The sequence below is a fragment of the Anabrus simplex genome, chromosome 1, assembly GCF_040414725.1.
Source record: "Anabrus simplex isolate iqAnaSimp1 chromosome 1, ASM4041472v1, whole genome shotgun sequence".
Classification (NCBI taxonomy): Eukaryota; Metazoa; Arthropoda; class Insecta; order Orthoptera; family Tettigoniidae; genus Anabrus; species Anabrus simplex.
Window position 1 is genome coordinate 1,440,178,337 of NC_090265.1, and position 1,153,433 is coordinate 1,441,331,769.

At 39.8% G+C, this 1,153,433-nt stretch overlaps 2 protein-coding genes and 1 pseudogene across 2 annotated transcripts; 2 read left to right on the top strand and 1 right to left on the bottom strand.

The window, feature by feature from the left end:
- The first annotated feature begins 156,166 nt into the window (after positions 1–156,166).
- LOC136860514 (protogenin) lies at positions 156,167–762,539 on the top strand. The gene is made up of 20 exons (XM_067138762.2): positions 156,167–156,301; positions 313,969–314,180; positions 364,459–364,573; positions 491,420–491,564; positions 520,742–520,810; positions 541,784–542,132; positions 568,559–568,681; positions 584,000–584,165; positions 598,459–598,716; positions 613,158–613,313; positions 627,825–628,016; positions 640,596–640,774; positions 641,094–641,229; positions 673,141–673,545; positions 685,538–685,725; positions 714,985–715,150; positions 716,216–716,475; positions 739,580–739,711; positions 747,834–747,979; positions 761,590–762,539. The coding sequence occupies exons 1-20, from the start codon at positions 156,235–156,237 to the stop codon at positions 761,753–761,755; spliced, it is 3,630 nt and encodes a 1,209-aa protein (XP_066994863.2). The 5' UTR covers positions 156,167–156,234; the 3' UTR covers positions 761,756–762,539.
- Positions 513,239–519,300, bottom strand: LOC136858849 (uncharacterized; annotated as a pseudogene).
- Positions 762,540–883,613: 121,074 nt separating the features above from the next.
- Positions 883,614–1,051,422, top strand: LOC136858397 (uncharacterized). Its single transcript, XM_067137910.2, has 7 exons — positions 883,614–883,680; positions 883,994–884,167; positions 924,791–924,996; positions 939,261–939,414; positions 999,946–1,000,214; positions 1,042,111–1,042,326; positions 1,047,913–1,051,422. The coding sequence occupies exons 1-7, from the start codon at positions 883,629–883,631 to the stop codon at positions 1,047,964–1,047,966; spliced, it is 1,125 nt and encodes a 374-aa protein (XP_066994011.2). The 5' UTR covers positions 883,614–883,628; the 3' UTR covers positions 1,047,967–1,051,422.
- The last annotated feature ends 102,011 nt before the right edge of the window (positions 1,051,423–1,153,433 follow it).

The following is a 1,153,433-nucleotide window of genomic DNA, read 5'->3' on the forward strand; positions in this document are numbered from 1 at the left end:
TTTTTTTTTTTTTTTTTTTTTTAAGTAAAGGGAGTACTAATTGTCATCTAACTTTAAAGCAGAAGCTGACACAGGATATTATAAACTTTTCTCAGGGAACAGACCTGTAATTTTAATTTCATTTTCCTTTGGAATAATTTCATTTTGTAACTCTTGTGGAACTTGGACTCCTCAAGGCTTGTGGTGTATCTGTCTTGGAGGAAGTGTTTTCTTTGTTTATATAAAGCAGAACCATAGCTAAATGTCTGAAAGATTCTGCAAGTTCTGCCAGGCAAGTGCACGTGCTCCTAAAAACATTTAATTTACATATATACATCTTCATTATAGACTGTTATGCCTTTCAGCATTCAGTCTGCAAGCCGCTGTGAATTTACTAAACGCTGCCACAATTCTCTGTTTGTAACTAGCGCTGTGACCTTGTTTAGTTCCATGCCTCTTATCTTGCAATCATTAGAAACTGAGTCTAGCCATCATCATCTTGGTCTCCCTCTACTCCTCATACCTTCCATGACTGAGTCCATAATTCTCCTAAATAATCTATCCTCCTCCATTTGCTTCACATGACCCCACCACAGAAGGCGGTGTATGCATACAGCTCTTTGTCAGTCAACTTCATTCACAAATTAGCCTTTATCTCCCCATTCCGAGTACCCTTCTGCCATTGTTCCTACCTGTTTGGACCAGCAATCATTCTTGCTACTTTCATGTCTGCTACTTCTAATTTTTGAAAACGATATCCTGAGTCCACCCAGCTTTCACACCCTTAGAGGAAAGTTGGTGTGAAAACAGGCAGGTGTAAAGATAGTTTCATCCGGGAGCTGACTTTGTTCTTGCAGAATACAGTTGACTTCCTGTTCCAGCTTTGTATTTCCAACATGACATTCAAATCTTTTAGGTTTCTTACCTGCTGACATCACTGAAATCTTGGAAAGGCTGATTTTCATATTATACTCATTGCACCAGTTTTCCCGTTCTAAGGTATTAGATTGCAAACTTTCAGCACAATCTGCCTTTAAGACCAAATCATTGGCATTGGCCAAACTCCTTACTGCATTTCCACCTAACTGAATCTCTCCCTCACACTATACCTTTCAGTAGAGATCCATGTAAACTATGAGCAACAAAGGTGAAAGATTACAGCCCTTGAACCAAGAACTAACTAATTCTGCCATCAGTTCCCACAACAACCCAATACATGCCTTTTGGTTTTTTTAATAATCATCTTTGCTTAATACCATAGTCCCCCAGTATGGCTAACATCATTTCCCTCAGTACTCTGACATATGACTTCTCTAGATCTATAAAACATAGCATAACTGTCTTTTCCTCTCGTAGCATTTCTCAGTTACCTAGCGCATACTGAAAATCTGATCCTGACAGCCCCTTTTGGGTTGAAACCACACTGGTTTGGGACCAATGACCTACATATTAGGCCCCTAAACAACAAGTATCATCATCAAAAACTGGTTTTCATCCAATTTATGTCTTAAACATTGATCGCACCCTCCATTCCAAAATACCAGTGAACACCTTGCCTGTATAGTGATCAATGAAATACCTCAGTAGTTGTTTGCAATCCTTCCTCTTGCCTTGCTTACAGTTAGGTGCAGTTACTGCTTTTGTCCAATCAGAAGGTACCTTACTAACATTCCATGCTAATCCTATTACTCTATGAAGCCATTTCATCCTGCCTTCTCACTATATTTCACCACTTCAGGTCTACTTTCATCTATTCGTACTGCTTTGTGACAATGGAGTTTATTTACCGTCCTTTCCAATTCCTCAAGCGTAAAATCACCAACATCATTGTCTTCATCCCCATGAGCTCAGTTGTTTGTGACGTCACCAGAAAGATGTCCTTTTACGTTGAGATGATTTTCAAAATATTCCTTCTACCTGTGATTCCCTGAGATCTGTTATGAGTTCACCTGATTTACCAAACACACTATTTATTCCCGTTTCCCCACCATTTCTAAGACTATTTATTACTTCCTGGAAAGGTTCCCTTGCTGCTTTACCTAGCTTTTCCAGGTTATTAGCAAAATCTTCCCATAACTGTCTTGAATTCAACAATTTTTTTGTTTGGCTTTGTTTCTTTCATAACATCAATTCCCTATATGCATCAGTCCTTGTTTGAAGCAATTTCTGATACTTCCTCTTTTTACATTTACATGATGCTCTCACTTCATCATTCCACCAAGATGTTTGCTTTCTTCCTTCTTTACACACAGTTATTCTTAGGCATTCCCTTCCTGTTTTTACCACACCATCCCTGTTTGCCACCCATTCTCTTTCTATATCCTGAACCTCCTTACTACCTATTGTTTGAAACTTTTCACTAATCATATCAATGTACTTCTAATTTCCTCATCTTAGAGATTTTCTACCGTTATTCATCTGCAGACAGATTTCGCTTCCTCTACCCTAGGCCTAGAGAGATACGTATTTCATTATAGTTCAGATAGAGGTCTGTATCATCAGAAAATCTCCAGAATACCCTCACATTCCTAACATTTCCTGAATTCCAAGTCTGTTATGATATAGTCTATTACGTATCTAGTGCCCCTACCTTCATATATGTAGCGGTGAATAGCCGTATGCATGAAGAATGTATTCATAACTGCTGATTCTTACAAGCACAAAAATGAAATGGCATATGGCTTTTAGTGCCGGGAGTGCCCAAAAACGAAATTCGGCTTGCCAGATGCAGGTCTTTTGATTTGACGCCTGTAGGCGACCCGCACATCGTGATGAGGATGAAATCATGATGAAGACGACACATACACCCAGCCCCGGTGCCAGCGGAATTAACCAATTATGGTTAAAATTCCCGACCCTGCCAGGAATTGAACCCAGAACCCCTGTGGCCAAAGGCCAGCACGCTAACCATTTAGCCATGGAGCTTACAAGCACAGAAGTCCACTTACTCGATCAATAACTCAATCAGTCACTAATCTGCATTTAGGGCAGTCGCCCATGTTGCAGATTGATTTTCTGTTGTTTTTCTAGCCTTTTCTTAAATGATTTCACAGATTGGGAATTTATTAAACATCACCCTTGGTAAATTATTCCAATCCCTAACTCCCCTTCCAATAAACGAATATTTGCCCCAATTTGTCCTCTTGAATTCTAGCTTTATCTTCATATTGTGATCTTTCCTACTTTTAAAAACACCACTCAAACTTATTCGTCTACTGATTTCATTCCACTCCATCTCTCGACTGACAGCTCGGAACATACCACTTAAATACAAAGTATGTTAGAAGTGTTATTTTAATATCCACCTATTCAATACAGAGAGATCTAGTAAATTAAGAATTTATCATAAAAGGTTACAAGGGACATGTTTCACCCATTTTTAGGGAATCATCAACCTCAAACTCAAACCTGTAAGGTGAATAATCAGGATCCTGATTGTTTTTACAAATCATAAAAAGAGGATATCAATGTAGGTGTTTGTCTAACATAAAATTATAAGAATGTCCTTGGTTAAAACTGTAGTATCAAGTTGCATGCCACAAGTTCACAAGAGTACACTCCGGAGCGCTGAGTCAGTGCGCCCAAAACCTGTTGAGGGTGGAGCGATAAACAGCTCAATCTTTATATTGAAGTAGAAATGTGTTTCCTTGAATAATCCTATTGGAGGATAAGAAAAAAGTAAAGTTGCTAGACTGTTAGAGATGTTAATTTTGTATGTTAAGACAGCAGTCTTCTTTAAGTAGCTGTGGAGCAAGGAAGGGTGTTCAGCTATCTATAGTCGTATTTATCCGGCTTGAAGGAGCGAAAGTCGAATGTGTTAAGATAAGATGACAGTCTTCTTTAAGTAGTTGTAGAGAGGCTCACTTAGTAGTATTAGTAGTATGACCTCGTCTAGAATTACAATTTAGGCATATTCCAAATTATAGCACCACAGTTCACTAAATAACTCAAAATTCAACCCTGAAAAGAGGCATTTTTTTTGAAGAGCTTCTTCCTCTTCCCTTTTACTAATTTGTACATTCATTTCATTCCAAATTAGCAGTGAAGAGGAGGTTTCTTCTCTGCTTGGAGGAAAATTTACCTCTAAGTCAGATAGATTTTCCGCGCCAGTGTAGTGAATTGAGATTTTCCGACTCATCGGGTACTCCTACGAAACAGATTACTAAAAGGGCATAGGTTTGGCCCTGGGACTCTTCCCTATTAGACCCGACAACCCCCCCCTCCCCCCACTGCCAAAAAAAGACCAAGAGTGTTCACGGATCATGGCTGTCTGCGGTCTGGTCATTACAGCTCTGCAACTTTGGACTGTTAGATCGGCAGCGTAGTTCTGTTCATTAAAAGTGAGAAAATGTGTGGTTTTGATTTGATTGAGTATTTCATATGAAAGCATTGCTTTTACTCGCGCCATTCCTACAGACGTCATTTTAATAACCTACGTTGATTTCAGTTGGGAAGACCACTAAGACAGTCTTTCTGAGGATGTAAACAGGCAGGCAGAGAGTGAGTCTCTGCCATTATAATGAAAACTCCCCAACCTGATTGTGGCCGATGGTAGGCAAGCGGGCCTACTATTACAATGCAAATTTCCCTAACCCAGTCTTCATATGAGAAAAGACGTTTGGTGATTCCCTGTTGCGTTTCTAGGGTAACATTAAGAGCTGTGCAATTTAATACATTCTTGCTCACAACGTGTGCACTACCTAACCTAGAATTCTGTATAAAATATATAATTCCGTAGCGAAGTACGGGCATATCAGGTAGTGTATTATACTTGTGATCATGAGATGCGTAGTAGTAAAGCAGAGCTGTGACGTCACACAGGATCCTCACGTTGAAGCAGTCCTGAATGAGGTAGAGGTAGTTTGAATAAGAATCGCTGTGCACGCAGAAGCTAGGAGCTAATAATACAAGATAGTAACATATCTGTGATGCGTGGGAATGGGAAGGAAGCAGCTGTGGCCACGAAGGTACAGTCCCAGTATTTGCCTGGTGTGAAAATGGGAAACCACGGAAAATCATCTTAAGGGCTGCCGACATTGGGGTTCGAACCCACTATCTCCCAGATGCAAGCTCAGAGCTGCGCATAGCAGAAGCGCGGGTTCAGTCCTACCAACGGTTGATGTTCAGCAACAAAAATCCCGTTTATATTTGATCGACCTTCGTACACTCATGATTTCATAGAAAAGCTGTTACTCATCTTACTTTGAAGCTTCTGCCGCTAATGATGTCGAAACCAGCCGTCTCCCGTTCCATTAAATGAAGTCCCATTGCCACCATGTCTTCAGAAATGAACATGAACACTCCGTCAGGGAATTGTACAATTTACTACTGTCCTTGCTTACCTAGGACCTAGAAACATGTTTTTGTTCATCAGCGCGACACACCTCACTGTTTATCTGACATGGAAACTGTTTTTCTTCCCCTCTCACTCTAAGCAGCACCAGTGTTTTCTGGCAACTCTACAGACAACACTTAGTCCTACAACTGAACTGGAAATTGTTCTACTTTGCAATGTTCGTATCCCTTGAATGTAAAGCGATCTCGCTCAGCTATGAAATTATAATATGCAGGCGAATGTACAAGATTTTCATAATGTAGTCAATCCCACGTAAGTTTACGCTTTCTGTAACTGTTAAAATTGGTTACAAGTTCATCTCCACAGGAAACCATTAGAGCCCATGGAACAATCTGTACGTGATGATGTCCTTGTAGGTCTCCATGCCTATGAGAATTTATACAGAGCTAGATTACACTGAAGTATTTAAATATCAAGTCTGAGCATTTGAGTTAAATCTTAAGTTGTCCTAGCACACGACATAATTTTCAAATACCATATTTTAACTCTCGGCGCACACGCGGTAAGCAGATAAATTTGTCTCTCTTCCGTTTTGTGCGAATAGATAACTTTACTCCTCAAAGACTCCCACAAAAATCGACAGCTAACCCACACGCTGGTATTTTTTTATTAATTCGGCCCCACACTCGTTACTTACGCTGGTTCAGGGCACATCTCTCGTTTTAGCTAATGTCTTGCCAATTTAAACATGGTGCTAACTTTTCATTGGTTCAAATCATCGCATCACCTACGCTTAAACTCATGTCGTGTGACATTCTAGCCTCGTGTCGGGCTTCCAAAATGTAGTCCGTTGTCTTCAGTCATTCCCTTGTTCTGAAGCAGAGCGCTGGTACCAATCTTTCCATCGAATTGTAAAACATATGCCCTATCACTCCAAGTTACCAAGCAAAGCAGTCACCTCCGTGCAGGCCATGAAAGCCCTTTGAAGAGTGGAAGGTAAAGGCTTCCACCATTGTTTACCTCGGCACGTGATGGGGTAGAGTAGTTAGCTCTACGCCCGGCCGCCTTTTCCCCCAGGAATTAACCTGGTACTCATTAATGGTGTAGGCTGAGTGAACCTCAGGGCCATATGCACCTCCGGAAGTGGAAAACTCGTTTCTTAAATTTTACGACTTCCTGACGGGGATTCGAACCCACGTCCTTCCGGGCGAACTGAGCACGCCTTTACCGCCTCGGCCAGGCAGCCCTTCCAAGTTACCAAGACTTAATAAAATGAATGTTCACTATACTCTCAATAGTACAGCATTAAAATGAGCACTTTAGTAAGGGCTCAATACTACAGATTTAACCATTATGATCTTGAACTGATTGCAACTCCATATTAACATTATGCAGATTAAGAATGGGAAATAAGCTTGCTCATCTCCAAAATCCCAAGAACTTATGAACATCTTGTTGATGAGACATGTTTTTGGAACTCTCAAGAAGAAAAAGCATGCTTCCGACATCTTGCAGCACACCGAGAACAATGACGCGCACCCAACTGGACGAATTGGGGTGTGATTTTGTCTTCCGTTCTGAAATTCTTTACGTTTCGCAGAGAACTTCGCTCCGTATTTTAAGTCTTCCTTGCGAATAGACGAGATTTTATTCTGAAAACGCGGAGCAGAGTTCTCTGTGAAACAAAGAATTTCATCTGGTTTTCTTAACACGGCAAAAAAAAAAAGCCAAAACCTTATGTCTACAATTTTATACATTTCTAGTGCACACCCTGGAGCCATCTGCATAATTTTGATACTCGTGCAAGGTTCTAGTTTAAGGCCTGTGTAGAGTCTGTATACACACAATTTACTTAGCATAAATATTCAATCTTGAGTGGCCGCATAGTGTAGCATCTAGTGGTTAGCATCAAGATTTTCTGCTAGATGGCAGGAAGCTTATTCAAGAAGGGTTTGACTGTGTAAACATTGAAAGTTGGCGTGCTTATGCATGTGGTCGAGGCAAAGATGTGGACTGCAAATAATCTTCAAGATGACGCAGAGGGTCTCATAATTAGGTTAGGACACAATTCTTCAAAAAAGAAGTCAAGTGAACAAGAAGATAAGCAGTCTGACAATATCTGCAGGTAAGATTTTAGTCTTATATAAGGGGCAGTCAAATTAAAACCGAACACCCGCTACAATGTGACCATGGAGTGGTTTTATTCGAAAGTAATACCAAAAGCATCAATACATTTATCCCACTGGGAAACACGACAATCAATTCCAGTTTGCTGACGGATCCATAACCGCGCTCTCTTGCACTTCCTCGTCCAAATGAAACCGACGTTCACGAATGTCTTTCTTCAGGTAGCTAAAAACGTGAAAATATTGTGAAAGATCCGGGCTGTACGCCAGATTGGAAGTACCGGTATGGGGGCAGTGATCGAGCGCTATTCTCAGAATCTCCCATGCCACTCCTGCACACTCGTCATGGACATGCAGTGTTCGCCATACACAGCAGACATGCGACGACGAGTATTGTGTACTCCAGCACCCTCAGCCACCAGAAAACGAACCACACTTCTCTGCTGTCTCTTTTGCTTTCCTCCATTTCTACACCTGGATGATCACACTAGACCAGTCCATGCGCCAACAAAGACATAACCCAACAACCGCATGGAACTGCGAGTTGTCACTATGCAATTATCCTACCACAGCAATGGCAGTATTGATACAAAAAGGTGTTACCGCCTTTCGCGCGGAATGCGTGTGATGGCGGGTGTTCGCTTTTCATTTGACTGCTTCTTATACATAGCCGAGTTGTTTTAACTTGTCAGTTTCCTGGTCTATGTCTGACATGACAGCTATCCACTCACACCGCTGTACTTTTCTATTATGGTATATACACAAATAATTTCCACCACTGAATAACCCCTGCACCCTAATTTTAGGAGAGGATTTTTTTAAACGTTTTTGTGTTTGTGTAGCCTTGCTAAATATTGTAAATACTGCAGTATTTTCATTTTCTTATTTATTTATTTATTTATTTAGTTTATTTACTTATTTTATACCTTTGTATGCGGCGAAGTTAGGGCTCACGGCCATCTCACACTTAACCACAACATACAGTACAATCACATAATTTGGAAATATTACACTGTTAAGAGTGTCTAGAAACTACCTAAATCATTGGCTAATATAGTGTATATTTGTTATTTTCTAATTATCAATATTATCCATCTACATCACCTAACAGTAGCTCTGAATCATACTTGTTCCCATACACAATAACATTCATACAAGTTGATCACGTATTTAAGAAGAAATCTCGACATGACCATTTAAATGAGGCTATTGAAGTGCTATTACGTATACTGTACCAGGAACGCACGATACATACCGTATAATTACCACGCGCGCCGAGAACTCTAAAGCTCGCTGTGTGTACGTCTGCCATGACGAGGTAGCGAGTAGGGTTGGGCAGACCGGAACATTCACTTGTTCCGCAACATTAGGAACTTGAGGCGGAGTGTTTCGGTACAGAGTGCCGAGACACAGGACACAGGACTGTAACTGCGTCCTAGAGAGAACTTCGAGAGGCAACAGGACATGCTCCGCTTCAGCTGGAATGTGCCTGAACCGAACGTGCTGTGCCAAGGCCGCACTAGATAGATTAGTTGGCCTTGGCTGTCTGCCTGTCGATACCGGCTATGTGCCGCCCTGTGTTGGAGTGTCAACATTTTTTCATCCAGTTATATCTTTAATTCCAAAGCGATGATCCGTATTTTTCATGGGCTTAAAAGTTTCCTTAAAGTCCAAATTAATTTTTAACATCATTCCCCGAGAAAGTGTTGAGGGAAATTTTCGAGATATTGAAGAAAGTAAATGGAAGTTGAGAGGGAAGGAATTCGAAGTGCAGAGAGCATAAGGCGCACATTGGGACGCAGAAGAAGCAGCTAAAGCAGTGCAGCGCAGAGCAGATTTTTGTAATCCACACAAATCATTGCACCATCGCAAGTTGACAGACACGGCAGGACAGAGCAGAGCAGGCCGGTTCTGCACCTACTTCCGCCTTCCACCCGCAGTCTTCGAAATACAGTTTCCTGCGCACGTGTCACGGAGTTAGTTAAGAAATGGAGGAGAAAATTACCACAGCCATTCAGTCTCAGCATGTTTTGTAGGTACTATGTGAATCATGTGGTCTGCAATGCAGTATGTACGTATATATGTATGTATGTTCGTGAGAAAATGGCTGAACAGAATTTAATGAAAATCGGTATGTAAATTCGGTGAATAAGGCACTACAGTCTAGGCTATAAATCATTTCATTCACGCTGCGTAACAAGGTAGTTTAGAGAAAGGCCTAAAATGTAATCCACCGAGCAAGTGGCCGTGCGGTTAGGGTCGCGCCTCTGTGAGCTTGCATTCGGGAGATAGTGGGTTCGAACCCCACTGTCGGCAGCCCTGAAGATAGTTTTCCGTGGTTTCCTATTTTCACACTAGGCAAATGCTGGGGCTGTACATTAATTAGGGCCACGCCCGCTGCCTTCCCAATCTTCCACCCTTCTTCCGTCGCCGAAAACCTTCGATATGTTAGTGCGACGTTAAACAAACAGCAAACAAAAGAATGTAATCCTCATATATCTATAAAACAATCCGTGACCCAAGTTCTCGCAACATATAGAATTTAAGACAAAGATCTAATGCTGATTATGGAGAGCATCATCGCCGACTCCGTCATCCATCATCACATTTATGTGAAGAGATAAATACGGAAAATCATTTATCATGTCTTGTCAAATATAAATGCAAACGCGTTCACAACAGATTGTCAATGTTGATAGATTTTAGTATCTTGTGTCTTGTGACAACTAGATGAAAATCTAGCAGTACATTTGCAAATACATATTTTTCCCTCTCCCCCACTGTGATCCTATGAATGAATTTACCATGCAAGTTGGTCGTGCGGTTATGATCGCCTTGCTATGAGCTTGCATTCGGTAGATAGGGGGGTTCGAACCCCACTGTCGGCAACCGTGAAGATAGTTTTCCGTGGTTTCCCATTTTCACACCAGGCTAATGCTGGGGGGGGGGCTGTACCTTAATTAAAGCCTCGGTCGCTTCCTTCCCATTCCTAGCCCTTTCCTATTCCATCGTTGCCATAAGACCTGTCTGTGTCGGTCCGACGTAAAAAATATAAAAAATAATCATGAATTAAATTCTTTGCTTAGTCCATATGAACGCCGAACATCGGTAACATAGAAATATTGTTCAGTCTTGTAAACTGGCGAAGGTGGTTGTTTTTATTGCGATTGTCTCAAGCTGAATAACCGCGTTGCCATCAGCACAAGGGAAATTGTGAAGATGACTAACAAAATGAAAAAAAAAACCGCGAATGCTTGAAGAAAAAGAAAAAAAGAGCCTCTTTATACTGGATGCCCCATTATCACAGAGTCTAAAGAAAACATGTTATTTCTGAAAACCGACGAGACCCTGCGTGGCAATGTGCGCTCACGTCCACTTCGCAATTTCGTAAGCTTCGCGCTGTTCTGCTCTGCTCTTCCCTGCTCTGCGGCCAACTGCTTCGCAATGTGCGCCCGGCCTAAAGTACAACAATGTATTCATCCAGTTATATTTTTAATTCCAAAGCGACGACCCATGTTTTTCTTGGGCTTAAAAGTTTCCTTTAAAGTCCAAATTAATGTTTAACGTCAATCCCCGAGAAAGTGTTGAGGGAAATTTTCGAGATATTAATTACGCACTAATTACTCACAATACAGGCCAATACATTCAACTGGTGAAAATATTCTTGAATTGGTTAATTCTAAACACCTGCACTGCCACTGTAACCGTGTTATGTGTATTTTATATTGACCGGAAAAATCTTAACCTAAAAGCAGCTTTTAACGTGATTATTGGGCGCGAATTTCAGTGTTCCGACTGTTCGTTCACGTTCCCTGCAGCTTTATGCTGGACCATGGCCGTAACTACACACAGGCACACACCACACACCACACAGCACGTTCCGTACAGGCACACTCCCAGTTCCCACTGGCGCGGAGCATGTAATGTTGCCTCTCGTCCCGTGCGCCCGCTGCACAGTTCAGCTAGTAGGCGAAGGGCAGTGCATAGTGGCGCTTCTGATGGGACAGCGAGTCAGTGTCTCCGGCTCGCTTGAGAATGTTTCGGAACAATTGACACTCGGTGTTCTGGAACAGCGGAACATAACTGTGCACCGGCACCTTGTGCCGAAACAGGGACATAGTGCCCAACCCTAGTAGCGAGCAAGCGAACAGCTGTGCGTGACGTAGATGCAGGAGCAAGGTAGACTAGCCCGCCCAACTCGTCAACCTACCGCGTGGCGAGAACTGGATGCATCTGGAATCCATGAGCCATGCATTCGAGAATTTTCGATCCAAAAATTTACAAAACTTTTTTAATAAAGGTCATATCGTCTTGGGAAATATGCCATTCTGTAGCCAACTCACAAGAGCATTTCTGTTGTCAAATCTCAAGAAAATCCATCGAGGAATTTTCGAGTAAATCCACTTTGAAATAATTACGTTACCGTATCATTATGACTATTAGGCCTTAGCAGTATAAAATACAGGGCTACGGGGTAATAGACATCAAAATCAAATCAAAATCTCTTTATTTGCAAATGAGGTGCCTACCTCAGTGTCAAATGGTACACTAAATTACATTATTGTCAAGCACTAAATATTAAATTAACAAGAGAACAAAATTTTCCTATAATACAATATTATACAATTTACGCTAACAATTTTTTCTATTAAACACACAGCTCACCCTTAGTAAATTTATATTGTTTACAAAATTATACTAATAATATCTCCTTGTGACTTCCCCTTTCGGAGAACAATCATTGAACGAGAAATGCAACCATGCAAGCTAAGGGCGCCAATCTTTAAGTTGATGACTTAAAGATAAAAATTTATAATCAAGCTTGGACGGACTCTTATCACAGGGGTGGGGTGATAGTGCACTAATCATTAAGCAGGAGAATTAGAAATCAAAAGGCTAATTAAGGCAGATTGATTAAAGTGAACTAGAAAAATACTATTTATTATATTGAATATAAATGACGACGGTTTAACGAGAACTGAATTTAAAATAGGAAATGAATTTAACAAAACGTTGAATGACTCTACTTCGCGAAAACTTGCAATGTTTTTAACTCGCTTGCTCACCATGTAGTCTTGTTCTGCTGGTCCTTGGAAAGGTTCTATCCTTGTAGCTGGAACATCACCGGTCGTCTTTGAGATATCTTCATCTGCAGCTAAGTACCATTCCTGCCTTGCTAAGTGCACCGACCACTAATTGGAAGATTGCTTCGACACTAACACTCCCTATTATGCTCTATCCCATATATTGGAGATGAGCCCTAAGTCATAGTTAGAAAAACCTCCTTGGGTTATGTGGAGAGGATACTCAATTAATAATCCTTCCAACTTTACTGAAAATGTGCCCTGAAGTTTCATTTCTATCTAGTTTAATACTACCTATTGTCTTAGACTGGTACAAACCGGTCTAGTAGCCGAGCTGTACGTACTTCCTGATAAGAGTGGCTATACACCCCTCATTCAGAAATTCCTAAGTACCACGTCGTGGTAACGAAGTAATTAATGTAGAAGTGATAAACTATCACACTAGTCCACTATGGTACCACAACCATAAGACAAGTTCTCAGACGTACAGCGAAATACAAGATCGAAGAATCAAGAAGATTAATAATAACGAATGCAGAATGATGCCAAGAGCTCCAACACGCCCTTTTATAACCTTCTCTGGCTCTAATTACAGGTCGCTACACGTGGTCCAATCAGTTGACACGTCTCTCCCCACTCCAGATATTAGAGTAGATGGGTCCCAACCAAGATATCAACTGTTCTTCTATTAGCCCTTTCACTCAGTATCCATGGCAACAAGACGCTCCTTTGAAAATATAGGCGGTGATCAGTTTGAATTATTCTGGTCGAAATACGGTAGCTGTCGTTACAACGCTTGAACACGTGCTCGCTTTTCCCAGAATTTGATGTCTAAATTTGTCCTTCCTTCTTCCTCGGTGATGTGGCAAGATAGAGGAAATCTACTGCAAGTTAAATTTAAACGAATGTCGCAAGAATCTAAGTGAATATTAGGATATTCAGCCCTCGTTTACAAGTCGTAGTTACAAAGTAATGAAATGATAGTGAGCAAATGATTAAACATGAATTATAATAAAATTACATACCAAGATAAATATCATGACGTTAAATTCCTGAATTAATCACACATAATAAAATTAACATAATTACACTGTGACGTCTGGAACGTTACATCCTGTACTACTTACAAATATAGTCAACTGATATACTTTATGTGGAATTACTTCAAATGATACTGTACAACTGGTATAAGATTAAAATTTACATTGCATTTATTTACTTTTTTCTTTTTTCCTTTACCCATTCTGGAACCTAAGTAGCATAACGACCTGCTGCGTCTTAACCAGAGCCCCTTCTGCCACCACTTGTCAGAGTTCCTGAAGGGCCTTCACAGCTACCGTAGCGGTCCCAGGGCCCTCGAAGTCCCCACTGTACTTCACCCCTACAGGCAGTCCCCTACTTTGGCTGTCCAAACTCCTTAGACTAGGGGATGGAATTAATTTATTCACACACATTTTTTTTATTTACATTAACCTGCACTGTTCGAATGCCCCCTAACATTTCATTTATTTTCTCTGTTGCTGTTTATTCTCTTCTTGAATATCTGTACAGATTTTGGAAAAGGATCAAACACTACCCCTGGTAAACTGTTCCACTCCTTTACACCCTTCCCAATGAATGAAAATTTACCCAAATCGCTTCTACTAAAATTTCTTCTAATTTTACATTTGTGGTCAGTCCTGCCGATATAATTATTTTCCAACTGAAGCCTCTCACGGATATCTCCCCATGCTGCTTCTCCTGTATAGGTTCTATATAACCCTATAAGTCTAGTTTTCTCCCTTCTCTTACTTAAAGTTTCCCACCCTAGTTCCTTTAACATTTCTGATACACTACTCTTTCTCCTGAAATCCCCTGTCACAAACCTTGCTGCTTTCCTCTGCACACTGTCTATTTCTTTTATTAGGTATTCTTGGTGAGGATCCCAAACACTGTTTGCATATTCCAATAATGGACGAACCATACTCAAGTAATTTTCTTCTTTTAATTCTTTGTTGCATCCTTTAAGTAGCCTCATTATGACATGTAATGATCGGTATGCTTTCCCAACAATGTCATCCACATGACCCTTCCAGTGCAAATTACTTTCAAATTTTACACCTAAGTATTTGCGCTTGCCATCTTTTGGGATAACTACCCCATCCAAAGTATATTCAAATTCAGTTTTAAAACTCCTGTGTGTAAATGTTGTAACAGTTGATTTGCCTCCATTAACCTTCATATTATTCTCTTCAACCCATTGTTGGATACTCTCAAGGTCCCTTTGTAATTCTGAACAATCCTCAATGGTATTTATTTCCCTATAAACAATCATGTCATCTGCATACAACCTTATTTTTGATGTTATATTATTCCCTAAATCATTTACGTATATTAAGAAAAGTAACGGACCGATTATACTACCCTGTGCAATTCCCTTCCAAACTTGCTCTTCCTGCGATACGTTATTTCCTACTTTGACTTTCTGAACCCTTGAATTTAGAAATGTTTTCACCCAACGTGTAACCCTTACGGTACGTCCAGTCCACACAAGACATTTTCGGCAAGGGCTCTGCATGTTCAGACCCTGTGTTATTCTGTCCATCGGAAAGTAAAGTCAGGTGACGATGCGGTGATTGTAAAACGCGACTTGTAAATTCTCACGCCGAGAATTGAACTTAGTGTAATTCTCGAACTGTGGAACTTCATGTTTCTTCGATCAAAAACCAAGTGAAGGGTTTAACTTATTTTGTTGCTGTGCAAGTGTTGGAACATTATTTAATATTTCAGTAACTGTGATATTTGAAAGTGTTTGAGATATTTCATCGTTATAGCACAAGTATTTGCATATTTCTTGCCATTCAACCCTTAAGTGCTCCTTAAATAGTGATAAACTTTGACTACGATAGACTGTGCCAACCGTACTATTAAATAAGAGTGACTTCAACTGATAATCCATCACGGAGTTAATCTTAACTGAATTCGAACTGATATCTACACATAATTGTAAATAATTGCTTCTAATTATTCTTCAGTGACTTCGTTATTTTATGAGACTCACATTGCTAAGGGTGACTGACTAGATATTATTTATTTCATCGCTATGAGCAGTGTCGTACAGATAAACTCTTTAAAAACTTTTTTGTGTGTCAAGTGCGACAGTATTATTTTTACGTTGTGGCAAGTAATCACAGGCAGTGTATAGCAAGTGAACTGTGTTTAGCTTCTTCGTTTTTCAGTGGTAAATAACCATAAATTGTGTTCCATCATTATTTCATTTTCTGGTAACATTTTCATTTCTCAAATCAATGCTATCCGCATTTTCAACTTAAACATTTTGAAGTGACATTCATTAATTTCTATCTGCAAGTGTCAAGTGAAGTTCCCCCTCTAGGTACACCAAGACCTTGACGCCGGTGTTGGCACTTGTGTGCTTGTTGATCCCGAGGGTTGTGCCAGCTCAGGGTTATCCATGCTGGATTGGCTTCGGTGTAGAGCCAGACTAACAAGGTGTCCCCCGAGTTGCCTGAGAGGTGTCTGTGCTCTTTAGATTTCATAACTATTTTTACCCTTCTATTCTCACCTTAAATTTCATTCCTCTTCCTGTCTAGCCAAATTGTCTGCCTTGAGTAGAATAGGTTATTATGGAGGTTTCATCCTCCCCCAGTCGCAAGTTTCAGGCCGTGGCAAGGTGATGCATGACTACTGGGAGAGTAGTTCTTAGCGGCCCACCCCAATCACAAGTTTCGGGTCGTGGCGAGGTGATGCATGGCTACTGGGAGAGCAGTTCCAGTGACCCCACCCTCCAGATACCGGGCGCCCTCTGGAGTATAGAGCCTTGCCTGTGGTACATCAGGGCTCTGCTAAAAATCGACCTTTTATATTCCGGCTACTCGTGGGACTGTGCATGGGTTTTGAGTTTGTTTTTCGTCGAAGGCTGTCGGCCTTAAAACTGCGTCTTTTGATTGTACCGCAAATAAATATAAACATTTCAATGGAGCCGATGATTTGTTGAATAGGGAAACGTCTGAGGAAAATCTGCCTCGATTCCTGGTTGCCCCTCAGCGTCGCAGCCGTTTAAAGAGCTTCCTACCCCGCGGCCGGATGAGATTTCAACTACGCGCGACAGAAATACATTGATTCACTTAAAGCGTTACTACTAGTATAAGAGTAGCCCAATATTCACGAAATTTGGAATTCCTTATGGTAGAACTATGCACATGAAGATAATTACATAATTGTTTCACATTTCCTTAGTCATTTTGTTCCGTGTGATAGAGTTCGAAGCACTCTTCGAGACAGAGACCCAAGGCACACTCCTGGCAGCAGTACACCGATGTCTCCTTTTCGCCGTGTTTTGAACACGCGATACAACGTCTCTGAGGTTTGGATTTCTCACTCTTGGGTGCTAATTTCCTGATAAAACTTATTTCCTGCAACCTTGGAACTGTATTATCTGATGCGCGCCGGCCTTGAATATTTCGTTTCCCGCCCGAGAAGCGTATTTTGTACTACGAAAACAAACCTTCCATCAGCTGAAACTGATAAGATAACTGCTCAATGTTTGTCCCTGTGACTTGTCTAAATATAATTGGAGAATCTAGGAATCATAATTCACTCTTGAAAACTTCCCTTTAACCTGTATAATTATCTATAGTCTCCTACACGAAATTTCCAAGTACTGGTTCCTCCTCATCGTCACTCTCGTCATTTACCTCTGCATCGGTCACAGCCACATCATCTATTTCATTATCACTACTGCTAATACTGCCACTACTACTTCCGACTAAACTTTCATTTGAATTATACAATATTTCAAGCACGTTACTCTCAGCAGGAGCTAGCCATTGAGCGCGGTGCGTCACACAAGCTGATGAAGCTGCAGCGGGACCGAAAGCGGCAGTACGAAACTGAATGAGGGGAATAACATTTATGACGAATCAAACCAACTCGATACATATTTCAGATTAAAAGGTCGACACATCGTCTTTCAAACGAGATATATACCATGCACAACTGCTTCTCGTGTCGTATGACAGAAAGCAACACTAACTGATGCCTACACAGAGCACTCGTGGAGAGTTACGAAAAGACTACAAGCTGAGAAATAAAGACAAATATAATAAATAAACCGCACTCTTAATACAAAATTAGAGCAAAGAACATCACACGAAAAGACAAACTTCTCAGATCATCATTTCTTTATTTTATTCTGTGGGAAAGAATGAATCAAACGGACTATTAAAAAAAGCAGGGATTGGTGCTCAGACATAATTGACAAATACTTATCCTTGCAAAAGCAACTACACTTTAACGATTTTCAATTATTATTTAGAACACTGATAAACCCGAAAATGTCTTCTTGGAAACAAAACAATTTGCATATCCATAACACCAAAACTCTTCGCGCTATAGTCGTAAATGCGAAACCATGTATGGATCTATACCACATATAGAGGTCGGCGGCTACGGAAGAAAAGGGGGTCTATATCACGTATAGAGGTCGGCGCTGAGGGGATAGGGAAACGTCTGAGGAAAATCTGCCTCGATTCCTGGTTGCCTCCAGAGTCGATGGACAGAGCTTCCTTCCAGAAAATCAGTTTTTTATTAGTAATGCTGTGGAGGATATTAATGGTGGAGAGACTGATGAGATGCGGAAGCTGCGAGACGGCTCCATACTTATCAAGACCACAACGGTTGTACAGAATAAGAGGTTACTGGAAGCTACAATGTTCGGACCAGTACCTGTTGTGCCCATTTACATCTCGTAGACAGCTTTCAAAATGGCGCCGAGTGAAGGTATGGCCCATCTGTTCTATAAGATACAAGGAATAGATATCTAATGCGATATTATAGAAGGCCATACACGTCACGGAGCGGTCAATTGTTGAAGGCACTACGGACAGTGGACTGTCAACGGATTGCTAAAAAAACTCCATCTTAAAAATTTTCATGGGAGATTGAAGACGCAATTGGCGAACGCGCTACGTAATTTGAAGAAGACGGAAGGATTTAGAAGAGGTACTTGAGAAAAAGGGATCGCCATAGTAAAAGAAACGACATAATTCACCAGCCGACGAACAAGAGCTGATTAAACATACAAAAATAAGCAAGATACGACGAAATACGCGTGGGAGGATCTCGACAGCAACCGAGTTACATTCTACACGGAAGAACCAAGTGAAACCTAGGAGAAAGATTTCCTTACGGGAAGAAGACTACCTTGGTTTTGTTTCGAGAGAAGAAGAAAATTTTTTCGAGATTTGCAAGAAGCAGCCGATATAGATATATATACGCAGAACTTAAACCCGACGAGATTAAATTCACATCTCTGAGAGCAGCAAAAAGAAATAACAATTGAGGAATTATTATCGTCGAATGAATCATACCGTGGCTATTTACTGCTCTGAAATCTGCATTTTTGTTGCTAGCAGAAGTAGCATGATGATGGCTTGCTAAATACGCATATGAACCAAGCTGGGGAGCAGTACATCCTTACCGGAAGACCAACCAATGATGAGGAAGGCAATGGGAAACCAGACGACCAACCCATGATGAGGAGGCCGAGGACCTACTAGAAGACCAACCCATGATGAGGAAGGCTACGGGAGACCAGAAGTCCAACCCATGATGAGGAAGGCAATGGGAAACCAGACGACCAACCCGTGAGGAGGAGGCCGAGGATCTACCAGATGACCAACCCATGACCTGACCGCAGAGCCAACTACATCTGAGTGGAGGCGGAACAGCTGGACCAGATGTAACGATAAGCGAGCTAAGTCATTTACATTATTTAATTACATAGTTTTTGGTTCGCGTACACATGTGCCTTTGGCATGTGCCGATAAGTTGGTTATAGAAACAGTGGAATTTAAAATGCAAGTGAATAATGAAACTGAAGAGTGAGATATTTAAGTCCATAGTAATACGATTAAGCAGTGTAGAATAAGATTCTTGTATGATATATATATATACATCACCGCATATTGGTCAGAATAACTCGTGAGTAACGAGAAGTTGAAAGAAGTGTCTTTAATAACAGCTGATAGTAATGACACATTGAGGAATTGCAATGAACTCGTATTGGTTATTCTATATGACTACGTCACGTTTGGTACGCGCGGTGGTAATGAATGTATAGAATCACGTACTCCTTGCTTCGCAATAAGTGCATTGAACTCAGCTTTAGGGTTATGATAAATAGCGATATTGAAATGCGTTTATAAGAAAGGAATTGTGGCATTTTGACATGGTAAAGTGAATGTAATCGCGATATGTTGTTATGGAGGCTATGATAATTAAGATGTTAAGTGAATGTGGAAATATGGTTACAATAGTGGTAACTATATGTAATGCAAAGGTTTATTTATGTATTACGTAGAGGCCAAAGAGTGCCTGCAGCTTTGAATATGCCATGCCACACTTATAAGAGGGAAGGAATTATGTGAAAGGATACAGGTACGTGAAATTGACCACACCGCAGGGACGAGCTAAACTAAGGTATGGATGGAATTCATTGATGTAGAATTCAGTTTATGACGGGATCATATGTCAATTGTAGATGCTTTGTTCCAATTACGAGAATATTATGATATGTTTTATGACGGTGATCTTGACTAAATGCATTCATGATACCTATAAATGCGGTAATATATTTCCAAGTACAAATACATATTATTTGCATTACGACTGCGCGTATGAGTTCAGTAACTTGCCTAAATGAGAAATGTTATGGAATATAACAGAGAGAGGGCACATTGAGCCTTAAATACGTGTGTATGTCGACCAAAAATTTATGTTGAAGTTAGATAGATAGTTTATTTATCCTGACACGGAGTTTGTTGGAATTTACATTCTTTCAGTGAGTAATGGTTAGGGAAATGATAGCCTAGGAGCCAGGTTTAACAGGCACTAGGGAGAAATGCCTTAGTCCGTAAGTCGTTACCCATGCGCAACATAGAAGAAAGATCAAATAAATGAGTTCAGATTTATAATTTGCAACGCATAATTCAAATATAATTTATAATTCAAATATGATTGAGATATATAGTTCGAAGTTATAATTCAGATTTATAATTCAGAATTATTTTCAAGCTTAGATCTATTTGTTAATCTTGCGTTCACTTCAGATTAACTGTACGTCTATTCAAATCTATTTAGCCTGGGTTTTAAATGAAACTGAGCATTCTTAACAAAATGATATTGATGTCGTCTCAAGGACTTGATTTCAAGGAGGACCGTAGATGTCCAGTGATTAATGGTAAATATTAGTATCCGATTTTGAATTCATGATAGAACTGATGTACATAACTTAATATTATATTTATTTCCTCTTTCTACGAGCCAGCATTGACTCTGAACTTTTATCTGTAAATAATACCAGAGTAAATACTACCCAAATCAGATTACATTTTCATAGGGCATCTGTTTATTCAGTAAATACTATTATTGTGCTTTTCTATAATTTGGTGTGTTATGAATTCTTTCATCTTGACATAGTTGATAAGTTAGTTGGTAAGATAAGCGAATTAACGACTGGGTAGATACCTGATTTGAATATATTGAGTTCTCACGTCGTTGGTACCTTAGTTAGGAGAAATAATTGATTGATATTATGTCTATATCAAACGACCGCACATAAGTTTACCGTGGACCGGCATTCTCTTCGACCTCACGTAAAGCGAAACCTGATGTAAGATCTCCAGATTTTACTTGACAGTCGGATACTCTGAGAAGAAATTGAGCTGCTGGGGAAAATGTCCGGCCAACGACCTTGTCCACTGTTAAGGTGGAAAAACACAAGTCCCTGAACTGCATTAAAAGAGTCCTATTTCACAGGGACGTAGTCAAAGCCTCTGATGATGATCTCATCCGAAGTCTTGCACGTCGGGGAGTTTCCGACGTCAAGAGGATCAAGAGACGTCTCGGAGCCAATCTTCACGACACTGGTGCTTTCATATTCACTTTTGACAAACAGACACTGCCCGAACGAATTTTAGTTTCAGTGTATACGCTGACAGTTCGACCTTATATTCCAGCACCTATGCGCTTTTACAACTGTCAACGGTTCGGTCATACATAGCCGCGCTGCCAAGGCTCAGCAACATGTGGGGAATGTGGAAAAGGGGCGCATACCGGTGTAGAATGCACACCACCACCCGTGTGTGTAAACTGCACAGGTGAGAATGCCCCTCAATCCAGCAATTGTCCTATATTCAAGAAAAGAAGATCCAGGAGATGAAGACACTATATAAACTATCTTATATAGATGCCCAGAGGAAATTTAAATCAATGGCCCCTCCGGAATTCTCCCTCTCAGTTGTTGAGAAGGCAGCGAATGCACCAATAACACCAATAAGTTTTGTAGCAACCGCTCTCGAGAAACCATCAACTAGCAAGCAGATAGTTCCTCACAGCACCAATAACCAAGAAAAGAGAGAACAAATCTCAACAAAAGCATCGGTAAACTATTGTCAACAATGACTGGAAATGGCACTTCTCAGGCACGTTCGGCTGGGAAGTCCTCTAGTTCAAGTGCGGGGTGAATGACTTCTCCAAATACGGCTTGAAAACCTTCCAGCCTTCCTAGCAAATCACAGGTCAAGGAGGAGGAGAAAGTTAAGCTACAGGGCTCTCCTAAGAAGTTGGAGAACGCCATCGGGGATCACAGCATCCCCGAAGAAGACCGGCAAACAATCTGCCGGTTCTCCTTCAAAGAATAAGGAAACGGCGGATAAGAACGAGAGGCCCCGACGGTCTCATGTTCGATTCCTTTCTGGGGAACGCAGTTCTCCCAGGAAGAAGGCCCACCGTTCAAAGTCAGAGAACTCACCATCTACGGACGTCTCAGTCTCCAAGTCACCCCTGCTGAGGACACAATGAACACTGAAGCCATTATTAGTGTAGATGGTGAAGATGACATAACAGGCACCGACAAAGACGGCGGAAATTGGCACGTAGCTGACTGAAAGACGGGCAAACAATTGTCCTAATTTCCTAACGCTGCCTATCCACACAATGGCACTATTGCAGCGGAACTGCAGTAGTTATCACTGTCGCTTAGCTGAGTTACGTCAGTTGATATCCGTCTATGCGGCCTCCATAGCCCAGGAATCTCGTTTGAGGCCTGGACACGACACGACACGACTATGAAAGGATATCGTCTTTATGTCAAAGTCAGATTAGCTGTGGATGGCGCGGCAACTGGGGGCGTTTGTACCCTAGTTCGCTTCGTACTCAGCTAGATTCAGTTGCAGTTCGCAAATGACAACGGTGTGCAACGTGTACATTCCATCGGACTACGATATTGAAATGCGTGCATTACAAGATTTAATCGCTCAGTTGCTTCCTTTCCTCATGCTGGGAGACGTGAACGCCCGTAACACACTATGGGGTTCCCCGTCTTCCTGTGCTATGGGGAGGATGCTCGAGCGACTGATCAATCTCTTTGATCTCTGCGTGCTTAATACAGAGGAACCGACACATTTCAGCAGCGCACATGGCACATTCTCACACCTGGATGTCACTTTGTGAAGCCGTGCGCAAATTTCCCTGCTACGGTGGCAAGTACACGACGACCTCTGTGATAGTGACCACTTCCCGACACTTCTATCTATCTTGAATCAAAGACAGTCCGAAGTAGCCAAGCGCTGGTTACTTGGGCGGGCAAATTTGCCAGTATTTTCGAAACCCACTGTGATGGCCGATGATATGCTGGAGTCTGTTGACGACCACGTTTCTTCAGTTACTACTGGAATTTCGGCTGCTGCAGAGGAAACAATTCCTTCCTCGTTCGGTATTTGTCGCCGGAAACGGGTCCCATGGTGGACGGACGAAATTGCAACAGCCATACGTGATCGCCGACGAGTTTTTAAGCATTGTCGTCGGAATCCTACGACGGTCAATCACACCACATTTAAGCATATGCGCGCGAAGGCCAGTTTCTTGATTCGGGAAAGTAAGAAAGCTACATGGGAAAAGTTTGTCTCTTCCATGACGGCACATACTCCGCCATCACAAGTGTGGACAAAACTCCGCGTATTGTCGGAGTACAGAATGTGCCATTAGTGCCCGGTATCTCCATTAAAGAAGATAATATTACGATTCCTTCAGTCATTGCAGACCACATCATGTCACATTTTGCAGATACGTCCAGCTCTGGGAGAACGACCCTGCATTTCTACCAATTAAGCGCGAAACAGAGCCACACCATCTCTCTTTCGCCTCTAGTGCTTCGCATCCCTACAACGTGCCTTTGACGGAATGGGATTTGCGGAGTGCACTCGCGCTATGCACAGACACGGCTCCTGGACCGAACAAAATCCACAATCAAATGCTGAAACATTTGAGTGACAGATGTCTCAAGGATATCCTCACCCTATTCAACAATATGGAGAGAGGGTGTGTTTCCATCTCAGTGGCGCGAGGGAATTGTGATACCAATTCCCAAGCCAGGTAAAGATCAAAAACTTCTGGCTAGTTATAGGCCAATATGCCTTAAAAATGGCCTTTGTAAGCTATTTGAAAGGATGGTTAACCGGCGTCTTGTGTGGGCCATGAAAGAGGAGGGTCTCTTGTCTAACTTCCAATGTGGTTTTCGCTCTCATCGGTCTGTTACTGATCATCTGGTCAGACTGAAGAGCGACATTCAGGAGGCCTTTTCTCCGAAAGGAACACCTAGTCGCCGAGTTTTTTAACCTGTAGAAAGCTTACGATACTACGTGGCGATGTGGGATTCTCTCCACACTACACCAGTTGGGATTTCGGGGAAATTTGCCAACGTTTATTGAGAACTTCATGTCCCTCCGGCTCTTTCGAGTCCGAGTAGGGAATGCATTTTCTCAATATTACGTTCAGGAAAATGGTGTACTTCAGGGATCGGTACTGAGTGTCACGCTGTTCGCAATCGCCATCAACGGCATAGTTGCTTCTGCTAGGCCCGCAGTCGTTCCATTATTGTATGTAGACGACTTAGCCCTACATTACAGCTCCGAAAGTGTGGCTTTTACTGAGAGACAGCTACAGCAAGCTATTAACCGAGTCGACAGATGGGCCCTACAACTTGGTTTTCGATTTTCAGCGGTGAAAACTTCAGGTGTACACTTCTGTCGACGTCGGCTTGTGCATCCCGAACCAGAGCTCCGCTTGCGAAACAGTGTCTTACCAGTGGTAGGCACCTCCAGATTCCTGGGTCTCCATTTTGATAAGAGACTAACGTAGCGGCCCCATATCCGTCAGTTGAAGGTTGTCTGCATGAAGAGACTTGACATGCGGTACTTCGTGGGGGCTGAACGTGCGGTGCTGCTGCGTTTTTACACGGCAACCGTCCTCTCCCGAATTGATTATGGAAGTGCGGCTTATGGCTCAACATCAAATTCTACGCTGAGCCTTTTAGACAGTATTCACCATAGTGGAGTTAGGCTGGCAACGGGAGCTTTCCGTACTAGTCCCATTCCCAGCCTACTCGCTGAAGCTGGAGGTCCACTTGTACGGATAAGGAGGCAGCAGTTACTCCTCGCATGCCGCTACAGCCATGCTATCGATGCGTCTATCGTACCCAATACCGCCAGAGTTACCAAAACCGGCCGAATGCCACACAGCCGGTTGGGTTTAGAATTGATAGCCTGTGTCGTGATTTGAATATCGATATCGGTGGTTGTCTTGAACAAACTTTTAGTAAGGTACCTTCGTGGTTGGTTCCGCCACCGGATATACGTCTAGATCTACTCCGTGGATCTAGAGTGAACACGGATTCTTCCGTTTAACGGAGGTATTTCCAGGAATTCTTCGTTCACCAATATCCGGCCGCGAGACATATCTTCACGGATGGTTCTAAAATCGGAGAGAATATTGGTTGCTCTTTCGTTACCGATGATATGAGCACGAAGATCTAGCTTCGTAGTGTATGTAGCGTGTATACTGCAGAGCTTTACGCCATCTTAGAAGCTCTGCAGTTTACAGTGGGTGATGAAAGAAGCCACTTCCTTGTGTGTACCGATTCGTTAAGCTCTCTGCAGTCTATTGAAACCTGTTTCTCGCAACACCCACTGGTACAGCAGATTCATGACCTTCTAGCCATGTTAAGTGATGCTGGCACCAGAATCACTTTTGCGTGGACCCCCTGCGGGTGGGGGACGCAAATGTAGAATACACCCGCGGTATCCCCTGCCTGTCGTAAGAGGCGACTAAAAGGGGCGACAAAGGGCTGATTGAATTAGAACCATGAAACTAATTTTGAATCATACCATCACGCGGGGAACACCATAGGTTGCCTGTACTTGCGAGTAGTACCACGAAATTCGGTACGAAATAGGTTTGTGATTAGTAGCAGTAAAAAGCCTGGCCTGGTGGATTCCAGTACCCGTGCGTCGTACCCATGTAAGCAACACCGCGGGTCTGGGCGTAGCTTGTGAGTTGTACCATTATATGAGTGACACCGTGGGTCTGCGTTGCCTGTGATTAGTACCCACTATGTGAGGAACACCACGGGAATACCGGCGTCCGTGTTTAGTACACCTAGGTGGGGAACCTTCTGGGTTTACGTTGGCTATGAGTTGCGCCATTGTGTGAGACACACCATAGGTCTGCGTTACCTGTACGTATTGCAATATTTGTGAGTAGTACCATCTTGTGTGGAACACCGTGAGTCTTCGCCACTTTTGATTAGTACCCCAACATGACACATACCATAGTTCTATTTTACTCGCGACATGTACCATTCTGTGGGGCCTTAGACGTGGATTTTGCAACCCTTTAGACACCAAACATCATTGTGCTTTATAAGTGGTTCCTTGGTCGGTAATAATGTTATTTTCGATCTGTTTAGAGTCCGATCCACTGTTTTTTGATTGTTTGTTGTTTTTTTATTGGGTTCCTGTCCATCCATTCATTCTTCATGACATATTTTATTTTTATTTTGGTCAGTGGATGCCTTTGGAATTTTTGTTATTTTACTCGTACCATTAGGGGCCGATGACCTTCGATGTTAGGCTCCTTAAAACAACAAGCATTATCATCATAATCACTTTTACGTGGCGTCCAAGCCACGTTGGGATTGCCGGAAACGAACTTGCTCATGAAGCTGCAAAGGAAGCGGTAGGGCCGATGACCTTCGATGTTAGGCCCCTTTAAACAACAAGCATCATCATCAAGGAAGCGGGACTTTTACCTCTGAGACCTGTCAATGTACCTGCTACGGATATTTGTTCTCAGCTACATCGAACCATCTTGGCGTCCTGGGAATCCAAGTGCCTAGCTATCCGAACTCCAGACAAGCTGAGATCAATTAAGAAGACAACTACCGTGTGGCGGTCCTCTTTCTGACCTTTACGGAGAGAGGCCATAGTATTGCGTAGGCTGAGGATAGGTCATTCACGATCTACGCGCACTTATCTCCTAAAGAGGGAAGACCCCCAGTATGTTCTTGTGCCAACTTCACAGTGGCCCATATCATCACAGAGTGCGCCGATCTCTCTGGCCTAAGACGGAGCCTCGACCTGCAGGAAACACTCGAACGCATACTAGCCGATGACGCGACTACTGCTGATCTCGGCATCCGCTTTATGTGCGAGTGGACTAATCAAGGGTATATAAATTACAAGTGTACTGTTACTCAGGGAACGCAGGTTTCCTTTCGATTCTTTAGTAACTTTTCGGCCTAATTCAATATTTTTTTACTTTGTATTGCGTTTCCAAATTCCTTTGTTGAATAAATAATTTTGGTTTTATTTTAAATTTCTTTTATATTAATTTGTTCAGAGAGGATGATTACCTCGTACTTCCTCTTAAAACAAATATCACCACCACCACCACTCAAGTGAAGTTTATTGGCATAATCCAAACACCTAGTTGTCTGCCTATATACATTAAAGGCAGTACTTTGCAAATTTTGGTGACAAGTGATTGTGAACGTGTCGGGGGACTATACGACTGTGGACACTCGTATAAAGCTAAACCACGAGTGATTACCCCACATCAAGATCGCCGTAGTCCTCCGAGAAATTCGAGACCTTCAGGTACGAGGTACAGGTTGGATTCCATGATGGCGAGTGGATTTGAGAGCACGAGTCCAATTCCATGGTGACGAGAGGAGGCTGGAGTACGAGTATAACCCTATGGTGACGAGAGGAGCCTGGAGTACGTGTTGCCTGGAGAACCATTCTGGAAGACGATTCTAGAGATGGTGGTTCACTGTACCAAGGTGATATGAAATTCAAACTTGCCAAAAAATTTAATAAACCAAGAGTTTAAGTACATCTTCACTTATTGTAATAGAACCTCTCCTTCTGTACCAAACCCTAGCTATTTTATCTAGAATGTGCCTTGAGAACTTTAATTCATGCTCTTTTCAAATAACAAGTTAGTACGGGCTATCTTTATTGGTACAGAGAGGAATGGATAAACGTGGCACCCAACATGGGGCCCGATAGCTAGGAAAAACAGTACTATCAGAGTTAGATAAATGCAACACCCTGGACGTGGTGTTAGAATATATTGCAATTGATGCCCTGAGCATGGCAGCTAAAGTATTATGGTACAAGTGTTGGAATAGTTTATATTTGTTCTCTTGATACGACTGAACAGAAGGTATTTTTCCAATTGTGCTATTTATATTTTACAAAGAACTGGGTGTTTTTTGAACTTTAAAAGTCATTTCTGTACAATCAACGGTTTAAACTTGCTAGTGCTGTATTTTTCAATATTGAGGTGTTGTAAAATGGATAACATCCTTGCAGGCATTGAAGCCCTTAGGCTTAATGTAAATGAAGTAAATGCTAATTTAGAAACGAGGTGTACTGAAACGTGTGCTAACTTAGAGCGACGTCTTATCGAATCTAATATCAATCTTTCTAGTATAGCTGAATCTAATGTATTAATTAATGTACAGCCCCAGCATTTGCCTTGTGTGAAAATGTGAAACCGCGGAAACCATCTTCAGGGCTGCCGACAGTGGGGTTCGAACCACTATCTCCCGGATGTGAGCTCACAGCTGCGGGCTTCTCAAAATCAAATCAAAATCTCTTTATTTGCAAATGAGGTGTCTACCTCGGTGGCAAATGGTACACTAAAATACATTATTGTCAAGCACTAAATATTAAATTAACAAGAGAAGAAAATTTTTCCTATAATACAATATTATACAATTTACGCTAACAATGTTTTCTATTAAACACACAGCTCATCCTTAATAAATTTATATTGTTTACAAAATTCTAATTATAATATCTCCTGTACTACTTACAAATATAGTCAACTGATATACAGTATGTGGAATTGCTTCAAATGATACTATAAAACTGGTATAACATTAATATTTACATTGTATTTATTTATTTACTTTTTTTTTTTTTTACCCGTTCAGGATCCTAAGTAGCATAACGACCTGCTGCGTCTTAACCAGAGCCCCTTTTGCCACCACTTTTCAGAGTTCCTGAAGGGCCTTCACAGCTACCGTAGCGGTCCCAGGGCCCTCGAAGTCCCCACTGTACTTCACCCCTACAGGCAGTCCCCTACTTTGGCTGTCCAAACTCCTTAGACCGGGGGATGGAATTAATTTATTCACACACATTTTTTTTATTTACAATAACCTGCACCGGTCGAATGCCCTCTAACACTTCATTTATTTTCTCTGTTGCTGTTTATTCTCTTCTTGAATATCTGTACAGATTTTGGAAAAGGATCAAACACTACCCCTGGTAAACTGTTCCACTCCTTCACACCCTTCCCAATGAATGAAAATTTACCCCAATCGCTTCTGCTAAAATTCCTTCTAATTTTATATTTGTGGTCAGTCCTGCCGATATAATTATTTTCCAACTGAAGCCTCTCACGGATATCTCCCCATGCTTCTTCCCCTGTATAGGCTCTATATAATCCTGTAAGTCTAGTTTTCTCCCTTCTCTTACTTAAAGTTTCCCACCCAAGTTCCTTTAACATTTCTGATACACTACTCTTTCTCCTGAAATCCCCTGTTACAAATCTTGCTGCTTTCCTCTGCACACTATCTATTTCTTTTATTAGGTATTCTTGGTGAGGATCCCAAACACTGTTTGCATATTCCAATAATGGACGAACCATACTCAAGTAACTTTTTTCTTTTAATTCTTTGTTGCATCCTTTAAGTAGCCTCATTATGACATGTAATGATCTGTATGCTTTCCCAACAATGTCATCAATATGACCCTTCCAGTGCAAATTACTTTCAAATCTCACACCTAAGTATTTGCACTTGCCATCTTTTGGGATAACTACCTCATCCAAAGTATATTCAAATTCAGTTTTAAAGCTCCTGTTTGTAAAAGTTGTAACAGTTGATTTGCCTCCATTAACCTTCATATTATTTTCTTCAACCCATTGTTGGATACTTTCAAGGTCCCTTTGTAATTCTGAACAATCCTCAATGTTGTTTATTTCTCTATAAACAATTATGTCATCTGCATACAATCTTATTTTTGATGTTATATTGTTCCCTAAATCATTTGCGTATATTAAGAAAAGTAACGGACCGATTATACTACCCTGTGCAATTCCCTTCCAAACTTTCTCTTCCTGAGATACATTATTTCCTACTTTGACTTTCTGAACCCTTGAATTTAGAAATGCTTTTATCCAACGTGTAACCCTTACGTCCAATCCTATTCCCTCCAATTTCTTTAATAATATTCCATGTTCCACTCTATCAAAGGCTTTGGAAAGATCTATGGCTATGCAATCTAACTGACCTCCTGAATCCAACTGATCTGATATGTCCTGCTGAAATCCCACCAGTTGTGCCTCACAAGAAAATTTCTTTCTAAATCCATACTGGCTCCTCATGAACCAATTTTTATCATCACATATCCCTCTGATGTACTTTGATATTAAACTCTCCAGAATTTTACAAACTATACTGGTCAGGCTGATTGGTCTGTAGTTCTCTGGTTTCCTTTTATCACCCTTTCCTTTATAAATTGGTATTATTATAGATTCCTTCCATTCCTTTGGTATTACACCATTATTTATGACATAGTCAAAGAGAAATTTTAAATAAGGCACTATGTACCACCCCATTGTCTTTAATACCTCCCCAGTAATTTGATCACTTCCTGCAGCTTTTCCTTGCTGAAGCAGTTGGATTTCTCTGAAAATATCTTCGTTTGTGAATGAGAAGCTTCTTGTTTCCCTCTGTCTCACTCCCTCTCTATCTTCTGTTTCGGTTTCCAACTCTTGACAATCATCTACTGAATCTCTAAATTCCCTACTAAATAGGTTTGCTTTCTCAGTATCTGTTAAATAGTGTTCACCCCCTTCTCCCACCATTGTAGGAATTTGGACTCCTTTTCCTTTTTGATTCCTGATATATGAATACAGCTTTTTCCATTTCCCTTTGTGGTCATTACCCTCTTGAAGTATGCCATTCATATAATTCTCTTTTGCTTCCTTTTTCACTCTATTCTAACCGCACGGTCAACTCGCCCGGTCAATCTAATGCTGAAGCAAATCCTAACTAAGAGTTGAGGAACGGTTTGCGAATCTAATCAAAAGATTGATGATTGATTCGCAGAAATTACCTCCCAACTGACTAATAATGTCGATGAGATGAGGAAAACCATTAAAACTCAAGTAATAGAACTCGTTCTTCCTTCATTCCAACGGCTCACAATAGAGATTGAAGTTTTTAAAACCGAATTTCAGGAGTCACATGGTCAGCTTTTCCAGGCGCATGCTAAGATTGATTCTTTAGCTCGGCTGAATGGCTCAGACGGTTGAGGCGCTGGTCTTCTGACCCCAACTTGGCAGATTCGACCCTGGCTCAGTTCGGTGGTATTTGAAAGTGTTCAAATACGTCAGCCTCGTATCCGTAGATTTACTGGCACGTAAAAGAACTGAGGGACAATATTTCGGCACATCGGCGTCTCCGAAAACCGTAAAAGAGTAGTTAGTGGGACGTAAATCAAATAACATTATTATTATTATTATTATTATTATTATTATTATTATTATTATTATTATTATTATTATTATTATTATTATTAAGATTGTTTTCATGCAAGAAAGAGAGTCATTCAGAAACGACCTTTCCAAGCTAGGAAATGAAATTATTTTGTTAAAACTAAACAGGGCGATTTTGACAAACGGTTCACTCAACAAGCTGAAAGTACGAATATGCAAATCACTCGTATTTATTAAGATGACAGTGAACTAAAAACAGAACTCAGAAAGGACGTCAAAATGGTGCAAGGGATCGTCCAATTTCCATTAGGAGGTTTAGACCTATTTGAAAGGAATGATAAGAGCAGCTGGTAGACAAAGTTGTCAACTTAGAGTCTCGAGAAATATCTAGATCAGTCTATAGTATGATAGGGGAGTAGGAGAAACTTCACATCAGACGACATTAATGAAAATCCAAGACGAAAACCCCCTAAATTCTCCGGCAAGGAAGAATATACTGCCAAGGAATTCTTGCTTAATGTAGATGAATACTTCCAAGAGCATAGGATTAGTGAGGATAGGAATTTAAGAACTGTCGCCAAGTTATTAGAAGGCAGGGCTCTTTCGTGGTATGCTGTTTTCAAATTTAACCTAAAAACCTATTCAGAGTTCAAGGATGCTTTGCTTAAGCGTTTTTGGAACGCAGAAACACAGCACTAATCAACTGTATTCGAGAAGATACAACACCTCGATTAATAATTCTCGATATTCAGATTTTCTACTGTCACAATTTAAAAAAGATGCAATATTTGAATCCTCCTTTACCTGGGAATTAACTTATTCATGTTATTACTTTGCAGCATCATTCTCATGCCCAAGAGATTTTAGTAGCTGCTAATATTCAGAACGTAGACCAATTAGATGGGGTACTGAGGCGTCTTGATACTGTTCATGCACAAGGTACTCTAAAGCCTAGCAAGAGTAAGGACCGAGCTGCACATTCAATTCAGATCAGCACTCCTGAAAAACCGAACCAAAATCCAGAACGGGTTGAGAAAATGGAAAAGAGAGAGATACTCAGCCAGATGCACCTACACGATAAAGAAGGTACGAAAAACGGCCATTCCATAGCAAGGCGCCATACCAGCCAAAACCTGCGTGGCAAAGCAAGAAAATACTAGAGACTCTAATCGAGCCGCCTGAACAAGTGATGGAGAGAGAGGCAGGACCATCTCCAATAACTAAAACAGGAAGGTAATCAGCCTGGAGAAACTTCTTTTGAATTCCAAGAATATAATAGGAGAAAAACATCTTTGGTCAGACTTCGGATTCCACAGGTGCTGTTGTCAAAAAAACTAATTTTTTTTCTCAAACAAGACTACCTGAAAACGAGGAGGTTGGGTCATTCTATGTTGACATAGTCAATTATTGTCACATTGACGATGCCGAATTACTGCACGAGGACGAGTCACCTATTCGTCAAAGAGTACAACGTAGCCTGCCAGTCATTAATATTACCATTAGGGACTTTCAGAATATCTCATTAGTGGATTCAGGCGCTCAGATTTCTATGATTTCTGATAAGTTAGTAACCATGATTAAGAATAAGCGGAATGTTCTTATCTTACCAGTAGCGTAAGTGACAGAAACATCAAATGTACGTAAACAAGTTTTTCTTGAGTTTGCCATAGAGGAGGAAATGTTTGAACATATTTTTTGATAATCTCCCAAATAAAATTCAACCTTATCCTAGGTTCGGATTTTCTATTGAAGTATAAGGCAACTTGTTAAAGAAATGGATTAGGAACGACTGTTGACCGTTACGTAGGTTTTATTAAACAAATCTCAGCATATAGGTATGAGACTATGTAATGTAATACGTGAACGAGGTTAACAATAAGTCAAATAGCATTAAACACCAAAGAGTTCTAATTAGCTACATTCCGTATAACTAACTTCCATAGAAGTTATATCAACACATTCACCCCCGCCTCAGAATTGAACGAAGTCCTTCAAATAAGCTGGAGGATGCGGGATGCGGCTGCTGCGACGTAGTGGCGTTTCGTCTTGAGTACGAATCGGGGTTCGAAGCGGACTATCAGGAGTCACAGGGATATTGACCTGAGTTGCAGGGCTCCCTTCATTGGAAATCATATGAACCGCGGTGGATTCACTGGGGTGTGGCGCTGGTGCATCATTTTCTGTGGGAGTGTCTTCTCCTCTCGGTGCCAGGTGCCTAGTAGATACCGTTGACTCTCGGCCGTCAGGATACCGGATTAGGGCATAATCATGATTACCATTTAGGAGGGTAACTTCTTCAACCAGTGGTTCAAATTTAGATTGACGATTGAAGCGACGGAGTAGCACAGTTCCAGGTTTCAGTAGCCATGTAGGAGTGGAGTAGCCATTGCTACTGCATCGTGGGTGGCCAAACATACGCTCGTGAGGAATAGCATTTGTGGCTGTTCACAGTAGAGTCCGATTGGCGTGAAGCGTTTCTTGAAGTACGGATTCCCACTCGGTGATTGACAACTTTTATCTTTAAGGGCAAGTTGAATTGTTCTCCAGATTGTCCCATTAAATCGTTCAACCTGGCCGTTACCCTGTGGGTTGTAGGCTGTAGTGCGGCTGTTTGCCACTCCAAATGAAGCGAGAAAGTTCTTGAGATCCTGATACATAAATGATGAGCCTCTATCCGTATGTATGTATGTATGTATGTATGTATGCATGTATGTATGTATGATGGGGCTCCAAATATGCTGAAAAGTTGAGTTAGGCAGGAGATGACTGTCGGAGAACTCGTGTCACGACAAGCGAAGGCAAAGGGTAAACGAAAAAATTCGTCAATTACAGTGAGAATGTAGCGATTTTGAGTCTTAGTAGGCAAGGGTCCTTTGAAGTCCAGATTTAAACGTTCAAAAGGGGCTGTGGCCTTGACAAGAGAGCCTTGATGTCTGAAAAACTGAGACTTTACCTCAGCGCATGTCCTGCATGAAGATGTGACACGCCAGATATCTTTTATTGAGAAGGGAAGATTTTTAATCCGTATCCAATGACCCATTCTTGTAATGCCTGGGTGACAAAGGGACTGATGAAGAGACAGTAGCTTTTCATATTCTGTATTACGATTGATGGAACCGACTCTCGAGAGGGCATCAGCAGCTTGGTTGTGGTTGCCTGGTCGATACACAATGTCATACGAATAAGGGGATAATTCCAAACGCCAGCGCATTATCATCTCATTCTTTATTTTTCCGGGATGTTTTGAATCAAACATGAAAGTTGCGGTGCGCTGGTCTGTGATAAGGTGGAAGTGACGGCCCATGAGGAAGTGTCTCCATTTACGAATGGCTTCCACATTAGCATGGGCTTCCTTTTTGATCGTTGAATGGTGGCTCTCAGAACCTGAGAGTGTTCGAGAGAAAAATGCAACAGGGCGTTTATTTTGGGAGAGGGTAGCAGAAATAGTAGAATCTGATGCATCAGTCTCGACTGTGAACGGGGCATTGTTGTCTATGCTACCAAGAGCGGCATTTTCTATAGCGGACTTGATATCTTCAAAAGCTTTAAGAGCAGTGGCAGATAGAGGTAGTGAGGCTTGGCACAGAGGTTGAATTTTTTGCCGAAACATTAGACACGAAGGGCGAATAGTGTGAGAACATGCCAAGCGCTCTCCTAAGAGACTGGTGATCACATGGAATATGATAATCTCTGAGCGGTTTCAATCGATCAGGATCAGGCCTAATAGTATTGTTACTGACTGTACATCCCAAGAGTTTGATGCGTTTTGTGAGAAGTAGCTTTTCTTAGAGTTGATTGTTAGATTATACTTGAGGGCACTTTAAGGAATTTTTTGAGGTTCTCATCGTGTTTATCTTGGTTTGCTCCACATACTGTGACATCAACTAGGTAAGCGTAGGTATCCGTAAGACCTTCAGCTTGAATGATCTCATCAATTACTCTCTGGAATGCTGCTACTCTGTCACACCGAATGGTATTATGGTGAACTGGAACAATTTTCCACAAGCCTCGAAAGCGGTAAAGGGGCGATCGTGCTCAAGGATGGGTGCCTGATGGTAAGCACTACGTAAATCAACGGTACTGAAAACTGCATATCTTGCCACCTGTGTAATTATATCGTTGATTTGTGGCATGCGGTAGGCATCCAAACGGGTGAACTTATTAATAGTCCGAGAATAATCGACTACCATGCGACGTTTTATGATTAGATGTCGATACGACGTAAACCGGAGCTCTCCAACGGGAAATACTACTCTCAATTTCACCTTCCTTCAGTAGTTTTTCAATTTCAGCTGCAATGAACTGCGAATCACTATCAGAATAGCGACGAGATTAAACAACTATAGGTTTACAATCAGGCGATAAGTTAGAAAATAGTACAGCAGGCTTAACTATGGCTGCCGATAGTCCACAAATACGGAGAGGGGCTTCAGAACCTCCGAAGTCGAACTGGACAGAGGAGTGTATCTTCATTAAGTCACGACCAATTATCAGATCACAACAGAGGTTAGGCAGGACTGACAATACTATTTTTTAATAATGATATCCACACATTTTAATATCTACGGTACATTGACCAATTTTGCTTTATGTGTGGTAGAAGCAAGACCCACTTCTACAGAGGTAGGATGAATTTTTAAATTCAGTTCTCGAGCGATAGGGTTGTCTATAAAGCTCAGATCACTTCCAGATTCGAGCATACCCGAAATAGAATGTCCATTAATTATCACGCCTGTCTTAATCTTAGATATTTGAGAAGATATGGAGCACGAAGTGATGACTGGCAGTGTGGCAGTTTGTTTTAATTTGCTAGTTTTAACCGAGGTAGATCTACTAACTGTAGCCCAGTGTCCACGTTTTCCACAGGAATTGCAAAAGGAAGCTTTGGCTGGGCATTTGCTCCTGTGATACCTATGTAAACCGCAAAAGTTGCATTTAGAGAGCGATGTTGCCGCAGTGGAATCAGGAGTAAGTACATTTTCCTCAACTGGAGAGTGATTATTTACTTTTCGACACATGTCATCCGTATCACCAATACTGTTAATTGAGGGTGAAGCATTGTCGTGTAAATGAGAATAAAATTGGGCCTGTTCTAAAGACCATGCCTGAGTGTAAGCATCCGAAAGGGTAAGCGTCGTGTTCTCTAATAAGCGTTGGCGAATAAGAGGACTGACTAATCCTCTGATAAACGCATCTCGTATGCAGTCATCACAATTAGTTTCAGCAGTCACGGCCTTAAACTGGCAATCTCTACTGAGAATTCTTAGTGATTCTAGATAGCGGTCGATTGATTCGTTAGGTTGTTGCCGCCGAGTAAAGAGTTGATGATGGCGAATATTTCGTTTACCGACTTGACATATAAGTTCTTAAGAATAGATATTGCATCATTATAAGAACGGCAACGACTTACGCGTTCGTAGACTGCAGGAGATATATAGTTTATTAGCAGACGGAGCTTTTGCTCTTCTGTAGCTTCCGGAAATTCTCTTAGGAAGTTTTGAAACGTTTGGGACCAATGATTCCAGCGAGTTGTGGCTGTTGGCGAATCTGGATCCAAGTCGAGTATAATTGGTTTCAGGAGCTGTTGCGTTAGATTTCTTTAATAAATTGTTAAATAAATGGAATAGGAACGACTGTTGACCTTAACGTAAGTTTTATTAAACAAATCTCAGTATATAGGTATGAGACTATGATGTAATCGTGGTCACACTCGAACGCTTTGAAAATAGTACGAAGACGTCGTAAGTAAAGTTTCTGCCGCGTCACGACGAAGGAAATATTCTAAAAGTTTCTCCGACTAAATCGTCGTTAGATAATATTTAGAAGTATGTTAACTGAGTAAAGCTATAATCGAAATTGTGAATTGAAGTGTCAAGTATTTCATTTGTCAGCAAACGACATTGTGAACTTTACCATTTTCACGTAATTCTGAACTGTATTTTTGAACTGTGACATTACTACATTACTACATTTACTACATTAAAAAAACACGATACGCCTGTAAACTTCCATTTAAAAAGAAGTTAGAGAGATTACACGGTAATAGTTAACAGTCGTTGTATTGTTATTGATTATTGTCGCTCCTCATATTCAAATATTGCATTGTTGGCCACAGTCGTGAACAAAGGGTGTATTGTAGTCAAGTAAATATAAATAAAAATCAGCTGACCTTGTATTCCATTCATTTGTACTTCTGAGTAGGTAGTTAGTATCCGTAATTTATATTTCGCTCCCTCGATCTTTCAGTATTAATGAGCGGTTAGCTAATAATAATAAAGTTCATATATCTCAGTAATTGCAGTTCAAGTCCCTGGAGTAGTAGCTTGATAGAAATATTTGAGAAATTATTGTAGACAACCTCGTATTTCTCAGCAGGCCTAATTAAGGACACTTTTTTTTTCTCCGTCCCGTGGAGTAGGGAAAATAATAGTAATCCACCAGCTGTAACAATCACATAACCACATTTCAGTAGAATTGTAGTGAAGATAAGGTATAATACATTAGATAGTATCTTGCCAGTTATATTCGTGTTTTTCTTCGTGTACGGCAAACCTTTTGTTACTTAAGCATTTAACCAAACGCAGTGTAGTGTAGTGTAGATACATTGTAGTATAGATACAGTACATTTAGATAGTGCCGTATCTTGCCTGCTATATTCGTGTGTTATCTTTCGTGTGTATCTATTAGACCGTAATACTAATAATAATTTGTCTAAGCATTTAGCTTCGTTGGTTATCTTTGAGTACCGTAGTTCTTGCAAATTTCATTTCTGTTGTGCTTAGTAGTGACATACGGTACGGTACCGGTATCGTAATTAGGATACATCTGAAAGTAGTTTAAAAATTACTGTAGTGTACTGTACAGTAGTATACGAGTAATATCCTATTAGAATTGAGTGTGCTTATTTTATTATTGTAAAATATTTGTGTAGTACCGGTGTAGTAGAGGTATCCGTAGAAACTCTTACTAAAATACTGTTGTTGTAATTAGGATAAGCTTAATTGCAGTTTGGAATTGTGTAGTTCTTGTGTATTACTTTCGATATTCAGTAATTAACAGCAGTATTAATTAACAGCAGTTTTTATCATGTTAGGGGTTGTAGAATAAAAAAATAGAGCACAACTAAGTAGTATTGTAGTGTAGTCGTATATTAATTACCTTATTGTTGTGTACTATCCCAGACAATATATCCCTTCGTTCAGTTATTCTTTTTGCAAATAAGTTATTTTATTTTTTAATTTAATTTTCCCCCCCGTAAAGAATGGCTAATGAGCGCGAGTGTACTTATTGTGGGTGTGGTGAGGCATTGAGGGGTATGAGGGAGGAGTTGGAAAGTTTGAGGGAGATAATTAGGATTCTCACAGAAGACAGGAAGGAAGATAGGACTCCCTCAAACAATGTACAGGTTATAGTAGGTGTACAAGAGGGAGGGGAAGGAAAGGGAGGAGTTGTAGAAGACAGGTGGTCTAATGTTCTAAGGGGAAGGAGATTGCAGGCTAAGGGCTCTATTCAGGATCAGAATTCAGGACAGGTGTCTGTGCGAAATCGGTACGAGTCACTCCAGGTAGAACAACAGTGGGAAGATGAGGGACAGGGAACTGTTGCTGAGATGCGTGGAAGTAGGAGGAAGGGAAAAGGTAGGAAAGGGAAATGTAGAGTAGAGGATAGGAAAAGACAGGTGGAACAGGGTCATGGGAAGGAGAAAAGGGAGGAGGAAGTAGCTTCTGCAGCAGTGAGAGAAGATAGGGCTGACCAGGAGGGAAGGGGATCAGATGAGGTGGGGAGGGTTGAGGCTCTGGTCATGGGGGATTCCATCGTTAGACACGCGGGGAAAGTGTGTGGAAGAAAAGGAACCAGGGTAGAATGTTATCCAGGAATTAGGTTGAGGCAGATGTTGAGGAAAGTAGAAGAGAGGGAGGAGGGGAAGGAGAAGGTGGTAGTGTTTCACGTTGGTACCAACAACGTAAGGCAAGCTGATATAAGTACCAACATAGTTGGAGATGTGTGGGATCTGGTAAATGCAGCACGGGTGAAGTTTAAGAAAGCGGAGATTGTTATTAGTGGAATATGTAGGAGGGATACTGACTGGAGGGCGATTGGGGATTTAAATGAGACTATGGAGTGGGTATGTGGGAAACTGGGAGTGAAATTTCTAGATCCTAATGGGTGGGTAGGAGATAGGGATCTGCGCTCAGATGGCCTTCATTTAAACCGCAGTGGTACATATAAGTTAGGAAATGTGTTTGGAAGGGTAATAGGGAGGTACATTCAGGGAAACGGGATGGCCTAGGGAGCGGTGATAAGGGAACAGGGAACTGGAAATCAAGTAGGGATGACATAAAATTGTTAGTGTTAAACTGTAGAAGTATTGTAAAGAAAGGAATAGAATTAAGTAATTTAATAGATATATATTTACCAGATATTGTAATAGGAGTTGAATCATGGCTGAGAAATGATATAATGGATGCAGAAATTTTCTTACGGCACTGGAGTGTGTATCGTAGAGATAGGATAGGAATGGTGGGAGGGGGAGTGTTCATTCTGGTGAAAGAAGAATTTGTATGCTACGAAAAAGTTAAAGATGAGACACATGAAATTCTAGGTGTAAGGCTCATTTCTAAAGATAATAGGCAACTTGATATATTTGGAGTGTACAGATCGGGAAAGGGTAGCACTGATGCGGATTCGGAATTATTTGATAGGATAGTCACCTATGTGGGAAACGACATGGAAAGAAATGTGATTGTAGCGGGAGATCTGAATTTACAAGATGTAAATTGGGAAGGAAATGCGAACGACAGGAAACATAACCAACAAATGGCAAATAAGTTAATATGGGAAGGACAGCTGATTCAGAAAGTGATGGAACCAACCAGAGGGAAAAATATCCTGGATGTGGTGCTGATAAAACCAGATGAGCTCTATAGGGAAACTGAAGTAATAGATGGTATTAGTGATCATGAAGCTGTTTTTGTGGTAGTTAAAAATAAATGTGATAGAAAGGAAGGTCTTAAAAGTAGGACTGTTAGGCAGTACCATATGGCTGATAAAGCAGGCATGAGGCAGTTTCTAAAAAGTAACTATGATCGGTGGAAAACGGTAAATAAAAATGTAAACAGACTCTGGGATGGGTTTAAAGAAATTGTTGAGGAATGCGAAAACAGGTTTGTACCTTTAAGGGTGGTAAGGAATGGTAAAGACCCACCTTACTATAATAGAGAAATAAAGAGACTAAGAAGGAGGTGCAGACTGGAAAGAAATAGAATTAGAAATGGCTGTGGAAGTAAGGAGAAATTGAAGGAACTTACTAGAAAATTGAATCTAGCAAAGAAGGCAGCTAAGGATAACATGATGGCAAGCATAATTGACAGTCATACAAATTTTAGTGAAAAATGGAAGGGTATGTATAGGTATTTTAAGGCAGAAACAGGTTCCAAGAAAGACATTCCAGGAATAATTAATGAACAAGGGGAGTGTGTATGTGAAGATCTTCAAAAGGCAGAAGTATTCAGTCAGCAGTATGTAAAGATTGTTGGTTTCAAGGATAATGTCGAGATAGAGGAGGAGACTAAGGCCAAAGAAGTAATAAAATTTACATATGATAACAATGACATTTACAATAAGATACAAAATTTGAAAACTAGAAAAGCTGCTGGAATTGATCAGATTTCTGGGGATATACTAAAGACAATGGGTTGGGATATAGTCCCATATCTGAAGTACTTATTTGATTATTGTTTGGTCGGAGGAGCTATACCAGATGAATGGAGAGTTGCTATAGTAGCCCCTGTGTATAAAGGAAAGGGTGATAGACATAAAGCTGAAAATTACAGGCCAGTAAGTTTGACATGCATTGTATGTAAGCTTTGGGAAGGCATTCTTTCTGATTATATTAGACATGTTTGTGAAATTAATAACTCGTTCGATAGAAGGCAATTCGGTTTTAGGAAAGATTATTCCACTGAAGCTCAACTTGTAGGATTCCAGCAAGATATAGCAGATATCTTGGATTCTGGAGGTCAAATGGACTGTATCGCGATTGACCTGTCTAAAGCATTTGATGGGGTGGATCATGGGAGACTACTGGCAAAAATGAGTGCAATTGGACTAGACAAAAGAGTGACTGAATGGGTTGCTATATTTCTAGAAAATAGATCTCAGATAGTTAGAGTAGGTGAAGTTTTGTCTGACCCTGTAATAGTTGAGAGGGGAGTTCCTCAGGGCAGTGTTATCGGACCTTTATGTTTTCTTATATATATAAATGATATGAGTAAAGGAGTGGAATCGGAGGTAAGGCTTTTTGCGGATGATGTTATTCTCTATAGAGTGATAAATAAGTTACAAGATTGTGAGCAACTGCAACGTGACCTCGAAAATGTTGTGAGATGGACAGTAGGCAATGGTATGTTGATAAACGGGCTTAAAAGTCAGGTTGTGAGTTTCACAAATAGGAAAAGTCCTCCCAGTTTTAATTACTGCGTTGATGGGGTGAAAGTTCCCTTTGGGGATCATTGTAAGTATCTAGGTGTTAATATAAGGAAAGATCTTCATTGCGGTAATCACATAAATGGGATTGTAAATAAAGGGTACCGATCTCTGCACATGGTTATGAGGGTGTTTAGGGGTTGTAGTAAGGATGTAAAGGAGAGGGCATATAAGTCTCTGGTTAAGACCTCAACTAGAGTATGGTTCCAGTGTATGGGACCCTCACCAGGATTACCTGATTCAAGAACTGGAAAAAATCCAAAGAAAAGCAGCTCGATTTGTTCTGAGTGATTTCCGACAAAAGAGCAGCGTTACAAAAATGTTGCAATGTTTGGGTTGGGAAGAATTGAGAGAAAGAAGAAGAGCTGCTCGACTAAGTGGTATGTTCCGAGCTGCCAGCGGAGAAATGGCTTGGAATGACATTAGTAGACGAATAAGTTTGAATGGCGTTTATAAAAGTAGGAAAGATATGAAGATAAAGTTGGAATTCAAGAGGACAAACTGGGGCAAATATTTTTATAGGAAGGGGAGTTAGGGATTGGAAAAACTTACCAAGGGAGATGTTCAATAAATTTCCAATTTCTTTGAAATCATTTCGGAAAAGGCTAGGAAAGCAACAGATAGGGAATCTGCCACCTGGGCGGCTGCCCTAAATGCAGGTCCGTATTGATTGATTGATTGATTGATATTCTAAGTCATTGCGTGTGGTGAAATAAAATCCTGATCTGAGACCATTTCAATCATTTTGAGACGTATTTCTCCTACAATAGCACTATTGTGAACTGTATGAGACATTATTTCACTCGACATTCATCCAATAACAGGTGCATTTTCTCGATTTTTTCGATCGCTACTAAGAGAAACTCAGTGAACATTAAGAACTTTTTATGACAATATTAAGTAGTACAGACTCTTGTGTTGCAAATCCAGCCAAAAAATCGTCTTAACCTTTGAACAGTGTTATTTCAGAGACTGTTATTAATAGCATTTTTGTAGTGCTTATGAACTGTGATTATTATTATACGATCGAACCTCAGACATAATTAGTGACAATTATGAACTGTCACAGTGTTAAATCTTAATTCCATAAACGGTGTATATAAAAACTGTGTTTTCCGCAGTGAAAACTATTGTAAGTCTTTACTCCATTAACCTGACTTACAAACCATACGGTAGCATGGACTGTGAATTATAAGTCACACATTCAACACCGTAAAATTAATATGACAATAGAACTGTGCATTACAACTCGTGCCGGTGTATAATATTAATATTAGTGAGCTCTATAGTGCCAATTGAACTTTCCGTGTTCCGACATTACCTCAAAGAACAACGGAAATCTTGGCAAAGTGCTGTGAGATTCTGCTGCATCGAACGTCGCTTCCAACGTGGGATTTACGTGGTTTCTTCAGCTATGGTACCCATCGAGGAACGTCGACGAGGGAGATTAACGTGGTATCTTCACTGAACGCCGCGGGTGCTGTGTTCGAGCCTTGGCTGCACGCTGCGGAATGTTCCAGGCACCGAGCCGCAGTACAGCACAACTCCAACACTTGTAAGCAGATTCTAGGGGATCTTCTCATATTCTGAGTGAGCAATCCTACTGACTGACTTTTAACTAAGCACTCCGTTCATTACAGTGCTCCAACAAGTGCACCGTGTGAATTTCAACTTGCAATTTATAGTAATTTCAGGAAGGTTCATATTTTTATTTTCAACTGTAAATTCTTTTTTAAAATCATTCAGAACTTGAATTAATCTCACGAAGTTTAGGATTTGCAAATTCACTACTTTGTTTTATTTTCAACTTAAATGAACTGTAGAGACATACAGCAAGTGATAAAATATTTTCATTTAAACTATCACCTTATTCATGACAGTGTGTGTTCATTTTATGTTCAAAATATTAGAAAGACTGTAGGTCAGCGCCATAAGTGATGAACTTGATGAAATTCAAGGTGCAAAGTGATATGTTTGTATTTGAATTTATATCAGATGGACTGTAGGGTGTATATGATCTATAGAAGAGTGATATTTATTTTGGACATTCCTAAACAAGTAGACGTCTCAGAAGATAATAACATCGATCTTTTATTTTATTTTTTGGAAAATATTGGCTGGAAATTTGAGTTTGAAATTCCAATTGCAGGGTGATTTTTCTGTGAATATTTTTATAAATTCTATCAAAAAGATTTACCATCTATTATTCGCTCTGCGATACTATCCATCTCTGTACCTGCTCCAATAAGAAACCGAACACTACCTGAGACCCTTCCCATGCTCTGGCCCCACAATCATTTCCTGGTACAATACCCATATTTTATTCAAATTTTATACTTTCATTCCGGCTAATTCTGGTGAGTTGTATACTACCTACCTTTTTGATCGGTCAAAACTGGCTAAGAACTGCTAGGAACTGAGTGCGGGCCTCTTAGACGAATGAACAAAGTGTAAAAGGCATGTCCCCAAAACAGAGAGATAATAACGTAAAGCAGAGGTCAACTTAAATTAATTAAGTTTATTAACATAAATGCAAAGGGAAATACTCTGACGATTAGCATAAAAACAAATTAATGGGGATACAGTGAGTAAAATACTCACATACATAAAGTGTAACGATACTTCAACCACAGTAAATATCACTGCTTTCTTTGTCTCTGATCCAAAATATTTCTTTCTTAAAAGGGGACTATTCACTATCTCGAGGTGAAATTAACTGCCTTCACACAATCAAATCCAACAGCTCCCCAGATAACGTCAAAGTTTTTAAAAATACATAGCTTCCGACAATCCCCATAGAGATTACATTCCCATAAATCAAAGCGCCAGTGAATCAAGACTGGCAGAGAAATAAACAAATATAGAATGCAAGACGGTAAGAAAGGAGTTGCCATAGTTACAGAAACAAATAAACATAAGTCAGAAAGCAAGTAAAATGAGAGCAAAATCCCGAAATAAATATATTAATCGGCTGAGGAAGCCGGAAATAATAGCGAGATAAAATAATGACAAAAATACAAATATCCATAAGATACTGAAAAGTAACACAGATCTGATAACCACTACACACACACACACACACACACACACATACATACACACACACCCACACAAACCAAACATATGAAGCAGAGGGTATAAGAATAGAATAGCAAGACACGTTACGACGAAAATTGTAACAGCATGACATGATTCAGTCAACGGCTCACGAGTTTGACCTGAGTGCACAGATCAGAAACCTGGGTCGCCGCAAAGAGGCCTGGCCCACCCAGTCTAAACACATGTATAATAATAAAATGAAGTGTTTGTCTGTCTGTGCGCGATGCCCAGCAAAATCTACAGCACGCAGAGATCTGAAATGTTGAACATCTACAATATTAAAAGGAAGTGTTTGTCTGTCTTTGCGCGATGCCCAGCAAAACCTACAGTATGCAGAGATCTGAAATTTTGAACATAGGTAGATGGAAGGGGGTCCGAATGCACCTCGAAGCCGGAATTTTCATTTTCGCTTTCGTTGGTGAGTTATGAACGAATAATCATCGGAAAACGTCCATTGGGATATGACAATCCAACGTGCTGTCACCGAGATTAAATGCACAGAGTTGCTGTCGCTAGGCAACGTACTTAAGATAGGTAGAGAACACAATATTCAAGGATCCATTTTACGTCCAGGGCGTAGGAAACCGTTTTTGGTCTTATATGGTGTGAGGGCATATGACGCTGTTGATGGTTATTCGTCCGTCCGGATCGGGACGTAAAGTCTTGAGCTATTCGAGAGGAGTGGGCTATGTGCCGGCGCCGGGTTTCATCCTCTTCATTCTCACTATCATATATAATATCATTCATTTCATCGCATTAACTCATTTGATTAGGTTGACGTCATGAAAGTCATCCGGTCGTAAAAATTCGCTACGAAGATTCATCTCACTTCATACCCAAACACCGTAGAGAAAGGGAACAAGTGTTGGACACTTATACATTTAGAGGAAATATATATGACACAAATTTTTACCGTAGTTTAGTATAGTTTTAATGTGTGTGACTACAAAGTGTTAAGCGAAGAATTGTTTTACCAGTATGAGTGAATCGAAACATTACGTGTGTTCTGAGTGCGGTAAAATATATTATTACATTAAGAATTTAAGACAACACGTTTCCAAATCACATCCCGAGAAGTTGAATGTTATCGCGTCTCTACTAAAAAGTAAACATTCGTACGCCTATCAGTGTGAAATTTGCAACAAGAATTTCAATTATGAGTACAACTTCAAACATCATCAGCGGGACTATCAAGGTGAGGAATCAGTTTCAAAGAGATCACTGAATTTCAGCTTGGGTAGTTATGAAGGAACCGCAGAAAACTGTTTATTTGAACATTTAGATTCGGTACATGAAATACCTATAAAATCCGAGGTACTACAGTTCTCATCCTTTGATGACTTTAAGACTTGGAAACAAGAAACTGAAGAGACAACGCGTTCGTTCCTTGTTAAAAACCATGGGTCTCATGCGGTTTCTGATAATACTATAAGACATTATTAGGTATGAATGTCATCGTTCGGGGAATTTCGTTTCTAAAAGTAAAGGTGTTCGACATTTAAAATTGCAAGGAAGCAATACAATCTGTGGAGTATGTCCTGCAAAGATAAAAGTTAGTTAAGCCAAAGATGGAACATGTCGAGTCTAATTTATCTCTACTCATGTCGGTCATCAGCATAACTTAAGTCACTTAGGACTGACAGAAAAAGGAAAGGTCAGTATAGCTGCAGACATTGCTAATAAAATCCCTTTCCAAGCTATACTGGACAGAATTCGAGGTTCAGTATATGATTCTAAATTAGAAAGGATATATCTGCTAACCAAGAAGGATTTATATACCTAACATTGAAGGGTGCTATAATTTGTGCTCCTCGTCAGTCAGGCACCAAAATGATGGGACCAGCGTTGAGGCATGGGTGAGTGAAGTCAACTCTAGTGACAGTCCCTGTGTATTGTTTTATAAGCCACAAGAGACAGTCAGTGAGTCACATCCGGAACTAAAGGGCGCAGATTTTGTGTTAATTATAATGAATAGTGCTCAAGGTGAGATACTGAAGAAGTATGGTAATGACTGTATATTGATGGAACGCATGGGCCAAATAGCTACGGTTCTGAACTTACAACGCTGATGGTAATGGATGACATGGGGCAAGGGTTACCATGCGCCTTTCTCATATCCAATGGGAATGACGGGCAAATGCTCTCCATATTTTTCCAGTACATAAAGTCGGAAGTTGGAAAAATTTCTCTTAAAGTTTTTATGTCTGACTTAGCAGAATCGTTATTTAATGCTTGGATTTCAACAATGGGAACTCCAGCAATGAGACTCTGTTGTATATGGCACGTAGACAGGGCATGGAGGAAAAATATAAGCAGTAAAATTAAAGGCCAGGAAAAGCAGGCAAATGCTTACAAGCTTGTTAGAACACTAATGCAGGAGAGAGATGCGGCAGCGTATGATATGATGTTTCCTGTCGTATTAGAGAAGTTGAAATCTGATGCTGACACGTCTGAGTTTGCTTTATACTTCCTGGATAAGTACCTATAGTTGGACCCACGAGAGTTGAAGTCTGACGTTTAGCGCCACCGGCGAGAAAAAGTTGACTAACGCTGCTCGAAAATGGTCTGTCAACGATAACAGAGACGCCACATTTAAGAACACTATCGCCACGTGGGTTTGCTAGCTCTCAGTCGTTTTTGTGATATTGTTTTGAGTACTACTGTGTTAGCTGCGTTAGTTGTTGCTGGTTTATGTACTAGTAATAATTTAAGTGTTTGTTTCCTGAATATTATTTCGTTGTTAGTTTTTTGTAAGTTAATCAGTGGGTAGTTGTAGAGTTCTAATCTCTATTTGACATGTGCATTTTTTTTGTTATTCTCAGTTTAGTGAATATGAAATCTCATATTTATCGGCAATGACGTGTGCTGTCCTAATTATTACCACGAGCTTAGAAAGGGGTCAAAGTTTATTGAATTGCATTAGGCCAACATAGTTGATTAAATATTCAGCCTGTATTAAAGAGTGATATGCCGCAGTTTGAGGTAACTATGGCAACGCGGCATACATCGTAGTTACTGCTTTCGCCGCTCAAATGTCAGACTTCAACTCTCGTGGGCCCAACTATAAGTAATGCAAAATGCTGGGCATACTGTCACAGGCTGCATGCAGGCCTGAACACGAACATGCACACACAGCGAATGCACCACACGCTTAAATACATCTATCTCCAGGGAAAGCATGTGAAACGCTTAGATAAAACAATATATGCACTAATGTCCTTTGTTAAAGACAAGCTGTTTGGCAGGCTTAATGTGCTTACAAAAGGGAAACTGACAAGCAAATTGAAGGACATTCGTCGTAGGCATAAATCAAGCATACAAATAGACAAAGGCCTGATTATTAAGGAAGACTGTGGTTGGAAAATACCATCGTCTTCTACAGTGGCCGAGATGTACTTTGTACAAAATAATGAGGCTCAATGTAAATGCAAATTGATCTACAGTGAATTTTACACGTGCATACACAGATATTCCTGCTCATGCATTGATTCCAGCATTAAATGGAATATGTGTAAGCACATAGGCCTACACAGTGTATGTCAAATTCAAACCGGCAATGAACACCGTGCAGAAAATCCTGTAGATGTGGATGGACTCATTTTAGACTGTGAGCACGCTTGTGCTGTGAATGAAAAGAAAGGAATACTAGCCCAAGTCGGTAGAAAGGTAAGTGGTAAGAGTTCTGTTCCCTTATCAGAACAAAAGGGCGTAATCGCTGCTGAATTGTTGGTATTAATTAAGGGTATTTCCACAACAAGGGAACTTGAATTTCTTAAGAAACACGCCGCGTCCTTAAAGGCGACCTTAGCAGCAGTTCGCAATCAAAATGAGCAAGTACCCATGTCCCTACCCATGACCCAAAAGAGGAATATTGTTCCACAGAGAAGGCTAGAAGAAGAGAAAAATGTCTCATCGCATACCACTTGCCAAGCCAGTGATAGCGGAAATTAACGTCATCGCCCTGTCTTTGTTGCAAGAGAGAGAACCAGCAGCTAGCTGCTCTGTATATTGTGGATATTTTTATTTTTGCTAGGGGCTTTACGTCGCACCGACACAGATAGGTCTTATGGCGACGATGGGATGGGAAAGGCCTAGGAGTTGGAGGGAAGCGGCCGTGGCCTTAATTAAGGTACAGCCCCAGAATTTGCCTGGTGTGAAAATGGGAAACCACGGAAAACCATCTTCAGGGCTGCTGTTAGTGGGATTCGAACCTACTATCTCCCAATGCAAGCTCACAGCCGCGCGCCTCTCCGCGCACGGCTAACTCGCCCGGTGATTGTGAATATCCGACGTGAAAACGTGCATTATTTAAGTGCTAGTAATTTTTATAGTGTATGTTTATCTCTGTTTGTGTGTTTATGTTAAGATTTATAATAACGTGGTAATTTATTCTAAATGCCTTCTCGTCCATTATTCTTTGGAACTCTACTTTATCCGCTGCTGGATGACTGAAGCTGCAGGACGACGTCTGTCTGTGTTTAATTAATATTAATTGAAACTGTCAAACTGATAAGACGTATCGAACATGAAAGTGTGTAGAGTTTTCGTGTAGGGGAGTGTGGTCCACAATGAGACACTTTTTTGATAATTTTTAAAATATTTATGTTTCACAAAACCCTTTGAAAATTTACATAAGATGATGTGATTAGCTCTTATTCACATACAGAAAACATAATTACTTCTGATTTGCTAACAGAAAATTAATAAAAAATGAAAATCTCGGCCATGAGAAGTTGTCTCACTGTACCCCACGGTGGTTCACAATGAGACAGTGTATGGTCCACAGTGAGACAACCTACTTTACATTCAGGTTGCCAAACTTAATCTCAAAACTTAAATAATTGTTTTGCCGTTTAGTTTTTACAAATAATTTTGGTTTAGGTAGGATCATTTTAATGTCTGTTTCGTCGACTGATGCAACATCTGAAGTCCCTGAATGTATAAATTTGTCTGTGTTTTTAAACCTTCTAAGGAATGATATCTCAATACCACCATCTGTACCTCTCTCTTTCAAGACCTCCCCAATGTAGTATGATAAAGTTGTTTTTCCGTGAAATTCAACCAAAACGTAATCTCCTACAACTGAGTGCCTATTAAATTCTTCAAAACCTGAAAATGTTTCTTCATTATCCATAACTGAAGAACCGGAAGAGATTTCAAAATTGTCATCTGAAGAATCTGAATCTGTGTCAATTTCCTAAAACAATCTTCGCTTGCTTGATTTCTTCCGTAAACCGGTTGACTTGAATATTTTAGGCTTACGCTTTAAAGCATTCTCTTTTAGTTCATTCTTTTCCGGTGTGTCAGTAGCTATTATGCTTCTGGCTTTCCTTTTTGGATTTGATTTCCTAGGTTGAGCCTTCGGGAACCCCCGAAACACATGTGGGCTTACAATTTTATGATGTCCAGTCTCTGGCCATGAAATTCCATCTTTACTAGCTGTATGAACACATGGTGAGTTGCTATTCTTTTCACCATGCGATGTGCCTTCACCTGTTGCTAATTCATGAGTTGAATTTGACTCATCAATAGGCTTTATATTACTGTCACTTTGAGAATCACTATGGTTTGGATTTTTTTTTGCTAGGGGCTTTACGTCGCACCGACACAGATAGGCGACGATGGGATAGGAAAGGCCTAGGAGTTGGAAGGAAGCGGCCGTGGCCTTAATTAAGGTACAGCCCCAGCATTTGCCTGGTGTGAAAATGGGAAACCACGGAAAACCATCTTCAGGGCTGCCGATAGTGGGATTCGAACCTACTATCTCCCGGATGCAAGCTCACAGCCGTGCGCCTCTACACGCACGGCCAACTCGCCCGGTGGTTTGGATTCCTCTGCCTCAGCAGCCACATTCATCTCTGAGATGGATCTACCAGTGACACTAGAGGGAAGAAATCATCGTCGGTGAATATATTTCTGTCATAAGGAAATATCCCTGTTTTCCTAAATCCAGATGCAATGTTGGATGGTGTCATTGAACGCTGAAAAGCTACTTTGACACAGCTGGCAATATCGTATATTGTGAGCGAAGTTCCAGGATGGTTCACAAGCCAGAAATTGACTGCTGAATTGTAATAAGACTTGAAGGAGAAATAAACTCCTACGTCGAGGGGTTGAAGTCTATGTGTACAGTGTGGGGGGGCATGTTAGCATTGTAACCCCATTCTGTTTTGCTAGATCCAAACAGCCAACAGAAAGATGGCTTTCATGGTTATCCAAAAGGAGCCACGTTGGATTTTCTTTTGATGAGCACGTGTGTTTAATAAAATGTCTCATTACATCAACAAAAATTTTGCATTCATCCACCCAGATGGTGCAGCTAAGCCAAATGTACTTCACTGTGCTTCACTGATCATGTGGTTTTTAAAATGTGTGCGAGGAAATGCCATTGCTGGTGGAATGGTATTTCCTAGAGCATTAATGAAACAACAAGTTGTTACTAAAGTCCCCTTTTCACCACTTGTTGCTTGACTAACTTACTTTGTACCCTTTCCTGTCACTACCTTTTTTGTTTTCTTACACTGTTGTTGTTGCAGTTTCATCTAAATTCCACATACGAGAACCATCTGCAAACGAATCATCCCTCTCCAAAACAATTTGAAGTTTGTCAAAAAACTATCTGCATTAAATTTGTTGAAAGAAGTAGCCCTAGAGAGACTACAACCTTCAGGTTGCCTTATATTGAGAGTTGGGTGCCTTTTCAAAAAATTTCAAAACCATTCTAAACCTCCCATTTTGTTCTCTTTCCACTGATCTGGAAAACTAATATTGTTCTTCACAACTGTCTCATATGCTAGATGGCGACAGTCTAATGTTGTCAAAGGATAATTCATTTTATCACTCGTTAAAATATAGTCTTCCAAGACAGCTTCTTCCTCATCTGACATTATCTTGCGGCAAGTATAATTTGGACTCATACGAACAACACCCTCAGGGTTAGCACGTTTTTTCCGTACATGTCTGGAAAGAAAGAAAGAGTCTAGACTGAACAGGAATAACGATCTTACCTTGCCAATCTCTGAAAAGAAAGATTCTTTTGGTGAGCTGCTTGTCGAATACTGAAGCCTTGATTCACAGCCAACTCAACTGCTTCTTTCATGCAATCAGAAGAAAATGCACCAATGTTCGTTTTTCTTTCTCGATTTCTAGCCATCTTCTGTAATAAAAAGAAAAACTAGTAGTCCTTTATTAGTCAACTTGTTTTAAAGCCTCTATCATATTATAACATACAAAGTGGGGTTATATAAAGGGTTATTATTAAAGTTAACCTTAATCTGTTGTATGGGGCACAGTGAGACAATAAGTTTTAAGTTGTCTCATAGTACGCCACCTAGCTATGTCTCACTGTGATCCACATGTAGTGCTTTTGTAAACAACTGTTTTTCTAACTTTACAGCATTTTATAATATAATATATTATCTATTTCTACCTATATTCTATTAGCAACATTTGAAAAGTAATTATATTTTACTATAAAAGGCTAGAACACACAAAGCAAACAACAAAAAATTTACTTTACTTACCTCAAAAGTAATCAGCTGTAATAACAAAGAAACTACTTCTTCAAGACTTCTAGGATCAGGATAGCCAACATTGATTCTAGTTCCTGTTTTAACCACAAGTGTTCTTCCTTCCACAGATAATTCAAAATGTTTAAAATCAGCCGTGTCTCACTGTGGACCATGTCTCACTGTGAACCACTCTCCCCTAATTTATAACATCGTTCAGTGACCAATTGAAATACGATTATATTAACAGAACGTGAATGCGATTAACAGAAAATTATGAATCATAGCTCACAAACTGATAGGCGTACGATTCTAAGCGCGCTGCCTCTTTCATCATTCTCTGGATCCCGGCTTCCTCCGCTTCTGCTCGGGAACTTGCAGCCAAAGGACGGCTGCTGTCTGTAAGGATAAGTTATATATACAGACGACCAAAGAAATGTTTTGGCAATTCTCTGTTACACGAGGTGCCATCTGTCTAATCGGGACTAACTACGAATCAAGGACATTTGAAGACAAGATGGCGACTACTGTGTGCGAGTCAGAGATATCCGTAGTGGATAATGGTGTAAGATGCAGTGAAAAATGTGGCAAATGCAGAAGAGTAGTTAAAAATGGGATTCTGTGTCGTGTGATGAATGGTACCATTTTTGTTGTGCAAATATTGTAAATAGGACAGATATTGAAGAAAGTGTGTGGCTGTGTGCCGAGTGTAAACAAATTGATAGTGAGGCAAAACAACAAGAAAGAGAGGCTTACGAAACTATAATTAAGACTTTAGGAGTGCTACAAGAAGACTTATGCGCTCTGAAACATGAAAATGAAAGCTTAAAGGACAGAATAAACAAACTGGAAGATAAAGAAGACATTGGAGAAGAAAGATCACCGTGGACGGAAGTGACGCGTAGCCATTTTAGGCCTAAAGTTAGACATATGGGAGAAACTATGTACAACTTAAAACCGGGAAAAAACTCTTTGCAGTGCCAAAATAGATTTCCGTTATTGCAACAAGTTCCAGAAGAAGACACACCAAGTTTTCCAAATAATTTTAAATCCAGTGAGGGTAACCTACAGAAGAAGAAAACCAACCGAAAGTCAAGATCGCCAAAAATTCATCTCTACGCAGACAGTCAAGGGCGGGGTATGGCAAAAGGCATTAAGGATGAGCTGCAAAATCCAGAAACTGAGTTTTTAGGACTAATAAAACCAGGTGCCAAAACTGAAGACGTCCTTTCAAGTTGTGATCCTGTGTTAGAGAAGGACAGTTATGTGGTGATTGTGAGTGGTACAAATCACATTGCTGCAAATGAAGGTGAGGAAGTAATTACGACCCTCAGAGGTAAGATTTCCAAACTACCTGACTCAAAAGTAATTGTAGTTAATGTGCCACCCAGGTATGACCTTTTAGAGGACTCTTGTGTGAACAAAGCTGTACGTGATGTAAATATAAAAAACAAGAGATTATGTAAGAGTTTTAGAAATGTCTATGTAGTAGATAGGTACTTTAGGTCTTGGCAGGCAAATGCTCACTAGGCATGGGTTACATCTGAATGGTAATGGAAAAGCAACTCTCCGTAGACAAATTGTTACAATTATCAACAGAGATTTGCAAACTAATCTGTACTTAAGAAAACCCATACCACTAAACTGGCAGATTCAGGGAAACTTGCCAGAAAATCCAGATCCTTACATCAAGATCTATGTACAGGGAAGTTCTCAACTCATGAGTCAAATGTTACCCAATTGCAACAGTCAAGTTTTAGGGAGGAAAGGGGTCTGAGATTGCTCTTGGTAAACTGTCAGAGTGTAGTAAATAAACAATTAAAATTCGGTACATTAATGGAATCTTATGAGACTGATGTGGTGATAGGAGTGGAACTGTGGTTGAGAGAAGGGGTGGGTAATACAGAAGTATTTCCAGAAGGGTAAAGTATATCGTACAAACCGAGGACATAAAATGGGAGGGGGGTGTTTATTCTGGTGAAGAAACTTATTATTCACATGAATGGTTTACTGATGAAAGGGATAAAATTAGTTTGTGATCATATGAAGGAGGTGGGAATTATAGGAACATATAGGCCGGGAAGAGAGAAAAAAAGGACATGGAAATATTTGAGAAAATAATAGATCATACTCATAAAAACAATAATGATATGGTAATAATTATGGGAGATCTAAACTTGCCTGAAGTTGAATGGAATGGAGTTGCAAGTGAAGCCCATGAACGGAAACTGACAAATAAGGTAATTTGAGACGGAGGATTTACGTAAGTAGTACAAGAACCGACTCGTCTCAATAACTTGCTAGATGTATTCTTGGTTAAACCATGGGAAATTGTTGATAAAACTGAGGTAATTGAAGGAATAGGTAACCATAAGGCTGTAATAATGGATGTAGGACTCGTATCAAAAATGCTTAATAAGAGGGTCACACAAGACAAGAAATTATGCAGAAAAACTAAAGTTGATGAATTTGGGACTTACCTTAAATCACAATTCAGTTGTTGGATACGTGAAGGGAATAATGTGGATACACTTTGAACTAAATGTAAAGGAATCATTTCGAAAGGAGAGAAGAGATTTGTACCTGTTAAGAAGGGTTTATTATACAAGGGAAATAAGAAAATTAAAAAGAAAATGTAGAATAGTAAACAGGAAAATCAAAGAAGGTAGGGAGAGTAGAGAAAGTAGAAAACAGCTAATGAGGGAACTGAATAGAGTGAAAAAGGAAGCAAAAGAGAATTATATGAATGGCATTCTTCAAGAGGGTAATGACCACAAAGGGAAATGGAAAAAGCTGTATTCATATATTAGGAATCAAAAAGGAAAAGGAATCCAAATTCCTACAATGGTGGGAGAAGGGGGTGAACACTATTTAACAGATACTGAGAAAGCAAACCTCTTTAGTAGGGAATTCCGAGATTCAGTAGAAGATTGTCAGGACTTGGAAACCGTAACAGAAGATAGAGAGGGAGCGACACAGAGGGAAACAAGAAGCTTCTCATTCACAAATGAAGATATTTTCAGAGAAATCCAACTGCTTCAGCAAGGAAAAGCAGCAGGAAGTGATCAAATTACTGGGGAGGTATTAAAGACAATGGGGTGGTATATAGTGCCTTATTTAAAATTTCTCTTTGACTATGTCATAAATAATAGTGTAATACAAAAGGAATGGAAGGAATCTATAACAATACCAATTTATAAAGGAAGGGTGATAAAAGGAAACCAGAGAACCACAGACCAATCAGTCTGGCCAGTATAGTTTGTAAAATACTGGAGAGTTTAATATCGAGGTACATCAGAGGGATATGTGATGATAAAAATTGGTTCATGAGGATCCAGTATGGATTTAGAAAGAAATTTTCTTGTGAGACACAACTGGTGGGATTTCAGCAGGATATATCAGATCAGTTGGATTCAGGAGGCCAGTTAGATTGCATAGCCATAGATCTATCCAAAGCCTTTGAGAGAGTGGAACATGGAATATTATTAAATAAATTGGAGGGAATAGGACTGGACGTAAGGGTTATACATTGGATAAGAACATTTCTAAATTCTAGGGTTCAGAAAGTCAAAGTAGGAAATAATATATCAAAGGAAGACAAAGTTTGGATGGGAATTGCACAGGGTAGTATAATCGGTCCGTTACTTTTCTTAATATGCGCAAATGATTTAGGGAATAATATAACTTTGAAAATAAGATTGTATGCAGGTGACATAATTGTTTATAGGGAAATAAATAACATTGAGGATTGCTCAGAATTACAAAGGGACCTTGAGAGTATCCAAGAATGGGTTGAAGAAAATAATATGAAGGTTAATGGAGGTAAATCAACTGTTACAACATTTACAAACAGGAGCTTTAAAACTGAATTTGAATATACTTTGGATGAGGTATTTATCCCAAAAGATGGCAAGTGCAAATAGGTGTGAGATTTGAAAGTAATTTGCACTGGAAGGGTCATGTGGATGACATTATTGGGAAAGCATACAGATTGTTACATGTCATAATGAGGCTACTTAAAGGATGCAACAAAGAATTAAAAGAAAAAAGTTACTTAAGTATGGTTCATCCATTATTGAAATATGCAAACAGTGTTTGGGATCCTCACCAAGAATACCTAATAAAAGAACTAGATGGTGTGCAGAGGAAAGCAGCAAGATTTGTAACAGGGGATTTCAGGAGAATAGCATATCAGAAATGTTAAAGGAATTTGGGTGGGAAACTTTAAGTAAGAGAAGGGAGAAAACTAGACTTATAGGATTATATAGAGCCTATACAGGAGAAGAAGCATGGAGAGAAATCCGTGAGAGGCTTCAGTTACAAAATAATTATATTGACAGAACTGACCATAAGTACAAAATTAGAAGGAATTTTAGCAGAAGCGATTGGGGTAAATTTTCATTCATTTGGAAGGGCGTGAAGGAGTGGAATAGTTTACCAGGGGTAATGTTTGATCCTTTTCCAAAATCTGTACAGATATTCAAGAAGAGAATAAACAGCAACAGAGAAAATAAATGAAATGTTAGAGGGCATTCGACCAGTGCAGGATATTGTAAATAAAAAATGTGTGTGATTAAATTAATTCCATCCTCTGGTCTATGGAGAGTGGACAGCTCAAGTAGGGGACTGCCTGTAGGGGTGAAGTACAGTGGGGACTTTGAGGGCCCTGGGACCGCTACGGTAGCTGTGAAGGCCCTTCAGGAACTCTGAAAAGTGGTGGCAAAAGGGGCTCTGGTTAAGACACAGCAGGTTGTTATGCTACTTAGGTTCCAAAATGGGTAAAATATAAATACTGGTATGTAAATAAATACAATGTTAATTTTAATCTTATACCAGTTGTATAGTACTACTAGAAGTAATTTCACATACTGTATAAGAGTTGACTGTGTTTGTAAGTACAGGAGATATTATAAGTAGAATTTTGTAAACAATATAAATTTATTAAGGATGAGCTGTGTGTTTAATAGAAAAAATTATTTGCATAAATTATATAATATTGTATTCTAGGAAAATTTTCTTCGTCTCTTGTTAATTTAAAATTGAGTGCTTGACAAAAACGTATTTTAGTGTACCATTTGCCACGGAGGGAGACACCTCATTTGCATATAAAGAGATTTTGATTTGAATTTGAAGTCTGGCATAGGGAATACTAAGCAGCCATAACAGACTGACCTATAATATCGTAAAGAATGCGATATCTGTAAAATACAAAAGCAGGATATGGAGTTAGTGAGGTGCGGCACAGTTGTCACATTCTTGGCTACAACCCCGAGTTAAGCACCATCGGGCGTGGTCAAACGTGGATGGGATACCGCGTCCGACCTACGCTTAAATTACTATTTACTTCTACAACCGCCTTAAAGCTGTCGTTGGTGTCCTTTAGAGAGGACATACATATGAAATTAAATCAAATCACCCACCATTAAATAAATCACCAACCTTTAAACAACGTTAAATCTCCTTTTATTTAAAGAAATTACGTGCCCGGGTAGATGATCTCAGTTAATGTAGTGAGATTCGGTACCTCGGGATACCAAAACCTGATTACAGGTCCAGACCTTGTTACCGGGCGAGTTGGCCGTACGGTTAGAGGCGCGCGGCTGTGGGCTTGAGTCCGGGAGATAGTGGGTTCGAGCCCCACTGTCGGCAGTCCTGAAAATGGTTTTCCGTGGTTTCCCATTTTCACACCAGGCAAATGATGGGGCCGTACCTTAATTAAGGCCACGGCCGCTTCCTTCCAACTGTTAACCATTTCCTATCCCACCGTCGCCATAAGACCTATATGTGTCGGTGCGATGTAAAACCAATAGCAAAATCTTTTTTATATCCCCCCCCCCAACTTGTGTACGCTATCAGTTATGTCATAACTAAATCGCGGACAACAACAATTATAAACTCCGAGTTTGAAACTACTAGTCTTGGCTACTGAATGTATGATTCGAAGCAGTGTATCGATTCATTCAAGTGTCCGAGTAAATCGATTCACAGGAACGGCGAGCTCACGGCACACGATTCAGCTTACTCCCAGCGGACAGTGCTGAGTGGCGCACTCACTGGACGTTGACGGGGAGCCGAGCTTCCGCTGCAGCGAGACAGTGAATCATGGCACATCGAAAGAATCGTGAACGAGCGCGGCTCAGTGAGACACATGATACACACGGCTCCTTATCGGCTCACTGGACACGCGGAGAGCCGAGCTTCCGCTGCAGCGAGATAGTGAATCATGGCACATCGAAAGAATCGTGAACGAGCGCGGCTCAGTGAGACACATGATACACACGGCTCCTTATCGGCTCACTGGACACGCGGAGAGCCGAACTTCCGCTGCAGCGAGACAAGATACACACGCTCCTTATCGGCTCACTGCAGCGAGACATACAGTGAGCCATGCTACACTGAAGGAATCGTATGCTATAATGAACTCTCGAGCTCAGCTCATTTGAAAATAATACCCATTTGCATTCACTGTCCTCTTCTTACAGGGAGGTTTAAATAATAGATGGATTTATTTGCAATGTTAAAAAGGTAGTCACAACATAATTCTGAAGTAGCTAGTAAGTAGGTAGGCTATTAGGTTATACTATTTATTAGTTTAATGAATCTTAGTATTATAACTTAGTTGACATTTGACAATTAAACTCGACTCTAGCCTGCCCTATGACTATGAGTCATGCTCATGACCACTCAAAAGTACCTGTTTTATATTGTGAAGAACGGCTCGGTATTCTCTCAGTTCATATGTCACATCGTTGCACAAGACTTCAATCATATGTGGACAGACGCAATAACAGTATGTTGAATCAGAAAACCAGCGGGCTACTGTACATCTCGGGTAGCCTATACAAAATATGACGATTAAAAAAAATCCTCAGCTGATAGAAAAATACTTTTTTTTAAATGACTGAGCGAGTTGTCGTGCGGTTAATATCGCGTGGCTATGCGCTTGCATTCGGGGGATGGTGGGTTCGAATTCCACCGTCGGCAGCCGTTAAGATGGTTTTTCCGTAGTTCCCCCATTTTCACACCAGGAAATGCTGGGACTGTACCTTAATTCTGGTCATGGCTGCTACCTTCCTAATCCTAACCTTTCCCACCCTGCGTCGCCGGAAACCTTCGATGTATTAGAGTAACTAGCATTTTTTCTAAGAAAGGAGTTCATAGTATGAAGACCAGATGGCAGCTGCGAGCACTGAGTGCTGTTGCTGCTGTCTTACCAGCACATACTACACAGATGCAGTAGGAGCGGTGACCAATGAGCCGTGAATCGGATCACTGTATTGATTCAGTAACGTGAAAGGAATCAAATGAATCGATTCAGTAAAATGAATCGAATGTCCCATCACTAGAAACTACTGGTATTTTCCGCATTGCGTAGCCTACTCTGGTATAAGGATTATAGGTAGAATTTTTTTATTTGTGCTTGTACTGAACGATTTATTTACGTTTTGCAGCGAGAGACACATTTCAATTGCAGCTATGGTTACCGAATATTGATCAATTTGATACATAGACAACTTTGATACGAGCATGCAGTCTTGCCTAAGCCACGGACGAGTGAGGTCGCGTTGAGCGGAGGGTCCCGGGAGTGGGAGGTGTGGGTGAAAGTGCCGAGAGCTGGAAGGCTGTGGAGAAGTACAATGATTAGTATAGAGCAGTACAGGGCGACGGTAGGAAGATGGCAGGGAAGAATGAAGAAAGAAGAAATGAAATTAGGAAGGTGTTATATGGATTTGGAGAGAAAAGGTGAATTACTGCTATCAGCGGCGGTGATTATAATTTTGCTATGTATTGGGGGGGTCGAGTTGAACCCAGGCCCGACCCCTAGTAGGAATGAAGAAGGGGAGAATATGGACGCATTCAAAAGAGCCGTAAAAGAGGTGGTGGAAGAAGTTGGCCCTTTTGAGCAAATTAAAAATATGATTAAGGAACAAACCAGGAAATTTGAAAAAATGGAGGTATGGTTAAGAGAAAAAACGGAAGACATAACAGCACAAGTGAGACATAACACCGGAGAAGTGGCAGCATTAAGGGAAAAAATAGGACGAATAGAAAAGGAGAACTTGAAGCTGAAAATAGAAGTGGAAGCCAATACTTTATATCGAAGAAAGAAGTGCTTATTTATCTATGGTGTGCTGGAAGAGTTGAGAGAAGACAAAGTACTGACAACTTACAAAGTTGTGGACTTAATACAGGGGAAGTTGAAACATAATTTTAGTGAAGTAGATATAGATGATGTGCAGAGGGTGGGAAAAATTAGGGGCAAAAGGCCTATCAAACTGGAACTGTTTTCTACGTTGATGGCTGATGCTGTGGTAAGAAGTGCGAGTAATATGCAGAGAGAGAAAATATGGATCAAGAGAGACGTTGGATGGGAGACGATTAGGAACGAGAAAATACTTAGAAAACACAAGATGCGTGCAATTAATCAAGGTTTGAGAGCGACTATTAAAGGGCAAGAGCTAGTGGTAGCAGGCAGAAATTGGAAGAAAATCTGGACTGTAAATGGACTGATTGACTTGGACAGGAGGATAAAAGAAGACGAAGAAAAAGTGAGTAGTGCAACGAAAGGTAGGGAAGTGAGGAGTGATATCAGTATTAGTATGGACTTAGAGATGAAGTCAAAGCGGGCTGAAGAAGAAGGGAGCAGTGCAGTGAGCAGTGGAGAGGATAGACAAAATACAAGAAGTAACAGTGTAAGTGTAATTATAGGAAGTAGTACGGGAAAGTGTCAAGAGAGACAGAGCGAGGTGCTAAGTGGAAGTATGAACAAAGGTAAGGAAAGAGCAGTGGACGGACAAGGCAGGAGAGAGGCTGAAGAACAAAGGGGTAGTGAAGTGGACGGTGAGAGTGAGCAGCAAGAAACTGGGAGAGTAGAGTGTAGTGTTGCAGTGAGCAAGAAAGGACAGAGGAAGGTGGACAAGAAAGGGCACGAGGAGACAGATCGACAGGAAGGTAAAAAAATTATGAGTAAAGTCAGAAGTAGGAGCTTAAAAGACATATGGGGAAAAGTACGTAAAGGGATGGAAGATACAGAGGACATGGAACGGTATATGGAGATAAGGGATGAGAGGTCGATAACTACTAGAAGTAAGAATAGATTTTAAGTGTGGAAAGGGATAAGACTGGAGAAGTGGTGTTTTTGTTTGAATAATTGTCTTGAGGTGTTTTATTAGGTGGAGTTGAAGTTGTAATTGATTATCATTTTGTATTGTATTGGTGACTGGTATAAATGCGGAGTGATGGCAGACGAGTGTGTGTTAGGGCTGGAAGCTTAGTATTTATGATTAGGTGATGTATGGTTTGCTATTATGTGTATTGAGATGGTTTATTTACGGATGATTGCGTGGGAGTTGGGAGGTGGTTTTATTGTATTGGTGTTTGGCATGACTATTTAATTTTTGGAGCTGGAGAGAGGTGAGTTTATTATCATTTTGTAAATTTAGGTTTGTTTGTAATATAGCGAGTAAGTAAGTTATTAAATGTTGTGAGGACGAGTGTGTGCTAGGGCTGAAATGTGGTGTTGGAAGTAGAGGTGGTAAATGTTGAAATGTGGTGTTGGAAAGGTATGGAGAAGTGGTGGAGTACTCATGAGTAAGTTGTATTGAATGTGATGATGGTATACGAGTGGGTGGTATTTGTAGATGTTGAAAGGTGGTGTTGGAAAAGTATGAAGTTGTAGTAATGTAATTTGGCTATTTGTAAATTTTGGTTTGGTGGAAGATGGAGTTTTCGGTAGGTAATTATGATGGGTAATAGGAGGAGTATGAGTGTATGGTAAATGGAATAAGTTATGATATGTGATATGTCTGTTAAATAGATTGTGTGAGTGTAATTGTCGGAGAAGTAGAAGTGGTATATATAGAAATGAGGTGTAGGAAATGTGGTTATGAGGTGATGTATGGTTTGGTATTGAGATGGTTTATTTACGGCTGAATTCGTAGGAGTTGGGAGGTGGTATTGTGTCTGGTATGAGTATTGAATTTTTAGAGTTGGAGAGAGATGATTTATTATCATTTTGTAAATTTTGGTTTGTTTGTGCAGAAGGGACGAAGAAATATGTTGTTGGAGAGGTGTTGGTATATGATTGCCGAAATTTCAATGTTATTATGGAGTGTTATGAAGGAATGAAATGAAATGAAGCAATATTACCGAGGTTTTGTGAAAGTTGTGGTATGGTGGATTGGAATGTAATGACGGAATATTGTTGTTATTTTGGCTGGTTTGGTATGTATTTGTGTAATGTTGCTGTGGTAGTTTATTTTGGAGTAGGTCAAGGAACAATAAAGCTGATGAAAATGCTGAAGGTAAACATAGGCATGGTTGGCCTGAGCACAAAGCAGAGTAGGTCAAACAGAAAAACAATGGCGGTGTGGGAATGTGCTGAGTAAGAAAGGACAGTTGGTGGAAGGTGTAGTCTTGCCCCGGGATCACATATGAGATATATTGCAAGTAAGGCAAACGGTTCGAGGGAATCTACCGTTGGCCAGTTGATTATTAATATTATTATTCCTTTATTATTATTGTTTTATTATATTATTATTATTATTATTATTATTATTATTATCATTATTATTATTATTATTATTATTATTATTATTATTATTATTATTATTATTATTATATTATTTGTTTATTTATTCAGCTATTTATTTAGTTGTAGGGTGGCTTAGGTAAGACTCTATTGTGAACATGTATTGGGGCTAAACGCCTGTGTTGTTCATCAATAAATATGTTATGTTATGTTATGATACGAGCATGACATGGAATGTAGTAAAGTTTGGCGTAATATGAAAAGCCTTGAAAAATAAAAATATGTGCATGTATATATGCAGTAGATATACAATGGCGTATGACCACCGGAGAGGCCTGGTGCAGGTCTTTTTCTAGTAGACGGCCTATTAGGCGACCTGCGTGTCTGTGAAGATGAGGGCCCTACCTAGGATGATTTCTAATGTTGAATACGCCACACACACACACCCATCCCCCGAGCTATTGGAATTAACCAATTAAGGTTAAAATCCCCGATCCTGCCGGGAATCGAACCCGGGACCCTCTGAACCGAAGGCCAGTACGCTGACCATTCAGCCAACGAGTCGGACATGCAGTAGATACAAAGTAATTACAGGCAGACCTGTAGTCTTACTATGCTGGTACTTCTGCGTTATTGCTGCCGAAGGCCTATGTATTAAACAAGTACCGATTTTAAACTATCACACTACAGTCCTCTGGGTAACACGTAAAAAATTTAAATAGCTATTGTACGGACTGGTACAATAGATAATTACAAGACAACACAATAAATGACTCCGTATATATCACAGCTGGCAAACTCCTCTCAATAACGGATAGCAAACAGAAACAATCTTTGGTCTATTCGAAACATTAAAAATCATGAAAAGGAAACTGAAACAAAATACAATTAATAACAGGCACCATACTTTTTATCACGGGACTTTTTCTTTACAATAGTGCTGTTCCTCGTAGAATCAATCAATCAATCACTACTGATCTGCATTTAGGGCAGTCGCCCAGGTGGCAGATTCCCTATCTGTTGTTTTCCTAGCCTTTTCTTAAATGTGTGATAGTACATATATCACACCCCCGAATTATATGTAAAAGTTATAGATATTATTGTCAATATTCGATTTATTATTATTATTATTATTATTATTATTATTATTATTATTATTATTATTATTATCAGTATTTCATTTGCATATTTTGCCATTTATATTGGTAAGCTGTAAGATATCCACATATGTAGGTATGAGTAATTTGTTTTGCACGAGTGGGAAAACATTGCTTTAATAACACTGGTAATTTGAATGAGTCATATGGCTACGCCAGTGTTTGTTGTGATGTACTTGTGTCGGGAAATTCATGAGTCATGTATATATCCCAGCCTGATGAGATGAGCTTGTTGCTGTATTAGGAAAGTTCGTTGACTCATCCGAGGCAAACCCCAGAGTTTGTTATTGTCTTGGGAGGAAGAAGTAGTTCAGGGCTTGGTCTTGACTAGAGATCACTCATGATTGGTGGGCAAGCACCAATCCAGACGTATCATCTGAGAGGAGGGGAATGTTTATGTCTATAAAGGTTGATCATACGGCGGCAACCTGGGACATTGTAGAGGTGATTGTAAAGGAACGAGAAGGAAGAGAACTACAACTGAACTACAACTACGGGAAGGAAGTAGTGCTGATACACGGTACTAGAGTGACACGGCTGCAATGGACTGGACTTCAAACGTTCGTGGAGTGTAGTCTTGTTATGTTCGTGGAAAGTGACTGATTGTGGAAAGTGCTTGCGCATTAAGTATTGTAGCACTTGTGGCGGCCTAGCATTATATGTTGGTGAAAGCTATCTCAGACTTTCCATAAATTTATGTTGAGGATCGACAGACGTGTGTATATATCTTTACAACAAGTGTTAAAATATGTGAACACAGTAGTACAAGGTACAGTATCTGTGTGATGTGATAACTGCCGATTATGAGAATCGGTAAGTCGAATTGATATAGAGACAGTGAAGGGTATTTATCTTCATACATGTACATTGTTCATCGGACTATCTACAAATGGTACCTTAGTTCTCGCTTTTGTTTTCCCACGATTTTCATTATTGTTGTTGTTGTAAATATGGAGTCTTCCAGCAATATTTTATGTGTGTATTATATGTATAATGTTGTATGTTGATGAGGTGCTCATGCACGGAATTTGTTCAGAATATAGTTAGCTATTTTAGAATCAGTGTTATTGATGAACCTAGGTGCAGTTCCTACCTAATTAGTCGTTTTCAGGAGGTTAGGTAAGGCCTGCAGCAGATGTACCAGTACGCAGCATTATGTACACGCCCTGGGATATACAGTTTATCATGCTCTTATCTAAATTCGAGGGATCCATTCTGGTGAACTCTGGCACCCATACTACGGACATTTCGATTAATTATGTTTTTCAGTAATTTTATTTCTTGTTTATTATTATCATCAAAAAAGTTACAAATGATTGCAAAGAAATTGGAAATTTATTGAACAGCTCCCTTGGTAAGTTATTCCAATCCCTAACTCCCCTTCCTATAAACGAATATTTGCCCCAATTTGTCCTCTTGAATTCCAACTACCCGTATATCTTCATATTGCGATCTTTCCTACTTTTAAAGACACCACCCAAACTTATTCGTCTACTGATGTCCTCCCACGCCATCTCTCCACTGACAGCTCGGAACATACCACTTAGTCGAGCAGCTCGTCTCCTTTCTCCCAAAAAGTCTTCCCAGCCCAAACTTTGCAACATATTTGTAACGCTACTCTTTTGTCGAAAATCACCCAGAACAAATCGAGCTGCTTTTCTTTGGATTTTAAGTGTTTGTCGCACAAGTCTTTTGTAGACCAATGACATTTGACGAAACTTGTATTCGGACACAAAGAAGATACCAAGCCAACACTGTCAACGGGCGCTCAAATTGTCCAGGATGGTTATCAAGGTACCCATTGCGGTGTGTATGTATGTTCAGTCTTCAGCCCTAAGACTGGTTGGATCCTCAACACCACTGCCATCAGCTGTCATAGATGGCCGAGGCATCACTGAAGAGGCGTACTAGGGAAATGAGGAGTGAGGTAGTTTCCCGTTGCTTTCCTCACCGAGCCAGAAGTTGCTATTACATATCAGTCTGCGAAGCACCAACCGACGCAATGAGCAACATTTTCACACCATTCATAGCACGGACTGGCTGCAGAAGGAATGACATTACTAGCATCGCTCATACCTCAGTCACTTTCATATTGTCAAAGCCAAGGATAAGACAGAGACAGATCAATGAAAGCAACAAAATTGCTCTAGCCCATACCAGAAGACATAGTGCACCATAAACACTAGGTCCTGCTAATAAAGGCATTCCACTGCGGTACTACGCGTATTTCCACATATTTTTGATGGAGGAGATGTCAGCTGGAAATATAACAGTGATTGCAACTTTAAGATGGTGTTACGGTGGTACAGCACGATGCAAGTATTCATAAGTCGCAGCCGGGAATAAATTATTTTTGTATAACCTACGTTTTCCAAATCCGAAAAAACATACACGTAAAATCGCTAACAAACTGCCGTAGCGCCGGCTGGGATCGTCATAACTTCTACGTCCGTGCCATGAACAAGCGCACTGGGCGAAACTTACAAGGAGCCCAACACAACACTTCAAGTAGAAGAAAAAGAAGAAGAAGAAAAGCGCATTGTGGCCAGAGAAACAATCTAACAATAAAATGGTTTGTCCATCGGGTAAACTTGGTTTCAAGATGTCATTATACCAGTTCTGAACTTCTCCTTTGCCCATCTTTCTAGACGTCGTGAACACGACATTAATAGTTTCGTGTGAAAATATTTTCGGAACCAAAAACACCATTTCTTTCCTTTAATACTGTTAGCAACGGGGAAATTAGCTCACCTTCTGCTGACACTGTAAGCATAATCGTGTAGTTGTGCGTAGTAGAGGGAATTGATTGGACCCCCGTGCTAATTGACTTTTCTCCCCGGCGCGCTAACGTTCTGCCGTTTTACATTTCCAAATTAAAGCCGCTTTGGTCGCTGTTAAAAACATGTGATAGCTGGGTAACTGTATTTTTCTCTTACGTTTTACACAGATTTCAACTTCCGCCATAACGTCAGTATCCCTATCAAGTCTTTTCGTTGTTGTCACGATAGTCATTTTTCGGGATGTGATTCCAAATTCGTTTTTGAAGTCGTACAACCAGCCTGATGACGCTTTAAAGTCATGGATCCCTCGAGAGCGGGCACTTTGCACTGCCCAGTTTGATTGTGACGTAATGAATGGTGGGCGTACGATACTCTGAGTCAAATTTTTCCTTGCAGTCCATCGCAATAAGACCAAGTTTGTCTCGGATAGAGCTTCCTTCACCCACTAATTTTTTTCCAGGCGGACAGCTGTGCCTCACTATACAAACGACGGAATATCTTTTGCACAGTTTCAAATTTCAGATTTTTCCGTTTTCCACTCCTCCAGTGCTCTTGTTTCATACTGTAAGTCACCGGGCGAGTTGGCCGTGCGGTTAGAGGCGCGCAGCTGTGAGCTTGCATCCGGGAGGTAGTGGGTTCGAGCCCCACTGTCGGCAGCCCTGAAGATGGTTTTCCGTGGTTTCCCATTTTACACCAGGCAAATGCTGTGGCTGTACCTAATTAAGGCCACGGCTGCTTCCTTTCCACTCCTGGGCCTTTCCTATCCCATCGTCGCCATAAGATCTATCGGTGTTTGTGCGACGTAATACAAATTGTAAAAGACTCTAAGTCTGCGATGTCCGTCGAATTGGCATTATCTTGGCTTTGTCCCGGTTCTGGCTCGCTATAGTCAATTTCCTTCTCATTTTCCTCCTACTGATCAGTCCTGACGTCAAACTTGTAACGTCATCCAATTAGAGACTATCACCTTCAGGGCAGTAACTTATAAGCTCTGAAAAATAAAATAATAGTACATTATGCAACAAGCCTACAATGCAATAATTAAGACACGACCATGTTTATAAAACGAGCGAAGCGAGTTCTATAGTTTCCTCCATATGAGTGTCTTAATTACCGTTATAGGCGAGTTGCATACGATTGTTTATGCTCGACGATAAACTCTATTTTTCAAAATATTCATAAATTTCTGTCGAGATGTCGCTTGACAGTTGAGTTTACTGAACAGAGCGCAGAGCGTATGCGCTGGGTTATTGATTTTCCGTGAGTGGATCAGAGACCTTGACAATGTCATATGTTTTCAAAGCTTTGATAGAAGGTTATCATAACCTAGCTTTATTTAAAATACAAATTGTTTATTGTACAGTTGGTGAAGTGAATTTGCGAGAATGTGCCGTGTGGTTGTGGAATATTGGAAGTAGAAAGTGCATTGATGTTAATATGTATGTGCGACATGTTTGATTTTGCTATCCGTACCTAATTGGTCAAACAGTTGTATCATAATGAAAATCTGAACTGTGATTGGTGGAGAACCTGTATCATAATGAAAATCTGAACTCTGATTGGTGAAGAACCTGTATCATAATGAAACTTGAACTATAATGAGCTTCATTAAGATTCAGTTTTCTGGTACCGTATATAATATTTATATTTCGGCGTCGTCGAGCATAGAAATAATTAAAATACATGATATTATATGTATACTACTGTCCAAAAGTTAAGCATAAGTTACGAGTAAGCAGGGCAACAGGAAATAGATCGCAAATCGCACGACATATACACCTACCAACCTTACGTGTTCGCTCTGTATAGGAAAGGAATGTTCCCTGCTTTGACTATCGGCGTAACCGCAAGGTAAACACAGCCAGTGCCTGCGCCCCATATTCCCTCAGTCGTGTTTGCCCTGTTATAGTGTGCAGAGTGTAGCCTCGGTAAACGGGACAATACTGTATAATGGCACAACGACGCCATTTGGACCCCGTGTTGCTGGGTAGAATACTCGGCCGCCTGGAAGCAGGCCAGACAAAGACCGAAGTCACCGTATCCTTGAATGTGCCACAAAGTGTCATTTCCAGGCTTTGGACACGATTTCGAGACACAGGAGATGTTAGTCGTAGGCCAGTGCCAAATCGACCAAGGGTAACCACCCCACAGCAGGACAGATATCTGGCCTTAAACCGTCCGACGAAATCGGAATACACCTGCAAGACAGTTATCGGCGGAGCTTGTAGCCGTCTAAGGGGTTGCCGTTTCCCGGCAAACTGCGTACCTGGGGTTCAGAACAGCAGGTCTGTTTTCCCGACGTCCAGCGGTGTGCGTCCCGCTCACTCCAGCACAAAGACGGGCCCGTTTACCGTGGAGCCGTCAACATCGAAACTGGACCATGAATGAATGGATGCATGTGCTCTTCACAGATGAATCCCGCCTCAGTTTACAGAACGATTCCCGTCTCACATTAATCTGGAGAGAACCGGGTAGCCGATACAACCACAGGAACATCGTGGGACGGGACCAGTATGGTGGTGGTGGCGTCATGGAGTGTGGTGGCATCATGTTGAATGGCCGTACGGACCTGCACATTTTCATGGGTGGTCCGGGGAACACTGTTAACGCTCGGAGATACAGGGATTAGGTACTGAGACCACATGTTTGACTCTTCAGACGTGCGGTTGGTCCAGACTTCCTCTTAATGGACGATAATGCCCGACCGTACCGCGCTGCTCTGGTGGATGAATTTCTGGTGGGGAAGACATTCACACCATGGACTGGCCAGCGAGGTCTGTGGATCTGAATCTTATAGAACATGCCTGGGATGCATTGGGGAGGCGAATTGCATACCGTCAGCCTCCACTGAGGACCCACCAAGAACTTCGCATTTCCCTTTCGGAGGAATGGGATCGACTGTCACAAGAGCTATTGGTCCATCTGATAGAGAGCATGCCACGTCGCTGCGAAGCATATGTGGCCGTTATGGGTAATCATACACCTAATTAACAGCATATTTTTTGTGGAAGAATTGCTAAGTTTTATTACTTGTGTTTAAAGGTGTACCTTAGCTATCAGAACCTTTCTGCGACTGTTTTTGGATAACTTGTGTGACATATGGTGTGTGATTCAGCTTCCGTTTGTTCAGCAATCCGTCTGATATTCCTATCAGGTGGTATGGCCCCTTTTAGTGATTATGCTTAACTTGTGGACACTAGTGTATATTGATTGACAGAAATAACGGAAAACAAACTATTTGTTTAAAACGAGAGAGTTATCGGTATCAACATATCAGACGGTCCAGTGCTGAAAACTAAGACCTAAAATTTCACATGCAGCGCAAAAGACCACGCTTCAATCTACGTTATTACGACATATGCCACACAGTGTGACATCACCCCGTGAGCGTCAAACCTATTTGAAAACAGTTGACTGCTTAACACTCACCCTCAATCGCGTCATAACGTTACAGCTCCCGAAAGTTCAGCAGACCTTCTTTAGCGTGACTTCCGTGATTTTCTTGAAGACGAAGAATAATTTTGACACGCTCAACGACATTACTCTCAAGGAATCGTCGCAGAAGTTTTCATAAACATTTCAGAAAAAGCAAACTGACAAATACAATGTGGGAATTACAAAGGAGAGCTATGAGGAAGGCTGATAGAGTACGTAAAGTGTGGCACCGGTAACGTTCGCCAGCTAAGCAGATGGGCAGGTGCGAGGAGAAGGGAAACGTGCGATGGCGAACCAGAAGGATGGGGGAGGGGAGGAGGTGCAGAGGTGCAGAGGTGTGGCACGACGCAGGCAGTGTATCGGCTTAGCATTGGCCAACATGTTCGCGCGGAATTTGAATTGTCGCAACTTTTAGCCCCCTTAGTTAACGCCATAATTAATCTCGGCACCCAAAATTGATGTTGACATGTTTTTACGTGTACCTCAATGTGTTTTCCAAGTTCCATCGCGATCGGATGTTCCCTCGTTAGAATACGACCACCCTCCTCCGCTTAAAGATGTAATTAAGCGACTTTATGGAAATAAATTATTCGCAGGGATGGACATGACCATCCTCATGGACGAGTAGAGCAGGCTCTTTATTGGATTTCTTTTTGACAACATTACTTGTCTTAAAACGATTGCCCTTCGGGATTAAAATCTTTGGCGCTGTTCTGATAAGAGTTTTAGATAGTTATCTGAAGAGGTAAAGGCCATAATCACCATTTATGTGGATGAAAACTCTGTGGCATCCGACACTTGGAAGAAGTACATAGAAGATGTTCACAAGGTCTTCAAAGAATTAAGGGAAAAGAACTTCAAGATTAACATGAAGAAAAGTCATTTCTTCAAACTGAGATTATTTTCCTTGGTCATGTCATCAGCGGCAAGGACATCCGCCCGAATCCAGCCAAGATTCAGTGCATTGTGGATTTCCGTAGGCCTTGTAGAATAAAACAAGTTCGGCAATTTCTTGGACTTCGCCAATTTTTCGCACAGCACTGCCCCATCTACACAAAGACTGTGTCACCTCTTCAACAGCTGCTAAAGGAGAACAACCGTTGGAAATGGACTGACGAATGCGAGCAATCCTTTATTACCACCAAAGGGATGTTCACGGATAACGTCAAGCTCTCTTATCCTAATTATGAATAGCCATTCCACATTGAATGTGATGCCAGTAGGATAGTGATAGGCGCAGCTCTCTACCAGGTCGATCCTAGTGAGCCCGTGAAATTGTTTAATTTTTTAGCAGGAAGCTGAGGGCGCATGAAAGGGTTTATACAGTCACTGAGCTGGAAGTCGTAGTCATAGTATATTCGCTTCTCTACCGGAAGAAAGTAGTCTTTGGATACCCGATCACTATTTATACGGATCACAAAGCCTTAACTTTTATACTGTCTTCCGATCTCACCAGCGAAAGGGTCACTATGTGGGCCTTATTCATACAACAATTTAATGTGACTATTGTACAACGGCCTGGGAAGAAGAACATGCTTACTAATGCCTTTAGTCAGAATCCAGTAGACGTGGCTTTACCATTTCCAATCTCTATTACTAAAGATGACGATGAGGAATCCCTGAGAAGACTTCGATGTTTATCTCAAGCCCAGTGGAGAGATAGTAGGCGCCGGGAGATTATTCGATTCTTCGACGGATTGATTCCGCCTAATGATCCAGACTATGCCCGGATTAGGCGATTAACTCAAGCTTTCTCCTTTGAGAATAACATGCTCTACAAGTATCTCTATTCCACTTTGGAACAAGCGGCGAATTTATGCCCCTACAACGTTATGGGAAGCAATCATCTGGCATTGCCACACTATTACAGGGCATGCTGGAGTAGATAAGGTCGCCAACGTCATTAGAGAGAGGTTTATTTGGGAGTACCTACGAAGAGATTTTAGGGTCACCATCAAGACTTGTGACTTATGTGAAAGGATTAAACCAAACAACTATCTTACAAGGAAATATCCGAGGCCTCTCATTCCAGAGAAGGCAGGAGAAATGATGGCGCTCGACCTGTATGGCCCACTCCCCAAAGCGACCAGGGGAAATAGGCACACCCTAGTCTTAATTAATTTTTCAAAATTCATCATGCTGTTGCCAATCCAGAAAGCTAACCCCGGCAACATTTTAAGAAGATTACGTAAGAATATCTTTCCTGAGATGGAAAAACGAGCGTTTTCTTCTGACTGGTCATGGGAGTCAATTTACCTCCGCAGAGTTCCAGGCGGCTTTGGAAGAGATGGAAGTCCACCACATTATGAATTCCATGCGCCATCCAGAAGCGAACCCTGCCGAGCGATTGATGAGTGAAATCGCCGTATTTTGCTGCGTTTATTGCAGTGAGCGTAGCCTCCGTGGCTCAGACGGCAGCGCGTCGGCCCCTCACCGCTGGATACCGTGGTTCAAATCCCGGTCACTCCAAGTGAGATCTGTGCTGGACAAAACGGAGGCGGGACAAGTTTTTCTCCGGGTACTCCGGTTTTCCCTGTCATCTTTCATTCCAGCAACACTCTCCACTTTCATTTCATCGCACCTATCAGTCATTACTAAAATCACTTTGGGGGTGGCGAGCCCATCGTACTAATAGCCTATATATGATTCATTCATTACATCCCTGACCCGGTCAATGACTGGAAAACAGGTTGTAGGTTTTCATTTTCATATTGCAGTGAGCAACACTGGAAATGTATCGACATGCTTCCAGTAATGCAGCAGATCAACTCAATGTCCACGAGTCCACTGGAGATATCCCTGCACTTCTACATCATGGATGTACACCAGGCCGTCCATGGGATACAGTTCTACCTGCTTCATTGGATGATGTAATCACCCAAGAAGACAGAGTTGCGAAATCCCTGGAAAAAGTGAGATATGCTGCCGACCTTAGGGGAAGAAGGAAGCGAAACCGCAACTTCCGACAACCCTTGCAAGTGGGATATAAAGTGTTGATACGCAAGCCTGCGATTTCCCATCCGGAATTGCGTATCTATGCTAAATTCTGTTCTCTATTCATTGGTCCTTACAGGATAGCTGAATCTCTAGATAATGGTGCCTACAAGGTTAACAGATTAGACGACAGCTCTGAACGCATTTACGACGCCTCCAATATTAAAAAATACTTTGAGAAGGAAGATTTAAAAAAGAAAATCCTCTTAGTATTTTCTTTTTCCCTGAGAGGGAGGGATATGTACCAGGAACGCACGGTACTTGCCGTATTTATTAAGAGCAATGCCGTATAATTATCACGCGCGTCGAGAACTCCAAGCTCGCTATGCTTACATCTGCCAGGACAAGGCAGAGAGCAAGCGAACAGCCGTACGTGACGTAGATGCAGGAGCAAGGCAGACTGGCCCGCCCAACTCGTCAGCCTACCTTGTGGCGACAACTGGATGCATCTGGAATCCATGAACATGCATTCGAGAATTTTCGATTCAGAAATTTACGAATCATTTTTAATAATTGCCATATCGTCTTGGGAGATACGCCTTTCTGTAGTCAATCACAAGAACGTCTTTGTTGTCAAATCTCAACAGAATTCATTCAGGGATTTTCGAGTAAATCTACTTTGAAATAATCACGTTATCATATGACGTTTAGGCCTTGACAGTATAAAAGACGGGGCTACTCAGCCCGGCTGCAGGGACGGAGCCGGGGACCGAGGACGACGGCGGCGCTCCCGAGCGCCGCGACGGCGCGACCCCAGTTGGAAAGCTGTACTTTACGAAGTACACGCAGAGCAACAAGGCCGCCAACCAGGATCGTCGACCACCTACCAGGATGAAGTGGACACAGACGCAGGCCTACCAGGAAGGGCCTGTTACCGGGGCGCAAACCAGGAAAGCGCCCGTGATGGTGGACAGCAGCGCAGCAGTGGTGAAGGACGCCCCCTGGCGTTCTGAGGCTGCTGCCCAGGCCCAGCCTGCCTGCAGGTCTGTCGAGCTGCAGACCTCGATGTACGCCCCACAGGACAGGGAACGCAGTCGGGTGCTAACACCGACCGATGCCGCCGCCGCCAACCAGGATAAGAAAGAAGACGGCGACGTAGCGGAGCCACCAGCTACACCGGGGTCACCAGGCCGGGAGGAGGGCCACCAGGATGAGGCCTCTTCCCCAGCCGAGAAGCAACCCCCGGGAAGAAGAAGAAGAAGACGATGCCGGACCAGGAAGCAGAAGGCGACGCTGGCCCATCAAGAGAGGGCTGCCCTGCTGTAACCCAGGACTGCTCCAAGGACAGCAGCCGACCGAGGAGCCAACTAGGAGCGGGCCTCAGCAGGTTGCGGCAGTCAGGTGAGATTGAAACGTCCCTCTCAGCAGCTCTTGCAGTGTTTCCGCTGTCTGAGGTGGGGCCACCGTCAGGTCAGCTGTGGGCTCCAAGTGAGGTGCAACCGCTGTGGTGGTGATCACCACTACACGGCCTGCGCAACACTTAAGGAGGCACCGGTCTGCGCCATCTGCGCGGGGGACCACCCGGCCTCCCATCGCAGTTGCCCTGTTTACCGGGCCATGGTGCGGGCAGAGATGAAGGAGGCCCGGCGCCATGACCCACTCCCTTCCAGGAGGCCCCCGCCTCGGTGGGCTTGGCCTTATTCTCCGGGATCAGAGACTGGGTACGATGGACCCCAAGGAGGTGGTGCCGTGCAACGGGCCCTAGTGGTACTCGACGCATGGTTCCGCAGCCGGCAAAGCCCGCGCTAGTCACAGCAGACGGTCTGATCCCCTGGCAGACGGAATGGCGAGGAATAAGTTTATGACTTGTGCATGTTACCGGTTCCTAACTAACACTACCTCTGGACTTTTCCAGCCCACATCCTTGCATGTGCTATCATAAGATGTCAGGTTTTACATGTAGGCTATTTCTCTTTTCTGCCTATGTGGTTTTTCCCTGACCCTTCAATACCATACTTCAACACTACCTTACCTAACACAACTTTGCCGTGGTAACGTGTCTGACATGGAAACCGGCAGATACTCCTTGTATCACTTCCCACTCCTCCCTGCTATCTCTTTCTTCTTCTTAGAAATAATAGCATGTCGGAGGCCATGTAGATTGAGTCGATGGTCACGCGGGGGAGCGGGCTTCGCCCCCCCCCCCCCCCTCCTAGAAAAAAGCGATAGACAGACATTCTTTGGCGAGGGCTCTGCCTGGTCAGACCCTGTGTTATTCTGTCCATCGGAAAGTTAAGTCAAGTGACGACGTGGTGATTGTAAAACGCGACTTGTAAATTCTCACGCCGAGAATTGAATTTAGTGTAATTCTCGAACTGTGGAACTTCATGTTCTTCGATCAAAAACCAAGTGAAGTGATTAACTTATTTCGTTGCTGTGCAAGTGTTAGAACATTATTTAATATTTCAGTAACTGTGATATTTGAAGGTGTTTGAGATATCTCATTGTTATAGCACAAGTGTTTGCACATTTTTGCCATTCAACACTTAAGTGCTCCTTAACTAGTGACAAACTTAGAGTACGATAGACTGTGCCAACCGTACTATTAAATACGAGTGACTTAAACTGATAATCCAGTACGGTGTTAATCTTAACTGGGTTCGAACTGATTTCTACACATAATTGTATATAATTACTTCTAAATATTCTTCAGTACTTTGTTATTTTATGAGACTCACTGTGCTAAGAGTGACTGACTAGTTGTTATTTATTTCATCGCTATTAGCAGTGTTGTAGAGATAAACTCTTAAATAGTGAATAACCATGAACTGTGTTCCATCAGTATTTTTTTTTTTTTTTTTTTTGTATAATTTTCATTTCTTAAATCAATGCTATCCGCATTTTCAACTTTAACATTTTGAAGTGGCATTCATTAATTTCTATCTGCAAGTGTCAAGTGAAGTTTATTGGTAGATTCCAAACAACGTGTTGTCTGTCTATATAAATTAAAGGCAGTATTTTTCAAATTTTGGTGACAAGTGATTGTGAACGTGTCGGGGGATCGTACGACTGTGGACACTCGTATAAAGCTAAACCATGAGTGATTACCCCGCATCAAGATCGCCGTAGACCTCCGAGAAATTCGAGACCTTCAGGTACGAGGTACAGGTTCGATTCCATGGTGGCGAGTGGACTTGGGACCACAAGTCCAATTCCATGGTGACGAGAGGATCCTGGAGTACCAGTACAAACCCATGGTCATGAGAGGAGCCTGGAATACGAGTTGCCTGGAGAACCATTCTGGAAAATGATTTGGGAGATGTTGGTTCACTTTACCAAGGTGATATGAATTTCAAACTTGCCATGTTGAATAACCAAAGAGTTCAAAGTACATAATTCAATCAATCAATCAATCAATCAATCAATCAATCAATCAATCAATCAATCAATCAATCAATCAACCAACCAATCAATACTGATCTGCATTTAGGACAGTTGCCCATGTGGCAGATTCCCTATCTGTTGTTTCCTAGACTTTTCTTAAATGATTTCAAAGAGATTGGGAATTTATTGAACATCTCCCTTGGTAAGTTATTCCAATCCCTAACTCCCCTCCCTATAAATGAATATTTGCCCCAATTTGTCCTCTTGAATTCCAACTTTATCTTCATATTGTGATCTTTCCTACTTTTAAATATGCCACTCAAACTTATTTGTCTACTAATGTCATTCCACGCCATCTCTCCACTGACAGTTCGTAACATACCACTTATATGAAAATTATAAAATTCTTTTATTAACAACCACCTACTCAATACAATATAATACACTCATTGAATTATAAAATAATCATGAGGTGTCTTAAAATGGCTTAAATAACCGAACATGTTTCGTTCGGCATTGCGAACATCATCAGCCGTTCGTACAAAGACTAAGGTCAGGGCCCTGAACTTAAGTGATTAAAATTGTTACAAGAATAACAATGTCGTAATAAAAAGTAATATGATAACATTACACTTAATTAATAACAGTATGTACAGATCAACAGCGAGAATTTGTGGTAAAATACATTGAACGATGGCAGTCTGTGGAATTAAAAACAATTATGGGGTTGTTAAAGTAAAAAAACAAAAATAGACATTGTAGACAATTAAAATATATGTCAATGTGTGAAGCGTGGATTAATTATTGACGCTGGAGTTTTTACAATTGTGCGAACACAAAAGTTGAATTAGAGTTAATTGAACAGTACGAGTCAAATAGAACCAGTCAAAAGGCGCATGACGACGTAACCAAGGATGATATGACGTGATCACCGGTAATTACAAATTCTGTAGGAGAGAGAATCACAATGCCAGAAGGAAATACAAGTTGAACTAGTCCACATTCACGCGCTAGCATAAAAATTAAAAACATATAACAATGTACAACATCAAGGATGAACTCATTAAGGAGTAACTGTGATCTTGAATAAGGGAGAGTTCAGACAATCCGTAGATGAATGAAGCAGATTATGGCACAATTGGAGTTTGAAATCTGGAATGAAAGAAAGGGGAGGAAAATGAAATTATGTTATAACGGAAAATGAAGACGGTGAAAAGAAAAAATTAAAAGAGGAGGCTTACTCTTGGGACTAGTGTGAGGTGTCCGCTAGCGTTGGCTGCGTGAAGTAAACTGGCGAGTAGCTTTATTGCTGCTTCTAGTGTTATATGTATGTATATGTAGAGGCAGGGAGTGAGTCATGTGAGGCGGAGGGGCGACCGATTCTTTGGGCGGGTCGAATGTTCGTGGAGGGGGTGTTGCATGAAAGGGCGGTAGAGCAGTAGCTGTTGTTACAGAGGAAATATTATTAGCGGTTGTATAATTAAAAGTTCTCATAAAGTTATTATTATTTATATTGAAAAGAGAAAGTAGCATTGTTATTGATTATTGTCGCTCCTCATATTCAAATATTGCATTGTTGGCTGCAGTCGTGAACAAAGGGTGTAGTGTAGTCAAGTCAACGAGTTAGAATAACATAGAGAGGCGGAAGCGCTTCCTGGGTGAAGCTAATAGAACGAACGTCCGCCATGTTTCCTGTGGTCACAAAAGCAAGGGAGTATGTCTCTTGAACGGAGAAAAGTGTAGAAAATACGCATTTTAGAATCACTTGGGCTGAATTAAAGACCGTTAGCCGAAAGATTTAAAGCATTAAAAACCAAAGACTGCGAATACCGCCACTTCATCATGTTGCGGCACGAGGCCAACATCACGATCAGCTGATTGTAGGGTAGTTCGAAATCGTTGCACATTGACTTACGAATAGGCCTCGAAATCGGAACAAGAGCGTTATTGTGGTTAAGCGTAAATTACAATAAAAACCGTGTACATAAATATTTATGACAGAAATTCTTAAAATGAAAGGGGCCTATAATAGGTTACAACCTCATTCTGATCATATTTTCAAAGGTACTGCTTGCCCACGAGTACTGTCTTTAGTTATTTATTTCTTAATCTGTTTAACCTCCAGGGTTGGTTTTTTCCCTCGGCCTCAGCGAGGGATCCCACTTCTACAGTGATCTGGAGCGTGGGACTTTTGGTCGGGGGATACAGCTGGGGGGACGACCTCTAACTCGTCCAGGCGGCCGCACCTGCTATGCCGAACAGGGGCCTTGTGGGGCGATGGGAATTTTGGAAGGGATAGACAAGGAAGAGGTGACGAAGTAGCCGTGGCCTTAAGTTAGGTACCATTCCGGCATTTGCCTGGATGAGAAGTGTAAACCACGGAAAACGATTTCAAGGACGGCTGAGGTGGGAGTTAAACCCATCTCTACTCAGTTGCCCTCCCGAAGCTGAGTGGAGCCCGTTCCAGTCTTCGTACCACTTTTCAAACTTCTTGGCAGCGCCGGGAATCGAACCCGGGCCTCCGGGGGTGGCAGTTACTCACGCTAACACCACAGAGGCAGCCCATGAGTACTGTACCACTATAATTGTTTAATGTAATTATTTATTACAGTATAGGAGGCATATAATTTCTTCCGATTACCATATCATACTGGGATTACTAGCTGAAAGCTAACCTTGAAAGTTGTCCATTATGAAGTGTGGCCTAGCTTTAAATACCAATGCAACTGACATCTACAATAAAGGCTGCATTAATTTCACAAATAGCAGTAAAATGCTGTATTTACCATGCTTGGTGTACGTTTGACCGAAATAGGTAACTTTTCGTGGTTACGTTTCCTTGGCGGTAGGCGCTCCATTTTCCATTCCGATAAATAATTACCGTGGCTATCAGTACTTCCGCTGTGTAAGCATTAAAATGGATTTAATTGCAAACAGAAATTACAAAAAGTGGTCTCGGCTATCGTTCAGTAATACTTACTTAAAGTACGATATACCGGTATCCTTTTTTTATTACTCCGATTAGTACAACCGTACACTGAGCATACGGCTGGCATTCTTGAAAGCGAGAATTTCTCTTTTCACTTTTTCAAAACTTACGAAATTAATTTGCCATACACAATTTCCCTGTCATCTGAACACATGTTCTCACTACAACTCGCTTTGTTTTGACAACCGTTAACATGGCTGCCGTTTATCAACTTGCTTCCGCAGGGAGCGCTGATGTCGGGCATACAGCCCCTCTATGTTATTCTAGCTCGTTGAGTCAAGTAAATATAAATAAAAATCAGCTGACCTTGTATTCCATTCATTTGTACTTCTGAGTAGGTAGTTAAAGTATCCGTAATTTATATTTCGCTCCCTCGATCTTTCAGTATTTATGAGCGGTTAGCTAATAATAATAAAGTTCATATATCCCAGTAATTGCAGTTCAAGTCCCTGGAGTAGTAGTAGTAGTTTTGATAGAAATATTTGAGAAATTATTGTAGACAACCTCGTATTTTTCAGTAGGCCTAATTAAGGACACTTTTATTCTCCGTCCCGTGGAGTAGAGAAAATAATAGTAATCCTCCAGCTGTAATAATCACATAACCACATGTCAGTAGAATCGTAGTGAAGATAAGGTATAATATATTAGATAGTATATTGCCAGTTATATTCGTGTTTTTCTTCGTGTACGGCAATCCTTTTGATACTTAAGCATTTAACCAAACGCAGTGTAGTGCAAGGGTTTGACAGCGGCATAGATCCTACCCTTCCGAGGGCCCGACTCAGACTGAATACTTTCGCCCTCCACTCTTGTGAGCGCGCTGTTGTACATCACGTCACTCACCCATAGCCCACGTGACGAATACGGCAGCTCCTATTGGTAGAAACATCTTCTGATTGCTATTGGTCGATTTGAGTTTGACCCCTTGGACCACGTGGGACGACCACGTTTTTGACGTTTGTGACATTTTGCTTCACTTTGATTTGGATGCGTATATCTATTATCTTCGTTTGCGTGTTTGAAGAAAAAGTACAAGATATTTGAGGTAAGCATCCTTAAGTAAGTTAATAAGTTGATGATTGATAGTTGCTTCTGTTCCCAAAAATATATTTTTATTATTTTTGACTGTCACCTTTTTAACATATGAATAGTAACACAGTAAGGTTTCCACCTATTCAGTACTAATATGTATTTACAATGTTATAAATTACATGGAACTAGTTTCGACCCGCCTAGGGGTCATCATCAGCCATATTAAAGCATACATGCGTATTTTGTCGAATCCTGAAAACATGTTATTTTTAACTGTAATAATCGTATGGATTTTATAATTTATAAAGTGAAGTTTGGTAATGAGATGAGAAATGTTAGTATGGTACAGGTGAGTGGTAAATAATAATATATATACAAACAAGTTTGGAATAAAGTACTAGTGGGGTGCTTAGAGTTGTAAAATATAACCTCGTGGATGTCAGTAGTCCTCGTACTAAAGAAACAATGTAAAATAACACATATAAACATATATACAAGTATGTACAAAGTCTGGAGAGTAAAGAGTGATACTCTTTTTAATGTTGAGTTGGCTTGATCACTTAAGCGGAGAAATTAGGTATTTGGTGTATTAAAGCTGTGTTGGTCAGTTGCGTTGTTGATTGTTGGACGTGAAGTTGTTTTTGAATTTCTGGTTGAGAAGAAGGTGGAAACTGCGCGTGGATATATTGATTCTCAGTTCTTAGCGGAAACCAAATTGGACCTGTTTAAATGGAGAAAGTCAGTAAAAACAAAAATGGAGATAGGAAAAGGTTAACATAAAGTGAAAGGACGCTTACCTCGCGCTGCGGTGTGTGTAGTATAGCTGATGGTGTGCGATTGGTGGCGGGGAGAGAAGTGTGGGCAGAGAGGAGGGCAGGCGCGTGCGGGTTAGGAGGGGGTTAGGAAGAGTGGGGGTGGCTTGGGGTGAGGTGGGGGTGGGGAGCTTTTTAAGGCGGGGCTGAAGGGTGCGGGAAAAAGGGTAATTGTCTCGGAAAAGTACCTTTGATTAGACTTAGGATTGAGTTTTGGTTGGCTGAATTATTGTTTCTGAGGAAAGTGATGAATAGATCGAAGAGTATGTTGGGTTTCTCTGAGATTTCATTGAGATTGTGACTGGCGTTGAAGTATTGGTCTAGGTGTATGTAGTAATTTTCCATTATGTTGAGTAAAGGGCCCTTGCTTGCTAATTCGAGGATGTCCATGTCCTGTTCGATATTGGTGAAATTATGGTTATAATCATGCATGTGTTGGCCGATGGCTGAAAACCTGTTGTATTTTATTGCATTAGTGTGTTCGTGGTATCTGGTATTGAAGTTTCTACCGGTTTGTCCGATGTAGGATTTTTCACAGGTGTTGCATTTGATCCTGTAAACTCCTGATTTTACAAAACTGCTGGTCTTGTTGATGTGTGAAGTATTGTGTAAGACGTTCGTGTACTTATTGTTGGTTTTGAAGGCTATTTTAACGCCTTGTTTCTTGAAGGTATTGGTTAACTTGTAGATATCATTGTTGAACGTGAAGGTGGAGAATGTTAGAGGTTTAGTCACTTCTTTTTTGAGGGTAGTTTTAGGGCGATGTTTTTGTTTATTGATTATCCTTTCTATAAAATGATTGCTGAAGCCGTTGTATTTTGCAATTCCGCGAATTGTGTTAAGTTCGTTCTTTAGATCTTTCTTGGACATGGGTATGCTGAAGGCTCGGTGAACTAGGTTGTTGTATGTGGCTCGTTTGTGGGACTGGGGGTGCACTGAATCTTGGCGAATGGTGGAGGCTGTTTGAGTAGGTTTTCTGAATATTTTATAACTGAAAGAATCTGAGTTTCTAGTGATAGTTAAATCTAGGAAGTTGATTTTTTGATTTAATTCGGATTCTAGTGTGAATTTGATGTGAGAATCAATAGTGTTGAGTTTTAAGAGGGTGGTGGAGGCATTAATTGATTGCTCATTCATGATTACGAAGACATCGTCAACATATCTGGCCCAAAAGAGAATGTTTTCAAATTCATTGTCAATTTTGGTGTGTTCGAGGAAGTCCAGGTATATTTCTGCTAAGATGCCGGTAGAAACTTCAATACCAGATACCACGAACACACTAATGCAATAAAATACAACAGGTTTTCAGCCATCGGCCAACACATGCATGATTATAACCATAATTTCACCAATATCGAACAGGACATGGACATCCTCGAATTAGCAAGCAAGGGCCCTTTACTCAACATAATGGAAAATTACTACATACACCTAGACCAATACTTCAACGCCAGTCACAATCTCAATGAAATCTCAGAGAAACCCAACATACTCTTCGATCTATTCATCACTTTCCTCAGAAACAATAATTCAGCCAACCAAAACTCAATCCTAAGTCTAATCAAAGGTACTTTTCCGAGACAATTACCCTTTTTCCCGCACCCTTCAGCCCCGCCTTAAAAAGCTCCCCACCCCCACCTCACCCCAAGCCACCCCCACTCTTCCTAACCCCCTCCTAACCCGCACGCGCCTGCCCTCCTCTCTGCCCACACTTCTCTCCCCGCCACCAATCGCACACCATCAGCTATACTACACACACCGCAGCGCGAGGTAAGCGTCCTTTCACTTTATGTTAACCTTTTCCTATCTCCATTTTTGTTTTTACTGACTTTCTCCATTTAAACAGGTCCAATTTGGTTTCCGCTAAGAACTGAGAATCAATATATCCACGCGCAGTTTCCACCTTCTTCTCAACCAGAAATTCAAAAACAACTTCACGTCCAACAATCAACAACGCAACTGACCAACACAGCTTTAATACACCAAATACCTAATTTCTCCGCTTAAGTGATCAAGCCAACTCAACATTAAAAAGAGTATCACTCTTTACTCTCCAGACTTTGTACATACTTGTATATATGTTTATATGTGTTATTTTACATTGTTTCTTTAGTACGAGGACTACTGACATCCACGAGGTTATATTTTACAACTCTAAGCACCCCACTAGTGCTTTATTCCAAACTTGTTTGTATATATATTATTATTTACCACTCACCTGTACCATACTAACATTTCTCATCTCATTACCAAACTTCACTTTATAAATTATAAAATCCATACGATTATTACAGTTAAAAATAACATGTTTTCAGGATTCGACAAAATACGCATGTATGCTTTAATATGGCTGATGATGACCCCTAGGCGGGTCGAAACCAGTTCCATGTAATTTATAACATTGTAAATACATATTAGTACTGAATAGGTGGAAACCTTACTGTGTTACTATTCATATGTTATTCTCAGTTCAGTACGGACCAACAACATGAAATTCATAACCCTTGATGTCACCTTTTTATTACCTTTTTGCATGGTGGTTGATATGATAGTTACATAAGCCTACTTGAAACAGACACCTTAAAATTCAGTTGATGTAATGTTATATTATGTCTGATAAGCCACTATCGTTTTGATAGTATTGATATTAGCAGTAAAAATATAAGCTGATTACAGTGTCCTTAATTATTTTCTTCTATTTCTTTTCATGTCTCAGACCATGCACGTAAAGTGTCAGATCTGTGGAATGTACACAGATAGCGAAGAAGACCGACAACAGGGAATCTTATTTCATCATTTCCCTGTTGCTAGACCTAACATTTGCAGAGAGTGGTTGGACGTTGTGGGGGTCGAACGGTTGCGGCAGCTTCCCCCGAAGCAGGTGAGGAACCGCACTGTGTGTTCGAGGCACTTTCGTCACTCCAGCTATCCAGGATCCCTATCAAAGATGCTGTCCCGGAAAGAAGTAAGTAGTTGTTATTATTGTTGTTCACAGTACCGGTACTGTGACCTATCACATTTTCTTGTGATTCATTTCAAATTGCTCTCCAGAGGTAATGATCATAAATTCATCAGTGCCAGATGAGGGGGAACCTCGCTTCTCATAATGAAATTTATTATAATGCCTGTCATACCTGAGCTTGCCTTACCTGTAAGTTGAAATGTGTACATTTCTTTGAGGCAGAGTGTAGCTGAAATAGCTAACATTTATTATTAACAAAATAGTGCACACATGTGCAAATGTTATTCCTTGTTATAATCCATCAATGGCTTTACGTTGCCTGTATTGTGAAGGCGAGGTATTTAAATGAGCTCACTATCCTCAATCAATCAATCAATCAATCAATACTGATCTGCATTTAGGGCAGTCGCCCAGGTGGCAGATTCCCTATCTGTTGCTTTCCTAGCCTTTTCCGAAATGATTTCAAAGAAATTGGAAATTTATTGAACATCTCCCTTGGTAAGTTATTCCAATCCCTAACTCCCCTTCCTATAAATGAATATTTGCCCCAGTTTGTCCTCTTGAATTCCAACTTTATCTTCATATCGTGATCTTTCCTACTTTTATAAACGCCATTCAAACCTATTCGTCTACTAATGTCATTCCACGCCATCTGTCCGCTGACAGCTCGGAACATACCACTTAGTCGAGCAGCTCTTCTTCTTTCTCTCAATTCTTCCCAACCCAAACATTGCAACATTTTTGTGACGCTACTCTTTTGTCGGAAATCACCCAGAACAAATCGAGCTGCTTTTCTTTGGATTTTTTCCAGTTCTTGAATCAGGTAATCCTGGTGAGGGTCCCATACACTCGAACCATACTCTAGTTGGGGTCTTACCAGAGACTTATATGCACTCTCCTTTACATCCTTACTACAACCCCTAAACACCCTCATAACCATGTGTAGAGATCGGTACCCTTTATTTACAATCCCATTTATGTGATTACCCCAGTGAAGATCCTTCCTTATATTAACACCTAGATACTTACAATGATCCCCAAAAGGAACTTTCACCCCATCAACGCAGTAATTAAAACTGAGAGGACTTTTCCTATTTGTGAAACTCACAACCTGACTTTTAGCCCCGTTTATCAACATACCATTGCCTGCTGTCCATCTCACAACATTTTCGAGGTCACGTTGCAGTTGCTCACAATCTTGTAACTTATTTATCACTCTATAGAGAATAACTGCCTCTTTATCCAAAAACCATTTGTACCATTTTGTCCAGGTTAATTTTAAGTTTGTTGTCTTCAGAATATTTTTCAAGGCTGACCATAGTTGCTTGAAGATAATCTTTGTTGTTAGAACCTATATCTAGGTCATCAGCGTATAAGTACAATTTGGTTGCGTTAAGAATTATTTCTGTAACGTCTGCTGTGGCGATATTGAATAGAAGCGGACTGATAGATCACCCTGTAATACTCCACCCCACTGTTTAATAGTATCTGAAGTTGTTTTGCCATCATGAATTCCTACTTTATTTTGTGACAAGACATTGTTTAGTATTTACCTGCTTGTTACCATCATGTTTCCCGGATCTGTGTACATAATCTGTTGCACTAGAAATCATACAATGGCGCCTTTCACAAAAACTAAGTCAGTGGTACTGTACTGTTTAGGGTTATATATATCTTTTCCATTGAGTTGTTCATTACTTTGTATCCTTCATCATTTATTAATTATAGTATAATCATTGTCTTTTGATATGGTTTATTAACTCTACAACTTAGGTCACCTCCCAGAACTACAGGCTCTTTATTTTTCACTATTTTGATGGCTTTCATTATGTGCTGAACTGCAGTGTCCACTCTTCATTTAGAGGATGGTTTGAGGTCAGGAGTTCTGGTCAGTGATCTACGTTGACTTGGTGTCTGCACGGGTGACCCTGGGGGTGCTTGGAGTGACCGGGTTGGCTAAGCAGAGGTGAACCAGGCCCATGGGGGGAGAGGATGGGGCATTTCTAACATTTGAATGTACCATTTTGAATTTATTTCCAACATCCTCTCAGCATGTAGGGGATCTTTTCTGGACTCAGTGAATATAAAATGTGCAAGTACAATTAGGTTTTCTTCCTTAAGTTCAACTGAACATGAATGGAGCAAAAACAGTTGTATGACATCTCTCAATACAGTTACTGTTGATGTATTCAAGTGCTTAATATTTAGGTGGACAATATCATATGCTCAATGTAATTTTATTGCTGTTTTGCCTACTGTAAGAACCATAGAGGGACCATAAGAACCATAATACATGTTTATGAATGAATGACATTATGAGATTTGAAAATCAATACCCTGCATTCACTGTAGTAGAGGAGGAAAAAATGGTACCATTCTTATTGTTTTTTCTTGTGCATGTAGGTGTGCCTGAACATGAGTCTGGTCCTCGGCCAAGGCCTTCAGCTGCTATGACTGCTGCTCCCACCACCTGCACTCCTACTGCCTCTGCTACTACTACTACTACTACTACTACTACTACTACTATCACCGGTGCTGTTGCTGCCACCACCATCTCCACGCCTGCTGCTACTACGAATAAACCCAGTAGTGCTGCTGCCACGCCCTCCACTCCTGCTGCTACTGCTTGTACCATGTATAATATCATTGGTGCTGCTACTACCACTACTACTACTATTACTACTGGTAATGCTGCTGTTCCTGCTACTACTACTACTACTACTACTACTACTTTGTCTACTACTACTACTGCTACGTTTTCTACTACCACTACCTCTACAACCACTGTTGTTGCTTCTTCATGTTTTCCTTCTTCTTCTGATATTGTTAGTTCCAGTAGCACCCCACGGGCAGTTGAGATTCCTGCATTTCAGATGCAGATATCTTCAGCAACAGAGCCCTTACCTGGACCTTCAACACCTACTTGCGAAGTAACTTGGAATCCTCTAGCACCGTGTACACCTCCCAAACAGAGAGGAGCTCTATCTCTCATAAATGCACGTCATTACTGGGAGATATCTCCTAGGAAGCGTACACTGTGTAAGAAAATTATCATTCAGAAAAAAATGCTGCAACAGTTACGCACAAAGTGCAAGATGCTGAGGAATAGTTCGAAGGGAAATAACAAAGATCAGGTGGGATCTTTGGTGACTTCCCTGGAGAACATTTTCTCGAAGCATCGTAACTTTGCAGCATTACTTGCTGACTTGGTGAAGAATGTTTCCAAGTTAGGTCGAGGTAGGCGCTGGAGCTTCAAGGTGAAGGCAGTTGCACTTGGCTTGTTTAAGCGAAGTCCTGCTTGTTATCGTCTTTTGCAGAAGTTGATCCATATGCCTTCCCGTCGAACCCTTACCAGAATGCTTAATTCCTTTCCTTTTCCTACAGGCATTGGCAAGGCTTTCTTCAAACAGTTGGCACCTCGAGTCAGAACTATGAGTAGTGATCAGAAAGTTTGTTCCCTCATGTTTGATGAAGTTTCTTTGTCCGCTGGACTTCATTACAATGCGACGTTGGATCAAATTGATGGGTACGAAGACTATGGACACCTAGGCCGTACCAACAAATTTGCTGATCATGCCTTGGTGTTCATGGTGAGAGGTCTCCTCAGAAAATGGAAGCAACCTGTTGCTTACTTTTTCTGCAGAGGCACTCTACCCACTGAGAAACTCAAAGTTTTGATAAAGGATGTCATCCTTGCTTTGCAGAAAGCTGGCTTGGAAATTGTGGCAACTGTGTGCGACCACGGTCCCACAAACAGCAAGGCAATACATGAGCTGTGCAGTGAGACTCGCACTGACCGTCCCGGTCCGTTCTTCAAGGTGGGAAGGAAGGAGATTGTTACAATCTTTGATCCACCCCACCTTTTGAAGACAACTAGAATTAACCTGTTTCGCCATGGAGTCTTTTATGAGCCTGGGAAGAAAGCGGAATGGAAACATCTAGTCACTTTGTTTGAATATGACTCGCAGAGGAAGTTCCGCCTTTGTCACAGGCTCACAAAAGACCACATTGAGCCAAAAGGTTATAGGGCAATGCGAGTGAAATTGGCAGCCCAAGTATTCAGTCGTGCAGTGGCAGCTGTTATTGCATTGTTGGCTGGCCAAGTCAAAAACAGTGGAAAGGATGGTGAACATCACACTGTTCTTGAAGAAGATGCCAAATATCTCGGGGAGTTTTGTGGTGTCATGGACCAGCTCTTTGACAGCTTTAATGGCAACACAGAATTCCTCGAAGATGGCAAAATGTTGCGATGCTGCCTTGCTAAGAATTCGGCTCATTGGAAATTTTGGGGGGAATGATTAAAAAGATATCAAGATGGGACTTTGGAACTTCAACTAACAAAGTTAGGCAAGGTTGGGTGAATGATATTCGTGCTGTTCAAATGCTGTGGAGAAAGCTTTCACGGGAGAAAGGTGTTCAGAAACTTTGCGTTCGGAATCTGAACCAGGATCCCCTTGAAAATATTTTTGGCATCATTCGACAGCATGGGTGTCAGAACACCAACCCTACCTGCTGGCAATTTGTACCAGCATTAAAGGCCAGCATCGTCAACAAACTTCTCAGTTCCAGGTGTGGAGAGACGGGGATCTGCATGGATGATGGTGATGATCTCCTGTGTGATCTTTCCCTGTTTCTGTCTGGGGCTGGAACGCAGTCTTCAGCAATGGGCTATTCACTGCAGGACATACAGTGTTTTTCCCCTGAGGTAGACTCTGTGTTTAACTCAGCGTACAAACACTGTGCTGGGCCGTCACAAGTTTCAAGCCAGAGACTGATTCTTAACAGCGGGCGAGAATCAGCTGCTTATGTTGCTGGCTATCTTGCACGGAAAATTCTCCGTAAATATCCGTGCACAGCCTGTAAATCTACGTTGACCTCTTCTTCCCATCTTCCTGAACATTGTTTCATCCAGCTGAAGGAAAATGCCCCGGAAGATCCAAAGCTGGTGCTGCCTTCTCCCACCTTCACCACCCATGTTTCTGTTGCATCAGAAATGGTGTTGCTGAAGCTTGAGGAAATGGCACATGAAACGTGTCTTCTGCAGAAGGTGAAAGCGTACATCTTCTTGGAATATGAATGGAACGAGGTAGGATGTGTTGAACATTGCACCAGTGTGGTGGCAGATTTGGTAGCACACATGTGTCTCATGTGGGTTTACCACTTCTGTAAGCGAAATAACTTAGTTCATCGCAGCCACACTGATGGTGGGTCAACTCTTCCACAGAGATTCAATCCATCTTGCAAGAAGATGAGGAAGATACAGCATTTGTAATGTAGCTTATCTCAAAAGGAGGGAGTTTGAGTAAAAGTGCAATATTTTTGTTTAGAATAAATACGGTAATGTTATTATAATAATGGTCATATGATAAGCAATAAAGGAGTCATATTTTATACAAATAATAGGCAAAGAAACACACACACACACACACGTCGAATACAGGTTTCTCGCCCTTCTTGTCCATGGCTAGATGATGAAGCCAAGAGAATGATGGCCCACCGTGACTCGTTATTTCGACATTATAAACAAACCCCAGATGACACAGAATTCGAAACTTACCGCATCTTAAGAAATCGCAAAAAGCAGTTAATCAGAAATAAAAAATGTATATATTTCCGGAATTTAGCTAACAACTTTAATTCTAATTGCGCATGGGACCAACTTAGAGCTCTGGGGATAGGAAAACATCAACAGAGACAGACAACTCCTGACATTCCACTTGACGAACTGAACGATTACTTTAGTAGAAAAAATATTCAACCTATCCCAATTAACTGCACCGACTCATCGCCCTCCCCTCCAGCCAATCCACCATTCACAATTCACAGTGTCACAGAAAATCAGGTTATAAAGACCGTATACTCGATTAAATCAAAGACTAAAGGTGTAGATGATATTCCTATTACTTTTATACAATATAACATTATGGGTGCTGTCCTGCCTATACTGACGCACATACTGAACTACTGTTTACTAAACGGAACTTTCTCTCCTGTCTGGAAAACAGCCAATATAATACCGGTACCTAAGAGTTTAGACCCACAATCACCCTCCGACTATCGTCCTATGTCCATACTCCCTGCGCTTTCTAAAGCCTTTGAACGTTTAGTATACGAGCAAGTTCTGGAATACCGGTACCTAAATCAAAATGTTCTTTTGGACTCTTTGCAATCTGGATTTAAAAAAGGTCACAGTACCGCAACAGCACTTTTGAAGGTTACTGAAGACATTAGAAACGCTATGGACAAACGACTGCTCACTATACTTATCCTTTTTGACTTCAGTAGCGCCTTTGGCACTATAGTAATTCTGACTATAATAAAAATGGAACTGCTAAATTTCGACCTGGCTGCGCTTAAGGTTTTTAGTTCTTATTTGAGTAACCGTCAACAGCGTGTAACAGTAAACGACAAGGACTCTAAATGGAAAATGAAACTTAGTGTTGCCCCACAGGGTAGTATTCCAGGGCCCCTAATTTTTTGTATCTGTATCAATGACATACCATCTGTGACAGGAAATAACACACACCACCTCTATGCTGACGATCTTCAAATATATCGACCTGCAAGACAAGATATTAACAATGACCTCCGACGACTCAGTGTACATGCACAACGAAACGCTCTTATACTAAACTGCCAAAAATCTCAGGCAATCATAATTGGATCACGAAAATTACTGAGCTGCTCAAACAGTGTCCCAATCCTGCCTGTCCTACTGAATGGTAACATTATTCCCTACAGTAAAACGGTTAAAAATCCCGGTGTAATGATGAATAAAACAGCTGATTAGTCTGAACACACGAAAGAAATACGTAAAAAGATTTTTGGAGTTCTTCACATCTTAAAGGGCAGAGGGATGTATTTCCATTTGAGCTACAGGCCAGACTAATACAGACACTCATTATCTCTGTTCATGATTATTGTGACGTTGTTTTAGTTGTCATGACGAGAGAAGAAACACTTAAACTTAAACGAGCACTGGATTCCTGCCTGCGATTTATTTACAATATCGGGTACGATGTTCATATCACCCCATACTATCAGGCTGTCTCATGGCTGATGTGCGATAAACGTCGGCAGCTACACACTTTAACGATGATGTTTAGAGTGGTAGCTGAAAGTCAGCCACTGTATATTTCTTCTAAATTCATCTTTTTATCATCATTTCACAACTTAAATACACGTTCTAGATTCATTCTTTCTATTCCACTGCACCGCACAAATGAAATTAATAGATCATTTGTGGTGACTGTCGCCAGATTATGGAATACCCTGCCAGCTCAGGTCAGAGAAACTAGCTTTTTTTTAAATCACGATTTAAGGTCACCTGCCGAGACTACCTGCTGAGGACAGCTGACTGAATGGTTGAAGTATGAATGTGTGCGTGCCTGCGGATTAGTAATTTTTAAGAGTTGTTAATATTAATTATTTTTAATATTAATTTAGTAATTTACTTAAATTTATTTTCTATTCTATTAATGTATGTAGTTTTAACTATTTTAAGTATCTCAGTATTTTATTTAAGATTCTGATTAGTATGTGGTTAAGTGTACGAGGTGGCCTGGAGCCCTAACTTCGCCACTGTACAGAAGGTACTAATAAATAAATAAACAAATAAGTAAATAAAAAATAAATAAATAAATAAATAAATAAATATAGAATGCAAATCGTATGGGTATTGATATTTTGTTAGTTGGTAAAGAAAAATACACGTCACAACATATGCTAGGTAGGGTTTACCTTGTACTATTAGTTTCCCTTACCGAGCTCGACAGCTGCAAGCGCTTAAGTGCGGCCAGTATCCAGTATTTGGGAGATAGTGGGTTCGAGCTCCACTGTCGGCAGCCCTGAAGATGTACCTTAATTAAGGCCACGGCCGCTTCCTTCCCAGTGCTAGCCCTTTCCTGTCCCATCGTCGCCATAAGACATAACTGTGTCGGTGCAACGTAAAGCCAATAGCGACAGATTAGTTTCCCTCGCGGTTAGGGCCAAGCAGCTGTCAGCTTGCAGCCGGGAGATAGTGGATTCCAACCCCACTGTCGGCAGCCCCGAAAATGGTTTCCCATGGTTTCCCATTTTCACACTAAGCAAATCTGGCCTGTACCTTAATTATTAAGGCCACGGCCACTTCATTCCCACTCCTAGGCCTCTCGTATCCCACCTTCGCCATAAACCCTATCTGTGTCGGTGCGACGTAAACCAAATTGTTAATTACTTTCCCTCGCAAGCCTGGGATACAGAATATAGTACCGTAGTATAAAGTTACAGTTTTGGGACGCTAATATTCGTATGTATACTTTTTATTAACGTGCCAGAAACCAACGACACGCAGCTGTTGCCATTTCAACACCGTTTTAAGGGCCACCGACCCAAGCCGAGATTTGAACCTGCGAACTCGGACTCAGAAGGACAGCGACTCAACCAACTGAGCCACATGAAAAGGAGGCGTTTTTTATTATTGTTATAAATAGATGCAGTTAGTATTTTTACAAGGGTTTTATGAGGAGCGTGTATTAAGGCGTACGTTTTGCAACTGTCCTACCGGGCGAGTTGGCCGTGCGCGTAGAGGCGCGCGGCTGTGAGCTTGCATCCGAGAGATAGTAGGTTCGAATCCCACTATCGGCAGCCCTGAAAATGGTTTTCCGTGGTTTCCCATTTTCACACCAGGCAAATGCTGGGGCTGTACCTTACTTAAGGCCACGGCCGCTTCCTTCCAACTCCTAGTCCTTTCCTATCCCATCGTCGCCATAAGACCTATCTGTGTCGGTGCGACGTAAAGCCCCTAGCAAAAATAGCCAACTGTCCTAAATGCACGGGTGTCGCTTCCTTCTCTGTTCACTTTTCCAAACCGAACTCCATGGCGTAACAGTCCCGAGGGACCATCGCCTTCCAAGCGACCGCTGTTCATCCCGGAAGCCTGCAGATTACGAGGTGTCGTGTGGTCAGCACGACGAATCCTCTCCGCCGTTATTCTTGGCTTTCTAGACTGGGGCCGCCATCTCAACGTCAGGCGTCAGATAGCTCCTCAATTATAAACACGTGAGCTGAGTGTACCTCGAACCAACCCTCAGATCCAGGAAAAAATCCCTGACGTGGTCGGGAATCGAACCCGGTAAGAGGGAGGCACGCTACCCCTATACCGCGCGGCCGGCTGGTTACTTTTAGGTCTCTTATTTTAGAATTTGACTTAAGTCATTCTGCATTCGATTCCCGGCACTGACAGAGTTAAGAAAGATATGGGATGGGGAAGATACAGCCTTGTTTTTGGGTGCAATAGAGTTGGCCTTGAGTCTCCCGTAATCGAAAAATCTATGACCTGGAAGGTCGTAGTACCAAAGTGGTTCCTTTTTTTTAATAAGAGGACAAATTAAATGAAGATTAACTTCCTCGCAAACGAAGATCGGTATTACCAATTTTACGAACAGTTTCAATAATGCAGTCGGTTTATGTTAAGGGTACAGAAGCTATGATTGTACATGGTAACAATCAAAACCATCAATATCTACTGAAGATCCGTTACCGCACTCGGTAGGACCGGCTTTCTTTTCATATCCACCGGGCGAGTTGGCCGTGCGGTTAGAGGCGCACAGCTGTGTGCTTGAAGATAGAACCATTGGAACTGAGTTATCACGCCCGCCAATTACAAAATAGTTTTGATGGTGCCATTTGAGGTTCCAATCAGTTCCCGGGCATTTGACAAAATATATAGCTGTGTGCTTGCATCCGGAAGATAGTGGGTTCAAACCCCACTGTCGGCAGCCCTAAAATAGTTTTCCGTGGTTTCCCCTTTTCACACCAGGCAAATGCTGTGGCTGTACCTTAATTAAGGCCACGGCCGCTTCCTTCCCACTCTTAGCCCTTTCCTTTCCTATCGTCGTCATAAGACCTACGGTGCGACGTAAAGCAAATTCTAATTAAAAATTTAAAAATCTTTTCACAACCCCTTCCGAGGAAAAGTTGTATCCACGCTACTGGCCTGGACTTACACCGCACGCCACTGCATCCACTTACCATTTAAGGTACAAGGTAAGCCCGAAAGATACTTGGATACTCAAAATACAACACCATAAATGATGCGGCTATAGCTAAAAAGTTCACAGAAAGGTAAGGGACGGGATCTAGTGTTTTAAGTAGAATCCGTATCAATAGAACGTGGTTTCCCATTTTAAAAATGTTTCATGCATCGACTGCGATTCAAGCCTGGGCCGCCCTGATGAGAAGATAGAACCATTGGAACTGAGTTATCACGCCCGCCAATTGCAAAATAGTTTTGATGGTGCCATTTGAGGTTCCAATCAGTTCCCGGGCATTTGACAAAATATATAGGCCTACATATCGAACTTAGGCACGCATCCGCGATTGTCTTGCTACTGTTCGAATTTAAAACAACTTTTTCATAACTTACCGAGGATGCATACATCTACTTTTGGCTTCTCAGTGACAAAACGGTCCCTCTTCAAAAAAGTTACTTCTATGGCAAAAAATGAGGAACTAAGTGCAGCTCACAATCACAACAATCACATCACAACTCTCAACCACAGTACAACCCGAGGATCCCTAGGACATTGTTGTTTCCGGGAACCGATGTGCAAAAGCTGACACGATGTTGTAAGCTTGCAACTGTTTCTGGCCCTGGCCTCCGTTATCTCGGTGATCACGTTCCGGCCCCCTACTGAGTAATCCCTTGCTAACTGCCCCTTTCCTCATGTCTTGACATTCTTCAACACACGGTTACATTCCCAGAAGTGAGACCTCTACAGGGAAATATCCCCGCGCATCACAATCCTAAGTGTTTTCCTTTCATTCAAGCAGTGCAAATATGGATATCTATGTATGGCACTATTGAGCCTTGCTAGTAGATTCTTTGTCGCTACGTTAATTTAACATTTCGGCGTAAGTTTTTAAGTTGTTCGTACCGTACGTAAAACAACGGCTGATCCTCGCTCTAGTTTCAGAAAACATTTAGGGGGAGGGGGCGGTCCCCCTGTCCCCCCCCCCCCCCTTGGCTACGCCAGTGTCACAGGTGCATAAGCTCCTTTTCCAGCACTAGCTGTCACTGTCCTGTCTGTAAGATGACGAACAATCAGCTGTTGATGTGACATGTGTCGCTAGCACTTCTTGCCCTTATATCCGGATAAAGCTGTAGCATATACACTTGGAACACATAACAGATGGCATAACATATTGTTGTTCCAACCTAGATAGTCTAAACATGATCAGGCCTATTCAGTTGCGTGTCTGTAACGCAAACGTGACACATTTGTATTACGTACATCTGACAAAGTGCGGTGTGATGGAAGTCCATATCGAGGGTTTAATTTACGTACGAACCTTTTAAACACTTTGTCGTCCACAATTGACAAATGTTTCTTATCAGTTGCCACGAATAGAGACAAAGAGTGGTTTAAACTTTCTTTTCCCCAGTGTTACGAGCGTATAGTGCAACAGGGAAGTTGTTACTTCAAGATCGTGACGTCATTCCATCAACATTCTCGTTGTAGGCTTTTTTCACATGGTCCATTAGTGTAGATATTTCTCCACCGTGGAATGATCCTTACCACACAGCTTACATTTCGCTGATTTGTTCTTCACATACGTCAAACAATGCCAGGTACCAGACAGCTTTCTTGGCAATTTAATCAGTGTTCTAGTAATCTACTCACCGAGTGAGTGGCTGCACGGTTTGGGTCACATAGCTGGCAGCTTGCATTCGGGAGATAGTGGATTCGAACTCCACTCTCGGCAGCCCTAAAGATGGTTTCCCGTCCTTTTCCATTTTCACCCCAGGAAAATGCTGGGACTGAATTTTAATCAAGGCTACGGCCACTTTCTTCCCACTCTTATGCCGTTCCCATCTCATCGTCACCATAAGACGGCACGACGTAAAGCAAACTGTTAAAAAGTAATCGACAAATAAAACACTAACGGTAAATGACAATGTACATGTTTTCATATTTCATATATTCGCAGTATTTACTACGTCGCTAGCACATCCGGTCGTAAAGGAGAAAACTATTAATACATATGATAATACGCCATCTCCACAGAGAGATCAATTTTACTTCAGTCACGTCACACCGCAAGAAGTGATTGACTCAATAAAACGCATCAAGACCAGGGCTAGGGGCGTAGATAATATAGGCCATGAAATGCTCATGAAAATTCTCCACCACATCATTTATCCATTGGTGAATATTTTTAATTACTCACTGCAACAGGGGACTTATCCGGAAATATGGAAAATGGCCATAGTTCGCCCGCTTCCGAAAATAAGACTTGCGAAGGACGTCGGTGACTATCGGCCGATTAGCATCTTATGCATATTGTCAAAAGCTTTAGAATTCATAGTTCACAAGCAAATTACCGACTATCTTATTCAACACAATCTTCTTGATATCCACCAGTCCGGTTTTAGACCGAAACACAGCACCTGCAGTGCATTAACACATGTGACTGATGACATAAGGCAAGCTATGGACAACAAACAACTGACAGTTCTAGCGTTATTGGACTTTAGTAAAGCTTTCGATACTGTTGACAGGGACATACTTATATCCAAATTAAATAGTTTAAATTTCTCCGCGAGTGCACTCCAGTGGATCAGATCCTATCTCACCGGTCGCCAGCAGTGTGTACTTATCAACAATGAATATTCAAATTGGCGTACGGTCGACGTAGGAATACAACAAGGATCTGTACTGGGCCCCCTATTTTTCTCTTTGTATATAAATGGCATAGCTTCCGGATTAAAACACTGTAAATACCACTTATACGCTGATGACCTACAGATATATATACACAGCAAACCCGAAAATCTGCACTCAGAAACACGTCACTTGAATGAAGACTTGATGACAATAGATATATGGGCCAGAAATCACGGTTTAAAATTAAATCCATCAAAATCCCAGGCAATAATTATTGGTTACCCTAAATTACTTTGCAAGCTCAATCGAACAGCGTTACCACAGTTGTCCATAAGTGGTACACCCATACAGTATAGCCAAAATGTTAGAAATCTTGGCATAATATTTGACGAACATCTGTCCTGGTCTGCCCAAACTATATCTGTGTGTAGGAAAATATACGGAACGCTGCGCTGTCTCAGTAAATTCAAATTAACTTTCCCTTTTAAACTAAAGAAAATTCTTGTTGAATCACTCGCATTACCTCATTTTGATTATTGCGACATAGTTTACAACAACCTAGGAGTAGACTGGGGAAGGAAATTACAGTGCGCTCAGAATGCCTGTGTAAGATTTATCTGTGGACTTCGTTACGCTGACCATGTCACACCGTCTTATATGCGGCTCGGGTGGCTTCGCCTGCAAGAACGACGCACACTTCATACTCTTTGCTTCTTGCATACTATTCTTAAAAGTTCTCAACCAGCCTATCTCCGTGATCGAATGAAGCTCCTCTCCACAGACCATAACAAAAATACCCGATCCTGCAGCACCATGTGTTTATCCCTTCCTGTACACAGAACAGCAATCTACACGAAATCATTCACCGTTACCGCAGCCCGACAATGGAATCTCTTACCAGTGGACGTCAGAAGCATGTCCAGCAGCTTAGCTTTTAAACATGCCTGTGTCGAAATACTAGGTAAACATGCATGAATCATCAAATTATGACCTGAAAACACCTACTCCTACCGCCTCTTCATCATCATTTCCCTCTTCCTTTCACAGATATTCTTCTTCTTCCTCTTCTTCTACTTCTTACTAATCCTTCTCTTCACCTCTCAACTGAAGGCGATATTTCGGTGTACTGTAGAAATGTATATATTTTCTAAACTTTTTCTTAAGTAGTTGTTATAGTACTCATTATTCATAATGATATTCTTAGTACTCATTTTTCATAATTATATTCTTAGTACTCATTATTCATAGTTATATTCTTAGTACTCATTATTCATAATTATACTCTTAGTACTCATTATTCATAATTATATTCTGCACTTTACGTACGATTTATATTATATAGATGATATGATTTTTTTTAAGTGTGGTTACTTTTGTTAATGGTATTACTGTTACTATTGTCCATATTATCATATTATTGTCATCAGTAGTTATTATTAAGTGTTCTAGGTTAAGATTGGTTAAGTGTAAGAAAGGGAGTACATCCCTAACTTTGCCAGGATAAATAAAACATATTACTACTATTACTACTGGAACTGCAAGCGAGTACTGGTCCTCCGCCCTCCACTCGCCCACCAAAGCACCGATTGGTTTCTGAGCAACAGTTTGCTACCGGAGAATAACGGATGTAGCGCTGCACTCGCACTACCGATGACAATCATTGGAGCAACTGCTCCGTTCCCAGCTCTAATACGAGGCTTTAGAAGTAAGCCATCGATACAAGCCACGGTACAAGGTCCGCATATGTGGATTATCTGTAGATCTACAGCCAAGAACTTCCCAATTTCTGTGAATGATAACATAAAATATTGGTTAGAGAAGATACCGTGTCGATGGTGTTGTGCTCTGTAGCCCCCAGGATCCTATATTAGCCAGAGGAACGGCAGATCGTCGGCAGTCTGTCCTCGAGACACCCTAGCAACTGCTGGAGTCCAGCGGTCTCACTTCCATGTCTGTGAGGAATCAAGAGACTGCTGGAGAAGCAACGAATGCTCACCGGCCAGCGTTTGGCAATTTTGGAAGGGTAAATGAAATGGCGTATGGCTTTTCGTGCCGCGAGTGTCCGAGGACATGTTCGGCTCGCCAGGTGCAGGTCTTTTGATTTGACTCCCGTAGGCGACCTGCGCGCCGTAATGAGGATGAAATGATGATGAAGACGACACATACACCCAGCCCCCGTGCCAGCGAAATTAACCAATGATGGCTAAAATTTCCGACCCTGCCGGGAATCGAACCCGGGACCCCTGTGGCCAAAGGCCAGCACGCTAACCATTTAGCCATGGAGCCGGACTTTGGAAGGGTGAGGCAGTGGCGAAGCGTGTTAGTATCCACTGTTACCAATGGTAACAGTTTGAAAATATAAAAATCTAGTACCGGTATTCTTAACATTAATCTATCTATATAAATAAAATCGTAACGATCGTGTGTCTGTACATTGATTATTTTGGCGAAATTTCCGTACAGTTATCCGTTTCAGGTGTAATAATGACCATCTGCATATTTTTTTAGCTCTGTCTGTCTGTCTGTCTGTCTGTCTGTCTGTCTGTCTGTCTGTCTGTCTGTCTGTCTGTCTGTCTGTCTGTCTGTCTGTCTGTCTGTCTGTCTGTCTGTCTGTCTGTCTGTCTGTCTGTCTGTCTGTACACGCATCACGAGAAAACGGTTGAAGAGAATTTAATGAAAATCGGTATGTGAAGTCGGCGGATGAGCCTCTACAATCTAGGCTATAAATCACTTTACTCACGCTGAGTGAAATGGTAGTTTAGGGGAAGGCATAAAATTGAATTCTCAACTATTTATGTTATTAGTGGTCTAATGAAAATCGGTATGTGAAGTCGGGGGATGAGCCTCTACAATCTAGGCTATAAATCATTTTACTCACGCTGAGTGAAATGGTAGTTTAGGGGAAGGCCTAAAATTGAATTCTCAACTATTTATGTTATTAGTGGTCGTATTTTAAAGAAAATGAGTATGCAAAGTTAGGGAATAAGTTGCTACAATCTAGGCTATCAATAATTGTATTCACGCTGAGAAAAATAGTAGTTTAGGGGAAGGTCTAAAATTTAATTCTCAAATATTGTTGTTATTAGTAGTCCTATCTTGATGAAAATCGGTATGCAAAGTCAGGAAATAAGGCTGTAAATTATTTTATTCACGCTGAGTAAAATGGCAGTTTAGGGGATGGCCTAAAATGTAATTCTCAAATATTTCTTATTAGAGGTGTAATCGATGAATGCTACATAACTAAGGTTATATAGTATTAAATTTCCTATTATTCATGTCTTATACATTGTTACCGTACTGGCTATGATCACAAAGATATTCATGAATTTGGATTTTTGTTACTAAGTCGATATCAGCGCCGAGTAACGAGAAAATGGGTAAACAGTATTTAATGAAAATCGGTATGTAAAGTTGGAGAATAATAAACTACCGTTTATGGTATAAAATATTTTACAAGTCACAGAGTCGAAAGGAAACTAAATGTGAAGGCCTACAACATAGAAAGCTCATAACATTGATCAACAATAACATTACATTGACCATTGTTTGTCGTGATGTGCTTTGTGTCTTCTGTTGCCCCTCATCTCCGGTAGATAGGATTACTGCTGCGTACAGAGTATTTTTTATTTGATTTACGTTGCACCGACATAGATAGGTTTTATGGCGACGATGGGATAGGAAAGGGCTAGGAGTGCCTTAGGCCTTAATTAAGGTACAGGCCCAGCATTTTACTGGTGTGAAAGTGAGACACCACGGAATACCATCTTCAGCGCTGCCGACAATGGGGTTCGAATCCACTATCTCTCGGATACAAGCTCACAGCTGCGCACCGCTGCCCATACGGTCAACTTGCCCAGTCGTACAGAGTGTAACAGCCTGTCTGAATATTGATGGGAAGTAGCTGGGGAGTTAGATAACTTTCTTCTTTAGCATGCCATTCCCCTGGTTTATAAATTTTCTGATACTACTGGTACGTAACACACTGGATCATCATAGCATTCGGGCTATTCAATCCCTACTCTGAGGCACTGATTGGAATGAACAGTGTGCATATTTAGCGGAATAATGGCAGATGAGTGTTCATGGCAATCTGCGGCCTGGTCATCCCAGCTCTGGAATCTTGGACTATTAGATTGGCACCGCAATCTAACCGCAGCACTGTTCGTTAAAAGTGATAAAACGTGCGGATTTCCATTTGACCGAGTACTTTATATTATAGCATTGCTTTTAATCGCTATATTCATACTTACGTTTTTGTAATGACCTATTTGATTTCAGGTTAGGAAAACCACAAAGTCAGTCTTTCTGAGAATCCTGTAGCGAAGCACGGGTACATCAGCTAGTTTCTTATAACTTGAAAACTACCTACTGAAGATATTTCAACCAAACTTTATATTTAGCATCCACCCGTCGAAATGTAAGTTTTTAGGCCCATACTATGTCAAATTCCCGGAATGGACTGGGGGTTTATAGGGAACCGAAACAGTGATTTGACTCTCCCACAATATATACAAGACCAATCTGACTAGAAATCGACTAACCTTGATGGAAATCCATTTCTAATTTTTTTTCTCATGTACATTTTTTTCGATAGGAGGATTAATAATGGAGATATCATGAACGGTCTGTTTTGCTGCTTAAGCCCAGCGGACATAGAGCCCAAAATGTGTTCTACGTATAGCGGATTCCTTATCTACATAAATAAATTCGTAATGACCGTGTGTCTCTATTGAGCTTTTTGGCTAAATTTTCGTACAGCTATCTGTTTCAAGTGTAATAATGACAATCTGCATATTTGTTAGCTATAGTTTCCTGATAGTCTTCATTTTAACCCCATCCCCTATCATGATTGAGGCACAATCTGCCAGACGAGCTAAAAAAATTAAAATTTGGCGAAGTTATATGTCTTAACCTGTAATCGACGGATAGCTTCCAAGATCTTTAAATATTTCAGTTTTTACCCCCGAAAAATATTTAGGCAATTTTAATGACGGTGCAGACCTTCGTTTCGAGGTATTTCGCAGCTAAACCGTAAGTCTATTACAAAACGGATGGCACAATCTCAGTTCAATTTGGAGTTATCTACAACTTTGGTCCTATGACGTTTCGTCGTATCTCTATTCCTTATATGTTACATTTGTCTCTATTTCTCGATTATACCTACATATTGCTCTTTGTACACGTATGGTTCGTAGTTCGAATCACTTATACGAAATGTAGAATCATGTACACGAGCATGGCCCACCCAGTATCCATACGTGAGCCAAATTCTATGTTTGTAGCTGTCATATTAGTACCCAAAAGTAATGCATTGTGAGAAATCCTTACCCAAATTTCACCCTATTCAACGTTTCTAACTCAATTTCACCCATAAATAGACGAGACAGGAGACCAGCCATTTAGACCGCTAAATGACGCGTCTTATAGTACAATCCGTTTGCCGATATGATGTATCTGTAAATGAAGGTTTGCAATATTGTAACATGCATATACTTCGTCTACCGATCTATATATATTCATTGAAGTCGATTTGTAGAAAGGGTGTGTTTGCAATTATAATTAATAGTTTACATCAATAATGACTCTCAGCAGGAGGGCGTCTGCTATTGTAATCATTAATCTCCCCATGGAATTTGACTGGCAGTAGGAATGGGATCCTTTTCTAACTCCTTTTTATCTAGCAATAGAAACAAGGGACTACCATTGTAAATATTAATTCACTTCTCGATTTGACTTCCGGAAGTCAAGGGAGCATGCAATTCTTTCCAAAATTCCCTTAACCGATTGTGTTTGGGAGTAGGCAACTGTGCCCTCCATTATAAAAAAATTTACCCATCTAAAATGTGACTGGCATTAGGCAAAGTGTTCTTGCTATTATAATGGAAACTCACCAACTCGGTGTGACTGTCATTAAGAAAAGGGGACTGTCGTTATAATGATAACAGCACATTTTGACTGGCAGTAGGGAAGGTGCCTGGTTTTATAATAAAAACTCCTCAACTGTAATGTGTCTGGAAGTAGGAAAGGGTGCCTGCCATTGTAACGGAAACTCCCAAAATCGGTTGTGACCACGCAGTAGGTAATAGAAGCTCCAATTATAATGAAAACTTTATTATTATATTGTGAATGTCAGTAGGCAAGTAAGCCTGCCGTTATCATCACAACTCCGCAACTCGCACTTTACATTGGAAACAACGAATGAGAACCTCCCCTTGCTGTTTCTGGATAACGCTAAGTGGCATGCAAATTAAAAAAATCTCATTCACTGCATGTACAGTAATTTACTTCGATATCCGTATACAATGTAGAATACCGTAGCGAAGCACGGGTACATTTGCTAGTATGTAATATCGTTCCTAAGCCAGGACGTGTCTCGAGAATTCTATTGCAGTAGGTCGCCAAAATCAAAGCTGAAAGAGAGAAAGAGACTGTTACCGACTCTAGGCAGTGGATACGCGTTGAATCTCTTCTAACTCCTGGGCGAGTATTAATGCGCCTGCGCCCAGCAAAACTGCCCTCCTTAGACACTGGAATGTAGCCTCCTACATTCTCTCGTCGTGTTACCACAATGCAAATTGAAAACGAATACTTATAACATCGGTGCTGAGCAGTTCTGTCTGTTCCTTCCATCGCGCTCAAGAGTGCGTAGTTATAACTTGTGTTAATTATTGTTTTCTTTTATAATATGACGAGACTGTTCTTGTTAAAGTGTGAATTTATATTTAACCTAATGGCTGTCAAGATCCGATGTGAGCCGATGCTGTGTAAATCGTAATACTGCCATGATCCAACGATATTCTATCCGTAAAGGCCTGTTTTCAAATGCAGTTTGCTCGGGTTTAACTCAGCATATGACCAGCGTATGAATGTTAGCTGATCCATGGTATCTCTAGGTACAAATAAAAACCATTTTCTCTCTGCCAAAGATATGATAACATTCTTATTTTCTATTTCTTTGAGGCACGCTCTGACCATGTCATGTTCACCACGAACGTTGCGCGGCAAGGTTGTTTGGCGCGAGGTATTGCTTTTATCGTGTTTGTGTGTATTATACTGCGACTTTGTGAAGGGTAAGATGGTAAAATATTATTCGAAACACTTTTGTGATGAAGATTTTCAGGCTATAATGTTTGGAAGTGACAGTGATAAGGCCTACATGTGTTTCCCTCCTCAAATTACTCCTTACGCTACTATGACTGCTACAGCTACTACTGACGAAAGAGAAGATGACGATGATCTTACGGCGAGATGCAAGTCAACACGACCACGAAACTAACCTCAATTTTCAATTTCAAAAACGAAAATCATTTGGATATTTTTGAACATAGACATTTAAAACTTTTAATATTACAAAAATATAGTTTTTTTTTTGCTATATGCTTTACGTCGCACTGACACAGATAGGTCTTTGGCGACGATGGGATTGGAAAGGCCTAGGAATGGGAAAGAAGCGGCCGTGGCCTTAATTAAGGTACATCCCCAGCATTTACCTGGTGTGAAAATGGGAAACCACGGAAAACCGTCTTCAGGGCTGACGACAGTGCGGTTTGAACCCACTATCTCCTGATTACTGGATACTGGCCACACTTAAGCGACTGCAGCTAACGACCTCGGTAGTTTAGTGATTGTAACAGTGACATTAGACTATGTTATATAATTACTATGCCAAATAATCATTTAAAATTGCAAATTTAACTATAGAAACTGAAAATGAATAATTCATTAATTTGTTTTGAACATGAACACATAAGTGACAACAAAATATATCACAGGACATATACACGGATATATCAAATATATTTTTTTAAGTCACCGATAAAGCATCAAAACTGAGGCGAATAAAAAATGTTTCGTACAATCTTATATTTCGCCTTACTTTTGGCTGGCAGTTTAAGCATTTTAGCTTGACAGAGAAAGGGTTAATTTGTTTTGGGTAAGGATAGTGTATAGGACTGCACAACGGGTTGAACATTAAAATGATGCTGTCACTTTCACCTCGAAAATAAGTGAGTTGGCGGGCCCAGAATTCTCATTTGTAATAGAACTTTTAACGAACACGCCACTTTAGTTAAGCAACTTTGAAGAGAAGAAAAATATTACCGGTATTGAAAAAGGTAGGCCTCCTCTTAAAAATTTAGTCGAGGAATCGAAATTAAAACAGTGCTATAATCTATTGACTCGTGGTACAGAGATCTGCATTGGTTATGCGGTTTTGCAAAAAAAAAGTATTGTTGGACATGTGTTCTAATTTCCTGAGAAATGAGTGCTTGGAATAAAGACAGTGTCGTGACCTACCTGTCCTGTGAGACGTTCTAGTTGGTCGGTCACCAGGCCGTTGGAGTTGGCGTTTTACCTGTCCTGCCGAGCGGTAAAGTAGGGAGGTAAATTGTAGGTGCGAACTCTGTCCCGCAACTCCCGAAATAAGATGGATTAACTTCACTATCCTTTATTACCCAGGGCGACTATATACACTATTTACAAAATCATTTACAGGTTCTGAATAAGTCGGTCTGACGAGAGCTTGCTTCACGAGCCTATCCTACGGCTACGCGCTAAGTCCGAACTCTGCCCTGCGGCATGTAAGTACAAATTCACTGTCACGACTGACTGCTCGGAAGGGCCTGATCCGGAGAGTACGAATTACTGGTCGAGAGAGAGCCCCGCCCCATCTTGGCTTAGGATTATACCTACTCTCCTAGAAGCAAAGGTCGGTCCCTTCCCACTACCTTAGGGGTTGGGTCCATGGGCGTTACCTAGCTGCTCGCCTTGTAGGTGGCGCCCTCAATTACTTTTCTGAACTAATTGTCTCAGTAGGTGCTGCCTTCTGGGCACTACTGTCTCTGCCCTACTCTTGCACTCTTGTTTCCTTGTCTCTACTAGAGTACAACTGTACTGGCTTTGTGCTCTTCGTCGGCGAGTCGCCGGGTCCTAAACCAGCTATTAGACTCCGCTTGCCAATACACAAACAAACAAACGTCCGCTTGTTGTCAACATGTTATTGTAGGCGCGTTTCGCAAACTCTCTGCTTGACTAAGACTCTCTACTACTAGTACCTTACTGAAATGTTCCTTCTTCTTTCCAATTATTAAAGTCTCAATATAATGAATATACAATACTCTGACATTACAAGGTGTCCCGTATTACTGGTTATTACTCCGATACTAGTTTGTTTCCCTTGACACCTTGAGATCGATTCTCGGCTGCGAATCCCGGCTGCCGTTTATCTGACTGTCCACCGGTTCGAACCCTTGGGGAGGTCGGTACACGACAACAGTGTGGATAATTTAGATACTTCAGAGTTTTAAAGAGACGCTGTGACGTGTTTCAAGCACACATCAACACTGCTGTCGATATGATTCACTTCGAAAAGTCTAGAATAGAACTCGTTCTATTAATATGTACATCTTAAAAGAAAATTGACGAACACAATGAGCAAGTAAAGAATAACAGATATGTTATCAGCACTTTCAATAGCTACTGTGCTCTTTCAAAATAAGAATTGCCTTTCAGGGGAAACTGAAGAATCTGATAAAAGAGATAATTACAAGGAATTACTGGCGTTGATTGTTAAGAAAGATGACATATTTCGGCACCACTTAGAAACACCTACACTTCTCCCAGGACTTTCATATAACATACAAAATGATATTATTGAAACCATAGATATTGTTTGATACATACATACATACATACATACATACATACATACATACATACATACATACATACATACATACATACATACATAGATCTCCATTAGCGACTGTTATGCCTATCAGCGTTCAGTCTGCAAGCCTCTGTGAATTTACCAATCGCCGCCACAATCCTCTATATGTAACTAGGTCTGAGGTCTTAGTTCTACACCTCTTATCTTTAAATCGTTGGAAATTGAGTCTAACCATCGTCGTCCTGGTCTCCCTCTACCCCTCTTATCTATCATAACAGCGTCCATTATTTTCCTAGGTAACCTATCCTCCTCAATTCGCCTCACATGACCCCAACACCGAAGTCGTTTTATGCGTACAGCTTCATCCATCGAGTTCATTCCTAACTTAGCGTGTATTTCCTCTTTCCGAGTAACCTTTTGCCATTGTTCCCACCTGTTTGTACCAGCAATTATTCTCGCTACTTTCATGTCTGTTACTTCTAGCTTATGAATAAGATATCCTGACTCCACCCAGCTTTCACTGCCATAAATCAAAGTTGATCTGAAAACAGACATATGCAAAGATAGTTTCGTCCGGGGGCCGACTTCCTTCTTACAGAATACTTTTAATAGCAATTGCGGGCTCACTGCATTAGCTTTACTGCACCTTGATTCAATCTCACTTACAACACTGCCGTCCTGGGAGTAAAAACACATCCCAAATACTTGAAATTATCTACCTGTTCCAGCTTTGTATTCCCAATCTGATGTTCAGTTCCCTTGGAATTCTTACCTACTGACATCAGTTTAGGCTAATTTTCATAATATTCTCATTGCACCTATTTTCAAGTTCCAATATTAGACTGCAGGCTTTCGGCACTATCTGCCATTAAGACCAGGTCGTCAGCATAGGCCAGACTGCTTTCTACATTTTCACCTAATTGAATCCCTCCCTGCCATTTAATACCTTCCAGCAGCTGATCCATGTAACCTATGAACAATAAAGGTGAACTATTACAGCCTTGTCTAACCCCTGTAATTATCTTGAACCAAGAACTCATTCTACTGTCAGTTCTAACTGCAGCCCAATTTTCAACATAAATGCATTCGATTGATTTTAATAATCTACCCTTAATGCCATAGTCCCCCAGTACGGCAAACATATTTTTCCCTCAGTACTCTGTCATATGCTTTCTCCAGATCTACAAAACATAACTGTCTATTCCTCTCGTAGCATTTTTCAGTTACCTATCTCATACTGAAAATCTGATCCTGGGAGCCCCTCTGTGGTCTGAGACCACACTGATTTTCATTCAACTTCCTCTCAACCACTGATCGCACCCTCCTTTCCAAGATGCCAATGAACACTTCGCCCGATATACTGATTAATGAGATACCTCGATAGTTGTTGCAATCCTTCCTTTTCGCTTCCTTATAGATAGGTGCAATTACTACTGTTGTCCAATCTGAAGGTACCTTACTAACACTCCATGCTAATCTTGTTACTCTACGAAGCCATTTTACCCTACTTTCCCACTATACTTCACCATTTCAGGTCTAATTTCATCTATTCCTGCTGCTTTATGACACGGGAGTTTATTTACCATCCCTTCCACTTCATCAAGTGTAACTTCACCAATATCATTGTCGTCCTCCCCACGAGCTCGGTTGTGTGCGACATCACAAAGAAGATACCCTTTTAAGTTGAGAAGATTCTCAAAATATTCCTTCCACCTCTCCGGTGGTTCCTTGAAATCTATTATGAGTTCACCTGATTTACCCAAAACACTATTCATAAGATTATTACTGTTCAGAAAAGTTTTCCTGCTGCTTGACCTAGCATTTCCATGTTATTACCAAAATCTTCCCACGACTTCTTCTTGGATTCAACAACTACATTATTTGTTTCGCTCTGTTTCCTTCATCTACGTACAATTCCCTGTCTACATTAGTCTTTGTTTAGAGCCATTTCTAATACGCCTTCTTTTTACGCTTACACGCTGCTCTCACCTTATCATTCCACCAAGATGTTCCTTTTTCTCATCCTTACACACAGTTGATCCTAGATATTCCCTTTTTGTTTCTACTACAGTATTTCTGTATGCCACCCATTCTCGTTCTATATCCTGAAGGTGCTTACTGTCCACTGTTTGGAACTTTTCACTAATCAGATCCATGCACTTCTGTATTATTTCCTCGTTATGGAGATTTTGTACCCTTATCCGTCTACAGACAGATTTCACTTTCTCTATCCTAGGCCTAGAGATACTTAGTTCACTACATATCACCCTCAAATTCCTGACAGATTTCCTGAATTCAAAGTCGGTTATGAGATATTATGTTATGGATCTGGTGCCCCTACCCTCCCATGTGTAGCGGTGAATAGCCTTATGCTTGAACTGCTAATCCCATACTAGCACATAAGTCCAGCAAACGCTTCCCATTCCTATTACCGTCCACATCTTCCCCACATTTATCAATAACCCTTTCGTATCCTTCAGTTCGATTTCCAAATCTTGCATTGAAATCGCCCGTTAGCAATATTCTATTATTGCTACGATGTTACTCAATGCTTCATAAAACTTGTCAACGCCATCGTCGTCTGCACACTCATATGGTGAATACACGGAGACAATTCTCGTTCTAATTCCTCAAACTGCCAAATCTACCTATATAATTCGCTCGTTTACGTGCTTAACCAAAACAATGTTGTGTGCAATAGTATTCCTGATAAACAACCCTAGCCCACCCTCTGCCCTTCCCTTTCTAACACCTGTCAAGTACACTTTATAATCTCCTATTTCTTCCTCCTTATCCCCCCTTGCCCAAATATCATTAACTCCAACACATCCAGGTGCATCCTCTCTGATGACTCAGCTAATTCTACTTTCTTTCTTCCATAAGTCCCATTAATATTGATAGCTCCCTATCTAATTTTATTTCGTTCGCCAAGTTGTTTCCAATGAGTCCCTCGCCTGTCAAATTAGAATGGGACTCCGTTACTCCCATAGGTCTGAGGCTTTCTTAAAACGTTCTGAGCGTGTTCGATGAAACGTTCTGTGAAGCAGGATGCTACCTTTACTTACACATAGTCTAAGTGAGGATCTCTCCTCTAACGAGTTAGGGACCACCGGTGGATTACATAGTCCTAGCCGTCTGAGCACAAGGAGGGCCATGATTCAGAATACGTCCGAGATGCCCACTCCCATTCCATAGCAACTGGTATCCCGACACTCAGGACCACTTAGTAGATCATTCAGCCGTTGCCCATAGTTCACGAATTAGGATGTGGATACAGTAACCCACATCATGAACCATTAAATACATTTATGCCCAATGAAAATAAAGATGAGGCTGAGAAAGTAAACTTGATTTCAGTTATTTTGGATATAAGTACAGGCGTTTCTAATATAGCACAACTCACGACTGTATTGAGATACAGTATGTTAATCTCGAAGGCGGAATTCATGAGAGAGTTTTGAGATTCAGTGATGTAAACCGCGATTGTTGTTCTGTTTCTCTCTCTAAGCATCTCTTTGGAGTGTTACAATAATCTTCTTGTGGTAAAAAGTTAGTAGCAGAGACATTTGATGGCGCAACAGTGATGGCACGACGACAGAGTGGGTTGCAGAAGGTGGTGTTATTATATTTGTTCACTGCTATGGTCATAGGCTCAACTTGGTACCACTGCAATATGTTACCGACATCGAAGAATGCAAAGTATTTTTCCAGACCTTATCTGGGTTAGCAGGTTTTTATCACCATCCCCTAGAAAGGCCGATACCCTTGGCAAAGTAACTCAAAGGCGAATACGAACAGTAGCGCCTACCCGATGGATGTATGCTGGTAGGTTGGTTGAAGTTGTTTCCTCTGTCTATACAGATCTCCTTGAATATTCTTCAGAGATTGAAAGATAAAGATAACGCTGACAAATGGGATGAGGGAACGAGAATTCAAGCAAAAGGTTACTATGTTACCATGCAAGACTTCGATTTCTCTTTTCTATTGAATGTATTTGCTGAAGTTCCCCCTCAGTCTGACGTTCTGTATCAGATTCTTCAGAAGAATATATGTGATACCGCCTTCTGCTCCAAAGAGATTCAGCAGTTCGTGTAGACAACCGGAAAAAATTTAGAAAGTATGTGGTCAAAGTTACAAGACAGTGGAAGAGGACAAGATTATCATCATATGCGCCAGAGAATTGATTTAATAGGAAAGAATGAAACATCGTATTTTGACATAATTGACACCATGTACATGCAAATATTTTCTGATGTTAACAAGCAGGAATTACTTCATTTAATTGATATTCACCAGTTTAACCTTTTCGCGAAGAATTTCCCGAACAGTGCCTACCAGTCGTTAGTGAAAACCTTTGAACGAAAGTTGCTGTCCTCTACATGAAACTCGACCTTGTGAAAAATAGTGCATATGAGCTCTACCAATATACCAGTACACCAGTAGTCTTAGGAAAGCATATTCAGAAGCAACGAAATTGATTGACCACATTCTCACCATCCCAGTAACTAGCGTTTCCGATGGAAGAAGCTTCTCAACCATAAAAAGGATACACAGCTTCCAAAGAATTTCACAAATACAGGACAGCCATTCTGCGCTTTGTTTGATTGCTATTGAGAAGAAATTTTCGAGTGACTTAACGAAGAGGCCTCATTTCTACGATGCTACGATACACGTTGTTGATGCCACAACATGCCGTCGTATCGACCTGAATTATAAATAGGAAATACTGAGGTAAGCCTCAAAGCTCCGTGAGAAATTAATAACCTTTATGTTTATAAGTGTATGAGTAGCCTGCCGTATGTTTTGCCTGATGTGAACCATTTTTAATTACAGCTAGATCGACACTGCTATTTTATATGATGTTGATGGTTAATAGTGCACAAAACGATAGGTCACTATTGTACCAGGAACGCACGGTGCATGCCGTATTTATTAAGAGCAGTGTCCGGTGTCGTATATTCATCACGCGCGCCGAGAACTCCAAGCTCGACGTGCGTACATCAAGACGAGCTAGCTTACGAGTGAACAGTTGTGAATGACGCAGATGCAGGAGCAAGGCAGACTAGTCCGCCCAACTCGTCAAACTTACCTCGTGGCAAGGACTGGGTATTTTCGGTACCATGAATCATGCATTCGAGAAATTTCGATTCAGACATTTCCAGACTTGTTTAATAATAATAATAATAATAATAATAATAATAATAATAATAATAATAATAATAATAATAATAATAATAATAATAATAATAATAATAATAATAATAATAATGTTATTGGTTTTACGTCCCACTAACTACATTTTCGGTTTTCGGAGACGCCGAGATGCCGGAATTTTGTCCCTCAGGAGTTCTTTTACGTGCCAGTAAATCTACCGACACCAAACTTTTTTAATAATGGCCGTATCGTCTTGGGAGATACGCCATTCTGTAGCCAATAACAAGAACGTCTCCATTATTAAATCTCACACAGTCTAGCTCGAGCGGTCGAGGAGAGAGGTTGCGTTGCGAAGTGCGTGCTGTAAACATGGTCGGCATTGAACAGTACCGGGCCGCTATTGGGAAATGGCAGGCAAGGCAGAAGAAGGAGGCCAGGAGTGGATTGGTGGCGGACGGATTGAAAATGAGTGAAGCGGTGCTGGTGGTGACAGTGATAGCAGTGTTACTGGTTATTGGGGGGGTGGAAGTAAACCCAGGCCCAAATACCAGTGGAAAATATAGTACGGAGGATTTGGCCGCACTCAGGGTGGTTGTAAGTGAAGTTATGCAGGAGAAGTGTCAATGGGATAAGGTGCAGGAAATAAAGGACATGATGGAGGAGCAGAGAAGGGAGATAGGGAACATGAAGAAATGGCTTGAAACGAAGACAGAGGAATCGAGCAGGAGAGTGGTCAATAACGAGAAAGAAATCGAGTTATTGAGAGGGGAAGTGAAACATCTGAAAGATGAGGTGATGAAGTTGAAGAAAGAAGCGGAGGGGTACAGGCAGGAGAGATTGAAAAAAGCCATATTTATATATGGAATTGAGGAAGGGGCGAGAGAGAGCAAGTTTGAGCTGATATTTAAGGTGGTGGAAGCTATACGTGATGTTATGAAGATAAACTTTAGTGAGGTAGACATTGATGATGTAGAGAGAGTTGGTAAAATCAAAGGTCGGAGGCCAATTAGGGTTAAATTGTTCTCAACCTTAATGGCAGATTCTGTGTTAAGGAACAGCAAGAATTTACAAGGGCGGAAAATAGGGGTGAAAGGAGACATGGGAAGAGAAGGAAGTGAAAACGCGAAGATCTTGAATAGGCACCTATGGAGAGCGAGGAACCAGGGGCTAAAGGCCCGAATAAGAGGTCTGAGGTTGGAGGTGACAAACGGGCGATGGGTCAGAGTTCATTCAGTGACTAAGCTAAAGGAAATGGACGAAAACGAGAGGGTTGAGAGTGGTGAGAGGACAAGGCAAGATGGGAAGAAGAAAGAAGAAAACAAGAGGAGGAGGGACGTGGCAGGAGAGCAGGGCATCTCGGAAGAGAATGGGCAGTGCAGCCGGGAGACAGAAGACCAAGATAGTGAAGTGGACGGTGAGAGTGGGCCGCAAGAAACTGGGAGAGGAGAGTGTAGAGGTGCAGTGAGCAAGAAAGGACAAAGGGAGGTGGATTCAGAAGTCCAAAATAGTGAGGGGGAGAGTGGGGGTGAGCAGCAAGAAAGGGTGAGTGCAGGGTGCAGTGGTGTAGTGAACAAGAAAGGTCAAGAGGAGACAGATCGACAAGAAGGTAAAAAAATTATGAGTAAAGTCAGGAGTAAGAGCTTAAAAGACATATGGGGAAAAGTACGTAAAGGGATGGAGGATACAGAGGGAGAGAGGTCGATAAATACTAGAAGTAAGAATAGAGGGGGAGACCTAGAAGGGAGGGAGGGAAAGTTATAACAATATTGGAAGATAGGATGTGTGAATATTGAAGGAGTAAGGAGCAAATTAGGAAACAAGAAAGTTAGGGAAGTAATTGAAAGTTTCGATGTTGTGGCACTCTTGGAGACGTGGTTGGAAACAGGGAGGGAGATTGCATGGAAGGGGTTTGAGATAAAATATAAATATAGAAGAAAAGAGAGGAATAAGGGACGAGCACCAGGAGGGATGATAGTTCTAATTAGGGAAGAAATTAGTGAAAGAGTAGAGGATATAGAGACCGATATGATGGAAACCATATGGCTGAGATTGAATTTGGGAGGGAGAGAGGGATGGAGGAAGAAAATAAATCTAGCGTTTGTTTACTGCCACCCTAGTAATTCAGAATATGCAAATAAATATTTTTTTGAAGAGTTATTGGTGGATATTGGTAGGATAAGGGGAATGTATCCAGGGGAGGAGGATATGTTGTTATTTGGGGATTGGAACGCGAGAATAGGAGAACAGAGCCCAGTTTATAGTAGGGAGGATGGAATGTGTTTGTTAGAAAGCAGAAGGAGTGAGGACAAAATTACAAATAGTTATGGAGAGAAGCTCCTAGAGATGTGTGCTGTGGGAAACTTGTATATTCTGAATGGGTGGATAGAGGGCGACAGGACGGGGAAATTGACATATGTTACGGAGAAAGGGGGTAGTGTGATAGATATGGTTTTGAGCTCGGAAGGGATGATTGAGGAAGTTGTAAGTATGGAAATAGGAGATTGGATTGAGTCACACCATTTCCCGGTGAGGGTTATGCTGAAAAGAGAGGAAGAGAAGTGTACAATGAAGGAAAATGAGACAAAGGATAAACGAGGGAGGGGTTATAATAAGTACAAATGGACAGAGAAGGTGGGCCGGGATTGGAATAGGGTAGTAAAGGAGGAGCTACATCTTCTGAAATATGGGTGGGAAGGGGCGTTAGAAGAGAATGATACTGATAAAGCCTTGGAATTGTTGCTACATCCAATAAAGATGATAGCGCAGAAGGTGAAAGCTAGAAAAGGAAATAAGAAAGAGGGAGAAGAATGGTTTAATAGGGAGTGTGAAGGATTGCGGAGAAAGGTGATGGACGCGTTAGGAGAATATAGAAGGAAAGGTGGGAGCCAAGAAAGGGAGTTTTTCTGTAGATTGAGGAAGGAGTATAAAAAGAAAATCTCTGAGACAAAAAAGACGTGGTTAGAGGAACAAATGGAAGCCATAAATAATGACTGCAAGACTAACAATTTTGAGAGAGTCTGGGATAAGATTAATAGAATTATGAAGGGTGGAAGGAATATGGAGAGAACGAGTATTGAGGAAGTGCAATGGGTCAGGCACTTCGATGAATTACTAGGAAAAAAGGGGGGTGATAGATGGAGAGGTTCGGGAGAAGAAGTAATTTGGAGGAATAGGGGAGTGGCAATTTATGACTTGGATAAAGAAATCACAAGAGAGGAAATCCGGGGAGTGATAAGCAGAGCCAGAGCGAAGTCGACCGGGGGGTGTAATGGTATAAATAATAAGTTTTGGAAGGAAATTAGTAAAAATGAGATAATGATAGAGGGCATGGTGAAACTATTCAATAGGATATTCGAGGGAGGAAATTACCCTAGGGAATGGGAAACAGGAATTATATGCCCTATATACAAGGGAAAGGGTAGTAGGAACAATGTGAACAGTTATAGAGGTATATCTCTGTTGGATTCTTTGAGTAAAATATATACGGGGGTGCTAGCGAACAGAATAAGCGGGTGGGCGGAAGAAAATGAAATTTTGACAGATTACCAAGGGGGATTTAGGAAAAAGAAAAGAACAGTGGATAATATAATGATAGTAAAGACTATTTTAGAAAAGTATAAGAATATGGATAGAAGTACGGTTTATGTAGCAGCAATAGATTTTGAGAAAGCTTTTGATAAGGTAAATAGAGAGGCCCTACTGGAGAAATTAGGTAGGTTAGGGATTTCGGAGAAGATGTTGAGGGCAGTGGAAGGAATATATAGGGACGTCAGGTTTTGTGTAAAATTGGGAGAAGGGAGAATGAGTGGACCAGTAGAGTCCAAGGTGGGTTTAAAACAAGGATGCAAGTTATCGCCCATACTGTTTATTTTATTTATCAACGATATTTTAGAGGGGTTTGGGGCAGAAAATTGGGCTGTACCAGTAATTAATGGTTTGGAAGTGCCAGGACTGATATTTGCGGATGATGTGTTATTGATGACGTTAACTTCAGGGGCGATGAATAGGGCCTTAGAGTCAGTGATGCTATTTGCGAGGAAATGGGGATTGAAAATTAATGGAAATAAGTCTAAAATATTGGTAGTACAGGTGAACAAAAGAAGAAAGATAGAAGGGAATTGGGTAATTCAGGGAGAAAGATTGGAACAGGTAAGGAAGCTGGAATATCTAGGAGTTATTTTTAATGATAAAGGAACTTGGAGTGACCAGATCAAAAGAATGAAATATAGAGGATTGGCAGCCTTAGCCTCAGTCAGAAATTTGCTACTCAAGTACCCGGGGATCAGTTACAAAACACTGAGACTCGTGTTCAGGTCGGTAATCGTGGGGAGGGTATTATACGGAGCAGAAGTTTGGGGGCTGGATGAGAAAAGAGAGGAACTAAGAAGGATTGTTAGTAGTTTTGCCAAGTTAGTGATGGGCTTACCGAGGTGTACAGCAAATGTAGGGGCGGAATTAATGTGTGGGGAGGATTTGGAATCAGAGGGTGTGAAAAGAATAGTTAGATATTGGATGAATTTAAAAAGACAGGAAGGTGGGAGAGTTTTACAGGCAGCATATGTACAGCAATTTAAGAGCATGTATAAGGGTGGATGGTTAGAAAAAATAAAGGGATATTTGGAGAGGATAGGATTAGGACACCTGTGGGGGGAGGTTTGGTCAAAGACAGAAGTGAGAGGGATGAATATACTGGAAAGGAGAATTAGAGATATCCATAGGCAGAAATTATTGGGGGAAAGCAGACTAAGAAATTCGCTGACTGTTTTGACGAAAATAGAGGAGATAGCAGGGTTGAATATTAGATACGTCGATAGGTCAAAACGATATGGGATGATGTGGTGGCTTTTAGGTCTGCCAAGGAATAAAGGCTGGTTACAAGGCAGGGATAAGACAAGGTGTGTACTTTGTGGAGATGTAAATGATGAGTTTCACTTGCTAAGAGACTGTGAGGTAACGAGGGGGTTAAGACATGGATTATTGAGTGCCGAGCATCGGGAAATACTGGGGAGAGGAGATGAGAACGCAATACTGAGATGGATTATTAAACAATGGGAAAAAGGGGGTGAATTGAACAGGTATTTTTGTGCGACAAAAAAGGCCTGCGAGAGTAAAATGAAGGAGAGTGAGTTAGAGGGTGGGCAGGGGAATAGGGGGGTGGAATAGTTATCTGTATAAGGGAAGGGGATAGTATGTTAAAATTCTAATGGATTAGGGAAGATAGGGACTGAGTACTTAGTTAGGTGGAGTTGGGTAAGAGGGCAGGATTGCATGGTCTGTTTGTTTTATGATATGTTAGTAATTGTTATTCATTGTAATTTTATTAGGTTATGATGGTAATTATTTGTGAAGGCTGAAATGTGGCAATGGTGAAGTGGTATATGATATGTTAGTAATTGTTATTCATTGTAATTTTATTAGGTTATGATGGTAATTATTTGTGAAGGCTGAAATGTGGCAATGGTGAAGTGGTATATTTATTGTGGATATGTGGAGTTGGAGGAGTGGTGGTATAAATATGGTAATGGAGAAGTGGTATAGGAGGAAGAAATATGTTGGAAAGGTGTTGGTATATGCGTGACTGGTATTGGTTATTCATTGTAATTTCATTAGGTTATGATGGTAAATAATTGGTGAAGGCTGAGATGTGGTAATGGTGAAGTGATATATTTATTGTGATATTTGGAGTTGAAGGAGTGGTGGTAAATGTGGTGTTGGAAAAGTGTTATATCGTTGGAATGTAGTGTGGGAGAAGTGGTGATATAAGTAGAGGTGGTATATAAAGGTTTAGTATTTAGGTGATGTATGGTTTGGTACTGAGATGGTTTATTTATGGTTGACTTCGTGGGAGTTGGGAGGTGGTATTATTGTATTGATGTCTGGTATAAGTATTTAATTTCTGGAGCTGGATAGAGGTGAGTTTATTGTCATTTTGTAAATTTTGGTTTGTTTGTATGGAGAGGAGGAAGAAATATGTTGGAGAGGTGTTGGTATGTGTTGTATTGCTGAGATATGGTGTCGGAAGCATTGGAGGCTTAGTATGTATGATTGGGTGATGTATGGTATGGTATTGAGATGGTTTATTTACGGCCGAATTCGTGGAAGTTGGGAGAGAGTATTATTGTATTGGTGTCTGGTATGAGTATTGAATTTTTGGAGCTGGAGGAAGGTGATTTTATTACAAATTTGTAAATTGTGGTTTGTTTGTATGGAGAGGAGGAAGGAGTATGATGTTGGAGAGGTGTTGGTATAGGCGTGATTGGTATTTGTTATGCATGGTCGAAATTTTTGGGAGATGGAGAGGTAATTTTATTATGGAGTGTTATGGCGGATTGAAATGATATGAAGCAATGTTAACGCTGATTGGTAAAAGCTGTGGTATGATGGATTGGAATGTTATGACGGAATATTGTTGTTATTATTTAGACTTGTACTATAGGAGGTGGAATCTGAAAGATTGAATGCAATGTTAGTGTCATGGCTGGTTTGGTATGCAATAGTGTAATGTTGCGGGTGTAGCTTATTTTGGAGTAGGTCAGGAAACAATAGAGGTGATGGAATTGCTGAAGCAAGAAGGTCGCGTGGTGTGAGTGATAACAAGCAGCAAGTTGCAACACCAGCAGCAGATTGTAAACATAGAACAGGCTGATGAGGTGTTCATTTCATTTTATTTTGTATGTGGTGGAGGGTGGTGGCTTGGGTTGGACTGCGTTTATTATTAGTTATTTACTTATTTATTTATTATTATTGTGAACGTGTATTCGGGGCTGAAAGCCTGTTTTGTTCATTAATAAATACAATACAAATACAATATTAAATCTCAAGAAAATCCATCGAGGGGTTTTCGAGTAAATCCACTTTAAAATAATCATGTTATCCTATGGCGTGTAGGCCTTGACCATATAAAAGGCGGAGCTACTCAGCAATAGACTCCACACCTCAGCTATATTCCGCCGCTTCATCCAGAGCTCCCCTGACCAAGGAAATCCCCTCATAACACAACTCTTCCAAGTTCCTCTCAAACGACCTCTCCGAATCCTTACCCAAATCCACCACTTCCAAGCACTCACAGCGTCCGCAGATCGACCGGTCCCGTAAGAACTATCTTCAGCATCGGACACCTTGATACGCATCTTATAATACGCCCAGGGGCTATGAGCACCGCTCTACTCTCACATGGTACTCTCACCTTCAAAATATGTATGCATTTATTTATGTAATCTTATACTACTGTATTTATATGCCTGTCTTTATAACCCAATACTATATTGTATTAACTGAAGTAGGCTTATCTTACTATCTCTCCTTCTTTATGTATGTTACTAAAAATTAAACTTAATGTTCATTTCATGACTAACAACGTTTGGACGTCCAGGTTTATACCTGGCAGAAAAAAAAACCCCTATTTATCCTTTTTGAAAAAAAAACCCCTATTTATCCTTTTTGTTGACCAATGTATGTATATGTCTCAAATATGTAAATTCACGCTGTTATACCCCCTATGGAACCCCTGACCAATCAAATAAATAAACAAATAAAATAAAATAAAATTTTAAAAAAACACTCAAAATAAAACAAAAACTCAGAAAAAGGCCACATTCCTTCTTCCATCTCCGTCATATTTCACATCCACTTACCCACCTTCCTCTTTCAACACAACCCCAAACACGCCCGCAACTCTCGGCCAGAGCGAGGGAGCAACCCTCTTGGTAGCCCGCCTCACCCCCCCTCAGGGTAGGGAATGAAAACGGAAGAAAAAAAAAAAGCAATAGACAGTTATTCTTCGGCAAGGGCTCTGGCTTGGTAGATGCAGAGTGGGTTTCGGCCTTTGGGTTTCGTCCCCTAAGAGGCCACGGCTTGTCCGTGGTCCAACAACTCTGTACTCTGACCGGCCAACCGAGCGGAGGAAAGGTGGCCACGGCTCTCCCGTGGCTCTACGCCTCTGCATTCGGGAGACGGGACAGGAGCACAGGACTGGACTTCACGCCTGGCCCCACCCGTCGGCTGTCCTGAGAATGGTTTTCCGTGGTTTTCCATTCTCCTGCACTAAGGCGAATGCCAGGACAGTTCGTAGTATAGGCCACGGCCGCCCACCCGCTCACCTTCTCCGCACATCTCCTTCAGCGTAACACATCTCCCGGCCTGAGAGACGGCGTAACCGTCTAAGAGGCCCGCCTCCCCCTTCAGGAGAGGAATTAAAACGTTTATTATTATTATTGTACCGGGCGGTACACCTCCACGTCGCTAATTCAAACTTTGCGCCAGTTGAAACTCCCCTACTGGAGGAAGTCTGAACTTTATCTAATGTGTTAATTTTCAAGTTTCTCAGAAGATGTCACTACTTGGAAATTTTGAAGTTTCTGAACTGGGTCGTTTTCGATGTATTTTTGTTTTACCTGTAGTAAGAAGTGTGAACTTTCTCTTCTAGAGGACACTACTGAAGAACTACAATGGTGCACCCTAGTGCGAAGTGAAAGAACTGTTTTTTTTTTTTTTTGGAGAAATTTTTATTTCAAAAGTTTGTTCCTTTTAAATTTCTTTCTGTTATTGTTTAAGTTGGCTGTATAACCCTTTCTTTCCCCTTGTTTTGAATTTAGCCAATCCCGAATTTCTTTAATTAATTTATGACCAATCAGGTGTATCTTCTCCAACTTGAATATCTTGCTTAACCCTAGCCAATAAAGTTTTTGTGGGCGGGTGTTCTCATTCCTGAAACGCCTCGAACTTTCCGCGAGAGTATATAAACTGCTGATTTTCGGGTCTCCGGGCCACTTCAGTAACATCTTTCTGTGTGTAAAGTACGTAGCAGGGGGCGGGAAGCGCCTCTTTCTTCGGGCAGCAGTTCATCCATAAGGTAATGGCCGTTTAATAACCTCTTTTCTTGCTAGCTCAGCAGTTTAACTCTCGGGGCGGGTCCGAAGCTTTTCCACCATGTAACTTTTCCCTAAAATGTAAAGACTCTTAGTATCTATTCTCTTATAAGCTACATATTGGGATAGAGAGTGCTTAACCCTCTCGAGCTCCCACTCATATTGTTTTGAGGTGAACTTATTTTTCACAACCTATTCTTCCTTAACGTAATAGCCCGCCTGGTGGCCATGATCGTTAAGGCGCTGAAGTCTAAAAACGGTCTAACACCGAGGTTAGCCGGTTCGAGTCCCGTTGGTCGAAAAAATTTTCACCATCAGAATGTTGGCCGGCAGGGTAGGGGAGGTGGTGGTATACAATTTCTAATCACTAGATTGCGTGCCAAAAGCCTGGATTAAATTCCAAACCTCTCCGCAGTGCTCATATGGAGTGAGGGCATATGACGCTGTTGATGGTGATTCGTCCGTCGGATGGGGACGTTAAGCCTTGAGCAGACCCCTTGGTGCTATTCGACAGGAGTAGGCTATGTGCCGGCACCGGGTTTCACCCTCTCCCTACTATCATATATCACGTCATTCATTTCATCTCCCATTAACTCCTCTGATGAGGTTGACGTCAGGAAGGGCATCCGGTCATAAAAAAACCGCCAAGACAAATTCATCTCACCTCATACCCGACCCCGTAGGGAAACGGGACAAGGGTTGGACAAACACACACATTCTTCCTTAACGTAATGTAAATTGTTTCTTTCTAAAGTCACCTCTTTAGTATGGGATTAGTCCTTGCATTAGCGGCCTAGAGCCAGATTAGGTTTTAAACAAAATGTATTAGGAGTGCAGATCGCCTCCTCTCAAATTGGTATTTTAGAGGCCATGTAATTAACCTTTTCTCACTTAATAGGCCTCAGTAGGTTGGGTATTTTACCCCCGTGTTTATGTCCTTAGAGGACAGCTTGAAGGTGGAATTTGGTGTGGCCTTTGACAGGCTTAAATTTTGAGAGCGAGTTGCTCTTTCTTGAAAATTTTGTTTTCTGCGCGCCTCAAGGAGGCTTTACTGTGTAATTTGGAGCAAGTGCTCCTGGGCATGAATGGGGTTTTCTGCCCCTCTGTTGAAACTTGTTTTGGGGTAAAGCTGGGCTAATTGCTCAAGAATTGTGAGTTCGGGGCTCGAAGCCCAAATCCTGTAAATACTGTAATTGTACTTTTGTTGCCTTGCTACTCTGTACCTGCCATGCTTGTTATTTCTTAATTTTGAAAAGAAAATATAACCTTGTTAAATTTTATCTTAACTTTAATTTCGTATTTTGGGACCTATTCACCCCCGCACCTTCTTTCACCTCTGCTGTTCCACAGATACCTCGGAACAAGTGGTAGCAGAGCGTGGTTGAATGGGTCTCAATTTAGCCCCTTTTGACGGCTAAACATTTCTTTGATTACAACTCTAACTATTTTCCCAGTTGCTGGAATTTTTGATTTCTCCTTTTTCAAAATTGTTCTGTCATCATGCCCGGCCCTCGCGATGTTCTCCATCTTAACTATTTGCGCAAGAAGGAGTTGATCTATGAATTAACTATCAGAAATGTGCAATCTGGAGGCACGGTTGCGGTAGACACAAACAAGCTTAGAGAGTCCCTTGATTTGCCCATTTCCATCCCCACCTTGGGAGAGAAAGAAATTGACGACTCTCTTTCCACTATCACTGATAATAGTACTGAGCTAGCATCTGTAGTTAGTTTTTTGAAGAAAATGATCCTTCTCCTAATCAAATTAAGCGTGTGCAAGCCAGGCTATTTCATTTTTCAAATAGAGTTAACGATCTGTTGTCTCTGAAGTTGAATGACGTTCAGAGGAAGGAAGCTAGTATGGTTCTTGAAAATCTTTCTGAATTGTCCAGTAAGGTTACCCAATTGTTAACTGGGGAAGTTCCTCCCAAAACTGATCAACCCGTCACGGTGAATGTAGGTAGCGAGGAAGAGCCTCCTAAGGGAGACGTCAATAGGAAAACCGTTGGAGCTCAAACAACCTCTGCCCCATTGGACAACGAGTCTGAACGCCGAACCTCGTTGAATAATGTACGTTCTGAATTGACATCTTTGCCACTTAAACCTTTACCTACTATGTCACCTGGGTTCAGCAGCTTGCCTCATCCATTAGCAACGTTGCTCAGAGGTATCTCTAAGTTTTCTGTTAACACTACCAGTGAAGTTATTTCTTTCTTAAGGTTTTTAGTTGAATTTCAGGATCATGCCCTTGTTTTTTCTCTTTCTCCATGTCAGATTTTGCAAATCATCTATCCCTACGCAATTGGTATTCTCTCAGACAAAATAGTAAGAGCCATTGCCGAGCAATCATCTATTGAAGACTTCCACGCCCACTTGCTAGCTAACTTCATCCCGGCTAGGGCAAGGTCCTCCCTTATTCAGAAGTACTATTATCGTGTACAGCGCTTGGATGAAAACTTGGCAGACTTCATCCAAAATATTAAGTTCTATAATAGGGTGTTTGCTCTTCACTTTCCTGAGGATCAGATTGTACAAGCTATTGTGGAAGGTATCTCACCATCCTATAGGTCATATTTGTGTTTCGCGGCGTGCCCGCAAACTTTCTCTGAACTTGAAGCATTGGCTGTCTCAGCGGAAGGAGTTAGATACGCCGATTCCTTGCGTGTCGCGAAAGAACCTCCTCCTTCTTTTGGTAATCCTCGGCCTCCACCTCGCCGACCTGTCACACCTCGTAAATACTATGCTTGCGGGTCGCCTGACCATCTTCGCAATAAGTGTCCATTGATCAAATCTAGTAGGGCAAATAATGGAGCTGGTTCATCACAAGGCTGTTTTAAATGTGGGGCATTCTCACATATCGCCAAGAATTGCCCAAATTCAAATAGCACCCCCTCCTGCTCAACTTCTGGTGCAACTTCCACCAATGTCACTAATAATAAGTGACTAGCGGCTTCGGCTGAGTCGACTAATTCTGATTCCCAAGGCTCAACCCCTGGTAAACAGGTCGAAAATTCATGGAAAATTCAGTCCTCAAATTCATCTGTTGAATGCCCCAAAGAATGTCTTAGGATTGCGGCGGATACCCCCGCACCCGTACCTTTTCTCAAAATTGAGTTAAATAATGAGCCTATAACAGCTCTATTAGATTCAGGCAGTGTTTGTTCTATTATTTCGGCTGAATGGTATTCAAAATTGAAATCTGTTTGTAAGCTTCCTGACTATTGTTCGTCTTCGGTCCAATATATTTCGGCTAATGCATCTCCATTAGAAATTCTAGGTTCTGTAAATGTCAAAATTCGTATTTTTAAATTTACATGGAAAATCAAATTGTTTGTGGCTAAGCACTTGTCTTGCCCCATTATATTGGGAGCTGACTTCATTTCTCACACTGGTCTTGTGCTCGATCTTCAGAGTAAGTCGTGCACATTCAAATTTGCTTCTAATTGTAAAATCCCCTTGTTAAAGTGTAATTCTGTATCATGTTCCTCTATTTCGCCGACCCAGGACGAGATGTTATTAGACCTTAGACATCTACCTGAGGAGCAGGCTGATAGTATTCGTAAATTGTGCCAGTCGTTTCCAGAGGTGTTCTCTGATACGCTTGGTGTTACTGACCTTATTGAATACAAAATTGAGGTCACGGATTCGATTCCGGTCCGTTTTCCACCTTATAGGCTATCTCCACCTAAAATGAAGGCTCTGAAAGAAATCATCGATCAGATGTTGAAGGATGGTATTATTAGGCCCTCCAAGTCGGCGTATTCTTCGCCTATTTTTCTAGTACCGAAACCCCAAGGTGGCTTCAGGCCTGTCATTGATTATAGGGCTCTCAATCGGAAGGTGGTGTTACAATCTGTGCCCCTTCCTGACCTTCATTCTTGCTTTTCGTGGTTTCGTAAAGCTAAATGTTTCACCATCTTGGACCTGAATCAGGCCTACAATCAAATTCCCCTTGCCGAAGAGTCTAACCATCTTACAGCGTTTGCCACGGATTGGAATTTGTACGAATACAACCGCGTGCCTTTCGTGCTCCCCACGGGAGCAGCTGTACTCACTAGACTGCTAGATAGGGTCTTCTCCGACATCAAATTTGAGTACTTGTATCACTACCTGGATGATGTCGTCGTATTTTCGGAGACCTTTGAAGAACATCTACATCATTTGCGAGAAGTTCTCAATCGCCTTCGTAAGGCTGGGTTAACTGTGAAGTTGTCCAAGGTTGCCTTTGCTAAGCCCTCCATGTCATTCCTAGGGCATATTGTGTCACCTGATGGTGTTGCAGTCGATCATTCTAGAACACAGGCCATCCGTGAATTTAAACCTCCCAAGGACATCAAAGGTATCACCAGGTTCATTGGTATGGTGAATTTCTTCAGGAAGTTTATTCCTAACTTCGCTAATAGAGCGGCGCCCTTGAACCTTCTTCGTAGGAAAGGCATCAAATTCGAGTGGGGACCTTCTCAACAAGCCGCTTTTGAAGATCTTAAATTAGCTCTCTGTAATGCCCCTGTCCTTGCTATGCCCGATTTCTCGAAGAAATTCATCGTCCAAACTGACGCGTCGTCGTCGGCGGTAACTGCAGTCCTTCTTCAAGAGACTGAACTAGGGAGGCGACCCATCGCCTACGCATCTAGGACTCTATCGGCTCAAGAAGCCAAGTATTCCATCTATTAGCTCGAAGGTTTGGCAGTCTTATTTGCCTTAGAAAAGTTCCGTCTCTATCTGGAACATGTCAAATTCGACCTGGAGACAGATAATCAAGCCTTAAGCTGGGTCTTAGGTAGGCCGCGTCGTACTGGTCGTATAGCCCGTTGGGCCATCCGTATTTCTGCCTTCCAGTTCGATGTCAGGCATATCAGAGGTACTGAAAATGTTGTCGCAGACGGACTCAGCCGTATGTTTTCCAGCGACGTCGAGACCCATGAACCGGTCGATAGTTCATCTCCTCCCGAGTCCATACTATCTGATGTTAATGCCATCTTAACAGATGCTCCCATGCTCTTTCGGGATATCGAGAAATACCAACGTGAAGATCCGACGCTGGCTCCGATAATGGAAACCCTTTCTTCTGGGGAACATGTCGTCCCTTATGTACTGAGGAATGGTGTTTTATGTTGCCCATCGAGGCATGATAAGATGATGAAGGTTGTCGTTCCAGCTTTTCTTGTACCTATGATCTTTAAGTACTATCATGAGACCCCATTAGGGGGGCATCTAGGCATCTTTAAAACTCGTGAGAAGATTCGTGAAATGTTCATCTGGAAGGGTATGGACGGTGAAATCCATGAACTAGTAAAGGCTTGTAAATCCTGCTTGCTTAGTAAACCCACCATGTCCACCAAGGTAGGCCTGTTGTCTTCTCATCAAGCGTCGCGCGCTATGGAACGCCTGTATATTGATTATGTAGGACCCTTCCCCCAGTCGAAGGGAAATGCTAACAAGTTCATCTTGGTATGTGTAGATGGTTTTACAAGATTTTCCTGGTTATTTCCGACTGAGCTGGCTACCGCTTTGTCTACCATTACTTGTCTAAATTCTATTTTTGCTTCTTTTGGCCCGTGTCAATATATTGTGTCTGATAATGCTAAGGCTTTCACATCTAATTTATTTCGTAAATTCTGCTTTGACCTGTCCATCTCTCATGTGACAACTTCTGGTTATTACCCTCAACCATCTCTGGCTGAACGGGTTAATCGTAATCTCAGGTCCGCGCTTATTGCCTATCATCATGAAGATCATTCCAGGTGGGACACGTCCCTGCATTGGTTAGCTTTTGCTTTGAACTCGGCGGTTCATGAATCTCATAAGTGTACGCCAGCTTCGCTGATGTTCAAGTTTGTTCCCAACACGCCGCTCTCTAACCTCTGGTCTCTGAGTGACATTCTACCTGAGACAATAGACCCAGATAACATTAAAGATCTTTGGAAGAAGGCTAAAGCCAACCTTAAAGTGTCTCATGAAAAGGTTAGGGAAAGATATGATCGTGGACGGAGACCCACCCATTTGAAGGTAGGTGACCAGGTGATGGTCAAGAATTTTGTTTCCGCGGGCAAGCTTGCCCCCAGATTTCATGGGCCGTGTACTATTCTGGATTTCCTTACTCCCGTTACCTTATTGTTAAGCAATCCAGCCACCGAGAGGATATTTAGGGTTCACCTGTCACAGGTGAAACCGGTGTAATTTCTGTGTTAACTTGCTTCAGATAATTTTGAAAGAAATAGGTAGGTTATATTTTTTTTGAGGGGTTTCACTTTTAAGGCCTTCTGCTCTTGGAATCGGTTTCCTTTGTGTGTAATTATTTATTGTAAACCTTCCCCGCACAGTTAAACTGCCATCCTGTCCTTGCCAGGGCCATTACCACGCTCCCGTCTCCTGCTCCACAACACACAGTGGCTTATAAATGCCATGAATATCTGCACGCCGCTGGCCCCTCAACCTCTCCACAAAGCCTGTACCCTCAAAAATGATGATGGTCCAACAAAATTCTGCCGCCGACCTTTAATGTTTCAGTGCCCCCGCAGCAGCGCGGCGCCGTACCGCTCCTGAGGCAGGGTACGGGCCCGCCCTTCCCCAGCGAGGCCAACCTGTGTACGGCGAGCCGGAGTCCTCCTCCCGGCCAAGGCTGATGTGCGGCGCACAACCTGTAACTGGCCCGCGACCTGCATGTTCGCCGCGGGCGCGGCGTGCTTCAACTCCACTACTCCTCTCATAGTGCGGGCGAGCGGTATCTCAGGGTACTTGAGGGGTCCGAGCGGCCTCCTCTGTACTCAAGCAGCGGCGGCTGATCTGGCCGTCAATCTTATCAACGTTTAAAGTACATATCCAGCTATATGGACATTCCAGTTCAACATTACTACCTTGGTTTTGGATTTTACTGCAATATCGGGTGGACTTAGAAAATTTTTCCTCAACTTTAAAAACTAAAAGTTTCCTTCTGAATTCAACTTCTACAAACATAAAGACATTACTTCAAAAGTTACTACAAGAATTTTGAAACTGGATCCAATCATTTTAAGAAAATTTGTTGGTAAATACTTCTGCAATTAACTTCCATATCAACATCATAGCTTGGACCTTATGTTGAAATAAAAGTTTATGTTCTTCTGTGTTACCCCTTGGAGGGACTTTTGGGGGGGGGGGGAGGTCTGTACCGGGCGGAACACCTCCACGTCGCTAATTCAAACTTTGCGCCAGTTGAAACTCCCCTACTGGAGGAAGTCTGAACTTTATCTAATGTGTTAATTTTCAAGTTTCTCAGAAAATGTCACTACTTGGAAATTTTGAAGTTTCTGAACTGGGTCGTTTTCGATGTATTTTTGTTTTACCTGTAGTAAGAAGTGTGAACTTTCTCTTCTAGAGGACACTACTGAAGAACTACAATGGTGCACCCTAGTGCGAAGTGAAAGAACTGTTTTTTTTTTTTTTTTTGGAGAAATTTTTATTTCAAAAGTTTGTTCCTTTTAAATTTCTTTCTGTTATTGTTTAAGTTGGCTGTATAACCCTTTCTTTCCCCTTGTTTTGAATTTAGCCAATCCCGAATTTCTTTAATTAATTTATGACCAATCAGGTGTATCTTCTCCAACTTGAATATCTTGCTTAACCCTAGCCAATAAAGTTTTTGTGGGCGGGTGTTCTCATTCCTGAAACGCCTCGAACTTTCCGCGAGAGTATATAAACTGCTGATTTTCGGGTCTCCGGGCCACTTCAGTAACATCTTTCTGTGTGTAAAGTACGTAGCAGGGGGCGGGAAGCGCCTCTTTCTTCGGGCAGCAGTTCATCCATAAGGTAATGGCCGTTTAATAACCTCTTTTCTTGCTAGCTCAGCAGTTTAACTCTCGGGGCGGGTCCGAAGCTTTTCCACCATGTAACTTTTCCCTAAAATGTAAAGACTCTTAGTATCTATTCTCTTTTAAGCTACATATTGGGATAGAGAGTGCTTAACCCTCTCGAGCTCCCACTCATATTGTTTTGAGGTGAACTTATTTTTCACAACCTATTCTTCCTTAACGTAATGTAAATTGTTTCTTTCTAAAGTCACCTCTTTAGTATGGGATTAGTCCTTGCATTAGCGGCCTAGAGCCAGATTAGGTTTTAAACAAAATGTATTAGGAGTGCAGATCGCCTCCTCTCAAATTGGTATTTTAGAGGCCATGTAATTAACCTTTTCTCACTTAATAGGCCTCAGTAGGTTGGGTATTTTACCCCTGTGTTTATGTCCTTAGAGGACAGCTTGAAGGTGGAATTTGGTGTGGCCTTTGACAGGTTTAAATTTTGAGAGCGAGTTGCTCTTTCTTGAAAATTTTGTTTTCTGCGCGCCTCAAGGAGGCTTTACTGTGTAATTTGGAGCAAGTGCTCCTGGGCATGAATGGGGTTTTCTGCCCCTCTGTTGAAACTTGTTTTGGGGTAAAGCTGGGCTAATTGCTCAAGAATTGTGAGTTCGGGGCTCGAAGCCCAAATCCTGTAAATACTGTAATTGTACTTTTGTTGCCTTGCTACTCTGTACCTGCCATGCTTGTTATTTCTTAATTTTGAAAAGAAAATATAACCTTGTTAAATTTTATCTTAACTTTAATTTCGTATTTTGGGACCTATTCACCCCCGCACCTTCTTTCACCTCTGCTGTTCCACAGATACCTCGGAACAATTATTATTATTATTATTATTATTATTATTATTAGTAGTAGTAGTAGTAGTAGTAGTAGTAGTAGTAGTAGTAGTAGTAGTAGTAGTAGTAGTAGTAGTAGTAGTAGTAGTAGTAGTAGTAGTAGTAGTAGTAGTAGTAGTAGTAGTAGTAGTAGTAGTAGTAGTAGTAGTAGTAGTAGTAGTAGTAGTAGTAGTAGTAGTAGTAGTAGTAGTAGTAGTAGTAGTAGTAGTAGTAGTAGTAGTAGTAGTAGTAGTAGTAGTAGTAGTAGTAGTAGTAGTAGTAGTAGTAGTAGTAGTAGTAGTAGTAGTAGTAGTAGTAGTAGTAGTAGTAGTAGTAGTAGTAGTAGTAGTAGTAGTAGTAGTAGTAGTAGTAGTAGTAGTAGTAGTAGTAGTAGTAGTAGTAGTAGTAGTAGTAGTAGTAGTAGTAGTAGTAGTAGTAGTAGTAGTAGTAGTAGTAGTAGTAGTAGTAGTAGTAGTAGTAGTAGTAGTAGTAGTAGTAGTAGTAGTAGTAGTAGTAGTAGTAGTAGTAGTAGTAGTAGTAGTAGTAGTAGTAGTAGTAGTAGTAGTAGTAGTAGTAGTAGTAGTAGTAGTAGTAGTAGTAGTAGTAGTAGTAGTAGTAGTAGTAGTAGTAGTAGTAGTAGTAGTAGTAGTAGTAGTAGTAGTAGTAGTAGTAGTAGTAGTAGTAGTAGTAGTAGTAGTAGTAGTAGTAGTAGTAGTAGTAGTAGTAGTAGTAGTAGTAGTAGTAGTAGTAGTAGTAGTAGTAGTAGTAGTAGTAGTAGTAGTAGTAGTAGTAGTAGTAGTAGTAGTAGTAGTAGTAGTAGTAGTAGTAGTAGTAGTAGTAGTAGTAGTAGTAGTAGTAGTAAGGGCTCTGGGTCGGTAGATGCAGAGTGGGTTTCGGCCCTTGGGTTTCGTCCCTTAAGTGGCCACGGCTGGTCCGTGAACCAACAGCTCTGTACTCTGACCGGCCAACCGAGCAGAGGAGAGGTGGCCACGGCTCTACCGTAGCTCTACGACTCTGCATTCGGGAGACGGGACAGGGCTGGACCTCACGGCTGGCCCCAACCGTCGGCTGTCCTGTGGTTTTCCGTGGTTTTCCATTCTCCTGCACTAAGGCGAATGCCGGGACGGTTCGTAGTATAGGCCACGGCTGCAAACCCCCTCACCTTCTCCACACATCTCCTTCACCGTAACAAATCTCCCGGCCTGAGAGACGGCGTAACCGTCTAGGAGGCCCGCCTCCTTCTTCAGGGCAGGAATGAAAACGTTTAGTAGTAGTAGTAGTAAGGGCTCTGCAAGGACAGACCCGATGTTATTCTGTTCGTCAAAAGTAGAGTCGAGTGACGACGTAGTGATTATCAAGCGTGACGTGTAAGTTCTCACGCCGAGAACCGAACTCAGTATAATTCTCGAACTGCGGAACTTACATTTCTTCGGTCAAAAACCAAGTGAAGTGTTTTAACTTATGCCATTGCTATGCAAGTGTTAGAACATTATTTCAGTAGGCTAACTGTGATATTTAAAAGTGTTTGAAATATTTCCGTGATAACACAAGTGTTCGCCTATTTCTTGCTATTCAACACTTAAGTGCTCCTCAACTAGTGATAAACTTTGAGTACGATAAACTGTGCCAACCGCACTGTTAAAAGTGAGCGACGTTAACTGATAATCCGTTGTAGCGTTAATCTTAACTGGATTCGAAATGATTTCTGCACATGCTTGTACATAATTACTTCTAAATATTCTTCAGTGACTTTATTATTTTACGAGTCTCACTGTGCTAAGAGTGACTGACAAGTTATTATTTATTTCATCGCTATTAGAAGTGTCTTACGGATAAACTCTTAAAGAGCCATTTTTGTGTCAAGTGCGACAATATTATTTTACTTTGTGGCAAGTAACCATAGACAATGTATTGTAAGTGAACGTGTTTAGTTTCATCATTTTCAGTGGTAAATAACCATGAACTGTGTTTCATCATTTCGTTTCATAAATCAATGCTATCCGCATTTTCAATTTTAACTTTTTGAAGTGACATTCATTAATTTCTATCTGCAATTGTCAAGTGAAGTTTTTTGTGGGCATATTTCAAACTACGTATTGTCCGCCTACAATTAAAGGCAGTATTTTACAAATGTTGTCCGCCTCTGTGGTGTAGTGGTTAGCGTGATTAGCTGCCACCCCCGGAGGTCCGGGTTCGATTCCCGGCTCTGCCACGAAATTTGAAAAGTGGTACGAGGGCTGGAACGGGGTCCACTCAGCCTCGGGAGGTCAACTGAGTAGAGGTGGGTTCGATTCCCACCTCAGCCATCCTGAAAGTGGTTTTCCGTGGTTTCCCACTTCTCCTCCAGGCAAATGCCGGGATGGTACCTAACTTAAGGCCACGGCCGCTTCCTTCCCTCTTCCTTGTCTATCCCTTCCAATCTTCCCCATCCCCCGCAAGGCCCCTGTTCAGCATAGCAGGTGAGGCCGTCTGGGCGAGGTACTGGTCATTCTCCCCAGTTGTATCCCCGACCATGAGTCTGAAGCTCCAGGACACTGCCCCTGAGGCGGTAGAGGTGGGATCCCTCGCTGAGTCCGAGGGAAAAACCGAACCTGGAGGGTAAACAGATGATGATGATGATGATGATTTTACAAATGTTGGTGATAAGTGACTGTGAACGTGTCGGGGGACTGTACGACTGTGGACACTCGTATAGACTTAAACCACGAGTGATTACCTCGCATCAAGATCGTCGTACCGAGCTGGATAGCTGCAGTCGCTTAAGTGCGGCCAGTATCCAGTAATCGGGAGATAGTGGGTTCGAGCCCCACTATCGGCAGCCCTGAAGATGGTTTTTCGTGGTTTCCTATTTTCACACCAGACAAATGCCGGGGCTGTACCTTAATTAAGGCCACGGCCACTTCCTTCCAATTCCTATGCCTTTCCTATCCCATCGTTGCCATAAGACATATCTTGTGTCGGTGCGATGTAAAGCAAATAGCAAAAAAGAACTTTTCTTTCCTTCTTTCTTTCTTTCTTTCTTTCTTTCTTTCTTTCTTTCTTTCTTTCTTTCTTTCTTTTCCGTTTACCCTCCAGGGTTGTTTTTTACTCGGACTCAGCGTTGAGTAAAGTAGAAGAGAAGGAGGAGGGAAAGGAGAAGGTGGTAGTGTTTCACGTTGGTACTAACAACGTAAGACAAGCAGGTATAAGTACCAACATAGTTGGGGATGTGTGGTATCTGGTAAATGCAGCACGGGTGAAATTTAAGGAAGCGGAGATTGTTATCAGTGGAGTACTGTGTAGGAGGGATACTGACTGGAAGGTGATTGGGGATTTAAATGAGACTATGGAGTGAGTACACAGGCGTAGCCAAGGGGAAGGGGGGGCAGTGGGGCCGCCCCCCCCACCAAAAAATGTTTCCTGAAACTAGAGCGAGGATCAGCCGTTGTTTTACGTAAGATACGAACAACTTAAAACTTACGCCGAAATGACGAATTAACGTAGCGACAAAGAATCTACTAGCAAGGCTCAATACGGCCATTCATAATTCTCCATATTTGTACTGCTTGAATGAAAGGAAGACACTTAGGATTGTGATGCGCGGGGATATTTCACTGTAGAGGCCTCAGTATTCTGAATGTAACTGTGTGTTGACAAATGCCAACAGATGAGGAAAAGGGCAATTACCCAGGGATTACTCAGTAGGGGGCCGGAACGTGACCACTGGGATAGCGGGGTCCACGACCAGAAACAGTTGAAAGCTTACAACATCGTGTCAGCTTTTGCAGATCGGTTCCAGGAAACTGGGGTTGTACCGTGGTTGAAAGATGTGCTGTGTTTAAGTTGCAGCGTTCGGAAGACTGTGACAGGATTGTGAGCTGCACGTCATTTCCTCATTTTGTGCCATATAAGTAACTTTATTTGAAGACGGACCGTTTTGTCAATAAGGGCAAAATAATGTGTACCCTCGGTAAGTTATGATGTTTTAAAATTCTAACAGTAGCAAGACAGATCGCAGATGCGTACCTTAGTTCTATAGGTAGGTCTATATATTTTGTCAAGTGCCCGGGGACTGATCGGAACCTCAAATGGCACCATCAAAAGTGCATGTAACTATCTTGTAATTAGCGGACGTGATAACTCAGTTCCAATATTTCTATCTTCTCATCAAGACGGCCGAGGCTTGAGTCGCAGTCGATGCATGAAACATTTTTAAAATGTAGAAGTCACGTTCTATTGATTCAGATTCTACTTAAAACATTAGGTCGCGTGCCTTACCTTTCTTTAGTACTTTTGAGTAATAACCGCATCATTTATGATTATGTATTTTGAGTATCAACCATTCTTCGGGCTTACCTTGTACCTTAAATGGTGAGTGGATGCAGTGGCGTACCCACGAAATAATTTCAGTGGCCAAGTCTAGGCCAGTAACGTGGATACAACTTTTCTTTGGAAGGGGTTGTGAAAAGATGTTTTATTTTGTATTTAGAATTTGCTTTACGTCGCACCGTAGGTCTTATGGCAATGATGGGAAAGTAAAGGGTTAGGGGTGGGAAGGAAGCGGCCGTAGCCTTAATTGTATGTTGTATGTTCAGTCTTCAGCCCTAAGGCTGGTTGGATCCTCAACAGCTCCGTCATCAGCTGTCATTAAGGTGTGAAAATGGGAAACCACGGAAAACCATATTTAGGGCTGCCGACAGTGGGGTTCGAAGCGGGTGCAAGCACACAGCTGTGCGCACTTAACCGCACGGCCAACTCGACCGGTGGATATGAAAAGAAAGCCGGTCCTACGGAGTGCGGTGACGGATCTTCTGTAGATATTGATGGTTCTGATTGTTACCATGTAATTATATCCAACAATCGAAATCATAGCTTCTGCAGTCTAAACCGGCTGCATTATTGAAACTGTAAAATTGATAATATCATTCTTCGTTTGTGACAAAGTAGAATCTTCATTTAATTTTTTTCTTAAAAAAAAGGAACCACTTTGGTACTACGCCCCGTGAAGGTGACTACCTGCCAGGTCGTAGATATTTCGATCACGGGAGATTCATGGCCAACTCTATTGCACCCACAAACAAGGCTGTATCTTCCCGATCCCATACCTTTCTTAACTCTGTCAGTGGCGGGCATCGAATGCAGGATGCCTTAAATCTAATTCTAAAACAAGGAGACCTAAAAGTAACAGGCCGACCCCGTGGTATAGGGTTAGCTTGCCTGTCTCTTACCGGAGGCCCCGGGTTCGATTCCCGGGCAGGTCAGGGTTTTTACCTGGATCTGAGGACTGGTTCGAGGTACACTCAGCCCACGAGCTTATAATTGAGGAGCTATCTGACGGTGAGATGGCGGCCCCGGTCTAGAAAGCCTAGAATAACGGCGGAGAGGATTCGTCGTACTGACCACAGGACACCTCGTAATTTGCAGGACTTCGGGCTGAACAGCGGTCGCTTGGTAGGCAATGGCCCTTCGGGGCTGTTACGCCATGGAGTTTGGTTTGGAAAAGTGTACAGAGAAGGAAGCGACACCCATGCAAGGCTCTTTAGCTTCCAGCTAGTTCTTCCGTCCGGTCTCGTGCATTTAGGACAGTTGGAAAACGTACGCCTTAATAAATGCTCTTCATAAAACCTGTGTAAACATACTAACTGAATCTATTTATAACAATAATCACAAACGCCTCCTTTTCATGTGGTTCAGTTGGTTGAGTCGCTGTCCTTCTGAGTCCGAGTTCGCAGGTTCAAATCCCGCCTTTGGTCGGTGGTCCGCAAAACGGTGTTGAAATGGCAACAGCTCCATGTCATTGGTTTCTGGCACGTTAATAAAAATTATACATACGAATATTAGCGTCGTAAAACTGTAACTTTATACTACTATAATCTGCACCCCAGGCTTGCGAGGGAAAGTAATTAACAATTTGCTTTACGTCGCAACAACACTGTTAGGCCTTATGGTGACGGTGGGATAGGAAAGGCGTAGGAGTGGAAGGGAAGCAGCCGTGGCCTTAATTAAGGTACAGCCCCAGAATTTGCCTGGTGTGAAAATGGGAAACCACGGGAAACCATTTTCAGGGCTGCCGACAGAAGGGTTCGAATCCACTGGCTCCCGGATGCAAGCTCACAACTGCGCTTCCCTAACCGCTAGGGAAACTAATATGACAAGGTAAACGCTCTCTAGCATATGTTGTGACGTATATTTTTCTTTACCAACTAACAAAATATCTATATCCATACCCCTTACATTCTATATTTACCTATTTATTTATTAGTGCTTTTTTTACAGTGGCGAAGTTAGGGCTCGAAGCCCTCTCGTATACTTAACCACATACTAATCAAAATCTTAAATAAAATACTGAGATACGTAAAACAGTTAAAACTACATAAATTAATAGAATTAAAAATAAATTTAAATAAATTACTAACTAAATATTAAAACTAAATAATATTAAAAAGTGCGGCTCCATGGCTGAATGGTTAGCGAGTTGGCCGTTAGTCACAGGGGTCCTGGGTTCGATTCCCAGCAGGGTCTGGAATTTTAACCATCATTGGTTAATTTCGCTGGCACGGGGGCTGGGTGTATGTGTCGTCTTCATCATCATTTCATTCTCATCCCAACGCGGAGGTCGCCTACAGGGGTCAAATAAAAATACCTGCACCTGGCGAGCCTAATATTGCACCATCCCGCGTCCAGGTGGGATACACGAGTTTCCAGACTAGCTCTTAATAATAATTTCATCTGCCAACTATTGCTGGGTTGTGAGTTCCGAGTGAGAAAGATCACCGATGGCTTACGGTAAATCCCAACCTACGTAGATGAACGTCTTCAACACGCTATTAGTCGGTTACCGTATATGTATGATACCGGAATTTATCGTAAAAATCAGATTATCATGACATGTCAAGGATTCCGTACATGTCATCATCATGGTCGCAATCAGAATTAATCATTATAAGCTTATATCTAGTACTTATTCTAAGTAGACATTGAAAGAATTTAATGTTTTCACTACTCAGCTTTTATTAATAAATCGGTCTAAGTATGATTTGAAATAAACGTAGATTATCTTGAAGAATCATTTATACATTATGGCTGGTTTCCTATGCAATCAGCATCTCAATAATGTAATGATGTTGCCTTGAAGAAAATAGGTTTAGGAAAACCTCTAATAAATAAATAAATACATGAACTTAGGCCTCATTCATCTGAATCATAGTCCTGGCCTGTCAAAGAATTGTATTATAATTAAGTAGTATTCAAGGGATTCAAATGAAAAGAAAAATAAATAAATTATATAACCAAGTAAAATCACTCAACATAATTGTAAAAGTTGGATAATTGTAATAATTGTAATAATTATAATGATTGTAATGATTGGATGCATCCAAAAGATTTAAGTAAAATAAGCTATATCCCTACTATATACAATGTTCAAATTGCAATTGAAAATGTGAAAAACGCAAAGAAAATGGTCAATAATTAATCAATCAATTAATTAATTAAGATCTGGAATCTCTCAATATTAAGCTAAGTTGCTTCTCAAAATTATCAAAATTCAATCGTCTGAACCTAAATTCATATGCAATTACAGAAATGCTTATCACTCGGTTGAAACATTTCACATCAATGTCCACGCACAGTAGAAAAATCGTGTGAGAAGATTAATGTCTGACCATTAGGGATTTTCTCTATTTGAGGTTCCAAATTATTCAACGTTTCATATTTCATGCTAGTTGGCCTCCATATAAGCAAATCTAAGTCCACTTTAAGTCGTAAGCATTCTCAAATTAATTCCATCGTAAGGCTTATATGGCTAAATCATTCAATTATTATTTTAATTCATGGTTAAAATTCAGTTAAAGTGCGTATATGACTTAACATAACATTACCAAGTGTATTCAATTAATATTCCAACGAATAATACCATGGGTGGAAAAATTGACACATAGGAAGACTCTATCTTCATCTAAAATCCACATATGAAATACTAAGTTACCAGTGATGTCTTATACTGCTCCCATAAAATCATAAGTTGAATTGCCGTAAGTGAGAATACATGAAAATAATCGTAGATATGTCAGTGAAGGCCTAAATGTTGACGTAAGTGGCCTCTCGGCTCTTCTGATGATCCTACTTACTCAATTAATTCTATAGTGATGGCATTAAGATCGTTTTCTAATCTGTATTATAGATATATTAGGGAATAAAATAGCAATCGGAAACAGTACGTTTCAATACCTATACTTAGCATGTGCAACCTACACATACTACCATCTCTCGAAGAAATACTATGACCAACTTCCTAAATAACAGTAACTATCACCATCAAAATATACTAGCAACTCATATGCTAATTACATTCACCATTCAACACTTCCATTATCGCTTAGCATTTATAATCGAAGCACTCGTTTCATCAAAATGCGCAACATATGTGCCATAACCTACACATATAAATCATTATCATTACTGTCATAGTATCAAAGAACAGTACATCGTAACCTTAAAATTGTGCCACTATATTTTATTGTAACACTCCCTAAATACGATCTTTACGCTTGTTATTTGTTAAAGCCATCACGCATATAAATATTAGCTTCCTCTTAATACTCTAACACTTCACTGACAACGAATTATGAAAAATATCAATCATTTCTCCACTATCATATTGACAAACTTACGAACGGCATTCACTGGTATTTTAACGCCTATGTCTGGAATTTACGGTAACTTTGGATGAATACCTATTTCCTTGTGAGCACACTCGTATATTAACTACGCACACACAATGTCATAATGCACATTATATATTAACTAAAAGCATAAGGTTTTCTACTTACGACACGACTCAAATGGGGACTTATCTTTGCTTATTGGATTTTGAGTTCCATCTCGCTGTTGATCGTCATGGGATGGTAGGCCTCGCTCCATGGTTCGGCTTAAGTAATAGGGTTCATCTCGTCATCACAGCTGACTACTGTCCTCCTGGATCATTCATCTCGTCAAGCGTCACCATAGCCAGAGTAGTCCTTGCCTCAGCTTCTTAGAACATCATGATGGTCTTCATTGCGTAAAGGACAGAATAACACAAGGCATTAGTTGATTTATACATGGTAATCTGCTTAGTAGTACTAATGCGAAAAATATATCTGTTTTCTGGTCCGTCTAAATTGCTTATAAGGCTCTAAAAATCGTCTTATTATAACTGCCTTGCTCGCCGAAACGTTGTGAAATTTACGTGCTTTTAGAATTGCACTCTATTTTCCCTTTAATTCAGCTCTCTTGACGTTGTGCAGTATCGGGCAAATAAAATGTTCCGAGCCCAATCGTGACGTAGTACAGCTCCAACTTGACGTTTCTTATCAGCTGGTCTTTAATCTCACGTATATGTCAATCACAGCTGATGTTTTGCGGGTTATCGTAGATTTGATCTTATCTCCAACAGTTGATTAAAGACTCCGATTAGTAGTGGGTTTCTTTACGCGATTCCGTCTTTCTTCGATGCAGTGCTCAATTGAGATTTTGTTCTAATGGAAGACTTTTTTTTCAATAATCGATTTAAATAATCCGCTCTCGTCATTCTTTCGCACCGCCTTCTAAAAGTGGTTCTTTCCGTGATTGCCGGTTGAATTTATTGTCTCTTCAGTTCGTACCGCTGTTAATTGCTTTTATTTTGATCCATTAATAGCCGGAGCGCCATTTTTGTTCCTAATACAGCAACTATAGAACAGTGAAATGGCACAATATGTCCTCGGTCACTCCCGGCACTAAAAGCCATACGCCATTTCATTTCAATATTAAAAACTCTTAAAAACGACTAATCCTCAGGCAAGCACACATTCACACTTCAACCATTCAGTCAGCTGTCCTCAGCAGGTAGTTTCGCCAGGTGACCTTAAATCTTGATAAAGAGCTAGTTTCTCTGACCTGAGCTGACAGGGAATTCCATAATGTGGCGCCGATCACCACAAATAATCTATTAATTTTATTTGTGCGGTGCAGTGGAATAGAAAGAAAGGATCTCGAACGTGTATTTAAGTTGTGAAATGATGATAAAAAGGTGAATTTAGAATAAATTTACAGTGGGTGACTTTCAACTAACACTCCTAAACACCATCGTTAAAGTGTGTAGCTGCCGACGTTTATCAGGCTTCAGGTATGAGACAGCCTGATAGTATGGGGTGGTATGAACATCGTACCCGATGTTGTAAATAAATCGCAGGCAGGAATTCAGTGCTCGTTGAAGTTTAAATGTTTCTTCTCTCGTCATATCAACTAAAACAACGTAACAATAATCAAAAATAGGGAGAATGAGTGTCTGTATTAGTTTGGCCTTTAGCTGAAATGGAAATATATCCCTCTGCCGTTTAAGAGGGTGAAGCACTCCGAAAGTCTTTTTACGCATTTCTTTCGTGTGACCAGAACAATCAAGTGTTTCATTCATAATTAAGACGAGATTTTTAACCGTTTTACTGTGGGGAATAATGTTACCACTCAGTGGGATAGGCGGGATTGCGACATTGTTTGAGCAGCTCATTAATTTTCGTGATCCATTTATGATTGCCTGAGATTTTGTGGAGTTTAGTATAAGAGAATTTCGTTGTGCAGAGAGAGGTCATTGTTAATATCTTGTCTTGCAGTGTCGATATGTTATTTCCTGTGACGGATGGTATGTCATTGATATAAATACAGAAAACTAAGGGCCCTAGAATACTGCCCTGCGGGGCACCACTAAGTTTCATTTTCCATTTAGAGGCCTTATCGTTTACTGTTACACGCTGTTGATGGTTACTCAAATAATAACTAAAAAATTTAAGCGCAGCCAGGTCGAAATTTAGCAGTTCCATTTATTTTACCATAGTCGGAATTTCTATAGTGTCAAAGGTGCTACTGAAGTCAAGAATGTTAAGTATAGTGAGCAATCGTTTGTCTATAGCGTTTCTTCTTACCTTCAAAAGTGCTGTCGCTGTACTGTGACCCTTCTTAAATCTAGATTGCAAAGGGTCCAAAGGAGCATTTTTATTTAGGTATTCCAGAACTTGCTCATATATTAAACGTTCAAAGGCTTCAGAAAACGCAGGGAGTATGAACACAGGACGAATGTCAGAGAGTGATTGTGGGTCTAAACTCTTAGGTACCAGTATAATATTCAATATTGTCTGTTTTCCAGACAGTAGGGAAAATTCCGTTTAGTAAACAGTAGTTCAGTATGTACGTCAGTATAGGCAGGACAGCACCTATAATGATATGTATAAAAATAATAGGAATATCATCTACACGCGTGGTCTTTGATTTAAACGAGTACAAAGCCTTTTTAACCTGATTTTCTGTGACACTGTGAAATGTGAATGGTGGATTGGCTGGAGGGGAGGGCGGTGATTCGGTGCAGTTAATTGGGGTAGGTTGAATATTTATTCTACTAGAGTAATTGTTCAGTTCGTCAAGTAGAATGTCAGGAGTTGTCTGGCTCTGTTGATGTTTTCCTATTCCCAGAGCTCTAAATTGGTCCCATGCGCGACTGGAATTAAAGTTGTTAGCTAAATTCCGGAAATATGCACATTTTTATTTCTGATTAACTGCTTTGTGCGATTTCTTAAGATGCGGTAAGATTCGAAGCCTGTGTCATCTAAGGTATGTTTATAATGTCGAAATAACGAGTCACAGTGGTGACGGAACGTCAAATGTTGTGTAGCAATACATGCGACATGCAATCGCCGAAATTAATGAGTAGGCCTATTTTACCTCGTCTTCCTCTTGGTTTCAACATCTAGCCATGGAGAAGAAGGGCAAGAAACCTTTATTCGACGTGTATGTGCGTGTTTCTTTGCCGCATTAATCGTATAAAATGTCACTTCTTTATAGCTTATCACATGACCATTATTATAATAAAATTACCGTATTTATATTCTGGCTTGGGACTTGGTGTTTGTCCCAACATTTTCCTCTTCATATTCAGACAACATACTACACTACCAAGCACCAAAGAAACACACAACAGTGATTACATCCCTCCACATAGGGTTGGCGTCGGGAAGAGCATCCGGCCGTAAAACAAGGCCAAATTAACATGTGCGACACAGTTCGCACCCGTTACCCCACAGATGTGGGAACCGCGGAATAATAATAATAATAATAATAATAATTAAAGAGAAGAAGAAGAAGATTATGATAATGATGATGATTACTATTAGCTTCCGGAATCCGCACGAATCCACCACTCTTGCTTGGATCCAAGGACACTCATTTCCTTTTATGGTATTCTATACCACCTAAACTCTGGCAGTTTGGTCACCTATCAAAATAAATGCCCCCTCCCCAAACTGAAATCCTGGCTACGCTACTGAGTGGATATGTGGGAAACTGGGAGTGAAATTTCTAGATCCTAATGGGTGGGTAGGAGATAGGGATCTGCGCTCAGATGGCCTTCACTTAAACCGCAGTGGTGCGTATAAGTTAGGAAATTTGTTTAGAAGGGTGATAGGGAGGTACATTCAGGGAAACAGAGTGGCCTAGGGAGCGGTGTTAAGGGAACAGGGAACTGGAAATCAAGTAGGGATGACATAAAACTGTTAGTGCTCAACTGTAGAAGTATTGTAAAGAAAGGAATAGAATTAATTTAATAGATATATACTTACCAGGTATTGTAATAGGAGTTGAATCATGGCTGAGAAATGATATAATGGATGCAGAAATTTTCTCACGAAACTGGAGGGTGTATCGTAGAGATAGGATAGGAATGGTAGGAGGGGAAGTATTCATTCTCGTGAAAGAAGAATTTGTAAGCTACGAAAAAGTTAAAGATGACAAGCACGAAATTATAGGGGTAAGGCTCATTTCTAAAGATAATAGGCAACTTGATGTCTTTGGAGTGTACAGACCAGGAAAGGGTAGCGCAGATGCTGATTCAGAATTATTTGATAAGATAATCGGCTATGTGGGAAACGATAAGGAAAAGAACGTGATCGTAGCGGGTGATCTCAATTTACCAAATGTCAATTGGGAAGGTAATGTGAACGACAGGAAGCATGACCAACAAATGGCAAATAAGTTAATATGGGAAGAGCACCTGATTCAGAAAGTGATGGAACCAACTAGAGGGAAGAATATTCTGGGTGTGGTGCTAGTAAAACCAGATGAGCTCTACAGAGAAAACGAAATAATAGATGGTATTAGTGAACACGAAGCTGTCTTTGTGGCAATTAAAAGTAAATGTGAAAGAAAGGAAGAGATTAAACTTAGAACAGTTAGGCAGTACCATATGGCTGATAAAACAGGCATGAGGGAGTTTTTAATAAGTAACTATGATCGGTGGAAAACGGTAAATAAAAATGTAAACAGCCTCTGGGATGGGTTTAAAGCAATTGTTGAGGAATGTGAAAATAGGTTTGTACCTTTCAAGGTGGTAAGGAATAGTAAAGATCCACTATATTATAACAGGGAAGTAAAGAGACTAAGAAGGAGGTGCAGGCTGGAAAGAAATAGAGTTAGAAATGACTGTGGAAGCAAGGAGAAATGGAAGGAACTTACTAGTAAATTGAATCTAGCAAAGAAGTCAGCTACGGATAACATGATGGCAAGCATAATTGGTGGCCACACTAATTTTAGCGAAAAATGGAAGAGTATGTACAGGTACTTTAAGGCAGAAACAGGTTCCAATGACATTCCAGAAATCATTAATGAACAACGGGAGTGTGTATGCGAAGATCTTCAAAAGGCAGAAGTATTTAGTCAACAGTATGTAAAGATCGTTGGTTACAAGGATAATGTCCAGATAGAGGAGGTGACTAATACTAAAGAAGTATTAAAATTTACCTATGGTAGCAATGACATTTACAGTAAGATACAAAAGTTGAAAACTAGAAAAGCTGCTGGAATTGATAAGGTTTCGGGGGATATACTAAGGACAATGGGTTGGGATATAGTACCATATCTGAAGTACTTGTTTGATTTATGTTTGCATGAATGAACTTTGCCAAATGAATGGCGAGTTGCTATAGTAGCCCCCGTATATAAAGGAAAGGGTGATAGAAATAAAGCTGAAAATTACAGGCTAGTGAGTTTGACATGCATTGTATGTAAGCTTTGGGAAAGCATTATTTCTGATTATATAAGACATGTTTGCAAAATTAATAATTGGTTAGATAGAAGGCAGTTTGGGTTTAGGAAAGGTTATTCCACTGAAGCCCAACTTGTAGGATTCCAGCAAGATATAGCAGATATCCTGGATTCAGGAGGTCAATTGGACTGTATTGCGATTGACTTATCTAAGGCATTTGATAGGGTAGATCATGGGAGATTAGTGGCAAAAATGAGTGCAATTGGACTTGACAAAAGAATGACTGAGTGGGTGGCTCTGTTTCTAGAAAATAGAACTCAGGGAATTAGAGTAGGTGAAGCTTTATCTGGCCCTGTAAAAATTAGGAGAGGAATTCCTCAAGGCAGTATTATTGGACCTTTATGTTTTCTTATATATATCAATGATATGTGTAAAGAAGTGGAATCAGAGATAAGGCTTTTTGCAGATGATGTTATTCTGTACAGAGTAATAAATAAGTTACAAGATTGTGAGCAACTGCAAAATGACCTCGATAATGTTGTAAGATGGACAGTAGGCAATGGTATGATGATAAACGGGGATAAAAGTCAGGTTGCGAGTTTCACAAATAGGAAAATTCCTCTCAGTTTTAATTACTGCGTTGATGGGATGAAAGTTCCCTTTGGGGATAATTGTAAATACCTAGATATTAATATAAGGAATGATCTTCATTGGGGTAATCACATAAATATGATTGTAAATAAAGGGTACAGATCTCTGCACATGGTTATGACAGTATTTAGGGGTTGTAGTAAGGATGTAAAGGAGAGAGCATATTTGTCTCTGGTGAGACCCCAACTACAGTATGGTTCCAGTGTATGGGACCCTTACCAGGTTTACTTGATTCAGGAACTGGAAAAAATCCAAAGAAGAACAGCTCTATTTTTTCTGGGCGATTTCCGACAAAAGAGTAGTGTTACAAAAATGTTGCAAAGTTTGGGCTGGGAAGACTTGGGAGAAAGGAGACGAGTTGCTCGACAAAGTGGTATGTTCCGAGCTGTCAGTGGGGAGATGGCGTGGAAGGACATCAGTAGACGAATAAGTTTGGATGGTGTCTTTAAAAGTAGGAAAGATCACAATATGAAGATAAATTTGGAATTCAAGAGGACAAACTGGGGCAAATATTCGTTTATAGGAAGGGGAGTTAGGGATTGGAATAACTTACCAAGGGAGATGTTCAGTAAATTTCCAATTTCTTTGCAATCATTTAAGAAAAGGCTAGGAAAACAACAGATAAGGAATCAGCCACCTGGGCGACTGCCCTAAATGCAGATCAGTAGTGATTGATTGATTGATTGATCCCACCTCTGCCGCCTCAAGGGCAGTGTTTTGGAGCGTGAGCCTTTGGGTCGGGGGGGACAACAGGGAAGGAGGACCAGTTCCTCGCCCAGACGGCCTAACCTGCTATGCTGAACAGATGCTTTGTGGGGGATTGAAAGATCGGAAGGGATAGACAAGGAAGATGGCAGGAAGCAGCCGTGGCTTCAAGTTAGGTAACATCCCCGCAATTATCTGGTGGGAAAGTGGAAAACCACGGAAAACCACGGAAAACCACTTCGAGAATGGCTGAAGTGGGAATCGATCCCCCACCCCCTCTACTCAGTTGGCCTCCCCAGGCTGAGTGGACTTGTTTCAGGCCTCGTACCACTCTTACATTTAGGTCTGAAATAAGAGGAACAACATATGAAACATTAAATTGGAACCTTTACGAGATTTGTAATTTATTTAAACTTTTCAATGAATATTTGTGGTAGAATGTAGATTGTGGGGGATTGGAACCCAACTGTCGGCAGTCCTGAAGATGGTTTTCCGTGGTTTCCCATTTTCACACCAGACAAATTCTGGGACTGTACCTTAATTAAGACCGCGGCCACTTCCTTCACACTCTTTCCCTTTCCAATGACATCGTCGCTATAAGATATGTCTGTGTCAGTGCGACGTAAAGCAAGTTATATTAAAAGATGGTACCGGTATGTAGACTGACCGTTGTGTTAACATAAGTACAGATACTGTAATGGATTTATAGCAAGAATAAAACATTTTAGTGTTATGCACTCTGCAGAGCGCGCGCGCGCGCGCGCGCGCGTGTGTGTGTGTGTGTTCCCCCAGAAACATGTACCTAAAGGGGCCAAAGAAAATCTAACATACCAGTGTGACGTTGCAATAATTTTCCGTCATTGACTATTAAATTCGTTCATGCAGGATATGATTCTGGCCAGAAATACTACGCATAAATTCAGCGAAGAATCTCTAAGTTAATTTATAGAGTTGCAGATTTTCCATTAATGGAGTAAGTTCGTCCAATTAATTGAAAAACTGATCAGGCCTAATTGTATTCCTTGTTGAGTTACAAAACCTCTCAAATATATTGTTAAGTATCACTGTATGTATGTTCAGTCCGTCAGCGATTCCGCTGGTGGGATCCTCAACAGCTCTGCCATCAGCTGTCATAGATGGCCTAGGCATCACTGAAGAGGCGTACTTGGGAAATGAGGAGTGAGGTAGTTTCCCGTTGTTGCTTTCCTCACTGAGCCAGAAGTTGCTATTACATATCAGTCTGCCAAGCCCACTGAAATGCATGCACCAACCGACCCTAAGGGCAATATTTTCACACCATTCATAGCAGGGACTGGCTGCAGAAGGAATGGCATTACTAGTATCACTCACTTTCATTTTGTCAAAGCCAAGGATAAAGCTGAGACAGATCAATGAAAGTAACAAAATTGCTCTAGCCCATACCAGAAGACATAGTGCACTGTAAACACTAGGTCCTGCCAGCAAAGGCACTATAAATATATTTAATATCAATCATGAGAGTTCGAAACTATTTTTGGTCTAGTACATAGATCTAGTGTAATTTACTGTTCTCAAGAGCCATCATGACATTTTTGTCATTCGGTCATTAGTACATTCATGTCACATAATACTTGCTATATTGAACGGAATGCTGACCCACGACCAAAACTGCCGAAAGTCGATTTCATGCAGTGTAAATGCGTATGGTTCGCTGGACAATGGGAGTCTCCCTCCAGGATCAAATCAACCATACCACACTCAGGAAGCAGGTTGGTATCGCCCCCATTCCAGATTAAGTGCGGGAAGGGCGACTACGATGGTTAGGCTACATATTACAGGTAGCACCTGGAAAAGTACATCCTATTACCTCGTCATCGAAAGCGGGTGACCGCGTGGTAGGCCCAAGCAATGATGGCAGGACACTATCGACAAGAATATGAGAATCTGCAGCATTCGTCCAACTGACGCCCAGGACTGAGCGTAGTGGCGATCGAAGATTCCAAAAGTGGAATCTGCTTCAGCTGTACCACATTAACATTATGATGATGATGATGATGATGATGATGATGATGATTGTGATATTAGTACGGCCTCTCCCTGAGTTTGAATTTCCGTTCATCAACTGTCAGTCGCGTAATCTAACTAAGACTACTTGAATTCTACCAAGTTAACTAAGTTTTACGTATATTCACCAGATGTTACCATAAGTATTTCTAAGTGCCACATAGTGGATTGGACTGTAATTAACTTGGTCGGGACACGTACGTAGCTAACAAACTTCATTTTAAACCAGTATGAAAACCATCTATAAAACACGGTGTGCATCCCGAAGACATACTACATGTTTGCGAAGATTCGTCGAGTTAACAGATAACAATAAGCAGATACTCCAAGATTTAGGTTATACGCTACTACAACAAAATGGAGGAAATACTAGACATTATGAATACAGTAGAAACTCATCAAGGTGTAGTACGAAGTAAGCTTCATTCTTATCTACCTTTTACGTTTGGATTAAATAACAATGATGGAATTCGCTTTATCATTAATCAGCAAGATGTATGCACCAGACCACACGAAAGCTACCTCGATATTGAAGGACGACTAGATAAGTCAGATGGAAGTGGACCAAGCACATCGCAACTAAACAACCATGCTCTAGCTTTTCTCTTTTCTGAAACGCGATATGAAGTAAATAATGTCGAAATAGATAGAACGAAGAATGTTCGTATTACAAGTGCAATGAAACTCTACCCTTCTTTTTGTGATGAAGAAAGTAATCGTTTGCGGATGGCAGGATGGTGTCCAAAAGCTACTAACAACTAGATGATTAATCAGGACGGAAATTTTACAGTTATGTTATCACTGAAACATGTTCTTGGCTTCGCAGAAGACTTTACACGTATTGTAATCAACGCAAAATAAGAGCTCATTCTGATCCGTGATCGAAGTGATTACAATTCTCTTAAAGCAGCAGAAACACCAGCGGACGCGAAAATTACACTTCATCGTATATTGTGGAGGATTCCACATGTAACATCACCTGATCGTGAAAAACTTCGATTGCTCAAGATTGTAGATTTTTGAAGTTGGGAGCTGCATGAATATCCTGTGTTACCACCTACAAACATAGCTGGGCTGTTAAAACGTCACATTTTACTGAGAAGTCTTTGAATATTATTTTTGGATTTCAAACCCATCGTAAATTCAATCACGAAAAAGATAGCTCACAGTTTGATCACTGTAAATTAAGAAATATTAGACTATGTCTCACCGGAATTACGTATCCATACGAAAACATGCACATTAATTTTGAGAAAAATAAATTTGGGATGCTCTATGACATGTTTTGTAAATTCCAATCATCATATTATCAGAAAGAATATCGTCCGCTATCTGCGCCTGAAGAATTTAAAAATAAAACATCGATTGTAGTTATAGGCTGCTCCTATCATGAAGATTCTATAAAAGAATCTCCTGTCGATATTCGTTTAGAATTTGAAACATCTGAAAACATTCCTGCTAACACAACAGCCTATTGTCTTATCATTCATATTAGCGATGTTACTTACCATCCGCTAACGAATATTGTAACAAGACTATAAATAAGAATAGTCCTTTATCATAAACATTAGTGTGTGCTTCGACATCGTACGCTATGGAACAGAAAGAAGAAAATGTCTACACGGTTACAGACAATCGTCTTGATAGCAAACAAAACTGTCAATGTGCATGCTGTTCGCATGCTCACACGCAATATCTCATTTACCTCACACAAGTAAGTGAAGGTATTAAGATGTTCTATAAACATAGAACCTTATATCAGATATCAAAACATCTGATTCGATGTTTACCGCCAGAATACCTATCTACGTACGCTGCTTCTTTCGTAAATGCTTTTTGGGACATCCTTCCTCCCTACAATAAGATATCAATCGATGTAGCTTTATACAGCTTTGTGAACATCATTACAAGCATCGAGGTCAAAATGGTGATGATGATTGGGATGGACCAAATCCGAGGATTGAACACTGTACACTGTGTATGGAGGAACTTTTTACATTCATTTTAGTACATGATAACGATGATTCAGAAAAGGAACAAACCACATAATTAACAACAAGGTAAGAACTGCATTATCTTCTTGTGAAGCATAACATACATAGTATAATATATTTCATAAACACTAAATATTTTGTTTAATTCGAATGTTGCAGGAGGCAATACAATTTTGGAAGCACTCTACCTCTTCGCAGTAAGCTGTTAAGGAATATAGGAACCTTGTCGGCAGCAAAACCAAGACTGTAGACTGTTGTAGTAGATTGTTTAATGTTGTAAATAAATATTTCATTAAATTTAAAATGTTGCACTTATTGCATTCTTTAGCCTCCTTGCACCTACTCATTCGTTCTATAAAAGCTTGAGTAAGTAACCTTGATAACGAACAAGTCACCTTGATAACAAGTCTAAACATGCATAACCGTGATAACGTCATCGCTGCAGGTAAAAAACAGAATAATAGCACGTGCTCACTCCTGTCATGCGTAAATCCTTAAGCATAAGATCACGTCGTTATAGTTATGCATGTTTAGACTTGCCCGATAGTATTATAAAGCCATAAGCGGACCTCTTATGCCCTGTCGGAGGAGGAGGAAGAGGAGGCTATAAGAGCACAGTAGCCTCTACGCTAGCTTTCTCCATATAAGCCTGTGTATAGCCGCCATCTTGCGCAATCACTCCTATGGCGTCTCGTTAAGTCCTAGGTCTCCCTGGAGCCACCTTTCTCTGTAAGAGTCTATGTATAACAGCCATCTTGTGGAGTAAGGCCCCTAGGCTAACTTTCTATATATAAGCCTGTGTATAGCCACCATCTTGCGCAGGCGTCCGTAGGCCGTCTCATAAGAGCAGTCGCTATCTTGCGCAGTAGCCTCTAGGCTAGCTTTCTCCATATAAGCCTGTGTATAGCCGCCATCTTGCGCAAGCGTCCTTAGGCCGTCTCATAAGAGCCTATGTATAGCTGCCATCTCGCGCAGTAGGCCCCTAGGCCGTCTCATAGCCGCCATCTTGCGCAAGCGTCCCTAAGCCGCCTCATAAGAGCACCCGTATAGCCGCTATCTTGCGCAAGCGTCCTAAGAACGTTTCATAGCCGCCATCTTGCACAAGCGCCCCTAGGCTGTCTCATAAGAGCAGCGGCTATCTTGTGCAAGCGCTCCTAGGCCGTCTCATAAGAGCCTAAGTACCAGCCGCCATCTTGCGCAAGTGCCCCTAGGCCGTCTCATACGAGCCTATGTACAGCCGCCATCTTGCGCAAGCGGCCTTAGGCTGTCTTTTTATAGCCGCCATCTTGCGCCAGCGCCCTTTGGCCGTCTCATAAGAGCCTATGTATAGCCGCCAACTTGCGCAAGCCCCCTTAGGCCGTCTCATAAGAGCCTATGTATAGCCGCCATCTTGCGCAAGCGCCTTTGGCCATCTCATAAGAGCCTATGTATAGCCGCCATCTTGCGCAAGCGCCCGTAGGCCGTCTCATAAGAGCCTGTGTATAGCCGCTATCTTGCGCAAGCGCCCTTAGGCCGTCTTTGTATAGCCGCCATCTTGCGAAAGCGCCCTTCGGCCGTCTCATAAGAGCCTATGTATAGCCGCCATCTTGCACACAAGCCTCTCATAACAGCCTATGTAAAGCCGCCATCTTGCGCAAGCGCCCTTAGGCCCTCTTTGTATAGCCGCCATCTTGCGCAAGCGCCCTTCGGCTGTCTCATAAGAGCCTATGTATAGCTGCTATCTTGCGCAAGCACCCTTCGGCCGTCTCGTAAGAGCCTATGTATAGCCGCCATCTTGCGGAAGCGTCCCTAGGCCGTCTCCTACGGAGTGTGTATAGCCGCCATCTTGTGCAATTAGCGTCGGGAAGGGCATCTTGCCGTAAAACTTAGGATAGGCCCCTCAAGATGGCGGCTGTAAGGTTAGGCTCGCTCTCTTACGCGTCGGGAAGAGCATCTAGCCCTTAAAGTAAGGTGGGGCCCCTCAATATGGCGACTGTGAGGTTAGACTTGCTCTCTTATGCAAATCCACAAAATCGCCATTGTACTCCTACTATACTAGGGGTCATGACCTTGGTCCGCAATCGGTCTAGTTAGACTACTAGGGGTCAATGACCTCGGGTGCTGACGCTGCAGAAAAAGGCAGACCCTCCGTGGCTGTGGGAACCCCACTGCTCTATTACTGTATATAAAATTGAAAATTCCAAGTTCAGTCTCCATGGCATAAGGGGTGAGAAGGAGTGAAGAAAGAAAATGTCGAAAATGACAGAGATTGCGGGTGAATGTGTGTGTGTTTCAGCATAGCTCTCAACCAAACTAGACACACATACAGCTTAATATCTGGAAAAATTACTGTAGGGGAAAGAAACCCCTAGCACCCCTAAAGGAAGGGGTGAAATGTAAAAATCCGAAAAAGGACCGATATTAGTGGCGAATTCATAGTCTTTGGGGTAGCTGAGATGAACCGTGACACTCTGAACCCGGCCTTGCTCTGGATGCCGTTTGAGCCAAAGTTCATTCCCAATCTGGATGGGGGTTGGAAGGGGTGAAAGAAATGTCCAAAGTGACCGAGATCATGGATGTACATGTGCATGTTCCAGCATACTATAGCTCTCAATCAATCATGATACTCACACGACTTATTGTTTGGGAAAGGAAACTGTAGGAGAGGTTTGGAATTTAATCCACGCTTTTGGCACGCAATCGAGTGATTAGAAATTGTATACCACCGCCTGCCGGCGAACATTCTGAGGGTGAAAATTTTTCGACCAATGAGACTCGAACCGGCTAACCACGGTGTCAGACAGTTCAGACTTCAACGCCTTAACGATCATGGCCACCAGGCGGGATAATAATAATTAGAGATGGGAATTATAGGCACGAATAGGTTAGAATGCAAATGTATTTGAACAAGGCGCAAGTGTATGTTACCCGCATGACGGTTCTGCGGTGAGATTTGCATAAATATTATCGATCTGAATTATCAGAACCCCTAAAATTTATGCAACTCCCCGACATATCTGTAGAGCGTCTAGATTTCACTTGCGCCTTGTTCAAGTACGTTTGCATTCTAACCTATTCGTGCCTATAATTCCCATCTCTAATAATAATAATAATAATAATAATAATAATGTAAACTCGTGTCCTCATTCTGAGTTGTTGCAGCTCTTTTCAGGCACACCCACAATGGAGGTGAGCTGCATGTAATATCTTATTTTTGCAATTTTGCTTTACGTCACACCAGCACAGATAGGTCTTATCGCGACGATGTGAGAGGAAAGGGATAAGAGTTGGAAGGAAGCGATCGTGGCCTTAATTAAGGCACAGCCCCGGCATCTGCCTGGTGTGAAAATGGGAAACCATCTTCAGGACTGCCGACAGTGGGGTTAGAACCGACTGTCTTCCGAATGCAAGCAGATAGCTACGTGACTCAAACTGCGCTGCCACTTGCTTGGTATGTAACATCTTAACCACATACCAGCCCTCCTGGATATTCTTACATTTCTGGCATTATAGGGAAACGAACCCAGACCTTCGAGAACAGCAGCTGATAGTTCTAACCGTTACGATACGGAGGTGAACATAATAATAATAATAATAATAATAATAATAATAATAATAATAATAATAATAATGATCCGGACTGAGTACAGTAGCTCAGTCTATAGAGTGCTGGCCTTCTGAACACAACTTGGGAGGTTCGATCCTGGCTCAGTCCGGTGGTATTTGAAAGTGCTCAAATACGCCAGCCTCGTGTTGGTCGATTTATTAGTACGTAAAATAACTCCTGCGAGACTAAATTCCGGCATTTCGGCGTCTCCGAAAATCATAAAAATATAGTTAGTGGAACTTAAAACCGATATAAAATAATAATAATAATAATAATAATAATAATAATAATAATAATAATAATAATAATAATAATAGTTACGTGATGGTGATATCGTAGTCACAGCAACGGGGCCACCTGTTTTACGCGGAATCCGCACCATAGGGATGTGCCATTTAATTCTAAAGTCTCCCAGACATTGGCCATGATTGGAACCGCGACCGCCTTGATGATATGCTGGCGACAATGCCAGTCTACTATCACACCTCATAATAATAATAATAATAATAATAATAATAATAATAATAATAATAATAATAATAATAATAATAATAAAGTAAAGACGTATGTAGTGCACCTAGAAATTCAGAAAGGAGCTAGTGATACATTTAGCAATAACTCCGTTTGCATCACATCAAATGAATATGCTTTAACCACGTCTTCTTTTTTTTCTCCCACTTTTCCCACTTAGTCGAACATGTGGATTTGGCCCTGTTTTACGGCCGGATGCCATTCCTAACGCCAACTCTATATGGAGGGATGTAATCACTATGCGTGTTTCTGTGGTGGTTGGTAGTGTAGTGCGTTGTCTGAATATGAAGATGAAAGTGTTGGGACAAGCACGAACATCCAGTCCCCGAGGCAGAAGTGTTAATCACATGCGGTGAAAATCCCCGACCCGGCCGGGAAGTAGACGTTAGGAAACAGTTAAATTTGCTGCATAGTAATAGTAGTATACACAACTGATGAAATATTAACCTTTTCTTACCGAAGTTTCTTCCACACGAACAGAAATTATAATAATTTCCATTTGAAGAAGTACGTATTAGTGAATATATTTACACTTAAATCTCAAACTTGGCACGAACGAATTATTGCTCACAACATTATGTAAAAATACAGCATTTAGTACTTACGGAAGAAAGAAAAAGAAACGCAATTGTCCTCATTTACACATTATTTGAAAAATTAATTTGTGGCATATGGACTTGAAGAATGTAGTGAAAATGATCATTTAAATGAGTCAAAATATATGAAGTGGCCCTTTTTTTCACCATCATTACCAAATTGCAAACATTATATGTTTTAATGATAGTAAATGAAATATATTTTAGCTATAGGTAACTTTGCAAATTCAAAATATTATAAAAGTGTAAACAAATTAATTTTATGCAATGTTTATAAATGCAGTTTTGAAACATACAGAAATATTATCACGTTATAGAGTCATTATAATATTTTTTCAAATATGTGTCAATCTTGTAAATGTCTTTATATAACAGTTATAGTGATAAAATTGGTTTCCTCCATTTTTAAACAAATGACAACATTTCTTGTTTCGCGCTGTACGCTCACGGTATAGCGTGCGCTGTTCACTATGCTGCTGTTACTTTACCTTACCTCTTAACCTGTTGATTTTGTGAATAGTACGGCTCTAAAAATGTTTGAACATATTTTATTCGATTAATCTATTTCATAACCAAAAATATAGCGCTTTTTTCTGATGGTGGTGATTACTGCTTTACGAATAAGTTCAACTATACAATATCCGCCTTCGTAGCGTAACTGCTAGCGCTCTTAGCTGCTGTAATCGGAGGCCCCGGGTTCGATTCCCGATACTGCCAGAGATTTAAGAATTGCAGGATGGCTTATTAAAATGGTGCAGGCAACTCACCTCCATTGAGGTGGGTCTGAAAAGAGCTCTATCACATCGGGACCAGGACACAAGTTTTGTGCGGCTCCGTGGCTAAATGGCTAATATGCTGGCCTTCAGTCTAAGGAGTTTCGGGTTGTATTCCCGATCGGGTGGGGGATTTTAATCTTCATTGGTTAATTCTTCTCGTTCGGGGGCTGGGTGTTCAGTATTAGAATAAATCTTAGGTAGGGCGTCATCCTCACAGACGCGCAGGTGTCCTATAGGGCGGCACCTCGACCACGCCTCTCCGAAGACCACAAGCCATTATTATTATTATTATTATTATTATTATTATTATTATTATTATTATTATTAGACGAACCAGCCTCTATTAACACTAATGAGAGAGAATGGGGTGTGGAAGATGCCCGACCTTCGAAGAACGAAGGCATCGGCCAAAGAAAGGGAAAGCCATGAAGGGGTAAGCATTTAAAGAGTCCCTTAGGCCTTGCAAACCAAATAACATCGGAGTCAGAAGAGAACAAGAATTGACCAAGGGTGATCAGATAAAAGTAAGGAGACTGACACTATTTATTCATGAACTTGAAAGTTTCTTGAAAATCCAAATTTCAACCTCAGACCCCGAGAAAATGTTGATGGAATGTTCTAGATATTAAGGATAGGTACTGATAAATCGAACTCAGTGTGAAGCGATCTGTACAAAGTGACTCAGCTAGGGGAACCGTGGTGCCAAATCACGCTCCATAACTGAGAGTCCCAGGCAGAGGATACCATGGGTGTATTCTACGATCCTCATCCACAACATATTTTTTATTTGCTCCTACAATCTTTGTTTTGGAAGCACCACCGAAAAGAAACCTACCCCCCCCCCACCGAAAAAATCCTGAATACGGCTTTGTTCATTTGTATCGAACATTTTCGGTCATTTGGGAGGATACAGAACCGCCCTCTCTTTCTCCGTCTCTCTCTGTGGTCACATTATTTTAGTAAAACTATTTTTGAAAATACTTGAAAGACTTTCAGAATGGTAGAATGGTACACTAGCCTGTTTCTGACCATCCCTTGCTTACACCTGAAGAAGGACTAACAAAACACCAGATTCTGATACTCGGCAGTAAGTAATTTTTACGGTTTTACACATTACTTCCTTCGATAATTTTGGTCATACTTTTCCATCAAATCTGCGAGTGCTTGTACATGCCTGAACATGGAAATGACATTGCGATATTTTCTTCTAGACCTCCAGTAGTCAGAGCTACAGCACGAACGGGAGATAAATCTACGATTTTCGGGCTGGCTGGTTCAGGCAGCCTCTTATGCGCACACGAGCTGAAGTTAACGGCGCCCACTGGTTGCTGAAATTCGAGCAGAGATGGCGTTCACGTGGCGGTCTGAAGAAATCGTAGAGCGTAGACGAGCTAAGCCGTACGCTGCAGAGTAGCAGGCAACTGCTTTTCAGATTTTATAAGGGCTATTATAACAGCATATTTCCAGTAGAGAGATTAAGAGGAATGCATTTCTTACTGCGCTGTGACCGTCAATGTGTTACATGAATAATGGGCAAGCTACTTATATTCAGTAGCAATTTCGGAGTATGAATGGGGGGCACTTAGGATCAACAATAACTTGGCGGTGTTATGAATGCGCGTTCGTACCGTGCGTTGTGGCAATGCAGTGTATTTTTAAAGCTACCGCCAGAAAGAGAAGACCAATCGCCTAGCAGAAGAGTGAGGCAGGCTGCAACCAGATGAAGCGAACAGCCACGGCAGGGAGTTGTAGGAGCCGAAAGCGTATCACTCCGCGCGCGCAGTCGTGTTCTATGGCGTATTCGGAGTAAGTTTTTCTGTGAAATTGTCCCGATGAGTGTGAATTTATGGCGCTGCGAGTGCTTCTGCTCTGCATTCTGTTTACAGTAGGATTACTGACGGGACGGAGTACAGGTAAGTACCTCTTCCATATGTAAGCGGCGGTCGATTGACACATCATAGCTTTATCCATTCTATTCTGTATATATTGTCATCGAATCCAATATGGCCGCGTGTGGACTGGTGTCTTTGTACATTTATTCGTCATATATTGAGCCTGCGATTCGCGTTTGTTGTGAGTGAAACTAAGAAAAATGTAGTTTTGCTTAGCGAGATTTGGATGACATTCCACCTTTCTGGCAGAGGATATGCGTACGTGCTGTCAGCTGAAAAACATGAAGGATCTGATAGTTTGTTTATGCTATGATTGGCAGAGTTTGTTGATAATTAATGATATGGAAATTGAATGTGCGGTCTTTGTTTTCCAGCATATACTCTCAACAGATACCTAGTTCCTCCGAGCGCGATTAGTAATGAGTCTAATATTGTGTAATCTGTTTTCAGTATTTGCGAGCAAAACAACCACTGACATCTTGAGGTAGGCCAGGTTCTGTCATCAAAGAACTGAGCGGTTTTTTTTTTTTCGTTCTTTTATTGTCGTGTTTGTTTTCCTGTTAACAGTTGTGAGCGTGTGTGCATGCATTGCTTTGTGTAGTAATCGTCCTGAAGCTCGGAACGTGTCTGATGAAACATGGGTTGCTGACATTGATTGTCATGTGGTAGATAGTGCAAACGAATCGCAGTTGTTTGTTGAGCAAATTCTTTCATGAGATCGTACGACGATGTATTTTGATGGGTGCTATTCAATAGAAATCACGCTAAATTAAACTACATATTCAGCTCCTGACACTTAATGCGTTGCAGAAATTACAGGGGAGAACAATGGAAAGGAATAGTGAATGTGTTCATTTATTTTGGTTATGTTAGCTTACTTTATTGAATAACCGCATGATTTTCGTGTTTAATTTTAAGTTTGAATTATGTGCATTCCGCATTCAGCTCAAGTTTGATAACGCGCACCTTTTCGGGAAATTTTTATATTTTTGAGGACAAATGTTTGTTTTAAGTAGGTTTGCATTGTTTGTAACGTATTGTACTGTATGTATATATAATTAACACTTCTTCTTCTTCTTATTGTGATTCAGCTCTAAGTATAATTGGTGATTCATAGACAAATTCCGAACGTAGCTGCTTTTTTTTAAAAAAAAAGTACGTGTAGGTCCTTTTATTTTTGGCAAGGTAAACGTACCATGCAAACTGATTGCTGGTTAAGGCGATATGTTACAAGATACGACTGCCTATTCATTTTACGTTGTGCATGTGTTAAACGAACAATTCTCTGGATAGCTGTACAACAGGGGAATTTCAAAATTCAAAAATATATAAGCTCATTTTATCCTAAGGTAAATAGTGCGAGGTTATCTGTTTGATGCTGTTATCGTACGGTACCCCTTGTTCTAGGGCACCTATCCCTTGTGGATTCTCTCTCTCCGTCAGCCAGCATTTTTTAAATAATATACATTGAAATTCGCCAATGAGTGCTGAAAGAAAAATCTAGATGCATATAGGCCTACTTGGTTCTATCAAGTCTTATCTGAAATAAATGGTCCCGCCTGAAGTAGTTGTAAAACTAGTATTATTCATGCTCTGCGGTTAATTTGATAATGAACGGAAATCATTGATGAATTTCTTTTTTTTTTGGCTAGTTGCTTTACGTCGCACCGACACAGATAGGTCTTATGGCGACGATGGGACAGGAAAGGGCTAGGAGTGGGAAGGAAGCGGCCGTGGCCTTAATTAAGGTATAGCCCCAGCATTTCCCTGGTGTGAAAATGGGAAACCACGGAAAACCATTTTCAGGGCTGCCGACAGTGGGGTACAAACCATGAATTTCTTTAAAGGTTACTGGGAATTTGTATGGTTATTTGGCCCTGCGTGGTCTCGTCAGGTCATTTACCACGCCGACGTAAGGGAATTTGAGATTTCCGCAGGCTGATGTTTTGATGTCCAGTATCTTGGTTATGCGTCTTTAAGGCACAAATGAAAAGTATTCGATGATGTTTTGCAAGCGCACAGTTCTGTTGATATTTATTTGAGATTTTCTGGGTTTAGATTTTCTTGGACTCACAAATCTATCTGTGTAGCTCTCATGATTAAATCTGCCTGTGAGCAGTAGAATAGTAAGAGATTTTTATAATACCTGCAGAGTGCATTTTAACACTTCTTGTAACAACAGTTGCACGCTATTTCGGAACCGAAGGGGTTGGCATTATGATTCAGTGCTGCCGCAGTGAAAAGTGTTTTCAGTACGAATGTGGTGATCGGCTTGTACATAATGTGTGTGTGTGTGTGTGTGTGTGTGTGTGTGTGTGTGTGTGTGTGTGTGTGTGTGAAGTTACTAACTCATTGCAGGCCCTCCGCAATGTGTTTGTAATAGTGGCAATGTTCTGTGTTCTTTAATCACACACTTTTTTTAAGGTCACGTGTAAAACCTGAAGGAACTTCGTCTGAATTATCTCTAGGACACTGTACAAGAATAGTCTTCCCCGGCTTGCTAACCACCTGCGCACGTGGATACTCCATTCATTCGGCCGTAGTTAGCTGTCATTGCAAGAGTGCATGGGCAGCTGTGATAATGTCACTTGGCATTTTGATACCGTTACAACGCTATCAGCGTGATTTATTGAATCTATTCTGTTTTCACTTCTACACTAGAGGATACGCCAGCTATAATTGATTTCCTATTAGTGCCCTGTTCACTCTGGGCGTTGGCGAGTAGAATGGGAATGGAGAGTTCTTTACATCACAGTGCCTGTTCTTGTAGCTGTGATAATACGTGTGAATTAGTGTAAGCTGTCAAAAAAGGAAAGGATAAATTCCGGTGCCGGCGTGTGTGTGGAGATAGATATTAGCGTTCCTGTGCTGTCGACTGATCGCGATCAACAGTATGCTACTTGTACCTTCCGAGATTGACGTTGAAGAGAGATAGGTAATTGGAACGCAAATCAGGCGATTATATTCCATCACTATCCCTCCTGTCCTGCAGACAACATGTAAATTTTCTAAACTCGTCAAATTTCGTGTCAACGGCCCGGGCCTTGAAGCAGGCCTTCATATAATTTAGTGTATGAGATAACTGTGTGTTAGTACTAACTACTATATGTCTAATGGGTGACAACGACCTAAACGAGAGAAGCATAGGTAAATAGGTGTTCGCCTAATGTATTGAAGATTACGGGATGAGTCCCTGTACTTCTGTTGGCATCTAAGAGACAAATGCGAGAGCCCTGTGTCACACTTACTACTAGGTGGAAGAACTCTCTCTATTTTAGGGTAAAATTCTGGCACTGCACATCTCTTACGATTGGTAGTAGTTGCAAGGACGTTCAACACAAAATTACAACAGTCTCTCCTAGTTGGCTTTTATTGCCAGAAGTCTGCATTGTCTTTTAAAGTGGTATCGTTTTCATACAAAATTGAACTTTTTATGGTGAATGAATGAAGTTCTGGTTTAGGGAATTGGAGTAGATACTTCTTTTGTTAATGCAATTTCTGTGGTTTCTTTTGCCTTTTATCTACCATGGTTCTCAGTAAGCTACATATGTGTGTGTGGTATTTAATGCTGTCATTGTGGTCAGACATGTTCCCTGGTATTTTCTTGCACAAATCTTATTTGAGAGTACTTGTAAATAACATTATTTTATCTGAATTTGTAAGTGCTATGTATATATTGGACAAAACACATTAGTTATTATTTGATTATTGTTTGCATGAAGGAGCTATACCAAATGAAGGGAGGGTTGCTATAGTAGCCCCTGTGTATAAAGGAAAGGGTGATAAACATAAAGCTGAAAATTACAGGCCAGTAGTTTGACATGCGTTGCATATAAGCATTGGGAAGGCATTTTTTCTGATTATATTATACATGTTTGCAAAATTAATAACTGGTTCGATAGAAGGCAGTTCGGTTTTAGGAAAGGCTATTCCACTGAAGCTCAACTTCTAGGATTCCAGTAAGATATAGCAGATATCTTGGATTCAGAGCGTCAAATGCACTGTATCGCAATTGACCTGTCTAAAGCATTTGATAGGGTTGATCATGGGAGACTGCTGGCAAAAATTAGTGCAGGTGGACTAGACAAAAGAGTGCCTGAATGAGTTGCTATTTCTAGAAAGTAGATATCAGAGAATTAGAGAAGGCAAGGGTTTATCTGACCCTGTAATAATTAAGAGGGTAATTCCTCATGGCAGTATTACTGGACCTTTGTTTTCTTATATATAAATGATGCGAGTAAAGAAGTGGAATCAGAGATAAGGCTTTTTGCAGATGATATTATTCTGTATAGAGTAATAAATAAGTTAGAAGATTGTACGCTACTGCAAAATGACCTCAATAATGTTGTGAGATGGACAGCAGGCAATGGTATGATGATAAACAGGGTTAAAAGTCAGGTTGTGAGTTTCATAAATAGGAAAAGTCCTCTTAATCGTAATTACTGCATTGATGGGCAAAAGTTCCTTTTGGGGATCATTGTAAGTATCTAGGTGTTAATATAAGGAAAGATCTTCATTGGAGTAATCACATAAATGGGATTGTAAATAAAGGGTGCAGATCTCTGCACATGGTTATGAGGGTGTGTAGGGGTTGTAGTAAAGATGTAAAGGAGAGGGCATATAAGTCTCTGGTAAGACCCCCAACTAGAGTATGGTTTCAGTGTATGGGACCCTCACCAGGATTACTTGATTCATGAACTGGGGAAAATCCAAAGAAAAGCAGTTTGATTTGTTCTGGGTGATTTCCGACAAAAGAGTAGCGTTACAAAAATCTTGCAAAGTTTGGACTGGGAAGACTTGGGAGAAAGATGAGCTGCTCGACTAAGTGGTATGTTGATTCCCATTGGGAACCTGAAATATTTGTTCCGAATGAGTAAATTTATACTACCAGTATAGTTGGTCCGTTATTGGACATTATAAATTTTCCAGCTATTTCATTCCTGGTTGCCAGCGTTTTTTCCCAGTGTGCTAAGTTAGGCTCATCAGTTGGCAAATAGCAAACCTACCAAGACACATGGCATTGACACTGCTGGTGGCTCCAAGTAGCCTACGCAGTGGCCTCCACGGTATGCACTAGCCATGTGTCTTGGTCCAGGTGTGCTATTTACCAACTGATGAGCCTAACTTAGCACACTGGGGCGAAACGCTGGCAACCAGGAATGAGTTAGCTGGAAAATTTATAATGTCCAATAACGATCAACTATATTGGTATTATAAGTGGTATGTTCCAAGCTGTCAGCAGAGAGGTGGTGTGGAATGACATTAGTAGACAAATAAATTTGAGTGGTGTCCTTAAAAGTAGGAAAGATCACATTATGAAGATAAAGTTTGAATTCAAGGGGACGAAATGGGGGCAAATATTCGTTCATAGGAAGGGGAGTTAGGTATTGGAATAACTTACCAAGGGAGATATTCAATAAATTTCCAATTTCTTTGAAATAAGTTAAGAAAAGGCTAGGTAATAACAGATAGGGAATCTGCCACCTGGGCGACTGCCCTAGGTGCAGATCTTGATTGATTGATTGATTGATTGATTGATTGATTATTTAGGGGCGTGATACCGTCACTGTATATGGGATTTAAAAAAAATCACTTCCCTGCGGTTGGTATTCCACGTAAACCTGGAGGTCCCATGACTGTGTTCACGATGTCAACGTTCACATAAAACTACGAGCTGGCTGGCTGGCTGGCTTGCTTGCTTACATTAATTACATGATTTGTTGTTAGTTATATCTGCATTTCAAAGCACAAGAATACTGAATTCCTCTACCTGGTGGAGGTCTCCATTCCATTACATTCTTCTTTTTTCTTCGTATGAGAGCTGTGCTTGGTCACATAGCTGGTGCTTGCAACAATGCTCCCACCCGTATCTCAATCCCTCTCATTGCTACTATATCAAATTCGGTCCATATAAAGTCACCAAACTCCCCTCCCAGCAAACACGTGCTGACATTTGTATCATATTTAATGCCTTTAGGTGTGTGTCTGGCATTTCTTTCACTTGCGTCGGCCACCCCTTTCAACTTTGCTGCCCCATCTCCCATGGCCAACTTAAGTTCTCGTCCTATCACTGATTAACGACGTGGTTATAGTTCAGTGTAATATTTTTAACGGTCGTTATATTTCTCTAGTAGCTATCCGCCCCGGCTTCGCACGGGAGCAGTTATGAATTTAAGGCGATAGGCTACCGGTACTTTTAACCGAAGGACTAATAACATTTCCTTGTATACGACATTAGTTATTTTTCCTCCGGTAGTGAACACGAACAGGTTTTGTTTTTATGCAACACGCGAGAGGGGCACGTAGAACTGTCCAGCAGAAAAACATTCTCCATGAGATCAGCTCCAGCCACGCGAAGTGTTTGGCCGTGTGCTTTGCTTATTGTCATGCCAAAGCAAACTCTTACCGGGAATTGGACCCGTTTGAAATAAAAAAGCAAATCTCAAGGAGTCGTAGAAATTCTCGGTATTAAGGCAGTTTCTCTTGTAGTCTGCCTGTTGGCCATGACCGTGAAGGCGTCAAGTCTAAATGGTCTGGCACCATGGTTAGCCGGTTCGAGTCCCGTTGGTCAAAAACATTTTCATGGGAGAGAGAAGGTGGCATACAATTTCTAATTACTAGATTACGAGCTAAAAGTCTCGATTGAATTCCAAACCTCTCCGCATTGTTCATAAGGAGTGAGGGTGTATGGCGCTGTTTCGTTTGTCGGATAGCGACGTTAAGCCTTGTGCAAACCCCTTGGCGCTACTCAATAGTAGTAGGGTATGTGCCAACATCGGGTTTAAACCTCTTCTTTCTATCATATTATTATTATATATCACGTCATTCGTCTTATCTCATTGACACCTCTGATTAGGATGTCGTCAGGAAGGGCATCTGGTCGTAAAAACTTGCTACGAAGATTCATCTCACTTGATACACGACACCGTTGAGCAAGGGAAGAAGGGTTAGACATACTAGATCGTTTCTCCTGTGCCATAGCCAGTTAAAATGTTACCTTCAATCAAACAGTTCTTCAAAGTTTTCACGATTAGTCGCGTCCCATTGCATAGCTTCGGCGGGTGTATATTACGTAACAATAAATAATAGGCTCCCCCACTTTCAAAATCAGCTTGTTTGGTGGCAAGTCGGAAGAATGTAAAGAATTTAGAAATTCTCCACGTTAATGAACAGCTTCTTAAGTATCGACTTCTGTTTCAACTAAGTACCATACTTGAACCTGGGCAGTGAATTTGGAGAGAGATCGACCCCCATCGTCTTTGCGAAGTCATTCTTTCTCTGTCCTGTGACAATCGAGCATCTCTTTGTTGGTCAGTTTCATTGTTATGTGATGAATGCAATTTACTACGACCTATATTCGCTTTCCGTTTCTCGGCATGGTGGGTTATCATACATTTTATAGTCTGGCTCCATGGCTAAATGGTTAGCATCTTATCCTTTGGTCCAAGAGCTCCCAGGTTCGATTCCCCGGCGGGTAGAGAATTTGAAATTTCCTCAGTTAATTCCTTTGCCTTGGGGGCTGGGTGTTTGTGCCATTTTCATGGTTAGAATTCATCTTACGTAGGGCCCCAACCTCACAGACGCACAGGTCGCCTAAAGGATGTCAACTCGAAATACTTGAACCAGGACCTCTCTAGAGGGCACATGCCTTGTTATAACTGACTTTTTATAGATAGCGAACAGTCACTGCAAAAACTATTAATTATTGTATCGTAGCATGTGAAGCGAAATGTTCACAGGCGGAATTTAAAGAAGCCAGGTGCATGAAATAACATCAAAACTACAAACACATCTCCCCCCGCCCCACTCTCAACTCGACTGTGTAACTTATGCAAGGAAAGGTTCACAAACGGATTGGAAAAGGCAGAGGTGCACCAAATTACTGGGGAACGCCAAACAAACTATGGAATAAAATGTTCACAGGCGGAATACAAAAAATGCTAGGTTAGGTGAATCGAATTAATATCGAAAACTCGCAACGTATTTACGCTTCTTTGAAGAAAGCCGGTCTGAGTAGCTCAGACGGTAGAGCGCTGGCCTTCTGAGCCCAACTTGGCGGGTTCGATCGTGGTTCCCTCCGGTGGTATTTGACGATGCTGAAATACGTCAGCCTCGTGTCGGTAGATTTACTGGCACGTTAAAAAACTCCTGCGGGACAAAATTGCGGGCACCCCGGCGTCTCCGAAAACCGTAGAAGCAGCTAGTGGGATGTACAATCTATCTTCCCTGAAGTCTTAATTCGACCATTAATTAGCTGCTCGCCGAAGCCTTTGATAGGTCCGAAAGTTCAGTGAGAGGGAACTCATACAGAGAAACATACATTGAGTACTGTAGCATACTTGTGTACAATGAATAATTTAGTCCTTAGATTAATTTAGATTAACAATGTACGCTTTGAATCTTCAGCCTCTCAGCCGACTGACGTAGACAGTGAGAAAAAGGATATCTATAATCCAACCATCCCTTTCTTTCTTGAGTCGTATAACCTTAAAAAAATTACGGTGACTGGACTTTTCTTTGGCGCGAGGGGAACAATTCCCAAATCTTTCGTCACATAGCGACAAAAATATAAACTAGCGAGAAGCCTACAAGATGAGATAGTCGTCTCACTCATCAAGTACTCCGTTTCGATTCTTCGTCACCATTTATATGGAGTTCATGCCATTTAACATGGTTAATTGTAACCTATCATTTTTTAAAACATTAATCTTTTTATCTTCCCTCAAAATTGTTATTGTGTATTATTCTGTGTCTTATGGCAAATCTAGGGTGTCCTGGATCAGACTAAATAAATAAATAATTAGGAGAAATTAAAATAATAAGTTGAAACACACACCACTGTCCATAGTTCATAAGTATAGTATTAGGTTTCATATTTTAATTTATAATGTAAATTATTTATAACATTAGAAATAAGAAATGGAAATGTTCTGTAAGTGGGCAAAATAAATAAAAAATGACGCACTACGTAAATGGCATTTTAATGTACTTTACTTACTTGAGGTGATTAAAGAGTTTTTTGATAAGGATTGTTTTTGTTGTTGTTTTTAAATTTGACGTTTTTTTACTGAAACCTATAACATAAAAACAGTCATAGTGGGCTATGTATTAAGGACTTGTTATGCTGAACAATTCTTATCCTCATAATACAGGTATAGCTTTAACCAGCGTCAGCTAAGAAGAAGCACGGATGACCGGTTTTTCTTCGACTTGCTTCACTGAAATCGTTGCATTTTTCTGTTTTGGAATGGAGATTCCGGGGGAAAATGAAAACGAAGATATCTGATAAATTATAGATAGTAATAATAATAATAATAATAATAATCGTATGGCCTCAGCTACCGTGTGCAGACATTTCGATTTGACGCCATCTGGCTGTCTGCTCGTCAATTTCGACGTTCCGTTTTACTCTAGGTCCGTTTAAATTATAGATGAAAATTACATATTGTAAATGGCAATGTAATTTACATTAGTTACTTCACGTGAGTAAGCATTTTATTTGGACAAGGATTGATTAATTTAAAAATTGTTTATAAATTTGACGTTTTTGTTTACTGGAAACGGTAACATGAAAACCCTTATAGTGGGCTATGCGATATAGATAGATATGTTGTCGCAGACTTTTTTTGTAGAACGTTGTATGCCTAACAGTTCTTACGCTCATAATATAGATAAATCTATAATCCAAAAGGCGCCCGGACAGTCGTTTTTCCTTCAATTTGCTTCACTGAAATTGTTACTCCCCGGTTTCCTTTGGCCATAGATGAGTGTTTCTAAAACCGCATCAAAATCCATCTTGTGGTTCTTGAGAGTAGCCGTCACAGACAGAAGGGGTCGGAGGACTTCATTTTATCCTATATAGAGACAAAACTGTCTTTTCTTAGGTAGGGTGATGGGGTTGTTGGGTTCGGTGCTCACTTTAACCGAATCTTAACTAGTCCTTACGGACCTCTAATCTAACTTTTTTGAATGTTGGAAACCCTTTTGTAAATAATTATTATCTTTATTATGATCTACTGTTAGACGTCATTTAACATATTCAACTATAAAGATATGTTAAGTCAATCTTAAAGGGGCCTATCGAAATTTCGTTAAAGGTGCCATTTTCAACTCGTTTGCTCTTTCCAGGTAATGTTGAAGTGTAATATAAAGTCATTAATTGTGGACAAGGAATGTCACCCCCTGTGGGTTGGCGACGCAGGTGAAGAATACACCCACGGTATTCTCTGTCGGCCTTAAGAGACGACTAAAAGGGGTCACAGGGCTCTAAACTTGGGAGCGTGGGTTGGCGACCACGGTCCCCTCAGCTGAGTTCTGGCATTGTTTCCACTTACTCGTGCCAGGCTCCTCACTTTTATCTATCCTGTCCGACTTCCCTTGATCATATCTTGTTCTTCTCCGGCCCCGACGGTATTAGAGCATTCAAGGCCTAGGGAGTCTTTCATTTTCACGCCCTTCATGGCACTTGTCTTTCTTTGTTCGGTAATTCATTTTTCGAAGTGTCGGATCTCTCTCTCTCTCTCTCTCTCTCTGTGACCCCTGTGAGTGGGGGACGCAGATGAAAACTACACCAACGGTATCCCCTGTCTTTCATAAGAGGCTACCAAAATTGGCGACTAAGGGATGATTGAATTAGAGCCATAAGGCTACTTTGGGGCCTCTAAATATTAGTTCCTAATTAGCGTCGACTTCTAAGATCTTTTGCTAGCATGTTTTTCCTTCATTCCCACTTCGATATACCTACTCCCTTCACAAAGTTGCAGGTTGTTCTTATTGGGTCTTGGATTTTTTTTCTCTCTCTTCACCTGGTAGTTCTAGAGTGGAGAGTCTGATTCTACCCAGCGCCTCACATTCAAAAAGTATGTGTTCAGCTGATTCCTCTGCTTCTTTGCATTTCCTACATATGTTGTCTCTTATTATTCCAATTCCGTGCAGCTGTTTTTTTTTTCAGATGACAGTGTCCTGTCAACAGTCCTACTACCCATCTGCTGCGTTTCAACAGTTCTTTAGTATGCTTCTTGTTTTGGTCCTTTTATCAGTTCCTTTGGAAGCCTGCATCCGGGAGTATTTTTCCAGTTTTCCACTTGTTTCTTTTGTGCCCATTTTCCTATGTAGTATCGGGCTTGTCCATAGGAAATCCCGCATACAGGTTCTGGGCCTACAAATTGTGTTTCTGCCCCTTTCCTGGCCAGTTTATCTGCCTTTTCATTTCCTTCTATACCTGCATGCCCTGGTACCCATATTACAGTATTTTGACAACCATGAGGCTACTTGTGATTAAGCCGGGCTGAGTGGCACAGACGGTTAAGGCGCTGGCCTTCTAACCCCAACTTGGCAGGTTCGATCCTGGCTCAGTCCGGTGGTATTTGAAGGTGCTCAAATGCGACAGCCCCGTGTCGGTAGATTTACTGGCACGTAAAAGAACTCCCGCGGGACTAAATTCCGGCACCTCGGCGTCTCCGAAGACCTTAAAAAGTAGTTAGTGGGACGTAAAGCAAATAACATTAATTAATTATTATTTGTGATTAGTGCAAACACGCCAGGAACACCATGGGTCGACTTTACGTGCGAGTAGTACCACTATGTGAGGTACACGATCGGTTTGTGATTAGTAGCAACGTGGGTGGATCACTGTGGGTGTACAGTACCCGTGATTAATACCACTATATGCGGAACAGCATGGGCTTACGTTGCCTGTGATTAGTACCATTATGTGAAAAACACCACGGGGTAGTACGGGTCCCCGTGATTAATACCACAATGTGTGGAACACCGTGAGTCTACGATACTTGTGATTAGTAGCACTACGTAAGAAATACCATGGTTCTACATTACTAGCGATAAATACTATTATGAGGAGCCGCTGACCTGGGTTTTGGACCCCTTTACACGACCAGCATCATCAATTCAGGATTGTGCTTTGGAAGCAGCAGAAATTAGTTTCTGCGAAGGTGGGGCATTGCGGGGCGGATTCACTTATTAAGTTAATAATCATTGTTCGTCGTCGTCTCTTTGAATTCTAGTCAGTAGATTGATATTGGTTTTATTTTTAACTTTCAATATTGTGAGTTGTATCCGCAGTTTTAAATTCATATTCATCCACTCATTCTTCATCAAGTTTTGAATTCTAATCAGTGGATGAATTTTGGAATTTTAAATTGTCGTTATATTTCGCATAATGTCGTACCATTTGTGGCCGATGACCTAGATGTTGGACCCCTTTAAACAACAAACATCACAAGAATTGTCATCCTTTCTGAGGGAAAATTATATTTATGTAATTAGTAGATTACATGTTTTTCCTGCATCGGCCAAGTATTTACTTTTAAGTTACCTTTTATTAACTGCTGATTAGATAGTTAGGAAATAAATGCCTCTAAACAGTTAATCCTACCAAACCAGCCGCTGGTGGTAATACTTGGTATATTAATTTCTAAAAGTTGTCTAGATTTATTTATTCATTTTGCACTATAAACCTCTGTGATGAACGAGTGTTAACATGCTGAATAGGATAGTGACCTTAATACATGTTATGTACCGTGCTGTACATATCCTGTTGCTCTGTGCACATACTGTACATACATGGTTTTCATTGGGCTAGAAAAAAGTGAGGCTGTATGGGTGACTATATTTCTAGAAAATAGAACTCAGAGAATTAGAGTAGGCGAATCTTCATCTGTCCCTGTTATAATTAAGAGGGAATTCCTCAAGGCAGTATTATAGGACCTTTATGTCTTCTTATATCAATGATATGTATAAAAAAGTGGAATCAGAGATAAGGCTTTTTGCAGATGATGTTATTCTGTACAGAGTAATAAATAAGTTACAAGATTGTACAACTGCAAAATTACCTTGATAATGTTGTGAGATGGACGGTAGGCAATGGTATGATGATAACCGAGGTTAAAAGTCAGGTTGTGAGTTTCACAAATAGGAAAAGTCCTCTCAGTTTTAATTACTGCATTGATGGGGTGAAAGTTCCTTTTGGGAATCATTGTAAGTATCTAGGTGTTAATATAAGGAAAGATCTTCATTGGGGTAATCACATAAATATGATTGTAAATATAGGGTACAGATCTCTGCACATGGTTATGAGGGTGTTTAGGGGTTGTAGTAAGGGTATGTAGGAGAAGGCATATAAGTCTCTGGTAAGACCCCAATTAGAGTATGTTTCCAGTGTATGCTTGGTTGACGAAGTAGAAAAAAATCCAAAGAAGAGCAGCTCTATTTGTTCTGGGTGATTTCCGACAAAGGAGTAGCATTAAAAGACGTTTGCGAAGTTTGGGCTGGGGAGACTTGGGAGAAAGGAGACGAGTTGCTCGCTAAGTGGTATCTTTCGAGCGTGGAATGACATCAGTGGACGAATAAGTTTGAATGGTGTCTTTAAAAAATAGGAAAGATCACAATATGAAGATAAAGCTGGAATTCAAGCGGTTAAATTGGGGCAAATATTCGTTTATAGGGAGGGGAGTTAGGGATTGGAATAACTTACCAAGGGAGATGTTCAATACATTTGCACTTCCTTTGCAATTTAAGGAAAGACTAGGAAAACAACAGATAGGGAATCTGCCACCTGGGCGATTGCCCTAGATGCAGATCAGTTGTGATTGATTCAGTATTTTTGGACATTTGAGGGACCTAAAGTCAATAACATCGTAGTAACATTTGGAATGAAATATTAGGCAAGTCGAACATGTCCTCCGGCACTAGAAGCCATACACTAAATAAAATGAAATCTTCAGGAAGAGAAACTTCAAAAGAAGACGTGCTTGGATACATTTATCATTAGTTGCTATGGTTGAAACTGATCAACTTTTGCTAAGTTACACTGATGGGTCGTGATAATTCTGGGGTTACCCTTTCGTTGTACGAAGGAAATAGAAAATGTTTTTATAGAACACTCGGACATCTCTGCGACGACGACTGAGCATCAGAGAGCGACGGAGAGGAAATGTTACTCTCGTATATCTGTTGGTGATTTGTGCTGGACAAAGCAGAGGCGGGGCAGGTTTTTCTCCGGGTACTCCGGTTTTCCCTGTCATCTTTCATTCCAGCAACTCTCTCCATTCTCATTTCATAGCATCTATCAGTCATTAATAAATCACTTTGGGAGTGGCGACCCCATCGTACTAGTAGCCTATATCTGCTTCATTCATTCCATCCCTGACCCGGTCAGTGACTGGAAAACAGGTTGTAGGTTTTCATTATTATTATTATTATTATTATTATTATTATTATTCACAGGGCACTGTCAATTGATTCCGTTTCGTGTTGAACATCGGAACTAAACTCGAGATTGGGAGAGAGTGTGACATTTGAAATCCGACTTAACTTGTGGTTCGGATGGTGAAAAATGTGTTTAGTTCAGAGTTGACTCGAGCGTGGGATGGAAATGGTTAATACGCGTCTTCATTTAATAAGAGCACATCACACTGCAAACCACCGCATAAACACTCAATAGTGAATTCGTCATTCCACATAGGGTTGGCGTCAGAAAAGGCATCCGGCTGTAAAATTGGCTGATTCCCTACAAAGTGCCGAAAAACTGAAAAAAGGCTGAGAAGAAGACTTTTCATACTCATTGCGAATTTCCAACTCGAAATGTCTTGCCGGGCTGAGTAGCTCAAACGGTAGAACGCTGGCCTTCTCAGCCCAGCTTGGCAGGTTCGATCCTGGCTCAGTCCGGTGGTATTTGAAGGTGCTCAAATACGACAGCTTCGTGTCGGTAGATTTACTGACACGAAAATGAACTCATGCGGGACAAAATTCCGGCACTTCTGCATATTCGAAAACCGCAAAAAACAGTTGGTGGGAAGTTTTTTCATCCTCATGTTAGAAGTTTTATTTCCACCAGTTTGGGTTGGTTGAATTCAAACGCCGCAGCTACTTCTCTTCCTATTTCGTAGCTACTGTAAGGGCATTAACTCGGCATGGAAATCTACACCGTCGGGAGAGTTGAGCTTTGAATTTCACCGTCGATAACGGCTGTCATACGTATGGTTTTTACCTCACTCCATGAAAGAATTACTGCTTATTTTAGCAACTGAGGCAGCTGTCCCAGTAGTAATCCCTAATTACAGTTTTAATTACTGTCACATTCCTTACAATTGCAAAGCATCGTTGAGCTTAGAAAATCCCCTATATCTTTAAGCTTAGAACTCTGGCTGGTAAGGTTCTGTAATCTATTCTAAGGTTCAGTATTGTGCGACTTATATCAAACAAATCTAGTTCGTATGCGGTGGGTCGTAATTCTTCTGACGACATCGCGGTTTTATTCAGTCACAATGACGAAAGACTGTCGGACACTTCCATTGTACTTATGTACACGAAACTGTTAACTAAAGGTAGCTAAAGCTACCAATAATATAACGTAGGTGATCATGAACTATTAATAGGACCGTGCTTCATTCCATCCAGAGAAATGCTTTATCCACTGTATGGTCCTCAAGACAGATTTTTTTCTTTTTACAACTTGCTTTACATCACACCGACACAGATAGGTCTTACGGCGACGAAAGACAGAGTTAAAGAGCTGCTCGCCTATATAGTGAAACGCTGCAGTTACAGTGGAAGTGGGGAATATTGACGTTCCCAATTGATTCTTCGGTACATTTCGTCATTTCAGTGGTTTTGGAGCTTCGATATACTGTATATTTCATTATGCTCCTCTTACAAGGTATTTATCTATTTTCCGAAACTTTCTCCAGAGGTTTAGACCATTTTCTTTCTTATTCATTGTTTAAATGAGCCCCTCATGGTCGTCTGGTGCGACTGGTTCAGGACGTATGCATTGAGAGGTTTTGTGCGATCTGCCAGTATATACCGAGGTAAATTAAAGAATACCTATCGACAGGTACGGACTTCTAAGGCGGATGTAGAAGGGACAGTAAGAATGTGCCAAGTTACTAAGTCGTTGTTTAGTGTGTTCAAGAGTTACTTGGAACGAGCTGTGGCTTGGAAATTTCGGCCCAGTAGTTAACAGGCGAGGTGTCAACCTTTGTAGATTTTTGAATGCTGAGATGGCACCTTGTCAGAAGCTCCAAAATATTACCCCACTTTCATTTGTTCCAATTATCCACCCACGCACACCTTAACAGATGCTTCTTTACGTGCATTTCTCGTTCAGCTGATATAATTCACCTTCTCGGGGAATTTCGCTGGCAGCTGCAATACAACATGCAGTGTATGTATCCCAACCCTTGTTCCGTTTCTGCGCCGTAAGCGCAGTGCCCGTGTTAGAAATACTATGGACGCGGACACAAGTCCCTTCCCTTTAATCGCCTTTTACTTTCCCACGTTGCTGACTCAGGGCTGTACACGCCTATCGATGACAGGCTCCAGTTACCTGTTTTGGTCTACAAGTAATGGTTGAAACATATCCAGTAGCTACATAGGCTGTGGCATAAGGATTGACACAGTAATGTGTTAGTGTGTGTGTATATTTGTATCAATACGGTTCCTTGAGTAGATGATACATATATATCGAAGTCTAATTTCCTTTGTTTAAGTTTATAAAAATATGATGTTTTGTCACAGAAGCGGCATTATTCTGCTTCATAATTGTTCGTAAGAGGCCAAAAAATGCCTTTTTTTCAGTTCATACTTTATGGTAACCTTTAAAGTATTGTTTTCCTAGTACACTGTGATTACAAAGCATGGTGTTTCGCCCAGTGTAAGCAAACTCCGTGTTGGACACATTTCATCATGTATGTCCCTATATGGAAGAATGTATGTACATGTATTGCGGGAGTACCGTAGTTATGAACGTGTAATGTACACCCCTCCAGGTGTACGCTATCTGTTGTGCCATTAGTCGCCCACGGCTAATAGGTTACATTTACTGCAATGCCCTATCACGCATTTGAGCAACTACGAGTCGCCAGAGCAGTTGCCGGCTCGGATGACGGCCCGCAGCTAGTCGCTCAGTTGCGCCACTAGTTGCCCTTGGCTAATAGGTCCTATTTGATCCAATGGTTCGCGACTCGCCGGAGCAACTAGTTGCGCCACTGAAGTTTCCCCGCCATTCCGTATAATTCTTAGGATGGTATCACGTATAAAATAAGCTCCCTTTGCATGTCAATGGTAGTGTGTTTGCCTTCGTATCCCATGATCGCAGGTTCAGACCCAGCAGAGGTAGCCGGATTCGTGAAGGGCGGAAAGAAGCTCATTTGACATTACATGTCATACGATATTGTTATGTAAAAGATCTCCGGTGGCACATTTGGTGTTTACCCGACAAAATGAATTAAACCTCAGCCATACATGGATGACGTCAAATGAAAATGTTTGCACATGGTAGCCGAGGCTATACTATTATTATTGCCACGTATACCGGGCAAGTTGGCCGTGCGGTGAGGGGCGCGCAGCTGTGAGCTTGCATCCGGGAGATAGTGGGTTCGAACCCCACTGTCGGCAGTCCTGAAGATGCTTTTCAGTGGTTTCCCATTTTCACACCAGGCAAATGCTGGGGCTGAACTTTAATTAAGGCCACGCCCGCTTCTTTCCAAGTCCTTTCTTATCTCATCGTTGTCATAAAACCTATCTGTGTCGGTGCACGTAAAGCAAAATTGTCAGTTTATTACCACGTATAGAATGTTGGAACATTTCGGATGTTCCTAATCCTACAATTAATTAACACCCGTTCTTGTCGTAGTGTTAAGACATTTGTAAAACGGACGTTCTATTTTGGAGCTTATTTCAGTCTATTCTATATACTCAGTTTCAAAATGTGCTTGTGACAGTGAATGAATCTTTATACGACGTATTGCTGATAAACTGCAAACTATTTCTTGGCGCCTTCGAGTTTTCACAGCAGTGGCGTATTCTGAGGGCTACCAAGGCTATCGGTGAAGCCCAAACCTCAGTTCACCGAGCTCGATAGCTGCAGTCGCTTAAGTGCGGCCGGTATCCAGTATTCGGGGGATAGTGAGTTCGAACTCCACTGTCGCAGTCCTGAAGTTGGTTTTCCGTGGTTTCCCATTTTCACACCAGGAAAATGCTGGGGCTGTACATTAAGGCTATGGGCGCTTCCTTCCCATTCCTAGCTCGTTCCTGTCCCATCGTCGCCATAAGACCTATCTGTGTCAGTGCGACGTAAAGCAACTAGCAAACAAAAAAAAACCTCAATTCAGAATGATGGAAGTCTAAAGCACATTATAATGTAAGCATCTGACACATTATTCCATTTACAAAACTTGAAAGCAGCGAGAAAAAACGTGGCATCGGAGACTGATATTGCAGCCCACCCTCTCGGCCCCCTTTCTCCTCGACCCACCTCACGTGCCTTGGCGACGGATGTCCGATAGGTGCTATGATCGGGGTGATAAGTGTGCTAGGCTTCGTTCCGTCAGATCGCCACTACTTAACTATCAACCATGCGTTACTCATCGTACATAGTTACATACTTCCTCACCTCATACTCATAAATAAGAGAGCGATGGTATTTCACTCCCGTGTACTTCCTCATTCTTGTAGTAAAACCACAGTCTCTAATATATTAGACTCTGTAGGGCTGCTGTTATAGGAGTAATACAGTTTTCTTCTTACAGGTACATCTGCTAAAATGTAATGCATTCTTTCAGGTTTAATGTTCTCTTTTGTTGGTTGGATTCGAACCCGTGATCATGGGTCGGACACCACCACTGATCTCTCGTTTACTGCATCTTCGGCGTGTCTACAAACAGTAGCGGCGGTTAGTGGGTGGGTTGAGGAGGGACAGTCGCCCCCACTCCCACTTTGTAGAGTAAATATTACATTTTATTCCACTTTAGCCAGCTGGAACTAGGAATTATTTTAAAAAAGCTATTTGTAGAAGCCTTGTCTTATATGCTAAATCTTTCCTTTATTGTATAGCGCTACGGCAAGTAGTGGAGACTTTGCATGTGCTGTGAGGAAGGGTAGTAGGGGTACATATTTTTTTGCCGAGGTCGTGGCCACTGAGTTATAATTCACCCGCTTGCCGCACGCATTCGTCAGTCTGGCAGTCTCTTTATTGTCTGTTAGTTTCTTAGTGTGTGTTCAAATACTAAATTATTTTTATTGCATAATCATGCCGTACATCTATGTAATTGTACCGGGCGAGCTGGCCGTGGGGTTACGGTAGCGCAGGTGTGAGCTTGCACTCGGGAGATAGTGGTTTCGAATCCCACTGTCGACAGCCCTGAAGATGGTTTTCCGTGGTTTCCCATTTTCATACCAGACAAATGCTGAGGCTGTACCTTAATTAAGGCCACGGCCGCTTCCTTCCCATAAGTTGTATCTTTGTCGGTGCGACGTACAATTGTAAAAAAAGATATATTTAATTCTAATTGTAATTTCAACGCGAGAGAATACCAACTTTACTTTCACCGGACTAAATTATTTCGTTTGTATTGTGTTATTTTATATGTAAATGTAATTAATCAACTCCGTGGATTATTCGTAATAGATTTTTTGAGATTTTGATTCAATGCTGTATAATAAAATTTTCACCAGATCTCACAAACATACTACGGGGCATTTACTTAATAAATAATATAACACAAAGAAATAATTTAGGAACGTTGGTATTAGCTCCCGTTGAAATACGATTACAACTGAATATTTTTTTACAATTGGCCTTACGTCGCACCGACATAGATAGGATTTATGGCGACTATGAGACAGGAAAGGGCTACGCATTTCTATAGTTAGAAGATGTATCCCATGAGTTGATACTTCATTGTGTTGATTTAGTGTTCTTGAAAAGAGGAAAAGGGATGTCTAGGAATGGTTTGGTAATGTCAAAGAATAGATCGAGAATGACACTGAAGTGCATTTGACGAGGACCTTCTTGCTCAGTATATATCACTCTACTAACAGTTCAGTAGCTTGAAGGAAATCCATCCTTTGAACCGGGGTGGAAAGCAAAAGGTCGACCATCCACAAAAGGGACGGAAGCTGCCAGCTCCTTGTTCCGCCTCCGCTAAAGTTTGCGAACACGATGCTGAACTGTATGCATCCTCTGTTCGCAGCCACGACGACATTCCGCATTGAGTACGAAGCTTCAAAGTTCTGAGAACATTCACATGGCAAATATTTCGGACCGTAATACATGTGCCTGTTGTGATTCAAGAACGGGGAAAGTCTTTCCCTGTAAACATTGTGTAAGTATTAACGTGTCGAAGTGCGGTTTATTATTTATACCGGGCATAGGCTACTGTCGTATAAAGTACTTGGAACTAGACATTTGCATACCGTATTTATACTTCTGGTTCATGACACAGGTTGCTGTTATCACATCCTGTTTCGTTATTGAACGGACAGTTAGTATAGACTGTCAACTACAATATAAAGAAAGAATCGAGCATCTAGACATTGTCTGGTCTGTGTCGTAGTCCTTGTTTTAAGGCGACTAGGACTAATCCACCCTTCTCTCCTAGATCTCTGCTTTATTACATTCGCCTAAGCGCGCTGACAATATATGCACAATCCTCGGATCTGGAGTTTAGTAAGATATATATATATATATTTTTTTTTTTTTTTCGGGCTCGATTTGAAAAGGAAACCGTATTCAGTGGAACTTTTACAGAAGGAAAGAAGTAAATAAATTAAATGTTCGAAATGACAGAGAAACCTCGTAGAGCCGAAAACTTCAATATGTACTGAAAGTCAGGGACATAACTAGACTGATGAAACCGGTGCGCTGCACCGAGGCCCCTGAAGTTAGTGGCCCGAATGATGACCCCCCCCCAATTAAAGGTGGGATTCCTGTTCAGAAAGTTTTTTAAGGTAATCTACTGTTGGTTGAACATAGTCTTTTTGTTGCCCCGATATACTGTTTGTACTGTACTTAACTACACCGGTTACAATGGCCAAAAGTGAAATACCATTTTTTCTAAAATTAGAACTGATCAAAACTACCTTGGAGGTTCTATGACTCAAAAACACCGAAGTGGTTTGTCTGTATTGCCAATGGAAAATGAAAGCGCACTACAAATTAACGTTGATAAAGTCACCGATATGCAACCAAGAAAGAATATGTTTGGTTCTCAAGTTCAATTTTTTAAAGTAGATCATACATTTTCCGCATGCCCAGAATATTTGGAATCTCCGTTACATTTCAATCATTGTTTATATTACTTTAAATTGTTCTTTTAAAATTAGTTTACGTTCACTACATGATGCCTAATCGTAACGTAATGAAATAATATTGAGCTACACAGTTCACAAAAATTACGGAGACATGTTTTTGAACGTATGTCATGCTCCACAAAACAATACCTCATACCCAGGTATATTACCAGCTAAACCTTTATTCTTTGGCGTTGAAGTATACAAACGAGCATCGATGGATTCGCGTTTATTTTCAGAACACAAACGGAAATGTCCAAATACGGGCGAAAACGGAAGTGATAACAGTCCTCCAGGGTGGATTTTTATCACAGTCGGAGAGCTTCAGTGTGGTTTATGTCCTCCACGAGCATTTATCACAGCTTGGCACCTACGTGGCATGCTCCGTATAAGTCGACGGAGGTCACGTTGCGGTATCAGGTCCCATTCTTCAATGAGAGCCTGTTCGAGGTCTTGGAGAGTCTGTGTGTGATGGAACAGGATGCCCACGAACACTTCTGTCAAGCCTATCCCACACATGCTCGATGGTATTAAGGTCGGGACTCGCTGCTGGCCACTCCATCTCTTGAATGTCCAGTTCTCGCATGACAGCTCTGATGATGCGCGCTACATGAGCCCTGGCATTGTCGTACATGAGTACGAATTCAGGGCTAACACCGTATGCAGCAACTAACACATGCTATAGGATTATCTGCTCGTTGTACCCCGCAGCGGTAAGATTACCACGGACGACAAGATCCATACGGCCATCAATACTGATGCCACCCCACACCATCACTGAACCTTGTCCGAATCGGTCGCCTTCCTGGATAACATTTGACATGTGCTGCTCACCACGGCGTCTCCATACACGTTGACGTCCATCACACTGTGTCAGGGGAAATCTGGACTCGTCTGTGAACAACTGGCGGAGTTGCCAGTGTTAAACGGGACACTCGAACAGGACGTTTGGGTCGTAAGGACACTTCTCTTAACCTGTTCCTGTCTGGTCAGACACCGTGACTCCAGTGACCCTCCTGAGGTCTTGTTGCTGTTCTCTGGCAGTTGCTGAACGACGCCGCAACGCACATATGGTCAGATATCGATCATCCTGTGGGGTTGTCATGCGTCCACGACCTTGTCACAACCTTCCTTGTGAACTGGTCTGTCTCACTGTAGCGATTCCAAAAGCGTTGAATAACTGACGGAGAGACGTTCAGATCCACAGGAACACGGCGAAAAGTCCATCCTTCCTGGATCGAGGTGACGGCGTATGCGACTTGAACCTCATTAAGATGTCTCATGGGATGTGCTGGTTTACGTACAACGTGGTCAAATGACCGCAATAGTCTGTGTACCTCACAACGATACACGGACGCACCGCTATTCACTTTGGTTTGAGGGGTCACCCACTATCTCCCGAATGCAAGCGCACAACTGTGTGACCCTAACCGTTTTTAATGCTATTTTTCGGGGCGTCGACCCATGTGGATCTTTTGCCCCTGACCCCAACCATACGGCCAACTCGCTTGGTTTTTACATGGTTAGTACTCTTAGAAGTTCTTAGGTTAGAAATGTGTGTGACATGTAAAGAAGTCAAATATTGTGCATACAGTCAACTTTTCCTCAATGTTCTACATCATCCTTGCGCGTTAGATACTGTCGTTGTGCCTCAGTGGGCCTCTCGGCGTTGAATGCCATGATGACGCAAAGGTATCGTGGAATTGATTCACCGGCGGGCCATTACTAACTTTGTCGTCGCGTGACTTCTGATGGGATGGAGATATCGTCACCATAATTTTATCATTGTGTTCGTCTCGCGGAATTATCTTTGTACAGTGTTCAGCTCTATGGCTAAAAGGTTAGCGTGCTGGACTTTGGTCCAAGTGGTCCCGAGTTCGATTCCCGGCCGGGTCGGAGATTTCAACCTTCGTTTAATTCTGATGGCTCGGGGGCTGTGTGTGTGTGTCGTCTTCATAATTAAAATTCATCATATGTAGGGCCCCACCCTGACAGACGCGCAGGTCGCCCACCTGTTGTCACACGAAATACCTGTCCCGGAAGCCACACGCCAGTATTATTATTATTATTATTATTATTATTATTATTATTATTATTATTATTATTATTATCTACTTTACACAGTGCTTGCCTCAGTCGAGTTGCCGGTTATTCTCTCCGCCGTGTCTGGGCGAGTGGGTGATGCAATAGCCGCCTGAACCATATACAGTACAGTGACCGTCATAATGTTTCGGACAGGCAGAGTTCCTTTATATATAACAGAAAAAGATTAATAACAAACATATATAATTTAATTTTCTTACTCCAAAATGAATAGCTACACATACAGATACAATATATATATGCACTTCATTTCATGATACACAAAAAATTGCAACTTATGAATGTAATTACAATAATAGAAAATTTGTTCATAAATATTCGGACAAGAGTCCATGCAGGAATATTAATACTTCGTGATTCTTTCCTTCCTGCGAAGCACTTGTCAGGCGTCTCGGCATGCTCTCTACGAGTTTTCTTGTGGTGGAATGGGACAATTTTTCCCACTCCTCTTGCATTCGTCTCTTCACATCAGCTTTGGAATTCATGGGAATTTTCCGGATGTTGTTTTCCAGTATATCTCTATGGGGTTGATGTCAGAACTTTGTGGGGGAGGATTCACAACTTTATGACAGTTGTACAACAATCATAGTTGTACATTATAGGCCGTATGTTTCGGGTCATTGTCCTGATAGCATTTTAAACAGTCCCCAACTCCTATATTTTCTGCACTTTTCTTCAGGTTGATTTTTTAAATCTGAAGATACTGGCGATGGTCCATATTTCCGTCTATAAAAGCCAGCTCACCTACTCCTTGAGTCGACATACAGCCCCAAACCATAACATGTCCCCCTCCATGTTTTATCGTTGCCTTCATATTTCTTTCTTCAAAATCTTTATTGGACTGTCTCCAAACTATGATGCACCCACCTGAGCAATGAACGTTGACTTTTTTCGATTCATCGCAGAAAATTACAGTCTTCCACCAGTTCATGTCTTTCCTAAGATGCTACTTAGCAAATCGTTGTCGCTTGATCCTATTTGATTGATATAGAGCTTCCTTCTTGCAGTTCACCCATGATAATTACCTCTATATAACACCCTCCGGATTGTACTTGCACTGATCTTCTTTTCAGACTCGTTCTCAGCTGCAGCAGCAATATTGGTTGTAGTAAGACGTGAATTTCTTTTCACGTTTCTGACTACTGCCCTCCTATCTCCTAGTAAGGACCTCGGACGACCTGTCTGTGGCAAACTTTCGATTCTGGGCCGGTTCTCCCACCTACTGGTAAAGTAGCGCGTAATTTGCCCTCCGCGTAAAAGGATGTTTCCGTCCGACCACTCCCAGGTAGCGCTATCGGCAGCATAAATCGTCGTTACCCGGCGCGTAATTTATCGGCCACTTCGAGGGCCCGATAAGACTTTACCTGCCGGGCAAGTTCTGAGAGCTGAACATTATTAGCTGTATTTCTGGTGATGTGCAACTCAAATTAGCTTAGTATACTGAAAAAAGCAGTATACTGTAACAGTGATCGATATTGTATTGCAGGATTTTGAACATTAATGCTTCCCTTTAGTTGCAACGGTCACACCAGCCTCTCTCATCGGCAGCGCAGGGAACACATTTTATACGTCAAGCTTTCGTAAAGAAACTCTAAAAGGATATAAAATCAAAATCTATTTGAGATCATTTCAAATGGGCTTTAATTTTCTACTTTTTCAGTTTTCGGACACGAGATATATATTACTGTATGTATCCTATCTAACTCAAGCGTTTTCGTAGCGTAATGGTAAACACGCTCGCTTCGTAATACGAAGTGTGCAGGTTCGAGTCTTTATTATGACGAATCTTTTTTAATTTCATTATTAGCGTTGTGTTAATCTGTATACCTCTTTTCATACGTTCTTATCACAATATTAGTCTCTGTCTATTAGGAAAATTGCTTTATATGTATGCAACTTATAGCAAGTGATGTTATGATTAATAGCACATAGGACTGTCGCCCAGGTAGCAGATTCCCTATTAGTTGTTTACATAGTCTTGTAAATTATTTCGAAGAAATTGGAAACTATTCCATTCCAGAATTCCTCTTCCTATGAATGGATATTTATCCCGATTAGTTCTTTACATTTACAGTACCGGTACCTTCCAACTTTATCTTCATAAAGTTAAGCATTAAAATGAAATGCTTTATCAATAAATGGAAGCATCTGGAACTAAACGAGGTCACAGAACTAGTTGCAAATAGAGCATCGCGGAGATACTTAATCAATTCACAGAAGCCTGCAGATAGAATGCTCAAAGGCAATAAGTCCGTAAAGAAGATGTGTGTGTATATACGTATATGGAAGCGCGTAAAAGAGAGTTAAGAACAACGGCAGGGAACGAAAATACATTTTAAAATGTAAATTAGAAATACGATGAAAACGTGCGTACCTTCTATTACGGAACGAGCGACTTGACCAATCTACTACGAGAATACTTTTCAAAAACGCTGCCTTACATGACAGGTTATAACTGGCGTAAGAAAATGTAATCTCGAGATTTGAATCCCAATTAGGTATTGATATTGAAGATCATAGATTAAAATCACGAAAGCTTGACATGAATCGTTGTCCATAACTCTTAAGACAATCGAAATGGGTTTCATGCATCTGACGATAGATAGCACCACACTCGAAAGCGAGAAATCGCTGAAAATCAGTCTAGCTACCTAGCGCTTCCGCGGAGGTGGTTGGACGCAAGCCGAAGTACCAGCCGGTTTACACCTCCAGGTAGTTTACCTCCCGGGCAGCTGCCAGCCACTTTACCAGCAGATGGTAGAACCGGCCCTCTGTCTTGCAGTTTGTATCGGCAGATAATATCATCATCAGTACTTTTCTTCATGTTCAGCAAATCTGGAATATTACTAATTGGCTTTGGTCAAATGTACTGTTCTTTCCTCTGCGTTCCATTTCACCCGTGAATCGTTGCGTCTGCTTTTTGCATAAGGAAGGCACTGACTGGGATCTGCTTGCGCAGTGCATAACAAGTGTAAAGCGTGCCTTGAGTAGCTAAACATCTCCTGTCCGAAAAATATTGACCAGCAAATTTTCGTATCTCACATAAGTAAAAGGTATTATTACTTTGTAAACTCATCTACTAATCGCAATTGGATAATTTCAGTACCTACGAAGTGCATTAAATTCAGAGTTTAATAATTTCGAATTTATTACCTGTTCTTTCTTTAATAATAGGGGTAATACGTGTATAGATTATTCTGTCCGAAAAATTCTGACTGTCGCTGTAGTTCGCTCATTGATGTCTTTATCTCAGCTAGTCTGCTATTACAGTCACTATATTGGTATAGTCATTATATTGCTTTAGTCACTGTAGTCTGCGATAAGCTAGCATACAGCATAATTGCTTGTTGTTGTTGTTGTTGTTGTTGGGGCCATCAGTTTATTGACTGGTTGGAGGCAGCTCTCCATACCACCCTATCCTGTACTAACTTTTTCATTTCTACGTAACTACTACATCATGCATCTACTCCATCAACTAAAACTAAAACCTGTTTTGTCATATTCATACTTTGGTCTACCCCTGCCGATTTTTGCCGCCTGCGCTTTCCTCAAAAACCAAATAAACAAGTCCTCTGTGTCTTACGATGTTCCTATCATTTTATCTCTTCTGTTCACATTTGCTCGAATCGTTCTCCTCGCATCAATAGGGAACATGCATGATCCGGGGTTTTAATTAAAAATATGCTAATCTGATTCAAAATTGCATGCAGAATTCAAAAATGTGATCAGAATGTACAAATAATAACTCGAAACATGATAAAAATCTACGAAAATGTCACGTCACGCAAGTACGCGATCTCATTGGCCTGACGTCATCGTACAGGTTGACTGAATTAGCAGACGAAGTAACACACAGTGTGCTGTGAGAAGCAGGATACACTTCGCGTATTTCTACTTTACGTTAGTGTCTAGTATGGTTAAATTCGAGGTCTATACATTGGATAATAATCTGAGTGGTATATTTTAGACTTAAAATGAATCCTGCGCAGACAGTGAGGCAGAAAACTTATAAATGGTGTAGAGTTCCGATGTGCAATAGCATACCAAACAAATTGTTTATAAACGTTCCAAAGACGCTAAAACTAGGGAGAAATGGATTTTGGCGAGCTGGAGAAATGCTGGTGATATATCGGAAAAGTCTACAGTTTATTTTTTTGAAGATTTTAACGTAAGATGAATTTGTTTGAATTTTCAAATCACTTTTCCATGTCAGCTGTTCTAGTGGTAATACTTTAAATTTTAATGTATGATGCTTTATTTAAATGCTTCAATTACATCTTGGAATATGAAAGTAATAAACAGTGCATTAAATAATGCTGATTATTAAAGTATTCTCCAAACCTAACCTATGTTTTGGGTGATTCATGTCAAGATAATAAATCAAAGGGGTTATGAACCATTTTGACAGCTCTAATTCTACCAATATATCTTGGCATGGGACAGTTATGTATGTCTTTATTGAAGAGCTTAATTGGTAAAGAAATTTAGGCTATATCTAAATACTCTATAATGTAACAAAGAATAGCGTGTACATCATGAAAGGAAACAACGTGAATTTAACAAATGTATAACTCTACACAAAACCAATGCTTGTCTGTTGGGGTCTTATAAGTTAATAATGCTCAATTATAATAATTATCATAATATTAATGAAATAAATAACATAATTGCACACAGATGAAAATAGTGATGTAGGTGTTTAAAATATTATCCAACTTATCCTAAGTTTTAGGTTATACAAGCCAAGTCAATAAACCGAAGGGTAAAAATACCGCGCGAGTTGCCCGTGCGGTTAGGAGCGCGCAGCTGTGAGCTCGATGCTGAGGCTGTACCTAAGGCCACGGCCGCTTTGTTCCCATTCCTAGTCCTTTCCTGTCCCATCGTCGCCATAAGACCTATATGTGACGGTGTGACGTAAAGCAAAAAAATAAAAGTCACAGCACCCAAAGACATTCCTGTATTGAGCGACTAAAATGTCACCAGGACACTTTTCTTTCCTGATATGCTCAGCTTGTTAAAAGCCAAATGTAATTAATGTTATTGGCTTCACGCCCCGCTAACTACTTCTACGATTTTCGGAGACGCCGATGTGCAGTAATTTAGTCCTGCAGGAGTTATTTTACGTGCCAGTAAATCTACCGACACGAGGCTGACGTATTTGAGCACCTTCAACTACCACCGGACTGAACCAGGATCGAACCTTCCAAGTTGGGGTCAGAAGGGCAGCACCTCAACAGTCTGAACCACTCGGCCCGACTTGTGAAAACTAGATGAAGTCATATTTATCTTTATCATGTTTAACTTTTTCCCTCCACAAAGATATTTAATTCTCTTTCATGGGCCCCGGAAGTGGGTAGGCCAGTTGTCCCAACCATAAATATATATATATTTTTTGGGAATGATAGATTATAGCCCTATAGTACTATGATCTTTCTTTCTTTCTTTCCTTCTTTCTTTCTTTCTTTCTTTCTTAATCAGTTTATCCTTCAGAGTTGGTTTTCTCTCGGACTCAGCGAGGGATTTCACCTCTACCACTTCAAGGGCAGTGTCCTGGAACGTGAGACTTTGAGTATGGTGATGAAACTGGTGAGGAGGGCCATTACCTCACCCAGGCGGCCTCACCTGTTATGCTCAACAGGGGCCTTGTTGGAGGATGGGAGGATCGGAAGGGATAGACAAGGAAGAGGGAAGGAAACGGCCGTGGCCTTAGGTGCCTGGAGGAGAAGTAGGAAAATACGAAAAACCACTTCGAGGATGGCTGAGGTGGGATTCGAAACCCTTCTACTGGGTTGACCTCCCGAGGCTGAGTAGACCCCGTTCCAGCCCTCGTACTATTTGTTTTCAACTTTCATGGCAGAACCGGGAATCGAAACCGGGCCTCCGGGAGTGGCACACATTAACCACTACACCACAGAAGCGGACTAGTACTATAATTCTACCTATATGTTTATGTTAGTGCTGAAATCCGATTTCTTGCTTTACTAATGCTGAAAGCCCGAAAATGTAATGTTATTCTTTAATAGGGGAGTCAGTCTAGAAGGAAATGTTGAAAGTGATGTGATATCTATCCAGGTTCGTTGTTATCCTAATACTATGGGTTACAGTACATTGCACGTATATAAAAGACGCCACTTACAAACTTGCTTGTTATCCGCGAATTTCTGCGGCCACAAAAGTCACTATTTTTCAAGAATGTTGACATTTACACATGATAGATTGTCTGATTGTGCTGTTTTGAACCTTTCTTCTGTCATTTCGAAGTTATTCGCGATCATGAATAATAAACAATCGGCTTTTAGCAACGGCTGATGCACAACGGCTGGTAGAGCTCCATGCGGTACTGGATCGTGACGTCACAGCGCGCCGCTTACGTCAGAGACCGTTTCACTCGCCTTGCGGAAAGGCACTATTAAATATTTTTTTAGTGGTAGAAAACAAGGCAACATACCACAATGTAATACGTTTACGTACTATTTCATTGGAGTACTTTTCAAAAAAAATATTTTTGAAAATGATGCATGTTCCCAATTCGATTCAGTACTTCTTCATTCGTATTTCGATCTATCCATCTCACATTCAGCATTCTTCTGTAACACCACATTTAAAAACCTTCTATTCTCTTTCTTTCTAGTTATCGGACCCCTGTGGGTGAAGATGAAGAATAACACCCATGGTATCCCCTGCCTGTCGTAAGTGGCGACCAAGGATGATTGAATTAGAACCATGAACTACTTGTTATTAGTACCATCATGCGGGGAAAACAATGGGTCGCCTTTACTTGCGAGTAGTACCACTATGTTAGGTACACAATAGGTTTGTGATTAGTAGCAGTAATGGGTGGGTCACTGTGAGTTTACAGTACCCGTGATTAGTACCACTATATGCGGAACACCGGGCTTACGTTGCCTGTGATTAGTACCATTGTTAGAAACTATGTGAGGAACACCATGGGTTTGCGTTGCCTACGAGTGGTGCCATTATGTGAGAAACACCATAGGTCTGGGTTACCTGCGCGACGTACAATACTTGTCAGTAGTACCATAACGTTTGGAACACCGTGAGAGTACGCTACTCTTGGTTAGTACCTCAACTTGAGAAATACCATGGTTCTACTTTACTAGCGATAAGTACCATTATGAGGGGCCGTTGACCTGGATTTTGAACCCCTTTGGACAACAAGAATCATCTATTCAGAATTGTGCTTTGTAAACAGTCCCTTGGTCAGTAATACTAATTTTGGTGTTCCTCACATTGCGGGTCGGATCCACTGATTGTTTTAAGTTCATAATCATTGTTCATCATCTTAATTCTAGCTAGTGGATCGATTTTGGAATTATTTCTAACTTTTAGTTTATCACTAGTTAAGGAGCACTAATCAGATGGGGAGGCGGAGTAGAGGGATCCGACAATTAGAAGAACGAAGGCATCGGCCAAAGAAAGACAAAGTCCACTACGGGCATGAAAATGAAAGACTCCCTAGGCCTCGTGACCTTATACCGTCGGGGTCTGAAATGAACAAGAGTTGATCATCTGAGGTCGGGTGGGACAGATGAAAGTGAGGAGCCTGGCACAAGCAGTGTCAGGGCTCAGCTAAAGACCCCGTGGTCGCTAACCCACGCTCCCAAGTTAAGAGTCCCTGGAGCCCCTTTTAGTCGCCTCTTACGACAGGCAGGATATATCGTGGGTGTTGTTCTACTGCACCCACCCAGGAGATCGATCAATTGATTGATTGATTGATTGATTGATCGATCGATCAGTGGCTTATGCTGGGATCAAGACGTAGGCTACCAGTAGACTTAGGTTACCCCTTTTCGTTGGTAGGTTTACTGAACGTCAAGCCTTCAGCGTTTTGAGCTGCAGCCAATAGCCAACGGAGAAGCCTGTTGTGTTGTGAAATCTGCTTCACAAGCTACTGCTCTGGCCTCTGCTGCTGCCAATACTCAACCCCTGATCAGTGGAGATGGTAGCCGAAGATTTAGCAAATTAAAGTCCGGCTTTGTGGCTAAATGGATAGAATGCTTGCCTTTGGTCCGATGGCCCCGGATCAGTTTTCAGAATCAACCCCCTCATACTGTTAAATCCCCTGGCTTGGGGACTGGGTGTTTATGACGTCTTCGCCATCCATTTTATCCTCATGAGGACACTACCAACACTACACAGATGCCATGTATTATTATTATTATTATTATTATTATTATTATTATTATTATTATTATTATTAAATACGAAAGCTGAATTTTACAGCGGTCGTACCCATCGTTCACTGGTTTATTAGCTTCCTCGGGAGATCAGAGGTGGTGCCTGACCGATGATCACGGGTTCGATTCCAACCAACAAAAGAGAACCTCTAAGATTGAATTTCATTTTAGCAGTTGTACCTATAAAAATAAAACTATATTGCTCCTATAACAGCAGCCCTGCAGTGTCTTACTGCAAGGATGTAGAAGGAAACGGGAGTGAACTACCAGCACTCTGTTATCTATATGATTAAGTCAGAAGTATGAGATGAGTACGTAGATACGATGAGTAAAGGCTTGGTTTCTCAGAACCGACGCATGCGAGGTGCGAGGTGCGAGGCCCGCCTCGCACAAATCCAGACTACACGAGCTTGTGCAAGTGGTTTCTCAAGCTGCGCGGTGCGCAGTGTGCGCAACCTCGCAGAGAGACCTCGCAGCGTCACCGCGCACAGTGTGCCGAATCCCCGATCTAGGTGGAAAAAATTAATAACGTCGTTAATAATCCTGGGATCCTATTGAAAGTTGGCACTATACCGTTTTCGAGGTCGCTGAATTCATATCTGGCATCGTCTAACGTGTACGATGTTCGGGGGTAAATATATAGGGGTGAGGGGCAAGGGGAGGTTTAAAAAATGACCGAAAGCAACAAAAGAATCGTCCATTTACGGGAGTAAAAATACGATTTGTATGTGTATATTATAGTTTATAACAGTGGTAAACATACTATTTAAAACTGGATAAAATATGAATAACAATGAGAATTTCAGTCCAGTATTCTTGTTACACCTTATTTGAGGGAATAGACGAAGGCATTGTATGTAAATTCTTCCAGATTGAAAACGTATTTTAAATACGTAGTTTTAGTAAAACTCACCTTACACACGAAAACAATATTATATATATTATATTTCCATATAAAAAAGGTTAAGATTACACTCAGAAACATTTCATAAAAAACGTGAAAGGATCATATCACAGTATTTGCAAGTAATTGTCTCATCAATCTCATCCTGTTCATAATAACAACATGTCCAATGTTCAATCGTCCCCTGATTCGTCTGTAGAGTCCAGAGAATCGTAGTCGTTGCTATACTGGTCTTCTTCATTTGATGTGAAACGATCTTGGGAGTCAGTAAGTAACTCAATAGCTTCCATAGGTAGATTACCAGGAGTTTTACGTGGCATTGTTCGGTACTTGTTTATTAAGGGATTTGATGTAATCAACAACATCTTAAGCTGCTACATTTTCGAGTATGAAGTTCACGAAACCTCCGACAATCTTTATTTCTAGCTTCTTGAGCTTCTTCAGATAAAGTTCTTATTGGCACAAGAAAATGTTTAATTACTTGAGTAATGTGTACTAATATGGTATGCACAGTTATGGGCATATAATTCCATGGATATAGTTTGACATACAAAGCCGCAGTTTGCGCACGAAATTCTTTGAATTTATTCACATTTATTTCAGAGCCAGAAGAAAGAGCAGCTAGTAATACACGATATCGTTTAATTAAGCCTTCATCTTTTCCCGCTTGATCGAAAAGAATCTTCAGCAGCAAACGCGACTTCCTCCAAATTACGCGATTCGGTAATATCACAAACATTTTGCTTCTTCGTCTTTATGGAAGAGTCCTTAAATTCCTTAGGGTGACGGCCGGCTTTGTTAGGTACACAACTTGTTTTTGGATCATACGCTGGATCAATGTCGTCTTGTTCACTTAACACGATGAAATCCGTCACATTTCCCTAATCACCGAATTTTTCTCGGAATCGTTGTTCTCTTCTTCCTGAACTCTCCCATTTTTGTTGATATTACGGGATATCAACTTAATTTTATTTCTTAACTCCAGAAATTGAGTGTCAGTAAGATTTGTAGGCTCTAATTTATCCATAACATATTGAAATATGATTTCTAAATGCCCCTTTTTAAGACAGGACCGCCACGCGTTGAAATATTCTTCTCGCGGTAACGCCCACATAGTCACTGAAAATAAGAAAATAAACTATCATGCACATTCGTGCGCAACAAAACCACTACAGATCCTGAATCTACATTAAATTTCCCATCGAATGACGTTTAAAGTAAAGTGGCACTATGAGGCACTCATAAAGTTTTTTTCGAGCAAATCGTAAAAACAATCTAATTTTCTACAACTGCTTCCTTTTACAACGCACTGTAAATAACTTGTTTACTGCAGAACGCTTGTATTATGCTTAAAATGAGAACACATACCTCTTTTCACTATTCCATGAACCACAGAATACAACACCTTGTTGAACTTACTAGAAACACAACGTTCGGTTCTCTCCGACACCTCCTATCAACTGAGTTGATAACTGCAAGGAAGGTGTTTCAGCACCTGCCCCCTCCATCCTACGTACCAGAAAGCGAAAAGAAAGACTGAAGGTCAACATCTGGTTTGTTTACTATCGAATGAGCCAGGTTGCGCTTTGATTGGCGACAGTGAATTTTTTCCACCTAGATATGGGATTCGACACACTGTGCCGCGCACTGATTCGTCCGGCCAGATTTGTGCGAGGCGACAGCAGTGCGAGGCGACATTGTTTCTGTTCTTGTTTTTACTGTTTTAAGCAACACGATGAGCTTTACGGACGAAGTGGACGAGGAACTGATTAAAGAAGTTCGAATGCACCCAGTGTTGTATAACTCACAACACAAGAGGTACAAAAACAACGTTGTGAAAGACAACTCATGGAAAATGATATCACTGAAGTTGGGTAGAACAGCTAATAAATGTTGCTAGTTTTATGTATTATACGATGGTCTTGAGAAGGAAAGAGTTCGTAAAAATAGAAACTCCAAAAACGGAGGTACCAGACGATTAATGTGAATTTACTGTCATTTGGAACCCCGTTCTTGGGATTCTTTTTTTTTTCATTGATGTGGTAGCTGCCTCTGTGGATCGGTGGTAGGGTGTCGTCTATTATTATTATTATTATTATTATTATTATTATTATTATTATTATTATTATTATTATTATTTATGTTACTTATAACAAATATGAGTTCAGTTTCAAAGGATTAAATAATTAACAGATTTAGAAATATATCAACCAATAAATCCATTACTTTAATATCAAATATGCCAATATATATAATTTTACAAAATTTGAGTTCAGTATTGTTCATTTAATAAAATCACGTGTTTTATTTTAATAACGATGTTCATTCCGTTATTATGCTAATTGGGTCACAGAAAAAGTAAACTATAGGTAAACAAATACATGTTTGTCCGTTAGGAAAAAAAACTTTCACTCCACCCTGTTAGCATATTCTCTTTGTCATACCGATTCTCTCTCCCTGCTACAAAAATATTTCTTGAAGCTGTCTCTTATCATGAAAGCATCATGTATAGAATTACCTCCGTTTTCAGCTGCCAGAGGAATCATGTTTTCTTCTGTTAATTCCAAATAGCCAATAAAGTGTTAATTTGGGCAAGGAATTCGCTCATTCCGGAGAAGGTTGTGGACGATACAGGCTGACATCACAAGATCATCAACAGTTTCCATTGATACTGCTATAGGGGTGAAGAAAACCCTCCAGTACTGACACATAATCCGCTTCCTCTTCCAACAGTAGCGCACAGGCTGTGAGACATGTGCTCGGCAACTGATCCGCTTCGCAGCCTGGGAAACCACGAGCCTCGCCGCGTCACTGGGATGAAAGTACGCAACGTCGGCCTCGCACCTCGCACCTCGCATGCGTCAGTTCTGAGAAACCAAGCCTTAACGCATGGTTGATAGTAGTGGCAATCTGACGGACCGAAGCCTAGCACACCTATCCCCGCGGTCCCCGCTCCTATCCGATATACAGCAGCAAGCCGCTATGTGTGAGTAGAGGGGAGAGGGACGAGAGTCTGGGCTGCGATGTCAGTCTCCGATGCTTAGCTCTCAGAAATACGTGCGACGTTTATTCTCACTGCTGTCAAGTTTTGAAAATGGAACACTGTGTCAGATGCTTACAATATCATGTGTTTTAGACTTCCATCGTTCCCAGTTGAGGCTTGGGCTTCACCGATAACCTTGGTAGCCCTCAGTATACGGCACTGGCTGAACTAGTAGACATATAGATAGACCTGCACTATTGTGGTGGGCATTGGCTTGGAGTCTATCTTGACAACAATAATGCGTTCAGTATGTTGGTCGTAGTAGCTTACCCGCTGCCCTATTTTCGTATCCTTATTAAACCAACTCCTGCATTCCCACGTTTGAGTTTGTGTTCATAATTCTGTAATGCCCGACCAAGTCAATCAATCAATCAATGATCTGCATTTAGGGCTTAGAAATTTATCGAATATTTCCCTTCATAATTTATTCCAATTCCTCATTCCTCGTTTTATAAATGAATATTTGCCCCAATCTGTCCTCACGAATTCCAACTTTATCTTCATAATATGATCTTTCCTACCTTTATAAGATCAATTCAAGCTTATTCTTCTACTTATGCCATTCCACGCCAACTCACCACTGACAGCTCGGAACATACCACATGGTCGATCATCTCGTCTTCTTATTTCCAAGTCTTCCCAGCCCAAATTTGCAACATTTTAGTAACACTACTCCTTTGTCTGAAATCACCGAGAACAAACCGTGCTGCTTTCCTTTGAATTTTTTTCAGTTCTCGTTTAGAGTAGTCCTGGTGAGGGTCCCATTCACTGCAGCCATACTCTAACTGCGTTCTTACCAGAGACTCATACGCTCTCTCCTTTACATCCTTACTATAATCCCTATATACTTTCATAACCACGTGAAGAGGTTTGTAACCTTTCTTAACCACCTCGTTGATATGATTACTCCAATGAAGATCATTCCTTATACTAACACCTAGGTACTTACATTGTTCCCCATGAGATATTATCACCCCGTCAATACAATAATTAAAATTGAGGACTTTTCCTCTTGGTGAAACTTACAACTCAGCTTTTCATCCCGTTTATATTCATGCCATTTTCTGCCGTCAATCTCACAACATTGTTTTAAGTCCCCCTGCAGTCGCTCACAGTCCTGCAACTCATTTACTACTCTATACAGTATAACATCATCCTCAGATATCCTTATCTCTGATTCCAGATCTTTACTCATATCATTTATATATATTAGAGGACACTGAGGTCCAATAATACTGCCCTGCGAGACCCCCTTTTAATCATTACGGGATCAGATAACGTTCACCTACTCTAATTCTTCGAGTTCTATTTTCTAGAAATGTAGCCACCATTCATCAACTCTTTTGTCTAGTACAGTTGCCCTCGTTTTCATCAGTAATCTCGTATGATTGACCCTATCAAAAGCCTTGGATAAGTCAATAGCGATACAGTTCATTTGACCTCCTGAATCTAAAATACCTGCTAATATGTTGCTGGAATCATAAATGCTGAGCACCAGTGGAATAAACTTTCTTATAACCCGAACTACTTTCTATCAAACCAGTTTGTAATTTGGCAAACGTGTCTAATATAATCAGAAATAATGCTTTCCCAGAGCTCATATACTGTACTACACATGTCAAGGTGACTGGCCGGTAATTTTCTGCTTCATGTTTGTCATTCTTTCCCTTGTACACTGGGGATACTATAGCAACTCTCCATTCATTTGATATAGCTCCTTCATGCAAACGGTAATCAAATACGTATTTCAGATATCGCGCTATATTCCAGCCCATAGCCTTTACTATATCCCCCAAAATGTTATCACCCCAGCTACCTTTCTAATTTTCAACGTTAATATCTATTTATAAATGTCTTTATAATCATAGGTAAATTTCAGTACTTAGCCATTATTACCCGTCTCCTCTATCAGCACATTATCCTTATATCCAACTACCTTTACATATTGCTGACTGAATACGTCTGCTTTATATAAGTCCTCGCATATACATTCCCCTTGTTCATTAAGGATGCCTGGAATGTCCTTCCTGGAACCTGTTTCTGCTTTAAAGTATCTATACAGGTCATTTCCATTGCTTCCTAAAATCCATGTGGCTCCCTATTATGTTTGCCATCATGTTAGCAAATTTTTTCCCTCACTGAATTCAATTTCCTAGCGAGCTCTTTGAATTTGTCCTTACTCCCGCAACCATTTCTAACTCATTTCTTTCTAATCTGCACTTTCTTCTTAATCCCTTTATTTTCCTGTTATATGATGGGTCCTTACTATTCCTTACCACTTTTTAAAGGTACATATCTGTTTTTACACTCCTCAACAGTTGCTTTAAACCCTTCTCCACCGGGCGAGTTGGCCGTGCGTTCAGGGGCACGCGGCTGTGAGATTGAATCTGGGAAATAGTGGGTTCAAATCCTACTGTCGGCAGCCCTGAAGATGATTTCCGTGGTTTCCTATTTTTCACACCAGGCAAATGCTGGGGCTGTACCGTAATTAAGGCCACGGCCGCTTCCTTCAAACTCCTTGGCCTTTCCTATCCGATCATCGCCATAAGACCTATCTGTGCTGGTGCGACGTAAAGCCACTAGCAAAAAAGCCCTTCTCATAGTCCATTTACATTTTCCATTGATTTATAATTGCTGTTTAGAAATTTCCCCATTCTCCTTTTATCAGCTATGCCATATGGTATTGCCTAATAGTCCTACTTTTACAGCACTCCTTTCTAAAACATATATTTTAAAATCTGACATAGGCAGCTTCATGATTACTTCGACCATCTTATCACTTCAGTTATCCTATAGAGCTCATCTAGTTGTATCAGCATCACGTCTAGAATATTAATTTTTCCCTGTAATTGGTTCCATCACATTCTGATTCAGCTGTCCTTCTCATAATAACTTCTTCTTTTGCTACCGCTTTTACCACACATGTGGAGTCGCGGGTGCGAACTGCGTCGCACATGTGGATTTCGCCCTGTTTTACGGCCGGATGTCCTTCCAGAAGTCAACCCTGTATGGAGGGATGTAATCACAATTGCGTGTTTCTGTGGTGGTTGGTATTGTAGTGTGTTGTCTGAATATGATGAGGAGAGTGTTGGGACGGACACATACACCCAGTCCGGGAGCCAGAGGAATTAGTCAGAAGTGATTAAAATCCCCGACCCGGCCGGGAATCGAACCCGGGACCTTCTGAACCGAAGGCCAGTGCGCTGACCATTCAGCCAACGAGTCGGGCCTTCTCATAGTAACTTAACACTATTATTTTGTTGGTCATGCTTCCTGTCATTTGCATTCCCTTCCCAGTTAACATTTGGGAAGTTTAGATCACCCGCTACAATAACGTTCCCCATATAACTGATTATCTTATAAAATAAGTAGCTGATGTATCCGTGCTTCGCTACGGGATTCTCAGAAAGACTGTCTTTGTGGTTTTCCTAACTGCAGTAAACTTAGGCTATTACAAAAACGTCAGTAGGAATGTAGGGATTAAAAGCGATGTTATCATATAAAATACTCAAATGAAAAACAGCAAATTTTCTCACTTTTAACGAACAGTACTACGGTGCCGATCTAACAGTCCAAAGTTCCAGTGCTGGAATGACCAGGCCACAGACAGCCGTGAGCACTCCTCAGCCATTATTCCGTTAAATATACACACTGCTCATTCCAATCAGAGCCTGAGTAGGGATTGAATAGCTCGAATGCTATGATGAACCAGTGCTTTCAGAAAATTTATGAACCAGAAGAATTGCATGCCAAAGAAGAAAGTTATATAACTCCCCAGCTATTTCCCGCCAATATTCAGGCTGGTTGTTATACTCGGTACGACCGGGCGAGTTGGCTGTCCGGTTAGGGGCGCGCAGCTGTGTCCTTGCATCCGGGAAGTAGTGGGTTCGAAACCCACTGTCGACAGCCCTGAAGATGGTTTTCCATGGTCTCCCATTTTCACAGCAGGCAAATGCTGGGGCTGTACCGTAATTAACGCCAGGGCCGCTTCCTTTCCACTCCTAGCCCTTTCCTATCCCATCCTGTATTCCATTCTGTATTGTAGGCCTTCACATTTAGTTTTCTTTCGACTTCGTGATATTAGGGCGTCTTACGAAATTATTCATAGCGTACACTGTAGTTACTTATTCCCCGACTTTACATACTGAATTTCATTAAATTCTGTTTACCCATTTTCTCGTGACTTGGCCCTGATATGGACTTAGCAACAAAAATCCAAATTCATGAATATCTCTGTTATCATAGCCGGTACGGTAGAAATGTATAAGACATAAACGATCGGAAATTTAATACTACGTAACTTTAGTTATGTAGTATTTGTCGATAGGACCACTAATAATACAAATATGTTAGAATTACATTTTAGGCCTTCCCCTAAACTACCATTCCATTCCGTGTGAATAAAATCATTTATGGCCTAGATTGTAGCGACTTATTTCTCGACTTTGTATACCGATTTTCATTAATATAGGACCATTGATAACATGAAATTTGAGAATTTAAGAGTGGGCTTCCCCTAAACTACCATTTCTTTCAGCGTGAATAAGATTATTTATGGTATAGATTGTAGCGACTTATTCCCGGACTTTACATACCGATTTTCATTACATTCTCTTCAGCTGTTGCCTCGTGATGCATGTACATACATACATAGCCTACAGACAGACAGACAGACAGACAGACAGACAAGACAGAAATTTCGGAAAATTAAAAAGTGCATTTCCTTGCTACTATGGACACGACCGATACAGAAATACCATCCTGTTTAAATTCTGAGCAATGTACAGACAAAACTCAGATTTCGCATCAGCGCCAGTGCCGGCTTTGCCAGATCTGTACACTCCGTTTTAAAAAAGATGAGTCTTTAGCCTAGAATTTCATATCTGTTCTTCCTACCGACGTACTTTACTTAGCCTATAGGCTCATATCTGACTTTAGTCTATTTGGTTTCCTTATCAGATTCTTTAATCTACCACATCGCTCTAACGTTCCACGCTCCGACTCACAGAATGTCGGTATTCATCTTCCTGATGATTGCCCCCTCGCGTCTAGTCCTCACCCGGTGATCCGAATGGGTGACTATTTTATCTCCGAAATATTTTACCCGGGAGGAAGCCATCATCAGTACATCATACATACATACATACATACATACATACATACATACATACATACATACATACATACATACATACAGAGAGGGAGAGCTGCATGCCCTACGGTGTTAGTTGTGGCTGTAGTTTTCCGTTGCTTTCAGTCGTGTAGCAGTATCAACACAGCCAAGCCATGTTAAATAGGTTCTAGGACATTTCTTACCACTTGACCGTCTGATTACCTGCGAAGTATCAGCCGATGGCTTTAACATATTTAGGAGAGGACATTCCGTACCACTTGAAAGAGTGGGAAATATTGCGAAGTAAAAACAGTATCCTAAAGAATGTAATTCAAATGTATGTTCATTGTCCACTACTGGCGCAGAAGCCTCCGCACGGTGTGACGACTACTGGTGTTAACCTTCCGTCGAGTATAACTGATCTGACTGGCACACGTGTTAATTCTCATTTCATATTCGTCATTCGCTGGGGGGGGGGGGCTATATACGAGCTACTTCCACCTTTCAGTAGTATCCTATTTCCCCGTGACCTTCAAGCCCATATCGGCCAGTTCATCAGAATCTATTATTTTACTTACTTGATAAAGAAATAATGCAGTAGTTTATAAATATTCACAATAATGCCAATATTATCCACCCTTATGCTCGTCAGGCACATTGTGCCTGAACACGATGTGTATTTCTATTGCATTGTTTTGTTTCAGGATTTATACTTCAAAAATTCGACTTTCTCGTGATAATAGGGCCTATTTACGTTCACTTAAGCGATAAGTATAGTCCGACTCGTTGGCTGATTGGTCAGCGTACTGGCCTTCGGTTCAGAGGGACCCGCGTTCGATTCCCGGTCGGGTCGGGGATTTTAATCGCTTCTGATTAAATCTTCTGACTCGGGGACTGGGTGTATATGTCCGCCCAACACTCTCTTCCTCATTTACAGACAACATACCACACTACCAACCACCACAGAAACACGCAATAGTGATTACATCCATCCATATAGGGTTGGCGTCAGGAAGGGCATCCGGCCGTAACACAGGACCAAATCCACATGTGCGACGCAGTTCGTGGGGGAAAAAGCGGCAGGAAAAGAAGAATAAGTATAGTTTAAAGGACTGTTATTAGAATTGTACAGAAGTTTTCTTCAGCAAATGTTGTAAATTATTTTTGTTTCTGATTTATAAAGTGTTTGTCAGGCTCAAAACGCCCGCTGGAGTGGACAATTCCAATTTGACATCAAGTGGTACGGATTGTCCTGGCGTAAATATTTGGAGATTACGGGAAAACCGTTCGGAGGTAGATAACGACCTAGGTAGTACGAAATGTTCTAAAAAATCAAGTGGTACGGAATGTCCGTGGTACGAAATGTCCGGACACCGTTAAATATTGTTACAAGGTCATATTTGTGGATCATCCGCACTGCCGCCCTTCCAATTTCCGAAAGGCTCCTACCCACCTTTCAATATACTAATCGTTAGTCTGGTCTTTCGACAGATACAGATACAGAGGGGAGTTCCTCAGGGCAGTATTATCGGACCTTTGTTTTCTTATATATATAAATGGTATGAGTAAAGGAGTGGAATCGGAGGTAAGGCTTTTTGCGGATTATGTTATTCTGTATAGAGTGATAAATAAGTTACAAGATTGTGAGCAACTGCAACGTGACCTCGAAAATGTTGTGAGATGGACAGCAGGCAATGGTATGTTGATAAACGGGGTTAAAAGTCAGGTTGTGAGTTTCATAAATAGGGAAAGTCCTCTCAGTTTTAATTACTGCGTTGATGGGGTGAAAGTTCCCTTTGGGGATCATTGTAAGTATCTAGGTGTTAATATAAGGAAAGATCTTCATTGGGGTAATCACATAAATGGGATTGTAAATCAAGGGTACAGATCTCTGCACATGGTTATGAGGGTGTTTAGTGGTTGTAGTAAGGATGTAAAGGAGAGGGCATATAAGTCTCTGATAAGACCCCAACTAGAGTATGGTTCCAGTGTATGGGACCCTCACCAGCATTACCTGATTCAAGAACTGGAAAAAATCCAAAGAAAAGCAGCTCGATTTGTTCTGGGTGATTTCCGACAAAAGAGTAGCGTTACAAAAATGTTGCAATGTTTGGGTTGGGAAGAATTGAGAGAAAGAAGAGCTGCTCGACTAAGTGGTATGTTCCGAGCTGTCAGCGGAGAGATGGCGTGGAATGACATTAGTAGACGAATACGTTTGAATGGCGTTTATAAAAGTAGGAAAGATCACAATATGAAGATAAAGTTGGAATTCAAGAGGACAAACTGGGGCAAATATTCATTTATAGGAAGGGGAGTTAGGGATTGGAATAACTTACCAAGGGAGACGTTCAATAAATTTCCAATTTCTTTGAAATCATTTAGGAAAAGGCTAGGAAAGCAACAGATAGGGAATCTGCCACCTGGGCGACTGCCCTAAATGCAGATTAGTATTGATTGATTTGATTTGATTTGATACCCATCCGATATGGTTGCAACTACGGCTCTGTTATCTGTTTCGCTGGGACGCGCAAGTCTTCTAGCCGAGCCAAGGTCACACACAGGAGAGGAATTGCTTCTTATATAGCGATAAAGGATCGGTCATTAAGTTTTGAACGGCGTATTTTCATGTGCTGTATATTTATTTATTTATTTATTTATTTATTTATTTATTTATATATGGGTGAGTGAGAGAATAATCCGCGAACTATTTATTGGAGTGCGAGTGCGAATACATTACGGAATTTAAGAAAATAGTGAATAGTTTCAGAAGTGTGGGTTCAGTGGTAAACAAACAAACAAAAAAACGAGTTAAACTATAGACTGTCTTTTTTTACTTTACGTCGCACCGACACAGATAGTCTCATGGCGACGAATAGACTGTCTTAACCGACGAAAATTTCAGGATATTTGTAAAAGACGGAACTATCTCGATCGAAAATCTTTTAAGGAAACTGGCTCTGCAAAGAGTTTGTATATTCTTCTGCTCGGCGGGCAGCAAGAAAACTACCATTTAAAACTTCAATCAATCAGTCAGTCAATCAATCCATCAATCACTACTGATCTGCAATTAGGGCAGTCGCCCAGGTGGCAGATTCCCTATTTGTTGTTTTCCTAACTTTTCTTAAATGATTGCAAATAAATTGGAATTTTTTAAACATTTCCGTTGGTTAGTCCAATCCCTAACTCCCCTTATTATAAACGAATAATTGCCCCAATTTGTCCTCTGGAATTCCAACTTTATCTTGCAGAGTCATGGATATGAAACGTTTAATCCCAAGAGATCCAGCCGCAAGAGAACATCATTGTATAGTTGGTTTCGTCAATCTGTCAACAGTGGTGAATTAATGCTGCTTTCTGAATGAGTTGTGGTTTTATTTGCATGGACGTATTAATCCGCAAACTAACCGGTATTGGTCACGTGAGAATCCAAGAATAATTAATTAATGAAGCGCCACTTCGTGTCCTTCAAGTAGTGGTTTGTTGCGCTGTTACCGCTAAGATAATTGTAGGGGCATTTTTTTTAACGACAGCACATACCGCTCGTAATTCACAGAATGCGGTGCGTGTTGTTTTCGGGAACAGAATCATTAGTGCAGGTTTCTAGTCGGTTCGCTTTTCTGATTTAACGCCTTGTGACTTCTACGTGTACTTGTGTGGTAGTTTGAAACATAGTGTGTAGAAGTAACCTTCGCACCATAGCACAACTGAAAAATGCAATTCGCAGCGGAATTTCGAAGATTCATGAGGATAAATTGCAGAGGGAACCTGAATATTATTACAAATTACAACACTTGTCTGCAGGCTGAGGTAGAGGATTTTCAACACTTACTATAATAGGGTACGTTTTATTGTTTTTCTGTCCTTTTAAATCTGGTTATCTGTTCATGGAAATTGATGGGTTTTCTACGGCCGTACGGGAACGGTGCGTCAGCGACTGCGCTCTCAGTTGTCGACACTCGCCCTGCAGGAAGCACGGTTACGTGCCAGAAGCGACCCTGCCATTATCGTGCCACTAGCGACCGAGTGGTTAAGCATCGTGCCGCATGCGACCCATCAATCACTTACAATTGATCTTCATTTAGGTCTGTCATCAAGTGGCAGATTGCTTATCAGTTACTAACTTAATCTTTTGAAAAATAAAGGTCTGGCGCCGTGGTTAGCCGGTTCGAGTGTCGGACGAAAAAATAATTACGATAATGTTGCTTGCTTTACGTCCCAGTAACTATGCTTCTGGTTTAAGGAGACGCCGAGGTGCCGAAATTTAGTCCCGCAGGAGTTATTTTACGTGCCAGTGAATCCACCGACACGAAGCTGACATATTTGAGCACCTTCAAACATCAACCGGACTGAGCCAGGATCGAACCTTCCAAGTTGGAGTCGGAAGACCAGCACCTCAACCGTCTGAACCACTTAGATGGATGAAAATATTTTCACCATCAGAATGTGGGCCGGCAGGGTAGGAAAGTTGGTGGTATACAATTTGTAATCACTAGATTGCGTGCCAAAAGCCTGGATTCAAATCCAAACCTCTTCGCATTGTTCAAATGGAGTGAGGGAATGTGATGCTGTTGATGGTGATTCGTCCGTCGGATGACAGCGTAAAGCTTTGAACAGACCCCTTGGTGTTTATTTGAGAGGAGTAAGCTACGTGCCGACACCGGGTTTCACCCTCTCCCTACCTCATCATAATCTCACATCCAGAAGCGCAGGTCACCCATGGGTGTCAGGTAAAAAGACCTGCACCAGGCGAGCCGAACACGTCCTCGGATACTCCCGGCACTAATAGGACGCGATAAGTAAGTAGGCGTAAGTCATAAATAATTTCATAGAATTAGGAAATTTATGGACATATCCCTTCGTAAATTTTTCCAATCCTTAACTCCTCTTCTTATAAACGAATATTTGCCCCAATTTGTCGTCTTGAATTCTAACTTTATCTTCATATTGTAATCTTTCCTACTTTTAAAAACACCACTCAAATTTATACGTCTACTAATGCCATTCTACGCCACCTCTCCACTGACAGCTCGGAACATCCCGCTTAGTCGAGCAGCTCGTCTTCTTATGTCTAAGTCTTCCCAGCCCAAGATTTGTAACATTTTCGTAACTACTCGTGCGTTTTGTTACCAAACCTCATCGATTGTTTTCTGAAAGGGTTTCAACCTTAATTTCGGAGTCCCCGGTGCAGCGTAATTAGATTCTGAAACAAATTTTGATATGACTGGCTGATGTGCCCATGCTTCTCTATTCAGAATTCTAGATTGAGTACTCTATAGGTTGTGATTAACTTTATATTCCATTTCATACTTCTGAAAGTTACCCAGAAAAGCGACAGGAAAGTCACGATACGTCTTTTCTCATGTGAAGACTGGGTTAGGGAATTATAATGGCAGGTCCTCTTGCCTACTGTCAGTCACAATGAACTTCGGGAGTTTTCATTATGCTGGCAGGTCCACTTCCTACTGCCAGCCAGTCGAGTTGGACAGTTTGATGATGTCACTCACTCTCCACCTGCCTTTTTATATCCTCAGTAATGCTGTCTTTGTGGTTTTCCCAACTAAAATCATCATAGCCCATAGGTCATTACAATGAAAGTAGGAATGTCGTGATTACAAGCAATATTATCATATGAAATACTCAGTCAAATAGAAAACCGCACATTTTCTCATTTTTAACGAACAGTGCTATGCTGCTGATCTAACAATCCAAAGTTCCCGACCTGGAATGACCAGGCCGCAGACGGCCGTGAACACTCCTCTGCCATTATTCCTTTAAGTGTGCACACAGCTCGTTCCAATCAGCGCCTCAGAGTAAGGATCAAATGCGTGGAATATTTTATATGATAAACCAGTGCGTTACGTACCAGTAGTATCAGACAATCGATGAACCAGGGGAATGTCATGCTAAGGAAGAAAGTTATCTAACTCCACATCCCTCTGTGGGTGGGGGCAGTAGAACAACATCAAGGTTATTCCCTGCCTGTCGTAAGAGGCTCTGAACTTGGGAGCGTCGGTTAGCGACCACGGGGCACTGAGTTGATTCCTGGCACTGCTCCCATTTACTTGTACCTGGCTCCTTACTTTCATCTATCCTATCCCATCCCTTTGGTCAACCCTTGTTCTTTTCTGACCCCGACGGTATTACAGCTTTCTAGGCCTAGGCCTTAGGGAGTCTTTTCATTTTCACGCCCTTCGTGGCCCTTGTCTTTCTTTCGCTGATATCTTCATTTTTCGCAGTGTCGGATGCCTTCCATTTTTTTCTCTCTGATAATCACAACCACCACATTAACACATAGCATTCCTCCTCTAATGGTTGGCGTCAAGAAAAACATCCAGTCGTAAAAGTCTGCCAAATCTGCTACAAACCCTGACCCGCAGTAAAAACCGGATAAAGTGAGGAGTAGTAGAAACGAGCCCAGTGGTATCACTGCTCGCTTCCCGCCAAGGCAGTCCGGGTATGATTCCCGACCAATACGTGTGGGATCTACGAAATGAAATGTCACGTCCCTATGGGTCTGATTCCACATAAAAATGGAGGTCCTGTGGCTTATGATCACAAAAGTAAAAGTCACGTAAAACTCTAAGCGTGTTTATTTTTTAATAGAAAAACATTAAAACAACGACAAAGCGTTTATGTACGTTTTAGGGAATACCACACTTGACCAGATTGGCCGTGAGAAATGGTTTTCATTGTTGCAGCAGTGTTGGAAAACACCATTGGCGGTAATACATGCTCGGCACCTACGGAGAAAATTCTCTTGAACCCGCCTCAGTACCGCGTTGTTTTGACTGATGTCCTGAGCAGCTTCTAAGACACATTTCCGGAACTCTTGCAGTTTTTCCATTTCTCTGCGATAAACCTTATATTTCATGAACCCCCAAAAGAAGTAATATAAGGGGTTTTGATCGGGACTTCTTGTCGGCCAATCCATCGTTGCGGATAGGCGGCGTCCAGGTGACGGCGCACTGTGTTGGTAATGTGCGGGGGTGCTCCATCATGTTGCAATCACAGATGCTGTCGCGTATGGAGTGGAACATCCTCTAGTAGTACTGTGTAGAGATGAGAAGAATGCAAAAGTGAGGAATGTGGCCTGCAAGCACGAACTTTCTGTTCTGTCCAGACAGATCAGCTCTTATCTGCTCTTATCTGCTACACAAAAACATTGACTCACACTTCGCAGTTTGCTGGATTACAACTGGCAAGAGCGAAGAGCTGCCAGTAGAAGACAATATAAAGTCGTCTGGGTAGTAGCGGAGTTGCTATGGTAACCGTTGCGTCACTGGCTCTGCTGGTGAAAACCCCTTCGCCCCGTTCCTCACCGGGTACGTGCATTCTTCTGATCTCCCAACAATAGTAGTGGTAGAGTGCCTTCTAGAAACTGTCGATAAGATACGCTAGCCTTCTATGAGATAATATTACAGATCCTCTGATAATGCTCCCCAAAATCCCTGTCCAAACATTAATGGGAAAACCGAACCTTGTAGTGGGAAAACCACAGCATGGGGTTTGTTCTCCGACTACACATGCGTGTTGTCAAAACTGAAGCTGCCATTCCTCGTAAAGTTTTGGGTTGAAGATGGAATTATTCACAGAATGCTATCTGCGGTGCATAATTTATTTCCAATAGTGTTGAACACACTGCAAATGATACTAATGTTGCCGGTCTTCCCGTTATGTTCGTAGAACGCTCTACTCCTACCACTGCCGCGATTTGGCAAGTATTCCTGCTGGAGGTCCTCTTCAGTAAATTCTAATATGCGGTCCTCTGTACGAAGATCAGGCTTAGACCCATCAGCTTCACGCATGGGCATGCCGTTTCTAATGTCAGCTATTCTCTGTAGGGCCTATACCTGCTACAACACTCCTTACTAGAAGACACAACACATCATTGATTGATTAACATTTTATTTTTTAGCACCTGGCTTTTAGTGCCAGGAGTGTGTGAGGATGTATGTTGTGTGATGGTGTTACCTGTGAGCGTAATTGCACTGGCTAGAAATTGGAGGAAGGTGCCATCAAGGCATTTTTCTGAAGATGAAAATGGGAAACCACGAGAAACCATTTTCGTGGATGGCCAACGAGGTATTCGAACCCAGCAGCCTACCGAAGTAGCTGTAAATAGTCGTGCTGCTACGTACTGACCTAACCTGCTTGGTACCTGCTCCCAGACATGGAAACGCAGCTCCATATATGGACATATTTTAGGAAAAGACGTAAACGCATCACCATATTTCGTGTTGTAAGACAACGAGTTGCCCCCAGAAGTGTTACGTCAAGTAGGGGCAGTAGCTGCTGTTGAATTGACATTGCACGTCGTATTGGTACTGTACCGTACCCAGGGGTAAATACCCTCTAGGACGATGCCTCCATTCCTGTATGAAGATCCGACTAACTCAGGGTTGGGCAGAGTGTGGGTTGGTTGTCGGTTGGGTCAGGATAAAAAGTCGAAGTTCTACTCTAAAATATCAATCAATAACAGGAAATGGAGGTATAACACGAATGAGAAACAATCATAGGGGGTAAGATGGATTTATTGATAAATATCCCCGATCATATTACGAGAAAACAATTAAATCAAGAAAAAATAATATGTCAAAATGAACTCAAAAATGTAGAAAATAAATGGAAATCAACACGTTACTTGAATGATAATACAAAATTTGAAATCAAGAAAATCAAGTTCAACAAAGAACATTATATACATCACGACTGAGCTGCTTCTTATATTCCATTGTCAGACGTGCCAAGTCTCCCGATTTGAGCGGGAGACTCCCGATTTTTCATCGTTCCTCCCGATCTCCCGATCGCCGGGTCCGATCTCCCGATTTTCAGAGCAATATCCGTAATTTTCGTATTATTTTAAACTCCCGCGTATTTCCTCGTTCTGTCGATATATGGCTGAGTATGACTGGTCGATAGTAGTTCTAATAATGATACCAGATGGCAGTACGGGGCACGGTGGCCAGTCATGTGCTGCTCTATGGTCTATAATACAGTCATTCTCTTTGCAAGCGAGTCAAGCGAGTAACATTCACTTTGGAGTAACCTAACCTCAGAAGTAGCACACCAAAGTTGTTTTACCCGTAGAAGTGCTCGTGTTGTGCCTTAATATTTGTTTTGGCCAAAATGTCAAAAAAGAAATATGATGCAGTGTTTAAAAGTGCTTATAGGGAAGAGTTTCCGTGTTTGAGTGAATCAAGAAAGGGACCAACGTTCACATTCTGTACTATATGTAGGTGTGAATTTTCAGTTGCACATGGCGGGAAATGCGATATACTCAAGCATATGCAAACGAAAAAACATAAGGAGAGTGTCCAGTGTGTAGAAAGAAACCAGAAACTGAACTTTTCATGTAAAAACCAAGATGTAAATCCTGTGACGAATGCCGAGGCGTTATTTACGTCATTTATAGTAGAACATAACCTGCCTGTAAATTGTGCCGATCACGCCGGACCTTTGTTTCGCAAAATGTTTCCTGATTCGGAAATCGCTAAACGGTATGGGTGTGCTAGAATGTAAACAGCGGCTATCATTACAGAAATGTGCATGAAAGAAAGGGCGAAAATTGTATCACATTTGCAGGTGAATGCATTTTCTGTTGCTACTGATGGTAGCAATAAAAGCGAGTTGAAAATATATCCCATTGTTGTAACATTTTTTAGGCCTGAACTCAATGAAATTCAGAGTTGTCTACTCTCTGTGCCTAATTTAGAAGTGGATGTTACTGGAGCTAACATTGCCAATCTTTTGCTCTCAACTTTTCGGGAATTCTGCATTCCATTAGAAAACTGCCTAGCTCTTGGTGCTGATAATGCTCCAGTAATGGTAGGATTAAAGAATGGTGTGACAGGATATTTGAAGCGGGAAAATAGTAACAATCATCGTAGGCTGCTCTTGTCACCTAATTAATCTTGCTACCGAGAAGGGTGCGGCGTGCTTGCCCGTAAATGTAGATGAAAGTATAATTGATATATTTTATTATCTGGAAAGGAATGCAAAGAGGAAAGAAAAGTTCAGAGGATTTCAGACTTTACACAACACTGAGATCAGGAAAATTCTGAAGCATGTGCCTACTCGATGGTTATCACTAATAAGGTGTTTAGATAGGATTTTGCTTTAGTGGGGCCCTTTGGTTACATTATTCAGGAGCGAAATTGTGAGTAAGGATTCTCAGATGGGAACTTAGAAGACTTACAAAATTCCTAAGCACATTTTAAGTGCAGATGTGTCTTGTTTGTCTGAAAACGTTAAGGAATGTCATAACATTTCACCTCACTCCTCAGTTAAAAGGAAAACCCAGTCATCAGTTTCACTAAAAAAAAATGAAACTACTGATCACACTAAGAGCCATGCATTGTCACGTGAAGAACGACTTTTCATGTTCCTTTCATCAAATTTACACAAATCTTTTCGCCTTTTCCTCTCAAGTTTTATGGATATCTTTGAGAATCTAAACGTAGCTCTTCAGTCAAGTATGCCGCACATCCACTTATTGAGGTCAATTTTGGAGGAACTATTGAAGAATGTGATGGCGAGGTTTGTGAAACCAGACGTTATTAAAAGATCCTCCTCTCTCCTTGATGTAGATTATCATACTCCAGCAAATCAAAAGGATGATTGTGATTTGATGATAGGGAACTCTGCGTTTGTTTTAGTGAACACCTTGAAGTCTGAGGAAAAGTGCATATTCTTTAAGTCTGTTAGAAAGTGTTTCTCTTCATCGTGTGACTACATAGTACACAAATTTCCATTCAAAGATGTTTTAATTAATGCAGAAGTTGCAAATATTTCTGCTATAAGTAAGGCATCATTTTCTAGCCTTGGATTTTTCATTAGCAAGTGTCCAAACATTTTGACTAGTGAAACGGAACATTTGGATAAAGAAACTGATATTCTGCACTCCCAGTTCTGTAACTTTCAGCTCGAAGAAACAGACCTGGCAAAAGGAAGAATTGATGCTCAATGGGCATTGGTAGGTTAGATAAAATCAGCTGATGGTGTACTTAAATATGACAGACTCTCTAAGGTGATGCTTGCTATTTTATCAATTCCACATAGCAATGCAGAATGTGAAATAATTTTTAGCAGAGTCACAAAGACAAAAGCACAGTTCAGATCCTTGCTGTCTGAACAAACTTTGGAGAAACTTTTCACCTTGAAATCAGTTCAGCAAGGAAAGTGCTTTGAGCAAAAATTTAGTTCCGAGTTTCTGAAGAGGGCTAAGTCAGCTACTGGTGTGTTGAACAACAATTAGTCATAATGTGATCACCATGTTGAAGGATGAGAAGTCACATGTTTCTACAGTTCAGGTATGTCCAGTATTTAGTATTCACATGTAAATGATGAAAAAATATATGTGGGCAAATAGAATTGTTAATGTATTGAATTATGAATTTGTACATGTTCTGCCATCAGTGATGTGTCGTAATACGTCGCGATTCGCTGCGAAATTTCTCCTGATTTTTCACTTTTGAAAGTTGGCATGTTTGCACTGTTTATATTGTCTGGCAACAAGTGTACGCAAACACTGACATGTGGTATTTCCGTATGGAGTTACACACTATCGCATCACAACGATACGGTTTCCAAATTTAAATTAAATCCGAGAGTCGTCGAAATACTACTGTTAAATAAAAGTTACATTATAAAGAAAGGTTACGACGAAACGGAAAATAATTAAGACGCAATGGACGCTATGTAAGTTATGCAAAATACTAAGGGCATATCCTATACTATATTTACAACAATTCAAATAATCAAACTAAACACACCTATATACATCGGATATCGAGTGAAGTCTTAAATGCTACACAGATTCTAATGTGAAACCCGGTTCACTGCAAAAGATCTAGACAGAACTAGATAAACCACCAATACTTCAGCACTCGGGCTGTTGCCTTTTAAAACAACGAGACAAGTATACAACCACAAATAACAATTTAACACATCAACCTGTAAGGGAAAGACATATAAATAACCCTTGAAATCACGCAGAAAGCAATGGGCAACATTGCCTCCTTCTGCTGCATTTGAGCGCTCAACAGCGCGGTCATCCGTCATGTACTTCCGGGTAGATTACGAGCTGAAAAGAAATGTTGAACTCAACACTATGCTAAAGTTTAGATTCTGTCTCCCGAGGCTGTCACTAGGAAGTTTCGTCTCCTTCACACCTACAGATAAACACAGGCCAGAAATCAGCTTGCCATGAGATAACGCCTTTCTCCGGCTACACGGAAACTCACGTATATTCATACCTTCTTAGCAAGCTTTTACCATTGAATATCATCAGACTCAATAGTCTGGAATTAATACTGTCCATTCTGATCACAATATACACTCAGAAGACACTTAGCAGGCACACACATCTGCACAATATTATTTCTCTTGTCATGCATACAATCAGCCTGCATCAATACACTATAATTCGGCATGCAATCTTTATCTCATTATTTTTCATAAATCCCATTGGCCTTCCACATTATGAGACTCAGTTCATGTCCTTTACAGACCATCAGGTAAAACAGAATCCAACTTAACTCAAAGATCTTATTTTAACAACGACGTTCTGCATCTCCTTCAGTCAGCTTCCGAAAAATCATGCGTCATGCAGAATATCTATACCTGTCTCTCTGAATAACCGAAATGAAATGAACTAATACGTATTGAACGTTGTATAATAATGAACCTGTCAATCTAGCCCTTCTAGCATATAAATAAGGGAAACTCGGAATATCTTATACTAAATAACATACGTAAATAAACAACAACTAATCCTATCAATCCCTCATTTTCCCAATCATCTAATCATAAAGCAAAATGAAAATAAAATAAACATGCATTATTCTCGTATCCGAATCTATCATATTAACAAAATCAAACAAACACATGCCTTCAGGCTTACTTTACATGAAAATTAAAAATTCTATCTACACTGCCCTAGTACCTTAACATAATTTACATATCATGCCATAAATAACACATGCGTCTTAACTGAATTCCATCCGACGACTCTCGAGATACCAGGATAGCAGCTTACATCCCCGCTGATTTAGGGATTTACTCCATGTTAATCACAGCATTGACATGTGAGAATTCACTTCTTTCTTCTGCATGCATCGCCATCATCTTGCTTGAAAATAATTCACTGGAACACAGAAGACTATGGTTGACAATATCTTCGCTGCTTAATGCTACGAGCCGAAATACCCTTTCTCTTTACAAGATCAGCTAAACACACTGATATAATTATAATACACTTCACTTAAAGGGTGAGAATAGAGTTTGAGAAGCAGCACACGGTTCGTTACGGAAGTTCCTCGCGAAACGCGCCCGTCGCGAAGTAGTGAAACAATAGCACGTTTCCACTACACTTGTTACACAGCGGTCACTAAACACCGTCTTGATATATTGAAAGTAAACTCTGCCAAAATATACTATTCCATTTACTCAAGAACAGTAAAATCTTCCAACTGCACAATTTAAAATATCATTTAGAACCAGATACTGTTACTGGAATCACGATCACCAATTCAGAGTTTGTGCTTCCGCACTATCCAAGCATTTAACACAGAGTGACGCTCTCCATAGCTTGGGTTACTGAGGAGGCTTCGGTGACGCCATATTAATACTGGGGTTCCCGGGTGTCTGAACAACCACCAATCAGAAAATTCGTCGTATATGATGGCACAATATTTATTGTGATATTTTTACAAAACACAGCTCAAACACTAGCAAATCGCTTCCACCAATTTTATATTACTTTTCCAAATATATCTGACTTCAGAAACTGTAGAAAACCGATTACCTACAGAAACTGACTTTAGCAACTGAGCACGTTGGTCATTGTGGAATTAAGATTTGGCGCTGTGTAGCCTCCATGTTTCCCAAGTCCTTAATTTTCATTGGCTGAAATATATTGCTTGGTCAGCATCTAATACACGTGTCGATCCTTGCCAGCGCTTGGTTACGCCACCCTTTCTCACGGTCATACGGAAATATGAAGCAATGTCCAGCGACTCACTGTCTTGCTCAACATCCGGTATCAACTATCTTGGGATACGATGCTTTAACATGTTAGACTGTAACTTTTATGAATAAATTTTACATATTGGGTCAAATAATACTCTAATTATTATTATAGGCCGGCAGGATACGGCTCAGTACTTCACAGGAAAGTTCTTGAAGAGCAACTGAAGATGATGCTGCTCTGTCATATCTTTTTCCCGAAAATCCAGGGACTGGTCCTGATGATCCCCAGTTAACTGTAAAACAAATAATCCTTGTTAAAATATAACCGAACTTGTGTTATTCTAGTATTCTGCAGAAGATTACCTGGTTGTACATTTCCCCCAAATTTTTAAGATTTTGTCCTTGAAATATCCCTTGTGTTATGCCAATTTATGACCCATCTGTGTTTTATTTGGGGAAGGAATACCTCGGTTTATGGCATTCCAAATTATACATTACACTGACATATTTCAACGAGTTCTTGAATTGGGTTTAGAGAGAGAGAGAGAGAGAGAGAGAGAGAGAGAGAGAGAGAGAGAGAGAGAGAGAGAGAGAGAGAGAGAGAGTGTGTGTGTGTGTGTGTGTGTGTGTGTGTGTGTGTGTGTGTGTGTGTGTGTGTGTGTGTGTGTGTGTGTGTGTGTGTGTGTGTGTGTGTGTGTGTAGTAACGAATGTTTTATTTAAACTTTCGTAAGACATGTACTCATTATTATTTGTGAGCCTTTCATGCAATCGTTCGAATTGTTCTCCGTAAAGAGCCGTATAGGTTGTATTTCCCGATGACTAATTCAGTGTGCATTAATGTTGTGCACAGTTTGCGTTTTTTTTTTTTCAAGTTGCTTTACGTCGCACCGACACAGATAGGTCTTATTGCGACGATGGGACAGGAAAAGGCTAGGACTGGGAAGGAAGCAGCCGTAGCCTTAATTAATTAAGGTACAGCCACACAATTTGCCTGGTGTGAAAATGGGAAACCACTGAAAACCGTCTTCAGGGCTGCCGACAGTGGGGTTCGAACCCACTATCTCCCGAATACTGGATACTGGCCGCACTTAAGCGACTGCAACTATCGAGCTCGGTAGTTTGCGGTTTAGTAGTTGAACAGAACAAAGACAATTTCATTCCCTACCCCGTAAGCAGTGTTCTCAATTTTTGGCTTTTTTTCTAACTTTTTCTGGTTCTGATTGAGCTTACCTTATCTTGGGTGATGACAAAGCTTATCAAATGACAATTTGCTTGTCAACACCGGTCGAATCCGGCACGGTTACAGATTATGCGGTCGTTAGTGGCACGGGTCGCATGCGGCACATTCGCATCTAGCACGCCATCAGGAAGCACGACAACCTTTGTAGCATATTTTTTCACAAAGCACAAGATGCAGCTGCACTGAGCGTATTACATTTGTACTGTCAACAGACTAATTAACAAATGTAAACTTTCATAATAAAACATTACAAATGAGTAACATGATCAGGCACACAGCCTACTAATAACTATCCAAATCGACAACTATGAGAATGTCCATATGCATAGCCAAATCGTCGCGGGTCAAGATAGCGACATAACCACTTCACATAAACTTATTCTTAAAATATTATTTACATCCTTCTTGAATAAACTTTTACTTGATGCTATATCAACCTCTTGTCTCTTATTAATAGTTATTGAAGAAATGAGATGGGCGGGGGGAGAAATTAGAAAATATCGTTGAAGTATTGTGTGCTGTGTGGGGAATGGGGTGATCTTTGACTGGTGGAGCGGAAACTAACGCGGATAGAGAAGAGTGAGACAAGATATTCTCTGCGGTGATGCTCATTTAAGATTCCGTGGAGGAAACTCAGGTCAGCTGCCTGTCGCTTAATGTGCCGCGGTGACACATTTATTTCCCTTACTGTACTAACTGCTGCGTAGTCTGATTTCTGAGCTTGGGGTGTCTGTTCCTTACAGTTGCAGCAAAGGAGGACACTGCTCTCTCTGGCACCGTGCTCGATAGCTGCAGTCGCTTAATTGCGGCCAGTATCCGGTATTCGAGAGATAGTGGGTTCGAACGCCACTGTCGGCAGCCCTGAAAATGGTTTTCCGTGGTTTCCCATTTTCACACCAGGCAAATTCTGTGGCTGTACCTTAATTAAGGCCACGGCCGCTTCGTTTCCACTCCTAGCCCTTTCCTGTCCCATCGTCGCCATAAGACCTATGTGTGACGTAAAACAACTTGTAAGAAAAACCTGCTCTCTCTAACTGGTTAATATTGGAGGGGGAGGCTGTTGTTGAAATCGGAGAGCAGTATCTGAAGAGAGGTTGGATGATCGTGAGGAAGAAGTGGCGAAGAACAGAGGGATCAGAAATTTCAGAATTCGATCAGTGAATGTTGAATGGTTAACGATGTAGAAACCACGAATGTTCACTTATTCACAAACTGTACTTGTATTCCTATAACTTCGCGTAGGCTACATTTGTTAGCGTGTTGAACAAACGAGACTAGAATCTTTTAAATCGGCCGACGCTTTCACTCGCTATGGTGGGTGCTTCGAAGTGTACTGAGTACTGAGTATTCACCCCGCGGGGAGAGGTTGCTTCTTCGTGCAAAATTTATCGTTGTACCATTTAACTGAGGCCTCGACTTACCTTGCTGTATCAGATTGTCGAACGTATCAGTTATAGCTTGCCAGTAGCAGCCTGTGATAAGCAGGCTTATTTTCGGTGCATGCAGACGTGCGAAGTGAGATGTTGCCACGTCAAAAGGTACGGAGTATTTACGATATGCTGTATTTTGATATCGTTATATATTCAACTCGCTTAACCTCTTAACATGAAAGCCCGAGTATACTGGGGTTTTTATATATTTATATAAAATAAATTCCCGAGTATACTCGGGAATGTCGCCCATTGATCGGTACCTAATTTAAAAGCCCGAATATACTCGTTTCTTTTTGTTTCTCAATATTTCCGCCCAGTATTTATGAAATTATTACTTCAGGGTCCTATTTTTGCAAACAGACGTCTCTGACTCAACCGTAGTGGATGTCGGTGACTCAGGCAGTTAGTTTTCGCGGCTTTCCCACCCGATGTAGCATTGTTGTTGATTCTTGTTTTAGGGCATTTCACACAGCCACAAACATATGAACAGTATTGAGTGTCATGTTGTATTACTTGCCATCTGTTTAGTGCTGAGTTATTTATTTTAGAACCCGTAAAAAATATAACGAGTATACTCGGGATTTTAAAACAAGAACTTTTCGGTGGCTTATATTTCATTGCTAAGTTCCAAAAATATATTTTCATTGCTACCACTGTCATTAGTTTTCAATAAATAGCCCATTTTAACAATAAAAAATAGGCAAAGAAAAGATCACAATTTTGTAAATAATTGGTATGTTAAGAGGTTAATATATATATTTAAGTACGTTGTTCCATAAAAAATGCATACTTATATTGTAAAATGCCCTTTGATATATTCCGTAGAATGCAATATTAAATAATTGATTGTAATAACTTGCCGTGAATAAGGGAACATAACGTTAGTGCAAGGAGCGAAAATTCCGTACGATATCCTATGCCTATTGAGGGATAGGGGAAGGACAGAGTGAATTGTTGGCGGTTATCTTGCAAACCGTATCGCACAAAAATACTCAAGGCATGCAAATGAATGAGGCATGTGAGCAGGTTTGATAATTGTGGAAATTAAGGCTTGGATTCTTTCTGCGTATCCGTCATGTGAAGCAGTATGTGATTGATCAGTTTCATGAACGCAATAGTTAGGGTGAACATGAACGGCAAAGGGAGAGCAGAGTAAATGGGATGATTTCAATGCAAGAGTTGCAGATAAACTTCAAGAATGTGGAAGAGCAAGGCAATCGAAAAAGGTGGGTAACATAAAAAAGATGTTTAGAGCATTTCTGTGTTAGTGTGGTGTTGGGCAGTGAAGGTTCAGTTCTTCAAGCATTAGGTTATTCACCACTATACTTGTGGGAGGAAGTGGGTGGTGAGGAAAACTTGAGTAAACTAGATTCTATCACAGTGGATTTTGAATTCTGTAGGATTTTTCGATGATATCGACCCCTATCTGATCTGCTACAAATTCTCCAGATCGGAAATGTTCACAATAAGGTCTGTTTGCAGACGGATCAGTTTGGAATAGCTTCACGAAATAAGATTGAAATACGTGTACATGATCAATCTAAACTTAGAAACAATAGGCAATATAGAGTTCATTGGTACTGGAAAGGAATTACGTACAGGGAAACAGGAAAAGATTGCCTGGAATAAGTGTGTGAAGATGGAAAATGGTAACCTTAATGGTGAAATGGTGAAAAAAGACAAATCAGTAATGGCCTCAAGCTGGAAATACTCTCAACTGAGAACATTTCATAGAGAAAAAGAAAGCCAAACAATTAACTGGTGAATCTAGAATCGTTCATCAGAGTTCAGAAATAACCTGGTCTGGGTATAGGAAAATATATTTTGGTGATGTAATAGAGAATGAAAACAAATGAGCAGTTTTTAAAATTGATCTAGAAAAATTCTAGAACCAGGGATTTGTTGAACAGATTGAAATTATATTTTGTAAAACTGTCTAGTATAAAATAGGATTTATTTGGCAATATTCCTGAACAGAATCTAAATGGAAATAGAAATGCTGTTGAGGAAGTTGAGAGAATATTCAATGATTAGTGCAGGGAGATCACAGAGCTTATTTTTTATTTTGTATATATAATTAGGAATCAATATAACATTAAGTCCGTTTATAAACTCTGTACTTTTAGCTGTTCATCGAACAGCAGTTACAACTGAGAAAGAATTTTGACTATGTTAAATGCGAAAGTTGAATAAGTCTGCACAGAATTTTCGCCGGAAAAATCGCAAATATCTGGATCATGCATGACGACGATTTACACTTTAGTAGGAGTTTCTTTTAACTGTTCTTTGTGCTGATTAAACCCACTTTATTTTGGTTCTTGAACATGTTTCTTATTTATTTTCCCAGGTATGTTGCATCAAATTATAAATTCGCATTATGATTCCGTCATAGATCATCACACGCAATGCGAGAATACTAATAAGTATATAGGCATTTTTTCTGGAACTTGATTCTTATTGTCGCTTTGCAGGTACTACTACTACTACTACTACTACTACTACTACTACTAATACTACGGGCGGTAAGTACTGTGTGTAGCCACGCCCTACCCGCCGGTCCCAGTATGTATTGATCCGCCCGTTCCCGCCACATCCCCATTCTGTCCCGTCCCCCTCCCCCTCCCCCTCTACATTCCTACCTGGTACCGCGTTTGTTTACTACCGTTGCACCGATTTAGCTATTAATACTGCATCTTACAGTTGATGGAGTTGAATTTTACAATCTTCTTCAGTATATAGAACGCTAGAAAGAGTAGATTTATACTTATGATTTTAATTGAATGCATTATAAGAACGTGCTGAGGATATGCCATCCAAGTAGTGTACTGCAACGATGGATGTTATTCAGTATGCATTCGCTAAACGAATCGAAGCTCGATCGTCGTGTCTGTGCTTGATATGAAGTACTTCAAGAAGTTATTTAGTTGAGTGAGAGATAGTGGGTTCGAATCCCACCGTCGACGTGGTTTCCCATTTTCACACCAGGCAAGTTGTGTTCGTCAATTAAGGCCACGGTCACTGCCTTCCCAATCCCAGCCCTTTCCCATCCTTGCGTCGTCGAACACCTTCAGTGTTTTTAGTGCCACGTTAGACTACTAGGGAACAAATGAAAAGAAAGAAGAAGTAGAGTGAGAAAGCTGCATACGTTCAACTTTGGCAGAGATTGTTCGGCTAGAGATCGCATAATTGAGAGGAGATACTGCAGTGCTTTAGCGGGACATCACCTCTCGTGGCGAGCATAGCTTTCCTAATCAGACACCGAACTACTTCGCTATTGTCGTTACCGTGGTATTTGCGAAAATCTAACATAATCGTGTGTTACACTGGAACACTTCCTTGTCGTTTATGGTATAATAACTGCAAATTATAATGAATGATTTGCTACTTTTTTACCGGAGACGTGTGACCTGATACTACTAGTGCTGTGCTGTGTTGTGTGTGTGTGTGTGTGTGTGTGTGTGTGAGAGAGAGAGAGAGAGAGAGAGAGAGAGAGAGAGAGAGAGAGAGAGAGAGAGAGAGAGAGAGAATTCACATTGCTGGGCTGAGTAGCTTGGACAGTCCAGCGCTGGTCTTCAAAGCTCTAGTTGACGGGTTCGATCCCTACTCATTCTGGTGGTATTTGAAGGTGCTTCGTGTCGGTGCATTTACTGGAGTCTAAAAGACCTCCTTCGGGACAACAATCCGGCACCTTAGCGTCTCCGAAAACCGTAGTGGGACGTTAAGCTAATAACATTACATTCGAATATAATTGAAGTACATTGCATTACAGTACAGTACTTAATATACTGGCTGAATGGCCAATGTAGGGGCGTTCGGTGTGTGTGTGTGTGTGTGTGTGTGTGTGTGTGTGTGTGTGTGTGTGTGTGAGAGAGAGAGAGAGAGAGAGAGAGAGAGAGAGAGAGAGAGAGAGGTAGGTAGGTCTGGGTTTGTGATTATCTTACTACACACCTCTTATTTTACACACTACACTAGCAACCACAGAAACACACTGTAGTGGAATACGTTTACCGAGCAACTTGGCCGCACGGTTCGGATCGCTAAGTTGTGAGCTTGCATTTGGGAGACGATTGGTTTGATTTCCACCACCAAATTGTGCCCAGAGTTCATGTCTTGCTCAAGAGAAGGTTTTGCAATCCAACACGTGGTTTCTGAATCTGTGCTTAATCATAATATTATATTTGATACCTTCCAGTGTCTTCAGGTGTTGTCTACGTATACAGCGTAGTTTGTAGTGTTTGAACCAAATATTAGCAAGGACTAAATTATGATCGGTGAAGAATTCAACCAGCTGACTTCCTCTTTCATTAATTTGTCCCAGCCCGTATTCTCCTACGGCATTACCTTCTATTCCGTGGCCTACTTCTGCATTCCAGTCTCCCATTACAGTGGAATTCTCGTCTGCTTAACATATTGTAATACATTTTCTATCTCTTCATGTATTCTTTCGATTTCTTCCTCATCTGCTGAACTAGTAGGCATATAGACCTGCAATATTGTGGTGGGCATTGGTTTGGTGTCTTATCTTAACAAGAATAATCCTTTCACTATGCTAGTCGTAGAAGCTTACCCGCTGCCCTGTTTTCTTATTCATTATTAAACCAACTCATGCATTTCCCCTGTTTGACTCTGTGTTGATAATTCTGTAATCACTTAACCAAAAATCCTGCTCTTTTTGCCAACGTACTTCACTTCTGCCAACTGCATCTAACTTAAGTCTATCCATTTTAATTTTCAGATTATCTAACATACCACACAACGGGCTGGTGATAAGGGTACAGGAATCTGGAATTCAAGTAGGGCTGACATAAAAATGTTAGTGTTGAACTGTAGAAGTATTGTAAAGAAAGAAAGTAACTTAATAGATATATACTTACCAGATATTGTAATAAGAGTTGAAACATGGCTGAGAAATGATATCATGGATGCAGAAATTTTCTCACGGAACTGGAGTGTATATCGTAGAGATGAGATAGGATAGGAATGGTAGGAGAGGGAGTATTCATTCTGGTGAAACAACACTTTGTAAGCTACGAAAATGTTAAAGATGACAAATATGAAATTCTAGGTGTAAGGTTCATTTTTAAAGATAATAGGCAACTCGGTCTTTGGAGTGTACAGACCGGGAAAGGGTATCGCTGACGCTGATTCACAATTATTTGATAAGATAATCAGCTGTGTGGGAAACGACATGGTAAGGGATGTGATTGTAGTGGGAGATCTTAATTTACCAAATGTCAATTGGAAAGGTCATCTGAACGATAGGAAGCATGACCAGCAAATGGCAAATACGTAAATATGGAAAGGACAGCTGATTCAGAAAGTGATGGAACCAACCAGAGGGAAGAATAAACTGGACGTGGTGCTGGTAAAACCAGATGAGCTCTGTAGAGAAACCGAAGTAATAGATGGTATTAATGATGATCGCGAAGCTGTTTTGTCATATTTAAAAATGCGATAGAAAGGAAGGTCCTAAAAGTAGGACTATTAGGCAGTAGCATATGGCTAATAAAGCAGGCACGAGGGAGTTTAAGAAAAGTAACTACGATTGATGGAAAACAAATAAAAATGCAAACAGGCTCTGGGATGGGTTCAAAGCAATTGTTGAGGAATATGAAAACAGGTTTGTACCTTTAAAGGTGGTAAGGAATGGTAAAGACCCACTTTATTATGACAGATAAGTAAATAGACTAAGAAGGAGGTGCAGATTGGAAAGAAATAGAGTTAGAAATGGCTGTGGAAGTAAGGATAAATTGAAGGCACTTACTAGGAAATTGAATCTAGCGAAGAAGTCAGCTAAGGATAACATGATGGCAAGCATGATTGGCAGTCATACAAATGTTAATGAAAAGTGGAAGGGTATGTATAGGTACTAAAGCAGAAACAGGTTCCAAGAAGAACATTCCAGGAATCATTAATGCACAAGGGGTGTGTGTATGTGAGGATCTTCAAAAGTACTCAGTCAGCAGCATGTAAAGATTGTTGGTTACAAGGATAATGTCCACGTAGAGGAGGTGACTAATACTAAAGGAGTATTAAAATTTACATATGATAACAAAGACATTTACAATAAGATACAAAGGTTAAAAACAAGAAAAGCAGCTGGAATTGATAAGATTTCTTGGGATATACTAAAGACAATTGGTTAGGATGTAGTACCATATCTGAAGTACGTATTTGATTATTGTTTGCATGAGGGAACTATACCAAATGAATGGAGAGTTGTTATGCTCCTGTGTACAAAGGAATGGGTGATATACATAAAGTTGAAAATTACAGGCCAGTCAGTTTGACATGCATTGCATGTACGCTTTGGGAAAGCATTCTTTCTGATTATACTAGACATGATTGCGAAATTAATAACTGGTTCGATAGAAGGTAGTTCGGTTTTAGGGAAGGTTATTCCACTGAAGCTCAGCTTGTAGGATTCCAGCAAGATATAGCAGATCTCTTGTATTCAGGAGGTCAAATGGACTTTATCGCGATTGGCCTGTGTAAGGCATTTGATAGGGGGATTATGAGAGACTACTGGCAAAAATGAGTGCAATTGGACTAGACAAAAGAGTGACAATGGGTGGCTCTGTTTCTAGAAAATAGATCTGAGAAAATTAGAGTAGGCGAAGCCTTATCAGACCCTGTAATAATTAAAAGGGGAATTCCTCAAGGCAGTATTATTGGATCTTTATGTTTCTTTGATACATATAAATTATACGAGTAAAGAAGTGGAGTCAGAGGTAAGGCATTTTGCGGATGTTATTCTATATAGAGAAATATGTTACAAGATTATGAGCAACTGCAGAATGACCTCGAGAATGTTGAGGTGGACAGCAGGCAATGATATGGTGATAAACGGGGTTAAAAGTCAGGTTGTGAGTTTCATAAATAGGAAAAGTTCTCTCAGTTTTAATTACTGCGTTGATGGGGTGAATGTTCCTTATGGGGATCACTGTAAGTCCGTAGGTGTTAATATAAGGAAGGATCTTCATTGGGGAAATCGCATAAATGGGATTGTAAAATGTGCAGATTTCTGCACATAGTTATGAATGTGTTTAGGGGTTGTAGTAAGGATGTAAAGGAGAGGGCATACAAGTCTCTGGTAGGACCCTAGCTAGAGTATGGTTGTGTATGGGACTCGCCAGGATTACTTGATTCATGAACTGGAAAAAAAAAAATCAAAAGTAAAGCAGCTCGATTTGTTCTGTGTGATTCCCGACAAAAGGGTAGCGTTACAAAAATGTTGCAAAGTTTGGGCTGGGAAGACCTGGTAGAAAGAAGACGAGCTGCTGGTCTAAGTGGTATGTTAGAGATGGCGTGGAGTGACATTAGTAGACGAATACGTTTTGGGTGGTGTCTTTAAAAGTAGGTAAGATGACATTGTGAAGCTAAAATTGGAATTCAAGAGGACAAATTGGGGAAAATATTCGTTTATAGTAAGGAGAGTGGGGAATTGGAATAACTTACCAAGGGACAAGTTCAATACATTTCCAATTTCTTTGAAATCATTCTTGAAAAGTCTAGGTAAACAACAAATATGTAATCTGCCACCTGTGCGACCGCCTTTAATGCAGATCAGTAGTGATAGAAGTGGTTGATTCAAAGTTCTAACATTCCACGCTCCGACTCGCAGAATGTCGGTGTCCATCTTCCTGATGACTGCTTCCTCTCGTGTATCCCACCTGGAGGTCCGAATGGGGACTCTTTTTCCTCCGGAATATTTTACCCGCGAGGAAGCCATCATCGATATACCATTCATATAGAGATAGCTGCATGTACTCCGGAGTTAGTTACGGCTGTGGTATACCATAGCTTTCAGCGGTGCAGCAGTATTAACATAGATAAACCATGTTAAACAAGTGTTTGTCAAGGTCAGCTTACTGATGGCCTATTGTCTGTCTTCGGTGGAGATATAAAAGCGATATCGAAAAATGAATCCATCAGATATCTTGAGTGAACTTTCGGAGCAGGATTACCTTTGACACACACAGAACGATACAGGATGTACGTTCCAAATTGGAGTCACTGTCATCTCCTCTCAAAATGCACGCTGAAAGAAATCCTCCAGCTTCCTGCTTCCTGCCGACACACCTGACTGTATGATATACATACGCCGGAAGTTCAGATTAGCGCCCTTGTTACCCTACAAAAAATGCCAACCCCTACATTTTGCGAAGTAGGCATCTCTCTGAGGAAAGTAACAAATGCCTGCAAAACCTGCACATTTCACCTTGTGTCAGCTTATTAAATTCCAAGAATGGTCTTTCGGATTCCAAGAAGTTAAGAGAGGTCAGAAATTCCTAATAGGGTTTCAGCTTCCTCAATAGGGAAAATATGTTATCTTATTTTAAAAAACAAAACTTTCAGCAAAGAGCTGGATAACACACCACGACGGCGTATCTTGCAATGACTAGACTGATGCTCTGAAGATCACCGCTAACGCGCAGCAGTTCGAGCCGTGCCAGGCAGGTTCCAGGACAATAACTGTTGTCGGCATTGCCACAACCAGCCCAGTGAAGTACACGAGGAAAAGAAAATAATTTACGAACCAACTATTCCCCCTCTACCGACGTGAATACGAACTGGAAAACATCAAGGTTTATATGCCTCATGATCGGTGTAAGGGTATCAGAACAGTTCCTAAGTTCTTCGAAGAATTCCGCTCAAGATTCAATGTACCAGAGTTTCTGACGTAAAAGTATGGGCCTCAAAGCCATGAAAGGTTTACAATCCGCACTAAGAAATCATTTCATCATCATCAGTCGGTTTACTCATTGCTGAGCGTCGTGACCTCATTTCTTCACTTCGTTAGTAACTGCATCCTTAACGAGATTTTTCCATGCTGAGCTGTCTTCATCTCTTTTTAAGATATTGTGAAGAGGTAGACCGGTGATCTTCTTTACTTGGTCTGGTGCCTTCAATTTTGCCTTGCGAGAAATCATTTATATAGTCATAAATGTATTTATTATACTTTATCCTCACGGGCAACCTCCTTATGGGGGAAGTGTTTATTCTCTGAATATATATGTATATGTAGGCCATATGACCTATCATCCAGACCGTCGCCCTTGCAACTTCCGAAAGGCTGCTGCCCCGCTTTCGATGAACTATTCGTTAGTCTGGTCTTTCAACAAATACCCATTCGATATGGCTGCACCTACAGCTCGGCTACCTGCTTCATTGGAACACGCAAGCCTCCCCACCGCGGCTAGGTCACATGGTTTACAGGGGAGGACTTGAAGTAATTAACTGCTAAAATATTACAATTAGGGCAAGGCATTTGATAACTTTACATTTTTTATTTAAAAGCTTAAAAGAAGCCAGCATCTGTGTATCGCACGCAGTTAATCGAAAGCATTTTGTTAGGGCATATTTTGCATTTTTTTGGAAGATGTCATTTCTGCTAAATTTTTGGCCATTTTCAGTATTTTTAAAAGTGTTAATGCATTCGAAGGCATTTTTTAAAAATTCATAAAATCGTGAGCGTCTCTTTCAAGGAAACACATTTTTTGCAAACCAGCATGCCTGTAGCAATTACTCCTACCCCAATTTTTCAAAGGGGCTGATGACGTAGATGTTAGGCCCCTTTAAACAACAAGCATCATCATCAATTTTTTAAAGGTTGTGCAATATGGACTTGCCATCACATGCCTACACACACACACACACACACACACACACACACACACACACACACGTACGTGTTTTATTGTCAACTACTGTGCACGGTAAAGTGCCTAAAGTGAAGGAAGATTAACGTGTTGAATTGAAGCGATTTATTCCACAGTATGGAGAAAAGATTTTCTCTACTGATGGTCAAATTTTTTTTGCAGGGTATGTGATATTCGAGTACCAGCTGAAAAGCAAATTGCAGTAGAATAACACGCGGTCTGCAGCAACTTGAACATAAGGATAACTGAAGTATACAGCAGTTCTCAGAGAATCAAGTGTACCTTTTTATGAGAAATTATGCAGAGCATTTTTATGTGCCGATATCCTACTGAATAAGCTGCGCACTTTCTTAGAAGAGGAGACCGGAAAATCAATACCAGATCCCAGAACACTGAGACGAACGTATGTCGGCAGATGTTACGACCAAACTATCCAAGAAATAAAGAAGAAAATTGGAAATAACATATGGATTTCAGGGAATGAAACGTCAAATGCTGTAGGACGTTACATAGCAAATGTTGTTGTTGTTGTTGTTGTTGGAATTCTGGAAGCAGGGTGCCCTGGAGAACACTTCTTACTACATTGTGAACAGTTACATAAAGCTCACCTTTCAACAGTCTGCAGAATTTTTGACCAGTCATTGAGAATACTGTGGCCTGACGGCATTAGAAACGATAAAGTACTGCTGTTTGACAGACCGCAGCACCCTACATGATAAAGGCCGCTGGCTGTTTAAGTGCACTCTGTGTAAAAATGGTGCATGTGACATGTTTAGCACATGCATTACACCGAACATCGGAGGAGGTGAGTGCTAATTTTCCTAAATTTGACAGATTGATTGCATCTGTTGAGAACGTTTTGAAGAAAGCAGTTTTGTCAGGAATCAGTCACTTTCTCCACAACGTCAAAGTTCTGGCAATAATACTGGCAGTTGCAGGCGTCAATCCACGTTCCCCATCTCGTCAAAACAAGTGAAAATGGTAATGAAATGTCTAGTGTTTTGAATGCTTGAACTCGAAATGTTCAGTTGGTAATGCTTGGTCAGGTGAAAATTTTTCTCTTGCTGACTTTGGGTTAGATCCAGGAGACATGGCATGCTTTTCATTCTACACTGTAATTCATATATGTTGTAAAAATGTCATAGACACACTTCAGCTATACATTTTTCTCAATTTCATGTATTCTATGAAATTAAATTTTAATAGTAGATTAACAATAATAAACTCATTAGACTCTGTTATTCACCAGTTAAATACCAGTTTCATACAATAAATTGAAATTTTGATTGTAATCTTTTTAGAATTGGTCGGTCATTTTTGTACTATTTTTGGGTCATAATTAGATTTTGCATTTTGCATATATTGTGATTTTATAGGTAATGTAAATGGCTCGCCCTCATTATAATGGATGCATGGCAACCCTATTATTCCGTTTCGTAAATTACAGTAAAGATAGAATTGAAGGATAACCTTTCGTGCTCGCGAGCTGTCTTTTACTCACACGACGAGAGCACCAAATGTAAGGAACACCGTGGTGCTCGCTAGCAGCAGGTTGAGAATGACTGTTTTAGACCATCACTCTCCAATACTTCAGTGTGTCCAAACTTGTCTGATGGCTAATGTACTAATGTGTGTGCTGTTGTAAATCAATCTCAGCCGGGTTCTAACATCCTATACTCGGATCAGAAGGACGACTGACTGAGTGCACCTCTGAGATTGGCTATCAGTAGAGCCCTGCGCGGATATAAAGAATAATATCCGCATCCGCACTTCCTTCATCTGCACCCGCATCCACAAATGGTTATCCGCGGATATTGTAAATACTTAACTCCAGTATTTTACACGCAACGTATTGAAAATGATAGATCTATCACCAGAATACAATAGATCTGGCACTGTTACGAGAACCCCTACAGTCACAGGTTTACGAGGGGTTTTCTCTTGCGACAACTACCGATATATTGAACGTTGTTCCTTCTTTCCATTAATTGCGGACAGGAGCCAGGTAGGCTTAGGTCATATTTACAACTCAAGGCTCTTTATATGTTACCATTCACCCATACCACTGTCATGGGTCGCCTAATCACAAGCAAAAATAATATACCTCAGTGAAAATCAATAAACGTCATTATTTGGAAATTATCCGCACTGCCATACAATTTGTATCCGCCAAGACCCTAACTTTGCGGATGTCCGCGGATTCAGTACTAAGATGTGGCTTTATTTTCAGTACCATATTCCAATGTGCAAGTTGTAGGCCTACTGTTGACCTATTTTGAGAATATTTAGCAAGATTTTTTTCGCTGTATGGTTTAGTGTGCGACTCATATACATAAAAGGAAGTTGTTGTCATTCTCTGTAGCTGGTTATTTTGATTACTTTGGCGGCATCTGTGACAAACTTGGTTCCTCATTGCAGTAGAAGCGCGCTTGTTAATCGCCGCTACTATCACAGCACAGCCTGGTTTATCCGTTGTTTCAGGAATGCCGACGGACTTCAGCAGCATCACTCATCATTTTGAGGCTTGAAGGCGAAATTGTGGGAAATTCGCTTGTTATTCTATTTAGTCTAGTGAAACGTAAAAAGATGAGATCCCGATGATGCGTTTTGCCTTGGGTATGTATGATGTTCATTCTGAAACGGTGGGCAATTTATATTAGTTACAACGGAGTTCTGTCCCTTTCAAAATGAGAACAGTTCGACAGGATGAAGATTTATTTATTTACTAGCAAATGTACCCGTGCTTCGCTACGGTATTCTACATTGTACACGGATATCGACGTAAATACTGTGCGTGCAGTAAATGAGATTGTTTTAAAATTGCATGTCTCTTAGCCTTATCCGAGAAATAGCATGGGGAGGTCCCCATACGTTGTTTCCAATGTAAAGTGAGTGTTGCGGAGTTGTGATGATAACGGCAGGCTCACTTGCCTACTGCCATTCACAATCGAGTTGGCAAGTTTACATTATATTTGCAAGCCCCATTGCCTACTGCGCGGTCACAATCGATTTGAGAAGTTTTAGTTACAATGGCAGACCCATTTCCTACTTTCAGACATTACAGTTGAGGAGATTTTATTATAATAGCAACTTCCCTACTACCAGTCAAAACTGAGTTGTGCAGTTATCATTATAATGACAAGCGCTTTTTACTGCTGCCAGCCAGCTTACTGCCAGTCGCACAGAATTAGTGAGTTTCGATGAAAATAGCAGGCCACTATGCCTAATGATAGTCAAATTTTAGATTGGAACATTTGTTTATAATGGCGGGCACCCTGGCCTAGAGCCAACACAAAAGGGTAGGGGACTTTCGAATAAAACTGTATGATCCCTTGCCTTCTGCAAGACAAATCGAGAAGTGAATTATTCATTACAATGGTAGGCTCTCCTTACTAATGCCAGTTACACAGGAGTTGGAGAAGGACCCCATTCCTACTGCCAGCAGTCAAAGTCGGTGTAGGGAGTACTGATTACAATAGCAGACACACCCTTTCACGATCGCTACAAATCAACATCAATGAATATATATAGAAGGACATACGAAAGTATATGCATGTTTACAATATTGCAGATCTTCATTTACAGATTAACTGCTGCTAAACGGTAAGTCATATTGACAAATGGTAGTACCGCAAGGCGCGGTATTTAGCGATCTAAATGGCTGGTCCTATGATATTTTTTCGCATCTCATCTATTCATGGGTCAGATTGAGTCAGAAACGTTGAATAGGTTGAAATTTTGTAAGATTATCTTACATTTCATTACTTTTCGGATAATTATGTGACATAGCATTTGGTATTTGGTACTGGGTGGGCCAATGTTCGTGTAGGTTTGATCATACTATCTTTACTGTAAGTGATTGAAAGTATGAATTATATAGGTAAAGAGTCCAAATTTACTTAAAATCGAGAAATAGAGACGAATCTAACGTATAAGCGATACAGATATGACAAAAAGTCGGAAGACCAAGGTTGAAGATCACTCCTAATTCAACGAAGATTGTGCCATCCGTTATGTGATAGGACTTATCCCACGAATTACCTCGAAACGAAGGTCTGCACAATTATTAAAATTGGTTCCACATTTCGATATTCTTCGGGGATAAAAAATGAAAAAAAATTAATGATCTGTGAAGTTTTTCGTTCGTTACAGGCTGAAACGTATAATTTTGCCAAATTTCAATTTTCTTGCTTGTCTGGCAGATTATGCTGTAATCTGGATTTTGGGTGAGGGGGTAAAAATTATGACTTTCAGGAAATTAAACCAAAAAATATGCAGACGATCATTATTACCCCTCAAAAGGGTATCTGTACGAAAATTTCACCAAAATAGTCAATGTACAGGCACACACAGTCGTTACGATTTTATTTATATAGATAGATAAGGAATCTGCTCCACGACAATACATTTTGGCTACGTCCGCTGGACGTAACCTGCAAAACCAACCGTTCATGATATCTCACTTATTAATCCTCCTGTCGAAAAATTCACATGAGAACAAAAGTTTTAGAAATGGGTTTCCATTAAGGATTGTAGATTTCGATTAATTTCGGATGTGCATATTTTGAGGAAGTACAAAATCATGGTTCCGGTTTCGGATAAACCCCCAGTAAATTTAGGTATTGACAAATAATATTGGCCCTAATACCTACACAAGGACAGGTGGATTCTAAATACACTGACTGACAGAGCAAATGCAACACCAAGAAGGAGTCGTTCGAAAGGGATGAAAGTTGGGGAAAAAACAGAGACGGCACGGACGAATAATTGATGTTTATTTCAAACCGATATGCAGGTTACACAATGCGCACGGCATCGACTCAGTAGGATGTAGGACCACCGCGAGCGGCGATGCACGCAGAAACACGTCGAGGTACAGAGTCAATAAGAGTGCGGATGGTGTCCTGAGGGATGGTTCTCCATTCTCTGTCAACCATTTGCCACAGTTGGTCGTCCGTACGAGGCTGGGGCAGAGTTTGCAAACGGCGTCCAATGAGATCCCACACGTGTTCGATTGGTGAGAGATCCGGAGAGTACGCTGGCCACGGAAGCATCTGTACACCTCGTAGAGCCTGTTGGGAGATGCGAGCAGTGTGTGGGCGGGCATTATCCTGCTGAAACAGAGCATTGGGCAGCCCCTGAAGGTACGGGAGTGCCACCGGCCGCAGCACATGCTGCACGTAGCGGTGGGCATTTAACGTGCCTTGAATACGCACTAGAGGTGACGTGGAATCATACGCAATAGCGCCCCAAACCATGATGCTGCGTTGTCTAACGGTAGGGCGCTCCACAGTTACTGCCGGATTTGACCTTTCTCCACGCCGACGCCACACTCGTCTGCGGTGACTATCACTGACAGAACAGAAGCGTGACTCATCGGAGAACACGACGTTCCGCCATTCCCTCATCCAAGTCGCTCTAGCCCGGCACCATGCCAGGCGTGCACGTCTATGCTGTGGAATCAATGGTAGTCTTCTGAGCGGACGCCGGGAGTGCAGGCCTCCTTCAACCAATCGACGGGAAATTGTTCTGGTCGATATTGGAACAGCCAGGGTGTCTTGCACATGCTGAAGAATGGCGGTTGACGTGGCGTGCGGGGCTGCCACCGCTTGGCGGCGGATGCGCCGATCCTCGCGTGCTGACGTCCCTCGGGCTGCGCCTGGACCCCTCGCACGTGCCACATGTCCCTGCGCCAACCATCTTCGCCATAGGCGCTGCACCGTGGACACATCCCTATGGGTATCGGCTGCGATTTAACGAAGCGACCAACCTGCCCTTCTCAGCCCGATCACCATACCCCTCGTAAAGTCGTCTGTCTGCTGGAAATGCCTCCGTTGACGGCGGCCTGGCATTCTTAGCTATACACGTGTCCTGTGGCACACGACAACACGTTCTACAATGACTGTCGGCTGAGAAATCACGGTACGAAGTGGGCCATTCGCCAACGCCGTGTCCCATTTATCGTTCGCTACGTGCGCAGCACAGCGGCGCATTTCACATCATGAGCATACCTCAGTGACGTCAGTCTACCCTGCAATTGGCATAAAGTTCTGACCACTCCTTCTTGGTGTTGCATTTGCTCTGTCAGTCAGTGTATCAAGCAAGTTTGGTAGAAATATATTCAGTAGTTTTCAAGTTATAAAAACTTACACAATCAAACCGACAGACACCAAAGTTAAGAAATGTGCAGATAGTCATTATTACAACTGTAACGGATAACTGTACGGAAATTCCGCCAAAATAGCCAAATGTATAGACAGACGGTCGTTGCGATTATAAATATATAGATGACAGATAAGCATGGGCACGTTTGAAAGTGCAAACCTTCATTTCGAGATTTACTGCTCCTAAACGGTACATCATACCAACAAACGGTTTGCACCCTCAGACGTCCCTTTTATCGCTCTACGTGTTTGGTGTTAAAACATTTTCTCGTATCCCACATATTTATGGGTTCGATTGAGTTACGATATTTGAATGGGGTGAAGTTTGGGTACATTTTCATCATTTTACATTATTTTTCGCATACTTATTTGAAAGCTAGAATCATGAAATTGGGTTCGCATATAGCCATTGGTCGTGTCAAGGTGCGTGCCAAATTCGATGACTCTACCTTTTCTATAGGTGTGTCAAACTAAATAATACACGTGTAAAAAGCACAAAATTTACGAACCATCGAAATATATAGCCAAATCTACCGTATACGGGAGAGAGAGAGAGAGAGAGAGAGAGAGAGAGAGAGACGACAATATATCACAGGACCAAAGTTGTAGATCACTCGAAATTGAACGGAGATAGTACATCCGTTTTTTGATAGGACTTACCGTTTAGCCGCGAAATACCTCGAAACGAAGGTCTACACCGTCATTAAATTGCCTATACTTCGATATTATTCGGCATAAAAAGTGAAATATTTAAAGATCTTGGAAGTTTTCCGTAGGTTACCGGCTAAAACGTATAAATTCGCTTAATTTCAAATTTTCAGCTCGTGTGGCAGATTGTGAGGCAATCTTGACTTTGGGCGAGGGGGGAGGGGGAGTAAAATTTAGGACTTAAAGCAAACTATAGCTAAAAAATATTCAGGTGGTCATTATTACCCCTTAAACGGAAAGCTGTACGAAAATTTCGCCAAAATAGTCAATGCACAGACACACGGTCGTTACGTTATGATTTATGTAGATAGATAAGGAATCTGCTGCACGTATAACACCTTTTGGGCTATGTCCGCTAGACTTAGCCTGAAAACTGAACTTTCATGTTATCTCCCTTATTAATCCCCCAGTTGAAAAATGCATATGAGAAAAAGAAATTAGAATTGGATTTCCAAACAGTTTGATCGATTACCAGTCAGGTTGGTCTTGTACTTATATATATTGTGGGAGAGTAAAAATCACCATTTCGGTCCCCTATAAAACCCCAGTCCATTCCGGGAATTTTAAATGGTATAAACCTTCAAACCTACCCTTGGAGTGGTGGATGCTAAATATAAAGTTTGGTTCAAATATCTCAGTAGTTTTCAAGTTGTAAGAAATACGCTTTACGCGCACCCGCTCTTGCGTTAAGTCCGGTGGGACTTGTACCGAAAAACGGTCCGTTAATGATATCTCCGTTATTAATCCTGGTATTGAAATGAAGCACATGAGAAAAAACCTTTAGAAATTAATTTCCATTAAGGCAGGTAGATTTCCATTAAGTTTGGTTGTGTATATTTTTAGGGAGTGCAAAATCACGGTTTCGGTTTCGTATAAACCCTCAATTAGTTCGGGGATTTAGAAACAATATTTGCCCTAAAACCTACCCAAGGACAGGTGGATTCTAAATATGAAGTTTGGTGGAAATATATCCAGTAGTTTTCAAGTTATAGAAGGACAGACAAACAGACAAACAGACACCAAAGCTAAAAATGATGCAGATGGTCATTATTACACCTGAAACGGATAACTGTACAGAAATTTCGCCAAAATAATCAATGTACAGACACACGGTCGTTACGATTTTATTTATTTATTTATTTATTTATTTATTTATTTATTTATTTCAGGATTACATATTTAGCGATATGACGAGCATACCAGCACCAAATGAAACATCAACATGAGGGTTTCTGGGCGGATGTGGTAAAGAAACTACTAATAACATAGGAATGGGGTACCACTGGGAAAGAAATTTATCGGGAAATGATATGGGATTAAGTAAGAACGTGGTCCAAGGAGTGAAAGATATGGAAAGGCCAGTAATAAGGAATAAGGACTGAAATGGTAACAAAAAGAAAAAATGAAGGGGGGGGGGGGAGTTTGCTGGCTGACGGGAATATATGAGATAGACAAAAGACAGAAATTGAAAAAAATCTATGCATTTTATACTCTATAAAGTGTCACACCTACTGAATGGCAGTAAAGAAACAAATATCAGAGAAATATGTAGATGGGATTTATTTATCGTATGGCATATACATGAACAGCACAATAAATTACAGATTCATATCTAGATTATTTACATAGGTAATCGCCTGTGGCGTCGCCAGGAGAAATTCACTTGTTTCTCCATTTAAACGTCTCAATGGGAATTCTTGTGTGATGTGCTTCAGTTTGCCTCTCAGCACCACAGTCTCAACAGGATGACGACTTTTTTACTCCATTTATACAGCAGATCTACACACACACACACACACACACACACACACACACACACACACACACACACACACACACACACACACACACACACACACACACACACACACACACACACACACACACACACACACACACACACACACACACACACACACACACACACACACACACACACACACACACACACACACACACACACACACACACACACACACACACACACACACACACACACACACACACACACACACACACACACACACACACACACACACACACACACACACACACACACACACACACACACACACACACACACACACACACACACACACACACACACACACACACACACACACACACACACACACACACACACACACACACACACACACACACACACACACACACACACACACACACACACACACACACACACACACACACACACACACACACTCTCTCTCTCTCTCTCTCTCTCTCTCTCTCTCTCTCTCTCTCTCTCTCTCTCTCTCTCTCTCTCTCTCTCTCTCTCTCTCTCTCTCTCTCTCTCTCTCTCTCTCTCTCTCTCTCTGGTTAGTCCGGATCCGGTAGGTAGGTAGGTACCTTCTGTGTAATGCATGGCATTCCTAAGGATTCTGCTGGAGCAAATTGTCTCCATTCATTAGACTCTCTCTCAGTCAGGTTGAAATTACTGGCTATAAGGTTCTCCACCGTGCAGATGGATGGACGTCTTGACTTAAGTTTGTCTATATATAGGTGGAAGATATCCTCATGAATGGACACTCTTTAATTATTCTGGATCTTGTTGTATTCATTCATCTGAGCGATGCATCTACGGAGGTGGGGTGGAGGAATATGGCTTAGTACGGGCAACCATTGAATTGGAGTTGATCTGATCCTGCCCGTGATGGGAAGGAAATAGCAATAAGAAATATCTTTGCTATTTCTTTAATTATTCTTACACTCTTGTTAAGTTATTAAACAGAAAATCGAAGACACCAGGGAGAACAGTAAAACCGTGTAATATTATGAAAGGAACGTGGAAAAGAAATTTAAAGAAGGTGAAAACAGGGACAATGCATGTAGCTAGTAGTAAGGATATGCATGTGGAGGTATCCAGGACTCTATGGCTTTGTTAAAATGTAGGAAGTACCTCAAAATCTTTCTCTGATTTTGTGTGTGCACAGTTTGCTTTACGTCGCACCGACACAGGTAGATCTTACGACGATGATGGGATAGGAAAGACCTAGGAATGGAAAAGAAGCGGCCGTGGCCTTAATTAATGTACAGTCCCCAGAATTTTCTTGGTGTGAAAATGGGAAACCACAAAAAACCGTCTTCAGGGCTGCCGACATTTGGGTTTAAATCCACTATCTCCCGAATGCAAGCTCATAGTTGCGCGGCCCTAACCGCACGGCCACTTGCTCGGTCTCTCTAATCATTAATTAAAAGAAACATCCAAGTAATATTTATCCGATATACAGTATATTAGTAAATTATTCTTAAATAATTTTCTTAGTTGGATTATCTTTAATAATTCATGTCATAAAAAACCTCGCAGCATGTAGTAAGATTGCAATAAATGAATACTCTCTCCCCATTAGGTGGTCATCCGCGACTGATAGAGAAGAGTACAGGTATTCTCTTTATTCATTCATTCAGTCATTTATTCATTCGTTCGGCTTTGAAGCCCAAAACCCCATTTAGTGTACATATTACATAATCCACTCGCATGTAATAAATGGTAAGACAGTAACTCTAAAAACAAGCGATTGTCAAAGCCGGTACGTCGGTAGATGCAGAGTGGGTTTTGGCCCTTGGGTTTCGTCCCTTAAGAGGTCACGGTTTGTCCGTGGTCCAACAGCTCTGTACACTGACCGGCCAACCGAGCAGAGGAAATGCCTCTGCATTCGGGAGACGGGACAGGGGCACAGGGCTGGACTTCACGCCTGGCTCCACCCGTCGGCTGTCCTAGAATGGTTTTCCATGGTTTTCCATTCTCCTGCACTAAGGCGAATGCCGTGTCAGTTCGTAGTGTAGGCCATGGCCGCCCACACCCTCGCCTTCTCCGCACATCTCCTTCACCGCAACAAATCTCCCGGCCTGAGAGACGGCGTGACCGTCTAAGAGGCCCGCCTCCCCCTTCAGGGGAGGAATGAAAACGTTTAGTAGTAGTAGTAGTAGTAGTAGTAGTAAAGCCGGTATAAGGAGCGCAGCGAGGGATCCAGTCGGCCGTGATAGATACAGTGCTGCCAACTCGGTTCGATTTCTGATTGGTTGTGCCTGGAATTGCGCTTGATCCGCCATATTCGTCCCTAGCACTGTATTGTAAACTCGTTGCTTTAATGGTCGTATTTCGCGGAGTTGGTTAAAATGGCGGGTTGTTGTGCTTTTGGCTGTACCAACAGGCCGGAGAAAGAATTTATCGTGGAGGTATTTCCCAGGGACCCAGTTTGAAGAAAGCAGTAAGTTGCCATGGTTAAAAGAGAAGGATGGTCTTCTACTGAAGCATCGCGTTTATTTCAGTCGAGCCACGCGTGGGAAAAAGTACGAGAGGATGGGGAAAGAATTCTGAGATGTAATGCCGTTTCCACAATTTTCTCTCGCCGAGAGCTTCCGAAAAGGAGGAAGCCTCCCATCACTCTGAAAATATGCAGTCCAAAAAAGAAGAAATATGCAGAAAGAGAGGCGAATACATGTTCTGATCTACCAGACACTGCAGTGACAAGTACGGAAGAGAATGCTGTCTGTCGTTTTTAACTCAACAATTGCTTCACCGAACGAACCTACAATAGAAAGTTGCAGCCTGCCTCATTCAAATAACTTATAGACACAGTAAAATTTTTGAATGAGAAGTTGCAGGGGTATGAAAATCATTACAAAACGTTCGAGAAGACTTGCTTTAGTGTTTATGTTGGGTGGATTACAGTCAAGCACATGGAAACAAACATGTGCATACTTTTTCACTGGAGACAGTACAGGTGGCGCTGTGTGTGGAAATATTATTTCAGATATGGGTGCACCAAACAATGATTTGGGAAGAGGGTTGGTGTAACTGCAGGACGTCACAGGAAGGTAGTTAATTATTTCTTGCATCCTTGTGATGAAAACAAGAAAATTGTTATTCCAGATCCAGTTCACCTTTTCAAGAATGTTAAATGCACTGTGCCGCAATCAGTTGTTAAAGAATTTAGCCACCCTCTGTTCAAGTCGAGATATTCCATGTAGAGGAACGAATTGCATACCAACAGAAATTAAATTTCAAGTTAGCACCGAAAGTTACTGAAGATGATATGTACCCATCTCACTTCAGTAAGATGCGGGTGTCATCTTCAACCATGGTGATAAGCCATTCTATCAGTAGTTCCTGGCTGAAGAATTATATCGTCCAGAATTTTACACTACTGCTTGGTTCGTGGACTTGGTTGATAAATGGTTTGCATTTACGACTTCTCGTAGTACAACCATGGCATTCAGCAAACACCATTCTGTTGTATATAATGAAAATATTTTATTCCTCAACCGTTTTGTGGCCATTTTTTCTGATTCTAAAGTAAGAGTGAGAAGTGCTTGGAAACCTGTACATACTGGAATTATTCTGCATAAAAGTTGCAGGCTGTTAGTGAATGAGTACCAGTATCATTTTGTTCTAACTTCCAGCTTCACACAATATGCTCAGTCTTGTAAGATCCAGGGAACCTGTCCCTACAGCATTACAGTTCAAACAACTTTAAGTTGATAGTGTTCTCAATATATGAAGGATGTGTGAAAAGGAAGCTATGAGGAGGATGATAGGGAGGCTCTAACAGGTTTTCTTGATTGTGCTAAGCGATTAGACTGTCAGCAGAAAGTGCAAATGCAAGACCCCGAAATACGTCAACATTTCAGCAAAACGAGCCTAGCTTGACGCCTGGTGAAAAGAATTTTGTGTGTGTTGTTTTTTAGGTTACCTCATTAAGAGAGAATGCCAGGCACTATGAGAAATGTTTAAAGAGCTTGGGTAGTTTAGAGCCGTATGGCTTACCTTATGAGAGTTTATCTCAAATTAAATGTTTCAAAGACAGTGCATTATGGTTTGTAAATGGGATTATATTACATTTTGTATTAGAAATGGAAGAATTGTTTTCTAACTATATTGATGTATTGAGGTCACAAAGCAAGTCTATTGACATAAAAAGGTTTTTGGTATGTAAAGTTAAGAACGAAATTTCGGCAATTCCGGTGCCTGACTTTCATGATTTGTTACACACATTCATAACGAGGTACATTGTATTTAGGCTAACAGTTGATTCGGGAAAAAAGAAAATTAAAACTATGTTTAGCATCAAATATGCGGCAGCACATGCATCTGTAATTTAAATTGTGTTTGATACGTTAAGGTGACTAGAATTCTTTTGACAAAGTACATAAAGAAGACGCAAAATAATGTGGTAAATCAATGGAAATATTGGGGAATTTCGTCAGGTGTACCTGTTAAACTTTGACTGCGTAACTTAAAATGGTATGTAGCCTACATGCAAGTGGGCACTCACTTCATACTTCGGGGAGAATGTGCCACTTCCAGCTATTTGAGTGATATACTTCTTTCTAATTGTCACCCCGAACACTTCATAAATCACTATCTTAAATTTCACTTAAATCACACGCCTCAGTGATGACTACAATCACTCCACCACACTAGCACAGGGAAAGAGTGTAAAAGATGATTTGGGCAGATAGGTCTGGCATCGAATAACTTGTGAACTGTCATTTTCTAAATAAAACATTTTCTCATATAACTTATGTACATGGAGTATGTAGACAGTAGAATGTTATAAGCTTATGCAATCTGTGTAAACAACATGCTGTCAAACTATTAGAGATCGTGGATGTTATTGCATGTGTCTACTAGTGTTATTACTTTCCTGTGTTGCCAAGTAATACATACAAATTATAATTATGAGACTGAGTATGTTTCGTTTTAATTAATTCATATTTTCTTCGTGTTCTTTGCCCCTAACCTTGGCCGTGATACAATCAGCTGTTGAAGTGATTGGGACGAACATGGCGACCGCACGGACTTGGCCACGCCGTAATTAATCACTGTACATAGACATGGCGATAAGCGCTACCTAGCGTGGAGTTCTTGTGGCCGGTAGGGTTAAACGCGCTGCGGTAGGTAGAATGTAGTCAATGTGAGAGATAACTCGCTCCATATAAACGTGCCGTGTTGTGCGTGAGAGGGGAAGTGTGTAGTACGCGAACCTTTTCTTGATCCCAAGTTCCCATTGAGCACTAGGGATCTCAGGAATCAAAAGGTTCGCGTACTATACACGCTTCAAGGGCATGTTGACAGTGCGCCGGCCTAGAAAGAGTCATTGCAACTAACAAGGAACATTCGTTTACTGCCTGACTGATAATGGTATAAAATCAAATACCGGTACGAAGGAAAGTTCAACTGTAATCAGTTTAGCTGTCCATTGTGGTCATTTTACATGTGTACGAGCCTAAATACCCCCCCCCCTTAATACCCTTAATAGATATAGCTATAATAATGAATTGGCCCCAGGGGCGTATAACTTGGGAGCGTGGGCACTGGCGGCGCGTGGATAAAGCGTCGGGGAGGTTCACTGCTATCGAAAATAACGTGTTGAGATTTATTGTTACTTTATATTTACATAGATGTAAAATAGTGACATTACTTGAATAGAAACGCGACTTTCCTTTGAAGGGACACGGTTACAGCTCGAAAAAGTTACTAAAACAATGAAGATGAAAGACAGAAAATATGAGGTGCAATTATATAAAGCTGATCCAGTTTCCTCTGGTTTTGGAGACGTTGCTTGCGTACAAATAACTTCTTCAAGAATGTGTTAGGCAGACTACTGTTGTTTATGTATTTACGTATTTTGCTGCTTACTTTTCATAAAACACGTATTACTAATGAAAAGCTCCAGGGGTTCCCAACTTGGGAGCGTGGGTTGGCGACCGCGGGACCCTTAGCTGAGTTCTGGCATTGCTTCCACGTACTTGCACAAGGCTCCTCACTTTCATCTATCCTATCCGACCTCCCTTGATCAAATCTTGTTCTTTTCTGACCCCGACGGTATTAGAGCCCTCGAGGCCCAGAGAGTGTTTCATTTTCACGCCCATCGTGGCCTTTGTCTTTCCTTGGCCGACATCTTCATTTTCGAAGTGTAGGATCCCTTCCATTTTTTTCTATGATTAGTGTTATACAGAGGATGATTGCTTAGTTTCACTTCCTCTTAAAACAATAATCACCATCACCACTTACTAATGAAACGTTTCATTAATTACATAAATTTAGGCTACGTACGCCTATTGATGCTATACAAAACGCAGTTACCCAAATATCCTGGCTCATTGGGGTTAATTACATCAGAATTGCAAAATCGTCAAATTAAAACCCCTCCAAAACCTACACATACGGCAAACTTTAACCGCGCGCTCTGACAGTCCTTCGGTTAATTTCGGAACTGCTCGATGTATACTCGTGTCCATCGCTCGTCCAGTCGCCAGCGATTCCTGGACTATATTTTCCCTGCTCCTCACAGCCCCTCGCCTTGTGCACCCTCCCTACGTTTCAGGGCCCCGCTCCCGCAGTCCTGAAATTGAACCTTTTCACTGGTTCCGAAGAGCAACAGTGTTGATGTCAAAAATACCGCTACGCGCGTGGATATACAGAGCTTATTAAAGGAATAGGCTGTAATAAACCATTTTACATAGACTTATCTATTTCTAGGGGGTTCACTGAACCCCTGTACATATAGAACGCACCGCCACTGAGCGTGGGTTGACGACCACTGGGCCCCTACTCCTGCCATTGCTTCCACTTACGCCAGGCTTCTCACGACCATCTATCTTATCAGACGTCCATTGGTCAAATCTTGTTCTTTTCTGACCTCGACGGTATTAGAGCATTCTAGGCCCTTCGTGACCCTTGCCTGTCCGGTAGATCCCTTCCATTATTTCCTCTTATTAGTTTTAATAGAGGGTGGTTGCCTATAGTTGTATAGTTATACTTCCTCTTAAGGGCACCCGGAAAGGGCTATGTCTGCAATGTTAAAATGGGCGTTTTTATGGAACATTTTCTCATAAAGTTATGAACCAAGGAAATTCATTTTTTGTACACATATTTATTAGAACCTCGCACGTAGATAGACGACATCATTTTTTAATACCTTCTGTTTTTTTGAAAATATACATTTTTAAGTGAACATCAAAATTTTAGGTTTTAAAATGAAACATTTTGTTCCATAATTCAGATATTGTACCTTTGATTTTAAAAATCTCGTGTTAAAATACGTAGAATGATTAGTTACATACCACCTACAAGTTTGGTTAATGTACGTTCAATGGTATCCGAATAAATGTTCCTTAGATACAAAAAAAACTACTTTTAAGAAAACGAGCCTCAAAGTTTCTTAGGCATTCCACATTCATACAGAGGATCATCTGGGTTCTCTTCCATCTTATCTTGTAATCTTCTATTTACACTTCTTTTTTTCTGTCTTCCAAGCTTCACCAGCTCCCTTTCTGCTGCGTCTGCTTTCCTTTTTCTTTCCTTACCTGTAATTGACATTTGTTTCAGTGTTGTGCCCTGGAGGTATATATAGTCTTTGTAGAACTTCGCTCTTCGAGATATTCCCCCCATTGTACGTTGCCACGGCATCATAAACACCAAAGTGGAGTGTTTTTATACTCACAAATACTCTCTTGGGTATGCGAGTCCAGATCAAGTTATTTAAGCATTTGTTAGGGTTTTGGGTTTTACCGAGAAGGCATTTCTGGAGGAGTTTTTCATAGGATAATTCTCTGAAGACTGGCCTTATGGATTCCACGACTGCATACCGGAGACTGTGCTTGTGGTCGTGGTCGCAGTTTCCTTCATTTTTATGGTATTTGCACCACGTGTCCTCTCCTTTTGGACACAAACCGTGCTGTGGTTGTTCATTCTGCATCCTTTTTGTAGTCAACTGGGGAACACACATTTGCACACTCACTTGTAATGTTCGGAATAATAACAGTGATTTTCCTCTTTCCCACATTCTTTCACAGCTAGAAAATCCTATTACTATGTCTAGGCTTCTTGTTCCATGTATGAAACCAACCGAAGAAAAAAGCAGCTGAACACTGTTGTAAAAGAAGCCGCCAAAACAAACAATAAATAAATGCAGTTATGTTCTCAATCTTTCTGCCGTCCAGGTTGGCCAGCAACTGAAAGTTGTACTTTCCTGCAGCACAGGTAATATCCTCTTGCAGAAAATGACCACGTTCTGAAACATGAACACCTTTCAACAGAGTCTTTGTCACCGCTGACAAGTGGAAAGTAATGTTATGTCACATCAGTTCGAGGACATGTCATATCCGACATCTGCAGCAGCACTCCAGATAATATAAAAATTAACACCCTTTCAAACGTCGCAGAGGTCCGAAACAAAAAGTATTCGAAAGAAGAAATTCACAGGTATATAAAACTGCAAAAAAATAAAAAAAAATTTTCGATTTTACCCCTTCCGGGTGCCCTTAAAATAATTATTCGCCGGGCTGAGTGGCTCAGACGGTTAAGGCGCTGGCTTCTAACCCCAACTTGGCAGGTTCGATCCTGGCTCAGTCCGGTGATATTTGAAGGTACTCAAATACGACAGCCTCGTGTCGGTAGATTTACTGGCACGTAAAAGAACTCTTGCGGGACTAAATTCCGGCACCTCGGCGTCTCCGAATACCGTAAAAGTAGTTAGTGGGACGTAAAGCAAATAACATTATTATTATTATTATTATTATTATTATTATTATTATTATTATTGAAATAATTATTGTACTAATTTTAGCTGTCCTTACATATATTAAACATGTTGTGGGTATTGATGTAGACATCCGTTAAGCATAATCGACGACAATGAGTATATTAGATGAATGATGGATGTGGTTGTTGAACAACTCGAATCTTCAGTCTACCAGGTAACGTTGTCTGGATCATTAAATGCATCGCATTCAACAGGAAGTGTAGCTTTTTTCTCGGCTTGCTTAATTAGCCTATGTTACTGAATATCGGGCACGGAATTGATTATATTGATAAGCGCACGAAAGTTGATGACGGCGTTTTGACCTGGCGAGTTGGCCGTGCGGTTAGGAGCGCGCAGCTGTGAGCTCGCAAAAAGAGAAAAAGATGGCGTTTTGGCTCTAGAGGTCAATATTAATGTTGTCGGATAAAATTCGTTCGCAAAAAAAAAAAAAAAAAAAAAAAGTTTGGCGAACTTCTTCCATTGACAAAAAAATGTATAGATTCAAAGATTGAACAAAGAAAGTTGCACCAGGTAGAGTGATGTTTACCTGTATGTGCTAATCCGGAATTACGAACAGATTTTGTTGAAGGAATGAACATGAATCTAAAACTCAGCATTTTGTTGCAACTTTGGAAAAAGGGACAGTTATCCTGCCATTGCTCAAGAATACTCTTGTCCACTTTGCTTCATTGTTAACAAGATTATATAACTAAACTATCATTTCTTTTGTTTTTACAATTTGCTTTACGTCGCACCGACACCGATATGTCTTACGGCGACGATGGGATAGGAAAGATCTAGGAGTGGGAAGGAAGCGGCCGTTGTCTTAATTAAGGTGTGAAAATGGGAACCCACAAACCTACTACGCTGGCGTAGCAGGGAGAGAGGTGATACTCCCACGTAGCGCGTCCCAGGTGGTGTGTAGGGGGGTCCTAACCGGCTAGGTCCAGGTATTCCGCCCGGTCAGATGGGTCCCTAAATATTTGCCATCTTTTCCTATAAGCATTTTTAATATGGATCAAATCCTTGAGGAGATTCGGCGTAGTGTGGTCTTGGGTCTAACTTTAAGTTATCCCAAGGAAAAGATTGTTCTTGAAAACGAACCCAGAAAAGATTAAAAATGATCGGTTTATGATCAGAATCAAGTACATTTTGAACAGTAAAATCAATTGGTCTCAACTCCTTTTTCACCCCACCGCCGTTGATTCCCCCCCCCCCCCCCTCCCAAAGAAATAGAAGGCGTGTTCTTTATGTTTAAAGGAGATTCCAAATACCAATGTTCACGTCTGTTATCTTCAGTTTTGAGATACAAGTATCCCCGTAAGAAGAATTCACCTTTTTGCACTTCCTTTCACCCCCTCCCCCCCCTCCGTTAAATTTTTCCGGAAAAAGATACTTGTTTCTTTATTAGTAAAGGATCTTCTAAACACCAATTATGACGACTGTAAGATCTTCAGTTTTTGTGATATGTGTCCTCATAAAAGGAATTAAACTCCCCTTCACCCTCCCCCATTTCTTTGGATTTTCCAAAATCCTTTACTTTTAAAGCAAATTCCAAATACAAATTTTCACGTGTGCAACATCTTTCGTTTTTGAGATATCCGAATCCTAATAAAAATAATTCAACCCCATTTTCAGTCATTTTTACCCCCCCACCCAAGTGGTTTTTCCGAAAACAAAAAAAGCATGTTTCTTTATTTTTAATAGAGATTAAAAATGCCATTTTTCACTTCTGCAACATGTTACGTTTTTGAGATATACTGTAGACATGCTCATTTTAAAATTTCACCCTCTTTTTAGTTCCTCTTAAGTGTTGTTTCCGAAAACAAATCACTTACTGGTTGGTTTTTTTTTTTTTTTTTTTTTTTTTTTACAAGAGATACCAGATACCAATTTTTACGTCTGTAACATTTTACGTTTCTGAGATATACTGTATATATAGTCTTTCTAAAAATTTACCCCATTTGTCACTCCTGTTTAACCCCCATTAATTGGATTTTCCAAAAACAAGAAAATACGTGGTTCTTTATTTTTAAAGGAGATTCCAAATACTAATTTTCATGTCTGTAATCTTGTGTTTCTGAGATATAAGTATCCTCATTAAAGGCATTCAACTCCTTTTTCACCCCATCCTAGTGGGATTTTCCGAAAACAAAATAATACGTGTTTCTTTATTTTTAAAGGAGATTCTTAACAACAATTTTTACATCTGTAAACTTTTAAAGTTTCGAGATATAGATACACTCATTTTAAAAATTTATCCCCCGTTTCACCCCCTTACCGACGGAATATCCATAAATCCTCCCTTAGCGATCATCTACATCTATATATATAAAATAAGAGTTTCGTCTGTACATTGCTCAGAATTTGAAAAAAAATGGTATTTCTGAATCGGTCATGGCCACAGTAACAAGGAAATGCACTTTTTACTTTTCCGTAATGTCTGTCTGTCTGTCTGTCTGTCTGTCTGTCTGTCTGTCTGTCTGTCTGTCTGTCTGTCTGTCTGTCTGTCTGTCTGTCTGTCTGTCTGTCTGTCTGTACATGCATCACTAGAAAACGGCTAAAGAGAATTTAATGAAAATCGGTATACAAAGTCGGGGAATAAGTCGCTACAATCTAAGCTATAAAAATAATTTTATTCACTCTAATAGAAATGGTAGTTTAGGGGAAGGCCTAAAATTTAATTTTCAAATATGTTATTATTGGTCCTATCTTAATAAAAATTGGTATGCAAAGTCGGAGAACAAGTCGCTACAATCTCGGGTATAAATAATTTTATTCACACTGAGTGAAATGGTAGTTTAGGGGAAGGCCAAAAAATTTAATTCTTAAATATTTACGTCATTAATGGTCCTATCCTATCTTATTGAAAACTGGTATACAAAGTCGGATAATGAGCCACCACTAAAATCCAGGCTATAAATTATTTTATTCACGCTGAGTGAAATGGTAGTTTAGGGGAAGGCCTAAAATTTAATTCTCAAATATCGTATCGATAAATACTACATAACCAAAGTTATATAGAATTAAATTTCGGACCATTTATGTCTTATATATTTTTACCGTATCGGCTATGATAACACAGATATTCATAAATTTGTATTTTTGTTGCTAAGTGCATCTCGACGCCGAGCCACGAGAAAATGGGTTAACCGAATTTTATGAAAATCGGTATATAGAGTCGGGGAATAAGAACTACAGTCTAATCTGTAAACTATATATATATGCTAGTTGCTTTACGTCGCGCCGACACAGATAGGTCTTATGGCGACGATGGGACAGGGAAGGGCTGGGAGTGGGAAGGAAGCGGCCGTGGCCTTAATTAAGGTACAGCCCCAGCATTTGCCTGGTGTGAAAATGGGAAACCACGGAAAACCATTTTCAGGGCTGCCGACAGTGGGGTTCGAACCTACTATCTCCCGAATACTGGATACTGGCCGCACTTAAGCGACTGCAGCTATCGAGCTCTGTATATAAACAGTTGTATTCACCCTGGATGAAATTGTAGTTTAGGGGAAGGCGCCTAAAATTTAATTTTTAAATCCCTATATTTTTGGTCCTATCGAAAAGTACTACATAACAAAAGTTACAGAGAATACAGTTTCCAGTCATTTATGTTTTATTCAGTTTTACCGTACCGACTATGATTAGTGGTATTTCGAAGTCGGAAGAAAACTAAACGTGAAGGACTACAATACCGAAACCATATAACATTGATCAACAATAACATTACATTGACCATTGTTTGTTGTGATGTTATTTGTCTCTTATGTCTGCCTCTCAGCTCCAATAGATTGGATTACTGCTGCGTACGGATTATAATAGCCTGACCGAATATTGGCGGGAAATAGCTGCGGAGTTAGAAAACTTTCTTCTTTAGGATGCCATTCCTCTGGTTCGTACATTTTCTGATACAGTTGGTACGTAACACACTGGTTCTTCATAGTATTCCAGTTATTCGACCCCTACTCTGACGTGCTGTTTCGAATAACCAGTGTACATATTTAAGGCAGAGGCGGACTTGTAGTAGTAGTAGTAGTAGTAGTAGTAGTAGTAGTAGTAGTAGTAGTAGTATGGCCTGGTCTAGAATAACAATTTAGGACTATTCCAAATTATAGCACCACAATTCACTAAATAACTCAAAATTCAACCCTGAAAAGAGACGTTTCTTAAGAAAAGCTTCTTCCTATTAACTTTTATTAAATTCTACATTCATTTTATTCCAAATTATGTGAAGACTGGGTTTCTCCTCTGGCTTGGAGGAAAAATTTGCCTCCATGTCAGATAGATTTTTCCGCCGCCGGTGTAGTGAACTGATATTTTCCTACTCATCGGGTACTCCTAGGAAACTCATTAGTAAAAGGGCATAGTTTTTGCCCTGGGAGTCTCCACTATTTGACCCTCTCCCCGCCGAGAAAGGACGAAGAGTGTTCACAAAATCACGGCTGTCTGCGGCTTGGTCATTCCAGCTCTGGAAATTTGGACTGTTAGATCGACAGTGTAGTCCTGTTCATCAAAAGTGAGAAAATGTGTGGTGTTTCATTTGAACGAGTATTTCATATGGAAGCATTGCTTTTAATCGTGCCATTCCTACTGACGTCACTGTAATGTATGTTCATTTCAGTTGGGAAAACCACTAAGACACTCTTTCTGAGGATCGAAAAAGGCAGGTGGAGAGTGAGTGTCTACCATTATAATGAAAACTCCCCAACCTGATTGTGACTGATGGTATGCAAGCGGGTCTACCATTACAGTGAAAATTCCTTAACTCAGTCTTCACATGAGAAAAGATGTTTGGTGACTTCCCTGTCGCGTTTCTAGGGTAACGTTAAGAGCTATGCAGTTTAATATAATTTTGCTCACAACGTGTACACTAGAATTCCGTATACAATGTAGAATTCCGTAGCGAAGCACGGGTACATCAGCTAGTTGTAATATAAATGTATCCTCAAAATTTCATTTCTTTATGTCCAGTAGTTTTGGCTCGGCGATGATGAATCGGTCAGTCCAGACATGTTCTTCGATATATATGTTGTATAATGGGTATTCAGCCCGAAGGCTGGTTTGATCCTTCACAGTTCCACCAACAGCTGTCATAGCCTAGGCTTCACTGAAGAGGCATGCTAGGGAAATGAGTGAATAAATATATATATATATATATAACTTTAAATATTTGCATACTGTGTGTTGTACTGAGTAATATAGAACAAGAACTACTTTAAAGAATAGGCTGACATTAATTTACAATGAATTAAGAATCGGTTTCTAGCTACAAGGCCGTCTAAGATTTCTTAGTTACTGTCATCACTCATCTCACTACCTATCGAGGCGTCATTTACACTGATGATGAATGGCTCCATTCTTTCGTCCCTTACTATTTCCTTGGCCCAGTCGTCTGTTTGAAGATGTTCCGCGCGATTGAATCACTTTTCCCAATCTGCAGCAGTCACACGGTCAATGGCTTCTAATGCGAGTTTTTCTACGTCCTTCATTTTGAATGTCTTGTTTCTCTCTGCCACTTCTCTCTTGACTTGAGCCCAAATCAATTCAATTATGTTGTATTGGCAGTGGTAGCGTGGCAACCTTACTACCTCATGGCCCCAAGAGAGAGTTAATTCATCATGCTCGTACTTTTTTTTTTTTTGCTACTTTGAAGGGAGCATCTTTTTCCAAAAGTTCAGCTCGAGTTTCTTGTTCACTAAAAGGTATGTTTCTCTACAGCAACCACTCCTTGAGTTTCTTTCTTCTTCCAGCTTGTATTGGGTACTTTTTCAAGTACCCTAAAGTTGAATGATATGGAGCATTGTGCATAACTATTATAGACGGCTCCTCCAGACTTAATAGCAGGTCTTCTACAAACCACTTTTTAAAAGATGCCCGTTTCATTTCTGAGTGGTAGTCCAGGCTATTCATCTTTGATACGAACACCCACTTACACTGGGGTATAAAACCTTTAATACCACCTGCGTGGCAAACAATCAGTCTTCCGTCTTTCCCAGTGGGCACCTTCAATCCACCGCTCTTATCTGATTGTAAACTGTTTACTGTGCGACTGATTAACCCAAGCCTCGTCTAATCGTCTAAATAAATACGTTGTCTCGGGTATTGATCATGTTTCGGGTCATGCATTTTTCTCAAAAATCGTGCACGAGCACCGACAATGTCCTGTCTTTCTATGTCTTTTCACGAGAATTTAATCCTGATGTAAACATGGTATGTCCGCGCCTCCGCCAAAGGAAGAGTTGTGATTCGCTGAGCGTGTAGTATCGACCTCCACCCCGCCAACGTCTCGTGTTCGGACGTACAGGGCATACGATAACATTGCGAAGATCTGAACTTCTGGAATAAACGACTAAACCTGGATTCTGTTCACTTAGTTTATTGAACACATTCACAATGGTCACTTTCGAGCGGTTTTCCTCTTTTGTGCTTCACTACACGCGATGGTCCTACCTCTTGCTCAATTTCTCTCACTATGAATACTGACACTGACTGCTGCTGCAAGATGCAACACCTTAGCTCCATGCTGTACAGCTTGGGACTTTCCCTCATTACAATTACTTGTATTTCACCAAGCCTTGTGCCTTCATTTCTCGTTATTTAATCACCATTTTATATTTTAAAAAACATATATCTACCGGCATAAGCCTCCGTGGCTCAGGCGGCAGAGCGTCGCCTCTCACCGCTGGGTTCCGTGGTTCAAATCCCGGTCACTCCATATGAGATTTGTGCTGGACAAAGCGGAGGCGGGACAGGTTTTTCTCCGGGTATTCCGGTTTTCCCTGTCATATTTCATTCCAGCAACACTCTCCACTATCATTAATTTCATCTGTCCGTCATTAATCATTGCCCCAGAGGAGTGCGACAGGCCTCGGCATCCGGCACAATTCCTATTCTCGCCGCAAGATGGTGGCTTCATTCATTCCATCCCTGACGCGGTCAGTGACTAGAAAATAGGTTTAGGTTTTCATTTTCATATACCGGTATATACAACCATATTTTAATTTGTTTACTTACTCTTCCTAACTCTCTAAATGTACTAAACTAAAATAAAATTAATGCGACGTACTATTTTTCTTCGAGCTCGCATACAGTCGAGTGAGCGCGACGGTTGCTTCTCCAATCAACTAGGTCTGTGTCCACGTGCAAAGGCAACGTGCTCCGCCTGTTTGTTTACATCAGGCTTAAACTCTCGTGAAAGTATATATAGCAGAAATTTTCTTCCACCGTTAGCCCTCTTGTATTTGAAGCCTAAGTTGTGCAGCACTCGTCGCACTGAACGTACACTTCCACTGTATCCAATCTTCTCTCTTAGCTGTTTACACACATTTATTCCGCTGTAGGAAATTCCCCGCAGTCCTAAAATTCGAGCACAGTTCGCTAACTACATCGCAGTGAAAATAACTTTTTCTCCCTTATGTAGTTTTTCCTTGCAGATGAAACTGTTTTTGGTTGGGTGAATATTTCGCTTCATTAACTCATCTCTGGACCGAACGAAGGCTGACATTACAAGTTGTTGCAGTCAATTCTTGGCTTTCCTTAAAGTTCACAGTCTGCAAAATATTTGAGTCGGCCAACTTCTCCACGTATTGCAGTACATTCACAATTACAGATTTTGTCTCGTTGGCTAAATCCTTCTTCATAACCCCTTCCAACCGACGACGCTTCAGAGGAGTTTCTTGTTCGTTTCTCGCTCTTACCTCGTCCTCTTCAGATAATAGACCCGAAGAAACACCAGGCTGAACAATTCACTATCCGTCTTTAACTGCACTTACCGTGCGAGCTCAACAGCTGCATGACAGGGAATGACTCCGGTAAGGTGGCCTGGAACGGATGGGCTTCTTTAGACAGCACTGCACGATCAGCGTTTCCAATCCTTGCTAGGAGGTAATCGACTCTCGACCATCTGTCGCTTCGCCGTTCCGATATCTGACGACAGCGCAGTTTTCCTCACCCGCCTAATTTGGTGGCCGCAACAATAGATGCAGATGTTGACAGGAAGAGCAGGATTTTTGGACAGATGCCAACAGAATTATCAACACAAAATCAAACTGGGGAAATGCAGGAGTTGGTTTAGTAATGAATAAGAAAATAGCTACTAAGGCCAGCATAGTGAACGCATTATTGTCGTCAAGATAGACACCAAACCAATGCCCACCGTGCAGGTCTATATGCCTACTAGTTCAGCAGATGATGAAGAAACCGAAAGATTGTATGAAGAAAGAGAAGATTCAATGCAATATGTAAAAGGTGACGAGAATCTAATTGTGATGTTAGACTGGGATGCAGTAGTAGGCCAAGGAAGAAAAGGTAATACAGTAGGAGAATTCGGATTGGGACAAAGAAAGGAAAGAGGAAGTCGGCTGGTTGAATTCTGCACTGATCATAATTTAGTCCTTGCTAATACTTGGTTCAAACTCCACAAACGACGGCTGTCCACGAACCTACTACGCTGGCGCAGCAGGGGGAGAGGTGATACTCCCACGTGGCGCGTCCCAGGTGGCGGATAGGAGGGTCCTAACCGGCTTGCCGGCGAACTTGAGGGAAATAAAATACCTCTCGCGGACCAAACACACAACCCCCTGTGGGTGGGGGACGCAGACGAAGAATATACTCACGGTATCACCTGTGTGTCGTAAGGGGCGACTAAAAGAGGCGACCAAGGGATGATTATATTAGAACCACGAAACTCCTTGTGATTAGTACCACCACGCGGGGAACACTATGGGTAGTTTTTCCTTTCGCGTAGTACCACTATGTTAGGTACCAAATAGGTTTGTGATTAGTAGCAAACGAGAGCGCGACGGTTTTTACAGTACCTGTGATTAGTAGCACTATATGAGCGACACCATGGGATGACGGAACCCATGGGTAGCTTTTCTGGCTTTTCTAAGTGATGGTTCTGGCTTGCCTATGATTAGTACCCACTATATGAGGAACACCACGGGATTACGAGTCCCTGTGGTTAGTACACTTAGGTAATGGACACCATAGGTTTGCGTTGCCTGTCAATGGCGCCGCAATGTGCGAAACACCCTAGGTCTGTAATACATGTGCGAATTTCATTACCTGTGAGTAGTACCATAATGTGTGGAATACCGCGAGTCTACGCTACTCTTGATCAGTACCGCAATATGACAAATACCATGGTTCTACTTTTCTAGGTGATACTTCGATAAGTACCATTATGAGGGACCGATGACTTGGATTTTGGACTCCTTTCGATTACAAGCTTCATCGATTCCGTATCATGCTATAGAAGCAGTCCCTTGGTCAGTATTACTATTGTTTTACGCCAGCTTCTGTGCATGTGAGATACTGTGGGTCGGTTCCACTGATCGTTTTAAATTCATACCCATCCATTCATTCTTCGTCCTCACGTTTTGAATTGTGGTCAGTGGAGGATTTTGGGGTTTTAATTTGTCATTTCATTTCGCTCCATTAGGGGCCGATGACATAGATGTTAGGCCCCTTTAAACAACAAGCACCGGGCGAGTTGGCCGTGCGCGTGGAGGCGCGCGGCTGTGAGCTTGCATCCGGGAGATAGTAGGTTCGAATCCCACTATCGGCAGCCCTGAAAATGGTTTTCCGTGGTTTCCCATTTTCACACCAGGCAAATGCTGGGGCTGTACCTTAATTAAGGCCACGGCCGCTTCCTTCCAACTCCTAGGCCTTTCCTATCCCATCGTCGCCATAAGACCTATCTGTGTCGGTGCGACGTAAAGCCCTTAGCAAAAACAAAAAAACAAAAAAAACAGCAACAAGCATCAATCAATCAATCAAACGACGGCTGTAAACGTTGATGAGACCTGGAGACACTGGAAGGTATCAAATAGACTTCATTATGTTTAGGTAGAGATTCAGAAACCAGGTGTTGGATTGTAAAACTTCCCAGGAACAGGCGTGGACTCTGACCACAATTTGTTGGTCATGAAATGTCATCTGAAGTTGAAGAAATTGAAGAAAGGAAGGAATGCTAGGAGATGGGATCTAAACAAATTGAAAGAAGAGAGTGTGAGGGACTGTTACGAGGAACATGTTGCACAAGGACTAAATGAAAGGGCTGAAGGAAATGCAAGAGAGGAAGAATGGACAATCGTGAAGAATGAGGATCTAGAGCTTTTGAAGATATGTTAGGAAGAAAGGCATGTTCAACTAAGAATCAATGGATAACTCAGGAGATAATAGACCTGATTGATGAACGACGAAAGTACAAACAATGCAAAAAATGAAGAGGGCAGAAATGAATACAGGTGATTAAAGAATGGAGCGGATAGGAAGTGTAGGGCAGCTAAGGAAGAATGGTTGAAGAAGTACAAGGTTGTTGAAGGTTGTATGGTCCTAGGAATGGTAGATGCTGCATACAGGAAAATCAAGGACACTTTTGGTGAAAGGAAAACTAGGTGTATGAATATTAAGAGCTCAGATGGAAAACCACTTCTAGGGAAATAAGGCAAGGCAGAAAGATGGCAGGAACATATCCAAGAGTTGTATCAAGATAAAGACGTAGATGATACGGTTCTGGAAAAAGAAGAGGCCGTTGATGCTGATGAAATGGGGGCCCAATTTTTAGGTCAGAATTTGACAGAGCTTTGAGAGACCTAAATAGGAACAAGGCACCTGGAATTGATTACATTCCCTCTGAATTATTGACTGCCTTGGGAGAAGTCAGCAGGGCGAGTTTATTCCATTTAGTCTGTAAGATGTATGAGACAGAAGTGCCATTCGATTTTCGGCAGAATGTTGTTATACCTAATCCCAAGAAAGCCGGTGCTGACAGGTGTGAAAACTATCGCACCATTAGTTTAGTATCTCATGCCTGTAAAATTTTAACACGTATTATTTACAGAAGAATGGAAAAAAACAAGTTGAAGCTAAGTTGGGAGAAGATCAGTTTGGCTTCAGAAGAAATGTAGAAACACGTAAAGCAATTCTGATCTTGGAGGATCGAATCAAAAAGGACAAGCCCACGGACATGGCATTCGTAGATCTAGAAAAGGTATTCGATAATGTTGATTGTACCAAGCTATTTAAGATTCTGAAGGTGATCGGGATCAGGTACCGAGAACGAAGAATTATTTACAATCTGTATAAAAATCAGTCTGCAATGATAAGAATCGAGGGCTTTGAAAAGAAGCAGCAATCCAGCAAGGAGTGAGGCAAGGTTTCAGTTTGTCCCCCCTCGTTTTCAATGTTTATATAGAACAGACAGTAAAGGAAATCAAAGAGGAATTTGGGAAGGGAATCACAATCCAAGGAGAGGAAATCAAAACCCTGAGATTTGCAGATTATATTGTTATTTTATCTGAGACTGCAGAAGATCTGGAGAAATTGCTGAATGCTATGGACACTGGACAGAGTCTGGGGTAAGGAGTACAAGGTGAAAATAAATAAGTCCAAAACAAAAGTAATGGAGTGAAGTCGAACGAAGGCAGGTGATGCAGGAAATATTAGATTAGGAAATGAAGTATTAAAGGAAGTTAGTAAAATAACTAACGATGGCAGAAGTAGGGAAGACATAAAATGCAGACTAGCACAAGCAAAGAAGGCCTTTCTTAAGAACATAAATTTGCTCACTGTGAACATTGGTATAGAAATTAGAAAGATGGTTTTGAAGACTTTCATATAGAGCGTGGCATTGTATGGGAGTGAAACATGGACGATAACTAGCTAGAAAGAAAGAGGATAGAAGCTTTTAAAATGTGGTGTTACATAAGAATGCTGAAGGTGAGATGGATAGATCGAATCGCTAATGAAGAGATACTGAATTGAATTGGTGAGTGGAGATCGATTTGGTTAACTTTGACTAGAAGAGATAGAATGATAAGACACATTTTAAGATCCAGGACTCGTGCAGTGCCTTTGGTTGTGGTACCGTACACAACCATTAACCCGACTGAAGGGAGATAGGGCCACCTTCCCTATCAATCAATACTGATCTGCATTTAGGGCAGTCGTCCGGGTGGCAGATTCCCTATCTGTTGTTTTCCTAGCCTTTTCCTAAATGATTTCAAAGAAATAGGAAATTTGTTGAACATCTCCCTTGGTAAGTTATTCCAATCCCTAACTCCCCTTCCTATAAATTAATATTTGCCCCAGTTTGTCCTCTTGAATTCCAACTTTATCTTCATATTGTGATCTTTCCTACTTTAATAAACGCCTCTCAAACTTATTCGTCTACTAATGTCATTCCACGCCACCTCTCCGCTGACAGCTCGGAACATACCACTTAGTCGAACAGCTCTTCTTCTTTCTCCCAATTCTTACCAGTCCAAACTTTGCAACATTCTTGTAATGCTACTCTTTTGTCGGAAATCACCCAGAACAAATCGACCTGTTTTTCTTTGGGTTTTGTCCAGTTCTTGAATCACATACATTGGTACCATACTCTAGTTGGGGTCTTACCAGAGACTTATATGCCCTCTCCTTTACATCCTTACTACAACCCCTAAACACCCTCATAACTATGTGCGGAGATCTGTACCCTTTATTTACAATCCTATTTATGTGATTACCCCAATGAAGATCTTTATTTTCCACATGAGTAACTCCTGCCTGCCGCATCCACGTTGCGGGGGTGGGCATCCTCTACTCCAGTAGGCCGGTGTAAAAGGATGGCTAAGTTCAGGTGGGGACCCAGTACCACGGGGTATAACGTGGAACCCATGCCCAGATTACGGGTGAAGACCTTAACGGCGGATCCAGCGGAGAAGGAGACCTTCGGAATGGTGGAAAAAGCGGATGAGGCAACCTATCCTCACTGGGGTTAATTTGTTGAGGACGTAAGACGGGGTGGACGGGACTCCTTAGTCGTGGTGAAGACAACCTGTCTAGGAGTAGGATGCTTCAAAACCAATGTCCCCAGCCAGTGGATAGGGTTGAGCGTGGGGTTAACGGCCTCACCTTGTAAAAAGAGCATTGTTCAGAAGACTTCTACGAAAAAACCGGACGGAAATCAAAGACGACAAAAGCTTAGGAAAAGGACACGAGTAAGGGAAGCTGATATAAACATGGCGACATGGAATGTAAGAACAATGTTGAAACGGGGAAAAATGCAAGAAATTGTAAATGAAACAAAAAGATTTGGATACGACTTAGTAGCGATTCAGAAAATATGATGGAAAGGGCAAGGATGTATTGAAAAGAAAGATTATAACCTCTATTACAGTGGGCCGGAAGAAAGAACAGGACAGTTCTGTACGGGATTTATAGTACATGGGAAATTGAATAAGAGTGTAATAGGATTTGAACCGACCTCAGGTAGGATATGTAAGCTTTGGATTAAGGGGAAGTTTAGGGACATAACTGTTATATCAGCACATGCACCAATTGAAGATGCGGATGAGGAAAGGAAGGAACAATTTTATGATGGGTTAATACAAACCGCTGAAGAGGGACCAAGATATGACATGATTATATTGTTTTAGGGGATTTTAATGCCAAAGTGGGAAAGGAAGAGTGTATGAGACCAATAGCCGGGAAATATACACTATATTGTGAATCAAATGAGAATGGCTTTTACTTGGGACAGTTTGCAACTACGAGTGGTCTTATAATTAAAAGCACCTGCTTTGATAATAAGAAAATACATAAAGGAACGTGGAAGATGCCAGGAAGCACAGTGGTAAATCAAATAGATCATGTACTAGTGACGACGGGGCATGCAGCATCCATTATTGACGCAAGTACATGCAGAGGGCCAAACTGTGATTCTGATCATTATTTAGTAAAAGCAATAGTGAGACCAAAATTGGCAACAGGACAGAGGAGACAACCTACGGAAGGAAGGAAATGGAATTTGGAAAAACTACAACAACCAGAAAGAAAACAAGAATTCCAGTCAAAAATGAATAATACTTTACGGACGATTGGACAAGTATCTGGAATGGAGGAAAGGTGGTCAAAAGTTCAAAGGTGCAAACAAAATGCGGCACAAGAAACACTGGGTATAGCTAAAAAGAAAAGAAATATTTGGGTTGATATGGGGTGTGAGGAAGCGATTGGAAAGAAGAATGCAGCAAGAGCAAAAATGTAACAGAGAGATACAAGGTCAAATAGGGAAAATTATGAGAAATGCAGACGTGAAGCTAATATCATCTGTAAGACGAAGAAAAGAGAGATGATTGAGAAGAAACTAGAGATTATAGAGACACAAAGGTCACAGGAGAGGCCAAAGGAATTCTATAATGAAATTATTTCAGGAAGGGGTATAAGCCAAGATTGAATGGCTGTAAGAAAAAAGAAGGTAAGCTGTTACAGAATGAAGAGGAAATAAGTGAAAGATGGACCGAATACTTCCGAGAGCTCCTTTACAAGGAAAGAGAAGATGTGGAAGAACGTGAAAGGCATATGGAGCAGAGTGGGCCAGAACAATGGCTAAATGCCCCCACATTGAAAGATGTAGAAAATGCTATTGCAAAATTAAAGAACTATAAAGCAGCAGAAGACGGAATAACAAGTGAAGTGATTAAAAATAGTAGCAAAGAAATGCTACGAGAGATACATGAACTGATTATTAAGATATGGGAGGAAGAGCGGATATCTAATGTGTGGAATACTGGAATAATTTTCCCAATATAGCCTATAAGAAGGGAAATAAATACGGATGCACTAATTATAGGGGATTACATTACTGAATATCATCTATAAAGTATTTTCAAATATCCTATTACAATATCTGACTCCATATGCTGAAGAAAGATTGGATGAAGTACAGTGTGGCTTCAGGCGAAATAGGGGCACAGTAGATCAAATACTCGTGGTACGTCAAACGATGGAAAAATGCTATGAGCATAATATAGATCTACATATGTTGTTTGTAGATTTTAGACAAGCATTTGACAGTATATACAAAGATAAGCTATATGAATATATGGAGACAATAGGAATAACACAGAAACTGATTAGGATGTTCAGAATCACTTTAGGAGAAGTAAGGGCAAAGGTGATGATGGATGGAAGAATTGGAAATGAGTTTGCTCTTAATACAGGAGTCATACAAGGTGATGCACTCTCAGCTACTTTGTTTAATCTGGCAATTAACAAAGTCCTTGAAAAAATAATGGATACCGGAAATATTGTATATATATATCTAAACAAATTTGTGCATAGGCAGATGATGTAGTGTTAATAGCCAGGAATGATAGATATTTGAAGGAAATGTTCCTTGAAATGAAGGAAGCAGGAAAACGGATGGGATTGGGGGGGGGGGGAATGACAGTAAATCCAGGTATATGCATGTGACTGATAAAGAGGGCAGAATAAGTCAAGATAATCTGACAATAAATGGGCATAATTTTGACTGTACGAAGTTTTGAGTATTTGGGAACCATGTTGACAAACAATAATGGAATAAGTGAGGAGATACATCGTAGAATAATAGCTGGAAACAGAGCCTACTATGCAAATCTTTCATTATTTAAATCTCGTCTATTGTCTAAACCTACAAAATTCAAAATATATAAGACCCTTAGTAGACCTGTAGTGACATATGGCTCAGAAGCCTGGATCCTTTTAGTTGATGACGCAAATAAATTAAGAATATTTGAAGGAAAGATTATTAGACGAATATATGGTCCAATACATGACCAGAATGGTTGGAGGATAAGGACGAATGCTGAAATACAGAACATATTAGACCAGGAGGATATACTTAGATTTATTAAGGCACAGAGACTGCGATGGCTTGGCCATGTGGAAAGAATGGAGGAAGATCGAATGCCAAGAAAAGTAGTTAAATCCCGAAGTGGCAGCAGAAGATACAGAGCAACATTACAACAAACTATGGTCAATGTAATGTTATTGTTCATCAATGTTACGAGCATTCTATGTTTTAGGCCTTCACATTTAGTTTTCTTCCGACTCTGTGATATTAGGACATCTTATGTAAAATGAGTCGCCCTTTCTTTCATGGCTCCCGCTTGTCTTCCTTCATGGTGTGACTTCCCCTTTCGGAGAACAATCATTGAACGAGAAATGCAACCATGCAAGCTAAGGGCGCCAATCTTTAAGTTGATGACTTAAAGATAAAAATTTATAATCAAGCTTGGACGGACTCTTATCACAGGGGTGGGGTGATAGTGCACTAATCATTAAGCAGGAGAATTAGAAATCAAAAGGCTAATTAAGGCAGATTGATTAAAGTGAACTAGAAAAATACTATTTATTATATTGAATATAAATGACGACGGTTTAACGAGAACTGAATTTAAAATAGGAAATGAATTTAACAAAAAGTTGAATGACTCTACTTCGCGAAAACTTGCAATATTTTTAACTCGCTTGCTCACCATGTAGTCTTGTTCTGCTGGTCCTTGGAAAGCTTCCATCCTTGTAGCTGGAACATCACCGGTCGTCTTTGAGATATCTTCATCTGCAGCTAAGTACCATTCCTGCCTTGCTAAGTCCACCGACCACTAATTGGAAGATGGCTTCGACACTAACACTCCCTATTATGCTCTATCCCATATATTGGAGATGAGCCCTAAGTCATAGTTAGAAAAACCTCCTTGGGTTATATGGAGAGGATACTCAATTAATAATCCTTCCAACTTTACTGAAAATGTGCCCTGAAGTTTCATTTCTATCTAGTTTAATACTACCTATTGTCTTAGGCTGGTACAAACCGGTCTAGTAGCCGAGCTGTACGTACTTCCTGATGAGAGTGGCTATACACCCCTCATTCAGAAATTCCTAAGTACCACGTCGTGGTAACGAAGTAATTAATGTAGAAGTGATAAACTATCACACTAGTCCACTACGGTACAACAACCATAAGACAAGTTCTCAGACCTACAGCGAATACAAGATCGAAGAATCAAGAAGATTAATAATAACGAATGCAGAATGAAGCCAAGAGCTCCAACACGCCCTTTTATAACCTTCTCTGGCTCTAATTACAGGTCGCTACACTTGGTCCAATCAGTTGACACGTCTCTCCCCACTCCAGATATTAGAGTAGATGGGTCCCAACCAAGATATCAACTGTTCTTCTATTAGCCCTTTCACTCAGTATCCATGGCAACATGACGCTCCTTTGAAAATATAGGCGGTGATCAGTTTGAATTATTCTGGTCGAAATACGGTAGCTGTCGTTACAACGCTTGAACACGTGCTCGCTTTTCCCAGAATTTGATGTCTAAATTTGTCCTTCCTTCTTCCTCGGTGATGTGGCAAGATAGAGGAAATCTACTGCAAGTTAAATTTAAACGAATGTCGCAAGAATCTAAGTGAATATTAGGATATTCAGCCCTCGTTTACAAGTCGTAGTTACAAAGTAATGAAATTGATAGTGAGCAAATGATCAACCATGAATTATAATACAATTACATACCAAGATAAATATCATGACGTTAAATTCCTGAATTAATCACACATAATAAAATTAACATAATTACACTGTGACGTCTGGAACGTTACAATGGTTTTGTCTCATCTTTTTATAATCTTCACAATTTCTCTTGTCGATATGGATCGATGACCATGTGCTTTTACACCTTAAGACAATCATGACAGAAACCATCGCCAGTTAACACCATTGAACGTTTCCATGTAAGCAGTGATCGGCGTTGATATGGGCTGAGCAACAAATCAAAATTCATGAATTCTCTTATTATAGTCGTTCCCCTGTTGGTGGGGGCGTTAAAATAACATCCACGGTACCCCCTGCCTATTGTAAGAGGCCCCTCAGGCTCTGAAGTGGGAGGGTTGTTTGGCAAACACGGGGCCCTTAGCTGAGTCTGGTATTGCTTCCACTTGTGCCAGGTTCTTCGCCTATATCTATCCAATCCGACCTCTCTGGGTCAACTCTTGTCCTTTTCTGACCCCGACAGTATTATGTATGGAGGCCTAGGGTGTCTTAAATTTTCACGCCCTTCGTGGTCCTTGTCTTTCTTAGGCCGATATCTTCATTCTTCGAAGTGTCGGAACCCTTCCAATTTCTCTCTCTCTGATTAGTGCTATATAGAGGATGGTTGCCTAGTTGTACTTCCTCCTAAAATAATAATCACCATCACCACCAATCTTATCATACTCGGTACGATAATAAAATGCATAAGACATAAATGATCGGAAGTGTAATACTATGTCTTTAATTACCGATAGGACCACTAAAAACATAAATATTTGAGAATTCAATTTTAGGCCTTCCCCTAAACTGCCATTTCATTCAGCGCGGATAAAATTATTTATGGTCTAGATTGAAGGGATTTATTCCCAGACTTTACGTACCGATTTTCATTTTCTTCAGGCGTTTTCTCGTGATGCACGTACATACGTATGTACAGACAGACGAAAATTACGGAAAATTAAAAAGTGTATTACCTTGTTATTGTGGACACGGCCGATACAGAAATACCATTCTTTTAAAATTCTGAACAATGTAGTCAAAACTCTTATATTTATAGATATAAATTCTCTTTTAATTGAACATTAGTGTGTATAATGAAATATGGCAAATGAAGTATTTATGTTCACTCACTGTACAATTTTGCTGAATTCACACTTTTCGTATTCGATTTCCTCTGCCGTCCCCTAGACACACGGTCTGAGCGTTAGCAGCTGCAAGCATTCCTTTAAAACGGTTTCCAAAGCCTGTTGAAATTCATTGCCATTGTGCTTGTACCGCCGTCCGGCAAGGATACCTTTAGACACTTGTGTAGGGCTTTGCGCTTTGATGTGTTCTCCCCCCCTCCCATTTCCTACGCCTGACTGATCGTTTTCATTTTCCTTATTCTGAATTGGGATAGCTATTCGGGATTAGTACGTTAACGTTATGCTAGAGTCTTGTTGCGACTAAGGATGTGATAGACATCTTGTGCTGTGTAAAGTGTACATGAAATCAGTTTGATTAACGGCGTGTCTATGATCTCTCTTCTCGTGTTTGTAATTTATTGGGACTTAGGTTCTGAAGGAAGGAACCATGGCCCGTTAATCCATTTCTCACCCGTATTCCAGAGACAGTAAGGAATTTACAGTCCTTATACAAAGATTTCAACCCTACAGTTTAGAACTAGAACTTTGGACCCGATCGATTGAAGCTGTTGTTCTCTTACAGTACAAGACTCCGATGAATGCAGCGACTTTAACTTATTTTATGGTTTCGTGTTTTTTTGCTATTTTGCTTTACGTCGAACCGACACAGATACGTCTTATGGCGACGATGGGATAGGAAGGCCTAGGAATGGGAAGGAAGCGGCCGTGGCCTTAATTAAGGTACAGACCTAGCATTTGCCTGGTGTAAAAATGGGAAACTACGGAAAACCCTCTTCAGGGCTGCCGACAGTGGGATTCGAACCCACTCTGCCAGATGCAAGCTCACAGCTGCGCGCTATTAACTGCACGGCCAACTCGCCCGGTTCGTGTTTTCTTATTCAGTGTTTTAACGAAACTCTGATATATCTCTGTAACGAAATATTTTCCTTGTCCTCTCTGGGACAAGTAGTGTCATGAAAGTGTCTATGATGACTGATTGACAATTGCAAGTGCACATATTTCTCCAAGTATTAACTTTACCTAGCGCTTTTTAAATTATACAGTACAGGACCACATTTCACAGTTATAAGCATAATTCGGGGACTATCCTGAAATTTATTTAAGGTTTACGAAACAGTCTTAACTCAGAAGCAAAGGCGCGCAGGTGCTGGGACACCCGGAGTTATCCGTGGGTGGAACGGTGAAGGAGCCAGGGTACCAATGATTTCGAGAAAGTGACCCTAAGGGCCCTTTCACATGAGGCAACTAGTGGCGACGATCGGTTGCGGTAACTTACAGTGGAGTATTATTTTAAACTAGCAAGATACCCGTGCTTCGCGACGGTATTATATTGAAATTTAAAATTGAATGCTTAACAGTAAATAATCCGCCAAAATTCGCGATCTGACTAGTTTTCTGAGAGATTACTGCAAAGTTCCTCCCATTTTTCAATATTTGAAAATGTTTCTGATAAAAAGTTTAGACGATTTTCTACATTTTCCCCGCACACATTTTATTGGCCGAAGAAACAGAAAACTTAGCCGCTTTCTGAAAATTTAAGTAGAAGATTTTACGGATTTAAATGTACGTGTTCAAGTTTCTATCATTAATAGTTAATTGGTTTATGTGGAAAATATTTATATCGCTGAAATCAGCAGTCTTTCCTGAAGCTTGTACTATAACAGGTTTTGCAACATTGTAGGAGGTAACATGAGGAGCTCGGGAGAGGACAAACTGCCTGGCGTTTCGAAATGATGTGTTCAATTAGATATTTCTTGTTCGCCAGTTGCTGCACAGCCTTGGCAACAGCGTAATTTCTCTGACCCGCCTAATTTGGTGGCCGCGACTTATAAATATATATATATTTTTAGCTCCTGTTGTCCAGAATAAGTGGAAGAGCATTCGCTCGTGCTATATCTGAGAACTTTCGGGAAAGAACGAGAAAAGTGGTTCTGGAGTAATTGGGCGGAAGCAGTGTGTTTATTTCGAAACTTTGCGTTTCTTTAAACGGCGCCGAAAAGGACCTTACGTAGCATGGACGACAGGAATATTGCAAACTGTAGTGCAGAAAATGATGTAGACAATATAGGACTAGATATCCAAAAAGCAGATGACGAGTCTGAGAAAGTCAGCTGTAGACAGTGGACGAAATGGAAAACCAAAACGTAGGATGATAAACTGCTTGAAGTTCTTAAGAAGAAAATTATTAGTGAAAGTGATACTTCGGATGAGAATGATGAGGATAGACAGTTCCTGTTTTCTATAGTATCAGAAACGCACAAGGTTCCTGATGAAAGAAATTTGCGACTAAAATATATTTTAATAGCTATTTCTCAGGCTCAAGGAACATAACCAACAATGGCCATAGCCAATGCCTTATCAAGGACTACCCAGTGGTGATAGGATATTCGATTCATTTTACTGAATCGATTCATTTGATTCCGTTCACGCAAGACCAACTACAGGTCTTGGTTCACGTTACTGAATCGATAGTGATACGATTTATGACACGTTAGAGCAAGACCAACTACAATTACATCAGACCCTAATGCAGAAAAAACATGGCGGACATCGGCGTGCGATATGAGAGGTTGAGGGAAAGGTTATGCATGTTTATTCCGAGTCACCTAAAGAAAATATCACAAGTCTAACCTCATGAAATGCAACCCACTAACTCAAAATATGAATAATTAAGCACCATAAGTAGCGTTATCGCGTATTGTAAGTCTAAATGAAATTTCAGAGGAGAAAATAACGAAGGGAGAATTATTGTATCAACGTCAGATTGAAACAACATAGAGTATAAAAATATTTCACATATGAATCTCCGGTCAGCAAATACGATATATAGATGTCAAGAAAGTACATTATCAACCTTACATGAAATACTATGCAACACCACCATTAACCACAGCCCATTATGTAAAACACGCAAACAAATTTCCCCAACAAAATTTCAACCCGGGTATAGTGCGTATTGGTATCACCCAAATATCACTATAAAATTTGTCACAAATGGAACATAATAATTGCTTTTACACACATCAAGTGAAAAATCCCTGGCAAATTAAGAAATATTTTATTTTTGGAGAATATTATGTATACGTCACCGCCGTCTCGATCCTCCTATACTGCCTGTTCTATGCCACTAGTTTAACACAGGAAGGCGCGACTACCAATATTTCTCCAAGTCGCCGTAAGAGTGCAGCAGTAGACGCACAATCTTCGCTATCAGTGTGGGTGTAGTACTGTGTTATTGGTGCATGAATGTGTGTGAAAACCTGAGTTATTTCGTACAATAAGTAAACGTGTCTGGTCACTTCCGTTCGTACAAGAGATATTTTGTATAGCACTGTTAAATGAATTAATCAGGTTATGCTTATAGACATTTCAAAAGTGATTTTAAGGTGTTGGTACTTGTTTCTTTCCGTTTGTGCAAGGTATGTTTTTCGCAGAACTAAAACTGTTCCCCGAAATATTCAATTGTTATGTACCAGTTTGCCAATCTCGGCAAGGTGGTTCGCAGCCAGAAAAGATAAGACTCAATGAAATACCGTCTAGAAGGGAATTAAGAGAAAAGCGGCTGTCGGCTTTATCCAGGCAAGGACCTAATAAAGGAAGTAATTGGATAGCTTCAGATTACGCTCGTATCTGTGCCTTTACACCTTATTTCAGAAGGTGATGGAGCCTTCGCGGCTCAGGCGGCAGCGCGCCGGCCTCTCACAGGTGGGTTCTGTGGTTCAAACCCGATCACTCCATGTGAGATTTGTGCTGAACAAAGCGGAGGCGGGACAGGTTCTTCTCCGGATACTCCGGTTTTTCCTGTCATATTCATTCCAGGAACACTCTCGAATATCATTTCATTTCATCTGTCATTCATTAATCATTTCCCCGGAGGAGTGCGACAGGATTCGGTAGCCGGCACAATTCCTATCCTCGCTGCTAGATGGGGCTTCATTCATTCCATTCCTGACCCGGTCGAATGACAGAAGAGGCTGCGGATTTTTTTCATAAAGTGATTAAAGCCGTGGAGGATAGTGGATTCCTTGTGATAAGAAGACGGACAATCACAAAACAAACGTATTCATGTTTAGACATTTTGGGCAACCTCAGATATCCAAACGATAATATTCCAATCAAACTAAAAACAGGAAATCGAATCCTAATTTGCCGGTACTAGGTTCGTGTTGTTGAAGAGAGGATGGATTGTGACATTTGTGTCAGCAACATCTCACTGCCTAGAGCTTCGACACCGCTAAATGGAACTGATTATGCATCAGGACAGAGGAGGAATTCGATACCCGAAACCTTATTTTGTTGCTCTGGTGAAGCATCTGCAGGAGTTCGTTTAAGCTGCTGTGCCCTATTGTCGAAGTCCTTCAAACGTACGAGCGTAATACGAGGACTTGCAACGTCTTCCCTTTCAGAATACCGGGTGAGTTGGCCGTGCGGTTAGGAGCGCGCAGCTGTGGGTTTTCATCTTGGAGATAGTGCGTTCGAACCCCACTGTCAGCAGCCCTGGTGATGGTTTTCCGTGGTACCCCATTTTCACACCAGGCAAATGCTTGGGCTGTGCCTTAATTAAGGCCACGGCCGCTTCCTTCCAATTCCTAGGCCTTTTCTATCCCATCATCGCCGTAATACCTGTCCGTGTCGATGCGACGTAAAACAAATAGCAAAAAAAAAAAAAAAAAAAAAAAAAAAAAAAAAAAAAAAAAAAAAAAAAAAAAACCTTTCAGAATGTGTTTTGTTACAGTGTGAAGTCAAATAACATCAGCAAACTGTTAGTGATATTATCCTAACCAAGTTCGTAAGACCTCTGTTATTTGATATTGCGTTGGCAAGAACACAAAAAGTTCGGTACCACGCCAAGCCTTCGTCCAGGCAAATCTTTGAATTGTGCATGAAGAGGCCAACTGCGACTTCATACATGTAATATTGCCGATATTTAATATTATTGATGTAATTTACGAGCTTCAGTGAACATATGACCATACTGCATATTGTTTTGTAGGCTGTCGTCATTAGAATAAGTTTAGAACATTGTGCGTCTATGTTTGCCATCTAGCGGAGAAATGTTGTCGCAGCGTAGTCGCAAAAAGGCTCGCATAGAGCAGGCAGTATAGGAGAATCGAGACGGCGGTGGTATACGTACTTTATCACTTTACAAGTACATTTGGTGTTGCGCTCACAGTGACACACGTATGTCTTTTGTCTTGCACTTTCAACGATTTCGTGTGTGATATCTGTGTTCACTGAAGTTCTTTGCTTTCGTTTCATTGCTTCACTTGTCAAACATCATCATTTCATGAATTGTATCGCGATATGCAATATTTAATAGGCGACAAAATGGTATGGCCAATGTACATAAGAAAAATTCAGTGGACTAGTGATTTATTGGTCCAGGGATCGAGCTACTTTCGTTCGAACAGAAATAAAAATATTTATTGGTCCAGGGATCATGCTATTTTTCTGTTGACCTCCATTTTGCTGTTTGAACTGGCCGCTCTAGTCATATGGACAAAGATAATGAGATTCTACAGACATAGCACTCCCATTCCACGGTGCTAGCCCTGGACCAGAAGAAAGTAACAAAAGACGGCACCAGCAGCGCAGTACGTCATAAACCAGTCCTGTGTAAAAGCCTTAAGTATGTTTTCATATTTCTCAAATAACGACGGTATTTCTTAATTTGCCAGGGATTTTTCACTTGATATGTGTAAAAGCAATTATTATGTTCCATTTGTGACAAATTTTACAGTGATATTTGGGTGATACCAATGCGCATCGTACCCTTTCAACCCTCCAAAATCCACCTGTATTGTTGAGTGGGTACAAGCGATATTTATATGATAAACGTGACCGTCTAAAGCACTCGTCACCTTAAAACTCATCAGAATTGATGGCATAATTGTATTTTATATAAAAAAGAACATAATCCTCACGTTAACTCACGGGAAGTGGGGTTAGGTTTAGTTTACGCATGTTCATTGCAAAACGTTGAAAATTAAGTTACACCATTCTTGCACCACCGTTTAAGATTAATTTAGTCTCTAAATCATAAATCTTGGTCATGATTTTCGGGATCTTTCTGGGACTGATTTAATTTTCTTTGTAGTACGGTACGTTGGCTGATAGGGTAAATGCTAGGATAAGCATCATTAGTTTTAACTTCGGGAGTTTGCGCGGCACTGGAATTAGATCACCACCTTCTATAGGTATATGTCTTCCCTCAGAATACATTTGATTTCAAAAATGATAAAATAATGCACACAACATTATTAGTCCTATGATTCGGTTCGAAGTTTTCCTTGCGAATGCTCTTAACCCAATTTTGCCTTAATACTAGGTCTTTTGGAAACGGGAACACTGAGCTCTTACTTACATTCAGGCACACAGCACATTGAACTATAAACATATTGCATAGGTAACTAAAAATAAAGAAAGTGCTTTCGGAGAAGAACACGAGAATCAAAATTAACCTAATCACCACCGACATTGTTGGAATAAATAAGCTCTTTGAGAACAAACAGCTTCTTACGGCACTGAAAGAGGATCTATAATCTTCTTAAGACCATAAATAAATATAATGTACGTTTAATAATATTCAAATTTCCGGAAATATTTGGTAACAACACGGCTTACACAAATCAAAACAAACGCATGCTAACACTCCAGCTGCCACCATTATGGACAGTTTCGATAGGTCGGTTAAGGTCTGAGATATTGTAGTAGATCTTGGTTAGAGTCAACGTTCCTATCTATTACATCTCTGTAGTGTCTACTGATAAGACGGCAGCAACAACATTCAACGCTTGCTTCTGCTATCTGGTCTTCGTTCTATGAACTCCTTTCCTAGGCGTCATCTAGCTTTCAGATTCAGGTTTCTCCTGGCACCCACCTCTTCGTATCAAATGTTGATGTTACAAATCCTTTCCCCCACAGTAACAATTCCCAAGTATATACATATAACAATAAAAGGAAGTGTTTGTGTGTGTGTGTCTGTGCGCGATGCCCAGCAGAATCTACAGCACGCAGAGATCTGAAATTTTGAACATACGTAGATGGAAGGGGGTCCGAATGCACATCGAAGCCGGAATTTTCATTTTCGCTATCGTTGGTGAGTTATGAACGAAAAACCATAGGAACACGTGTATTGGGATGTGACAATCCAACGTGCTGTCACGAAGATTAAATGCGTAGAATCACTGTCGTTAGGCAACGTACATAAGATAGGTAGAGAACACAATTCAAGGAGCCATTTTTCGTCCAGGGCGTAGGAAGCCGTTTTTGGTCTTATATGGTGTGAGGGCATATGACGCTGTTGATGGTGTTTCGTCCGTCGGATTGGGACGTAAAGTCTTGAGCTATTCGAGAGGAGTGGGCTATGTGCCGGCGCCGGGTTTCATCCTCCTCATTCGTACTATCATATACCATGTCATTCATTTCATCTCATTAACTCATCTGATTAGGTTGACTTCATACCCAAACCCCGAAGAGAAAAGGTACAAGGGTTGGACGCGTATACATTTAGAGGAAACATATAGGACACAAGATCGACGATAATAATAAACAAGGAATAATACATATATCAGTCAAGATGCCATTTTATGTCCGTGGAATAGGAAGCCATTTTCATTCAATCCATGTCTGTCTGTCTGTCTGTCTGTCTGTCTGTTCATGTGCGCGATGCCCAGCCAAATCCACACGGCAAACGAAGATAGGTGGGCACAGGTTTTCACCTAAGACGCATGGCTGTGGCTAAGAGCAATTCTTACACCAAGACATGAAACTGTCAACGTCATTAACAAGCAACGCTCACAAGAATTATCCGGTTTTCTATAAATTGAAAAGTCTGTCGACACGACATGTCATACAGATGAGGCTGTCAACTACACGACACAGATTTTGAACAATTTGGAGTCACCTGGAACACCCTCGAACATCTTGGGATGGACGATTGTGGCACCGATTATCCTTCTCAGGTATATGAATCCTTCTCTCTGCAATGAACACGCCGCTGAAACTGATGACGAATATTATTGAAGCCACCATCATGACTGAGCATGCCGCGGGCGAAGTAGTATTCCACGGACTGTAAGTCCATTGAGTAGGAAGCCATTTTCGGTCCGCGGCACGAGGAGCCATCAGCCCGTAATATTCGGAAATTTTTGTGTGTATGTGTGCGAAGCCCGGTCAAATCTGCGACACACAGAGATCTGAAATTTTGACATAGGACAATCGCTTAAAGTTGTAGGACTCCATCTTCGAAAACGGCGCTTTTGCCATTGTCAACTGTACGTGGATTGTTCAAGAGTTCGAAAGGCAAACACAATGCAGTATACCATACATCTTACCGCCAAATGGAAGGACATTAATATACTTTTATTCCGAAACTCTATAAGGAAACATATTTTGTATTCTATAACATGGTCTTTTGCATGGTTTTAATATTATTCTTACCATCCATCAACCCGGTATCTTAAGCATTGAAAGTAGCAATATAATAAAAATAAAATAATGTATTTCATGCAATTTACGTCAACACGATGTGAGTTAATAAATATAATGTTTTAATTTGCTTTTAAATAAATTGTTTAGAAACATCTAACGGTTGAATTATTAAACGCGGGCAATTATATGAAAAAATATCTGTACGTACAGTCATCAGTGATCTGCATTTAGAGCTGTCGCCCAGGTGGGAAATTTCCTATCAATTGTTTGCGTAGTCTTTTCTTGAATAATTTCAAAGAAGATGGACATTTCATTGTATTCACGATAAGTACACAAGACAAAACAAATAAGTTAAAAATGAAATGCAGGAAAAAAATAGGCTCGTTATATTACAGTACAAAACTTACGTAGCTAATAATAATAATAATAATAATAATAATAATAATAATAATAATAACTGAGAACACAAATTTTATACACTAACTTATGGCTTTCACCCAGTTCTCTGAAAGTCACAACTCTCTTATATGTGTGTATATATATACAGAATTAGCTGTAAAAATACCCGTGTTCGCAATAAGTAGTCTACATATTAAATATAAATCAGATTGATTTACCTAACACCGACACAGACAGGCCTTATGGCGACGGTGGGTTTGGAGTGGAAAGGAAGCGCCCATGGCCTTAATTAAGGTACAACGCCATTTGTCTGGTGTGAAAATAGGAAACCACGGAAAACCATCTTGACGGCTGCCGATGTTAGGATTCGAACCCACCATCCTCCGAATGCAAGCTCTTAGTTACGCGACCCTAATCGCATGGCCAACTCTGTCGGTCATCTTTGAAAATATATCTCTATCAATAGAGGATTTTTAAATCGTCATATTTTGTATAGGCTATCGCAGATGCAGACTAGCCCCGTGGTTTTCTGATTCAACATATTTTTATTTAAGTTATTGCGTCAGTCGGCTCACGTACATCGGTGATCTCGTGATTCGATTATTGAAGTCTTGTGCTATGATGTGACATACGAACTGAGAAAATACTGAGCGGTTCTTTCCAATATAAAACAGACAATTTCGAGTGGTCACGAGCATGACTTATTCCTGTTGCTCACGATAAAATTTTCTGTCAGATTTATTGCACAATAATTTAATTTTATAAAATTTCTGTTGCTCACAGTCAAATTCAAGTTTTATAACACCTTTGATGCTCTATTCTGCGAAATTAATTTTACGAAACGAACCAATCAGCGAAGCTGACAGTACGATGATTCTGGCTCTACGTCGTGAGAAGATTGAGAAGCTCGATTGTAAACAAACACTTCTTTTCTAAAATGGCAGGATTCGGGTGGACTAAGGAAGCTGTTAGTGTTTTATTGGACGAATACCAGAAATATCCTTGTTTGTACGAAGTTAAAACGCCACTTTACCACAACAGAAATGCAAGAAGAGAGTCAGAAAACACAATCGCCGAATTCCTATATGAATGCTGGTCTTCTAACCTCGACTAATTTTCGACCAAGGACAGCAATTCTCTACCTTCTTCTCTTCTTCTGATGAAATCCCGAGTCCAACATTTTCTGGCATTTCTTTTCTTCCTTTTTACCACTGTACAACATATAATTGCAGCTAAAGCAGCAAGTTTTGCTTTGTTCGTTGGAGCCATACTCAACACACTGTAAGTTGATAAGCTGATTCTTGGTTTAAAAGTTTATCGATAGATGGCAGCACATACATCTTAGTTCAGAAATGAGTTCATAGATGGCCATCCTGATGCTTCCACGGATTTTATAAAATCCGTGAACAACAAACTTGTTTTCACCAATCTATCTATATATATAAAATAAGAGTTTTGTCTGTACATTACTAACAATTTAAAAAGGATGGTATTTCTGTATCAAACATATCCATAGTAACAAGGAAATGCATTTTTTAAAATTTTCCGTAATGTCTGTCTGTCTGTCTGTCTGTCTGTCTGTCTGTCTGTCTGTACACGCATCACGAGAAAATGGCTGAAGGGAATTGAATGAAAATCGGAAAGGTCGCTACAGTCTAGGCCATAAATAATCTTTTTCACGCTGAGAGAAATTGTAGTTTAGGGGAAGGCCTAAAATGTAATTCGCAAATTTTTATGTTATTAGTGGTCCTATCTTAATGAAAATCGGTATGTAAAGTTCTAAAATAAGTTGCTACAATATAAACTATAAATAATCTTATTCACTCTGAAAGAAATGGTAGTTTAGGGGAAGGCCTACCATGTTGTTCGCAAATATTTGTTACCGGTATTAGAGGTCCCGTCTTAATTAAAATAGGTATGCAAAGTCGGCGAATAAGTCGCTACAATCTACGCCATAAATAACCTTACTCACGCTGAGAGAAATGGTAGTTTAGGGGAAGGTCTAAAATGTATTTCTCAAATATTTATTAGTTGTCCCATCGTAAATAAAATCGGTATACAAAGTCGGTGGTCCATAACCCGTTAGAGGAGAGATCCTCACTTGGACTATGTGCAAGTAGGGCAGCATCCTGCTTCATGAATCGACCGAGCTCAGAACATTTTAAGCAAGCCTCGGACCTATGTGAGTAACGAAGTCCCACTCCCATTTGACAGGCGAGGGACTCCTTGGAAACAACTTGGCGAACGAAATGGAATTCGATGGGGAGCTATCAATATTAATGGAGCTTATGGAAGAAAGAAAGTAGAACTGGCTGAGTCAGCAAAGAGGATGCATCTGGATGTGCTAGGAGTAAGTGATATTCGGGTAAGGGGAGATAACGAGGCAGAGATAGATTATAAAATGTACTTGACGGGTGTTAGAAAGGGAAGGGCAGAGTCTGGGGTAGGGCTCTTTATCAGGAATACCATTGCGCGCAACATAGTTTCTGTTAGGCACGTAAATGAGCGAATGATGTGGGTAGATTTGTCAGTTGGAGGAATTAGGACTAGAATTGTGTCCGTGTATTCACCATGTGAGGGTGCAAATGAGGATGAAGTTGACAAGTTTTCTGAAGCATTGAGTGACATCGTAGTCAGGGTCAACAGCAAGGATAGAATAGTGCTAATGGGCGATTTCAATGCGAGAGTTGGGAATAGAACTGAAGGATACGAAAGGGTGATTGGTAAATGTGGGGAAGATACGGAAGCTAATGGGAATGGGAAGCGTTTGCTGGACTTCTGTGCTAGTATGGGTTTAGCTGTTACGAATACATTCTTCAAGCATAAGGCTATTCACCGCTACACATGGGAGGCTAGGGGTACCAGATCCATAATAGACTATATCTTAACAGACTTCGAATTCAGGAAATCTGTTAGGAATGTACGAGTTTTCCGGGGATTTTTCGATGATACAGACCACTATCTGAATTGTAGTGAACTAAGTATCTCTAGGCCTAAGGTAGAGAAAGTGAAATCTGTCTGCAAACGAATAAGGGTAGAAAATCTCCAGGACGAGGAAATTAGACGGAAGTACATGGATATGATTAGTGAGAAGTTTCGAACAGTAGACATTAAGCAGGTTCAGGATATAGAAAGTGAATGGGCGGCATACAGGGATGCTGTAGTAGAAACAGCCAGGGAATGCCTTGGAACAACTGTGTGTAAAGATGGGAAAAGGCGAACATCTTGGTGGAATGATGAAGTGAGAGCAGCTTGTAAACGTAAAAAGAAGGCTTATAAGAAATGGCTCCAAACAAGGGCCGAGGCAGATAGGGAGTTGTATGTACTGTAGATGAAAGAAACAGAGTGAAACAAATAATTGTTGAATCCAAAAAGAAGTCATGGGAAGATTTTGGTAACAACCTGGAAAGGCTAGGTTAAGCAGCAGGGAAACCATTCTGGACAGCAATAAAGAATCTTAGGAAGGGAGGGAAAAAGGAAATGAACAGTGTTTTGAGTAATGCAGGTGAACTCATAATAGATCCCAGGGAATCACTGGAGAGGTGGAGGGAATATTTTGAACATCTTCTCAATGTAAAAGGAAATCATCCTGGTGGTGTTGTGAACAGCGAAGCTCAAGGGGAGGAGGAAAATGATGTTGGTGAAATTATGCTTGAGGAAGTGGAAAGGATGGTAAATAAACTCCATTGTCATAAGGCAGCAGGAATAGATGAAATTAGACCTGAAATGGTGAAGTATAGTGGGAAGGCAGGGATGAAATGGCTTCATAGAGTAGTAAAATTAGCGTGGAGTGTGGGTAAGGTACCTTCAGATTGGGCAAAAGCAGTAATTGCCCGTATCTATAAGCAAGGGAACGGGAAGGATTGCAACAACTGTCGAGGTATCTCACTGATTAGTATACCAGGCAAAGTATTCACTGGCATCTTGGAAGGGAGGGTGCGATCAGTCGTTGAAAGGAAGTTGGATGAAAACCTGTGTGGTTTCAGACCACAGAGAAGCTGTCAGGATCAGATTTTCAGTATGCGCCAGGTAATTGAAAAATGCTACGAGAGGAATAGGCAGTTGTGTTTATGTTTCGTAGATCTAGAGAAAGCATATGACAGGGTACCGAGGGAAAAGATGTTCGCCATACTGGGGGACTATGGAATTAAAGGCAGATTATTAAAAGCAATCAAAGGCATTTATGTTGACAATTGGGCTTCAGTGAGAATTGATGGCAGAATGAGTTCTTGGTTCAGGGTACTTACAGTGGTTAGACAAGGCTGTAATCTTTCACCTTTGCTGTTTGTAGTTTACATGGATCATCTACTGAAAGGTATAAAATGGCAGGGAGGGATTCAATTAGGTGGAAATGTAGTAAGCAGTCTGGCCTATGCTGACGACTTGGTCTTAATGGCAGATTGTGCCGAAAGCCTACAGTCTAATATCGTGGAACTTGAAAATAGGTGCAATGAGGATGGTATGAAAATTAGCCTCTCGAAGACTAAATTGATGTCAGTAGGTAAGAAATTCAACAGAATTGAATGTCAGATTGGTGATACTAAGCTAGAACAGGTCGATAATTTCAAGTATTTAGGTTGTGTGTTCTCCCAGGATGGTAATATAGTAAGTGAGATTGAATCAAGGTGCCGTAAAGCTAATGCAGTGAGCTCGCAGCTGCGATCGGCTGTATTCTGTAAGAAGGAAGTCAGCTCCCAGACGAAACTATCTTTACATCGGTCTCTTTTCAGACCAACTTTGCTTTACGGGAGCGAAAGCTGGGTGGACTCAGGATATCTTATTCATAATTTAGAAGTAACAGACATGAAAGTAGCAAGAATGATTGCTGGTACAAACAGGTGGGAACAATGGCAGGAGGGTACTCGGAATGAGGAAATGAAGGCTAATTTAGGAATGAACTCGATGGATGAAGCTGTACGCATAAACCGGCTTCGGTGGTGGGGTCATGTGAGGCGAATGGAGGAGGATAGGTTACCTAGGAGAATAATGGACTCTGCTATGGAGGGTAAGAGAAGTAGAGGGAGACCAAGACGACGATGGTTAGACTCGGTTTCTAACGATTTAAAGATAAAAGGTATCGAACTAAATGAGGCCACAACACTAGTTGCAAATCGAGGATTGTGGCGACGTTTAGTAAATTCACAGAGGCTTGCAGACTGAACGCTGAAAGGCATAACAGTCTATAATGATTAGGTATGTATGTAATGTATGTATGTATGTATGTATGTATGTATGTATGTATGTATGTATGTACAAAGTCGGGGAATAAGTCGCTACAATCTAGGCCATAAATAACTTTATTCACACTGAGTGAAATGGTAGTTTAGGGGAAGGCCCAAAATTTAATTCTCGAATATTTTGTTATTAGTGGTCTTATTGACAATTACTATATAAATAACGTTACATAGTATTAAATTTTCGATCATTTATGTCTTATACATTTTGACCGTACCGGCTATGATAACGGAGATATTCATGAATATGGATTTTTGTTGCTAAGATCATATGAGCGCCGTCACGAGAAAGTGGGTAAACAGAATTTAATGAAAATCGGTGTGTAAAGTCGGGGAATAAGGAACTACAGTCTACGCTATTTATAATTAATTTTATAAGACGGCCTTATATTACAGAGTCGAAAGAAAACTGAATGTGAAGGCCTATAATACAGAAAGCTCTTAACATTGATCAACAATAACATTACATTGACCATTGTTTGTTGTGATTTGCTTTGTGTCTCCGATAGATGAGATTACTGCTGTATACCGAGTTTTTTTTTTTAATATTTGCTCTACGTCGCCCCGACACAGCTAGGATCATGGCGACGATAGGATACGAAAGGGCTAGGAGTTGGAAGGAGCAGCCCCTACGTTAATTACGTTATAGCCCCAGCATTTTCCTGGTGTGAAATTTGGAGACCACGGAAAACCATTTTCAGGGCTGTCGACAGTGGAGTTCGAACCCACTACCACCCGGATCCAAGCTCACAGCTATGCGCCCCTAACCGCACAGCCAACTCACCCGGTCGTACCGAGTATGACAGCCTGCCTGAAAATTGGCGGGAAGTAGCTGGGGAGTTAGATAAATTTCTGATACTACTGATGGGTAACAAACTGGTTCATCATACCATTCGAGCTATTCAATTCCTACTCTGAGGCACTGATTGGAATGAGCAGTGTGCATTTTTAACGGAATAATGGCAGGGAAGTGTCCACGGCTGTCTGCGGTCTGGTCATTGCAGCACTGGAACTTTGGACTGTTAGATCGGCACCGTAGTACTGTTCGTTAAAAGTGAGGAAATGTGCGGTTTATTAATTTGATAGAGTATTTTATATAACATTGCTTTTAATCACTACGTTCCTGACGACTTCAGGTAGGAAAACCACAAAGACAGTCTTTCTGAGAATCCCGTAGCGAAGCACGGGTACATCAGCTAGTTTCTTATAAAATGAAATGTACAACAAATTTTACGAAACATTTTATCGTGAGCAATAGGCATTATAGTCATACGGTAGGTTAGTTAGTTGAATTATTTGTGGAATTTCAACTAAGTTATAATACTGATTCATTAAACTAATAAATGGAAGAACCTAATAGCCTACATATTTACTAGCTAGTTACTTTGGAATTATGCTTTGACTACCTTTTTGACACTGTAAATACATCCACATACTATTTAAACCTCCCTGTAAGAAGAGGACAATGAATGCAAATGGGCATTATTTTCAAATGAGCTGAGAGAGAGAGAGAGAGAGAGAGAGAGAGAGCCCGTCTTAGCGTACGATTCTTTCAGTGTGCTATGGCTCGGTATGTCTCGCTGCAGCGAAGTTTGGCTCCCAGCCAATGTCCAGTGTGCCGATCACTGATCCGTGAGTGAGCCACTCAGCACTGTCTGCTGCGAGTCAACTGAATCGTGTGCCGTGAGCTCGCCGTTCCTGTGAATCGATTCACTCGGACACTTGAACGAATCGATGCACTGCTTCGAATCATACACTCAGTACCCAGCACTACTCCCAGGTATGCAGGATTTGCACAACCAGGCGCACATTATTCTGGCTAGTATCCAGCATTTTCAGCAAGTCACACTACTGAGTTGTCCTCCCCAAACTTACAACACCCTGAGTGGCTCAGACGGTTGAGACGCTGGTCTTCTGACCTCAACCTGACAAGTTCGATCCTGGCCCAGTCCGGTGGTACTTGAAGGTGCTTAAATACGTCAGTTGTCTTTGTTTCGTAGATCTGGAGAAAGCATATGACAGAGTATCGAGGGAAAGGATGTTCGCCATACTGGGGGATTGTAGAATTAAGGGTAGATTATTAAAACCAATTCAAGGCATTTATGTTGACAATTGGGTTGCAGTGAGAGTTGATGTTAGAATGAGTTCTTGGTTCAGGGTACTTACAGGGGTTAGACAAGGCTGTAATCTTTCATCTTTGCTTTTCGTAGTTAACATGGATCATCTGTTGATGAACGGTATCAAGTGGCAGAGAAGGGTTCAGTTAGGTGGAAATGTAGTAAGCGGTGGCCTATGCTGACGACTTGGTCTTAATGGCATATTGTGCCGAAACCTGTAGTCTGATGTCTTGCAACTTGAAAATAGGTGCAATGTGTATGATATGAGAATTAGCCTTTCGAAGACTAAATTGATGACGGTAGGTAAGAAATTGAGCAGAATGGAATGTCAGATTGGTGATGGAACGCTGGAACTGGAACAGGTAGATAATTTCAAGTATTTAGGTTGTGTGTTTTCCCAGGATGGTAATATAGTAAGTGAGAAGGAATCAAGGTGTAGTAAAGCTAATGCAGTGGGCTCGCAGATGCGATCATCAGTGTTCTGTAAGAAGGAAGTCGGCTCCAGGACGAAGCTATCTTTACGTCGGTCTATTTTCAGGTCAACTTTGCTTTATGGGAGGGAAAGCTGGGTGGACCCAAGATATCTTATTCATTAGTTAGCGCTAACAGACATGAAAGTAGCGAGAATGATTGGTAGTACTAACAGGTGGAAACAATGGCAGGATGGTACTCGGAATGAGGAGATAAAGCCTAATGAACTCTGAGGATGAAGCTGTTCGCATAAACCGGCTACGGTGGTGGAGTCATGTGAATCGAATGGAGGAGGATAAGTTTCGTAGGAGAATAATGGACTCTGTTATGGAGGGTAAGAGAAGTAGAGGGAGACCAAGAGAACGATGGTTAGACAGTTTCTAAAGATTTAAAGATAAGAGGTATAGAACTAAATGAGGCCACAGCACTAGTTGCAAATAGAGGATTGTGGCGACGTTTAGTAAATTCACAGAGGCTTGCAGACTGAACGCTGAAAGGCATAACGGTCTATATAATAATATATGTATCTTATTATTTACAACACCTCTATACAATATCCGAATTCTGTATCTACGCCGGAAACAGTAACGACACCGGCATCTTCTGAAGGCAACAGCCAGCTGAGTGATTTTGTTTATTTTGATATCGACTTTGTAAAGTAGGTGTAATTTTGTTTCGGTTACAATACATTCAAATGTTCAAGGTTCAACATGTTTCTGTTTCCTTTTGTTCATTCAGAATGGCCAGTAATCATGGGAACAACAAGACTTGTTATTGGAAATTGACATACCTCAAAGTTACAGCTACCTTCCCTTCCGGGAAGAACACTTTTTCTCATCACTGTATCAATCCCTACAATATCCGTTCGTATGTAACTCACAAGTTCATCAAATGATGGTTTAGACATCCGGAAGTAGTTGTTGAAAAAATGTTTCGTCTGGCTACAGATCGATAAATAAGGTGTGATGAAGACCTTTCTCCAGTCGTCCTGAGAGCATAGGATGCACCTGTGTTGTTCTTGTCATGCATTTATTTTTATTTTGGATTAGCAAACCAAGCAATAGGAGTTCCTCACTCATAGATACCAATTTATCGACTGGCAATGGGGAGTTGCGTAAACCACCACGGTGGAGTCGCTTGTCATTTTTGACCTTTTCTCCGAATGGGCGATCGATCGATCAATCAATCAATCAATCAATCAATCAATCAATCAATCAATACTGATCTGCATGTGGGGCAGTCGCCCAAGGTGGCAGATTCCCTATATGTTGTTTTACTATCCTTTTCTTGAATGATTTTTAAAAAAATGGAAATTTAGTGAACGTCTCCCTTGGTAAGTTACTCTAATCCCTAACTCCCCTTCCTATAAACGAATATTTGCCCCAATTTGACCTCTTGAATTCCAACTTTATCTTCATATTGTGATCTTTCCTACTTTTAAAGTCACAACTCAGACGTATTCGTCTACTAATGTCATTCCACGCGATCTCTCCACTGACAGCTCAAGGACACCTCCTTATAAATGCAGATGGTCATCTGCCCTTATACTTTTGTAATATCTGATAATGTGATAAGCTTAGGGTTATTTGTATTAAAACTGAATTGTATATGTAGAAACTAGAACTCTCTAGGTGTTAAAGGTAAAAAAGTTGTTGATTATTTTGTGTTTTACTGTGTGCATAAAATTAACAAAGTATTTTAATATAAAAAGTTAATAACTTGCCAACCAATTTGGGTACATTTTTCATTTTTGGTACAAATGCAGCTCTGCCAGAAGGATTTCAGCATTGAAATGTCGTATGGCTTTTTTTTTAGTGCCGGGATATCCCAGGACGGGTTCGGCTCGCCAGGTGCAGGTCTTTCTATCTGACTCCCGTAGGCGACCTGCGTGTCGTGATGAGGATGAAATGATCATGAAGACAACACATACACCCAGCCCCCGTGCCATTGGAATTAACCAATTAAGGTTAAAATCCCCGACCCGGCCCGGAATCGAACCCGGGACCCTCTGAACCGAAGGCCAGTACGCTGACCGTTCAGCCAACGAGTCAGATTCAGCATTAGAAGTAACGTTTATTCTAGAGCTAGTTCTGCTTGACCCAGCTGGGTTGGAACTTCTAAGTTTGAAAGGTCAAATTAACAAAGAAAAACCCATGAATTTGTCCACGGTCCTAAATTAGTTAAACTTTCCCGCCTGTTTGACTTGCGATTGCACAGCCCTATTCATAATGTTCCTTCCCGCCTACCCAACAGTTGGAAACAACAACGAACTTTCAATTGTCCGTCAGTGAGTCACTGTTGCTTAGTTACTGTTTTATCACTTCTTCTTAGATTGTGTTGGTCTTTGTTTTGCAATATGCCCCGTGCCTGTGTCAGTGAAACTGTGAAGTGGATGATTAATAGGATGAATAAGGTTGGTCAGTCTCTTAGGAGCATAGGACCGGGCGAGTTGGCCGTGCGCGTAGAGGCGCGCGGCTGTGAGCTTGCATCCGGGAGATAGTAGGTTCGAATCCCACTATCGGCAGCCCTGAAGATGGTTTTCCGTGGTTTCCCATTTTCACACCAGGCAAATGCTGGGGCTGTACCTTAATTAAGGTCACGGCCGCTTCCTTCCAACTCCTAGGCCTTTCCTATCCCATCGTCGCCATAAGACCTATCTGTGTCAGTGCGACGTGTAGCTAATGGTCACAGGACAGAGCTTAGATCCTCAAAAGTAAAGCAAACCGTACGGATACACTGCCTGAATTGTGTGTGGATATGGTTGTCGGTGCGACGTAATGCAAATAGCAAAAACACTACTAAATGTATAGATAATACTATTGAACATTTTAATTTTTGTAATTTCTCTGTAATAAAATTGTCTGTGTAATGTGGATTTTTTTTTTTTTGCTTGGTGTCCTTATACTTTTCTAAGCCACTGTATCAATCATAGATATAAATAACCAACAATAAGAAAGATTAAGGATAATATTACAATAAGTCAGGTACAAGTTTATTGTTATTAATTCATAGCTTTTCTTCGACCCGGAAAATGCAAAAAGGCAACACATAGGAAAAGGTGGAATCTTGAAGATTTTTAAAGAGAATTGCAACAAAGGTCTCTTAAAATTAACTCGATTAAATCAAGTCTGCACGTGGTTGATACAGTCTGTGTTCAAATGTCACGCAGGGCACTAAAAAAAGATACATTTATGACTTTCGGTCTGGGGCTGGTCATACAGCCAGCTCTGATACATTATCTAAAACACAATAAAATACACCGAAAATGAATATAACAGATACATAATACTTAAATGAGTTCTTGTTGCTGACAAGGTAATGTGCGAAATGGTCATGGAGTGTGTTATGAACAGAGGCCAGAATTCTTCAAATATTTCTGTGTAGCGGAGTATCCAACGGCGCACTTTGTAGCGAGCAAGGTTGACATTCTGGTTGGTAGCGGTTCGTGTAATTCTACTATTGTCTTTAGAAGTGTTCGTTGGTGGGAAGTGAAATGGTTGCACTGAAAAAATATATGTTCTGGATTCTCCAACGACTGTGTCACATGTACAATATAGGGTATCGGGAAACTGAGTACGAAATAGATGACTGCGGAAGCTACCATGATTGAAGCTGTTTCTGACGATGGATATGATGTATCGCCTGTTCGAATTCCATTTAGAGGAGCTCGACTTCGAGGCTGTATCTCGAAATAATTATATCCACACTGGTGTTTGGATATATTCCACTCTTTATTCCACATGTCATGTGCTCGTCGTTTAGCCGTAGAAATGAGGTCCATTTGATGCAAGGTACGTCTGACAGGTTGGCCTGATTCCGCTGCTTGTTTGGGGAGATTGTGCACATCTTTGTTGTGGATGAATCCGATGTGTCCATAGAAGAATGACACGATAGCCGTGTCTGTTCAGTTGAGTGATTTTCTTCAGTACACTGATAATATGAACACTGGGTTTTTGATACTCAGTTGGTGTTGATAGAGTAGTTAGTACACTCAGTAAATCAGAGAGGATGATGAATTCTCATGGTGGGAAGAATTCACTACATGTAAGGGCTTCTAGTGAGGAAAGCAACGGGAAACTACCTCACTCCTCATTTCCCTAGTACGCCTCTTCATTGATGCCTAGGCCATCTATGACAGCTGATGGCAGAGCTGTTGAGTATCCCACCAGCGGCATCGCTGACGGACTGAACATACAAGGGCTTCTATGATAGCATTTACCTCCGCGGAGAATATAGAATTATCAGGTGGAACTGAGAACTGTCTGAGTTTTTTTGAATGCTGGGGCAGTAGAAAGCACATCCCACGGTGGCTGCGGACGGAGTGCTAGAGGCTAATTTATTAATACGTCTTCTTGGAACATTTGTGGGGCTGTGTAGAAACGGACCAACATCGACCGCACATACCTGGTTCATAACAGAAAATGTTTCGAAGGCGGGGTAGTGTACTAAGCTCGAATTATTTACAATGTTTGAAAACACCCATGATTCTAGGTTCAGTTATAAATCACACAGTATATATTCTACTTGGCGGCGCTAATACATCGATAAATCGCAAAATGCACAAATCTCTTGAAGAAAGGGAAACTTGCACACGATGAAGGAACGTGATTAGTTAAATAAAGCTGGGGTGAATTCTGTTAAGAGTATTGACATTCCATCATTGTTCACAAGAATGTCGTAAGTGAAAAAAAAAAAATATTTCTCCCTTTTCTATCACCTTGCCATCATACTTCAGATATGGTACTATATCCCAACTATTGTCTTTACTATATCCCCAGAAATCTTACCACTTTCAGCTGCTTTTCTAGTTTTCAACTTTAGTACTATCTTGTAAATGTCATTAGTGGTAAATGTTACTTCTTTAGTATTAGTAATAGCGGATCATCGTTAATTCTGGTGCTTAAAAGTTTTTAAACATACTGGGTGAATTGTAAGATATCCCCCAAACAAACTTAGATGCGAAAATCATATTCTCACTTTCTATGGAATAAGCAATTTATGGCTAAAGGTAATGGTGTATTAGCCATGTTTATACGTCACACATAACGTTGTGACGTACCCACTTGGCCCACAGATGAATGACAAAATTATAACGTGGCGGGTCACTTTAATATTAAAATAAATAAATGATATGTCATTGTTTCTCCATAAACAGTATCCCAAGGGCGCCAGTCTTCAAGCTTATGGCTTGAAAACAAAAGTAGATAATTAATAATAATAATAATAATAATAATAATAATAATAATAATAATAATAATAATAATGCGTAATGAGACTCAAAAAACTCCCAGGGGTGAGGTGAACGGAACACAAATCATTAAGTACACTAACTTGGAATTTAAGGATCATTAATAATCATTTCATAAAATACAAATTAGAACAGCTATTTATTAAGTTGAAAAACGTGACGTAACGGCGTTTTAACGACATCTGAACTTACGGAAGCAAAAGAAAAATTGAATGGAATTAATTTTAAAAATGAACTGTTGCGCGAAGACTTGCAGTAACTTATGCCATAAGCTCACCATATGTAGACTCTGTTGTCTTGAAGCTGATGATATGTGGATCTCGTACCGGCTGCCTTCTCTGTTGTTGGATTCCAGTCCTACTTCTACATTTCCTGTCCTTAACACTTCCTACTGTACTCCTTACATAAAGTCGTAATGAGTCCTAATTTTAAGTGCAAAACCACCATGGGTTATGTTCATGGAGAGAATACATTCGTATTCTTCCGTATTACGAAACAGTAGCGTAGCTAAATTCATAATAAGAGCTCTCCTGCCCTATACTAGTCAAAGCCGGTCTCCCGTTGACTACCTCTCGTCATTGAGATAACAAGTCCCAATGAGAGTAACTTTTGAGTAGAATATACTCAGATGCGAAGTGAACTAAGTTAAAATCTTCTCCGATGTGTAGACGTAGAATCGTAGTAAGAGTATGAATAAGAATATAAATGAGAAAGTCCGAATGTCCTCTCCAGCCCTTGTCGGTGGTATTTATCGGTTCAAAAGTCTCCTTCCATCAGCCATATCACATGGTCCAGTAAGATTCGAGGTCTCATCCCTTCTCCAATGTATTGCTGTGGATCCATCACGTTGCTTCATTACGTTCATTCACATAGGCTGAACTTTCCCGCTGAAATAAAGCGTCTCGAAGCTGAGTTTGAAAAGTGGGTGTTAATAATGTATCAACTGTCTCTTCATGAGGTGGAGAGGGCTGGAACTGGGCTGAAATTAGCCTGCTGACTCTGGTCACCTCACAACGGCTATTGGAAAATTTACTGCAAGTTATAAATATGCGTGATGTTGAAATACTTTACCCAATAATTTGTTCGTTCAGAATACGTTATAGCCGCGATACAAAGAAATGAAATGATGATTGAAATGGATGATAAAAACCCTATATATATATATTAAAATGACCTATCAGTGATTAAATATATACATCTTATCAATTAAATATATAGTTCAATAATTAAAAATATACAGTGATGTCCCAAACATCACAACGTGGTTAAATACCTACATGAAAGAAAGGTAGCCATATTGTATTATGACGTCACACACAATGTCGAAGTAGTCACTGAATATAAAACATGTTATAGGCGTTTTAAAGCAGCTAAATCTCGCATATCGTCGCTGCCGGGACAAAACCTCCTATGTGAAATATTTTAGCTTAGAACTTTGGCCGGTAAGGTTCTGTCATCTACGGTGCAATATTGTGTGAATATTGTCAAGGCATACTCGCTCTTTATAGGAGCCGATGACCTCGATGTTAGGCCCCTTTAAAAAACAAGCATCATTATCATCGCTCTTCATAATGTATGCGCTGCAGATCAGTATATTTCCAAAAATATTATCACATAGGAGGTTTTGTCCCGGCAACGACGATATGTATCTCTAACCCTCGTCCCATTTTTCTGTGGGGTCATATATAGTGAGATGTAGTGAGTGAGTTTTTATAACCGCATTCCCTTTCTGATGTCAACCTCATCAGAGAGGTTAGTGAGATTGTTGTATTATGGTAGGAAGGGGAGGGGCGAAAGCCGATGTCGGCACATAGCATACGCCTGTCGAATAGCACCAAGGGGTCTGTTCAGGGGGCGACGGTCAATCAACCATCGTATGCCCTCACCTCATATGAATACTGCGGAGAGGTTTGGAATCGAATTCAGGCTTTTGGCACGTAATGCCGTGATTGGAACCTATACCACCGCCTCTCCTACCCTGCCGGACAACATTCTGATAGTGAAATTATTTCACCTATGGGATTTGAACCGGCCAACGAACGGTGTCAGCCCATATAGACCTCACTCATTAACGATCACGGCCACCAGGCGGTCAAAACCTCGCACATAATGTTTTAGAATAATATCGTTGATACCAGAAATTCGTCCAGAAATGCTGATAATCCGACATATATTCAGAACAATCCGATTTTTAACGCTTAAAAACGTGGAAAATTACTATTTTCGTACGTCAGAAACGACTCGAGAATAGCACTTCTAACCATTTCGTGAAACAGATAACATTTTAATACAATACAGTACAATACATTGGACTTTTGTATTCTTGTATAAATCTTGTTGAAAATATAATTGCCTATTTTTCGCCCTCAGTGAAAAATTACACTAGTAACATTCTTGCGTTTCCTTCCATATGCATTTAAAATAAATTGCCCCACAATGTTACGTATTTACACGACTATTCCACAACGTTTCAGTTCTAAGGCCGCGTATCGACTAACCACGTGTTCGAACTGCCTAAGTTTCAAAATTTGAAAAAGTGATAAACGGACATAGGCCCTACGTAAAATAATATCAAAAGTAGTACTAACTGGTATTCAACTAGAGATGGGCACTATCGACTGATAACTATCGAACTAGTCGATAGTTTAAACTATCGTAACAGTCGACTACTTTAAAAAAAAGTCGACTGAATTCAGTCGCAGTCCCCGTCACGGATCTCTCCACGCTTTGCTCTCCAGTCAGCACAAAACAAGTCGACTGAATTCAGTCGCATTCCCGTCAGCCGTCACGGATCTCTCCACGTTTCACTGTCCAGTCAGCACAAAACAAGTCGACTGAATTCAGTGTTACTCCCGTCACAGCGACGCGGAAGCGAATGGAACTATCGGTTTATGATCATTTCGGATATGTAATATATAATATGTTAACTTTATAGGTACATACTTAATGTGGTGATTTTCTCTTGTTGTTTATGTGCTCTTTATTTCGTTGCATATTTGTTTATGTTAATTACGTTATTCATAAATAAGGCATAACTATAAAATAATCTGCATAACTATAATAATAATAATAATCTAGAAAATACAGTAGTAGTGTGTTTGGCTAGTCTCATATAAATTCCCCCTGTGGGTGGGGGCAGTAGAATAACACCCACGGTATCGCCTGCCTGTCGTAAGAGGCGACTTAAAGGGGCCTCAGGGGCTCTGAACTTTGGAGCGTGGGTTGGCGACCACGGGGTCCTCAGCTGAGTCCTGGCATTGCTTCCACTTACTTGTGCCAGGCTCCTCACTTTCATCTATCCTATCCGACCTCCCTTGGTCAACTCTTGTTCTTTCCCGGCCCGACGCTATTAGGTTTGCGAGGGCTAGGGAGTCTTTCATTTTCACGCCCTTCGTGGCCCTTGTCTTTCTTTGACCGATATCTTCATTTTTCGAAGTGTCGGATCCCTTCTATTTTTCCCTCTGATTAGTGTTATATAGAGGATGGTTGCCTGGTTGTACTTCCTCTTAAAACAATAATCACCACCACCACCACCATCTCATATATATCTTGATTGTGTACTACAGCAACAAATTTTACATATTATTATTGTTAGTACTGTTCGGGAATAGAGCCTCATTGTCGTCTTTCTACGTTTCACTGTCCATTTAGCACCAAGAAAGACCATTCCTATGATGCTGATTCGTATTAAGGGCATCTCCCTATTTATTAGCGCCGCGTCCGGACGAGTGCGTAAATCGGATTTTAACCTGCCAACTGTGAATTCCTCGATAGCGTGATTATATAAGTCTAGGATTGGGGTATGCGCCCAAGGTACAGTACTATTGTGGCATTTGCTAGGAATGAATGTAGAAAACCCCATGGAAAACTGCATTAAGGATACGGTATCCGCTTTCAGTGAATGGAATACGGACCTGGGATATCCAGGTGGCGCAGCTTCTTATTCCTAATGTGGATTGGTGTGACTCCTCGGCTGCGAACGTGGGTCCCTTTGAATACATTTGTAAGTCACTCAATATAACATTAATTTTGTTCTAATGGGTGTCTATACACGTTATTTCGATTTATTGGTAAATTGCGTTAAAATCAGTCAAATTCGTAAAAGTACGATTCTCCACTTTTGATACGGAGAGTTTCGACTGGAAACATTCGAATGTTTTTCATGGACTGACTACTTGCGTTATATGAACTTTCTTTCGACTGAAATCATTCGACTGTTCAGTCTTCTCAACAGGAAGTAATGAATACTTTTGTTCGACTGAAAACATTCGACTATTCTGTCGATAGTTTGAAGGGACTATCGCCCGACTAGTCGATAGTGGTTTTCAGTCGATAGTGACCATCTCTATATTCAACAATACACCGCCTTTTGTCATGGTATTTCAGTCGTTTCTAATAGTGTGCATGTTGGCGACCCTGTGCATGATACAAATACATCTAGGCTACTGCACATTGCCAACTGCTGACTTTAAGAACACATGTAAAATGCAATAAACAAAATTCGCAAAATTCGGACTTATCTTACTTTTTGGATGTGCATTTTACTATCTCTCTCTTTTGATGACGTCATGTATAACTTCATTACTATCTGCGCACTTTATAGCGATAGATTTGTGTACGGGTTTGAGGAGTAAGGAGGGAGCGCTTCCAGTTCCGTTAGTACTGCCAACTGAATGGAAATGAAATCTGGAATGAATCGATAATATGATCGATCGATATGAATTTTCTAAATCTTTGTTATTTTAAGCCAACAACTGTGTCACACACACATTATATAACATTTCTCGATGCGAATCTTATTCCTAGAGTGAATTCTATAGTTCGGCTTTGCTGTGTAAATAACAACAGTACTAGTACGTAAAGTGTACGCCAGACGTCGCACAGCGATGCATAAGCGATTCATAGTTTGTGTTTCAAAGATTGCCAGTACGAATCTCGAAGATTGCTGAGGTCGACCGCTTCAGCACTAGGATGTAAATCTATTGCTAAAAAGTGCGCAGATAGTACTTCTCAGTTGCCGTGTGAAGATGGTTGACTTGTGCTCTGTTAGTCATATAGTGCACTATTCTGTGTGTCATATCTTGAGTAACAGTACTAGAACGTAGTGTTTTCGCACCTTACGTCGTTCCTCGCACCTTAAGGGTGCCTACAAGAGAATTGCTAATTACCATAACCTTGCGTGCTGAATTCTGCGTCGATATCCATAAGCATTTAAACGAAGACTTTAGCTGAGAAGCTGCTTTTAGTGACGAGGCGAAGTTTCACCGGAGTGGTGGAATAGAATATTCTCCCCACCCCCTCCCTCACCCAGTTTCGGATCACCAGAAACTGAGGAGGGAGTATTTATTAGTTTATTAGAAATTAGGCATATACCTACTGCAGCCGATATAAACAATCACAGTTTGAAAAGATACACTACGGAGTTCATATCATTGAAAGTAAATATTACCAGCTAGAAATATATAAAATATAGGCCTACTAGCAAATGTATCCGTGCTTCGCTACGGTATTCTACATCGTATACGGATATCGAATTAAATTACTGTACATGCAGATATTAAAAGTAAAAATACTGTCTACCATAATCATATATGTTACTGGCTTTATACTGCTCCTTACTTTTGAGTCAGACTTTTGTATTGAGTACATGCATTGTTACGAAACTTCATATTTGCTTCCCCTTACAGACATTATACTTCAAAACTTAGTTATTTTCCTTATTCTCAACTCATATTTGGCCAGTTATTAACTGTTTATTTTACAGGTTAACGATCAATTTTGGAGTCTCTCTTTCAACTTCTATTAACCGAGGCAGGAGAGACGAAATTTGGTTCACCCTGTAACGTTAGTATGTGTAATGTAACTATCCTTGATGTTAATCGACCACGAGTACTCTTGCTGATTCCGCTGTTTTCAGATTGTTACTTGGCAAGGTTAAGCCCCCAATTATTCTCACAGTCGACGGCATATACCATTCCCTCTTTCATGCCTTGCTCCGAAAACTATAAACATGTAGAGGAACGTAAAAACAAAAAACAAAAAAACCCCATTGTTATTCATGTTTTTCATTTTTATCCGACAAACATTTTACAAATATCAATAATTTCGATAGTTTTCATGACCTTCTCTATTCCCTGCTTCGATATTTGGAATATCTTTGGTATTTTGTAGTACTAGCAAAAACCGTAGAAGAACGAGATAAACTTACAACACCGACAAGACGAAGGTGGTGGCCATTACTAGAACTCGTAACACGCATATTCTTATGAACATTTATGCGAAGCAAGTTGAACAAGTACGGATGTTTTAAGTACCTTTGCAGCTGGGTTACTAAGGACTTGGACCCGGATTTAGAGATCCGAGTACGAATACAAATGGCTCGTGCTAGCTCCCTGAAAATGAGGAATGTACCATGTGACAGAAACGTCAGCTTAGAGACACGGCGCTGAAACATACTCTGAAATGCATCACCATTAGGAGAATAAATGCCTTCGAGATGTGGGTTTTCCGAGGGGTGTTACGGATTTCGGGAACTGACTAAATCTCCAGTGCTGTCGTACTCAGTGCATGAGGAGGATACGAATGTCGATGTGTACAGTCAAGAAAAGAAAGAATATCTTTGGCATATTATGAATTATGAGGAATGATAAGTGCAACCTACTAACATTGTTCAAACAGGGTAGAATTGATGCACGTAGAGGTCGTGGTCGAAGGAAACACTCGTGGCTTGAACGTACTGGGCTGGACAGGACTAGATTTGAATCGACTAATCAGGACAGCCGAACATCGTGCAGACTTCACTGTGCACTACAACAACAAAAACTAACTCCGTGTAATGGTTATGATTAAAATAAACGAATATTCTTATCCAAGTTGGTGGCCATCCGTGATTGTGAGAGAAGAGAATTCATTCATTCATTCATTCATAGTTCATGATTTTAACAATAGTGTGATATTCAGATGCCCTTTCTATTTTATTTCTCGCTTTTGTTTCTAAATCTTAACCTGTATTGCCCTTGTACGTTCATATTGTCTTCCGAAATGTACTGTTACGTGTCAGCCCCATGGTGGCCCCCTTTCGGTCGTTCCAGAAAGGGGCTAGTGACTCATACGATCTGGGATTTCTCAGCCGGCTTGTAGGGTTGGGCCGGCCTTTCCGTATATGTATTTCTCGTCGGCCGGGTTAGCTCCGAGTTTCTTCGAGATTCAACGGGGCTGTTCTGCCACGAGCCGCCTCGCGAAAATTCTGGTTGAAATCACCCGAGCTATAAAAAGGGAGGCTAGCCACGGACATTCAGTCACAGTTGGGCTCCGTGGTGGTGTCACGGTCAGCGGTGGACTCCGTGGTGAAGTCAGTGAGAGATAGGGCTGGGACAGATACATCGCAACCGTTTCCGGAACACAACCGTTGTCGAATGAAACCGTTGCGAGAAAATAACAGTTGCAGTTGCGCTTTGCTGTTGCGTTCTTCGCCAGCACAGATCAAGTGGAGTTTCAAGTTTCACAACCGATACGTATACAAAACTGCTTTGTGCCTTCCGCAGTCGTTGCGTTTCTTGACACTGGAGTTTTCCAGTTTAACTCACAGGTGAGATAGGCTGTTCTGGAGAGCTGCCCTGCTATTGAATTATGCGCCTGATATCAGCGAGAGCCATAATAGACAGTGCTACATCAGTTCTATGGCTCGAGTGTTGTAAGGTACAGTTAGTTCAGTATTTTTAGAGTTCATTTTGTTAGTTATTCTAATTAGCCTCCATTCAGTCATGAAATACAGAACTAGTGGATTTTTAGATCCCGTGATATTTAACATTTAAAAGTAATACGAAAACATAACATGACTTCAAATCCGACTCTGTAATGACAGGCACACTCACAAAGGCGATCGTGAGTTGAGAATCAACCTTTTACGAACAACTAAAAACATAGGTATTAAACAAGGCCTAATACTGCCCCAGTTTAAAGAAGGAAGAGCACTACGAGCATTATTCCACCTCTAGGTCGCAGAAATTACAGTAATTTAATATTATTTTGTTATGGATTTGTAAATTTTGTTGACATTGGGATACATTTATTTGTAATTTCTATAATGTACGGTAGTAGATTTTCAAGCACACGGTAATTTTAAATTCTTCTAACCCACATTTCCAGTAGTCTGAATAGGTAACATTGTATAGTAGTAGGTTAGGAGAGTGTTAAAAACAAGATAGTTATATTTCTACTATCGACCAAACTATTATGCTCATTCAAATGTTATTTATGTTATAACCAGTAAGCCTATACAAATCCAATTACACCATAATTTGCGGCCTTTTTATTTCACGGTAGTCACGAACGTTTGGAATTTTAAATTTGTACTTTAGTATTTTTATGGCGAATGGAACGCAGGAAGAGTCCGTTTTTAAACGCGTTTCAACAATACGTCAAGTTAAAAAAATTATTTCTCAAAACACGTCATCAGATCGAGTCCAAATTTTATCACAATATACAATGTAATATGTTATACATCGACTTATTTATAAATTTAAGAATTTACCGAGCTCGACAGCTGCAGTCGCTTAAGTGCGGCCATTATCCAGTAATCGGGAGATAGTGGGTTCGAATCCCACTGTCGGCAGCCTTGAAGATGGTTTTCCCGTGGTTTCCCATTTTCACACCAGGAAAATGCTGGGGCTGTACCTTAATTAAGGCCACGGCCGCTTCCTTCCCATTCCTAAGCCTTTTCTATCCCATCGTCGCCATAAGACCTACCTGTGTCGGTGCGACGTAAAGCAAATAGCAAATAAATAAATAAATAAATAAATAAATAAATAAAAATTACGAATTTGATATTCCCAAGGAAAAAAAGCTGTTATCAATTTTGTAAGACAACTTTTTTTCTTGGCTTAGGGTGGTTGGAAAACTACATTCTTGGTCGGGTTGTAATCTTTATATATCCAATGGTTATGCTATATGACTGTGAAATTCGTAAATGAATTCAATTCATTCATATCATTTGTGTTTATATTGGATGTGAGGCGTTGCCGCGCACTCCCTCATTTGTTCGGTAGAAATACGTTATTTTGCAACCGTTGTATACAACGGTTGTCTGCGTGCAACAATTTCGGGGACAACCGTTGTCTGAGCGCAACTGTTTTGCCCAGCACTAGTGAGAGACTCAGTGTATTAGGGTTCAGTGGCTAGGGTGAGGCTGACAGAGGTGTTCGCTGTCGCTAGTGTCTCACCGAGGTCTGAACAAGGAACGGTTGTTGTGGTGTCGGAGAGACCAGTGAGTAGATGAGTTGGAGACGACGGAACGGAAGACGTGTAGTACCTGAGAGTACTGTGTGCTTGTGTATTTCTTTGGACTGAAGATCACCGTGAGCCAGCGAGGAAACCCGCTATCGTGAGTGCGAGAATAAATGACCTGTTTTAATGTTCGCTGTTGTGAGTATCGTCCTGCTGTTGAATACTGTTGAGCCATTTAGTTGTTCGTTGCATGCGACCGTGTGAATTACTGGACTGTCTGTCGAGTCGAACCAGCGAACAGTCGTCGTGTGTCGAGTGGCCCGTAGTCCTGTTTTCAGATCCAACGGTGTACACACAGCTGCTGTATGTGGTGACTGGGCTTGTTTGGGGAAGTGAAAGTAAGGATTAAGCGTCCCCAGGTAGAGCAACGGGCTAGACCGCCTGCTGCGCCATAAGGAATAGCAATTTTGTAATTAGTGTGGCAATTCATAGCTGATTAGAATCGTGTGTGTGTGTGTGTGTGTGTGCATTTATTGGGTCGTCGTGAAATAAATTAGAGTAATGAAGCAGATGCAGTTTTATTTGTAATAGTACATTTCATACCTCCTGCTCACACAATACACACATTTTTCTTTCTTATCTTGTTTAAATGCCCAATTTTTATAAACTTTTATTCTCTTTTATTATATTTTTTGTTAATTTATAATTCGTTATTCTCATGCCTGGATATACGTTATATTCATAGATTCCTCCATAATTCTCCTATTTTTACCTTCTGCTGTTAGCATTTGTATATCTACATCTGCTATTCCGTCATTTTCCTGGAGACATTTTTATTCTAGATTTTCATCCCAATATTTCCCCATCCCAATTCCTTATAGTAATTGCTTTACATTACCAGTCCAGTCTCTGTCTTTTTTCTTTTGCTATTTGCTTTACATCACACCGACACAGATGGGTCTTATGGCGACGATGGGATAGGGAAGGCCTAGGAGTGGGAAGGAAGCGGCCGTGGCCTTAATTAAGATACAGCCCCAGCGTTTGCCTGGTGTGAAAATTGGAAACAAAGGAAAGCCATCTTCAGGACTGCCGACAGTGGGATTCGAATCCACTATCTCCCGGATGAAAGCTCACAGCTGCGCGAATCGAACCGCACGACCAACTCGCCCGGTAGTCCCTGTCTTGGTACCTCGTTTGGTGTCGGTAAGGTGTATATATAAACCTCCTCTTCTTCTTAACCTAAGCCAATATTTGATCATTTTTTGTAATTATATCCACCTTCATAGTAATATTTGTACATAGTAATTATTTTACACCACTATTTGCTCACATCGTGGTAATTATTTTTCCCTTTCGTTTTCGGTTTCATTTTCTGAGCCACTATCTTTCTGAACCATATAATGTTTAGGGCTTGACCGCAGCATTAAACACATTTCCTTGCACTCTACAATCAATATTAGGCATTCTGTTGTTTAATATTCTTGTACTAGGTAGTGCTGTTGCACCAGGTTTTTGCCTTCTTGACGTGTTCAACCTATTTTCAGTTTCATGATATTGTAATTCCTAAATATTGGATTAACTATATCCAGATTTACTCCTTCAAACTCCCATTTTTTCTTCTTCTTTGCTAATTTTGTCCGCATTTTACGTACCTTTCCTGTGCGGTTACTGTGCATTTTAATTTTCATATTCCTCAACTTACAGCTCAGTACCGTCGGGACCAGTTCATTTTTTGCATTGCAGCTGGCTCTAGTGTGATCAGGAGTACGGCGTCAGAAAAGACAAGACCAGGAATATCTTGATTTTCTAAACATGGTAGGGCAAATCTCTCCTCTCTTTCAATTTCTAGTATATCATTCATAAACACGGACATAAATAGGTGATAATTTACACCCCTGTTTCAGTCCCATTTTAGATTTTAAAAAAATCAGCTACTACTTACAATTGACTTCATCATATATCTCTTTGATCTTGCACGATACTCCCAACTTTTTTTTAAACGTCGCACTAACACATCTAAGGGTTTCGCCGAAGTACTGCTCCAGAATATGCCTGGTGTGAAACTGGGGAAACCATGGATAATCATCTTCAGGGCTGCCGACGGTGGAATTCGAACTCACTATGTCCCGAATGCAAGCTCACAGCTGCATAACCTTAACTGCGTGGCCATTCCAACTTTTCTCAAACTGGTAACGACTGCACCCCTATTCACAGAATCAAATGCTAAGTCTATTGATGCACACATGCCGTATTGCACAGTTAATATTGCACAAAATTCGAGTTACAGATTTTTTTTTAATTCAGGCAGGAAATGTTTGCTTCGAGAAATCGATAAATTCGTGTAACCGAATTTCGAGTAAAAAGAGAAATAAATACAGGTGAAAAACATAGGAGAAACGGCCGGGAAATTTAAGTTACTTCGAGATACAGAAAATTCGAGAAATGGATGTTCGAGATATCGCATTATTATTATTATTATTATTATTATTATTATTATTATTATTATTATTTATTATTATTATTTTGATTGGCGCTGACACTTCAGGCGTGCGCATTCCTCTGGTTGAAAACTATTCTTTGTTCGAAGCTGTGGTAGTGGGAGTTGTTTGGGCAGGTATTTTCTTAGGGACCTCAGCCTCTGTGTTGTGTGAGACCTTGAAGACCCTTGTCATGTCGGGCCATATGTTAGGGGTGCGGAAACTAAGAGGGTCACGAATTTCCTGTTGCGTCATTGGAATTTCTTTTGTAGGTTCCAGGCTAATAACCTCCTTCCTCTCAACCAAGTGTACAGAAGTGCCATATCTGCTTCGTCAGGGAAGGCGAGGGGGAAAGCGAATGAAGGATGCTTGGCGTGGCAGGGGTGGAAACTTGAATATTGGTCGAGGTCGTGGCGATCCGGTACTACCTTTGCAAATGGACTCCACCCACTGGTTACAATATTCAACTTCTTAGAACTGATAGAGGTGGAACCTTAAATCTTCATCAGTGGGCATTTCATACTTCACCAAAATGTCTTGAATCCATATCCCCTTACCTTGCTCTGCATGGCTTCCTTACGTTTAACTTAAATAAAGCAAGCTCAGGGCTGAAGGTTGTTCATTGATATGAGGGATGGGGCCCTTTCTGGCCACCATTCCCACGTACATGCATATGTATTGAGGGGAGTAAGAAAGCGAACTTTTACGTGATTTGATATCGTAAGCATACACACGGGACCTCGAGTTTTATTGGAATTCGAACCACAGGGAAGTCAGTTTTTATTTCAAAACACCACATGCATTGACCGGAATTCGAATAGCGGCCACGCTAGTGAGAAACCGGTGACGATAATATCACGCTTCTATTTATGTTGTCAAGGTCTCTGTAGAATTGAGTCTAATTTAGATTATATAACTTAATAGGGATTGGTGGTCTGGAGCTCAATGTATTATACCCGCATTTATCTAACGTGTCAATAAAATGTAAGAGTTGTTCGTAAATTCTTTGGCCAGTGGCGTACGCAGATATTCGAGAGGGGTGAGAGTTAATTTTTAAGACTGGTTATTCAAATGTAATATACCGGTATTTTTATTTACTAGCTAAAGACAGCCCGCCCGCTTCACTGTTTTTTGTTGTACATCCTTGCGGTTTTCTCTATATAATACAGAAGACTTACATTAAAAGACCACTCTTTTTCTATTTCTTCCTTTATTTGTATTCTTTTTTTTTGGGGGGGGTACATAAATCTCTTATACACGAAGTAATTTGATCAAAATACATTGTTGCATTTTTGCACAAACAGATTTTCTGCTTTTCCGATACATGAGAAACAACGTAGAGCTGACCATGTGACAAACAGGAATCTTTAATATTAACACCGCAATAGTAGAACGTTTGACCCAGAGCCTTATTGATAGTCTTACTGTAAGCTAATCTCACTGGAAATTGTAATCGTTTGAAACATAATGATAAATCATTTGAGATCAAAGGCATTCTTGGTATGAAAACATTTTTTTTCGTTGCCGGTTAGAATTATTTTAAAATAAATTACATTACATCGCACCGACACTGGTTTAAAAAATTAAAAAGAAAACAAGTCATTGAATAACAAATAAACAAAGTCACACTTTAAACCAAATTAAAGAATAGATCACTACATCTGATATAATAATAATAATAATAATAATAATAATCAGGAAGAAAATCACAAAAAGGTTTAATAAAACCTGCTACTTACAAAGGAAAAGAGTCGGTTATTAAAATAAAGCTCACAAACGTCTACTTTCCGTAGAGTTCAAAAATGCAATTCTTTCTTTCTTTCTTTCTTTCTTCTTATGACTTCACGGTGTCCGACTCGTTGGCTGAACGGTCAGCGTACTGCCCTTCGATTCAGAGGGTCCTGGGTTCGATTCCCGGCCGGGTCGGGGATTTTGACCTTCATTGGTTAATTCCAATGTCACGGGGGCTGGGTGTATGTGTTGTCTTCATCATCATTTCATCCTCATTACGACGCGCAGGTCGCCTACGGGAGTCAAATAGAAAGACCTGCACCTGGCGAGCCGAACCCATCCTGGGATATCCCGGCACTAAAAGCCATACGACATTACATTATTACTTCACGGTTCCAAATAATAGTTCTTTTTCCCTGCATGTTTTTGGCCTTTTTAGGAGAAAATTCATGCGTAATGCATATGTTGATGATTTTGGATTTAATAGTGAATATTAGGACGTTTATATTTCATAATGACTTTTCTTCTGAGTTGGTGCATTTATAATATTAAGTTGCATAATAAGTGTCTTTTATGAATGTTGGTTTGCAGAAATTGGGATAGTTTTTTCCATGTTATACGTTTATTATTGAGAGACTGAGAGAAAGAGAATATATTCCTGGCATCCTACATGACAACCAATATGTTTATTATTGAGAGACTGAGAGAAAGATAATATATTCCTTGCATCCTACATGACAACCAAAGTTATTACATACACTAGATACCTTATAACCCAGTTAATCCAATTTTTGAATTTGCCATCCACGAACTTAATGCCACTGATTAGGCGTAATATCTTAATTGATTGTATTGTCGATTTTAGGTCCTAGACAGATTTCCAGTAGATGACGCTTGCATTAAAGATGTCTTCGTTGCCGGGACAAAAACTTCCTATGTGATAATATTTTTGGAGATATACTGACCCGCAGCACTGAAGAGCGAGAATGCCTTGACAATATTCGCACAATATTGCACCGTAGATGACAGAACCTTACCGGCCAAGGTTCTAAGCTAAAATATTTCACATAGGACGATTTGTTCCGGCAGCGACGATGTGCAAGTGTAATTCAGGGAAAAGAATGCGCAGCAAGACTTAATGTATATAAAATGAAATTTTGGCAAATAAAGTTGGAAGGCACCGGTGTACTCCTTGTCGAATCTTTAGCACTTATTGATAACATTTAAATGTGTCTGCAATAATCGCATGGAGAAGTAGCTGCGGCAGCTGGAGATAAGCTAAACAAAGTGATTTGACAATCCTGATCTTGAATTCGTCAAGCTTATAAAAGACTTGTGTGTAAAAGACGTACGATTTGACCTCACGTTGTCGCAACTATCTTCATTTAAGTATGCACATGTCTTCTTTTATGACTTAGAAATACCATTTTCTGTGTTTAAGAATGTGTTGACAGTAAAACGGATGAGCTTAAATCAAGACAATTTGGAGAAATGAGGTGTACAATGTTTCAAAAGGAAATGAAAATGTAACCATGTGAACAGAATTTTGATAGCGCATATTTTCCCGTTTACTGACCATATTTTGCCATACGATAGTGCATGAATGCATGCATATTTTGAGATTTGTTAGTTCATCGAAATCCGGGCTCTAGTCATTACATATTTTCGGCGAGTTAAGATTATGTAACTGGCGATCCAGCTTTTAGCTTCAATATATGCGAAGCCACACCAGGCTGTTTTAATGAATTGAAAAATTCTGTTGGAAAATTCACGCTTTCATCTTCATCCGACGTTGTGCCAAATCGGTTATATAATTTTTTTTCTTCCCCCGGCATCATATTCTATAACCTTTCATTTATGTTTACTATATCATTCTTTGTAGCTAAAATTGCTCACTCATACTACCATTCTTTATTCAGGTAGTTTCTTTCTATAAACGGATACACTTTTTCGATAAGTATAACTTATGATTGTATTTGTTTTCTCTGCCCATAATGCGATATGCAAAAAACTGTTTCGAAGTTACTTTTTTATTTGTTTGTCGATTCGTTTGTGGGTTAGCTTGTTGTAAATTTAATGGTAGCCATCTTCGCCTTGCCAAAATATCGATGGATAATTGCGAGGCATCGTAAATGCGATTCGTTTCTTCAATACGTTGCAACTCATTGCTGCTTTGTTATATTACGATGTCCCAATAACTATTTCCATTGTCTACCATTACTACCCCTACTTAATTTACTTGAGGTGCCTTGAACAGTCTTTCCTACTCTCAACTTGGTCTCCTATGAGCCCCAATTATTATTTTTAGTTGTCCGCGACCATTTTCTCCATTCCAGTCTTGAACATTCTTATTACATTATTAGGCTATGTCTATGTAGAAAACGCTGTAGATCAAGAATTATATCGTGATGCAATCAATCCTGCGATATTCGCCGACCGTTGATCTGCTTAATCTTCGTTTCCCGTGAAGTAAACAAGTAACAACTTCATTTGGAAGTGGTGATAATGATACAGTAATGCTATGATACACTTGTCCTTCCGTGGACTCTAAACACCGGATTAAATCCTTCCTTTTCGGATATTGCCATTACTCCAGATGACATCATTTGGAAGCAAGCGTTGTAACGTCCAATGGTTTTTTAAGAAGTCTTTCGATGTTCGTGCTTCTTCCATTATATATTGAAGGAATTCAGGCGGCGGCAAATTTATTGCTGGCAATCTAATTTTATCATTTGAGCAGCATACACTTGGTGGCGTTTCTCCTGTGAATATTTTTGCTTTACAAAAATTGCTTATTTTCTCCCAATTACTACACTTGGATGTTGTCTGCCTGCGTAGCGAAACAGTTACCGCTATTAGCTGCCGTCTTCGGAGGCCTGGGTTCGATTCCCAGTACTGCCAGAAATTTAAGAATGGCAGGAGGGCTAGTATGTGGTTAAGAACAAATAGTACATGTAGCTCATCTCCATTGAGAGTGTGCCTGCACCACCTTAGGATGAGGACTAGAGTTTACTTTTTTTACTTAGATGTTCATTATCATCTTTAGTTTGGTCATAATGAAACTTCCCGTTCAAGACTGTAACTTCCTCGCGACTAATTCCCCTGTCGACGTGAATGAGATTCTTTGGATCTTACCTTGAAGACTGAAATTAATGTTTTAGGAAATATAAGGGATGACATTTTCCTTTCACTGAATGGTCATGCCTTTGAAAGCGAATATCCAGAAAAATCACGTGCATGATACCGAGCGAGTGGCTGCAGGCTTTAGGTCACGTAGCTGTCAGCTTGCATTCAGGAGATACTATGTTTGAACCCCATTGTCAAGATGATTTCAAATTTTTACATCAGGCAAATGCTGGGGCTGTACCTTAATTAAGGCCACAGTCATTTACTTCCCACTCCTAGCCCTTTCCTCTCCCATAGTTGCCGTAAGACCTGTGTGTGTCGGTGCGACGTAAAGCAAATTGGTACAAAAAAGAAAATAAGACAAGATGTACATGATAGCCTGGAACTGTGCTTCGTTTATCAGTTTCTGTATTTATAGTATTAAAAGCTATTCAATATATTTTCTGTATATACAGTTTGTTTTCCCTTCGTACAATACGTGTAGCAGTCCCATTCATACCTTACCAGATTTTACAATTTAGAGACTAGATGTGCCACACCGTGTGAACATCTGAGTCTTTTACTTTCGTCAATATTATTATTCCTTTAAATGTCACACAGGACTATATACAAGCGTAATAAATTATTGACCGAGCGAGTTGACCGTGCGCTTACGGCCACGCAGCTGTAAGCTTGCTTTCAGGAAATAGTGGGTTCAAACTCCATTGTCGGCAGCCCCGCAGATGGTTTTCCGTGGTTTCCCATTTTCACACCAGGCAAATGCTGGCGATATACCTTCAGTAAGCCTGTGGGCGCTTCCTTCCCACTCCTAGTTCTTTCCTATCCCATCGTCGCCATAAGGCCTATCTGTGTCGGTGCGATGTAAAACATATTGTAAAAAATATTGTAAGTATATTTTCAGTTCAATCATAGCGTTTACCACTCTCCCTTTCCCTGAACGGAAATAATTTTACAAGTTAAAATCATAAAGTAAACCATACATTTCAGGAAAAGTTGTATAAAAACTCCATAATAGGCTGAAACCACAACAGAGCGTCATATTTCCACTTGTAATCGCATTTAGAAAACATCGACAATAATAATAATAATAATAATAATAATAATAATAATAATAATAATAATAATAATAATAATGGCTTTACGTCCCACTAACTACTTTCGCGGTTTTCGGAGACACTGAGGTGTCTGAATTTTTTCCCACGGGAGTTCTTTCATGTGCCCGTAAATCTAACTGCAAGAGGCTGACATATTTGAGCACCTTAAAGTATAACCGGACTGAGCTAGACTCGAACCTGCCAACTTCGGCTTAGAAAGCTAGGGTCTAAACCGGCGATGACAATATTTTATCTAATTCACCCCAAAATCTCGCCAAAGCGTTTAGGCCTAAAATTTCGCTCATCCGCTTCGTACGAGAGAGGACGTTTTCTGTCGTTGGGCAGAATTGTAGCAAAGTCGTGGTAATTTACACAAAAGATGGCGAAATATACGTGCCCTCCTTCTAAAGGTATGTTCTTAGAAGACTTAATTGTTTTGTTGTTGTTTGTTCAGTCTTCAGCCCTAAGGCTGGTTGGATCCTCAACAGCTCCGCCATCAACTATCATAGATGGCCTAGGCATCAACTGAAGAGTCGTACTAGGGAAATGAGTGGTGAGGTAGTTTCCCGTTGCTTTTCTCACTGAGTCAGAAGTTGCTATTACATATCAGTCTGCCAAGCCCACTGAAATGCATGCACCAACCGACCCTATGATCAACATTTTCACACCATTCATAGCAGGGACTGGCACAGGTACGTCTATTTTTATATATAGTCGGCCACTTTCAACCCCCACATCAACCGCACTACCACAGCTACCGACACACAACCACTATAGTAGTCTGATTCGTTGGCTGAATGGTCAGCGTACTGGCCTTCAGTTCAGAGGGTCCCGGGTTCGATTCCCGGCCGGGTTGGGGATTATTTTAACCTTTATTGGTTAATTCCACTGGCCCGGGGGCTGGGTGTTTGTGCTGTCCCCAACATCTCTGCAACTCACACACCAAGCATAACACTATCCTCCACCACAATAACACGCAGTTCCTACCTACACATGGCAGATGCCGCCCACCCTCATCGGATGGTCTGTCTGCCAAGGGCTTCACTCGGCTAGAAATAGTCACACGAAATTAATTACCACTATAGTGCGCGATGGGAGATTCGAGGCTACTACCACATACAAACACCAGTGGTCTGCGGTGGGTAGTTGTGGATGTATTTTTTTATTGCTATTTGCTTTACGTCGCACCGACACAGATAGGTCTTATGGCGACGATGGGTTAGGAAAGGCCTAGAAATTGGAAAGGAGCGGCCGTGGTCTTAATTAAGGTATAGCCCCGGCATTTGCCTGGTGTGAAAATGGGAAACTACGAAAAACCATCTTCAGGGCTGCCGACAGTGGGGCTCGAACCCACAATCTCCCGATTACTGGATACTGGCCGCACTTAAGCGACTGCAGCTATCGAGCTCGGTAGTTGTGGCTGTAAGGTGAAATAAACGGACACGCACATCTATATTTATACATGTATTTATTATTATTATTATTATTATTATTATTATTATTATTGTCTTCGCAGGTGTTACTTTGAAATGAGAAGCTAACAGATTCGATTAATATTATTTTTATTATATAACCGAGCTGAGTGGCTCAGACGGTGCGAGCGCTGGCTTATCGAACTCAAGTTGGCAGGTTTGGTCCCGGTTCAGTCCGGTGGTATTTTTAGGTGCTCAAATACGCCAACATCATGCCGGATTTACCGGCACGTAAAGGAACTCCTGTAGGATAAAATTCCGGCTCCTTGTCCTCCCCGAAAACCGTAAAAGTAGTTTATAGGTCGTAAAATTATTGTTATTATATTGTTTTATATTTCAATTAAAATAAAGTTTAAATGGTAATCGGGGGAAAGTGTTAAACCCGGTAAACCCCTACTGCAACCCCACCCCCTCCACATTTCTCCTACACTGCTGCGTTAGGTTGAGGAGCTAATTTTGTTTCCCGACATTTTAATTTCACATTTTCATCACTGGAATTAAGACTAACATCCCTCAGTTTTATCATACCGTCCGAATTGGCCGTGCAGTTAGGGTCGCGCAGCTGTGAGCTTGCATTCGTTTCGAACTCCACTGTCGGCAGCCCTGAAGATGGTATTCCACGGTTTCTCATTTTCAAATCACACAAAAGCTGTTGCATGTCCTCGTCCAAATCGAAGCGACGGTTTTTACGTTCTCTTTTATGGGTGATAAATGCAGTATTTGCAGAATAAGCTGGTCCAGATTGCAGGCAAGGTGAAGTAGAACTTCCCACGGGAAACATCATAACAGGTCGCCATTGATCCTTCTCCAATTATGCTAGACATTATCATGGAGAGGAAGTATGCCACCATGTTTGTTTGCTTTCAGTGGTGCTTCGAGTCATGCAGTGTTTTCCCGTATTGTGCAGCGCTGACAACAACCTTGAGAGGCCAGTTGATGAGTAGTGATCTTTTTCAATCAAGAAAGAACGCTAATATATTACAATGTGATCTTTTAACCCTTCACCGTCTCCAGAATATCACGATAAATAATTTAAACACAAACCTCACGTGCAACGCCTTTATCTCATTAGTCATTTGTTGAAGCATGCTTTTTCTTCGCATTAATGATAAACGCAACAAAAATATTTTGAAGCGATTTCGAGATATCTTAACGAATCATGTGGTTCTGATTAACAAAATAGTGATATTATATTTGTGAATAAAACGATAAGGCCAATTCTAAATGAAATTTACTTGGTTTTACGATAAGTGCGAATCCCCAGCGAAATTCATAGGAAAACCCGTTCCATTGACAAATTGCTTGGCAGAAATAGAAGACACAGTGCTACCAAAATGTTCATCCTTGTAAAAAAATCCCAAGGAGTGTTTGTTTTTGAAATTCGTATGTTTATTGCAGTCGTTGTTTTCTAATTAGAAAGGTATTATCCATATGCCCATTTGCTGGTTTCAGTCGAAGTGTAAGATGAATGTAATTCTAACACTCCCGTGGCAAAATGTTGGTGCCGTGGTTGTAAACAAAATTGAATAGCTCATGTCTCCAAAAGATGCCGGCATGTTATTTGAACTTCTGAATTGTCTTTTTCATCAGGTTAATGCAGTTCAGTTCAGTTATAAAAATGTTTCGCTTATGAGTGAAAATGTACATTTCCATTTCGATTTCTTGTTCATCCGTTGATGCAGAGATGGTTTTATCCAAATCAAAATTCGATTGTAATTGTCCGGAGACGACTAATGAAAGTGAACTTAAATGCCACATGTACATATTATCTTTTACAAAATAATGAATATATGGGCGTAAAGGTAATTACAGCGTTATTATGTATTAAATGTAATCTACTAACCTTAATTAGGACTATAATAAAGAAATAATGAATGATTACCAGTACTATTATTTGTATACATACCTTTCACATAAATAATTCAGAAATCACGTTAAACCTTTTTATGATAATCTTACATATATTAACGCGAAAAAATCATAAGTCTAGTCATATGCTTCGGAACTAACACTGCAGATGTGTTCGGATTATCCCATTTATTCTCTTCCTATGCACCGAATACCTTTTAGGCAATACTCAAAGCGTCGTTTAATAACCGGAATTTCACACGTCGATCCCTTTAAATAAGTTTATTCATTTCAGCACGGTGTCAACTATGACTTGCGCACAACGACCACTGTAAGGAAGATTCTATGTACCTTGTCTTCCCTGTCTGAGTTGCCTGCATCTCTCACTGTCAGAAAGATTCTACACCACTGGTCGGCATGTTTCTGCTCAGAGACCCCGTACTTCCGAGGAGGCGCACTCGCTGCTGAATAATCTCTGCGTACCGAGAGCGGCTTGTATGGTAAGGGCTGGCACGGAACTTATGCACGTGCAGTGTGTGCTCGATTTTTCTGTGTTAGAATGGTGGGAGTATAGATTATTCTCAACTGACTAGAAATTTCAATCCATTACAGTGCGAGTGATAGTACTTGTATGAAAAAAATCTGCATTAGATGAATCAATGGATGCATAAACAACATGAGTCCACTTTTTGTGAAAATTGAATTAAAGGCAGTCTAACATTTAAAAAAGTAGATGTGTGCTTTGACACAAAAATAACACGGGTACTTTTTTTTAAAAAATGGATGTAGCTGCATGATCTATTCTGTTCTTTCTTCTTATTAACCTTTTGACACCTGCACATGTACTATCACATGGATGTCCACGCATAGCATGGTATTGGATAACACCCCTGAACCTTCCGATACTTACGAGACAGTTCTCTACCTCGACAATTGAACTGTTGAGTTTTAGAAGGGTACTAACTGAATCTTCGTAACTTTTCAGAAGAGAAAAATAAAATTTGTAACATCTGCATTTTATTACACAATATGTATACAGAAGTATATCTCTATATTAAAGGGCATATATATATTTTATTTAACTATGCTACTGGTTTTCTTTTGAAGCAATATTATGCAGCTATAGGATTATACAGACACTAACTGTATCAGATAGAGAAATATTACAGTTTGTAAAAGTTTTGACATTTTCTCTTTTCGTATGGTTCTACAAACTGAATGCTATATTCGTATAATTAGGGTATATGTTCCTTTAATTAGAGAAATGTCGAATAATGCCCGGTGAGACAATTCCGGAAAATGGTGGCATGTCGAAGTGTGTGACTTGCATCCTGGTAGAACTGGGTTTCTTGGCGGACTTTCTAATAGATATAGTCCCGACCGAGATGAAGAACACTATAACCATTTTGCATCACCATTTGAATTTTTGAATTTAAAGAATGGATTTTAAATACTTTCGTTACGATTTTTTCCGTAACTTAAATCTATTGAAACGGCATATAAAGTATTCTGGATCCATATTGTCAGCTGTACATACAGGCAGATGAATACATTTATCTGGATAGTTCCATATATGACCTACCATGGCGCTTGCGGAGTTGGATGAATATGGGCTACAATTTAGAAAGAGGCTGCTGTGAAACCATGATGAATTACCATCGAAGTATTTTCTTGGATACTACAGGAAACAATTTCCACGATGTTCGATGCTAATACCCGAAGCAACTTGACCACCTTGTTTAGAATCTCAGCGCGTTGAACTAGAACACAACAGTTAAGAAAGAGAGAAAAAAATTGACGTGAGCTCACCGACAGTCGATATAATGATGATGATGATGATGATGATGATGATGATGGCGTTGATGAATATGATTTAACCACCTGGTTCCGTGACTCAATTGGGAGAGCATTTACCTTCGGTTCAGAAGGTCTCGGGTAGGCCGGGGATTTTCACCGCGTCACGTTAATTGTTCTAGCTCAAGGGCTGGGTGTTCATGATCGTCTCCATAAACATCTGCATTTACATTTACAAACACCACATCACACTACCAACCATCACAAGTACTCATTCTACCATCAATTCAACTATAGTGAATACGTACATCCACAGGCTCTCAGGAAGGGCATCCGGCCATCAAACTGGTCGACCCCAATGATTAGAAAAATGTCAAAAATAATAATAAATAAATCTTCATTATAGACTGTTATGCCTTTCAGTGTTCAGTCTACAAGCGTTTGTGAATCTAGGCCTACTAATCGCCACCACAATCTTCTGTTTTTCTGTGGCCTCATGTACTTCTGTATCTGTTATTTTTAAATCGTTGGAAACTGATCTAACCATCGTCGTCTTGATCTTCCGCTATTCATCTTACCCTCCACAACAGATTCTATTATTCTCCTAGGTAACCTATCCTCCATTCGCCTTACATGACAAAGACCGAAGTCGGTTTATGCGTTCAGCTTCATCCATCGAGTTCAACTTATCCTTTATTTCCTCCTTCCGAGTACCCTCTTGCCAATGTACCTGTTCGTACCAGCAATCATTCCCGCTACTTTCATGTGTGTTATTTCTAGCTTATGAATAAGATATCGTGGGTCCACCCAGCTTTCACTCCCGTAAAGCAAAGTTTGTCTGAAAATAGGCCGATGTAAATATAGTTTCGTCCGGGAGCTGAATAAGAATAATGTTAATCGTAACTGCGAGCTCACTGCATTAGCGTTACTGCACCTTGATTCAATCTTACTACAGTACCATCCTGGGAGAACACACATTCTAAATACTTGACATCTACCTGTTCCAGCTTTTAATCCCCAATCTGACATTCAATTCTGTTGGATTTCTTACCTACGGACATCAATGTAGTTCTAAGAAGGCTAATTTTCATACTCATACTCTAACGGTTCAAATGCCGTTACAAGATGATATCGGTATTATTATTATTATTATTATTATTATTATTATTATTATTGTTCCGAGGTATCTGTGGAACAGCAGAGGTGAAAGAAGGTGCGGGGGTGAACAGGTCTCAGAATACGAAATTAAAGTTAAGATAAAATTTAACAAGGTTATATTTTCTTAGCAAAATCAAGAAATAACAAGAATGGCAGGTACAGAGTAGCAAGGTAACAAATGTACAATTACAGTATTCACAGGATTTGGGCTTCGAGCCCCGGACTCACAATTCTTGAGCAATTAGCCCAACTTTACCCAAAAAACAAGATTCGACAAAGGGGCAGAAGACCCCGATCATGTTCAGAAGCACTTGCTCCCAATTACAAAATAAAGCCTCCTCGAGGCACCCAAAATCAATTTCAAAAGAGCGATCCGCTCTCAAAGTTTAAGCCTATCAAAGGCCACACCAAACTCAACTTTCAAGCTGTCCTCCAAGGACATAGACACAGGGGTAAAAAGATACCCAACCTACTGAGGCCTATTAAGTGAAGAAACAGAAATATTACATGGCCTCGACAATACCAATTTGAGAGGAGGCGAAGCTGCACTCCTAATACATTTTGTTTAAAACCTACTTGGCACTAGGCCGTTAATGCAAGGGCTAATCCCATACTAAGGAGGTGACTTATATGAGAAGACAATTTACATTACGCTAGACAGGAAGAAACGGTTGAGAAAATAAGTTCACCTCGAAGCAATATGAGTGGGAGCTCGAGAGGGTTAAGCACTCTCTATCCCAATATGTCGTTTAAAAGATAGAATAGATACAAGTGTCTTTACATTTTAAAGGAAAGTTACATGGAAGAGGCTTCGGACCTGCCCCGAGAGTTAAACTGCTGAGCTAGCAAGAAAAGAAGTTATTAAAAGGCCATTACCTTGTGGTTGAACTGCTGCCCGAAGAAAGAGGCGCTTCCCGCCCCCTGCTACGTACTTTATGCACTGATAGATGTTACTGAAGTGGCGCGGAGACCCGAAAATCAGCAGTTTATATACTCTCGCGGAAAGTTCGAGGCGTTTCAGGAATGAGAACACCCTCCCACAAGAATTTTATTGGCTAGGGTTAAGCAACATATCCAAGTTGAAGAAGATACACCTGATTGGTCATAAATTAATTAAAGAAATTCGTGATTGGCTAAATTCAAACCTGGCGGAAGGAAGGGGTTAATATTGCCAACATAAACAATAACTGAAAGAAATTTAACAAAGAACAAACTTATGAACACCAAATTTCTTCAAAAACATAGTTCTTTCACTTCGCACCAGGGTGCATAATTGTATTTCTTCAGTAGTGCCGTCTGGAAGAGAATGTCCACACTTCTTACTACAGGCAAAACAAAAATACATCGAAAACGACCCAGTTCAGAAACTTCAAAATTTACAAGTAGTGACATCTTCTGAGACACTTGAAAATTTACGCAGTAGATAAAGTTCAGATTTCCTCCAGTAGAGGAGTTTCAACTGGCGCAAAGTTCGAATTAGCGGCATGGAGGTGTACCACCCGGTACAATTATTATTATTATTATTATTATTATTATGCCAGTATTATTATTTTTTCTGTGATAGTATTACTATTATTGTAACTATTATTATTATTGTTCAATTCTGCAATGATTGTCGCTTGCGTGATTGTAGTCAAATTGTTACGTATATATATATATATATATATATATATATATATATGTGTGTGTGTGTGTGTGTGTGTGTGTGTGTGTGTGTGTGTGTGTGTGTGTGTGTGTGTGTGTGTGTATGTAGATTAACACTAAAACATATACAGTAAGAGTTGCTGTATATCAGAGGTGGATGTAGTGTGTGCAATAACTTGTGACATTGTAACATTGCGAAATACTGCTGGCGTTACTGCCTAGTCATCGCTACGTCATCGTGCGCGTTTAGCGGTGAGCTCACTTTCTTGCAGATACCCGGGGTGCCGCTGGCGGTTTCACCATAGGGTGTAACATTTTTCGCGAGGTGGGAGTAGATCACAGTTATTTCTGGAGATTGCGTAGGTGTGTCAACCAACGTCTATAAAAGGTGGCTGTATATTGTAGCGCCAGTCATTATTCATTTGGAAGGAGAGGCCACAGTTGGTCGGTCACTTAGTTGAAGATACGGAAGGGAAGGCTTACCACGAAGTCATAGGATAGACTTTCCAAGAAGTCATCACATGGATACTTGTCGTCAGTGAAACAAAATGTATACATCACCAAATTAGGCTTGGTACATCTACAGCAAATACAAATTCAAAGGAATACGTCGTAATTACACTCAAAGTGTTGAAGGTACAGTCAAGTGAACCAGTGAGGGATAAATTTCGTGTATAATTGTTTAATGTCCGGTCAAGAAGAATTCAAATTCATGCCTAGTTTCTTTCAGTTCCAATGTCATAATTTTATATTCTCATCTGTTTTAATAGCAGCAGTTCTCACTATTTTTATTGGAATTATTTCAAGAATATAGTTTGTTCTATCAAATTAATTCATCGTTTTATTTAAACAGTAACATTTCTTAACCTCAAATTTAATGGGGAAACCGAACGCCAATGTCTTTTTCCCAGAACTTATATGGTATGTTGTCACAAGTAAGCTTATTACCCCACCAAAAAAAAAAAAAAGACAAACCCCATCGCACTACAGCCCTTGAAGGGCCTTGGCCTACTAAGCGACCGCTGCTCAGCCCGGAGGCCTGCAGATTACGAGGTGTCGTGTGGTCAGCACGACGAATCCTCTCGGCCGTTATTCTTGGCTTTCTAGACCTTATTACCCCACACCCTAGAGATATTCAAGAATCTCATTCATTCTCTTATTGCTGCACTGAGTTGTAGCTGGCCCCCTTCAAATAACGTATGTGTAAGTAAGCAGGTAAGAACTAAGTGTGAGTCCAAGGTCCGACGATTGTGTATTTTATTTAATGAGTATTAATTTTCATAATTGTCAATTTAAATGCAGTTTTATATAATTTTAAAGTAAGTAAAAGAGAAATTTCTCAACTCGTTGCACCTGTTATCAAGTTCCAATCTGTCACAAGCTGTCATTAAGGGTGTCCGGACATTTCGTACCACCCAGGTCGTTATCTACCTGCGAACGGTTTTCCCGTAATCCCCAAGTATTTTCGTCAGGACAATCCGTACCACTTGATGTCAAATTGGGATTCCCTTTTCACGCCAGCGGGCATAATGAGCTTTACAGACACACTTTAGAAATCAGAAATAAAAATAATTTTCAACATTATTTTGCTGAAGAAAACTATATTATTTAAATAATTGACCTTTAAACTTATCACTTATGTTTACGTAAATATTGTCAAAAGAAAGTCGATTTTTGAAGTATAAATCCCGAAGCAAAACAATACATCGTGTTTTGACGTATTGTCCCTGACAAGCATAAATATGGATAATATTACTATTATTGCGAATATTTATAAACTACTACATCATTTCAGTATCAAGTAAGTAAAATAAAAGATTTTGATGAACTGGCCGACACGGGCTTGAAGGTCACGCGGAAGCATGAAACTACTGAAAGGTGGCAGTAGCTACTGTAGGTCCCAGCGAAAGACGAATACGAGATAAGAATTAACCCGTATGCCAGTCAGATCAGTTGCGCCCGACGGAAGATTAATATCAGTAGTGTTCATACCGTGCAGAGGCTTCTGCGCCATTAGTGGACAATGGATATACAAGTGCATACATTAATTACGATATCGTTGTTGCTTCACAATACTACCCACTCTTTCAAGTGGTATGGAATGTCCTCTCCTAAATATTTTAAAGTCATTAGCTAACACTTCGCAGGTAATCAGTCGGTCAAGTGGTACGAAATGTCCGTGCTGCGAAATGACCCAGAACCGTCATTAAGCAAAGTCGTCAGCATGAGCCAGACTGCTTACTACATTTTAACCTAACTGAATCCCTCCCTGCCAGTTAATACCTTTCAGCAGATGGCCCATGTACACTTTGAACAACAAAGGTTTTTTTTTGTAGTGGCTTTACGTCGCAACGACAGAGATAGGTCTTATGGCGATGATGGGATAGGAAAGGCCTAGTAGTTGGAAGAAAGCGGCCGTGGCGTTAATTAAGGTACAGCCCCAATATTTGCCTGGTGTGAAAATGAGAAACCACAGAAAACCATTTTCAAGGATGCCGACACAGGGATTCGCACCCACTATCTCCCGGATGCTCACAGGCGCGGGCTGCTAACCGCACGGCCACCTCGCCCGGTAGGTTAAAGATAACAGCCTTGCCTAATCCCATATAAGTACCTTGAACCAAGAACTCATTCTACCATCAATTCTCACTGCAGCCCAATTGTCAGCGTAAATGCCTGTGATTTTGATTATCTGCACTTAATCCCATAATCCCCCAGTACGGAGAACATCTTTTCCCTCAGTACTCTGTCGTATGCCTTCTCTAGATCTACGATACATAAATATAACCCTCCATTCCTCTCGTAGCATTTTTCAGTTACTTGGCGCATACTGCAAATCAGATCCTGACAGCCCCTCTGTGGTCTGAAACCGCACTGGTTTTCATCCAACTTCCTCTCAGCCACTGGTCGCACCCTCCCTTCCAAGATGCCAGTGAACACCTTGCTTGGTATACAGATCAATGAGTTACCTCGATAGTTGTTGCAATCCTTTCTGTTCCCTTGCTTGCATATAGGTGCAATTACTGTTTTTGTCCAATTGGAATGTACCTTACTAACACTCCATGCTAGTCTTATTACTATATGAAGCCATTTTTTCCCTGCCTTCCCACTATACTTTCACCTTTTCAGGCCTAATTTAATTTATTCCTGCTGCTTCATGATAATGGAGTTTATTTACCACCCTTTCCACTTCCTCGAGCGTAATTTCACCAATATCGTTGTCCTCCTCGCCATGAGCTCGGTTGTTCGCAACGTCGCCAGGAAGAATTCCTTTTACGTTGATGAGAAGAATTTCAAAATATTCCTTCCACCTCTCCAATGATTACTGTTAATATATTTACTCTTTCCCACTAACCATTTACCATTTCAGTAAGAAAAATTTAGAAGGTATTTTACTCTGTCGTCAGCTGAAAAAGGAAGCCTACTCTGCTGATATTCCGGTTTATCTGATTGAGTAGAAGCAATGCTTTATTGTGTCGACTTCTTAACAGTGAGAAAGGGAAAATGCTTTCCAGTCGATGATACACAAAACAAAATATTAAGACGTGTGAACCGAAATTAAACCTTTTTGTTTTTTTACTTGTTTCCCTCATGTTCCAACCCTACGTCAGGGGTTATGGACACCATGATGGAAAAGCATGTCGACGGTTCTCATTCAGGAGTCCCTTTCTCGAGCATGGTGCATCGCATCCTACAGGTTCTTTATTTGGTATGCCCATTGCGATGGTGCACCTCCTCTGGATCTTCGGCAGTCGTCTCTTTCTTCGATCAGTTTTTCCATTACCTCGGCTCTCCAAAGTATTTCACAGTATTTCGTCTTCACACCGACTTTTCTCAGGATCCACTCGTTGGTACGGTGTGCCGGCCATGGTAATCGAAATAGTCTTCTACAACACCACAGTTCCAGAGCATGGATCCCGCGGCGGTTGCCATCTTCACAGTCCAAGTTTCTGCCGCATATGTTGGTGTGGAGAGTTCGCACCAGTTGAGGAGTTTCGCCTTGTCGGTGACGGAGGTGTTCTTCCAGCTGTGAGTCAACCCCGCTGTTGAATTTCTCGCCATTACGATTCGCCTTGCGGATATTAGGCTCGCAGTCGCCAATATTCAAAATGGTTGGTCTCATAGCCAGTGGACTTTTGTGATATCTGGGTGATTGTAATAGAGCGGTCTACAATAATCCCTTTCGTCTTCGAATGGTTAAATTCGAGTTCATACACTCTGCTCCGATCTTATCATCTCCGCATGATGGTCTCTGGTCATGCTCATCTTTGGTTATTATCAGTGTGTCACAAGCGTACCGTAGATTGCTAATTTTCTTGCTACTAACTTCGATGCCGCCAATCCCTCGTGATGTGCTTGCTGTAGACATTGAAAAGGAGGGTCGATATAATGTATCTTTGCCTCACTCTAGCAGCGGTTGAGAAGGTGTGCCAGAGGGTGTCATTGTCACGTAGCTCCGCCGTATTTGAAGAGTACAGATGCTTAATGAGGTTCACCTGGTGTCTCTGCGTCTCTTTTGCATGAGAATCGTCCAGAGCTTCGACCATCTTGTCGAAGGCTTTCTTCAAATACACGAAGCATATGGACATCATTGCTTGGCCTTCTCGATGAGTTGTCGAACGTTCAGCATCTGCTCATGCGTTTCCCTTGCCTGGAATGAATCCCGTCTCCTCGTCCAGTATTTGTGGGAGGAGGAAGGTCTGCAGCTTCTTGTTCAGTATCCTTGCGCATGGTTTTGTTGGCGTGGGAGTCGACGACTATTGTGTGATAGTTTCCGCAGTTACCGAGCTCGATAGCTTAAGTCACTTAAGTGCGGCCAGAATCCAGCATTCGGGAGATAGTGGGTTCGAACCCCGCTGTCGGCAGCCCTGAAGGTGGTTTTCCGTTGTTTCTCATTTTCACACCAGGGAAATGCTGGGACTGTACTTTATTAAGGCTACGGCCGCTTCGTTCCCACTCCTAGCCCTTTCATGTCCTCTCGTCGCCATAAGACCTATCTGTGTCGATGCGACGTAAAACAACTTGTAAAGAAAGTTTCCGCAGTCGAGTAGGGAACATTTCTTGAACAATGGTATGAAGATGGAGTGGCTCTGTGGCTCTTCTGGCACAGGTTGTGGAGGATGTCAACGCCCAGCTCGCGCATGTTCTTCAGGATTTCAGCGGTAATTCCATCAAAGCCTGGAGCTTCCTGATTTCGCAACTTCTTCACCGCACGTTCAAACTATCTGAGGTTCGCTGGTTCAACCTGGTCTACTGGTATGGGTTGTGGGTTGTTGTACAACCTTATGCTGTACTGCCTCCATATTTTGACTATGCCCTTCGTGTCTGTGATGGCATTGACTTGTTTTTCCTGTTGAGCTATGTCTTGGCTTTGAACTTTTCAGCAAGGTATTTTTCGTTGTTGTGGAACTGTTTAAGAATGGTTCAGTTACATGCTGTTCCAGCTTCGTGCACAACTTGATGTGTTCGTTCTTATCTACAAGCGAGCCTGATGTCTCTGTTCACCTTTACCATCATTCATTCCTGTTGCTTAGGGCTTGTGATTGAGAGACGAATATTCGAGTCGTTTGTAGACCAGCGGCAAGGTCTTATTGACATCCAGTGTTGTCGTATCACTACTTGTTCAGGAAACAGACAAACATATTTTGATGATTGTGTCGTCGATGAAGCTTAAAAATATTTGCTTGGGCAGGATATCACTGCCTGTTATCGAGTGCGGAAAATCTACTGTGACGAAATGCTTCATGAAAAACTCTGGTGGAATACAGCTAATCCCAGTTATTCTTTTGCGTTGGGATAGTGACATTTTACAGATTACATAGAAGAACTGTTACCAAGTCAGTTTACTGGAGATAGGATTTTAATGCCGAGAACCTAAAATGTATCCTGAGTATATTAGTGTGATAAGTGTTCCATGCTTTCTCTTGGTATGATAAACTTGTCCCAATTAAACGTCTCGTTCACCTTCCATTTCCACACAACGTTTGACGTCACCCTAACTTTCATCTCCAAATTACATAGAACATTCTTTCAGTTAATGTCTGTTGAGTGGTGAATAAGTGTGCTGAAGTGTCAAGTTTTCTTCCGAAAGTCTCACAATTATCACGAAATGTTTACTCCAGTCGTATTTTATTTATTTGTATTCAGTTTGGTAATTGTCGAGCCAAATCAGATAAAACGGTTAACGTACGATTCTCTTTTTGCTCCCTTCCCCTCAACACATAGCCTACTGCCCAGCCAGTTTTCTTCTTCGAGTAGAGAATTGTTTTAGGATGTATTTGCGAATTGTGTACAGTTTCTGACACACAAAGTGATCAGCTAAAATTTTCAAGGTCTCAGAGTACAAACACTGTTGACGGTGGTGATCATTATTTTAAGTGGGAGAACAATTAGGCATTCATTCTCCCTTCACATTGATCGGGGGTCCGGTTCCATGGCTAATTGGTTAGCATGCTGGCCTTTGGTTCAAGGGGTCCCAGGTTCGATTCCCGGTCGGGTTGGGGATTTTAACTTTCATTAGTTAATTCCTATGCTTCGGGAGCTGGGCGTTTGTGACGTTTTCAGCATTAGATTTCATCGTAGGTAGGGCGCCATCCTCACAGACGCGCAGGTCGCCTATACGGCGTCAACTCGAAAGGCCTGGACCAGGTCTCTCCGAATGCCACTCGCCATTATTGTTATTAATCGGGGAAAATGGAAGAGGCCAGCTTCTTCGAAGAAAGAAGGTATCGGCAAAAGAAAGTAAAGGGCTGTGGAAGAGATGACTGTAAAAGACTCTAAGGTCTTGCAAACTTAATACCGTTGGGTAGGAAGAGAACACGAGTTGACCAAAGGAGGTGAGATAGGAAAGATGAAAGTAAGGAGCCGAGTAGAAGTGGAAGGCAGGAGCCCCGTACCCCAAGTCCAGAGCCTCTGGAGTCCCCCATTCAGTCGCCTTTTACGACAGGCGGGGGCACTATGAATGTATTCTACCTCCCCTGTCCACAGGGGATAAGCGTGACCGAGAGGAAGGAGCACATTATCATAGAGATTCTTTGGCTAGGTAAATCGAGGAGGTTTCTGTTTTTCAGAGCGAGTTTAAAGGATCAAATTTGGTGCAAATTGCCTTAAAAGCTGCTTGTCACTATCCTTACACAATGGAATTATGGAAGTTCATTGGGAAAATGTATATTGGACAAATGTGTGTTAAATAGTAAGATAATACATATTTTAATACACACAAATATAGCATGGAATGAGGTATACAAAGTACGACACTTGATTCTTCCGTGCAAGAGTCCCTTCATATTTTGTCAGGTGTACAGGTATGAAAATGTTACAGTTTGTCTTATTTGTCCTCATATGGCACTGAATAATTCTAGAAAATTAAGTACCGTAGCTTGCTTTTTGAACTACCCTCCTCGTAGCGTCTTCCATACTCACAACAGTCCGTATCATCTGAGGGGTAATATGAGTTATTAATTCTACTCTCTGTTCTGTCGAGAATTTTGAATTTCAGTTTGAGATCTGAACTTTTTCGTGAACTAATTCTATTTGTTGTTACAGGGGCGGCGGGGCTGGAGTTGTCGCTGGGCTTCGCACGCCAACCCCAGGATGCGGTGGGCGTGCGCAGTCGGCCGCTCACCCTGGAGTGTGTGGTTACAAGCACTCTGCCCGAAGTCAACATTAGCTGGACTCACGATGGGAAACTCTTGCAGTTCGGACCCGCGGAATCGCGTCGCGTGCTGCTGGAGAACGGTTCACTCCACTTCAAGAAGGTATGTTGAAACATTGTTGTATAGAATCTCGAATGAGTTCAACATTCGAAGACCAAATTATACATTGCTGACTTGTTTGCTTTAGCCGGTAAGGAGTCCATTAAATAGGCATTTACATTGTGCAAAATATCTGAAGTCTATGAATCTCTGAAGTAGCAGTGAAAAAACAGCCTTCTGCACAGGCAGCGTCATAGATTGCTGGTCCAATAACTAATTGGCGCGAAAGGAATAGAGTCGCAGAGGGAACATAACACTTGGACGCTACACATTTGGCTGCTGATATTAAAGTAGAAAGTAGTGGAGCAAGGGCAGTTCAGACACAGAGCAGATGATTTGAATATTGCTGAATTACATTTTTAAATTGGGCTAATGTAATCAAGGTCAGTGACCTCTGGCGTCATCGTGACGTCATAACCTAAGCTAATCTTACAAGCTCCTTGCGAGGGGTTCCATCGGTCAGGTTAGTAACCGTTTTGGGGGGGAGTAGGGCTAATAGACCAGCGACCCTGATCAGTCTACCAAAAACTTTCCAACTGGTGGCTCACTGAGCATTCACCGGTTTCCCCAGCAATCCTCCAGTTTCCCTTAAGCTCGAAGCCCAAGAACGGTGGACCACTAAGACCGGCAGTTCACCCATATGCGAACTACAAGTCCTCCCTCGTGTATGGGTATGGCCATTCATACTGCAGTTTGAGGTAGAGAGTGGGAGAAATGAGAAGGTGAAAGCTATATAGAGAGCGCTAATATCGGTCAGTGGTGGAAAATAAGAGCTCGCTACCAGTGATCAGAGTTCATTAGATAGTTGTTAGGTGGTAGCATGTGTCTTAAGATGGCGGTGTGGTCATATGTTCTTGAACCAAAGCGCGTGTTTTGAATGTTGACAACTGACTAAAACCACGTGTGTAGAGCGCAGTTCGAGCATAGGGTGGTGGTACTGAACCCTTGGCTTACCCATGTATCGTCAGCTGTATGCCTCAGCTGCTCCAGTAGAACAATCAACTCTTGAATCTTATGCGTACCGAATTCTTTCATGTTACTTCGTAACACTGACCCCGAACGATAACTGAGAGTTAACCCATACGATCCATAGAAAGTCCGACCTTCCACAAATAGAATTCCAGATTTAAATTTAATTCATTTTATCCACCAGTGACCAGTCGAATATCCTATCGGATACCGGAACATCACCCGAATGGATCCTTAATCGAGCCAAAATTAACTTGCAGTTGGTCTGGGTCGATTGTAAAATATTTATTTCATAGCATGGTACTTTTTACAAATTAACAGAAATGATCAAAATATAAAAGAAAATTACACCATGCGTTGTTATCTCACGATACCCTTAAGTTACAGTTAAACCCAGATGCTGAACCGTGCCTTGGAAGGAACCAACAACATTTGATCCATCGTCCAAACCGATTAATGAAAACAACTGACCTACAACTGGAACTATACTGTATACACAGCACCCCGATCCTATCATCGAACCTAACGCTAAGTGTCTGCATGTCCCTAACTACTGAATGAAAATCGGAAATAACTAAAGTACACGGACGGATAATCTATCACCAAAGCTCAAACAAAGTGAAGTTCATTCAAGAAAGATAAACTCTAATCTCATGTAATAATTGGTGGTGAACTCAAATCGATAATCACGCACATCAAACTAACTGATGACTGATGCTGTGAGGATCCAAATTGCCTGCAGTGTCAACCTAGCATGTCGATATTAACTATTCACTAAGTTGAACCTTTATTAAACTCACGCGTGACAAACTACCACACACTAGCTCTCTTCAATCCGCCAAGCCCGCTTCGCTTCCCTACAATGTTTCCTAAACGCGAGATATTTCGCTACGTGAAGTTGAAAAGCAAAAAGTACATCTCCAACCAGCAGTAAGTTACCTAAAACACAGCTTCGAAATCTACTTCGATCCTGAGGTCTGTTATCAATCTACATTCTGCTATCATGACATGAAATCGTCACATGGAATTAAATTATTTTACCTATGTATCACAGGGAATTAAAATCATGGAATGGATATCACTTGCATCTAAACTGTTTTGCAATATACACACATTTAGTACTAGCAATCTTTCCGTTCTTATATTCACTCAGTATTCATAAATCTAGCATCTTTACAGAGTGTCGTCTCTTTATACAGCCTGTCTTGGAAATATCTCTCAACGAATACAACCTGTCTAAAAAATTCTCTTCATTAAAGTACAGGGCTTCTTTCAGCCTCAAACTTCCTTTATCCTTATTCTCATAAAATATTTTCTTTTAAAAATCACAATTGATCCCGTGACCCAACAAATTCCATAAAGATATCAAAATTTTCCTATCTCAAACCTCAGAAGCGAAGTAAAATGCCGTGATACTGGTTCTCCATAACACGGTGTCACAAAACATGCTAACAAAATTCCAAAATATTACATCTTCGCTGAATTTCAATACTCGCTTCACGAACATCGCTCAAACGTGATTGTAAAACATGTTGGGCCTATCGTCTCAAATTTATTCATGACATTATTATTATTATTATTATTATTATTATTATTATTATTATTATTATTACTACGGAAATTTTGTGGATCACAGAGGTGTAAGAAGGTGCCGGGGTGAATGGACGGATAAGGGAATGACCAGAGCATAAGTTAAAGCACTAAATTTTGAAATTTTATTTCTTTTCTCTTTTTTTTTAATAATTTTAAAATTTGATAGAAGATTTGGAACAAATAACAGTTACGTGGAAAAGAGCTCGTCAGCTCTGACGGCAACAGCGGACTGTATGTCCAAAGTCAGGTACAAGAACTAGAGAGAATATACAAGGGGATGAGTGTAGTAGCCTCGAACAGGTACGCTATTTATAAGAGCATGTTTGCTACACTAATTTACATAGCCTAGGAGTCTGAGCTCCAAAAGTTAATATCGTTCAATCTCTCACAGGCATACGTTTCTTACAAAGTATTGCCTGACAAACTTTACAGTCACTTCTGCTCAACAGTTCGTTACACACTGTTCTATAAACAATTACAGTTTAAACAGGGGCAATGAGTGCCCATTCTAAATGGCCTTAGAGAAAGAAAGGGTTTAACATAATTGGCCAGGAACAAATGGCTAGGAGACGAAACACTTGCACTCCTTTTTGAAAAACTCTTAAAATCCTAAGTGAGTTTATGGCCTGAAGTTGCGGAGACTAAACCAATTCTACAGAGGGGTGACTAATCGAGAAATATTAAATCCCAAAAGTATGTTAAGAAGTTAGAGGTTTAGAAAATTGTAGTCACGCCATACCAAGTTGAATGGGAATCAACAGAGGGTAATCATTCTTTGTGCCCTTACGTTACATATTTCCCAGTAGGGAATAAAACAAGAGTCCTTAGACTGGCCGAAAATTTTACATTTAAACCACCAGGTTTAGAAATTGACATAAAATAAGAGGTTCGAAACCTTCCCCTCAAGCTACCTGCCGGAGCTATCACATGTTAAGAAAATTCTCCCATTACCTTGAGTTGCTGGGCCTTCCAAACGCCGACCGAGACCCCTGTCCCCGAAGAACACGCCGCACTCACTAAATTGGAGCGATGAAGATGACAACACGGCCTTAAAGCGCCCAGCTTTTATAGCATCTCCGAGGGGAAGTTTCCAGAACTGTCTTCAGATAGACTGGATGGATGTACACACCACCAATTTTAATTGCATAGAGAAAATATTCCAAAAATTCCTGATAGGTTATAATTAAGGAAGAAGGAAGCAGCAGGAGTGTTGAAAACTTTGGTACATAAAAAAAAAATCTACAAAAACTTCATGTTTGCTTCCAGTCGCAGTACAAATCTATATATATAAAATAACTTGTCCTGACTGACTGATTCATAATCGCCTAGCCAAAACTACTGGACATAGAGGAATGAAATGTTGGGGATACATTCATACTACAATGTAGGTGCTCGCTAAGGGAGGATTTTTGGGTATTCCGTCGCTAGGGGGGTGAAAAAGGGGGAAGGGTGAATTTTTAAAATGAGTGTAGCTATATCTCAAAACTTTACACATCTAAACATTGGTATTTATAATCTCATTTGAAAATAAAGAAATACGTATTTTATTGTTTTCGGAAAATCCTAATAGGAGGGGTGAAAGAGGGTGAAAAAATTGTTAAATGCCTTTAATGAGGATACTTATATCTCAGAAACTGAAGATATTACAGACCTGAAAATTCGTATTTGGGATCTCCTTTAAAAGTAAAGAAACACGTATTTTTTGTTTTTGGAAAATCCAATTAATGGGGGTTGGAAAGGGGGGTGAATTTTTTAAATGAGGATATATGTATATCAAAAACTTAAACGTTTACAGACGTAAAAATTGGTATTTGGAATCTCCCTTAAAAATAAAGAAACATACTTTTTGTTTTCGGAAATCCCATTAAGGGGGATGAAAATAAGAGAAAAGTGGATGAACACCTTTTATGAGGAGACATATCTCGAAAACTGAAGATGTTACAGACATAAAAATTGGAATTTGGAATCCCCTTTGAAAATAAAGAAACATGTATTTTTGTGTTTTTGGATAATCCAATGTATGGGGGGTGAACAGGAGTGACAAGCGGGGTGAATTTTTAAAAAGGCTATATCTCCAAAATATCTCAGACAGGTAACATACTACAGATTTGAAAACTGGTCATTAGAATTTCCTGTAAAAATAAAGAAACATAAATATTTTTCTCGGAAAATCAACTTAAAGGGGAATTGAGAAAGGGGGTAATTTTTTAAAATTAGCATATTTACAGTATATCTCAAAAACTTAACATGTTGCAGACGTGAAAATTGGTATTTGGAATCTCCTTTAAAAATAAAGAAACACACATTTTCGGTGGGGGGAATCAACTTCGTAGTGGGGGGGGGGAACGGAGATGAATTCCTTTTACGAGGATATATGTATCTCAAAAACTCTAGATGTTACAGACATGAAAATTTGTATTTGGAATTTTCTTTCAAAGTAAAGAAACACATAATCTTTTGTCTTTGGACAATCCACTGAAGGGGGGGGGGGCGAATTAATTGAAAAATTAGTTTAATTCTTTGTATGAGTATACTTATATCTCAAAAACTAAAGATGTTACACACGTGAAAATTAGTATTTGGAATCTCCTTTAAAAATAAAGAAACACGCATTTTTGGAGGTGGGGGGGAATCAATTTAACGGGCTGGGGTGAAAAAGGATTTGAATTATTTTTGTGAAGATACTTATATCTCAAAAACTAAAGATGTTAAAAGCGTGAAAATTGGTATGTGGAATCTCCTTTAAAAATAAACACGCACTTTCGGGGAGGGGAAATTCAGCTTAATGGGTAGGAAGTGGGGTGAAAAAAGAGTTGAATTACGTTTTTGAGGATACTTATGTCTCAAAAACTGAAGATGTTACAGACGTGAAAATTAGTATTTGGAATCTCCTTTAAAAAATGAAATGTCGTATGGCTTTTAGTGCCGGGATATCCCAGGACGGGTTCGGCTCGCCAGGTGCAGATCTTTGTATTTGACACCCGTAGGTGACCTGCGCGTCGTGATGAGGATGAAATGATGATGAAGACAACACGTACACCCAGACCCCGTGCCATTGGAATTAACCAATTAAGGTTAAAATCCCCGACCCGGCCGGGAATCGAACCCGGGACCCTCTGAACCGAAGGCCAGTACGCTGACCGTTCAGCCAGCGAGTCGGACTCTCCTTTAAAAATAAAGAAACACGCAATTGGTTTGTTTTTTTTCCAGAAAATCTTCGTAAGGTGTGTGGGGTTGAAAATAAGTAAATAAGGAGTTGACATATGTTTATGAGGATACTTTATCTTAAAAACTGAAACTGTTACAGACGTGCAAGTAGGTATTTTGAATTTTCTTTCATAATAAAGAAACACGTATTTTTTTTCGGAAAATCCAGTTAAGGGGCTGAAAGGAATTGGAAAAGCAGTTAAATTTTTAAAGTGAGTACCGATATACCTACGTTATATGTCACAAACTTAACATGTTAGAGACTAAGAACCTTGGTATTTGGAAAGTAATTTAAACATACAGGACCATGTACCTTTCTGTTTTCGGAGAAGTCACTTAACGGGGCGGGGGGGGGGGGGGAGGGGGTGAAAAAGAAGTGAAAAACAGTTGAATTATTTTAAGATACTTATATCTTAAAAACTGAGTGTTACAGGCGTGAAAATTGGTATTTGGAATCTCCTTCAAAAATAAAGGAACAAGTATTTTTGTTTTCGGAAATACACTTAAATGGGGGTGGGGTTGGGGGAAGGACAGATCAAGGGGTTGAATTCTTTTTATGGGGATACTTATGTATATCTCAAAAACTGAAGATGTTACAGATGTGGGAATAGGGGCTGTATTTATGTATTTATTTTTTCGACTTGAGAGAGACTGTTTCTCACATGCACAGTTCTATGTCGCATGGTCGCCTTAGCCCGTAAAGGTAATACCACAAACATGGTTTACAAATAATTTCTGGGGTAAATGAAACTCAATTTTTGGGTGAGTTTTAATACTTTCGGAATTTTCAGATAATGTCTTAGTACAATGCCGAGGAACGATTACTTTGATCACATTACGAAATCCACGCGAGCGAAGCCGCGGGTAATTGCTAGTTTCTTAATAAATTAAGAGTTCGACCCGTTAGGGGGAGCAACAAAACTGATGATAGACATCTAGCGGTAGAAAATCAAAATATTTGTATAACAGTAGTTCAAGTTCCATAACACAGATGGCCTTGTAGAAGGCACGTAGTGTAACAGGACGGAGAAGGTGTACCCCAAGTACACTTTTTAACCGTCCTGAATGAATTTAACTGATTTTTACTATGACAGTTATTTTCAAATTCTATTAGGGATATCGCTATTCTACGTCTCTCGTGGCCACGAAAATGACCCGATCCAATCACTTCTGATCTGCATTTAGGGCAGTCGCCCAGGTGGCAGATTCCCTATCTGATGTTTTCCTAGCCTTTTCTTAAATGATTGCAAAGAAATTGGAAATGTATTGAACATTTCCCTTGGTAAGTTATTCCAATCCCTAACGCCCTTTCCTATGAACGAATATTTGCCCCAATTTGTCCTCTTGAATTCCAACTTTATCTTCATATTGTGATCTTTCCTACTGTTAAAGACACCATCCAAACTTATTCGTCTACTGATGTCCTCCCACGCCATCTCTCCACTAACAGCATGGAACATACCACTTAGTCGAGAAGCTCGTCTCCTTTCTCCCAAGTATTCCCAGCCCAAACTTTGCAACATTTTTGTAACGCTACTCTTTTGTCGGAAATCGCCCAGAACAAATCGAGCTGCTTTTCTTTGGATTTTTTCCAGTTCCTGAATAAAGTAAGCCTGGTAAGGGTCCCATACACTGAAACCATAGCCTACTCTAGTTGGGGTCTCACCAGAGACAAATATGCTCTCTCCTTTACATCCTTACTACAACCCCTAAATATTCTCATAACCATGTGCAGAGATCTGTACCCTTTATTTACAATCATATTTATGTGATTACCCCAACGGAGATCTTTCCTTATATTAATACCTAGGTATTTACAATGATCCCAAAGGCAACTTTCACCCCATCAATGCAGTAATTAAAATTGAGAGGATTTTTCCTACTTGTGAAACAACCTGACTTTTATCCCCGTTTATCATCATACCATTGCCTACTGTCCATCTCACAACATTATCAAGGTCATTTTGCAGTTGCTCACAATCTTGTAACTTATTTATTACTCTGTACAGAATAACATCATCTGCGAAAAGCCTTATCTCTGATTCCACTTCTTTACACATATCATTTATATATATAAGAAAACATAAAAGTCCAATAATACTGCTTTGAGGAATTCCCCTCTTAATTTTTACAGGGATAGATAAAGCTTCACCTACTCTAATTTTCTGAGTTCTATTTTCTAGAAACAGAGCCACCCATTCAGTCACTCTTTTTTCTAGTCCAATCGCACTCATTTTTGCCAGTAGTCTCCCATGATCTACCTTATCAGATACCTTAGATAAGTCAATTGCAATACAGTTCAATTGACCTCCTGAATCCAGGATATCTGCTATATCTTGCTGGAATCCTACAAGTTGGGCTTCAGTGGAATAGCCTTTCCTAAACCCAAACTGCCTCCAATCAAACCAGTTATTAATTTTGCAAACATGTCTAATATAATCAGGAAGAATGCTTTCCCAAAGCTTACATACAATGCATGTCAAACTGACTGGCCTGTAATTTTCAGCTTTGTGTTTATCACCCTTTCCTTTATATACAGGGGCTACTATAGCAACTCTCCATTCATTTGGCAAAGTTCCTTCATGCTAACAATAATCAAACAAGTACTTCAGATATCCCAACCCATTGTATTTAGTATATCCCCTGAAACCTTATCAACTCCAGCTGCTTTTCTAGTTTTCAACTTTTGTATCTTACTGTAAATGTCATTGCTGTCATAGGTAAATTTTAACACTTCTTTAGTATTAGTCACCTTCTCTATCTGGACATTATCCTTGTAACCAACAATCTTTACATACCGCTGACTGAATACTTCTGCCTTTTGAAGATCCTCGCATCACACACTCCCCTTGTTTGTAATTATTCCTGGAATGTCCTTCTTGGAACCTGTTTTTGCCTTAAAGTACCTATACATACTCTTCCATTTTTCACTAAAATTAGTGTGGCCACCAATTATGCTTGCCATCATGTTATCCTTAGCTGACTTCTTTGCTACCTACTAGAACTCCAAAAGTATTTCTTACGGTACATGACACCAAATAACTCTATTAACATCTTACAATTAGCACATGCAAAAGTATAATGCTGTGTTATGGTTATCTACAAATTAAGAGGACAAGGATTTACAAATCTAATTACAAATATGCCGTGTAGTACAGCTGTCTCTATTCACTCAGTTTTATGCAACCCATTTTGTGGTAGTTAAAAATAAATGTGATAGAAAGGAAGGTCTTAAAAGTAGGACTGTTAGGCAGTACCATATGGCTGATAAAGCAGGCATGAGGCAGTTTCTAAAAAGTAGCTATGATCGGTGGAAAACGGTAAATAAAAATGTAAACAGACTCTGGGATGGGTTTAAAGAAATTGTTGAGGAATGCGAAAACAGGTTTGTACCTTTAAGGGTGGTAGGGAATGGTAAAGACCCACCTTATTATAATAGAGAAAGAGACTAAGAAGGAGGTGCAGACTGGAAAGAAATAGTTAGAAATGGCTGTGGAAGTAAGGAGAAATTGAAGGAACTTACTAGAAGGAAGGAAGCTAAGGATAACATGATGGCAAGCATAATTGGCAGTCATACGAATTTTAGTGAAAAATGGAAGGATATGTATAGGTATTTTAAGGCAGAAACAGGTTCCAAGAAGGACATTCCAGGAATAATTAATGAACAAGGGGAGTGTGTATGTGATGATCTTCAAAAGGCAGAAGTATTCAGTCAGCAGTATGTATTGTTGGTTACAAGGATGATGTCGAGATAGAGGAGGAGACTAAGGCCAAAGAAGTAATAAAATTTACGTGTGATAACAATGACATTTACAATAAGATACAAAAGTTGAAAACTAAAAAAGCGGCTGGAATTGATCAGATTTCTGGGGATATACTAAAGACAATGGGTTGGGATATAGTACCATATCTGAAGTACTTATTTGATTATTGTTTGGTCGGAGGAGCTATACCAGATGAATGGAGAGTTGCTATAGTAGCCCCTGTGTATAAAGGAAAGGGTGATAGACATAAAGCTGAAAATTACAGGCCAGTAAGTTTGACATGCATTGTATGTAAGCTTTGGGAAGGCATTCTTTCTGATTATATTAGACATGTTTGTGAAATTAATAACTGGTTCGATAGAAGGCAATTCGGTTTTAGGAAGGGTTATTCTACTGAAGCTCAACTTGTAGGATTCCAGCAAGATATAGCAGATATCTTGGATTCTGGAGGTCAAATGGACTGTATCGCGATTGACCTGTCTAAAGCATTTGATAGGGTCGATCATGGGAGACTACTGGCAAAAATGAGTGCAATTGGACTAGACAAAAGAGTGACTGAATGGGTTGCTATGTTTCTAGAAAATAGATCTCAGAGAATTAGAGTAGGCAAAGTTTTATCTGACCCTGTAATAATTAAGAGGGGAATTCCTCAAGGCAGTATTATTGGATCTTTATGTTTTCTTATATATATAAATGATATGAGTAAAGGAGTGGAATCGGTGGTAAGGCTTTTTGCGGATGATGTTATTCTCTATAGAGTGATAAATACGTTACAAGATTGTGAGCAACTGCAACGTGACCTCGAAAATGTTGTGAGATGGACAGCAGGCAATGGTATGTTGATAAACTTGGTTAAAAGTCAGGTTGTGAGTTTCACAAATAGGAAAAGTCCTCTCAGTTTTAATTACTGCGTTGATGGGCTGAAAGTTCCTTTTGGGGATCATTGTAAGTATCTAGGTGTTAATATAAGGAAAGATCTTCATTGGGGTAATCACATAAATGAGATTGTAAATAAAGGGTACAGATCTCTGCACATGGTTATGAGGGTGTTTAGGGGTTGTTGTAAGGATGTAAAGGAGAGTGCATATAAGTCTCTGGTAAGACCCCAACTAGAGTATGGTTCCAGTGTATGGAACCCTCACTAGGATTACCTGATTCAAGAACTGGAAAAAATCCAAAGAAAAGCAGCTCGATTTGTTCTGGGTGATTTCCGACAAAAGAGTAGCGTTACAAAAATGTTGCAATGTTTGGGTTGGGAAGAATTGAGAGAAAGAAGAAGAGCTGCTCGACTAAGTGGTATGTTCCGAGCTGTCAGCGGAGAGATGGCGTGGAATGACATTAGTAGACGAATACGTTTGAATGGCGTTTATAAAAGTAGGAAAGATCACAATATGAAGATAAAGTTGGAATTCAAGAGGACAAACTGGGGCAAATATTCATTTTTAGGAAGGGGAGTTAGGGATTGGAATAACTTACCAAGGGAGATGTTCAATAAATTTCCAATTTCTTTGAAATCATTTAGGAAAAGGCTAGGAAAGCAACAGATAGGGAATCTGCCACCTGGGCGACTACCCTAAATGCAGATCAGTATTGATTGATTGATTATAGCCTAACCTAAAAATATTGACCTTCGCTATTCAAAATACGTAATGTGGTCTTACTACGCTTTCTATAATTCATTTATTCGTGTCAACCAATATAGCATTACTGATAAAATACAGAATGATGGTAAAGAATCGTGAAAATTCTTCATCACAGGAACGTCATGTGCAGAGAATATGATGGCTGTATGACTGGAAGTAGTATTGACATAACAGCAGTTAACGGCAACTCGTGATAACCGAGCGTGGTAAAAGTTACAGGAGAAAACCGGTGGTCGTAGGCCGGAAGTTCGAGCCCGATTTAGGACGAATATTTTTATTTCGTTGTTAATGTTCGTGTGAGACGCATTGTATAAAACAAATCTAAATCATGATCAATGATCATATTGCAGGTACTCTGCCGTGTTTATTTCTAAGTAGCTCTTGGAAGAGCTATTTACAGTAAAGTAGGCTATTACCGGCAGATATGCAATGGGCTTGTGTATGGCCATTCGATTAATGAAGCAAATGTTCAAAATGACCACTTCCTTCGCTAATGCAAATCTGAGCACGGTTGGGAAGAGAGAGTCGTGCCTGCTGCAACATATGTGGTGCAACCTGCCTGCAGGCTTCAGCCATGATCCTCCGCAAATGATTCGGGCTCTCTGGCTCCTGTTCATTTTAAATAACCCCAGAGGAAAAAATCTAGTGGAGTAAGGGCAGGTGATCTAGCCAGCCATGTTACAGTAGCCCCTCGTCCAATCCGTCGTCCGGAAATGTCTTATGCGCTAGACTACGTTACGCCCATATCTTGATTAGACCTGATATACACCCTGCGACGATGTGGAAATCTATGAAATATTTCGGCATCAATACCAGAAATCTAACGAAGAACTAAATGTAGCGTAGATGAATTAAACGACCGTTTCGTCTCGCCAACGGGAATTAATTCGGCCGTGAAAGAGAAAACAATTAATACATAATGATAATACGCCATCTCCAAACAGAAATAAATTTTACTTCAGTCACGTCTCACCGCAAGAAGTGATTGACTCAATAAAACGCATTAAGACCAAGGCTAGGGGTGTAGAAATATAGGCCACGAAATGCTTATGAAAATTCCCCATCTCATCATTTATCCATTGGTGAATATCTGTAATTATTCACTGCAACAGGGGGCTTATCCGGAAATGGAAAATGGGTATAGTTCGCCCGCTTCCGAAAATAAGACTGGCAGGGGACGTCAGTGACTTTCGGCCGATTAGCATCTTGTGCATCTTGTGCATATTGTCAAAAGCTTTAGAATTCATAGTTCACAAGCAGATTACCAACTGTCTTACTCAACACAATCTCCTTGATACCCACCAGTCCGGATTTAGACCAAAACACAGCACTTGCAGCGCATTAACGCATGTGACTGATGACATTAAGGCAAGCTATGGACAACAAACAACTGACAGTTCTAGCATTATTGGACTTTAGTAAAGCTTTCGACACTTTTGACAGACACATACCTAAATCCAAATTAAATAATTTAAATTTCTCCGCGAGTGCACCCCAATAGATCGGCTTCTATTTCACCGGCCGCCGGCTGTGTGTAATAACAACAATGAATATTCAAATCGGTGTACGGTTGACGTAGGAATACAGAAAGGATCTGTACTGGGCCTCCTGTTTTTCTCGTTGTGTATAAATGACACAGCTTCCGGATTTAACCCCCCCCCCACACACACACTCTCTCTATCTCTCTCTCTCTCTAAACCCGAAAACCTACACTCAGGAACACTTCATCTGAATGAAGACTTGATAAAATCATGGGTTAAAATTAAACCTATCAAAATTCCAGGTAATAATTATTGATTACCTGAAATTACTTTGCAAACTCAATCGAACAGCGTTACCACAGTTGTCCATATGAGGTACTCCTATACAGTATAGCCAAAACGCAAGGAATCTTGGTATAATATTTGACGAACATCTGTCCTGGTCTGCCCAAACTATATCTGTGTGTAGAAAAATATACGGAACGCTACACTGTCTCAGTAAATTCAAATTTACCTTCCCTTTTAAACTAAAGAAATTCTTGTTGAATCACTCGCACTACCTCATTTTGATTATTGCGATATAGTTTACAACAACCTATAAGTAGACTGGGGAAGGAAATTACAGTGTGCTCAGAATGCTCGTGTAAGATTTATCCGTGGACTTCGTTACGCTGACCATGTCACACCGTCTTACACATTGCTCGGGTGGCTTCGCCTGCAAGAACAACGCACACTTCATACTCTTTGATTTTCACCTAATATTTTTAAAACTTCTCAACCAGCCTATCTCCGTAATCGCATCAAGCTCCTCTCCACAGACCATAACAAAAATACCCGATCTTGCAGCACCATGAGTTTATACCTTCCTGTACACAGAACAGCAATCTACACGAAGTCATTCACCGTTACCGTAGCCCGACAATGGAATCTCTTACCAGTGGACGTCAGAAGCATCTCCAGCAGCTCAGCTTTTAAACATGCTTGTTTCGAAATACTAGGTAAATACGCATGAATCATCAAGTTTTGACCTGAAAACCTCTCCTGCTATCGCCATTTCATCATTATTTCCCTCTTCCTTTCACATATTTTCTTCCATTTCTTCTTACTAATCATCTTTACCTCTCAATTGAAGGCGGTATCTCGGTATGTTGTAGGAATACCTATATTTTCTAAACTTAAGTAGTAGTTTTAGCACGCATTATTCATATATCTTTAATGTAAGCCTACTCTACGTCGATATATATTCTATAGATGATATTAGTGTTTTACGTGTTATTACTTTTATTAATACTATTGTAACGTTCCAGACGTTACAGTGTAATTATGTTAATTTTATTATGTGTAATTAATTCAGGAATTTAACGTCATGATATTTATTTTGGTATGTAATTGTATTATAATTCATGTTTAATCATTTGCTCACTATCATTTCATTACTTTGTAACTACGACTTGTAAACGAGGGCTGAATATCCTAATATTCACTTAGATTCTTGCGACAGTCGGTTAAAATTAACTTGCAGTAGATTTCCTCTATCTTGCCACATCACCGAGGAAGAAGGAAGGACAAATTTAGACATCAAGTTCTGGGAAAAGCGAGCACGTGTTCAAGCGTTGTAACGATGCTACCGTATTTCGACCAGAATTATTCAAACTGATCACCGCCTATATTTTCAAAGGAGCGTCATGTTGCCATGGATACTGAGTGAAAGGACTAATAGAAGAACAGTTAATATCATGGTTAAGACCCGTCAACTCTAATATCTAGAGTGGGGAGAGACGTGTCATCTGATTGGACCACGTGTAGCGACCTGTAATTAGCGCGAGAGAAGGTTATAAAAGGGCGTGTTGGAGCTCTTGGCTTCATCTTCTACGTGATTCTGATCGATATTCTTCTACGAATCTTCTACGAGACTTCTACGTGATTTTCTTATTGATCTGCGACTTGATTCTCTACTTGATTCTTCGTCTCGATACTTAGAAATTCTGAATGAGGGGTATAGCCACTCTCATCAGGAAGTACGTACAGCTCGGCTACAAGACCGGTTTGAACCAGTCTAAGTCAATAGGTAGTATTAATCTAGATAGAAATGAAACTTCAGAGAACATTTTCAGTAAAGTTGGAAGGATTCTTAATTGAGTATCCTCTCCATATAACCCAAGGTGGTTCTTCGAACTATGACTTAGGGCTTATCTCCAATATATGGGATAAAGCATAATAGGGAGTGTTAGTTTTGAAGTCATCTTCCAATTAGTGGTGGGTGCAATTTGCAAGGCAGGAATGGTACTTAGCTGCAGATGAAGAGATCTCAAAGACGACCGGTGATGTTCCAGCTACAAGGATGGAAGCTTTCCAAGGACCAGCAGAACAAGACTACATGGTGAGCAAGCGAGTTAAAGATATTGCAAGTTTTCGCGAAGTAGAGTCATTCAATTTTTTGTTAAATTCATTTTCTATTTTAAATTCAGTTCTCGTTAAACCGTCGTCATTTATATTCAATATAATAAATAGTATTTTTCTAGTTCAATTTAATCAATCTGCCTTAATTAGCCTTTTGATTTCTAATTCTCCTGCTTAATGATTAGTGTACTATCACCCCACCCCTGTGATAAGAGTCCGTCCAAGCTTGATTATAAATTTTTATCTTTAAGTCCTCAACTTAAAGATTGGCGCCCTTAGCTTGAATGGTTGCATTTCTCGTTCGATGATTGTTCTCCGAGAGGGGAAGTCACACTATTACTATTATTATTGTTAATATTGTTTTCATATTATTGTTATCAGTAGTTATTATTAACAGTGTCCTAGATTAAGACTGGTGAAGTGTAAGAAAGGGATTACATCCCTAACTTTGCCAGAATAAATAAAACATTATTATTATTATTATTATTATTATTATTATTATTATTATTATTATTATTATTATTATTATTATTATTATTATTATTCAAGTGGTTCCGTACTGCCAACGACCAGTGTGGAGCAGGTCCATCCTTCTGGAATCACATCCTTAACCGTGTCGTAAGGGGGCACAATTCTCCGACAACAGCGTGAGGTATTCACGAAGAAACTGTAGATAGCGTCGTCCTGTGAGGTTTCCATCGAAGAAATAGGGTCCAATTATATTGTCAGCTATTATCCCGCACCACAAGTTGACGCCTCATTGTACCTGAAACAGAGATCCCCTTATCTAGTGAGTATTTTCAACGCTCCGGTAATGGATTTTGTGACGATTAATAGTTCCGTTGTTGTGAAATCTGGATTCTTCACTAAAGAGAATGGCCGCTAAGAAATTCACGTCAGATTCAACTCTTTGCAATATCCATTGCGAAAGTTCCATCCGTTTTTGAAAGTCACCCCCGTAAAGTTCCTGGTGTAATTGTAAGTGTGGAATTTATGGCGGTGCAATATGCGTAGTAGAGATGCATGACTGATGTTCAGTTCATTTCCAACGGCTCGTGATCTTATATGCGCGTTCTTCGCAATTGCATTTTGAACAGCTTCTTTGTTATTTTCAGAGTCACTGGAGCATCCCGAACCTGGGGTAATGCATGAAATGACCACATTGCACGCAACCGTCTTTCAACACGTCGAAATGCATCTGCAGCTGGTAGCCTTCGTTCAGGAAATCGTTCTTGATACAAGCGTTTGGCTTCCCATTAATTCTTCCGTGCTTCCCCATACAGTAGTACAATATTCACATAATCATCCCATGAATACATAATACTTGCTTTTGCGCCAACCGTACAGTAGATGTTCGCAATTTGCTGCAAAGATTCCGACGTGCTCTGCTATGTGCTCTACGAGTCGAACGTTCGCAGTTGCTTGGTTGAATGGGTGTGTCATAATGTTAACAATAAGTGAAGTGCGCTTCATTCGTCGTAGGGGGTTAAAAACATCGCGCAACAGACCCGAAGGGTTTTGGCCTACCTAGTGACCGCTGCTCAGCCCGAAGGCCTGCAGATTATGAGATGTCGTGTGGTCAGTACGACGAATCCTCTTGCCAATTTTTCTTGGCTTTCTAGACCGGGAGTTCGTTGTAGCCGTTTGCCATGTGAAAGTCGCATGCTATTCCTTTCTTATGTACGCTTTCTCTGTAAAGGTGAAAAAGTCGGTTTAGACTTAAGGAAGTTAAACCTTAATTACGAATGCCTTTACGAGTGTAATATAAAAATTGAAACGCTCGTAACTAGATTCGAACTCCGAATCCCTGCAAACGATCATATGCTGGCTGCGATTAATAGCATGAAGCCACTCCAGGCGACAAAGAGTAGGTCTTGTAACTCTGTACTAATGGAATAATCTAGGCTATCGCTTCGAAACTGTTGTATTTTACAAGTTCTGAACTCTAATGTGCAGACAGGTTTATCTTGCTGCAAACACTACAGTGTGCTAAAGAATCATGTCTCTCTGAAGCCCAGATTGTTGCAACTATTCCCTACGCGCAAAGATGTACCCATTACTTGATTGAATGATTCCTGCATAACGTTTGTGGTGATCTTCACAATGCATTTGTCCATAGTTGGTGCTTACGTGGCGATATACAGTGGTGGATATAAGTATTCATAAAGCCTGATATCGACACGAAAATTTTACTTGTCTTATGTACACAGTTCATATCACTATAACATAAACGCAGATGTTTCATCACTAAACATGGTAAACGACACAACGTTAATAAACGGAACAAGTTTGTAAATAATAACGAAGTGCGTCATTAGTCTGGATTAATCCAGCCCCACTGTCGGCAGCCCTGAATATGGTTTTCCGTGGTTTCCCATTTTCACACCAGGCAAATGCCGGGGCTGTACCTTAAGGCCACGGTCGCTTCCTTCCACTTCCTATGCCTTTCCTATCCCATTGTCGCCAAAAGACCTATATGTGTCGGTGCGACGTAAAACAAATAGCAAAAAAAAAAAAAAAAAGTATTCATACACCTGGTTTGTCCTGCAATTGTACAGGCAGTGGATACGTACTCCTCCCTTTCCTTTGCCCAGCAGTTGTTGACTAGACATCGGTGATCAGTGCACGGCGCCGGTGTAGAGTACACGCTGGTATTGTTAATGGGGCGTAAGACCAAGGAAACTACGATTACTGAAAGAGAGATCATGTTACACCGTCATAAACAAAATAAATCATATTCTGAAATCGCAAATGTAGTATGTAGAAGCTGTGTTATTGTGCAAAGTGTCATACAGTGATTTAAAACAAACAGAACTCTTCTAAAGAGAACAAGATCAGGCCGACCATACAAACCGACTACTCGAGAAAGGAGGATTGTAGTGAAAACAGTCATGAAGAATCCGAAGATAGTGTGACGGAAATTAAAGCCCATGTAGAAGTATATTATGGTATACAAGTCGTAAGAAGAATCCTTTATCGCGCACAGTATAAAGCTAGGGTCCCCAGGAAGAAACCTTACATTAGTAAGAAAAATAAAGTAGCCATATTGCAGTTTGTCATTGAGTATGTAGAAAGAGATAACGGATTTGGGACCGAGTTTTATTTAGTGACGAAAGTAGATTTAATAAATTTTACGACGATGGACGAGTGCTGGTGTGGAGAAAGCCTAATACTGAGCTGGACATAAAAAAAAAAAAATATCCAGGCTACTGTGAAGCATGCACGAGGTGGAATAATGGTATGGGGCTGCATGGTATTTTTAGGGGTAGGAGAAATAGTTTTCATTGATTGAATTATCGACAGATTTGGTTACCTGCATGTGCCGTAGGAAAACTGGGCACTGGCAACAATTTCTATTTCTGTCAAGATAATGGCTGCAAACATACTGCGGAAACTGTCCGTCTCTGGCTGCTCTATCACACAAACGCACACACACTCACGCCCCCCCCCCCCCTTGAAAACCCCAACTCCGTTCCCAGACTTCAATCCAATCGAGCATTTTCGGAACGAGTTGGGGACAAGAGTAAGGACGCATGACATTACCAGCAAACAAAGGTTAAAAGAACTGTTGCTACAGGAATGGAACGCAGTTGGTTCCGAAATAACAAGGAAATTGGTGTATTCCATGCCAAAACTGCGTACACAAGTCATCCATAAGAAAGGAATGCGTACGTTGTATTTTTTTGATAGTTTTACGTCGCACCGACACGGATAGGTCTTATGGTGACGATGGGACAGGAAAGGCCTAGGAATGGGAAGGAAGCGGCCGTGGCCTTAATTAAGGTACAGCCCCATTATTTGCCTGGTGTGAAAATGGGAAACCACGGAAAACCATCTTCAGGGCTGCCGACAGTGGGTTTCGAACCCACTATCTCCCGGATGCGAGCTCACAGCTGCGCGCTCCTAACCGCATGGCCAACTCTCCCGGTCATACCTAGTATTAAGAAACTATTTGGTGGAGGTGGGCTATTTATGGAAACAACATACGTTTGTTCTTGTATGGATACTTATGTCCTACGTAAAAATGACGTAAAACAACTACCAAAAGAACACCATCACTGGAAAACGGCGACTATAAATTTGTAAAATTCAGTATTTAAGTTCAAGACAAAAAAAGCGGAAGAAACTAAGTTACAAATCACTTATATGAACTAAAGGGGACGGGGGATTTACAGGGGCTATTCTTGGTTGTACAGACTCAGCGGTAAACTACGGCACATAAAAAAGCTCAGCATTGAAGTGTAAGGCAAATTGGGGGAGAAAATAAACAAATAATCTTTATGGACTCGAGGGGCAAGGGATCCATTTAATTGCATTTAATACATTTCTCCAGGCAATAAAGGCTAGAAAACCGACGCAACAAATAAATACTCTAGATGACTGTACAAAATATCACAGTATTACTGTTAAAGAAAGAAATCACACACGTAGGCTTATCGCATAACTCTCATCCTACACAAGACAACATAACTGTGCACCGGCACAGTGTGCCGAAACAGACATCGTGCCCAACCCTATTCCGCTGTTCCGAAACACGGAGCGTCAGTTGTTCCGAAATATTCTCAAGCGAGACCGAGACAGCGACTCGCTGTCCCGTCAGAAGCGTCACTATGCACTGCCCTTCGCCTACTAGATGACTGTCGATACCGGAAGTGTGCCGCCATGTACTGGAGTGTTCCGTGTTCCGTCATATCCTCTTTGTTCTTTGAGTTCCGTTGCACCGGCAACTGGCCTTCGGTACATGCGGATAACTTAATGCGTTCTGTTTTGTAGGAGCGTTGAAGTCTTAGTAATATATACCGTACGAAAGACGGTAAACTTTGCATAATGTCGCACCGGAGTCCTGTTTAGGACTTGTTTACTAAACTAAAACCGGACAGGGTGAAATGCAATTTGTTCTATTTTGTCTGCAAAGTGATCTTTACCGGCACAATGACGAGACATTTCCAATTTAAACATCCCACAATTTTTATTTTCGTGTTCTGCTTGTGTAGTTTTCTTTTTAATCTCCTGTTCCGCTTGTATATAGTGTTCAATTTTTATCTTGGTGTTTTGCTTGTATAGGCTATTTTTTATTTTCGTGTTCCGCCTGTATATTGTGTACATAAGTACAGTACTGACGAATGTTTCTTCAACTGTGCGAGTATATTTTTAATTGGTGAAAATAACATTGTGACATTTGTAAACACATCTACTGCCAGTGTAATTGTGACAGGTGTACTTCAGAATGAATGAAACCATTCTTATCCTAAAAACAACTTTTAGACATCATTTTCTGGGTGGCTTTTTCATAGTTCCAACTGCTTTTTCACGTGCTGTGAAGTTTTATCCTGGCCCTAATTACTCGCAATACAGGCCGATACATTCAAATACTGAACATAACCTTGGATTAGTTACTTTTAAACTCCTGTACTGCCATTGTAACCGTGTTTCGTGTATTTCATATTGACCGAAAAAGTCTTCACCTAAAAGCAGTCTTTGAACGTTATTATTGGGCGAGAATTTCAGTATTCCGACTGTTCCTTCACGTCCCGTGCAGCTTTACGCTGGCCGTAACTACACACATCACATCCGGTACAACAGCACATTCCTGCTGACACGGAGCATGTCATGTTGCCTCACGAAGTTCTCTCTACCGCGCAGTTACAGTCCTGTGTACCTGTGCCGGCACACTGTACCGAAACGCTCCACCTCAAGCTCCTAATGTTCCGGAAGAACTGACTGTTCCGGTTTGCCCAACCCTAGTATACGCACCTACCGCATCAAACCTACCTCTTCATCGGAAGACGCATAGATAAGGCAGATGGAAGTAGTCCAAGCGCATCTCAACTGAACCACCATGGTCCTGCCTTTCTCTTTTCCGAGGCTTACAGTGAAGTAGATAGTGTAGAAGTAGACAGGACAGAGACTTTTGGTATCACAAGTGTAATGAATCTCTACCCTTCTTATAGTGCTGAAGGAAGTAATCTCTTACAGATGGCAGCATGATATTCAAAATCTAATAATTGGATGATTAATGAGGATGGTACCTTTACAGGTATGTAATCATTAAAACATAATCTTGGCTTCGCTGAAGACTACAGACGTCTTATAATCAACGCAAAACAACAAAAAGTTCTGATCCGTGATCATAGTGATTGCAATGCTCTTATAGCTGCATCACATGTAAACTCATAAAAAATACAATTTAAACTCACGCTTCAATGTAGCCTGCGGAGGATTGCACAAGTGGCATTAACTGATCGAAAAGGACTTCGATAGCTCAAGATCGCAGAAAATAATGCACCATTACGTATGGGTTTTTGGAAGTTGGAAACTGCATGAATATCCTCTTTTACAGACTACAAAACAGCCTAGATGAGTTGTAAAAACATCGCGTTTCTCTGAAAAACCTCTGTACATTATTTCTGGATTTCAAACGATAGCTCTCAGTTTGATCACTGTAAGTTAAGAAACATTAGACCATACCTCAACGAAAGTACTCGTCTCTGCGAAAACACGAAAATATTATTTCTGGTACCTGCTCGCTGTACGTATGTTGTTTTATAACAAGATCAAATACCTAAGTAGATCTACACGAATTTCATAGAGCTCTTCCAACCTCGATGGTATTAGATTTGCGAAGTGTAGAGAATCTCTCGTGGTCCTTCCCTCTGTTTCACCGGTAACCTTTCGTTTAAAAATAGAAGCTTTTCAGTTTTCTCCTCTTACATTTAATAGAGGGCGAATATCTCGTTGTGATTCGCCTTACTTCAGTAATCACCTGCACACAGAATTCTCTGTTTTTCAGCAAAGTGGATAATAATTGTAGAAAGTTTAAAAGCAATCCATCGAGCGTTTAGGAGATTGCATGCTATGAATGTCGCAGTTAACTTCGATTGTCGTAAATTATACTTTCATATTTATATAGGTATACACTAAAAATTTAATGACCGGGCGAGTTGGCCGTGCGCGTAGAGGCGCGCGGCTGTGAGCTTGCATCCGGGAGGTAGTAGGTTCGAATCCCACTATCGGCAGCCCTGAAGATGGTTTTCTGTGGTTTTCCATATTCACACCAGGCAAATGCTGGGGCTGTAACTTAAGGCCACGGCCGCTTCCTTCCAACTCCTAGGCCTTTCCTATCCCATCGTCGCCATAAGACCTATCTGTGTCGGTGCGACGTAAAGCCCCTAGCAAAAAAAATTAATGTAACTTAAATTGACTACAATGGGTTTAATTATGTTCATTTTGATGCTAGTTTCTTGATACTGGTGAGTTTGCTCTGCCTTCGATAAAACGCGCAATAGATTCGGAAGAGGAAACCTTTAAATTGGCTTGCTGGTTGCGATCGAGGATGTTTTAATTTTTGGAAGTGTTCTGTGTTTTCTTTCATTGAAATAAATTATTAAGAATATTTTCGTGTGCTTCTCTTCTTTGTGAGGTGCGTGGTGGCAAGAAATATGTTCGTTTATCAGTAATAAACACGGCATCGGTCTTTACTACCATCAACTCATCGTCACCACACATGCCTGTTAAATCGGAAATCTATATAAGGTATGGGAGGTGGTGATGGTTATTGTTTTAAGAGGAAGTAACCTGAGCAACCATTCTCTCGTAACACTAATCAGAGGAAGAAATTGAAGTGGTACGAATCTTTGAAGAATAAGTAGATCTGTAAAAGAAAGACAAGGTCCATGAAGGGTATGGAATTGTAAGACTCTCTAGTCCTCGCAAACCTATTGCCGCCGGGTTCGTAAAGGAACAAGAGTTGGCTAAGGGAAGTCAGCTAGGAAAAATGAAAGTGGGGAGCCTCATTAAGTAAGTTGAAACAGTGCCAGACTTTGGAAAAATTTCTTCTACATTTCCTATTATGATTGTCAAGATTTGATGAATGATAGCTTGATATCTTTAAGAAATAAATTTTTGGGCAAGTAGAAGAAAACTGAATATGGAGACGGTGATACATCTGTGACCTTAACAGGCTGTTGAATGAACCAGATATTGTTTAAGATCAAGGTACTAGAATGAACTGGACATGTCCTACTACTGTAACAATGAAAACAATGATTGTAAGCAGCACAAGAAGTCACCATTGTCCACATAATTTACACAAAAGACAATTTAAAATAAATAACACTCAGAACACGCATGTACCACACCCCAGTCTATTTTACTTGTTCCCGTAAATATGTATTATTAGTTTCAGTAGTTGTAGTACCGACCTACGTTATTGTCTGTTATCAGCTGTAACTATTATATTGAATATGATTTTTAGGATTTTGAATAGCCATAGGTCGCAATCTAATGTTATTGTAGGATTATATTCGTGGTATAGAGCATATTTTTAGCATTACCACGAATATGTCTGCATTATTCTTCCGCCTGATCCATATAGCTCGCCCGGTGATGTTTCCGATAAGTTTGCGATAAGTTTCCGTACAGCGTATAACGATAAGCTCCTTGACGCTCGACAATAGGTGATTTTGGCCTTTTTGGAATTCTGACAAGCCGCTCTTATCCTCTCGTATGCGTTTGCGATAATTTTGTGACCACTTCCTCTCAACATTGATTGGCTTTGTTGGAAATGTTCTACGTCCATGCATTCTTGGCATCGTGTTAGGAAACTCCAATTCACGCATTAGGCTTCTTTAATTGAAGCTGTTTATCTCCTGATACGTTTTGTAGCTTGCCATGCTGAACTCTTCAAAACCCTGGTTTCTTGTCCAACTCGCCGTAGGGATCTTTTAAGCGTATGTTCGATTTTTTCTGCGATTGGATTTACTTTCTCCTCACTAAGCACGCGGATTTTTGCCACCCGTTCCTCTCAACTTGTTCAAGAGTTTTCGCACGGTACTGTATATGTATGTGGAGGATGTACACCTGGAAATTATCTTATGAACCGTCTACCGATTCCGTTTCACATAACTATCGTACATAAATACCCTTTCTTGTACTGTGTACACATCTAAGAGGCGTTATTAAAATTATACTCCGAACTAATGCTTCATAATTCGAGAACAGTTGGAGGGTCAAATCGACACTTGTTAAATGTTATAATTATGGAACACAACAGAGGAAGTGAACAATTGCCGTACTTATTGTTATGTCGGGCAGGTGCGAGAAGGAAGTGGGAAAAGGCAGGCAGGCAGGGCCCGTGCGCCCGCCGGCCGATTGACGAAAGAAACTCGTTGCACAATACTGGTTAATTTTATCAGTAAATGCTGTATAGTAGGTACTGCTTGACGCAAGTGTGATAAACAGATATAATTTGAAAACAATATTCTCTCACCCATGGGTAAATAATGCAAGTATCGATTATTATTATTATTATTATTATTATTATTATTATTATTTATTTACGTAGTTGAATTATCGTATTGTGTGTGAGGTTATGTCATGAAACATGTGCTGTACATACATATTTGAGTTCAGTTAATGTAAATACCTGTAAATTAATATTATATAATTTATTCTTACCTGTATATATAATTTGTAATCCGCTACGGAATTTTGAAACACACTATAACTTCGAGAAAGGCACTAGATGATGGTAGAATATTCTCCACATTATAATCATGTTATTGGGCACTCTAGAATTTTAGAGAAGGTATTTTTTTGTGATGTAGCTTTCTAGAAGCCTGGCCAGGCACATATATAAGGAAGTGGTCTTGATGCTAACGACGAGTTATTGTTTATTAAAGTTACGGTGTAGCACGAATATACCTATGACATGCAGTGGTTGCAGCCTACATGTTGAAGCGATAGGCAGTTGTTTAAAATGGTGTCTTTGTTGATGTTGTCGGAGTGAAGTGTTTTGTTTGTGATACTGTGATTAATGTTGTGTGTGTGTTCATTTGTAAATAGATGTGAATAAATAACTGTACCAACTGACAGCATTTCGTGTGCGTCTTTGTGGACACATTAAGCTGAGGAATATATACTGTATTTCCGTTTACGGATTTTGACAGTAATAATTTCAAGTTATTGCTAGCCTGATATGTCTACAGTCCTGGTAAGGCTCATCCTCCGGCGAGGATTGGGTGGCGTCTGGTGAGTGTGAAAAACTGTTTGTGGTAGTGGATAGCATTGTGAGAGTTGCAAGAATGTTGAAGTCGCAAACACTCATTTCCCGAACCAAGACAATTCTTCTTCTTCTTAGTCATGGCCTTTTCCCAATGACCTGGGCTCGGTGTATTGTTTTACTTTAGCCCATTTTTACGGCCGGATGCCGTTCTTGACGCCAATCCTATGCGGAAGGATGAATTTACTATTGCTCGTTTCTAGTAATTTGCGGTGTGATGCGGTGTATGTTAATGTAGATATGTTTTAAGACAAAACATTAACACCCAGTTCCCAGTCCACAGGAATTAACCGAAGTTAAAATCCCCGACTTTGCCGGAATCGAACCCGGGGCCCTCTGAACCGAAGGCCATTCCACTGACCATTTAGCCAAGGTGCCGTACAAGTAGGAAAATTAACTGTTTTAAGATTAAAATATCCTGACCCGGCTGGAAATTGAACCAATGGCTGAGACGCTCACCACTCAGCCAACACCAAAACCTTTTGGACGTGGGTGAAGAATTTTAAAAAATCCAATAATAATCGCAACACCTATGAGCACGACTCTAAAGTACTAGAGAATGATAGGAACATTACGGAAGGGTTTGCAACGTACTTTCAGTCTGTACATTCCCAAGATAGACCTCATATAACATTCCAAAGGTCCCACCAGGAACCACTGGCAATATCCACATTGACAGCATTGCTGTAGAGGATGTTGAACTAGCGTTAAAAAGCCTCAAGCCAAAGTCTTCCGCGAGACCAGATCAGATACCGCCGTATGTTATAAAAGGTTGCAGAGATGTACTGAAATATCCTCTCATCTTCATTTATAACTTAATTCTAAAAACATCCGTATTTCCCACAGTATGGAAACTGTCCCGAGTATGCCCTGTGTTTAGATCGGGTAATCTAATGTTAATAAAAAACTACCGACCACTATCAATTATTTCAGCTATTGCCAAAATTTTCGAATTTATATTATGTCATAGACTCGCAGTCTATACAAGACCTTTAATATCGGAACAGCAACATGGATTTATTTCAGGATGATCTACAGTAACAAATCTAATAAATTTTACGCAATCAATATCCGCAGAACTTGATAGAGGTGGCCAGATAAGATGTAATATTTACCGACTTCGAAAAGGCCTTTGACAAAATTGACTACGACATACTCCTAAAAAAATTAAATATGCTTGGATTATCTTACCCACTACTATGTCTTTTCAGCTCCTACCTAAGAGATAGAAAGCAGTATGTAATTTATCAAAGAAACTCATCCAGAGAATACCCTGTAAATTTAATGTAGGGCCGTGGATGTTCCTGGCACTAATCATTGACTTACCTGAACGAATAATATTCTCGAAATCTCCCTTATACGCCGATGACTTTAAGGTATTCAAATCCATTATCACAAATAACGACTGCGAACTTCTCCAGGCTGACTTAAGCAATTTACTACAATGGAGACCGAAAATCAACTATATCTAAATATAGAGAAATGTGTATTGATGTTGTTCACCCGGACTAAAACGTGTATTTCCTTTAACTATAAACTAGGTTACGATGACCTGAAACCAGTAAATGAGGTTAAAGACCTCGGGATATTATTAGACAGAGAACTCACCTTCACCCCACATATACAGATCGTAGTCGCAGAATCATACAGGACATTAGGATTTGTGATGAGGAATGTCAAACCCTTTAAACTCCTAAAAACCTGTGTACATCTCTCTCGTCAGGCCAAAAGTAGAATTCGCAAGCGTTGTATGGAATCCAGCAAACAAAATATATATTGCACAGATCGAAAACATCCAAAAGAGATATTTAAAATACTTACATTTCAAAAAACCTCCAATTATCCACACATAGCGTACAACGAATTTCTAAATTTTGAATTAGAAAGCTTGCAACGGAGGAGACAAAAGGATGACATGAAGTTTCCGTACAAAACTGTAAATTCTGTTATTGACAACCGCAACTTTTTATGCCTCTTGAGCTTCCACGTGGCCCGCTTTAATGCAGGGACAAATGTAACTTTTCATAATAAAAAGGTCAGAACAACCGCTTACAAAATTTCCCCACTCTACAGGCTATGCAATGACATGTTTTTCCAACAATTCACCATATCCGTGAAAACTCTCTAATTTGTATTTCTCGAAATCTCCCTTTTACGCCGATGACTTTAAGGTATTCAAATCCATTATCACAAATAACGATTGCGAACTTCTCCAGGCTGACTTACGCAATTTACTACATTGGAGACCCAAAATCAACTATATCTAGAGAAGTGTGTATCGATGCTGCTTTGAACCACAAAATGTATTATAAACATTCATCATTTAGCCCTATCCCATAAATGTAATTATAAGTGTTAGAACTAGAAGAAATTACGATTTTAATTTTGTTAATTTTATTTTACTCTTGTAAAGATTAATTTAGATTATATGTGGAATACTGTTCCTTTCTCATTGTAAATATAATATAAGAATAGTTCAGATATTAGACTAATTTAGATAGGACATGATTTTTTTTATCCACTTGTTTCTTGTAAGGATTAGGTATGTAATGTTTCTTTCTCAACGTAAATATAATATTAGAATAGTTCAGATATTATGTTATTAGACTAAGTAGAAGCAAAAAAAAAACACACATGTAAACATTTGCCACTGTAATTGAGACTAGAAATTCTGTAGTGCGCAATAAATAAATAAATAAATAAATTAATTAATTAATTAATAAAAGAAGTCGGACAAGTTAACGTATGTCCTCGTATTCCTCCAGCTCTTTTCAGACAAAACCAAACCCCATTGCACTACAGCCCTTGAAGGGTCTTGACCTACCAAGCGACCGCTGCTCAGCCCGAAGACCTACAGATTGTGAGGTGTTGTGTGACCAGCACGACGAATCCTCTCAGCCGTTATTCTAGTCTTTCGAGACCGTGACAGCTCTTTTCAGGCACACCCATAATGGTGGTGAGATCCATGTACATTTTAACAACCGCACACTAGCGTTCCTACTGTCCTTAAATATCTGTTATTGCCGGATATCGGACAGAGACCGCAGAGAACGGCAGCTAGTAGTTTTACAACGGAGCTGGACAATTAATTTGACCACAGTAAATTAATAATAATAATAATAAACAATATAATATTAATCAATACTTCTACGAATAGGAGCCTCCGTGGCTCAGACGGCAGCGCGTCGGCCTCTCACCGCTGGATACCGTGGTTCAAATCCAGGTCATTCCATGTGAGATTTGTGCTGGACAAAGCGGAGGCGGGACAGGTTTTTCTCCGGGTACTCCGGTTTTCCCTGTCATGTTTCATTCCAGCAACACACTCCATTCTCATTTCGTTGCATCTATCATTCATTAATATATCACGGGAGTGGCGACCCCATCGTAATAATAGCCTATATATGAAATCATTCATTACATCCCTGACTCGGTCACTGACTGGAAAACAAGTTGTAGGTTTTCATTTTAACTTATATGAATAAATGCATGCGAGTTTCTTTTAGTTAAAACCAGTTTCAGCCACATTTCTGAATATATCTAATTTCTCTAAGTTCTACCAAGCGACCGCTGTGTCGTGTGGTCAGCACGACTAACCCTCACGGCCGTTATTCTTGGCTTTCGAGACCGGGGTCTCCATCTCACCGTTAGATAGCTAGTGAATTTTAATCACGTAGGCTGAGTGGACCTCGAACCAGACCTCAGATCCAGGTTAACATCCCCGACCTGGTCGGGAAACGTACCGGGGCCGTCCGGGCAAATGGCAAGTACGCTACCCCTACACCCCTACACCACATATTAAGTACCTACTCTTTAGAAGTGATTGAGAGTGCGGGAACATGTTCCTAGAGGTCTCCCACACTCCGCAACACGAGGCAGTTGAAGGAACGGGACAAGAGTGTGTGTGTCAATCAGCGACCTGTTACGGTGCGCTGTGGCGGTGTTCATTACAATATGGCCCGGAGACAACATTTTGGATGTCTTCACACGGGTAAGAATCATCGGGAAACTGGAAGGTCAAAGTGTGACGAGTGTAGCCCAGAGTTTGGTATTGCTCACAGCATTGTTCCACGTGCATGGGGAGCGTTCCGAACCACAGGCACTACTGCCCGAAGGAGAGGAGGTGCTCGACCACGGTCAACTACAGCAGCAGATGACCACTGCATTGTGCAACATGCAAGAAGGGACCCCATGTCAGGCAGCACGTGCAGCTGCAATCGCATTCAATAGGACTGCAAGGCACGCTATCTCACGCTACACACTGGCAGGCGACTGCGTGGGGGTGGTCTGATTGTCCGACGACCATTACGTTGTGTCCCGTTGACACTCGCGCATGTTACTGGGTAGTGACACAGCATGTGAACGTTACTTTCGTCCTTAAGTTTTGCAAGGTAGTGTATTTTGACATAGCTCTGATATTTGATTGAATAAGTTTGTATGCAAAGGCACGAATTCATAAAATCTAATTTTAAGAAAATCCAAGAAAACTTTTATTCTTAAATTTTATTTATTATTTCTGTATTTTACTTTACATCGCACCGCCTCAGATAGGTCTTATGGCGACGATTGTGTAGGAAAGAGGTAGGAGTAGAAAGGAAGCGACCGTGGCCTTAATTAAGGTCCAACCCCAGCATTTACGTGGTGTAAAATGGGAAACCATGGAACACCATCTTCAGATATGCCGACAGTGAGGTCTGAACCCACAATCTCCCGAATTCAAACTGATAGCTACGTGACCCATACCGCGCGGCCACCTGCTCGGTATATTCTTGCACTTCGGTATGTATGAAGTGTTGTGAACCGTCGTACACTGGTGTGCCTTAAAAAAACATTTGATCAATACCGTTAAATAATAATTTTCTAATAATCTTTCCATTTAAATAATCTCGGGCTCATGACCTTTTGAAACCAAATGAAGATAAATAATAGAACAGCGAGGAAAACTTAAGATAATTTTATTAGCAAACATAAGTTTCGAAACTAGTAAGTTAGAGCACAGTCATTATCATAACCAAAATTACTGGTAACTTCATATATTTTCATCTTGTTCATCAGTATTATTTGTTATAGGCCAAATTAACAAGTTGGCATAAAACACTTTTGTGTTCTCTGAGTTGCACCGTTGTAGTTTTTGATGTGCAACTTGAGAGTATTCATAGGGCCTCTCTGTCCACGTGCTAGGGTTTTGGGGTTTGAGGATTGTTAGGGGCTTTAAAAGCGTGAAAGGGTTTTGAATCAATCCATCAGTCATTGCTCTGGTACTGGTCTGTGTTACATGTGCGCATTACACTACCTGTGAATAGTACCATAATGTGTGGTATACCGTGAGTCTCCGCTACTTTTGATTAGTACCGCAACATTACACATAGCATGGTTCTACTTTCCTAGCGATAAATACCATTATGAGGGGCTGATGACCTGGATTTTGGACGCGTTTCGACTATAAGCATAATCGATTCAGCATCGTGCTATAGAAGCAGTCCCTTGATCAGTAATACTATTGTTTTGTGCCAGCTTCTGTGCATGTGAGGCACTGTGGGTCGGATCCACTGATCGTTTTAAATTCATATCCGTCCACCCATTCATTCTTCATCCATATGCTTTGAATTCTGGTCAGTGGAGGATTTTGGACTTTTAAGTTGTCATTTCATTTAGTCTCATTTCATACCATTAGGGGCCGATGACCTCGATGTTAGGCCCCTTTAAACAACAAACATCAAACATCATCATCAATTTCTTTAATAATATTGCATGTTCCTCTCTGTCAAAGGCTTTGGAAAGGTCTGTGGCTATGCAATCTAACTGGCCTCCTGAATCCAACTAATCTGATAAGTCTTGCTGAAATCACACCAGTTGTGCCTAACAAGAAAATATCTTTCTAAATCCATACTGGCTCCTCTTTAACCAATTTTTATCATCACATACCACTCTGATGTACTTTGCTATTAAACTCTCCAGTATTTTACAAACTACACTGGTCAGGCTGATTGGTCTGTAGTTCTCAGGTTTCATTTTATCACCCTTTCCTTTATAAATTGGTATTATTAGAGATTCCTTCCATTCCTTTGGTATTACACTGTTATTTATGACGTTGTCAAAGATAAATGTTAAATAAAGCACTATGTACCACCCCATTGTCTTCAATACCTCCCCAGTAATTTGATCACTCCCTGCTGCTTTTTCTTGCTGAAGCAGTTGGATTTCTCTGAAACTATCCTCATTTGTCAATGAGAAGCTTCTTGTTTCCTTATGTGTGCCTCCCTCTCTCTCTTCTGTTTCGGTTTCCAACGCCTGGCAATCTTCTACTGAATCCCTGAATTCCCTACTAAATATATTTGCTTTCTCAATATTTAAACAGTGTTCACCCCATTCTCCCACCATTGTGGGAATTTGGATTCCTTTTCCTTTGTGATTCCTAATATATGAATTTTAACCTTCATTGGTTAATTCCAGTGGCCTGGGGGCTGGGTGTTTGTGCTGTCCCCAACACTCCTGCAACTCACAACACCACGCATAACACTATCCTTCACCACAATAACACGCAGTTACCTACACATAGCAGATGCCGCCCACCGTCATCGGAGGGTCTGCCTTACAAGGGCGGCACTCGGCTAGAAATAGCCACACGAAATTATTATAAAGTATGGTGTATGTAAGTGTGTCTATACTCTTTACTTGCGGAGGGAAACTCTGTTGATGAGATTTTGAAGTTTTAGCTCGTTTCGTAAATTGTCTTATCTTGTAGCAGTGTGGTAATTCTAATTTTTGGTTCTAATCAGCTCATAACTCTGGTAAACATCTGAGAACTGCAGGACATTGGACTTCGAGCCATTACGATGTACTGTGGATACAGAGGGTTGCGTTATCTATGTAAACAGGTACGCGATAGTACGAAATGAAAATAGGAGTTAAATATTACTTCGTTGTATCATCATAGAATTGCCGTGAATTTTCACAGACTTCTAAATCTTCTTCTAAATGGTTGATGTGGCTTGCTGCAGTCACGTCCTAGTCGTGAACCATGGTCAACGGCTGAGAGTGGCCTAGTAAGTTGTCCCGAGAGTTCAGATACCATTTGCTATGGAATAGGAGTGGGCATTTCGGAAATGTTCTGAGTCATAGTCCTCGTTTTGTACAGGTGACTAGGACTGCACTATTCACCGGTGGTCCCTAACCCGTTGAAGGAGATATCCTCTCAGGGACTATGAATAAGTAAGGAAGAATTTTGCTTCACAGAATTTTTACCGAATACGCTCTGAACGTTTTAAGCAAGCCTCGGACCTATGGAGGTAACGGAGTCCTACATCCATTTGACAGGCGAGGGAATCCTTGTAAACAACTTGGTGACCGGAATTCACTGGGGAGCTACCAGTATTAATGGACCTTATGGAGGATAGTAGCCTTGCTAAAGTCAGCAAAGAGGACGCGTCTGGATGTGTTAGGGGAGATAACGAGGAAGTAATTATAAAGTATTCTTGTAAGTTCAGTCGTCAGCCCGAAGTCTGGTTGAATCCTCATCAGCTCAACAATTAGCTGCAATAGATGGTCTAGGCATCAATGAAGAAGCGTACTAGGGAATTGAGTCTGCCAAGCCCACTGAAATGCATGCACCAACCGACCCCATACGCAACATTTTCACACCATTCATAGCAGGGACTGACTACATATGGCATTACTAGCATCGCTCATACCTCAATCACTTTCATATTGTCATAGGCAAGGATAAGACTGAGACAAATCAATGAAAGAAACAAAATTGATCTAGCCATACAAGATGGCAAACACTAGGTCTCTCCAGCAAAGGCATAAAAACAGGTATTAAAGGGAAGGGCACAGTGTAGGGTAGGACTATTAATCAGAAATACTAATGCAGGCAACATACAGATCTGTTCAAATTATTAGACTCAACAGACAAATTCATGCTATTTTGAAATATATTTAAGATACCTCTTCATAAAAGGGCCTTTTCTTGTCAGATTATTGGTGAACATGTGCAACATCAGTTCCCACACAGTTTATGAACGCATCAAGCTGTTGGCAACTCTGTTTTGACCTTTAGCTGTTTTGTTTTGGAGGGATGGTCATTGCCTGTTCTGTGACTGCAAGTAGCAATTGGATTCTTGCTTCAGACAAGAGTGAAAATGTGTAGTTATGGCCACTGTTGGTGGATTGTACTGTTGCTAGGGAAGTGTAGCTATCTCTAACCATTAATTTTGAGGTGATCCCATACAGTTTTATTCAATCAGTTGTTTCTTTCCAACTTCTAGTGCTGTGTACCGTATAATCGGAATGTTTTTTGGTAACGGGGAAAGGCAAAGACATTTCCCCACGTAAAGTTGCAGTTGTCAATACTCTGCTGAGTGAAGGAAGGTATTCACATAGGCAAATTGCACGTAAAGTGTCTTTAAGTCAAAAATCAGTGGGTAGAATTAGTGTAGAATTAAGGAAGAATACAACTTATCACCATAATAGAGTGGGAAAGTGTGGGCGAAAATCTCGTCTTTTTAGACGAGGCGTTAGAGCACAAAAAAATTGGCTTTTCTCAATAGAAAATGCACTTTTAAGGACTTGAGCATTAAAATGGCAGGTCATGGATCAGCTGTTCCTCCTGGAAGTGTCCGGAGGATCTTGTGTAGTGAGGGCATCAAATGGTGTAGATCAAGGAAGAAAGCGAAGATCACCCCATCAATATCACATTCATGTCTGGAATGGGCAAAAGAACTTCGGCACTGGTCCGATGAATGGGAGAAAGTGTGCTTATGCGATGAGTCGTATTTCAGCATTTCTGAAGAATGTTCAAGATATGTACGTCGTCGACGTGGAGAGGAATACAAGTTGGAGTGCATACAACAGACTGAAACACCCAACTGCAGTGATGGTGCGGGGTGTGATGTTCATATATGGGCCTTAACGAATTCAGATTGTAGAGGGAACAATGAAACAGGACAATTACAAACGGGTTCTTGAAGAACAACTCCTTCCTCAGGCCGAAGAATTGTTTGACGGTGGCTCTTTCATATTCATGTATGATAGTGCACCTTGTCATAAGGCCAAAAAAGTGTCCAAAATTGTCATAAAATTTTTAAAGGACAAGGATATCAGTGTTCTTCATTGGCCGGACAACAGCCCTGACGTGAATCCAATAGAAAATGTATGGAGTTTCATGAAACACAAGATGATGAAAAAGAACATAACCAACAAACATCAGCTGATTGCAGAAATAAACAATCTGTGGTATGCGGATGTGGAACTGAATGACATGTACGTAAATCTTGTGAAAAGCATGCCAAAACGGCTAAAGAGTGTCATTCAATGCAAAGGGTACCGCACAAAGTACTAAAATGCTCAGTTGTAATCAGGGATTTAATTGTAATGATGTAGTAGTAATTTTGTAGGTTGATTAAGTTTTACGTATGAAGTAAAAAAGTTGGTGTGATGAATGACAGAAGTGGGCTAGATTAACTGGAGATACCTGCAAACAGCAAACGAATTATGCAAGGGACTGATGTTTTGCTAAAATACTAGTTTTGTTAATATAAATATGTTTTTCAACATGATTTTGGGAAGAGAAGTAAAAAAGTGCTTGATCTGCCTGTTGAGTCTAATAATTTGAACAGATCTGTAGTTTCTCTTAGGCACGTAAATGAGCGAATGATGCGAGTAGATTTAGCAGTTGGAAGAATTAGGACGAGGATTGTCTCAATATTTTCAACATGTCAGGGTGCAGATGAGGATGAAGTTGACAAGTTTTATTAAGCACTAAGTACCATCGTAGTCAGGATTAAGCCAAGGATAGGATATTACTAAAGAGCGATTTCAATGCGGGAGTTGGAAATAGAAGTAAAGGTGAGGGTAAATGTGGGGAAGATATGGAAGCTAATAGCAATGGGAAGCATTCACCGGACTTGTGTATCGGTATGGGAGTAGCAGTTACAGATGCATTCTTCAAGCATAAGATCATATCTCTAGATCTATAGAGAAAGTGAAATCTCTCTGCAAACGGATAAGCGTAGAAAATGTCCAAGGCGAGAAAATAGAATTACATGGATATGATTAGTGATACGTTCCAAAGAATAGACAGTTTGCAAGTTCAAGATATAGGAGGAGAATTCGTGGCACACAGCGATGCTGTAGTTGAAGGAGCTAGAGAATGCCTAGGAACATCTGTGTGTAACGATGAGAAAAAGCGAACCTATTTGTGGAATGACGCAGTGAGGGCAGCTTGTAAATGTAAAAGGAAGGCGTACCAGTAATAGCTCCAAACAAGGATTGATGCAGACAGGAATTTACGCAGATGAAGAAACAGAGCAAAGCAAATAATTGTTAAATCCAAGAAGTCAGGGGAAGATTTCAGTAATAACCTGGAAAGGCTACGTCAAGCGGTAGTGAAACCTTTCTGGACAGTAATAAATAATCTTAGAAAGGGAGGGTGGGGGAAAATGAAATGATCACTGTTTTGCATAAATCAGGCATTTTCACACCATTCATAGCAAGGACTGACTACATATGCCATTACTAGCATCGCTCATACCTCAATCACTTTCATATTGTCAAAGGCAAGGATAAGACTGGTCAGTTGGTCAGTTGCAGAGAATATTTTGAAAACCTTCTCAACGTAAAAGTACATCTTTCTTTTAACACCGCGAACAACGAAGATCATTATGATGAGGACAATGATGTTATAGTGGAAGTACGCTTGAGGAAGTGGAAAGGGTGGCAAATAAACTCCATTGTCATGAAGCAGTAGAAATAGAGGAAGATAAACCTGAAATGGTAAAGCATGGTGGGAAGGTAGGGATAAAATGGCTTCATAGAGTAGTAAGATAGGCGTTGAATGTTCGTAAGGTACCATCCGATTGAACGAAAGCAATATTTGCACCTTTCTATTAGCCACTGAACAGGAAGGATTTTAACAACCATCGAGGTATTTCATTGATGAGTATTCTACTAATAGGCAGGGTGATCACTGGCATTTTGGAAGGGAGTGGGGGACCATTGGTTGAGAGTAAGTTGAATAAAAACCAGTGTGATTTCAGACCACAGTGGGGCTGTCAGGGTCAGATTTTCAATATGTGCCAGGTAATTGAAAAAACATGCTTCGAGAGGTATAGACAGTTATGTTTGTTTCGTAGAACTAGAGAAAGCATATGACTGAGTACCGACGGAAAGGATGTTTGCCGTACCGGGGGATTGTGGGATTCACTATCACTATTAGCCATATTCAGTCATTTTTCCTATGTGGGCTCTTTAAGTCCGAAGCAAGGTAGGTTTTCATGAGGTCTCTCCATCTGGGACGGTCTTGAGCGATGTTCTGCCAATTGATCCCAGTAATCTTCCGGATGTCTTTATCCCATCTGTCCTATGGGCTTCCCTTAGGTCTCAGATGATCTTTCGGACTCCACTCAAGCACATCCTTTGTCCACCTACCATCAGTTCTCCGAGCAACATGGCCTGCCCACTGCCATTTTAGGATAAACACCCTTTCTGAAATGTTACTTACCTTTGTGACTGACCTGATAAAATCTGTTCTCTTCCTGCCTTTCTTCGCGAAGCCTAGCATAAACCGTTCCATAGCTCTTTGGGCTGTTTCGAGTTTTGCTTAACAAACTCGCTCAGTGTCCAGGTTTTCTCAACCGTAAGTCAGTACAGGGAGAACACTCTGGTCAAAGACTATCTTCTTTAGGTAGGTTGGCATGTTGGATTTGAAGATTGAAGAATTTCTTCCTTAGGCTTGCCATCCTAGTTTATACGTCGGAAGATTTCCTGTCTTAAGTCCCCTTTCATGTTTATAAGCTGTCCAAGATAGACATACTTATTGACCTGTTGTAATGTGGAGTTTCCCACATGTAACTTTCCTGCTGGGGCCCATTTGTTGAGCATTGCTTTGGTTTTAGAAAGGTTCATGGATAGTCCCACTTTTTGACAGGCTGAGACAAGATCTTGTATTAGAGTTTGTAGATCATCGATGTCGTTGGCCAAAAGTGTAATGCTGTCTGCAAACCTTAAATTGTTCAGCCTTTTTCCATTGATTTTGATTCCTGTACTTTGCCAGTTGATTTTTGACATGGCCATTTCTAATACTGCTGAGATCAGCTTGGGAGATATGGGGCCGCTTTGCTTTACACCTCTTTGAATGGGAAAATCCGTGGTTGGCACATTGACATTCACGAAGGCTGAAGAGGTTTCGTAGATGTGCTGGAGTTCTCGTATGTAGGCAGCATCGACGCCGTGTTCGGCTAAGGCTTGCATAACAGCAGCGTGGCTCACCGAGTCAAAAGCCTTTTCTAAGTCCAAAAAGGCTAAACAGAGTGGCATTTGATATTCAATTACTTCTGGTGATAACTTCACGAAGGGTGAGTATGCGGCCGATTGTTCTAAAACTTCGACGGAAACCTGCTTGTTCAATAGGCTGGGCAAAATCAAGCGTTGAACTGATTCTATTCGTCAGTACGTTGCTGAAAACCTTGTAAAGTACAGAAAACAAGCTAATAGGACGATAGTTTCTGATGTCATGTATGCTCCCTTTTTTGTGCAGGAGAATTATCGTTGCTCTATTCCAAGGTGGAGGGATGGATGCATTGCATAGACAAGACGTGAATATGTTTGCCAAGTGGCTTAAAGTTTCATCACCAGCAAGTTTGAGAACGCTAACTGAAAGGTTATCGCTACCTGCGACTGATTCCTTTTTCATACTGTTTATGGCATGTCTGATGTCAGATGGGAGAACTTCCGGGACTTGGGGAAATGTTGGATAAGTAAGAAAAAGGCAGGTTATCATCAGCCTTCTCGTACCACTTGCTATAGAAGTTTCTGATGAACTCAAGAAGTTCTTCCCCATCAGTAATTCGCTGGGTCGGCGAGCCGATCAGTGCGGGAGGATCACCACTTCGTCATTGAAGCAGGCGTGCTGATTATGCTTCACACCCTTTAAGTCAAAAGACAGTGAGTGACATTAAGGTGGAATTCCTAAATTCCTGTGGGCTTAAGGATAGATAATCAAAGGCATTCAAAGGCATTTATGTTCACAGTTGGGCTGCAGTGAGAATGAGTTCTTGGTTCAAGGTACTTACATGGTTTAGGGCGTTGTTCATAGTTTACATGGATCATCTACCGAATGGTATAAAGTGGCATTTGTATGGGCGGAGTTCAGTTAGGTGGAATTATAGTAAGTAGTTTGGCCTATGGCGACAAGTTTTGTTAATGGCAGACTGTCCTGAAGGCCTGGAACTTGAAAAAGGTGCCCTAAGTTTGATGTGAGAATTAATCTTTCTAAGACTAAAATAATACCAGTAGGGAAGAAACTTTAAAGAAGGAATGTCTGGTTGGGAATACAAAACTGAAACAGGTAGATTATTCCAGATATGTAGGATGCGTATTGAGCCGAACTAGGGAAAAATTTTCTTGCCATGAGTGGGCGACTACCTTTTTCCTGAATCGAACGCTTAGTCCCGCGGCGTCTTTCTACTTTCGAGCTCTACAAGTGGGTAACAATTTTTTTCTTGCTTCGTTCTTATGGGTGACTATTTATCTAGAGCCGTGCTACAATGCCTATCTCACCTTTCGGTCCTCCTCAGCAATCAAGAAAATTCAATGTTCGTATAATATCTCAGGGAATAAGTTACATCAGCATTTTTTTACCGTGAATCCGACTGGGATTACCCTCTCTACCTTTCGTTATATACGAACATCGATTGGAATATTTGGTCATAAAGACTCGGTTTCAAACTCAATTAATTACCATCATCAGGTAAGATATTACCTTAAATTAATCTTATAATCTATAAATAATATAAAATCACTTAAATTCTAAATTATTAATATTTATTCAAAATTATATCATATTTTCAGATGAGCTAAATGTTTTCTACCGTGCGCGTAGAGGCGCGCGGCTGTGAGCTTGCATCCGGGAGATAGTAGGTTCGAATCCCACTATCGGCAGCCCTGAAGATGGTTTTCCGTGGTTTCCCATTTTCATACCAGGCAAATGCTGGGGCTGTACCTTAATTAAGGCCACGGCCGCTTCCTTCCAACTCCTAGGCCTTTCCTATCCCATCGTCGCCATAAGACCTATCTGTGTCGGTGCGACGTAAAGCCTCTAGCAAAAAAAAAAAATGTTTTCTAAATATTTTGTATGTACATTGGTATTTCATCCAAACAAAAACATCTTGAAATCGTCCTTTAAGTCCATGATCATTAATCAAAAACTACCTCATTATTGCCTATGGTCTCATCCTACCAAATAAATCATCTCCTAAAATTTTTCATGGATTAAGATTGTTCGATGAATTCATCCTGACTTATTATGAATTACAATCTATCTTCATATTCTCATTCTCTTATTAAAACATTATAATTGTATAGTTCTTTATATTGACATTTAGAATATAATTAGATTAATGAATTAGCTTGAAATTGTGTAAATGACACAAGAGTAAAATAAAAGGGAAACTCTTTTATGAATAAAGTCAAATTCTCGTGAAATATAAGATTCTACTGTTAAGCTTCAGCAGAATGTCGAGTTCTGACATACATCCAGTTTCGGTTATTGATATTTTACAAAGTTTCAAACTTAAGAATCCGAGAATATTTTTTTTCTGTTTTTTTTTTTTAACTTTTGGTAAGTAAGCTTAATTATCTGTCTGGGCTCTTCAACTAACTTTATCTTTCAGAAAACACACGCAGAATAAGAAATGTTTCATGATTGTAGCTCGTAATAGCTACCTACGTTAATATATATATATATAAACACACATATATATCATTATTCATGACTAGATGTGATCAAAATATTCCTATGAAACCTGTAAAATCTTCAAGATAGACTCAACACCTTTGCATTCAGGTTATAATATGTCGCACCGCTTAATAAATTCAATTATATGTTTGCAATAAGTCAAGGAATACCTTAGATGACAGTTCCTAAGCCATTAATAGTGAGTAGCTAACATTACGATGACACTAATTTCATACCTGCCGACACTAATCTAGTGTTTCAGCTTAAATCAACTTAAATATCAAATAGGATGTGGAAATTTTCTTTGAGGTTGCCATAATAGCCTGAGTTGTAGGTTAATTGAGATTAATTTCCGATGACCATACTTCATTAACATCTTGTAAACCCATCTTCAATTTGCCAATACGTCACATATAGTTTATTCGAGGTTACGTCGCTTTAAGCATTAAATAAAACCTTAATTCTACACTACGTTACATACACTCTCATTAATTACTTATACGTGAGATTCTTTCCTCAAACGATCTTCCATTTATTATCATTCCCCAAACAAATATTCAAGGATATCTATTCTTTATTATTCGCACTCCCTATCTCATATTTCCATCATATCCTTACATCACCGCATACATAAACTTCATTTGATCTATTCAATGTAACGCTCGATTTGAATAATTCCATATCCCAATGAAATTACAATATTATGGATCGACAACATCTATTTCTGACAATATGCACTTGATTTGTCAAAATATATATATAAATATAACCCATATTTACTCACGTTTGGCAATAAGTTGGTATTAATGATGATCTTGGTAACCTACGATTCGATATGCATTACCGGTATTTACTCACTCCAAGTACATTTAAACGGCTTGATTATGGCATAACTCTTTGAAAATCGACTGACAAGACGTTATTATTGTGCTTCATTGGCGAATGCGACATTTTCTACATATGGAAGTTCTTATCTGCTTTTGAAGATCACCAAACACCTTCATCTGAACAGCACTATCAATACGTTCGCGATGAAACTATCTTTATAAGTCATCTCTCGAAGATACATCGATCCATTCCTTACATCAACACAACCAACAAATTATTACATGATACTACACAAATATCTACTTTTGAAAAATACAGCTTTTAAACTTATCTTATTCTGCCTGTGTTTTGGGCTGGGACTGCTGTAATTTCGTCCTCTTATGTGGCGATCATCTCTGGTTTATATCTGCGGCATCTCCGAGTCTTGATCGCTGGACTTGTGTTGTCGGGCAAGGCCGGTTCGGTTCTCGTCTGTCGCCAATCCCATCTCCATCTAGCAGACCATCACAGCGTTTTCACGTACATGCATGAAAAACATAGACAAATATAACATTAATTCCACGGTCTCCATTGTTATAAAGCCTTCTTATATTCTTTAGGTTCTTATGAGGAGAATGTGATGACGTAAATTCAACTATTGCAGTTTTAACGACACGAATGGTGGCTTAAATACTGTCAGGTTAATGTTAAAATGCTTCAAGATATCATTTTCATAGAAATCTACTTCAATAAATTTTCATCGATCCTCAGTTCAACCCTGCTTTCCGTTCAGTCGTCTTCTTCATTTCATGCAGTGTAATTTGCCTATGACACTATATCTTAACGAGAAATATAGCATTTGGACTTCGTATTTTTGTTAATTCTTCCGATAATTTTAGTATCTTCTCTCTAAAATCTGCTATTTCTTTATATAGTAGCTTCTTAAAATCTTCTGTGTATATTCTTCCTTTTTACGATCTTCGAGTGTTCCTACTGTTGGTTTATAGTGAACTTTTCTTATATCACGGTTACCTGGATTCCGTTTGCCTGTATATTTTCCCTTATGTTAGCGGCCACATGGATTCCATTAGTCTGTATTTCATTACTTCGAACTTTCTGCCGCACGATTTACGGAACTTTATCGCTATTCTCGGCAAATGACGATTTCAATTCCCTGTTTTTTTTTAAATAAAATTTTTATATTTAGGGTAATGAAATGGTACAGTATTTTCCCAGGATGGTTTTATGGTAAGAAGGATCGAAAAAAAAATGCAGGAAAGTTAATGCAGTGAGCTCGGAGTTGAGATCAACATTATTTTGTAAGAAAGAAGTCGGCTACCGGTGGAACCTGTATTTGCACCGGTCGGTTTTCAGATCAACTTTGCTGTACGGGAGCTGTACCGGAATGAAAGCTGGGTGGACTCAGGATATCTTGTTCATAAATTAGAAGTAACAGGCGTGAAAGTCGCTGGTAAAACCATTTGGGAACAATGGCAGGAGAGTTCTCGGAATGAAGATGATATAAAGGCTATGAAAGAACTGGATTGGACGCATAAACCGGCTTCGATGGTTGGACCATGTGAGGCAAATGGAAGAAGATACGGTACCTAAGATAATAATGGTGTCCGTCATGGAGGACGAGAGAAGTAGACTGGGGCCAAGACGATCGTTAGACTCGGTTTCTAATGATTTAAAGCCAAGGGGTATCGAACTAAACGAGGCTACAGAGCGAGTTACAAATAGAGGCACCGGGCGAGTTGGCCGTGCGGTTAGGAGCGCGCAGTTGTGAGCTTGCTTCCGGGAGATAGTGGGTTCGAACCCCACTGTCCATCATCCCCATAAGACCCATCTGTGTCGGTGCGACGTAAAACATATAGAAAAAAACAAATAGAGGATTGTGGAGTCGTTTAGTATATTCACAGAGGCTTGCAGACCGAACGCTGAAAGCCATATCAGTCTGTAATGAGGATTATGTACCGGTACTGTACGTGTGTAATGTGTTTGTACTTATGTATGTACTGATTCCACCCAAGTGCCGCACTAGAGGATGAAGCTTCTTCTGGTGCTCACGTATGCGAGCGTGCCATCCGAGAACTTGGACCTTAATGAAATGAAAGTGACATGGAAGATTAAAATCGCATAGAAAACTTGACGCTTGTGTGCATTCTCCAGCATAAATTTCACGCGCATCCTCTTGAGATTTATACCTAGAATGGAGTGGTGAAAGATCAACGGCTTACTGTCGAAGTCGACAATATTAAGTGAAATGAAATCGAAACCGACTTTCAACCTATTAGGTCGTGTTACGTACATTTATTACGTGTTGAAGAGATGTTAAGTACAGAACAAAAATGGCCAACCGGAGACCAGTGGGATCCGAAACCACAACCTCCCGATTTCGCGTCGGTTGCTCTACCAATTGAGCTATTGTGGCCGAGGCCATCTTTGTTCTGTTGGAGGGGATCTAAGCTACATGTCTGGCACTACTGCCATCACAAAGCTCGAATGGAGTTCTGTCTGTGGCTATTAGGCAGGCTGGACAATGATGCAGCACTCCTATTGCATATCGTGTTCTCAGACGAATCGCGCTTCCACAATAATGGGACGCGAAATCGGGAGGTTGTGGGTTCGGATCCCACGGGTGTCCGGGTGGCCATTTTTGTTCTGTACTTAACATCTCTTCAACACGTACTAAATGTACGTAACACGGCCTAATAGGTTGAAAGTCGGTTTCGATTACAATGCGGTCATGAAAATTCAATATTCAGTAAGTGAAATGCTTTCTTTCGCGGTTAGTCTTTTCTTTGACATCCATAAAATCTTTCTTCACTTTGTTCCAGTCATTTTTGCGTTCGCTGTTGACATCAGAATAGTCACATTTATACATTTGTAATCACACTACAAGATGTCGTACTACCGATACTGGTTATGTGTTGAATTTTATATGCCATGTGTAATACTGAACTAGCTACACAATTATTGGAGCACCTTAGTACGAGATGTATCTTACTACTGGCTTGTAAGAAGGAATGGGTGTTTTATAAAATGTATACAGCGTGATTCAGCCGCCCCTTCCAATGTAGTTTTATGCAACCCACAAATTTCATTCCGTCCTGAAAACATCTGCCCTGCCAGTATGCTCAGAAAACACAACCGGATATCTTGGTATTTACCGCCTCATCATGATAGGACGCCGTAATGTTATACTCGTATTAAACACTGGAAGATATGCGTGTGTCTTCTAGATCATATGAACCTGACACGCCGGCGAAACACTAAATGGATATTGCGACCGCAGTAAACCTAATACAGTACTTGCTATATGCTGCTCATTGTGCCGTACGGAACCGTAGTGTAGTTCGTAAAGGCGTGGCGGAGCGGGCAAGCATGTCAGGTGGGAGGTTCGAGTCCGAGGCGAAGATTACAAACGCAATGTAAGTTCATTACCCGATTTCATGCAAATTGTGTGAATGAATGTGTTTGTGGCCCAAAGATGGACTGATAGAAGGCCGGACACATACAGACCGGAAATAATAGGAACACAACTGCCTTGGCAATGTTTTTTCGAGCAAATGCTCGATGTGATGACCGTTTTGGTTTATACACATTCGGGCCCGGTGTCCAATAGATCGGCTTGCGCGCTGAAGCATTCCAGGTGTAATTGCTCGGCAGGCGTCCGTGATGAGTTGCCGGAGCTGGTCAGGGTTTTCCGGCGCTTGAGTGTAAACGACGTTCTTCAAATGTCCACACAAGAAGAAGTCTAACGGCATTAAATCCGGTGATCTGGCGGGCCAAGAAAGAGGGTCTCCTCGTCTTATTCATTTCCCTGGCAGTTCCTCATTCAGATGGTTACGAACGGGCAAAGTCGAATGTGGTGGAGCTCCATCCTGTTGCAACAACATCGTCAAACGATCGTGCAAGAGCACATCCTCTAACACCAGTGGGAGTTGCTGATGCAGAAAGTGCAGGTAGCGTGGGCCTGTCCAATGGCCCTGAAAGAAATAAGGTCCAATCAGGCGATTTCCCAAGATTCCACACCAAACATTCACTCCCCATCGTACTTGATAGCCCGCTTGTCGCACCCAGTGAGGATTGTCCGGGATTCCAGTAGTGCATGTTGTGGCGATTGACATTCCCATTATTGTGGAAGCGCGATTCGTCCGAGAACACGATATGCGATACGAATGCTGCATCATTGTTCAGCCTGCCTAATAGCCACCGACAGAACTCCATTCGAGCTTCGAAATCCCGCCCATGGAGCTCTCGGTGCAGCTCAAGATGGTATGGGTGAAATTTATGTTCATGCAGTAATCGCCGGACGGCTGGCTGGCTGGTGTTCACCCGTCGTGCAATCGCTCTTGTACGATGTGTAAATTATTACGAGCTGCCTCCAGAACGGCATCTTCTGTTTCATCCGATGTAATGGGCCTATTGCGGACTGGTGTCTGGTTGGACACCATGCCTGTTGTCTTTAGGTGTCTCTCAACACTGCGGAGTGTCGTAGCAGCCGGGTGTCGCCTGTCGGGATACCGTTCCTGGTACAGACGTAGTGCCTTGCACGCGTTTTGTCTTGCTTCCCCATAAATGAAGAGCATGTCAACGTATTCTTCTGTGGAAAACATGCCGAATGACAGCAGAGATTACAGCACATTCAGGCCCTAACCAGCGGACTATGCGCAGGGCACAAGATGAATAACAGCGTAATTCTACTGTTTAATGTGACAAACGTGGGCCTGTGTTTACGTATTCAAACATACCGATGCAAAAGTATTTGTACGATGCAGGATTCGAACCGACGCTGGCATATTCCGTCGATTGCTAGGCGAACGCCTAACCACATCCGCTACGCTATACTACTGGAAACATGCTGGTAGTACGACGAGAACAGAGTACATACGCCATCCGGTTCGGTGTTTAAGACAATTACTGCACTGTTACTGCATTGATTTCCCTATTCGTTACACTCGGTCACGAGGCAGGACACATTGATATAGTTACATGGTAAAAGGACGTTGTTACATGATTTCAAGGCGTCGTGTTTTGCGAACGGACGATATAACATTTCTCTATGGTTCTGAATCGTGTGCAAAATGTGTTCACTGAACATTAGTACTTTCCAGTGTAACGGTTCAAATCCCGTTACAAGGTAATATCTGTATTTTATTAATATTATTATTATTGCATCTGTGATATTATTATTATTATTATTATTATTATTATCATTATTATGTCCGTATTATTATTTTATCTGTGAGATTACTATTATTTTGTTATAATTATTTTCAATTCCATTATACAATGCTTGTCGCTTGCGTATTTGTGATTGAGTGTATGCATATATACGTATATGTAGATTAACTTTAAATATCTGTACAGTGAGAGTTTCGATGTATCAGATGTGGATGTGACGTTAAATTGCAATACTGTGGGCGATTCTGCCAAGTCATCGCCACGTCATGGCTACGTCATCATGCTCACTTAGCACTGAGCTCTGTTCCTTTGAGTTTCTTAGGGAGCCCCGGGGGATTTCACCATTACATGCAACAGTTTGAGGTGTTGTGGGAGTATATCATTGTTATTTCTGGAGATTACGTAGCTGTGTCAACCAACGTCTATAAAAGGTGGATGCATATTGTAGCGTCAGTCTTTAGTTAAACGGAAGCTGAACAGTGAAGAAGTCTACGAGATGAAGAGGCCTCAGTCGGTCAGTCAACGAGTGTGAACGAGAGATGGAGAAGACTCAGTGAGCCATTAATTATTGGTCATTGAGAGAGTGAGGCCAAAGTTGGTCCGTCACTTAGTTGAAGACACGGACGCAAGGGCTTACCATGGAGTCAGAGAGGGAAACCACCTGCTATGAGGTAATACCATATTGACTTACAAAGAAGTCAGATGATATGGAGAAGAAGCAGTCACAAGGATGTATCACCAAGTTAGGCGTGACACATCTACAGTAAATACCAGATCAAAGGATTACGTCGTAATTACACTCAAAGTGTTGAAGGTACAGTCAAGTGAATCAGTGAGGGAAATATTTCGTATAAATTGTTAAATGTCCGGTCAAGAAGAATTCAAATTCATGCCTAGTTTCTTTCAGTTGCAATGTCATAATTTCATATTCTCATCTGTTTTATCGCAACAAGACTCACAATTTTTTATATATTGTTTAAAGAATATATTTTGTTCTATCAAACGAATTCATAGTTTTATTTCAATGACAGTAAAATATTTTAACCTCAAAATTAATGGGGAAACCGAACGCCAATCTCCTTTTCCCAGAACTTATATGGTATGTTGTCAAAAGTAAGCTTATTACCCCACACCCTAGAGATAGTCAAGATTCTCATTCTATTATTGCTGCACTGAGTGGTAGCTGGCGCCCTTCAAATAACGTATGTGTAAGTAAGCAGGTAACAAGTAAGTGTGAGTACAAGGTCCGACGAGTGTGTATTTTAATTAATGAATATTAATTTTCAGATTTTCCATTTCAAATGCAGATATTTAATATTTTCAAGTTAAATGCAGTTTTATAATATTTGTAAAATTAGTCAGACAGTTAGGAAAATATCACCAGTACGCATACGAAGGAATAGCCCCATATAAGCATGTGCACGTTAATTGGGCTGCAGCAGGCGATATTGGAAGGGGCTGCTGAATCACACTGTGCAGTGTATTGTGAACCTGTCCAGGCACGAATCTAGAAATCTCGAAATTTTACACTTGAAAGTGAAATTAACGCTTAGCATGTACAGTATGGTGAAATGGAAGGGAAAGGAAGTGTTCGTTGGTGAAAAGGGATCAGTAGTGAGTTAACGTGATTGACTAAAATACTGCTCTTAAACGATTATCTGTCTGGCTTATTTGGGCAAAGCGTTAGTTTATATAATTGTTCGCAGAATTTTGATCACATTACAAACGATGTATTGTAGAAAAGTTACAGTACACAAACGTATTTCTATGTTAAGTTTTTTTTAATGCTATGCTTTCATAATATCTGATTTGGAAGAGTATGTAGCTCCCTACGTCTCGTAGGTATTGCGAATTTTAAATTTTATTTTGCAGTGAGATATCAGATTTCAGTTTCGATAAAACGGTGTACTGCATCGATAAATGATTTGCGTGGGTTTTGTTACGTAGCTATCATTTTGTTTTCGGCAGCCCTGAAGGGGGTTTTCCTTGTTTTCCCATTTTAATACCAGTCAAAGGCGACGGTCGCTTCCGTCCCGCTTCTCTTCCTTTTCTGTATAAGACTTATCTGTGTCGGTGCAACTTAAAAAGCAAATTGTAGTAGGTACAGTTGGAAGGTGTTGGGGTTAACCTGTACATCAGGGCGAATAGAAATATACACCGAGTGGCCAAAAGTCACGGGAAGGGGTGTCCCATTAGAAAATGTGCCGTGTATGACCCCCGAGTGTTGCGGCTAGCTGCGGCCAGTGTTGCCAACTTAGTTTTCCCCCTGCTAAATTAGCTTATTTAATCCCACGTTTAGCGGCAAAAGAACAATATTCCCGCTGGAGTTTTTTCGCCGCTAAATCTAGCTTAGTTCATCCAGTGTGCGTTGTGGTTCCCCTAGTATGTACGAAGACTTACTCTCTCTCTCTCTCTCTCTCTCTCTCTCTCTCAGCTTGTTCCTTTCTTGCATGATGTGGTAGGAACACCGAAACTAGCTGTGATCACCTAGTCATGGTACCTGACTCACCACTGGTCCAGCGGGAGCATGGAATGTGTCTTTATGATGTATATGACATCCCTTCTCATTCTTCGGTCTTACTATCGTCCGATGACCTCACAATACTTCCTTACTCGTGCAGGGCTCCTCACTTTCATCTGTCATATCCCATCTCACTTGATCCACTCTTGTTCTTTTCCGACCACGTGGGTATTAGGTCACGAGGCCTAGGGAGTCTTTCACTCGCACGCTCTTCGTGGCCCTTGTCTTTCTTTATCCGATGCCTTCTTTTTTCGAAGTGATGGACCCGTTCCATTTTTCCATCTGATTAGTGTTGATAAAGAATGGTTGCCCAGTTGTACTTCTTCTTAAAACAATAATCTCCACCACATCCACCTGTCAAGACGAGCTCAGTAGGCATAATTAAATGTCCATGGTTTGCAATTATAGCAGTTTTCTAACTTAACAAAACAAGGGGTTATTTCATTCTCTACCCGGTGAGCAGTGCTGTAAATATTTGGCTTATTTTTTTTAAACTTTTTCCAGTTCTCATTTAGCTTTTTCCAGCTTATATTGGATGATGTTCTAGCTTATTAAATGAAAATTGGGTTGGCAACTCTGGCTGCGGCGCAGTTGAGCAGTCTGTCACAGACACCAGTGTTGTGAAGATGGCAACATGTCGCGAGTCAACCGACTTTGAACGTGGGATGGTCAGTTCTCTTCTTTTTCTCACTGTTGATAGTAAAGATCTTTTATCACCTATTCTTGTAACAATTTCTTTATGTGGGGTCTTACTACGTAATCAAATCAGGCTATTCATTGTGCACAACCCTGTATATATGTTATAATAGCATTAATGTTCTTCACAAAGGGTTGCGATCGCTACTTGGTTTACATTCATTTGGGTGCAACTCACATTTTTGGTTCCGTTCGTGATTGCAGTTGTCATCCCTGAAATAAGACAGTTAAGAAAGTTATTCAGTCTCTCTCTCTCTCTCTCTCTCTCTCTCTCTCTCTCTCTCTCTCTCTCTCTCTCTCTCCTGAAAGGTTTGTTAGTCGTTGGAATGATTTTCACCTTTAGTTATTTCCAGCTTGTTTATAACATTATGCATTTGTTAAACTTAAGGGTGTCTGAGGACGCCTATGACCCTCCGTCTATTTGCTCCCCTGGCCCGATCTTAACATAAGTATAAACATTTTCTGCAACAGACGGAATAAAAATTAAGAGATATTCCAGTATCGATAGAGCGTTACATACATTTGTTGAACTTGCTGCCACGTTTGTCTAGCTTTTTGGATTCGTTGCAGAATGGAATTCCACATAACTGTCATGACGAGGGGTCCTCAGGGGTTCTCAGCATGGGAGTGTGGGTTGGCGACCACGGGCCTCCAAGCTCTGTCGGGCATTACTTGTGTCAGGTTCCTTAGTTTTATCTTCGCTTCCCGTCCTCACACGATCAATTCTCGTTCTCTTCCGATGCTGACGGTATTTGTCTTGCAAGGCCTAGAGAGTCTTTGTTTTCCATGTCCTTCGAGGCCCTCCCCTTTGTTTTGCTTATGCCCTCAACGGTAGGGCCTTTTCCACTTTTCCTATGGTTTGTTTTTGTTTGCGTTTTTTTAAAAGTTGCTATACGTCGCACGGGCACAGATGGGCCTTACGGTGACGAATGGCTATTAGTTGGAAGGAAACGACCGTGGCCTTAATTAAGGTACATCCCCAGCATTTGCTTTGTGTGAAAATGGGAAACCACGGAAAAACCTCTTCAGGGCGGCCGACAGTGGGATTCGAACCCCTCTGATTAGTGTTAGAAAGAATAGCCTCTCGGTTGTATTTCGTCCGAAAAAGAAACGCCACAAGGCCAGTCTCGAAGTATTGAATAGTGTGAAGTTTTTAAAACGTATGTATAGAAACTAGTGGAATCGAATATAACAATGAACGTTCTATGTTTGTCTCCAGGTGCAGTACAAGAAGGCCGGTTCACAGGATACCTCAGACCAGGGTGAATACCGCTGCATCGCGCGTAACGCAGTGGGAGCCCTCATTTCTCGCCCGGCACAACTACGGATCGCAGGTAAGATATCACCACATTCATGTCTCAGAATGAAATTCTTATTCCGTGTATGCAATTGAAGTATTTTTACGTGTTAGAAGTAAAGTAATGACATTTTAGAAATCTAAATCGTTAACCGCCGACCGAGGATAACGTTCACATGATTCTATGTAGCTGTGGCCTGACAATACTAGGGTTTACCTAGACTTACTGCCCACTTTCAATGCCTTTTGGTTATTTCATTGTAGAAATCGAGAGTATCTTGATCAACGACCCAGGTAACTTGTGGCCAGCGTTCATAACCGAGCACGTCATGCTTCATTATACACATTTAAAAAAATAATTGGGGAACGTGTTTTTGAGCGTATGCCATGCTCCACAAAACAATACCTCACACCCAGGTATGTTACCAACTAAACCTTTATTCTTTACCGTTGAAGTATACAAAAGAACATCGATGGATTCGCGTTCATTTTCAGAACACAAACGGAAATGTCCAAATAGGGGCGAAAACAAAGGGGTAACTATCCTCCAGGGTGGATTTTTATCACAGTTGGAGAGCTTCAGTATGGTGTATGTCCTCCACGAGCATTTATCTTAGCTTGGCACCTACGCGGCATGCTCCGTATACGTCGGCGGAGTTCATGCTGCGGTATCAGGTCCCATTCTTCAATGAGAGCCTGTTCGTGGTCTTGAAGAGTCTGTGGTGGAACAGGACGCCCACGAACACTTCTCTCAACCTATCGCACACATGCTAGATGGTATTAAGGTCGGGACTCACTGCTGGTCTTTCCATCTCTTGAATGTTCAGTTCTCGCAATACCGTTCTTGTGATGCGCGCTACATGAGCCCTGGCATTGTCGTGCACGAGTACGAATTTAGGGCCAACGCTGTATTCAGCAACCAACACATGCTGTAGCAGTATCGGCTCGGTGTACCCCGCAGCGGTAAGATTACCACGGACGACGACAAGATCCGTACGGCCATCAATACTGCTGCCACCCCACATCATCACAGAACCTTGTCCGAATCGGTCGCCTTCTTGGACATTTGGCATGTACTGCTCACCACAGCGTCTCCATACACGTTGACGTCCAACACGCTGTGTTAGGGGAAATCTGGACTCGTCTGTGTACAACACAGATCTCCATTGGCGAAGTTGCCAGTTGACGTGTGTACGGGCAAACAGAAGGCGAGCTGCGCGATGTTGCTGCGTTAAACGGGGCACTCGAACAGGGGCGTAAGGACACTTATCTTAACCTGTTCCTTACTGTCTGTTCAGACATCGTGACTCCAGTGACCCTCCTGAGGTCTTGTTGCAGTTCTCTGGCAGTTGCTGAACGACGCCGCAACACACAGATGGTCAGATATCGGTCATCCTGTGGGGTTGTCATGCATCCACGATCTTGTCCAATCCTCGTTGTGAACTGGTCTGTCTCATTGTAGCGATTCCACAAGCGTTGAATAACGGACGGAGAGACATCGAGATCCGCAGCAACACGAAGAAAAGTCCATACTTCCTGGATCAAAGTGACGGCCCTGCGACTTGAACCTCGTTAAGATGTCTCATGGGATATGCTGGTTTACGTACAACGTGCTCAAATGACCGCAGTAGTCCGCGTACCTCACAACGACACACGGACGCACCGCTATTCACTTATTTTTGAGGGGTACGCCTGCATATGGAGTATAACTTCGATTTGACATACCCTGAATAGCTAAGGTCTCAAGGTATGCTGTACGACCATTGGAAGCCCATCTACCAAATTAACGTTCACATACCTCAAAACCAAAAGAAAACCCACGGCACTTAATGCCCTTAAAAGGGCTTTGGCCTGCCCAGCGACCGCTGCTCAGCCTTAAGGCCTGCAGGTTACGAGGTGCCATGTGGTAGCACGACGCATCTTCTCGGCCGTTATTCTGGGCTTTCGAGACCGGATCCGTCATCTCACCGTCAGATAGCTCCTCAATTCCAATGACGTACGCTGATTGGACCTCGAGCCAGCCCTCAGATCGAGAGAAAAATCCCTGACATGGCCGGGTATCGAACCCGGGGCCTCCGGGCGAGAGGCGGGCACGCTACCCCTACACCACGGGGCCGGCAACATTCAGATACCAGACGTTACAAAACATGTTCCCCTGATTTTCTTGAACTGTGTAGAACTGCCTGAACATAGTGGTGAAGTGGATTCCCTGGTATTTGTAAGACTGAGAAAATGGTCGTCATTCCAAAACCAAGGAAAGGCGGATTGTTCCCTCAAAATTATTTTTAGGTTACCTTCTTTTCGCATATCTCGAAATTATTCGATAGACTTCGTCGAAATTCTAGTTGTAAAACTTCGAGACGTGTAAGGTCCCGAAGCACCTTGCCAAAAACAGTCGTCATATGGCGTTTCTGAAAGCATTCTGGGGTATAGTGCGCATTGGTATCACCTAAATTTCACTATAAAATTTGTCACAAATGGAACATAATAATTACTTTTACACATATCAAGTGAAAAATCCCTGGCAAATTAAGAAATATGTTTTTTGGAAAATATTAATACGTACTTACCAACTTTGCAAGTACATTTGGTGTTGCGCTCATAGTGACACACGTATGTCTTTTGTCTTACACTTTGAACAATTCCGTGTGTGATATCTGTGTTCACTGAAGTTCTTTGCTTTCGTTTCATTCTTCACTTGTCAATGACATCATTTCATGAATTGTATCGCGATATGCTATATTTAATAGGCGACAAAATGGTATGGCCAATGTACATAAGAAAAATTCAGTGGACTAGTGATTTATTGGTCCAGGGATCGAGCTACTTTCTTTCGAACAGAAATAAAAATATTTATTGGTCCAGGTATCATGCTATTTTTCTTTTGACCTCCATTTTGCTGTTTGTACTGGCCAAAGATAATGAGAATCTACAGACATAGCACTCCCATTCCACGGTGCTAGCCCTGGACCTGAAGAAAGTAACAAAAGACGGCACCAGCAGCGAATGGACAAAGATAATGAGAATCCACAGACATAGCCCTCCCATTCCACGGTGCTAGCCCTGGACCTGAAGAAAATAACAAAAGACGGCACCAGCAGCGTAGTACGACATAAACCAGTCCTGTCTACAAGCCTTAAGTATGTTTTCAAATTTCTCAAATAACGACGGTATTTCTTAATTTGCCAGGGATTTTTCACTTGATATGTGTAAAAGCAATTATTATGTTCCATTTGTGACAAATTTTATAGTGATATTTGGGTGATACCTTTGCGCATCATACCCGCATTCTGCTATACCAGACGTTTTCAGCTTGGCACCCGTTGAGGCTAACCCACTGCAGCCGGCCTGGCGTGACGTAAATGCGGGCAGCTTACGTAACAAGCATACGTCACACTGAAGCGAAAGAGTGAGCACACATTGCAGTGAAGGGTGGGAGCCTTGACGTTCACTTGTGATTACGAAGCTCTCCTCCACTACTCAGCGAAATGTTGATTGGGGGGGGGGGGTACAGTATTTAAAACAAAGCACTGTAATCGAAAATAAAGAACTGACCTTTTGAAGATATTCCGGTTTGATTTATACTGCGCTCGATATAAAGAGTTAGTTTTATTTTCTTATATTCATTCATATAAAATTGAAGCGTTATTATTATTATTATTATTATTATTATTATTATTATTATTATTATTATTATTACAATCTACCAAGTTACAGGGTTTAAGCGTATAAGCTACGATTTACAATTCCTTGGGTGGACATGACAGTATTTTAATTTAAAAAAAAAGTAAAATTCCTGTTATTCATTAAGCAAAATGTAATATAATTACAGAATTCAACACGTTTACTGCTTGATTTTGCACAGCATTGTAGTGTTGTGTGACTCTTCATTTCACTGAATTTCTGAAAATAGTATTTCAAATTTAACAGGCGTCCAATGATAATATCTAGCCTCTAAATGGCGAGAGGGAGTTTCATCACGAGCGAGGACATAGATATTTACTATCCAAGATTAAAGTACAACAACAGTGTAAATATATCTACCAGATAGACACACAGTAAGCCTTCAAATAAATAACCTAACTGATGTTATTCGTGGAAAGCATGAATGTATTGTTGGTGAAATAATCAGATAATTTAAACCGAAACAACTACAAGCCACAGGCTATCTAGCTTAACTGCGTATCATATTAGACATGTTTCTAAAGCACCTCTTAAAATTTAATAGTGAAAATTGTAATTTATTACGTACGTTATAAAAATATTTGAGGTTGTAGGCCTAACTCTGTACTGTATCTGGTCAAAATACATAAACTGCAATGAACGTAAATAACTTATTTCTTACAACGTAAATTGAAAATGACGTGGATTTCTCCCCTCGTTCTTTCATTATTTTGTGCCTGCATTTCAAACTCTGGTATTGCCGCAGTGATCGAGAACGACTGGGAGAACTTCGCCCATCTTTCACGGCCTGTGACGCAGCCGCAACGTCACTGTGTTTGAATGGCATCGCTTGCCAGCCCGCCCACTTACAATGCTGGGCACCCGCGGGACGGATTGCCCAGCGTGAGCACCTCTGTGCTACATACATTACTTAGATTGCTCTCCGCAAAGCTCGTATAGGTCTATATTGCCGACAGCGCGAAGTTAGTAGTCAAGAAGCAAGTAGCCATGTTAGTAACCAGTAGGTGTACTGCGTCCCTCTTAAATCTCAGTTCCAGCGCGTCATTTCCTTAGCTTCCATCCATCGTACGCACAGTACTTCCAGTATACAGTAGTGCATGGCATTGAAAGTTTGTTGATTATTAAACATTTTGCGATTTCTATTTTGCTAATACTGTACATGATTTTAAAGTCTGTTCCGCGTATCCCTAGGGAAGTCGTACACGTACTGGATAATCGAAGCAAGTTGGTAGGAGTTCTATTTAATGCTTGTGCTTTAGAGAACAGCTCTCATTGCATCGTGCAAACTTGCCTTTTATCACACACACGTCGTGTCTGCGAACTTGCAGTGACATGGTGTTACGTCTTCCACAGAAGCCGCCTCTCCGGAATTCACACGCCATATTATTATTATTATTATTATTATTATTATTATTATTATTATTATTATTATTATTATTATAAGTTGTATTGCGGTTAGTGTTCTTCCGCTGCATTTTGTGGTAGAAAGAGGAGGTAGCCAATCTCTGTATCTGTTGAATTGCATGTCTCTTATTAGAATCCGGATTTCTATGCATAACCAGATAGTGAAATATGCATGCAAACATGCTCGAAAAATGTAGAAAAAAAAGATGCACCATAATATGCAGAAACAAATGAACAAAAATCGAACTGTTTGTTTCGTGGGAAAATTAAGTTATTCTTGGCTGCTACAGTATATGAGGAAAGTTATCCTGCTTGGTGCTGATTACATTTTCTTTCACTGAGAACTGATGAGATTTTATTGTCAGATTGTCTGTGATTGCCTAGTCCGACTCGTTAGCTGTATGGTCAGCGTTGAGGGTCCCGGGTTCGATTCCCGGTCGGGTCGGTGATTTTGACCGCCTCTGATTAATTCTTCTGGCCCGGGGACTGGGTGTTTGTGTCTGTCCCAATACTTTCCTCTTCATATTCATACAACGAACTACACTACAAACCGCCACAGAAACACGCAATAGTGATTACATACCTCCATATAGGGTTAGCGTCAGGAAGGGCATCCGGCTGTAAAACAGGGCCAAATCGACATGTGCGACACAGATGTGGGAAAAGAGGAAGATTGTCTGTGATTGCCTGTTCCACAGAAATATACCAGTTTTTAAAATTATTTGTTATTTTTTACCCGATGCCTTTGCTGGCGAGACCTACTGCACAGTGAACTGTCTTCTCGTACGGGCTAGAGCAACTTTTTTTTTTTTTACTTTCATTGATCTGTCTCAGTCTTATCCTTGGCTTTAACAATATGATAGCGACAGAGGTATGAGCGATGCTAGTAATGTCATTCGTTATGCAGCGAGTCCCTGCTATGAAAGGTGTGACAATATAGCTCATAGGGTCGGTTGGTGTACGCATTTCAGTGGGTTTGGCAGACTGATATAAGAGCAACTTCTCGCTCAGTGAGGAAAGCATCGGGAAACTACCTCACTCCTCATTTCCCTAAGACGTCTCTTCAGTGATGCCTAGGCCATCTATGACAGCTAATGGTGGAGCTGTTGAGGATCCAACCAGCCTTCGGGCTGAACACACACACACATTTTATACCCGAGTGATTGCAGAGGTTTTGTTAATTACTAGTAATTAACTGATTGTTGAAAGGAGACAATTTAGTAAGATAGTTACTTGTAACGTGCATATTTGCATTAACAAATGTAAAGTATACATATGCCCCAGAATATGCTTTTATATACACTGTCAAACACCGTTCAGATTGTCTGTGAAGGCGTGACTTACAAATTATATTATTACGGCATATATGCATGCTTATCCGGGCTCTTTCTGTTACGCTTGTTTGGCGTAGTTGAAAATTCGTCACCTGTCGACACGTATTATAGATTCATTTTAGACTATATATTTCCGGTTTAAACTGGTTGGACCGAACTCGATAGCTACAGTTGCTTAAGTGCGGCCAATATCCAGTAATCGGGAGATAATGGGTTCGAGCCCCACTTTCGGCAGCCCTGAAGATGGTTTTCCGTGGTTTCCCATTTTCACACCAGGCAAATGCCGGGGCTGTACCTTAAGTCCACGGCCGCTACCTTCCACTTCCTAGACCTTTCCTATCCCATCGTCGCCATAAGACATATCTGTGTCGGTGCGACGTAAAGCAAATAATAATAGTAATAATAATAATAATAATAATAATAATAATAATAATAATAATAATAATAAAAACTGGTTGGCTCAGGTGGCAGCGCGCCGGCCTCTCACCGCTGGGTTCTGTGGTTCAAATCGCGGTCACTTCATGTGAGATTTGTGCTGGACAAAGCGGAGGCGGAACAGATTTTTCTCCGGGTGCTCCGGTTTTCCCCCCTCACCTTTCATTTCAGTTTCATCTGTCAGTCATTAATCATGCTTCAGAGGAGTGTGAAAGGCTTCGGCAGCGGGCACATTTCCTATCCTCGCCACTAGATGGGGCTTCATTCATTTCATTCCTGACCCGGTTGAATGACTGGAAACAGGCTGTGTATTGTCATTTGCAATTGCTTAAGGCTAGTTTTCTTGTTTTTCGAATTCCTTTGACGAGTTATCTTAGCTTGGTTAAGATAAGACTAAAATACTGTTGTACGAGGTTCTTGAAATAATATCAGGCAAGATTATGCTGCTGTTAATGAGAAGGAAAATCTCCAACAGTCATTCGTTTTCTCGCCGACCGTGACTTTTTTTTTTCCGACACCTTCGTACCTCGAACCATTAAGCCTCTTTCTTCCCTATTTTCATCTGATTAGTGTTAAGAGGGGATGGTTTCCCAGTTGTACTTCCTCCTAAAACAGTAATCAACATAACCACTATCCCCAGCATAGTAGGTCAGATAAATTGTATGTATTGTCTTAGCATCTGTGTGAACACCTGAAAATGGTTTTCCGTGGTTTCCCATTTTCACACCGGGAAAATGCTGGGGCTGTACCTTAATTAAGGCCACGGCCGCTTCCTTCCAACGCCTAGGCCTTTCCTATTCCATCGTCGCCATAAGACCTATCTGTGTTGGTGCGACTTAAAGCCCATAGAAAAAAAAATGTGAACACCTACTTTGTTGATAGACAATGTTTGAGGCAGGAGGAGAATGTTCACATAGATTTGAGGTATCTAGTTCCTTTATTTGGCCGGTCGTGCCGTGCTGCTTATTAGACACTTGCTCCCTGCTCTCAAGGTTGCGGGATCGAATCATAGTTCAATCAGTCTGTATTTAAGTGTGTTCAAATTCATAAGACTCCTGCCAGTGGATTTACTGTCATGTTGAGGGACTCCTTTTTGGGCAATCGTTCCGACACTCCAGCTTTTATTTTAAAGGTCGTTACGCGCATAGGATAGACGTAAAGAACTTGTAAAAAAAGTGTCTTCTATGCTCAAAACTGAAAGATGTAATTCTGGCACAGTCGGTTGGCATGTGAGAGTGCGTAAGTGCCAGAGACCCGTGTCAATAGGATGCCTGAAAGATCTGGAGTTGGTGAATGATTGTGTATATCTGGGCTCCATAATCAGTAACACGGGAAATTGTGATAAAGAAATAAAACGACGGATTGTCCTAGGTCGTGCCGCAATGGTTAAACTCACAAAGATTTGGCAGAACCGGGCATTATCCAAAACAGTGAAAATAAGATTGGTGGAATCACTGGTGTTCTGTTTTCGTGTACGGCTGTGAGACCTGGACTGTGAAGACTAGTGACAAGAACCGAATAGATGACTTTGAGATGTGGTGTTGGGCGGAGAATGCTCCGTGTACCATGGACAGAAAGAAGAACAAATGCCTCCATCTTCCCGCGTTAGTGAAAGTTACCTCCAGTTCCTGGGACACATTTTGAGGAGAGAAGGAGACAATTTAGAAAATACCATTCTACAAGGCAGAATTGAAGGCACCAGACCAAAAGGCAGAACAACAAGTAGATGGTTAGACCAAGCAAAGATGATTACCGGTCTACCTCTTCACAATATCTTAAGAAGAGCTGAAGACGGCCCAGGATGGAAAAATCTCGTTAAGGATGCAGTTACTAACGAAGTGAAGAAATGAGGTCACGACGCTCAGCAATGAGTAAACCGATCGATGATGATGATGATGATGATGATGATGATGATGATGATGAATGAACTACCCCTTCTCTGGGAGAAATTCCGGCACTCTACCGTTTTTTTAATCGATAGCAACCGATGGGGAAATAAGCCTCTTAGCACTTTGAAAAGTACTTATTGTAACACTCGGGAATGCATAAATTAAGACAGTAGTATAATAAGCGGGTTCTGGCGCCTCCTCCGGCGGGAAATTTGAATTCTGGCGGGACATGACGTCACGACCACGTGCTCTTGTTTGGTAAACATAGCCACGTGCTTTTTTGACAGCTGTCTTCTTGACGAACCCTAACCTCACTTTGAAGGACAATAGAGCGTCGCTAACCTCACTGCTGCCATCTTTACGGCAGTAAACCTCAAGGCTGCCACCTTATGCATGTTATAGCGCGGAATTTAAAATCCAACAGCAGAACGTCGCTAACCTCACTCTTGCCATCTTGATGGGCTTATACCTTACTGTTGCTACCTCGGTTATACGCTTTTGTGCTAGTTTACTGTTAATCTCTAAGCTGTTCGCATCATCGAAGTAGAGAGTAACAAATGTCGAGTAGATTTAAAGAAGAATCTGTTAGCAGAAGATAAAAGTCCGTCATGGAAAAACCTATTTCTAGGTATATTTGCGAAGAGTGTGGAAAAGCATTTTCCCGAAGCTATCACAGGAGACGTCATGAGATATCATGCAGGACAATTTTTCAATGCAAACATTGTAGAAGAGAGTTCAAGAACGCATACAACGCTCAACGTCATGAAGCCGCGTGTAATGCAGCTTCATCGGGAACAAAATACAAAGAGCTCAACCATATTCCAGCGAACACTGATTTATGTTTAAAAAGTACACCTCCGCGAGAGATTTTTAATTCTCCCTTGTTGTCTAGACCTGCTGCGAGTTCTGTTACTAAGCACAAACTTCAAGATAAAGAGAGGCAAGATCATGATTATGATAATAAGGATAATGATGTTCATCAAAACAGTAGTAAAGGGAAAGTAGAAGAAGAAAATCTGAATGTTTCATTGCCATTACAGCTTGATGATTTTACTTCATTTCCTAAGCCTACTACACGTTCTGTCGCAGTGCAAACATCTCAAGAAGAGATGCAAGGTAAAGAAGAAGGAAATTTCAACGCTTCGTCGCTATCGAAACAAGTTAAGTTTGTACCTAGAAACGCTACTGCTGAAGCACGTATTATATCAAAACAAGTCCCTACACATCAACTGTCTGCATATACACTCAAAGTTCACAACGAGCCTCTGTTACCCTATGTAGATATAAGCTACTGTAAAGACCCCAACGTACTGGTAAAACGTTTACAACTGCTAAGAGCCTATCATGATGCTGGTTACACACAGTACAAAGAAGATATTTTTGAAATAGAGCATGAATTACGTCGTGTTGGTATTATTAAGTAAGCGCTTACCCTCACCTAAGTCATCCATCTGTAGTATATAGTCGATCGAGTAGCTATATTCGTATAGATTATTTCCCAACATTCTCCCTTCCTTAGGGTGTTAACTCCGCCTCTAGTTGTAGAGCCGGTCTCAAGCCCGGATAAAGAGAGGAGAGGCACCCTAGCCCTTTAGCCCTTTAGCCCATTAGCCCTTTTGCCCATTAGCCCTACAAGGAATGTGCGGTAATCTAATCTTCTTAGAACAAAGGTATCCCCTGACATGTTGTATCGAGTACAGTGTTCTGTTTTAGTCTTGATCACTTATTTAGTGTTCTAAACACTTCAATCAATGTTCAGATCACATGGTAAAGTTAACAGCACAGAGTGCAGTGTTCGATTCTAGTCTTGTTATGTTTCTTTAGTGATTTGCAAGTCTAAACATGCATGATGACGTCATCACTGCAGCACGTGCTTACTCTTAGCTATCCCGATGCAGGTTTATGCCTTGACATAAGAGGAGGCCTTAACAGCTTATGTATAGCCGCTATTGTTTAAAGATAGCTGCTGTTAAGAAAAAGCACGTAGAATTTTTCAAATTACATTTCAAAGGTATGAGGTTTAGTGCTGTAAAGATACCTGCACGATGCAAAGCTAGCTTTCTTCATCAGAGCAGCCACCATCTTGTGTGAGCACCTCTAGACCGTATCATAAGGAGCTGTGTATAGTCACCGTCTTGTCGCTGCTACCTTGCGTAAGCACCCCTAGGGCGTCTCACAAGAGCAGCAGCCATCTTGTGCAAGCGCTCTTAAGCTGCCTCATAAGAAGCTATGTATAGCCCCCCATCTTGTAGAATTAGATAGCTGCCAATGCCAAAGGGCCTAAGTAGGGATCGAACCGTCGATCTCATCATTAGACTATGTTTTTTTCTTGTTCCTGATACTGCAAACCTTAGGTATCAGGTTTTGCTCTACGATGCACCGTTTTCGAGATATTTAACATTTTGCATTTAAGCTAAACCTGATCATGTTACGAATACTTGCTTCAATACAAGCTAAAACAGAGCGAATGCCAAAGGGCCTAAGTAGGAACCGAACCGTTGATCTCATCATTAGACTATGTTTTTCTTGTTCCTCGTACTGCGAACCGAGGTACTGGGCAGAAACTTTTTTGTCCGTTTTGCTCTACGATGCACCGCTTTCGAGATATTTAACATTTTGCATTTAAGCCCCAAATTTAATGAATCGAACTAGCACGACGCGTTAGCCTCTAAGCTAGCTTTCTTCATAAGAGCAGCAGCCATCTTGCGCAAACACCCTTAAGGCGTCTCATAAGGAGACGTGTATAGCCGCCATCTTGTGTCCGCCATCTTGCGCAAGCATCCTTAGGGCGTCTCTATCCATCTTGCGCAAGCATCCCTAGGGCATCTCATAAGGAGCCATGTATAACCGCCATTTTGCGCAAGCATCCCAAGGGCGTCTCATAAGAACCTATGTATAGCGGCCATCTTGCACAAGCACCTTTAAGGAGTCATGTATAGCCACCATCTTGTGCAATTAGCGTCGAGAGATGGCTGCTGTAGAATTTTTCTTTTTAAATTATCCACCGCCATATTTCAAAGGTATGTGCCTAAAGAGTGTAGCACTGAGGTTTGCGATGTAAGATGGCGGATGACAGCTGACAAAAAAGCGCGTGAGTTTGTTTACTAAACAGGAGCATGTGGAATTTTTCAATTTGCCGCCACCACATTTCAAAGGTATCTAGCTAAAGATGGCAGCACGGTGCGCTCTTGATTAAAGATGGCGGATGACAGCTAACAGAACTTTTCAAATTGCCCGCTACTACATGTCATAAAGAGGGCAGCACGGTGTTCTGTGGATTAAAGGTGGCGGATGACAGCTGATGAAATTGTCCGCATGATAGCAGCACAGTGCTCTATTGATTAAAGATGGCGGATGACAGCTGTCAAAAAAGCACGTGGCTTTGTTTCCAAACAAGAGCACATAGAATTTTTCAAATTGCCGCCACCACATTTCAAAGGTATCTAGCTAAAGAGTGCAGCACTGTGCTCTGTTGATTAAAGATGGCGGATGACGGCTGTCAAAAAAGCGCGTGAGTTTGTTTCCAAACAAGGGCATGTAGAATTTGCCGCCACCACATAGAGGGCAGCACGGTGCTCTCTTGATTAAAGATGGCTGTTGTCATGTGGAATTGCCTGCCACCACATTTCAAAGGTATCTAGCTAAAGAGGGCAGCACGGTGCTCTCTAGATTAAAGATGGCTGCTGTCAAAAAGCATTTTTCAAATTATCCGCCACCACATTTCAAAGGTAAGTAGCTAAAGAGGGCAGCACTGTGCTCTATAGATTAAAGATGGCGGATGACAGCTGTCAAAAAAGCACGTGGATTTGTTTATCTCACGCTAGTGAGGTTAAGTTGGTAATACTAAGGTTTAGGCCCGCCAAGATGGCAGCACTGCCGATGACAGGTGACGAATTTTACATCTACTACGATAAAGAGGGCAGCACAGTGCTCTGTGGTTTAAAGATGGCGGATGACAGCTGTCAAAAAAGCACGTGGCTGTCGAAAAGCACGTGGCTTTGTTTACCACGCGCTAGTTAGGTTAAGTTGGTAGCACTAAGGTTTAGGCCCGCCAAGATGGCAGCACTGCCGATGACAGGTGACGAATTTTACATCTATTACGATAAAGAGGGCAGCACAGTGCTCTGTGGTTTAAAGATGGCGGATGACTGCTGTCAAAAAAGCACGTGGCTTTGTTTATCACGCGCTAGTTAGGTTAAGTTGGTACTACTGAGGTTTAGGCCCGTCAAGATATCAGTACTGAGGTTAGCGATGCGTTGTTGTCTGTCAAAAAGCACCTGGCTGTCAAAGACACGTGGATTTGTTTACCTCCCGCTAGTTAGGTTAAGTTGGCACTACTGAGGTTTAGGTCCGTCAAGATGGCAGTACTGAGGTTAGCGATGCGTTGTTGTCGATGACAGCTGTCAAAAAGCACGTGGCTGTCAAAAAACACGTGGCTTTGTTTACCTCACGCTAGTTAGGTTAAGTTGGCACTACTGAGGTTTAGGCCCGTCAGGATGGCAGCAGTGAGGTTAGCGATGCGTTGTTGTCGATGACAGCTGTCAAAAGCACGTGGCTTTGTTTACAAATTCAAATCTCGCGCCAAAATTCAAATTTCCCGCCAGAATTCAAATTTCCCGCGGGAGGAGGCGCCAGAACCCGCTTATTATACTACTTAAGACCTTGGAAATAATATTAGAACAAATATTTTGTAACAGTTTAGAACACAGTATCGTCATAATCGCCATTTTAATTTATGATCAATCAATTCGGAGAGTGTAGTAAATAAAAACCAACCTAATCATAAAAGTAACACTAGTCCACTTTTAAAAACTGAATCTCATCAAATTTCCCACAAAGCTCCTACCAGTTTAAACGTCATCGAAAAGGTTTTCAGAAAAATCTAGAACTTAAATATTTAATTTCTTTCCCAATGATCTGCTGCTCGAGATCTGGAAATACAAAACTTGTGAGATCGGAAATGGAGAGGGAGCTCTGGAAAATGGAAGAAAATATAGACATAAGTCTTTTGTATTTATGCCCACTAGAAAGAGACAAACTGCAGGAAAACTTAGCGCTTCGCAAAGACTTGCTCTGCTATCTCAGAAGAATACCACACGTTCAAATAAACTTTCAGTTCTTATGACGTGCCGAGTACGTATAGTACATGCCGAGGAGATGTGAAGTACAGAATAAAAATGGCGAACAGAACTGGTGGGAACCGAACCTACAACTTTCCGATTTCATGCCCTGCCAAAAATACATGAAAATCTGAGAAGGGACCGTTTTCAAGTTCCGTTACACACTGGAATTCTCTAAAAAGGTTACAAATATTCTGTTGATCACAACAATAAAATGTAATTCGAAGTTCAAGACTTCTAAATCGTTACTAATCAATTTTTCTTATCGTTCACTGTTTGGAAGGTTGAGGCAAAACTGAAAAGCTGAAGACTGTTTCAAGGAGAATAGCAACACGATTTTCAGTCTCCCGTAAACAACAATGGAGGAAGACGAAGAAGGGAGGATGATTCAGAAACTTTGTTTGGCAAAATGTCGGAGTCACGAAAGGCAGGAAAATCAACTTTTTCCATGGTCTCACAAACAGATGAACACGACTTGGCATAGAGAGGCCTGATAGGAAACATGAAATAATTTCCTATATTTTATGTTCCATGCGTTTTTACCCTGCGAGGAACAACATGGGAGATATTTTTCAGAAATTTTGAATACCTCCGGAACTTCTACCCAAAATGTTTAAGAAACAAAAAAATACAGAAAATCTGCAAGTTCCATCTGGGCATATTGCAAGGGCATTCATGTCAACAGAGTGCTGTCTGAGTACCTTCTCCTGCTAACCCTATGGTTGCGAGTTCAATAACCAGTCAGCGAAAGGTATTATCGCTAGTTCGTGCATAAAATGTTATAAGTTCCCAAATAGTCAGCAATACACGGCATGGGAACATTCTTGAGAAGGAAGAAAACCGAAGAAAACATTATTGCAGAACATCTCATTCTGCTTTCCGAAGGATTTAGTAAGTCCTAATAAATTTCATGGTTCATGTTGTGGGTTACTGTAGTCACGTCCTAGTTCGTGAACCATGGGCAACGGCTGAGTGGCCTAGTAAGTGGTCCTCAGAGTCGGGATACCAGTTGCTATGGAATGGGAGTGGGCATCTCGGACATATTCTGAGTCGTGGCCTTGTGCTCATGGGGCTAGCACTATACACTCCACCGGTGGTCCATAACTCGTAAGAGGAGAGATCCTCACTTGGACTATGTGCAAGTAGGGTAGCATCCTGCTTCATGAATTTACCGAGTTCAGAACATTTTAAGCAAGCCTTGGGCCTATGGGAGTAACGAAGTCCCACTCCCATTTCACAGGCGAGGGACTCCTTGGAAACAACTTGGCGAACGAAATGGAATTCGATGGGGAGCTATCAATATTAATGGAGCTTAGGGAAGAAAGAAAGTAGAACTGGCTGAATCAGCAAAGAGGATGCATCTGAATGTGCTAGGAGTAAGTGATATTCGAGTAAGGGAAGATAACGAGGAAGAGACAGGGAATTATAAAGTGTACTAGACGGCTGTTAGAAAGGGAAGGGCAGAGTCTGGGGTAGGGCTCTTTATCAGGAATACCATTGCACGCAACATACTGTAGTTTCTGCTAGGCACGTAAATGAGCGAATGGTGTGGGTAGATTTGTCAGTTGGAGGAATTAGGACTAGAATTGTCTCCGTGTATTCACCATGTGAGGGTGCAGATGAGGTTGAAGTTGACAAGTTTTATGAAGCATTGAGTGACATCGTGGTCAGGGTCAACAGCAAGGATAGAATAGTGCTAATGGGCGATTTCAATGCGAGAGTTGGGAATAGAACTGAAGGATACGAAAGGGTGATTGGTAAATGTGGGGAAGATATAGAAGCTAATGGGACTGGGAAGCGTTTGCTGGACTTCTGTGCTAGTATGGGTTTAGCAGTTACGAATACATTCTTCAAGCATAAGGGTACGTTTATGCTGCAGCTTCGCTGCTGGCTCATGGATGCTCGCCCTAGCACTTCGCTGCTGGCTATAGCCTGGCTGCTCGCCATGGAGCTTTTACCCTGCACCAGCCCCGCGCGCACACTGCTGGCAGCTCTCAGCAGTAGTCGAAAATTCAAAACAGAGGAACTGATAATTAAGGCGGTTTGTATTTTGCATAATTTGATTATAGATATAGAGGGCATGAACACTTAAGACTACCGAGCTCGATAGCTGCAGTCGCTTAAGTGCGGCCAGTATGCAGCAATTGGGAGATAGTGGGTTCGAGCCCCACTGTCGGCAGCCCTGAAGATGGTTTTTGGTGGTTTCCCATTTTCACACCAGGCAAATGCCGCGGCTGTACCTTAATTAAGGCCACGGTCGCTTCCTTCCAATTCCTAGGCCTTTCCTATCCCACCGTCGCCGTAAGCCCCAGCATTTTCCTGGTGTGAAAATGGGAAACCACGGAAAACCATCTTCAGGGCCGCCGACAGTGGGGTTCGAACCCACTGTCTCCAGGATGCAAGCTCACAGCTACGCCCCTAATCGCACGGCCAACTCGCCCCGTAGGGTAAAATAGTAGTTAACAATAAACCAATTAAAACACAAATAGTTACTTTACTTTTAAACACGATAAAACAAGCCACTCTCTCTCATAAAACGTAGGAAAAGGTCTACTGGCCGCTCGTCATCTCGTCACTCCTTTTATCTCATATGAAACTCGTGTGATGATCCGCATGCCGCTGGCTACAAATCGCATTGCGTTCGAAGACAGCTTCAGATAGCAAGTGAGCAAGTGATCACTGAGTGCGAAGAGAGGAAGAGTGGGAGAGCGGGTGACCTTGAAAGAACCAATCACAGTCCAAGTTACAGGATTGCCAGCGATGGGCCAGGCTCGAAAATCAAACGTGTTTGAGACCATGGATGTGGCAAGGATAGCAGCCAGCAGCGCAGCTATGAGCCGAGCTCCAGGGTAAATGCACTGATTGAGATTCATTGGTTTGTTTCATCATCGCCTAACATCGAGCAGCGAGGCTTAGCGATGTGCCAGCAGCCAGGCTGCAGCATAAACGTACCCTAAGGCTATTCATCGCTACACATGGGAGGCTAGGGGTACCAGATCCATAATAGACTATATCTTAACCGACTTCGAATTCAGGAAATCTGTTAAGAATGTACGAGTTTTCCGGGGATTTTTCGATGATACTGATCTGTAGTGAACTAAGTATCTCTAGGCTTAGGGTAGTGAAAGGGAAATCTGTCCGCAAACGATTAAGAGTAGAAAATCTCCAGGACGAGGACAGAAGTACATTGATATGATTAGTGAGAAGTTTCGAACAGTAGAGAGTAAGCAGGTTCAGGATATAGAAAGTGAATGGGTGGTATACAGGGATGCTGTAGTAGAAACAGGAAGGGAATGCCTAAGAACAACTGTGTGTAAAGATGGGAAAAGGCGAACATCTTGGTGGAATGATGAAGTGAGAGCATTGTAAACGTAAAAAGAAGGCTTATCAGAAATGGCTCCAAACAAGGGCTGAGGCAGACAGGGATTTGTACGTAGATGTTGCGAATAGCCGAACACATGGGGAGGAGGAAAATTATGTTGGTGAAACTACGCTTGAGGAAGTGGAAAGGGTGGTAAATAAACTCCATTGTCATAAAGCAGCAGGAATAGATGAAATTAGACCTGAAATGGTGAAGTATAGTGGGAAGGCATGGATGAGATGGCTTCATAGAGTAGTAAAATTAGCATGGAGTGTTGGTAAGGTACATTCAGATTGGACAAAAGCAGTAATTGCACCTATCTATGAGCAAGGGTACAGGAACGATTGCTACAACTATCGAGGTATCTCATTGATTAGTGTACCAGGCAAAGTATTCACTGGCATCTTGGAAGGGAGGATACGATCAGTCGTTGAGAGGAAGTTGGATGAAAACCAGTGTGGTTTCAGACCACAGAGAGGCTGTCAGGATCAGATTTTCAGTATGCGCCAGGTAATTGAAAAATACTACGAGAGGAATAGGCAGTTGTGTTTATGTTTCGTAGATCTAGAGAAAGCATATGACAGGGTACCGAGGGAAAAGATGTTCGCTATACTGGGGGACTATGCAATTAAAGGTAGATTATTAAAATCATTCAAAGGCATTTATTTTGACAATTGGGCTTCAGTGAGAATTGATGGTAAATGAGTTCTTGGTTCAGGGTACTTACAGGGGTTAGACAAGGCTGTAATCTTTCACCTTTGCTGTTCGTAGTTTACATGGATCATCTGCTGAAAGGTATAAAATGGCAGGGAGGGATTCAGTTAGGTTGAAATGTAGTAAGCAGTCTGGCCTATGCTGACGACTTGGTCATAACGGCATATTGTGCGAAAAGCGTGCAGTCTAATATCTTGGAACTTGAAAATAGGTGCAATGAGTACGGTATGAAAATTAGCCTCCCGAAGACTAAATTGATGTCAGTAGGTAAGATATTCAACAGAATTGAATGTCAGATTGGTGATACAAAGCTAGAACAGGTCGATAATTTCAAGTATTTAGGTTGTGTGTTCTCCCAGGATGGTAATATAGTAAGTGAGATTGAATCAAGGTGTAGTAAAGCTAATGCAGTAAGCTCGCAGTTGCGAACAACAGTATTCTGTAAGAAGGAAGTCAGCTTCCAGACGAAACTACCTTTACATCGGTCTGTTTTCAGACCAACTTTGCTTTACGGGAGCGAAAGCTGGGTGGACTCAGAATAAGTTAGAAGTAACAGACATGAAAGTAGCAAGAATGATTGCTGGTACAAACAGGTGGGAACAATGGCAGGATGGTACTCGTAATGATGAGATAAAGGCTAATTTAGGAATGAACTCGATGGATGAAGCTGTACGCATGAACGGGCTTCGATGGTGGAGTCATGTGAGACGAATGGAGGAGGATAGGTTACCTACCAGAATAATGGACTCTGTTATGGAGGGTAAGAGAATTAGAGGTAGACCAAGACGACGATTGTTAGACTCAGTTTCTAACGATTTAAAGGTAAGAGGTATGGAACTAAATGAGACCACAACACTGGTTGCAAATCGAGTATTTTGGCGACGTTTAGTAAATTCACAGAGGCTTGCAGACTGAACGCTGAAAGGCATAACAGTCTATAATGATAATGTATGTATTGTATGTATGTATGTATGTATGTATGTATGTATGTATGTATGTATGTATGTATGTATGTATGTATGTATGTATGTATGTATGTAAGCAATAAATTTCTAGAAAATAAACGGTATAAAGGGTTGTAAAATATCGCTCACGGGGCTGCAATAGTGGCACAACTCACAGAATATGAAATCGGAGTTACTGCAGACTCCAGCATTGTCCGTAAATCCGAAGATATTCCATCATAATCAATAAAAAAGCATTGCAGCAGTAGTAACACTTCTCAAAACATCTAGGTCATGGGAATGAATAAGACATTTTTAAGTAGATTTTTATTAACTTAACTCCTATCGAGCCATTTAGCACGGTCTATTCTAGAAATTAATCGTAAGATTTCATTTCACTACTAAGGGAAACTTGTGGTCATTTATCTCAGAGTTGTGCCATTATTGCCGCCCATGAGCGACATGTTTTTCATGTCTGGATGCTAAAGAAAGTGACGTTGCTTAAGTAACATTATAGGAAATTAGAGTATGTCCTTCCTTCAGCTACTCTCTCTTCAAAATGAAAGATACCAAGGGAGTTGACTACGCGGTTTGGGCCATATAGCTGTGAGCTTGTATGCGGAGATAGTGGGTTTGATCCCCGTTGATGATGATGGTGTTGATGATGATGATGATGATGATGATGATGATGATGATGATGATGATGATGATGCTTGTTTAAAGGCGCCGAACATCGAAGGTCATCGGCCCTTAATAATAAGAGATGAGACGAAATGTAATGGCAATGAAAATTCCAAGACATGGTGATGAAGAGTGAATGAATATGAATTTAAAATAAACAGCGGTTCCAACTCACCGTATTGAAAGTTAAAATAATTCCAAAATCCATCCACTGACTAGAATTCTAAAAAATAAGACAATGAACAATGATTGTGAACTTAAAACAATCAGCGGATCCGACCTTTCCATAAAATAACTTAAAACAATTTTATGAACTGCTTCCAAAGCAAAATCCTAAGTCGATGATGCTTGTTGTCTAAAGGGCTCCAAAATCCAGGCCATCGGCCCCTTATAATAGTACTAATCGCTGGTAAAGTAAAAGCGTGATGTTCCTCATGTAGCGGTACTAATCACAAGTAAAAGTTGATTTTCCTGCCTTTCGGGACACCGACCTTTCTCCAACCAAATTCCTCGAATCTTCTTCTTCTTCTTCTTCCATTGTTTTTTACGAGGGACTTATAATCGTGTTTGTTTTTTCTTCTTGAAGCAGTCTTCAGCTTTTCAATTTCGCCTCAATCTTCCAAACGGTGAACGATTATAAAAATTTATTGTTTTATTTGAAAGCTGCCATCTTGATAGACATGTTTCAAACCCACGGTTGCTTAGATACGAGATATTCCACGTTGGAAATGACAGTAGTCCCTTTGCGGTGACGAATTTGTCAGTGTCAATAGAGTTTTACCTGCCAGGACGCCATTGAATGTTAGGGTTGCTGCCGAAGTATCACAAGCTGTTTCTGGTTTTTTCCCGGACGGAAATAAGTGGCAATAGGAGCACGAGTAATTCTCCAGAGCATGATATTTGCAGTGTTATTGGTGAAATTGATGTCTTAATGCAAAGACAGAAGAAGCTCCTAGTGAATTGGAAAATGTGAATGCATTCATGACTGAACCGTTTTGGTAGCAAAACAATGCTTCCGCTAATTCATTTTTGGAATCAGTTGCCAAGGGTACCAGAGGAAACTCCATGAAGACTTCAGGGAAAGTAGTGGGAACATTTTCCATTCAAAATACCTTCAACCTCAATGAAAAACATTCCATAAAGTCTGCGCTGCCCGTGGGTTGTGGAATAAATTATTTTGCCTGCCATAAATGCAAGGTGCCCCTTCATGTGGAGAACTGTTTTATGGTATTCCATACAGCAAAACACTTCTCAAAGGAAACCTGAAAAGAGGGTACATCTTTCCTGTTATTTTTTGCAAATATGTGTTCCAGTGCATTGTATATAGCTGCTGGAATTGTATTTTAAAAATGGTACTTGAATGGGTTATCGATGACTTTATATAACGAGATGACCTGAATATACGAAATTCGGCAGGTAGGGGAAAAATATCGTAAGTTTACGTAGCCTATGAATATTGAATTTTCACGACCGCATTGTAATCGAAACCGACTTTCAACCTATTAGGTCGTGTTAAGTACATTTAGTACGTATTGAAGAGATGTTAAGTACAGAACAAAAATGGCCAACCAGACACCAGTGGGATCCGAACCCACAACCTCCCGATTTCGCGTTTGAAACATGTCTATCAAGATGGCAGCTTTCAAATAAAATACATTTTTATAATCGTTCACTGTTTGGAAGGTTGAGGCAAAATTGAAAAGCTGAAGACTGTTTCAAGAAGAAAAAACAAACACGCACTCTACAGTGTGATGGTAGTAGTACCAGACCTGTAGCTCAGATCCTTTCCAACAGAACAAAGATGGCCTTGGCCACCATAGCTCAATTGGTAGAGCAACCGACGCGAAATCGGGAGGTTGTGGGTTCGGATCCCACTGGTGTCTGGTTGGCCATTTTTGTTCTGTACTTAACATCTCTTCAATACGTACTAAATGTACGTAACACGACCTAATAGGTTGAAAGTCGGTTTCGATTACGTAGCCTAGTTTAAAGAAATTTATAGAGGTTGGTTTCTAGGATACAACAGCCGTTAACTGCCGCCCAAATCTCGTAACATTTACTCGAGCTTTTTTTGCATCGTAGTATTTTCTTATTGACAATACCTGCCAAAAATATTCTCTGCAGCCCTCTGCCGGATACGAACTCGATCTCGGGATCCGGAGGCCGATGCTCTACCACTGATCCACAGAGAAATCAGGTAGTGGTTAGTGGTAAGGTAATTCGAACTTCATACATTTCACTTTTTTTCCCTATCGGTTTTACGTCACACCGACTCATACAGTTCTAACGGCGACGATGGGATAGGACAGGGCTAAGCCTTGGAAGGAAACTCTCCATGTGGGTGGGGGCGGTAGAGTAACACCCACGGTATCCCCTGCCTGTCGCAAGAGACTACTAAAGGGGGCTCTAGGGGCCCAACTTGGGAGCGTGGGTTGGCGACCACGGGGTCTTCAGCTGAGTCCTGGCATTGCTTCCACTTACATGTGCCAGGCTCCTTACTTTCATCTATCCTATCCGATCTTCCTTGGTCATCTCTTGTTCTTTTCCGATCCCGACGCTATTAGGTTTGCGAGGGCTAGGGAGTCTTTCATTTTCACGCCCTTTGTGGCCCTTGCCTTTCTTTGGCCGATACCTTCCTTTTTTCGAAATATCGGATCCCTTCTATTTTTTCTCTCTAATTAGTGTTATGTAGAAGATGATTGTCTAGTTGTACTTCTTCTTAAAACAGTAATCACCACCACCACCACCACCACCACCACCACCACCACCACCACCACCACCACCACCACCACCACCACCACCACCACCTGGGAAGGAAGCGTCGCTGTCTCTAATTAGGGTACAGTTTGGTGTGAAAATGGGAAAGCTATCTTCGAGGCTGTCAACAATGGGGTTCACCACCTGTGGGTGGGGGACGCAGATGATTACAGCCACGGTATCCCCTGCCTGTCGTAAGAGGCGACTAAAAGATGTGACGAAGGGATGATGGATCTTGAACCAATAGATTACCTGTGATTAGCACCATCACGCGAGGAACACAGTGGATAGACTTTACTTGCGATTAGTACCACTATCTGAGGAACACCGTGAGTACTTGCTCTTATTATTTTCATCGCGAATATTCCAAGGAAATCGTATTGAACATTATGTCATCTATGAAGAAGCTCTCGTAGTAATGCGAAGTTGATAAAAGACAGCTGTCAAGGCAGCGTTCAAAGCACGTGCGGTCCCAGGACGGACTTTTCCGTCTCAGTACGAGAAGACATGGCGTAGCTCGGACGGAGAGATCCGCCTTTGTACGATTTTCGCATCCATGAGGACATCTCCCTCGGCACGTGCCGGCCTCGTCCTCGGTACAGCATATTTTGTGTTCATGTTATTCATTGGACGATTACAACGAGATTTGCCCCCAATAGGAAGAAAGCTAGTCCTGGAATATGAATATTCATAAACGTGTGCAGTACGGTATGTTAATGATAGGAATCATTTCTATAAAATGAAATTATTACGCGTCTTTTGTATACTTAAAATCATTTTATAATACTCAATTATATAACATTTTTCGTTACAATTATTGTAGAGTCCGGTCTAGAGATTCGTCGTTCTGACCTCACGACACCTCGTAATCTCCAGGCCTTCGGGCTGAGCAGCGGTCGCTTGGTAGGCCAAGGTCCTTCAGGGCTGTAGTGCCATGGGGTTAGTTTATTGCAGAGTTCCTTAGCTTCCTTCTGTAATATGTGTGAATTTCCCCCACTTTTTACGTAAGATAATTCTCAAACCTAACTTTCACATTAAAGAGCTCGCTAGGAAAATTAGCATTTTAATGGACTTGAAGCACATCCTTCTTTGTAATTAGAAGTAGATAGCCGTACGAATCACTCTAGTATAAAATAATCCTATTTCTTCGAAAAGGCGAGAATATCAGGAGGAAAATGAAAAGCCAAAAACTGATAAAGTACCAGCCCTGGGAAACCTAAGCGGTGTTAAAGGCTAGAGACGAGAGATTAAAGTAAGTAGGAAGTTGGAAGAAAATGGATGTAGTAAATAGACCCTGCTCAGCGCCCACATTGGGTTCAATGTACTTACGTAGGAGAGGGGCTGTTTTGGGAATTAATTGACTGCAATTTTTGTGGTATCTGCATAGTATTGTGACGTGTGTGCAGACACGACTAGTGTGCGACTGAGTCTCCGTGGAATGCGGCCTTGGCCGAGCCGGTCTGGCGGCCACGCAACCAGACCTGACGTGGGGTAGGTCATGGTTTTATGTCTCTGCTTGCCTGCTGCTAGCCCTGCCCTCTGGAGTAGTGTGTACTGTGATGTCACTCACAGGAAATTCATTGTTCATTCCGCCTTAGCTGTTTTGAAATAGTAAGCGAAAGTAAAATATAAAAGCCATAATATTTATGTAAATTGAACAGAACTATGTTATTCCTATTTCGGATTATTTGAACTCCATTATGATTAAGGTAATCAACAAGATCTTTACTCGCTTGCTCGGACTAATAACTTTCTATTTAACGTGAAAGTACCGTATAACTAAAACGGAATTATCTAAAAATAAATATGATTGTGGCTTTTTCGTGTTGCAATGTGTCATTCTGATCTGATGTAACTCTGAAGGACCGTCGAAATGTACCTCCTGTTCTTGTGCCATAAAGAGAGTGGACTAGGTCTGCCAGTGCTGTATTTACGTTTTTGCTAAATTATTTGTGATTTCTTGGCCAGAAAAATATAACGACATTCTAGATTGTATTTCCAGTATCTTTTTCGTGGCATTTTTTTGTTTTTGTTTCGAATTTGTAGGGGCCGGTGTGAATGGTGTGGAAACATCTCTCATAGGATCAGTTGGTGCTCTCATTTCAGCGGGCTTGGCAGACTCGTATATAATAACAACAACTACTACTGCCGCCGCCGCCGCCTCGATGAGGAAAGCAACGGGAAACTACATCACTCCTCATTCTCCTCATGTGCCTCTGCAGTGTTGCCTAGGCCATCTATGACAGTTGATGGTGAAGCTGCTGAGGATCGGACCAGCCTTCGGGCGGACTACTCGCATGCATGCATACATTAAAAAACACGTTTTTTTCCGACTTGACAGAGGACTCACATGTACAGTTCCATGTCGCATATTCCAGAGTTAGCTCTGCCAGTAATCTGGTCTCTCAGCCGCAAAAGGCAATACCACAAACGTTGTTAACAAAGAGCTTCTGGGGTAAATTAAACTAAACTTTGCGACGAGTTCTTACTTTAGGGATTTTCAGATAATGTTTTAGTGCAGTACAGAGGGATGATTACTTTTATTAAATTACGAAATCCACGGGTAACAGCTAGTCATGAATATAACTGTCTATTCTAAATTACTTTGCGAGTACTGGAAATTTAGTGTTTGGCTCCTTGGCTGAATGGTCAATGTAGTGTTCCTATCATACGGCACTATGTTCAGTCCTGGCCGGATCGGGGATTTTATCCGCGCTCTGGTCAATTCCTCTAGCTCGGGGAATGGGTGTTCCTCATTGTCTTTATACATATTTTCATTTACACACAATAGGGCCTAGGCTACATAAGACTACAAACCACCACAGAAACACGCAGTAGTGAATACATCCCTCCACATACGGTTGGCGTTAAGATGGGCATCAGGCTGTAAAACTGGGTCAAATCCACACCAAGTGGTATGTATGTATGTATGTATTTATGTATAGTACTTGTCACGTAAGTCTCTGCACTGAAGGGCAAATATCGCCACCGTATTCTGTATTTTTAATAGCTCATCACTGCTGCAAACGTGACTAGTTAAATATGTAAATCACGAAATATAACCATCAGCGAACTAACCTCAATGTAAGTATCAATAATGGAGGTTCGTTTACCCAAGTAAACGATAAATGATCAATCAAGATATTCATAATTAAGTCGGTTTTCAAGCTTAAAGACGAATTAAGCAAATACACACTCTTTTTCTCACCTCACTTAATTCCATGTTATATATTTCTGCCTTTATTTTGATATACGCTTTACCACAATCGTATTTGACGTTTGCCTGGTGAAAATAATTCAGCTCCCTTCTTGAAATTTGCCATTTCTTGTCGGACGTACGTGAAATCGCGCTGTAATAATGCACACAAGCAAATACATTACATGTACATATACCGTAAATCAATAAGAATACACAAAGGCTAAGTCTGAAAACCATATATTCTTGACAAGACAAGGTTAGGTTAAGTTAGGTTGATAACAAAATTTCCTTCCAGTTCAATTGAACTGATCTTGTTAGAGAAGGTAATGTTGCTTTCCTTTTCGGAGGAGTTCTTGCAGATTTTTTTGTTTAGACATCCTAATCGAATTCTATACGTGTGTATTGGACGAAATAGACCGTAATTCACAAAATGCTGCGTTCGTCATTTCACACAAACTACGTTATAAAATGCATCATTCGAGCATGCCACAATTCTACTTATTGGTATTACCCAAACAGATTTACAATACCACAGAAAAAAGAAAAGATGCTTTAATTATACCCGCAAATGTAGCATTGGAAATGTTAAGAATACGGCAGTGGAAATACGCAATTATCACAAGTCACGAAATAAACCATGACTGTTTACTGCCAACGTGCCGGATTAACAGTAGCTGTAGGACGTCGTATCGGCAAGTATGGTCCCTAAACTGTGTGGTTGACACTGAATCGAACCCAACAGTTAGAAAATAACTATAAATCGCTATCTTCAGTATTAACGGGCGGGGGGGGGGGGAAGAGTAAGGTTGTACCCTCAGGGTATAGCCTTATGAATGAAAATCCACAGCCTGTTACCAGTCATTTGACTGACTCAGGAATGGAATGAAAGCCTTATGTGCCGGGAAAATGAAATGGCGTATGGCTTGTAGTGTCGGGAGTGTCAGAGGACATGTTCGGCTCGCCAGGCGCAGATCCTTCGATTTGACGCCCGTAGGCGACCTACGTGTCATGATGATGATGATGAAATGATGAAGACGACACATACACCCAGCCCCATGCCAGAGAAATTAACCAATGGTGTTTAAAATTCCCGACCCTGCTGGGAATCGAACCCCGGACCCCTGTGACCAAAGGCCAGCACACTAACCATTTAGACATGGAGCTGCACTGTGCCAGGGAGTACAATACATGCATGTACCGAGCAAGTGACCGCGTGGTTTGGGTCACGCAGCTATCAGTTTGGATTTGGGATAGAGTGGCTTCGAACCACACACTGTCGCCAGCCCTGAAGATGGTTTTCCATTGTTTTCCCATTTTCACACCAGGCAAATGCTGGGACTGTACATTACTTAAGACCACGATCGCTTCCTTTTCACTCGTCCTATCCTATCCCATCGTCGCCATAAAACTTAACTGTGTCGATGCGACGTAATGCATTAAAAAAAAACCGTATGTATGTATGCATGCCTGTAACGTCTTCTGTTTTTGAGATATAGGCCTATGTATCCTCATAAAAATAATTCAACTCCTCCCTCACTTCTTTTCACCGCCCTCTTAAGTGGATTTTCCGAAAATAAAAATACATGTTTATTTTTAAAGGAGATTCCATATCCCAATTTTCATGGCTGTAACTCGTTCAGTTTTTGAGATACAAGTATCCTCGTTATAGGATTAAGCCCTTTTCACTCCCCCTTAAGTGAATTTTCCGAAAACAAAAAGTATCGTACGTGTTCATTTTTCAAGGAGATTCCAATTTTTACGTCTTTTACATGTTAAGTTTTTGAGATATACTTTTTTAAATTCACCCCATTTTCACTTATTTTAACCCACCTCATGCGGATTTTCGGAAAACAAAAAATGCGTATTTATTTTTAATCATATTCAGTTTTGAGACATAAGTATCCTCATAATAAGAATTCAAACCATTTTTCGTTCCTTTTCCCCTCTCCCCTTTGAATGGATTGAATGGATTTTCCACACGATCCACTGCTTTTCACGCCACCTCACCCCACTCCACCAGAGGTGTAGGAAAAGGCCCGTAGCATTCACACGAGACACTTCGTGTGGCGCAACCTCCGTCCACTCGCGTCAACAGCAGGCTGCTGTCAACCGGCCTGAAGTGTCTTCCACTCTCGGCGACCGGAAGCTCACTAAATCAGATTAGCTCGTTCAGACGGTCAACATTGTGTGCGCCGCAAGTTCTAATATTTCGTTTCAAAATGTCGGTTCCATTCATGATGCTGAAAAGTTAATGATAGAAACACAAAATCGTCCTTGTCTGTGGGATTTAAGAACGACAGACTATTAAAATAAAATTAAAAGCTCAAATGTGGAATGAAGTTTCCCATGAAAGGATTTCAAATTTTGCCGAAATGGACGACTCCAAAGGGTGGAAGTGGTGGTAGTGGTGATTATTGTTTTAAGAGGAAGTACAACTAAGCAAGGGCGCCCATAGGATAGTTTGTTGGGGGGGGGGGGTGTGTGTTACACTTGGGGTTATGTAGTGTTTTTAATATTTTGGAAGATGAATGGCGACTTCAATGCCACGGTAGAATACCACCCACGGTATCCCCTACCACTTCTACGTAATACCGACTTTTAAATCATTTTCTTGAAAGAAGAACACCTGACCACATTAGATTTCTTCCTTTCCCTCAGATCTGGGGGCGGGGGGCGGCCTCCGGGCATGGGCGCTCTTGCAACTAGGCAACCATCCTGTATATAACCCTAATCAGAGAGAAAATATGGAAGGGGTCCGACACTTCGAAAAATGAAGGTATCGGCCAAAGAAAGGCAAGGGCCACGAACGGCGTGAAAATGGATGACTCCCTAGTCCTCACAAACGTAATAGCGTCGGGTTGGGAAAAGAAAAGAGTTGACCAAGGAAGGTTGGATAGGAGAGATGAAAGTGAGGAGCTTGGCACAAGTAAATGGAAGCAATGCCAGGACGCAACTAAGGGCCCCGTGGTCGCCAACCCATGCTCCAAAGTTCAGAGCCCCTGGGATCCCTTTTAGTCGCCTCTTACGACAGGCAGTGTATACCGTGGGTGTTGTTATACCGCCCCTACCCACAGGGGGTACTCCATAGAGAGTGAAGTTGATAACTACAGTAATATGCTGTATGTGTTGTATGTTAACTATTTATTCAATATTACAATAACATAGGCCATTGAAAAAATAATTAATCAAGTTTTTTAGCAGTCTTTATTTCAAATGAATTGCTTCCAATTAAATTACATAATAACATTTTTTTATTCGTGAGAACTACCAGTGTTTTTATTTACATAAGTTACTTGTAGGTAGCAAGGCCATACTGGTAGTTCACTAAATCAATCGTCCAGACGGTCAACATTGCGTGCGTCACAATTTCGAAGTTTTTATCTCAAAATATCGGTGGAATACATTTTCTCATGTTGGTGTCCTGAGGCTGTAATCTTGCTTCAAGGATTGACAACAATTCATCAAAGAAATTCCCACTCATACGAACATAATTAAAGAACATTTTCCGATCACTGGTACGTTCATCTGTAAGAACGATGAGCTCCTAGTTCTAGGTATGATATAACATCTTTATTACCCCACCATAGTTACAAACCATCGGTATAAGGGAATAAAGGAAATATTCCAAAGCTAGACTAACTACTTAACTACAACTAATCTATAAGTACTTTAATCTAAATCTTCTATGGCTAAATTACACTCTAACTAAGTGGCGCCCCGCACGGGCGGGATACCAGACACCGTGCACGGCACCACCCCTAACTAAATCTACTGAGCTGCCTCTAACATGGGCGGATAAGCTAACCGCAGCGGCAGGGCCCCAGGGCTGGACGAGGAAGTTGCGAAAAGAAATCAAATTGTAAAATGTATTTATCAATTAGTAACACGTTCTGTTTTTCTTGCTTAAGGAAACAGCAGGGCCCCAGGGCTGGACGACGAAGTTGCAGGAAGAAATCAAATTGCAAAATGTATTTATCGATTAGTAACACGTTCTGTTTTTCCTAAATCAAACAAGATAACTACGAGGACTGTAAATAAAGTAGTGGCAACGTAGTCCAGACACTTGCAGGAGATCGGGCATGCGCAAATAGGAAGTGTTGTCGATGCGTAGTGTGGATTTGATGGGTATCCATTTGGGAGTGACGTTGCCGAGTGGCATTGAAGTGAAGAGTGTCGATTTCGCCGCTCTAAAACATGTTTTCAAAAGACGATCAGCGTTCGTGGTTTAAAATCGCGGTTGCCTTTGCCAAAAATGCATCCAGAATGTTATCGAGGATTACGTGAAGCCTGTGACGAGAATGTATTGAACCCATAATTCTACGATGAGAATTTTTTTTTTATTTCCCAATATTTATTTAAGCTACAAACTACTTTTTTGAGAGCAGCCATGTTTGCATTTCAAGAGCCTCTCTGTTTCGTGGGAGCGAGCTCCCCGTATCACGCAAGCTTGGGAGGTCGTGAAACGCCGGGACACTTCGGTGGACTTCGAATATTAATTTATCAAAATTCAAGAAATTCTTCATAACGAGAGATTTTGGCGACATAGTAAATCCAGAAATAAAGAATCTAAATTATTCTTAAATCCTATGTGAAGACAGAACCCCCAGGGTAAAAATAAATGCAGTTAAGCCTAGAGACGAATCTGCGTCCGACCCGCGGACTAGCGACACGTGCCAAGGCCGATGGATGAAGGAAACCCGCGGAACGCTCGGGCAGAAATAATTCATTTCGCCTGTTGCGAGTATGAAAAAAATATGAAATTAACACCGTAATAAATCGTAAGCCTGTCCGAAGTTATGGCACAAATTTCAGGAAAATTGGTCTATTGGATGCAGAATTAGCGTATTACACAACCAGATTCATGGTGTGAGTAGCGTCATCCCATAGGGTATAAAAGAAATCTCGCTCCATATATTTCACATTCTCTGTCTGGTTGTTGGAACGGCGAAGCCCACGTCACTCGTCAGCAAGAAAGTGTGGAGATTTGTTCTCCCAGTAACTTATTACATGTTCGTGTTTATGGTTCAAATACACTGTTAAAGTAGAAGATGATAGAAATTTTCTGAACTGCTGCTAATGGGAACTTTGAAGGTTTAGATATTTGGGTGAATAAGAAATTGAATTTATCTTTGTATTCAGTGTGTACGTCTAATATTTGTTAAAGAGGAGTCTGGGAGTTAGCTGCGGGGTCTGGTTTCTTATCTGTTGGAACACCTGGACCTTAGTAGGGTGAGAGGGAACCGAAGTCTTGCGAACACCGTGGACGTGGCCAGTTGAGAAGAGTGCTCGTCGCCTGTTAAACGTTTTGGAAGTGCGTTGTAAAGTGTTGTGTAATTTAAGTTATATGTATATCTATAAGAAGACATCCCAGATAGCCATGGGAAGCTAGATAAAGAGGTCTGCTGGCTAGATGCAGCCAGAATCCAGGATGGTGACTACGATTACAGGTCTGTGAATATTTTGTATCAATGTTGTAGTTAGATTATTGTTTGTCCCTACTAATTTTCATCGCGTATGTCGGGTTGATATTTAGTAATGATCAGGCGAAGGTATTATATTTCTGGTCATCGTGTGAAACTCTTCAGTGCTGTAAAATTCACGTCAAGAAACTATAAAATGCGAAGTTTAAATATTGTGTTAATATTCTTTGAGATATTGTCCGAATTGAGAAAAATTAGGAAGGTGATAACGATAACGTAGTCGTGGCGAATGTCTTAATTTCGAATATCGTTTGAATTCCGATTTTTTGTCGAAATAATAATAATAATAATAATAATAATAATAATAATAATAATAATAATAATAATAATAATGTTTACCGCGGGATAAAATTTTTCTATGTTAAAAGTGGATTTAACAGGTATGTCCTACAAGGTTCGCGGGTGTCTAGAAAATTCCAGTGAAATCAGATAAAGTTAGGTTTTGTTAATGGGAAGTAAAATTTTGTGACATCGTGTATGTCGGTGATATGGAAAATCACGGTGTGTTGTTGTATTCTTGAGGTCCGAAAGTTGTAGTAACAATAAAATAAAAAGGTATATTTTTATAAAAGTTGTTTGTCACGAGAGGATTGAGGTTTGAAAAGTCTTGAAATATAAGTAAATGTATTGAGGGCGAAGAATTTATATATGTTGAGATAAGAGTTATATAGATGTTGAAGGCAAAGGGAGCCTGGATTTTACGTAATGCCGCCGTGAGAAGGCGATGAGAATGAATTTTTGAGACAGGCTATATTTGCTGATGGCGAAGAATTTTCGAGACAGGCTGTATATTAAATGTGAGATTTATGTGGCAGGCTGTAGTATATTCCGCTAACGATCCAAAAAATGAGACCTGGAGAAGGTTGGTTCGAGATGATTATTGTGTGAGGCACTGTAAAATTTCAAGCTAAGATCCCAAGTGAAAACAATTCTTGGTGAGGATTGGAACTCTTGGTAGTAAAAATCCAAGTGACTAGTTTACGTAAAGTCAGTGTAATGAATATTATAGTAATATGACCTCAAGGATAGAAGAGCATTCTGAATACACGGTTGGTGTTATTTGACTGTAATGACAAGTTTCCAATCAGTAAAGTTCATAAATTACAAGGCGGTAATTTATCATTAAATCGGAAGCATTGTGGGATGAGATATTGCACGTTTTAAAGCGATTTGTTTGGCTGTGTAGATTCATTGGGTTTCGTTTCAGTGGATAGTCATGGATATGAATATTTGGAAAATGACGGTAGGCGATTTGAGGGCTTCACCCTAAAATTACAGTGTGGGATTTTTGCGGTGGTGATGATTATTATTGTTTGGCGACAGTCAAGTAGTGTTAGACGTGTGTTGGAAGTTATTATTATTATTATTTTTCCAAACTTCATTGCTCATGCTGAGATCGTGTTTGAGTTGTGGATTGCTCACCACGGGTTATTTATTTTCAATTTCACGTTTTAGTAACAAGATAGGAACTTAGTTGCATTTCCCGACTTGCGTTCATTCTGTGGTAAGATTCGTTTCGTTGTGTGTTATTAGTTTCGACCAGGTTTACAGCCGAAATATCTAAGAGTGTGTTTGAAATTACGATTTCGCCTGATATGCTAGAGGAAGCGTATACGACCCAATTTCCGCTCGACAATAGATTTAGGACGTTACATGTTATCCTAGGAGTATACTGATGATGAGACGTCCTAGTTCACACTCAACGATAGGGTCAGGAAGGTATGCGCACATAGAGGTTAGTGTTAGGGTGTGCAGACGTTAGGTAAGCCCGACGATAGGTCTGGGATGTCAGCTGTACATACTCAAGTTTTAGATTGATGTTTTTGCGAAGTGACTTGAGCGATGGTAGTGTCTGCAGTAGTGTATGCAATGCGAAGAGTGTTAGCTCAGTAATAATGATGCCAAGCTTGCGTGCAGCCCTCTACAGCTGGAAGGTGTTTACTTAAGATTATGGAATCACTAATGGCCTGAATATAAGGGTTGTCCAATATTGGGTACTTAGCTAGGGGTGATTGAATATTTCCTCCAGTTCGCCATGCGTGTTTGAGTTCAATGAACTTCAGTATTTTATTTTATTTTACGGACTTTATTGTTTGTCGTTCTGACGTCCGTTTTGCTTTGATATTGTGCGTGTTGACACTCAACGTATTAGTGTGAGACTTGAGTTACGAATGCGGGTTCGATTCGTCAGCCGGTAATATATTTTATTTTCAATTTTTGTCGTTCTTTCATTTTTATACGTAGTTGAGTTTGGTCAATTGATAACTTTGTAGGTAGTGTGTTGGGACAAACAATAAGTAGATGGATCTGTGATGGTAGTCATTGTTAAATAGGAAGGCATTCTATAATGTTTTATTGTACCATGTGGACTTGTAATTTTATTGAGCGTAACGTAACCATTTATAACCTGAAAGTCGGTTTTATAATAATATTTTTCAAGTGATTTACCACTTTTTAATTAACTTCAGTGTTTGGCATTTCTGCTAAATGCGTGATGAATAAGTGTTTCCTGCATTTCACAGTTTTGTTCCTTCAGAACGACGTAACGTAAGGTCCTCTCGGATCGTGTTGTTGTTAGTTCTTTCTGAACAGCTGTTTGGGTGATGCACGTTAAGCATCGGGATTATTTTATAACTTAAGGGTGTCGTGAAATGACAATACATGGTGGAATTTTGTTTTCAATTGTGAATGCTGCTGTTAACTTGTAGTGAACACCATGCTTTCCAGTAATATTTCGCAATCTATCCAAAGCAACTGATAGTCAATTTGGTTCGATTAAGGGTCCATTCGGCGGATGTTCCGTATCCGAAAGGTTATTCGACTGGTGGATAACCTTAATTAAGCGTAAATCAGGCGTTCTACTTGTTGAAGGTCAGATTTTCCACGGATCGTGTGGATTAATTCTCAGTTATCGTTTGGATTAATAGGTGCCCGATTTTTCAGGCTTTCTTTTCACTTTTTCGGTTTCGCTGTCCAAAATAATTTGAGATTCCTATTATCTCCGAAGAAAATTCTTCGATATTGTAAAAGAAAATTAACGCTATGCAATGTGACTGCGCTTGAAACATTTAATAATTAATAATTGATTTTTGGTCAAGGATTTATATTTAATTTTTTTTTGTACAATTAATGATTCAATAAAAGTTAGTAAGCACATATTTGCTCCTCATTTCAAGTAGTTAGGCTCTCTTCTGAACCCCATCGTTTGGTTAAGATCGTGACCGAATTCTTCCCGCAACGACCCCAAGATTCAAGAGTTCGATATTGCTCTACTGTAGCAGCTGTGGCCGATCAACGATGGAACGGTAAGTCAAGGGTTCAGTGTATGACTGTTACGCGATGGATCAATGCGTTTCGTGCGGGTCGGAATGAGACTTTGGATTTGCACCGCACAGGTCGGCCATCCATTCCTCAAGATCAGATTGACACCGTGAGTGGTCTCGTTTCCGTAGACCATCGATGGTCTGTCTGGGAATTATCCGTAGAGTTTGGTGTCAGTCAACAAATGGTGAGGCACATGCTGACAGAATGTCTGAACATGAGGAAAATTGAGTCGCGTTGGATTCCACATCAACTCACCGACGTACAGAAATTGAAAGGGTTGCACTGGCTTGCATTCATCTGGACAGATACCGCAACGGAGGAGACACATTTCTGCTGCGTATTGTCTCTGTTGATGAGACGTGAGCATGAGCCTACGAGCCTGAATTAAAGCTTCAATCGAATGAATGGCGTCATCCAGGTTCGCCACGTCAACGGTAATATCGACAGGAACCCAGTCGGGTGAAGCCTATGCCGATTGTGATTTACGACTACCAGGGTGTTATTCTAAAGCTGGGTATCGACTGCGCCGGGGCTGCCGCGCGTATCTGTTCGAGCGCGGCAAACTCTTTCGTTTGCGTTACGCGTAAAACGATGTTTGTGATGCCAGAGTCGAGCGCGGCAGGCGATCGACACTGGCTCCTCAGTTCTAGCGCGAACGCTATGAGTACTACACGTGCAGACGTATTGTAATGAAAAAGATACGTACATCACGCAAAGTATCCACAGTATTGTTGGGTGTATTTTAATCAGCCATGAAGTCGAATTCCTCGAAAGCTAACCACTTGGATACGTAAACGGTACCTGCATCTGTAAATAAACAAGACAGGATTAGTGCATTAGCATAATTGCATATAACACGAGTGGTACTGTAAGTCAGTTTAATAAATATGTACGTACCAGAACCAGTTATGAGAGACTTCTTAATCTGGGACTTTTCTGTATGAGGCCAATAAAGTTGTCATCTTCTTCTTTAACTCTTGAACTGGTATTTTCATTTCCTCACGTATGTCCTTCCATGCGTCCTCGCGCATACTTTTGCTGTGATAACTAGCACTTTTAGGATTCTACAAGATCTTTTTACGGTTATAGAGCTGTATCAGAGCTATACAAATTTCATTCTCCATTTCGCCGCGGTACAACCACCCCAACACCCGTCTCAACTGAACGAACACAGCGCACTGAAATCCATTTGCCGCGGGACAAAAAATCGTTCCGATTTGGCTCGACCCGCGCCAAGTTCGAGCGCGGCAGTGTTCGTCTTGCCGCGCGTGGCAACATGGTATCGACTTCGCGAGGCAAAGCAACGAACATTGCCGCGCGTAGTCGATACCCGGCTCTTGCGCATGCAGTGCTTGCGCGAGAAACCGTCAACAGTGACTATGATTGCCGTTTTCTGGAGCGACATCTGCGTCCGAGTATGTGGCGCAAACGTCCACGTTAATTGCGAGACAATCGCCTTATCGTGTTGCATGACAACATACTTTGTCATGTCGCAAACAATGTCAAGCTCTTATTGCAACAGTGGCATTGGGAGGTCTTAGAACACCCTCCGTACTTACCAGACAGGAGTCCTTGTGACTTCGACCTGTTTCCGAAGTTGAAACAATCCCTCCGAGGCCGCCGATTTCCTGTCATGTCATTTGTATTCTGCGCAGTAGGGCTCGTCGTCGCTGTCATCAGCAGAGAACGCCTTGTCAACGTTCCACAACGGCTTTGGCAAAGGGCAATAGATGTTGCGGGTTACCACACTGAAGGAATGCAGTGTAATTGTACTTGTTTGTTCATATATTGTGGTCTATCAATATTCCCATTACTTACAGTCGTCGTTTATAATTCAAATGAAATTTAGCAGCAGTAGAACATAGAAGCTAATAACAAATTATAGCAAAAATCGGCACCAGCCTCGCAATGAATTAAATGTCCGGCTCCGTGGCTAAATGGTTAGCGTGCTGGCCTTTGGTCACAGGGGTCCCGGGTTCGATTCCCGGCAGCTCACAGAGCAATGAACGATCCGATAAGCACACAAGAGTGGGTTTCCGAACTCTATATTACACAGTCGAATAATGATAGTTTTACGTTTATGTGCCGCTGAGGAGATTCAAGCATAAACTTCCAGTTACTGCTAACTGAAAACCATCAGGAATTTCTCCTTCATACACAAGAGGTAATCTCACTCTATATACATGGAAAAGGAAAACATGTAATTCCAAAAACGAAGAAGAAATGGTTTTGATAAAGGCAGAAATAACGGAAGGCTAGGGATTCCCTAAATAATTACAAATTCCATAAAATGAAACATTCGGAGAATGAGCTAATGGGGCACGAGTGCTAGTTTAATCAGGATAAGTCCAAACTATGCTGCGACTAGAAGAAAATGAAGCTAGAATCCTAAAATGGTTCTGTTCTGAAAATATCTAGTCTCGGTTTAAGAGAAGAGGGGATGGTACTGAGAGTAAATCACTCGGAGTATTCTTATGAAAACGTACAATTTACATTACATGCTTACATAAGCCACGCACAGAGAAATCGCATAAGACCAACCAACACTAGCCGTATAAGTCGTTAAATGGTATAAAAATTACCGACATAATTTAATAGGAAAAGAAGTACGTGTTTGTGTGAACTGGGCTTCTCGACGTTGGCTGCGGTTAGAGCATTAAAGAAGAAGAGACTCAAATTCATCGATGAAAAAATGAGTCTTCCGTAGTTAAGTTACATAATTCGTATATTTGAAATCTAAACTCTATATAAAGTATCTTCTTTCACCAAGAGAGGAATCATGGAGATAATTCCTGTCTGTACATTTTGAATATAACCCTTACGTTGCCACCAGCCAGCAGATGCGATGATAAAAAGTTCATTGGTAGGCCTACACGTAGGTAAGATACGCACTAAGGAAATGAATCGACCTTTTATAGGCAGGGGCTGGATGCTGATTGTACACAGTGTGATCTGAACAATCCGAAAAAGAAATGGGGTATACAGCCCCGAAAATTAAATGTATCTTGGCAGTACCAAGTTCCGAGTGTAACGGCTACATGGCGCGCAGTATAGATAGATGTAAGAAGGGTAGATTAACTCAGTTTTCTGCTACCTGTTTCTATTCCTGACACACACAGTTGACTTGATCCGCACACCAAAATATTATCCTCCTCAAAAACTTGTGATATAACACTATTAGAATGCCTAATTGTCATCAATATATTATTAAACACTAATCGGCTCGTGGATTTATTATACTTTATGAATTTTAATTCACTGTAGAGTGTACAAAACACAAGAGAATGCACTTTTATATTAGTACTAAAATAGTTCTACTAATAGCTTTCCAATGTGATAGTTGCGTCTGTATAGATGCATACAGACGGGTGATACGTTGTGGAAATGTTAACAACGCAAGTCTCATTTCTTCATCGATGAATATGAGTTCTTCTTTGATGTTTTAATCTCAGCCAACATCGAGAAGCCCAGTACACAAATACGTACTTGAAAATGGCAGTAAGGTATCAATTGGCATCTCGGAAGTAGCCGGGTATTCACTCTGTATTGCCAACCAAAATGTATGCAAAGGCAGTTCGAGGTGATATAATTTCATTTTGTAAGAACGTTGTCGTCTCTACCATATTTTTTTCTATTCATTTCGGGAAGATACGCCAGCTTACACACTCATTTAGCATCTGCAAATAAATCCGCGTACTCATGCCCCTCAACAGTCAAAAGGCACGTACTTCGTCTTTTCGTTCCAATATTCGTGTTAACACTTTTCCCCGAGGTAACCACCGTACTTCTGTATGTATCAGGGGTGTAGTGTATTCTGATTACATTTCCTGACACGAAATGGAAAAACCGCGAGTTGAAGGGTCGCGATTTAATGAGGCTCACGAACTTTACTACTTCGTCCAGTACGAATTTCAGAGTGTGTGGCAAATATTTAGCAATAATGGCTTCGCGACGAGTAGGACAATCGCTGCCTATGTTAGGACCTAACTTAGCGTATTTGAGCTACAAATCCTTTTAGTCGGCCTGTCGTAGAAGCGGCTCCGTCTGTACGCACACTAATAGAACCCTTCCATTTTAATTCGCATTCCCATTCGTTAGTCACACGAAATATTTCTTCTGCGGGAAATTCTTGCAAAAAAAAAAAATGTTGCATTTACATCTCTACTGATGTACGAATATAAGCTAGAAGTTATGTGTGGTCGCTAATGTCAATGCCTCGTCGATCTGAAAGAGAAATTCTGACTGTTGTTGATTTTGTCCTTCATAACGTGTTTACTATCTCTGGGTATGTCAGTAAATCGGAGAGTGATGGTGCCAACGGAGATACGAATTTTTGAAATTCTAAACTCAGGACTGTTTTCACCATCTCTTTATTAACGTTTCACCTATTGTTTGTGTTTTTTTTTTTCTTTTTTTGCCTTTACGATAAGTTCAAAACTGTACGAATTCACTTGTTTAAAACAATCTCGTATGTGTTATATGTAGTATTTCCAGCGTGATTTTGAGTCCGAATTAGTGAAATACATATAGTCCGGGCATCCGCGGACATACTAATGACGGCGAGAGGAGGCATCGCCGAGGGCCAGGTGCAGGGAGACGGACCACTGTGTACTCTTGAGATAACTCATTCTTGTACAATGAAGATGTGTTGCTAGGTAAAGTTGAATCTGATTGCAATGATAACAGCAGATTTGAGGTGCATCTGTTGTTGAGGAGTACCAGTGTTGTGGCAGTGTTCATTGGAAGTTGAACTGCGTACCATGGCTGCGGCGCAAAGCAATCCATAAACAGGGCCCTTCTCCATCTACTAGACACCATAGGAAGGAAAGCAAAGAGACAGCACATCCCACAGCAGACTTTACGGAAGGAAAGAACTGAAACAAATGTAATCGGTGGTAGATATTGTTCTTCAAGGCAGACATTAACATAATGCGGCACAGTCGGAGCTGTGAGCAGAGGTTGCACTGGGCACTTTGCATATTCCTTCGCACCATTTATGGAGGAAGTTCAAAAATTTAAGGCTTGCTTGGCAGGTAGGCTAATTAAATGAAGAACCGCTTTCTAGGTTGCGGGAAATTTGCAAATACTGTAGTTAAGAAAACTCAGAAAATTACTATAATAATAAGTAGCCACCAAATATTTAGAGGTAAAATTTCAAAATTGAAAGAAAAGTAGGATTATGAATGTTGTACATGTACCAGATGTCAGATATTAAATAATAAGTTTAAGGAAGAAGCTGTCTCCTCTTTCATATGATACCTTCCGATGAAGGGGGAAAAAGTGCATACCATTCTCAAAATCCTATGTGATTCAAAAAATACAAATACTTTCAAGTACCAAAATATTTCTCCTATACACAAGTGAGAAAAGCGAAATAAAAGAGACAAATACAATTAAAAGATAAACTTTAATGCAAAGGGAAAATGTGGCACATAAGAAATATTTACTATAGAAGATATACCTACCAAAGTAGTTACCTACAAATGCATAATGCAATATGTTCTTTGATGTAATACCGTTAGGCGGCATTCAGTTGGAACACATTCATCCTGAAAATCTGAGTATCCGGGTTGCTCACAAGAAGAGTAGCCGGAGTTAAGAACTCGTTAATAATGCAGGGTCCGCAGTATCTGTGGGCAAGTTTGGCCATAAATCGAGCTGCACCACTGCTCGCGGGGATTTTTTGATACAAATTTGATCACCTGTCAGTTTGGAACGCCTCCGTTCCTGGTCTTACATTTTATTTATTCTGTGATGTGATATTTTAAGGTTGTCCCTCGCTTCTGACACATTTTCTTAACCCTCCAAGTGGCAAGCGCCTGATATCAGGCGTTTTATGCGTTTGCCCAGTGGCAACGCCTGATATCAGGCGTTTTGACATGCTCTTTATTTTATTTCGATAATCTTATTATTATTCATCGAAATGTGCTAATTACGAATAAATTGAAGGAGAAATGTTCGGCCATAATCATGAAATAGTTTGTATAATAACATCTTACACTAATCTAGTGTAAATCGTTGCCAAAGTAGCGTCATAATTCCGCTATCTTTTGCTAGCTGCTACATACTCAGCGGCCGGCCACACGAATGTCTCAGCTGAGTCAGCTATATTTAGTCGCCAGTTTTCCTTCTGATATCAATCTGAAGTGTTGATATGCACTAATCTCAGCAATACTGAATCATTTCCTCACAGGAACAGTGAATAAATCTTCAAAGGGACTGTCTCAGATTGTTTTAGGTACAAAACTTGAACCTAGGCAAACCGTTTACTTTAGGCAAGGTGACGTTCTACTGGTTGCTTATAAAGAGACGAAAACAAGGAAACCAGTCTATTGTCTCACAACGGGATGTTACACTGAGGGAAATGAGGGGTTGAAACCGCTACTGATTCATAAGTACAATAACTTCATGGGAGGTGTAGATAATAAAGGTAAGTGCATTTTCCATGCCACTTGTTCCAGACCCACTAGAAGGTACTGGAAGCAGTTTTTTTCAAATCTTCTAGATATAACATTATTTGACACATACGTCCTGTACATAAAGAACACTGATAAGCCTTTAGCAAGACGAGACTTCATGATCACTATAGTTAGGAGATTGCTAAATGAACAGTTCCCAATTCCAGTTGTGAGGCCAACAGGTCATGCAGGAGGCCCCTCTCATGCTCTCGAAATATTGCCACAGAATAACAATCGCCTATGTGTTGTGTGCTTGAAAGTAAAGAAGAATAAGAAGGAGAAGAAGTCTACATTCTGGTGTCGAGGATGTAATGGTGGTATTCACCAGGGGTGTTACAAACTAGTGCACTTCTGGAGGCCTCACAATCATGGAGTAAAAAGAAAGACCCACCCAAGTGACTGTGAGTGAAATGTAGGCCTACAAGTGGCAGCATACAATCGTTGTATACATTGTTGTATAATTTTTCCAGCTAAGAATAGTATTATGAACTATATACTGGTACGCACCTATTTACTATGAACTGGTGCTTCTTTTGTATATGTCATTTTTTTAAATTTACCTAAATATAAACATTTTATATATAGCAAAACTTTTGCAAAAATAAATAATATAAACAAATTCAACATATTTTTGGTCTTACACTTTGTGGATGATAAATAACAGCTTTAGTATCATCATCATCTTATTCCTTGTACTTTTGAGGATAAAAGGGTGTGCTGTTTATGTATGTATAACAAGTCAACGATTTTTAACACAATTTATACTAAGAGTCTGCAACACCGGTAAAATATCGCTGCCATTACAGGATAAATGACCGCCACTTCGAGGGTTAACCTTGTCAGGATCTACTACCTGTGGCAGCAAGTCGTTGATAGACCAAGGATTAGACAAGGGGGAGTTCGGAACAAAAGCAAACATTAAAGATACCGTAGAATTAAAAGCATAAACCAGTGTAAGGATGTCTCTCGAAGGGAGTGATCACCATGATGAAAAGCATTAGAGCAGAACAAAGGTTACGATTCACTTTCTCGGCGTACGAAGGCTGAGTATAAGATGGCGTGGTAGTAACGTGAGAAATACATTATTCGAAGAGAAATTTACGGAACAGATTAGAGGTAAACGCCTTGGCATTGTCGGACACGAAGAATTGACATGACCAAAAGAAATAAATATGAAATTTAAGCATTTTATGGTAGACTGGGGTGATAGCCAGTCTAGTAGAAAACATTCAAGTGAAGCGAGTAAACCCGTCAACGCACACGAGCGTAAAAGTATTTCCGTTCCTAAACCCAGGTTACGGCCCAACATAATCATTGTATAACATCTGTATGGTTCTGATATGACAACCGTAAACGAGTGTTTAAGAGCAGGTTTACCGATAGGACAGGCTTTACGAGACTTATCAAGCTTATGCATTTTGCCGTCCGTAGCTTTCCGTATGAAATACTGCTTAAGTAGGGATAAGTATCTTAAGTTTGTGATCATGAGGAGATGGACAACAGAGAACTCTTTTGTCAGAGAATAAGGCTTGACAGCCTTGCCAGGAGAGAGGTTAGTGATAATCTCACTAAGCTGGGGATCTTTATTTTAAATTTAGCGATGTCATGATGCAGAAGGGAGAATCAGATAAGGCGGCACTGACTATAGCAGAAACACTGAAATAATTACTGGATTGCACAGAGGATACTTCATCATGAATTTCGGTAGGATGATGGGAAAACATACGACTTACATTGTCTGCAACCACATTCTCGGAACCCCTAGTGTGAAGCATATCAGACTGGATTGCAGAAATTCTAATGGCCCAGCGCGCCAATCGGAGAGAGTGCCTTGGTCTACTTAACACTCAACTGCGAGCTTGATTATTAGTTTCTGACTTGAATCTGACATGTTTAATATCCATTCTAACCTTCTCCGGGACAAAAAGCTAGGCCTTCGTATGCTAACGTAGCTCAGTTTCCTGGAGTAGTAAGCTTGCGACTGCCGATGATGTGGCATCAGTTTGTGTAATTAACTTTTTCGAGAAGCTGGGTATGGCCCAGAACAGGGGTGTTTCATAAAACAGACCGGACGAGTTGGCCGCACGGTTAGGGGCTCTCAGCTGTGAACTAGCATCCGGGAGATAGTGGTTCGAGTCCCACGGTCGGCAGCCGTGAAAATGAATATCCGTGGTTTTCCATTTTCATACCAAGAAAATGCTGCGACTGTACGTTAATTAAGGGCATGGCCGCATCCTTCAACTCTAGGCCTTTCCTATCCCATCGTCGCCATTAGACCTATCTTTATCGGTACGGCGTAACGCAAAATTGTTAATAAATGAAATTAAAAATAGCAGCTTACGGTCTTTCACTTCCTTACGACGCAGAACATTAAGAGGACCAGGTCTGTGAGTAAAGTTGGGAATGCACTTCCTGAAGAAGTTGATCATTCATTTGTTGAATCGTCTGAGTCCGAGATTGATAAACACCTACCCCTTCGGGTGAAACAAGAAGTCCGACGAATGACATTCTAGGCTTGGCATATGAAACTTTAAACAGCTTCCTTAGGCGCTTTAGAATTTGGTCAGTATAAGTTAGGTTTCCTTTAAATGACTTACTAGGCCGTCCAGCTAATATACGAAATTTAACTTGGTCAGATAAAAATGTTATCCACCAAACTAGTAAAGACAGCTACGGCTGTGGCGAATACAGATGGAACACTATCAAATTCATATAGATAACAAAATATCTTCATTGGGGTAATCATATAAATTGGATTGTAAATAAAGGGCACAGATCTCTGCACATGGCTATGAGGGTGTTTAGGGGTTGTAGTAAGGATGTAGGGGAGAGGGCATATAAGTCGCTGGTAAGATTCCAACTAGAGTATGGTTGCAGTGTATGGGACCCTCACCAGGATTACTTGATTCAAGAACTGGAAGAAAGCCAAAGAAAAGTTGCTGGATTTGTTCAGGGTGATTTCCGACAAAAGAGTAGGGTTACAAAAATGTTGCAAAGTTTGGGCTGGGAAGACTTGGAAGAAAGAAGAGCTGCTCGACTAAGTGGTGTGTTCCGAGCTGTCAGTGGAGAGATGGCGTGGAATGACATTACAGTAGTAGAAGAATAAGTTTGAGTGGTGTCTTTAAAAGTAGGAAAGACCACAATATGAAGATTAAGTTGGAATTCCAGAGGACAAACTGGGGCAAATATTCGTTTATAGGAAGGGGAGTTAAGAATTGAAATAACTTACCAAGGGAGATGTTGAATTCATTTCCAATTTCTTTGAAATCATTTAAGAAAAGGCAAGGAAAACAACAGATAGGGAATCTGCCACCTGGGCGACAGTCCTAAATGCAGATCAGTATTGATATTGATTCATTGATATGGTTCAAGTCCGGCAGAGGTAGTCGGATTTTTGAAGGGCGGAGAAAAGTTCATTCGACAGTCCATGTTGTACGATGTTGGCATGTAAAATATCTCTGGTGACACATTTGGTGTTTACCCGATTCATTAATCTCGGCTATAGACGTCCAAGAGAGTTTCGGTTTACTCGGTCTGCCATCTAGTGGGCCTAGAGTAAAACGGAACGTCGAAATTGACGAGCAGACAGCCAGATGGCGTCACATTGAAATGTCTGCACACGGTAGCTGTGGCCATACGATTCTTCTTCTTCTTCTTCTTCTTCTTGTTTCGTTTCGGCCAACTAAGGACCACGTCATTTCAACTGTTTCCCCTTGAGCTTTAATGTTGGTCCAGTACTCCTTCATTCGTATACGGTGTTGCTCCTTTCGTTCTTCCGTCCATGCCTTTCCAGTTTTCATCTTCGGCTTTGGTAGGAAACTCTGATGTTCTTGGAGTTTTTTCTTAATTGGGACACGCTCTTGGATATCCTTAAATGAGATCCCAATCTCCTGCAGATCTTTCTGTACCTCACTGAACCATGCCCCCTTTGCCTTTTTCTCTTGGAGGAAAGTGAAAATGCGGTTGGTTAACCGTGTTGAATTCATTCGAGCCATGTGTCCATAAAAAGTAATCACATCAGTTATTTTCTCCACATGCGAGTACAACTCCTGGTTGTGCCGTCTCGTAAACTCGCCGTTGTCTTTGACTGGACCTAAGATTTTTCTCAAAATCTTTCTTTCCTTGGCCTCCAATTTCTCCATCATGCCTTTTTTGTTCATGGCGAGACATTCCGCAGCATATAAAGCCTCTGGCCGGATAACAGTGCAATAGTGTTTGATTTTTGCATTCAGAGATATAGATCTTTTGTTACAGACATTTTTAGTCAGATGGTAAGCCATTTCCATTTTATTCATGCGTGAAGAAAAGGCTTCTTTTTCGGACAAGTTAGGTTCTATCCATTCACCAAGATACTTAAATTTTTCAACTCGCTTGACTTCCGTGAGTCCCTTCTAGCTCACTTGGCGCCTGTTTGATGTTTGTAATGAATTTCGTTTTCTCAAAGGAGATTTGGAGGCCCGCCTTTGCAGCTTGTGTTGTGTTGTGTTTTATTATTATTATTATTATTATTATTATTATACCGACAAGCGGTGCTTAAGTTTTACTAACGAGCAGACAGCCAGATGGTGTCACATTGAAATTTCTGCACACGGTAGCTGTGGCCATACGATTACGGTAGATCAATCATGATTCACCGGCAAGGTAATTCCGGAGAGAATGAAGCAAAAATGAAGCAGATCGGTCCAGTAGAATGGACGGACGGATTCGCCAAACCTTTTTTTTTTAGTAAACTCTTTTATAATATAAATTATATACTCTTAGCGCTAAGCATAACCACGCACGTACACTAATTTGGTGAAAGAGTATGTATTGGTATCATTAACAAGTCAAGTGCGGTTGTAGCCAATGCAATTTTAGAGGGAATATCGGTTGCTGTTGAAGTTCAAACAGGTGGAAAGCGCAAGAAAAAAAAATCCCGGAGAAAATTTGAGTTTGCGTTGTTTCTCAGGAGGCGATAGCGTCCAGAATATGGAATGATATAGTTTGTTATATAGAGTGGAGACAGTTTGAACATGTTCATTGGCGTCTTATGATATTCATTTTCAGACCAGTTTAGTGGCAGTTTTGTGCTGTTGTCGGTAATAGTCCAAACTTGTGGAAATTAGCATACTTGTATGAAACACGTTGTCGATTAACACCCGTAGCTGGTGTAAGAACCAGAAGATGTTCTGCAGGACCATGTCTGTCTTTTTTCCCATATTAAATTGCTTTAATTCATAATCCACCCCGGATTACAGCGCAGTTCTTCCAGTGCGTGAACGTGCTTCTGTAAATTCGAGTTACGTGGACCAGTACACTTTTTTAAGTCGTTGCCGAGCAAAAAAATCTGCATCGAGGAAAATTAACCGACTCAAAACTTAGCTCTTGCCATTTATAATTTTACCAAAAAAAAAAAAAGAACTGCTTGCCATTCTTTCTTTGCAGATGTGTTTGTAAGGAGTGAATCAGAGGTTGAATCATAAGGAATGAATTTATACAAGTGATTTGTCAAGATGTTTTAAATGAATAGGCCAGTTGAACAATCTTTGGGGAACATAGCAATCATTAAAATAACATTGTTATGTCTAATTTGTTCACAAGAAAATCCGTGAGCGCCAATTTGAAAATAATGCAACAGCAAGTGATGACTTTTGATTTTTAAAATTTGAACTAACTGAAATATCACATTTTAGAACCTATTAAACATAGCATATTATTTAAGCCCACTAAGGAGCGCTGATGACTAGTTATTCCTCGATGCTCTTCTTCGTTCCCAATCTCTCTTGAGCCCTGCTGATAATCCCTCCTTTCTGTCCTGTGAAAGGGGCTTGCGACTTCTAGGGACTCGAGGTGGTGGGTTGCAAGACTGTACCATAGCACAAAATTTGGAACGATCTTCTATATCATTGTCTGAAATCCCAGCTGTATGAAAGGCCTTCTGTACTTCATTAAGCCACAAGCTTCCAGTCTTGTAGCTTTTAACCAAAGAGAAGGTCTTCTTGGTAAGCATATTAGTTTTATCTAATTAAAATAGTTAACAAATACCTATGAGAACTGTGATATGAGCTTCTAGCATACCCATAAATTTAACCTTCAAATCTAGTAGAGTTAGATGAAAATACATAAGGATTTGCTCTTGTCCTTTAGGAATGGAATCAGTGTGTTGTAATCTGATCCACTGATTTTTCTCTTCTATTTATTTTTGACTAGCTGATGTACCCGTTCTTCGCTAACTGAAGTCATCTTAGGCCGTTACAAAAACGTCAGTAGGAATGTAGCGATTAAAAGCAATGTTATCGTATAAGATACTCGATCAAATGAAAAACCGCACATTTTCGCACTTTTAACGAACAGTACTACGGTGCCGATCTAACAGCCCAAAGTTCCAGTGCTGGAATTACCAGGCCTCAGACAGCCGTGAACACTCCTCTGCCATTATTCCGTTAAATATGCACACTGCTCGTTCCAATCAATGCCTCAGAGTAGGGATTGAATAGTTCGCATGCTATGATGAACCAGCTTGTTACGTATCAACAGTATCAGAAAATTTATGAACCAAGGAATGGCATGCTAAAGAAAAAAGTTAACTCCCCAGCTACTTCGCGCCAATATTCAGACAGGCTGTTATACGCGGTGGACTGGTCGAGTTGGCCGTGACGTTAGGGACGCGCAGCTGTGAGCTTGCATCCGGGAGGTTGTGGGTTCGAACCCCACTGTCGATAACCCTGAAGATGGTTTTCCGTGGTTTCCCATTTTCACAGCCGGCAAATGCTGGGGTTGTACCGTAATTAATGCCAGGGCCGTTTCCTTTCCACTCCTTGTCCTTTTCTATCCCGTCGTCGCCAGAAGACCTATCTCTGTCGGTCCGACGTAAAGCAGATTCAGAAAAAAAAATCTCTGTATACAGCAGTAATCGTATCTACCGGAGATGAGTGACAAAGAGACACAAATCACATCACAACAAACAATTGTCAATGTAACGTTATTGTTGATCAATGTTACCTGTATTGTGGGCCTTCACATTTAGTTTTCATTCGACTCTGTGATATTAGGACGTCTTACAGAATTATCTATAGCGTAGACTGTAGTTACTTATGCCCCGCGTTTACATACTGATTTTCTTCTTCTTTTTTCGAATTTGGCCATTTAAGGACCACGGAAAGTAACTCTGTGCATTCATCTTAATCCTTCTTTTCTTGACTTCCAATAGTTCTTCATCCTTTCACTTTGCTCTTTCCTCCTCCCTTGTGTTCAGATGTTATTATTACCTTTCCTGTTTTCCTTCTCCTGGAAACCATTCAAATTTTGTATCAATCTTCTGAAAGTTGTTCTGTCTTGTATTATATACCGATTTTCATTCAGTTTTGTTTACCCATTTTGTCGTGACTTGGCGCTTGTGTGGATTTAGCTACAAAAATCAAAATTCATGAATATCTCTGTTATTATAGCCGGTACGGTAAACGTGTATGTCATAAATGATCGGAAATTTAATGCTATATAACTTTAGTTATGTACAGTAGTATTTGTCGATAGGACCACTAATAACACAAATATTTGAGAATTACATTTTAATCCTTTAGGCCTTCCTATAAACTACCATTTCACTCAGCGGTAATGCCGGTAACATTATTTATAGCCTAGATTGTAGCGACTTATTCCCGGCATACCAATTTTCATTAAGATAGGACCACTAATAACAAATATTTGAGAATTACATTTTAATCCTTCCCCTAAACTAAAATTTCTCTCAGCGTGAATAAGATTATTTATGGCCTGGATTGTAGCGACGTATTCCCGGACTTACATACTAATTTTTATTTAGATCTCTGCGAACCATGTGACCTTGCCGCGGTGGGGAGGCTTGCGTGTCCCAATGATGCAGATAGCCGAGCCGCAGGTGCAACCATATCGGATGGGTATCTGTTGAGAGACCAGACTAACGAATGGTTCATCGAAAGGGGGGTAGCAGCCTTTCGGTAGTTGCAAGGGCGGCAGTCTAGATGATTGACTGATACGGCCTTGTAATAATACTCAACATGGCTTAGCTGTGTTGATACTGCTACACGGCTGAAAGCAACGGGAAACTACAGCCGTAACCACCTCCCGAGGACATGCAGCTCTCTCTGTATGAATGATGGACTGATGATGGCTTCCTCCCGGGTAAAATATTCCGGAGGTAAACTAGTCCCCCATTCGGATCTCCGGGTGGGGACTACACGAGAGGGGGCGATCACCAGGAAGATGGATACTGACATTCTGCGAGTCGGAGCGTGGAATGTTAGAAGTTTGAATCGTTGTGGTAGGTTAGAGAATCTGAAAAGGTAGATGGATAGGCTAAAGTTAGATGTAGTTGGTATAAGTGAAGTACGTTGGCAGGAAGAACAGGATTTTTGGTCAGGCGACTACCGAATTATCAACACAAAATCAAACAGGGGTAATGCAGGAGTTGGTTTAATAATGAATAAGAAAATAGGGCAGCGGATAAGCTACTACGACCAGCATAGTGAAAGAATTATTGTCGCCAAGATAGACACCAAACCAGTGCCCACCACAATAGTGCAGGTCTATATGCCTACTAGTTCAGCGGATGATGAAGAAATTGAAAGAATATATGAGGAGATAGAAGATTTAATACAATATGTCAAAGGCGACGAGAATCTAATTGTGATGGGAGACTGGAACGCAGTGGTAGGCCAAGGAAGAGAAGGTAGCACAGTAGGAGAATTTGGATTGGGACAAAGGAACGAAAGAGGAAGTCGGCTGGTTGAATTCTGCACTGACCATAATTTAGTCCTCGCCAATACTTGGTTCAAACACCACAAACGACGGCTGTATACGTGGACGAGACCTGGAGACACTGGAAGGTATCAAATAGACTTCATTATGATTAGGCAGAGATTCAGAAACCAGGTGTTGGATTGCAAAACTTTCCCAGAAGCAGACGTGGACTCTGACCACAACTTGTTGGTCATGAAATGCCGTCTGAAGTTGAAGAAATTGAAGAAAGGAAAGAATGCAAAAAGATGGGATCTAGACAAGTTGAAAGAAAAGAGTGTGAAGTATTGTTTCAAGGAACATGTTGCACAAGGACTAAATGAAAAGGCCGAAGGAAACACAGTAGAGGAAGAGTGGAGAGTCATGAAAAATGAAGTCAGTAGGGCTGCTGAAGAAATGTTAGGAAGGAAGAAAAGATCAACTAAGAATCAGTGGATAACTCAGGAGATACTAGACCTGATTGATGAACGACGAAAATACAAGAATGCTAGAAATGAAGAGGGCAGAAAAGAATACAGGCGATTAAAGAATGAAGTGGATAGAAAGTGCAAGGTAGCTAAGGAAGAATGGCTGAAGGAGAAGTGCAAGGATGTCGAAGGCTGTATGGTCCTGGGAAAGGTAGATGCTGCATACAGGAAAATTAAGGAAACATTTGGAGAAAGGAAATCTAGGTGCATGAATATTAAGAGCTCAGATGGAAAGCCACTTCTAGGGAAAGAAGACAAAGCAGAAAGATGGCAGGAGCATATCCAACAGTTGTATGAAGGTAATGATGTAGATAATTTCGTTCTGGAACATGAAGAGGCTCTTGATGCTGATGAAATGGGAGACCCAATTTTGAGGTCAGAGTTTGACAGAGCTGTGAGTGACCTAAATAGGAACAAGGCACCTGGAATTGATGATATTCCCTCTGAATTACTGACTGCCTTAGGAGAAACCAGCATGGTAAGGTTATTTCATTTAGTGTGCAAGATGTATGAGACAGGAGAAGTCCCATCCGATTTTCGGCAGAATGTTGTTATACCTATTCCCAAGAAAGCTGGTGCTGACAGGTGTGAAAACTACTGCACTATTAGTTTAGTATCTCATGCCTGCAAAATTTTAACACGTATTATTTACAGAAGAATGGAAAAACAAGTTGAAGCTGAGTTGGGGGAAGATCAATTTGGCTTCAGAAGAAATGTAGGAACACGTGAAGCAATCCTGACTTTACGTCTGATCTTAGAGGATCGAATCAAGAAGGACAAGCCGACGTACATGGCATTCGTAGATCTAGAAAAGGCATTCGATAATGTTGATTGGACCAGGCTATTTATGATTCTGAAGATGATAGGGATCAGATACCGTGAACGAAGAATTATCTACAACCTGTATAAAAATCAGTCTGCAGTGATAAGAATCGAGGGCTATGAAAAAGAAGCAGCAATCCAGAAAGGAGTGAGGCAAGGCTGCAGTTTGTCTCCTCTCCTTTTCAATGTTTACATAGAACAGGCAGTAAAGGAAATCAAAGAGAAATTTGGAAAGGGAATCACAGTCCAAGGAGAGGAAATCAAAACCTTGAGATTTGCCGATGATATTGTTATTTTATCTGAGACTGCAGAAGATCTCAAGAAGTTGCTGAATGGTATGGATGAAGTCTTAGGTAAGGAGTACAAGATGAAAATAAATAAGTCCAAAACAAAAGTAATGGAGTGCAGTCGAACGAAGGCAGGTGATGTAGGAAATATTAGATTAGGAAACGAAGTCTTAAAGGAAGTAGATGAATACTGTTACTTGGGTAGTAAAATAACCAACGATGGCAGAAGTAAGGACGACATAAAATGCAGACTAGCACAAGCAAGGAAGAGCTTTCTTAAGAAATGTGCTCATTTCAAACATTGATATCGGAATTAGAAAGATGTTTTTGAAGACTTTTGTGTGGAGCGTGGCATTGTATGGAAGTGAAACATGGACGATAACTAGCTCAGAAAGAAAGAGAATAGAAGCTTTTGAAATGTGGTGTTACAGAAGAATGCTGAAGGTGAGATGGATAGATCGAATCACGAATGAAGAGATACTGAATCGAATTGGTGAGAGGAGATCGATTTGGCTAAATTTGACGAGAAGAAGAGATAGAATGATAGGACACATCTTAAGACACCCAGGACTTGTTCAGTTGGTTTTTGAAGGAAGTGTAGGTGGCAAGAACGGTAGGGGTAGACCAAGGTATGAATATGACAAACAGATTAGAGCAGATGTAGGATGCAATAGTTACGTAGAAATGAAAAGGTTAGCACAGGATAGGGTGGCATGGAGAGCTGCATCAAACCAGTCTATGGACTGATGACTCAAACAACACAACAGGACCACTAATAACATAAATATGTGAGAATTAAATTTTAGGCCTTCCCCTAAACTACCATTTCTCTCAGCGTGAATAAGATTATTTATAGCCTAGATTGTAGCGGCCTATTCCCGGACTTTAAATGCCGATTTTCATTAAATTCTCTTCAGCCGTTTTCTTGTGATGCGTGTGCATACATACATACATACATACATACGTACATACGTACATACGTAGGTGGATCAAAAGGTTAGTTGGACTAACGCGCCGCAGCAGCGCGCTGTGTGTCGCAAACGTGGGCAAAGCGGAGAAAGTGACAGACACTGCCCACACGTCTGTTAGGCAGGTCGCTGTGGTGTCTCGTCTAGTATTGTGTGAATAGCGGCCAAATGCAACGGCGCATCAACTGGACGTTCACTCTAAATATGAGGTGCGTGCGACAATCCGATTCCCATGGGCCAAAAGGAAGAATTGCATGGACATTCGTCGTGAAATTAGTGCTGTGTATGGGGAGCGGGCCATTTCCCGGCAAGGTATCGTGAAGTGGTGTCAGCAATTCGAAGCCGGACGCACGGATATCACGGACAACCATCGCGAAGACAGGCCCGCAACGCCCAGCACCCGTGCAAAGGTCAGCAGTGTGAATGCGATCATTAGACAGAACCGGCGCATAAAACTGAGAGAAATCGCGACGCAGCTGAACATGTCGTATGGCAGTGTGTTCGCCACTGTTAACGAGGACCTTGGATATCGAAAGCTGTGTCAAAGATGGGTCCCACGTCTTCTCACCGATTAGCACAAGGGACAACGTTTCCAATCCTCCCTGGCATTTTTGCAACGCTATGCCGCAGACAGCAACGGGTTTCTGCGGCGAATTGTCACAGCCGACGAAACGTGGGTCCACCACTTCACCCCCGAAACGAAGCAAACATCAATGGAATGGGTGCACCCCTCATAACCACAACGAAATAAGGCCAAGGTTCAACCTTCAGCCGGTAAGGTTATGGCGACAGTGTTCTTTGACATGGAGGGTGTGCTGCACGTGGAATTTATGCCGAAACGAACGACGATCAACGCGGTGTCGTGTATTTCAAACGTTGCACCGGTTGCGTAAAGCGATTAAAGAGAAGCGGCAGGGGAAATTGAGCGCCGGTGTGATTTCGTTGCACGATAACGCAACACCTCACAAGGCCAGCCAAACGAGAGAACTGCTGCAGCGTTTCAAGTGGGAGGTCTGGCAACATCCACCCCAGAGTCCCGACCTAGCGCCATGTGACTTTCATCTGTTCGGTAAGCTCAAAACGGAGCTCGGTGGTCGAGGTTTCCAGACCGATGAGGGGGTGAACGCCGCCGTCTCCGAGTGGTTGCAGAACGCTGGAGGAAATTTCTATGCATCCGGCATCGACATGTTGCTTGTGCGTTCGCAGAAATCTTTGGAGTCTCTTGGAAACTATGTGGAAAAGTGACGTTACAGTGTATGTCGTTATAGTCGTGTTGCTGTTGTATAGGTGGTGTAATAAATGGCCATAAGTGGGAAGTGCAACTTATTTTCTGATCTGCCCTCGTACATACATACATACATACATACATACATACATACATACATACATACATACATACATACATACATACATACATACATACATACATACATACATACATACATACATACATACATCTAAACAGACAGAAATTACGGAAAATTAAAAGGTGCATTTCCTTGTTACTATGGACATGACCGATACAGAAATGCCATCCTTTTTAATTTCTGGGCAATCTACAGACAATACTTTTATTTTATAATATAGACCAGCTGATTTCCCGTGCTTCGCTACGGGGTTCTCAGAAAGACTGTTGTTTACCTAACTGAAGTCAACATCGGTCATTACAAAAACGCCAGTAGGAATGTAGCGATTAAAAGCAAATTTATCATATAAAATACTTGGTCAAATGAAACACCACGCATTTTCTCACTTTTAACGAACAGTACTACGGTGCTGATCTAACAGTCCAAAGTTCTAGATCTTAAATGACCAGGCCACACAGAGCTGTGAACACTCCTCTGCCATTATTCCATTAAATATGCACATTGATCGTTCCAATCAGTATCTCAGAGTAGGGATTGAATAGCTCGAATGCTATGATGAGACAGTGTGTTACGTACCAATAGTATAAGAAAATGTATGAACCAGAGGAATGGCATTAAGTTATCTAACTCCCCAGCTACTTTCCGCCAAGATTCAAGCAGGCTGTTACACTCAGTACGACCGGGCGAGTTGGCCATGTGGTTAGAGGCGCGCAGCTGTGAGCTTGCATCCAGGAGATAGTGGATTCGAGCCCCACTGTCGGCAACCCTGAAGATGGTATTTCGTTTCCCATTTTCACACGTGGCGAATGCTGGGGCTGTACCTTAATTAAGGCCAAGGTTGCTTCCTTCTCACTCCTAGCCCTTTCCTATTCTATCGTCGCCATAAAACCTATATGTGTCGGTGCGTCGTCAAGCAGATTAAAAAAAAAAATCATTACCCAGCAGTAATCCTACCCGTCGGAGATGAGTGGCAACAGAAGACACAAAGCACATCACAACAATGGTCAATGCAATGTTATTGTTGATCAGTTTTAAGGGCTTTCAATATTGTAGGCCTTCACATTTAATTTTCTTTCGACTCTATGATATTAGGGTGTCTTATAAAATTATTTGTAACATAGAATGCAGTTCCTTATTCTCAGACTTTGCATACCAATTTTCATTAAATTCAGTTTACCGATTTTCTCGCGACTCGGTGCTCATATGGACTTGTAACAAAAATCCAAATTCATGAATATCTCTCTGTGATCATAGCCGGTATGGTAGCAATGTATAAGATATAAATGATCTGAAATTTAATACTATACAACTTAAGTTATGTAGTATTTATCGATACGACCACTAATAACATACCCTACCGATTTTCATTAAGGTAGGACCGCTACCTAATATAAACAAGTTTAAATATTTGAGAATTAAATTTTAGGCCTTCCCCTAAACTACCGTCTTTCTTGGCGTGAATACAATTATTTACAGCCTAAATTGTAGCGACTTATTCCCTGACTTTACTTACCGATTTTCGTGAAAATACGACCACTAATGTAAATATTTGAGTTTTTTTTTGCTAGTTGTTTTACGTCGCACCGACACTGATAGGTCTTACGGCGACGATGGGATAGGAAAGGCCTAGGAGTTGGAAGGAAATGGCCGTGGCCTTAATTAAGGTACAGTCCCAACATTTGCCTGGTGCGAAAATAGGAAACCACGGAAAACCATTTTCAGCGCTGCCGACAGTGGGATTCGAACCCACTGTCTCCCGGATGCGAGTTCACAGCCGCGTGCCCCTGACCGCACAGCCAGAGTTAAATTTTAGGCATCCCCTAAATTACTATTTCACTCAGCGTGAATACAATTATTTATGGCCTAGAAAGTATTATATCGACTTGTTACCCCGACTTTGCATACCGATTTTCATTAAACTACGGTCGCTAATAACATGGATATTTGAGAATTAAATTTTAGGCCTTCCCCTAAAGTACCATTTCACTCAGCGTGAATAAAATTATTGATGGTCTAGATTGTAGCGACTTTATTCCCTGACTTTGCATAGAGATTTTCATGAAATTCTCTTCAGCCATTTTCTCGTGATGCGTGTACAGACAAACAGAGAGACAGACAGAAATTACGGAACATTGAAAGGTGCATTTCCTTGTTACTATGGACACGACCGATACAAAAATACCATCCTTTTTAAAATTCTGAGCAATGTACAGAAAAAACTCTTACTTGATAGATATATATACACACATACATACATACATACATACATACATACATTATCATTATAGACTGTTATACCTTTCAGCGTTCAGTCTCCAAGCCTCTGTGAATTTACTAAACATCGCCACAATCCTCGATTTGCAACTAGTGTTGTGGCCTCATTTAGTTCTATACCTCTTATCTTTAAATCGTTAGAAACCGAGTCTAACCATCCTCGTCTTCGTCTACCTCTACTTCTCTTACCATCCGTAGCAGAGTCCATTATTCTCCTAGGTAACCTATCCTCCTCCATTCGCCTCACATGACCCCACCACCGAAGCCGGTTAATGCGTACAGCTTCATCCATCGAGTTCATTCCTAAATTAGCCTTTATCTCCTCATTCCGAGTACCATCCTGCCATTGTTCCCACCTGTTTGTACCAGCAATCATTCTTGCTACTTTCATGTCTGTTACTTCTAACTTATGAATAAGATATCCTGAGTCCACCCAGCTTTCGCTCCCGTAAAGCAAAGTTGGTCTGAAAACAGACCGATGTAACGATAGTTTCGTCTGGGAGCTGACTTCCTTCTTACAGAATACTGTTGATCGCAACTGCGAGCTCACTGCATTAGCTTTACGACACCTTGATTCAATCTCACTATATTACCATCCTGGGAGAATACACAACCTGAATACTTGAAATTATCGACCTGTTCCAGCTTTGTATCACCAATCTGACATTCAATTCTGTGTAATTTCTTACCTACTGACATCAATTTAGTCTTCGAGAGGCTAATTTTCATACCATACTCATTGCACCTATTTTCAAGTTCCAAGATATTACACTGCAGGCTTTCGGCACAATCTGCCATTAAGACCAAGTCGTCAGCATAGTCCAGACTGCTTATTACATTTCCAACTAACTGAATCCCTCCCTGCCATTTTATACCTTTTTAGCAGATGATCCATGTAAACTACAAACAGCAAAGGTGAAAGATTACAGCCTTGTCTAACCCCTGTAAGTACCCCGAACCAAGAACTCATTCTACCATCAATTCTCACTGAAGCCCAATTGTCAACATAAATACCTTTGATTGATTTTAATAATCTACCTTTAATTCCATAGTCCCCCAGTATAGCGAACATCTTCTCCCTCGGTACCCTGTCGTATGCTTTCTCTAGATCTACGAAACACAAACACAACTGCCTATTCCTCTCGTAGCATTTTTCAATTACCTGGCGCATACTGAAAATCTGATCCTGACAGCCTCTCTGTGGTCCGAAACCACACTGGGTTTCATCCAACTTCCTCTCAACGACTGATCGCACTCTCCCTTCCAAGATGCCAGTGAATACTTTGCCTGGTATACCAATCAATGAGATACCTCGATAGTTGTTGCAATCCTTTCTGTTCCCTTGCTTATAGATAGGTGCAATTACTGCTTTTGTCCAATCTGAAGGTACCTTACCAACACTCCATGCTAATTTTACTACTCTATGAAGCCATTTCATCCTTGCCTTCCCACTATACTTCACCATTTCAGGTCTAATTTCATCTATTCCTACTGCTTTATGACAATGGAGTTTATTGACCATCCTTTCCACTTCCTCTAGCATAATTTCACCAACATCATTTTCCTCCTCCTCATGAGCTTCGCTGTTCGCAACACCGCCATGATGGTTTCCTTTTACATTGAGAAGATGTTCAAAATATTCCCTCCACCTCTCCAGTGATTCACTGGGATCTATTATGAGTTCACCTGAATTACTCAAAACACTGTTCATTTCCTTTTTCCCTCCCTTCCTAAGATTCTTTATTACGGTCCAGAAAGGTTTGCCTGCTGCTTGACCTAGCCTTTCCAGGTTGTTACCAAAATCTTCCCATGACTTCTTTTTGGATTCAACAACTATTTGTTTCGCTCTGTTTCTTTCATCTACGTACAAATCCCAGTCTGCCTCGGCCCTTGTTTGGAGCCATTTCTGATAAGCCTTCGTTTTACTTTTACAAGCTGCTCTCACTTCATCATTCCACCAAGATGTTCGCCTTTTCCCATCTTTACACACAGTTGTTCCTAGGGATTCCCTTGCTGTTTTTACTACAGCATCCCTGTATCCCACCCATTCACTTTCTATATTCTGAACCTGCTTACTGTCTACTGTTTGAAACTTCTCACTAATCATATCCATGTACTTCTGTCTAATTTCCTCGTCCTGGAGATTTTCTACCCTTATTCGTTTGCAGACAGATTTCACTTTCTCTACCTTAGGCCTAGAGACACTTAGTTCACTACAGATCAGATAGTGGTCTGTATCATCGAAAAATCCCCGGAAAACTCGTACATTCCTAACAGATTTCCTGAATTCGAAGTCTGTTAAGATATAGTCTATTATGGATCTGGTACCCCTAGCCTCCCATGTGTAGCGGTGAATAGCCTTATGCTTGAAGAATGTATTCGTAACAGCTAAACCCATACTAGCACAGAAGTCCAGCAAACGCTTCCCATTCCCATTAACTTCCATATCTTCCCCACATTTACCAATCACCCTTTCGTATCCTTCAGTTCTATTCCCAACTCTCGCATTGATATCGCCCATTAGCACTATTCTATCCTTGCTGTTGACCCTTGACCACGATGTCACTCAATGCTTCATAAAACTTGTCAACTTCATCCTCATCTGCACCCTCACATGGTGAATACACTTATACAATTCTTGTCCTAATTCCTCCCACTGACAAATCTACCCACATCATTCGCTCATTTACGTGCCTAACAGAAACTATGTTGAGTGCAATGGTATTCCGGATAAAGAGCCCTACCCCAGACTCTGCCCTTCCCTTTCTAACACCCGTCAAGTACACTTTATAATCGCCTATCTCTTCTTCGTTATCTCCCCTTACCCGAATATCACTTACTCCTAGCACATCCAAATGCATCCTCTTTGCTGACTGAGCCAGTTCTACTTTCTTTCTTCCATAAGCCCCATTAATGTTGATAGCTCCCCATCGAATTCCATTTCTTTCGTCAAGTTGTTTCCAAGGAGTCCCTCGCCTGTCAAATGGGAGTGGGACTCCGATACTCCCATAGGTCCGAGGCTTGCTTAAAGTGTTCTGAGCTCGGTAAATTCATGAAGCAGGATGCTACCCAACTTGCACATAGTCCAAGTGAGGATCTCTCCTCTAACGGGTTATGGACCACCGGTGAATTGTATAGTCCTAGCCGCATGAGCACAAGGAGGGCCACGACTCAGAATATGTCCGAGATGCCCTCTCCCATTCCATAGCAACTGGTATCCCGACTCTCAGGGCCACTTACTAGGCCACTCAGCCGTTGCCCATGGTTCACGAACTAGGACGTGACTACAGTAATCCACAAACATGAACCATAACAATTATTGCCTCCTGTGAGGTTGAACTCACAACCCCTGGTTTACGAGACCAGTGCTCTGTAATGTAATATGCAGGGTGAAGCTTAATTCGCGCACTCGGGCGTCGCAGCTCGACTCCTCACATGCCAGCAATAAAAAAATGTCTCTTACAAATTTTCGTCTTGCGAGTATATCCGGTAGAAAACGGACGTTGAAGAATAGCAATCTGGCAACACTGTAACCATATGTGGGGTAACTACCGCTGTCAGCACAATGAGGTCGTGCTGTACAGTTGGTCTAGTGGGTAGAGTTTTTGGTTGGCATGCAGGAGGTCGATGGTTCGATCCTGGGTTGAGGCGCATTTTTTATTTGCTAATTTCCATCTGACATTACCTACTGTAATACAGTACGACACCGTTTCTGAGGTCAAATGTATCCTACATTTACAACATTTTGTAACGCTGAAACAACAAATACCTGGTTAGACTAATAAGAAATAGACAGCTGAAACAAACAGGTTTCACATCTAGTAGATGAAGTGGTGCGAATAAATTCACGCCCACGACGTGGAAAGGGCGCCTTTCAAAGCTTACCAATGAAAACGATTGTTCGTCCATTTCTAGGATCGCAGTATGTAAGTGCAAATGGTTTCTATAGGACCCGCTGCAATCGCTGTTGACGATTAAGATGCCAGATACCATACAACCTGGACTACATTTACGAAATAAAAAACATACGCCTCAATCCAGGATCGACCACTCGACCTCCTGCATGTTAACCCAAAATGCTATCCACTGCACCAACTGTACAGTACGATCAACGTACGCTGACAGAGGTAATTACTCTACATGTAGTTACAGTGTTGCCAGATTGCTACTCTTCAACGTCGTTTTTCTGCCGGATATACTCCCAAGACATTTTTTTATTGCTGGCATGTGAGGAGTTGCGCTGCGACGCCCGAGTGCGCGAATTACGTTTCACCCTGTATAATGTAATATATATATTATACTGGGAAATAAGTCGCTACAATCTAGGCTATAAATAATCTTATTCACGCTGAAAGAAATGGTAGTTTAGGGGAAGACCTAAAATTTAATTCTCAAATATTTGCTATTAGTGGTCCTATCGACAACTACTACATACTAAAGTTATGTAGTATTAAATTTCTGATCATTTATGTCTTATACGTTTTTACCGTACCGACTATGATAACAGAGATATTCATGAATTTGGATGTTTGTTGGTAAGTCCATATCAGCGCCAAGTCATGAGAAAATGGGTAAACAGAATTTAATGAATATCGTTATGTAAAGTCGGGGAAGAAGGAACTACAGTCTACGCTATAAATAATTTCGTAAGGCGACCTAATATCGCAGTCTAAAGAAAACTAAATGTGAAGGCCTACAGAATACGGAAAGCTCATGACATTGAACAACAACAACAATAACATTACATTGACCATTGCTTGTTGTGATGTGTTTTATGTCTTCTGTTGCCAGTCATGTCCGATAGATGGAATTACTGCTGTGTACATAGGTTTTTCTTTAAAATTTACTTTACGTTGCATCGACACAGATAGGTATTATGGCGACGATGGGATGGGAAAGGGCTAGGAGTGGAAAGGAAACGTCCCTAGCGTTAATTGTAGTACAGCCCCAGCATTTGCCTGGTTATAAAATGGGAGACCACGGAAAACCATCTTCAGGGCTGTCGACAGTGGTTTTCGAACCCACTACCTCCCGAATGTGAACTTACAGCTGCGCGTTCCTGACCACACGGCCAACTCGCCCGGTCGTACCGAGTATAACAGCCAGCCTGGATATTGGCGGGCAGTAGCTGGGGAGTTAGATAACTTTCTTCTTAAGCATGCCATTTCTCTGGTTCTTAAATTTTCTGATACTACTGGTACGTAACAAACTGGTTCATCATAGTATTCGAGCTATTCAATCCCTACCCTGAGGCACTGATTGGAATGAGCAGTGTGTATATTTAACGGAACAATTGCAGAGGAGTGTTCACGGCTGTCTGCGGCCTGGTCATTCCAGCACTGGAACTTTGGACTGTTAGATCGGCATCCCTAATAAATTTATTTTATTTACAAAATTCTACTCACAATATCTTGTGTACTTACACACATAATCGACTCATATACAGTATGTGGAATCACTTCAAAAATACAATATTGCTATACGATTTAAATGTACATTGCTTTAAAAAAAAACCATAACGACCTGCTGCGTCTTAACTAGAGCCCCTTTTGCCACTGCTTTTCAGAGTTCCTGAAGGGTGAACTGTGTTAAATAGAAAAAAATGTTAATGTAAATAGTATAATACTGTATTTTAGGAAAACTATCTTTTTTTCTATTTAACTTAAAATGTAGTTGTTGAGAATAATGTACTTTTGTGTATCATTTGCCGCCGAGGTAGTCCTCATATGCAAATAAAGTATTTTGATTTGATTTGATTTGATTTGATTTGATTTGATTTGATTTGATTTGATTTGATAAAAATTCACTTGGCTATAACTAGAGCCCTGCGCGGATGTACGAAATATTATCCGCTTCCGCAATTCCTTCATCCGCACCCACATCAGCATCCGCGTATGGTTATCCGCAGATATTGTAAATATTTAACTACACCACCCAAGGTATTGAAACGGATAGATCTGTGAAAGTAAAATATGCCTGATACCTGGCACCAGAACCCCTACAGTCACAAGTTCATGAGGGATTTCTCTGCAACACCTACCGACGTATTGAATTATGTTCCTTCCATTAATTGCGGGAAGGAGCCAGTTAGTGCCTGCCTCTTATCCGGAGGCCCCGGGTTCGATTCCCGGCCAGGTCAGGGAATTTTACCTGCATCTGAGGGCTGCTTCGAGGTTCACTCAGCGTACGTTATTACAATTGAGGAGCTATCTGACGGTGAGATGGCGGCCCCGGTCTAGAAAGCCGGCTACCATAGCTGGCCCAGGGCCTTCGAAGTCCCCACTGTACTTAACCCCTACAGGCAGTCCCCTACTTCAGCTGTTGCGTCTCCATAGACAAGGGGATGGAATTAATTTATTCACAAAAATTCTTTTTTGCAATAACCTACACAGGTCGAATGCCCTCCAACATTTCTTTTCTCTGTTTCCGTTTATTCTTTTCTTGAATATCTGTACAGATTTTGGAAAAGGATCAAACACTTCCCCAGGTAAACTATTCCACTCCTTTACGCCCTGCTCAATGAATGAAAATTAACCCAATCATTTCTGCTAATATTCCGTCCGATTTTATATTTGTGATCAGCCCTGCCGATATAATTATTTTCCAACTGAAGCCTCTCACGGATTTCTCCCCATGCTTTGTCTCCTTATAGGCTCTATATAATCCTGTAAGTCTAGTTTTCTCCCTTCTCTTACTTGAAGCTTCCCACCCAAGTTTCTGTAACATTCCTGATACACTACTTTTTCTTCTGAAATCTCCCATTACGAATCTTGCTGCTTTCCTTTGCACACCATCTGCTTCTTTTATTACGTATTCCTGGTGAGAATCCCAAACACTGTTTGCATATTCCGATAATGGAAGAACCGTACTTAAGTAATTTTTCTCTTTTAATTCTTTGTTGCATCCTTTAAGTAGCCTCATTATGACATGTAACGATCTGTATGCTTTCCCGACAATGTCATCAACATGACCGTTCCAGTGTAAATTACTTTCAAATCTCACACCTAAGTATTTGCAGTTGCCACCTTTTGGAACAATTACCTCATCCAAAGTATATTTAAATTCAGGTTTTAAGCTCCTGTTGGTAAATGTTGTGGCATTTGATTTGCGGCCATTAATCTTCATATTATTCTCTTCAACCCATTGTTGGATACAGTCGAGGTCACGTTATATATCTGTACAATCCTCTGTTATTTATTTCCTTATAAACAATTACATCATCTGCATACAATCTTATTTTTGATGTTATATGTTCCCTAAATGATTTGCACATATAAAGAATAGTAATGGGCCGATTTTACTACCCCGTGGAATTCCCTTCTAAGCTTTCTCTTCCTGTGATACATGATTTCCTCAATTCAGAGAAAATTTCTGCACCTTTGCTTTAGTGTCTGACCGTTTCATTACTAACTTTACCATCATTGTATGAGGTTCTGCTATGCAGATGTCAACATATGTTTTAAGAGTTTCCAGAAAGGAAAACTTAACATTAGGTTAGCATGATCATATCGGGAGTACTTTCCTTTCATTGGGTGCTGAATATTAGAAATTGCCCATCACTTCGAAACTGAGGCAACAAGTTACGTTATCAGCTTGTCCTCCGTTACTGTGGGACTGTCTGTCTACACTCTACAGTATTCTAGTAGAATATATGCGATTCTAGTTTATCATATGTGATGTGTAGTTGTAGGCGAAACGTTTTCATACGTGCAACAGTGATTTCCCCTATGATGTTATATTTATCATGTTAAATTACCGCCTTGTGTATATTACGTACGTGATATTTTCATTTTAACCAATACCAGCAGTCCGGCAACTTCGGCCGTCATGCTTCAAAAAAGCATTAAAAATGTTACGGTCTGTTCAAGTGCTCTCCGCCAGACGACGCACAAATATAGAAACCGGGGTATTATCCAGTTTTCTTGATGTTGAAGCGGGGTCTCAAAAACAACGAAAAAGTCGGGTGATACACGGCTGAACTGGGTGATATGAAACATCTATTTTGCAAATTCATCTTCATTGTATCCTAAGAGTATCATATTAAGAAATCTGGGAAGCGTCGTGTGAAACTATAACGTATATGACGGTTGACATTCTCAGTAGAACTATGCTCTTTTCTGGTGATTTTTTAAATTATTATTTGTTTGGCATCTCACAAAGGTGTTTTTTTGCTTTACGTCGCACCGACACAGATAGGTCTTATTGCGACGATGGGATAGGAAAGACTTAGGAATGGGAAGGAAGGGGTCGTGGCCTTAATTAAGGTACAGCCGCAGCGTTTGCCTGGTGTGAAAATGGGAAACCACGGAAAACCATCTTCAGGGCTGCCGACATTGAGGTTCGAACCCACTATCTCCCGGATCCAAGCTCACAGCCGCACGCCCTTAACCGCACGGCCAACTCGGCCGGTCTCACAAAGTTACGTGAATGATATCGAACTCTAGATGTCACTGGTAGAAGAATACATACTGTACTCTAAAAATAATGTTTTTTATTAACAATAAACTACGAAATAATGTTTTGTGAGGATTCTATGAGCATTTAACTTAACGTGTTTTAGAAGACTAAATGGAAGGCAGGATGTGATAACATTCCAAATCCCGGCGAACGGCGTGCTTTTAAGAAAACTTACGTGATCAAATGTTTCGCAGAATAATATTCCTCAACCGCATCTCATCCATGATTTTTGTAAGCGGCCGGGGGAAGAAGTTCGGTTAGTCTAACCCAGGTATGCTGGTGTTCCGAGCCTCGGGTAAATAGTCCTGACAAAAAGAAAAAAAAATCTCAATAGAGAGATGGTGCCTCGTGGGAAGAAATCAAAGTGGGGGGAGGGGTGGCTGTATATTGTCTCCCTCATGAGACAGGTGCATGTGAGTTAAGCTCTGTGCTGCTGAATGCAGTCCTCAAACACGTTTTCACCACTGAGTGTTTTAAGTAGTATTTTCATGTTGTTTAACTCTGTAAAGAATATTCCTTGCTAATTCATGCGTGTTTTGTTGTTCGGAGTAGGTCCTACTGACACCAGTAACGTCGCAACTTTTCGTGCGACTCTGGCAAGATGGCATGTGGGCCTTCCTTCATTCCTATGACACAAACGTCTTCGCCTTTCCTGAACTCTTTGGATTCGGCATTTATATTTTTATTTGGTCTAGTTTTATGACAGTCTGCCCTCCCGATATCAACGCGATGTGGAGGTATGTATTCCTAATACGTGCCTCTTTGGTAGTTGGTAGGGTAGTGTAATGCAGTGTTGTGTGTCACATTATCCTTTATCTGAGGTAAAAAGGCTTTAGGTACTACGGTTACAGAAAATTCCACAATACTACCAAACCTTTTTAGGGGCTGCCTGGCCGAGGCTGTAAAGGCATGCTCTGTTCACCCGGAAGGATGTAGGTTCGAATCTCAGTCAGGAAGTAAAATTTAAGAAACGAGATTTCCGCTTCTGGAGGTGCACATGGCCCTGAGGTTCACTCAGCCTACATCAAAATTGAGTACCAGGTTAATTCCCGGGGGCAAAAGAGGCCGGGCGTAGAGCTAACCACTCTACCCCACAAGTGTCGAGGTTACGGATAGTGGAAGCCTTTATCTTCCACCCCTCCAAGGGCCTTCGTGGTCTTTACGGATATGACTGCTCTGCTTTGCTTTTACCAAACTTTTTTTTTTTTTTTTTTTTTTTTTGTCAAAGAATGTGCTTAACATTGTTTGTTTCAACTATTTAACATACTTGTTATGCTTTACACATGTGTACTGGTAAATAATAAGACTCAAAAGTAACTTACACCACATTGGCTTTAAACGGTTTAGGAGGAAAACTGGAACAACTATAAATTTAATGTTATTTTATTTTGACAATACGATAGATCATTACAACGATATGCGTAAATGTTTGTTGAAAGATTGTTAAACATCTCACTTGTGTCCGTCCCAAAACATCGGGAACGATCGATGGGGCGCTTGGTAATTTTCGTTGTGACCGTAGGATATCCATGTAATTTAATTTCTTCTGATTATTAAAAATGAGTAAAGTAATAAACTTAGAAACGGATGTAGACAGTAATGGTATATACGCTACGTTACAGATATTTTAAGCGCAAGATGTAATGCAATTGTTCTGCATCACTCCATTATATAGTTAAGATGGTATTATAAGCCACATTTAGCTCATTTTCATCTACTGAAATATCATCCCCAAAATGGACTTCGTTTTACGTCTCTAAGGGTTCTTTACCTAGTCAGTTCATAAATGATTTCAACAGCCAATAAATACCTTTCTTTCAATCAATCAAGCAATCCTGTTAAGAGCATTGACTGTTTTTAGAGATATCGAGATGCCGGAATATGTCCCACAGGAGTACTGTTACGTGTCAGTAAATTTGCCGACATAAGGCTGGCGTATTTGAGCATCTTATAGGGCGAGTCCTGTAAGTGTTGCTGTCTTTCCTGCTTGCCGCATCTCGATAAACAGGAGAGTGGTTGCCTTCATACCGTTCCCGTACTCCCGTAGAAAACCCATCAGCTTCGATGAATGGATAATCAGATTGAAAAACAAATAGAAAAACAATAAAACTTAGCCCATTACAGTAAGTTGAAAATGAAAACCCTCGGCTTGTAGACAAGCGTAACGTGTGATGATATTTCGGTTTGCTCTCTGCAATTCCCCTTCATGAATCTTAAAAATTCCGGTGCGAATTGCATTTACAAATCCACAGTACACGAAAATACACTATTCAACACTTAATCCGTAAGCCATACGACGCAGTAAAGCGAATTACTGCTGTGTAAGAAGCAATCACGTCGTACGGAAGCTTGTCGCAGACTGACTGAGACTATGGCAAGCAAGGGACTGGGCAAGCTATGTGGGTCAGTTAGTTATTGCTTCATACACTCGCCACACAGCATAGGGAATAACCGGCAACTGGACTGAGACTCGCACTGGCACCGGACTGAGCCGGGATCGAACCCGCCAGCTTGGGCATAGAAGGTGAGAGTTATGTTTCCGAGCCACAGCCCCGACTGTATGTCTGTGACATTTCTTTGCAACAGGTTAGCGCAAAAAATGCCTGGACATATTTAACCGAAATTTTGTGTTGGTGTAGCTGAGATAATGGATTTGGATCAATTTTATTTTGATATCTCCCCTACAGTTTTCCAGCGAAGTTTACGATGAGGAACAAAGCACTACGGAACCGCGAAAACAGTGAAGCGTAATTCCTATTAACAGAAGTTCGTATCCCAATTCGGAGAACCTTAACATATGAACAATCAAATTAAAACTCTTTTTATCAATATAAACCAACAGCTGCTACCTCTCTCTTATTATCTTAAACACTGCATTATATCCAAATTCAAGTAAATAAAAGGGAATTATTAATTAAAATCACGCGAATCAAACCACAGCAAGTATGACTCCGGCCGGATACTCGTACCGACCCCTGAGTCACATGATCCCTTTCACCTCTCTTCTTTGCGCCCGAGTTCTTATAACCAGTGTTTTGGTGATTTAAGCCGCGTTACATGAAGGTTGTTTTTCTTAACTAATTGGTGACGTCTAATTTAACTGTTTGACTCCATTTTTATCTATTCATTGGTCTATAAATTGCGTACGTCCGAGCAGTCTTATCTGCGGTTATATTCAGCTAAATAGGGGATGATGACCTTCAATGTTAGGCCTATTAAAACAAGCATCATCATCATTATAATCATCATATTAAGCTAATTTTCTCCCCCTCCTCCCCTCGCGATTTACCTATTTATCCTCGGTCATCACGAAGGGTGATCGTCTTTCCACATGTGCCTGAGAGCTTGGAACACTTTGTCTGAGTTTTAATCGTGCTATATTTATAGTCTGTTCCTATACCGTTTCGCAAAATGTCAATTCTTTGCTGCTCGGGAGAAAGAGTGAAGTCAAAATACGCAACCTATCAGTACGGGTGATTAAATGATTCATATATTAACAACGTGCTACTTCTCTAGTAAACTAATTTTCAAGATACTGCTTATACGAAAATGTAAATTTTAAATTAAACGTTATAATATTTCGTGTACTTATTAGTAAACGAATGATATCAGAAAAATGTTATAACTGACTTATACTAACATTAAGACAACCGAGGTGTCTTTACGATGAATTTATTGAACTTTTACGTGATCCCTTAATACGAAACTCCAGGACACGCCTTGGACTAACATAATATGGACTTACCTTATTTTGGTCATTATATGACATCGACTATTCCTTTTCCCAAGTAGTCAAGAATTGGCGTTTGTGTTTAGCTGATTTAAACCGGTTGGTATTTAAGGAGATGGCATATTGGAAAGAAAGCTGTACTACATATTGTTGTAATATTACGAAGTTGTCTGTATGATCTGTGTAGTGGGCTTCAATTCAGAGGGCCACAGGTTCGATAACCGACCGGGTCGGATATTTTAACCACGTCCTCTACCTCGAGGGCTGGATGTTACTGTTTTAATACACATGTTCATTTAACACAACACACCACCACAGAAACACGCAATAGTGAATACATCCCTTCACATGGGGTGGGCGTCTGGAAAGGCATCCGACCGTAAAACTGGTTGGGATAATACTAGGTCAAATATATTTGAATTAAGGAGTTTGTGGTTGTAGGGGAGTGAGAATTTTTGTGCATATTTTCACGATTTTTTAAAGAAAGTGTATATACGGAAATTTGTAGGAAAATATATTTTATATTTTTTTCATTCATTTCTGGCAGGGCGAGGATATATATTATAAGTCCGAGAATTCTGATTTATTTCACATTGAAAAGTTAAGATAATCTTCTAAGATAATCTTCAATAATAATTTATTTTACTGTCGCTTTAACGTCGCACTTGCTCAGATAAGGTTCTCGGTGATGATGGAACAGGAAAAGGGTAGGACTGGGAAGGAAGCGGCCGTGGCCTTAATTCAAGTATAGCTCCCAGCATTTACTTTGAGTGTAAATACGAAGCCACGGCAAGCCATCTTCCGGGTTGCCATTGGGGATAGGGGTTTTAAAACCGCTATTCTCCCGAATCCAAGCTCTGAACCTCCAGTCCGTACCACACAGCCAGCTCGCTAGGTAATGATGTGCGTACCGAGTTATTTCGCAATCTACAGAAGAAGAAAAAATGGTTGATTAGTTTCTTGTAAATTCCGTACCAACTACCAAAGTATTAGTCCTCTTTCTTTATTCGAATCAGAATTACAATAGAATAATACTACATTTAAAAGAAACAAACTATATACACAAATATATATACAAGTAAAAGGTCTACAACAATATATGTCATACAGATTCGGCCCAAAATTTGGCCACTTCAAGGGCATTTGGATTAGCCAGCACCAAGTCTTCCATTGTGCAGTTTGATGGACACAAGGGACAACATAGCAGGTGTTCAGTTGTCTGAAGTTCACCACAGTCACAAAAGGCTAGATCGATGGGGATTTCCATTTCTGTAGAGTCGCTCTGGTTCTACCCACTCCAGATCTAAGTCTGTTCCTCCCTGTCAACCAGTCCTCGGTGTGACCAGGAGGCAACACTTCCCGTGGTTCCATCCATTTCAAAAGGCCAGGGGTCTTTTGTTTCCATTTGGTAATTCTGACTTTGTCCGATGATCCTTCCAGGTGTTCTGAAGATGTTAAAAATGCTTTCCTGGACTTCAATCTTCGTTGGGCAGGTTGGTATCCAAAGAGTGGATGTGAAGGCATTAAATTTGTTTTAAGCCTTTCGTTGTTAGCAGCAACCTCTCTCCTGACGTCACAAGGAGCAATACCGGCAAGGTAATTTATTTTCTCGAGAGAGTATTAGTCCTAACGAGTTAAAAGTACGCACGGGAGGGATCTAATCATCGATAGCATTACGTTGTTTGACTATTGTTAATTGAGGTGTTATGTCTCTTCTGACCGGACGAGTTGGCCGTGCGGTTAGGGGTGCGCAGCTGCGAGCTTGCATCTGGGAGATAGTGGGTTTGAATCCCACTGTCAGCAGCCCTGAAGATGATTTTACGTGGTTTCCCATTTCCACACCAGGCAAATGCTGGGGCTGTACCTTAATTTTTTTTTTTTTTTTTTGCTAGTTGCTGTACGTCGCACCGACTCAGATAGGTCTTATGGCGACGATGGGACAGGAAATGGCTAGGAGTGGGAAGGAATCGTCCGTGGCCTTAATTAAGGTACAGCCCCAGCATTTGCCTGATGTGTGAAAATGGGAAACCACGGAAAACCATTTTCAGGGCTGCCGATAGTGGGGTTTGAACCTACTATCTCCCGAATACTGGACATTGGCCGCAATTAAGCGACTGCAGCTATCGAGCTCGGTGTGTACCTTAATTAAGGCCACGGCCGCTTCCTTCCAGTTCCTAGCCCTTTGCTATCCTTCGTCGCCATAAGACCCATCAGTGTATTTGCGACGTAAAGCCACTAGCAAAAAAAAGTCTCTTCTGAAGTAACTCACCTCTGCTAGATGGCATTACTGCTGATGGGCTAATAAAGATACGTTGTCTGTTATTGCACAAAAGTTAACCCGTCGACGACGGGTACAACATCATAGGAGTACAGGAATACATTTTTTCGTTCGAGATTTGTGATAGACTGGCTTTTGGGATGGTTTTCATGTGATTTTATTTTAGTAAACAGTAGTTAAAAATATACGTATTCATACCGTAAGAGAATTGTTTAGATTTTATGTCATGTAAACGCATTACTTTAATGGTAAAGTTCCCTATTCCAAATATTACAGTTAAAAATCGGAACAGATTTGTATACAAATGTATATCTATAAAATCAAGAGCAAGTTTGTTCGTTATACAAATCTACACTCCTCCACTGATCAGTCCCAAAATGTACACCAAAGCGCACTCGGACGGGTCGTAGATTTAGTTATATTGTCAAATTCAAATATTTACTCGCGTCGTAAGGGGGAACAAAACATAAATTTAAAAATCCATAAAATAGGCGAAATATCGAAATTGTCATTTTACGCCCCTCACTACAAGACACAATACTTGGCAAATCCATGAGGGACACTGAAAACAACATTCTAAAGTCTTAACACATTGACGACCGTCCCCGGAGATCTCTGTAGTACTGCGGCCAGCGGTTGACGACGGGCCCCGGTGATCTCCGTTTTTACGCACGGGTGTCGTTTGTAGATTGTGCTGTCTGTTGGCTATCATTTTAACTGCTTTCAATCATGTCCTGGAGTAGAGGGATCGTAAATTTTAGTGTCGATGTATTTTTTTTAATTGTACGATCGTTGTAGCCATGGAAACGTCGTATATACACGGGTATATTATAAAATATTATAACACGACTGCCATTCATGGCTTTCACCATAAGATTTGTGTGAACAAAACCTATCACGATCCTAATGAAAATTGTGTGTGTATTCTGTGCAGTGAAACGTGTGGTAGATATCATATAATCGTGTGCCGAGCGGGAACAAGATCGTCGGGTGAATATTGTAAAACCTAGTTTTGTAATCTAATGCCCATTCGGGCGAACCTTAATATACACGGGTATTCTTACGCGCCGAGAATCATTGTACAAGATGGCGCGCCCATGGCAACGTGCCCTATGTGACGACAAAACTATTTCAGATTCATCAACTGATGTGCCACATGGATGATGAGCACTGATAATTCTCGTCGTTCCAGCTGACAGTAGGTGACGGACTGCATAAGAATTCTCGCTTTTATGCACCTTGTATTTTCTTGATAATTGATGAAATTGTGGGCGAGATAATAAGTTCCAAATGGTGGAGTCTTGGAATATAAATTATTGCTGCATCTTTCTTTCTTTAAACCCTCATGTATTTAACAAAATCATGTCTGATATGTAGAGCTATTCCCTGGAGCACCCATGCTGATGTCAACACAGCGCGGCGTATTCAGTTGCCGACGGCTACCGATAATTGTGATTAATTATGTACAGACCGGTTATAATAGGTACCGAGTGACAGTGAATTAGATATTTGTAATGATTAACGGCTAATACTAAACGGGGAGTAGCCGTAAAGAGAAATCCTTTCATACTTAAAAACAATAAGTGTGCAAATGGCACAAATACGACATTCATACTACACTGTGCTTGGAAATACTATTGAATGGAGCCACAAACGGTATTGCTTTGAAAAGTATTACAACGTACAGACTACGAAGCAACTTAGTGAGTACATGTTCCAAGTTTGAGGTCGATATCTGGAATACATGTCGAGTTACAGTGGTTTGAGTGAAACAGTATAATTTCTTCCTCGGAGGCTTAAAGTATCAGGTCTGCATGGTGTAGCAGCCTCCGTTCGGCGCCCGACGTCAGTGTGTTAAAATCAGCCGTTTCCAAGATATTAAAGAAACAAAACAAAAAAGTTTCCGTTTGCAGAAAAGCTAATGATCATGAATTCATGTCTTTCAGTAAATGAAACTCATTGACTTAATGTTACTGTATATCAAGGAGGACTGCAACTCTAAGTCAAATGAACTTGTAGCCGCAGCATCTTTGTCGAACAAGACCTACTGTAATTATTAATCTGGCGTCATTTCTGTCACATATTTTGTCGTGTCACGTTACACGGTTACACAGGTTTTTGAAGACGTTCATGTCAACACTTTGGAAACTGATTAAAGAATGACCAGCCGTAACTACGGTAACGCCAGCTCAGGATGACCCGTTCAACCACCGAGATAGGGTCGATTGCAGAAACGGTTACTAGTTTTAAGCCTTAGACAACGTTTAAGTTGAGCACGGTCTTCCATTGCATAAACAATGTTCAGCTGGCGTTTAACGAGACATCGTTTAAAGTTTCAATATTGGTTCGCAAATTGAGATAGAAGTATCTTTCATGTAACTCTTTGCATGTCGCAACCAATGAAATTCGTCGGTGCGCGCTCCGAGCGCTAGTCAGCTATTGTCTTCCTACACATTACTAAAGAATATGGCTAAGCATGAGCATGACTTGCCCACAGATAAGAATATTGCTTTCGGTGGAAATTAAACGTTATAATATCATCGACACTAAAGCGACACGGCACCATACGAGGAAGTGTAGCTTTGAGTATAGTGTTGTTACGGTGAGTGTAATTACTTGTAAATAGCTTCGGCGAAGGGAAGATGAAACAATAGTGCTGTGTAACCGAATGAATTGTACGGGCCATATAGATACAGTTTGAATTCTGGAGATCATTGGTTCGAAACGCATCATCGGCAGCCCTGAAGATTGTTTTCCACAGTTTCTCTATTTTTACACCAGGCAAATACTAGGGCTGTTATTATGGCCACGGATTTTCTTCCCCAGTCGCCCTCTTTAAACAATAACCACCACCACCACCACCACCACCACCACCACTACCACCACTACCACCACCACCACTTGCCTTTTCCTATCTCATTAGTTGCCGACAACTTGCCTGAATCAGCGCGACGTATCAAAAAACCACATGCAACCTACTTTTTAGTTCCCTCCCGGTTGATGTGATAGGCCTCTCACGATTGAGACAAGTAATTCTTACATATATGTAGTCAAAGTGACCTATAATTCCATGGAAATTATCCCATGTGCAATACAATATATCGGTTGCCAAGAATTGTGGTCAAGTTGACAGTTACCGGATTGTCCCTTTGTCAGTCTCAAGAAACAAGTCTCTTGAATAGAGAAATCTTATTTTAAGTTGTACCTCCCCGTACATTTCAAATGAATCGCTGCAATTTCGCAGCGGACGACCCACAGACAGACCGTCGGAAATACAAATGACATGTTTCGTGGTACATTTCCTCCGATTGTGATTCACTCCTCACATTTGAGGTTAAACAGTGTTCTCGGCAGTGTTTAAACATGGCCAGTTGAACATCGGTTTTAGACAGTGTCTAAGTGATAAACAACGTCTCTGCAACGCGACAGCCATACTTAGACATTGTTTAACCGTAGACATTGTCTAAACACCGTTTCTGCAATCGGCCCTAATTTAGTAGATTGGCAGAGTTCTATATTGCAGCATTGGTGCTAGTGAAGCCGGAAGCTTGCACCGCTGCCATCTTAGTCACTCCGTATTCCATTAAACGTGTAAGTTACTGTGCTAAGTGAAGCTTTGGTTTCTGTTGTTTTGTGCACATTTGGAATGATTTTTTCAGCAAATTGCAGAGTGGCAGAATGGTGAATACCTGCTAGTTAGTGTTTGTGTGCGATTTTCCTATTCGCGAATAAATAAATAAATAAATAAATAAATAAATAAATAAATAAATAAATAAATAAAAGTTTTAATACAGCAATAAGAAGTTTTCATGTGCTCATTAACACTCTTTGGCTAGTTATTAATATAACTAACCGGTACTATTAATGATGCTTATTTATGTAGGGCGAGGAAAGCAACGGGAAACTACATCACTCCTCATTTCCCTAGTACGCCTCTTCAGTGATTCCTAGGCCATCTGTGGCAGCTGATGGCAGAGCTGTTGAGGATCCAACCAGCCTTAGGGCTGAAGACTGAACATACATTTATGTAGGAGGCAGACACCACGACCACCTACTTCCGACTTGTTTATCTGTGCAAATTTACTGACAAGGGGGCCTTCAGGTAGGCGGGTCACGGAATATTACCTGAAGGTGTCCCCTGGATTATGAATGTCCCAAAGCCATTGGTCTAGATATCCAGGCATTGTCGAGTAAATCGGCTGTGATAAATTTCATATGCCTTATATCAACTACACGTTAACGAGGCGACAAACGAGCGCGCAGCTCAGTTTGTAGAGTCTAGATATCGAGGGATCGCCTGTTCATGTCCAGTTGCGTGCATTGGTTTCTTTTTCTTTCTTGTAATTTCTCCTTATGTTTCATTCTGCCTCTATTCAGTGTTAGAAAATTTGTAACGGTTCAAAAGATGGGTACACAAATGAAAAACTGCGATTAGAAAATAAAATATATGTTCAACTTCCTACCTGACTTTTTTCATTTTTGTGCTCAACTCTTGAACCATTATAAATATTCTCACCTAAAATATACGTATTAAATAACATGCACACTTAGCGGGACTTGAACCAGCGTTACCCTTTGTTACCGTGATTCCGTGGTGGGCATAGGTGAAAGAAGGTGCGGGCATGAATGGTTCGATATAAGACAATCTAAAGATTAATTTAAAAATTAGAATTATATTTTCTTCTCTGCTATCTTTTGGTTTCTTTTCAAAATCTCAACTTGTTAAGTAATTAACAATTATAATCATAAGCTTGAAAAACATTTTTGGAGAGTTCAAGAATAATTAGATAACAAATGTACAGGCTGAGCTTGGAGCTCACAATTACAATTTACAGCTGAGCATTTCCGCTCCTTTAGAACGTTAGTTGTCACCTCAAAATCAAGTAGATAGGGAACACGAGAGGATAGCTCACTCTCTATTCCCTGATTTCGGTTAAGTTCCTTTGACTTGTTAGAAATTTACATTAGAAGTTTGAAATTTACCTTTAAAGTTGAAATTTACACTTTAGAATTTTAAAGTTACATTATTAAAGTTTGAAAACCTTCCCCTCGAGTTAGCTTTCAAAGACTATCACTTAGTTAAACCACGACTGCCATTACCTTTAGCTGATGGACTTCTCGACGCTGGACGAGGCGCCCTCGCCTCCTTTATTAACACACACTCTATAGACTGAAACGATCAATAAGACAATCTGGTCCGAAAATGTGCCAGTTCTTATACCCGAGAGGAAGGTTCCAGAAAACTGGGCTAAGGCCAGACACCCCCCAATTTTGGTTGGGTATTAAATAAATACTAGACACTGTTTGATTGGATGAAAAATAAATACACTCAATTTTATATTGGCCAACAACTTAAGTTGGTGGCAAGAGATAGAAGTGTTGCAAACTTTAACACGCCAAAAAATAAAGAATAATCAATTCAGTTTAGTAAACCTTAAAATATCAAATTACTTTACAATTTTAATAGTCAATCTTCACACCAGAGGGCATAACGCAAGTTTGTAGTAGAGACATCTGTAGGAAAAAGTCCAGACTTCTTGTATTAGTTGTTGCACGTTTTAGATTTAAGATGGCATTCTTCAAGGTGCTTCATTTAAAGGTACGGGGCGGGCGTACCTTCCGATACACCCTTATTAAAAAAATCGGGCTGTATCCACTGAATCATATGCTCGCTTGTCACTTCGCTAACGTTTAGTTGTAATAAGGCACTTGAAATGTGTCAGTGCCTGAATATCTGGCCCAATGCCTTTGGAACATTTATATTCCAGAAGTCACATTCATGTAGGCCTACTATACGAATGAAAAAATGTATGAAATCCCTCTATCTGAAGGTGAAGTGTGTTTTAGAGGGAATACGCGGTATAAGAGAAGACATGAAACAGAACTTGTCCAAAAGAATAGACTTAAAACCAGACCTCCGGAAGACCTGCATATGACGGAATCCATCACACTACTAGATAGAACAAGAATAACCACCCTAATATCATATATATTAGCAGAAGACTACATACAAGTCTACGACAGAGTTGGGAAATCAAGTTGGATAATGCAAACGGATGGAATACTTCAAGGGGATCCTCTCAACCCCACCCTCTTTAATGTGACCATTAGGGCCTGGTTTTTCAGGTTCGTAAAACCACTTGTTGGTATTTTAAATAGCTCAGAATTGTTTTCTTAGTTTTTATCCTCCTGAAATATTTAATGATCATTTCAAATCATTAATAAAGTGTATACTATTCATTCAAACTTTTTTGTACTTTAGTGTAACCTTCACGCCTTTCTAGTGCAAAAGTATACCACTTATTTCAAAATATTCTCTAAATATGAGACAAAATGGCTTAATGAAAGCATTTGAAACACATCATACCAACTGAAATTAAAGATAACAAAGAATAATGAATGCGCAAAAAAATAAATGATTCATGTAGGTTAAATTCTTGTCACTTCCAATGCATCAAGAAACTTAACATTTTCAGAAGCACAGAACACAGTTTTCACTGGCTGTTACATTGTACAACTAAATGCATTTCCAGATTTGGCAGAGTAACACTTTTTCTATTATCTAAAGCTGGGTTTTTTTTTTCGTAGTTAAAAATGTGATATAAAGGAAGGTCTTAAAAGTAGGACTATTAGACAGTGCAATATGGCTGATAAAACAGGCATGAATGAGTTTTAAAATAATTAATGGTCGGTGGAAAACGATAAATAAAAATGTAAACGGACTCTGGAGTGGGTTTAAAGCAATTGTTGACGAATGTGAAAACAGGTTTATACTTTTAAAGGTGGTAAGGAATGGTCAAGACCTGCTTTATTATTTATAGAGAAATGTAGACACTGAGGAGGTGCAGATTGGAAAGAAATTGTTAGGAATGGCTGTGGAAGTAAGGAGAAATTGAAGGAACTTACCAGGAAATTGAATCTAACAAAGAAATCAGCTAAGGATAACACGATGGAAGGCATAATTGATAGTCATACATATTGTATTGAAAAATGAACGGTACTTCTAGACAGAAACAGGTTCCAAGAAGGGCATTCCAGGAATCGTTAATGAAGAAAGGGCGTGTGCGAGTGAGGAGGATCTTCAAAAGGGAGAAGTATTCAGTCAGCAGTATGTAAAAATTGTTCGTTACAAGGGTAATGTCCAGACAGAGGAGGTGACTAATGCTAAAGAAGTATTAAAATTTACCTATGATAAAAGTGACATTTACGAGGTTTGTCCGGAAAATACGTATAAATCCGTCGGGGTGACGTATCACGTATCGTGGAGGCGCCGCCAAGTGGCACTGCTGTTGTCGCCAATCTTCTCAACGCTCAAGTTCGAGTCGGAGAGCTCTGCGTGTCAGTAGCAGTGTGCGGCTGCTTGTTGAAAGTTACCCGTTTTCACCTGCCGTCGGTATGGAGCTCTCTCTGATTGAGGAACAGCGCATCAACATCAAGTCTCAGAGCTCGTGTGGCCCGAGTTCGACCGGATTTGGCACAAGGGGGCAGGTGGATCCTTCATCACGACAATGCGCCCGCTCACACGTCGCTCGTTGTGCGTGAGTTTTTGGCCCGAAGCTCAATCACCGTGACCACCCGCCTTATTCACCCGATTTAGCCCCTTGTGACTTCTTCCTGTTCCCGAAATGCAAAATGGTGCTTCGGGGGCGGCACTTGGGTGATGTGGAAGCCATCAAGGGAGAAACGACACGGCAACTGAACAGCATCACAACTGAAGGCTTTCAACAATGTTATCAACAGTGGAAACGGCGTTGGCAGAAGTGTATCTTGTCTCAGGGAGAGTACTTTGAAGGAGACCATATTGTAATACCTGAATAATTTTCAAATAAAGTTATTATTCAACTTTTATACGTATTTTCCGGACAAACCTCGTACAATAAGATACAAAAGTTGAAAACTAAATAAGAGCCTGGAATTGATAAGATTTGTGGGGATACACTAAAGACAATGGGTTGGAATATAGTACCATATCTGAACTATTTGATTATTGTTTTCATGAAGGAGCTATACCAAATGAATGGAGAGTTGCTATAGTAGCCCCTTTGTACAAAGGAAAGGGTGATCGACATGAAGCTGAAGATCATAGTAAGTTTGACATGCATTGCATGTAGGCATTGGGGAAGCATTTTCGCATTATATTAGACATGTTTGCGAAATTAATAACTGGTTCGATAGAAGACAGTTTGGGTTTAGGAAAGGTTATTCCATTGAAACTCAACTTGTAGGCTTCCAGCAAGATAGCAGATACCTTGGATGCAGGAGGTCAAATGGACTGTAACGCGATTGACCTGTCTAAATGATTTGATAGGGTGGATAATGGGAGGCTGCTAGCAAAAATGTGTGCAGTTGGACTAGACAAAAGAGTGACTGAATGGGCTGCTATATTTCTAGAAAATAGATATCAGATAATTAGAGTAGGCAAAGCTTTTTCTGACCCTGTAATAATTAAGAGGGGAATTCTTCAAGGCAGTATTATTGGACCTTTGTATATGTGTGTGTGTGTGTGTGTGATATGAGTAAAGAAGTGGAATCAGTGATAAGGCTTTTCGGGGATGATGTTAATTTAGTTACAAGATTGTGAGCAACTACAAAATGACCTCGATAATGTTGTGAGATGAACAGCAGGCAATGGTATGTTGATAAACGGGGTTAAAAGTCAGGTCGTGGGTTTCACAAATAGGAAAAATTCTCTGTTTTAATTACTGCGTTGATGGTGTGAAAGTTCCTTATGGGCATCACTGGAAGTACCTAGGTTTTAATATAAGGAGAGATCTTCATTGGTGTAATCGCGTATATGGGATTGTAAGTGAAGGGTACAGATCTCTGCGCATGGTTATGAGGGTGTTTTGTAGTAAAGATGTAAATGAGAGGGCATGCAATTCTCTTGTAAGATCCCAATTAGAGTATGGTTCCAGTGTATTGAACCCTCACCAGGATTACTTGTTTCAAGAACTGGGAAAAATCGAGAGAAAAGCAGCTCGATTTGTTCTGGGTGATTTCCGACAAAAGAGAAGCGTTACAAAAATGTTGCGAAGTTCGGGCTGGAAAGAATTGAGAGAAAGAAGACGAGCTGCACGACTACGGGGTGTGTTCCGAGCCGTCAGTGGAGAGATGGCGTGGAATGACATCAGTAGACGAATACGTTTGAGTGGTGTCTTTAAAAGTAGGAAAGATCACAATATGAAGATGAAGTAGGAATTCCAGCGGACAAACTGAGACAAGTATTCGTTTATAGGAAGGGGAGTTAAGGATTGGAATAACTTACCAAGGGAGATGTTGAATTAATTTCCAATTTCTTTGAAATCATTTAAGAAAAGGCTAGGAAAACAACAGATAGGGAATCTGCCACCTGGGTGACTGCCTTAAATGCAGATCGGTTGTGATTGACCTTGCACGTATATCCCTGGGGACATTAATAAACAAAATTATACATTGTGGCCGGAGCCCGCGGGAAACTGCTAGTGTTGTTTTAGTTAATAGTAAGTAAACGAGAATAAACTATAATTGCATACATACAGTAATTGTTTGCTGCTAGGCTTTATAGTTCTGTGTTTGTCAAATTATCAAATCAGTGTAGATCATCATTTGTTAACCTATGCAAAATTTTAAATAATATTTAGATAGCTTTCACTCTCCAAAGACGCGTTTGCAATGAATGTTTCCAACAGATGTTTATAGCTTTTTGTTACCAACTCGTTTTAACAACGGATGATGCTAACAAATCTTGGTAGCAGAACACCATTCAGACTTTTATTCTCTGTATTAGCAACATTTCGCCCGCTCCCTTTCCCTCTCCGACCTAGCAACTTCTCATCACGTCAGTGGCAGCTAGCCACCCAGCGAGTGCGAGAGAAAGGATTCGTGCGAATGGTATTGGTATCGTTCGGTAGCATTCTGGAGATCGTGGGTTCGGCAGCTCTGAATGAGGATTTTCCGTGGTTTTCCATTTTGACACGAGGCAGTTGCTGGGACTGTACCTTAATTAAGGCCGCGATCGCTTCCTTCCCACTACTAGCCCTTTCCTATCACACCATCGCCATAAGATGTATGTGTGTCAGTGCGACGTAAACAAAATATGTTTTCAATAGTGAATTTGAAATGTATACCATACATGGAGAAAATGAGACTTTTCCTATTTGACTATAACTCTTGTTAAAATGGAATCCATAAGATACATTTTCAGCTTATTAGGTCGTGTTGAGGACTTATAGTTCGTATCGAAGAAATATTCAATATCGAGCAAAATTTGCAAATCAGACACCAGTAGGAACCAAACCCACAACCTCCTGATTTGGCGTCGGTTGTTCTACCGATTGAGCTTTGATGGCCAAGGCCCTATTTCATGTTCGTTATGTTGGGAAGCTTTTCGGTCGTGAAAACGATATATTCAATAGAATCATTGTCCAGTGATTCTGATTGAAGTACGGTATCATAGACTCAGTATTTTCCATCCGTACGTATTGATTCATGTCTTCTAGTACATTCTTATCTTGGATAAGGTTTGTGACTGATAGTTGTGTATACGTGTCTTTGTTTATTTCGCGCTCTCTGTAACGAGGGTTGGAAGTCCATATGTCATCTTGCGCAGCTTCTCATCCCACACCAGACTGAGAGGCCATGAGCAATGCGAGGTAGAGGCGAGACATAACTGATAGTGAAAGACCGCTCGCTTCCTGGAAAACCAGCTCGCGTGACGCCATTTCGATATATGGAGGCGGATTGCGATTTCCTTGTTTCTTCCCTTTGTACCAGTGGCGGTTTGCTCTCAGGAGCACATGAGCACGTTGAACACCCAGTTTTAATACATCTTTACGCATTCATGGATAATTTAACACTTTCTTTTCTTTCGTCCTGATTTCGACAATCGATCGAAAGCATTCGACTTTTATCGAAGCCCGGTTACACTGACAGTTGTTCGTTTTGACTGACAGTGCAGCGAGCACACTGGATAATGCGCTATTGTGCTGAAGACTATACGCATGCGCAAAGCAGATGATGTCAATGGTTTATGCACTGATATTCCCATTAGCGAGGAGCACGATGAGATACGTGCCTTGCCGTCTAGAGCCACCTTCAAACCAGTGGCAGTATTACAGTTGACCACAAGAGTTTGCCACCTCCCCTATTACGCTTAGCCACAGCCTTCGAGGAGCTACTATTGCTTTACATTACCGGCAGATTTCGCTAGTAATTCTGAATAGGCATTTTCTAGCTCGATATGAATAGGTGTTCGTATTCGCGGGAAGAAGTTTGCTTTACCTTGTGATTGGAAAATCTTTTCAAATGAAATGAATTTGAGTGTTGTGTTTTGCTTCTCTGTTTGTTTGGTTTGTAACCACAGTATTCTTTATGTAATAGGAAATGAATTCAGTTCAGGTAATTTTATCCAGCGAAATATTAACCTATCAGGATAAGTTAGAAATTAAAAGGCTTGGACCGGAGAGACCAGATTTGATTATGAAAAAAATTACAAAAACTGACAAACGCGAGTATAGGCGTAAGTTTAAGAGAGAAATGTACGAAACACGCAAATGGCTCTGTGGATGTAGATCTAGGAATGCACTTTTTTTGCCCTCTTTATTTTTCAACAAGGAAAGAAGTGTATGGAATTCAGCTGGGTGCACAGACTTAGCTGCATTTGAGTGGAAAAATAAATAAACACGAAAATTATCATGCACACAAAAACGCGAGTATTGAATTCTTTATGCTAGTGTTGTCTTTACATTCCGAGATGTGAATAATTAGCATGTGATGCAGTAGAACCCTGATTCACCTAGATAATGTGGAGACTATTGGGGTCAATTCGGAAACAATTATGTTTTTAAAATCGACCAGTAAATGCAGTACACATTATTTCTTTGGTTCTCGTCATACTCAAGTGAACTTCATGCTATTTAAACACCAAGAATAGTGCTCGCATACTTCAATGTTCGTAGTGCAGTAAAGTTATTATGAATTTTACTTTTGTTCTACATTATCACAGCCGGTCCCGCGGTGTAGGAGTAGCTCGCCTGCCTCTTACCCGGATGCCCGGGGTTCGATTCCCGGCCAGGTCAGGGATTTTTACCTGGATTTGAGGACTGGTTCGAGGTCCACTCACCCTACGTGATTATAATTGAGGAGCTATCTGACGGCGAGATGGCGGCCCCGGTCTAGAAAGCCGACACCTCATAATCTGCAGGCCACAGGGCTGACTAGCGGTCGCTTGGTAGGCCATGGGGTTTGGTTTAGTTCTACACTAACACCCAGGTGTACTTCTTGCTATTTAAAAACCAAGGATAGTGCTCGCATCCTTCAATATTCGCAGTGTAGTAAATTATTATGAATTTTAAAATCCCTAAAATATAAAAACTCACCGAAAAATTGCATTTCATTTATCCCAGAACTTCTTTGTAAACCATTTTTGTGGCATTGCTTTTGGGGACTAATCTGGCAGGCCTAAATCTGGAACATGCGACATGAGAAACAGTCCTCTGATGTCGGAAAAAAGTTTTCTTTATTTCTAAAGGAGATTCCAAATACCAATTTCCACGTCTGCAACATGTTAAGTTCATGAGATATACTGTAGATTTAGTCATTTTAAAAACTGCCCCACACCTTGGCTGAGTAGTCAGCGTTGAGATCTTCGGTTCACAGGGTTCCGGATTCGATTCTGGGCTGGATTGCTGTTTTAATTACCGGGCGAGTTGGCCGTGCGGTTAGGGACACGCAGCTGTGAGCTTGCATCCGAGAGACAGTGGGTTCGAACACCACTGTCGGTAGGCCAGAATGTGGTTTCCCGTGGTTTTCCATTTTCACACCAGGTACATGCTGGGGCTGTACCTTAATTAAGGTCACGGCCGCTTCCTTCCCACTCATAACCCTTTACTATCCCATCGTCGCCATAAGACCTATCTGTGTCGGTGTGACGTAAAGCCAATTGCTTTGTCGTGTTATTCATCGCGTGTGATTAATTCTTCTCGCTCGGGGACAGGTTGTTTGTGTTTGTCGCAACACTCTCCTCTTCATATTCACTCAACACACCACACTACCAACCACAACAGGAACACGCAACAGTAATTACATCCCTACACATAGTGTTGCCGTCAGGAAGGGCATCCCGCGTAAAACAGGGTCAAACCCACATGTGCGGCACAGTTCGCACCCGCAACTCCACAGGTGTGGGAAAAACCATAGAAGAAGAAGATACTTATTTTAAAAATTCACCCGCATTTATATTCTTTTCACCCCCTTAAATAGATTTTCAAAAAAAAAGTGTGTTCATTTATTTTTAAAGGAGATTACAATTGTTCGCATCTGTGGTGTAGTGGTTAGTGTGATTAGCTGCCATCCCCGGAGGCCCGGGTTCGATTTCCGGCTCTGCCACGAAATTTGAAAAGTGGTACTAGGGCTGGAACGGGGTCCACTCAGTCTCGAGAGGTCAGCTGAGTAGAGGTTGGTTCGATTCCCACCTCAGCCATCCTGGAAGTGGTTTTTCGTGGTTTCCCACGTCTCCTCCAGGCAAATGCCGGGATGGTACCTAACTTTAGGCCATAGCCGCTTCCTTCGCTCATCAAGTCTATCCCTTCCAATCTTCCCATCCCCCACCAAGTTCAGCATAACAGGTGAGGCAGCCTGAGCGAGGCACTGGTCATCATCCCCAGTTGTATCCCCCGATCCAATGTCTCACGCTCCAGGACACTGCCCTTGAGGCGGTAAAGGTGAGATCCCTCGTTGGGTCCGAGGGAAAACCCACCCCTGGAGGGTAAGCAGATTAAGAATTAAGATTTCAAGTACCAATTTTAACGTCTGTAACATCTTCAGTTTCTGAAATACATGTATCCTCATATAAAGAGTTCAACTCCTTCCCCATTTCTTTTCACCCCTCCCACTCTTCCCCTTAAGTGTATTTTCTGAAAACAAAAATGTGTGTTCTTTTATTTATAAAGGAGATAACAAAACATGTTAGGTTTTCGTGATATATTGTAGATAATTTTGCTGCTGAAGAATCTTGGATCTGACGTTGCCATGGTTACGCCAGTTAATTTCTTTATCCGATTCCTAGAGCAGAGGTAGTGAGGTGCCAATATCTCCGTAACGGTTGGTTTTAGGGCCTTAAAACATGGTTTTCGGGTCCGTAGGGCTTACGGAGTTTTGTTCTTTGCGTCGAGGGGCTTAAATTGAGCTTTATCTCCTTCCTGTGCGACAAATTCGATATTTTGCCTGTATTAGCCTATTATTTTATATCTTCATCCCCCCCCCCGTGTTTCCCCCTCTCGAATTGTTTTGAAAATAGCATACAGCCCATGTCCCTCAGGGATAACGAATATTTACATTAGTAAAATAATTTTTATCAATCAATCAATCAATCAATCAATCAATCAATCAATCAATCAATACTGATCTGCATTTAGGGCAGTCGCCCAGGTGGCAGATTCCCTATTTGTTGTTTTCCTAGACTTTTCCTAAATGATTTCAAAGAAATTGGAACTTTATTGAACATCTCTCTTGGTAAGTTATTCCAATCCCTAACTCCCCTTCCTATAAATGAATATTTGCCCCAGTTTGTCCTCTTGAATTCCAACTTTATCTTCATATTGTGATCTTTCCTACTTTTATAAACGCCATTCAAACTTATTCGTCTACTAATGTCATTCCACGCCATCTCTCCGCTGACAGCCCGGAACATACCACTTAGTCGAGCAGCTCTTCTTCTTTCTCTCAATTCTTCCCAACCCAAACATTGCAACATTTTTGTAACGCTACTCTTTTGTCGGAAATCGCCCAGAACAAATCGAGCTGCTTTTCTTTGGATTTTTTCCAGTTCTTGAATCAGGTAATCCTGGTGAGGGTCCCATACACTGGAACCATACTCTAGTTGGGGTCTTACCAGAGACTTATATGCCCTCTCCTTTACATCCTTACTACAACCCCTAAACACCCTCATAACCATGTGCAGAGATCTGTACCCTTTATTTACAATCCCATTTATGTGATTACCCCAATGAAGATCTTTCCTTATATTAACACCTACATACTTACAATGATCCCCAAAAGGAACTTTCACCCCATCAACGCAGTAATTAAAACTGAGAGAACTTTTCCTACTTGTAAAACTCACAGCCTGACTTTTAACCCCGTTTATCAACATACCATTGCCTGCTGTCCATCTCACAACATTTTCGAGGTCACGTTGCAGTTGCTCACAATCTTGTAACTTATTTATCACTCTATAGAGAATAACATCATCCGCAAAAAGCCTTACCTCCGATTCCACTCCTTTACTCATATCATTTATATATATAAGAAAATATAAAGGTCCGATAATACTGCCTTGAGGAATTCCCCTCTTAATTATTACAGGGTCGGATAAAGCTTCACCTACTCTAATTCTCTGAGATCTATTTTCTAGAAACATAGCAACCCATTCAGTCACTCTTTTGTCTAGTCCAATTGCACTCATTTTTGCCAGTAGTCTCCCATGATCCACCCTATCAAATGCTTTAGACAGGTCAATCGCGATACAGTCCATTTGACCTCCTGAATCCAAGATATCTGCTATATCTTGCTGGAATCCTACAAGTTGAGCTTCAGTGGAATAACCTTTCCTAAAACCGAATTGCCTTCTATCGAACCAGTTATTTATTTCACAAACATGTCTAATATAATCAGAAAGAATGCCTTCCCAAAGCTTACATACAATGCATGTCAAACTTACTGGCCTGTAATTTTCAGCTTTATGTCTATCACCCTTTCCTTTATACACAGGGGCAACTATAGCAACTCTCCATTCATCTGGTATAGCTCCTCCGACCAAACAATAATCAAATAAGTACTTCAGATATGGTACTATATCCCAACCCATTGTCTTTAGTATATCCCCAGAAATCTGATCAATTCCAGTCGCTTTTCTAGTTTTTAACTTTTGTATCTTATTGTAAATGTCATTGTTATCATATGTAAATTTTATTACTTCTTTGGCCTTAGTCTCCTCCTCTATCTCGACATTATCCTTGTAACCAACAATCTTTACATACTGCTGACTGAATACTTCTGCCTTTTGAAGATCCTCACATACACACTCCCCTTGTTCATTAATTATTCCTGGAATGTCCTTCTTGGAACCTGTTTCTGCCTTAAAATACCTATACATACCCTTCCATTTTTCACTAAAATTCGTATGACTGCCAATTATGCTTGCCATCATATTATCCTTAGCTGCCTTCTTTGCTAGATTCAATTTTCTAGTAAGTTCCTTCAATTTCTCCTTACTTCCACAGCCATTTCTAACTCTATTTCTTTCCAGTCTGCACCTCCTTCTTAGTCTCTTTATTTCTCTATTATAATAAGGTGGGTCTTTACCATTCCTTACCACCCTTAATGGTACAAACCTGTTTTCGCATTCCTCAACAATTTCTTTAAAATCATCCCAGAGTCTGTTTACATTTATATTTACCGTTTTCCACCGATCATAGCTACTTTTTAGAAACTGCCTCATGCCTGCTTTATCAGCCATGTGGTACTGCCTTAACAGTCCTACTTTTAAGACCTTCCTTTCTATCACATTTATTTTTAACTACCACAAAAACAGCTTCATGATCACTAATACCATCTATTACTTCAGTTTCCCTATAGAGCTCATCTGGTTTTATCAGCACGACATCCAGGATATTTTTCCCTCTGGTTGGTTCCATCACTTCCTGAATCAGCTGTCCTTCCCATATTAACTTATTTGCCATTTGTTGATCATGCTTTCTGTCGTTCGCATTTCCTTCCCAATTGACATCTGGCAAATTCAGATCTCCCGCTACAATCACATTTCTTTCCATGTCGTTTCCCACATAGCTGACTATCCTATCAAATAATTCTGAATCCGCGTCAGTGCTATCCTTTCCCGATCTGTACACTCCAAATATATCAAGTTGCCTATTATCTTTAGAAATGAGCCTTACACCTAGAATTTCATGTATCTCATCTTTAACTTTTTCGTAGCTTACAAATTCTTCTTTCACCAGAATGAACACTCCGCCTCCCACCCTTCCTATCCTATCTCTACGATACACACTCCAGTGACGTGAGAAAATTTCTGCATCCATTATATCATTTCTCAGCCATGATTCAACTCCTATTACAATATCTGGTGAATATATATCTATTAAATTACTTAATTCTATTCCTTTCCTTACAATACTTCTACAGTTCAACACTAACAATTTTATGTCATCCCTACTTGATTTCCAGTTCCCTGTTCCCTTATCACCGCTCCCTAGGCCATCCCGTTTCCCTGAATGTACCTCCCTATTACCTTTCCAAACAAATTTCCTAACTTATACGTACCACTGCGTCCTTCCTGCGTCGGTCGAGTAGTTCCTGAGATTAGCCGTTACATACAAACTAACTTTACCTCTTTACATATCAGTATAGCTTAGTATAGATTAGATTATGTACTCGTCGTTGAAGGGTTAGTTTTCGTAATTGCAGCATCTACCGAAGGTAAGTGGCAGCAGAGACCGAGCACGCTTTATTTAACAACAATGTGTAAATGTAATGTTATTGTTGAACACGAGTTTCAACACTTTTTGGGTAATTTCCTAGAACCTAGATGTTCATTACAGTTACAAAGAAAATGTATATGGTCTATTTTGTTGTAAAAAAACTGAATTTTAAGTATGCGTGAACAAACCTCATGGCGCAACAGCCCCGAAGGACCATGGCCTACTAAGCGTTCGCTGTTCAGCCCGAAGGCCTGAAGATTACGGGGTGTCGTGCGATCGGCACAACGAATTCTCTCGGCCGCTCTTCTTCACTTTCCAGACCGGGACCGCCATCTCACTGCCAGATAGCTCCTCAATTGTAATCACGCAGGCTGAGTAGACCTCGAGCCAGCCTTCAGATCCAGGTAAAAATCCCTGTCGTGGTTGGGAATCTAACCTGAGGCCTCCGGGTGAGTGGGAGGCACGTTACCCCTACACCACGGGACCGGTTTGTAATCATATTATGCTGTGCTTTATTTTGTTATTTTAGCGGATAAAACCTATACAAATTCAGTAAATACAAGCAAACCCTTCCATCTGTAATTTCCCGATCTGATTGAGATTTGGTGCAACGACTTGAGTGGCAATGCTTTATTCAGCCATATCAATTCAGCATATGTTTTTGGGTGTCAGAGTTCCCTCATTTAAGCACCGCGTAGACGGGAGTGAACCAGGAAAGCGGGGAGTTAGGCCAGTTCATGTTTTACGCTGTCTCTCTTCCTCGCAGACACATTACAACCCCACCTCTATCTGCTTCCCGCCGCTCGCTCCTGTCTACGCGGTGCTTAAAGAGCAAACTTTTGACACCCCAAAACAGGTGTTAAATATACGACTGGATATTAATTTTGACATGGCTGATTAAACCATTCCTACTGAAATCGTTGTACCAGATCTCACTCAGATCGGAGACTTCCAGTTGCCTCGTTAGATATTAATGGCCACCAGTTTGAAACGGTTAATTTTTGAAAAGTCAATACAGGCCTGTGTTGGAACTGAATATCTGAGATATATATGTATATATATATATATACATATCAAATGTATGCTCAAAGATTTGGCGAGTAGTATGTTTTCGGGTCATTGTATGTTGAGTATTCAGCCTTAGTGCTAGTTTAATCCTCAAGAGCTCCGCCATCAACTGTCATAGATGACTTGGGCGTCACTGAAGAGGCATGTCAGGGAAACAAGGAGTGAGGTTATTTCCCGTTGCTTTCCTCATCGAGCCAGAATTTGCTTTTACATATCAGTCCCCCAAACTCTACTTCGAAATAAATCATGACGGTTTCTTCTGAGAATTTTTTGAAAAAAATCATGGAAATCTTTCCCCCTCCGTCCCCATACAGTTTAGATGTGATGTTTCGAGAGACAGACGTCATTCCATTTTTAATGTCTGTTGGGTCAACAGCCCACAGGCTGGTTGGATCCTCAAATAGCACCACCAAAGGTTATGTGGTTATAAGGAAACCCCCAAAACCAATGGCAGCACCAAAATGAGGCGTACTAGGCAAGATGAGGAGTGAGGTAGTTTGCCATTGCTTTCCTCACTGGGTCAGAAAGTACTATTGCAGCACGACTGACCCTATGATCAGCATCTTTCATAACACTCAGATGTCATTATTCAGCACTACTCATACCCCAGCAACTTCCATATTGTCACAGCCATGGATGTTGATTGGGACTTCGGTGGAAGCTACACTTTACTCTGGCCTGTGCCAAGAGATGGATGCAAAAGTACTGTATCCATCAAGAAATGACAGCAGGCACCCATTTTTAATAGAGGTTTGTTAAATAATGATCAAATGTGAATTCTCAACGAAAACGGATTATTAACATTTTTGATTCCGAGCGCCAGAGTATGCCGCAAAATTAAAATTGTTCTCTAATTATCGCAAGTTATGGTGGTGCTTAGTATTAATCAACATATTTAAGCGTTTTCCGAAAAAGTGTGTAGATATTTGTGCAATAGGAAATGTCGCTGGTTACTTTTTACTTTATAAGCCAAAATAATTCTGTCGTAATCTAGCTGGTTGTAGGTGTTCGCTAGGTTTACCAGACGTCCAGACAATTTAACTTTGTCCGGCGACTGGGAGAAATTATTTAACGTTTTTAAGCGTTTTCTCTTTCTCTCTCTCGTTTTATTTAAATCTCACAGTCGCGGATGTATAAATGTGTAAGTAGTTTGACCGCAAAGACAAATGTTTTTGAAGGCGAGATAAAGTTTTCCAGGTAGTTATGGTAGTTGTAAGAAGTAAACTTCTTAGTTATAAATGCTAGTTAACTACGATAGCTGCCATTCTGAGATGTTGAAAATTGCAGAATATCTTTAAGCTGTTCCTGCATATGCCGACTATCTTTTTTAAATTGTTTTTGCTCGTTGGACAAATGAGAGAAACGGAGACTGTAAAGGATTTACGTTTAGTTAAATATAACTTCGAATACTTAAACTGGCATTTGTCTTATTGTTTAAAAAAACAAAATTTTTGCAACATATCATTATGTTTTCTTAAACGTGATTGACATTTCAACCGACTGAGTTGGGTACGCGGTTTGGGTCACGTAGCTGTGGGTTTGCATTCGGGAGAGGTGGGTTCGAACGCCACTGTTGGCAGCCCTGAATATGTCTTTCCATGGTTTCCCATTTTCATACCAGGCAAATGCTGGGGGTGCATAATTAAGGCCACGGTCTCTTCCCATTTTTCTCCCTGGTCTATCCCATCGCCGCCGTATGATCCGTCTGTGGCGGTGCGATGTTAAAAAAACAGTAGAAGTAAGACTGATTTTGTTCTCGTTAAACTAGCTGATGTATTCGTGCTTTGCTACGGAATTCTCAGAAGGACTGTCTTCTTGGTTTTCCCAACTGAAGTCAACATAGGTCATTGCAATGACGTCAGTAGGAATGTCGCGATTATAAGCAATGCTATCATATGAAATACTCGATCAAACGAAAAACCGCACATTTTCTCACTTTTAACGAACAGTCCAAATTTCGGGAGCTGGAATGACCAGGCCACAGACAGCCGTGAACACTCCTCTGCCATTATTTCCGTGCACACTGTTCATTCCAATCAGCGCCTCAGAGTAGAGATTGCATAGCTGGAATGCTATGATATACCAGTGTGTTACGCACCAGTAGTATTAGAAAATTCATGAACCAGAGGAATGGCATGCTAAGGAAGAGGTCTAACTCTCCAGCTACTACCCACCAATATTCAGGCAGGCTGTTATACTCGGTACGCAGCAGTAATCCCGTCTATCGGAGATTAGTGGCAGCAGAAGACACAAAGCACATCACAACAAACAATGGTCAGTGTAATGTTATTGTTGATCAATTTTTTGAGCTATCTATATTGTAGGTCTTCACATGACTGTAGTAATATTCTCATTAGTAAAAGTAAGGAGTACTTGTTGCTTAATTAGCAACAGTTTCATTGCCTAATTAGTATTGATTCCAGCGGTTTTTCATGGAGAAAAAAAAAAAAAATGTAGGTTGGGTGCTTTCAATCAGACTTTGATGTAACAAGCTGACTTCTTTAGCCTGTTAAGTGGAAAAATCTTCAAAGGATATTCAGTATTTATACGCGATTGTGTAGGTATATTATTGCTTCATTTTGCTAAAGTGGAGCATTACGGACGTTTGAGATTCATGCTTTTGTTTTGAATTGTTGGTTGCACTGCAACCTCATTTATCTCATACAATGTGTAGTTGCCCATGAACGATATTTGTTTTTAGTTCAAATCTTTCAGCTGTTGTCCTGTGTATCGCTTTGGTGGCATCACTTTTTAGAATTATTTTTCTAACTTTGTAAGGAAATAAGTAACGCGGAGCTTGTTGGCTACACGGATTGGGTCAGATAACCGTGAGCTTGCTTTCGAGAGATAGTGGATTCGAACCCTATTGTTGGCAGCCCTGAAAGTGGTTTTCCATTTTCACACCAAGTAAATGCTGTGCCGTAATGAAGGCCACGGTCGCTTCCTTGCCAATCGTATACCTGTTCTGTGCCATCGTCTCCAGGAGACCTCGTGGGATGTTCCGAGCTGTCAGTGGAGAGATTGCGTGGAATGACATTAGTAGACGAATACGCTTGAATGGAGCTTTTAAAGGTAGAACATAAGAATATGGGGATAATGTTGTAATTGAAGATGACAAATTGCGTCAAATATTCAGTTACAGGAAGAGGAATTAAGGAATTGAATAATTTATCAAGGGACATGTTCGATGAATTTTAAGTTCTTTGAAATCATTCGCCAACGAGTACGTGTTCTTGTTGGACAACTGCAACCATTTGAACGAGGTCACATTGCGAGCCTGGGGAAAGTTGGATGGACGTATCGACTGATTGTTGCACATGTTGGTCACAGTGTATCAGTGGTGTGTAGCTGCTTTTAGCAGTGGTCTTTCAAACATTCTCACGTCCGTAGACCAGGTTTCCGACGTCCGCGAGCAGCGGTGGCCGACCGAACATCGTCCAGGAAGGAAATCCGGTCACATGCACCTGCTACGTCACCAAGGGCCATTGGGAATCGTCTACTTGCAGCAAGATTACGATCACGTGTCTCTCTGGCCAGGCTACCACTGACACCACGACACCGCCAAGCATGGCTTCGCTGGGGCCGTGAAAGTGTCGTCTAAAGAGGGCAATGCCGCTCTGTTGTTTTGAGTGACGAGAGTAGGTTCTGTCTCTATGCAAGTGATGGATGTGTACGTGAGCGGCGTAGACTAGGTGAGCGGCCTATTCCAGAGTTTGTTCGCCCACGACAGATAGGCCTCACCCCAGGCTTCATGGTGTGTGGGAGGCCATCAGTTACAATTCGCGGTCACAGTTTGTGTTTCTGCAGGGTAACGTAACCAGTGCCCGCTACATTGTACAGGTTGTAGTCCCGAGCTACTGCCGTTTCTTCGACAGGAAGGTGATGTGCTTTTTCAGCAGGACAGTGCACGTCCACATACAGCTGCTGCGACGCAACGTACTCTACGTGATGTACAACTGCTCTGGCCAGCAAAATCACCGGCTCTGTCTCCAATTGAACACGTATGAGACGTGATGAAGTGGGGTCTCACGCGTTCTCCAGAGTCTGCAAGAACCATTGCCGAATTGCATCAAAAGGAGCAAGAAGCTTGGGACAGTCGATATCACAGGCGCCCATATGATCGTTTGCATGCGCGAATACACGCCTGCATTACAGCCAGAGGGGTACACTGTGTATGGATGCGAATGTTTGGACACCCTTTACTATGTGTGTTTCATTTGGTCTGAATTTGTAGTCCTATACTCCTGCAATGAAAAACTACCTGTTACATCACTTATGAATAAAATGATCTTTTCCTTGAGGTCGTTGCAAGTTTTCTTGTTGTTTTTTCCGGCATGTAGAAAAGATCCAAAGGAGTGCAACACGATTTGTTGTGGGTGATTTCCGACAAAAAGGCAGTGTTACGAAAATATTGCAAACTTTGGATTGGCAAGACTTCGGAGGAAGGATATGACCTGTTCGACTAAGCGGGATGTTCCGAGATGTCAGTGGAGAGAGCGTGGAATGGTATTAGTAGACGAATAAGCTGTTTGCTATTTGGGTTATGTCACACCGACACAGATAGGTCTTATGTCGACAATGGGACAGGAAAGGCCTAGGCATGGGAAGGAAGCGGCCATGGCCTTAATTAAGGTACAGCCCCAGCATGTGCCTGGTGTGAAAATGGGAAACCACGGAAAACCATCTTCAGGGCTGCCGGCAGTGGGGTTCGAACCCACTATCTCCCGAATACTGTGTAGGTATTATTACTCATCATATTTTATTTAGGGGAAAATTTGTTCAGCTGTTGATTACCGTTAATTGATTTTACAGAGCATTGTCCATCCATATTGTAAACTTCGAGTTTCGAAGTTTGATACAGAAGTGCAGTAAAAATAAGGTTGGATGTGAGCCGTTCCGTCGTTCTTTAATATTTCTTAGATATTTGCAAATGTACACAGGCAGATCTAAAAAATGTAGAGAAAAGAAAACACTTCACAGTCTCTTTCCCCCTCCCCACCTTTTTAATGAGAGTCCACTTTTTAAATTGTTACATATTCATATACACTGCATCACAAAAAAAGTTAACACCCAGAAGTAGTGGTCCAATATTATCCGATTTCGGTATACATGCATACCATTGATGTGTGAGTAAATGATTAGATTTACAAGGATCTGTAATGTAAAGAACGCCCACCAGAGTGCATTCGTGACGGCACTTCCTGTTGTTAAGTTGTTACCAGACAACTGCTGTGTGTCAGACAGTTGAGCAAGACGCGCAGAGAGGACTGCGTACAGTACGAAGCGCCCGCGATGCCTCGGAGATGCGTTAGACAGCCTATCCACCAACTGGGGGAGCATTTGACACAGGGCGCATTGTGGGTCTGCATGAGGCTAGTAGGTCGTATCGTGCAGTTGCCAGGCATGTGGGCCATTCAGATGTCACAGTGGCCCGATGTTGGACTCAGTGGATGCGTGAAGGGCACCCAGCCACGTCGTGCAGGTTCGAGTCGACCAAGAAACACCACCCAAGAGAGAACCGTCATACGGCGCGCCAAGCATTGCGAGGTCCCGTAACTTCGGCACCCGCCAATTCCAAACATGTACTGGAGACACTACAACATCCTGAGAGTTCCCGCACAGTGTCTCGGCGACTCGCATCGGCCGGATTGGCGCCCCACCGCCCCATGCGTCGGTTGTCATTGACAGCAGAACACCAACGCCTGCGTTTGGAGTGGTGTCTTGCCCGGGAGGCATGGATAGAGGACGACTGGCGTCGCATCATGTTCGGTGATGACGCTCCTCCATATCCTTCGATGATCGTTCATGTACGGGTTTGGTGGAGTCGAGGGCAGAGGGCAGATACTGCCCAGAATGTGGAAAGGCACACACAGGCGTAATCCCTAGCATCATGATGTGGTTAGCCATAGGGTATGCGTTCAAGTCACCTCTAATAGTGCTTCCGCAGACTTTGACTGCACAGTGATACGTCACAGACATTCTGCTCCGCACGCCCTACCCCCTTATGGCTCAGCATCCTGGGACAGTGTTCCAACAAGGTAATGCACGTCCACACACAGTACGTGTGTCTATGGACTGCGTAGAGTATGTTGAGGTCCTTCCGTGGCTAGCAAGATCCCCGGTCCTCTCTATTATTGAACACGTGTGGGATGACATTGGATGGGGACTCCGTCCCAGTACCAACCTGTGGGATCTGGATCTGAAGCTGTGGACGAACTTGCCCCCAAGAGGGGATCTAAAGGCTGTTTGACACCATTCCGTACCGCCTAAAGGCATGCATTTCGGCCGGGGGTTCGACACCCTGCTGACCTGGCGCCAACATTCCACGTGTAACTGCCAACGGCCTTTTCTCTTTCATCCCATACTGTTATCAGTTCAATAAAGGCAAATGGTTTTTCATCATATGCAGTTTCGTTCAGCTTCAAGCACTCCTTCTGGGTGCTTAACTGTTTTCGTCAGGCAGTGTATGTCTCATTACCTTTAATGGCACATTGTCTTCGTCATGTAAGCATCACTGCATATTGCTTTTTCTTTAAGTGATTGATTAAAAGGGCAGGTGAACACAAGTTTTGTGTTACATTTTATGATCCTATCTAATAAAATACTGTACAGGAATTGTGGCAAATTATAAGACCTAATTATCTGTTTTAATTTTCTTAAACTTCCCTGCCCCTTATCATGAGGCGTTAATTGATACAGTATTGTTGAACCAATATATTGCCATTGATGATTTATGTCCAGGAAGAAATATTTTCCACATTTAAGATTGCACCGTACGGGGTACATTATTCGTATTGTGCCTTTTCCCTCACTGCCTCAAATACTCCTGCTAATAATCTGATATAAAATGTTGGATGGACAAATAAATATAATCATCTCCTAAAAATTCAGGACGATACGCAGGTAAGAATAAAATAATTACATCAACTTAGGTCTGCGACCAAATCATATTACAATCATCTGTATCTGCAAAAAGAAATCATTTGTATATTCCATCCCATCCAACATGTGCATTCATTTATCTACACCGATATTTGCTTATTTCGGTGAATAACACATGAGAACCATATTTTGTTATCAAATCATATATTCGTTCGCTGCACAATACCTTTCAGGGATACTCATTTCAATTAACCTTTTTTTTAATGTAGACTCAACTGAGAAATGCACAGCCTTTTCCCCAAATCCGGCCGCAAAACCAATTCCAATTAATTGTAGCCAACAATAAAATAGATCTTTGACTTTATCTATTGATTATTTATAAGTACTCCATCTAATATCTCTTCCGCTAACGAATTGAATAAATAACAAGAATTCCGGTTAAAAATCCTTATCTCCTATTTTATTGAAAGGTCATTGTACTTGGAATGAAGTATAATTACAATTACATATTCAGTTACACTCTTAGAAATTCCAATTCCAAATTGAAATACAATTCAATATTTTCTTATATAAAGAAAAATCGTCGACATTAATATTACAATCTCGTTTCAATATTTTTGAAATATTAATAATTCGTCGAAATATTATTGAAACCTTATAAAATATCCCCTAAACATTGTCGAGATGTCGTTGGAATGGTTGAAATACCTTGGAATATCGGTGAAATAATGTTTAAATATTGCTTAAAAATTGTTGAAAAGTCATTGAAATGACTGAAGCACCTTGGAATATCGGCGAAATAATGTTTAGATATTCCTTAAAAATTGTTGAAAAGTCATTGAAATGACTGAAGCACCTTGGAATATCGGCGAAATAATGTTTAGATATTCCTTAAATATTGCTGAAAAGTCATTGAAATGACTGAAGCACCTTGGAATATCGGCGAAATAATGTTTAAATATTCCTTAAAAATTGTTGAAAAGTCATCGAAATGACTGAAGCACCTTGGAATATCGGCGAAATAATGTTTTGATATTCCTTAAATATTGTTGAAAAGTAATCGAAATGACTGAAGCACCTTGGAATATCGGCGAAATAATGTTTAAATATTCCTTAAAAATTGTTGAAAAGTCATCGAATGACTGAAGCACCTTGGAATATCGGCGAAATAATCTTTAAATATTCCTTAAAAAGTATTGAAAAGTCATTGAAATGACTGAAGCACCTTGGAATATCGGCGAAATAATGTCGAAATATCAAGAATATTAACTAAGTACCACTCAAATATCAACTAGACATCATTAAAATATCATTTTGAATTTCAATGAATATCCCTACAAAATTCATATGTATGATCTTTGCTTTCTTTGTTTTCTCAAGTCTTCATTGTGTAATAACGAAAACAACATAAGTAAGTTCCATAAATATGGTTCAAAAATTACCATACAGCTATATATCGACTCAAATAAAACCGAAAATAAGATATTCTTTTTACTAGGTAAACTAATTTGGTCATAAAACCATCTGAAAATAAATAGGAGTAGCCTATCATAACATACATGTGCAAACAAGCTAATCAAACATCTAGGAATGCAATACTTCCATTCGTAAATAAACATCTTTCCGCGAAATTAAAACAGAAAATGGTATCGGAAATTTACCTGTCCACAAGCAGTAGTCATTTTAGTCATGAAGACGTTTCCTCCCTCCAAACATGCGTTTGACAGAAATTCAACTTAGGCTTAGCTTATTATGTGAGATTCTTCAAAAAAAAAATGTTAACTTTCAATCGCGAATGCCTTGTTTTAGGATATAATTTTTGATGACCGTATATCATAAGTAGCCTGTAAGTTCATTAACCTCTTACAATCGTATGCATGTGCCACATAACCCGACTTCGTATACTGCTACGTAATTCACATGACGAAAACATCAACTATAACGTAACATAAGCGTTATGTTGCTTAAATATTACCAACTGCTCAAATCTAGTCGTATTTCACCGAATACGCATTCCGTCAATAACAATTCCTCATTACTCATACACTTCCCTATCTCCATTATTTTAGCCTATAATCTCTTAAGATTATCGATCATAACAACGATTCCACCTAACAAAATCATTCGTTGCTTTAACTATAGTGCAGTATACGTATAATCCATTCACATAATCTCATCACCTACCATGGGTTTACGGTATTCCGTAACACAAGCAATCACATATTCTCAGCAAAATAACGCGAGTGTTAATGTTTCAGGTTCTACTTACTTTTGGTGTCACGTTATCGTCAAATTAAGTTCTATTAATCTAGAAGACGGTCTAATACCATTCTGCATTGCACTGGAGTTGAATTACCCACTGAAAGGCATGAATCTTCAGAATCACATTGATAATGTCGGTTTTCCAAAGCTTCACATAAAATAAACAAGCACTCCTACTCATTGATTATAGATTTGAAACGTCAAAGACTACCTAACTCCCTATCTTAAATAAGCTATAAGGATTCCTTTTTAATGACCCTACTCATAGAACTTTTATCTTGAAGAATTAAACATTAACCATACTACCATCATATATTAAATTAAATATTTACTATCGTTCATCCAAATATAAGTAATTTTAACTACGAAAATTTAAATATAAGGAACTTGACCTATCTTGCTTTCGTTATTCGACTGGGATGGTCTTCATTCTGGATCTCCCTTGACTCCCGACTCGAGTTGCGGTTCACGTCATCGTTGGTTACTGGTGACTGGCCTCGGGTGTGGGTGATGACGGCTGGCAAGGGCTCCCACCGGATTGTGATCCCATTCTTCTGGTTTACTCAGCCATCGTATCTCCGTCGATTACGTGCGGTAGAAACATAATGAAGGATAGCATTAGGTGCATTCTCCAAACAGGGAATAAATAATTTTGAATATATATTTTAGCTATCTAGTAAGTTATTCGTTAAGATGCAATATTTAGCGCAATACTTTAGGTATTTCTTGTTTGTCGCTAGCTTAAAGAATAAGCTGCCGATCTCTAAATCTTCTTTAGGATTTCGGCTATGCGTTTGTATTGGCAAATATTATGGGCGATATCTTCTTTTTTTTTCTTTTCACTCCTTTCACGCCCGATGCTTTTAATTTGTATTTATAGTTTATATACCGCCGTAATTATAGTATTAGCAGTTTTCTTCTCTGAATTCAACCTCTTCTTTTCTTGAATACCAATTCTTGCTCACAATTTCGTTCCGATGATCAATACGATTTTATTTTAAAAGTGCCGTCTTTTTTTTACTCGGGACAACAATCTGATTCTTTTATCACGGCCATTTGGATTGCTAAGGTCCGATCGTCGCAATATCAACTCACGGCCTACTTGACTGGTTATATCTGCATTTTCTCTCTAGAATATACTCTTTCATTATGTAACCTCCGTCATTTTTATCGCGATGCATGGCAAGTATTAGGGATGTAACTCCCGATCATGACGCAAATCGGGCAATGAAATGGTACAGAGTGTGGTGGACAGAGTATCTAGAGGTCAACGCGTCTAGATTTGTGGCGGATAGTGAGTCTAAATTTGTTTGATATGGTATGGAATGACCTAGCTACCGTTTGTACGCAAAGCATTGTGTGCTATCTAAATGTTATGCTTACGTGAATCTTCTGTCGTTCGTCGTGGGGATATGTTTTAAGTGAATGGCTTAGACGAAATGCCTTCTGTTTCCTCTGACATTGAATATTTTCTCCACGCGTTGTGAGAACATTTCTGTTTGATTTCATTTAGAGATATACTTCGTTATTTTCCGCATGGGAATGTCGAAGTTTGAAGCGTTGCGTGTTTTTATCTTAATGTTTTACATTATTTTGTGTAATTGTTGGTCTAAATAAAACGCCCGATACATGCCAGGTGATGTAATTTTAGCAAATAATTTAACCTAAATTTATTCTTTGCATCATTTTAACACGCGCTGATTCAAATCTTTTTACAGTCTTGAAGGTACGAGTTATAAGGTTTCGTAGCCTTTCAAATGCACCAGTCACTTCTTGTTGCGCGGGAACACTAATGCTAATAAAATATGCTATTTTTTATTTGGAACATCAGCCTTAGAATGTAATGTTATACTATTTTACAGCTGTTCGTTTAATTTTAACTAAAATTGGAACAATGGAATTGAGCTAACAAATATGTATTCAGTGCTGTGCATGAATTGAAAGGTTCTTTTTTGCTATTTGCTTTACGTCGCACCGACACAGATATGTCTTACGGCGACGATGGATAGGAAAGGCCTAGGAAATGGAAGGAAGCGGCCGTGGCCTTAATTAAGGTACAGCCCCGGTATTTGCCTGGTGTGAAAATGGGGAACCATGGAAACCTATCTTCAGGGCTGCCGACAGTGGGGCTCGAACCCACTATCTCTCGATTACTGGATACTGGCCGCACTTAAGTGACTGCAGCTATCGAGCTCGGTGAAAGATTCTAGAGTGATATACTGGAAAAGGTCAGACTGATGGTTAGAGGGGTAGATTCAGAATTTCGTGAAGAACTGTCAGGTCATCAGTCTAGAGGCTGGTTGGATCCTCAAATAGCACAACCAAAGGCTATGCAGTCATATGAAAACCACATAAACCAATGGCAGCACCAAATTGAGGCATACTAGGCAAAATGAGGAGTGAGGTAGTTTGCCATTGCTTTTCTCACTGGGTCTGGCAGTGCTGTTGTAGCACGACTAACTGTATGAGGAACACCTTTTATAACACTCAGACGCACTGGTTGTGTTTTGAATGTCACTACTCAGCACTACCCATACCCCAGCAATTTGCATATTGTCACAGTCATGGATGAGACTGGGACGTAGGTGCAAAAACTACACTTTGCTTCTAGCCTGTGCCAAGAGATGGATGCATAAGTACTGTATCTATCAAGAAATGACTATCCTCTGTAAATATAAAAGAGTTTGAAATTAAATGAAGGGTGAAAACTAGCAAATGGATAGTTTAAGGGAAAATTACATTAATAACTCGACCAGCGAAGCTAGATTTTCAACTTGACAGCAGTGATGCATGCGAATTTTGGGTAGGTTTTCGGTGACGACGGGAGAGGAAGGGGCTTGGGCTGGAAATGAAATGACCATGGCCTTAATTAAGGAACACCCCCCAGCTTTCGCCTGTTGTGATTTCTTCTGACGAGTCTCGAGCCTAGCCTCGTCCTATTTCTTTTTTTTTCTCTTCTGTCGCTTTTATGGCGAGGACGCGGGTGTGATGTGTATTTCGCCCCCCCCCCCTTTTTTTTTCCATGGCTGAACGTCCTTTCTGACGCCAACTTTATGTGGAGGGTTATATTCTCTCTTAAGGTGCGTCCACACCAAGATGTTTTCGTTAACTTTGTTAATGAACAATATTCATGAACATTTCTGTCTGTTAATAAACAAAATAGCGTGTTCATTAACTTTTCGAGCATGTTGATAAACAAAATTTCTTTAACTTTTGTGAATGAAACTTTTCATTAACATTTCGTGTTTTCGTTAACATTTCGGTTCGCACATGCGCAAAGACGCAATTAGAACACGCAAATTCGTAGCGCGGAATACAATACTTTTATTAATTTTTGAAATCGACTGTCGAATTGCAAGCAACTCATATACACCATACAAATACATAAGTGAAGTGTAGGAGTATTTCTCTTACACTCTTACATGATCATTGGTAGGAGTCACCAGTCGCTAGGAATCTTCAAGTTATACTTAGTCTAACATTAATGCAGATGACATTCCGATAAATTTGTATCCTTTCTTCCAATTTCAGACTCAGTTACTGTCAACAAGAACTGAAAGTCTTGTGGGGACATTCTCAGAAAGTTTTGAAAGCCTGCTGCATCATGAATTGAAAGTTCTGACATAGGCCTAAGTGTCCTCTCCAAACTTAATTCTAAACGCTTTTCCAATATTTTTCTTTGCCACACTTTGCGTCTGCATTTTTCTCTAATTGCACTCATTAAAATAATGAAAGCTGCAGCTGTATTTTCTTCTTCCTGACCTTATCCATTGTAACCTCACAAACAGATATTTTGGTGTGGACACAATGTTAAAGAAGTTTGTTAACAAAAGTTTATTTGGTGTGGACACAATGTTAAAGAGGTTTGTTAACAAGAGTTTATTAACATCTTGAGAAATGTTTTCGTTAACATTGTTTATTAACTTTGGTGTGGACTAACCATTACTCTACGTGTTTATGTGGAGGTTGGTAGTGGGGTGAATTGTGCGTACATGAAAAAGCGAGTAGCCAATAAGTTTTGAACGGTATCATTTCTTATATATCACACCACTAATAAACTAACTAAAGCTCTTTAATTTGCTACGAGTATTCTTGATTATTTTCAGTCTCCCCAGCTGACTGGTCTGCGTTGAGGCCTTCGGTTCAAAGGGTCTCTGCTTCGATCACCGGCCGAGTCGGGGATTTTAATCGCGCCTGATTAATTCATCTGACTTCGGGACTGGGTGTTTGTGTTCGTCCCAACACACTCCTCTTCATATTGAGACAATACACCACACTACCTACTACCACCGAAACACGTCAGAATACCACATAGGGTTGGCGTCAGGAAAGGCGTGCGGTAGTAAAACAGGCCCAAATCCACATGTGCGACATAGGTCGCACCGGCGACCCCACAGGTGTGGGAAATGCGGCCGTAGAAGAATAAGAAGATTAGGAAGAACTCTTGATCGCTAGATCTCGTAGACTCGTACAAATTTGTCATCAATCTGTTTAAGACCTTAATAATTTACATACGCTAATTCTTTATCAGGTATGTCTTATCTGTAGAGCTGATTTATAATATAGGCGTAGAGGCGGAGGCAAAATTTAGGTAATACTATTTTTGGTTATTGTCTTCAGTAATATTTTTTGTATGCTTCGAATAAATTCAGTTAGAAGTTAGATAACTTTTGACGTTGTTAGAACAACACACCATCTTACATTTCTAACAGTTAAGAAGAATGCCTGTTTGATTTTTCGAAATATCGGAAATGGTTAGTGGTATGTCGATGTCCCCTTCCTTGTTAACCAAAATCTCTAGAGAGGAGCTACTCGTCTGATATCTACTACCAAACGAAAAGCGAGAATTATGAAGATTTTATTGTCGACCTTCAAAGTAAGACGACGCCCGGCTGAGTGGCTCAGACGGTTGATGCGCTGGCCTTCTGACTCCAACCTGGCAGGTTCGATCCTGGCTCAGGCACGTGGTATTTGAAGGTGCCAAAATACACCAATATCGTTACGGTAGGTTTACTGGCACGTAGAAGAACTCCTGCGGCATAAAATTCCGGCACCTTGGCGTCTCCGGAAACCATAAAAGTAGTTAGTGGGACGTAAATCAAAATGACATCAGCGATTGTTTAATTTATTTTCATCTTCGAAGGCGATGGTTTGTTCTGAATACTGGGTTAGATTATGTTAATAGGGGTGGTGGCGATTATTGTTTTAAGAGGAAGTACAACTGGGCTACCATACTCTATTAACACTAATCAGAGGAGAGAAAATGGAAGGGACCAACGCTTCAAGAAATGAAGGTATTGGTAAAAAAAGATAACGGCCACGAAAAGCATGAACATTAAAAGACTCCTTAGACTCTAATACCGTCGGGGTCGGAAAATAACAAGCGTTGATCTTGGGAGGTCATACAGGATAGATAAAAGTAACTAGATTTTCTTCATAAGCACTGATAGACCCGCTGACATTTCTTCATACGATTCTTTAGTGCTGTTGTTCTTCACACACAATTAGCTTTGCGGGGCGTAGTCTTAAAATTATTGCTACTTCTCAAGACGAGCAGACTGCTGTCACAACAATGCAGTAAATACTTGGACTAAAAAGGTGAGATTGGACTTCATTTTAACTTCTACACTAGCAATCAAACATACTGTACTCTATTAGATAACGTAGTTTCCCGAAATTTTATTTCATGAATACTATAATATCCTGTCTTCGCTGCACTTAATGAATTTGAAGGACGTGCGTTGATTGTATAATTACAATGTACGGAAACAAAACTCCCTTGATACATTCCAGTGTTCTCCCCAGAAATGTTTGTAAGCCGGGTGGCAGGAATTAGTAGCCTGGCGGGGAATACGCCCTACTACGTAAGAAGTTAATATTATAAAATTTCAATTTATTCCCCTTAGGCATTAACTGTAATATCAGCCAGATAAACACTAACTGTAAAATTGAATTATTTTAGTGTTATCACAAATAAGTCACAACAGGTTTTGAACTTCGAGTGTTCTGCATGTTCATAATCACGTAACCCCGGGGCTTACCACTCTGTACCGTGGAGTGACATACAGTTTTGTGACGTGCAAAATAAAACGCTCGCATGCAATTCCACGCTGATCGAGACACCGCTTGTACACGGCATTACATGACAGTCAACTTAACATTTAAACTTCCATGTAACATGTGCAGTTATGCTGACAATAATTAAGATTTATTTAAATAAATGGTTTTACAGTATTTACATTTTCATTTGGAGCACCCAATGACTCAATGTGTATTAATATTATGTAACTGAGCACATACCTAGGTTTGTTTAGCCGGGCGGTCTGTGGAAACGGCATTCGAATATGTTAATAAAGTAATTGACTGGTATTAAATTAACATTTCTGCGGTACAACAGAAAATAGCAGAGTGAATAGTTGGAACATGCTTAAGGAAATGCGATTCGTTACATTATCTTGCCTCTAAGTATGTATACCTGTATGTTGAATTGATTTAATATTGTGGTAGGCCTACAGTATTTATGCCAAATACAGTAGTGTATTTGTTTGTGCTACGAGATGCATGTCAAAACAATAATCGCCGGAAGAGTCGATGTATTGGAGTAATTGGTAGAACTAACTATCGATCTGTATAGGCCCCGAAGTGAGCATTACAGTGGGTCGGTCGCGGACTGAGCATTAACACGCAGTTTGAACCGAGGGGGGTGGCCGCAGTAATCGGATCAGCCTGGGTCCTTTCTTTGGCCCGCGTTTTCCAGGGGTAGAGTAAATACTGACAAAAACAGAACTATTTTGCCAAAGAAAGTAGTCCCAAAGTTTAGTGTATGGGTGTCCTTGAGTCTTGTGATGGCCAGTCAGTGGGTGACGAAATTGGACCGTTTAATTCGACTGAGGGAGCAGGGGTTAGGAGGCCCAGACGGGGTTGCGGAAGTATAAACTCGGAAGATTCATTCTCTTATTTGGAAGTGTACAACCGACCAGAGTAAAACACTTCATTCACTCTGATGTATCGGTGTTTACTTATCGTAATTTGTTGCGTATCTGTTATGAGCGTTAGATGTTCTTTCACGTTTTTCTTTTCTTTTTTCTTTCTGCTTCGCAGAAAAGCTACAGCAGGTGTCAAACGTGCACGGAGGCATAACGTGGTAGACAATTTGATGTTGTGGTGATGATTATTGTTTTAGAGGAAATACAGATAGGCAACAATCCTCTATTACCACTATCAGAGAGAAAATATTGAAGGGGCCCGACTCTTCAAAAAATGATGGTATCGACCAAAGAAAGACATGGGCCACGAAGGGCGTGAAGATGAAATACTCCCTAGGCCCCGACACCCAATACAGTCGGAGTCGGAAAAGAACAAGAGTTGACCAAGAGAGGTAGGATAGGATAAATGAAACTGAGGAACCTGGCACAAGTAAGTGGAACAAATGCCAAGACCGAACTAAAGGCCCCGTGACTGCCAGTCCCCGCTCCCAAGTTAAGAGCCGCTGGGGCCCCGTTTAGTTGCCTCTTTCGACTTTCAGGGGATACTATAGATGTTGTTGTACCACCCCCACCCACAGGGAGATAACATGAAAGACATCAAGGAAAGGTTTTTGGTGTTGGAAGTATCTACGTAAATACTGAAATCGGTGACCCCGACATATGCGAATATAGGGTAAGGGAACGCATAGGCAAATTATTCCGGAAACGTGACATCATTTAGATTTATTTCAATGCTCTGAATAAGAGACATTATATTCTATTGGATTACGAAGTGAAAGAGAGGTACTGCACGGAAATTTGGAAGCGTAGCGAAGTCTTCAGAAAACGTAAAGATTCTCTACAGATTATCTTTTTCATATGACATAACCGCAAAAGACTATAATGACCAATGAAATTGATTTAATGAAATGAGGCTGAGGAACGCGTCCCAAACACAAGGCGGCTGAACGGGTTTTTCTATACGAGGTTAGACTCCCATGTTATCTGGTAAGATACATAAAAATAAATACCTACTCAACGAACCTGCAAGAACACCCTTCACGTTAATCACATATTTCTTTTCTTTTTGTAAGCAATATACTCTCCCTTTTCCAATCCGATGTTTAACGTTATTTTCACTTAGTTTTTTCCTCTTGCTTTTCCTCGAAATGTACTTTCGAGGAAAAGAATGTTAGACGGTAAATTCCTTGCCAGCATGGTAACGAGGTTACGTTATTGCCAGATCTCCCTCTTTATCAATAAATCAAGAAATCAATCAATCAGTCAATCAATCCTGATCTGCATTTAGGGCAGTCGCCCAGGTGGCAGATCCCTTCTCTGTTGTTTTCCTAGCCTTTTCTTAAATGATTGCAAAGATATTGGAAATTTATTGAACATCTCCCTTGGTAAGTTATTCCAATCCCTAACTCCCCTTCCTATAAACGAATATTTGCCCCAATTTTTTGTCCTCTTGAATTCCAACTTTATCTTCCTATTGTGATCTTTCCTACTTTTAAAGACACCGCTCAAACTTATTCCTCTACTAATGTCATTCCACGCCATCTCTCCACTGACAGCTCGGAACATATCACATACCCAAGTCTTCCCAGCCCGAACTTTGCAACATTTTTGTAACGCTACTCTTTTGTCGGAAATCACCCAGAGCAAGTCGAGCTGCTTTTCTTTGGATTTTTTCCAGTTCTTGAATCAAGTAATCTTGGTGAGGGTCCCATACACTGGAACCATACTCTAGTTGGGGTCTTATCAGAGACTTATATGCCCTCTCTTTTACATCCTTACAACCCCTAAACACCTCATAACCATGTGCAGAGATTTGTACCCTTTATTTACAGTCCCACTTATGTGATTACCCCAATGAAGATCTTTCCTTATATTAACACCTAGGTACTTACAGTGATCTCCATAAGGAATTTTCACCCCATCCACGCAGTAATTAAAACCGAGAGGACTTTTCCTATTTGTGCAACTTACAACCTGACTTTTAACCCCGTTTATCATCATACTGTTGCCTGCTGTCCATATCACAACATTATCGAGGTAATTTTGCAGTTGTTCACAATATTGTAATTTGTTTATTACTCTATACAGAATAACATCATCTGCAAAAGGCCGTATCTCTAATTCCACTTCTTTACTCATATAATTTTTATATATATGAAAACATAAAGGTCCAATAATACTGCCTTGAGGAATTCCTCTCTTAATTATTACAGGGTCAGATAAAGCTTCGCCTACTCTTAATTCTCTGAGATCTATTTTCTAGAAATTTTAAGTTAGTTTGGTTTTCTTTCTTGCTCAGGCTTTAATAGGCTCTCTAACTTTTATGCGAAAGTATTGGGGACAGAAATTTCACTCAGTAGACATAATTTACGTTCACGTATTAGTACACAAATTGATATGAATAGTAATATAACCGGGTGGCGTGGCCACGGGTGTTAAAAACACGCAACGGTTATGGAGCCAAGCTCTGCATTCGGGAGATGAGTGGGTTTAAACCCCATTGTCGCCTATACTGAGAATGTTTCTCTGTGGTTGCTTATTTTCAAATTAAGGCAAATACTGGGACAGTTCATATCCATAGGGTACAGTCGATTCCTTCCATACCTCATTACCTAATTTCATTCATTCTCCATCATCATTCATTTAATCTTCATTAGCACCTCGGCTGAGAGATTGTCGTCAAGAGGGGCATCCGGTCGTATCAGAAAACGGTACTAAGGCGAAGAGTGTTGTATGTCCGGCGCTTCCTTCTCGCTCCGCCCGCCAGCTGCACGCGCGCCTGTGTATCATTCTGCTAGCTTCGACGCGCAGCCCTCAGTGCGCGTGCCTGACCATCGAGTGTACTATAAATAGGAGCTCCCTGCCTACTCACTTGCCCACTCGCCCCGGTGTCCAGCTCCAGAATACACCCTACGTCGAGCACGGAGGCTACTCCTCTTGAAAATGTGCTTCGACCAGGTGGACTGAATTTCTGGCAGTACGAGGTTTCACCTCTGGTCACCGCTCCCTTACCTGTTTCCGCTGCCTATGTTCCGTAATTCTTTTACAAGCCATTTTCATTCCCTAATTTATGCAAGCTCCCTTAGTTTCGCTAGGTGGAATTTCTTCAATCAATTGAACTTGCTTTTTAGGAATTCAGGCACTTCAACAAACAAGGACTCTCATAAACATTTATGTTAGTGTGCCAGATAGTTCTCGACTATCAACGTGTCAATTCACGAAGACTATCTTTTCAAGATAGAAGTGTATATAAAGACTGCAAACCTGTACATATTGTATAAAGACAGACTTTTCTCAAGATTCAATATTCCTTTTTGCTTCAAAATAAATTTCAGTTATTTGTGTAAATATCATAAAGTGAAGCAAATAAAAGTTGTGCTTTGTAAACTTCAACCTTGGTTACAACACAACTCTATGGCGACGAGGTAAAAAGCGACACTACAATTCTTCGGCCCCAGTCGCCAACTCTATGGCGACGAGGTAAAAAAGCAACAAACTACAATTCTTCGGTCCCAGTTGCCAACTCTATAGCGACGAGGTACACACGAAACCAACACTACAATTCAACGGGCCCAGTTGTCAACTCTACGGCGACGTGCTAAACAACAACGACACTCCAACCAGTTCTGACACACAGCTTACCTTACTCTTTCTTGCACGCATCTCGCAATGGCTACTGCGGAACAACTAGCTACGGTCTTCCAAGCCTTACAGCAGCAACAACAACAGTTTATGCAACAGCAACAGGCAGCATTAATTCAGGCTATTCAAGCTATTTCTGTCTCTACACAGCCATCAGCTATTCCTCCGTTCTCTGCTTTTGACCCGGCTAAGGAAGAATGGTCAGTTTATTTAGCCCGCTTGCAACAGCATTTCATCTGCCATTCTGTCACAGATGATCAACGCCGCCGCGCACTATTTCTTAGTTCGGTTGGCAATGCTACGTGTGAATTACTACGTAAATTAAGTCCAGAAGAACACTTATCTGAGGTACCCTTCACGCAGCTCTTAGCCCGTCTCACGGAACACTATGCCAAAGCTCCTCACATAGTGGCTGCTCGCTATAAATTTTTTCAGAGCAGAAAGCAACCCCATCAGACACATACTGAATGGATAACTGAATTGCGTGGTCTAGCTAAACCCTGCCAGTTCATCTGCTCCAAGGACGGTTGTGGTTCATCCTACACTGATTCTCTCATTCGGGACATGATAATTTTACATACTCCTGAAGACAAAATACGTTTTGACGCTGTCAAGCAGAGTAACCCTTCTTTAGAAGACGTCCAGCGTATTGCTACGGTTTATGAGCTTACTACCAAGACTGCCGCAGCCATAGCTTCTCCACACGAAGTTGCACAAGTCTCGCCTCAGGCCCGCAAGTCCTCTGCTACAGTGAACCGTACGGATAAGGCGCTCTCCACCAAGCATTCTCGCCAGGTTCCCTCTCGTCATGCTACACGGAAGTCCAATTCTAAAAGCACCTCGAAACTCCTGCCTTCCTGCCGAGGTTGTTTCAAGCATCATGAACGTCGTGACTGTCGTTTTTTCAAAGCTACTTGTGAACGATGTAAGAAACTTGGACACATTCAGACTGTCTGTCAAAGTTCGCTCCGCCCTGCTAAGACTACTGCAGCGCGCCGGAAGCATATACAGCCCCGCCAAGACATGGAAGTTGATCAGATCAATCTTATTCTTCCCACAAAGGATTCTCACAAAATCATTATTCCTCTCTCATTCTCTGATCGATCTGTCGATTTTCAATTAGACACTGGATCACCTGTCTCTATTATTAACCTGACTACCTACCACGCCTTAGATTCACCTTCATGCTCTCCAGCTGACATCCAGCTCGTGACATTTAACAAGAAGAAAATTGACATCAAAGGTCAAATTAAGCTTCAGGCTAGTTATAAAGGAATTCAGAAGGCCATTCCTCTTCTCGTAGTTAACAACTACACTGCATCAAACATTATGGGCATGGATCTATTTAACTTATTTGGTTTCCAGATACATGACAACATTAACGTCGTATCTACATTGCATCCTACTTCTGACGTTACCGCTCTCCTAGCGCAGTTTCCTGAAGTCTTCGATTCTCAGCTCGGAACAGCAAAAGACTATACAGCTCACATACAGCTGAAATCCGGAGCTAAGCCTCGCTTTCTCAAAGCACGTCCAGTACCCCTAGCACTTCAAGACCAGGTCACGAAAGAATTAGAAAGATGGATACAAACTGGAATTGTCGTCCCAGTTACTTCTAGTCAATGGGCTACTCCACTCGTGGTAATCAAGAAACCTGATGGTAATGTTCGACTTTGTGGCGATTTTCGATCTACAGTCAACGCACAACTCGAAACCGATATCTTTCCTATTCCACGTCCAGAAGACTTATTCCGTCGTCTCTCTGGTGGACAATTCTTCTCTCGAGTTGATCTTAAAGAAGCATATCTCCAGCTACTTTTAGACGAAGAATCTAAGAAATTTCTCACACTCAACACTCCTCTAGGACTGCTCCAGCTCCAGCGGCTCCCATTCGGTGTTTCATCCTCAGCGGCTATTTTTCAGCGCTATTTGGCTCAACTCACCGCCTCAATTCCCGGTTGTGCTAACTACCTGGATGATATTATTGTTACTGGAAAAGATCATCAGGAACATCTAACAAATCTCCGCCTTCTTCTCCAGAAATTGAAAGACAATGGCCTACGAGCGAATCTCGCTAAATGTACCTTCTTTCAGCCTCAAGTTCACTACCTCGGACATATACTTGATAAGAATGGAATTCGTCCTAGTATGCAGAATGTCTCCGCGATAGTAAACATGCCAGCACCTCAGAACCTCAAGCAGCTTCAGTCCTTCATAGGCAAAGCGAACTATTATAATAAGTTCATTCCACGCTTCGCTACATTGGCAGCTCCATTAAACGCTCTACGTAAAAAAGGTGTTAAGTTTCAATGGACTCCGCAATGCCAACAGGCATGGAAAACAATCAACAACGCCTTAATTCAAGCTATACAACTCACTCATTTTCAGCCCGACAAGATCATCACGCTAGCTACTGACGCTTCAGACTATGGTGTCGGTGCCGTTCTCTCCCAGAAGGATCGTCATGGACAAGAACGCCCCATCGCCTTCGCTTCGAAAACACTTAATGACCATCAACGTCGATACTCACAGATAGAGAAAGAAGCTTTAGCCATCATCTTTGGTATTCGCCGTTTCAATGAATATCTTTATGGCAACCATTTCCTGATCATTACCGATCATAAGCCTCTCGTACACTTATTCCATCCTGGTAATAAGATCCCAGAGAATTCCCTCAGAAAGCTTCAAAGATGGTCCATGTTCCTTTCTGATTATTCCTATCAGATTGTATATCGAGCCACATCCCAGCATTGTAATGCTGATGCCCTCTCCCGCTTACCCGTTGGTCCTGATACTGCCTTCGATTCTCAAGAATCTGAATGTCTTCAGTTGGACATAGAACTTGAAGATACTGTATCCAGTTTTCCTATTGATGCTACCTGCATAGCTAAAGCTACGGATAAGGACAGTACACTTGCTACTGTACGTACTTACATCCGCAACGGTTGGCCTCTTCAGAGCACACTTCCTGCCCACCTGGCACCTTATCATCGTATGCAGCATCGTCTCACGACTCGTGCCGGAGTTGTACTACTAGAAGCCGGCACCATTTTCCGAGTGGTTATCCCACTTAGCCTACAGAAACAAGTTCTCGAATTATTACACCAAAGCCATTGGGGTATCTCCAGAACAAAGCAACTCGCCCGTCAACACTGCTACTGGCCCGGTATTGATGCCGCCATCGAAAAGCTAATACGTCATTGTGAGCAATGTCAAACGAATCAGAACGCCCCGTCTTCTGATCTTGCTTCATGGCCTCCTGCTACTACTCCATGGGAACGAGTTCACATCGATTTCGCAGGTCCTTTCCTCAATTCCATGTGGTTAATAGTCATCGATTCACTGTCAAACTTTCCATATGTCGTGGATATGCATTCGACTACTACAACAGAAGCTACCATTCGTGCTCTCCAGAAAATCTTTACTACAGAAGGTTTACCGCAAGTACTCATTTCGGACAACGGACCTCAATTTACAGCTACTGCTTTTCAGAACTTTTGTACACATAATGGCATTCGTCATATCCTAGCACCACCTTTTCACCCTCAATCTAATGGTGAAGCTGAACGCTTCGTACAAACATTTAAAAGAAGTATGAAGAAAGCTGTCTCTTCAGGCTTAACTAAAGACCAAGCCTTGCTCCAACTCTTAAACAACTACAGAACTCTACCCGGCGCTGATAATATCACTCCTGCACAGAAGCTCCATGGACGACCTCACAGAACTTTACTTTCTCTGTTACAGCCTCTTCCGGCCCAGCATAAGACCTCACCAACGAAGTTCTCCATCAATGACAAGGTCTACACCAGGACATTCAAATCCAACCCACTCTGGATACCTGGAGTCATCTGCAGATCTTTGGGTCATCGTCTCTACGAGATACAGACTACGGAGAAACGTATCTGCCGCCACCAAGATCAGATACGTCTGCGCTACCGCCCCTGTCCAGCTATTGATGCTATTGCTAAACCAGATAAATCTATTGCTGAACGCGCTTTAGATCATTTAATAACAATGGGTTCCTTTCAGGACGAGACAGCGCCACTCCGCCCAGTTCCAGCTCCGGACAATACAACAGAGACATCAGCAGCTCCGCCCCAGCATCGCAGTCGCCGCCAGCGCCGCCGCCGTTTCACGCCGTACCGGCGCATTTAGGAGGGGAGGGTGTTGTATGTCCGGCGCTTCCTTCTCGCTCCGCCCGCCAGCTGCACGCGCGCCTGTGTATCATTCTGCTAGCTTCGACGCGCAGCCCTCAGTGCGCGTGCCTGACCATCGAGTGTACTATAAATAGGAGCTCCCTGCCTACTCACTTGCCCACTCGCCCCGGTGTCCAGCTCCAGAATACACCCTACGTCGAGCACGGAGGCTACTCCTCTTGAAAATGTGCTTCGACCAGGTGGACTGAATTTCTGGCAGTACGAGGTTTCACCTCTGGTCACCGCTCCCTTACCTGTTTCCGCTGCCTATGTTCCGTAATTCTTTTACAAGCCATTTTCATTCCCTAATTTATGCAAGCTCCCTTAGTTTCGCTAGGTGGAATTTCTTCAATCAATTGAACTTGCTTTTTAGGAATTCAGGCACTTCAACAAACAAGGACTCTCATAAACATTTATGTTAGTGTGCCAGATAGTTCTCGACTATCAACGTGTCAATTCACGAAGACTATCTTTTCAAGATAGAAGTGTATATAAAGACTGCAAACCTGTACATATTGTATAAAGACAGACTTTTCTCAAGATTCAATATTCCTTTTTGCTTCAAAATAAATTTCAGTTATTTGTGTAAATATCATAAAGTGAAGCAAATAAAAGTTGTGCTTTGTAAACTTCAACCTTGGTTACAACAAAGAGTATTACATAATTAATGTTCAGTTGTGCCAGGCTAAGTGGCTCAGACAGTTGAGAGCCGGCTTTCTACCCCTCTCCCCCCCCCCCTCCCTATGTTGGCGGGTTTGATCCTGGCTCAACCCGAGGGCATTTCAAGGTGCTCAAATATCTCAGCCTCGTGTCGATTTACTGACACTTAAAAGAACTCGTGTGGACAAAATTCCGGCACCTCGACGTCTCCGAAAACCGTAATAGTAGTTGAAAGGACGTAAAACCAATAATATTATTACAAAGTTCAGTAGCGTCGTTGTGAACCTCGCCTCAGCGGCTGTGTTTTGAATTCTGGCCTTTACTTGCAAGACCTGCCTAATGAAAAATGTCACTGTGAATTGTATGACACGTAAACGTAGGCTCCTTGACGCGGATAATTTGCGTCGCATAACGCCAGCTTGTCTTAATAGGTAGTGTTCCATGTCCCTTATCTTACAACGTATTGAAAGTAAAAGGAGTGGAAAGAAGAGCAATAGACTTAGGACTGTGTTGCTACACATATTACAAAATTTTTGCTTTACGTCTCACCGACACAGATAGGTCTTTAGCGACGATGGGATAGGAAAGGGCTAGGAGTGGTAACGAAGCGGTCGTGGCCGTAATTAAGCTGCAGCCCCACCATTTGCCCGGAGTGTAAATGGGAAGCCACAGAAACCCATCTTCAGGGCTGCCGACAGTGGGGCTCGAACCACGATCTCCGAAATGCAAGCTCACAGGTGCGCCCACCTAACCGCACACCCAACTCGCCCGTTTAATTATGTATTTATAACTGCTGATGTTTGTACAGTTGTTTATAGCATATTATTTGAATAAGTAATGACGTCACAGAATGCAAAAAGACATGCCAATTACTTGGAAATTGAATATACACTGACTGACAGAGCAAATGCAACACCAAGAAGGAGTGGTTCGAAAGGGATGAAAGTTGGGAAAAAAACAGAGACGGCACGGACGAATAATTGATGTTTATTTCAAACCGATATGCAGGTTACACAATGCGCACGGCATCGACTCAGTAGGATGTAGGACCACCGCGAGCGGCGATGCACGCAGAAACACGTCGAGGTACAGAGTCAATAAGAGTGCGGATGGTGTCCTGAGGGATGGTTCTCCATTCTCTGTCAACCATTTTCCACAGTTGGTCGTCCGTACGAGGCTGGGGCAGAGTTTGCAAACGGCGTCCAATGAGATCCCACACGTGTTCGATTGGTGAGAGATCCGGAGAGTACGCTGGCCACGGAAGCATCTGTACACCTCGTAGAGCCTGTTGGGAGATGCGAGCAGTGTGTGGGCGGGCATTATCCTGCTGAAACAGAGCATTGGGCAGCCCCTGAAGGTACGGGAGTGCCACTGGCCGCAGCACATGCTGCACGTAGCGGTGGGCATTTAACGTGCCTTGAATACGCACTAGAGGTGACGTGGAATCATACGCAATAGCGCCCCAAACCATGATGCCGCGTTGTCTAGCGGTAGGGCGCTCCACAGTTACTGCCGGATTTGACCTTTCTCCACGCCGACGCCACACTCGTCTGCGGTGACTATCACTGACAGAACAGAAGCGTGACTCATCGGAGAACACGACGTTCCGCCATTCCCTCATCCAAGTCGCTCTAGCCCGGCACCATGCCAGGCGTGCACGTCTATGCTGTGGAGTCAATGGTAGTCTTCTGAGCGGACGCCGGGAGTGCAGGCCTCCTTCAACCAATCGACGGGAAATTGTTGTGGTCGATATTGGAACAGCCAGGGTGTCTTGCACATGCTGAAGAATGGCGGTTGACGTGGCGTGCGGGGCTGCCACCGCTTGACGGCGGATGCGCCGATCCTCGCGTGCTGACGTCACTCGGGCTGCGCCTGGACCCCTCGCACGTGCCACATGTCCCTGCGCCAACCATCTTCGCCACAGGCGCTGCACCGTGGACACATCCCTATGGGTATCGGCTGCGATTTGACGAAGCGACCAACCTGCCCTTCTCAGCCCGATCACCATACCCCTCGTAAAGTCGTCTGTCTGCCGGAAATGCCTCCGTTGACGGCGGCCTGGCATTCTTAGCTATACACGTGTCCTGTGGCACACGACAACACGTTCTACAATGACTGTCGGCTGAGAAATCACGGTACGAAGTGGGCCATTCGCCAACGCCGTGTCCCATTTATCGTTCGCTACGTGCGCAGCACAGCGGCGCATTTCACATCATGAGCATACCTCAGTGACGTCAGTCTACCCTGCAATTGGCATAAAGTTCTGACCACTCCTTCTTGGTGTTGCATTTGCTATGTCAGTCAGTGTATATATATACACACACAAGAGACACACTTTTGATATATTTCTGTACAGAAGGGTGTTTACCAAATTCCACATATGGCAGAAGAGATAACAAATAATAAAAAAGTACTTCCTGAGCTCTGATGAGAAATGTTTGAAATACAAAATTTTCAGTCAAACCTCCATCGGAAGAGGCACAGAGGCGTAAGCAAAATTGTTGGATCCATTTATAACATGTGGCAGTGTTTTCTTGCCAGCGAAGTTGTCGTTTTCCATGTTCTTAGTGGGAAAAGCTGTCGTTAGAGTGTGAGTAATCTTGCAAACTCCTGCATAGTGTAAGAAACTAACGGAAGGATGAGGTAAGTTCAGCTCACTTCAGTTACACTTCTTTCTTCTGCTACTGATGTGTGGTCCCATTCACTGAAATATAAGCATACATAAAATATTAGCTACTGCCATTACCGGCCGAGTTTGCCGTGCGGTTAGGGGCGCGCGGTTGTGAGCTTGCATCCGGGAGATAGTGGGTTCGAATTCCACTGTCGGCAGCCCTGAAGATGATTTTCCGTGGTTTCTCATTTTCACACCAGGCAGATGCTGGGACTGTGCCTTAATTAAGACTACGGCCACTTCCTTCACATTCTTACGCCTTTCCAGTCCCATCGTCACCGTAAGACCGATGTGTGTCGGTGTGACGTAAAACAAATTGTTAAAAAAAAAAAAATTACTGCTATTTTCCACATTTTCTCCTGTGCCTTTTGGTGTGCAATTCAGTTAACACGTATTGTTTCCACAGATGGCTACTGATAAACCACTTCCAGTAAGCTCCCTTACTGGCTCGGTGTTGGAAACAATGTGCATGCTAAGGAACTAGTTCTGCGGGGAAGGATATTCCAGATCTCAAGTCAGTTGCACAGAAGATGAAAGGAAAGTCTTCACCATGGGAAGGATTTTTTTCTACTATTAATATTCCAAGTCAAAAATTTTCTACTACTTCAAGACAGAGAAGCAATGTATTCCAGACAATGAGACTTTATAAAAATGAATACATTTTACAGACTACGTAGGAGAATGAGGGAGGAAAAATGTTAGTTTTTGTGAGATGTACAGTAGGCACAAGTTCCTGTTGGATATGGCTCCTTTCACTGATTAGACAGGATTTTAAATAACACATTTCCCTCACCAAAATTCCATGTACACATTGGCATGCAAACTGAACAATAAATAAATACATTTACACCTACGTCCCAATATTTGAAAGATCAAGTACAGTCCAGAGGCTGAATAGAATAATGAAATACCTCATTAGTTCTTAACTACTCTTTACCCAGACAGGGAAACATAAACAAGCCTAGAGCAATTGCCTTCACCTTAAAGTTCCAGCGCCTACCTAGACCTAACCTGAAAACAATCTTCACTAAGTGAGCAAGTAATGCTGCTAAGTTACGATGCTTCGAGAAAATTTTCTGCAGGAAAATCCCCAAAGATTACTCCTGACCCTTGCCATTTCCCTTACTTATTTTCTCGGCATATTGCATTTCGTGTGAAACTGTTCGAGATTTTTTTTTTTGTTTGAATGATTATTCTCTTGCACAGCGTAGGCTTCCGAGAGATTATATGTCTGCAAGTTGTTGGCACTGGCTTTCACCCCCTCACTTCCTATTATCATATGTCACGTCATACATTTCATCACATTAACTCCGTTTATTGAGGTTGACGCCTGGAAGAGCATCTGGTCGTAAAAACTCGCTAAAAAGATTTATTTCATTTTATACCCGACACCGTAAAGAAAACGGGGGCCAACCCGTGTGGGTGGGGGACGCAGAAGAAGAATACACCCACGGTATCCCCTGCCTATCATAAGAGGCGATTAAAGGGGCGACCTAGGCGTGGGCATGGATTGTGGTTTGGTCCCATGTGTTGGACGCCCCGTGGATGGGAGGGGCTGAATACATCCACAGGTAATCCCTGCCTGTCGTAAAAGGCGACTAAAAGGGTCATGTGACCATCGGTATCCTCTTTATTTTTATTTTTTGAGGGTTAGTTGTAGACAGATTCAAAATTCTTGATGTGCGTGCTGCCTGGAGATGGGCCTCTTACTTGTGCGATTACACTCGAAAGCCCGATGGTATTTCCAAAAATCACGCCGGATGGGAGCGCCATGTACCCGCGCATAGTATCCGCCTGACAACACACATACCCGCATAGCCGAATGCCAGAGAAACATGTTATTATTAATTGTTTATTATTTTTTTAAATTTATACTTATTACTCTGTACACGATATGGGGGTACATGCTATTGCGGGTGATTGGAGGAACGGGGTCCTAGTGCTTACTGCCTAAGTCATCCCGTATTAGGCATCGTTTGACGTCGGATCCCGGGTAATACCTGCTATGACCAGGTGGGTATTGCCTTGGCTGCTTGGTTCGGCTATAGATACTCCTGATTCGGAGTGGGTGGCATTCGGGGAGGATGATTTCGTGCATGGCTTCGAAACGTCTTCGACCTGCTCAACGTGGTCCGCCACCGAAGTCTTTAATTTTAGATTCAATCAGGGGGGCAACCCCCTGGGAACAGGCGCAGCGTGTTTGTATGGGATCCAGCTTCCATAGGTTCCTAGTTGCTACCAGAACCGATGGGCACGATTTTAAGCTGATTAAATCGTTCCTTTTTAGTAGACACTTGAGGATCGCACGAAATGCGCAACGGTAGTTTGCTTTTAAGGACTCGCACAGCAGTTCGAGCCGATCAGTTGCTTAAATGCGACCACTTTGGCGAAATCCCCTTCAGAGTGGAGGAATACAAATCCTTGAATCTGGTTCGCGGAGTCGATAAGTTGATGAAGACACGAAGAACCGTGGCCTGACTACATGTCCGGTGCATTACGCGCAAAGTCAGCGATGAAGACATTGTCACGGGTGCTTTCATTGCCTCTTTCAAGTTGTCAATGTCACCAGAAAAAGTCACGGTAACAACCTATCGTTGCGATGTGAGGCCGTACATTGCGCCTCCTATGCGGTGCTATCAATGCCAGAGATTCGGAAACATGGTATCTCGTTGTTCGAATCAGAATGTGTGTGCTACATGTGGAAGAGGAGTTCATGGCGCGGAAGAGTGCATAACTCCGTGCAAGTCCCTGGATGGTCTTTCCTGCCAGGAAGCGCGCTGTAAGTTTAATTCCACGAATGTACCTGCACATATACTAGACTATAGCATGATAGCTCAGAATCTACCAGGTTCATCATTCACATCAGCTATACCAGTGAAGATCGCCGCGCCCATGGCGGCTGTTGCTCCTGACAGCAAAGTCGCAAAGAGTAAAAGCTCGAAAGGAGGGGCGGGGGGGGGGGTTGTTGGCGGAGGGGAGATTATCCAACCTTCGACCACTAAGAAGTCTGTGCCGGTTGATAATCCTAAACCGCAACATCAGGGGGCGGAAGCCAACTCCCCCTTCCCCAAGAGGTCGGCGAAAGCCGTGCCTAAGACGGCGAGGCGGCATTGGCCACCAGGGCTGGGAAAATATCTCAAATCCCGTCGAAACAAGAGAAGAAGGCGGAGAAGAGGAACGCCCGTACCTGACGCTTCCGCTCTTCTCCTACGAAGGGGAAATCATGCCGTCCATCTGGAATCTCCTTGTCCGTTCATGACGGGATGGACGTCGTGCTTTTATCTATATATATGGATGTAGATGTTAGTGTTTAGGTTTAAAGGCTTCTTGTTGCTTATGACTTTAACACTCGCCCTTTTTAGTCCATACTATGGCTCTGTTACACTGGAATTGTACCGGTTATGACAGGCATCTTGCTGAGCTGCGTCAGCTGATTAGTGAGTTCGCGGCGAGTATACTCTTTATTCAGGAAACTAATCTCAGACCAGTCATCATACGATCTTGAGAAATTTTAGACTATACTCGACAGAACGACGCTATGCTAACAGGTCTTCCGGTGGCGTTGGTATATCTGTTCGTTCTGATATCTACAGCGAAGAGGTTCCACTAAGAACCCCGCTGGAAGCAGTTGCGGTAAGAGTATCGCTGCCTGTCTTAGAAAGTGTGTAATGTTTATTTTCCACCAGGCCAGCCTCTTATTTTAAATAGTGTAAATGACCTTACAGATCAGCTTCCACCTCCATTCCTCTTAATGGGAGATTTTAACGCCCATCACCCTATATGGGGCTCTGAAATGACTTGCCCCACGGGAAGGGAGTTGGAACAGTTAGTAAGAGAGCTGGATTTATGTATTTTGAACACATGCGAACCCACACATTTCAGCGTGCGTTACGGCACATACTCTCGCGTATTTATTTAATCGTATGGTGATTGTAATAACACATTTAAAAGTCCAGGTCCAAGTTTTTCAGCCACTCTACAGCATTTTATGAAGGATGAAACAGGTCGCTGGGGCTTCCGGAGTAGGCATGAAGAGGGTAGTACAGGATGACCTTGTCCATGGTCTGCTGCACTTCACTGCATTCACACATGGGAGAATCCATTCAACCCCACTTATAGCGCAAGAAATTGTAGCGTCCATGCCCAGTTCTCAGTGTGTTGAGGCGACACCATGGTTTTCTTGCGAGGACGACTCCCTTCATTTTCCGAGTCGGACTCAGCTCGTGAGCATTAGTTCCAGAAGTTGAGTTTGACCACTCATCCCGCCAGCTCTGGTTTAGATTAAAATTATCCCTCAAGCATCGGCCGGCCAGTACACTTGCTGGTCTCTTAGATCGAAGTCATTGTGGTGAACTGGTTATGAGGGAGATGACCAGATCTTCTTTGCTTCCCTCAGCAGAACTTCCTCTCTCCTCAGGTCGGGTGGTGGGATATGACTAAGTACGGGTAACCAGTGGCGAGGTGTTAACTTTACAGTAGCAGTTATGCAGCGCATGATATCATTCAGCTTAATATCCACTTTATTCACATATTCACTTTCCAGCCATACCGAGACACAGTATTCTGTTATGAACTGTGCATCGAAGTAGGAGGTGGGCATATTCATCATCATCTTTATTCAAACCATTGGGCGGATTATTTCCTTTCAGTATTTCATTCCATTTACAGTGTTGTGAGTGAAGGAATACACAGTTGTGGGGCGGCGGAGTTGCGTCTTCGGGCATGTTAAATAATTAAGAACTTTACTGCGATCATCTGACGAGAGGAGAAACGATCTGGTGCATTCCTTGACTGACAAGTGTGTCTTAATTACAGTGTGTTCTTGTACTGTGTGTGCCAGTACGACTGTTTAATAAACGAACTGTGGATACTGCCTGTAAGGGACAAGGCCAATCCTGTGCGAGTCGAACGTGAAAACTTGCGCATGCGCTAGGAGCATTATCTCTGTCTCCATCATAAGCTTACCGGGCTAAAAATTAGTCACCCCCTGGAGAATTCATTACAAGCATCATTTAATACCGTGTAACTTCGCCTCTGAACTTGATAACCGCCTCGATTCGGTTAGGAACTGAGTCCACGAGGTTGTGCAGGTACTTCGAATTCAGGTTAAGCCATTCGCTGAGTATTCAATCGCACAATCCCACCAAATTGTGGAGATGCTGATGTCGGTGCTTTACCCACTGTTCCGACATGTTGCACAGATTTTTGTTGAGGTTCAAGTAAAGTGATTTTTTAGGTCAATCGAGATGTAATAGGGTGGGGGAGTGTTCATAAAACCAGTCTCATATGCGTCAGGTCCGATGAACTTTGCTGTTGTCACCTTGAACAGTGGGAGTATCAATAGCTTATTAATTAATTAATTAATTAATTAATTAATTAATTAATTAATCAGTCAATCAATCAATCACTACTGATCTGCATTTAGGGCAGTCGCCCAGGTGGAAGATTCCCTATCTGTTGTTTTCCTAGCCTTTTCTTAAATGATTGCAAAGACATTGGAAATTTATTGAGCATCTCCCTTGGTAAGTTATTCCAATCCCTAACTCCCCTTCCTATAAACGAATATTTGCCCCAATTTGTCCTCTTGAATTCCAACTTTATCTTCATATTGTGATCTTTCCTACTTTTAAAGACACCACTCAAACTCAGTGCCGGATTAAGGTGTTTGGGGGCCCTGGGCTGTTTAAAAATGCGGGGCCTCTTCTTCGTAACATCACGTAAGACTAGCATACCGTACTGAAGTTGTTATAGAACTACTTCCACATAAATTGATGAATAGGGAAGTGTTGAAATAGACTACAATTTTTCTCTATTTTTCACGTTAATATTTCGCAACGCCAAAACATATTTTACATTTGTCTCATCATCACTATCAAATCGACATACAAAACAGAACTTACGTTTTTTGGCACCACTAGGATGTTTTCTATCCATTTTACAAGAACATTACAGTTGTAACTTATGAATGGTTCAATAATCAGAGGTGAACTGGAAGTTCTCTTCCTGATGCAAAGATATTGTATAGCATGCGCATTTCACCATGCTTCCCCTGTCCCCTCCCGCTCACTTCCTAGACCTCTTCCCCCTTCCCCATCTGCCCGTACTCACAAGCTGCCAGATTTAAACTTTCGTCAACAATAACTTTTACAATAATTACAGTGCGTAAGTAGCGATGATTCATGTCTCCGGACGGTAATTGATTCTAGCAGTGATAAAATACTAACGCGGACAGCTGATAAGAAGGAAGGAAGAGTACGTGTTTGATATTTTGCGAGCGTAAATATTCATATACATGCACGGAGGTGGAACAGCAGGCCTTTTTATACGATTTTAGATTCGGCCAAGGGCCGGGGCCCCTTGGCACGCGGGGCCTGGGGCTGCAGCCCCTTTAGCCCCCTCTTAATCCGGCCCTGCTCAAACTTATTCGTCTACTGATGTCCTCCCTCGTCATCTCTCCACTGAAAGTTCGGAACATACCGCTTAGTCTCCCAAGTCCCCAGCCTAAACTTTGCAACATTTTTGTAACGCTACTCTTTTGTCGGAAATCGCCCAGAACAAATCGAGCTGCTTTTCTGAATCAAGTAATCCTGGTGAGGGTCCCATACACTGGAACCATACTCTAGTTGGGGTCTCACCAGAGACAAATATGCTCTCTCCTTTACATCATGTCAGTAGTCACCTCAGCGTGCGAACCAAATCCATGATATGAAAAACACCCCCAAAACACCACAGACCGATCTCCAGTGAACCTGGCCTTGCATACACCCAGGAAAAATGCTTCATTGGCCTTCGGTGCACTCGATTACGTTCGTCATTGGGATACAGTGAGACACGTGATTTATTACCTTCTGCCAGTCAGCTACTGTCCACGTTCGATGATTTCGACGCGCGGCTTTATTTGCCTGTGTAAGCAATGGCCTCTTGCCAGGTGATCAACTCCAAATGTTCATTGCATAGAGTTCCCGTCGAAATGTTCTCTTGCTAACAGGTTGGGATAGACCTTCATTCACTGATTGCAACAATTCCTGTCGGGATCTTTTTCCGACCTCAATTCTGACGTCGGGTTTTGTGGCCACTGTTCGTAGACACGTTGAGCAGTCCGCTACGAAACACCAACAAATCTTGCAACTTGACGTACCATATGGACATGGGCCCCCTTTTCCCACTCTGTCACATCCTTACATTTAGCCATGTTGACGTACACTGTCCGCTTGAAACATCAATGTCTCAACTGATCGCTGCTGTATTATGCTCACGCAGAGGCAGTGCATATGGGGTTGAGCAAGGGGACTCGTTCGCTGCGCCATCTGTACAGGCTTAATGATCCATCCATGCGTGCGAACTAGTGTGTGCAATGTTTTGTCCGTTGAGCTCACTTCAACACGTTCATCACCCTTTTCCGATCTGAAAAGGTCGTTATCCATCGACTAGGAGACAAATCATTTAGACATTAAAGATTTGTGCCGAAACTACAGTACATTAAACCGTCAGTCCTTTACAAGCTTACTACAGTGAACTTAACATATCTGAGCAACATGATAAGTGATCACAGATCAGTGATCACTATATTACATTGTTTTGTTTGTGGAGCTGGTTACTAGAATAAATGCTGACAATACACTAATGTTGTAGGTCCCCATGGGAAATCTTTGTGAATGTGAAGAAGCAATACGGAATATTCCTCCTGTGGAGAAGTTGCATCCGTGACACACTAGACTTTCATACATGTCGAAAGAGTGTGTAGAATTTCACTTGAAGTGGTAAAGAAGATGCAGTTGATATCCCCTGAACTAACCCCTTTTTCAGATGAGATGAGATTCGTAGATCCACCCGTTTCACTGCCACTTAAATCTTCGCAGGTTTTTCACGGTGTTGTGAAGTTGAGCAATAGATTTCAGGCATTACTTTATTTCTTTGCACTGAACGAGAATTTTGAGCGTGATGCCGACATTGGGTCTTGTGTTATGACGATGTCTAAGCACGTTTTAGAAAAATGTTAAATTTTCAGCCCATTTTGCACTTGGATATGAATGTCGTTGCGGCTGAGTACAGGATTATATGTGGCAAGATTTTGGGCTGTGTCAGAAAGAAGATAGTATGGAACAAGCTGAAGCTTGAGAACAGTTCATTTTGTTGGAGAATTTAGAGAGTACCAGGATGTTATCGCAATTGTCAAAACTTGGCTAAATGTATTATGTCTGTCGCATTCTAGAGCAGCGTCAGAGCGAGTTATCACTTGTGTCAATGACAAAAGGGAAGAGACGCCATTCTCAGTTCAGTGTGTATCACTCGGTGTGCTTTCAAAGCTAAGGGTATGGAGAGACTGTACTGAATTTAAAGTAACTGACTGATAAGCATCTTGAGAAACACAACTCTGACGATCTGTATTAAGCACGCAAATGAAAGGCAAGCTTCAACTGTTAGGGTTTAAATATGTTGGAGTTGTTCACCTCGCCACGCATCTCGCCGTGCACCTCGCCGTTCACCTGGAATCAAATTGGTTTGATATTTCAGGATGCACGTGCCTGGAACTCGGGTTGTGATTGGTTGTCACAAGGTTACGTCATCGTCTGCTATATGCGATGACGCATTGCTGTCATATTGATGGTCATGTTGTGTCGTAACACTGTACCCGTGGAAAAGAGGCGATTAATAAGCGATACTTTCCGCGAAACTGCTAAATGGAATTAGCGTCACGATTCGTACCATAACGGATGCATTGAAGACAAATGTTGAAAAGAGTTTGTAGCCAACTGTAGTGCCACAGGCAGAAAAGTAAACTGGTGTCCTCATCCCGAGGTGATGCAGCTCTTTTCAGGCACACCCCTGATGGAGGTGAGCTGCATGTACCATTTCAACCACATACCAGCCCTCCTGCCAGTCTTAAATTTCTGGCAGTACACCTTATAATTTCTACAATAGACACATCAAGCGTTTTCAAAATAATACAATAATTAATGATTACGTATTTGGTCTGTGATAATGCCAAGCACGGGAACATTTAAATGCCTGCGAAAGTACTGTATATTTAGAACTTCATGAATATTGCACCTGATTTTTGTAACTTTTACTTCATTGGAAATAATAAATTATGAACTGAAACATTCGAAGTCGGACATCACTCCGGACGATGGGATCTCTGCATTGTCATTTATTTATTCTCTGTCATTTAATGTATTATGGAGAAATCAAATGGCTTTAACAATAGCTTCTGCAGTTCCAGGACGTTTCTGTGGCTTTGTGCTATATTCTCATTTCGCGGATAGAATTCGGTTGTTGCATTCCACCGTTTTTAACGCCACCGACAGGTTATTAAATAGCTCCTTCTCTTCATCTAGATGTTTGGGAGAATATGGTTTCAACAAATCCTCATATTTGAACGCGGGAGAAATTCTTTAGCAGCTATATTTAGTGCGAGCTTTTCCATTAATTTGTAAATTACCGAGCTCCAGAAAGTTCCACCATTACGAGTACTCTGTTTTGTATATGCTCCAATTTCGTATTTCGCTGTCTGACTAAATATTATTACTTAATGTATTAAACGGCGGGAAGAGCGGCGAGGGGAAATGCTTCAGTATGTTGTGCTGAGGCGAGGTGCAAGGTGCATGGCGAGATGCACGGCGAGATTAACAACTCCATGTTTTTGGCCTTAGATTGTCCAATAATAATAATAATAATAATAATAATAATAATAATAATAATAATAATAATAATAATAATAATTTGTAATTTAAATTTATTGTCTGTTGCATTGTATATTTAGTATATTAAAACTTGGGCTTTCCTTATGTAATATTGAAATATGTCTTTGAGTATCAGAAATGGTAGTGATCAGAAGAAAATAAACGATTTAGTTATCTATGCCACATTGCAAGCGAGGAAGGTGCATTTCGTATTTTTCATTTCCCGTGTCTTAATGACGAGGCTTGCAGAATTTCCCGTATATATATATAAAAAAAAAAAAAAAAAAACCTTTCCTCTCATATTTTAAAATTAGCAAAATTTTCTGCCAGCTGACAAACACTGTTTCACAGAAGAAAGCAAAACTACGCCAAGAGCAGTAGCCCAAGACTACCACCATGTTTTTATTCTGCATCACGGTCTCATATTGAAATTAGTCGTCTGAGATATTATAGTTGGTCTTGTTAAGAGGGATTAGATCATGTGGACCTAAAACGCCAACGCTTATAAATCATGTAACTAGCCCTCTGTTCGTCTGTTGGTCATCTGGGAACCAGTGATAGTAAAGCAGTGAAAATAAGATTTAGACAGGAGTGTGATTCTAGCCACATCATGTGTTAGTTTTACCCCCACTGTTCTATCATTTGGACTACGTTCAGTTTCCCACATTTGGAGATATCTAATTGTTGATAATGGGTTATTCCACCTTTAAGGAACGGTCAATGCTTTATCAGCTGCATATTTACAGAAGGAGAATATCTTGACTGATTAGTGATTTTTAGACTTAATATTTGATTTTTAGACTTAATATTCTCTTTTCTTCTTGTCAAATCTATCATATGAATTATGCATAAAGAAAAGTTCTAGCGGGGTGGAATGGCTCAGACGGTTGAGGCGTTGGCCTTCTGACCCCAACTTGGCTGGTTCGATCCTGGCTCAGACCGATGATATTTGAAGGTGCTCAGATACGTCAGCCTCGCGTCGGTAGATTTACTGGCACATAAAAGTATTCCTGCGAGGAAAAGTTCAGGTACCTCGGCGTCTCTGAAAAAAAAACACAGGGACGTAAACTTTTATTATTATTATTATTATTATTATTATTATTATTATTATTATTATTATTATTAGGAAAGTTCCTAGTTTCATATTCATGAAATCTTTCTCTTGTTACAGTACTGGCGAGCAGCTTCACTGAATGCCCCAGTGATATGACTGCAGAAGCTGGTGATGTTGTGCGATTCGTGTGCCAAATCGATTCTTTTCCAAAAGCTCAGATTTCTTGGGAAAGAAATGGAAAACCTCTACCTCAAAATAACAGGTACGTTGTTTTTACTATATGTTTTCCCTACAGCTATAACTTTCCCGATTTTTTTTTTAATTTGCGTTCAAATCCCGACCTGGACAAGTAGTAGTGTGTTGAACGTCTTTTGCTGTCGGTGTTGAGACACGGGACTCCCGAAATTTTACTCTGAAATGTATTATTTAATCTACTAAAATGAGTTTCTCGTATTCAGTTAGGTAAAGGCTTGGATGCAAATTTCCCTGACGATTTCCTGACACTTAGCCAGAAAGGCATTTGATCTCACTCGCTTTCCAGACAGTCATGTGATTAAAACGCCGTGAATCCTTCGTCTAATGTTCTAACATATACCCAGATACTCAAATCTATTGTATGAATTATGCATAAAGGAAAGATCTAGCCGGGCGGAATGGCTCAGATGATTTAGGCGCTGGCCTTCTGACCCTAACTTGACAGGTTCGATTCTGCCTCAGACCGGTGGTGCTCAAACACGTCACTGAGTGCCCCAGTGATATGACTGCAGAAGCTGGTGATATGCGATTCGTGCATGAAAATACGTTTAAAAAACGAATAGATAAATTCTCCCTAAAGTCCTTGTGAATTGGGCATATCGGGACTACAAATATACTGATCGACCCTGAAATGAATGAACCGATATCCACGAAAATTGGCAGATATGTTACGTGGATGGAAGGTAAAGCACAAAAGTTTCGTGCTATGTTGTATGCACTTATGTCCTGTCTATCTGCTATACTCTCTTCCAACATCACCCACGGCGTCGATACACATGGATTTCTCCTGGCGACAGGGTTCGAAATCAGATTGATTTCTTTTTGGTGAGGCAACGATGGCGGACTTCTGTACAGTATTGCAAAGCCTATTCTGGAACAGACTGTGGTAGTGACCACATTATGCTATCCATGAAAATGCGGATCAAACTGATATTGACCAAGAAGAAGAAAGTGACACAGGTTCGCATTACTGACAAAAATGTTCAAGATTTTGGGGAAAAAATAAGGCCAAAACTCCAGCAAGTACAGGAGGAAGGAAGGATCAGCCTCCCAAACATGGGAAAACCTCAAGACAATCACTAACTCTTCTCTGCCTGAACCATTTACTAATTCTCCTCAAGATAAGCACCCCTGGATATCGAACACCACTCTACTTCTGATAGAAGAGAGGGGCATACTGAAGAAATGTGGCATTCAAACCAAGCAAGGCGAAGAAGCATACAGTGAACTTTGCCGTGAAATACAGCGCAATTGCAGAACTGACAAGACACGGTATCTCACCAGTATTTGTGATGAAATAGACCAACATCATAGGCTGAATCAAACACGTGATCTTTTTAAAAAAGCCAACAGCATTACCCGTGAGTTCAAATCATGCACATTGGTGATTGAAGATGAAGCTGGCAACCTAATTACTGAGAACAAACCAATAGAGAGGTGGAAACAATACTGTGAAATGCTGTATTGCAAAGGAAATAATTCTGTCCAACAGGAAATTTCTGTGAGGTATGACAAAGAACCTGATATTTTATTCACTGAAATTGTGAATGCTGTCAGTCATTTGAAGAACAACAAAGTCCCCATTTATGGGTGGTATTTCGGGAGAAATGCTGAAAGTGATGGGGGAGGAGGGCATGCGTGTTTTACATTCGGTATGTAATATGGTGTGGAAAATTGCTGAATGGCCCAAGGACTGGACAACATCAATACTAATTTCTCTTCACAAAAAGGGGTCTATAAGGGATTGTTCCAATTATCGTACTATCGCATTAATATCCCATGCAAGCAAAGTTCTGCTCTACATAATAAATCAACGCCTAAAACCATTCCTGCAACCCCAGATATCCGCAGAACAAGCAGGCTTTGTTGCAGGTAAAGGAACACGAGAGTCTATCCTGAACATGAGACAGATAATTGAAAAATGTCGCGAGTTTTGTGCCCCTGCCTTCATTTGCTTCCTGGACTACAAAAAGGCCTTTGATTGTGTTATGTGGGACAAGTTGTGGCAGGTGCTAAAGGAATTTGGGGTTCCACTGCATTTAATATCGTTATTGAAAGGCCTGTATAAAAACCACGCAGCAACCATAAAGGTGGATGGTGATCTCTCAGGCATTTTCAATGTGACAAATGGAGTAAGGCAAGGTTGTATATTATCACCTCAACTCTACAACATCCATGCAGAGTGTGTCATCAAAAAAGCTCTCAATGGCTGGAATGGTGGAATCTCGATTAGTGGCAGAAAAATTAATAACCTGCGATTTGCAGATGACACTTCCCTCATCGCTGGTAGTGAAGAGAGGAATTTTATGACCTGCTTACAAGGGTGAAGAACACTAGTCTTCAGTATGGTCTAGAGATAAACATCAAAAAGACCGAACTAATGGTAGTTGATTGGCAAGGTCAAATCCAACTTACGGGATGTCTAAAGAACCTGGATATTGTTGAGGAATTGGTATACTTGGGTGTCTGTCATCAATGACACGGGTCGTGCTGCAGTGGTTAAACTTACTAAGATCTGGCAGAACCGGGCAATATCAAAAGCCACGAAGATGCGCTTGGTAGAATCACTGGTGTTCTCCGTCTTTTTGTATGGCTGTGAGACCTGGACCGTGAATGCTAAAGACAAAAAGCGCATTGATGCCTTTGAGATGTGGTGTCGGCGGAGAATGCTACGTGTACCCTGGACAGAAAGAAGAACTAATGTTTCCATTCTGGACGAACTCTGCGTCAAGAAACTGCTATCTTCCCGTGTGAGTGAGTGTTTCCTCCAGTTCCTTGGCCACATTTTAAGACTAGACGGAAAGAACTTGGGAAAGGTCATTTTGCAAGGTAAAATCGAAGGCAGTAGACCCGAGGAAGAACAGCAAGTAGATGGATAGATCAGGCGAAGAAGATCACTGGTCTACCACTTCAGATCATATTAAAGAAATGTGAAAACCGCTCGGGATGGAGACATCTTGTCAAGGTTGCCACACGGAAATGATAGAGTTATGAGGTCACGACGCTCAGTAATGAGCACAACGACTAATGATGATGTGTGCACTTACGTCGTACGAAGGCGCTTCAGTTATTTGAGTCGCTTACTATAACAGGCCTTTGAAAAGTGCATGTGATGTGATATGCACATACTTATCAATCTTAATCCATGATCGATAGGCACACATCTGTACGATAAAGTGACTCCCTGTGGGTGGGGGCGATATAGTAACACCCATGCTATCCCCTGCCCGTCGTAAGAGGCGACTAAAAGGGACCTCAAGTGCTCTTAACTTGGGAGCGTGGATTGGCGATCGTGGGGCCCTTGGCTGACTCCTGACATTATTTCCACTTATTTGTGCCTGGCTGCTCACTTTCATATAACCTATCTGACCTCATTTGGTTAACTCTTGTTCTTTTTCCACCCCGACGGTATGATGTTTTGAGTCCTAGGTGTTCTATCATTTTCACGCCCTTCGTGATCCTTGTGTTTCTTTGGCCGATTACCTTCATTTTTCGAAGTGTCGGATCACTCCCATTTTTTCCCTCTGATTAGTATTGATAGAGGATGGTTGCCTAGATGTACTTCTTATTAAAAATAATCACTACCACCACGTTGATGGAGGCCATAAAACGGGCTGCGAGAAACAGGGTGGACGGCGCGCCGAATTGCCCTTCTGGATTCCTATGACAGCCTCTCCCGATAGTTTTCCTGAATTAATTCCAGGCGCCTCTCTCTCTCTTTGCTTTCGTTATTCCCGCACGATCGCAGGGTCCGAATATTTGTAATGTCCTCGCCATTTGTTGCGGTAAATGCGTCTTCAGGTGCGGCATAGGCTTTTTCATATATTTCATACCTTTGTCTAACCAGTGCTTCCTGGGTCTTCCACGTGGCCGTCTTCAGGCAGGGTCCAATCTCAAACCCGTGTTTAGCGGTTAAATCCACGCCACTTCGCTTACTCGAGTAGCTTACTATAACAGGCCTTAGGAAAGTGCATGTGATACAATACATTCAGTACTTACCAGGCTTAATCCATGACCGAAGGTACACATAAGTACGAATGAATGAGTTATTTTATTGGGTTAAATTTTTGAGAATTTTGATGAGGACGGGCTTGCCTTACTTTACCTCACTATAATAATTTCGTGTGGCTATTTCTAGCCGAGTGCAGCCCTTGTAAGATAGACCCTCCGATGAGGGTGGGCGGCATCTGCCATGTATAGGTAACTGCGTGTTATTGTGGTGGAGGATCGTGTTATGTATGGTGTGTGAGTTGCAGGGATGTTGGGGACAGCACAAATACCCAGCCCCCGAGCCACTGGAATTAACCAATGAAAGTTAAAATCACCGACCCGGCCGGGAATCAAACCCGCGAAGCTCTACACGGTAAGTCTTTGCGAAAAAATCGGACTAATTGTAGACCTCATTCTGCAGTACAGAAAATCATTTTTCATAAATGTAAGTATGAAGAGACCAATGTACAGTGAAGTAGGAGGGGGTGGAAAACCTACTCTTAACGAACGACCCCAAAGAAATGTGTTATCAGTGAAGCAAGGCAGTGACCCTAAACACACTGCGTGAATTGTTAAAATGTGATTATTGTATAACACTACAGAGAAGTCTGGTATCTGTGACGGGAGGAGCAAGTGCAAAGGCACAAAGTCACCAATAAATGGGGCACTGAAACAGATGGTTCGAAATGAGTGGCTGAAGATTTTTCCTCCTGTGACCTGAAAGTATGTATAGTCGCGCAAAAAAACAAAAAAAAACCACCTTATCTTAAATATATTATTAGACATATTTTTAATATTATCAGTACATAGTTCTCCCATGTATAGTAGATGCAAACTCTGTGGATACCCACAACAAACATAGATATTCATTTGTTTGTGAGAAAAGTGTACCCGAGTGAAACTGTGCGCTTACATAATCATATACAGTGGGATTCAGCAGCCCCTTTCAATATCGTTTGCTGCAGCCCAACTAACTTGCACATACTTATAGGGGTGCTAGCTATTTCCCTGCAGGCTTACTGTATGGTACTAATGTTCAAGGAGCACATTTTGTACACGATTCTGAACCCTAGCGAAATATTATATCATCCGTTCGCGAAATATGACGCCTTGAAATCATGTAGCAACGTCTTTTTACCAAATAACTATATTGATGTGTCAGCCTCGTGACCGGATTTAACGAAGAGGTAACAGTGCAGTAATTACAAACACCGAACCGTATGGCGTATATACTCCGCTCTCGTCGTATACGCACGCACATTAATGGTGTCCCGACATAAACAATCAACACTGCCCCACTCCTGTACTGAAAAGGAGGGGAGAGAGTAAAGAGATGGTGTTGAAGGCCACTCCAGTACTGAAAAGGAGGGGAAGGGAGTGAACGGGTAGTGCTGAATACACAGTGTGTGTATTCCGGCGTTATACTGTAAAATTGTGTAATACGATGGCTCCTATCCTATCACAGGTGAATCGAGGCCGTATTATTGGCATGTGGGAGACTCACATGGTCCCCCAAGCAATAGCACAAGCAATAGCACAAGCAATAGCATGCAGTCTTAAGACAGTTTGGAGATGGATAGAAATATGGCAAGAACGAGGTGAAGAAGGATTGGTAGACCCGATATAACGCAGCTACAAAATATTCCTAACTGGTATAAAATACTTTTCGGTTAAAAACCTCCTTTACCTCTTAATACTGTAATTAACAGAGTAGGCTACTTTTTAATTTTTTAATGTTAAAATGCTATTTGTTCGGGGCACAATATATGAACCTGCATGTAATTGGAATTGCGGAAGTGTTGAGTGTTGAATGTGAGGAACGTTAAGGACGACACTAACACGCAGTCCCCAGACCAGGGATCATTACAATTAAAACCCCCTGACCCGGCCGGGAATCGAACCCGGGGCGGCCGGACGCGTTGCCCCGTATACCGCGAGGCCGGACGAGTAGGTAACCTAATGCTGTACTTCAATACATCCGCCACTGTGCCCATTTCGATCACAACGAAGTCTTGTAGCGGGCTGTCTGCGTGCAGTACATGCAGCAATGCGTTAAGCGAGAAGGTGAGTCATTGTGCCTTCGACACTACCCTTTCACTCCCTTCCTCTATGTTTTGTACTGGATTGGCCTTCAACACTACCCCTTCGCTCTCTCCTCTTCTCTTCAGTACTGGAGTGGGGCAGTGTTGATTGTTTATGTCGGGACACCATTAATGTGCACGTATGTACTACCAGCGTGTTTCCCGCAGTGTAACGTAGCGGATGTGGTTAAGCGTTCGCCTAGCAATCGACGGAATGTGCCAGCAGCGGAACGAATCCTGCATCGGTCAAATATTTTTGCATCGGTATGATGTTTGAATACGTAAATACAGGCCCACATTTGCCACATTCAAACAGTAGAATGACGCTGTTATTCATCTTGTGCCCTGCGCATACTCCGCTGGTTAGGGCCTGAATGTACTGTAATCTCTGCTGTCATTCGGCATGTTTTCCACAGAGGAATACGTTGACATGCTCCTCATTTACGGTGAAGAAAGACAAAACACGTGGGAGGCACTACGTCTGTACCAGGAACGGTATGCCGACAGGCGACACCCGGCTGCTACGACATTCCGCCGTATTGAAAGACGCCTAAGGACAACAGGCGTGATTTCCAACCAGCCACCAATCCGCGATAGGCCCGTTACATCGGGTGAAACAGAAGAGGCCGTTCTGGAGGCAGCTCGTAATAATGCACACATCAGTACAAGGGTGATTGCACGACAGGTGAACACCGTCGTCCGTCTGGCGAATACTGCATGAACATAAATTTCACCCATACCATCTTGAGCTACACCAATAGCTCCATGGGCGGGATTTCGAAGCTCGAATGGAGTTCTGTCGGTGGCTATTTGGCAGGCTAGACAATGATGCAGCATTCGCATTGCATATATTGTTCTCGGACGAATCGCGCTTCCACAATAATGGGAACGCCAATCGCCACAACATGCACTATTGGAGTCCGGACAATCCTCACTGGGTGCGACAGGCAGCCCATTAAGTACGATGGGGAGTGAATGTTTGGTGTGGAATCTTGGGAGATCGCCTGATTAGACCTTATTTCTTTGAGGGCCATTGGACGGGCCCACGCTACCTGCACTTTCTGCGTCAGGAACTCCCACTGCTGCTGGAGGATGTGCCCTTGGCCGATCGTTTGATGATGTGGTTGCAACAGGATGGAGCTCCACCACATTCGACTTCGCCCGTTCGTAACCATCTGAACGAGGAACTGGCAGGGAAATGGATAGGACGAGGAGGCTTTGTTTCTTGGCTCGCCAGATCACCGGATTTGACGTGCGGTAAAAAGTAAGAATAGTTTAATTACTAACTTTTTAAAAACTGGTAATGATAATATACAGTCACTACCAGTAACGACGCAAGTTCAGTCAGTGACACATAAAATTGATGTGCAGCAAAAATCCAATAAAAAAACCTAAATGTGATGAAGTGTTACATAAGGTACCGGTGGAATGCCCTTTACACAGCGAGCACAATGTCGAATGCAGCAATGCAAGCTAATCCAGGATCATCAATGCTAGTGGCAACGGAGAAGTTTTCGACGTCTTGGCAGAAAAATCAAGCCTGGTTGTTGTTTACTACCAATGACAAAGACTGTCAAGTAAGACAGTAACGATGTGTAGTGTGTGTGTTAAACATTCGCAATATGTGTGTGAAATGTTAGGAACTTCATCTTATGATTTACCTTGGGCAAAAGACGGTGTAATGAGGGAAAATGAAAAGAAGAATCTGGACGCTGTTTATAAACACGAAAATAGCATAATTCATTCTCACTGTGTGCAGCAGGTTGAAATGTGTAAGAAACTGTTTCTAGAAGCGTGTGTCTAGAAGCGAATGCTCGTGATTTGTTTATGAAAAGTCTAAAGGAAAAGTTAGATACAACTGTTGAAGTGTTACGGTCAGTTTATGTAGCAGCGAAAAGAGAGTGGAGTTTCCGTGATCATCCGGAGCTTATAAATCTACAGATCGCAAATGGCTTAGGCATGGGGACACATCTTAATACAGACAAGACTTGCAGCGGCAATGACCAGTTTTATTGCGGAACAATTACGTTTAAAATTAGTGAGTTTTATTAAAGTGACTGACTGTTTTGCAATTTCTGTGGACGAGTCTACGGATAGGTTTTCTGAAAAAACATTTGATTTTGTACATTATGTACGTTGACGAACAGAATGACGCTTGCTGCTATTTCCATAAGCTAGTGCCTGTTCAAATGCTGATGCTAAGTCGCTGGAAGAAAAAAATTGTCCAAGCCTTTTCAGAAGATGATATAGATGTAGAAATGCTCAAAAATAAACTTGTGGGGTTTGGTTCGGTCGGAGCTGCAGTGTTTACTGCCCGAAATGAAGGTGTTGGCTGCTAGAATCAGGAGGAACATATCTCCGTACTTGATCAGCGTACATTGTATGGCTCATAGAATGGACCTTGTTTCAGAACATTTTTTAGTGTTGTGAATGCTGTTCATAATTTTGAATGCGTACTAAACTTTTCAGTAGACCTTCTGCAGCTGCTGAACTGAGACATATTGCGGCAGTCACAGGTGTTTCAGGGTTCTTGAAAGTAAAAACACTCTTCCACTTTCGTTGGATTTCAAGTGAGAAGGCCTGTTTATTGACAGTTTTCAAAGACTTCCCTTGCATCACGGAGTACCTAATCCGTGAATCTGAAAACAGTGAAGTGTTGAGTAAAGATCGTTGTAAATTTGCACGGCTTTACAGAAAGTTAGAGAAAAAAAAATTCTATTATTGGGTTTTCTGTTAGATGTATCGTGTGTACTGTCCCTCCAAAGTAAAACATTCCGAAAGAATCAGTTTCTTACGGTGAAATCGTAAACAAGCTTAATTCTACAATACAGACCCTTAAAGAAATGCACGTGAAAGACTATGTTTTATTTGACTCTTTCCATGGAAGAGTATTTAACATATTGCAAATGCAATTCTGAGGAGGGTGAAAAGAGAGAGTTTGACAGAGTAAGAGGACAAATAATTCAGGGTTTAGTAGATGAAGTAGAAAGTGGGTTTCCTTCAAGTGAAGTACTGAAGTGCTTTGCAGTGTTTGAAAAAGAAACAAGTAGTGATACGGGTGGTTTGTATGGCAATTCTGATGTATATAAAGCAGCTGAGTTGTTTCGTTTAGATGGTGATATTGTGGTATCGCAATGGAGGGAGTATAAAATAGGCTCTAAAACCCTAAATGATTTGGTTCATTTGTAAGGATTAATACGCAAAATTCGTTCAGTGCCTATGTCGACCGCCGCTTGTGAACGAGGTTTCAGCGCTGCTCATAGCATCAAAACTACCGAAAGAAATCGCTTGTTGGTAAACACTTTGCAGGCTCTGATTACTATTAAACTGAATGGACCGCCTTTGAGATTGTGTGATGCAGTTACCGTCGCTGATAAATGGGTCACCTCTGGGCATCACTTGGCAGACCAACGCTACTCATTGAAGAACAGCAACGATGAGAAATACAACCTCAGATTTTTTTCTTTGAGGCGAGTTTCGTTTTATTTTCTTATCCCGTAATAATTTCCTTTTCTTTAAAATGCGCCTGCATTTTTATTTTAAAGATTTTAAACGACTTAAGATTCTCCAAGATACCTCTGCGACGCAGTTGGTAGAACGTCGGCCTCCCTTCATTGCTCCGGTGGTTGAAACACTGATCACTCCATGCGAGATTAGTGCTGGGCAAAGCGGAGCAGGAACAACTTTATTCAGCTTTCTCCTGTCATCTCTGATCCCGGCAACACTTTCCACAATTTCTTATTTTTCATTAATTAATTATTGTCCAGATGAGTGCAATAGGCCTTACCAACTGGCACATTTTATTTCCTCAGCGTCAGTTACGCGCTTCATTCATTCATTCATTCATTCATTCATTCATTCATTCATTCATTCATTCATTCATTCGCTTTTTAATTTTTTCATTTATGATTTTTCAAAATAGTGCACTGGTAGTTGGCAGGATTTATGTCAGAAAAATATCTTCGGGGGCATGTTTTGTACGTTGGGGATTTGGTACAAAGATAGGAAAAAAATGGACTATACAATATTTAGTACACTATGTTTATAAATATGAATCCATTATTTAGTTTGTTAAGTTAAATTTTGTTTACAGTTCTACTCCCTTTGTTGCGATAGGATTCCATGGTCACAATGTGTACAACGATCCAGCATCTGTTGCAGATAAACTATTGCTCATCATTGCAACTCCTAAGGTCTGCCACCAACCGTGCTCAAGGGAGAAAGAGAGAGAGAGAGAGAGAGAGAGAGAGAGAGAGAGATGAGTGCCTAGACTTCAGAAATTCACATTGACTTTTTCCATCGAATACGCATAGGGATTTAGTGAAATTGCACCTAGTGTTTGAAGTGCCTACTTGTTACTAGTATTTTTATTGAACAATGAGCTAATGACCAACGGAAAAAAAACTGTTACTGCTTACATGGAACAACTTTCCAATAATTATCATTTTTGTTATAACAACAGAATTCAAGTAAAAAAAATCTAAAATGTACATTTTCCTGTGAGAGGGGGTAATTTACTTACATGGAATTAAATACCCCTCCCGCGCCGGGTACTGCCTGAAATAAACACTAGTAGTTAAGCCCTATGATCCTTCCCCCCCCCGTTTTTTCTGATTTCGCACCCTGTGCCAGAATCACTTAACATGGCTAGGTCATGAATCTGCTGCACCAGTGTGTGTTGCAAGAAACAGGTTTTAACAGACTGCAGAGAGGTTAACGAATCGGTACACATAAGAAAGTGGCTTCTTTCGTCACCCAGTGCAAACTGCAGAGCTTCTAAGATGGTGTAAAGCTCCGCAGTATACACGCTGCATACTGTACACTAGGAAGCGAGATCTTTGTGCTCCTCATATCATCGGTGACGAAAGAGCAACCGACATTTTCTCCGATTTTAGAACCATCTGTGAAGATATGTCTCGCGGCCGGATATTGGTGAACCGAAGTCCTGGAAATAGCTCCGATAAACGGAGGAATCCGTGTTCACCTTGGGTCCACAGAGTATATTTAGACGCATTTCCGGTCGCGGAACGAACCAGGGAGGTACTCCGCTAAAAGTTTGTTCGAGACAACCACCGATATCTATATTTAAATCGCGATACCTCTGATGGTATTGGGTACTAAAGATGCATTGATAGCTTGGATGTAGCGGCATTTCACTAATTTTGGCAGCGTACGTGAGGAGTAACTGCTGCCCCCTTATCCGTAAAGATGGAACTCCCGCTTCAGCTAGTAGGGCAAGTACGGAAAGCTCCCGGTGCCAACCTAACTCCACTATGGTGAATACTGTCCAAAAGGCTCAGCGTAGATTTTGATGCTGAGCCATAAGCCGGACTACCATGCTCAATTCTGGAGAGGACCGTTGCCGTGTAAAAACGTAGTAGTACCGCACGGTCAGCCCCCCCCCCACGAAGTACCGCTGAGAAACTTAAGCATGTTAAGTCTCTTCATGCAGGCAACGTTAGTCTCTTATCAAAAGGGAGTCCCAGAAATCTGCAGGTGTCTACCACTGGTATGACGCTGTTTCGCAAGCGGAGCTCTGGTTCATGATGCACAAGCCGACGGCGGCAGAAGTGTACAACTGAGGTTTTCGCCGCTGAAAATGTTGCAGGGCCCATCTGTCGACTCGGTTAATAACTTGCTGTAGCTGTTTCCCAGCAAACGCCACCTTTCCGGAGCTGTAATGTAGAGCTAAATCGTCTACATACAGTGGTGGAACGACTGCGGGCCCAGCAGCGGCAACTATGCCGTTGATGGCGATTACTAACAACGTGACACTTAGTACCGATCCCTGAGGTACTCCATTTTCCTGAACGTAATATTGAGTTAAAGCATTCCCTGCTCGGACTCGAGAGAGCCGTAGGGACATGAAGTTCTCAATAAACGTTGGCAAATTTCCCCGAAATCCTCACTGTTGTAGTGTGGAGAGAATCCCATATCGCCAGGTAGTATCGTAAGCTTTCTCCAGGTGAAAAAACACGGCGACTAGGTGTTCTTTCCGGAGAAAGGCCTCCTGAATGGCGCTCTCCAGTCTGACCAGATGATCAGTGGCAGACCGATGAGAGCGGAAACCACACTGGTAGTTAGACTAGAGACCTTCCTTTTCTGTGGCCCACACAAGACGCCGGTTAACCATCCTTTCAAATAACTTACAAAGGCCATTTGTAAGGCATATTGGCCTATAACTAGCCAGAAGTTTTGGATCTGTACCTGGCTTGGGAATTGGTATCACAGTTCCCTCACGGCATTGAGATGGAAACACACCCTCACTCCATATTTTGTTGAATAGAGTAAGGATATCCTCGAGACATCTGTCACTCAAATGCCGGGTGCTTCAGCATTTGATTGTGGATTTTGTCCGGTCCACGGGCCGTGTCTCTGCATAGCGCGAGTGCACTCCGCAACTCCCACTCCGTGAAAGGCACGTTATAGGGATTCGAAGCACTAGAGGCAATAGAGAGATGATGTGCCTCTACTTCGCGCTTATTTGGAAGAAATGTAGAGTCGTATCTTCCGGAGCTGGACGTATCTGCGAAATGTGACGCGATGTGGTCTGCAATGACTGAAGGAATCGTTACTATATCTCCATTAATGGAGATTCCGGGGACTGAGGGCACATTCTGTATCCGACAATACGGCGTAGTTTTGTCCGCACTGGTCATGACGGAGTATGTGCCGTCATGGAAGACACATACTTTTCCCACGTATCTTTCATACTTTCTCGAATCAAAAAACGGGTCTTTGCGCGCAGACGCTTAAATGTGATGTGATTGGCCATTGTAGGTTTCCGACGATAATGCTTAAAAGCCCGTCGGCGATCACGTATGGCTGCTGTAATTTCGTCCGTCCACCATGGGACCTGTTTCCGGCGAGGAATACCTGGCGAGGAAGGAATTGTTTCCTCTGCAGCAGCCAAAATTCCAGTAGTAATGGAAGAAACGTGGTCGTCTGTTACACCCCGACGTGTTAGGTACCGGATCATAGTATCATCGGAAGAACAAAATCCCTGCGGAATATTACTCCCTTGCAGGAGTTCAAGGATAGGTGTTTCTCGATTTTCACCTCTACCTTTCCGAATAACTTGGCTTTAAGTAGCCGTGTGGACTGTTCAGGCGTAGATGTCTTGATTAAGTGCAAATCCATCGCGGAGCTTGCGCATCTCGTCGACTTCACAATTTCTGCGATTGAATTACTGATCATAAAAGGACATTCGTGAAGGAAACTTTTACCATCGACCCTGGAAGCAACCAGGAATCGAGGAAGACGTTCGTTACTTATATAATCCACTGGAACTGGAATATACCACTTATATTTCTCTTTGCAATCTTGGACGCCGTTTTTTGAAAGGTGCCACCCTTTGAAGAAGAGTTAAAAAAAGGAGAGAGAGTTCCGTTTTGGTCCCGCGAGTACTCAGGAAATATGAAGTCGACCTTTGGGAGAGCCCATGAGTAGTGCCAAAGGCAAGGCTATATACTCCAGAGGGCGCCCGGTATCTGCAGATGGTCGCTAACAACTACTCTCCCAGTAGCCATGCATCACCTCGTCACGACCCGAAACTTGTGATTGGGGGAGGATAAAACCTCCGAACTAACCTATTCTACCCGAGGCAGAGAGGTTGGCTAGACAGGAAGAGAAATGAAATTTAAGTTGAGAACAGAAGGGTAGAAATAGTAATGAAGAATAAAGAGCACAGGCACCTCTCAGGCGACTCAGGGAACACCTTGTTAGTCTGGCAATGCACCGAGGTCAATCCAGCATGGGTAATCCTGAGCTGGCACAGCCCTCGGGATCAACAAGCACACAAGCCCCCACACCAGCGCCAAGGTCTTTGTGTCCCAGGAGGGGATCCGACTCATGGACACCTCTTTTACTACAACACGAACGCAAAGTACACCTGTACTAACATAACCCTGAATAAACGCGAATTATAAAAATTACACCATGTTTACCGTTCAGTGACATCCCTTAGACTAATTTCCGGTTACTACACCACTCTATGGAATTTCATATGGCGCTAATCCCATGTGCTAACTAGCAAACTCGCTCTCAGTTAGGGGGAGTTGCCTTGCTGCATCACTTCGCTAGTGCTGTATATGCCCTCTGTATCCCAAGAACACTATGCATTCTTTCAACAATTAACCATCGTCACAAACCATCGATAACCCTACATTGTCTGTCTGCAACAAAATACATTACAGAAACGAAAGAACGCTTTCTCAGATATTTACAACCTCATCTCAACTTTCATTTAAAGACAACAAAATACACACTGGGAATGCGACCGCAGTGTGTTAAACTAGCAAACTCGAAAGGTAAACTATTACGTCCTCACGACTTGACTTACTAATGACTCCACTCAAAAATTTGCCTGGACAATGCACATGAGATTCAAGGCAATCTCCCGTAATATGAATTCAACATTTAATTGCTGTCACAACCCGCCTTAGACACCCATTCTAATTCTGAACCGACCGATTCTCCTTGCGTGAAATAAGAACAAAACATCTGTTGCTGCTCGCGAAAGGGACCTGGATACCAGCTGTCTCGTCAGCCCGTGAAAAAATCTATTCCTAATCGGATTCAGTTATACATTATAATGTCCAAACGTCTACAAAATTTTAACTATTTCTTCGGCCTATCCGATACTAATAAACTTGCGTCTAATGAGACTGGTGTGCTTACCTTAATTACAAAAGCTACTGGAGTTTACAAATGAATCCTCTCCTACTGTTTTACGTGGACTCCGAACTCCGGGGTACTCGACATTTCCAACACACTGCCCTATCAATTTTTCCCTACCACAAACCCGGTATCAATTATATTACATCTGGATTTCCCACCAGAAATACACTACATCCGGACTACCTGCTAGGAATACACCACATTCTCTGCGCTTCACGGTCTCGCCACCCCATGACAAAACATCTTCAAATGCAATATGGACAGTAAACAAGTCGTCTCAAACACCCGAAAGGATCTCTCACTGAAACTATGACACTCCAAACACATACGACACCTCCAAGTCTCATTCGAGCGAAATTTCGCCATTATACCTCTACTTGACAAGAATTTCACAAATGATCTTTTCCAAAAACAATAAAATATCACACAGACATTCGCTTCGACGCTCTTATTATTATTATTATTATTATTATTATTATTATTATTATTATTATTATTATTATTATTATTATAGTAGCCTCCGTGGCTCAGACGGCAGCGTGTCGGCCTCTCATCGCTGGATACCGTGGTTCAAATCCCGGTCACTCCATGTGAGATTTGTGCTGAACAATGCGGAGGCGGGACAGGTTTTTCTCCGGGTACTCCGGTTTTCCCTGTCATATTTAATTCCAGCAACACTCACCATATCATATCATTTCATTTCATCTGTCAGTCATTAATCATTGCCCCAGAGGAGTGCGACAGACTTCGGCAGCCGGCACAATTCCTAACCTCGCCGCAAGATTGGGGCTTCATTCATCCCATCCCTGACCCGGTCACTGACTGGAAAACAGGTTGTAGGTTTTCATTATTATTATTATTATTATTATTATTATTATTATTATTATTATTATTATTATTATTATTATTATTATTATTATTATTACCGCGTTTTGGTGGATCGCAGAGAGGTGAAAGAAGGTGCTGGGTTTGAATGGGTCTAACTACGATATCAAAATTTGAATTAAAATTTTAAATAAAGGTTATATTTCTTTGAAACAAACTAAACAAATTTTCACTAGGTGAAATAACAATGAAATCTGGGGTACAATGCCAATTCAGTTACAAGGGTGGAACACCCCAGAATAGAGAATTTAACTATTTTGAGCTTTGAGCCCACAGTTCACACATTTACATTTTCAGAAGAGGTATAGAAATCTCCCAAATTCATGAGCACTTGCTCCAAAAGTTACAATATTTTGCCCTCCAGAGGCACCCCTCACTATAACAAAACAAAAAACTTAGAAAAGAGCTTACATGCTCGCAATTTCTAACAGCCTACTCAGGGCAACATTACACAAAATTTTAAGATCTCTGGCTTCTCTGGGCGGAATTTACAGTTGATAAAAGTTAGTATACAGGGGTATCTAGTACCCAACGGCTGAAAAATAATTACAGAAAATTCCCATTGGAGTTGAGGTGTACCTCCCGGTACGATGATGATGATGATGATGATGATTATTATTATTATTATTATTATTATTATTATTATTATTATTATTATTATTATTATTATTATTATTTATCTTCGGAATAAAAGATGACCGAATTTAACAGACTCGCGTGAACGATTGGCTATACTTTTGTGGACATAAATAACTCAAAATAAAGTGTTTGCAATCCCCCTTTGCCAATATACAATGAAAAAAAAACTAAAATTCACAGTTCAACCGTCACATCTTAGTGACTATGCAAATAAAAACAGTTTACTAATAAACCCGAATAAAACTCAAGTTATTATTATCGGTACCAGTAAAAACCTATATTCCCTCAAGCAACGGGACATCTCTGAAATAATTTTAAACAATACAGTCGTACCCTACTCTACTTCAGTGACTAACTTAGGAATTATTATGACAGAGTTCCTAAATTGGACTCAACAGGTGATAAGCACATGTAATAAAGTACACAAATGCTTATATCCTCTGAAGCGATTCTGTAATGCATACTCGATTCGACTTAAAGTGCAACTAATTCACTCTCTTATACTACCTATACTTGACTATTGTTACACTGTGTTGACTGAAATTACCTGCGACAGTAACAAGAAACTGGACCGGAGCCTAAATAGCTGCATAAGATATATGAGCATCATATCGCAGATTAAATATATATCACCATATTATAAGGAACTGTCGCGGCTTCGAGTGCACCAGCGCCGTGAATTTCACATGTTATCACTACTGCCCAAAATACTTTCCACTAATACTCCCAACTATCTTTCTTCAAATTTTTCTTACCTCTCGTCATATCATGACCACAATACGAGATCTGGCTCCTCTCTTACCATACCTGTAAACCGCACTGCTGCTTACAACCGCTCCTTCATAATCTCTGCGTCCAGGGCATGGAGTTACCTGCGAATATTAGGGACAATCCCTGTCATCGCAAGTTTAAAGTGGTGTGCCGCGAGTATTTGTTGAGTAGATCCTGCTGACTTGCTGGATAATTGTTGAGTGAATGAAAGAATGAATGGGATGAATGAACGGATTATTGCAGTTACATCACTTAAGTGTAATTTACTTTGTGTATTTTAAAATTAAGTATTCTTTTATTGTCTCTTTTAATATTATTACTCTTGTTTTTGTTTTTAATGTTATTTGTGTTATTTGTATTTGTAAATACTGTATAAGTTATGTGCATGTATACTCTTCTAGTGGTTAAGTGTAAGAGAGGGCCTTGAGCCCTAACTTCGCCACCAATAAAGGCATTATCTATCTATCTATCTATCTATCTATCTATCTATCTATCTATCTATCTATCTATCTATCTATCTACGTCGTTTGATCGAATTTCCCTGGAAGTAAGCTGAATTTAACATTCCCCTTCAGAATAAAAATATAATACGAAATTCTACAAAATCCAGTCGCATTTTTAAAATGCACACACATCGCAAAATTCCCCATGAGTCTTTTCAATCCATAAATAATCAAACATGATGAAACTTCCACAAACAAAAATAAGGCACAATCCGCCCACACACAACAAAATAATGACATGGTTTATCGACACAGAACTACATAAACCTGATTGTTAGCTTGTCCCAACATCCATATTTAGCTCACCGGCTTCTCATTGGGTTTGGGTTTGGCTTAGCCATTCAGGATTTACTGGGAGTTAGTCGAATAACGACACCGTCGTTGTAACACAGTAATAAAATAATGCTGCTAAGACTTAGACCTCCTCATATCTGTCTGATGTTTGTAAATTTCGGTAAATACATAATTTCATCTACATCACACGAAGGTCGCCTACGGGTGTCAAATCAAAAGACCTGCATCTAGCGAGCCGAACTTGCCCTCGGACCTTCCCGGCACTAAAAGCCATACGCCATTTTTTTAAAAATCGCTTCAGTCTGGGAGAGACTATTTTTCATATCAAATCATTGCACCTACTTTGAAGTTCCATGAAATTAGACTGTAGGCTTTCTGCACTACTTACCATTAATACCATGTCGCCGGCACAGGCCAAAATACGTACTCGTATATGTTCAACTAACTGAATCCTTCCCTTCCGAATTGTGCCTTTCAGTATAAGATCTGCAGAAGATACGGAGAAATTGTTGAATGGTACGGATACAGTCTAGGAGATGGAGTACAAGACGAAAACAAATAAGTGCAGAACAAAGGTAAACGGAGTGCAGACGAATGAAATCTGGTGATTCAGGAAATATTAGATTTAGAAAATTAAGTATTAAAGGAAGTAGATGAAAATCCTTACTTGGATGAAATACTTTGGTAGTTGTTGCATTCCTTCCCGGGCCTTGCTTAAAGACGGGTCCAGTCAATGCTTTTGTCCAATCAAAAGGTACTGTACTAACATTCCATGCTAATCGTATTACTCTTTGAAGTCATTTCATCCCTACTCTCGCAATATATCCATGGAAGAGGTTGGTGATCGTTTTGGAGCGGAGAGCAAAGCAGCGAGCAGTTCGTGCTTCTCTTCACAGTCGGATAGTTGATAATGGATGAGTTGTTGTTACTAGAAAATTCTCCATTAAAGATCTGTTGTATGTATGTATGTATGTATGTATGTATGTATGTATGTATGTTTAGTCATCAGCCCGAAGGCTGGTTGGATCCTCAACAGCTCCACCATCAGCTGTCATAGATGGCCTAGGCATCACTGAAGAGGCGTACTAGGGAAATGAGGAGTGAGGTAGCTTCCCGTTGCTTTCCTCACTGAACCAGAAGTTGGTGTTACATAACAGTCTGCCAAGCCCACTGAAATGCATGCACCAACCGACCCTATGAGCAATAGTTTCACACCATTCATAGCAGGGACTGGCTGCATAAGGAATGGCATTACTAGCATCGCTCATACCTCAGTCACTTTCATATTGCCAAAGCCAAGTAAAAGACAGAGACAGATCAATGAAAGTAACAAAATTGCTCTGGTCTATACCAGAAGACATAGTGCACTGTAAACACTAGATCCCACAAGCAAAGGCATTATTTGCTGCAAAACTCAGGAAACATCTAGCGGCAAGGATGGGAATTGTGCCAGCTGCCGAAGCCTGTCGCATTCCTCTGGGGCAATTATCAACGAATGACAGATGAAATGATAGTAGAGAGTGTTGCTGGAATGAAAAATGACGGGAAAAATCGGAGTACCAGGAGAAAAACCAAGCAGTCACACATTGGATGCCGTTTAAGTCGTAGTTCAGGCCCAGTTGGGATGGAGGTTGAGAAGGGTTGAACAAAGGAATACCTAAAATGACCGACACTATAGATGTGTTATATTCCAGCATAGCTCTCAACTAAAATTGGTGCACACATGACTTTAATACTATCCGGAAAAAATTACGTGGGGTACGACACCTCTAGCACCCCTAGCGGAGGGGATGATACTAAAATATAAGCGAAAACGACGAATATTATTACCAGATCTATAGTTTTCGGGGTCGCTTAGATAAATACTGACACTCCGGATGCCTTTAAGTTGAAGTTGAAACTTCATCACAGCTCTCAGCCAAACTCGGTACGAGGAACGCTGACCTAACCTCAGAGAGTCTCTTTACGGGCTCCCCTTGGAGGAGCCGAACTGGTAAGGTGACTTGTAGGCGTGGTTAACTTAACCTTGGCCACGAATGGTAACCTGACCTCACACAGACTTTTTGCCGTCTCCCCTTAGAGGAGTGACGGAGCTGTGACGTCACAGCGCGGGTGATTTGAAACTGCTGTCTAAGGGGGCATGATATTACAACCTAACGTGTGCAGGTGTAACCTTACAGACTCTGTGTTCGATCCGTTTCCCAGGCTTAACAGTACAAGGGCGTTAACCTTACAGACCTCAAGAGCGAGAATTTCAATCTTGCTCGAATTATTCCTGTGGCAAAACAAGGTGGATTTCTTCCAGCGACGTTTGCTAGACTAGCAGCTTAGGGTCTTCGCTGGGTGGCGCTAATGCTGTCGCAAGAACTGTTAAGGCTGTACAAGAAGTGAAGCAACAGTTGAGAGTGAATGTCATAACAAGACAATGGAGGCGATTGCATTGCGAGACAAAGGCGTACACATGGAACTAGCGCCATACAGAAAAGGGCTTGGTATCTACATATCATCAAAAAACGTCTACTGAATGCACTGCCACGTCGAGCTCTAACACACGAAGAAGTTGTTACGTTTGCTAAACAACTAGGAATTCACTATTTTCGCGATGTGTATATGCGCGATCAACTATCAGCATGCCCATGTGAACGTGAGAGTGCGGTAATCAACTTAAGACGACAATAGTGTACCTGGAACTCATTATGTTGCCTGCGTAAAACGTAAATCTAAAGTATGGTATTTCGATAGTTATGGAGACTTACTCTCTCCATTTGAGCTCACACGTTATTTCGGAAGCAGTGCAGACATTGTCCGGCTCCATGGCTAAATGGTTAGTAAGCTGGCCTTTGGTCCAGGGGGTCCGGGGTTCCATTCCCAGTAGGGTCGGGGATTTAAACATTAATTGGTTAATTCCGATGACTCGGGGGCTGGCTGTATGTGTTGTCTTAAGCATTAGAAATAATCCCAAGTAGGGTCCCATTCTCACAGACGCGCAGGTCGCCTATATGGTGTCAATCCGAAAGACCTGCATCAGGTCTCTTCGGAGGCCTCACGCCATCAATGCAGACATTGTTCACAATAAAAACCGCGTGCAAAAATTGAATACACGCATGTGTAGGCAAGTATGTCTAATGTTCTTATATCAAACCCAGACAGTAGACAAAGAGCATTATAGTGTGCACATGATGAGCTGATGACCATCAGTGCAGGACGTTCACCGTATGCGGAAAAGGACCTGAAACAACCGTCTACTTTAATCCACCGATCGAACTCGGTCATCAGCCACATAGTCTTGGACTAGTAACGTTTGAAAGCGACAGTAAAATCTGTAATATGCGTGATGGCATGAACAAGTTCTGTTTCGGTGAGTACGTGCTAACGCTAACGTGAGGCACTTATTCAGTAGATGATATTCATGACTACATTGAAACTACATTAATTGAACAGTTTAGTGATGAGTAGGCGGCGGATTTCTATGACCTAAAAATGTATGAAATATGTATGCATTTATGACCTAAAAACATAAAAATATGACCTATAAAATTCATAATATGACTTAATTAATAGCACCTAATTTACATAGAAACACTTTTATTACGATTGCTACAGGCTGCAGTTAATTTAGAGTTAAAAAGTTTTAATTCTTCAAAATCTTTAACCCAAAACCAACTAAAATGATGAATATTTCATTAACTCGTTAAGGTTACACTGCATACTCCTAGGCAAGGACGGACTCTGTGGAAGACATAAACACTATGCTGTAGTTACTTTCACTCTTCAATATTCAATCAGTTTTAATTTATACACAAAACATATGTTATTTGAATGAAACTTTCATACCTGACCTAGTCTCCTTTATCAGAATTGTTGCAATTTATGACCACATGCATCTTAAGATTGTTGAATGAGAATCCCCTCCTGTTGTCGCTGAGTATTGTCTTGTAGTGAGAAAAACTTCTTTCAACATCGCATGATGTAACGGCAGCGTACTTGAATAGAATTAAATCACTTGGAGAAAATTCCTGGAAATCCGCAGATGAAGGGTTTCGAGAAAGTATGTCACCTATTCCATGCACGTACACAAGTCCGCTATTTTTTTCCAGTATATTTTCTAATTTTCTACAGACCCTAGATTGTATTGTTCCTTTCACATGCTTTAATTCCTGTTCAATGCACTTTGCAACATCCAGTGCATCGCTTAGTTCTGCACCTGAAACTTCAAGTTGCGTGATTGCTCCAGATAAAGAATTAAAATTGGACTTTTTGTAAGCCAGGTCTGCTTTTAATCTAGTGCTTGAAAATAAATCTTGAGTGGTTTTTATGGAGGACGATTCTGCAGGATCAAAAGATTTCACAATCTTCTCCAAGACATCTAAGTTGTTGCAATAGTACACTGCGGCATCAAGCTAAGTCCCCCATCGCGTTATAACTGGCTGGGAAGGTAGGGTTAGTGAAGGTGCTTCTCCTTGAAATTTCTGAACGCGAAGTGGAGCTTTGACAAACACTTTCTTACAGTTCGATATTAATTTATCAACTTCAGGATAGCTACTTCTAACTTCTTCAGCTGCCATATGCAAGGTATGTGCAAGACATGTCGCATGTATCATTTTCGAGTATAGCATTTTAAGACCCTTGGCTGCCTTCACCATATACGGAGCAGCATCAGTTACAAATAGAAAAATATGCTCTCTCTTTGCCCCGTTTGGCCACAACAGATTCATTGAATTGTTGAAGAGAACTGCAATGTTGGAATGGTTTGTTTTCTCTAGCACTTCACATGTCAGGAGGAACGTATCTCCAGGCTGGTCATCCTTCAGCGTGCCAACGATCACATTTGCTACATATCTTCCATCCACATCTGTGGTCTCGTCTATTGAAACCCATATCTTACTGTCTCCCACGCCACGCCTTATTATATCCAACATCTCTTCATAACAAGGGGTCAGATAGTCCTTGCTGAGAGTAGATTCGTTGGGAACAAGATGCTTTGTATATTTTTCAAGAAACTGTCTGAAGCTTCGGCTGTTAAGTTTCTTTAAAGAAATATTAGACGAAATCATCATCTTGCAGAGGTCTTGTGAAAATTGTGAACACTGTGAAGATGTCGGGGTTTCGAATAGCAGACTTTGCCTATTTTCCAGTGCAGAATATCTAGTTACACAATTCTTATATTTTACAGTATTAAAATGTTGTTGCACAGAGAAGCGTTTTTCGGCAGTAACTTTTACATCACACAATTTACAGAATAATATCACTCCATCCGTACTGAATATGTTTTGACCAAACTCGCGAACAAAACTTCCCACAAATTGAGACTTTCGTTTTAGGCTTATTGAAAGGAACTAAATGACTAAAGCTCCCTAATGACCAAGGTCATTCAGTGTGTTGAAATTGGAAGAGGGAAGGGCGAAGGAGAGAGATAAGAACAATGCCAAATAACTGCAGAATTATCTCTGCTTCCGTGTAAACAATAGCCCGGTTTCCAGGAATTGACCCAGCTAGCGAACAATAGCTCCTACCTGTTAGAAACATTCCATACACTACTTCAGAATGGTTCTTCAGTAGTATATTCCAGTCTATCTTGAAAAATAATTTCTAGAGCTTATTCTGATTTTTATAAAACGGAATTCAAATGAAAATTACAAAAATATGCCATTATAATGATATTTTGTTCAAAATATGTCATAAAACTCAAGAAAGCCTAAATATGCATTTATATGCCCAATAAAACTTGTTTAATTTTGATTATCATGCTTCGAAACGTGTTGAAAATACAAGACTATAAGATATAATGTTAAGGGAAAAAATATGACTTGTCATAGATATCCGCCCCTAGTGATGAGAGTTTTAGTAATAATAATTACAAGTTTTCAGTTACTGTGAGCGACATCACACATAAATGTGTCATTGAATCTTCATTCAAGATTAACTTTAAATCACAACCTGATTCGATTGGACCATTGTTTGGATGTTCAGCAAGAGAAATCATGTCGAACGAACGTCACGAATCTGATCAATCTATTACACTTTTTGATGACTATCATGTAAGAATTACGTGTAGTATCATTAAGGACTTTAATAGTAATCAGCAACCTTCCCACGTCCTGCACGACTTTATCATTACCAGAAGAAGAGGGTTATAACATTCGTGGAAACCGTCAGTAGTTCATCATCCTGTAACTGTAAAACACATTAGTAACATAACTCTTCGGCTTGTGAATAAACATAATCCGCTCATTAATTTAAATCGTCACACGTATGTAGCTCACAGACTTCATCTTAAACCAGTATGAAACAAATCTATAAAACAGTGTACATTGACCGGGCGAGTTGGCCGTGCGCGTAGAGGCGCGCGGCTGTGAGCTTGCATCCGGGAGATCGTGGGTTCGAGCCCCACTGTCGGCAGCCCAGAAAATGGTTTTCCGTGGTTTCCCATTTTCACACCAGGCAAATGCTGGGGCTGTACCTTAATTAAGGCCACGGCCGCTTCCTTCCAACTCCTAGGCCTTTCCCATCCCTTCGTCGCCATAAGACCTATCTGTGTCGGTGCGACGTAAAGCAAGTAGCAAAAAAAAAAAAAAAAAAAAAAGTGTACATTGAGGAGACATACTGCACATTTGCCAAGAGTCGTCCAGTTAACAGATGTCCATAAGCAGATTCTCTGAGATTTAGATTATACTCTACTAGAACAATATGGAAGAAATGCTAGAATTCATGAGCACAGTAGAAACTTGTGAAGGTGTAACGCGAAGTGAACTTCATTCTTATCAACCTTTTACGTTTAAACTCAATAACAATGATGAAATTCGTATTATCATCAATCAGCAAGATGTATACACCCTACCACACGAAAACTACCTCTATATTGAAGAACGCATAGATAAGGCAGATGTAAGTGGCCCAAACACATCTCATCTAAACAACCATGGTCTAGCTTTACTCTTTTCTGAAGCGCGTTATGAAGTAAATAATGTAGAAATAGATAGATTGAAGAATCTTGGTACTACATGTGCAATGAAACTCTACCATTCTTACAGTGATGAAGAAAGTATTTTGCAGATGACAGGATGGTGCTCAAAAGCTACTAACAACTGGATGACTAATGAGGACGGTACTTTTTCATGTATGTTGTCACTAAAACATATTGTGGGCTTTTCCGATGATTTTAGACGTATTATGATCAGCGCAAAACAAGAACTAATTCTTATCCGTGATCAAAGTGACTACAACTCTCTTAAAGCAGCAGAATCATCAGTAGACTCGAAAAATTAACCTATAAGTTTTCGAAGTTGAGAGTTGCATGGCTGTCCTGTGTTACCGTCTACAAACAAACATAGCTGTACTGTTAAAACGTCACATTTTACTGAAAGCCTTTGTATGTTATTTGTGGATTTCAAACTCATGGTAAATTCAACCATGAAAAAGATGGCTCTGTTTGATCACTGCAAATTAAGAATTATTGGACTATATCTGAACGACCGAGCTCGATAGCTGCAGTCGTTTAAGTGCGGCCAGTATCCAGTATTCGGGAGATAGTAGGTTCGAACCCCACTGTCGGCAGCCCTGAAAATGGTTTTCCGTGGTTTCCCATTTTCACACCAGGCAAATGCTGGGGCTGTACCTTAATTAAGGCCACGGCCGCTTCCTTCCCACTCCTAGCCCTTCCCTGTCCCGTCGTCGCCATAAGACCTATCTGTGTCGGTGCGACGTAAAGCAACTAGAAAAAAAAATATATATATATATCTGAATGGAATTACTTATCCCCATGGAAACAAGGATATAAATTGTGAGAAAAATAAATTTGGGTTGCTCTATGACATGTAAATTACAATCATCATATCACCAGAAGAAAGATCACCCGCTATTTTTCCTGAACAATTTAAAAATAAAGCACCGGTTGTAGTTACAGACTGCTGTTATCATGAAGAATCTATAAAAGAATCTTCTGTCGATATTCGTTTAGAATTTGAAACATCTGAAGATATTCCTGCTAACACAACATAAAATTGTTCATGTTGAACTGTAAAAGTATTGTAAAGAAAGGAGTAGAATTAAGTAATTCAATAGATATATACTTACCAGATATTGTAATAGGAGCTTAATCATGTCTGAGAAATGATATAATGGATGCAGAAATTTTCTCACAGAACTGGAGTGTTTAAAACTAAGAAAGAATATTAGGTTTGGTCCACCCAATCAATACACATCACTCTACAAGTGAACTATTTAATTAAACAAGATATTAAATATAAATAGGGGTGTGTTTTGTCTCTATTTGAGACTTCATCAGCCATAAAATCATGTGGTAGTTTACAAAACTCAAAAATCAGGAATTGAAAAAAAATGGAAGAACGCAAAGCCTTTTAGGGACGACTCGCTTCTTGCCCAAGCTTTTGCTGTCTTCAATGTTAAAAAATGAAATAGCATTTTAAGTACGACAAGCCTACCATAAAGTTTCGTACCGGAATCAATGTCCATTATTGCTGTCCGTATTTAAAATGGAAGTTCCTTTTGAATTGTTGAGAAATCATTGGAGAACAAATATACGCCTACCTCATAAATATAAAAAATAAAATAAAAAAGGTATAGGTACTTCAAGGCAGAAAAAGGTTCCAACAAGGGCTTTCCAGGAATCTAATGAACGTGGGGAGTATGTATGCGAGGATCTTTAAAAGGCAGAATTATTCAGTCGGCAGTATGTAAAGATTGTTGGTTACAAGGATAATGTCCAGATAGAGGAGGTGACTATTGCTAAAGAAGTATTAAAATTTTCATTTACGATAAGATGCAAAAGTTGGAAACTAGAAAGGCACTTGGAATTGATAAGATTTCTGGGGATTTTGACATGCATTACATGTAAGCTGTGGGAAAGCATTCTTGCTGATTATATTGGACATATTTGCGAAGTTGATAACTGGTTCGGTAGAAGGCAGTTCTGGTTTAGGAAAGGAAATTCGACTGAAGCTCAACTTGTAGGTTTCCAGCAAGATATAGCAGATATCTTTGCTTCTGGAGGTCAAATGGACTTTTTATTGGGGTTGACCTATCTAAGGCATTTGATAGGGTAGATAATGGGAGACTACTGGCAGTAATGAGTGCTATTGGACTAGACAAAAGAGTGACTGAATGGGTGGCTATATTTCTAGGAAATAGAACTTGGAGAATTAGAGTAGGTGAAGCATTACCTCAGCCTGATATTATTAAGAGGGGAATTCCTCAAGACAGTATTATTGGACCTTTATGTTTTCTTCTACGGAATATATAAATGATATGAGTCTTTGCTGGCAGGACGAAGTGTTTACAGTGCACTATGTCTTCTGGTATGGGCTAGAGCAATATTGTTACTTTCATTGATCTGTCTCAGCTTTATCCTTGGCTTTGACAAGGTGAAAGTGACTGAGGTATGAGTGATGCTAGTAATGCCATTCCTTATGCAGCCAGTCCCTGCTATGAATGGTGTGAAAATGTTGCTCATAGGGTCAGTTGGTGCATGCATTTCAGTGGGCTTGGCAGACTGATATGTAATAGCAACTTCTGGCTCGGTGAGGAAAGCAACGGGAAACTATCTCACTCCTCATTTCCCTAGTACGCCTCTTCAGTGATGCCTAGGCCATTTATGACAGCTGATGGCGGAGCTGTTGAGGATCCAACCAGCCTTCGGGCTGAGGACTAAACATACACACATGAGTAAAGAACTGGAATGCGAGATGAGGCTTTTTTCGGATGATGTTATTCTGAATATAGTAATAAATAAGTTACAAGATTGTGAGGATCTGCAAAAATACCTCGGCAGTGTTATGAGATGGACAGCAGGCGATGGTATGATGATACCATCATCATCTTCCAAGCATTGGGGTATGTGCCCCCTTACGGTCTTGCATTTTCCCTCCATCTCTTCATCGGACATCCTACTACAGATATTTTTCCTCTGGGTTGGTATCAACGAATCTCTTTTGGCAATCTACCAGGTTCTATCCTTTGTATAATATGTTTCCAGCTTGCCTGATAACTGTAGATGTAGTCAGTTATCAGTTGTACTTTCAGTTCGGGTTAAAAGTCAGGTTATGAGTTTCACTAATAGGAAAAGTCCTCTCAGTTTTAATTACTGCATTGATGGGTTGAAAGTTCCTTATGGGGATCACTGTAAGTACCTAGGTGTTAATATAAGGAAAGATCTTCATTGGGGTAATCACATAAATGGAATTGTGAAATAAAGGCTACAGGTCTCTGCACATGGTTATGAGGGTATTTAGGGGTTGTAGTAAGGATGTAAAGGAGAAGGCATATAAATATCTGGGAAGACCCCAACCAGAGTATGGTTCCATTCTATGGAACCCTCACCAGGGTGACTTGATTCGAGAACTGGAAAAAAATCCAAAGAAAAGCAGTTCGATTTGTTCTGTGTGATTTCTGACAAAAGAGTAGCGTTATGAAAATGTTGCAAATTTTGTGCCGGGAAGACTTGGGTGAAAGAAGACAAGCTGCTTGACTAAGTGGTATGTGATAAAAAGATGTTGATTCCTGTAGGGAACCTGATATATTTGTCCTGAATGAGTAAATTTATAATACCAATATAGTTGGTCCGTTATTGGACATTATAAATTTTCCAGCTAACTCATTCCTGGTTGCCAGCGTTTCGCTCCAGTGTGCTAAGTTGGGCTCATCAGTTGGTAGATAGTACACCTACCAAGACGCATGGCTAGTGCATACTGTGGAGGCCACTGCTTAGGCTACTTCGAGCCACCGGCAGTGCCAATGCACTATGAGATACTTTTGTCCCATTTTCAAAAATTGTTGGCCTTCGTGGTATGCACTAGCCATGCATCCTTGTAGGTGTGTTATTTACCTACTGATGAGCCCAACTTAGTACACTGGGGCAAAACGCTGGAAACCAGGAATGAGTTAGCTGGACAATTTATAATGTCCAATAACGGACCAACTATATTGGTATTGTAAGTGGTATGTTCCGAGCTGTCAGTGGAGAGATGGCGTGGGATGGCATTAGTAGACAAATAAGTTTGAGTGGTGTTTTTAACAGTAGGAAGGATCACAATATGAAAATAAAGTTGAAATTCAAAAGAATAAATAGGGACAAATATCAGTTTATAGGTAAGGAAGGAATAGGAATGATATAGCAGGAAAAGGCTAGGAGAACAACAGATAGGGAATCTGCCTCGTGAGCAACTGCCCTAACTGCAGATCAGTGTTAAGTGATTTGATTGATCAGAGGTTTACTTTCCACCTTTCTACCTTTCTGCTAGTGCCTATCATTGTATTGTACATTGTCATTGTTATTTAATTTTTGAAATATCTTACTAATGCTTTGTATTTTTAATGTTTTTTTCCAGGACTGTATTTTTAGACTCAGGAGATCTCTATTTGACCGATGTGCAGCCGACTGATATGGGTACTTACAGGTATGTAAACTTATCCCCATCTGTATTTTTTGCTGAACAAATTTTAAACTTGAATAGGGCAATGCTTCCCTTGGGAAAGAGTGGTGTTGTGTTAGACGAGTCCATTGGCTTTGATCTTTGAAACACATTACATATAACCTAAATGACTGCCAATGGGCACACGTATTTCAAGCATACTTTCGTAGGTATTTCTTAAAGACGTTGATGGTACCAAAATCGACAACCAACAGTGTGGCTCCATGGCTGTGTGCTCACTGTCTTGGCCTTTGGTCCTCAAGGATCTGCACTTGATTCTCTGCTAGGGTTTTTAATCTTAAAATGTTAATTGCCTTGGCTCAGGGACTGTTTTTGCTGCCCCCAACATTCCTGAAATTAGCACATCACTCACAAAACACTGTGAAGCGGTTTCCCGTATACGACACTTGCTGCCCACCCTCGTCAAAGGGTCTGCTGTACAAATCAGTCAAATCAATCATTAATGATTTACAGCTGTCGATCGGATGGCAGATTCCCTATCAATTGTTAGAGCCCTGCATGGATGAGGATATCTGAGAAGATAGTGTCTCGGCGGATACAAACTGTATGACAGTGCGGATAATTTTGCTGATAATTTTTAGCTAATGATGTTTATTGATTTTCCCTCAGGTATACTCTGGTTTTTGCTTGTGGTTAGGCAACCCTTGACATAGATATGGGAGAATAGTGATACATAAAGAGCGTTGAGATCATAAAGCCGTAAATCTGACCTAAGACTAACTGGCTGCTGCCTGCAATTAATGGAAGGCAGGAACAAAATTCAATACGTCGGTAGTTGTCGCAAGAGAAAATCCCTCGTAAACCTGCGACTGTAGGGGTTCTGGTGCAACGTATCAGTCCTATTGTATTATGTTAACAGATCTATCCGTTTCAATACCTTGGGTGTAATATACTGTGGTTAAATATTTACATTATCCACGGATAACCATTTTGCGGATGAAGGAAGTGCGGATGCAGATATTAGCGCAGGGCTCTATCAATTGTTTACCTAGCTTTTCCTTAAACATTTTCAAAGAATGTGGAAATTTATTGAACATTTCCCTTGATAATGTATTCCAATCCCTTACTCCTCGTCCTATAAATGAATATTTGCCCCAATTTGACCTTTTGAATTCCAACTTTATTACCTTCCCTGCTTTTAAAAGCTCCACTCAATCTTATTCGTCTACTTATGTCATTCCACGCCAACTCTCCACTGACAGCTCGAAACATACCACATAAATACAAAGTATGTTACAAGTGTTTTTTTTTTTAAATATCCACCTATTCAATACAAAGAGATCTTTTCTAAGAATCAAATATTGTTATAAAATGTTAAGGGACATGTTTTGCCCGTATTAAGAGCTTCATCAGCCTCAAACTCAAACCTGTATGGTGAAAAATCAGAATCCTGATTGTTCTTACAAGTCGTAAAAAGAGGATATCAATGTAGGTGTTTGTCTAAACATAAAAAATTATTAGAATGTCCTTGGTTAAAATCGTAGTATCAAGCTGCATGTCACAAGTTCACAAGATTATACTTTCCGGAGCGTTGAGTCAATGCGCCCAAAAACCTGTTGAGGGTAGAGCAATAAACAGCTCAATCTTTATAATGAAATAGAAATGTGTTTCCTTGAATACTCCTGTTGGAGGATAAGAAAAAGTAAAGCTGATAGACTGTTAAAGATGTCGATTTTGTATGTTAAGATAAGACAACAGTCTTCTTAATTTGATAGTTTTTTTTCTTTCCTGTCTAACACATTTTTTGACAGTAGGTCATCATCAGCCTAAAGCAAATCAAACACAAATGTATCGAATAAATTAAACAATGTAAAGGCACAAAGGTCTTAAGATATTATGTAAGATATTACGATAAGAATTAAAGATGTGCTGCACTATGTTACAAAATAGCTGCATGCTAGAGATTCATAAAAAATCCAGTGCGCCGTACAACATTTAAAAAGTTGTTTAAGAAAGAGATCCTTAATTTGCCGGTCAAGGATTTCAATATAAGCTAGCTCCTTAAAGATGCTGCTTTCCATTCAAAGATCAACTGAGACGAAGTCATGCCGTCTTCTCAAGATATTCATAAATTCAGTACACATGGATGCAAAACTTGAAGGTACAAATCACCCGTACAGTAACGTTACTTTCTGTGTTGTTCTCTACAAAGCTGATTGAAAAATGAAAATCCACAGCCTGTTTGCAGTCGTTCGACCGGGTCAGGAATGGAATGAATTAAGCCCCCACTTAGCGCCAAGGATAGGAATTGTGCTGGCTCCCAAAGCCTGTCGCACTCCTCTGGGGCAATGATTAATGAATGACAGATTAAATGAAATGATATTGGAGAGTGTTGCTGGAATGAAAAATATGACAGGGGAATACTGGAGTACCCGGAGAAAAATCTGTCCTGCCTCCGCTTTGTCCAGCACAAATCTCACATGGAGCGACCGAGATTTGAACCACGGAATCCAGCTGTGAGAGGCCAGCCAGCGCGCTGCCACCTGAACCACAGAGGCTCTACAAAGCTGATTATCTTATGAAGTTATTCTGCCTCAGAGTCAGGACTAGCCTTTCCATGTCTGTTCACCACAAAAACATCAAGTTACTGTACTTATTGTCCTTGGAGATGAGTCTTACACCTTGAATTTTATGTTCCTCATCCTTAATTTTTTCGTAGCTTAGAAATTCTTCTTTCACTAGTTTAATTACCCCCGCCCCTCCTATCGTTCCTCACCCGTCTCTATGAAAAACACACTCGGTTCCATGAGAAAATTTCTGTATCCATAATATGACTTCTCAGCCATGATTCAGTTCGTATTACAATACCATATCTGGTAAATGTACTGTATATCTATCAAATTACTTAATTCTCTTCCTTTCTTTATAATACTTCCACAGTTTAACATACAATTGTTATTGTACGTCATCCTTACTTGCCTTCATGCTTCCTATACTGTCGTCACCACTCCCAGGTCTACCCCATTTCCCTGATGTTCCTCCCTATAGCTCTTGTAAACAAATCCTGTAACTTATATGTACCATTGCAATTGAAGTGAAAGCCATCTGAGCGTAAATATCTATTCCCTACTCACGCATTTGGATCTACAAATAGCAATCCCAATTTCCCACATGTCTATTCAATAGTCATTTAAATCACCAATCACCTTCCATACAATATCCTTCTTACACAGTATCACACTGATAAGTCTCTGCTTCCTTAAACTTCTTTCGTGCTGGTGTAACCAGATCCCAAACTTCCCCAACGATGTATGTACCTATTCCTGCTTGCCGTCCTTTATTGGTTTCAATGTGGAAAATTACCACTTTCTCCTTAACATCCTCTCTCTCTCTTCTATTTTCTTCAACATCTGCCTTAACCTAATTCCTGAATAACACTCTACCCTGGTTCCCTTTCTTCCACATACTTTCCCCACTTGCCTGACAATTGTCACCCATGACCAGAGCCTAACCCCACCCTCACTAGATCCCCTCCACTTCTGGTCTCCCTTGACTTTCCTGATGCCTGCAGAACTCACTTCTTCCTCCCTTTTCTCCCTCTCACTGCACTGTTCCACCTCCCTCTTCCTATCCTGTGTTCCTTGTTTTACCTATCAGTCCATTTCCTCTTGCTCTGCCCCACTATTGTAACACTTTATTGGTTCCAACGTGGAAAATTACCACCTTCTCCTTACCGTCCTCCCTCTCTTCTATTTTCCTCAACATCTACCTTAACCTAATTCCTGAATTCTATTCTACGAATAGAATATTTATATATGTCAGCAGAAGGAAATTATGTTTACTACACAAAGATTACACAATAATAATGAAATCAGGAAACTAAGTGTTAGAATAACTACACTACAATTATACTAGTTAAATGTATCCTGATTTTAAAATATTAGGAATAAGAGGCTAACTATAGAAATGTACAAATACACTATAGTTATGGCCTTATTATTATTATTATTATTATTATTATTATTATTATTATTATTATTATTATTATTATTATTATTATTATTATTATTATTATTATTATTATTATTATTATTATTATTATTATTATTATTATTATTATTATTATTATTATTATTATTATTATTATTATTATTATTATTATTATTATTATTATTATTATTATTATTATTATTATTATTATTATTATTATTATTATTATTATTATTATTATTATTATTATTATTATTATTATTATTATTATTATTATTATTATTATTATTATTATTATTATTATTATTATTATTATTATTATTATTATTATTATTATTATTATTATTATTATTATTATTATTATTATTATTATTATTATTATTATTATTATTATTATTATTATTATTATTATTATTATTATTATTATTATTATTATTATTATTATTATTATTATTTAAAGTACTCCTCTACAGCTGAAACTCTGAACTTTAAAACTGCATGAATGGATGAATAGGCCTAATATACCTAGTTTTTGGTATTACCTTGCAAAATATACTTTACTAAATCTTAAGAGGGGCAGGTAGATGTCTGCGGCACCTCCTCCCGACTTCTTGGAATTACGAATTTTCATCAGTTCTTGGTTGTAGGTACGTCATAATTTTTCATTTATTTTCTGTTTAAGTTCCATTAAACCAAAACCCTCTTTACCCAATTTCGTAATCAAGTCCTCTTCCGCCGGAAAAGGATCCTGGGCCCACATATAACTCTTGACATCATTCCAGTGTGCTCAACACAATTGAGGTCAAGTGACCTTGGAACCCAGGCAAGCATCTCTATGTCTATAAAGTGTTCACCGAGCCAATCGGCTGCAATTCGGGAGTAAAGGATTGATGTATTTCTTGCTGTAGGTACTAGTCTCCCATCAGATATTGGAGGCGAAATCTAGCTGGACCTAATCAAAGAGCACGTTCCTGAATAGTTCGCCAGGGAGGGACGCTAGCAGATGAACCACAGGTACCATTGCATTCCACATGATGTCTCTATACGAGACCACCAGCACCAATGACCCGGTTGGTACCCTCTTGGCAAGAGATATACATTGCCTCATGCCTGGTGACGAACTCGTACACAGCCATCGGTGTGTACCAATTCGCACCTCAACTCATCTATTAAGGCAACCTAATTTTATGTTTCACTAGTCCAATGGCCGTGTCCTTAAGGCTGGTTTACACGGGTAGAGTAGCGAGGCGAGTAGAGTGGATAGTAGAGCTACTAGCATAGTGTAAACGACTGGGATAGTAGCAAGTAGAGTAGAGTAGCTAGTAGGCAGTAGAGTAGAGTGGGTTTCCAATCGCTGTGCATTGTAGGAGGTTGTGTAGTGGGCATCGTCACCTATATCAGGGTGAAAGGGAGTGCTACGCTCTACTAGCTAGATACACTCAAATCTCGATTTACCGTAATCGGATCAACCGTGTTGCGGCTTAGCCGCGATATCAAAAACATTAAAAATGCATGTGTGTTAGGAGTTACAGTAATACAGAATTACAAAGGGTTGGGATAATATTGCCGAATCATAACAGTAGCAGGGGTGGCGCTACATTGAAGTTATTTGTAGTTGGTGTGTCACCGGCCCCGACCACCTGCTCTACTTAACGCAAGTGTAATAGTCTAATATAACTTGGAAACAATATTCTTTAGCCCATGAGTAAATAATCCAAATATTGAGTATTATTATTTTTATGGTTATTATTATGACTTGTGAGGTATAGCTGTGAAGTGTTTACATCCATTTAGTATTAGTATTGTTATTATGTCTGACTCGTTGGCTGAACGGTCAGCGTACTGGCCTTCAATTCAGACGGTCCCGGGCTCGATTCCCGGCCGGGTCGGGGATTTTAACCTTAATTGGTTTATTCCAAAGGCACGGGGGCTGGGTATATGTGTTGTCTTCATCATCATTTCATCCTCATCACGACGCGCAGGTCACCTACGGGTGTCAAATAGAAAGACCTGCACCTGGCGAGCCAAACCCGTCCTGGGATATCCCGGCACTAAAAGCTATACAACATTTCATTTCATTGTTATTATTATTATTTACATAGTTGTGTATGAAGTTTACTTTGTATAAATCACGGTCGTATAATTTGTGAGGTACTGTCATGAAACATCTGCTGTATATATATTAATGAGTTTATTTAATGTAAGAAAACATAATTAATAGTATAGAATTTATTATTACCTGTATATACTATGTATAATCCAATGTAACATTGTGCAACACACTATAATAAGTCCAGAACAATGCTGTATTCGACCAGAAATACGTAGGAAGTTCCTTACGTTGTAACTAGGCTATTGGAAACTAAATATGTTGTCATATTCTTCTTGAAGCCTGGCCAGGCAATGCATATAAAGATGCAATCTGGATGGTACAATGGAGTTGTTTTGATGAGACTTGTGTGGAAGTCGTGTTAGCCAAGTGTTTGAAGTCAAGTGTGTGAATTGGTTTTATTGGATTGGTAGTTGACATGCAACTGTTGTAGTCTCTTCTTATTCTTCGTAGTAGTGTTATGTTTATCAAGATGGCAGTTCATAGTGCATGCATGTGGAAGATCTAAATACAATTTGTAAATAAATAGTGTACACAACCGACAGAATTTTGTATGCGTCTTTGTGGCTACATCAACTGGCGACTGTGACTAGGACGTAAGAATAATTTTCAAGTCAGTACGAGTGTAAGTGCGAAATAGAACAAAATGGAAGTGATAGTAGAAAATATGAACAACTCAAAAGACGAACTCGCAAAGAGAAATCTTCCGACGAACGGCAAGAAGAAATTACTGAAGACGCAGTTACGGGAATATCTCATTGAAAAAGACGATCCCGTAAAAGTTTTTTTATAGAGCTGGACGAAGATCCGGATTCGTCATCAGAAGAGGAGGTAAATATAACAAAAATTTGTTTCGACTTACTGAGCATGATGCAGGCAGTCAATGACAAAATCTCAGACTTTGATTAACAAGTTAATTCCACCTTAAAGAAACAGAATGATAAAATTTTAGACGTCAATTCCGGCCTAACAGAAAAGATTTCAGAACAACGTCTTCATCATCATTTCATCCTCATCACGACGCGCAGGTTGCCTACGGGAGTCAAATCAAAAGACCTGCATCTGGCGAGCCAGACTTGTCCTCGGACACTCCTGGCACTAAAAGCCATACGCCATTTCATTTTTCGAAAGTAATTGATAAACTTTCAGACAAAATTTCAGACGTCAATTGCGGCCTAACAGAACAGATTGCAGACCAAATTTCGAAAGTAAACAACAAAATTTCAGACAAAATTTCTCAAGCGAATACAGTTTTAATCGGACAAATATCACAAGTATACACGCAGGTTTACAAATTAGAACAATGCCTAAAATCAAAAATTTCAACCATAGATGATAAAATTTCATCCCAAATCAGTGACGTCATTGGTCAATTAACACAGCAGATATTGGACATCAGGTCGAAATTGGGACAGGTTGAGCAGATGGATAGTAAGGTAAGCCAGCTGGAAGGGGACATCTCGAATCTCAAGGAGGAGGTGGAAATCCAGCTTTTCGGCATACCCTAAAACAACAGGTTGAGGGTAGAATTTCTACCATCAAGGGAAATTTTATAAGCCGTATTTCTGCCATTGAGGGAAATTTTGGGAGCTGTATTTCTGCTGTTGAATGAAGGTTAGAAAACCGGGTTTCGACCATCATAGGAGATGTGCAGAATTTAAGAGAAAGCATCCTTCACGCGGTAGAAGATAGATTAACTCCACCACGCCTCTAACCCCCTCATACCTAACCGGCAATACAGGACACCTAGAACTGAGGGTGATAATAGAGAGCCTTCTGGAATTCCACGGGCGACTGGAAGAGAACCCGACTAGTTTCATCGAGGGATCGGTCAGTCTACTAGGTAGGACTAATCTACTGGAGGACATCTTTGTTCAACTCATCACACCATGGTTAAAGAGGCAAGCTGGTACTTGGTGGAATAACTTAAAGGGCTTAAATTTAAACTGGGTGGACTTAGAGAGGAATTCCTTGCTAGGTTTATTTCCGAAGGGGTGAAGAGCTCTGTGAAAAGGAAGCTACTGACTGAGTTACAACCTGCTGGCATGAGAGTTAGTGTATTTGTCCTCCAGACGTACCAGCTCTGCAAGCGGCCGCACCTGGAGGGAAGCGAGAACGAGATCTTACCAGACATCACAGAGCTACTCCACGATAAGATTCGACCCCTAGAGAAAGTATCACAACCGAGATCCTTTGATGATCTGCGTAGAATCATCGCCCAGTTGGAAGAGGAACACATGAGCAAAGCTATAGAAGAGACCAGCTTGGTTAGGAAGTGCTACCAGTGCAGAGGAACGGGACACCTCAAGAACAAGTGCCCAACCTTGAAATCTAGGTCCGACCCATTCTGGATTGAGGGGGAGGGGGATGGGACCAGGAACAGGAGTGCTCCTCAAAACCTGACAGACATTCAACCCTGGTCAAGTAAGAGAGGGATTGGTCAGATTGTAAGCAGACAGGACCAACCTTGCCCATCTATCATCTTAAGGATAGGCAACGAGATTTTTTCAGCCATACTCTACAGCGAAGCAAGCCATTCACTTCTAAATGGGACTGTTGCCAGATTACTACCACCTATGAAGTCTCACCATCTCGGAAGGGTAGTGGGAGCAACAGACGGGGTAACCTGTTCCATCCAAATACAGACTAACCTAACCGCTAAATGCATTGACCTGCCTATTGTAATTGACGTTGCAGTGATTCAGAACCTAATACCTGACATAATAGGTCATGACTTTCTGGTGGAATACTAGTGATCCTAGACTATGCAGCTCATGAAGTCTTTTTGGGAAAAGACAGACGTCTTTTGGTCGCCTGGCTTGACGGAAATCCCTGGACTTGCAAGGATGCGGAAGATGTAGACTTGGGAGATATCCAGTTAATGCATCTTCAGCAAGGTGACGAAGAGGAGCTGTGATACGCCTTAAAAGACTTTCCGGAAGTCATCACCAATAAAGTAGGACGGACTACCACGGTAACGCACACCATTGAATGCAACACTTCCTCGCCCATCAAGCAACGTCCATATCCAATCAACCCGGATAAGCACAACTTCGTCATTCAGAAGATTCAAGATATGGAAGGGCAAGGTGTCATCAAACCCTCTACAACCTGTTGGACTTCTCTTATCGTCCTACCGAAACAGAAGAATGGAGAGTATCGACTGTGTGTGGACTTTCTCAAGTTGAATGAGAAGACCGTTAGTGATGCCTACCCCATGCCTGAGCTGAAGGACTCGCTGAAACAGGTAAGCAGGTCTAGAATTTTCAGCACGCCGGATCTCAACTACGGATACTGGCAAGTGGAGGTCGAGGAAAGTTCTAGATCACTGACCGCCTTCATGACACGGAGAGGATTGTACCAGTTTACAGCAATGCCTTATGGATTGATGAATTCTCCTGCAACCTTCATGCGCTTGATGGATAAGGTATTGTCAGAATATGTAGGAGATTTCTGCCAAGTGTATCTCGACTACATCTTAATTCACAGCAAGAATTTTCAAGAACACCTTGGACATCTGAGGAAAGTGCTGGAATGACAGAAGATTCATGGGCTGACTTGCCAACTGGAGAATGCCACTTCGCCCAGTCCTGCATAGAATATCTTGGCCATGTCCTAACGTCTGAAGGCTTAGAAAGGCAACCAGAGAAGAATCGAGCTATTGAAGAAGCTGAACATCCGCAAACCAAGCGACAAGTACTTCAGTTCCTTGGCTTGTGTGGATGGTATAGTAGCTTCATGCCACACTTTGAAGAGAAAAGAAGGCAATACCACTCTCCGATCTACAGTACTCCATAACAACCGCCCGTTTCGATGGACCAGCAAGGAAGAGGCAGCATTCCAAGGCATTAAGGCATTATTGTATGTACATTATTGTGCCGGGCTGAGTGGCTCAGATGGTTGAGTTGCTGGCCGTCTGACCCCAACTTAGCAGGTTCGATTCTGGCTCAGTCCGGTGGTATTTGGAGGTGCTCAAATACGCAGCCTCATGTCAGTAGATTTACTGGCATGTAAAAGTACTCTTGCAGGACTAAATTCTGGCACCACTGTGTCTCCTAAAACCGAAAAAGTAGTCGGTGAGATGTAAAGACAATAACATTATTATTATTATTATTATTATTAGGCACTGAGGCTGCGATATGCAACACTCCGGTCTAGCCCATCCCGGCCCTCAGTGGAAGATGTGCCTGCAGATGGACGCCCGCAACTCCGGCCTAGGAGCAGTGTTATTCCAGGAGAGGAGTGACGGCGGAAGGGACATCATAAAGTATGCCAGCAGAAAGCTATCTCTCATCGAACAACGCTACTGCACTACTGAGAAGGAAGCCTTAGCCGTGGTGTGGGCCATGAGCAAATTCAGAGGCTACTTGGAGGGAAGGAAGTTCCAGCTATACACCAATAACGCAGCTCTCAAATGGTTAAACTTGGTCTCTGGCTCAAAATCTAAACCGATGTGATGGGCTCTGTTAATCTCAGAATTTGATTTCGATGTGTGTCACGTTCCAGGATTGACGAACATAGGAGTAGACAGTTTATCTAGGCACCCGGCAATGGAACGTGAAGTTAGGAACACCATTGTGGAGAGGAAGATCCCACAAAATCACCAGAGCAAACCCAATGAACCTGTCCTTATGATCATCAAGAAGGAACTTTATCTGGAAGTAATTAAGCAATGACAAAAACAAGACAAGCCCTGTAGGATCATGACGCAGTGGATTAGGAGACAGAACACGGATAGTCGACTTGTCCCGAGGGAATTTAAGATGCACTACATGAACTTCCGGGTTGACGGAAGACTTAATGTACATATCGCACCTCTTCGACATGCCTGCAGTAGTGGTGATCCCTAGAGCGCACAGAATGGACATTCTCGAGAAGTTCGATGACAGCACTGAAGCCGGATATCCAGGAGGTGAAGACACATATCAGTCTATCGAGCGAAGATTCTTCTGGGTCAACATGCAGAAAGACATCCTGGACTATGTGAAGGGGTGCTACATCTGCTCCTGCACCAAGGTAAGAAATAGTCAAATTCCAGTCAGCGAGGAAGGCAGCCGCAACGCCTTTGGGAGGTCATAGCCCTGGACTTGATAGGTCCTTACCCTAGAACACCCAGGGGTAAAACAGGACTCCTAGTAATCACAGACCTCTTCACAAGATGGATTGAAGCCTTTCTGATACCAGAAGCCACAACGGGACACATCACCAGTCTTCTACAGGATGAGGTATTTTGCCCCTGCGGTTATCCACGGTGCATTATTTCAGACAACAAGAGTCAGTTCACGTCAAGTAAGTGGCAGCAAATGATGATTGAATGGGGTGTGGAGCACTGGACCACCTCTATCTACAACCTAAGAGCCAATCCAACGGAACGTCGAAACCAGGAGCTAAAAAGGATGCTATGGGTCAACCTAATAGATAAGGACCATCGACTGTGGGACTGTCACATACCGCAGTCACTCTTTGCCCTGCGACGATCGTATAATTTGTGAGGTTATGTCATGAAACATCTGTTGTATATATATTTATATGAGTTTATTTAATATAAGAACACATAATTAATAGTATGTAATTTATTACTACCTGTATATACGATGTAAAATCCAATGTAACATTGTGCAACACACTGTAATAAGTCCAGAACAGGGCTATGTTCGTCCTGAAATGTGTATAAAGTTCCTTACATTGTAACTGGGCTATTGGAAACTCAAGAATTAAAACTATAAACATTGGAACTTATAGTAATCCAGCATATGACAGAGACAGGCCATAAATTCACCTCAATAGAAAATGATTTGACGGTCATTAAAAGCCTAGGTAAGGGGAAATTATTGAATGAAACAGAAAACTTGTACATTTATTTGAATCAAACTTATAACAAAAATAATAATCTTAACAATGTCATCGATAACAAAAATCCGTTATATGAAACAACTCCGAGGTTAATCCAGGCCGTAAATCAGAATAAAGTTCCCAGTATGTTTAAATCACAGAACGCATGCGCTCCAATAGCCATGCCTAATGCTAGGCCCGCCCAATCCAATTCAAGTAACGCCTCTCAAGCAACAATACGGACGCACGATTTGAAACTCACGCCCCCTTCCCCACAACGCTCCACCCCTCCACTACAGCATCAGTACTACACTAGGGGTAGCAAGCTTGGCCGTTCATACACAACCGGAACAATTGGTCCCAGCTAACGTCGACAAAACAAGTAAGTTCTTACAATAAACACTCACTCTGCAATTATTACCGTATTGGGTTCCACATTCATCATTCTAATTCCCCGTTTTTTCTCTTATCCAGTTACAGACAACTCGTATTCCTCCCAGATGGAATATGCACCAATGGGAAGTTAATCAACAAGAATGACGGAATTTTCCAAAGTATTTTTATCCGATAAGCAATGAATGATATCAACAATATGTCTCCAACTTACACGCTTCAACCTTAAAACATAACAATGCTTCTTTCTAAAGGAATATTCAAACTGATTCAAACCCTAACATGAACGACTTTAACCAAGATTCCGATTCCGATTTTGTAAAAATTCTTATGACTCAGGCGACCATAACAGTTGAAGAAACCCCAACTCACGCAGTGATAAATTCTAGTCAATACAATTTGAGAAACCCCAATTCACGCTGTGATCAATCCAATCCACAATTGGAAGTCTAGTCATTAGAAAATAAGTTAATTCATTGTTCATAAATTCTGGCAAGTTAATGCACATATTGTACATACTGTACATATTGTAAACTATGTAAATAGCATAAGACACTTGTATTTAGTATTAAGTTAGTTTACTATAAGTTCCATTGTTTATAGTTTTAATTCTTGACCTTAAGATTAATATAGGCTGAAGATGCCCATAACTAGGGCGAAACATGTCCCTAACTGGTGTTTTTAATTCATGTAGAATTTAATCACTAAAAATATATATTTGTATTGAAAAGGTGGACACAATAATTTTAATCTTGAAAGAGTTTACTTATTGTATCTTCAATACGGAACAAAACGAGATTAGTTACTTGTAACTGTATGACTAAAGTGAAGTTTTTTCGAAGCCCTCTGGATGGAGGGTAATTTTGATTTGTCATCCGGATGGTTTACACGCTTTAAACAGCGGCATGCCATCCGTGATGTCGGTGTAAAAGGTAAGTTTTTAAGTGGAAATACGGAAGCTGCTCAACTGTTCAATTCAGATTTTGATAAATTTGTTCTGAATGAATGTTTGGTCCCAGAACAAATTTACAATGCAGATGATTATGGCCTGTATTGGAAATGCCTACCAACCCGTACTCTTGCGTTCAAATAGGAGCTTTGTAGACCAGGCTATAAAACATCTAAAGAAAGGATGACGATTATGACCTGCGCGAACGCAATGGGCACTCATAAATTACCTTTACTCTTCATTGGAAAAACAAAAAAACCTTGCTCTTTCTAAGGTACATAGGCCACAAATTTGCCTGTTGTGTACAAGAACCAAAGGTCTGCTTGGATGACCAGGGACTTTTAAACTGTGGTTTGACAATAACTTCATCCCAGAAGTTCGTATATATTTAAAGTCAAATGGACTCTCGGAAAAGGCCGTTCTTTTGATAGATATTGTGCCCTTGAACCCAAATCAAAGAATTTTAAAATCAGCAGTTGGCAACATTTATGCAGATTTTTTGCCTCCCAATGTCACTGCAATAATCTAGCCTATGGACCAGGGTGTACTATCCCGCACTTAAAAGAAATTATCGGTCATCTTTTATTCAAAAGAGGATTGAAGAAGACAATGATCTCAAAACTTTTTTGAATTTACAATTCTCGACGCTATGAATGAGATTCATTCAGCTTGGGAAGAAACAAAACCTTTGACAGTTATGGGTTCTTGGAAAAAAAATCATCTCAGATATTTCTGAAGACGATTTCTTGGATTTGACGAAGCTGATACAGTTAGTACAGTGACTGAAGCCGTAAAAACTGTCCCAGGTGGAGAGGAAGTTGACAAAATCAATATTCGCCAGTGGTTCGATTGTGACCAGAACGACCAAGGCTACGAAGAGCTGACAGACAGATTGTTAACAAAGTAAAGGGCAGGGATGGAGTGGGAAGTGAAAGTGATGAGGAGGGGGAAACAGCTCCTTGCGTCGCACAAGCACAACAATCAGTTACACATGGAGCTGCCTTGGCAAATGTTGAGTCATTGCTAGAGTACATCAAGGGCCATTATGATGCTCTCGTCACAGAATTTTTTTTTGATAAACTTGAGGAGCAAAAAAAAGAAAAAAAAAAAAGGTTTCTCTGCACAAAAGCAGAAAACCGTGGCTGTTTATTTTCAGAAACAGTAAAGTTAGATAGTCAATATTTTTCTTTGCCTTATTAGTTTCAACGAAAAGTGCTGTTTATTTTTCCATTTATTAATTGTGCTAAGTGCTACTTTTACTGCAACGTATTGGATAAGTTAATTAAACAAAAATGCTGCGATATCGTTTACAATCATTTTGACTGTACTTTCAGTATGTCTGTTGTATTTTTAACTTTTTGTGGGTTAACCTCGATTTTACTTATTCGGGAAGCCTTAACTCTATCCCAGTTGATCGAGAGTTGAGTTCTTCTTTAATTTAATTGCCCTTCAGTGTATGCTGATACCAGTATGTTGAGCAACACCAGACAGTATGCATATCAACAGACTTCACACTAATCTGTAGCAGAACAAATCAATCTCTTAGACATAACTTTCAGAAGAGAAGGCAACCAAAAATATGAATTCATCATGTGCAAAAAGCCCACTTTATACGACATCTCGATTCACGACACTCCAAACTGTCTGAAACAGTGCAAACTCTTGGTATTCTGATTGATGTTACATAGACTCTGGAACACATATGTCTCTAATATATTTACACATACACCCTCTTTCTCTCAAAATTACACTTAGAAAATTGGGTTACAAGAAGACACATTCTGAACAAAGAACAAACTGCGGAACAGAATTGAACGAAAAAAACATCAGCACTCCAACTTTGATGGAATGTTGACAAACTCACCTACAGTGAATGCCTGATATTCTACACTGGAAAAGAGGGTTGAAATTTCAAAATAATGAAGTAGAATAGACACCTCATATTCATTCTCAGGATATGAGACTGCCTGCCGCAATATTGATGTAGCAGGAGCCATCACAAGATCTACAGACTATTCGGTGGGACATTCACCTGGCCAATGTAGAAGAGTAGCTAGCTGAAAGAGGCATCACTGAGGTCACCAACAAAGAGCTTAATGATGATCAGGTCAATACTGTTGTTTTCCAGGCTGATGTTAAGGAAGACGATACGCACGATGAAGAAGGAGATGATAAAGATAAAGAAGGAAGCAGAAAAAGTTAGTCGCTCTACTTCCAAGGAAGTATTTGAAGTTGTGCTGACATACATCCAACACCATTCAAAAAAGAAATGAATGGTAAAGAAATGGAGGAATGCATCAACGAAATCAAGAATGTCTAATTTGAAACAAAATATTATTACCATAAAATCCTGAATACTGCTCACATTTCCCCCCCCCCCCCCCCAAAAAAAAATATTGCTCCTTAAATTCGGGTGCGGATCATTTTTGAGCCTTTCGCATCGTGGTCTCATAATACCTTATTCTGAAGACACATCAGTATAGCAATAACAGTTTCATGTCACATGACTTGCCAGTGCTGAAATCTTGTTACGTTGTGCTCTACTGCATTACCAGAACCATATGGTGTGGCAATTGATTAATCTATATCCATTTCATCTGATAGCCTGGTAAGCTTCAACTGTTGCAAAAGACACAAAGTCTCTCATAGTGCATTGGCACTGCTGGTAGCTGCAAATAGCCTACATAATGGCCTCCCTCCACAATGTGCACCAGCCATGTGTCGTGGTAGGTGTGCTGTTTCCCAACTGATGAGCCAAAAAGCACCTTGGGGCAAAACGCTGACAACAGGAATGAGTTAGCCTGAAAATTTATAATGTCCCATAATGGACCCATTATATTGCTATTATAAATTTACTGATTCGGGACAAATCATTTAGGTTCCGTAAGGGAATCTATATCCATATCAACAATTTAAAAAGCATTTGCAGTCATTTACTGTGAGTGAGGAACTTTAACGGAAGCTGAAACTATCAGAAATTGTGCCACTGGCAGAAAATATGATATTGATGAATGATAATTTACAATTGGAAGAAGAAGAAGAAGAAGGAAATGTTATTATAAGGTAACTGTGATCAAGGAGCTTTCTGAGGGCAGAGTGCACCGTTTCCTGAAATTGAAGCACGGCTTTGTAAATACGTGACTGAAAGACGTGAACTAGGTTGTGGTGTATCGACTGAAATCACTATCACTATCAGCCATATTCAATCGTTTTTACGATGTGGCCTCTTTAAGTCCGAAGCAAGGCAGGTTTTCATGAGGTCTCTCCGTCTGGGACGGTCTTGAGCGATGTTCTGCCAATTGATCCCAGTAATCTTCTGGATGTCTATATCCCATCTGTCCGGTGGTCTTGCCCTTAGGTCTCAGATGATCTTTCGGACTCCACTCAAGCACAAGCGTTGTTCACCTGCCATCAGTTCTCCGAGCAACATGGCCTGCCCACTGCCGTTTTAGGGCAAACACCCTTACTGAAATGTCACTGACCTTTGTGACTGACCTGATGTAATCTGCTCTCTTCCTGTCTTTCTCTGTGAAGCCTACCATCTCAATGTCCAGGTTTCACAACTGTAAGTCAGTACAGGGAGAACACACTGGTCAAAGACTATCTTCTTTAGGTTGGTTGGCATGTTGGATTTGAAGATTAAAGAATTTCTTCCGTAGGCTTGCCATCCTAGTTTGATACGTCGGAAGATTTCCGGTCCCAAGTCCCCTTTCATGTTTACAAGCTGCCCGAGATAGACATACTCATTGACCTGTTGTAATGTGGAGTTTCCCACATGCAGCTTTCCTGCTGGGGCCCATTTGTTGAGCATTACTTTGGTTTTAGAAATGTTCATGGATAGTCCCACTTTTTGACAGGCTGAGACAAGATCTTTTATTAGAGTTTGTAGTTCATCAATGTCGTCGGCCAAAAGTGTAATGTCGTCTGCAAACCTTAAGTTGTTCAGCCTTTTCCCATTGATTTTGATTCCTGTACTTTGCCAGTTGATTTTTGACATAGCCATTTCTAATACTGCTGAGAACAGCTTGGGAGAAATGGGGTCGCCTTGTTTTACACCTCTTTGAATTGGAAAATCCGTGGTTGGCACATTGACGTTCACGAAGGCTGAAGAGGTTTCGTATGCTGGAGTACTCTTATGTAGGCAGCATTGACGCCGTGTTTAGCTAAGGCTTGCATTACAGCAGTGTGGCTCACCAAGTCAAAAGCCTTTTCAAAGTCCACAAAGGCTAGACTGAGCGGCATTTGATATTCATTACTTCTGAAGATAACTTCACGAAGGGTGAGTATGTGGTCGATTGTTCCAAAACCTCGGTGGAAATCTGCTTGTTCAATTGGCTGGGCAAAATCAAGTTTTGAACTGATTCTGTTTGTCAGTACGTCGGTGAAAATCTTGTAAAGGACAGAAATATGTCAACTAAATTCATTAGAGCTCACAAAGGAACTTAAAAAGGAGGGTTTTGCAGCAAGCCAAGCCATAAGTGAATAAGGAACTTTCATTGAAGAAACGAATTGTGCATGCGAAGACGTGCATCTTTTTCACGTCGTCTCCCTGTTGCCTACGAAGAACAGTTGACGGCCTTTCATCACCACGTTTTCAGTGAGTGTAATGACCCGTAGTGGAACTTCTGTGCAAATAGATAAAGACTGCATGGGATCGCATCTCCAACGACTTGGCGAGAAAAAGTTTCAAGAAATGTGAAATTTCAAATTCTATAGGTGGTGGTGAGGACGAATATGTATGGGAAGGTGACAGTGATCAAAGTTCCGATGGTGGTAGTTCTGATGACGTTGAACTGTGACTGATTTGTGCATTGAACTAGTTTGATTTCTCATTGTGGTGTTTTTAGTGTTTGTATTACTTGTGATGTGTTTTAAATTTAGCAGTTTTATGACACATTTGCAGAAATTTAAAAAATTTATAAGTAAACTTCTGGTTTCCTTTTTCCAAATTTTGTCGAGTTAGAAATTCAGGTGTGTGGGTCTTATTCGGTGGCAGGTGGTATTTGAGATTATACGGTATGTACATTTTCAAGTGAAATTGTTTAAACTCATTTTTATATGGTACGGCAGGTTTTAATACATAACAAACATAGTGTAAGACCAGTAGATTTACAGAACTGTACTCTTTTTTTTTCATGTTCATTTCATTAAACACACAAAAGAATAATTGTATCATTTTACTCTACTCGTATTACAGTAAAATGTAATGTAAAATTTTGTTTTCAATTACTTTAAGACTATTTTACTTTTCTTTCTATGTTATAATCAGAGTTTTTATTATTTCTTCAGATTATCTAACCTCCTTTGTGTAATAACCATGTCCTGGTCTCACAAGTGATGTATATGGGAGGGTCTACTGTTCATTGAACACATCAGAACAAACATAAAAGATAATCTGCATTTACCAGCTATTGACTAGACACAAGGTGTAACAATGAGGTTCGGCCAAGTTTTCAGGACACATTTCTCACACATAGAAGGAAAAAATGTGCCAAATGGACCTCGGCCCAGAAATGCTTTATTTCTACGTTAGAACTCTTTTTCTGCAACTCTACATTGTACGTTAACCCGTTTTTGTACTGAGCAGTTTCCTGAAATTCTCTCTAAAAATGTCAAGCCATTTCTTTTAGAAAAATTTTCATAAAAAATAGATCTTGAAGGACAGATGAATTATTCATACTGTATTTTATGATGAATACTTCATGCTTTAATAGAAAAAGCTCATCAAATTTTAAAAAAACTTCCAAATTCTTATAAAAATGCAATCAGTTTGACAGTTGCTTATAATTTGTTTTATTTTTTAAAGTTTGTCTCATTTCAGAAATATATGTACCATATAGCATGGATCCAGGTACATAGGTGAAATTTACCATCAATTTGTAACAAAATGAGACTAATAGAAATTTGTTAAACTTCACTACAACCATCCATTTTTATGAAATCTGCACCCTTACCTTTGCTTTCTGAATATCAAGTTGTCTTGTCCATCATTCCATGTATTAAATATTAAATGAATTCACATCCTTTTGGTAGTACATCCTTATCATTAATGAAAATTGCAAAAGTGAACACCTTTCAACAATATACACCCTTAAATTTCCTTCTATAAGAGAAAGAAAAAAATAGTCGTGGTCATCAGTCCGTCTCATCTACATTTCGTTGTCGTGTTCTTATACATTCAAATTATTAATTAAAACTGCAAGACAGCAGTGTGTAAAATGGTATAGCCAGCACCTTTAAGCTTCCTTACACTACTGATGTGAAAAATAATCACCAACACCAGCTAATTTTGCCTACGTTTCACACAGGCGGGGGACATAGTAATAAATATATAAATGCATGAATATCTCCATTTTTAAAAGCTTCAAATATAAAAGACTGGAAATTAGATTTTCTATAATTATTGTTATATACACATTTTAGATCGTACAAATATTTGTGGAAATATTTGAATATTAGTGAAAAGTGAACATCTAATATACTGGAACCAGAATGGTACTCCCTCTTCCTTACTGCTAATAATGGCAGGGTTTCTGGTATTATATCACTATTACAATCACTTTTGGGATCTAGTTCATCTGCTGTTGCATCATGTTCCTCTGGAGCCATCAGTTTATTATAATGCACACCGGCATTAAAACCATCTCTACTATAGCTCACCATGTTGTCAAAAACTCGGAGCTTGTCAACATCACAGATTATAAACTCCCTTCTTTCATGTCAAAGATGTGCAAGGAGGAAACTGTACACATCTTGCACAAGTTTGAAATATCAGCATTCTAACAGAATGAAACACTCGGAGACCTTAACAGAAGCCCTTAAACACTAGGAAATCGTTGCGCCAATTCAGTCGGCTCTGGCACTTCTTTTGTGAGGAGCTAAAGCTGATCTGATAGGCACATGACACTCAAGTGGTTGATCATGGGAAACACACAGAAACTCTCTTACATGAAATGTTCAGACTGTACTCCATTATACATTGATACTTGCATCAGCATGCCATCACAGGGATACATCAGCACATCCAGAATTGATGCATGTATCAGTTCTAATGGAGGGCATTTTGAAGATTCCGTGTGAGAAAGATTTTCATATGGTATGTTGGTATATTCTGTTCCTGTGTGTTTCTCATGATTAATGTAGGCCTACTGGTATGGTGGTAAAAAACTAGTTCGACATCCAACATCCAAGACAAACATGAAAGGGGGGGGGGAAGCGCGCGTGCACACACGCACACACACACTCTCTCTCTCTCTCTCTCTATATATATATATATATATATATACTGCCTTCATAACAGTTGTGATGTTTGTACCAGATCCCATGCATCAGGTGTGTATATCCCAGTAATTCGTTGCAGAAGACAACCATAGAACACCAGTTGAAAGAGGTGGTTTTGTCATGGAATCATTGCATGGATACAGCTGATGTTGAAAACTTGTCACTTACAGACTACCTATGGGCATGACTCGTGCTAATGCTGTATTCATGTGCAAGGCCTTATGGTGGTTTTGAATGACTATGCCTTTTTAAAATTATATTTTGAACAGTACGGTACAGCATTTTCACTGAAGTTGAGAATGTTACAAACTTCTAAAGAAAAAGTAACAAGGTGTCTTCATAATTGTAGAATATCAATTTTTCTTCTGTAATTTGTTATTGATTGCTTTTGTTTTATATCCTGACATACAGAATTAATGTTTTATTGCATCTTTCTGTACAGGTGCATCGCTACCAACGTAGCAAGTAAGAAGCAACGAGCTAGTCCAGAAGGTGTTTTGACTGTAGTGGCACGGTCTCCCTCTTCCCAGTGGGTGCCCAAGTTTTTACCTCCTCTTATGCCATTGGTGCAGGCAATTCAAGGGAATAATGTGGTGCTTGCATGTGCTGTAACAGGACCGTCAGTGTGGGAACTTCAGTGGACAAGAAGTAGTCCGAGTGAACAGCAGGTTATAGTGATGAATCGGACATCTGGTGGTGTGAATGTTCTTGCTGTGAATAACATTACGTCAAACCATACTGGGAATTATACCTGTACAGCAAAGACTCCTGGTGCTCAAACTATCACACAGGTGGAGTAACATGTTCTGGTACACCCAGACATTTTTACAGTGAAGTGTTTTGCATATGAATTAGTAGATGATGTTTAAAGTGCCGTGATATAAGGAGTGGTAAATTACAAAACATGTATGTTATTTTTTCTTTTTTCTTTTTCTTAGCCTATGAGAGAGAAGTAATTCCTTGATCTGTTCAGGTGCCAGTACTGGTATATATGTAGTATATAGGAGTCAAAATAAGTAATAGAAAGGCACAAACAAGTACAAATCAAGACATTTATAAAAGGTAGGGACATCGGAAGGAACACATAATAGGGAAAATACAAAGAATGCTAGTTTCTGAATTACGGCTCCCCCCTCCCCCTGTAATATTCTTTTCAAAATGCTCGTGGGACACCAGTTTTGTACTCATGTTTGAAACTTGTTTGATAACTTTAGAGAGGTCAAAGTAACAATATGTTCCATTATGAGTTAATCACCACTGCTCTGCATTTAGTGCTGTCACCCAGGTGGCCAATTCCCTATCAACTTCGACACTCCCAGCACTAAGTCATATGGTAAATACATAGAAGTTGCTTAACTAATCTTTTCTTAAACGATTTCAAAGAACTTGGAAATCTATCAAATATCTCCCTTTGTAAATTATTCCAGTCCTCAATTTGTTCTCTTGAATTCCAACGTTAACTTCATATTCTGATCTTTCCTACTTTTAAAGACTCTGTTCAAGCTTATTCATCTACTGATAGTGTTCTACGCCATGTCTCCACTGACAGCTCGGAACAAACCACTTAGTCAAGCAGCTCGTCTCCTTACTCCCAAGTCTTCTGAGCTGAAAGTTTGCAATATTTTTGTAACACTACTCTTTGATGTAAATCAGCCAGACAAATCATACTATTTTCCTTTGGATCTCTTCCAGTTCTCGAATCAAGTAATCCTTGTGAGAGAACCATATTTTGACTGGGGTCTTACCAGAGACTTATATGCCCTTTACATCCTTACTACAACCCCTAAATACCCTTGTAATCATATGAAGAGATCTGTATCCTATATTTACAACCACTTTAATGTGATGTTACTGCAGATTTTGAACAACGTATAGTTGCACGTTTGTGCAAATTCTGAACCTAATCAGGTTTATCTGAAGCATTTTGAATTCCAGAAAAAGTTGTGTTAGATAAAAAGTAAAGCTGGGGTGAACATGCATAGTTAAAGGGACACACATATATGTTTTGAAATCTGCACAGTACCCCTAAAAATTGCTGCGCATGCAAAAGGAAAAGTTAACTAAGGTTAAGTTAAGAGTAAGTTCCCACCTTCCAATACTTATCAATTTCTATATAATAGACTTATTAATTACATAATATAATCCATATAACCTCTAGTACATGTTTCGTTCCGATATGGAACATCTTCAGCTAAAATTGGTAAAATGGCAAGACAATTAAAATACATTGATGTTAAGATGATACATAAGCTAAAAGATATGATAAAATGGCTCGAAAATTAAAACATATGATAAAGATGATGAGATAAAGTTCATTCATGTTGGTTAAAAACACAACAAGTCAGTTTTCAAGTGGCGAATTAAAAACAGCGATAAGGTTCTTCATGTTGGAGGCGTGTACATTTTGTCGATCTTGAAGATAAATTGAAGAATACAGGATTTTCTTATATGTGATTTATCGGGGAAATCTTGATAAAATAACCGTAGTTGAAGTTGAGTTTGGTAGGATTATTAAAATGTGTCTGAAACGAGAAAAGGAGAAGTGAAATAGAAAATATTTTGAGGAGAAAACCTTGTTAAAAATGTATGTTCGCGAGAAAGAAGGATAATAGAGTTGATTACCTTAAAGACAATCTTGTCGTATTTAACGTCCTCCCTTACGCCGTGTTGTTAACTGACTGAGTCCTGTGTACGTGTGTGAGGTGCTTGCGGTGGGCGGGGAGTATTGGAGGGAGATTTATAAGCTGTAAAGGAAAAGTTATCGCCTCATCTGCCCCAGATTTTGGATTATTTACTACTCTCAAAATCTCATTTCTGCTTTTTCGGGCCATTGGTTGAAGAGTTCAGCATGGACCTCCTTAAAGTCTCCTCAGTTTAAGGGGAATTTGTGACTGACTTTACTTATACAGTAGTAGTAAACCTGCCTAGCAGCTGCTTTGTCTTGGTTGTAGTCCTGAAAATGTTTATCTCGTGTATTTAACAGTGATTTAAAATCCATATTAATGCTCACAATTAATTGTTAAGGCAGCCATTGTAAGCAAAATTATAAGTACAGATCTCTGTGAGACAAGGATCTTCACTCTTCATTGTATAAATCCTGTCAGTACATTGTTTGGTTGAATTTTCTTCTGTACATGTATCTGACTAGGATGAAGTATTTGTTATTTAACCATTAGTATATAAACTATAGACCATGTCAAATGAGAAGGTGGTAATTGTGGTAATTTTTATGAAGTAAAAGTTTTTTGGCCTGGTGCAAGTGATATTTAATGCAGTAAAATTTTCCGCAGTGCGCAACTCATTCAACAGATGGGATAATGTGACAAATAGGAACCTGTTCAGTAGAGCATTCCGAATAGTGTCTTGGAGTGAAAGCACTAGCTATTTGATTTTTATGCAGACAGTAATAATCTTGCCACATATCGTTGATTCTAATGATCATGAAATTTATAATGTAAAAAATTTAATTATATGGAGCGATCATTGAAGTGCACAAAATAAAAATCAATTCATGATCTTTATACATTGTATAATGTTGTAAATAGAAATATAGGAACTGGTTACAAGTATGCATATAAGCCAATTAAACACACATATTTGGTTTCTGACCAGCTTTTTAGCATTTAATTCTGACTTAACCAGATAGCCCATCATGCCGACTGCACTGAAAATAATATGTTTGAATGTTAGCAGTGAGACACCTTGCTGCTTTATAGGTTGCTGCATATGGAACAGTTCCAAGCCAGAGACGACTTTGACAGGTCAAGTTGGCCGTGCGGTTAGAGGCGCGCGGCTGTGAGCTTGCATCTGGGAGATAGTGGGTTCGAATCCCACTGTCGGCAACCCTGAAGATGGTTTTCCGTGGTTTCCCATTTTCATACAAGGCAAATGCTGGGGCTGTACCTTCGTGAAAGCCATGGCTGCTTCCTTCCAATTCCTAGGCCTTTCCTATCCCATCGTCGCCATAAGACCTATCTGTGTCGGTGCAATGTAAAGCCACTAACAAAAAGAGATGACTTTGTTGCACTCCTTTGGAGGCAGATTCCCTTGACTGTGTGGAGGACTGCACATTCACATGATAACTAAGGAAGGGTATGCGGGCGCCAGGTTACGATTCCACTACTTCGAACTACTGCTGTAGTAATGATGATGATCTTCTGAATAAAATAAAATAAAAAGTTGAAATCCTCCTTGCATTTTAACAGCATTGGCTTGTCGACCGCTGGCAGAGTCATTCCATGAAATTTCTAGTAGAGTCAACAGAATAGTTCCAAAGTTATCAAATAAATATTAAATACCTATTTATTTACAAGTAAAAGTAATAGTGTTAGTCAAGTCTGAAAAATGTTTCTATATAAAGTTACAATTTTGACTTGTAGTAGCCAGGCTGAATGGCTCAGATGGTTGAGGCACTGGTCTTCTTACCGCAACTTGGCAGGTTCGATCCTGGCTCAGTTCGGTGGTATTTGAAGGTGCTCAAATACGTCAGCCTCTTGTCGACAGATATAATGGCATGTAAAAGAACTCCTGCGGGACGAAATTTCCGGCACCTCGGCGTCTCCGAAAACTGTAAAAGTAGTTAGTGGGATATAAAGCAAATAACATTATTATTTACTTGTAATAAACATTAATGCAAACTGGCACAAAAACTACAGTTAAAAAAAAATCCATTTACCCTTCAGGGTTGGTTTTCCCCCCAGACTCAGCGAGGGATCCCACTTCTACTGCCTGGACCGTAAGACATTTGGTTGGGGATACAATTGAGGACCAGTGCCTTGCCCAGGCAGCCTCACTTGCTATGCTGAACGCTTTGTGGAGGGGATGGGAAGATAGGAAGGGAAGCAGTGTGGCGTTAAGTTAGATATCATCCCGGCAGCATTTAATGTATCTATCTGTCAGTCAGTCAGTCAATCGTCACTGATCTGCATTTAGGGCAGTTGCCCAGGTGGCAGATTCTCTATCGGCTGTTTACCTAATCTTTTCTAAATACCAATTACAAAAAATTTGAAAATTTATTAAACATCTCCTTTGGTAAATTTTTCTAATCCCTAACTCATTTTCGTATTAACGAATATTTGCCCCGATTTGTCCTCTTGAATTCCAACTTTATCTTCATATTGTGATCTATCCTACTTAAAGAAACACAATTGAACTTACCTTCTAATGTCATCCATGCCATCTCTCCACTGACAGGTCGGAACATACCACTTCTGATGGCCCGGCAGGCATAAAATTTTGAAAATGAGACAGAGTCTCTCATAGTGCATTGGCACTGCTGGTGGCTTCAAATAGCCTATGCAGTGGCTCCATGGTATGCAGTAGCCTTGCTTCTAGGTAGGTGTGCTGTTTACCAACTGATGAGCACAATGTAGCACACTGGGGCGAAACGCTGGCAAACAGGAATGAGTTAGCTGGAAAATTTATAATGTCCAATAACGGACGAGCTACATTGGTATTACCGGTCTAGGGTTAAAGTGAGAAACTCCCCTTGACATGTACAGAAACCAGTGGAGCATATTATCTTGTCAACACTCGTAAAGGGAGTTCAGTCGAAATTGCAAAGGTTTCCACATGTGGATTGTTATTCAAATTTAATTCAAATTTGTCATTAGCAAATCTATCAGGGTTGTCCCTAACTTCTTCCACTGTTCCTCCTCCATATCTCCTTGTTAACCTTTGATATGATTTTGTGTTGTGAAAAATACACTCTAGTCTGGACTGGTAAAACACTAACACGTCGAACAAGAGAGTACACAGTAGATAGTTGGAACCGTTAAATTCATGCCAGTACTAACCGCATTTAGTTTGAACTGTTGCATCATCATTGTTTAAATTTTAATTTGATTTCACTGCTGCAGATTAGCCATTCGTGCTGAGGTTGGCCGTTGTTGCTGGGATATAAATTACTAGTGGTTTCCACAAGTTAGATTTTAATATTTATTTATTGACTAGTGTTGAGCTCTGATCAAACAAAATGTTAAAAATCTGTTCAAGAAAGGAAAAAGTCTAATATTTTAAAAACGCACATAAACATGGGGTGAAAAGGTTCTGAAACATGAAAGAGAAAGGAAAAGGTGGCAAAATATCGTAACCTTACAAAAAGAAGCAGAAGGTGCAACAAATTGTGTTTATTTTGCTTCATTTCATGTCCCCACATACATATATTGACTTATCTGTATGAAAATAGCTATATTTTAAGAAGGTGCTGTACCTTAAAATCCTGTCACTACTGATCAGTAAAATGCTCTAAGACAGGTACTTTAAGAGTATTCCAGGGTACTCATGAGCAGACGAAGAAAACTAAAGAAGGGATTACCTGAGGAGTCAGTACTATCCCTCTCACTCTTCAACCTTTATATTTCAGATTTACCTGATACCAGTGCAAAGAAGTTTGGTTATGCTAACGACATGGCCTTGGCTTTTCAACGTAAGGAGTTGAAAATATTCCGATGACCTTAACAAACTACATAAATATTTCACCCAATGGAGACTCATACCAAATCTTTCCAAGACAGAGGTCAGCTGCTTTCACTTAAACGCCAGACAGGCAGATTATGAACTGAAAGTTCATATGAACATAATGCTCCCTACCAGGTCACCCAAAATATTTTGGAGTGATAAAGTGATATGACATTATCTTTCAGGACACAGCTTGAAATTACATCACAAAAGTTGAAATTTCAGTGCAGTTGCCACCTTTTCAATACACTGTGATCTGCTTAGTGTTCTTTGTGGCTGAATATTGTACTCTGGCATGGATGAATAGGTCTCACGTATAGAAGATAGACACTCAGCTTAATATACGAAGGCTGATACCGGGTGAGTTGGCCGTGCGGTTAGGAGCGCGCAACTGTGAGCTCGCATCCGGGAGATAGTAGATCTGAACCCCACTGTCGGCAGCCCTGAAGATGGTTTTCTGTAGTTTCCCATTTTCACACCAGGCAAATGCTGGGGCTGTACCTTAATTAAGGCCATCACTACTTCCCATTCCTAAGCCTTTCCTGTACCATCGTCGCCATAAGACCTACCTGTGTCAGTGTGACGTAAAGAAAAAAAACCCGAAGGCCGATCAAATATAAACAGGATTTTTGTTCCTTAACATCAACAGTTGGTAGGACTGGCCCTGCACTTCTGCTATGCTTAGGTGTGGGAAGAGTGTGCTGTTCGATGTTTCCCGCCGTTTCATCAGTAATGCTCACCGTGTCGGAGCAACAGGTGCACCCCTCCACTGCACAACGCATATTTATAAAATTTCTTGCTCATGAAGGAGTTACAGCGGCAGAAATTTGCCAGAGATTAACTGCACAGTTCAGTGATCAAACACTGTCAAGGATGCGTGTGTTTGCCTGGCATAAAACATTCAAGGAAGGACGAGAACATGTGGACAAACAACAACATGATCGCCGTCCTTAGACCAGCATTACAGACAAAAACATTTGTGCGGTTAAAGACATTATTGATGGCGATTTTGCTGATTGATTCTGTGCATGAGCGATGCACAATCGATGCTGCTTACTATTGCGACCTGTTGAATAAGGCGAGGGTTGCATATCGCCGCAAAAGACGACACCAACCGATTCGACAGGTCATCCTCCTCCACGACAATCAGCGGCCCAATACTGCAGCTCTAACTGTCTCCAAGCTGCAGGAAATGCACTGGACTATACTTGATCATTGTCTTTACAGCCCAGACTTATCACCCTGAGATTTCCATTTGTTCGGAGCACTTAAAGAAGTTCTAGGAGGGCAACGATTTGAAGAAGACGAGAGTGTGGAAGACTTCGTGTGCAACTGGCTGGTGACACGACCCTGTTCTTTTTACGATGAGGGCATCAAAATGCTGCTCATACGCTGGGACAAATGCATTTCCAAAGCAGGAAACTATGTGGAAAAATAAATTGTAATTACCTTGTGTTTTTCAATAAATTAATTAAAATAAAAAATAAAATCCCGTTTAATTTGATTCCCCCTCGTAGCAATGAGAACCATCTCTTGATGCCTAAGAACTACTCCACTATATTGGTTCCCAATATTCAGCCACATTGCCCCCTCTGCATTAATAAGAGAAGGTGCACTACTAAAGGAATATTTGAAAATAATGAGGAATCCTAAGCTTCCGATTCATGATGACATTATTACATTTGATGATAAACTGGCTTCGCTCCAGAAATCTACCTTGACGACTAGTCCAACTGCTCGCTAATAGTAACTTCAACACGCAGGCTAGTGGCATGACTTCTGGACTGAGAGTTCTCCATGTGAGGTGCGTGGCCTTATCAACCCCACACAGAAACCCAAGTGCTGTGAATTTCCTAGACATATGTGGAAATGTCTCAACCGCATCCGAACAGGATATGGAGTATATGCGTACAAATTTCAAAAGTGGGGTAAGCAGATAAGTCCACCCTGTGATTGTGAAACACCATACCAAACCATCCAGCACATCATCGAGGTGTGTAATTTGGGAGCCTATACGGGGGATACGAGAGATTTCTTTCAGTGCTACACCATCGAGCCTTGAGTGGATAGCTAGACTGGATGTTAGGTTCTAACATTATTTTGCCTTGTGTCATTCCAGTAATGCAGTATGTATTTTATTATTCGTGTATTTTATATGTTGTTGTTGTTATTATTATTATTATTATTATTATTATTATTATTATTATTATTATTATTATTATTATTATTATTTAATATTTGTATGTATTATTTATTAAATTATCATCTTTTATTATTTGTATTCATAATAGTTTGTATCTATGTATGTATAGTTATTTTTCTTCCTTGTGTAATGCCATATACTAAACAATAAATAATATCATAAATTGGTCTAAGTACTGACCGCTGAGGTACACCAAATGTAACTGTTGATTCTAGTCCGATTGTATCATTTAAACATGCATATTGTTTTCTTGCTATTAAGTAACTTTGGAATCACCAGTGTGCTGTTCCTCATATTCTTACTTCTGTTAACTTATTCAACAAGAGCGGATGGTTAACTGTATCGAATGCTTTCGCTAGGTCATTGAAAAGGCCTGCCAAAATTGTATTGTTTTTGAGTGAATTTAATCAGAGTCACTACGTAAACATAAATGGCATATTGTATACATGTACTTAAAACAATATTTTTCCTGTGTTTATTCGTGCAAATTACGTTGCCTCACAGTTTCCCGTTTCCCTGTGCCACTCTGTATGATGGGTCCTTACCTTTCTTAACCACTTTAAATGTACATATCTGCTTTCACACTCCTCAACAATTGCTTTAAATTCACCCCATAGGCAGTTTTACATTTTTATTTACCACTAGCTGATGTAACTGTGCTTCGCTACGGGATTCTTATAAAGACTGTCTTTGTGGTTTTCCTACCTAAAGTCTTCAGTAGGAATGTAGTGATTAAAACCAATGTTATCATATAAAATACTCGATCAAATGAAAAACCGCAAATTTTCTCACTTTTAGCGAACAGTACTACGGTGCCGATCTAACAGTCCAAAGTTCCCGTGCTGGAATGACCAGACCGCAAACAGCCGTGAACGCTCCTCTGCCATTATTCTATTAAATATGCACACTGCTCATTCCAGTCAGTGCCACAGAGTAGGGATTGAATAGCTCGAATGCTATGATGAACCAGTTTGTTATGTTTCAGTAATATCAGAAAATTTATGAACCAGAGGAATGGCATGCTAAAGAAGAACGTTATCTAACTCCCCAGCTACTTCCCGCCAATATTCAGGCAGGCTGTTATTTTCAGTACGACCGGTCGCGTTTGCCGTGCGGTCAGGGGCACACATTTGTTAGCTTGCATCCGGGAGGTAGTGGCTTCAAACCCCACTGTTGACAGCCCTGTTTTCCGTGGTCTCCCATTTTCATACCAGGCAAATGCTGGGGCTGTAACGTAATTAAGACCATGGCCACTTCCTTCCCACTCCTATCCCATCGTTACCATAAGGCCTCTCTGTGTCAGTACGATGTAAAGAAAATGAACAAACATTAGCTATGATTTTGAGCGAATCGCTCCATTTGCTGCTTGATAATCCCTCGAGAATTTTCACCCATCTGTTTGTTGCCATGTGTTCCGTGAATAGAATAACTTCTTTTCCGTTATGGGGTAAGGCGCACAACCTTTCATACAGTTCTGTGAGCTGTTCAGGCTAGACAATCAACTTATGAACACGGTGGCCATGGTAACTGTTACGGGTTCTCTTGCTATTTTGAGGATTCATTTGAGTAGATGTTATGACTGACGTATAGAAATCTGATTTACCATCGGATTATAAGATATACTATAACTTGTGCTCAGAATGCTTTTGTCTACTAGGCAACTTCTGTCTTGTGTAAGCTGAATAGCATATGCTTTTAATAATAATAATAATAATAATAATAATAATAATAATAATAATAATAATAATAATAATATGATGTTGAATGTACAATTTATCACAGCACAAGACACTCAAAAACATATTCTTATAATAATAAAATTCCTATCGAAAGACTGTTATAAATCGTTTGTTCATTCTTTGTAGCACATCTTTGTTAAGATTAAAGTTACTTTGTGGTCAAAATGGGTCTCCTATTGTTGCCCTGGTGAAACACTGTCATGGTAGGTAGTTTATGGCACTGCAATAAAGTGAATGGTAAGGTTTGTTACAAATTTCATTGTGATCCATATTGACAGTTATCACTTTCAAAATAATTTGTTAACTAACGTAAACCTTATTGATACTTGTATTACTCGTGATGAGTTACAGTTGGTCACTCCATGTTTTGGCTTGTTTCAAGCCACCATCAGCTGACAAACAATGGTAAAGAACAATCATTCTCTTCTAAATTAGTAGACATACATAAAATATACATTTAAAACACACGAACCTTCAAGTGGATCCTTAAAATTTGTTTCTCTTGAAAACAGTGGAATGTCTTGTTAAAATCAATGCACCGAGCTCGATGGCTGCAGTCGCTTAAGTGCGGCGAGTATCCAGTATTCGGGAGATAGGCCTAGTTGGTTCGAACCCCACTGTTGGCAGCCCTGAAAATGGTTTTCCGTGGTTTCCCATTTTCACACCAGGCAAATGCTGGGACTGTACCTTAATCAAGGCCACGGCCGCTTCCTTCCCACTCCTAGCCCTTTCCTGACCCATCGTCGCCATAAGACCTATCTGTGTCGGTGCGACGTAAAGCAACTAGTAAAAAAAATGCACATAAAATATAGTTTGTCAGCTGATGATGGCTTTAAACAGGCCAAAACAAGTACTGACCAATTGAGGATTTAAAATTCTAAAGTGGCTAAAATCTAATTTTAAGAGACAATGATGGAAAACATTACCAAATTCTCCAATCAAATAATGCTGTCTATTTTATGTGACAAACCTATCATCAAATCACTTACACAACCAACTATGTACATACAAGGTGTTATAATAGTGATATCTTGTAAAAATTATAATCTGAAAATGAAAATCCACAGCCTGTTTTCAGTCATTCGACCAGGTCAGGAATGGGATGAATGAAGCCCCCATTTAGCGGCGAGGATAGGAATTGTGCCAGCTGCCGAAGCCTGTCGCACTCCTCCGGGGCAATGATTAATGAATGACAGATGAAATGAAATGATATTGGAGAGTATTACTGGAATGAAATATGATGGGGAAAACCGGAGTACCCGGAGAAAAACCTGTCCCGCCTCCGCTTTGTCCAGCACAAATCTCACATGGAGTGAGCAGGATTTGAACCACGGAACCCAGTGGTGAGAGGCCGGCGCGCTGCTGCCTGAGCCACGGAGGCTCTCAGAAATTATAATCTAAAGCTAGAAATTGCAAAATGGGCTGTTGATTCTATATGGGCTCCTGTATACAATATATACAGCTTCAGTATCTAACAGAATTACAGAGCTCGATAGCTGCAGTTGCTTAAGTGCAGCCAGTATCCAGTATTCGGAAGATAGTGGGTTCAAACCCCACTATTGGCAGAGCCATGAAGATGGTTTTTCGTGGTTTCCCATTTTCACACCAGGCAATGCTGGGACTGTACGTTAATTAAGGCCACGGCTGCTTCCTTTCCTGTCCCATCGATGCCATTAAGACCTATCTGTGTCGGTGTGACATTAAGCAACCTGTAAAACAATAAGAAATAAAAATAGATTTACTGTAAATACGAGGGCTGTAAATAAAGTGGTGGCAACATAGTCCAGACACTCGCAGGAAATCGGGCATGCACAAAAGGGATATAGGAGTGGTCAGGTGGTGCTGTTGTCGATGTGTAATATGTATTTGATGGGCGTCCAGTTGAGTGTGTTGTTGAAGTGAAGTGTGTCAATTTCACTGCTCTAAAGCATGTTTTCATAATGTTATCAGCATTCGTGCTTTAAAATCGAGGTTGCCCATTTCAAAAATACATCAGAAGGTTATCGAGGATTACGTGAAGCTTGTGGCGAGAATGCATTACCGTATAGGATGGTTGATCGATGGGTCACAGTCATGGGCGCCCATGCCCTGCGGCAAGGTGGGGACGCGCCTCCCTCCGCCCCCTACCTCTCAGGGAAAGGGAAAAATCTAATATAGTCAGGTGTTTTTCTTTCAAGAAAATGATTTAAAAATCGGTATTACATAAAAGTGGTAGGGGATACCGTGTGTGGTATTCTACCGTGGAATACAAGTCACCATTCGTCTTCCAAAATATTAAAAATACTACATACCCCCAGGTCTCGGCTCCCCCCTCCCTACCCCTACAAACAATCCTATGGGCGCCCTTGGTCACAGTGTTTCGTGTGGGGCGAATGCGACTGGGGATTTGCACCGCACAGGTAAGCTGTCTGTTCCTCAAGATCAGATTGTCATCGTGAATGGTCTCATTTCTGTAGACCATTAATGGACTGTCTGGGAATTATCCATAGAAGTTGGTCTGTCATCAAATAGTGTGGCACATATTGACAACATGAGAAAAATTGCATCCTGTAGCATTCCACATCAACTCACTGACGTACAGAAATGGCCACAGATATTCACTGGCTGGCATCCATGTTTATAGCGAGGCAATCACCCGGTTGTATTATATGACAAAGCATGTTGTCATGTCACAAACATTGTCAAGCTCTTATTGCAATGGTGGCATTGGAAGGTATTGTAATACCCTCCGTACACACCAGACATGAGTCCTTGTGACTTCGACCAGTTTCCGGAGTTGAAGGAACCCCTCCGAGGATGCTGATTTCCTGACATGGCATATGCACTCCGCGCTGTACTATCATCAACAGAGTATGCCTTGCTAACGGTACATATTGGCTTCCCAAAATTTGGCAAAAGCTAATAGACTTCGCGGGTGATTACATTAAAGGAATGCAATTTTATTTGTTAGTTCATTAAATATTGTATTCTATCAATATTGCCATTATTTTATATACAGCCCTCGTAGTATTTACTTGAGTACAATCTTTCTGAAACAAGAATAATAATTACTTCATGATAGGAACACTACTTTCTTTCTCTACTGCATAAATCAGCATAAAACTGGCAATGTTCCTGTGGGAGATTATGAATCACTTCTTTCATATCCTTTATTTTTTTCAGAATGTATCTTGTGATCGTCGTCATATGCTCTTAACTGTATGCTCATGATTTAAATAATGGTTTCGTCTCTTAAATATATTTACTTTCCTTGAATCATCTATGTTTGAATGCAGTCTTGTAACATACAGTACCAGGACGAGTAATTCAAATACCTTATGCAGTACTTTGTAATATTCAACACACTTATCAGCTGCAGTTTTGAAGTTAAGCGTCATCGTCTGTACTTTATATAGATGAGAAAGCTGGGATGATGTAATCACTTCCTGTACACTACCAGGTGCATATAATTTCAGTGTCCTCTTGCGTTTTTTAATTAAAGCAAAATGGTGATCACAGGCCAGGAAACTATGGCCTGATACCAGATATTTATGTTCATTGCATTCACAACAGCCGTGTGCCACTAAAAACAGGTATATTTTATTTAACAGGGAGTTCTTTGCCAGAACATCTTGTATATGCAAAAACTTTCACTACTTAGAGGAATGTTCACTGACAGCTTTTCCTTCACTATTACCCTGCATTATATCAAAAGTATTATTAAAGCAGTCAAACCTATAGACATCTGAGGAACGGAGAACAAGTTTTGACCTCGCATGGCCCCAATAGAACTAGGGTACGCATGGAGATAACTCGAACATCATCTGTCGGCATATGAATGGGTCACTTACAGTTGACCTACGATGAAGCCCTTTTGATATGATATGCACATATGGATGCATCTCCAATAGACCCAATAAAATTAAATCTGAAAAATTGGTACTTAGCCCTTTTAGAATGTTAGGTCCACAATTGTAACTCATCACGAGTAATACAAGTATTGATTAAGTTGACCTTAAAATTAACAAATTTTGTAACTGAATCAAAGGAAGCCATCCTATTTTCCAGAATAAAAATGGTGCTGTACTTCGCTCCATGAATGGTGGTGGTGATTATTTGCTCCGTGAATTAATACAACCTTATACCTGGCGCTAGCCCTCCACAGTGAGAGGTTTGTGAGGCATTTTCCCTTGTCTCAATTACATACATGTCGAGGAGTTCTCTTTCTGAACCTTTGCCCCATCCTTTCACTAATTGCAGGCATGAGCCAGTTATACCTCGATCAAATTTAGAGCTTTAATGGTTCAAAGCTCTTTATATTTTGAGGGAAGGATATAACAAATTTCCTGAGCTTGATGATGGTGCTTTTTAACTGAAAAGTATCTTCCTTCACGTACAAAAATATTTTTTTCAAAGATTTACTTCAAAATTAATTTGGAAATTAATTGCGAAGGGTGCCATAGAAGGGTATTTATTGTGGGCGCCATGTTGGACAGTGCTGGTGTGGACCATTCACATCTCAGGCTACAATGGGTGCGTGAATACAAACATTGGCATGCACATTGGCAACATCTCAAGTTTTCAGATGAATCTTGCCGTAATGTGGACTACATTGATGGTTGTACATACATTAGATAGTATTATGGCAAGCATTATTTTCCAGCACCATACTGGCCAAACGTCAGGATTGATGCTCACCAGCAATCAGTATATCAGGGAAGTTAATAGAGATGCAAGTCATATCCTTCCTTCACTATACTCCATGTACTGTATTCCAGCAATACCAATGTCTGAATGTACATACAGGAGTGTTCAAGCTTTCTTAGAATCACAGCAGATATGACTTCTTTCCACAGCCCGCCCATTAGTCTTATATGTCATTTATTGAACAGTGGAATGTGGTCAGTCAGCTACTAGCACATCAAAAGTTCTCCATTTGCCAGCATCAGTGAAGTTTTGACTTGCAGTCAAGCTGCCGGGCAGGCAATTCCCCAGGGCCTCTTTGATTCAGTGCCACAGCATATTAGAGCTCACATTCCAGCTCGTGGAGGTTTCACAAAATAATGATGTTCTAAAGCAGGGATGGCAAACCTTTTCCAACTAGTGTGCCATTTTAAGTCTGGTTTATTATTCTCATCTGTTGACTGTGCCACTTGTTGTTTTCCACTAAGGGATGTCTACAACCCCCCCCCCCCCCCCCGGCGACTTCCTTTATAAATTCCCGATTATGTTTCATAATATGTTATTTATTTATTTATTCATTCACTGATTCATTTATTTATTTATTATACATATATCTTGTAAATACATTTGATTGCATGTTCCGTGGGGCTGTACCTCAATTATGGCCACGGCGGTTTCCTTCCCACTCGTAAGCCTGTCCCATCATCGCCACAAGACGTATCTGTGTCGGTGTGACGTAAAGCAACATACATACATACATACATACATACATACATACATACATACATACATTATCATTATAGACTGTTATGCCTTTCAGCGTTCAGTCTGCAAGCCTCTGAGAATTTACTAAACGTCGCCACAATCCTCGATTTGCAACTAGTATTGTGGCCTCATTTAGTTCTATACCTCTTATCTTTAAATTGTTAGAAACCGAGTCTAACCATCGTCGTCTTGGTCTCCCTCTACTTTTCTTAGCCTCCATAACAGAGTCCATTGTTCTCCTAGGTAACCTATCCTCCTCCATTCGCCTCACATGACCCCACCACCGAAGCCGGTTTATGGGTACATCTTCATCCATCGAGATCATTCCTAAATTAGCCTTTATCTCCTCATTCCGAGTACCCTCCTGCCATTGTTCCCACCTGTTTGTACCAGCAATCATTCTTGCTACTTTCATGTCTGTTACTTCTAACTTATGAATAAGATATCCTGAGTCCACCTAGCTTTCGCTCCTGTAAAGCAAAGTTGGTCTGAAAACAGACCGATGTAAAGATAGTTTCGTCTGGGAGCTGACTTCCTTCTTACAGAATACTGCTGATCGCAACTGCGAGCTCACTGCATTAGCTTTACTACACATTGATTCAATCTCACTTACTATATTACCATCCTGGGAGAACACACAACGTAAATACTTGAAATTGTCGACCTGTTCTTGCTTTGTATCACCAGTCTGACATTCGATTCTGTTGGATTTCTTACCTACTGACATCAGTTTAGTTTTCGAGAGGCTAATTTTCATACCATACTCATTGCACCTATTTTCAAGTTCCAAGATATTAGACTGCAGGCTTTCGGCACAGTCTGTCATTAAGACCAAGTCGTCCGCATAGGCCAAACTGCTTACTACATTTCTTCCTAACTGGATCCCTCCCTGCCATTTTATACCTTTCAGCAGATTATCCATGTAAACCACGAACAGCAAAGGTGAAAGATTACAGCCTTGTCTAACTCCTGTAAGTACCCTGAACCAAGAACTCATTCTACCATCAATTCTCACTGAAGCCCAATTGTCAAAATAAATACCTTTGATTGATTTTAATAATCTACCTTTAATTCCATAGTCCCCCAGTATGGCAAACATCTTTTCCCTCGGTACCCTGTCATATGCTTTCTCTAGATCTACGAAACATAAACACAACTGCCTATTCCTCTCGTAGCATTTTTCAATTACCTGGCGCATACTGAAAATCTGATCCTGACAGCCTCTCTGTGGTCTGAAACCACACTGGTTTTCATCCATCTTGCTCTCAACGACTGATTGCACCCTCCCTTCCAGGATGCCAGTGAATACTTTGCCTGGTATACTAATCAAATCAAAAATCAAATCAAAATCTCTTTATTTGCAAATGAGGTGTCTACCTCGGTGGCAAATGGTACACTAAAATACATTATTGTCAAGCACTAAATTTTAAATTAACAAGAGACGAAGAAAATTTTCCTAGAATACAATATTATACAATTTACGCTAATAATTTGTTCTATTAAACACATACATCATCCTTAATAAATTTATATTGTTTACAAAATTCTACTTATAATATCTTACAAACATAGTCAACTCATATACAGTATGTGAAATTACTTCTAATAATAATATACAACTGGTATAAGATTAAAATTAACATTGAATTTATTTACATATTTACATTTTACCCATTTTGGAACCTAAGTAGCATAACGACCTGCTGCGTCTTAACCAGAGCCCCTTTTGCCACCACTTTTCAGAGTTCCTGAAGGGCCTTCACAGCTACCGTAGCGGTCCCAGGGCCCTCGAAGTCCCCACTGTACTTCACCCCTACAGGCAGTCCCCTACTTGGGCTGTCCAAACTCCATAGACCAGGGGATGGAATTAATTTAATCACACACATTTTTTATTTACAATATCCTGCACTGGTCGAATGCCCTCTAACATTTCATTTATTTTCTCTGTTGTTTATTCTCTTCTTGAATATCTGTACAGATTTTGGAAAAGGATCAAACACTACCCCAGGTAAACTGTTCCACTCCTTCACGCCCTTCCCAATGAATGAAAATTTACCCCAATCGCTTCTGCTAAAATTCCTTCTAATTTTGTACTTGTGGTCAGTTCTACAAATATAATTATTTTCCAACTGAAGCCTCTCACGGATATCTCTCCATGCTTCTTCTCCTGTATAGGCTCTATATAATCCTATAAGTCTAGTTTTCTCCCTTCTCTTACTTAAAGGTTCCCAACCAAGTTCCTTTAACATTTCTGATACACTACTCTTTCTCCGGAAATCCCCTGTTACAAACCTTGCTGCTTTCCTCTGCACACCATCTAGTTCTTTTATTAGGTATTCTTGGTGAGGATCCCAAACACTGTTTGCATATTCCAATAATGGACGAACCATACTTAAGTAACTTTTTTCTTTTAATTCTTTGTTGCATCCTTTAAGTAGCCTCATTATGACATGTAACGATCTGTATGCTTTCCCAACAATGTCATCAACATGACCCTTCCAGTGCAAATTACTTTCAAATCTCACACCTAAGTATTTGCACTTGCCATCTTTAGGGATAACTACCTCATCCAAAGTATATTCAAATTCAGTTTTAAAGCTCCTGTTTGTAAATGTTGTAACAGTTGATTTGCCTCCATTAATCTTCATATTATTTTCTTCAACCCATTCTTGGATACTCTCAAGGTCCCTTTGTAATTCTGAGCAATCCTCAATGTTATTTATTTCCCTATAAACAATTATGTCATCTGCATACAATCTTATTTTCGATGTTATATTGTTCCCTAAATCATTTACGTATATTAAGAAAAGTAACGGACCGATTATACTACCCTGTGCAATTCCCTTCCAAACTTTCTCTTCCTGTGATATATAATTTCCTACTTTGACTTTCTGAACCCTTGAATTTAGAAATGTTCTTATCCAACGTATAACCCTTACGTGAAATCCTATTCCCTCCAATTTCTTTAATAATATTCCATGTTCCACTCTATCAAAGGCTTTGCAAAGATCTATGGCTATGAAATCTAACTGGCCTCCTGGATCCAACTGATCTGATGTGTCCTGCTGAAATCCCACCAGTTGTGCCTCGCAAGAAAATTTCTTTCTAAATCCATACTGGCTCCTCATGAACCAATTTTTATCATCACATATCCCTCTGATGTACTTTGCTATTAAACTCTCCAGTATTTTACAAACCATACTGGTCAGGCTGATTAATCTGTGGTTCCCTGGTTTCCTTTTATCACCCTTTCCTTTATAAATTGTTATTATTATAGATTCCTTCCATTCCTTTGGTATTACACTATTATTTATGACATAGTCAAAGAGAAATTTTAAATAAGGCACTATATACCACCCCATTGTCTTTAATACCTCCCCAGTAATTTGATCACTTCCTGCTGCTTTTCCTTGCTGAAGCAGTTGGATTTCTCTGAAAATATCTTCATTTGTGAATGAGAAGCTTCTTGTTTCCCTCTGTCTCTCTCCCTCTCTATCTTCTGTTATGCTTTCCAAGTCCTGACAATCTTCTACTGAATCTCTGAATTCCCTACTGAAGAGGTTTGCTTTCTCAGTATCTGTTAAATAGTGTTCACCCCCTTCTCCCACCATTGTAGGAATTTGGATTCCTTTTCCTTTTTGATTCCTAATATATGAATACAGCTTTTTCCATTTCCCTTTGTGGTCATTACCCTCTTGAAGAATGCCATTCATATAATTCTCTTTTGCTTCCTTTTTCACTCTATTCAGTTCCCTCATTAGCTGTTTTCTAGTTTCTCTATTCTCCCTACCCTCTTTGATTTTACTGTTTACTATTCTACATTTTCTTTTTAATTTTTTTATTTCCCTTGTATAATAAACAGGGTCTGAGGTCATTTTACCCTTCTTAACAAGTACAAATCTCTTCTCTCCTTCCCAAATGATTCCTTTAAATTTAGCCCAGAGTGTATCCACATTACTCCCTTCACTTATCCAACAACTGAATTGTGATTTAAGGTAAGTCCCAAATTCATCAACTTTAGTTTTTCTGTATAATTTCTTGTCTTTTGTGACCCTCTTATTAAGCCTTTTTGGTACCAGTCCTACATCCATTATTACAGCCTTATGGTCACCTATTCCTTCGATTACCTCAGTTTTATCAACAATTTCCCATGGTTTAACCAAGAATACATCTAGTAAGTTATTGAGACGAGTCGGTTCTTGTACTACTTGTGTAAATCCTCCCTCCCAAATTAACTTATTTGCCAGTTTCTGTTCATGGGCTTCACTTGCAGCTCCATTCCATTCAACTTCAGGCAAGTTTAGATCTCCTCCAATTATTACCATATCATTATTATTGTTTTTATGAGTATAATCTATTATTTTCTCAAAGATTTCCATGTCTCTTTCCTCTCTTCCAGGCCTGTATGTTCCTATAATTCCCACCTCCTTCATATTATGACAAGCTAATTTTATCCCTAATATTTCATCCCTTTCATCGGTAAACCATTCATGTGAACAATAAGTTTCCTTCACCAGAATAAACACCTCCCCTCCCTTTTTATCTCCTCGATCTCTACGATAGACTGTGTACCCTTCTGGAAATACTTCTCTATTACCCACCCCTTCTCTCAACCATGATTCTACTCCTATCACCACATACCTCGATAGTTGTTGCAATCCTTCCTGTTCCCTTGCTTATAGATAGGTTCAGTTACTGCTTTTGTCCAATCTGAAGGTACCTTACCAACACTCCACGCTAATTTTACTACTCTATGAAGCCATTTCATCCCTGCCTTCCCACTGTATTTCACCATTTCAGGTCTAATTTCATTTGTTCCTGCTGCCTTATGACAGTGGAGTTTGTATCCTTTCCACTTCCTCAAGCATAATTTCACCAACATCCTTTTCCTCCTCCCCATGAGCTTGGCTGTTTGCAACACCACCATGATGATTTCCTGTTACATTGAGATGTTCAAAATATTCCCTCCACCTCTCCAGTGATTCCCTGGGATCTATTATGAGTTCACCTGAATTACTCAAAACACTGTTCATTTCCTTTTTCCCTCCCTTCCTAAGTTTCTTTATTACTGTCCAGAAAGGTTTCCCTGCTGCTTGACCTAGCCTTTCCAGGTTATTACCAAAATCTTCCCATGACTTCTTTTTGGATTCAACAACTATTTGTTTCGCTCTGTTTCTTTCATCTACATACCAATCCCTGTCTGCCTTGGCCCTTGTTTGGAGCCAATTTTGATAAGCCTTCTTTTTACGTTTACAGGCTGCTCTCTCTTCATCATTCCACCAAGATGTTCGCCTTTTCCCATCTTTACACTCAGTTGTTCCGAGGCATTCCCTTGCTGTTTCTATTATATCATCCCTGTATGCCACCTATTCACTTTCTATATCCTGAACCTGCTTACTGTCTACTGTTCGAAACTTCTCACTAATCATATCCATGTACTTCTGTCTAATTTCCTCGTCCTGGAGACTTTCTACCCTTATTCGTTTGCAGACAGATTTCACTTTCTCTACCCTAGGCCTAGAGATACTTAGTTCACTACAGATCAGATAGTGGTCTGTATCATCGAAAAATCCGCGAAAAACTCGTACATTCCTAACAGATTTCCTGAATTCAAAGTCTGTTAAGATATAGTCTATTACGGATCTGGTGCCCCTAGCCTCCCATGTGTAGCGGTGAATAGCCTTATGCTTGAAGAATGTATTCGTAACAGCTAAACCCATACTAGCACAGAAGTCCAGCAAACGCTTCCCATTCCCATTAGCTTCCATATCTTCCCCACATTTACCAATAACCCTTTCGTATCCTTCAGTTCTATTCCAGACTTTCGCATTGAAATCGCCCATTAGCACTATTCTATCCTTGCTGTTGACCCTGACCACGATGTCACTCAATGCTTCATAAAACTTGTCAACTTCATCCTCATCTGCACCCTCACATGGTGAATACACGGACACAATTCTTGTCCTAATTCCTCCCACTGACCAATCTACCCACATCATTGGCTCATTTACGTGCCTAACAGAAACTATGTTGCGTGCAATGGTATTCCTGATAAAGAGCCCTACCCCAGACTCTCCTCTTCCCTTTCTAACACCCGTCAAGTACACTTTATAATCTATCTCTTCCTCAAACATGAACCATACGTAAAACAAATTTAAAAAAAAATAAATTATTAGATATAAAATTCAAAATTACTAATATTGCGAATGGACTTCACTTTCTCCATTCCAGGTTGTAGTTTGTACGCTCACAATTAAACTAATTTCTCCCTCATCACATTTCCATGAGGATATCTAAAAAACAAAAAAACAAAAAACTGCTATCCTTGTTTGTGAGGTCACATTCATGATTTCATCAAAACATACTGCAACCAAATTAGCTTTCAACTGCTCCGAAACTTCTTCACTCATTTTTATCATTCTATCCTTGACAGCAGTTCAACTGGCTGGCATTCCTTTATTTCTGTTAATTATTAGTTGTTTGTTAGGGAAGTTTTCAAATGATGTGTCGGACATCAATAAGAAACTTCCTTTCAACAACTCACCATCAGAAATCGGTTTCCCATGCATGCTGTACTATGCAGTGAGACAGATAGAAACAGCCTCACTGATATTATTCCTTGGCCGGAAAGATGATACAAAAGAACTAGTTTGTTTTGTGTAATGTTCGATATTTTGTGAAACGAACTCTCTTCTTTCTTCATTTAAAATGCAACAAACATTTTAATGACCAGTGTCGAAATTGCGCTTTACATTAAATGTGGGGGATACAATTATTGTTTTCGAACACAGGCAACACGTCTCTTTAACAGGCCGAATTCTCTTGGCCAGAGTTCTTGAAATATACGTTCACCACATTAAGTTTCTGTTCTTTTGGCACCGAAAACGTGTTTGCAATGTCCGTACACAAAACCACCAGAAAACGACACCATCTCACTTGACTTTCGGACCTAGCAGTTTAGCCGTGTTGCCATATTGCACGTCCGAATGGAACTAGGATTTAGATTTTCAATATTTATTTCTTACACGTGAAACACTATAAGATATGCATTGTCTGTAGTACAAGACGTATATATAAAATATTATTATGTTCATGTGGCGTGCCACCGAAATCGTGTTCGCGTGTCATCTGCGTGGCATAGGTTCGCCATCCCTGTTCTAAAGTATAGCGGTATTAGTAATCTTCGCTTTCTTTAACATTTGTCCCGCCTGGTAGCAGGGTCTGCTATGCAGGTCTGCTGTCTCCATTTCTTTCGGTTGTGGGCTATGTCAGGGTGGAGATTTATGCTTTTTTGAGATCTTTATGTGGTGTGTCAGCACATTGTTTCCTTGGTCACCGCTTTAGTCTTTTTTCAGTTACTTCCACGGTATAGCTGTTCTTCACGATGGTGTATATTCCTGATCACAGGACATGCCCAATCCACTGTAAACGGCTCTCTCACCTTTTCTTCTCGAGTGGTGCAACACCAGATTGTTTCCTTATGCTTTCGTTTGAGATGCAATCCAGTGTGTGGATGCCAGCTGTCCATCTAAGCATCTTTATGTCTCCATAACACCCAGTCAGTGTTCTGCTTCTCTGGTGTTGTCCAACATTCAGTACCGTAAAGTGGAATGGAACGAACAACAGTACGGTAAATCTTTCTTTTTAGGTGATTTTTCATCTGATGATCGCAAGTGACGCCTGTCGTTGTTAAATACCTTTTCCATGCAATTCTTTTACAATTGCTTTACATCGCACTGATACACAGAGGTCTTATGGCGACGATGGGATAGTTAAGGCCTAGGAGAGGTAAGGAAATGGCCGTGGCCTTAATTACGGTACAGCCCCAGCGTTTGCCTGGTGTAAAAATGGGAAACTACAGAAAACTATCTTCAGGGTTTCCGACAGTGGGGTTCGAACCCACTATCTCCTGGATGCAAGCTCACATTGCAAGAAATCAGCTTCATTTCCGGTATCAAATCCTATTTACAATGAATCATTAACAATAAAACAAGGTACTTATTGAGATGTTCTTAAGAAGATAAATGCTTTGTAATTTCACCTAAGCATTGTAATACAGCTGAAGATGTTCCAAATGGAATGAAACATGTACTGTATATGATTGATTGATTTGCTTAATGCAAATATAAGTATTAAAAAGATGGAAATTTACTGTTATTGATTCATTGGAAGCACCATGCAACTCTAATTCTTGCATTGACATCTTTGGTTAGTATGCCATCGTGAGTTATCATAGACACCAGGTACTTCAGTTTCGTTGTGGGTGGCAGGTCTTTGTTTCAACTTGGATTGTTCCAGTTTTTCTCGGATCTGACATATATTCTGCTTTCTTTTTGTTAAGCCATGGGTCTGTGCTGGTGTAGCTGGTCATTCATTGGTGTAGAGAACGGTTCAAGGTAAAAGCAAATTGATATACATATATATTTATTTATTTCATCTGCGGTATATAGATCTTCTAACAATTCCTTACAGTTTTAACGGATCTCTTCACTATCTGTGAGGATATAGGCTTTCTGTTCTTGATATATGTTGCCAAACCATGTGATCAGCTGGCTGCAAAGGGGAAAGGAGCAAACTTCGTTTCGTGATCAGGCCACCGCATTTTTTACGTCACCCTGGGATTAACGGTACTGTGCGTTCGACGTGTTCATTCATTCTCAGCCGTGAGAGTTGTCTGCTTGAGACAACCCTTGCAAGTAGCTAAGTTATTTGTGAAGCGAATTCTGAGTGACTTGGTGTTTTCTATCAAATGTGTGCTGTTGTTATTGGAATTTTTCAACCATTTCCCTATTTGAGATTGTGCTGTTGATGGCAGCCATCTTGTTTGGCATAGATTATACTCTCTGAGATAACCACCTCCAACGATTAATGGCATACGAATTTGTTCCACCTAGATGGATCTCATTACCATTTACAAACTAATAGCCGACCTATGTGTAAACACACTTATATATTTCTGTTCATAATCAGTTTTCAAATTAGGTTAATATCATTCATTTAATGCTCATTTTTCTGGTGCATAGTTAATTTAAGCTATTGAATTTTTAAGGTTTATTTGGCTCATTCATATAGTTCATTCTTTAATATTGTTTTTGTGATTTATTCTTATTAATGAGTGTTATTTGATTTTGTGGTTGTTTTAGTAATTGTATTTGACATTTGGTGTTCATGGGTTTTATTATTTAATAAGTACATATCGTATGAGGATTATTATATCTGATTTATACAGGGTCTCTCATATAAACCCAGGTTGAACGCACGGTGTTTGTACTCTGTGCTATGGCCGATGCAGTATGGGAGGCGTGCGCATAATTCTTGACCTTGCAAGCAGCCTGCACGTGTTCGACCTGGCAAGCATGAATCGACAGTCTGAATCTCAGCTGTTAACATGGTGAGACAGTTATCATTGCAACACCGTATTATCATATGTAAAAGTTCTGGTTTCATCTTAATGGTTGTGTGAACAGACGTAACTCTCGCTATTGGTATGCAGAAAATCTTAATGGTGTTTATGAAGTCCCTCATTATGATGTGCTGTTAGTGCAAGATGAATAATTGGGCCTGTTTTTTTTCGAAATGACAGTAAATGCAGAGAGGTACCAAGATGACATTTTGACTCCGTTCTTCCATCAGTTAACGGAAGAAGAAAAATCATGTGGATGGTTTCAGCAAGATTCAACCCCTGCTCATACAGCAGAAGATTCCGTTCTTACAATCTCGGAAGTGTTTGCAGACGAGAGTGATCAGTGCTGGTCTATTTCTCCCTTATTCTCCAGATCTAACAGTGTGTGATATTTACTTGTGGGGTAAACTGAAAGAGAAAGTATATCAAACGAATCCTCACACACTGGAGGAACTGAAAGAAAACATGACGAATGAAATCAGGAACATTTGTGGCAGAACTCTCTCGCGTCAGCCAGAATGTGGGTACTAGATACAATTCCTGTATAATCCAGGAAGGACGACATTTCCAGCATCGTTTATAAGGTAAGATTTTATACACACTTAATGCAGGGTGGTTGAACGCAACATTACTTCGGCTGAGCCAGTTGCCGTACTACAGAGTACAAATACCGTGCGTTCGGTCTGAGTTTATATGAGAGACCCTGTTATAGTTTTTTATGGTTTTAGTAACAAGAGTATAGTACATATTTTCTTCTGAATAGAGATCTAACTAGGTCTTTTTTCATTATGGACATAGTATCTCACAGTGATTCGTATGCTATTAATCTTTCTTGCATATGTCCCCTATGTGGTATCAAATGTAAGGGTGTCTCTTTTCCTATTACAAAATTGTACACATTTTTTCCAATATCCTTCTAGTCAATACTATAATATTTTACGTCGAATTAAGACTAAAATTTACACAGACATAGACATGTTTCGACCCGGCATTGGGTCATCCTCAGTAAGACATATATAATGAATTACGATTGTGTGTGCAAATTTTAAAATTCTTATATGTTGAAATTTAACCAAGCGCTCATCCAGGATAGCGCTTGATTAGCAGCTTTCACACAAGAAAGAAAAAAATTACGTCGTCGTCCAAATAGGCGAACAGACAGGAGAACTTTAGATCTGCAAAGACTGAATTGAGTATGCGATTCAGCACTTGACCACCTACAGAAATGCCCATGGGTACCTTGTTAAATTGATACAAGCCGAAAGGAGTGGGAAAGGCCATAAATTCACGGCAACTAGGATCAAGAGGTATCTGAAAATACACCGAATTAAAGTCAAAGACCGAATAGTATTGGGCTTTCCCGAAGGACTGTAAAGCAGACTCAATAGTGGGAAGAGGAAAACTATCGAACACAACATGGCGATTCAAAGATTTATAATCTGCCACAAGACAAGGTTGGCTGTCTTTCTTGAGGATTATGAAAGCGGGGCTGCTAAGAGAAGACTTCCAAGGACTTATAACACCCTTTTCTAACAGCTCATTGATACATTTCCTCATGGCAGCGAGTTTGGGAGGGGAACAACTGAAAGGGGAATGTCTGACTGGAGTACGGTCTTTTAATTTGATGCAATAAGAGAACTCTTTATTTAGTGCATCCTAGTCTGGTAGTAAGCACATCAGGAAATTCTCTGAGAAGATTCGTTCAGCATCAGGGCTTGGTTTTCAGATAGATCAGATTGATTGATAGGGGATTGCAGTTCGATAGAAAGCATAAAGATTTCTTTCCAGAAGGATTTTCGAAAGGGAAATTTTCATTGGATCTGAAACAAAAGGCAAAGGATCGACTAATGAAATCGATAGACAATCCGGTGGCTAACATGAAATCAGAACCTAGAATGAGAGGAACAGTCAACTCTGGGACAACGTCGAAATTCCAGTCCCAGGAGAAATTATGAATTTTCTTATGAATTCTGACGCGCTTTATAGGATGTACGCGATGACTATCGGCAGGCAAGTACGTTTCTGTGCAATCGCAATCTCGAAGGTGCTTTAAGATCATCCCCTCTACCAAAGACTGATTTACAAAAGAACTACAAGATCCAGTGTCAAGTAAGGTGTATACCGACTGCGAACCACAAAGAGCTTTGGCCCAGGGTGAGGCAGAAGGAAGTCCTCCAATATGTTTATCTCCCAATTTGTGATGAATAAGATCGATGAACAACTTCTCCCTTATTATGGGTTTTGGCTTCCTGGCTGAATGGTCAGCATACTGGATGTTGGTCCGGAGGACCCCAGATTTCTGGCTGGGTCAGAGATTTTAACTGCATTTAGTTAACTCCTTTGGTTTAGGGACTGTGATCTTCTCAGTACATATCTTCATCTGCACACAATATATCACACTGCAAACCTCAACAGAAACAGTCAATATTGAATACATTCCTCCACATAGGACTGGTGACAAGGAAGACATCCGGCCGTAAATCTGGACTGATTCCATACTAATTACTGCCCCAGGTAATGGGAAAAGAAGAAGAAGAAGAAGTAGTAGTAACAGCAGTAGTAGTAGTTATAACACAAGACTCAGAGCCAACAGAAGGGCGGCTACCAACGCAACAGTAGATAGCAAATAACAGCTTTCAACAAACATAGAACATTTTCCAATATCTACTGACACTTCCTGACATGGTCTCAGTCAATTTTATTGCCTACCGGTGCTAAAGGCCCCTTCTGCAATAATTCAACTGATGCTTCAGTTTCACATTATGCTCATGATTTCATCAGCGGCCCTGAAGATGTTGTTAGTGCTTGTTTTTCACGCCCTCATGTCGTTGGCATTATATCATTGTCACACTGTTTTTCCACTAAAATTTTTTTAATGAACCGTTTTAATTAGAAATTTTGTAACAGAATAAGTTTTAGTCTCTGACAAAATATTTGTATGGTTTAATCAATGACAGTGTTTACATCAACATGTTTGTATAATGTATCATTTCTCACATTTTTATATACTGAATTTTAGTACCTGGCTAAACTTCTAGCTTCGATATTAATATAAGGTGTACCCTTGAAGATTGTTTTTAGGCTGAAAATGCCCTGAATTGAGGGCGGGCGAAACATGTCCCATTTAACTGATAGTATGTTTATATAACCACTATAAGTGGAAATTAATGTATTGAATAGGTGGATTAAAGATCGCCTTTATTGTTTTTGAATGGTATGAAGTATCCTGGCATTAACCAAGGCAGTTTCAGTGATAACTTCTAGATCTATTTTCCTGTACCATTTTGCTCCTTTATGTACATCTTACTAATTTGAAGACATTTGGTTGCTGAAATCCACCCCCTTTTTAGTTCCACTGTAGTAAGAAAACAGAGACAGTCTTCCTGACAGGCTCACTGTGTCTGTTTTTCTTTCCAGAGTCTACTAGACAGTCACTATGCAGTGTTCTTTCCAGAAATTTTCGTCAGTCGGGTGGCAGGGATGAGTAGCTGGGCGGAGAATACTATGTCAGAAATGAATATGATAAAATTTTAATGTATTCCCCTCAGGGCATTAACAGTAATATCAGACAGGTGAAATCATTAACAGCAAAATTGAACTATTTTAGTGTAATTATCCTGGATAAGACATTAGAGTATTTTGAACTTCTAGTGTTCTACTTCTCGTTCATAATCACATAGCACCGGGGCTTACCACTATATTTCTGTGGAATGCCCTATGGGTTTTTGACGTTATGTGAAATACAGTACTTGCTTGCAATTCACACCAATCCAGACACCGCTCTGTAAAAACGGCTGGGGGTGCACCCATTAAAAATGTTAGAACAGGTCACTTATCAACCAACTTGATGACTTGAGTACCGTGCTGACACATCTTACCCACTACCTCCCCTTTCTTCATTTTCTGTTTCATTAACAGTGATATAGTCCACGTCTATTGCTGTGGAGGATCCCACACACAAATGCTTTGTTCCTCAGAAGTTCTTCTGTCAGAGGGTCAGAAATTAGAAATTACCAGCATAGAGGATACTTAGAAATCCACTTAGAAGCACCATTACAACACAATGAGCATGATCCACTCCGCTTTCACTCACGCTGAATTTTCCTGCATGTATCTTTGTTCTAACAGTACAGCCTTCTTTCATACACAGTCTGTACACCGTAACTCAACATTTATGAGTTTTGTTAGGAATGTACATTCTGAAAACTAAACGGCCTCTCTGAGGATCCGTGGTTTTATCTATGACCATTTCTTTCTCCGTTGTAAAGGCATTTTCAAAATGTTGGTTTAACCTATGAAGGAGGGTTTGGATTCGATAGACGATCACCTTCTTTTTTCTGTGAAGTACTAGAATCTCAAGAGAAGAAGGAACAAACCTTTCGCATTACATGTCTAATAAGTAGCACATCACGTAAGTCATGCTTGGATCAGTATGAGTGTTGGTAGTAAGGTGAGGAGCAAGACCCATACACATTGATAATTCCTAGAAACTGTTTCATGTCTTCAGTATTAGCTTCCTTCCATTTTAAACATTTGGACTTGCTTTCCTCATGATTTTGTTTCAGTTGTATGACATATCTGTTGTTTACCTGAACCATAATTTCCAGTAGACTGTTATCCACAAAGTGCGAGTGTATATCAATGGGCTGCTCCTCTTCTAATTGCAACTGAGCCTTTGCTTCTCCAGCAAAAACAGTAAAACCTAAATCATTCCTGGTTATATCACCCCAACTGCAGTCTGGTAGTGTTTTAGCTTGTTCATTGTGGTTATAATTAAGCTCTGTGTCAGTTACAGAAGACAGTGGGAAAGATGACGAACTTTATAATAAAATATTGGGATCCTCAATGTCACTACATTTGATATCTTCATATCCTAAAAGATCCTCCTCCTCTAATGTTTTTCTAAATTAGATCTCCTCGTTTGCTGTGAAGACTCCAAACTGGAACTCTCTCTGGGTAGCTGGCAGTCTGCTAATATAGTTTCATCTGAAACAAGAAATCTCTCTCTCTCTCTCTCTCTCTCTCTCTCTGCTTATAGTTGAGAATAAAATATGAAATCTGTATATAGGTAATGTTCTTACAGTGATGCTGCATAGAGAAGATTCCCAATTGTAAATCCTGTAGTTACTTCACAAGCTGACAAGGGTATTCACATGCTGTTATAACAGATTTCCGCCAGCCCATAATGTTGGCTACAGCATGATAATACTCTGATCTTCTTATTCTTATTCTTATCTCCCTTTGTCCTGTTAGGCAGCGGGACATTTCAGCCATTTACTAAAGTTTCTTCTGTGTTCCCTTGTTATCTGTCTGGCTACTCTCATGTTTCTCTGAATAGTTAATTTCGCTCCACGTGGGTTATTAGCCCTACGGAAGCTGGCATGATGAGGGGGCTGCCCTCTTAGCTGTCATGCCAGCTTGTTTTCTGTCAGGGTATCTTCCCTTAGCCTTTGGGGTCCACTCCCTATCTGCAAGGCACCGCAGTTTTGGTTCGCAGTTCCTCTGCCTACTCCGTCATTGAGGTGTTTACAAGGTTCCTTCTCCACCTTCGTAGCCATTGACTGCCAACTTCTGATGAATTTATGTGCCATTTCCTGCACAAAGGCTTCATCTGGCCTCCAGAAAGGGAACTCCGCCCTTAGCCGTTGGCCCCCCCTTCTGGTTGTCAGGTTTGGTAATGGCCGCCTGACCCTCGGCCAGACAGTCGCAGGTTGTACTGTCTAGTCACATACGGTAGCAGGATATTCCTGACCTGACCGGTGATAATACTCTATCTATGATATATAGCTCCTGTTGCCCAACGCAGTTGAGTGGGACGTGTAATAAAAATGCAAGGCACTGGTGACTTGTTTAGCAAATAGCAAAAGCTGTATTACATCCATGCGTCATGAGTCAACAGTGCCTTCTGGTATTAGGTAGTTGTTAAACATATACCTATACCACAGAACATCATATATACCATCTGTGACTCGCTGTCATGCTGTTATACAAAGTTATCTCCGTAGCAGCATAGGACTAAAACATGTCTTTTGTACAGCATCATATTTCAGTGCTGTATGAGTCATATGCGACTAGCAAAGCAGTGAACATGTTACTGTAATTATATTGGGGTAATGGGAGATTACATGGAAAAGATAGGAGATTACAAAGTATTCTTAACAGTTTATTAAAAAGGGGAGGACAGAGTGTGATGTAGGACCATAATCAGGAATACTATTGCATACAACATAGTTTCTGTTAGGCATGTCATTGAGCAAATGATGTGGACAGACTTACTTTACAAATAAAAGTATTTATAAAATCCTCCTTATCAATACAATTCATAAGGAGGATTGATAAGGAGGATTTTATAAGTACTTTTATTTGTTAAGTGACAACTGTCAATACGGAATGGGATTTACAACTTACAATGGGCAGACTTAGCTGTTAGAGGAATTAGGATTAAAACTGTTTCAGTCTACTCACCATGAGATGAGGATGAAGTTGACAAGTTTCATGAAGCACTGAGTGACATAGTAGTCAGGGTCAACAGCAAAGATAGGATAATCCTTTTGGGTAATTTCAATGAGAGGGTTGGAAATAGAACTGAGGGATACGAAAGGGTGATTGGTAAATGTGGGGAAGATATGGAAGCTCATGCGAATGGTAAGCATTTGTTGGACTTCTCTGCTAGTATGGGTTTAGCAGTTATGAATACATTCTTCAAGTATAAGGCTATTCACCGGTACACATGGGAGGGTAGAGTCACCATACCTGACTTCAAATCAGGAAATCTGTTAAGAATATGAGGGTATTGGGATTATTTTTTGATGAGACAGACCCCTATTTGTTCTGTAGTGCTTGAAGTACATATCTCTAGGCCTAGGACAAAGAGATTGAAATCTGTCTGCTAATGAGTAAGAGTAGAAAATCTCCAGGATGAGGAAATTAGAAGTTCATGGATATGATTAGTGAAAAGTTCCATACAATATACAGTAAGCAGGTTCAGGATACGGGGATGCTGCTGTAGAAACAGCCTGCAAATGCCTAGGAACAATACACTGTGTAAAGATGGGGAAAAAACAAACATCTTGGTGAAATGATGAATTGAGAACAGTTTGTAAACGTAAAAAGACGGCATGGTCAGAAATGGCTCCAAATAAGGACTGATGCAGACAGGAAATTGTATGTGTAGATGAACAAAACAGAGCAAAACAAATAATTGTTGAATCCAAGAAGTGGTGGTGGAAGATTTTGATAACAACCTGGAAAGGCTAGGTCAAGCTTCAGGGAAACATTTCTGAATAATAATAATAAAGAATCTTGGAGTGAAAAAGGAAATGAATAGTGTTTTGGGTAAATCAGTTAAACTCATAACATATCCCAGTGAATATTTTGAAAAATCTTCTCACCGTAAAAAGAAAATTTTCTGGTGACATCGCAAACAAAGTGGAGTATCAAGGGAGAAAAGGAGAAATATTGGGGAGAGTTTACAAACAAAATTGAGCAAGGTAGTCGAGGAAATCAGAAACTATTATACAGAGTAATAAAATCGAAAAGAATAAATCAAGTAAAAATCAAGGCATTAGAGAGAGAAGATGGATCCATAGTATATGATGATAAGGGTCTTCAGAAGGTGATGGCAAAATATCTTGAAAAACTTTATAATGGGGATGACTGCTCGGAGGAAGAAGGTGATAAGAAAATGGAAATAATAGATGGAGAAAAAGAAGGGAACCCGATAAGATGGTTGGAACATGAAAGGGCAATGAAAGCAATGACCGAAGTTAAAGCAAGTGGAAAAGACGATTCAATGCTGATATGATCAAGGCAGCAGGAAGCAGTGGACTACAGTGGCTATAGCGAGCCCTCACTGCCATATAAAAGGATGAAAGGATACCTGAAGATTGTCAACAAGGAAGCATTGTACCATTGTTCAAAAAAGGAAATAGGAAGAAATGTGAAAATTATAGAGGTATAACCATATTATCACATAGGCTAAAAATAATGGACATAGTCATAGACAAAAGACTGAGGGATATAATAGGAACACAGTTAGAGGAAGAACAATATGGCTTTAGATAGAATAGATCAACAATAGACTTGATATTTACAGTGCGAACAATAATGGGAAAACATCTGGAAAGGAACAAGGAAATCATCTTCATATTTTTGGATTCAGAAAAAGGTTACGATACAGTTCACAGAAAACATGTTTGGGAATGCCTACGGAAAAGGAATGTACCAAAATCATTAATTAACAAGATAAAAATGTTGTGTCATGAGAGTAAAAGCACTGTACAGGTGGGGAGTGGTGGCTGAATCATTTTATACAAAAAAAAAAAAAAAAAATGGTCTCAAGCAAGAAAGTGCACTGTTGTCATTATTGTTTATTATATTGATGGATGAAATCATAAAACATGTAAAACAGAGTATCAGTAGTGATGAAGTGAATGCTTTGGTTTTTACAGATGATGTGGTGATTTGGGGAAAGGGAGAAAAGGAAGTTCAAAGGAGACTGGACAGGAATGATAATCTGAAGTAGTTTGGAATGATAATTAGTAAAAAGAAAACTGTAGTCATGCTATGTGGAAAAGAGAAAAAGAGAAGCCAAATGAACAGAGACGGAGAATGTTAAGAGAGTGTAAAACAGTTTACATAATCTGGGTAGCATTAATAATGGAAGTAATGAAATCAGCCCTGAAATTAACAGACTAAGGAAAGGTACAACATTTTATCATCAAGTTAGAGAGCTTTTATGGGATGACGAAGTACCCAAGAGAACGAAGTTAATGTTATATAAACAGTATTTCATATTAGGTGTAACATATGGACTAGGAACACTGGTAACTAATAAGAGACAAGATAGTAAGATCCAAGCAGTAGAAATGAAATTTTCAAGGAAATTGGTGAAAAAGACAAGAAGAGGTAGAATCAATATTAAAATCAGAAAAGAACTAAATATAGAACCGTTTGTACAGAAGATACAGAAAGCAAGACTGAGATGGTTCGGACATGTAAAAAGAATGGCAAAGGAAGGGGTAGCAAGAAGGGAATTGGAAAGAGAAGTTAAGGGAAAGAGACCAGTTGGAAGACCGAGAAGAAGGTGGATGGATCAGATTTGGAAGGATATTAGAGAAACTGGATTGGATGTGGCGGAAGTAATGGAGCAGGAAAAGTGGAAGGACAAAAAGGAGTGGAGGAGGCTTGTTAACCACACTCGGGTGACTGGAGTGGGACATTGATGATGATGATGATGATGATGATGATGATGATGATGATGATGATGATGATGATGATTGCAAACAACTGAGCTCATAGGGAGAAGGATAATGATGTTGGTAACATCATGCTTGAGAAAGTGGAAAGGATGGTAAATAAAATCCACTCTTATAAAGCTGCAGGAATAGATGAAATGGTTCAATATAATGGGAAGGCAGGGATGAAATGGTTCCATATACTACGATTATAATGAAATGTTAGTGAAGTACCTTCGGACAGGACAAAAGGAGTAATTGCACCCATCTACAGGCAAGGGAACAGGAAAGATTGCAACAACTATAGAGGTATTTCGTTGATCAGATAACCAGGCAAGGGGTTCACTGGCATTGTGGAAGGGGTGATGAGATCAGTGGTTGAGTAAGATGAGTAAGATGAAAACCAGTGTGGTTTCAGATCACAGAGGGGCCTGATAGGATCAGAGTTTTGGTATGCAGCAGGTAATTGAAAATTGCTATGGGAGGTGAAGACAGTTATGTTCATATTTCATAGATCTAGAATAGATAGTCCAATACAGAGGGAAAAGGTTTTCGCCATGTTATGGGACTATGGGATTAAGGACAGGTTTATTAAGAGCAATCAAAAGAATTTATGTTGACAATTGGGCTGCAGTGAGAATTGATGGTAGAATGAGTTCTAGGTTTAAGATTATTGCAGGGATTAGACAAGGCTGTAATCTTTCACCTTTGTTGTTCATAGTTTACATGGATCATCTGCTAAACAGTATAGTGACAAAGAGTGATTCATTTAGGAGGAAATATACTAAGGAGTTTGGCCTATGCTGACAACTTTGTCTTAATGGCAGATTGTGCTGGAACCCTGCAGTCCAATATCTTGAAACTAAAAATAGGTGCAATGAGTATGATAAAAATTAGACTGTTCAAGACTTGCGTGATTTCAGTAAGTAAGAAAATTAAGAGAAATGAATGCCAGGTTGGAAATACAAAGCTGGAACAGGCAGATTTCAAGTATTTAGGATGGTGGTATAGTAAATGAGAATGAATCAAGGTGCAGCAAAGCTAATGCAGTGAGTTTGCAGTTGCGATCAACAGTATTCTGTAAGAAGGAAGTCAGCTCCTTGAGTAGGCTTACACTATTTTAACACCAGCCTGTTTCTAGACCAACTTTGATTTACGGGGGGTGAAAGCTGTGTGGACTCAGGATATCTTATTCATATGTTAGAAGTAATAGACATGAATGTGACAAGAATGGTTGCTTGTACAAATAGGTGGGAATAATGACAGTAGGGTACATGGAAAGAGAAGATAAAGGCTAAGTTAGGAATGAACTCAGTTGATGAAGCTGTATGCATAAACCAGCTTAAGTGGTGGGGTCATGTGAGGCGAATGGTGGAGAATAATGGACTTCATGAAGGGTAGAAAATTAGATAGAAACCAAGACGACAATGGTTAGACTCAGTTTTTACTGATTTGAGGATAAAAGGTATAGAACGAAACGAGGAAACAAGGCCACAGAGGTAGTTACAAATAGAGGATTGTGGCAGTGTTTGTTCAGAGGCTTGCAGATTGAATGCTGTAAGGCATAGCAGTGTATAATGAAGATGTAATGTATGTATGTATACATACGTACGTTATCACTCCTACCACATTCCTTCTCTATAATCTTTTTTTTCATCTGATGGTTTTGCTGTCTCTTTTGTAACTCACATACGTATTGAACAGGAAAAATCTATGATTGTGTTGTCACTTCCCACTTGGAATATTAGCACACAGTGAGCCATCTGATGATAAATGAGAGTACTACTTACAAGAGACCAACGGTAAAGTAATGTCAAATTCAAACCGTTATTAGTTGGGCAATCTTCCTCACAGACAGGCGAGTTTTCTTGTTAAGACATGGAGCAAAGTCTCTGCAATATGTAAAAAAATTCTCCTTGTTTTCTTGACATGGCAAAAGCTCAAAAACTACATTATTAACATTATTATGTCTATTAATACGGGCTGTGTAAGCATCAATCTTGATATAAGATCAGATAAATTCAAATATCTGAGAGCATTAATCCAACCAAATGCATGGGATAAAGAGGTCAACAAGGAAGGACCAGAAAACTGGAACTGGCTTACAAGCTAACACAGAAGTCCACTCTAAAAACTTATTTGCAATTCCTTAAGACCTTGACTGATGTTTGTTCAACACCACTCCACCGAAGGAATCTCAGGAATTATCTGTCTTGCTTGCCGGTTGAGATCTGTGGAAGGCCTACTTGACATCAGAAATTACACTAAGTTATCTTTGATGTAGTGTGACCGACTTCAGCAGCTGCCACACTTCCTAACCTCTACGCTAGATGGGGGCCTCATTCATTCATTCCTCAACCAGTGGAACAGGTTGTGGATTTTCATTTTTTCTTCTTTGACAGAACTTCAACAGAATTACTGGGATTTTCCAACAGGTTTGTTCCCTTTTCCAAACAATCATTTGATCAATGTCCAGCTTTAAATTCAGACGAAGCATCAATCGCACGTCAAATGCTTGTTGTAGAATTATCTTTAAAAACTCCTCAATGTGGCAAGTAATGTCCAGCATCTCTTTCTTCTTCTGGAATGACTTCTTCCATTATTCCCTCATTTAACCATGTTTGAAGTACTGCATTGTAGTCATCAGACTTCCCTTTCTCGTTCAGTTTTGCAGTTGTACCTACCACTCGATTATCTGGAAGCACTTCATAGTATTCTCTGCAGGGTAGACTGACCTCATAACATTCTTCAGTATTCTTTTTTACACTCTTCTTAAAATGGTCAAGCACTGCATCCTATGTTTCTTTGTTCCCTTTTGTTTCACAGGGATGTATTATTCCAAGAGTGTCCAGTTTCTATAGCTCTGATAAGTGATTAGTGTGAGTCAGGAGGGTGGTTAACATAGCTGCATGAGTGGTTTGATTTGATGGTCCTTCCTATTTTCCTAAGACAACCCACTCTAGCCTTGTCTGCACTGCTGTTAGTCCATATCCAATTCATGCATCTCTCCAGTGTACAGGTTTGCTGGTGTATCTGCTCCAGTCAACATTTTGATTGACTTTAGTCCACGTAAAATATCTCCTTCTTTTGAAACTCCATCGCACAAGGATTTGATTTTCATTCTGTGATAGATCCACATATCACTGGCTGATCCAAGACTTCAACTGAGCAAGGATAATGGATGGAAACAGATTTTAAGAGCAGTCATCAGCGCAGGTTCACAACATTCGTATAAGTTATATATATATAATGCTCTTCAGGCAAATTTTATAACACCGGTGATCCATATTCTTCGATGAGCCAATTCCATTGTTCACACGCAAACTGTAATTGAGCTACTCTGTGCTGTGGAGGTAAGCAGTGGACTAGTTACAGGTCTCGAGGTCAAATTGGCTTCTCGAAGTCTTCATCTGACAGTCCTTGTAGACACAGAGAGAGTGAGTTTATGTGTGTGGTGAAGGCATGGGGAGCGATATTCATCTTGCAACATCTCCCGAGAAGTCGCCGTTTGGGGGTGGCACCATCATGGTATGGACCGGTATTAGCTTTGAGACCTGGACGGAACTTCTTTTCGTCAATGGAGGTGCTCTGATTGCACACCCTTACATTGTAGAGGTATTAGCAGAGCATTTAATCCCCTACGCTACCTTAGCTGATGAAAATTTCATGCCGATACATGATAATGCACGCCCCCATAACCCTCACTACGTGACGGAATATCTAGCGACGCCAGTATACAAACCTTCAAATAGGCAGCTCGCAGTAACTTCAGTCTCACAGAACACCTGTGAGATGTGCTTGACCGAAACGTCTGGTGTCACAACTTTGACACCCTCAACGATATGTGGATATACTATTGGAAAAGTGGGTGTTCATCCCCTAGGAAATGATCCACGACCTTCTAACTAACATGCCACGAAGAATGGAGGTTGTAATAGTCGCCAGGGGTGGTAACACTCGGTACCAAGGCAAGAGAAGTGTAGGGTGTCATCAAGAAAACTTTTGGTGGTATAGGCCTATTCATAAGTTTGCTCAGTGTAATGCCTTGTTACTTTAAGGTATTAACATTTTCATAAATTGCAGGATATAAGAATTTTTTGTATAAACTTAAAAAGAAAAGAACTTTGATAATCAGTATGAAGTATGCAGAGCATTGTTTTACTTCATTTTATAATAATGTGTTGTAGAAATGAAGAAAAAGCAAGGCTTAAGATAAATAAATACAGTTTTTGTTCTTAAATAAAAATGTTCCACTTTTTATGGATCCACAGTTGTATTATTAATACCTTCCTCAGAATAAACAAAAATTAAATCACATATTCCATGTAATACAAGACACCATTTTTAGTCCTTTGTTTATGAGGTGTTGATGATTAATTAGTTTGCTGCAGGAGAAGTTCTCATTTCCAAAACGGCCAGTAAACTATTGCCCTGGTCTTGTTTCCTATATCATCATCAGACACAGTGTATATCACTTCTTTGAAGAAAGAGAGAAAAGAAAAGGACCCATAAATAAATTTTAAGACCTTTTTTTCTCGTGTATCCTCTCATTAACTCTACCATAATCTTCTCAGTCAAGCTGTCAAATCAAACTTGCAGTTTCCTCTTACTTCCCTCTGTGTTTACCTCCTGCTTGAAGGTAGAATTACTGTTGTTCATATTTTAATGTGATGAAGTTTTCCAAATGCCTCATCATTCAGGAAATCTGTTAGGAATGTACAAGTTTTCCACGGATTTTTCGATGATACAGACCACTATCTGGTCTGTAGTGAACTAAGTATCTCTAGGCCTAGGGTAGAGAAGGTGAAATCTGTCTGCAAACGAATAAGGGTAGAAAATCTCCAGGACGAGGAAATTAGACAGGTACATGGATATGATTAGTGAGAAGTTTCAAACAGTAGACAGTAAGTAGGTTCAGAATATAGAAAGTGAATGGGTGGGATACAGGGATGCTGTAGTAGAAACAGCAAGGGAATGCCTAGGAACAACTGTGTGTAAAGATGGGAAAAAGCGAACATCTTGGTGGAATGATGAAGTGAGAGCAGCTTGTAAACGTAAAAAGAAGGCTTATCAGAAATGGCTCCAAACAAGGGCCGAGGCAGACAGGGATCTGTACGTAGATGAAAGAAACAGAGCAAAACAAATAGTTGTTGAATCCAAGAAGAAGTCATGGGAAGATTTTGGTAACAACCTGGAAAGACTAGGTCAAGCAGTGGGGAAACCTTTCTGGACAATAATAAAGAATCTTAGGAAGGGAGGGAAAAAGGAAATGAACAGTGTTTTGAGTAATTCAGGTGAACTCGTAATAGATCCCAGGGAATCACTGGAGAGGTGGAGGGAATATTTTGAACATCTTCTCAATGTAAAAGGAAATCATCCTGGTGGTGTTGCAAACAGCCAGGCTCATGGGGAGGAGGAAAATGATGTTGGTGAAATTATGCTTGAGGAAGTGGAAAGGATGGTAAGAAAACTCCATTGTCATAAGGCAGCAGGAATAGATGAAATTAGACCTGAAATGGTGAAGTATAGTGGGAAGGCAGGGATGAAATGGCTTCATAGAGTAGTAAAATTAGCATGAAGTGTTGGTAAGGTACCTTCAGATTGGACAAAAGCAGTAATTGCACCTATCTATAAGCAAGGGAACAGGAAGGATTGCAACAATTATCGAGGTATCTCATTGATTAGTATACCAGGCAAAGTATTCACTGGCATCTTGGAAGGGAGGGTGCGATCAATCGTTGAGAGGAAGTTGGATGAAAACCAGTGTGGTTTCAGACCACAGAGAGGCTGTCGGGATCAGATTTTCAGTATGCACCAAGTAATTGAAAAATGCTACGAGAGGAATAGGCAGTTGTGTTTATGTTTCGTAGATCTAGAGAAAGCATATGACAGGGTACCGAGGGAAAAGATGTTTGCCATACTGGGGGACTAAATTAATTAACACTCAGCCGTAGATGCCTGAGAGAGTCCACTTACTTCACCACCTAGTAGGCATGAAGAGATTGTTGGTTACAAGGATAATGTCCAGATAGAGGAGGTGACTAATGCTAAAGGAATATTAAAATTTGCATATGATAACAATGCTATTTACAATAAGATACCAGTTGAAATTTAGAAAACTGGCTGGAATTGATAAGATTTCTTGGGATATACTAAAGGCAATGGGTTGGGATATAGTACAATATCTGAAGTAGGTACATATTTGATTATTGTTTGCATGAAGGAGTTATACCGAATGAATGGAGAGTTACTATAGTAGGCCCTGTGTATAAAGGAAAGAGTGATAGACATAAAGCTGAAAATTACAGGCCAATAAGTTTGACATGCGTTGCATGTAAGCTTTGGGAAAGCATTCTTTCTGATTATATTAAGACATGTTTGCAAAATTAATAACTGGTTCGATAGAGGCGGTTCGGGTTTAGGAAAGGTTATTCCACTGAAGCTCAACTGGTAAGATTCCAGCAAGATATAGCAGATATCTCGGATTCAGGAGGTCAAATGACTGTATCGTGATTGACCTGTCTAAAGCATTTGATAGGGTGGATCATGGGAGACTACTGGCAAAAATGTCCGGCTCCATGGCTAAATGGTTAGCGTGCTGGCCTTTGGTCACAGGTGTCCCGGGTTCGATTCCCGGCAGGGTGGGAATTTTAACCTTAATTGGTTAATTTCACTGACACGGGGGCTGGGTGTATGTGTCGTCTTTATCATCATTTCATCCTCATCATGACGCGCCGGTCGCCTACGGGTGTCAAATCAAAAGACCCGCGCCTGGCGAGCCAAACTTGTCCTCGGACACTCCTGGCACTAAAAGCCATATGCCATTTCATTTTTTTTTTACTGGCAAAAATGAGTGCAATTGGACTAGACAAAAGAGTGACTCTGTAGGTTGCTATATTTCTAGAAAATAGATCTCAGAGAATTAGAGTAGGCGAAGCTTTATCTGACCCTGTAATAATTAAGAGGGGAATTCCTCAAGGCAGTATTATTGGACCTTCATGTTTTCTTATATATATAAATGATATGAGTAAACAAGTGGAATCAGAGGTAAGGTTTTTTGCGGATGATGTTATTCTCTATAGAGTAATAAATAAGTTACAAGATTGTGAGCAACTGGAACGTGATCTCGATAATGTTGTGAGATGAACAGCAGGCAATGGTATGTTGATAAACGAGGTTAAAAGTCAGGTTGTGAGTTTCACAAATAGGAAAAGTCCTCCCAGTTTTAATTACAGCATTGATGGGGTGAAAGTTCGTTTTGGGGATTATTGTAAGTACGTAGTTGTTAATATAAGGAAAGATCTTCATTGGGGAAATCACAAAATGGGATTGTAAATAAAGGGTACAGATCTCTGCACATGGTTATGAGGGTGTTTAGAGGTTGTAGTTAGGTTGTAAAGGAGAGGGCATATAAGTCTCTGGTAAGACCCCAACTAGAGTATGGTTTCAGTGTATGGGACCCTCACCAGCATTACCCGATTCAAGAACTGAACAAAATCCAAAGAAAAGCAGCTCGGTTTGTTCTGGATGATTTCCAACAAAAGAGTAGTGTTAGAAAAATGTTGCAAAGTTTGGGCTGGGGAGAATTATAAGGTAGAAGACGAACTGCTCAACTCCAATACGGCTGTCATAATGAGACTCATAACATGTAATAAGTGGTATGTTCCGAGCTGTCAGCGGAGAGATGGCGTGGAATGACATTAGTAGATGAATAAGTTCGAGTGGCATCTTTAGAAGAACAATATGAAGATAAAGTTGGCATTCAAGAGGACAGATTGGGGAAAATGTTCATTTATAGGAAGGGGAGTTATCGATTGGAATAACTTGCCAAGGGAGATGTTCAATAAATTTCCACTTTCTTTGAAATCATTTAAGAAAAGGCTAGGAAAACAACAGATAAGGAATCTGCCACCTGGGTGACTGCCCTATATGCAGATGAGGATTGATTGATTGATTGATTGATTGATTGATTGATTGATTGATTGATTGATTGATTGATTGATTGATTGATTGATAGATAGATAGATAGATAGAAAACTGAACATCAGAATTGATGGGCAGGCAGCTGGATGGCATCAAATTGCCTGAACATTGCAGCTGAGTCCATAAAATCATTATCATCATGAAGTTGTTAAAATACACCATATCATTCTCTTCTTCAGGAATAAAATATATCTTTGTTTCCTTGCAGGTGGTAAGGATTGATGTTTGGGTACCTCCCATGTTCAAAGTAAATGGTACTCCTGTGTCTGAAGTTTACCCTCCTGCAAAGACTGTACGCTTTAAATGTGATGCTCAAGGTGTTCCCAAACCTGATATTATTTGGTTAAAAGATGGAGAAAGAGTTCAAATGAATGGTGAGTGAAATAATTCTTTACTGTTTATAATATTATGTTTAACTACAGTATTTTTAAGTGATATATTCAAACTACATATTTATCCTATATGCTTAGAATCTTGTGAATTATGATGGCATGTTAAAAAAATTAGTATCACTAAGTTTACTTTTATAATTGATCTCACAGTTAATTGTCTTTTTTAATGTAGAAGTACCTAAACTCGGTTGATGTGTACTTGTTCTTGGACTTTACTGTTTGTAAGAGATCTGCACTTACTTAGGGTGTATTTCCAACTGAGATTAGATTTGGAGTTACAACAGTGCTTGGTGTCCAGCTTATGGCTCTTTTATTTACAAATTTACAAATGAAAGATTGGAAATGATAATGGAAGTTTATGAGGTTCAACCTATATGGAGAACCAATGTCTTGTATGTTATATAAGTAAAAATTCATTCATCATTCTTATTATTACATAATTGGCATTGTTTATGATCTTCTTGTTTGTAAACAACCAAAAACTAGTATGATGTTATCCAATTACTGTTGAAAATAAAATTGCTACGAGGAATCTACAACTCTCTTGCTTTAGATGGGTTTGTAAACGGTCTACGTCATCAAAGATGTGCACCAAAAAGAATGTACATCTTTCCCAATTTACTCAACAGAATTACCACCCTGCATTTTCCACCTGCTTTTTGGAGAGAGAAGAGCTTCTTTAATGTTGTTATTAGTGTTAGTTATTAGAGATATACTTAACCTTGACACTGCTATTTTTGACGTGACAATGTCTATAAACTCAGGCTACATACATTCAGAACTTAGTGTATCAAAATCATGTGCTCACATTCAGACTTATAGCTCCAAAATCAAACCTCAGATCCAAATGATTGAGATAACAGTTGACTGGAAGTGCAGCACATAAGATAAAATATGACACAAGATACATCACTAAGTTTCACCAAGAAGAAAGGTCCTCTCAGTTTTAATTATTGTGTTGATAGTACTGGGGAACACTGTAAGTACGTAGGTGTTAATATAAGGAATGATCTTCATAGGGTTAATCATATAAATGAGGTAGTTAACAAAGTTTACAGATATCTTCATATGGTTATGAGAGTATTTAGGGGTTGTGGTAAGGATGTAAAGGAGAGAGTGTGTAAATCTCAGGAAAGACCACAATTAGAGTGTGGTTCCAGTGTATGGGACCCTCACTGGGATTACTTGATACGAGAACGGGAAAAATTCAAAGGAAAGCTGCATGGTTGTTCTGGGCGATTTTCAACAAAGGAATGGTGTCGTATGTTGCTATTTTCATGTTCATATTGATAGTTATAGTCACAATTATATGGGTGAGCAGTAGTGGCGCTAAGAAACTTGGGCTCCCCTGCAATAATTGAAAATGGTGCCACTTGTTTCCTGATAAGGAATGTTACAAGTTCATTTTGTAGTACAAGGTTGTATATAATTACAATGAACAGCAACGATAATAATAATAATAATAATAATAATTAAAACAATGAAACCCTACAACCTGTTTTCCAGTCATTGACGGGGTCAGGGTTGGAATGAATGAAGCAGATATAGGCTATTAGTACGATGGGGTCGCCACTCCCAAAGTGATTTATTAATGACTGATAGATGCTATGAAATGAGAATGGAGGGTGTTGCTGGAATGAAAGATGACAGGGAAAACCGGAGTACCCGGGGAAAAACCTGTCCCGCCTCCGCTTTGTCCAGCACAAATCTAACATGGAGCGACCGGGATTTGAACCACGGTATCCAGCGTTGAGAGGCCGACGCGCTGCCGTCTGAGCCAAGGAGGCTCAATAATAATAAAAATAATAATAATTTATACAATTTAGTTTTCAAATCGGAAGGAATTAGTCGCTTATATGGCATGAAAATACCACCCACCCACCCACCCACACACACACACACACACACACACACACACACACATGCGCACGCAAGAAATATGTATTCCAATAACCAAAACATGCTGACCGTCACAATATTAAGAAATAATCTCATTCCTAGGACCAAATAATTTACAACTATTTACAACTCGCCCATAAATCGTAGGCCTACTTACCTACACTGACTGCCGAGAGTTATGAACAGGCTCGAGACTTCAGTATTTAAAGTTTAGATAAGGAGGATGTCTTTGTATCGCATTTTCGCTGTGTACTGGCTTCTCGTAACTGGTTAATTACTTCAAAAGCCTTGTTGATTGTTGTGTCAGCAAGGGATGGTTATTGTTGGAACAGGTTGGGAAAGTCATATTCTTTCAGAAATAACTACTGTAGTTGTATTGACAAAAGAAGCTCTGTACTACATTGGCCTAAGTTTGGAATAACCCTCTGTAATACAAATAATACGAGTACTGTGTTGTGTGCTGTAGCTTTATCAATATGTACTGTAAAATCACTCTTCAGTACTGAATTAAGAAACGGTCATGGGCCCCTCACAAGCCAAGGGGCCCCCTGCCCCACGGGGTCTGTGGGGTCCTTATTGCCGCCACTGTGCGTGTGAGTTTCCACTTAATCAATACTTTTATAGTCACAAGTCTATATATTTATATTTAAAATACACTATATCACGGTAATACGAGGGGGGTGTGAAAACAATCAGAATTATTTTATTACTGCAAAATACTAGGTACCTTTATTCAAATTCACTTCCAGACCTTCAAAATATTCTCCCTCAGACACAATACAATGGTTCCAGTGTTCAGTTCACTATTCAAAACACTCCCTGAAGCCCTTTCTTGATAGTCTGTTGAGTATAACCAAAATTGCACTTTTTACTTCTTGATCACTTTGAAAATGACGACCCTGAAGTCCTTTTCCACTGCAGGAAATAGGTAGAAGTCGCATGGTGCTAGGTCCGGTGAATAAGGTGGATGTGGCATCACCTCAATGCCCAATTCAGTTATTGTGTCTTGATTGCGCGATGTGCAGCTGCGTTGTCCGGGTGCAGGATCCATCCCATTTGAGCAAAGTTTGGCCTCTTTTCTGCAATTTTTTTTCTGTATCCTCTTTAACACTTCACAGTAGTAGTCAGCAGTAACAATACGTTGCTTTTTCACTACATAATTGTACCCAATACCCTGCTTATCAAAAAAGACAAGGTGCATGACTTTCCCTCCACTCGTCTGAACTTTTTGGGTCTTGGACTGGTAGGATGTTTCCATTAGGTTCTTTGCTGTTTTGTCTGTGGGTCATAATGATGGAATCAGGACTCGTCGCGCATGTTAACCCTGTCCAAATAATCTGGTTCCTACTGAAGTCTCCCTCTGTTCATCGTTCATCGCACTTGACACCCACTTCGCTGAAACTTTTCTATGCCGTAGAACATTGCGTATAACGTCTTTGGCCGATCCATAGGAGATATTTATCTTTCCAGCAATCTGTTCAATGGTTAAACAGCGGTCTTCCTGCAGCATGACATCAGTTGTGTTCACATTGATATTAGTTTTCGAAGTTGAGGGTCTTGCGGGGCGTGGAGTATCCTCAAAATAAGTTTTACCCTCCTTAAAGCCTTTGTGCCACTCAAAAACTTGCGTCTCTCCCATGGCTTCCTGCAACATTTCCACTGTTTGTGTTTGGGTTTTGTCTGGGAGAACACAAAATCTAATTGAAGCTCGCTGTTTCAACTTGAGATCCATGTTGAGTACAGCAAACTCGGCCTCCTTCCTCAGCTGCTCCTCTGCAAGTGAGAAGCCTGAGGTGAGTGACGTGCTTCACACTGTATCACTGAAGGTCAGACCTTTCCAATGCTACCACCTGCAAACTCCAGCACAGGGTTATTTAAAAAAAAAAAAAAAAAAAAAAAAAAAAAAAAAAAAAAAAAAAAAAAAAGTCTGGTTATTTTCTGACACACCGTCATAGTTTTGATCTCATAAGAGATCATCTTCAGCCACTGAAGATTTCATGAATATCAAGTAACAAAACAGCAAATACATCAATTTAAAAATACTACTTATTCTAAGATTTATGTACAGTTTTCACTACTAATGATAAAATGTAACAACAGCAGGTTAAAAACAGTGAATTTGATGTCAAGAGATTCATTCTTGAAATTCACTTGCGCAGTCTTATATTCCAGTTTAGCCCTGTAGATTGGGTTAAACATTATGGTAAACTGTGTGTTTTAAATTAATGTTTAACTAATTTATTGCAACCTGCCACCTGGTAGTATAATATTATTATGACACCACAGAAACTAGAGCCTGTGTCTGCAGTATTCTGTTTGGAAAGGGTCAAGTGAGTACCAGTTAACATTTTTTCAGGGGAAAAAAAAAAAAAAAAAAACACTGCTTAATTGTCCACAGTTTACAGGTATGTTATAATGTTCTAAGTGTTACATTTCATGTTTCGACAGACTGAAAAGCTTCTGTTTACTACTGTGAGCTATCCTGCCTGTAATTCTCAAAGAAAGGATGCTTAACAAAGTCTTGATGTACTTACTGTGCATGCTGAATAAGTTACTACTATATTGTATTATCATTCCGCCATAGGAACCTGGTGTTCTTTGATAATATTATCTCATTTTCAACATAATTTATGCTGCTCTTTGCTCTGATTTTAAATTATTATTAACCTTTCTTACCAGTTCTGTCGACATGTATTTCAGTTGTGGAAAATAAGGAAGTTTTATGTACTTCCTGATTTTTCTCCTACTTATTTTAACCATTATATTTCAGTCTTTTTTCTGGTCACTCAGATATTAAAATGGACTTTTAGTTATTTATATAACATCTGAAACTTCATGTGGTCCATCTAAGGTAATTGAATATTGGAAGTTCTGCACATCTTGGCATAAGATTATACTCGTATATGAAAGATACACTAGTGTCCAAAAGTTAAGCATAAGTTACGAGTAAGTAGGGCAACAGGAAATAGACTGCAAATCGCACGACATATGCACCTACCAACATAACGGGTTCACTCTGTATAGGAAAGGAGTGTTCCCTGCTTTGACTAGCGGTGTAACTGCAAGGTAAACACAGCAAGTGCCAATTTGTGAAAATTTATTCGCACAGCCACTCATGTTGTTTTATAATTGGGCAATTCTATGCATACAACAACATTTTAATCTGTGTTTTAACTGGACTTCATGCTTCATATTATGTTCATGCTGCACCATTTTAAGATTCAAGATTTAAAAGACGCCAACACGCTGCATCACAAGACCTAAAGACTTTTTATTTACTTATTTCAACGTGCCCTTACCTTATTTTCAATGTTTGTATTTGTAACTGAAGATGTCCCATAAGAAGACGAAACATGTAGCATGAGTATAGTCTAATGTAGTCTTTTCAATAAAGACAATTACAGTATTGTAAAGGTGGAATTATAAATTTAAATTTTCACAAGTTGATACTTTGACAATACGGGCTCTAATATGAAATTTATAACATGCAGTGTTGATGCCAACCAGGCAGGTAGAGCTAACAAATATTTAAACATGCAATCGAACCAGAAGATGCATTCATTTGACGTCAAAAATATGTTCCCAGATATTCCAGTATCAAAAACGATAAATCTTGTAAGGAATAATCAACTTAAATACAGTAATTTGAGTAGGTAAGAGGTAGCCGATTTTATTAATGTTTTGGAGTTCGTCACCGCTAATATTTACTTTACCTTTAATGGCCAGATGTATAAACAGGAAGGTCTTCCCATGGGGTCTGTAGGAATTATGGCGGAAATTTATATGGATTTTCTTGAAAATAATAAAAATCAACAACATCAAGAAAATTTAACGCTTTGTTATTTTCACTTTCGAAATAAAATTTAATCTGTGAATCCATAATGTTTAATTGACCACAGCATTACTAATGGAGAAGGTCAGCAGTTTACAAATTAAAGTGCCAACAGTGTTCCGCCAGTTATATTGGACAGACAGGCTGCAATTTTAACATAAGGTATAATAAACGTGTTAATGCATCAAAATACGGCAGATTCTCGGCATTTGGTTTTTATATGCTCGATACCAATCATACATTCATGGACATAAACAAGACCGTCAAATTCTCCATTTATGTAAGAAAGGAAATCTATTGAATATTTTGAAAAACATTCTTAGAAATATTGATGAAAAATGCAACCCGATTTATAATCTGAATGAAATATTGGAGGAAATCAATATACTTTTCGAGGAGTTAATCAATAAATTCCTTACACGAAGGCGTGTGAGTAATGCTTTACCTTTACACCTCTCCCCTTACATCAAAGTCCTCAACCTCCCTTCCTAGTCAGTCCTCAACGACCTTAGAGGACGTTACTCAGTTAGCTTCAAGGTGGAGTGGTCGATGTAGGACGGGCAAGGAGGTGAGTGCCTGGATGGGCACTCAGTTTACATTTCAATTGAATATTTTCTTTAGTTTACTCATATTGTTCTTTTTTAGGCCCATATTGTCAACACACAATCAAGTTCAACTTACGTTATCAGCATAACTCCATCTTCTTCATCTAATCAAGAAAGCTATTTTAATGTGGCTTTATCATCACACTATTTTATGTACAATATGCATATAATTTTATTCGCAAAGCCACTCATGTTGTTTTATAATTGGGCAATTCTATACATATAACAACATTTTAATCTGTGTTTTACCTGGACTTCATGCTTCATATTATGTTCATGCTGCACCATTTTAACGTTCAAGATTGACAAGACGCCAACACGTTGTGTCACAAATTCTAAAGACTTTTTATTTACGTATTTCAGCGTGTCCTCACCTTATTTTCAATGATTGCATGTGTGACTGAAGATGTCCCATATGAGGATGAAATATGTATCACGAGTATAGTCTAATGTAGTCTTTCCAATAATGACAATTACAGTGTTGTAAAGGTGGAATTATAAATTTAAATTTTCACAAGTTGATACTTTGACAATACGGGCTCTAATATTTAAAAAAAAAAAATTATAACGTGTAACAGCCAGTGCCTGCACCCCATATTTCGTCAGTCATGTTTTTTCCTGTTATCATGTGCGGAGTGTAGCTTTGTGGTGAACGTGACAACATAATGGAACAACGACGCCATTTGGACCCTGTTTTGCAGGGTAGAATACTCGGCCGCATGGAAGCAGGCCAGGCACAGGCCGAAGTCGCCATATCCTTGAATGTGCCACAGAGTGTCATTTCCAGGCTTTGGAGTTGATTTCAGGAACATCGTGGAATGGGACCCGTATGGTAGTGGTGGCGTCAAGGTGTGGAGCGGCATCTGTTGAATGGCCGTACGGACGCGCACATCTTCATGGATGGTCCGAGGAACACTGTTAACGCTTGGAGATACCGGGATGAGACCATATGTTCTACTGTTCAGAGGTGTGGTTGGTCCGGACTTCCTCTTAATGGATGATAATGCCCGACCGCACCACGCTGCTGTGGTGGATGAATTTCTGGCTGGGGAAGACATTCATCGCATGGACTGGCCAGCGAGGTCTTCAGATCTGAATCCTATAAAACATTCCTGGGATGCATTGGGGAGGCGAGTTTCATCCCGTCAGCCTCCACCAAGGACCCTCTAAGACCTTCGCATTGCCCTTCCGGAGGAATGGGATCGACTGCCACAAGAGCTCTTGGACCATCTGATAGAGAGCATGCCACGTTAGGGGTAACCATACACCCTATTAACAGCATTTTTTGTTGTGGAAGACATTGCCAAGTTTTGTTAGTTGTTGTCAAAGGTGTACCTTAGCTATCAGAACCTTTCTGACACTGTTTCTTTGGACAAGTTGTGTGACGTGGTGTGCGATTCAGCTTCCGTTTGTTCAGCAATCCGTCTGACATTCCTGTCAGGCGGTATGGCCTTGTTTAGTGATTATGCTTAACTTTTGGACACTAGTGTATATTTTTGTAAGATGCAGATTTCTGTATCCTGATATGCTATACTTTGTCAGTTATGGCAACCCGTAATTGCAGGAAGTCATTGATTGGTTCAGTAAATATATATCATTTGTCTTTGTTTACATTGTGGTTGGTGGGTAGATAGAGAATTAATAATCCTATTTTATTTCTACTTTTGATTTACAATTCAGAATACTTAATTTATTCTTGTTTTCAGTGTTGCATGGTGTTGTGTAGGCTATAATGCGTTTCCAGTATCATAAATTTTAGCAGGGTAACTACTAACCTTTGAAAGTTTTGTCACTTTCCTTCTCCTCCTTTCTAAAGATAGGGAAGAGACTATAATTGTACAAGTTTTATAAAAGCACCACAAAAAACACTGAATAGTTGCTCACATAATGAAGTGTACTGCAGAGAAAGCTGCTGAACTGAACTGTGTACTTTTGTAGTCATTAACTAGTGGCTTTTTAAATATTTAATGACAATGGTTGTTGCATCATCAAGCTGATAAAAGTACAAGTAGATGCTGGCAGTTAACATTGCAAATGATTAAACTTGTATCGGCATTCACTATGTATTTCGAAGATCTCCAATGTTACCATATTCTGATATTAGGATAAGAAGAACAAAAGGAAACCTTATAGACATGATACTGTATAGGCTTTTGGGCTTATGCTGTGTCAAGAAAATAATTTGAAATTCTGTACGTTTCGCAGAGAGCTGTGCTCTGCGTCATTGAAGAAAATCTCGACTATACACAAGAAAGGCTTCTTAAACGACGACTTTTTGAAATTTAGACTTTATAATAGAAGTGGAAATGGTACGTTCATTCGTCACCAGATGGCTCCCGGATGTGGCACAGCACTAACGTTCAAAGCGGAAGCTGACTGAACCACCAGAATCAGTGTAAGAGGGTCACATAACATGTGTATGTAACCTATGACATTGACTCAAGCCTGGAATGAAACATCTGGCGATGAGGAACATACGAATTCGCAAAACACCGAGAAGAAATAACAATAGTGAAGGGACAGGGAAGGGAACTATCCACGTAAATCCTTAATGGCTGGCAACCAAGTATTAATTAATAGCCAGTGTCCCTGTTGAAATTGTTAGGATTTCTATGTATTTCCACAGCTCCCCGTATAATCTTGGACCTGTAGTGTCTAGTGTGGGTAAGAGCTCGATCATCTTGGAACATGACATCATGCCCAGACGATAGAGCGTGCTCAGCTATTGCTGATTTGTCTGACTGGTTGAGACGAATATTACGTTCATGTTCCTTGATACGGGTACCAATGGACCAGCATGTTTGGCCAAAGTATACCTTACCGCAAGTACGGGGAATTACGTATACCCCAGGATGTAAAAGTGGGGACAATTTGTCCTTGGTTTTACTCAGACTGTGAGCAATTTTAGTATATAAAAACCGTGTTTGGTACTGCCACTAAAATTGCTCACAGTCTGAGTAAAACCAAGGACAAATTGTCCCCACTTTTACATCCTGGGGTATATGAAATTCCTTTTAGTTGTGGTAAGGTATACATCGGCTAAACATGCCGGTCTATTGGTACCCGCATCAAGGAATATAAATGTAATATTCGTCTTAACCAGCCAGACAAATCGGCAATAGCTAAGCACGCTCTATCGTCGGGTCATGATGTCATGTTCCAAGCTGATTGAGCTCTTACCTACACTAAACACTACAGGTCCAGGATTATACAGGAAGCTGTGGAAATATGTAGAAATCCTAACAATTTCAACAGGGACACTGGCTATCAATTAATACCTTGTTGCCAGTCATTAAGAATTTATGTTGGTAGTTCCCTCCCCTGTCTCTTCACTGTTCTTATTTATTCTCGGTGTTTTCCAAATTCGTACGAGGCGATGTTTCATTCCAGGCTTGTGTCAATGTCATAGGTTACGTACACATGTTACACGACTCCCTTAGACTGATTCTTGTGGTTTGGTCAGCTTCCGCTTCGAACGGTAGCGCTGTGCCACGTCCGCGGAGCCATCTGGTGATGAATGAACGAACCATTGCCACTCTTATTACAACGTCTAAATTTCAAAAGGTCATTGTTTAAAAAGCATTTTTCGTGGATAGTCAAGATTTTCTTCTGATGACGCAGAGACAGTTCTCTGTGAAACGTAAAGATTATTTTCTTGACACAGCATAAGCCCAAAAGCCTATACAGTATCGTGCAGTGGCGGCCGGTCAGTACGTGCTACCGGGCTCCAGCACGTAGCTTGGAACTGTAAGGAATATTATTTATGTACAGTACAATTATCCTGGTGCCTTTTCGTTGTTTTGAGTACAATATGAATTTGTGTTTTGTGAAAATCAGGACGAGATCTGTCGAACACCTAGCGCCGTTCTCCCGGGGAACAAGGCTCGTGCTCATGTGAAGTGAGCCCTTGCCTGTAGCATGAAGGAAGCAATACGCAGGCGCAGCCAAGCTTGCACCACTTTCCCTAGCCGGCAGAGTATACCATAAACCGGGATCAACTTTCACTGATCCCATCTATAGTTACTTCCTCTCCCGCAAGGGGGCAGAATTACTCGATGTCTCCTGCTACCTTGATGTTGAACGTGGTAAGCGAATCTGCCACTAGAGAGTAGCATCGTCTGGGCTCGAACGTAAAGCGTGGAGGCAATCTATCTCACACATGCTTATTAAAATATCCATCTTCCTTTTGTGTCAAAAATAAGGAATTCATAGGTGAGTTAAAGAATCTTTGACTGACCCTAAATGTTATCCCGCATTAAAATGTAATTTACTCTGGTGAAACGAAATAGCGTATGGCTTTTAGTGCCGGAAGTATACGAGGACATGTTCGACTCGCCAGATGCAGGTCTTTTGATTTGACCCCGTGGGCGACCTGCGAGTCGCGATGAGGATGAAATGATGATGAAGACAACACATACACCCAATGATGGTTAAAATTCCAGACCCTGCCGGGAATCGAACCCGGGATCCCTGTGACCAAAGGCCAGCGCGCTAACCATTTAGCCATGGAGCCGGATATTTACTCTGGTAATAGGGGAAGTCTCAATGAATCAGTTGGCAGCTCTTTCAGTTGCTTTGTGCGGTTTTTAATCTCGCGGTTATATTACTGGTGCGTGTTTTTTCTGCCATTGTGTTAGTGCTAAAGTTTATACGGAGATTTATCAAATTATTTATCCACTGCAGTGTATATAAAGTGAAATTAAATTAGTGTTCTTAGTGAGGATCTATATTCCCACGATTCTATTTGCACTGATGTAAGTTGCGCCATTAGGTTAGTAAAAACAATATTTCTCGAATGAATTATTTATCTTGTAGACAGTTGTCGAAGTATTCATCTGCTTCCAAATTATTGTTGTTCTTGTTTGTTCTGAGTTATAAATTGTGAGAAAAGTTTTATTATTATTATTATTATTATTATTATTATTATTATTATTATTATAATATATTTTGCGAATGAGCCCATTAGGACTACGCAAAGTACTTAGAGACAGGCATTTGCCTTTCTTTGTGCCCACACTTCCTTCATTCGTTTGCTGGTGCTTCTTTTCTCTCTTGAGACCATGTTGTTCCAGTCTTCTTCTTTGGTTTTTCCTCTTGGTCAACTTGCCACTTATGAACTTTGGTTCTAAAGATAACCCGGCTTTGGATGTCTTAAGGTGTAATTCCTGCCAGTTTGAGATCTGTTTTAATTTCGCCAATCCATTTTATTGTGTCCGTTTTGGCTTTACTTCGGTTTTCATAAAATTCAACTATTTGCTTGGTAAGTCTATCTGGGTTCATCCTTTTTATATGTCCAAAGAATCTTGATCTGCGTTTTCTGATGTCGCTGTGACAGTTAGAAAATTGTTTGATTTCCTGTTTCCCTCTAAGGCGGTACTGTTCATCTACGAGTTTTGGGCCTAAAATTTTTCTAATGATCTTGCGTTCCTTTTTCTGAATATTTTCTAGATCAGTTTTCCTGTTCAAAATTAGTGTCTCTGATCCATAGAGGCATTCTGGTTTTATAACTGTATTATAGTGTCTTAGTTTTGCATGCTTGGAGAGACACTTTTTGTTATAGATATTTTGGGTGAGTCTATACGCAGTTTCCATTTTTTGGCATCTAACTTCATTGGCTTTTGTTTCCATTCCATTCTCCTGAATTAGTTCACCGAGATATTTGAATTGCTGGACCCGTTTTATTTTGCCATATTTTGTCTCCATGACTTTAGGGGCTTCTTTGCTGCTGGTCATGTATTCAGTTTTTTCAAACGATATTTGGAGGCCGACTTTTTCCGCTGTTTCTTTCAGGAGTTCGATCTGGTTTATGGCTGTTGAAACGTCACGAGGTAAGATTGCCAGATCGTCCGCAAATGCCAGGCAGTCTACTGCTAATTTGCCCCTACCAAGAGTGATTGGTTGGTCAATCTTGAGGACAGACTTCTGTTTGCGCCATTCCTGTATTACCTTTTCAAGGACGCAGTTGAAGAGTAGTGGAGAGAGCCCATCTCCCTGTCTTACTCCTGTTTTGATCAGAAAAGGGTCTGAGATTTCCCCCATGAATTTAACCTTAGATTTTGTGTCTGTCAATGTCTCTTTTACAATTGCGAGTGTTTTCCGGTCTAGACCCTGTTCTCTTAATATCTGAAACAGTGATTGACGATCAACTGAATCATAGGCCTTTTTGAAATCAACAAAAGTACAAACTACATTTTTGCTACAAATTCTCTGATGCCTTAGGATTAACTTTAGGTTCAAAATTTGCTTTGAACATGAACGGCCCGGTCTGAAACCTGCTTGATATTCTCCAATTTTTGGTTCTAGTTACTGTTGGGCTCTATCGAGAAGGCACTGAGATAAAATTTTGTAGGCAACAGATACCAATGAGATTCCTCTGTAGTTATTTACGTCTGTTCTGTCTCCTTTCTTATGTAAAGGATGAATTAGTGCACTTTTCCAATCTTCTGGAATTTGTTCTGTTTCCCAAATCTCTTGGATGATACCGGTGAATTCTTTTATAGTATTTGGGCCTGCTGATTTGAGAATTTCTGCTATGATCCCATCCTCACCTGCAGCTTTATTCATTTTAAGTCGCTTTATCTGTCTGGTAATTTCTTCTTCATCCGGTGGTACTGAATTTGGGTTTGTGAAGTCAGGTTCCTGCGGTGGAAATCTTTGTGTTGGCTCTGGGCAGTTAAGCAGTTCTTCAAAATACCTTGCAAGTTCGGTGCAGTTTTCTTGATTGTTCAGTGCAAATTGCCCATTTACTTTCTTAAAGCAAAGGTTTTGTGGCTGATACCCTGTTAGCTTTGTTTTGAAGTTCTTGTAGAAATTTCGTGTGTGGTTTTTTTTGAAGTCCTTTTCAATTTCTAGTAGTTGATCTTTCTCGAATTTCCTTTTGGTCTGTCGGATTAATTTCGCTGCCTCTTTCCTGACTGCCAAAAACATTTTGTGATTCTTATCGGTCTTTTTGCTGTTCCACTTATTGTATGCATTCTGCCGGGATTGAATGGCTTGTTCACAGTCTGCGTTCCACCAAGGGTGTTTTTTTCTTTTCTGCAGAGAAATCAGTGTTTGTGCTGTTTTAATTAGTTTGGTCTTGAGTTGCTGCCAATTGTTGGACTGCTTTTTCTCTAATTCTTCAGTGAGAGATGGCTGGATCCGACTAGTATCAAATTTCGGAATTATTTGCTTCCTTCTTCTGAACCTTTGGGGTATCAACTGTAGTTTGACTCTTGTCAGATAGTGGTCTGAGTCTGTGTTTGCACCCTTCCTTACTTGGACATTCATAATTTCTCTGTGGTTTGGGTACGAAATTGCCACGTGGTCAATTTGAAACTCGCCCAAGAGGGAGTTGGGTGATCTCCATGTCATTTGTATAGAGGGTTTCTTCCTGAAGTGAGTCGACATGACTTTAAGGTTGAATGCCCTGCAGAATTCGACTAATCTCTGTCCATTTTGGTTCGTCCATTTATGTGCTGGGAATTTTCCAACTGTTTTCCTGTATTTCCTTTCCTTGCCTAGCTGAGCGTTGAAATCTCCTAACAGAATTTTGACGTGGTTTTGAGGAATTTTTGGTGCTGTTTCTTCTATTATTATTATTATTATTATTATTATTATTATTATTATTACCAAGTTTGAAGTATGCGTTGTTCATCAAGGCAATATGCAGATTTAAAACAGCGTATTTAGCTTGTTTTTGTAGCACGTTGGACGATTTTTTCACGAGCCGCCACTGGTATCATGTCTATAAGTACGTACTGTGTAAGCATCAGTGGCAACAAAGGAAACCTTGTTTGGATAATTGCTTTCAGATTATCAATGCTCTGTTTACTTTTTTAATTTTGTAATTTTTATTGTATATTATCATAGAAGATTCTTTCTTGTTTTATATGAGTCAGGCTTTTATAAGTAATTATTGAAAGATATTTGTTTAACATGGTGTTTGATTGTATTTCAGGACGCATCAAACAGCGGGCCTCAGAACTAGTGCTACTTAATGGAGTGACGGCAGACTCAGGGTTATACCAGTGTGTAGCACGTAATAAAGCAGGTGAAAACTGGGCAGCAGGACGCCTGCAGGTGAATGCCTCGCGCTCTCAACCTGATCCTCCTAAAAATCTTACGTGTCGCACAGTCTCATCTTCCCAGGTTGTGCTGTCTTGGGATAAGTCATCGAAATTAGATGTTATGGCCTATACTGTACACTACTTCACAGGTATGGTGCAAAATCCTTGCTTGCTTTTGAGCATTTTCTTTCTTACTTAAAAAAAAAAAAAATTGCAATCTCCCTCTTTATCTTTAATGCTATCTGGACTGTGCATCTTCTACCATTACCCTTGTTCATGGAACTCCTGGGTCAGTCTGTGAATCAATGACTTCCATTTCGCTCACTCCCTGTCTTGACCCACTTTCATGCTTCATATAGTCTATTATTATAGTGAGCTCACCACACCCAAAGGCATAAATATTGCCAGGTTTCAACGAGGTCTCCCATGAGGATTAAGCCTTGATTTATGGCTTGGATGCCTTTCCTGATGTCAGCCTGTTGTGTGTTTCTGTGCTGGTTGGTGTAAATGTAAATTTTGATGTGTAAATTATTATGTATTTTAAGACAAACACAAATACCCTGTCCCTGAGCTAGAGGACGCAGCTAAAATTCCTGGCCTGGCCAGGGTCAAATCTGGGGCCCTCTGAAACAAAGGCTACAAGGCTGACTATTCAGCCATGGAACTGGACTTCTGAACATAGTTTCAAATTAAAGAGAGTTAATTATGTTTCATTTTGACATAGAATTCTTTAATTAGACAATATCTTTCTTCCTGAATGTAGCTTGAAATGTACCTAGGAAATCTTTTATTCCTTTAGTATCAGCCGTAGCCGTGTTGAAACACAGGATCCCCTGGGATCTCCGAAGTTAAGCAACATTGGGCGTGATCAAGGTTTGGATGGGTTGCCACATGCTGTTGGTGGGGGGTAAGGGAATGGAGGAGTGGAAAGGAAAACTCTGGCTCAGGCACACCTCTGCGGAGGTTTGAACCTGCCTTCGGGCAGAATACGCCCTTACCTATGTGCTCGTTCACACCTCCGCGACAGCTTTCAAAATAGCGCCGAGTGAAGGTATGGCCCATTTGATCTATAGGAAGCAAAGAATAGACACCAGTTGCGGTGACATAGAAGGCCATACACGTCATGGAACGGTCGAGTATTGAGAGTGAAACGGACAGTGGACTGTCTACTGTATTGTTTTACGAAAAAAGTAGAAAACTACGGATTGTTAAGAAAACTCCACCTTAATTTTTTTCAATGGAGAGTGAAGACAGAACTGCCGACTGCGCTATAATTTTAAAGGAAGAAGAAGCGATCTGAGGCTATACTAAAGGAAAAAGCGTCGGAAAAGAGAAGAAAACAAGTTAATTCACCGGAAAATAAGCAGAGTTGATTAGAGGTATTAAAAAAAAGAAATCAGCTAGTACCACGAAATACGCGTGGGCGGATACAGAGCGCACTTGATATATACCCTGCAAAGGAAGACCAAGCCAGCATCTAAAAGAAAAGGATCTCATACAAGAAGAGATACATCTCGATTTATTGAAACAGTATAAAAATAAGTTTTCAAGATCCACAAGAAGCAGCCGACAGAGATAGATTCACTGAAATTAACACCAACGAGACCGAAGATATTCGGCGGATACCAACAAAAGAAATAATAATTCAAGGATTACAAACTTCAAAAAAGGATTATATAATGGTTGTTCACTGCGCTGTAATCCATATTTTAGTTGCTTACAAGAATACCATGAAGATGATGTGCTAAATATACATGATGGACCAAGCTGGGGACCAGTACATCTTGCCATACGACCGAGCCATGATGAGGAAGGCGACGGGAAACCATTCGACCAACCCATGATGAGGATGGGAATGAGAAACCAGACAGCAATTCCGTGATGAGGAAGCAGATGATGTACCAGATGTCCAACCCATGACCTGACCGCAGACCCAACTACATCCATTTGGGAAGCAGAACAGCTGGACCAGGACCAACCATGAGCGAGCTAAGTCATTTACAATACTTAATCGCATAATTTTTGGTTTGCCTACACATGTGTCTTAGGCATGTGCTGATAGGTTGAATATAATACCGATATATAAGAAATGCAAGTGAGTGTTACCAGTGAAGTGTGAGATACTTAAGTCCGTAGTTACATGATCCAGCAATATAGCATAAGATTCTAATGTGTTGGATATATACGTCATCGTATATCGGTCAAAATACACGTATGTAGCGAGAGGTTTGAAAAAGAATTTTGGAAACAGCTTATAGTAATGACATACTGGCAGATTACAGAGATTTCGTATTGGTAACGCTACAAGTCGACGTCACGTTTCGTTGCGCGCGGTGTAAAATAAACATATGGAATCACACATTACTTTGCTTCGCAATAAGGGCATTGAACTCAATCATAGGTTATGATATATAGCAACTTTAAAATGTTGTTTTAAGAAACATAGTGTAGTAGTTTTGACATGGTCATGTATATGGGAACGCGACGAGTTAATATTGAGGCTACGATGTTAAGATATTATATGAATGTTGAAATAAGGTTACAATTGTGCTAACTTGTGGAAAAGTATGAGTTATATAGTGAAATGAGGAGTTTTATACGCACTACGTAGGGGCCATTGAGTGCCTGCAGTTTAAGATATGCCACGCTACATTCTTTAGATTCGTATACGTGAGATTGCCCACACCGCAGGATTGACCTAAGCCGAGGTATGAATAGAATTTACTATTGTAGAATTATGCTTGTGACGGGGTCGTATGTTAACTTTAGATGTGCTGTAATGAATATCGGAATACTACAATACGTTTTATAGCTGTGTTTTGACCAAATGCATTCACGACACCGATAAATATGATATTATGTTTCTGAATACAACGACATAGCACTCGCATTGTAACTGCGCGTGTGAATAAAATAGCTTGCATTGAAGTAGAATGTTATGGAATATAACGAAGGAAAGGGACATTGAGCCTAAAAGACATGTGTATGACAGCTAAAGGTTATGTTGAAGTTAGTTAGATAGCTGAATAGATTAACATATACTCTGTTTGAACTTGCATTTTCTCAACGAACAACATCTAGGGAAATGTTAGAGTAGGAGCCAAATTTAACAGGCACTAGGAACAAATGCCTTAGTTCGTAAGTAGTTGGCCATGCACAACGTGAAAGAAGTAATAAAGCATGAGTTCAGATTTATGCATTCAAATTTACGCATCCAGATTTACTTATTCGAGTTTACTTATGTGGATTTACTTATTAGTGACTCGTCATTTACCGAGTATCAGCTACGATTTACTATTTAATATTCTCAACGCTCAATTCTAATATGATTGGTGATTAAATATAACTGTGATATACAGTTCAGTCCTGCAATTTAAAGTTATAATTTGGTTTAATTTCAAGTTTGAGCTTATTAGTGGACTTTATATACACTTCAGCTTACCGGGTGTTTTATTCAGACTTGTTTAATTAGTCTTAAAGCAAATGAGCTCTCATAACAACTTAATTATGTTGGTGTTGTATCTATGACTTAACTTCAGAATGGACCTTAGATGTCCAGTGATCGATTGTAAATATGTACATACTCAATTTTGATTTCATGATGGAACTGATCTACATAGTTTAATACTAGATATTATTTCTCTTTCTATGAGCCAGCGCTGACTCACAATCCACGCTTGTAAATACGCAATGACAAGTAATGCCTTGGATAAAATTCCAATTTAATAGTCCAATATTTAGTCAGTAAATATCTTGTTTATTTTTCTACAATTTTATGTGTCATGAATTCTTTCATTATAGCCTAGTTGGTAAGTTAGTTGCTTAGCTAAGTGAATTGTTGATTAATTAAGTACTCCATTTAGTCATGACCAGTTCTCACGTCGTTGAATACTTTGATTTAAGAAATTGGTTGATGATTATTACTGTTATGTCATGAGATTCTATAGGCGTCTCCCGTGCGTTGTTAATCTTTTCATACTCGCGTAAAGCGTAACTTGAAGCAAGATTTCATGTCTTACTTGGCATCTGAACACCCTGAGGTATCCGCTGAGCGACCCCATTTCATCTGATTAGGCAGCCCAACTACGAGTTCGAAATGGAGGTATCGGGTAAAGAATGTAAGCTTTGGTTACACCTAGTATCGGACTCTGTTTCCTTTTTGTATAGAAGCTTATTTCCTTTGTTTTGAAGGCTCATAGTTTGAACTCCAGTCCAGCTGTTAACTCTTATGAAGGTGGCATTTGTGTTGTTGTAAGCTTTCAAATGTTTTCATTGTCTGTTCACTTCTTACTTTCACCAGCTTCATCTTCAAAGAACATTATGTTTATCAAGTTGCTTATGCCTATTTATTTAATGTGTGGTGTTACTGTGTTTTCTTCCTAGCTCTACCCTTATTTAACTCCTCATTGTGTGGCACTGTAGTAAGGAATACTTCCTCATCCATGAGCTACGTTACAGCAGTATGTTTGTAGGGAGAACCTTTCACTTTATCAGCCCATCAATACTAGATAGAATATTGCATTCATTGTTTAGGCTTTTACATCTTCAGATTTAAATTTTAGACTCTGCTTTTTGAAATATTAGGTATCAGGGACAAAGTGAGGATTAAATCATCCAGAGAATAATTGTGGTTCCCCAAGCTTTCTTGTTAGCTCTATAGATGATGAAGAAGTGTTCCTTAGTGTCTTCTATTATTCAAGGTTTTCACAGATTTTCTGATTACAAGTGGCTTTAAATAAGGGGAACCATCAGATTTTGCTAAAAAAAAAAAATAAAAAAAAAAGTAGTGATCTGTTCCTTGCACATCTTTCCTGTTGACCTATAATAACCAACTTTGGCGTGAATCTGTAAAGTTTCATGTCTCGAGTAATGTAGTCATCAAAGTAAGCAGAAGAGGACACCATTATGTAGTAACTATTTATTTGTATGTGTGGTGTTAATGTGTTTTCTTACTACCTCTGCCTTTCTTTAACCCCTCAGCATGGGAGCAGTTGCAGTGCATGCTGCTCATTAGGCAGGAGGCTAAAGAAGGCTGCTACTCACTGCTAATTAGCATAAATTGTGCGATATTGGAACCACTGAAAGTCGGTAGTTTTGGCATATAACGCATACACATTTTTGGTACAATATAATGCACTCCTTCTACTCTACAGCACAAAATACCTTGTTCTAAAACACTTCAGTTCACACTGGATTGCTCAAGCAAGCAAGCAAGCAAGCAAGCAAGCAAGCAAGCAAGCATGCGGCTCAGTATCGCACACCTCCCTACCGTCTTCACTTTCGGCATTCATTTCCACCATAACATCGTTTTTCAACAAGCTATCATCAGAATTAAGAACGCCATCACTTAAGTAACTGTTCTTTGAAAGCAAAGAAAGACTCGCCATAGAGCCACACTTTACAGCTTCCCGCCAAAATTGGTTATCACAGCGCTAATATTCATTACTTCAACTTGATCAAAGGAAGGGAAATGATTGATAGAAAGAGTTGATGTATCTACCAAAAGGAAGAGGAAACAATACACTATCCCTCTTGAAAAGAAAGTTTGGCTTAGTTCACAATCACTACAATAGATGATAGCATAATGCTAGTGGCTTTACTTCACACCGCCAGAGATAGGTCTTATGGCGATGATGGCACAGGAAAGGCCTAGGAGTTGGAAGGAAGCGGCTGTGGCCGTAATTAAGGTACAGCCCCAGCATTTGCCTGGTGTGAAAATAGGAAACCATGGAAAACCATATTCAGGGCTTGGAATAATAACAGCTTATGTATGAAAAAAAGCTTATGTATGAAATTTTGTGCCTTCAGGTAGAAAAGTCATTCTCTTTACTTCCTTGCTACCCAACTTGATTTTAAAGTTTCAGTTATCTTATATAAAAATTAAGTTGCCAGAAGGGAACCATAATTTCATGACACCAATATTGTAAATATTATATATTAGCTGATGTACCCATGCTTCACTACAGAATTCTACATTGTATACAGCATTCTAGGTTAGGTAGTGTAAACATAGTGAGCAAGATTGTATTAAATTTCATAACTCCTCTTAAAAACAATAATCACCACCACCACTCTTAAAGTTACCTGACAAACGCGACGGGGAAGTCACCAAACGTCTATTCTCATATGAAGACTGGGTTAGGGAATTTTCATTGTAATTGTAGACCCGCTTGGCCACCATCAGTCACAATCAGGGGGGAGTTTTCATTATAATGGCAGACACTTGCTCTCCACTTTTTTACATCCTCAGAAAAACCGTCTTGGTGGTTTTCCCAACTGAAATGACCATAGGTCATTACACTTACTACAATAACGTCAGTAGGAATGGCGCGATTAAAAGCAATGCCTTCATATGAAATACTTGATCAAACGAAAAACCACACATTTTCTCACTTTGAACAAACAGTACTACGCTGCTGATCTAACAGTCCAAAGTTCCAGAGCTGGAATGACCAAGCCGCAGACAGCTGTGATCCATGAACACTCTTCATCCTTTTTCGGCAGCAGCGGGGTGGAGGTCGAATAATGGAGAGTCTCAAGGCAAAAACTATGCCTTGTTACTAATCTGTTTCCTAGGAGTACCCGATGAGTCAAAGAATCTCAATTCGCTACACTGGTGGGGGGGGAATCTATCTGACTTGGAGACAAAGTTTTCCTCAAAGCCAGAGGAGAAATCCCCTCTTCACTGCTAATTTGGAATAAAATGAATGTAGAATTTAATAAAAGAGGCTTTTCTTAACAAACAGCTCTTTTCAGGGTTGAATTTGGAGTTATTTAGTGAATTATAGTGCTATAATTTGGAATAGGCCTAAATTGTAATTCTAGACCAGGTCATATTACTACCACTACTACTAACTGAGCCTCTGCTTTGGGCCTAAGTGTGCACACTGCTCATTCAAAACAGCGCGTCAGAGTAGGGATCGAATAGCTGGAATACTATGATGAGCCAGTGTGTTACGTACCAGCAGTATCAGAAAATGTATGAACCAGAGGAATGGCATGCTAAAGGAGAAAGTTTTCTAACTCGGCTATTTCCCGCCAATCTGTTATACTTGATACGCAGCAGTAATCCCATCTATCGGAGTTGAATGGCTGAATAGGAGACAAAGAACATCCCAACAAACATTGGTCAATATAGTGTTATTGTTGATCAATGTTATGCGCTTTCGATATTGCTTTGGGCTGCTACATTTTGACAAGTTGAAAATATCATACAAAATATCACCGATTTAAATTAATTCAAGGTCTAAAGTGATTTTACGAAATATTTCATGAAATACCAGAGATGAGGCGTCCAGAAGCAAAACGCTGTGAATGCACCAGAACATTTTTTTTCAGGAAACACAAAAAACGTCTTACTTCTTTTGGCTCGCAGATATGCAAAATTCCTTTTCATTGTAGATTTATATTCACTTACGGACTATTTTTTATGACAATCTTTAAAATATTGGTGTTTTATTTTTTTAGTTATTACCTAAAATTGTTTGGATTCACTGAATTTTGCTCCTGTTTTCATGGATCTAGGTAGGTTTGCTTCTGTAGAGATATTATCACAACGTAATTGGAAAGAAGATGCCTTAATGCTGGTTCAAATGACAAAAGAAATTATTTATTGACTACAAGTATGTGTGATTACATAGTATATGACATCAAATGAAAGCCTGCAGGAAGTAAAAAGGCCGCAACCTTGCAAGTCCTGTCCTGTTCCATCGAAATTACACAGGCAACTCATTGTCTTCTGGATGAATTTCAAACTCTGAGTCCTCCTCTGCATTGTTCACAGCTGTTTGAGAATCCATCAGATTCTTATAGAAAACAAAATCTGTGTTTTCTTCCCAAGTCTCCCCAAAATGCTTTCTAAGCAGAAAATCAATGTCCCTAACTTTCACTTCCTTTAAGGCTCTTCCAATCTGGATAACGTTCGGCTTCATGGACGAGTAGGCTTTGCCACGTCTGCATATCCCTCTCCCTTCACCAGCGTCCATTCTGTAGGCCACTTCACCTCTTACTAGTGCGTTTCCATGTTTACTCCTGGTGATCACAACCCTTTTTACAGAAGCAAATTTGAAGTGACGCTGACCACAGGGCTTGACGACATCAGCAAGTGCATCTTTGTTGGTTACAAGGATAATGTCCAGATAGAGGAGAAGACTAAGGCTAAAGAAGTATTAAAATTTACATATGATAACATTTACAATAAGATACAACAGTTGAAAACTAGAAAAGCAGCTGGAATTGATAAGATTTCTGGGGATATACTAAAGACAATGGATTGGGATATAGTACCATACCTGAAGTACTTATTTGAGTATTGCTTGGTCGGAGGAGCTATACCAGATGAATGGAGAGTTGCTATAGTAGCCCCTGTGTATAAAGGAAAGGGTGATAGACATAAAGCTGAAAATTACAGGCCAGTAAGTTTGACATGCATTGTATGTAAGCTTTGGGAATGCATGTTTTCTGATTATATTAGACATGTTTGTGAAATTAATAACTGGTTCGATAGAAAGCAGTTTGGTTTTAGGAAAGGTTATTCCACTGAAGCTCAACTTGTAGGATTCCAGCAAGATATAGCAGATATCTTGGATTCAGGAGGTCAAATGGACTGTATCGCGATTGACATGTCTAAAGCATTTGATAGGGTGGATCATGGAGACTACTGGCAAAAATGAGTGCAATTGGACTAGACAAAAGAGTGTCTGAATGGGTTGCTATTTTTCTAGAAAATAGATCTCAGAGAATTAGAGTAGGTGAAGCTTTATCTGACCCTGTAATAATTAAGAGGGGAATTCCTCAAGGCAGTATTATCGGACCTTTATGTTTTCTTATGTATATAAATGATATGAGTAAAGAAGTGGAATCAGAAGTAAGGCTTTTTGCGGAGGATGTTATTGTCTATAGAGTAATAAATAAGTACAAGACTGTGAGCAACTGCAACGTGACCTCGAAAATGTTGTGAGATGGACAGCAGGCAATGGTATGTTGATAAACGGGGTTAAAAGTCAGCTTGTGAGTTTCACAAATAGGAAAAGTCCTCTGAGTTTTAATTACTGCATTGATGGGGTGGAAGTTCCTTTTGGGGATCATTGTAAGCATCTGGGGTTTAATATAAGGAAAGATCTTCGTTGGGGTAATCACATAAATGGTATTGTAAATAAAGGGTACAGATCTCTGCACATGGTTATGAGGGTGTTTAGGGGTTGTAGTAAGGATGTAAAGGAGAGGGCATATAAGTCTCTGGTAAGACCCCAACTAGAGTATGGTTCCAGTGTATGGGACTCTCACCAGGATTACCTGATTCAGGAACTGGAAAAAATCCAAAGAAAAGCAGCTCGATTTGTTCTGGGTGATTTCCGACAAAAGAGCAGCGTTACAAAAATGTTGCAAAGTTCGGGCTGGGAAGAATGGAGAGAAAGAAGAAGAGCTGCTCTACAAGTGGTATATACTGAGCTGTCAGCGGAGAGATTGTGTGGAATGACATTAGTAGATGAATAAAGTTTGAGTGGTGTTTATAAAAGTAGGAAAGATCACAAAATGAAGATAAAGTTGGAATTCAAGAGGACAAACTGGGGCAAATATTCATTTACAGGAAGGGGAGTTAGGGATTGGAATAACTTACCAAGGGAGATGTTTAATAAATTTCCAATTTCTTTGAAATCATTTAAGAAAAGGTTAGGAAAACAACAGGTAGGGAATCTGCCACCTGGGCGACTGCCCTAAATGCAGATCAGTATTGATTGATTGATTGATTGATTGATTGATTGATCCTTCCAACACCGATTGACGACATCTGCTCCTAGCTGGAAAACTATTCCGTGACCCTTGAATACTTCATGGTACTCTCTCGGTAATATGACAGTAACTTTCAACCTGAGAACTTTTTCTATTGGACCAAAAATTCTATTGGGTGGTAGAAAAGAATGTCCAACCATTGGATAGAAGATCTTCACCTGTTTCACACTGACAGGAGCCTCTTTTGTTAGCCAAAAGCACAGCATACCCAGCATTGTCTGGTTCTTGTTTTGCCCTACACAGCTGTCCGACATTAGGCGGATGGTGTGGCTGCCATTCAAATCTGTTGATGTTAACCTATGATGCACACAGGACACAATTTCATTAGATCCCTTTGCAAAATCGGTTTCTTTCCAAGTCTAAATAAATGTATTTCTCTGGTTTTGCTGCACACCTGGTGGGCCTTGGCAGATCTTAAAATTGTACACGTACATTTGGCATGTATAATAAGCACTTTGATCCTGCAACTTAGGCAATGTGAGGTTTTTCTGGCAATCAAATGTGAAGGTTATTTCACCATTGCCCTCAACTTTCAGTTCATCATAAAAAGCTTTTGCCTTAGCTTAGTGCACAAGCTCAGAACTAACATCCATGGAGAAAAAAGCTTGTAAAATAGCATTATTCAAACGCAGGACAGTGTGTGTATTAAGCTAATTTTTCACCTGCAAACCACCTTAAGTAATGGTGCTTGGTAAGGATACACCAAGTTCTGCTTCTTTATGATGAAAATGGATTCACTCAGTTTTGCTTTGCAAACAGATGTGGATACACACACTTTTGCATCTGTAGGCTGTTTTCGGGGTGCGATTTAAAGCAGACGGAATCAGTTTTGCTTGAGTTTTAAGGGTCTAATCAACAGACAACAGCATAGAGAACAAAATGGTGGCAACAACTAATTTTCGAGCAAAAGTGGATTACTGCATTTTGCATCTGGATGCCTCAGATATAACCTTTTCCCTAATCTCCATCTTTTCACACTTAATTTTTAATAAGTCAACGACCACATTGTTTACACCAGGTTTTACCTCTGCATTTTCTAACCAGCTCCACAGTGATCTCGTCGTTGGTAGACAAAAATATTGTTGCTAAAACCTATCTGCCTTTGCTAAGCAAAAATGCAGAGCTAAAGAGAAACTTTTGCCTTGTTCTGCATATCTATGTGCATGAGCCTTCCTGTTTTAAAGTGTTATCTGAAGATTGATGAAATTGCCTGCAACATCATTACACACATTATTCCCTCTGCACACACATTATACTTCCTTCTGTCTGAGTTTAACTTTTAGTTGTCGAATTTCAGTTTTCAATTTAATATTCAATCTCTTGTACTTGCTCACTGCTTTCTGAAACAAGTCTGAACCTCTTCTTCACGCTAACACATTCTTCACACTATTTTCTTCTCTACATTCAGTGATTCCCATGGGTCCATAATTATCTACTGTTTCTTTTGGTTCCAATTCCTCTTCTCTCTTTTCTTTGGACTGCTTCGGCATATGGTTTTCGTTGCCATAGGCAGCAGAACTGAAGCTACTGCACGTAGCCAAATACTGAAAATTACAAGGAAATATTAGAACATTGGTTTTAATCTCTCCTTCTTGACATATTGGTATTTAAAAAAAGAGTTGAACAAACTTCAATACATAAATTGTCAGTTACCGTCATGTTATATATTTTTTTGAAAAATTAAAATTTGTGTTTCTGAACTTGTTAGATTACATTAACCTCCCTTAGCTTTAATCGTGCAATACGTACACTTTAGGGGCAGATGATCTCGCTGTTCTGCCCCTTAAAACAACTGTAAATAACTAACTGCGTACACTTTCAAAGGGAAATATTGAAGCACGTTGTTATATGGTAGGTCTACTGTACCATAAAGTCACCATGTTTTATAATTATGCTATTATTTCAGTATTAAAATTAGGCTCGCTATCAACAAACTACAAAGATGTTGCCCTTGACTTAAGAAGTTTTTGTTCCTGAAATCTTTCTCCACAAAGTGGTGTGAACATACTGCATGAGTTCTGTTTAAATGTTCTGGGCCATTCCTTTTCAATACATCATCTGAGTCAGCTCTTCGGCTTCGAATACCCCACTGCGTGCATCTATAAATAAATGAAGAATAGGTAAAATATGCAAAATATCAGTGTAATGGTAGACTACTTATTTACAATAAATTCATACTTGCATTTCCATATTTCTTGGAAACCTGAAGAAAGATTTTGGGTCCCTTTGTTGTTTATAATTATTACAGCCATGTATAGCACAAATACTTCCTAGGAGGTTCTGGGGAGCGCTGTTGCTTGGTTTGGTGAGGAGTTTCCACTATTTATATAAGCTGTTTGGTAATATTTTGACTAACGATGAGTCTGGCGATGAAATTGATATTTAAGTGTATATTTATGATGGTGATAATGATTGCAATGTGTCCGATGATAGTGAAATTGGCAATTCCTCGGAACGAGACAACTCGGAAATTGAGGACGAAGTGCAGTGCTCCGCTGTCACAAAGAAGGCTAAGCTGTCAGCTGTTCAAACCGAACGAAGAAAGTGGAGTTCTGTAGCCAAGTTTCTTCGTACGCTTTCTGCTCATTTTGATCCATCAAATTCAGGTCTTAGTGATAATCTTCATTTGAATAATAATGACAATGATTCAAGAGTTGAAGTGTCGATTTTCAAAGAAGTTGTTGAGCGTAATATAATGAACTTCATAGTGTCAGAAATGAAAAAGTACAACTTATTTGTTACGGAAAATACCGACATAAAGGAAAGGTGAAGTTACATAATTTTGTGAATAAGTGGCAAGGCATAGCCGTGAAGACTTTTTATGTTTTCCTGGCAGCTATTTTGTTGAAGGGCCATGTGAAGAAAAACAGTATGAAAGACTCTTGGTCAGCAAATAAATTAATCGAAACTCCGATGTTTGGTAAAATTACCCCTCTCTACAATTTCTCCCTTATTCTAAGACTGTTTCACTTTTCTGACAACAATCTACAAGCCCCAGGTGACAGACTTTATAAAATTAGGCCTGTAATAAACTACTGTATTTACTGGTGTATTAGACCTCCTCGCGTATTAGACCCCCCTTGGCTTTTTGAGACAAAGGAAATGAAACAATATATCTCGTATACAAGCCCCCCCCCCCCCCAACGTAATTCGTCAGAAAAGAACAAATGATTCCACTTCGAAGTGGGTACGAGCCTTATGCAGCTCTGATGACATCACACAAATTTGTGAGTAGTTTCGTCCGTACAACCCACACAATGAAAACACGTGTCGAAGTCATGCAGTACATCTGTGTTTCGTAGTTAAGAAATGTCTGCCTCCGTAGTGAAGGCCTACTGCAGTTCTGATGACATCACACAAATAGGTGAATAGTTTCGCATTACAAGCACGCATTAATCTTGTGTATACCGGTATGTCTGTGTTTTGTAGTTAAGAATGCCTGCCAGTGTAACGGTTAGCAGAATTAGCTGCCATTCTCGGAAGCCTGAGTTCGATTCCCGGTACCACATTGCCAGAGATTTACAAATGGCAGGAAGGTTGATTTGCGGTAAAACTGGTACAGGAAACTCCCTTCCACTGGGGGCCTGTCAAAAAAAGAGCTGCACCGCCTTGGGATGAGGAAATGAGTTGTACTGTAGTTAAGAAATATTCACGAATGTTGCTAGGCCTATTAATATTGGCAGGCAAGATCATTAACAAAGTGATCTTTTTTATCTTGTAACTCGGGCCAGTATAGGGTTTTTTGGGAGAGAAGTAGCTTAAGAACAATCCAATCACAATTGGTTTACTCGCCAATGTACCTAACAAATAATTATTAATAATAATAATAATAATAATAATAATAATAATAATAATAATAATAATAATAATAATAATAATAATAATGTTGTTGTTGTTGTTTTATGTCCCCACTTAAACGATTTTTGGAGGCGCCAAATAAAACATAACTAGCCTAGAAGTCATATGTTAACTGCACAAAATTCGAGGTTATCGCACATTGGACCCCCCTTTTACTTTTTTGGCTGTAAATGTGGTGGGAAAAAGGGGTCTAATATGGGAGCAAATATGGTATTTCTGAGGGAAATTCCAATCTGTATTTTATCCCTTCCAAAACATCTGAATTGATGAGAGCCTAGTTGCTTGGAAAGGTCGCCTAAAATGGAAACAATACATTCCATCAAAGTGGCCCAGGTTTGGTATAAAGGTGCGACTGTGAAACTGGGTTTATCCTTTATTTTATTGTTTATACTGGAAAGGATACGGAAACTGAACACGGTGGAAACCTCGGGGTATCTGGGTCAATACAATACCATGAAGACATTTTAATAGGTGAAACTGTTGCAAAGTCAAGTCAGTGTGTTGTAAAGGATACAAACTTGATCACATATAGAGTTTCTAAATTTTACTATTCCTTTCATTATTTTGAGAAATACTTTCTATGCCACTGATTTAAATTAAATTGGAGATAACAGTTATGTACTGCAACAGTAAAGTATGTAATTTTATTAATAGTGAAAAGTTAGAACCAAGATAACTTAAAATTAAGAATTCAGAATTTTCAAGATAAAACTCGCTCCTGGTGGCCTGTAAGTGTCGCCAAAAACTCGCTGATCAAAAGGTTAAAGAAAATTCCATGACAGCACACTTTCTATCAATGCCTGCCTTTGAACCTCTTTATTCCTTGTGATGAAAAATCTTGTTTTAGTTTCTTGCTCTTACTACTGAACCAAAGGTGTCTAGTTATATTATTTATGAATAAATATTCAATATTTCTGCTAATAACTGATGTTCTTTGTAGGTGGAGGTGATGAGCAACAGAAGGTTGCTCTAAATAATACGCTTCTGGTGGACAAGCTGGCACCCTATACTAATTATACTTTTTATGTGCGTGCATACAGCGGCCGCTCAGCTAGTGAACTCTCGGCGCATATTGCTTGCCAGACAGGGGAAGATGGTAAGAAATTTGTTAAAATGAACTATTGAAATTTATTACTAATGCTAAAAGAATCATCATTAGGAAATATTTTATTGAAATGCCTGTGCAATGTATAGGAATATGAAACAGCTAGTTGGTTTGGTTTGTTATTACATGGGATAAGATTAAGTTTATTTTCAACGGGAAAAAAAGGAAGGAAAAATACACCACACGTTTGTTGCCAATAATGGAATTTTTAAGTTTGGATAATAAATGCACCTGATAATAAGCTTGACTTCCTACTAGTTCTTATATTAGACTAGCGGAAGTACCCATCATAGATGGGCAGTAACTCGGCATATGTATTATGATATTACTGTCCACCCCTCACAGTTTTCACCAGATTGTGAGGCACTGCCCACCCCTCTTCCCGTCAGCGGCTTGTAGTGACGTCCTTGCTTCCTTGCTCTCTGTGGCTCTCTATATACTTTCATATACAGTAAAACCTGTCCTCAGCGGAAATGCTAGGGTCTGGAATTTTTTCCCGCTGTATGCAGGATTCCGGTTCATAAAGGTGGTTAAAAAATAAAATAAAAATCATAAGTATAACTCCGTTAGATAATTCAGCAGTAGATTTTTATGATTTAGTATGTTAGTAGATACAATAATGACACTAATCACACACTTACATACAGTAGTTCATCAGCACTAATACGAATCTGTTCTTGCTTAGAACTTCCTCACAGTGTGCAGTAGTACAGTACTTATTTAATACACAGGACATGTTTTATAGAAATAACACCAATAGTAACACTGTACAGACCAGTAACCCAGAACGGTACGCTGAACACAACTATCTTTGGTAGCACGGTTCTCACTTAAAATGCAGGGTAGGCAAATTATGCTGAACAATTCCTTGTTATTTTTCACTTGCCAAAAAGATTTAATGTCCTTTACGGCTGTTAGAGCATGTTAATAGGACTTCATCTTACGTAAACCATCTTCATCGTCTTTGTTCTTGTTATCATCGCCATCCATTTCTGTTTCCTTTTCTTGGAGGTGATGGGTGATGAACATTTCGGTGTTTTCTACTGCTGTCACTGTCTCAGCTTGTAGATCAGTGGCCATATAATTTCCTGCTCTGACACTTCCATAATTACACTGTTTGAGATTTTGTTGTACCACATCAGTATTTTAGTTTATTATGGTTCCTTCATCAGGGTGTGAGACAAACTTGGCTTTGTGAAAGCATTGACGTACTATATTTGGCAACACCCCTTTCACTGCTTCTGCAATCCAATTACAGCATTGAACGCAGAGATAATATATGCATATATGTACAATATTGTTTGTTGCATAAACTAGTCTGTGATTATGAATTCGTAATGAATGTATTAGTCCTCATTTGCCACTTTAGTAAATTACGGAAATTTTCCAGTGGGTACTTAACCTGCTGTCATCCATTATCTTCTGCAGCTGTTTCTGGATTGCCGCCAGTTGTTTATTTCCGGTCTTGGTCTTGTAGCTGGGTAGGGTGGGGTGAAGAGAAATTTTGAAGGCAAATAACTCTACTTCATGGAGAGCAGTAGATGTGGCGGTGGGCATTAGGGTTGGGCAGACCGGAACATTCAGTTGTTAGGCAAAGATATCAAGGATAGTTTGTTCCGCAACATTAGGAGCTTGAGGCGGAGTGTTTCGGTACAGAGTGCCAGGACACGGGACACAGGACTGTAACTGCGTCGTAGAGAGAACTTCGAGAGGCAACATGACATGCTCCGCATCAGCTGGAATGTGCCTGTACCGAACGTGCTATGTCAAGGCCGCACTAGATAGATTAGTTGGCCTTGGCTGTGTCTGACTGTCGATACCAGCTGTGTGCCGCCCTGTGCTGGAGTGTAAATATTTTTTCATCCAGTTATATCTTTAATTCCAAAGCGATGACCTATATTTTTCTTGGGTTTAAAAGTTTCCTTAAAAGTCCAAATTAATTTTTAATGTCAATCCCCGAGAAAGTGTTGAGGGAAATTTTTGAGATATTAAAGAAAGTAAATGGAAGTTGAGAGGGAAGGAATTTGAAGTGCAGAGAGCATAACAGCACGAAAGTACAACAATGTTTTCATCCAGTTATATTTTAAATTCCAAAGCGATGACCTATATTTTTCTTGGGCTTAAAAGTTTCCTTAAACTCCAAATTAATTTTTAACATCAATCCCCGAGAAAGTGTTGAGGGAAATTTTCGAGATATTGAAGAAAGTAAATGGAAGTTGAGAGGGAAGGAATTCGAAGTGCAGAGAGCATAACAGCACGAAAGTAATTGAACCGTACGAAAGATGGTAAACTTTGCATAATGTCGCATCGGAGTCCTGTTCAGGACTTTTTTACTAGAAGAAAACCGGACAGAGTGAAATGCAATTTATGTTCTGTTTTGTCTGCATAGGGTCCTTCAACCACCACAATGATGAGAGATTTCAGACTTAAACATCCCACAGTTTTTATTTTCGTGTTCTGCTTGTATATTGCGTACGTGAATAGAACACTGACGAATGTTTCTTCAACTGTGCCAGTATACTTTTAATTGGTGAAAATAACATTGTGACATTTGTAAACACCTGTACTGCCAGTGTAATCGTGACAGGTGTATTTCAGAATGAATGAAAACATTCTTATCCTAAAAAGAAAATTTAGACATGATTTTTTTGGGTGAGTATTTCATTCAGAGTTCCGACTGCTTTCTCACGTGCCATGAAGTTTTATCCTGGCCCTAATTACTCACAATACAGGCCAATACATTCAACTAGTGAAAATATTCTTGAATTAGTTACTTTTTAACACCCACACTGCCATTGTAACCGTGTTATGTGTATTTCATATTGACCGGAAAAATCTTAACCTAAAAGCAGCCTTTAAACGTGATTATTGGGCGCGAATTTCAGTGTTCCGACTGTTCGTTCACGTTCCATGCAGCTTTATGCTGGGTATGGCCATAACTACACACAGGCACACACCACACAGCACGTTCCGTGCAGGCACATTCCCGCTGGTGCGGAGCATGTAATATTGCCTCTCGAAGTTCTCTCTACACTGCACAGTTACAGTCCTGTGTCCCGTGCACCCACTGCACAGTTCAGATAGTAGGCGAAGGGCAGTGCATAGTGGCGCTTCTGACGGGACAGCGAGTCAGTGTCTCCGTCTCGCTTGAGAATGTTTCGGGACAATTGACTGGAACAGCGGATCATAACTGTGCACCGGCACAGTGTGCCGAAACAGGGACATAGTGCCCAACCCTAGTGGGCATATGTGCACATTGCTTCTGTATGTTGGAGAGGGGGAAGTGGTGCTGCCTTTTCATCTTGTAATGAATCTTGTGTATTAGGCAGTAAATGCATGTTTATGATTCTGATCAGATAAAGTATCGAATTGAATTAACTGTAACATTTAAGACCTAGTGATAAATAATAACCTGCTTAAAGTGTCTTGACTGGCGAATATGCTGCATAAATTCAGAAAATTTATTACAGATAAGAATATCCTAACCCACATTCCATCTGAGGATGTTCTTTTAGAATGGAACATGTCATTCTTTATGTATTTCTTACAGGCATGTTACAGTGTTATATATCATATTTGCACTTCTGTGTTGGACAGACTGAAAAGTGATGGACTTAGTCAGTTTGGTGGCAGAGGCTGCTGATTCAATGTTTGCAAGCAATGATGCCATTATCAGTTTTCTGTAATTAATCTTAATACAGATAATGACACCCTGATCCATTGGCTGAGTTACATTAGAAGTATTCAGTGTGAACCATGCAAGCTTAACTTTAGAAAGTGTATTGCTGGATGGCATGAGGCATGTTGGGAAATAGGATTTCCTATTTTGTTACTTCATTCTTGAGTTGAATGACACCAACCATCCTTCCATTAGGTGTAACGTCATCCATGCCCTCTTATTGGATTTCCAATTGACAGGTCGACTCTTGAAATACATGTTTTTGAAGCATCTGGATTTTGCTGCTTTTCCTATAACTAATGGCTTTTCAAGTTCCTCAAAAAGAAAACCACTTTAAAAACCCGTCAATCTCTCTTTGCAAAGTTTCCCTCCAATACATCTTTTCCCCTTTGAGAGATAATATTTTGCTAGGTAGTGCTCGGAAAAATAGTCTGGTTTCATCACTACTTGCTATGCTCCGGAATTCATAGCTTTTAATATGAGAGACAATTTTTTACGTCCAATCTGCTAATGTTTCCTCAGCGACATCTCCATCCTTTCCACAGACCAACACTATCTGATGTTTTCTTTTAAAATTTTCCAACCATCCATTGGGCAAATTTCTTGCTCTTGCACCAACGAACCATTCCCAAACAATTTTGGTGATTTCTTTATTCCCAGTTATTCTGAGCTTCATTTAATTTCACCTTTTTCTTAAGAATGTCATAGACTTGCAGTTTTCCAATCTTAATCTCTGCACTAATAAGAGACTCCATGATCCTTGTGACTCATGTGTATACGAACTGTGTGGTGAAAGTTGTCACAGATATCACTTGCAGTTTTGCAAAAAGAGAAACAAATCATTGTGTACTTATGCTAAACACTGATGCACATTGTGCGCAATTCTTTTAATAATTGCTACGATCTGCTTAAGAGACAATTTGTCTTTCCCATTAGCTTCTAAAACAATTTTTGTGTTCAAATCCAAAACCACACCATTCTTTTTTTCCACCTCTTATAAATTGAACTGTAAATGCAGTGCAAAGTTCTGCAATTGCTAGCTGTAAGTACAATAAATCTGACCTTTCAAGGAAAACCGTACTGAATTGTTAAGTAGGTGGTGTCCTCATCAGTGTTGCCAACTGAGCGGATTTTCCGCTAAATTTGGCGGAATTAGAAGACTGTCGGTGGAGAAATATATCATATAGCAGACAGCAGATTTTTTGGTGGAATTCTAGATTTATTATAGTGGAATTTAGTGTTTTATCCATTTTACGTTTTTTTTTTTTAAAATTTGTACTCCAATCTGTGTCCGAGCTATTCCTTATTTCTTGTAAGGATCTAGCAGTCACATCAGGAAAACATTTTATTTGGATCTGATGTTATGAGATAATGGTATCGTAAATTTGTAATGCGTGGGGATAGGTTACTTATCTCTTAGTTGACAAATGACAACAGATAATGAAACTGTGAGAGAGTAGCATTTAATATTTATGCTAGGAAGGAAGATGGTTTGATGAACTGGCCTGTTCTGTGTGTGGCCCTTGAGGTAGGGGATTCACGTAGTTTGCACTTGGCAGTAAATCGCCTACAAGTTTTAGCTCGCCGGCTCGCACGCAGGGGGTTAATCCCAGTGAAACGCACAGATCAGATGAGTGCAGACATTTATTATTATTATTATTATTATTATTATTATTATTATTATTATTATTATTATTATTATTATTATTATTATTATTATTGTTATTGTTGTTGTTGTTGTTGTTATTATTATTGCTCATTTTTATTGCTCATTATTTGAGATCGGATTTGTTGGTGGAATTTTAGTGGATTTTCAGTAGTATTTAGCGGATCTTGAAAATATAAGTTGGCAACACTGGTCCTCATCCTCCGAAATTTCTGCATTCCAAGAGTTAACTCCTCGTTAAGTTTACACTCGCATGGTTACAAAATTAGATAAGGGATGGAGGAGGCCCCTAGTTTCCTGCCTCAAGTTTTGGTCTTTCCACATTCCTACGATCAAGGATGCCAAAACAATACTGAATATCCCCATCCTTGTCTGCAGAAAGAGTCATCCTACAACCAGACACTCAAGAGTTCCTATCTGTAGAGGTAGTTACTGGCTCTTGGACGTACTTTTACATGACTGCCTCTGATGTTTCCTTTTTTCACTAATTTTACTGTATCAGGGAAATGTATAAAATAAAATAAAAAATTGCCACTGAGCTCGATAGCTGCAGTCGCTTAAGTGCGGCCAGTAACCAGTATTCGGGAGATAGTAGGTTCGAACCCCACTGTCAGCAGCCCTGAAAATGGTTTTCCGTGGTTTCCCATTTTCACACCAGGCTGTACCTTAATTAAGGCCGCAGCCGCTTCCTTCCCACTCCTAGCCCATTCCTGTCCCATTGTCGCCATAAGACCTATCTGTGTCAGTGCGGCGTAAAACAAATTGTGTATGATATACTGACAGCACCAAACATGTCCTCACAAACTGTTGACTGTCTGTGAATAAAGCTGCAAAATCTGGCCGGGGCTTGACCAACCTGGCAGGCCAGAACTCCAACTTCGTACATACCACCCCGTCCTGACAGCAGCTTGTTGAGTGTTGTGAAGTAGCCTAAAGTAGGATTTTAAACTGCTGTGGTATGCAGCTTCTCACGATGTGTAGTACCGTTAAGATGCTATGGCATCCGGCGAGTCAAACAATACACTCTTACTAAAATTTAGAGATTGCTTATACTTATGTTCAAGTTCCTTCTAGAGGAACTAATTTTTCGTGGGAATAATATGTGCGCATAAGCGTAATGCTCCACATAATTTCGAGTTACAGAAACACATTTTACATCGGGGCTTGAAATATCTTTCACCGGGCTCGATAGCTGCAGTCGCTTAAGTGCGTCCGGTATCCAGTATTTGGGAGATAGTGGATTTGAACCTGACTGTCGACAGCTCTGAAGATGGTTTTCTGTGGTTTCCCATTTTCACACCAGGCAAATGCTGGGGCTGTACCTTAATTAAGGCCGCGGCCGCTTCCTTCCCACTCCTAGCCCTATCCTGTTCCATCGTCGCCATAAGACTTACCTGTGTAGGTGCGACGAAAAGCGACTTAAAAAAAGATAAAAATTGTACGTATCCCTTGGAGTATTGAAAAAATTGAGTAATAGAACCTCGAGTTATAAGATTCCATCAGAAAACTAAAATTCCTTTGAGACATCGAAAATTTGAATTATAGACATTAGAGTCATAGCGTTTGACTGTACTTTGTTTTTGTATTTGTTTTCAAGTCAGAAACAATAATTTGATTGGCTTATGTGGTTCTTTTCAACCTAGTTGACATATTGCTCTCTTTCCAGCATGTACACTGCGTGGCACGAAAAATGCAACCCCCAATAAATGATGTGTAATTATTGTGTAATTATCTATTTAATCAAAGTGAAGCACTTCAAGCAATTTCTTAAGATGGGGTATGTTACTGGCTTTGCTATATGAGCAAACAATGACGTGTTGATTATTTATTGCACTCATCATCATCATCATGATCATCATCATGATCATCATCATAGGTTGTTCTGCCGTTCGGCAGGTCCAATTATGGCTATGACCACCATATCTCTCGATCTTGTGCCCTTTTCTTCACTTCTGCATAATCTTCCTTTCTTTTTCTAATGCTGTCTAATAACTGATATCGTCTCCTTCCTCTTCCTCATTTTCCTTTTATCATCCCTTCAATTGCTACTTGTAGTAAGGTGTTGTGTCTTAGATTATGCTCTATCCAGTTTTTCTTCCTATTTTGGATTACGGTCAGCATGCTCCTCACTTCTCCCACTCTCTTCAGAACTTCCCACTTTACACCTTCAATTCTTCACCAATCCACATCTCAAATGCCTTTATTCTTCTCTGTTCTTCCTTCCTTAATGTCCATGTTTCAGTGCCATATAGAGCTATACTCCATATGTAACACCTTGCAAGCCTCTTCCTCAGATCTTTCTCTAGCGGGCCACAAAACAGTTTTTTCTTCTTGTTGAAGCTTTCCTTGGCTAAGGCAATTCGAGCTTTTATGTCTGTTATAGAGTGAAGGTCTTCAGTCACAATACTTCCAAGATACTTAAACTTATTCACCTGTTCAATAATTTCTCCCCCTATCTTGATTGTCGCTTTTTCACCTTTACCTCCAAATATCATTGCACTAGCCTGGAAAAACACCACTGGATGTGAGCGAGTAATGTTTTCCCACTCTTGTAGTACTTATTGTTGTACCTTGAATTGTTCCCTTTCAGTCATACGTGTTTGTAGGATCTTTCTGGAGTAAACATGCTGTTAAGCCCTGAACGAGCTGCAAAAGCTGTTGCTTTGATAGAAGATGGTCCCAGCATGCATTACGTTGCAGAAGTGTTGAGGACTACATCTTCCACGATTTCCAGAACCATACGAAGGTACAGGGAAACTGGAGGCTTTACACTGAGACCAGGATCAGGCCCGAAGAAGAGCAACATCGGAGAGAGGTGACCGCTTCTTACAACTTCAACTACAACGTACAACTTCTCCGCAACCATCACACCACCCCCGTTGAAACACAAAATAGACTCCACCAAGTTTGAAAGGTCAGTGTTAGTGAGAAAACCGTTCGAGAAAGATGGGATGAAGCCAATCTTAAATCCAAAAGACCTGCTATAGGTCCAGAACTCACCAGAGAGCATCACACAGCTTGACTACGTTTCACAAGGGAACATCTTCGCTGGACAGTACAACAATGGGATCAAGTGTTGTTCACTGGTGAGTCGCGATTTGGTCTCCAATCACCTGATGGAAGAGAGAGAGTCTGGAGAAGGCCAGGAGAAAGGTATTTCCCTTGCACATTCTCATTCAGGATGCCTTTTTGGGATGATTCTGTGATGATGTGGGCAGGAATCAATGCAGCTGCAAGGATTGATTTGGTCCTCGTGGAGAATGGGACTCTTACCACACTTCGGTATGTGGAGGAAATCCCTCTGGAGCATATCGTGCCTTTTACCCATTTGTTGGTGATGATTTTGCATTAATGCACGACAGTGCACACCCACATATTGCGAGAATTGTGCAAGAGTTCTTGGACGAGACAGGGATTTGTGTTATGGCTTGGCCTGCTCGAAGCCCTGATTTGAATCCTGCTGAGGATGTTTGGGATCAGCTGGAGAGAAGAGCCCGTCAGCACTATTCAGAGACCCTACACAACCTACAGAATGCTCTCTTGGAAGAATGGGGGATGATTCCTCAACGGACTTTACCGCATTAATCAGGAGCATGCCTGTAAGGTTGAATGTCGTCATTGGTGTAAGAATGGCAATACACGCGTTTGAAGATTTGAACAGAGTTCTCCGAGATCGTCTCCGAGGTCTGTTAAGTGTATAACATCAAAACAGAAGTGCATTATTTTTATGAGCTTACAATATTTCCTTGAAATGTGCATCTCTGGCTTAATTTGTTCAATTTGTTTTTCTTTTCTTTTCATTGTTAGACACTTAGATCCATACCACAATATTCTATCATAAGATAGTGGATTAGTGTCACAAAAGTGTCATAAATTTTAAAATAAATTTCAGTTTTGAAAGAAATATAAGTGTTGCGTTTTTTGTGCCGCTCAGTGTATTTTCAATGTTGTATAAAAGTATGGTGTATTCCTGAATAAGGACAAACTAGTATACATACCGTATTTTCTCGCTTAATCAAACTTTTTTGACAAAAGATACAAACGAAAACGTAAATTATTCAAGGAATTAAGACATTTAAAAAATATTTACAATTCATGTACATTTGAAAGATACATCAAATATAATATACCCACAAATGGTTTGACTCATTTTCAGTTATTGTCATTTGGTGTAAAATTCTGGCATGAGATTTTCTAAAAAGTCAAAAATGGTATACCAGGTAAGTTGGACACATGGATTTGAAGTACCAACACTGGAAAATATTCTTCCCATTATGAGCTGCAATACGACCTGAAGTGAAATAAACATCAACTAATGAAAATAAAAGTCGTGTATGTACATAATAATGACATACCGGCAAGGAAGAAAACTGTCAAACACGAGAAGAGCCAGGCATCAAAGAAGGGGCCCTGCTACATTTCCCCAAACCGTTCGTACCCAATCTTGTACGAGTGACGTGTTCATCCACCATTTTTCTTGGATACGAATGTGGATCCCTTGGGGAAATTTTACTTTAGGCATTGTTTTCTGTTTTGGAACAACATTAGATGCCAGCCTTTTGCCATCATCTGTTGCAGCAAATATTGCAGTACATCGTTGTTTTTCACTTCCGATAGTGCGTACATTCAGTGCGATATCACTTGATGTCTTCTTATCGATTGTTCGACTTGGTGTCATGTGGAAACTGATTGGCGTCTGACCTGTGATTCCTTTTTGGGAGAAGGAATATTCCTTCAGTTTACGCTTCCAAATGACAAAGCGATGAAAACCGATAACTTTTTGGTTGAAATCATGTGGAATATTTTTGGCATAATGATGTTCTTCGCTGAAGAGAAAGTCCATTTCTCTTCATAAAATTAATCATCCAGCCTCTGCTAACCTTCAAATCCGAGACACTGATTTCATGTGCAGCAACTTTATCTCGTCCTTTAAAATGCAGCATTTCATGAGAAGCGGCGTTGCGTTACGAAATCATATATTTAAGCAGAGAAGATCCTCCTCTACTTTTGGAAATTTGGTGCTTTCTGGTCTGCAAAATGCTTTGCGAGACTTGTTGGTCACTTGAAGAGCACTTCTCTGTTACCAAGTAGTGCACATTGCATTTGGACACTGAAAACTTGCAGCCCGCTGCCCTATGCCCCTACGTTTCAGCATAACTGATCACCGCATGTTTATATGATTCAGTATTACTCGAATTCTTGCTCACTGTGGACTAACGAATGATTTTGAGATCACTGGAAATGCATATCCCCTACCCGAAACAATCACATGATACGTTTTTACGAGGCTGCGCTGATTGTCTCGCTGACTAGTGCAGTGGTATTTTCTACTGGCTGAAAACAGCATGTTGCCCAGTATTTGGAATGCAATGGGAAGGCTGCTAACTGAGTAGTTGACATCTTTATTTCGAATCGCATCCGGTGTTGTGTGATGGATGTTCAAAGAAGTGGGGTGCATCAAATACGTGAACATTTATTTTTCTCCACTTTGGGCCCAGAAATATTGGGATGCGTAATTTGTGCAAAGTCGTTAATTATGCAAGAAAATACGGTATTATAATTGGAAAATAAAAGTTGTAAAATGAAGGGAATAAAACGAGAGAAAAGAACTGTCTTGGATGTTGTGTCTTCATCAGTCTGGTCAGTAGTAGTAGTATGAAAGGGAAATATGTTCAAAACACTGAAGCAGTGGGGTTAGTAGTTAGTGATTGAAGGATAGAAGTGGCAGCCTAAGTTTGATGATCTTCATTTGGAGGCCTGGTTGTGCCTTCTACTGGAATGTAATCTCAGTCCACGACATCCATTGATTATTTAATGATTTAACAATACACATAGGGACAAAAAGAAAATATAGAGAACGGGAAAGGAAAACTAGAAAGTCTATAGAGTGGAATCATAAATGCTCAGGCAAGAAAGCTATCGATATATGTTGGAAACAAATGCATAGCAGTGACTTACTCTGTAAGTACGTGTATTTATATACACATGGATCCAAAAGTTTGGTCTGCAGTCTTTGTCAGTGGAGGATAGAATAAAAATGGTGGTGATTATTGTTATCAGGTAAAGGGTGGGGGAGAAGGTGAGACAAGAATATAGAGAAAAGTTATTTAACACTAGGTTTACCGCAGCGTTCAAAATGACCGTTTTCAGTTTTATTTTTTCTATCACTGTCGTTATACGTTTAGAACATAACAAACCCTTTGGTGGCTTTTATTAATATTAAGTGTACGTTTCAGCATATAGCTTCTAAAAAACCCGTAACTCCTTTCTAGTTAGCGCTATGAGGTCATATACCTACTTTTACCGGGCGGTCATTTTGATCGGTATTGCAGTAGCTACCCCATCAGACTTTTGTGGTATTCATTTAGAACGGGGTATCATTCTAACAAGCTGTTACAGTGTACTTTATTACCATAGTATCGAATATAACTTGTTGTTGTGCTGCAATGGGACAGCTGTTGGCTCTTTTCAAACAATGATACAAGTACACTGACAGGAAAATATTGTCAGTATTTGTTCAGTAATGAAAGGTGTGAAATCGTAACGAGCAGTCAATTGTCGTGTTCAGTCGTTACAAACATTCAAACTAGATTTCCCGAAGAAACGTGTTCTCGCGTAGTCTGCAAATGGATGCCGAAATTCTGAAGCATAAGCAAATAACCCCGTTACAATCAAGCGATGAAGCTGGGACTGATTTAGACCTGGATAATTGCGAAAACGTGTATAACTTGACAAACGGAAATAGTTCGGATAATGATTCTAGCTGCGTCGAGCCAGCAGAATTTCCATGTGAACATGAAATCACACAGCAGCCTTTGACATCAAGGGTTAGGGAACTACCCACAAAATGGCGACGCACGCACACTTGCAAAGCAGCTGATGACAAAGGTAAGCCTATTTGAAGTTAGTAATTTTGTATTTACGTACTTCTGTGCACAATGTAAGTAAGTTTGGCATTATATGTTGCAGGTGAAGGAAACACTAAGGAAGATAATGAAATCACTAGCCAGGAGCACGATATCAACTACAGAAGGCCGAGCGTACGCTGTGGGAGTGTGCATATCGGCGTGGTCAGCACATGACGGTCGGCGAGGAAGTAGTCACTTTGGATGGAACAGTGCGGACTCTTGTTTATCTACAAAGCCTACCAGGCCGTCCAGGACAGTAAACTATACTGACGGAAGTCCGAGGTCCCACAGGGCATGAAATACGCCACATTGAAGGAACATGTGCTGCTACAGCTTGTCGTCTTTTTATTGACGTATCTAAGCTGCACCACATCGAACGATATACTGAGGTTGGAGCCCGTGAAGTTCTGAATAATCCTGAACGGACACTTTCTTTGGAAGAATTGGACGCTGTAATTGGTATTTTATATGCACGCTGAACTTATGGAGCTGACACGAACGTTCTCGAACAGTGGTCAAAGAAGTGGTTCCTGGAATTTTCTCCCAAACTGTGACACAAAACCGTTTCCTGGATATCATGAGGTTTCTTCGATTCGATGAAAAATCTACCAGCAGGGATCACCTGAAAAATTATAGATTGGCGCTTGTATCTGTTGTGCGGGACAAATTTATATCTGATTTTACTATTTGCTTCAGACCAAGTGAGAACATTACCGTGGATGAACAGCTCTTTCCATCGAAAGCTAGATGCCCATTTATGCAGTATATGGCCAATAAACCAGAAAAGTTTGGTATGAAATTTTGTTTGGCTGTCGATGTGGAAGCCATGTGTGTTGTAGACGGTTTTCCCTATCTTGGAAGAGATGAAACGCGACCCACCGGTCAGACCCCAAGTGAACAAGTAGTATTGCGTCTTACTGAGTTTTTCATGAATCGATGATGATGATGATGATGATGATGATGATGATGATGCCTGTTGTTTAGAGGGGCCTAACATCTAGGTCATTGGCCCCTTTTTCATGAATCAGGGAAGAAGTGTGCAAAGGGAACAAGACAATTGAAAGGTGTGCAATCTGTGTAAAACTGGTCTGTGGTTAAGTTCACTTCAAAGGTGACCAAGCAAAGTGTGTGTGCATAGTGTGACAAATAAGTTGTAAAGTGACAATCTTGCAGATATGTATATGATGTAAACTAAAGTGTGTAAGAAGAACATTTTGTCTTACTAGTGCATTTATTTGTTTATTTATTTATTTATAATAGTGTTTACAAGTCATGCATGATAATAATTAAATTATGGTCTATGGTGTTTTTATACTAAATTCGAACTTTTTCCTGCCACCAATATCCTCAAGAAGCGAATACGTGCCACTATCAGTCAAAATGACCGCTTCGGTAAAAGTAGGTAGAAAGAATGTTTGGTAATCCTAGTGTTAATAAGGCTGGGTGCTTCCCTAGATCTGAGCACCAGGTGATGTCCAACTTTGGAAGGGTGACAATGTTTTAGGACTGTTACCGTGAAGCAGCCATCATATTTGGTTTGATAGAGCCAGATGTGAATGGAGACCAAGGATCTATGTATGGGTGTTGCAGACTACTGTGGTCACACATTCTTTTGGCTAGATTGTATGTAGTTAAGGCAGTATAGAAAGCTGGACAGAGTGTACACTGAAGCTGTTGGATAAAGGGCAGTCAGGATGATCTAGTATGGGGCAGACAGATGTGTAGACGGCAGGTCTTACAGCGGTTTTGTTCACATGGGAAAGAGCCAGAAGGGGAGGGATTTTGTGGGGTTTATAGTGAGTGAAAATGTTTTTTGAAGTTTGGTGGGTGCTTGAATGTGACTGGGGGGACTTTTTTGGAAGAAGAGTACAGCTACAATGTGAGGTTGATGATTAGAAGCTTGTTTTAAAATGTGGAGGCCAGATGGTAAGTGGTTAGTGAAACAACAGCAATGAAAGTGAGTATATTATAGACAGGGTAATTTTTGTACTGGAGTTTGTAGATAACATTATTAGTTAAGCATTATAATATGATTTATGTGTTTATTTATGTGTTTGAAAAGTTAAAATAAAATATTGTGGTATTTCATGCAGGCTTTTATGTTATTCTTTAAACATCTTGATCGACTGGAATGGTTCTCTGCATAGGATTAATTTGAATTGTAACAATGAATTTCTTTTGTAAATTTTATGTCCATAGTCGATTTAGATTTATAGAGATAAGTAAGAGATATAACTGATTCTTTGCAGTGCCTCAGGCAGCTCCCAAGTTGATTGTGGAAGCTGCCAGCCCTACAACTGCACGAGTTACATGGACACCCTTGCCTAACGAGAAAGCTCGAGGATTGATCACAGAATATAAGATCCAGTGGCGGAGATCATCTCATCCGTCCTCCAATGTAGATGAAGTGAAAGGAGATGTGTTGGAGTACACCATTACAGGTTAGCTTGGACTAATTCTATTGAGCAAGTTTTATAAAAATTGGGGAAATTTGTCCTTACGTATTCTTTCAAGAATGTGCTGCAGTAGGTACTTCAGAATTAACCTGGAGTGTCTTGCTTCAGCGTATCAAGTGCTCAATTTTCAGTCTAAACTGAGCTATGAAAGAAAAGAGTAAATAGCAAATAATTACAAAAAAACAAGTGGAGTATGAGAATAGGTAAACTAATTTCTCAGGAAATTCATCTCTGCTCTCACAAGGAAGTTAGCACAACTTGCGATCGCAATTGTAGGTGATTTGTGGTTTGTATGAATATGTTTGAGGTGCTGATTACGGCACTGTATAAATTAAGTGCCATCGCCAAGTACACTGTAAGTTACGAAGATTTGCTGTTCTCCTCAAAGTAGACCATATCTAACATGATATCGTGGCTTTAGTAACTTTAGACACCATAAACGTTTTCTCTAGCTACTTTAGTTATTTTACGTGTATGCTATGGTCGACACGCCGCGCCGAGTCCAAGGTCACCCGACACAGTTGCCAATGCGACATCTAGGGGAATCAGACAGACATTCTGCATAAGAGCAAGGAAGCTAGTATAATAGGGACCTCCGTCTGTGTTGTATCTTCTTCGACTGTTCTTAAAGTTCCTTCTGTTTGTGGTGTTTCCAATTTCGTAGAGAGTCACTGTCACCGTAATCGTGTGATAATGAATCCTGCCAATATAGTGCGTATAGTTGTTAGCCATTACCAACACAAACGAAGATCCAGAGAAATTACAGTAAGTGAGAGAAATGCAGCTGCATTCATAATCAATGTGACAGGCGAAACAGTGGCAAACAATGGTAATTATGTACATCAAGAAAATACAATAGACTATATTGAAGAATATGAACCTGCAAAGGAAGACTTATCTGATTGTGAAAACATTATGAACGATCCAGAACCTGACTGTGAGGAAGAGTCATTAATAAAAAGTGATGGAAGCCAGTTGTCTGTGTATCTGCCAAGCCCACTGGCGAGGAAGAGGTGGGGTGCTGTATCTTTTGAAAAGGCAAAGGAGATAATTTCATTCCAAGATTCTGGGAAAACCAAATGATTAAGCTTCAGTACAGTACAGAAATGATATCGTATGGTGCAAGACGTACATCATCTATGATATTTACGTCACGTAGTAGAAAAAGTGGAGCTAGGCCAGCACTCAAAACTTCCCTTGCTTGATGATTATGTAGGGGAAAAATTCAGGGTGGCGAGAACTGTTCTATGCGCTAATGTTCATGACAGGGATATTCATGCTTGGGGTTTAGAAAAGGCTTGAGAAATAGGACTGACTCGATTCACTGGATCTATCCATGGATGGGTTGCATGGTTTAAACAGAGACACCATCTTGGTTGACGGGCAATAACAAAGCGTGTAACCACTAAAGCCTGGAATAGAGATGGTGACATGAAGGAACAATGTGACGAGTTTCGCAAAGAGGTAATGTCCTTAATGAATACCATGGAACGTATACAGATTTATAATACCGATCAAAGTGGTATATGAAAAGAACTTCACTCGTCACGAACTCTGCATTACAAGGGAGAGAATTCGGTAAGAAGTTCGGTGCGGAGTGATCATGCAACAACTCATTCTTACACCATCCAACCCATTACTTCGGCAATTGGATACGTGTTTCCAACATTGCTGGTTATTTACCAGGAACCTAATGGTCAGTTTGGAATGCGAGTAGCGCATCTCATGCTGAAACCACAAAATCTGGTTCAAATTGCTTCAAAGTCCGGCCTAATCACGAAACAAATCGTGACGCAATTCTTTCAAGATGTCTACTTCCCATATTCAGCACAGGAGTCTCTTCTTCTGGTTGATTCCCACGGGACAGATCGTGACAGAACGCATATCAATGCTATCTGACAGTCAAGACCATCCCTCCTAGTGCACACCTTACATTCAGCCACTTTATGTGTTATTCTTCCGACAGTTCAAGGCGGTGCTGAAGCGGATTGAAGATCACATTATCCTTAACGACTATCAGTTCGCACCATTGTCGAGGGATTCCATTTCGTTGCTGATGTGCATTCTACACAATCAGTTCTGTTCTCTAGTCTTCGCTGACTTTGTTCGGTACTCCTGGACTGTAGCTGGATATGATGACTTCAGACCAGAGAGGTTTCAATCACCACCCAAACGCATTTTTGATGTTCAAAAGCCGTGTGATTCGGAAGACTGCTTATTGCAAGCATTCATGAAGTGTTCCTACTGTGATAAGCAACTATGTTTTTGGCGCTTTATACTCTGTGGACATGTTCATCCTCATAATCCTTTGCCAAGAGCTACCAACAACCCATATTTTGAACTCTGTGCCTGAACATGCACATGATTGTAAAGTGCAGTGTAATTGATGTTGGCAAATATTGTCCACATATTTGTAATGTACATGTAAAACACTTAAATACAAACCAGGAAGTTGTTTGCAATTGCGATCACAAGTTGTGCTAACTCCCTTGTCACTATTCAATTTTAAGCTGCCTTTGTCAGTAATCTAGTCTCTGCTGCATATGTCATATTTGGCTTGCGATATGCTTTCTACATTATTTCTTTAACCTTCTTTGAAATATCTTTGTTCCAATTCTGTACTCTTTGTAGTCTGTGTGAGATTCTCAAGGTAAATCCTCCTGCTGATGTCTTTATTGCATTTTGTAGGATTGATTTTCATTCCCTTTTTCTTTATTCTTTAACCCTTTGGATGCTGACCTGTAATAGGTCATCATATGCATACAATGCCAAGCATGTTTCAATGGATTTTGCATCACTGTGTAAAAAATTTTATTTACATCCTAGTTTAAAAGACGGAGGTAAAATTTGGTATGTGAACTTGATTTACTTCAAGGAATATAAACATGTGACTTGCATTCCAAAAAATAAAATTCTGTGCAATACTGTGCACAAAAATCGTTTTTTATTTTAAAAAAGGAGAAAAAGTAATTTGAAATTAATTAGCATATTTTACACTAAATCCAAAGTGACTAAGTGAAGATATTTAATCTTAATTCTCATCTGGGATCATATATACCAATTTATATTGTTAATGTAGGTCTACTTTCCAATTTATAAACTAATTTCCGAAAAGATTGAACATGTGGGGAGAAAGACTCCAACAATGCAACCTGTCAACGATTGGATATTTTATGAATTTTGGGAGAGTAATAGTAATCATTTGAGAGAACTGTGTCTAGTAATAGTATTTGTTACTTCAGAACAGTTCAGAAGATCAGAACAACATACAAAATCAACTAATAGTGTCAGGAATGAAAGTGTAAAGAACAGATTGAAATATTCTACGGGTGGAGCATCAGGTTGAGGTAGGCCTACATGTTTTGGCCCTGAGATTTCATAAAAGTGGTGGGGATGGACAACAATATTTTGAGGCAATATGCATTCAGTCCAAGAATCATCTAATTCACTGTCACTGTCATTTTCATTAGCACGTTCACTGTAACTCTTTGACATTACACGAAATGTTGTAAGCCCATTAGCCAATGGCACAGCTCCATCATTCTCTGGTGCGCTATCTGAAGACCCAAAAACATCATAATCATCACTTTCACTAAAATTTGTCTCTTCCATTTTTAAAGCGATCCACAAGTTCCTCAATTTCTTCTCCCGAAATACGTGACGACATACCTTGTTGTGATAAATGTACTACAGTATTTACAACTTTACTACGACCTATATAAATTGCTAAGTAACTATAACTACAGTAGAAATAATAATAAACTTAATATATTATGATAAATAACTCAAATGCATCAATTAGAACGTAAAATTATTGTAAACAATTCACAACACGCAGACATAAACAAACAAGAGGCTGCCATATTGGATCATAGACGTCAAGCGCTCACAGATCATACACTCACAATTGAGGAGTAAACTAGCAAAAATGAAGCTATGTCATTGCCATCTAATGACATAAGAAGGAATTACAAACATTCTACCTTCTTTCTACTTGATTTGTGGCACAATCTAGCGCCTTACTGCATAACTACACCGCTTATAAGAGGGTGCCAATCGAATCGTCATCCTGGCATTTTTTGTACAGAATGTAAGTGCCGATGTGTCGGCATCTTGGCACTGTAAGAGTTAATCTTGTAATCTGTTGCTTCAAGCTGTTCAACATTTCTGTATATCTGTTTCTTAAATCACAGTATCTTCACCATTTAGCAATTGAGTTCATTCTTGTTCCTCCATTTCTTTCTTTGCTACACTTATCATATTGTTAAAATAAAAGTTCTTCAGCGCTGATAACCGCTGCATAGTGATGATAATTTTGTCAAAGACTGGTACTACCTACTTATTTTGGCAGTAAACAAGTTGCCTTATTAAAATGCTTTGACTAAGTTTGTTCGGCCATCTTCAGCAACCGCCTCCCAGGGCAAGAACATTGTTACCAATTTTATAGTAAAAACACAGCTTCCATGAAAAAATAACATAGCACTGAAATTATACAAGATCATAGAAGTGGGACAGGAAACAATTTTGTTAAGAATAAGGAACAAAATAAATATGCAAAGCAGGGGGAGAAGAAAAGTACTCGTGATTTTTAGAAATTAGGACTAATTTAATTTTTTTCTTTAAACTTCTAGGTGTGGATGGTTGTGGGAAGCAAGGAGAAAAATTGGTTCTGTTTGTTGGTGATTATTTCAGCCCAGTCTACTTATTTTACGTGATAAAATAGTGATAGCTGAAAGAAAGGAGTGTTGGTAATAAAGAAGCGAGGGAAGTCGAGAACCATTTAATGAAAATGTAGCAAGAATATTTAACCCTTTAACCGTCAATGTCTGATTGATTGGACGTTCCGGAAAAAATACTTTCCAAGTTATTTATGGTTGTAATAATGTATAATACATGTTTTGGTCTAGTATTGGATTAAATAAGACTATATACAACAAGTTTAGTTGAGGAACTTGCTGCCGAGTGGCTTGGTGGCCAAGCGGCAATTCAGCTCCCGCAGGCGGGTAACGAACCCTTTACTATTTTACTGAAAAAGAAAAAGAAAGAACACAACTGCTCCATATTAAGAAAGATTAGTACTAGTCAAGGTGGTAAATGGAAAAAAGTCCAGATACATTTGTAAACAGCGCAAGAAGGGTGTACACCCTTTGTGCCTCCCTAAGCACATTTGCTAGAACATGTCAAAAACATTTGTAAATATTAGTAAATAGTTTCTTGTATCCTATTTTTAAGGCAAAAAGTGAATTTTTGAGCGTTAAGTCTGTGTGAAATAGACATTAGTACATCGTTTATTACTTAAAACAAACCAGGAACTGCAGCATTTGCATATAATGTAAGGTTAGAAAATTTCACATTAATATAATAATAATAATAATAATAATAATAATAATAATAATAATAATAATAATAATAATAATAATAATAATGTAACTGTAATATTGTACATAAGGCTCTATTTTTTTATATGTAGCATAGGAAACACTACCTCTCTAATGCAGCTTTTGTTAGTAAAAATATTTTTTTCTTAATGTTTGATCATGAAATACTTCTTTTTCAAACAAAGGAAATATTTATTTGAATTATCATTTCATAAAATAAACATTTACAAAATAAAGGTGCATTAATTTACATCAACAAAATGCCTGAAGCATTACCTTCAAAACAAAAAAATGCCCATCCAATTTACATAAATTTAACAGAAGTTATTAGGAATAATTTACTGCAAAGTAAAAAGTGCTCATCAGGCCTTGATGGTATAGGACATGGACACCACATATGAGGCTGGCGGTCAAAGGGTTAAAAAGATATTTGAAGGAGTTAAATTCGCCAAAGCTTAGAAGAGGGTGCAGTTTTCCCCACATATAGAAAGTATGAATACAAATTTTAGTTTGCATAATTATAAGGGCATAACCTTGACACACAAATTAAATTATTACCTGGATAACTGCTGAAGAGGGCACACAGATGCTCGATCCTTTTGAGATGTGAGGTTTAAAGACAAATGATGAAATAATGATCATGCAAATAATTTTGGATACTAACAGAATGTAAGATAAACTGTGTATTACAAATAAGTGTAATTAAATGGAATTTTTACTTGAGACAAGAAAAGGCAGAAAGTAAACTGGTACTACAGTAAAATGTCATTGTTACGAACGCCAGTTTAACTAAATGTTCAGAATAGCAAAATTATTTTTAGGCCCCTTCCCTATCTCCTATTTAATGTGTGTTAAAATATTTCATTGTAACGAATTTCAAACTTTCGGTATAACAAATTAAAATGTAGCCTTTTTGCTTATATTTAACACAGTTTTTTCTTCAGAATATAATTGAAATTCATCCTGTTTTAATCGCTGGTTATTTTGCACATCATGTCTCTATACAGTTAATACCAGGCGACACACTCTATACAACACACAGGTGAATCTACCCGATTACAAATCAGGGGAAGGTAAGCAAACACATCACAATTCTGACGAGCGGGTTGCCTACCCAAAAGCATGTGAAGATTATCTTACTTAGTTTTGGTGTACCGGTACTGAACGTCATTATGTAGGATTAATTTCTTATACATAAAAAGCAAATTAAAGCCAATATTCTATTAATAAAAATATCTTCAAACATTGGGGTGAGCAGATTGGATTACAGTATTCAAGTTTACAGGATATGCTTCAGGTAGCCATTTTTCATATATGTGCGCAATTGGTCGAGCTGAATATCGATTTCAAAGCAACCAATACATAAGAAGTAATGCTATTGGCTGGGTAGGAATGCCACATTTACAATCAACCCATGAACGTTACGGTTTCACATCTCTACCTTCAGTACTGCATTTCATTTATTCATATCGCATGTCGCATTAGTTGTTTATATTTCATTCGTGAAGCAAAGTGTGTATTAGTGTGCAAGTTAACTCTTTCGCCAATATGGATCAGGAGAAGCGAAAGCAGTTTTCTTTAAAAGAAAAATGTGGAATACTTTAGAAAGTGGAGAAAGGAGGAAAGAAAGGAGAAATAGGAAAGTATGGCATTAGCCCTTCAACACTTTCTACTTTTTCTACATAAAAGTAAGATAGAGCAGAATATCGATGCTGACATAACAGGAAAGTGAAAGGAATTCTCCGTGAAACTACTTTTTTTTGTGAAGCGTATTCAAATAATCCGGCTTTGCACCCTGGTGTTTGTTTCAAAATCTTCCTCACACTGAAAAAGAATAAAACTCAGTAAGACTTAAGCATAAATGTGTGCTCATAAGCAGTAAATAAGTTTCACAAATTTTTGACACAAAAATGAACGCGAGTGGGCCGAAATAAAATTTCTCAACCAGCGAGTTGAAAGGGTTACCAATAATATTACTATTGTTTGTTGTGATGGGCTTTGTCTCTTCTGCTGCCACTCATCTCTGATAGATGGCATTACTTCTGCATGCCTAAGAACATCCTGCCTGACTATTGGTGGGAATTAGCTGGGTAGTTAGATAACTTTCTTTTTTAGCATGTCATTCCTCTGTTTCATACATTTTCTGATAGCTACGGTATATGAGACACTGGTCTATCATAGTATTCCAGCTGTTCGATCCCTGCTATGAGGCAATGATAGGAATGGGGAGTGTGGACGTGTAACAGAGAATGGCAGAGCAATGTTCACTGCTGTCTGTGGCTGGGTCATTCCAGCTCTGGAACTTGGCATTTTTAGAACACCAGCATAAGACAGTCTTCATAAAAACTATACTGTAGAACTATAGAACGCTCTTAAAATCCACCTTGCCAATACACCTTATGTTAACCTTACTTATTCACTGAAAACATCATACATGTTTAGAGAGAAACAAATATTCTCTTCCTCAGCAATAAAACTTACTTCATCTCTCAAAGTCTAAGTTTAAAACAGAGCTTTTATATAATGATGTATAATATAAGTGAATAAAACAATGCAACAATTTTCATTGTTTAGTCTGATTTCAACGGAGAACTTTTATATCAAGATTTATAATATCAGTGAATATATATACTGTTTGCAATTGGAGTCACAAATACTATAACCTTCAGAACACCCTCAATGCTATAAAACTACACTAACCATGAGGTCTAGTCTGTGTGACTGCCACAGAGCTGAATACCTCCTCCTGCTCAGTGTGGATTGATTGCAAGTGACCTCAACTTTGCAGAGAGAAGATGTGCAAAGAAAGATAAAGTAACAGGAAGGAGAAATAATTAAGCCAGTCAGTTGAAAAGGGCACAGAGACCACAGCTCATGACTTTGAAGCACCGCCGTCTCAATCCTATATACTGCCTGCCCTGTGTGATGCGGTCAACATGCTTCTCAGCGTGAGCTCTTAGTGTCACGAACCTCCGCTAGGGGCGCCAGCTAACACACCCAACTTATCTCCGTACCTACGTTATTGTGTTCCAGTGCGTTTGCATCATTTATGTGTGTGTCTCTGGTTGTAAAATGATAAATTGTTGTGTTCCTCTCTGTATATAAAAGCGGGAAATCCAAATTCTTCAGGTGTGAGGATTCCTGTTATCCCCCAAATAAAGAACTTAGGGAAAATTGGCTTAACGCTATATCAAGGCAAGGATCAACCAAGAGTAATCAATGAATTTCATCCAATTATTCTCGTGTTTGTAGCCATAATTTTAGAGATGGAGATAAAAGATAAAACCAAAAGAAATATATATTGAAGCCAGAGAGCGTATGTAGTCGGTCTTCAAATTATCCTCATTACCTTCAAACCAGAAAAATAGCTCCACAAAAGACCATACAGCAACAAGATATTTCTTCGGAAGAAATCTGTGATAAAACAACCTCTTCAACTGCAGGAAATACATTGGATGACGAGTACGAAATTCATTTGAACAACGATGTATCAATCCAAGTCAGTATTTCAACGAGTAAGAACGACAGCAGTGATCAGAAAATCAGACATTAGAGGCTCCGATCAATAATACTGAGACTGCAATAACAGCTGATGACTAACCATAATGAAGTTAAAAGACTACAGAGACTATTCGAAGACAACCCAGAAATTGATCGACTGAATAAAGTAAGCAGCCAAATATAAAGGCAAAACAAACGCTTGTAAAAATCAAATCCATAATTTTTGCAAGACAAAATCCGGGCAGTCAGAACCAATCACGCGGTGCTATGTGGCATGGGGAATAGTATCCCAAACGGTTATGAATATGGCAGGACTCCTAGTCTAGTGTCAGCTCCGTCAGAAAGTACTCTGGAACAGTAGCCTAAATGGAAAATGTTGATAGTGTTTGTCGGGATTTCCTGGTTAGTGAAGGAAAGACTTAGAGCTGAATGTAAAACTCTCAGACCAACAGAGAGGAGTATAATAATGATCGCTGATTAAATGGCTAATTAAGTACAGCTCCTCTACAACCGAACCAGTGACAAGTTCGTTTGCGTGGTCAATGTTGAAGGTGTATGTGGCACAGATATTGTAAAATCTCCTGCTCTTGCGCGAATAAACTGTTGTGTTTTCTTGTCATCCGACTTTCAAAGAAGTTCTCTAGTCCTGCTGCCTACTTCCTCGTTAAAGGATTAGAACTCTCCAATCTATCCCTTTTATTTCAGAAATGATTACTGTAATGTCTTTCGGCAAAACAATCCAGAGTGTTTGGATTTCTATTCACCAGCATATAAACTACTTACAATGGTTGAATTATAATTTTATCGAGTACGTTAAAATAATTCGGTTGGAATCGAAACGTGAAAAACTGAAGTGTCTGACTAATGAAATGGCAGATGCTGTCTCGTTAACTGTGAAATCTATAGTGGAATGTGTGTCTTGTCTGTTACAAAATCGGTTATTTTATATACTCACTAGATGATTTTCTGGAGACGCAATAGAAGCTCTATTTAGTTCAGTGAGATTGGGTGGTGGATTTAATGATATGACGAACGTACGCATTGCATTATGTGCTATAAAACGTATCCTGAAAACTGGTCATGAACAAAAGGTCAGCGAAATAGTGATATAATTCTTTTTGCGTCCACTGCTGGTAAATAACATTAAGAAAAGGGCTGAAAAGTTGCTCCGTTACTCGTGTCGAGAAAATTCTGAAATTTGTATGTATCATGCAGCACGGGATGATCCTAATATAACTACTGTAACTGGTAAGATTTTATATATTTTACGTTTCTATATCTTAAGCCAAGCTCAAATGTGAAATGTTAGTTTCTGTATGTGCATTATCTTCTCAATAACATGTTAAGGATTAATTTTCATTTTATATTGGTGTTACGGACCAACTCTCATTTAACCAACATGTGCTCCGGGTGCGATAAGTGCTGCCATCTGCAATGTTGCTGTAAACGCAATTCTCGCGGCACAGAGCAGGCAGTATATAGAGATTGAGATGGTGGTGCTTTGAAGTTAACTTGAGATTTATGTGAGAAAACCTAACAATGAACTGTTAGTGGTAAAATAACTGTTCAAAATTAGGTGATACTTCCGTTAACGCTTTACGAGTGGAAAACCATATAAAGAAGACGTGAAACGATACCTGAGGCAGCATACAAGAGAGAGCTTCCTTTATGCTTGCCAGGCTCCCACCAACCCGCCCCTAGAAATATTCTTACTTATATAGAGACATAAATATCGAGAGAGTGTAAATGTGCGATTTGCGACCATTTTGAGTGTTGCTGTTGGCCGTCTTGGGTTAGCTATCCTGAAGACAAGTTTTCTGTTTTTCTTAGACAGAGCTCGCATCATGTGTACCCACAAGGCTGCCATCTTTATTGAAAATCAGATAACTGTGCAGTTTTAAATTGTCATGTCATGAACCCGTAACCTTTCTTTTTGTAACTTCGTCACTTATCACATTTTAGTAGGACTCCCGGGAATGCTAGAAGCCTGTTGGCTGCTTTGCAGCACTAGCTTGGGGGCTTGCCCACTTTGCTTGCTCCGAGCTCAATGGTCTGGTCACTAGGTGGTCCTAACCAATCCAGACCTATGGTCTTGTCACTTGTCCTGTAAAGACAGTATTGTCACTAGCCAGTCATAAATTTCTAAGTTGGCAGCCTTTTGCAGAACATTGTGACATTGTTGGAGCTGCATCATGTTGTATCCCTTACTTATCTTTCGCAAAGGGTCAGTGGGAGTTTTACCTAAAACTAAATTAATATCATACCTTTATCATCACTGTTGGCTTCTTTGCATTTTTGTATAGTATTCTTCATTCTCTGTGCTTGGCCTTCTAACTCGTATCCACATTTCATGCACTTGGCTGTATAGCCTTTTCTCCTCTCATTTTGTGTCTCCTCAAGAGTCCAACTAAGTCTTTTCTTCTTACCAGTCATCTTATTGTATTGGTTCAGAACCAGACCACAACACAAGCAAAAAAGGATAACTACTACTACTGACACTGGATGGATACCAATCTAACAATGGATGAAAGCCATTCAGTAAACTATTAAAATAGTTTAAATTTAAATAATCATTGTTGTTCCAGTAATAGAATTGGAAAGTAGTAAAAATAGCATGAATAAAATATTTAAAAAAACGTTGGTTTAAATCATATTTTAAACCTTGATTTAAACCGAGGTGAATTAAATCAGCCAACCCTGTTTGATAGTAACATAATCATCATGTCTCATAATTACTGAAACTGTCTTGAGGTTTATTTGTTTCCAGCTATCCCCTCTTTCTTTCCTTAGAAATGTTTGACCCCTCTCTTTAACACTGTGCTGTTCGAGTAGAGTATTGTATTGCTGCACTGTAAATTGTTTGTAACCTTCAGTACCTAGTTATTTTTAGTCGACTTCTTGTCCTTTAACATTATCATCTGCTCATCTAAGGTGATCTTGTCCCTCAGGATAGCAATGTGTAGTCATGCATTTTCTCATGTATTATTGTTTATTATTGGAAGAGCTGCATCAAACCAGTCCATTGACAGATGGTCCAAACAGCAGCAGCTTGTGATTTTTTCTGTTGTAATTTACATGCTTATTAAATTTTAAGAAAGAAAGAAAGAATAAGAAAGGGAAGGAAAAGAAGAAAACAAGAAATATTTAGCAACACTTATAATTGTTATAATGCTTATTGTATTGGAAATGCAAACCTAGTTTTGAATTGTTAAAATTTCCTTGTTTTTGAGCATTATTTTCATAACAAATGAAGTTAATTCATACATAACTACTTCATAGCTATGAACCTAATGTATGGATTGATTTAGCCCTCCTGACCAGTAATAGAGACTGTTTAAGCTTGAGTTCCAACTGTCTTTTAATTTTAACTCTCTGGAATTAGATCCCAAGCTAATGAAAACATTACATCATTGTTTTAGTTTAATCTACTTATAGCAAACATTTCACGAGTTCCATGGAATATAATTTTTAATTTTACTAACCTTTTATTTTTGAATGTGTTTCAAGCCATATCATGTATCCCATTCTTGTTTAATCTTTCCTTAATTTTTAAGTGCTTGATTTTGCAGGATGTGTAGAAGTGTTAGGGTTTTATTTTGTTGAAAAGTTGTTTTTTGAAAATTTGAAATAATGCTTCAAATTAATGATTTGCCACAGTTACAGTAGAAAATTTGTGACTTCATAGGCCTGCATCCAGGGAAGATGTACGAGATTCGTGTGTTGGCAGCTACCAAGAAAGGGTGGCCTGATTTAAGTGATGATCAGCTTGGTTGGACAACATTACAGATGCCAAGCTATGGACCTCAAAATGTTCCTAAGGCACCGTTGGTTAATTTAACTGTTATCAATTCTTCATGTATAGAGGTGAGTACCTAAGTTATTGTTATACAGTATTATGACTATTCTTTTTATTAAGAAGACAAAGATTACATTCTTTGTTTATGTTTTTAAGTCAAGGTACTGAGACCCTTCATCTATCTATCTATCTATCTATCTATCTATCTATCTATCTATCTATCTATCTATCTATCTATCTATCTAATCTATCTAATGAGACGGATACTTACTGTAAGGAATATATTGTTTGTTCGTGTGAGTTTTATGTACACTTCCTTTCATGACCTCATCTTCATTTCCATTTCATGTATAAATTGGTGATGTTGAATTTTTGTTTTGTACCTAGGTGGTGTGGAGTTTATCACCAGATAACTTGTATCCTCCTGAAGGGTTCAAATTATTTTATCGAAAGCAAACCAGTCAGCAAGTGGGTCCGGTTATTCTTCCTGCTAACACTACTCGGTACCTACTGGGAGGATTAGGTAAGAATTAATCTGAAACTTATCTTGTATTATGTACATATAATTGGATGACTTCCTTATTTCAGAAAATATTGATGGTATTAACTCTTCTTGCTTACAAAGACCTGACTTATCACGAACAGCAGAAACTGTTGTTCTTCAAATGACATGCTCAAGAAATTAGCAATAAAATATTGAAAGCGTTATTTGTGAAATTTATTTATTATTATTCTTTTCTTTCTTTGTTATGCCCATTCAAAGAGCGCGTTTGAGCTTATTCATTGGCCTGATGGTTTCTGCCTTCTTATCCTCCCAAAAACTGTTCATGAATGCACCGTGTTGCATCTTGCGTTCTGTGGACCACTTCCTACCATTTTTTTTTTTTTAGGTTTCTCCACAAAGTTGTGTTTGGCTACTACTGTACTAAAGGCTCCACGATCTTCTATGATGTCGTCCATGATATTATTTTCTTGGAGGTCCGCTTTAGTTTCTTCTGATGTTGTTGTTTGAGTCATCAGTCCATAGACTGGTTTGATGCAGCCTTCCATGCCACCCTATCCTGTGCTAACCTTTTCATTTCTACGTAACTATTGCATCCTACATCTGCTCTAATCTGCTTGTCATATTCATACCTTGGTCTACCCCTACCGTTCTTACCACCTACACTTATTTCAAAAACTAACTGAACAAGTCCTGGGTGTCTTAAGATGTGTCCTATCATTCTATCTCTTCTTCTCGTCAAATTTAGCCAAATCGATCTCCTCTCACCAATTCGATTCAGTATCTCTTCATTCGTGATTCGATTTATCCATCTCACCTTCAGCATTCTTCTGTAACACCACATTTCAAAAGCTTCTATTCTCTTTCTTTCTGAGCTAGTTATCGTCCATGTTTCACTTCCATACAATGCCACGCTCCACACGAAAGTCTTCAAAAAGATCTTCCTAATTCCTATATCAATGTTTGAAGTGAGCAAATTTCTTTTCTTAAGAAAGCTCTTCCTTACTTGTGCTAGTCTGCATTTTATGTCCTCCTTACTTCTGCCATTGTTAGTTAGTTAGTTAGTTAGTTAGTTAGTTAGTTAGTTAGTTAGTTAGTTAGTTAGTTAGTTAGTTAGTTAGTTAGTTAGTTAGTTAGTTAGTTAGTTAGTTAGTTAGTTAGTTAGTTAGTTAGTTAGTTAGTTAGTTAGTTAGTTAGTTAGTTAGTTAGTTAGTTAGTTAGTTAGTTAGTTAGTTAGTTAGTTAGTTAGTTAGTTAGTTAGTTAGTTAGTTAGTTAGTTAGTTAGTTAGTTAGTTAGTTAGTTAGTTAGTTAGTTAGTTAGTTAGTTAGTTAGTTAGTTAGTTAGTTAGTTAGTTAGTTAGTTAGTTAGTTAGTTAGTTAGTTAGTTAGTTAGTTAGTTAGTTAGTTAGTTAGTTAGTTAGTTAGTTAGTTAGTTAGTTAGTTAGTTAGTTAGTTAGTTAGTTAGTTAGTTAGTTAGTTAGTTAGTTAGTTAGTTAGTTAGTTAGTTAGTTAGTTAGTTAGTTAGTTAGTTAGTTAGTTAGTTAGTTAGTTAGTTAGTTAGTTAGTTAGTTAGTTAGTTAGTTAGTTAGTTAGTTAGTTAGTTAGTTAGTTAGTTAGTTAGTTAGTTAGTTAGTTAGTTAGTTAGTTAGTTAGTTAGTTAGTTAGTTAGTTAGTTAGTTAGTTAGTTAGTTAGTTAGTTAGTTAGTTAGTTAGTTAGTTAGTTAGTTAGTTAGTTAGTTAGTTAGTTAGTTAGTTAGTTAGTTAGTTAGTTAGTTAGTTAGTTAGTTAGTTAGTTAGTTAGTTAGTTAGTTAGTTAGTTAGTTAGTTAGTTAGTTAGTTAGTTAGTTAGTTAGTTAGTTAGTTAGTTAGTTAGTTAGTTAGTTAGTTAGTTAGTTAGTTAGTTAGTTAGTTAGTTAGTTAGTTAGTTAGTTAGTTAGTTAGTTAGTTAGTTAGTTAGTTAGTTAGTTAGTTAGTTAGTTAGTTAGTTAGTTAGTTAGTTAGTTAGTTAGTTAGTTAGTTAGTTAGTTAGTTAGTTAGTTAGTTAGTTAGTTAGTTAGTTAGTTAGTTAGTTAGTTAGTTAGTTAGTTAGTTAGTTAGTTAGTTAGTTAGTTAGTTAGTTAGTTAGTTAGTTAGTTAGTTAGTTAGTTAGTTAGTTAGTTAGTTAGTTAGTTAGTTAGTTAGTTAGTTAGTTAGTTAGTTAGTTAGTTAGTTAGTTAGTTAGTTAGTTAGTTAGTTAGTTAGTTAGTTAGTTAGTTAGTTAGTTAGTTAGTTAGTTAGTTAGTTAGTTAGTTAGTTAGTTAGTTAGTTAGTTAGTTAGTTAGTTAGTTAGTTAGTTAGTTAGTTAGTTAGTTAGTTAGTTAGTTAGTTAGTTAGTTAGTTAGTTAGTTAGTTAGTTAGTTAGTTAGTTAGTTAGTTAGTTAGTTAGTTAGTTAGTTAGTTAGTTAGTTAGTTAGTTAGTTAGTTAGTTAGTTAGTTAGTTAGTTAGTTAGTTAGTTAGTTAGTTAGTTAGTTAGTTAGTTAGTTAGTTAGTTAGTTAGTTAGTTAGTTAGTTAGTTAGTTAGTTAGTTAGTTAGTTAGTTAGTTAGTTAGTTAGTTAGTTAGTTAGTTAGTTAGTTAGTTAGTTAGTTAGTTAGTTAGTTAGTTAGTTAGTTAGTTAGTTAGTTAGTTAGTTAGTTAGTTAGTTAGTTAGTTAGTTAGTTAGTTAGTTAGTTAGTTAGTTAGTTAGTTAGTTAGTTAGTTAGTTAGTTAGTTAGTTAGTTAGTTAGTTCTTTTGGTGAATCTGTCGCTGTCCATTCTATACATATGGGCATAGATTTTCAAGTGTCTCTTGCGTACGGCATCAGTGAAGCTGTCAGTTAATGAGTAGAGGTCCGCTGTTCTCCTCTTAATCCACATTCCATTTTCTCTCGTGGGGCCATAAATTTTCTGGATAATTTTCCTTTCTTGCTTTTCAGTTTGTTATTTTGAGTGACCTTCAAGGGATATGGTTTTGGAGGCGTATAAAGCTTCCGGCAAAACAACTGTCTTGTAATGTCGTTTTACGCGATGTGACACTCTTGTTGTAGTAATTCCACGTTAGTCTGTATGCCTTGTGGAGTTTAGTGGCACTTTCTATGTTGGCCCTGCTGTCTAGTCCCGATGATAGTATGATTTCTCCAAGATATTTGAAGGAGGACACCTGTAAAATTGTGCCGTTTTCTATTTCTAGTGGAGTATTTTTTCTATGTTGATATAGATTTTCCATGCACTGGGTTTTTCATATGATGTCTGGAGGCCTCCCTGTAATGCTATATTGTGTAATCTCTGTATGGCATATCTGGTTTCATTTCTGGACATTAGTAATGATTGCTAGATCATCAGCAGAGGCTAAATGTTTCAACTTGACTTTGCTTCCCAAATTTCCGATGCTCGCACCTTTGACTTCCCTTTCCCATTCTCTAACAACTTTGTTTGGAACTAAGTTAAACAGAATAGGGGAGATGGTGTCACCTTGACAAACACCGTACATATTTCAAAAGGCTCAGAAATTTCCCCAAGGAATTTCACTTTAGAAGTCGTATTTGTGAGTGTTTGCCGGATTAGTTCTCTGGTCTTCCTGTCCACTGTGAGTTCCTCTAGAGTATCAAAAATGGTCTGTCTGTCCACAGAATCATACACCTTCTTAAAGTCCATAAAAGTAACAGTCATCCTGGTACCTCAGCAGATGCTTCATATCGTCTTCAAATTCCATATTTGTTCTGCACATTATCGACCTTTCCTGAAACCTGCTTGGTACTTGCCAATCAGGTGATCTGTCTGTTTCTTTAAATGGTTTGAGAGAGCTTTAGAAAGGATTCTGTATATGATCGGTAGTAGGGATATGCCTCCATAGTTTTTTGGACCTGCCTTGTCGCCTTACTTGTGCAATGGGTGTATTAATGCGCACTTCCAATCGTACGGGTTCGTTTCAGTTTCCCAGATTTCTACTAAGATAGCATAAATTTACCTAGCTCGATAGCTGCAGTCGCTTAAGTGCGGCCAGTATCCAGTAATCGGGAGATAGTAGGTTCGAACCCCACTGTCGGCAGCCCTGAAGATGGTTTTCCGTGGTTTCCCATTTTCACACCAGGCAAATGATGGGGCTGTACCTTAATTAAGGCCACGGCCGCTTCCTTCCCATTGCTAGGCCTTTCCCATCCCATCGTCGCCATAATACATATGTGTCGGTGCAACGTAAAGCAAATAGCAAGAAAAAATAGCTTAAATTCTGCTTACGAGCCTAGTTTCAACATTTCTGCAGTGATACCATCCTCTTCAGGGGTTTATTATTTATACGCGATCAGATTATTTCTTCTGTTTCCTGTATTGTCAGAGGTTGTGAATCAGGGTTCGGCATGGGCTTTTCGAAGTTCAGTCTTTCTTTGGGAGGATCACAGTTGAGGAGCTTGGAAGTAGTCGGCTAGAATTGTGCGGTTCTCTCTAGTGTTCGTTTCTAATGTTCCATTTGCTTGATGGAAACATAAAGATGGTGATGGATAACTGGATAAATTCTCACTTAAGGTCTTGTAGAAATTTCTAGTGGTTTTGTTTGTTTAAAATTGGATAGAAATTTCCAGTGGTTTTGTTTGTTTAAAATTGGAATTGTTGCTCGATTTCTTTGAGTCTGGTTTTTGTCATATGCTCGTTTCTCCCGGTGGATTATTTTTGATGTAATTTTCTACACCTGTAAGAAGGCCTCCCATTTTTCAGTTGTTTGTTGTCCATTCCACTGATTTCACACTTCCATCCAATCATCAATGGCTTTATCATAGGTCTTGTTCCACCATCTGTGTTTTCGTTTCCTCGGAGGCTGTCTGAACTTCAGGGCTTATGTTTGAAGTGTTTTACGTAGGTCTGGCCAGCCTTTGGGATCGTGATCTCGTATGTCTTGTAAGAGGGTGCTGATGTTCTGTTTAAGGCATTGTGGGTCAACTCTTAGAGATCTGTTGTGTTTAGGTCTGGATCGGTTGGGTTGGAATCTCATTTTAATTTGTGATAGTGGTCTGAGTCAACAACTCCCTTCTGTACTCAAACAGTTTTGATCTCACACATATTTTTTTCTGGAGACTGCAGCGTGTTCAATCTGGAATTCCCCTAATAATGGGTTTGGTGATTTCCACGTTTTCCTTTTGTGTGGAGGTCTCACAAAATAAGTAGACACGAGTTTCAAAGTAAAAAGTTTTACAAAAGTCTATAAGGCGTTCTCCATTCTTATTCATCCTCTGATGTGCTGAGTGATAACCTACAATCCATTTGTGGTTTCTCTCTCTGCCAATCTGTGTATTAAAATCGCCTACTAAAATTTTCACATGATGTTTTGGAATCTTTCTAGTGGATTCTTCTAAGAGTTCCCAGAAGGCTTCAACTTTCTTTGGGTTTTCTTCTTGTCATTGTTTGTGGGAGCATGGGCGTTGAACAAGGAGTAAGCTTTGTTGCTCGATTTTACAGTAAGTACTGAAATTCTTTCAGATGGGGATGTAAAGTCAAGTACCGAATTGATGATGGTTTTTCATCTGCAAAGTCTGTCCCTAGTTGTGGTAAGTTCTCGTGGATTCTTTTGGCAATATTAAATCTTGTGGTGGCAGCTGTATTAGGCAGCTTTTACTTGTTTAAATATAATGCAAAATATCCGCAAGATATGAAATAAATCTATGAAGTTTTATATATCTGCATAAAGCTAATACACTAGTCTGCTCAAAAAGTGTAATTCTTAAATTCAAAATAATAATAATAATAATAATAATAATAATAATAATAATAATAAACTTTTGATCATATGTACACTAAATTGGAACATGTCACAAACAAAATGATATATACAGATTGTCAATAATGTATCTGTAATGTACTAGCAAAAGTTTCATCACTCTGAGAATTATATTCTTGAAAATGTATTGGCATGCAATAATTTGGAGGCGTGACCTTAGACCACGTTGCTATGGTAGGTTGCTTTATGGGAGGTTCGTCATCACTTTCGCTTTCCGATATTTGATGCGAAAAGATAGCTGATAAACGTTCCAGATCTGAATCTATCAGTTCATTGTCAATAACCTCGAAGTCAGATCCGTCACTTTCATCTTCCAACAAATTTTTGTAATGAAGATGCTATATTTAGACACACACTGTACTAAAAATGCGTATAATTAATCAAATACACAGAAGTAAATAAGTTTCACTGAACAGAAGAGTATGAAATGAAATAAAATGAAATAGAATAGCAGAGCAGAACCCATGAAGGTTTGTTTACAAACACTGCAGAAATGGTGCTCAAACACATCGTCGGAAGACTGCACTCATTTATTTCTGTGAAATTCCACCCAAAGAGGTTGTAAATATGAAACTATCTGTTAACAGTGTTCGAAAGGAATGCTTCGTGCCTGTCACAAGCCAACCGGTGCCGGGCAAGCAGTGACGAACAGATGTTTATTCGTCGATTTTTATTACTGTCACTTAGCACATGTGGTATCCTTATACTTCATGGGAACACCCCAGATAAAAACACTGGCATATGATCGATTACGTGATTGTGCGTGCTTGAGACAAACGTGAAGTATTCATCACAAAGGCTTTGATAAGTGCTGATGACTGCTGGACTGACCACAGACTGATATGATCTGTTATGGCTCTGCAAGTTTATCAGAAACACAGGAAGCAGAGATGTAGGGTGAACACGGAACGTCTCAAAGATGATAGCATTAAATCGAAATTACACCAACTCCTTGATGAAAAGCTGCCGGAGAATTATCCAGAGAATGTCAAAGACCCTTGGGAAACGTTCAAGTCAGCAGTGCTCTCAGCCTGTGAAGAATCGGCTGGTTTCGCTAAAAAGAAACATGCAGATTTGTTTGATGAGAATGACCTAGAAATTCAGTCTTTCATAGAAACGAAAAGGAAAGCATTCAATGTCTGGCAAAATAACCGTAAATCTACCTTCAAAAGGTAAATGTATCAAAATGCAAAAGATGAAGTCCAGAGGAAAACTCGCATCATGAAAAACAAATGGTGGATATCTAAATTCCGTGAAATGCAGCATCTAGGTGACACAAACAACACCCATGCTTTCTTCAATGCAACTAAAACTGTATATGGTCCATCTCACCATGGAATAAATTCCATAAAATCGAAAGATGATACTGAACTTCCTAGAGACACAAAGTCCATCAACTGCCGCTGGAAAGAACATTTTGAAGAACTACTGAACAGGGACACAAAAACCGATAACATCTTTCCATATTCCTCAGAGCTCTATACAAGACCACCTTGACAAAGCTCCCAGTCTATTAGAAATGAAAATTGCCATCAGTCAACTCAAGAATAATAAGGCACCAGGCATGGATGGAATTCCTGCTGAGCTCTTCAAGGAAGGGAACACATCACTAGTTTACCACGTACACAAGCTCATTGACAAGATATGGCAAACTGGAACCATACGTGGTGATGTAAGGGATGCCCTGATAGTAACCATATTTAAGAAAGAGTGATAGGGTGCATGTAGCAACTATTGAAGGATATCATTGCTTTCTGCTGTTGGCAAAATTCTCGCCAGAATACTGACCAACTGCCTGAAACCACTGGCCGAAGCAGTGTTGCCTGAAACTCAGTGTAGCTTTAGACCCAATCGAAGCACAACTGATATGACCTTCTGTGCCAGGCAGTTGCAGGAAAAATCAAGAGAACAAGGTCAGCCTCTATATATGGCATTCATAGATATTATTAAGGCCTTCGATTCAGTCAGTCGAGAAACTCTTCGGAGGATCCTATCCATAATTGGTTGCCCTCCAAAATTTATACAGATTCTTTGATTACTGCACGATGATATAAATGGTGCAGTCCTTAAAAGCAGTGGACCTGGAGAACCATTTAAGATCATAACAGGTGTAAAACAGGGCTGTGTGATTGCCCCCACACTGTTTTCCATATATGTTGGTGTCATACTTCATTTGGTCAAAGACAAAATTCCAAAGGGGGTAGAAATTGTATACAGGACAGATGGAGAAATATTCAGTCTTAGCAGTCTGCGAGCAAACACTAAGGTATCTACTACTTTTATTCTTGAACTTCAGTATGCCGACGATAATGTTATATTGGCAAACTCTGAAGATGATCTTCAGCATACCCTGGATGCATTTAGCGAGGCATTTAGGAGCATTGATCTAGACATAAACGCCAGTAAAATGCAAATTTTATATCAACCTGCACCAAACTGTGACGCTGCTGCTCCTCCTACCATGGTTAATGGAACTAGCTTAAAAAATATTGAACACGTTCTCTATCTGGGCAGTCACCTTTCAGCAAATTCAAGGGGGTAGAAATTGTATACAGGACAGATAGAGAACTATTCATTCGTTGATGCCGAAATTCAATATCGTCTCAAATGTATTAGTGCAGCCTGTCAATGGTCGTATGCGAATTAGGGTGTTTGACAACCCTAACATCAGCACCCAAACTAAGCTGTATGTATACCAAGTCGTTGTTTTCCCAGCTCTACTCTATGGTTGTGAAACTTGGGTTTCATACAGAAGGCACTTACTATTCATGGAAAAATAATATCTACGCTGCATTAGGAGAATCCTAGGAATAAAATGGCAAGACAGACGCACTAACGTAAACATTTTGGAGGAAGCTAATACAACCAGCATTGATTATAAGTTAAAAACTTCATTTTCCCGTATTGAACTGAGATTCACAATTAAAATATCAAGGAAGGTTCAACCTTTTCAATACAAAACGTGTTGCATAAGATGTTCAGAACATAATATTTATTAAATAGTTAGAACCGGTTTCGACGCTCATTGCGTCATCATCAGCTACAAAAATCGCAAATGGGCAAAGTACATGTCATAAAAATTGCATTAATAACTCTTGCATGGCTGAATACAAATGGTAGACTGCTTTTTCTTAAAAGCTAGAAGAACTTGAGTAAAATATGATGATGTGATGTGACATAAAAACATAGTAGTTTGATGGGTAAGTGTTGTGCATAAAATTGAACTGATGCTTTGAACATAAAAGTCTGAATATGATGATAAAACGATGTGGTAAAAACAAAGTAGTAAAATTGTCCACTCTTCTGTTGTTCAATTCAGGCACATAAGTCCAGGTCCGATGTTATATAGCAATACCAACAAAAAGATTTTGTCGAGGCCGGGACACCTGATGTTGGGCGATTGAATAAGGTTGATCTTCGAATTAGTCTCAGCTCAACAGGGTGGTGAGTCTTTAAAGAAAGGAAAGAAAAACTTAGTGAAATGGAAGTCTAAATGGAGTCGCGGCCAAGGATGATAGGATATGAGACTCACCTTGTTTAGCGTGCTGAGTGTGTGGTGTAAGAAGAGTTGTGGACAAGTGAGATGGGTGTGACTGAGTAGCGAAGTTAGAGTGAGAGGGGTGGAAAGGGGGGAGAGGAGGGGAAGTGGAGAGGAGAGGGGTAGGGAGGCGTAGTTTAGGCGGGTCAGGAGGGCGGAGTGGCAGTGGTGTGGGACGTAAAAGAGTACTGTGGAGAGCGTGAAAGATCGATTTTCCTCCCGTGGTTTTTATACCTGTAAAGACTTCTATTAGGAAGTCGAAAAGAATGTTGGATTTTTCTGAGATTTCGTTAAGATTTAAGTTACGGTTAAAAAATTGGTCTAGGTGAATAAAACAGTTCTCCGTAATGTCGAGTAAAGGGCCTTTATTTATGTTTTTGAGAATTTCTAGGTCTTGTTCTATGGTAGTAAAATTATGCTTTAAGTCATGTATATGTTGGCCTATTGCGGAAAATCTATTATATCTGATGGCATTAACGTGTTCTAAGTATCTAACTTTGAAGCTGCGCCCGGTCTGTCCGATGTATGAGGAAAAACAGTTATTGCATTGAAAACGGTAAACGCCTGACATTGCGTAAATGTCAGACCTGTTAACTGATTTGGAATTGTGAACTATATCTATGTTTCTATTGCTGGTTCTGTAAGAAATTTTAATATTATGTTTCTTGAAAATATTCGTTACACTGTGTATGTTTTCGTTAAAGGTGAAGGTGGCGAATAGGGCAGGGTTATGTCTTTCTTTGGTTAATGTTGTCTTCAGTCTATGTTTACATTTGTTAATGATGCGTTCTATGAATGAGGTGTTATAACCGTTAAATTTAGCAATGGCACGAATGGTGTTCTGGTCTAGGTATGATGATGATACTCTGGTTATTCTAGATGACAGAACGGTTAATGCAGCTACCACTCTTAATAACTTAAACAAGATTGATTCTAATATAAAATTCACATTAGAATCCGAGTCCAATTACTCGATCAATTTTTTAGACCTTACAATTAAATGACATCCTTCTTCTTTAGAATACAATATCTACAGAAAACCAACCCAAACAGCGACTACTATCAGAAATGACTCTACACATCCACACGCACATAAATGCGCCACTTACTATAGTATGGTAGACCATGCACTAAAAATACCGTTATCCAAGGAAAACCTAAAGAAGGAATTGAACACCATTCGTGCCATTGCTAAATTTAACGGTTATAACACCTCATTCATAGAACGCATCATTAACAAATGTAAACATAGACTAAAGACAACATTAACCAAAGAAAGACATAACCCTGCCCTATTCGCCACCTTCACCTTTAATGAAAACATACACACTGTAACGAATATTTTCAAGAAACATAATATTAAAATTTCTTACAGAACCAGCAATAGAAACATAGATATAGTTCACAATTCCAAATCAGTTAACAGGTCTGACATTTACGCAATGTCAGGCGTTTACCGTTTTCAATGCAATAACTGTTTTACCTCATACATCGGACAGACCGGGCGCAGCTTCAAAGTTAGATACTTAGAGCACGTTAATGCCATCAGATATAATAGATTTTCCGCAATAGGCCAACATATACATGACTTAAAGCATAATTTTACTACCATAGAACAAGACCTAGAAATTCTCAAAAACATAAATAAAGGCCCTTTACTCGACATTACGGAGAACTGTTTTATTCACCTAGACCAATTTTTTAACCGTAACTTAAATCTTAACGAAATCTCAGAAAAATCCAACATTCTTTTCGACTTCCTAATAGAAGTCTTTACAGGTATAAAAACCACGGGAGGAAAATCGATCTTTCACGCTCTCCACAGTACTCTTTTACGTCCCACACCACTGCCACTCCGCCCTCCTGACCCGCCTTAAACTCCGCCTCCCTACCCCTCTCCTCTCCACTTCCCCTCCCCTCCCCCCTTTCCACCCCTCTCACTCTAACTTCGCTACTCAGTCACACCCATCTCACTTGTCCACAACTCTTCTTACACCACACACTCAGCACGCTAAACAAGGTGAGTCTCATATCCTATCATCCTTGGCCGCGACTCCATTTAGACTTCCATTTCACTAACTTAGTTTTTCTTTCCTTTCTTTAAAGACTCACCACCCTGTTGAGCTGAGACTAATTCGAAGATCAACCTTATTCAATCGCCCAACATCAGATGTCCCGGCCTCGACAAAATCTTTTTGTTGGTATTGCTATATAACATCGGACCTGGACTTATGTGCCTGAATTGAACAACAGAAGAGTGGACAATTTTACTACTTTGTTTTTACCACATCGTTTTATCATCATATTCAGACTTTTATGTTCAAAGCATCAGTTCAATTTTATGCACAACACTTACCCATCAAACTACTATGTTTTTATGTGTCACATCACATCATCATATTTTACTCAAGTTCTTCTAGCTTTTAAGAAAAAGCAGTCTACCATTTATATTCAGCCATGCAAGAGTTATTAATGCAATTTTTATGACATGTACTTTGCCCATTTGTGATTTTTGTAGCTGATGATGACACAATGAGCGTCGAAACCGGTTCTAACTATTTGATAAATATTATGTTCTGAACATCTTATGCAACACGTTTTGTATTGAAAAGGTTGAACCTTCCTTGATATTTTAATTGTGAACCAGCATTGAGGCTCTCATAATAAAATACCAGCTTCGATGGACGGGTCATGCCTGAGTCACGTCTTCCAAGACTAATCGTGTACTGTCAGTTGAAGGATGGACAGAGAAAACAGGTTGGGCGACAAAAATGTTATAAAGACTGACCCTGAAATTGGGAAGTTGTGGCATCCACTCATCCAGAATGGTGTCGTGTCGTCCACCAGGGACATTTATCCTTTGAACTACAATGGAGGAAACTCTTGGCCAACAAACGCAATGCTAGTTAAGTATATAAATTTCATTATTCGTCCGTATTGAACCAAGATTACAATTTATTAAAATTCGTATCCACCTTATTCAATACCAAAAATGTTGTTAAGATGAAATTACAACATGTATATTTATTTTATCAGGACTAGTTTTGACGCTTTATATTGCGTCATCATCGGCTGATATACACTGGAAACGTTGGCAAACATATATAAGTTTATCTACGTCACACACATTATAAAAACTATGATAAAGATTTAAAAACCATATTATAATTATACTATTTCCGAGTCCATATTGTCTAAGACTTGCAATTATTAAACTTTGGATTGCTAAAATCTGATGCAATTTGGTTTAAATAATCATTAAAATTAAAATTAAATTAAAAATTAAATTTAAAAGATTTTGAAGTGTCAAACAGTGTCAATGTCATTTAAGAAGATTGTTTAACCTTATTCTGCGACATTATGTTCACTACATGGCAATAGCCTGAGGACTTTATTGAATGGTTTTAATGTGTTTCTACAAAAACATTTTTTAGAAAACGTCAAACAAGTTGAATGTTTTTAAGAAGATCGTGATTTTATTATTAGTTTTGTTTAATTTTAATGATTATTTAAACCAAACTGCATCAGATTTTAGCAATCCAAAGTTTAATAATTGCAAGTCTTGGACAATATGGACTCGGAAATAGTATAATTATAATATGGTTTTTAAATCTTTATCATAGTTTTTATAATGTGTGTGACGTAGATAAACTTATATATGTTTGCCAATGTTTCCAGTGTATATCAGCCGATGATGACGCAATATAAAGCGTCATAACTAGTCCTGATAAAATAAATATACATGTTGTAATTTCATCTTAACAACATTTTTGGTATTGAATAAGGTGGATACGAATTTTAATAAATTGTAAACGCAATGCTAGGAAAGAACGTATTATGAATAGCAGAAGTATCAGCCCTCAAGGACCAGTGGCTACCCAAGACACCATGTGCCAACATTGTGGAAGAGTCTTTGGTTTCAGAATTGGATTATACAGCCATCAAAGAACTTGTGTGATTTGAATTTTTTTTTTTTTTTTTTTTTTTTTTTTTTTTGCTAGGGGCTTTACGTCGCACCGACACAGATAGGTCTTATGGCGACGATGGAATGGGAAAGGCCTAGGAGTTGGAAGGAAGCGGCCGTGGTCTTAATTAAGGTACAGCCCCAGCATTTGCCTGGTGTGAAAATGGGAAACCACGGAAAACCATCTTCAGGGCTGCCGATAGTGGGATTCGAACCTACTATCTCCCGGATGCAAGCTAACAGCTGCGCGCCTCTACGCGCACGGCCAACTCGCCCGGTGATTTGAATTTACGTTTGAAGATAATCGTACTCGTTAATGAGTGATAGCCTAATAATAGAAAATAATACCCAATTTCTGTACCTTACCCATCGAATGCAAATGGCATACAATAGTTGACTGATCACATTAAAAAAAATTGCGCCATTTCTCGCGTTGTTTGATGAGGATTCTCATGAAGCAACTCATTCAAGCAATTTTCATCAAAATCTGAAGGTCTTTCAGAATGTGGATCATCAGATAAGTCAAACTGTACTGCTCAAAAGCGGGAAAACCATTTTCGTGCTGTTCTTTCAGCAATTGCTTCATTCCCGTACACTTCATAAATTGTTCTCGCAGCTCCTGCTGCAGTGGATCCTCGGTTAAACTTAGAAGAGTAAAATGTGTCGGAAATGCTCGCTTTTCTCAACTTGACATTGCATATCAGTTTGTCTGAAATATACGCGAATAATACGTTCACAATCAAGAAAATCTGTGTTTCACAACACACAAACTCCAAACTCAGTTAAAACAATGGAATAACAATAAGCAGTCCCTTCACGCCGCATTGTTGCCAACCCAAAAGAATACTGCACAAACTTATGCATCGACCCAATAATTACCATTTAATTGTTGCACATGGTTGCCACTGTCAACAACACAATACAGTGAGTGAGTAAATCAGAGAATAAGCATTGAAATGTCAAGTTACCAACATGGCAACGTATGTACCATATAAACTCGCGTATTAGACCCCCTTTTCCCCCCCACATTTTCAGCCAAGAAAAGTAGGGGGCGGGGTCCAATATGCGATAACCTAAAATTTTGTCAGTTTTAGTTACTCTTGTATCAAGTCATTCATTTCATCTCATTAACTCCTCTGATGAGGTTGATGTCAGGAAGGACATGTGGTCTAAAAAACTCGCTATGAAAATTTGTCTCGCTTCATACACGACCCCATAGAGCAAAGGGATAAGGGTATCGTATTATGCAATATTAATACAAAATAACGTAATGGCAGTCATTTGTGTCTGTCAGTTAAGCAGTAGGCCTACCACACAGTAAACCTGATTATTGCTTTCATTTGAATTATCGCCGTCTTGTGCCGCTAACTTCCCTGCTACTGGTGTGTCGTCATTCCAAATGACCATCTTCACAGCAATCACTAGTATTCGAGATCCTGTCTTTTTGCAACTTAAAAAATAGTTTTGTTCCCAACTATAGAGTCCAAACAGTGAGAATCTATTCGGAAATGGTTTCTGGAAATGGTCTCTGTTATTTCTAGTTGGTGTATGTGTAGTAGAAGCCACCTCTTCTGAATAAAGCCGTGCTGTAAAAAAGCGTGCCAATCCACCAGCTAATAACTAGCTTATGTTATGAGTTGTACTTCCGAATGTAGTACATAGTTACTGGAAGCACTCTTTGAATAATTGCAGCTATTGAAAGCCAGATCTTTATTTCTACTGTAAGTATACTGTATATCATGCTTGATCTGTGCATTTATCACATCAGGATTTACCTAAGCAGCTGTCAGATAAGCGAGACCACATTGTTTAGGTTATGTATGCTACTAAGTGCCCGGCTAGTGTCAAAGTTCCACGGCGGAAAGAATAAAAATAAATAACAGGAAAACTTGTCGCATTTATGGATATCTACAGGTGTGGTGGTAATGCACTTCATTATCATAACGTTTAATTTCGCACTCGTTGCCTCCATATATTTTTTGAATTAAAGCATAATATTTTTTGTTCGAAGTCTCCGAAAATCATAAAAGTAGTTAGTGGGGACGTAAAATCAATGCCGTTGTTGTTGTTTTTGTTGTTGTTATTGTTGTTATTTAGGTACGTTGGCGAGTAAAACAATCGTCATGATTGCATTGTTTTTATCGCGTTTTAAACCTACTTCGCTCCAAAGATTACATAGGCTATATTGGCCCAAGTTACGAAATATTAAACGGTCACTTTCTTAATGATCTCCCCAGCTATATTGATAGTAACAACCGTGAATATTTCTTTGAAGTAAACTCGTTTCCTCATTCTGAGGTGGTGCAGCCCCCAATGGAGGGGAGCTGCATGAACCATTTTTACCACATATCAACTTTCCTGTCATTATTAAATCTCTGTCAATACGGTACCTGGAATCGAACTCAGGTCCCTGAGAACGGCAGCTAACTGTGCTAACCGTTACACGGGCGAACATTCTTAACTACAAAAACCAGACATATAACAAGACTGGTGCATGCTTTAATTGTGTATGTCGGACACGAAACTATTCACCTATTTGTACGTCATCAGAGCTGCAGTAGGCCTATGCTATGGAGGTGACATTTCTTAACTACGAAACACAGATGCACCACATGACTTTGATGTGTTTTCTTTGAGCGGGTCGTATAGATGAAACTATTCACAAATTTGCGTGATGTCATCGGAGCTGTAGTAAGGCTTTGAAGCAGAATCGTTGTGCTTCTCTGACGAATTACGCTGGGGGGTCTTGTATGCGAGATTTATTTTTCATTTTCTTTGTCCCAAAAAGCCGGCGGGGGGTTTAATACGCGAGGGGGTCTAATACACTAGTAAATACGGTATATCCTACCCTTGTCCCATTTCTGTATGGGGTAACAGTGTTTTCTGCTGGATGCCCTTCTTGACGTTAGCCTCAACAGTAGAGTCAATGTGATTAAATGAATGAGGTGATACATGCTAATAGGAAGGGAGAGCGTGAAACCCAGTGTTGGCACATTACCTACTCCTGTCGAACAGCACCAAGGGGTCTGCTCGAGTCTTAACGTCACAATCCAGCGGATTAATCTCTTCTAATGGCATCATATCCTTGCTCCATATGTGAGGATGGTTGCCCAGTTGTACTTCCTATTAAAACAATAATCAACACCATCAACATTACTCCATATGAACACTGTAGAAGGGTTTGGAATTGAATCCAGGCTTTTTTGGCATGCGATCTCGGGATTAGAAATTATATACCACCCCCTCTCCTACCCTGCCGGCCAACATTCTGATGATTTTTTTTTTTAACCATCAGGACTTGATCTGGCTAACCACAGTGTCAGACTATATAGACTTCAATGCCTTAATGATCACGGTCACCAGGCAGGCTAGGTTATCAACCTGACAGTACATTACATATTTCAAAAGAATTGTGAACACCATACTCCCACTTTTTGATTTATCATCAAACCAACAAAACAAAGGGTAAAATCAATTACAAGTTTGTAAATCATGGCAGCAGTTAGTCCCAAATCTTACTTCACTCCTAGTGACAGTACTTGTCGACAGGAAGATATGCCTCAGCAGTGGAATGGGACAGCAGTGTCACGCAGTGTTGTCCACACCTGCAGTTGAATGGGTTGGAGAAACTCACAAGTGGAAGTCTTATGCACACAACTCTGACCACTCCGTCTCTACTAGGGTCAACTGCAACAATTCTTCAAAGGGGCCATTCAGTTCTTTGTTTGTTTTCTCTTCCAACAATGACTGCATCGCCTATTTTAGATTCTTGATAAGGTGACTTCTTATGTTTGGGCCAAATTGCAAGGGCTGTCCAAGATACTCCGCACAGAATCCTTTTGTCAGTTCATCCCTTAGTTATTGCTGGTCCTCGAATCACCAAGATAACTTTATCATTGCAGTCTAAATCCGATACTAACTTTATCAATGCAGTCTAAATATGATACTCCCATTGTTGAAATATCCTGTAACCTCTTAACTAGGGAGTTCCCACTGAGAAACAAACATTTGTAGCAAAGAATATATTTTGAGTGAAAACGAGGTAATTTGGTCATACCCATCATCATAATGTGGGTGATGAGTTACCCTGTCACGCCCTTTACTCTTCTGTGAATGATGAAGGAACTCGTCCTACCCATTATGAGCTTCCGCGAATGACAAAGGAACTCGCCCGTCCATTATGCGTGCATGCCTTCGTGGAAGACTAGTTGTCTAGTCCTGCCTGCTTTGACTTAAATATGTTTTATGGCTGGTAGTCATATGGAAGTTTGTGTTAATGAAAGTTAGCGTCACAAAATGTGTGACAGTAGTGTAACCATAACAACTGTGTAGGCTGTGATGTAATGTATGGATCGAAAAATCTATTATACCTAATTGCGTTCGTATGTTCCGTGTACCTAATTTTTATGCTAAGGCCAGTTTGCCCAATATATGAGCTGATACAGTAATTGCATCGAAATCTGTATACACCTGATTTTGAGAAAGGGTTAGAGCTATTAATCACGCTAGAATTGTGTAGAACGTCCAAATTTCTTTCCGCGGTAGGCCATCATATTCACAACGCTAAGCACAAATTTTACGGAATAGACCAGGATATTGAGATCCTTGACACGCTTAGCAAGGGCCCTCTTAGATACTACCGAAAGTTGCTACATTCACTTAGACCAATTTTTAAATTAAACTTTAATTTAAATGACATCTCTGAGAAACCGGAAATCCTGTTTGATGTTCTCATTGCAGTGTTTAATTTGTTCAAAATTCCAGAAAATAGCTCAGTCTTTCAGATAGGACGTAACTCTTTGACTCAATATTCCCTCCTACCTCTAAAACCCGCTGATCCCGCCCCGTTTATCGCCTCTCCCGCTCCTCCTACCTAACACTCCTCCCTCTCCCCTTCCCCAGCCGGTCCACACGTCTCCCTTGTCAGTTCCTCTTAAACTCAACTCCGCAGTACATACAACCAGTCAACCAAAAGGTGAGTCTCTTTATAAAACTTTACTTTCTTGCCCCATTTCCACTATCCGAGTTAACTTGTTTTTATCTTTCATACTAAAAGGCCTGCATTGGATCGAGAATATTTTAACTTCTTCAACATACAGTTCGGCCACAAGATCCACTCGCTCCAAATAAATACGACATAACATCGTACTTACGAAGATGGCTTTTATATGTATTATCTACTGACTTAGTATTGTTTTTACGCTCACAGAGGAACATCATCCACTTCTTTCAACGTATTTAACATTACTGCATCGCACTTAGCCTACATTTCTCTACATATGTTGATGCCAATGCTGTACAGAGCACCCAAATCTAAAAAAAAAATTTAAACTGTCAATGACTTCGAACTTATTTCTCTGAGGCTTCCCAACTTCAGTTTTTTATTTTATTAGTGACTAACAAGTTGTCAGTCTTGTACCAATTATATATTCAAACCTGGACATTTAGCATAAATATGCTTTATATTTTAACTTGTTATAGATAATTTTCTGGTCTAGAAAGCCAAGAATAACGGCCGAGAGGAATCGTCGTGCTGAACCACACGACACCTCGTAATCTGCAGGCCTTCGGGCTGAGCAGCAGTCGCTTGGTAGGCCAAGGCCCTTCAAGGGCTGTAGTGCCATAGGGTTTGGTTTGGTTATAGATAATTTTAATTATGAGGGCCAATTTTATGTGTTTTAACTTGAATGTGTATCTTTGTATAAAGACCCTACTTGGCTGATGATGATGTCCATGGATGTTGAAACCGGTACCATTTAATAAATGATGTAATTTTAATCAACAACATATCTTGTATTGAAAAGGTGGATCTTGTACAATTTAACCTATTGTTTTGGTCTAGAGAGCCGAGAGATTTGTTACGCTGACCATGTGTCACCTCGTAATCTGCTGGCCTTCGGGCTGAACAGCAGTTGCTTGGTAGCGTGAGGCCCATTGGGGCTGTACTTTGGTTTGGTGTAGGAGTATTTATAAGATTATAATTATACATACTTTATTTTTGTGATGTTTAGCCAAATTGTTGACGGTCATTCATTACCGGATTTTCCATTTTCCGTATTGTACGTTTTTTTTTTTTTCTTTTTTTTTTTTTCGTGGTCTCTCCAAAAATGGAGAATAGAGGTTCCACTGTATAGTGGTTTTCTTTAGGGGAGCTACTCTGGATTTTTAAGACACCAACTGGACATTAATCTCCCATCCATAGAAGGACCTTAGAGCACCTGCGTGTACTGCTTGATTAGCATTACAAAATGTATGTAGGCTCCAGGAAGAAGCATAGTCGCTGCTTGCCAGTCACCTAGACACCTTCTCTTGACAAATAGCAGGAAAATCTTTCATCTGTTCGTTAAATTTTTTTTTGCTATGGGCTTTACGTCGCACCGACACAGATAGGTCTTATGGCGACGATGGGATAGGAAAGGCCTAGGAGTTGGAAGGAAGCGGCCGTGGCCTTAATTAAGGTACAGCCCCAGCATTTGCCTGGTTCGAAAATGGGAAACCACGGAAAACCATTTTCAGGGCTGCCGATAGTGGGATTCGAACCTACTATCTCCCGGATGCAAGCTCACAGCCGCGCGCCTCTGCGCGCACGGCCAACTCGCCCGGTTGTTCGTTAAATATGTTTTTCCTGTTCTTATTCATTACATGGTTCGAACCCACTTTCAGCGGCCAACTTTCTTGCAACAGGATTTTTGGTGCAATTGAAATAGTGCTAGTGCTAGTATGTACAGGATTACACATACAGTATATTCTTCAAGCATTATACACCATGGCAAGGGCGTTAGATCCATAATAGACTATATCATAACTAGGGGGCAAATGATGTTGAAATGCCGTCTTTTTCCCCTTTGCATTAGGACATTGTTCAGTACTAAATGATAATAACACTGTTTTATTTTGCATTTTTTGCTGATTTGAGATGATCAGCCATTGTTTCAACTTTCAAGAAGGTCGGTAATTATCTCTATTTTGCTGTAGACTTCCTCGTTGGATCTCTTTTGATGGATTCCATTTCTTGGTCCCAAGATTCCTCTCACAATTTTGCGCTCTTTTTTTCTCCAGTTCTTCAAGGAGTCCTTTGTCGGCATTTAGAGACAGGGTTTCGGCTGCATATAGAACTACTGGCTTCAGAACTGTTTGATAGTGACGTATCTTGGTGTTTTGGGAAAGGCATTTTTTGTTGGGTCAAATATATATATATATAATATGTATAATCATTTTGAAGAATTTTTAGGTCTTCTTCTTTGTGCATGTATTCTTTATTGTCATACTGATAGAAGTCCACAAATGACAACGTAAAAATGTATACGTTTTCCTTACATACAGTTAAATTTGCTAAATATCTTTCATGACCAAGCAAACTGACCAGCAAATGTTGGTGACTAAGAAAGGGTAAGGAAAAGATTTAAACTTGCGAGTCTTCCATTTCCAGCATGATCAATGTTGATTTGGTTTGATTGATTGATTGATTGATTGATTGATTGATTGATTGATTGATTGATTGATTGATTGATTGATTGATTAATTGATACAGAACTCTGATAATTAAGAGAAAGTGTTTCCTAATGTGTCTCAAGTACAAGGAGCAAACCAGCCTTCGCATCCACCCCTACAGCCAGTCATTCACCCCCTGTACCTCAAGGCCAAGAACAAATGTAAAGGAGAAGGTATTGGAAACAACAGTTTTATAACTTTCCTCTTCAGTATAGAATTATTCTCCCAAGTAATTCTGTACATGATAAATGCCAAAAGTGAAACCACCTCAGATATATTTTTAATTCAGCTAGAGAATGAATACCGGTATGGAAAAGACATGTTTACAACAGATGGGCATGTTTTATTTTGTACATAGTACAGTGTTAAAGTGAGTGAGGAATGGAAGTTTGTTGTATAGCAGCACATTAAGCGAGAAATACATCTGAAAGATATAACAAGTGTGAAGAACTAGTGTTCCCAGGTTCCTTGAGGGCGTTTAGCAAATCATTATATCTATATTTACAGTACTGTATATACACTTCCAAGTAAAATCAGGAGATAATTATTTCTGTAAAAACAAGAGCTGTGCAGGCAACAGAACAGGGATATATTACTAATGTAAAACTATTTGTTACACAGTCACCATAATTCAGTTCAACTATATATTTTAAAGTCATTATTTAATTATTTTATAGCATTTTTCCATAAATTTAAGGACATTTTATTGATCATATTCAGTGATTCTTTAGGTCATTAACATCTGCCCCCTAATCATAACTTTGAATTCAGAACATATGTTAGGAATATGCAGGTATTCTGGGGATTTTGATGATCTGTAGTTATTTAAGTATCCCTAGGCCTAGGACGGAGAAAGTGACAGTATTCCCAGTGAACGGTCTATCTGCAGCATCAGCACCAGTGAGAAATTTTATTACAGGAGGGGTCTGCACCAAAATTGGAAATCTAATTGTTTCTTTCCTGTATTTCGTCCATCCATGGACCTTATTGTAATCATGGAATTTTTCCACAGATTAGCTTCTGACATAATACCTGCAATTTTTTGTCTCTTCAGATCATGATCCCTAGCAATGAAAATTTCATAAACGTGTCGTCATTCACTGATCAACAGTTCTTCAAATAGCCTGTGCTCTGTCCTTTCTGTTTTTAGAGAAACTTAATTTCCTCTGCTGTTCTTTCCATTAGGTAATATCTCTGTGAACCATGATCTATTACAGCACACATGATTTATTTTTCTCTTCCTATTGTGTTCTGGCCTAACTCTAAAAGTCCATAACAAAAACATTTGGGACACCTGTTGCTTGTATATTGAGAGTTACAACTCCATTTTCTTTCTTTATCTTCCTGCCATTAGGTTTCATATCATCCTTGATTGTAAACTTAATTACTGTACTTCTAACCTAGGACACACAATTATTTTGTACCTTTTACTACACACATGGCACCTTAACTTTGTTGTGCAATTAGTTGCTCTATGACCTTTTTTCAACAGACAAAAAACATTTTTTTCTCCACTAGTCTCTTATGTTAGTCATCTAAATAGAGTTTTTGGGCAAAATGACACTCCTTGCTTTCATGTGTGTTTTTTTTAAATACAAAAAGTGCAACTTATATATTCTTTTTTGAGACAAACCAAAACCAGCCTAGGCAATAGTTACTCTTTCTTCATCTTTCACTTCCCCTTTAAAGGAAAACAAGAAATACTCCTCATTTATCAGCATGGATATGCACTTGCTCTGTTGTAGAGAGATATGAACATAAAATTGGAATTCAAGAGGACACATTGGGAAAAATATGTGTTTATAGGAAGAGAAATTAGGAATTGGAATAACTTACCAAAGACATAAACAACTGATAGGGGAATCTGCTACCTGGGCAACAGCCCTAAATGTAGATCAGTGGTTATTGATTGATTCTGCACCCAGTCACACAGAGCTCCCTCAAGGAGGCAAGACTTGACCAGTGGAAACAGCTCTCTACTGGGTCTCAAGGTTGTATAAAGCAGCAAGACTTATAAGCTTCCCAACATTATATGCAATCCATAAATCATCTCATCTAAACCTACTTCTGAGAGAGTCTTATGCTTTTAGGTAGTTTTCTGCAGTCGCCAGGATACTTTGGCTTGACTGGCTACTTTTGTATGGCCTGAATGAAATACTGGAACTTTGTTTCAATTTCAATTTTCCATCCTCGTGAATATGCTTGAATTGTCCCCAAAATCCTAGCTATCGTGGCCTGTTCTCCAAATGTTGTAAATTCGCTCTTAGGCAGTTTTAACTGTCTTTTGCTATTAACAATTTAGACATTTAAGGAATACCCACCGGCACTCGAACAGTTCGGCAAACGTTTGATCTCTCAGCCCTCGCTTGTCCAGCAGGGGTGATTTATGATAGTAGTGGGCTTTGCAACAGAAGTTCTCATTCCCCAACAGAAATCCTCACAGCTCTGTTGCCAATGCAACGCTGATTATAATCATTCTATTTTTCAGCTAAGACAGATCACCTATGCTTTGTTCGTTGTTTGAAAGTCTTGTAATATTTGCTTCATTAAAGAGCACTCAACATACATATAATTATTAATATTTGTGAAGTGTATTGCTTTTTTCACTTCAGTTCATGGAATAATGTGGACATAGGAATCAAACCCGGATATTAATGCACCAGAAGATCCTGAATTAAATCTTCCAAGGCACGCAAATAATCCTTTTGGTATTCAGTAAAAGAAAAGGCTAGGAAAACAACAGATAGGGTATCTACCACCTGATCAGTAGTGATTGATTCTTGATTGATCCTCAACCAAGCACAAGTAGCAGTGATATACTCAACTGAGTAGTACTGATTTCATGCCTGCGAGTGATACTCAACTGATTAGGATTAGTAGTAGTAGTAGTAGTAGTAGTAGTAGTAGTAGTAGTATGAATAAAAGAAAGAGGACTAAATCTTATAAGTAAGCAAAGTCAACAGCTGGTATGTAATGCATATGAACATGTTATGAAGAACAACGTAGGCAAGGGTTATATTTCGGAGACGGCTAAAATTTTGAAACTCGACAGGGAAACTATTACTAAAATCGTACAAAGGGGTCATACAACTCAAAAAAAAAGTGTGGTAATAATAGGGTTTAAAAAAAAAAAAATTGTTGATTTTTGCTGTGGCTTGGTGAGATGGGAGTTATATACGTACATTCTTCACTAAAGTTAAGTCACCAACCGTACAGGAACTGTTAAAACATTTCAAAAGTGCTTGTGATTTTCCTTATGTAAAACTACTCCACGACTGCTGTTAATTACACTTGAGTTTTGTTTCCGTATTTTGAGGGGAAAAAACTGTAATGGAATATGCTAGAATAGTAGCTTGGAGTTATAAATTCATAGACTATCTCCGGAAGTTGCATTCCGAGGGGTGCAGAGTTGTCTGTCTAGAAAACTTGGTACGACAACTCATGACGTGAAAAAAAAGGTGAAACGATGGAACTTGTAATTGCACATTGAAGGCTAGGAATGGAGATAGCAGCGCTGAAAAAGTACTAGATCTGTTACTCGAGCAGGATACCGATACATACAACAATGAGTACAAAACTATTAACAGTTATACGAAGGTCGATCAAATATAAACGGGATATTTGTTCCTGAATGTCAACAGTTGGTAGGACTGGCCCTACGCTTCTGCTATGATTAGGCAGGTCCGTTAAGAGTGGGGGGGGTGTGCTATTAGATATTCCTACCGTTTCATCAGTAACGCTCATGATGTCAGATTAACAGGTGCACCCCTCTACTGTGCTACGCATAATTATAAAATTTCTTACTCGTGAAGGAGTTACAGCAGTGGAAATTTGCCAGAGCTCTACTGCACAGTTCGGTGATCAAACATTGTCAAGGACGTGTGTGCTTGTCTGGCATAAAAAATTCAAGGAAGGACAGGAACATGTGGAAAATCAGCAACACCATCGCCGTCCTTGGACCAGCATTACAGACGAAAACATTTGTGTGGTTAAAAACATTATTGATGACGATTGACGGACGAGAGTATCAGAAATTGCAAAACAAGTTGGAATCAGTTATGGGGGCCTGTCAAGCAATTATCACAAATGACCTATAGTTCCGTAAAGTGTGTTCAAGATGGGTCCTTCACCTTTTGACTGAAAATCTGAAGTTGAGACGTTTGGAGGTCTGTCAGAGGCTTACAGCAAGGTTTGCGGAAGAAGGTGATGCATTTTTGAGTCAGATCGTCATCTGCAATGAAACATGGGTCCACCACTACACTCCTGAATCCAAACAAGCCAGTAAGGAGTGGCAGAGGAAAGGGGAGGCAGCACCAGTGAAAGCCAAGACTCGACTGTCACCTGGCAAGGTTTTTACAACTGTTTTTTTTTGATCAGTGAGGCATTTTGCTGATTTATTTTTTTGCATGAGCAACGCACAATCAATGCTGCTTAATACTGTGAGCTCTTGAACAAGGCATGTTGTTGTTGTTTGAGTCATCAGTCCATGGTTTGATGCAGCTCTCCATGCCACCCTATCCTGTGCTAACCTTTTCATTTCTACGTAACTGTTGCATCCTACATCTGCTCTAATCTGTTTGTCATATTCATACCTTGGTCTACCCCTACCGTTCTTGCCACCTACACTTCCTTCAAAAACCAACTGAACAAGTCCTGGGTGTCTTAAGATGTGTCCTATCATTCTATCTCTTCTTCTCGTCAAATTTAGCCAAATCGATCTCCTCTCACCAATTCGATTCAGTATCTCTTCATTCGTGATTCGGTCTATCCATCTCACCTTCAGCATTCTTCTGTAACACCACATTTCAAAAGCTTCTATTCTATTTCTTTCCGAGCTAGTTACCGTCCATGTTTCACTTCCATACAATGCCACGCTCCACACAAAAGTCTTCAAAAACATCTTTCTAATTCCGATATCAATGTTTGAAGTGAGGAAATTTCTTTTCTTAAGAAAGCTCTTCCTTGCTTGTGCTAGTCTGCATTTTATGTCCTCCTTACTTCTGCCGTCGTTGGTTATTTTACTACCCAAGTAACAATATTCATCTACTTCCTTTAAGACTTCGTTTCCTAATCTAATATTTCCTACATCACCTGCCTTCGTTCGACTGCACTCCATTACTTGGACTTATTTATTTTCATCTTGTACTCTTTACCTAAGACTTCATCCATACCATTCAGCAACTTCTCAAGATCTTCTGCAGTCTCAGATAAAATAACAATATCATCGCCAAATCTCAAGGTTTTGATTTCCTCTCCTTGGACTGTGATTCCCTTTCCAAATTTCTCTTTGATTTCCTTTACTGCCTGTTCTATGTAAACATTGAAAAGGAGAGGAGACAAACTGCAGCCTTGCCTCACTCCTTTCTGGATTGCTGCTTCTTTTTCAAAGCCCTCGATTCTTATCACTGCAGACTGATTTTTATACAGGTTGTAGATAATTCTTCGTTCTCGGTATCTGATCCCTATCATCTTCAGAATCGTAAATAGCCTGGTCCAATCAACATTATTGAATGCCTTTTCTAGATCTACGAATGCCATGTACGTGGGCTTGCCCTTCTTGATTCGATCCTCTAAGATCAGACGTAAAGTCAGGATTGCTTCACGTGTTCCTACATTTCTTCTGAAGCCAAATTGATCTTCCCCCAACTCAGCTTCAACTTGTTTTTCCATTCTTCTGTAAATAATACGTGTTAAAATTTTGCAGGCATGAGATACTAAACTAATAGTGCGGTAGTTTTCACACCTGTCAGCACCGGCTTTCTTGTTAATAGGTATAACAACATTCTGCCGAAAATCGGATGGGACTTCTCCTGTCTCATACATCTTGCACACTAAATGAAATAACCTTACCATGCTGGTTTCTCCTAAGGCAGTCAGTAATTCAGAGGGAATATCATCAATTCCAGGTGCCTTGTTCCTATTTAGGTCACTCACAGCTCTGTCAAACTCTGACCTCAAAATTGGGTCTCCCATTTCATCAGCATCAACAGCCTCTTCATGTTCCAGAACGAAATTATCTACATTGTTACCTTGATACAACTGTTGGATATGCTCCTGCCATCTTTCTGCTTTGTCTTCTTTCCCTAGAAGTGGCTTTCCATCTGAGCTCTTAATATTCATGCACCTAGATTTCCTTTCCCCAAAGGTTTCCTTGATTTTCCTGTATGCAGCATCTACCTTTCCCAGGACCATACAGCCTTCGACATCCTTGCACTTCTCCTTCAGCCATTCTTCCTTAGCTACCTTGCACTTTCTATCCACTTCATTCTTTAATCGCCTGTATTCTTTTCTGCCCTCTTCATTTCTAGCATTCTTGTATTTTCGTCGTTCATCAATCAGGTCTAATATCTCCTGAGTTATCCACTGATTCTTAGTTGATCTTTTCTTCCTTCCTAACATTTCTTCAGCAGCCCTACTGACTTCATTTTTCATGACTCTCCACTCTTCCTCTACTGTGTTTCCTTCGGCCTTTTCATTTAGTCCTTGTGCAACATGTTCCTTGAAACAATCCATCACACTCTTTTCTTTCAACTTGTCTAGATCCCATCTTTTTGCATTCTTTCCTTTCTTCAATTTCTTCAACTTCAGATGGCATTTCATGACCAACAAGTTGTGGTCAGAGTCCACGTCTGCTCCTGGGAAAGTTTTGCAATCCAACACCTGGTTTCTGAATCTCTGCCTAATCATAATGAAGTCTATTTGATACCTTCCAGTGTCTCCAGGTCTCGTCCACGTATACAGCCGTCGCTTGTGGTGTTTGAACCAAGTATTGGCGAGGACTAAATTATGGTCAGTGCAGAATTCAACCAGCCGACTTCCTCTTTCGTTCCTTTGTCCCAATCCAAATTCTCCTACTGTGCTACCTTCTCTTCCTTGGCCTACCACTGCGTTCCAGTCTCCCATCACAATTAGATTCTCGTCACCTTTGACATATTGTATTAAATCTTCTATCTCCAAGGCATATCGCCGCAAAAGTTGAGACCAACCGATTCGACAAGTCATCCTCCTCCACGACAATGCACAGCCCCATACTGCAGCTCTATCTCCAAGCTGCAGGAAATGCACTGGACTACATTTGATCATCCTCCTTACCGTCTGGACTTATCGCCCTGCGATTTCCATTTGTTCAGACCGCTTAAAGAAGCTCTAGGAGGGCAACGATTTGAAAAAGACGAGAGTGTGGAAGACTTCGTGCCAACTGGCTGCTGACACAACCCTGTTCTTTTTACGATGAGGGCATCAGAAAGCAGCCCATACGCTGGGGAAAAGTTCATTTCCAAAGTAGGAACCTATGTGGAAAAATAAATTGTATTTGCCTTGTGTTTTTCCATAAATTAATTTAAATAGATAATTAAATCCTGTTTATATTTGATCCCCCCTCATAGAGTTAAACCAGACAGTACTCAATTGTAAGGGCTGATTGCAGAAACGATGACTAGTTTTAAGCCTTAGACAACGTCTACCTAAACAATGTCTAAATCGATCACGATCTTCCATTGCATAAACATTGTTCAGCTGGTGTTTCACTAGACGTCGTTTAAAGTTTCAATATTGGTTAAAAAATGGAGACAGAAATGTCTTTCATGTGACTCTTTGCTTGTCTCAACCAATGAAATTTGTCGGTGTGCGCGTCGAATGCCAGTCAGCTGTTTGTCTTCCTACACATTACTCAAATATGGCTGAGCATGAGCATGACTTGCCCACAGATAATAATATCGCTTTCGGTGGAAATTAACATAATATTATCGACACTAAAGCGACACGCTACCGTATGGGAAAGTGTAGCTTTGATTATAACATTGTTACAGTGAGCGTAATCAACATGTAAATAGTTTCGATGAAGGCAAGATGAAACAATAGTAATGTGTAACCGAATATGTTGTACGGGCCATATAGATGTAACTGGCATTCTGGAGATCGGAGTTTCCCACTTTTTATACCAGGCAAAAACTGGGCTGTTATTATGGCCACGGCACATCTTCCCCAGTCCTCCTCTTTAAACAATATGACCACCATCACCACCATTTGCCTTTTACTATCTCATAGTTGCCGAAAACTTATCTGAATTAGCACGACGATGATATATAAAAACCACATAAACCTACTTTTTAGTTTTCACTATTATGTGTGCTTACTTGGCAGTAAATATAAGCGAATCCCTCCCGGTTGATGTATGTGACAGGCTCTGACGATTGGGAAAAGTAATTCTGACATGTATGTAGTCAAAGTGACCTATAATTCCATGGAAATCACCCATGCATAATAAAATATATCGGTTGCCAAGAATTGTATTCAAGTTGAGATTTACTGGACTGTTCCTCTGTGAGTCTCAAGAAACAAGTGAAATCGGATTTTAAGCTATACCTCCTCGTACATTTCAAATGAATTGCTGCGGTTTTGCAGTGGGCGATCCACAGAGAGGCCGTCGGACTAACCTTTATTCCCGGAATCGTCTCAACATAATAAAAATTACATGTTTCATGGTACATAACCTCCGATTGTGATTCACTCCTCTCATTTGAGGTTAAACAGTGGTCTCGGCAGTGTTTAAACATAACCGGTTGAACATCAGTTTTAGACAGTGTCCAAGTGATAAATAACGTCTCTGCAATGTGGCAGTCATACTTAGGCATTGTTTAAACGTAGACATCGTCTAAACACCGTTTCTGCATTTGGCCGTAGGTTTCTAACAGACTGCAATTTATCATTAATGAAAAGAGAAGAGAAGATAATTTGATAGTTCGTCTGTTAGTGTAATTGGGATAGCAAATGTATCCCAAGGCTCCAGGGATGAAGCGTTAACATGAAGCGTGATGAAATAATGTGTTGTAAAATATCAGCGCAATCCTTGGAGCACTAAGAGGGCTAAGAGCCATCTCATGAGAGAATGCATGAACAATGTCAGATAGCACACTTACTCTTCTAATCTGTATGGTACATCCTTATCTACCAGAACTTACTGATGTATCCTGAACTGGTATTAGATACAAAAATATAGTAAAACCTAGACAGTTTATTGCACTATGCTGAACACACTTTCTGCCCATTCCCTAGTCATTCCTATAGGGAAGCCATTATTAAATACCCCATTATATACCATGCTTTACTCCTGTTTAAGACACTCTATTTTCAAGGAAATATTCTTTGGTTAATTTGTAGCGAAGGCCTAAAGAAAACTGTATATTTTATATGGAGTTAAAGGCTTTGTAAAGTGAAAACTGTCGATACGGACTGATTTTAATTTCTTGTAAAGGTAGAGTATGTCAACATTTTGACATCACAGTCATCATAGGGAGTCTGCAGTGTGTGCAGAGTGCACAGATGGACTAATACAGTAGATGTAAGGAGAGGCCAGTGTAGCATTTCTTGGAACTGAGTTGTTACATTGTTAAATGCCAATGTAGAAATCATGGACAAGGAAGTGAGAGAAGAGGCATTTCCTTCACATCCCTTACTGGTTTACCTGAACAGTTCTAAGATTGCCTTTCAATAGTGTTCAGTGAATTCAAGCTTGTCTGCAATTATTAGTGTGAAAGCAAAGTGCTTACCTTATCAAATAAATTTGAAATTTTGCAAAAACTCAGTGAAAATACTAATCTCAACCAGAAACAGACTGATTCATTAGCAGTTCCATCATCTGCATTAAGAAGGATAACATTAATCATTCAGTCACTGCAGCCGTGACATCAGGCAGATATAATAGTGTATCTACAATATGTTGCAGTGTATTTTATTTTACTACTGTATTTCAGTAAAATGATACAGCAGTATATAGCCTCCTTTACAGTGAGAAACATCCATATTACATAATTACATTGCTTAGATTGTCCCTGCTTAATACACAGTATTTGTGCAGTCCCTTGGACAGCATCTTATCAAGGTTTTGCTGTATACGGTATGTACTTTTTAACTAACACTTCTAGTCATTATTTCAATTATTTAATTGCTAGAAAAGCCTCTTCATTAACAGAAAAATAAACTTAAAGCATCACATTGAAAGGTTTAAACTCTGGCAGTTCCGTCTTGTTGGTACCTTTTTGATTGTGCTTTGGTAGGAGACAGCAAGGCGACAATTGTAGCACACCAGCATAAGTATTTCCCAACAGCTGAAACAAAAATATATTATGGAATATTTGTCTTTTACAGGAAATTCAAATTTTTAAACTCAGTATTTTTAAAGGAACACCGGACTTCAAAAATAATTTTGTTTAAAACCTGATTTCTTTTGAGGATTATAATTGTATGGCCTCAGCTACCATGTGCTGGTATTTTAATTTGATGCCATCTGGCTGCCAGCTCATCAATTTTCATGTTCCGTTTTAGCCGAGGCCTACTAGATGGCAGAGAAAAATGAATCTCTCTTGGGCGCCTATGACTTGAGTTTTAATGAATTATGTTGAGTAAATCAAATGTGTCATCAGAGATCTTCGACAGTCCAACTACTACTGCCAGGTTTGAAGCCGGAGACCGACACTCCACCACTGATCCTCAGAGACAACTTTTTTTGAGGATGTTGATGTAACTTTAAAGCTTTTCAGTCTGTCAAAAACACTAATTATAACAAAAAACAACCATACTATTAAACATAGAATGGACAACGGCGGGCTTATGAAGAAGATATCGCTCATCAGGAGCTACAAGTCTGGAAGCATGTGGCTCAATGAAGTAAAAAATGGACTTAGTTTCTGCTGGAATTTCTGATACTTATGTCTCAGACTGCCCTAAATTTGGTAAATTCGTGGTCTGCTCTACCAAAATTGTTAAATCTCACAAACCTCTTTCACAGGAAAGAAAGGGAAAACTAATAGTAGGACTCAAGCGGTAATGGGAATGAACAAATATGAAGTATTGAAGCTTCCACCTAATCAATACATATATTTATATATTATTGTTCTACAGGACCGGTTTCGACCTTGTGAAGGTCATCTTCAGCTGACAGTCATAACATACAATTAAAACATCACAATAAGAATTTCACATGGTATGGGTAAAAACATTGTCATTACAAATGTTCTAGTTTAAATAATTGTCTACATTAACTGATATAATAATTAAAACTTAACATTACTATATGTGCATGAATATGCAGAACTGAATTATTCTGTCTAATGTTTGTTTGGTTGTTATTGAAAGAAACTCTCTTTAACTTTACAGAACCCAATACATGGTATGAGGTGCATGTATTGGGATTTGGAGAAGGAGATGGCGAAGTAGGTGTGCAAACGATGTACACTCTGCCAGATACAGAAGTTCTTCCTAGTCTGCCTCAACTTTCTCCTCCTAGTTACCTAGAGGCTGTGCCAACATCTCCTAATGCCATCAATCTCACATGGACTCCTCCTCCTGTTTCAAATGTTGCATTCTACAATGTGACCTATGCTCCAGTAATTCAGCGTGGTGGAAACAGTACCGTCAGCTATATTCGAGCTATTGGATCTGGTGTGGAGATCAGCAGTCTCAAGCCTTATACCCTCTACGAGTTCAAGGTCCGAACACATGATCGTCAAAATCAGTTTGGTCCATACAGTCAGAAGGTTGAATGTCACACAATGGAGGATGGTGAGTGATAACATTAGTTATGTTTCCAGTATGTTTAAATCTGAATTGCTTTTCAGAAGAAATTAATAGAATAAAAAGAACTACATTGCACCTAACAGAAACTACCCTACTATGACTACCGGTCACTGAACAAGGAATGTCATCATGTAATGGTGTAGGTTTTCACAGTCGACATCTTATAGAACGATCAAACCCTCTTATGCAGAGTCCGGCATTAGTTATTACACTGAAATTGCAAGCTTATATGTTGTGATAATGGCTCAAAATGACTACTGTTGTTTTACGTATTTTCAGGTAATTTTGCTGGCCGTCAGTAATTACTCTTCTCCGTTCTCACTGAAATGCCTGTTTGCATGTATGAGTGATTCAGTTGGTGTAATCAATATTATTAGTTTGATGTGTGCAGACATAATCAAGATTAGTAATAAATAACATATATTTTAAATGTACTCTGAGTAATCCTGTTAGTGTTGGTAGGTTTCATGCTGTAGGTTATGTAGGTTAGGTTTGCTTTGTTTTGACTTTGGGTTGGCGAAATAGTAATTGATCCTCCTCCTATTGTGTGTAAATATCTGTAGTTTTGTTGGTAGGAAACTTATAAAGACAGTTTATTATATGGAATTGTACCTTCCCCAGTTTTTACATTTGTATAGGTGTAGGTACTGGACTCAGTATTTCATATACAGTACCTAGCACTTTAAGATGAGTAGCACCTGAAATGAAGGTGATAAATTTGTCATAAATAATACGATAGCCTTTGAATTTTCTGAAAAATGGTTCAAGAGATACGATATTTCACTGTCAAGATAGTTAACAGTCCTTGTATTGTTCTTGATTATTGCTTCCCTTCAGATTCAAATATACCACTGTTGGCATACAGTCAAGTAAACATTAACCCCTCAGCGCCGACCTCTATACGTGGTATAGACCCTCTTTTCTTCCGTAGCTGCCGACCTCTATACGTGGTATAGACCCATACATGGTTTCACATTTACAGCTATAGCAAGAAGAGTTTTGGAGTTATTGATATGCAAATTGTTTTGCTTCCAAGAAGACATTTTCGGGTTTATCAGTGTTGTAAATAAGAATTGAAAATCGTTATAATGTAGTTGTTTTTACGAGGTTAAGCGTCTGTCAGGTAAGTCTGAGCACCATTCTCTGCTTTTTTTAAAAAGTCTGTTTGCTTTATTCTTTCCCACAGAATAAAATAAAGAAATGATGATCCGAGAAGTTTGTCTTTTCGCGTGATATTCTTTGCTCTATTAGTACATTGAGAGTGCGGTTTATTTATCATATTGTCTTTATTTCTCGGCTTGTAATATTTTCGTAACTCTCCACGAGCGCTCTGTGTAGGCTTGAGTTAGTGCTGCTTCCTGTCATACGATACGAGAACCAGTTGTTCATGGTATATATCTCGCTTGAAAGACGATGTCTCGACCTTTCATCTGAAATATGTATCGAGTTGATTTGTTTCGTCATAAATGTTATTCCCCTCATTCAGTTTCGTCCTGCTGCTTTCGGTCTCGCTGAAGCTTCATCAGTCCATGTCACGCACTGCGCTCAGCCGTCATTTGACTGACAGTAACGTGCTTGAAATATTGTATAATTCAGATGAAAGTTTAGTCGGAAGTAGTAGTGACAGTATGAGCAGCACTGATATTGAAATAGATGCTGTGACAGTGGTAAATTATGACAGTGACGATAAGGAGGAAACAGTACTTGGAAATTTCTTGTAGGAGACTATAGATAATTATACAGGTCAAAGGGAAGTTTTCAGCAGTGAATTATGATACCTAAATACTCTAATAATATTCACACAGGTCACAGAGATAAATATTGAGCAATTGCCTTATCGGGTTCAGCTGGTGAAAGGTTTGTTTACAAAATACGCTTGCTCGAGCGGGGAAAGAAATATTCAAGGCCGGCGCGCATCAGATAATACAGTTCCAAGGTTGCAGGAAAGACATTTTATCAGGAAATTAGCACCAAAGAGTGAGAAATCCAAATCTCAGAGACGTTGTATCGTGTGTTCAAAACATGACGAAAAGAAGACGTCAGTATACTGCTGCCAGAAGAGTGACATGGTTCTCTGTCTCGAAGAGTGCTTCGAACAGTATAACACGGAACTAAATTACTAACGAAATGTGAAACAATTATGTAATTATCTGCATGTACTTAGTTCTGTCATAAGGAATTCCAAATTTCGTGAATATCGGGCTACTCTTATACTTGTAGTAACACTTTAAGTGAATCAATGTATTTCCGTCGCGCGTACTTGAAATCTCATCTGGCCGCTGGGTAGAAAGCTCTTTAAATGGTTGCGACGCTAAGGGGTTAATAAACCATTTCATATATTCCTATATGAGTAGTTTTGAGAGAAGTTGTTGAGTAATTATTTTAGACGCCTTCCTTTTTTCTTCATCATTGTCGTGCTGACCACGACACCTCATAATCTGCAGGTCTTTGGGCTGAGAAGCGGTTGCTTAGTATGCCATGGCCCCTCGGGGATGTTGTGCCACGGAGTTTGATTTGGATATGAAATAACGCAACTGGATGAGTAGAACTTAAATTATAATTTCTGTGTGAGAAGTTTGACAGTAGTTTTGTCTGTCTGTTAGGTCATCAGCCCAGAGGCTGGTTGGGTTCTCAAATAGCATCACCAAAGGCTATGCAGTTATAGGGAAACCACAAAAACCAATGGCAGTACCAAAATGAGGCGTACTAGGCAAGATGAGGAGTGAGGTAGTTTGCCATTGCTTTCCTCACTGGGCCAGACAGTGCTATTGTAGCACAACTAACCCTATGAGCAACACCTTTCATGACACTCAGACACACTGGTTGTGCTCTGAATGTCAATCAGCACCACCCATACCCCAGCAGCTTCCATATTGTCACAGCCATGGATGAGACTGCAACTTCAGTGGAAGCTACACTTTACTCTGGCCTGTGCCAATAAATATATAAATTGCTAAGTTACCTTAAAAAAGAGAATTGTGATCTAGACATTCTGTTTGATTGACAATTAAGAAATGAAAGGTGAAATTCGCTTTCAGTATGGAAAACAAAAGTTTGATTTTTGATGTAGTGAGTCGCTTCAAGGAAAAGTTACATATTATGAGAATTAGAATAGAAATTGTCATTAAACAATGTTCATTGTAATAGAAGAAAGTCTAACTCCCCCTCTCCCATGGCACTACTGCCCTGAAAGGCCTTGGCCTACCAAGCGACTACTGCTCAGCCCGAAGGCCTGCAGATTATAAGGTGTCATGTGGTCAGCGCAACAAATCCTCTTGGCCGTTATTCTTGGCTTTCTAGACCGGTACTGCTATTTCCCTATCAGATAGCTCCTCAAATCTAATCATGTAGGCAGAGTGGACCTCGAACCAACCCTCAGGTCCAGGTAAAAATCCCTGACCTGTCCAGGAATCTAACTCGGGGCCTCTGGGTAAGAGGCAGGCACACTACCCTTACACCACGGGGCCTGCATAGACAAAAGTCTAACAATCCATTTAAAAAATCATGACTATACTACAGTATACTATTAAACATTGTTCATTCCCTTGGAATATATACTGTACTAACTACACAGTTCAAAAAAATTAGGTGAACATGTTTTTGAACTATGCCATGCTCCACAAAACAATACCTCACACTCAGGTATATTACCAACTGAACCTTTATTCTTTACCATTGAAATATACAAAAGAACATCGATGGATTTGCGTTCATTTTCAGAACACAAACAGAAATGTCCAAATAGGGGCAAAAACAAAGTGATAACAGTCCTCCAGGGTGGATTTTTATCACAGTTGGAGAGCTTCAGTATGGTGTATGTCCTCCACCAGCATTTATCACGGCTTGGCACCTACGTGGCATGCTCTGTATTAGTCGACGGCGGTCACGTTGCGATATCAGGTCCCATTCTTCAATGAGAGCCTGTTCGAGGTCTTGGAGAATCTGTGGTGGAGCAGGATGCCCACGAACACTTCTGTCAAGCCTATCCCACCTTGGGATTAAGGTTGGGACTCACTGCTGGCCATTCTTTCTCTTGAATGTCCAGTTCTCGCAAGACAGCTCTGCTGATGCGTGCTACATGAGCCCTGGCATTGTCATGCACGAGTACGAATTCAGGGCCAACACCATATGCAGCAACCAACACATGCTGTAGCAGTATCTGCTCGATGTACCCCGCAGCGGTAAGATTACCATAGACAACGACAAGATCTGTACGGCCATCGATACTGATGCCACCCCACACTATCATAGAACCTTGTCTGAATTGGTCGCCTTCCTGGACAACATTTGGCACATACTGCTCACCACGGCGTCTCCATACATGTTGACATCCATCAAGCTGTGTCAGGAAATCTGAACTCGTCTGTGGACAACACAGGTCTCCATTGGCCAAGTTGCCAGTTGACGTGGGTATGGACAAACAGAAGGCAAGCTGCGTGATGTTGCTCCGTTAAGCGAGGCACTCGAACAGGACGTCTGGGTTGTAAAAACACTTCTCTTAACCTGTTCCTTACTGTCTGGTCAGATACTGTGACTCCAGTGACCCTCATGAGGTCTTGTTGCAGTTCTCTGGAAGTTGCTGAACGACACTGCAACGCACAGATGGTTGGATATGTCATCCTGTAGGGTTGTCATACGTCCGCGACCTTGTCCAACCCTCCTTATGAACTGGCCTGTCTCATTGTAGCGATTCCACAAGCGGTGAATAACTGACGGAGAGACATTGAGATCCACAGCAACACGATAGAAAGTCCGTACTTCCTGGATCAAAGTGACGGCCCTTGCGACTTGAACCTCGTTAAGATGTCTCGTGGGATGTGCTGGTTGATGTACAACATGCTCAAATGACCGCAGTAGTCTGTGTACCTCACAAGGGCACATGGACGCAGCGCTATTCACTTTATTTTGAGGTGTCACCTGACAGTTTAATGCATGGCTACGCCTACAGATGGAGTATAACTTTGATTTGACATACCCTGAGTAGCTAAGGTCTCATAGTTTGCTGTACGACCATTGGAACCCCATCTACCAAATTAACATTCACGTACCAGACGTTACAAAACATGTTCCCCTAATTTTTTTGAACTGTGTATTTTAAGCTGTACCTACAAATAATATATACATCTTTACTAATTTATATGGAGGTGCACTAATTTTTCTTCAAATTCCTGTATACTGTAAATGCTGTTTCGCATTAGCCAGCTTTTCACTTTTGAAAGGATTTCAACTACATATCTCTTAATTCGAATAGGAGCTTGTAAAGAGTATCATTCTAGTGCAGTTCTGATATTTTTAGGTTTTCTTTAATCTAACATTGGAAGTATTTTTTATCATTTCTTCTTGTATTATGTTGTTGTAACTTCTTCCATAATAGGTAATTAATCAGGTTGTTTTTAATGTCCATTATGCGTTAGTAAGTATATATTGAGGGAAGAGTCATTATTCCCAGTTCTTGGAAAATGGCCCTATGTGATTGCCTGTCTGAAATTCCCTGTATGCACTTGTTTGTTTCATTTTGCCATATAAAAACATCCTGATCCCCCGTGGAATTCCCCTACGTTATTGTTCCATACTGTAGGTGTATGTGAAAGAAAGCATAGTAAGCAGGTATTATTTGAGGTTTGCTAACATATTTCTTCAGTTTCCTTAATAAAACTATCTCTCGGGACAGTTTAAATAGTAGTTGTGTATGAACATTCCATCTTAGGTTTGAGTCTAAATGGAATGTTGACTTTTTCACGCACTTGTTGTTGTACTCCCTACTTGTACGGCTTAGATAAAATAAAATTTCTTCCATTTTTTTGAGTTTAAGACCTATTTCACAACCATCATCAGTTAACCGTCTCCAATTTGCCAGGTGTGGTGTGTTTAAGACCTATTTATTCCCCTTCAAACATGCCAGTGATTCTTGAACCCTCTCCCTACTTTTAGTAACTACATTTTCTTATTCTTTATCTGCTGTTGTGAGAGTAATGTTATCTGCATAGAGTACAAACTTGCCTGATAAGTTCCCAGGAAAGTCATTAATATATACAAGAGATTAGTATTTCATGTGATACTGTATCTAAAGCTTTGCTGTGATCAATAAATGTGGCACCAGTAATTGTGTGGGACATTCTGCAGCTTTAGTGGTTGATTTTCCTGCTCTTAAACCAAACTGGAAGGCATTCATTAAGTTGTTGCTCTCAAGGTATTTTGTAAGTTGTATTTTCATTCAATATTTTATTTTTTTTGATAAGATTGGAACAAGTGCTGCCGGTCGGTAGCTATCTGGTCTATTTCTACCCCCTTTCTTATAAACTGGAACTAATATTGTAATCTTCAGACGCTCTGGAAAATCCCTTCCTTGAATACCCAGTTTTGTAACCTTTTCCCATGTGAACTTTGATCTCTCAGTTAATTGACCTCATTGGTGCTGCTGGTTACCGAACATAACGAGGACTGTTAGACATAGTTGTAGGTTGAGTCCTCTCCCTGTCTATAGACTGATTATTATCAGGATTGACAATATTTTGTATTGAGTTCACAATAAAATGATTCAGTACATCTGGTCCGGTGGGTACTGGTTCCTTCCTGTCTATTTTCTTTATACTTATGTTTAGAGTTTATAATATAGTTTTCATTGGCTCTAAATTTTACTAATTTAATTTCCCTCCTATATGCAGTATTTGCTTTATGTTGGTGTACGTATCCTTATCTTCTAAACTACCATACTTAGATTTCCTATTAAGGGGTTTCATTAGATTTTTAATGGCTGAATTATAGGGAGTTTACCACTTAAACCCACATTTACTTGTTGTATTGTTTATATTATTTACTATCTTACTTCTTTTGGGGCAACTTACATTCTAGTAAGAGATTATTTTAACTAAGAATCTTTCAAATATTTCTATAATGCTGCTGCAGTTTAAAATTTCATTCTGCCTGTCTGTTTGCATTAATTTTTACCTCACTCTTGTGATATTTTCCTCATTTAATTAGCTAAAACACTTTGGGCTGACATGCATGTAGTCGAAGTGACCTATAATTCCATGAAAATTACCCCATGTATAATAAAATATATCGGTTGCCGAGAATTGTTTTCAAATTGACAGTTTATAAGAAATTAGCTTCACATGCCGTATCAAATCCTATTTACAAAGACTTAATAACAGTAAAAAATCTTCCACCTTTTTGATACTTATATTTGCATTTAAGCAAATTAATTAATCATACACAGTACATGTTTCGTTCCTTTTTGGAACATCTTCAGCTGTTTTACATTACTTAGGTGAATTCACTAAGTATTTATCTTTTTAACACATTGGAGACAGCCATAATTCAATGTGCTACCCTCCAGAAATCACAGGATTTTTAATGGTTTTCGAAAATCTTTCAATGCTAGGATAAGCCATGAATATAACAACTTTTGGAATGCATAGAAAGATCATACTTTACACAAAAATTAGTTTTAATTATCATTATAGTACAGCAATTTTTAAATATAAATTTATGAATATAATATGTTATTTTTTTTTTTTTTGCTAGGGGCTTTACGTCGCACCGACACAGATAGGTCTTATGGCGACGATGGGATAGGAAAGGCCTAGGAGTTGGAAGGAAGCGGCCGTGGCCTTAATTAAGGTACAGCCCCAGCATTTGCCTGGTGTGAAAATGGGAAACCACGGAAAACCATTTTCAGGGCTGCCGATAGTGGGATTCGAACCTACTATCTCCCGGATGCAAGCTCACAGCCGCGCGCCTCTACGCGCACGGCCAACTCGCCCGGTATAATATGTTTTACAAACAAGAAAATAATCTGACGCATCTATGGATGCCACTTCAGTTAATATTTCGAAATTTTACTTTGTGGGCACATCTACTGAAACACACTAATACAGATTCTAACCTAACTGGTCAAATTGGCACCGGTATCCTTGTTTACAACCAGGAATTTGCATTCCCACTGTTCTTTATTTGACGACGGGATTGCATCGAGTTGCTGCAGGTACACGGGAAGCACCCACACTTTTAGGAAGCGGTATAAAACAATATTACAGAACCCACTTCAAGGAAGCAATATAAAACTATGTTAAACTTCACACTAATTTGAAATTAGCTCATGTTCTGCACTTACTAGCCTGAAGCGCCAGAATCATCATATTTACGTAGTGTGTAATTGTATTCCTCATCCTCATTTTCAGAAGTCGTGTCTTCCATAAGCACATCATTTATGGATTCGTTGTCGTTATTTTGTACACTTGAATTAGACATGCTGAATATTCACAAGAATACACAAACAAGTCTGCCTCTCGAACACACACTCTTCCTGTCCGCAAGTACCGTACGTACTTTCCCGCCCATTTCACGGCTGAGAGTCAACGATAACGCAGCCTTAGGTTATGTAGGAACGTGGCTGAGTTATCAATGCCTTGAAAGAAGAACTCCCGAACATATGCTCATAACTAGTATATTTTATGCTTGCAGAAACATTCAACAGTATCCTAGTGAAGTCACAGCTCGCTGAAACGGCAGCTACAATTTTTTAGCTACAGTAAAATCGTGCCCGTAGATTCTCTGAGCTCCGTCAGCAGCAATTAATTAGCGCTCCCGTAGTTTCTACGAGCGGCGTCTCCAATGTGTTAAGAACATCTTAAACAGGTACCTTGTTTTTCTTAAATACTACATAAATTTAAAATAAATTAAAATAAATTAAAAACAATGTGAATGGTTGAATGAGGGTAGTGAAATGAGAGGACAAGACAAGAGACCTTTTCTAAATTTAAAACAAACAGCAGCCACCTTGGAGGAAGTAAATGAAGAAAATACCTAGTAATATTCAGAACAGTGACAAAGGAAAGTTATTTTTTCAAAAACTTTTGATTGGAAGACAAGCGGAATATTTTAGCGATAAAAGTGCTGGAAACATTTTTTACAACATCTGTTCAAATGAATAGAAATAGTTTTCTTAAAATAGGCTAACTATAAGTAGATCTATTTCCCTCTCATTTCACTACCCCATTCAACCATCCACATTGTTTTTAATTTATTTTAAATTTACGTAGTATTTAATAAAAACAAGGTAGCTGTTTAAGATGTTCTTAAAAAGATAAATACTTAGTTAATTCACCTAAGCAACATAAAACAGCTGAAGATGTTCTAAAAAGGAACGAAACATGTACTGTCTATGATTAATTAATTTGCTTAAATGCAAATATAAGTATCGAAAAGGTGGAAGATTTTTTATTGTTATTAAGTAAAGTTGACAATTACCGGTCTGTCCCTTTGTCAGTCTCAAGAAACAATTCTCTTGAAAAGCGAAATCTTATTTTAAGCTCTACCTCCCGGTACATTTAAAATGAATTGCTGCGATTTCGCAGCGGGCGACCCTCAGGGTGGCTATCGAGCTAATCTTTCTTCCCAGAAATGAAATGGCGCATGGCTTTTAGTGCCGGGAGTGTCCGGGGACAAGTTTGGCTTGCCATATGCAGGTCTTTTTTTTTTTCGTTTAACGCCCGTAGGCGACCTGCACGTGTTGAGGATGAAATGATGATGAAGACGACATATACACCCAGCCCCCGTGCCAGCAAAATTAACCAATTATGGTTAAAATTCACGACCCTGCCAGGAATCGATCCCAGGACCCCTGTGACCAAAGGCCAGCACGCTAACCATTTAGCCGTGGAGCCGGACTTCTTCCCAGAATCGTCTCAGCATGATAATACAAATTACATGTTTCATGGCACATAACCTCTGATTGTGATTCACTCCTCTCATTTGAGGTTAAACAGTATTCTCGGCAGTGTTTAAACAAACTATTTAATTTGTATTGAAAAGGTGGCATAACTCGCTTATTATTTTAAATTGGTTTAATCAAAATTCAATACGGATCCATAAAATGAAATTCCTTTCTCTAGATGTATAAACATGGCCGGTTGAACATCTATTTTAGACAGCGTCTAAGTGATAAATAACGTCTCTGGAATGCAGCAGCCATATGTAGGCATTGTTTAACCGTAGACATCGTCTAAACACCGTTTCTGCAATCGGAATCTGCTTTATATTATATGCTCCCTTACTTGCAAATGGAAATTTAAGCCAGAGACCTTTATGGTCAGGCAACAGATGCTCTGTGACCCCATACTTTAGATTATTTTTATGAACATTTGTGATTATGTTCTCTAGACGGGCATTATTCCTAGTAGGCCGATCATTTATAAGGTAAAAGTTTTATGACCTTAAAGAGTCACAGAAAAAAATATCTTTTGATTCCTCTAGGTAATGTTGAAATTCTTGTATTTTTCTAAGTGTTCTGTTAATTTTTACCACCCTGTGTGAAAATATTAACATTTGAATTAGGAGTATGATGTGTGTATGTTGGGTATTCAGCCCAAAGGCTGGTTTGATCCTCTGCAGCTCCGCCAACAGCTGTCATAGATGGCCTAGGTGTCACTGAAGAGGCGTACGAGGGAAATGAGGAGTGAGGTAGTTTCCCGTTGCTTTCCTCACCGAGCCAGCCGTTGCTATTACATATCAGTTTGCCAAGCCCACTGAAATGCATGCACCAGCCGACCCTATGAGGAACATTTTCACACCATTCATAGCAGGGACTGGCTGCATAAGGAATGGTATTACTAGCATCATTCATACCTCAGTCACTTTCATATTGTCAAAGCCATGGATGAGACTGAGACAGGTCAATGAAAGTCACAAATTTCATATAGCCCATACCAGAAGACATAGTGCACTGTAAACACTACATCTCGCCAGCAAAGGCATAGGAGTATGATATAAAGAGATAATTATCAATTTTATATCGGAGAGTACCTGCTGCCTCAGATGATTTTTCTTCACAGAATCTACCAAGATTTAATGCTGTATGATGTATATTGAGGTTGAATTTTAGAAACATTTCTACATTAACTTGCCACTGATTCATATTGAGTCATCACACCATATTACTACTGTCTCCTCTGCACAATATCTCACATTCGACATTTCATCAAAATACTCCTTATTCCTTCTGGATGTGTTATCAACTCACCATCTTCCTCTTTCATCAGCTTTGTATAAACTCTCTCTCCTATTTCTTTTTATAATTCCATACAGCATTCTTTTACTAAGCCTTTGCTGGCAGGACCTAGTGTTTACAGTGCACTATGTCTTCTGGTATAGGCTAGAGCAATTTTGTTACTTCCATTGATCTGTCTCTGTCTTATCCTTGGCTTTGACAATATGAAAGTGACTGAGGTATGAGCGATGCTAGTAATGCCATTCCTTATGCAGCCAGTCCCTGCTATGAATGGTGTGAAAATGTTGCTCATAAGGTCGGTTGATGCAAGCATTGCAGTGGGCTTGGCAGACTGATGTGTAATAGCAACTCTGGCTCGGTGAGGAAAGCAACAGGAAACTACCTCACTCCTCATTTCCCTAGTACGCCTCTTCAGTGATGCCTAGGCCATCTATGACAGCTGATGGCAGAGCTGTTGAGGATCCCACCAGCGGAATCGCTGACGGACTGAACATACATTCTTTTACTGCCAGCCCCATCTGTTTCCATCTTTTGTGTAAATTCTTCCCAACTTGTCTTCTCGTAACCAATTTCTTACTTTTCCTTTTATTATCAAGATCCTTCCTTTTGCTTTTTAAAAAAATCTCATATTCCATTCTTGCCATGTTTTCTTCTTTCCTTTCATTGCTTCTCTCGCCTTATCATTCCACCATGGTGTCTCTCTTTTTTTTTTTTTTTTTTCCACTCTTGTCGATGTTCTGCCATAGGCACTCTCTGCCCCACTTACAAATGCCCTTTTGAAGACTGACTATTCATTTTCCACATTTCCTACTTCAGCAAATGGAATATGTTGTTTCAGTCTCTCCAGAAATTCTTCCTATTCTTCTTTTTTTTTTTTAATGAATAGAGTTCTTAATGTAATATATGAAGAAATATTATTTACATTGATCTGTTTTATTGAATAATGAGAGAGTGTGTTATTTCCAGTACCAGGTGTTGTGCAGGATGTTCAGTGGAAACCTCTCAACAAGACCAGCATTAGAGTGTCCTGGAAGGAGCCTGTACATACAAATGGTATCATAAACAGCTACTTAGTATCGATCACCCAGGACACCTCGCAACCAGCTACTGAATGGAAACAGCAAAGGGTACCTGGTTCTCAATCAAACACAGAAGTGAGTTCAGTTGTAACAGACAAAATCTTACTACATTTTGGTATTTACAGTGTGTGAATGTTTTAAAATATTCTGTTAAATTAACAAGCTTTGGTGTTTTTCTGGGATATTTGGCCTTATTGACATTTTAAATATATTGATGTATCATCTATGCTTTGGTAGTGAGAATGGACAATATATGGAGGAAGAACCACTTCCACATCTTGTATACTGCTGTCTTCAAACAGACAGGCTTTCTCTCCATCACTCCTAGTTCTTCTACATCCATTTCAACTGTGCTCTTGATGAGCTTTATTAGAATTCTCAAGTTAATGAGGGAAGTGTAGGATGAGAAGATATCCAGATGAACACAGAGAAAGAGAAGAAACAAAAAGATAAGTACAAATACACGTGGTAAAAATCTACAAACACAGATTAGACATAAAAGGAGAACAGTAACCCAACAGTTTAATATTTATAATGGAAAGAAACCAAGTGACAGATCAAGTCATATATACAAAAATAGGAAGCATGGAAAGGACACACAGAAGAATAGACTCAATGTCAGGTCGGCATTGGAAGATGTTGCAACAGAAAGAGGAGACAAGGACAAAAGTGGAAACTCAAAGGATGTGGACAATCTCCTCATATTCATATACAGTAGAAGTCCGTTATAGCGAGAATTCATAACGGCGAAAGATTTACACGCTATAGCGGATTATTGTTATATATGATTTTTTGTAAAAATTGGGGAAAACCCCATACACATAAAAAATCAGTATGAAACGACAATCACTTTGTTCAAAACTTGTGTTTTTGCAGATGATATCCACACTACGGCTTACTTGTTTGTTATTTTTCGGAATCTAATACTATTTGATAGTAAAGCAAAGTAGCCTCCATACAGGCCATGAAAGCCCTTGGAGGAGTGGAAGGTAAAGGCTTCCACCAATGTTAACCTCGGCACGTGATGGGGTAAAGTGGTTTAGCTCTACGCCCGGCCGCCTTTGCCCCCAGGAATTAACCTGGTACTCATTTTTGGTGTAGGCTGAGTGAACCTCAGGGCCATATGCACCTCCGGAAGTGGAAATCTCGTTTCTTAAATTTTACGACTTTGTGGCAGGGATTCGAACCCACGTCCTTCCGGGTGAACCGAGCACTCCTTCACCGCCTCAGCCAGGCAGCCCCTACTATAGTATATGTTCAATTTCATTTAGAAAAAATATAGTATCACTCCAGAGGTCTCTGTGGCAAACGTTTCGGTTTCCTTCTTCAAATAGTGTCACCTAACCTAACCGTCTATGTATCTTGAAAAATTTCAAGCGCATATAGAGAAATGATTACCTCCTCGCTACAAATTTATATGGGAATAGCCTTTCTGAGATTTAACTAGATGCGAGAAAATATAAACTCTCCTCTGAAATCAGTGATGTACTCTCCCATGTCTTGGTGAATTACATTCTTATTTAATTTCAGTATATAACATTAAAATTAAACTATCGTTTACTTAGCCTTTATTTCTGACAAGTTAACAACTGCTATAGATCAAGTTATTTGCATATTTATTATGAAAACAAGTTCTCTTTTTTCATTTCTGATTCTTTTTACGGAACGGCAGTTGACTTTTATTACTCTTTTTTTTTTTTTTTGCTAGAGGCTTTACGTCGCACCGACACAGATAGGTCTTATGGCGACGATGGGATAGAAAAGGCCTACGAGTTGGAAGGAAGCGGTCGTGGCCTTAATTATGGTACAGCCCCAGCATTTGCCTGGTGTGAAAATGGGAAACCACGGAAAACCATCTTCAGGGCTGCCGATAGTGGGATTCGAACCTACTATCTCCCGGATGCAAGCTCACAGCCGCGCGCCTCTACGCGCACAGCCAACTCGCCCGGTACTTTTATTACTAAACAACTTCATCATTGCCTTCGAATGTCGAAGAAAGTGAGATCGCAAGTGCACATAGTGAGAAAACTATACCGTACTGAAGATGATCAATTGCATTTTGCGGCAAACGTTTCTGTTTTCTTATTCATTCAGCGTCACGTAACTTAACCATAATATATGAATTATGAAAATATGTTCCAAGCGAAAGTAGAGAAATGATGACCTTCTCGCTTTAAATTTACATAATAATAGCCTTTCCAAAATTTAACCAGACGCAAGAAAATATAAACTGACCTCTGAAATGAATGATGCACTCTGCCATATCTTGAAGTGTATCCCATTCTTACTTAACTGCAGTATTTAGCGTTAAAATTAAAGCTATTGTTTACTTCAGCCTTTATTTTTAACGAGTTAATAATGATTCATTATGAAAATATTTTCTCCTCTTTCATTTCCATTTTTCTTTACGGAACAGCAGTTGACGGGTATTACTAATTGACTGCGACATCGCCTTCGAATGAAATTGAAATAATAAATAAGGTAGTTCAACCTATTCAATACAAATAAATATGAAATGTAGTGTTACATTCCTATTTAATTATAAGTGGAAGCGGTACCAGTTTCGACCCCAATCCGGGTCATCATCAGCCGAATAAAACGCAAAAAACAATGCATAGGTAAGAAAGAAATTAAAGATCAAGTCCCCACAAAAACAGTTGAAGAGGCAAAATAAAAACAACGGGGATAGGCACTGTAAAATTCAGTAGAAGTAGAAGGTAAGTCACTTAAAAGAAGCAAGGCGCAATCTTCTGAACAGCAGCATAGCACATGCAAAGTTCAGCGTTGTCTCATAATGTTTACAAGAAGCAGAGAACAGTTAAATGAGCCAGCTTGCATACACTATCAAGCGCGAAGTCACAACACAATCCAACAAATGTGAAGAAGCAAAATCGTGCAGAAGCCGAAGACGAGTAGCTCAATTGAAGTAAATTGCCAGCTCCCGAAGGTCAGCGCGACATATTCAACGTCAGGCACTGTGCTTTCAAACGCCGACTGAACTTGATGAATAGCTAAATGATCCAGTATTTGCTTCGGTCGCAAAAATGTACATAAATATATATATATATATTGTAACAGGAACGCCCGTACTTCAGTTTATCGGAGAGCATGAGGAACGACAAGGCGTGTACGGCCCATGCTAAGAGAGTGAGAGAGAAGGGTAGTGAAAAAAAAATTCATGATTAAGTGGATCCTTCAGTTTATTCAATAGATATGCAAAGAATTATGTCACCTTTTACAGCTGAATCGTGGAGTTGTCCCTGAAGGCGTGGAGAGGACGTCGTCCTGCGGCGGCTGCGTCGTCTTGCGGTCGGCGTCGGCGTTGTCTTCCGTCGTTGGTGTTTTCTCTGTATTAGTGTTGATGACTCGAACCTGAGGCAGGAACGGGGAAATGTGGAGCTTCCACATTGGACGTCATGGGGCACTGGTGTGACACTTCTCTAAGGCGAAGCACGCCAAAATAGTTCCCACAGTCAATGATGTTGAACGCACTTTAGCAGCAAGGATAAAGTTAGTCACAGTTCCACGAGGATAAGACGAAAACAATCTAGGACCTTCCGAGGTGCAGTGATTAAACACTTCATAAAGAAAATTAAATTTACCGGGTACAGTCTCTGCACTGTACTCCATCAGCACAATACACTTGTTGAAATAAATGACAGTCCAAGTTCCATTACGTCGTAAATTTTAGAAGGTTATCACTGGCACTTAAGATCATACGTGATTCTGAACAGGTTATGATGGGAATTGACATGGTTCCTCGGAAAGAAATCGCGATACTGCATTCCACTGTCTTTAAGAGGGAATGTTGGCACAGTTTATTATGAACACAGTTCAACGGATAGACAGTCTTTAAATGAAATGAAGATCGGCACAGTCTATGCTAGAAACACTGTCGCTGTTTTCACACAGTCTTTAAATGAAATCAAGGCTGGCACAGTTTATGCGAGAACACAGTCTTTAAATGAAATCAAGGCTGGCTAGAAACACTATCGCTGTTTTCACACAGTCTTTAAATGAAATCAAGGCTGGCTAGAAACACTATCGCTGTTTTCACACAGTCTTTAAATGAAATCAAGGCTGGCACAGTTTATGCGAGAAACACAGTCTTTAAATGAAATCAAGGCTGGCTGGAAACACTATCGCTGTTTTCACACAGTCTTTAAATGAAATCAAGGCTGGCACAGTTTATGCGAGAACACAGTCTTTAAATGAAATCAAGGCTGGCTAGAAACACTATCGCTGTTTTCACACAGTCTTTAAATGAAATCAAGGCTGGCTAGAAACACTATCGCTGTTTTCACACAGTCTTTAAATGAAATCAAGGCTGGCACAGTTTATGCGAGAAACACAGTCTTTAAATGAAATCAAGGCTGGCTGGAAACACTATCGCTGTTTTCACACAGTCTTTAAATGAAATCAAGGCTGGCACAGTTTATGCGAGAATACAGTCTTTAAATGAAATCAAGGCTGGCTAGAAACACTATCACTGTTTTCACACAGTCTTTAAATGAAATCAAGGCTGGCTAGAAACACTATCGCTGTTTTCACACAGTCTTTAAATGAAATCAAGGCTGGCACAGTTTATGCGAGAAACACAGTCTTTAAATGAAATCAAGGCTGGCTGGAAACACTATCGCTGTTTTCACACAGTCTTTAAATGAAATCAAGGCTGGCACAGTTTATGCGAGAACACAGTCTTTAAATGAAATCAAGGCTGGCTAGAAACACTATCGCTGTTTTCACACAGTCTTTAAATGAAATCAAGGCTGGCACAGTTTATGCGAGAACACAGTCTTTAAATGAAATCAAGGCTGGCACAGTTTATGCGAGAAACACAGTCTTTAAATGAAATCAAGGCCACGGAGAAAGCTCTTAACACGAACGTTCTGAACTCAAGTATACAGCCGGACCGAGTGACGATTATGTCGCGACGTGCTTACTTGCACACACTCACTAAACTCACGGCTTACTGCCGACTCCATTCACTCACTGCCTACAGCACACTGCTGCTGCGTACCGCACACTCTCTCTGCTTTACCCCAGGCTGGCGACTCGCTTATATTGCCGAAGGCCGGTGGGCGTGGCTACACATGTGGGCCCCAAGAATTTTTTTTATCTTGGCCATCTTCACACCGATTGACACGAAATTTCGGCTAGCAGCGTTCATTATTCCTGCCTGCAAGGTGATGTTATTGAAATATTGATATTATATTTCGTTCATGCAGCAATGCTATGGAACACGAAGGAACCTTCTGCGTGACGTCGCTTGTCCTTGGCCGGTGTTCTAGAACATCGCGAGCTTGTTTGCAGCTCCCACTATGCCTGTGCGCTCGGCGCAAGTTTTAAATGCTTACGGCCGGGTGTTAGCGAGCTCCTCATAATAAGAGAATGAAACGTGAATGCTCGTAGGGCGTTCCCGTTTCAATATATATATACATATAATACAATTCAATATAATTGAAATATATAACTAGGATCTTCTAGATTGTTTAGAACAGTTGACGTAAAAAAACAATTGTGAAGAGAAAAATGGTAAAAAGCGCAATACTGGAAACAAATGAAAAACGTATATGCACAGTGCGCTATCTCAAGTTGTTAATAAATTGTTTCATGAATTGTCAATTAAGCAACAAACCCTTGAGAAAAATCTCAACATTTTAAAGAACAACTCTTCTTCACATAAATATCATATTAAGAACATTAACACACCCTCCAAAACCATTCAACAATTCCATCCTCCCATTGTCAATTTATCTAAAACAACTCTGAGTGATGATGAAAACTTAATTCTTTCTAAGGGCCTCAAACACAATTGGCCCAACCTCAACACTTTCAATATAGCCACCAATTTAATAATTGAATCTGAGCCATTAACAAAATGCCAACAAAAGAACAAGATGAAATCAGATATGAAGTAAAAAGAAAACTTTGAAAAAAAAAAACCCTTCATTAATAATAACAAAAACACTTCCCTAAATAATAATAATAATAATAATAATAATAATAATAATAATAATAATAATAATAATAATAATAATTAATGACATTAAACTCATTTTAGATCTTAAAAAGAAAATCAATGACAATAATCTCATCATTACCAAATCTGACAAAGGCAACACCACTGTCATAATGGAAAAAAAACTGACTACATAGCTAAAACTAAAGATTTCTTCAATGACTCTTCTTTTTCTATAGTAAAGAAAGACCCAACCACTAAAATCCAACGCCTGCTCCAACAAACCTTAAAAAAACACTTCCTTTCTCCTCACAGATCAAGAAAAAACTAAATTAATAAACATGAACCCGGCCTACCCACTGCCAAAGCCCTTCCAAAAATTCATAAAACTAACATTCCCATCTGCCCAATAATCAATTAAAGACCCAGTCCCTTATATAATACTTCTAAATTCATGCAAACATTTTCACAAAAAAACTTTCGATTTTTATCCAACAAATCTATCAAAAGCAGTTCTGAATTAATCGACAAATTAAAGAACTTTGACATCCAACCAAATTTTTCTCTCCATTCTTTTGACATCGTAAACATGTATCCTAGTATTCCAATTTCCAAATTATTCTCCATAATAAACAACAACTTAAACAAATTCAGTAATCTGAGTAAACTAGAAATTCAGGACTTCATGTCTATCTTAAAATTGGTTCTCAACAATAATTATTTCACCTTTGATAACACCATTTACCAACAAGATGGTTTAGCCATGGGCTCAGCAGCTTCAGGCATTCTAGCTGAAATATACCTCGACTTCTTAGAAAACACAAAAATTAATAATAATAATAATAATAATAATAGTAATAATAATAATAATAATTTCTCTAATATCCTCTTTTGGGCCAGATATGTTGATGACACATCAGCCTCTACACTACTACTTCTTCTCAACAACATTGACTCTAACATTAAATTCACCCTTGAATCAGAACACAATAAAACTCTTAATTTTCTAGACTTAACTTTTACTAGACATCCTTCTTCTTTAACTTACAAATTTTTCAGAAAACCAACCCAAATAGCAACCACAATACGGCAATATTCTTCACACCCTCAAGCACATAAACATGCTACTTATAACAGCCTAATTTTTCGTGCCTCCAACACCCCTATGTCTAAAAAAGATTTAAATAACGAATTGAACACCATCCGTAATATCGCTAAATTTAATGGCCTTAACAACTCTTTCATAAACAGTATCATCAACACATTCAATCACCGTCCTAAAACTACGTTATTAAAAGACAAAACCAAACCCACTGCATTTTCTACTTTCACTTTCACTCAAGATGCTTATAAAATAACTAATGTTCTTAAAAAACACAACATGAACATTTCTTTTAGAACCAATAACAGAAATCTTGATATATTACACAACTCTAAATCACTAAATAAATCTAATGCTTTTTCTAAATCTGGAATATACAGATTCAAATGTAACAACTGCAGCTCCTTGTACATCGGACAAACTGGCCGCATCTTCATCATCAGATACTCGGAACATACCAGCGCCATTAAATACAACAAATTCTCCTCTATAGGACAACACATACAAGACTCCAAGCATAATTTCACTAATATTGAAAAAGATATAAAAATACTTATAATCGTTAACAAAGGCCCCCTCCTAAACACTACTGTTTTATTCACCTTGACCAATACTTCAACCCTAATTTCAATTAAAAAGACATTTCTGAAAAACCCAATATCCTATTTGACTTCCTAATTCTTCTTCTCAAAAATTCTAAATTTCTAAACCCGAATTGAATTTTCCATGCCTTACAAAGTTCCTACCCACATTTTCTACCTCCGATAATCCACCCTCCTAACCCACCATAAACTACCCCTCCTTTATTTCCCTATCTTATCCTTTCCCATCATCTTTCAACTTCAAATCCTTTTAATTGTCTCTTATCTACTAATCTTCTTCCTTTATTAACTTATACTATCTTTTCTTTTCACCTCTCCTCTAAAATAAAAAAATAAAAAACTACTTTCCGAATTGAACTGTATGCTAATATACTATATTTCCACCTGCATTTTGGGTTTTCACATTCAAATTTAAACTCGTGCCTTGCACTGACTTTGACTACTTCAATTACGACCTTTGACATCCTGAATTCTTGTTGTTGTTGTTTGAGTCATCAGTCCATAGACTGGTTTGATGCAGCTCTCCATGCCACCCTATCATGTGCTAACCTTTTCATTTCTACGTAACTATTGCATCCTACTTCTGCTCTAATCTGTTTGTCATATTCATACCTTGGTCTACCCCTACCATTCTTGCCTCCTACACTTCCTTATCTTCAAGAAATAGCTCACTGTGCATATACGTTTTTCATTTGTTTCCAGTATTGCGCTTTTAACCATTTTTCTCTTCACAATTGTTTTTTATGTCAACCTTTCTAAAAAATCTACAAGATCCTAGTTACATATTTCAATTATATTGAATTGTATTATCTATATATATAAAATTGGATGTTGGTATATTCGACGTTAATAGACTCAAAAACTACTGGACCGATTTTGCTGAAATTTTCACAATTTGTTCTTATTACATCTGAAAGGGATTATGAAGTGGTCTGAACAAAATCGGTAAGGTGGTTTTTTTTTTATTATGAGTAATTTTATGTAATTTTATTAAATTGCAAAGCCGCACCAAGATTGGATCGACTTGATAGACAGATTGTCGCTAGGCGACAGCAGCTTACGCTATATCATGATAGTCCACTAAATGAAATGGCGTAATGCTTTTAGTGCCGGGAGTGCCCGAGGACATGTTCGGCTCGCTACGTGCAGGTCTTGTGATTTGACTCCCGTAGGCAACCTGCACGTCGTGATGAGGATAATATTTGCTGTATATAGGAGGATAAAAACACGCCGCATTGACGTACAAAGTACCTTTCTTGATAGGAGGTGCATTCTTATGCCTATTATTTTGAAATAGCAATCCAACATGCCGTGATCGAGATGTACTTTCATTTCATAGTACCAACATTCATAGGTCTGCCCATTTTGAAGAATGTAGCTGTGTATTAGACGTGTAAAATATTTAAGAAACTGTTAAAAGTATAGAATATCAACAATGGAGTGACAAGAGTTATCACCCCATCCTAAACCACTCGAGCGATTTCAACCAAACTTGGTACACTTATGACTTAGTATCAGTATCAGTTTTCGGGGTCGCTGAGATAAATAGTGACACTCCGGATTTTAAAGTCCAATTTCAGCCCCCTTTGGGGCGGGAGCGAGGGGGAGTGGGAAATAATAATAATAATAATAATAATAATAATAATAATAATAATAATAATAATAATAATAATAATAGAATATAGAGCCGAATTCATCATTTTGAGGGTGGCTGAGATGAATAGTGACACTCCAGAATTTGTTGAAGTCCAAGTTCATCACCCTTTGGGATGGTGGGGATGAGGGGGAATGATATATAAAAATAATTGGAAATAGTATCGAATCCATACTTTTGGGGGTCGCTGAGATGACTAGTGACACTCGGGATTTTTTAAAGTCCATATTCAGCACCCTTAGCAGGGTGGGGGGTGGGGGCGAGGGAGAGTGAGATATAAACATATTATTAACAATAGAAAATAGAAGTCGAATCCATAGTTTCGGGGTCGCTGAGATGAATAGTGACACTCCGGAATTTTTGAAAGTCCAAGTTCATCACCCTTTGGGGTTGGGGGGCGAGGGGAATGAGATATAAAAATAATCGGAAATAGTTACGAATCCATAGTTTTCGAAGTCGCTGAGATGAATAGTGACACCCGCGTTTTTTTTTTTTAAGTCCTTTGGGATAGGGGATGAGGGGAGGGTGAGATATAAAAATAATTGGTAATAGTGCCAAATCCACAATTTTCGGGGTCGCTGAAATGTATAGTTATTATCCGAATTTTTTAAAGTCCAAGTTCATCACCCTCTGGGGTGAGGGACGAGGGGAGAGTGAGATATAAAAATAATCGGAAATAGTATCGAATCCATGGTTTTCGGTGTCACTGAGATAAATAGTGACACTACGGATATTTTAATGTCGGGGGCGAGGTGGGAGTGAGATAGAATAATAGAAAATAGAAGTCGAATCCATAGTTTTCGGGGTCGCTGAGATGTATAGTGACACTCCGGATTTTTTTAAGTTCATATTCAGCACCCTTGGGGGGGGGGGGGGGGGGGGCGAGGCGCGAGCGAGATATAATAATTAAGTAATAGAAAATATAAGTTGAATCCATAGTTTTCGGTGTCGCTGAGATGAACAGTGGCACTCTGGAATTTTTTAAATTCAAAGTTCATCACCCTTTGGGGTGGGGGGGAGATACAAAATTAATCGGAAATAGTGACTAATCTATAGTTTTCGGGGTCGCTGAGATGTATAGTGACACTCCGGATTTTTAAAAGTCCATGTTCAGCATTAAGAGATAAGAATTTCGTAGTGCTCCCTATTGAAGTGAGTTCAGCAACCTGGGGGTGGGGGGTGGGGGTGGTAGTGAGACGTAAAATTAATCGAAATAGTGTCGAATCCATACTTTTCGTAAAGTCCATGTTCAGCATTAAGAGATAAGAATTTCGTAGTGGTCCCTGTTGAAGTGAGTTCAGCAACCTAGTGGGGGGGGGAGAGACAAAATTAATCGAAAATAGTGTCGAGTCCATACTTTTCGGGATCGCTGAAATGAATAGTGACACTCCGGATGTCGTTTAAGTCCAAGTTGAGCCCCAGTAAGCAGGGATGTGAGAAGGGGTGAAGAAAAGAAAATGTGCAAATGACCGAGATTTTGGGTGTTTGTATGTATGTTCCAGCATAGGTGTCAACTAAACTTGGTACAAATATTATCTACTATCTGTAAAAAATACTGCAGGGGCAATACACCCCTAGAAGCCCAAGGGAAGGGGGCGAAATATAATTATAACTTAAAATGACCGATATTAGTGTTGAATCCATAGTTTTCTGGACTATGGGAGAGTTTTCAGCCAAACTTGGTACACTTATGACTTACTATCATGAGAAAAACTGCGAGGAGTTATGGTAGACCTAGCACACCTAGGGATGGGGTGGGAAGGGCTGAGATGTAAAAATAACCGAAAATAGTGTGGAATAGTGAGACGAATTTTGATATTCCGGGTGTCGTTGTGTGTATGTTTCTTCCAACATAGCCCTCATACAAAATTGGTACACATATGACTTACTATCTGAAAAAAAAAAATACTATTGGGTAAAACACCAGCAGCACTCCTCGTGCAGGTGGTGAAATGTAAAAATAAACGAAAATAACTGATATTAATGTTTATGAGTTCGCCGAGTTGAACTTTGACACTCTGGATGGATAAGTCATACTTCACCGCAATTGGTATGGAAGTTGAGAAGGGGTGAAAATGAATGTAAAAATAACCGTCATATATGGGTGTATGTGGGTATATTCCAAATTAGCTCTCAACAAAACTTGGTACACATATGACTCATCATCTGGAAAGAAAATACTATGGAGATAAAACACCAATCCTCGCTGGGGTTGGAGTATGGGAGGGCATGACATTTTCCATTATTTAAAAATAATAGAAAATAACCAATATTAATGTCGAATTCATTGTTGTCACTCCCTGAATATCGTTTAAGTCGACGTTCAGCCTCCATTGGGGCGGTACACTGAAAGGGGTTTTGTAGTGAATACTATAAAATGACCGAGATTAGTGTTGAATCCACTGCGTTTGGGGTCTCAAGGCTGATTAGTGAGAGTCTCAATGACAGTTGAAATCGTGTAGATCATATCTATAGTAATTGCCACGTAAGGAAATACCCCAGAAAGTAAATATCGCCGCCCGATGCTCTTCTTTTCTCTTTTTTGTAATGGCTGATCACTGCTGCCAACCTGCCTGGTTACATATTAAAATCATCAGACATAACCATAACAAACTAACCTCAATGTAAACACCGATAATGAATGTTTCCCTACCCTAGTAAATGATAAAAGATGAAATAAATCAAGATAATTATGAATATCTCCTCAATGAGGAATTAAGGAAATAAACACACTTTCTCACTTAAATTATCTGTCTTTATTTTGATATACAGTAGGCGTACTATAACCATATTCTTGAAAAGAGGGGCGTGTTAAACAATGCAATTTATTTAATAAGTCTTTGCAGGGTGATTTTCAAAAGTTCCAGACATCCAATGACTTCCCTTTCTTTTGTGGGAATATTTCCTTCTCTCTTCAATACCGGTAACCAGTAAGGAGAGAGATTATTGGGCATATTTTCAGCCTGCAGGCTGGTTATATCTTCAAGCTTATCAGGAAACATATAGGAATACTAATGTGCCAAGCTCCGTGAACGGAATTTAGGTCAGCTTTCAAGTTCACTGCGGATTTGAAAATAATAATGTTATAAGTTCTACTGCCAAAATTTTGTCCCGCAAGAGTTATTTCATGTACCGGTAGATCTAGACATGAGACTGACGTATTTGAGCACTTTCATCATTTCACACAAACTATGTTATTAAATGCATTATCCGAACATGCCACAATCCTACTTACCTGGTATTAGCCAAATAGATTTACAATCCCACAGAAAAAGAAAATATGCTTTAAATATTCTTGCAAATGTATCACTAGTGACTTTAACGGTGATGCGGTGGCAACACGCACTTCACGCTAGAGCAGTGATTGAACGTTGCCAACGTGCCAGATTAACGGTAAATGTAAGACGTCGTATCGGCAAGTAGGGTCCCTAAACTGTATGGTTACCGACACTGAAAAAGACCCAACAGCAAGAAAAGTAACCATAAATCAATATCTTAATATTACAGGGGAGAAAGGGTAAGGTTGCACCCTTAGGGTACGTCCTTACACGGAGAGGACTATATACCGTGACTGATAAATACATAAAGTTATCACTTATTATCTTTTTGAAAGGATCAAATATTTCCCAATCAGTTCGAGCTTCCACAAGGACAAAATTTTACTCAAAAATGGAATCATTTAAAACTTGAAATCAAACACATTTAAATAACTCTAAAACTATATAATAGATGGTAAAGATCCATATCCCAGAAAGGAATTCTATAAAAATTCACTTTAACATCTTAGAAGTGAAGCTTCCACGGTGTGAAGAATTATTTAATTTAATTTCCGGGTTGAACCGTGATCTTCGGGAGGTGGCAATTTACTTCAGTTGAGCTACTTGTCATCGGCTTCTGCACGATTTTACATCTTCACATTTGTTGGACTGTGTTGTGACTTCGTGCCTGATAGTGTATGCAAGCTGGCTCATTTAACTGTTCTCCGCTTCTCGTAAACGTTATGAGACAATGCCGAACTTTGCATGTGCTATGCTGCTGTTCAGAAGATTGCGCCTTGCTTCTTTTAAGTGACTTACCTTCTACTTCTGAATTTTACAGTGCCTATCCCCGTTGTTTTTATTTTGCTTCTTCAACTGTTTTTGTGGGGACTTTAATTTATTTCTTACCTATGTGTTGTTTTTTGCGTTTTATTCGGCTGATGATGACCCGGATTGGGGTCGAAACCGGTACCACTTCCACTTATAATTAAATAGGAATGTAACACTACATTTCGTATTTATTTGTATTGAATAGGTTGAACTACCTTATTTATTATTTCAATTTCATTATGAAATTTTTATCTTTAATCACCTTCGAATGTCGACGAGAGAGCTCGCTAGTGGACATAGTGAGGAAACGATACCAAAGATGACATAACATAATGGCTGGGTACGTAAATATCAGTAACAGAAAAAATCGTGTACGCTTAATCGCTCATAATAACTGATGCATCAGTGATAGGGTTCTCACTGTAACCGAATGATAATACGCAGTTTAAAATAGGAATTTTGAAGGGACATAAAAAAAGTGACGTTATAACGGGGTTCTCGTTATAGCCATACTCGCTGTAGCAGACTTCTACTGTACTGCTGTCTTCAAATAGGTAGACTCTCTCCTCAATAATACATGTTCTTTTACATCCATTTTTTTCTTAGCCCCCGCCAGAAATATTGTTTCTGTTTCCCAGCTTCATCATGATCTTGTTTAGCATTCAGTTCATCACAAGAAAATATTTTTAACAATATTAATAGGGTAAATAATAATGGCATATTACCTCCGGAGAGGCCTGGTGCAGGTCTTTCGAGTTGACATCCTATAGATGACCAGCACGACTGTGAGAATGGAGCCCTATCTATGATAAATTCTACCTATTAATGTGAGCAAGGAATCAGTGAATAAAAGGGTGTTTTAAAAGAGAGTAGATGAGGATGAGGACGAGCTTTTACATTCAATAATATTTTGTCACACACTGCTTTGTAAATGGGTCACTTTTATAGTAGAAAACAGTGTGAAAATAAAGTTCTCTAATAATTTGAATATTAAACTTAAATTGTGTTCAATTCATATAAGACCAAGCTCGATAGCTGTAGTCGCTTAAGTGCGGCCAGTATCCAGTAATCGGGAGATAGTGGGTTCGAACCCCACTGTCGGCAGCCCTGAAGATGGTTTTCCGTGGTTTCCCATTTTCACACCAGGCAAATGCTGGGGCTGTACCTTAATTAAGGCCATGGCCGCTTCCTTCCCATTCCTAGACCTTTCCAATCCCATCGTCGCCGTAAGACATATCTGTGTCGTTGCAACGTAAAGCAAATAGCAAAAAAATATATATATATCATATAAGATGGCTGGTCTTGCTTATGTTGTAAGATTTTTCAGTTGTATTTTCTTTTTCTTTGTATTTTTATGATTTTTAGTATGTACTCTCTCACTGGTGAAATGTCAGTTCTTTGAGGTGAACTTGAAAGATGTGATGTGGTGGAAATTTTGCATCGTGAACATTCTAACTCCGTCATGCAGCGTCTGTTCCCCATGTTAGGGGTGGTTGCTAATGAAGGGCAATCTTTTGTCCTAGGGTAGGAGACTGTCCTTAAAAGTGGATGACCTTGATATACATCTGGTCTTTGGCATAGGATCAAGCAGGCCAGGGGAAACTATCTGATCATATTTCCTAGAGAGTATTTCATCAATGCACTATCGTACTAATATAGTTTTGCCAGGCGCCGCGGCTAGCAACCAGCGCTGCTTTGATCCCTGGTCAGGCCATGTGAAATGGTTACCGGGCACGTAAGGGTGGAGGAACAGGCCCTACATGGAAAATTGGCGACTGGACGCATAACTAAGCTGCAGCTGAGGAAGATCGTCATTTGTACGTGGAATGTGAGACATCTGTTGCAGACAGGAGAGCTGAATCTCCTAGGGCAATCAAGCAAGTTGGCCATGTGGTTAGGTGCATGCAGCTGTGAGCTTGCATTCAGGAGATAGTGGGTTCGAATCCCACTGTCGGCAGCCCTGGATATGGTTTTCCATTGTTTCCCATTTCACACCAGGCAAATTCTGGGGCTGTACCTTAATTACGGCCATGGCTGCTTCCTTCCAACTCCTAGACCTTTCTTACCCCAAAAATGGCCATAAGACCTATCCGTTAAGAACTATTATTAGGTTTAATGGTCCACCCAATCAATACACTTCACTTTACAAGTAAGAACACATTCAGTGTTAAAATATTTTATTCATTCTTTGGTACATGTTTTGTCTAATTTAAGACTTCTTCAGCCGTAGCATCTTGTATCTAGTTAAAATACATAATTATTACTGTCTAATAATTATAAATGGATGAACCTATGTGCTTTCTGAAATGTTTGAAAATACACTAAAAACAATACACACTGTTTTTCTTTAAAACTCTCCATCACCTTCTTACAAAAATTCTTCAGTTGTTGAAATTTGATTCCAAATAATATTTTTTCTTGTGATTTGACATAGGTAGCTTCAGTGTACTAAGATAGAATTTGAACTTTGGACTCGGAAATGGCAGAATGAGACCTAGCTCTGACCTGCTTCTCGCTATGCTACTGTGCGTGTTATAACTTTGTTTCCTCTCGTCCACCGGAACTTGGCTGGGTGCGATAGGAGGAGGAGCAACAGTGCTATTAGTAGGGGAAGGGGAAACTGCTTCACCTACATGCAGAACGGAAGGGTGGGTTGTTTGTTTTAGCGGAGGTAACTTATACTATTAATTTTGCGCTATGATAAAAGTAATGGTATCTGTTCATATAGCGGATTTTTATTTTCTTGTAAGTCATTCAAATTATTGTTCGTGTTGCAACTCTGGTCCAGACCTATATAAATATTTTCATATAATCTGATCAGGTTCCCTTTGCTCACTTTTGTTAATATGGTCAAGCCTCGATTTACATTGGTGTATTGGTGACCTGCATCTGCCATATGGACACTCGTGGCAGAATACTTCCTGTGTCTATTAGCATTGATGTGTTCCTGATACCTAGTTTGAAAGCTCCTACCAGTTTGTCCGACGTACGTGACAAAGCATTGATCGCACTTAAGTTAGTAAATTCCTGAACCTAAGTAATTTTCTTTACTGTAATTTACACTGTTATGGTTGTAAAATAAATGACCATTATTGTTCTTTGTTGAAAATGAAACTTGATAGTCATGTTTCTGAAATAATTTTGTGATTTGGAAAATCCCTGGGTTTGTAAACATTTAAGTAGCATACTTTCAAGTGAAATGAAGTGCAAGAAGGTTTTGTACTCATCCTATTATAACCTATACTGACTTATGCTTCAGCAGCCTGGACATTAACTAAGCAGACCCAAAGTAAGATACAAGCAGCTGAAATGAGGTTCTTGAGGAGCATGCAGGGAAAGACAAGACAAGATAGAATATGAAATGAGGAAAAAAGGAGAAGCATGGAGTGTGTATACTTCAAGAAGAGATTGATATAGCAAAGCTAAAATGGTTTGGACACATGATGAGAATGCCAGGAGAGAGAATACCAAAGAGAACATTCATGGATACAGAGACTGGAAAGAGACCTAGGGGACGCCCTAGAATGAGATGTAGGAGCTCTGTTGTGGACTGTATTGCAAATAGAGGAGTCGATAGCAATAAAGTACTAGAAGAATGGTGGAAAGATCGAGTAAGGTAGATGGCTTTGGTACACTACCCTTCCCGGAGAGAATCTGGAAAAGGGAATTGATGGTGATGATTATGATTATGATGATGACTTTGAATTCTTGCAATTTTCTGGTGCTAGTCTTATGTTGTTCTTTGTTTTTACTTTACTTATGATTTTATTAATACAGTGAAACTCTGTTAAGAAGTTTTTCAAGGGACTGCAAAAAAAAAAACTTCTGAAGCAGGAAACTTCTTAAAAGGGGTAATGCCCAAAAACTTATTCTGTACCCGAAATACATATGAAACACACAGCCAACAGATTTCCTTGTTTGTGAACAATACCGAAATAGGCCGATATATAAGAGCTGCTTACAGAAAGCCACAATATAAAAATTCGATTATCATGACAATATTTTTAGAGATAAAGTAAAATAATTGAACATCCCATATTATAAATATATTTGATAAGAGAAGGGAACATATTAAGTTATATAAAAACGTTGCAAGGTTTGATTATTTTAGCAGGCAGAACCATGACCTTCCACACTTTCCTTTCCTCCGAACTTACACTCTCTGCTTCGCAACAAATTGTTTTGTAAACGAAAACCAAAAACCCCATGGCACTACAGCCCTTGAAGGGCCTTGGCCTACCAAGCGACCGCTGCTCAGCCCGAAGGCCTGCAGATTACGAGGTGTCGTCTGGTCAGCACGACGAATCCTCTCGGCTGTTATTCTTGGCTTTCTAGACCGGGGCCGCTATCTGACCGTCAGATAGCTTCTCAATTCTAATCACGTAGGCTGAGTGGACCTCGAACCAGGTCCAGGTAAAAATCCCAGACCTGGCCGGGAATCAAACCCGGGGCCTCCGTGTAAGAGGCAGGCACGCTGCCCCTACACCACGGGGCCGGCTTTGTAAACGATGCCGGCTCGATTTTTAAAGCGTTCCAGCCACCCGCTCGACGCGGTAAAAGGTACTCTTAATTTGCATGAGGCTTTCTCCTGCACAATAGTCCCACTGAAAGGTATGTTTAAACTTCGCTGCTGTTTAAACCATATTAGCAGAACTTGTTCTATTTCATCGTACTTTTCATATTTAACTTCCTTACAATTTGCTGAAGTACTCCCTGCAGAAGCAGAGATCTCTTCTTTCTTCGCTATAATACCGTTCAAAGTAGACAGCGGCATCCCCAGCTCCTTTGCCAAGGCAACACGAGAAAGTGTAGATGATGCCACTTTCCTTATAATCTCCACTTTGTCTTTTATTGTTAGTGCTATTCGCTTGATTTTTTTCCTCTGAGTTGCGCTCATTTTCACTTAAAAGAAGCTTGTACATTGATATTACAAGTACAACTAACTTCACCGACTCCTATTCACACTAATTACGACGCTACACTATGCTTGGCAATCCGTAGCTTAGGCTTACAAGAAGCAAAGACAAGACGTGTACTACAGTTTGTTAGCATGTGCTTTCTATCTTCCTCACACCCCTGACACCTGCTTCAAGGATAAAGGCAGCAAATGGGAAATCTAGCAACTTACTCTTAGAGATTCTTAGAACCTAGGCCTAAATCGCCCCTGCATTCCTACTAGTTGTCACGGCAACGGGCGTAGTTTCTGGCTGTTTCACAACTACCGCATGGCCAAGCCAGTATTGAGTTTATTTTCCCGCTTCAATCCTCTTCATGCTATAGGTAATGAAGAAAAGAAACACAGCTTCGAAGTTGCAGAAATTAGTGCATGGAAATGTATCTGGGGTATTACGTGGGAGAGATAAAGGCGCAGTAGCAACGCTAGCACATCTAAACGTAAACAGTTTCTTTCCCCGTGAGAATTTTATTTCATGTCTCCTCATCCTTGTGCTACGTTCTAATAATGCGATGTAATAATTACGAGTGACACGATGATACAATGTTTAGCTCGTATAAAGGTAAAATTAAAAATAACTTTCAATTTTATGCCAACACGTGGTATTGCAATGCCTATGTGTGCCTCCCTCAACACCCAGTTGGCAATCAACATTCGTTCAACTTCGTAAACGATCGGGATCTTTCGGCCGGCTGTTTGGCGGCATGTGTATCAGCTGGCTGCTGGCAAATCGGCTGTTTCCTGCATAGAGTCGCGAAGTTGTTTTTATTCACCTCACTAATAATAGACACGGAAAATCTTATCAGTTTAGTTCAAAAACGTAATTTCCTCTACGGCAAGGCCCATAAGTATTATTGCAACAACGTAAGACTGAATGGCTGGAAGGAAATAAGCAAGGGAATGAAAAATCAGACAGGTTAGAATATTCAGTTTTGTGGTAGGTTAACAGTAATGTTGTGGACAAATGTACTTTACGGTTTTTAATTAATGTTTAGGCCACCTCGATTAATGACTTCACCCTGTCGCGGCCCGCAAATTACTGCATTAAAGTTTTATCAAATCATGCATTGCGTACTTTATGTTTCTTACGTAGAATCCTGTTCGATTTTATTCCGCTAGATGGAACGCTGGAGTGGAAATTTTGACTGATGGGTTCGATTCGATTCCACAAGTTGAGAGTGAGCATCTGCATCTGCGTGATGTCATATGGCTGTGGCAGGCCCGCACATGTTCCGTGACACCAGACACACACCGCGAGCGCGAACGGTCTAACACAGGGTGCAACTTGCGTGGAGACTGGAGGGTTCTAACCACGGGCTGCTTTGGGCGGACGTTTTCTATCTCAAGGGGCTCTAAAATCTGAACTGTTTAAGCGGGAAATATATTTACAACAGAACACTTTAAACGGGAAAAATATACATATATCTTAATGCAGCTGATCAAGGGACCAAGAATATCACACTTCTTAGGCGGGAAAACTTCTTATGCGGGAACTTCTTAACCGAGTTTCACTGTAGTATTAACACTGAACCCATTCATATTCACTATCTTCTGTATAAAACGTAATTCTCTATATCTTTCTGTACGAGATAAAGGCAAATTGAAGGCTCGACAAACCATACTAAAATAAGCAGCCCTCTTATGACTCCCAGGATGTAAAGAATCATTTTTAATGGTCACCGGAGTAAACATATCCTTTCTATATACTTTATCAGAGAACTTACTGGGTTCCCTCTTCACGGTCAGAAAGGACATGAGTTGATCCATTTTTAAATTATTAGACAGTAATAATTATATATTTTAATTAGATACAAGTTGCTATCACTGAAGATGTCTTATATTAGACGAAACATGTACCAAAGAATGTATAACATATTTTAACATTGAATGTGTTCTTACTTGTAATGTTAAGTGTATTGTTTGGGTGGACCATCAAACCTAAAACTAGTTCTTAATTAAGCTGTATCAATACGGACCTATATGATAAAGTTTGTCGATTGCAACAAGACCTATCCATGTCGGTGCAACATAAAGCCAGTTGTAAAAATAAATTCAAAAAATAATAAAAATTGTCTCGTAGATTAAGAGCAATCGGAGAATAATGCAAGAACAAGTGGAGAATGCCTCATCCATTTTGCAATTGAGAATGATCTAGACATAATGATTACCATCTTCTAACACCATCAACGGAGACTGTCAATCTGGATCAGAACCAGTAAGCAATATCGGAATCATATTGACTGTATGCTGATCAGGAAGAGATGGAGGACTTCCATGAAGAATGTTACGGCTAGGCCTGCTGTAGACTGTGACTCTGACCAGAAACTGCCATTAGGAACATTCTCTCTGAAACTACAGTTCCTGAAGAAGAGGAATAGGCAGGAAATACCTGAAGTCCAGAACATAGCTTTTCACCAAAACATTGAGGGTAAGGCTAACTTGGGAAGTAGAGATTGTGATGTCAACGACTATTGGCAGAATATCAAGGACTGGATTGGAGAGGTGGTTATGGCGAGTAGTTAATAGTTAATAGTAGTTACACTGGATGATGGATGTCACTATACAACTAGTAGAAGAAAGACGTCTCATTAAAAGCAATCTGACTGATATGGACTATGAGGATCGACTGCTTCTGATCAACCAGAAGATAAAATGAGCTTGCTATCAAGACTCTTTCATGAGCATACTTGCTCTGGGCTTGAGCGCCATGCCATATGAAAGATAACCCACCTCTTCAGAACTGTCAAGCATTTGACCAGGTAATTGTGGACGAGTGTGGTGTGAAGATCACAGACCCAGAGCGAATCGCAGAAGTATGGTGAGAGTACTGCATGAATTTGTTCAAGAATAATCAGAATGGCTTTAGAAAAGGAAGGTCAACTACTGGTGATATTCACAGTGAGGCAACTACAAGAATGGCACTATGAGTGTGGGAAAGATTTGGTGATGACCTTCATGGACATAGAGAAGGCATATGACAGTGTCTGTAGAAACAAGATCTGGGAAGCTATGAGAGTAAAAGCAGTAAATGGGCAGACAGTGACAAGGGTGAAAAATATGTATGATGGAAGTGAAAGCTGTTTACGTCGGAACCGAAAGAACTGGATGGTTTAAGTTAACAAATGGTATAAAGCAAGGAAGTGCCCTCTCACCTCTACTATTTATAGTGATAATGGATTATATAATACAGAAGTTATCACAGACCATTGGGGAGAGAAGAATGAAAGCAGTATTGTTTGCAGATGATCTACTAATATGGGGAAACCGTGAGAGTGAAGTGCAGGAACACCTAAATATATGAGAGGAAGTTGTGTCATCTTATGGAATGAAGTAGTCAGCACAAAAATGTGAAGTGCTGGTAACGACACGAAACAAGACTCTAGCATATAATGGGACGGCATTAGGAGGGGGGCAGTTCAAAAAAGTAGAAAGCTTTAAATACCTGGGAAGTGTAATTGAAGAAAATGAAGTAAACAGGATGGAAATCAATGAAAGAGGAAGATGTGCAGATGGATTCTTTAAGAGTGTGGAACAGGATGTACCACAGAGATGTGAAGGAATTATCTACAAGACTTACTTTGTGCCAATTTTGACATATGGATCAGAAATGTGGGTGATGAAGGAGAGGTATAAAAGTAGAATATAAGGAGTGGAAATGAAGCTTGATAGGTGTCAAGTAGGTTTAACAAGAATGGACAGGGTAAGAAATGAGAGAGTTCGCAAAATGGCAAATGCGTTACCCCTACAGGAAAAGATACAAAAATCAAGGCTGCAGTGGCATAGACATGTTAAGAGAATGGGAGAAGAGAGGATACCAAGAAAGATGTTAGCAATGGAGTTGAAGGGAAGGAGATCTAGAGGAAGACTGAGGGACAAATGGCTGAAAGATGTAAAGAACAGCATAGAGGCAAGAGGAGGGAACTGGACGACAGTGGGAGAAGAGAAGTGGTGGATAGACAGAAAACGATGTAGAGGCTTATGTTCTAAGCAGACCCAGCCTGTGGTTGGAAACTGCCCCAGATAATGATAATAATCAAGGCCATGCCGTCCCCTTGGATGGACCTTATGAACTGGAATCCACTGTCTTACAGTTCAAGATTGAAAAGGCTGTCAGTCAGCTGAGAACCAGGTTGTCACCAGGATGGATGGCATAACTGCTGAGGTACTGAAAGTCATGAGTAAAATTGGATCAGACAAACTCCTAGAGTTATGCAATACCATCTGGACGATTGGGTCACTCAGTCTTTATTCCCATTTACAAGAAAGGTTCACCAAATGAATGTTCCAGCTACAGCTCTGATCCCTCATGCGAGCAAGATTCTTTTCCATGTCCTTAACAATAGGCTGAAAAACTTCCTACTTCCTAAAATAATAGCTGAAGAGCAATTGGGCATTATCAAAGGAAAGGCACCCAGGAAAAAATTCTGAATGTCCGGGAGATTGTGGAAAAGGCCATAGAGTTCAGTGTTACAAACTTTCTGTGCTTCATTGTTCGGTTTAACCAAACATTGTCCAGAAACTTCAAAGCAGAAGACAGTACAAGACAGGGCCGAATTCTCTCACCCATCCTATTCAATGTCTACACTGAGCTCATCCTTAGAAGAGAGCATGAGGAGTGGGAAGGAGGTGTTTCTTTTGGTGGTAGGAAGATTGGCAACCTTAGGTACGCTGATGACACGCTGATTCTGGCAGCTAGAGTGCAGGAACTACAGGTCCTCACAGAAAAGCTGATGTCGATTAGTAGCCAACATGGCCTTGAAATTAATAGACGCAAGACAAAGGTAATGATTGTCGACAGACAGAAAGCCAACTAATCAAATGGGAGGTCCTCATGGACAAGCTGATGTTGATTAGTAGGTAACATGACCTGGAAATTAATAGACGAAAGACAAAGGTAATGATTCTTGACAGACAGAAAGTCAACCAACCAAATATGAAGGAGATGGCTGGTTTAGAGTTCATCCAAAAATTTGTCTACTTGTGCTCCATGATTTCCAGTAGAATAGTGTTCCAATGAAATCAAGTGAAGAACAGTCCATCCATCCACCCACTACACAAACCAACATATTAGCATACCCAGAAATTTGCCGTAGGGTCGGTCAAAACCAACAATTTACTAGTCGGGAACTAGATCCGAGCCTCGCTTAAAATAAAGTATGATTAAGAAAGGCAAAACACAAGACAAAAACACATTAGTGTAAAGAGGAGTTTATTAAAATTATCTTTGGGTTAATGCAAAACAAAAAAATATAAAGAGAACACATAAATTACAGGACGCAACAAATGCATGAAATACAACTTATGTGAGTCAGCATGAATATTTTAAAGGATTTCTGGTTTTTATGGACATCTCTTTCATTATTCATTTGAATCCACCTTTTGTAATGTTGCAGACATTGTCATAAGACTGTAGTACATGGGCAGGAGAATTGTTATCAACTTATTGCATACAGAAACTAGAATATGTTTTCTTTATTATTTCTCCTTCAAACAGCCCTCAGAACAATTAACCACACTTTTATATGAGGAAGGTGGAAAAGGTTACATATCAGTCTTGAATCGTAAAGACATTACTCTCTTGATAATCACCAAGGAAGAATAATTTTTGTTTATTTATTTGAGAGACTGCATGAATATGAGTATTGATTACTTCAAATATGGCACTATATTCCAACCCATTGTCTTTAGTCATCATCATCATCATCATCATCATCATCATCATCATCTCCCTTTATCCAGCTGTAGCCGGGTAGGGGCAAATATGGTTCCTCTCCACTTTCTTCGGTCTTTCCACCACTCCTCCTCCAACACTGTGTCCCAGTCCAGGTTTCTTTCTATAATGCTGCGTTGGATAGTATCCTTCCATCTCAATCGTGGTCGTCCACTGCCTCTCCTTCCTTGGATTTGCATTTCCATCACCTTTTTTTGGCATTCTTTCGTCGCTCATTCGCTTTATGTGTCCAAACCATCTTAGTCGGCTCTTCTCTATTCTATCATTCATTTTTTCCACTCCAATTTCTTCCCGGATTTTCTCATTCCTTATTTTGTCTCTTCTACTCTTCTGTATCATACTCCTGTATTCGACTCTCATCCTTCTTTGTCATTGTCCAAGTTTCTGCCCTGTAAGTTGTTATGGGTACGTAATACATCTTGTACATAGTATCCTTTGCTTCCGTTGGCACATCTTTGTCCCATAACATGTTTCTTACACTATGATAGAAACAACTTCCAGCTTGAATACTTGTACTAATCTCAGCATCCAGTCGAGCATTCTCCATTAATTCACTCCCCAGGTATTTAAACGTTTCTACTACTTCCAGGGGCTTGTCTGTAAGTCTAATCTGACCTTTCCCTTCTTTCTCCCCTCTAGTCATAACAAGAGTTTTACTCTTTTCTACACTTATTTTCAATCCACATTCTTCGATCTTCCCATTCACCACATTCAACTGTTCTTGAACCTTCCTGTCGTCTTCTCCCCAAATCACAATATCATCTGCAAATAACTTCATGTTCATTTCTCTTCCTACATATGCTGCTTTTGCTGTTTTATGATGTCATCCATTACTATTGTAAACAGGATTGGTGATAGAACACTTCCCTGTCTCAGCCCACTAGTTATTTTGAACCAACTTGTCCTGCCAACTTGTGTTTGCATGCAACTACAACATTCCTTATACAATGCCATGATCATTTTTATTAATCCCTGTCCAATTCCTTTTTGCACCAGACTGCCCCAAAATTTCGTCCTGGGGATACTGTCATATGCCTTTTCAATGTCAATGAATGTCATCACCATATCATTCCCATACTCCCAATGCTTTTCCATTAGTTGTCTCATAATGAAAATGGGCTCTATTGTTGACCTTCCACTTCTGAAACCTTATCAATTCCAGCTGCTTTTCTAGTTTTGAACTTTTGTATCTTACTGTAAATGTTGTTGTTGTTGTTGTTGGCATAGGTAACTTTTAATACTTCTTTAGTATTAGTTACCTCCTCTATCTGGACATTATCGTTGTAACCAACAATCTTTACATACTGCTGACTGAATACTTCTGCCTTTTGAAGATCTTCACATACACACTCCCCTTGTTCATTAATGATTCCTTGTTCCTACTGTTTCTTCCCATCAACATACACACTGCAACAAAAGTGCACATTTGATTCACTGTTACATCACTCCACTTTCTATACCTGGAATGTGGTGAAGGCTTGTTGTTTTCCACCAGTTGTTTGTGATACCAATTTGTTTCATCAAGAACTAGCTGCACCGACTTCACTGGCATGAAGGTTTTTAAAAGATCAATGATTTTGGGGTTGTCATCAAACACTAGTTGGTTCCCGGAGTCTTTTACAGTCACTTGAAAGTCAGGTGGAGAAAAGTCATCTGCCCGCCATAAAATAGTGATGAAATTCCGTTTGAAATCACCATGTTTTTTGTTCTTTCATTTAGAAGGGGAGTCTGTTTCTTCCTCACTTACTAGGCGAGTTGGCCATGCATTTAGGGCTGCGCCGCTGTGAGCTTGCATCAGGATATAGTGGGTTCGAACCCCACTATTGGCAGCCCTGAAAATGGTTTTCCGTGGTTTCACATTTTCACACCAAGCAAATGCCTTAAGGCCATGGCTGCTTCCTTCCCACTCCTAGGCCTTTCGTATCCCATCATCGCCATAAGACATATCTGTGTCAGTGCGACATAAAGCAAATTGTAAAAAAAAAAAAGAAATCCCACTTTCAGTATTTCCAACACACTCTGTACCACTTTGAAAATAGCTTAATGATGCATTAAAATTGTCGTCTTCATCATTGTTTTCCGGTGTGGATAATAAGTGAAGGATTCTTTGATCTGAAACAACATTGCAGCGAAAGCAACTAGCTTGTTGTTCTGCCATGCTCGTTTACATCACATATGAACTCCAGCTGTAGAGGACAGACATCTACAAAAAGCTCTGCTAAGTACTTCACAAAGCTGTAAACCATGATGAATTAGTTCTACATAATACCTAACAGATGCCAGAACATGCCGGATATCGAATCGGCTCTTGAGAGTGAGCCGATAAACTGAAGAAATAAAAGTTCTCGTGCACCGTCTATAGATGGGCGTAGCACTCATCGGGTTAAAGAACAAGACTTGGTATTCGAACCTTTAAGCATTGACCCACTACGCCCTTGCTGTGGCAGCTACTGTGAGGTTTGACATGCAGCATGCAGTTCCCAGCCTGTACAATAACTGCTCGTTGTCTGTGTGTGCACCTCCTGTTGTAAAGTGTGTTCTTCATATCTATGCTTATTTTACGGGTTTATTGAGGTACCCATAATGAATTAATAGTGACACTCATAACCACACATCTCGTTATATTACCCTGGTTTAGGGCGAGGGGTTGATTTATTTCAGAAGTGTAGTAAAAGCAGCAGGATGCATAAAACTAGATTGCAAGGGGCTGGTGTACCACACGGTATATGAGAAGACATAAAGTTCTTTCAGAACCCCACTTAGTGACTACATGATCAGATAAAGCTTAAGTTTATCTAATTCCCTGAATTCTATTTTCAAGAAAATAAATTTTGTCAACCCATTCACTAACTATTTTGTCGTTGTAGAATCCAGGAAGAAATCATGGCAGGGAGAGGTTGGAAGGAATATTTTGAAAAATTATCTTAACATAAGAATAAATCTTTTTGTTGAATTCGTGAACAGTGGATATCATGTAGGGGAGAACAGTGATGGCAGTGAAATTATGCTTGAGGAGATGGAAAGGTAAATAAACTACATTGTCATAATGCAGCAGGAATAGATGAAATATTGTATATTGATCAGTATATCAGAAAAGGTGTTGACAAATGTTTTGGGAAGGAGGGTGCAATTGATAGTGGAGAGAAAGTTGGATGAAAACCATTGTGGTTTCAGACCACGGGCTCTCAGGACTAGAAAAATGTTGCGAGAGAAATAGAGTTATGCTTAGGTTTCATAGATCTAGAGAAGCCATATAACAAAGTGTTAGGGAAAAAATTGTTAAGCTGTACTGATGGACCACAAGATTAGGGATGAGTTATCACAGGCAATCAATGGTATTTTTGTTGAGAATCAGGCTGCAGTGAGAACTGCTGGTAGAATGATGTCTTCGTTCAAAGTAATTAAAGGGGTTTTTTGTTCATTAGTGCACATGGATCGTGTACTGAAAGGCATAAGATGGGAGGGAGGAATCTTGGTTTTAATGGTAGAATGTGCCGAATGTGTGCAATCTTAATATCATGAACATAGTAAAGAAGTGCAGTTATTGTGATATGAATATTAGCATTTCCAGGACCAAAGTGGTTGCAGAAGGAAATGAACCTAAGAGAACTGAATGACAGGTCAGAAATACAGAATTGGAACAGGCTGAACATTTCAAGTACGGTGTTTAAGATGTATGTTCTACCAGGAAGGTAGGATCTAAGTGGAATTGAATCAAGGTGCAGCAGAGTTAATTCAGTGAGCTCGCAGTTGCGATAAGCAGTATTCTGTAAGAAAGAGGTGAATTCTCGGTTGAATTACATTGGTTTGTTTTCAGACCGACTTTGCTGTACCGGAATGGATGATTGGTGAACTCAGGTTATCTTACTTAGGAGAATAATGGACTCAGCCATGGAGTGTAAGAGAAACAATAGGATGATGGTGGTTAGACTTTGATTTTAATTATAAGGGGTTTGGCTCTTTTTTTTTCTCTCTTTAATTCACAGAGTTTGCAAGACGAACACTGAAAGCCATAACAGTCAGTCTGCTAGGACTTGGGAACAGCTTTGATCAGCTGCTGCGTTACTTAATTTGTGTTCAAATGAGGGTGAATTCTAGCATTTTTCCGCGAGGCAAGTGTAAAAGACATACTGCTTATTATCCCTCTTCGTGCCATGCTCATTTATATTTGATATTCTAAGAATGCCTCTCAGTTTGCAGCCAAGTTTGCAAGGCTGAAGATGATGAACCATCTTTCCTCCGGTTTTAAAGTCGGCTATTTGTGCATTAAACCAAATTGTTCATTAAGGTTAGCTATACAGTATTGATATTGATAACAATTAATAGTGTCAACTAAAATTCTGTTTGAGAAAGAAAACGTACTTTCCAGAATATTAATTTGAACTGGATTATAATTTTTGAGATTTGGGCCTGTGAAAGTTACCTAATATATTTAAGCACTCACCCAAAGAATGGTGTGGTAGGATGCCTTATGATGTGTACTTGTAGTCATATATAAGAAAAGAAACAGAGATTTTCCACCTGGTATTTATTGGAGAAATTTTTTGTTTCACTATCTAAAAAGGGAAGTAGTACATTTTTACATAAACAGTACTATTACTTAATAATATTGGAGCCCTAAACATAATGAATGAAGCCCTTTTTTGCACTTTGTACACTGTAAATAAGATTTCTTTACTGGTCCAGCATCTTTAATGCTACATGCAGCATATTGTTTTAGTTTATGTCCTCAATCTTTTCTGTATTACACCTGAAGGATTTGGATCTATTGGATGTTGTGCTGGAGGTGGAAGCTTCTTTTCTGACATCCTCTCATCTTTGAGAGCTTTGATTTGAGGGTATAAATTTCAGTTTTGTCATTTATATATATTGCTGTCAGAATTTTCTTGTATGCATCATCATCAGAATCACACCATGTTGCCATTTCACAAGCAATCCAGAGACACTTCTTAAGGTATAAACCAAATTCAAGCATTGATAACTCCAGAACAACAGTGCATAGGGACAGTCTATTGGCAATAATGGAAATCACATGGCTTTCTCATCCTACGAGAGCCAGCTTTGACTCCCATCAATGAAGCGGTACTTGGTAGTTAGTCTTTAATTTGGCATCTGCAATAAAAGCACTATGGCCCTCCCGGCAATTGTAGTGATTATGGAGAGGAGTACAATCATCATTCTTGGCACAGTGGTTTAAATATTGCAGAGCTGCCTATTGCTAATAATTGTACTTTGTTTCAGCTTGTTGGCCTCTCCTCTAAAGGTCACTATTTCCTGTCTGTTCGAGCTGCCACACAAGCAGGTCATGGTCCCCCATCAGCTATACTAATGGTCACCATACCTTTCTCTCATGGCGAACAACTGAACGAAGTAAATTCATCTGGCTCTCCATCTGATCAGCACTTGGGTGAGCATAATTGTAACTCTTCACTAGAATTAAGACAAGATGCCTTAAAGGCTTAAAATATGTTTAAGGAGTGCAAAAAGACATTTAAATCACAATGTTGCAAGAAACATTCATAAAATGTCAGGCAGATATTGGTCTAATATTGAATAAGAAGAAAAGTACAGCTTTAGAAACTGTTTATTGTACTAATTTTAGCTACCCATAGCTGTAATTACATATGTTGAAGGTATTACAATCAGGCTTAAGACCAGCTAAACCTATGTTAGGAACCTTTTAAACATTTCATTTGAGCCAAGTGGTACAATTAGTGCCCTTGTGCAACAGAATTTTATCTGATTTCCAAATGTGTGTGTGTGTTCAAAATCTGACAAATTGGACAAAAATGTTCAACGATAGTGGAATAATTGTCTCTCTCCCCCAATGCTGAAGTGAAATATTGTCTTTTTCTTCATTCTTTTTTTTGTCCATCAATAAAATCTGTTTGCATTTGTAGTTAAATACATAGATATAACGTCCACTTCACACAATACTCGCTCAACCTTCTGATGTACACCTATTTCATCAGTAGAAAAATTTGCCAAATTCTGATAAGAGCTAATTTTACTCGATTGATATCAATCTCTAAAGCTGTTAAGCCATCGTCAACTTTCATGTGTTTATCCATAATTGCTCCAGTATTATTATAACGTCATTAAGTACATATGGAAGAAAGCTGCATTTTCAATGGAACAGTTGATTGTGACATCTTTTGATGCTCCTGACAGTGTTACCTCTGCATTCCCAACTGCACAAAGAATTTCTTTATCAAGTCTCATAAACATGTATAATTACTGCTGTGGGCTGCTAAGTTAATGTAGTGTACATTGTTTACAGTTGAACTTCCAATCATCATCTCTTCCCTCTTCCAGGTTCCCTCTGGTTAGGGTAGTGTACTAATGCTCTCCACTTCACTCTGTCCTTTTACCATTCCTTTACAGACACAATGTTTATCCTTTTAGCTTATTCTTAACCTAGTAATGATCTTAGTTTGTAGTTTAATACAAGCTCTTATTATTGGCTTTTCAGGTATTCTGGTTGGGGTGGTGATTGGTATAATTTGCATCATTATTTGCTCGGTTACGATCGTATGGCGTCGAAGGTATCTTCAGGGTAATCCAGCGCATGCCAGCAGTAATGTACAGCATGCTAACGGCAATGGCTACTACAGAGAATGGGACCATTCACCAATCAATCCGCAAGAGTCAGAATTACAAGAGTTGGAGTACTGTGTAAATGTTGCTGCAACAAATATTCCTCCACCGAACCACAGCCTCCTGGATACAAAGGTATTATTAGAACCTGAGAATATAAACTATTTTCTTTCAAGAACTATTTAATATTTAGAACATCAAGCACAAGCACTAATGCTACAAATTTCATAATTACCAGTATATACATTTTATGATCCATGTACAGTAGAGTATGTAAATGAAAGTACTTGTACATACAGTATATATACTTTTAAGTTAGTTTATTACAGAAATTAAGATGAAGCAGCTAATCCTGCTTATTTTTTTTAGCTTGTACTTATCTAATAATGATCCTATCAGCTTGCCTGGTGGCCATGATCGTTAAGGCATCAAGTCCAAATGGTTTGACTCCATAGTTAGCCGGTTTGAGACCCATTGGTGAAAACAAATTCACTATCAAAATGTTGGCCAGCAGGGTAGGATAGGTGGTGGTATACAATTTCTAATCACTGGATTGTGTGCCACAAGCCTGGATTCAATTCCAAACCCCTCTGCAGTGTTCATATGGAGTGAGGGCATATGATACTGTTGGTGGTGATTCGTCTGTTGGATGGGGACGTAAAGCTTTGAGCAGACACTTCTTGGTGTTATATGACAGGAGTAGGCTACTTGGTGACACCAGGTTTCACTCTCTCCCTACCTCATTATCATTATTATCCCTTCATGCAGACACACAGGTCACCCATGGGCATCAAATAGAAAGATTTGCACCAGGTGAGCCGAATGTGTCCTCAGACACTCCCGGCAGTAAAAGCCATACATAAGTATGTAAGCAAGCAATTAATGATCTCACAGAGCGAGTTGGCCATGCGGTTAGGGTCGCTGCATTCGGGAGATGAAGGGTTCAAATCCCACTGTTGGCAGCCCTGAAGATGGTTTTCTGTGGCATTTTCACACCAGGCATATGCTGGGGATGTACCTTAATTAAGACCATAGTTGCTTCCTTCCTAATCCTAGCCCTTTCCTACCCTGCGTCATCCTCAGCGAAAATTATTCCCTAAAAACATTCATGATTTGATTAAAATCACACATTACATTATAATTAAAAACTTACAATTAAGATTGTTGTTATAACTAACTCTTCTTCTAATAAAAACAATCTGGGTCCCATTATGACGTTACAAATAAAAATTTAGCTGCTAAATATAAGAACTGTTGTCCAATTTGAAAATTAAAATTACTTTTAAAAACTCTCTCTTCGTTATTAGTAATTACTAGATACAGTTCCTCCTAATAATAGTAAAAGTAAATTCATGTCCTCGTCCTAAGATGGTGTAGCTCTTTTCAGGCACACTCCCATTGGTGGTGAGCTGCACATACATATTTAATCGCAAGCAGCCCTCGTGCCAGTCTCAAATTTCTGGCAGTACTGGGAATCAAACCCAGGCTCTCTAGGACGGCAATTAATAATGCTAACTATTATGTTACGGAGGCGGACTCCTAATAATAAAACTACGTTTATATCAAAATCGTGTTAAAAGGTTGAGGTGCGGCTCCATTTGATAATGTATTCTCTTTTTGGGATGAGCTTCTTAATTATTAACTCTGCGAGCCAGGGTGCAAACCATATTCTTCTAATATACAGTGGAACCTCTATTCTCTGTTTGGAGGGGGGCACGGAAAAAAACTTACAATACTGGAAAACTGAAGTCCGGGAACGAATTAAAACCATCAACAATGTGGCTAAACATCACAATAATTAAGTATGTATAATTATAATCTTACAAACACTCTTAAAACAAAACAAACTACAGCTCTAATAGCCCTTGGCCTGCAAAGCGACCGCTGCTCAGCCCGAAGGTCTGTAGATTACGAGGTGATGCATGGTCAGTGTGGCCGTTATTCCTGGCTCTCTAGACTGGGGACCCCAGCTCACCGTTAGATAGCTTCTCAATTAACGATAATCACATAGGCTGAATGGACCTAGAACCGCCCTTCATATTCAGGTAAAAATGCCTAACGTGACCGGGAATCAAACCTGGGACCTCTGGGCGAGAGGCAGGCCAGCTAGACCGTGCGGCAGGCTTCAAACATTGATTACATGAGTTAAAAATCTTGATACTTTACATTAACTTTTACCGGGGAACCTTCGTCAGTTTCATGTAAAAACTTCCTTCATATCAACAACATAGATCAGCCAAGCTCGTAAAAAAATCTAATAAATAATGCCAAGCTGAACAATAATTGATCACAGGTAGTTTTTAATTCTCTATTCTAACAAAATAAAGCACATCAGATACAAAAGCACCCAACATTATGGCAAAATCCCTTTTTTTTTAATCTTTCATTGTAATTTTGTCACTGGAATACTGCTTGTAGTAAGTTTCTGGAAATCTTGTACCACGTAAATTAGGTCTACATCGACTTTTAACGGTTATGTTGAACTCAATAATATGGTTTTGGATTTAAGTATTGATTCTCAAAAGTTCTCCAGTGCATTATATATTCAATTCTGACAAGCAGATTGGAAAGAGAAAGAAAAACCATCAAAACTCCAGAAATTTTGGTTTATTTGTGACCTAGAGCTCAGCTGGAAAGCATGCTTGCTGCACAAACCAGTGGGAAAGAATACAAACTTTTTAAATGTTACACTGTGCAAATAAAATGACTGCTGTTTTTATAAGGATATTTTAACATAATAATGTAAACATAATAATCCCCATATTATATTAGGACCAAAACAGTAATGGCTTCATATACCTTATGTAAGGTGCAACATATTTTCTGGGCTCGAGAACATAATCGTATTTGATCATATAAAAATACTAGATTCGTGTTAGGAAGGAGTATTTAGATTGCTGTCTGAAAGCCCGGTGACTATAGCTCATTCCGTCTTAAGAAAACAGTACTACTCTATGGACCTTCAAGGAGTGAACACACCCTCATGATTAAGGGATATTATACGGTACTTTGTAATGCATTATGAAAGACAAATAAAAAGGATGAGGCATTTTTGCCCGTGAAGTATTAAAATAACTACATGACATTTTCTTTTTGATAAATATATTTGTAGGGAGGAAGCACAATGGCAGGAACAGGAACAGCCATCACTTCGTTGTCTTCCTTTCCTTCGTTTTCCTTCTGTGTTGCTCTGGTACAAGCATCGTGTAGTCCCTCACTTTGTGAACCGTTGGCAACTCACTTCTTAAGCAAAGTCATCTACAGTATTTATTTATTGCGTATGTGTTTTTAGGCTTTAAATCAGTGCGTACTTGTCTTGTGTTGAGTGACAGTTGGTTGTATACTACATAGCATTTGTATGTGTTCTGTTATTTTCGTACTGTACAGAAGTTGTCACTGAAGATTTTTTTTTTTTACAGCGATACCTCGTGGCAAAACTTGTATTGATAAAAAGAATGCTGTGTGTTTTATTTGTGCTTGGTTTTGTTATTTAGCTGTTCTTTCCTAAACACATTTTAATTTGACCACTTTTTTTACGGCCGCATTTACTTTATACACAGTAGTGCCCCGAGTTGCCTGGGGATATTTATTAAATGCCGTTAAATGCTTCCCTCACCCCTTGAGCCCATATTTTTGTATTTTCCCCCCCAATCTGTCTTACACTTCAATTCAGAGTTCTTTTATGTACCGTAGTTTACTTCTGATTCTCTACAAACCAAAACTAGGCCTTGTAAATCCTCATCCCCTTTAGTTCATAAAAATAATTTGCAGCTTAGTTTCTTCAGATTTTTATCTTGAATTTAAATACTGAAGTTCACAAATTTATGTGCCGCCGTTTACCCTCAATGCTTATGAGCAGAGTCGCTCGATATGGCCACCCTGTTGTCATAAGAGCAATACTGTTTTCTTAACATGGAATGAACTATAGGCCTGAATACAGTGCCCTGTAGGAAGTGCGAAAAACCTGTTTGCCAATACAATCGAAAAATGTTGAAAATAAACCTCTAACCCTGGACGTAATGTAGATGTTTTACAAGTACAAACATTTGACGAAACCATTTCCGTCATCAAGTAGAGGTGTCAAATTGCGCTCTATCTCCTTCCAATTGTTTTAGTCACTCTCTGCTTTATGATTTCTGAGGATTCCCTAAATACAGTAATACCAGCTGAATGCGATGCTAAGATGATCCCTTATGCAAATTCACCACTGATCGCTTTCCCAGAACAGTACTTGCTCTAATTATCAGAATGACGGGACGTGAACATCAAGATCCATAAGCATTTCATAGCTGTCCTTTCGCGAAAAACTTTTTCTTGAAAAATGCTTGATCAAGGATTTAGTAACATCTGGTATGGGTCCCAGCTCAGGGTTACGAGTGAAGACCTCAACGGCATCTACGGCGGAGATGGCGGAAGGGGCATATCCGTAGCGTCTGTACTCCAGAGGAGCGACTACGAAAGGTGTCTGTCTCCGTGTTAGGGGCGGCCTAATTTTGAACCTGGCAGTAGGTATAAAATGCCTTTGGGTGTGGCGAGCCCATCGTAACAATAGCCTATATGGACAAAGCAGATATGGTGCCTCGGGAAAGGTTAGGGTGTCCCCTGCTAAAAGCGACACGCAGCTCTTCAGGTGCTGGGGGAACTGTGAAAAATGGGCAACCAGCACCAAACTACATTAAAATTGCAACAGTTAATGTACTGACACTGACGGGAAAGACAGAAGAACTGGTTGACTTCATGATAGAAAAAGATATAGCCATACTTGGACTGTGCGAGACCAAGAAGAAGGATACAGGGGAGATCCCTCTGAGAGAAGGATACAGGCTGTATTACAGCGGAGGACCTGAAGCAAAAAATGGAGTGGCCATCATACTTAGAAGAGAAATCCAAGAATATCTGGAATATACAAAGTACGTCAGCGATAGGATGATGATGATGAGACTCCAGTTTGAAAATGGCGTGAAAGATCTATTTGTTGTATGCCCCACAAACTGGTTGCATAGATGAACATCTAGAGGACTTCTTAGAGGAAGTGGAGAGACAGATAGAAGATAAGGAAGTGCTATTGATGGGAGATCTAAATGCACAAGTTGGAATGGAAAGACAAGGAAAGGAAGATGTTGTAGGGTCCTTTGGATATGGAAATGTAAATCCAGAAGGCGAGTTGTTGGTGGATTTTTGCATGAGGAATCAAATGATTGTTGGAAACACCTGGTTTAGGAAGAAGATTACAAGGTATGGCTGGGGAGACAGACGGACAAAGACCATGATTGATTATATAATCATAGAGAAAGAACACCGGAAGAACCTTGTGGATGTAACAGCCATGCCTGAAGAAGCCTTTGGTGGAGATCATAGAGTTGTGATAGGAAAATTGAAAGTTGGAAAGATTGAAAAACCCCAATTAAGAAGAGAGAAAAGAATTAAAGTATGGAAGTTGAAGGAGAAAAGCATACAAGAAGAATTTCAAAGGGAAATAATACCCTTGGTACCCAGGACAGAGGTGGGGAATGTTGAAGAGGAATGGAAAAGATTTAAGGAAGCACTGGTTGGATGTGCAGAAAAGGTTTGTGGTAGAACATCAGGAAATGTGAAAGACAAAGAAACACACTGGTGGAATGATAGGGTAAAGATTAAAGTGAAGGAAAAGAAAATGGCATGGAAAGCATGGAAAACATCTAAGACTGAAAAAAGTAGAAGAAAATATGTGGAGGCAAAGAATTTGGCCAAGAAAGCAGTGGAGGAAGAAAAGAGGAAAAGCTGGGCCTTATTCACACAGACATTGGGAGATGATACGCAGGGCAGCAAGAAATTACTGTATGGTATCTTAAGAAACAAAAAGAGAGATCAAGTAAACACCAGATTTGTGAAGGATGAAGGTGGCATAATTTTAACAAAGCCAGAAGAAATAAGAAATAGATGGAGAGAGTATTTTCAGAAGCTGCTGAACATAAGAACGGATGACAGTCATTCAATGGACGACCACGAAAGGCAATTAGTTGACGAAGAAATGGATAAAGAAATTACAATGAATGAAATTGAAATGGCAGTAAGAAAGATGAAGAATGGAAAAACTGCTGGAATAGATGAAATTTCAGTGGAGATGATAAAGGCAGCTGGAGCTGTAGGCCTGCAGTGGACATATCGGGTTCTCAGGAATGTCTGGGAGAATAAGGAGGTCCCTGAGGATTGGCAAAAAGGAATAATCATCCCAATTTTCAAGAAAGGTGATAAGAAAGTTTTGAAGAACTACAGGGGAATTAATCTAATATCCCATGTTGCTAAGATAATGGAAAGGATACTGGAAAGTAGAATAAGGTTGAGGGTTGAGAATCAGATACAGGAAAATCAGTTTGGTTTCAGAAGTGGAAGGTCAACAATAGAGCCCATTTTCATTATGAGACAACTAATGGAAAAGCATTGGGAGTATGGGAATGATATGGTGATGACATTCATTGATATTGAAAAGGCATATGACAGTGTCCCTAGGACGAAAGTTTGGGACAGTCTGGTGCAAAAAGGAATTGGACAGGGATTAATAAAAATGATCATGGCATTGTATAAGGAATGTTGTAGTTGCGTGCAAACACAAGTTGGAAGGACAAGTTGGTTCAAAATAACTAGTGGGCTGAGACAGGGAAGTGTTCTATCACCAATCCTGTTTACAATAGTGATGGATGACATCATGAGAACAGCAAAAGCAGCATATAGAGGAAGAGAAATGAACATGATGTTATTTTCAGATGATATTGTGATTTGGGGAGAAGACGACAGGAAGGTTCAAGAACAGTTGAATGTGGTGAATGGGAAGATTGAAGAATGTGGATTGAATATAAGTGTAGAAAAGAGTAAAACTCTTGTTATGACTAGAGGGGAGAAAGAAGGGAAAGGTCAGATTAGACTTACAGACAAGCCCCTGGAAGTAGTGGAAACGTTTAAATACCTGGAGAGTGAATTAATGGAGAATGCTCGACTGGATGCTGAGATTAGTAAAAGGATTCAAGCTGGAAGTTGTTTCTATCATAGTGTAAGAAATATGTTATGGGACAAAGATGTGCCAATGGAAGCAAAGGATACTATGTACAAGATGTATTACGTACCCATAACAACTTACGGAGCAGAAACTTGGACAATGACAAAGAAGGATGAGAGTCGAATACAGGCAGCCGAAATTAAATTCTTGAGGAGTATGATACAGAAGAGTAGAAGAGACAAAATAAGGAATGAGAAAATCCGGGAAGAAATTGGAGTGGAAAAAATGAATTATAGAATAGAGAAGAGCCGACTAAGATGGTTTGGGCACATAAAGCGAATGAGCGACGAAAGAATGCCAAAAAAGGTGATGGAAATGCAAATCCAAGGAAGGAGAGGCCGTGGACGACCACGATTGAGATGGAAGGATACCATCCAACGCAGCATTATAGAAAGAAACCTGGACTGGGACACAGTGTTGGAGGAGGAGTGGTGAAAAGACCGAAGAAAGTGGAGAGGAACCATATTTGCCCCTACCCGGCTACAGCTGGATAAAGGGAAATGATGATGATGATGATGATGATGATGATGAGGATTGACATTTCTGGTCGGTTAATTCGGGAAATTGTTTCTTCAAGGAATGGATAACGTGGGATTTTTACAACATGTTTTAATTAGGCTGTTTTCGCGGGACCATATCATTTAAAGAAATAATCTGAGAAAACGTAGTTCTGGGAATGGATAATCGAGGTAACACTGTTTTTGACCACCCATGTTGTGTACGTAACATGAAAGATACTTCATAAAACTCTCAAATATTAATAAAAATGACTTTCACTTTCATGGACTTCTCCAGAACTCTCTAAGTGGGGCTGATCTGCCGCCTGCTTGAATAAATTGCAGCCCGAAGTCACCATGCGTGTGCGTCTTGGTAGGTGTGCTAGGTACCAACTGACGAGCCCAACCTAGCACATGGGGGCGAAATGCTGTCAACCAGGAATGAGTTAGCTGGAAAATTTATAATGTCCAATAACAGGCCATTTATATTGGTATTATAAATTTACTCATTCGGGACAAATATTTCAGATTCCCTGTGGGAATCAACATCTGTATCACATAACACTTCGTCGAACAGCTGGTCTCCTTTCTCCCAAGTCTTCCCAGCCCAAACTTTGCAAGATTTTTATAACGCTACTCTTTAGTCGAAAATCACCCAGAACAAATTGAGCTGCATTTCTTTGGATTTTTTCCAGTTCTTGAATCAAGTAAGCCTTGAGGAATTCCCCTCTTAATTATTACAGGGTCAGATAAAGCTTCACCTACTCTAATTCTCTGAGATACATTTTCTAGAAATATAGCGACCCATTCAGTCACTCTTGTCTAGTCTATTTGCACTCATTTTTGCCAGTAGTCTCCCACGACCCACACTATCAAATGCCTTAGACATGTCAATCGTGATACACTCCATTTGACCTCCTGAATCCAAGGTATCTGCTATATCTTGCCGGAATCCTACAAGTTGAGCTTCAGTGGAATAACCTTTCCTAAACCCGAACTTACTCCGGGAGTGCCCTTTAAGAGTCAATGAAGGCGAGTTAGGATATTTCTTTAGGGGTTTTCTCCCTTAGCCTTTAATAGTCCCCTATCAACCTGCAAGGAAGCAGGCTGTACCCATATTAATCCCCAAGTACAGGGCTGCCTCTTCCACAATCTCCACCATTCCGAAGGCCATCTTCTCCGTTGAAGATTCCGTTGAGGTCTTTACTCATAACCCTGAGCTGGGACCCTTACCAGATGTATCAAACTGGGCCAGTGTGCTCTGGGACTCATATAGGCAGGGGCGCCACTCCCTGGGTAGGGCTACCTCTGAAGGGGTCCCTACACAGAGAAGAAGCTGGAAGCCTTTGAAACATGGCTTTATAGGCAGATCCTGAGAATATGTTGGACCCAGAGAATGACAAACGTGGAAGTAATGAGAAGGATGAACACAACACCTCAGTTGATCAAGATAGTGAAATGCTGAAAGCTGCAGTATCTGGGACATATCATGTGCAACACAGATAGATACAATCTACTCTAAAAAAAACTTCAGGGGAAAATCAACAGCAAAGGAGAAGACGAATATCTTGGCTTGACAATCTTGGAGGCTTTTAAAGATAAAAATTTTGTGATGTTCCGCATTGAACTGTATCACAATTAAATTGAAATAACAAATAACGTAGTTCAACCTATTCAATACAAATAAATAAGAAATGTAGTATTACATTCCTATTTAATTATAAGCGGTAGCAGTACTGGTTTCACCCCAATCCGGTTCATCATCAGCCAAATAAAATGCAAAAACATAGGTAAATAAGAAATTAAAGAATGAGTCTTTCACAAAACAGTTGAAGAGGCAATATGAGATAATGGGGGAATGGTACTGTGCGATTTTAAATAGTAAAATCTAGAAGAAGAAGGTCAGTCACTTATATGAAGTAAGGCGCAATCTTCTGAATAGTAGCACAACACACGCCAAGTTCGGCACTGTCTCAAAATGTTTATGAGAAGAGGTGAAGTGAGCCAGCCTGCATATACTATCAGGCGCGAAGTCACAAGACAATTTAATAAATATAGGGAAATAAAGGAGGGGTAGTTTCTGGTAGGTTATGGAGGTACAAAACGTTGGTAGGAATTGTAAGGCATGGAAAATTGAATTCGGGTTTAAAAATTTAGAATTTTTGAGAAGAAGAATTAGGAAGTCAAATAGGATATTGCGTTTTTCAGAAATGTCGTTTAAATTGAAATTAGGTTTAAAGTATTGGTCAAGGTGAATAAAACAATTTTCAGTAGTGTTTAGGAGGGGGCCTTTGTTAGTTTTAAGAATTTTTATGTCTTTTTCAATATTGGTGAAATTATGCTTGGAGTCTTGTATGTATTGTCCTATAGCAGAGAATCTGTTGTATTTAATGGCGTTCCTATCCACGTTTTCTACCTCCAATAACCCACCCTCCTAACCCACCCTAAAATACCCCTCCTTTATTTCCCTATCTTATCCTTTCCCATCCTCATTTAACTTCCAATCCTTTCAATCTTCTCTTATCTACTAATCCTCTTCCTTTATTAACTTATCCTATCTCTTCTTTTCACCTCTCCTCTCGGGAGAAAAAAAACAGCCTACTTTCCAAATTGAACTGTACTATTATACTATAGTACCACCTGCATTTTGGGTCTTTACATTCATATTTAAACTCGTGCCTTGCGCTGCCTTGGACTACCTCAATTACGACCTGAATTCTTATCTTCAAGAAGTAGCGCACTGTGCATATATGTTTTTCATTTGTTTCAGGTATTGCGCTTTTTACCATTTTTCTCTTCACAATTGTTTTTTTATGTCAACTGTTCTAAAGAATCTACAAGATCCTAGTTACATACTTCAATTAAGCCCTATATTAAATTGTATTATATATATACATTTTCGCAACCGAAACAATTACAGACTGGATCATTAAGCTATTCACCAAGTTCCATCGGCATTTGAAAGCACAGTGCCGGACATTGAATATGTTGCGCTGATCTTCAGGAGCTAGCATTTTGCTTCAATCAGGTGACTCGTCTTCGACTTCTACACCATTTTGAGACTTCATATTTATTAAATTGTGTTGTGACTTCGCGCCTGATAGTATATGCAGGCTGGCTCACTTAATTGTTCACCTCTTCTCGTAAACATTTTGAGACACAGTGCCGAACTTTGCGTGTGTTGTGTTACTATTCAGAAGATTGCGCCTTACTTCATATAAGTGACTGACATTCTACTTCTTCTAGATTTTACGATTTAAAATTGCACAGTGTCATTCCCCATTATCTTATATTGCCTCTTCAACTGTTTTCTGAAAGACTCATTCTTTAATTTCTTATTTACCTATGCATTGTTTTCGCATTTTATTCGGCTGATGATGACCCGGATTGGGGTCGAACTGGTACCGCTTCCGCTTATAATTAAATAGGAATGTAATACTACATTTCTTATTTATTTGTATTGAATAGATTGAACTACGTTATTTGTTATTTCATTTTAATCTTAGAGGCTGGTGCAATATGTCATCAGCTGAACTGTTCCGTGCTGCCACAAACAAGACAAAAATTGCCATCATGATCGCCAATATCCAGAACGGATAGGCACCGAGAGGAGGAGGAGGAGGAGGAGGAGGAGGAGGAGGAGGAGGAGGAGGAGGAGGAGGAGATGAAGAAGAAACCCGAATTGCCTTCTATTGAACCAGTTTTTAATTAATTTCGCAAACATGTCTAATATAATCAGGAAGAATGCTTTCCCGAAGCTTACATGCAATGCATGTCAATCTGACTGACCTAGAATTTTCACCTTTATGTCTATCACCCTTTCCTTTATACACAGGCGCTACTATAGCAACTCTCCATTTGTTTGGTATAGCACCTTCACGCAAACAATAATCAAATAAGTACCTCAGATATGGTACTATATATATTTTTAGTATATCCCAAGAAATCTTATCAATTCCAGATGCTTTTCTAGATTTCAACTTTTGTATCTTATTGTAAATGTCATTTTTATCATAGGTAAATTTGAATACAGTAAAACCTTGTTAATTCAAAGTCGTTGGGACTAAAAAAATCGGACTTCGAATTACGTGATTTCGAACTAACCGCCAATTCGCAATTCAGAAGTACCAACCCTTGCCACGTTACAAAGTATTCTAAGACTCGTTACTGCATGCAGTTAACCTTGATTCACAGTTCATACCTTTCAAATGACATGAAAAAGAATTATATCCAAAAATGTATCCAAGAAGGCACATTTACAGTATTCAAATAATGTACTTGGATATCTCACTGGCGAACATAACCTCACGCAACGAAAGAAAAAAAGAAAAAAAAAAGCATGATTCAAAGACGAGGAGAAATCCATGCTGGCTCCCATGTGCAAGTGCTTTTGGATTACTACTATCCTGTATGCATTTTAGATGCCTTGTATTTACATAGAAAGTACCCGATGCCCTTAAAATCAAACTTTCCTATGACTTTACCCTTGTACGATTTCCCGCCATGGCACTTCTCTCGTACTTCAGAAATGTAAACACTTGCCATGTCACAAAGTATTAATACATGCAATCACCTCTATTCACAGTTTAAACCTTTCAGATGCCATGGAAAAAAACTATTGCCGAAATGTATCCAACAAGGTGCATTTACAATATTCAAATAATGCACTTGGATAAATCACTGACAAACATAACCTCACGCAACGAAAGAAAAAAATCACACGATTCAAACACGAGGATAAATTATGCTGGTTCCCCTGTGCAAATGCATTATTTTTTGGATTTCTGTACTGTTTGCATTTTTAGATGCTTTGTGCTGGCATGGAAAGAGCCTGACACCTTAAAACATGGTGGCTTATCGAACTTTCTTATGACGAGGGGATAAAGTTTCTCGCTTCCATGTGCATTGCAACGCAAACAGTAACCCCCATCCCCCACCCTTGTACGATTCTCCGGCTGGCACTTTCTCTTTAAAACCATAAGACCGTTTGGGCTCGCATTAAAATAAAGCAATGCAGTTTCGTCGGCAATGACAATATTGTTCGGTGCCTTCGAATTTATTATATGAGCCACGTTTTTTCGTCAACTGTCGGCATCGCCAGTGTTTGCGGATCCTTGTTCTGGGTGATTTCCGACAAAAGAGTAGCGCTACAAAAATGTTGCAATGTTTGGGTTGGGAAGAATTGAGAGAAAGAAGAAGAGCTGCTCGACTAACCGAGCTGTCAGCGGAGAGATGGCGTGGAATGACATTAGTAGACGAATAAGTTTGAATGGCGTTTATAAAAGTAGGAAAGATCACAATATGAAGATAAAGTTGGAATTCAAGAGGACAAACTGGGGCAAATATTCATTTATAGGAAGGGGAGTTAGGGATTGGAATAACTTACCAAGGGAGACGTTCAAAAAATTTCCAATTTCTTTGAAATCATGTAGGAAAAGGGTAGGAAAGCAATAGATAGGGAATCTGCCACCTGGGCGACTGCCCTAAATGCAGATCAGTATTGATTCATTGATCCTATTTTTCCGCACACTGCCTGTTGCGTGATATTACAGCGTTCCTTAAAAGGTTGAATACAAAAGAATTCCAATTTCATTCAACTTAGCAATCATGAAGCGCACTGTAGACCCACCAAAGTGAGTGTAAGTGCGCAAAACTACCCATCAACGTTCCGGAACACGCGTACTATTATGACGCGGATAAATTTTGAGTTGAAATTACTCTGTAACATACTGTTGTTTTAAAATGTAAAGGCAGTTTCGAATTAAAAGTCTGAATTTCGGTAATGGGGCCAACATTGTACTTCGAATTATGAATTATCCGTATTTCGAATTAAACAATTTAAATAACACGCAAAACTGTATCTCATGTTTCCGGGAACGAGAGCTTCTTCGAATTAGGTGGGATTTTGAATTAACCGATTTTGAATTATCGAGGTTCTACTGTACTTATTTAGCATTAGTCATTCTCCTCTATCTGGACTTTGTCCTTGTAATCAACAATCTTTACATACTGCTCAATGAATACTTCTGCCTTTTGAAGATCTTCACATACCCACTCCCCTTGTTCATTAACGATTCCTGGAATGTCCTCCTTGGAACTTGTTTCTGTCTTATTAAGTACCTACGGTATGCATACCTTCCATTTTTCACTAAAATGTGTATGACCACCAATTATGCTTGCCATCATGTTATCCTTAGCCGACTTCTTTGCTAGATTCAATTTCCTAGTAAGTGCCTTCAATTTCACCTTACTTCCACCGCCACTTCTAACTCTATTTCTTTCCAATCTGCACCTTCTTCTTAGCCTCTTTACTTCTCTGTTATAATATAGTGTGTCTTTACCATTCCTTACCACCTTTAAAGCTACACACCTGTTTTCACATTCCTCAACAATTACTTTAAACCCATCCCAGAGTCTTTACATTTTTATTTATTGTTTTCCACTGATCATAGTTACTTTTTTTAAACTCCCTCATGCTTGCTTTATCAGCCATATGGTAGTGCCTAATAAATAGTCCTACTTTTAAGACCTTCCATTCTCTCACATTTATTTTTAACTATGACAAAAACAGCTTTGTTATCACTAATACCATCTATTACTTCTGTATCTCTGTAGAACACATCTGGTTTTACCAGCACCATGTCCAGAATATTTTTCCCTCTAGTTGATTCCATCACTTTCTGAACCAGCTGTCCTTCCCATATTAACTTATTTGCCGTTTGTTGGTCATGCTTCCTGTCCTTCGCATTACCTTCCCAATTGACATTTGGGAAATTGAGATCTTATGATAAATGTAAGAAATTTATCTCTCTTCCACCTATTCAATACAACTCAGCATGTTAGAGTTAAGTCCTCATTAAAATAAGAATTGGTACTTGTTTTGCCCTTTTCTATGGGGCATCATCAGGTACCTGGTTAAAATTGATCTAAAATCATCTACAAAATTGAATACATTAAAAACTTTCAAGCCATGTCAGGTATCTGGTTAAAATTGATCTGAAGTCTACTACAAAATTGAATACATTAAAAAACTTCACTTAAAAAAGCTGTCATTATATGAGTAACTTGATTTAGGTACAAGTGATAATTAACAATATTGATGGCCTTGAGTCATGGTCAGTGTTGAATATGAATGAAAGTTTTAAAATATTGTTACAAAGTGATGAAAGTGAGTATAGAACAATACAAATGATTATACAGTATACAAAATAATAAGGAAATGCATTTCAACACTGTGCCATTTTTCGTAATATTGGACCTTGGCATGTGGACTTGTTATAGTCTTATTCAAAAGTAGCGAATAAGTTCTAATTTTTTAGTTTGTAATTAGCCCAGAAAGACGTTATATTTATGTCGTAGTTCTATTAAGCACCTATGTTGAACATTTTATTAGAGAACAACTTAATGAGGCTGTTGAAATGTCATTGGACCATCTTCTTCTGTTGATCAATATTCTGTGTTGATAGTACGCCTAGCATAGAAAGACGTTGCTATGTCGTAATTCTACTCGAGAACCTATGTTGAATAGTTAATTAACCCGCTGGTGGTCGCTAGGATAAAAGTAACGTGAGTAGTTGCGTGTTGAGCAAAATGCTCACGGTATGATATGATGTGTTTACATAATAAATACCAACCGATTTCAAGCGTAAATGTATTAACTCATTAAATGCACATATGAATAAATCTCAAAAAGTTATAAACAATGTTAACAATTACAAATAAAATTACAAATAGGAATAAATCTGAGATGGTTATAACTGTATCTGGGAAAAGCAATTCCCAACTTACTAAAATAGTGTGTGCTTCTTTTGCAATACCCTTTGCACAAGGAGGACGTTACTATATTTTTACAGCACAAGTACGTGAGTGTGGATTTCTTCTTGGTGGGTGTTTGCCCCACTTTGTCACCTTATCTTTACATACATAAACATTGTCACTAAACATGAAATTCTCATTTACCTCCAACATATCGTCATTGCCGGGACAAAACCTCCTATGTAATAATATTTTTGGAGATATACTGACCCGCAGCACATACATTATGAAGAGCGAGAATGCCTTGACAATATTCACAAAATATTGCACCTTAGATGACAGAACCTTACCGGCCAAAGTTCTAAGCTAAAATGTTTCACATAGGAGGTTTTGTCCCGGCAGCGACAATATGTTCGCCAGCTACAAATTGCTCTCCAGGTTCGATTCCATCAACACGTTCTTCTGGCTCGGACTGTTCAGTATCCGTATTTTGTTCACTGAGTTCACTTTCAGAGTCCAGTCACTGTTTTCGCCCCCGAGTTGATCACTAGGAATTTCATCAAACCAAGCTAAAATGTCACGACTTGAAGCCATCGTCACGCACTGATTGTACAACACATTAATACATTAAGTTGCAAAAGAACTGTTTCAGCTATGAAGCAGAATACAACAATAGCGAAACTATAACACATACAGAAATTAGCGCCAACGTGACTGGTCGCACTTGAAGCAAATTGCTCACCGTTGACGGTCACTGATAATTCCCCTCTCCCTGTCCCTTCTCTAAGTCACAGATGTGTGTTTCAATGCATCTGTCGTTCTCTCAAAACTGCAGTGCGAAGGTACAACAGGGCTCAAGTTCGAAACTACATGCTGTATAAAAGTGCAGATGATTTTCAATTACCGTGAGCATTTTGCTCATATAGCAACCACTGGTGGGTTAACAACTTAATGAGGACTGCTGAAGTGTCATTGATTATCTTCTTCTGTTGATGGTGTGCTTCTGTTGTTAGTGTTCAGATGTTAGTTTACTAGTTGAAAGGGGCTGTCAAACTGTGATTTAAAAAAAAAAAAAAAATCAAAAGAGGCACCTGAGCCAAGGCTCATAATGGTGCAGTACAATTAATTACATTTGGCAACAAAGATGAGATTTGAGAACATCAGCTTCTAGGACAAAAATATAATATACTGCACAATGAATAATAATAATAATAATAATAATAATAATAATAATAATAATAATAATAATAATAATAATAAGGTATCGTAGTGATAGAAACCAAATATGAACAGCAGTGATATAGTATACTAAATCAGTACTCTATAGGCTTGGCATTTTTACTTTTAGAAAATTAACAAGCTTGGTTTTAAAGATGGGTAAGTTAGTGGCTTCTCGAATATGCTCAGGAAGGCTATTGAAAAACTTTACAGAGAAATGCCATAAAGAATTAGTGCCATACTTAGTAGACTTTGATGATTTACAGTGAATTTTAGTAGATCCTCTTGTACTGTATGAATGTATATCAGAATTCAAGTTGCAAAGTGTGTTCGAATGAGTTTGTTCATTCTTCAATTTATACAACATAATAGCTGAAGCTTTTTTACGAAGACCATCTAGTGACAGCACATTACAATACTGGTAGACCTGTATGGTTGGTGTTAAGGTGGGCAAGTTGAAGAGTATTATCAGTGCTCTTTTCTGTAAGTTATAAATGCTAAGCTGTCCAATGTATACAAGCTTTGAAAGGAAGAAGAAATCCATAATTAACTAAGTTGAAAAAATTAAAGAAAAAGAAAGGAGGATTTACACGTAAACTTTGAGTCTGTGGTGTTTCCGCTTACCTTTGATATTGTTGAACTGTTGTTTCGTGTGAGAGGTTTTTGAAATGCTGGCAGTCACTAACGTTCTGCTCCTCGTATTGTAAGTGTGTCGTCTTGGTGGAGGGGAGTAGACCTGAGAAGGCGGGGTTATGGGCTTGCTGTTAGCGTATAGGGAGGAGTGGTGTGCATTCAGAGAGGAGGGAGGGCGTGATATGTTTATCGGCTTAATGGAAGTGGTTGTTGATATTGTCTTAAAAATTTCAAAAAGTTTTTTGTCTTGAAGATTTAACTTATTGAACAAAATTATTATTTGGTCATATAGAGAGCTTTTATTGTCTATTGGATCATTTAGGTTTTTATTTATGTTGTATTTCTGCTCCAAGAAAATGTGCAAATTCTCAAACTCGGTCATGAGTCTGCCTTTTTCAATTCTTTTTAAAATTTGGAGATCTTGTTTGATTGTGGTGAAACTATGTCTGGTATCCTTCATATGATTACTCATTGCTGAGTGTTTATTTTGTTTCTGGGCATTGAAATGTTCAGCATATCTGGTTGTAAAACTTCTTCTGGTTTGACCGATATAAGAACAGTTGCACTCGGCACATTTAAGTCTATAAATGCCTGAACCTGAATATTTGTTGTTGTCAGAATTTATTGTGTTGTGGTTGCAAAAGCTTTTGATTTGAGTTTTGAGTCTTAAAGGCTATTTTAATTTCATGTTTTTTTAAAGGGTTGACAATTTGATGTATGATCGGATTGGTATAGGTGAAGGTTGCATATTTTCATTTGCTTGTTTCTGTTGGGGAGAGGTGTATGGCTAGTTTTAATTTCACTTTACTTGTTATTTTATTTATGATTGAGGGATTGTATCCATTGAAGCTGGCTATTTCTTTTATGGTATTTATTATCTTCTTTAAATTGAGATCTCCCACTACAATCACATTCCTTTCCATATCGTTTCCCACATAGCTGATTATCTTATCAAATAATTCTGAATCAGCGTCAGTGCAACCATTTCCCGGTCTGTACACTCCAAAGACTTCAAGCTGCCTATTATCTTTAGAAATTAGCCTAACACCTAGAATTTCGTGTTGTCATTTTTAACTTTTTTGTAGCTTACAAATTCTTCTTTCACCAGAATGAGTACTCTTCCTCCCACCATTCCTATCCTATCTCTACAATACACACTCTAATTCCGTGAGAAAATTTCTGCATCCATTAAATAATTTCTCAGCCATGATTCAACTCCTATTACAATATCTGGTAAGTATATATCAGTGAAATTACTTAATTCTATTTCTTTCTTGACAATACTTCTGCAGTTCAACATTAACATTTTTATATCATCCCTACTTGACTTCCATATCCCTCTACCCTTATCGTTGCTTCCTAGACCAGCTTGATTCCCTGAATGTACTGTACCTCTCTATAACCCTTCAAAACAAATTTCCTAACCTATACATACCACTGCTGTTTAAGTGAAGGTCATCTGAGCACAGATCCCTATCTCCTACCCACCCAATGGGATCTAGAAATCTCACTCCCAGTTTCCTGCATACCCACTCAACAGTCTCAATTAAATCCCCAATCACCTTTCAGTCAGTACCCCTCCTACACCGTATTCCACTGATAACAATCTCCACTTCCTCAAACTTCGCCCATGTTGCATTTACTAGATCCCACACATCCACAACGGTGTTGGTACTTATACCTGCTTGCCTTACGTTGTTAGTGCCAACGTGAAACACTACCACCTTCTCCTTTCCCTCCTCCCTTTGTTCTACTTTCTTCAACGTCTGCCTCAACCTAATTCCTGGATAACACTCTACCCTGGTTCCCTTTCCTCCACACATTTTCCCCACATGTCTAACAATGGAATCCCCCATGAGTAGAGCCTCAACCCTACCCCCTCATTTGATCCCCTACCCTCTTGGTCAGCCCTATCTTTCCTGATAGCTGCAGAAGGTATTTCCCCCTCCCTTTGCTCCCTCTCATGACCCTGTTCCACCTGTCTTTTCCTATTCTCTACTCCATCCTTCCTTTTCCTACCCTTTCCCTTCCTCCTACTGTCACACTTCTCACCAACAATTCCCTGTTTCTCATCTTCCCTCTGTTGTTCTACCTGCAGTGACTCATACCAGTTTCTCACAGACACCTGTCCTGAATTCAGATCCTGAATAGAGACCTTAGCCTGCATTCTCCATCCCCTTAGAACATTAGACTACCTGTCTTCTACAGTTCCCCCTTTCCTTCCCATCCCTCTTGTACACCTACTGCATCCTGTACATTCACATCCAGGCAAATAATTAAGGTTACAGCTGGTTCCATCTCAGTCCTTCCCTTTCTTGTCAGTCTTCAGCAAAAACTTATTAGTGTTGGTGCTATTAGTGTTGGTGTGATATTAAACTGTTTGTTAAATTTTGAGCCTGTAATCTGGTTGGATCCTCAAAGAGCTCCACTAAATGTTATGTGGTTATAGTTAAACTGCACAAACCTATGGCAGTGTCATAATGTGGCATATAAGATATTATAAGGAGTGGATTATAAAGTGCTACTGCAGCACGACCAGCCCTTTGAGTAGCACCTTTCATAACATTCGGATACACTAGTCGTGCTCTGAATGTCATTACTCAGGGCCTCCCATACCTCAACAGCTTCCACACTGTTACAGCTTTAAATGGAAAATACATTTGATCCGGCCTTCGCCAAGAGACACATACAAAAGTACTGCATCCATCAGTATATAGCAACAAGCTAGATGTTAAGCTACTAGCACAGAAAAAAAGAACCGTCAGTTCTAAAAGCTCTGGGTTCGATTTAGCCAGCTTATGGATTTTAATTGCATCTTGTTATCCTGTTTAGTCGTGTATGAATCTCAATCACGTATATCACGTACCTTCATCGTTATTCTGGAATTAGAGAAGAAAAATAATCCTAGCATGTATCTTGCATAATGTTTGTCTTCAGGAGTCAGTATAAATGCAACAAGAATAAATCTTGTGGCATGTATGTTTGCTCAAAATCTAGCAGTCTGGACAAAAGCTCGATAAAGAAAAAAAAAAGAGAAAAAAACATTTAAAAATGTATATGGTACAAGTTTGCCCTTGTCTGGATGAAAGCGTGATAAATAAATAAACATAAAATGTATATAATATGGTAAAAGTTTTAGGACAAAAGTTCCATGGGTAAAGGATTTCCCCTCCCAAAAAAAGGAATCTATGCAGGAAAGAGGCTAAGAAATCAGAGGCTGAAGAATCTCTGGCAGGAAAGGAAGAGGCAAGGAACCTAATAATAATAATAATAATAATAATAATAATAATAATAATAATAATAATAATAATAATGATAATAATAATAATAATAATACCTTTAAAAATAATTTTAGCTTTAATGAAGTTGGATTTTCCTGTTCCCCTGCATATAACACACCTCGGTTTTTATTTTTGGAAAAAGTATAATAGTAATATGAGATACAGTAGAGTCTCTGTAGTCCGACAAAACTAGTCCCAGAGACTGCTAGAGAAACTAAATACCTATGAAAAAAAAACTATTTTATTTTCCAGGATAGGCCTATTCATGTAGAAGATGGACTTCAATAAACAATTAATCATGATTATAAATTGCTGTTCATTGAATGAAATGTATTTAATATGTCATAAATACAGTATTGTTTTTCTTTAAATGTGTACTCTTTGCAGTACACAGTCTTGTTCAACTTTTTTCAATAAATGAATAGCTTTTTTGTAAACACTTTTTTATCATCGAACATCCAGTAATCCAACAGATCTCGATAATTTGACAAGGCCCGGTAACTAGAGAGACCTGCACACACAAGTAAATACGTAATTCGTCTGACTTGTGGACTGGTTGTTTGTGTTTATCCCAACATTTTCCTCTTCATACAGACAAAATGCACATTACGAACAACCACAGAAACATGCAGTAGTGAATACATCCCTCCATAGGCTTGGCATCAGAAAGTGCATGTACACTGACTGACAGAGCAAATGCAACACCAAGAAGGAGTGGTCAGAACTTTATGCCAATTGCAGGGTAGACTGACGTCACTGAGGTATGCTCATGATGTGAAATGCGCCGCTGTGCTGCGCATGTAGCGAACGATAAATGGGACACGGCGTTGGCGAATGGCCCACTTCGTACCGTGATTTCTTAGCCGACAGTCATTGTAGAACGTGTTGTCGTGTGCCACAGGACACGTGTATAGCTAAGAATGCCAGGCCGCCGTCAACGGAGGCATTTCCAGCAGACAGACGACTTTACGAGGGGTATGGTGATCGGGCTGAGAAGGGCAGGTTGGTCGCTTCGTCAAATTGCAGCTGATACCCATAGGGATGTGTCCACGGTGCAGCGCCTGTGGCGAAGATGGTTGGCGCAGGGACATGTGGCACGTGCGAGGGGTCCAGGCGCAGCCCGAGTGATCAGCACGCGAGGATCGGCGCATCCGCCGCCAAGCGGTGGCAGCCCCGCACGCCACGTCAACCGCCATTCTTCAGCATGTGCAAGACACCCTGGCTGTTCCAATATCGACCAGAACAATTTCCCGTCAATTGGTTGAAGGAGGCCTGCACTCCCGGCGTCCGCTCAGAAGACTACCATTGACTCCACAGCATAGACGTGCACGCCTGGCATGGTGCCGGGCTGGAGCGACTTGGATGAGGGAATGGCGGAACGTTGTGTTCTCCGATGAGTCATGCTTCTGTTCTGTCAGTGATAGTCACCGCAGACGAGTGTGGCGTCGGCGTGGAGAAAGGTCAAATCCGGCAGTAACTGTGGAGCGTCCTACCGCTAGACAATGCGGCACCATGGTTTGGGGCGCTATTGCGTATGATTCCACGTCACCTCTAGTGCGTATTCAAGGCACGTTAAATGCCCACCGCTACGTGCAGCATGTGCTGCGGCCGGTGGCACTCCCGTACCTTCAGGGGCTGCCCAGTGCTCTGTTTCAGCAGGATAATGCCCGCCCACACACTGCTCGCATCTCCCAACAGGCTCTACGAGGTGTACAGATGCTTCCGTGGCCAGCGTACTCTCCGGATCTCTCACCAATCGAACACGTGTGGGATCTCATTGGACGCCGTTTGCAAACTCTGCCCCAGCCTCGTACGGACGACCAACTGTGGCAAATGGTTGACAGAGAATGGAGAACCATCCCTCAGGACACCATCCGCACTTTTATTGACTCTGTACCTCGACGTGTTTCTGCGTGCATCTCCGCTCGCGGTGGTCCTACATCCTACTGAGTCGATGCCGTGCGCATTGTGTAACCTGCATATCGGTTTGAAATAAACATCAATTATTCGTCCGTGCCGTCTCTGTTTTTTCCCCAACTTTCATCCCTTTCGAACCACTCCTTCTTGGTGTTGCATTTGCTCTGTCAGTCAGTATAGCTGTAAAACAGGGCCAAGTCCACGTGTGTGACATAGTTAGCACTCATGACTCTGCCCAAGTGTGGGAGGAGGAGGAGTAATTCAGTGAAAATTATAAGAAAATTGATAGGCTCAAATTCTGACTTTGCTCTCTTGCCCCCCCCCCCCCCCCTCTCTCTCTCTCTCTCTCTCTCTCTCTCTCAGCTTATCCCAATTATTTCTGGGGCTGCTGGGGCTCGTTTCAGGTTTTGGCTTAGTGCCCATCCTCATACCGTGTGATTATTCAAGTAAAAATTCCAACCCAAAATCATCCAGAATTCAAACCTTAATTGTCTAGATGGAAAAAAATATATAAATTTTTCATTAAATTCTGTTTCTGGTTTATGTGATTCCAGAGTTATGAATCTTTAAACTGGAGTTTAACCCCTTTTCTCATCTACTCTAGAACAAAATTGCTGATAGAAATTTAGTTTGTTTCACATGTTGGGAACAGCCATAATTGTACTAGATACTTAAATATTTTAAATTCACCTGCTTACGTTGTATACTTGTGTCAACATAAAATTGTTTTACTTCCTTTAAGTATGTAGTCCTTGATCATTTATATTAAAAGAATCTTAGTGGATAATGACAGGCCCCATAAACAGCAGTCATCATCATGCTAGAAAAGTACAGTTTGTATTTTTTAAATTATTTTTTTTTACAGTTTTGAAACATTTTCTCACTAGTGCTTTTAATTTTGTTAGGGTGGATATCCAGGTGGTCAGGCAAATGGTTTGAAACATCCTCTGTTGAGCAATGGCCGTATTCCTAATGGTCATTCTGGACGTGACAGGAACAGTGTCCACATCACAGAGAACCCGCAGGTCCGTCCCTCCGTAAGTTGCATAATGTTGCTTTTCATTTTAGTTGAAAATGGAAAATCCTGTTATAGTTAAGTGACATTTTCTCCTCTTTGTTTTTCCTGTTGTTTCCTAATTGACTGCAGTTTTAAATGAGATGTTAAAATGTCAATGAATTGTCTGTTGTAATGAAACAATGAAGTGATTGAGTGGGTTCTTTTAAGGCTAAAATTGATGCTATAACCTCTTCACAAATGCAAGTTTGTAGAACAAAAGTTATTTTCTCCTTCTATTTCTATTGTATTTTTGCAGTCTTTTGTTGCCTCACTGGCAGCAGTTCAAGGATCAGTAAATAATTAATTCTGTTTGCATTTCAGGATAATTTAGTACAGTAGAATCTCGTACAGTCAGCCACTTTTAATTTGGATCTCTGGGTAATCCGGATTGATCTAGAGGAACAGATAGAAAGGAAACCTTGCATAATATGATCAGAGAGTACTAAAAATATTTTAGAAAATAAAAACTCATTTTTTGCAAAAATTACAGGCAGAGTTATTGCTTGAATTGATGTCCACAGCCGTACTGTACGGTACTGTACAGCAAGCACATGTTTGCTGGGATTGTTCATGATAACTAAATGCTTTGTGCACGCGGCATGAATATCTGTAAATATGTTTCATCCATTTTTTACAGTGTAAAGAAAATTTTCTGTATGTATGCATGTATGTTGTTTTTTATTGATTTTTCCCACATTGTCTGGTTATCCCAGATTGGCTACAGTCCCAATTGATCTGACTTAACAAGGTTGTACTGTACTCGTTCTTAACAGGTTTATGCATATACTTTTAAAGTTGACTCTTACATGAAGCCCAAAGTATGATTATTGATTATCTAGAACTTTTGTCAGCTTCAATTTAAATGGTTTGCTATTGCAAATGTAATCCATTCTGTATCGAATATGAAATTGACTGGCTCTCTTATGCACTGTAGGTACACAGACAGTAAGTCTATAAAAAATTGGTCTGAAGAGATGAGATTCAATAAGTCAATCAATCACTACTGATCTGCATTTAGGGCAGTCGCCCAGGTGGCAGATTCCCTATCTGTTGTCATCCTAGCCTTTTCTTAAATGATTGCAAAAAATTGGAAATTTATCAAATATCTCCCTTGGTAAGTTATTCCAATCCCTAACTCCCCTTCCTATAAACAAATATTTGCCCCAATTTGTCCTCTTGAATTCCAGCTTTATCTTCATATTGTAATCTTTTAAAGACACCACCCGAACTTATTCATCTACTGATGTCATTAATTCAACAATGATACAAAAGTTTATTGAGATCCACCTATTCAATACACATTGGGTTCTTAAAATTTAAGATTTACATCTTGTCATTCTAATTTAACAGGACATGTTTCGCCCATTGTATGGGCATCATCAGCCATAATCACATGCCTACAAGATAAAGATCAGGATCCTGATTACTCTAGCCAAAGTGTTACATAAAGAAATTTATGTGTTATAAAAATGAGGAAAACTTGTTGTAAGTTCCCAAAATACAATTTACACAATTAAAACATGTTGAAAAATATGTACGAGAAAAATGAGTAATGTTGGTGCAATCGTACATTGAAATCCTTAAAACATTTTTAAAATAGCTTAACTGTCCTTATTTGCGTAAATGATAAGAAAGTCTATGGCTAAAATTATGGCCATGAGGTACAAAATCAAAATGAATGGAATCTGGTTAAAGGCAACGCAAATTTGAAGTCGTAGAATGATAACAATGATCCTGAAGTGGCTTAATCATTTAAAAAAGACGTTAAATTTTTTTGTAGAAAGTTTATAGTAGGTCTATTATCATAGAGTATGCAGCTGTGTGATTGATGGAGTTTATTAGACCCGTATTTGTGAGGTGAGTCCACAGTCGGTTATTTTTGTTGAAAAATTGATAAAAGGTTCATGGCTAAGTGTTGCCGTGTGTGTCTTTACTAACTGATACGATTGTTTCTTCGTTGTCAAATGGGAACGCTCATGCTTGATGTTGGCTATAGCTTGAATGTTGAGAATGACTATTGGTGGATGTGTGGTGAAGAATCTGTAATGAGAGGAGGGTAGAAAAACTTTAAACTTAAAGATTTAAAGAAAAGACGGCTATATTTGGCAGGAATGTTGTGTGTACATTTACTTACCCTCTTGATTTTTGCGGTGTGAACTAGTTGCCTTTGCAGTGTCAGAACGAGTGGCTAGTGCATACCGTGGAGGCCACTGCATAGGCTACTTGGAGTCACCGGCAGTGCCAAAATGCACTATGAGAGACTTTCTCATCACCAAAAATTGATGCCTGACTGGCCATCAGATGATACAGATGTTGATTCTCATAGGGAACCTGAAATATTTGTCCTGAATGAGTAAATTTATAAAACCAGTATCAATGGTCTGTTATTGGACATTCCATCCTTGAGAGCAGGATTAGAAAATATGTTGAACCTACACTTGAGGAGGAACAACATAGATTTAGACCTCATAGATCATTTCTAGACCTTATTTTTGCAACCAGAATACTCTATGAGAAGTATTGGGAGAAAGGTAAAAGGTTTTTCTGGACATCGAGAAAGCATATGACCATGTACCACGCAGGCACATATGGGAATGTTTGAGACATAAGAAAGTGCCCGATGACATCATAGCACGAGTACAACGATTATATGATGAAACCAAGTGTTGTGTCGAGGTCCAGGATGGAAGGTCAGGTTGGTTTGAAACGAAGAGTGGAGTCCATCAAGGAAGTTGTCTTTCACCACTTCTCTTCGTAATCATAATGGATGAAGTTTTAGAAGCAGTTAAGAGAAAGGATCCAACAACTAATGCCCTGGTTTTTGCTGATGATGTAATGGTATGGGGTGAGACAGACGCGGAAGTACAAACTCTGGCAGGAAGCTTTTACAACCTTAGGTCTCAAAATCAGCAAAACGAAGACAGTTGGCTTGGTGATGAGTAGAAACTCGCCAACTGTTCATCTAAGAATTGGAGAAGAGGAGATGGATATTGTAGACAACTTCCAGTATTTAGGTAGTGTTCTGTCATCAGACAATACCATACATCAAGAGATTAGTAACAGAATACAGAAAGCTTTTAACAGAATACAGAAAGCTTCCAAATTCTGTCACGCTGTATGTCAAATACTTTGGGATGAAACATTTCCGTTAGTTTCCAAGATCAGCTTGTACAAAATATATCTAGTACCTATACTGACGTATGGCCTGGAAGCAGCAACACTTACTGGACCAACAAAGAGTAGTCTTCAGGCAACAGAAATGAAGTTTCTCCGTTCTTGTCTATAAAAAACAAAAATGGATAAAATAAGGAATGTGAATATCTGGCGACAGCTTGGATTGGAAAGAAGCTAGCTGGAGACTCTAGAAGTGAAGAGATTGCAATGGTATGGTCACATGAAAAGAATGAACCCTCACAGGACTCCTTGAACATACTTTGATCACAATGTTCCTGGGAAGAGACCAAGAGGAAGACCTCGTGATAATTGGGATAAACAGATAATGAAGGACCTTGAAATTAGAGAAGCGAACTGGTATCGCATACATGAGCAGCATCTGTGGATGGATAGAACAAACTGGAGGAGGCTTGTACACAACCGCACCCGGCTTGCTGGTGCGAAGAAATGATGATGATGATGATGATGATGATGATATTTGACATTATAAATTTTCCAGCTAACTCATTCCTGGTTGCCAGCATTTCGCCCCAGTATGCTAAGTTGGGCTCGTCAGTTGGTAAATAGCACACCAACCAAGACGCATGGCTAGTGCATACCGTGGAGGTTCATCAGTTGGTAAATAGCACACCCACCAAGACGCATGGCTTGTGCATACCATGGAGGCTCATCAGTTGGTGAATTTTTTTTTTTTTTTTTTTTGCTAGGGGCTTTACGTCGCACCGACACAGATAGGTCTTATGGCGACGATGGGATGGGAAAGGCCTAGGAGTTGGAAGGAAGCGGCCGTGGCCTTGGTTAAGGTACAGCCCCAGCATTTGCCTGGTGTGAAAATGGGAAACCACGGAAAACCATCTTCAGGGCTGCTGATAGTGGGATTCGAACCTACTATCTCCCGGATGCAAGCTCACAGCCGCGCGCCTCTACGCGCACGGCCAACTCGCCCGGTAGTTGGTGAATAGCACACCCACCAAGACGCATGGCTAGTGCATACCATGGAGGCTCATCAGTTGGTAAATAGTTCACCCACCAAGACGCATGACCTCCACGGTATGCACTAGCCATGCGTCTTGGTGGGTGTGCTATTTTAACAACTGATGAGTCCAACTTAGCACACTGAGACGAAACGTTGGCAACCAGGAATGAGTTAGCTGGAAAATTTATCATGTCCAATAACGGACCATTTATATTGGTATTATAAGTGCTATGTTCCGAGCTGTCAGAGGAGAGATGGCTTGGAATGACATTAGTAGACAAATATGTTTGAGTGGTGTCTTTATATGTAGGAAAGATTGCAATATGAAAATAAATTGGAATTCAAGAGGACAAATTGGGGTGAATATTTGTGTATAGGAAGGGATGTTAGGGATTGGAGTAATTTACCAAGGGAGATGTTCAATAAATTTCCAATTTCTTTGAAATTATTTAAGAAAAGGCTAGGAAAACAACAGATAGGGAATCTGCCACCTGGGTGACTGCCCTAAATGCAGATCAGGATTGATTATTTGTGGTACTGATAAGGTGGGCCTCTCTCAAAAAGTATTTAATATTTAACAGAATTCACTTTTACAAAAACATTGCAAACTTTGGGCTGGGGAGATTTGGAAGCAGACTACTGGACTAAGCGGTATGTTCCGAGCTGTTAGTATAGAAATGGCATGGAAAGACAGTAGACAAATATGCCTGATTTGAGCTTTTTTGAAGTAAGAAAATTCGTAATATGATGTAATTGGAATTCAAGAAGACAGATTGGGGCAAATGTTTGTTTAAAGGTAAGGGAATTAGGGAAGTGAATAATTAACTAAGAGAGATATTTGATTAATTTTGAACTTCCAGTCATTTAAGAAAAGACTAGGTAAACAACTGATAGGGAATGTGTCACCTGGATGATAGCCCTAAATGCAGATAAATGATGACTGACTGATCGTAGCTGATATGGAGCTCTTATTTGCAAAATAATTCAGCATTCATCTCCGCAGTGGCACAGGCATTCTGTCCTACTTCGCCATAAATTAAAATCATGTCGAAATATTCACTTGATGTAAACTGTGCCATGGCTAAATGGTATGTGTTCACTAGCTATAAACTAGTCATGATCTGGACTTTGAACATTATGTCATAGGTTGCCCCTACTCTCCCAACTAGGCTGCCAACCTTGTGCTCATTCGCTTCATCGTAGCTGCATTGCCACATGTTCTTTGCTACCATTTAAGTCATAACTTCTTAATTGTTTAACCCTCCAAATGCATCGAGGAACAGAACAGAATTATATGCCGATGATCGCTCAAATGGATATAGTGATAATAAATTAGTGGAAACTGAATGTGAGAGTGATAGTGGAAGTAATATTCAAGCCTCTATACACCGTAATTTACCTAGTGTGCTTATTTATTCATGTGACTCTGACGATGACAACGATGTAAACATTAATGATGTGTTAGGAATTGACGCTGAAGATGGTTTTGTAAAGGCAGATCCACCAGCTTTAAAGATGAAATCTTGACTGGTTTAATATTTATGTACATTTTTAGAATCAAGTGCACCCTAGTATGCTTAGTAGAAAAATGTCCGGTCCACAGGGTATGTGACAAACTCAAGCATCCGGTCAGCAATGTGTTAAGACTCTGTAGTTTATACAGTGTAGCACACATAAGATGATTTGACATTACAGCTGGCGTTATAGCGTGAGCTACACCATATAAAATAATAAATAAGTAGTGTGGGCAAATAGACTTGAAGAAAGAGGTATGCAAGTTAATACATCCAAGAGCAAAGTAATGAAGGTCTTAGGCAAGGAAGAAGATATCACGATCAATTAGAAGGGGGAACAACTGAGGCAAGTCAGTTCTTACAACCATCTGGGCACAGTACAGTTATTCCTGATGACGCTGAGATTGAAAATGAAATCAGTAATATAGTTCAGAAGGCAAATGTGACTTATTACTAGCTTAGACCTTAGTCAGCTAGAAAGAAGTTTCACAGAAGACAAAGTTTAAGATGTATAAGAGCATGTTCCTGCCCACTTTATTGTATGGATCAGACTTGGGCTAGATGAAAGAAGCATAACAGCAGAGCAACAAGCTCAGAAATAAAATTCCTATGACAGGTTGTCAACAAGACTAGGAAACAATGAGTGTGGAACAAAGCTTTTAAGATAGAGAGTTGGAGTGACATCTGTAGGCAAGGAAGAAGATATCAAGATCAATTAGAAGGGAGATCAACTGAAGACAAGAAGTCCCTCAAATGGTTTGGTCACCTAGACTATATGAATGCTGAAAGGAAATCTAAGGAAGTGTTTGGGGCTAGAGGTGAGGGAACTGGAAGAAAGTGACATCAGCAGACGGACTGGGATCAGATGGTCAGTGAAATTGTGAAGTAATGAGGAAAAGTCCCAAATGAAGTAAGTAGGACAGAAAAGAGTACTAAAGATGGTTGGAAGGCCTGACGTTGAGTGGTGGTGGTGGTGGTGGTGGTGGTGGTAGTAGTTGTAGTAGTTCATCTTCGATAGAATGGATAGGATCATGACGGTTTTCTTTGAGAAGAGCTATTTATTTGACCACATAGTTAAACAACTTTTTTTTTACTAGTGGCTTTACGTCGCACACAAGCAAGTCTTATGGCGAGGATGGGATGGGAAAAGGGCTTGGCATGGGAAGGAAGCGACCGTGGCCTTAATAAAGGTACAGCCCCAGCATTTGCCTGGTGTGAAAATGGGAAACCACGGAAAACCATCTTCAGGGCTGCCGACAGTGGGATTCGAACCCACTACTGTATCTCCCGGATGCAAGCTCACAGCTGCGCGCCTCGAACCGCAAGCCCAACTCGCCCAGTAAACAACTTTCCTGCTTCTGGTGTGAGGGAATCAGACATCTTGGATAGGTTGCCCAGGGGATATAGGCAATAATTTTCATTCATAACTTTTAGAATCATTAACCCATTGTTCGTACATATTCTTTTGCTCATTGTGTTCTTCTCTTATACGACTTTCACAGTCCCATTTGACTTCTTTGAATGGACATTTCACTGTTTTATTTTTAGATAGCTATATTTCATTCTTGGTTGTGTTTTTATCTTGTTGTCAGATTTGCTGAATGATTGAAACTAGTCCAAAAATCTTTTGAACTAATTAATGCTAATTGCCTCAAATTAATGTATTGATAAGGTGGGATTAAAACTTTTACCTTCGTAAACAATGCCCAGGGGATGGCGAGATGTAAAACTCAGTCAAAAATGTACCCATCAGGGAGGATTCTCTCACGTCACCCGTGCACTACGTTTTATGGTTGTTAACCACGTTGTCTGAATCCCCTTTTTACGAAATAGTAACAATAAATTTTTAATTCAACGATGGTGGTGATTTTGGATAAATTTTGTGTAACAATTACATGTAAAATATGCAGTTATGTTAAGAAATATGCAAGGTTATTAATTTTTCTCAAAGTATGTTCTATCAAATGAACATGAAATTGGACATGATAGACTTTGGTGTTTATTGCTCTTGATTTTTATTTTTTGTGAAATATTCTCCTTTATTTTATCAGTCTGATTACCTTATTATATTTATCTTCTAACTCACTGCTAAAAAGACATCAAACTTCTGTACAAATATGACAATATGAACTATTTTATCAGTAGACCAATGATAAAAATTTATTTTAACTTTTTGGCATAATTAGAACAGTCCTGTTTGGTTGTGGTTTACTTCTATGGAAACGAAGCTGTGTCCTCATGGAATGAAAGCATCAGTCAAAACAAACACAAAATTGTTTCCTGTTACTGAGAGAGAATATAATGTGCATATTTTTAGATTTGTATATACTCTTATGTATTTACAGTAATTCTTCAATTGGAAACACCCAGAGTTCAGATCTTTTCTCTTGAATGATTTTGTTTTATTAATTATTTTGGTCAAATTGTTCTGTTGGCAGTACAAATGCAGGGATATGCCAGTGGAAAAGCAGCGACCTCAAAATAGTCCTTCTCAGGAGAGCAGATTGAATGGTGAGGACAGTGAATGCCCTGCTGATCATCACCTGCCCTTACTTGGTGATACTAATGAACACAGTATAGTTAGGTATGTTCTTATCTATAGGTTTTCACCTACTTATGCAAGGTTTGGCCTCCCTCACAAATAATGTCCCATTCTTGGCCATATTTTTTCCCCATCATCTTCCAAGACCATGAACTTTCTTCTCAGGTTCTAAGAAAGTATGTTCATCAGCAGGTGACATGGTTGTCAGCTTTCATGTAGACCATTTCCTGTTGCTTGATCTTGAATTATCTGAAGCTTAACAATGACAAGAGTTTTATTACCAAAGTGTGTGTGTGTTTTTAACTTTTCTGGCTGTATCTGTTCTTTAAATATGTGCTGTCCTGGCTTTTCCCTTCTCACACAATTTTTAAAATTTTCACTTTTTCTGCCCTAGTCTGATTTTTCTTACCTGACTTTTCTTGTCTGCATAGATACTAATTTTCCTAGTCCTAAAAATGATACTTCTAAGTTCATTTCTTTCAAGCATTTTGTTAGGCTTGGAGAGACTGATTAGCATCTGCACCAACCCAGGTGATCTAATGTACTGTGTCTGGTGCCATTTTATTATTTGGTAGTGTGTGAATGTGTGTTCCTTTGCATGGTGGTTGGAAAAATATTTATATGGAGCATTGTAATGTAATATCTCCAATATAACAATTTAACTTCTCTCCCCCTTTTTCAGAATATAGGCATTTCCATTCAAATAGTAATTATTTTAAAATCTCTTATACTTTGTGAAAGAGTCACCTTTTAACTTTTCCACCTCTTTTTAAGAGGATAGTGTGATGAGTGAGACCTGTTTCTTTAAATAAAGAAGTATATAGTAATTATTTTTTACAAATATCTTACGGTTTGTGACATAATAATTTTTACTGCTGTTAGAGGTTTCATTATTTCACCTACCTCCTTTAGGGTAGCTTTTTAACCTACTCAGCTGTCTCTCTATTTCATATTCATATTTCATTTTCCTTTGTATAATAAGGCCTCTATATTTTCTTTGCATCTTCTCCTTTTTACCCCATTCATTGTTATCTATACTTAACTGTAAATCTTTAATCTGATTCCGTTTTGAATACATATTTGGTGCAACATAATGCAGATGATCATGGAAATTTAATTTCTGCATGTTTAGAACATGTAATATTATAGTATGTGTTTATATTTATAGATGACTAGCTGATGTACCCGTGGTTCGCTACGGAATTCTATATTGTATACAGAATTCTAGGTTAGGTAGTGTACACATTGTGAGTAACATTGCATAGCTCTTAATGTTACTCTAGACACATGACGGGGAAATCACCAAACATCTTTTCTCATGTGAAGACTGGACTAGGGAATTTTCATTTTAATGGTAGGCCCTCTTGCCTACCATCAGTCACAGTCATGTTGGAAAGTTTTCATTATAATGGCAGATACTCACTCTCCACTTGCCTTTTTACATCCTTGGAAAGACTGTCTTAGTGGTTTTTCCCAACTGAAATCAACATACGTCATTACAATGATGTCAGTAGGAATGTTGCAATTAAAAGCAATGCTATCATGTGAAATACTCTATCAGATGAAAGAAACCACACATTTTCTCACTTTTCATTTTCACTATGCTGCCGATCTAACAGTCCAAAGTTCCAGAGCTGAAATGACCAGGCCGCAGACAGCCATGAGTCGTGAACGCTATTTTTTTTCCTTTTCTAGATCTTTTTGGTGGTGGTGGGGGAATTAGTGGAGAGTCCGCCCTGAGACTCATCTGTTTCCTAGGAATACCTGATAAGTCAGAAAATCTCAGTTCACTGCACTGGCAGGGGGAAAAAAAAACTATCAGACTTGGAGGCAAATTTTTCCTCCAAGCCGGAGGAGAAACTCCCTTTTCACTGCTAATTTGGAATAAAATGAATGTAGAATTTAATCAAAGTGAAGAGGAAGAAGCTTTTCTTAAGAAATGGCTCTTTTAGGGTTGAATTTTGAGTTATTTAGTAAATTGTGGTGCTGTAATTTGGACTAGGCTGAAATTGCAATTCTAGACCAGGTCGTAAGTGAGCCTCTGCCATTATTCCATAAGTGTGCACACTGCTCATTCCAATCAGCGCATCAGAAGAGGCATCGAATATCTGGAATACTACGATGAACCAGTATGTTACGTACCAGCAGTATCAGAAAATGTATGAACCAGAGGAGTGGTATGCTAAAGAAGAAAGTTATCTAACTTTCCAGCTATTTCCCACCAATATTCAGGTAGGCTGTTATACTCCGTATGCAGTAGTAATCCTATCTATTGGAAATGAGCGGCAGCATAAGAGACAAAGAACATCACAACAAACAATGGTCAATGTAATGTTATTGTTGATGAATTTTATGAGCTTTCTTTATTGTAGGCCTTCACATTTAGTTTTCTTCTGACTCTGAAATATCGCTCTTATCATAGTCGGTATGGTAAAACTGAATAAAACATAAATGGTCAGAAATTGTATTCTCTATAACTTTTATTATGTAGTACTTTCAATAGAACCAATAAGTTTTTTTCTCCTAAGTTAAATGTTAGGTGCTTAAACTACCATTTCATCCGGGATGAATAAAATTATGTATCGCTTAGACTGTAGTTTCTTATTCCCCGACTCTACATACCGATTTTCATTAAATTCTGTTCACCCATTTTCTTGTGGCTCGGAGTTGATATGGACTTACAAACCATAATATACAAATTCTTGAATATCTCTGTTATCATAGCCAGTATGGTAAAAATGAATAAGACATAAATGATCAGAAATTTAATTTCAATTCTGAGTAATGTACAGACAAACACTTATTTTATATATATATATATATATATATATATTGAAAAATTCATAGAAATTATATCACCTTTTACAGACAAATAGTTTGAATGTCCTCAAAGATATGGGGAAGGCGTTGTCCCACGGCGGTTGTTAGCCCTTGATGTTGAAAGAGACTCGAACCTGGGGCGATCGTCTGACAATAGTGCAGCGTGGAATACTTGTTTAGCTTTGTATTCTACTAAGTCCCCTGAAGGGAGTAGAGAAATGTAAAACTTTCGCACAGAATGTCAATAGAATCTGATACGACACTTCTCTACCGCACTGCACTGCAAATTATGGCGAAACATTGTTTACTGGCCGAATAAGTTCCACTATAAATGGTGTTGGACACACATTACTTTTGGAAAAAGAGATGAATTAAAAAAATCACTGTTCTGTGAAAATAAATAATATCGTTCGTGCAATAGTCACTGTCAAATAATCTAGAACTTTCTGAGATACGATGGTTTACCACTTTACTTAATCTCAGTGCAAAAGAAAATAAATTAACTCCTACGGACACAGTCTTTGTACTCTTTGTAATAAGCACATGCAATGTTCTGGCACACGCACACGTAGAAATAAAGTTTCTGCGAAAACAGAAAAAAAATAACGGTTTATGACACAGTCGTGTGAAAGAGAACCAAGTTCTATTTTGACACAGTCTTCACAAAAATTGCGTAGTTTCTCAGGGATAAATTTTCCTCTGGGGCACATCTTTACACTAATTTAATACAATTTCTCGGCAATAAATGTAGGCACAGTCCTTTATGAGGGGAATTAACATAGTCCCTTGAAAAGAAATAAAGGCACCGTATTTCACAAATCAGCACAGTCTTTGAAAGGAAATATCGGTACAGTTTTATGAAAGTAAATGTTAGCACAGTTCTGTGAAATGGATTGACACAGTCTTATGAAAAGAAAATGTCAACACTGTTTTTTCACGGAGTGAATTGGCACAGTCTTTAAAAGGAAGGTTGGCACTGTCCTTTATGAAAGAAATTCACACTGTCCATAAAAGAATTGTACTTTCACTAGGGCACAATTTCACGAAATAGCCTAACACAGTCTCTTGTAGAGGAAACAACTAAAGCACAGTCTTAATGCCCTAAGTCTTTTAAGCACAGTTTCAAAATATCGAGTGATTACTGTACAGTCTCTTGAATTACAAAATTCACAAAAGGAAATAATGTTACTCGGCTCGGTGGACCGATATTATTAGTGAATAGGCTTTCGCTTACATGCAGAGTTAGAGTCCATATAGAAGGCTTTCAACACTCGTATTACGTACTTTCAAACCCCAGTCCTTAACCGGACAGAGTAAGGAACAGTATCACATCAGCGAGATGGCTGGTTCATGACAAAGTACTCTGACACACTGACCTCCTCGAGGCTGGCGACCCCCTTTTATTGCTCAAGGTTGGATGGCGAGACTGGAAATATGAGCTTCTTAAAAAATTAATATCTCGGTCATCCTTTCTCCGTTTTTAATGAAATTTTGGGTAGTAACATTTGTTGTCCAGGCCTACAAGGTGACGTTCTCAAAATTACGATTTAACCTTCTGTTCATGATGAAATGCTATCAAATCTAATAGAACTTTCGGTGTGATGTCACTTGGCCTTGGCTGGCACTCCGTAGCAGCGCTTGCTTGCATGTTGTCCTCCATGATGCTCGCGCACTCGGCGCTTGTTTTGAATCCATACAGTCAGGTGTTAACGCATTCCTCTCAAGAAATACATGAACGCGAATGCTCGCAGGGCATTCCCGTTTCATCTCCCCCTGCTTATGAAAGAAGAAAATTGGTGGTCAATTTTCTTTTTGTTCATGTTCTGGTAAAGTATTTCTTGAGGTTGGCAGATTTGAAAATTCCCAAGCTTCTTCCAAGTCCTTCATGGGTATCGGATAAGGCCGTTTCTTATAAGGTGAAGTGTCAGTGCTCAAAACCCTTGATAACTCCAAGTTTATCAGAAAATATTTCTGGAAATTTCTCGAAAAGCTCTTGGATCGCCTCTGCTGCTTCATCACCACCATCATAATATGGGCTTTCAGCTACACTGGCATAAATCATGAAGTTGTAGCGGTCCTCGATGAACTCGTCATCGATGATGTACGCCATCTGGTCCTCTACGGGCACACTTCCTCGGGTCTCCCCTCTTCGTGGATGCTTTCTTTGACAGGCGGAGCCTCGCTCATCTTGCCTTCTACTATGTCCACCAGGGTCTCAAATTCCGGATGCTTCACTTCATTACAAGCACCAACTGTAGCTCAACAGATTTGGCGTAGAAAAATTTGATCACATTAGCAGGATAATCAATGATTCCCCCATGTTGAATGAGGAAGTCCGATCCAAAGATTAAATCAAATTTCATTTGAGTTAAAATCAAAAATAGATGTTGGAACTTCAATTTCTAACTCAAGAAACGCCTGGAATTTACATTTAATAGCCTTGTCGGGAACTATGCCTTTAACCTTAACTTGGGCAACAGGCAGGATGGAAATGTTGGTCGTCTCTTGTGCCGCATCTGTCAATTTTTGTGAAATTACTGAGGCTTGTGATCCTGAGTCCACTAAAGAGTTGACAATCATATTGTCTAACTTAACAATTATGATCAGTAAACCGCGCTGTATCTGAGGCTGTTGTGGTGTTGAATCCTCATACAGTAAATCCGTATCCTCTAAATACCAATGGTTGATGACTGTGCTACATATTATCTCACCTTCCTCCGGGTTTTCAGGCAATCTCCTTATTGCTTTGTCAAAGTTTTTTTTTGGCACCCGTGGATTCGGGATCCATCTCTGTTCTCTCTGTTCTTCTTTGAACCTCTGCCTGGTATTCCAAAGAAGCTGCTCCAGGTAAACCTTCTTCCCTGTTCTTATTCCTTACATATTCTCTAGTCTCTCTCCAACGTTTCTCTAATTCTTCCCGCTGGGAGTTTCTGTTATCATTAGGTTGGCTAGCTGTCTGCCTCCAGGAAGGTCCTTGTTGAAATGTGGCCCTCTCTTCGTAGGGACGATTTCTAAATCTGCTGTACTGGAACGTTATGTCTCGACGAGTTTCCCTTTCTTCTCGCGGTTCTGAATTTACTTCAACCGGAATCTTCACTTCCGCGGGGTTAGCCGTAGTTTCTTTGGTTCTACCTGCTTTTGTTACATTCTGAGTGTGCGCAATATCGAGTTTCCTCAGGACGTCATCGAGCTGCTCTAAGTCCTGGACATTTGCTGCTACCAATATCTCCTGAACATTTGGAGGGAATTGTAGCGTTATGACCTGAATAAGTTCTTGCTCCGGCAAAGGAGGGTTGAAAAACTGCATCTTTTTAAGCTGTGATATGAGATAATCTGAGTATCATGAGGAATTGACGGAAGTGTTCCACTTTCTAGAGTATAATTGGAGTTTTATCAAGTGCTGAGTTTCAGAACTCCAAAATTGTCTTAAGTAGGGCTTCCTTAAATTCTTGATAAGTGCTGATACTAAATTTGAAAGCAGTGTACCACATTAACGCCCTGCCTTCCAACAATTGAGATGCTATACGTAATCGGCGGTCTGTTTTAAAGTGATTTTTCTGAAAATACTCTTCTTCTTCCTTCCCCGAAAATTTGGCTGGTTTATCCTCAGTCATTTTAACAGCTGTGGAAACATTCATGATTTCTCCACTAGTATTGTGAAGGCTAGATGATGAAACATCCTGTTCAATTTGGGATACTTTGCTGTTGAGAGCTTTTATACCTCCTTGGAGTTCGAGTTTTAGGGTTTTAATTTTCCCATGTACGGAATTCTCAATTTCCTTGACCTCCTTTTCTAAGTCGGTTTTAACTTCTGCTACATCGCGACAGGTACAAGTAATCTGCGTGTGAGCACTATCTAGTTGTATCTCGACACGTTTATCAGCCTCCTCTTGCTGAATTTCAGAAGAGTAATTTTGTTTTCTAACTTCACAAAATTATTCTTAACAGATTCATGAAGTTTGTCTTGAATAGAAGCCATTTTGGTTTGCGCAAAGGATAATTGAGCTGGGACTCCTTGAAATTTTCCCTTTAAATTTGCTACTTTGTTAAGGACTTCCTGAGAAGAAGGGAAAGCAATTTTTAAGTCCTCCGCTACTTGTGATTTGATGTCTTCCTTAATGGTTTCTAAGTCACGTGTTAATTTTTCATTTATCTCTGTAAACTTAGAATCCATTCTTTTGTTAGACTCTTTAAATCGTTTCTCAATTTCGGCACTTGCATTATTGAGTCTACGTTCCAAATTATCATTAACTCCTGCAAACTTTTTATCAACAGACTCGGTTAATTTTACAATGTTAGCCTCATTAGCCTCCCTAAGCTGACCTATACTAGCATTAGTGGCCTTGTTAGCTTCTCTAAGTAGAGTTATATTGGCATCAATATGATTTTCCAAGGCAGTGTTAGATTCTCGAAATTGAGCTCCTAAAGTATTATTAGTGGCATCAATACGACTTTCTAGGTTAACGCAAAGTTGGTTCATGCCAGTATTGGTGGCATCAATACGACTTCCTAATGCGGCATTAGATTCTCTAACTTGAGTCATACTGCCATCTAAGGCAGCAATCCTACTACCCTAGATTGGTGTTACTTTCTGTAATCCTGTCATTTAGACTGACTTTTAAAGCCTCAACAGCAGCTAATATATTCTCCAAATTAATGTCGTTATTTTCACAAAATGCAGAAAATACAATCATTCAATTTTCCAGTGGTAAAGTTCAATAGTTCACTAACACAAATATTAAACACTTATGAGACTGTGCATAAAATCAAATATTGTGCCTGAAATGTTTAAGTACAACGAGAAAAATAATCACTTGTGCCATCAAAATTGGTCCGAGTTCTGTGCCATGAGTTCAAGATTTTATCAAAGTCATTGAATTGAACTTGGTAAAATTTAAAGTATTCACTGAACTGAACTTAAAGTTTAAAGTGTTCACTTCTCCCTGAACTTGAAAGTAAAGATATCATTATTTTCATCCAAGTTAATTAATGTCACTTTGTACTCTTTTTAATTGTGCCCCAACGTCATGGGTGCCACTTTACTATTCACTACCTTCTCTCTGAGACAGGAACACCCGTACTTCAGTTTTGCGGAGAGCATGGATTAACGCTAAGGTGTGTACGATTCATGCTTTAGAGAGTACGAGAGAAGGATAGTGAAACAAGTTCATTTTTAAAGTGGAACTTGCAGTTTATTCAAAAAATGCATAGAAATTATATCACCTTTTACAGACAAATAGTTTGAATGTCCTCGAAGATGTGGAGAAGGCGTTGTCCCACGGCGGTTGTTAGCCCTTGATGTTGAAGGAGACTCGAACCTGGGGCGGTCGTCTGACGATAGTGCAGCATGGAATACTTGTTTAGCTTTGTATTCTACTAAGTCCCATGAAGGGAGTAGAGAAATGTAAAACTTTCGCACAGAATGTCAATAGAATCTGATACGACACTTCTCTACCACACTGCACTGCAAATTATGGCGAGACACTGTTTACTGGCCGAATAAGTTTCACTATAAATGGTGTTGGACACACATTACTTTAATATCGTTCGTGCAATAGTCACTGTCGAATAATCTAGAACTTTCTGAGCTGAGATACGATGATTTACCACTTCACTTAATCTCAGTGCAAAAGAAAATAAATTAAGTCCTACGGACACAGTCTTTGTACTCTTTGTAATAAGCACGTGCAATGTTCTAGCACACGCACACGTAGAAATAAATTAAAGTTTCTGCGAAGACAGGAAAAAAAAAAAAAAAAAAACAGTTTATGACACAGTCTTAACAAAAATCGTGTAGTTTCTCAGAGAAAAATTTTCCACTGAGGCACATTTTTACACGTAATTTAATACAACTTCTCGGCAATAAATGTAGACACAGTCCTTTATGAAGGGAATTAACATAGTCCCTTGAAAAGAAATAAAGGCACCGTATTTCACAAATCAGCACAGTCTTTGAAAGGAAATATCGGTACAGTTTTATGAAAGTAAATGTTAGCACAGTTCTGTGAAATGGATTGACACAGTCTTATGAAAAGAAAATGTCGACACTGATTTTTCACGGAGTGAATTGACACAGTCTTTAAAAGAAAGGTTGGCACTGTCCTTTATGAAAGAAATTCACACTGTCCATAAAAGAATTGTACTTTCACTAGGGCACAATTTCACGAAATAGCCTAACACAGTCTCTTGTAGAGGAAACAACTAAAGCACAGTCTTAATGCCCTAAGTCTTTTAAGCACAGTTTCAAAATATTGAGTGATTACTGTACAGTCTCTTGAATTACAAAATTCACAAAACGAAATAATGTTACTCAGCTCGAAGGACCGATATTATTAGTGAATAGGCTTTCGCTTACATGCGAAGTTAGTCCATAGAGAAGGCTTTCAACACTCGTATTACGTACTTTCAAACCCCAGTCCTTAACCGGACAGAATAACGAACAGTATCACATCAGCGAGACGGCTGGTTCATGACGAAGTACTCTGACACACTGACCTCCTCGAGGCTGGCAACCCCCTTTTATTGCTCAATGTCGGACGGCGAGACTGGAAATATGAGCTTCTAAAAAAATTCATATCTCGGCAATCCTTGCGCCGTTTTTAATGAAATTTTGGGTAATAGCCTTTGTTGTCCAGGCCTACAGTGTGATGTTCTCAAACTTACGATTTAACCTTCCGTTCATGATGAAATGCCATCGAATCAAATAGAACTTTCGGTGTGACGTCACTTGGCTTTGGCTGGCACTCCATAGCAGCTCTCGCTTGCATGTTGTCCCCCATGATGCCCGCGCGCTCGGCGCTTATTTTGAATCCATACAGTCGGGTGTTAACGCGTTCCTCTCAAGAAATACATGAACGCGAATGCTCGCAGGGCATTTCCATTTCATCATATAGATATTTTCTGTAGTACACGGTGCTGCCCGGATACTTTTTTGAATGTTAGGATTTTTACTACCTTTTGTAGTAGAAGACCATCACAGCGAGAATTCACAATGGTAAAAAATGAACACGCTATAATGGATTGTCGTTATATCCGATTTTTTATGAAAGTAAAAAAAAACCACACACACACATTAAAACCCATATGAAATGGCAGTCTGTTTGTTCAAAACTTGTGCCTTCGTGGATGCTATTTGCTTTACGTTGCACCGACACAGATAGGTCTTATGGCGACGATGGGACAGGAAAGGCCTAGGAATGAGAAGGAAGCGGCCATGACCTTAATTAAGGTACAGCCCCAGCATTTGTCTGGTGTGCAGATGGGAAACCACGGAAAACCGGCTTTAGGGCTGCCGACATTCAGATTAGAACCCACTATCTCCTGGATGTAAGCTCACAGCTGCGCGCCCCTGACCGCGCAGCCAACTCACCCGGTCTTTCATGGATGGTTTCCATATGATGGCTTACTTGTTAGTTATTTTGATACTACGTGAACTCATATGTTCAATTTCATTCATAAAAATTATGTTAGTATTACTCCAGAGGCTTTTGTGGCAAGCATATCAGTTTTATTATTCAAACACCATCACCTAACTTAACTTTCAAATGAGAACATATTTGAAGAGCCATTAGAGTAATGATAAACTTTTCACTATAAATTTACATGGTAATAGCCTTTCAGAAATGTACCCTGTTCTGAGAAAATATAACCTAACTTCTGAAATCAGTGATGCACTCTGCTGTATCTTGAGGTGTATAACATTATTTACATAATTTCAGTACATACCATTAAAATTAAGCGATTGTGTACTTTAGCCTTTATTTCTAATGAGTTAACATTTGCTATCGCCCACATTTTTTATGCATTTATTATGAAACGTGTTCCCCTTTTTCCTTTCGAAATTTGTTCACAGTACACCAATTGATGAGTATTACCAATCGCCTCTGACATTGCCTTCGAATGTCGATGAGAGAGCGTGCTAGTCCACGTGGCGAGAAAGCAACATCGAAGATGATCGATTGCATTTAGTATAATCGCTGGAGTGCATCAATATCGACAACGCTGGGGAAAAAATTGCGCACCTTATCACTAATAATAACAACAGATGCATCAGTGATGGCGTTCTTGCTGTAACCAAAGGATAATACAAAATTGAATATAGAATTTTTCAAGGTACAGAAAATATCATCTTTAAAACATGGTTCTCACTGTAAGCCATATTCACTATAATTACACAGTACAACAAATTTAAACTTTTTTCGCTCTCAGAAATGACAATACTCCAATTTTAGTTAATTCGCACATGCTGATTTTGAATCTAAAGTTCGTTCTTCTCTATTACCTAACAGTTATTTGAGAGGACATGATAAACTTTCCGCAACATATTGCATAAGTTATAGACGAGAAAGGTTCCACCTTATCAATACAAATTTATTTATACAAATGTCTACAGTACCGGTTTCGACTCGTTACATGTAGTCATCCTCAGCTGTACACCGTTACCTTCACATAAATAAAATTAGCTGATTTGCCTTGTCCATAATAATAGTCATAATGATAGGATATATCTTCCTCCTAATTGAGCATACTTCAGGGTAAATTCGACTATGTACAATCTAAAATGTGTAGGTGAATCTTTTTGGCCTAAAATCCTGTAAATGGGCTGTTATTAAAAGTACAATTACGTAAACACTTTTTTAAAAATATATGTGATAACATTTTACATGTAAAATCGAGGCCTTGAAATCTCTAATATTGCAGCACCAGGGAAAAAAAAAACTTGTCAACAATAACAGACTATCACTTTTAGTTGAGGCGTGCTCCATCTCTTCTGCTGTCACTCTACTCCACTAGGTGCATTGCTGTTGCAGTTACAAAAAACTAACCCATCAATAACTTATACAAGGGTAACAAGCCAGAGGTTACTAACCCACAGAATTCCATCATTGACATTGAATGTTAAACTTAAATAAACACCATTAAATAATTAAAAGGGATTCTATTTCAGAATGTTAATAAATGCAGAAATTATATGCTGGAAATGAAAAATTTAATATGGTTAGGATAACAACAGTCACATCTGGCATAAAATCATATTACATATACTTCAGACATTCTTATTGGTTAGTCACATGTAAAAGAAAATGTGTAATCGAAAATCAACTAGAAACTTCCAAACAAATATTTTGAAATAGAGGACTTGGTGCTGGTGGGAGGTGCTTGAGCATGCCCCAAAGGTTTTGTGGGGGCCCAGCTCCCCCGTGAAGAAAGATTTTAAAAAGTAGATAATAACAGAAGAAGAGAGAGGAAAAAGTGGGGGGGGGGGGGATTTTGTCATAGTTCTTAACCCTAGCAATACCAAGGTATATTTGACCCTACATTACCACCGGTGGGGGCTGAGTAGCCTAGGAAGAAACTTTTGTTTACTTCATTCTCAAACAAAAGTGAGTTATATGGATATTTGAATTTTTTTAGATCTGATTCATACAAAACTTCAGAAAGGGTAAATGATTCCATATATATGTAAGGGCCATTCAAAAATAAACAGGCTGGAGGCTTTCAAATTAAAATGAAAACCTGTGCCGTTATTTCAGAAGTATTGCCCAGCACTTGTCCCACTGCGACAGTAGGCGGTGAATGGCCGTCTCGTGAAATTCCTGTGGCTGCGTTGTGAACTAGTTCCGAATCTACTGTTTGACGCTGTCGACTGAAGTAAATCGTTTGCCTCTCAGAGTCTTCTTTAGTTCACCTTGGACTTTTTGGGTCGCTGCGACCCTGCTTGCTTCCACTGGAGACTTTGTCGTTTTGACTCGGGTGTGACATCATGTCTCATCTCCAGCGACCACTCGTGACAGGAACTTATCTCCTTCCTTGGCATAGCGAGCAGATGTTCAAGAGAGAGGTCCATTTGACATGCTTTCTGAACTGGTTGAATACCGTGAGGCACCCATTGGGCACACACTTTTAGCGAAATTTCAGTCTGCCCTTAATGATGGTGTGAACATTTCTGACGCTCACTCCAACCTCTGCAGCAATGGCTGCTACCGTAACTCACCGGTTTGCATAATGAGGGCATCTACCTGCTGAACAATGGCATTGGTAATGCGGTGTGGCGTTCCAGAACGTCCATTATCGGCCAAAAACGTGCGTCCTTCCCTGAATCGCTTGTGCTACACCTTGACACTTGCAACAGACATGCAGTGTTCTCCGTACATTTGTGCTATTCTTCGATTAATTTTCTTTCCCCCCCCCACTCCTTCTGCTGTCAGGAAATGCTGTACACCCCTTTGCTCTTCTTTTGAAGCCTCCTTTTCACTGTTGTCAGCATGACTGGGAGCGGTGAACAATCAACGGGTGCACGTGTTCGCTCTGTCGTCACATGATGTGCACCCATGTCCCTCCAGCGACGAGTTTTGGACCTCGGCGCTCTTATAGGGACCACACCTTCTTCCGCTGGCCATTGGATTATGATCCTTTTAACTGTCTAACAGAGATGGCTGTGTGTGCAGGTGCATTGTCGTGGTAGATGAACCAGTCTCCTGTCTGCCACAAATTGGGTCTTTCTTGACGAACACTGTTGCACAATCTTCTTAAAACTTCCCAATAAAAGGTTTGTACGTTGTTCCCTTAAACTTGCCATCATAAAAAATGAAACAAGAACAAAACAGCATTAGCAAAAACAATCGCTGCAGATGAACAGAACAAGCCAGATCGTCAACACAGGCGGCATCGAACTGGCAATGATTTGCGCTATACATGCCTAGCGGCAGACATGCACACTACACAAGCTTCGCCCACGGCAATGTTATTTCGGTTATTTTTTAGTACCCCCTCGTATTCTTCCTTAGTGTCCATATGATTGTATAAATTTGATATTTTTTTTCCTGTTTCAGTAGTGAAGATCATCATGATGAAGACGACGACGATGATGATCATCATCATCAACATCATCCTGATGTCATCAACTGCACACAACTGACTCAGTTAAGTTCAAATTTTGGGAGCAGCAATGAAGTAGGTACCACTGTAAGCCAACCACAGCCACCTCGCGAGAAATAAACTGTGTGGTTTTTACATTTAAACACGTACATTTCGGATGGATGCGGGTATTTTTGTTTTTTTAATTATTATTTTTTCCTTTTCTTTTAGTACTTGGAAGTAGTGAGGATGTTGATTACTCTGGCATTCTAATTTTAATGGCAAAATGACTCGAAAACAAACTTACACACACATACACTCATAAAACACACACACAAAAACACACCAGCATACTGATACTATTTTAAGGCATATTTATGACTGTAAATTCTACATATTTTTTCTTTTCAATTTTTTTTTGCATGTGCAAAAATGAATAAAGTACATATAAGGGAGTAATAATGATGATAATAATAATAATAATATAAAGCTGCTATGTAAAATATTAGTGTAATAATAATATTAATAATAATTAATAAAAATAAAATAAATCATGTAAAATAGTTTTTAGGGTGGGGAGAGGACTTAAGTCTGTGTGTTTGTCAGTAAAGTAGGCCCTCTCCTCATCCCTACTGCACCTTGGACGGTGTTGTGGATACTGTACACAAGAGATGTTGTGACAGTATGGCTATTGAAATCCATTGATGATATATTTAAAACAATGCTGGTACCTGATCAAAGATGTGTCTAGTTTGAAAAAAATTAAAACCATGTAAAAAAAAAAAAGGAACATAAGAACCCTCCTTTCCCCTGTTCCAGAGGATGCGGTCATCTCTGTGCTATCCACTCACATATGCACTGTATTTTTTATGCCATATTTGTTGAACCATATATTATTTTGTGTATTATTCATTTAAATTTGATGCATTGACTGTGAAATGAAAGTATTTGAGCAGTTACTTCAAGCCTAACTAATCACGATAGGTCATATTTTTAGGAGGGGTATATTGGAATGTCAAGAAATAATTGCATGAAATTGTCCAGTATAATTCAGTGAAATAAAATTGTCACGTCCTTTTATTCAGACCACATTCTGCTTCGTTAAAAACAGACCATATAGTTCATTCTTCTCTCTCAAATTGATAATTTTCTCACTTTTTATATACTTGCTCTTTATTGTGTTCTCTAGTTTCATTTTCCTGTGAATACCACACACTCTTCATGTTGTACATTGTCCAAAGCTGTGGTAACAGTTTTAAAACCCTGTATGTAACAGGTACTCTAATGGTACTATATATTAAATGTTAAACTTAATATTGACCTATTTTAACTGATGCCATTTTCCTCACTGGATTATCAAAAACACTTTTTAAAAAAAAAATATTTGTCGTCATAATTTACACATTAAAAGGATTTGTGGGGGGGGGGGGGGGGGGGGTGCATGTATACATAAACATCAACTGGGGCAAAATGCATAATATCAAGTATGTCTCTCCCTCAGTTTATCAGTAGAGGTCCAGATGACAACAAATCACATTTAAAAATTAAAATTTCTGCCATAACTTGAGAGATAATTTATTATAATTCTTATTGTACTAATACCTATATTGAAGACTTACAGTTGTATCCAAAAAGTGTTTTACCCTATTAAAATGGAGTCAAAGAAGAAAAAAGAAAGAAAGAAAGAAAGAAAGAAAGAAAGAACAGCCCCCTCAGGTGCTTATTGCCATACTACTCATATTTTAGGCAGAGGGGGTGAGGAAGACCTGCAAAGATATATCTTCCTTGTAGCTTTTAGGCAGTTAAAGAAATGTACTGGGTATGCTCTTAAGGTTCCTGAGAAAAGTATATCTAAAAATTATAAAATATCACTTTCGGAAATGTAATATTACTTGGCAGCTATGAGGAGTGGCGTATTAGTTCAATTTTCATTTCCAAGCAACTTACAGAGATATTGATGGTTAGTGATCTTGACTATACAGCCATTTTTGGAGGGATTGTTTCATCCTCACCCAAAATTGCCATGGCCAAAAGAAAATTGTGTTCTATCTCAAGGAAGCAAGAATTGATAATACAAAGATGTCGTAGAACCACATGACCATGAGGAATGTAGGACATTACAACAGACCCTTGTCTTAGGCCTGACGACACTAGACTCATCAGAGTAGGATGTGTCGGGCCCTGCCCACTGTCACTGAGGTATATGCAGGTGAGGTGGTTTATTATGCTTTAATTCCCCACTCTCACGAGGTGAGGTGGGCCACGCAGAGGGCAACATCCCCTCTCCAGCCAGGAGGTTGGGCATGGTAAGGAGGAGAGAAGGATAGGTGAGGTGGGTGGAAGGGTATTGTAAGGTATTAGGGGAAGGGATATATTTGGCTTTTTGGCTAATGGGAAATATGACATAAGGATATATGTATTTATACATAACAGATAAGGATGTGCAAAAAGGCTTACATCAATATTCATAATACGTCTGTACACATTTTGACCTCTGTGGTACATAACTTGATGAGTACATTTTATTTATTTATTTTTCTCTTACTGATTTCTGCTAGACATAGTGGTTTTTTTTTTTTAAATGGACAGAACTAAGATGGTGGCTTTGTGACCTGCTCTACTAGTGTTACAAGAGTTGAGATTAAATTATACAGTAGGCCTACATATACATCCAGTGCATGGTGAGCATATTCAGTGGTGAAATGTATGGTCGTCATCATCATCATCATCATCATCATCATCATCGGTTTGCCCTTCCAGCGAGCCGGGTAGGGAGTTTGAAAACAAGCGTCTTCCAAAGTTGCCTATTCAAAAAGATTTTATTGTCCATGACATATTCCCAATTCCATACTCTTCTCTCCTCGTCTTCCCTCAGTAAAATGGGGATAGCGTATATAGCAGGGATTTTATGGTGGTCTGTAGGAATTTAGATGTGACAGGGTTGTTGGAATCTTAGGCCTTCGAGGAATCAAAAAAAAGGAAATATGGGTATCCAGTTTGGGGAAAGGGAAAGTGTTGTAAAGGTCTTTTGTGTGGAATAAAGAAGGGAGGGGGGGCAATTTGGACCATTCGACATTCCATAGACGGGAGGGGATAATACAGGTTCGGTTTGGTGTGGGTCATGGCTGCCCAGTCATGGTGGTCATGGGTGATCGCAGAGTGGCTAAAGGATTTGTAGGTGAGGAGTTTGGTGTTAAGACCCCAGCTGCTGCCAGCCAGCCAGCGTGCCAGATGAGATCTTTTAGATGACTTAGATTTTAGTTGTCAGCTTGCGTTCAGGAGATAGTGGGTTTGAGCCCCACTATCAGCAGCCCTGAAAATAATTTTCCATGGCTTCCCATTTTCACACCAGCTGTACCTTAAAAGCTATGGTCACTTCCTTCCCAATCCTAGCCCTTTCATATCCCTTTGTCGCCATAAGACGTATCTGTGTTGGTGAACATAAAGCAAAAAAAAAAGCTACTTATCTGTGTCGATGAGACGTAAAGCAAATTGTAAAATTGTAACACCCTCTTTCGGGTGAGGAAGATTTGTGGCACAGAGAAGGTAAGGGGTGTTGGTGGCCATGGCCCATGAAAGGACCTGTCCTGGCATTTGCCTTAATATAGGAGAATGAAAAACCATGGAAAATCATTTTCAGAACAGCTGACTGTGGGGGACCAATCTTTCCAACTCCCAAATATAGAAGGGCAAGGCTAGCCGAAACTAGCCACTGTTTAACCGGTCTACTCTACTCGGTCACAGGTGAGTTTATCAGAAGTCCATTAGTAGAGGCACAGTCTAGTAACTGCATACGGGAGATACTCTCCACAATGGAATTATTGCCTCCCTAGCAGTTCCTAATGGAATGAGTTCTTGTTGAGGGAATTAGATTTTTCACATCAATAGAGCATACCAAAAATAAAATGTATGGCTTTTCAGAAATTTGTGCTATGAAACGAGCATCTTTTTTCTCACCTGCATACACCCCAGCATCATTGAACAGGGCCTGACACATCCCACTCTTCGAGTCTAGTGTAAGGCCTAAGACGACTGGATTAATGAAAGTCTGGACAAGTCGAAATAACTTAAAAAAACAACAGAAAGTGCCTCAAGACTCATTTATTATGGTACGTTTAAAGGGCATGATCCTAAAATGAATTATCTTCAAAATCTGAAAAGCCAGCCTTAGCTCACTGGAAAGTTTATTCCTAACTGCTTTCCCAGGCTTTCTGTGGTAGCTGGGATTTCAATTCCTCTGTCGATCCACTTGAATATAGCACTTGTACATAGCAGCATATAGGGTTTGTTCTCGTTCGCTCTACTTCACATTTTATTTTTTCCACATTATATTTTAGCATAAATAAACAGTTCACTTTTTTTTCTTCCTGATGTCTGATACTGTTTAGTTTTTGCAATTCTATATTCTGCACATATATTAGCTGTGGATGCAACCTTTACAATTTTTTTCTATCACTGCTAATTTTTCATGAGTAGATAGCTCTGTATTTCTGTCCAGAAAAGGGTTTGCTCATTAAAATTCTGTAAAATACAGTACTATACCTTCAATATAAAGAATGAGATATGTTTGATACAACATTTTAATAGAAACTGACTGCAGTGCCCATCATGGAGCTGTGTGACAAATGTGATTTCTGACTTCCATCCACTTTTAAAACATTGTGTTCTGTATTTTATAGGTCCCCCGTTCTTCTCTAGATTGTGCTTATCCAGCTTATCATGATGTGGATTAATGAGATTTTACTGTACTATAATCCTACTCTTTACTTTCATGTTAATAAACCTCCAAGAATACATTCAGAAACAATGTTAATGGTATTTAGGCAAGTCCTGTGCTTAGGTTCAGAAGATGAAACAAAACATACTGAGTTATCTGAAGGTATTTTTGTAATTTGTTAAACAATTAGCATCTTTATTTAATAATGTTGTATGCCATTCAACCACATAGACTTTGGCAGATCCAGTTTTCAGGTTTTGTCTCTATTCAGGAATTGTGAACACAAGTCTACAATACTGTCTCAGTTTCACTTGAAACTTTGAGTTGAATTGGCTCAATATTGAGAATATATGAGACAAAATGTATTTGACCTATTATATATATATCTGTAAATGTTAGTTTGGCAGGAGTCATGTTTTTAAATATTGGTGCACAATTTTACTTCAACCATTGTTGCCGAGAGTATAAACTTCTTAGTGAATAAAATATAACATTGGATAATTTCATTCACATATACAATAGTAGAATGTCAGATCTTTGTCTTCTGTGAATTTGCCTTTCAGATTATGCTCAGTTAAGGAAGAAGAGCAGTTAATAATTTATTCTGCTTCAGTGTTCCAAGAACCTTACCCTTCAAGAAACATATTGAATAGTCTCAAGTACATTGTATATTGGTATTACGCATTCAAGATTCAATTGCACTTGGGCTTGTAGGCACTAGTGTTTACCACAGTTGGTTGTTAATAATAATGTTATTGGCTTTACGTCCCACTAACTATTTTCAGTTTTCGGAGACACCGAGGTGCCCGAAGTTTGTCCCGCAGGAGTTGTTTTACATGCCAGTAAATCTACCGACACGAGGTACACGTATTTGAGCACCTTCAAATACTACTGGACTGAGCCCGGATCGAACCTGCCAAGTTGGGGTCAGAAGGCCAGCACCTCAACCGTCTGAGCCACTTAGCCTGGCAGAGTTGGTTGTTGACAGCGGGACAAGTAACAGGCATGTCAGTGGACAGAGTACGCTCATCACATGAGCCTTGCATTACCGACAGAACAAGATTGATTTTACAGCAAAAGTAATATCTATATCACCAAGGACACCGATTAGGTAAATGAGCAGTCATATATTTAGTGGGCTCCTGTACCTGACAGCAGAGCTGGATGACAGAGCATTTGTGATGTAGACAAACAGGAGTAGTTTCCTGGCATGGCTGAGTGCACTCAAATCTTGGAACATGTTATAACATGAATATTTCATATTGGTTCTTCTATATGTAAATCTTGCATACTACTTGATTTCCATAATTCTTGCTTAGGATCTAACTGGATTGGTCAGAAATCTGGATTCATAGCATAGCCTCCAGTGAAAATCTACAGATGTTAATCCATATTAAGAGAACAGAATCTTTCTCAGTCTTCATCTTTTTCAATCAAAAAGTTGTTTTCATGAATTGTGGAATGTTCTCATAGTATGATTGGACTTTGTGATACTTAATATCTACTGAAGCTATAGTGGCTCTCCCTACCTTCAGACGAGAATTTATAAATGATGATCCTTTCATAATTGACAATTTTAACAGATTGGGATAATAAGACAGATTTGAAAGCCCACCTTTTCAAAGCAGTAAAACAAAAGTGCAAATACTGAGTGGACAGAGATGTTCTCATCCTTTCCCTGCCTACCCCTACACATCTTGCATTTTACTTTGTTAATAAGTTTACCTGTGCTATTATTACTATTATGATTGAGAATCTGTCAGATCATTGTTGTCGCATTAGATATACTTTCATAAGCAGAAGAGAACATTATACCTCATTTATATCAACAATGCATTTTACTTTAAGTTCACAGCATACGGTAAGGTTCCGGACACACTACTATATCTATATATACTAGATTTTTTTATGGTCATTGTTTTAGTCTGTCAGTTTTTTAATGTGTGTTTTAAAATATTTAATATCTTTGCAACGCACTTTATATTTTACAAAGAATTATTGAAAACATGTTTTATATACATGCACATACACATATATATTATATATTATACATATATACACACTGCCCATATAAGTTCATTTCTCAATCAGCCTTGGCTCTTTTTACCTGTCATTAACTTATTTATTGTTCTGCTCTAATATAATTGGCTGTATGATGCCAGTATTGTTCCTTCCTATCAATTCAGATGTATCCAGTGTCCAATTAAGCCTGTAGGTGGCAGCTGGCTCAGCAGCATCTCACTTTGTACGTTCACTAAGTGAAGCTAAATAGTTACATTGTATATTGACGATATTCTATTTGCAGCCTATTAGAATAATGTTACAACTTTCTTTTAGTTTTTAATTTATTTGTTCTCTGCCTTACTTTGTATACACGAGATTATGAAGGGTGTCTGAAGCGAGTATTGCGAGGTCGTATGATATTGTATAGATATAAGTCGGATAGATTAATTAACAAAGTGACAGTATTGTTGTGTGCTAGAAACAAGTACTGATGAACCATAAAAGAAACTGAAATATTCTCTAAGTTTATTATAGTGATTTATATAATATTTATTTATATGTAAAACTTTCCACTAGATCTGTGAATAATGTTATTGTTACTATTTTGCCTTTCCTTATGATTGATAAGTTATCTTTTAATTAACATTTCTATGTAAATATAAATTATTATTTTTAAACTGCCTCATTGCTAACATAGGTTACTTGGTAGATAGGTTTCGCTGTACTTCTGGCCAAAGTCACGCACTCAAGCATAGCTATCAGAACATGTCTGTATTTAGTCATGATATAACTAACTTTTGCATTTGTGCAAGTGCCCTTAATACCATGTGTTATTCTGTTACCAATCCATACGATGTGTTTGTTTTATTTTGCAATATAATGGTTAACTTTTAATACACATTAGAGCAGCAGTTGTTTATGTACAATAAGAAAATATTACTGCATGTAAAGTTGCTATTAAAATATGGAAAAGTTTAGATAGGCAAGAGCACTATTAGACAAGAAACCTAAATAAAAATGCTGTATCCTTATATGGAAAAATATTAATGTTGTTGAGAAATTAAAGATATGATGTTCTGTTTGAAAGTTTTTTGTTGATGACAGAGAACTTAAATTCTAAAATATGTGGCAACATTATATAAAATAACCATAGTTTTGCAAATTCCAACTACATGATTATAACAGCTGTCATTCTTTGTACGGTAATTAGATTATTTTGGATTATAATGGTGACGCACACAACTTTTTTTGTAGTAAAAAAAATGAGGTTATAGAAAATAATGCCGAATCATCATCCCCCTGTATAAAAAGGAAAACAGGAAGAAATACGGAAATTATAGGGGCATCACTCTACTTTCCCACTTATTTAAACTTGTGGAGAAAATAACTGAAAGAAGACTCAGGAAAATAGTAGAACCATTATTGGAGGAGGAGCAACACGGCTTCAGGAAGAACCAGAGCTCTACAGATGTCGTATTTGCTGTCAGAGTGCTAACAGAGAAGCATTGGGAATACGGAAAGAACTTAGTGATGGTTTTTATGGACATCAAAAAGCCTACGGCAGTGTCTTTAGGAAGATGATCTAGGAATACCAAGAAGGTATAGGTGTGCCAAATGTCCTGATTGATAAAGTAAAGATGCTCTATCAGAAATGCTTTAGGTGTGTCCAAGTAGGGGATGGAAGGTCAGATTGGTTTGAAACCAAGAGAGGAGTCCAGCAGGAAGTGCCTTGTTATCATTGTCATGGATTGGATCATAAAATCCATCCAAGAACATTACAAAGAGCCTAACGCTCATAATATTCACAGATGATGTTCTCGTTTGAGTAGAAACAGGAGAAACTACATCTTTGGAGTGACAGTTTTAAAGAATATGGACTAAACATAAGTAAAACAAAAACTGTTGAAATGACTCAACAGAAAAGGCACAGATTCAAACATTTTTCTGGAGAGATGTCTGATATAAGCTGTTTCTAACTTCAAATACCTTGGAAGTATAATTTCAAGAGATAACACACTAAAACAAGAAATACTTAACAAGACTCAAAAAACTTCTGAGTTTTATTTTAAGTAATTTATTGTGTGAAGATAAAGTACCCCAGAAAGCAAAGTTGACCCTGTTTCATTACTACTTTATTCTGGTTCTCACCTATGGACGCAAAGTGTGTACCCTACACAACAGGGCTAATAGTAAAATCCAGTCAACAGAAATGAAATTCATCAGAACAATGAATCCAAAGACAAGGAAAGGCAAGATTAGAAATGAAGCAAACAGGAAGGAGGCTGGCTTCAAAGTACCTGTTAACGAGCTGTTAAAATGGTTTGGGCATGTAATGAGGATGGGCAGAAGAAGAACAAAAATGTGAGAGGGAAGAGACCAAAGGGAGGCCAAGGAATCGATGGATAGACACAGTCGGAGGTCAGCAAGAGTAATGTCAAGTGGAAAGACATAGAGGAACAGAAACTATATTCTATGATGATGATGATGATGATGATGCTCACTTTCTGTCTGGTGGAATGAAGACTTTCCAAAAATTAGCAGCCAAGATGGCCTTGTCAGATGCTTGAAAGATGTCTGCATGGATGGTAGAATTGAGGGCAGATCAGCAGGTGGTTGCGATCTTGGGCAATGCCACACTCTCACAGGATATCTGCATCTAGTGCAAAGAATAGCAACGTACATCTGGTGAGTGTAATATTTTCTCACTGTATATAAATGAGCATGATGATAACCGAGTAATAACAATTTGTTGTGATAGTGTCAAGAATGTGTTAACGCAAATAGACAACATTTTCGGAATTATCTATGTGTTAGAATTATATTACCAATGAACTTTGTCACCTAGCCAAAATATAGACATGTTTTAATGTCAGGTAGCTTTAGTCAGCAGTGGGAAAGTTTGGAAATAATTGCTCTGTATATTATGTTTACTGGTGTTTTAACAGTATACAAAGTTAAATATATATTGAAGTTTTAATCTTAAATATGCTGTATGAAGATCAACTGTAAGTGCACTAGTTACATTTTAGGAAGTTGTTTATTCATCTCTCTTTCTTTTATGAAATGCAGTATTCCAGTGCAAGAGAGACATTGAACCTGCTAGACAGAGTAATTTAAGTAGGGTAGTTCAAATGTTGATATGTTTTACATGTAGTTGCAAGGATTGGAAACCCAGGAAAATAGAATTGCATTGATTGTTGTCATTGAAACAGTATTGTGTCAAAACCGTACATTCTTGAAAGATGAAGTAATGTTGTAATTCTGCTGTGTATATAATTATTTCTATGCATTATCTCTCGCAGTTCATATGCGCATACCATCTTTCATTTCCATATTGTGGTCCATGGAGTTCTTAATTCCAGAGGTACCATGGGAGGTACATAAATCTGAAAGTGAAGATCATATATATATATATAATTTGGTTGTTGAAAGGTTTAAAGGAGTCTTTAGAGGAAGAAGGATAAAATTGAATAATAGATAGACAATGTGGCAAGGACTGCTACTACTACTACTACTACTACTACTACTGCTGCTGCTGCTGCTGCTGCTGCTGCTGCTGCTGCTGCTGCTGCTGCTGCTCCTGCTGCTCCTATTACACTCTTTGCAAGAAATGGTAATCCACAGAGTATAATTTCTTACACTTTTTCCCATTATTATCAAGTCATCCATAAACAGCATTACTTTTATAATCTTTCTCTATCAATCCCCAACACCTTCTGTACTAATCTGTCCACAACTATAATGAAATCATTCACTATCCCCTATCGATTTAAGCAAATAATATAAGTTTTCCTGTAATCATCTTGTGAATAAGACAGGCTGAAGGAACACATTTTCAGTGTTGCCAACAAGCTTACTGTGACAGAATGGTATCTTAAAAGTGCATCTTACAGACATGGTCATTTTTGACCATTTTGATGATTCAGTGACTACTGGTAGTCAAAATCTGAACATTCTCTTTGAATAAGTTTTTGAGAGTTACCGTCAATGGTGTCGACCTTTGGACCACAGTGTCTGTTAAAATCTGTTCAAGAGCACAGTTGTTACTTTCAGTTCTTGGCAGTTGCATTGTGGACTTCATAACACTCTATTTGTTTGTCACAGACATAAGTTACTATTTACCGGTATAATTTAGGTCGTCATTTTAGTAATTATGGTATATGTGACAGTCAAGGAGGTCTTTCTGTGATCTTCACTTTTTGTTTAGGTGTGTGTGATGCATAGTATATTTTCATTTTTATATCTGAACTTAGTTTTTTGGAGTGTGCTTCAGGCCATTTTAATTTTTACATTTGAAATGCAAGTAAAAGAACAGGCTTAATGATTTTGGTGAAAGTATTCAGTCCTCTTGAGTACTGTGCTACTCTGTTTTTTTACCGTGAGTTTCTCTCATTGGTTGACCATCAGGCCCACCTGCCTGCCATTGACTCATAACCCCTTCCTCTGTGGCATAGCAACAAACATGACAATGCCCTCACTTTCTGAGTTGTTGTCCATGCTTAAAACGTTTAACTTGGCCGTGCGCGTAGAGGCGTGCGGCTGTGAGCTTGCATCCGGGAGATAGTAGGTTCGAATCCCACTATCGGCAGCCCTGAAAATGGTTTTCCGTGGTTTCCCATTTTCACACCAGGCAAATGCTGGGGCTGTACCTTAATTAAGGCCACGGCCGCTTCCTTCCAACTCCTAGGCCTTTCCTATCCCATCGTCGCCATAAGACCTATCTGTGTCGGTGCGACGTAAAGCCCCTAGCAAAAAAAAAAAAAACGTTTAACAAGTGTCGATCTGTCACCCCAAATGTTCTCGAGTTCTGAAGTTTTCATTCGGAATATAATTCTCATAATGCCTCCACATGTGTACACAGTACAGGAAAAGGTATTTATGTATGATACTTATGTGAAAATAGTTTTTCAGGGAAGTCGTTAACCTCCCCCCACCATATAGAGATATTGTGCAGAAACTCATAAACATATTGGAAAGAATGAGTTCTGTACCTGATAGGAAGCAAAGGATGAAAATAACGTGTACTTATTGAGGAGAAAATAAACAAAATTGCAGAAAAATTAGAACGTACGTGTACAAAATCTCTACGACTTGGACAGGAAGGCAGGGTTTCAAAGAGCGCAGTATAGTGGACTATGAAACATAGCAGGAGAGAAATAGCCTGTTACGGAAAACAAAGTAATGCAAGTGAATCCAAGTTTCCTAACATGATTCCAAAAATGTGTGGATGTAGGAGGAGAACATTTCCAACATCTCGTATCATAAGGTAGTGCTGATTTTAACAATTACAATTGTTATGTCATGCACAGAAGTGAGGGAGGTGCTGTGCTTGTTGCTATGCCGTGGAACGGTGAGTAACAAGTCAAAGGCAGGCACCACGCACCCACTGGCCAACCGATAAGAGAAATTCACTGTATATCTTGCAACAAAACATAAGGATGCTGTGCTGTTGGCCCATCTTTCTAGATCTACATTTGGCTCTAATCTACTGCATGCATGAATTTCATCTACTTGCCCGTGAAGGTTCTTCTTCTTCTCAGTCAGTCCTAATGGAACTTTTATTAGTGACACAAACATGGTTAATGAGAGATGGTAACCACACTAGTTGAGTGAATGTAAAATTAAAGAGAAATTTGATTTCTCTAGAAATGTTAGACCTTGTTCATATTACAGTAGAATAGTTGGAACAGAAATGAAATTGGGAGCAAGATCTTAAAAGAGGTATTTTATGAGAATGCTTGCTTATAATTTAACTTATAATTTGTACAGATTCGTTCTGATGCCTTTTATTTGCTATGTGGCTTACTTAATGTGAAAGTTGTGTGCTCTGTTATCATATATCGGATTTGAAACCAAGTACTTTTACATGTTTGTTGCCTCCAATGTCTATATTTAAAACGCTACCACTGTCAAATATTCAGCTGCAGTGAGGAAATGGCTACAAGAATACAGGTAGATTTTGGTCTAATAAATTTGAAATACAGTACATACATGCAAAATTATTTTTGCTACTGCTTTATGGTCGCATTACCACAGAGAAGGTTTTAGCGATGGAAGGATGGGAAAGGGCTAGGATTGAGAAGGTAGCAGCCATGGCCTTAATTGAAGTATATTACTTTATTTACTGTGAAATTTGTGAATTGATTGAGAGAGGGTGTCTACAAGATTTAGATAAGGATAGCTGGAAAAGGAAGGTGAACTGCAGCTATAGGACACAAGGTAGGTAGCTGGTTCATATCACTGGATCCCTGTGGAATTTTTAACACAAATGTATTTACACCACTTAAAAACGGATGTAATACATATCAAAAGAAACTCCGTACACATACTTACACAGAATAGTAATTCCGAAATGTACTAGTTGTACTGACTATGCCATTGTCTTCTGTAACACGACCGTTGCCGCTCCATATCACTTGCTCTGGTATCCCATTAAGGGTGGCAGCAGGAAGCAGTAGGTAGTCCACCTCTCCTACCTAGTGGATATTGGTGACACAAAGGAGCACTGTCCTAATCTGACCTCTGTTGAGGGCCTGCTAAAACCAAGTAAGAGAAAAGCAGCAAAGTTAAATCTGGTACTAGCAATCAAACAATCTATATTATACCATATATATCTTAGGGAAGCAATTGAAAACTCTTCTAGTTCAGCAGTGTATGTAAGTGATTTGAAATGTTAAATTTTTAAAAGCATAAAAATAATTCCAAACTGATAATTTTTTTAGTAATCAGGGAATAAGGAGGAAATGGTTGACATGCCTGCTCACTTTTATGCTATTGTTTCCTTTTTTCCTAAATGGCAAAATGCATGTGGAAGTAAAAATTCAACAAGTCTTTTACCATTTGTGTTTGTTCTGTTGTGGGCAAGATAATAGCCCACTATCTTCCTAAATTGTGGTTCTTTTATGACTTGAGCATTGAAATCTCCCATTAAAATTTTGATGTTGTTATATAAGGTTTTATACAATTCATTCTCAAGTAGGTCTTAAATCACTTCCACCTTTTCAGTGTTTTTTCAGTTGTCTTAATTTATGGGAGTATGCGCATTGAACAATGTGTATAGTTTGTTTGCACACTTCAGTGTTAGAATGGAGAATATGTCAGAGGGGAAACTGAAATTTGTTATCGAGTCAGTTATATGCCTGTTTACACAGAAAGCTGTACTGAGCTGTTGCAGATTTTTACCAATTCTCTGCTCATGTTTTCCTTTGAATATTTTACGATTTCCTGAATCAAAAGTATCTGAGTCTGTGAAGCATGTCTCTTGTAGTGCAAGTATTAAAATGTTTTGCTTCTCCATTTTATGTAATGTCCATTTTAGTTTCCCTGTCTGGAAAATAATGTTTATATATTGGTTGTTCCAAAATAGTGACGCCGTTTAGTTCCTAGGTTACGTTTGGGTAAATGCACTGTTTTGTGGATCTGTGTGTTAGGCTTGTGAATGTCTCTGACCCCATCCTGCATGTTGATACAGGTTCCGCAGAATCCAAAGGCCTATGTGCGTCGCCTGCAGCGACAGTAGATTTCCTTTGCCAGCTACCACCTGGATCAGTTCTTTCCAAAGGCATTTCCATCTTGCATACTGTTACTTCATATTAATTTGGTGGGACAGATTGCTGTGTCCGTCATTACAATTACGGCTATGAGCCACAGAGCTGGTTCTTCCACCCCCCTGCCATTGGGAGTTTTTTTCTCTTCCACCATCGAGGCCATTAATGTTTCTTTTTACCTCATTGATTCATGGGTGTTTATTTGCCTAGGCCTTATTCGGACCTGTCCTATAAATCTATAGAAACTTCCCCTATCGGTGATTGGGACGCGCTAGCGCTATGTCAGGGTTGAGGTTCCTCACCCCTGTGTCTCACGAAGGGTAACATTCAGCTCTCACTCAGTTCAGAGCTAAACCCCCATGCAAGCTGACTGGGTATGGAATATATAGTGTTCATCATATCAATGAAGGATTTATGTAAAAAAAAAGTCCCTAAATAGTTTCTGTCGTGAGGATGAAGTGCAGTTTTATGCTTACCATTTTCACTATTATTGATATTACTATCACTAGTTCCTGGAAGTGAGTTAGACTTGATGGGATCTGTAACATTACCAGGAGCTCTTGCTGCATCTTCCTTTGAACAATCACTACCCGCAGAATGCTGTTTTTTGTTTTGCTTCTAAAGAAATTTCAAAATGCTGCCTTGTCTTTTACTCATAAGGACCAGTCAACAATCATACCCGAGTAACAAAACCTGGAAAGTTAACGTTCACAACATTAAAACAGCACATTTACTACATTGCTGCTAAACACACTGTCCACTTATTAATAGCCATAATCTCTAAGATTGAACACAAAACAGCACACGCACCAACCACTGTCTCCAAAGCTATGGACAAGTGACAAAAGAGTGCCATATCTCGTGTCCAAACCCTCCCCACCAATAGCAACAATTTAAGTGCACCCTGCCAGGAATGTCAGTTACAATACAGAATCTAAGTAAATTTAACATCAATGCTTTTACTTATTTGAGTCAGAAACAAACAAAATATATCACATCACAATCGTAAATTAAGTTACACCATGGTAGACCGGTGACGTGCAACGCAACCTCGATAGCGTTTGGTGTCGCAAAAAGATGATCCTCTACTGTACAAGATGTTGGGTATAGCAGGCAGGCCAGTAGATACTGCATTGTGTGGGGTTCTCTGCAGTCACAGTTCATATTCTTGACAGGGAAGGGCCGTTTCTAAAGATTACTCTTGGATCTTCCAACTCCAGAACGAAGATGATTGGACTGTGTGCAGGTCAATCAGTTTGGTTCATGCCCAAGTGGGAGGCTTTCTGAAGGGCAAGGCTGAGTAAAGTTATTCTCAAGTCAAGAAATCCACATTTGTATTTTTGCTGTAGCTGATGTAGTTAGCAAGACTGCAGTGGTTTTGAAGAAGCTTCTCCTGGATCTCAGTCTAGGAGTAGTTGGTATATAACCGTATAGCAGATGGAATTGCTGATAGACCTCTAGTTCTTTCTGCATTGATAGAGACCTCACGGCAAATATCTGGTGGCGCTGCAAGCTGGTAGAATTTGACAAGAGGTGTAGGCCTCAAAACAACCTGTAATAAGCCGACATGTTTCATCGAGTTCCTTGTGAACGTTGTTTGCTTGGATATATTTGTATCAAACTGGGCATGTACATTCTGCAGTACTGCAAGAGCTGTTGTTCTTAGGGTTAGTGATTGGGACCCCATGTGCTACCATTGATCTTAAAAAAGATGTTATTCCCAGCTTCCACATTCAGCTTTGTATTTTGTCAGTGCTGTTTGTAAGTCAAGAGAATGTTTAGTCCTCAGCCCGAAGGCTGGTTGGATCCTCAACAGATCTACCATCAGCTGTCAAAGATGGCCTAGGCATCACTGAAGACGCATACTGGGGAAATGAGGAGTGAGGTAGTTTGCCGTTGCTTTCCTCACTGAGCTAGAAGTTGATGTTACATATCAGTCTGCCAAGCCCAATGAAATGCATGCACCAACTGACCCTATGAGCAACATTTTCAGACCATTCATAACAGGGACTGGCTGCATAAAGAATGTCATTACTAGCATGCTCATACCTCAGTCACTTTCATATTGTCAAAGCCAAGAATAAGACTGAGACAGATCAATGAAAGTAACAACATTTCTCTAGCCTATACCAGAAGACATAGTGCACTGGCAACACTAGGTCTCACCAGCAATGGCATAGGATCAAGAATGACTCCAGGATATTTTGGATTAGGTGTGTTTACTAAACGTAATCCTTGCCGTAAGATGTTAAGGTTGCAACATACCTGATTGTGCTTAAGATGGGTTTTTGCTGGGTTTGGATGAAGAGGATTGTTAGAGTAAAAGGCATCCAGCTCTCTCAATGTGTCTGTTAGGTGGACTTGCACATCTTGAAAAGATTTCCCTTGACCTGTGAATGCCAGATTATCTGCATACAGGGAACTTCTTCTGTTCACAGGAAGTGGTTGGTCATTGGTGACAGAACACTTCCTTGTGGTAAGCCATTTCTTTGACATTGACTATGTTATCCCTGGAAGTCCACATAAAATCTCCTGTTTTGAAGTAAACTTTGGTGAAACCGTAATCTTACATGATCCCGTAGATCTTCTGTTACATTGCATGGTGGTTGACAGTGTCATAGGCAGCGATCAGATCGATGAACGCTACTCCTGTGAATTTTTGGGTTTCAAGCCATCCTCAATAAATTATGTAAGATTAAGAATCTGGGATGTACAGTTATTCTCTGGTTTAAAGCCTGCTTCTTGTTGTATTAGAACATGAATTAAATGGTTCACCAACATTCATTCAAAGATTTTAAACAGATGACACAAGGATATTGGCCTGTAGTTTTTGAGTTCAGTTGATGACAATTTTCCAGGTTTTAAAATAGGTATAACCTGTGATTTCCTCCAGGTTTTTGGAAAATTACAGGATTTTACACAGTTGTTAAAGAGTTTCAAGACCCACTTTCTTGCTTGATCTGCTCTAATCTGATGTAAGATTGGCAAGACAGTAGGAGTAAATGACAACTGTCAATGGTTGCATTCAGTTCTGCCATGCAGAAAGGCTGCATAAATTGGCTAGTCACTAATTCTTCTGACCATACAATTTTGAAGTCTGACCTATGTATAGGATAGTAAGCTTTACCATTTTCCATCAACTGGCGGGCAATCTGGTTAACTGTTAAATTTGCATGTCCCTCTCTAGTTATCAGATCACAACTCAGACGCATAAGAAGCCTTCAAGCTTTGTGGCTACTCTTGCTTAGATGCGTCTCCTCCATCAGTTGACACCATGCATCGCTCTAGTCCTTGGATATCATTGTTGAGATCTTCCCTGTCTTGGAGGGTCTCGTAACTAAAAGGATCATTATCAAAGAGATGAAGATAGTTTCTTAATAGTTCCCTAGTTTCTGAAGTCAAACCTTTTATATACTGTAGTGTGATCTGCAACGTTGGACGATTGAGATATGGGAACAATGCATCAAGAGATTTACAGTCATTTATGATTCAGGAATTGGCTCTGTACTTGGGATGTTTTCATTCAGTGAAATGTTAAATTTCTTGCAATCAGCCTTCTTAAAATTAAATCTCCTTCGAAAAGGAACTGTCTGCTGTCGCATTGCAACAATGCTAACCTTTGTAGATTACGTTTAGGTGATTGTTAAAAAGCCAGCATCCCATTTATCCTGATTAACCCAGTGAAAGTCATAGCACAATATATTGTGTCATAACCACAAGAAATATTGATGAATGACAGAAACAAGAATTCTGATTTTGCCCATACAGATGAAGAAGTTGATCACGACTTCCTTCCTGAAAATATCATAATCGAGGGTGAAGGAACAAGTGATCGTGATAATGCACAATTACAAAATCCCAACCATCGTCTGCAAAGAGGTAAAATAATTGTATCATGCACAGTTCATGCAAAATAATTATTCAGGAATTCCTCCCTGAGCCAGAGTACAAAAATGGACTGATATAATTGTGAAAGGAATGTGTTTATTTTTAGAAATATTATACTAATGGTTTATTCAAACAAACATATACCATAGAAGAAATACATTGTCATAAGACCTATCTGTGCTGGTGCGACGTAAAGCCAATTGTAAAAGAAATACACACACACTCTTTTGCAAAGACTGCAACCAGCACCATATTGTGAAGAATAACACACACAACCATTATTAACAATGGACCTTTTGTGATTTTTCACTTCTTGTACAACTCAGCCATTTAGAAATGATTATGTACTGTGTGCCTGTATAGTAATTTTTAATGTGGTTTACTTCTACGTGTGCAAAAAGTTAAATTTTGAGGTATGTTATTGCTTCAAAAATATGAGTCTTGAAGAGTTAATTAATTAGAAATACTGGTAGGGATGATTTCTTTAAAAATATTAATATTGTGGCAGAGGGGGAATTAATCCCCCCCACACACACACGAAAAATCGATAGGATAAATGAAAAAGTGTAATAGATAGTTACATGTATATTCAAATTAGGTCCCCTATTTGTGTAATACAGATTTCAATGTATTTGTTTTTTATCCCTTAATGTGATCTTAAACAGTCAGTCTGCTTTCATGTAGAGGTACCAGGACCAACTTAAAAGCTCAGCTGGAATGAATCTGTTCAATGTCATTCTCAACTTGATCATTCTGCAGAACTTTTGTTTTTAAAACTGTATTCTTGTAGTTAACTTGCATCAGTGCTTTTGTATATAATGCATTGTAGCTTATTTTGAAGTTGTCACTTGTTATTCTTTGAAATCAGAACTGTGTTATTTATGAATAAATACTGGTAGGTTTTCCTTTTTCAGTTTTTATAAAACATCTGAAACTACCTGAAGTCTATTTTGCTAGTCTGCAAGTTATGTAATGAAGTACTGATGACAGTTATATTTATTATTATTATTATTATTATTATTATTATTATTATTATTATTATTATTATTATTATTATATTTCTTTTCTTCTAGAGAAGAAAGATATTGCAATAACTAAGAGTATAGCACTTTTTTTGATCAAGTTTTAAATATTTACAATATTGCCAGAGTTGGGAAGTAATTGAGTAAAAGTAATTGAATTATTTGTAACAAATACTTTCATTCATAATTTTTTCTTGTAATCATTACTCCTTACAAAATGTAATTTTCACTTATAATTTGCTTCTTAAAATAGAATTGTAATCATTGTTATACATTGCATGGAAGCAGAAACTGGAAAAAAAATTTAATAACTTTTTCATCTCTACTACACTAGAACCAGCAACTTCACCGGTGCTGGATCAAGTAGGTACTTTCTTACCTCTCCAGTATTTCCTAAGACATCAGACTTGTCCTACAATATCCATCACTGCTGGGGATGTTCTTAAAATTAAATGCAGGTATTCCTTCAGGCGCCTATGCGGAGCATCTTTTCAGCAAATGCAAAAATATACTTTGGTTTAGTGATGAGAATTTCAAGAACAAGTTATTTTTGTAAAGTAAATGTCAAATTATCTGCAATGCTAGAAGTCACTAACTAAAATAAAAATGATGGGAAAACAACATTCTGAAAGTTCCAAGGCATCATGTTCAGTCTCACTTAATGACTATAGTCACTTAATGTCTCTATGCTAAAAAAAAAAATAAATACAAAATGAGTAATATCTTTTTCTTTTGTAATCTGTGGTATCATTCCAGCCCCATGCAAGAAAAAGTCAGTGATTCCCATAAGACTGGCATTCTTTAAAACAATTGTAATTTTACTTTTATTGATTACTTGTTGAAAAAAGTAATTTGTTATTGTATTGAATAGAATATTCCTCAGGTGCCGTAACTATAATTCAGCCCAGTTGCTTTTTCTCTTATACTGTTTCCATTGTTGAGTATTGCCAATAGAATTCACATTTGTTTATTGTTTATGTACAAAACCCATGATAATTGTACAGTGTTTGCCAGCAGTATATTTTATTAGAACTCATTGCTGCTGTTAGCACCATAGTCTCAAATGAAATTTACAATGTTCCTTGCAGTATATTTAGTCTCATGTGGCTGTTTTGTCAGTGTTATAGAGCATTTTAAAAATATATTTCAGTCAAAGAAAATATAATAGTGGAATTTCACATTTCCCATAACATTGCCAATAACCATTTTACCTCATATTACTTGCCAATAGTATACAATTTTCCAGTCTCTCCCCCTCTCTTTCTTTCTCTCTTGCTATATATACTGTATGTATATGTATTGTCAATGGTATGCAATAATTCATATTTAGTTACTCTGCCTCATTGTACAGCAAGGTTTCCATAACATTCCAGTTTTTAATGATGATATTTACATTGTATTTATTTGTAAATATTTTGCCAATTGTATCTCAGGTTTAACACATTGCCTCAACTCATGTGCCAATCAAGGCAGTATCCCATACTGGGACTCAGGCAGATTATCTCAGGAATCAATACCATAATGATCTGTAGTCAGTAGTAATAGTAGCCATAATAGACTAGCAGTTAGTAAGACAAAGAAATAGTGTCATTGAGTGGGTCAGGTTGAAGGCCATGTTCAGCAAAGAACTGGAAGAAAAAGAAAAATGGAAAAAAGAAATTGCTTCCCTGTACTTACTTGCACATAAATATCCTTTCAGTAATTTTGTATCTGTTGATCCAGAGGACATTCTTTTGACCTCAACATGATCGCTTCCAAAATTAGTGCACAGATGTTATATTCATGTGCAAGTTGCTTTGACTCTATACAGTATGTAAGTACGAATGTAATTGCTCTGCAATTATATTCATTGTTCTGAACTGTCAAGTAAATAACTGCTGAGTTTTATTATTTTCACTCATGCTGTCCATTATATTGTTGATATTGTTGCTTTTGGAACACTTCTGTAGTGATAGTGTCTCATAAAATGCAATATTTTCAGGTGAATAACAAATAAATGACTTTTCCTATTTGTAAATAATTAATCAGCTAAAATACTAAAATACTGACTATAGGTTTCAGCTATACAGATCAGGACATATTTGGAGTTCTGGTATTATCTGATAGCATACAAAAATTTTAAAGTGTCAAGTTTTAAATAAATCCAGTTCAACTTTTTATGTCGGACCATAACTTTATGATACCCGACTGGTAGCAACATTTTTTGATGTAATAATATCTCGCAATACTCGCCATTCTGCTGAAAAAATACAAGGAATGGCAATGTTTAGTATTACATGAAGTTTGAATGAATGTATTGTTAATGAGAGATTTTTTACAAATTACACAAAGGATGAAAATTATTGTTTCACTGTGACTTTATACATTTATCTGCCCTGAACCATCCATGTTATGTAAAAGTACTTGAAGTTCATTCATTACTGTCTGCGTGTGTGCGTGCATGTCAAACAATTAAAACTATTCTTTTTGATCAGTATGCAACTGTGTGAATATATATGCATGTACGAAGTATATTGAACTGCTCTTCTTGCGCTCTTTGTTCTCTATATAACTTAGTTTCAAACAGAAATTGTTGATCACTTCCTTGATTAAGATTTTTTTCTTTTCTGCATAATGTCAAGGTGTATGTCTGCAATTCAGAATGATCAGGATAATGAATTAGGATCTGAAAACTCATCTTTTGCCATTCCTTGCTGCAGAAGTTGTATGAATCATATTAATGCAGATATATGTGTGTATGTAAAACAAACAACCTTCCTCCATGTCATTCATGTTGGCAAGCAAATATTTCTGATCTTTTGTTGTTGTTATCATTTATTATGATATATATATATATATTTTTAAAATATGAAAGTGGACATCTACCTCACCAATAGCTATTTTCACACCCCCGTATGTGGGGCAATCTCAGGGAGTTCTTAACATGAATGTAAGTAACAAACAACACGTTTCATTTTTATGTAGTGTCAAATTCAAAGAAAATGAAAGAAAATAGACTTTTTACATTATGTACAGTTGATCCATTTTCTAAATCATGGAATAAAATACTATGTATCCCAAAAGAAAACACTTTTCAATTACACCATTATATGTGAGAACCTTTTATTCACCTTCTTCTTAATTACTGAGGTAAGTAGATATGAAAGCAAGTAGTAAGTAGAAAATACAATAGAAGTCTTGATATACTGTTGTTAACACGTTCACTGCGTATTAGCAGAGTGTCACATACCCGCCAACCTGAGCAAAATATTTGTGCGGGACTCTTTAAAAGTTGTTATTATTGAAGTTTTGTACGTCAGTAGGATGAGTTCTATCGAACTCGTGGACTTATCCCACTCACGTGCCTGGTGTGTGACCCGCACGGTAGTTGAAATCTAGAAGTAATACTGGTCACCAGACGGATCACGCGTCACGCGTTGGTAGATTACTGTGCATTATTTACTGTGGATAGCAAACAAATGGATAAAATATGTTACAGACATAAATATATTCATATTTGCACTTCTCTATTACAGAATTTGACAAACAAAAATGAAACACTTTGGCTAATAGGAGTGATCGCTATAACAACAAGAATGAAATCCTATAGCTAGCACAAGCGATAACTCAATGTAACAACAATCAGTCTTTCTTTAGAGAACAGTGGGAACTACAAAAATTGCAATACTGTGAAACTATAAATGAAGAGAAGACCGTCTAGAAGTCGAACTTGACCCATGATCATTACTTATAACCATGATATTCCCTAAAGCAAGGCGTTAGGCAGAAACCCGGAAAGCCCGGGCAAGCTGAACAGCCAAAAATGGAGTCCTTCCTGATTTTGTACTTTTCACTGCAAAGTCTGCATCGTTTTCTCTGCGTCTTGTTGTTCAGCGTTTTAGGCAAGTACTCTGGCAAGTGAATTGCACGACGTTCGCTTTCTGCCGGTTCTGGTAGCAACTTCGAAACTATCTCCAAGTGAAAGTCATGGAGGTCAAATTTCTTTTCTCTGCTGTACATGTTGTACAGGAAATGTGCATTATTCAGCATCATATGAAATATATGTATCCCTAGTTTCTTGTACCAAGGAATTGATTTATAGGTCTGTGGATAATAGGCTAACATCTGATCCTGCCTGTCAACACCCTTCATATGTTTGTTATACTCCACAACCATTTTGGGCTTAATTTTCTTCTGTCCGCGCTTGTTTGTGGTCTCAACCAAATGACCTTCATATTCACTGGAGATCACGAAAACATCTCTTTTATCTTTCCACTTACAAACACATACTCCTGCCTGTGTGTAACGGTTGATCACTTCACCCCTCTTCAACCATTTGGCTACAACTTCTGGTGGGTTTCCCTTCCTCTTTGCTTGCAGAGTTCCGGTACAGTAGGTCTGCTTTTGGAGAAGCTCTTCTGTGAGGCTAACTGAGTTGTAAAAATTACCCATGAAGAGGGAATGGCCTTTCCCTTCCAGCCCTGTGAGCAACTTGTTCACCACTTTCGCAGCAAGCCCCTGACCACTAACCTCAGGATCTTTACTGCCACCGCATATATGAATTGCGTGAATAAGGCCATTCGGCTGAGCCAAAACGTACAACTTCATACCATGTTTAAGGCATTTGCCTTGAATATATTGTTTCCAGCGCAACTGACCTCTCCACAACACCATACTCTCATCTATGGAGAGCTCGCGGGATGGGTGACACAATTCTTTCATTTTATTATTGAAATAACCCATCATTGGGCGAATTTTGCAAATTGGATCTCCCGAGGTTCGCTCTCTTTGGAAATGTAAACATCTCAAAAGCAGTAAAAACCTATCTCTTGACATGAATTTTGAAAACGACAAGTTAAATAAGTAATGTTTCTTCCAACAATCATTTATACAGTTCAGACGAATCAATCCCATATGAAACACTATGCCTATGAAAGTTTTCATTTCATCAGCAGTGGTGTCCTTCCAATCACAAATTCTTGACCTTTTCCCTGTGCTTTCAAACAGAACGTACTTTGAATAGTCGTTACATTCTTCAGCAAGAAATTCAAAAAATTGCGGGGTGAAAAAAGTTCAAAATAGCTAAAGGGATTCGACTGCGATGGGATCACTTCGAGTCCTCTGTTGCCCGAAAACTGAATTTTTGGTATCGCAGAGGGTCGAGTAGGAAGCCACTTACTTGCACTAGCAGCTGCTGATACCTGTAGCGATTGCGGTGATCCTTCGCCTGGAGCAGTGAGTTGATTGTCTTCATGTGAAGGAACGTCAGCACTACCTTCAAGATTCCCACTAATTTCATTCTACATCCGAACTTTCCGACTCGATTTCTGAGTCGAAAAACTCCATCTCATCATCCGACTCATCTCCGATATCGTCAAGCAACGTCACATTATCTCTATAATTACAGAACTGCCGAGGCGGTATTCCTTCTGTTGAAGCGCGCCTCTTATTGGGTGGGTCTCGTGATGTTGAAGGAACCACACCGTCGGCCATCTGAAAGAAAAATAAATAAAATGATACCTAACATAAGCATCGCGACTCAGTCAAAAATGATTACTGCAAGTTCTTTCAAATTACTTATGTGATGCAGGAATAAATGACAATTACAAGTTCTTTCGTGTTATACAAATATATGATGCAAGAATAAATGACAATTACAAGTTCAGTTCTTTTACTGAACATATTGCAGTATCGTAGTGGAATTTATTTATTTCAAAAGCGGAATCACTCGTAATTCTTTTGAAGTAATAATAAGCAGAAAATGCAGTGTCTTACCTCGCATTGAAGTTGTCTTGCTGTTCAAATATCCCTTTAATGAATGATGACGTATGACAACTCTGGAGAAGAAATACGCGTGCGCATATATGGCTACGGGTGAATCACAGTCTAATATACACAGTCGTGAAGCTCGGCTTATTTTTTTCATCCATGCGACTGCAGCGCTCCACGTGGCCAGCAAGCTGCCGGTCTTCTGGGATGTGTAAGTTGTATACGTTTTGCGAGGTAAGCGTGAGGTAATTACATTATAGATGATCGGTTTACTATTAAATTGACATGGTATGTACGAAAGGAGGTGTGTGTGGCGCAATAAATTGCTCAGTTACAAGAAGACACCAGAGCTATCATTCTTTAGGCTGTCTAAAGATCCTGAACATTAAAGCCTTAATTACTGTTTAAATTTTCGGATAAGAGAACAATATTGTGAAGATTCTGAAATTATCTTCAGATAAGTAGGCATTTCGTTCATCACTGATTCAGGAATGTAACTCGTAGTGAAATCCATCCAATGATATGAACTTAAATAACGTTTTAATACAACCGTAACCTCTTAACACGTAGCGGTGTTTTGATTTTCAATGTGTAGAAAATTGCTTGGCGCCTCTGTGTAGTGGTTAATGTGATTAGCTACCACCACCCGGAGGCACGGGTTTGATTCCCGGCTCTACCACGAAATTTGAAAAGTGGTACGAGGGCTGGAACGCGGTTCACTCATCCTCGAGAGGTTAACTGAGTAGAAGGGAGTTCGATTCCCACCTCAGCCATCTTCGAAGTCGTTTTCCGTGGTTTCCCACTTGTCTCGACAAATGCCGGGATGGTACGTAAGTTAAGGCCACGGTCGCTTCCTTCCATCTCCCTTGTCTATCCCTTCCAATCTTTCCATCCCCCACAAGGCCCTTCTTCAGCATAGCTGGTGAGGCCGCCTGGGCGAGCTACTGGCCCTCCTCCCTAGTTTTATCGCCCAAACCAAAGTCTCACGCTCCAGGACACTGCCCTAGAGGCGGTACTGTGTAGAGATGAGAAGAATGCATGAATGAGGAATGTGGCCTGCAAGCACGAACTTCCTGTTCTGCCCAGACAGATCGGCTCTTATCTGCTACACGAAAACATTGACTCACACTATGCAATTTGCTGGATTACAACTGACAAGAGCGAAGAGCTTCCAGTAGAAGATAATATAAAGTCGCCTGGGTAGTAGCGGAGTTGCTATGGTTACCACTGCGTCACTGGCTCTGCCGGTGAAAACCCCTTCGCCCTGTGCCTCGCCGGTCATGTGCATTCTTCTGATCTCCCATCAATACAGGTGGGATCCCTCACTCAGTCCGAAGGAAAACCAACCCTGGAGGGTAAACGGATTAAGAAAGGAAGAAAGGCAAGAAAATTGCTTGTAAATAGTAGGGGGGATGATTTATTGAAGAAAAATGTGAACTATTTGTACAATAACATCACGTTATGTTCCAATCATTTTGGAGACAGCCAGTTTGTCAGCAGAGAAGAAGAAATTAGTATGGAATCTCCGCAGATTTCTTCGAACCGAAAGTTATTGATAAGAGATGATTAGCCCGTCTCAAAGGAGCACAACACACAGTCATACGTTGCACCGACTCAGATAGGCCTTTTGGCAACAGTGGGATAGGAAAGGGCTTGGAGCGAGAAGGAAGAAACCATGGCCTTAATTAAGGTACAGACTGTTTTGACAATGGGAAACCACGGAAACCCATCTTCAGGGCTGGCGACAGTGGAGTTCGAACCCACTATCTCCGAAATGTAAGCTGATAAGCCGCCCAGCCACTTGCGCGTTTGTCAGAGGAGCCAAGAGAACATGGGCTGTATGCTCACTAACTTCGATGTAGTATACTATTAATTCCCTAATGTTAACACCTGATTTTCCACATTAATGCTGTGAAGGTATTAAGTCATTAGTGTTGAAATTATTTGTGAAACTAAGATTAGATTACCTCGTGATAGTTTGCAATGAAAGTTTTCAGTGTCATAAAACAAAAAAGCTCAAAATCCAGCCATTTAGGTTCCTGAGATGTTTGAATATTATTTGAATTGTTTTATAGTTCATTACTATTTTTATGATGTATGTGAAATTACCAAATTCAGTTCAATAATAGGATTTCGGAAATGGCTAAGACCTTAATTACAGTGGTGTGATAAGCTGTTCCTTCGAAAATAAACTATTGTTGTTTTCCTTCGGTATTATTACCACGCTGTAGTCTAGTGTATCAACGTATTTTATTAAAATGTACGATTAATATAGTTGTCGAGGTGGTTACAGTTTATAATTTACGTGGGAAAGTGCATTCAACTGTTGGGTAGAGAATTGTTCCGGACAGTTAGAGCTTGCTGGCCGCTACGAGCGCTAGTGTCGTTCCGCCTGACAACGGGATGCCATTTCATTACTAAGGAGCTTCGCGACTGTGTATATTAGACTGTGGGTGAATCTGGTAGTAGACTGGACTTACACGATGTGCGGGATGACAATCAGAGCCTTTCTTACCATGCGTGAAGCCTGTGATTGGCAACCCGCCCATGACGCGCTAGGCGCGTGCTCCGCACGTGCTTATAAAGTAGCGTCACGCGCCGGCGCGTGATATGCACTGAACGTGTTTAAGAAACATACTTGGCCTCTGCGTTATAGCTTATCTACATTATATCGGAAGGTATCCTGTGCAGTAACAAATAGAAGTCATGAGGACAACAAAAAATACTTAAGCATAATACACGTAAATTACATCATCAAATGTAGAAATGAAAAGTAAGAAAACTTACCAGGTATAGGTACACTCAACTCCAATAGAACATAATATGCTCTACACTAGTTCTACACTAATCACTTAACTTACCATAGGTTTATTAGTTGATTGCCTTAAAGAACTCCGTAACTGTTGGTTGGCAGGTATAATAATTTCGTGTGGCTATTTCTAGCCGAGTGCAGCCCTTGTAAGGCAGACCCTCCGATGAGGGTGGGCGGCATCTGCCATGTGTAGGTAACTGCGTGTTATTGTGGTGGAGGATAGTGTGGTGTGTGAGTTGCAGGGATGTTGGGTACAGCACAAACACCCAGCCCCCGAGCCATTGGAATTAACCAATGAAGGTTTAAATCCCCGACCCGGCTGGGAATCGAACCCGGGACCCTCTGAACCGAAGGCCAGTACGCTGACCATTCAGCCGACGAGTCGGACGTTTGGCAGGTTAATGCTAAGCATTGCTTTACCACATGTTTTATAGGTACTTGCGAGAAGCAGCAGCTTAACTTAATTTGGTTCACTTTGCCTCTCCATCAATGAAATTTCGTTGTTTATGTATGTTATCAGTATCACTTCGCCAACATTTCAAATATCTTCTTTCCTATCCACCCCTTTTGCATTCCCATCTTCTTCTTCGTTGCCATGTTTGTTTTGGACTGCATGCCTTTTATCTTCTGTGCATTTTGAAACCAGCTCACCATTGTCAACTCCTCCCTAGTCATTCAACTCATTGATTGTGATGTTACAATACAGAACACTGTGCAGACTGTACATCACTACTCATGAATTCAGCAACAGAGCACTTTCCATCATTGATGTTCTGTTTAAGGGAGCATTTCTTCCAGCAAATTTGAATGGTAGTTGGACTAATACACAACTGTTTAGAAGTTTATTGATTTAAGATAAATTTCCATTTCTTCATAAGAATTCACTTTGGTACCGTACTCAGAAGTTCATGGCGATAAAGTGTCTTAAATATTCCTTGAATTAATGGCTGGACTAGTGCTGTAGTGTATTCTGGTGACTTCATTTTTCCATCTCTTGACTGGAGCCTATCAGCAGGTAGATGTGCTGGATAGTGGTCAAGAGTTGGTATGGTATAGTATAGTAGGCCTATAGTATAGTATAGTATAGTATAGTATAGTATAGTATAGTATAGTATAGTATAGTATGGCTTTCCTTTGAGGTTCAGTGACCAGAGATGGCTTCTCATGGATATAACCAAGTCTTCATTAACCGCTTACAGAAATCTCTTGACTTCCAAGTATACAAAAAGTAATGATGCCATTTTAACATGTTCAAAGCCCCTTGAATGTTGGCCTTTCCCTGTACAGAGAGGTTAAAGTTTATGGCTACCTGATTTATTTGTGGCATTGACTTTTATTTACTGAATTATGCACATCCAGAGTACTCATAGGAAGCAGTCAAAAATACAAAGCAATGTCATCACAGTTATACCCTTGGTGATTGTTTAAATCTCTATTGATACTTTCTTTGTTTAATGCCTCGGGAAAAAAATGGTGCAGCTTCACTGTCACATGACTGTGCTTCCCCGTCAATGCTTATGTGCCTTATACCATGATGATATATCCACTGTGGAAACCATCTGTTCGTCAGATGCATTAATCCTTACAGTGTTACGCCCGAGATACCGTATCTTGCACGCGGTAGCACGGTAACTAAAGAGAGACGGTGGCACGCGCAGCTGGCTAGGTGCATGCGACTTAGGTGGACACTAGTCTGCCAGGCACTATAACTTACTGCAAATCAGTGTGTCGAGCGCCCTGCTTATCTTCCTTTCACAAATACGTTTACGTTGTAACATAATATTTTCAAATGAAAACCACTAAGATATTGCAATAAAACTATTAATTTTATTTTGTTTGTGTGCTTTCGTAAATATTGCTGACCTACTTTACCAGATGCAAGCATTTATCCTCGGTCTAACAGAGGGTTTCTTATTTAAGGATGTGAAGAACGTCACAAAATGCGCAAATCACACAGTCATCAGTGCATGGAATTTTTATGGAAGACTTCTTCATTATGTAAGCAATCTTCGAGATTGTGCTGTTAAGTCATCATCGTCATCATATGCAGTTTCCAGCTGTTGGCCACGTCTGCTTGTGCTGCTCAGTAAACTGCTCTATTAATGAGTCAACTCTACAATTAAAGTCTTCTTACTCTGAATCAAAAATTTCCAAGTTTTGACTGATTCTATGGTGTCATTAGTAACAGCACAGTCCACTCGGTTGAGGACAACTACAGTTAATACTTTACACTTTTCCCTGTTGCAGTTTCTAGTTTTAAGTATGGCGTATGCTTTTTTGCTCAGCAACAGGGATTTTATTATCTGGGGAACTGTTGTAGTCAGGGGGTCGTCATAGAAAAATATCACTCTAAAACATCTGGATTACATTTTAATGCTAGTAGGTATTGATATCCTTTACATTTTAGATTTTGAAATAATCCCTGCAAACTATGGATGGAAACCATACAGCCTATTTGAAAAGGTAGTAAGTCGGTCTTTCCAACTCTTGCTGATGAAAACAGGTTGAACATTTTATTCAGGATAACATCCTGTTCTTCTAAACTTGTCCCGTAAGCAATTTGAACTTGTATGTTGGATGATAAAGGATTCAGTCATTAAGAACATCCAATCCACCATTAACAGTTTCAACAAACTGTACTACATGTTCATTCCCAGGAAAATATACAATATAGCCTTAGCGACAGTGTCAGACAGAAGTTTAGCAGATTTTCTTACGTTTTGTGGTTCACTTCTAGTTACTAGAAAATGTTCAGTTATTTTGTGAGTTAATTTTAATAAGTCTCCAAAGATATCTTTTGTAACAGTTTTTCCAGATGCAAGTCTTTATCCTTGATCTAACAGAGGGTTTCTTATTACGGTAACTTAAGGATGTGAAGAATGTCACAGAACGCCCAAATCACATGGTCATCAGTGCATGGATTTTTTATGGAAGACTTCTCTGGACTTATTCTCAGGTCGATGCTTAACTTTCGGTTGGAACCGTCCACATCACTCACAAAAGCCCTAAAGCGAAATCCCCGTTTCATCAAAAAGTTTTACCATTGCATAAAATAAATCGGTAGTAACGGTCTGGTCGAACTGATGTTAAACCGGCTGTATCCATTTACCACTTTGACTTCTTATTATAATTACCTGCATATTTACATAGTGTTCTCCAAATACATCTTCGACACTATCGTAGCATAGCCTATATCAGATTTAACTTCATCTTGTCAAAGCTCATCACCATATCTCTTTTAAAATTATCATTCATAATATTTGCTTGACTTGACCGTTACGTTTTTTGTTTTGATGATTTGTGCAGCCTGCAACCGCCCAGCACGGCAGTTTAACAGCACAAGTATGACATACACTGGAATTCACTTCAATCACGAACGATACGCACAAGTTCAAGACTTTTAAAACATTCTGCAAGCCTCGAAAGTAAGTAATTCAAGAAACAATGTGCAGACCGTAGACGAACAGCATTGCACCAAACTTCACTGCTTAGAATAAAAACACCAACACCGAAGAGTATATAAACTAAAGAATATAGAATGGACCGATATTAACACGTCAAACAATGCGTAGTGTAGCCTAATGGGAGGGAGAGTCCTGTGCGTCACGACCACGCTAGCCTACTGCGCATCCCTCTCGTGACACCTACCGTCTCGCTTCTAGCTACCGTGCGGGGTAGTATACGTCATGTCTTTACTGCACCCGAGGTATCTCGTTGGCAACTACATCTAAATTTCTGAGAAGGAAATAAATACCTTTGGAGTTTCCTTTGGTTTTCAAACTTGAACGGTAGCAAACTACATCTTATAGGAACATAATGGACTACCGGTATCAGTCAAAATGCAGACTGCATTTTAACGCTAACTGTAGTTAAATATCTGAAATAATGCACTCAGCTCGGTGCATAACCTAGGTTGGCACTCCCGCAAAGCATTTGTGTCCAGGATTTGTAAAACTGAAAGTAGTGGATGGCGCGTGCTTTCGGAGTTCGGACTTATAGAAGCTGCGAATACTCTTGAATCAGAAGATGAATACTCATATGTTAGTGATTTTGGTACCGGCAGTGAGTAAAGTCGTAGTGACAGTGATGATGATGATGATCAGTGGTGTATGCTGGGATCAAGACGTGGGCTACCACTAGACTTAGGTTACCACTTTTCGATAGCTGGTTTAGCGAATGTCAAGCCGTAAGCGTTCTGAGCTGCGGCCAATAGCCAACGGAGTAACCTGCTCTGTTGCTAGTGCTCGTTCACAAGCTACCGGTACTGCCCTGGTCTCTGCTACTGTCAGTAATCAACGCCTGTTCAGTGGAGATGGTAGCCTACGATTTAGCAAATTAAAGTCTGGCTGTATAGCGAAATGGATAGAATGCTTGCCTTTGGTCTGATGGGCCCGGTTCAATTATCATCAGAAACAACCCCTTCGTAATCTTAATTCCCTTGGCTTGGGGACTGGATTTTTATCACGTCTTCGCCATTCATTTCATCCTCATTAGGTTACCACCAAGCCTATTCAGATGCCATACATTATTATTATTATTATTATTATTATTATTATTATTAATATTCTACCGCTCTTCCCACACCTGTGGAGTCGCGGGTGCGAACTGTGTCACGTCCGTGGATTTGGCCCTGTTTTACGGCCGGATGCCCTTCGTGGTTCCAACATTATATGGAAGGATGTAATCACTATTGCGTGTTTCTGTGGTGGTTGGTAGTGTAGTGTGTTGTCTGAATATGAAGAGGAACGTGTTGGAACAAACACAAACAACCAGTCGCCGGGCCAGAAGAATTAATCAAACACGATTAAAATCCCAGACCCGGCCGGGAATCGAATCCGGGACCCTCCGAACCGAAGGCCTCAACGCTGACCATTCAGCTAATGAGTCTGACTAGTATTATCATTAAATTAAAATTTTGAATTTTACAGCACTACCAGCAGTCGTACCCATCGTTCATTGGTTTATTAGCTTCCTCTGGAGATCAGTGGTGGTGTCCGACCCATGATCACAATTTCAAATCCATCCAACCAAAGAGAACACTAAACCTGAAAGACGGCATTTCATTTTACCAGATCTACGTACAAACAAAAACTATATTGCTCCTATAGCAGTATCCCTGCAGTGTCTTTCTACAAGGATGTATATGCAAAAGGGAGTGAAATACCAGCACTCTGTTACCTATCTGTATAATTAAGTCAGAAGAACAAGGGGGATCAAATATAAACGGAATTTTATTTTTTATTTAAATTCATTTATTGAAAAAACAAGGCATTTACAATATTTATTTTTCCACATAGTTTCCTGCTTTGTCTCAGCGTATGGGCCGTTTTTGATGCTCTCATCGTAAAAAGAACAGGGTCGTGTAACCAGCCAGTTGCGCACGAAGTCTTCCACATTCTCGTCATCTTCAAATCGTTGCCCTCCTAGAGCTTCTTTAAGCGGTCCGAATAAATGGAAATCGCTGGGCGATAAGTCCAGGCTGTAAAGAGGATGATGTAGTCCAGTACATTTCCTGTAGCTTGGAGACAGACCTGCAGTATGGGGCTGCGTATTGTCGTGGAGGAGGATGACCTGTTGAATCGGTTGGTCTCGTCATTTGCGGCGATATGCAACCCTCGCCTTGTTCAGCAGCTCGTAGTAGTAAGCAGCATTGATTGTGCGTCGTCGCTCATGCACAAAATCAATCAGCAAAATGCCTCGCCGATCGAAAAAACGGTTGCAAGAACCTTGCCAGCTGACAGTCGAGTCTTGGCTTTCGCTGGTGCTGCCTCCCCTTTCCTCTGCCACTCCTTACTGGCTTGTATGGATTCGGGAGTGTAGTGGTGGACCCATGTTTCGTCGCAGGTGACGATCCGACTAAAAAATGCATCACCTTGCTGTAAGCCTCTTACAGCACTCCAAACGCCTCAACTTCAGATTTTCGGTCAAAAGGCGAGAGACCCATCTGGAACACACTTTACGGAACTGTAGGTAGTTTGCGATGATTGCTTGACAGCTCGCATAACTGATTCCGACTTGTTCTGCAATTTCTGATACTGTCGATCGTCGTCAATAATGTCTTTAACGGCACAAATATTTTCGTCTGTAATGCTGGTCCGAGGACGGCGATCGTTTTACTGATTTTCCACACGATCTCACCCTTCCTTGAACTTTATATGCCAGGCAAACGCCCGCGTCCTTGACAATGTTTGATCACCGAAATGTGCAGTCAATCTCTAGAAAATCTCCGCCACCGTAACTCCTTCACGAGCAAGAAATTGTACAATTATGCGTTGCGCAGTACAGGGACGCACCTATTGCTCGGACATCGTGAGCGTTACTGACGAAACGGCGGGAAATATCTAACAGCCTAGAGGATTCGTCGTGCTGACCACACGACACCTCGTAATCTGCGGGCCTTTGGGCTGAACAGCTGTCGCTTGGTAGGCCAAGGCCCTTCAAGGGCTGTAGTGCCGTGGGGATTTTAATTATTTATTATAATATAGGGGGCATATCATGTTTATCCCATTACCATATCATACTGGGATTACTAGCTGAAAGTTAACCTTGAAAGTTGTCAATTATGAAGTGTAGGCTAGTTTTAAATACCAAGGCGACTGACATCTACAATAAAGACTGCATAAATTTCACAAGTAGCAGTAAAATATTCTATTTACCATACTTGGTGTACGTTTGACCGAAATAGGTGACTTTTCGTGGTTACGTTTCCTTGGTGGTGGGCGTTCTATTTTCTTTGTTTGTAAATAATGTGAATGAAAATTAAACAGGGTTGAAACGGCATTTGCCAGTAATCGCCGTTCGTCATTTGTTTCATACATGCACTTATCTTTGAAATGTACAGAGCATAAACGACTGTATTGAGTGGGATAGCATTTTCCTCTTTTTGTCCTCACAACGCATTGTTCCGTTAAATCCTTGTTCTTTAAAGGAAATCCGAAAAATAATCCGACAAATAATTACCGTGGCTATCCTTACTTTCGCTGTGTAAACAATAAAATGGGTTTAATTGCAAACAGAAGTTACAAAAAGGATTCTCGGCTATTGCACTGAAATTATCACCGGCAAGACCATAAGAAGGTGCGGCCCCATAGGATCTGGCCTACGTATGGATTTAGGAAACCACCCAGAGGGTAAAGATACTTGGTACTCGTAGGACATTCGCTTGACTAGAGTTTATTTAACAAAATTAATAAGCACCAACAAGTATAGAGTAGATTAAATATGAACATAATTGAAAGTTACGTTGACGTATACCCTAGAATAATTCACAGGGGACCAGCCCACGTGGGATTAATATTTGACAGCTATCCCACCCTCTAATCAGTTTCATAATTTAATACCAGCCAAATCTAACACACAATTAACAATGCCAGATTCAAAATCAGTCATAATTCATCTAATTAATTTACTCGAGGGGGAGCCGAAAATGACCTGAAAATACAATACACTTAAAAGCTTCAGGTACCTTACAAACTTTCGTTAAGTAAAGCCTCAAGGTGCTGAAGGCTTTTAAACGAGTTCAATACACTATTCAACATTTATAATGGGCACAAACTCATAAGACCTTCATTTAAAGCTGCTGAAAACTGACCAAGTTAGATTGAAAAGGTTCACACATTGTACATGTTTCTAACATGTTGAATTACGAGCAGCTTCACTCATATAATACCTTAAACCAAAATTTAACGCCAATCGAGTAACTTACAAGCAACGATCATGTTCCTCCCATCATCCCTACGTCTAATCAAATACTTAAGACCTTACCTCCCATACCCCTTGCGGTCCTTGGGTCGAAGAAAGAGCAGTGAAGCGCTCAAGTGACAGAGCAAGAATCGAATTAGTGCTGGCAAGCGAAGGCGGTTCTCCGTTGATTAAATCGGAGATACGATTGTAATGCCCCCATCTGGTTACCTCCGGTACTACCGACGAATGGCGAGCATGTTTAAGGAGGGAAACGGAGAGCGACGGTAGTAAGGAGGATTGGAGAGGGGAGGGCATCCGGAGGTGAGTCATACGATTCGTCACCAGTCAGTGCTCGGAGAGAGGTTTGCGAAGTTTAGACTAAGTAACTTACAGCTGGGCACGGCATAAAGTAGAACGCATTCGTGCAATCGCTCGTTGTGTTAAAGGTACGTCGGACATTTTCCAGTGCCAAAACGGAAATCGGAGGTGTGGCATTTCTTTGAAAGAGGTGTCAGTAGAAAACAGGCAAAATGTTCTTTACGCGATCGGTTATATGCAACAGGTGGGGGTCTTCTGGACCATTTAAGACGTTTCCATAAGGAAAATATTGAAGCAAATGCTGATAATGACAGTGGTAACACCATAGTGATGTATTGCGAAGATAACGAGGAAAAGATAAAGATTGACGAAATGCTAAGGAGATTCGTTGTAAGTGATATCTTGCCATTTATTCTTGTCGAAAGTGAAGAATTTCAAGACTTCGTCGAAGCTCTGAATCCCCGGTTCTTATTACCTTCCCGTCGCACATTGGCAAATGTACACGTTAATTCTTTCATGAAAGACTTATATTTCCTGAAATAAATTAGATATAGCCTATATTAATAGAATTACATATATACCGTATATATATTTTTTTCAGGATATAATGTGGAAAACATATAACTCTGTCAAAGAGGCCTTGAAAATTGATATATCGCGAGCTAAATCTGTCTCATTGACTACTGATACGTGGACATCAATCAGGCAAGATTGTTACCTTGCAGTTGCGACCCATTTTATAAAAGACAAAGCTTTAGCATCTGCTTGTCTTCAGTGCTGTGTATTTAAAGATAATCACACAGCAGAAAACATTGCACAAGCTTTGAAGGATGTCATTGCAGACTGGGGGATCATTGGGAGTGTAACAGCTATTGTTACTGATAATGCTGCTAATATGGTCGCAGCTGGGCAGAAGTTGTCCATTCGGCTTGTCCCATGTGTGGCTCATACGTTGAAACCGGTATTAGCTGCCAGCATCAAAAACACGCCTTCATTTTCTGAAGTGACGTTTTTCAAGTTAGTAAACTCATACTAATCTCTGATCGATGTATTAAAAATACTGCACCTTTACGGTTAAGGGAAACTAAATTATTATCTTAATAATTTAACACAGGCACAGCAACATCGCAAGTGAAAAACTTGCTAGCTTTCAAGATACAGCAGGAAAGCCAAGGCTACGTTTAGTACAAGTAGTGACAAGATGGAACAGCGTACTTGGGATGGTTCGCCGTTTGCTGGACGTTTAAGGACGAGCTTTTGCTTGCGCAGGCAAACGTGGTGAACTCCCCACGGGCTCTCACAGGTATACTATTTCCATCAGAAACATGAGTACATTTTTAGCACAAGTCATATCTGAACATGGATGCTCCAGTCTATTGTATTTTACCCCTTGGGTGCTGGCGAAATGTTATGCCTATAAATACAGTAATAATGCAAATTATGCTAAAAATTGCAAACAAGTACGTATCTTAAGTCTCTAACCAGTCATACTACGCTTATAAATGCGTGATAAGTAGATGCATGACTTTTTGTGTTAATTAATGTAGTAATAGTTTTGTAATATTAATGTCATTATTTGTTTTTTCAGCGGTGGAGTGGGGACTTTTGCAAGAAATACTTCAAATCACCTCACCGATAGAAACTATGAATTCTCTCGGGAGAACAGTATGTGACCAGCTCACAAATTATCCCTCTCGTGCACGGGTTGTCTCTGGAACTCACTAATATAACAAGAAACTTGTTGACGGATGTTGGTAAACAATTGCCAGTTTCCCTTTCGAGTGAAGTGGAAAAGATACTCTTTGTTTATGAATCGCGAACTGTTCCGAAACTTGCAATCTTCCTTGACCCATGCTTTAAAAAGGCAGCATTTCGCTTGCCTGAAAGAGCAGGCGAAGCAAGAAAGCAGGCAGAGTCCGAAGTAGCATTGTTTCTGAAGAAGGAACATGAAAGAACATCGTCCTTACATCCGTCGGCGCAAACCATTGCAGGACCAAGCAAGTATGGCGGTGGGTTATTAAATTTCCTGTCACGGAACGATGTTCAAGCCACTGGCGTAGCCGAAATATTAAATTAACGTAGCGGCAAAGAATCTACTAGCAATGCTCAATAGGACCATACATAATTCTCCATATTTGTAGTGCTTTAATGAAAGGAAAACACTTTAGGATTGTGATGCGTGGGAATTTTTTCCTATAGAGGCCTCAGAACTGGGAATGCAACCGTGTGTTGACAAATGTCATGACATGAGGAAAGGGGTAATTAGTAATGGATTACTCAGTAGGGGGCCGGAATGTAGCAAGACAATCGCGGATGCGTGTCTAAGTTCGATAGGTAGGCCTATAGGTAGGTTAGGGAACTGATTGGAACCTCAAATGGCACCATCGAAACTATTTTGTAATTGGCGGGCGTGATCATTCAGTTCCAATGGTTCTATCTTCTCATCAGGACGGCCGAGGCTTCACAGTCGATGCATGAAACATTTTTTTTTTTTTTTTTTTAATGGGAAGTCACGTTATATTGGTACGGATTCTACTTAAAACACTAGATCCCGTCCCTTACCTATCTTTATACTTTTGAGTCATAACCGCAAATGGTGGTGTATCTTGAGTATCCAACCATTCATCGGGCTTACCTTGGCTTACCTTGTACCTTAAATGGTGAGTGGATGCAGTGGCGTACCCACAAAATAATTTCAGTGGGTGGGGTATAAGTCCAGGCCAGCGTGGATACAACGTTTCTTTGGAAGGGGCTGTGAAAAGATTTTTTCATTTTTATTTAGAATTTGTTTTACGTCGCACCGTAGGTTTTATGGCGACGATGGGAAAGGAAAGGGCTAAGAGTGGGAAGGAAGCGGCCGTGGCCTTAATTAAGGTACAGCCCCAGCATTTGCCTGGTGTGAAAATAGGAAACCACGGAAAACCATCTTTAGGGATGCCGACAGTGGAGTTTGAACCCACTATCTCCCGGATGCAAGCACACAGCTGTGCGCCCGTAACCGCACGTCCAACTCGCCCGGTGGATATGAAAAGAAACCCGGTCCTACCGAGTGCGGTGACGGATCTTCTGTAGATATTGATGGTTTTGATTGTTACCATTTACAATCATAGCGTCTGTACTCTTAACACAAACCGGCTGCATTATTGAAACTGTTCGTAAAATTGGTAATATCGTTCTTCGTTTGTGAGGAAGTAGAATCTTCATTTAATTTGTCTTCTTATAAAAAGGAACTACTTTGGTACTACACCCCGTGAAGGTCGTAGATATTTCGATTACGGGAGACTCAAGCCCAATTCTACTGCACCCAAAAACAAGGCTGTATCTTCACCATCCCATGCCTTTCTTAACTGCCTCTTACCGGAGTCCCCGGGTGCGATTCCCAGCCAGGTCAGGGATTTCTGGATCTGAGGACTGGTTCGAGGTACACACAGTCCACGAGTTTATAATTGAGGAGCTATCTGACGGTGAGATGGAGGCCCCGTTCTAGAAAGCTAAGAATAACGGCGGAGAGGATTCTTCGTGCTGACCACACGACACCTCGTAATATGCAGGCCTCCGGGCTGAACAGCGGTCGCTTGGTAGGCGATGGCCCTTCGGGGCTGTTTCGTTATGGAGTTTGCATTGGAAAAGTGAACAGAGAAGAAAGGGACACCGCTGCAAGGCTCTTTAGCTTCCAGCTAGTTCTTCTGTCCGGCCTCGTGCATTTAAGACAGCTGGAAAACGTACGCCTTAATAAATGCTCCTCATAAAACCTTTGTAAAAATACTAACTGCACATATTTATAACAATAACCACAAACAACTCCTTTTCGTGAGGCTCAGTTGGTTGAGTCGCTGTCCTGAGTCCGAGTTCATAGATTCAAATCCCGGCTTGGGTCGGTGGCTCTTAAAACGGTGTTGAAATGGCAACAGCTCCGTGTCGTTGGTTATGGCGCGTTAATAAAAATTATACACACGAATATTAGCGTCACAAAAGTCCAGTGGCGGCCGGTCAGTACGTGCTACCGGGCTCCAGCACGTAGCTTGAAACTGTAAGGAATATTATTTATGTACAGTAAAATTATCCTGGTGCCTTTTCGTTTTGAGTACGATATGAATTTGTGTTTTGTGAAAATCAGGACGAGATCTGTCGAACACCTAGCGCCGTTCTCCCGGGGAACAAGGCTCGTGTTCATGTGAAGTGAGCCCTTGCCTGTAGCCTGGAGGAAGCAATACGCAGGCGCAGCCAAGCTTGCAACACTCCCCCTAGCCGGCGGAGTATACCATAAACCGGGATCAACTTTCACTGATCCCGTCTATAGTTACTTCCTCTCCCGCAAGGGGGTAGAAGTACTCGATGTCTCCTGCTACCTTGATGTTCACGGCCGACTGGATCCCTCGCTGCGCTCCTTAGCTAGCTAGAGCGACGCATCAAGTCGGCCGTGTGATGTTGAACGTGGTAAGCGAGTCTGCCACTAGAGAGTAGCATCGTCTGGGCTCGAAAGTAAAGCGTAAGCGGAGGCAATCTATCTCACACATGCTTATTAAAATATCCATCTTCCTTTTGTGTCAAAAATAAGGAATTCGTAGGTGAGTCAAAGAATCTTTGAGTGACCCTAAATGTGATCCCGCATTACAATGTAATTTACTCTGGTGAAATGAAATAGCGTATGGCTTTTAGTGCCGGAAGTATCCGAGGACATGTTCGACTCGCCAGATGCAGGTCTTTTGATTTGACGCCCGTAGGCGACCTGCAAGTCGTGATGAGGATGAAATGATGATGAAGACAACACATACACCCAATGATGGTTAAAATTCCAGACCCAGCTGGGAATTGAACCCGGGATCCCTGTGACCAAAGGCCAGCGCGCTAACCATTTAGCCATGGAGCCGGACATTTACTCTGGTAATAGGGGAGGTCTCAATGAATCAGTTGGCAGCTCTTTCAGTTGCTTTGTGCAGTTTTTAATCTCGCGGTTATATTACTGGTGCGTGTTTTTTCTGTCATTGTGTTAGTGCTCAAGTTTATACGGAGATTTATCAAATTATTTATCCACTGCAGTGTATATAAAGTGAAATTAAATTAGTGTTCTTAGTGGGGATCTATATTCCCACGATTCTATTTGCACTGATGTAAGTTGCGCCATTAGGTTAGTAAAAACAATATTTCTCGAATGAATTATTTATCTCGTAGACAGTTGTCGAAGAATTCATCTGCTTCCAAATTAATGTTGTTTTTGTTTGTTCTGAGTTATAAATTGTGAGAAAAGTTGTATTATTATTATTATTATTATTATTATTATTATTATTATTATTATTATTATTATTATTATTATTACCAAGTTTGAAGTATGCGTTGTTCATCATGGCAATATGCAGATTTAAAACAGCGTATTTAGCTTGTTTTTTGTAGCACGTAGGACGATTTTTTCACGAGCCGCCACTGCACAAAACTGTAACTTTATACTACGGTACTATATTCTGTATCCCAGGCTTGCGAAGAAAAGCAATTAACAATTTGCTTTACGTCGCACCGACACAGATAGGTCTTATGGCGACGGTGGAATAGGAATGGCCTAGGAGTAGGAAGGAAGCGGCCGTGGCCTTAATAATTAAGGTACAGCCCCAGCATTTGCTTGGTGTGAAAATGGGGAAACAACGGAAAACCATTTTCAGGGCTGCCAACAGTGGGGTTCGAATCCACTATCTCAGGGATACAAGCTCACAGCTGCGTGGCCCTAACAACGAGGGAAACTAATAGGACAAGGTAAACCCAGTGGCGGCTGGTGCAGAAAATCAGTTGTGTGCTGTAACCCATCCCCACTCCAAAAAATAAAAATACTTAGAAACATACCGGTGTGTGTGTTCTTTTTTTTTTTTTTTTTTTTTTGCCATTTGCTTTACGTCGCACCGACACAGATAGGTCTTATGGCTACGATGGGACAGGAAGGGTCTAGGAATGGGAAGGAAGCGGCCGTGGCCTTAATTAAGGTACAGCCCCAACATTTGCCTTGTGTGAAAATGGGAAACCACGTAAAAATTTATTGAACATCTCCCTTGGTAAGTTATTCCAATCCCTAACTCCCCTTTCTATAAATGAATATTTGCCCCAGTTTGTCCGCTTGAATTCCAACTTCATCTCATATCGTGATCTTTCCTACTTTTATAAACGCCATTCAAACCTATTCGCCCACTAATGTCATTCCACGCCATCTCTCCGCTGACAGCTCGGAACATACCACTTAGTCGAGCAGCTCTTCTTCTTTCTCTCAATTCTTCCCAACCCAAACATTGCAACATTTTTGTAACGCTACTCTTTTGTCGGAAATCACCCAGAACAAATCGAGCTGCTTTTCTTTGGATATTTTCCAGTTCTTGAATCAGGTAATCCTGGTGAGGGTCCCATACACTGGAACCATACTCTAGTTGGGGTCTTACCAGAGACTTATATGCACTCTCCTTTACATCCTTACTACAACCCCTAAACACCGGTACCCTTTATTTACAATCCCATTTATGTGATTACCCCAGTGAAGATCTTTCCTTATATTAACACCTAGATACTTACAATGATCCCCAAAAGGAACTTTCACCCCATCAACGCAGTAATTAAAACTGAGAGGACTTTTCCTATTTGTGAAACTCACAAGCTGACTTTTAGCCCCGTTTATCAACATACCATTGCCTTCTGTCCATCTCACAACATTTTCGAGGTCACGTTGCAGTTGCTCACAATCTTGTAACTTATTTATCACTCTATAGAGAATAACATCATCCGCAAAAAGCCTTACCTCCGATTCCACTCCTTTACTCATATCATTTATATATATAAGAAAATATAAAGGTCCGATAACACTGCCCTGAGGAACTCCCCTCTCAACTATTACAGGGTCAGACAAAGCTTCACCTATTCTAACTCTCTGAGATCTATTTTCTAGAAATATAGCAACCCATTCAGTCTCTCTTTTGTCTAGTCCAATTGCACTCATTTTTGCCAGTAGTCTCCCATAATCCACCCTATCAAATGCTTTAGACAGGTCAATCGCGATACAGTCCATTTGACCTCCAGAATCCAAGATATCTGCTATATCTTGCTGGAATCCTACAAGTTGAGCTTCAGTGGAATAACCTTTCCTAAAACCGAATTGCCTTCTATCGAACCAGTTATTAATTTCACAAACATGTCTAATATAATCGGAAAGAATGCCTTCCCAAAGCTTACATACAATGCATGTCAAACTTACTGGCCTGTAATTTTCAGCTTTATGTCTATCACCCTTTCCTTTATACACAGGGGCTACTATGGCAACTCTCCATTCATCTGGTATAGCTCCTTTGACCAAACAATAATCAAATAAGTACTTCAGATATGGTACTATATCCCAACCCATTGTCTTTAGTATATCCCCAGAAATCTGATCAATTCCAGCCGCTTTTCTAGTTTTCAACTTTTGTATCTTATTGTAAATGTCATTGTTATCATATGTAAATTTTATTACTTCTTTGGCCTTAGTCTCTTCCTCTATCTCGAAATTATCCTTGTAACCAACAATCTTTACATACTGCTGACTGAATACTTCTGCCTTTTGAAGATCCTCACATACACACTCCCCTTGTTCATTATATTATTCCTGGAATGCCCTTCTTGGAACCTGTTTCTGCCTTAAAATACCTAAACATACCCTTCCATTTTTCACTAAAATTTGTATGACTGCCAATTATGCTTGCCATCATGTTATCCTTAGCTGTCTTCTTTGCTAGATTCAATTTTCTAGTAAGTTCCTTCAATTTCTCCTTACTTCCACAGCCATTTCTAACTCTATTTCTTTCCAGTCTGCACCTCCTTCTTAGTCTCTTTATTTCTCTATTATAATAAGGTGGGTCTTTACCATTCCTTACCACCCTTAAAGGTACAAACCTGTTTTCGCATTCCTCAACAATTTCTTTAAACCCATCCCAGAGTCTGTTTACATTTTTATTTACCGTTTTCCACCGATCATAGTTACTTTTTAGAAACTGCCTCATACCTGCTTTATCAGCCATATGGTACTGCCTAACAGTCCTACTTTTAAGACCTTCCTTTCTATCGCATTTATTTTTAACTACCACAAAAACAGCTTCATGATCACTAATACCATCTATTACTTCAGTTTCCCTATAGAGCTCATCTGGTTTTATCAGCACCACATCCAGGATATTTTTCCCTCTGGTTGGTTCCATCACTTTCTGAATCAGCTGTCCTTCCCATATTAACTTATTTGCCATTTGTTGGTCATGCTTCCTTTCGTTCGCATTTCCTTTTCAATTGACATCTTGTAAATTCAGATCTCCCGCTTCAGTCTCATTTCTTTCCGTGTCGTTTCCTACATCAAATAATTCTGAATCCGTGTCAGCGCTACCTTTTCCCGGCTTGTACACTCCAAGTATATCAAGTTGCCTATTATCTTCAGAAATGAGCCTTACACCTAGAATTTCATGTTTCTCATCTTTAACTTTTTCGTAGCTTACAAATTCATCTTTCACCAGAATGAAAACTCCCCCTCCCACCTTTCCTATCCTATCTCTACGATACACACTCCAGTGCCGTGAGAAAATTTCTGCATCCATTATATCATTTCTCAGCCATGATTCAACTCCTATTACAATATCTGGTAAATATATATCTATTAAATTACTTAATTCTATTCCTTTCTTTACAATACTTCTACAGTTCAGCACCAACAATTTTATGTCATCCCTACTTGATTTCCAGTTCCCTGTTCCCTTATCACCGCTCCCTAGGCCATCCCGTTTCCCTGAATGTACCTCCCTATTACCCTTCCAAAGAAATTTCCTAACTTATACGTACCACTGCGGTTTAAATGAAGGCCATCCGAGCGCAGATCCCTATCTCCTACCCACCCATTCCCTTTCAAGAATTAAAAGTTTTTCCTTCTGAATTCAACTTCTACAAACATAAAGACATTACATCAAAAGTTACTACAAAGAATTTTGAAACTGGATCCAATCATTTAAGAAAATTTGGTTGTACATACTTCTGCAATTAACTTCTATATCAACATCATAACTTGGACCTTATTTTAAAACAAAAGTTTATGTTCTTCTGTGTTACCCCTTGGAGGGACTTTGGGGGGGGGGGGAGGTCTGTACCGGGCGGTACACCTCCGCTCCGCTAATTCAAACATTGCGCCCGTTGAAACTCCTCTACTGGAGGAAGCCTGAACTTTAACTACCGTGTTAATTCTCAAGTTTCTCAGAAGGTGTCCCTACTTGTAAATTTTGAAGTGTTCTGAACTGGGTCGTTTTCGATGTATTTTTGTTTTCCCTGTAGTAAGAAGTGTGAACACTCTCTTCTAGATGGCACTACTGAAGGACTACAATTGTGCACCCTAGGGCGAAGTGAATGAACTGTTTTTTTGGAGAAATTTTGTGTTCATAAGTTTGTTCTTTGTTAAATTTCTTTCAGTCATTGTTTAGGTTGGCTGTATAACCCTTCTCTTTCCGCCAGTTTTGAATTCGACCAATGAGTAGTTTTGGTAATTAATTTTCCACCAATCCTGGTTTTCTTCTTCAGCCTTGACATGTAATCTTTTGGTCGTCCAATAAAATGCTTGTGGGCGGGTGTTATCATTCATGAAAGGTCTCGAATGTTCCGCGAGGGTATATAAACTGCTGATTTTCGGGTCTCTGCGCCACTTCAGTAACATCTATCATAGTGTAAATTATGTAGCAGGGGGCGGGAAGCGCCTCTTTCGTCGGGCAGCGGTTCTTCAATAAGGTAATGGCCTTTTAATAATTTCTTTTCTTGCTAGCTCAGCAGTTTAACTCTCGGGGCAGGTTCGATACCTTTTACCATGTAACTTACCTCTAAAATGTAAAAGACTCTTGGTATAAATTCTGTCTCTTTCAACTACAAATTGGGATAGAGTGTGCCTAACCCTCTCGAGCTCCCATTCATTTTGTTTTGAGGTGACTACGTTTTCATAACAGTTTCCCTTCTACTCGTAATGTCATAAAGTTTTCTATCGTGTCACCTCCGTAGAATGGGATTAGCCCTTGCATAAGCGGCCTAGGGCCAAATTAGGTTTTAATAAAGTGTATTAGGAGTGCAAGTACGCCTCCACTCAAATTGGTATTTTGGGGCCATGTCATTGACCTGTTTCTTTACTTAATAGGACTCAGTAGGTCGGGTATTTTTACCCCTGTGTTATTGTACTTGGAGGACAGCTTGAATGTGGAGTTTGGTGTGGCCTTTGATGGGCTTGAACTTTGAGAGCGAGTTGCTCTTTCTTAAAACTTGGTTTCTGTATGCTTCGAGGAGGCTTCACCGTGTAATGGGGAGCAAGTGCTCCTGGGCATGATTGGGGTTTTCTGCCCCTTTGTGGAATCTTGTATATAAGTAATGTTGGGCTAATTGCTCAAGAATTGTGTGTCTGGCTCTCGGAGCCCAAATCCTGTAACACTGTAATTGTACATTCTCGAATTGTTGCTAGGCTACTGAGTACCTGTTATATTTATTATTTCTTGATCTTAAAAGGAAAATATAACCTTGTTAAATTTTAAATTAACTTTAATTTCGTAGATTGAGACCTATTCACCCCAGCACCTTCTTTCACCTCTAACTACCACGGATAACTCCGTAATAATAATAATAATAATAATAATAATAATAATAATAATAATAATAATAATAATAATAATAATAATAATAATAATAATAATAAAATTAATAATAATAATCAAGGAAAAGGAAACACGATTCTCCTTGTACATGCCATGTGGTCCTTCGGATACTCAGAAAACGTGATCCCCAATTTGCTGGTCACCACAGTAGTCATCTTCCGTCCCCGCGTGGCATGTCCAATGTCAACGACCTTCTTATCCTTCCTGTCTCGTCACGCAAACCTTGCACATTTCATTGTTCACTTGACCCACTCTGTCTAGCTGAGTCAGCCGTTTATGTTGCAATTTAATCCTTACACTACTACACTCTGTTACAGTCATCATATCTCACCATGCTTAATCTCGTTTAAATGCTCAAGGTTTCTCCACATTAAATTTGCAATTTCCAACTCAATAAAACAAACACAATCACACTTCCTACAAACAAGCATCACGTAACAAATCTCCTCCCTCTCAGCACTTAAATTCTGCCATTACGTTTTCCACCACTTCTCCATGAACATTTCAACGGATTCCCTCCATACAGATATCATTATATCACTAACACTCTCTCTCCAACATTTACCAACTCAATAATATATACCTCCAGCTCCACCTCACCCTCACCCTCTCTCTCAAAACACATTTCACCAATACTTTCACCATAGCAAATTTTTCATCATTCTTCCCAAACACATTTCCTGAATACTTTCATCATAAACCACCGATCACTTACCAAATACTACTGCTTACTCAAAATACCAACACCTACGTCCATAAACCATCAGTTCCACCTCATTCTCATCCTCTCTCTACCCATAAACACATATCCAGAGCACGTTTCACCATCAATTTCATCATATCCACTATACTCAATTTCTACATACATTAACCGACTAAATAATATATACCTCCAGCTCCACCTCATCTTCACCCTCTCTCAAACACACCTACAGAACACATTTCACCCACAATTTCATCATAATCACTCCTCCAAAACATAATCCTTTCATACCAATGACATCAACTCACCATTACTTCCAAATCACAATTACCATCCACGTGCCAATCTAAACACACCTCCAGAGTACATTTCACCAACAATTTATCATCACCTCATCCTACTTTCACCATAAACCACCGATCACTTAATACTAAATACAGCTTATCCACTATAATCACACCATCATATCCAATATAATCTCTCCTCCAAAACATATTAACTACAACTATTTTCTAACATTATTAGAGTTTTTGCTTCTTGTTACAATGCCCTCATCATTTCTTTTTATTCTCCACAGGTCCCTTAAGCTCTTGTTCCTTCATAAGCCCGACTTGCTTCCTCTGCTCAAACACAGTTCAGTTCTCCGCCTGGGTACCTCTGCGTTGTCCTTTTCACTCTGCACATCCCTTACTTCACTGCATTCACTTCTCTGATTTTCCTCTTCACTTGCTGTGCCCGTAGCTGTATCCCTAAACTTTCTTATTCGTACCCCATTGTCTACCGCTCTTCCCTTTTCACTATTAACCTTCACAATTTCACTAGGATCCACTCTCTGTCTTTCTTCATTCACCTTCCTGCTTTCCTTGGTATTTTCCTTATCACCTTGTCCGTCTTCTCCAACATTGCTGTGTATAACTTGCATTTCTACCACTCTCTTCCCCATACTTATCTTCTTATCTTCCTCCTGTGTCATCTTTTCCACCAGGTCCAGTAATTTGTTCACGGTCCAAATCCTTGTCCAGCAGCCATTCGTCACTACAAGTTCCTGTCCCCTGATAAAAGCTCCTAAACCTTGGTGTCTGGCCCGAATAATATGCTTCTTAAGAATTTTGGCATTCTTGATACCTTTACTTCCCATGTCTCTTCTGATCCATATTTTTTCCCTCTGTATATTACCCGCATTTCCCATCACTACATCGGCCATCAACGCGGAAAACAGTTGCACTTTAAACGGCCTATTTCTTTTTATTTTCCCCATTCTCGCCACATCGTCTATGTCTACTTCACTGAAATTAATTTTCATTTTCTCCTGAATTAGGTCCATTACTTTACAAATTGTAAGCAGTTTTTCCTCCTTCTCCTTTCTTTCTCTGATTTTGTGTACTGATTTTTACTTCTGATTTCAGCTTCAGCGTTTCCTCTTCTAACCTTCTTATTTCCTCCCTTTATTATGCCACTTCTTCGGTGTTTTTTCTCACTTTGTCTGTTGTGTCATCTGCCTTCTCTCGAAACCATTTCTTAATTTTTTAATTCCTTCGTTTCCTCTTGAATCAAATTTTTAAGTTGCTCAAATGGGCACACACCTTCAAGAATCTCTTTTGCACTTCTTTTGAGTAGCTTCACGTCTTCCCAACTCATACTTCCGCCGGAGTTCGACCCGGGGTTCAATTAAACTCCTCCGACCCATAACATTACTATAATCACAGCCGCTGCCAGCATCATCTCTCCTTTCATTATCAATACCATTCTACTCTCTGCTAATTTCACTTCTTCTTTCTCCCCAGCCATCTTCCTATTACTGCCCTGCATTTTTCAACACCAATCATATTCTTAAAACTACTCACTTCTTTCTTACACTCCCCTCCGGCACTCCCTCCTTCACTACCGGGACCGTCTACTCAACACGTCCTCGCTTGTCGAGCGCTTAGGCTATACTGGAATGAAAGCACTAATAGTGCATCCACATACAAGTTGGACTCAACTCAAGTTTCACTCTGAAACTGTTCTTTCTAGCATCTAATTTCCTAATCATCTGAAACAAGAAAACTTATTTTTAAAACGAAAACAGTTTTCGTTGAATGGTTTTCTCCCAATGCAGAATATGAAAGTTCGCAGTTCCTTTTTGAAAACATATCGGTAAGACATGTTACTTTCTGCTGTTTTCACAGACTGACCCTGCTAACGAGCCTTTATTTATCCACTCTGAATTGTCTACTGCTGACACAGTTCAATTTACAGAGTATTTGTTTCAAAACTTTTCAAAGATTATTTTATGTTTATACGAAACAAAAAGCAAATTTTGTTGACAAGTCTGTAATGAACCAATGTTTCAATTATGCCTTTTTAGTGAACCTAATAAAACTATTTTGCCTGATATAAAACGGGTTCTTACTGGAAGGGCAGTTGTTGAAAATTCGCCTGTGATAATTCGTCCATTGAACTACACATTTAATAGAGGTATTTATTTGAGAATATTACTTATTCTAAACCGACTGCTCTTAATCTAAGGCATTTTAAAACGAAAATATCTGATTTATCTTTAGTCTACGATTACTCACCTTCTACTAGAAATGTTGTTGAAATTTCACGTGTGTTTATTCAACTATTTAACTACACACCTAACAGAGGTAATTATTGCAGAAAATTACTTATTCTAAGCCGACTGCTCTTGATCTGAGACTTTTTAAAAACAAAAATATCTGATTTTCTTTTAGTTTGTTGTCACCTCAACTTCTAGAAGAAATTCAACTGACAGTCTCTAGATCGACTACTAATACATCATTGAAGAAAATTCGCTAGGTCAGTACTTGCTAATACTCCAGCCAGATCCGCAAATTTAAGTCGTTGAGATGTTATACGTTCTCTTAAGGAGATATTATGCCTACAATACTTTTAAATATTTTCTCATGTCTTCAGAATATCAGTTTGATGTACCGCCAGTACCCCTAGTGTTATTAAAACACAACTCGTGTCAATATTTTATTGATAATGTAACACACACTACAAAATATTATTGTGATAAATGCTGTTCTTTACATTTTCACAGTGGAAATTTAAGTGTAATAGAAAAATTAGAGGAAGGTTATTTTGACGGTTTACTGCAACAAGTACTAGACCTACGCTACTGGTGTAGTCGGTGTGGTAGAGGGCTCTGAAAATTTCAGTGGGAGGATTTTCCTTGGAATATACACTGACTGACAGAGCAAATGCAACACCAAGAAGGAGTGGTCAGAACTTTATGCCAATTGCAGGGTAGACTGACGTCACTGAGGTATGCTCATGATGTGAAATGCGCCGCTGTGCTGCGCACGTAGCGAACGATAAATGCGACACGGCGTTGGCGAATGGCCCACTTCGTACCGTGATTTCTCAGCCGACAGTCATTGTAGAACGTGTTGTCGTGTGCCACAGGACACGTGTATAGCTAAGAATGCCAGGCCGCCGTCAACGGAGGCATTTCCAGCAGACAGACGACTTTACGAGGGGTATGGTGATCGGGCTGAGAAGGGCAGGTTGGTCGCTTCGTCAAATCGCAGCCGATACCCATAGGGATGTGTCCACGGTGCAGCGCCTGTGGCGAAGATGGTTGACGCAGGGACATGTGGCACGTGCGAGGGGTCCAGGCGCAGCCCGAGTGACGTCAGCACGCGAGGATCGGCGCATCCGCCGCCAAGCGGTGGCAGCCCCGCACGCCACGTCAACCGCCATTCTTCAGCATGTGCAAGACACCCTGGCTGTTCCAATATCGACCAGAACAATTTCCCGTCGATTGGTTGAAGGAGGCCTGCACTCCCGGCGTCCGCTCAGAAGACTACTATTGACTCCACAGCATAGACGTGCACGCCTGGCATGGTGTCGGGCTAGAGCGACTTGGATGAGGGAATGGCGGAACGTCGTGTTCTCCGATGAGTCACGCTTCTGTTCTGTCAGTGATAGTCACCGCAGACGAGTGTGGCGTCGGCGTGGAGAAAGGTCAAATCCGGCAGTAACTGTGGAGCGCCCTACCGCTAGACAACGCGGCATCATGGTTTGGGGCGCTATTGCGAATGATTCCACGTCATCTCTAGTGCGTATTCAAGGCACGTTAAATGCCCACCGCTACGTGCAGCATGTGCTGCGGCCGGTGGCACTCCCGTACCTTCAGGGGCTGCCCAATGCTCTGTTTCAGCAGGATAATGCCCGCCCACACACTGCTCGCATCTCCCAACAGGCTCTACGAGGTGTACAGATGCTTCCGTGGCCAGCGTACTCTCCGGATCTCTCACCAATCGAACACGTGTGGGATCTCATTGGACGCCGTTTGCAAACTCTGCCCCAGCCTCGTACGGACGACCAACTGTGGCAAATGGTTGACAGAGAATGGAGAACCATCCCTCAGGACACCATCCGCACTCTTATTGACTCTGTACGTCGACGTGTTTCTGCGTGCATCGCCGCTCGCGGTGGTTCTACATCCTACTGAGTCGATGCCGTGCGCATTGTGTAACCTGCATATCGGTTTGAAATAAACATCAATTATTCGTCCGTGCCGTCTCTGTTTTTTCTCCAACTTTCATCCCTTTCGAACCACTCCTTCTTGGTGTTGCATTTGCTCTGGCAGTCAGTGTATTACAAGTTCCAGTATCTCCAAGAGATGGTAAAATTTCTCCTACTGAATACCTTCAATCTCCGTTCGGTTTTCTTTATTCGACACCGACTGTGGAAGTTGTTACTCGCTATTATGAGGCGAAACAGCAAATTGATAAAACTGCTGAAGTGCGACCACGCGGTTTTAGTTATAAGTAAAGAGATAAGTAGAAAACTCACTAGCTTCTCACCAAGGCAGCCACATTTTAAATCCTGATCTACACATGTGAGACTTTTCTGAAATGAATAGTCATGCCCTAGCAGTTCGGATTCTATGTAAAAGTGGAATCCTTATCAGAATATCAACAGTCACGTAAAACTCATAACCATAACAAAGGTCTGGTTCACTCTGCAATCTTGTAGAAAAAACTCCACTCAAAATTGACATCTATAGTTAAAATGTTTGTGTATATTAGCGGAGTCTGTAACTTTCCTATTCTTTTCTATTTAACCTTGCTGTTCATGGTTTTCTTTATATAGATGGTATATACTATATCACACACTCGAGCTCTCCTCCTTCAGTGTGCCCTTACAGAGCAGCTCCTCTTAAGGTAAGTCGTATCTGTAGCTTATACATGCTAACCGTAGTTCTATTTTCCTATAAGACTATTGAGATTTAAACTCTGATTTATTTTTATTTTGTAGTTCACATCATGGGCCCTATGAACAGACTTAACACTGTCAGTCAATCCACAGGTTTACAAACTAGACGGTTGAGAGACTTGCCTGTTAATCAACTGTTCCGTGTTACATCACTGCAGAGACTGAATACAGGACACAGTCGTCGTATTTTGTGTACGTGTGAAGAATTTTTTATCTTCTTACCTGGTCGCTTTTCTTACGGAGTTTCGGTGGAACAGAGAGAGTTGAAAGAAGGTGTGGGCTGGAATGGGTCTATATACGAGAGACAAAGATTAATTTAAAACTCTAAAATAAAGGTTATATTTCTTTCAAATATCAAAATTAGACAAAAGTATTCACTTGGTGAAATAACAAGCTTTTACGGTACAATGGCAGTTTGATACAAGAATAGAAAACCCAAGGATTGATAATTTACAAATTTTGACCTTCGAGCTCCAAATTTACAAGTTTAAAACGTCGCTAATATTGGTTTATTTACATAAGGAGAGATATCTCCCAAGACACAATTTTCAAGAGCACTTTGCTCCAGCAGTTACAATTTATGGCCTTCCAAAGGCACAACCCATTTTTATACAAATATCAGAAAAGAGCTTACATGCTCTCCAACTTCTACCAAGGAAGCTGCGCTCCCAATTCCTTACAGCCTACTCATGGCAACTTTACACAATGCCTTACAATTTATAGCCTCTCTAGGCACAACCTACAATATACCATTTAGATTACACAGGGGTATCTAGTACCCATCCTACTGGGGCTTCATGAAAAAGGAAGAACAGGTTAAATTACTGGCCCAGACTCAAAATGTATGGAGGCGTACACTTGCACTACGTGACAACCAAGTTCAAACCCTACCTGGGCTCGCGGCCCGATGATGCAGAGGCTAATCCCAAACTACTGAGGTGACTAGAAAGACAAGTTAATAAATGGTTTACAGGATGAAAACGGTTACAAAATCATAGTTACCTCAAGATAAATTGAAGGGGAATTCGAGAGGGTAACGCACTCTCTATCCCCGATTTACAGTTAAAGTCTTTATGAAATTTTACACGAAAAAGTTTATATTTAAAAACAGACGGTTACATAGTTAAAGGTTAGAAACTTCCCCTCGGGTTGATTTGCGGAGATAGCTACAGAGATAGAAAACCGGTGGTCATTACCTTGGCTGATGTTCTGCCAGCCGAAGAATGATTAACCCCGCCTCCCGTCTTAACGCACAAACTCAGTAACTCGACGATCAATAAGACAAGTTAACTTGAACAAGCTACAGCTTTTATATCCGAGAGGAGGACTCGAGAAGACTCTGGACTAAATCTGGACACACTCTCTCATTTTATTGGATAATCAAAAAGTTACAAGAAGCCTATGATTGGCTGAAAAATAAATACAGAAAATGTATTATTGGTTAAAAACCAACGTTGGCGAAATGGGACGGAAGTGTAGCAAACCTTGAATTATCAAAATAATAAAAATCAGTTCAGTTGAGAAAACCTAACAACACAACACTCCTTTAAACCACTAATTATTCCACTTTTCACCAGAGTGCAGGACCTCAGTTTTTGTAGAGCCATCTATGGAGAAAAGCGCGAACTTCTAGTGATATACCAAAACAAAACAAAGAAATCCAGTCAGTTTAGGAAAATTTTAAATGACATATTACTCTGTTGTTTAGTGGTGGCATCTTCTGGTCAATGTCCCAACTTCATACACTAGCTGTTTCAAGATTTGTTCGATAGATAGCGTTCCTTAAGTCGCTTTTTTAAATATGCGGGTTTGAGGTGTACCTCCCGGTACAGACCTCTTCCCCCCCTGCAAAAGTCCTTCCCTGGGGCGACATAGTAGAACATTTTAAAAGAGAAAATTTTAACGTTGGAATTTTACAGATGAGTAATATCTTTCTGAAAGTCCTTTCTAGACACATTATTTTGAAGTTAGTCTTGAGGTCTTCTCTTAGTCGTAGAAGACTCGGATATGCCTATCAAGTTTGACGGCAAGAGGGGCCGCCGCTTCCGATAGCCAGGTGAGGTCCCCCGGACCCCCCAGTACCCTCAGATATATCTCTCCCGCTACTATGAGAGGGGTAGTAATGGTGATGGTCGCCGCAGATCGCATTTTGAAGTACAGTTCCCAGATGGGTTGGCGGTGGATTTACCGCACCTCAGCCCTTGCCGGAAAGATGGAGCTCCGGCTCGCCGCTCAGAAAGAGACTCCGGTGTCGCTTGCCAGATATAGAGACGTGGCCGCCAACGGCTGAGAGGGCACTGAAACAATAATTATCTTGGCGACAGAGATTGTTTTGATGGAGCTTGAGAGTACTACATATATTTTGCAGGAGGTAGAGGGGCGGGCGGCATCGACGGGGAGAACGTGGTCAGCGATATATGGATTTTGGGAGACGGGGCTAGGTAAAGGCCACCAGGCAATGGACAATAGGACATTTATCAGAGGGGAAGGTTTTACAACTCTGATGATAATGCGTAGTATAATTTTTAGGATCGGGGCAGAAGGCTTCCATATTCCCATCTAATTAATTTTAAGATCTACTACCCTTATTAAAAGAAAAATAACCTTCAACACCTGCCAAGATTTAATATAATACACCCATGAATTTTACTGGCTTCACCTGAGACAGGTGAACCCTAAATATCCTCTCTGCGGCTGGGTTACTGACCAATAAAGTAACCGGGGTTAGAGAATCTAAAATAATGCATGGCGCATGAAATCTGGAGGCAAGCTTTCCTGCAGGCACAACATTTCTAACCATGACCTGATCTCCGACTTTTAAATTGGTGGGCCTCCGTCCACGATTATATCTTTCTCTAAACTTTTCATGAGAAGCTTTAAGATTGCTTTTCGGTTTCTTCCACAGATCTCTAAGATTATCGGGATCTATTGTCTCTGGTAATATGTCATGTCATTAAGTGAACAAAGATTAGAGAGCGGCGTGTTAGGAACAAACTTAAACAGGTGTTATAATACAAAAGCAATAATTGAAGCTTAACTGTGTTAATATAAGAAAAGAAATGAAAACAAATGATATAGATGGATCTGATCCTGTTTCACTGAATTTTGTCGCAGTGAGTTGTTTTTTGCTCCACATAATGATGTAAATATTGTATATTGTGCTAATTTTATTCCGTCTAGTCTCTCTTTTTTACATTTGTTCCTTCATTATGTTTTTGGCATTTTTAACTTGTATTATGTAAATTATTTCAACCCCCCTTTCATTTTTCACTGAAGATGGCTCAAACGAGCCGAAACATGTTTGAATTTGTTTACTCCGTCTAACGATGGAATATATGATGTGTTGAATTAGGAGGATACACTCATTTCTTCACCTTTGTAAAGTGAAAACCGTCAATACGGAAATATTCTAATATCTTGTAATGAAAATCCAGTGAAGCTGTCTACATACACCAGAATGAATTTATTTCCATTCCCCTTAGATTGTAGGAAAGGTCCGACGTAGTCTACATATAGGCGTTCCATAGGGCGAGACGCTTGATGTGATGAAAATAGCCCAAACTTAGTGGACAAGTTGGGCTTACTAATCAAGCATGATTTACAAGCTTTCACCATTTCTCTAACTTTACCGTCCATACCCTTCCAAATAAACATCTCTCGGGTCCTTTCCCGACTTCCGAAGAAGTCTAAACACTCCCCTAATGGGGTCTCATGATAGTATTTAAAGATCATAGGCACAAGCACAGCTGGAGCCACAACTTTCATCTTCTGATGGTGCCTCGAAGGGCAACAAAAAACCCGTTCTTAACACATAAGGGACGACATGTTCCCCAGAAGAAAGAGTTTCGACATTTCAATATTTCTCAATATCCCAAAATAGCATAGGGGCATGTCAGAATAGCACTGACGCACGAAGGTATGGGCGTGGGAAGAGAACAACTATCTTCCTGTTCATTGGTCTCCACTTCATGTGAAAACATACGGCTTAGTCCGTCAGCCACTACATTTTCAGATCCTCTAATGTTCCTTACATCAAACTGAAATGCAGAAATCCTGATAGCCCAGCGGGCGATACGTCTATTACGGCGCGGCCTAGCTAACACCCAACTTAAAGCTTGGTTATCCGTTTCTAAGTCAAATATGACATGTTCCAGATAAAGGCGGAACTTCTCTAGGGCAAACAAAACTACCAAACCCTCAAGTTCATAGATTGAATATTTGGCTTCTTGAGCCGATAAGGTCCTAGAAGCATAGGCGATGGGCAGCCTTCCGAGTTCCGTTTCCGGAAGAAGGACAGCGGCAACAGCAGATGACGAGGCGTCTGTTTGGACAATGAATTTCTTAGAGAAATCAGCCATGGCTAATACAGGGGCGTTACAAAGAACTAATTTCAGATCTTCAAAAGCGGCTTGCTGAGACGGTCTCCATTCAAATTTGACGCCTTTCCTACGCAACAAGTTCAAGGGCGCCGCTCTGTAAGCGAAGTTAGGAATAAATTTTCTGAAGAAATTCACCATGCCTATGGACCTAGCAATGCTTTTGATGTCCTTAGGAGGCTTGAAGTTACGAATAGCCTGTGTTCTAGAATGATCAATGTAAACACCATCGGGCGACACAATGTGCCCCAAAAACGACATAGCAGGTTTAGCAAAACCTACCTTGGATAATTTAACAGTCAACCCAGCCTTACGAAGGCTATTGAGTACTTCATTTAGATGATCTAGGTGTTTTTCAAAGGTCTCAGAAAACACAACGACATCAACGAGGTAGTGATACAGATGTTCATATTTGATGTTCGAGAAGACCCTATCTAGCAGTCTAGTAAGAACAGCTGCCCCCCTTGGGGAGCACGAAAGGCACGCGGTTGTACTCATACAGGTTCCAATCCGCGACGAAGACCGTTAGATATTTCGTTTCTTCTACTGGAGGTATCTGGTTATAGGCCTGAATAAGATCGAGGAGGGTAAAGAACTTGGCTTTTCGAAACCAGGAAAACATGAATGAAGATCAGGAAGGGGCACAGATTGTAACACCACCTTATGGTTCAAAGCCCTGTAATCAATCACAGGCCTGAAGCCACCTTGGGATTTAGGCACAAGAAAAATGGGCGATGAATACGCCGACTTAGAAGGTCGGATAATACTATCCTTTGACATATGATCGATGATTTCCTTAGGAGCCTTCATTTTAGGTGGGGACAGCCTATAAGGCGGGAACCTAACTGGAATCGAATCTGTTAACTCGATCTTATATTCAATAAGGTCAGTAACTCCAAGTGTATCAGAAAATATATCAGGAAAGGACTGACACAACCTTCTAATACTTTCAGCCTGTTCATCAGGTAGATGCCTAAGATCAAACACCATCTCACCCTGGGTACGCGAAACAGATGAACATGACACAGAATTACATTTCAAAAGTGGGATAGTACAGTTACTAGCAAATTTGAAGGTGCACGGCTTGCTTTGAATGTCGAGCACAAGACCAGTATTGGACATGAAATCAGACCCCAATATTACAGGGCAAGGCAATTGTTTCGCGTCAAGCAATTTCACTTTCCATGTGAATTTTGAAATACGAACCTTAGCCCAAAAGAAACCTACAATTTCTAGTGGAGATGAGTTAGCCGAAACACATTTAACAGGAGAGGAACAATAGTCCGGAAACTTACAAGCAGTTTTTAATTTAGGATACCATTCTTGCGAAATTATGGAGCGCACACTCCCTGAGTCTAATAGAGCAGTAACGGGTTCAAGGTTTACTTCAATTCTAAGGAATGGCACGAATGCGGGTTCTCTGCCGCAATTCTGAGGCATTCTATTGGACCTTCAAATAATAAATTAGAAGAAGCTTCACCCTTAACAGAACTTTTACTGGGTTTGACGGGGACTGAGCCTCGGGAAGGAGAACATGCTGACTCAGCCGATGACACTAGTCATTTCCTATTATCAGTGTTAGCGAAGGTAGCACCAGAAGTTGAGCAAAAGGGTGTTCTGTTGAAATTAATGCAATTGGCAAGGTGAGCAAATGAGCCACATTTAAAGCAACCTTGAGATGGACCTGTTTTGTTCTTACTCCCACTAGATTTTATCAAAGGGCATTTGTTGCGAAGATGTTATGTTGAACCACAAGCATGAGATTTGCGAGTTGGGAAAGTTCGGCGAGGTGGTGGCCGAGAACTGTTAGAAGACGGAGGAGGCTCCTTAGCGACCCGTAATTTGTCAGTGTACCTAACTCCTTCGGCTGACACCGCCATTGCCTCCAATTCTGAAAAGGTTTGCGGTCGGGATGCAAAACAGAGATACGACCTATAGGGTGGAGAGATGCCTTCGACAATCGTTTGCACTATTTGGTCTTCAGAGAAATGAAGAGCAAATACCCATGTGCAAAGCTTAATATCTTGGATAAAGACTGCAAGGTTTTCATCCAACCGCTGTACTCTAAAGTAGAACTTTTGGATTAATGATGACATTGCTCTAGCCGGAATAAAGTTTACCAGGAGGTGGGCATGTAAGTCTTCTATAGATGCTCGATCCGCTATGGCTTTAGCTGTTTTGTCCGAAATGACGCCTACAGAATAAGGATACATAACTTGAAGTATTTGGGAATGAGAGAGGGTAAACACTAGCGCATGGTCTTGAAATTCTACTAAGAACCTTAAGAGGGAAATTACTTCATTATTTGAGTTTACAGAAAATTTTGAAATGCCCTTAAGCAACATAGCCAATTGATGAGGCAAACTACTGAAACAGGGTGACATAATAGGTGACGGCATAGGAGGTTGAGAAGTTTCAAACACAGCATTATTCGAAAAGGAAGGTGGAATTTGTCTTGGATGACCAGAATCAGTTTCCAATGGTGCAGATGTTTGTTGAGTTGCCACAGATTTCCTGCTTTGTATAGCTTTACTAGAATCCTCTTCTGTAGCTAAGTTTATTAAAGGGACTTAGTCAGTTTTGGGAGTAGCAGCCCCAGACAAAAATTGACTTACTCTATTAGACATATCTGACAGGTGTTCAACCAAATTGCTAGCTTCCTTAGCATGATCCTCCTTTAACTTTAGAGACAATAGGTCCCTAGCTCTATTGTACAAATGAAGCAATATCGCCTGTATTTTTTCAGTTGGTTAGCTGATGGATCACTCACTTCATATAAACTAACTACAGACGCTAGCTCGGTGGTATTGCCTCTGATAGTGGACAGAGCCTCATCAATTTCATTCTCCCCAAAAACTGGGATGCAAATAGGAAGTTCTAATGTCTCTTTGAGTTTGGCAATATCAGCCACAACCGTGCTTCCAGATTGGACCTTTCTAATGAGGAGTTCATAAATCAGTTCCTCCTTGCGCGAGTACCCGGCAGCAAGGACTTTCCGAGGACCAACTTTTTGACAGAAAAATATAATAATTTGGAAAATTTCCAGCAGCTGAGAAAATTCTTAGGGTTCAGAGCGGATTCTACGTTTAGCAATCAAAAGGGGCTTTATGTAGACCCATTCAACCATCTACGAGAGACAAAGATTAATTTAAAACTCTAAAATAAAGGTTACATTCAATTTCAGATGTCAAATTTTAACAAAAGATTTAACTTGGTGAAATAACAAGTTTTCAGGGTACAATAGCAGCTTGATACAAGAATAGAAACCCAAGGATTGGTAATTTACAAACTTTGAGCTTCGAACTCCAAATTTACAAGTTTATAACGCCGCTAATGTTGGTTTGGTTAGATAAGGAGTGATATCTCCCAAGACACAATTTTCAAGAGCACTTTGCTCCAACAGTTACAATTTACGGCTTTCCAAAGGCACCACTCATTATTACGCAAATATCAGGAAAGCGGCTACACGTTCTTCAACTTCTATCATTGAGGCTGCGCTCCCAATTTCTTACAGCCTACGCAATGCAATTTTACACAATACCTTACAATTTATGGCCACTCTAGGCACAACCTACCATGGGCGCCCGCAAGGGTGGGCAAGGGGGGGCACTTGCCCCCCCCTGGAATTCTAAAGATGTTGATGTTCAATTGTTTAATATCATACCAGATTAGTTCATAAACTGAAATTACTGACAGTCATCTAGCATATGTTATAACTGGAAGTTTCTGTAAACAATTTAATGTTGCTGACGTTATATTGGTTTTTATATTCAAGAAAATTGTTAATGTGCCCCCCCCTGGAAAAGATCCTGTGGGCGCCCATGCAACCTACAGTTTACAGGGGTATCTAGTACCCATCCTACTGGGTCTTCATGAAAAAATAAGAATGTAAATGTATGGAGGCGTACACTTGCACTCCTTGACAACCAAGTCCCCGCCTCCTGTCTTAACGCACAAACTCTGTAACTCGAGGGTCAATAAGACAAGTTAACTTGAAAAGGCTGCAGCTTTTATACCCAGGAGGAGGGTTCGAGAAAGCTCTGGCCTAAATCCGGACACACTCTCTCATTTTATTGGATAGTCAAAAAGTTACAAGAAGCCCATGATTGGCTGAAAAATAAATACAGAAAATGTATTATTGGTTAAAAACCAACGTTGGCGGAATGAGACGGAAGTGCAGCAAACCTTGAATTATCAAAATAATGAAAATCAATTCAGTTGAGAAAACCTAACAACACAAAACTTCTTAAATCACTAATTATTCCACCTTGCACCAGAGTGCAGGAACACAATTTTTTGTAGAGCCATCTATGGAGAGAAGCGCGAACTTCTAGTGATACACCAAAACAAAACAAAGAAATCCAGTCAGTTTAGGAAACTTTAAAAACATATTAATCTGTTGTTTAGTGGTGATATCTTCTGATCAATGTCCCAACTTCCTACACTAGCTGTTTCAAGATTTGTTCGATAGATAGCGGGGTTGATCTGTACCTCCCGGTACAGCTTTAATGCAATATCTTACAATAGCCTTTCGGCCCTAAACAGTCTCTCTATATACCTAGAATATCTGGGTGTCAAGAACAGTGCCTGTATGTTCTGTTTCATAGAAAGAAACAACGTTTAATCAGCTATAATTTTTATATACTGTCTTCTTGATAGTCTGGCAGTTAGAATAATTTAATAGTAACATTCCTATGTACAGAATTAAGACTTGTAATAGTTTTAGTCTGGGTTCTAGTGCACAGATGAAGCATTTCATATTTAGTGCTAAAATTAGTGTTCTCCTCTACAGCATTAAGACTTGTGATAGTTTATGCTTCTATTAATCGTTTGTAGTCTAAATTTTGGTACATATAATATCATGAATGTGATACTTGCTGATAACTGTCGATAGAGTAAGTGTTAGTGTGCAGATTGTTAACTACCATGGCTTCTGATGGGTGGGAAGATATTCGCAGTTGCTTTTCTAACCGTATAGCAAGGGATCCATTCAGGCGGCCAAATGGACTGTATATCGATTGACCTATCTAAGGCATTTGATAGAGTAGATGATGGAAGACTACTGGAAAAAATGAGTGCTATTGGACTAGAAAAGAGAGTGACTGAATGGGTGGCTATATTTCTAGAAAATAGAACTCAGAGAATTAGAGTAGGCGAAGCTTTATCTGACCCTGTAATAATTAAGAGGGGAATTCCTCAAGGCAGTATTATTGGTCCTTTATATTTTCTTATATATATCAATGATATGTGTAAAGAAGTGGAATCAGAGATAAGGCTGTTTGCAGATGATGTTATTTTTTTACAGAGTAATATATAAGTTACAAGATTGTGAGCGGCTGCAGGGTGACCTCGATAATGTTGTGATATGGGCGGTGGGCAATGGTATGATGATAAACGGGGTTAAAAGTCAGGTTGTGAGTTTCACAAATAGGAAAAGTCCTCTCAGTTTTAATTGCTGTGTTGATGGGGTGAAAGTTCCTTTTGGGGATCATTGTAAGTACCTAGGTATTAATATAAGAAAAGACCTTCATTGGGGTAATCACATAAATATAATTGTTAATAAAGGGTACAGATCTCTGCACATGGTTATGAGGGTATTTAGGGGTTGTAGTAAGGATGTAAAGGAGAGGGCATATAAGTCTCTGTTAATAACCCAACTAGAGTATGGTTCCAGCGTATGGGACCCTCACCAGGATTACTTGATTCACGAACTGGGAAAAATCCAAAGAAAAGCAGCTCGATTTGTTCTGGGTGATTTCCGATAAAAAGAGTAGCGTTACAAAAATGTTGCAAAGTTTGGGTTGGGAAGACTTGGGAAAAAGGAGGCGAGCAGCTCGATTAAGTGTTATGTTCCGAGCTGTCAGTGGAGAGATGGCATGGGAGGACATCAGTAGACGAATAAGTTTGAGTGATGTCTTTAAAAGTAGGAAAGATCACAATATGAAGATAAAGTTGTAATTCAATAGGGCAAATTGGGGCAAATATTCGTTTATAGGAAGGGGAGTTAGGGAATGGAATAACTTACCAAAGGAAATATTCAATAATTTTCCAATTCTTAGCAATCATTTAAGGAAAGGCTAGGAAAAGATAGGGAATCTGCCACCTGTGTGACTGCCCTAAATGCAGATCAGTAGTGATTGATTGATCTGATTGTGTTATAAAGATCCCCAAAAAGATTGTAGATCGAAGATCTTTCTTGCATTCTTGTTATAATGTCCTTCTAAGCAAATGGTTGGTGTTACACACTGCACTTATACTTAAAGGAGAATTGGCTTGCAGATTTGTGCTGTACAAGGAAGACATTGAGGCATACTGAACCCTTGAGCCACTATGATGGATACCTACCTTCCTTACCTATCAGCAATTTTCATGAGATCTGTCTCTTGGGTCGTTATGGGTTCTTCTTCACTTGCTGAGGTAAAAGGTAGGGTTCAGTAATCCTAATCTATCTACTCAAATGAAAGGTCGATTCAAAAATAGTTGTATTTATTAATGAAATCCCGAAATAAAATATTAAAATCAATATAATTTGGACTCAATCTTGTCCACTTGACGTCACAATAATTTAACACAGAGGAGCAGAACACTGGTTTGAGCCTCTGACTTAACTGCCTGATGGGCATCCTTACAAGAAACCATTGCCACATATTATAAATGAAGAAAAGAATGTCTGGTAATCCTTAAATTCGGCTTGCATGTGAGACTGCATGTACCATCATAATGATTCTTGATGGTCCAACACTCGTAACACGAACTCTGGACTCTGGATATAATTAAGGCAGTCAATCGGTGTGTGTCACAGAGTGGTTGTACGGCATGGACCCTTAATTGAATCGATGTGACCTGCAACTATGTCATGGACCGACCTCTAAACTTGTAAGTTACTTTAAAGTCATTGTGGATGATGATCGCAAGGAAAATGATGCTATAGTGGCATATGGCCCTAATCTAAGTCACTGAGTTTGATGGTCCAATGACCATCCAAGTTTCTAAGCTGAAGGCTAAACACAATTAAGTTACATCGGTTGATGACCAAAGTTTCCACTTTACTAACCCCAGCACATTTAATGCCCAATCAATCAAAGTCAAATAATACAACAACAACGCTCACAATACTTTGTGGCAGTGAAATTCATTACCTTCGGATATGTCCCCTTAATCGTTACGTTAATATTTGAACTTTCCCAGAAAAATAAACTAAGATTTCCAGAATGCATCTTCAAGTTATTCACTTGGTTTAAAGTTACTTCACAAATACGGTTTCCACTGAATTTAATAATTTAATAAATTTAAATGATTTAATGAATCTTAATAAACAACAAATTCTATCTCCGCGGACGAATGGTTTCTTTAACAAGTCTCTACTCAAATTTTGACGTAACTATATTTTATCATTGTTACAATATTATCGTCGTTAGAATCGTGCAGCTGGAAGAAAATTTACATAATGTATTTCCAGTATTATATCTCGTTTCATGTCATCACACTTTAAGTTTAATATAATACTAACAATTATTAATACTTGGATAACCCTAATCATTAAGTACACAACAAAAATCTCCATAAGTAACTCGCCGTACAATGTAAGCCAATTACGATGTCATATCTCATCAAAACATTTCCCTAAAGGTTTGTGCAGCGCTCAAATATAAATCGGTCATCACTACCATCACTCTACATTTTAGACAACCCTGAAATGAGCTAACTGCGCTCATTGTAGTCTAACTTTGTGGTTTCAAATATACATTACAATCTCAATTAAACAAATTCACAGTATATAATAACCTGCACGTTACTCGCGGATGAAAATTCAACTAGTTCGCGCACATTAATGACCTCCGTTCCAAAGAATGTAATCTCATTTTCAACACGTAACACGCAGCACAACTCCCGTTATCTTCGAAATGCCACCCGCGACCAGCTGGCGGCATTGGAAACAAGCGACCCTTCTTCAGCTTTGAAATGAAACACCCGTTCTATGTCATGCGTAACTGGTCTACAAGAACAAGATCTTCGACTTCGCAAATAGAATTAAAATACAATATTCCTGACCAAGCAGATATGCACATCGATTTTACTTTTAAATGTCCTTCAATAATTGTGCACGTAGCAAACTAACACTTGCGTGGATTCTCTCACACTTTCCCATCCCAAACATTATACAAATATCTTCCTTGGGCTCACATGAAATCCCGGCATTATTACAGGCTTCCAATTACCTAATTCGCAAATCCTATCTCAGCTCATACGGCAAATCTAACCTCTTGCCGCAAACTCGACGACTCTCACTGACAAAAAGAATTGGAATAAAAATCCTTAGAATCCACGACGCATAAATTACGCACAATACTTTAATAATGAACAACTTCGCATAAAATAATCTCGTATTTTTTAAACTGGATTTTCACAAAATGACTAACAATCTTTCCTGTTATTTATTGTCAATCAGACACAGTTTAAACGGACATAGAATAGCATTACACTTCGTGACAGATATTCACCGCTCTCCATTACTCAACACGACAGCGCTTTTACACCCGATTGAAAATGGGTAACCACGAATATCTTGCACCAATTCCATTTATCGAACAGAAATTCTTCACGTCAAATAAAACATCTTGACATCACAAAAATATAGGCAGTAAATTCACGGAAATGACGATCTACTGTGGATCTGATTTATCTTTAGTCTACGATTACTCACCTTCTACTAGAAATGTTGTTGAAATTTCACGTGTGTTTATTCAACTATTTAACTACACACCTAACAGAGGTAATTATTGCAGAAAATTACTTATTCTAAGCCGACTGCTCTTGATCTGAGACTTTTTAAAAACAAAAATATCTGATTTTCTTTTAGTTTGTTGTCACCTCAACTTCTAGAAGAAATTCAACTGACAGTCTCTAGATCGACTACTAATACATCATTGAAGAAAATTCGCTAGGTCAGTACTTGCTAATACTCCAGCCAGATCCGCAAATTTAAGTCGTTGAGATGTTATACGTTCTCTTAAGGAGATGTTATGCCTACAATACTTTTAAATATTTTCTCATGTCTTCAGAATATCAGTTTGATGTACCGCCAGTACCCCTAGTGTTATTAAAACACAACTCGTGTCAATATTTTATTGATAATGTAACACACACTACAAAATATTATTGTGATAAATGCTGTTCTTTACATTTTCACAGTGGAAATTTAAGTGTAATAGAAAAATTAGAGGAAGGTTATTTTGACGGTTTACTGCAACAAGTACTAGACCTACGCTACTGGTGTAGTCGGTGTGGTAGAGGGCTCTGAAAATTTCAGTGGGAGGATTTTCCTTGGAATATACACTGACTGACAGAGCAAATGCAACACCAAGAAGGAGTGGTCAGAACTTTATGCCAATTGCAGGGTAGACTGACGTCACTGAGGTATACTCATGATGTGAAATGCGCCGCTGTGCTGCGCACGTAGCGAACGATAAATGCGACACGGCGTTGGCGAATGGCCCACTTCGTACCGTGATTTCTCAGCCGACAGTCATTGTAGAACGTGTTGTCGTGTGCCACAGGACACGTGTATAGCTAAGAATGCCAGGCCGCCGTCAACGGAGGCATTTCCAGCAGACAGACGACTTTACGAGGGGTATGGTGATCGGGCTGAGAAGGGCAGGTTGGTTGCTTCGTCAAATCGCAGCCGATACCCATAGGGATGTGTCCACGGTGCAGCGCCTGTGGCGAAGATGGTTGGCGCAGGGACATGTGGCACGTGCGAGGGGTCCAGGCGCAGCCCGAGTGACGTCAGTACGCGAGGATCGGCGCATCCGCCGCCAAGCGGTGGCAGCCCCGCACGCCACGTCAACCGCCATTCTTCAGCATGTGCAAGACACCCTGGCTGTTCCAATATCGACCAGAACAATTTCCCGTCGATTGGTTGAAGGAGGCCTGCACTCCCGGCGTCCGCTCAGAAGACTACCATTGACTCCACAGCATAGACGTGCACGCCTGGCATGGTGCAGGGCTAGAGCGACTTGGATGAGGGAATGGCGGAACGTCGTGTTCTCCGATGAGTCACGCTTCTGTTCTGTCAGTGATAGTCACCGCAGACGAGTGTGGCGTCGGCGTGGAGAAAGGTCAAATCCGGCAGTAACTGTGGAGCGCCCTACCGCTAGACAACGCGGCATCATGGTTTGGGGCGCTATTGCGTATGAGTCCACGTCACCTCTAGTGCGTATTCAAGGCACGTTAAATGCCCACCGCTACGTGCAGCATGTGCTGCGGCCGGTGGCACTCCCGTACCTTCAGGGGCTGCCCAATGCTCTGTTTCAGCAGGATAATGCCCGCCCACACACTGCTCGCATCTCCCAACAGGCTCTACGAGGTGTACAGATGCTTCCGTGGCCAGCGTACTCTCCGGATCTCTCACCAATCGAACACGTGTGGGATCTCATTGGACGCCGTTTGCAAACTCTGCCCCAGCCTCGTACGGACGACCAACTGTGGCAAATGGTTGACATAGAATGGAGAACCATCCCTCAGGACACCATCCGCACTCTTATTGACTCTGTACGTCGACGTGTTTCTGCGTGCATCGCCGCTCGCGGTGGTCCTACATCCTACTGAGTCGATGCCGTGCGCATTGTGTAACCTGCATATCGGTTTGAAATAAACATCAATTATTCGTCCGTACCGTCTCTGTTTTTTTCCCAACTTTCATCCCTTTCGAACCACTCCTTCTTGGTGTTGCATTTGCTCTGTCAGTCAGTGTATAATGGGCGGTAAGATGGCATTTCGCCTACCTTATCTGTACGTCAGCTTGCATTTTAGGCTGACCAATGACCCTCTGGCAATGTATTTAGCCATTTTTACATTTCTGGCTTCACATTGGCTTTTATTCATGTTTCCTGAAAAATAAATCATAAAAAAGAAATGCCCTTCACTCGGTGTCTTCGTTGATCGCACTCGACTGATTGTATTTGTTACCCGCACACGAACTACTTTCTTTACAACACAATATTACAACTTCACAAATACTACTTCGGTATCTTGACCGTCCTTTATCAGATTACTTCTGCAGTTAACAACTATCTCCGCATGGAGTCAAGATCCCGGCCACATCGGCCAAACTCTGTTTGCTGGACTTCGTCTACTTCTTGACGATCGATTTACTGAACAGTTCCACCCTCCCTCTCAAGCCTCAATGATACAAATGCAGGGGTTTCAATATGGCGTATTTTATAGACGCTGTCCCCTCTCTCCAGGCATTTTTCCTTTGCCGCCAAGAAAATTTATGTAATTTTTCCGACTTAGTGGAACTGTATTAAAAATAATATTTGCTGTAACCACGTGCTTGGTAACATGCTAGCGGCAGTGTTCACGAACATTTAAAATGTATTCTTACCAAATTAACTGGTTAAATGACCTCATTTGATAGGCACTATTTTCTGACGACTTGGCATGGGTAAATTAGACACGCGCGTCTCTCATGGACATATCCACAGAAATGGCTTAGCAGTCTCAAATCTGTCTTTTAAAGACCAATTGTCTTATAGATAAATACAGGACCCTCATTACACTGCGTTCACTGCTAATTCTTTCCTTTAAATATACTTATTCAACCTAAACTTTCTTCTGTATCCATCCACTTTCGACACGTGCGGATGACGTAACATCTCATAGCGTGGGAAGGAAGGTAGCCACCTCCTTGCCACGTGTCGCCTCTGTGATATAAAGAACATGTTCGAGCTTCTCACTACAATTGACATGGGGCCACATGTAGTAACTTTAATACTTAAAATTCTTAGGGCACAAAGGTCATGGGTTCAATACCGAACCTTTTATTTGATTACAAAGATGGAAAACCTTTTGCGATCTGACAACTTTGCAGAATGATTTCGCAAATACCTCGCAGATGTGTTGCTTTCTAAATTGGACACATTTTTAGGAAGGCACTAGCGGTTCATCATCGAAAAGTATTTTACACCTTCAGTGCAATGTCTTCCGATACGATGCTCTGAATTCTAGTTCACGGTATATTGCACATCCTACATCAATTATAATAAAACGGCCGTCATCAACATTCGTAATGACGTCGAATTTTGTTTTCTTTGATGCATCGCTGCCGCGTTAAAGCCAGCTACAACAATCGCTTCAGACTTACCCTATATTAGGATACGTTTAATCAATTACTTTTTACCTTAAGTTTTGCCGTCGTCACCTTCCCTATGAAGGTGACAAATATTGCAAAATTCGAGACAAACAATCCAGAATTCTCGTTTCAAGAGTTCGGTTTAGAAAAAGAAGGTATCGCAGGACCACTGCATGTAGCTACTGAGCAAAAGCAACATGATATTCAACTGTTGCACATTTCAACGAAGACAGCAGTCACTACTGCCTTATAACAAACCTTTCCCGCTTGCCAGGTACACAACTTCCTAAATACGAGTCAAAGAAGTACATACAGTATGTAAAGGTTGTGAACGGTGATAAGGGTACAGGGATCTGCAAGTCAAGTAGGGATGACATAAAAATGTTAGTGTTGAACTGTGGAAATATTGTTAAGAAAGGAATAGAATTAAGTAATTTAATAGATATATATTTAGCAGATACCGGTATTGTAATAGGAGATGAATCATGGCTGAGAAGCGATATAATGGATGCAGAAATTTTCTCACAGAGCTGCAGTGTGTATCGTAGAGATAGGATAGGAATCGTGGGAGGGGGAGTATCAATTCTGGTGAAGAATAATTTGTAAGCTACGAAAAAGTTAAAGGTGACAAACATGAAATTCTAGTTGTAAGGCTCTTTTCTAAAGGTAGTGGGCAACTTGATGTCTTTGGAGTGTACAGACCGAGAAAGGGTAGCGCTGACGCTGATTCAGAATTATTTGATAAGATAATCAGCTATGAGAGAAACGGCATGGAAAGGAATGTGACTGTAGCGGAAGATCTGAATTTACCAAATGTCAGTTGGGAAGGTAATGCGAACTACAGGAAACATGACCAACAAATGGAAAATAAGCTAATACGGAAAGGAAAGGTGATTCAGAAAGTCATGGAACCAACTAGAGGAAAAAATATCTTGGACGTGGTGCTATATAAATAAACTGATGTAATTGATAGTATTAGTGATCATAAATCTCTTCTTTTTGTCGTAGTTAAAATAAATATGATAGAAAGGATGGTCTTAAAAGTAGGACTGTTTGACAGTATCATATGGCTGATAAAGCAGGCACGAGGGCGTTTAAAAAATAACTATGATTGTGGAAAACTGTTAATAAAAATGTAAACAGACCCTGGGATGGGTTTAAAGCAATTGTTGAGGAATGTGAAAACAGTTTTGTACCTTTAAAGTTTGTAAGGAATGGCAAAGACTCACCTTATTATAATAGAGAAATAAAGAGACTAAGAATGAGCGCAGATTGGAAAAATTGGGTAGAAACAAGAAGAAAGTGAAAGAACTTACTGGGAAACTCAATCTAGCAAAGAAGTCAGCTAAGGTTAACATGATGTCAAGCATAATTGGCAGTCATACAAATTTTGATGAAAAATGGAAGGTATGCATAGGTACTTTAAGGCAGAAACTGTTTCCAAGAAGGACGTTCCAGGAATCATTAATGAACAAGGGTAATGTGTATGTGAGGATCTTCAAGAGGCAGGAGTGTTCAGTCAGCAGTATGTAAAGGTTGTTGGTGGCGAGGATAATGTCCAGATAGAGGAGGTAATTAATGCTAAAGAAGTATTCAAATTTGCATATGATAAGAATGATATTTACAATAAGGCACAACAGTTGAAAGCTAGAAAAGGTGCTGGAATTCATAAGATTTCTGGGGATATACTAAAGACAATGGTTTGGGATAGGTAACCATATCTGAAGTTCTTATTTGATTATTGTTTGCATGAAGGAGCTATACCAGATGAATGGAGAGTTACTGTAGTAGCCCCTGTGTATATAGGAAATGGTGATAGACGTAAAACTGAAAATTACAAGCCAGTAAGTTTGACATGCATTGCATGTAAGTTTTGGGAAGGGATTATTTCTGATTATATTAGACATGTTTGAGAGATTCATACCTAATTTTTTCGATAGAAGGTAGTTCGTATTTAGGAAGGGGTATTGCACTGAAACTCAACTTGTAGGATTCCAGCAAGATATGGCAATAGCAGGTATATTTTATACAGTAGGTCAAATGGATTGTATCGGGATTGACCTGTCTAAAGCATATGATAGGGTGGATCATGGGAGACTGCTGGCAAAAATGAGTGCCAATGGACTATACAAAAAGTGACTGAATGGGTTGCTATATTCTAGAAAATAAATCTCGGATAATTAGAGTAGGCGAAGCTTTATCTGGCCCTCTAATGGTTAAGAGGGGAATTACTCAAGGCAGTATTTTTGGACCTTTACGTTTTCTTATATATAAGTTATACATTATATGAGTAAAGATGTGGAATCAGAGATAAGGCTTTTTGCAGATGATGTTTTTCTGTATATGGTAATAAATAAATTGCAAGATTGTCAGTACCTGCAAAATGACTTCGATAATGTTGTGAGATGTACAGCAGGCAATGGTTGTCAGGTTCACAACGAGGCTACACTTCGCACACTATAACAGGGCAAACACGGCTGAGGGTATATGGGGCACAGGCACTGGCTGTGTTTACCTTGCGGTTACGCCGCTAGTCAAAGCAGATTTGCGATTTGCGGTCTATTTCCTGTTGCCCTGCTAACTCGTAACATGCTTAACTTTTGGAACTAGTGTACAATGATCCCCAAAAGGAACTTTCACCCCATCAACGCAGTAATTAAAACTGAGATGATTTTTACTATTTGTGAAACTCACAACCTGACTTTTAACCCCGTTTATCATCATACCATTGCCTGCTGTACATCTCACAACATTATCGAGGTCATTTTGCAGGTACTGACAATCTTGTAATTTATTTATTACTATATACTGACCAGGTCGACCAAGAGTAACCACCTCACAGCAGAACCGACATCTGGCCTTAACCGCCCGACGAAATCGGAGTGCACCTGCAAGACAATTGTCGGCGGTGCTTGCAGCCGTCTCAGGGGTTACCGTTTCCCAGCAAACTGTGTACCGGAGTCTCAGAACAGCAGGGCTGTTTTCCCGACGTCCTGCGGTGTGCGTTCCGCTCACTCCAGCACAGAGACTGGCCCGTTTACTCTGGAGCCGTCAACATCGAAACTGGGCCATGAATGAATGGAGGCATGTGCTCTTCGCAGATGAATCCCGCTTCAGTTTGCAGTTTCCCGTCACACATCAATCTGGAGAGAACGGGGTAGCCGATTAAACCACAGAAACATCGTGGAACTGGACCAGTATGGTGGTGGTGGCGTCATAGTGAGTGACGGCATCATGTTGAATGGCCGTACGGACCTGCGCATGTTCATGGGTGGTCCGAGGAACACTGTTAACGCTCGGAGATACAGGGATGTGGTACTGAGACCACATGTTCGACTCTTCAGAGGTGCGGTTTGTCCAGACTTCCTCTTAATGGGCGATAATGCCCGACCACACCGCGCTGCTCTAGTGGATGAATTTCTGGCTGGGGAAGACATTCATCGCATGGACTGGCCAGCGAGGTCTGCGGATATGAATCCTATAGTACATGCCTGGGATGCACTGGGGAGGCGAATTGCATCCCGTCAGCCTCCACCAAGGACCCTCCAAGACCTTCGCATTGCCCTTTTGGAAGAATGGTGTCGACTGCCACAAGAGCTCTTGGACCACCTGTTAGAGTGCATGCTGCGTCGCTGCGAAGCATGTGTGGCCGTTAAGGGTAACCATACACACTATTAACAGCATATTTATTGTGGAAGACATTGCCAAGTTTTGTGAGTTGCAGTCAAATATGTACCTTAGCTACCAGAACCTTTCTGACACTGTATTTTGTACAAGTTGTGTGACATATGTTGTGTGAGTCAGCTTCCGTTTGTTCAGCAGTCCGTCTGACATTCCTATCAGGTGGTATGGCCTCGTTTAGTGATTTCGCTCAACTTTTGGACACTAGTGTAAGTATCTAGGTGTTAATACATGGAAATATCTTCATTGGGGCAATCCCATAAATTGGATTGTTGCGGCTCTGTGTTGGTACTCGCCTGCCGCATTGCATTTGTTACAGTTGGCAACGTGCTGCTGCCGCCCTTTAATTAACACACAGAACATGGCGACCGGCAGCAGTTCACGGGTTTTGGTGTACCTCTGAATTTGTCGTACATACATACGTGTAAATGTGCAGTGTTTTATTCATGTGTAAAAATATATTTGAATGACATTTTCAGTGATATGTTGGTTACTGATCGTTTGGCGCAGTCTGGTCCTCCATCTGACTTGTTTTAAAATTTTATAATAATTGTGCGCCTATGGAAATGAATTTTGTTATGTTCGGCCGATATATTGTTTCGCCGTTCGCAACGAAAAATGTTGGCCCGTCCGTGCCGCGATGAGAATCGTTGGGATCTTTGAACATTGTGCTAGTCATCATAAAATTGTTTTCGTCATGAATTGCTGCCTGCAACCGCCATTTGAACATAGCAACTTGCTTGGCGCGAAAAGCATCGTGATGTATAAAAGCACCAGGATGTCGTGCTTAGGACCAATTACTTCGAATGTTTGAATTCGTCATATTGATATTTCAACGAAGTCTACATTGTTTTGGAACGGTTTTTATATCACACGTCAACGATCTGTGGAATATTACCACGTGCTAACACATCTATTCTTGTGAGCTGTTTACGCCAGCTTGTATCTGATACCCTGATGTTCGAGATGTCAATACTGCTTGGAATTTGGACTCCAGTGAACATTACTTCGCAGACGTTATACTTTGGACTTTCCAGTCACTTTGGCCATGCGGTTCCAGTCAAGGAGTTGTTCCAGTTGTTGTGATGATTAATGATACAGCACCGGTATGTACTGTAAGTCTGTTCCATTTATCTTTATTGTTCCTATCTTGACTAGGGTGGACATCCTGCCTAATATCCTAACCCTACTGCTAGCACTTTCCATGTGTGGAATTAACAGATTTGTCTTGATTTCTCATGGGCATTATAAACTTTCGTGGTAATAATTTGTTGTGCCGCTGTGTGTATTTTGCATATTTTAAGACGTACGTGACTTATTATACGTTATCGCATGCTTGTATTCATGTACCTACATTGTTGGGTCCATTCAAAAACTGTCACTCATTCTAACAATGAAAAATGAATGCAGTGTATTGAATATAGTGCGTATTGTTTACATAGTCATCATATTTGTAAAACTGATTTCTATTATCATCTTGGCAATAATTGGTTACCCGAACTGTACATCATGGTGTTTGAATCCGAAGCAAGGGCTGTTCAAAAACGTGGCCTACTTAAATGGTCATTAACTCATCTTGAAAGTACTTGAAACAAGATCACATCACCCACCGCGAACTGATTTCCAGACAAAATAGGCTGCCAGAAATTTGTAAGGAGTTCAATATTGTTAGGGAACATCTAGAATGTGAATTAGATTCAAAATCTAGCGAAAATCACTTTGGAGAGCATGATGAATGTTACGGTGAGCGTTGACACATTTAAACAGATATGTACTTTCAAGTGCTTGCAGCAATCACTAAGCATAAACCTCCACAATCTGAAAAGTGAAAGGCCAAGAAAGGTGCTGGAGTTTAATATGTAACAAGATACTACCCAAAATTTTTAAGGGTTGATTAGAGACTGAAAGACATCGAAGGGGAGATGGAAGATATTGCAGATGAGGATTATTGTGAAGTAAATCGCTATAAAATCGGGAACTAATGAGTGACACTGTCGCCCCAGAATCAAGGAGCGCAACAGAAGGAAGGTTATTAACTGTGAGCATAACATGACAACTCGGGGGTGAGAGAGAAATAGAATTATGAAGGGATTGGGAAGATGGGGATACGGAGGTAAGCTGGGAGGAATGAGGCAGATTTTCCCTATGTGAACGCCTACTGCCTAAGGACGCGGGTGGAAGGCGTTTCCCGAAGGCAAATTAGTACATTGACGGGCAATATGGCCCGGTAATTTACAACGATAACAGGTTATAGGAGGACGGACACTAAGGGTAGGTACGGCAGACAAAGAAGAACGTAAAGGAGGAGCAGGGATCGGTGGGGGAGAGACGGAAGCATAGTAGGAACGATCCCCTAGAGAATGTATCATATGTTGTTGAGCAAGATTGTAGAGTTGAAAAAGGGAAACGGGGGGGGGGTAAGAACATTAAAAAGCATGCGGAATGATGGAGCGGCATAAAACTGAATAATAGATATCAGTTCGGAAGTATTATATGAAACATTCAAAACGTCACTGTAAGTGATGATAGAGTCCAAATAGTCGTGCGCAGGTTCATTGGGTAGCTGGTGGCGTCTGATGAACTCTGTACTTAGTTTGTAACGGACTTCTAGGGGCAAGAAATAATTGTGTATCGCATGTCTCAATTCATACCAATTTGAAAAATTCGACATATTATCCAACCAAAAGGTGGAGAAAAAACCCGTAGTTTTGGTGGATAAGAGACCAATTAATTGGGGAAAGGAGGCAACTTTTATATTTAAGAACTTACGAACTGAAAACAGCCAAATGGTAAGATTTCGGGGATCTGTTGCGGATAATTGGGGAACTTGTAATAACGATTGCGTAATGATTTGTACATTAAGTGCATTATCAACAGAGGGGGTAGTAGGTACTGGGGGTTGAGAATAAGGAGGGGGCGACGGGGCCATGTGATGTAGTAAAACGGAAGGTTTAGTATCATCGGATTGCAAATGAGGTGTATGGGTTGAGGAAGACGGATATAGGGAAGGAGAAGATGGGGTAGACGAAAAAGAAATTAGATTAGGTACAGGAGGGTTAGGTAATGATAAATTTGGTGTTAGCGGAGAAGATAGTACGGAAGAGTCATCCCCTAAAGGTAAATTATCGGAAAAACAAGCCATGAATGAAAGCACACAAAGGAATGAAGCAGTCAAAATAGGAAGTACTCTGCTACCATTTTGTTACGGTGAGCGTTGACACATTTAAACAGATATGTACTTTCAAGTGCTTGCAGCAATCACTAAGCATAAACCGACCAAGTTCGACGTAAAGTAGGCAAAGGGACTCAAGAAATACTTGCCGGTGCGGGGGGGGGAAGAGGACTCAGCAGAGCAATGCGCAGGAAAGGGTGTAAAGTGAGGTAACACCAATATTTAAATGTCGTGTCTAGAATAACCAGATAGCAGTGATCACATCCCAAATCAAGTGGTGATTTCAATTATGGGGCCTTTCCCCAGAGGAACTATCGCGGAAGGGACACGTGGAAAAGGGGGGGGGGAGGAGAACACCCAAGAAAACTCCCACAAGCACAGGTTTCAAAAAAATGAACACATATATTAAAACAACTCCAAGAAATAACAATTGTTTACACTATAAGAATGAGAACTTCGACCATTTGATACACCATTAAAGTGGGATATTGTATAAATTATCAACAGGTTTTCTCTCCTTTTTTTGTTTAGTGTACGTATCTTAAATGGGGTAATCACCAAACCACAATAGAGCTTGGGGGGGGGGGGCCAAGCACGAAACCAGAATAAAATTTTATACCAATGTTCACGCGAATGCCACAAAAGTAGCAAGGAATTATGGAAACAGGAACAAGGAAATTAACATTAGTTAAAAGGAATTTTTCCAGTGCTCACAAAGGCACGTGATAAAAGAACAGGCTATCCCCCTAAAACTAAGGCACACCTTTTTTCTTTTTAAAGCAAGTAGACACCAGAGTAATCGAAAGGCACACGCCAGATGAAGTGTAAAAATTTTTAGCAGAGCACCAAGCTACAAATTTATTAATATGTTACTAGAGGTACGAAAGGTAGACGAAAAGAAGGAAAAATCGGGAAAGAGATTCAAGCAGGGAAAGGGGATTGATCAGGGTACGATGTCCGCTCCAAACGAGAGAAAAGGTTCCAGTACAACTGTTCAAAACTTGAAGCCCAGCACGCTTCCTCCTTCATATTTCCATCATAAAGTCAAAGTCAATAATTTGGCACCGTGAAACTTCGCTGTGTCCTGAAGGGACGATAGTTCAATATCGAAGCGTTATTCAAGCCCATATGATGAATGAGAGGGCGAAATAAAAATGAATGGTAAATAATTACAGTAAAAGTCTGCTCACCCAACACGTAACGGAGAACCAGGTAAAGTCCAAATGCACTCGGACCAGCCGGTGCAGGGCTTGAGCTCCCACTGCCGATTACAACATCAAGCCACACCTGATCGCCGGACAGGAGAAAGCGGCGAGTATATATACACGGAGCGAAGCGAGCTCGAGAACACACTAGAACAGGTGACGTCACGGAGATTGCGCGTGGCGGTGTAGCAGATGAAGCAGTGGTGAGACAGCATAGCAAGCAGAAGGTTCATAGAGCAGCGCAATATAGTGTGCACTAAATCAAGACGGAGAAGCAGCCATAAGGTAGGCGAAGTTGAGCTCGTAACATGAATTAGAAAACAGGTAACACACATTAGTTGGTAGGATTCAAGAATTGCTTTGTAAATTTGAAAGACCCAGGAGTCCTAGTAACGCATCCATTGTTTCTGATAACTCTACTCGATCCTGCTCCAGTTTGAAACTCCTTCCGCTGAATATCGCAAATTGATAAACCAAGTAAAATCTAATCTTAGTGCTATTGACAATTTGGAGGGTCAAGTTCCACTTCATGTAATTTTGCATAAGGAATTGATTCTAAATAAGATGAAGTCCAACCATAGAAGTGAATGGGAAAACAAATTTGCCTCCACTGATATTCCCACACTAAATAATATAATTGATTTCCTGGAACGAAAATGTCAAACATTACAGCTAACAGAATACAAGAGACCTGTTATTGAAGAAACGAGCGTTAAAATTCAACCTAAAAGCACTTCACATTACTAACAACAGCACTTCCTTGTGTTGTAAGTTTTTCAAACTTGATAATTACTGCTTCTGAATATATAAAGTTCAAAGAAGCAAACATTGATCACTGTCGCAAGTTTGTGAGGGAAGGTAAACTTTGTTATCTTTGTTTTTCCGCGTCTCATGTATCTAAACTGTTTAAGCAAAACAAGTGCCCCCAGTGTAATGGGCCCCACAACGTTTTGGTTCACAATGAACATACAAGTCCCAATAATAACTTTAATAATATGAATGCTACAAGTTCTGCATTTGTTTCGCCTACCGCTATGAAGTTTGTTTCAGGACTAGATTCTAATGTTTTGCTGAGCAAGGCGTGTGTAGGAGTAAAAGATAGCTCAGGAGAGATTGTACTACTTAAAGTTCTGTTAGACTCTGCGAGTCAGTTATCCTTTGTGACTTCTGATCTTGTTAAGAAGCTTTTATACGTACAAGGGATTATCGTCTACCTATTGTTGGTATAGGTAATGCGAATGTGTCTCCTGTAAGCTCCACATGTAACCTTTTTTTGTTCTCCAATGTCTCAGATTATTTATTGAAGTTGAACTGTGCAGTCGCGAACACAATCACAAATCCACTTCCTGCACAGGAAATTGATTATTCCAATTGGGTTATTACGCATGATATTATTTTGAGTGATATGACATTTAATCAGCCCTCTACTATCGATATCTTGTTAGGAGCTGATGTCTACTACGAAATTGTGTCTTCTTATATTTTGCATAAGGAAGGTAATCCCGCCTTGTTACATATCGAATTTTGTTGGGTGCAGTCAGGCACTTTCCTTGAGTCGTGCATTAAGAATAATTGCTAACACGGCGGGACCATGCGCTTGGTCTACCACTGCTAAGCCCCTGGAGGGGCGTGCCAATCCAGCTGATGAGCCCGAATGGCACGTCTGGGCGAAATTCTGCAAAATGCACACGGCCTAACCACCCAAATGCTGGTTCTATTCATGTGATTGTAATAATGCCAAGGCTGATCGTACCAATCTTGTAAAACTTGATTCTATTGACACTAAACTCCAAAGGTTCTGGGAGCTTGAAAAACTTCATCAACCAGCTCCTACTCCTGAAGAAAGGTGTTGTGAAGGACACTTTGTGAATAGTGTTCAAAGAGATGATTCTGGTAGGTTTGTTGTCAAACTTCCTATTCCTGCTGAGGTGTCACCTGTAGCTGAGTCTAAGCATAATGCTGTTAGAAGGCTCAAACAGATTGAAATTAACATTTGAAGCTTCCAGACTTGAAAAGGAACTATGGCGATTTCATGCGTGAGTAGATTGAAATGGGACACACGGAAAATGCGCCTCCAGAGTCCTCTAACTCTTAAGCTTATACATGCCCCATCATGGTGTGCTTAAGGATTGTAGTAATACAACCAAGCTGGGAGTTGTTTTTGACGGAAGTTGTGAACCATCAAATGAGATAGTATTGAATTTTATGTTAATGGTTGGAACTAATATTCAGCCTGACTTGCTGTCCATTGTTTTAAGGGTCAGAACCTATTTTTTTGCTATTACAGCTGACCTTGCTAACATGTACAGATGTGTGCTAATTCATCCTGACCACATAAATCTTCAGAAAATTGTTTGGCATGCATCTACTGATGGAGAAATCAAGGACTTCCGTCTTACTACTGTTACGTACGGTAGAAGTTCCAACCTTTTTCTTGCCGCGAGATGTCTAGTTCAACTTGTTGATGAACACAAGGAATCTCACCCCACTGCATCATTCACTCTTGTTTTTAAGTTGACGACCTGTTGACAGGTACTAGTTCAGTTGAAGAAGCCAAGGAGCTTCAATCAGAAATACCTTCTATGATTAATAGTGCTCATTTTCATCTTAGAAAGTGGACGTCAAATTGTCCAGAAGCTCTTGCTAATGTCCCTGTAGAGGATGGAGAGATGTTGTCACCTTGTAACCTCACTAAGGATGAAGCTATTAAAACAATAGGTATTGTATGGCATCCTAAATGTAATGAGTTTCAGTTTCAAATACATTTGAAGAAAGCACCTATGGAAGTCACTAAAAGAAGAACTCTCACTATCATTGCTTCCATATTTGATCCCCTTTCTGGCGCTTCAGAACCTGCCTATGGTGCTTTTGTGTATATTAGGACAGTATCTGATAATTATGAGGTATCAGTGATCCTGTTGATTTCTAAATCGAGAGTTGATCCTTTGAAACAGCAATCTATTGCCCGTTTAGAGCTTTGTGCTGCTCTATTGCTTTCTCGCCTTGAGTAAGGTCACTGAATCTCTGAAATTGTACATTACCTTCTCCATATACTGCTGGACTGACAGCACGATAGTTCTGTGTTGGTTACAGAAACCCGACAATTGTTGGAAAACCTTTGTTACAAATAGAGTTGCTGAAATTCAATCCCTCACTTCAATCTCGGGTTGGAGACATGTACCTAACCGCAGTAATCCAGCTGACCACTTTTCTCGAGGTGTTTTACCCTCACAAATGTTTTCTCTTTATGTATGGACCCTCCTGGTTGCACGATTGTTCCTAGTGTACCCTGATTTTGTTGTCAGTAATACACCATCTGCTGTGAATGCAGAATAGAAACCCTCTTTGAGAGTCCTGCTAGTTAACGTGCACCAACCTGAGTTGCAGAAGTTTTCTTCCTTTCTCAAACTTAAGCGATTTTATACTTATGTTCTAAGATTTGTCACCAATGTCCGCTCAACTAAGGACGCTCGTTTCATTGGTCCACTTACCCCTGAAGTATTGAGGATTAGTGAAATGAACAATAAGTTTTATGCAAGCTAGTGAATATGAAAGAAACTTCATGACTTAAGATCTAATAATGTAGTTGCCTCTTCGTGTTCATTGAAAACTTTGAATTCGTTCCTCGATGATTACGGGTTGTTGAGAGAGTCGGTGGTCGACTCATGAATTCTCAGTTGGAATAAATGAAAAACACCCTATTATTCTTCCTCCGAAACACTTTGTTCCTAAATTGATTGTCAGACATGAACATGCGATACTATTGCATTCCGGCCCTCAGGCTGTATTGTTTCCCTTGCGTAACAGATTTTGGATTCCACGTGGGAAGGCAGTTATTCGTGGTGTGATCCATTCGTGTTACAAGAACTTCAGAAGCAAACCTTCACTCATCACTCACATAATGGGTCAGTTACCCTCGTATAGAGTTGAACCGTCGTTACCTTTGTTAAGGTCGGTCTTGATTATGGCGGCCCAGTCACCATAAAGGGTGATAACTCAAGGAGTAAGATAAAGTTTAAAGCATACAATGCTCTCTTGTTTGTCTTGTCTCTAAGGCAATACATCTTGAAACGATGAAGAGTCTAACGTCTCAGGAATTCCTCGCCGCATTTAGATGATTCGTGGTGGGTAGAGTATTTCCAAATCTCGTGTTGAGTGATAATGGCACAAATTTTGTCGGAGCCAACAATGAGTTATTAAGATTAATTAAGGATAGCTCTACTGAAATAGAAGAATATTCATCTAATTTGAATGTGAGTTGTAAGTTCATTCAACCCTCCAGTCCTCATTTCGGTGGACTTCGGGAGGCTGGAATAAAGTCCGCGAAATCACTTTTAAAGCGGACCCTAGGAAAATGCATTCTTAAATTTGAAGAGCTGAGTACTCTTTTGTATCAAACCGAGTCTGTGTTGAACTCGAGACCTCCCTGTTCAATGACTGACGACCCCAATGATTAATGCTATTTGACACCTGGACATTTTCTAGTAGGGAGACGATTGACTTCTATCTCCTCTCCAGACATATCCAACAGCTCCCACTCCTGTCTAACTAAATGGAATTTGGTGCAACAGCTGTATTACGTTTTTTGGCAGAGGTGGTCAAAGGAATACATACAATCACTTCAACAAAAACGTAAATTGTCTTCTGTAAGAAAGTGGACTTCAACTCTGCGAGATTTGGTGCTCCTAAGCGAGGAAAACCTTCCTTCTCTGGTTTGGAAGACTGGTATAATCCAGGAGCTCCATCATCGTTGTGACAATATTACTCGTGTGGTCAGTGTAAAGTCTAAAACTGGTCTTTTGCGCCGTGCCACAGTGAAATTGTGTCCATTGCCCAAAGATATTGTATAGTTGTATATTTGTATTTGTTGTATCTGAAGTTTATTTGTCTGTGATTGTGCATAAGACACTTGACTTTTATTTTGAGTGTTGAGATCCCTCAAAGGGGGATTATTTTGCGGCTTTTGTGTTGTACTCGCCTGCCGCATTTCGTTAGCCACAGTTGGCAACTTGCTGCTGCCTCCCTTTAATTAATTCAGTGAACTTGGCGACCGGCAGCAGTACACGGGTTTTGGCATACCTCTGAATTTGTTGTACATAGGGTAAATATGCAGTGCTTCATTCATGTGTAATAAAAATTTGAATCACCTTCTGAGTGATGTGTTTGTGTCTGCTCGATTTGGGCAGACAGGTCCACCATCTGACTTGTTTTAAATTGTATTTGTGAGCCTATGGAAATGAACTTTGTTATGTGCGGTCGATATGTTGTTTCGTCGTTCGCAACATTGTGTTGAGGGTTTTTAGGGGTTGTAGTAAGGATGTAAAGGAGAGGGCAAAGACCCCAACTAGAGTATGCTTCTAGTATATGGGACCATCACCAGGATTATTTGATTCAAGTACTGGAAAAAATCCAAAGAAGAGCAGCGCCATTTGTTCTGTGTGATTTCCGACAAAAGAGTAGCGTTACAAAAATGATGCTAAGTTTGGGCTGGGAAGACTTGGGAGCAAGAAGACGAGCCTCTTTACTAAGTGGTATGTATTGAGCTGTCAGCGAAGAAATGGCGTGGAATGACATTAGTAGACGAATAAGTTTGAGTGATGCCTTTAAAAGTAGGAAAGATTACAATATGAAGATAAAGTTGGAATTCAGAGGGGCAAATATTCGTTTATGGGAAGTGGTTTAGGGATTGGAATAACTTACCAAGGGAGGTGTTCGATAAATTTCCAATTTCTATGAAATCATTTAAGAAAGGCTAGAAATCAACAGAGAACCTGCCACCTGGGCGACTGCCCTAAATTCAGATCAGTGTTGATTGTTGTTTACAGTACTTCACGTCACAATCTTGATTAGACAGTCACATGGTTGATTGTGTGACTCAACCAGCGGTAAACTTGTTTTTCCGTAGGGTGACGCTGCAAAGATGAAATTTCCTAATTATTACCGGCAGGATCCCGTTTCGTTGGCAGTCTATGCTGATTTTGAATGCCTGACACTTCGTATTGAACGGTGTCAGTCAGATCCCTCCCAACCGTATACGTATTTAATTCAAAGGGAGACACCTTTTTCGGTTGCCTACCATGTTGTTTGTTCCTACGATCCCTCACTTCCATTTTTTAGATGTTCCGAGGACCAAACTGCACTGCATGGTTGCTAAAAGAACTTGAAGGTCTAGCCAACCATGTCCATACAATGCTAGAAAACCCAGTTCCTGTTGAAATGGCGTTAGATGATTTAGTTGCCCATGACGAAAGTAATAAATGTCACATCTGTAAGCGACCTACTACCCCTACACTGATTAAGATAAGAGATCACTATCACTTTACGGGTCGTTACAGAGGACCAGTTCATCAGTCGTGAAATAGCACGTATCGGGTAGCCGAATTCATTCCCTGTTTCTTTCACAACATCTCTGGGTATGACTCGCTTTTTATCATACGGGAGATTGCTCATTTACAAAGTGGTCAATTTAATGTAATTGCTCAAAACCACGAGAGGTTCATCTGCTTTTCACGACGTGTAGGAGACATTAGCATTCGCGTTCTAGATTCTTATGAATTTATGAGTTCTTCTCTTGATGCACTCGTCAATTGTCTTCCTAGCGATGATGTACACTACATTCGTTAGTATTTTCCTGACCCTGACCAATTTCAGCCCTGTATTCGTAAGGGTATATTTCCTTATGATTATATATACAGCTGGTCAAAATTAGACGAAAATCAATTACCTCCTCAGTCTTATTCTTCTTTTTGCACAGCTCCCGTCCACAGGGATTTAATCACTATTGCGTGGTTCTGTGGTGGTTGGTAGTGTAGTGTGTTGTGTAAATATGAAGAGGAAAGTGTTGGGACATACACAAACACCCAGTCCCCAGGCCAGAAGAGTTAATCAGAGACGATTAAAATCCCCGACTCGGCCAGGAATCGAACCCGGGATCCTCCTAACCGAAGGCCTAACGCTGATCATTCAGCCAATGAGTCGGACCGATTATCTTCTCACTCTGCCTTTTTAATTGTCTTAAATGAAAGCGGTACCCCATCGATAAATGATCCGCTACCCTCTCAGTCTGCAAGTGTCAACCATACCAGTGTTATCTCAGACGAAGGGTACACCCATGCTTGTAACGTTTGGAATAAGTTCGGTGTACAGTCACTTGGAGAGTATGCTGCTTGTATTTGAAAGTAGACACAGCCCTACTCACTGATGTGTTTGAGAAATTTCGTAAAATGTGTCTAGCTCTTTATGGTTTAGATCCATGTCACTACTACACGAGCTCAGGTCTTTCATGGGAAATGATGATGAAGATAACCGGGGGTGAACTTGATCTTCTAACAGCTGTAGATATGCTCTTGTTCTTTGAACGTGGTATTCGAGGACTAGTTTCTCTCGTTAGCAGACATGCTATAGCGAATCATCCCTATCTAGATAACGACTGCTCAGAGAGGAAAGCTTCTTATCTCATCTATTATGATGTTAATAACTTGTACGGCTATGCTATGTCACAACTTCTAGCATGCAAAGATTTTGCCTGGTTTACAAAGGGTGAGATCGAGAGTTTTGTCCTTCATTCCACTGTTAAAGACCGTCCTCGTGGGCATGTCCTGGAGGTGGACATAACATATCCCCCAGCATTGCATCATGCTCATTCTGACTTGCCATTTTGTGTTGAGCGAATGATTCTTCCTAACAGTAAACCTACACAATAAAAAGCTACTAGCTACACTATATCTTAAGAAGCGGTACGTTATTCATAAACAAAGTCTGATTCAATGTTTGACCTATGGCCTAAAATTAGTGCACATTCACCGCATTGTTAGGTTTAATCAACAGGCATGGCTTAAATCAATTATGGTCCTAAAGTCCGACCATCATTCCTGCGCTACTAAAGATTTTCAAGTTGATGAATAACTGTATCTACGGCAAAAACATGGAAAATGTTCACAAGCATCGTGACACTAGTTTAGTCAATCAGTGGGAAGGTCGGTACGGTGCACGTCAGTGCATTGCAAAACCCAATTTTCAAACCTACAAAGTCATTGATCGTAATCTTCTCACTATTGAAAGGGCTAAAACAGAACTGTTTTACACTAAACCCTTTTAGGCATGGTCATCTCCGATTTCTCGAAACTAAAAATGTATGACTTTCACTACGGATTTGCAAAACAACATTTTGATGGCGTCTCTCTACTCTACATGGGCAATGACAAATTTATTTACTGTATTCGCAATACCGACGTTGACGATGTGATGCGAAACAATTCTGAGCATTTTGACACATCCTTCTACGGCCCTGACAATGAATTTCACATTCAACCTCGTAATAAAGAATCATAGGTCTCATAAAGAATGAATGGCGTACCATTGGCTTAGCTCAAAAAATGTATACCTATCAAACGTCTAATTTACGTTCTCTAAAGAAATCAGAAGGTGTTTGTCAGAGTGTGGTTAAGCAGTTGCGGGTTGATCATTATCGTAGATGTCTCTACAGTAAAAAAAAGCTATCTGTAACAAATGTAAATAATGTCCCGCTTCCATCAGGCACTTACAGTCGAACAAATGAAACGATGCCTGGTGGCGCACGATGACAAACGTCATTGGTCTGCTGATGGTCTTACCAGTTTTCCAAGGGGTTACGATACTATCTAGTGCAATTGTACATAACTGTTGTAAAAGAACATCTCTAGGAGGTTGTGCATATATTATCTTCTTGAAATATTTTTATGTACACTAAATTAAATTCTACAAGCCCATGTATCAAAGTTGTAAAAATATATAGGTATACAAAACCTATATGGGGTTTTTAATTTCTTACAACAAGTCTATTCCTTTTCCTGACTACATTTTTAGGATTTTTTTAGTAACAACTCCATGATGTATTACAAAGCAACTTTATTTTTTAACGTGTACTAGAGAAAAACAACATTTTTAAAAAGTCCGTTCAGCATCACACTGTTTTTTCCTCTGCGGTCTTCCTCTTCTAATCCTGATACCACCACCACCTACCATCAATTTCCCTTTCATTGCACCTGCAAAATCTAGCGCAGCTACTTTCTCTGGAACAGAAGCATGTGGTGACGTCACACGCTGCATAGTCTTGCGAAGCAAAATTTCATCAGCTGCATGTCTCAGTTCAGGTTTTTTTGTCACGTTTACAAGCACTATAGGCTAAGTCATGCTCCTTGCAGGCAGGATCACCGCGTGCCAAACGACGTCAAGTCGACTTCTAGGTCTACAGTACTGGTAAGTAGTTAAATCAAACACCTTATTGATAAATCCATGCCCAGCACGCTTCCTCACCTTTTTGACCGTTGTCCCAGCATTCCTCCTTGTCCTGTTCATCACTTACTTGTTCACTCTCTTCCTCTTCACAGCCATGATAAGTGTTCACAAACGTGGTGGACTCACTTTTATGCCCGTGGTAGAGTTTAATCAGTTGACTCGTACGACACTGCATCACCGATGGTAGTTCGGCTAAACTCACTGATGATGATGATGATGATGATCATCATCATCATCATCATCATCATGGGCCAGTTTTACAGCCAGATGCCCTTCCCTTCTTCTCATCCTAGTAGCGCATTCCTCCTCGAGATCTGACCCAGTTTTATGGCCATATGCCCATCCCTCCTCCTCATCCTAGTAGCGTACTCTTCCTGAGCTGGCCCCGTTTTACGGCCAGATGCCCCCCTCCTCTTCCTCCTCATCATTCTAGCAGCGTAATCCACTTCCTTCTGATCTGTCCCAGTTTTACGTCCAGAAACCCTTCCCTCCTCCGCATAATCCTCGTAGCGTACTCCTCCTTTGACCCAGTTTTACGGCCAGATGCCCTTCCCTCCTACTCATCATCCTAGGAGCGTACGCCTACTGATCTGACCCAGTTTTACGGCCAGATATCCTTTCCCTTCTCCTCATAATTCTAGCAACGTAGTCCTCGTTCTCCTGATCTGGTCTAGTTGTACGGCCAAATGCCCTTCCCTCCTCATCATCCCTGTAGCGTACACCTCCACCTGATTTTACCAAGTTTGATGGCCAGATGCCCTTCCTAGCACTCTAGGGAGCTTAGGTCCATGCTGTTATCTTATCTCCAGCTCTAAGCCCTTAGAGGAGTTAGGTTAATGCCTGGTCAGCGTCACGTTAGACCGACAGTCTGTTAGGTTAGGCTTATTCTCTAATGCAGGTGTTGAGTCTCTTAGGCTTGTACTCTTAAGCTTCGAACTAGGGTCAGTAAGGTTAACGCCCTTGGGCCTAGGATCGAACCCGGGACCCCTATAGGGTTAGGCTGCATTCGTAGGCAGTTTAACATCGTCTTAGACACGTCTCAGCAACCGCAAAACCGCAAACCACACGTCATTAGCTCCTTATCTTATCTTCACAGCCAACCACAAACCGGAAGTCGTTATCTATTGTATCTTCTTCCTATTGTTCTTCCCATTGCTCCCATTGTATTCAAACCGCTGTACATATACTACCAGTACGGTTAAAAGAGACTCATTAAAGCCGCAGTTTTGTATAAGCAGAAGGGTGGACGGTAGCCAGCAATTCACATCAGTGAATGGAAGGTGGTCAAGGACGCATTCAAGATGAGAGTATAGTTCGAGAGAAAGGGGTAATGACCACTAAGTTCTGTTTACAAACAGATAACGGGAACCGAGAGTCGCAGAGCTAGAATAGGTCGGAACAGATGATCGATAGAGGATTATTTCGGTTATGTAAATCGTCTAATCCAGAGACAAACGTGGTTTATAATAATTGTAAAATATGTGTAATTAGAGTGTAATATAAAAATTCAAGAATAACGTGTGATAATTTTATGCGTGTGATCAATGAATAGAAAGGTATTCCATCGGTGTATTCTACTGTTCGTATATCATGATCACGACCTTCGTCATGGAGTAACTTCGTCATAGAAACGGGGAATTGGTGAATGCAGTAACAACCGATGTTACAATAACAAGGGAAAGAAAATGTTGAAATGACTTGAATTTATTATTTCTGTAATTAATGTGACGGTGAGCAAAGCGTTTTCCATGTAGTTACAATAATACAGAATCTCCGTGTGGAGGATTATGTGATTATAGATGTAGGAATCGAATTTACGTGTCTAATAATAATAAAATTATTAATAATAAATGATTATAGCCCATTTGAAGGGTTGGAGCAGATAGGTTTAACGATCGGGAGTTTTAATCTGGCCTGATGGATGAGATAAAATCTAGTGTATTAGTGTCATTTTGATATTTGTTCTTATCCTATCAGAGTAAAGAAAAACGTCATTTTGTTTGAAGTAGGATTACAATAATAATAATAATAATAATAATAATAATAATAATAATAATAATAATAATAATAATAATAATAATAATAATAATAATTGCTGCGGAGTTTCCGTGGAGCAGAAAGAGGTGAAAGAATGAGCTGGTAGCAATGGGTCTATCTACTATATCAAAGATTAAATTAAGACTTGAACATAGGTTATATTTCTTTTCAAAAACAAACTTAACAACTTTTCACTTAGTGAAATAACAATGACAAATTTGGATATTAAAATAGAGAACCCCAGAATAGGGAATTTAACAATTTTGGGCTTCAAGCCCTTAGTTTACAAATTTACAATTTCTCAAAAGTGGTATTATTTAGACAAGGACAGAAATCTCAAAAATTCAAGAGCACTTTGCTCCAAAGGTTACAGAGGCTCCCCTCACTATTACATGAAATTCACAATCTCAGAAAAGAGCTTACATCCTCTCCAGATTTAACCAAGGAGACTGCGCTCTCAATTTCTTACCGCCTAATCAAGGCAATATTACACAAAATCTAACACCTCCAGGCCTCCCTAGGCCCAACCTAACATTTACAATTTGAACACAGGGGAATCTATTACCCAAACTACTGGGCCTTCGTGGAAAGAAGAACAGGATAAATTACTGGCCCGAACAAAAAATGAATGAAGGCGTACACTTGCACTCCTAGAAAATTAAAAAGCCTAATTGGGGCTCTCAGCCCGATGATGCAGAGGTTAATAACAAGCTACTGAGGTGACTAGAATGGAGGTTAATTTAACAATTTTCAGAAAAGAGGAAAGACTACAAGATCATAGTCACCTCAAACTAAGTTGAAGGGGAACTCGAGAGTGTAACCCACTCTCTATCCCCGAGTTACAGTTTAAGATTTTATGAAATTGTACATTAGCCGAAAGAGGGTTTATATTAAAAACAGGATGTTACATAGTTAGAAGTTAAAACCTTCCCCTCGTGTAAGTCTGCGGAGGTAGCTACAGAAAAATAAGACAGTTGGCCATTACCTTGGTGGTTCAACAGCCTGGCTAAGAATGAAGCGCCCCGCCTCCTGGCTTGATACACACACTCTTAGAAATTCGGTTTTCCAAAGACAAGGTAGCCTGAAAGACCACAGCTTATATACACGAGGGGACGGTTCTAGAGAGTTCTGGACTAATGCGGACACAGCCTCTCATTTTTATCGGCAGAATCAAAAGTTACACCCCAAAACCAACAAGAAGCCTGTGATAGGCCGAAAAATAATTACAGAAAAAATTGCTTGGCCAGACACCAAAGCTGGCGGGAAGAGAAGGAAGTGTTGCAAACCTTGAAATATATAAAAAATGAATGAAAGTTAATTTCCTTGAAGAAACCTATAAACACAAAATTTCTTTCAATTTATTCCACTTTGCACCAGAGTGCGTGACCTCAGTTTTGTACAGACATCTATGGAGAAAAGTCCAAACTCTTGATGTACACCAACTTAAAACAAAACAAATCCAATCAGTTTAGGAAACTTAGAAATGACAGACTTGTCAGTTATTCAGTAGTGACATCTTCTGACTAATGTGCTTCTATCTTAGCATAACCTATACCCATAAACTTAAAGTACAAAGAATAGCCATGTTTCAAAGCGTGTACACATTACCTATCGATTTTGCATACACCGACTCTCGTACCAAACTTCTTCCGCTAGATTGTACCACTATCTTAGCATAACCTATACGCATGAACTTAAAGTACAAAGAATAGCCATGTCTCAAAGCGTGTACGCATTATCTATTGATTTTGCAAGAATCGAATATCATACTAAACTTTTTTCACTAGATTGTACTGCTATCTTAGCATAACCTATAAGTATGAACTTAAGGTACAGAGAATAGCCATGTTTCAAAGCGTGCACACATTACCTATTGATTTTACATGAATCGACTATCAAGCGTGCACACATTACCTATTGATTTTTACATGAATCGACTATCATAGTAAACTTTTTTCACTAGATTGTACTGCTATCTTAGCATAACCTATACGCATGAACTTAAAGTACAAAGAATAGCCATGTCTCAAAGCGTGTACGCATTATCTATTGATTTTGCAAGAATCGAATATCATACTAAACTTTTTTTTCACTAGATTGTACTGCACCGGGCGAGTTGGCTGTGCGCGTAGAGGCGCGTGGCTGTGAGCTTGCATCCGGGAGATAGTAGGTTCGAATCCCACTATCGGCAGCCCTGAAGATGGTTTTCCGTGGTTTCCCATTTTCACACCAGGCAAATGCTGGGGCTGTACCTTAATTAAGGCCACGGCCGCTTCCTTCCAACTCCTAGGCCTTTCCTATCCCATCGTCGCCATAAGACCTATCTGTGTCGGTGCGACGTAAAGCCCCTAGCAAAAAAAAAAGATTGTACTGCTATCTTAGTATAACCTATACGTATGAACTTAAGGTACAGAGAATAGCCATGTTTCAATGCGTACACACATTACCTATTGATTTTACATGAATCGACTATCAAGCGTGCACACATTACCTACTGATTTTACATGAATCGACTATCATAGTAAACTTTTTTCACTAGATTGTGCTGCTACTTAGCATAACATATACGTATGAACTTAAAGTACAAGGAATAGCTATGTTTCACAGCGTGCACACATTACCTATCGATTTTGCATGCATCGACTCTCATACTAAACTTCTTCCGCTAGATTGTACTGCTATCTTAGCATAACCTATACGCATGAACTTAAACTACAAAGAATAGCTAAGTTCAAAGCGTGTACACATCACCTATCGATTTTGCATGCATCGACTTTCGTATAACGATCGCATGTGTGTATTGCTAACGTATGTGTCAACGAGCTAGAATAACATAGAGGGGCTGTAAGCCTGTCATCAGCGCTCCCTGCTTGAAGCAAGTTGATAAGGGGCAGCCATGTTAACGGTTGTCAAAACAAAGCGAATTGGCGCGAGAGCATATGTTGAGGTGACAGAGAGATCGTGCATGCCAATTTAATTCCCTAAGTTTTAAGAAGTGAAAACATAGATTCTCGCTTTCAAGAATGCCAGCCGTAAGCTCAACATATGGTTGTTCTAATCGGGGTAATAAAACCAAGGATGTATCGTACTTTAAGTATTACTGAATTATAGCCGAGATTCCTTTTTGTAATTTCTGTTTGTAATTAAATCCATTTTATTGTTTACTTAGCGAAAGTACGGATAGCCACGGTAAGTATTTGTCGAATTTTGTTTCAGATTTCGTTTAAAGAACAAGGAATGAACGGAACAATGCGTTGTGAGGGCGAAAGAGATAAATGGTATCCCACTCAATTCGGCTGCTTATGCTCTGTACATTTCCAGCCCTATTTAATTTTCATTCACATTTGCAAATAAAGGAAATGGAGCGCCCACAAGCAAGGAAACGTAACCACAAAAAAACACTTATTTCATTCAAACGTACACTAAGTATGGTAAATACAGAATTTTACTGCAATTTTTTAAATGTATACAGTCTTTATTGTAGATGTCTGTTGCCTTGGTTTTTAAAACTATGCCACACTTCATAATGGATAACTTTCAAGCTTACCTTTCAGCTAGTAATCCCAGTATGATATGGTAATGGGAGAAACATGATATCCCTCCTATATTATAATAAATAATTACACTAAACGATTATTGTGGTAAAGTATTCATGGGCCGCCTCTGTGGTGTACTGGTTAGCGTGAGCAGCTGCCACCCGTGGAAGCCCGGGTTCGATTCCCGGCTCCGCCACGAAATTTGAAAAGGGGCACGAGGGCTGGAACGGGATTCTATCAGCCTGGGGAGGTCAACTGAGTAGAAGTGGGTTCGACTCCCACCTCAGCCATCCTCGAAGTGATTTTCCGTGGTTTCCCACTTCTCATCCAGGCAAATGCCGGGATGGTACCTAACTTAAGGCCACGGCCGCTTCCTTCTCCCCCCCCACAAGGCCCCTGTTCAACATAGCAGGTGCAGCCCTCCCTCACATTTGTATCTCCCGACCCAATGTCTCACGCTCCAGAACACTGTCCTTGAGGTGGTAGAGGTGGGATCCGTCGCTGAGTCCGTGGGAAAAACCAACCCTGGAGGGTAAACAGATTAAGTAAGGAACACAGTACTCATGAGGATGCAATAATTTTAAAAATATGAACAGAATGAGGTTGTAACCTATTATTGTAGGTCCCTATGATTTTAAGGCTTCCTGTCATAAATATTTATGTCCATCGTTTTTATTCTAATTTACGCTTAACCACAACAACCAAGCAGGGTAACGCTCTTATTCCGATTTCGAGGCCTATTCGTATGTCACTGCGATGATTTCGAACTACCGGTACCCTACAATCAACTGATCGTGATGTTGGCCTCGTGCCACAATATGATGAAGCGGTGGTATTCGCTTTAATGCTTCAAGCTATCGGCAACGGTCTTTAATTCTCCCCCAGTGATTCTAAAATACGTATTTTCTACACTTTTCGTCATTTAAGGGCCATGCCCCCTTGCTTGTGTGACAACAGGAAACATGGCGGACTCTCGTTCTATTAGCTTCACCCAGGCAGCGCTTCCGCCTCTCTATGTTATTCTAGCTCGTTGGTATGTGTATAAAGTTAAACTTCTCCCGCTAGAGTGTACAACGATCACAACTGTGTGCTGCTACCTATGTGCATGAATTTAAAGCATAAAGAATAGCGTGTACACATCACGTATCGATGATGCATGCGCCGACTATCGTACTAGGCTTCTTCCGCTAGAGCATGTAGCAATTGCTTTTGTGTATCCCTAACCCATGTGCACGAACTTAAAGCACAAGGAAGAGCTATGTTCTAAAGCGTGTACACATCACCTATTGATGATGTATGCATCGACTATCGTACTAAACTTCTTCTACAACAGCGTGCAATCATCGCTTATGTGTGCTGCAATCTTAACATAACCTATGTGCACGAACTTAAAGCACAAAGAATAGCCAAGTTCAAAGCGTGTACACATCACCTATCGATTTTGCATGCATCGACTTTCGTATTAAAATTCTTCCACTAGAGCGTGCGACAACCTTATAACTATGCTGCTAACTTAGTATAACTTATGCGCATGAACTTAAAGCATAAAGAATAGCGATGTATAGAAATCTTGTGAACATAGCAGCAGCAGTAAGAATAGCAATGTTTTAAAAGCGTGTACGCATTGCCTATCGATTATACATGCATCAACTAGAGTACTAAACTTCTCCCGCTAGAGTGTGCTGCTATCATAGCATAACCTATGTGCACGAACATAAAGCACGAAGAATAGTTAAGTTTCAAAGCGTGTACACATCACCTATCGATTTTGCATGCATCAGCTATTATACCAAACACATTCCGCTAGAATGTACAATGTTCACATGTGTTTGCGCTGCTACTTTAGCATGACCTATGCGCACGAACTTAAAGCACAAAGAATAGCGATGTTTAAAAATCTTGCGAACATAGTAGCAGTAAGAATAACAAGGTTTAAAAGCATGTACATATCACCTTTTGATAATGCATACGCCAACTATCGCATTAAACAACTTCTACGCGAGCGTGCGACCATCCCTTGTACGTGTGTTGCTATCTTAACATAACCTATGTGCACGAACTTAAAACATTAAGAATAGTTATGTGTAAAAATTTTGTGAACATAGCAGAGTGTAAACTACGTAGGTGTACACATTGAACTTTGCATGCTGAAGCAGCATACTTCGTGACCGTGACGTCACAGCCACGTGCTCTTGTTTGGTAAACATAGCCACGTGCTTTTTTGACAGCTGTCTCCTTGACGAACCCTAACCTCACTTTGGAGGACAATAGAGCGTCGCTAACCTCACTGCTGCCATCTTTACGGCGGTAAACCTCAAGATTGCCACCTTATGCATGTTATAGCGCGGAATTTAAAATCCAACAACAGAACATTGCTAACCTCACTCTTGTCATCTTTACGGCGGTAAACCTCAAGGCTGCCACCTTATGCATGTTATAGCGTAGAATTTAAAATCCAACAACAGAACATTGCTAATCTCTATGCTATCATCTTGAAAAGTTCATTGTTCCAAACACTAGTTAGAAAAACGTAACTCATCGCACCTCGGGGATTTTATTAGGTAAGACGTAACCCCTGGGTTCCATTCCATGTTCTGAACATAAAACCATTTACCAATAAAGATTAATTTTCTACACTTAACAAAGTACAAGCGTTCTTGCTGATAGCGATCGATGAGGTTGTAGCTCCTTTAGCCCCTTAGCCCTTTAGCCCATTAGCCCTTTTGCCCATTAGCCCTTTTGCCTATTAGCCAATTAGCCCTACAAGGAATGCGCGGTAAGGAGGAGGAAGAGTCCTTTCATCCTTTTTGCCCTTCTGATAAGATGTAACCCCTGGGTTCCATACCCTATCACGATTTTTTCCCGGCTTAGCATTTTGCATAGTAGCCCTTGCCTGCACAAGCTACATGCTTGTAATCCATGTCAACAGATTGAAACAATATGTTTCCGAACCGATATTTCATGTTACATATTTATGTAATAACTTGTTCAACAGCTAGGGACTTAAATGTAAGCAGAGTATTTCTTATAGCACTAGCGTTCTGTTTAATTTTACTTCCCGCATAAGCTACATGCTTGTAACCCATGCCAACAGATTGACTGATATTTCATGTTACATGTTTATGCGATAACTTGTTCGACTGATTTTCACACAAGACGAATGATGGAAGGTAAATAATTTGAAGTTATACTTTTGCTATATCGTTTACCGAGCGAGTTAGCTGCGCAGTATGGGTACAGTGTTTTTTTATTTTTACACTAGGCAAATCATTGAAGTTGTAGTTTTGCAATATTGCTTACTGAGCGAGTTAGCTACGCGATATGTGCACAGTGTGTTTCCATAGTTTTTGATTTTACACTAAGCAAATCATCAAAATTGTACTTTTGCTCTGAACACATCAAACAATGTTCTGATCATATGTTGAAGTTAACAACATCGATTACAGTGTTCGATTCTAGTCTTGTTATGTTTCATTCTGATCTTCTTAGAACAAGGGTACCCCCTAACATGTTCTAAACACATGTTGTATTGAGTACAGTGTTCGATTCTAGTCTTGATCACTTATTTTGTGTTCTGAACACATCGATCAATGTTCTGATCACATGTTGTATCGCGTACAGTGTTCGATTCTAATCATGATCACTTATTTTGTGTTCTGAACACATCAATCAATGTTCTGATCACATGTTGAAGTTAACAACATCGATTACAGTGTTCTATTCTAGTCTTGTTATGTTTCAATCTGATCTTCTTAAAACAAGAGTATCCCCTGACATATTCTAAACACATGATGTATTGAGTACAGTGTTCGATTCTAGTCTTGATCACTTATTTTGTGTTCTGAACACATCAATCAATGTTCTGATCACATGTTGTATCGAGTACAGCGTTTGATTTTACTCTTCTTATGTTTCGAAAGTCTAAACATGCACAATAATGTTATCGCTGCACACGCTTACCTTCGCGATGCAGGTTTAAACTTGTTCGAAATAAAGCTATGCCTTGACATAAGAGGAGGAGGAGGAGGAGGAGGAGGAGGAGGAGGAGGAGGAGGAGGAGAATGATAAGGCCTTAACAGCCTATGTATAGTCGCCATTGTTTAAAGATGACAGCTGTCAAAAGAATTTTTCAAATTATTCGCCACCACATTTCAGCTAAAGAGGGTAGCAGGGTGCTCTGTTGATTAAGCACATAGAATTTCAAATTGCCCTCCACCGCATGCATAACAGCAGCCGTTATCTTGCGCAGTAGCCTCTAAGCTAGCTTTCTTCATAAGAGTAGCCGCCATCTTGTGCGAGCGCCCCTAGGCTGTCTCATAAGGAGCTATGTATAGTCACCATTTTGTGTCCGCCATCTTGCGTAAGCATCCCAAGGACGTATCAAGCCATCTTGTGTCTCATAAGAGCAGCCGCCATCTTGTAGAAATAGATAGCTGCCAATGGCAAAGGGCTTAAGTAGGAATTGAACCGTTGATCTCATCATTAGACTATGTTTATTCTTGTTCCTGATACTACTAACCTACGTAATAGGCGGAAAAATTTTGTCCGTTTTGCTCTACGACGCACCGTTTTCGAGATATTTAACATTTTGCATTTAAGCCTCCAAATTTAATGGATCGAACCAGCACGGTACGTTATACTCTCTACCATAGCTAGACCTGATCATGTTACGAAGACTCGCTTCAATACAAGCTAAAACAGAGCAAATGCCAAAGGGCCTAAGTAGGAATCGAACCGTTGATCCTATCATTAGACTATAGTTTTCTTGTTCCTCGTACTGTGAACCTGGGTATTAGGCGGAAATATTTTGTCCGTTTTGCTCTACGGTGCACCGTTTTCGAGATATTTAACATTTTGCATTTAAGCCCTAAATTTAATTAATCGAACTAGCACGACACGTTAGCCTCTAAGCTAAGAGTGGAAGCCATCTTGCGCAAGCACCCTTAAAGCGTCTCATAAGGAGTTGTGTATAGCCGCCATCTTGTGTCCGCCATCTTGCGCAAGCATCCTTAGGGCGTCTCAAGCCATCTTGTGCAAGGACCCTTAAGCCATCCTATAAGAGCAGCCGCTATCTTGAGCAAGCATCCCTAGGGCATCTCATAAGGAGTCATGTATAACTGCCATCTTGTGCAAGCATCCCAAGGGCGTCTCATAAGAACCTATGTATAGCAGCCATCTTGCGTAAGCACCCTTAAGGAGTCATGAATAGCCGCCATCTTATGCAATTAGCGTCGAGAGATGGCTGCTGTAGAATATTTCTTTTTAAATTATGTACTACCACATTTCAAAGGTATCTAGCTACAGATGACAGCACGGTGCTCTCTTGATTAAAGATGGCGGATGACAGCTAACAGAACTTTTCAAATTGCCCACTACTACAGAGGGCAGCATGGTGCTCTGTAGATTCAAGATGGCGTATAACAGCTGACGAAATTACCCGCATGATAGCAGCACGGTGCTCTGTTGATTAAAGATGGCAGATGACACCTGTCAAAAGAAAGCACATGGCTTGTTTCCAAACAAGCGCACTGGAATTTGCCGCCACCACATTTCAAAGGTATCTAACTAAAGAGGGCAGCACTATGCTCTGTTGATTAAAGATGGCGGGTGGTAGCTGTCAAAAAAGCACGTGAGATTGTTTCCAAACAAGAGCACGTGGAATTTTTCAATTTGCCGCCACCACATTTCAAAGGTATCTAGCTAAAGATGGCAGCACGGTGCTCTCTTGATTAAAGATGGCGGATGATAGCTAACAGAACTTTTCAAATTGCCCGCTACTACGTGCTTAAGGTAGTAGCCATAAAGAGGGCAGCACGGTGTTCTGTGGATTAAAGATGGCGGATGACAGCTGACGAAATTGCCCGCATGATAGCAGCACGGTGCTCTGTTGATTAAAGATGGCGGATGACAGCTGTCAAAAAAGCACATGGCTTTTTTCCAAACAAGAGCACGTGGAATTTGCCAACCACCACATTTCAAAGGTATCTAGCTAAAGAAGGCAGCACTGTGCTCTGTTGATTAAAGATGGCGGATGACGGCTGTCAAAAAAGCGCGTGAGTTTGTTTCCAAACAAGAGCATGTAGAATTTTTCAAATTGCCGCCACCACATAGAGGGCAGCACGGTGCTCTCTTGATTAAAGATGGTTGCTGTCATGTGGAATTGCCTGCCACCACATTTCAAAGGTATCTAACTAAAGAGGGCAGCACGGTGCTCTCTAGATTAAAGTTGGCTGCTGTCAAAAAGCATTTTTCAAATTATCAGCCACCACATTTCAAAGGTAAGTATCTAAAGAGGGCAGCACTGTGCTCTATAGGTTAAATATGGCGGATGACAGCTGTCAAAAAAGCACGTGGATTTGTTTACCGCTTCAAATCTCGCGCTAGTGAGGTTAAGTTGGTAGCACTAAGGTTTAGGCCCGCCAAGATGGCAGCACTGCCAATTGCAGGTGACGAATTTGCAGCTACTGCGATAAAGAGGGCAGCACGGTGCTCTGTAGTTTAAAGATGGCGGATGACAGCTGTCAAAAAGCACGTGGATTTGTTTACCTATTCAAATCTCGCGTTAGTTAGGTTAAGTTGGTACTACGGAGGTTTAGGCCCGTCAAGATGGCAGTACTGAGGTTAGCGATGCGTTGTTGTCTGTCAAAAAGCACGTGGCTGTCAAAAAACACGTGGATTTGTTTACCTATTCAAATCTCGTGCTAGTTAGGTTAAGTTGGTACTACTGAGGTTTAGGCCCGTCAAGATGGCAGTTCTGAGGTTAGCGATGCGTTGTTGTCGATGATAGCTGTCAAAAAGCACGTGGCTTTGTTTACCATTTCAAATTTCCCGCGGACGGTGGAGGAGTCCTCTGGAAAGGCCTCTGGCTGTGGTGGTGGTGGAGGAGGCCTCTGGGAGCCGGAGGAGGTGGTGGCGGCCGAACTGTCCTATTATACTATTTTATGTCTCTTTTATAGTTTCCCTTCACGTATACAACGTGAGAAACATCGCAGAGAACGAGAGAGAACAGCAAGCTGTAGCAACGGAGCAGCTGTCGAGACAACCGAGCATCGACGCGGGGACTCCAGGAAGGCGAAGCTCACCACAATACCGGAAGAGACACTGGACCACCTTCACGGAAGCGGCCGAAGAATCATTCACCAGCCAGCATGGATCCAGCGATCTACATAACTTTGCAGATGGCTATGTCATCTGTCACCATGCGATAAGTTCCTGGGTTCCATAGAGAGCCGCCTCACAATGTCATCGGTACTCCCATGTCAGACAAACCCAATTTATATTCAGCATGGGCTAGATTAAAATTAAAATTTAAGGTGGCGTTAGCCACGACAGTTATGTAAATAATGGTTTGTATAGGATAGGTATACACAGACCTCGAACTCTGGACGGTAGATATGGTTGTATATATTTATATTTTCACCTTGTATTATGTTTGTTTCTGTTCGCGGCATCTTTTATGCATTGGTCACGTTAGCAAAGTCTTTTTGCCAGACACCGGGATTTCAGAAGCAGAGGATTTTTATTTCATTGGTTATTGTACGCAAGTTTTTCATACTGGAGACAGATTCCTTGACTTGCAGAGGTTGGCATGGCTGGAGGTGTTAAGACATGGTGCTAGTGCTTCTTATGCACGGTAGAGAGAGCTAATCGCACGCATGAACGTTATATGACTGAGTGCTGTTGAGATGATGAATAATTTTGGTAGTGCCAGGGAACTGAACCCAGGTGTCATGATGAAAAGCCCTATGGAGGCAAAGTATGTGAGAGTTATATGACTGAGTGCTGTTGAGATGATGAATAATTTTGGTAGTGCCAGGGAATTGAAGCCAGGTGTCATGATGGAAAGCCCTATGGAGGCAAAGTATGTGAGAGTAATATGTATGTCAAAGCCCTATGAAGGCAGATAGGATATGATGAGATAATTTCAGCACTAAAAGGTTAGATGTGTGTTTATGTAAGGGGGTAAGGAGTCCCTGTAGTTGAACAGCTGTGCGTAGTGTAGAATGGCGGGGAAAAACACTCTTCCATGTGACTTGTGCGAGGCAGGGCAGTCGAGTGTGACGTCACTGAGAGCAGATTTTGTCTCTGTCTGCGTGTTTGTTTTGTTTTCAAGTGCTTAGGGGGAGTCGCCCTCGGCTTGTGACCTTGCCTATAGCGGCCGGGTAGGACCGCAGTTCGTTTGTTTGGTTTATATTTTCTTGTCTACTTAATCTCGCCACATGTTTATTTCGCCACATATTGTTGGAGTGGGGATATTTATGGGTTTATTGATATGTGTGTGTACATTAGTTATGTTGGACTGTGAGCCTTCATCCAGTCCCGGTCTTGTACTGTAAAGCTTTGATTACGGAAGATTATGGGTTCGAAGTCATGTGACGCAACATTTTTACACACGGGAGATTGCCTTTTGATTTTTCCTTTTGCCCAGATAGTTCTCTTATCTTCCTATTTCGACTTATTCTGTTGTTCCACACTTGTTCCAGCCCGGCAGACCGATGGTTTTGTGACGAGGAGGGCTTCAGCGATATCATATTGGAATATATCAGATATTCAAACTCTTTGTATATATGATTTTGGATTTAAATTTTTGTAATAAATTCATCACGTTATTTTATGAATGCAGCTTGGTTTCGCGTATTTTGTTCATTTTTATTTTAGATTATTCTAACCTGATTTGTCACATATCCTGTTGTTTATCGTAATTTCCCCCTTTGTTTCCATTGTATCCCTGAGATGTGCGTGACTGAGTTGCTGTGCGAGGATATGTGTTCAGGTAAGACTATGTGCACAAGTTCACGATTGTGGGAGTTTTTTCACTACTGTGCTCTTGGTTCGAGACCGGTATTCTCCTGGGCGGAACCACAGGGCCCTGTAGGGCACAGTATTAAATCTAAATATATATTGATGAGATATCAAATGCCAGATTACGTAAAACAGTTTTTATATTGAGAAGTATAATACGGTAATGAAATCAGAAAAATGATTCGAGGTAACTGAATCGTACAAATGATCATTTAGTAGCTGTATTCCTGTTAGAACAAATTGAATCTTACGGGAAGAAAAAGTGAAATTAGGAGTAACGACGCTAAAAATTTGCGTCCTCTGGCATAGGAAAGCACCTACCGTCTGCAGATTTGAGATACTTGCACTGTCTAACTGCATCACATCAGAAGGTGCTGAAAAATTACATAGGGTTTTCTAATGGCGAAACGGGCATAACGTCGCTCTCCAAGCAGCGGCTTCAATACGAATGTCGCAACATCAGATGTGTGGAAGAAAAGATAGGAGCGCTGATAATTTATAAGATGGCGATTAAATTAGAGAAAACGGGAAGAAACATCAAACTCACTAATCGACTTCTCTGCTTTCGTGAATTGCTGTACCGTTTATGCAGAGTGTAAAAGGGTCTCCGCTGATTAACATTTAACACCAACATGTTAAATTTAACATGTTACAGTTGACATGTATATTGTGATTGTGTCTTCCAATTGACTTTGGATGTTAACTCAGAATGTTGAGGTTAAAACTTTTAACATGTTAGCGTGTTTTCCGCTCCAAGTGGAAAACATGTCAATTCAGTTCGTTGTTCGTGAGATGTTGGCACAGCGTCGGCAACTTCCTTGCCGTTTCCATCTCCACTGATGGCCAAACGACGCAAACGCAAACGACGTGCTTCTTGTGAAGTAGCTATAGTTGTATAACTACAACACAACACAACACTCCGCAACACTCATTCTCTTTGTTATAAGCTACAAATACAGTACCGGTCAACGACATTAATGTCGTTGGTACCCGTACGCGTACGCGTGTCGTTCTCTCTGCACTATACTAAAATTTATAGTCAGAAATGGAGTGGAGCAAGATTACTTTGGACTTAATTAATGACATAATAGAAAGGCCTTGCTTGTGGGATGTCTCATCAAAGGAATACAGAGATAAAGCGAAGAAAGCCGACAGTTTCCAGCAACTCTAAATTATTTATAATTATTCCCGCGAGTACATCGAAAAAATGTAGCGTCCGTCCGCTCCCAGTACAGTCGAGTATTGCCAAAAAATCAGAAAAGTAGGAAGTCGGGAGGGTTGGAGGTGGGCGGGAGCGGACGAAGTTTATACTTCAAAGAGGTTTGCTTTTGAAGCAATGAGCAGGATGAGGGGAGGAAATGTGTCTAATAAAACTGCATTTCTAAATGATAACAAGAAGCAACAGTGGGCAAATCCTCTTCATCTGAGTCCATTGTTCTTGTTTGAAAATACTAGACACCACCTAAATGTATTACGGTACCGCAAATTGATATGATGAACTACCTATATATAAACAAAGAGAGTCAAGTTTAACATAGTAGTATAATGCAGGGATTCGGCCGCCTCCGCCCGCGGGAAATTTGAATTCTGGCGGGAGATTTGAATTGTGGCGCGAGATTTGAATTTGTAAACAAAGCCACGTGCTTTTTGACAGCTGTCATCGACAACAACGCATCGCTAACCTCACTGCTGCCATCTTGACGGGCCTAAACCTCACTAGTGCCAACTTAACCTAACTAGCATGAGGTAAACAAAGCCACGTGCTTTTTGACAGCCACGTGCTTTTTGACAGACAACAACGCATCGCTAACCTCAGTACTGCCATCTTGACGGGCCTAAACCTCAGTAGTGCCAACTTAACCTAACTAATGTGAGGTAAACAAAGCCACGTGTTTTTTGACAGCCACGTGCTTTCTGACAGATTTGTAAACAAAGCCACGTGCTTTTTGACAGACAACAACGCATCGCTAACCTCAGTACTGCCATCTTGACGGGCCTAAACCTTAGTGGTACCAACTTAACCTAACTAGCGCGTGGTAAACAAAGCCACGTGCTTTTTTGACAGCTGTCATCCGCCATCTTTAAACCACAGAGCACTGTGCTGCCCTCTTTCATCACCTGTCATCGGTAGTGCTGCCATCTTGGCGGGCCTAAACCTTAGTGCTACCAACTTAACCTCACTAGCTCGAGATAAACAAAGCCACGTGCTTTTTTGACAGCTGTCATCCGCCATCTTTGAGCACTGTGCTGCCCTCTTTAGATGCGCCATCTTTGAGCACCGTGCTGCCCTCTTTAGCTACTTACCTTTGACAGTTGTCATCCGCCATCTTGCATCCGAAACCTCAGTGCTGCACTCTATGTAGTGACGGCAAATTCCACGTGCTCTTGTTTGGAAACAAAGCCACGTGCAGCTATCATCCGCCATCTTTGAGCATCGTGCTGCCCTCTTTAGCTACTTACCTTTGAAATGTGGTACATCATCCGCCATCTTGCATCCGAAACCTCAGTGCTGCACTCTATGTAGTGACTGCAAATTCCACGTGCTCTTGTTTGGAAACAAAGCCACGTGCAGCTGTCATCCGCCATCTTTGAGCATCGTGCTGCCCTCTTTAGCTACTTACCTTTGAAATGTGGTACATCATCCGCCATCTTCCATCCGAAACCTCAGTGCTGCACTCTATGTAGTGACGGCAAATTCCACGTGCTCTTGTTTGGAAACAAAGCCACGTGCAGCTGTCATCCGCCATCTTTGAGCACCGTGCTGCCCTCTTTAGCTACTTACCTTTGAAATGTGGTACGTCATCCGCCATCTTGCAACCGAAACCTCAGTGCTGCCTGGTGACGGCAAATTCCACGTGCTCTACAAAGCCACGTGCTCTACAAAGCCACGTGCAGCTGTCATCCGCCATCTTGCATCACAAACCTCAGTGCTACACTCTATGTGGTGGCGGCAAATTCTAAATGCTTTACAAACCTATACCCCTTTTTTTGACAGCTATCATCCGCCATCTTTAATCACCGTGTTGCCCGGTGGCGGTAAATTCCACATGCTTTACAAACCCATGTGCTTTTCTGACAGCTGTCATCCGCCATCTTTAATCACCGTGCTGCCGGGTGGCGGCAAATTCCACGTGCTCTTGTTTGGAAACAAAGCTTTTAATCCAGAGAGAACAGTGCTGCCCCGGTAGCGGCAAATTCCACGTGCTTTACAAACTCACGCGCAACTGTCATCAGCCCAGCAATTCTCTTTCTATATAATAATTTCGTGTGGCTATTTCTAGCCAAGTGCAGTCCTAGTCTTGTTACATCAGGAAGGGTAACTGGCTAAATCCTGGTCTTTCAGCGTCAGGAAGGGCAACCGGTCGAAAACCATAGTGTAAGAGGCTAGATACAGGTATAATTTCAAACACGTGCACATAGCTATGTCTGTCCTCAACAGGCTGAAGGACAACTCAACAAATACTTGCGATTTTAAAAATCTTAGTCAGGAAGGGCATCCGGCCGTAAAACAATAGTTCGTGATTTACAATCTAAGCTAGCTGTAAATCCCCCGATTCTCGACAGCATGCCTACACACACGCGCGCGCACGCAAGCTGCATCTGGCAGCAGGGTTTGCTAGGCGAGGGGGGGGGCCTGCGCGATCGTCATTACATGATCTAGCCGGATGCCCTTCCCGACGGCATAAGTTGCCAGGATTTGAATCGCGTATCCTCACGCTATAGACGAGGTATAATTTCAAACACGCGCACATAGCTATGTCTGTCCTCAACAGGCTGAAACTTGGTTTCTTCTAAAACATCGTAACTTTAGTCTATTGATAAATAGTTGTTCTCTTTAATCCTCACGCTATAGACGAGGTATAATTTCAAACACGTGCACATAGCTATGTCTGTCCTCAACAGGCTGAAGGACAACTCAACAAATACTTGCGATTTTAAAAATCTTAGTCAGGAAGGTCATCCGGCCGTAAAACAATAGTTCGTGATTTACAATCTAAGCTAGCTGTAAATCCCCCGATTCTCGACAGATTCTTAATCCGAGTTGTCAGGAAGGGCAACTGATCGAAAACAATAGTGTATGATGTAAGAGGCTAGATACCGCCAGTTTTGCGTCAGGAACGGTAACTCAACAAATTCTTGCAATTTTAAAAATCTTAGTCAGGAAGGGCATCCAGCAGTAAATCAATAGTTCGCGATTTAAAATCTAAGCTAGCTGTAAATCCCCCGATTCTCGACAGATTCTTAATCCGAGTTCTTTGACGTCAGGAAGGGCAGCCGATCGAAAACCATAGTGTGAGAGGCTAGATACAGCTAGTTTTGCATTAGGAAGGGCGACTCAACAAATTCTTGCGATTTAGCATGCCTACACACACGCGCGCGCACGCAAGCTGCATCCGGCTCGCTAGCTCCTCGCTGGAATGTGTTTGCCTCAGCAGGGTACAGAGTCCGCTACACGCGTACAGTTCGCATTAAAATTATTAGCAGCTTCTCGAGCTGAACTCAAACCCCTCACGACAATGTCCGACCTCAGTAGGCTGAAACTTGGTTTCTTCCGAACATTACAACATAGCCTACTCCTACCGAAGAAGCCTGCGCACAGCTTAACGCCTCCATCCAACAAATGAATCACCCTCAAACACTCTTCAATCATTCTCGCTATTTCGGAAGATAGCGGGTTCGAACTGGAAGCCGTAAATGTTAGGCGAGGGACCTGCGCGATAGTCATTACAAGATCTAGCCGGATGCCCTTCCCGACGGCATAAGTTGCCAGGATTTGAATCGCGTACCCTGACTAGAAGAAGCCTGCACATAGGTTAACGCCTCCATCCGACAAATGAATCACCCTCAACACTCTTCAATCATTCTCGCTACTTCGGAAAATAGCGGGTTCGAAATGGAAGCCGTAAATGCTAGGCGAGGGGGGGGCCTGCACGATCGTCATTACATGATCTAGCCGGATCCCCTTCCCGACGGCATAAGTTGCCAGGATTTGAATCGCGTACCCTGACTAGAAGAAGCCTGCACATAGCTTAACGCCTCCATCCGACAAATGAATCACCCTCAACACTCTTCAATCATTCTCGCTACTTCGGAAGATAGCGGGTTCGAACTAGAAGCCGTAAATGCTAGGCGAGGGGGGGGGCCTGCGCGATCGTCATTACATGATCTAGTTTTAGCTCAATACCTACAGGTAAGGAATACCGCGTATGTAGCCTCGAGAAGTCGAGGATCGCGCGCTAACTTTCCAAGGCTCGAACTCTTAAATTCCGGCACCTCGGCATCAACAGGAGGTTCGAATACGTCAGCCTGCGGGACTACAAGGAGCTCTTGTTGCATAAACACTTCGTTCCTACTGTACCGCAGTTGTCAGCGATTTTGATATCCGCTTGGTGATAAGGAGCATATTTAGTCGCCACAGTCTGCGTGAAGTGCTCCTCACAGTTCTCAGTATGCGTTTACTACATGTACACATCTCCCGTCTGCTGCGAATATTATTCTTCAGCCTTTATCTTAAGGTAAGGTAGAACTGTTTTAGTCTATTGATAAATAGTTGTTCTCTTTAATCCTCACGCTATAGACGAGGTATAATTTCAAACACGCGCACATAGCTATGTCTGTCCTCAACAGGCTGAAACTTGGTTTCTTCTAAAACATCGTAACTTTAGTCTATTGATAAATAGTTGTTCTCTTTAATCCTCACGCTATAGACGAGGTATAATTTCAAACACGTGCACATAGCTATGTCTGTCCTCAACAGGCTGAAACTTGGTTTCTTCTAAAACATCGTAACTTTAAGCTATTGATAAATAGTTGTTCTCTTCAACCCGCATACTATAGACGAGGTGCACACATAGCTATGCCTATCCTCAACGGGCTGAAACTTGGTTTCTTCTAAAACATCGTAACTTTAAGCTATTGATAAATAGTTGTTCTCTTTAATCCTCATACTATAGACGTGGTATAATTTCAAACACGCGCACATAGCTATGTCTATCCTCAACGGGCTGATACTTGGTTTCTTCTAAAACATCGTAACTTTAAGCTAATCATAAATAGTTGTTCTCTTCAACCCGCATACTATAGACGAGGTATAATTTCAAACACGCACACATAGCTATGTCTATCCTCAACAGGCTGAAACTTGGTTTCTTCTAAAACATCGTAACTTTAGTCTATTGATAAATAGTTGTTCTCTTTAATCCTCACGCTATAGACGAGGTATAATTTCAAACACGCGCACATAGCTATGTCTATCCTCAACAGGCTGAAACTTGGTTTCTTCTAAAACATCGTAACTTTAAGCTATTGATAAATAGTTGTTCTCTTTAATCCTCACGCTATAGACGAGGTATAATTTCAAACACACACACATAGCTATGTCTGTCCTCAACAGGCTGAAACTTGGTTTCTTCTAAAACATCGTAACTTTAAGCTATTGATAAATAGTTGTTCTCTTTAATCCTCACGCTATAGACGAGGTATATTTTCAAACACGTGCACATAGCTATGTCTGTCCTCAACAGGCTGAAACTTGGTTTCTTCTAAAACATCGTAACTTTAAGCTATTGATAAATAGTTGTTCTCTTCAACCCGCATACTATAGACGAGGTGCACACATAGCTATGTCTATCCTCAACGGGCTGAAACTTGGTTTCTTCTAAAACATCGTAACTTTAAGCTATTGATAAATAGTTGTTCTCTTTAATCCTCATACTATAGACGTGGTATAATTTCAAACACGCGCACATAGCTATGTCTATCCTCAACGGGCTGAAACTTGGTTTCTTCTAAAACATCGTAACTTTAAGCTAATCATAAATAGTTGTTCTCTTCAACCCGCATACTATAGACGAGGTATAATTTCAAACACGCACACATAGCTATGTCTATCCTCAACAGGCTGAAACTTGGTTTCTTCTAAAACATCGTAACTTTAGTCTATTGATAAATAGTTGTTCTCTTTAATCCTCACGCTATAGACGAGGTATAATTTCAAACACGCGCACATAGCTATGTCTATCCTCAACAGACTGAAACTTGGTTTCTTCTAAAACATCGTAACTTTAAGCTATTGATAAATAGTTGTTCTCTTTAATCCTCACGCTATAGACGAGGTATAATTTCAAACACACACACACATAGCTATGTCTATCCTCAACAGGCTGAAACTTGGTTTCTTCTAAAACATCGTAACTTTAAGCTATTGATAAATAGTTGTTCTCTTTAATCCTCACGCTATAGACGAGGTATAATTTCAAACACACACACATAGCTATGTCTATCCTCAACAGGCTGAAACTTGGTTTCTTCTCAAACATCGTAACTTTAAGCTATTGATAAATAGTTGTTCTCTTTAATCCTCATACTATAGACGTGGTATAATTTTCAAACACACACACACATAGCTATGTCTGTCCTCAACGGGCTGAAACTTGGTTTCTTCTCAAACATCGTAACTTTAAGCTATTGATAAATAGTTGTTCTCTTCAACCTGCATACTATAGACGTGGTATAATTTCAAACACGCACACATAGCTATGTCTATCCTCAACGGGCTGAAACTTGGTTTCTTCTAAAACATCGTAACTTTAAGCTATTGATAAATAGTTGTTCTCTTTAATCCTCATACTATAGACGTGGTATAATTTCAAAAACACACACATAGCTATGTCTATCCTCAACGGGCTGAAAATTGGTTTCTTCTAAAACATCGTAACTTTAAGCTATTGATAAATAGTTGTTCTCTTCAACCCGCATACTATAGACGTGGTATAATTTCAAAAACACGCGCACATAGCTATGTCTATCCTCAACAGGTTGAAACTTGGTTTCTTCTAAAACATCGTAACTATAAGCTATTGATAAATAGTTGTTCTCTTTAATCCTCACGCTATAGACGAGGTGCGCACATAGCTATGTCTGCCCTCAACAGGCTGAAACTTGGTTTCTTCTAAAACATCGTAACTTTAGTCTATTGATAAATAGTTGTTCTCTTCAACCCGCATACTATAGACGAGGTATAATTTCAAACACGCACACATAGCTATGTCTATCCTCAACGGGCTGAAACTTGGTTTCTTCTAAAACATCGTAACTTTAAGCTAATCATAAATAGTTATTCTCTTCAACCCGCATACTATAGACGTGGTATAATTTCAAACACGTACACATAGCTAAGTCTATCCTCAACGGGCTGAAACTCGGTTTCTTCCGAGCATCGCGAATTTAGTCTATTGATAAATAGTTGTTCTCTTTAATCCTCATACTATAGACGTGATATAATTTCAAACACACACACACATAGCTATGTCTGTCCTCAACGGGCTGAAACTTGGTTTCTTCTCAAACATCGTAACTTTAAGCTATTGATAAATAGTTGTTCTCTTCAACCTGCATACTATAGACGTGGTATAATTTCAAACACGCACACATAGCTATGTCTATCCTCAACGGGCTGAAACTTGGTTTCTTCTAAAACATCGTAACTTTAAGCTATTGATAAATAGTTGTTCTCTTTAATCCTCATACTATAGACGTGGTATAATTTCAAAAACACACACATAGCTATGTCTATCCTCAACGGGCTGAAAATTTTTTTCTTCTAAAACATCGTAACTTTAAGCTATTGATAAATAGTTGTTGTCTTCAACCCGCCTACTATAGACGTGGTATAATTTCAAAAACACGCGCACATAGCTATGTCTATCCTCAACAGGTTGAAACTTGGTTTCTTCTAAAACATCGTAACTTTAAGCTATTGATAAATAGTTGTTCTCTTTAATCCTCACGCTATAGACGAGGTGCGCACATAGCTATGTCTGCCCTCAACAGGCTGAAACTTGGTTTCTTCTAAAACATCGTAACTTTAGTCTATTGATAAATAGTTGTTCTCTTCAACCCGCATACTATAGACGAGGTATAATTTCAAACACGCGCACATAGCTATGTCTATCCTCAACGGGCTGAAACTTGGTTTCTTCTCAAACATCGTAACTTTAAGCTAATCATAAATAGTTATTCTCTACAACCCGCATACTATAGACGTGGTATAATTTCAAACACGTATACATAGCTAAGTCTATCCTCAACGGGCTGAAACTCGGTTTCTTCCGAGCATCGCGAATTTAGTCTATTGATAAATAGTTGCTCTCTTTAATCTCACATGCTGGTTAATCGTTAGTAATTAAATTTTCGTTTTTTCTTTGCGACTAGAGGAAAGGATATTGAGTTATTATATTTTTTAACAACAAGAGTGCTTCGACTTTGTTAGGTATAGAACATTTATCGCTTTCTGTTTGCTTTTAAAAACTCACGACCATGTCTGACCTTAAACAGCTGAAACTCAGTTTCTTCCCAGCATCGCGAATTTAGTCTAATCTCTATTGATGAATAGTTGCTCTCTTTAATCTTACATGCCGGTCTTAATAGGCTGAAACTTGGTTTCTTCTGCACGTTGCAACTCTAGGCTAGGTGACTTATCCTTTCGATATCCTATTATCACATTTGCTTTTACGCTAGGTAGTAAAGGTCTTTAGCTGGGTTACCTGTTAACAAATTAACTTACTTTTCTATATCCTATCATCACAAGTACTTCCACGCTACATCTATATATTTTCGTTCTTTTTAGGCACATCGACATCTCAAGAAGAAGATGATTATACTGTTGCAATGTCCGATGTGAAGATCTAAGAAGGAATAAATACACCAGGCAAATGCTGGGGCTGTACCTTAATTAAGGCCACGGCCGCTTCCTTCCCACTCCTAGCACTTTCATGTCCTATCGTCACCATAAGACCTGTCTGTGTAGGTGCGACGTAAAGCCAATAGTAAAAAAATAGGCACACCGACATCTCAAGTAGTAGATGATTATACCTTTGCAATGTCCGATGTGAAGATCTAAGAAGGAATAAATAATATAAAATAAATAATGTAGAATTAACATATTCTTTTATTTTAGTTTAGGTATTACATTCTCCTCCTCCTACTCCTTCCTCTCGAAGAAGAAATAAGAGTAAGTGTTGATTAAATTTGACAGTATGTTATTGTCTAGCTTATGTTCAGAAGAGAATTTTTTTTTCTAAACAGTGTTTGATTGCAATGCAGTGTTCTACAACATCGCACTATAAACAGTAGTATGTTTTCAAGTCTAAACCTAATTTTTTTCTTAGAACAAAGGTATACCCCAGACATGTTGTAAACACATCTACTGATGTTCTGATCATATGTAGTATCGGGTACAGTGTTCGAATCTAGTCTTGATCATTTATCTAGTGTTTTGAACACATCAATTAATGTTCTGATCATATGTAGTATCGAGTGCAGTGCTCGATTCTAGTTTAGGTATCACATTCTCCTCCTCCTCCTACTCCTTCCTCTAGAAGAAGAAATAAGAGTAGGTGTTGATTAAATTCGTAAGTATGTTATTGTCTAGCTCATGTTCAGAAAGATTTTTTTTTCTAAACAGTGTTTGATTGCAATGCAGTGTTCTACAACATCGTACTATAAACAGTAGTATGTATTCAAGTCTAAACCTAATTTTTTTCTTAGAACAAAGGTATACCCCAGACATGTTGTAAACACATCTACTGATGTTCTGATCATATGTAGTATCGGGTACAGTGTTCGAATCTAGTCTTGATCACTTATCTAGTGTTTTGAACACATCAATTAATGTTCTGATCATATGTAGTATCGACTGCGGTATTCGATTCTAGTTTAGGTATCACATTCTCCTCCTCCTACTCCTTCCTCTAGAAGAAGAAATAAGAGTAGGTGTTGATTAAATTCGTAAGTATGTTATTGTCTAGCTCATGTTCAGAAATAATTTTTTTCTTTTTCTAAACAGTGTTTTGATTGCAATGCAGTGTTCTACAACATCGTACTATAAACAGTAGTATGTATTCAAGTCTAAACCTGAACACTCTCGCTTTTGCGATGCATGTTCGATATTAGTGCAAGAACTAAGATTTTATCTAGTCTTGATCACTTATCTAGTGTTTTGAACACATCAATTAATGTTCTGATCATATGTAGTATCGAGTGCAGTGCTCGATTCTAGTTTAGGTATTACATTCTCCTCCTCCTACTCCTTCCTCTCGAAGAAGAAATAAGAGTAGGTGTTGATTAAATTTGAAAGTATGTTATCATTTAGCTCATGTTCAGAAAGAATTTTTTTCTTTTTCTCAAAAGTGTTTGATTGCAATGCAGTGTTCTACAACATCGTACTATAAACAGTAGTATGTATTCAAGTCTAAACCTGAACACTCTCGCTTTTGCGGTGCATGTTCGATATTAGTGCAAGAACTAAGATTTTAATTCGCTGTATCACGAACTATTGTTTTACAGCCGGATGCCCTTCCTGACTAAGATTTTAAATCGCAAGAATTTGTTGAGTCGCCCTTCCTAATGCAAAACTAGCTGTATCTAGCCTCTCACACTATGGTTTTCGATCGGCTGCCCTTCCTGACGTCAAAGAACTCGGATTAAGAATCTGTCGAGAATCGGGGGATTTACAGCTAGCTTAGATCTTAAATCGCGAACTATTGTTTTACTGCTGGATGCCCTTCCTGACTAAGATTTTTAAAATCGCAAGAATTTGTTGAGTTACCGTTCCTGACGCAAAACTGGCGGTATCTAGCCTCTTACATCATACACTATTGTTTTCGACCAGTTGCCCTTCCTGACAACTCGGATTAAGAATCTGTCGAGAATCGGGGATTTACAGCTAGATGCACTTCTTAGATTTTAAATCGCGAACTATTGTTTTACTGCCGGATGCCCTTCCTGACTAAGATTTTTAAAATCGCAAGAATTTGTTGAGTCGCCCTTCCTAATGCAAAACTAGCAGTATCTAGCCTCTTACATCATACACTATAGTTTTCGACCGGTTGCCCTTCCTGACAACTCGGATTAAGAATCTGTCGAGAATCGGGGGATTTACAGCTAGCTTAGATTGTAAATCACAAACTATTGTTTTACGGCCGGATGCCCTTCCTGACTAAGATTTTTAAAATCGCAAGTATTTGTTGAGTTGTCCTTCAGCCTGTTGAGGACAGACATAGCTATGTGCACGTGTTTGAAATTATACCTGTATCTAGCCTCTTACACTATGGTTTTCGACCGGTTGCCCTTCCTGACGCTGAAAGACCAGGATTTAGCCAGTTACCCTTCCTGATGTAACAAGACTAGGACTGCACTTGGCTAGAAATAGCCACACGAAATTATTATATAGAAAGAGAATTGCTGGGCTGATGACAGTTGCGCGTGAGTTTGTAAAGCACGTGGAATTTGCCGCTACCGGGGCAGCACTGTTCTCTCTGGATTAAAAGCTTTGTTTCCAAACAAGAGCACGTGGAATTTGCCGCCACCCGGCAGCACGGTGATTAAAGATGGCGGATGACAGCTGTCAGAAAAGCACATGGGTTTGTAAAGCATGTGGAATTTACCGCCACCGGGCAACACGGTGATTAAAGATGGCGGATGATAGCTGTCAAAAAAAGGGGTATAGGTTTGTAAAGCATTTAGAATTTGCCGCCACCACATAGAGTGTAGCACTGAGGTTTGTGATGCAAGATGGCGGATGACAGCTGCACGTGGCTTTGTAGAGCACGTGGCTTTGTAGAGCACGTGGAATTTGCCGTCACCAGGCAGCACTGAGGTTTCGGTTGCAAGATGGCGGATGACGTACCACATTTCAAAGGTAAGTAGCTAAAGAGGGCAGCACGGTGCTCAAAGATGGCGGATGACAGCTGCACGTGGCTTTGTTTCCAAACAAGAGCACGTGGAATTTGCCGTCACTACATAGAGTGCAGCACTGAGGTTTCGGATGCAAGATGGCGGATGATGTACCACATTTCAAAGGTACGTAGCTAAAGAGGGCAGCACGATGCTCAAAGATGGCGGATGACAGCTGCACGTGGCTTTGTTTCCAAACAAGAGCACGTGGAATTTGCCGTCACTACATAGAGTGCAGCACTGAGGTTTCGGATGCAAGATGGCGGATGATGTACCACATTTCAGAGGTAAGTAGCTAAAGAGGGCAGCACGATGCTCAAAGATGGCGGATGACAGCTGCACGTGGCTTTGTTTCCAAACAAGAGCACGTGGAATTTGCCGTCACTACATAGAGTGCAGCACTGAGGTTTCGGATGCAAGATGGCGGATGACAACTGTCAAAGGTAAGTAGTTAAAGAGGGCAGCACGGTGCTCAAAGATGGCGCATCTAAAGAGGGCAGCACAGTGCTCAAAGATGGCGGATGACAGCTGTCAAAAAAGCACGTGGCTTTGTTTATCTCGAGCTAGTGAGGTTAAGTTGGTAGCACTAAGGTTTAGGCCCGCCAAGATGGCAGCACTACCGATGACAGGTGATGAAAGAGGGCAGCACAGTGCTCTGTGGTTTAAAGATGGCGGATGACAGCTGTTAAAAAAGCACGTGGCTTTGTTTACCACGCGCTAGTTAGGTTAAGTTGGTACCACTAAGGTTTAGGCCCGTCAAGATGGCAGTACAGAGGTTAGCGATGCGTTGTTGTCTGTCAAAAAGCACGTGGCTTTGTTTACAAATCTGTCAGAAAGCACGTGACTGTCAAAGACACGTGGCTTTGTTTACCTCACATTAGTTAGGTTAAGTTGGCACTACTGAGGTTTAGGCCCGTCAAGATGGCAGTACTGAGGTTAGCGATGCGTTGTTGTCTGTCAAAAAGCACGTGGCTGTCAAAAAGCACGTGGCTTTGTTTACCCCATGCTAGTTAGGTTAAGTTGGCACTAGTGAGGTTTAGGCCCGTCAAGATGGCAGCAGTGAGGTTAGCGATGCGTTGTTGTCGATGACAGCTGTCAAAAAGCACGTGGCTTTGTTTACAAATTCAAATCTCGCGCCAAAATTCAAATCTCCCGCCAAAATTCAAATTTCCTGCCAGAATTCAAATTTCCCGCGGGCGGAGGCGGCCGAATCCCTGCATTATACTACTTAACATGTTTATTAAGTTTGGACACAATGTTAAAAATGAAACAGTATTCAACATTTAACATGTTGATGGTGTCACCAGTTAACATTTAGCACTTTTAACTTTTAACATGTTGTTGTTAAATGATAATCAGTGGAGACCGGCCTTAAGAAATACGTTGTAGAAAGTAAGTCATATAATTTCTCTTGGTCTATTTTTTAAAATCTCACATCAGTTCGGTGTTTTTTGAAATTAATTGTTTTAATGAATTTTGATAGCTTTATGTACTCGAACGTGTTGCAATGAGCAGGGACAGAGGCTCAGTAAAGAGAACTCTAAAGGTGCTTTTCGGAAGTAACTCGTGGCCGAGTCAAGTGTGTTGTATCGTTGCCTACTAGATATACAAGGCCGGGAAGTGGACCGATAGAAATGCGGGTCGCAAGTAGTTTGACGATCGTGCGCTAGAGGTCTCGACATCGTTCTATGCTGCTCGCGCGAAATACGTTCAATTAATAGTACATGTTGGTTTCTAAAGGCGTAAAAATCTACAAATAATGAAGTTAGGACGACCTAAATGTGATTTCGGGTGACTGGATGTAAAGTAAAGCACATTTAAGTGGTATTTGGAATTATTTTAGGCGAAGTCAAGTGCGATAATTAATAAAAGTAATACATTAAAAATGACTTACCATGATCACTGCTCGTATCACTCACATTTTTAAGATCTTCCAACTTAAAGGCTTTGTCCTGAAATTCTTTTCCAAATCATGAGCATCTGTAATTGTATGAGCTTCATTGTCGAGTATTGGTTTTAAAAGTTTTGTAATGAGATTTACAGTCAGTACTCTTTCATCACACTCGTCACATCTGAATGCCTCAGTGAATTTTGGAACAACAAAAACTTTAAGTTTTTTAAACTAAATTCGTATTTCCCAGATAACGTAATGAGTGACGCGTAAAATTCAACATATTTTGCAGGAGGTAAACACATTTTTTGAGGGGTAGCGTAATGCTCCACGATCTTTCATCCTAATGAGGCACATCAATGGACTGTCAGTAGTGGCCGAGGATATCTATGATAAGGGATCCTAACGTTTCCCCCACGCATGTCAAATTCATGGCTTCGTAATGGAGGTTTTCTTTAATGAGGTGGTGGTGGTGGTGATTATTGTTTTAATAGGAAGTACAACTAGGCAACCGTCCTCTATATAACATTAATCTGAAGGAAAAAATGAACGGATCCGACACTTAGAAAAATGAAGATATCGGCCAAAGGAAGCCAAGGGCCACGTGAAAATAAAAGACTCCCTAGGCCTGGAGAACATAATACCGTCGGAAAAAACAAGAGTTGACCAAGAGGAGTCGGATAGGATAGCTGAAATTGAGGAGCCTGGTACAAGTAAGTGGAGGCAATGTCAAGACTCAGCTAAGGGCCCTGTGGTCGCTAATCCACGCTCCAAAGTTCAGAGCCCCTGGAGCGCCTTTTAGTCGCCTATTACGACAGGCTGGGGATACCGTGTGGTAATTTTTTTTTGCTAGTTGCTTTACGTCGCACCGGCACAGATAGATCTTATGGCGACGATGGGACAGGAAAGGGCTAGGAGTGGGAAGCAAGCGGCCGTGGCCTTAATTAAGGTAAAGCCCCAGCATTTACCTGGTGTGAAATTGGGAAACCACGGAAAACCATTTTCAGGGCTGCCGACAGTGGGGTTCGAACCTACTATCTCCCGTTGGGTTATTCTACCGCCCCCATCCACAGGGGGATCTTTAATGAGGATGTTATTCTAGTTCTTTTTCCATTCAAAAAGCCAACATAGGCCTAATTCGTGTCTTTCGATGCGGTAGTCGGAGGCTGTGAAGTGATCTAATGAATCTGTAACCACCGAGCTCGATAGATGCAGTCGCTTAAGTGCGGCCAGTATCCAGTAATCGGGAGATAGTAGGTTCGAACCCCACTGTCGGCAGCCCTGAAAATGGTTTTCCGTGGTTTCCCATTTTCACACCAGGAAAATGCTGGGGCTGTACCTTAATTAAGGCCACGGCTGCTTCCTTCCCACTCCTAGCCCTTCCCTGTCTCATCATCGCCATAAGACCTATCTGTGTTGGTGCGACGGTAAGCAACTAGCAAAAAAAGAAAAAAAAGGAAAAAAAGAAAGAAAAGAATCTGTAACCCATAAACTGGAGTCTCAATTTTTAAAATGTCAATTACAGACTGTGGATGACGTCCCAGGCGACCGAAGCGAACTTAATTTGTCCCCCCCCCCCCCGTCCGGATGTAGATATTATCCACTTTCCCTTTAAAACTGGTTCGGCTAGAAATGATTGAAAACTCCAATTGTTCTCCTGTTTTTTGACGAATTGGACTTACAGTACGATATACCATATTTATATAATGTATATGAAATTTACTTAGAGTTCATTTGAACACTAACCGTAATATAAGTTAATCTATAAGTAAACGTATTAAAAACACTTTTCTCCATATGTTAATACACTACAGCACATGCAAACTATAGCACGATGTCGGGACATCTGGCGGCAGTACTGCGAACCTGGCTGGGGACGGTTTTTATTCTCAGAACTAGCGCACACTTCCCGGCCTTGTATATCTCGTAGGCAACGGTTGTATTCGTTGCCTACGCTATAATACAAGGCCTTGAAATGCAGTCGTGGAAACGGGTTGCTTCCTAGTTCACCATTCAGCCGCTAGGGTCACGGTCTTGCCCCCTTGTGTTCGCATAGCCGTATATGTCAATAAGTAAAGTATATCCTAAATAAAAAGAACTGAATATTTTTGCGAGTATTGAGAGTACTTTATTTATAGAGCGGTGCTGCATTGGCTTGGATATGTCATTGAAGTTTCAAAACTTTCTTTCTGAGGGGCTTCTTATCAAGTTTCAAAACTTTCTCTCTACTACTTGAGTGGCTCAAAGCAATGTTGTTTAACAGAGGTCTCAGAAATGTTCATAGTAGAAAAAGAGGTGGTTTGTCGCCTTTACACTTTCCACACTTAATTTCACTGTTGAACATGTCTTTCGAAAAAATAAACGTACACCTTTTTGTAATTCTCTTCGGGACAAGTACTGCGTAGCGGGAGTGACAAATTCCGTCGTTCACTGCAGAAGTGCCACAGACGATTTTCGGTATCTGAAGGCTCCTCGATCTTGAAAACGTATAAGACACAATGTTGGACTTTGAGTAGCTGGAGAACAGATATGTTCTAAACAGCCTTTACAGTCTGTTTTTTCTTTTGCCACACGAACCATAATGTCATTGTATTCCGCTTGGCGTGTTAGGTAGCTGAAGAAGAGCTCGATGTCATAGCTCGTTAGGTTCCTCATCAATGCATAATGCAAATGTGTACGTATGAGGTATTTTACGCAGGCCACAGTGTATACCTTCAATCAAATCAATCAATACTGATCTGCATTTAGGGCAGTCGCCCAGGTATCAGATTCCCTATCTGTTGCTTTCCTAGCCTTTTCCGAAATGATTTCAAAGAAATTGGAAATTTATTGAACATCTCCCTTAGTAAGTTATTCCAATCCCTAACTCCCCCTCCTATAAATGAATATTTGCCCCAGTTTGTCCTCTTGAATTCCAACTTTATCTTCATATTGTGATCTTTCCTACTTTTATAAACGCCTTTCAAACTTATTCGTCTACTAATGTCATTCCACGCCATCTCTCCGCTGACAGTTCGGTACATACCACTTAGTCGAGCAGCTCTTCTTCTTTCTCTCAATTCTTCCCAACCCAAACATTGCAACATTTTTGTAACGCTACTCTTTTGTCGGAAATCACTCAGAACAAATCGAGCTGCTTTTCTTTGGATTTTTTCCAGTTCTTGAATCAGGTAATCCTGGTGAGGGTCCCATACACTGGAACCATACTCTAGTTGGGGTCTTACCAGAGACTTATATGCCCTCTACTTTACATCCTTACTAAAACCCCTAAACACCCTCATAACCATGTGCAGAGATCGGTACCCTTTATTTACAATCCCATTTATCTGATTACCCCAATGAAGATCTTTCCTTATATTAACACCTAGATACTTACAATGATCCCCAAAAGGAACTTTCACCCCATCAACGCAGTAATTAAAACTGAGAGGACTTTTCCTATTTGTGAAACTCACAACCTGACTTTTAAGCCCGTTTATCAACATACCATTGCCCGCTGTCCATCTCACAACATTTCGAGATCACGTTGCAGTTGCTCACAATCCTGTAACTTATTTATCACTCTATAGAGAATAACATCATCCGCAAAAAGCCTTACCTCAGATTCCACTCCTTTACTCATATCATTTATATATATAAGAAAACATAAAGGTCCGATAACACTGCCCTGAGGAACTCCCGTCTCAACTATTACAGGGTCAGACAAATCTTCACCTACTCTAACTCTCTGAGATCTATTTTCTAGAAATATAGCAACCCATTCAGTCACTGTTTTGTCTAGTTCAATTGCACTCATTTTTGCCAGTAGTCTCCCATGATCCACCCTATCAAATGCTTTAGACAGGTCAATCGCGATACAGTCCACTTGACCTCCAGAATCCAAGATATCTGCTATATCTTGCTGGAATCCTACAAGTTGAGCTTCAGTGGAATAATCTTTCCTAAAACCGAATTGCCTTCTATCGAACCAGTTATTAATTTCACAAACATGTCTAATATAATCAGAAAGAATGCCTTCCCAAAGCTTACATACAATGCATGTCAAACTTACTGGCCTGTAATTTTCAGCTTTATGTCTATCACCCTTTCCTTTTATACACAGGGGCTACTATAGCAACTCTCCATTCATCTGGTATAGCTCCTCCGACCAAACAATAATCAAATAAGTACTTCAGATATGGTACTATATCCCAACCCATTGCCTTTAGTATATCCCCAGAAATCTGATCAATTCCAGCCGCTTTTCTAGTTTTCAACTTTTGTATCTTATTGTAAATGTCATTGTTATCATATGTAAATTTTATTACTTCTTTGGCCTCAGTCTCCTCCTCTATCTCGACATTATCCTTGAAAACAACAATCTTTACATACTGCGGACTGAATACTTCTGCCTTTTGAAGATCTTCACATAAACACTCCTCTTGTTCATTAATTATTCCAGGAATGTCCTTGGAACCTGTTTCTTCCTTAAAATACCTATACATACCCTTCCATTTTTCACTAAAATTTGTATGACTGCCAATTATGCTTGCCATCATGTTATCCTTAGATGCCTTCTTTGCTAGATTCAATTTTCTAGTAAGTTCCTTCAATTTCTCCTTACTTCCACAGCCATTTCTAACTCTATTTCTTTCCAGTCTGCGCCTCCTTCTTAGTCTCTTTATTTCTCTATTATAATAAGGTGGGTCGTTACCATTCCTTACCTGCCTTAAAGGTACAAACCTGTTTTCGCATTCCTCAACAATTTCTTTAAACCCATCCCAGAGTCTGTTTACATTTTTATTTACCGTTTTCCACCGATCATAGTTACTTTTTAGAAACTGCCTCATGCCTGCTTTATCAGCTATATGGTGCTGCCTAACAGTCCTACTTTTAAGACCTTCCTTTCTATCACATTTATTTTTAACTACCACAAAAACAGCTTCATGATCACTAATACCATCTATTACTTCAGTTTCCCTAGAGAGCTCATCTGGTTTTATCAGCACCACATCCAGGATATTTTTCCCTCTGGTTGGTTCCATCACTTTCTGAATCAGCTGTTCTTCCCATATTAAATTATTTGCCATTTGTTGGTCATGCTTCCTGTCGTTCGCATTTCCTTCCCAATTGACATCTGGCAAATTCAGATCTCCCGCTACAATCACATTTCTTTCCATGTCGTTTCCCACATAGCTGACTATCCTATCAAATAATTCCGAATCCGCGTCAGTGCCACCCTTTTCCGATCTGTACACTCCAAATATATAAAGTTGCCTATTATTTTTAGAAATGAGCCTTACACCTAGAATTTCATGTGTCTCATCTTTAACTTTTTCGTAACTTACAAATTCTTCTTTCACCAGAATGAACACTCCCCCTCCCACCATTCCTATCCTATCTCTACGATACACACTCCAGTGCCGTGAGAAAATTTCTGCATCCATTATATCATTTCTCAGCCATGATTCAACTCCTATTACAATATCTGGTAAATATATATCTATTAAATTACTTAATTCTATTCCTTTCTTTACAATACTTCTACAGTTCAACACTAACAATTTTATGTCACCCCTACTTGATTTCCAGTTCCCTGTTCCCTTATCACCGCTCCCTAGGCCATCCTGTTTCCCTGAATGTACCTCCCTATTACCCTTCCAAACAAATTTCCTAACTTATATGTACCACTGCGGTTTAAATGAAGGCCATTTGAGCGCAGATCCCTATCTCCTACCCACCCATTAGGATCTAGAAATTTCACTTCCAGTTTCCCACATACCCACTCCATAGTCTCATTTAAATCCCCAATCACCCTCCAGTCAGTATCCCTCCTACACAGTATTCCACTAATAACAACCTCCGCTTTCTTAAACTTCACCCGTGCTGCATTTACCAGATACCACACATCTCCAACTATGTTGGTACTTATATCAGCTTGCCTTACGTTGATGGTACCAGCGTGAAACACTACCACCTTCTCCTTCCCCTCCTCCCTCTCTTCTACTTTCCTCAACATTGTGGACTGGGTAGTCATATCTATGCCTGATACATTTCTCTCATGATTCTTTTTTAGTTTCTCTGAATGCGTTTTAAGTTTCTTAATATATGACAGGAAATAATTAATTAACCAACTGAGGAGTTCATCTTCAGTACTAAAATATGCTTTTTTTTTGCTAGTGACTTTACATCGCACCGACACAGACAGGTATTATGGCGACGATGGGATAGGAAAGGCCTAGGAATTGGAAGGAAGCGGCCGTGGCCTTAATTAAGGTACAGCCCCAGCATTTGCCTGGTGTCAAAATGGGAAACCACGGAAAACCATCTTCAGGGCTGCCGACAGTGGGATTCGAACCCACTATCTTCCGGATGCAAGCTCACAGCCGCGCGCCCCTCACCGCACGACCATCTCGCCCGTTTAAAAGATGCTCTGTATAATGTTTCGAACATTGAACATTCACTGGAAACTTGTGAAATGAAATTCCACTACCTTTAATTTCTCGTGAATAAACCATGATTGGAACTGTGAATGCTTAACATCAGACAAACCGGAATACATAATACATTCACAACCAACTCAATTAATGAACACGTTTAAAGGCGCGAGTCTGGTAGACAGGTGGCAAGATAGCGATCCTAGCGGCCCGGCATTGACCTTCAGTGTAACCAGTTCCATAGCGTTTTACGGGTTCTATTTCCAGGCCTTGTGTTATAACGTAAGCAATGGTTGTATTTCTCGTAGGGAACGGTTGTAGTTGGATGTTGGGCTAATACAGTATTTGCTACTTATTCTCTTTGGTATTTGTGTTGGGTTTTGGTTATCACTTCTGTAAATCCGGTTCCGGTAAGTTTCATCATGGCGGCGGAGACAGGGGACGTTAGCAAGCCTCGAGTCATTATTTTGGGAGGTACATCAGTATTTTAATTAATTTTATTCATTGTTACCATAGTGGTGTGCCATATCCTCAGAAGTAACAGAGAACATTAGTAAATTATGAAATTTCCGAAAGTTTGGTGTGCTTACTTTGGCTATCATCCTAGTCTGTGAATGTGTATAGTAGTTAATATTTCAGTTCATGAAAGTTATTTGTGTTTTATTAATGTGCATTTATTTGAAAAAGCGTAACAGTCCGTAATGCCAATTTTTACTTGTCTTATTTGTATTATGCAATACTCTATGATTATTGGCTGTTACAGACGTGTGACTTGGTTGATTTACAGGTTGTGGTTTTATTGGAAGAAATCTTACGCAGTACCTCATTGAGAATAACCTTGCTGCGGAAGTCAGAATTGTAGACAAAGTTCCTCCGCAGACTGCGTGGCTGAATTCTAAACATCAAGAAATTTTCGGTAGTCCGAGAGTTAATTTCAGAAGTGCCAATCTGATAAATCCAGGTAATTTCATTCGCCATTTGTTCTCTGATGTTTTCATAACGATAGAATTTACAAATGTTAGAATACAATAGTGTCTAATTCATTTCTTGCCATATAAAAGAACTCTATTCTGCTGAAAGTAGTGTTCTTGGCGTGTCTGAAGGTGTTTTGAGAGATGCAAATCTTAGTATTCTCCTATTTGTCATGCTTAGGAATGGCACTTAATGAATAAAATTTTTCTTTTAATTTAATTTTTTGATTGTATTATAGTCACGTAGGGCAGTTGGTCACTTAGGTACACTTGACTAAACATCAGTAACCTACTGAAAAGGGTTATGTGAATGATGTTGATCCACGAATATCACTGTAATATTTGTCACAAATGGAAGATAATAATTGATTTTACTCAAATAAAGTCTCAAATCGGAGGTTGATTAAGAAATACTGCCGTAACTAGCAAGAAATATATATACCGTACGTATTTACTGGCTTTAAATAGGACTCCATTATGTTGCATTCCGCTGCTTGTGCCATCTTTTGTTTCTTCATGAGGTCCATGGCTGGCACCGATGAATGAGAGTGCTATGTCTGTGAATTTTTATTATCTTTGTCCATATGTCTTGCATTCCGCTGCTCGTGCCATTGTTTGTTTTTTCTTGAGGTCCAGGGCTGGCACCGATGAATGGGAGTGCGAGTATTTTGTTGAAAGAAGACTAGCATGATCCCTGGACTAATATGTATATATATTTTGAAAGGAAAATAGTATAATCCCTAGACCAATAAATCGTTTAATGAATCGGTTAGTGCACATGAAGTGACAGCCCATCAAATTACATTGAATGAGAAAAATCAATAAAACAACACCAAAGAACTTCGGTGAACAAAGACATCAACCACGACAGTGTTAGACAAACAAAACACTTACGGAAGCGCTGCGATGTAGCAGGAGTAGTAGTTGTAATGTAGTAAAGTATGTATTCTCTAAAATAAAATATTTGGCATTATTTCTTAATCACCCATCGATTTGAGACTTTATTTGAGTAAAAGCAATTACACTAGAGTCCCGTTAATCCGAAAGTCCGGTTAATCCGAACTGAAAAATTAATTAAAAATAAATATATCCTTATCGGAATGAAAGAACATGTTATAGAATGAAAATTTACTTGCATTTTATTAGTAATATTTTACTAGAATAACTCAATGGAAACATAATTACTCATCGTAAACCATCAATCACTGGTCGTTTATCTTTACAAAGTGTGTTAGTTTATTTTGCCGTAGTGATTGGAACCTACTCGAAGATGCAGTGTTAAGCCGGCGTCTCATAAACATCACATCAGTAACCGCTAAAGAATGGACATTTCAAATTACAGTATGTACTGTACTGTATTGTAGAAACTATTTCCTCAGATGGTTGAGGCGCTGACCTTCTGACCCCAACTTGGCAGGTTTTATCCTAGCTCAGTCCGGTGGTATTTGAAGGTGCTCAGATACGTCAGCCTCGTGTAAGTAGATTTACTGGCACGTAAAAGAACTCGTGCGGGAGAAAATCCCGGCACCTAGGAGTCTCCGTAAACCGTAAAAGTAGTTAGCGGGATGTAAAAACAATAAGATTATTATTAGAAAATATTTTTCGGTTAATCTGAAAATTTCTTAATCCGAACAGACTCCGGTACCAATTAGTTCGGATTAACGAGACTCTACTGTACTATCTTCCATTTATGACAAATATTACAGTGATATTTCGTGGATCAACATCATTCATGTAACCCTCAAAAGGAACATTTTATCAAAAGGAATAGCACACCGAGTATAGGCCTGTATAAAACATTTACAAATTTTATTCCATGATTTACTCCTTTTGCCAACATTTTTTGCATGATAGTGATCACAGAATTTATCACATAATTCACCTTCACAATTTCTGTCCAGATCATGATATATTTTTGCTTGCAGATCTTATGGTGAGCAAAGCAAGTCATGGTAAGCTCTTTTATTTTTAGTTCACGGGATTACTGATAGAAGCCTTGTTTACGATCTGCCAGCGATCTGCGAACTGTTGCCAACTGTTAAGGAAATGTGCAGCGGACTGTTGCAAAATTTGTTTTAGGTTACAACTACTAAATTACTTTTTTTCTTGCCGTGCAGGCAGTATGCGCTGCGGTGATAGTTAAGAGCCTCTCGAAGGGAGTGTGGCCCCTGAAGGGCGCCACTGTTCTCATGACAGAGCTTGGCTTGGATTTGGATATGTTCTTATTTTGTAGCCTATTTCAATCCACTGCTGGATATAGGCCTCTTCCATATGCTTCCATCGTCTTCGGTCTTCAGCCACTTGGAACCAGCGGGTTCCAGCCAACAGCTTTATGTCGTCGAGGACACCTACTAAATTACATATTTTTCTTGGTGTGTTTCTTTCTGTGTTTTTATTTTGCGCGGGTTGGTAACGGAACCAGCGAGTTACGAATTATGGGAATGACGTCATGTCGGCCAATGGCCATGCTCGTACCTGGCCAGCTAATGGTCGATGGCGTGTGAAAACTTTCGTTATGTTATAAAAGTAAACATACATTTTTGGGCAGGTTGGTGGGTCCCTGACATTGGTAATGAAGACATCTTTCTTCTAAAGGGATTTTAAGATACATTTCATATATATTTCTTCGCGAAGTTGTGTGTTATATACTGTAGTGCCTAGGGTAGGGCGCTACTGGGTAGGAGTAATCTAAGTTGTGCTTCTATGAAGAAAGGTTCTTGAGGAAGTTCGTATATACTAATCTGGACAGTGTATTCTTGACTAGGCACAGAGCTTTCTTGAGGTATCATGCTTTGATTATTTCAGTCATTGCAAGATCAGATTTCAATAAATGTTCCGACTTTTAGAAAAGGGGGAAGAAACTCAAGAAATGACATATTACTAGAAAATGAACCTTTGGAAAGTGTCAAAGTGTCAAAAAATTTAAATATCTTGGAATAACACTACAGATAACCACCAAATCTTTCAGCATTCATATCGAAGAAAGGACAACAGCCGCCATATGTGCAATTTATAATATTAAGAATTTAACATCCTTTGCACTAGTGACAGCTATGATACTTTTTGAAACTACAATAACGCCCAGTTATGTATGGGCTCACTTTCATTTGGGAGATTCTACCCATCTCTGATCTTTAGAATATGTCAGAACAAGATTCCTGAAAGGAGCGATTGGATCTGGAAAATTTGCACCGCACCAAACAGAATTCTTTCTGCCCTGACAAGAGAAATGTTCTTCCTAGAAGAATTAAGGATCAAACTACAACTATCTTCCACCGGACTGTACAATGAACTAATAGCAGAAGGAAAACGGAAAGCAGAGGAGATAGACTACAATTTCTTTGGGATGGACGCAATGATATACAGGGATTAAACCAAATACAAAGACATGCTATCATTGGGCTAGCGATACATGGGTTTCACCATAAACTACGTGTTAAAAAAAAGTGAGTTGGCAGTACCGGTACCAAAAGTTATGATCCAGATCTGCAAGTTCTTTGTATGAAGAGGAGCATCAGCAAACGTTTGGAGGGAACTTTGGAATTCTGCATATTGAGGTTAGTGCAAGTAAAAAAGGTAGAACTGGCGGTACTGAAAGTTATGATCCAGATCTGCAAGTCCTTTTTATGTAGGGGAGAAACAAACGTTGGGGGGAACCTTGGCGTTTTTATAAGGAGGTTAGTGCAAGGAAATAAGGTATTTTCACTTATGAATGTGGGCGGCAGGGTAGCAGAGGTTGTGGTATTCAATTTCTAATCACTAGGTTGCTTGCCAAAGGCCTGGCTTAAGTTCCAATCCTCTCCGATGTGCTTGTATAGAGTGAGGGCAGATGATGCTGTTGATGGTGAGTTGTCCATCGGATGGGGACGTAAAGCCTTGAGCAGACCTGTCGGTGCTATTCCACAGGAATAGGCTATGTCCAGGTTTTATCCTCTCCCTTCTTAACCCATACGCCTCACATTTAAATACCATAGGATTTCACTAAGAAATCACATTTAAATACCGCTCTATGGCCGTCGTCATCACACTATTATTTAGAAAATCATACAAAACCAACCAGTAAATATTCCTTTCTGAAAATTTACATGCATGACAAAGAAGTAATAAACTTACCAATGCCGCTAGTTTAGTACGTCTGCTGGGTGTGGTACACCTCAAAACATTCTTCTAAGTGAAGAGCTACGCCACACTTTTTGCACTGCCAGCAACTTTCGCTTCTTTTACCCCGGCTGTAGCACACAACACACCTTCTTGTGACTTTTGATTTCTTCTCTGTAGGGGGAATACGCGTGGGAAAGTGGGCCCATGATTTAGCTTGTAATCTGGTTGGGGTGGTGCTCGCTGAAGGTCGACCTCGAACCGAGTACTCCGGCAACTGAACAGTAGCTGCTGCGCAATGCTAGTTTGGAAGTCCGTGTAGCTCGTCTTTCTGTTAGCAGCGATCTTGTGATATACAGTGAAGGAATTGAAAATACACATATCTAGGAGGTAAAAGAATATTTTCCTATATCCTTTCACTGTGCGTTGCATGACGGGGAACAGAGCTGTAACCTGATCCTGAAGGTCAACACCATCCATCCCCTTCTGGTATTCAAGGCCACACTTGGGCTTTATCACTTCTTCCCTCGGGGTTTGTCCTCTCTTTCGTCTGAGTTTGCCTGTTCCTGTCATGTCAGCTGATTTGTGTTTAGTGGTGAGAAAGCAAACATCCTTGTTATCTTTCCACTCCACACACAACATACTGTTGGCAACCCACGTCTCATACTCTCCACGTTTTAGTTTCTTCTTACTGATATCGCGAGGCATGTCTTTTCGGTTCTGTCTAACAGTTCCAATTACATTCATCTGCTTGTTGTGTAGCCCTTTGAATAAATCTGGGGAAGAATACCAGTTATCTAAAAACAATGTATGTCCTCGGCCTAAGAAGGGTTCACACATGTTGAGCACAACGTTTGTACTTGCTGGCAGATTTGGATCCGTTACATCATCACCTATATAAATTTTGAAAGATAGACAGTAACCAGAACTTGATTCACAAATTTTGTAAATTTTTATTCCAAACCTAGAACGTTTAGACCTATTACACTGGACATATGAAAGGCGACTTCTGAATTTCATTAGACTTTCATCTAGAGCAATGTCTTGTGAAGATAAATATAATTCTGAAAATTTGGAGCAGAAATGTTGTATTATAGGCCTAATCTTTCTTAGTTTGTCACTACTACCAACTTGTTTGTCAACAAAATGTAAAAATCGTAAATTATAATAAATCTTCCCCTGCTCATGGTTTCACGAAGAATAGGAGTGTTTATACACCTGTTTTTACTCCAGTATAACTGTATTCTTGACTTTCGCACCTGTGACATTAGTATAACTAACGCAAAATATGCCCTAATTTCGTCGGGTGTAGTCTCAAACCATTTGTCATCGTCTTTTAACTTTTTTCTGTCAGGATTGCTCAACTGTTTTGCTGCATACGAATTTGTCTCGACAGATATTTTGTCAAACAAAGGGTTCATGTATTCACAAAAAACTGAGAGTTCAGATAGTGGCTGCGTATCAAACTTTTTCAATAAATTTTCACTAACCCCACTGTATTCACTAAACTTATGTACAACAGGTTTATTGTCACTTTTTGTCCAGTTCCAGTCAGTCAAGTTAGTCTGTGCCGAGGTACGAGCTCGTTTCGAAAGACTCGGCACACCGTCGTTATTTGCTTCACTTTCTGTGTCATCAGAACTATTATACGCATCGCTAGTACTCGAACTAAGGACTTCAAGGTCTATTTCGTCGTCACAAACATCACTGCCTTCAATATCACTCTCTAAAACACTATTAGCTTCCGCATTCCTTCTTCATCAACATCAGCACATTTGCTTGATGCCATGATGGCAACTGACAAGAGCGAAATTATGTGAAAAAAAGATTCTCTTATCTCTTGTTCCGGAAGTGTGCGAGAACCTGGTGAAAGGGAAAAAACCGAAGCCACATGTGTAAACTTCAGCTCAGAATGCATACAAGTGGCATCTGTGGGTTACTGACTGAACTATATGGATTGATGTACAGCTGTGCATCGCCGCGAGCAGAGCTCGTCATTTCATTCATATGCCACGAATAACTATGACGAGCTAGGGTCATCAAATGATGCGATTGGGTTAATATCATGTATCGCGTTATTCATTTGATCTCATTAACTCCTCTGATGAGCTTGATGTCAAGAAGGGTGTCCGGTCGTCGAAACTTGCTACAAAGATTCATCTCCCTTCATACCTGCCTCTGTAGAGAAACGGGACAAGGGTTAGACATACATATATACTACCTAGATATATTTCTTTTTATGTGATTCTCCGTTAAGGGAACCTGAAACTGACCCCATATCTCAGGTGTAGGTAGCCGATATAAACCATAACCTAAAGCTGATATACGGTGTGTATTTTTAAAACTTCTTATCACACCTGTCTGTCAGTGGTATAAAATGGCCCTTCAACAAAGTAAAATTCTAAAGTACCCACAGTCATCTAAGGCTGCTGTATTGTGTGAGGTATACCCAGGAATGCCAGTAAATATTGCAGCTTCAGAATATGTGGTGCCAAAAACTACACTTCTGTACAAGGCTAGTGGGAAGTAACCTACTTACAGTGTACATCATCATCTTCATTTCCCCTTATCCAGCTCCTGCCAGGTCGGGGTGTTGATGGTGCTTCTCCACCATTGTCTCTCCTTCCACCATTCCTCTTCTGTAATTGTATTCCATTCCAGTCTTCTATTTTCTTATACTGTTTACTGTTCTTGACAGAGTCTACCCGTCTTTCCCTCGATCTTAACTTTCAACACTTAATTTATTTTGGTAACCTTCCCTCCTCCATCCTCATAACATGTCCATACCATCTCAATTTATTCTTCGCCATCCTATCTCTCACTTTTTCTACCCCCTATTTCTTTTCTGACCTCAACATTTCTTACTCTGTCTCTCCTTGTCTTCCCTACCATACTCCTCAGGAACTTCAATTCACTGGCCTGAATTTTACTCTCATCCCTTGCTGTCATTGTCCAAGTTGCTGGTGCGTACGTTAATATAGCAGTATAATACATCTTGTACATTATCTCTTTAAATTTCACAGGAACTTCTCTGTTCCACACCAAGTTCCTTACATTCTGGTAGAACGTATTTCCTACTTGTATCCTTGTGCTGATCTCCTTATCCAACCTTGCATTATTTCACCTCTCAAATATTTAAAGCATTCGACAACCTCAAGATTTTGTTCCCTGATACTAACGATTCTTTTTCCACCTCTTTTTCCTCTTGTGATCACCACTGTTTTGCTCTTTTCCACTCTGATTTTCGTACCATATTTCTCAGTATCTTCATTTAAAGCCTTTAGTTGGATTTGCACTTCTGTATTGTTGACTCACCAGATCACTATATCATCTGCAAACAACTATATTTTCTTCCCCTCTACATATTGCCTTTGTTTTTTTTAGAATTTCATCCATAACCATTATAAATACACTTTCCTGTGTTAGTCCAGTTTGGTTTCTAAACCAGTTTGTTTTCCCCACTGGAGTGTGGACACAACTAGAACAGTTTTAATACATTGCTATTCCAGATGTGCCAACTTTCCCAATTTAAGTGGGAGACTCCTGATTTTTCATCGTTCTTCCCAATCTCCAAATCGCCTGGACTGATTGCCTAATTTTCAGAGCAGTTCCAATAATATTCGTATTATAAACTTCCACACGTTTCCTCGTTCTATCGATATATCGTTGACTATGACTGGTCGATCGTAGTTCTAATAATCACAACCGGACGGCAGTACGGGGCACGGTGGCCAGCCGTGTGCTCCTCTTGGTATGTACTCCATCATGAGAAAACTGTTGAAGATAATTTAATGAAAATTGGTATGTAAAGCTGGGCAATAAATCACTACAATCTAGGCTCTAAATAATTTTATTACCGCTGAGTGAAATGGTAATTTAGGGCAGGCCTAAAATTTAATTCTCAAATATTTGTTATTTGTGGTCCTACCGATAAATAGTACATGACTAAAGTTATATAGAATGAAATTTCCTATCATTTATGTCTTATACATTTTTACCGTACGAATTATGATAACAGAGAGATTCGTGAATTTGTATTTTTGTTGCCAAGTCCATATTAATGCCGAACCATGAGATAATGGGTAAACAGAATTTGATGAAAATCGGTATATAGAGTCGGGGAATAAGAAAGTACAGTCTAGGCTATACATAATTTTATTCACCCTAGATCAAATGGTAAGAAAGTACAGTCTAGGCTATACATAATTTTATTCACCCTAGATCAAATGGTAATTTACGGGAAGGTGCCTAAAATGTAATTTTTAAATACCTGTGTTATTGTTCCTATCAAAAAGTACTATGTAACAAATTTACAGAGAATACAATTTCTGATCATTTAGTTTTATTAATTTTTACCGTACGACTATGGTAAGAGTGGTATTTCGGAGTCGGAAGGAAACTAAATCTGAAGGTCTACAATATCGAAAAGAGTGGTATTTCAGAATCAGAAGGAAACTAAATCTGAAGGTCTGCAGTATTGAAAGTCCAGTCCGGCTCCATGGCTAAATGGTTAGCGTACTGCCCTTTGGTCACAGGGGTCCCAGGTTCGATTCCCGGCAGGGTCTGGAATTTTAACCATCATTGGTTAATTTTGCTGGCAACAGGGCCGGGTGTACGTGTTGTCTTCATCATTTTATCATCATCACAATGTGTAGGTCTCCTTTAGGCATCAAATCAAAAGGTCTGCACCTGGCAAGCCAAACATGTCCTCGGACATTCCCGGCACTAAAAGCCGTACTCTTTTTCATTTTGTCGAAAGCTCATAAAATTGATCAACAATAACATTACGTTGATCATTGTTTGTTATGATGTTCTTTGTCTTTTCTGCTGCCACTTATCTTCGATAGATGGGGTTACTGCTGCGTACCGAGTATAACAGCCTGCTTGAATATTGGTGGGAAGTAGCTGGGGAGTTAGATAACTTTTTCTTTAGCATGTGATTCCTCTGGTTCATACATTTTCTGATACTGCTGGTATGTAATACACTGGTTCATCACAGTATTCCAGCTATTTGATTCGTACACTGAGGCACTGATTGGAATGAGCAGTATGCACAGTTAACGGAATAATAGCATAAATTGGCAGTGTAGTACTGTTCATTAAAAGAGAGAAAATGTGTGGTTTTTCATTAAATCGCAACATTCCTACTGACGTCATTGTAATGACCTGTGTTGGTTTCACTTGGGAAAACCAGTCTTTCTGAGGTTGTGAAAAGGCAGGAAGAGAGTGAGTTTCTGCCATTATAATGGAAATTCTCCAACTTGATTGTAACTGATGGTAGGCAAGAGGGCCTACCATTGCAATGGAAATTCCCTAACCTGCGCCCTTACTGCGTCCAATAACGGCGTATTAAAATTCTCCGACTACTCAGATGATCTTAGGGTATATTTATAGTAAGTATTTGTTTAACGTGGGTCCTGAAGAGTGGTGCAGTTGCTCCTAAAAATCGTGACCTATTATTTCCTCAGATGGACGTCTCCACCCTACGCACCTGATTTAATGATTTGGAAAGACAAGAATCGCGTCACGTTTACCAATACACTATTCTACAATTCCTACCTATGAATAATTGCACTACACATAGGTAATCTTAACTATATGGTTTTATTTATTTACATTTTAGGACCTTCATTGGACCACTCTAGCCAACTTTATACAAATAATTTTTTAGTTTCCTGTCAGCCCAGTACTTCTTCATTCTCTCTGATATCTTATCCTTCTTTGTTCATTGGAAATCACCCTTCCTATTGTCTGTTTGTTGATTCTGATTTGCAGTCTGGTTTGTTTGTCTGTGAGTTTCTTGATTTTGTCGGTTTTGTTTCTTGTCCACTGTAATTTGTAGTTCATCCATATCTTCCTTGATTTCTGTAATCCACTTAATGTTGCACTTCCTATTCCATAATTTTTCTGTTATTCTCCTGATGATCCTGTTCTCTGGTGTCCTGATTAGATGTCCAAAAAATGAAATGCATTTCTTCCTGATTTAGCTCGTTACTGGTTCTATTTCCTTGTAGATTGTTTCATTAGAAGCTACTCTCTAGTGTCCATCTTTTTGGTATGATTTGTTGATGCATGTTCTAATGATTCTTCTCTCTATCTTGAGTATTTTGTCTACTTGTGCAGTGTTAATTGTTTTGAAGATGGTTTTGCTTGCGTATGTTATTTCTGGTTGAAAGACTGTTTTGTAATGTTTTAATTTTGTTGCTATTGACAGGCCTTTTTTATTGTAGGTCTTCTAGGTGACATATTGTGCTTTGGTCAGTTTATTTATTCTGTTATGCCATGCTGGCTTTTCATTGAGGTTATATGTTATGATTTCTCACAGATATTTAAATTTATCTACAATTTTGATTTCTTGGTTTCCTATGGCAATTTTGTTTGAGTGGTGGGTCAGTAAACATGATTGCTGTCTTTTCAAAAGATATTCCAAGACCAATTTTCTGTGCTATTTCCTGTAGTGATATAACTTGTCTGGTTTCCTGAATATTGTTGGACAAGAGAGCAAGGTCATCGGCAAAACCTAGGCAATTTATGTTTTCTTTGGGTCTTCCAATTCGGATGTTCTTTGGGTTACTCTTGTACCATTCCCTCATCATATATTCCAAGGCACATTTAAACAGCAGTGGTGACAAGCAATCTCCTTGTCTTAAGCCTGTTTTTATGATGAATGGCTCAGAGAATTCCCCTCTGAACTTGAGTTCAATCAGTTTGATTAATTTTGGATGGGCCCAAAATTTCTTAATATATTCAACATTGAAGGTCTATGGATACAGTCGTAAGCTTTTTTAAAGTCAATGAAGGTTATTGCAAGAGGTTTGTTTTGCTTCTTGTAATATGCTATGGCTAATTTTAAAGTGATGATTTGTTCTGCACAGCTTCTCCAAGGTCTGAAGCCTCCTTGGTATTCACCTAATTCTTCCTCTAGTTGCTCTCTGATCCTCCTGTATTGGATTCTGGAGAAAATCTTGTATGTGCAGTCTAAGAGAGAGATACCTCTGTAATTATCTGGATTGCTTTTATCTATATGGTTTATGAAACAATAATAAAGTTTAGGAAAGAGAAAAAAATAGAATAATGTTTTGTTTCTTAATTCAAAAAATCCAAATAAATTACATGGGAGTATTTCTATTTACAGCTCTGGTTTCCAATCTTGATCACCTCTTTCTTGATATGAGCTAATCTTGTATTACAACTTCTCATTCTGACAGCTGAACTCTTTTATTCAAAATGTCCACAGACATGATGATATCTGATGAAATAATCTTAATTACCATTATTTACTGTTTTTCAACATTTAAAATTATTTCTGACCACTAAATTGTTCTCCTAACGTGGTTATTTATTCGTATTACCTTTGAATGATATGCTAAGTTTTCTAGTTCCCCCCAGGCAAAATTCTGTCATCTACTGGCCTAACCATACTGCATTTAAATATTTCAATCATATATCATAACCTCCGAAAATGAACATCTATAACTGAATTCTAATTATATCCTTTCTTAATTACAACTCTCATTTAAGAATACATGCTCTACTATCAATGTAATTACATTCTCCTCTTAAATGTATTAACTTCTTTCGATTCATTGGACAGCTTGATCATAACTATGGATATCAATATTGTTCGTTTCAACATCATACTCTGCATATTACTTTATGAAATGCATGTATGAGATGTTTATTAAGGGTAACTCCTAACATAATTGCTTTATTTTCAAACATATGGTTATAGTGAGATCTGCTTGGCTTCAGATTCACTAGTCTTGGTTAGATATTTCTACATTATCTTTATTTACTCCCTCGATGAGATTTCTTTTCATGACAGTACTTCCTGTACAAGATCCAGTTATAAATTACATATATTTCACATTTATTCTATCTCTTCTATGCCTTCATATAAATTTCCTTCGACGATTTCTTATTTCTTTCAATATAACACGTAGCTCATTTAATTCGATCATAATACCTTCCTAACGTAGCCATTCCTCTTAAATATCATAATCTCATCTCGTAGATACATTTCCCACGACATATTTTTATTCAACTAAAACTATCTTCACTTCACTGGATCACATATTACTTCCCTATGATGATATCTAACCTCCTAGTATACTATGATACTTCTTCCTGTTTCTGTATTGACAAGAAATAACACATCTGCTGCATATCCCTACCTAACCATATCACGACGATTTTCAACATAACCGTTAGGTTACTTGATCCATTCGTGATATCCACTTCACAACATATAATCTTTCTTTGTAGTAGTTAACTCTACTCATTCCTGATATCAATAGCAAGATTACCATAGTTATTGCATCATATTCTCATTTATACACACTGTCAATTATTTCAATCAATGTATATCGAACCTAACATATTTTAATCAGGAGAGCTAGATTTTGAGGTTACACTTCCCTGATTATATTATTATAGGTACATACCTTAGGCCATTTTCCGAGCATTATTTTGTATGAATTTAATTAAGAACTGTAATTTAGGAAAACTTAGCTTATCATTCTCCGGTTCAGGACGATTCCTCAGCCATCCAATCTAAGGCTGCTGCCCTTGGGCAATTGGAAACCATAGATCAGCTGGTCTCTCGTTCCACATCAAGTAGTTTGGATCCTCCGTGTCACATTCATCTCCAAGACTGCCCACTGCAGATCTAGTTGTACATCATGTCGATCTTCATGCTTCAGCTTAGCTTTATAAGTTAAAAACATTTTCCCATATTGAACTGAGATTCACAATTAGAATTACAGGAAGGTTCAACCTTTTCAATACAAAATGTGTTGTACAGGGTGTTCACAACATATGATTTATTATATTATTAGTACCGGTTTCGACGCTTAATGCGTCATCATCAGCTAAAAAATCACAAGTGGGCAAAGTACATATCACAAAAGTTGTATAAATAATTCTTACATGGCAAAATACAAATGATGGACTGCTTTTCTCCTAAAAGGATAAAAGAAAAATGAGTAAAATTTGATGATATAATGTGACACATAAAAGCGTTATAGTCTAATAAAATAGGTGAGTATTGTGCAATAAAATTGGTCTGATGATTGAACATAAAAATCTGAATGTGATAATAAAACGATGTAGTAAAATTGTCCACTCTTCTGTTGTTGTTCAATGGAGACACGTAAGTCCGGGTCCGATGTTATGTAAGGTTGGCAAGACCATCAAAAGGTTTTTGTCTAAGGTCAGGACACCTGATGTTAAGCGATTGAATAAGGTTGATCTTTAAAGTTGTCTCAGCTCAACAAGGGTGGTGAATCTTAAAAGAAAGGAAAGAAAAACTAAGTTAGTGAAATGGAAATCTAAAAATAGGATCGCGGCCAAGGATGATAGAATATGAGACTCACCTTGTTCAGCATGCTGTGTATGTAGTGTGAGAAGAGTTGTGGACAAATGAGATGGGTGTGACTAAGTTGAATGAGTGCGAAGGTAGAGTGAGAGGGGTGGAAAGTGGTAGGGAGGGGGAAGGGGGAGGGAAGGCCGAGTTCAAGGCGGGTCAGGAGGGCGGAGTGGTAGTGGTGTGGGACATAAAAGAGTGCTGTGGAGAGCGTGAAAGATCGATTTTCTTCCCGTGATTTTGATACCTCTAAAGAATTCGATTAGGAAGTCGAAAAGGATATTGGATTTTTCTGAAATTTCGTTAAGGTTTAGATTAGGATTAAAAAATTGGTCTAGGGGAATGAAACAGTTCTCCGTAACATCGAGTAAAGGGCCTTTGTTTATGTTTTTGAGAATTTCTAGGTCTTGTTCTATAGTAGTAAAGTTGTGCTTTAAGTCATGTATGTGTTGGCCTATTGCAGAAAATCTATTATATCTGATGGGGTTGACGTGTTCTAAGTATCTAACTTTGAAGCTTCGCCCGGTCTGTCCGATGCATGAGGAAAAACAGTTATTGCATTGAAAACGGTAAACATCTGACTTTGCGTGAATGTCGGATCTGTTTATTGACTTGGAATTGTGAATTATATCTATGTTTCTATTGCTGGTTCTGTACGAAATTTTAGTATTATGTTTCTTGAAGACGTTAGTTACACTGTGTATGTTTTCGTTAAAGGTAAAGGTGGTGAATAGGGCAGGGTTAGGTCTTTCTTTGGTTAAAGTTGTCTTTAGTCTATGTTTACATTTGTTGATAATTTGTTAATTAATATGAATCCCGGCCTGCCTACCGCTAAAGCTCTCCCCAAAATCCATAAGACCGGCGTCCCCATACGCCCCATCATTAACTATAGACCTAGCCCATTATACAAATTGGCCCAATTCATACAAAAATTCCTTAGTAAAAACTATAAATTTCAGTCGAAAAAATCCGTAAAAAACACCATTGAACTAATCGAAAAACTGAATAAATTTGAAATACAACCATTTCACACCCTTCACTCATTTGATATCAATAACATGTATCCCAGCATCAACACCAAAAAACTCCTTCCCATAATCCAAAATAACCTAAAAACATATAGTGGGCTAAGTAAACTAGAGATCCAAGACTTCATGCAGGTCCTAAAACTCGTGATACATAACCATTTCGCATTTGACAAATGTATTTACCAACAAGATGGACTGGCTATGGGGTCGCCGGCCTCAGGAATTTTGGCTGAGATTTACATAGATTTCTTAGAAGACACTGCAATTAATACCAATAACATTTTCTCAAATATTCTCTTTTGGTCTAGATATGTCGATGACACTCTGGTTATTCTAGATGACAGAACGGTTAATGCAGCTACCACCCTTAACAACTTAAACAAGATAGATTCTAATATAAAATTCACATTGGAATCTCAGTTCAATAACTCAATTCACTTTTTTAGACCTTACAATTAAGAGACTTCCTTCTTCTTTAGAATACAATATCTGCAGAAAACCAATCCAAACAGCGACTACTATCAGAAGAGACTCAACACACCCACACGCACATAAATGCGCCACTTACTATAGTATGGTAGACCGTGCACTAAAAATACCGTTATCCAAGGAAAACCTAAAGAAGTAAATGAACACTGTTCGTGCCATCGCTAAATACAACGGCTATAACACCTAATTCATAGAATGCATTAACAACAAATGTAAACATACACTAAAGACAACTTTAACCAAAGAAAGACCTAACCCTGCCCTATTCGCCACCTTTACCTTTAACGAAAACATACACAGTGTAACTAACGTCTTCAAGAAACATAATATTAAAATTTCGTACAGAACCAGCATTAGAAACATAGATATAATTCACAATTCCAAGTCAATAAACAGATCCGACATTCACGCAAAGTCAGGTGTTTACCGTTTTCAATGCAATAACTGTTTTTCCTCATACATCGGACAGACCGGGAGAAGCTTCAAAGTTAGATACTTAGAACACGTCAACGCCATCAGATATAATAGATTTTCTGCAATAGGCCAACACATACATGACTTAAAGCATAACTTTACTACTATAGAACAAGACCTAGAAATTCTCAAAAACATAAACAAAGTCCCTTTACTCGATGTTACGGAGAACTGTTTCATTCACCTAGACCAATTTTTTAATCCTAATCTAAACCTTAACGAAATTTCAGATAAATCCAATATCCTTTTCGACTTCCTAATCGAAGTGTTTAGAGGTATCAAAATCACGGGAGGAAAATCGATCTTTCACGCTCTCCACAGCACTCTTTTACGTCCCACACCACTACCACTCCGCCTTCTTCCCCCCTTCCCCCTCTCCCCCTCTCTTCCCCTTAACACCCCTCTCACTCTACCTTCGCACTCATTCAACTTAGTCACACCCATCTCATTTGTCCACAACTCTTCTCACACTACACACACAGCACGCTGAACAAGGTGAGTCTCATATTCTATCATCCTTGGCCGCGATCCTATTTTTAGATTTCCATTTCACTAACTTAGTTTTTCTTTCCTTTCTTTTAAGATTCACCACCCTTGTTGAGCTGAGACAACTTTAAAGATCAACCTTATTCAGTCGCTTAACATCAGGTGTCCTGGCCTTAGACAAAAACGTTTTGATGGTCTTGCTAACCTTACATAACATCGGACCCGGACTTACGTGTCTCCATTGAACAACAACAGAAGAGTTGACAATTTTACTACATCGTTTCATTATTATCACATTCAGATTTTTATGTTCAATCATCAGACCAATTTTATTGCACAATACTCACCTATTTTATTAGACTATAACGCTTTTATGTGTCACATTATATCATCAAATTTTACTCATTTTTCTTTTATCCTTTAAGGAGAAAAGCAGTGTATCATTTGTATTTTGTCATGTAAGAATTATTTATACAACTTTTGTGATATGTACTTTGCCCACTTGTGATTTTTAGCTGATGATGACGCATTAAGCGTCGAAACCGGTACTAATAATATAATAAATAATATTGTGAACAACCTGTACAACACATTTTGTATTGAAAAGGTTGAACCTTCCTGTAATTCTAATTGTGAGCTTAGCTTAACAGAATACAAATGAGATGAGGGAGTTCATATCAATATTTTTAGTAATTTGATAGTCTATAATTGCTCCTCTTATTTTGATATCCAATAAGACTGCTTTCAATTAGTATTATTATTATTATTATTATTATTATTATTATTATTATATTAGCTTCAATACTGCTTCAGTCTCTATTCTATTTATATGAAAGATGAATTAGGATAATCTGCTCGTTTTCTGCCATTTTATTTTCTTTATTCTTTTCCTTTTGCAAATTTATTGTCTGGAATTCATTCGGCAATCTTGATATCCTGCCAGTATTTGGTACTTTGTTCCTCATTTGATAACTTGCTTTGTTTACTGAGTTTTTCTGTTCTTTTTATGCGAAAACACTGTTCCTTTATAATAATTATACAACGTTCTCCTCTGCTTTCTATTTTCTTCTCTTATTTGAAGAATATCTGTATACACTACGTGATCAAAAGTATCCAGACACTTGGCTGAACATGACGTACAAATTTGTGGTGTCCTCCATCGGTAAAGCTGGAATTCAGTATGGTGTTGGCCCACCTTAGCCTTGATGACAGCTTCCACTCTCGCAGGCGTACGTTCAATCAGGTGCTGGAAGGTTGCTTGGGGAATGGCAGCCCATTCTTCACAGAGCGCTGCACTGAGGAGAGGTTGCGATGTAGGTCGGTGAGGCCTGGCACGAAGTTGGCATTCCAAAACATTCCAAAGGTGTTCTATAGGATTCAGGTCGGGACTCTGTGCAGGCCAGTCCATTACAGGGATGTTATTGTCGTGTAACCACTCCGCCACAGGCCGTGCAATATGAACAGGTGCATGATGGTGTTGAAAGATACAATCGCCATCCCCAAAGTGCTCTTCAACAGTGGGAAGCAAGAAGGTTCTTAAAACATCAATGTAGGCCTGTGCTGTGATAGTGCCACGCTAAACAACAAGGAGTGCAAGTCCCCTAAGCACCACCAACCATAACACCACTGCCTCCGAATTTTACTGTTGGCACTGCACACGCAGGCAGATGACGTTCGCTGGGCATTCACCATACCCACACCCTGCCATCGGATCGCCACATTGTGTACCGTGATTTGTCACTCCACACAACGTTTTTTCACTGTTCAATCGTCCAATGTTTACACTCCTTACACCAAACAAGGCATCGTTTGGCATTGACCTGTGTGATGTGTGGCTTATGGGCAGCCTCTCGACCATGAAATCCAAGTTTCCTCACCTCCCGTCATACTGACATGGAGTGGATCATGATGCAGTTTGGAATTCCTGTGTGATGGTCTGGATAGGTGCCTGCCTGTTAAACTTGATGACCCTCTTCAACTGTCGGCAGTCTGTCAGTCAACAGGCGAGGTCGGCCTGTAGGCTTTCGTGCTGAACGTGTTCCTTCAAGTTTCGACTTCACTATCACATCAGAAACAGTGGACCTAGGGATGTTTAGGAGTGTGGAAATCTCGCATACAGTCTTTTGACCACGTTCGAACTCCGTGAGTTCTGCGGAGCGCCCCATTCTGCTCTCTCACGATGTCGAATGACTACTGAGGTCGCTGCTATGGAGTACCTGGCAGTAGGTGGCAGCACAATGCACCTAAGATGAAAAACGTATGTTTTGGGGGGTGTCCGGGTACTTTTGATTTTCTTGAATCAAAAGCAGCCATGATGCTTCAATAACCAGCCGATTGCAAACAATGCTAATGCAATACACGTATACAGGACATGAAAAAAACCAGAAAAATAACACTGTAGTGGTTCAAGCTTGGAGTTGCACATTTTGTTTTCTTCATTGTTTGGACCTAATTTCGGTTAAGTTTTTTTTTCCTGGGAATAATTGCTGTTTCATGAAAGCTTGTTTTAAGTTCCTTCATTTAATGCCCATTAGGAAGCACTTTCTGCATTTGTTGCCTAGTGGTATTTGTGAATTTACCTTGTACAAGGATAATATTGTCAGCATAGCCATAGTTGTTAGCCTAGACTGCTGACAGCGTTCAGTAGTCTACCACAAGATTCCACAGCAAAGTAGATAACATCCTACCCTGCAGACAGCTGCCAGTAAATAGCCATTAGACTTCTCTGCACAAGAGACATATTCCAATGTGCTTCAGAGTATTGACTCAACCGACCTACATGAGGTTTCGTCCAGTCCGCTTAGTCTAATCGCGGTGGTCATACAATGCAAGGGTGTGTTGGAAAAAGCATCCTTTATATCCAGCAATGCTCCCAGTGTCACCACCTTACATTCCAGATTTTTCTCCAGTCTGTATTACCTGGAAAAGTGTGGTCTCTATTGACAGTCCTGCTCTATAGACATGCCAGATGTGGTGTAATGGTCTGTTAGCCAGAACATGCTGATCAAGAATTTTCTGAAGAGTTTTGAGAATAAAATGACACGATTGTAACAGGTACCAGGATCATAGATTTTCCAGGTTTTGGGAGAAATGGCACTCTGTTATGTCTTCACCTCATTAGTAGACTTGCTCAGGTATCTAAATTAATATACCTGCAAGCAGGTCAAACCCTTTTCTGAAGTATGATGGGCTTTGTACCGTCACACAGTGGGATTTGTAAAGTTTAAATGAGAATATAGCCCATTTCAATTTTTCATAGTTTACTGTCCTCATGGCAGTTAAAACAGTCTTCCCTGGTTGGTTTCCATTTAGGAAACTCCAGTTCAAGACATTACCTTCTGTGATTTCTGAGCCAGGAATGTGTACATGGCATAATTCCTTCATGGTCTCTTTCTCTGTTTTGTTGTATTCTCCATTGTCTCGTAGGAGTGAATTACTAGAGCTACGACCTCCTTTAGGGAGGACTTTATGGAGTCTAGTACTGGTACATTCTGGAGCCTTTTCTATCTCCTCCCAGTGCCTCCTCCAAGAATCTCTTTTAGCCACTCGTAAAGCTTTTTTATATGGTACTCTTAGCAAATTTTTGTTATTCCATTTACGGTACCTGGTTTACCAAGGAATTAAGGCGACGGTTGTTTCCTATCCAGTCATATTCTGTCCTGTCCCGTCGTTGCCATAAGACCTTTCTGTGTTGGTGTGATGTAAAACCCACAGCAAAATACCTGTTTCTTTGGCTGTATTGAACAACCTTCAAACTTCTTTTGGCCAGTTGATTATTCCACCATGGAGTATTTAAATGGGATTGCCTGACCACAGGACACATTTTGTGAAAGGATGAAATTATCTCATTCTGTAACTGTTCTTTGGCAGTTTCACTTCCTTCAGAGTCTTCTGTTCCACTCAGGTTGCTGGTTAGTTTCTTGTTAAAGGTTTCCCAGTCCGACCTGTGTAGATTCCTGTAAGGTTCTACAAATCAATTTATACCCTTAATATCAAAAAGTGTGTCATTGCCAGTTGCTAGTAACATTACCTGCATAAACAGTACCTAGTGTTACATCAATAACTTCCTTTCTATTTTTAGTTACAAAGGTAGGTTTGTTGCCTATATTCATTGGGCTGATTGCAGAAACAGTTTTTAGATGATATTTATGGTTAAAAAGTGCCCAAGTATTGCTGCTGCATTGCGAAGATGTTATCACTTAGAGACCGTCTGAAGCCGATTTTTAAACACTGCCAAGGACACTGTTTAACAAATTTTAGGTTAGTTATAGTGGAAGCCACTTTCCAGTTTTTAGTTAATCTTTAACTGTTAGGTTTTTCATTCTGTGGAAACTAATTTATGATTTAGAAGACCAGAAAATAAAAACTTTTATTAACACATTAAACCTGGAAAAGAAACATTAAAACAGAAAGGTATGTTTTATTGTTGAAAGAACATCATCAGATTTTATCAAATCACACTTTGTTTGAATTGATTAACCTATTAGCATACCAGTTTTAATGTGCTGAACGGGCTTGTATATAGATTGTCTGGTGCATGATGCAGTCTATGATGTTCATTACAATTTCAAGAGAGAGAGCTGATTCTTAGCTTTCAAACGGTATACTGCCTGTCATGTCATTCGTGGACAGAAGGCCTCGAACTAGATGCAGAAATCTACCTCTCTTTAGATGACTGCCAGGCATCTGCGTATGAATGGTCACAGCCCGTGTGACTACCTGGCAGGCAGTTAAGAATGCCATTCTAAAAAATGTAAACCATTTATGTTAAAACCTTTGTCCAGTCATCTAATGAATTGTTAAAATGTTTTAATTTATATTAATGAAGTACATTATATGGAGGTTCCCTCCTCAATGGTACACCTTGGAGTGCAATGTTGCGCAATACACTTGCTTGCATGTCCTGTCACGTTCTGGTGACGTCATCAGCCATAGCGCAGTTGTAATTGTAGTCTATAATAATGATAATACTGTATTTTCTTGCATAGTTAACACTTTTTTTTTTTACAAAAAATACAGGCAAAAACGTTGGCTTCATAAATTATTCAAGGAATTCAAATATTTAAAAAATGATTTACAATTTATTTATATTTAAGAGATTCATCAAATGTAATATACGCACAATTGATTCAACTCATTTGTGGTTATTGTCATTTGGTGTAAAATTACAGCGTGCGTTTTTTCTTCTGAAAAGTCTAATAGGGTACATCAGGTAAGTTGGACATGTGCGTTTGAAGTACCAATAGTGGAAAATATTCTTCCCGTTATGGGCTGACAATACGACCTGAAGTGAAATAAATATTAACTAATAAAAGTACAATTTATGTAAGTATAATGACATAGCGGCAAAAGAAAAAAGAAGATTCTTATCTTTTATAGGTACTGTCTTTGCATTCACTACCAGCATGACAGGAAGAATTGTTGCAACGCCTGTCACTGCTCATATCTCTCCATGAGAAGTTGTCTTCGTTCCCGTCTAGCAAATTCGAGATTCCTGTTTTCTTGAATTTCTTTTCAATCACCTTTGAAAAAATTATGTCCCAAGCGCACAATATCCACTCACAAAGGATTTCCTCAGGTAGTTTCTGAATCTTGCCTGTCATGACACTTTCTGCCATCCAGTACTGAAGAGAGTTTTCGTACATTGCCCTTGAATGATTTATTTATCGAAACGTCATTCCACCAGGAATCGCTGGCAAATTGGTTTTCATAGTTTCCAATAATTTCTTAGTATCTTCCATCAGGTGGCCATGAAAACTGTCCAACATGACAAGGGTGTGACATTGAAGGAGGGTCTCTGCTCAATATCCCCAAACTGTTCATATCCAATCTCGTACGGGTGACATGTTCATCCACCCTTTTTCTTGGATACGAACGCGGATCCCTCGTGGAAATTTTACTTTAGGCATTGTTTTTCGTTTTGAAACAATGTAATGTGCAAGCTTTCTGCCATTGGCTGTTACAGTAAGTGTAACAGTACATCATTGTTTTTCGCTTCTGGTAGTGCGTTCAGTAACACTTGATGTCCCTCTCTTATCGGTAGTTCGACTTTGTAACAAATTGAAATTGATTGGCGTCTGATCTGCTTTAGTCATCATACTGTTACCAAAATTTATTATTAATTTTGAAAATAGTTTAACGTAAGCGAGAGAGTTGTCTGTGGTTAGGGTTGCATAGCTTGCATTTGGGAGATGGGGTTTTCAAATCCCACCATCGGCAGCCCAGATGACTTTCCATGATTTCCCATTTTCACACTAGACAAATGCTAGGACTGTACCTTAACCTTTATAGGACCAGCTGGCGATATATCGTAAATAGTTCTTGCGAGAAATACTGACAATATAATGTCAGTGGTCACATTGGCTTAAAGGACCAGATGGCGATATTTCGCCGATGGAATAAAAGGATAGCTTAAGATCTTTTGGGACTGTTAGGTTAAGGTTTGAGTGTTAGAGTCAAAGCATGAAATAAACACCGACAAGTAAAGTGCAGCACATCTACTATCTGCGCCTGATGAGAAGTCGCAGCAGTTTGTAGGTAAAGGACGAGTAACAGATACTACACTTTTAGCGACAAACATCAGTCGTAACATACAGTGAGAGCTCTCTGAATCAGTGCATATTCGTTATCAAACTGTTTATTATGCAGTACATACATTAAATGTGTATCTACGGCACAGTTGCACTACCACTTTGAAACTTCACAACAGCGCCTCAATTCGCAAGAGTCACTGCAGATGGAACAGATATTCTTGAAACTAGAGATAGGTGCATGCGCAGCAGCCATGCTTACCCCTCGTACCTCTTACCCAACGTGCATGGTACTTCTCGTCAGATGACCATAGTAATGCAGAGCGCCAGCCCGCACTAACTTTATTGCTAAGCTGTACATTCTGCTGTTGCTGTTTCAACATGAACCCCATGTGGTGGCAATTAATCTAGTGCACTCTTGTCGGTTTTATCGCTTTGTTTACTTACGGTATCTCCTTGCCAAGTAGATATTTATTTTGAGTGCTGATTTCCTTTTGAGAGATACAGCCCTCGCCTTTGTGGATGAGTGTTTCTCGTAAACGTATGACAAGTAGCAAATTGGAGGCAGAAATGGGCAAGAACTCTGATGATGATATACAATTTCTCCGATGACAGTGATTTAGATCTATGTTTTGATCCGAATCAGCCTTTGACAGCTGGATTACAACACAAGAATGCTGCTCTCAGTGAGTACCAAGACAGTGATAGTAGTGCTGAAGTTAGATTCCTCATATCTTATAACGCTGACAGACATGTGCTAAGTGGCTCGGACAGTTCAGATGGAAGTGATGACCATGCTGATTGGACAAGATATCCTAAACACTGTCCTTCAACTGATTCAAAACCATTGGCTGATTTTGATTTCTACAGCTAGCCCCTTTTGACTTATGGTTACAGAGGCAAGTACCTATGCAAAGAATTTTCCAGTATCCTGGAAAACAATCTTTCTCCATGAAGCAGACTTCACTCATGGATTCCTGTGAGGCTAGGAAAACAACAGATAGGGAATCTGCCACCTGGGCAACTGCCCTAAATGCAGATCAGTAGTGATTGAATATAGAATTGACAATTATGGAGATGATGGCCTTTGTTATTGTTCTATTGAGTATGGGCTTCAACAGGAAACCAATAATCAAGTCGTACTGGTGTGCCAATTCTTTGAAAAATTTCTCCCTGGTTTCGGCAAATGTTCACTGGAACTAGATTTGGATCAGTACTTAGCTTTTCCCATTTAGTTGACAATTGTAAGTTGGCGAAGAACGGTGAAACGAATTATGATCCATGCAGTAACTTTCAACCTTTAGTAAATCGTATGAACGATCTTTTCCTATACTTCTACAACCCTCACCAGCAAATATCGGTTGACGAAAGCTTGATAGGTAGCAAAAATTATATGCGATCGTTGAAATACTGTTTATTCCAGATAAACACCACCATAAATGGGGTATCAAACTATGGGTTTTCTGTGATCCAGTTTCAAAACTACTGTATGAATTTCCTTTTCTATAAAGGAGCAAAATCTACGGATGATAAACAAGAAGTTAAAGAAAAAGGCTTAAGTTATACTGTGATAGCGAAGTTGTTGAATTTGTGCAGCCTTCTAAACAAGGGTTATTACATATCCATGGATGGCATTTTTTCAATTGTTCCTCTTGCTGGACATATTTACAGTGAAGGTACATTTTTTACCGGTACTCTAAGGGGCAGTAGAAAACGTATTCCAAGAGAATTGACACAAAAACTAGATGTAGGAAGGAAGATATATATGAGGAAAGGCAACATTGTCAGTTTGACTTACAGGGTGAAGAAATCCCAGAAATTCCCTGAATTTTGCTGTCAACAAACATGGAAATAAACGATCCAGAGAAGATAACAAGGAAGCATGGGCAAGAAACTGACAGTGAAACCAAGAATGACCTGCGACTACAGTATGTTTATGGGAGGGATTGACATGAATGATATGATGCTGTGTAGTTATCTGGACGAGCGGCGTATGTTAAAGTATTGGAAGAAAGTAGTGTTGGCTACTGAGTGTATGATTTTGAAGCAGTGTATCAATTCATTCAAGTGTCCGAGTGAAAATATCAAGAACTGTGTGTACCAAATGCCAAGGAGAATACCATGGTGTGTGCATTGCAAAACACATTTAATTTTTGCCATTGATGTTTTCACGGCCCGTACTTATAGACATAATACTCTATAGGCTTTTGGGCTTATGCCGTGTCAAGAAAATAAGGTGAAATTCTTTACGTTTCGCAGAGATCTGTGGTCTGCGTCCTCAGAAGAAATCTTGACTGTCCACGAGAAAGCATTTCCTTTTCTTCCTCTTCCTTGAATATACCTGGTTTTAAAAGGGTTAATTACGGCCACGGCCACTTCCTTCCCAATCCTAGTCCTTTCCCATCCTTTCCTTTCCTTTCTCATGTACAGTCGAGGTTTCTTCTCAGGACGCAGAGCACAGTTCTCTGCTGAACGTAAAGAATTTCAGCTTATTTTCTTGACATGGCATAAGCCCAAAAGCCTATACAGTATCATATTTAATTTTTGTAAATGTGGAAAACAAATGGAAACATTATTGGGTCAGTTTCAGTATGTTATATTGTAGGTGTGTATCGGTGTTATTCAACGATTCTGGGTCTGTATAGGCAAACAATTTGTGCTTACTGCTGTGGGCTTTTTTTTTTTTTAGGGCAAGTTGACAATAGCAATATTTTGTTAACAAATACGGAATATGAAGTATGGGGCATAATATATTTGCCATTGGTAAATTTTGCTTAATTTAGAAGCTGGAGATATTTCATTTCAACATTTCCAACAAACATTTTTAGTGTATATGTAAAATATTGTTTATATTAAAATATTAATTTTTTCAAACTGCCTCCATTTATGTTATAAGGAAAAGGGTTGTTTTCTCAAGATTTTGAAAATAAGAATTGTGAAGAAACCCTTATTACAACCTGAGCTATAGATTTCTGAAAGGAGATGTGAAAAATATGCTTCAAACGGCTTGTTCTTTTTCACCATACTACATGCTAAACACCTGGTCATCTTAGGCATGCCCTCCTTGAATATACCTGGTTCTAAAAGGGTTTATTATGGCCACGGCCACTTCCTTCCCAATCCTAGTCCTTTCCCGTCCTAATGTCGCTGAAAATTTTCGATGTGTTAGTGTGACTTTAAACCACTAGGGCCTGGTTGTATAAAACATTTGATCTGAGTTTAACGAGGAAAAATGGCTGCCAGGCAAGTTCAACTTTGATTTTCCATTGTATAAACGCTAATCTAAGATCATCTCATCTTGATCTAAGTTCAGATTTGACTGCCGACTATTCGTCGGTTAATCTCCTTGAACCTAGAACATTGTCATTCATATTAAACATTGAACTAGACCTGAAGACTTGAGAAGTGTTTCCTTGTATCATGTCTGCGTAAGAATACCGTACCCTAATAATATTGAGGTGAGTTATAAATATCTTAAATGCTAGTAGTTAAAGAATATTGCTCAAGATTGCTCAATTTTTTCAGAAATGAGGTTATGTGACTATCATATAAACAATAGCCTACTGCAATGCAAACGCGTTATTAGTTTTATGATACTGCTTCAATAATTAATTATTTAAAATTATGTTTCAAGTTTACAAAACAAAGCAATTGTGTAATATATATATTTTCTTTAGCAGGGATGTCAGATTATTCCAACTTTTCGTCTGATGAAGAAGAGTTGATTTTACGACGAGCTCCTAGTGTCTTTCGGCACAGACTGAATCTGATGATTGAAATGAGTGATCAAATGTTCAAAATGAGATTTCCTTTATCGAAAGATGTTGTAGAACGACTGGAACTAAAGTTAAGGGACACACTACAAAAACCTAATCAAAGAAATTATCCCCTTTCACCTGTGTGTATGTTACTCATAACTCTTAGGTTTTATGCTACAGGAAGTTATCAAATGGCTTTTGGAGATGTCTTTAACATTGACAAGTCAACAGCTTCCACAATAATTCATAAAGTGACCAGGCAAATTGCTTCATGGAGACCGGAATTCATAACCATGCCTACCGAACGTCATGAAGCAGCTCAGGTAATGAGAGACTTTCACGAAATCGGCAATTTGCCCTGCGTTTTAGGGGCAATAGACTGTATTCATGTGGCTATAATATCTCCTGGTGGTAATGATGCTGAAATTTTTCGTAATCTTCATGGGTGGTTTCCTCTAAACGTACAAGCCATCTGTGACTCAGTTACGATTCAGGAATGTGGTTGCGAGATGGCCAGGTTCGGCCTATGATAGTAACATTTTAAAGAAATCCAGAATTCATGCACAGTTTGAGGCTGGAGAATTTCAACAGGGGCTGCTGTTTGGAGATAATGGATACTGTTGTTGTTGCTATCTACTGACTCCTGTTTTACATGAGGAAACAGATGCCGAACGTGCTTACAACCGTGGACATAGAAGAACTAGATCTGCAATTGAAAGGGCCTTTGGAATGGTTAAGAGAAGATTTCCATGCCTGAGGATGAAGCTTCATGTCAAATTACCTCAAGTTCCTCCAATTATTAGAGCTACATTTGTATTAAGCAATGTTGCTATAAAGCAAAATGATGACTTACCTGATATCGATCATCATGCCTTACATAGATCTCCCAGAAGTGGCTGCAAATGAACGACGGAGGGTAGAAAATACTGCATTGCGAACTGCAATTATTACCAACTTATTCACATAATACTACGTACTGAGGTTATTCACTGTTTGTGCTGTGTGCTCTGAAGTAATACCATAATTTGGACTAGATTTGCCATGCGTAAACACCAAAGTAACTTACTCAGAAGAAACTTTCCCTGCGCTTCTACTTTTGTACACATTTCGTTAATATTGCTTTGAGTGGAGATGATGTTTTTTCTTTTTTTCAATGAAGTTTTATTTTGAAATTCTGAGGATCCCATACATTTTTTGGCTCAAAGTATTTGATGTTATTTCACAGTTGTTGGAGAAATATAAAGTTTCAGTTATTTTAAGAAATGTATAATCATTGGCGTAGAGCTATTAGCGTTAATTTTCCCTTCAGAACTTATTAATGTAACTGTGTACAGAAAATTGTTTTGGTACCGTAAATCTTCTCCCTTCGAAATCTATGTTGGTGAATTCTGTATGACAGCTGATGGTCGTTCCTTCTGCATATGAATGGCTGTTTATGGACTGTGCTTGTTTTTACATTTTGTGACCTCCTGCAAAGTTTACATGTGTTACCGGTCAATGACATTATTTCATTACCCTATTGCAATTGGCGAACATCGATTTAACGATACTTCAGTAGTTACTCTTTTTAAGATATATTGTTTACTCAGAAGGCCATGAGTGAGACATGCCTAAAATTATTGACATTAATTTTGCGTTGTGCAGCATGACAATGGCACAGTTAATGTGTAGCATCTCAGCACGTAACATATGGATGGCTGTTTATTTACTGTGCTTGTTTTTATATTTTGTGACCTCCTGCAAAGTTTACATGTGTTACCGGTTAGCGACATTATTTCATAAGCCTATTGCAATTGGCGAACATCTATTTAACGATACTTAAATAGTTACTCTTTTAAAAATATATTGTTCACTCAGAAGGCCTTGAGTGAGACAAGACTAAAATTATTGACATTAATTATGCGCTGTACAGCATAACAGTGGCACAGTTCATGTGTAGCAGCTCAGCACGGAAAGGATAAATAACACAGTATGTAAACATGTGGGCGAATGGACTCTGCCATTGGTTGAAGATTACGCCAATGAAATGTCGTTCCCATAATTCAAAGCAGAACATCTGTCTTGAATTATGGGAGTGACGTTTTGTAGAGTAAATCCTAAGCCAGTGGCAGAATACATTCGTGCCACCGCCAGCCATAATGTAACCCTTGGAATAACACAACTGTTTTTTTTTTTTTGTTTTTGTTAGTGGCTTTACGTCCCACCAACACAAGATAGGTCTTATTGCGACGATGGGATAGGAAAGGCCTAGGAGTTGGAAGGAAACAGCCGTGGCTTTAATTAAGGTACAGCCCCAGCATTTGCATGGTGTGAAAACGGGGAACCACAGAAAGCCATCTTCAGGGCTGGTGACATTGGGATTCAAACCCATTGTCTCCCGGGTGGAAGCTCACAGCTGTGCGCTCCTAACCGCATGGCCAACTCGCCCGGTTATAATATGAATAAGAAATAGAGGCCTAAAGCCGCTTTGCGGCTACTAACCTGGGGACGTTTTCCCTTTCCTTGATCACATACCAATGGTTTTGTCACTAGCCGGACCTAATGAATCCAGACCAATGATTTTCTCACTAGCCGGACATAACATATTGAGACCAATGGCTCTGTCACTAGAAAAATTATTTCATACACATACGTAAAGAACGATATGGAAAAAAGAAACATTTATACCAACATTGAACGTACCTGAGTTGCGATGTCCACAAACACCGACGTCCATTTTCAACAGTAAATTTGCTATTGTTAACAACTTATTCACGTAATACTGTACGCATTGTGATTTTTACAATTACAATTAAAGTGAGAAGTAATTACTTTAAATTCAGTAAACTACTTAAGTGATTAGGTTTATTATAAAGTTTGGTAAGGTGAGGTGTAGTCTCTGTATTTAAAATACTGGTTGTTAGATCAATAGATATTAGATCTATATTCTTGGTAAGCATGTTTCTGAAGTATGGATCTGTAATTGACAAAATCATGAGTTTACCATGTTTATAGGGAATAATACAGTTCGATTTGAAATTATACTTTCTCAAATAATGAAAATGAGGAAAATAATTCCAACAAATGAGATCGTTGATCAACCTTGAAAATATTTCTTTGAAGTATAACTATCTGGATAATCAGAGTAATGTCATGGTATACCAGCTAATCCTAAGAAATGTTGGGGAAAAATGTTAAGTTCACACCTATGAATATAGTTGTAAATTGGATTTTTAATAATTTTGGTTTAATGTCAATCCTGTAAATAAAGGATAGCATTGAATAAATCTGGCTAAAATTGCTAATACTGCTCCTATAAATAGAACATAGTGGAAGAAGTAATATGTATCATGTAAATTAATATCAACTGAGGAATTAGCTAATAATCTTACATTTTAATTTCACACATTTCACTTTACACTTCACAACCTTGAATGCTTAATTTTTGAAGACTTTTGAACTGAAGTTCTTTTATTTTGTAATCCATTTCTAAATTTCGCAGTTTAAGTTCATGTACACGTTCTAAATACTTCAACCTTTTAGAATAAAATTTTTGTTTTAACTCATACAAACTGTTGCCTCTCTTCCTTCTGGACGCTGAACTTGATGCTTCATGATGGGTCACACTTTCTTTTGGAGGAAGCGCACTGTTATCAAGAGAAATTTCCTTTAGCACACCTTCCTCACACACTTCCACATCCTCTATTACTTCTACTAACATTTCTAGTTGCTGCCTGCCCGAATCATCTACCGCAGGGTGGAAATTCTGGTCATCGTCAAAAGGATTTGACAATGGCAAAAATTGCTGCTGTAGTGCTCCAATTACCTTTTCTTCCATACTACTCAGTGTGGAAATAATAGCACTGCCTCTGCCCGTCTTACGTAGTTCAGTCTGAAAACATAAAACAAGTTCGTTACGATGAGTATCATATTAATGTTACTTTTTTTTTTTTTGCTAGGGGCTTTACGTCGCACCGACACAGATAGGTCTTATGGCGACGATGGGACAGGGAAGGGCTAGGAGTGGGAAGGAAGCGGCCGTGGCCTTAATTAAGGTACAGCCCCAGCATTTGCCTGGTGTGAAAATAGGAAACCACGGAAAACCATTTTCAGGGCTGCCGATAGTGGGATTCGAACCTACTATCTCCCGGATGCAAGCTCACAGCCGCGCGCCTCTACACGCACGGCCAACTCGCCCGGTTATTAATGTTACATTGATTAGATGGTATGAATACGAATTATTATAAACTACTTTTCCCACAAAATAAAGAAAATATTTGACACTTACCTTCTCATTTGCAAGTGATTTCTTGGTCCTCTTCTTGATGTTCTCATAGCATAACCTGAGACTTTTCCAGTCTCTCTGAATGCCCACACTACTAGAATTGAACTCTGCTTCAATTTCTTTCCAGGCCTTCTCTTTCAACTTTGATGTCACCATATCGGTTCTTTTATTTTCTATTATATGTTTGTACCTTGATAGTACAATATCCACCAGATCATCCTTTTCTTTCGGTGTGAAATTCGCAGAACGCTTCTTTGAAGTTCCTTCCATGTTTGCTTCGCGAGATCAGAATATTATCTTTTTCTGCTACTTCGACAGTCACGGCAATTTCGTATTTCATTTCTTGACAGTCACAGCCAGGTCAATCCCACCATTTAAGTATTATCCAACGAGCCGAGCTGTTTCGTATTTCATTTGTTTTGCGGTGTTGCCACGTCCACTTTTTTGAACTCCGATTACATTTGAACTACACATGTGTAAACCTAGTTCATTTTTATACAACGCGATGAAGTCGTAATCTCAGTTCATTTTCAGAACAAGTTCTTAATTGATCTCCAGTCAGATGTCTTTATACAACCGGGCCTAGGAAAAAAGGAATTCACTGATGACCAAGTGTCATTTAGAGGCCTCTGGATTCCCGAACACATTTCTACTTCAGTAGAGTATAGTTGACTATGAAATCCTCGAACGCATCCACAATGTGAATCATTTGCAACTGATGCAGTTTTAAAAGAATTATTTGGGCACCGATGCAACAAAGTTAATTAATATGAAGATAGCACAAGAATAAAATAAATATACAAAGGGGATCTTGTGACTGATATCTAGACTTCTTAATCTTACCTGAGCACCTGCAGAAATATAAGTGGGGTGGAATATCACTGCAAGATCACACACAATTAAATGTACACACTGAATTATAAATGTTATATACCATGTTGTTGCACAGGAACTAATCCTTACAGGTTCACAACTTGATACACATGATTCATTTATTTACATTGGTCAGATATAATGACCCTCATGGTAAACTGAGAAATATATAATTTATTTACGTACTCTCCTGATACTGATTCTCACTCGCCACTGTTAAGGTCTTGTCTTGATCCATGCCGTCGTTTATTAAAGGAACGATGCTCCATTATCACAACTTGTGTACCGTTACGGTACTGCACTTACAAACTTGTAAACAGAGTATAAACGCCAAATCAGGTCTAAACCTCTAGATTTGATCTTCACTGCTGACCGAAAACTGTGTGTGGTACATGTGGCTATAGTATATGTGTCTTGTGAGAAAAGAAATCTCCCTAGCATTGGAGATATATGAATAACGCTGAGTTCACACTGCCATAGCGAAAATGATATGCCATTTGAACTTGAGTTAACTGTTCTTCACCTTGATATACAAATTTTTCGTATAACTAGGAATTACGAGTCAGTTTTGATACCTATGCAGAGTGGTTGGAAACATCACGAACCGTGTGTGTGTGTTTTCGAGGGCTGGTCATACTGATAAATAATTTGAAAGAAATAATTCAATATCCCCCCCTGTTGTAATTTTATCAGTTGCTGAAGTTAATCAATCAGATTGCTTCGCGGGCGAATTCATATGGGCTTTGCGTGGTGGTATTGCTAAATCTGCACGTAGATTAAAATCGGCTTTAGAGCACCAACAGAAGGAAAACAACTTTTCCAGGGGAGAGATTTGAACACGGACCTCCGCTATAGTGACATCAACTGGAACCCATGGTGTGTTTGATGCTAATTTCTCCCCAAGGCTCTTAAGCCATGTGCAGATTTAGTAATATTGCCTCGCAAAGCCAAATTGAATTAGTCCGCAAAGAGATCTGATTGGCTGTCTTCAGCACCTGACAAAATGATAGCGGCGCGAGATATCAGATTATTTTTTACGAACTATTTATCACTGTATCCAACCCACTTACACTCATATATCAGTTTCACGTTGTTTTTGACCACCCTGTATGTGACTCTCTAGGAAATCATACTTTTTAATCCTTTTTTTATTGAGACTGCAAACTCAATTTTATAAGAATTTAGAATTTGAGTTTGGCAAGTTTGACGATTGTTATCCAAACAGAAGATTTGTTACAAAAACTTCTAATTCCACTATATGCGAATTATATCTGGATTGTTTTCATCTCAGTACAATACAAGCTGTACCTTAAAAATGCCCACCGAAAATGGCACATAAATAAGGGCTGAAATGTGTGTGTTTTTTAAGTAAATTTGACATGAACTTGTAACCCCCTCAGGGAGTTTGAATAAGGTATTGAATAGGAGGAAAGTATAAAGGCTTATACTTTGTACAATTTAAGTGACATGATAAAAATTATACACTACGGAGGAAAAGGGAGGGAAGGGCGAGAAATGTAGATTTTTAGATGTGAACGCTATCTGTCAGCCTGATCCTTGAACCATGTGATGAAAGGAGTGATAGTGACATCACTATATGGAAAAGCCTTCAAAATAACCGTAGAAACAGGCGGTGCAATCTAAGAAAATCATACCTTAACTCGCAGTGAGAATTTAACATTGGCGACTTAATGTATGATTTCTTAAATGAAGTTCCTGCATTGTCTTCTTGTACTAAAATATGAAGTAACCACCTTGTGCACCACAATAATGTAGGGTTAAAATTATAGACATTTACTGGGCTGCATATTTTATAACTGGTAAGGCCTGCACAGGAGCTCGGTCATAGTATTGTGATTTGTTTCTTCAAGCTGACAAGGGCGTCACACAAAATAAAAATAACATTATCATCTGGAGAGTTATGTCAGGTTTACATGAAGATATAATGATTTCTTTTCTTCCAGTGGTTCATACGAATTTTTCTTTTTTTGTGACTGCGACGTTTGATATCATGGAAAGGAAGTACCACGTGACACCATACCGGTACTTCTTCTCTGACAGATTTTGTCTTGGTAATTGAAGGTACCACCCCTGAGTCAAAAGTTAGCATAGCTGTCATTATCAGAAAAGAAACTGGTGACTTGTTAGTAAGTATGTATGACTGGCAATATTGTTGGGAAAAAGATCTTCAGATCACATCTTTTTGTCATTTTACTGCAGAAAAAGAATATGCCTACGGTCATTATGTGTCAACAAGAAATGGATGGTCCAACTTTAATTGTGAAGATTTGTGAAGCAGATAATCTTCCTCAGAACCTACCTAAGGAATTGAAAGTAAAGGGCAGGACTGTGGAAAGAAATGAAATATCTGTTCAACAACATTCGAGAGTACTGCACAGCAGAAACAAGGGATTTGTTGTGCTCATGACCAGGCGACAATAATGCCGCTGAACCTGGGCCAAGTAGCAAGGCAGATTGTGTGTGCTGAAGGAAAAGACATACGTAGAAGAACATTCCAGAAAAATGAGCAACAATTCAGTTTTGTTACTGCAGGATACTAGATACACTAGTAATGCAAATGGTTCACTGGATACTGTCTGTGTTCAGAACGATCTTTTAAAATTTCCAACATTAATATTATTATTAGCACTATAATTATTGTATCCTTATCTTGTTTGTACATCTCGACAGAACTTCTGTGTGTATGAGTGTCACAAGACTAAAACTGCCTTTTTTTTCTCCAAATTTTATGTATGTTTACATATTTAATTTCCGGTGAATAAAACTTCGAAATATTTTTGAAAATTATTTTAATATGCAAAGCTGATATTCATTTATCCAGTGAAACAGTCAGATTTTCTTAAATCCTTCATATATTATCGAAGTACTAGACCTCATTTTCCAATATATTTTCTCAAAATTCAATAAATTCTGTCTTACAAATTCAATGTTACATAAAGTGGTCAGTTTTTAAGTAGAGACTTCTGGTTTTCACAAAAATGATTGCAAATTTATCTACTATCAAAATGTAAAATAAACCAAAAATTTGTTTTTCCAATTTTAGGTGTGGTTCTGGAGAGCGACACATATTGACAGCTCCAAGTATTAATACCATAACGTCTCCTGTATGCAAACATCGTAACTTCAGTTACAATTTTATTTGTGCTATCATTCTCCTAGGAGGCAACGTTAGGATCTATTATTGGTGCTAACTTTAGGGGAGCAGGAGATACGAATTTTATAAACAGGTGAAAAATACTGAAGTAATGGTTTTGGAGGTGATCATAACTTGGAGACTTGGGTCCGTCAGTATACACAGTGAAAAAAAAAAATTAGGGGATCATGTTTTTGAACGTATGCCATGCTCCACAAAACAATACCTCACACCCAGGTATATTACCAACTAAACCTTTATTCTTTACCGTTGAAATATAAAAAAGGACATCAATGGATTCGCGTTCATTTTCAGAACACGAACGGAAATATCCAAAAATGGGCGAAAACAAAGTGATAACAGTCTTACAGGGTGGATTGTTATCATAGTTGGAGAGCTTGAGCATGGTGTATGTCCTCCACGAGCATTTATCGCAGGTTGGCACCTATGTGGCTTGCTCCGTATAAGTCGACGGAGGTCACGTTGCGGTATCAGGTCCCATTCTTCAATGAGAGCCTGTTCGAGGTCTTTGAGGGTCTGTGGTGGAACAGAATGCCCACGAACACTTCTGTCAAGTCTATCCCACACATGCTGAATAGGATTAAGTTTGGGACTCGCTGTTGGCCATGCCATCTCTTGAATGTCCAGCTCTCGCAAGATAGCTCTGGGTGATGCGCGCTACATGAACCCTGGCATTGTGGTGTATGAGTACGAATTCAGGGCCAACACCGTACGCAGCAACCAACACAGGCTGTAGCAGTATCTGCTCGATGTATCCCGCAGCGATAACATTACCACGGACAGTGACAAGATCCGTACGGCCATCAATACTTATGCCACCCCACACTATCACAGAACCTTGTCTGAATTGGTCGCCTTCCAGAACAACATTTGGCATGTACTGCTCACCACGGCATCTCCATACACGTTGACATCCATCACGCTGTGTCAGGGGAAATCTGAACTCGTCTGTGAACAACAGCCTCTGTTGGTGAAGTTGCCAATTGACGTGGGTACAGGCAATAGAAGGCAAGCTGCGCGATGTTGCTGTGTTAATGGGGCACAACGCCTGGGTTGTACGGGCACTTCTCAACCTGTTCCTTACTGTCTGGTCAGACACCGTGACTACAGTGACCCTCACGGGGTCTTGTTGCAGTTCTCTGGCAGTTGCTGAACGACGCCGCAACGCTGGGATGGTCAGATATCGGTCATCCTGTGGGGTTGTCATGTGTCCACGACCTTGTCCAACCTACCTTGTGAACTGGCCTTTCTCATTGTAGCGATTCCACAAGTGTTGAATAACTGACGGAGTGACATTAAGATCCACAGCAACACGCCGAAAAGTCCATCCTTCCCGGATCAAAGTGACAGCCCTTGCGACTTGAACCTTGTTATGATGTCTGATGGGATCTGCTGGTTGATGTGTGTGCTCAAATGATCGCAGTAGTCTGTGTACCTCACGACGACACACAGATGCACCGTTATTCACTTTGTTTTGAGGGGTCACCTGGCAGTTTAATGCATGGCTACGCCTACAGATGGAGTATAACTTCAATTTGGACATAGCCTGAGTAGGTAAGGTCTCAAGGTATGCTGTACTACCGTTGCCCTATCTACCAAATTAACGTTCACGTACCAGACGTTACAAAACATGTCCCCTAATTTTTTTGAATAGTGTATTAAAAGAGTTTACTAAAGACAGCTTTGTCCTGTCCATCCATCCGTCCGCCCTAGTGGACCGATTTGCTTGATTATTGTATTATTTTGTCTGGAATTACCTGCCAGTGAATCATCAGGTATTGATAGGTCTCCTAAGTTCAGTCAACTTTGAGCAATCCTGAAATCAAGTTATTAAATGATCACTTGAGCACGTAGTACAGGATGACCCAAAAGTCCGTTAACGTTTGACGAGGCAGAACTTCATGGAATATTGGCAGTAGAGAGGTAATAACTGACGCACTTGATTGACATTACATTGGGTTTTATTGACACCAAAATGAAGTACACAAAATGACCAACAGATGGCGCTTCATATGATACACAAGCAATAATTAGTATAACAAACAAGGTTTAGCAAAGACGATATTCTTTATGACATGCCCAACATGTAGGCCGTCTCTGCTGTCTCTTTCTTTCTTCTTCTTCTTCTTCTTCTTCTATGACCACATAGGATCACTTTAGTCAGTCCGTTGTTCAGGTCTCTTTGAAGGGATTGTTCGGGCTTTGCGGTCCTCCCAGTACTTCTTCAGACGCTCCGAGTCTTTCTTTCTTTATTGTGACATTGATTGTTAATGTATGAACTTTTTTATACAACTTATTTTACATCCCACCGACACGGATAGATCTTATAGTGACAATGTGATAGGAAAGGGCTAGGAGTGGGAAGGTACAACCCCAGCATTTGCCTGATGTGAAAACAGGAAACCCTGCAAAACCAACTTCAGTTGCTGACAATGGGGTTCGAACCCTCTATCCCCCAAATGCAAGCTGATAGCTACGTGACCGAAACCATGCAGCCAATACCAATATAAATGGTCCGTTATTGGACATTATAAAATTTCCAGCTAACTCATTCCAGCGTTTTGCCCCCATGTGCTACGTTAGTCTCATCAGTTGGTACTTAGCACACCCACCAAGACGCATGGCTAGTGCATATCGTGGAGGCCACTGTGTAGGCTACTTGGGGCCACCGGCAGTGCCATGTACTATGAGACATTTTGTCTCATCACCAAAAACTGATATCTGCTTGGCCATCAGATTATGGGAATCAACATTTATATCGCCACGCAGCCAGTCGCTCGGTTTTTGCTAACTATTTTGTAGCTTTGGAGTTTCTGTTGTACATGTTTAATGTGAAGTTCTTAGTTTCAGATTATTTTGTTCCGCATGGAAATTCGACCTTGCGGAAGCCCAAAGTGCCCGGGAATTAACAGATTCTTTCAAATAATAAAACTTAAGTGATAACTGTAAGTATTTACACATCGTGCTATAGATGTACACAATTCCAATTTTCATTGTGGCTGTCACCAATCAGCCTAGAGAACCCCAAAACTATGAATTCAGAACTGATCTCTGTCATTTACGTTCTCACCCTTAATGACTCGCATACCGAAGGAGGCCGAACTGGACTTAAACGGCATCCAGAGTGTCAAAATTCATACCAGTGACCCTGATAAGTATGAATTCAACACTAATATTGGTAGTTCTTAATTATGTTTACATGTCACTCCCTGCCAACCCCAACTGTAGAGGGGCTAGGGGTATCTTATCTGGAGAGAATGAGAAAAGGATGAAGCAGATAGGTCCAGTAGAAATGGATGGATGGATTGGACAAAACTGTTTTTAGTAAACTTTATTAAAATATAGATTTCAGTTGCACTTTTCTCAAATATAAAGTTCTCTTTTAATGTTTTAAAATTATTTCGCTTTTTTATTTCAAAATTCCGGTTATTTTTTTACAAGTAGTGGTGGTTGATGCATGAAGGACTTTAGGGTGCTGCCCTGCCACCTTTTTAAAGACACTTAACATAATTTCACTCTGTAACTGATTACATAAATAAATGTACAAGTGTAGCAAAATTGAACTTACAGTAGTGTGCTATTCAGTTATACAATGTTATCTATTTTGGCTGTGAGCATTTCGCTTTTCTATTGTCTCTCAGTAGGTTCCTAGAGTGTACCAAGTGTGTGGGGTGCGGGAGGAACCTTAAAAGACGATATAGGCTTGTCAGGGGAAGGAAGAGTGTAGGCGGGTATATGGCCTCTCCGGCAGAGTTTGCAGCAACATCGCCAACCACTTTACAATGTACCTAGGCTTTTCCCCCCATGTCTTACATCAACTGTTGTTAGAGATTAATTTCAAAATATTTTACATACATGAATCATCATTGTAGACCGTTATGCCTTGCAGCGTTCAGTCTGCAAACCTCTGTGAATTATCGTCTATTTGCAACTAGTGCTGTGGCCTCATTTAGTTCTATACCTCTTATATCTTTAAATCGTTAGAAACTGAGTCTAACCATTGTCGTCTTGGTCTCCCTCTACTTCTCTTACCCTCCATAACTGAGTCCATTATTCTCCTAGGTAACCTATCCTTCTCCATTCACTTTACATGACCACGCCACCGAAGCCGGTTAATCCATACAGCTTCATCCGTAGAGTTCATTCGTAACAGCCTTTATCTCCTCATTCCGAGGGTCCTCCTGCCATTGTTCCCACCTGTTTGTACCAGGAATCATTCTCGCTACTTTCATGTCTGTTACTTCTAATTTATGAATAATGTATCCTGAGTCTACCCAGCTTTCACTTCCGTAAAGCAAAGTTGGTCTGAAAACAAACCGGTGTAAAGATAGTTTCCTTCTTACAGAATACTGTTGATCGCAACTTCAAACTCTCTGCATTAGCTTTACTGCACCTTGATTCAATCTCGCTGACTTTATTACCATCCTGGGAGAACGCACATCCTAAATACTTCAAATTATTTACATGTCCAGCTTTGTATCACCCATGTGACATTCAGTTCTCTTGAATTTCTTACCTAGTGACGTCAATTTAATCTTAAGACGTAATTTTCATACCATACTCATTGCACCTATTTTCAAGTTGCAAGATATTAGACTGCAGGCTTTAGGCACAATATGCCATCAAGACCATGTCGTCAGCATAGGGCAGACTGCTTACTACATTTCCACCTAACTGAATCCCACCCTGCCACTTTATGCCTTTCAGCAGATGATCCATGTAAACCACGAACAACAAAGGTGAAATATTACAGCCTTGTCTAACCCTTGTAAGTACCCCGAACAAAGAACTCATTCTACCATCAGTTCTCACTACAGACCAATTGTCAACATAAATGCTGTTAAAACAATGAATTCTATTATATTTACTACTGAAACAGTTCAGTTGTACAGAGAAGGTAAAGTAAAGATTTAAAATGTTACCATAAGACGACACCATTTGTAGGGTGGTCAGATTGTTAAATAAATCTTCATCCTTTGAGATTTGGGCAAGACAAGTGAATTTTGGGTGTACTCTGTTTGTTTTTGCAAATGTCGTTGTTGTCGTTTGTTATCAGTGAAACAGTGCAGTGCCATAGTAGTTGTGATTGCAGTAGCTGTAGCCTGTTAATGTGTAGTGTAGTTCAAGTAATCAATATATAAAACTACGGCACCATTCTAGTTTAAATAGTCGTGTTAATTCTACCTTCAGTATTTAAATCTCATACTAATATCTTTATTCGTGTGCTTAGTGTTTATCTGCCTGGCTGTAGTTTTCAACAAGTGTTACGGTCTTAATTTAAGAAGACAAAGAAAATGAATTCTGTAAGTAGCATTTTAAGTAGGTAGTGGCAGGAATTTAAGTTTTGAATATAGGCTAGGATTAAGGAAGTTAGGGCCCCCTCAGTCAAAATTTAAATATTGCACAGGAACAACAGAGTTATAAGAACGAAAATACGTAAACTAGAAAATTCAGTCCATTACGTTACAAGCTCGCCGACTAATTGAAATAAGGAATGCTTTCTTTTGTTATTGTTTGGCAATGAATGTTGTTGATCCTGCATTTTTTTTTCTTTGCTATTTGTTCGGGGTGTCGACCCATGTGGCTCTTTTGCCCCTACTGGAATCATATTGTATGAACTTGTGTGTAATTGCAATGGCGGTAGTGTGGAATGTTGTGTGTGAGGACAGGAAAATGAGGGACGTCACAAACACCCAGTCCCCATGCCAGGGATATTAATCATTAGATCATTACAATTAAAAACCCCTGGTCCGGCTGCGAATTGAACCCGGGGCCGCCGTGTCACAGGCGGCTGTTAAGTTCTGTGGGCAGTTGGAACTAGTGCTCAGGCAGATACATCTAACAACCCATGTATTTTTCGAGGTTTTTTTGATATCTGTTTTTGCTACTTGATTGTTCTGTCTTGGAAGCAGAATTCTATTCAGCCAATTTCATTATTATTGTATAATATAGCCCTGAAGCTGGTTATATTTCAGCTACATTCCTTAATTCAAATAACAGTAACATTTTGTTTATTGGTGTGATATATAGTTTTTGCTGCATTGTTTTTCTGATTTTCTCTCTATTCCATCTAGCGTCCTGTGAAAGTGCCTTTGCAGTTGATGATAGAGAGTATGACTATATTGTCAACTGTGCTAGTGAAACAAAACCTGGTCAGACTGATCCTGTGTACAAGGAGGGTATCCTGAAGCTAAGTCTTAACTGTGCACATGAGGCAGCCAAACACGGTGTTAAGAGATATATTGAAGTTTCATCAGGCAACATGTGTTCTTCTGAGAAGGTAAGTGTATTATTGAAAATATTAACCCCTCTCCTTTCAGTGTCTCTCTCAAGAAAGATTTGTGGCATAATCTTGTACCTGCAGGGACTTCTAAAAAAATAATATCTGAAGCCATCTCTTTTCAGCTTTGAATCAGTTAATTTATAGCTGTTGGGTTCTTCAGTCTACTGAAACTAATTTTGATTAATAATTTTATAAACTACCTGCAAAAGAAAGCATATGGTAACAATATTATACTTGAAAAACAAACCACTTAATTAAAATAGAATGACAGATTTTTTTCTTGAAAGAACATCATCAGATTCTATCAAATCACACTCACATATTTATAAATGTCTGTTTGTTTCTCTTATCTTTTCATTCTTTCTATCCATTTTCTATACAATTTGTATGCTAATTTTACATTCATTTCTCTCTTTAGACATTAAGAAGAATGACTATTTGACGTTAACCTATAAGACGCAACATCAATTACATAATGTTCCAATTTGACAACGAACAAAACAGCTGTTACTTTATGTAATTATTTTAACGATTCAGCGTCAGTTAAGCAATCCTCATTCTCACATGTCTACAATAGCATTCTAGTCAGTTAATCAGCATATTTTTCCGCACCATAAAAAAACCCATTTATCTATGAATTTTTTGCAACGTGAACATTTTATGATTTTTCAAATGTTTTTTATGTTTTTAGCAATATTTATTTCATTGAAATATGAATGTGCACATTCTCATCAATTTCTCGCAGCTGAAGATGACTCAGAATCGAAACATACTGTTTCTTGTTGTTTATGAACTTGTGATAATGTTAAAGAACTTAACCAACCATTGCCAAGCAGATAAGTTTTTGCTTGTGAGTGTAATTACATTTTGTAAAAATAGTGTACCAAAACACAGCCGTCAGATGTCTCACTGATATCTCATGAGTAGTAAAGAGTACACGCTTCTTGTCTACCATCTATTTTGTTGTTTTCTAACACAACATTCTCTATTGACAGACTACACTCCTGCTGTTTAATTTTGAATACAAAAGTGCTATTAAACAGTTGTAATTTAAGAGTGTCCTGAGACATTCAATTTAAACCTTAATTTGTTCCTATATTTTTTTAACTTTAGAAAGTCATACATACATTATCATAATAGACTGTTATGCCTTTTAGCATTCAGTCTGCAAGCCTCTGTGAATTTACTAAACGTCGCCACAAGCCTCGATTTGCAACTACTTTTGTAGCCTCATTTAGTTCTATACCACCCAGCTTTCGCTCCCGTAAGCAAAGTTGGTCTGAAAACAGACCGATGTAAAGATAGTTTCGTCTGAGAGCTGACTTCCTTCTTACAGAATACTGTTGATCGCAACTGCGAGATCACTGCATTAGCTTTACGACACCTTGATTCAATCTCACGTACTATATTACCATCCTGGGAGAACACGCTACTTAAATACTTGAAATTACCGACCTGTTCTGGCTTTGTATCACCAATCCGACATTCAATTCTGTTGAATTTCTTACCTACTGACATCAATTTAGTCTTCGAGAGGCTAATTTTCATAACACGCATTCCACCTGTTTTCAAGTTCCAAGATATTAGACTGGAGGCTTTCGGCACAGTCTGCCATTAAGACCAAGTCGTCAGGATAGGACAAACTGCTTACTACATTTCCACCTAACTGAATCCCTCCCTGCCATTTTATACTTTTCAGCATATGATCCATGTAAACTATGAACAGCAAAGGTGAAAGATTACAGCCTTGTCTAACCCCTGTAAGTACCCTGAACGAAGAACTCATTCTACCATCAATTCTCACTGAAGCCCAATTGTCAACATAAATGCCTTTGATTGATTTTAATAATCTACATTTAATTCCATAGTCCCCCAGTATAGTGAACATCTTTTCCCTCTGTACCCTCTCATATGCTTTCTGTAGATCTACGAAACATAAACACAACTGCCTATTCCTCTTGTAGCATATTTCAGTTACTTGGCACATACTGAAAATCTGATCCTGACAGCCTCTCTGTGGTCTGAAACCACACTGGTTTTCATCCAACTTCCTGTCAACGACTGATCGCACCCTCCCTTCCAAGATGCCAGTGAATACTTTGCCTGGTATACTAATCAATGAGATACCTCGATAGTTGTTGCAATCCTTCCTGTTCCCTTGCTTATAGATAGGTGCAATTACTGCTTTTGTCCAATCTGAAGGTACCTTACCAACACTCCATGCTAATTTTACTATATGAAGCCATTTCATCCCTGCCTTTCCACTATACTTCACCATTTGAGATCTTATTTCATCTATTCCTGCTGCTTTATGACAGTGCAGTTTATTTACCATCCTTTCCACTTCCTTAAGCGTAATTTCACCACCATCATTTTCCTCGTCCCCATGAGCTTGGCTGTTCGCAACACCACCAGGAGGACTTCCTTTTACGTTGAGAAGACGTTCAAAATATTCCCTCCACCTCTCCAGTGATTCCCTGGGATCTATTATGAGTTCACCTGAATTACTCAAAACACTGTTCATTTCCTTTTTCCCTCCCTTCTATTACTGTCCAGAAAGGTTTCCCTGCTGCTTGACCTAGCCTTTCCGGGTTATTACCAAAATCTTCCCACGACTTCTTTTTGGATTCAACAACTGTTTGTTTTGCTCTGTTTCTTTCATCTACGTACAAATCCCTGTCTGCCTCGGCCCTTGTTTGGAGCCATTTCTGATAAGCTTCTTTTTACGTTTACAAGCTACTCTCACTTCATCATTCCACCAAGATGTTCACCTTTTCCCATCTTTACACACAGTTGTTCCTAGGCATTCCCTTGCTGTTTCTATTACAGCATCCCTGTATGCCACCCATTCACTTTCTATGTCCTGAACCTGCTTACTGTCTACTGTTCGAAACTTCTCACTAATCGTATCCATGTACTTCTGTCTAATTTCCTCGTCCTGGAGATTTTCTTCCCTCATTCGTTTGCAGACAGATTTCACTTTCTCTACCCTAATCCTAGAGACACTTAGTTCACTACAGATCAGATAGTGGTCTGTATCATCGAAAAATCTGCGGAAAACTCGTATATTCCTAACAGATTTCCTGAATATGAAGTCGGTTAAGATATAGTCTATTATGGCTCTGGTACCCCTAGCCTCCCATGTGTAGCTGTGAATAGCCTTATGCTTGAAGAATGTATTCGTAACAGCTAAACCCATACTATCACAGAAGTCCAGCAATCGCTTCCCATTCCCATTAGCTTCCATATCTTCCCCACATTTACCAATCACCCTTTCGTATCCTTCAGTTCTATTCCCAACTCTCGCATTGAAATCGCCCATTAGCACTATTCTATCCTTGCTGTTGACCCTGACCATGATGTCACTCAATCCTTCATAATACTTGTCGACTTGCACCCTCACATGGTGAATACACGGAGACAATTCCTAGTCCTAATTCCTCCAACTGAAAAATCTAACCACATCATTCGCTTATTTACGTGCCTAACAGGAACTGTGTTGCGTGCAATGGTATTCCGGATAAACAGTCCTACCCCAGACTCTGCCCTTCCCTTTCTAACACCCGCCAAGTACACTTTATAATCTCCTATCTCTTCCTCGTTATCTCCCCTTACCCGAATATCACTTACTCCTAGCACATCCAGATGCATCCTCTTTGCTGACTCAGCCAGTTCTACTTTCTTCCATAAGCCCCATTGATATTGATAGCTCCCCATCGAATTCCATTTTGTTCGCCAAGTTGTTTCCAAGGAGTCCCCCGCCTGTCAAATGGGAGTGGGACTCCGTTTCTCGAATAGGTCCGAGGCGTGCTTAAAATGTTCTGAGCTCGGTAAATTCATGAAGCAGGATGCTACACAGTCCAAGTGAGGATCTCTCCTCTAACGGGTTATGGACCACCGGTGAATTGTATAGTCCTAGCCGCCTGAGCACAAGGAGGGCCATGACTCAGAATATGTCCGAGATGCCCACTCCCATTCCATAGCAAATAGTATCCTGACTCTCAGGGCCTCTTGCTAGGCTACTCACAGCCGTTGCCCATGGTTCACGTACTAGGACGTGACTACAGTAACCCACACCATGAACCGTTTTAGAAGTCATGATGGACATGATTTTCATAGTCTAAATTTGTGATTTCACACCTGCAAATATTAAATAGGATGAAAATATGTTTTAAATTAAATTGTGACACCATTGCTATAAAGAATGCCATTCGTTCTGTTGAGATCAGATATAAACCAAGGGTGCTGAGTCCGTGTGGGGTGGGGGTTGTCGTATGGGTGCAAGTTTTATATGACATTATCTTGTCAAAAAGAAGAAAAAACTGCAGTACCTATCTATCACTGTGTTCCTATGAGTCAAAGTCAACATCAACTATAACTTATTCATACCACCAGCATGATTCGCAGGATGATCAAGGTCTGTTCGATCCTGACATGTCTTTTGAAAATACTGCATTGGATTGTACTGAACGCTGTACAAACTCAATAACCCTCTCTATCCCAAGTCACAAAGTGGTGTATGATTTGAACCTGGAACATCTTAAATTTCAGACTTCCTAAGAAACAAATGAACTAATAGTTTCCAAGAAATACAATATATCAAGTAAATGATATTACATAAGTCTTGGGACTAGTTTCAGCCACTTAGTGGCCATCTTCAGCCAAATAAAAAATAAACAAATCATGTGATAACTAAAACATATGTATACCAGTCAAAGACAATGTTTTGAGAATAATTATAACATTAAACTATATATAATAATAAAAATTAAGGTCACAATATGATGTCTTAAAGTTGATTTAGGACCTCGGGCAAAGAAGTAAATCTGGAAATAATAGGAATTAGGAATGAATAAGTATACAGAAAAGAAACTAAAGAGAAGAAAAATTATTTATGAGACTCGCCACCTCTAATGATGTGAAACAAGCACCGACTTGCTGGAGGAATCAGGCAGGCCATGTAAACAAAAGAGTAGATAGCGAACAAGCATTGACTTGCTGTAGGAAGCAGGCAGTGTGAAGACCTCTTAATTCCTATCTTTATTAATTATGCCTCAGATAAAAAGAATTCTTTCTTTTATAACCTCTTTAAAATCCCTTCTCAGCAGGAGTCTTTCTTTCCTCATCCTTCAGCCCTCCTTAGACACTCTTCCCCCTCCCCTCGCTTGCTTGCTCACTCCCCTCCTCTTCCCATCTTCTCCTTTCTTCACATTTTCTGCAAGTCAGTGCTTGTTCCCTATCCCCTCCTTTGTTTGCATGGCCTGTCTGCTTCCTCCAGCAAGTCAGTGCTTGTTCCACATCAGACATTAGAGGTGTGTCTCATAAATAATTTTTCTCCTTTTTAATTTCTTTTCTGTATATTTATTCATTCCTAATTCTGGCTATCATTCCCAGATTTACTTCTTTGCCTGAGGTCCTAAATCAACTTTAAGACATCATATTGTGACAAGATGATCATAACCTTAAGTTTTATTATTATATATAGTTTAATGTTATAATTATTCCTTAAACATTGTCTTTGTTATACATATTATGTTTTAGTTATCCAGTGGTATGCACTGAACCCCATCTACCCCAGTGCTGCTGGGGTAAAGAACTTTGTATTAACATTTTCTCGTTATTCCTTAGAACATTTTTTATAACGTTTAAAAAATTGCGAACTTCTAAGCCAAGCCAAGTACAGCTATCTCGACAATCTGCTCGCACTACCGCAGTTCAGCTTCTCCAGCAAGCTGGGTGTCCTTGCCGGCCCGATAGAGAGCTACCTCCAGAAAAATTTAAGGTCGCTTGGGTGATGCGTGCACTTGAAGATTCTTCGAGACAGAACTGTGGCCCCTCCCCTGATCGCAATTTATGGCGACAGGCCAGCTAGCTTAGGTAAGGGGTGTTAGTTTTAATACTTGACACTGAGTCTTCAGCGCCACACACTAGAGACTGCAAGAAAAATATAAACATCTTAACAGTATAGCCATTTGCACTTCGTCTTGCTAATAAAAATAGAGCCAGTATATGAAATCAGCTGTAATATAGAAGAATACATTTTACATATTTTTGCCACGTACACAGTTTTGTAAAGTAATTCATTGATGGCACATGTAGAGTATGTGTTCCAATAGCTGCAGAAAAATATTTAGGTTGCCCAGCATGAACACAGAGTTAAGTGCGAATGATTGTCTGTGATGGTGGTACAGGGTGATTAATTGCGCAATGCCCCACATGACAAGCAGGCATAGTCGGCTCAAAGAAGTGGCATGATTACGCTTATAGAAACTAAACGAAACTGAACCCGCCGGCTACATAGATGCTCTGAGCAAATAAGTAAATGAATAAACAAATAAATCAACTAGGAAATTAAACTGAATTCACCAGTAATAAATAAATATACAAATAAATAAATCAACTAGAAAATTAAACTGAACTCACCAGTATTTACAGATGATGCTGAAAGTGATCTCCTTCAGCTGCAATGCAAGCTTCACGTTTTGTAATGAGATTTCGAAACACAGTTTGTAGTTCACCGATAGAACACACAATGTTCCTAATTTCAGTTTTTAATTCTGCAGTTCGAGGATTATTCCTATAAACGTTTCCTTTAAGATTTCCCCATAGATCAAAATCACGTGTGCTTAAATCAGGTGAATGAGGGGGCCATAAACCTTTACTGATGATCTGATCATTGAACATTTCCCGTAACCGTCGCATAGAGCTACGCGCTGTATGGGCCGTTGCACTATCCTGCTGGAAATAGCTGTACCTTTTCTCTTCTTCAGCCAGTTCTGCAAAAAATGGTTCCAGAATGTTGTGAATATAACGGTCAGAAGTAATCATGTCCTGAAAAAATATCGGACCAATAATTCGTCGGGCACTGATAGCGCACCACACACCCACCTTCACATCGTGCAGAGGTCTCGGCTGTAAAATGTGCGGGTTGTCTGTATCCCAGATTCTATTGTTCTGTGAACTAACATATCCACTCAAATGAAACCAGGCTTTGTCGCTCATAAAAAGAAAGTTCGGATCCACAACACCGTCGTGGACACTATTTATTAGCCAATTGCAAAATCGTGTTCTTGCATTGAAATCTGTAGGCAGTATGTTATGGACTGAATGAGTCCGATAAGATCGTAAACGTAACAATTTTGTTGCATTCCGTGCTGAAGAAGGTGAAATACCACTTTCCTGAGCTAATCTCCGAAGCAACTTATGTGGACTGACCTGGAGTCTTGCCTGTATATCTTCTAACCTCTCTTGTGTGAGAGCTGTTCTCCTTTGCTTCTTTTTCTTATTGCTTACAGAACCAGTAAACGAGCTGATGCACGTAACGTTTTGATGGTACTGTCGCACTGGGAAATTGTCTACGGAAGTTTCGAAGGCACCTTTTAACTGGTTTCTTCTTCTTGTGCAAATAACACTCAACCAAAATATTCTTTGCTCTATAGTGTATTTAACCATCGTGATAATAACCTCACAACACCTTAAAAGTCCAATATTTTCTAACTAACTGAGGGACAGAGTGCTAAACAGCTAGCTTGCAGTGAACACTTCTTATCTCGCCGTGTTGACAGATGCCATATGGCGCTCGCTTGGGACTTCCCACGGCATGCGAGAAGAAGTCGGAACACTTAAAATATTCTCCCTGTATATAGTGAATTTTTGTAGTGTTCCTCTTGGATTATAGGCGAAGGTACCACGAGTTCTGTGATATTCTTCATGAATATAACGTGTGTTATACGTCGTGACAAATATTTTCACTCCTTTGTCGTTGATGCACGTACACTCAGTATGCGAATGAAACTACAAAACTTCAATGACGGTAAAATACCAGTTCAATTTTGCTGATTAGTTTAGATTAGGCTTTTTAAGTACAAATCAAATAGTCCCAGTGTATTTTTGTGAAAACCATGACTGTACTATCACAAAGCGTCACCAGATGAAACTGTGAGTACATTGTTTAAAATCTGCTATAGATTAAGCTATGATGGTGTCGTCACTGCCATGAATATCAGTTTGGAAGTATATGCGAGCGTGTGGTTGAAAATATTCTTGAAAGATCTTTCTCAGGTAGACCTTTCCATGAAAAATGCAGACTTATAAAATGGTAATGTTGACTATAGAGAGTGTAGTGGGGCTATGATTGTTTATACTTACAAAACTTTTTTTGCAACTTGGGTAATGAATATGTTCACCGCGTGCCACTGTAGTTGTCACATGATTTGTTTAATTTTTATTTGGCTGAAGATGGCCACTAAGTGGCTGAAACTAGTCCCAACACTTACGTAATATAATTTACTTGATATATATATTGAAAAGGTAAATTGCACTTTAATATGGAACAAAAAATGAAATTTATAGCTTGTAGTAGATTCCAAGGTTGAAATACTGTACTGTATTACCGTAGCTGAAACAAGATCTTGAAATGCATAAAAATCTCAGACCGGCTAGTAATAATCACTGTTACTGCAGTCCTGTCAATGTTGTACGTGCTTTTACATGTTTTAAGAAGTTATTTGTGCTGACAGAATTCATCGTTAAACAGAATCACTAAAATAAGGCTATTTTTTATACTTCACATGCTGTCAGCTATTGCTTCTTTCTCTTCAATTTTCTGTCTCTTTTTCTTCAATTCTGTTTTCAAATCGGTGATTGTTACTCATCTACATTAACCTGTTCTCTTTCACAGCATCTCTAGAAGAACTCTATTTTCTATTTTATTCAAGACCAAGTGTTTTTAAAAAGTACCTCATCATAGACGCTTGACGATATTTTTCAAATATGTTTATTAGTAAATAAGTTTTTTAACATCATGTAGACACAAATTTTAATTTAAGTATCCTTCTCACAAATGCCTGAAGACTGTTACAAACATTGACTTTTTTATTCATGCCACCTAGTGTTAATACAAAAAGTGTATCACTTTTGATAATCCGCAAATTTAAATACTCCATATAAATAACACAAGACAAATTAGGCCTGGCAGGCATGTTTGGCGTAACACAAATGACTGTCGAAATTATCGTTACTTTGAATTGCTTCCGAGGGGTTTAATGGTGAGAAAAACAAGCGTCAAGAAACTGCGGTATTGAAACCATGTGGTAGCACAAATGACTGTCGAAATTATCGTTACTTTGAATTGCTTCCGAGGGGTTTAATGGTGAGAAAAACAAGCGTCAAGAAACTGAGGTATTGAAACCATGTGGTAGCAATGGCGTACAGGTTTTTTGACAATACCACGGTAAAAGTTTTACCATGATTTCGCAAAGACTGATATGTTCTGTACTTGGTGCACTCGGGCATAAGTGCAATTGAATCAAGTCGCAGCAATGCTAATACTGTGAACTCTGTTACAGTCAGTGCTATTGTATGAGAATGGAGTGAGTACTTGAACAAAACTATCTTCACATTAGTTCGTTTTCAGATCGATGCTGAGTGGACTCTGGATATCTTATGAAATTAGTGAGAATAATTGTTGGTAAAAACAAGTGGGAACAATGAGAGGAGAGTATGTGGATCATCGTATTATGCTCTTCTCCCCTTTTCCAGCTCCTACCAACAGGGCATTAATGGCACTTTTCCATCTTCCTCTCTCCTTCCACCATTCCTCTTCCATCATTTTGTCCCATTCCAGGTTTCTTCTTGCACTCCCTTATTGAATCGATCTACCTTGTTCTAGGTCTCCTTCTCACTCTCTTTACCTTGAACTTCATCTTCATCATCTTTTTTGTTCTCGTCCATCCTCTTTACATGTCCAAATCATCTTAGTTTATTCCTTTTAAAAGAAAAATCCCCACCACCACCAACACTGTCAATTCTTTCATTTAGGTTTGCCATTCTGGCCTTTCTTACATCTTTATTTCTCAATCTGTCTTTCCTTGTTTTTCCTTTCATACTTCTTAGATATTTCATTTTGCTGGCTTGAAGTCTACTCTCCTGTCTACTTGTCATTACCCAGTTGTCAGCCGCATAAGCCGATTTGGGCGCATAATATATTTTGTACACTTATCTCTTTACACTAACTTGCTTTGAACTTCCGTATTCCAGACAAGGTTTCTTATACTCTGGTAGAACGTATTGCTCTGTTGCACCCCTCTTGCTAATCTGTATGTCCAGCCTTGTATTATGCATCAGTTCACTTCCTAGGTTTTTGAAACTGTCAACAATTTCAAGGCTTTGACCACCAATTTTTATAGTGCTTTTCCCTTGTCTTTTGATATTACCATGGTCTTGCTATTCTCTGAGCTGATTTTCATATCATACTTTTCAATTTTCTTGTTCATTGCATCAAGTTATTCTTGTACTTTTTGCTGTTTGTTCCCCAGACCACATTGTCTTCTGCAAATAGTAATAACTTCATCTCCCTATTCCCATGTGTTTCCTTTTTTTCCTTAATACCATTTCATTCATAACCATTATAAACAAAAGAGGTGAGAGTACACTCCCTTGTCTTAGCCTACCTGCATTTCTATTCCATTCCGTCTTTCCAATCGGACTTTCTCCCTGGGAACACTATTGTATGCCTTTGTTAGATCTATGAATGTCATGACCAGATCCTTTTCATATTCCCAATTCTTTTCCATTAATTGCCTCATGCTGAAGATTGGGTTCACTGTAGATCTTCCACTTCTAAAACCATACCACTTTTAAGCCATACTTAAAAGGGTACATAGAATGAGGAGATAAGGGCTAAGTCAGGAGTATGCTTACTGAAGGAAGATCTACACATAAACCAGCATGGGTGGTGGGATCGTGTGAGTAATGGGCTGGCTGGGGAAGATAAGCTTAGTAGAGCAAGACTGAAATGATGATGGAAAGACTTCGTTTTTGATGACCACAGCACTAATTGTAAATAGAGGATTGTGAAAGCGCTTAACACTTTCCCGCGGATTGCGTAGTAAAGCGTACTGGAGTCGCACATTGTGTCCCGCGGGTTGCATAGTAAAGCGTACTTGACTTGCAAACAGACTTCCTCTGCCATCTCTCTGCTAAACATATAATTTTTTGGAACCAGCGAATTCCCTACGCTTCCTAGATACAACTGGCATGCACGGAATCATGAAATAAAGTGTTCTTTTATACGTTTTCTTAAATAGAACAGACAGGTGACTGAATGTAAACACATTGCAGCAACATGGCTGCTAATAACCAGTAGTGTGCGGAGGATATTTGTTACAAATTAGATCAGTATGTTGACAAATGCAATGGTAGTGAGTTTGAAGTTGTAGGTATGATGATAAAAATGGTATTGGAAGCAGTTTGGACAGGATATGAATCTGAGGGAAATCGAAATACGGCATAGGACAGGAAATATTCAATCAGGTACCGTCTCCTTTTAACATTTTAGGCCTATTTGTACAAAACATAATTATCAGTTTCAATTCTCCAGTTAACTCTGTTTCGGTCTATGAGCCTCTACGTAATTACGTAATACTCCAACTGATGTCAGTTTATCTTCCAGTCCCATTCAGTGAAAAATTGTTTATAATTTGTATGTACGAGAGGAAGTACGATTTGCTATCTAAATATCTTCATCCGACTGATCTCGCAAATGAAATAAATTGGGAGATTCAGGGTGAATTCATGCGTTCTCTCCATTACCAAGAAAATAAGAGCCCCATCAGGTCCAACAATTCCGACTGACTTCAAGAACAAGCAATTTAACATCATGCACCATATTGAATGCTTCTCGATGTATCATACTGAACAGAGGGGGGAGGGGGTCCTGCATGTAATTAGGTGATCTCATTGTATCATTTGAGAATAACTATAGTGTATTTTCCATTGTTACAAAATTTGAAAGCGATATCTTTAGTGTTTTTTTACAGAATAAATTATTTAGTGAAGGTATTCCGCAATATGCCTGACAAGCAAATTATTACTCCAGGTTTCGACAGACAGTGAGTTAGAGATAATCTGTGGGAAAGGGTTAATTCACTGGGGCTTGCAGTGAGACAGCTGTATTCTTCTTTTGTGGCCATATATGTGCTCACAACGGACACTCGTAAGTATCACTCAGGGTCGGCTGCTCTGATCCTTGGAGAGTACTCCCTGCAGTTGGATTACTTCGCCACTGGAATGCCATTTCTATTCAAGGCCTTTTCGGCTGTACGCCACAATGTTGTTGTTGGATGTCCGCGTCCTCTCCTTGGTTCCTCGATTGCAAGAGCTCTCTTAACGGGATTATCTTCATCTCGATGTTGTACATGCCCAACCAGCGTAACTGCCGCTCTTGCAATTTCTCACTGATAAGGACCGTATTAAGTGATCATCGCCTGTGCTTGTTGCATACTTGGTCCAAGAGGGTGACACCCGCTTTCCATTGCAGTGTCCGCTTTTCTGTTACGTGCATTTGCTGATCATGCTTCTTTTGCCTTGTCCACCACTCAGAGCCATAAGTGAGGGCAGGCCTAACAACAGTCTTGCATATCTTGCCTTTGAGCTTAATAGGCATCCTCGTGTCACATAAGACGCCTGTCAGCAAACGCCATTTGGTCCATCCAACGTCATCACTCGTATCAGTGGTAATAACTGAGCCCAGGTACTTGAATTTATTCGTCATTGCCAGTGGTTCACATGCTAAGAAAATTGTATTGAGTGATCTTGAACTTCTGGCTTGGCAAAGTTACAGAACGTATACCCCGTCTTATTCTGAGTCCATTCGTCCCAAAGCTTTTCTCCCAAGTTCTAAGACTACCTCGACCTCTTTACATGTTTCACCAGCAAGGACGACGTCTTCTGCGTATAGAAGGGTCCATGGTAGTTGTCATCAGTTGTTTTGTGAGATAATTAATAACTATTAATGAATAAGATTGGGCTCAAAGCTGAACCTTGGTGAACACCAACCTCAACAGGGAAACTCCCATAGATACCACAACTAGACTTCACATTTGTAGAGGGACGAACGTACATGTCCTGGATAAGCCTTGCATATTCCTCCTGAACATTTTGGTGACACAGTGCAGGCCAAACAATTTCTCTACAAACGCGATCAAACGCTTTTTCTAAATCAATGAAACCCATGTGGAGATCCTTGTGAAGTGCACAGTGTTTATCCATCAGTATTCGGAGAGTTTGAATCGAATCACTAGTTGAGACTCCATGTGTGAAGCCGCACTGTTTCCTATGGATGTTTATAATTTTCTTAATGCGATTGACAATGACGCATTCCCAAATTTTTAGTGTATTTGAGGTGAGTTTAATGCTTCTGTAGCTCCCGCATTCTCTAACATCTCCCTTCTGCTTGAAGATAGGCACAAGATAGCTTTGGTGAAATTGCTCCGGCAGGGGTGCACCAGCGAGGATCTTATTAAACATCCAAGAAAACCAATCAATTCCTTCAGTACCCAGAACCTTCCACAGCTCAGATGGATTGTCATCAGCTCCTACTGATTTGCCATTCTTCATTTTTGATACAGCTGTCTGAACTTCGGCTGGGGTGAACGTAGGCACAGGGCTCTGCACAGGACATTGAGAAACCGCTATGGCCCTTGGGAATTCTTCACTTAGCAACTGGGTGAAATATTTCTCCCAACGGTTTTTGCTCCCGTCTTCTTTTGTAAGAAGGTTGCCTGTTTTGTCGTACATATATTTCACGGCAATGATATCTCTGGAATGCTTTTCACGCTGGGCAGCAGTCTTATAGATTTGGCTCACACTTTCTGGAGTATCTAGGCCTTAATAGAATCATTCAAAAGCCTCTTATTTAGCTTTGGCCACAATCAGTTTTACAAATTTCTTGGCTGCCTTGTATCTCAACTTGAGCTGCAACCCTTCTAGGCTGTTCCTGGACTTCCACCACTGTTTGAAAGCAACTTTCTTCTCGTTGAGTGCCTCATGGACTTCTTTTTCCCACCAGCATGTCTCCTTGTTGATCTTCAGTCTCCCTTTTGAGATTCCCAGATGCTGTCTCAAATGTCTATAATGTGTGTATGTACGAACTGATGTGTATGGTTTCAGATTAAAAGTGTGATGATTTTTAGGTTTACCAAGTTAATGGGAATGTGCCATTCAATCTTCAGATGTGTATTTGAACATTTATATCTTCTAAAACTGGTGATTCACCTTGTTGTACTTATTAACTTAATGTAAAAGAATTAATTGGTTCTTCCAATGTTCATTCAGAGATCGCTGTAAACAAGCAACATGTAGTGTAGAGTGTCTTCAGATGCATGCTACTTCAACAGGGTATTAAAAAATATTCTTTCCTGACATCTATTTATAATTTAATCTTATTTGATAAAATATGTTTAAATATTGCCATTTAATAGGTTCCACTTAAGGAAGATGATAAAGTAGACCCTTGGACATATGTGGCAAAATATAAAAGCCAGGTTGAGGAGGAACTAAAGAAGGTACCTGGCTTGCAGTATACTGTTGTTCGACCAGGCATTGTATATGGTATTGGTGACCGCCATGGTTTGGGTAAGCAGAAGTAATTATCTTTTCCTTTTGTATACCTACTGTTTTACAGCTACTCAAAAAAAAAAAAAAAAAAAAAAGAATGGGCTCATGGTATTGAATAAGCTCTTCACACACACACTTTACTCAGAAAGGATATTAATAAATTAGCTTTATGGTTTTCGGAGATGCTGGAGTGCTGGAATTTCGTCCTGCAGGAGATCTTGTATGTGCTAGTAAATCTACCGATGTGAGGCTTATTTGAACACCTTCGAATACCATCGAACTGAGCCGAGATAGAACCTGTCAACTTGAGCTTAGAGGGCCAGTGTTCTACTGTCTGAGCTACTCAGCCTAGCTCTCGGAAGCAAGTGAATCTATAGATACAGTGTTCGTTCTGGGTATCCACAGTGTTTGTATAAGAAGTAAATTATATTTTATAAAATAAAGTCTGATAAAATATTAAATGCAAGGAGCATGCAATACCCTGGGTTAATTCTTTTTTTTCTTTTGAATGACTCTACATGTTATCTCCTGACTTCTTGCTCTGAATTTGTACTTTATTTTCTTGCATGTAAAATGAGTAAGTTTATGATATTAGCCAGAGCTTATATAATAACTGTATTACCAATTAGACATGATAATACTGTGAAAACATTTCTAAATTTGAAAGACTGAGTCCTTTAGGGCTGTTTCAAGAATCAAAGACAGAACACTTTGCAAGTTAAATGAGAATAGAATCCAATCATTTTTCTAGAAAGAATTGCAAACAGAAGGGATGAATTACCGTATTTACTTGCTTAATTAATACACTTAACTGACTAAAATTATAGGCAAAAAATATAGCCTTGTAAATTAATTGCATAATTCATGCCAAAAAAATTGCAAACAAAGTAAAATAAAATATATATTACACTGTAGAGTCTCGATAATTTAAGGTCTACTGGACTGAGACTACCTCGAACTGTAGAAAAACTCAAGACATTTGATAAAGCCTGTGTGTATGTTAAATATGACCTTAGACAAGTAGTACAGAAAACAAAACCATACAAACTGCCTTACACTAAAAGAAGTTAGTGTCAAGTGTCTTTTGAAATTAAAAATCTACCTAAACATGCAGGGCCTATTTCAGAGTAGTGATGAAAACCAAAAACACACATTCCATTGCATTGGAAAAGAATTGTGTAGTTCTTTTTTTTTTTTTTTTTAACAAACTGCACTGTTTTCGAGCAGTAATGTCACACCACTGTCTAAACAGCAGATTATCTGTTGTGGTCACTTCAGGCTGTTGTTTGACATAATGCACAGCTGCATGTAATGTGCCCCTCGCTATCGTTCATGTGTGATACCATATCAGTTATATCCTCGTTACTTTCACATTGTGTTGGTGAACTCATCATTTCTATGATAGTCATCTGTAATTTTCAGTTGTTTGTCATCTTTTAACTCTTCCACAATGTCTGCCTCGCCAGTGCTTTCACAACCAGGAAGTCTTATTAGAAAGTTAGACAAGAGCTGATTATCTTAATTGTTGTTCTCCTCCTCACACTCTGCACTCTCTTTCTTCAAAAGATTTTTCCATGTCTTAACAAGTGTTTCTGACTTTATTTCACTCCATGACTTAGGCACCCAGTACACAACTTCCTTCACTGTCAACGATGCTATCCTTTACCTTCTGTTGCTCGTAGAAGAGATTGTTGCAACTGATGCCGATACTTTTTCTTAAGGTACTGTATTCCAAAATTGTTTTAAGTTGAAATGAGCTGGTGATGTTAAGCAGCAAAAATAAGACACCGTTACCATCACCTGCATTAGCCAGTGTTAAAATTGCTTTTCATGACAAACATTCCTCATTCAGAAACTTTTTCACGTTTGATGCAGTCATTAAAAAAATTCTTGAATTTTTTCTGGTCCATCCATGCATTTATCTGACATGTGTGGCATGTTGAACTCTTGGATTTGAAGTAGCCTGCAGAGACCAGAAAGATATTTGTCCTGTTGCAAGCTGATAATAGCACATGAAGCAAAATAAATACAAATTAGCTAAAGTACCAATTATATAATGGTATACTAGCAAAAGGAAGAAAATCCTTTCCTTTATCATATGTTATTTACCATTGCTACTGCAGAGAGAATGGCTGCTGCCGTTACTGCTTGCATCTCTCCACAGTGTGCTCAAAATTTCTGTTTTCTTGAAACTGTTTTCAGTTATCTCTGAATAAATTGTCATGAGAAATGGTATATCTATCGTTACACCATGATACTGTGTAATCCAGAAGTTCCTCTTCCCCTTGCGTAAACTTACCAGTTTTCAGGCCATAAAATGATTTAATATTTTTTGGTAGCTTGACATTTTTTTTTCTGCCTTTCTGCCAGTATTGCACGTTGCACTGGGACACTGAAAATTTATTACTCGCTACTTTATTCCTATGAATCTCTGCGTAATTGATTACCATGAGTTTGAAAATTTATGACTCGCTACTTTATTCCTAGGAATCTCTGCGTAATTGATTACCATGAGTTTTTACAGTGTAATATTGCTTGCATACTTGCTCATTGTGGATTTAATAACAGTGACGCGTTTACAGAACATGCGTGAAAAACTCACATGCTCGTAACTAGACCTCAGATTATTAGGTGCTAAAATTTTTATTTTAAGTAATTAAAATAGGCTCTCAAGTGTGAAAATCAGGTTCTAAAAATATATTTTAGGCAGATTTTCATGTATTTTAATATGCATTTATCAATGAGAGTAACATTTTTATTTTGCTAAATTTATAATAACTCTTTAGGGGAAATATAAAACAAATATCACTCACCTCTTTGCTACAATATAATTTTACCATCCAATGTGAAGTGGGGAATCTCATCTAACCTTTTAATTAAAGATGAGTTGGAAACTGACACTTTCTTGTTTTCGTTCGTGACACAGACTAGTGGCATAAACTGTGGGAGGTTCTTAAGGAAAGATCTGCTGGGAAGTATGGTTTACAGATTCCCCATTTTAAGACTTTTGCTTGAAAAGTATTTCAAGATACTGAAAACTAGTTGGTAAATATTTTAGTTTCTCGGAATAAATTAAACATTACATACATATATTATCATTAAAGACTGTTATGCCTCCCAGCAAGCCTCTGTGAATTTACTAAACGTCGCACAATCCTCGATTTGCAACTAGTGTTGTGGCCTTTCTATACCTCTTATCTTTAAATCGTTAGAAACCAAGTCTAACCATCGGTGTCTTGGTCTACCTCTACTTCTCTTACCCTCCATAGCAGAGTTCATTATTCTCCTAGGTAACCTATCCTCCTCCATTCTCCTCACATGACCCCACCACCGAAGCCGGTTTATGCGTACAGCTACATCCATCGAGTTCATTCCTAAATTAGCCTTTATCTCCTCATTCCGAATACCATCCTGCCATTGTTCCCACCTGTTTGTACCAGCAATCATTCTTGCTACTTTCATGCCTGTTACTTCTAACTTATCCTGAGTCCACCCAGCTTTCGCTCCCGTAAAGCAAAGTTAGTCTGGAAACAGACCGATGTAAAGATGTTTAGTCTGGGAGCTGACTTCCTTCTTACAGAATACTCTTGATTGTAACTGTGAGCTCACTTCATTAGCATTACAACACCTTGATTCAATCTCACTTACTATATTACCATCCTGGGAGAACACACAACCTAAATACTTGAAATTATCGACCTGTTCTAGCTTTGTATCACCAATCTGACATTCGGTTCTGTTGAATTTCTTACCTACTGACATCAGTTTAGTCTTCGAGAGGCTAATTTTCATACCATACTCATTGCACCTATTTTCAAGTTCCAAGATATTAGACTGCAGGCTTTAGGCACAATCTGCCATTATGACCAAGTCGTCAGCATAGGCCAGACTGCTTATTACATTTCCACCTAACTGAATCCTTCCTTGCCATTTTATATCTTTCAGCAGATGATCCATGTAAACTACGAACAGCAAAGGTGAAAGATTACAGCCTTGTTTAACACCTGTAAGTACCCTGAACCAAGAGCTCATTCTACCATCAATTCTCACTGAAGCCCAATTGTCAACATAAATACCTTTGATTGGTTTTAATAATCTATCTTAATTCCATAGTCCCCCAGTATGGCGAACATCTTTTCCCTCAGTACCCTGTCATATGCTTTCTCTAGATCTACGAAACATAAACACAACTGCCTATTCTTCTCGTAGCATTTCTCAATTACCTGGCGCATACTGAAAATCTGATCCTGACAGCCTCTCTGTAGTCTGAAACCACACTGGTTTTCATCCAACTTCCTGTCAACGACTGATCGCACCCTCCCTTCCAAGATGCCAGTGAATACTTTGCCTGGTATACTAATCAATGAGGTACCTCGATAGTTGTTGCAATCCTTCCTGTTCCCTTGCTTATAGATAGGTGCAATTACTGCTTTTGTCCAATCTGAAGGTACCTTACCAACACTCCATGCTAATTTTACTACTCTATGAAGCCATTTCATCCCTGCCTTCCTACTATACTTCACCATTTCATTTCTAATTTCATCTATTCCTGCTGCTTTATGACAATGGAGTTTATTTACCATCCTTTCCACTTCCTCAAGCATAATTTCACCAACATCATTTTCCTCCTCCCCATGAGCTTGGCTGTTCGCAACACCACCAGAATGATTTCCTTTTACATTCAGATGATGTTCAAAATATTCCCTCCAACTCTCCAGTAATTCCTTGGGATCTAATATGAGTCAGCTGAATTACTCAAAACACTGTTCATTTCCTTTTTCCCTCCCTTCCTAAAATTCTTTATTACTGTCCAGAAAGGTTTCCCTGCTGCTTGACCTAGTCTTTCCAGGTTATTACCAAAATCTTCCCATGACTTCTTTTTGAATTCAACAACTATTTGTTTCGCTCTGTTTCTTTCATCTATGTACAAATCCCTGTCTGACTCGGTCCTTGTTTGGAGCCATTTCTGATAAGCCTTCTTTTTACGTTTACAGGCTGCTCTCACTTCATCATTCCACCAAGATGTTCGCCTTTTCCCATCTTTACACACAGTTGTTCCTAGGCATTCCCTCAGGCCCGGTTTCATCAACACATGTTAGTACTTAACAAGGTGTTAAATCATTTTAACATACGATTTAAGAAAATTTGTGTTTCATCAACAAATGTTAACATTAACAACATTAACAAATGTTAAACAGTGTATTAAAGTTATCAGCCATTTCCAATGGTAAATGGCTAACATTAGCATTTAGCAACCTGTTCCAAAATGGCTGCTGTGAATCTCGCTTTCGAGGCGGAATTGCTCTATTTAGATCTTTTACAAAACAATCCTGATCGAAGAAGAGTTCAGCGAAGTAATGACTTTGAAAATTTTACGGATCCGAAATTTCTTCGTAGATACAGGTTATCGAAAACAGTCGTTACTAAGGTTGTTGACGAAATTCAAGTGAGGTTAGAATATCCTACGAAGGGAAACTTACCTCTTTCTCCAATGTTGCAGGTACTGATAATATTACGAGTTTTTGCTACTGGTTATTTTCACATAATGGCCGGAGACAATGCTGGAATTTCTAAAGCCACTGTTAATAGAGTTGTTTGTCGAGTGTCTGCAGCAATAGCATCCATGAGAAGGAGGTATATAACATGCCCTTCAGTAGAAGAGCGTCAGCAAATTATCCGCGACTTCTATGAAATAAGCCGTTTTCCTAGTGTTTGTTCTACGTGCAATAGATTGCACACATGTAAGAATCCAATCACCTGGAGGCAATTGGGCCGAAATATATCGTAATCGAAAGGGATATTTCTCTGTTAATGTTAATGTTCAGGTGATTAGTGAGCCTAACCTCCAAATCAGGGATATACTTGCTAGGTGGTCTGGTTCTGCACACGACAAAACAATATTTAATAACTCCCATATCGGAGCACAGTTTGAAGTGGGACAATTAACGAAGTGATTTTGTTAGGTGACAGCGGATACCCGCTAAAAAAGTATCTGTTTACCTCATTGAAACCCTCGCGGACTTTTCCCGTGCCTCGTCCTTTTCTTTTATCGTCAAGCCATCTGTGCGCTTGCACTCAATAACTTATATATATATTTAATAACTCATTCAATTAACAACTCTTTTTCGAAGGAGGAAAAATTAGAACTACGATTCCGTTTCACTTCACGCGCCATATTTTACAGCTGTGCTCAAACAAAAGCGCATCGGAGCGCGCTGTAAAACAGCATGCTTGTACCTCTGTCTCCTCGATTCGCACCAGTTCGCAATATTGGGAGAGTTAACAGTCGATTAGTTAACATTTCACAAGAAAAGTTTGATGAAACCCAAGAAACGTAACAAGATGTTAAATTTCTAACTCCGTATTAACTAACTACTTGTTAGTATATATTTAAGAAGTGTTGATGAAACCGGGCCTTACTGTTTCTACTACAGCATCCCTGTATGCCACCCATTCACTTTCTATGTCCTGAATTTGCTTACTGTCTAGTGTTTGAAATTCTCACTAATCATATCCATGTACTTCATTCTAATTTCCTCGTCCTGGAGATTTTCTACCCTTATTCGTTTGCAGACAGATTTCACTTTCTCTTCCCTAGGCCTAGAGATACTTGTTCACTACAGATCAGATAGTGGTCTGTATCATTGAAAAATCCGCTGAAAACTTGTACATTTCTAACAGATTTCCTCAATTCGAAGTCGGTTAAGATATAGTCTATTATGGCTCTGGTACCCCTAGCCTCCCATGTGTAGCGGTGAATAGCCTTATGCTTGAAGAATGTATTCGTAACAGCTAAACCCATACTAGCACAGATGTCCAGCAAACGTTTCCCATTCCCATTAGCTTCCATATCTTCCCACATTTATCAATTATCCTTTCATATCCTTCAGTTCTATTCCCAACTCTCGCATTGAAATCGCCCATTAGCACTATTCTGTCCTTGCTGTTGACCCTGACCACGATGTCACTCAATGCTTCATAAAACTTGTCAACTTCATCCTCATCTGCACCCTCACATGGTGAATACACGGACACAATTCTAGTCCTAATTCCTCCATCTGACAAATCTACCCACATCATTCGCTCATTTACGTGCCTAACAGAAACTGTGTTGCGTGCAGTGGTATTCCTGATAAACAGCCCTACCCCAGACTCGGCCCTTCCCTTTCCAACACCCGTCAAGTACACTTTATAATCTCCTATCTGTTCCTCATTATCTCCCCTTACCCGAATATCACTTATTTCTAGCACATCCAGATGCATCCTCTTTGCTGACTCAACTGTTCTACTTTCTTTCTTCCATAAGCCCCATTAATATTGATAGCTCCCCATCGAATTCCATTTCGTTCGCAAAGTTGTTTCCAAGGGGTCCCTCACCTGTCAAATGGGAGTGGGACTCCGTTTCTCGAATAGGTCCGAGGCTTGCTTAAAATGTTCTGAGCTTGGTAAATTCATGAAGCAGGATGCTACCCTATTTGCACATAGTCCAAATGAGGATCTCTCCTCTAACAGGTTATGGACCACCGGTGAATTGTATAGTCCTAGCCGCCTGAGCACAAGGAGGGCCATGACTCAGAATATGTCCGAGATGCCCACTCCCATTCCATAGCAACTGGTATCCCAACTCTCAGGACCACTTACTAGGCCACTCAGCCGTTGCCCATGGTTCACGAACTAGGACGTGACTACATAACCCGCAAACATGAACCATGAATTAAAAGCGTTTTTAATTGATTTAGGGATAAAAATAGGCATATAGGCAAATATAGGTTGTAACTTAAATTTAAGCATTTTTAGGCACTATAGGGCCACCGTTTCTAACCTTACAAATACATGAAGTATGTAAAAACACCTTCCTTTTAAGTCATCTCTTCTGGAACAAAATGGGTTTTTACCTAAAATACGAAGTCTATTCATAACAGTCCACAGTGTTTTGCTGAGTCAGGTCAGCGTTATTCACACAGTGAACTAGCCGAGTGCTGCAATTTGGAAATATCAGATTTGGAAATAGAAAGGCTGCTATTTGCCACCTGCGTTTCACATCACTTGTAGAACTAAAGATTCCAGAAAACAGTGGTAAAATACACAATGAAATATAAAAATAAAATTTCCCCCGCTTTAAACGATCGGGTGCGTAAATTATTCAATGCATAATACTTTATCTGTAAGAATTCTAAAATGGCAAATATATTCCTTTGTAGCTCTTCCCAGGATGGAGCAAAGAATGATCTTGGTGAAGGAAGGCCTCTCGTTGGTCTTTGTATACATACTCTCGGAACTTCTAATATTTTTGGTGGGTATATACAACACTGCATCAGATATTTCAACTTGCAGCATTTTCTTGACTGGCCTCTTGATAAGTTTGCACAGTTATAAAAAAAAATAAACATTCTTTGGAAAGTTCTTCTGTGTTATGATTGCATTCACTAAATGAAGAATTATTTTCTGAAATTTAAATGGCAAAGGAGAATGTTGTGTGGTCTTCTGAATGTGTAGACAGCCAGTATTATGAAGAGATTTAGTGATGTCGTCTATTATACTCTATTTACTCACCTATAGGACTGCCCTTTTATCTCAGTTTTACTTCCAGAATTGGGGGGAGGGTGCTATAGGCGTGGACTTCATAAAGATTCAGTGTTACATGAAGCAAAGCTAAGTCATCTCCGTACAGGCCATGAAGGCCCTTGGCGGGATGGAAGGTAAAGGTTTCCACCATCCGTAACCTCGGCACTTGATAAGGTGAGGTGCCTGGCCGCCTTTGCCCCCAGGAATTAACCTGGCGCTCATTTTTGTTGTGGGCTGAGTGAACCTCAGGGCCATGTGCACCTCCAGAAGTGGAAATCCCGTTTCTTAAATTTTACTTCTTTTTGACGGGGATTCGAACCCATGTCCTTCCGGGCGAACTGAGCACGCCTTTACTGCCTCGGCTAGGCAGCCCCTGTTGTATGAAGGGGGTTCAAAATAAGCCATTTGTTTTGATGCTATATAATGTTAGATATTTAATAATTAAAATAAACTAACATCTTTTATCAGCAGTGATTCACTACTTACCTCCTGCGCAATGATAAGTTCTGCAAAGGCCCAAGACATTATCGTAAACTGGTGGATGGACATGGCCAGTAGAAGAAGGAGAACATGCAGTTTAAGTACAAAATGTCTACCTGTAACACACAAATTCTGATTTTAATACTGGTGTATGGTCATGCTTCACAAAAAAGTTTTGGTCTAATAAAGGGGAAAATATAACAACAATGTAAAAATTAGGCCTATCTTTTTGTTGCTGGAATTTTTGGCTATCCTCTTTGCTGTCTTTGCTTTCGTCATCATTCCTTCTGGGTCTTCATTTTCTTTTTGTTCTTTCCAGAGATCATCATTTTCAGAGCCATCTAATGTACGTGTTATTCCAATCTTTTTTAAAACTCTTTTCAACAATTTCAAAAACGATCATTCCCCAAGCACACATGATGCACTTGCAAGAACATTGAAGCGAAGGCTGCTTGATTCTTCCAGCTTTTGTTGTTTTGTGCATCTTGTCCACCATTCAGTTGGTCCTGCTGGGTAGATTTTATTTGGTGCCACCTTTTTTTAATGCAGTCAGCTAAGTGGCTGGGAAAGCCGTCCAATATAAGTATAATTTTTTATTAAATAGGGCTTGTGCACATTGTTTCCATACAGTTCTTAGCCCGTCTTTTACCAGATCCACCTCTGTCCTCTACGCGGATGTGAATTCTTTTCAGAAAGTCTTCTTTAGGCAGAGTTTTTAGTTTGAAAATGCATTATAGTAGGAGTTTCCTGCCATTTTCTGTCAAGGCTAGCAATAACTACACTGACTTAGCAAATGTCATGGGATAGTCACCTAATAGCGTGTGGGGCCTCCTCTGGCCTTGTGAACTGCAATGAGACGCCATGGAAGTGAGTCTACAAGTCCCTGGTAGTCCTCTGGACCCAGCTGACACCAAATCGTTTGCAGAGCGGCCGCCAATACTGGTCTGTTCGTAGGTGCAGTATCCATGGCACAGAGCCTGCATTCCAGGACATCCCAGATATGCTCGATAGGGTTCATATCGGGGTTCCTGGGTGGCCATGGCAGTTGTTGGACCTCTGCTGCATGTTCCTGGAACTATTCCCGGGCGAAGTGGCAGCGATGTGGCGGCGCGTTATCTTGAAACAGCGCAGAACCGTCTGGGTGCTGAAAGGCCAAAAATGGGCGGAGATGGTCTCCGAGCAACTCAAGTTATCCATGGAGTGGCAGAGCGTGTTGCGCGAGCAGTGCGTTTTGGCGCATGTTTATTGAGAAGAGCTAACAGTTATTTGTTTATTAACTCCACTTTATCATCTAAAATATGGATATTATGCCAAGGTATGCTTCCAGAGTCTTCTAATAGGAAATATGAGGCTTAATGACAGAGAGAGAGAGAAAGGTTTCAGAAAATCTAAAACTAGCCAAGTACCAAACAATTTTGACTTGTACAAGACCCTTTGTAACAGGGCCACACAGGCCGTAAGGAATACTAAAATAAGACACAGAACGTTTTGTTAACCCAGAACACGACAACAATCCGGAAAACCGTTTTAAAAAATGGGCATAAGTGGAAATGAAATACATGCTGCTGACATTAAACTACCCTTGCATGATTTAAACCAATACTTTACTACAAGACCAGTTAACATTGACAAGACAACAAAAGGTGATAAACAAAATTCTACACAATGACAATACTAACAATGGAGACCACTTATATTTTTCACTCGTAACTCCCACAGAAGTGAGACAAATTGCACAATTAATAAATACAACTGCGACAGGATGTGATGAGATTGTTCCACAGTTACTGTTAAAAACTCTAGACGTAATCCTACCGACTCTAACCCACATCATTACAGTAATACCTTACTGATAACCGGCATATTCCCTTCCCTTTGGAAATGTGCAATTGTTCACCCACTCCCAAAGACCAACAATCCTGTGGAACCCAAAGACTTCCGATCCATTTGCATTTTACCATTTCTGTCCAAAATTTTGGAGAAAATAGTTCGCAGACAAATAACCATATATTTAAATAACTATACTTCTTGACAAATACCAGTCTGGTTTTAGAAGCAATCATAGTACAACTACTGCACTACTTAATGTTGCAAACGACATAGGAGTAGCTATGGATAAGGGAGAAGTTACTATTACAAGGTCTCCTTTACAACTGCCGCTGGCACAGGGGGCGTGTGGTGCGCAGACAACACACCTTCTAGGCCTTAATAAGACCTTTGACTGTGTTGACATGGATATACTGATGGCAAAATTACGTGCTCTTAACTTCTCACACTAACTTCGATGCATTCCTCTCTCTCTGATTACCAGCAGTGTGTATCAGCAGGTGAAAATTTCTCTTCATGGCAATCAATAGAGACCGGAATAGGGTCAGTGCTAGCGCCACTCTTATTTTCGATCTTCATTTCAGGACTAACATAAGTTATTAAACATTATCAATATCATGTATATGCAGACGACTTAAAAATATATACACATGCACATTCTCGTGACTTAACTGACTGCAATAAATAATATGAATGATGACCTAGAAAGAATATGTAAGTGGATCAATGACTTTGCACTAACAATCAATGCCCAAAAATTGCAGTGTATTCTTTCAGCTACCCAAAAAACCCACACATGCCTCTTAGACGTTCATACTCGCTCAATAACATTAAGAAACACTCGGTTACAATTAAAAGACAGCTAAGAACTTAGGGGTGATAATGGACAAAAACCTTAGCTGGATTGATCATGTAATAGGCATATGTCAGCGAGTGTTTTATTCCTTACATTCCCTTTAAGAAACTCGGAGATTTACTCCCCCAAAATGTAAGAAAACTGCTTATCCAAAGTATGATAATGCCAATATTCGACTGCTTTGATGTAGTATACAGTAACCTGAACGCCTCACTTTCCATCAAGCTCCAAAAGGCACATAATGCATGTGTTCGCGACGAAATTTAAACACTGTTTCTCTGTTACATCGCATACTGAACCTTAAAACTCCTGAATACCTTGCCACAATTCCATTACCTAGCATCACCTTCTAGTATTCCTACCAGATCATCATCCACCTCTGTACTAAGCATTCCCATTTGCCGCTCAACTGGCTACAGTAGATCTTTTGTAGTCGCTGCCAGTCGAATTTGGAGTTCCCTACCTGCTGAAATTAAGAGCATGTCAAACCACTTCCGCTTTAAGAAACTCTTGTCATAAGTAATAACTATTCATAACATATGTGGGATTAGGTCATAGCTAAGTTATTAGGTTAATTAAAATATTTAATTGATACCTTAAGGGGAGTATGAATGGCCTATCCTGCTAATGTTAAATTTGCTATTTTCATGACTCATTTTCTCAAGAACTACTTGATGAAAGATAATGAAACTTTCAAATATTATTTACACATGCGTTATGTACATACTCCTCTAGTTTCATTGAAGTACATGTTTTAGAAGTTGGGATATAAATTTTTTTCTCTTGTACATTTTTTACACCTCTTTTTTGTCAAATGTTCGTGAATATTTCTTCAAATATACAAGTTATCTCTACGATTCTAAAGGTGTGGTATTACAAGAGTATTATACATGAACAGTGAAAACATCAAAAGTCTATCTTCTATAGATCTGGAGTTAACGGGTCATTTGTCTGAAAAAATTGTTTTTCAGAAATTGTGATTAAAAATTTAGATTGTAACTCATTATTCAACGGAAACAACAGTAAAAAACTGCTGACTGTGTAGTTTTCATCATCTCCTACGTTGTCCAAGTGTATCCTCTTCTTCTTCAAAGATCTTGCCTCCTTGGTCATTTTTAGGCCTGTAGCTCTGCCTTGTCGACTCGCTCCTTGTCCAGTTCCTTCAGTATGGCTCGTGTATTCCAACCAGTCTTCAAACCCAGCTCCTCCAAGACTTTCAGTCTACCTGTATTGCCACCAATAAATGTGATGACAGCATCATACACACCAAGCTTCAATGTATGGTACCCTACAAATACATTTCTAGGTACTCTTATCCACACTACATTGTTGAATGACTCATTTACGTTTTGTGTTTTCCCTGTCAGACATTTCTTCAGCAGATCTGGATTTGCCAAATTTCTATAAACTGGCTTTATAGCAACATAACACCCTCAGGTATAGAGTTCTTGTGGGTAAACTTATCTAAAGATCCAGCTGGTTCAGCCTTTTTTGTATTTACACCAATCGCCAGAACAAAGATTGTGGATTGGCTTGTCATCTGTTGATATTTTATGGAAAAAGGTTACCCACACAGGCCTTTTCATATCATCTAGGTTAGTTTCGTTGCTTTTGATCGCTTGACCATAGTATTCTGATAGTTGATTTATGGCATTGTCTAGCAGGCGACCCCTTTTGCTCTTGTCATGATCAACTGTCCACAAGATCAAAATCAGATTAGCACAACAGCACAAAGAATGAAAAAAATATGCATGTTATACCAAGAATATAGCATGCACAACGTAAAAAATCAACCTAATTGTTATGCTAGTCCCACCAACGTATGCAGCTACGTTTCCACTAGAATTTAAATCAAACCACAGCCTTTTAGACCTTATGGTTCTTGAGATATTAAGTGTTTACTGAAAAATGGTTTATGAAATACTGAAAATGCCCTGCGCAACTAATTAAATTAAATTCAATTAAATATACTAATCAAGCAAATTTAATAAATTGCATACCAAATTAATCAGCAAATTCCAAATAATGTTTTGGCATGAAAATAAATATGATTTTTTTCAACAAAATGTTCATTTATACTCCCCTTAAGATATTAAATTGTAAATAATTTATTTATTGTATATTTAACTCTCATGTAGGTGTATGTATGATCGGACAGAATAGCAGACTTCATAGCCTGAGTCCCGCCATATAAAACAAGGCAATGAATAAATTAATAAATAAGGCCACCATGCACAGAAAGCTAGGCTAAGCTACATGGTATTATGAAAAATATTGCTTCCAATGCATTTAAGTACGATGGCACATACCGGCTGCTATGCTAAGCTATACTATGCCAAGCCAGACAGATCGCTAGGCAGGCAAATTTCTTGGCTGTACCTGGTCTGGCATATGCGCTTTTCATTTCTGAGCAGTTGGTCTGGCGGGCTGTCGTGTGTGTTTAGTCATGTGATATAGATGTTGATTCCCATAGGGAATCAGAAATATTTGTCCTGAATAAGTAAATTTATAATACCAATATAAATGGTCCGTTATTGGACATTATAAATTTTCCAGCTAACTCATTCTTGGTTGCCAGCGTTTCACCCTCGTGTGCTAGGGTGGGCTCATCAGTTGGTACCTAGCACAGCTACCAATACGCTGGCTAGTGCATACCGTGGAGGCCACTGCGTAGGCTAACTGGAGCCACCGGCAGTGCCAATGCACTAAGAGACTTTGTCTCATCACTAAAAATTGATGCCTGCTTGGCCATCAGATGATATAGATGTTGATTCCCATAGGGAATCAGAAATATTTGTCCTGAATGAGTAAATTTATAATACCATTATAAATGGTCCGTTATTGGACATTATAAATTTTCCAGCTAACTCATTCTTGGTTCCCAGCGTTTATTTTTATGCCAAAACATCTATATCATCTGATGGCCAAGCAGGCATCAATTTTTAGTGATGAGACAAAGTCTCTTAGTGCATTGGCACTGCCGGTGGCTCCAGTTAGCCTACGCAGTGGCCTCCACGGTATGCACTAGCCAGCGTATTGGTAGGTGTGCTAGGTACCAACTGATGAGCCCACCCTAGCACACGAGGGTGAAACGCTGGCAACCAAGAATGAGTTAGCTGGAAAATTTATAATGTCCAATAATGGACCATTTATATTGGTATTGTGTTTAGTCATGTCGTGTGAATCTCTTCTGGTAGTATTTTGTTGTTTTAATACAATGGGTAACAGACCAAAAGAAGAATGACTAATTGAGGAGGTGAAAGGATATCCCTGTCTTTACGATACGTCATCAAATTACTACAGAGACTTGGGAAGAAAGTAAAACTGTTGGCAGGAAATAAGTACAGTACTTCAAATTGATTGTAAGTAGGAAGGCTACAACCGCTAGAGTAAGATACCAGAGTATGTTGTCAGACAGCTTTTAAATTAAAGACAGGAGTCCGGCAAGGGGATGGTCTGTCGCCAATATTATTTAACCTAGTGTTGAAGTGGTGAAGCAGTGGAGACAGTTGAATAGAACCATGGGAATAGAAGGTGTACAGATTGGATATAAGATCAAAAACAATGTTGTAGTGGATTGCCTTGCCTTCGTAGATGATATAGTGTTGTTATATGAGAAGGAAGAAGACGCGAAGTTGGCTCTAGCAAATCTAGCTGAGACTGCAGCAAAGGTTGGTCTAAAAATATCCTACAACAAGACGAAGGTACTGAATACGAAGACAGATCGGAATGTAAAAGGCCAAGTGGTAGAGAGAGTCGACTGCTTCCGGTGCCTAGGGGAGAACATCCCGGGTAAAGTACAAAGCAACAAAAAGTACCACAGACAGAGCTCAACTGCTGCTGAAACTACGATATGCAGCCATGACTACATATGGAAAGAAGAACCTCTTGAGGAATGCCAAACTGCGACACTACATGATAACCATCAGGAATGCTGCATGATTTGCAACTGAAACGCTGACATTGGGCAAGAGAGCATGCATACAATTGGAGAAGGAGGAAAGAAAAATCTTGAGACATATATGGGGCACCAAAAAGCAAGGTGAAATATGGGTACACAGAGTAAGGCAGGAACTATATGTGAGTATAGAACCAATCTAGAGTGTGATAAGGAAGAGAAGGTTAGGATTTGTTGGACATCTCATGAGGATGGACAACAGTCGGCTGACGAAGATATTGAATGCAACCTGCTTAACTGGAAATAAGTGGATGAAGGAAGTCAGTGAAGATTGGGAGACTATTGGCATAAAGGAAAAATATCCACTGATAACAGTACAGGATAGGTCCAAATACAAAAATCTTGTGGAAGGTCACAGATGGACAGACACCAGGATCCAGATTCAGATCACGGAAGCCGAGAGAAAGAGGAGGAGTGAGAGAATGAAGAGGTATTGGGAAGAAAGAAGACGTACCGAACAAGTCACTCGTGATCCTCGGGGGTCGTAACGAACTGAATAATAATTAAGTTATATAATCACAATTTTGACACTTCTAATTGTTTGAGAAGAATACATTTTTCACATGGCTATACGCACATTATTTACAGTTTAGCAGATACAGTTGAAGTGCCTGTTCTGTAACTGTATGTCATATTCTTGAATATATCAACAGTTACTAAGAACGTGAAAGGTAAAATAATAACATATATTGTTTTAGGTAAAGAACTTAAAAACATATGGAAAAGACTGAGAGACTGTTTTAGGGAGGCACTAAAGAGACAAAGAGAGTAAAAGTGGACAGGAAGGGGAAAAAAAAATGTAGAAGAGATTCCACAAACGAATGGAATTACTTCTGCCTTATATTTCTACAAGAAGGTGAGCTGTCATTTTAACGCAGTATGACTAATTTTTAAAATATTAAAAATTGAAGTTATAAGTCAATTTTATGTTGTACATATTATAATTTAAAATGCATGTAATTCATTCGAGGTTAAAAGATAATTAAAAGTCTTGGTTTGTTATGTTTTGCAGCTAAGACAGTATAAACATTTCACTAATAAAATAAACAACTTGAATAATTGTGTTTGAAGCACAAGGACTAGGACAGTTCAATATGCTTATTCTCCATAAACAGATCTCCATGTGTCATTTCTTAATAAACGTTTGGATGTGTATTAATAGCTTAATTTTCCTTACAGCACACATTCAAGCATTGACAGGCAGGAAACATATTGAGGTCAAGAGATAACTGAAATAGCCACTCAGATGACTGAGAGTCCGGAATGTGATGACCTACACTCCTGATCACTTATATCTGATTCATCATCTGTTCCGTCCGCCCCCACAGCTACACAATCTCGGCCAATGATATAGATGTTGAATCCAATAGGGAAACCAAAATATTTGTCCTGAATAAGTAAATTTATTGGACAATTTAAATTTTCCAGCTAACTCATTCCTGGTTGCCAGCGTTTCGCTCCACTGTGCTAAGTTGGGCTCATCAGTTGGTAAATAGCACACCCACCAAGACGCATGGCCAGTGCATACCGTGGAGGCCACTGCATAGGCTACTTGGAGCCTCTTCCATGCCTTCGTGCCCGTGAAAGTCATTTTTCAATATCTCTTGTTGTTCCAGATATATCTGCGGTGAAATTTTTAAGTGTGCCACCCTGTGTATATATATTCTATTACACATTTGAGTTGTGTTAATGAAACACATGATCACCGATCACATTCAATTTAAAGGAGTTCCTTGCACAAGATCAGTTCTAAAACGTGTTGCAAGGTATTGGGTTACATATATTTGGTAACGGTGGCACACATCACAAAGGTCACATGCTAGGCTTTTTCAAACTATAAGTCTTGGAAGTTCTTCCTCAATTCCAAACTAAAGTCTTCCCCCCCCCACCCTTTTTTTTTTTTTTTTTGACAACACGCGTAGTAGAATATGTCCCAAAGGATCGGCAATAGTTAGTACATTATGGCCCAGTTTCATCGACACGTGTTAGTACTTAAGAAGGTGTTAAATCATTTTAACATACGATTTAAGAAAATTTGCGTTTCATCAACAACTGTTAACGTTAACATATGTTAAACTGCGTATTAAAGTTAACATCAGCCATTTCCCATGTTAAATGGCGAACATTAGCATTTAGCAACCTATTCCAAAATGGCTGCTGTGAATCTCCCTTTAGATGCGGAATTGCTCTTTTTTTTTTTTTCTTTTACACAATAATCCTGATCGAAGAAGAGTTTAGCGATGTAATGACTTTGAAAATACGACGGATGCAGAATTTCTTTATAGATACAGGTTATCGAAATTCGAGTGAGGTTGGAATATCCTACGAAGATAAAACCTCTTTCTCCAATGTTGCAGGTACGATTTTTTGCTACTGATTCTTTTCACATAATGGTCGGAGACAATGCTGGAATTTCTAAAGCCACTGTTAGTAGGGTTGTTTGTTGAGTGTCTGCAGCAATAGCATCCATGAGAAGGAGGTATATAACATTCCCTTCAGTAGAAGAGCGTCAGCAAATTATCCGCGACCTCTATGAAATAAGCCCTTTTCCTGGTGTTCGTTCTAGGTGCAATAGATTGCTCACCTGTAAGAATCCAATCACCTGGAGGCAATTGGGCCGAAATATATCGTAATCGGAAGGGATATTTCTCTGTTAATGTTCAGGTGATTAGTAAGCCTAACCTCCAAATCAGGGATATACTTGCTAGGTGGTCTGGTTCTGCACACGACAATATAATATTTAATAACTCCCATATCGGAGCACAGTTTGAAGTGGGGACAATTAACAAAGTGATTTTGTTAGGTGACAGTGGATACCTGCTAAGAAAGTATCTGTTAACTCCATTGAAACCCTCGCGGACTTTCTCCCATGCCTCGTCCTTTTCTTTTATTGTCAAGCCATCCATGCGCTTGCACTCAATACCTTATATACAGGGTTATTCTAAATGATTGTCAGGGTTTCGTGAATTTTTTTTTGAGAACGTGGAAAGTGTACCATTTTTATTATTGCAGTAATGGTTAGATAAACTCTCAAAGTTTTGTTTTGCATCAACTCTAGTACATAAGTGACCACCAGATGGCAGTAATAGCAGTGTTTAACAAAATGGCGGTTAGCGATAAGGAGAAAGCTTTTTGTACTCTTGAATTTCATCAACAGAGTCCAGCGCCATTTTCGGACAAAATACGGGAAGGAGCTTCCTTCCGACAGCTCTATTCGCAGATGGTACGCACAATTTGTGGATATAGGTTGTTTGTGCAAAGGGAAAAGCAGTGGGCGTCCCGCTGTGTCAGAAGCGGATGTGAATTGGATTAGGGGCGTTTATCTCCGTAGTTCTAAAAAATCAACTACGAGATGTAGCAGGGAACGGCAAGTTCCTCAAACCACAGTATGGTGTGTGTTACGAAGGCGCCTAAAGGTAAAGCCATATCGCCTACACACCAGGCAAATGCTGGGGCTGTACCTTAATTAAGGCCACGGCCGCTTCCTTCCCACTCCTAGCCCTTCCCTGTCCCATCGTCGCCGTAAGACCTATCCGTGTCGGTGCGACGTAAAGCAACTAGCATATCGCCTACAATTGCATCAAGCCCTAACAGCTAATGACAAAGCCCTATGTTTCAACTTTTGCATGGCACTGCAGGAACGGATTGAAGAAGATGATGGTATTCTTGACAGAGTAGTTTTCAGTGACGAAGCTACTTTTCATGTAAGTGGAAAGATAAACAAACAAAACGTTCGCATTTGGGGTGCAGCGAACCTCCATTGTTATGTGGAACATGGCTGTTAAAATTGAAATAATTGATAAAGAGATTCAACCTATTCAATACAAAAGAATAAGAAATGTAGTGAATTGCATTCTTATTTAATAATAAGTAGAAGTGGTACCGGTTTCTAACCTAGTCCAGGTCATCATAAGCCGATTAAAACATGAAAAACAATGCATAGGAAAAGGAGATAAAAGATCAAGTACACTCCGGATCAGTAGAAGAGGCGATAAAATGTAAGTCACTTAAAAGAAAACAGTGCGTAATTTTCTGAGCGGCAGTATGGCACATGCAGTGTTGGGCAAAGTGTTATAATGTTCATGAATAGCAGAGAACGGTTAAATGAGCTAGTTTTTAAACACTGTCAGGCACAAAGTCATATCATAATCGAACACATACGAAGATCTATAATCGTGCAGGAGTTGAAGATGAGTAGATATGTTGAAGTGACTTGCCAGCTCCCGGTGATCAGCGTGATATATATTGAACATCAGGCACTGTGGTTTCAAACGCCAAAGTAAAATGGAGAATAGCTTGATGATCCAGTAATTTTCTTCGGTTGCGGGAAAGTAAGTATATAGATAAATATAATATAATTCAGTATAATTGAATAAGTAATTGTGCTCCTATAGAATTCTTAGAACAGTTGACGTGAAAAAATTGTGAAGAGAAAAAAATATAGTAAAAAGCGCAATACCAGAAAAAAATGAAAACATATATTCACAGTGCGCAATTTTTTAAAACTTAAGAAATTCAGGTCATGATTGAAGTAATCGAAATCGGCGCAAGGCAGGAGTTGAGTATGAATGAGAAGAACCGAAATGAAGGTGGAATATATATATATTTTTTAAAGAAAAGATAGAATAAATTAATAGAGGAAGAGGAATAGTGGAATAAGAGAAGAATAAAAGAAATTGAAGTTAAATGGTGTTGAAGAAGGATAAGATAGGGAGATGGAGGGGTAGTTTAGGGTGGGTTATTGGAGGTAGATAATGTGGGTAGGAACTTTGTAAGTCATGAAAAATAAATTGGGGTTTTTTAAATTTAGAATTTTTGAGAAGAAGAATTAGGAAGTCGAAAAGGATGTTGGGTTTTTCAGAATTGTCGTTTAAATTGAAATTAGGGTTGAAGTATTGATCAAGGTGAATAAAGCAATTTTCAATAGTGCTTAAGAGGGGGCCTTTGTTTATGATTTTAAGTATTTTCATGTCTTTTTCAATATTGGTGAAACTATGTTTGGAGTCTTGTATGTGTTGTCCTATGGTGGAGAATCTATTGTATTTAATGGCGTTGATATGTTCGGAGTATCTTATATTGAAGTTGCAGCCAGTTTGTCCGATGTAGGAGGAGTTGCAGTTGTTACATTTGAATCTGTACACTCCAGATTTAGAAAAAACATTAGATTTATTTAGTGATTTAGAATTGTTTAAAATATCCAAATTTCTATTGTTAGTACTAAAAGAAATTTTCTTGTTGTGTTTTTAAAAAATATTAGTTATTTTATAAGCATCTTGAGTGAAAGTGAAAGTGGAAAATGCAATTGGTTTTGTTATGTCTTTAGATAAAGTGGTTTTAGGATGGTGTTTGAATTTGTTGATGATGCGGTTTATGAAGGAGTTGTAAAAGCCATTGAATTTAGCGATGTTACGGATGGTGTTCAATTCATTATTTAAATCTTTTTTTAGACATAGGGGTGTTGAAGGCACGAAAAATTAAGCTGTTATAAGTAGCACGTTTATGTGCTTGAGGGTGCGAAGAGTCTTGTCGTATAGTGGTTGCTGTTTGGGTTGGTTTTCTGAATATTTTGTAAGATAAAGAAGAAGGATGTCTAGAAAGTTAAGAGTTTGGTTGTGTTCTGATTCGAGGGTGAATTTAATGTTAGAGTCTAAGTTGTTGAGATGAATAAGTGTAGAGGCTGCATTTAAAATTACCAAAGTGTCGTCGACATATCTGGCCCCAAAGAGGATGTTGGAGAAATTATAATAATAATAATAATAATAATAATAATAATAATAATTATTATTATTATTATTATTATTATTATTATTATTATTATTATTATTATTGATTTTTGTGTTTTCTAAGAAGTCGAGGTAAATTTCAGCAAGAATGCCTGAAGCTGGTGAGCCCTTAGCCAAGCCATCTTGTTGATAAATGGTGTTATCAAAGGTAAAATAATTATTGTTGAGAACCAATTTTAAAATAGACATGAAGTCTTGAATTTGAAGTTTACTTTGGTTACTGAATTTGTTTAGGTTGTTGTTTATTATGGGGAATAATTTGGAAATTGGAATACTTACATTTTATCGCCTCTTCTACTGATCCGGAGTGTACTTGATCTTTTATCTCCTTTTCCTATGCATTGCTTTTCATGTTTTAATTTAGCTGATGATGACCTGGACTAGGGTCGAAACCGGTACCACTTCTACTTATTATTAAATAAGAATGTAATTCACTACATTTCTTATTCTTTTGTATTGAATAGGTTGAATCTCTTTATCAATTATTTCAATTTTAACTGTAATATTCTTCAATACGGAACAATGAAATTTTTAACTTTAAATTTTTAACTTTAAATGTGGAACATGTGCGAGACTCTCCTAAAGTGAATGTGTTCTGTGCTGTTTCAAACACGGAGGTCTATGGCCCGTTCTTCAATGAACAGACAGTAACAGGACTGACTTACCTGGACATGCTCGCAGAATGGCTGTTACCCCAGTTGAGTGAGAGGGATGATTACATGCTGCAACAGGATGGTGCACCACCTCATTTCCACAGGGAGGTTAGAGCATTTTTAAACCAAGAACTACCACAACGATGGATGGGACACGGAACAGAATGTGATCTTATGCTCTTGCCCTTTCCATCACATTCACCAGATCTTATACCATGCAATTTCTTCCTGTGGAGATATGTTAAAGATCAGGTATTTGTTCTTCCTCTACCGGTGGATATTCAGGAAGTGAAGCAGCACATCCAAGCCGCCTTCGAAAGCATCACCGCTGCCATGTTGACTCGTGTGTGAGAAGAGATGGACTATCGAGTAGATGTGTGTAGAGTGACACAAGGCGCACATATCGAGCATTTGTAATGTATGTCAAAATAACTTTGAGTTACAGTATACAATAAAACTAGATTCATAATCCTACGTCAGTTGCACTGTAAGTTATGAATTTTTGTAACCCCGACAATCATTTAGAATAACCCTGTATATATTTACTAAATCATTCAATTAACAACTCTTTTTCGAAGGAGGAAAAATTAGAACTATGATTCCGTTTCACTTCACGCGCCATATTTTACATCTGTACTCAAACAAAACTGCATCGGAGCACGCTGTAAAATAGCATGTTCGTACCACTGTCTCCTTGATTCGCACCAGTTCGCAATATTGGGAGAGTTAACAGTCGATTAGTTACCATTTCGCAAGAAAAGTTTTATGAAACGCAAGAAACCTAACAAGATGTTAAATTTTTAACTACGTATTAACTAACTACTTGTTAGTATATATTTAAACTGTGTTGATGAAACCGGGCCTATATCTTCTTTACCTTAAATTCATCACATAATACGTCCAAAAATTAAAATTTTAACATTTCCATCCTAGTTCTAATCTTAACAATCGGGGTTCTATTTTATAGAAGCGTGCCATCCTGTTTCTTTTTTGTAGTCAAATTGGCATTAACAGACAAGAAAGAATGCAGAACGTGCAAGGGAGGATAGAAAAAAAAAAGTGACAGACAAAATTGGTGACCTTATTTCTACAAGTATAACAAGATCCACATATTAAGCTAACATAATTTTAAACTACAGTCAATTGACCTAGGACTACAGTATACCACTAACCTAAAGAAATACCAGAAGAGGAAATCAGGTGTACAACCAAAATCAAGACAGAACACCTTAAAAAAAAAAAAAAAAAAATAGAACTAATAAAATACAATGGAAGACATACGCTCAGAAACTGTACACTGAAATAAAGTTAAGTAATTACATACCTGCCAAGTATTCAATTTTTTCTGTAAAATGTACGGATTTTGAGTGTGTTTTACAGTTATACGAACGAATAACGTTATTGTGCGGATTTTGAATATCCGCGCTTGGTTTTGCTTTCTGCAGTCAAATCGGATTTGTTTGACTTTCGATAGTAGCTGGTAATACAAGATGCAGTAGTTGAAATTTGACCGGTAAATGTATCGATAATCACATTATCGATTATCACTGTGCTTTTGTCACCTGTTCAACGTCAACTGCTACTTCATTCACTGAGATGTTCCCAAACAAGTAGCAGGCTGTGATTTTGAAGAAAATAAATCCGTGAAATGTAGCAGGCTGTGAATTTATGTTTAACAACTTTAGTAACTGCGTCATGCTTTGTAGCAGCTGTGAAAGGCTTTGTTTGTTTGTGGGTGTGAGTATCATTGGCGGTAGTTCTGAAACTCGTCGAATTGTGTGACAAATTTGTAAGCGATTCAGTATTTTTTGTGGTGTTCGTAATGAGTTCAACTAAGAAATGATAACAGTCTTTTAGGGAGGCACATTCTGCTTAATTTCCTTGTTTTATACGATCACAGAAAGTGTTCCCAGTGTTAAGTGAAAACCGATGAGCACTCATCAAGATGTAACTTTGTAAGTATTTAATTTCAGGGGTGATCAAAACAATATTGTTTATAATCTCCCCCCTTGCCATCCGTTTTCATTATGCCTCAGAACTTTGCGACGCAAGCGCCTGTTAAAAATTTTCCGCTTTAGGATCTTCCAGATTTCTCTTTTTGAAAGTTGGCAGGTATATAATTAGAAAGACTCTCACGCAATACACAAGCGTTGACCTCCAAAACGAGTGCAAATCTACATAAGGCTAAAGGATATCAGAAATCCCAGCACACGCCTTGACACCAAAGACAACGTCAATTACAACTACACAGGTGTTCGCATATAATACAATAACGACAGCTTTGTAATACAACAATAAGGGAGCAAGCATGAACTGCAAGATAAACGCAGGTAGAATTCACGATACATCGAATAATATATATTGTTAAATAATCAATAATTGTTAAGTCAAAAAATGATAACATTTAGGTGGATATTTTGGACAGAGCCATCAACGTCTCAATAGCGCAACCAAATCTAAGAATGCCAAGATGAGCATAACTAAAAATAGCAGAGCCAGATTATAGAAAATTCCTAAAAAAAAAATCTTTACTTCAAGCTAAATGACATTCATGGGGGATCAAGGAAATTTGTCTAAGCAAAACAATGAGGGAAGAAATCGAAGGAGATTTAGTAAATAATAAAGATGGTGGGCATGCAGTAGTTACTTGACAATGACCTTCACTAAAGAACAAGACCACAATGTAAGGTCATCCATCTTTTACAACACAACTATCACCGTGGATAACATTGGCAATGTAAGTAACATCTCAAGAAAGGAAGGTGCTCTAGGTGTTCGGAGTAAGAAACTTTCTTCTCACGTTGTAAACTGTTTTATAATATATTCTCGTTCCTTTGTATTACTCAAGATATACGTGATTTTAATTATGTTAAATAACTTAAAATCTTGTGAAAACGAAGGAAGGCAACTTGTTCTATTTGTAAAATAAAGTTTGGGCATATTTTAATTTAAGGTGCCTTATTATCCAGCCCCTAGGCGTACCGCTTCTTATAATACTGCTATTGGACTATATTTTCCAGGACAAATAAATGAATTGCAGATTAACTGATACTTAAGATTCAAAGATATGAGCTTCATTGATGTTTCCATATTGAACTGAGATCACAGGGATGAGATAGATATCTGTTAGGTTCAACCTATTCAATACTAATTACGTGTTGATGTTACTAATAACTTTTATTTAACATGGGACCGCTTTCGACATTTAAAATGTCGTCAGCCATAAAATAAATCACAAATATATAAGCAATGACATAATAATCAAAACTATTGTGGATACACATTGAAATATGTTCATTAAAAGTCTTTAACCGTCCATTCACACCATGTGTTAAGATAAAGCGCCATAACAGAAGAGCAACAGCATAATAATTAAATCTGGCGCAGTGACACATTGAAGTATGCATATAGTCTCTCACTATTCAAAGAATAAAAGAAGGATGTTTAAGGCAATCTAATTAAACTCTTCAGGCACGAACAAACTTTGACATAGAAGTTCACATTTAAGTTAAGTTTACATAATGAAAGGAGGCATCCACGAAAGAATCAAAAAATTAATTACGCTATTCAAGAAAGAGTGTTATATTACTTCCATTTACCAAATACTGAGTTAGAAAATCTGGTTTGCCTCTGAAAACGACACGTTGCGGACTAGCATAACAGCTAAGTCATACTGATGCTATATTTTGGTAAATGTGGAAATCTAGAGGAAACTCCGGCACACAAAAATAAAATTCTACGTAATTACGGAAGTTACATTAAGTGTGAAAAGTCCGAAACACAAGAATGCATGTAAATTAATATAAGGCAATAACTGGGTGCTTACCGTGAGAGGCTGGAGACCCAATGCAGTGATCCGAATTGAAAGACGTGGACAAATTAACTCTCTCACGCGAGGAGCCAAAAACAGAAAATCGTGCGACTACAAATAACCAATAACAACACTCCAGATTGCCACATTCACCAATGAAAAATCCTAATATTTTGGCCAATAAGAAACACTTTTATTTTGGCCAATGACAATGATCTTCTGGAATAATCCTTTCTGCTGAATCCGCATATTAGCGGATATTACAAAACGACAGGAAAGGGCCACTTAAACGTGGCACACCCTGCCTCACAAGTCATGTATAATATACAATTTAAAACAGGAAATTTCAATACCCAGATCTCTTTGAACATAAATCTTCTTCATAGTCCATTCCTTCATAGGCCTAAATATTAATAGTTTTTAAATATTACACACCATTGATTTTTCAAGTCTTTTCTTGAGGTTTTCTGGAATAAGAAAGCTACATACAATAATTTGCTTTGCATAAACTCTTCAGTTTTTTAAATATTTCTTTTGTTTACCCAAAATGATGACAAGACAAAATTTAAATAACATTACATAACAAGGATTTCTGTAGCTTCACTGATTTCTGTTCACCGCTGTTCAACACCGGACACAGTGCACATGTCATACTATACTACCAGTATATGGAAAAAGATTGTGTGTGGTAAGACACCCCTAGCGCCCCTGACGGAGGGGAAGAAACTAAAAAATAAAAAGACGAATATTACTGACAAATCCATAGTTTTCGGGGTCGCTTGGATAAATACTGACACGCCGGATGCCATTAAGTTGAACGTCAAACCCCATCACTGCTCTTGAACCAAACTTGGTACGGACATGAGTTACTATCTCAAAAACACACCGTAGGGGTATGACACCCCTAGGGGAGGGGGTGACATGTAAAATAATAAAAAACAGCCGATATTAGTGTCGAATCCATAGTTTCTGTGGTCACTGAGATGGATAGTGGCATTCCGAATGTAGTTTAAGTCCAAGTCAAGTTCAGCACCTATCGGCATGGTGATTCGGAAGGTGTGGTAAAGAAAATGTCCAAATTCATCGAGATTAAAGTTTTTACACAATTTTTGGTGTTGATCAGCTGATTGGTGACAGTCACATTGACAATTGGAATCGTGTACATCATATCTATAATGCGTCGCGTAAATACATTTCGTTATAACGTATTTCTATTATTTATTTGAAAAGATCAACTACTTCCCAGACTATCTGGGCTGCCACAAGGAAATATTTTAAGGCAAAACAAAATCTTAAGCTAGAACATACAATTACACACATAACAATATTTCTAAATTTGCAAGAGAGTTCATAAACAATCAATCAACGTCACAGTTAAGAAAACTTAAAAAAAAAAAAAAAAAAAAAAAAAACCACTTGAAACGGGTAATACACATCCTAAAAGTAAAAGGTGTGAAAGAGGAAATGACCAAAATTGTAGATGTACGTGTGTATAGTACTTTCCAGAATAGTTCTCACCAAACTTCGTACAAATACAAATTACTATCTCGAAAAGATACTGGAGGAGTAAAACACCTTCTAGCAAACCTAGGGTAGGGAATGACATGCAAGAATAATAAAAAACGACCAGTATTAGTGTCTAATCTATTGTTGCATTGTGGCACTATGGATGCCGTTTAAGTACCAGTTCATGTGCGTAAGCATGACGAAAAGTGGCGATGAAAAAATGTCCAAACTTACCTAGATTAGTTTAATTATCGAGAAACAAAATAATCCATAAGACTTGAAAATGTAACAGAGGACAAAATCTTGGTTATTGAATTTAATGTAAGGTACGCTTGGAAGTGACAACATGGACTTATGAGGTAGAACGTGAACACCCAACACAAGAAGAAGAAGAAAAAGAAGAATGATCCCATTATGAGAAAATACCAAAGACAGGCAAAACCCACAATGAAATAATAATACAAATAGAGTTCACTTTACAGGCATAGAATAAATTAGGTACAATAAAATACACCATAATAAGAAGAGAGATCCCCCAAAAGAAAATCAGGAGAAAATATCAAACACAACCAAGAATCTTAATTAAATAAAAAGACTTAAAGGATAACCTTTACACTCATGGGCCCACATACTGTGATTCCAAATCACCTCAGTTACAATTTAGAATGTTTTTAAACATTTATGAAAAGTAAATGCAAAAGAAATGCAAATTTAACAGTTTTCCTCAGTGCACAATATCCAAATATCAAGTCCAGAACAAAGTGATAGAATAGTTCATTCACATAATTCCCATAATTAGAGTCAAAATCACCGATATGAAATTTTCCCATAGCCACATTAATAACTTGGGTAGACACCATAACTTTTTTTTAAGTTGAGTCAAACTTGAGGTAAAATGCTCCTGCATCAATCCACCAGGCTGTAGAATAGGTTAGTTTATGAGAAAAAAAAAAAAAAAAAAAATAAAATAAAAATTGAAGTCTGTATAAAGGACAAATCCCGGTGAGCTGGAAAACCTCGAAAATTAGAATGATATACAAGGGAAAAGGAGAACCACTTGACCCAAACTCGTACCGGGGTATCGCGCTAGAGAACAACTTTCTCAAAATTCTGACGAATCTTGTGAAGATAAGACTAACAGAGGAAATCGACAACAAGATCCCAGAGGAACAATTTGGATTCAGGAAAAACCGAAGCACCCTACATGCAGTCAAAAACCTCATAGACGACATCGAGGAGGATATAAGATTCCCAAAAGGAAAATTCCACGCAGTATTTGTCGATTTTACAAAAGCGTTCGACAATCTCAACAGGACCTTAACATGCGCCAAACTAGAACAGATGGTGGAACAAAACAAGGAACTAAGCGTCTTGATACACAACATCCTGAGTAAAAACACCATCATAATTTCAGATAACGTAACAACCTCGCAAGAAATTATACAGACAAACGGAGTGTTACAAGGAGACCCCCTTAGTCCCCTTCTGTTCAACGTAGCCACACATGACGTGGTCCAAGCAATAAGAACTTCCGCTCCGTCCCTCAAGATTTATATATACGCAGACGACATGGTGATAGGTTCTCACGATACTAACGAACTCCAGAAAGGAATAAATGCTCTAGGAACATGGGCTGAATACAACGGACTGCAAATAAACGCAGAAAAGACAGTACACATGGTCTTCAGGAAAGGAGGACGCCTATCTGCAAGGGACAAAATTTACCTCAAACATGAACCTCTACAAACTACGAACAGCTTCAAATATCTGGGCGTAACGGTCCAGACAACAGCACACTCATTCAGAATTCACACAACACAACGAGCAGCTGCCGCAACCAAAGCCATCTACGACATCATGCCATTAAGACAACTTTCCCTGGAAACAGCTATAGCCCTCTTTGATGCCAAAATCGTTCCTATTCTAACATACGGAATAGAGATAACATGGGAAAAGTTAAGCTATAAAGACCTAATACGAATGGAAAAAGTGAAAGCCAGATTCTTGAAAGCAGCCCTCGGAATTTCAAAGTACACCAAGTCAAGACTAGCGTACGAACTCGCGAAAGAAACATTTCTAATAGAGGACCTGAGATGGAAATTCAATCTGCCCTGTACAGAGAACTGGAAGAAACTGCGGTTAGAGAGGGAGAAGAAAAAGAAGGAGATATGGCCAGAGTTCTACTCTTCAGAGGCCATGATGAACAGAGCATGGACCGGCACAAACCAGGAGCTGAGACATTTTGTAAATTCCATGGCAGTCCATGGCTACCATCACAAAATCTGTAGGTCGAAGACATACCACGACCCGGACTCGATGTGCATATGTGAACTCTGTGATAAACATTGTGACCGATATCACGTACTGTCGTGTAAAAATCGTGTGAAATCAATCATAGAACTCTGTATTGATTAATTATCCTAATACTGCACAACTTGTGCACAATAAAGTTTATATATAAAATTGAAGTTACATCAATAGAGACGAAAATAAAGAAGGTAATCCAAACCTTATGATATTACTCTCGCCCGGATTGACACACAGCCATTTGTAAATTTTAACACATCAAAACACTTCGATCCGCATCAAAAAAGAAAAAGAAAAAAATCAAAATTAGATCTACATATAGAAAATTAAGTATGATCGCTTATATCAGTCTATCCTGGAGTATCAAACTCCATTCTGTCGATCACAGGACGTGTCCCAAAGGACACATACATATGTCCATCCATCTTGGACCGCAGACACGGGTGAAGTGCCCAGTAACGAGCTTGCTCAAGCAAGAAGAAGCTTTGAGCACTTGCGGGCCATTATTTTTTTTTTTTTTTTTGAGAGGCCAATCGCTGCATCTCACCAAGGATACAACTATTGCATATATTTTAAATAATTTGGAACCGTAGAATTACACCAATTAAACAGGCTTAGCAAATAATGGATGGTTAAACAGAAATAATTTCCCAATACATAGGATAAATATGATCCAAGTAATAGAGTTCCACTTATCCATGTTTCACAATCCATTTGTCTTCTTGGTCTACCTCTCCCCCTCCTACTTTCCACCTCCGTGTCAAGCATTCTCCTTCCCAAATCATTTTCATCCCTACACTTAATGTGGCCATACCTGAGCAATCTTCTTTCTTGGACCTTTCTATATATTTCATTCACTTTAACGCTATCTTGTATAATTGTGTTCCTTATGTGATCTTTCCTTGCAACCCCACACATCCGTCTCAGCATCTTCATTTCAGATACTTCCAGCTGCTTACATTGTGACTGCAGTGTAGGCCAAGTTTCTGCACCATATAGCATTGCAGGTCTCACTGTACATTTATAGGCTTCCCCTTTGTTTGGATGATTAGTCCACTGTCACAGAAGACACCAGACAACCTCTTTCAGTTACACCAGGCAGCCTGAATTTGGCAGGTAACTAGTTTTATATTACCATCAGCAGACATTGTGCATCCTAAGTTTTTGAAACTGTTCCTTGCCTGGAGCTGGTTTCCATCCATCCAAACAGTTTCATTCCCAGTTCCTTCCAGGCACATGTATTCAGTCTTATTCTGGCTGTTTTTAAGACCTCTTTCCTCTAGAGCTCTTCACCAGAATTCTAGTTTATGTCCAAGCTGTTCTCTGTTTATGCTGCATAATACAATATCATGTGAAAATAACATACACCAAGGAGCTGGTTCTCTGAGATTTTCAATCCATTATCAGATCAAAAATATAGGGACTCGGTGCAGATCCTTGATGAAGACAACTTGGACTGTTATGGCGTCCGTCAATCCTGCACTGCTTCTAACTTGCATCTTTGCTCCTTGGTACAAAACTTTATAACATGGGAGAAATGACCCTACATAATATGGGCATCAAAATGTCTCAAATTTAATTTCAAACATAAATACATGATCCCAGACACAACAGTGGACTTTTAAATTCCTCATGTTCCTCATTTGGGATTTCCTCTTGACTATTTTATCTAAACATATCAACAAAAATAAAAAGGGACAAAAAACCCTTCACACGAATACACTTTTCTCTTGAAAAAACAAACTCGGTTTTTACTATCACTTTAGTAGACATGCATAGACTATCTGTGCAGGACGCCTCATGCGCTTACTATAGCTCAGAATCACTGCACCAATGACGAATGTCTGCAACCCAGCTATTTATCGATGTGTTTAGGCATTAACTGAAATTTATACATTCTTTGTGACTGACAACTAAATCTTTCAATGGTCCTCTCTGTTGAAGATAAACGTTGGACAGAGAATGAATTTTAGAACGCCGTTAAATCAACATCAAAGACGACCATCTATTAAATATAATGTTCTCTTGCGGCATGTGGTGTGTGGCCTAGGAGGGAGAGGTGGGGTAAGGGGGGAGGGGTTGGGCAAGGCGCGAGGTCGTGAAAGGAGAGGGGGGTTGAGGGGAAGGGGGGAATTAAGGCGGGGCTGAAGGATGTGAGAAAAAGGAGAGCTGCTGAAGAAAGGTGCTGTGAATATTATGAAAAATTGGGTCATGACTTGTTGGTTTGATGTTTCTAAAAATGGGAATTAGAAGGTGAAAAGGGATATTTGGCTTTTCCGAAATGTCATTAAGATAATGATTCAGATTGAAATATTGATCTATATGTATGAAGCAGCTTTCAGTAATGTTAAGGAGGGGTCCTTTGTTGATTATGGATCTGGTACCCCTTGCCTCCCATGTGTAGCGGTGAGTAGCCTTATGCTTTAAGAATGTATTCGTAACTGCTAAACCCATACTAGCACAGAAGTCCAGCAAACGCTTCACATTCCCATTAGCTTCCATATCTTCCCCACATTTACCAATCACCCCTTTGTATCCTTCAGTTCTATTCCCAACTCTTGCATTGAAATCGCCCATTAGCACCATTCTATTCTTGCTGTTGACCCTGACACCACGTTATCACACATTGCTTTATAAAACTTGTCAACTTCATCCTCATCTGCACCCTCACATGGTGAATAAACGGAGACAATTTTAGTCCTAATTCCTCTAACTGACAAATCTACCCGCATCATTAGCTCATTTACGTGCTTAACAGAAACTATGTTGCATGCAATGGTATTCCTGATAAGGAGCCCTACCCCTTCCCTTTCTAACACCCGTCAAGTACACTTTATAATTTCCTATCTCTTCTTCGTTATCTCCCCTTACCTGAATATCACTTACTCCTAGCACATCCAGATGCATCCTGTTTGCTGACTCAGCCAGCTCTACTTTCTTCCATAAGCCCCATTAATATTGATAGCTTCCCATCGAATTCCATTTTGTTTGCCAAGTTGTTTCCAAGGAGTCCCTCGCCTGTCAAATGGGAGTGGGACTCTGTTACTTCCATAGGTCCGAGGCTTGCTTAAAATGTTCTGAGCTCGGTAAATTCATGAAGCAGGATGCTACCCTACTTGCACATAGTCCAAATGAGGATCTCTCCTCTAACGGGTTATGGGCCACTGTTGAATTGTACAGTCCTCGCCGCCTGAGCACAAGAAGGGCCATGATTCAGAATATGTCCGAGATGCCCACTCCCTTTCCATAGCAACTGGTATCCCAACTCTCAGGACCACTTACTAGGCCACTCAGCCGTTGCCCATGGTTCACGAACTAGGACGTCACTACAGTAACCCACACCATGAACCATAATAATAGTTAAGCCTAAAAAATTTATTTTTTGTTCAATGTCATATTCAAGTGTGAATTTTATGTGTGGGTAAATGTTATTTAGATTAATAAGTGTGGTAGCTGCTCTTTTTTTTTGCTTTACGTCGCACCGACACAGATAGGTCTTATGGCGACGATGTTATAGGAAAGGCCTAGGATAGGAGTTGGAAGGAAGCGGCCGTGGCCTTAATTAAGGTACAGCCCCAGCATTTGCCTGGTGTGAAAATGGGAAACCACGTGTGATGCTCTCATCCATAACTAGCATGGTGTCATCTACAAATCTTGCCCAGAAAAGGCTGTTGTCAAATTATTATTATTATTATTATTATTATTATTATTATTATTATTATTATTATTATTATTATTATTATTATTATTATTATTATTATCAATTTTTGTGAGTTCCAAAAAATCCAAATAAATCTTGGCTAAGATACCCGAGGCCGGCGATCCCATAGCCAATCCTTCTTGTTGATAAATAATATTATCGAAAGTGAAATAATTGTTGCTAATTAATTTAAGCATAGACATGAAATCCTGTATTTCTAATGTACTTAGGCCGCTGTATTTGCTTAAATTGTTTCGAATGATGGGGTTATACTTTGGAGATTTGTATGCTAGGATACACGTTTACAATATCGAGTGAGTGGAGAGAATGATTGGATTTAATGTTAAACTTTTTAAATTTATCAATCAATTCTTTAGTGTTTTTGACGGATTTGTTCGACAAAAAACGATAGTTCCTTCTTAAAAATCTTTGAATTAATTGTGATGCTTTGTATAACAGACTCAGTCTGTAGTTAATGATCAGGCGGATGGGGATGCCTGTTTTGTGTATCTTGGGGACGGCTTTGGCGGTGGGTAAACCTTGGTTCATATTAATTAATTTTGTTTTTTCTTGATCTGTCAAAAGATATGAAGTATGCTTGAGGGTCTGCTTAAGTTGATGTTGGATTCTTGGGGTAGGTTCTTTCTTTATTGTAGAGAGTGAGCTTTATTTAAATAATTGATTTGTTTTGCTTACATATTCATTCTTGTCCATTATGACACTAGTGTTACCTTTATCTGCTTTCGTAATTATAAGATTATTATCATTGATTTTCTTTTTAGAGCATGTATTTGCTTTTGTGTGAGAATCTAATCCTTGTAGCTATTGTCGTCATGAGTAAGGGGTGAATTACGGGGGTTAATATTGTTTTTTGGGTTGAGAATGGAGTTTAATTTTCTTTTTACTTTTTGCCATTAGCAAATTGTCAGCAGATAACAGATAAACAAGACTAAGTAAGATTTGAAGTAATCTTTGCCTTTGAACAACACTATTTATTCCACCAGTTGTGATGCATAAATGGGAATATTACTTACATGCTCCCAGTTCCATCCCCTATCGTGTAAAGTATGAAAAAGCCGTTGGTGTGGCATCAGTTGTAGGCCAAAAAATCAGTTACATATTTGAGGGCAGCACTTTGTTTACCTCTACCAGCGCTCACGTCACTATCACATAAACTACTTTCATTTCCACTGAATTCTTTGTCACTTATTTCTATATCAATGGCACACTCTTCTAAAAATTCCCTTATAATCGCTTCGTCACTCAGCTTGGAGGGAGCCATGATTTCGCCAGGTTATTCTTTCCACAGAATAACTGCATAGAAGTGTTTATCGAATACATCAATGGAATAAAACAGTGCTTTCATCTGTCAAGAAGTTACCTTACAAATATCAAATCCCTTCACAATGGAAACCGGCTTGGGGCGGGTTGGGAAATAAACACTATGCGTGGACAGAGAGATCCGTCTTTGTACCGGAGTGCAGTCGAGAGCCAGGGCAGATAGATCCGTCATAGTATGTCAAGTGGTTAAGTATACAGTATGCATCAAACACTCCACTGCCCAGTATTACTAATATACGCTCCACTATAACTTTGCTGTTTGTTGTTACTTAGATATTTTAGGCTGATGCTTCAAGGTTTTTGTGTTCTTATTGATGCTAGGTTAATCTGGACAAATAGGAGCCTTAATATTTACAAAGTTTAAATGAGTTGCTTATGAGCAATAAATAAAACACACACAGTGAAATAGAACAACGTAATTTGAAGGAGTAGGTTTTTCCCATCGCAAAGTTTAAATAAGGGTATTCATCTTGGATTCAGAAAATAAGTAAACAAGACAGCCATGTTGAAATCCCACAGGCTAACAATGAATATATATATCAATGTCTCAAACCCTGTAACAACACAGTACAGGACAACTAAAATAGACACAAGCATATCTTCATCTACTGGCACCTTTTGAAATGTGACAAAAATAACAAAATTTGAACCACATAATAATCAAACTACACTTCAAATCCATGCAATAATTTTGATTTTTGAAGATTGCTTTCTAAACATACGCCTTAATTAGTTACTAATCTTCATTATGGATTTTTGTGTCAACGATCTTAACACCGTACTACTGCAGTAGGAAATAACACCAGACTTAAATATGGCAATAGAATCTGGCTGCTGGTGTTGCTGTACCCATGAACTAAAGTGTATGATGCGGGTGGAAACATACTTGTAGGGAATAATAGTAATGGATGATTCTTATTTATGTCACCTGTATATGATCATGTAGTTCCTCGACAATCTCAATATCCTTCTTACCTTATTATCATCATCGTCATCATCAAAGACTCTTATCATTTCACATGTTTCCTTAGGCTCACATATCGTAGATTACATTATGACTCACATGTATATCCGTTGCTATTAATCGTTGTTACTCATGAAGATCCTATTTCATCTTTCCTTCTATTATCATGGACAAAACCTAGGCATTACCTTAAGACACATCCTAAAATATTCAGCCTGTCATAAATAACTTTTGAAGATTTGCTTTCTGTATTAATACGAGGGGGGATCAAATATAAACAGGATTTTATTTTTTATTTAAATTCGTTTGCTGAAAAACACAAGGCATTTACAATTTATTTTTCAACGTAGTTTGCTGCTTTGGAAGAGCATTTGTCCCGGTATGTGTGCAGCTTTTTGATGCCCTCATCGTAAAAAGAACAAGGTCGTGTCCCCAGCCAGTTGCGCACGAAGTCTTCCACACTCTCATCACCTTCAAATCATTGCCCTCCCAGAGCTTCTGAGTTGGTCTCTTCTTTTGCGCTGATATGCAACCCTCACCTTGTTCAGCAGCTTGCAATAGTTAGCAGCATTGATTGTGCAACGCTCATGTACAAAATCAATGAGCAAAATGCCTCGCTGAAAAAAAAAAAACAGTTGCAATAACCTTGCCAGCTGAGAATCGAGTCTTGGCTTTCACTGCTGCTGCCTCCCCTTTCCTCTGCCACTCCTTACTGGCTTGTTTGGATTCGGGAGTGTAGTGGTGGACCCGTGTTTTGTCGCAGGTGACAATCCGGCTCAAAAGTTCATCACTTCTTCCGCAAACCTTGCTGTAAACCTCTGGCAGACCTCCAAAAGTCTCAACTTAAGATTTTCGGTCAAAAGGCGAGGGACCCATCTGGAACACACTTTACGGAACTGTAGGTCATTTGCGATGATTGCTTGACAGGTCCCATAAATGATTCCGACTTGTTCCGCAATTTCTGATACTCTCGTGCGTTGATCGTCGTCAATAATATCTTTAACCGCACAAATGTTTTCGATTGTAACGCTGGTCCAAGGACAGCGATCGTTTTGCTGATTTTCCACACGATCTCTTCCTTCCTTGAACGTTTTATGCCAGGCAAACACCCGTGTGCTTGACAATGTTTGATCACCGAACTGTGCAGTCAATCTCTGTCAAATTTCCGCCACTGCAACTCCTTCATGAGCAAGAAATTTTATAATATTCGTTGCGCAGTGCAGGGTGCACCTATTGCTCTGGCATCGTGAGCGCTACTGACGAAACGGTGGGAAATATCTAATAGCACGCTCTCCCCACTCCTAACGGTCCCGCCTAAACATAGCAGAAGTGCAGGGCCAGTCTTACCAGCTGTTGATGTTCAGGAACATAAGTCCCTTTTATTTTTGATCGACCTTCGTATGTAACAATGTTACAGAGACAAGTTTTTTAAGGTTTAACCTTTTCAATACAAATTACAAGTTGTATAAGATGATATTTACAACATTTATTCAATAATGGTATCGGTTTTGACATTTAAATTTCCTGTTTTGGAAATGCATTTATCCCAGCATGTGGGCAGCTTATTGATGCTTTCATCATAAAAGGAACAGGGTCATGTCACAGCCCGTACTTGTAGACATGATATGGGTTTTAAGGCTTATGCCGTGTCAAGAAAACAAGGTGGAACTCTTTACCTTTCGCAGAGAACTTTTCTCAATGTCTTCAGAAGAAAATCTTGACTGTTCATGGGGAAGTCTTCTACAATAATGAGGGATTAAATTTAAGATTGCTTTATTGTTGGAGAATCGTAGTGGTACACTCGTTCGTCACCAGGTGACTCGTATGCTGGCACAGTGCTCCAAGCAGGGGCTGACGACAATATTAAGTTCCAAATAACATGCTCTGACATATCGTATGTGCTAACAATCCCATTATTATTATTATTATTATTATTATTATTATTATTATTATTATTATTATTATTATTATTATTTTTATTTTTATTGTTGTTGTTGCCCATATTTATAGATTGAAGATCACACCCATCAGTATCAGAATTATCATCAACTAGCTGATGTACCCGTGCTTCGCTACGGAATTCTACATTGTATACAGAATTCTAGGTTAGGTAGTGTACACGTGAGCAAGATTGTCTTAAATTGCATAGCTCTTAACGTTACCCTAGAAACCCGACGGGGGGGTTACTAAACACCTTTTCTCGTATGAAGACTAAGGGAATTTTCATTGTAATGGTAGACCCAATTTCATACCATCAGTCACAATCAGGTTGGGATGTTTTCATTATAATGCCATTTTACATCCTTACATCCTTATGCTCGAGTGCACCAACCTCGGTAAAGAGAATACCGCGGTAAACTTCACAATTTTACCAGGGTAAAGTCGTATTTCTGTTGCACCAAGCTCGGTTTCGAGTTAACCGACATTTTACCGCGGTATAATGTTTACCGCCGGTGAGCGAGCGCTTAACTAAGAAAACCGCAGTAAAGTTGTATTTGTGCTCTGTGGTTAAAGATTCCAAGATGGAGCTTAACAACTATAGGTTATATCTCCAGTATCTTAATCAGTTTGAAAGAAATGAAGGGAGAATTATAGAAGAGAGACGCGATTTATTTGAAGAATTAAGCGATGTTTTGTTCCAGAGAAGTTTTAGATTGCGTGCAAACTGTGAGCGATTCGAACCTCACGATACGAGATACTGTAGCAAGATAGCCAGGGTCGACTCATGATAGCACAATATTTCACAATTCTCGGCTGAGAGCGCATCTCGAGGAGTCGATAACTTCCTTGCGCTGTCACAAAATGTAAACATGAGGGACAAGTGACTGTCGAAACGATCACTGCCGGCTGGATAAACTAAAGACAAGTGACTATCGAAATGATCACTGCTTCCTGAATACTACTTTGAATTTCTTCCGAGGGGAATAATAGCGAGAAAATCAAGCGTCAAGAAACCGCGGTAACGAAACCGGGCGATAGTAATGGTGCACTGCTTTTTCGACAATACCACGGTAAAAGTTTTACCACGGTTTCGTAAAGGCTGATAATTACCGAGCTTGGTGCACTTGGGCATTAGTGGTTTTCCCAACTGAAATGAACGTACAATGACGTCAATAGAAATGGCGCGATTAAAAGCAATGCCTTCATATTTCGAAATACTCGTTCAAATGAAACACCACACATTTTCTCACTTTTAACGAACAGGACTATACTGCCTATCTAACAGTCTAATGTTCCAGACCTGTAATGACCAAACCGCAGACAGCTGTGATCCGTGAACACTCTTCGGCTTTCTTCGGCGGGGAGAGGGTTGAATAGTGGAGACTCCCAGGGCAAAAACTATGCCCAATTACTATTCTGTTTCCTAGGAGTACCCGTTGAGTCAGAAAATATCAATTCGCTACACTGGCGGCGGAAAAATCTATCTGACTTGAAGGCAAACTTTTTCTCCAAGCCAGAAGAAAACCCCCCTCTTCACTGCTAGTTTGGAATAAATTGAATGTAGAATTTAAAAAACGTGAAGAGAAAGAAGCTTTTCTTTCTCTTCAGAGTTGAATTTTGGATTATTTAGTGAATATTGTGGCGCCATAATTTGGAAAAGGCCTAAATTGTTATTCTAGACCAGGGCATACTACTGCTGCTACTGCTGCTGCTGCTGCTGCTGCTGCTACTACTACTACTACTACTACTAAGTGAGGTTCTGTCTTAAGTATGCACACTGCTCATTCAAAACAGCACGTCAGAGTAGGGATCGAATAGCTGAAATACTATGATGATCCAGTGTGGTACGTACCAGCTGTATCAGAAAATGTATGAACCGGAGGAATGGCATGCTAAAGAAGAAAGTTTTATAACTCCCCGACTATTTCCCGCCAATATTCAGTCAGGCTGTTATACTCGGTGCGCAGCAGTAATCCCATCTATCGGAGTTGAGAGGCAGCATAAGAGACAAAGAACATCGCAATAAATAATAATAATAATAATTGCGTTACGTCCCACTAACTACTCTTTTACGTTTTTCGGAGACTCCAAGGTGCCGGAATTTAGTCCCGTGTGAGTTCTTTTACGTGCCAGTAAATCTACCGAAACGGCTGTTGTATTTGAGCACCTTCAAATACCACTGGACTGAGCCAGGATCGAACCTGCCAAGTTGGGGTCAGAAGGCCAGTGCCTCAACCGTCTGAGCCACTCAGTCCGGCTAACATCACAATAAACAGTGGTCAATGTAATGTTATTGTTGAACAATGTTATGCACTTTCGATATCATAGGCCTTCACATTTCGTTTTCTTCCGACTCTGAAATACCACTCTTATCACAGTCGGTACGGTAAAACTGAATAAAAGATAAATGATTGGAAATTGTATTCTCTATAACTTTTTGTATAGTACTTTTCGATAGGACCAATAACATTGGTATTTAAAAATCACATTTTAGGCACCTTCCCCTAAACTACAATTTCATCCAGGATGAATAAAATTATTTATAGCTTAGACTGTAGTTTCTTATTCCCCAACTCTATACACTGATTTTCATTAAATTCTGTTAACCCATTTTCTCGTGGCTCAGCGTTGATATGGACTTAGCAACCAAAATACAAATTCATGAATATCTGTGTTACCATAGCCGGTATGGTAAAAATGTATAAGACATAAATGGTCGGAAATTTAATTCTGTATAACTTTGGTCATGTATTTATCGATACGACAACTAATAATATAAATATTTGAGAATTACATTTAGGCCCTCCCCGAAACTACCATTTCACTCAGCGTAAAAAAAATTACTTATAGCTTAAATTGTAGTGCTCCTTCTCAGACTTTGCATACCAATTTTCAATGAAATGAGACCACTAAAATCATAAATATTTGAAAATTAAATTTTAGGCCTTCCCCTAAACTACCATTTTTATCAGTGTGAATAAAATTATTTATGGCCTAGATCAGGGGTTACCAACCTGGGGGGGGGGGGCGTGGGGCTTTATCAGGGGGGCGTGAAGTACTTTCCGAATTAACTTTTTTAACTCAAATATTACAGTTTTGTGTAATAAACATTTTTTTAATTTCTCCAAGTTATTGTCGTGCCAAGTCAGTCATTCAAAAGCACTGGTAATTTCCAACTGTCGGCACAAACCTCTGTGGGGCCGTGAGGTTGGAGGTGAAATAAGGAATTTGCTGTGTTGTGAGGAGCAAAATGAAGACTGAGAACAGGTGCGGGAACCATACAACTCAACGCATGTTTCATTGCACACTTTGTGGTCCTACTTGCGTGAAAGTAAACTATGACCATGTGCGACATGTTTCAACTCTTCAACGATGTAGTAGTTGCTTTCATTTTCCAGTATTATTGTTACATCCTGTACAACGTTTTTCTCTTAAACAAAATATATTACATGAATGAGGTACTCGTGTAAATGTTGGTATTATATAAAATTGATCTAGTAGCGAGAACAACAGGAGATAAGGCAATAATAGTAGGCTAAATTACAATACATTTATTTAATATAACATGTTAGGTTTTCACGTCTAGGGTGAAATTCTATGTCGGCCTACTGGTATTTTGGGCTACAACTAATTAATGTTTAACCACAGCAATTAATGAAACAGTGACATTTTCTAACCAAAGATCTTAACTGGCAATAAGTTACTACAGTCAGGAGTCGACATTAACTCTGAAGAACAAAGAATATTGGAGTTTCAGAAGCAAAAAATGGAGCGGAAGCTCCTCTTTCCCTCTCACTTTGTGCCATATAGACTCGTTTTGTGGGTAGCTCGTCTTTGAATGTTCTGTTCCCACCCCTACACATTCTTATTCTTCCCTTGCACTTAAATTGGCGAGAGCTACATAGTACAACTGTCCCATCAGAGATGGCACAGTAATGGCTATGACAACACATCGCCGATAGACCATCAGTGGCCAGGCCCTTCGACTGTTGATTCTGTGCCTCGTATAGTTTCACAGTGTAAGTGTCTGTCAAGTTGTTTATTGTGAGTGTTTTGTATGCTTCGCTGTAACACTGCGACTGTGTGAATTGTGTTATTTAATATTGTAACTTTAAAAAAAAAAATTGCTAACGATGTCCAAGAAGAGATTGTACAATGATGACTACATTAAATATGGCTTCACAGTCGTTGAACAGAACGGAATACAACAGGCTCAATGCGTAATCTGCCACTGTGTTTTGAGTAATGGTGCGATGAAGCCTGTGCGTTTGGAGAGACATTTAAACACGAATCATTCAGGCTTAAAAGAAGAACTCACAGAATTTTTTTGCGAGTTTGAAACTGAGAATGCAGTGGAAGCATCATATGAACTGGCTCTTCTGATTGCCAAAGACAAAAAAGCACACACAATTGGGGAAACATTAGTAAAGCCATGTATGTTATTAGCCGCAAATATAGTTTTGGGTGAAGGGAGTCTGCAGAAATTACCGGGTGAGTTGGCCGTGCGGTTAGGAGCGCGCAGCTGTGATCTCGCATCCGGGAGATAGTGGCTTCGAACCCCACTGTCGGCAGCCCTGAAAATGGTTTTCCGTGGTTTCCCATTTTCACACCAGGCAAATGCTGGGGCTGTACCTTAATTAAGACCACGGCCGCTTCCTTCCCATTCCTAGGCCTTTCCTATTCCATCGTCGCCATAAGACCTATCTGTGTCGGTGCGACATAAAGCAACTAGCAAGTCTGCAGAAATTGTCTAAAATTACTCTTTCTAATAACACGGTGAAGTGCAGACTTCAAGAACTGTCAGAAGACTTTAAAATGCAAATTTTGGTGAAGGTGAAATCATCTCCAGTGTTTTCAATTCAGTGTGATGAAACAACCGATGTGGCCAATTGTTGTCACCTGATAATATATTATCGATTTGTCGACAGTGGACAGTCCGGCTGAGCAGCGGTCGCTTGGTAGGCCAAGGCCCTTCAAGGGCTGTAGTGCCATGGGGTTTGGTTTGGTTTGGAATTTTAAGAGAAGAAATGTTATTCTCCCAATATTTGAAAAAAACTTCGAAAGCTCGTGATGTGTTTTCTGCCATCGATAGTTTTTCCCAAGAACATGGAATTTCCTGGGAAAATGTAGTGGGTGTATGTACAGATGGTGCACCTGCTATGATTGGGTCATGTTCTTGGTGTTTCAAATTGGCCAAAGATAAAAATCCAAACATCATGGTAACTCACTGTATAATTCACAGGCAGGCTTTGGTGGCCAAAACCTTACCCCAAGATTTTAATAACACTCTGAAAGTCGCTATAAGAATTGTGAACTCTGTGATGACAGGTCCTTTACAGACAAGATTGTTTGAAGCCCTTTGTGTTGACTTTCAAGCCGATCACAAAACTCTCCTTTTCCACACAGAGGTTTGCTGGCTATCAAAAGGGAACATGTTGGCTCGGCTGTTTGAATTAAAGTCTGAAGTTGAAATTTTTCTTCTTGGTGAAGGTAAGAACGATCTGTATGAAGTGTTTGCTGATGCCATTTTTATTGTCTCATTGGCATATCTTTGCGATTTCTTTTGTAGCATTGAACAGTTTGAACTTAAAGCTCCAAGGCAAAAACTCCAATATTATGCTTGCTTATGATGCTATCAGAGCTTTCCTGAAGAAAAAAAAAAGTTACGGAAAAGCCGGTTTCATGTGAACAACTTCTCATCCTTTCATCGCATTAATGAAATTGTGCCGGGAAATGAACTTGATCATAATAAACTTAAGGTGCAAATTTAGTCACATTTGGATTCCCTGGCACAAGAATTCAGTTTCTACTTTCCTCATATCTCGTCAGATGAATGGTCATGGATGTCAACAAGAAATCAGTTTGCCATTGACATTGAAGCACTGCCAGCACAACTTCAAGAAGAAGCCATCAATTTGAAGTGTTATTCAAAGCTAAAAGAGGATTACAAAATATCAGGACTGGGCGACTTTTGGGTAAACTGTCTTGCATTGTATCCTGAAATAGCCAAAGCAGCCTTGTGTGTCATTGTCCCATTTTCAGCGACATATTTATGCGAGTCAGGATTTTCAACGCTGAGTGTCATAAAAACAAAGCAGCGCTGTCGGCTTGATGTTGCAAGTAATCTCCGCTGTGCTCTGTCAAATATCAAACCAAACATACCGAATCTTACCTAGAGAAAACAGTGTCAACCCTCTCACTGACATTTGTTGACTAATTTGAGGATTCATTGTAAGAGTGTGTTTTTTGTATTGTGCTATAATGAATTTAGTATGTCATAGATATAATGCACGTACTTCATATTATTTTTTCACAATTTTCATTAAATTATCTTTGGCCGTTTTCTAGTGATGCGTGTACATACAGACAGGCAGACAGAAATTACGGAAAAATAAAAAGTGCATTTCCTGGTTACTGTTGACATGACCGATACAGAAATACCATTCTTTTCAAATTCTGAGCAATGTACATAAAACTCTTATTTTATATATATAGATGGCAACTGACTAAGTCTCCAGTACATAATATACACTTAAATTGAATATTTACTCACATCAGCAGGAATGATTGTAAAGATTCTCGCCCCTCTTATTTACATGAACACAGATATTGAATCATCTAATGACTAAGTTTTCCCAGAATACCATTGAATAGTGCACATTATGCCAGTAACTATTGTCCCATACATAATCCGAAGTACTTGGTAATTAGTCTGACGATACTGCGGTTTCCTTCAAATGAGGCCATCATGGCATTATTCAGCCTTATCTCTTTGAGTCCAACCCTTCGCAAGGGTGTAGTGATATCACGCAACAATCCTTTTTATGATCTGCCTCCTGGAGTCTGCTTTGGGCATGGTGACTTGCTTGCTGTGAGCTCATCCTGGTCAAACTCTTGATCTGGTCCATCCATCGTAACGGTGCACGTCCTCTAGGTCTTCGGCTGTTGACTTTTCCCTCTATGATAAATATTTCCATTGCCTCATGTCTTCTGGCAATATGACCAAAATATCTGAGTTGTTTTTGGTTGATAAGGGCTGTCAGTCTTGTTCTGATGCCGAGCTGTTGTAGGATCGATTCATTAGTATGGTGTGCTCTCCATGGTATTCGCAGTAATCTCCTATAGCACCACATTCTAGAGTATCAATCCTGCAGCGATCTGCCATCTTCATCGTCCCACGTTTCTGCTGTATAGGTCATGATAGGGAAGATCAGAGTTCGAATGAGGGTAAGCTTTGTCTTGGAAGTGATGGAGGTGTCCTTCCAGATGCGGGTAAGTTTTGCTATTGAATTTCTCGCAATCACAATGTGCTTATGGATCTCAGGATCACAGTCTTCGGTATTTGTGACAATAGATCCCAGATACTCAAAGCAATTGACAACCTTATAAAAAGCAATTCTTGTTATGCAAGGTCTGTCATTAAAATGCTCTACAATCATCACTTTGGTCTTTTTATTGTTGATTTCAAGACCATATTCTCTGCTTGGCTCGTCTAACCTCTGCATGATGGTTGCTAGTTCATGATCATCTTTTGCAATTATGACAGTGTCATCCGCAAATCTGAGATTGTTAATTTTCCTGCCACCAACTGTGATGCCGTCTCTCCAATCCTTGATAACCTCCCTCATAATGTATTCACTGTGTACATTAATAGGAGGAGGAGAGAATGCAACCTTGTCTCACTCCAGCAGTAGTAGAAAAGATGTCTGAGAAGTTGCTATTAACTCTCACAGTCGCAGTGTTCGAAGAGTACAGTTGTTGAATCAGGTACACTAAATGTTTCGGTGTCCCCATCTCAGTGAGTATAGCCCAGAACTTTGACCATTTTACCTTGTCGAAGGTTTTCTTGTAATCCTCGAAACACAGGAACATCTTGATATTGTACACCCTTGTCTTCTGTATGGGCTGCCGGATGTTTAGGATCTGCTTACGAGTTCCTTTGCCTGGAATAAACCCAGTTTGTTCCTGTGATATTTGTGGAAGTAAGAAGGTCTTCAGCCTCTCGTTCAGCACCGTAAGCATGGTTTTACGGCATGGGAGATGAGGGCTATCGTTCGATAGTTTGCACAGTCAAGTAGAGAACCTTTCTTGAACTGTGGTATGAAGATGGAGTGGCACCACTGGTCCGGCCAATTTCCAGATGTCCATATTTTCTGACATAACTTGTGGAGGATGTCGATACCTAGGTCACCCATGTTCTTCAGGATTTCAGTAGTGATTCCATCTTGGCCTGGTGCTTTCCGGTTCTGGAGCTTTTTTATTGAACGTTCCACTTTGTCTCTAAGGATTGTTGGTTCAATGTCTGTTGGGTTCTGGTGACCTGCATTGGTTGTGGGTCATCACTGAATAGCTTGATACAGTATTCTCTCCATACTTTGGCGACGCCCACTCCATTCGTGACGATACTCCCTTGGTCGTCTTTAATAATCTGAGTCTTCGGCATAAACTCTCGTGCTAAGTATTTCACTTTGTATAAATAAATAAATAAATAAATAAATAAATAAAATGCCTGTTTTGTTTGAGTCATTAGTCCATACACTGGTTTTTTTTGCTTCAGCTTCCATGCCACCCTATCCTGTGCTTTTTCATGTTTACGTAACTATTGCATCCTACATCTGCTTGTCATATTCATACCTTGGTCACCCCCTACTGTTTTTACCCCCTACACTTTCCTCAAAAACCAACTGAACAAATCATGGGTGTCTTAAGATATGTCCCATCATTCTATCTCTTCTTCTGTAACATCACATTTTAAAAGCTACCATTCTCTTTCTTTCTGAGCTAGTTATCGTCCATGTTTCACTTCCATACAATGCCACGCTCCAGATGAAAGTCTTCAGAAAAATCTTTCTAATTCGTATATCAATGTTTGAAGTGAGCAAATTTCTCTTCTTAAGAAAGCTCTTCCTTGCCTGTGCTAGTCTGCATTTTATGTCCTCTTCACTTCTGCCATCGTTAGTTATTTTACTACCCAAGTAACAATATTCATCTACTTCCTTTAAGACTTCATTTCCTAATGTAATATTTCCTGCACCGCCTGCCTTCGTTCGACTGCACACCATTACTTTTTTTTGGACTTATTTATTTTCATCTTGTACTCCTTACCCAAGACTTCGTCCATGCCATTCAGCAACTTCTCGATCTTCTGCAGTCTCAGATAAAATAACAATATCATCGGCAAATCTCAAGGTATTGATTTCCTCTCCTTGGTTTGTGATTCGCTTTCTAAATTCTTCTTTGATTTCCTTTACTGCTTGTTCTATGTAAACATTGAAAAGGAGGGGGGACAAATTGAAGCCTTGCCTCACTCCTTTCTGGACTGCTGCTTCTTTTTCAAAGCCATCGATTCTTATCACTGCAGACTGATTTTTATACATATTGTAGATAATTCTTCGTTCTCGGTATCTGATCCCAATCACCTTCAGAATCTTAAATAGCTTGGTCCAATCAACATTATCGAATGCCTTTTCTAGATCTACGAATGCCATGTACAGGGCTTGTCATTCTTAATTCGATCCTCTAAGATCAGACGTACAGTTAGGATTGCTTCACGTGTTCCTACATTTCTTCTGAAGCCAAATTGATCTTCTCCCAACTCAGCTTCAACTTGTTTTTCCATTCTTCTGTAAATACATGTTAACATTTTGCAGGCATGAGATACCAAACTAATGGTGCGGTGATTTTCATACTTGTCAGCACTGGCTTTCTTGGGAATAGGTGTAACAACAATCTTCCAAAAATCGGATGGCACTTCACCTATCTCATACATCTTACACACTAAATGGAATAATCTTGCAATGCTGGTTTCTTCTAAGGCAGTCAGTAATTCAGTGGGAAGGTCATAAATTCCACATGCTTTCAAAAAGGGTATCAGCAGAGGGATTCTATTTTATTAACATTGCCAACATTTGGGAAACACAGGCTTAGAAATAACGCAAATAAATTAAGTATAAAAACTTGAATCATTCAAAGTTGAATTTATTACTGATCCAAATCTATATATATATAAGAGTTTTGTCTGTACATTGCTCAGAATTTGAAAATGATGGTATTCCTGTTTCAGCCGTGTCCACACTAACAAGGAAATGCACTTTTTAATTTTCCGTAATTTCTGTATGTATGTATGCGCATCACGAGAAAACGGCTGAAGAGAATTTAATGAAAATCGTCATGCAAAGTTGTGGTAATAAGTCTATATAATCTAGAGGGAACATGCATGATCCGGGGTTTTAATTAAAAATATGCTAATCTGATACAAAATTGCATGCAGAATTCAAAAATGTGATCAGAATGTACAAATAATAACTCCAAACATGATAAAAATCTACGAAAATGTCACGTCACGCAAGTACGCGATCTCATTGGCCTGACGTCATCGTACAGGTTGACTGAATTAGCAGACGAAATAACACGCAGTGTGCTGTGAGAAGCAGGATACACTTCGCGTATTTCTACTTTACGTTGGTGTCTAGTATGGTTAAATTCGAGGTCTATACATTGGATAATAATCTGAGTGGTATATTTTAGACTTAAAATGAATCCTGTGCAGACAGTGAGGCAGAAAACTTATAAATGGTGTAGAGTTCCGATGTGCAATAGCACATCGCATACCATCCCAAACAAATTGTTTATAAACGTTCCAAAGACGCTAAAACTAGGGAGAAATGGATTTTGGCGAGCTGGAGAAATGCTGGTGATATATCGGAAAAGTCTACAGTTTATTTTTTTGAAAATTGTAACGTAAGATGAATTTGTTTGAATTTTCAAATCACTTTTCCATGTCAGCTGTTGTAGTGGTAAAACTTTAAATTTTAATGTATGATGCTTTATTTAAATGCTTCAATTACATCTTGGAATATGAAAGTAATAAACGGTGCATTAAATAATGCTGATTATTAAAGTATTCTCCAAACCTAACCTATGTTTTGGGTGATCCATGTCAAGATAATAAATCAAAGGGGTTATGAACCATTTTGACAGCTCTAATTCTACCAATATATCTTGGCATGGGACAGTTATGTATGTCTTTATTGAAGAGCTTAATTGGTAAAGAAATTCAGGCTATATCTAAATACCCTATAATGTAGCAAAGAATAGGCGTGTACATCATGAAAGGAAACGACGTGAATTTAACAAATGTATAACTCTACACAAAACCAATGCTTGTCTGTTGGAGTCTTATAAGTTAACAATGCTCAATTATAATAATTATCATAATATTAATGAAATAAATAACATAATTGCACACAGGTGAAAATAGTGATGTAGGTGTTTAAAATATAATCCAACTTAGCCTAAGTTTTAGGTTATACAAGCCAAGTCAATAAACCGAAGGGTAAAAATACCGCGCGAGTTGGCCGTGCGGTTAGGAGCGCGCAGCTGTGAGCTCGCATCCGGGAGATAGTGGGTTTTGAACCCCACTGCCGGCAGCCCTGAAGATGGTTTTCCGTGGTTTCCCATTTTCACACCAGGCAAATGTTGAGGCTGTACCTAAGGCCACGGCCGCTTTGTTCCCATTCCTAGGCCTTTCCTGTCCCATCGTCGCCATTATGTGACGGTGTGACGTAAAGCAAACAGAAAAAAAAATTAAAGTCACAGCACCCAAAGACATTCCTGTATTGAACGACTAAAATGTCACCAGGACACTTTTCTTTCCTGATATGCTCAGCTTGTTAAAAGCCAAATGTAATTAATGTTATTGGCTTCACGCCCCGCTAGCTACTTCTACGATTTTCGGAGACGCCGATGTGCAGGAATTTAGTCCTGCAGGAGTTATTTTACGTGCCATTAAATCTACCGACACGAGGCTGACGTATTTGAGCACCTTCAACTACCACCGGACTGAACCAGGATCGAACCTGCCGAGTTGGGGTCAGAAGGCCAGCACCTCAACAGTCTGAACCACTCAGCCCGACTTGTGAAAACTAGATGAAGTCATATTTACCTTTATCATGTTTAACTTTTTCTCTCCACAAAGATATTTAATTCTCTTTCATGGGCCCCGGAAGTGGGTAGGCCAGTTGTCCCAACCATAAATATATATTTTTTGGGGAATGATAGATTATAGCCCTATAGTACTATGATCTTTCTTTCTTTCTTTCTTTCTTTCTTAATCAGTTTATCCTTCAAGGGTTGGTTTTCTCTCGGACTCAGCGAGGGATTTCACCTCTACCACTTCAAGGGCAGTGTCCTGGAACGTGAGACTTTGAGTATGGTGATGCAGCTGGTGAGGAGGGCCATTACCTCGCCCAGGAGGCCTCACCTGTTATGCTCAACAGGGGCCTTGTTGGAGGATGGGAGGATCGGAAGGGATAGACAAGGAAGAGGGAAGGAAACGGCCGTGGCCTTAGGTGCCTGGAGGAGAAGTAGGAAAATACGAAAAACCACTTCGAGGATGGCTGAGGTGGGATTCGAAACCCTTCTACTCAGTTGACCTCCCGAGGCTGAGTAGACCCCGTTCCAGCCCTCGTACTATTTGTTTTCAACTTTCATGGCAGAGCCGGGAATCGAAACCGGGCCTCCCTGGAATGGCACACATTAACCACTACACCACAGAAGCGGACTAGTACTATAATGCTACCTATATGTTTATGTTAGTGCTGAAATCCGATTTCTTACTTTACTAATGCTGAAAGCCCGAAAATGTAATGTTATTCTTTAATAGGGGAATCAGTCTAGAAGGAAATGTTGAAAGTGATGTGATATCTATCCAGGTTCAGTTGTTATCCTAATACTATGGGTTACAGTACATTGCACGTATATAAAAGATGCCACTTACAAACTTGCTTTTTATCCGCGAAATTCTGCGGCCACAAAAGTCACTATTTTTCAAGAATGATGACATCTACACATGATAGATTGTCTGATTGTGCTGTTTTGAACCTTTCTTCTGTCATTCTGAAGTTATTCGCGATCATGAATAATAAACAATCGGCTTTAGCAACGGCTGATGCACAACGGCTGGTAGAGCTCCATGCGATACGGGATCGTGACGTCACAGCGCGCCGCTTACGTCAGAGGCCGTTTCACTCGCCTTGCGGAAAGGCACTATTAAATATTTTTTCAATGGTAGAAAACAAGGCAACATACCACAATGTAATACGTTTACGTACTATTTCATTGGTGTACTTTTCAAAAAAAATATTTTTGAAAATGATGCATGTTCCCAAAGTTTAGGTGAAGGCGTAAAATATAATTTTCATATATTTGTTATTAGTGGTTCTATCTTAATGAAAATCAGTATTCAAAGTCGGGGAATAAGTCACTATAATCGAGGCCATAAATAATTTTATTCACGCTGAGTGAAATGGTAGTTTAGAGGAAGGCCTAAAATTTAATTCTCAAATGTTTGTTATGGTGGTCGTATCAATAAATACTACATAACTAAAGTTATATAGTATTAAATTTCCGATCATTTATATCATATACAATTTTACCGTACTGGCTATTGATGACAGAGGTATTCATAAATTTGGATTTTTGTTATTAAGTCCATATCAGCGCCGAGTCACGAGAAAATGGGTAAAGAGAATTGAATGAAAATCGGTATGTAAAGTTGGAGAATAAGGAACTACATGTCTACACTATAAATACTTTTATAAGACGCCCTAATATCAGAGAGTCGAAAGAAAACTAGATGTAAAGGTCTACAATAAAGAAAGCTCATAAAATTGATCAACAATAACATTACATTGACCATTGTTTGTTGTGATGTGTTCTATGTCTTCTGTTGCCACTCATCTCTTATAGATAGGATTACTGCTGCGTACGGAATATATTTTTAAATTTTGTTTTACGTCGCACGGACACAGGTCTTATGGCGGCGATGGTATAGGAAAGGGCTAGGAGTGTGAAGGAAGCAGCCTTGGCTAATTAACGTACAGCCCCCGAATTTGCCTGGTGTGAAAATGTGCAACCATGGAATACCATCTTCAGGGCTGCCGACAGTGGGGTTTGAATCCACTATCTCCCAGATGCTCACATCTGCGCACCCCTAACCACATGGCCAACTCGCCCGGTCATACCGACTGCAACAGCCCGCCTGAATATTGATGGGAAGTAGCTGGGGAGTTAGATAACTTTCTTCTTTATCATGCCATTCCTCTGGTTGATAATTTTTTTGATACTACTGGTACTTAACACACTGGATCATCATAGCATTCCAGCTATTCAACCCCTACTCTGAGGCACTGATTTGAATGAGCAGTGTGCGTATTTAACGGAATAATGGCAGGGGAGTGTTCACGGCTGTCTGCAGCCTGGTCATTCCAGCTCTGGAACTTTGGACTTTTAGATCGGCACCATAGTACTGTTCGTTAAAAGTGAGAAAATGTGCGGTTTTTCATTTGATCGAGTATTTTATATAATAACATTGCTTTTAATTACTACATTCGTACTGACGTTTCTGTAATGACCTATGTTGACTTCAGTTAGGAAAACCACAAAGTCAGCCTTTTTGAGAATCCCGTAGCGATGCACGGGCACATCAGCTAGTTACATACAATAGTTCTTAGATTTGTTAAATAATTAACACTATTATCCATTACAAAAACTCGTACATAGCATTGCTTCTACTGCTGCCAAATGCTGTTTCTAATATGACTTCCAGTTCTGGATTTGGAACATACTGTATCTTTCCACTCCTGCTTGCTAAGTGAACATAATTTCATTTTTGTTTTGTTTGTAAACGCTGATGCTCTGTGTGCTCTGTGCTCTCTAGTTATGTTTGAAAATCAGATATGTACTCCCAGTTTACAATACAGACATATAAAATAAGACATGAAAGTTGAAAATTAAAAAGCAACTGGAATTGATATGATTTTTTTGGGGTATATTAAAGACAATGGATTGGGATATAGTACCATATCTGAAGTACTTTTTGATTGCTTATTTGCATGAAGGAGCTAACCAAATGAATGGAGAATTGCTATAGTAGCCCCTGTGTATAAAGGAAAGGATGATAAACATAAAGCAAAAAATTGCAGGCCAGTCAGTTTGACATGTGTTGCTTGTCGGCTTTGGGAAAGCATTCTTTCTGTTTATATTAGACATGTTTGAGAAATAACTGCTTCAAAAGAAGGCAGTTCGAGTTTAGGAAAGATCATTCCACCAAAGCTCGACTTGTAGGATTCCAGCAGATAGATTCAGGGGGTCAAATGTACTGTATCGCAGTTGACCTATCTAAGGCATTTGATAGGTAGATCGTGGGAGGCTAATGGCAAAAATGATTGCAGTTGGACTAGATAAAAGAGTGACTGAATGGGTGGCTAAATTTCTAGAAAATAGAACTGAGAATTAGAGTAGGTTAAGTATCTGATCCTGTAATAATTAAGAGGGGAATTTCTCAAGGCAGTATTATTGGACCTTTGTTTTCTTATGTTTATAAATGATATGAGTAAAGAACTGGAATCAGATGAGGCTTTTTGCGGATGTCGTTATACTGTATAGAGAATAAATAATTACAAGATTGTGAGCAACTGCAAAAGGACCTCGACAATGTTGAGAGATGGACAGCAGGCAATGGTATGATGATAAACGGGGTTAAAAGTCAGGTTGTGAGTTTCAGTAATAGGAAAAGTCTTCTCAGGTTTAAATACTACATTGATGGTGTGAAAGTTCCTTATGGGGATCACTAAGTACCTAGCTGGTAGTATAAAGATAGGTATTCATTGGGGTAATCACATAAATGGGATTGTAAATAAAGGGTACAGATCTCTGTATAGCGTTGTGAGGGTATTTAGGGTTTGTAGTAAGGATGTAAAGGAGGGGGCATATAAGTCTCTGGTAAGACCCCAACTAGAGTATGGTTCCAGTGTATGGGACTGTTATCAGGATTACTTGATTCGGGAACTGGAAAAAATCCAAAGGAAAGCAACTCAAATTGTTCTGGGTGATTACCGACAAGTGAGTAGTGTTATAAAAATGTTGCGAAGTTTTTGCTGGGAAGACTTGGGGAGAGAGGAGAAAAGCTGCTCGACTAAGTGGTGTGTTATGGTTCTTTGGGGGGGGGGGGGGGGGGATTCCACCTTTTCAGTATAAAATTGATTTATTCCTAATCAGTATAACAACAGTACATGTTTTGTCTCTAAAGACATCTTCAGCCATTAAGGTAACAGTGTTAGAAAGGCAAAAATACTGTTCCATTTCTAAAAATCACAGAAATGTTTCTTGGAGTAACCTGTCCATATCTTCATAATGTCTATGGATTCTGGTCAAATTTGTCACTATTATACTCTTTTGTTACATAAACATGTATGGAAACCATTTAGTTTGTAGCCTCTAGACTTGGGTCAAATTTGCCAGTTTTGAAGGCTATTATTATTATTATTATTATTATTATTATTATTATTATTATTATTATTATTATTAAATATAGAAATATAGTTGTGGCAGATCTTTGGAAAAAAGACCCTATATTTTCTTACTATATGTAACATGTAATTATTATGATAATCTGCTTAATTCTTAGAATTGTCATTGTTGAAAAACTACATTTTTACATTAAGCATGCAACTTTTAGTAACACATATCGTCCCCACAATGGCAAACTAGTAAAAGTGATGAACTAGGGAACCTGTAGTTTTAAAGTTTTGTTCTAGATTTTATTATTTATATAATATCTATCCTCTGACAAAGTCTCACATTTGCAGCTCGTTCTGTGCGGCTAACACATAAAACCAATCATTAAATGTATAAATTGACACAAGTAACACAATTTCTTTCAGCTCTCCTAGTTTTTTGACAATTTGCACATTTGTTAGTTTGCCATAAGGGGGACGATATGTAAACAAGAAACAAATTACATTAAGGTGGTGTTTTCTAAATTTTAAATTCTAAATTTTGTGTACCCTCAACAGTGACAGATTTGACCTCAAGTCCATAGACAAAGAACTTGTTTGCTTACATGTTAATGTAAAAATGTTTTCAACTGTGACAATTGAGGAGCGTTTTTCTTTTTTCTTTTCAAAACTCGATAAATGCAAAAATTTTAGAAATTGAGTTATGCATGCTAATGTTATCAGTTTGACCTTGCTCACCATCTTGTGCAATCATCCTTTGCATAAGTTAATATTTGCCGTGGTTCAAACCCCACTGTCGGCAGCCCTGAAAATAGTTTTCCGTGGTTTCCCATTTTCACACCAGGCAAATGCTGGGGCTGTACCTTAATTAAAGCCACAGCCACTTCCCTTCCACTCCTAGCCCTTCCCTGTCCCATCGTCGCCAAAAGACCTATCAGTGTTGGTGCGACGTAAAGCAACTAGCAAGATATTTGCCGTGTATAGAAGTGGTTGAAATCATTGGGTTTTTACAAAAGTCGATATATGCTCTCAGAAAGTTCAAGCAAAACTCGGTAAATGCAGTTAACTATTAATCACATGGCATTCTCATGGATAATCGGAAGTGTTATTCTGTGGAACAGTGGAACATCGGACTCCTTTATTGAAAGGATGTATTCTTGGAACTGCATGCCACATGTTCCCGCGATTAGCCCTCATTGTCGTCAACAGAATAAAACTCACTTCTTGAGAAGTTTTAAGCAAGTTACTGTGTGAGGAACTATTTCACTCTACAACAGTATGAATAATGAATCTGAAGATTCTGAAGCTGGCGTGCCCGTTCAGGAATGTTTCGGTGGAAGAAAGTCTAGATACAAGAAGAGAGTACCTGGAAAGCTGGCTAAAACAAAAAACGAACCTAATATTAAATGCATTCATGGACTCAAAGACTTGCCCACAAGTACAGAAGCTAAAATGATGAAACGATGCAAAGCTGCTGAACTCTGCTATGAAGATATCACAGAATTCCATCATCATGTGACTTCTTTAAACAGGATCGATCAAGACAAGTTTCTCTTGATGTATATGCACATTTCCACACCTCAGCGCAGGGTAGTGAACATTGAAAATGCTGGGAAGAAGAAACCTGTTTCTGTGAAGTACAGCATTAGGAAGAAAACTGGTGAAATACTTCCTGTCTGTGCTGCAACTTTTCAAGGAATTTCTCGGATGTCAAAGGACAGATTATCTTATCTGGCTAGTACGTTTCATCATACTGGGAAGTTACCTAAGGAAAATCGAGGTGGGACAGAACAGGCAAGGAACACAAGGACATAATGGTTGCCATTAGAAATCACATCAAAAGGTATAAATGCAGAGAGAGCCATCATGGCAGAGGAACGTCTAAGAGAGGATATTTACTGTCATATCTCTCAGTCAATAAGATGTGGAAGATATTCTGTGAAGAAAGGAAAAGTTCTGTATTGAAACTGTGCTCGCTGTCAAAATACAAGTTTATATTCTATAAGTGTTTCAATCTGTCATTCAAAACTCCTCACACTGATATCTACTCCACTTGTAAAATTAGTCTGATGAAAATAATGACAGAAACATGCCTAGAGAAGAAGAATGAACTGAGGACAAGTTATAGATTGCATAAACTTTGTGCGAAGTGGTTTTTTCAAATAATGAAAGAAGAAAACCCAGGTGTCGTCAAGATATGTTTTGACATGCAACAGAATCAACCAATTCCAAAGTTATCAGTGAGTGAGGTTTTCTATGCTAGACAAGTGTGGTTATACAATCTCTGCATCATGATTCACTCAAAGGAGCAGAGAATGGAAGACATATTTTTCTATACTTGGCTAGAAACAGATGCTTCAAGAGGTTGCAATCAAGTTGCTTTGGCTTTATTGGACTTTCTTTTTAACCTGGAAAAGACTCTTGTAGCAGCCAAAACAAAAACAGTGTCATCCTGGCCGCACTTACTGCTTTCTTGGAAGAAAGCACATTATTCAGTAATATTCTACATTTCTTCCCTATTCGGGGACACAGCTACATGGCTCCAGACAGAGTGTTCGGTAGAATTGAGAAATCTTACAGAAGACAGGAAAACATACTGTCACCCAAACAATACTATGATATCTTAGAGAAGCATGGTACCCTTAAAATTCTGAGCAGGGACTGGGAAATCAAAGATCTAAAAGAGAGTTCACAGAAGATACTACGAGCTAGGTTGCCATTTAAAATGAATAGTCGACGTGTTGTCACATATAATAAGATACATAAAAGAGTCTCCGTATCAGTACAGGATACCTACTTCGCATAGCCAGTGGAAGTTGAAGTTCTGAAAATGAAATCCAGCCATGAAGTATTGCTAAAATCCTCTGTTTTACCAAAGAAAAATATGGTGAACAAAGAAAAGAAGAAGGATGTTCAAGCTCTGTTGAATTTTTTTGAAATACCGGATGATGCTGTGGATTTCTACAGGGTCGTGTTAGAAGACAAGTAATAGCCTTCTGATGGCTAAGTGTTTTGATGAGTTCTTAAATATTGAGTAGACTTTACTTTGTAAGACTTTAATTTAACCTGTGTGATATTAACGTGTTCATTCATTACAATAGGATTGATATTATAGGTTAATACCTTATTTTGTTTTATGTTACACTGCTTGATGCTCAGTATATTAGAATCTAATAATATTATGTAATCTTACAATACCAAGTAGCCTATATTAAAAAATGTATGACAATGGAGCTCAAAAATAATTTTCAAAAAATATTATTCACAAAATAACAAAAATAAAAACTAGTAAATAATTCCATAAACAAAAGTATGTCATTCAGTTAGGGTATTAATGTGAAGTTCCATTTTACCAGAATATTTGCATATATCGACTTTCGAAAAAACTTGAGAAAATTTTCTTCTAATATTACCTCATCCACCTTAAGTTTCAACAAGTTCTATTCAGGCATCGTGCTTGTCTCTATTGGAATTAACATCGACGAAAATTTGAAATGTTTCATGCATATGCTTCTAAGTGGAAATAAAAAAACACATTTCCTGAAAAATGATGTTTGCTGCATATGTCAAGTTTTGAAGAAACGCTCCTCAATTGTAAGAATTAAGCACATTATTATAATAATTAGGTGTTACATCTGATAAGAAAATATAAGATCTTTTTTCCCAATGATTTGGCACAACTATTATTCTATACAATAATGATAATATTAATATTAAGCTCATTAGCTGCAGGTGTTTAAGTGCGGCCAGTATCCAGTAATCAGGAGATAGTGGGTTCGAACCCCACTGTCGGCAGCCCTGAAGGTGGTTTTCCGCTTCCTTCCCATTCCTAGGTCTTTCCTATCCCACCGTCGCCATAAGACATATCTGTGTTGGTGTGATGTAAAGCAAAATAGCAATAGTGACAAATTTGACCAGAATCCATAAAAATGATGAAGATTGACAGGTTTCTCTATAAGAAACATTTCAGTGTTTTTAGAAATGGAACTTTCTAACATTGTTTCCTTAATGGCTGAAGAACGCCCAAATTTTTTATTTTTTGAAATGTTCAATTTTACTTAATAAACATTCTTAGGATAGGATATTATTCAAGGAAGATCTATTATTTTGAAGCAAACATGTTTAGTTTCAGAAATATAGGGTGTTCCATATATGCATCACTAGGCGCTTAAGTAGTAGTCTGCAAGGTACCAACACATGTTGTTTTCTTCGAGAAAATAATGAAAATAAGAGGACAATGAGCGTGGAGAAGAAAATATAAGTTATTGTTGAGTTGATTATTTACTAAGAGACAAAATAGTTTATATAAAATAAGACATTATTTACAGTACCTAATAAATAAATAAATAAATAAATAAATAAATAAATAAATAAATAAATAAATAAATAAATAAATAAATAAATATATATATACGGTAATCAAAATAAATTGATTGGAAAATTATACTGAAAACTGACAGGGTATTCAGAGTTCTTCAGTTTACTAGTGTGATCATTTGCTGTGGGTTTCTCTGAGGACTCGGTGATCTGTATGTCCCTTTGTGTGGAACGGAATGAAGCAACTTATGCAGAGCCCAACGTCACACTTTACACGCGCTGTACAGACTATGCTAGAGAATTTCTCATATGTACACCATCTTCTTTTATTGTCTGGGATGTATATCAAAAGGTGGTCTTGCCCGTCGTACCATACAACTTCATGTACGCGACCTTTCCCCGCGCGCGAGAGTGATGGGTGCCCTGTTCGCCTGGGCTCCGTGCCATAGGATTTGACATAGTATTGCGCCACTTCCCGCTTGAACTGGAGCCGTGACATGCTGCTGAGGTACCAAGCATTTTGCAGGCCGACGTCTAAAATCCAGGAAAAAATTGCTCACCACCATTTTTGCTCCTAATCACCACGCGGAATCTGTTGACGTTCTCGTAAACGAGATCTGTTCCTCCCATAAATGTATTATAAATTCCAAATAGTGCAGGGCGTTCTAACATGATGACTTATCTGCCCTGGAAAACCTCTTGACCAGATAATATGCATCACAAAACTGGTATAGGAGTTTGAATTGCATGCCCAGCAACGAAGGGTTGTTACGTCAGTAACAAACCCTTCAATACCAAATTGATACATAAGGAAGTGATTTGACAACGGATCCGCTTAGCGTTGCGAGTTTGCAATGCTGGGAATATGTGGATCTCACTCGCCCACGAGTTATTAATTGTAAAAGGAATCGTGCTACATTCAAACTTTCATGAATTTACTTCCTGGATTTCCTAAAAGAGGTTAATTATTCCTAACTCATAAAATTATATGGCGAATTATACCTCTTACGATATGCCATTGTGATAGCTGGAACACACGGCGAACTTCAAACATACACCTCGTCAGCAATCAAGCGGTGACTATTGCAACTCGTAACAAAGCACAACACTTCCCTTTACCGAATTTTCATTCTTTTACTGGAAAACAACGTCATACATTGAAAAAAAGAGCGGTATGCCATTGCACATATGCAATGCTAGGCGTTCATGGGTTAAGAAGGCAAAACATGTACCGATAATGTTACTCTGATAAGAAATAAATCAATTTTGTTTTGCAAAGGTAGAATTTGCTAAAAAAGAACCATAACACTTGTTAAGGGTGACAGTATTGGCTTAAAAATGAAGTTTTTTTAATGTAAGTGGTATGTTCTGAGCTGTCAGTGGCGAGATGGCGTGGAATGACATAAGTAGACAAAAAAGTTTGAGTGATGTTCTTAAAAGTAGGAAAGATAACAGTATGAAGATAAAGTTGGAATTCAAGAGGACAAATTTGGGAAAATATTCCTTTATAGGAAGGGGAGTTAGTTATCGGAATAATTTACCAATGGGGATGTTCAATAAATAAGCAAATACTTTGCAATTATTTAAGAAAAACTAGGTAAACAGCAGATGGGGAATCTGCCACCTGGGCTACTGCCCAAAATCAATTCAGTGGTGATTTATTTGATGTGTATTAAATCACCATACTTAGGCCATGGCTATTACTATAAATTTATCTTAGTGGTTAAGAGTTGTGGACTTTCAGAAGACGGAGATAATGATGATGTCTTGTTTTCAAAATATATTTGATTGAGAGGGGTCTAGGAATTGGAAAAATTGACATAGTAACTGGAAAGCATGCTGAGGAAAAATGTGCCCACTTGTATATTTTGAATAGGAAAACTATTATCCAAAAAACCAAACCAAACTGCTTGGCACTACAGCCCTTGAAGGGCCTTGGCCTACCAAGCAACCGCTGCTCAGCACAAAGGCCTGCAGATTATCCACTTTAAATATCTTCATCAAAACATGGATATCAATCATCACATATCTAATTTCTGCCTTCACCTCAGAGCATGAAGTTCACTTCATGTTGGTCTGGCCTGGATTGGTGTAACAACTATTGACAGTTGATATGAGAATCTTGATCTCTTTCCCTCCAGATCTATAGTTCTTTTATTGTGAAAGTTGATACCATATTTTGGCCCTGTGTCATCTTCTGGCTTGATGAATTGTTTATTTGTTGGTTTTTCTGTTATTTTAGCTCCTCGACTAGTAATTGGTGCTGTTTATAAACATCTGGGAGAGATGATGAAGCTGCTGTGGAACAAAGAGCTCAAGATGAATACAGTTCACGTTGTGGATTTGTGCCGTGCCATTTGGTTCCTTGCATTACGAGATGATACACGAGGACAGATATACCACATAGTGGACCAGGGTGATACCACTCAAGGGATCGTTAGCAGCTTGGTGTCAGATATATTCAATATCAACCATGATTATTGGGGTACCACACTCTCCAAGATTTGTAAGGTAGCTTTCATAATGAATGCTCTCCACAGACATAATTATAACAGAGTGTGCACAGAAAAACCTTGCTAACTCCACAATGTTACATGTCTGAAAAATCTTGTCAATTTAAGTTTTTAATTAAGTCTGTGTGTTAAACATACATCTGTTATACTATTTTTACTCATATATTGTCCATACTCATCATTTAATATACTTCTGTGCCTTGTTGCAAGATAACGGGAAGCTCCAACATGGGTGATTTTGAGTTATTAGTGAATTCTGAATGTACTTTATATATGCCTAACCTGTGCATTTCCTTAAACTGACCATAACTGCCATCTGTGATTGATTTCTGGAACATTTACAAAATTCCTGCTTTTGTTTGGTGCTAGACAATGGTAAACACCATTAATAGCTCAGAGTGGGAAGAGGTTTCGTTCCAAACCAGAACTGTGTCAGGGATGATTTTGTATATTACGAGTGATTCTGACTTGGCATGGTGTTTTATTCAGAACATGCAGTGAACAAACCAGTATATTATTGTATTAAGTGACTGTCCACAGAAATCCAACATACTCTAACCCAAGAATAATAGTTAACACCACCTTTCCAATACTTCTCTATATATATAAAATAAGAGTTTTGTCTGTACATTGCTCAGAATTTGAAAATAATGGTATTTCTGTATCGGTCATGTCCATAGTAACAAGAAAATGCATTTTTTACTTTTCCGTAATTTCTGTCTGTCTGTCTGTCTGTCTGTCTGTCTGTCTGTCTGTCTGTCTGTCTGTATGTATGTATGTACACGCATCATGAGAAAACGGTTGAAGAGAATTTAATGAAAATCGGTATGTGAAATCGGGGGATGAACCTCTACAATCTAGGCTATAAATCATTTTGCTCACGCTGAGTGAAATGGTAGTTTAGGGGAAGGCCTAAAATTGAATTGTCAACTATTTATATTATTAGTGGTCTAATGAAAATCGGTATGTGAAGTCGGGGGATGAGCCTCTACAATCTAGGCTATAAATCATTTTACTCACGCTGAGTGAAATGGTTGTTTAGGGGAAGGCCTAAAATTGAATTCTCAACTGTTTGTTATTAGTGGTCGTATTTTAAAGAAAATGGGTATGCAAAGTTGGGGAATAAGTTGCTACAATCTAGGCTATCAATAATTGTATTCACGCTGAGAAAAATGGTAGTTTAGGGGAAGGCCTAAAATTTAATTCTCAAATATTGTTGTTATTAGTAGTCCTATCTTGACGAAAATCGGTATGCAGAGTCAGGAAATAAGTCGCTATAGTCTAGGCTGTAAATTATTTTATTCACGCTGAGTGAAATTGTAGTTTAGCGGAAGGCCTAAAACGTAATTCTCAAATATTTCTTATTAGAGGTGTAATCGATGAATGCTACATAACTAAGGTTATATAGTATTAAATTTCCTATTATTCATGTCTTATACATTGTTACCATACTGGCTATGATCACAAAGATATTCATGAATTTGGATTTTTGTTACTAAGTCCATATCAGCGCCGAGTAACGAGAAAATGGGTAAACAGTATTTAATGAAAATCGGTATGTAAAGTCGGAGAATAAGAAACTACAGTTTATGGTATAAAATATTTTACAAATCACAGAGTCGAAAGAAAACTAAATGTCAAGGCCTACAACATAGAAAGCTCATAACATTGATCAACAATAACATTACATTGACCATTGTTTGTCGTGATGTGCTTTGTGTCTTCTGTTGCCCCTCATCTCCGGTAGATAGGATTACTGCTGCGTACAGAGTATTTTTTATTTGATTTACGTTGCACCGACATAGATAGGTTTTATGGCGACGATGGGATAGGAAAGGGCTAGGAGTGCCTTAGGCCTTAATTAAGGTACAGGCCCAGCATTTGACTGGTGTGAAAGTGGGAAACCACGGAATACCATCTTCAGCGCTGCCGAAAATGGGGTTCGAATCCACTATCTCTCGGATGCAAGATCACAGCTGCGCACCGATAACCACACGGTCAACTCGCCCAGTCGTACAGAGTGTAACAGCCTGTCTGAATATTGATGGGAAGTAGCTGGGGAGTTAGATAACTTTCTTCTTTAGCATGCCATTCCCCTGGTTTATAAATTTTCTGATACTACTGGTACGTAACACACTGGATCATTATAGCATTCGGGCTATTCAATCCCTACTCTGAGACACTGATTGAAATGAACAGTATGCATATTTAGCGGAATAATGGCAGATGAGTGTTCATGGCAATCTGCAGCCTGGTCATCCCAGCTCTGGAACTTTGGCACCGCAATCTAACCGCAGCACTGTTCGTTAAAAGTGATAAAATGTGCGGCTTTCCATTTGATCGAGTATCTTATATGATAGCATTGCTTTTAATCGCTACATTCATACTTACGTTTTTGTAATGACCCATGTTGATTTCAGGTTAGGAAAACCACAAAGTCAGTCTTTCTGAGAATCCCGTAGCGAAGCACGGGTACATCAGCTAGTCTTTCCTATATTTAGGAAATAAACATTACGACAGGCCTTGTTTTAATGTTCATATCTGATGTCCAATACGGTGTACAATGAGATTTATTACTTGTAATACTCTAACCCATAATGAAGTAAAAATACGATTGGCATGATATTGCATTCAGAAGATGTTGAGAACAAACCAGTATGTTACTAAGTGACTGTCCACGGAAATCATACACATTCATATCCAACAAAGTGAAATAGAAAGTAAAGAATTATTGCGGTATAGTATGGAACAATTCAATAAGTATATGTTTATTTGAGGGCAGTGCTTTATATTTGCTCTCAGCATGCATGTAGAATCTTACTGTAAGAGAAGAATTTGATGTTGTTCTACTTATTTTCTAGTTTCACTTTGAAAAACTGATGGTTATATTTATATATCAGTAGCGTATGCTGTGATATTCTTCTTATTTTCTAGTTTCACTTTGAAAAACTGATGGTTATATTTGTATATCAGTAGCGTATGCTGGGATCAAGACATGGACTACCACTAGACTTAGGTTTTCCCTTTTCGATAGTTGGTTTGTTGGACATCAAACCTTAAGGCTAGGACCACACAGAAAGCAGGTTTAAGCATGGAGCAGTAACAAGCAAGGGCAAGCAGGAAAGCAGCGTTGAGCTGCGCTGTTACGTTGGCGAGACAGAAAGCAGTATTGTGGCAGCATTTGTACAGACAACATGCCGCCAGTGCAATCATGATTTGCAAGATTGTTATTTCTAAGCGACGTTTCTCTGTGTTGATTGATCTGATTGACAGAGACAGTGGCTTCATGAAATTAATTTATGACAGAAAGAACTCGGCGTGTTTAATAATTTGGGTAAAGAATTACACAACTGCAGTGAACGATTTTTTCAATACTTGGAAATGTCTGCAGAGACATTTGCTATTTAATTAACTGAAACCCAGGATGCAGAGAATGGAATTACATTACAGAAAAAATCATTACGATAGAGGAAAGAGTTATTGTTACCTTGAGGTAAGTAAAATACCAACACTAGTTCTATTGTATTTTATTGATTAACTGAAAGAAGCATAGTTTCGTATAAAGTAAGAAAATACATACCAGTATATTAAATAATTAAAGAAGCATAGTTTTGTATAAAGGTAAAATATGGATGTATTAAATCATTTATGCATGGAACTTCGTATAAAGTAAGGAAATTAAACATTAAACCATTTATAGAGGAAACCAAGTCCATAAGAAAATAACATTATGACACTACAGCAATTATTGCATTTTTTTCATTAATTGAAAGAAGCATAGTTTCATATAAAGGTAGAAAACATTATTATTGTCCATTGTTCTGAATATCATTAACAACCTCAGTCAGGTAACGTTTCTGTCTTTAAAACATTTGCGAGATGCATCCCAGAGTACCGGTCATTTAAATACTGAAGAAATCAATTCCTCTGTTCCAAAAGACATGCTGAGCTCGGGACAACACGCTTACAGCTGAGCAGCAAGAAACAAACTAATTTCACTTGAAGCGGCGTTGGGCAGTAAACGTGTGAGCAGTACAGCTGGTTCTGCTCTCTGTCTAGCCATGTCCATATTCAACCACTAGCTTGATTCTACGCGCTCAACTGCTCATGCTTCTGTCTCGCGCTTGTTAATGCTTGCTGCTTCAAAACGCTTTTGCTTTCTGTGTGGTCTTGTACTAAGCGTTTTGAGCAGCATTAATAGCCAACGGAGTAGCTTGCTGTATTGTCAAGGCTATTTCACAAGCTACTGCCCTGGCCTCTGTTACTGTCAATAATCATCTGATCAGTGGAGACGGTAGCTAAGGTTTAGCAAATTAAAGTCCGACTTTGTGGCTAAATGGATAGAATGCTTGCCTTTGTCCAACGGCCCCGGTTCAATTCTCAGAATCAGTCCCCCCTCGTACTCTTAATCTCCTGGCTTGGGGACTGGGTGTTTGTGATGTCTTCGCCATTCATTTCATCCTTAGTAGGTCACCACCAAGCCTATACAGATGCAATGCACCAGTGTTGTTATTAAATTAAAATTTTGAATTTTACAGCGTTACCAGTGGTCGTAACCCATCATTCACTGGTTTATTAGCTTCCTTGAAAGATCAATGGTGGTGTCCGACCCATAATCACGGTAAATAGAGAGATGGATGATCCGCCTTATTGTCTTATTGTAATACACAAATTTTAACCCATATGCATCCACCCGCCCTTTGCTCTGACATTGCTAGGAATCCGCCAGCTTAATAGTATGCAACCTGGGTGTTGCAAGCTTTCGGTTAAAACAGTATGGTGGGTGATCGACTGCGCGTATTATCATGGGACCTGTTTTATATTATTGAGAAATTCCACGCTGTTGCTCATGACACAAAAACAGAACAATTTAGAAATATAACACATAAAAAATCCCTTTTAAATCTTAAATTTTTCATTAACTTATCTCACCTCGGAAGTTCTTTAGTGTGTGTTATGGCCTTAATTATACCACACGAGCCTAACATTTGCCTGATTTTGAAATAAGGAAATAATAGAAAACCAATACGACATGATCCTAACATTTGCCTGATTTGGAAATAAGGAACTAATGGGAAACAAATCACGAGTGAGTGAATGATGAGATTCAAACCTTCATCCCAAATACGAACTTACAGCCGTATGTCTCACTCGGTGTGTTATTATTATTATTATTATTATTATTATTATTATTATTATTATTATTATTATTATTTTTATTAAGATTCAGTCTGAGGATTAGTGGTAAAGTGTTCATATCCAGGTACCAAGATCGTAGTTTCAAATCCGGCAGTCGCAATCGGATCATGAGAGGCGGGAGAAAATTAATTCGGCTTCCATGTCGTACGATATTACTACGCGAAAGATCTCTGGTGATATATTTCGTGTTCATTCATGCACAGGATCACTAATAACTTATTCCTCACTAACACTGCTGAAATCAGAGCCTAGAACATCAAATATGCTTTGAATTTCTTTATTACTGAGCATTTCACGCGAGCAAGCAAATTCCTTCTCAGCCATCTTGTCAACAACAGAATACAGATTTCTCGATCGATATTAATCAATTCTCTTTGTCAATGAAGCATACCAGAACACTCTGGTGACATTTTGAGACACCAAGAAAATATTTCAATTAGAAATGTTTCCGAAGAAAAGCAATAGATGTCACAAATGTCTCAAATATACGACCTTGCATCCCGGCGTACCAGTCCGCTTGTGGAGTCCTGGCCCAGGCGCTCGAGCGCGTACCAGTCCGCTTACGGGTGCATAGGGGTTAACATTATTAGCTGAAGAAGAGTGTGTGCATATTCTCAAAGCATGTACTAGATATAATGTAAATGTGAAATGTAAATATAAATTTTTTAACACATAGTATTGACTAGGCGGATCATATCTCTGTTTACTGTGATTAAGTCAATACTGCCCCCATCATGCCGGGCTCAGCTCGCCGGTGAGCGAGAGTCTCAAAGGTAGACCGTTCGCTTATCGGCTGTGCAGAAAATTTTAAAGGCAGGAATAGATGAAGGAGTAGCGACAAATGAAAAGAAGCTAAAATAGGTTTTATACATTTATTAAGAACTATCACTCTTCCAATAAACAATTAAATTTACAAAATCTGGGAATAATTCTTGAAAATCTCTTTTCCTCGTGCTATCGTCTATAAGGAATCTTGATGAAATTAAAGCTCAACGAATGTTCTTGTCTGTAATAATAATAATAATAATAATAATAATAATAATAATAATAATAATAATAGGGATCATTAATTTACTATAAACTGGATTGAAAATCAAAATAATATCTGGTATCACTCTCTCAAATAATGATAATTAAATTGCTTAAATTAAAATATTCCTTCTGGATCTCGCTTAATTCTATAAGAAAATAATCATTTTCTTTCCCTTATTAAAATTATTGAAAAATGTTTAATTCAAGAAATTGTGGTTAATAAGTCTTCCTTAGACTTTCCCTTCATCAATCAATTCATTTTTATAATTATTAAGTGACTGAACTTCTCATAATTAATTCTTATTTGATCTCATGTCAACGTAAACGTTACTCGTTTTTATGCAGTAAGTGACTGTACAATAACTATAAATTCAGCCTCGTGACATCAATCCACGGACGTTGCCTTCTCTTATTCAATTTATTTTAGTGAATAAGATCCTAATCTATCTTAAATTATAATAAAATCTTCTAAAGATTCATAATTCATCAAATCACGGACACGCGAAAATAACGTAAATCGGTCAAAATTTGACGCGCGCAGTGGAGAACATCATCATAAAACCATTCAAGAAAAATCACAAAACACAGAATATAATCAAATCACACATCACACATTCACACACAGGTACACGACAATATTACAATATTATTAACACGGAACCCATTATTATTAGTTTTTGGATTTATTCCAAATTAGGGAAAATCATTCTCTAGATGACAATGTCATGTACATTCCAGGTGTCGATCTAGGATGTGATAGAGTTGAGGTTATCACTTTTATGCAGAAATTAATTATACAACGATGTTCAAGGGAATCCTTTTAAATAGAAATCATCCAAAATAAGCAAGTAAAATACCTACAGCACAGGTCAAAATATTAGAATACGCGCTTACGGTACATGAGTTGCGGCATTTATTCTTATTCTCCTACTATATCGTGGCTCTCGATTAATCTGCGCTCAAGCTCGAAGAAATCATGTCCAGTGACACATTTTTTCCAAAAATGACTCTAATGGATACATAAATTATCACACAAAATATAATGTCCATCTGCAAGTCATAATCAAATTAATAGCACAGTAAAATATACGTATAATTCATCATTACTCCATCCGGAGGATGCCATGTTCCAGGCCTACTTTACATACAGTGAGCACACATCAATTCTTTCCAAGAACAAACCAACATTAAACCCATGACCTTATTCAAATTTTAGCCCGTAATTAGGTTTAATTATTTTTATTCATTATTATTATTATTATTATTATTATTATTTATTGACGGTGCCTAATCACACTTGCAAAGCTATCATACGAAATTATTCAGATGACTCTAAACGAACTCAAGTCCACAGAAATGTCGTATAATCGTAGAATGAAATTTGACACTCAGAAAAACACTAGAACACTGTCCTAATCTGTCTCAATTTTCAAAGTATTTCAAAATCATTCAAGATTAACGCGGAGGTCATTTACTTTTATTTCTCCTGCCGTCTTAAATTTTTAGGACAGTTGAGGTCTCTCTCAATGACATTCACGCTTATCTCTAACTAATAGAACCGAATACACATTCATTCCAGAGCACAAACTACCTCCCACCGAGGAAAGAAGAATGAAAAGTCAAACTACTGCTAAACTAATAGAAAATCTAAATGAATAAGGTAAGGCTACGTTTTACAGACATTTTACAGAAAGATAGAAAGATGAATTCTTAAAGAATACTCATGTGGCTGGTGTTAACTGGATTCTGGCTGATGACCTAGTACGTGGTCACATCGCCTTCCATCGAACAAAGTCTTGCCCATGTCCGACGCCTTACATAATTAGTGACTCATGGAGGAGATGAAGGTGCACAGGAAACAGTAGGATTCATCTCGGAAAGGGATAGCCATCTTGAAGCGAGCTCGAACCAACGACCTTCCTTCTTCTGAGTTCTCGTAGAAAAACTGAAACTAATAAAAGTCTTAGCAATAGTCCAGGATACAAACGCGATGTTTAATAATTTGGAGATGGACACTTAACTTATGACAGTCATAAATAAATCGTAGAGAAGTTTTTAAAATGCCTGAATTGCAGTTTATTCAGTCCTCAGTGCCTTCTCTAATGCAAAGTCTCCCAGTAAAGCAAACTACGTCCAGTCTCGACCGTAGCTGCATTCAGAGTAACGCTCAAATCAAGTGTTCAGAAGTAAAAACCCTCTATAAAATTTCCTTTGGAATTACCATAAATTCACTGTTTTAAGACGGAGGTGTGCCTCTTGATTGTGAAGGTTGTCATTTTTATTGGCTGCCCTAGTTTCACGTCACATGACCTTGCCATTATTGATCGATTACAATCACGCTGCCCGCCTGATCACGTGGCACACACACGTGTCTGAAGGACACCTAACAGGAATTTCATCCTGCTTCCTCGTTCTCTTGGTAGGTTGGGAAAACCTGTTCGCAGGCGGCTTGTTCATGCTGGCATGGGAGTGTAAAATCTCACCCTCCTGGCGATCAAAATAATGTTTCAACTCACTGATGAAATAAATCATTCTCCCTTAATAAATTATTTCCACTTTTGAAGGGTACAATACGGACCCAATACTGGCCATTATGGTCAAGATTATTAATAATAATCATGATCACGGGTTCTATTCCAACCAACGAAAGAGAACACTAAACCTGAAAGATTGCATTTCATTTTAGCAGATCAACCAATAAAAAGAAAACTATATTACTCCTATAACAGTAGCCCTGCAGTGTCTTCTTACAAGGATGTAGAAGTAAATGGGAGTGAAATACCAGCACTCTGTTATCTGTATTATTAAGTCAGAAGTATGAGGTAAGGAAGTATATAAGATGAGTAAAGCATAGTTGTTTGTTAGCGGTGGCGATCTGACTGAGCAAAGCCTAGCACATCTATACCCCTGGTCCCTGCACCTATCTGACATTCAGCAGCAAGCCGCGTGAGGCGAGGGTAGAGGGACACAGCTGTTGGACTGCAATATTAGTCCCAGGTGCCTTGCTCTCAGAAACGCATGCAACGTTTTTTTCTCATTGCTTTAAAGTTTTGTAAACGGGACACTATGTCAGAAGCTTACGTTATAATGTGCTTTCGGTTTCCATTGTTCTTATTTGAGGTTTGGACTTCACCGATAGTCTTGGTAGCCCTCAGTATATGAAAATCCACAGCCTGTTTCCAATCATTCGACTGGGTCAGGAATGGGATGAATGAAGACCCCATCTAGTAGCAAGGATGGGAATTGTGCCGGCTGCTGAAGCCTGTCGCTTTCACCTGGGACAATGTTTAATGACTGACAGATGAAATGATTTTGGAGAGAGTTGCTGGGATGAATGACAGGGAAAACCGGAGTACTCGGAGAAAAAGCTGTCCTGCCTCTGCTTTGTCCAGCATAAATCTCACATGGAGTGACCGGGATTTGAACCACGAAACCCAGTGGTGAGAGGCTGGCACGCTGCTGCCTGAGCCATGGAGGCTCTAACCCTCAGTATATGCCACTGTTATATATATTATATTTCCAATAATGCATTATTCTAGGTTATTTATGCAACCTTGTGTTGAGTTCTTTACTTTGGGACAGTAAAATGGTAACTGTATAATAAATACTCTTTCACGTGTTCAGTAATATAGACTCATATGACTTAGCTGGTAACTATTGATGAATTGGCAATGTACAGTATATCTCATTTCGTATACCCTAGTATATACTAGTAGAATTAGAACAGTAAGAATTTTAGTCTGATTCTTAGCATGCTTTCAATTTTGTTTTAAGCATGAAACTTGCTTTGTGGCTCTTGCCATTGTCTTGCACCAAGGCACAGAATTGTTGAAGTCAAGTGATAAGTCACGTGTCATCTGCAACAAGTTTTTCTGATTTAGGTTAATTATATTTATTTGTTTTAGGTTAATTATATTTATTTGCATGATAAATATTCAGTTTCATTTTACTATCACAATAATCTTAATATCAGAAGTATTCTAACCCCTCAATGAGGCAGAACGTTTGAGTGCCACATATTGAAACTAGTCCCACAATGTGATATAGATATATATATAATTAATCTATAGAGACAAAAAACATAGTTTTAAGCTGAGTGGTTAGCATTTTATGCATTGTTAAGGGTTATGCACAAGTTATTGCCGTCTCAAATTCTCCATAAGTTATGAATTTCATTATGGTCCGTATTGACAATTGATCACTATCAAAGGGTAGAGAAGGGTCCACCTATTCAATACCATTATTTTGTATAATGTCTTATAAAACTGGGACTAGTTTCGACCCCATATATATTGCATCATCTTCAGTCCCGCTCCAGTTGGAAGACAAATGTACACATATAACCAATAATAAATTAAACAATCTGGTATGTCACAAATTACAAATGTTACTAATTAAAAATTTGGATGTGTTGTATGGACTTCATCAATGTTTTAAATTAAGATTTTTAATTGTCACATACCAGATTGTTTAATTTATTATTGGTTATATGTGTACATATGTCTTCCAATTGGAGCGTGGCTGAAGATGACCCAATATATATGGGGTCAAAACTAGTTTTATAAGACAATATACATTAGTATATACAATATGCATTAGTATTGAATAGGTGGACTCTTCTCTACCCGTTGATAGTCAACTTTGTCCAGCAACAAAATTGGATACAAACACAAATTGAGATGACTGAAATATTTTCCTGTGGTTTTTTATTTCAACTCCAGGCAAGTATGTGATTAAATTTTTCATAGCTTCACGACTCCTTTCATATTAAACACTAATTCATTGGGAGTACCCATACGTCATAAATACCCCGTTATTTAAACCAGCGGAAGTTGCACACACTCAGGACTGATGACCACAAAATCATAATTCCCTAAGTAACAAGTACATGTTGCTACTGAAGATCTCCCAGGGGTGGGAGTGGCGATATAATAAGATGGTTTGTGATATATTGCAATATATTAGTATTCTTAGCATTCTATGGTTATATTAATATTATACAGTATACATTAACACATGTGTCTTTTAATCATAAATTATTCTACTAACAGCTGACTTATTACTCTGAACGGGATATTATCGTAAGTGAGGAGTAGGATGTTTACCCAGCTGCAATATCGATAAGGTACTATAAACAGATGCCCGTAGTGCTGAGGACCAAGGCGTGTCAACTATAAAGAATATTAGTCCGTTTTTTGTCTAGCTTGTGAACTGTCTTGTTAAAAAAAAATTGAACTGAAGTTTTTATGTTAGTTTTCAACACTGAAAACAATTATGTCGCTCAGCAAGCCCAGTACTAATGGAAGTGATAGATCCAGTGGATATACTGTAGTAGTAAAATTCAGAAAATGATGTATATAATTTGTTTTTCAAAATACACCTTGAAAACCGCAGACAGCTAAACATTTTTTAACTGCCAAGACTTAACTGCTGAAACATGTTCGTTAGCTGTGTCAACTGTATCACATGTGTGCAGAGAAGGTGAAAAGGCAAAAGCACAGGGTGCCCAGAAATTGTTAGTCTCGCCTCGATAGCACATAGAACTTCTCTGGGCACAAATAAAAGGAGTAGTCCTAAGAATAACACTACTTTCAGACTTTCAGACATTGGGAAAGCTGGATTTCCTGTGTAAAACACACAGAAAAATTGCGGAGAACACCTTGAAAGACTAGATATACTAAGGACATGTCCATTAGTATGTTCTACAGAAACGATTAGCATTTCAGTCACCTAGGTTCAACATGTGTCCTGTTGTCTAGTGTACACTGGGTCCTCCTTGGGCACTGATAACTTGTTCCATGTGTGATGGTATCGATGCACATAAGGTGCGAATGGCGTCCTGGGGTATAGCCATCCATGCTGAATTCACCTGGTTCCACAGTTCACTTTTGGTGGTTGGCATTGGGTCACAGTGCCGCACCCATCCTTTCACCATATCCCACACATTTTTGATTGGCGACAAGTCCGGTGATCGGGTGGGCCAGGGCAACAATCTGACATCCTGTGACAACAAGAAGGCATGTGTTCATGCAGCAACATCTGGTCGTGCATAGTCCTGCTGAAATATGGCGTCTGGGATGTTGTGCAGAAAGGGTATGTCTAAGTGTTGCAGGATGTCATTAATGGAGGTCTAACTTGTCACAGTGCCCTGAACACGCACCAACTGTGATTTGTAGTTGTATCGAATAGTACCCCACACCATAAGGCTTTGAGTTGGTGCTGTATGTCTTGTGCGAATGCAGTCAATGTGATGCCTCTCCCCCTGTCTGTGGCGAACTAAAATGTGGCCATCATTTTCAAACAAACAGAACCTGGATTCGTCTGAAAACACTATATGCTGCCAATCCTGTCCCCAGTGACGTTGTTCCATACACCATTGCAGTCTAGCATATTCATACACATCAGTCAAAGGTAGGTGGAGAAGTGGACGACGCGCCGGTAACCCAGACTATAATAAATGGTGACGGGCTGTCACTCCTGATAGTGTACGATGTGTTACACTGTTCCACTGTTGTGCCAGGGCCAAGGAGGATGCAGATCTGTCCTGCAATGCCATTCGGATGAAATGTCCATCTTCTCGGGGGGCGATCTGGGTGGTGCGACCAGACCCATCTCGTCATGTTCTACGGCCTTCTGTGAACCATTCTGTACACACCCGTTGCACTGCCGGCACACTTCGGCCCACACGAGCAGTAATTTTCTGGATGGATGTATCATGTTCTCATGCCAATAATGCGCCCTCTTTCAAACTCATTTGACGGCACGGTTCCTGCATACATCTGTGATGCATCCTGCACGTTTGCTCAAGTCATACTGATCCATTGCCTTTGGTTTATAGCGACGAGAGCTACAGGCACATTTTACCAGTTGGTGATGGTGTGCCGAAATATCGATGTGGACCTTGAACCTAAGGGCCGACATGGTTCAAATGCTAATCATACCGAGCTTGATAGCTGCATTCGCTTAATTGCGGCGAGTATCCAGTATTCGGGAGATAGTAGGTTCGAACCCTGCTGTCGGCAGCCCTGAAAATGGATTTCTGTGGTTTCCCATTTTCACACCAGGCAAGTTAAGGCCTTGATTAAGGCCACGGCCGCCTCCTTCCCACTCCTAGCCCTTTCCTGTCCCATCGTCGCCATAAGACCTATCTGTGTTGGTGCGATGTAAAACAACTAGCAAAAAAAAAAAAAAAAAAATGCTAATCATTTCTTCAGAATGTACTAATGCACATGTCCTGTGAATATGGACTTCTTATCTCTAGTCTTTCAAGGTGTTCTGGTGTTTATGAACATGAGTGTAGATCAACTTGAAATGTTGGAACCCATTGTAATTAACTTAGAATACGACAGTGATACTGATTGTGATGGGGAGGAAGAATATACACCTTTAACTGTGCCCCTGAAATAGGAAATTATACTACGAAAGGCATGTTGTTTAAATCTATTATTCTTAGTAACTTGTGTGTTTTTCTTATATATTTCTATTAAGAACCTTTTTTAGATACATTAGAAGTTGTTGCTATTCATCAGCTTTAGAAAAATATTGGTAAGATATTCATACCTGCCACCCTTTACAGCTTTTCCGTAAAATTTACAGAAAGGCAGTGTGTTCCACTATTTCAGGAATGAACTAGAATATTTTACAATTTTACGTACCAAGATCTTTTTTTTTAATCGCGCCAGAACAAGCTTCTGCAGGCTGCCAATACATGCTGTGTGACCAGCGAATATTCAATACAGCGCTCTGATTTATATTCATCTGTACATTACAGTCTTCGTCTGGGAATACGAGATGCATCGTGAATCGTAGTCGATCTATATCGATTTGCTTGTGTTGAAAGAGACTAACTCTTGAATAACCGTTCGGCGTTCTTTAATGATGTGATTAATTAGATAACCTTTACTGTCCTGTATAAAAATGTTCCTTTGTTCGTCGTCACGAATTACAAAGCGTAGAATGTGTTTTAGTTAGGCCTATGGAATAACATGTGAATTATGTTTGTTGCTTAATTTGCTTCATATTTATTGCCATGTGTTGTACAGCTCAGGTTATGTAGTTGTGAAGAAACATGAAGTGTGTTCGTTGCTTATTTTGTCTTATGATCGTGTTGTGTATTGGTAATCATGAGTAAATCTACGAAAAAACATTATCATCAGGTGTTTAGGGAAACCTGTTCTTTTCATTTCCTGTGTAAAGTGAATTCCAGAAAAGGAGACGATTTGCATTTTGTACTGTATGCTTTTGTGATACTGACATGGTACATGGTGGCAAAAATGATGTGACAAATCATGTAAAAATATTTTTACATGTTGCTTTATATCGCACTAACATAGGTAGGTCTTATGGCGATGATGGAATAGGAAAGGGCTAGGAGTTGTAAGGAAGAGTTCATGACCTTAATTAAGGTACAGCCGTAACATTTGCCTGGTGTGAAAATGGGACACCACAGGGCTGCTGATAGTTGGGTTCGAACTGACTATCTCCCGAATGTAAGCTCACAGCTGTGTGCCCCTGACTACGCAAATCCGCTAGAATTCAGCAGAAATTTAAATCTATAGGCTCTCAAGTGGGAGGAGGTCAGACTGTTTCAATCTCTATAGAAATAACAAAATAAACACTGATTTGGGATGATTCATACATACAAGGAAGATAGAGAGAGATCTTCAGAATAGATATACCATTTCCATCATAACAACTTTGAAACTTTACAAGCTAGAACAAAATTAAGTTAGGCCTACAAGTGTCTACAACATGCATGGATGTTGGCAGCACGTGAAGAAAAGGTGGTTTATAAGACGTATAGAGGTGAGCATCAAGGGGCTAAAATTACTGGTGTTTATAGTTTGTACGGGGCAGATCCGAAAGTAATACACAATCATTTTTTTCCCCAAAATATTTAATATGTACCAAAACCAAACAAATCACGAATGAACTTACATCTTTGACCTACTTTTCTGCATAGTCACCAAGTTTCTTAACACATTTCTCCAATCGTGGTACCAATTTCAGTAGTCCCTGTTCGTAGAAGTCCATTTGGTTGGAGTATAACAATCTGCGGACTCCTTAATAGACTTCCGCATCTGTTGCAAAGTGTTGTCCGGCCAGGAATTTCTTCATGGGACCAAACAGATGAAAGTTTGATGGTGCCAGGTCTGGACTGTATGGTGGATGCTGGAGCACCTCCTACCCAAATTTGGAGAGTTTCTCATGAAGAGGAGCAGCAACATGGGGACGGGCATTGTCATGAAGAAGTTGGACACCGTCAGCATTAATATTCCAGTGTTTGTCACGAAGGGCACGAAACAACTTAACCAAAGTTTTAATGTAGGCTGCAGCATTCACAGTGGTCCCATGTTCAGCAAAGTCCACCAGTTACACACCAAACATGTCCCGGAACACTGTCACAAGCACTTTCCTAGCAGATTGAGTCACTTTGAATTTTTTCGTAGTGGGGAACCAGCATGTTTCCACTCCATAGAGGCCTGCTTGATTTCGGGTATGGCAATCGCAGGTGATGATTCCTTTCAGAAAGCCATGCACTTCTGCAGCGTAACGCGCTAAGTGATCCATGCTTGTCATCATTCACTAGCCCTTGCGGTTGTCAGTCATGTTTTTAGGCACCCAGTATGCACTAACTTTATGGAATTTCACCGTGTCATGAACAGTGTCATACACAGCACCATAGGAAATGTTGAACGCCTGCGATAAGGTTTGCAGGTGAACACGCCAGTCATTCAGAATTGTTGCCTCAATTGCACGGATATTCTGTGGATTTGAAGCTGTTACCGGCCACCAGGAGCGTGGCAAATTACTAAGGTTCACAAGGCCCTCTTGAAAGAATGCACACCACCTGGAAACATTGCTATAGTCCAGACAGTTGTCCCCATGTACTGTACATGCCACGCATGTCCCTGTGAATTTCACTCAGTGTATGTCCTTTGGCCCACAAATATCAAACTACACTTCGCTGCTCTTCACACGTGGACGACAGTAACATGTTTGTTTCATAGTTCACTCTCACTAGATCTGCACATGAAAACAAAATTCCTTCTGTAGTGGTAACTTCAAACTATATAGTCGTGAAATTTCCAGCTGCAATACCAGGGGAGAAAAAAATATTGTGCATTACTTGCCGATCTGCCCTCGTAACTATAAAACAATGGTCATAGTGGCCTGGATTGATATTTCACAAGGCTTATACTGTTGTATTTTCATTTTTCATGACCTATAAACCACTTTTTGGTGCGTTTTGTCCTGCTTCATGGCTAAATGGTTAGCGTTCTGGCCTTTGGCCACAGGGGTCCCGGGTTCGATTCCCGGTACGGTCGGGAATTTTAACCATCAATGGTTAATTTTGCTGGCACGAGGACTGGGTGTATGTGTCGTATTCATCATCATTTCATCTTTCCCGACACGCAGGTCGCCTATGGGTGTCAATCTTCATCATCATTTCATCTTTCCCGACACGCAGGTCACCTACGGGTGTCAATCTAATGGAAACAAGAGAGGTCCACCTATTCAATACCATACAATGTTATAAGATAAATTATAATATTTTATTATTCTTAGTACCGTAAAACTTCGGCCACTTTTTCGTATATTTTTAAAGATAAAAGGTGAAATATTCCTTCTGATTTTCTGAAAAGTATAATATAAATCCTGCCATGTTTGTTCTTCATTTTTAAGTATGAACATATTTCTAATTGTTATTCAGTAATGAATAATGGTTATCGAAAGAGTGGCCGAAAGTACCCCATGTTTTGGGGTAACTTCGGCTGCCATAAAAATAACTCAAGAAACAAAGTTTTCTTCGATGTAATGTTACTTCGGCCACCATGAATGTTTTATAAATACCTGCAAAACGCCCATTATCAAAAATCACAAACGAATTAAAACGATTTATGGTGAAACAGATGTATAGTGCTCAAATTCACTTTTTCCCCAAAGAAGAAACTATTTTATTTCACCTAAGTGTACAAGCATTGTATGATATTACAAATTACATGTTGCATTGCATAAATATTTGTATTGGTACAAAAGATAATAAATAAAAGGTACGGAAATCATAAAGCCCAATTGTATGGAGAGAGAAGGAGGTCGGAAAAGAAGCAATGTTGTAGGCTGTCCTCATAATATACTGTCTTCTAAATTAGAAAATATCTGGGCTGTCAATCAAGTTCTTAAATGTGTATTCTCCATGTCAACTGATATCCGTCTATTTATCATTGAAAATGGAAACTCTCTTTCCCTTCCCTGTCGGGATAAACTTCCCCGTTTATTGTTATTGTGCCTTTATTAATCTCTTCTAAAGCATTCTTGAAGTAAACAGGATTGTAATTACAATATCCGCGGCCGCGTAATGTTTTCCTGTGCGTTCTTGGCATGGCTGAAGTTACTCCGGAAAAGGACAACTTTTATCACAAAACTATTCCCTGAAAAACCTATTTGAATAAAATGCATCAAATTGTGTTGATCAGTTACCAGATGAACTTACATTTTGACCCCATAAGCTACTAGAATGGAGAATCGAATGCTGGGGCTAGAGAGCAGTTTGTTTTCTGCTGTTACCAGAGAAGACAATAGTTGGGGCTGCGAAAAAATCGATTGACTCAACAATGAGCCCGCCAATGTCATTTGGACTACCGAGTGTTGATAGAGCATTCTATTGTATGTGCATTTTAGTTGTTGCAAGTGGGTCATCTTTTCCAGTATAGGAGGCAGGAGAAAATAAGTGTTGCTATACGTCAGTGGCCGAAGTTACCCTGTATGGCCGAAGTTACCCCACTTTACGGTACCAGTTTCGATGCTGGTGTGGATCATCATCAGCCAAAATAAGAAAAAAAAATACAGTGACAAGGTTACAAGAAACAATGCATAAAGTATACACAAATTTTACAAAACTGGCAAGTCCTAATTAAAAAACAAGATCCGTAAACATTAACTTATGACTTAAACCTAAAAAAAAAAAACACCAACTGTCTTAAAACTTTGAATATGTGTCCTCTTGACAAAAGTCCTGTGAATCTAAAAACATGTGCGGGCAGATTAAATTGAGCCGAGGACAAAAAACCAATGCTTCACTATCATTAAAGTCCAAGAGCATATTTTCTTATTTTGTAAGAACATATGTATAAAAGGTTTTCTTGCTGAACATCCACTGAGTATTGGAGTAATAGGTACAAAAATTAAGAAACCATTTTTCTATTGGTTAAAAATGGCTGTCATTTAAATAACGTAACCAGCCAAAAGACGTAATAACTTCTAGTACTAAAAAAGAACATGAGAGAACGTCAGACAGTGTTTTGCGTAATAAAACATAGGTCTTCTCTAACTTAAAAAACGTTGTTGTATTCAGTCTGCTAAGTATTAAATAACAAGATATTTTTAAAATGAAAAATGGTGGACGCCGTGCTTTCAGGGTACTAAACGATGTTCTCAGTTCAAATTGGAACCTGAAGCAAATAAAATGAAAGAAACGAATGTCAAGAAAAGCTTTTTAAAAGATCTTATTGTAAGAATTAACGTGTCTCCTCTAACGTCTGAAAACACACATAATATAATTATATGCTGCCAGGGGTGAGTCTCTTATTCACGTTAATTCTTACAAGATCTTTTAAAAAGCCTTTCTTGACATTCTTTTCTTTCTTTTTTATTTGCTTCAGGTCCCAATTTGAACCGAGAACATCGTTCAGTACCCTGGAAACACGGCGTCCGCCATTTTTCATTGTAAATGTAAATTAGTGTCCTCATCCTGAGGTAGTGCAGCTCTTTTCGCGCACACCCCCATTGGAGGTGAGCTGCATGTACCATTTCAATCATGTACCAGCCCTCCTGCCAGTTTTAAATTTCTGACAGTACCGGGAATCGAACCTGGGCCCCCGAGGATGGCAGCTAATAACACTAACCGTTACGCTACGGATCATATATCTTGTTATTTAATACTTAGCAGACTGAATCCGGCCACATTCTTAAAGTTAGAGAAGACCTATGTTTTATTACGCAAAACACTGTCTGAAGTTCTCTCATGTTCTTTTTTAGTCCTAGAAGTTGTCACGTCTTTTGACTGGTTACGTTATTTTAATGACAGCCATTTTCAACAAATAGAAAAATGGTTTCTTAATTTTTGCACCTGTTACTCCATTATTCAGTGGATGTTCAGCAAAAAAAACCTTTTATACATATGTTCTTACAAAATAAGAAAAATGTTCTTGGACTTTTATGATAGTTAAGCATTGGTTTCTTGTCCTTGGCTCAATTTAATCTGCTCGCACATGGTTTAATGTTTTTAGATTCAGAGGTCTTTTGTCAAGAGGATGTTTTTTTTGTCAAGAGGACAGTTGGTGCTATTTTTTAGGTTTAGGTCATAAGTTAATGTTTACAGATCTTGTTTTTTTAATTAGGTCTTGCCAGTTTTGTAAAATTTGTGTATACTTTATGCATTGTTTTTTGTGACCTTGTCATTGTATATTTTTTTCTTATTTTTGGCTGATGATGATGCACACCAGCATCGAAACCGGTACTAAGAATAATAAAATGTTATAATTTATCTTATAACATTGTATGGTATTGAATAGGTGGAACTCTCTTGTTTCCATTAGATTCTCGGTTCAATATGAAATTAACATGAAGTTTTTAAACTTGAATATGGGTGTCAAATCAAAAGACCTGCATCTGGCGAGCCCAACATGTCCTTGGACACTCCCGGCAGGCACTAAAAGCCATACGCCATTTCATTTTTTGGTGCATTTTGAATAGGTACACGATAAAAAATGATGTGACGTACTGAAAATATATGTTGATATTTTCCTTACACTCTAGATGCAATTGCTTCATATATTGTGGTCTTTGTGTACAAGGGTGCTGGCATACTATACAATATGACAGATGCCGATATTTTTCTGACTGGGCGAGTTGGCCGTGCGGTTAGGGGCGCGCAGCGGTGAGCTTGCATCCGGGAGATAGTGGGTTCGAACCCGACTGTCGGCAGCCTTGAAGATGGTTTTCCGTGGTTTTTCATTTTCACACCAGGCGAATGCTGGGGCTGTACCTTAAACAAGGCCACGGCCACTTCCTTCCCACACCTAGGCCTTTCCCATCCCATCGTTGCCACATGACCTATCTGTGTCGGTGCGACATAAAACAAATTGTAAAAAAAAAATATATTTTCTGAAACATAATGTCCTATTATATTGGCAACTGAAGTTTTCTAGAGGTATAGTACACATCAGATAATGATTCAGGGGGGGGCAAGTGGGCATGAAATCGTGATATTTAAATTTCCCGTTGATGTATCGTCATCACATTGAAACATCCAATTCATGGGTTTATATACCCTGACAACAGAAAATGTATTTCCATCAATCTGTTGTATACAAAAGGATGTTCGGTTTATATTCAATCTATTACACAGTGCTACTGCCACCTGGTGAGCAACTGTTGGTGTGTAGGAGTGCGTATGTTGTGAAATGGCACTGAAAATCAACCGTTGTTGGAAAGGGAATGTTACGACTCTTTTCCATGCTCATTTATTTGTACACATGCATAGTGAAATGCTCCTGGTGGGGTCAAAATGGAAGACAGTCATCACAATGGATGAAGCATACTCCATCTCATTGGTAGTGATCACATTCGAGTAATTACATACGGCGACATCAATGTCAAGGTGCGCTGCAATTTTGTTTGACACTGCCGGGACAATTTCTCACGTGGGTTTATGGTTGTCCAAGGAATCAATTATGCAGGTAAATTGGTGATTTTGCAAGATCGAAAGAAACGTGGAAGTGAATGCAAGATACTTAACGACACCTATCTGTCAATGACATGTGTCTGACAGGTTATCCCACAGTATGGAGCGGACTCAAACCAGGTGCGAATCTGAATGGATAAGGTCTCAAGGTATTCCGCCAGAACATTTCTGTGTATTTATCAGTAAATGGAACAGGAATTAGAAATTCCAGGCTTTTCTGTGAAGAGCCTTTATGCCAGCCCAGAGGCTTTCTGCACATTTGAACTATTGAAAAAACATCTCCAACATCGCCGTCCATGTACCCCGGATGGTCTGTGGAAAGCTTGCAGGGAAAAATGGGACATAATTCCCATGCCTTTGCTCCGCCAGAGTTTGCTTCAATGGAAACTTCAGTGTTGGGCAATAGTTTACAGTGCTGGGGGTTCAATAGAATGTAGCTGATGGTGACAATGAGGTATCATGTAAGGTGAGCACTCACTGAAAGTAGGTTGGATGTAACCAAACAACCGAAATCTTCTATATGTATTTATTTACATTTATGTATTTATATTAAAATAAACCGAGCGAGTCGCCCATGTGGTTTGGGGCACGTAGCTGTCAGCTGCATTCGGGAGATACTGGGTTTGAATCTCACTGTCGGCAGCCCTGAAGATGGTTTTCCTTGGTTTCCCATTTTCACACCAGGCAAATGTTGGGGCTGTACCTTAATTAAGGCTATGGCCGCTTCCTTCTCACTCCTAGCCCTTTCCTCTCCCATCGTCGCCACAAGACCTATCTGTGTCGGTGCGACGTAAAGCAAAAAAAAGTTTTTCGTGGTGTCCAATTTTCACACCAGGCAAATGCTGGGGCTGTACCATAATTAAGGCCACGGCAGATTCTTTCCCATTCCTAACCCTTTCCTGTCTTATCATTGCCATAAGACCTGTGTGTTTTGGGGTGATGCAAAATCTAAAAAAAATAAAGTAAAACTTGAAATTGTAGTTGGTGAGTGCAGTGTCTGAGGAATACAGGCATTTTCAGTAGGATAATTCCTGTACTTATCTAATAAGTTACGATTTGGGAAGGTGATTTTTCACAATGGCGATTGCATAAAAAGTTTCTAAAGGCTTGTTATTTTCATTTTTCATGACCTGTAAACCACTTTTTTAGTGCCTTTTTTTGAATCATGTTCTTATGATTTGTCCTGCAGTGGGGCAGGGTCTGCTGGTTTGAATATGCAATAAAATGCAAAATGGAAGTACGATATAAATGTAAAACCAACAATTTTTCCAAGTAAAACATTATTTAGGTTATTTTTTCTTCTGGAAATAACTGTTGGCTATGGAGCTCAAATACCCTGAGTTTACCCAAGTAGCTCTGCAATGTATTTGAGGTGCCACGCAGATTGAAGGTGCTGAAATATACAGTATTTGAGTAAAGACAATTTAACTGTAAGTGATAGAACAGGAATAACACAACAAAAAATTTCAGTGATTTTATCCAACTTTGTCTTTGGTTCATGAACATGACTTTAATGTTTGATATTTTCTTTTTATTATTCTGATTTTGGATTGATATAATTTTTTTTTTTACGAATACCATATTCATATTTAGGTTGCTATTATGGTGGGGTCGCCACTTCCAGAGGCATTTTATACATACTAGGCCGCTCCTCAGAAGTACAGACGCCTTTTGCAACCACATCACTGAAGTACATACATTGCTGACAGGAGAATTTTCTTCCATTTTATATGCCATTGGGACTGAGTTCCTCTTCCACCATGTAAACCATTGACCATGTTCTCCTTTCTGCTTAATTTATGTGTTATTTCCTACACAAAGGCTTCACATGGCCAGGGAGGACCAACGGCTATGGGCAGAGGAGTCCTTCCTTTGGGTGTTAATTTTAATTATAGCCACTTGAACCCTGGTCAGATAGTTGCAGGTAGTACAGTTTACTGTCACATATGGTAGCAGGATGGACCTGACTGACAGAATGGTTTAGAAATGAAACTGGATTAAGACAGTGTAGTGTTGCCTTTTGTTTCTAATGGTTATGGATGAAATTGTAAGGGAGACAAAGGAAGTATATAGGAATAGGGAGATGAAGTTATTGCTACTTGCAGACAATATTGTGGTCTGGGGAATGAAGAGAAAAGATCACAAGAACAACTTGATGCACTGAACAAGAAAATTCAGAAGTATATGGTATGAAAATCAGCGCAGAGAAAAGCAAGACCATGGTGATATCAAGAGGTGAAAGACAAGGGAATGGCATTTGTGAAAATTGGTGGTCAAAGCCTTGAAAATGTTGACTGTTTCAAATACCTACGGAGTGAATTAATGCAGAATACAAGTCTGAACCTGGAGATTAGCAAGAGGGTGCAACAGTCTACCAGAGTATAAGAAACCTTGTCTGAAATAAGGAAGTACCAAGCAAGTATAAAGAGATAGTGTACAAAAGTATTATGCTCCCGTATTGACTTACGTTGCTGAGACCTGGATTATGACAAGTTGGGAGTAGAGTAGAATTCAAGTCGGTGAGATGAAATACCTAAGAAGTGTGATAGGAAAGACAGATTGAGAAAGGAGGTTGGAATGGAAAATATAATTAGGGAATTGATTGGAGTAAACCAAGATAGTTTGGATATGTAAAGACGATGAAGGAGAAAGGAATATCAAACCAGATAATGGAGATGAAGTTCGATGGAAAGGGAGACCTAGAACAAGGTGGGTGGATTCAGTAAAGAGGTGTTCAAAAAGAAGAAACCTGGACTGGGGAAAAATGTTGGAAGAGGAATGGTGGAAGGGGAGAGGAAGGTGGAGAAGTGCCATAGATGCCCCAACCCAGCAGAGCTGGACAAGGAGAAAGGAGGAGGATGAAAATTTTTCTTTAATGTCATACTTTAGCCTATATCAATATTAAAGTTAATGTACAGTCACTCAAAAAGAATGATCATATGGTTTTGTATAAGTTCCTCACAGGTATACTGTACTTTTTACAGAAACAATTGAACCTATGGATATGTCTTTTTGTGAGTATCCACAGGGTTTGCATCTACATGGGAGGTGGAATTGTATTTTAATATGAATTAAAATTAATTCTGGTTAAAAATTCAAATGCGAGGAATATATAATACCATGCATTTATTCTCTTTTGTTTGAGTGATCATACAATTTTATTATACGTGGACTTTTATCATACTATTAGTTCTATGCAAATATGATTTTAATTTCATGTTAATATTATCATATGACATGCATTACCTATTTACCAGAATTAGGCCTTACTGAAATTCTGTATTTTTTTTTTTCAAAACTATAAAATGCTAAATTACAAGTACCATATACTAATCAAAAGGCTGAATTTTTTTATATTAGAGTGCTAAAAATGACCCCAAATTACAGTATGCTGTACCATATTTCTGGGGTGAAAAATGTTTTGGAATGGAAAATGTTCCGAATATTTTTTACTTATTGAGGTAATGACATTAATGAGGCTGTAAATGTAGGTTACAGGTTACAGATCTGTTCATATGGTTATGAGAGTTTTTAGGGGTTATAATAAGTACCATATTTACGCGAATAATCCCTACATATTAAAAAAAAAATCAAGGCACGAAATTTGAGTGCAGGTTTTATTTGCGTCAAGGTTGGCAACAGGCTCCTGGTTCACATAGTTTTTGTTGTTGGTTATACAGTTATGCTTTGTATAACCGCAGATGTAAGAAAACTGCCCTCGTATGTCATATTTAAACGGAAAACAATTTAGATTTTTAATTCAAAATTGCCTTTACTTAAAAAAATAGTTTTTACAAATTAATTTAAATTTGAATTTTCTTGGCGTCATGATAGAACGCGTCTTCTGGAACGTGCAGGGTTAGCTTTCCGCACTTTCACTCACTTCGGTGTGTCTACGGTGTGTTTCATTGTTGCCAAATTTGTGTGAAATCGTAATTTGTTTGTATTCAGCGTTTTAAGGAACACCATGATCACGTAGCAGACAGTGTGCGGAGAAACAGAATCCGCGAACACTGGCGATACTGACAGTAGGTGACAAACCGTGGCTCATAATTATAATCGGTTTGTACGCGCCAAACAATATTGTCAGTGCCGATGAAACTGCATCTTTTTTTCTTTTTTTTTAAAATGCCGAGATCAAACAGACTTATGGTTTTAAAGGAGATGGGTCACTGTACAGTGTTGCAATGTAGATGAAAGCGAAAACTTCCTCCCCTCGGCATAGGAAAGTTCGATAAGCCACAATGTTTCTGTGCAAGTAGGCCTACGAGGCATCTAAAAATGCAAGCAGTACAGTAATCCAAAAAAAATAAGGCACTTGCACAGGGGAGCCATCATAATTTTTCTTCGCCTTTGAATTTTTTTTTTCCCTTTCGTTGAATGAGGTTATGTTTGCCAGTGAATTATCCAAGCCCTTTATTTGAATAATGTAAATGCACCTTGTTGGATACATTTTGGAAATAGGTTTTTTTTCATGGCATTTGAACAGTTTAAACTGTGAATCAATGTTAATTGCATGCAATAACGGGTCTCAGAATATTTTGTGATGCGCAAGGGTTGGCATTTCTGAATTACGCATTGGCGGTCAATTCGAAGTCTCACTTTTGTGTCCCTACGACTTCCAGTTAACGAGGTTTTACTGTATCGCAAAACTAACAAACGAGTTCGTAGGCATGTCTGTTTCAAGTGTTTACATTGCAGGAAAAGAATTATCCTCCACTGGTCATGTTACTCTCCAAGTATAAAGAGATCGCGTGTGAGAAGTGTTTTAGACATGGAGTGTGACGAATTTGTTAGTAATTTCTTGCTAGTTGCTTTACGTCGCACCGACACAGATAGGTCTTATGGCGACGATGGGACAGGAAAGGGCTAGGAGTGGGAAGGAAGCGGCCGTGGCCTTAATTAAGGTACAGCCCCAGCATTTGCCTGGTGTGAAAATGGGAAACCACGGAAAACCATTTTCAGGGCTGGCGACAGTGGGGTTCGAACCTACTGTCTCCCGAATACTGTTAGTAATTTAGGAGAGGATTCTAGTAATTAAAGAGACAAAGAATCTTCCAATTTTTTTTTTTCCCTAGTTGTTTTACGTCGCACCAACACAGATAGGTCTTACGGCGACGATGGGACAGGAAAGGGCTAGGAGTGGGAAGGAAGTGGCCGTGGCCTTAATTAAGGTACAGCCCCAGCATTTGCCTGGTGTGAAAATGGGAAACCACGGAAAACCATTTTCAGGGCTGCCGACAGTGGGGTTCGAACCTACTATCTCCCGAATACTGGATACTGGCCGCACTTAAGCGACTGCAGCTATCGAGTTCGGTAAGAATCTTCCAATCTACAGTGAAATGAGCGTATTGCACGTTCAGATTAATGAACTACCTTCCATGTAATAAGGCCTACTTGCTAATTTTCATGGCATATGTACAGGGTCTTTTTTTTAAAAACTCGTTCCCTGTGTCAGGGGAACACGCACGGAAGACGACAGTGCGGCCAGGTGACTCATTTGCCGAGAGATCGGCTAAGATGATCTAATGCAGTACGGTAAAGATAACCATTGCTTTACAGCAATAGTTTAATTCAACATCTGTGTTATTTGTAGCATGTTCAATGTGTTCGCTTTGAAATAGCGTAGTTTCTGTAGGAATCATAATCCTGTGTTTAACAAGTGATCTATACAGTAGAACAGTGTGTATTTATTGTGTTGTGCTATGGTATGCATTTTTCTTATACAAAATGCCGCTTTCGATTCATCCGCATTTTCCTGGCATCCTCCTTCCCCATAGGAGTACAGTATGTAAATTAGTAAAGAAGTTCTGCACCACCGGGTCCATTCTTAACAAGAAATCATGCAGGAGATGAACTGTTTTAACAGAGGAAAAGCTTGACGAAATAGGAGCTCTCTTGGAAAGAACTCTAACAAAATCCCTGTCACGTCTCACCGTTCAAGCTAATGTGTCATTATCTTCTGCCCATAAAGCAACAAAACTGTTAAAAGCAAAACCGTACAAACTCACCTCTGCCTAATATTTAAGAGGACCTGACAGTTTCACTAGGGTTCGGTTTTGTAACTCGTTACTTTAGTCAGTTCACGATGGGTATGCTCTGGGATGCAGAACGTTTATTTTATTGTGATGAAGCATGGCTACACTTAAGTGGCTATGCAAATAGTCAAAACAGTTCCTCCTGGTGTGCAGAAAATCCCCACCAACTGCATGTCTGTCCACTTGAGTGGAAAGATCGTTGTTGTTTGAGTTGTCAGTGCATAGACTGGTTTGATTCAGCGCTCCATGCCACCCTATCATGTACTAACCTTTTCATTTCTACATAGCTATTGCATCCTACATCTGTCCTAATCTGCTTTTCATATTCATACCTTGGTCTATCCCTACTGTTCTTACCGCCTACACTTACTTCAAAAACCAACTGAACAAGTCCTGGGTGTCTTAAAATGTGTCCTATCATTCTATCTCTTCTTCTTGTCAAATTTAGCCAAATTGTTCTCTCACCAGTTCGATTCAGTATCTCTTTATTTGTGATTTGATCTACCCTCTCACCTTCAGCATTTTTCTGTAACACCTCAAAATCTTCTATTCTCTTTCTTTCTGAGCTAGTTATCTTCCATGTTTCACTTCCATACAGTGCCACACTCCAGATGAAGTTGAAAATTTTGGAATTCAAGAGGACAAATTGGGCAAATTTTCATTTATTGGTAGTGGAAATAGGGATTGGAATCATTGTTAAGGACCATTTAATGTAGATTGAGTGTACTCAAGAAATATATTGTCATTGAAGAAGAATCAAGTTGCCATACGCAACACGTGCACCAATGAATCAGTTCACTCACTCCATAGGCTTCTGAGGGACGTGAAGTTCCCGTGCCGATCTCGCAATCCTCTTCCATCCTTTTTGATCTTCAGCCCGCTCTTCCCAGTTATCAATCTTGAGGGTCCGGCATACCTTGTTGATCTCCTTCCAGGTGCTGTGGGGTCTTCCTGAAGGTCTTTACGCATTAAGAGATCGCTTGTATAGATCTACTGGTGCTCTGTTATCTTTCATCCTCAGTACATGTCCAGCCCATTGCAGTCTGTTGGATTCTATCATGCCCATTATAGTGTGTTGTCATAATTAGATGTTTTCTGCCAGCTTTGAGAGATAGGATCGAACCATGGGCCAAATATTTTTCTGTAAACTTTATTCTCAAAGACTTGCAACTGTTGCTGCTCTTTCTTGGTTATACTCCATGTCTCAGAACCATACAGAAGTACAGATCGTGCGATTGTATCGTAGATAATCATTTCCTTACCGAGCTCGATAGCTGCAGTCGCTTAAGTGCGGCCAGTATCCAGTATTCGGAAGATAGTAGGTTCGAACCCCACTGTCGGCAGCCCTGAAAATGGTTTTCCGTGGTTTCCCATTTTCACACCAGGCAAATGCTGGGGCTGTTCCTTAATTAAGGCCACAACCGCTTCCTTCCCACTCCTAACCCTTCCCTGTCCCATCGTCGCCATAAGACCTATCTGTGTCGGTGCGACGTAAAGCAACTAGCAAAAAAAAAAGTAATTTCCTTCTTAAAAATTTGGGGCCTAATGTAGGGCTCATAGAGTAAAATGCCTTATTTGCATTTTTAATTCTAGCTTGGTGTTCCTGTTGCCTTCGGTGTTGCTCATCGATTAATACACCAAGGAATTTAAACTCCTCTATTCTTTTAAATGTGTATTTCCCAATCTTCAAAGGCAGTCTGCCTATCTTCTCATGATTCTGTCTCTGTACAACCATGTAATGTGTCTTTTTATCATTTATCCGTAAGGCAATTTTTGCTGCCATTTCCTCTAGTTCCACAAATAACTGCCTAATTTCTAATTCATTGCGACCAATAAGAACAATATCATCCGCATGTGCAAGAACTTTATGTTGTCTCCCCAATATGATGCCAGCAGGTACATGAGCTAATTTCCTGATAATCTTCTCCAGTGCAATGTTGACTAGGAGATAGTGCATCCCCTTGTCTCAGACTAGTTTTATTCTGGAAGGAACTTGATTTTCTGCCCTTGAGCAAAACACAGCGAACATTACCATCCTTACACAATTTGCACATGTTAATTTTATGGGAAAGCCAATCTCCATCATGATGTTCCACAGCCCTTCTCTATGAATTGAATCATATACCTTAAAGAAATCTATAAAGAGATAATGAACCAACTCCTTGTGTTCCCACACCTTATCATTAATATAGTCTTAATTGCAAATAATGTTGTCGGTAATGGATCTGTTACTACGAAAACCGTTCTGATAGTCCCCATTAACATTTTCAGCAAATGGTTTTAAACGGTGTAAAAGAATAAGACATAATTTTGTAGGCTGTGAGAGATATACCACGATAATTTTGAAGTTCTTCCTTATCCCCTCCTTTATGAATTGGGACAATAAGTGATTCCTGCCTTTCTTTTGGAATAACTTCATGTCATATCCTTAGAATGTTCTTGTATATGTATTTATGCAATCTTTCTCCACCATATTTAATAAGCTCAGCAAGAATGTTGTCACTACCTGAAATTTATTGTTTTTTAAACATTTAATACTTTGTAATACCTCTTGATATGATGGCTCTGGTATTAGTTCTTCTGATGGGTAACTAGATGGTTTACCAATACAGGTTTCTGGATAAGCACAGTTCAGCAAGGAATCGAAGTATTGCTTACAGTAATTTAATAATTTGTCCTGATCAGCAATTAAATTTCCACACTTCTCTCATAATACTCGATCTTGGTTGAAATCCTTTTTTAATTGTGTTGACAGTTCGACAGTTCCATACATCTTGCGGATGTTCATGTTTCTGCAGTCGTCTTGGATTGATTCTTTGTTGTCTCAGGTAGACTTTTTTCTTTCTACGAATTAATTTACTACATTCTTTCTGTTTTTCTCTGTATTGTTCCTCAACATCTACATTCTTATTAGACTGCAGCCACTTATTACGCCATATTGCTACTTCATTAACTGCATCTTGATGTGGCTCATCGAACCATTTCTTTTTCTTACTAACACCTTTTGGTATCACTTTCATGACTCAATTCGCGTTATTCCACATTTGTTCACAAACTTCGTCATTTGTTTCATCAATATCTTCTATAGGATCTTCTCCCAGAATATATATATTTATTGAACGAATCAACGACTTCCCGCAATTACAGGTTGCCACAATGGACAAAGTAAAGCATATCAGGATAGAGAAAGTTTTTATCACATAGAAATATAGTGATAATACGGATTTCTTAGATTATGGAGGTCCGAACAGGTGAGATTTCAGGATTTGTACAGATCCACATATGGTGGTGGTAATTATTCTTTCAATGCTGTTCATAGGCAGGTCGAACTTTTTCCAGAATTCTACGAACAAAGCAGGTATTGTGCCACGAGCACTAATCATTGGGCCGATAATCTCTACTTCGTTCAGCTGGTATTTATTTTTGTAGAACGGAATGGTGGGCGTGTAGATGTTCTGCTTTTCAAGATGAACTTCAGTAGACTGGCCGACATGGTGCTCGAATCGGATGGTCGGATCGATAATGAAGCCTTTCGTGCCGTTATCTTTAAAGGCAATTATGTCAATTCGTCTTGTGCTCCCTGTCGTAGATAAACCGTGGACTTCTTCATATACACGGAAGTTTTTACTATGGAGTTCTTCTGCAATCAATGATCTTATCTTGTGGTGACGTGAGTTTCTCAGTACTTCGCCGTAGGGGCAAGAACCCAGGATGTGAGCCAGTGTTTCTTTCTCTCTGACGCATCTGCGACAGAGGTTTCCGTCCTGAGTTCTGCCCGGGATAGTTCGTACTGCAGAAACATTCAATGTTATCTTGATTGCCTCTCGCCATTCGCTACAAGAGAGTCCCTGGTGATGCCTAATCCAATTATTGGCCTGTGTGTACTCTTTATACAACTCTACACCGATCCCCTTCTGAGGCAAAGAGCACCAAGTTGCCATTTCACGACTTCTTAGTTCTTGGCGGATTTTTCTTGGATTTGGAAGGTCACTGCCTTTATTGGAGAATCGGTTAATATCGGTAGACAATGCGTCGTTTCGGATGTCAGATCACGCATCTTTAAAACGTAGCTATTGCTGGCTCTGCGAAGAGCGTTGCATGCGCTTATTTGTTGCAGGTGTACTTCCCAGGTTGCTTTGAAAAGTCCGAGGCCTTTGAATCTTAAATCAGAATACAGAGAACTATCGGGTGTATCCGTGGGTAATTGCAAAATTTCCTTTAGGGAGCTCTTCAGCATTTTGTCGGCCGTTTTCAGGAAGCTAAGCGGTACTTGTCTAATTTCAGCGGTCTGAAAAGCATACACGAGAGTGGGACTGACTGCTTTATTCAAAACAGTGAACTTTTGATCTGCCTTTTACAAAGGTGAGGCTGTAAGAGCATCTAGCTTCTTGTGCAAGGTTTTTAAAGAAGTCTTTGCATCAAAGGTGAATGTTTCGTTAAAAGTGACACCAAGATATCGAATTTCTTCTCTTTCTTTAACAGTACTGACCTTAAAATTGTCGTGAATATCGAGCACTCCGTCCACGAGTTTCCCCTTTTCAATACATATGCCCACACATTTGTTGGCATTTATCTGTAGACCGATTTCCTGGAATAACGTGATAGCGATGCGTGTCAACTCGAGCCGCTTCCTTATTTTTGCCAACAATAACTGTCATCGGCGAAACCTATAATACTAAGAGGGGGGGGCAATTCTGCAGAAACTGATTTGCCATATGCTTGTAGTAGGTTTTCTTCTGTTATCTCATCAAAAATGAAATCTGTGGCCAAGTTATACAATGCTGGCGATAATGGTGATCCCTGCATAAGTCCTCTCAACAAGCGAATTGGCTTCGTTTTACCCTTAGTGGTTTCGATCTGTGTTGTATTGTCAGTCTGTAGATTGATGATTAGTTCCTTCAGTTTAGATGGAAGTGGCTCTGCAGGTAGTGTTAGATTTAGGTGCCGATGTCCGATGTTGTCAAAGGCTTTTGATATGTCTAAAAAGATCACGGTAACATCTTGCTTATCTGTCTTTGCTGTCTTGAGGAGTCCTCTGAGAATGGAAGTATTTATAAGGCAACCTGGCTGATCGTTAAAGCCTCTTTGGTGTTCGCTGAAAGTTACAAAGGAGAACAAATGCTGATCTAATACCCTTTCAATAACACGTCTAATTACCGAACAGATCGTTACCGGTCTCTAGTTTGACAGACATTCGACATTGCCTTTCTTATGTATCAGCACGGTTCTAGCACTTTTTAGACACTGGGGTATTTTGCCTGTTGAAAGCATTCTAATCGCAATGATTGCTATGATTTCGCATACCGTGTCGTCCCTGATGACACGTTCTAAGGCACGGTCAGGACCAGGAGCGGTATCTACTGCAATTCGACGTGTTGCTGCGGAGATTTCTTCTTTTGTGATTCTGGGGCTGTACATTTCATCTAGCTCTACACGGTCTACGTTGCTGATTTTGGAGCAGTAATCATGCCTTATATTGGAATTTTCAATGGAAAATAAATCGGAGTAAAGTGGCAGATATTTTGGAAATATCGACGTTGCAGGATTCAGATTTTGGATTAAGTACCCTCCGCACGGCTTTCCTTCGCTGATTGTAGAACTGAAACTGAGTGAGCTGATAGTCATATTTACGTTTTCTTTCTTGGCGTTCTCTCTTGGTCGCACGTTGTGGATTCGAGGACTTGCTATATGTTTTACCTTGATGTCCGAGACGTTGTTTTCTCCTGGCTTCGTAATATTTCATAGCGGGGTGTTTTGGACCAGGTAAGAGATGGATAGAGTTACTCAGAAATTCCGACAACTCCCACACGAGTGTGTCGAACTCAGAATCGTTTTCACTGGAGAACTGAATGAATTTGTTCTTCCATTGCTTTAATTGTGACTGGAAAGTAGTCTCCTCTTGAACAGGATATTGATGCTCAATGGGAATAATATCATCTTCTGACTGAGATACGCGTTGACTGAAGTTGGTTAACAAGATAGTTCGATGTATTTGTAGATGAGAGCGACTAATGTGAATGTTTACACCTCTCGCTCCTTGAAAATATCCACCACAGTGAGGGCATTGGGTTCTTCGTGTATCGGAATTATCTTCCGGTCTGTTCACAGTATCCTCGTTTTGTTCATCTTGTCTCTGAGTCCGAATATTTATATTGTGGTCTAAAATTTCTTCCTAACGAAGACAATATTCCCGTGGAGTCCGTAGAAGTCTGTTTGAATCACTTTACTACCTCAAATGTAGTAATCACTACCACCACAACAATCACTAAAATTATATGTGCTACATTCCATCGAGATCATTCAACTCGGCAGAAATAATTGCACGTTTCTCCTCATCAAAATCTAATTGTATCACTAATTTATTGAAACACTCAGTTATTTAATCTCACATTTACCCGTCGCAGTTATGAACCACTGTCATGTTTCGTTGTAACACACTCAGTGAAAAGGAATTTTCCTCTAATAATTGTAAATGCTTGAGACTCAGGTGCTTTAAAAATATGGACTTAAATGTTTTTGGTGTTGAATGGCATGTAAATAAAAAGGCATGGATGATGTCGACAGTATTCGAGAAAAGGCTCCTAGCTGTGAATTGCAAGATGAAGGCCAGGAACTGTAACGTGATCGTGATGCTAGATAATGCTACGTGTCGTCCAGAAATTGGCTTTCAAATGTAAAACTCTTGTTCCTTCTATGCAATACCACTTCTCATCTTTGACCATTAGACTAATGAATTTTATCACAATTTAAATTTACTTTATAAGTTCATCTCTAAAGTAACTTTCCAGTAGTGAAAATCCAGTAGATGATATATATTCAAAGAAAATAATGTCCTAGGAAAAGGTAGAATCACATTCTTGACCGATATCATCTAAACTATGATTTAACAATGAGGTCTGTGATTTTAAAGTTTGTTTATTAAATGCACAGTGCTGTGAAGCAATCTCATACGAATGAACATATTGATCAGCACCACAAAAATCAAAGGATAGATCTACCAAAATCTACTTACACCAAAATATAGATGAAAGTGAAAGAATGTCTGTCTACACAAATTTAATAGAAATGCAGGTGACTAGAAGATAGTTCATGCTACGTGCTACTGAAATTGAAAGTATATTTTACAAAGGGTACTTAATTTAAGCTGATGGGTATTGGTTCAAAGTCTGGGCTGCTATATTCGTAGATGTTCCCTCCTTTAGAGTCTTAACGGTATAATAGCTTAGTGATAAAGTGGAACATCAATTATCTGTTTCCGGAAACTATGTTTTCCTGGATTATTAGTTCAAATTATGTGGTTCTGTAAGCATCCTAAGTAAATCATCTTGAAAAAAAAAAAAAAAAGCATTATCCGTTCCTCGAAGAAATGACTTCCTTGTTCAACCATCCCGATATGTCAGTCCATTTAACGCTAAATCTTCGATTAAGCGATAATTAGAGCAAGTACTGTACTGGCAATCAGCGGTGAACTTGCATAAGGGACCATCTTAGCACCACATTCAGGTGGTAATGTTTAGAGATTCCTCAGAAATCATAAAGCAGAGAGTGGCCACAACAATTGGAAGGAGACAGCACATTTCGACAGCTCTCCCTGAAGACGAGTTTTGTCAAAAAGTTCTTACTTGTAAAACGACCAAGCTCGATAGCTGCAGTCGCTTAAGTGTGGCCAATATCCAGTATTCGGGAGATAGTAGGTTCGAACCCCACTGTCGGCAGCCCTGAAAATGGTTTTCCGTGGTTTCCCATTTTCACACCAGGCAAATGCTGGGGCTGTACCTTAATTAAGGCCACGGCCGCGTCCTTCCCACTCCTAGCCCTTTCCTGTCCCATCATCGCCATAAGACCTATCCGTGTCGTTAAGCAATTAGCAAAAAAACAAAAAAAAACACTTGTAAAACAGTCTACATTATATCCAGGGTTAGATGTTTGTTTTTACATTTTTTCGATTGTATCACCGAATAGGTTTTCGGCACTTCCCTCAGGGCACTGTAGAGTCGCTGGGCTTTTAGGCAGGAATCGAAACTGCTCCTGCTTAACACAAATCTAGTATTTTACTGAGCTCGATAGCTGCAGTCGCTTAAGTGCAGCCAGTATCCAGTAATCGGGAGATAGTGGGTTCGAGGCCCACTGTCGGCAGGCCTGAAGATGGTTTTCCGTGGTTTTCCATTTTCACACCAGGCAAATGCCGGGGCTGTGTCTTAATTAAGGCCACGGCCGCTTCCTTCCAATTCCTAGGCCTTTCCTATCCCATCGTTGCCGTAAGACATATCTGTGTCGGTGCGACGTTAAGCAAATAACGTAGTATATCCCACGCTCTTCTTTATTTCTTGAAGTGTGAAGTAAAACTTGATAAATAATTCTTTCTTTACTGTATTCAAAATTACATTTGAAATGTACATAATGATGAGATTGACCTGAACCACCTACGAAAAGTACAGCCAGATATTTGTACCTTTTACAGTACATAGTAACTTCAAGCGTTTGGTTTGCTTGACACCATACATTGTCCAGAAAGTGGTTAAATAAGCACTTTTCTGTATACAGCAGCAAACTGCAGAGTACATTTTTAATCTCTGTATCTTTGACCTTCTGGTACCACCTCAAAGAACTGGGAGGTGCAAGAAATTCACTAGCACTTGACCATGTAACCAGAAAAGTAGTGAATTACTGGCCATATTGTAAGTTTAAAATCTGGTGGGGTGGCAGCTATGTATTTCTGACAAGTGAAAATTATTTTAAATACAACTGTTTATGAAGTACCAATGATTGTCACAACAGTGTATTAACCACAGAAGTGAAATTATAATATTTTAGTATAGTCCTAGATCACTCCAGCGATTTAATAATTTTTTTACAAAGTTCTTTTTAGTCTTATGCATGTCCCATAGCAGACTTTTCTGGATGTTTTGACAATGGTTGAAATAGGCTAACAATACCTTGTCTTACACAGCTACTGTACAGTCATGGAATGACAACATTAGCAATAGTTTTTCTCTTGTGACTCTTTTACCAGAACTTGGCAATTGCATGAACCCAAATGTGTTAAAGAGAATAATATTTTACTTGTGAAATAATAATGTCTACAGCTTGTTTCACCACAACTTTCTTCATTAAACTCATATGGCAGACTCATCATCATTTCCTAAAATTTCTAAAATATAATCTTCCTCCAGACTTTCTTTACAGTTCTGCACACCCATCTCAGAAGACAGCTGTGAAAGAAAGACAAAAGGCACATAATTATTGTTCATATATGGTAAAGCGATTTATGAATTGTCTGTCGTCTGAATGGAGCATGTGATGAACAACAAAATGACAGCGTCAGACTGAACTCTAAAGTGGAGAAGAGTGCACTGCTTGAAATCGGAGTTAATTCGTGTTTGGAACAGCGGGAGACATGCTAACATCAGATTTAACTCGGGCATGGAATGGAAAAGTGAGCATTATGACCAAATACTTTAATACACCAATACCGGACAGCTCTATCTCAACAGCATTGAGCGGAGTGCGAACAGCGACGGTGGTGACATCTAGCGTGCAGGTGTGACAAGCCCAGGAACTGCATACTTATCTATGCTACAGTTGAGAGGAATGCATCTACACACATTGGAAATATTTTTGTTAAAATAACTGAACAATCATAATAATTAAGAATTAAAATTTAAAATATGAAATGCCTCCTTCATAAAACTCCAAACGAGCACTGTGTTAGCCGTGCGTTTCGCTATGTCTTAAAAATTAAAATCAGAGTTTGAGTATCCGCCTAGCCTCTGGGAGGAATATTCACCTACTACTCTCTTCTCTTCTTTCTAGACTTTTCTCAGTTACCTCAGGCAGCACTTTGTGTAAACTTAGCCTAATTTTCCGGCCGGATGCCTTTCCTAACACCAACCCTATGTGGAAGGATATATGTATTTACTATTGCGTGTTTCTGTGGTTGTTTCTCGTCTGTTATGTTGTATATATTTGAAGAGGCGTATGAATACGAATACATACCTGTAGGCCCCGATCTACAGGAATTAACAGGAGAGATTTAAATCTCCGACTCAGCCGGGAATCGTACCAGGGCCCTCTGAACCGAAGGCCAGTGCGCTGACCATTCCGTGGTGGTGATTATTATTTTAAGAGAAAGTATAACTGGCCAAACATCCTCTCAGAAGGGAAATGGAAGAGGACCAAAACTCCGAAGAATGAAGGTATCATGAATAGAAAGAGAAGGGCCACGAAGCGCTAACCATTCAACCAAAGCGCCAGAGGAGACAGATACCTTAACAATATCCATGGTTTATGAAGATTTCGGGAAAGAGAAGGTGTAATTAAGGAACAGGAGTTTTGGTACATTGTTTCTTCTTCTTCTTCCCCTTTTCATTTTCCTTCTTCTTCTTTCTCCTCTTCTTCGGTACCCGGCCAATCTTCCCGAACTCTACAGAAGAACTCACCACAAGCTGCTGTCTCACCTTTGCCGGACTTTGAATGTTCTCTTTCTCCTCTGAAGACAGAAATACTAATCTGTGTATATATATAATACATATTGGGGTTATGTGAGTGACCTACGATGTGCCTGACATTTAAGAAGTGTTCATAATTTCCTAAAGTCTCTTTCACATATTTATGCATGAAGAATTACCCTACACGCGTAGTAAATTAGTTGGACTGGTGCTCAAGCCTATGAAAATAATACACTCAAATATTTTTCTTACGCTGGGGTGAGTGGCTCATACGGTTGAGGCGCTGGCCTTCTGATCCGAATTTGGCAGGTTCGATCCTGGCTCAGTCCGCTGGTATTTGTAGGTGCTCAAATACTCCAGCCTCGTGCAAACAGATTAACTGCCACGTAAAAAGATTCTTTTGGAATGGAATTCCGGTACGTCGGCATATCCCAAAAAGTAGTTAGTGGGGCGTTAAGAAAATTATTATTATTATTATTATTATTATTATTATTATTATTATTATTATTATCATTACAGTAAAAAGAGCCGACTGGATTCGAAACTCATGGCCTTCAATTTTCAATTTCAAGACTACCACGATAACCACTACTCTACAGGCCCACAAGTTTTCAACTGTGAAATTTATGGTAGCTTACTATTTAACAATGTGGACCCTCAAGTTTGAGTGTACTAGAGTTCCGTATTTGTAAATGTTATTGGTTTTACGTCCCACCAATATTTCAGTAGAGTACCTGATTGATTTCTTAATGTAAGGGGCATAGAATGTAACCTCAATATAGATGCGAGGTCATTACTTTTTCTAATATTTGCGGTCCTGATCAGTTCCCATACCATCATCTTGTTCGTTAATTTGTTCAGCGCAAAACGCTTTTCTTGGAATATAACTGCAATGTAAGATTATTTAGTGACAAACACTGATACATTATAAACAACACGCCAGAGCGCCAAGAATCATACAGATGGCAATATGTTACTGAAGAGTTGGTCACACCAAGCCATGTAGGTAGCAGCACTATCGACTTTCTCGCTGAAAACCGCAAGCTGTCCGGTATTATCATATTAAAGTATTTGTTATGACTACAGCAACCATATCCTGTATCAATTTTCTGCTTTCGTACAGAATTCTAACGTTCATAAAAGTCTATGTTATTGAACATACAGACTCTAGTATCTTCATTTTCTGCATTGATTTCTCAGATTCCAGTAATTTATCAGCTTAAAATTATGACATGTTACAGAATTTACTGAAAATTTTGGTAGGACACAAAAATAACGATCTAATGCTTTCTGAATCAAGAGACTGTTAGAATGTGTTAGAGAGAATAATATTTTACTTGTGAAACCGGCACCTCACACTCTCAACAGTAAGTTGTTCACTTAAAGGCTACGTTCATCCCTTTGGGTAGGTGGGTTACAGCCATTAAGGAATGGGAAGGGTTGGAGGAGAGAGGACAAAAACTTGAACCAAGAAAGAACAATAAAATTCAGCGCTACTGAAATAAATTTAATTAAACACACCACCACCCAAAAATGAAACCAGGACCCTTACCTAGAATAAAACTTCCTTCCCAAACCTATCCCTGATTGAAAAGAAACTGGAAGAGAATCATACCCCGGGAAGATGAAGAGGGATGGACAAGTTAATAAGGATACTCTACCATTGGATGGCATTAGCAGAATTAATAATGTAAAGGAGTGGCTTCAGCTATCGCCAGAAAATGAGAACACTTAATTTTTGAAAAATTGATAACCAAAATATAACTGTTACAATCTTATTTACCTAGTATACAATTAATAGTTTTTTCAAAAATAAAATAAGGGATCCCTTTAAATTAATAACATGAATATCCAAGATAAATACTTAAATTTTAAATAAATAAATCTTAGAGGATATGGAGTTAACATTTGAGATCTTGTGAAGGTAGAATAATTGGTCATGTTTAGTCTGATGCACCAAAATAATATCATACAAAATTTACAAGGATAAGTTCTTAGGTATATAATAAAAATCCCGTAAATCAGAAATATATGCCACAGTATTCATATTAAATTCACCTTTCATCTAAATATCACAGCAGCAATCGGCACAAGTCACAACTAAAAATTTTAAAAGAACTTTGTGGAGAAGAGAAACACACGACCATCTTAGCCAAGCATCAGGTGCTAACTTCACAATGACAGGATAAAACAGTAGTCAAGGCCCTCCAGGTAACTGAAATTAAGAAAAGGTGGCCATGATATAATACTTCATAATGTATGTTAAAGGGACCAACAGCACTACTTCGAGGTTCACAATGATTGCATCTCTGCCGTTATTATAGATGTATTTTTAGGTAACAGAAAAATAAAATCTGAAAGTTAAGGGAAATAATAATAATATTTTAATAACTAAATCAAGCATACAACTGTATTTCACACTAGACTATAAACTTTAAAGACATCTGTGGTTCCAAAGAGATAATATTTAAAAGATAATTTTACACATAAGGAAATAGAAAATCACCAACATAAGAATAATTTAACCATGGCATTAAATTTAGATTCACTACAAACATTGTTACACTCCCGACATTTTCTTCACTGCAGTAGTATCATATATTTAAATACGCAGTAGGAGACGGGCAATCTAGGTGTCACTACAACAGCCACCTGAGAATTTTTCTTAATTTTGAATTTTTCCACTTTAAAGGCACTTAATTTTGCATGGCTTTTCACTTGAAGCACACACCTAATGTTTTCTTCATAAAGATTTCTGACCAGAATACTTGTGGTGCAGTTCCAGATGATGAGGTGAAATGTTACTTACAGGTGGTTCATGGTAAATATCTGTTGTTGAAGGAAAAACATCATATAGGAAGAAGAAATAAAAAAAATAAAAAAAAATACTCCTTTGAAGTTTTCAGCGCTGGATTAACGTCAAGAAATCATCCTGTGTCCAAACACATTGCCTTGGACTGAGCAGGCAACACCTTGACAAACATTTTGCTCACCAGAAGTGCAGACAACAAAAAACTGACAAAGTGCAGTCACACCCGTCTGCGAGCGCGTATCATTACTTTCAGTACAGGGCCTGTTGTGTTCACAACAATGTTACAGGATGGCAGGGCAGTTCAGTACAGATCCTCCAGCAATAATACTCCAAACGTATTCGAGTAATTAAATACAATAAAGATTAGAATAGATATTTCTCAAGTCCATTGCAAAGAATAAGGTACACAATACACTGATGGATGACACAAATTTCTAGTCGAGCAGTTCAGTCGAAATAAATTTGAGGCTAAAATTGTTATGCCTTACTTTCATTTTCACTGAAGTTGTGAAATAGTTCATGGTGTTGGAGAGTGCATGTTACCAGGTGTATGCATAAGTTTTTTCCGGTTTCACTAAGAGATGGTGCCAGCAAATGGTACGCATCATATGAATTTGATACATGTCAGTTTGTTCGTCTGACATTAACCTACTAACACACACAAGTTGAGTCCACCAAACACTAAGCGTTTGTGCTGTATCGTTCAGTGATCTTGTTGGCGTTTGTGCCTGAAAAAGAACATTTGCGGCACGCAGTACTTATTTAATCAAAAGAAAAAGCCTGTGGATAGTCATAGTTTGCTGGTAGAAACATATGGTGAACACGCTCCATTGATTAGAACATGTGAGACATGGTTTTGGCAATTTAAACGTGGTGATTTCAATGTGAAAGGCAGTACACGCTCTAGTAGACCAGAAAAGTGTGAAGACTCTTGAAGCCCAGCGAAACCATTAATGCACAATGCTATCGCCAAAAAATGATTAATTCAAATCACGCATTGATCAAAAGATGACTGGAATGGGCCAGAAGACATGGCAAAGTGATTTTGTTACACGACAATGTGTCGTCTCACACGGCAAAACCAGTGAAAACACCTTGAAATCGCTTGGATGGGACGTCCTTCCACACCCGCCATACTATCCTGACCTGGCGCCATCTGACTATCACGTCTCCGCATCAGTGGGGGGCATGCGCTCTCAGAGCAACACTTCAGCAATTTCAAGGAAGTTGGAAAATGGCTTGACGAATGGTTTGTCACAAAAGACAAGCAGTTTTTCTGGCATGGTATTCATAACTTACCTGAAAGATGGGCGAAGTGTGTAGAAGCCAATGGCCAATATTTTGAATAAACAAAAATGAATTTCCCTTTGTGTTTTCTTTACCACTAAAACTTGTGCATACACCTGGTGAGTGAGTTTGAATTAGCAAAGGTTTTATGTATTTAATGATGTCTTTGCTAGTACATGTTGGCAATTAATTTGGAAGTGGTTAGTAGATAAACTACTGAAATCGCTGTATTTTTGTATGCTTTTAGAACTCTTGGTAGTGATTTTAAATATCTTGTTTGCTTATAACGTGTTATTTTTTGCTTCTGGGGGTGTTTTTCTTACTATTTCTAGACTGACATGGAAACCGTGGTGGATGAAGTAAATGATAAGCATATGGGTCCTTGGGCTGAGGCATGTTCTCGTAATGGCGTAGAGAATACTCCATTGACACCATACATTGACCAGGAGCTATTATACAACAAACATCTTTATCTAGACGGCAGTAAACTATTGAGTACAGGCTTCACCTTCTCTGTACCTCAGATCTCCCGGGACAAGCTCAAGGAAGTGAGTATGTACAAATTATCCAGGAGTATTCGACCAGAAAACCTATGATTGTGCAATAAAGAAAACAATTTATACCATAAAAAATTCACACCTGTTATATATTCCTCATTTCTGTGCCAGAGATATTTTAAATCCAATTCAACTACCTGTCCAGAACTCTTGTGTAAATTCCATCTTTTTAAGAAAATAATTATGTTGTTACGTTTGATAATTACCGTATTAACTCTCCTATAACCCCCTCCCCTCCCTTTCCCCCCTAATTTTCATCTCCAAAATTGAGAAGGGTATACAGTAATATGTGATAATTTCACGTACTCTAATATTAGTTAGGTTGGCATGGTTTAAAGGCAGAAAAAGGAACATCTAATGTCTTGAAACCAACACAAAATAGTTGTGGTATTTAAATTTATACTTCACAAAAGTGCTATTAGCTCATTTAAACAATTTTGTATCAAACTCACTCATGCATTGCTACAGCTGATTGGTCATACAACCAAGCGCTGCTCCATATCAACACTGTTGATAAGGTGCTGTATTTGTTCCTGTATTGACTTGTCTGTCTAAGCCTATTAAAAACTATTTAAAATAGTATATACTTGAATCCATTTTGTCAATACACTTTTATAATTGAAAACCATTTATTCATCGAACAAGTTTTGGGAACATAATACATTTTCTTCATCAGCGACTATTAAGTCCAACTTATTTACAAATATCAAAGAACAAAAACAATATAACACTTTTGTTTGTTTAGCCCTAAATTTAATGAACTATTATAACATAATTCAGCATATCAATGAATGAACAAACGTTAGTGGTATATTAGGAAAATTATTATTACATAACATTTTTAATATTTAGATGATGTTGAATGATAATCACTTCGTACATAAATTTAAGGTTGATTCAAGTCTTATCTTTTTCTTCGTTTTTTCCCTTTTCTTAAATTATTAAATGTTAGTTTATACAATGGGTTTTCATCTGTAATTCATTCAAACTTGATTCAAAGTGATTTTTTGAGCAAGATAAATTTGTAAACTTTCTAAAACATTCATGAATTTTCCCTTTGCATCCGGGAGATAGTAGGTTCGAATCCCACTATCGGCAGCCCTGAAGATGGTTTTCCGTGGTTTCCCATTTTCACACCAGGCATATGCTGGGGCTGTACCTTAACTAAGGCCACGGCCGCTTCCTTCCAACTCCTAGGCCTTTCCCATCCCATCGTCGCCATAAGACCTATCTGTGTCGGTGCGACGTAAAGCCCCTAGCAAAAAAAAAAAAAAAAAATAAAAAAAAAAAAAAATAAAAAAAAAAATTCCCTTTTTAGTCAAATGTATTAAATTCATGTCATTAGGAATGTCTGCAAATTTATGATGCTTTTCAACCATATGCTCCCATTGCTGAATATCTTCTATGTTAACCGCATTGACGTGTTTTTTGTACCTTATAGCCAAACTTCTTCTAGACTGTTCTTTGTATCGCTGCCTACATGTTTGGCATGTCAGTTTGTAAATTCCTGACTAATTAAATATGCATTTATTCTCAACTTTATCAATTGAAAATGATCTTATTAGTATTATCAGTTTTGTATGCAATATTGATGATCCTTTTTCTGAAAATTTTAGCCAGTTGATAAGAGTGCTTATTTCTAAAATTTAGAATGTAAATGTCTTTTTCTCCTTTTAATCTTTTGTAACTAAAGTTGTTTTTGGTTCATTTTTCACTTCATTTATCATTCTATTAATACATTTTCTGAAGTATCTGTTGTTACGAGCAATCTGGAGGATTATATTTATTCTTCTGTCATAATTGTTCTTAGGTATATTAATAGCTTTATTAATTAAGCTGTGGAATGTTGCCTTTTTATGTTGACCTGGATGATTGGAGTCGTTTCTAATAATATTATCTGTTTGAGTAGCCTTTCTGAAAATTTGAACATCAAAAATCAAAATGGTCATTATGTCTAGCAATTGTTAAATCCAAATAACTCAAAGTTAAAGATTGAAAATTTAAATATTCTAATAATCCATAGGGTTTTAACTTTTGTTCAAAGATAACAAATATTTCAGTAGAAGAGGACTATTAGAATATTTAAATACTTTGGATAAACAAGTGCATTTTACGATGGAATCTGAGGATTTAAAAATCATGGACTTACCTTAACATGTACACTCAACTACACAAAAATTGGCTAGCAAAGAAATACTGTATTTCATTTTATACATTCTCAGAACATGAAGATATTAATAAACTGTGGATAGCTGGTGGCTGAAGAAATGATACTTGAAATCCTCTCACCTGCACAGTATGTTCCTTTTTTAAACAAGACAATTTTGAAAGAAATTACTTATTTATACTTCCCATAATATTATGGGTTGCTTATAGTGACAAAGTATACAAATTCATATTTGTATGTCTAGTACAAAAGATTAAGAGACAGTTTAAATAAATCAGCATTGGTAAGACTTTTACAAACAGATTGCATATGAATAATCTGCAGCGGCCATATTCTTTTTGTGGTTGATATACATTCTTAGAACTACAGGAATTGTGATTTTTTGTTGCAGAATTAAGTTGGAATGATGGTGAAAAATTTGGAAAGATCTTTATGGCAGCTCTCTTATGACATGGATGCTGATCTGAGCATTTGTGTAGATATCTGGGTGTTCGAGTGGGCTTGTAGTAGACCTTGTGTGCCAGGCTTCCATCTTTGTTCTGAATGATGAGAACATCCAGAAATGGAAAGCATAGTGAACTGTAGACTGTGATATATTGAGTTGACATAGCATATAAATTTGTATAAGTAGATTTTTCTATGTTTCCAGATCATGATAATTTTGCTGATGTATCGCAGAACCAGTCTAGAGGTGTGTGAGCTGCGTTATTGTAGTGCTGTAGTATCCAACTTCTCCTTGTACAAATTTGATACCACTGGGCTAAGTGGACTCCTCAAGGCTACTCTGCTTATTTATTCATAGAAATAGTTGTTTCATTGGAAGTACATGGTGGAGAGAGAGTTATAAAATAGAGCGGTAATGACTGATGGGAAGACGGTGCTGATAATGCTGATAGCTTCTTGTTGTGAAACCTTGGTGAAGAAAGTCTTGATATCAAAACTGACCAGAATGTCTGCAGATATGAGTTTTATCTTTATTTCCTGAGTGAGATTTGTCGAGTTTTGTATGTGGTGAGAAATATGTGTTTATAGAAGATTTGCCAAGTATTTAGCTAAATAGCAATACTGCACTGGCACTTGGTCTGAGAGGAAGGTCATTTTTGTGAATTTCTTAATAGAGACTGTAAAATCTTCGTGGCTATGCTTCTGGGTTTGGTATGACCTACTAGTGTTTATCTGGAATGGATGATTTTTGACTGGAATTCCACTGTAACTCCCAGATTATTTGTCGTTCCAGCAATTGGAGTATTTTGTTTGTGTAGTCCTTGGATCTTGAAATCATGGTTGCATTGCCCTTGTCAGCTGGTAGTATTAAGATGTCGGGAGTTCTTGTAGATCTTCCAGTGCTCGGTGTTCTGTGGAACTTTGAGTTTCAGTACCTTATATATTGTTGATAAATGAGGTAATCTACGTAATCAATACAATATATACATAGTTCTTCAATTTATTTAAATCATGGCACTAGTTTTTGGCCTATTGGTAGTAGGCCATCATCAGCCATAAGGCCTTAAAAGACTTAAAAACCTAATTGACCATACATATAACAAAAGTATATAGCTTAATACTTGGAAATAGTTCTGATCTAATATTCAGTATGTACTAAAATAAGTCACTGTATTGAGGATGTAACACAACACTTGAAAATTCTTATGATCTGTTGGTATACTAAAATAAATATAAATTACTGTCTTGAAGATCTATAAATATGCGTAAAATTAAAAGCAATTGGTGAAAAATTAAGATAGAATAAATTAGATCTTAGTTGATTATATTATGAAACAGCCGGGCTGAGTGGCTCAGACGGTTAAGGCGCTGGCCTTCTAACCCCAACTTGGCAGGTTCGATCCTGGCTCAGTCCGGTGGTATTTGAAGGTGCTCAAATACGACAGCCCCATGTCGGTAGATTTACTGGCAAGTAAAAGAACTCCTGCAGGACTCAATTCCGGCACCTCGGCGTCTCCGAAGACCTTAAAAAGTAGTTAGTGGGACGTAAAGCAAATAACATTATTATTCTTATTATTATTATTATTATTATTATTATTATTATTATTATTATTATTATTATTATTATTATTATTATTATTATTATTATTATTATTATTATTATATTATGAAACAAAGGTAAATAGGTCAAAACTAGTACCATGATTAAAATAAATTGAAGTACTAATTTTATATTGTATAGGTTAGGTGGATTACCTCATTTATCTACAATAAATATATTGTAATTGATACGGAACATGAAAATTATAAACTTTAATTTCAGTACCTTCGACTAGTACAGGATTGTAACGATTTCTATTCTGATGTCTTCAGCAGTTTCTGTTGATAGGTAACTAATAACTGCCCCAACACTGGAAATGCATACTTTTCAGAATGATGGTACAATTTCCACCTTTTTTCCCTACTATAGCATTCTAGATGTTGGCTACCAGTATGGCTATGTGACCTTGGATATCTGTGTGGAATAGTTCAGGGGAATTGTGATTGAAGCACCTTCTCACATTCAGTACCTTTTTTCATCTATTTCTCTTTGTATGTGGACGTGAGAAAGGTGATACCTCATTTCCAGTTCTTCATCTATTTCTCCTTGAGGATGCAAAAAAGGTGATACTTCTGTTCATTCTGTTGCACCCTAGGCCAGAATATTTTTTTGTGTATGTGAATAAGGTACAGTCAGTAAGATTAACAATTATGTGCAGTCAGTTCAGGAGTTGTCCCTTTTGATTTTGCTGTTTTGCTTTTGAAATATATCTCCATGACACTATTTTATGTGCTTATAGATGTGATCTTTGTTTTCCCATTCTTCATAAATGGTTTATTTTCTAGTTTTAGGTATAAATGGTAGAAGTCTCTAGTATTCTGGATGGTTTCATTATATCATGGACAAATTAGCAGTCTGTTAGATCGGTTGTACTTGAAATACAGTTTCAGGATGTTAAGGTATTGACCAGGACATTGAAACCCATTATTCTATATTACTTGGAGAAGCCATAGAAATGTACAGACATCCAGTTCATTTCAGTAGAATATAGCTCTTCTAAGAGCTTTCTGAAAATAGCAATTGCAGGCTAATAATGGCAAGAATCTGGTTTGTGCAAGGGTCAAGAAAGTAGCATATTACTTTTAATGTAGTTTTTATTTGTTCTTTTATCTTTAAAAATATTGCACTGATCAGAATCCAAGATAACTTGCTGGCAGCAGTGATTAGTCATGTATTTGTCTATTGTACATTTTCTTTGCTTGGTCACCCTGCAATTAATACAGAACTTTTAGGACTGAAGTCACTGAACACCTGACCAATTCCAAAAAATGGTTGCATTAGAATTGCTGGTTGAATATAAAAGGATATTTTATTTTACACTGTTTTGTGCAGTATCCTTTGTCATAAATGGTGTTTGTTGTTGCAGATCTTGGACGACTATGTGGCCATGAACTTATTCCCACAATCATTAGTGTTGTGATGACGCTACTTTGCTCCTTTACCAGCCTGTGATGTCAAAGCCAAAAATAAGAAAGGCTTTTTTCAAGTGATAAGTTTCAAGAAAATTTTTATATTTTCTATAAGGTTACCAAATCACGTAAGTCATTGTGATTGATTATGTATACAACACCAAGGCTGTAAGCCTGAGCAGAGTAACTAAGAAAATGTGGAGTGGATTTGATTATCCCCATCTGAACACCAATAGCAGCTGTGTTGCTAAAGGTACATGTATCTTTTGTTGGAACTCATCTTTGCAACCATATCAGCTGAAGTTCAGAAATTTTGGATGGAATGTTTTGTAAATTCAGTGAACTTTTGTGTATAAAAGGATCAGTCTACTCATTTATCAAAACATTTTAAAATACTATGTTAGATGCAAGGTAAAATCTCTCTGTAATTTTGTCATTCATGATAGAATAACCTGATTTTTTGAATTAATTCCTACTTCTTTCATGGCCAGTCTGTTTTCCTACTCTGTTGCATTTCATTGCTATTAGAAACAGAATTAGTTGAAGGCCTAGCTAACCATTATAGGATAGCTATACTGGACATAAATATTCTGGTATTAATGTGACTAAGGCCTGTTGTACAGTAATAGTTTTTAAAACAATTGTGACTGATTATTTTTCTACATTTGTAAATCAATTCATTGGCTTAGTTCCTTTAAATTTAAGTATATCTAGTCCTGTGTAAACACTTCCTTTTGTTCTTTTAATTTGATCATAGTTTTGGGTTTTTCATTATGGATTAAGAAATTCTTCCAAAAGCGAGCTCAAGCCATATATACATATAGGTAACTATGTAGTTTGTTGCACGAACAGTTACAATAGGGCAGATCTTGTACAGTTTTAACAGTCAGAATGCTGAAATTGTACAAATAATGCTGTGCTTTAAAAATGTACTATCAGATTTCATTGTTATTTGTCTGTGCAAATAACTTAATTGTGAGTTTTATAGGTTAAGGGGTCTAGTTGCAAAACTCGTATTCTCCACTTTTCCTAATTTTACAGGAACTACAATACTGCTTAAATTTATGTAAGTCATCGCCATAAGACCTATCTGTGTCGGTGCGACGCAAAGCAAAATAGAAAATAAAAAAAAATAAAAAAAATAAAAATATATATATATATATATATATGTAACGAATGGAATCTCTAAGAGATTTTGCTTTTGTTGCAGGCTATATTTAATTATACCTTCTTGTATAAAGTATGTTTCATTATCTATATCCATTTATCTAAAAAATAGGTTTTAATTTTGGAGAATATGATCATTGCATTCAAACATTGGAGACTGTGAGTTTTGTGATTCAACAAGTTGGAGAATGTTACTTTTGACACTAAACAAAATGAATTACGTCAGACAGAAAAACAGACAAGTTGACCACAGTTTGTGTTAAATTTAGACAAATGAAACAAATTGTACGTTTGGTATACAATTAAATTATTTATTGAGAAAATACATTTAACAGACAACCCTACAATTTTTACAAAATCCCCATTGGATGATGAGTGCTTAAAGAATAGAACAGTGCTAAAAAAGCATACTTTCCAACAAAATTAAATTGTATTTTATTGTCTGTGTAGAACCTACAGGAAACTGCCACTTAGTCTGTTTGAAATGCTGGCAGTTCATCTGCGACATGACACTCGTTTTCGTTGGCACTGGATATGTCTAGCTCAGGATCATCCAAAACATGTCTGAAAAACTGTAAATCCTCGTGAGCTCTCCGCTCTTCTCCATAGTGTTTTTTCAGGAGATAATTGACGTCTTCTTTCTAATTTTCGTTAGCAACACAGTTACCAATGTTGATGGTTTTAGCTGCTGCTAATCTATCCAAAGATTTCCCATGTTTGAGAATGCTCCTGGCTGCAGTACCAGCATTACATTTATGCCAATAAGTACTCTGACCTTGCACTAGAGCACTGATGTAATTGTTTTGTTTTGCTTTACTGAGGTAAATTCTTTTACAGGACTGAATTCTAAAGTGCCACGACCCTGGTTTCTTAATGGTTGCTTCAATAGTTGTTTTCCAGTCTTCGTTTATGACATATCCTAGCTTCTTCACTTTTTTATACTTTCCAATTATATTTACATACTCATCTGGGCTGGTGATAACATCTTGCTTCTTGATTTCTTTTTCTATATTTCTGAAGACATGATCAGGCGGAATGAAACTATGGCTTCTCATAGGGAAAACAATCTGCACTTCTGTTACGTTGTCACGTGGTTTATGGAACCAGTAGCAAACTGCGCTGACCAAAATGCTGTTTTTATTTTGACCACCACATCCATCACTTGTACTGTAAGGAGTCATATCAGTGGAGTTTAGATAGTCTACAATGCATAATGATATTTCTTTGAAGGTTGAGTCAAATGTTCCACCTTTACAATACCAAGATTCATTATTATCTAATTATTTACAAAACATTTTTAAAAATATGACGGGACATGTTTCGTCTAACTTGTAGACATCATCAGCCGCAAGAGTCTTTAAGAGAAAGCAACAAGGACAAGGACAAAGCAACACATTAAAATAATTCGGGTAGCCGAATACATCAATTAAAATGGTGAAGAGTGTTCAGGTTTGTTCAGAGAACAACACTTAAAAATATATTGTTGGCATTAAAATTAAAATTGTCCATATGGGATGATTCAGTAAAACTTGGCGTTAAAATTCTTCTTTTTGAAGGTGCTGCGCTCTTTGCAACTAAAAAGCATGGAGAAAGTTAGTTTTGCGTTTAAGTTGAGTTTTTGGCATTTGAAAACTACTGGATATTGTGAGTTTGGCTTTCCAACACTAAGGTAGTCGTGTGTAGTTTTGAACGAGGAATAAGAATGCCTTGCTGACTCAATTTTGTACAAAAGTGGAGATGAGTTTTGCATCTAGACCCCTCTGTTAATGAATTATTTGCTTAGTAATTTGTGTGTATATATTATTGTTGCTCTCATTGTCAAGGGAGTTAATAGAGAGACAAGAAAATGATAAATATTGCAGGGTTATTTTATATTTTCATGTGTGATTGCAACAAAAATTCTTATTGAAGAATTTGCTTGATGCAAGCATGTAGTTTATAATGTTTTCCTATGCCTTGCTGAATATACTGTTTTTTCTTTACTCATTAGCATAATTCCAAAAAGTGTAAATAATAGCTATAGGTGAGTTACAGTATACTGTGTTTACGTGCGCTGCGTGATAGGGGAGGAAAAGGGTTCCCCCTTTAATAAGCAATAAAGTATAGCCATTTCTATACAGGCCACAGAAGCCCTTGGAAGAGTGGAAGGTAAAGGCTTGCATTATCCCTAACCTCAGTATTAAGTGAGATGCCTGGCTAACCTTTGCCTTCAGAAAATGTGGTGCTCATGTTTGGTGTTGGCCAAGTGAACCTCTGGACCATGTGCCTCTCCAGAAGTGTAAATCTCTTTTTTTTTTTTTTTTTTTTTTAAACTTCCTGATGGAATCAGACCATGTTCTTCTAAGTGAACCAAGCATGCCTTTACTCCCTCAGCTAGGTAGCAGTCCCTTCAGTTTTTGAAATACACTACCGGTCAAAAGTTTTCGATCACCTATGCACAAAACTAGGTACTTACTTCAATGTACAAACACATCATAAAAACTAAATTTACCAATAAAATATGTATTTTCTCTCTCTATCATTAAGTAGAATGCAATATGGTTTATATTTTAGCCTCTTCAATGTATCCACCCTTTGCCCTCCGAACAGCTGCACAAACTCTTGGCATTCTGGAAATAAGATTTTGTAGTGTTTGTGTAGATATTGCAGTCCAACAGCTCTGTAAATTATTCCATAGCTCTTCATCATTAGTTGACCTCAGTTTTCGGACCTCCCTGTTAGTTCATCCCATAACAGTTTAATGGGATTTAAGTCTGTGAATGTGAATGTTCGTCTTGGCCAATTCATATTTTTCAGTTCCCCACATTTCTCTTTTTTTATTGACATACCCTCTACACAATTTAGAAGAATGTTTGGGGTCATTGTCCTGGTACAGAACAAACCCACGACCAATAGGCCTCTTGCCAGATGGAACTGCATTGTTGGTCAGTATCCTGTGATATCCTTCCTTCTTTAATGTTCAATTAATTCGCACTAGATCACCGACTTTATCACCCGCAAGACATCCCCACACCATAACCAACCCTCCACCATGCTTCACCGTAGGTGTCACACACTGACTCTTCATACATTCTCCATGATGTCGACGAACAAACATTCAACGATGGCTCGCTCCAGTTTTTATGTTGCTGTGCCCATTACATTCTTTTCACCTTATTTTGTGTCCGTAATAAAGGTTTTATGGCCGCTATGCACCCCTTTAAACCTCGTTCACGAAGACGGCGTTGCACTGTTGAGACAGAGATTGGAGCAGCTCGCATATTATTGACTTCCTCGCGAATTTCAGGTGCCGTACGAGTCCTCTGACGCTTACTCTGTACAGATATGAACTATCTTCCAGATCGCGAAACACTTGCATTGCATCGGTTTGCTTGAACCGCTGCAATGTATACACCACTGTAGACTAGGCTACGCCAACTTTTGTTGCTATTGTCCTACTAGAATACCCTCCGTGATGCAGAGCTACAATTACAGCACGTTTTTTAGTTCCAATGTCCTGCTTCCGTCTTATTTGGAGGTAATATGGTATGCACCTGATCAGATACACAAACACACTGCTAGCTGCACACAGTGTACTGAAAACTAAGGTGAACTGCTTGCTACACAGGCAGATGAAGGAATGAGGCCTATTCGAGTGAACATGTCTTGGGTAAAGACACGTCAGTGTTGTGGTTACTCATCAGCGACGCTCCATGCGGAGAACCGGTCAAATACACAACAGAGTCGTTCCGTCTTTACATGTTTATGCTTGTTTAATTATCGGAACAGGTTAATGATAGATTATTTAAAACTACATCTCTGTTTTAACCACAAATCCATAGTTGTGATAGGTGATCGAAAACTTTTGACCGGTAGTGTAGATGTGTCAATAATATGGAGAATCAAAATCCATACAACTCTTATTCATACATAATATTTATAAAATAATAACACCTTCCATAAATGCTTAATATTTGATAATATGGTAAGAAATGTGTTTTTGAATAATTACTTCAAACTTGTCCATTAGCTCCTGTAGCTTGGACACACTATAGATATCTTGTTTGTTTCTTGCATCCTCAGTAACACACTGATAAAAAATTTGTTTGAGTCATTGTCTGGAAAACTGAAACCTGGCAATTCATGTTCCTCCTGATTTTCTGTATAACATTCTCTGGCCATTTTCTGCAAAAAGGATTGGCATACGTGTCTTTTATTTCTTATTGTCTAACATCCTTTATTGAACAAACTAGCTATAGAAATTAGTTAACACTGGCAGAGGCTAAAGGAAAGGTGATTGTTTCCATATATTTTCATTACTACTTAATATTGATTCTGAATTTCATCGTATGTTTTCATTACAATTTCATTTTGCTTCTGAATTTGAACAAACCATTTGTCCTGCTTAATATTAAGATTTTACTGATGTGGAAATATTGAATCTTTTTTATATCTTTTTTATTTTGTTTTAAAAGTAATGTACAGTTTCTTTTTCTCCTCTACACCTATACTGCTATTAAGTTGTTATTAGAGCTCAGATGTTTAGGCACTTTTAAGTTGTTGAAATAGGACAGGCAGAAAGGTTGACAAAACAGAGAAATAGGCATTATAAATGTAACAAACATTTGGGGGATAGTGGTTCGAACCCCACTGTCGGCAGTTCTGAAGATGTTTTTCTATGCTTTCCCATTTCTGTACCAGGCATATGCTGGGGCTGTACCTTAATTAAGTCCACTGTCACTTCCTTCCCACTCCTAACCTTTTCCTATTCCATCGTCGCCATAAGACCTATCTGTGTTAGAGCAACGTAAAGCAAATTGAAAAACAATTACTGAAGACAAAATATGTATATCAGTAATAATTTTTGTGGTTGTTAGAGCCTGGTGCAGTCCTTGTAAAGCAGACCTTTTGATGAGGCATATCATTGTGTGAGTATGATATAGTAGTGGATGTAATGCTACATGTTGTGTGAGAGTTGCAGGACAAATGCCAAATCCCTGAGTCAAGGGAATAAACTATTCACGATAAACATTTCATGATCCGGTTGACTAATTGTCCCTGAGGTACTAAGGCTAGGAGCTGGGCGTTCAGTCTTGGAACTGGACATCGAATCAATTATTACTCACATTGACAACATGAACATCAATTTTATGCATTTGACATTACCAAGATATGTTTCTTCAATCTCGTAGTTTTGAGTGAAGTGGCAACAAGTTCGGGTCACGTAGCTGTGAGCTTGCTTTCAATTTTATGCATTTCACATTACCGAGAAATGTTCCTTCAATATCGTAGTTTCAAGCGAGGTAGCAACACAGTTTGGGTCACGTAGCTGTGAGCTTGCTTTCGGGAGATTGTGGGTTCAGATCTTACCTGATGATAGTTTTCAATTGATTCCTATTTTCACACCAGGCAAATTGATCAGTCTCGTACTTTTTAACTCACATTTTCATTCTGTCGGTATGAAGTTCAGAGGCACGAATAGTTTACTATGCATGTTAACAAGGTCAAGCTGGGGAGCACATCCAGCAGCTGTATGAACTACAGCCTTGGTACTTTCTTTCTCTGCTGCTGAGTATGCTTCTCCTGTGTGGTTGAACTGTGCTCATTCCAAGAAAGTGCTTTGGACAATACGTGCCGTGATGTCTCTGGCTACCTCAAATGGCAAAAAGCTATACTACATTTGTGGTATAACTCCATCTCCAATCCGACGGTAAGTAGCAACTGAAACTGAGAAACTCAGACAAGGGGTGGATGATAGCCATTCACTCTTAAGGTCATGAAACAGTATAGCAATATCTCAGGTCATGGAGGATAATAATGTAATAATGTTATTGGTTTCACGTCCCACTAACTACTATTACTGTTTTTGGGGATATTGAGGTGCCAGAATTTAGTCCCACAGGAGATCTCTTACGTGCCAGTAAATCTACTGACATGAGGCTGATGCATTTGAGCATCTTCAAATACCACCAGTCTGAGCCAGAATCGAATCTTCCAAGTAGTGACCAGAAGGCCAACACCTCAAATGTCTGAGCCTCTCGGCCCGGCGGTCATGGAGGAGTTTCATTAATAACGCCAAGGCAGCTCTAGCGACATCAGGCACTATTAGGTATCAATACTGGCAGCAACAGTCCACACTATCCAACTGGAATCAGTGAACAGAAGGAAATTCAGCTCATATTTCACAACCGTCTCCTATTTGGAAGACCCTTAACAGGATAAGAACTGGAATGCCAAGAACTGGTGCTGCATTCAAAGTATGAGATTATACACAAAATGCTGACCATGACTTGAGCATCTATATTAGAAGTCCGCTATAGAAAGTACGGCATATAATGAGAACCCTGTTTTAACGACAGTTTTTGTCTGTCCCTTCAAAATTCCCATATTAAACTGTGTATTATGCTTCGGTTACAGCGAGAGCCCTATCACTGAGATGACATATCTATTAGGTTCAACCTGTTCAATACTAATTACATGTTGATGTTAATACATAATAACTTTTATTTAACATGGGACCGGTTTCGGCATTTAAAATGTCATAATCAGCCATAAAATAAATCACAAATATATAAGCAATGACATAATAATCAAAACTATTGTGGAGTTAAAGATTTTTAATGAACATATTTCAATGTGTATCCACAATAGTTTTTATTATTATGTCATTGCTTATATATTTGTAATTTATTTTATGGCTGATGATGACATTTTAAATGCCGAAACTTGTCCCATGTTAGATAAAAGTTATTAGTAACATCGTGAGTTTGCAGACAAATTGGAAGAGGACAGTAGAGGAAATATGAAATTTCTATACAGAGTAGTGAAAAACAAGCAAAGGGATCAAGAGACCATAAAAGCAATAGAACGTGATGATGGAACTTTGGCACAAGAAGAGGGAGAAATTAAACAAGAACTCGAGATCTATTTCGAAAAGCTGCTGAATTGAGATACAGAAAACATAACAACGGATAGAGGAGAACCAAGTCGAGGAACCACAACTGAACCACCAATTACATGGCTTGAAGTTGAAAATGCGCTCAAGAGCATGAAGAAAGGAAAGGCAGTGGGCATAGATGAACTAAGTGCAGATATGCTGAAAGCAGCGGGAATTCCAGGAATCCAATGGCTCTACAGACTGCTCAACAAGATATGGGAGGAAAATACTATTCCTGAGGACTGGAAGATGGGCATCATTGTACCTCTGTTCAAGAAAGGAAGCTGACGAAAATGTACTAATTACCATGGTATCACACTACTGTCTCATGTCCTGAAAATATTGGAAAAATAATAAGAGACCAGAATCAGAGATATTGTTGAACCAATTTTGGAAGAAGAACAGTATGGTTTTAGACCAGGAAGGTCAACTATAGACCTTATATTTGCAATTAGGATACTAATGAAAAAAATACTGGGAGAAAAACAAGCCTTTATTTCTAATATTTTTGGACATTGAGAAAGCATACGACAGTGTACCAAGGGAAAGAATTTGGCAATGCATGAAAGAACTTCAAGTGCGAGACAGCCTCATAGACAAAGTGAAAAGTTGTATAGTGGGAACAGAAGCTGTATTCAAGTAGGATGTGGTTTGTCGGACTGTTTTGAAACAAAGAGAGGAGTGCAGCAGGGCAGCTCATTGTCACCACTTCTATTTATTATTGTAATGGATGTAGTAATGAAATCTATTAAAAGGAAAGAACATGGAGATATCAAAGCCTTCACATTTGCAGATGATGTTGCGATCTGGAGTGACTCAGAAGAGGAATTGGGAGAGAGAATGCAAAGCTGGAATGAGGAGTTTAAGAAATATGGTTTAAACATCATCAAGACCAAGATGGTGGTGATGAAAGTGTATGGGGAAGGAGCAGAACCAATAGTCATGTTAAATGAAGCTCAACTGGACAGCGTTCCAGTTTTCAAATACTTGGGTAGCGTTATATCAAATGACAACCTAGCAAAACATGAGGTGAACAGTCAAATTAATAAGGCAACACAATTTTACCACCAGGTAAGACACCTGCTGTGGGATGAGCAAATACCCATGAAAACAAAAATGACATTGTACAAGTCCTATTATACACCAATTCTTACATACAGTCTCGAAACCACAACACTGACTGATAGAGATAATTCCAAACTTCAGGCAGCTGAAATGAAATTCCTGCGCACTATGATCCAGAAAACCAGGAAAGACAAGATTAGGAACGAGAAAATTAGAGAAGTAGGAATAGATGATTCTCTCCTCAATAAGATTCAGATATCAAGACTGAAGTGGTTTGGTCACATGAAGAGGATGCCAGTAAACAGAACTGCAAGGAAGGAATTTGACAGAAAAGTAGAAGGAAGATGACCCGTGAGAAGGCCACGAAGGAAATGAATAGGTTTAGTTAAGAGCGATGTACTGCTGAGAGGTCATTATTGGGACAAGTTGGTGGAGGAAGAATGGTACAAGGACAGGATGAGATGGAGGAGGCTCATATACCACACCCGGGAAACTGGAGATGGTTAGGATGATGATGATGATGATGATGATGATATCGACACGTAATTAGTATTGAATAGGTTGAACCTAATAGATATCTCTCTGATCTCAGTTCAATACGGAAACATCAATGAAGCTCATATCTTTGAGCCTATCACTGACGCATCCATTATTACGAGCGATTAAGTGTGCGCTATTTTTTCCTTACCGATATTTATGCACCCCAGCAATTATGTTGCATGCAATGGATCACCTTCAGTACAGTTTCCTCGCTATGTCCACTAGCGAGCTCTCTCATTGACATTTGAAGGCGATGTCAGAGTCAATTAGTAATACCCATTGACTGTTGTAGTGTAAAGAAAATTTGAAATGAAAGAGAACATGTTTTTGTAATAAATGCGTAAATAATTTGTCCGATAGCAGTTAACTCATTTAAAATAAAGGCTGAATAAAAGGTTGCTTAATTTTAATGCAAAATACTGCAATTAAGTAAAAATGGGATACACCTCAAGTTATAGAAGTGTGCACTTTGACTTCAGAGGTTAGTTTATATTTTCTTGCGTCTGGTTAAATTTCAGAAAGACTGTTATCATGTAAATTTATAGTGATTGAAATATGTTTTCGTCATACATATAGTACAGTAAAGTTAGGTGACGCTGTTTGAATAAAGAAACTGAAACGTTTGCCACAAAATTTGATCGATCATCTTCGGTGTGGTTGGTATCATTTTCTCGCTATGTGCACTTGCGAACTCTCTGGTCGACATTCAAATGTGATGTTGGAGTCGATTAATAATACACGTTAACTCTTGCTCCGTAAAGCAAAATCAAAATGAAAGAGGAGAACATGTTTTCGTAATAAATTCTTAAATTACGTGGTCGATAGCAGTTGTTGAATCGTTAGAAATAAAGACTAAAACAGTCGCGTGGTTTTATTACTGAAATTAACTAAGAATGTGATACACCTCAGGATATTGCAGAGCTCATCATTGATTTCAGAGGTTCGGTTATATTTTCTCACTTCTAGTTAAATTTCGTAAGGCTATTCCCGTGTAAATTCATAGTGAGAACGTTATCACTTTTCTACTGGCGCTTGATATATGTTTTCATGGTACATATATGATTAAGTTAAGTTAGGTGATGCTGTTTGAATTAAAAAAACGGAAGCATTCACCACAAAATGCGACCTTCGGTATAGTTTTCTTGCTATGTGCACTTGCAAGCTCTCTTGTCAACATTCGAAAGCGATGTTGGAGACGATTAGTAATACCCTCAACTGCTGTTCAGTAAAGAAAATTAGAAATGAAAGAGGAGAACTTGTTTTCCTAATAAATACGTAAATAATGTGGTTGATAGCAGTTGTCAACTCGTTAGAAATAAAGGCTAAGTAAACGATCGCTTAATTTTAATACTATACACTGAAATTAAGGTAAGCATGCAATACACCTCAAGACACGGCAGAGTGCATCATTGATATCAGGGGTTAGCTTATATTTTCTTGCATCTGGTTAAATTTTGGAAAGGCTATTCACACGTAAATTTATAGCGAGAAGGTTATCGTTTCTGTACTTTCGCTCAAAATAGGTTTTCATCATACATGTAGTAGTCCACTAGGGGCTCAGCCTGGGCTTGTGACGGTATTCCTGTTTCATAAGCCAGAAGGTTGTTATTAGCTAAATAATATTTACATTTCTTCACTCATGTATTTGTCTTTCGGATTGTTATGGTATATACTTTATAAGTATCCAGTCAATAGTTTATTTGGTTTTCTGTGGAAACCTGTAGTGTTTAAAGGAATATTCTTCAAGAAAATAAGGTATATAAACTTGTTTGTATATGAAAAAAGAAATCATTTACAAGAAGTGGAATGCACTCACTGCTACTTACTTCAGTTGTCTTCCTGTGAATATATTAGGGATTGTCAATTTTCAACACTACTACTACTACTACTACTACTACTACTACTACTACTACTACTACTACTACTACTACTACATTCCTGTGGCCCTCAAACGCATTAATAACATTTAATATTGTATTCTTATAAACTATAGCCCTAAGTTTACTATTAGGTAAAATGGGGCTACCTTCCTTGGAGAATAAATAATAATAAATGCTAGGCGAGTTTCTAAAACAGAAATTTCCTTAAAAGTGTTTGTCTTGTACTTAGGAAATACATAATATCAACCGTTAAGGTAGGTTTTTATTATACTGTAAATCCACTTTAACTGTCTGTATCTTAATTCAGCAATCTGCTATAGTAATCCATCATAACATAGAGTTGGGATATCACTTACACTTTGTTTGTGGCTGGCTGCCTGCTCAATTCAGTGTAAAATACATCAGTTTACCCTGTTGATTGTGATTTTTTACCAGATGGATATAGCATCGGCAGAATCAAAGTTATTTCTTTTGAAAATGTCTGAATTTTTAAAAGTTACCTACACACTTCACGAACGTATATGATGAGAAATGAAAATAAATTTGTTGTTGCTGATGTTACTGAGTCATCAGTCTGTAGGCTGATTGGATTCTGAAAGAGCACTACCCAAAATCATCTGATTATAGGGAAACCCCTGAAACACACATGAGATGTGCTAGACAAGGTAAAGAATGCGATATTTTGCCATTGCTTTCCTCACTAAGCCAGAAAGTAGTATTGTAACACAACCAACTGCATGAGTTATGTCGTTTACAGAATCCCTGGGCATTAGTTATGCCTTTAATGCCATTACTTGTCACTATTCATATGTAAGCAGCTTCCATACCACCACGACCGCATATCTGAGATATTAATGAAACCCACATTTTGCTTTTGCTTGTACAAGGATTCTTCAAGAGGTAGCTGCAGGTAGGTGATTTAAACTAAGAGAAAATATTGGAACTTACAAAACAATCTTGTGTATGCATCAGTTTTGCAGCATACATCTTTGATACTTCTTCAAAGCAAAGTCTAACAAAAGCATCTCAACTGAAGGCTTCACTGAAGGGAAGTCAAATGTACAGACTTAAAATCAGCAGCCTTTGTTTCCAAAACAATACCTTACTTGTTTTAGTTGGAGAACGGTTTTTAGGTTGAAGATCTGCTCGGTACAGGACCGTCCATGCCGAAATCCTCCTTGATATTCATCAATCGTTTGATCACATTGGCTTTCTACATTGTCCAGTAAAATCCTTGATAGCACTTTGTAGGCTACTGACAGCAGAGATATCCCTCGGTAGTTGTTGACATCACTGTGGTCACCTTTCTGATGTAAAGGGTGTATGATGGCTAATTTCCAGTCATCAGGGATCCTGCCAGTCTCCCAGCAGTCGACCAAGATTTGGTGTATGGCCTCTGTGATCTTATTTCCATCTGCATTTGGAGCTTCCGCAATGATGCCATCTTCCCCGGGGGCCTTGCAGTTCTTAAGATGTCCGATGGCATTAGCAACTTGCTGCATTATTGGTGGGTTAGATGGGAGGTGTATCTCTAGAGGATCTTCAGCAGGTAATCTTTCTGTGGGTTCTTTGCAATTGAGCAACTGCTCAATGTAGTTTGCCAAAAGTTCCACGTTTTGGCAGTTACAGGTGACCAACTCCCCGTCTGTATTTTTAAAGTGAAGGCATTGTGGTTAATACCCCAAGAGTTCCTCTTTGAAGGCCCGATCAAAGTTTCTAGTGTTGTACATTCTGAATTATTCATCTAACTTCTCAAGTGTTGACCGATCGTAAGATCTTTTCACACGTCTGATGGTCTTACTCGACAGTTCCTGCATCATTCTGAAATTCTACCAGTCTTCCTTTCTTTTAGTGGAGTACCACGTCGTCCAGGCTGTGGCACGCTCATCAACTGTAAGATCACATTCAGTATTCCATCATCTATGTCGTCTCTTCCTTCGAGGTTGACCGAGGTTATTGGTCTTTTCGCATATGGTGGACTTCAGTTGGTTTCTGTCTTTCGTATCTTTTTGCAAGATGTCAGTTGCAAAACCTTTATTCTCTGACAGGAATTGGGGATCAATCCTTGGTGGAATTGTGGTAGAAGGTATCTTTTGTTTGGACCCAGTATATCTTGCTACCATCGTTCTTTTCCCAGTTGAGTGTTGAAGTCACCTACAAGGATTTTGACATGGTGACTGGGAATCTTACCGATCTCGTCTTCTAGCCCTCTCTTATCATAAGTTTTGTACTTCATCTGAAAACAATAACCTCCTTTGTATCAAGTTATACGTAAACTAGTACTAATGAAATACTGTCATAGGTGTTGGTGCTTACTTTATCATAAATTCAAAGGAATCTGCTGTATACCTGCTTACATTGTTCATTCTTATCCTATACTGCATGTCTGGTAAACATAATCTCTTCCATGTCAGACAGAAACCAGTGTTCTTAAAACTTTTTCTTACACTATTAAAAAAAAATAGACAGGAGATTGTACAGCAGAGTGCTTCTTTACATTCTTTCTTGTTGAGATTGCTTGAATTCTTTGATCTGGTGGCCTTACTTTGTTGACAGCGACTTGCATTTCAATCAGCTCCTTGTATGTTTCACACTGTCTAGAGGTCATGGTTCTGGCAAAGAAGGCAGTGCCTTATCAACATAAAATACAAGGTATAGCCTGTATTATACAACTTTTTGTTTCTGGGAGTGGGAGGAAATATCATTGGGACCAATTAAAGTATATACCTCTGATATTTACTTTTTAGATTTTGTAACAGTACTGTAGAGGTACGTTTCATTTTTTCTTCAGATCCGGATGCTTTAGAATGCATGCAACAGCTGATAGTGAAGTGGTTATTTTATTTTTTTGGAGCTTTTTTCTCAGTATTGTATTTTTCTCACAAAATGAAACAAAGTAGATAATATTAGTGATGCAATGCAAAGTTGTATTAACATTTATACCTTTAAAAGAAATGTGTGTGATATATGTGTAAAATTTGAAAATGTTATTAGAACTGTGGTGGAATATATGAAAATGTTATTAGAACTGTTACAAGTTTTTACAAGTTTACATTCATAAAGTCTGTAAAAATATAATATGAGCTAAGAGAGAATATGAGGGGGAAAATATACCTCTTATGCAAGCTTACACTCACATGTGAAACACTAGGCTCATCAAATTTGATCGGACAAATAAATATATTAATATTGAACTAAGGTGGTATTTATGCGAAAGCCTGAGGAAAGCCTGATTTAGAATAATTGTTGGATATTCCTTATGTTTTACCCATTAGTGTATAAAGTCTCTTTAATTTCACTTTTTGTAGAATTGTAAAACATGTTTCTCCTCATTTACCTCATAGTAATGTTTTCATCAGAGCCTGAACATGTTTCACCTCTAGAGTTGCTAGAGGCTTTATATGGAGACAGTAATTAATGTCGAGGATGGCAAGTGGATAGTTTTTACTTGTATTTAAACAGTACCAATTACGTTATAACATTTAATAAAATATTGTTATTATTGTATATTCTTGAAAGCTGCCTTTGTAGAATGATATATTGATGGAAACTATTGGAACAAGTTTACCTTGTAACAGAGTAAATACAGTTGAACCTGCTTTATACGTAACTGTTCTGCGTAATTCATATTAGTACTTAATTTCCTTTAGGTCCTGACAAAATGTAATTTAAAAGCATGTTAATTAAACCTTATTTATACGTAATCCTTTTATACATAATTCGCTGTTATACGTATTAAGTGTCAGTGAAATATAACTGAGTTTTGCGTAATTGTAATGAGCACGTGCCTTTTTAAAGTAAACTACTGTATTTACGAAGTTTCCTCTTTGTCGGCATAGACGGAAGTAGAGCGGTCGGGTTTCGGTGCTGAAACAGGACACAGAGTTTCACCGAGTGACATTGTTGACCCTTACTTGCTGGCGGCATAACAAAGGCGAACCGAGCGAGTCCCCTTCGCTCTCTATCTTTGTCGTTTTTGACCTTCAAAATGCCGCCAAAGATTAAGATACATTACAAGCAAAGTGGGCGGTTTTGGTGCGGAAACAAAAGAAAATACAGCAAATTTGTTTGAATATGAGAATTTCTGTCCTGGGAACAACGGAGAAGTAAATGTCTATGGTGCCGGTACCTGGTGTTTACTGTTGAACAGTAGTTTTTGTCATTCAGTTGCTTTTGATTAGCCATGGAGAACAGAAAAAGGAAAAGTTATACCTAGATGAAAAAGTAAAATTTATACGAGAAGTGAACGCTAATCCACACAAAACAAAAAAATGAAATTGCTTCAGACTTTGGGACTGCTTATACCACGTTATGTACAGTCATCAGTAAAAGAAATGCTATTTTGGATGAGTTCTTAAAACTGGGTTCAAAATCAGCAAAGTGAGCCGTCAGCAAGAAGGAAGGTTCGTAGATTTGGAGAAAGCGCTTTTCACATGGTTCCAGCAAAAGCAGGCTGCAGCTCTACCAATTAGTGGTGACATGCTGAAGGCAAAGGCGATAGATTTAGTTAAAATGATGAGTATCACTGCCGATTTCAAGGCTTCATCAGGATGGTTGCAAGGATTTAAAGATCGTCATGGAATCGCAGGGAGAACATTTCACGGTGACTCAAAAACTGTGGACGACGTCACGGTGCAGCGCTGGAAAGAAGAGGTTCTGCTGGATATCGTAAGCGATTATCAGCCTCCAAACATCTACAGTTGTGATGAGACCGGCCTATTCTACAATCTCCTTCCTAATAAAACATTAGCTGAAAAAAGTGACTCGTGCCATGGAGGAAAGAAAAGTAAAATTCATGTAACTTTACTTCTCGCCACCAATGCAGCTGGATCTGACAAACTTCCTCCAATTGTGATAGGAAAATCGAAGAATCCAAGGTGTTTTAAGGGTGCAAAAACAAAATCTACGGAATATGAATCCAACAGAAATTCTTGGATGATTGTGCTTCTAATGGAACAGTGGTTGAAAAAACTGGACATTAAAATGAAAAAGAAACAGGAGATCCTTCTTCTTATGGATCCACCTCATATCGTTCTGGAGAATGTCCGAGTGGAATTTTTCCCTCCTAACTAACCACTTGATTTGGGCATCATTGTAAATTTCAAAGTGCATTATAGAAAAATGCTGGTTTCACATTTAATAACACTGAGTGATGCAGGAAATGAACCTCTGTCCATTAATTTGCTACAAGCCATGGACTTTATTTCGGCTGCCTGGAAGCAGGTGTCATCCTCCACAATCAGCAACTGTTTCCGCAACGCTGGTGTCTTACTAGAAGAGGCTGCCTCTAATGATGATTATGGGAAAGAAGTTTTGTCTGGCAATGAGCTAACGCTACCAGAGAGTGTAGAATTCGATACTTTTTTGCATTTCGATGATAATCTGGCTGTATGTGGAGAACTACCGAATGAAGAGATTATTGCTGATGTATGCCAACAATGTGATGATGATGGACCAGCTACAAGTGATGGTAACGGTCATGGAGATGGAGATAACGACTTGAATCTTGAAACACCTGAACTGAGTGAAGTGTTAAGTGCAATCGATGTGTGTAGGCGTTACATCAGTGCAAAAAGCTGTAGTGAAAATGCTTTGAATTCATTACTAACGTTGCAAAAGGAGGTTTATACTCTAAATGCAAGAAAAGTGAAACAAGCCAAACTATATGATTTCTTTAAGGCTGGACGAAGTTCAATTTCATATTTTCTGTCTTAATGTATTTATTATTTGCAAGCATTTACACATGTAGGTCTATTCCATTGGTTTTTCAGTAAATATATGATGTATTGTGTAAGTCTGATTTCTAAGTAATTCTGAGTTACAAGTAGTTTTTTTTCTCTTTCCCTTGATATACGTATAAGTCAGGTTCAACTGGATGTTGCCATTCAGTATGTGGGACACTACGCACTGTGTATAACATGTTGCAGTGTATTGTACATTGAACTTAAGGTTACTTCCTTAGTATGTTGTCTAGAGTATCTGAATAGACAAGTTATTTTACACACATCTGACTATTGGCCGGATAATGATGATTCAATCCTATCTAATATTTACTATGAATATTTTATACATTGACTGTAAAAATGCACTCATTGTCAAAAAAATGTGTGCCAAGAAGGGATTGTCGGAATTGAATGGAACTTGATACGGGTAATTGTAACGTTGTTTAAAGTGATTACAGTGTCAGAGCAAAATTTTTTAATCTATTTATTTAGTTTGTCTTTGTGGCAAAGTTAGGGCTCTCTTACACTTAACCACATTATGCTTCTTGATACTGAATACACTTCTGTTCAGACTTAATATACTGTCTATAATATAATAACATTATATAGAATAAAAGATCTACATCCTAAGTCTAGAATGAGCAAAAAAATAATTCTGTATTAACTACTCTACATGAAATTCATGTAACATAACAGTAATTTATTAAAATATTTGGGAACTATTTACTCAAGACATTCATTCATACATAACTACATAATATAGCCTGCGTACTCAAGAGGAAATCTTTAGACTGTCTCTTGAAGGTAATTAATGAGGAACAGTTTCTAATTTCAGGGGGCAAAGCATTCCATATTCTAGTGCCCGACACAAGGAAAAAATTACTGAAGGCAGATGTTTGGTGCGGAGGTATTCCATTTTTCTTTCTTTTTTTGCTAATTGTTTTACGTCGCACTGACGCAGATAGGTCTTATGGCGACGATGGGATAGGAAAGGCCTAGGAATGGGAAGGAAGCGGCCATGGCCTTAATTATAGTACAGCCCCAGCATTTGCCTGGTGTGAAAATGGGAAACCGCGGAAAACGGCCAACACGCCCGGTGGTATTGCAATTATTGATCCAGATCGTGTGTCACGGTCATGAAAGGAAGATGGAAAACGGAAATTACTGGAGAAATATTCAGTTAAGAGTGGATAGATAAGGGTTGATACATGCTGATTTCTCTGCTGCTCTACTATTAACCAAGAAAGTTGTGCATAAAAAGGTTGATACATGTGATGCAAAGTTCAATGAAAAAAATAAATCTAATGCAGGAATTTAAAGCCCTCTGTAGTTATTTTGTTCACTGGTAGCATCCAGCAACACAACATCAAAGTAGTTAAATATTGGATGTATCAATGTTGAACCGGCCTTATTTTTAAGTTGAGAGGTAATATGGTCTGGTGAATCTTGCGAGGATGAAGTGATGAATGAACTTTCTTGCATACATTAGTGACATGTTCATCCCAGTTTAAAGTTTCATTTATAGTGACTAAAAGGCTTTTTATTGATTTACAGAATTGGATAACATTGCCATTTAGTTGAATGACTGGAAGTTGTAGACTGTGTAAATGGGTAAGCAGTTTTCTCTACCCTAGTATTGTAGCTTGTGTTTTCGTTGGGTTGATGCAGAGAGAATTCTCAGCTGGATAACAGTTGATCTGCTCTAAATTTCGGTTCATATTTTCAATAGCTGCATTTATGTCATTCATTTTTGTGTGGCAGTAAATTTGAAGGTTGTCGGCATAGAGATGGTAGTTGCAGTTTTCCAACTTAGGAGAGATGTCATTCAAATATAAAATAAATAACAGGGGGCTGAGTATAGAACCTTGTGGCACACCCTTTTTTGTACTTCCACTCAGTTCTCTTTTCATTCACGACAACACACTGTCGTGGATTATGAAGGTAGGAAATGAACAAATTGAGAGCAGTGTGGCTAAGATGGAAGGAATGCAATTTCACTATTAATCTGGCTGTACTGCTAGTGTCAAAAGCACTGCTGAAGTCTAGGAAAATGAGCGCGGTCACTTTACGTTCATCCATTGCTTTCCTTGCGCCATCTGTAACTTTTAGAAGAGCAGTAGATGTACTATGTTCTTTTTAAAAATCCAGATTGCAAGTGATCAAGTAACAAATGCTACGTCAAATACTGGAGCAGTTGTTCATGCATAAGTTTTTCTAAGACTTTTGAAAGTGAACAAAGTATACAGACAGACTGATAGTCAGATGGAGAATTTGTTAGAGGTTTTTTTGGTACTGGGAAAATTAAAGCATCCTTCCAAATAGTTGGGAAGTAGCTTTCCGAAAGACACGAGTTACATGTGTGGGTTAGAATTGGCAGTACTACATCTATCAAGGTAACGATGAAGGATATCGGGATGTCGTCCACTCCGATTGCTTGTGATTTGATTGATATTAGTTTTCTCCTTACATCATTTACTTTACAAAATTTGAACAAAGGCCATTGTGGTAACGGAGTAGATTGAAGAGAATTTATTGATGTTTGTATAACTTGAGAGTGGGTACTAACTATTTCTCTAGTAAAGTGGGCATTTATCGTATAATCTTGAGTACCACCCACACTGTTTTTTCGAAAATATTGCTTCCAAAATTGGGTGCGGGTCTTAAAATTTTGGGGAATTTATCTTTCTGAATGCGCGTAAATCGGGCATCACCGCCGGCGCGGCTTGGCAACAGTGTTCTCTCCGCTCTCAGTATACGCTACTTCCGCGCTTGGCGTCAGTCTCACACACGTTCTCGGATCTTTTACTGCGAGTCAGAAACTGAAAGTAGTTCGGGAAGCTGAAATTATTGGAAATTGTGCAGCCGGTAGGAAATACGATATTGACAAGTCATGTATTCGCGATTAGAGAAGGAAGAAAAATGTGCTATTAACATGTAGGGGTATACAGCTTCCAGAAATTAAAAAAAAACTTTATAAATATGTGACAGAGAGGCAAGAATTGGGATATGGTGTGTCAGCCGAAATGTGTCAGCTAAAGGCATTAGAGATCGCAAAGGAACTTTCAGCGGAAGGGTTTAAGGCAAGCCGAGGATGGGTTTGTAATCTTTATAAAAGAAATCGGCTGAGCGTACGAAGGCGTACCTCAGTTTCACAGTGTCTTCCTGGTGACTAAGATGAGAAGTTATTGTCGTTTCAGCATCACATAATTCGGTTGCGGAAGGAAAATGCATATTTGCTTTCCCACATTGGCAGTGCAGATCAGACGCCAGTCTACTTTGAAATGCCAGTGGACAGGACTGTGAATGTTAAGGGTGCAAAAAGTGTTACCATTAGAACAGATGGTAATGAAAGACAACAGTGTACGGTAATGTTGTGTATTCTCGCCGACGGAACCAAGTTGCTGCCGTACATTGTTCTCAAGCCAAAGACACTTCCTAAAAATGTACCCGCTGGTGTTATTGTCAGATCTCAGAACTCCAGCAGGATGGACAGTTCACTTGTGGAAGACTGGGTAAAGTGTGTCTGGCAACGTCGCCCTGGTGCATTATTGGGACAAAAGAGCTTGCTTATTCTCGTCAGTTACCGCGGCCACACAACAGATGCTGTGAAGAAACATATCAAGGATGGGAAAACCGACCTAGCAATCATTCCGGGCGGGACGACGTCTATGCTACAGCCGCTGGATGTCTGCGTGAACCGTCCATTTAAAGCAGCCTTGAAACAGCTCTATACAGAATGGATGGCAGCTGATAATCACACACTGATGCCAACTGGTCGCATTCAGCGCCCGGAAGTTCAGCTGCTGTGTTCGTGGATTTTGACGGCATGGAATCGTATCCCTAGAGACCTCATACGGAAGAGCTTCAGGAAACGTAGCATTTCTAATGCTGTGGATGGCAGTGATGACGACATTTTGTGGGAAGGTGGTGATGAAAGTTCCGAAGTTGGTACTGATGATGATGACGAATGAACTCGTTGGATGTCGTTCTGGTAATGTTTGCTTACTTTTATTTGTATTTTCGAATCACTTAATGTGTATTAGTAAAGATTGTAAATAATTTTTACTTAACTTTTTTAAAAAATTTCTCTCAAAATAAGGGTGCGGGTCTTATTTAGTGGCAGGTGGTATTCAAGATTATATGGTAATTCATCTAAATTTATGTCATGCATGTTGGAGTTTGTAATTTGCCTCCCAATACCTACGGATCTGAGTTGTTGCCAGGTACTTTTTTGCGTTCAGGATTCTGGCTAACGTTGGAAGTACGCATGTTTTTTGTTTCTGATTATTTGTTTAACTCTATTTCTAAGCAAACAGTATTTTTCAGAATTGTCAGTTCTGTGTAGTGCATCACGTTCAGCCATTGCAGACTTAATGTCATTTGATAACCATGGAGCAGTTTTGCGAGTCACCCTAGCAGTACGTTTAGGTACGTGTTTGTTATAAAATCCCAACAATAATGTATTAAACCTCTGTACTTTTTCTTCATTGTCGGTCAACTGCCGTATTTTATCTTACGGGCAGAAAATAGCTTCTTGTATTAGTTGTTGAGGATTTTAACTTTTTCATGTGTCTATCCATGTAAATCCATTTTGGCTTTGTTTTGTGAACTTTCAAAGAATAAGCTAAATATATGAGATCATGGTAACCCTACCATAGAAGTTTGTTCATGTTTTAGTATTTTCTGAGGATTGTTTGTGATGAGAAAATCTATTAGAGTGTGCGATGATCCGTTAGCTGTATGCACTTGGTGAGTATGGTTAAGTGGCAATACTGACATGTTACAAGAGGTAAATATGTTCTGTAAACGATTTGCTTCAATGGAGTCTATTGACAGGTTTGTGTTAAAGTCACCAAGTATGAGTACATGTAGTAGGTAGGTATGAGTCTTAGTAAATTTTCTTCAAATTCGGTAAAGTTTCCTGCTTTTGGTGATTTGTAAAAAAAACCTCCAATAAGTACTTTAGTCTTGTCCAACAAACATATATACAGTTAAGGTGTCAGTAGATAATGTTGAAGTTTGTATAATCTTCCCTGTTGTTTTTGTAGTATAGAGCTACTCCTTCTCCACGGCGCTTCGGTCTATTATGAAAAACTGCATTAAATCCTTCTAGATTTACTGTGTTTAGAGGGACCGAGTCCTTCGTCCAACTCTCACAAATTGCTACAACTTTTACCATGCTTCCTTGAAAAATAGCTTTCAGCTCAGTGTGATGGGCAATTATAGACTGAGCATTGACATGGGCACACAGTAGGGAGCGGGGAAAGGACGAGAATTCTCTCTCCAGATGACTGCGGGCGGGATGAGAATGAGTCTGGGAAAGAGAAGGGTGGGAGGGCTCAGTACCAAGGTGAAGGTCATTTACCCTGCCCAGGGAGAAAGCTACATTACTACCTGTGTTAGCCATGATCAAAAATAAAGAGAGGGCAACTTACCATGGTTTCCTTTTGTATACGTAAGCCACTTGAATCATTTAAACATTCACTCACACTAAACTTATAATAAAACCACGTATAATTAAAATAACAGTGTTTAGCTCCACTTTAGTGGTCACTGTAAATTTGTTTTCGTTTAAATTCTTCCTTCCTGGGTCCAAACATTATGCGCTCCGAGCTGGTCTCGGGCTCGATTTAACAGTTTTTTCTTGTAGCAGTCAGTGACTCCGTAACCTATAGTTTGTGCCTTTGAAGAAGTTCTTAGCGCACCAGACATGATCATGAACATGAAACTGGACGTATTTAACTATAATCGGCCTGTTTACCAAGGTCACGACTTCTGCAGCTGATCTGCGTAGAGGTCCCAATGTATGACAGCGATCGATGTCATCCATCGATGAGTCCACTTGCAGGTTAGATTTTACTATGTTTATCACTTGGCAAAGACATTCTCAGCCAGTTCTTCTTTCACCTTGTGTATGAGTAGACAGTTCCACCTACTGTATTGTTCGGCTTCGTCGGCCTGTGCTTCATGCTGGTCAAGACGCTGTTGCACAACTAATAACTCCTCCTTTACACAAGAAATTTCTGCCGAGATGTACTGGCAGAAGTCTTTGAACTCAGAACAGAGGGAAGTCAGATTTTCATTGGCGCGGTCATTAGTGTTGGCAGCCCTGCTGGCACTGGCTGATGTCAACTCATCCATCCGTTTAACAGACTTTGTTTCAAAGTCAGACACACGCTTATTTACATTTTTTATAGACATGTTTTTGCTAGAGCTAGATGTCAGTTGTCTGGTGTAATTATTGACACACACTCACCGGTCCTGTCTGCTAATTATCTTGCTAATTTGGCCTGGTAACACGAAGCTATCTCTCTCTCTCTCTCTCTCTCTCTCTCTCTCTCTCTCTCTCTCTCTCTCTCTCTCTCTCTCTCTCTCTCTCTCTCTCTCTCTCTCTCTCTCTCTCTCTCTCTCTCTCTCTCTCTCTCTCTCTCTCTCTCTCTCTCTCTCTCTCCCCCCCTCCCACTCACACATACGCACACAGACACACACACACATCTTTATTTTAAGTATAGTTAATTGTAGTAAAATGAACACTTGAAGGGAAATTCTAGCACCCTGTTGGTCTGCTTCTAGCCTGTATATTTGATGTCATGTAAGCAGGTATGGAGGCAAACAGGTTTTGCTTGGTGTCTTGCAGTGTATGTGTCCAGATTTGCTGCAATTAGTCCTCTACATTGTGTCAACTTCTAAGCTACTGAAGTTGGTGTTCCAAGTTGTCCCAAAAATGTTTGATAGGTGATAAATTTGACGATAAGAGATGTGACAGAAGTGTGGCATTTGTGCATAGGCTTTCCTGTGAAACTCTTGCTGTTTGTGACTGAGCATTCATTCATTCATTCATTCATTCATTCATTCATTCATTCATTCATTTCTTAAAGGCAAGGCCTTGTTGATACAACCATTCGTCTTTATCTTTTTGCCTTCTTGATCGTTACGTAACTTCTGAATCCCATTTTTTCCTTGATCTCTTCCAAGCATTTTTCTTAGACCAGGTTCTTCTTTTCTTTCCTAGTAGTTTGCCTTCAAATATATTGCTGATGAAGGTGTTGTATCTAATGGTATGTTCTGTCAGAAAATGTGTGATCGCGGGATGTCCAGCACATATCACTGTGTTGTCAATGTCCCTTGTATCACTGCTTGGAGTAACTATCATATGCAGTGTCTCTCCTGACCCGCTTACCAACAGTGAGGGCAGTGTGGTACGCCACAGCAAAGGTAGGATTGAGGAACTCGCTAGGAGGCCTCCAGACACGAACACAGCCATCGTCAGTGTACAGAGAGAACCTGGATTCGTCACTAAAGACAACCTGGTTCTGTCCGTAGCAGTTCAAGTTTGTAATTTGTCACCACTGTAAACGGGATGACGGCGGGTGGGTGTCAATGGGATGACATGTAACGGGCACCGCGAGACTAAATTTCCTTCAGCCGAGCACATGGAAATATAGGGGCCTGTAATAATGGTGCTATAAGTTGCCTGGATGGCAGACAGCATAACCGTTGGATCTGCTGTTGGAGGATCAGGTGATTCTTCCTACTGGTCAGTCGAAGACTTCCTACGTCCAGTTGCCATGTGTGCATGTTCTTACACATCTGTTGGTCCAAACATGCCCGAACGGTCTGGTCAGAACAGCCTAGATGATACTATATGACTTTATTATTATTATTATTATTATTTTTTTTTGACTTTGAATGTATGTACATAATGAAACTTCAATTTATGTGAATTTGACAGTTACAAAACTGGTGAGGACAGTTATACGTTTGATGATCAATATAAAGGAAACTCAAAGTAAGAAGGGGAATGCTTCTGGCCCAAACAGCACTATATCTGCCAGTAAATGCAATTTTAAGAAAGAATGCATTACGTCCTTAATATCTCCATCTGCTCTCTCTTTCTTTCTACAGTGGAGTAGATGGTGAGACTACAGTAGCACCATGTATAGTCAAGAAATGGAACTAGTGCAGTTGCATGGAACTTTTGAAATTCTGAGATATGTCATTATTAATACTTGACTCAAAACAAACTAAAATCATACTTCAGACAGTTCATTACGCTATCATAACTAGAGGGCAGATTTTGGCATATTTGTACGTTTTGTTTATTTCTAAATATTATATGCCCATAGGAAATAAAGATGATTCATACCATTTGAAATTAAATGGCTAAGTGCACATGTGGAATACGTGCATATTCTTGACATACATGTATATAAGTGCATAATTGCAGCTTTTATGATAATTTTGTATAAAACAACATATATATTGATATTCAAACATTACAACAATGCAAAGAAATTAATACGTTAAAAATTCCATTCGCCGCCGGAAGCATTTACAGTGCATTGTTGACTGTTGACGATACTAACAAGAGCTTGACTATAGGTCATTTTTTTTTAAGGGCATTTTGGTATTCGGTTTGGATGTTGGAATCATAGAAAAATGTTTTACGATACCTGAAGTAGTAGAGAGGAGAGATCCTTCATTTCTTGGTAGGGATCAAGAAGAATTAAAACAGACAGTCTGAAACTAAATAATGCCACCATTTTCTTTGTTCCTATGGTTTTGTCACTAGCAGGACCCAACCAATCCAAATCAATGGTCTTGTAGCTCTAACCTACCTTTTATCTTTGCTGTTCATCTTCTATGTTAGTATCTGTAGATAATGCACCGATGTTGGCAAGCCTGTTCAGTGCTTTGCGAGCTGACTGGAGCGGCCACTATGTTGGATTTATAACATATATGTTGTTGTATGAAGACCAGTAACCACCAGAAATCATGCCAAAAGAAAAGGTAAATACAAGTATTATACTTCTGCAGTGGATAGTTGGAGAACCAAGGAGGTAAAACAAATATTTTGCTGAGTATGCAATAGTGCATATATGAGAGGATATATTCTTGTTTTTTAGTGCATAGCAAAGCAAAGTCATCTCCTTACAGGCCATGAAGGCTTCTAATATTTGTAACCTTGGCACGTGGTGGGGTAGAGTGGTTAGCTCTACGTCCAGCTGCCTTTGCCCCCAGAAATTAACTTGGTACTCATTTCTGGTGTAGGCTGAGTGAACCTCAAGGCCATATGCACCTCTGGAAGTGGAAATCTTGTGTCTTAAATTTTACGACTTACATGTGGGGATTTGAATCCACGTCCTTCCAGGCGAACCGAGCACGCCTTTACCGCCTCAGCCAGGCAGCCCCTTTTTAGTGCATAGATGCATGCGGAATTTGATATTTTTAGTGCATAAAAATCAACCCTCTAATCATAACGAATGCAATGAATGCCTTGCATGCAAGAAAAATACACCCGTTTATTTCTGACTTATTATACTGTAATTGTACTGTTGAGCCTCACTTGCATTGTTAGCAAGATAATTAAGATACTGGGCATTAGTCAAGTACATCAGATCATCCTGACTCAACTGTGAGGATATGGGATGGGAAAAGGTGTATGTTATTACCATCATGCTTTTTCAATACAGATCAAGATAACTACCGTGCTGTGTTTTCAGAACCTTTGATACAGAGTTCTTAATAGTCATACAGTATTGTCAAATTCAAGAAAGGAGTCAAATACTTCTTGTCATTTGTTCATCTGGCATAATGTGACTGGTACGAAGGGAAAACTTTTATATGCTTGCGAACCTCTTTATTTTATCGGAAGTTGTCGTGCAGCCAGTTTCTTTTTCCGTCTGACCATTTTCAGTTACACCTTTGGATTGTCGGCCACTTGAAATTGACAATGTAATTAATATATTATTTTCATTAAGGTTTTGGCACTGAGCGAGTTGGCCTTGCGGTCAGGGTCACACAGGTGTGAGCTTGCATTCGAGAGATAGTGGGTTCAAACCCCATTGTCAGCAGCCATGAAGATGGTTTTCCTTGGTTTCCCATTTTCACACCAGGTCAGGCTGTACCTTACTTAAGGCCACAGCCACTTCCTTCCCACTCCTAACCCTTTTGTATCCCATTGTCACTATAAGACCTATCTGTGTCGGTGCGACGTAAAGCAAATTGTAAAAAAAAGTTTTAGTGAAGCACCCTCTACACACTGGAATTTGTTTACCTTCAACTTTAAAGTGAAATTTGTGTTTAAATAAACAAAACTTCTTCTTTCTGGATCATTTGTTTGTTTTCTGGAATACACTTTTAACCCGTAAGTTAAAGGTAAAAATTACCCAAAACTACTCTTCAGGTCTCCCCTCTCAGTACCTTTCTAGTGAACTCTTCCGAATGTCACGACATCATGACCTTGAATCAGCTGCGTAGTTTTGTTAGTTCCGCTCATAGTGTGAGAGAAACACCGACTGGGTAAAATGCACCTGTGCTTGTGCTCAAACATGCTCCACAAAACAATACCTCACACCCAGGTATATTTACCGTTGAAGTATACAAAAGAATATTGATGGATTCGCATTCATTTTCAGAACACAAATGGAAATGTCCAAATAGGGGCAAAAACAAAGTGATTACTGTCCTCCAGGGTGGATTTGTATCACAGTTGGAGAGCTTCAGTATGGTGTATGTCCTTCACAAGCATTTATCACAGCTTGGCACCTACGTGGCATGCTCCGTATAACTCGACGGAGGTCACGTTGCGGTATCAGGTTCCATTCTTCAATGAGAGCCTGTTCGAGATCTTGGAGAGTCTGTGGTGGAACAGGACGCCCACAAACACTTCTGTCAAGCCTATCCTACACATGCTCGATGGGATTAAGTTTGGGACTTACTGCTGAATATCCAGTTCTCTCAAGACAGCTCTGGTGATGCACGCTACATGAGCTCTGGCATTGTCATACATGAGTAGGAATTCAGGGCCAATACCGTATGCAGCAGTATATACTCGATGTACCTCGCAGCGGTAAGATTACTTCGGACGACAACAAGATCCGTACGGCCATCAATAATGATGCCACCTCACATCATCACAGGACCTTGTCTGAATTGGTCGCCTTCCTGGACAACATTTGGCATGTACTGCTCACCACGGCGTCTCCATACACGTTGACGTCCATCATGCTGTGTCGGGAAATCTGGACTCTTCTGTGAACAACACAGGTCTCCATTGGTGAAGTTGCTAGTTGACGTGGGTATGGGAAAACAGAAGGCGAGCTGCGTGATGTTGCTGCGTTTAACGGGGCACTCAAACAGGACGTCAGACACCATGACTCCAGTGACCCTCCCGAGGTCTTGTTGCAGTTCTCTGGCAGTTGCTAAACAACACCGCAACACACAGATGGTCAGATATCGGTCGCCCTGTGGAGTTGTCTTGCGTCTACGATCTTGTCCAACCCTCCTTGTGAACTGGGCTGTCTCGTAGCGATTCCACAAGCGGTGAATAACTGATGGAGAGACATTGAGAAGCACTGCAACGTGACGAAAAGTCCATCCTTCCTGGATCAAAGTGACAGACCTTGGGGCTTGAACCTCGTAAGATGTCTCGTGAGATGTGCTGGTTGATGTACAACATGCTCCGCTGACCGCAGTAGTCTGTGTACCTCACGATGACACTCGGACACAGCGCTGTTCACTTTATTTTGAGGGGTCACCTGACATTTTAATGCATGACTACACCTACAGATGGAGTATAACTTCGATTTAACACCCTGAGTAGCTAAGGTATCAAGGTATGCTGTACTACCATTGGAACCCCATTTACCAAATTAACGTTCACATACCAGACGTTATAAAAGATGTTCCCTAATTTTTTTGAACTGTGTATATGGCCACAAAATTAATTGTGACATATTTATTAAAACGCAGTGTTAAAATATACAATGTTCATAGACTTTCGACCTATCAGTTACATATTAAAAACATTAAAATATGTTAGTATGTTGTGTGGCGTGTTATAGAAGTAGTGCTTGCGTGTAACCTAGTGGCACACGTGTCATAAGTTTGTCATCCCTGCTCTAGCCCTTAAAGATGTAATGGCTGTGAGATAGAAGGGTATAGAAGAGTGCATAAGAGGTTGAAAGAGAATTACTTGGTAGAAAGAGGAAACCTAACAGTATGACCCTGTGGTTGCTGTCCACACATTTTTATTGTATTGCCCTCAAAATATGTAACAAACTAAAATACATCAGTGGTGCAGTTGGAATTAGAAGTTGTTGAACACATTATTAAACCTTTCAGAAAAAAATCCTAGGATTGGCATTTCTTGAGTCTTAATAGAAGAGCTGTGAAATACATACTGGTTATTAATATAATGTGTATTGTAACTAAACAAAAATACTTGCACCACTATTGGGCATCAATTGTAACTCTTTTGCACCTCTTATTTAATAATAATTTTTCTAATGAGATCTCACATAAATGCATGATAATATTGATAGTTTATAATTTGCTGGAAGTGCAGGTAAATGAGTGCCAGGGGTCACCATTGGACCCCTCAATTTTGGAATAACTATGAACGGTTTGGCCTAACCAAGGACTTGACTATATTATTTGCTATAATTGCCCTCTGAGGTTCTATGAGGGTTAAGGGCTGTTTTTTAATTAAGGGCCTTTAAAAAATTAAACATTTTGTTTTCAAACCACATTTATTTTTTACGTACATTTCTGTATTTATCTACATAGTTGCCTTGTTTTGAAATCCCTCTTCAAAGAAGTCTGCTGCCTGATCCTGACAGCCAAGAGTTCACTGCCATTTTCACTTCTTCATCGTCGTTGAAGTGCTGCCTGCCAAGATGACGTTTCAGCTACCAAAAAAGGTGGAAATCTCTCAAAAGAAGGTCATACTATACTATGGGTGATCCAAAACTTCCTACCTGAAGAGTCAATCGGTTCCTGAGTCTGGACAGAGCAGTGCGAAGCCTTGCGTTATTGTGAAGGAGCAAAATTCCCTTTGTCAGCACGGCACGTCTTTTGTTCTGAACAGCACGTCGGAGTTTGGTCAAGGCTGCTCAGTAGGCTTCTGTGTTGATCGTTGTTCTTTGTGGCATAAAGTCCACCAGTTCTATGACATTTGTTTGGGTTTGACCTTGACAGGAGAGGTTGAATGTCGCCATTCCATTGACTTGCTGGGATCTCCTGTAACGATTCGACTCAACATGTCATCCCCTTCTTGGGCATAACGTGTCGAAAAGTTGTGGGAACTGGCTAAACTCTTTCGTTTGTGGTCTTCTGTGAGGAGCTCGGGTACCTATCAAGAGCACAATTTCCTGAAGTTTAGGTTTTCAGGCACAATTTTATGCCGTACAGACCTAGACACATGAGGAAAATCCGTTGAGAGAGTGGTTATCATGAATCTTCTGTCCTGATGAATTTTGATGTCAATTGCAGTCACCAAATCATCTGTGATTATAGATGATTGACCTGAGTGTTCTTCGTCACAAACATTTTCATGGCCATATTTGAACTCTCTTACCCATTTTCACACTTTACCTTCAGTCATTGCATTATCACCATTCACCTGACAAAGCCCACATGTTGGTATGTGCTAATGCACTGAACTTTCATGCAGTGAAAAGAAAACAAAGTACCTTTACAGAAAAATATGATTAGTGTAATATGAAACCTTAACTGTCGTAAATACAATTACCACAGTATGATGCATTAATGTGTTTAGAATGAAAAAGGTTTTCTTTTTACAATATATTGCCATTATGTTATGTTTGCTATAAATAAAGCGTTTTTTGTTGTTGTCAATAATCCACCCGTTTTTGTCACATACATTTACAGTATGTCTCGATTTGGTGGAAGAAAATCGTGGCAACTCTAGTGAGAAGGTTAAAAGTTTGCATGTTATTTGAAATGCACAAAAGGATACTTCTATAATTTTGAGGATGAAAACTTTAAATATGTAGACTGTAGGCATATTATTTGAGGAGATGAGGATGTTTGTACTTCTGGGATTCTTAGTACTGTGCATAGGCATACTTGAAATTACATGTAGAAAGGAAAAGAAAGAAAGAAAGCAGGTCTTTTCACAGCAGTCTTCCTGGATTAGGGGGATGAATGAACCCATTATTCCATTTTTGGTTGGGAAGTTTATATAATATTCTGCAAATAATAAATCTGTGAATATCTTATTCATGTACAGTGAAATCTGTCCTTATGGACACTGCTCAAATACAGAGAGATTTTCAAATCTTAAGTGAAAGACTATAGAAATATTATAAAATCAATTCTCGTTTGCAAACAGGACAGTTGTTTGAGAGTTGTTAGGGTTGTTTTATCACATGCCTTGGTATTTCAAGATTTATTACACTGTACTCCATACAACAAAAATGGAAAAATTAGTTTTGAGGACTGTGCAGAAATGTAGTGTGTTGATATGTAGATAATGTACCTGCTAGCCTACCCCTCCAGTACTGTTAGCTAGAAACTATGGCATGAAGAAAGCTGTAAAATGTTGCATCATTGATGGATCCGAAGTCCAGTTACTGCGATTCATTTGACACATACTATAGCTTTATTTTTCTCTTCACTCGTCATGGGATCTAAATGAAAGCTTTGACAGTCAACGAAAATTTTGAAGTTATTGAGTGAGCAGAAGATCTTAAGTCACGTAGCTGTAAGCTTGCATTTGGGAGATAGTGAATTCTAACCCCTCCGTTGGCAGCTCTGAAGAGGTTATTCCCATTTTCACTCCAGGGAAATGCTGGGACTGCCTTTATTAATTTCTCCTGAAGGAATTTACTGATTTACTGAGAAGCTACTGATAATTACACTATTAAAATATGAGTAAATCATAACAGATTTATAGAAACAGTTTGAAGTTCCCTGTCTTGGCTAAGCAAGATCCATCCTGACCTTAGCAGTTTTGCTTCCTTAATTTTCTTTTCATTTATCGTACTTGCTGTATTTGATTTGAGGAAGACGAGAAGAAACCAACACAACGTACTTAGTTGGAAGAACAGAAATTACAACAATCGGTGAAAATGAAAAGCTACTCGGCAAGGATTGATTCTGCGTGGTCCTAAGGGACCCATTCACTCAGAAGAGGAACACGACGACTTGCTGTATTTTGTTTGATTTAAAATTAACTTCTTGGTGTAGAACTTGGTTTGAAATAGTCTGTATATGAGCCAGGATGTTTTAACATAGAACGTTATTTATTATTATAGTATGGGATATCTGGACTTGGTATCTTTGTTGGATTTGGTAATTTATGCAATTGAGCATTTTATCAGTATTTTATATGTCCAGCTCCTTGTCTGAATGGTCAGCATAATGGCCGTCAGTTCAGAGGGCCCAAGGTTAATTTCTCGCTTTGTCTGGGTAGTTCCTCTAGTTCGGGGGCTGGATCTTTGTGTTCGTCTTATACACATATTCATTTACATATAACACGTCACATTACAAACCACCACAGAAACACGTAATAACGAATACTTCCCTCCATGTATGGTTGGCAGCAGAAAAGGCATCTAGCCATAACATACATGTAGAAAGGAATTAATTATCATTATCATTATAGACTGTTATGCCTTTCAGCGTTCAGTCTGCAAGCCTCTGTGAATTTACTAAACATCGCCACAATCCTCGATTTGCAACTAGTGTTTTGGCCTCATTTAGTTCTATACCTCTTATCTTTAAATCGTTAGAAACTGAGTCTAACCATCGTCGTCTTGGTCTCCCTCTACTTCTCTTACCTTCCATAGCAGAGTCCATTATTCTCCTAGATAACCTATCCTCCTCCATTCGCCTCACATGACCCCACCACCGAAGCCGGCTTATGAGTACAGCTTCATCCATAGAGTTCATTCCTAAATTAGCCTTTATCTCCTCATTCCGAGTACCCTCCTGCCATTGTTCCCACCTGTTTGTTCCAGCACTCATTCTTCCTACTTTCATGTCTGTTACTTCTAACTTATTAATAAGATATCCTGAGTCCACCCAGCTTTCGCTCCCGTAAAGCAAAGTTGGTCTGAAAACAGACCGATGTAAATATAGTTTCGTCCGGGAGCTCACTTCCTTCTTACAGAATACTGTTGATCGCAGCTCCGAGCTCACTGCATTAGCTTTACGACATCTTGATTCAATCTCACTTACTATATTACCATCCTGGGAGAACACACAACCTAAATACTTGAAATTATCGACCTGCTCTAGCTTTGTATCACCCATTTGACATTCAATTCTGTTGAATTTCTTACAGACTGACATCAATTTAGTCTTCGAGAGGCTAATTTTCATACCATACTCATTGCACCTATTTTCTAGTTCCCAGATATTAGACTGTAGGCTTTCGGCACAATCTGTCATTAGGACCAAATCGTCAGCATATGCCAGACTGCTTACTACATTTCCACCTAATTGAATCCCTCCCTGCCATTTTATACCTTTCAGCAGATGATCCATGTAAACTACGAACAGCAAAGTTGAAAGACCCCTGTAAGTACGCTGAACCAAAAACTCATCCTACCATCAATTCTCACTGAAGCCCAATTGTCAACATAAATGCCTTTGATTGCTTTTAATAATCTGCCTTTAATTCCATAGTCCCCCAGTACGGCGAACATCTTTTCTTTCGGTACCCTGTCATAAGCTTTCTCTACATCTACAAAACATAAACACAACTGCCTATTCATCTTGTAGCATTTTTCAATTACCTGGCGCATACTGAAAATCTGATCCTGACAGCCTCTCTGTGGTCTGAAACCACACTGGTTTTCATCCAGCTTCCTCTCAACGACTGATCGCACCCTCCCTTCCAAGATGTCAGTGAATACTTTGCCTGGTATACTAATCAATGAGATACCTCGATAGTTGTTGCAATCCTTCCTGTTCCCTTGCTTATAGATAGGTGCAATTACTGCTTTTGCCCAATCTGAAGGTACCTTACCAACACTCCATGCTAATTTTATTATGGTATGAAGCCATTTCATCCCTGCCTTCCTACTATACTTTACCATTCCAAGTCTTAATTTCATATATTCCTTCTGCCTTATGACAATGGAGTTTATTTACCATCCTTTCCACTTCCTCAAGCATAATTTCACCAACATCATTTTCCTCCTCCCCATTTGCTTGGCTGTTCACAACACCACCAGGATGATTTCCTTTTACATTGAGAAGATGTTCAAAATATTCCCTCCACCTCTCCAGTGATTCCCTGGGATCTATTATGAGTTCACCTGAATTACTCAAAACACTGTTCATTTCCTTTTTCCCTCCCTTCCTAAGATTCTTTATTACTGTCCAGAAAGGTTTCCCTGCTGCTTGACCTAGCCTTTCCAAGTTGTTACCAAAATCTTCCGAGGACTTCTTTTTGGATTCAACAACTATTTGTTTCGCTCTGTTTCTTTCATCTACGTACAACTCCCTGTCTGCCTCGGCCCTTGTTTGGAGCCATTTTTGATAAGCCTTCTTTTTACGTTTACAAGCTTCCAGCCATAAAATTGGGTAAAATCCATACGAAGTGCCGAACTCAGGTAATTGTGGAAAAGGCCAGGAAGATTTTTAAAAAATATCATTAGCCAGATTTTGGTGTGCATGATTGCACACAAGCTGATTTATGTTCAAAAGAAGGATTAGAATAATTTAATGCCATTTAAATACAGATATTTCTTTTCTCCAAAGTTTTGAGATGTTCTGTATTGCAGCCTGATGCATTCTTCAATTTTTGCTATCTAAGGGGCTGTTGTCATTCAGTAATGAAGTAAATGTCAAGTAACACTACCTGCTTATCTGTTATAATTAGCATAGCTGTTAGCTATTCACTCCTGTAAATGAGAGTATTTTCTCTCTAAAGGGAGGTTTAAATATGGGAGATTTGTTACTTGTTTGTAATAATAGTTTGCTTAAAGCCTTATCATGGTTAATTTTTGTGGACTGGAGGTAAATGGTACTATGTCCTTTTTTTACAAAATTGTGGTTTGACATATGTATTTACCATATTTTGTACATTTCTTTCTCCTATGCACAATAATATATGAATTAGCCAGTTTGAGGTAAAAGGCACAAAGTCCAGTATACTTCCAGTACAAATGAAAGAAGTAATCAAATTTGAGAAGTGGGTATTAAAAAAAAAAAAAATTGTATTTTATAAAAGAAGAAGCTTTTTATTAAAATAGTCAGGTGAAAAATGCTGAAAAACATTCTCTTAGCTGTCCTGTAAAATTGAATATTTATGACATAATGCTCTTTACCTCTGAGGCACAGATTTTCAGTGCTTCCTTATAGCTGTCTTTTATTGTATAGTATTGATTCATTTGTACCATATTTTGTGAAACCTTGCTTTATTGTAGATTTAAATATCTTGATAGCAGTATTCTATATGTACTGTGTATTTCATATTTTGTGTTCTTTTATATTGAAGCCTATTTTATATTGTCTTAGGAAGGGTAAATTAGTATTTGTGACCTGAATATTAGTAATAAATGTTGCTGGCCATTCCGTCACTTTTATTGAACTTTCAGATGCTATGATGATAATCTCGGAATAAACTTAAGAGGAAAAAATTGCTGTGATTGAATTACGTACTTAAAATTCTAGTCACATGGATGGCAATTCATGCTATACAATAATTTGTGGCCTATTTGTGATCATATGATGGATTCCTGCTTTTTAATGTTCTTGCAAGGCTTTATACATTCCAGAATAAAGTCATTCCTGTGCATAAGATGATGGTATGCTTATTGTTAAGATCGTTTATGGTATTGACTGCTATTAATACTGTTATTTGTTCACATTCAAATTTTAAATAGTACTGTTTGTGGTTTAGGAAGCTGTTACTCATTTGGGTAAATATATTACCGGTATTTAAATGATATAAATTTATTCCCTGTGGTTCTTGTTTTGTAAAGAAATTAAATGAATAAAACCCCTTGCTGTTTTATGGTATATTTGCTGCTAAGTTATTTTGTATGAATGTAGTGCTTCAGCTTTGCATTATCTTACAGATTTCCTTGATTGTCTTGATAATCACCTAATGTAGTCAAGTAAAGATCTGTTTTATGCTGTTAATAAAAGAATGTAAATGTCATAAAGTCAGGTCTTCATTTATCTCAATATTAGTATTGTGATCATAATGGAACAATGTGTTTCCACTTGATGTAAAGGGCTCTTTACTCCGTTGCATACAAGATAAGTAAAGGCCTCTGCATGCACGGTCTTTTCAAGTACTAAATTAGCAGAGTAGCAGCAGTTCAAATAGCATTACCAGATGTCAGGCTATCCCTCATTCCTCAGCACGATTTCAATTGGCATTACGAGAATAACTTTCATATAAGAGCACATTACAAAGATAAAACATTGTCTTTTGACCAGAAAAATGATGTTTCTATGATGTTTAATAAAGAAAAAATAAATAATTCAAGTAGAGCTCATATGAGACAGATCATATAATTGTGATCGGAAAGTAGGGCCAGGCTAATAAGGTGACCCTGAGAGGTGGGTATGTGGGAAACTGGGAGTGAAATTTCTAGATCCTAATGGGTGGGTAGGAGAAAGGGATCTGCGCTCGGATGGCCTTCATTTAAACCGCAGTGGTACGTATAAGTTAGGAAATTTGTTTGGAAGGGTAATAGGGAGGTACATTCAGGGAAACGGGATGGCCTAGGGAGCGGTGATAAGGGAACAGGGAACTGGAAATCAAGTAGGGATGACATAAAATTGTTAGTGTTGAACTGTAGAAGTATTGTAAAGAAAGGAATAGAATTAAGTAATTTAATAGATATATATTTACCAGATATTGTAATAGGAGTTGAATCATGGCTGAGAAATGATATAATGGATGCAGACATTTTCTCACTGAAGTGGAGTGTGTATCGTAGAGATAGGATAGGAAAGGTGGGAGGGGGAGTTTTCATTCTGGTGAAAGAAGAATTTGTAAGCTACGAAAAAGTTAAAGATGAGACACATGAAATTCTAGGTGTAAGGCTCATTTCTAAAGATAATAGGCAACTTGATATATTTGGAGTGTACAGATCGGGAAAGGGTAGCACTGATGCGGATTCGGAATTATTTGATAGGATAGTCAGCTATGTGGGAAACGACATGGAAAGAAATGTGATTGTAGTGGGAGATCTGAATTTGCCAGATGTCAATTGGGAAGGAAATGCGAACAACAGGAAGCATGACCAACAAATGGCAAATAAGTTAATATGGGAAGGACAGCTGATTCAGAAAGTGATGGAACCAACCAGAGGGAAAAATATTTTGGATATGGTGCTGATAAAACCAGATGAGCTCTATAGGGAAACTGAAGTAATAGATGGTATTAGTGATCATGAAGCTGTTTTTATGGTAGTTAAAAATAAATGTGATAGAAAGGAAGGTCTTAAAAGTAGGACTGTTAGGCAGTACCATATGGCTGATAAAGCAGGCATGAGGCAGTTTCTAAAAAGTAACTATGATCGGTGGAAAACGGTAAATAAAAATGTAAGCAGACTCTGGGATGGGTTTAAAGAAATTGTTGAGGAATGCGAAAAGAGGTTTGTACCTTTAAGGGTGGTAAGGAATGGTAAAGACCCACCTTATTATAATAGAGAAATAAAGAGACTAAGAAGGAGGTGCAGACTGGAAAGAAATAGTTAGAAATGGCTGTGGAAGTAAGGAGAAATTGAAGGAACTTACTAGAAAATTGAATCTAGCAAAGAAGGCAGCTAAGGATAACATGATGGCAAGCATAATTGGCAGTCATACAAATTTTAGTGAAAAATGGAATGGTATGTATAGGTATTTTAAGGCAGAAACAGGTTCCAAGAAGGACATTCCAGGAATAATTAATGAACAAGGGGAGTGTGTATGTGAGGATCTTCAAAAGGCAGAAGTATTCAGTCAGCAGTATGTAAAGATTGTTGGTTACAAGGATAATGTCGAGATAGAGGAAGAGACTAAGGCCAAAGAAGTAATAAAATTTACGTATGATAACAATGACATTTACAATAATATACAAAAGTTGAAAACTAGAAAAGCGGCTGGAATTGATCAGATTTCTGGGGATATACTAAAGACAATGGGTTGGGATATAGTACCATATCTGAAGTACTTATTTGATTATTGTTTGGCCGAAGGAGCTATACCAGATAAATGGAGAGTTGCTATAGTAGCCCCTGTGTATAAAGGAAAGGGTGATAGACATAAAGCTGAAAATTACAGGCCAGTAAGTTTGACATGCATTGTATGTAAGCTTTGGGAAGGCATTCTTTCTGATTATATTAGACATGTTTGTGAAATTAATAACTGGTTCGATAGAAGGCAATTCGGTTTTAGGAAAGGTTATTCCACTGAAGCTCAACTTGTAGGATTCCAGCAAGATATAGCAGATATCTTGGATTCTGAAGGTCAAATGGACTGTATCGCAATCGACATTCTAAAGCATTTGATAGGGTGGATCATGGGAGACTACTGGCAAAAATGAGTGCAATTGGACTAGACAAAAGAGTGACTGAATGGGTTGCTATATTTCTAGAAAATAGATCTCAGAGAGTTAGAGTAGGTGAAGCTTTGTCTGACCCTGTAATAGTTGAGAGGGGAGTTCCTCAGGGCAGTGTTATCGGACCTTTATGTTTTCTTATATATATATAAATGATATGAGTAAAGGAGTGGAATCGGAGGTAAGGCTTTTTGCGGATGATGTTATTCTCTATAGAGTGATAAATAAGTTACAAGATTGTGAGCAACTGCAACGTGACCTCGAAAATATTGTGAGATGGACAGCAGGCAATGGTATGTTGATAAACGGGGCTAAAAGTCAGGTTGTGAGTTTCACAAATAGGAAAAGTCCTCTCAGTTTTAATTACTGCGTTGATGGGGTGAAAGTTCCTTTTGGGGATCATTGTAAGTATCTAGCTGTTAATATAAGGAAAGATCTTCACTGGGGTAATCACATAAATGGGATTGTAAATAAAGGGTACCGATCTCTGCACATGGTTATGAGGGTGTTTAGGGGTTGTAGTAAGGATGTAAAGGAGAGTGCATATAAGTCTCTAGTAAGACCCCAACTAGAGTATGGTTCCAGTGTATGGGACCCTCACCAGGATTACCTGATTCAAGAACTGGAAAAAATCCAAAGAAAAGCAGCTCGATTTGTTCTGGGTGATTTCCGACAAAAGAGTAGCGTTACAAAAATGTTGCAATGTTTGGGTTGGGAAGAATTGAGAGAAAGAAGAAGAGCTGCTCGACTAAGTGGTATGTTCCGAGCTGTCAGCGGAGAGATGGCGTGGAATGACATTAGTAGACGAATAGGTTTGAATGGCGTCTATAAAAGTAGGAAGGATCACAATATGAAGATAAAGTTGGAATTCAAGAGGACAAGCTGGGGCAAATATTCATTTATAGGAAGGGGAGTTAGGGATTGGAATAACTTACCAAGGGAGATGTTCAATAAATTTCCAATTTCTTTGAAATCATTTCGGAAAAGGCTAGGAAGGCAACAGATAGGGAATCTGCCACCTGGGTGACTGCCCTAAATGCAGATCAGTGTTGATTGATTGATTGATTGATTGATTGATTGATTGATTGATTGATTGATTGATTGATTGATTGATTGATTGATTGATTGGTGTCTGTGCTCTTTTTTTCTTCATGCCTGTGTCTACCTTCTCATGTTCTTGAATTTCATTTCTCTTCCTGTCTAGCCAATCTCTCTGCTTCAGGTAGTACCCCCTGTGGGTGGGGTGGTAGAATAATACCCACAGTAGCCCATGCCTGTTCTGAGAGGCGACTAACGGGGGCCCAAGGGGCTCTCAACTTGAGAGTGTGGATTGGCGGCCACGGGACCCTCAGCTGAGTCTTGGCATTGCTTCCACTTGTGCCAGGCTCCTCACTTTCAACTATTCTATCCGACCTCCCTTGGTCAACTCTTGTTCTTTTCCGACCCCGACGGTATTAGAGCATTCGAGGCCTAGGGAGTCTTTCATTTTCACGCTCTTCGTGGCCCTTGCCATTCTTCGTCTGTAACTTCATTTTTCGAAGTGACGGATCCCTTCTTCTTTTTTCTCTCTCTTTACCTCTTGTGGGTGGGGGACGCAGACGAAAAATACACCCACAGTATCCCTTGCCAGTTGTGAGAGGTGACTAAAAGGGGCGACCAAGGGATGATTGAATTAGAACCATGAAACTACTTTTGATTCGTACCATCACGTGGGGAACACCATGGGTTGCCTGTATTTGTGAGTAGTACCACTATATTAGGTACGAAATAGGTTTGTGATTAGTAGCAGCAAGAGGGGTCTCTCCTCTGGGTTTCCAGTACCCGTGAGTCTTACCCAAGTGAGCAACACCGCGGGTCTGGGCGTTGCCTGTGAGTTGTACCACTATATGAGCGACACCGTGGGTCTGCGTTGCTTGTGATTAGTACCCACTATGTGAGGAACACCACGGAATAGTACGAGTCCCTGTGGTTAGTACACCTAGGTGGCAGACCTGCCAACCCTTCCGATTTACCCGGAAACTTTCCGGTTTTTAACTCGTCTTCCGATTTTCCGATTTATTTTCACTTCTTCCTATTTTTGACCAATATAACCTCTAGTACGGCCAATACTCTGCCCCTAGGATAAAAGATAAATTCTTATGTGTTTAATTTACGAAACCTCATTTTTAAGCGTATTTATTTGATGCTTTATTTCGTGAGTGTTTCCCGCTCACCACAGCAGCGTGTGGACAGCTGGGGATTCGGGGCGGCAATCGTCCTGCAAGCAAGAGAGGCTAGCGCGCGCTGGCGACTCAGTTAGTCGGGACGAAAGAAAGAGTTTGTTGTTGTGTTAGCGCGCTGTAAACTTCGTTTCTGTGCGTAGTTTCGTCGGAGTTGTAGGCCACGTGTTTTTGCTTGCATCTCTATGCTTTCCCCCTCTGTCAAAGTTGTATGTTAATACTGTATGGGACATATTGAATTGTTTTGTATGAGGTAGTTTAGCGTATTTAAGTGCATAATTTTAATGAGTTGAATGTTTTTAAAGGTGTTGTGTCGGGTCGGTGACAGTTTCTGGTATTTTCTTTTCTCGTAATGGCGAAAAAATATAACAAACGTTATCTCCAAGTGTTCAGAGATACCTATAAATTTCCGTTCATGTTACCGTCTGATAAAGGAAACTACCGTATTTTCTCACGTAATTAACGTCCTTTCATAATCCCACTGCCCTAGTTTTAGGAGTGTTTCGGGTACGGGACATTCTGTGATCTCAAAATTGTCAGTCCACAGTATTCGAGTAATATTAGATCATCCAAACTCGCGGTGATCAGTTTCGCCGAAACATACGGGAATAGGGCAGCGGGCAGCAAGTCTTCAGTGTCCAAATGAAACGTGCGTTACCGCGGTAACAGAAGTGCATTTAAGCGGCCAACAACTCTCGCAAAGCATTTCGCGGACCAAAAAGCGGCAAGTTTCCGCATGTAGAGGAGGTTCTGTTTAATTATATGATTTTGTTACGCAACGTTGGATAAGCCGTTTCTCACGTAATGCTTTACTGTATTTTAAAGAATGAGAAATACCCGCTGCACATGGAATCAGTGTCTCTGATATGAAGGTTAGCCGAGGCTTGATTAATTTTATGAAGAGATATGGACTTTCTCTTCGACGAAGAACAACATTGTGCAAAAAAATGACGAATGATTTTAATCATTTTCATCGCTTTGTGATTGAGAAGCGTAAAGTGAAGGAATATTTGATCTCCCATATAGGAACCGCGGGTCAGACGCCAGTCAGTTTCCACATGCGACAAAGTCGAACAGTCGATAAGAAACGAACATATAGTGTTATCGTACGCGCTACTGGAAGCAAAAAAACAACGATGTACTGCAATGCTTGCTGTAACAGCTGATGGCAGAAATCTTACAACTTACATTGTTCTAAAACGAAAAACAATGCCTAAAGTAAAATTTCCGAGAGTGATCCACGTTCGTATTCAAGAAAAAGGGTGGATGGTTACATCACTCGTACAAGATTGGATACGAACGGTTTGGGGTAATGTAGCAGGGTCCCTCCTTCGATGACCATATTTTATGTAGCCTATCTTTTAAATGTAAATGAATTGTTCATAATTTGTAAATATCTGAATTCCTTGAATAATTTACGCATTCGAAGTTTTCGCCTGTATTTTTCGTCAAAAAAAGGGCGTTAATTACGCGAGAAAATACGGTATTATGTATTTTGTTGTGTATGTCGGTGTGACAAATATTATTATTCGTATGTGTCATAAATGAGAATGATTAGGTACATTTTCTTGTAACCATTTTTGTTTTCTTAGTTTAAGATTTTAAATTTAATGGTCAATTCGCATTGCAACTGTAGGATATGTATGCCTTTTATCCTGACCTTTTTTCACCTAGACCGTGGTGGATTATATGTGATGAAATCCAAGAATTTAAGAAATCTTCCTATTTTTGGTTTCTAAAAGTTGGCAGGTGTGGGTGAGGAATCTCATCAGTTTGCGTTGGCTATGAGTGGCGCCATTGTGTGAGAAACACCATAGGTTTGCGTTACCTATACGAAGTACAATACTTGTGAGTAGTACCATCTTGTGTGGAGCACCGTGAGTCTTTGCTACTTTTGATAAGTACCGCAACTTGAGAAATACCATGGTTCTACTTTACTCTCGACATGTACCATTCTGAGGGGCCTTAGACCTGGATTTTGGACCCCTTTAGACACCAAGCATCGTCGATTAAGGACTGTGCTTTATAAGTGGTCCCTTGGTCAGTGTCAGTAATACTATAATTTATGACCTTTTTTGAGTCGGATCCACTGTTTTTTTTTGTTCGCCTCTTGTTCGGACATGAACCCAAAAAACAAAAACATTCATTTTTCATGACATTTTTTAAATTTTGGTCAGTGGATTTTTGAACTTTTTGTTATTTCATTTCGTACCATTAGGGGCCAATGACCTCGATGTTAGGCCCCTTTAAACAAGCATCATCATCATCATCGCTCCTCACTTTCATCTATCCTATCCGACCTACATTGGGTCAACTGTTTTTTCCGACCCCAACGGTACTAGAGCTTTCGAGGCCTGGGGAGAATTTCATTTTCATGTCCTTCGTGGCCCTTGTCTTTCTTTGAAGATACCTTAATTTTTTGAAGTGTCAGATCTGTTCCATTTTTCTCTCCGATTAGTGTTATATAGGGGATGGTTGCCTAGTTGTACTTCCTCGTAAAACAATAATCACCACCACTCTCTTCGCTCTACTTCTACGTCGTCTGAAACATTTGTATTTGCCTGTGAGAATGCGTTTCTTAGGTAGCTTGCGCGCTTTATTAAGCCTACTCTTGTCATGCAGGTACAATGGATATCCTGAAAGAACCATTGGATTTGAATTTGGAAGAAGGCGTCTGATTTTAACAGAAATGCTAAAGCACGTGCTTTCAAAATATTCACTACATACTACAGATTTCGAGGAAGGTTGCCACATGCTATTTTTCTCCACACACTGACGTGATATAATTTTGACTCATTTTTCTCGTAATTCTGCATTTGCTGGGAGCTCGTGGAAAGAAATTCTGCTACCTTCCTGAAGTTTACTTTTCCAGAATGGTACGCAGCAATAAACAATTGTTTAGCACGTGCAGTAAACATGTTTACAATAAATACTCTCTCGGTTGCTAAATACAAAACCAGGTATATTTATAACTGTGCACCAAACATTATCTTAAACTTGTGTTTAAATAGAAGCTATGTACTCAATACAAGCTGAATACACGAATCAACACCTTATATAATTATTTTCCTCTGGAAAAGTATGGATGGCCTCTAGATTCACTGGATTGGGTCGGACTCCCTGACCGGCAACGACATGTCCTAAGAATAACATTTCAGTCTGGCAGAAATGAGATTTTCTAGATTTCCTTTAAGTCCAGTTGCGTTTAAGTTCTCAAATAGCATCCCTACGTTGTGTTAATTCTCTTCAAAAGACTTACTTGGAACGATGATATCAATATATCGGGTAGTTATCTCCTTTACAGCATTGGTGAGGTTTCTTTCCAGAGCTCTAATTAGCGCTGCGCTGCTATTCTTCAAACGGAACGGAAGTATCTCAAAAACGTAGGTATGTTGATCGAACATGAAGCCTGTGAGTAGCTTAGATTTCTCCTCCAGCTGAATATGATGGAATGAGGACGTCAAGTCTACTCCCGTAAACATCTTCATACCTCTGAATCGATGGATGATATCCTTAATTGTTGGCGCCTGGTCGTTTTCATGAATTTTTTGTTAAGTTGGCCGGCTTCTAAACAAATTCTGAGCGATTTATCCGGCTTTACAACGGTGACAAGATTATTCACATCTGGGGTAACTCTCTTGGATTTAATCCCGTTTTCCTCCATCTTCCGAATAATTTTCTTTACCTCCTGATAGTGTTTCTCAGGGATGGGATACGCTTTGCGCTTGTACGGTCGTCAGTTCGTGACGTTTAGAGCGTACATAAAATTGGGAATCTTGCCAACCTTACAATCAAATACTTCTTTGTATTTAATTAGCATAGCTCTCAGCTGTTATTTCTGTTCCCTGGTGCCTTTAAATTCTGCTACCTTTGCTGTTATTAAATCATCTAGCTCCTGTTCAATTTCAGTGTTAAATATGTCCTGAAAATACTTTCGTGATTCAAAATGTCCTCTTCAGTTTCAAAATGATTTGTTTCTTCGATACCAGTATTCTCGTCCTGAATTCCTTAATTAATTTCTGCTCCATTATTTGCCTCTTGGTTCAGCTGTATTCTCTCGTTACCCTCAATCTTATGAAACTTAACATTTCTGGCGAGATCTATCTCAGCATTAGTTTCCCTCAGAAAATTAGCACCTAGAATGATGTAATTCATGCGGGACATGATTACAAATGGATGACTAAAGGTTGAGTTTCCAATTTCGATCTCTAATAAAGTTTGTTATTTACAACTGGTAGTTCTATCAGGAATAATTCCTCTGATTGTTACTGCTGTTACGGGAATTTCAGGCACATTATGACGTTCTTTCAAGTCGTTATACAGTGTCCTAGAGATGATGCTACCGGGCGAGTTGGCCGTGCGCGTAGAAGCGCGCGGCTGTGAGCTTGCATCCGGGAGATAGTAGGTTCGAATCCCACTATCGGCAGCCCTGAAATTGGGTTTCCGTGGTTTCCCATTTTCACACCAGGCAAATGCTCGGGCTGTACCTTAATTAAGGCCACGGCCGCTTCCTTCCAACTCCTAGGCCTTTCCTATCCCATCGTCGCCATAAGACCTATCTGTGTCGTTGCGACGTAATGCCCCTAGCAAAACAAAAGAGATGATGCTATTTGTCGCGACTGTATCTGCGAGGGCTCTTTCATAGGTACCGTTAATTCTTACATTGATGACTGGTAATCTTTTAATTTGGTTGGCCCCTCTCTTAATGAGATCTTCTAGTAGGACTGCAGGCTGTACGACCCAAGAGTCTACCTGCGCTATAATCCATTCACATACGTTGTCGGCCTCTAGAACAGGTTCGCTCCTATCGGATGGGGGACTTTAACAAGAGATCGACGGTTTTTTCTTGCCCGTTCCCATTGGCTTGGTAGGGCTGTGCTGACGGGTTTAATTGCTGACTACGACGGTCTCCTTGGCCTCGTGACTGCTGAAATTGAATACTTTCGGCTCCCGTAATGTCTGGGTCTATATTCTGTCGGTTAATGGTCTGGCTTCCATTTTACTTGCTCCTCCCGCTGTGAGTTAAGCTCCTGGATGTATCGCCTATTCTTACGGTCGCGGTTATCTGGCTTCCTGTAGTATGGCGGTTGTGGTTGTCGTCGTCCACCACGGTCGCTCCACCTGCGCTGTCCATAGCGTTGACATGGACGATGTCGGTTCCTTTCGTCATATCTCTTCCGGTCCTTACTCAGATGTCTCCTAGGATACTGCCTTGCGTCATTATAATTGTATTGCCTTTTATTTGGGAATTCAACTCTGTTTTCCTCCTTACTCTCTTGTTTCCGGCGAGGAATCGCTCCCGTATTCTGCCCGGTAATACCGTTAGTGCTGTTGGCTTTTACGGCGTATACCACGTATGCTCGTTCATCATTTCGAGTATGCCTGGGTGCGCTTACGTTCATAGGTTCGTCCAGCTGACGTAAGATGCTTTCCGCCTCCACTGGAGTTGCTACTTTGGCAGTAATGAGAATCTTCTGTTCGTCTGGAGGAAATTGTTTAAATATAGCCTGCAATAACTCTGTCTGGCAAGGAGGGTTGTCCAGTTCCTTTAATTTTACATATTGCTGGACGAAGTAGTCGCTATATCGTGTCAGCATGGTTGAATGATACTTTCTAGAGTATAACTCTAACCGTAATCCCTGTTTAGGTGCTACACTCCAATATCTATTGAGGAATGCTTTTTCAAAGTCTTCGAACGTTTCGAATAGGTACCTGTAGCCTATGAACCACAATTTAGAACTAGACTCCAGATACTTTTCTACTAAGCGAAGTTTCTTCTCTTCGGGGGTTCGTATCTCCTTGAAATACTCCTTTAATTCACGAATGAACATCTCCGGGGTGATTGATCCTGTACCGTTAAATTTGCATGTTTTTCCTCATTAATTTTTAAAATGTTAATGAGATTCGGGGAATTGACAGCAACCTGAATATTTTCTGAAAGTGGGGATTGAGTATTTGCTTCAGTTGTTACCGGTTTTTCCAAGAATAGATTTGTTATTATTTTCCGGTACTGGTGGAGACTTGTTTAGAATATTCTTCATTGTCATCTGCTCATAGGTTCTTGCCCTGCATTTGAAGTTTTCGTAATTCACCGTTCATAGCCTCTTTTATTTCCTCTCTGATGTCCTTTTCGCTAAGTATCAACTCCTTTTCTTTCTTCCCATTTGGCGGTCATTTCCGTACGCCATTGTGACATGTCGCGCTTTACTCCGGCGAGTTCTTGGCTAAGGGCCTCTCTGTCTGCGATTCGATTTAATTCAGTTGCTCTCACGCTCTCATCTAAGACCTTTAGATTATCGTCCACTTTGCCCATGACCGAATCTAAGTTCTTATGAGCCTCAGTTTCGATGTCAACTTTGTTCTCGATCGCCAGGATCTTTTCCGATAACCTATTTCCGTGCTCCTTCAGTTCCTTGATAGCGTCCTGTAAACTGTTGTCGAATGACATGGTAGCATCTCCTAATTGTTTAACAAGCAGCTTATGTGCTTCGGCTAACAGATGTAATTTATTTTTTGTACTTTCCGTGTTATTGTCGCATTTGTTTATTAATTCTTCCCGGGTATTCGCGAATTCTCTCTTCAGTTCTTCCTGACTTTTAGCCTCGAGGGTAATTTCGCGCTGTTTAATTTCTACTTTCATTTCCCTGCTAACCGTATCCAGTTCGCTTTTAAAAGTGTCTAGCGCCTTTTCTACAGTTTTCTGTGTCTTTTCAGTGAGTTCCTGTCCTAATAACGCCTGATTTCCCTCTTTTTTCTTAACCATTTCAATACTAAGAGCAACCTGACCTTCCATTTTAGTTTGACCTTCCTCTATTTGAGCCCTAGTGCTGTCCATGTCAGCTTGGACATTATCTAATTTAGCCTGAGTGCTGTCTATGTTAGCTTGGACATGATCTACTTTAGTGTTCAGTGCACTAATACTTTGAACAAGTTGCTCCCACTGCTCAGTTGTAATCATTATAATAATTTTAGATAATAGGATGCCTTAGGACTACAGATGAAAGTAAACCGACAATTGCTGCAAACATAATATTCCCTAGTTTTCCATTCAACTTGATAACAAAATAAACAATGAAATGTACAATAAATACAATTACATGGTTTTGCACAAAGTCTATCTTCTAAATGTTATCTTAAAGTAATGAAAGTTCTGAGTTTCAGTCTGGCCATCTCCTAACAATCTATCCTCCAAAAAATTATCAGTCGTACTGATATTTAATTTAGACGACAGTCTCTCTGGCGTTACGTTGCGGCGCCATTTACATATTTGTATCCCTTATGCACCCTCTGCACGGCGTCCTCTTCTCTGGATTCTGCTTCAGCTGCCCTGTAATAAAATGCACTCACTACCGACGTCTCTTCTCCCCAGGGGTGGTTACTTTTACTAGACTGTCTATGTGCATTACGATAGGAGGATATGAGGCTACTAGGCCATAGGCTAATCTATTCTACTGATATAAAGGAAATACTGGCCCAAACTGAGGTTTAAATGGGTTTATTTATAAATGAAAAATGACTAATAAAAGTGAATAAACTTAAAAAAGATCGAATTAAAATAAGATATCAATTTGACTTAAGCATGTGTGTAACAAGCGTAACCGAGAGTAAAAACTCAAAGGAAACGTACAAAAGATAACTATTCATCCTCCAGATCAACTAATTTAGTAATGGAGGCTCAAAATTAAGTGTCATCACTAATTAATTCATTGAATACAGTTAATTAAACAAATTTTACTCTAATTGACTATGTCGTCTCTAGACAATAATAACCCTCTATAATATTCTCTGTTAATTCAATTGAGAGCCTCCGTGGCTCAGACGGCAGCGCATCGGCCTCTCACCGCTGGACACCGTGGTTCAAATCCCGGTCACTCCATGTGAGATTTGTGCTGGACAATGCGGGGGTGGGACAAGTTTTTCTCCGGGTACTCCGGTTTTCCCTGTCATCTTTCATTCCAGCACCACTCTCCATTCTCGTTTCATGGCATCTATCAGTCATTAATAGATCACTTTGGGAGTTTCGACCCCATCGTACGAACAGCCTATATATGATTCATTCATCACATCCCTGACAGGTTTTAGGTTTTCATTTTCAATTCAATTGAATGGCTACTCTCTAACAAGAACGTTGGATACGAATTATAGACTTAAACTGGGTAATTAAATATCAACATTATTCTTCACCAATCAACAATTAGTAGTGATCACACATACAATTATACGGCTCAGAACATTCAATAATCTTTGGGATTCACTGCTCCACTTTACAAATTTCTTCTAAATTTAATTACAGTGATTTTACATAGCTTTAGTGGCCTCTGATGGCTGAATGCCTCCATCTGACACTTCGTAAATTCATTCATAAAGTTAATTGTCAATGATTGATTTTGTTTCTTTATCATAAGTTTACAAATTTAAAGATGACATCACTGTGTAAAACCATGAAGTAGGTGGTCAGTCACCTCAAGTTAAATTGAGTACCTAGCCAACTGAACAGCTATTGTTCCCATTTACATAACAAGCATTGATCATATTTGGTCTCACAGGGACCCAAACTATCTGAACAGGACAAAAATACATAACACACATTTATAATTTCTAGATCAACCTTGTCTGAATTTACACATAACAAAATTTATAATTGTAGGGTGCGCTGTTCAGTCGCGTTTCTAATTACGTTTGCCGTTCTTATGTTAACAAGAAGTGAATCTAAGATGCTGTCTACTTAGATTGACGCGAGCTTTCGTGAACATGATATTATACCGAACACAGCATAAAATCTTGCATCTTAAATCTACATTTATGATCACAGTCAATCACCGCCTATGCTAACATAAAATACTAAATAAAAAGGAAAACACTACTGAAATAAAAGGTCCCCCTGTGGGTGGGGGCGGTAGAATAACACCCACGGTATCCCCTGCCTGTCGTAAGAGGCGACTAAAAGGGGCCCCAGGGGCTCTGAACTTTGAAGCGTGGGTTGGCGACCATGGGGCCCTTAGCTGAGTCCTGGCATTTCTTCCACTTACTTGTGCCAGGCTCCTCACTTTCATCTATCCTATCCGACCTCTCTTGGTCAACTCTTGTTCTTTTCTGACCCCGACGCTATTAGGTTTGCGAGGGCTAGGGAGTCTTTCATTTTCACGCCCTTCGTGGCCCTTGTCTTCCTTTGGCCGATATCTTCAGTTTTCGAAGTGTCTTCCATTTTTTCTTCTGATTAGTGTTATATAGAGGATGGTCGCCTAGTTGTACTTCCTCTTAAAACAATAATCACCACCACCACCTGAAATAAAAGGCATCTATGCAAATGTCCTACACTAAAGTATGTACACGCCGATTCACGCACATGGTTAATTTCAATGCAAAAATAGTGAACAGTCAATTTACAGATTTTTACGACGGTATTTGATTGCAGTGTCCGTGGATATTATCATTGAAATCAGCATCGACCATGACATAATGTGTACTATTCAAAGCTGTCTCCTGACATACAACTCAAATGACATCTCAGAACAGAATGAAGTATAATTATCACTTCAAAACATGGCGCAAGAAAATCTCCCGGATGACGTTAACATGAAACTCAAAATACAGTTATATCTGCTACATCCTACTCCTTACAACATTCCCAGATGAAAGCTGTGCCGCACCTAGCGTTTTCTATACTTATTTCCCAGAATGGGCTTGTTAGTTTTTTCCCTGAATTCACATGTCTGTTATTTGATAATGATAACTTTTCTCTGATTTGATATCTACCTCTTTCACGTTTAGAAAGGTAGCGCCTCATGCCGTTATGATTTTCCAAAGCATTTCTTTCGATCCTAATTTGTTTACTTTGCTCTCTGAGAAAAAATGGAAGCCTTAGTAAAGGAGATGGACAGGCTATATTGTGAAACGTGTTTCGTTTCATATAAATGGTATATTAAGAAAGATTCACAATTTAACATACGTGGCTCTCTGCCTTGAACTAACGTACATGATTGATTAATGTATATGGACCTTTTTCCAGGTATTTATTTATTTCTCTACTTCCTTTGGGTTGCCACAGTTATGCAATGCGCCTTGCCCTTTCTGCATGCCACCTCTTTAGGTGTTGTAATCAAATTTGTTGGCTGATGTGCTTACTTTGTTTATCTTTAAAACTTCCATGAGGAGTTACTATGTGGGGATTGTTGTTGGTGGTGATGCTTTGAAAAGGAAGAGAGTTTTTGTCCCTTTTTCCCTGTGGACAGTCGTATAATGACTCTCGGAGATATAGTATTTTCCTCCTTCACGAGCGAAATGTTTTGAAATAAATACAACATACCTTTTGCTGGTAATGTCTGAATATATGACTATCATCTCTCCCTATGTTCCCATATAAAAGGGAAATAAGTGAGGAAGTCTTTATGATGGTTTCTAGGGAAGTAAAATGCTTCTATACATGTTAATGAAAATGCTATCCTCCATGAATATGTATGTGAGTAACATTTATATTCCTCATGTATGCTTTGATTTGTGTTTTGCTCATCGTATTTCTACATTAGCCAATATTATGAAAATAAACCCTAATGTATGTTAAAATTATTTCTGTCTTGGGTTCTTGCCTTTTATGTATAATTCATTTATATAAGAGACCCGGGTCCAGCTCCTGGTTGTCATTTAGCCAGTTTTGACCCGTTCACATTTTATATCCTAGGGGTAGCGGGTGGAAAACCATTTGATACTATTTTCGTAAAAATGATCTTAGCTCCACTGGAAGGGTTAGTTAACTGTTACATAAGTAAATGTTCGATGAATGGCTGTACGGGTTCTTTATTATTAACTGGGTCACTTTTATCACTGTAGTGAGCATTTTCTTACATCCTTATTTCTCTGCTTATCTTTATCCGTATTTTTTAATCATCGTAGACCTTAAATGATATTTATGTTCTTGAGTATACAAATCATTGCCCTATTCTTTCGCACATACAGCTTCGCGCATTTCTCATATATTTAATGTTCATGTCATTTATCTCTCAGCTTCTCCGCTCTCATGTAAATTATTTCCTTCTTTACTCTCATATCACTTGTCTCAGCTAATCTGCTGACATAGAAATCTTTTATTAATCTCTGGATAAATTCACAATAAATGCTCTTAATTTTTCATCATAATGGACCAATCAATGTTAAACCACCTTCCACAACCAGTTCATCAACTTTAGCAATAATAGCTTCTTTACTTCAAAAGACAACAAAAACAATCTCAACTGGTTTCCATGCTTTACGCGATTACTAACGACCCCATAAAATGTGCAGTCACGAACATAACCATCACAACTAGCGAGATAGTTAACTATGAAACTGTCACGTCATAAACATCTCTCTGAGCGAAATATTATCATCATTATTATTATCATTACTCCATGAGAATGAACATTCACTGAGCTAACTGCAATTGAAGCTAATATGCATAAGTAAATCCTTATCCATGAAATATACGTTTAACTTGGTACATAAATCTGAGTCTGTGTTGGCTTAGAAAATATATCAGGTTAACTAATATAATTACTGTCATAGTGCGTGAATAAACATCTTAGATTTGAAGATTGCCGGCCGCGACATCCGTAATCCAAGCGGCTGCTTAGCTTAAGCCATGGCGATTAAGACACAGGACGTCGTTATGAAACCGCCGTATCCACACATGATTGGAGTCTTCAGGTACACTTTGTTACACCCACGAAACTTGGTCTTGATGCTTACTTACTATAGAGCATTCCCACCTTAAAATGCAGTACAGCAGTAATGGGATAATTCCGTCTCTTTCCTTTTCCCGTGTTTTGCGGGTAGCGCTGTCTACTCTAATGCAGCGGGTTTGCCAAATAACCGTCAATCAGAATGTTATCGGTTAAAATGGTTGAATATCGTGCTATGTACAGAATTTCAAGGCGCATTTGATGCCGTTAACAAAAAACTAATTTAGTGTGAAAGTGGTAATATAATGGAAAGTTACGCCAAATGCAAAATCTTAATTGCATAGAACTTATCATGCCATAACTCCTATTTTATATTCATTATTTCCCTAATTTTTTCACTGCTGGTAAAGAAACATTTCAGCTCGATGTAGATAAGTTTATTTTTAAATTTAAATGATAACAAAATGCAGTATATGCGTTTATTTTCAGTCATGTTCAAGGATTTTTATGCGCAGGCACGAAAAAGTCATTCGCTGGCCGGCGCCTTTCCTATTGAATTTGCATGGGGGGGGGGCCAAAGCGAGGCAAATGGACTTCAGATATGGAAGTTATTTTTAAAACAATCCCAAAGTTCTTATCTTGCTTAGTTTTTAATTTGTGACAGAAAGAATATCTCCTTGAATTTTGATTTCGCGCGTGACTCGGCTGTCTGTCTGGTTGGCTGAAGTACCGGTAGTAGAGGATTCGATCCAGGGATCCCGACCACTTTTCAATCCCATAGTTTTCGGGATTGATTTTTGCGGATCCCGGGATATTCGGGATTGACATCATTGTTACTTTAGACGACGTTTTAGCGTGAATGACGGGCTTAAATAGCTTTCCTTTTAGTTTGTAGATTTGAGAACGTTATTATCAAAATGATATTCAGATTTGCCGCAAGCTGTTTCAACAGTTCGTAACCTTATCGTCAATTACAGCTACAGAATTAAAAAGCATATAAATGCTGAATTAGCTTTTTTAAAAACTGAAGACCAGCGCTTTAGTATGAGCTATGATGAATGGACATCGAATTCTAACAAATATGAACGTATATATTCATTCCGAAAAAACGTTTTGGAGTTTTTTTGCTAGGGGCTTCACGTCGCATCGACACAGATAGGTCTTATGGCGACGATGGGATAGGAAAGGCCTAGGAGTTGGAAGGAAGCGGCCATGGCCTTAATTAAGGTACAGCCCCAGCATTTTCCTGGTGTGACGTTTTGGAGTTTAGGCCTTACTCGTATTGATGCATCTTTGATGGCGAAATCACGTGTTGGTGTTTTAAAAGAGCGCCTTTCTCAATTCGATATTTCAATGGACAGCGAAATCGTGGCAGTAGCAACCGACTGTCCAAATGCCATGCTTGTCGATGCAGAGCACCAAGTTTTTTTGCTTATGGCATTCACTTAGCCGTTTGCGATTTACTTTATAAAGAAAGTGTACCCTGTATACCGGCTTCAGAGAATGAGTCCACTGAGCTCCACGATGTAGACTCAGATGATGATGATGATGATGATGATGATCTTGAATCAGGATTAGACCGTAAAGAAAGAGAAAATTGTCCGGATTTGACGAATGACCAGATTATCAAGGATGTAATAAAAAAGTTCGCAAAGTGGTTCTTATTTTCAAAAGAGTGTCATTGAAGAAGGATACCATTCTTCAAAAATGGTATGGCAAGGAGGTAAGCTTGATTGCAAAACCAGATGGAACAGTCTCTACACTATGGCCGAGCGTTTTGCCATCTTGAAATTTAGCGTCAAAAAGGCGCTTATAGAGCAGTCCGATTTCGAGTTCATCGTTGAAATCATTACAGTCTTGGCTCCAGTCAAATTAACTGTGGAAGCACTCTGTTGCACTGATGCGAATTTATGCACAGCTGATGCTGCCCTTCTCTTTAAGCAGTTAAATGACAATCGCTTCGAGTTGGCTTCTAAATTCAAGATACATTTACAAAAGCGCATGAAAGATCGCCGAAAAAATTAGTTGAGTGGCGTATTATACTACGTACAAAATCCTCATAGTGATAATGTGGCGTTGGCGTTCGATGATGAAATAAAGCATATATTTTCAAGTCTGAGCAAAGTTCTGATTAAAAAACCATATTGTTTCTTTAATTGAGGGATTAAATGGTAAAAAGATTGGCAAAGAGGAAGAACAAAATATGCAAGTCGAGCCTACAAGTAAAGAAAAATGTTATTCGACTCTAAAAGGAAAGCTTCAGCTGGAAATAGAAAACAGCATGAAAATTATGTCTCCTGAAGCATTAAATGAAAGTGAATTTTATAGAATTGTTAAGAAGGAAATGAACCTATACAAGTCTTCAAATTCCACTCGGAGCTATAACCTAGAGCAGGCTTATAAGTATTTACTAACGGTTCCTCCAACTTCCATCGAACATGAATGCGCTTTCTCAGCAGCTGCATATATGTGCAACAAATTGAGAAGCAGGTTTGTGATGAGACACTGGACGCGTTGTTATTTCTCAGATATTTTTGCATTTCAAATTAGAATGCTCCTCTTAAATTAGTTTTGTTTATATTTACGAGAAGTGTGAAATGTGACTGATTAATGTAATTTTTAAATATTTTGCTAAGAAAATTTCTACCTACTTATTATGTTGTTACTTGAAAGTCGTCTATTTAGTCTATGTTCATGGAGATTGTTGTTAATTTCCAAAGTTTATTTGCATAGTTTGTTACATACGAGTTTTTTTAATTTATGCAAGTTTAAAGAGATCTCACTGATTCATGGAAAATAATTTTAATATAGAGACTGAGTGATTTTAAATCAGGTTAGTCCAACTCTAATTCTGATTAGTAAGAGTGATTATATTAGCTAGGTGTATACGGTAAGGGTTGGCTAGATGTATATCGTAAAATATGTTGATTTTGTCTAAATTTCGATTTGCTGATTTCTGTAAAATTTTCTTATTTTTTATTTGTAACCTTCAATTTCGGGATAATCCCGGGATCCTGGGACTGACCAAGTGTAATCCCGAAATCCAGGGATTAGATATAAGGGCCGGGATCGAATTCCCTAACCGGTAGTGATCTCCCAAACATCTGCTTTTAACATTTCCAGACAGTTTCATGCAGTGAAGTGCCCATTTTGTCAGTAGTATGTATAGTAGTGCTTAAATACATATCATCGACATATGTACAATTCTTGAGGGCAAGTGTATTTCTTTTTGTGTGGTTCAGGAGTCCGTGCTCGTGCGTGAGGATCTTAGTTCGAAGAAAAAGTGCAGAAGGATCATGGCGTAGTTAAAGCGAAGCAAACGGTCTTCGGATATGGAAGTTATTTTAAAATCATACCTCAAGTCCTTATCTCGTTATCTCTTAATTTATGACAGGGAAAACGTCTCGTTTATTTACATTTCACGAGAGACTCGGCTGGCTGGCTGGCCAGTAGAGATCTATAATACCAATATAATTGTCCGTTATTGGAGATTATAAATTTTGCAGCCAACTCATTCCTGGCTGCCAGCGTTTCGACCTCGTGTTCTAGGTTGGGCTCATCAGTTGGTACCTACCACACCTACCAAGATGCTGGCTAGTGCATACAGTGGAGGGCAGCCAGGAATGAATTGGATGGAAAATTTATAATGGCCAATAACGGACCATTATATTGGTATTACACATTTACTCATTCGGGACAAATATTTCAGATTCCCTATGGGAATCAACATCTGTATCAGTAGGGATCTCCCAAACAGTGAGCTTTTAAATATACTGACAGCCGTGTGCAGTGGTGTTCATTTAATCAGTGTTATAATATTGATTAAATAAAGATCACTGATAAATGTATAGTTCTTGAGGACAAGATGATTGTGTTTGTTTAGTCTGTGTAGTTGCGAGTTCATGCTCGTGCGAGAGGGTTCTTAGTTCGAAGAAAAACTGCAGAAGGCTGTACAGTGGATTGTCAAAGTAAAAAGAAACGTTCCATAGGTTAACTCATGGGAAAAGAACGCAGTATTATAATGAGTGTCCTGGATTATTTTTAATAGACTATGAATGTGAGTAGCGCAGTCATTGAAACAGCTAAAGCTACATATTGTCCGAAAGAACAATCTATGCTATAAGGAAGGAACACCAGCAGCGGCTCCCTGAGGGAAACTGGCGGAGGGGCACTACTTTTTCACAAATGTACGTACTCTGACAAATAAGTTCATGTGGTGTATCCCGTAAAATGGGATTAATTTGTTCTAACAGACATTGACTCAATCCATCCGCTGTCCTGTTGATTGGATTCATGAACCCCCAGAATCTTTCATGGACGTGACCGTCTAATGCATAGGCCTATCGAAAAACAAGTACCAATTGCCATTTGTTTGAAACATATGTTGTTTCATCTGCTTATATTGTAACGAATTGGGATTCCCCATTTTCTGAATAAATTTGTTCCCTACACACATTCAACATACAGTTGAGAAGTTCGTTCTGAATGGTCTTTGACGCACCTTTAAATACAGAAGCTTTCATAACAACGTCTATTTCAGCTGTAAAATGAATGAGACCTTTGAAAAGTCCAGGATTTAGAGAATTTCCTGTCTCATCATGACCACGAGTGCCACTTCCAGTACGCCACAGAATTTTATGCACTGAATAATCCTGCGTAATATGTGCCTATTTTTCCTAACCTGATCATTGTGTTTGTTAATGGTTTGGTGATAAGCAGAATCCAGTTGAGTCACAGTATTAACTTTCCCTAGCACAGCTAATTCCGTGCATGAATTTATATGTTGGAAGGAACTTTCGTGCTTTCTAATTTTTTTCTTTCAAGTGTTTGAGATCTGTTACTCCGGTTTTCGCCCACGTCAGGTCATGTCCCAATAACATGCACGGAAAACAGAAAAACACATTCCCTGAATCGCAGCCACACAACCACACGTATTCTGTATAGAGCCCTGGCAGGAATCTACGTCGATATTCGCACTCTTTATATTGTTCTAGTTGTAAATGGCGTATTGGTCGACCGAGTGACTTTATCTCCGTCTTTTCAGTTAGGGACAGCTGAGAAAAAGGTCTATTTAAAATATTACTCACAGAATTCATTGTACGTAGCCTACAGGTTAATCATACCTGTGTGGTATACCTTAAGCGACTCTTCATAGGGATTTATATATCCGCTCACAATACACGACAGATTTACTTTGAACGACACCACACTAAAAATTACGAGATAGAATACTGAATAATTTCATTAGCCAGTAAAGCACGTTTATCAGACCGCAGATGACAGACTTGGAACACGAATTTGAAACTGATGTTCTGCTCTGCGCGATAAGCCTTCGCGCAGTTTCGGAATCGTAGCGCGCTGGCTTCGGCAATGACCCAATCTCCCATTCTGTGCATGTTAAATAATAGTTAGTTCCACGCATGCGTGAACGAAAATTACCTAAGAAAGAGTCAACAGCTAAGGGCACTGGGCCAGCATGACCGGCCAGCGAAGAGCGCGCCGGAGGAAGCAAAGTATGTGTCTGATGAAAACATTGACGCACTAGCTGCATGCGGCGCCTAATATCAAACAATGTATCAGCATTCAAATTGCCATTGTTTATAAAACCATGCATTAACAGTTACTTAGCTGGAGGGGCACGTGCCCCTCTGCCCTTTAGAGCGAGCCGCTATTGAGGAAAACTCACATGGTCCTTTGCGAACTCTCGCAAGAAAAGCAAAAAAGAGGACGGCAGAAAAATGCAAGGAAAATTAAATATGATGAAATTGTGCAAAGTGGAATTCGTCGGGTGGTTCACTCTCTCTTATTTGCTAACATACCACCGACATTGAACGTGATTTGGAGTCGGGTAAATGGAGAAGATTCTTTGCCACGATTTTTCAAAACTACGTTGTATCGCTTCTTACATGATATAGGCTTCCGTTATTTAAGACGGATAATAAAACAGCTTTCATTGAAACCGATTAAATTATGAATTGGAGGCACAGATATCTCTCGGAGACAAAACGTTTGAGGGTACAAAATAAAGATAATTTACACAGATGAATCGTGGGTAAATATTGGGCAGACAGTGACAAAAGAATGGAAGAATACGACAGTGAAAAGTGCACGCACGGCAAGCCGCCATTGACGGGTTGAGTTCGGGCCTTAAGCCACCGAAAAGCCGAGGACCGCGATTCGCCTTAATCCACGTGGGTAATGAACATGGTTTTGTTCCAAATGCCGAACTAACATTTTTATGCCATAAAAACACGGTGGACGTCCACGAGGAAATGACTGGTAAAATTTATGAGAAGTGGTTTTCGAACAACTGTTGCCGAACACTCCCGAGGATGCCGTGATCATGCTGGATAATGCCACTTATCATTCCCGTAAGTTGGAACCTTTGCCGGTGTTTCTTGGCGAATAGATGACATCGTACAGTGGTTACGTAAAAAAGCAAATCTCTTTTGAGGACGGGATGCTCAAGCGAGAATTGTTGCACAGCGCTTCTCAGCATAGAGCTCTCTATGATAAGCGGAAACAAATAAAATGGCAAAAGTGGCAGGTCGGCAGATTGTACTTCTCCCGCCTTATCACTGCGAGTTAAACCCTATTGAGATGGTGCGGTCCCAGGTGAAAAACTAACGTATCATTAAAGAAAAATGACATGGAAAATTTAATAACCGCTGCGTATAAGAACATTACGGTGGACAATTACAAATTACGTGAACGAATAAAGAAAAATGAAAGAGATTTGTGGAAAGCAGACGAATTACAGGACGATGTCGACGATGAATAGTTTTTAATAAGACTTTCTTCATCGTCCCGATCATCCTCATGTTCATCTCCCGAACCCGGTTTATCCAAAGCGGGAACTTCAGGCCTTGCAGAAATGATAAAAGGGGTATATCCAATGTCTGAGAGCAACGACAGTGATTAAGGTATGTTGTATTTATTTTACCATCCTACAAATATCAATTTATGAATGAATGGACATAAAATTATAAATTACAAACGAAAATGTGGAACTGTGTCGCCCTGTTTAAGTCACACTCGAGCATGAGCTTCACGAGTGGATTTTGCAACAGTGCGCTCCATCTATGCTGTACTGCAATTTAAGTTTGGAACGCTCTATAGTTACAAAAATTTATCTTACACTAACAATTTTCATTAAGAATAATGGACTCTGCACACGATTACAATATCACTCTTATAATGAAATAACTTTTTGGACTATTCCTTCGCAAACTTCAGAACAGCTGGACATAAACCTTTTCCTCAAAGTAGCGGTCTGTCACCGTATTAGTTCCTTTCCAAAAGGTCGCTTACTGTTTGTTTACGTTTGATGTTCAGTCACCCGGCTATTCCTGGAATTTGAGCTAGTCAGAGCTACCTGTTTGGTAATTGCACATTCTTCTACTGGCAGCTTCCTGTCCCTCGACCAAACAGTTGTGACCAAGCATGCATTTTGTTAACCGTTGCTCGTCTACTTGCCTAGTAATCTACCTGTCTTATTTTTGCAGCAAAAGTACTTGAAATGAACTGCTGTTGCTTTTGCCAATAACAGAGTTTATGCGGCAAGGCATGACATTTATAATATGTTAAAATTAGGCTTAGAATGTTTATTTTCCCACTGGAAACTCTTACTCTGAATGAATGTTTTCTTTCATTGAGCACTGAACTCGGATAGACTGTTATTTGTGGGCATGACTGATTTAACGTTAATGTTCCCCACCATTGTTTATAACTTGACACAGACAAATTCAAAGTCTAGAAGTAACTTACTCATTTGACGATTATTACTGGTGATACGTAACACGCTGAGAATAGAAACACTGAGAATGAATGAAACACACTGAGAATAAGCTACACCCTGAGAACGAGCGCGGTAATCGAGTCTCTTTTATTGGCGCATGGCTACCACCGGACTCGCCTTCCTACCCGAAGGGGTTTCGTGTACTTAGTATCACTTAAAATTATAAATTACATTTCCTTAGCAGAAATAATTTCCATATCACAAGTCGTATATTTTCACCACAGGTATTTCTGAACTCACAATATCCTCCTCAGTCCAGGTGTCCAGCCGGCTGGACACACATATATACAGCTGTAAATGCTAGAAATACCATTTTACACTCTCTAAATCCTGAGGTCCAGTATGCTGCAGATGCACCTTTTACGCTTTGGGTTTTTAAGTTTTGATTTTATGCTTCTGAAGTCGGCTATTAGTGTTCAGCCATCATGTCGTCTATAGCTGAGATGGGTAGGAAGACTTCCTAACGAAATAAGGGTCAGTATAGAAATAATTTACTAATTATTGTATATTTATGAATTGAAATTATTTGTATATGTAATGGAGAAGCTCTCTGTATAATATAGCATAATGTACTTAAATAATTTATTTGCTTAATCCTGTGTTTCTTAGGAAGTCCAGCTGGCTGGACAGCAGGTCTCTGTTTAGTATCTCAGCTTATTGGTGGGAGAATATGACGTCTTTGCAAAGTGAGATCTTAACTCACTTCAGTAGGAATGTTTGTTGCATTGAAATAGAATATATCCAAAATTAATTTATACGTTGATTCATTCTTTTTATACTGTGTGTTACAATAATAATAATAATAATAATAATAATAATAATAATAATAATAATAATATGCTTAGTTTACAGAAAACCTACCACACATGAGGACATATTCACTCTATTGGGAAGAGGGCAGTGACATTGATGATTTATCAGATGATGATGTTTATGACGTGGGGTGTGGTTTCTTCCGAAGAAAATTCTGATCCATCACCAGAGCCAGATGAATCTGAAGATATACATATCCCCTGCACAACAGTTTACCAAGCAAAGGATATTAAATGGAAGAGGCAGCAATTTGCTGACAAAGTGAAGGATGTACCTGAGAAAGAGTGGTCTGAGGAAGTGAGGTAACTACGGATACTACTGAGGTACTTCGAGCAGTATTTTTCTGTTGAAATATGGAAGACTGTAGCTGAACAAACTAATATCAGAGCCTCGCAGGATAATCACAAACCACTTGAGACCATTACGAAGGAAATTAAACAACTTGTGGACGGCACATATGATTACAGGATGCATGACATTTCACATATTTCAGATGTGCTATCGTCAGGGATTAAGGGTGCCTGCAGTGGCTGTCCTTTCCACAGACAGCATGTTCAAATTAAGGAATTAGTTGCATTTTGTGGACAATTTAGGAGTTTCAGATGAAGAAAAATAGGAAAATAAATGGTGGAAGGTACAGCCGATACTTGATACTGTTCGTAGAAAGTGCTTGACTCTTCCGGTTTCACGCAGTCTCTCAGTAGATGAGCAGATGATTCGATTTACTGGAACTGCTTCATGGAGACAGTTTGTAAAAAACCAACCCCATCCAATTGGTATTAAAAATTTTGCTCTTGCAATACCAGATGGACTGGTACTAGATCTTTCCATCTATCAAGGAGCCAAAATGTGGCCTAATGGAAAGCCTTCCACTTATTTGGGTATTGGAAGGTCAGTTGTAGTGAAACTGGTGTAAGATTGAACTCCAAGTGAACATGTAGTTCACTGCGAGAAATGCGACAGATTCTTCAACTTGGTCACAGATGTAAATAATATATGATCTGCCAGAGTTCAAGATCTACATTGGAGCATCACTCAGCTTTACTGCCACTTTTAGAACACAGACAATTCATTCTTCTGATGAGGACGATGAGAGCCCTGAACCACCAAGGAAGAAAAATTCCCCAGCTCCAATTCCCAACGACGACGTAAGAAAATCAGGAAATAACCATTTACCTCTCTGCAAAATTAATGACAAAAACAAATGGCTAAGATGTTGAAACAAGGACTGTAAATCTGGAACGAAATTCAAGTGTGTTAAGTGTAATGTATTTCTGTGTATTTCCAGTTAGAGGCAGTTTTTCCTCCAGTATCACAACTGAATGTTACATTGTTAACAACAGGTGCATAAGGTGTGTAAACAACTGATGCTCGATAGTTAGAATCGTAATTTATGTTCACTTTTTTCTCATTGTTTACAACAATTGAGTCCCAATGTCCAGCCTGCTGGACACTTAGTTACGTAATGAAATATCTATGATGAAAGAAAAATATTACTTTTCACGTGTTATTTGATACCGAACTGAATACAGAATGCAAAAAACAAACTTGTAACAAACTTCATTTCCTCTCGGGACTGAGGAGGATATTATTGCTTACCCTCTGATGACCATTACCTCGGAAATCGATCGTAGAGTTTTAAATTAATTTATAGGCGTTGGCAGGAGTATCTTCTGTTGAGAACGCACTGTAGGTTTGCGCATGATGGCAACACGTGATTCACAGCGTGGCATGTGCGTTACAGCTACGCACTTCCTCAAATAAAATTGTAACACACATGATTAACAACAGAAACTGTACATAAAATATTATATTTTAATCCTCGTGTCTGTATCACACTCTGTCTGCTTTAACATTCTACACACATTTGATATTCACTGAATTATTTGAGGCGCTGGTTTCGAATGAGTAATTAAGAGCTTTGCAATTGGCTAAACTTTGCCTGGGGATTTCTGACGCGCTTCCGCTTGGACTAAACCATTCGTGACCGTGGAGCGGCTGGCATTGCTCCGTCCCTTACTGCAAATTTCCTTTCTCTGTCTTCAGTTTTTGCTTTATTCAGAACTGGGAGTGCCTTTATGGCTCTCGACATCCGGTTTCCCGTGAGGACATAGCAACAGAAATATTTGGCTGTCGGCTTCTCGACTTTATTGGAGGGATCCCAACAAGTGTTTTTGGTTTGAAGCATCCTGCTACGTACTTTAACGTTGCTCACTGGGATTTAGGCGCCGTCCCAAGAATTTATATTGGAAGTGCCATACCGCACCTAAGTGTATTCTTCTGCGCTACCTATGTTTGCGACCAGATATTGATTAAAATAATCATCCATTTCATATTAATTCGGGATATGGGTGCAATATCGTCAGTTATTATACTGGCTGTTAAAATCTCTAGTGTAAATGCAGGGATGTCTGAAGGTTGTCTAAATGCTAGGAGACAATCTGATGCTAGGAGGCTTATACACGTTGACAACTGTTAGTTATTAACCTATATTACTATAGACAAGATGAGATCTTTTACACTTGACTCAACAACTTGAACTCTTGTAAGACTGGATTTGGCATAGGTGGCAATTCCATACTGCTGATGGTGGATAGCGTCGACTAGGGTACAGCCCAATATTCGTCCCCTTCTACCAAAATCCTGTTAATCTGGTGTGCGTCTCCTGACTGTTGACGATATCAATGTCGAAGTTGTTCAGCTGTTTTCTAAGATATCCAAATTTACCACGACTGAAGCCTTCAGTATTTAGTTGGAAAAGGCGGACTGAAAGTCCAATGTCTATTGTTGAGTGGTTCTGAAAAGAACCGTCATTTCCAAAATTTGAGACTTGTCGTTCAATTATATCACCTTATGTCGCTGTTGCTCGCTTAGCATCACCCGGGGGACACGTGTAGGGCTATCAGGTAAAATCCTGTGGACGTGGGCAACGGCCATCTCCATTGAAGTATTGTGTAATGATGCGACATACGAACTTAGAGAATACCGAGCTGTTCTTCCCAGTATAAAACAGACAATTTTGAGTAGTTATGAGCATGACTCATAGTCATAGGGTCATAGATAATAATATTTTTACGTCCCACTAACTACTTTTATGGTTTTCGGAGACGCCGAGGTACAGAAATATAGTGCAGGAGGAGTTCGTTTACGTGCCAGTAGATGTACCGAAACGAGGCTAACGTATTTGAGCACCTTCAAATACTACCGGACTGAGCCAGGTTTGAACCTCCCGTGTTGGGGCAGACGACCAGGCCTCAACAGTCTAAGCCACTCAGCCAGGCGGTTAGGCTAGAGGGCTCAGTTTAATTGTCGAATGTCAACTAGTTATAAAAATACTGATTGATTAAATAATAGGTAAATAGAATAAGGTGACCGCCTACATACATACATACATACATACATTATCATTATAGACTGTTATGCCTTTCAGCGTTCAGTCTGCAAGCCTCTGAGAATTTACTAAACGTTGCCACAATCCTTGATTTGCAACTAGTGTTGTGGTCTCATTTAGCTCTATACCTCTTATCTTTAAATCGTTAGAAACCGAGTCTAACCATCGCCGTCTTGGTCTCCCTCTACTTCTCTTACCCTCCATAGCAGAGTCCATTATTCTCCTAGGTAACCTATCCTCCTCCATTCGCCTCACATGACCCCACCACCGAAGCCGGTTTATGCGTACAGCTTCATCCATCAAATTCATTCCTAAATTAGCCTTTATCTCCTCATTCCGAGTACCCTCCTGCTATTGTTCCCACCTGTTTGTACCAGCAATCATTCTTGCTACTTTCACGTCTGTTACTTCTAATTTATGAATAAGATATCCTGAGTCCACCCAGCTTTCGCTCCCGTAAAGCAAAGTTGGTCTGAAAACAGACCGATGTAAAGATAGTTTCGTCTGGGGGCTGACTTCCTTCTTACAGAATACTGCTGATCGCAACTCCGAGCTCACTGCATTAGCTTTACTACACCTTGATTCAATCTCACTTACTGTATTACCATCACCGGGCAAGTTGGCCGTGCGGACAGAGGCGCGCGGCTGCGAGCTTGCATCCGGGAGACAGTGGGTTCGAATCCCACTGTCGGCAGCCCTGAAGATGGTTTTTCCGTGGTTTCCCATTTTCACGCCAGGCAAATGCTGGGGCTGTACCTTAATTAAGGCAACGGCCGCTTCCTTCCAACTCCTAGGCCTTTGCTATCCCATCATCGCCATAAGACCTATCTGTGTCGGCGCGACGTAAAGCCACTAGCAAAAAAAAAAACCAAACAAATATATATATTACCATCCTGGGAGAACACACAACTTAAATACTTGAAATTATCGACCTGTTCTAGCTTTGTATCACCAATCTGACATTCAATTCTGTTGAATTTCTTACCTACTGACATAAATTTAGTCTTCGAGAGGCTAATTTTCATACCATACTCATTGCACCTATTTTCAAGTTCCAAGATATTGGACTGCAGGCTTTCGGCACAGTCTGCCATTAAGACCAAGTCGTCAGCATAGGCCAAACTGCTTACTACATTTCCACCTAACTGAATCCCTCCCTGCCATTTTATATCTTTCAGCAGATGATCCATGTAAACTACGAACAGCAAAGGTGAAAGATCACAGCCTTGTCTAACCCTTGTAACTACCCTGAACCAAGAACACATTCTACCATCAATTCTCAATGAAGCCCAATTGTCAACATAAATGCCTTTGATTGATTTTAATAATCTACCTTTAATTCCATAGTACCCCAGCATAGTGAACGTATTTTCCCTCAGTACCCTGTCATATGCTTTCTTGAGATCTACGAAACATAAACACAACTGCCTATTCCTCTCGTAGCATTTTTCAATTACCTGGCGCATACTGAAGATCTGATCCTGACAGCCTCTCTGTGGTCTGAAACCACACTGGTTTTCAGCCAACTTCCTCTCAACGACTGATCGCACCCTCCCTTCCAAGATGCCAGTGAATACTTTGCCTGGTATACTAATCAATGAGATACCTCGATAGTTGTTGCAATTTTTCCCGTTCCCTTGCTTATAGATGAGGGCAATTACTGCTTTTGTCCAGTCTGAAGGTACCTTACGAACACCCCACGCTAATTTTACTATATGAAGCCATTTCATCCCTGCCTTCCCACTATACTTCACCATTTCAGATCTAATTTCATCTATTCCTGCTGCCTTATGACAATGGAGATTTTTACCATCCTTTCCACTTCCTTAAGCGTAATTTTACCAACATCATTTTCCTCGTCCCCATGAGCTTGGCTGTTCGCAACACCACCAGGATGATTTCCTTTTACATTGAGAAGACGTTCAAAATATTCCCTCCACTTCTCCAGTGATTCCCTGGGATCTATTATGAGTTCACCTGAATTACTCAAAACACTGTTCATTTCATTTTTCCCTCCATTCCTAAGATCCTTTATTACTGTCCAGAAAGGTTTCCCTGCTGCTTGACCTAGCATTTCCAGGTTATTATCAAAATCTTCCCATGACTTCTTTTTGTATTCAACAACTATTTGTTTCGCTCTGTTTCTTTCATCTACGTACAAATCCCTGTCTTCCTCGGCCCTTGTTTGGAGCCATTTCTGATAAGCCTTCTTTTTAGTTTACAGGCTGCTCTCACTTCATCATTCCACCAAGATGTTCGCCTTTTCCCATCTTTACACACAGTTGCTCCTAGGCATTCCCTTGCTGTTTCTACTACAGCATCCCTGTATGCCACCCATTCACTTTCTATATCCTGAACCTGCTTACTGTCTACTGTTCGAAACTTGTCACTAATCATATCCATGTACTTCTGTCTAATTTCCTCGTCCTGGAGATTTTCTACCCTTATTCGTTTGCAGACATGTTTCACTTTCTCTACCTTAGGCCTAGAGACACTTAGTTCACTACAGATCAGATAGCGGTCTGTATTATCGAAAAATCCGCGAAAAACTCGTACATTCCTTACAGATTTCCTGAATTCGAAGTCTGTTAAGATATAGTCTATTATGGATCTGGTACCCCTAGTCTCCCATGTGTAGCGGTGAATAGCCTTATGCTTGAAGAATATATTCGTAACAGCCTAACCCATACTAGCACAGAACTCCAGCAAACGCTTCCCATTCCCATTAGCTTCCATATCTTTCCCACATGTACCAATTATCCTTTCGTATCCTTCAGTTCTATTCCCAACTCTCGCATTGAAATCGCCCATTAGCACTATTCTATCCTTGCTCTTGACCCTGACCACGATGTCACTCAATGCTTCATAAAACTTGTCAATTTCATCCTCATCTGCACCCTCACATGGTGAATACACGGACACAATTCTTGTCCTAATTCCTCCAACTGACAAATCTACGCCCCAGGGGCTCTGAACTTTGGAGCGTGGGTTGGCGACCACGGGGCCCTCAGCTGAGTCCTGGCATTGCTTCCACTTACTTGTGCCAGGCTCCTCACTTTCATCTATCCTATCCGACATCCCTTGGTCAACTCTTGTTCTTTTCCGACCCCGACGCTATTAGGTTTGCGAGGGCTAGGGAGTCTTTCATTTTCACGCCCTTCGTGGCCCTTGTCTTTCTTTGACCGATATCTTCATTTTTCGAAGTGTCGGACCCCTTCCATTTTTCCCTCTGATTAGTGTTATGTAGAGGATAGTTGCCTAGTTGTACTTCCTCTTAAAACAATAATCACCACCACCACCACCTGACAAATCTACCCACATCATTCGCTCATTTAGGTGCCTAAAGGCCGGTCTCCACTGATAAACATTTAACAACAACATGTTAAATATTAAAAGTGTTGAATGTTAACTGGTGACACCATCAACATGTTAAATGTTAAATGTTGAATACTGTTTCATTTAACATAGTGTCCACACTTAATAAACATGTTAAACTTGACTTTCTTTGTTTATATATAGGTAGTTCATCATATTAATTTGCGGTATTACATTTAGGTGGTGTCTAGTATTTTCAAACAAGGAAAATGGACTCAGATGAAGAGGATTTGGACTTTGTTATTACCACTGTTGCTTCTTGTTATGATTTAGAAATGCAGTTATTAGATACATTTTAACCCTCATCCTGCTCATTGCTTCAAAAGCAAACCTCTTTGAAGTATAAACTTCGTCCGCTCCCGCCCCCCGACTTCCGACTTTTTCTGATTTTTTTTTGCAATACTCCACTGTACTGGGAGCGGAGGGACGCTAGTTTTTTTATGCACTCGCAGGAATAATTATAGATAATTTAGAGTTCCTGGAAACTGTCGGCTTTGTTCGCTTTATCTCTGTATTCCTTTGATGAGACATCCCACAAACAAGGCCTTTCTATTATGTCACTAATTAAGCCCAAAATAATCTTGCTCCACTCCATTTCTGACTATAAATTTTAGTATAGTGCAGAGAGAACGACACACGTGCGCGTACCGGTACCGGTATTGTATTTGTAGCTTATATAACAAAGAGAATGAGTGTTGCGGAGTGTTGTAACTATAATCCTGCTTCACGAGAAGCACGTCGTTTGCGTCGTCTGGCTATATGTTGTCATGGAAACGGCAAGGATGTTGCCGAAGCTGTGCCAACATCTCACGAACAACGAATTGACTTGACATGTTTTCCACTTGGAGCGGAAAACACGCCAACATGTTAAAAGTGTTAACCTCAACATTCTGAGTTAACATGCAAAGTCAATTGGAAGACACATCACAATATACATGTCAATTGTAACATGTTAAATTTAACATGTTGGTGTTAAATGTTAATCAGTGGAGACCGGCCTTAACAGAAACTATGTTGCGTGCAATGATATTCCTGATAAAGAGCCCTACCCCAAACTCTGCCCTTCCCTTTCTAACACCCGTCAAGTACACTTTATATTCTCCTATCTCTTCCTCGTTATCTCCCCTTACTCGAATATCACTTACTCCTAGCACATCCGGATGCATCATCTTTGCTGACTCAGCCAGTTCTACCTTCTTTCTTCCATAAGCCCCATTAATATTGATAGCTTCCCATCGAATTCCATTTCGTTCGCCAACTTGTTTCCAAGGAGTCCCTCGCCTGTCAAATGGGAGTGGGACTCCGTTTCTCAAGTAGGTCCGAGGCTTGCTTAAAATGTTCTGAGCTCGGTAAATTCATGAAGCAGGATGCTACCGTACTTGCACATAGTCCAAGTGAGGATCTCTCCTCTAACGGGTTATGGACCACCGGTGAATTGTATAGTCCTAGCCACCTGAGCACAAGGAGGGCCATGGCACAGAATATGACCGAGATGCCCATTCCCATTCCATAGCAACTGGTATCCCGACTCTCAGCACCACTTTCTAGGCCACTCAGCCGTTGCCCATTGTTCACAAACTGGGACGTGACTACTGTAACCCACAAACATGAACCTACTTCCAAGCTAGGCAATTTGGAATTTCGTTTTGACTAAGTTTTGACACTGAAAATAAATCCGTCTATTATTTAGCGGGTATTGCTTTCAAATGAGCTGAGGGCAAGAGTCCGTTATAGCGAACGATTCTTCCAGTGTGCCACGGCTCTGTATGTATCGCTGCAGCGGAAGTTCAGCTCCCCGCCAATGTCCAGTCTACCGATAATGAACCATGTGTGTTGTGTTTCACTGGTCCGTGACTGCGTACGATTCTTGCAGTGTTCCATGACTGTATGTCTCGCTGCAGTGGACGTTCGGCTCCCCGCCAATGTCCGGTGTCCCACTAGTGAGCCGTGATGTATTTTTTTTCACTGATCCGTGAGTGCGCCACTCAGCACTGCCTGCTGCGAGTCAGTTGAATCGTGTGCCGTGAGCTCGCTGTTCCTGTGAATCGATTCACTCAGATACTTGAATGAATCGATACACTTCTTCAAATCATACACTCAGTAGCCAACATTAGTGGCACAGCATCAACCGCACCATATCATTTTATGGTACGTTTGCCTTTTCTGATGTCTTCACGTTCCTAGCGAACTCTTGTATCTATGAACTATTACTCTTTCCCGTCATGTGTTGTTACCACTATGTAATCTTTCCTTATTCCGGTAGATGGCATCTCATACGTTAGCATAGGTCAAAGCATTTCTTTTCTGCTCCGTCTTGTTGGGTTATCTTTCTGGTTGGTGGGGTTTGGAGATTTTTGACTTGAGAAGATGGAAGGATTGAATTTCCAAGTCGCCTTTGTGGCATATAAAAGATATTTTAAAGATTCAAGATGTCTGTACATATCTCGGCGTTTCGAGAATGTTCATTGTTTATGTAATCGAGGTATTTATTTTTCTTTAATCTTCTCTTGGATTTATTATTGCTTTGTTCTGTGCTCACCACGGTTTGGTTAGAAAGGCTTCCCTCATTACTTGTGTTTCTAATTTAGTTGTGTGTTAACTTACTTTTACACGCTTCTTTCGGTATTTTCATTTACCGATCCACTATGTTTATTTTGAGAACAGAAGGTGACACGGATTCATGTGTGTGTGTATGAGATTGTTTGCTGTGTGTGGCCGAGACCTTTTACTCATGTCGCTTCATTAACATTCCGCTTGAGCTCATGTTGTATTATTTTATCGCGTGTTCTGTATAATTCATGTCCACTTCAGAGACCTGGTATGAATTCAAGCTATCTACGCGATTTGCCTGCTTCTGTGTGTTTTGGTGTTGGAGACATTCAGTCTCTTTAAGATGGACCACTTTCTGGTTCTTACTGTCTGAGCTCGAGAGCGGTTGTTTATTTTGTTATGTGCTGTGTATTGATGTTCTTATACGTCCCTCTATTCGGCGACCTAACCTCTCGGGCTGTGTGTGAGCGTGGGTGGTTCTGACGTTTGAGTCCGTGAAACCTTTTGTGTCTAATTTACTTATTTATTGTTCGTTTCACATTGCCGTCATTAGCTTTCTTTACCTGTTTTCGACTTTAATTTGTTTTATTCTTTGCTGGGCGCCTTCTGTGTTATTTTAGTTGTTTTGTGTGAAACCATGGTAACCGCCCCTTTTCCCTTTTTCTCTCTGCTTGAATTTTATGAGCTCGGTGCACCCTTCCCTCTTCTCCCATTTTAAGCTCTTTTACTTAACGATATTGTATTCTCGGGGGATGTGATTTTTTATTGTTGAGAGTTTTATGTCTTATCTGAGGAATTGAAAGGGAGAATGTTATGATTAGGTGCTATTACTCCCGATGTGCTACAAAGAAATGTTTTGGTCCCACCTGAATTCATATTCTTCAATCATTTAATATAGATGCCAAGTCCTTATTCCAAACTTTTCTTCACGTCTTTTATGAAGGTATGCGTGTGTGAAGGTGCTGTAATCAATGAGTCTGGTGTATTTTGATTATGGGCCACATATTATTAATATTAGCTATTTGATTTTTGGCCCCCTTGTTTTACCTATGCAACCTTTTTTTTTTTATTTCCTCTCCATAATAAATTTAAGTTCTTGCCCTTATTAATGATATAATTTTGGTGATTGATTGATTGATTGATTGATTGATTGATTGATATCTGTTGTTTAAAGCGGAGATTGTTATCAGTGGTATACTGTGTAGGAGGGATACTGACTGGAAGGTGATTTGGGATTTAAATGATATTCATTTATTGGAAGGGGAGTTAGGGATTGGAATAATTTACCAAGGGAGATGATCAATAAATTTCCAATTTGCAATCATTTTAGAAAGGCTAGGAAAACAACAGATAGGGAATCTGCCATCTGGGCGACTGCCCTAAATGCAGATCAGTATTGATTGATTGATTGATTGATTGATTGATTGATTGAAATATTTGAAATAGTTATCTTGTCTAATTAGGAATTATATAAAGAAGGATATATTTTTCTTGACAATGATAAAATTTAGTAAAGTTGAACGATATGTAAATGAGAAGTATAATTTGTAAATTTTTTATTTTCTTGACTTCATATTCAAGTGCTTTACGATAGACAATATTTTTCATTTTTCCGTCTTCAGCAAAACCAAACAAATTTCTTGGCTGCCCGACTCGCGAGCTTCCAACATACAGCTGGCCATTTGGGAAACATGGATTTTCTAGGTTCAACCCGTACAGTTGAAGTGATTGACCTTATGCCTTGTTGATGGTCTATGAAAATGCACGCCGAAATGGGTACTGCAGTACTTTGAAATCAAAAGGCTTTTCCGTGGGAATTATGGGAATACGTCGTATGAGGACATCTCCATTCGACATTCCGTTAAGAATAGTTGCCTCGATGACACTCGGCATCGGTTTCTTCACACCGAGTCTTGTTCCATTGCAGAATCGGAGTGGGTTAATGTTCCGCAAGATAATTGTGATGCCGACTTTTAGTGATAATTTGTGCGGTGACACTTCAGGAAGATCCAAAGAATTTAAGAACTCGATTGGATAATTTGCAACATCGTCAACATTCACGACGCAGTCAATCGATTTGTAGGTAGCAGAATGGTCTTGGAATTTTTTCGTTAATTGCATGGTTGATTGCAATAACGCCGGTGTTTCTTGGTGCCAAAATACCACGTTCGCAAAGCCATTTATGATTGTTATAATTGGTGGCAATTTGCAGAAAGACTTTCTGAATGAGGTGTTCTGTGGATGGCACAATGACGCAAATGTTCAATGGAAATGAAATACATTTCGTGGTAGCATCAACTGGTACTTTTTCTTCACCAATGTTCAATATCTGCTTTGAAAATGTGTCTTCTGCGCATCGTGCTGCAATTGTACGCGCATATTGGTTTTTAATGTAAGTTTTCGCACATGTCTCCAAAGATGTAATGCTTTGAGGCGAGCATTAAGCTCATCAATTGATGTTGATGTTGGTTTCACTGGAAGAGTTTGTCTAAAGTCGCCAGATGATAAAATGAGAACGCCACGAAAGGTTGTGCATTTGATCTTAAACCTTTAAGATTTCGATCAAGTGCTTCAAGCGTTTTCTTATGAACCATAGTGCATTCGTCCCAGACAATGACCTTGCATATTTGAAGAACTTTAGCTATGCTGGATCCTTTTAAAAATGTTACTTAAGCTGATTAAGCTAGAGCCAAAGCGATTCCATTTAGAGATGGACTGTGAGCCAATATTGAACCGATGACAAACGTTTTTCCAGTGCCGCTAGGCGCATCAAATGAAAACGCTGACCACCTCTGCCACTTGACACGGCATTTATAATCGTGTCGTAGAACAATTTTCGTTCCGCAAGAAAAAGTTGTTCGTTTGCTTCAACAACTACATGCAAATCATTAGCATTTTACTGCTATTCTCTTACTAAATCACGATTACAAAGTTGAAATGCAGAACGTTGTCTTGCAATCATGCCAAGTTGAATGAGTTCTTTGTTGTTGATGGTTAGACATATGTCTTCGATTTCGATCAGAGTTTGATTTAAAATATTTTCCGAAAACTTAATGGAATTGTCATCGCTGACGTTACGAACATGATGCAAAATGTCTTCACTCAAATTCTCTCTGACATTTTCCCACAAATCTTTAGGATTGGATGGCAGACATGTGGTTAAAATGATGGCGAATAATGTTCGAATGTGCCGCGGAAGACAGCTTGCACATGCATACTTCAATGTTGTTTTCCAGTAAATGAAACTTTTGGCAACCTTCTGTGCAGTGGCGGTTCCTGGTATAGCGCAATGAAACAATGAACCTCCAGTTTATATCAAATTGAACTCAACTACTTAATATTCATAACTCTCTTGTCAATCTCAAAGCTCTTGCTTAACCCATCTATCCGTAATATACTCGTACTGGCTTTCAGTTTATGTGATCTGCGCACGTTCCGTGACTGGATACTTGTCTGGAATGAACCCCCTTGGAAGGCGATCTCTCTGTCCGTACCTGAGCGAAGGGAGTGGCGAGGTGCGGGGGGACATCGCCCAGCACGTAGACAAGACCAGGATATCGCAGAAACAGATATCCGTGGTTTACGCATAAGCAATATACCACTCTCTCAGGTCGTGTTATCGGGGGTGTTGTGGTAAGTATGTGCCTGCTATCTATTGCCCTTACAGGAATTCAACTACGTAGCAGAAAATAGTGCACATAATTGGCGCTAGTGTTGAAGAGCATCATTACTACCAGCAATCACATTAAGCTGCCAAATTCCAATTGATGTCTTTTGCCAAATACACCAATACTTACTAAACATCTATTCATTTGTCTTCTTTGGATAATTACTTTTTGGAGAGAAAATTAACTTAAAAATCACCGAGGCAAAGAGTAGCGGGAATGTAATACTAATTGCTTAGCCATAGGAATTCTTAAAATTAAGTTACCAACATTGTGAACAGTGCGAACATACATCCCTAAAGTTCACTCGTGTTTTTCAAGTGTGATGCTAGTGTTTACAAAAGTTTACAATAGTTATCATAATTCGTAATATTATTGTATGCTGTTCAAGCGTGTGCGTGCTTTTCTGCATTGTTGTGCCGTTCAGAAACTTAATTTTTAGGACATAAAAAGTTACAATATTTTGTCCGTGTGTGTATTTTTGTGCACTGTAGTTGCGGCCATAATCTCTGTTCCCGGGAAAGGTAACGAGCTACATAATGAGTTTGAACACTGATATGATACTTAAGAAGACAAACTTTTCTTCTCTCTCTCTCTTCAGCGTAAAATTAAGATTAACGATGCCGGACGCCCAATGCCTGATCTTGATATAACGAGGCATCCTAAAAGTATAATAATAATAATAATAATAATAATAATGACTAACGCAAATGGACACCGTTTAATCAACGTATGTGGAATGGCAAACCTCCAGCTGATGTCCACACACTTTAAGAAACCTCCACAAAAAATGACCACATGGAAATCGCCGATCAGTCACCTAGGCGAATACTAGATCGACCATGTAGCAATTACCAGAAAATTTTCCCCTGAAATTATGAACATCAGGGTACGCAAAGGTTATGTAGAGTCAGACCACCACCTCTCACAAATCAAAATCCGTTTCAGACCCAACCGAAGGAAATACCAAAAACCTACAATCCCACGCATTGACCCAGGTTATCTGCAAGAACATGCACATGAGTTTGCCCAGTCGTTGCGTGCAAAAGCAAAAACATGGGATGCACTCCTTGAGACTATCCAAGAATCATCTACGAAACTTGGCCAACCACCCCGTAAACGGAAACATAGATGGTGGACTTCGGATTGTGACAGAGCACTGGAAACACGTATGCGAGCCTGGAAGAATTGGCACAGTCATCAAACACCAGAGAATTGGCATATATTTTCAGAAACTCAGAAGCAAACGTCCAAAAGACTCAGACGAATTAAACGTGCATACCATAACAAGAGATTAGAGGAGATCGATAATGACTTCAAACGGAATAACACGAGAAATTTCTACAAAACCTTTCGCGAAGAACTGACCAGCTACAAGCCACCCACTCTTTCTTTTCGGCGCCCTGACGGAACTCTCGAAACAAATACAAAGGCTAACTGTGACATCCTGAAACAACACTTCGAAAAGTTACACAACTGCGAATTACCAACTGAGAAACTTCAATTCCACATACCCACTCCAAACACAGATTCCCTTCCACCGACCCATGAGGAGATAAGGAGCATCATATTACATCTCAAAAACAATAAAGCACCAGGAGAAGATGGTGTAATCGCCGAGATGCTTAAGATTGGAGGGGATCAAATGATCGACCAATTACAGATCATCATTGCGAACATATGGGAAAGTGAAGTCATACCTGTAGATTGGAAAACTGCCCTGATCCATCCACTGCATAAGAAAGGTGACAAGATGGATCCAAACAACTACCGAGGTATTTCTCTTCTGTCAATAGCATACAAAATTCTTTCACGTGCTCTGCTTACCAGATTGGAACAACAGACAGAAGATAAGATCGGCGAATATCAGGCGGGCTTCCGTCCACATCGATCGTGCGTGGAACAGATCTGGAACCTGAAGATGATACTCCAACACCGCCAGTCAAACCGCACAGTAGTCACTTTCGTAGATTTTAAAAAAGCATACGACTCAATAGACCGTGGTACCCTGTTCAATGTTCTTCGAGAATACGGTGTTGATAACAAAACACTCACGTTAATCCAACAAACCTTAACAGATACAACCTCTAAGGTGAAGTTCATGGGTGAAATCTCTGCACCCTTTGAAATAAAAACAGGCGTTAGACAAGGTGATGGATTGTCCCCACTTCTGTTCAACCTAGTACTGGATAAGGTCATTAAAACATGGGAGAAAGAAGTACCCGGAATAAACATGGGAACGAAAAGTAAACGGATTAACATTAAATGCCTTGCCTTTGCTGACGATCTAGCAATAATTACCCGGACTCCCGAAGAAGCCAGGCACGCCATCGAGAAGCTTCACGAGATTGCAATAAAAACTGGTCTCCACATCTCTTATGAAAAAACGCAATACATGGACTCCAAGTGCACACACCTAACATCACTAGCGACCAAATATGGCAACATTTTACAAGTCAAACAATTCCAGTACTTGGGTGAAATTATTGGTGATTCAGGCAATGAAAAAGCAGCCAACAAAATGCGCGCAGAAAAACTACGTAAAGCATACCTAATCACCTACAAGTTCTACAATAAGAAATCAATATCCACAAAAGCCAAACTCCGACACTACCACACCGTTGTCCTCCCTGAGGCACTCTACGCAACTGAGACATCAGCACTTACCATTAACATCAAGGACATTGAGAAAATTGAACGACAGGTACTGAGGAAGATATTCGGGCCCAAGTTTCAAGAGGGTAAATGGATGCGAAGAAGCTCGGAAGAACTCTATGCATTAACTGAGCGATTCTCTTCAGTCGCACGCAAACGGCGTATGAAATTTTATGGACATCTAGCACGAATGGATGACTCACGACTGACTAAGAAGATATTTCTTATTATCAATGGAAACCGACAATCCAAAGCTCGCTGGCTAGTGGATGCACAAAAGGACCTCGCAGAAGTCGACGTTGATCCAATGGCAACCACAAGGAATACATACAGACAAAAGATCAACAGCCATAAATTTGCACCCAAGAATCCATCTGAGAAAAGCTTGAAACTCAAAAACTCGTGGACACAAGAAAGACGGCAGGCCCATAGTGAAAGGATGAGGAAGTTTTGGGAAGATAAGAAGAACAAGAAGATGAAGAATACCAGTGCTATTTAATGGTTCCACGTGCTCCTTAAGGGGCTAAACGAATGTATATATATATAATAATAATAATAATAATAATAATAATTGTTCCGAGGTATCTGTGGAACAGCAGGTGCGGGGGTGAACAGGTCTCAGGCTACGAAATTAAAGTTAATTTAAAATTTAACAAGGTTATATTTTCTTTGCAAAATCAAGAAATAACAAGAATGGCAGGTACAGAGTAGCAAAGCCACTATTCGAGAATGTACAATTACAGAGTTACAGGATTTGGGCTCCGAGAGCCAGACACACAATTCTTGAGCAATTAGCCCAACTTTACGATATACAGAATTCAACAAAGGGGCAGAAGACCCCTATCATGCCCAGGAGCACTTGCTCCCAATTACACAGTAAAGCCTCCACGAGGCACGCAGAACCAAATTTCAAAAAGAGCAAACCGCTCTCAACGTTCAAGCCTATCAAAGGCCACACCAAATTCCACCTTCAAGCTGTCCTCTAAGGACATACACACAGGGGTAAAATACCTAACCTACTGAGGCCTATTAAGTGAGAAAAGGTTAATTACATGGCCTCTAAAATACCAATTTGAGAGGAGGCGACCTGCACTCCTAATACATTTGTTTAAAACCTATTTGGCACTAGGGCATTAATGCAAGGGCTAATCCCATACTAAAGAGGTGACTTTAGAAAGAAACAATTTACATTACGTTAAGGAAGAAACGGTTGTGAAAAATAAGTTCACCTCAATGCAATATGAGTGGGAGCTCGAGAGGGTTAAGCACTCTCTATCCCAATATGTAGCTTAAAAGAGAATAGATACTAAGTGTCTTTACATTTTAGGGAAAAGTTACATGGTGGAAAAGCTTCGGACCTGCCCCGAGAGTTAAACTGCTGAGCTAACAAGAAAATAAGTTATTAAACGGCCATTACCTTGTGGATGAACTGCTGCCCGAAGAAAGAGGCGCTTCCCGCCCCCTGCTACGTACTTTACACACTGAAAGATGTTACTGAAGTGGCGCGGAGACCCGAAAATCAGCAGTTTATATACTCTCGCGGAAAGTTCGAGGCGTTTCAGGAATGAGAACACCCTCCCACAAAAACTTTATTGGCTAGGGTTAAGCAATATATCCCCTTTGGAGAAGATACACCTGATTGGTCATAAATTAATTAAAGAAATTCGGGATTGGCTAAATTCAAAACAAGGGGAAAGAAAGGGTTATACAGCCAACTTAAACAATAACAGAAAGAAATTTAACAAGGAACAACCTTTTGAAATAAAAATTTCTCCAAAAAACAGTTCTTTTACTTCGCACTAGGGTGCACCATTGTAGTTCTTCAGTAGTGTCCTCTAGAAGAGAAAGTTCACACTTCTTACTACAGGTAAAACAAAAATACATCGAAAACGACCCAGTTCAGAAACTTCAAAATTTCCAAGTAGTGACATCTTCTGAGAAACTTGAAAATTAACACATTAGATAAGGTTCAGACTTCCTGCAGTAGGGGAGTTTCAACTGGCGCAAAGTTTGAATTAGCGGCGTGGAGGTGTACCGCCCGGTACAACAACAACAATAATAATAATAATAATAATAATAATAATAATAATAATAATAATAATAATAATAATAATGGCGTGTGGTCTCCGGGTAGACCTGGTGCAGGTCTTATGATTTGACTCCCGTAGGCGACCTGCGCGTCGTAATGAGGATGAAATGATGATGAAGAACACGACACATACACACAGTTCCGGTGCCAGGGAAGTTAACCAATCATGGTTCAAATTCCCGACCCTGCCGGGAATCGAACCCGGAACCCCTGTGACCAAAGACCAGCACGTTAACCATTTAGCCATGGAGTCGGACATCCTAAAAGTAAAAGTAATGAAATCGTGCGTAAATGAAGAATGGATATACAGTATATATAAAAGAATCGAGTGGATCTGTGGGTGCGAAATTACTAACATGTTGATTTGTTTTCCTTTTTTATGATTCATGAGTGATGAAAGCGAAGGGACTTGGGCCAAAGTCGGAGTGGTAGATTTAGGACATTGGTCCCAAAAAATAAAGAAACACAAAAGTTCTAAATCTCATATGCTTGCCCAGTTACAATTCGATCTCCTGGAAAGACACGATGACCGTCAGTAATTTGACTGTGCTTACAGGCAGTCTGTGGAAAGAGACAACGATTAAGTACGGAAAAATCGTTATGTGCTGTGTAAAGTTCTGTGGCGCGTTTGAGATGGCATTGCGCGGGCATGACGAAACAAGTGAATCATCGAATCCTGGCATATTTCGAGTCCTCGTTAATTTTAGTTCTGAAATTAACGTTGCATTAAGAGACCATCTGTCCAAAGCTACTGTTTTCAAAGGCACATCGAAAGACATTCAGGAATGATTTGCTTTCGTGCACGTACAAAATCTGTCGTGAGAAAAGAAGAAAAAAAGAAATCACCACAGCGCACTTCATTTCAGTAATTGCAGATGAAACCACCGATATCAACTACAGCACAATTTGTTATCGTTCTTCCCAACGTTAAGCCAGTTGAAAGATTCTGGGGTTTCCTATCACTCTCTAGTCATGATGCTAAGAAAATAGCAGACTGTTTAAAATTTTCTTTGAGCGAAGTTGTGGATAATCCAGATAAGTTGATTTCACAAGGTTACGATGGAGAAAATGTAATGAGTGGTCACCATTCAGGGTGCAAGTTCTCATCCGGGAAGTTTTTAGGCATGCACATCATGTTCATCGTTATGCCAATTCTTTGAACTTATGGCACAGGTGACAGGGGGGAGAGGTGATATTGAGGGGAGTTTTTTCCTTCTGATAAACTCCCCAGTGACGAAAGTCACGCACCGCCATTGCTTCTCTGTACGTCTGGCATTCTACGCCATCGACCGTTCTCAAACTTCCAAATGAAGTAGAACCTTTGACATTAACCAACAGCGTTCTCAAATAGTAACAGTCGGTATTATTTGGATGTACTGTGTAAATACGGCCCAATGCTTCCGACGAATACAGATTTTGAATGAGCATGTGGAAGTCCTCCCTTTTGCCATTCGATCGCATACATCCAGCACCGAGTTTCACAATTAAGTCAGTCAGTTTATTGAGTTTCTGCTTGAATATTCGTGCTGTCAAATCATGTCAATCGGATGGTAGCTGATGGGGCAATAAAAGCTCTTTTATCTCCTCCCATGCTGAATTGCATGCAAATGTGATAAAATGTCGGGTCGGCCATATGAACGCACATATGTCATAGCATCCTGTGAGTATTCATGCATATGCCGTGGGCTACCATTGAACGTTGCTGGAAGTAAGACAATTTTGCCAAAGTCGGAAACATTTCCATCGTTTGCAATTGCATCTCGTAAATAAATGTATTCTTCTGAACGCAACGATTTCTGGTTTAAGCGAATGAATAACAAACGTTCGGATTTTGGAATAGTTGACTGCTTTGCAGAATATAATTTCTTCCATTCTGAGATATGATTATGCGGTATGAATAATAATTCATCGCTGATACGTTTTATTGAGTTGTTTACCTGAAATAATAAAGAGAACGAAAGATATAAAAAATGTCAATTACATTTACGAATAATGCAAAGTTAAAAATAAATATATATTTTCATTTGTAAAAAAATTGTATAAATTTGTTAAAATGAAATAAAGACATCTGTGTTTACCATTGCATTATATTGAAGTGATATCCGTCCTGCCCTTCCCATAAAATTATGGGATACTGCAGCGCATCGTATGATCGATTTGTTTCAGCGACGCGTTGAATTGTATTATTCCGTCACTGAAGATTTATATCACCCTTTACACCTTCTTCGCTAACAATAACAATTGCTACTTCATTGACGGTAGGTGCGTTGTAGCGTCCGGAATGCTGTCCGAGTGATATTTTGTCGGCTCGTATTTGAATTGCGTAATTATCCACCAGTAAGTTGTCAATTGCAGTTTCGAATAATTTTATCAATGCATTGTGTGGGTGAAAAAATATTCGCAAATCGAGCATAATATGGCGTTTGTTGCCTGGAAATGCATCCTAGTGTTGATCAACTGTAGAAATTTTTCACTGTCCGAAACGGGTAGAAATGAACAATCACGGTGATATATTTGTCCTTGTATTTTGAAAGTAGGTATGTACTGATCTTAAAAAACTTCATCTGCTCCGAAAGATGTCATTTGAAACGCTGAATCTGCAAAATTCATATCCCGATTATCTTTAAAAATATTGGAGATGAAGTGACTGAACGTTTTGTGAGGTTGAAATATCTGAACAGCAAGATCACCAACAGGAAAATTATCCGAATGTGACAGCTGGTGTAACTGCGTGCCACTCGTTCTGAATACTGCACGCTAGCAGCGCTTGGGTGGGGAAAGTGAGTACTTCTTGATGTTCGCATTTATTCTTCAAGTGGCGAGGCGTTCTTGTATACAAAAGGGCGATGGAAAAATCAAATCTATCTTAAACCACTCAAATATCCTAGTTGATAATAATAATAATAATAATAATAATAATAATAATAATAATAATAATAATAATAATAATAATAATAATAATAATAATAATAGTACCGGACGGTACACCTCCAAGCCGCTAATTCAAACATTGCGCCAGTTGAAGCTCCTCTACTGGAGAAAGCCTGAACTTTAACAACCACATTAATTCTAAAGTTTCTCAGAAGATGTCTTTACTGTCAATTTTGAAGTGTTCTGAACTATGTCGGTTTCGATTTGTTTTTGTTTTCTCTGTAGTAAGAAGGGTGAACATTCTCTTCTAGATGGCACTACTTAAGAACTACAATTGTGCACCCTAGTGCGAAGTGAAGGAACTTTTTTGTGAAGAAATTTGGTATTCATAAGTTTGTTCTTTGTTAAATTTCTTTCAGTCATTGTTTGGTTTGGCAGTATAACCCTTCTCTTTCCGCCAGTTTTGAACTTGACCAATGAGGAATTTCTGTAATTAATTTTCCACCAATAAGGTGTTTCTTCTTCATCTGGTGTATTAGTTTTTGCTATTACCCAATAAAATTTTGTGGGCGGGTTGTAATCATTCATGAAACGTCTCGAATTTTCCACGAGGGTATATAAAACTGCTGATTTTTAGGTCTCGGGGCCACTTCAGTAACATCTCTCCTAGTGTGATTTTGTAGCAGGGGGCGGGAAGCGCCTCAGTTCATCAATAAGGTAATGGCCGTTTAATAACTTTATTTCTTGCTAGCTCAGCAGTTTAACCCTCGGGGCAGGTTCGAAAACTTTTCCCATGTAACCCATCTTTAAAATGTAATAGACACTTGGTAAAACTTCGGCTCTTTAACTATAAATTGGGATAGAGAGTGCTAACCCTCTCGAGCTCCCACTCCTATTGTTTTGAGGTGACTTTGTTTTCACAACCGTTTCTTCTTTTCTTTAACGTAATAAAGTCTTCTTATACAAGTCACCTCTTTAGTATGGGATTAGAGCCCTTGTGTATACGGCCTAGTGCCAAATAGGTAAAAGTGTATTAGGAGTGCAAGTTACGCCTCCAGTCAAGTTGGAATTTTGGGCCATATAATTAACCTGTTTTTTTTACTGAATAGGCCTCAGTAGGTTGGGTATCATTACCCCTGTTCTTGTGTGCCCGGAGGGCAGCTTGAAGGTGGAGTTTGCTGTGGCCTTTGAATTGGCTTGAACTTTGAAAGCGGGTTGCTCTTTCTTAAAAATGTATTTTCTGTGTGCCTCGAGCAGGCTTAACTGGGTAATTGGGAGTTAGTGCTCCTTGGCATGATTGGGGTTTTCTGCCCCTTTGTTGAACTTTGTACATAGGTAAAGTTGGGCTCATTGCTCAAGGATTGCGTGTCTGGGGGCTCGAAGCCCAAATCCATTAACAAATTGCAATTGTACATTCTTAATGTGTTGATATGCTACTGAGTACCTGTTATACTTGTTATTTCTTGATCTTGAAAAGAAAATATAACCTTTGTTAAATTTTAAATTAATTTCGTAGTGGAGACCTGTTCCACCCAGCACCTTCTTTCACCTCTGCTGTTCCACAGATACCTCGGAACAATAATAATAATAATAATAATAATAATAATAATAATAATAATAATAATAATAATAATAATAATAATGATAATAATAATAATAATAATTCCGCCATTGCCGGTCCCAAGCCCGGGGCCTCATCTTGCAAGTGATGGGGAACGAGGAGGGGGAGGAGTAACAACCTCGTAAAAAAATCTGGGTCCATCTGGCTCCGGATGGTAGCACCCTGTAAGGGACCCTGCCTAGGGTTACAGGTGAAACCTGATCAACGGTCTCGAAGGCGGATGAGGAATTTAATGTCCCAACGGCGGAGAGAGCGGAAGAACCTAGTGGAGTAAAGCACGAAAAAAAAAAATCATTTCGGACTAACAATCCGATCTTATCTTGGAATTAATTTCCTACCTTGTACAATGTACAATTTCAATTGCAAAATGGAAAGTCCGCTGAATGAAAGCACTACCCCAGGTGGTAGCTCGGAATAGAAATCCACCATTGCATTATGCAATGCATCGGGACCTAGGGTTCTGGGGAATCCCAACATCTGCAATAAGGGTGAGTCGGAGCATCCTTGGAATCGTTTCAGACTTAAATTTAAGAGGAAATTCTTTGCAGGCACTCTTAATGTAAATTCCTTGCTAAAAACCGGCAAACAGAAAGAACTGGAAATTTTCTTAGATAGACATGAAATCCAGATCTTAGCAGCTCAAGAGACGCGGTTTATGGATGAGAATGTAACAGAAACCAAAAATTATAGAATCTTTAAAGGTAAACCAGCAATCAAAATTATGAAAGGAGTGCCACTACTAGGTACCGCCTTTTATGTCCGTAAAGCAATAGTTGATAATGTTATGGAATTCAAATCTAGTTCAGAAAGGTTATCTCTTCTCACACTTAAATGCAAGAACAAAAAGTATACATTTGTTAACTGTCATGCACCAATAAATGAAGATAATAGCAAGAATCCAAGTAAAACTGAAGAATTCTGGAGTCTTCTAGGTGATGAAATGTCAAAAATTCCAAAATCAAATATTATTCTACTAGGTAATTTTAATGCACAGATAGGCAAAGAAAAAGTTTTCAGCAAAACAGTATGGGCATATCCGGCACACAAAAGAACAAACAAACATGGCATGAGACTAATTAATCTCTGTAAATCCTTTCACCTAAAATTAATGTCGACCTTCTTTAAGAAACTTCCAAGAAAGGCTAAAACATGGGTGTCCCCAAATCCGATGTTAGGTGAGTTTCAGTTGGACCATGTAGCTATTTCTCAAAAAATATTAGGGAAATTATGAATGTTAAAGTATTATCTGCGCACCTTTTCTGGATATATTTACACCCTAGTGCTGAATTGGTCGACCTCGGCAATCTTCGAGATTCGTACTGTCAACCTTTGAAACACAAACTATGAATCGCTTATGCATCGCTGTGCGACATCTGGCGTACACTTTGCGTACTCGTACTGTTGTTATTTACGCAGCAAAGCCAAACTATAGAATTCACTCTAGGAATAAGATTCGCATCGAGAAATGTTATATAATGTTATATAACGTGTGCGTGACACAGTTGTTGGCTTAAGATAACAAAAGTTTAGCAAAATTCATATCGATCGATCATATTATCGATTCAATTCAGATTTCATTTCCATTCAGTTGGCAGTACTACTGGAACCGCGAGTGCTCCCTCCTTACTCCTCACCTCGGGCGGAAATATATCGATAAAAAGTGCGCAGGTAATAATAAGAAGTGGGGAGTTTGACTCCGATCATTACCTCTCTAAAATTAATCTAAAGCTACTACCTCGCAGGAATCAAAGAAGGTCGAGAAAATTAATGAAATACAACATAGATAGGCTCAACATTACACAAGCAACTATAGAAAACTTTCAGGAAGAAATTAAAATAACTCAGCATGGCAAATGGCCAGAATTATCTAAACAGATTAATAGTGCAGCGAAGAAAGTATTTGGATCAGTTAAAACTAAAAAGAAGGTATGGTGGAATAACGTATGTGAGGAAGCACTTATGGAAACGAAAAAGTGGAAAAAATGGAAATGTTCCGGAAAGAATGAACACTACGAGCTATTTAAACAACAAAGAAAGGAAACAACAAGAATAATAAGGCAGGTTAAAAGATCTTTTAAGAATCGCACAGCTATTAGAAATTGAGAATAGGTAATTTTGTAAGAAATAACTCCCGAAATTTCTATCAGACCTTTAAGAATAACCTGAAAGGTTATCAGTCCCGGAGCATTTGCTTCAGAGATGCAAATGGTAATATTGGCCTTAACAATGCCGAGAATTGTGAGATCCTGGCAAAACACTTCGAACACCTGCTGAACTGCCCTGAGCCAAATCATAAGTTAGAATTTTCAGAAATTCAGGAAAATCTAGAAGCTGATTCACCTCCAACAGCGGAAGAAATAAAGGAAGCATTAAAAAATCTTAAAAATAACAAAGCTAGTGGGGAAGACTCCATAACAGCTGAACTTTTAAAATGGGCTGAACCAAAAATTATAGAAGATCTACAAATAATCTTTGAAGAAATTTGGGAAACAGAAAAGATCTCAGAGGATTGGAAAGTGGCTCTAATACACACATTACACAAGAAGGGTAACAAGCAAGATGTCAACAACTAGAGAGGTATATCTCTCTTGCCAGTTGCTTACAAGATATTCTCAACAATACTACTAAATAGAGTAAAATCGACACTGGACAGTCAATTGGGAGAATATCAAGGTGGATTTAGAGAAGGAAGATCTTGCTCCGAACAGATTTTCAACCTGAAATCTATAATTCGACACAGATTAATAAACTCCAAAGACATAGTTGTAACATTTATTGACTTTAAAAAAGCTTTTGACTCTGTTGATAGGGAAACCCTAGATAAAGTAATCCGTGAATTTGGAGTTAAAACTAAATTGGCAAACCTTATTCGTGAAACACTTACAGACACTATCTCGAAAGTAAAATTTATGGGTGAAGTATCTCGACCTTTCAAAATACATACAGGTGTCAGGCGGCGCGATGGTCTATCTCCACTCCTTTTCAATTGTGTCATGGAGAAAATTGTAAGAATTTGGAATGAAAAACTGAAAGAATCTAAAATATTGCCACTCATGCTGGGGAAGAAGAACAAAGGTGTTGCAATAAATTGCCTAGCATTTGCAGATGACTTTGCCATACTTTCAGAAAGCATTACAGAGGCAGCAATGCAAGTCAGTCTCCTTGAAAAGACAGCCAACATGACAGGCTTGCGAATCTCTGCCGAGAAAACAAAATTTTTGACGAATATAAAATGTGCCCCGAAGTTTTCAGTAACGGATATCGGTCAAATAGAAAAGGTAAAGAAATTGAATTATTTGGGTGAAACAATTCAAGAAAATGGTTTAGGAAAATGTGCTATAGAGGAGAGGATGCAAAAGGTGGAAAGAGCATACGGTATAACTAAGAATACTTACAACAAAAAGTGCTTATCAAGAAAACTTAAAATAAAGCACTACAACACAGTAGTGAAACCAGAATGCCTTTATGCTAGCGAATGTCTAGCACTGAACTACAAGCTTGATAAATTAGAAATATTAGAAAGAAGAAATATAAGGAAAATATTAGGTCCTCTAAGAATTGCAGAGTTTTGGAAATTAAGAAGTAACAATAACATTTACCAGAACGTAGAAAACATATCAGAAACAATAAGAAAAAGGAGATTGCTATTTCTTGGACACATTTACAGAATGGATGACAATAGACTAACTAAACGAATCTTCAAGTACCTTTGGGAAAAGAAATCAACTACCACCTGCATTCAAGAAGTCAAGAAAGACCTGGAAAGGAACAACATACGAGAAGAAAAATTATTGGAAAGAAAGATTTTTAGGAAGAAAGTCTTACAAATGGAAGTATTCCAAGGAGGGAAGGAAAAGAAAACAGGCACAAAGTGGACTGAAGGCAGGAAAATGAAACAGTGAAACAATGAAAGAATACTGGAAGAAAAGGAAAGAACAACTAAGGAGGAACAATTGAAATTGTAACGTGGTCCTTAGAAGGCCGGAACCCAATAATAATAATAATAATAATAATAATAATAATAATAATAATAATAATAATAATAATAATAATAATACGGAGTATCAGTATTCATCTAAGCGACCCCGAAAACTATGGTTTCGACAATAATATTCGTCGCTTCCCATTATAGTTAGTATCATCCCCTCCGCCATGTGTGCTAAGGGTGTCTTACCTCACGTAATATTTTTCCGGATAGTATAGTAAGTCATGTGTGCGCCGATTTTAGTTGAGAGATATGGTGGAATAAAACACGCACATTCATAATTGCGGTCATTTTGTACATTCTTTCTTCACCCCTTCTCAACCTCTATTCCGAGTGGGCCTGAAGTATGACTTAAACGACATCCAAATAGTTACGGTGTTAGGGTAGTCCTGCCCCCACAGTCATTGTTGTTTGTTTATTTGTTTGTGTGTTTGAAAGTTATGCTGGAACATACATTCGTCCATAATCTCGGTTATTTTCGATATTTTCTTTTTCATCCTTTCTCACCCCCCATGCCGATGCGGGTGAACTTGGACTTAAATGGCATCTGGAGTTTGAATGTTCAACTCAGCGTCGCCGGAAACTATGGATTCTATTTTAATATTGGTTGTTTTCTATTACTTTTATACTTCATCCCCTTTCGTCTCTTGCTCAGAGGGATGCGCACACATAAATCCATAAACTGGGCCATTTGGAATTATTTTCAGGCCTTCTCACCCCCATGCTTATGGGGACTGAACTTAGACTTAAACGGCATGCGGTCTGTCACTGTTCGTCTCAGCGACACTATTTTCGATTATTTTTGTATTTGCCACCCCCTCTCGACAACAACCCCTTGGGGTGGGTTACCCCCACAGTGCTTTTTTCGAGACAGTCATATGCGTAGCAGAATATCTTCTTGGCATAGCCTGCATTTACGCACGTGCCTACTTCGAACACCAGGCCTGTATTTTACTGCAAAATCTTTGAGCTGACGTTGCCATAATTACTGCTGGTCATTTCTTCATCCAGTTCCAGTTCCTAGATCGCGGTAGTGTGATGCTAATATCTCCAAAATCTCCTTAAAACATGGTTTTCGGGGCCCGTAGTGCCACACCGAATTTTGTTCTACGCTTCGTGAGGCTTAAAATGAGCTTTGTCTTGTCCTCGGACGACAAAGTGAATATTTCGCCTGTATTAGCCTATGTTAATGTGCCAAAAGGCATTTTCTGGCGTACCCCTTAAACGCCTTTGGGAGTCGGTGAAAATTTATATTTAACAATATAAAATATAGCCTATACCACTCAAGGATTATGTATTTTTCTAATAGTGAAAGAAATTTTAAAATAGTTCCAGTAGTTTTTGAGATTACCCTACAGATATACACAAACTCACAAACTTCGCACTCTATCTTCGTTATATTAGTATAGATTGTAGGTATACGCATTTTAAAATTTACTCAATTTTTCAATTCTCTCCACCCCCTAAAGTGGATTTCATGAAAATAAAAATATACGTGTTTCTTAATTTTTAAAGGAGATTTCAAATACGTCTGTAACATCTTCAGATTTTGAGATATACCGGTACGTATCTTCATAAAAAGAATTCAACCCCTTTTCGGTCCATTTCTTCCCTATAGACGGAATTTCCGAAAACAAAAAATGCGTGCTTCTTTATTTTTAAAAAAGATTCCAAACACTAATATTCATGTCTGTAACATGTTCAGTTTTGGGATATACAGTAAGTGTCCCAATTAAAGGATTCAACTTCATTTTCAGTCCTTTACCTACGCCCCACTCACAGCATGTACATAAGATTTTCAAACTGTAGAATCAATTGGAAAGTTGTACTGTATATATATAATTTTGCATATATATAGGGTTTTTGGTCATCAATTTCACATTATCATCTCATTTTTTTGTATCACGGCAATAACGAAATCTGAACGAGTTAAGTCTTGAGTAAGGTATTGCAACATCACCCGTATTAATAACTTGCAGTAAATTTCCAGTAGCCCGAGGTCAATCGATGGTACACGCCATGCTAGTTTTAGCCCTTTACCACGAGAAGGACGTCATCGAGCTTGCAGAATTACCCGGCCTCTCCACTTTCGAGCGAGGCAGTTAGAATTTTTCAACTCCCACTTTTTGAAGCTGGCTACCTGACGCTTATGAAGCCCGCGCATTTTCAACCTATGTGAATGCGATACGAAACAAGATGATGGATATACAGCGATGGAAAGAAGAAGGGATAGAACATCAGATATAACTGGACCATGTGATATGGGAGATGGAGGGAGATTTGAGCTGTATACTTCAACGACATGAGTTCGAGAGGTTCTTAAAATCAGAACATCGGAATATTGGAGCTTCGGAGGTCTTAACATCTTAGCGTCTTAGGGCCTTAGCGTCTGATGGTCATGATGATAGAGGAAGAAGTTCTTTCTCATCGTACTTATTATAGGAGGGAAGACAGCGCAGATAACAAAAGGAGGTTCTCCGTTTAGTTTAAAAATCCACTTCACATCTTAGTAGAGTACTGCTCAAAGTTGCTCTCATTGAGAACTGGCTATTTCAATGACGAAAGGTAATGTTCGTGAGAGACCGGTTTTGACTTGTCTGAAACAGGAGATAATTTTGTTATATCTTTAGTTACGCTACATTTCTGTAATACGGAAGAGTACAAGTGTATTCTCTCCATGAACGTAACCCAAGGTGGATTTGGTATTGAAATTAGGGCTCATTACCACATTATGTAATGAGTATTATAGGAAGTGTTAAGGTCAGGAAAGTCGTTGTCCAATTAGTGGGCAATGCACGAATCGGAAATAGGAGTGGTACTTACTAGGAGAGATGACAACGGTAGTATGAGAGGACTATCAAACCGGAGCTCCTACATCGAACGAGTCCAGATACCAGAACATACAAATGGTGAGCTAATTGTATAAATTACCCCAAGTCTCCACGTAACAGTTCATTTTTAAATTGTATTTCATTCTATTTTTCTTTTGTTTCCGTTAAGTCCAGCTTCCGTAAACACGCCGTCACGTTTACCATCCTAATAAATCGTTATTTTAATTGGTACTTTCATAAATTCTTACTAGTGATCCTTAGTTTCCTAGTTCGAGTGTACCTAATGGTTAGTGTTCTGTCACCCCACCTCTGGGAGTATCTAGAGTCTCATTACTTATTACTATTAATTGTCAACTATTGTCTTTAAGCCATAAGTTTGAAGGCTGGCGCCCAAGGGATATTGTTTATGGAGAGGGAAATGAGCGAATATTTACTGTACCGTATATTAAAATTATGGTGACCCGGCACGTCACGACTTATCCACCTTAAGTGAATTTTGCAATAATCAAGAAATACGTGTTTCTTTATTCTTAAAGGAGAATCCAAATATAAATGTTTACGTCTGTAACATAAGTTTTGAGATATAATAATTTTGAAAATTCTCCCCATTTTGTCTACTTTTAGTCCCATATGTGGATTTTCCGAAAACATATAAATTCTTGCTTCTTTAGTTTGAAAGGAGATTCTAAACACCAATATATCTGTAACATGTTAAGTTTATGAGATATACTCATTTTAAAAATTCACCCCATTTTTCCACTTCTTTTCACCCCCACTCCCCCTTGAGTGGATTTTCCGAAAACAAAATATACTTGTTTCTTTACTTTTAAAGGAGATTCCATGTACCAATTTTCACGTCTCTAACATCTGCAGTTTTTGAGATAAAAGCATCCTCATTAAAATAATTCAACCCCTTTTCATTTTTATACCCTTAAGGGAATTTTCGGAAATCAAAAAGTACGTGTTTCATTATTTTTGAAGGATTATCCAAATACCAATTTTCGCGTCTTTATACTGTTCAGTTATTGAGATATATTGTCCCCATATAACCACCAAAATCTGGTGATGCCCCAACTAGCCAGCCACTCAGGCGTGTCCGGTCCTAACCCTCTATGAAAAATTCGAACTTTCACCGCTATTTCAGATTTTGGGAACATATACTTCGATAAACAGATATTGTATGATGGGTGAAGCTATCTACTGAATAATGGGCAACAGTTGATTTAAAACAGATCCTTATTTATTCAAAATAACACATAAATAGTAAGGCAAATTAAACAAAAAAATTAAACATCCCTGGATTCAATAACTGTAAAACTCATTGCGTATATGAACGTCCAAAGTCCTTTATATAATTAACACGAATATACCATTTTACACTCGTGGATTTAAATTCTTTAATGTTGACGCAAAACGAAAACTGTGCTTATATTTTATTTCTCGTTGAATGGCGTGAGTAGCTAAATTTCATGCCCACAAAACATTGTGGTGAAATCCTATCCGACCTCTACGTAAATATTTAAGGGATGACTAACACTAACTCTAAAGCTTGGTAAAATGAATCGCAATAATCAATTACTTATGCACAAACAATATTATCAAATCACTTATATCATCCCTCACGTGGATTTCATTTTACCACGGACACACATTATTTACAACATAAATTAAACACATGACGCACTCACAACACCTGTAAACATAATGTCAGTCTCACATACAAACCAAAATACATAATATTAACGTTCAGCCATGAACACTGTTCGCCTGTCATTCATACCAACGATGACTATCTCTGAAATGAACCTAGCATATGCCCTTCCCAGGTCACTTACCGAAATCACTGTCTAACTCATTAAATAAAACTGTGGGTGATGAATGCGCATGGGCCTTCGTTTATGACAATCCCTGGGGATTAACTATTCGCTTCGCCCGACCACCCTGGCCCTGGCGGAAATTTACACTCTGGGAGATCACACACTCTCCCTAATCTCTATAACTTGACGAATTACACTTCTCACTCTCACTATCTCTATAACTTGAGGAATTACACTTCTCACTCTTACTATTACCTTCCCAAGGCCTGTCTGTACACTATAATCTGATTCCACATGGCTATTGTGTCATTACAATGAAGACTCTATCCACGTTTTGTTAGACCATTCTATTAATACGAAGACCTGAAAATATGAAGTCTTCCTACGACAACAGGCATTATTCCCTGAAATTAACATCTGAGTACTTGGTTCATTCCTAGATGCTGAATGTTAACTCTTCTCAACACACCTTTGACGGCCGAACATCTCACTGATTTAATTTAACAATTTGAGTTCTCTCGATGATTCTCCTCTTAATTAGGATCGAAGAGCTTAAGACATGCATGTAACAATCACTTTCATTCTCTAGCATACGTAGAAAATCACACATATCCACGCACGTCCTCATTCGTTTCCAAGCATGCATACTACTAGATTACACTAGGCCTGACGTTATGTTTGAGGCTTGTCTGCGCGTTTATTAAGAAAATAAAACTACCACTGAGTGAAATGTAGTTGTCCACATTGATTTGACCCTTATTTACAGTTTATTTCCAAATTACATGCATTCTTACGTTAAGCTCCCACACAAAACACGATGAAATGAGATGAAATGGGTCGATTCATTTACCAATTCTAGCTTTTACTCTTACGTTACTGGCGATTGCCTCTTTGAAAATACAACATTTTACAAATTAAAACTATTATTTACAAATCCCTCTAAATATCTACGTAAAGTGCTACATAATTAAAATGGTATGTTTGCCACTCAGCCTTCAAGTCACTCCTTGCTCCGGATCGGACGGCCCCATCCTGTTTAAGCCATCATTGTAATGGGCGTAGGATGTCCCGATGTCAGTTCCGTCTTCCCTGTGGTCCAGCTGCTGTTCCCCATTGTCGCGCCCTCGTCCTGGATAGGTTGCTCCTGAGGCTGCGTCTCCGGAGTATCTCGTGCACTGATGTCTCGTCGGTAGCCTAGTGACTCTATAAAAGTACGGTCACCGTGTGAGCTATATGTGACAGAGCTCCTGAGTTTGTGTGGCTACTATAGCATCCTAGAATTTGTAATGGTATTAAATTTAGGTGCTAACATTGTCTATCTCTCCCTTTGCTCACAGTTCATGGGTCTCCCCTCTCGTTCGCGGCGCGGTCGCCCGACAGAACCTTTCCCGCATCGTACTTTAACAATGTTCTGTATTTCCGGGACACGATTTTTGACCTCGACGTCGGTCGCCCATGTTAGTCACTTTATGCGGTGAGCAATAGCCTTCCACCGTCGCGCATGTTCCGATGGACTCGTCTGTAAATGACAACTCTGATTAAGACTAACTGTTTCTTTGATTCTTAATTTCTTATAAGTTCAGATAACTGCGTTCTCCGGACTATGATTCAGAGTGCCTAGACAACTCTATGACACGAGGTAAAGTGATATCTAACTATTAACACAATGTAACAAGTGTCTCAATGCATCTCTCTGTAAATACGAACGTCACCAGTCAATAGGTAGAGTGTACCAGTGAGACGTTCAAAGTAACACGAACTCGCTTGCCGATTCACAAGTACAAGAGTCTGACAATCTATGAACGAGAAATAAACTGTTCGACGAATGATGCTAAGACCGATAATACTAAGAATTCTGATGTCGATAAGACTACCACTGCGATAACAATACCACTAAGGATTAAAGAGTGCCTTTCCATGTCCTGCGCGGCTACATTTATCAACTCGGTTTTCCCCCTCCCGTATATTCTTCATTTTGGTTTCTCTTGCCCTTAACCAATCCTACAGGGATAATTTACATGACGCTTTTCCTCATTGGCTGGTCCGTTGTGATTCCTTGCAGTGAATTCGATTCTTCCCCTATTTGTGCGGGCTAGGGTTAGACTTTCTACTATAGTACGAGCTTGGTCATATTTTCTAGGCCTCCACTTTGTCTTTTTTGACGTTAGTTCAGATCTGTTGTGAATGTATCACTTGGCTCAATTGTGTTACTTTTCAATTGTTTTTATGACACTTCCGTCACACTACTTTTAACCGTGAAGCTGGATATCGAGTGCATTGTTTCCTCCCGGTCAATTGTCTTTCCTCGCCCCCAACTCGCCTGTTGTTCTTTCCGGTCAGTCCTCAGGAGAATTTATGGCAGGGTTGGCATTTTAACCTCTCGTCGAAAACACTTGCACGTCAACCCAGGGTTCTTTCTCTGTTCGCTGTATAAGATTTATTTCCTTGTCCATTCTTTAGAGAATAAATATAATTGATGCCAGGATACGCTTTCAATGAGATAGTATTGAAAACGGGCGCAATATGTTTACTCATTTTACCCCCTTTTCCTCCCCCATAGCGATGGAGTATGCAAAAATCCCTCCTTAGTGAGCACCTATTCTGTAACATAAATGTATCTCCAAAATTTCATTTCTTTAGATCCAGTAGTTTTGGCTCGGCGATAATGAGCCTGTCAGTCAGTCAGCCTGTCAGTCAGTGTATCAGTCAGGACATGTTATTTTATATATAGAGAGATTATGCAATGTTGTGGTATGCATTTCTAATTAAATTTCTTTCTTAAGACTCAATGCGATTTGTAGGAGCAACGAAACCAAACACACCACTAGTGCAATAAATATATATCATTCCTGCACCGGAATCGAGCGTGTGTCTGAGCTTAGTGACAAAACAATCAGCTTCGCTGACTACACGCAGTGGCGGCGAGATACACAGTATAGATTAGTGAGTACTAGTAGTATTGAAGTGTTAGTACTAATACCATAGCAATGCATCAATTAGTTATATGGATGCCTTTCACATGACAAGAGTACAAAGATTGAAGTGTCAGCTATACATTGTTCTAGTCTTAGAAGTTTCTCAAAACACCTGCCTCGGTGGATCAATGGCAGATTGTCTGACTTATAAACATGGGTTTGATCCCAGCTGAAGAAGTCGATTTTAGAAGGACGGTAAAAATCTTTGCACTCCATGTTATTATCCTTGGCATCTTAATGCTGTGGCCTCGGTGCCACTCGACAAAATTAAATTAACTCAGCCATAAGAACTGCCCAGTATAATTGCACATTCGTCACTAGATGGCAGACAATCGGGACGTCGAAATACGTAGACAGACTGCCTGGATGGCCCTACTTCAGAAGGTTTGCAATTCGATAGCTGAGGCCAGACGATTTTTAATCATAAATAATATATCATTTATAATCAATTATATCAAAATAATATAGTTTATCTTCACGTAATATAAATATTTCGGCTGTACGACTGTTCTTTATTGATAATTGTTGTTGCTGTTTGAGTCATAAGCGCATAATTGAAATTGAAATAATTGATAAGGAGATTCCACCTATTCAATACCTCATCAATTATTTCAATTTTAATTGTGATATTCTTCAATACGGAACAATGAAATTTTTAACTTTAAATTCATAAGCGCATAGACTGGTTTGAAGCAGCTTCCATGCCATCCTATCCTGTGCTAACCTTTTCATTTCTACATTAACTGCTGCATCCTACATCTGCTCTAATGTGCTTGTCATGTTCATACCTTGGTCTACCCAACCGTTCTTATCCCCTACACTTCCCTCGAAAACCAGCTGCTCAAGTCTTGGGTGTCTTAAGATGTGTCCTATCATTCTATCTCTTTTTCTCGTCAAATTTAGCCACAACGATCTCCTCCCACCAATTCGATTCAGCACCTCTTCATTCGTAATTCGACCTATCCACCTCACCTTCAGTATTCTTCTGTAATACTACATTTCAAAAGCTTCTATTCTCATTCTTTCTGAGTGAGTCCATACCATTCAGCAACTTCTCTACATATTCTGCAGTCTCAGATAAAATAACAATATCATCGGCAAATCTCAGGGTTTTGATTTCCTCTCCTTGGATTGTGATTCCCTTTCCAAATTATTCTTTGATTTCCTTTACTGCCTGTTCTATATTAACAATGAAAATGAGGGAGGGCAAATTGCAGCCTTGCCTCACCCGTTTCGGGATTACTGCTTATTTTTCATACCCCTCGATTTTTATCACTGCAGACTTTTTACATAGATTGTAGATAACTCTTCTGTCTCGGTACATGATCCCGAGCAACTTCACAATCTCAAATAGCTTGTCCAGTCAGAATTATCAAATGCCTTTTCTAGATCTACGAACGCCATGTATGTGAGCTTGCTCTTCTTTATTCGATCCTCTACGATCAGACATAAAGTCAGGATTGATTCACGTCTTCCTACATTTCTTCTGAAGACAAAGTGATCTTCTCCTAACTCACTTTCAACTTGTCTTTCCATTCTTCTGTAAATAATACGTGTTAGAATTTTGCAGACATGATATAGTAAACTAATGGTGCGGTAGTTTTCACACTTGTCCACATCGGCTTTCTTGGTAATAAGTATAAAAACATTCTGCCGAAAATCGGATGGCCCTTCTCCTGCCTCATACATCTTGCAAAGTAAATAGAATAACTTCGCGATGCTGGTTTCTCCTAAAACAGTCAGTAATTCAGAGGAAATGCCATCAATTCTGGGTGCTTTGCTCCTATTTAAGTCTCTGAAAGCTGTGTCGAATTCTGATCTCAAAATTGGGTCACCCATTTCATCAGCATCAACAGCCTCTTCTTATTCCAGAACCATATCATGTACGTCCTTACCTTGATACAAATGTTGGATATGTTCCTGACATACTTTTGCCCTGTCCTCTTTCCCTATAAGTGGTTTTTCCATGTGAGGTCTTAATATTCTTACATCTAGTTTTCCTTTTTCCAAAGGTTTCCTTGGTGCATCATCTACCTCTCCTAGGACCATACAACTTTCAACATCCTAGCACTTCTCCTTCAGCCATCCTTCCTTAGCTGCCCCGTACTTCCTATCCACTTCATTCTTTACTTGCCTGTATTCTCCTCTGCCCTGTTCATTTTTTGCATTCCTGTATTTTCGTCGTTCATCGATCAGGTCTAGTATTCCTTGAGTTATCCATTAATTTTTAGTTGATCATTCCTTTCTTCCTAACATCTCTCCAGCAGCCCTACTGACCTCATTCTTCATGCCTGTCCATTCTTCTACTACTGTGTTTCATTCAGCCTTTCCATTTAGTCCTTGTGCAACACGTTCCTTGAAGCAATCCTTCACACTCTTTTCTTTCAATTTGTCGAGATCCCATCTCATTGGATCCCTTCCCTTCTTCTTTTTCTTCAATTTAAGATGGCATTTCATGACCAACAAGTTGTGATCAGTGTCCACGTCTGCTCCTTGGAAGTTTTGCAAACCAACACCTGGCTTCTGAATCTCTGCCTGATCATAATGAAGTCTATTTGATACTTTCCAGTGTCTCTAGGTCTCATCCATATAGACAGCCTTCGTTTGTGGTGTTTGAACCAAGTATTAGCAAAGACTAAATTGTGATTGGTGCAGAATTCAATCAGCCGACGTCCTCTTTCATTACCTTGTCCCAATCCGAACTCTCCTACTGCATTACCTTCTCTTACTTGGCCTACCACTGCATTCCAGTCTCCCATCACAATCCGACTCTCAAAATGTTCGTATCCATCTTCCTCATGTAGTCCCTACCCGGAGATCCGAATGGGGGACTATTTTACCCCCGGAATATTTTACTCGGGAGGAAGCCATCATCAGTATTTCATTCATACAGAGAGAGCTGCATGTTCTCGGGAGTTAGTTTCGGCTGTAGTTTCCCGTTGCTTTCAGCCGTGCAGCAGTATCCATAGACCTAAGCCATGTTGAGTTTTATTACAAGGCCATATAAGTCAATCGTCTACATTTCCGCCCTTGTAAATTCCGAAAGGCTGCTACCCCCTTTCGATGAATCATTCGTTAGTCTGGTCTCTCGACAGATACCTATCCGACATGGTTGCACCTCCGACTCGGCTATCTGCTTCATTGGGACGCGCAAGACTCCCCACCGCGGCAAGGTCACATGGTTTGCAGGGGAGGTCTTGATAATTACCAGTAAGTTAGAAATGTGGATGAAGAAGTAATATAGGCAGTATCTTAAATCTAGAATCTACATTCAAAATGAGGCAGTGTTACGATACATTTACAGAAGACAATGATATTCAAATTACAGGCCTAATTGAGAAATCCTCTGCAATGACCAAATCACACACTTACCTTGCAGTGGCGAAGTGTTAGCACAATACTTTGTAGAAATATTGATTAAAACACTTCATAGATATTATTGCTTAAATATAAGCGTACATTTTTAAACTTATACACATCGATCCTCCCCATTCATCGACAGACATTCCACCTTATAACACAACTCTATCCGGTGACTTTAGCAGCAAAAGTATCTGTAATAGGATCATGGAGCCATGTAGTCTTGTTACGGCTTTTCAATTGAGATTAAATACAATTTCGAAAATCGTTCTTGTTTTTGTGTGCTTCTTAAATAAGTATTTACCGTTTCATTGCCGAGAAAGGTATTTCGACACAGGCATTAGTAGCAAGAATAGTCATAATTAAACAAAGTTTGGTTACTTCAGGCAATGCCACATTTGATCCCGAATATACTAAATATTTATAAAGTTCTAATATGCAGGAATTCGTATATTATACTGATGCAAGTATGGCCGACAATTCGGTTTTGAATACAAGGACGTTGAAGTAGCTCCATATCATTAAACCAGCGACTCAAACAGCCAAGCAGGAAAACAATTTATGTATGCATGATAATAAGCTTTTGGACTTAAGCCGCGTCAGACAACACGGTTAAATTCTGTACGTTTCGCTACGTTTCGCACAGAGATTTTCTCCGCATATTCAGAAGAAAATGTCGTGTGTTCACGAACAAGACGTCTCCTCTAATAATAAAAGTTTAAATTTAAGGAGGTTTTACCCTTGGCCTGTAGTAAGTAGCACTCTCGATCGTCACTTGAAGGCCTACTGTCCGCTAGCCTTCCGAGTTGGAGGTAACGTCACCATCTTAGCTCCAATTACGATGCTTCTTGATTCTTGATTTGCGTTGCGGAGTAAACAATAAGTTCTTCAGACGACTCCGCAATGAATGTGGTAGAATAAATAAATAAAAACAGAAATAAAATGAAAAATAAAATAAATTGCAACAAAAACGCACAGGATAGATGAATAGAATAGAGGTGAAGATGGAAAGAAACGCGTGTAGCAGGAAAAAGGAGGGGGGTAGGGTTTGGAGGTCGGAAAGAAGGACGTGTTGCATTGAGGATGAAGACACGGGAGTGAAAAGAATTAAGAATAATACAGCTAAAGTTAAATACAGGTTATGAAAGCATGACCCATAGCACATAGCCTAGGAAGGACCGTCTGCTGATGGGGGAGAGTACGAATTTGGAAAACATCGGAACGAAATAACAATAGTGAAAGGACACGGAAGAGAACTACCTACGTAAAGCCTTAATGGCTGGCAACCATGTATTAAATTGATAGCCAGTGTCCATGTTGAAATGATTAGGATTGTTACGTATTTTCACCGCTTCCCGTATATTCCACGACCTAAGTGTTTGGTGTGGGTTAAGGCTCGAACATCTTGGAACATGACACCGTGACCCGTTGATAGGGCGTGCTCAGCTATTGCTGACTCTTCTGGGTTGTTCAGACGGATATTTCATAGTTGTTCCATGATGGAAGTGCCAATAGACTAGCATGTTTGCACATTGTATACCCTGCCGCAAGTACAGGGAATTTTGTACACCCCAGTGGGCAACAGTGAGAACAATATGTCCTTGCTTCTACTTAAACTGTGATCAACGTTTGTCGTGGTGGCAAACACGGTGCTTGCGAAGGACCTTGGCATTTCGATCTGTGGTGTTGTAGATGAAAGGTAACTAGTCAGTTCCCTTCAATTCTTCACTCTGTGAGTTTTGCTTAGTCGTCCCTATGAGATGCAAGGCTATGTGAATCTGTAAATCTTTGTAACAACCATCCTTGAACATGACTTTGAGTGTGTTCATCTCCTGGATATTTGATGGATTGCATATTCGTTTCACCTTTGTAGTGAGTGTCATGCTTTTGTACTGGATGGTGGTGAGAAATTGCAAGGAGATAGGTATTTTTTGGTTAGGCTTAAGGAGCTGTCTGGTTTCTTTCTTACTAGAACCGGAATATCCAAGAAAGAAAGGTATCCGTCCGACTCCATCTCCATAGTGAGTTTAATTGAAGGGGGCTGCTGATTTATGCGGTTTAGAAATAGATGAAGTTTCTCTGGACTTTATGTCCAGACCACAAATTTATCGTCAACATACCTCCAAGAAATCGTTGGTGTGATGAACGCCTTCCTGGACTTCCTTGTTCGTAAAATTGCCTTTCCCACAAGAAATAGCTGCAAGTCACACAATGGTGAAATAGCGTAGTAATGTCCTCAGGGAACATCTCCAATTCGCTGCCTTTTAGCCCAACTTCATTTTCACGTTGTGAAACTGATAAATTTTCATTCAATCAAACAATCAATACTGATCTGGATTTAGGGCAGTCGCCCAGGTGGCAGATTCCCTATCTGTTGTTTTCCTAGCCTTTTCTTAAATGATTTCAAAGAAATTAGAAATTTATTGAACGTCTCCCTTAGTAAGTTATTCCAATCCCTAACTCCCTTCCTATAAATGAATATTTGCCCCAATTTGTCCTCTTGAATTCCAACTTTATCTTCATATTGTGATCTTTCCTACTTTTATAAACGCCACTCAAACTTATTCGTCTACTAATGTCATTCCACGCCATCTCTCCGCTGACAGCTCGGAATATACCACTGAGTCGAGCAGCTCTTCTTCTATCTCTCAATTCCTCCCAACCCAAACTTTGCAACATTTTTGTAACGCTACTCTTTTGTCGGAAATCACTCAGAACAAATCGAGCTGCTTTTCTTTGGATTTTTTCCAGTTCTTGAATCAGGTAATCCTGGTGAGGGTCCCATACACTGGAACCATACTCTAGTTGGGGTCTTACCAGAGATTTATGTGCCCTCTCCTTTACATCCTTACTACAACCCCTAGACACCCTCATAACCATGTGCAGAGATCTGTACCCTTTATTTACAATCCCATTTATGTGATTACCCCAATGAAGATCTTTCCTTATATTAACACCTAGATACTTACAATGATCCCCAAAAGGAACTTTCACCCCATCAACGCAGTAATTAAAACTCAGAGGACTTTTCCTATATTTGAAACTCATAACCTGACTTTTAACCCCGTTCATCAACATACCATTGCCTGCTGTCCATCTCACAACATTATCGAGGTCACGCTGCAGTTGCTCACAATCTTGTAACTTATTTATTACTCTGTAGAGAATAACATCATCCGCAAAAATCCTTACCTCCGATTCCATTCCTTTACTCATATCATTTATATATATAAGAAAACATAAAGGTCCGATAATACTGCCTTGAGGAATTCCCCTCTTAATTATTACAGGGTCAGATAAAGCTTCACCTACTCTAATTCTCTGAGATCTATTTTCCAGAAATATAGCAACCCATTCAGTCACTCTTTTGTCTAGTCCAATTGCACTCATTTTTGCCAGTAGTCTCCCATGATCCACCCTATCAAATGCTTTTGACAGGTCAATCGCGATACAGTCCATTTGACCTCCAGAATCCAAGATATCTGCTATATCTTGCTGGAATCCTACAAGTTGAGCTTCAGTGGAATAACCTTTTCTAAAACCGAACTGCCTTCTATCGAACCAGTTATTAATTTCACAAACTTATCTAATGTAATCAGAAAGAATGCCTTCCCAAAGCTTACATACAATGCACGTCAAACTTACTGGTCTGTAATTTTCAGCTTTATGTCTATCACCCTTGCCTTTATACACAGGGCTTACTATAGCAACTCTCCATTCATCTGGTATAGCTCCTCTGACCAAACAATAATCAAATAAGTACTTCAGATATGGTACTATATCCCAACCCTTTGTATTTAGTATATCCCCAGAAATCTGTTCAATTCCAGCCGCTTTTCTAGTTTTCAACGTTTGTATCTTATTGTAAATGTCATTGTTAGACTGATTACAAAACAAATTAAATTTATCACGTTTGTATTTTAGAAATCTCTTGATTTCATCGACCTTAACAACACAATATCTTATGTCATTAATTTTGGTTTGTAAAATGTTAAACAAGATGTTTTGCTTGAGGCAGTACAAATACTTAAAACGAATATAAATTTAAAATTTTCTACAGTGGAAAAGAATCCTCTAGAACATATTCTTGTTTCCGCCCCATTTTCGATGCAGTTTGAGACTGACTTGCAGCATTTTTTCATATCCTCTTTTACATCTGATATCACTTCAACCAAACGCTCTGTGTATATCCAACGGTTGGGGCAACTGATGAGTAGTGCTTAGTAATACAGCTTTCTCCCTGGAGATCTCGAGAAAAAGTTGCGGACCGAGAGAGAATTTCAAAGAATAATTTACATTCCTTGTTTCCTGTATCAGATTGTCTTAATATGTACTACGTTTAGCAGTCCACAATATAACCTATTTTTCAAATTTATTTTAAGCTAAGAATCCTCTTATTTCATTTCCTTTTCAACATGAGCAAACATATTCTCGTTTGCGAATACTGGCTATCCCCCTATGGGTGGGGCGATAGGATAACATTCATGGAATTCCCTTCCTATCATAAGAAGCGACTAAAAGGGGCTGAGGGGTCTTAATTTGGAAGCATGGGTTTAATACCATAGAATAACATTCATGGTATTCCCTGCCTTTCATAAGAGGGTACTAAAAGGGGCTCAGGGGTCTTAATTTGGAAGCATGGGTTTAATACCAACGAACTTTTTGCTGTGCCGTGGTATTGCTTCCACTTACTTGTTCCAGGCTCCACACTTTCATATATCACATCCAGTCTCCCTTAGTCAACTCCTGTTCTTTTCCAACCCTGACCTAGGAATTCTTTCAATTTTTGCACCCTTCGTGGCCATTGTGTTTCTTTGGCCGATATCTTAATTTTGTGATGTGTCGGACCCATTCCATTTTCCCCTCTTTTTTGTGTTAATGGAGGATGGTTGCCTAGTCGTACTTCCTCTTAAAACAATAATCACCATCACAACGAATACCGCCGACACTTGCGATTTTATTAATTTCGCATGCAAATTACAACAATATATGCAACAAACAACGTAGCAATAGAGGAATCAATAATTTCCATGGTGAAATAAGTCAGGAACTGATCAGATACGAAGCAATTCAATGGATGAAAGTGGGGATCTCGTGGGACTGCAGCCGTGGGTAAGATATTTGCTGTCCTTAATATTTAAGCTCTATATTTGATATTACATCTTGGAGTATAGAAGTGGAAGGATTGTCGGTTTTTTCAGAAACGCAGCAGCTCAAGGCTAGTGCCACACAAACGATGCATATCAGACCATACCTCGGCCTGGATATTTTTCGACGCTTCCTACTCTCCACCTTTTGTCTTTCCCTCTCGACCTTCATTGATCAGCTTTTACTTATTCAGGCAACTTATTCTGTTGTGATCCCAGCCACCAGGATGCCCAATTCTCTTCTCTTGAATTTGAGATCTTGGTGTTATCACCTCTATGTCGTAACTCAATCACAAATTAGAGCTCTGATTTAAATTGATTCATGTTTCCCGCAATACCCGCTGGTGTAGCAGATCTATGACCTTCTGACACCTAAATCACTTTTGCTTGGTTTCATCGTCGTGAGGGAATTGCGAATAATGAACTGATGGATCAAGCTGCAAAAGACGTGGTAGTTCTGCCACCTAGAACAATGAATGTACCGACCAGGGTTATTTTTTCTCATTTACGTCTTGGCATCCTGGGAATCGGAATAACTAGTTATCCGAAATCCTAACAAGCTGAGAACAATTAAGAAGACAACTGCCATATGGTGATCCTTTCTCTGGCCTATATGCAGGCGGACCGCAACTTTTTCAGGATGAGGATAGCACAGCACATGGACGATCTTCGCAAAAATCCTTTTCTGGGATTCCAGTTCTTTAATCATATCTTTTATACATATGAAGTATTTAAGTTCAATAATACTTCCTTGTATACTTCTAATCGTTACAGGATCAAATAATGATTCACGTACTTTAAATCTCTGAGATATGTTTTCTTTAAATGTGGCCACCTATTCAACTAATCTTTTGAAGTAGACATATTAGCAAATAAAGAAATACATTTTTTTCAAATCAGGAGTATATGAAGTCAAATTCCAAGAACCAAATTGTAATGACACATTCTGTATATTGGCCAAACAGAATGTAATTTCTACACCTAGTAAAAAACCCACAATTAGACGGCCTTCTGTGAACACATGTATGACAACGCCCACCCCTTCACAGACATCGGCACGGATATTAAAATAATGCACATCGAGAATAACAGAAAATCATTAAAGGAGGCGACAGAAATGCCCTCCACAAAAAAGCCAGCCAGCATAACCTCAACAAGCATACACATCTAACGATTTACCCGCTATTTGTACTACTAAATTAAGTCACGTATCAGTAAAGCATAATAAATCACACTCCATTCCAAATTTAGACTTTTAATTCATTGTATCTCAATAGACATAACAAAAATCGTTGATAAAAGTTAGTTTTAAAATGCAACAAAAACAGTGTCATTAATTAAATGTTTATTAAGGTATATTCTGCTGCTAACTAGATATTTATTTTTGAAGTATTGTCTAGTTTTTATTGACCTTGTATGTTTCGACAGACTGAAAAACGTCATAAATGCTGTGCAAATGTATTATATATTCGAGATGAGTTATCAGAGTTAGCCCTAGCTTCATTTAGATACATGGTGGGTAGGAAACTGTTGTCTATTCAAATGTTTCAACATTACTCCAGAAACATTTCAAATTATTTTGTGTGGGGCTTTGTATACTTCTAAGAAATCAGTGTAATGAATTTCGTACAGTCCTTAAATTTCTTTCGCAGTTCTGAGAATTTCAAATAGTCATCAAGGTGATCATCTTTCACTGTATGTCTTATTGGTTATCTTCTTTAAATTTACACAGTTTCTCAGCCCAGGGTATTACCATTTAAGGAACTATGTGTTTTTGATACAATATTCAGGAACATGGAAATTAATAGTATGAAGCAGAAAATCATTAGAAACCACTGATATATTTTTCAATATTTCTCTTTGCAAACACACTCTCCCAATCAACTCTTGATAAATATGAAATTATGTCAGAACGCATTTTATTTTGACACTGGTATACAAAGACAAAACCTACAATTACAGTACATTTACGTTTATGGCAAATGCAAGATGATGATTTCATCAGTTGGTAAAATGCTATCCTCACTAATATACAAAACATTTATTCCTCATTAA

Bases quoted from the DNA above. Each gene is read 5' to 3' on its own strand.
- LOC136860514 (XM_067138762.2), top strand. From the start codon at position 156,235: ATGGCGCTGCGAGTGCTTCTGCTCTGCATTCTGTTTACAGTAGGATTA. The intron at 598,717-613,157 runs GTATGGTGCAAA...TGTTCTTTGTAG, and splicing joins TACTGTACACTACTTCACAG to GTGGAGGTGATGAGCAACAG. The intron at 739,712-747,833 runs GTAAGTTGCATA...TTCTGTTGGCAG, and splicing joins ACCCGCAGGTCCGTCCCTCC to TACAAATGCAGGGATATGCC.
- LOC136858397 (XM_067137910.2), top strand. From the start codon at position 883,629: ATGGCGGCGGAGACAGGGGACGTTAGCAAGCCTCGAGTCATTATTTTG. The intron at 883,681-883,993 runs GTACATCAGTAT...GTTGATTTACAG, and splicing joins TCGAGTCATTATTTTGGGAG to GTTGTGGTTTTATTGGAAGA. The intron at 1,042,327-1,047,912 runs GTGAGTATGTAC...TTGTTGTTGCAG, and splicing joins CCCGGGACAAGCTCAAGGAA to ATCTTGGACGACTATGTGGC.